General features: G+C 37.0%; 3 protein-coding genes, 1 non-coding gene and 1 pseudogene across 4 annotated transcripts; 3 read left to right on the top strand and 2 right to left on the bottom strand.

Annotated features, from left to right (window-relative positions):
• Window positions 1–8,319: 8,319 nt before the first annotated feature.
• Window positions 8,320–44,583, bottom strand: RASSF9 (Ras association domain family member 9). The gene is made up of 2 exons (XM_005904890.3): window positions 44,257–44,583; window positions 8,320–13,357 (listed from the first exon to the last, which is right to left on the bottom strand). The coding sequence occupies exons 1-2, from the start codon at window positions 44,301–44,303 to the stop codon at window positions 12,097–12,099; spliced, it is 1,308 nt and encodes a 435-aa protein (XP_005904952.1). The 5' UTR covers window positions 44,304–44,583; the 3' UTR covers window positions 8,320–12,096.
• A 30,025-nt stretch (window positions 44,584–74,608) lies between these two features.
• NTS (neurotensin) lies at window positions 74,609–86,319 on the top strand. Its single transcript, XM_005904889.2, has 4 exons — window positions 74,609–74,837; window positions 76,546–76,607; window positions 82,844–83,068; window positions 85,571–86,319. Exons 1-4 carry the CDS (start codon window positions 74,765–74,767, stop codon window positions 85,721–85,723), a joined length of 513 nt encoding a protein of 170 aa, XP_005904951.2. The 5' UTR covers window positions 74,609–74,764; the 3' UTR covers window positions 85,724–86,319.
• Window positions 86,320–102,539: 16,220 nt separating this feature from the next.
• LOC138987876 (sal-like protein 4 pseudogene) lies at window positions 102,540–109,499 on the top strand (annotated as a pseudogene).
• Window positions 109,500–200,496: 90,997 nt separating this feature from the next.
• MGAT4C (MGAT4 family member C) lies at window positions 200,497–1,071,156 on the bottom strand. Its single transcript, XM_070370006.1, has 7 exons — window positions 1,070,876–1,071,156; window positions 962,997–963,029; window positions 608,248–608,308; window positions 273,146–273,195; window positions 215,485–215,637; window positions 207,791–207,938; window positions 200,497–206,000 (listed from the first exon to the last, which is right to left on the bottom strand). The coding sequence occupies exons 5-7, from the start codon at window positions 215,629–215,631 to the stop codon at window positions 204,859–204,861; spliced, it is 1,437 nt and encodes a 478-aa protein (XP_070226107.1). The 5' UTR covers window positions 215,632–215,637; window positions 273,146–273,195; window positions 608,248–608,308; window positions 962,997–963,029; window positions 1,070,876–1,071,156; the 3' UTR covers window positions 200,497–204,858.
• TRNAG-CCC (transfer RNA glycine (anticodon CCC)) lies at window positions 448,976–449,048 on the top strand. Its single transcript has one exon. It is a non-coding gene; the product is annotated as a tRNA-Gly (tRNA).
• Window positions 1,071,157–1,153,433: the final 82,277 nt, after the last annotated feature.

Raw genomic sequence — 1,153,433 nt, 5'->3', positions numbered from 1 at the left:
AATTGTTCTAAATCACAAAGTATTGACAATTATGACTACTTCATATGTACCTATGGAGAAGGCAATGGCAACCCACTCCAGTACTCTTGCCTGGAAAATCTCATAGCAGGAGGAGCCTGGTAGGATAAAGTCCATGGGGTCACTAAGAGTCGGACACGACTGAGTGACTTCACTTTGACTTTTCACTTTCATGCATTGGAGAAGGCAATGGCAACCCACTCCAGTGTTCTTGCCTGGAGAATCCCAGGGACAGGGGAGCCTGGTGGGCTGCCGTCTATGGGGTCACACAGAGTCAGACACAATTGAAGCGACTTAGCAGCAGCAACAGCATATGTACATAAAATACTGGTTTCATAACAAATATTTATGAACTTGATCTCATTATCTTGAGAAACAGAATGTAAACACTCTGTAATAGCTTGATTCCTTAACATAATTGAATATTATTGGAAATTAATTTTTCCAAACAATCAGTCAGATGTTTTTGAAAAATTGTCATTTGGTGTCTGAGAGATATTCTGCACCATACATAATTTACTCACACCAACATTTCTTAACTTTGAAAATTTTGTGGTCTATTTTGAGATTCTAGGCAATTTTTGCTGCCTTTAATTGTCTGTTCTATGAATACACAATCCCTTCATAATTGTCTCAATGACCAAGTATAGTGCAACTTTATCTTATTAATTTCATTAAAATTTTGATTGTTGCTTCAAATTAAGTATAAAAGTAGTTGTTCTCCAAGAAAGGATATATATATATGTATTGCTAATAAAACTTGCATTTATATTTCAATTTATAGCTCTACTTCGATTCTTTTTTTTTTTCATACAAAATTTTAATTTTCATGCTGGACTGTAGTCAAGTATGTTAAGTGAAATTTTATGGTGTAGTACAAACTGTGTAAATACATAGCTGAATTGGCAAGTGGGATGAATAGACGGACACTCTGTAAATAACCCCCCAAAACTGACAGCAAAAACTAACATAACCTACTCTTCAACCCGATGGGCATTTAAAATTTTTTGACATAAATGAAATGATACATGATTATTTCATTATCCTTAACATATTAAAAAGTAATAAGATTGAGAACATATTGTTGTAGTAATACTTGCTGCAATTAAAAAAGGCCTACAGGTGCCATGCTCAGTATTTTTCATGCTACATCATTTATCCTTAAAGCGTTACAAAAATTCAGATACTGTTATCTCAATTTTTTAGTTGAGAAAATTCAAGCACAAAATGCTTGAACAATTTGACTAAAATCATGTAGAAAAACAGCCTGAAATCCAAATTGAACAGAATTGACCTGGCTTCCTGAGTGAAAACTCTTAGCTATTTTATGATGGAAGAAATCATATTTAATTTGAGCTAATAAAACACACCAGGTTGGATAGTTTATTATTCTCAATATGCAAGTCTACTTACCCGCCTCTTTGAGGAAAAGAGTATGAGACACACAAAAAAATATTTGCAGTACGTATATGTCAACAGTAGTCCCCACGATAGTCTAATTTCTTCTATCATTTTCACCTAATATTACATGCTGTTTGAAAGTGATACAATAAGGGTTCTGTCCTTGGGCACCTGCCATCTCTGAATTTGTTAAAAGCTGCCTTTTAACAAATTTAGTGTCTGTTTTCAGATTGCCTTTGGCTTCAGACCCTAGAACTGTTTACATCTTTCCCAAGCCAATGATCTTAGTCAATTTGAGAATTCTTGCTCCTCACATCCTTTATAGTAAAGCCTTCAGTTACTCACCAGCTCTGCTAGAATTAATAAACCACAATTGAATGTTGCTGCTTTAGAAACATTAGGGTAGCTGTTTAACAGCACAAAAGTTGGGGCTACAATCTAGACCTCCTTTAGTCCAGTTCTCCAGGGTGAAGTTTAGGAATTTTTAACAAGCACTCTTTGTGAGTCTGTTGTGGAGATAGGTTTGGGGAACTACTGCAGAAAGCTTCATGGCTCAGAATGCCTAAAAAGTTAACTCTCCAACCCAGGGCATGTTCCTCCCTACTCTGACATACTTTTGAATTATAAATCCCAGTTAGCATTACCATGCTTCATCCCAGGGAAACTGCTGTTCCTCTCAGGATTGACATTTGTCATGATATAATCTTTTGGAAGATGACCTCAGGAGTGGGTAGTGTGAGTAGATGCTGAAAAGGGGGCAGTTAACTTTTCTGTACATCTTTGGGCTCTTTCTCCTTAAGGTAATTTAGCTTTTTGTCAATACTTGAAAAATCAGAAAAAATATTGGCAATCACTATGTCCAACACTTGCTCTTGCTAGAGGAGTGATTCATGAAACTCACATATGTAAAAACTAAGAAGCATTTCAAAGTCTTAGTTTCAGTTCGGAAATGGTATAAAACTCTCTCCATTCTCTTGTGTGAGGTATGACAAATGCTACTTAGAATGAAAAATAAACTTTAAAAATAGGACTCAGAAGGGAAAAACCTTACCTTGAATGTGCCTCTGTATAAGTGCTAGTGTATTTGTACTGAGTGATAGACAGTTATGATATAATCTTTCCAAGATACTTAAATTATAATAAGAAAGTTATTGGATAGAAATTTCACTTTTTGCATCACTTACATAATAATAGTTAACAGTTATAGAACAGCTTTTATGGTCTAGGAACTGTGCTAGAACTCTTAGTTACACATCTGATTTTACTAAAAATTTTTTGGTTAATACTAGGTGCTAATATCTGTTAGACTGGAGCAATATAAATATAAATAATACAGGCTATTTTTCTCTCCAACTCTATTTCCAGCATAGTTTTTTCTGTTCTGGAAACATAAATGATGTTCTTTTTCCCTGGCCATGTATTGTTTAACTAACATAACCATGACTCCTTTGTCTACCAAGGGCCATGCTAACAGCCCTACAGCCCTGTCCTAACTAATCTGGAAAGAGATAAGAGTGAAAATATTAAGAAAGGCAGACTTTTTAGTTTTAACTCCTTCTTTCAATGGGTTACTTTGATTTAACCTTGCATAGCTGCTGCCACCGGAGAAGGCAATGGCACCCCACTCCAGTACTCTTGCCTGGAGAATCCCATGGACGGAGGAGCCTGGTAGGATGCAGTCCATGGGGTCGCTAGGAGTCAGACACAACTGAGCGACTTCACTTTCACTTTTCATTTTCATGCATTGGAGAAGGAAATGGCAACCCTCTCCAGTGTTCTTGCCTGGAGAATCCCAGGGACAGGGGAGCCTGGTGGGCTGCCATCTCTGGGGTCGCACAGAGTCGGACACAACTCAAGTGACTTAGCAGCAGCAGCAGCTGCTGCCAGAGATAAAAGAAAGAGAACAGAGCCAAAAACAAGAAATATATCAAGTGTTTGTTGTCATTTACCAAAGCCATTGAATGCATTATCTTACATAATTTAATCAAGCTAGAAAGAACCATTGCTCTTGTTGTTTAGTCACTAAGTCATGTTCCTCTCTTTGCAAAATGGACTCTGGCTCACCAGGCTTCTCTTTCCATAGGATTTCCCAGGCAAGAATACCAAAGTGGGTTGCAGTTTCCTTCTCCAGGGGATCTTCCTGACCCAGGGATCAAACCTGTGTCTCTTGCTTTGGCAGGTGGATTCTTTACACTCAGCCACCAGAGAAGCCAAATGTGGATTAGCTAATTTATTTTTTTAACTTTTCATTTTCTTTTAAAAAATTATTTTATAGGTAGGAATTTGGTATTCTGGGATTCAGAAGGTTTGCTTATAGCATTCAGGCTTTCTGTTCCCAGTTGGCTAATCTTATCATTATTCATCACTCTAGCTGTTTGATGTACATGAAAGTCTCTAAGGAGTCTCAGAAAAAAATATAAGAAAGTCAGAAGGATATTTTATTATGTACAGAAAACACTTTTAATATCTTTAGGTTATGATGTGTATATATGAATATATTGTGAACCAAATTTTCACCTTAATACAAAAACTCTTAGCAAAAAATATGCATCTTCATTTTTATATGAATTTGCTATTTGGTATGCATTTTTTAAAAAACAGAATTGGTCAATATACATTTTCACAACATATTAAAAAAAGAGACGTCACTTTGCCAACAGAGGTCCGTATAGTCAAAGCTATGGTTTTTCAAGTAGTCATATATGGATGTGACAGTTGGACCATAAAGAAGGCTGAGTGACAAAGAATTGATATTTTCAAATTGTGGTGCTGGAGAAGACTCTTGAGAGTCCCATGGATTTCAAGGAGCTCAAACCAGGCATTCTAAAGGAAATCAGCCCTGTACATTCATTGGAAGAACTGATATTGAAGTGGACACTCCAATACTTTGGCCATGTGATGGGAAGAGCCAACTCATTGGAAAAGACCCTGATGCTGGGAAAAATTGAAGGCAAAAGGAGAAGAGGGTGGCAGAGGATGAGATAGCTAGATAGTATCACCAACTCAATGGACATGAATTTGAGCAAACTCTGGAAGATAGTGTAGGACAGGGGAGCCTGGTGTGCTGCGGTCCATGAGATCACAAAGAGTCGGACATGTCTTAGTGACTGCAACAACAACAATGCATGTTTTTGTTTTTTTTAAACAGAATTGGTCAGTATACATTTGTAATTCCTTTCTTTCAAACTAGATTTCTCTGTTGTATGGTCTTATAAAAACATCAGTATTAATGTTTATAAATTTCTCACACAAGTAACACCTCAGAATTTACCTAATTTCTCTATTATTGGGCTTTTCATTTACTATTATTCATAAAAACTTGATAAATACTTGAATGTATATGTGTTTTCACAAATTTTGGAATATTTGCTTGCCATTTATTATGAAAAATAGGAGTACTGACTGAAAGCTGTGAATAATTGGAGTTGTTGATAGATACCAGCATTTCCAAGTTACTTTCTAATGTTAGTTATAGCAATCACCAGGTAAAGCACAAATTCTAATAAAATACACATCTAAATCAATGGAATGCTATAAATAGAGGAAAACAACAGAATGGGAAAGACTAGAGATCTCTTCAAGAAAATCAGAGATACCAAAGGAACATTTCATGCAAAGATGAGTTCGATAAAGGACAGAAATGGTATGGACCTAACAGAAGCAGAAGATATTAAGAAGAGATGGCAAGAATACACAGAAGAACTGTACAAAAAAGATCTTCACGACCCAGATAATCACGATGGTGTGATCACTGATCTAGAGCCAGACATCCTGGAATGTGAAGTCAAGTGGGCCTCAGAAAGCATCACTACGAACAAAGCTAGTGGAGGTGATGGAATTCCAGTTGAGCTATTTCAAATCCTGAAAGATGATGCTGTGAAAGTGCTGCACTCAATATGCCAGCAAATTTGGAAAACTCAGCAGTGGCCACAGGACTGGAAAAGGTCAGTTTTCATTCCAATCCCAAAGAAAGGCAATGCCAAAGAATGCTCAAACTACCACACAATTGCACTCATCTCACACACTAGTAAAGTAATGCTCAAAATTCTCCAAGCCATGCTTCAGCAATATGTGAACCGTGGATTTTCTGATGTTCAAGCTGGTTTTAGAAAAGGCAGAGGAACCAGAGATCAAATTGCCAACATCTGCTGGATCATGGAAAAAGCAAGAGAGTTCCAGAAAAACATCTTTTTCTGCTTTATTGACTATGCCAAAGCCTTTGACTGTGTGGATCACAATAAGCTGTGGAAAATTCTGAAAGAGATGGGAATACCAGACCACCTGACCTGCCTCTTGAGAAATTTGTATGCAGGTCAGGAAACAACAGTTAGAACTGGACATGGAACAACAGACTGGTTCCAAATAGGAAAAGGAGTTCGTCAAGGCTGTATATTGTCACCCTGTTTATTTAACTTATATGCAGAGTACATCATGAGAAAGGCAGGGCTGGAAGAAACACAAGCTGGAATCAAGATTGCCTGGAGAAATATCAATCACCTCAGATATGCAGATGACACCACCCTTATGGCAGAAAGTGAAGAGGAACTCAAAAGCCTCTTGATGAAAGTGAAAGTGGAGAGTGAAAAAGTTGGCTTAAAGCTCAACATTCAGAAAATGAAGATCATGGCATCTGGTCCCACCACTTCATGGGAAATAGATGGGGAAACAGTGGAAACAGAGTCAGACTTTATTTTTCTGGGCTCCAAAATCACTACAGATGGTGACTGCAGCCATGAAATTAAAAGCCGCTTACTCTTTGGAAGGAAAGTTATGACCAACCTAGATAGCATAATGAGGAGCAGAGACATTACTTTGCCAACAAAGGTTCATCTAGTCAAGGCTATGATTTTTCCTGTGGTCATGTATGGATGTGAGATTTGGACTGTGAAGAAGGCTGAGAGCCGAAGAATTGATGCTTTTGAACTGTGGTGTTGGAGAAGACTCTTGAGAGTCCCTTGGACTGCAAGGAGATCCAACCAGTGCATTCTGAAGGAAATCAGCCCTGGGATTTCTTTGGAAGGAATGATACTAAAGCTGAAACTCCAGTACTTTGGCCACTTCATGTGAAGAGCTGACTCATTGGAAAAGACTCTGATGCTGGGAGGGATTGTGGGCAGGGGGAGAAGGGGACGACAGAGGATGAGATGGCTGGATGGCATCACTGACTCGATGGACGTGAGTCTGAGTGAACTCCGGGGGTTGGTGATGGACAGGGAGGCCTGGCGTGCTGTGATTCATGGGGTCGCAAAGAGTTGGACACGACTGAGCGACTGGTCTGATCTGATCTGAAAGAAAGTCCAGAAATAGACCCAAAAAACACACCAGAGGTTGGTTCACCAAAAAAAGGTGGGACAGATTTATTTAGTAAGTGATTAGGGATAACTGGTAACTATCAAAATAATTCTTTTTCTAGTAAGTATCAAAAAAATTGTCTTTCTACTTTTGAACATTGTGGTAAACTCAATTTCAGATAGTTCAAATGTTTAAAAATAAGACATGAAACAAATATAGCATACAGAAGATATGATAGAAACAGTTTTAAAATCACTTATCATGAAATGGAAAGGCGGTTTTAAAGAATAATCCCAAAAAAAACCCTCATGTGTTATTAATGAGAAAAATCCATAAATTCAAAATAAAATTTTTTTTAAATGTTTACATTCAAATACACAAGCAGCACACACTGTGGAAAGAATGAGTATGTTTCCAATTCAGTTCTTAAAGAGTTAATTTCCTTAAAGAATAATTAGCAATGTTCATTCAATTTTTAAAAATATATTTTTCATTCTTTAACAGAGTATTTCTCTAGCAATCTAGCCTATCAGAAATGCATTGATGAGATAACAGTAAATGATTGTTAATAATAATAAATTGGAATATACCTAAATGTCCATCAGAAGAGGACTAGTGAAATAAAATTATGGTTGATATAGTGGAATCCCCTGCTACCATCAAACCTCTACATGAATAATGTAGGAATATATGTGTGTGTGTGCATATATACATATATATATGCATAGGTTATCTCTAAAACAGTAAATAACAGTGATATTTCTGAGGAGGATATCTGGATAATTAAGTAATGGGAGACTTACTTTTCCTGGTACACATTTTTTGAGTATTTGAATTATAGTAATAATAATATAAATATCATGTGTCTATTTTACTTGAAAACAAACTCAATGGTATTACATGTACATTATATATATACATATGTGATGTAGGGAGAGACTTAATAGTCTTCTATAAAAATGTGTCTGATATTTGTATTTAGGAAAAATTTAATAAATTCCTTTTTTAAAAATATGAAGGCATTTAGTTTTTCACTTCCTGATATGAAACTATTCATTATGGACCTTACAAATTGTGATTCTCCATTCCAAGGGTTATTGAAAACACAAGTTAATTTCAGGTTAAGAAAATGACTGCTGTGCATTTTCTCTCACTATTGAGATACACTAAGAAAACAGTGTTAACTTATTTCTATGTGTCACTACTAAATATTATATACAATCTTTCAAGAGCAATTTCATGGTCATTTATAAAGTGAACAAATGAGTTTCCTTATTTTCCAAATCATTGAGTTATTTCCAAAATTAATTAAAATTATTGTTGTTTGAGAAATAAGGGTAATGACAAACTGAATAATAGCAGGGTAGATACGTACTTGAGTAGTTTGGTTTTTAACTGGACTTCATTATAGAAAGTAAGATAGCCGTCTAGTATCCATCTAGTATAAATCCCACCATCTAGTATAAAAGCGAGGACATTCTTTCATGATAAGTTGAAAACAAACATGTATGAAACCCAAAACAAAAGGTTTTGTTAGATCATTTTGCTCTATATTAATACTGTCATGAAACGATGCCTGATATTAACTTGTGCGAGTCAGCATGACAATTATATAATTTCAACTGAAAAACATTTATTTTTAATAGACAGATAACGCACCCCAAAAGGCAAACAATATCATACAAAAGTATACAACTATTCCTTTTATTATTCTGGACCAGTTACACTTGAAAAAATTGTATTTTGTACTTGTCACATCAAGTTATTAAACCAATCAGGTAGTATGAAAAGAAATAGCCTAATATTTAAAAGAAATCTGTATCATATTAAAAGGTATTCCTTTTGTCTCAAGAAAAATACATTTCAATTAAAATAATAATCCTACCTTGAAAAATTATAAAATGCAGCCACAGATATATATTTTGTCATGTACAGTAGATGTTTAAATAAATATAAAAATAAAATTTTAAGGGATTAAAATAGCTTCTACACACCAATGAAAGGCCATTTATTTATATTTTTAATGAAAAAGATAAAATAAAATAGTTAAGATATTTCAAAGTTATTTTGTGTGTCTACCACTTAAAACCTAGCTCTATGAAATATTTTTCATTAAATGCAGGGATGCAGTGAAAAACACCATAATTTAACCACTGAAGCTTTTATAAAGAAAATATTCCCATTGTTTGTAATCAGTAACTCTGTGAATTAAAAATAAAATAGAAAATAGTACGGTAACATTTTTTCATAATGACACTAAGACATAGTCTCTCTTCCAAAGGATTTATAAGTAGAATTGTTAATGTTTTAAGTTTGCTAAAATGCATATTTATATATAAAATGCACCAGTATTATTTACCATGTACAGAAATAACTTTTTTAAGTTATAATCTTCTAAAATTTAGCAATTCAATTTCAGAATTGAGTAGGGGCAAAGAGATTGATTAGAAGCAGTAAGGTTAACAAGACAGACAAGTAATAAGACAATAAAAATGTGTTGAGGGAGGGAAGTTAGATAAGTACATATATAAATATATGCTAAGCCAGAATATAAATGCTCCTTTATGAAAAATACACCTGATATAATTGTGGGTTCAGAGATAAATTATTACAATGGTTGAATAGAAAAACATGTTTCATAGCAAGAGATAACACATTGAAAAGCTTGAAATGGATGGTATTTCAGTATACAGCAGATGGAAGAAAAAAAGACATTTCAAGTGGGAGAATGAACAAGACACACTCTGAAAATCTGTCTTGTTACAGATTTTAGTCAGGGAAAAATAGTCAGGTTTTATTTGCTATTTCTAGCTTCATATAACAATTTCATAGTTAATCTGTTAGGTTATTCAAGAATTTATAAACATTTTATTTTAAAGCTTCTATAAATAACTAAAATACTAAAGTTTCTATCAAGTTCTAAATTTAGACTATACATTCTCATTTAATTTTGCATAGCTCAGTATCCAGAGATGAGGGCACTGCATTTTAGTATTTTTATTTGTATTAATATATTATTCTAAATTAGAGATTCACCATGGTGATTGATGATTTAATACTGTAATGAATCAAAGGCACAAATACATTTGTATAACAACAGAACAAATTGAAATTTTAATGTGATTTTAAAACTCAAAGGTCTTGCTTTCTGACAAAAGTTTTTAACATTATTTACTGAAAAAATAGAAGAATTAGCTCTTAGAATGCATCACTATGCTTAATTGTATAAAATCAAACATTGTATAAAATCAGGCAAAGTTTCTAAAATGCCATTATCTAACTAGTTCTATTTCTTATCAGATTTGGATTCAGATAATTAATCAAATTATATAGCAGGTAACAATGTTCTTCTCATTATTTTCTCACTAGAGAGTAATCCAAAGAGATTCAACGAGATTACTTTTGAAAAACAATACTACAACTGTTTTATCTTTGATGATGATCTTCTGAGTTTAATCCCCAGAAGAGAATAATAAATATGTCAATAGCTTTCCATAGTACTGAATGATTAATGAAATATTAGGCAAATAAACTTCCCTTTCTTAAATGACTATTTAATTACTTTCTTATTTCTTTCAAATTAAACCCATGTTTGTGTTATTACTTATTATCATACTTTCCCTACAGTGGAAATTCCTACTTTTCTTACCATGCAACTTCAGATAAGGCCTTCAGCAGAATCTTAGTATGAAAAAGGGTAACATTAGATACTCCCCAAAACTGAAATATTAAGAAAATTTTAAATATCTTCCCAAAGGTTGGCAAAATGTCTGGAGGATGGAGAAATTTTAAAAATATTAGGAGACTGAGTTAAAACATATAGTACAGTAAACATAAAGATAAAAAGGAAAGAAATGAGAAATACTGAGAATCTTAACTAATATCCACATATTCAAACTAAGTAAAATAATCTATTTACTCACATGTGAAGAAGATGTTAGCTAAAGGAAAAACAATTGCAGCTGTATTCATGCAATAGTACAACAAAACACTTTTTAATACAATTATGTAATGTGTTCAATAGCAAGAAATAAGGCAGGGAAAGAAGGAGATAAGAGAGAGAAAGAGAAAGAGAAAGAAAGGAACTTCCTAACTAAAACCAAGCCAAACCAAGCCTCTTCTGGCACTATAATGATTCTTAGTCAAGACAGAATCTAAATCATCTATTCAATTTGTTGGATATTTACTTTCATGCTTGAGAGTGGGATAGAGTAGAGCTCTTTTTTTTTTTTTTTTTCAGTTTGCACCTTAAATGAAGGACCATATAGACCATCTGAATTATAGTGTAGCAGAATAAAAGGATTTTGTTCACATGAGTTCCTATCTCTATTTTCAGAGGAAAAATACTAATATTTATGGATTTTTTTGTGTGTGCCAAGTTGCTTCAGTCGTGTCTGACCCTCTGTGACCCTATGAATGGTAGCCCTCCAAGTTCCTCTGTTCATGGGATTCTCCAGGCAAAAATACTGGAGTGGGTTGCCATGCCCTCCTCCAGGGGATACTTAAGGTACATGGAGTTCTACTTTACCCACACAAAGGACTCCAAGCTGCATCCCTTCACCTTTTTTAGATAAGGTATAATCAAACAGGACTATGACCCTGTGATTTTTCTCTGTGACTCACACCGTATCTCACTCAAGAATGAACCTGCATAGATGACTTGTTTGAGCTAAAGGTTTGCATATCAGATAGAGAAAGCACATAAATATCTATTAATTTTCAGCTTTTTTAGAAAAGTTGCTATTGTCTGCAAAACTTGGCTTTTCTTATTTATACCCCTGTCTGATCCACTGACGGTATTTGTACATGTTCCAGTAATGACCCTTCCATCTCCTCTTATCTAAACCTAAACAGGTAGAGGGATTCAGGAACTAACAGAGATGATATACATTCTAAATAGCAAAGAAATGAACAAGGATTTGAATTAATATAGTTATAATATAAGAGTTATCATATACTTTACAGATTATAAAATACCAATGATACAGTGTTGAAAACTCTATAACAATACATCTTAATTTTACTTGTTCACGTGTATAGTTTCAATATATTGATGCTAATATTAAGAACTAGTCTGAAGTTTGAATACATCACTTCTCATAGAAACAGACTATAATTCACATCAAATTATTTCTCTGTTATATACCTACAAGCTATTTTTGCTGCATTCCTAATAAACAGCTCATTGTTTGAACTTGTAATAATTAGATAACACTGGAACTCTTAAATCAAAACAAACCAACAAACAAACTTCTCTAGCTCTTACTAGCTACTGAATTCCTTAACATTATTTACATTTTTATCAAGAGTGGAATATTTAAATTTTCCTATTAAATTAAACAAACACAAACAATATTAAAGTAAGTCAGAGTGAAGCCATTTAAATTATGTTGACAACAGCACCACATCTCCTGCAGTTGTTTCCGAGTCCTGACTGTGGTTAGAGCTGATACCAGTGTCTGAGTCTGTGTCATTTGTATACATGTTAAATATTCTTTGAGTAAATGGAGAAACCACCCCATTGCTGGTGGGCACCTCAGATTCCTTTCCTCTGTTTTCCTTTAGCTGGCATTCATCTGCATTGCTGATATGAAGGGAATTGAACTCCTTGGCGAGGAGCTCATATTCCTTAGCTTTCATCTGAAGCAATGAGTCACTGTATTTAATCTCTTTCTGGATGCCACTCAAGTGAGAGTGGATTTTCAAACCAGCTTTCATGCTTTTCTCCAAATCACACTTAACACTCTCTAAATTAGAGCTTTCAAGTTCACTGGCAGCTGCCCCTTCTGCATCTTCATTTATCTCCATGCAAACACTTTTTACTTCTTTTTCTATTTCGGCAGAGAGCTTATCAATGAGCTTTCTGTAGTAGGTCAGTCGTTCCTCCAGCTGTACAATTCCATTACTTTCTCTCAGGTCCTCCAGCATCTGCCTTTCATCATATTCCAAGCCTAGCTTTTGCTCAACTTCACTGAAACTGGGCATCAAATATGCATCCTGGACATAATTTTCTCCATTATTTTCTACCCGATCAAGATGAAATTTAGCTTCACACTTTTCAATTTCCAGATCCAGCTCTTTCATTCTCTTCACTTGTTGATTAATAGTGTGATCCTGGGAAATAATCAGATGAACTAATGTCTCCATACTATCTCGCTCCTGGGAAACTGTGTCCTGCTTAATTTTAGCCAGTTTCCGGAAAGTTTTCCTGACTATTCTTTTTTGTTTATCTGGTGGTAATGTCTTCATGTAATTTGCCGGGCTGAGCTCCCACAGTTTTTCTGTGTTTTGCACTAATTTGGCTTCAGCTGTCCGCCACAAGGGAACTGGAAGAAAAGCATCTGCTTTAACCAAAACAAACTGCATATTAGGCTGCTCGTCTCCCCATGCTTTCCAAAGCTTCAGGATTCTAGTTAGGGGAGGAAGAACCCGTTCAGAGCCTCTCCATTTTTCTATGATGCAGTAATCACTGGGATTTCCCAGAAGAAATCGTTTCTCCCCAAATGTAGTCTCGTGTTCCTCAAGCAAAGCCTGGATGACGTCGGCAGAGGTGGTGCGTTTGGTTAGCCCACAGACAATCTTCTCTTCTTGGCAAACCCAAACCACAATTTCCTTCTCTTCTGAATCCATTTCTTTAGTTGGAGATCTAAAAGAAAAACAAAGTACATTATACTACTGTCATCACGTGTATAAACTCAGAAAGATGGTTTAATTTTAATACCCTCTCTAAATCTTACCCTTAGTGAGAGATGCATTTTGAGGTGAGACTAAATAAGAATCACACATTTTATGGTAATAAAGAAAATTTAAGACCATGAAAAATATCTTAGTTTTCTTTTTAACTCCTATTGGGCTCTGGAATAGGCAAATTGTTGTCAAAGATAATGGAGGCTATGTTATCTTTAGAAAGCCAGACACAATATAACTGCAGTTAGAATTACCAGAGTTAAGATAATAATCAGAGTGGTGATGAATAAGAGGTAGAATAAGACTATTCTGGGGCTTCTCAGGGCAGTGCTAGTGGTAAAGAACCTGCTTGCCAATGGAGGTGACCTAAGAGTTGCCGGTTCAATCCCTGGGTCAGGAAGATCGCTTGGAGGAGCACGTGGCAACCTACTCCAGTATTCTCACCTGGAGAATCCCATGGGCAGAGGAGCTACAGTTCATAGGGTCACGAAGAGTAGGACACAACTGAAGTGACCTAGCATGCACATACAAGACTATTTTGCTGGAGATGTAGGACTAGGGAATAATCATGGAAATGTAAATAGAATGTTAGTAGAGTAAAAGAATTGAAAATAGTCCATTATTGAAATTAGTGATTATTTCATCCTGCAAATATTTACTGTATGCCAACCATCTGCCAGATATGTCTGAAGATGCTAAAGATATAGCAATAAGCAAAGGAGACAAGGACATGGACATAAATGTGTAATTAAGATAAGATAGTGGTAAATGCTAGGAAGAGAATTAAAGAGGATGAAGTGATAGAGAATGACTTGGAAGAGAAGAGGTCTACTTTATTTAGAGAGCTCAGGAGAGATTTCTCTAAGAAGGTGACATGTGAATAGGAACAAAGTCACACAGTAGTGACAAAGTGAAGATTCAACCTAAGCAAAAAAGCTGACTGGAGTGTACTTTTAATTAATGCACTGTGAAAACAAGTTTATGAGTTTAATGGCTTAGACATGTGGATTAAATTGGAAGAAAAACCATAAACTACTTCTTAAAGAGGAACTTTATCACATAAATTAGCCTTTGATAGCAGTGGAACCACAGTGCCTCATTAGAGCACCCAACTGGTCAAGGAAGGACATTTCCCAATAGCCAGCCATGGAGAAAAGCATGTGGAAATGTATTACCTTCTATGCCTTTTTCTTATTAATCTTGTTCCTGCTTTCATACAGCAATAAAGGATTTTGACTTGCCTGGATGCCTCACTTAGCTGACAAAACTCTCATAAATATAAAAGCCCTACTGCTAACTCCTTAGAGTAATCCTTACATCCTGTTACATTTTCTAGATGGGAAACATCAGTTCTGGGTCTGTAGCTAAGGATGACACATGACTTATAAGCGCTTCAGCTCTACACTGCAGCTGTGAAGAAGACTGGAAAACAGGGATCAGGGAGTCTTTATGTACGCTAGAATAATAATGACATACATGAGAATTCCCCAGTTCTTCCATGATCCCTGCACTAATTGGGATTCTCTTGTTTTGGAAGGAGCAAGTGCTTATATGTTATGGCTTCCACTAGAGACCTGATAGTTTTCAGCTCATGTGGATGATATAACCCTAACAGTCATTATGCACAATCAAGAAAGATATTATTATTTCCATATTATATACGAGAAATTGAGTGCCTTTATTAACAGTTCACAAGCTAACTGGTTTCAAACACTTAAAAAAAAATTTGCTCTAAACGTCCTTTTATTTTCTTGACTCAATTATTCTCTAAATATTTTGAGGAATTTTTATTATCATCATTCAAACCAGGTAATTTTCGAAACTTCTGCCACTTGACTGAGCGTGTTTAAAAGTAATTACTATTCTTCATTGAATGTAGGCAGTAAATCTTCCATACCTAGTATAAGCCACATTATGTTTAATTCTACTTTGTAGCAGGCTTAGGATTTTGCAAATGATGTTTATTTTATAGTATGGCTCCAATCGAGTTTCTATTCACTCATTCATTTGACAAATATTTGCTGAGCATTTCTTCAGCGGTTGATACCATCATGGAAATGTGGATCACAGAAATATTTGTATGATTTATAAAACATTTGCTGTTTAGTTACTAAGTCATGTCAGCCTTTTTTACCACCCATGGACTGTAGCCCACCAGGCACCTATGTCCATGGGATTTCCCAGGCAAGAATACTGGAGTGGGTGATCATTTCCTTCTCCAGGGGATATTCCTGATCCAGGGATAGACTTGTCTTTTGCATCTCCTGCATTGGCAGGTGGATTCTTTTACCACTGAGTCCCCTGGGAAGCCCAATATGTAGTATACTGCACCTATAATTATGTAGTATGAAAGTGTGTTAGTTGCTCAGTCATGTCCCCATGGACTCTTTGTGACCCCATGGACTGTATGTAGCCTGCCAGGCTCCTCTGTCCATGGGATTTCCCAGGCAAGAATGCTGGAGTGGATTGCCATTTCCTCCTTCAGGGGATCCTGACCCAGGATTGGAACCCAGGTTTCCTGCATTGCAGGTGGATTCTTTACCATCTAAGCCACGTAGGAAGTCCTTATTATTATATACACAATATATACTACATAATTATTTACTATATATTATGACCTTTCCCATACATACTTTAGAAATTATATATGTATTTTACACTTTATTAAATTTGATATTATTGAATATATCCAAAGATTCTAATTAAGTATTGTTTTGTTTGGGATCCAGATTGATGGGAGAAATAGCAATAACCTCAGATATGCAGATGACACCACTCTTATGGCAGAAGGTGAAGAGGAACTGAAGAGCCTCTTGATGAAGGTGAAAGAGGAGAATGAAAAAGCTGGCTTAAACTCAACATTCAAAAAATTAAGATCATGGCATCCAATCCCATCACTTCTTGGCAAACAGATGGGGAAACAATGAAAACTGACAGATTTTATTTTCTTGGGCTCCAAAATCACTGCAGATGGCAACTGCAGCCACAAAATTAAAAGATGCTTGCTCTGTGACCAACCTAGACAGCATATTAAAAAGCAGAGACATTACTTTGCCAACAAAGGTCCATACAGTCAAAGCTACAGTTTTTCCAGTAGTCACATTCTTGGCTGGAGAATGCCATGGGCAGAGGGGCCTGGAAGGCTACAGTCCATGGGGTCATAAGAGTCAGACACGACTTAGTGGCTAAACCACCATCACCATGTTTGGATGTGAGAGTTGGACCATAAAGAAGGCTGAGCGCCGAAGAATTGATGCTTTTGAACTGTGGTGTTGGAGAAGACTCTTGAGAGTCCCTTGGACTGCAAGGAGTTACAACTAGTACATTCTGAAAGAGATCAGCCCTGGGATTTCTTTGGAAGGACTGATGCTAAAGCTGAAACTCCAGTACTGTGGCCACCTGATGCAAAGAGCATTAGAAAAGACCCGGTTGCTGGGAAAGACTGAAGCCTGGAGAAGGGGATGACAGAGGATGAGATGGTTGGATGGCATTACTGACTCAATGAACATGAGTTTGAGCAAGCTCCGGGAGATGGTGAAGGACAGGGAATCCTGTCCTTCTGCAGTCCACGGGGTCGCAAAGAGTCGGACATGACTGAGAGACTGAATAACAACAACATGCTCTGTTTATGTTTTCAAATAGTTTATAATCACAAAATAAGCTTAAAAATTATTTACGTATATAAAAGAAAATAAAAAACACTCATAGCACCACAGTATCCATTTTTATCTGATGCTTTAAATTCTTTTTTGCCTTCTGAAACATTAACAAGATTTATTTGTAAAGATTTTCAAAAAAGGAATAGTAGGAACAATACTTGATAGTTTAAAATATGATTTCATCTTAATTTTCACTAACAATTCATTTTCACTAATTCATTTTGAATTCAATAAATTATTTTAATGTATAGAATTTATTTATAAATTTATTTATGAATTTATAATTAGAAAAATTATAAATTTTTCTAATCTTCTGTCCTCATCACTGTAATACTGCAATATATATTATATATCTGACTCACATTTCTCACAAGATTGCTTCAAATATCAGATAAGAGAAAGAAGAAGAGTCCTTTGAAAATTGTGGAAAATGTACTGGGTAAATATAGGTTATTAACACTAATGGTAAAATTACTGTTATTATTACTTAATGCTGAGAAGGGTGTGGTATTATTCAGTAACGTTATTGAGCTTGCTACAGTAGTTAACAGTATTATTTTCAAAATATTTTCCAATCCATCCCACAATATTTTTTCACCTGTTTTTAGCTTGTCAGTATTTTTGCATGTACACTTCCAATATAACACAACTGTTTATCTAATTAAAGATGTTTAAAAGGATCATTAGTATAATATTTGGATCACAGATGAGCTGAAAATCCTTTTAATCTTTCTCTGATTTATAACTCTTTGATTTTAACACTGTGGTAATAAAGTTTATTATACTGAAAATAATCTATACATATATTTATATTTCACCTGACTACTCTTCCATAACTATTTCATTATTCAGTTTTTTCCTTTTAGATTATCTTCTTCAGATAATTAAGAAAATGTATATGCCAAATGAAACTATTCAGCAACATGTGTTAGCCTCACAGGTACTTTTCCAGATTTATTCTGAAATAGAGTGAAAATTATATTTGAGAATTTTTGCATTCACCCTGTATTCAATCATGAACTTAAAAATGTCTCCACTGATAATTAGTTTTAATACCACAGAACACACAGAATTAAGATGAGTTGGCTTGGAATTATATATGCAAATTCATACAACTAAACATTTCTTCAACAAGTTTCCATTGAGAAACTATGGTGCATAAAGCAGTAGGGAATAAATCAACTATTTAAATCTGGAAATCTTAAGTATTAAATAAGACATTTTAATGTCAAATTGAAGATCCACAACATAAGTATTTACCGAAAAAGGATTAAGTGTGAAGGCAGAGAAAAATAAAGATAAATAGATAATATTTGGCTATCTTTAAGTTGTACAAAAAAAAAAGAACTTGGGGCCCAGGAGAATAATTCAAAAAATGACATTTCTTCCTAGTATGGTAGACATTGAAGTTTAATTGAAATTTGATATATAAAATTTATCAGGACAAATATTACATATTGTGCCCTACTTAAAAAAAAATAAGAATCATTAAAATGAGAAATTATTAAGAATAATTACATTATAAGATATGCTAAAACCCAGTATATGTAAACTAGCAATCCATGGTATTTATAAAAAATATTTAGATCTCTGAATGCATTTTTCCAAAGAATCTACATTATAACTTTTTATTTCCTAGGCCAGCCTGGAAGTATGATACTAACATAATCTAGCTGCCATATATAGGAGTGATTCTAAGTGAAATGCTCTTATTGCTCAACTCTGCAGAATCATATTCCATGCTTGGAAATCAAAAGTTATACTTTTATCAGTTTCAAGCAATTGATGGAACCTCTGTCTGCAAACAGTGATGGAAGTCTCCAACAGATTGCAGGGTACAGACCTGTGAAGCTTTACGAGCATGTTGGACATATCTCTTAGTGTTGCCTCATTGCCCAAAGACTCTTCTGTTTCTTTTTATTACCATTGCTTATTATGTAAACTGAAGGCTCTCCTTCTAAACCAGTGGTTCTCTACCAGCAGTGATTTTGCCTGAAATGTGTGGGGACATTTCAGGTTTTCACATTAGGGTCTGGGGATGCTAGGAGCATGGGAATGATCTAGCCTAAAATGTCAACAGTGGTGCTGTTGAAGAACCATGTATGCATACATGCGTGGGCTCATTGCTTAGTCATGTCCGACTCTTTGTAACCCGGGGACAGTAGTTCACTAGGCTGCTCTGTCCATGGGATTGTCCAGGCAAGAATATGGAGTGGGTTGCCATTTACTCCTCCAGGGGATCTTCCCCACCCAGGGATTGAATCTGCATCCCTTGATCCCTTGTGGCTCCTGAATTGCAGGTGGATTCTTTACTGATGACTCACAGAGGAAGCCCGTTGAGGAATCTTGATCCATATATACAACAAAATATACTTTCATCACAGCTTTGTCTATTCTGTTTTTTCTTACATCTTGTGGAGAATCTAACAGTAAAATATATTAAAACAAAAATAACAAATAAGTGAGACATTTCCTAAATAAGTGATGCAAGTTGGCATTCTACTTAATGGATTGCCAATGGAACTTTTTCTCCTTTCACCCTCATGGCCAGTATTTATGATTATTATTATTAATCCTGTCCAACTGGACTTCCCTCTGTTAGTCCCAGAACTGGTCCTAAAGAATACTGATAGCTGCATTAAGATGCTATAGAAACACAAGTATTCAGAATAGGATTAATTTTAGTTCAGGGGAAAAACAAACAAACTTGCATTCATAGATTTCATTAAGAAATAGTAAATCTTCCTTCTTCATTAAGAAATAGCATTTGAATATCTGACCATTAAATGGGGAATGGACAGTAGGAAGAAAAGATGTGGGGATGAAATGACAGGATAGAAGTGGCCAAGGAGACTAGGGCAGTGCCAGAGGCATGGAGAGGGTTGGAAGTCAACAGAAAGGGTTTCATTGTATTTCTCCCTTGCTCTTTCTTTGCAAGTTTATTCTGCCCTGTGACAGAGTGGACAATCAAAGACCAGAATTAGGAATGAAGGTTTTGAGACACCTTCAGTTTAGGAGAAGAAGTAGTTAAGATAATATCTGCATCCTTTACAGGACCAAAGGGAAATTCCCAGAGATAACCAAGGGAAGTGAGAAAAATAAATAAATAAATAAATCTATCACTTAGTTAAGGTTGTGGACAGTACAGGCATGTATGACATGCCTAGACAAGTTAGAAAGTATCTTTAAAAATACCTTAGCAATAAAACTACACTGAATATAACATTTTCTTGCTTTGGTTATTCAAAGGCACCCTGGAATATAATATTGTCTTGAAGTCACATTATTCAAATGAATTGGAATACAATACTGTATTTTTATTTTATTTTATTTTTTAGATCTAAACCAATTTTTTAAATTTTTATTTTATTTTTAAACTTTACAATATTGTATTGGTTTTGCCAAATATTAAAATGAATCTGCCACAGGTATACATGTGTTCCCCATCCTGAACCCTCCTCCCTCCTCCCTCCCCATACCATCCCTCTGGGTCGTCCCAGTGCACCAGCCCCAAGCATCCAGTATCCTGCATCAAACCTGGACTGGCGACTCGTTCCATATATGATATTATACATATTTCAATGCCATTCTCCCAAATCATCCCACCCTCTCCCTCTCCCACAGAGTCCAAAAGACTGTTCTATACATCAGTGTCTCTTTTGCTGTCTCGTATACAGGGTTATTGTTACCATCTTTCTAACTTCCATATATATGCGTTAGTATACTGTATTGGTGTTTTTCTTTCTGGCTTACTTCACTCTGTATAATAGGCTCCAGTTTCATCCACTTCATTAGAACTGATTCAAATGTATTCTTTTTAATGGCTGAGTAATATCCCATTGTGTATATGTACCACAGCTTTCTTATCCATTCATCTGTTGATGGATATCTAGGTTGCTTCCATGTCCTGGCTATTATAAACAGTGCTGCGATGAACATTGGGGTACATGTGTCTCTTTCAATTCTGGTTTCCTCAGTATGTATGCCCAGCAGTGGGATTGCTGGATCATAAGGCAGTTCTAGTTCCAGTTTTTTAAGGAATCTCCACACTGTTCTCCATAGTGGCTGTACTAGTTTGCATTCCCACCAACAGTGTAAGATGGTTCCCTTTTCTCCACACCCTCTCCAGCATTTATTGCTTGTAGACTTTTGGATCACAGCCATTCTGACTGGTGTGAAATGGTACCTCACAGTGGTTTTGATTTGCATTTCTCTGATAATGAGTGATGTTGAGCATCTTTTCATGTGTTTGTTAGCCATCTGTATGTCTTCTTTGGAGAAATGTCTATTTAGTTCTTTGGCCTATTTTTTGATTGGGTCATTTATTTTTCTGGAATTGAGCTGCAGGAGTTGCTCGTACATTTTTGAGATTAGTTGTTTGTCAGTTGCTTCATTTGCTATTATTTTCTCCCATTCTGAAGGCTGTCAATACTGTATTTTTAAAAATCTGATTATTTGTGCTTTTCTGATTGCTGAATACAAAACAAAGGTTGCTATTATTCTAAATTTTATCAGACTTTTGGCCAAACTAAGATATTGTCTTAGTATTTTTTTTACATGCAGTTCAAATTAAATGAATGCTTTCCAAACTTCTAATTCTATAGAAAAGTAGGAATAATCTCCTTAATATTTCCTAACACATAGTAAAATTAATTCCCTTTGAAATTTTGATTAAACCTCAAAATATATTTAAACTCCTCAAAAGACATTTATTTTTCCCTGATATCATCATGCAGTTCAAAGCCATAGCAAGGACCACAATCAGAATTAATATAACATATGTTATTCATTTATGTATCCTGTAATAAAAATAAGAGTACAGAGGAAAAAAAAAATACATGTTGCACTGAATTCTGATTCAGCACAGAGAACAGACTTCAATGCCTCCTAATAGTAAGATTTTTCCATGGAAAACATAGATGCCTGTAGAATTAAAAAAATCCTTCTTATGAAGTCTGTTCTCAAAATATCTTGACCAAATAAACTATCACAGGGAATTAGGTCCAGTCTATAGAACTCTTTAGTGTATAACCCACTACATGTGGCACTCATATTTAAAACAAGTCAGTAAATAACACTTGGAGACAGACTAACTCAACAATGCAAGATTCAGAACTAAAGATTAGGAATGGCAGCTATAATACAGTAACAAAAGAAATTCAATTTCAGGATATTTATCTCAGGCTCAAATCTAAAATTACCTTGTAGAAGTTTACATTGTCTTGAATAAAAGCATATAATTAATTAAAGAATAAAGATCAGATCAGATCAGTTGCTCAGTCGTGTCTGACTCTTTGCAACCCCATGAATCGCAGCATGCCAGGCCTCCCTGTCCATCACCAACTCATGGAGTTCACTCAGACTCATGCCCATTGAGTCAGTGATGCCATCTAGCCATCTCATCCTCTGTCGTCCCCTTCTCCTCCTGCCCACAATCCCTCCCAGCATCAGAGTCTTTTCCAATGAGTCAACTCTTCGCATGAGGTGGCCAAAGGACTGGAGTTTCAGCTTTAGCATCAGTCCTTCCAAAGAAATCCCAGGGTTGATCTCCTTCAGAATGCACTGGTTGGATCTCCTTGCAGTCCAAGGGACTCTCAAGAGTCTTCTCCAACACCACAGTTCAAAAGCATCAATTCTTCGGTGCTCAGCCTTCTTCACAGTCCAACTCACATCCATACATGACCACTGGAAAAACCATAGCCCTGACTAGATGAACCTTTGTTGGTTCTGCTTTTGAGTGTCTCTGCTTTTGAATATGCTATCTAGGTTGGTCATAACTTTCCTTCCAAGGAGTAAGCGTCTTTTAATTTCATGGCTGCAGTCACCATCTGTAGTGATTTTGGAGCCCAGAAAAATAAAGTCTGACTCTGTTTCCACTGTTTCCCCATCTATTTCCCATGAAGTGATGGGACCAGATGCCATGATCTTCATTTTCTGAATGTTGAGCTTTAAGCCAACTTTTTCACTCTCCACTTTCACTTTCATCAAGAGGCTTTTGAGTTCCTCTTCACTTTCTGCCATAAGGGTGGTGTCATCTGCATATCTGAGGTTATGATATTTCTCCCGGCAATCTTGATTCCAGCTTGTGTTTCTTCCAGCCCTGCCTTTCTCATGATGTACTCTGCATATAAGTTAAATAAACAGGGTGACAATATACAGCCTTGACGAACTCCTTTTCCTATTTGGAACCAGTCTGTTGTTCCATGTCCAGTTCTAACTGTTGCTTCCTGACCTGCATACAAATTTCTCAAGAGGCAGGTCAGGTGGTCTGGTATTTCCATCTCTTTCAGAATTTTCCACAGTTTATTGTGATCCACACAGTCAAAGGCTTTGGCATAGTCAATAAAGCAGAAATAGATGCTTTTCTGGAACTCTCTTGCTTTTTCCATGATCCAGCAGATGTTGGCAATTTGATCTCTGGTTCCTCTGCCTTTTCTAAAACCAGCTTGAACATCAGGAAATCCACAGTTCACATACTGCTGAAGCCTGGCTTGGAGAATTTTGAGCATTACTTTACTAGTGTGTGAGATGAGTGCAATTGTTTGGTAGTTTGAGCATTCTTTGGCATTGCCTTTCTTTGGGATTGGAATGAAAACTGACCTTTTCCAGTCCTGTGGCCACTGCTGAGTTTTCCAAATTTGCTGGCATATTGAGTGCAGCACTTTTACAGCATCATCTTTCAGGATTTGGAATAGCTCAACTGGAATTCCATCACCTCCACCAGCTTTGTTCATAGTGACGCTTTCTAAGGCCCACTTGACTTCACATTCCAGGATGTCTGTCTCTAGGTCAGTGATCACACCATCATGATTATCTGGGTCGTGAAGATATTTTTTGTACAGTTCTTCGTGTATTCTTGCCATTTCTTCTTAATATCTTCTGCTTCTGTTAGGTCCATACCATTTCTGTCCTTTATTGAGCCCATCTTTGCATGAAATGTTCCTTTGGTATCTCTGATTTTCTTGAAGAGATCTCTAGTCTTTCCCATTCTATTGTTTTCCTCTATTTTTTTGCATTGATCACTGAAGAAGGCTTTCTTGTCTCTTCTTGCTATTCTTTGGAACTCTGCATTCAGATGTTTATATCTTTCCTTTTCTCCTGTGCTTTTCGCTTCTCTTCTTTTCACAGCTATTTGTAAGGCCTCCCCAGATAGCCATTTTGCTTTTTTGCATTTCTTTTCCATGGGGACGGTCTTGATCCCTGTCTCCTGTACAATGTCACGAACCTCATCCCATAGTTCATCAGGCACTGTATCTATCAGATCTAGGCCCTTAAATCTATTTCTCACTTCCACTGTATAATCATAAGGGATTTGATTTAGGTCATACCTGAATGGTCTAGTGGTTTTCCCTACTTTCTTCAATTTAAGTCTGAATTTGGCAATAAGGAGTTCATGGTCTGAGCCACAGTCAGCTCCTGGTCTTGTTTTTGCTGACTGTATAGAGCTTCTCCATCTTTGGCTGCAAAGAATATAATCAATCTGATTTCGGTGTTGACCATCTGGTGATGTCCATGTATAGAGTCTTCTCCTGTGTTGTTGGAAGAGGGTGTTTGTTATGACCAGAATAAAGAATAATTATAGGTGAAGATAAAGGGCAAGTTTATTAAATCACATTCCATACCAAAGATTATAAACTGGTATTTTAACTTACAAACCCAGCTCTACAAATTATGAAGTTTAAAATACTGAGGAATGCCATAAGTAATTAGTTTGGGTAGTCAGGGTTTAAATTACATGACACATTTCTTTTCAAACTAAAAGGTCAAGCTTCCAAATTTAATAGCATCTTTTCCCAATAATCAAAATTATCAGAATACAAATACTGGTTTGGCCATAACATCTTACAGAAAAACTCAAATGAACATTTTATCCAATTCAATACAATGAGTTTAGCTAATTAATTAGTTAATATCACTACTATTATGTAAGAGAAAAATTCATATTTTGTGTACTATAATTGGGTGGCTTTGTAGTAAGAGAAAAAAATGACCCAAACAGAAATTTAAGACAGACTCTGGTAAAGATAAAAGTTTAAATATATGATTGAAAAAAGTTCTATGTAAATCAAATCTATCCTAGTAACTAATAAGTTAGTTATTCCCCAAATAAATTGTCCATTTTGAATTATAGCATACATATTTTTATAACTTCATTCAAGATTCATTTCTTAACACATTACTGACCAGAGGCATTAGTTTCTGCAAAACATCCCCTGGTCAATAATGTGTTAACAGAATTATGATTTTAATAAATATGAATAAACAATGCGGGTAAAATTCTATAGAAGATAAGATGATCTTTAATTTCAGAAATGCATTATATAGCTGGGGAAGGACAAAAGATATGTTTAGAGAGAAAGATTTTAAAATTTCAATATCATCTTAAATATTATTGGAAATCATGAGATATTAACATATTCTGTATAAAAATGCCACAAAAATTTTTAAAAAGCAATAATAATCAAAGTTAGGTAATATGTAATAAACCATAATAAGACACAGAAGTTGACCCCAATGTCTTCAAGACATTCTCAATTTCCATAACCCTTTAAAGTCAAATTAGGTAAAAGAACCTCATGAGATTTCATTTGGGACAGGATCTTGGATCCTGTATCTAAGATCCTTAGATCTTATCTGTGAGGAGGACTCTTTCAGTTTATTACTTAATATGATGATGTTTAGGCTTGGTGGTTAAGGAACAGATACTTAGAAAATAAGTAAGGTGACTGGGGAAAAGAACAGTGGGGTGTGTGTAGAAGGAGACGTTAGATAACAATCAGATCAGATCAGTCGCTCAGTCGTGTCCGACTTTTTGCAACCCCATGAATCACAGCACGCCAGGCCTCCCTGTCATGACCAATTCCCTGAGTTCACTGAGACTCACGTCCATTGAGTCAGTGATGCCATCCAGCCATCTCATCCTCTGTCGTCCCCTTCTCCTCCTGCCCCCAATCCCTCCCAGCACCAGAGTCTTTTCCAATGAGTCAACTCTTCGCATGAGGTGGCCAAAGTACTGGAGTTTCAGCTTTAGCATCAGTCCTTCCAAAGAAATCCCAGGGCTGATCTCCTTCAGAATGCACTGGTTGGATCTCCTTGCAGTCCAAGGGACTCTCAAGAGTCTTTTCCAACACCACAGTTCAAAAGCATCAATTCTTCGGTGCTCAGCCTTCTTCACAGTCCAACTCTCACATCCATACATGACCACTGGAAAAACCATAGCCTTGACTAGATGAACCTTTGTTGGTTCTGCTTTTGAATGTCTCTGCTTTTGAATATGCTATCTAGGTTGGTCATAACTTTCCTTCCAAGGAGTGTCTTTTAATTTCATGGCTGCAGTCACCATCTGTAGTGATTTTGGAGCCCAGAAAAATAAAGTCTGACAATAGCTCACATTTATTTCATGCTTAATATGTGCCAGGCATTGTTTTAAGTGCTTAAAATATATAAACTCATATAATTTTCATCACAACCCTATCAGCTATGTCCTGTAATCAAATTCATTACAAAGATTAAAAAACTGAAGCACAAGAAATTAAGAATTTGTTCAATACCACCCTCAGTTAGTAAGTGGGAGAAAATACAGATCATGTAGAAATAAGGAAAATAAGAATAATTTGGATTAAATGAGTTAGAATTGAACCCGTATTGATGAACTCCCTACTGCCTAATAAAATAATCAACATATTTCATTAAGTTTTCTCTCACTGGAAACAAGATACTAAATCTGAGTCAGATACAGTCATCTACTGAAGAGGGAAAAAATTGTGGTATTATGATAAAAGTATTTTATATATTTACTTACTACCTGCTTCTATACATTGTCCATACATACAGGATCATCTATCAATGTGATATTTAATGACTGACTTTCTTGGAAATCTGGAAGCTTGTCAGTACACAGACTCCTAATTCTTTCACCTGTTTAAGAAGCAACTATAAAATAATTTTATAGTTCCTCTAGTAGACATCTGTGTAAAATGCTGAATTGCCCATTCAATTCAGATTTTTTTAGAAGTATTTTATTCATCCCAGCAACTAGAGAGAATAAATATTTTTTCTATACATATACTACATTTTTAGTAAGTTCTAAAGCATGACATGGTCTCTAATCATTTAAAAGCTATACTGAGAACCTCCCTGGTGGTCCAGCGGTTAAGAATCCACCTGCCAATGCAGGGTGCACAGGTTCAATCCCTGGTCTGGGAAGAGTCCACCTGCCACAGGGAAACTGAGGCTGTGAGCCACAACTGCTGAGCCGGCGCCCTAGAGCCCACACTCCACAAGAGAAGCCACCACGATGAGAAGTCCACGCACCACAACTAGACACTCTGTGCACAGCAATGGAGACCCAGCATGATCAAAAATAAACACATTTTTAAAGCTATATTGATTTTAAAATCTATTTGGTTTGGGCTGTTTTCTGTACTTAAACATTGATCACCTTAATGCACCATGAAGGCATGTGAAGTAAGCAAATGTACTATTGATGGGATTCAATACATGATATGTCAAAATATGGTACCTGGAGTATTTGAAGCGGAAGGAGTTCTAGAAAATGGGAGAAATGGGGAGTTCACTTGGACATTCCATCCAAGCCTCTCCCCTGAAAGTGATCCTAGCATCCTCAGCTGAGAGATGCCCTTCCTATATCGGAAGGAAAGGAGCACTCTTATCTCTGAATACAAAGTGAAGAGACGAATCCAGACTCCATTAAATTTCTCCCAGTTTGCTATACTTACTTTGTATTCTTTGACCTATCTACCACACTTCTCCATGACTGTGCATTCTTCATTAAACCTAGCATAAAACAATTGGGATTTAACCATTTCTTTAGATCTTCATTTCCTTAAGAAGGCTCCTGTGTCATGTAAAACTTACAATAAATTAATTTGAATGCTTTTCTCTTGTCAGTCTGTTTTTGGTCAGTTTAATTTTCAGAACCAGGCATGGAACTTAACAGGGTCAAGGAAAACATTTTATTCCCATACACTACCCATAAAATTAAAAACAAAACAAAAAAAAAACCTGTTAAGTGACAATTTTGACTCTTTCTGTAATGTTTACACACTTCAGTTCAGTCGCTCAGTCGTGTCCAACTCTTTGCAACCCCATGAATCATAGCAAGCCAGGCCTCCCTGTCCATCACCATCTCCCAGAATTCACTCAAACTCGTCCATCAAGTTGGTGATGCCATCCAGCCATCTCATCCTCTGTTGTCCCCTTCTCCTCCTGCCCCCAATCCCTCCCAGCATCAGAGTCTTTTCCAATGAGTCAACTCTTCGCATGAGGTGGCCAAAGTACTGGAGTTTCAGCTTTAGCATCAGTCCTTCCAATGAACACCCTGGACTGATCTTATTTAGAATGGACTGGCTGGATCTCCTTGCAGTCCAAGGGACTCTCAAGAGTCTTCTCCAACACCACAGTTCAAAAGCATCAATTCTTCGGTGCTCAGCTTTCTTCACAGTCCAACTCTCACATCCATACATGACCACTGGAAAAACCATAGCCTTGACTAGACGGACCTTTGTTGGCAAAGTAATATCTCTGATTTTGAATATGCTATCTAGGTTGGTCATAACTTTCCTTCCAAGGAGTAAGCGTCTTTTAAGTTCATGGCTGTAATCACCATCTGCAGTGATTTTGGAATCCCCCAAAATAAGGGAATGGTTTACACACTTAGACACACACAAAACAAAGTCTGAACACAATTAAAATTAATGAAGCAGACAAATGGTGAGGAATCTCTCTGCATCTACATGCTAAAATAACTCTGGTTATTTTACCCAGAGAATAACGCATGCCCTCTGAAGTAAAATTTTTGAGATCATAGTACTGCAGTCTCAGGAAGAGATCATCACAGATCGTGTCAGTCACAAACAATACAAGTCTTTGCTTAGGCTGCTATGTAAATTTGGATTACTGTTTTGATAGATGAAGCATGAAAATAGTGCTATCAAATAGTTTTCATTAAGCGCAAACTGTTTATTTTATTCACATTTTATTAAAATAGTTTTAAAACTAGAGTCCTTCAGAAAATTAATCATTCTATGAAAAATAGGGGCAGCAAATATTAAAACTATCTTGAAAATTAAAATTTTATGCATATATATGCATAGAAAAAATCACTAGTTCTATGCATTACTAATACCAGTTTTAATTTTCTAGGGTGTAATAATATAAGCCAGTCATATAGGATAAGAAAAACCCTAAACATTCCATCACTGCAGGGTCCTATAATACTATACATAATTCCCATAAACAGAGAAAAGGGAAGGGGATGTGTAAAGAATGTGTATTGGAGATTACTGGAGGTTAAGTAAACTAAGCTTATAGTTCAGACTCCGGAAGTTGATTATACTCAAAATGTAAATATTAACATGTAGTGTTTACCAGATGAAATGCTGAGAAAACATCTAATCTTATTGGAAATTCTAGGGCTTACTTCCAAGTGTTACCTGTGCTTCGCAAAACTTTCCTTATTGATTTGTACTTTGTAAAGAAATAATTCAAAACAAGAGAGCACATTCATTAAAGGAAAGTTACCCAGCCTGAATATTTAGTTTAACAATAGCTGTAGTTATGTCAACTACTAACATTTGTTTTCCTTTTGGCAGCTAAGCCCATAATTGGTTTTGCCTTCTTAGTGGAAGCTGTTTTCTAATGACGGTGATTTTCAGCTTGTATTTGCCTGCAGCCACCTACTCATCCCTCTCTAAATGTGTTCTGAAATATGATGGTAGATTTGAATGGCACTAGAAATATGTAAGAATTTGAATTATCCAGTAGGATAGCTGAAAACATAAGAGGAGTTCCTTTATTCCTGATTTCTACATTCTGAACATGGTCTATAATAAACAGTAATAAACTGTGACTTCCAACTGGCAGTTTTATTTAAAATAATCATCTCTTCACATTAGTCACAAATCAATTACCTAAAGAGCAACAAGTAAATTACTTGTAGAAATAAGAATATACCAGGGCCTCATGCCATTTTTTAAAAGAGCTACTTGAAAACGTTATGGATAAAAGAAAAACATTGGTCATCTACATGAAAAGTATCTTACATCCATTTACCTTCTCAAAGTTTTTAACTCTTTAATAGCCTCTGAATGTCACTGTCTCCACCTCCTCTAGGACTTTGCTTCATAATTTATCCCTTCTTTTACAATGTTTTAAAATAACTTTATTTTTATTTATTTATTTGGCTCAGTGGGATCTCAGCTGCAGCACGTGGGATCTTCATTGCATCATGTGGGATCTTTTGTTGTGATGCACAGAATTCTCTAATTGTGGAGCTCAGGCTAAGTAGCTGCAGTACAGGGGCTCAGCTGCTCCGGGGCATGTGGGATCTTAGTTCACCAACCAGGGATCAAACCCCTGTTCCCTGCATTGCAGGGTGGATTCTTAACCACTGGACCACCAGGGAAGTCCCAGTTTATCCCTTCTTGCTTCCCTGGTAGCTTGGATGGTAAAGCGTCTGCCTACAATGCAGGAGACCTGGTTTCAATCCCTGGGTCGGGAAGATCCCCTGGAGAAGAAAATGGCAACCCACTCCAGTATTCATGCCTGGAAAATCCCATGGACCGAGGAGCCTGGTGGGCTACAGTCCGCGGGGTTGCAAAGAGTCGGACGTGACTGAGCGACTTCTCTTCACTCTTCAAACTCTTTATATCTTCTATCTTTACTTCTGGTCCTTCCTACAATCAGGTCACTCAATTTGACCACACACACACACACCTCAACTATCTTTCCTTCACAAACTCAAATAATAACCCACAGTCACTTTCTCCAATTCACCTCTTTACAATAACAACCACTTTAAAGTGACTTCCACCACCACACACCCACAGCAGACACATTTCTTCCTAGCTTTATCAAAGACGTAATCTCTAAATCCAATTGCTATTTTTGGAACTGATCTGACTTGACCTCTTTATAAGATTTATGTTGTGACCTTTTCCTCTCATTTTTGCAGTAGTCTGTTCCCTTGACTCTTTCTTTACTCTTTATTTCGTTCCCTTTCTAACTTCTTTTCAGTTCTGACGTGGCCCTTGTTTCTGCATACTCAATAAATGTAGATGTGATGCAGGGGTGGCCACTAATTCTTTGCAGCTTTTTCCATTGAAAGATGGAATCTATTTCTTTTTCCTTGAATAGACCTTGGGACTAAGTATGGCCAATAGAATGTGATGAAAACCACATGTGCACGTTCTAGAGTCCAGGCTTCAAGAAATCTTGGAACTTCGCCTTCTTCCTCCTGGAATGCTGTTCTGAGACTGCTGTTTAATGAAAAAACTTGAGATGAAAGACCACATGGAAAGACAGGGAGATCCAGCCATCTCAGTTGACCAGTTAACCCACTGAACCCTAAGCCTTGACTAACTCATTGCTCATGAGAGAGCTCAAGTAAAAACCAGAATAACGATCCCAATTTATCCAGAAAATCAAGCAAATAATGCATTGCTAGAACTTTCCTGGTAGTCCAATGGCTAAAACTCCATTCTCCCAATGCAAGACGCCCAGGTTCGATCCTTGGTTGGGAAACTAGATCCCACATGTTGCAACTAGACCCCACATGCTGCAACTAAGACCCCATGTGGCAAAAAAAAAAAATGTTTTCAGCCACTAATTTTTATGATGCTTTTATTATCAGTAAATGATAACTGATACAATAGGCATCTTCCAGGTTTTTAATGACTCATTTCTTGTCTCACTATATACACAGGACTGGAAAAAGTCAGTTTTCATTCCAACCCCAAAGAAAGGCAATGCCAAAGATGCTCAAACTACTGCACAATTGCACTCATCTCACATGTGAGTAAAGGAATCCTCAAAATTCTCCAAGCCAGGCTTCAGCAATACGTAAACTGTGAACTTCCAGATGTTCAAGCTGGTTTTAGAAAAGGCAGAGGAACCAGAGACCAAATTGCCAAAATCCGCTGGATCATGGAAAAAGCAAGAGAGTTCCAGAAAAACATCTGTTTCTGCTTTATTGACTATGCCAAAGCCTTTGACTGTGTGGATCACAATAAACTGTGGAAAATTCTGAAAGAGATGGGAATACCAGACCATCTGACCTGCCTCTTGAGAAACCTGTATGCAGGTCAGGAAGCAACAGTTAGAACTGGATATGGAACAACAGAGTGGTTCCAAATAGGAAAAGGAGTTCGTCAAGGCTGTATATTGTCACCCTGCTTATTTAACTCTTATGCAGAGTACATCATAAGAAACGCTGGGTTGGAAGAAGCACAAGGTAGAATGAAGATTGCCGGGAGAAATATCAATAACCTCAGATATGGAGATGATACCACCCTTATGGCAGAAAGTGAAGAAGAACTAAAGAGCCTCTTGATGAAAGTGAAAGTGGAGAGTGAAAAAGTTGGTTTAAAGCTCAACATTCAGAAAACTAAGTTCATGGCATCCAGTCCCATCACTTCATGGCAAACAGATGGGGAAACAGTGGAAACAGTGGCTGAATTGATTTTGGGGGGCTCCAAAATCACTGCAGATGGTGATTGCAGCCATGAAATTAAAAGACGCTTACTCCTTGGAAGGAAAGTTATGACCAATGTAGACAGCATATTAAAAGCAGAGACATCACTTTGTCAACAAAGGTCCGTCCAGTCAAAGCTATGGTTTTTCCAGTGGTCATGCATGGATGTGAGAGTTGGACTATAAAGAAAGCTAAGTGCTGAAGAATTGATGCTTTTGAACTGTGGTGTTGGAGAAGACTCTTGAGAGTCCCTTGGACTGCAAGGAGATCCAACCAGTCCATCCTAAAGGAGATCAGTCCAGGGTATTCATTGGAAGGACTGATGCTAAAGCTGAAACTCCAATATTTTGGCCACCTCATGCGAAGAGCTGACTCATTTGAAAAGACCCTGATACTAGGAAAGATTGAAGGCAGGAGGAGAAGGGGATGACAGAGGATGAGATGGTTGGATGGCATCACTGACTCAATGGAAATGGGTTTGGGTGGACTCCGGGAGTTGGTGATGGACCAGGAGGCCTGGCGTGCTGCGATTTATGGGGTCCAAAGAATTGGACATGACTGAGCAACTGAACTGAGCTGAACTGATATATATCTTATGGGTGACTGTAATGTCAGCGACAACCTTATCAACCAGCTGTATGATGATAGTTCCAACATCTATTATTTTTTCCTTTGAGCTCTAGACCAATATTCCCAACTTAGTATTTACATGTTTACTTGATCTTTATATTATAGCCACCTCAAACATGGCCCATCAAAATGAATTCACCATTTCCTCCTCACACATCTCAAACTCCTCCATCTCTTGATTTCCCATCCTAACAAAAGGGAATCACTATCACCCTGCCATTTCACTCGAGTTTGCAAATTCGGAGTCTTCCTAGATTTTTTCTCTAGCTCATCCCCCTTTAACACAGTCACCATGTCTACCTAAGTGTTCTTTTATTTATTTATTTTTTTGGAGCATGAGTGGTGGAAGGGTTTTGAGGGAGAAATAAATAAAAGGAATTTTTCAGTCAACTAGGACCTGCTGGTTATAACTATCCACTCCATGTAAATAAAAATTAGTTTATGTATAGTCACACCCACTTAATTCTGAATTGTCTATTTCACACCACATGGAAAGAGTTGAGTGGTTGAGACATTATGGTGGGAATAACCTAAACATTTATTATATGACCTTTTACACAAAAAGTTTACCGACTCCTGACCTAGATGATTTACTTGTATCAAAAATCTAGATTCTGTTTATTTAATTACTAAAATATTATTTGAACTCTGATATCTATACAGTGGTTCTATGTATTATTCTTTAGGGGATAAGAAAGTAAAAATAGTGTGAGGGAGGTTCAAGAGGGAGTTGATATATGTATATATATAGCTGATTCATGTTGTACAGCAATTATCCTCCAATTAAAAACAAAAGAAAGTAAAAAGAATCTGGTCTTTATACAGTAGAATGCATAATCTCATGGAAGTCATGACCATGTTTGGAGGTAATTTCAGCCAAAGGCAATGAGTGAAGGCTCACTAAGACGATGGCAGTGAAATGCTGGATGAAGAATGAGTAGGTTTAACATAGGATTAGTCAGCTTGAAGGTCTTGGCTGGGAAACTAGTGTGTTTTGCCTTTAAAGTCCCATTCCAGGTGCAGTATGTTCCATATTAATCAGTCCCATATGGATGTCAGGCGGGATGGGAGTAGGCTGGATGAAAGGCTGCTTTCAATGTGCAGGGTGTCCAAACACCAGGTGTTTGGAGGTGGAATATTTGGTAACATTCAAAGGACACCTTGAATTTTTTTACTCTTCACCCTCATGTTCTTCCCTCCCTCAAATTACTCTTGCCACTTTTTCTTTTCTTTATGATGATACAACTATATTCCTATTTACTCAGAGCCCAAATTATAGTTATCATTGATTGGTTTTTTCCCATCCTGATACTTTCTATCATGCCCTTCTACTCAGTTTTGAATTCTTATAGTTCTGTCTTTATAGTGATTCCTATAACTGTAATCTCTACCTGAAATTTCTTGTTCATTTATTGTTTGCTTACTGTCTGCCTGTCCACCACGGCACTACAACCTCAATAAGAATAGAGAGATTGACTGTCTTTCTCACTTTTTAATCTGCAACACATAGAAAAATGTGTGGCACACATCTTAAGGTAAATAAATATTTTTGTTGAAAGCATAGATTTTATTATGATGTTTTAAAATACCTGCCTATATTTTAATTAAAGTATGTCTGTGTGTCTACCAAGCAACAATTTCCTTAAAGTAAGGTCCATTTAATCTTATTAATGCCCCCCAAAAAAGGGATTCATTTGATATTTTTGAATTTTTAAAAATCATCAAATAACCATTATCTTGAGTCCGAACAAGGGAAATATATACAAGTAGATACTAAATCTGATAGAGTGGGAGAGTTGAGAATGTTTTATTTTCAGATGCTAAGGTAGATAATAAAGCAATACTATTATATGCTGAGAATACATAAGGCATTGCATAGCAAAAGCTGCCATTTTACGTAATTCTCTAAATTGCGATTAAGCAAGTTCTCCTAGCTAAAATAGAACCACTAAAAATGATCATTAAAAAAAAACAAACTTAGTCTAAGTTCCATGCCTATTATTAGTAATTCTAAGAAAAAGTTCTTTGACTTTCACTATCAAAGTAGAAGAACAAGCAGTCAAGAAATTAAAGCTAACACTTTGTGGTTGCCTGCTACAAAGTGCTTGACTTCCGGTGCATTAAAAATGGTAGAACTCAAAGGTCCACTGGAGTTTCATAAGTGCTTTTGCTAATTGTGTACAATTCTTTTCTTCTTATGAGATTGTAGTTATTATATGTCTACTCCATGGAGACATCCATGGTTTTTCAATAGCATCTCTCGTAGCTTCCAGACAAAGCTAATTATGTGCAGAGCTAAAAATACATATCTCCAAGTTCTACTCTCAAGGTCTGTGGGGGTGTGCATGCTAAGTCACTTCAGTCGTGTCTGACTCTTTGCTACCCTATAGACTGTAGCCCGCCAGGCTCGTCTGTCCATGGGATTCTCCAGGCAAGAATACTGGAGTGGGTTGCCATGCTCTCCTCCAATGGATGTTCCCAGGGATCAAACCCATGTCTCTTACGTTGCCTGTGTTGGCAGATGGGTCCTTTAGCACTAGCACCAGCTGGGAAGCCCAAGAAGGTCTGTGGTCTCCCCCAGGCTGATTCACTGCTAATAGTTCTTACGTACCTTCAGTTAACCGTAACTGCAGGGAATTCTAGAAGGACTGAAAAAAACCAGAGTAAATGAGGAGCATAAGAGTAACCAAAGACATCTTAGGTGGCTATAAAATAGCTCAGTCATTGGTTGAGACCAAATATATACTGTGTACATCAGTAAAACCCAGACACAAAATTCCTATCAATTATACCCCATAATTAGTGAGGATGAAAATTTGTTGAAATTGGACCACTATCTGCATTAGTAGAGCTAAAATTTAAAAGATCCACAAAATAGTAGAACAACTCAATTCTATAAACTGATAGACTGACCAGTTTAACATGATTATTAGAATAAACACCAGTCAATTAAAGTTGACTGTAAGTCTATTACTGTTATATAAACACATCCTTAACATTTTTCTCAATTGTCAAATATTGTTTTCACCAACCCAAGCAAGATTCTGGATTCTTGCCAAACCGACCCTATTTCTGCGGGCTTCCTGAATTCTCTTTTGATCATCCTGAGTCATTCCTAGCTTTGTATGATTCAGTCCCCTCCTACCTCTCTTTATATACCTTGCTGTGTTCCCTTCTCTTGTCCAAGCCTGTCACCTAACTGTGGGAGTTCAATAAACACTAATTATGACGATGCTCCTTTTATTTTTATTTTTCTTCATTTACTTCTCTATTATGTATTTCTATTTAGAAGCAGTCAAAAACATTTAGTGAGCAGCTACTCTACAGAGGAACAGCCTTCCTCAACTCTAAAAGATTATACTTTCATTTTTTAAAATTGTAGTATAAAGATTATGACTTTATTTACCCTGTCAATGGTAGTTTCCCATGGAAGAGTGATTTTTAAAAAACAATTTCATGCATGAGCTACTATAGTGCTGTTTTCTCAATTAGGAGTTTAGTCTCTTAGGAATGAGGTTGTGTCTTTGCATGTTTGGTACAATATGAAATACATTGTTTACCAGTCCTGAAGAAATAAAATAAAATGATAGCTATTCCTAACATTTTTACATTTGTGCTACTAAACTTAAAATTGTGCTTAGCAAATACTCAATAATTCTTAGATATTATAATTTATAAACTAATCATGTCTCTTTATAATTGAAAATAAACCATTTGACTTTTACCATAATGTTACCTTTCATGGTGGAGGTTATGTGGCAATGCATGAGATGTTTAAGTAAAATAAAATTACAAGAAAAAATCTTTCTTTCAATTCCATTTTTAAAAGTTTTCTTGAAAAGGCATAAAAAGCAGGACAAGAGAATTGAATTATATTCTGCAGAGGGAATTTCAAAATCACAGAAGCTTGAACCATGAAAGACACCTTAAGTATTCAATTCAGTCTCTCATATTATTAAACAAAGATAATACTAAAATATTCAAATTATGTATCATTTTGTTTTAGTTAAGTTCACAGAGGCACATAAAGAACCGTCTCTTAAACCATGCTGAGCATTGCTGCACGCTAAGTCACTTCACTCGTGTCTGACTCTTTGCAACCCTGTGAACTGTAGCCCACTGGGCTCCCCGCTCCATGGGATCCTCTCAGCAAGAATACTGGAGTGAGCTGTTATGCCTTCCTCCAGGGGATCTTCCCTACCCAGGGATGGAACTCATGTCTCTTATGTCCCCTGCATTGGCAGGAGGTCCTTTACCACTAGCGCCACCTGGGAAGCCCTATGCAATACACTGCAAAATCATTAATTGTCTCAGAATTTTGCTAAGATGAGATGTGATGACAATTAATTTTGCTAAGATTTGCTGAGATGACAATTAAAGGGAAAACTGTCAGAATTGAAATATTTCATCAAGATCCAAAGTTAGTACTGTGCAACATTTATATACTTATATCTAATTACATTCGGTCATTTTTGATGTTACCTCTTTGTATCTAGGGAGGAAAAGAGATGAGTGGTGATCAGGAAAAAAGACCAGAGTTCTAGTGAGTCAAGGTTGAAATTTTGAACCACAAAATATCATGTTTAGGTATTAAAAATTTAAGATATACTTCATAACATATTTAATCCAAGAGACTTAAACAAGGAGTGAATATTTACTGAATTTTTACTCTCTTAGCACTGTGCTAAGTTTTTATTTACATTCAGATTTAATCCAAATTCTTGATGGTTTAGGATTAGCTCTGTTTTAGAGATGAGAAAACTAAATACTAAATAAACTATGCAGAGTAATGGTTAAGAGGATGGATTCGAATTCTGTCTCCGCCACTTATTAATTGTTGCACTACTCTGGGTCTTAACTGACTAATATGTATGAAACAGGGGAAAAAGTCGTACCTTCTTCACAGGGCAATTTTAAGTATTATGTAAATTACTTAGTGCACATAGTAAGTGTTTTAAGACGTGTTATAAACGGATTTACTCTGAATCTAATGAAGTTGAGGCATAAGGGCTTCCTCACTTGCACAGTCACATTCCGAGGCCCCATAATGACTTTAGTGTATTATCAATCATAATTGTGTATTTCCTCTACTTAAAGAGCAACCCCTTCAACTGTCAAACTTAACATTTTGCCTTTGCAGGATAACTGCTTTACAGAATTTTTCTGTTTTCTGTTAAAAAAAAAAAAAATTGCCTTTGCTTGCTCTTGTTACTGTTATTGTTGCATTAGAAAGATAAAATAGGGACTGCCCAGGCAGTCCAGTAATTATGACTTTGCCTTCCAATGCAGAGGGTTTGGGTTCCATCCTTAGTCAGGAGAGAAGATCCTACATGACTTGAGGCAAAAAAAACAAAACATAAAACAGAAGCAATATTGAAACAAATTCCATAAAGACTTTAAAAAAAAAGGTGCACACAACCAGTGATGGCAAATCCGAGATAAGACCTAAACTTTAGGTGACTAAAGAACTGGAATTTTCAATTGATTACTTTCTGCCTATTTCTAGCATTTTCCCAATGTCTCATAACTGTAATTGTCATATACAAAGAGCATAAATCCTCCTTTCATGTGAGAAAACAAACTGGTCCCCAATTGTATTTCCCTCTTGTCTCCACAGAAGAAGGAAATGTTCTACATTCAACAGTGGGGTCTAGAATAGCCAGCTACCATCACCCGCCAAACCTAACTCACATACATACATGGCTACACTCAAGGAGCATGAGTGGAAGTGAGAGCATCCCTAGAGAAGAATGAATCACCCTGTGCCTTGGTTTGTTTTTTACCAGGAGTCCAGTAAAAGTCTCTTACAGCATCTATTTCTCATAGATGGCCCTTAACCATCTGAAAGCAAGGACTTGAGCCTAGAAGCTGGGATGATGAGAGGTCAGCCATGAATTTATGGATTCATTCTTTGACTACCCATGAATCTGTTCACCACAAATGTACAAGTCTGATGCAAATGCTTTATGGGGACCAGCTGTATTTGGGGAGTATGAATTCATTTATTCAATCAACAAGTTTTATTGAGCACCTACTCAATTTTATCTAGAAAGAAACAAGATAGGAGAGGTCCCTGATCTCACTGAGTGTGTATACTCTATGAGAATTTTTTATAGATATCTTAAGTCATCTTACTTATAAAAACAGTGGGCATTCTAACATGCAGATATAAACCATTGAGAGTAATTTGCCTTGTTAGTCAGCATATTTAATACCCATCACTCATTTTTGTTCTTGAAATAGTTTACTGATCACTGCCAATGCTAAACATCTCCCCAAGACTCTATTTCATTCACACAAGTAATTATTAAATACTTTGCTGTTGGGTGACCATTTGCATTAGTAATTACTTCAAATTACAATCAACAGATATGCAATTTATGCAGATATGCAATATGCAACAGATATCTCTAGAAGGTGTAGCCTTGCAATAGTCTCCCCAATAATTGAATCAGAATCCATTTTTTTTAAAAAGAGATATAAAGAAATCAATGTTGTATGCGTTATGCATGTTTTGCCAAATGGATATCTTTTAAAACTCCCAGGCAAGTATACATTAAAGAACATTATTACACAGAAGTACGCTGAATGTTTTCCGGTCATGTGTACACAATGCAGATGGCATGTTGCCTTGTTTAAGAAAGCCAATATGTTACTAAGAGATTTCTTATCAAGGACTGGCATCCACATTTACCTGGAAGAGGTAAATTCATACTACTACTTCAACTTTTTTCCATTTTTAGAAATAAAATCAAAAGAAGAGAGCCATAGTTTTGTGAATTACTTAGAGATCTACCCAAATATATACCAACCAAATAACATCAAAACTTTCTAAGTTATACAGTCTAGCTAATAAAAAGGCCATATAAATAAAACTGTTAACCAGCTACAAACTTTTAAATACTTAAAAAAAATCCTTAAGATTTTCATCTTTACATGTTTCAGGAATTGATATGGTGCATAATAAAGCATCTTAAGTACTGGGCTCTAAGTTGGCTTGTAGTTTTTTGAATAACAATTCAAGATTTAACCTAGGGCTCAATTTCACCACAGCCACTGCTCTCAGGGTATTTTTGCCAGGGTTAGAGCATTCCAATCATTGTTCCTAATGCACTGTCTGCTGCCAAGTAATAACTACTTAAGTTACCAGGTATCATCAGGGGAAATCTCTTTCAGGAACACCTGGGAACTGAAAAGATGTACGTACTCAAATATCTGGCATTTCTCAAGTCAGTTTCAGGGGCATTTCAAATATTTACTGGAGGTTAGACAAAACAGTTCACATGATAGTTTCCTGTTTTACAGAATTCATAAATTACCATACTTCTAATTACAAAGAGAAAACATCCGGCTTGCCAGTAATTTCTATCATGAGCACAAAACTTTAATTCTTCCTTCTGATGAAGTATTTGTGGCATGCGGAGCTTCCAAGAGCAATATGAGGCACCCGGTTTTAGAAAACTTGGTTAGATATGTTTTCATTCATTTAAAAGCAAATTTTAATGCAAATTATATGTCAATTATAAAACAATATAGCTGTGTTATTTACTACTAATAATTTTTTTACAAAATGTTTGGAGACTTTTGATTTCAAGTAGATATTAGGGCAAAGTTTGTTATCACCTCTGATATAGGTATAGGAAAATGCCAAAGGAAAGACAAGTTGTCTGAATAGCGCATCCATGCATGCTAAGTCATTTCAGTCATGTCAGACTCTTTGCGACCCCATGGACTGTAGCCCGTTAGCTTCCTCTGCCCATGGGATTCTCCAGGCAAGAATACTGGAGTGAGTTGGCAAGGCCTCCTCCAGGGGAACCTTCCCTACCCAGGGATCAAATACATGTCTCCAGCATTGGCATGAGGGTTCTTTACCACTGGCCCCACCTGAGAAGCCCAGCTGAATGACACCTAATGATAATTATAAGGTCTTATTCACACAATTACCCACTGCAGTGTTCTTGCCTGGAGAATCCCAGGGATGGGGGAGGCTGGTGGGCTGCCGTCTGTGGGGTCGCAAAGAGTCGGACATGACTGAGCGACTGAACCGACAGATATGGCTCTACCCTCCTCAACATTTACAGGGCATGTTTTCTAAAAGTTTTTATGCTTCATACTTTGAAGCTTCATTTGTTTTTCATCTGTCTTTAAGACTCTCAAATATCCATGTATTATGAGACTACTGGCAGAACTACCTTAAGAGGTTCAATCTTGGGTGATTAAATATCATTCTATTAATAAGAGTGAACAAAACTGAAAAGAGCGAGAACACGATGCACTGGGACGACCCAGAGGGATGGTATGGGGAGGGAGGAAGGAGGAGGGTTCAGGATGGGGAGCACATGTATACCTGTGATGGATTCATTTTGATATTTGGCAAAACTAATACAATTATGTAAAGTTTAAAAATAAAATTAAATTAAAAAAAAAAGAAAACTTCAATAAACTTTCTTCAAATTTTATGATCTCAAAATGCTAATATTCCCTCCAAAAATCCTCATTTCCGTACTGACAAAGATACAATAATCCTTTAACTGCATACATTTTATATCACAGTGTATACAAATACATTGTTCAAATTCTTCCTTTACTTTTTACAAGGAATTTTATACTATGTACTTAAAGAATGCATTGGCTGTTATCAGATAACTGTTTTATCATCAAAGAATGAATCGATCAAAGGATGAATCACCTGTCATTTAAGGAAAGTTATTTGGTTTCTATGTTTTGGAGTATAATTATTTAAATCATTATAGAACTCGGGAACTGAAATTGATAAACTTAATCCTGTAACTAAATTTCACTTGTAGTTTTACCTTTGAGAATATGGAAAAACAAAACAGACAAAACAACAACAAAAAATCTCATCTATAGCAAAACTAAACCTTGAAGAAAACAAATATACATTAATTTTCTTTCAACACACCACGTGACTTATTTACCTACTTAGTTGGAAATACCCACAGTTTTACATCCCAAGTCACCTCTGGGTTTAAGTGTTTCTTAAGGATTGGAAAAACACAAATCTTTAATAACATAGTTATTACAGTCGTTACAGACTACTACCACTTTCACCAAAACACATGTTCATAATGAAGCATCACCTTCGATTACTTCAATACCATTCCGCTTTCTCAGAGCAACTTAAAATACTATTAAGCTTCCCCATCTTTCATTGTCTGCTTCCACTTTTTCATAATTTTGCATAGAAAAGGTCATATTAAAATGTTTGTATACTCACCTCCATGAACAAAAGCCAGTTGTAGGGGTAGATGTTGAAGAGTCAATTTGAGGCAACGGAAGTAGACATGGGAGGGAAACTCCCAGGGGTGTACCCAGATTTGTTGTACGGTTATTTGGCGTACCAATGACAGAATTCTTGAGTTATTTAAAACGCACATACAAATACAAAACAACTCTGATCTACAGGGGTGCTATTCAGAAAGATCACTATACCGAAAACATAACTTGTTTTATAATACCATGAACTTTCCCAAAGTAATCTTTTATATATCTTTACAGCATTAAACAAACACACTTCAGAAATAATGGTACTGAAATACCCTTCAAAAAGCAGTAAGGATTTTCTTTTGGCAAAGGGAGTTGTTTGAAATAATTTTTAATGCATCGGCAGTGCTAAAATACAAGCTTATTTTTGATAACTATCACTACCACATTTTTAAAGACTACTCTGGTAGCTCAGACAGTAAAATTCCGCCTGCATGCTGTGCGGGAGACCTGGGTTTGATGCCTGGGTTGGGAAGATCCCCTGGAGGAGGGAATGGCTACTCACTCCAGTATTCTTATCTGGAGAATTCCATAGACAGAGGAGCCTGGCGGGTTACAGTCCATGGGGTCACAAAGAGTCGGACACTGAGTGACTAATACTTTCACTTTCTTTAAGATACATTTAACATATACATAGTCTCACTAACGATAAGAAATATTTGTGATATATATTCAAATTATTAGAAAATAAAACATATTTAGAAAATTTGATAGTACTGATTATTGCTGCTTTCATTTCTTAATTTAGTCAACTAATTCATAAAGACACTTGGAAAGAGATAATGACAGTGTTTTTCAAGTAGACATTCAGGCCCAAATTAAAGTCTAGAGATTGACTTTAAAGTTGTACCACTATAATGCATGCAGACCCTCTAAAATAATCGTATCATTTCCTGCCATGTAATTATACGCTTTCAAATTTATACTACGTAAATTATGACAAGTACAAACAAGTGTGTTTGAGAGAAAAGTTGTGGAAAAGCCCTTGTGTCAAAATATTTTAAAAAAGTAAAGCCCCTCTCTACAGTTACCCTCACATTTTTTTAGGCATAAAAATGTGGTATTTGAGTTAATAAAATATTTAATAGGACTGACACACACATAAATACATTTCGAGAAAAATTTGCATGTATGTGAAATACATTTATTTACACTATGGGCATTGCTGGCTTGAAAAATGGTAAATCAAATCAAATAGTAATAATAAGGATTAAGGAGGACAGCTGTTTGAATCCTTTTTAGTGCCTAAAATCACCTAAATTTCTCAAAGATTTTCGAAAGAATGAGTTCACAAAAAGTTTCTCTACCGAGAATTTTCACTTTGGGAACTTTCCAGGTTTCAAGAATGCCCCACTCAAAGGGGAGCCAAAGCATTGTTTCCAGACTGTATCAGCAGTTCTGGTTTCTTTCTAATTAGTAGGTAATAAATTGTAGTTCTATCTTCATCTAATACACTAAAATCCTGTCTGACACAAAAGAAAACTTGCCATTCCACTACTATCAAATAAGCAAGGCAACAAGCACAAAGAGCAGGATGCTAGTGGTGGAACCAGCAGTGGCCAAAGGAAGAAAAAAGGGAGTTAAAAACATCATTTTTATTTTCAGAGATCCTTCAACTGCGGTCACTGCAGTCACTGTGACTGAACAATATCCTTACCAGTGGAGTGCAAATACAATACCTAACTCTCCAGGACTTTATTCCCCCAAGAGCATTTTAAATCAGAATCTAACTACCACAGAACACATACTTTCACACAGAAGCTTCTGAACACACACACGCTGAACTTTTACCTGTTTTTATGCCGAGTCTTTAGCAAGTTTCTTCCAAAGGGAGCCATGATCCGCCAGGCCAGCGAACAGCAAGGATGATATCTTAAAGTTCTCGGGGAGAGAGTGGGGGTGGGATGGGGGGGTTGGATTTGTAGGGTGGAGGGAGGAGAACTGGGAGCTTCCTCTTCACCTCCTCAGATGCTCCTGGTTTCTTAGCTCATTAGTAGCCGCCTAAAGAGAGCGGCTGAAAGTTGTGCAACTGCTGCTTAACTTTGAACTGCGGGATTGTTGTGACTGCTGCACCTTTGGAGACCTGCCCAGCTTCAGCCTCCAAGAAGGCGTTTGGAGGCAGGAAAAGGGAAAAAAAAGAGAGAGAGAGAGCTAGAGAGAGGAAGGGAGGGGGACTGTATTGTGTTCTGTAGTTATTTGCAGACTTGCTAAACTTTAAAGAACTCCCAACCCCACAGGCATGATAATACCCACGAATGGGAATTTCACTAGATTTGGAAACCCCCCCTCCCCCGCTCTCCACACCCAACCACACAAGGTGTAGTGAACACATACAAAAGATTTAAAAGTAAATATCCCCCACCTCCCAGCCAGCTCCAGTCTGTGAAAAGTAATCTGACCGAGGCCAGCAGGAGTGAGGGTCAAGAATTCTTTGCCTAGCGATTCGCCACAAAAATCCCTGCCTGGGGTTTCAGGCTTAGAGGAGCGAAGCTGGAGGCTGGGTCCTGGTGGACTCGAAGACCACCTCGGAATCTGAGCCCCCCGAGTTCAGGAGGTTAAGAGGTTCCCAGCTCCTCCGCCCTTCCAGTTCATCTTTCAAAAGTTGGAGGACCTGAAGGACCAAAGGGCTTCAGGGCTGAAAGATCGCAGCACTGGCACAGGAACCAGCCAGGGTTTGGGGTCTCGACCCCGCCCCATCTTTGTCATTGACTAGCCCTTTTAGAGTTGAAGGAAGAGCCAAGTGCCTGCTCTCACCCCAGGACGAGTAAATTGAGATAGGACGCGCCGGGCGGCCTTTTGGGACCGGAAGTGTGTAGTGCTGGTCTAGGGGCTGGGGGCATCTCCCGGTCCCACGTAGGCTCGAACCCGGGACCCCGGCAACCCGCGGGTGCGGGGTGGGCGGAGCTCGCCTGCGCGGAGACACCGTGAGAAACAAAGCGCTGTCCAGGGCCGAGGCCCTGCAGAATTTTCCCAAGACATTTTTTTATCAGATTTCATTTCCACCCCTCTCCTCCGACTCCCCTCTCGTCTGCCACCTCCTCGCGCCACCTCCTGCCCTCCCCCAGCCCCGCCGCTCTTCTGATCTTTGCTTGGAGGAAGGGAGGGGAAAAGAAAATCAAAGGACTGTGGCTTCAATCTGAGTAACACTTCAGGCTAGTGGATCTCTAGCCCTCAGCGAAGGACATGAAAGGCTTTTACTTTCTTTGGGAGCACACTTCTGACCCTCAACAAAAGCACACCGAAAAAAGGGTGATCTCAAAGTTTTCTATTATTTTTATATGCACTGATTTGTACAGAATTCTACAGAGCTCAAAAAACTCATCTTTCCAAAATTTATCATAATTCTTACCTAGTCCTCTGTGCTGTATATATATATATATGTATTTTATATAGCACTATTATTTAAAATTTATTATTTGTAATTGTACATAAATATTACAAGCCACATATATATCCCTAATTGTTATGTTAGCTCATTTATTAGAATAGCCAGTGCTTTAATTCCATTCAGTTCAGTTCAGTCAGTCATGTCCAACTCTTTGTGACCCCATGGATTGAAGCACTGATAGGCTTCCCTTACCTTTTATCTACTCCTGGAAGATAGGACAATTTTTAAAAAATACAGTCATCTTTTAAATGCATCTGTGGCAATGATGCCAGAGAAAATCTTTAAAATACTAAAAGTAGTATTAATGACATATTTTGTTTTATATGTTTATATATATACATATTAATTTATACCTGTATGGGGCTTCCCAGGTGGCTCAGTGATAAAGAATCTGCCAGCCAAGCAGGAGACTCAGGTTTAATCCCTGGGAAATGGCAACTCACTCCAGTAGTCATGCTTGGGAAATCCCACGGACAGAGGAGCTTGGCAGGCTACAGTCCATGGGATCGCAAAGAGTCAGAAAGGACTTAGCAACTAAACCACCACCACCACCATACACATGTATGTGTGTATATATGTATATATACATATACACGTACACACTTTACATGCAACATAAATAAAACAATCTTGGATATAATTCAGTTTCAGTCCTTGACTTTATTTTACAAGCACATCCCCCCAAAATGATACTATCATGGAAACTTGCCCAGTTATTCTAAGTTGTTCAAAATAGAATCCCCTAAAGCTATGCTGTTCACTTATTAACAATGGCTGCAGCCAAGTTGGAAAGAATTTTGCATTTACAAATATCCCTGCGTTTCCTGTAGTTTCAGTCCTCGACCCTTATTAACATTATTTATATATGTAGTTTTCATATAAAACAATTTTTAATAGAGCAGTTTAATGGAACAAGAGGAAACAACATTATATCTTTATTAACATAATCATGTTGAGTTTCAAGTTAGCACAAATGAACCTCATTTAGGATGTAATTATTCCTCACATAAAATATTCTATTAATACTATTTATGACAAGCTCTTTGATGTATGAGAATTAAACACAAAGGATTAATATCCCTCAGATATTAAAAGCTGAAAGGAGTCAAAAACATGGTCACTTTTATCTAAATAGAAATGCAAGTGAACAATAATTTGAAAGAAAATAACAAAACTATGTTTTAAAAAAACAGCTATTAACCAGATATTATGTAGATAAATTGAAATGAGATTTTATTTTTCATCTACCAAAATGCCTGATTTTTAAAATGATAATGCTCAACTCTGTCAGTTGATGGTCAGAGTATTCTATTCTACATGAATAGTACAGATGGTTATATCCCTTATAAAAATGAATTTGGCTATGTACATCAATAACCTTTAAAATATTTGAACTCTTTTATCCAAGTTTTTTCTCATAAGAATTTTTCTTAAGGAAATATTCAATTTCATAAAAAGGCTTATGCTTATTAATGCTCTGTTGAGAACTAAATAAAAATTACACATGAAGTGTTGACACAGTATTAGACAAGGAACTGGGTACTTTTCTTTATTAGGTAGAAGGTAGTATAAAAATTATCTAATATTGAAAATAAGGCAAACTAATGACTTCATGGCCTTTCAGTGATATAGTGGAACTTTTTTCTAACAGTTCCTCTCAAAGACCATCCAGTTCCCTTGAAAAGTGAGATTTTTTGAACTTACTATTTACTACTGATTAGGCCCAAACTCTGTGAAATAAGGGCTTAAGTTGTATAAAAAAAAAGAAACAGAAGAAAATAAAGATGCAAGTAGAAAGATAACTCAAAAGATTATAGTTTTATTGCTCTGTGAGACATCAACCAATCTTACATCTAACTGAGAACTATTTCAGCCTTCTTTCTTTAATTCATTAACTGTTAATATATATGGCAGTCTTTCCTATCTGCTTTTGGACTGGCTTTACAATTCTGTTGAATTCTTCGTTAATACGTTAATCATTGACACTTGCACACTATATATTAATATTTGTATGAGATTCATACAGTTCAGGTTTTTGAATAATATACTTTAGAAAAACTCTGAACATGCATCTGTCCTTTTCTGAACCAATGGAAAATCTTCTTAGCAAAAATTTGGTTAACTTCCTATACAATCCCTATCTTTATTAAAAGATAAAACGTGTAAAATGTGTTTTGATGGTAGAAAATAGAATCTTCCTTCAATCATAGTTAAGTATACAGCTCAGCCAAAATAAATAAAAATAGTATATTTAAATTAAGATGAAAATCAACAAGAAAAATACACATCAGACTTGATAGAAGAATGAATGTTCTCCTGAATCATATGAATGCTATTGAATCTGTGGTTAAGCTGTTATCAGAAGCTAAATAGTGTCAAAACAGGTATTCTGATAGAAAGGCCTGTTTTAGAAGGAGGTATAACAAGATATATGTATGAATTTGGGGTCCAGTTTATTCAGAGCCTCTCTTCATATTAAGAAGGTTTTTGTGTTTTTTTTTTTTGGCTACACCATGCAGGATCTTAGTTCCCTAACCAGGGATCTAACCTGTGTTCCCTGAAGTGGAAGCATGCAGTCCTAACCATTGAACCACCAAGGAATTCCCTAGGGAGTCTTTTTTAAATTGAATTTTCCCAGTTTTATTGAGATACAATGGACATATATCACTGTATAAGTTTAAGGGGAATGGCATAATTGTTTGACTGGCCTGTATTGTGAAGTGATTACTACAATAGGTTTAACCAGCATCCATTTCATAGATATAATAAAAAGAGAAAACAAAAAAAAGAAAAAAAAATTTCTTGTGAGAACTCTCAGAATTTACTCTCTTCAAGTTAGTATACCTTTTGAAAATGAAAGTGTTAATCGCTCAGTCGTGTCCGACTCTTTGGGACCCCATGGAGTGTAGACCACTAGGCTCCTCTGTCCATGGGATTCTCCAGGCAAGAATACTGAAGTGGGTTGCCATTCCCTTCTCCAGGGGCTCTTCTCGATCCAGGGATCAAACCTAGAACACCTGCATGCAGGCAGATTCTTTACCATCTGAGCCACCAGCCCAATGTACTTATACACCAGTGTTAACTGTAGTTATCATGCTGTTCGTTGTATCCCCAACACTTATTTATCTTGTAACTAGAAGTTTGTACCACCTGCCTCCAATTCCCCCTCCCTCAACCCTGTCTACACTTCTGCTGACCTTTTTATTATATGAATTTGGCTGACTTTTAGCTTTAGCAGTGTTACTTCATTACAAGGATAGTAGATATGAGTATAGCCTTCCCAGGCGGCACTAGTGGTAAAGAACCTGCCTGCTAGTGCAGGAGACATAAGAGATGTGGATTCAGTCCCCAAATCAAGAAGATCCCCTGGAGGAGGGCTTTGCAACCCACTCCAATATTCTTGCCTGGAGAATCCCTTGGACAGAGGAGCCTGGTGGGCTACCGTCCATGTGGTCATGTGAATGAGCGGCTAATCACTCCACTCCATATGGTAATCTGTGAAGAAATAGCATACTATATGTTATTATATTTTACTAAATATAACAGCTTATTATAATCAATTAGTTTAGTGATTTACTGAAAACGCCATTTTCAATTAAGAGAAAAATAATAAGACAGAGAGAGCTTCTCAGGTGGTGCTAGTGATAAAGAATACACTTGCCAATTCAGGAGATGTAAGAGACTCAGATCTGATCCCTGGGTTAGGAAGATCCCTTGGGGGAGAGCGCAGAAATCCACTGTGGTTTTCTTGCCTGGAGAGTCCCATGGACAGAGGACACTGGCAGACTACAGTCCATGGGGTCGCAAAGGTGGACACAACTGAAGTGAGTTAGCACAGCACAGCAAGACAGAGAACCTGTTTTATTTGGACAATGAAGAACTCAGAGATAATTAATACTAGCCAGAAGAGTGGAATCCAAACTTGGATGAGAATCTCTGGGCAATCAAGATGCAGCAAAAGGGCACCATGTGAAACAGAGCTGTTTAAAGCAAAAGGTAGAAAATCTAAAAAAATGTGAGTGGAAGATATGGTTAAATGGAATTCCAGAGCTATTATCACTGTTATTATTATTCCAATAAGTGTCTATCTTCTGAAGTTCTTTCCTCTCTTAAGGGTGCTCATGGAAGTAGAAAGCATGTCTAAAAAGGGGAATGGATGTACTTTTTCTCACAGAATCTTTTAAATAATGGATGTGTTATGGGTTATGAAATAACCTCTCTAAAAGTTTGAGCAAGGAAGAAATAGCAATCTTGAATGGTTGAGGAAAAGCCCAGAAGCACAAGTTCATTTCAGTTCCAGGATTCTACAGTGGCAATGCTCTTTTGATTCTCCCAAAATAAAAATTTTAGAATGGCACTTTGAAGCTTTTGAAGATTTTACATAAGCACATGTCTAGTTAGTCATACAGCTTCAATAGGTGGCTTCAAGCTTTTAATTGATTAAACAGTATTTGAAAAGCTGGCTTGTTGGGTGTTGGCCAGATACCTGTGTCCTAAATAAAAGGCCAAATTTCTTCCCTTAACAGCCATGGCTATTATTAACCCTAAATGAGATAAAGTGACAAATCCACATAAGGAAGGCTGTTCCTAGAAATTGATCAACTTCAATGATTATGTTGTGAAGCACAGATACTTTAATAAAATAAAATGAGTATATATGAATATATAAGCATCCTCAAATATACATTCACCTGTTATATGAAATAATAGAATTATAACATTATGTTATAACAATAGAATTCAATAATAATAGAATTATAACCTTTGTGCTTTACACAAAGCATTTATATGCTTGATCCCAGTATGTTCAGCAGAAGAGAAAATACTGTTTTAGTTTTATAAATAAGGAAAACTGAAGTGTAGAGCCATGTGATGGTTTAACTATTATTCAAGACAAAGAACAAAATGTGGAGGCAAAGATGACTTTAGTATAGGTAAGAAGCATAGCTCTACCCTCTACTTCAAATCTCTCATTATGTAAATGAAGAAGACGAGACTCAGATATAAATGCACTTGCTCAAAAAAATGTGTTAACATGAAGTAGAACCAAGAACAGACTTTGTTGGCTATATTAACAACTCAAATACAGCTTTTTGATTAACATTAAAATAGAACAAAATAAAAATAATCAGCATAAATAGCATAATTAAAAACACAGCCCTTAGAATTCATCTGTGCAAGGGCTCATTTTACTGCTTAAGTGCAGAGGAGAGTAGATTTCCAAATTTAATGCAGTAGTAGGCTTTCAACACAGTTCTTCCAATTCAGTATTCTTGTAAAATTATATAACTGTATGTCCTTAATCTATTTTTCAAGCATTTAAATAACCAGTTCAAATCTCATAGACCTAAATAACCTCTATTTCATAGTTAATAAAGAAGGAAAACTATTTTAATTCAGTGAAAGAAATTTTTATGAACTCATGAAGCACTAAGAGTTTTTGCTGCAAAAATTATATGTCTTATAGAGACATGTGATGTGTTTATTATGAGAAACTTACTATTCAAGTTTTAATATGCCAGAAACTAACAATTTTAACATTCAAAACTCTCCTTTAGAAAATATAATATGGAATGAATAAGAGAAGGTGATACAATATGTTTCCCGTAAGGAAATTAAACACTACTTTAGGTAGTTCAAGATAAGTGAGGTTTGATGCAGCAAATTGGTTACAAAGGTGTTGGAAAGAATGGAGAACTATAAGCTGAATACCAGGAAGTTGCTACCATGATTGTACTGAAACCCATGAGCTAGCACCAGATTCTCAGCTTCTGGAGAAACTTCATCAACTTCTTCCACTTCTGTTTTAACTATTCCCGGTGAAAATCCTGAAGTGTGCATTCCAATAGCACTGGGTCAGTATTTGCAAATCTCTCAGCTTCTCCAACTTTCCAAACTCTGCCTGCATTTCTCAATGTTAGAACTTAAGAGAAAGTTGGCACTGAAGCCACTAGCTTGGCAAGTTCAGTTCAATAACTCAGTCGTGTCTGACATGACTGAGCTTGGCAAAGCATCTCATAAATATAGTTTGCAGACTTCTAACCCTGTTGATGTGGGGAAATAAGAGAATGATATGGAATTAAGAACATCATACACAATTTGACATTTGGTAAATAGTATTTCAGTGTAGAGCCGCCAGGAAGATTTCAGGGACAAAAGACATGCTTGCTGTGTATGAACTAAATGAGTGAAAAAAAAAAAAAATTCTAGAACATGGTCCAAAGAGCCTGAGTAAACAGTCAGACTGTTGGTATGGCCCATCTTATGACTGATGTAAATAGAAAATCATACAGTGAGTGCTCAAGATTTGGTTCATACTGTTAATGGAAGCTCCCAGTCAACATTCCCTTCTCTAAGAAAAGGGTCAAATGTTCTAAGAGAGAGAACTATTGTCAGGTAATATAATTTCCTAACTAATTTCAAATAGAATCCATACTTAATGTGACTATTATGAAAATTAGTATAGTAACAGAGATAACATTCAAAGTACATTATACCTGATTAACAGTCAGTTCCATAAACCTGCAGTCCCTCCCACTCTGAGTGTGTATGTTCAGCTCAGTTCAGTTGTTCAGTCGTGTCCAACTTTTTGGGAACCCATGAACTGCAGCATGCCAGGCCTCCCTATTCATTACCAACTCCAGGACTTTACTCCAACTTATGTCCATTGAGTCAGTGATGCCATCCAACCATCTCATTCTCTGTCGTTCCCTTCTCCTCCTACCCTCAATCTTTCCCAGCATTGGGGTCTTTGCAAATGGGTCAGTTCTTCTCATCACGTGGCCACAGTAATGGAGTTTCAGCTTCAACATCAGTCCTTCCAATAAATATTCAGGACTGATTTCCTTTAGGATGGTCTGGATGGATCTCCTTGCAGTCCAAGGGACTCTCAAGAGTCTTCTCCAACACCACAGTTCAAAAGCATCAATTCTTCAGCACTCAGCTTTCTTTTTAGTCCAACTCTCACATCCATACCTGACTACTGGAAAAACCATAGCTTTGATTAGACGGACTTTTGTTAGCAAAGTAATGTCTCTGCTTTTTACTATGCTGCCTAGGTTGGTCATAACTTTTCTTCCAAGGGGCAAGCATCTTTTAATTTCATGGCTGCAGTCACCATCTGTAGTGAATTTGGAGCCCAAGAAAATAAAAGTCTGTCACTGTTTCCATTATTTCCCCATCTATTTCCTATGAAGTGATGGGACCAGATGCCATGATCTTCATTTTCTGAATGTTGAGTTTTAGGCCAACTTTTTCACTCTCCTCTTTCACTTTCATCAAGAGGCTCTTTAGTTCTTCTTCGCTTTCTGCCATAAGGGTGGTGTCATCTGCACATCTGAGGTTATTGATATGTTTCCTGGCAATCTTGATTCCAGCTTGTGCTTCATCCAGCCCAGCATTTCTCATGATGTACTCTGCATATAAGTTAAACTAGCAGGGTGACAATATACAGCCTTGATGTACTCCTTTCCCTATTTGGAACCAGTCTGTTGTTCCATGTCCAGTTCTAACTGTTGCTTCCTGACCTGCATACAGGTCTCTTAAGAGGCAGGTCAGGTGGTCTGGTATTCCCATCTCTTTCAGAATTTTCCACAGTTTATTGTGATCCAAAGCCTTTGGCATAATCAATAAAGCAGAAGTAGATGTTGTTTTGGAACTCTATTGCTTTTTAAATGATCCAACAGATGTTGGCAATTTATCTCTGGTTCTTCTGCCTTTTCTAAATCCAGCTTGAACATCTGAGAGTTCATGGTTCACGTACTGTTGAAGCTTGGCTTGGAGAATTATGAGCATCACTTTGCTAGTGTGTGAGATGAGTGCAATTGTGTGGTAGTTTGAGCATTTTTTGGCATTCCTTTTCTTTGGGATTGGAATGAAAACCGACATTTTCCAGTCCTGTGGCCAATGCTGAGTTTTCCAAATTTGCTGGCATATTTAATGCAGCACTTTCACAGCATCATCTTTTAGGATTTGAGATAGCTCAACTGGAATCTGGAATTCCACCCACTAGCTTTGTTCGTAGTGATGCTTTCTAAAGCCCACTTGACTTCACATTCCAGGATGTCTGGCTCTAAGTGAGTGATCACAGCATCGTGATTATCTGGGTTGTGAAGATCTACTTTTGTACAGGTCTTCTGTGTATTCTTGCTACCTCTTCTTAATATCTTCTGCTTCTGTTAGGTCCATACCATTCTGTCCTTTATTGAGCCCATCTTTGCACGAAATGTTCCCTTGGTATCTCTAATTTTTTTGAAGAGATCGCTTGTTTTTCCCATTCTATTGTTTTCCTCTATTTCCTTTGATTGTTCACTGAGGAAGGCTTTCTTATCTCTCCTTGCTCTTCTTTGGAATTCTGCATTCAAATGTGTATATCTTTCCTTTTCTCCTTTGCCTTTTACTTTTCTTCCTTCCACAGCTGTTTGTAAGGCCTCCTCAGACAACCATTTTGCCTTCTAGCATTTCTTTTTCCTGGGGATGATGTTGATCACTGCCTCCTGTACAATGTATGACTCAGGCTCAAATTATCCTGTTGGATGGATTGTTCTTGGACAGAACTGGGGTCACTTCTTCTCTTCTCACTTCCTCAACCACTCACAAATGAAATTGATAGAATTATTACTAGTGAAAAATTAAAGTTGGTTGTCAACCTTCAGGTTTGACTAAGTTATAGTTATTATTAGTAAACATTTAAAAGGAGTTAACTTTTATATGTTGAAGATGAGGAATAATTAGACTATTCTTCAATCAGAGCATTTAAAAATGTTACAAAGGGCAATCATCTATTGATTTAAGATTCTTGGATTGCCTCAAGTATTCAGTTCAGTTCAGTCACTCAGTCATGTCCGACTCTTTGCAACCCCATGAATTGCAGCACGCTAGGCCTCCCTGTCTATCACCAACTCCCAGAGTTCACCCAGACTCACGTCCATCGAGTCAGTGATGCCATCCAGCCATCTCATCCTCTATCGTCCCCTTCTCCTCCTGCCCCCAATCCCTCCCAGCATCAGAGTCTTTTCCAATGAGTCAACTCTTTGCATGAGGTGGCCAAAGTACTGGAGTTTCAGCTTTAGCATCATTCCTTCCAAAGAAATCCCAGGGCTGATCTCCTTCAGAATGGACTGGTTGGATCTCCTTGCAGTCCAAGGGACTCTCAAGAGTCTTCTCCAACACCACAGTTTAATTTAAAGCATCAATTCTTCGGCGCTCAACCTTCTTCACAGTCCAACTCTCACATCCATACATGTCCACAGGAAAAACCATAGCGTTGGCTAGACAAACTTTTGTTGGCAAAGTAATATCTCTGCTTTTGAATATGCTACCTAGGTTGGTCATAACTTTCCTTCCAAGGAGTAAGCGTCTTTTAATTTCATGTCTGCAGTATTACTTATAGCCAAAATTAAAGCCTTGAATCTGGTTTTCTTCTTTGAAATACATTTTGTGAGTGAAAAATTCAAATTAATTTGTGGTAATTTGCAGAGAATTTTAGAGAATGGCAAATTTTGATGATTTTTTAACAAAGGTTAAAAACAGTTAAATTATTAGTGTTAAAAAGATACAAGCATAATCTTATACATTTGCTAATTAGTATTTCTTCTCATTTATGTTTGGTTCATGTTTAACAAGCACATTGGCTTAAGGCTATTAAGTTCTTTGACAGAATAAATGTTTATTAGACTACTAGAGTATGCAAAGCACTGAATTAAAAGTCTGCTCTTAAAAGGTGAGAAGGCACTGTTCTAGTTTTCAAAAAGTTTGAGTTGAATGTGAAAAGCAATGGTAATATAAAGCATTATCCCTTGAATTAAGCTGTGCATAAAACACAGTGGTGTTATGGGGGAGAAGCAATTAAATCTATTAAGGCAAGTTAGAGGAAAATCATAATAGCTCTGAGAACTAGGTATTATTATTTCTATTTTATGAATGTTTGCAACAATAATAATTTAAAATTATAATCACTTACGTGATCTTTGGAAAATTTTCCTCATATGATACTTAATAGATATGTTATTAAGTACATTTGGGATTGTTTCCTTTTTTAAACTTAGTAAAGATTTTGTGAATGTAATTTTAGTTCACCACACTAAAGAAAGATTGCTATCTTTCTTTATGATGTGTAGAATGTACTAGCCTCATATGTGTCACAGCACTAATATCCATTGTTATGGACAGAACTGTGTCCTCCCCGAATTAATAAACTGAAGCTCTAACCCCCAGTGTGACTGTATTTGAAAAGACAATATTTGGGGACTCACCTAAATGAGGTTAAATGAGATAAGTGTGGAGTGCTGCTCCCACAGGGCTGGTGTCCTTATAAGAAGAGGAAGAGGCACCAGCACTTTCTCTCACTGTAGGCAGAGAGAGGAAGGTCATTAGGACACAGAGAGAAGACAGAAGACAGTTTATGAGCCAGGATGAACATCCTCATCAGAAGCTAAATTTGCCAGCATCTTGGTTTTGAGTTTCTAGCTCCCACAACTCTGAAAAAATGAATTTCTGTCACTTAAGTAACCCAGTTTGTGATATTTTGTTATGACAGTCCAAGCAGACGAATATACCAATAATATGAAGCAGATACATTTGGACTAATCTTTCTTGGGGAAGAACAAACCAGAACCTTTTGTCCCAGAGAAAATATCCCTTTTGAACCTGTTGTCCCTCCTTTAATATTCCTTGTGTTCTTGGAGAAGAGGTGGGGCAGTTTGCACTTTGATCTGGGAGCCTCCTGAGAAGGGCAGGGGTCTCAGTCCACATCTTCAATTAATATTAAAGGACTTCTCAATGAATAAAGGTGCCATTCTGGACCAAAAATATACCAGGGCTGCCAAGGGTGATTCAAAGTCAACTTGAAAGAAGTTTTCAGGTTGTGTCTTTCTCACTAGTGTTCTATCAGAAAACTCTAAGCCTGTGAGGGAAGACTTATTCTGGAAAACTCTCAAAGTAGCCACCATAGACTTTCCAATTCTACCTATGTTTGTTAGGGTAGGTTAGGAAGAAACGTGTGACCTTCCAAGTTGCCTTTTATGCACTTGCTTTTTAGGGCAGTGGACACAGATCTGACTTTGTGTTTCCAGTTTTTGAGACTGAAACCTTGTGAGAGCGATAGGGACAAGGGCAGTTAAAAATCTAGAAAAAGTTCACATTTGCAAAATTTCCTTCCCAGTATTTTCTGTGAGCAGGATTGCTTTGTTTTTCCAAAGAAGGAAGAAAGTAAAGGAGAGAGGAAGAGGTGATACTAGATTTCCTCATAAATATAGGCATTTACTCAGGTGATTGATGGGAGAGATATGTTTTTAAAATGTGACTCTGTTGCTACTCCAATCTTGTGGCTTACAATTTGTAGATTCTCAGATGCAGCAGAGTCCTAAAACCTATGACTTAAAAAAAAAATGGTCATGTTTGTAAACAGAAAATTCATAGAAAGATTAGAGATATCCAGTGTTGAAGTGTTAAAAATATTTCCACAGGTTCTTTGATGCTCCCTCCTTCAATAAGATGAAGCTTAATTCTCCTCCCCTTGTGTGTTGACGGGTCTTAGAGACACACTTAATAGCCGTAGGTTTGACTGAATGACTTTCTTCTAACAAATAATGGCAGAAGAGACCATATGGCTGATTTATTATAAAAGGATATAACTCAGGAACAGCCAGAAGGAAGAGACATCCAAGGCAGGGTACGGGGACAGGACTCAGAGCTTCCACGCCCTTTCAGAGTGCTCCATTCTCCTCCTAGTTCCAAATCCAGGTGCACTCTGAACCCCATCCTTTTAAAATTTTATGGAGGTGTTGTTACATAGGCATGATTGATTTAATCATTTGCTATTTGTGATTGAACTCAACCTCCAGCCCCTCTCCCCTCCCTGGAGTCGATAGGGGGCAGGGGAATGACAAGTGCAACCCTCTAATCAAATGGTTGGTTCTCCTGGCAACCAGACCCCTATCCAAAATTCACATAAAAAAGACAGACATCGTTATCATTCTCACTTAGTAAATTCCAAGGGTTTTAGGACCTCTGTGCCAGAAATGGGAATGAAAATCAAATATATATTTCTTATTATCCCATCTAAAATTCACCTCATTTACATAAAAAGACAGACATCTTTACCATTCTCATTTAGTAAATTCCAAGGGTTTTACAACCTCTGTGCTAGAAATGGGCATGAAAATCGAATAACTATTTCTTATTATAAATCACAATATTACACAATATTATATGGTTAAATAACTATTATTATCATACTTACTAGATACCAGAGAAATGCTAAATAGAACAACAAAGTCAAGTAACTTTTTCAACATTACATTGGCCAAATTTTAAAAATAATATTTACCAGGGTATACACTTTTTGTAGGTATTCAATCAAAATGATCTGTTTGGGAAATAATTTTCCAGTGTACACTCTATAAAAATGTAAAGTATACATATCTTTGATTCAGTGGTTCTGCTTCTAAAAATCTAACCTAAAAAGTATTTGTAAGTGTCCAAATGGTGCACTATTGTATCATTGTGTGCAATAGTGAAAAACAAATTGTGTAATGAACATACTATATGTTAGCACTTTCCTTAATTCTTTTGAGAGTCTATGCGGTAAGCTCATTTTTCACATGATTCAGTTCAGTTCAGTTCAGTTCAGTAGCTCAGTCATGTCCGACTTTTGCAACCCCATAGACTGTGGCACGCCAGGCCTCCCTGTCCATCACCAACTCCTGGAGTTTACTAAAACTCATGTCCATTGAGTCTGTGATGCCATCCAACGATCTCATCCTCTGTCGTCCCCTTCTCCTCCTGCCCTCAGTCTTTCCCAGCATCAGGGTCTTTTCAAATGAGTCAGTTCTTCGCACCAGGTGGCCAAAGTATTAGAGTTTCACCTTCAACATTTATATAATTATGTCACAGATAAGGGAGACTAGAATGTACACAAGTGAAATAACTCCCTTGAGGTCACAAAGCTACTGAACAGCAGGACAGAGAAGCAAAGCTATGTTCTTACCAATTACGATAGGCTGCCTCTCATAAAAAGAAGCATTTTGAATACAGTTTAATAAGAAAGTATTTAAATAAATAATGTACTCCAATTTTAGACAACTCTATTAAAAATAGTGTTAGATCTATATACAGTTTGATGAAATAAGAAATGATTTCCTTCAAGCTAAGCTACATATCAAGGATTGCTAAGGAAAGTACCTGAAAGTTGTTAACAGCTGATGCTAACGAATACAGTGCCCTGCACAGCTCTAGCATATTGGAGCTATGTGGAATATGAGTCCATTGGAGCTATGCTGTATGTGACTCTGTATTGCCCTGTGGCAAAGCAGTTGAGAACTTGAGCCTTTGAGCCAGATACCATGTTGAATGCCAACTCTACCATTTGCTAGGTGCTCAATCTTTCTGTGAGATAGGGATTATAATTGTATGTACCACTTCAAAATACTGTGAGAAAATAATGGCTGAATAAATATTAGCTATTATTACTGTGCAAGCCAAGTATTAGATTACCAGAGCCTGGTGCCAGAAACCATTCTTATCATTTAGCAATCTTTGTACTGATTTCATTCTCGCAAAACAACTCTTGATTATAATAGACTTGTATCAAATGAAAGAATGTTTTGGTCTGAGGGTGTGGCAGCAGACTTTGAGGGCAACCCACTCCAGTGTTCTTGCCTGGAGAATCCCAGGGACGGGGGAGCCTGGTGGGCTGCCGTCTATGGGGTCGCACAGAGTCGGACACGACTGAAGCGACTTAGCAGCAGCAGCAGAGAACTCAGTATATATTAAGAAATTGCTCTTTCAGAGTAAATTGCTGTTTACTCTCCAGTGAGTTCAGTTATCATGAATTAAGTTGTCTAGGATTTGATTATATCTAAAACTAAGACATGGTTAGTTTTCTGGATCCTAAATCATGGCGAATTCACTAATATAGATACTAACCAAAGAGAACTCTTGGTATTTAGGCAGTTGAAATGTTCTATTTTTTTCCCACTGTGATATTTTTCTTTCAGGCTTTCTTCTCTTAAAATTGAAATAAAAAATTATGTCTCTCTTCCTCATTGTTTAATTCCTAATCTTTAACCCAGTGCTTGACAAAAAGTCACTGTTCAATAAATATAAATGGAATGAATTAATTTAAAATGAATCAACAATTAACAAACAATTTTCTTTGCATGAGGTGGTTTGTTGCCATTTACCTTGTTTCAATTGAAGCGTTACTTGAGAGAATGATTTCTCGTTCATTGACGGTCCCTTTTAGTTGAGTTCCAAGTATTGAGTATTTTGCTGTGTCTTTTACAATTGGAGCAGGAATTGGAGAGTGGAAAATGAGGAGTGGAAGAAAAGAAAAAAAATGAGCTATTTGAGAGAACATCTTTCATTCCTTTGTGGGTAAGAGTTTGCGATAATGATTTATATACACAGCCAGTCCTGGCCACAGAAGAATACTGAATGTCAGGTTTATCTTCCTGCCATAAAAAAATGAACAAAATAGAATGAAATATATGAAACCCCTTTTTAAGCTTTGGAAAAAAACATAGCATATAACCGTAATTCATGAAAGAAGGATAACTCCAGAACTGAGTCCCACATTCCCTTCGATTTTCTACCCGGGCACATTCAAACTGCTGTCTAAGAATGAAGAACTCCCAGAGAAGAGAGCAAAGCTGCTGGTCAAAGAAAACAGTGATTCTATTTTGTTGCTGCTACTTTTGTCTGCTATATTCCATGGCATAGGCTAGCAGAGATGAGGGAGAGGCACAGAGAAGGAGCCTCAGAAGTATGCGTAGTGGCCCCTCCAGATATCCAACTAAACAAATTCATGGCAATGTCCTGCAAGACTTGACTCCACAAACAGGCACTCAGTAATTGCTCAGAAAATGAGAGCAGAGATTCTGGAAGTAGCCCAGTATTGGAAGAAATTGGGTTTCCAAACTGCTAGAGAGAAGAATCTTCAGAAAGGCCATCCTTGGAGAATAAGGACCGTGCCTGAGCTCAGCCTTAGCATCATTTGGGAATTTGTTGGAAATGCTGATTCTGTGACTCCAACCTGGTCTACATAATAAGGACTTTTCAGGGTGGGATCCAGCACTCTGTGGATCAGAAAGAAAACCTGCGAGTAAATTAAAAAATGTTTTTAAATGAATGGTAGTGAAAATACACTTTAATAGGAATTAGTGAGAAACAGCTAAAACCATGATCTGATAAAACAATTTATATGTTTAAATGTTTATATTGGGGAAGAAAAAGAATAGCTTTGAAATTAATGTTCTAAACCTAACCTTAAAAAGATAAAGAAGGAAGAATAATTTAAGCCAAAAGTAAGAAAAAGGAAATAGGAGTAAAGGTAAGACTGAAAATCAGTAAAATAAAGATCAAATGATGGAAAAAATAAAGACAAAAGTAGCTTTTTTGGAAAGATGAATAAAACTAAAAAATCTGCCACAAAATTGATCAAGGAAACAGTGAGAAAAGAGAAGCACAAGCAATATCAGCAATTAAAAAGCGAATGTTGCTGTAGAAACTCTCAGACAATAAAAAGATAGTAAAGAAAATTTACTAAAAATGGTATATGAATACCTTTGATAATTTGGACAATTTAATAAAATGTATTGAAGGATACCAACTAATAAGAAAAGGATAATTCAATCAGGTCACATACATGCATTTTATTTTATTTTTTCACATACATGCATTTTAAAATAGTGAAATACTGAGATAGCATCTCAAACTGATTGTGATCATGTTGTCAGATTAGTAGACAACTTCCTAAGATGACATAATGAAAGACAATTATTGAGAAGTGTTGGTGTTAGCATTTATTAGTCTGGGATAGAGCCTAATGGAGAAAGCAATGGCACCCCACTATGGTACTCTTGCCTGGAAATCCCATGGACAGAGGAGCCTGGTAGGCTGCAGTCCATGGGGTTGCTGGGAGTCTGCCATGACTGAGTGACTTCACTTTCACTTTTCACTTTCATGCATTGGAGGAGGAAATGGCAACCCACTCCAGTGTTCTTGCCTGGAGAATCCCAGGGACGGGGGAGCCTGGTGGGCTGCTATCTCTGGGGTTGCACAGAGTCGGACACGACTGAAGCGACTTAGCAGCAAACTGTTGGTTATCCATACCTTAAATGGTTTGTGATATCAGAGAAATTTACTGGGAATGTGTGCGTGTGCGTGCTAAATCACTTCAATCGTGTCTGACACTTTGCAACCCCATGGACTATAACCTACCAGGTTCCTCTGTCCATGGGATTCTCCAGGCAAGAATACTGGAGTGGGTTGCCAGTCCCTTCTACAGGGGATCTTCCCAACACAGGAAGATCTTCTTCGAACCCAGGTCTCCCACATTGCAGGCAGATTCTTTACCATCTGCATCACCAGCTGCTAAGCTAAGTTGCTTCAGTCGTGTCTGACTCTTTGCAACCCCATAGATGGCAGCCCTCCAGGCTCCGCCGTCCCTGGGATTCTCCAGGCAAGAACACTGGAGTGGGTTGCCATTTCCTTCTCCAATGCATGAAAGTGAAAAGTGAAAGTGAAGTCGCTTCAGTCCTGTCTGACTCTTCACCACCCCATGGACTGCAGCCTACCAGGCTCCTCTGTCCATGGGATTCTCCAGGCAAGAATACTGGAGTGGGTTGTCAGTCCCTTCTACAGGGGATCTTCCCAACCCAGGGATCAAACCCAGGTCTCCCACATTGAAGGCAGATTCTTTACCATCTGCATCACCAGGGAAGACTGCAATTATTATTTTTAGTTTACAGATGATAATACAGGCTCAGAGAAGGCTTAAAGTCTAAGCCACAGGGAGAAAGTTATTGGAATAGGACTAAAACCAGGGAGTAGCAGAATGGTGGATCTTGAGGCTGAATTCAGTACACAGACATTTCAGTTTTCTTGGTACTGCAAAAGAGAAAATTGAAGAAAATATTTGCATTTAAATATTGTGACATTTCCATAAGAATCTAAAATTTTGGAAAATACTGAAAAAAATGGGTAATTTGCCATTTGGGGTCTATGTTTCCATATGGAAAAAAATCATCTGAAGCTCAGTATCAAGCAGAAAGTGAATGTTAGTTGATCAGTTGTTTCTGAGTCTTTGCCACTACACGGACTGTAACCCACCAGGCTAATCCATGGGATTCTCCAAGGCAGAACATTGGAGTGGGTTGCCATTCCCTTCTTCAAGGGATCTTCTTGACCAAGGGATTGAACCTGAGTGTCCTGCACTGCAGGTAGATTCTTTACCATCTGAGTCAGCGGGGAAGTCCCAGTATCAAGCAGATGGTCCCCTTAAATAGGACTTAAATAGGACAAGTCACCTCCTTGTCCTTAAAGGCATTTGAGGCTCAGTGGTAAAGAACCCATCTGCCAATGCAGGAGACAAAGGAGTCTCAGGTTTGATCCCTGAGTTGGGAAGATCCCCTGGAGGAGGAAATGGCAAGCCACTCCAGTATTCTTGCCTGGAAATTCCCATGGACAGAGGAGCATGGTAGGCTACAGTTCATAGTGTTGCAAAGAGTGGGACATGACTGAGAAGTTATGTGCACACTTAATTTATGACCATGTTTTTCTGAATTCAGGGCCAGAGAAGACATAGGGAAAAAGGTCATATTACACTGTGAATGGGGGGACAAAAGATAATATGAGTAAGGAATCTATTACTTAGAAGCGAAAGGATGTGTTTACTGAAAGAGAGCAACAAAACCTGATAATGACCAAAGCAAGATAAAAGAACAAGACAAAAAAACAGACCTGTCCAAAATAAAAGTCCATTCTACAGTGACTAATACCCATTGGATGCTTTCCAGCTTGTTATGGGGATGCTGTACTGTAACAGAGAGACTCATAGAAGATAAATTAATTTCTTAAAATCACTTGACTGATATTGAAGAATAGCCTTCTTCTGGAATAAGAAGTGAAGTTAGAGTCTGTGCAATCATGACCAATGTGATGAAGAGTTGGAAAATAGAGGAGATTTGTAACTCATTTAGGATGTCTAGATCTGTATTCCCTTCTCTAAAATTTAAATATAAAACCGCTTATTCGTAACAGCCTTTTTGTTGTGACATTCTTTGGCTTCATGAATTAAGATGACATTAAAACATGACCTGATTCCCCAGAGTGCTTGTGTGGTGTTTTCGTACTAGACATACAAATGCCTCCACCCAGAGTCCGAAGTGGGAAGTATCCTCCTTTTCAGATCACTCACTCCAACTCTGCACAAGCTGTAACCTCGCTTAACTTCCTGATTCTTCTTCCATACTTTCTAATTTACTACCCCAGTTGAAACAATTCAATGCATGTAGAGCCATTGAGATGCAACATAGCCCTTATAATGAACCCTGCTTCATAGTAGGCTATATTACATGAAATCAAATTAATTTGGGACCGTACTTGTCATGGAGTAGATTTTCAATAAATAAATTTCAAGTTTAATCTTTAGATTACTCTGAGGTCTATGGTATTGGTTATGGTAGTTGTTTCTAGACTCAGAAGAAGAGGATTCTGAGATTGTTATTATTTTTTTTTTGCTATTTTATTTTTTATTTATTTTTTATGATTATTTATTCATTTGTTTAATATGTGCAACACATCTAAACCTGAAAAGGGAGAAAAACAGGGCTAAGCTGATGACTTAGAATCAATTTGAAAATAAAATCCAATCTGACTTTTACTAAATGTACTTTTAGGTTAAAAGTATTAGCCAGCCCTTTATTTGGCATAGTATTTTCTATAGCATGTTAATACAAGATTTTCTTTGACTTGTACTTGGATCCAGCATTAATATTACAAAGATTAGTTGTTGCTTTAGAAATGAAAGCCTTGTTCAGTCCTATCCAAGTTCTACTGAATAAGTCTCCTTATCCTTATTTAAACTCACTATGGCCTTAGTTTTTTTAAACCAATACAATGGGAATAATATCATTCTGTGAACCACGCTTCATAGTATGTTATGATACATGAAATCAAATTAATCTCACACAATGTCTATCATAGTGCAGGTTTTCAATAAGTCCATTTCAAGTTTAATCCTTATATTACTCTGAGGACTGTGGTATTGGTTACGGTGGCTGTTTCTAGATGCAGAATGCTATATTGTTGGCTGTAGGCCTCTGCCTCTGACAACTTGTCCCTCTATATACTTTCTGTACAAACTGACTCACCAAACTGGAAACATCAACATGTGCTTTTAGGACCACCATACTTCCACTTTTCCTTAATAATAACTTGCAAAATATTAATTGCAATTAAAAATAACATTCACGACTCCCCTGAATGGAAGCATTCTCTTATATCATTTGAGAAAAATTCTCTCCAAAAGAAATTTGCTTCCTGGGTTTCATTGTACACAGACTGCAGAGTGAAAATGTCTTTGTGAGAGATGAAGGAGAAATAGCCACCCTAAAACATCAGGGACGGCTACTAAGAATTTTGTTAGTTCATTAATTCATCCAATTAACAGTATTTACTGAGTCCCTACAATGGAAAAGCATTATTTCATGTTCTGGTAATATGAAAAATTAGACCAAAAAAAAAAAAAAAAAGTCCTGCTTTTAAGCACAAAAGACAAAAATAAGTGGACAAATAGAGACTATAGAGATTGAATCAAGTAGCAGTGAGATAAGTTTTAAAATAGACAGTTGCTTCAGTCAACCATTGCCTCGAAAATGCTGCATAACAAGCTACCCTAAAACTCAGCTACTTAAATAATTTAATTCTCTTTGTATAGCTGTGAGTTAGGGTCAACAGGACCCTGCCTTAGGCTCAGGAAGCTCTGCTTCACCATTGCAGTTTTGCAAGTTGACTAGTTTTGCTTGATGTTGACTTTGCTTTACTTGATGTTTCTTCTCATTTTGGGGTAAAGCACGGAAAGTTCTTGTGGCAGTGGCAGAGAAGCAGGAGGGCAAGTCCCAAGATACAGCTGGTATTAAGCCTTTGTTTTCCTTATGTGTACTAATATCTCCTGCCTACTAATATCTCCTTGGCTAAAGCAAGCCTCATGGCTGAAGTCATAGTCAAGGGTATGGATGTATATTCTACCCACTCTGGGAGGGTATTTGCTGAATGAAGGTCACAAAGAGTCAGACAGGACTGAGTGACTACCACTTTCAGTTTCTTTCTATCTAATTCCAACATTTATTGAAGATCTCCGAAGGAAAATGTTGGCTTTCTTTAGGGAAACATCAGAAGCCCAGTGTGCTTGAAATATACAGACAGAGAGGGAATCAGAGGCCCATTCAGGATAATAAAGGTCACAGTCAGAAGTTCCTCCTAAATACAGCAGGAAACCTTTAGAGAGTAATAAGAATACATTTACCTAAGAAAGAAAGAAAACAAAAACAACAAAAAACAACAAAAAACTTCTCTGTATGGTGACTAGATTGAAATGGATTAAGACTGTTGGTATGTGTACTAGGTAAGTGACTATTACTGCGGCCCAGAGGCGCAGTGGCGGCTCAGGCCTAAATGGTGATAAGAAGATGATAGCTTGGAGCTGAATGGTGATGATGGAGTCAGGAAAAGGACTGGGACTTGGAATACTTTTGGGTGGCAGACCTGCACCCTGGGGAGATCTGATAACTTGGAAGTGATGGGGGCGTGGAAATTGTAAATGACTTCCAGTTTTTGGATCTGTGCAATTCAGGGAATGACGCTTCTAATTGCTGAAATGGGGAACACTAAGGGAGGAGGATATTTTTAGAAAGGTGTTCGAAGGACTCAAAAGTTTTATTTTGGGCATGCCATGGCCGCAGGTGGAAACCCTGACACCCTGGAAACAGAAGTGAGTCTGTCTGAAGGCCCTTGACTGGACCCCAGGTCCTGGCAGAGGGACTTATCTTCTTGGGCCAGCGGAGGGTCAAAGGGCAAGGAGTGTCTTTTGTGAAGGGGGACAAGGGCAGCCCCTGTGCCTCACCGGTGGTGCTCAGCTACCCTGAACTCAAGGTCCTCCAGGAAGCCCCCCTCATCCTGCAAGCCCAGGAGTCCTCCCAGTGTCCCCTCATTTCTCTTCATCATACTGGAATGGAACTCACCAGTTCATCTCCCCTGCATGCTAAGTCGCTTCAGTCATGTCTGACGCTTTGAAACCCCAGGGGCTGTAGCCCACCAGACTCCACTGTGCTTGGGATTCACCAGGCAAGAATACTGGAGTGGGTTGCCTTGCCCTCCTCCAGGGGATCTTCATGGCCCAGGGATTGAGCCCGAGTCTCTTAGGTCTGCAGTGGCAAGTGGGTTCTTTACCACTAGTACCATCTGAGAAGCCCTTAGCTGCCCTGCTAGAATATAAACCTTATGATGAGTGATAGGAACCATGCTGTCTTGCCCACCAGCTGTAGACTTGGCACCTAATACAATGCCTGGCACACAGAAGACACTTGAACAGACACACAATTCATGAACTTTGGAGTCAGCGGCTCAGGGAGACTTGGCTAAAGAAGAGCTTGAGGAAGCTTCAGTGTTTCCCATCCCTGCTCCCCTGCCTGCTCCCAAGGATGCCATCCCCCTGCCTCAGTGTCTCTGTCAAAGTTAAACTAGCAGAAATGAATTGATACCCTGCTGACAGTTTGGTGAGGATTAAATGAGTTCATACAGAAAGCAATTTAGCATCACGGGGCTGTGGTAAGCACTCAATGAGTAAATGGACTGCTGCTGCTCAGTCGTGTCTGACTCTTTGTGACCCCCACGGATTGTAGCCCACCAGGCCCCTTTGTCCATGGGGTTTTCCAGGCAAGAATGCTGAAGTAGGTGGCCATTTCCTCCTCCAGGGGATCTTCCTGACCCAGGGATCAAACCCGCATCTCTTGAGTCCCTGCATTGGCAGGCGGATTCTTTACTACTGAGGCACCTGGGAAGAAGCAAGTAAATGTAAACCCCTATTAATTCTGAAGGTGACTTCTTGCTTTCCAAGACACGATTCCCTTGTTCCTGTCACTCTGTCCCTTTCTCTAGCAGCGGAATTAACCCCCTTGTCATCTGTGTCTTAGGCCTCTTGTTATGTGTGTGCTATTACGGTACATCTCACACTCTATTAAAATTACTAGTTTAAGGGATACTTGCATACTTTATGACCTGTGATCAGAGCACTCTCCCTGTTACAAGAGTCCTCCATTCATTGTAATAATTATTTTCAATAAAGTCTCTCCTTACTTCAAAAAAAAAAAAAAAAAGTTGTCTTTTGGACAGTAAGTATACTTTAAGTAGAGCTGCAGAAGATGTGATTGGATATGCAATTTGAGAAGTTGGAGATGCAAATTGAGGGGATATTAGGGAATAGATAGAATTCACAGCCATGAGATTTAACAAGATCAGTAGGGAAAGAATCTAAGTTGAAAAAAATAGTAAGACGAAGGAGTAGTAATAATATAGACCATTATATTCCAAATTGAGTGTCTAATATAGTCTTCAGATAAAGAAGAAAAAAGTCACTGAATCTGCCTCTGGTAAATGGGGACTCAAGTACATTTGTTCAGTTTTGTGTGTTATAAGTGATAGAGAAATCTTCTTAGATTTTATAATAAAAAAAGAGAGAGAGAGACGCTTTTCTTTAAAATAAAACTCATTCATCTCATTTTTTACTCAAAATAATTACACTCTAATTTGTAAAAATAAAAAATAAAAAAAGAAGCTTGTTAAGAACTTTTCCTGTAATTCTTTCATTTTGATCTTGTCAGGTGAGTGTATTCTCCTTGGTTCTGTCTGGTCTCAACAACGATTTGGACTGATGGACATTAAAGCCCTTGGCGTGTCATAGCTCTCGGATCTTGGATAGACCTTGTTATAGCTCTCAGGTCTTGAAAAGACCGTGTTATAGCTCTTAGACAGATCAGTGTTATAGCTCTGTGTTACAGCTCAATTTTATTTAGAAAATAGCAGGAAAATCCATCCTCAAGGTGTGAGGGCATGGAAAACGTGAAGAGAAGAGAGTGCGGGAGTGCACCAGTGCGCAGGAGAGAGAGAGAGAGAGACCCCCAGTCCTTTGGTTCCTCTTTTTATATGTTTTTTTCCTCCCCCTAGGCCTACCCTATGTAAATTGGGCTCTCCAGGAGTGCTGTTTGTTCTACCTGAGGTCCTCACTCTGGTCCTTGGACCTTCCTTTGACCTCCCTTTTTTCTATTTCACGGGCTTTTCCCTTCCTTGTCTTTCAGCCACTGCCATTCTGGACTCCTGTTTCCTATTCTAACTACCTAACAATCTTACTCAAAAAGAGGGCTTATAAGGACAATTGCTGGAGCATCACATATAGAGGGGAGTGATTTTTGTGAACATATCAATGCTTTCTTTGATATGAGAAATGAGATTATGTGAGATCAGCAGAAACTACAATATGGAAAATCCTTAGTCAAATATGGCAACTCATTAACATGTGAATCCCAGGCAAAGCTTGTGTTATAATTGGAGTTCAAGTTGCAAAATATGCTTTGGCTGCAGAAATCCATCGTCAAGTTTTCCAAGTTAATTACCTCTACGGATGCAAGAGCACAGACAGGAAGAGCCAAGGGGAAAGAAGCTGGGAATTTACAGGGATTATGGGCAAAGCATGATTACACATAGATTGGAAAATTGGACATTTGGTTTACATTTACTTAACTCTCCAAGGACTGGATTATACCTGCTGTGTGTGTTCAATAGTATATGTGGGTGTGGGTCTGTGAATGCATTTAATTGTCTGTTTGTTTAGAAAATGGACCTCAATTGAACAGAAAAATCAATTGAGTTTACAAAGAGATTGGCATCATTGTTTGTTCAGAGGAATCACAGTTCCAGTTCCAAACCAGAGACTTAATTAGAGGAATGGAGTGAACCTGCAATTTATTCACTCAACTGGTGAATGCACATGATCCCAGGTTGTATGTCTTAAATATACTTTTAAAGTTGACTTCCCCAGTCAGGGAGGACACTAATGACTAGAGTGAAGTCTGAGAGAATTGACCTCATTATGAAAGACTCATATCAAATATTAAGATTAGTGATAACAAGAGTTCTCAGTCATTGAAATTAGAATTGTGGCTGAAAGAAATGTCACAAAAGGAAATATGGAAGAACAAGTTAGAAATTTAAAATAATCAGCATTTCAATTCAATTTAGTGATTGCGTATTGAGTACTTACAGATTGCAAACCTTGGAAGAAGGGAATATATAATCATGTGTGAGCATCCTTTTTTTCTAGAGGTTTACGGTTGAGTGTGTGTTCTTAGTTGCTCAGCTGTGTCTGATTCCTTGTGATCTTATGAACTGTAGCCTGCCAGGCTCCTCTGTCTATGGGATTCTCCAGGCAAGAATACTGGAGTGGATTGCCGGTCCCTTCTCCAGGGGATCTTCCCGATACAGGGGTCAAAGCTGGGTTTCCTGCCACCTCCTCAGAATCTCCAGATTCTTTACCATCTGAGCCACCAGTGAAGCCCTATTACAGTTGTAGGGGAGGGGAAAACAAATTTTCCCTCTACCCTTCCAGGTTTTCATCGAGATCCCCATCCCCACTCTCTGCACCATAATAACTGATTAACAGTTTACAAATAGGAGTTTAATACCAGATACACTTCCTGTATACATGGGAGATACCCAGGAAAACTGAGCTGCTCCCAAAATGGTCCAAGCCACCATAATAAATATCATCTTTGGCTAAAAGCAAGAGAGATGTCGGGGAGGGGCTTGGGGAAGGCCTGTTAATGGGAGATTATCAGGGAAAGCACAGTAAACCTTGATGTAATTGTTATGCAATTGGTGCCTTCTCCACTGGTGAGAGTTTTCAGAGATGCAGTCATCCTTCCCTTCCAGGCATAGTTTAGAAAGGAAGATAACCTTACAAGTGGAGATTCTCCTTATTAAAGTAAAGGGCCCTTAAAAGTGGGGTAGCTTCTACTGTTTTCAGAGCTTCTCTTGTCTTGGCTGTGTCTTAAAAATAACCAGCTCAAGATAATCAACACAGCAAAGAGGCATATTTTGGGAGTGCAAATTCTGCTTCCTTTCACAGTTGACCACAAACAACTAGCAGAAACTGGAAGTAGTAGAAACAGATGAGACTTTCGGGATTCAAACTTGGAAGAGTTTACTTTGATAAGGTCATAAAATACAGCCTTTTTAAAATGAAAGATAATGTCAGAAAGTGAGAGACAGAGAGGTCACAGAGAAGAAGGAAGGAAGATTCCAGATGGTAGAAACACTACAGGGTAAATTTTAGGTATTAAAGTATAAAAAGGTTGGAGAGTCCAGGAAGCTCTATGTAAATGGGTTACTGGAACCTTCAAAGGTAGAGGAAGAAATCACCTAAAAATGAAGAAACACTATTTATTAAATAGTTCCTGAGCTTTCCATCTCCAAATTAAATATGTTTACAGACCACTCTTTGCAGTTGCCAATCCTTCAGGCATTTCTGTTGATTTTTTAAAATCAATAATCGACTAATACAGGTCTGAATTAAGCCACAGTAGAAACTCAGAAATCTAGCTACAGTAGAGATGTTATCATCTGTGCTTAGTCGCTCAGTCATTTCTGACTCTTTGAGACCCCATGGACTGTAGCCCGCCAGGCTCCTCTGCCCATGGAATTTTCCAAGCAGAGTACTGGAGTGGGTTGCCATTTCTTATTCCAAGGGATCTTCACAATCTTCCCAGGGATTGAACCTGTGTCTCTTGCATTGGCAGGTGCATTCTTTTACTACTAGTGCCACCTGGGAAGCCCCTTAAACCTATTTAGATAAACCTATGGAAATGGCAGTTCACCCCAGTACTCTTGCCTGGAGAATCCCATGCACAGAGGAGCCTGATGAGCCGATGGGGTAGCAAAGAGTTGGACATGACTGAAGTGATTTAGCATTCAAGTATTCAAGCATTTAGATAAATAGATAAAACCTGTTTAGAATTAGCTGTTCCATGATGACCTCAACCTGGAAGGCCAACAAATAAAGATTGTACTCAATCACTGCAATCGTGTCTGACTCTTGCAAACCCATGGACTGTAGCCTGTGAGGCCCCTCTGTTCATGGGACTTTCCAGGAAAGAATACTGGAGTGGGTTGCCATTTCCTTCTCCAGGGAATCTTCCTGACCCAGTGATGGAACCTGTGTCTCCTGCATTGCAGGGAGATTCTTTACCACCTGAGCCACTAGGGAATCCCAGGGTAATGTTCAAACTCTTCATTAGTATTTCAAGAGCTAAATAAAAATTAGGGTTTTAGGCATAAAATCTTTAGAATAAGGATATTTCACCCACCTCCATAGAAAGTAGCCTGAAATCCTGCATAAAAGGCATCATTGTGGTACTTCTTAAAATACTTTTAAAGGCAAATATCCACACATAACTTTCCTTTTCTTAGAACAGATAATCTAATTGGCTTTCCATAGCTTAAAGACATTGGGGCTGAAGAACAAAGGTGTAACAGACTTTTTCAAAACACCATTTCAAGGTCTGATAATGTTTATCTATATCATAATTTTACCACAAAAGTCACATACCTTCTTTTCCCTACAAAGAAAAATAGTGTATACAATCTATCTGATTTTGAATCATTTGACATTTGTTTACACATTTCCCCCAATTCTTTCAGTTTGTCATATTTAAAATAATTTCTACACTGACAGCTAATATTAAAGTGGTACATTTAAAACAAGGAGAAGGCAATGGCAGCCCACTCCAGTACTCTTGCCTGGAGAATCTCATGGCAGGAGGAGCCTGGTAGGCTGCAGTCCATGGGGTCGCTAAGAGTCGGACACGACTGAGCAACTTCACTTTCACTTTTTCCTTTCATGCATTGGAGAAGGAAACGGCAACCCACTCCAGTGTTCTTGTCTGGAGAATCCCAGGGACAGGGGAGCCTAGTTAGCTGCCATCTATGAGGTCACACAGAGTCGGACACGACTGAGGCGACTCAGCAGCAGCCGCAGCACCATTTAAAACAAATTGAATTCCCATTATCCATTCTACTCCTTTTTCAGCTAACTAATTAGGAATAAATTTTGCCAACATTTCCCTGAACCTCATGTATTAAAAAATCAGTTGAGATAAATAGGAATCACACTTACTTTTTACAATCTGGCTGCTATCACACATTTGAAAAGATTAGTTTTTATATTTGCAAGTCAGAAGCTCATAAAATGACTAATTTAAATGTGATGCAAAAAAATATAAAATTTCTTGATATATTTATTAAAGTGCCCTTAAAGTATTCTGTCACAAAGATGCTCTAACAGTGAGAAAAAAGTAAGCAGAACGCTCAGAATTCTAATATGATCGGTTAAGTGAAAATACAGCTTTTTAGACCTCTATTGCGCCCCCTAGTGGCGCGGAAGCAAAAATTCAGAGTACATATTTCGCATTTCTTTGCTAGTTAATTACACTGTATACACAAAACTTTCCTCAAGTGAGTCATGTTCAATGCTGTGTGGCATGTAGACCTGTAAAACAAACTAAAAGTAGTAAAAATATCAGCCATTGTTAAATTCCTAAATATTAAATTACATGAATGACTATTTTAAATTATTAAAAGTTGGAAATTAGTCCTTCTTCTTAGGTGTAGGGTAAAATAGAGTAGCCAATCCCATAGACATATACTATAGGGAATAAATCAACTCTCTGTAGTAATCAAGGCTTCTTTTCTAGATTGTTACTATCTGATATGTTTCAGAAGTGAGCAGGTCTCAGACCCCTTAACCTCAAATATTCACATTTCTAACAGTACCATCTTTTCAGATCATGTCATATATCCTGAAATACTTAATACAAGAAGAAAACTTCACTCCAAAAAACATTTTGAGCAATTTTCTACTGAGAACCCCGAGAGGGAATGAGTGTCATTGTAACTCATGTGAAGAGACGCTGTATTAGAAACATGACTGGTGGACAGTGATTATTTAGAATTCTCTCCTTCCCAGAAGCGCAGTCTCATTTTTGTGACTGTCACGGGGCAAGAAATCTGATACAGTGGTGAGAGCCAGTGAGAAGGGGGTTACAGACTGAACAAAATGTGGCAGCAAGAATGATTGTAAAAGGAGCAGAGCAATGCAGACAGAAAAAGAGGAAAGTATCAGAAAACAGCAGTCAGTGATGCAGCAATACATATTTCTGACTGCTAGCACATAAATGATTTATAGTTGGATTTTGTAAACATCAAATTATTTTTCTAAAACATTCAACCATAAGTCAGCATATGTAATTCAATCATCCTTCCAGTTACTTATATAGGTTTTACGATTTGTTAGGAAATAATACTCTTAGAGCTACGAGTTTCCCTTAAAATTGGTTTTCTCTCCTTTCTCTAAATTATCTTGCTTAACCTAGTATTATAACTGATTCTCTGCTTATCTTCCACCTCCTTTCTTCTTTCAGCTTATTGGCAACAGTGTATAGCAGAACTATATTATTCCTGAAACCACAAAACACTTGTTCAAAAGTGTGGGTTATCAGAAAAGAATCCTAACTCTTTAACAACTTCCAAACCTAAAGAATTGCTGACTTTAGGCATTCATCCTGGAGATTTTTCTCACACTAGAAATAACAGATCTTATGCCTCACGAAATCAGAATGACAACTTCTTAAAGAATGAGAGGAAATGGGGGAAAGAATAGTACTGGGAGTTCTTTTCCAGTATGCTCTATATGGAATTGCTTTTGAATGACTCCTTTTGTGCGTCATAATCTGGAGCAGCGGTGGCAATTAGGGAAGATGTCACTGTTCCTGGATGTTCAGAAGTGGGGGTGAAGTGTGAGGGGACAAAGGAAAAGGGGAGGAGGAAGTGGGGTGGGTTGGAGATGAAGGGTACATCGTGAAGAGATAATCTCTGTATACTCATGACGTCATCTCCTGCATGTATATATAGGGAATGGTCAAAGCATCTCTCATAGTTCAGTACTTCCAAAGTCAGCTGTGCTAGAGAGCCCCCTTCAGCCTGTTCTGACGTTTATGAACTTGGCTTGCTAGAAGGCTCAAGATGATGGCAGGAATGAAAATCCAGCTGGTGTGCATGATTCTTCTGGCTTTCAGCTCCTGGAGTCTGTGCTCAGGTAAGCTCAGCTGCATTTCACAACTCCCTGAAATGATATCTTTTTCTGTTTTTGCAGTGTGTTGTTACTAATGCTAATGTATCTGGGGAGAAGAGTTTCTCCCTTATTCTGATTTGCTTTTTAGTGATAGAAACTGGATATTTTCTTTCTCTGTCTTTATGATTACAAGAACTGAAAATTTTCCCTTCCCTTTTTAAATTTGCTAGGTAGTATAAGGGATTTCAATGAGACACTTCATGTTCCAGTTTGCAATGTAATCACTAGGGGAAAAAAATGTAAAACTTAAATCAAGCTGATCTAATGAAAAGTACAGAAGTGGTGCCTGTCAAAATGCAAACTCATAATTCAAACTGATTGTATTTGAAATGTTTTATATCATTTTCATTCATTCTCTTAAGACATGGTGGCTTCTCCCTCTCAAGAATTATTTTCTTCATAGTGTGTGTATAAAGATAAAATGAATATTCATGTTTAATGAATCAACTGAATAAAGCATTATTTGTAGAAAATGATCTCTAGGAAAATAAAAAAAAATGCCAAGTTTTTTTTAAGAATATATTTTAAGTAACTTTTTTCTGTGACAATTTCACTATTTTCTTGAATGTCATTTAAGTTAATACATAATGTAACTAGAATAATATCATTCTTATATTGATAAAACTTATTTCCCTATAGTGTATTTTGCATGTAATAATTAAGAAGAAATCATACATTGCTAAATATCTATCAATAGCTTACCTTGAAAATAAATTTCAAATTTTAGAGAGTAATATGAAATATAATGATTGCAATATGCTCCAATTAATGTTTGAAAAATAATTGAATGATCACATCAAGGTGGAAAAAAAAAACAAGGGATAAGTGTAGAAAAAATCATTTAACCTGTTTTATACTGTAATGTCATAAATATAACACTGAAATGTTTAATTCAAATTCCTGCTCTGGTTTTCATTATAGTGTCCCGTAGCTTTATTTCTATTACCTTATGTATTTTCCAAGTTTTTCTTCTCTATGAAATATTCATTAGTGGAAACAAAGGATATTCTAAAAAATATCAGAAGTCCGTTTTCAACACTCTTGTACATGTATTGGTGGACATCTCTACTTTTGCTTAAATGATTTTTTAATAGCCTGTGATAAAATTGCCAAGTACACATAATTCTAAATTGTTGCTTAATATAGAGAAACAAATCTTTCAAAGTGTGTTTTGTAAAATAGCATCTCAAATAAAATAAATCTCAGTGTCTTCCTTATTCCAAAATTATCAATAAGTAACTTCCTTTGGTTTTATCTTTAAAAAATGTCTTGTACTTAACTTTTCATTATCTTGCTTTGAAAATATCAATATATATACACTCTATGTATATGTAGACTACTGCCAGTAAAAATTAACCAGCATATTTGATGACATCTTTGTAGTAATCAGGTTTTATTATCCTGAGATTCAGAGATTAAACAACTCCAAATCATCGAGAGCTCTCGGCATAAAATCATGTGCCTATTTTTGTAAAAGTGCTTCTATTGTTCTATTCTGTTAGCCTAAAATAAAACTATAATTGTTTTTTTAATATTATTATAAGGAGAATAAATACATAGCAAAGACAATAAACTTCTAAGACAAAGTTTTCTGAGATTAATCTTAAATATTCAAATTATAATTATATGATATGTGGTTATATAGTAAACATGTGGTTTTGATTTTACTCAGATTCAGAAGAGGAAATGAAAGCGTTAGAAACAGATTTATTGACCAATATGCATACATCAAAGGTAACTTTTTCTTTCTTTCTAAACCAAAGACTGAAAACATATGAACTCTTGTTACAAACATGGTGTCCTCTTCTTATAGTAAGAGCTTCCCAGTGAGACTGAAAAGCTCACTGGGAGGCATTTCCTTTTTGGGTAAACTGTTCCTTAAGTTCAAAGGACTTAAGGGTATCATTGTGACAGGGACAGAAGTTTAGTGATATCAATCACTACATTGCAAATTTAATTAAGTAGTCACATTTATGTGGAAATCCTCTCTCCATTTCAATCACATTGTATATGATGAAAGATACACTGACTTCAAGTTACATACATAAATGAAAATTAAGCGACATTTTTGCCTTTTGTTTTTGTATTGGGGAGAGTGAAATGAAGTTCCTAAAGTAAGAATGAAAGTTTGTGAAATCCATGAAAGAAATGTGACAGAAAGTAAAGAGCAAAGACCGGCAAACAGAAACTTGGAGATCTAAGCCTGCAACTGTGCTTGTGAACAGTCTGATCTTAAGCAAGGGGGCTAGTTAACAATGCTTGCCTTTGTATCCTTATTTTCAAATGTTGGGGTGGGAGTTTATGATCTCCTAGTTGTTGTTGATTGGAGAAGGAAATGGCAAGCCACTCCAGTGTTCTTGCCTGGAGAATCCCAGGGACGGGGGAGCCTGGTGGGCTGCCATCTATGGGGTCGCACAGAGTCGGACACGACTAAAGCGACTTAGCAGCAGCAGCAGCAGTTGTTGTTGATTAGTTGCTAAGTCATGTCCAATTCTTTTGTGACCCATAAGCTGTAGCCTGCCAGGCTCTTCTGTCCATGAGATTTGCCAGGCAAGAATACTGTAGTGGGACATTTACATGAAGTCCTCCTCTGGATTTAAATTCTCCCCATAACAGAAATGTTATTGGAACCTGCGTATTGTTTGTATTGAATCAGATAAAACTTTGTACTGGACCTTATTATTCCTCTCTTGGGATCTTGAAAGCAAGGTTTTTAGACTCCAGCCTATACCTAAGAATAAAACTCAATTAGAATATCCCCAGGTACCACACTACTACACAATTTTGATTTACTCAGAATGAAATAATCAGAATATATCTAAATGTAGGGTTAGAGAACAGCGTTCCCAACCAAAAGATGTTTCTCAACAAAACAAAACCAAACCAAAAATCAAAAATATATTTTGAAGTGAGGCAGTCACCCTGTGTAATTACTGTTGTAACACGGGTCCCAAAGTTGAGGACTCCAGACTCCACAGATGCTGTGATTGGAAAGTAGATGTTCAGAATCCCTCCTGCCACCTCAGGTCTTCCCTAATTAGATGATGAAAGATATACTGGGCAGATATCCAGGGCAATACCTCTAGCATGTAAGTAGAATTATGTTCAGTAGTGGATGTGAAGGGGAAATACCCATTTGTGTGTGTGTTTAGGATTGTGAGACATTATTATCTGAAAGCTAACAGACATATTTTCTACTATGGTCCTTAGAAGACATTTGGGTATTTCCACAATTGCCCAGATCTATAAAAGTTGAACACATTGAAACCAAATTCTACCATAACTTGTTAGACTTCCTATCACAAATGATCAAATTTTATTTAGTCATTAAAACTCAGTGACCAAGTATATTTAACTTTAAGAAAATGGATCCTTTGTTTAATATTCAATCAGAATAACCATGACTACAATCACTTCAACTCATAAATAGGAAGACAAGTGAAGTCAATAGTCTTATTTAAATAATGAAGCAGATTAGTATGCCTTAGTGTATTGGTAGAGATTTTACCTTTATGATTTCAAGTTTAAATTGATAAATAAAGGTCCTAAGTAATCTCCAAAATGTGTTATGGTTTGAGGAGTGCTAGCTAGTTTGCAAAAATGTGGGAGTGATTATGATTCCTTCCTTGATGAAGATACTGCAAGGGAAAAGCAATTCCAGTATATGGTGTGGTTTAGTTTTATTCTTAAGAAAAATACGTAGCAAAAGTGTAGACACAGTTATATATTTCTCTTTCATTCAGTTATGGAATATGTCTTTAAAACAGATCATGGAAGAAAATTTGAATCTCACTGCCTCTTTGAAATAACTCACTGCCTCTTTGAAATAAGTAAAATACAGACTACTATGAGGAAGCACTCAGAAGCATAATTATCCCAATTTTGGTGCTAAATGGGAACAAAAAGCTCATTTCTTGCTTTGTACAAAACTACTACCACTTATTTCTCTCTGATTCAATTCATGTTTGCTGTGGGTATTCTATGCAAATAAGAACTCTAAACTTTTGACCATTTTAAGCAAATTGCTGTATTTCAATTTTTAAAAGGATAGTATTATTAAGACTATTTATTAATTAATAATACTATTAATAATTCCATATTAAAAGCTTCTAAAACCTCCAGCTTTCCTCTTTCCACTCTAAAGGTAAAATATGTGAGCAGTTCCAATTTTAAAGTAAAACTGTTTAGACACCAAAATGTAGCAACAGAAAGTCAAGGGAAATGGCAAAGTTTGACTAGAAGTGGAAGATAAAGGAATTTTTTCTCACAATAGAATTCTCTTCATTACTGATCCTAGTGCTTTGGTATAGTTTTATGAAGAAAGAGAACTATCCACGGTATGCAGAAAGGTCAAGTTCAACTCCAAATACAACAAAGACAAGTGTGGATTTCCAGCCAAGGAGCAGGGTTGGAGTGGGGGGTGGAGGGGGTCAGTGTATGGAAAATTACTAAAAGGAAAATCTAAATCTAGGAGGATTCTTGCTAGACTACTAAGCAGAATTCTAGGATGATCAGATACTAACAGTGAGGCATTTTTACGAACTTGACTCTGAAGGATTCTTGCTAAAATTGGCCTCAGTTGGATGAAGGACAAAGACCAAGGTCGGGACCTTGTCAGGAAGAGGGTTCAGGGGATCCTGACTCAGATTTCATCAAAGAGAGAGTCTTTGTCATTTTCTTGAGTAAACTATTTAAACCTCATAAGAAATGTTCTCAAATATTAATACCTGTCTATTTAGATACCGTATGGTTCAAAGTACTCTCTCTGCTGTGCTTCCAGAGTATGACAGGGGCTAAGGTGATATTAAATAGTACTGCTAAGTGTTATAGTGACTGTTTTAACTGGCAGAAGAGAGCAAGATGCTTTACTGTTTTCTCAACCAAAAATTAATCAGACAACAAAAGTCCTGACAAATAATTTATGAATAAAGCATTCTGTGGCTAATTAGTTTGAAGAGCATTGGATATTATCTTGGCACCATTGAACAGTTGGCTTCCCTGGGGGTTCAGATGGTAAAGAATGTGCCTGCAATGCAGGAGACCTGGGTCCAATCTCTGAGTGGGGAATGTCCCCTGGAGAAGGGAATGGCTACCCACTCCAGTATTCTTGCCTGGAGAATTCCATGGACAGAGGAGCCTGGCTGGCTGCAATCCATGGGGCTGCAAGCAGTCAGACATGACTGAGTGACTAACATACACACACACTGAAAAGTTTTAATGAATATTTGCAAGCAAAAAATTCTGGGGATACTAAATTCAAGAATCTTTTAAGTTTCCTTTAAACTCAAGTTTTTCAATTTACTTGACAGCAAAACTCCTTTTTAAAAACAGTGAGTACAAAGTTAGTGTTCTAAGGAACATATTCAGATGATCTCTAAAGAGCTTTCTGGATATAAAATTGTAGCGTTGCCTTAATTGGTAACAAATCAGGTGTTGCTGCCACAGAATGGAACATTTTACCTCTTAAGTTTCCCATGGCAGAAAAATTGAAGCAACGGGTTTCCAAACTGGTTGAAAACATTTTAGTGAATATCTTTGTACTTATAGGTTTTCATGTCCCTAGGATAAAATCTTAATCAAAGGGTATGCACATTTACAATTTTAATACATATTGCTAAAAACACTTTTCAAAAAGTTATTGCAAGGTTTACTCAGACCAACAAATATTTAGAAGATAAAGTGTTGTTTCTCCATATCCTCATAAATACATCAAGTGTACTTATACTTTTAGGGTCCTTGACTTGCTAGTAGCCAAGCTGAACGTCATTCCACATATTTCTGTTACATATTTGTTCTTTGATGAGTGATTCTGTGCCTGTCTGCTCATATTGTTTGCCTGAGGTTTAATATCTTTTATGGAGTATTCCCCAGTTTCTTTTTGAAGAGCTGCTCCTGTGTTAAGTATATTAGCATTTTGTGACAGCTTTTACGCTATATCTTGCTTTTGATTTTAGTTCAGGCTGTTAGCTTTCTAGAGATAATTTACAAATTTATGCATATAATTATTTTTTTCTTTATGGATTCTGGTTTGGCTATTTGATTAACAATATATTTCCAAATTTATAAAATAAATTCTATATATTTACATATTTTTATTTTTACTCATATTTAACCCATCTGGATATTGTTAGACTATAATATATAAATAAAGGTTATAACTAGATCTAAATCCAGATTTCCCCTGAACCAACTGTCTTAAGGACTTCAAATGCACACTTTGCTATGTGCTTTTCAATCATATGGACTTGGATCAAAATTTGGACATTATATTCTCTTTTGAGTTTAATATTTATTCTTGCTCTGTTGATTTACTCTTTGATTCAGTCCAGTTCAGTTCAGTCACTCAGTTGTGTCTGACTCTTTGTGATCCCATGGACTGCAGCACGCCAGGCCTCCCTGTCCATTACCAACTCCCAGAGTTTACTCAAACTGAAGTCCATTGAGTTGATGATGACATCTAACCATCTCATCCTCTGTCGTCCCCTTCTCTTCTTGCCTTCAATCTTTCCCAGCATTAGGGTCTTTTCAAATGTGTGAGCTCTTCGCATCAGGTGGCCAAAGTATTGGAGCTTCAGCTTCAACATCAGTCCTTCCAATGAACACCGAGGACTGATCTCCTTTAGGATGGACTGGTTGGATCTCCTTGCAGTCCAAGGGACTCTCAAGAGTCTTCTCCAACACCACAGTTCAAAAGCATCAATCCTTTGGCGCTCAGCTCTCTTTGATTGCTCTTTGATCACTCTCTGATTACTCTTTGATCACTCTCTGATTACTCTCTGATCACTCTTTGATCACTCTCTGATTACTCTCTGATCACTTTTCGATCACTCTCTGATCACTCTGATTACTCTTTGACCACTCTTTGATCGCTCTCTGATCACTCTTTGATCACTGAGCTCTAAGATATCTTTCAATATCTGGCAGAGTAGGTCCTGACTCATGAGCTTTTTATTTTCCTAAATTTTCTTGGTTCTTACACATTCATACTTCGAATTCATAATTATTTCCCTACACTCCCTCTTCTTCCAGTCTCCCCATATTTTCCAGATTTGCAATTGCACTGCATTTGGAGAATAATTCAGAGAAAATTGATGCCAATAGAATCGATACTAATATTTTTGAGTCTTCTTATCACAGCTCTGTGTTCATTACAAAACATTTTTTATGTTCTTTAGAAAAAACTGATGCTTTTTTTTATCTGTGTCCTTTGAGGTTTATTAATTTTTATAAGTTATTTCACATTTAGTTTCTCCTAAAATTGACAAATGAGAAGGCTGTTTACTATGGTAATAATGGTTTCATACAGGGTCTTATTAGAAAAGAATAGTTATTTTAGAAAATATTATAATTTTAAGATAAATAAATTAGTCAGCTTTGATGCTACCTATGACAACTATTCTGGAGAAGGAAATGGCAAGCCACTCCAGTGTTCTTGCCTGGAGAATCCCAGGGATGGGGGAGCCTGGTGGGCTGCCATCTATGGGGTCGCACAGAGTCAGACACGACTGAGGCGACTTAGCAGCAGCAGCAGCAAGATGACAACTATTAATGTGTGGAATAGATTTGTGGTCTCACAATACTATAATTGCCAATATTTATTAGTACCATCATAGTTGCTGTTCCATTGGACACTAACCTGAAGTATAATAAAGAGAGAGTGGTATTTGAATATTTTCACCTGTGATGTATACATATATATTTACGCATTTCTATTTACTGTAATTTCTATTTTCTTTCTTGCTTTGCTTGTGTATGTGTGTGTTTATGTGTTAGCTTTATTGCTTTTGTTAAATAGAGGATATGAAGTATTTGGAGCTATTCAATTTTGTGATATGAAGTTACTAAGTTAATAACAGTGTTAGGCTAGAGTAACAGTAGATCCTAAAAGGTAATGGCTTAGCACAGTAGAAATTTTTCTAACTCATACGACATAAGTTTAATTACAATAGCTATTTCTTTCTACATTTCAGATCAGTAAGGCAAGTGTTCCCTCTTGGAAAATGAGCCTGCTGAATGTCTGCAGTCTTATAAATAACCTGAACAGCCAAGCTGAGGAAACAGGAGAGTTTCATGAGGAGGAGCTCATTACAAGAAGGAAATTTCCTGCTGCCTTAGATGGTTTTAGCTTGGAAGCAATGTTGACGATATACCAGCTCCGAAAAATCTGTCACAGCAGGGCCTTTCAACACTGGGAGGTAAAACAAAAGAAAAATATGAATATGATTATGGTTATACTAGTTAACTCTCATTTACACTGATTGTTTTAATCCTGATAATTATCATAACAGGAAGACTTACAAATATTAAGGAAGAATAAACCATGTGTTGAGGTTAACATTCCTTCAGATCTTTAAAGTGTTTTGCAAATATTTGAAGTTTAGCAAAATATCTTTCCTTTGGTCTCTAAAGGGGGATCTATCTTCAGGCAGATTTGATCCACAGGCTTTTATTGTGGATGGCGTGCTTAGGCAGCTTTTGGTGCTGGTGGTGGTAGTGGCATGCTGAAGAAATTTAGGAAACTCAAAATGTTTTCTTAGAAACACTAAATCCTGTGTGTTTGTTTATAAATAAACACAGAACACAAAAGGTTTCATTTGTATTTGAAAATATTAGGTAAATAAAACTGGAATGATAAGAATATATATATTTCCACTTACCACTTCTACTTCTATTTTAATTGAGTGTGTGGATGGTGGATTTCAATCATCCTTAGAAGCTGAATTAGATTCAGCTAATTTTATTTGGCTAATAAAGCCAAATATAGAACTATACAGAACTACAACAAAGGAATGGATGTATATTATACACCACATGTGTAAAATAGATATCTAGTGGGAAATTGTTATATAACACGGGGAGCCCAGCTAGTGCTCTGTGATGACCTAGAGGGGTGGGATGGGGGTGGGTGGGATGGAGGCTCTAAAGGGAGGGGGTATATGTGTATACTTATGGCTGATTTGCATTGTTGTATGGCAGAAACCAATACATCATAAAGCAATTCTCCTCCAACTAAAAATTTAAAAATGAAATTAAAATTTAAAAAAATACTACACTGGTGACTCACCACCTTTGGTTTGAAAATATTTGGAGGAGAAAAGGAAGATGAAATGTTTTAAGAAAATTTATAATTTTATAATTTTCCCAACAAGGGAAACATTTCTTTCGGATTAACCCTAAGGGAAATTTACTTCATGTTTCATATTCTGAGCTTACACCAACATCAGGGATCTGAGGGTCTGAGGGTGCCTTTCCTGCTAATATGACCATCTCTATAACCATCTCTATAACATGCCATCACAGAGATATCCTGTAGAAAAGAGGAAATGCAGTGCAGAACTTCTAGTATTTATTCTAACTTTTAGACAAAAAAAGTATTTTCCAGATTAAAATAAAATAAAAAAATGGTTTTTAATTTTTCTTGCTGGATTGTTTATCCTCTAATTCCAATTCCAGTTAAATGATTTTCTCTTTAAAATATTATGTCAATAAAACATGGAAAATTGGGAAATGTCAATTATGTGCTCTTTATTCAGAAAAAAAAAAACCCCTTAATAAACCATAATACACAAAAATCAGGTGCACATAAGATTAAAACTTTTGCTATTTGAAATGTTACAGAGTGATTTAAAATGAAATGATGATATTACTCAGAGTGTGGTACAAGTAATTACAGACTATGTGCACAGAGAAACAAAAGATTAAGGAACTAGATTTTCTGACAGTAGCTGTTTTTCCTTCTCTGAAATTGAATAGCTGTGGGTTGAAATAAAGTATTTGTGATATGATTCAATGCATACAGATTATGATTAAAAACTTAGTCTCCTATTAGTACTAGTTATAGTCACCCCAAAGTTTAGAAGATAATCACAAATATGAACATAATTCTTATCTTGAGCATTAGCATTGATTTGTTTAAAAATCTTATGTAAATCATGTGCAAAATTCTGGGAAGAGTTTCTAAATATTTTATGCTGGTTGAACATTTTGAATCAGAGCAGTACTATCTGAAAAAGTGTTTGGAACTAATTTTAGAATACAGCGTGTTCAATGAGATATTAGGCAAGATTCTACATGAAGATTAACTCCCTTGAGTTTTTGAATGTGAACTTGATTTTAATGATTAATTAAAGAAGCACAGACTAAAGATCTTTAACACTTAAACAGAGCCTTGCTTAAACAGCTGAGCAAGTAGGCAGAACAAGCATTCCTCTCTAATGACTGAGAAATGGATCTCTAGAATGGCTTTCAATTCAAATCATTAATTAACAATGGAATATAAATTTCTATTGACCTTTGAGGTCAAACTTGGTTCACTAAATTCAGATCTCTATATTTGTTGTAACTTATGATATATTTCCATCTTTTGATCTATCATACATTGAAGGAAAATACTGAAAGTAACATTAAGTGAATTTTTTTCATTTGGAGGTAGTAATATGGCCTTGACAAATAAAAAAGTTTAAAGCTAGCTGATGAACTAGGAAGAACACTGAACAGAGAATAAGAAAAACCATGTTTTCATCCTCTCAGCCACCTGATATCTACCTGTCCTCAAGCAAAACACTTAATTGCTATGAACCACATCATCCACATATGTCTTATGTCTGAATGCAAATGAGATAAAAGGTAGATGAAACAGCTTGAAATGGAAGACTTTAATGCATGTAAGTTTGATTCATATTCTGTCTATCTTGTAGTTGATTCAGGAAGACATTCTTGATGCTGGAAATGACAAAAATGAAAAGGAAGAAGTGATAAAGAGAAAAATTCCTTACATTCTGAAACGGCAGCTTTATGAGAATAAACCCAGAAGACCCTACATACTCAAAAGAGGTTCTTACTACTACTGAGAGGATAAATATTTTATTTACATGTGATTGTGATTTCTTTTAATGAAATATCAAATTATATTTGTGTGGAAATGTGACAGAGCACAATTATTTTGTCTCTTCTACAGTTGTGGTTTATTAGATGTGATTTTTTTCTGCATTACTATAAATTGGACTAAATGTTTTAAAATAAATCTAGATCTTGAGCATGAAATGTTGTGTATAATTGGAGTAGATATTAATTAAGTCACATAGAATGTTTTGTCATTTTGCAAAGCACTTAATGGGTTGTTCAAGCAGTTAAAATGTTTGCCATTCTAAACCAAATTAAAAGAGATTAGGACAGTTTTACCGCAAAGTCTAGCCTACCTGTCATTAACCCAGAACAAAGTAACACCTGTTTTATTATTTGAATGTTTCATTGAACTGAAACACATGCGCTTTTCCAAGACTTACTCATTAATCTCAGAAATGGGGAAGGCAATAGAAGTAAAATAGGACCATCTTCAAAGAATGATTAATGAATTATTGTTAATTATGCGTGTCTTAATGAATGATCTTAGACTGAATTTGTTTTTCTGTTAAATGAATTTAATAGCTAATAAAAAGACAACAGCCATCAGAACTATGTTTCTTTGCAAATTTACTTCCATTAGAATAGTTACCCTTATCCACTTTTTCCCCTCACATTCAGTAAATGATAGCTTTATTTTTAACTTCACTGAGGAATTTGTATGACTAATATGTTTCCCACTTAGGAGAACATTTTTGAGGCAAAAGGAATACTTTAAATAACTCCTCATAAATTTCCTTAAAAACTGTAGTTATGGTCTCGTAAACCCTCATAGTCCTTCCGACCCACCATTAACAGTGGTCTCCTAGACTGCTGCTTTGACAGGTGGCCTATGAGGACCTCTATTTACAGCAATGCAACCAAGTCCCACAGTCATCTCTGAAGGAAGATAACCAGGTTTTGAGTTATTCTGGAATTAAGGAGTTTTGAGAACTCTGTGTCCTTTAGTTGAGAGCACTCCCTCCCATAGGCTAAACTCCACTTAGGATTTAAGTGTAGCCCACCAATCTCTGAGTTTTTTTCTGGTAAAATCATGATTTCTCATAACCACTTCCCCACCATCTTTTACAATCCTATCAGCTTCAACATTAAAAAGTGCCCAAGGAACTGATCCTAAAAGGGAAACTATTCCATAGTGATTAGGAGTGTCCACTCTGGAGTCGGGACGCCCAGCTTCAGCCCCACTCTTCACTAGTATTCTTGGACACCTCTGTCTCCTCAACTACAAAACGTCAGAGCTGGGTGAGGGCAAAGTGGTCTGATATGGCATAAAATGCTTAGAACAGTGCCTGGAATATATTAACCACACTACATTTAACAGTTCTTCTAGCCACTTTCATACCGGTTTTCCTTTCTCCTTCAAAAAACCACAGAGCATAACACAATTTCATGATCTAACCCTTGGCGTTTTGAACAACAGCTGATCTCCTATTACTTGCTTCATTCGTTATCTATGAGTTTCACCTACGTGGGCAAAATCGCTCCACAATCACCCTCCTCAGTCTCTGACATCTTCACTTCCAATAATAAACATTTTAACCATTTCATCTCATCCCATCATTTCCACAGTCATACTATAGAACTTATTATACTCTCAATAAATTCAACTTCTCCAAAAATCTCAATTCCAAACACTCTGCTCACTCTATCCACGTCATCTTCTCTTTTCAGTTCATATAATCTATGATTCTCACTCTACCATTTATGATCTTACTTAATCTATTGCCCACCTCTGTTCACTTTTCAACTACTAATCACACTCTCACTTTGCACTTTACTTAGCTTAGATTTTATCATCCAAAACTAAAATTACTGTCTTACTACCCTCAACATCCTGTCCTTCCACCTTGTATGAGCCTGTGGAAACACCATTTGTTAAACTGAAATCTCCCCTTGATTCTGACCTCACCTGAGAAGCTGAACATAGCTGGAGAAAAATCCCCAACCTGATGAGGAGACACATTTCAAATTTGTGATCCCCAATCTCAAGTGGGTCCTTAGTAATGTCCAATACCCCTATTTCCTTTGCCTGATAAATTTTGCCTCTAATTCTCTCTACTGGTTGTTTTGTATCTTATCTTTTTCCTTGAATTGCAACTCTCATCCTTTTCCTCACATTTGTCAGATGCCTTTCTAATGATCTCACCTAAAATTCAAAGCAATAAGGAGAAAACTATATCATTGTCCTACAACTGAATGTTACAATCCCCTAGCATTTCCCTTCACTCTGTTCTATTTCAATGGAGGAAATGTCTCTTCTCTTCTGAGGTTCACTGCTTCATTTCTGCTTGTTAGTAAATGGTCCCACCACCTACTGAGGTATAAAAAAAATCTAGTCATAATTCTTAACTCTTCTCTGCAACACGCCACCACCCAAGTGGCTCAGAGGTAAAGAATCTGCCTGCCAAGCAGGAGACATAGGTCTAATCCCTGTGTGGGGAAGATCCCCTGGAGAAGGAAATGGCAACCCACTCCAGTATTCTTGCCTGGACAACCCCATGGACAGAGGAGCCTGGCAGGCTACAGTCCATGGGGTCTCAGAGAGTCAGACACGACTTTGTGACTGAGCATGCACTCACGCTCTTTAATACGAACCTGGGATTTCATCTATTAAGAACTTTTGCTGCTTTGCATTCAAAAGACATGTCATATCTCTCTGCTTCTTGCCACATCATCCACCATTATTGCCTTAATTTGCAAGTTTCCCCCTCTTGCTGGACTGTGACAATTTCTTCCTAACCATTTTCCCATTGTCTTTCTATTTATCTGCATCCATATAGCAGAATAAGGTTTTAAAAATATTAATTAGATTATGCCATATGTCTCTCCTCAACTCCCCACAATGTCTTTCCATTTCACTTTGAATAAAATCAAATGTTGTCATGAAAGGTCTGAAATGCTTTGGTATTGTCTATTCTATTGAATTCCACTCATCCTCCTCTGGTCTCAGGGCTTCCCTGGTGGCTCAGACAGTAAAGCATCTGCCTGCAATGCGGGAGACCTGGGTTCGATCCCTGGATTGGGAAGATCCCCTGGAGAAGGAAATGGCAATCCACTCCAGTGCTATTGCCTGGAAAATCCCATGGGTGGAGGAGCCTGATAAGCTACAGTCCAAAGGGTCACAAAGAGTCAGGCAGGACCAAGCGGCTTCACTTCCTCTGGTCACACTGGCCTTCTTGTCATTCCTTTAACATATCCAGTTTGTTCTGCTCCAGAGCCTTTACAGATGCTGAAACTTCTTTTCTGGAAAGCTCTTCTGGTTAAAAATCTTTTTACCTGTACACAGGACACCCACTAAAAGACAAGTCTCCCTTTTCATAGGAATGCCTAAGTTAGAGCCAACAGATAATGGGTAGAAAAAATGTAAAAATATAACTTGTGGGTCTATTATAACTTAAAGAGAAACTTCATTCCCTGAACTTTGACTTTTTCCTTATTTTGTTTTTTTTTTTTTTGGTTTTAAATATGAATTTATTTTAACCACACAAATGAATACCATTCTCTTGAAGATGACATTGATTGATAGAGCTTAAATCCTTTAACAATGCTGTGGACCAAATCTGCCTCACCACCCTGGATCAACCAGACTGTTACTTGAAAGAAAAATGTATTTCTAACTTATTTCAGGCACTGCATTTTTCAGCCTCCTTGCTATGCCTCAACCATTATTTTAATTGCTACAGTCTTCTACAGAGTTTCTCATAGTTTATTTTTCACATCATTTAGATCTCTGCACATGTGATATGCATACAGTAAAGATTTTTCTTAAATTACCTTTATCCCTGAGTCAACATCCATCCAACTTTCTTTATTTGTCCACGGCCATACTTCCCTGAATGCGTTCCATCTCATTTCATCTAACTTACTTTACTTTTCTTTATATGTGAAAAAGAAAAGAAAAGCAGCCACTGACAGCAATCAACTGGGAGTTGTCCTGGCACCAGCAGTGAGGCTATGGTGCCCTCCTGTTAAATGATTTCACAGTATAAAACTTCAGACAGGGTCATTCTAACCCTGATGGTGAAAGACAACAAACAAGACCACTCTGTAATTCTATCTGAGCAAAATCAAAAACAAGAACACCACAAACCACAGAAATGATCAAACATCTTCCTTTCCACATAATTTGATCGAGGCCACTTTAACTAAGCTCTATTTTTCTACCTCTAGCGTAAAACCACCATCATATCTAGTCAAAAAATTACCCTCATTTTTCTGAAAACACCCAAAGCAGAGTAAAACCACACTTTCAGAACACTCCTCAAATCACAAGTCTAAATCCTGTACAAAAAGAAAGTGTTAGTAGCTCAGTCGTGTCCGATTCTTTGCGACCCCATGGGCTGTAGCCCGCCGCCAGGCTCCTCTATCCATGGCATGCTCCAGGCGAGAATACTGGAATGAGTTGCCGTTCTCTTCTCCAGAGGATCTTCCCTACCCAGGGACTGAACCTGGGTCTCCTGCACTGCAGGCAGATTCTTTACCGTCTGAGCCACTAGGGCCCATACATATACCCTCTTACTGGGATCCCATGATTTTCCATTGAATGAGGTTTCCAGCACTGGCAAACTCAATTTTGTGGGAGTGTGCTTTCTGTGGTCTTTGGCTCGTAGGCATCAGCAAAGCACATGTCGTAACCTGAAGCTATATAGCCATTTATTTGTTTACTCGTATATAATTTCTCACCCCCACCCAAATGTGTAATCTTTGTGAGGACAGAGATTTTGCCTTTCTTCTTCACAGTTGAATTCCCAAGGTTGAGCACCAGTCCTGCTAAGCATTAGTAAGGATTTGTTAACAAATGAATAAATTAGCAGCAAAAGGGATTTTCTCTTATAATAATGTGACCTAACTCAAGCCAGCTGCTCACTGCTCAAAAGCCAATAAAGAGGCCAAGCTGGTGGAAAGGGAAGTTTGCTTTATTTTGGATACCAGCAACTAGGAGAGAGAGGGAGGCGGACCTTGGTCCAAAGGCCGACTCCCCCCAACTGACAATCAGTGGGCAAGAACTTTAATAGTCTGAGGGAGCGGGATACATGCAGAGATAGCACAGTCAGCTCTGACAGTCATCTTGAAATTGGTCATAGGTGGGCTGATCAGCATCGTTTTGTTTTAGGTACACTTTATCTTCAGTTCCAGGGTCAGTGTGTTTCCATTTCTTTGAGGCCAGTTCTCAGAACTGTGGCAGCTTTTGTCATGGCCAGAGTCTGCTCATGGTGTAGTTAACTTTTCCACCTTTTTTTTTTAGTGGGGGTTTCAGTATCTATAAGACAGCTCCCAAGTTACAGCTCAGAATATTATCTATAGCACCTGAGAAGGAACAAAAGATCCTTGACGATGCTTAATGACTACACTAATATTATTTGGTCATTTTTGACTGTTTTCCCTTGTTTCTGCATGTTCTCATTTCTTTGCTTAAACTCATTCTTTGGGTAAAAATTTCCACAGACAAAAGGCAGGCTGAAGACATAGGGAGCAAGGACTACGGGGTCCTGCTCCATTTCAGTAAGAGGTTTTCCACATAGCTTCTACATATTTTCAAGCCCCAACTTAGTGATTCTACTTCAGAGGGATTGGTTATGAGCTCAGGTATCTATACAATGTCCCCGATTTTATGTGAAACAACACAGAATCTAGGTAAAAACTCACCTTCATCAGTGGCAGCCTGGGAAATGATGCCTCAGTTTTCGTCTCTTAGATTCTGTTCTGAGAAGGAAATAAACAAAAATGTCAAGTGAAATTGACAGTATTGTTGGTCCTTGAGCAACATGGGGGTTAGGGGCACTGACTTCCTGTATAGTTGGAAACTCATATATAACTTTACAATCAGCTCCTTATTTACTGCATCTTTAGGTTCAACCAACAGGGATTGTGTAGTACTGCAGTATATATTCATTTTAAAAAATCCATATGTAAGTAGGTCTGTGCAGTTCAATCTCATGTCGTTCAGGGTCAACTGTAGTTAAAATGGGAAAGAATAGATTTGTGAAATACAAAGAGGAAGAACTACTTGAATGTGAAGGAAATAATACAGGAATATTCTCAATTATTTTGAGATGTAAAGTCAGGAACCTCACTCTGTATTTGCACTTTTTGAGATTTCCCAATCACTGTTCGGTTAATTTGAGCTATGTGAGACTTAAATTTAAATCCATCCCCTGCCTGAGGTCCACCCCGATGACAGCATGGAAGGCTCCTGAACTCCTTCACCAGAAGGCATGCCAAATTTACAAGCATCCATGGAGAAGACTCTTGAGAGACCCTTGGACTGCAAGGAGATCCAACCAGTCCATTCTAAAGGAGATCAGTCCTGGGATTTCTTTGGAAGGAATGATACTAAAGCTGAAACTCCAGTACTTTGGCCACCTCATGCGAAGAGTTGACTCATTGGAAAAGACTCTGATGCTGGGAGGGATTGGGGGCAGGAGGAGAAAGGGATAACAGAGGATGAGATGGCTGGATGACATCACCGACTTGATGGACATGAGTTTGGGTGAACTCTGGGAGTTGGTGATGGACAGGGAGGCCTGGCATGCTGCGATTCATGGGGTCGCAAAGAGTCGGACATGACTGGGTGACTGAACTGAACTGATGGAACCATTCCCTCTGAAAGAAATCAAGAAACTAGCTGAGCAACTCCTACACATTGGGCAAATGAGAATATACCACGTTGAAACAGGTAAGAAAAGCTGAGACATGCCTTGGCAATACAACCCAATCTTGGCACCATGGCATACAATTGGGAGGGGATACCCAACTCCTACTGTCACCTTCAGAAGCGAAGGATTTGGACTGCACATCTGGTGCCCCTACTTTTTACACTTCCACTTGAGGAACAGGTCCCCCACAACACTGAGTCCTGAAAGCCAACATGATTTATGTCCATGAGACCTAGAAGACTATGGTAAACAAAGGAGCGGTTCTTAACAGGCATGCTCACACTTGTGCAATGTTGGGTATTGGTTTGATATGATTCAAAATCCACTTGTTTTTTGTTCTAATGAAGTTGTTTACATTGAGAAAGCTGTGTCAGGATATCATCATTAGCATGAACACTCTAGTGGTGTTCTCTAGTGGTCCAGTGGTTAAGAATCCATGTTGCAATGCAGGAGACATGGCTTTGATCCCTGGTCCAGGAACAACCCACATGCCATGGAGCAACAAAGCCCATACACCACAACTACTGAGCCAGTATTCTAGAGCCAGTGAGCCTCAACTACTGAGTCCGTGTGCTGCAGCTCCTGAAGCCTACCACCTAGAACTCACACTCCACAATTAGAGACGCCACCACAATGAGAAACCTGTGCACCAGAATGAAGAGTAGCCCGCACCCACTGCAACTAGAGAAAGCCTGCGAGCAGCATCAAAGACCCACCACAGCCAAAAAATTAAGTAAATAAAAAATTTTTCTTTTAAATAAAAGAACTTTTGTGAAAGAGTGACTCTGGCTAGAGGATTTTAAGCTTTAAATATTAAGAGGTTTGACCAGCAACTGAAAATGTTTGGCCTGGGGAAGGCAACTTTTCCTTGCTAATCAAAATAGCTTTCCAAAGACCTTGGGGCACTAGCTCCTGGCTGGGCAAGGCGATTCTTTGCTGGCAATGGTCAAAATCATGCAGAGGCCCCAAGAAGAAAATCATCTTTCCCATCAAAGCTGGCATCTTTGTACCCTAGCAACGACCCTAGCAACAAAGGACTTTTGCTTTTGCACCAGCAGTTGGACATCAGCTCACGGTTAGCTAAGCCAACTCTCTCGAGAACAATGCATAGAAAGATATTCCTCCACTAAATTTGGGCTTTATTCCTTTTATCTCCCTTGCCTGAAACAATATTGTAATTAATCTGTTGATGGTTTGGAGTAGATTATTTCTTTATTGGCTTATTAAGAGACATTATCCTGTATACTATTGGCTTGTGAAATTATTATAATTCCTGCAGTGAACCTGTGCTAGATAAGTTCTTGGCAAAGCAGTTTCGGTGTCTGAACATAATTTGCTGCCAGACGAAGCATGTATTAATACTCCCTATCCCCCAGGGCTCAGTAGAGGGAGAGCAGGCAAAACCTCATCTCTGTCTTTTCCTACAAGGGGTCTACCTTCATATCCTACAAACTCTGCCTGAGGATCTGACTTCTAATTTTAGCACACATCTAGAACCTGACTGTGGTTCTCCCCAGAGAACAACAAAAATGTGGACATTTTCTTCACCTTATCCTTCTGGCTCTCTATAGTGATAAAATGAATATCTCCCTAGAAGGAGCTACTCACACATCTGGTGCCCCAGACTTTGTAGCTGCTGCCTGAAGGATGGGTTCCCCAAACTACACCCATGCCTATCTCTATTTTGAAAGTCAGAGATAATCTTCAACAAAATCGATAAGTGTTCTTTTCCCTATTTACCTTATGCCACCCAACTTGGTGGTACCTAAAGAGTTGGCAGCTCTCATAAACATTTTAACATTTTCAACATGTATAATATTTATCTTTTCACTTTGATAAAACAAGAACGTTTCTAAAGCACAAAACTCTTTGCATATATCTAACCACTCCCTAAATGATTCCAACCAAAGCTTAGCATACCCAAAGGCTAAAAATTCTAAGGAACAGATATAAGAATATAATTCAGAATGGAGACTGAATTAATGGCCTGGTACTTAGTATGTCGGGGGCTTCCCAGGCTGCACAGTGTCAGTGCAGGAGATGTAAGAGATGCCACTGGGTTCAGTCACTGGGTCAGGAAGATCACTTGGAGTAGGAAATGTCAACCCACTCCAGTATTCTTGCCTGGATAATCCCATGTACAAAGGAGCCTCGTAGGTTACAGACCATGGGGTCACAAAGAGCCAGACATGACCAAGGCAACTGAGCATGCATGCATTTTATTGATGGAGACTTATTTCCCACCTGACAATCTGTTTGACTTAATTAGACTTTCTTTGTATCAAGTTTCAGGTTAAAAGGACTTTCGTGGTGGTCCAGTGATTAAGAATCTACCTTGCAATGCAGGGAACACAGGTTTGATCCCTGGTTGGGGAACTAAGATCTCACACACTGGGAACTAGTGAGCTCACGTGCTCTGGAGCTTGCAAGCCACAACTAGAGAGTCTGTGCATCACAAGGAAAGGTCCCACATGCTGCGACAAAGACTGAATGCAGCCAGAAAAAGTTACAGGTTAAATTAAAAACTTACTATTGCCTCAAGTAAGGAGACATGATAAACTAAAGTTGTCTTAAAATTCCCTAGTCTTTCTTATAGGGTTACAAAAATATATATACTAGAAACTCTAAAATCACTAAATAAAATTTTATTATGCTACCCTCCATTACCATTCAAACATGTAAGTAAGTTGAGGAGGGAATGGAGGAACCCATTTTATTTTATCTTCCCTGGTTTTTTACTCTGCCCAACTCCACTTCACACTGAGATGGGAAATCTGATGAGGTGCCACATCTGTGGCAGAATGTCTTTCTGGTAACTGATTCAGTTTTCATCTGAATGATTATTGATGGCATAGAAGTACTCTTGAAGTCAAAAGAACTTGATGTAATGAATCCTTCATTTCACAGGATCAGAATATTGCAAGGTTTTAAAGTTATGCCACTGATACAATTTAAAACTATATTGAAAATGAGTCTGAATTTTCCTTCTGCTTTGAATTCACTTAAGTGTAAAAATACATCTAAATAAGCCATCCCGCATCCAACACGGTGTACACTTAGTATATGACCAAGCTCTCCGGCTTCATCTTCCCTCACAGTCACGCTCTGTGTGTTTACTTCAAACCACTTGTGATTTGTGATTTTTCTCTTGTGCCTTTTGCTCCACACTTTCTCTTGTTATTTATTCTACTTAACATTTACTTCTTGGCTTGTCCAACTGATCGTGTCCCATTCTTTTTGAGATTAAGATGAAATCCCACTTCTTGGAAACATTTTTAACCTATCAACTCACCACCCAAAGTTGAGTTAGGTTTCCTCTGTATTTGTCCCAATAATAAGGGATTATTGCTATAATCCCTGTGTATGTTCCTGTTAGCACATTTCCTGCATGTACAATAACAAATTGCATGCTCTTCTGAAAATAGGTCAAATTTCCTTAAGTTAGATATTATGCGTTGTTCATCTCTATATCCTGATGCAGATCCTGGTACATTTAAGAAGATCTTTGTTGATGAATAAACCACTGTTTAGCTGAGATAGGCAGTGCTTGTAATCTCTTACTCTCATCTCACTCCTTTGAGGATAACCCTCTAGAAAGATGCCCCCAAGAAAGAACCAAATCTATCCCCTTGTAGATTCAACTATAACATTCTCTATGGATACAGAGATTCTACTTGTATCAGTCATAATGTTCTTATTTCACAAGGATCATGGAGCTCTCCCCAAATTTGGAGTGTCATTAGCCTCTTAATGAGCTAGTGGCTTCAGGGATTGACTTACCCAGCTCAGTGTGTGATAGTTCAGTTCAGTTCAGTTCAGTCACTCAGTAAGTGGCATACAAAATGAAGTCCTCGAGAGAGAGCAATCCTACCTGTCTGATATTCATCCTGGAAGCATCTCTGACCCATCAGGAAGCATTGAAAGTTTGCTATCCTCTTATAGAGCCCGGCTACCCTGGACAACAAATTGGCTCCTTCCACCAGGGATTGCTACCCTGATCAAGACCAACACAAACCAGTTTTTCCTCTAATTAAGAATAGCAGCCTAAATATAGTTAGGCTTTCTGTGATAGGAAATTTCAGTGCTTTGAAGATTTTTGCAAAGCTTCATTAGATTGCATCTGATTTTACCTTGTTCCAATTTAAATTACTTCAGACATTTATAGGGCATTCAGTATATGGACTTTCACTTTAGGAGAAGAACTCAGATGAATACTGAAATACTAGCAGCTGGAAATATGTGTAAATGAATCTAAGCAAGAGTTTTTGAGTATTTTCAGCAAGGCCCTGGGGAGGAAGAAAGTGAGGGAATTTAAGCCATTTCTTGTGATATTGGTAACTTTTAAAGGAGGTGTGAAATAACAGTGTGTGACTGCATTTACCATGACACAACCTCATGAAGACAACACATCTGGCATTTACAAGAGAAGACTTTATGTTTCTTGATTTAAATTCAGTAAGTGTTAAGATACCCTCTGGGTCGTGCTTGTGAAGCTTAATTTCTATTCATTTAAGAATTTCCCACTTCCTTAGTAGATAGAAGCCTGCTGTTTAACTGTCTTGAAGGAAGCAATCTGACTCACTGTTGCTAACCAATTTTTAATCAAGAGAAAGCTGCCTACCGACAGAGCAGTTCAGAGATGTTAGATATTTATTTCTTCCTGAAATGTCTTCCTGGTATCTAAAATGTGCCAAAATGAAACAGACATAGGACTGCCAAAATATTTTCATGAAATACCTAGGAAACAGTCACAAAGATGCTAGAGTGAGTTCCAAGTCCATATCAACTTTCTGAGACCATCTTTCTTTCAGATTTAAAGTTTTAGATTTTTTTCAAAAATTTCCCCAAGACTTCTGATTCTTATTTTATCAGAGTTCAGTTGATAATTTGGTTACTCTTTTAATTAACAAGTATTTCCTCAATATGTACTCCCTGAGGTACTGTGCAAAGCATTGAGACACCAAGTTAAAGTCATGCTTCCTACTGTGTAAAAATACATGCATGTGTGCGTGTTCAGCCGTGTTTGACTTTTTGCCACCGCATGGACTGTAGCCCACCAGGCTCCTCTGTCCACAGAATATTCTAGGCAAGAATACTGGAGTGGGTTGTCATTTCCTCCTCCAGGGAATCTCCCCTCCAGATCCAGGGATCAAATCCACAGCTCCTGTATTGGCAGGCAGATTCTTTACCAGCTCTCCACCTAGGTACAAATAATATATTCCCAAATCACATGCTATGTTGATGTGACCGAGTTGGCCGTTGGGATACAAGAGGAAGAGTTAACATGACAACTTCCTAGAATCTCCTTGAACATACAACGGACACACAGTCTTTGTACCTTGTGTTTGATCTCTTCTCCATCCTGCCTCCTGGAATGTAAATACCATCTTGGACTTTAATATCTAGGGCAACACACAAAGTGTGGCATGGTGACCTAGAAGGAGTTCAAGTCCCTGAGAAGCAGAGCCAACTGACCAGCATTGAATTGTGTACTTTCAAATTTGCAGGTGAGAAATGCTATGGACACTGGGGGCACATGCATGGTTTCATCTTTTTCAGATATATATCCAGGGATAGTATTGCTGGGTCATATGGTAGATCTATTTCTAGTTTCTTGAGGAACCTCCATACTGTTTTCCTTGGTGGTTGCACCAATTTATATCCCCATCAACAATGTAGAGGCGCTCCCTTTTCTCCACATCCTCATCAACATTTGTTCTGTGTAAACTTTTTGATAATTGCCATTCTGACAGGTATGAGGCTATCGATACCTCATTGTGGCTTTGATTCCCATTTCTTTTATGGTTAGTGACGTTGAATATCTTTTCATGTGCCTGTTGGCCATCTGTATATATTCTTTGGAAGAATGTCTGTTCAGGTCTTCTGTCCATTTCTTGGTTAGGTGGGGTTTTTTGATACTGTTTTGATACTGTATGTGCTGTTTATAGGAGAAGGCAATGGCACCCCACTCCAGTACTCTTGCCTGGAAAATCCCATGGATGGAGGAGCCTGGTAGGTTGCAGTCCATGGGGTCACCAAGAGTTGGACACAACTGAGTGACTTCACTTTCACTTTTTACTTTCATGCACTGGAGAAGGAAATGGCAACCCACTCCAGTGTTCTTGCCTGGAGAATCCCAGGGACAGGGGAGCCTGGTGGGCTGCCTTCTATGGGGTTGCACAGAGTTGGACACAACTGTAGTGACTTAGCAACTTAGCAGTGCTGTTTATATAGTTTGGATATTAATCCCTTATTGGTAAAGTGATGCAAATATTGTCTCCCATTCAGAAGATTGTCTTTTATCAATGATTCTAATTAAGAACTTTAACAAACTAAAAAAGAAAACTTTTACAAACTGGAGAATATATAGGTAGTGAAGATAAGAATAATAAGAGTGCTTTTAAAATGAGTCATAAGGAATTGGGGGAGAAGGCAATGGCACCCCACTCTAGTACTCTCGCCTGGAAAAATCCCATGGATGGAGGAGCCTGGTGGGCTGCAGTCCATGGGGTTGCTGAGGGTCGGACACGACTGAGCGACTTCACTTTCACTTTTCACTTTCATGCATTGGAGAAGGAAATGGCAACCCACTCCAGTGTTCTTGCCTGGAGGATCCCAGGGACAGGGGAGCCTGGTGGGCTGCCATCTATGGGGTCGCACAGAGTCAGACACGACTGAAGAGACTTAGCAGCAGCAGCAGCATAAGGGATTGGGGCTCATATCTTTGAAAAAAGAAATTTTAAGAGGGGCATAAGTGACTTCAAATAGGTGAGAGAATTTTATGCATACGAAGGCTGGATTATCTTGATTCGCTACTGAGTGGAATGAATGACTCCTAGGATTCCAGCCTGAGGAATCAAGATGCACTAAAAGACAGTGATGTTGTCTCATTTGTTTTCTGTTCAGTGGTTACTGTTGAGTTTGGGGAGTGGGTAGGTAGATGTACTAGTTTCCCAGGGCTGCTAGAACAAAGTATCATGAATTAATGGCTTAAAGAGCAGACATTTATTGTCTCACAGTCTGGAGGCTTGAAGTCTTAGCTCAAGGTATCTGTAGGATAGGCACCTTCTGGGGGCTGTGAGGAAGAATCTGCCTCTTCTGTAGATTCTAGTTGTTTGCTACCAATTGCTGGCCCTCCTTGGCTCATGGAAACATCAGCTTAAGCTCTGCTTTCACCTTCACTGGCATTCTATGTGTGTGTATGTGTGTGTGGCCAAATGTCCCCTTTTTATAAGGACACCATCATACTGGATGAGCGGCTCACCTTACTTCAGTATGACCTCATCGCAACTTATTACAATTAAATGAAGTGTTAGTTGCTCAGTCATGTCCAACTCTTTGTGACCCATGGGCTGTAGCCCCCCAGGTTCCTCTCTTCATGGAATTCTCCAGGGAGGGATACTGGAATGGGTTATCATTCTCTTCTCCAGGGGATCTTCCCAACCCAGGGATTGAACCGACGTCTCTTGCATTGCAGGAAGACTGTTTACCCAATAAACTGGGAAAGTTTATTGGCAATTGCCTTATCTCCAAAAAAGTTCACATTCTGAGGTACTGTTGTTAAGACTTCCACATAGGATTTTTGAAGGGAAACAATTCAATCCACAACAATAGGGAAGTCACAGTTCAGGAGTTGACCTTGGCTCGTATTGGGTTTCATATATGTCTGAAACATCCTTCGATATTCCCAAATGTAAATTGTCTGGTAAGTGGCTGAATAAAGGGGATAGAATTTTAAGGAAAGGTCAAGCTGGAGGTACAGGTTGTGAAATTAAAAATCATAATTATATAGATAGTATTTGATGGCCTATGCATTACTGATATTAATTAGTGAACAATAATAGAGAAGAGAACTTAGCACTGTATATTGAACTTTGTTGAAGAAAAATGAGAAGAATCACATTCATTCATAATATTATTTAACTATCTGTAAGGGTATAGGGAAGTACTATATGGAAGACAGTCATGAAACTCATTAAAGGAAAAGCTATAACATCCTCACCTTTCAGAATAAAATATGAAAGTGACATAGGTGACCTTCACCCTGTTATGTCACTCTCTTTCTCTCATTGTCTCTCATTCCAATAGCAATCAATTTAAAAATCCATTTCCTACCTAACACAGTGTGCATATTTCTATGTCAGACTTCCTGGAGTTATAGAGGGCAAGATTTGGAATAAGGGTATTTTGGATGGGAACTTTTTAAAAAAAAATGTTTAGATTGAAGAACTGCTAGAGTTATTCCAAACTAATCTTGTTTTCCACCAGCCACCGATGACCTTTTCATTTTTAGCTGTTTTTCAATCCTAGTTTGGGAAATCATGTAATAAGTTAACGTGCTGAGACCAGAGTCAGAATCTCTCTATATTTATGGACAAAGAACCAACATATATTTTGGACATTTCTATGAACTACAAAGGAGCATGATGACTTCAAAAAATCTATGATTTGATGCAAAAGGACTACTGTGAATCTTATTTTGCCCTCTTCTCAGGAACCTAAACAGTCTTTGAAATAAGTACACAGTTCTATTTGGATCCTTCAACAAAATGCAAAGATGAAAAGTACCCAGTACATCGCTGCCTTGCTCTTTGAAAGGAATCTCTCATCTCTTTGTGGTGGGCTATACTTCGACCTGGGTCATTCCTGTGCTTTTGGCAATAGATGATTTCTGAGAATCATTCTCACTGTAGCTCTTATTGAAGCAATCAGCATGCTGCATCAATTCCGAGGGATTATGTGTAATGATGCAAAACCTTCCATTGCCGCCATTATTTGTGACTAAAAGCTAGAGAAAATAGCTCCTAGAAGCATTCTGCCTCTGCAGCAAGGTTACACTTATTAACTAAGGGGTAGAATAATAAGTTCAGCCAAATGCTCTGGCCTAGGAGTCAGAAAGATTGCCATAAATACGTAAAGGAAAATAGCCTCTGGGATTTCATAAGGGAGTAGAGAAATCAATGCCAATTTGGGAGTGATGGAATAAAGCCTTTCTCCTTTCTACAGTTCAGTGACAGGAAGTGATGAAATGGCTCAATCTTGCAATATAAGAGGAAAAGTTAATGAAATCCAAAGTTTTGTATATCTTGAAGATTTTTTCTCAAATAATAAAAAGCGAACCAATTTTTACCTCCAGGTCAGGATGGCCTGAAAAGTATCAAGTTAATTGGCACTGATTACACTTACATGATGTATCAATGAAAATTGAGACACTGTCAATGTATTTTCACCCCAAATATTCAGTTAATGTATATATATTGGATTGCCTAGCCAAGTGTTTTTAAAATATTTACATGTAACACTAGTTCCCTGGGATATGAATGTTTGTTTTTAATAAAAGGTTTTCAGATTGCACATAAACAATTGTGCATGTCCTGCGACTGCTCATTACACTCTAGGTTTAATGGAATGCCACAGTTTTGATGCCTGGTCATATTCATAAGCAGTTTCCTATGGATGGGGCTATAGGGAGCAATTTTATCCTAAGCTTGGATGTGAAATCAAGGAGCTTCAGCTTGCAAAAAGTAACTTTTGCACCAATGTAAGGTGATTATGCTGAAGTTTCATAGTGACATGTAAGAGGCTTGAAGAACACTAGAAAGATCCCTACCAGGGCAAGCAGAATAGCACCATGAGCTATTCCATTGTGTCTTCCAGGCGGAATTGGAGACTTGGGAATTCAGGTCCATGAAACATTTCCACAATCTGCTAAGGCTTGTATGTTTTGCTGAGTCTGCCATGACTTCTTTAGGATTTATTTTTCAGATTGTTCATTTTTGGCAAGACTCTGGCCTGCTACTCACAAGAAAGTATGACACAAAATTTGGAAAACGCTCCTCTAAGCGATGTTGTTTAAACAACTCATTTTACTTCTGGATTCTGAGGGCATCTCTGGTAGCTCAGATGGTAAAAATTCTGTCTGCAATGCAGGGGACCCACGTTCAATCCTGGGTCAGGAAGATCTCATGGAGAAGGGAATGGCTATCCTCTTTAGTATACTTGCCTGGAGAAATCCATGGACAGAGGAACCTGGTGGGCTACAGTCTATGGGGTCACAAAGGGTTGGACACGACTGAGCAATTAACACACTCAGCCCTTAAATGTCACCATGAGGAAATGTAAGGTATATGATTTCCTAAACTTATTGAACCAGAGAACTCCCTTTCATATAATATTTCTTGACATTGTCCATTTACACATTTCAAAAAATATCAACTGCACCAACACTAACTTATTTCATGTACTCCTATTACATGCCTGACAAGGTTGTAAGTGCTTGAAATCCAAGGAGAATAGCTATCCAAGGCCACTGCTCTTAGAAGTCTCATTTCTAGACCCAGGTACAGAGACAATAATAAAAAAGGGAAAAAAATGAACTAACAAAATAATTTAACTCAGTAAGCAGGACTAAAAAATAAAACAAAATTATATGGAAAATTACATGTGTCACTTTAGGATGGGCGATCAGATCCACAGAAAGACATGAAATGGCTACTTCCTGGGTTAAATTTTCAACTTTAGATTCCCCATAGACTCGAATAAATTATTTAAATCTTTGAAAAATCTTTGGTAGAGTTTTTGACCAATTTCTATTTTCCTTGATAAGTGGAATGATACAAGAGCAAAATGAGAATAAATGTATTAAAAAAAAAAATCCCAAATTTCTTCCCTGACAGACAGTTCAGTTCAGTTTAGTCACTCAGTCGTGTCCAACTCTTTGTGATGCCATGAATCGCAGCAGGCCAGGACTTCCTGTCCATCACCAACTCCCAGAGTTCACTCAGACTCATGTCCATCGAGTCAGTGATGCCATCCAGCCATCTCATCCTCTGTCGTCCCCTTCTCCTCCTGCCTCCACTCCCTCCCAACATCAGAGTCTTTTCCAATGAGTCAACTCTTTGCATGAGGTGCCCAAAGTACTGGAGTTTCAGCTTTAGCATCATTCCTTCCAAAGAAATCCAAGGGCTGATCTCTTTCAAAACGGACTGATTGGATCTCCTTGCAGTCCAAGGGACTCTCAAGAGTCTTCTCCAACACCACAGTTCAAAAGCATCAATTCTTCGGCGCTCAGCCTTCTTCACAGTCCAACTCTTACATCCATACATGACCACTGGAAAAACCATAGCCTTGACTAGACGAACCTTTGTTGGCAAAGTAATGTCTCTGCTTTTGAATATGCTATCTAGGTTGGTCATAACTTTCCTTCCAAGGAGGAAGCATCTTTTAACTTCATGGCTGCAGTCACCATCTGCAGTGATTTTGGAGCCCCAAAAAATAAAGTCTGACACTGTTTCCACTGTTTCCCCATCTATTTCCCATGAAGTGATGGGACCAGATGCCATGATTTTCATTTTCTGAATGTTGAGCTTTAAGCCAACTTTTTCACTCTCCACTTTCACTTTCATCAAGAGACTTTTGAGTTCCTCTTCACTTCCTGCCATAAGGGTGGTGTCATCTGCATATCTGAGGTTATTGATATTTCTCCCAGCAATCTTGATTCCAGCTTGTGTTTCTTCCAGTCCAGCATTTCTCATGATGCACTCTGTATATAAATTAAATAAGCAGGGTGATAATATACAGGCTTGACATACTCCTTTTCCTGTATGGAGCCACTCTGTTGTTCCATGTCCAGTTCTAACTGTTGCTTCCTGACCTGCATACAGGTTTCTCAAGAGGCAGGTCAGGTGGTCTGGTATTCCCCTCTTTTTCAGAATTTTCCACAGTTTATTGTGATCCACACAGTCAAATGCTTTGGCATAGTCAATAAAGCAGATAGATGTTTTTCTGGAACTCTCTTGCTTTTTCCATGATCCAGCAGATGTTGGCAATTTGATCTCTGGTTCCTCTGCCTTTTCTACAACCAACTTGAACATCAGGAAGTTCACGATTCACGTATTGCTGAAGCCTGGCTTGGAGAATTTTGAGCATTACTTTACTAGCGTGTGAGATGAGTGCAATTGTGCGGTAGTTTGAGCATTCTTTGGCATTGCCTTTCTTTGGAATTGGAATGAAAACTGAGCTTTTCCAGTCCTGTGGCCACTGCTGAGTTTTCCAAATTTGCTGGCATATTGAGTGCAGCACTTTCACAGCATCATCTTTCAGGATTTGAAATAGCTCAACTGGAATTCCATCACCTCCACTAGCTTTGTTCGTAGTGATGCTTTCTAAGGCCCACTTGACTTCACATTCCAGGATGTCTGGCTCCAGATCAGTGATCACACCATCGTGATTATCTGGGTTGTGAAAATCTTTTTTGTACAATTCTTCTGTGTATTCTTGCCATCTCTTCTGAATATCTTCTGCTTCTGTTAGGTCCGTACCATTTCTGTCCTTTATTGAGCCCATCTTTGCATGAAATGTTCCCTTGGTACCTCTAATTTTCTTGAAGAGATCTCTAGTCTTTCCCATTCTGTTTTCCTCTATTTCTTTGCATTGATTGCTGAGGAAGGCTTTCTTATCTCTTCTTGCTATTCTTTGGAACTCTGCATTCAGATGCTTATATCTTTCCTTTTCTCCTTTGCTTTTCACTTCTCTTCTTTTCACAGCTATTTGTAAAGCTTCCACAGACAGCCATTTTGCTTTTTTGCATTTCTTTTCCATGGGGATGGTCTTGATCCCTGTCCTGTACAATGTCATGAACCTCATTCCATAGTTCATCAGGCACTCTATCTATGAGCTCTAGGCCCTTAAATCTATTTCTCACTTCCATTGTATACTCATAAGGGATTTGATTTAGGTCATACCTGAATGGTCTAGTGGTTTTCCCTACTGTCTTCAATTTAAGTCTGAATTTGGCAATAAGGAGTTCATGATCTGAGCCACAGTCAGCTCCTGGTCTTGTTTTTGTGGACTGTATAGAGCTTCTCCATCTTTGGCTGCAAAGAATATAATCAATCTGATTTCGGTGTTGACCATCTGGTGATGTCCATGTGTAGAGTCTTGTCTTGTGTTGTTGGAAGAGGGTATTTGCTATGACCAGTGCATTTTCTTGGCAAAACTCTATTAGTCTTTGCCCTGCTTCATCCCATATTCCAAGGCCAAAATTTCCTGTTACTCCAGGTGTTTCTTGACTTCCTACTTTTGCATTCCAGTCCCCTATAATGAAAAAGACATCTTTTTTGTGTGTTATTTCTAAAAGGTCTTGTAGGTCTTCATAGAATCTACAACTTCAGCTTTCTCAGCATTACCGGTTGGGGAATAGACTTGGATTACTGTGATATTGAATGGTTTGCCTTGGAAACAAACAGAGATCATTCTGTCGTTTTTGAGATTGCATCCAAGTACTGTATTTCGAACTCTTTTGTTGACCATGATGGCCACTCCATTTCTTCTGAGGGATTCCGGCCCGCAGTAGTAGATATAATGGTCATCTGAATTAAATTCACCCATTCTAGTCCATTTGAGTTCGCTGATTCCTAGAGTGTCAACCTTCACTCTTGCCATCTCTTGTTTGACCACTTCCAATTTGCCTTGATTCATGGACCTGACATTCCAGGTTCCTATGCAATATTGCTCTTTACAGCATCAGACCTGGCTTCTATCACCAGTCACATCCACAACTGGGTATTGTTTTTGCTTTGGCTCCATCCCTTCATTCTTTCTGGAGTTATTTCTCCACTGATCTCCAGTAGCATATTGGGCACCTACTGACCTGGGTTGTTCCTCTTTCAGTATCCTATCATTTTGCCTTTTCATGCTGTTCATGGGGTTCTCAAGGCAAGAATACTGAAGTGGTTTGCCGTTCCCTTCTCCAGTAGACCACGTTCTGTCAGATCTCTCCACCATGACCTGCCTGTCTTGGGTTGCCCCACAGGCTTGGCTTAGTTTCATTGAGTTAGACAAGGCTGTGGTCCTAGTGTGACTAGATTGACTAGTTTTCTATGAGTATGGTTTCAGTGTGTTTGCCCTCTGATGCCCTCTTGCAACACCTTCCATCTTACTTGGGTTTCTCTTAACTTGGATGTGGGGTATCTCTTCACGGCTGCTCCAGCAAAGCGCAGCTGCTGCTCCTTACCTTGGATGAGGGGTATCTCCTCACCACTGCCCTTCCTGACCTTCACCGTGGGATAACTCCTGTAGGCCCTCCTGCGCCCGCACAGCCACCACTCCTTGGATGTGGGGTTGGTCTTCCTGGCCATCGCCCCGGGCCTCAGGCGTTGGGTAGCTCCTCTTGGCCACAGCCCCGGGCCTCTGATAGACAGCTGCTGCTAAGTCGATTCAGTCGTGTCTGACTCTGTGCGACCCCATAGACAGATGGCAGCCTGCCAGGCTCCCCCATCCCTGGGATTCTCCAGGCAAGAACACTGGAGTAGGTTGCCATTTCCTTCTCCAATGCATGAAAATGAAAAGTGGAAATGAAGTCGCTCAGTTGTGTCCAACTCCTAGCGACCCAATGGACTGCAGCCTACTAGGCTCCTCTGCCCATGGGATTTGCCAGGCAAGAGTACTGGAGTGAGTTGACATTGCCTTCTCTGCTGACAGACAGCAGCAGCAGGTAAAAACTATAGGGATTTCTCTGTAAATCATACATTCACAAGACATTATTAACTTAACAAGTGAGAAAGCTTCTGATGTATTTTCTGTAACAATAGCCACAGTGTAAACAGGGACTACTAATGTGTTCACTTAAAATTCCAGAAGGATAGGCACAACTTGGCAAAACAAAAAATTTCTTTGGATTCTAAAGTTAAGTGCCATTATTGAAAGGCAGACTTGAGAACAGTCATGATCCACTCTTAAACATAGAGGGGCAGAGACTTCTCCACCCAGAAATGTGAGTCTTTCTCCTTCCTTGTTAAATCCTCAAAAGTAATGCTTTGTTGTCTGCTTAATATCATCTATATAGAAAGGGAATTAAGAAAAAAAGGAATCACAACAATATCTTGAACTTTCAGCTGCTCCCACCAATACATCAACTCTTAGGTTTCCCACAGGGCCTAGGAGCACTTCAGTTCAGTTCAGTTCAATTGCTCAGTCGTGTCCGACTCTTTGCGACCCCATAGATGGCAGCCCAACAGGCTCCTCTGTCCCTGGGATTCTCCAGGCGAGAACACTGGAGTGGGTTGCCATTTCCTTCTCCAATCATGAAAGTGAAAAGTGAAAGTGAAGTCGCTCAGTCGTGTCCAACTCTTAGTGACCCCACGCCTGCAGCCCACCAGGCTCCTCCATCCATGGGATTTTCCAGGCGAGAGTACTGGAGTGGGGTGCCATTGCCTTCTCCACTCCAGCACCACAGCAATCATCAAATAGGAAAGCAGAGACTAATCACTTCAAAAATGACACATGAATGAGGTAGATAAATTAATGTTTTCACATCTAGTACTTGCCTGTTCTAACTTGGTAGCATTCATGCAATACCAGAAAGGAAAAAAAAAAAAAAAACATTCATTATCATTTGGCATTAGTCACAATCAAGGGGATTTTAGTACAAATCAGCGCATGTACTTACTAGTATATATAATAAGAAAAGACACTCTTCCTTGAGTTTCTTTCTTCAAGAATGGACCCCAGCTCTTCAACAGGATAGGCACTGGTGAGCTAAGCTATGTCACCTGAGATTCCCTGCTCCGGTGTTCACCTCTCCTGGTTTTAGGAAGAAGAAGGCATCTGGAAAGCATCTGGAGGATCTTGGTGCTCTTGGGGCACCACCTGAACTGTGTGTAAATAAGCAGCAACACTCACACACTGACTCTCTAATGACTAAAATTAGTCTACTTGAAAGCATCCTATTTAAGGTTTCAAGGTTGAAAAGAATTTTGGAATTCTACAACCTTGGCTTTAAAAAATAGTACTTTCAAAAAACAAAAGAAAACTGGATTTGGGGTTGGAAGAATACAAAACAGGTCCTTGAATAGACCACAGGCCTTGTCCACTTACCTGCATACACGTCACTGCAGAAATAAGTATAGAGTACCCTCAACTCAGCCCACTCCTCAGAATCTCTCTTCTGGGACTAACCCCGAGGATCTCATGGATGGCACACTGCCTAACCACCTGCACTCCAGGCCTTCTCCAGAAAGTGAGGATGGATTCATCCTATCGGATGGAACCAAACCATAATTCCCCAAGGGTTGGTGGCTTCCAAGGGAGTGGGACACTGAGCTAGGGTCAGAGACCCTGAAACTGCAGCAGAGGTGGAGAACATCCACAAGACCGCCCTCAACCCCAACAAATGTCTCACTTGCCACTCTGTCCTAAGCTGCCAAAGCTCCCTCAAGAGGCGTCACTGTACTCATACTGGGGAGAGGCCGTTCCAGTGTAAGATCTGTGATTGGGCCTTCTCCACCAAAGGCAGCCTGAAGACGCAGTTCGGGGTCCACCCAACCAACATGCGGGTAAAGACGCAGCATTAATGCCGAATCTGCCGGAAGAAGTTTACCAACATTTGAATGCACACGGGCGGTCAGATTCTCAGATGCCTCTGGCGGAGAATCCCTGTAACTTTATGGGTCCTGAGCCAAGGATGATCAGGGGAAATGGTGCCCTCTGTCATAGGGATGTTGTTGAAGTCATCGATGTAGATCAAGTCTGCGCCCAGGAGGTCCCTGGGAGCTCCTCGAAGGTCTCCGAGCGGCTTCCCAGCATCCACTTGTCATCACCTTCCTCTAGGGTTGGCCACGGTGGCGTCCCTGGATGCCCCAGTGAAGGCGGGTCTCGCTACTCTTGTCCTGACTCTGCAGAGCAGCAGAGAAATGGGTTCCGTGGAGAGCAATGGCTTAACCAACAACTCTTCCTTCGCAGTGATGGTGGACAAGGAGGATCCGGTACCTGAGGCAAAGTACAAACATCCTGGAGACCACATCCTTCCAGGAAGTCTTCCTCGCCAACAGCCAAGGGGAGAGTGTCAAGTCCAAGTCTGCTGATGCTGGCGGCAATGCGGACAGCTCCCAGAACAGCTGCACTGAGATGATGGAAGGTTGGAGCAGTGTCCCTTCGACATGTATCTGAGCCCAGCCAACCTATGTCAAAGTTGAATTTCCTGGTGTTGCTCATTGATCCTGAGACTATGTTTCCACGGATGACAACTTACTTAGGGGCCCAGCCAAGCAACAGGGCTCAGCACCCATAAAGTCACAGGGACTCTCTGGCAGAGGCATCTGGGAATCTGACCGCCACAAATATCATCCACTCTCCGCTTGATGGACATTTGGATTCTTTTTGTTGTTGTTGTTGTTTTGCACTCTAATCCTAGGTTTATTCAGTACAATTCCTTTACTCTACACAATAAAGTACAAATGCAACATTGTCTAAAATGCTACAAAGTTACAAAACTCAAAACAGAAAATTTATAGTACTGACTGTACATTAAAAACCAAAAAAAGCAATGTACACGTTGCCAAGGTAACCTGCAGGACCGCTATTAATATCAACACAACAAAGGGTTCTGTGATGACCCTACAGAGCTGTCAACTTACCAGTTTCAGGGTGGAAGGCAGACATGAGTGTGTGTGTGTGCATGCACAGGAGTACATGTGAAAGGAACCATTTGGGCAGGCTGGGACGTATCACACCACCTGGAATCCTTTGCCTATCCCTGCTGGCTTTGCCACTAACCTGGCTTTCAGGCACTAGAAATATAGAAGCTTTCTAGCAGAAAACAGGAGGGCACCTTTATAAGTAGGACTCCCAAACCAGCAACTCCTGCAGCGGGAACTCTGCCAGATTGAAAAGTGACAGAAGTGAGTTGGATGGGATACAAGTCACAGGGGCAGACCTTGGATGGCCCTGCTCGTGGAGGGGAGGCATTGGAGCTGGAGAGGCTCCTGTGCCGGTGACTGGGGGGAGGGGAGTGGGATCTCCAGCCCCCAGGGGGCCTGTGCTACATGGGAAGCCATGGCAGCTCTCTCCCAGCAGGGCTGAATTGCCTGGGGGGATGGGGAGGCAGGTAGGGCAGGTGGCTGAGCCCAGGGAGTCAGCACCTTGGTGACAGTGATCTGGCCATGACTTGTCCTCCATCCATGCGCTTCAGTACCTTCTTGGCCTCATCTAGACTCTCAAATTCCACATATGCAGAGGCTTTATAGACAGATGCGGGTTCATCCTTTCTACAGGCATGTCAATCATTTGAATTTTCCCATAGGTGGAGCTACCGGGGCTTCCCTGGTGGCTCAGTGGGTAAAGAATTTGCCTGCAATGCAGGAGACCTGGGTTCGATATTTGGGTCTGGAAGATTCCCTGGCAAAGGAGATGACAACCCACTCCAGTACACTTGCTTGGAAAATCCTGTGGACAAAGGAGCCTGGCAGGCTACATACAGTCCATGGGATTGCAAGAGTCACACATGACTTAGTGACTAAACCACTACCAATAGGTGAAGAATATCTCTATGATGTGAACCTTGGTCACACTCCTGGTGAGCCTGCCAATGTGGGGAAGGGCTTGGCCTCTAACTTATCTCTTTTGGGACCTAGGCCTGGGGTTGCTGCGACCATGGGAAGCGCTGCGCCTCTTTCAAGTTTTATCCCTGCTACTAGCCTTCTCGCTTGACTCATTCAGTTCAGTTGCTCAGTAGTGTCTGACTCTTGGTGACCACATAGACGGCAGCACGCCAGGCCTCCCTGTCCATCATCAACTCCTAGAGTTTACTCAAACTCATGTCCATTGAGTTGGTGATGCCACCCAATCATCTCATCCTCTGTCATTCCCTTCTCCTCCCTCCTTCAGTCTTTATTAGCATCAGGGTCTTTTCAAATTAGTCAGTTCTTTGCATCAGGTGGCCAGAGTATTGGAGTTTCAGTTTCAGCATTAGTACTTCCAATGAATATTCAGGACTGATTTCCTTTAGGATGGACTGGTTGGATCTCCTTGCAGTCCAAGGGACTTTCAAGAGTCTTCTCCAAAACCACAGTTCAAAAGCATCAATTCTTCAGCACTCAGCTTTCTTTTTAGTCCAACTCTCACAACCATACATGAAAAAACTATAGAGAGGTCTTTGTTGGAAAAGTAATGTCTCTGCTTTTTAATATGCTGTCTAGGTTGGTCATAGCTTTTTTTCCAAGGAGCAAGTGTCTTTTAATTTCATGGCTACAGTACCATCTGCAGTGATTTTGGAGCCCCCCAAAATAAAGTCTGTCATTGTTTCCACTGTTTCCCTATCTATTTGCCATAAAGTGCTGGGACCAGATGCCATGATCTTCGTTTTCTGAATGTTGAGTTTTAAGAAAACTTTTTCACTCTCCTCTTTCACTTTCATCAAGAGGCTCTTTAGTTCTTCACTTTCTGCCATAAGGGTGGTATCATCTGCATATCTAAGGTTATTGATATTTCTCCTGGCAATCTTAATTTCAGCTTGTGATTCATCCAGCCCAGTGTTCCTCATGATGTACTCTGCATATAAATAAAATAAGCAGGGTGACAATATACAGCCTTGACGTATTCCTTTCCCTATTTGGAACCAGTCTGTTGTTCCATGTCCAATTCTAACTGTTGCTTCCTGACCTGCATAGAGATTTCTCAAGAGGCAGGTCAGGTGGTCTGGTATTCCCCTCTTTTTCAGAATTTTCCAGTTTGTTGTGCTCCACACAGTCAAAGGCTTTGGCATAGTCAATAAAGCAGAAATAGATGTTTTTCTGGAATTCTCTTGCCTTTTCAGTGATCCAGCAGATGTTGGCAATTTAATCTTTGGTTCCTCTGCCTTTTCTAAATCCAGCTTGACCATCTGGAAATTCACGGTTCACGTACTGTTGAATCCTGGCTTGGAGAATTTCAAGCATTACTTTACTAGCATGTGAGATGAGTGCAATTGTGCGGTAGTTCGAGCATTCTTTGGCATTGCCTTTCTTTGGGACTGGAATGAAAACTGACCTTTTGCAGTCCTGTGGCCACTGCTGAGTTTTCCAAAATTTTTGGCGTATTGAATGCAGCACTTTCACAGCATCATATTTTAGGATATGAAATAACTCAACTGGAATTCCATCACCTCCACTAGCTTTGTTCACAGTGATGCTTCCTAAGGCCCACTTGACTTTGCGTTCCAGCTTGACTCATTGGTGGCCCCTTTATCTTTAGAGTGATCCTTGGACATCTCATCAGAGTACTGTTTTAATTTAATAGGAGAAGGAGCCCCAGTGCTGGACTTCTTATTATTTTCTTGGCCTTGTAGCAAGCTCTTCTTTTTCTCTCCTGATAAATCTCTTCTCCCATTCTGTGGTGTTCAAAACAGCAATGGTAGGCTCACTTATCTGAACTGTCATTTCTATCTTGAGTTTGAGAAAGGATCCCTCATGATTTGCAATTTACCTAAAGTGCAGCATCTTCCCATGGCCTTGACCTCCTACCACTCTCCTACACTTTTGGACTTTTAAAAATCTTTTATTGGGATTTTGCCAGTGGTTAAGTGGCTAAGACTCCTGGCTTCTAATGCAGGGGGCACAGGTTCCATCCCTGGTCAGGGACCTGGAGATCCCACATGCCAGAGTGGAGATTCTCAGTGGGGCAGCTAATACCTGGAACAGCAAAATTAATTAATTAAAACATTAGAAAATAAAAATAAAACCTTTGTTGCTACAAAAAAAATGCTGCTACAAATATTTTTAAATGTTTTTGATGCACACACAGCTAAATATTCATCTAGGCTAGAGGAGTTACTGATTTTAGACTAATGCGTTTCTTCAGTTTTCTATAGAAACCTGACTGCTTTCTAAAGATGTCATACCAATTTATAGTCCCAACAGCAATGTATGAAAATTCCGCATTATCATTAACATTTATTAGCCTCAGTCTTTTTGATTTTTGCCATTGTTGTGTATACATAGTAATACTAAAATTTGCTTTTAGTGTGCAGTTCCTTGATGAATAATGAAATTGAAGATCTTGCTGACTATTAAAAAAATCCTCATTTTGGCATTAATCACCTATATATATGTTTGTGTGTGTATATATATACATATACACACACACACACACACACACACACACATATATATATATATATGGCATGGTACTGTAAGTATCTTTTTAGTAGAATTTCTAGTGCCTTTCATTCTTATAATAGTGTTTTAAAAGAAATAACTATTTTTCATTAATTTTAAATTATTTTTATTAAAGTTAATTTTATTGTAGTTACAATTGTAAATATTTTCTTTACTATTAATCCTGCTTATGTTTAAGAAATATTTGACTTTCTTGCAAATTTTTTGGTAGTTTTCTCTTTTATATGGATATTCATTTTTCCTAGCATTTATTGAAGCTTTACTTCCTCTACTACTCTAAAGTGCCAAATTTATTAAGAATTTAGTATTCTCTTATGGTCTGAAATCTCTACTGTGTTCCCTCGGTCAATCTGTGACTCTTGAAGCAATATCACACTGTCATAATCACTATAACTTTGTTATAGTTCATTAAGCAAATCCCTATTTTTCTTCCTAAAGAGGGTTTAGAGTTTTCTATATATAATATCATGTTGCCTGCAATAGGATTGTGGAATCATAACAATTTATCCTAAACAATTTTCCAATACATTTCTAGTAGTGAAACTGGGCTAAAGTGAATATTCATGAACAATTTTCACCCTTTAATAATAAGTACTTAATAATTAAGTAAATAATTTAATAATAACTAAATAAATAATCAAAGGTAATTTGAGGAATGTTGGTGGATGTGTGTCAGGTTATCTAAACACATCTATCTAGTGGGTTTAGAGACCTGATGCATTTAAAAGCTTTGAGCTCCTGGACAATGAAATTCATCCGTGCTTCTCAGTTGATTGATGTTCTCAGTCGTTGTTAATCTCAAGACCTAATTCACATGTATCCTGGAAGGTCTCCAGGATCCTCTTTTATTTTTTTTTAATTAAAAATTAATTTACTCATTTATCTATTTATTTTGGCTGTGCTGGGTCTTTACTGCTGTGAGCCAGCTTTCTCTAGTTGTGGAGAGCGGGGACTGCTCCCTGGTTGCAGTGCTTGGGTTTCCTATCATGTTGCCGTCTCTTGAAGCAGAACATGAGTTCTAGGGCACATGGGCACCGTAGTTGTGACACATGGGCCAGATGGCTTTTCCTGCACATTTCATAATTTTAAGAACGTGACAGGAGGAAAAAAAGATACAAAGATGGGTGCATAGATGATAGGACCTTATTACTATTGAATTAAAGATAAACTTCAGGGAAGCTGAGGGACATATTAATAAGATTATTTGTGAAAAAAGTCAATCTAGAAATTCCTTTTTAAACTATTTTTTTTATTTTTTGCCTTATAGTGTCACCTAATGGTGACAAGTGGTATGATGAGCAAAGAATTTATAACACCTAGATGTCTGGAAGCCTTATCATAGTCAATAAATACAGAAAATGGACAAAAAGTAAATATAATATCAGTATCATTTGGTAGATTACTCTTAAATTAATTAAAGAGTGGTTTTATATATATGCATATTGGTTGCAGGACTTCCCAGGTTGCTCAGTGGTAAGGAATATCCATGCAATGCAGGAGATCTGGATTTGATCCCTAGGTTGGGGAGATCCCCTAGAGAAGGAAATGGCAGCCCACTCCAGTATTCTTGCCTGGAAAGTTCCATGACAGAGGAGCCTGGCAGGCTACAGTCCATGGGGGTTGCAAAACAGTCGAACACAGCTTAGTGACAAAACAGCAACAATGTTGGTTGAAACACTATTTGATTTTAGGCCACTCACGTATTTATGAGTATGTTATTGTGCTCCCCATTCTTAATTGACATATTGTAAAACTGGACCTTTAGAATCTTGACCAGGAAAGGGATAGAGGTATACTAGAGGAGCTGAAAACAGGATCAACTTTAAGACTTTTAAACTTTCTTAATCCTTCTGGAAAAAAATCACTTTACTGACAGATCACTAATCACTGAAAGAATTGCTGTCAACTCTTCGATATTTTGGTGAAGAATAAAATGTATTTTCAGAAGAACTCAAGCATTTGGTCGAAGAGCTTATTATTAAAATTAAAATTTGATTAATCAAAATTCTGTTAACTATTAATAATTGTATTATTTTCAAGACAAAAAAGGAGATCAGAGAATGGGACTTAACAGTTTCCCAGGCAAGAGATTCTTTCATTCTCTATTGGGCTTTCTGAGCTCCCCCAGGCTCCAGGAGGGGAGGTTCTGCCCCAGCAGTCACCCAGCTGATGGAAGTGAGCACCGAGTCTGCCTGCCTCAAGCTCACCCACACTGAACTCTGAAAGAGACAGAAAAAGTCCTTCAATGAAGGGTTAATTGGAGTACTCAAAAATCACCCAGAGTAGAACTTGCCATCTTATTGAGATAATGTATATGCTTGTGCTGAATAAATGTGTATAGGAGAGGGTAGGAGAAAGGAGAAGTGAGCCATGCTACTGATGGACTAAAGGGCTTCATGTTTATGGATTTTCCCTGTTCCCTTAATTTTCCCTCTCATCCAAAACTCATTCAGCAGCATTTCTCACAATTCTTTCTTTAATTCCATCATCATCCACCCGAAGACATTATCACACTTCACACGATAATGGAAATTGCCTCATGTCCCTTTTTGTCTCCTGCACATTTTATTTATTTTTTTAAAATTTATTTATTTTTTAATTGAAGGATAATTGTTTTACAGAATTTTGTTGTTTTCTGTCAAGCCTCAACATGAATTAGCCATAGGTATACATATATCCCCTCCCTTTTGAATCTCCCTCCTGTCTCCCTCCCCATCCCACCCTTCTAGGTTGATACAGAGCCCCCCGTTTGAGTTCCCTGAGCCGTACAGCAAATTCCCATTGGCTGTCTATTTTGCATATGGTAATGTAAGTTTCCATGTTACTCTCTCCATACATCTCACCCTTTCCTCCCCTCTCCCCATGTCCATAAGTCTATTTTCTATGTCTGTTTCTCCATTGCTGCCCTGCAAATAAATCCTTCAGTACCATTTTTCTAGATTCTGTATGTATGTGTTAGAAAAAATATTTATCTTTCTCCTTCTGATTTATTTCACTCTGTATAATAGGCTCTAGGTTCATCCACCTCATCAGAACCGACTCAAATGTGTTCCTTTTTGTGGCTGAGTAATATTTCATTGTGTATATGTATCACTTCTTTATCCATTCATCTGTTGATGGACATCTAGGTTGCTTCCATGTTCTAACTACTTAAATAGTGCTGAAATGAACAATGGGATACATGTGTTTTTCAACCCTGGTTTCCTCAGGGTATATGCCTAGGAGTGGGATTGTTGGGTCCAATCCATTCTAAAGGAGATCAGCCCTGGGTGTTCTTTGGAAGGAATGATGCTGAAGCTGAAACTCCAGTACTTTGGCCACCTCATGCAAAGAGTTGACTCATTGGAAAAGACTCTGATGCTGAGAGGGATTGGGGGCAGGAGGAGAAGGGGATGACAGAGGATGAGATGGCTGGATGACATCACCAACTCGATGGACGTGAGTTTGAGTGAACTCCGGGAGTTGGTGATGGACAGGGAGGCCTGGCGTGCTGCGATTCATGGGGTCGCAAAGGGTCGGACACGACTGAGCGACTGAACTGAACTGAACTGAGCTGATGGTGGTTTTATTCCTAGTTTTTTAAGGAATCTCCATACCATCTTCCATAGTGGCTGTATCAATTTACATTCCCACCAAACAATGCAAGAGGGTTCATTTTCTCAAAACCATCTGCAGAATTTGTTGTTTGTAGACTTTTTGATGATGGCCATTCTGACTGGTGTGAGGTGATATCTCACTGTAGATTTGATTTGCATTTCTCTAATAATGAGCAATGTTGAGCATCTTTTCATGTGTTTGTTAACCATCTGTATCTCTTCTTTGGAGAAATGTCTGTTTAGGTCTTTTCCTTATTTTTTGATTGGCTTGTTTATTTTTCTGGTATTGAGTTGTATGAGCTGCTTGTATAGTTTGGAAATTAATCCTTTGTCAGTTGCTTCATTTGATATTATTTTCTCCCATTCTGATTGTTGTCTTTTCATCTTGATTATAGTTTCCTTTGCTGTGCAAAAGCTTTTAAGTTTAACCAGGTCCCACTTTTTTACTTTTGTTTTTATTTCCATTGCTCTAGGAGGTGAGTCATAGAGGATCTTGCTTTGATTTATGTCATTGAGTGTTCTGCCTATGTTTTCCTCTGAAAGTTTTATAGTTTCTGGTCTTACACTTAGGTCTTTAATCCATTTTGAGTTTATCTTTTTGTATGATGTTAGGAAGTTTTCTAATTTCATTCTTTTACATGTAGTCATCCAGTTTTCACAGAACAATTTATTGAAAAGGCTGTCCTTGCCCCACTGTATATTTTTGCCTCCTTTGTCAAAAATAAGGTACCCGTAAGTGCATGGGTTTTTTTCCTGGGCTTTCTATCTGGTTCCATTGGTCTAGATCTCTGTTTTTGTGCCAGTACCATACTGTCTTGATGGCAGTATCTTTGTAGTATAATCTGAAGTCAGGAAGTTTGATTCCTCCAGCTCCATTCTTCTTTCTCTCAAGACTGCTTTGTCTGTTCAGGGTCTTTTGTGTTTCCATATGAATAGAGAAATATTTGGTTTTCATTCTGTGAAAAACGCCATTGGTAATTTGATAGGGATCACATTGAACCTGTATATTGCCTTTGGTAGTGTAGTCATTTTCACAATATTGATTCTTCCTACCCAGGTACATGGGATATCTCTCCATCTCTTTATGTCATCTTTTATTTCTTTCATCAGTGTTATAATTTTCTGTGTACAGTTCTTTTGTCTCCTTAGGTACGTTTATTCCTAGATATTTAATTATTTTTGTTTCAATGGTGAATGAGATTGATCCTTTAATTTCTCTTCCTGATTTTTCATTGTTAGTATATTGAAATGCAAGTGATTTCTGTATTGATTTTGTATCCTGCAACTTTGCTAAATTCACTGATTAACTCTAGTAATTTTCTGATACTGTCTTTAGAGTTTTCTATGTACAGTACCATGTTACCTGCAAACAGTGAGAGCTTTACTTCTTTTCTGATCTGGATTCCTTTTATTTCTTTTTATTCTCTGATTGCTGTATCTAGGACTTCCAAAACTATGTTGAGTAACAGTGGTGAAAGTGGACACCCTTGTTTGTTCCTGATCTTAGGGGAGATGCTTTCAGTTTTTCACCATTGAGAATAATGTTTGCTGTAGGCTTATCATATATATGGCCTTTACTATGTTGAGGTAGTTTCCTTCTATGCACATTTTTTGAAGATTTTTAATCATAAATGGGTGCTGAATTTTGTCAAAGGCTTTTTCTGCATCTATTGAGATTGTCATATGGTTTTTATCTTTCAAGTTGTTAATATGGTATATCACATTGATTGATTGGCATATGTTGAAGAATCCTTGCATCCCTGGAATATACCCAACTTGATCATGGTGTATGAGCTTTTTTGATGTGTTGCTGATTCTGTTTGCTAAAATTTTGTTGAGGATTTATGCGTCTATGTTCATCATAGATATTAGCCTGTAGTTTTCTTTTGTTGTGTTGTCTTTGTCTTGTTTTGGTATCAGGGTGATGGTGGCCTTGTAGAGTGAGTTTGGATTGAAAGAGTTTTCAAAGGATAGGCATTAGCTCTTCTCTAAATGTTTGATAGAATTCTCCTGTGAAGCCATCTGATCCTGGGCTTTTGTTTTTTGGGAGATTTTTGATCACAGCTTCAATTTCAGTGTTTGTAATTGGGTTATTCATAATTTTTATTTCCTGGTTCAGTCTTGGAAGATTGAACTTTTCTAAGAATCTGTCCATTTCTTCCACACTATACATTTTATTGCCATATAGTTGTTCATAATTGTCTCTTATAATCCTTCATATTTCTGCATTGTTTGTTGTAACCTCTCCTTTTTCATTTCTAATTTTGTTGATTTGATTCTTCTCTCTTTTTTCTTTGATGAGTCTGGCTAAAGGTTTGTCAGTTTTGTTTATCTTCTCAAAAAATGGCTTTTAGTTTTATTAATCTTTACTATTGCTTCTTTCATTTCTTTTTCACTTAGTTCTGTTCTGATATTTATGATTCCTTACCTTCTACTAATTTTGGTTTGTGTGTGTGTGTGTGTGTGTGTGTGTGTTTCCTTGTACAATTGCTTTAGGTGCAAAGTTAGTTTGTCTATTTGATGTTTTTTTGTTTCTTGAGGTAGGATTGTATTGCTCTAAACTTCCCTCTTAGGACTGCTTTTGCTGCATCCCATAGATTTTGAGTTGTCATGTTTTTATTGTCATTTGTTTCTAGAATTTTTTTGACTTACCTTTTGATTTATTCAGTAACCTGTGGTTATTTAGAAATGTATTTAATCTCCATGTGTTTGTGTTTTTTACAGTATTTTTCTTGTAATTGATCTAGTCTTATAGCATTGTGGTCAGAGAAGATGCTTGATATGATTTCAATTTTCTTAAATTTACTGAGGCTTGATTTGTGACCCAAGATGTAGTCTATCCTGGGGAATGTTTCATGTGCACTTGAGAAGATGGTGTATTCTTCTGCATTTGAATGGAATGTTCTGAAGATATCAATGAGATCCATCTCATCTAATGTCCTCGTTTAAGACTTGTGTTTCCTTATTAATTTTCTGTTTTAATGATCTATCCATTGTTGTAAGTGTGGTGCTAAAATCTCCTACTATTATTGTGTTGCTGTCAATTTCTCCTTTTATGTCTGTTAGTGTTTGTCTTATATATTGAGGTGCTTCTATGTTGGGTGGATAGATATTTACAATTTTTATGTCTTCCTCTTGGATTAATCCCTTGATCATCATGCAGCATCCTCCCTTATCTCTTTTAATATTCTTTACTTTAAGGTCTATTTTATCTTATATGAGGATTGCTACTCCAGCTTTCTTTGGCTTTGCATTTGCATGAAGTATATTTTTCTATCCTCTTACTTTCAGTCTATGTATATCTTTAGGTTTGAAGTGGATTCCTTGTAGACAACATACATATGGGTTTTGTTTTTGTATCCATTCAGCCAGTCTGTGTCTTTTGGTTGGAGCATTTAATCCATTTACATTCAATGTAATTATTGATATGTGTTCCTATTGCCATGTTCTTAATTGTTTGGGGTTGATTTTGTAGATCTTTTTCTTCTCTTGTATTTCTTTCTTTCTTTTCTCTTGTATTACTTGACTATATAAGTCCTAACATTTGTTGTAAAGCTGGTTTGGTGGTACTGAATTCTCTTAACTTTTGCTTCTCTGAAAAGTTTTTTATTTCTCCATCAATTTTGAATGAGATCCTTGCTGGGTACAATAATCTTGGTTGTAGATTTTTCCCTTTCAGTACTTGAAATATATCTTGCCATTCCCTTTTGGCCTGTAGAGTTTCTGCTGAAAGATTAGCTGTTAAAAGTATAGGATTTCCCTTGTATGTTACTTGTTGCTTTTCCCTTGCTGCTTTTAATATTCTTTCTTTCTGTTGCATCTTTGTTAGTTTGATTAGTATGTGTCTTGGCATGTTTCTCCTTGGATTTACCCTATATGGGACTCTTTTCTCCTCTTGGACTTGATTGACTATTTCCTTTTCTATATTGGGGAAATTTTCAACTATAATCTCTTTAAAATTTTTCTCATAGCCTTTCTTTTTCTCTTCTTCTTCTGGGACCCCTATAATTTGAATATTGGTGGGTTTAATATTATCCCAGAGGTCTCAGAGACTATCCTCAATTCTGTTCATTCTTTTTACTTTATTCTGCTCTTCAGAAGTTTTTTACACCATTTTATCTTGCAGCTCACTGATTCACTCTTCTGTCTCAGATATTCTGGTATTGATTCCTTTTAGAGTATTTTTAATTTCACTACTTGTGCTGTTTGTCTCTGTATGTTTAATTCTTCTAGGTCTTTGTTAATTGCTTCTTGCATTTTCTCCAATATGTTTTCAAGGTTTTTGATCATCTTTACGATCATTATTCTGAATTTTTTTTCAGGTAGTTTGCCTATTTCCTCTTCATTTATTTGGACTTCTGTGTTTCTAGTTTGTTGCTTCATTTGTGTAGTATTTCTCTGCCTTGTCATTACTTTTTTTTTTTAACTTATTGTGTTTGAGGTCTCCTTTTCCCAGGTTTCAAGGTTGAATTATTTCTTCTTTTTGGTTTCTCCTGTTCTTAGGTTGGTCCAGTGGTTTGTGTAAGCTTTGTATAGGGTGAGATTTGTGCTGAGTTCTTTTTTTCTCTCTGATGGGAAAGGCTGAGTGAGGTGGTAATCCTGTCTGCTGATGATTGGGTTTGTATTTTTGTTTTGTTTGTTGTTTAGACGAGGCATCCTGCACAGGGTGCTACTGGTGGTTGGGTGATGCCAGGTCTTGTATCTAAGTGGCTTCCTTTGTGTGAGTTCTCACTGTTTGATACTGCCTGGGGTTAGTTCTCTGGTAGTCTAGGGTGTTGGAGTCAGTACTCCCACTCCAAAGGCTCAGGGCTTGATCTCTTCATCTAGGACTGGTGAGATGAAAACGACTGCTTTGTTTTTCAGACCACCCGTTGTAGTTATTTTCAGAATCTGGCTGACTACATTTGGGAAATCCCATGGACAGAGGAGGGGGCAGGATGTAGTCTTCAGTTTCTCTGCATCCCAGGTCATCACAATATTAACAGTAGTCTAGATAAACCAGCACTGGTTTAGTGTCCTCCCAGTATGAGTATTCTAGGCCTGGTACACTTCCTTTGTCTCTCAGATATCTCTGAGGAGACTGAGGCAGAGGATAGGGATAGTAGGTATGATGCCAGCAGCGATCTGCAAGAGGGTCCCCATCCATGCTAGGGATCCTGCTCCTGGAATAACCCACACTTCCCTCTGCAACAAGCACCTGCTGCCCAGAGCCAGGATTTTGAGGGAGAATTCTGTTATTTTTTATTTTTTTTTTCCGTTCATCAGCTTATGGAGGTGAGTACTGATCCTATGGAAGGCAGTAGAGGAAAGGGTTCTACCAGCTCACTGGCAGTGAATGTGGCTCTGCTTCTACTAAATTACTTCATTAAAATCATGCATATACCATCACTGTGAATTTTGCTGTCTTTATATAGAGAATAGACAGTATTTAATAAATATATGCCTTCTATTAAATAATACAGCTTTCTTGCTAATGGAGTATTTATCTTACTCATTACAAGGAACCTTCATATTGGCTGAGAATTCTATTAGGATGCAAGAAGAAAAATAGTTTGGTTCAGTTCAGTTCAGTTCAGTTCAGTCGCTCAGTCGTGTCCGACTCTCTGCGACCCCATGAATCGCAGCACGCCAGGCCTCCCTGTCCATCACCAACTCCCGGAGTTCACTCAGACTCAAGTCCATCGAGTCAGTGATGCCATCCAGCCACCTCATCCTCTGTCATCCCCTTCTCCTCCTGCCCCGAATCCCTCCCAGCGTCAGAGTCTTTTCCAATGAGTCAACTCTTCGCATGAGGTGGCCAAAGTACTGGAGTTTCAGCTTTAGCATCATTCCTTCCAAAGAAACCCCAGGGCTAATCTCCTTCAGAATGGACTGGTTGGATCTCCTTGCAGTCCAAGGGACTCTCAAGAGTCTTCTCCAACACCACGGTTCAAAAGCATGGTACTAATATAAAATACTATACCCTGTCTTGAAGTTTCTCAATTCATATGAGAAGAGGAGGAATCTATCACACTCAGTTCAGTTCAGTCGCTCAGTCGTGTCCAACTCTTTGTGACCCCATGAACCGTAGCACCCGAGGCCCCCTGCCCATCACCAACTGCCGGAGTTCACTCAAACTCACGTCCACTGAGTCGGTGATGCATCCAACCATCTCATCCTCTATCGTCCCCTTCTCCTCCTGCCCTCAATCTTTCCCAGCATTGGGGTCTTCTCAAACGAGTCAGCTCTTCTTATCAGGTGGCCAGTGTATTGGAGTTTCAGCTTCAACATCAGTCCTTCCAATGAACACACAGGACTGATTTCTTTTAGGATGAACTGGTTGGATCTCCTTACAGTCTAAGGGACTCTCAAGAGTCTTCTCCAACACCACAGTTCAAAAGCATCAATTCTTTAGCACTCAGCTGTAATATTATGGGTATGTGTATTGACTATAAGTCACATGATATAGGTTACATTTTAAAATATGAATATTACTATTTGCTTCTTTCTTTGCATGGTTATCTCACATTTAAAAATAAAATAAATATTTTCATTTATTATAAGTTTTTGTATAAAATGCATTATAAAACCACTGTCTTGGAGTTGTTAACTTGCTACCTAATAGTATATAAATTTCATGTATTATATGTATGATTCTCTGATGCTTAGTGGAGAAAGAAACCCTGGAAATTATAATATACCTAGAACACCTGGTATGTGTCCAGAGAAGTAGATCTTGGTAACACACAAAGAGTCTTTATTACATATTTATTAAATAAGTGAAAGAATGACTAAATGAATAAATAAAAGGCTGGCTGGATGGGTGGAATGCCAAACATCTTTAAAGTCTTCCTCTCCAGGAATTTAAATAATAGTCATTTAAAAATTCTCACAACTTTCTCATGAATGGAACAATTTTTTAAAAAATTGCCCTTGCTTCTATGAAAGTCCAATCATGCCCCTCCTAAGAATTCTTCAGGAAGGGTCTCCATTTAAAACGGTAGTTGTCCCTAATAGCCCACCCTGATACTTCTCTGTTTATCAGGCCACCTTGGAGATATGGCAGATTTCTCTTACAGACCACTGTGATAAGTCAAATATCACAATAAAGCAAATCATACAAGTTTTTTGGTTTCTCAATGCATAGAAAAGTTATGTTTATACTATGCTAACAGTCTATTAAGTGTGCAATACAGTAGCATTATATCTAAAAAAAACTGTACATAACTTAATCTAAAAATGCTCTTGCTAAAAAATGCAAACCACCATCGGAGCCTTTAGTGAGTTAGAGTGGTAACGTCGCATGTCAGCAGTCACAGATTACCATAACACATATTATAATAATGGAAAAGCTTGAAATATTGTGAGAATTACCAAAGTGTTACACAGAGACACAACGTGAGCAAAATGCTTTTTGAATACTTGTGCCTGTGACGTTGAACACACTGCTGCCACAAACCCCAAAATATAAAATCTCAGTATCTGTCAAGAGCAATAAAACAAAGTGTAATAAAACTAGGTATTTCCGCAATAACCTGCTAGCAAAAGCAGCAATATATAGTTTACTATAAACATAGATTTATAATTATGGATGCTATCTATATGAACCTTGGTGCAGTGGAATCGTCCCATGACCGATTCTGCCCTGGGATGTGGGAGCCCCATGCCATCTGCCTTGAATTCTGGAGCAAAGCCTGCAGGACCGGCATTTGGCAGGGGAAGAGACTGATGTTTAGTACCCTTTGTTGTGACTTAGGAAAAACATATTGATTAAAAGCCTTAAACACTGAAGTAAGAATGTACTGGTAAACATCTACATTTTTGTAAGACAATTTAAAAAAGTAACAAAAGAACAAAAGAAAAGAAGAAGAACGAACAAAAGTTCTCTGTGGAAGGCTGGCTTTATTAAATGGTCTTTGACCAGGGATGTCATTATCGGTGCTCTACAAAAAATGAGGTATATAAATATCCAATGGCCTGCTTTGCTGAGAAGCATACAAAGAGAAAATTGTTACAAGAGCTTTAGGTTTCAAAGGTGAGAGTGGTGGTATTGATGGTCGTGGTGATGGTGTGGGTGAACTTATAAGCTTCTTGATGATCTTTAGTCACTAAGTCATGTCTGACTCGCTGGGACCCCTCCGCATTTGGCAGCCATTCCAACCCAGGAATCGAACCAGGCTCTCCTGCATTGTAGGCAGATTCTTTGCTATCAGAGCCACCTAGGAAGCCTGCCAAATGTACCTGGTCACATCACCATGGAATTTTCCAGGCAAGAATACTGGAGTGAGTAACCATTCCCTTCTGCAGGGGATCCTCCCAACTCAGAAATCAAACTCAGGTTTCCTGCATTACAGGCGGATTCCTTACCTTCTGAGCCACCAGGGAAGCCCCCATGTTAATGAGGCCCTTTAAAGTAGCATATGTGAAGATAACCCTAAGAGTTAACTGGAAACTTCTGTCAACATTTCTTCTAATAAGCCACACTAATAGAGATCTAGAATTTCAATATTAAAAAAAAGCCTTTTAGGAAAATACTTAACAAATGTCTATTTTCTTAAGGATACTAATGACAACATGTCAAAATCAATTCAGAACTAAAATCCTCACTGAAATCACAGGGCTATTCTGGCTCAAATGAAAACTGTCATTGTTCTATAAGTTGCAATTTGTAGCAAAATGTTTTCATAAGTTTTGTATTGCTGCTGTAGCAAATGCCCATGACTTCAGTATCTTCAAACAACACAATGGCTCCCCTAGTGGTTAAGAAACACTTAGGGGGACTGCAGGGGATGCAGGTTCAATCCTTGGTCAGGGAAGTTCCACCTGCCGTGAGGTGTGGCCAAAGAAAAAGAAAAAAAGAAAGGAAAAAAAAATCAAATTTGCAAACTTAAAAAAAATACAAATGTTTCTTTGTCTTTTCAGCTTCAAGTGGTGGCTTATATTCCTTGTGTGTATGGTTCTGTAGCCCTTTCTCTCGTCCTCAAAGCTCATCACCCCAGCTTCTGTATCCCACATCATGTTACCTTCTCCGCTGCCTCTTGCTTTACCTGTCACCCTCTTATGACAACTGTTGCAATGACACTGGACTCACCCAGTTAATCTAAGAGAGTCTCTTGATGGTACAATTGTTAACTTATTCCCCTCTGCAAAGTCCCACCTGCCATATAAAATAACATTTGCAAGTTCTGAGAATATGACATGGACATATCTGAGAAGTATTTTTCAGCCTATCACTGTTCCCAGGTAGCTAAAGTAGATAGCTATGAATATTTATTTTAACGGCAATGATTCACAGAGATATGTATGAAAATTTATAGCTATCAATATTAATCTCCTATTCAAATGCTCAAAAGTCAAACAATAGATGAACAGTACTTACATTTTTATGCATTTTTGTTTAATTCTTACTCTCTTTTACATTTCATTTTTTTATTCTATCAAAATTGACTAAATCACAGTGCAAATTAAAAATATTCAGTTGACGATTAAAATACATGGATTTGAGCTACGTGGATCCACTTATATACAGGTTTTTTTCAGTAGTAAATATGACTACTATTACTATATGATCTGATAGATGAATGCATGAATGCGGAAGTCTGGATACAGAGGAACTGAGCATATGGAGGCCAACTATAAATTATATCAGGATTTTTAACTGTGTGGAGTGTCCATGACCCTAACCCCCACATTGTTCAAGGTTAACTGTATAATGTTTTCACATATTCTCTTGTATTTCTGCCATCTCATTTTTTGAGCAAATAAGCCCTCATGGGTTTAAAATACTTTACCCTTACTTTTATTGAAAATTCAAAGCTCTAAATGATAAAGAAAGAATATGCTCAAGGGAATTAAAATGAAGGAAGAGGCAGATATGCAGCATCTACATTAAGGAACAATTAAGGAAGCTTTCTGTTTTTGGTGGTGTACACGACTGAGCGACTGAACCCCTGAACACTAGCACCAACATGGTTTTGTTGTGACTCAGCTGGCAAAGAATCTGCCTGCAATGCAGGAGACAAAGGAGATGCACGTTCGACCCCTGGGTCTGGAAGATCCCCTGCAGGAGAACATGGCAACCCACTTCAGTTTCCTCCCTGAAAAACCCCATGGGCCCGTGAGCCTGCTGGGCTACAGTCCAAAGGTTTGTAAAGAGTCGGACACAACTGAGCAACTAAGCCCACAGCACATATAGACAAGCATAAATATTTTTGACCACTAGGTGGTGCTCTTAATCCACAGAACTATAATGAAAACGCTCTCTAATGATCTCATTTCTTTCAGAACTTAGGTGGTGGTGATTTAGTCGCCAAGTCGTGTCCGACTCTTGCGACCCCATGGACTGTAGCCCGCCAGAACTTTCGCCATTTTATTATCTGTGGCCTAATTTCTTTTTTTAATTTTATTTTATTTTAAAACTTTACAATATTGTAATGGTTTTGCCAAATATCGAAATGAAGCCGTATCTGTGGCCTAATTTCTAATAAAAGATTTAGATCAATCAGTGGTTTCTGACTCAGTACCTTGCCACTGAATTTCAATATCACATGCACATATTTTACTTTATGCAATCACATTTTTTAAATGAAGGAATAGATGATGTGCTTGGTTGCTCAGTCGTGTCCAACTCTTTGCACCCCTACGGTCTGAAGCTCACCAGGCTCCTCTGTCCATGGTGATTCTCCTGGCAAGAATACTGGAGAATGTTGCCATGCCCTCCTCCAGGGGATCTTCCCAACTCAGGGATGGAACCCAGGTTACCCTCTGAGCCACCAAGGAAGCCCTTATAGATGATAGCTCGTCCATTTAAAAAATTAATATAATTTCTGAATTGAAGTACCATAAAGTTAGTGCAAACCAAAAGATAGTTAGCCACTCTTTCCTTTGAGGATTCAACCAAGCATCAATACCGAAAAATTAACATTTTCAAAATAATATGTATTATATATGCTCAGATTTAAATCCAGCTAAATAATTGAACCACCACCTACTTTTGGTGTTCCAGATAAATACTTTAAACCAGATAATAAAATATATAATATATTCCTCCAATATTTTCACAGCTCTAACATAATACAGGGCCATCATATGCAACTGACCTTTGTGTTACTGTCATAGCACTAAATATCACATTTATATACACACATCTTCAAAGTATAAATTTCTACAGCAATGTCAGCAGCACTACATTCTTTAGGCCATGGTGAGTGTTATCATCTTTGCGAGAAGTAAATACTTGTGAAAATACAATTACAGATGTTGTCTTCCTACTTTTTTTTTTTTTTTGGCTGTGCAGAGTGGGATGCAGAATCTTAGTTCCAGACAAGTGATTGAACTTGTGTCCCCCGAAGTGGAAGCCTGGAGTCTAAACCATTGGACCACCAGGGAAGTCCCCTTTGTTTTTTTTTTTTTTTTTTTTTTTGATGATGTAAGGACACACAATTCAAAAATCTTAAAAAATTTATGTGCTATTTTTTTCTGATTCAGTTTTGTCTTTTAAATACATTGAGATGTTTTTAGCTCAAGTAGGAGACCAACAAGGCAACTGTGACTGATCCTGTCCTGAAAATGGTTAGAAACACTGAACATGAAAACGAAAAATGTGGAAGAGCTAATGTTTCAGTGAAGGCTCACAAAGATTCAGAAGAAAGAAACCCAGAAAAGTGAGCTTGATTTTGGAATTATTTCATTCTGGGGATTTTTTTTCCCCCTTTAATTGCTACCCAATCCCTGGTAATACCCCAGACATTTGTTACTCACCCTGAAGGACTACAACTTCCCTGGTGGCTCAGACAGTAAAGCGTCTGTCTACAATGAGGGAGACCCGGGTTCGAGCCCTGGGTTGGGAAGATCCCCTGGAGAAGGAAATGGCAATCCACTCCAGTACTATTGCCTGGAAAATCCCATGGACAGAAGAGCCTGGTAGGCTATAGTCTATGGGGTCGCAAAGAGTCGGACACGACTGAGTGACTTCACTTTCTGAAGGACCACACACTGTAAGAGCAACTTACAAGTGAGCTTGAAATAGATAGGCTCTCACACGGATTGAAGCTCAGTTTAGAAACATCTTGGTGTCTTGTAGGTCTGAGAGCTAGGATTCAGAGACCTTTTGCATTATACAAACAAATACAAATCCTCTTTAGGGAAAGATAATATCATTCTAGACCTCAAAATGTGAAGTGAGGTGAAAGTCGATCAGTTGTGTCTGACTCTTTGCGACCCCATGGACTGTAGTCCTTCAGGCTCCTCTGTCTGTGGGGATTCTTCAGGCAAGAATTCTGGAGTGGGTAGCCATTCCCTTCTCCAGGGGATCTTTCCAACTCAGGGATGGAACCAGGTCTCCAGCATTGCACGCAGATTCTTTACCATCTGAGCCACCAGGGAAGCCCAGACCTCAAAATAGCTCTGGAATTTTTCATATTCATGCCTAGCATGCGAGATATATTAAGAAAGCACAGAAAGAAGAGACCTGAACAATAACTACTAGAAGCAGAGACAAGGAACACAGCAGATCCTGATAATAGAACCATCACAGAAAGTTAGAAATAAATGTGTTGTGTAAGTTCCAAAAATAATAAATGAGATTGAGAATTTCAGCTTGTTTTGTGTTTCAGTTGCTGTCATGTCCAAATCTTTGTGATCCCATGGAATGCAGCATGCCAGGCTCCTCTGCCCTCCAATATCTCCTGGAATTTGCAAAAAAATTTGATGTCCATTAGTCCGTAATGCTATCTAATCATCTCATCCTCTGTTGACCCCTTCTTCTCCTGCCTTCACTCGTTCCCAGTATCAGGGTCTTTCCCAATGAGTTGGCTCTTCGCATTGGGTGGTCAGAGGATTGGAGCTTCAGCTTCAACAACAGTTTTTCCCATGACTATTTAGGGTTGATTTCCCTTAGGATTGACTGGTTTTATCTCCTTGCTGTCCAAGGGGCTTTCAAGTCTTCTCCAGCACCACAAGAAGTCTGTAAAAAGAAGTTTTTGTAAAAAAAAAAGAACTTAACAAACTTTAAAAAATAGAACTCAAATTACATTAGGTGAAGTAAAAATACAATAGATGGTTTGTAAAGTAGATTAGAAAAAGCTTTAGAGCGTAATCACAAAATTAAAGATGAGTCAGAAAAAAATATCCTAAATGAAGTACAGAGAAATAAAATTTTGAAAATTATAGAACAGGGCTAAAGAGACAGAGGCTACAGTGGATATGTTTAAATATCTATTCACTAGGAGTCTTAGGAAGAGAGTAGAGGAAAGGGAAAAATACCAGAGTTCAATACAAGTGGTAATGCTTAATATTGTTTCAGAAAACTTGTGTTTCTGATTCATGTGTCTGCTATTAATTCACTCTACTGAGGCAATAGATGGTATTCTGAAAACCACTATGTTAGATTATGTCATTCATGATAGCAGATCCTAGATCTTTTCCAAAGATATTATTTTCATTCCTCTTGGCAGGATTCATGCAGGAAGCATTTCCAGTGGACCTAAAATTCCTTGAACATGAGGAAATGTCATACAATGTCAGGAAGACCATTTGAATATCCTGTATGTTTGAAATGGAATAAAATGTAAATGTTTCTCAGATTAATAGCTGTATGTGTACCAACTTGCATTAACTGCAGATATACCACCCTAATAACAATAACTTATAATAGAGCCTAAAGAGATATTTCAATTGTTATTTTAGCAGCAAGGTAGGCATCTTCAGACAAATTCATCACACAGACTTATCATTTGGTGTAAGCATGTGTGTGTGTGTGTGTGTGCGCGCGCTTAGTTGATCAGTCATGTCTGACTCTTTGTAAACCCTTGGATTGTAGCCCGCCAGGCTCCTCTGCCCAAGGGGATTCTCCAGGCAAGAATACAGGAGTGGGTTGCCATGCCCTGCTCCAGGGGATCTTCCCAATACAGGGATCAAGCCTAGGTCTCCCATACTGCAGGTGGATTCTTTACGGTCTGAGCCACCAGGGAAGAGTGTGAAGTTTGATGATCAGGAGGCTGAGAGAACAACAAAATCATTCTTCAATGGTAACTGCTCCATTCGTGCTCAGTCGCTCAGTCATGTCCGACTCTTTGCAACTCTGTCCCACATCTCTTATGTCTCCTGCTTTGGCAGGCAGGTGCTTTACCACTAGTACCACCTAGGAAACCCAGTGGTATCTGCTGCTGGATTTCAAATCTCTCACTCACCATCTTGAACAAATTGTTAGATTTTAGGTGCGGGTTTTGCTCAGCATTATGAGTTTCATAGTTATGGGCATCAAAGATTGTTAAAAAGATGCCAGTGGCCAAAATTGGACTGCCTTTCAACAACAGAATTCTTTGATGCATAGCCATCTTTTTTCTGTGGACCTGCTTCAAAAGTCACTTTTTATATGCCGAGCCTATTTAACTTTGAGTTCCACTGTAGTCACTCACAACTGGAAAGGGCACTAATGATGGTCCATGGTTTCTCCTTCCCGGATGGTTTCTTTAACCAGAGGCATTTCTGGACCCACTTCTACACATAAGAATCCACGTTCTACCCACTGCATTCATTCCTGCAGATCTCTCACTGTCCATGCGTAACTGATTCCTTTAGTTGGAACTTTTCCGTCATAGTCTAGTTTCCTAGAGCCATCTTTAGATTTTTAGTGTACTTTTAATTTTTCATGGTTTTATGGATTTTTCTATTTTTAACAAATGAAATTTTGGAATAAAGGTTTACTATTTTGTTCTTGGAGAGGGCAATGGCACCCCACTCCAGTACTCTTGCCTAGAAAATCCCATGGATGGAGGAGCCTGGTGGGCTGCAGTCCATGGGGTCGCTAAGAGTCAGACATGACTGAGTGACTTCACTTTCACTTTTCACTCTCATGCACTGGAGAAGGAAATGGCAACCCACTCCAGTATTCTTGCCTGGAGAATCCCAAGGATGGCGGAGCCTGGTGGGCTGCCGTGTATGGGGTTGCACAGAGTCAGACACGACTGAAGCGACTTAGTAGCAGCAGCAGCAGCAGCATTTTGTTCTAGATTTATTCTGCTTAAATATAAGCAGAATACATTTTGTAGTTTTAGGATAATTTTTTTTACAGAAAATGTGGTCACTATCCTCATTGGATGATTTGATTTGTAGATTTATGCCTGCTTAAGAATTAAAGTTAATTTTTAATGTGGCCAGGGAAACTTCTCAGTCTACTATAATACGGAGGTAACAATGTCTTTATTTACAGGGTGATTGCAAAGTGGTATTATAAGGGCTTTGCTGGCCACAATTCTATGAAATGATAAAAAAAAGTTATAGTAATTATAGAAGTACTATTACTAGGCACACTGAGACTAGAGATAATAAAAATAGTTTTTCAGTTTAGTATGTATATTTTATATTCTTTGAAAACTGTACATTCTCCTTTGCTATTACCAGATAAGATCACAGTGTGATACAACTGGAACAGATGTTATTTTCCAGATGGAAAGTGAGGCCCAAGGAGATAATATGACTCCCTCATAAGTGGCAAAGACAGAATTGGACTCATATCATTAAATCCTGGAATGGGGAGGGGAAGTAAGAGGGGATTGTTTAGAATTTCAGTAAGAATCCCAGATCACTATTTAATAGTTATGACACTCTAAACCATTTTTTCATTTATAAAATTAGAACAACAATATTTTTACTCACATTAAGAATTAAACAATAGTTCAAAAACAGAAAAATAAAAATAGAAGAAACTAAGATATTATCATCATATAATGTCTTTAAGTAAATCAATTCTTTCATCTTCTCCTCCCTTCCCCCTTCTTTCCTGTCTCCCTCACTCCACCTTCTTTTTTGCTATTTAATTTATCTTGCATATTCTTAGTATCCTGTTTAGCCTACCACTTTCAAGGTAGACTTTGTTAATTTTCTCTGCTGAAGCACTTGACAAAGTGATAAGGAATTCATTCTGAAATCTGTTGTGGGAGAATTTGGACAAATATTTCTGACTTGGGTGGGTTTCCTTTCATTGTGATGTAAATATGAATAAATCCTAAATTCTTTCAAGCTGAGATAGCAAAATAATAGTAACAAAAAGAATCTGAAGCAAAATCATGTGGCAAAGTAATTCTTTCATTGGTTGACTGGTTAGTAAACCAGATAATTTTGCATCATAGGAAGCTGTAGTGATCCTTTTTGTAGTGCTATATTTTATTTAACAGCAAAATATTTGACTATTTCCAGAGATATTTGCAAATCAGTTCTGAATATTCATTGGAAGGACTGATGTTGAAACTGAAGCTCCAGTACTTTGGCCACCTGATGTGATGAACTGACTCATTGGAAAAGACCCTGATGCTGGGGAAAATTGAAGGAAGGAGGAGAAGGGGATGACAGAGGATGAGATGATTGTATGGTATCACCAAGTTGATGGACAGGAGTTTGAGCAGGCTTCGGGAGTTGGTGATGGATAGGGCAGCCTGGTGTGCTACAGTCTAGCAAAAAATCAGGGTTGCAAAGAATCGGATATGACTGAGCAACTGAACTGAACTGATGCATTTGTGAAATACATAAAATATGTATTCTGTTTCTATTTATACCAAAGTAAATTCAGTTATTCCAATATAACTCCAAGGAGTTTCTTATGGCAAATTGGAAAGGAATATTTTTACAGTTTCCTAAAATCAAATCCCTTATGATTATAGAGTGGAAGTGAGAAATAGATTTAAGGGCCTAGATCTGATAGATATAGTGCCTGATGAACTATGGAATGAGGTTCGTGACATTGTACAAGAGACAGGGATCAAGACCATCCCCATGGAAAAAAAATGCAAAAAAGCAAAATGGCTGTCTGGGAAGGCCTTACAAAGAGCTGTGAAAACAAGAGAAGCAAAAAGCAAAGGAGAAAAGGAAAGATATAAGCATCTGAATGCAGAGTTCCAAAGAATAGCAAGAAGAGATAAGAAAGCCTTCTTCAGCGATCAATGCAAAGAAATAGAGGAAAACAACAGAATGGGGAAGACTAGAGATCTCTTCAAGAAAATCAGAGATACCAAAGGAATATTTCATGCAAAGATGGGCTCGATAAAGGACAGAAATGGTATGGACCTAACGGAAGCAGAAGATATTGAGAAGAGATGGCAAGAATACACAGAAGAACAGTACAAAAAAGATCTTCACGACCCAGATAATCACGATGGTGTAATCACTGACCTAGAGTCAGACATCCTGGAATGTGAAGTCAAGTGGGCCTTAGAAAGCATCACTATGAACAAAGCTAGTGGAGGTGATAGAATTCCAGTTGAGCTATTCCAAATCCTGAAAGTTGATGCTGTGAAAGTGCTGCACTCCATAGACCAGCAAATTTGGAAAACTCATCAGTGGCCACAGGACTGGACAAGGTCAGTTTTCATTCCAATCCCAAAGAAAGGCAATGCCAAAAAATGCTCAAACTACCGCACAATTGCACTCATCTCACACGCTAGTAAAGTAATGCTCAAAATTCTCCAAGCCAGGCTTCAGCAATATGCGAACCATGAACTTCCTGATGTTCAAGCTGGTTTTAGAAAAGGCAGAGAAACCAGAGACCAAATTGCCAACATCCACTGGATCATGGAAAAAGCAAGAGAGTTCCAGAAAAACATCTATTTTTGGCTTTATTGACTATGCCAAAGCTTTTGACTGTGTAGATCACAATAAACTGTTGAAAATTCTGAAAGAGATGGCATACCAGACCACCTGACCTGCCTCTTGAGAAACCTGTATGCAGGTCAGGAAGCAACAGTTAGAACTGGACATGGAACAACAGACTGGTTCCCAATAGGAAAAGGAGTATATCAAGGCTGTATATTGTCATCCTGTTTATTTAACTTATATGCAGAGTACATCATGAGAAATGTTGGACTGGAAGAAACACAAGCTGGAATCAAGATTGCTGGGAGAAATATCAATAACCTCAGATATGCAGATGACACCACTCTTATGGCAGAAAGTGAAGAGGAACTCAAAAGCCTCTTGATGAAAGTGAAAGTGGAGAGTGAAAAAGTTGGCTTAAAGCTCAACATTCAAAAAACGAAGATCATGGCATCCGGTCCCATCAGTTCATGGGAAATAGATGGGGAAACAGTGGAAACAGTGTCAGACTTTATTTTTGGGGCTCCAAAATCACTGCAGATGGTGACTGCAGCCATGAAATTAAAAGACGCTTACTCCTTGGAAGAAAGGTTATGACCAACCTAGATAGCATATTCAAAAGCAGAGACGTTACTTTGCCAACAAAGGTCCGTCTAGTCAAGGCTATGGTTTTTCCAGTGGTCATGTATGGATGTGAGAGTTGGACTGTGAAGAAGGCTGAGTGTCAAAGAATTGATGCTTTTGAACTGTGGTGTTGGAAAAGACTCTTGAGAGTCCTTTGGACTGCAAGGAGATCAAACCAGTCCATTCTAAAGGAAATCAGCCCTGGGATTTCTTTGGAAGGAATGATGCTAAAGCTGAAACTCCAGTACTTTGGCCACCTCATGCGAAGAGTTGACTCATTGGAAAAGACTCTGATGCTGGGAGGGACTGGAGGCAGGAGGAGAAGGGGATGACAGAGCATGAGATGGCTGAATGGCATCACTGACTCGATGGACGTGAGTCTAGGTGAACTCCGGGAGTTGGTGATAGACAGGGAGGCCTGGCGTGCTGCAATTCATGGGATCGCAGAGTCGGACACGACTGAGCGACTGAACTGAACTGAACTGAACTGAAACATCACAAGACTTAGAATGAAAAACTTTGAGCAGATACTGGTCTTCTTTATGATTTTCATTAATATTTCAGTCCTGTGAAAGCCAGATTTTTTTTAAAAAATGTGATGTGTGATATGTAACTCCATTATTTTACAATCATTTATGAAGCCAAGAACAGTATGGACCATATATAGCATCTTGGTATCCCCCATCTCACTTTTAAAATCAGTCTTATTTTAGGAAGAAATAATAGTAAAGGAGAAAATTCTCATTTTAAAATATATGATCCAAAATGAACATTCAGGCATGTTTCTTTTGTTACTTCCATTTATCAGGATTGTGGAGAATTAAAGGACTAAGGGTTCAAGACAATGGATGGTGCTGGTGGATACTGGGTGTAGTGGTCATCATTGGGAGCTAGAGCAGATATCTCATCTCCCAGATACTTGGGGCACTGGCAGACTTCCAGAGAGACCTGCTCTTGGTTAAATGAGAGTATCCTTGCCTGGGAACACCATCACATCTCAAAGCCTGCTGGCAATGACTGGTTGACAAGGGAATATAAGGGGATCCCCAGAAAAACAGAGGACAAGTAGCGGTGGGACCTCATGGTGGGACCCACCCCCAGGTGTGATTTTTGCTAGACCTCTCCCCATGGGATCAAGCTGAGGCTCACTTTCATTTGAAATCATAAGCCCATTTTCCCTGCTTTTCTCATTTTTTCATGAAAATCACTTCTCAAATAAATTGCTTGCTTAAGCACCCCCATCTCTGCTTCTAGGAAACCTGACCTAAGACAGTGAGTACCAGGAATTGTTCTAAGAAGCAGAGTCTAAAGTTGGTATTCTGGAGAGGAATCAGGGGCTGGACAGATGGTAAAAAGAACCCCCTTAAGGGTGGTAGGTAGAATATCAATAATCCCAGGCATGCTGCAGCAATGGAATTGACTGTTGCTGTTGTTTGGTCCCTAAGTCATGTCTGACTCTTTTGTGACCCATGGACTGTAGCCCTCCCAGCTCCTTCTGTCTATGGGATTTCCCAGTCAAGAATACTGGAGAGAGTTGCCATATCCCCTAGGGGATCTTCTGCACCCAGAGATCGAACCTGTGTCTCCTGAGTTGGCAGGTGGGTTCTTTACCCCTGAGCCACCAGGGAAGCCCATTTATAAACAACCAAGTTCTCTAGATTATTTACCTTATGTGAGACACACTCTGGTAGAACAGTAAAGACAAAAGAGCACTCACAGAGCAGAAGCAGGGAATCCACCACAACTGTTGACGTTTCATTCTCGACCCCTCTGCACACCTTTACATACACCCTCAGTACATCTACTAAGTTCTTCTGTCACTAAAATGGTCCCTGGCACCATGCCACTCTCTGGCATCTCTACTGTATTTAAACATCGGTGAAGAGAAGCTAACACTGCCTGAAGTACTTTCCTGCCAGTTATGGCCATTCCGTCCACATGGTTATAAAGCTAGTGGTGGCCATTCTCTGAAATTGCCCTGCTGTCAAGCTGTCTGGAACATGAAATATGCCCCATATCTGGAGGAAGATATCTCTATAGTAATCCTCTGCTGAACGAGACTGCTGGGGACTAGAGGCTAGAATCTCTGCAGTCAGGGAACATGCCTTCCATTCAGCAGCTATGCCCTCAGCATCGCTCTCACCAGGCTCCCCACACCTGCTCCTTCCAAAATGCCCCAGACTACTGCTGGAACAACACTGGGCCTTCTTAACCTTTCAGACAGGAGCCACCCACATAGATGTGGAAGCCAACCTGGGGCCTGGTACCTCATGTGAGTCTTCCCATCAGTGCAGGTGGATAAGTCATTCCTGGATGGCTAGTGGTTGATACACTTGATCCAAGATGTCTCTCAGGGCCTTCCTTGATAGTGCTCTTTCCTCCTCAATGGACACCTCTTCCTCAGGATTCTACCGTGTCTTCCTGGAACGTGTCCTCCGCAGAATCCCACCTGGTACAAACCTACAGTGATAGCCCCCAAAATACGTGTGCTTAGCCACTCAGTCACCTCTGACTCCTGCAACCCCATAGACTCCTACCAGGCTCCTCTGTCCATGGGATTCTCCAGGCAAGAATACTGGAGTGGGTTGCCATTTCCTTCTCCAAGGGATCTTCCCGACCCAGGGATTGAACCCAGGTCTCCTGCATTGGAGGCAGACTCTTTCCTGACTGAGCTATGAGGGAAGAACCAAAAGCAGGTTCCCCAGAGACATAGGCTGAGCAACATTGAGGAGGACCTTGTAGTTCCTGTCCAGCCCCAGGTTGCACTGAGCGCAGCACTGGACACATCCCACATCCTGAATGAGGGCCCCAAACTCAGTCTTGTATCTCAAAGGGACTCCAGCACCATACAGGAGATAGGGGCAGACCCCCAAGGTCACTACACACTGCATAGATTGCACAGTCTTTCGCTTTGAGACACTAAGCATATCCAGGATCAGGAGCAGCTTCTGGTCCCAGCTCGAGGGCTTAGTTGTCCCACAGAATGTGGTATCTGGGTTCCCTCACCAGGGATGGAACCCACTTTCTGTGCATGACGAGGCAGATTCTTAACCACTGAACCATTGGGCAAGTCTGGAGAATGCATTCTTCCCTGAATTTCTACCATTGTTTCAACTAGGCCTTCACACTTTTTGTCCTTTGATTTCAAGAGATTTCTTCTGAAGTTTAAGGAGGGTCTCTGCCTCCCTTGTGGCTCAGCTGGTAAAGAATCTGCCTGCAATGCAGGAGACCTGGGTTCAATCCCTGAGCTGGGAAGATCCCCTGAAGAAGGGAAAGGCTAGCCACTCCAGTATTCTGGCCTGGAGTATTCCATGGACTGTATAGTACATGGGGTCACAAAGAGTCAGATACAACTGAGTGACGTTCACTTTCACTTTTTTTTCCTGATTCTCAAAATTTGCTTAAATTGTTAATAAATGGGGATCTGTCATTTTATCTCTGATTAGCAGCATGCACCCAATCATGTAGTCTGTATAGTCACTCTTTCCTTCATGTCTATCAAATAGCAGATGTTGCAGTGGTTAGTGTATCCCTTTCTACTTTGTATTTGTCAAAATTTCACCCCAAATGAAAGTCTTATCAAGAGTGAAGGCCTGCTTGAGGCAGTGGTAGAACTTCAGTGAAGAATCCATTCTTGGAATTTCCTTGGTGATCCAGTGGTTAAGAATCTGCCTTGCAATACAGGGGACTCAGGTTTGATTCCTGGTCAGGGAACTGAGATCCCACATGCTACGTGGTGACTAAGCCCTCAACCTGCAGCCACTGAAGCCTGTACCCCTCAACTAGAGTCCCTGAAATGCAAAAGATCCTGCAAAGCACAACTAAGACCCCATGAAGCCAAATAGACTGTTGGCAAGAATTCTTCTACCCCACAATTAGAGCTCTAATAGGGAAGGATTTGAACCCTGAAACCTGGTTTGAATCTTGAAATCAAGTTTGGTAGATGCACCTGAGATCTCTCAAATTCTTCTGAATCTTCCTGTCTGTGGAAGTGTCCGGTCTTCCTCTAGAAATACACCTCTGTTAGTACACACAGAGACCTCAAAAGTGACATGTGCTTTAGAAGTCAACGCCAGCTTTCAGGATCTATCCTAACCTCTTTCCTGACCATCAGGTCCATGTGAGCAAGCTAGTTGCCTAGTTGTAGCTGACCCTTTGAAACCCTATGGACTGTAGCCCATCAGGCTCCTTTGTCCATGGGATTTTCCAGGCAAGAATAATGGACTGTGTTGCCATTTCCTCATCCAGGGGATCTTCCTGACCCAGGGATCAAACCCAAGTCTCCTACACTGGTAGGCAGATTCGTTACCACTGAGACACCTGGGAAGCCCCATCAAGTCCATAACTATGCTGAAAATTCAGCAAAGTCTAACTGGGAAAATGCCGAGCCTGCTAAAGGAGGAGAGGGATGTTACACCAAAGCGGCTGCACAGTCTGACTCACAGCGCACAGGCAGGAGCTGGAGAATATGCCTAGAAGTGGTCCCTGGGGGTGTGGCATCAGGGGGTACGTTATATAAAGCTGATGAGAGAGTTTAATTATGTAGGACTCTCCTGTGACAGAATTAACATCTTGACGAGAGCCCCATAAGTTGCTTCTAAGTTGTTGCTGGGATGGTTCTTAGAAGCATGGAAAAAGTCATGGTTCACATAAATGAATCACAGATGTCAGAACTGCCATGACATATTAAGGAGAAAGAGATGAAAAGGCTCAGAGAAGGGAGCACGAAGGAAGGAATCTACTCCCTATGATTAGAAAGCTCACCAGATGCTATATCCCTTGAGATGGTGCAGAGGAGACATATATTTATCAAGAAGGTAAGAGATATTGTGATTATGGTGGCAGAACATTCTAGCAGAATCTTAGAAGATCAGTGTCAGCTGTCCTCCATAATCTAGGGCTGATAGTAGAATGTGCTGTTACCATATCTAGGCTCATAAGTAGCAATGAGAATGAGAGGATCCAGGAATAGCAGAGGCCAGGTGGTACCACTTAAATATTAGCTAAATAACTGAGTGAAATTCTCGTAATAATCAGCAGCTTGGAGTGGTGCTCAGAGGGCCACATATCATGCCCATATATGAAATACATATGGAATGTGTACTGGTTCCTAGGGACAAGATAAACAAGCAGCCCAAAGATGTTACTTAAAATATGCAATCATGGGACTTCCCTGATGGTCCAGTGGTTAAGAATATGCCTGCCAATCTCTGCCAACACGAGACTGATCCCTGGCCCAGAAGATCCCTCGTGTCCCATAGTAACTAAGCCCAGGAGCTGCAACTACTGAGCCCGTGTGCCTAGAGCCCATGCTCCACAAGAGGAGCCACCACAGGGAGGAGCCTGAGCACCACAGATAGAGTGTGGCCCACTCACTGCAACTAGAGAAAGCCTGAGTGCAGCAATGAAGACCCAGCACAGCCAAAAAATAAATGAAATAAATACAACTTAAAAATATATGCATATGATAAAAAAGATTCAAAAATAGATGAGAGCAGAGGCCTGAGGTAAGATTTCACAATAGAAAGTCATCTTCCCATACCAAGTTTCTAGACCTGGGTTAGTGATTGGACCCAGTTATCAGAATCGACCAACTGAATAAAAACTCTGCTGCAGATGGAAAATGTATATAGTCCACCCTCTTTTTCTCCAAAGGGCTTCCAGCCATTTTCTCAGACAACTGTATTCTGGGGAAATAGAATACCTGTCTTCTGAGGGCGATGTGGCACAAGTTCTAATGTGATTACATCCTGTGAAAATCCAAGGAAATATTACACTTTCCCTTGTTAGATAAAGGATGTGCAGAGGTCAGGTGTAATTGGAGTCCTGGCCCAATACTGTGTCATAATGGATCCAGTAATTCTGTAGAGCTACCCAGTGGTCATTTATTCAATTCCTAAATAATTGTAATGGACATACTTTATTCTTGGTGTATTTCTCATATTGGTCTCTTGCTCATTAGAGTAAGAGCTACAATAGCAGTAAAGCCCAGTGCAAACTCCTGAGTATGCAACCCCAAGTCAAGATGGTAAATCAAAAACAATACTGGATCCCAACAGGAATGACAAAGAGTATAGTACCACCCTTAATATCATAAAGGATGCAAGAGTGGTGCTTCTCACGATGTGCGTGCATGCTAAGTTGCTTCAGTTGTATCCAGCTCTTTGCTACCTACGGACTAGAGCCTGCCAGGCTCTTCTGTCCATGGAATTCTCCAGGCAAGAATACTGGAGTGGGTTGCCATGCCCTTCTCCAGGGGATCTTTCTGACCCAGGGATTGAACCCTCATCTCTTATGGTTCCTGAATTGGCAGGTGGGTTCTTTACCACCAGCGCCACCCAAGAAAGCCAGTTCTCTCCATAACTTTCATTTAATTCAACAGTTATATCCATGTAAAAACTGAATGGTTCATGGCATATAACAATGAACTATCACAAACTCAACCAGTTTGTGATAGCCTCGGTTGGAACTGTAGCGCTGGATGTAACATTATTGTTGTTCAGTATTGTTGTTCAGTTGTTTGTCCAATACTTTGGCCAAAATATTGGAGTGTCAGCTTTAGCATCAGTCCTTCCAATGAATATTCAGGGTTGATTTCCTTTAGGATTGCCTGGTTTGGCCTCCTTGCTGTCCAAGGGACTCTCAAGAGTCTTCTCCAGCATCACAATTCGAAAGCATCAATTCTGCCGTGCTCACCCTTGTTATGGTCCAACTCTCACATCCATACATGACTACTAGAAAAACCATAGCTTTGACTATATGGACCTTTGTCAGCAAAGGAATGTCTCTGATTTTTATATGCTGTCTAGGTTTGTCATAGCTTTTCTTCCAAGAAGCAAGCGTCTTTTAATTTCATGGCTGCAGTCACCATGAAGTAGGTATTTGAGAAGAGTGTTTGTTTTATGTTTGTAGAACATTTGGACAGTATTTAACTTATATGCAGAGTACATCATGAGAAATGCTGGGCTGGAAGAAGCACAAGCTAGAATCAAGACTGTCGGGAGAAATATCAATAACCTCAGATATGCAGATGACACCACCCTTATGGCAGAAAGTGAAGAGCAACTCAAAAGCCTCTTGATGAAGGTGAAAGAGGAGAGTGAAAAAGTTGGCTTAAAACTCAACATTCAGAAAAGGAAGATCATGGCATCTGGTCCCATCACTTCATGGGAAATAGATGGGGAAACAGTGGAAACAGTGTCAGACTTTATTTTTGGGGGGCTCCAAAATCACTGCAGATGGTGACTGCAGCCATGAAATTAAAAGACGCTTACTCCTTGCAAGGAAAGTTATTACCAACTTAGACAGCATATTGAAAAGCAGAGAAATTACTTTGCCAACAAAGGTCGATCTAGTCAAGGCTATGGTTTTTCCAGTGGTCATATACGGATGTGAGAGTTGGAGTGTGAAGAAAGCTGAACATCGAAGAATTGATGCTTTTGAACTGTGGTGTTGGAGAAGACTCTTGAGAGTCCCTTGGACTGCAAGGAGATCCAACCAGTGCATCCTAAAGATCAGTCCTGGTTGTTCATTGGAAGGACTGATGCTGAAGCTGAAACTCCAGTACTTTGGCCACCTCATGCAAAGAGTTGACTCGTTGGCAAAGATCCTTATGCTGGGAGGGATTGGGGGCAGGATGAGAAGGGGATGACAGAGGATGAGATGGCTGGATGGCATCACTGACTCTATGGACATGAGTCTGAGTGAACTCTGGGAGTTGGTGATGGACAGGGAGGCCTGGCATGCTGTGATTCATGGGGTCACAAAGAGTCGGACATGACTGAGTGACTGAACTTATTCATGTAATCATGGATCAAAAGGAATGACATGGAATTTTTTAGCCATTGATGTAAAGTTATAATCCTATAAATTGGTATCAGGAGCAACATTTTATGTCATTTTCTATATTTCAAGATAAGTATTAAGTTAGAAAATATGTAGTAAACGATAGCACATGAGGTGCTACAAAACCATGTTCTTTCTCTTCTACTCATGAATCATGGCATTTAAATGTCTGTTTCATTTATGTGTGCATGCTCAGTAGTTTAGTCATGACTGATTCTTTGCTGTCTCTGATTCCTTTATTGTCCTTTGCATTTGTGAGTGAGTGATACAGGTGTACAGATCTTTGAGGATTTCACAAACAACACTGGATTAATAAGAAGAGTGATGCAGTTTATACATGTAGATACATTTTTACCTTCTAAAAATGTATACTTCAGAAGCTACAGATTAAAAATTCTAAAATATTAGCATTATCATTTTCAAATTCATCATATCTACCCAGTCATTATGACTAAAAATACATACTCTACAGTTTTAATTTTTCTTTGATGTATACATGCTTGCTGAGGACATTTTTAAAGGAGTAATTTTAAACATGAGTTTTGACAGTTTCAAATGATCAAAAGCAGAAATTGTTTTATAATAAAAATCTCTATCATATATACCATTAAAATAGATGACAACTTTTCATGTGTGCAGTGTCATTGTAAAGCATTTTAAATTAATTTAAAAATTTTAAATATTATGAAAGATAAAAAAAAAGAGATTTCAGTATTTATTAACATGCTAAAGATCACTAAGCTAAATAAGCTTTTTTTGCTCTATAGTGGGGAAATCAGATGCTTGGGTTTGAAATTTACACATCTCAGACAAAGAAAATACAACTTGTGTCAATTTATAACGTTTAATTTGATTTTGCTTGTCTCATAGGAAAAGCCTCAATTATCAAGGATTTCTACTTTTTGAGTTAAGAGAATCAACTTAAAAAAAAGCACACATAGAAATGCCATTAGGTATATTTGTTTTTAATTCAACTGTCAAAAATATATTTAAGTTTGATTTGAAGGAATCAAATTTATGAAGAAGCATATTCTGTATGGAAATTAAAGAGTGTTGTATTGTAAATATCTGGCTTTCTGTTTATGCATTCAGAATACAAATTTTCTTGTGGCAGTCATTTTGAGGCAATTATCTAGGATTTACTCGATGCAGTAGTGGTTATCTGGAAGTATACACAAAAACAAACATAAAATAATGGGTCATATAAAATCTGCATTATGACAAGAATTCACGTATTTAGATATCAGTTGTATGTGAAAATTTATTGACAGCACAGTAAAACAGCCTTGTGCAATTTCTTCTACATGTGTAGAACTTGATATAGCAAAAATAATTGAGGTAGGAATTTAAATAGATGCAATATTCTCACACGCTAGTAAAGTAATGCTCAAAATTCTCCAAGCCAGGCTTCAGCAATACGTGAGCCATGAACTTCCAGTTGTTCAAGCTGGTTTTAGAAAAGGCAGAGGAACCAGAGACCAAATTGCCAATATCCACTGGATCATGGAAAAAGCAAGAGAGTTCCAGAAAAACATCTATTTCTGCTTTATTGACTATGCCAAAGCCTTTGACTGTGTGGATCACATTAAACTGGAAAATTCTGAAAGAGGTGGGAATCCCAGACCACCTGACCTGCCTCTTGAGAAACCTGTATGCAGGTCAGGAAGCAACAGTTAGAACTGGACATGGAACAACAGACTGGTTCCAAATAGGAAAAGAAGTACGTCAAGGCTGTATATTGTCACCCTGCTTATTTAACTTATATGCACAGTACATCACGAGAAACGCTGGACTGGAAGAAACACAAGCTGGAATCAAGATTGCCAGGAGAAATATCAATAACCTTAGATATGCAGATGACACCACTCTTGTGGCAGAAAGTGAAGAGGAACTCAAAAGCCTCTTGATGAAAGTGAAAGTGGAGAGTGAAAAAGTTGGCTTAAAGCTTAACATTCTGAAAACGAAGATCATGGCATCCGGTCCCATCACTTCATGGGAAATAGATGGGGAAACAGTGGAAACAGTGTCAGACTTTATTTTTTGGGGCTCCAAAATCACTGCAGATGGTGATTGCAGCCATGAAATTAAAAGACACTTACTCCTTGGAAGGAAAGTTATGACCAACCTAGATAGCATATTCTAAAGCCAGAGACATTACTTTGCCAACAAAGGTCGATCTAGTCAAGGCTATGGTTTTTCCAGTGGTCATGTATGGATGTGAGAGTTGGACTATGAAAAAGCTGAGCGCCGAAGAATTGATGCTTTTGAACTGTGGTGTTGGAGAAGACTCTTGAGAGTCCCTTGGACTGCAAGGAGATCCAACCAGTCCGTTCTGAAGGAGATCAGCCCTGGGATTTCTTTGGAAGGAATGATGCTAAAGCTGAAACTCCAGTACTTTGGCCACCTCATGCGAAGAGTTGACTCATTGGAAAAGACTCTGATGCTGGGAGGGACTGGAGGCAGGAGGAGAAGGGGATGACAGAGGAGGAGATGGCTGGATGGCATCACTGACTTGATGGACGTGAGTCTGAGTGAACTCCGGAAGTTGGTGATGGACAGGGAGGCCTGGCGTGCTGGGATTCATGGCGTCACAGAGAGTCTGACACAACTGAGTGACTGAAGTGAACTGAACTGAATGTTTTTAGAGGTGTAAAGATCTGGAAGTTCAAGTATAATAAGAAATATTCTCCAAATAAAAATGAATGTTACCAATCAATTGTAACTTTGATAGCAACACATGCCAAATATTAGTATTTAGTTTCTCAAAACAATCCCCCACTGCATCTCCCTAATAACAAAACAGGTAGTTACAAGGTAAAAATAAACCCTAAGGCATCTGTGTGTTTTCTCATTAGAGACGCCCAATAAACAGTTCACTGTTTCCTGTGTGGTATTTTGAGTATTACTATTTTAATATCTGTTTTGGATTATGAAAAACCTGTGGCTATAAGAAATTATTGAGGAGAAGGAGAAGCAGACGAGACTTCTGTAACATTACTTTATGGTCTAGTCTCTGTCAATAAATATTGCATGCACATTTATTTATACAACAAAACATATGTTTAAGTTTGTGAGTAGAATTTCTATCCATCACCTTCAACCTTGCCTCCTCAATCAATGATAAGGATGGATGTGATGTAACTAGGACATCATAAAGCCATAGTCCTCAAAATTAACTTAGTAGGCTTGCTTCATATCTGACTTATGTATGTCACAGTGCATCTTTTAGAATATTCAGGATTAATATAATACTCAATACTGTGATTCATTGAAGGTTTATATTACTGCTCCCTGCAACTTTAACTTATTGCTGGAGACTAATGCAGTGACCAAAGAACAGAAATCACGCATGTCTATGGGGCCACCAAAATGCTAAGAAACGACCATGGGCCTGGGAATCATGAATATCCTTCAGGCTCAGCCCTAAAAGAAATTTCTTTTGCCTCTACACAAATGCGAACTTCCTGTTTTTTTTTTTTTTTTTTTTACTTTCTCTAGGGAACGTGGAGCACAGGCTTTGAATTAATTACCCACTTTACCTCCAATAAAACATAAAGTATCTCAAGATAATTTGAGTCATATAATCATATTAATATGAATACAAAACTAAAAATCAATGATGGTCTTAATAAACAGTGTAAACATTTTCTGAAATAATTAGGTATGTATCAACTTCCAATTTAACTTCTTATTGACATTCTTCACAAAAGCTAAATTGACCAAGTGGGGATCATTTAAATGTTTTTAAAACTACACACAGTATCCATTTTTATGCATCTACTTTATTCTGTTCTGCTTTATTGAATCACATCAAAGATTTGTGGTAACCCTGTATTGTCAGATGATGGTATCTTTAGTTATGGCATTCGAAAATAGTTGCAACATGTGGGGTCTATTTCCCTGCCCAGTAAAGGAACTCGGGCCCCCCTGCATTGGAAGAACAGAGTCTTAGCCAGTGGACCACCAAGGAGGTTCCAGTATTTACAGCAATAATTATTTTTAAACTGGATTTCCTTGGTGGCTCAGTGGTAAAGAATCTGCCTGACAATGCAGGAGATGCAAAAGGCACGGGTTCAGTCTCTGCATTGGGAAGATCTCCTGCAGAAGGAAATGGCAACCCATTCCAGTATCCTTGCCTGGGTAATCCCATGGACAGAGGAGCCTGGCCGGCTACAGTCCATGGGGTTGCAAAAGAGTCGGACACTACTGATCACAATGCACAAAGTACTCAGAAAACGTTGTTATTGTGAATACAGACTCAAATAAAGAATACTTTTTAAATTAATACAGAGTAAGTTGTCCTTCTTATAAAAATCTTATTCTTTCATATTACTTTTTAACTTAGAAATACACAAAATTGAGTTCAGTTTTTAAAGAATGGAAGTAAAATTTCTTTGTTTTTGAGTAAGTTTCTTTGTCCGGTAATTTAAGGATATATGCTCACTACAGTCAGGGATTTATCATTCAGAAGAAATTCCATCAGAATAAGAGCTGTACCATTAAAAGTTACTTTATATTAAGATGAAGGCTGATGCTTATACTTGATTGTATGGAACTTCAGAATAAAGGATAATAGAATTTACTTTTCTTATGGCTAGTTTCTACACTATTTTTATGCACTAAGCTCATGGTGACTTTGGAGGCATAAATATTTCAGAAAGAAATCAATGTAGAGATTTTCCTGTAAATAAAGGTTCTCTGTGACTTAAAAGTGTCCTATAAAGCAAAGTTTATAAGGATCGTAACTGTCTCATGAACTTTTGTTCAATTTATATATCAGATGTGATGTCATTTTTACTTCTATACTTAACCTGCAATAATAAAAAAATAATATTTAAAAAGTCCAGAATATCTCTAGGTCACATATCATGCTTTTTATCTATTAGGAAAAGACAGAGGAACATTGATTGACCACATTGATCCTAGTGGGTTTTCCATAGTACTTACCTGGGTTTGGAAAAAATGGGGAAAATTAGAAATAAAAGTCACCTTTGATCAGTTGCTCTAACGTGCTATCAGTGTCTATAAATCATGGCTAGTAAAATTCTTTCAGTGTGTACTAGTTTCAGTGCCCATGAATTAACTGACTTTTGATAATCACATGTAGGAGTCTTAAGATCAGTAGCAAGGCATGGGAATTAGAGATTATACAAGCATCACCGACTCAATGGACATGAGTTTGAGGAAGCTTGGGGAGATGGTGAAGGACAGAGAAGCCTGGCATGCTGCAGTCCATGTGGTTGCAGAGTCAGATATGACTGAGCGACTGATGAAGTGTTACTAAATAGAAAGGCCTAGATTATAAGACGGAGAAGGCAATGGCACCCCACTCCAGTACTCTTGCCTGGAAAATCCCATGGATGGAGGAGCCTGGAAGGCTGCAGTCCATGGGATGGCTGAGGGTCAGATACGACTGAGCGTCTTCACTTTCACTTTTCACTTGCATGCATTGGAGAAGGAAATGGCAACCCACTCCAGTGTTCTTGCCTGGAGAGTCCCAAGGATGGGGGAGCCTGGCGGGCTGCCATCCATGGGGTCACACAGAGTCGGACACGACTGAAGTGACTTAGCAGCAGCAGCAGACTACAAGATTCAGGAATCTTAGAACTTACACTAACAAAGTGCATAGATATTCAGCCAGCAATTCCATTAGTGGGAGTTTCACAGCAGACAGAACAAAAGGACCGATTGAGATTTATATGGTTGAGCTGTGGTTAAACCTAATCTTTATGAAGACACATAAAATTGTGAATGGCACATAATAGATGCCTAATAAGTATGTTTAATTAATATATATATAGATTCTTTACCGTCCTAGCCACCAGGGAAGCCCAAATAAAACATTAATAAAAATCACAATATGACTTGCTTACCATTGCTTCACACCACCACCACCTCCAACATCCATTGTTTTGGAACAAACTGACTTCTCCAACATCTTTGGGGAAACTAGAGCTCTGAAGAAGTCCTGCTCTTATGAGTAATCAATGAAAATAGGAAAGACGCATCCTCTTTCACAGGTTTTTCTAGTCCTTAATGCAAGAGTTCATACATGATAATCTAAAGAATGTCTCTTCTAATGTTATATTGTCTTCAAACTCTTACCTGAGGAATTATTTGGTAAGGGAGCAGAAGCAATAGTGTGATTTTTGTTGTTGTTTTGTGTATCTAAGTTTTGTTGTTTTGTATCTAAGTTTTATAGTCATATATGGCTTTCCAATCAAGAATTACCTAACTCTCATGAACTCACCAATAAGAGTCAAAAGGCAAGCTCAGAGATGGTAAATAAATATTTATCAAATAAAAAAGACAAAATGCTGATATGCAGAAGACAAACAACACAATTTGTAAGAAAAAAAAAAAAAACACCATATAAAAATGGACTGAAGACATATAGCCACATCAAAAAAGAAGATACAGGTTGGGGAGCCAAGATGGCAAAGCAGGAAGACTCTGTACTCACCTCCTTTCGCCAGCACACCGGAATTATAGGCATTCACAGAGCAACTGAGAGAACTACATGAAGACTAGCAGAAAAGATATTCCACAACTAAAGACATAAAGAAGGGATGATTCCCTGGAGGAGAGAAAGGCTACCCACTTGAGTATTCTGGCCTGGAGAATTCCATGGACTTGCATGGAGTCCATGGGGTCACAGAGAGTCCAACATGACAGAGTGACTTTCACTTTCACAATACATGGGTAGAAGGAGCAGAGATATGATATGGTCAGCATCCATATCCCGGGATGGGTGACCTACCAATGAAAAGAATACCACAGTTGGAGAGATCCTACCCAAGAAACCTATAGTGGACTCCCCAGCCCAGGTGTTCTGTATCAAGAAGATGAGCTCTGGAAGGTCTGGCTTTGAAAACCAGATGGGTTCCTGTTCGAGAAAACCAGAGGCTTATAGAAAACAGAGGCACCTCTCTTAAAGGGTGTGCAGAAAATCTCACACGCCTCAGGTCCCAATGTAGAGTTGGTAGTTTACAAGCAGCCTGGGTAGTTCAAATGGTAAAGGGTCTGCCTACAATGTGGGAGATCGGGGTTTGACCCCTGGGTTGGGAAGATCCTCTGGAGAGGGAAATGGCAATCCACTTCAGCACTTTTGCCTGGAAAATCCCATGGATGGAGGAGTGTCGTAGGCTACAATCCATGGGGTCGCAAAGAGTCGGACAAGACTGAGTGACTTCGCTTTCGCTTTTAAGCAGCCTGGGTCTCATTCACTTGCTGATCTGGGAAAGCCTCCCAGGGAGGCATAAGGCACCTGGGACTCCGAGATGTTGGGGACAGAGGAGCTGGCAACAGTCATTTTCGAGAACTCATTTTGTCATGATGTCAATGGTGCTGGCAAGGGCCAGTTTGGAATTCTCCCTCTAGCATATAAGTGATGGGGGGTTACCCACCTTCCAGTGGGCTGACACCAGCCCAGCCTGCTTGTATTGCCTGCTCTGTCCTCCAGGATAATTCTAAAAGCTTATGAATAATTCCTAGATACATTCTAGCTCTGCATCTATGTTAGATTAAGCAGAATGATACACTTAGTTGGGTACTGTCTACATCCTTAATATCAGAAATGAAGTCCCAAATTTAGAGAGAAATAGGAGTCTTTATGGTTTTACAAAGGAAATGAAAGAATTTGTGTCAATTCAGAAATGTGAAGGAAGGCTGCATTTACTTCCACTTCTGTATTTCAATGAGAGAAACTTTATGTGTCAAAATTTTTTATCAATAGGAAAATTGAATATACTACATTCGGGACTATTTGAATATTTTGTAAAAAAGAAAAAGTAACTCAAGTTTTACCTCTAGATTGGTGTGACCTGATAATTTGCTGACATTGACCATAGTTGCAAAATAATTCTATGACAAGTAAAGCATTCTATCAAATACAGTTTTACTTTTGAATTTTGACAAAATTTCATTAAATTGATAAGTTCAGTCAGAAACAGAGTCCCACATATACATTGGCTATACAGCCTAAGCCACTTGCCAATGTAGGAGACATAAGGGACCCATGTTCGATCCCTGGGTTGGGAAGATCCCCTGGAGAAGGAAATGGCAACCCTCTCCAGTATTCTTGTATGGAGAATCCCATGGACAGAGGAGCCTGGTGGGCTACAGTGCATGGGGTCCCAAAGAGTCAGACATAAGTGAAAGTGACTTAACATACATGCATGCATTAGAGTTCACATGATAAATGTATATATTTTTTGCAGCACTGCATCCTGCTTTATTCAAAGTGTTGATATATAGTTCATTGTGAATTTTTGTAATAATTTTGATTTTTAAAAAGATTGCTTAACTTCGCTGTGGGAAAGAGACGTATTCTCGCCTGGATAATCCCATGGGCAGAGGAGCCTGGGGGACTACAGTCCATGAGGTTGGAAAGAGCCGGATGCTACTGAGCACAGCACAGAACACAGCATTTACCAAACGCATTTGACACCTCTTCTTCAATGGATTTCTTCCAACACTAGTGTGTGGCTGACCACACAGGACCCATCCCTGCACTGCTGTTTCTTTTTTAATTCCCTCACTCTCCTAACTGTGACTGTTTGAACTGCCCTTTGGAAGGTCCAGGAGGCTGAAAGCCCTTTCTTACAAACAAGAAATGCGGGACCCAGGAAGGCTTTCATGCCCAGGAGGGTCCCACAGGGTCCTGCTCTCTATTAATCCCCCATTTTCTTTGATTCTCCTCAGTCTTAAGAACAGGTATCAGACACAAAAAGAAATAACATTTTGGATGGAGAAGTTAATCATAAACTTGGCAGAGGAACTCAGTTTTAGGGAGATTGCATGCATGAACCTGGGTTCCATCAAGAATGCAGATATTCTAACATAAAGTTAGAAGGATGGCACAAGTTAGATTTTTATCTTCTAGCATGTTTTTAATGCCTATATTGTTGTTTCCGTTCAGTCACTAAGTCATGTCCTACTCTGCGACCCCATGGACTGTAGCAGGCCAGGCTTCCCTGTCCTTCACTGTCTCCTGGAGTTTGCTCAAACTCATGTTCACTGAGTCGATGATGCCATCCAACCATCTCATCTACCTATGTGGCTTGGTCTATGTTTTTATGAGCTCTTAGAGAAACATACAGAATTGGTCCAGGGAATTCCCTGGTTGTCCAGTGGTTAGGATTCATAGCTCTCAAGTCTAGGTTCCGGAACTAAGATCCCACAGCTTGCATGGCACAATCAAAAAAAAAAAAAAAAAATTTTTGGTCTCGTTAACAGTTAAGTGCATGCAAAAATCTGCCAAATGAATTCCATCCATCAAGATCCTATTTCCATTAGTAGCCTATGGAATCCAATAAGGTACTTTAAGAAATGACCCTATATTTTTAAAAATATGTCTGCATTTTTTGGTTATAGAAAGACTAGTTTCATATATTATGGATAAAGAATTTAAAAGGAATTACATACAAATTAATATAAAATGATTACTTCTAGTGTTGGCAGGTTTGAATTTGCACATCTTACAGAATAGCCATAATTCTCTGAATTATTGGATCCATTATGGACTGTCCTTAGTTCATTAGAAGCTTTTGTTGATTAGAATTCATAGGGCTCATTTTGGTTTTATTGAAATGCCATCTAACTATATAATAGCTGTAGATATCAGGTGCTTCTGATGACCTGAATATATGTGTCTGATGTGTGGGAAACTTTATGAGTTTCCTCATCTGTCATGTAGATAGTTATATATGGATATGTTTCCAAACTGGCCTGGGTTCTTGGACTCTTTATGCAATGGAAATCTAGAGGAGGAATTCAGGCAAGGCTTTACTGGGACTCATGTTGCAACATGAGGTAGCAAGAACAAGTAACAGGTCCCTTGCTTGCTCTCAGAGGGGTGGTGATAAGGTCCATTAAAGGGGTAATAGTGGAGGTAGATCTGTGCATTGGGCTGGAGAGGTGGCGTAGGTGGGCAGCCCACGGCTTTTGTCGTGCTTGTGCAGGGGGCATGCACAGTTCCCTGCTTTTGCTCCAGACACCTCCCAAGTGGCAGTTGGGTTTTGACCTTTCTGTAGGTTGTTGATTACTTGCTCCAGTTGCACACACGTGCAGTTATCTTTAGTCCCTCAGTTTCTTAGTATTTTGTAGCTCAAGGACATGTTTGGGAGTAAACATTGCATTAAAGGGTTTCAGGTCCCAGCCTGTCTCAGATATAGTAACAAAAATAAAAAGAGTGAGGGGTTTTGATTCTCTTTGACTTGAATATTATCCCTGTATGCTGCATGAATAAAACATTTCCCTTATTTCCATCAGAGTAATATACTTGCTTTAATTCTTAAACATAGTGAACATGATATAAATATATATGCTGAATTATTTGAGAATAGTGCATTTAAAGCTATTTTAAATGTGCTTTTATCTGTAAGGCATTGCTTGTTAAGAAATTGGTTGTTATCCTTACGGTTCTAATTGGATGGTAAAGGTGTTCTTAAGAATTTGCAAGTACTTTAGATTTTCCAGATTGAATGAGGGAAAGTTGTATAACCATCCTGCTGTTTCTTTAGTGCAGTACAATACAACTCTGAAATGTTAACAAAAAATGAAAAGGTGAGTGTAACATGGTGTTGTGTTTTCTACACTCTAAGTGGAAACATTTTATACTACTTATAAAAATAGATATTTGCATATAAAAAGTTTCATCTGAGTGAACCGGAGAAGTGATTGGAAAACTTCCATTTATGCCTCACTTTCCCAAGGTATATACAGATAAGTTCCAACATGCATGTGTGGGTGCTAAGTTGCTTCAGTTGTGACACTGTAGCCCGCCAGGCTCCCCTATCCATGGGATTCTCCGGTTAAGAATTTTGGAGTGGGTTGCCATTCTCTCTTCTAGGGGATCTTCCTGACCCAGGGAAGGGTCTCCTGTGGCTCCTGCATTACAGAAAGATCCTTTACCCCTGAGCCACCAGGGAAGCCCCAAGTTCCAACATAAATAAAGTTATTTTCCAAACAACTTAATATGAACAGATTTTTAAGATATTTTGAGCATTTATTGTTGTTCCTTCAAGATAAATGTCAATAAAGGCTAAAAAGATAACAGAAATGTAAGCATAGAATAAAATAGATTATATTTTGTATATTAAATGAATTACCTGAGTAACACTGTAAATAAGAAATGTTATACTGTGATGTTGTTACTGAAAGTGTCCAGCTGCTCACTGCTCAAAAGCCAATAAACAGGCCAGATTGGTAGAAAAAAAAGTTCGCTTTATTTCTGATGCTGGCAACTGGGGGGCGGGGTACAGGGTGGTGGACATCTGTGCAAAGGTGGACTCCCCTCTCTCCCCAACAAGCAGAGGATGAGAGCTTTTATAGACAGAGTGGGGGTAGATGGCTACATGCAGAAATAGTACAGTCATCTCTGACAGTCATCTTCAAACTGGCCATCAGTGGTCTGCCCAGAGTCATGATTATTTTAGGTACAGTTAATCTTTAGTTCCCGGAGAAGGCAATGGCACCCCACTCCAGTACTCTTGCCTGGAAAATCCCATGGACGGAGGAGCCTGGAAGGCTGCATTCCATGGGGTCTCTGAGGGTCGGACATGACTGAGCAACTTCACTTTCACTTTTCACTTTCATGAATTGGAGAAGAAATGGCAACCCACTCCAGTATTCTTGCCTGGAGAATCCCAGGGACAGGGGAGCCTGGTGGGCTGCCGTCTATGGGGTCGCACAGAGTCGGACACAACTTAGCAGCGGCAGCAGCAGCAATCTTCAGTTCCAGGGTTGGTGTGTTCCCACTTCTTTTTGGCCAGTTCTCAGAATTACAGCAGCTCATATGCTGGGTACAGTCTGGTCGCCATACAGTTAACTTCTTCCACCTAGTATGTTAGTATCTATAAGACAGCTCACAGGATATGGCTCAGAATATTATCTATAGCCCATGAGAAAGAACTGAAGGTCTTTGACTATGCTTAGAGATTGCATTATTATTATTTAGTTTCCTGTGACTGTTTTCCTTTGTTTCAGCATTTCTTACTTCTCTGGTTAAACTTATTCTTTGACTAAACTTTTCCACAGACAAAAGGCAGGCAAAGGGCGTGGTGGGGGTGGGGTGTGGGTGCGGGGAGGACTGTAGGGTCCTGCTCTGTTTCAATGTGAATTGGAGCATATACTAACATTTTATTTTGAGCACAAATTAGAAGCAATGTTCATTGATCATACACCTTTTTTTCATCAACATATTTAATATCTGCTATATGCCATGTACAGTGGATAGAAATATAGATAAGCTAGAGCCTCTGCCCTAAAAGAGTGTATTCTGAGGAAATAGACAATGAAACATTGTTTTAAAACCTATAATGAAAATAAGTAAAAGTATGGTGAGGATTGTGGAAGAAAGACACAGGGCAATGAGAATCCAAGTTTTTAAGAACTAATCTGTGTACTAATTCACTGACTCCTCACAATTGCATAACTTAAATATTATCATTTCAATTTTTACAGATAGGCAAAATAGAATCCTTCAATCTTAAGAATGAGAAACTTGCCCAAAGTCTTATGTCCAGGTTTCCCTGGTGATTCAGATAGTAAAGAATCTACCTGCAATGCAGGAGATGCAAGTTCAATCCCTGGGTTGGGAAGATCTCCTGGAGAAGGGAATGGCAACCCACTTTGGTATTCTTGCCTGGACAATTCCATGGACAGAGGAATGTGGCAGTCTACAGTCCATGGGGGTCACAAAGAGACCAAATCTTACATGCAGAATGTTTTAATTTGAGTAACACAAAAGTACCCAGAGAGACCAACAATTCTACCAAATCAAGATATTATGTAATTTGATAAACTTCATAATACATTGGTACTTTGCAAACAAAAATAAAATTTAACTTGTGTAAATGTTGGAAAATGTTATGTGTACATTGTGGATCCTATAGACAAAACATTCTTTCCACAGTGGATAAGTTGTCAATCTAAAGTCAAAAAATGCAGCAGAATTATAAGGAGATACAGGATCCACAATAAATAACGTTATTTATTCTTCCAAATGTGAGTCTCTATTATTGCTTATGCTTTATCACCTTTCATTGTCTAAAATCAGCTATATTTATTGTTGTTGTTATCCAGTCACTAAGTCATATCCACCTCTTTATCACCTTATGGACTGCAGCACGCCAGTCCTCCCTGTGCATCACCAACTCCTGGAGTTCACTCAAACTCATGTCAGTTGAGTCATTGATGCCATCCAACCATTTCATCCTCTGTCGTCCCCTTCTCCTCCTGCCTTCAATCTTCCCCAGCATCAGGGTCTTTTCCAATGAGTCAGTTCTTCACATCAGGTGGCCAAAGTATTAGAGTTTCAGCATCAGTCCTTCCAGTGAATATTCAGGACTGATTTCCTTTAGGATGGACTGGTTGGATCTCCTCGCAGTCCAAGGAACTCTCAAGAGTCTTCTCCAGCACCACAGTTTGAAAGGATCAATTCTTCAGTGCTCAGCCTTCTGTGTAGTCCAACTCCCACATCCACACATGACTATTAGAAAGACCATAGCTTTTACTATATGGACCTTTGCCGGCAAAGTGATGTCTCTGATTTTTAATATGCTGTCTCAGTTTTTCATAGCTTTCTAAGGAGCAAGAGTGTTCATTTCATGGCTGCAGTCACTGTCTGCAGTGATTTGGGAGCCCAAGAAAATAGGATCTGTCACTGCTTCCACTGTTCCCCCTTCTATGGCATGAAATGATGAGGCTGGATGACATGACCTTAGCTTTTTGAATGTCGAGTTTCAAGCCAGCATTTTCATTCTCTTCTTTCACCCTCATCAAGAGGCTCTTCAGTTTCTCTTCACTTTTTGCCATTAGAGTGGTATTGCTTGTATCTGTTCACTCTTGTCGTCTCCTGCTTGACTATGACCAACTTGCTTGATTCATGGACCTAACATTCCAGGTTCCTATGCAATGTCATTCTTTACAGCCTAGGACTTTGCTTTCACCACCAGACGCATACACAACGACGTATGTGTATGTATTCTGCTTTGGCCCAGCTGCGTCATTCTTTCTGGAGCTATTAGTAACTGTTCTCTACTCTTCCACAGTAGCATATTGGACACCTTCTGACCTGGAAGTGGGGTGGGGAGAGTCATCTTTTGGTGTCATATCTTTTTACCTTTTCATACTGTTCATGGTGTTCTTGAGGTAAGACTATTGCAATGGGTTGCCAATCCCTCCTCCAGTGGACTACATTTTGTCAGAACTCTTCGCTATGACCCATCTGTCTTGGGTAGCCCTGCACCAGCCAGCTCATAGCTTCAATGAGTTACCCAAGCCCCTTTGCCATGACAAGGCTGTGATCCATGAAGGGGTCAGTTTGTCTGACTCTTTGCAACCCCATGGACTGTAGCCAGCCAAGTTCCTCTATCCATGGAATTCTCCAGACAAGAATACTGGTGTGGGTAGCCATTCCCTTCTTCCGTGAACCTTCTCAGCCCAGAGATTGAACCTGGCCTCCTGCATTGCAGGCAGATTCTTTACCATGTAAACCACCAGGGAAGCCCTGGTTATATTTACCAGCATGCTTTTTTGGAAAGATCACTGAAACTTGTGGAACTACTGGTAATTCGCCCTGTACAAATCTCCTTGATTTTTCTGAATACTCTTAAACCAGTGAAATAAAGTGAAAATGAACATGCAGGGAATATTTTGAAGAGAAAATAAAGAGCATAAATATATTTTTAAGACTGTGTGGATAAACCAATCAGTTTATTCAACCCTCATTGCATGGGGCAGTGTGGGAGCAGGATTTATGGGAGGAGAGCTCACTGACTACGGAAGCCTTAGTCTCAACTGGCTACAGCCTGCCTCAGTATCCTGTCTGAGACCCAAACCCACAATTCTCAAAGCATTTGTCTCATAGAAAGTGCCTCTGGAATTAGCAAAGATAAAATCATATTTAGTCTGTTTTAAGCAAAGGATATTCTCCAATCCAAGTATTAAGCAGGCCTGACCCTGCTTAGCTTCTGAGATCAGACAAGATTGGGTGCTTTCAGGGTGGTATGGCCATGGACAGAAAAGGATATTCTTATTCCCTTTTATTTATTTTGAAAAACAGACTCTATATGGTAACAAAAAATGTATTTTCTTTTTCAAGAAGAGTCATAATATAAATTTTTTTCTGTAACTCTAGTACACGTTATGACTCCTCTTTGGGTTATATATGATGTTGAGATTAATAATCACAAATATTCCTGTTGTGATCAAGTAGCTAGAAATTTTTTTTTTGTATACAAGATAATGTTTTCTTTTTGTGTGTGTGTGTTTATTTATTTATTTTAATTTTATTTTTTAACTTTACAATATTGTATTGGTTTTGCCATATATCGAAATGAATCTGCCACAGGATTACATGCGTTCCCCATCCTGAACCCTCCTCTCTCCCCTCTCCCCATACCATCCCTCTGGGTCGTCCCATTGCACCAGCCCCAAGCATCCAGTATCCTGTGTTTTCTATATTTTAGCATAATAATTTAAAGGACTTGATGGGGATGATAAAAATGAATAACAGGGTCCAATTTTTGAGTGAAACATGTACATTTAAAGAAAACATTGCGAGAAAATAAAAGCTAGAGATGTAATTCACCAAGTAAAATTAGTCCTTTCATTTTTGTCTGGCTTATATTAATAATTTACATTATATTGCCATCTAGTGGTTAATACAAGTATTAAAAATAAAGATGTTAAAATATCTTATCATCATAGGGCCAGTATATAATCAAGAATGTAGATTTAATACGAGATAAGAATATAATGTATGGTATCAGTTTAAGCCCAGGATCCTAAAATAATATTTTAAGAGTGTACAGAGCAAGAAATTCTTAGGCACAAAGGCAGTAAAGCTACAAGCAAAGTCTCTTATCAGTTAATCAAGTATTTCCTGTTTCCTGAGTCTCTAGGGTGCTCAGTTCTTGTTTATTCACAAGCAGCTTCTCTAGCTTGGAAATGTTGTCAAATCCAGGCAGAGCCTGCTTAAATTGAATAGGAGAACTTTTAACATGGGGATTCCACTTTAAAGCTTCATAGTTTGATTAACTGTGGGAAAGCCTCACTTCTGGCAAAACATTAACAAATTAAATCAAACCATACCAAACAAACAAAAAAAAACACAGTTCTTTACATTGTCTTTTTCCAAGTTATTGTGCAATTACATAATAACACAAACCTTGTTGGGTGTGTTAGTAAGAGGTATTCAAATTACAGTAAAACTTTAAAAAATCTCCTTTGTACGGGGAAATTATAAAATAAGGCATTCTAGGTATCAAATTTTGTCTTAATTACAAATTAAATTTATTTTGAGGCATTAAACTTTGTATTACAAAGTAAAATTTTGTATCAAGTATGTGAGAACTCAAAAGCATTGTGGGTGCAGTAGTTTGTCAAACTTTGGTTGAATGTGCACCAAGCAAATAAATAAATAAAGTTGAATTTATGAAGACAATCCTTTCCTATTGCAAGCACAAGTTCATGTGCATCATGTACAGTGAGGCTAAATAAACTGAACTGGTGGAGTTTGGAGTACAGAAATGTTGACTGTAGGAGGATGATATGAGGTTGGGAGGGTGGCTCCTGCTCAAAAACCCTGAAGGGTTTCAGAAAAAGCACTTTAAAAAGCCAGATAAAGCCAGTTCTCTAACTGGCTGATGGTGAGGTAATAGGAGTCCCAACGGTTAAATTGTCAGTCTTTAGGTCTGGGGCAATGTGCTCACAGTCATCAGGTAATTAACATCTCCATTTGGTGGGAGGAGTTTTCACAGGTGCAGAACAACTCAGGAAATGTGCCTCCAATACTATTATTTGAGTACTTCAGTTCAGTTCAGTCGCTCAGTCGTGTCCAACTCTTTGTGACCCCATGAACCGCATCACGCCAGGCCTCCCTGTCCATCACCAACTCCCTGAGTCCACCCAAACCCATGTCCATTGAGTTGGTGACGCCATCCAACCATCTCATACTCTGTCGTCTCCTTCTCCTCTGGCCTTCCATCTTTCCCAGCATCAGGGTCTTTTCTAATGAGCCAGCTCTTCACATCAAGTGGCCAAAGTATGAGAGTTTCAGCTTCAACATCAGTCCTCCCAATGAATATCCAGGACTGATTTCCTTTAGGATGGACTGGTTGGATCTCCTTGCAGTCCAAGGGACTCTCAAGAGTCTTCTCCAACACCACAGTTCAAAAGCATCAATTCTTCGGTGCTCAGGTTTCTTTATAGTCCAACTCTCACAACCATACATGACCACTGGAAAAACCATAGCCTTGACTGAGTACTTCAGAGAACAGCTAAAGCAGAGGATGTGGGGGAAGGGCTGTTCCAGAAGGCCCCAGGCTTCCCATTTCTTACCCTGTTAGCCACTTGTTTGTATTTTTTTTCTGAAAATTTGATTGAAATAAGAAAGTTTAAATTTGATTAATATTTATTTTGTTGCTGTCATATGATTACCTCATGCTATCATATCTCCCTCTTTGTGAAAAAAACATGCAAACTTGGAGCGAGAGGAAGAAAGGTCAATACACATCACAAATTGAAGAATTCAGTACTATTTCGGGAAAGCCTGACTGTATGGTTACCCTAGCAATGGCTCATGCTCACACTTTCCTGAACATCATTTTGACTGTTTACACAAGTTAGTTCTTTGAGACTGTGATAACTATTATTTTGTCTTTTATTGAACTAAGCAGTATTGTTTATAGTTTTCTACATAGTAGTGCAATTTCCCTTAGGCTAATGTATTTTTGCTTTTGTTGATTGTTGGTTCATTTATTGACTTGATCACCCATTCATTAGTAACCATTTTCAGCACTGTAAAACTATCAAGAGTAGATAATTTTACTTTGAAATATTTAAGGCTGTATTTTTAGCATCTACCAACATATTTGTTGTTGAGTCACTAAGTTGCATCCGACTCAAATTTTGAGACCCCCATGGACTGTAGCCAGCTAGGCTCCTTGGTCCATGGGATATCCCAGGCAAGAATACTGGAGTGGGTTGCCATTTCTTTCTCCAGAGGATTTTCCTGACCCAGGCATTGAACCCACGTCTCCTGCATCTCCTTTATTGGCAGGCAGATTCTTTACCACTAAACCACAAGCGAAGACCACCAACACATTTAGACCGCCCCTAATAAGATGTGCTTGAATATCACGTATGGCCTTTGGGATAGTCAGTCTTTCCATTTTTGTTGTTGTTGCTGTTTATGTGTTTTGTTTTGGTTTAAACTAGCGTAGCTAAACATTACTTGTGGTCTAGAATAGCAACAACACATAAAATGAGGGTAAATGACGAGAGGTTATTATGAGGGAGTGAGACTTTAAGGGTGTGTTTATATGTGTATGCATGTGTGCGCATGTCCTTTTGTCTTTCTCAGAACCAGGGGTCTTTGATCCTGTTTGCTGATTTTGGGAAGAAACTGTACCCTCTCATGGGCCTCAGAGGTGCAGGAGTCCCTGAAACTTTTCCTAATTTTTCTGACTGGTCTCATTTGTTGGACCAAGGAATCCTTGTGGGCTATATTTAATGAGTTGGACTCTGAAGATAATATGAGAAGAAATGGACTAGATATGCTGAGCATTCTAGTTAGGTAGAATCTGAATCATTGGGCCATTTCTTTGTGGAACAGGCTAAGAAAAATTGGAAGAAAATTTTAGTCATTAAGAGAGATCTTTCTGTTATTATTTCATATTAGTAAATAACTGGAACTTAATGAAAATGTCTTAGTTAAAATACATATGGACACTTACTTTTTCTTCCAGAATTCTAAAAATTCAATTTACCCTCTAATTTAAAATGCTGCTAAAAGTTTAGATTCAATCTTTTCTGCTCCTTATAGCTATGCGGGACTATTTCAACAACAACAAAAAAATCCACAGTTTTGCAAGAGGATAGTCTATGACTTGCAATAAAGCCACCATATACTTTAAGTAAAATTACCTATTATTATTATCTAGAGAATGAAACCTCTTTTTCGAGTCAGCTTACTCTTTGTGAAGCGTGGTGACGTTTATGATGTTTGATGAGACAGTACTATTCATATCAAACTCCATTAGTCTTTTCATTTATAAATTTTGAATAGCATTGACTGAGTGGTATGCTTTTACATTTTAATATGCAAGTTTTTCACGTCATATTGTTTTAGATCTTTCTGTTTTTTTTTTTCTAAAATAAATACTAAAATGGTAAAACAAGGAATGAGACAAAATAAAATTCTTGTTTTACATGATGCAATTATTGATTTATGTATTTATGTTTTTACTTTTCAAAGGAAATCTTGGTTACAGGATTTGAATACTTTTCAGATGCTTTCAGAAAAAATCATAACTTATCAAATGATAAAAAGGATATTCAAAGTAAAACACCAAGGAAAGGGATCTATGGACATTTATAGTGGGAGTTTGAAATTTTACCACTAGATGGTGAACATAATCCAAGTATCTAATTGAATAGGTCTCACAAGATATTAACTTTTGGAAACAAGAGTCATATTTTAGTTTTAAGTCAACTCTTCTTTTTAATTGCATAAAACATTTAATCCAGCATATTAGCCATTTATGATTATATTTTCCATCAATATTACTCTCAGACAGGAATTTTTTGATTTATATACCCACACAATTTAGAATGAAAGAATAGAAATAACAATATTCTCTTCCCATTTCGGTTCATAAGATTCTCTCACAGATTACCATAAAATTATGCTTAAGACAAATGACAGCTTTTTTTCCTTTTGAGTATTAGTACAAGATTCAGTTGATGAAAACAAATTATTACAGAAAGTGTGTACAGTGATTTTATGTTGTTCAGTCTTCACAGTTTTGAGCAAATCTCAATTTGCTGCTTCAAATGAATATCAAATCATAAGCACAGGTATAAAAACAGCAAGAATCTATTATGTTACAGAATTTAAAAAGTATGAGGCACATATTTACAATTAATTGCGCTACCTAATGAAGAAAGCATCTAGTTCATTAGTTTTACATATTTTATACAGGTATACATTTTGATCAGTAAATGTTGACTGTGAGATCCATGTGACACTCTTTAGGGCACAATCAATATTACTATCTATGATGAAAATAAGTCCATGAACATAGTGGTTAAAAAGTAGAGATTTTTCAGTTAGCTTAACAGAAGTGTGATTTTTACAAAACCAGTTTCATGGGGAAAAAAAACACACACACACACAAATAAAACCTCTCTTTCAAACGAAAAATGATAGATCTATGTCAGAGGTCCCCAACCTCCAGACCACAGACTGGCACCTCCTGTCGTAGCAGCAGCAGCATTAGATAGGAAGTAAAGTGCACACTAAATGTCATGTGTTTGAATCATCCTGAAACCATTCCTCTTGCACCTTCCGTGGAAAAATTGTCTTCCACAAAGTCAGTCCTTGGTGCTAAAAATGTTGGGGAACCCTGAACTTTAAGTGGCAGATAGTTTTGATGAATTGGATTTTAGAAAATTGGACATAATCTTCAACTGTGGAGAGTACAATGGGAATTGAAATAATTTTTTGAAAACTCTTTGGCTATGCAAACATACAAGCATCACATTTTTATCAAGCCACTTGGCTACCATCTGTGACACTGGCAGAGAAAGGAAATTGTGGATTGCTCTATTACTCAGTTTTGTAGAAGAAACTGTTTATGCTAACATGAGAATTCTTTCTCTGTAGCTTTGGTATTTTGTTCATGCTGAGATAACAGAAATAATATATACATTATGCTTCCATTTCAGACACATCAATGTTAAGGTTTTAAAATTGCTGAAGCACTTTGATAAACTTTCCACAATATGATTTCAAGACTTGAGAAAGTTAGTCTGTAGAAAAGATCAAACTCAAAGAGCAATACGTTGTTTAAAACAAACAAAAGTGTCATTAAAATTTTAGTTTTCAGCTTGTCATGTAAGATTAACCCAAACCCCAGGGAGCAAACCACATAGTTAGATAATGAATCATGAGACCCCGTTCTATCCTCAGCCAATGCTAATCATGCAAAAATGAAACAGAGCCAAAGACCAGGAAAAAACATAATTTATGACATGAAATTGAAAAAAAAATCTAAGTCTACAGTATTTTATTTTTGTTTTCCATCACCCAAATTATTTTGGGGATAACCTCGCCTCAGAAGCTTTATTGAGCTGACACAGAAAATAGAAATAAACCCTTAAGCAAATACCAAAGTCAATTTTGAAATAAGTTACAAACTGCTCAGTGGAGGTCTTCTTTTCGTGAAAGCGGATTTCATGATTACAGGTCTTTCAAGCAGGTGCAGAATCATTGGTCAGTCTGACAAAATGATGTCAGAATCTAGGTGAAAGCACTTTGCCAGTTTTAAAGCTTAAAGAGTATAAGCTGGTCATTTTGTTTTTATCTACATTTCCTCAAAGCAGTCCACTTAAAGACTGTCATTCAGGATTCAATTATTTATCAAAGAAATAGTGTTAACCTCCTACTTGACTCAAGCCAAGGAAATGAACTAAGCCTATGCTTAATTTATATATACATATATATTTGTTTTCTGAACAATGTTTATGATTAGTATTTATTTTCACTTTTTGTTTTCATCTGTGCATAAAGGCATATTATTTGTGAAGGACCCAAAGCAAGGATCTTTCAGACCTTTCTGTAATGAGGCCATGTCACTTCATTCATTGCAAAATTTCAAAAGTTAAGAAGAATAAGAATTAGTCATTAAGAATTTGCCTGTCCCCGAATCCACAGGGGACACAGGTTCGATCCCTCATCCGGGAAGATCCCACAAGCGGTGGAGCAACTAAGCCTGTGCACAGCAACTACTGAGCCCATGTGCCCCAGAGCTCGTGCTTGGCATCAAGAGAAGCCACCACATTGAGGAGCAGTGCATGGCAATGAAGAATAACCTTCTCTGGCCACAATTAGAGAAAGCTGGAGAACAGTGACAAAGACTCAGCACAGTCAAAAATAAAATAAATAAATAAAAATTTAAAAACTGTTCATGTTTAGGTCTTTTTGAAGGGCATGGATCAGAAGTACATGTACAGAAATTGCCATCCAGCCTTCCTGTCAACCATACACATGAATTCCAGTTATAGCTAGAAAGGAATGAAGAGTTTGGGAGGCTGGGCAATAGGCCTTAAAAGATACTATCAAGTATCCTGCAAAATAGCAGTTAGCTCTGAAGAAAGAAGAAAACTGACCTTTATCCTAGTTTCCTTCTCCTGAAGATAGCTGAAGATAGCTCAGTTTTGTCAAAGAAAACCACGGATTTTCCTTTTATTGCAGAGTTGAACAAGAAAGCAAAAACCTATCAGTCATGAAGTGAGTCTGGACAGATCATACAGCAAAAATACAAACTGAACTCCTCCAGCTAAAGATTTCATCCATTCAGCAGAGTTCAGCTGGTACAAGACATTTTAGGATATGAAAGTAGATCTTGGGTAACGGGAGCCACCATTGTGTACTGACTTCAGTTGCTTTTTTTTCATATACATTTGGAAATTGTTTACTTGGTCCAAATTATTTCACTTGGACTATGTGTGGGACTTGTCCTTAACGTATAGCGTAATACACAATTCAACATTTTTCCCAAATATGAGACCTAATTAACTGTTCATATTTTTGGAATGTTTCATATCATGCACATTTAAGAAATGAAATTTTACTCATGTCTGAAATTTATTTAACTTCTCTAGAGATCAGTCTTTTTAATTCCTTGGAGATAGAAATTATCATAATACTTCACATTAAGTGTCTACAATTGACTGTATATTGTGAAGAACAGAAATACATGTGAGGAACAGTTAATTAATATTTTAAAACTACCTGGGAAACCCCAAGTTATTTAACTGTTAAGTAAGCAAGAATAATTCTACTATTTGTCCAGTGAGTATGGGGAGGTATTAATTAATCTTCAAAAATTTATTTAGAACTATAAATTTTAAAGATGCTTATTATAAATTGAGCCTCCTTCAAGAACTGACAAGTATATCATAGGGGTAAAAACCTAAGATGGTAATGGCATGGATATTCAGTTTAGTCAAGCTCAATTAACTATTGCCCAACTAATTGACAGATGGTTAAATTGTACATAATCTTACAAAAATCTATGTTTTGGCATATACCTATCTTCTTCACATTTTGAAATAAGAAAAATACAACTGAATTGGGCAGAAGAGAAAAAGTTTGATTATTTTGCTATGTCATTAAATCTCTGTGGTTTAATCACTAAGTTGTGTCTGAGTCTTTGGGACACCATAGGATTCCCAGGTGGCTCAGTGGTAAAGAATTCTCCTGCCAATGCAGGAGACCCAGGTTTGAGCCCAGGTTGGGAAGATCCCCTGGAGAAGAAAATGGCAACTCACTCCAGTATTCTTGCCAGGAAAATCCCATGGATAGAGGATCCTGGTGGGCTTTAGTCCCTGGGGTCACAAAGAATCAGGTACTACTGAGCATGCATGCATAGCACAGAACTGGCTCCTCAGTCCATCCTGCCAGGCTCCTTTGTCCATCGGATTTCCCAGGCAAGAATACTAGTTGTTGCTTGGCCGCCAAGTCCTGTCTGACTCTTTTCAACCCCATGTACTGCAAGGTATCAGGCTTCCTAGATGGTGTTAATGGTAAAGAACCCTCCTGCCAATGCAGGAGACATAAGAGATTCAGGCCCAATCCCTGGGTTGGGAAGATCCCCTGGAGAAGGGCATGGCAACCCACTCTAGTATTCTTGCCTGGAGAATCCCATGGACAGAGAAGCCTGGTGGGCTACAGTCCATGGGGTCACAAAGAGTCAGACACGACTGAGGCGACTTAGCACATAGCACACAGTGGGACTGGAGTGTTTTGTAACTCAATGAAGCTATGAAGCCAGTGCCAGATAGGGCCACCCAAGATAGATGGGTCATAATGGAAAGTTCTGACAAAATGTGACTCACTGCAGGATGAAATGGCAAACTACTCCAGTATACTAGCCATGAAAACCCTGTGAACTGTATAAAAAGGGAAAAATAAGTGGAAAGAATATTGGAGTGCATTGTTATTTCCCTCTGCAGGGAATCTCTTGACCCAGGAATTGAACCCACATCTCCTGCACTGGCGGGCAGAGCCATCAGGAAAGCCCAATTAGACCTCTACTAACTATTTAATTCAATATAAGCAGACAGTATCTAAACTTTATTCCTCAAGCTTTACTTCATAAAATGATAGAATAAAGAGAATCTTCTTCATAATTTTGTTTAATTATAATCATATGTTCATTTCCAGGCAATGAGACAACTTAAGTAAATTGCAAGATCAATATAAAAGTCAGAAAAACTGGAAAATCTCATGAGGACTAGATGATTTATACTTCCATGAATTTCTTTCAATCTTTTGAGGTATGCTAATAAAAGATGTATGATATGTGAAGTTTGGCAAGTGTATTAAGTCTTTGTTTTTCAGGTTTCAAGTTACAGATTTTTCTTCTCTTTACCCTCTTCCTTCCTTTCTCTCTCCCTTTCCCTCCTTGCTTTTCTTTTTTTTTCTTTCCTTTTTCTTTCTTTTATTTTTTCTCTCTCTCCTTCCTTCTTATTAACGTTTGCAATTTCTTCTCCAAAGCTTCTATAATTCTAAACCTTGAATATTTAATTGGATTTAAAGTAGAAAATTCATATCCAGTTCTATTCTAAATGGATTTTGCTATTTTAGACAAATAGAGGAAACTGTTTTTAAGCCTTACACCAACATGAGTAAATATTCTTAAGTCCTGCTGCAGTTTCATGGAGCAACTTCTGTTCATCACTCACCTTAAACATTCCTCATGGCTTCTGGATTTTTCTATTTTTACTTGCTGAATTTGAGATCAATATTAAGTTTTTAAGTTAACATTCCTTAAAGTTAACTGAAACAATGAAATTACTTTTAAGTAAAATGTTGGTGTTGATTTATTAAATTTACTATAAAGTATATACTTATTCAAGTATTAAATATATCTCTAAATCAAGTATACTTCAATTAAAAAAATAAGAGGACATCTAGTCATCTTATCAAAGGAAAAAAAAATCAATGCTAAATCCCTTTTGTTCATGACCAATATTTTATTAAACTGAATATTTTACTCCTCTATGAAATTATAAAAATAAAATCATGCTTTCCTTATCTTTCAGTTTTACTGTGATAATATTAGAACAAGACTGCTTTTTCTTTTTTTTTTGGACAAGACTGCTTTTTAAAGCTGCAATTCAGTTTCAAAAGAAATTGCTGCATTGACTGCATTGATTGGGTTCTGATGTTCATGAGATATAGCTTATTTCAGTTATTTTACTGACTTTGGTGGCCATAGTACCTCACTAGCTAGTTCTAGGCAGACTTACAAAGGACTACCATAGAATATAAACATACTACAACTGGAATCTATTTTCAACAAACATCTTTGTTCTCTCTCCATATTACACAAACAAAGATAGGACCAGAAAATAAGTGACTTTCTCACTGAATAACAAAATAAGAACCAACATCAAAGCCATCTCAGTTCAGTTCAGTTCAGTTGCTCAGTCGTGTCTGACTTTTTGTGACCCCATGGACTGCAGCACGCCGGGCCTCCCTGCCCATCACCAGCTCCCAGAGTTTACTCAAATTCATGTCAGTTGAGTCAGTGATGACATCCAACCATTTCATTCTCTGTTGTCTCCTTTTCCTCCCATCTTCAATCTTTCCCAGCATCAGGGTCTTTTCCAATGAGTCAGTTCTTCACATCAGGCTGTCAAAGTGTTGGAGTTTCAGCTTCAGCATCAGTCCTTCCAATGAAGATTCAGGACTGATTTCCTTTAGGATGGACTGCTTGGATCTCCTTGCTGTCCAAGGGACTCTCAAGAGTCTTCTCCAACACCACAGTTCAAAAGCATCGATTCTTCGCTGCTGAGCTTTCTTTATAGTCCAGCTCTCACATCCATACATGACTATTGGAAAAACCATAGCTTTGACTAGATGGACCTTTGTTGGCAAAGTAATGTCTCTGCTTTTTAATATGCTGTCTAGGTTGGTCATAACTTTTCTTCCAAGGAGCAAGCGTCTTTTAATTTCATGGCTGTAGTCACCATCTGCAGTGATTTTGGAGCCCAGAAAAATAAAGTCTGTCACTGTCTCCATTGCTTCCCCACCAATAAATGGGGACATCCCAGCTTTGGGGAGAAATTGACAGATGGAGGCTGCCGGGTCTTCATGTCTGAATACCAGTTCTATTACTAAATATTGTGTCCTCATTGGCTAGAATAAGGATAAATAATTTACCACACAAATTTGTGGTTTGAATTGAGTGACAGAAATTGATGGGAAATCTAGGAAAAGGATAAGCAGAAGGCAAGCTCAGCAAATCAGTCCACTCTTGTTTTCTGTCCCTTCTTTAACCTTTAAACTGATTTGGTTGATGATTACTGTTTTGATGCAGCCCCTAATTCATGGCTCAGCTGGTAAAGAATCTGCCTGTAATGCAGGAGACCTGGGTCCGATCCCTGGGTTGGGAAGATCCCCTGAAGAAGGGAAAGGCTACCCACTCCAGTATTCTGGCCTTTAGATTTCCATGGACTAAGGGTTGCGTGGGTTGGGGGCGGGGTGGGGGGGGGAGGTTGTGTCCATGAAGTCACAAAGAGTTGGACACGACTGAGCGACTTTCAGTTTCACTTCATAATTCATAGGTAGAATAAGCAGTACTGTTGTATATTTGCAAATACTTTGCAAACTGAATAGGGAAAATTCTCTGAAGCTTGCCTTGAATGAGTTGAATGGCTGCCTTTTTTTTTCTGGCTGTGCTGCGTATGAGACCTTAGTTTCCTGACCAGGGATCAAACTTGTGCTCCCGCATTGGGAGCTCAAATCTTAACCACTAGACAACCAGGAAAGTCCTGAATGGCTGACTTTTGATAGTTAGTGTTTCTTTGCCTATGACATGAATGGGCCCATACCATATACCATAATTAATCTGAATTTCAAAAAGTAATAATTTGATGTGAAAATCATAAGTTGAGACAATTTCCTCCTATCAATAGTTTGATTTTTACTGGACCTGTAAGTATTTATTTATATAAGATATGACACTTTATTTTATGACTATACCTCACTTAAAAGGAGTCATTTTATTTACACGAATTTACAGAGCTCTACACATTTTTTAATACCTATTTAAAGAACAGGTATTAGTCACTTTGTCACTTAGTCACTCCAATGACTTTGACCATAAATTAGAGAACAATATTCTTTCTATAATATATGGCCACAAGGGCAAGAACTACAAATTGGGATCATATAAGGAAATGGCTATTGACTGTCATTAGTATTCTAGTCCTGGCGCAGTCAGATTTACAAAGTGTGACCCATAGCATCTAACTCCTTCATTTTATAATAATTCTTGAGGCTGTCAACTGTAAAGGCATTGTTTAGCAACCTCAAAACACTGAGATTTTTACTGTCTTATTTCAGAGAAAAGCCAATTAAATGATAAAAATAAACTTTTATGAGCTCAGAAAAAGTGCCTAACATGAACATTTAGACATCTCCTTTTTGTTATTTCCATTTCAGAGAGTGAGAAAAGTTAAGAAACAAAGGGAATGTGTCTGAGGATGGTACTAGTAAATAATGAAATTACATGATTTAGATTGTAATCAGAAGAATTACATATATTTATATATTACATATAACATATGTATAGTTTAGTTTCTAATTTACAGTCATCCTCCATAAAATAATTTCTTCTATATCTTTTTTCTATGTCTTACTACCTCAGGAATATTTCATGTGTTTGTCTCTATACAAACTACCCTAAAGAAATTTCCATACTAGACACAATATGAGCATTTGATGAAAACAACAAAACACAGTCTTTTATTTTCTTGAATTCATTTTTTGAACCTGGCCTTGCTTATGTGAGAGTTCACACTCACTTCATACTATACACAAGCAAATTTATATACACTCTGAAGTTCCAGGAATTCATTATTTTAAAGTTATTCTGTGATGATGGAGCTTAAACAGTATGAATTGATTAACCATTGTCAAAAATCACTCTCTATCATCAGAACAGAATAGTAATGACCTATGTCCAATTTTTTTTCTAATTTTATTTTTTTTTTTTTTATTTTTTTCTAATTTTATTTTATTTTTAAACTTTACATAATTGTATTAGTTTTGCCAAATATCAAAATGAATCCCCCACAGGTATACATGTGTTCCCCATCCTGAACCCTCCTCCCTCCTCCCTCCCCATACCATCCCTCTATGTCCAATTTTTTTTCCCACTCTTTTTGTCTATCTCAATAAGACGTGTGGAACACATAACCATAGAATATTCTTGTGGTCCCATTAGCAACTTTTAAAACTATAATTATAAATATCATCTGAAGACTTTGAAAATGTCATTTAGGAAAGAATACATTTTCAAGTCAATAAGCCTTATATGCATCGTGGTTAAACAAGAATTTTATGATAACACTGGCCATAGAATCATAGAATGCTACTCATGGAGAGAATTTAGTGACTTTTTTTTTTTTTTTTTTTATGTCTGGAGGAACTAATAGTTGGGACTTCTCAGGTGGCACTTGGAGAAGGAAATGGCACCCACTCCAGTATTGTTGCCTGGAGAATCCCATGGACAGAGGAGCCTGGTGGGCTACAGTCCGTGAGGACGCAAAGAGTCAGACACGACTGAGGGATTAACACTTCCTCAGGTGGCACTAGTGGTAAGGAATCCATCTGCCGGTGCAGGAGACATAAGAGATGTGGGTTCAATCCTGGGTCAGGAATATCCCCTGGAGGAGGGCATGGCAACCCATTCCAGTATCCTTGCCAGAAAAATCCCATTAACAGAGGAGCCTGGTATAGTACAGTCCATACGGTCGCAGAGAGTTGAAAACGACCGAAGCGACTGATCACACATGCACGCACAAACTAACAGTATTCTATTTCAGAGCCTTAGACAATATCCATTAGAGGAGAAAGGTATCTTGATTAAACTATGCTTTTAACCATAAAGGGGAATCCAAGTGATGGAAATTGACTTCATGAGGGTAATTATATTTGCTGATAAAGAGAACATTAACTATTTATGGAAGATAGCACACCCTTATCTCAAACATAGGCCAGAGAAAACTGCAGCTCCTGTGAAAACTGCAATTATTTTCTCCCAATATTGTAGCTTAGTTTTAAGGTCTCACCTATTGTTTCTTCTGACACTTCAATGGTAAAGGAGAAACTATTATCAGTAGCAATAATTTTTCTCCCCCCCTACAGAGTCAGCCATATGGAAAAGTAGAATTAGTTGCCACCTAGGTAAATGTGATTTGATAAAAGTCCTTCGTCCCAAAATAGATACCCCATCTGTGGGCTGATGCCTGAAATTCCTATTATTATACTGACTTTTTAGGTATGCTAGTGAGACTCCAGAATGTCCTTGTGAAATGCAAATGTACTATCACTGATCTCCCTAGGATTATTATGTGGAGCTTGGAGTTTTTTATTTTCTGCCAAATGTGGAGGTCAATCATGAATCCATCCTGGTACCTCGGCTGAAAGCTCATGAAATCTGCATTAACTTCTGTAGACATATCTTCTTTAAATGAAAGAGATTTGTTTGAATGTTCAAGGAAGATTCTTTATGAAATCCATTGCTTTTAACATTTCTTGTTACTTCCTAACTGCTAATGAAAATTGTGAACTTGGAAAAAGGACATTCTCAACAAGTGGATGAGAACCAAAATAAGAGCAGGAGAAGAGATAATTATGAACAAATATGACTTTCATATGTGAACATTGGAAGCAGAACTTGTCCTGTACTCTGAATGATTAGAACTTTCAGCTGTGTATTAAATTTACTTAAAATTGGCATGTTTTGTCCAAGTGTGTGACACGGCTCATGCCAAATCTAGAGATGTAAAATTATCCAATTAATCACCTTCTCAATTATCTGAACTTTTTTGACATTTAAAAATAGACAAAATTTCACACAATATATCTAATAAAGGTGCAAAAAACGGATTTCCAAGGTTATGCTAAGAAAGGGCTACACCTGGAATTCAGTGAGTTCTCACTAAATGATAACTAAGTGATATTTAGCCACACTGAGTAATTTTATCAGTGCTTTTTTTCCCTATTATCCAGAAATTTTGCATTATGGTTATATTATGTGTGATTGTATCCAAAATAATTTAAGAGGCATTCAGTTCTACATTATCAAAAATCTAAATAATAATAATACCAAGAGAGAAAAAATGATGTCCTATCACTTAATTATTAATTTGAAGGCCTTTCTTTAACTGATCATTCATATTTATCCCTATCTTATTTGACAACATTCTCTCAGTTTCTTTTATTCTAAGTTTATGGAAGAAGCTAAAAGTTACTTTTTCTAAAACTAACAAAACTATCTCTATCTACCTACCTACCTAACATTATAAAGAAAGCTTAGCACAGAAGAATTGATTCTTTTGAACTGTGGTGTTGGAGAAGACTCTTGAGAGTTCCTTGGACGGCAAGGAGATCCAACTAGTCCATCCTAAAGGAAATCAGTCCTGAATATTCATTGGAAAGACTGATGCTAAAGCTGAAGCTCCAATACTTTGACCACCTGATGCGAAGAGCTGACTCATTGGAAAAGACCCTGATGGGAAGGATTGAAGGTGGAAGGAGAAGGGGACGACAGAGGATGAGATGGTTGGATGGCATCACTGACTCAATGGACATGAATTTGAGTATGCTCTGGGAGTTGGTGATGGACAGGGAGGCCTGATGTACTATGATCCATGGGGTCACAAAGAGTTGGACATGACTGAATGACTGAACTGAACTGTGAATGCATCTATATATATATATATTTTTGAATTTTCAAACTTGATAAATCACAGACAGACCATTAGATTCTGAAGAAACATTGATTTGTGTTGTCACCTTTGGTAGTAACAAGGAGTAAAACTTTGAATAAATTTGTTAAACTTTCTAGCACTTCAGATTCATAATCAATCAAAGGTATTCAATTATAAATCATTTGATTTACTTGATGTTTGACAAATAACAAGTTTCATTTCCTCTTAGAGGAAAATGTTATTCAGGACTTCCCTGATAGTACAGTTGGTAAAGAATCAGCCTGCAATGCAGGAGACCCTGGTTTGATTCCTGGGTCAGAAGATCCACTGAAGAAGGGATAATCGAGTAATCTTGAGCTTCCCTTGTGGCTTAGCTGGTAAAGAATCTGCCCACAATGCAGGAGACTTGGGTTCAATTCCTGGTTTGGGAAGATCCCCTGGAGAAGGGAAGGCTACCCACTCCAGTATTCTGGCCTGGAGAATTCCATGGACTGCATAGTCCATGGGGCCGCAAAGAGTTGGACATGACTGAGTGACTCTCACTTTTCACTAATCAGTGGAAAGTTTAAGATAAAACTAATCTTTGTGAGACTATCAAATAACTATGAGAAATCTCTCTACATTTTAAGTATATGACATCCCTAAGTTCAAGCTTAGTATCTGACATTGCCAGTAATATTTGCAAAGGGCAAATAAGTAATATGAATGAGTGCTCCGGAAACTCTAATTTTAGGTAGATCAAGTCTGAAAATCCTGTGAGTCCAACATAAAAATTGACCTCAGATTATTATTTATGATATCTCCTTATTCATAAAAATATTTAATTTTAACTAGAAACCCTGTGGAAGAAAAATTACATTTTTGAATAAAACAAAACTTCAGCATATTAATGTATGATTAGCCTCAAAAAGATTAAGTGACTAGATTTTTTTTTTATCAGTGAATTTAATTATACTTGTTCTCTTCAGCAGATAACACTGAGAGTTTGTGAGTTGAAATTGATGTATCAGACTCGTAACTATGTGTGAATGTATGTATAAAGGTATGTATGTATGTGTGCATAATTCATTCTATTCATTGCCTTTGATTTTTCTGGCTCAATCAGCCATCATCAAGCTTTCTGATACTTTATAGATATTTGAGTAAACACTTTAATTTTTCTGTTGGAATATATATCAAGGCTTATCTCAAACTCTTTAGACATTCAGAGCATGTCAGTGTTTCTCTATTACCTGAAATTTGAAAGTTTAACAACTACATCTTTAGACTACCCAGTTCCTAGAAAAAGATAACCAAATAAGTTACAAATTTGGATAATATGGGCTATGAAAATATAAAGAAAGACATAAATGTTGACATTTGGAGAATTTATGAAAAAAATGTCCACTCTTGAAAAGATGAAACAAAGTTCAAGTAAGTGGTAGTTTTTCTCCCTTCTTGAATAAGTTTACTTTACTTATGAAAAGAAGAAGGTATGCCAGATTACATTAAATAAAACCATGTTCTTATATTTTAAAAAAACTAAAAAGATGACATTATTATATTTTTGTATTAAAATGATTCCTAGTTTTTAATTTAAAAGCTGTATATGTCAAGATCGATATAAAGTTATGCAGTTTAAAAAATCTATTAATATGATCCCAGATTAAATAAAAAGTGAAGTATGTTGACCTCTATAAACCTGACAAGGCAACAGGAAGTTGGCTGGAACTTGTATTTTTTAATCCAATTATAAGTGTTGGAATAACTGCAAAGACGGAATAATAAAGGAAAATGTACACCTTCTATCTCATTTCCTAATCTATGGCCTCCTAATGTAGATAAATGATAAGCTGGAATTTTACTGAGGTATGTGCATTCCTCCTCAGTTGCTTCAGTTGCTTCCCATTCTTTGTGACTCTATGGACTGTAGCCCTACCAGGCTTTTGTGTCTATGGGATTCTCCAGACAAGAATACTGGGGTGAGTTGCCATGCCCTCCTCCAGGGGATCTTCCAGACTCAGGGATCCAACCTGGGTCTCCTGCGTTGACGACAAATTCTTTACTGCTAAGCCACTGGGGAAGCCCTTACTGAGGTACAGTGATTTTTGAATCATTCCCCATTCTGGCTGCATGTTAAAATTGCTTAGGAATTTTTTTTTTTTTTTTTTTTTGAATACTGATTCCTGGAAACCACAGATCACCTATGATAGACTCTCTGAGAGTGGAACTTCCATGGTGATGTCAACAAGCAGTCAGTTTTAAAAGTTACTAATTTCATAAATGTAAGTGAATAATAAATGCTCAGAAGACTTGGGTTTATGATTTCACTAACAAAGTCAGAATTTTGATCCACCTGGACTGTGCGAACATCAGCAAATTGCACAATTCTAAACTGAGATACCACATCTGTAAAGTAGGAATAACAGTTATTCCTACTGGCTAGGGCTGTAAGGATTTAATGTAGTGTTTCTGAAGGGAGTTCCTCTACCACCTGCATCAGTGTTAACTGAAATACATTGAAAATAATACCAGTTCCTAGACTCATATCTACCATGCTATGCTAAGTCACTTCAGTCTTGTCCGACTCTGTGCGACCCCATAGACAGCAGCCCACCAGGCTCCCCCGACCCTGGGATTCTCCAGGCAAGAACACTGGAGTGGGTTGCCATTTCCTTCTCCAATGCAGGAAAGTGAAAAGAGAAAGTGAAGTCGCTCAGTCGTGTCCAACTCTTAGCGACCCCATGGACTGCAGCATACCAGGCTCCTCCGTCCATGGGATTTTCCAGGCAAGAGTACTGGAGTGGGGTGCCATTGCCTTCTCCGATATCTACCATAAGAATCTAATATTCTGTTAAGTATTTTCAATGAAATATTCAGGTGATTCTTTTCCATAATGACTTGTAATAATCATTATTTTAATGAAATAACAGAAGTACCTATTAGGATGAATACCTCATACATACTAGGCAACTATTACACGTAAGCCCTAAGCAGATAACTGCAACTTTAAAGTTTATTGGCATTTTCTAATCTTTCCAAAATACCTGCTGGAAAAAAAAAAAGTCAGTTAATCAAAGACATTTCACTTATATAGCCAAAATACCAGTTAGGCAGATTTGGGGTTAGAGTTATGAAAGACCATCATAGAATGCAGTAATTGAACTTTACAACTTTGGGAGTCCTTTAGTGTACCAAGTCAGAAGTTTTGTTTCTTTCTCAAATAGCTGGAATTAGAATAAAACAAAAAAAAAAGTTAAAAAAATCCAGAACCTTGGACTTCCAAGCTGTGGCTGAGTACAGTAAATAATTTGTAAAAACATCTTAGATTGCTCAAATTTTTTTTTTTAAATGAGAAAAACATTTCATATGAAAGAGGTGATATACAATAGTGGTTAAGAGCATGGACTTTTGAATCACACAAAAGAGAGATAGAATCTCTTTTCCATCATACATTATTGATAGTTACACAACTGTCAACAAGTTACTAAACTTCAATTTCCTCATATGCTGTTAGGTTTAGTAGTAGCTCTCATCTTATATGATTGTTTCACTTATTAAATAAGATAATGAAATGTATGTGAAGTCATTGCACCGTGTCTCTCAGTTGCTCAGAGCATGTTATTTATCTGTAAGCACTGTTTTAGGCTGAGGCTACAGAAATAATCTATAAATTAAAGGACATTTGTTAGCTTTGTTTTCTTTTCTTATCAGCCCAGGTATCTTTTCTTTGGAACCCAGATAAGTTAGTCTCACTCTCTGGCTTCCTCTTTTTCTCTCCATTAAATATGAATTATTAACATCATGATTTAATGACTCAGCTTGTAAGGAAATATTAATTTGTTAAATGTAAGTGTTAACATATGAAACTGAATGCCTTTCCACTGTCACTCAGAACTTATTAATTTGGGATAAAATTCAATAATTCCTATAGGGATGTGGCTTGCATAATGGCCAACAGAAGATTTTTCCTTATATATTTATTTTTTTCTAACAGACTGATAGGCAATTCTATCAAGGGATGAATCAAATGGCAAATTTTGAGTTATATGGTATATTAACATAATTAACAAATTCTATCAAAAACCAAACTTCAAAATTGAAAAAAATAGGTATTTTTATTGTATTTCTTAGAAATATAACCTTGAATGTTGGGTTAAGTCGGTGAAAGCTGTTAAAGTGATATGAATGTAGACACATTATTTAATTCATCTCAACTACTTTAGAACCCATGAATGCTTTGTCATTATGCTTCAGTTTTAACATGACCAAGTATTCCTTGTTATTTTTAAGTCTATGTAGGCATAACTGACTTCCTTGTGTGTATTCATTTTAATAAAGTGCTTGTCTTGAATACTATGAAGAAAATTACTGATTTAACAAATTGAATTTACTATTTTAAGACTATTTCAAATTCCTAGTGTCTTCATAGTCCAGATACTATTTTGCTTTGAAATCAAATGGAGAAGCTGTAATCAATTAAAATAAAAATGATTTGTTTTACATTATGTTTTATATGGTAAGACCAATAAATTGACTAATTGAGAATGCTGACATATTTTGTAGAGCTAGTTAAATAGCTTCTTTACCTGTGCAATCTTTATCTCTATCACTCCTGAAACATGAGTGGCTAAAAAAGCAAAGTTAATCACATAGATTATGAGATTAAAATAGAGTAAAGCAGTGGCATAGGAATTGTTATTTATGTTAAATAAAAGTGTGTCTTGTAAAATCTTTTTATATATTGTGAGAGTGATATATAAATTTCATTGCAGCAGTTATTAAATTTACTGATGAAAATCAGAAAATGGTAAAATTAATGTATTTATAATAAATTTATTCATAGCAATATAGTTTACATTAATAATAATATAAATATATTTGAAAGAATAAAATCAAAAGAATTTAATAAATGTCACTTTCTTCTTATAAAAAACTTAATGTTAGAGTGACACTATAAATGATATTTATGATAGCTATTTTTGGTAGTGCATCATATTAGAGTTTATTAAGTGCTTGCTTATTTGGTGATGTGTTGATTGATATTGTGTTGCTTACATACATTAAATTGATTTGTCCAGTTGAAGGATTTATCAGGAAACAAAACATTGCAAAGAATCTTTTTATTTTTCAAAGATGATCATTTTAGATTGCTTTAATTAGAAGGGCACATATTTTTTATCAATCTTGTGGGAAGCACATGACTCAAATTCATCATTGCTCAAATTAATTTGGACAGCCTGTTATAGCATGCCCTAGCAGAAAAATGTGTATCCATTTTATAAAATGGCAAATGAAATACAGCTTTAAGTCTAATCTGGAATTTTTATTTCATTGAGAATGAATTTGAACTATTTGGTCAAGTAAGTGAAAACGCCAGATTTAACACTTACATTGTCTTTTGACCTCATTCAAGAATCAAATTTTGATTTGCCTGCTCAAACCTTTGAGGAGTATTGTCAACTGAAAAGTTGAGCCATGGTAATTTTGTATCACCAGGAGGAAAGATAAAAATTTGCCTTACGCAAAATCATGAGGCAAAGCTTTTCAATCTGAATCCTTCCAGCTCTTGTATGCAGTATTTCCTGTCATGATTTTACATTCTTTGGTTGCCCAGGAAACTCTCCATACCACAATATTGAAAGGATTATCTTATCAATAATCCAAGTTAATAGCAAATCATTTATTAATATCACTCATTTGATAACAATTTAATATGCTAGAGAATGAGTTCAGTTCAGTTGTTCAGTCATGTCCAACTCTTTGTGACCCAATGGACTGCAGCACGGATCACAGGCCTCCTGGGTCCATCACCAACTCCTGGAGCTTACTGAAACCCATGTCCATCGAGTTGGTGATGCAATCCAACCATCTCAACCTCTGTCATTGCCTTCTCCTTCCACCTTCAATCTTTCTCAGCATCAGGGTCTTTTTCAATGAGTCAATTTTTCACATCAGGTGGCCAAAGTATTGGAGTTTCAGCTTCAGCATCAGTCCTTCCAATGAATATTCAGGACTGATTTCCTTTAGGATGGACTGCTTGGATCTCCTTGCAGTCCAAGGGACTCTCAAGAGTCTTCTCCAACACTACAGTTCAAAAGCATCAATTCTTCAGCACTCAGCTTTCTTTATAGTCCAACTCTCACATCCATACATGACTACTGAAAAAACCATAGCTTTGACTAGATGGACCTTTATTGGCAAAGTAATGTCTCTGTTTTTTAATGTGCTGTCCTGTGTAGGTTGGTCATAGCTTTTCTTCCATGGAGCAAGCGTCTTTTAATTTCATGGCTGCAGTCACCATCTGCAGTGATTTTGGAGTCCAAGAAAATAAAGTCTGTCACTGTTTCCATCATTTCCCCATCTATTTGCCATGAAGTGATGGGACCAGATATCATGATCTTAGTTTTCTGAGTGTTGAGTTTTAAGTCAACTTTTTCACTCTCCTCTTTCACTTTCATCAAGAGGATCTTTAATTCTTCTTTGTTTTCTGCCATAAGGGTGCTATCAGCTGCATATCTGAGGTTATTTTTATCTCTCCCAGCAATCTTGATTCCAGTGTGTGCTTCATCCAGCCCAGTGTTTCTCATGATGTACTCTGAATATAAGTTAAATAAGCAGAGTGACAATATATAGCCTTGACATACTCTTTTCCCAATTTCAAACCAGTCTGTTGCTCCATGTCCATTTCTAACTGTTGTTTCTTGGCCTGCATACAGATTTCTCAGGAGGCAGGTCAGGTGGTCTGATAGTCCCACCTCTTTAAGAATTTTCCACAGTTTGCTGTGATCCACGCAATCAATAAAGCAGAAGTAGATTTTTTTTCAGGAATTCTCTTGCTTTTTCTATGATCCAACAGATGTTGGCAATTTTATCTCTGGTTCCTCTGCCTTTTCTATGTCCAGCTTGAACATGTGGAAGTTTGTGGTTCATGTACTGTTAAGAATATGCTAGAGAATATGTTAAGAATTTTTTTTTTAATGACTCTGTGTATGAGAGTGGTTATAATTAGTCAGAAGAAAGTTACAGGGTAGAAATAGGCACTTTGGTTCATGAGTTTAATGGAAAAAATCTCCAACCATTAAATTACAGAGTGACTCAGATGGTAAAGAACCTGCCTGCAATGCAGGAAACTTAGGTTTGATCTCTGGGTTAGGAAGATCCCCTGGAGAAGGGGTGACAACCGTCTCTGGTATTTTTGCCTGGAGAATCCCCATGGACAGAGAAGCCTGGTGGACTATAGTGCTTGGGGTCACAAAGAGTCAGACATGACTGAGTGACTGAATACTTATACATATACACTTCAAGCACACACTTAACTCTTAGAAGTCTTCTTGACTGTAAGTGACAAATTTTCCAAGTATTTTTCCAAAATAATTGTTTTTTTCTGAAAGATTTATAAGGACACTAATGAGGTCATGATTGTTATCAAATTATGGTGGATAAAAATAGCACATGTAATAGGCAAAATTTTTGTGCTCAGTTACATATGATTTAGGGCTTAAGAAATGTTGATAATAAAAGTTAAAATTGTATTTACAGGAATCAATCCAAGAGGAAGACATAATAATTGTAAATATCTATGGCCCCAACATAGGAGCACCTCAATACATAAGACAAACACTAATAGACATAAAAGAAGAAATTGACAGTAACACAATAATAGTAGGAGACTTTAACACCCCACTCACACCAATGGACATCACATCAAAACAGAAAATTAATAAAGAAACACAAGTCTTAAATGACACATTAGATGAGATGGATCTCATTGATATCTTCAGGACATTCCACCCAAATGCACCTTCTTCTCAACTGCACAGGGAACATTCTCCAGGATAGACCACATCTTGGGTCACAAATCAAACTTCAGTAAACTTAAGAAGATTGAAATTGTATCAAGCATCTTCTCTGACCACAGCACCGTGAAACTAGATATCAATTACAACAATAAAACAGTAAGAAACACAAACACATGGGGATTAAACAACACGTTTCTAAATAACCAATAGGTTACTGAAGAAATCAAAAGGGTAATGAAAAAATTCTAGAAACAAATGACAATGAAAAGACAATAACTTAAAACCTATGAGATGCAGCAAAAGTTGTCCTAAGAGAGAAGTTTAGAGCAATACAATCTTACCTCAAGAAACAAGAAGAACATCAAATAGACAACTGAACTTTACACCTAAAACAACTGGAAAAAAAAGAACAAAACACCCCAAAATTAGTAGAAGGAAAGAAATCATAGAGGTCCAGGCAGAAATAAATGAAAAAGAAATGAAAGAAACAACAGTAAAGATTAATAAAACTAAAAGCTGGTTCTTTGAGAAGATAAACAAAATTGATAAACCTTTAGCCAGATTCATCAAGAAAAAAAGATAGAAGAATCAAATCAACAGAATTAGAAGTGAAAAAGGAGACGTTACAACAGATAATGCAGAAATACAGAGAATTATAAGAAACTATTGTGAACAACTATATGGCAATAAAATAGACAACCTGGAAGAAATGGACAGGTTCTTAGAAAAGTTCAGTCTTCCAAGACTGAACCAGGAAGATATAGAAATTATGAACAACCCAATTATAAGCACTGAAATTGAAGCTGTGATCAAAAATCTCTCAAAAAACAGAAGCCCAGGATCACATGGCTTCACAGCAGAATTCTATCAAACATTTAGAGAAAAGCTTATGCCTATCCTTCTAAAACTCAAAAAATTGCAGAGGAAGAAACACTTCCAAACTCAGTCTACAAGGCCACCATCACCCTAACACTAAAACCAGACAAATACAACACATAAAAAGAAAACTATAGGCCCAAAACACAGATGAATGTAGATGCAAAAACCCTCAACAAAATTTAAGCAAACAGAATTCTGGAACACATCAAAAAGCTCATACACCATGATCAGTTGGGTTTATTCCAGGGATGCAAGGATTCTTCAACATATGCCAATCGATGTGATACACCATATTAACAAATCGAGAGATTAAAAACCATATAACAATCTCAATAGATGCAGAAAAAGCATTTGACAAAATCCAGCAACCATATATGATTAAAACTCTTCAGAAATGGTCATAGAAGGAATCTACCTCAACAATAGCAAAGGCCATACATGATAAGCCTACAGCAAGCATTATTCTCAATGTTGAAAAACTGAAAGCATTCCCCTTAAGATCAGGAACAAGACAAGGGTGTCCACTTTCACTACTATTATTCAACATAGTTCTGGAAGTCCTAGCTACAGCAATCAGAGAAGAAAAAGAAATAAAAGGAATCCAGGTCAAAAAAGAAGTAAATCTCTCCATTTGCAGATGACGTGACACTGTACATAGAAAGCCCTAAAGATAATATCAGAAAATTACTAGAGCTAATCAGTGAATTTAGCAAGGTTGCAGGATACAAAATTAATACACAGAAATCACTTGCATTTCTATATACTAACAATGAAAATTCAGAAAGATAAATTAAGGGATCAATCCCGTTCACCATTGCAACAAAATAAATAAAATATCTAGGAATAAACTTATGTAAGGAGACAAAAGACCTATACACAGAAAATTATAAGACACTGATAAAACAAATCAAAGATGACATAAAGAGATGGAGAGATATTCCATGTAACTGGGTAGGAAGAATCAAGACTATACTACCAAATGCAATCTACAGATTCGATGTGATCCCTGTCAAATTACCAATAGCATTTTTCATAGAACTAGAATAAAAATTTTCATAATTCATATACAAACACAAAAGACCCCAAATAGCCAAAGTAGTATTGAGAAAGAAGAATGGAGCTGGAGGAATCAACCTTCCTGACTTCAGATTATACTACAAAACTACCATCATCAAGACAGCATGGTACTGGCACAAAACAGAAATATAGACCAATGGACTAGATAGAAGCCCAGAAATAAACCCATGCATCTACGGGTACCTTATTTTTGACAAAGGAGGCAAGAATATACAATAGGGCAAGGACAGCCTCTTTAATAAATGGGTTTGGGTAAACTGGACAGCTACATGTAAAAGAATGAAATTATAAAACTTCCTAACACCATACACAGATAACCTCAAAATGGATGAAAGACCTAAATGTAAGACCTGAAACTATAAAACTCTTAGAGGAAAACAGGCAGAACACTTGATGACATAAATCAAAGAAAGATCCTTTATGACCCACATCCTAAAGTAATGGAAATAAAAACACAAGTAAAAAAGTGGGACCTGATTAAACTTAAAAGTTTTTGCCCAGCAAAGGAATCTATAAGCAAGGTGAAAAGAAAATCCTCAGAATGGGAGAAAATAATGGCAAATGAAACAACTGACAAAGGATTAATTTCCAAAATATACAAGCAGCTCATAGAACTCAATTCTAGAAAAACGAACAACCCAATGAAAACGTGGGAAAAAGACCTAAACATACATTTCTCCAAAGAAGACATACAGATGGCTAACAAATACATGAAAAGATGCTCAACATTGCTCATTATTAGAGAAATGCAAATCAAATCTACAATGAGATATCACCTCACATCAGTCAGAATGGCCATCATAAAAAAGTCTACAAACAATAAATGCTGGAGAGGGTGTGAGAAAAGGGAATGCTCTTGCACTATTGGTGGGAATGTAGATTGACACACTATGGAAGACAGTATGGAGATTCCTTAAAAATCTAGGAATAAAGCCAGCATATGACCCAGAAATCCCACTCCTAGGCATATACCCTGAAGAAACCAGGGTTGAAAAAGACACATGTATCCCATTGTTCATTGCAGAGCTATTTACAATAGCTAGAACATGAAAGCAACCTAGATGTCCATCAACAGATGAATGGATAAAGAAGTTGTGGTACATATGCACAACAGAACATTACTCAGCCATAAAAAGGAACACATTTGAGTCAGTTTTGATGAGGTGGATGAACCTAGAAAATATTATATAGGGTGAAGTGAGTCAGAAAGAGAAAGAAAAATACCATATTTAAATTTTGAAAATTCAGCAATGGCCACAGGACTGGAAAAGGTCAGTTTTCATTCCAATCCCAAAGAAAGGCAATGCCAAAGAATGCTCAAACTACTGCACAATTGCACTCATCTCACATGCTAGCAAAGTAATGCTCAAAATTCTCCAAGCCAGGCTTCAGCAATACATGAACCATGAACTTCCAGATGTTCAAGCTGGTTTTAGAAAAGTCAGAGGAACCATAGATCAAATTGCGAACATCTGCTGGATCATGGAAAAAGCAAGAGAGTTCCAGAAAAACAGCTATTTCTGCTTTGTTGACTATGCCAAAGCCTTTGACATTGTGGATCACAATAAACTGTGTAAAATTCTGAAAGAGATGGGAATATCAGACCACCTGACCTGCCTCTTGAGAAATCTATATGTAGGTCAGGAAGCAACAGTTAGAACTGGACATGGAACTACAGACTGGTTCCAAATAGAAAAAGGAGTATGTCAAGGCTGTATATTGTCACCCTGCTTATTTAAGTCATATGCAGAACACACCATGAGAAACTCTGGGCTGGAAGAAGCACAAGCTGGAATCAAGATTGCCGGGAGAAATATCAATAACTTCAGATATGCAGATGACACCACCCTTATGGCAGAAAGTGAAGAGGAACTAAAAAGCCTCTTGATGAAAGTGAAAGAGGAGAGTGAAAAGTTGGCTTAAAGCTCAACATTGAGAAAACGAAGATCATGGCATCTGGTCCCATCACTTCATGGGAAATAGATGGGGAAACAGTGGAAACAGTGGCTGACTTTATTTTGGGGGACTCCAAAATCACTGCAGATGGTCATTGCAGCCATGAAATTAAAAGACGCCTACTCCTTGGAAGGAAAGTTATGAGCAACATAGATAGCATATTCAAAAGCAGAGACATTACTTTTCCAACAAAGGTCCATCCAGTAAAGGCTATGTCTTTTCCAGTAGTCATGTATGGATGTGAGAGTTGGACTGTGAAGAAAGCTGAGGGCCAAAGAATTGATGCTTTTGAACTGTGGTGTTGGAGAAGACTCTTGAGAGTTCTGGGACTGCAAGGAGATCCAACCAGTCCATCCTAAAGGAGATCAGTCCTGGGTGTTCACTGGAAGGACTGATGCTGAAGCTGAAACTCCAATACTTTGGCCACCTCATGCGAAGAGCCTACTCATTGGAAAAGACCCTGATGCTGGAAGGGATTGGTGGCAGGAGAAGGAGGGGATGACAGAGGATGAGATCCCTGGATGGCATCACTGATTCGATGGACATGAGTTTGAGTGAACTCCGGGAGTTGGTGATGGACAGGGAAGCCTGGTGTGCTGCTATTCATGGGGTCACAAAGAGTCGGACACGAATGAGGGAGTGAACTGAACTGAACTGAACATACATATACAGAATCTAGAAAAGTGGTACTGAAGAATTTATTTGCAGGGCAGTAATGGAGAAACAGACATAGAGAAGAGACTGATGGTCACGGGGAGAGGAGAGGAGAGGGTGAGGTGTATGGAAAGATTAACATGGAAACTTACATTACCATATGTTAAACAGATAGCCAACAGGAATTTGCTGTATGACTCAGAAAACTCAAATAAGAGCTGTGTATCATCCTAGAGGGATGGTATGGGGAGGGAGATGGGAGGGAAGTTCAAAAGGGAGGGTATATAAATATACCTATGTCTGATTCATGTTGAGGTTTGACAGAAAACAACAAAATTCTGTTAAACAATTATCTTTCAATAAAAAATAGGAAAGCTTCTTCATTGTAATTCTATAAAAAGCTAGGGTTATAGATGTTTTCATTTAGGGGAAAGCCATCATCCTCATTCTATTAGGAGAGATAAGCTTGCCCTTTTGAAAATAACTGACTTAGATAGGTTGATTTGTGAATCAAAGAAATTCAGTCTTAGGGAATTATTATTCTTAAATTTATCCTTTATTAATGGTATATTTATTTGTAGGTATTATTATAATGGTATAATTATCTAAGTGTGGCTGGTTCCTTTACCTCTCAATCCAGTTTCCATGGAAATTTTTGTTTTGGAGTTTTGCAGCTAAAACAGGCTTCTTATTCCTATGCTTGGGGGATCAATAGGGTGGTAGGAGTAAATGGTCTGATTAAAAATAAAAATTGCAGGTTTCCCATTCAAGATATTAGAAGACTTCATTTGTAACATTGTCAGTTATACATAACATATGAACATATCTTTTAGGCTGAAAGAATAAAATTTATGTATAGTGAACATCGAGTGTGATCTTAAGACACACAGTCATGTCAGCCTACACGTAACATACATAGAGACAGCAATAACTTCTGGGAATTTATAAATTAGGGAATTAGTTTCTTAAGGTTTAAAATTCATGATGATTTCTCCCTTTGCAAAATATAAAAACCAGTTCTTTCTAGTATTTGATCATTAAGATACTATGTCAGGGACTTTTTTCATTAATCATTACATACCTGATATCACCCATCCATATGTTCTGATGTATCACCGATCTTTTATATATTATAAATTTTACTGTATTGTATTTGGAAGCATAGCAGAATACATGCAAAATATATGCAGGTTATAAAGCATGATTAACAAATGAACACTTACAAACCCAAGGCAATCTTTAAGAACTAGAACATTATAAATAATTTTGAATCAATCTTTTTTGGTAGTCACATCCTTTGCATTCTCCCAAGATGTAACCATCATCCTGGGTTGTTTTCCATTTCTTCTTGAAAATAGTTTTATTACGTGTGCATATATCTTTAAACAAGAATACTTAGCTTTAAAATAATATAAAATGCATGTGTATTTTTCTGCAATTTTTTCCATTTGATTAAGACTCACCCTTATTATTGTATATGACTATAGCTCATTCAGTTTCACTTCCATGTAACTGTCCATTGTTTGACATACTAGAATTTGTTTCTCTGATCTCCTGTGGGATATTCGTTTTTTTGTTTTTTTTTTTTGAGATTTTTAAAATTATAAAATAATCTAGAATTTATACATAGATATAAAATTATGAATTTTCAAGGCAAATTTTTAACTTTTTAAGATGCCAAATTATGTTCCACAACAGTTACATCATTCCTTTAACTTTTGTCCCAGTTTTTCTCACTTCCCTCTTTGTGTTTAATTTTACTTTTATTTTAAAATTAGAGAAACCACTTTGAAATTAGTAGGGTTTCCCTTCCCACTTCTAGCATAAAATTTCCACTAAATGCCCATCTTTATTGCTTTATATTTCAAAATTTTCTTACTATACGTTTGTTCCATATTTGTGGTATACCACTGTAAAACATGGCTTCTCTGGTAGCTCAAATGGTAAATAATCTGCCTGCAATGCAGGAGACTTGGGTTTGATCCCTGGGTTGGGAAGATCCCCTGGTGAAGGAAATGGCAGGTCACTCCAGTATTCTTGCCTGGAAAATCCCACAGACAAAGGAGCCTGGCAGGCTACAGTCAATAGGGTTGAAAACAGTGGAACATGACCAAACGACTAACATGCACAAACACATTTCTAGGTATATTATTCATAGGTAAGGAATTATCATTCAAGAATATATTCAAAGCATTAAAAAAAGGAAAGGTGCAAATCCTCAATACCTTTCAATAGTATTAGTCATTGTTAAAATGTGAGCTGTAGCTTGTTAAAGAGTTTAATTTCTAATATGGGAGAATAATTTCTGCCAACTATTGATACTATCTTCTGTAGTCCCATAATGACCAATAACACACAGTTGTAAGATCATAGAAGCAGTTTGTTGTAAAAATCAGATTGCTTTAAAAGAGACAAATTTGTTAGAAGAGTTGAGATCATTATTTTAAGTGTCTAGAAAAATACTGTCACTCATTGATAAAGTAAAAAAATGTGAAATAATAGTGTGTGGAAGAATACAAATATATTTAAAAATTGAGGGAACTACATATGTTATTTTAAAATGGGAATTCAGGAAATGTCAAGCAGTTGAGCAAATGTAGTATATTTCATAGGTAGGAAAGATGCATGTAATATTTTCATAGTTTTCAAATAATTGAGGAAATAACACAGAGAAAATGATAGATTAATATTTGATAAGAAAATTGACACAGATGAAATTGTAATAAAAGTGTCTTAAAATGTATGGTTTGTAACAGAGTTTGAAACCTTGGAGACTGACAATGGGATTGCCATTTATCTCTATGTGACACTTCAGGTACTGTATTTCCTTGACACACCATGAAGTGTGGGAGGAGGTAGGTAAGAGAGAAAAATTATTGACATCTCTTTCAGACCTTTGAGTATAATATAAATTAAATATTTTAAATATTTTTGCTACAATTAGCTTTCAATTAAGAGTGCTAACAGCCTCTATTACTTTATGTCTCCTTTGCTTTAATGATTTTTATACATTGAAATTGTATTTATTTATAGGTAGGCAGGATGATTGTAGGTTATGTTAGCTATTGTAGTTTAAGTTGTATTAACAAACTTATTGTATTTTGAAATTATAAACTGAGTTTCTAAATATTTTTTAATTCATTGTCATTGTTTACCTGTTAAGGTGTTAATTTCCTGTATGTTCAATTTAATAAGCATATGCCTAATGAAATTTTTCATTTAATAGAAACAGTATTGAGAATCTTACACTGTATCTTCAATTCAGATATTTTAAAGAGCTAGCTATTTAGGGTATTGTTTGTTCCTCCTATAAGACATGAAATTTGAACATTCTCTACTTTTAATATAATTGTATTTTTCTATAAGCATATACAATTTACATGTTTTCTCACATAGTGAATTTAACTTTTGAGTAAATCTCCAAAGAGGATATCTAGGCAGAGTGAGATGGGAAGCTGAAGCAATTGTTCAAATAAAAAACTGCTTTGGCCCCCCAAAATGTATGTTTTTCAGAATAGATGTCCATAACCAATTATTCAGAACATGGCCTCAAATCTAACATTTCAATCTCAATGTTAAAAATAGATCAGTAAAGTATATCAGAAGATTTTGCAATTAATGAAGTGATTTCTACTCTGGACTTAAACTGGAGTTACCTTGATAAGCAGATTAATAAGGTATAAGGGACTAGAACTTTAGGGATGTATGACCTTGTTACTAGAATATCTTTGTAGTTTGGAAATACAACACCTTGCAACTCATGTTTTAATCTTCAAATGTTAAAGAATTTAAACAAAAGAATAAGGAATTTAAAGAATCTAAAGGGTTACACAAAATTTCCAACGAGCTATAATTTTCAGAGGATATCATGTACAAAATATGTGTGGTAAGGACGTGTAACCAAAAGCCAGTGTGTCTACTTCATAGTGGGTGGGATGGGGAGAGGGGTAGGAGGGAGGTCCAATAGGGACCTATACTTGTATATGTATAGTTGATTCTTTGTACAGCAGAAACTAACACAATATTGTAAAGCAATTATGCTCCAATTAAAAAAAAGTAAAACAAATTTAGAAGGGGAGCATAACCAGGAAGACAATGTGTCAGGAAAGGTGAAGCCAAGAATAAGAGGAAGTGTGGAAGCTAAAAATAACGCTAAGGATACATATCTCTCTTTCAGCTACATAAGTACACATCTATGCAGACAAATACATACACAGAGACATATAGATATATTCATATATAATATGTATAGGTTTGTGTGTATACCTACACATAAAATATATATAGAGACCAATCATGAGAGATAGGTAGATATACACATGTGAGATGAAGAAATGTTTTTGGAACATATAAAATATAATTAAAAAAGATGCTTTCTCTGGGGGCAGATAAATACAGTTAAAACCAATGGAAAAACAAAAATTAAGAACTAATACAAATATATTTCATTTCAGTCTTTTCCCTTCTAACAAGAATAATTCTGGGGGGAACTGTTGTAAATAGCAGAGGAATAGGATGGGGAGATCACTTTCCCCCCCACAAATTCATCTAAAGACCATTTGAATGCTGAGCAACTTCCACAAAACAACTTCTGAATGTTGGCAGAGGACACCGGGTACCTAGAAAGGCAGCCTATTCTCTTCGAAAGGAGGTAGGACAAAATATAAGACAAAAAGTGAGACAAAATAGTTAGGGATGGAGACCCATCCCGGGAATGGAGTGTGAAGGAGGAGAAGTTTCCAAATACCAGGAAACCCTCTCACTAGTGAGTCTGTGGGGAGTTTTTGAATCTCAGACGGCAACATAACTGGGAGGAAAACAAAACAAAACAAAACAGAATATGCGCCTAGCCACAACTACCAGCGAAGTAGACCGGGCACTCATATCCACCATCAGCAAGCGGGGGCTGAACAGGGGGCTGAGGGTTACATGCTTAGGGTAAGGACAGGGCCTGAATGCCCTCTGGACAATCTAAGGGAGCTAACATGAGATAGCAACCAAACTGTGGGATAGCCAGACCAGGGGGAGAAAAGGGAGAGTCAAAAAGAGAGAGATCAATCAAGCCAGTAATCACACCCCTAAGTAAAAATGGGTACTGAGGATTAGATTCTTAAAGGTACAAAATTAATAACAAATACCAAAAAGCAGATTAAAAATCTAGAGTAGAGCTTAGATGCTCAAAAATACAATATTAAAAATACAAAACAAAATCAATCACAAAAATTATAAAAATATATATATATATGAAATTTGCTTTAAGAATAGGGTAACAGTATGTTATAAAAATGAAAATTAAAGGAGTAATGAATTTAAAATGAAAAACAATTTTAATTGTAAAAATATATCTAGGAATTTCTCTGGAGTGCTGGAGGGCAGTGTGGGTCATTTCAGTTTCAGATAATTCCTTATTTCAGCGTATACTTCTTCTCAAGGTCTATAGGCCTCTTCCAATGCTTAGTCAATGCTAAGTACAGGATTTTAATCTGCTGAACCTGTCACTTCCAGAGTGGTTCCCCCTTTGTTTATTTTGGCTTCCTCTGTTTGCAAGTCTCTTCAGTGTCTAATTTCCTCCCTGACACAGGGGGGCAAAGGTGGTCACTTATTTAAGCTCACTTGTTCAGTTGTGCTGTGGGAAGGGAGGAACACTGCAAACAAATATCATGGCATGTGTGGAGAGTGCTCTCAGTGTATGGACCACACCAGGTTTGTCTCAGCTCATGGCACATGTGCTTTCCTGGTCTACACTACTCAGGCTCCAGATCCCTCTGCAGGGGAACTGTCCAAGGTGGGCTCTAGGTTTTGTGCACTTCCCAGGTCTAAGCTGCTCTGGTTCAGGTTCTCAGGTACCCACAAAGGCTCAGACTTGGATGGGCATGCATTTTGTGCCCTTCCCAGGTCCGAGCAGCTCAGGCGACCAGGTGCTTGGCGAGTGCATTGTCCCAGATGGGCTGTGCGTCTTAATCATCTCCCCTGTCCCAGCCGCTCAGTTTCCTGGGTGCACCACAAGAGCACCATCTCAGGTGTGCTGTGTGTCTCCTCTGGGGTGCTGGTTTCTGGCTGCAACCCTCCTGGCAGATGTCAACCATCTAGGATCCCAGATGGTTGGTTAAGAACTGGGAGCCAGCTCACAGTTTGGTGGAGGATGCCATCTCTGGGGCCGAGATTGCTCTGGCCTTCCGGCTCTGGCTGTCACCAGCCTGTCTTTCTTCCTCTGGTGGGGGGATAGGCCTCTATCTCCTCCCTCCCCCTTCACTTCTCTACTTAACTCTGTAAATCTCTCTGGGTGTTCTGGGCTCTGGAGAACACTTAGGGAACTGCTTACTGGCTAGATTGCTCTCTCCCCTTTTGATTCCCCCTCTTCTCCTCCTGGTCTCCTTTATCTCCTTCCTCCCTCTTCTCTTCTCCATGTAACTTTGTGACTCTTTCTGGGTGTCCCTCCCTGTGGAGAATCTTTTCACCATTAACCTAGATGTTTTATCATCTGTGCTGTATAGATGGAGAAGTCTTGAGGCCACTGTAAGAATAAGACTGAAAGCCAGTGGCAGGAGGCTTAAATCCAAAACTTGAGAAGACCAGAAAACTGACTTCAGGGAACATAAATCGACAAGAGCTCATCCAAAAGCCTCCATACCTAGCCTGAAACCAGGCTTCACCCAAGAGCCAACAAGTTCCAGAGCAAGACATACCCTACTAATTCTCCAGCAATGCGGGAACATAGCCCTGAGCATTGAAATACAGTCTGCCAAAAGTCACGGCAAACCCATAGACACCTCAAAATTCACTACTGGACACTTCATTGCACTACAGAGAGAAGAGATCCAGCCCCACCCACCAGAACACCAAGGCAAGCTTCCCTAACCAGGAAACCTTGACAAGCCACTCGTCCAACCCCACCCACAGAGAGTAACCTCCACAATAAAGAAGAAGCACAAACTTCCAGCATACAGAAAGGCTATGCCAAGCACAGCAATCTAAACAAAATGAAAAGGCAGAGAAATACTCAGCAGGTAAAGGAACATGATAAATGCCCAACAAAACAAACAAAAGAGGAGGAGATAGGAAGTCTACCTGAAAAATAATTCAGAATAATGATAGTAAAGATGATCCAAAATCTTGAAAACAAAATGGAGTTACAGATAAAAAGACTAGAGACAAGGATTGAGAAGATGCAAGAAATGTTTAACAAGGACCTAGAAGAAATAAAAGAGTCAATCAATAATGAATAATGCAATAACTGAGATCAAAAGCAATCTGGAGGGAACCAACAGTAGAATAACTATGGCAGAAGATAGGATAAGTGAGGTGGAAGATAGAAGGGTGGAAATAAATGAAGCAGAGAGGAAAAAAGAAAAAAGAATGAAAAGAAATGAGGACAACCTCAGAGATCTCTGGGACAATGTTAAATGCTCCAACATATGAATCATAGGAGTACCAGAAGAAGAAGACAAAAAGAAAGGCCATGAAAAAATACTTGAGGAGATAATACTTGAAAACTTCCCTAAAATGGGGAAGGAAATAGCCACCCAAATCCAAGAAACCCAGAGAGTCCCAAACAGGATAAACCCAAGGCAAAACACCCCAAGACACATATTAATCAATTTAATGAAGATCAAACACAAAGAGCAAATATTAAAAGCATCAAGGGAAAAGCAACAAATAACACACAAGGGGGTTCCCATAAGGATAACAGCTGATCTTTCAATAGAAACTCTTCAGGGCATTTGAATCAGTTCTAATGAGGTGGATGAAACTGGAGCCTATTATACAGAGTGAAGTAAGCCAGAAGGAAAAACACCAATACAGTATACTAACGCATATATATGGAATTTAGAAAGATGGTAACAATAACCCTGTGTACGAGACAGCAAAAGAGACACTGATGTATCGAACAGTCTTATGGATTCTGTGGGAGAGGGAGAGGGTGGGAAGATTTGAGAGAATAACACTGAAACATGTAAAATATCATGTATGAAACGAGATGCCAGTCCAGGTTCGATGCACGATACTGGACGCTTGGGGCTAGTGCACTGGGACGACCCAGAGGGATGGTATGGGGAGGGAGGAGGGAGGAGGGTTCAGGATGGGGAACACATGTATACCTGTGGTGGATTCATTTTGATATTTGGCAAAACTAATACAATTATGTAAAGTTTAAAAATAAAATAAAATGAAAAAAAATGTTTTGTAGGAAAAAAAAAAAGGGAATGGCTGCTGTTGCTACTAAGTCACTTCAGTCGTGTCCGACTCTGTGCGACCCCGTAGATGGCAGCCCACCAGGCTCCACCATCCCTGGGAATGGCAGGACATACTTAAAGTGATGAAAGAGCAAAACCTACAACCCAGATTACTATACCCAGCAAGGATCTCGTTAAAATATGAAGAAGAAACCAAAAGGTTTACAGATGAGCAAAAGCTGAGAGAATTCATCACCACCAAACCAGCTCTTCAACAAATGCTAAAGGATCTTTTTTAGACAGGAAACAGAGAAAAGGTTTGTAAAGTTGAACCTGAAACAACAAAGTAAATGCCAATGGGATCATACTTATCAATAATTACGTTAAATGTAAATGGATTGAATGCCCCACCCAAAAGACAAAGATTTGCTGAATGGATACAAAAACATGACCCCTATATATACTGTCTACAAGAGTCCCACCTCAAAACAAGGGACACATATGGACTGAAAGTGAAGGCCTGGAAAAAGATATTTCACACAAATGGAGACCAAAAAAAAAGCAGGAGTAGCAATAATCATATCAGATAAAATAGACACTGAAATAAATGCCATGAAAAGAGACAAAGGACACAACATAATCGTCAAACAATCAATCCAAGAAGAAGATACAACAATTATAAATATATATATATATATATATATATATATATATATATATATGCACTCAACATAGGAGCACCGTAATATGTAAGGCAAATGCTAACAAATATGAAAGGGGAAATTAACAGTAACACAATAATAGTGGGAGACTTTAATATGCTACTCACACCTATGGATAGATCAACTAAACAGAAAATTAGAAACTAAACACAAACTTTAAATGATACAGTGGGCCAGTTAGGCCTAATGGCTATCTGTAGGACATTTCACCCCAAAACAATGAATTTCACCTTTTCCTCAAGTGCACACAGAACATTCTCCAGGATAGATCACATCCTGGGCCATAAATCTAGTCTTGGTAAATTCAAAAAAAATTGAAATAATTTCAAACTTGTTTTTTGATCACAATGTGGTAAGATTAGATGTCAACTGTGGTAAAAAACTATTAAAAATACAAATGTGTGGAGGCTAAACAACACATTTCTGAATAACCAACAAATCACAGAAGAAATAAAAAAGGAAACCAAAATATGAATAGAAATTAATGAAAATACAACAACCCCAAACCTACAGGATTCAGCAAAAGCAGTGCTAAGGGGAAGTTCATAGCAATACAAGTTTGCCTCAAGAAACAAGAGAAAAATCAAATAAATAACCTAACTTTACATGTAAAGCAACTAGAAAAAGAAAGAAAAAATGAAGAACCCCAGGGTTAGTTGAAAGAAAGAAATCATAAAAATTAGGGCAGAAATAAATGAAAAAGAAACAAAGGGGACTAAAGCAAAAATCAACAAAACTAAAAGCTAGTTCTTTGAGAAGATAAATAAAATAGGCAAACCATTAGCCAGACTCATCAAGAAAAAAAGGAGAAGAATCAGATCAACAAAATTAGATATGGAAATGGAGAAATCACAATAGACAACACAGAAATACAAAGGATCATAAAAGACTACTATCAGCAACCATATGACAATAAAATGGACAACTTGGAAAAAATGGATGAGTTCTTAGAGAAGTATAACCTTCCAAAACTGAACCAGAAAGAAATAGAAAGTCTTAACAGACCCATCACAAGCACAGAAATTGAACTGTAATAAAAAAAATCTTCCAGCAAACAAAAGCCCAGGATCAGATGGCTTCACAGGTGAATTCTATCAAACATTTAGAGAAGAGCTAACACCTGTGCTACTCAAACTCTTCCAGAAAATTGCAGATGAAGGTAAACTGCCAAACTCATTCTATGAAGGCCACCATCACCCTTATAGTAAAACCAGACAAAGTTGCCAGAAAGAGAAAACTACAGGCCAATATCACTGATGAACATAGATGCAAAAATCCTTAACAAAATTTTAGCAAACAGAATCCAACAACATATTAAAACGATCATACATCATGATCAAGTGGGCTTTATCTCAGGGATGCAAGGATTCTTCAATATCCACAAATCAATCAATGTGATACACCACATTAACAAATTGAAAGATAAAAAACATATGATTATCTCAATAGATGCAAAGAAAGACTTTGACAAAATTCAACATCTATTTATGATAGAAACCCTCCAGAAAGCAGGCATAGAAGGAACATACCTCAATATATCATAAACCAACAGCAAACATTATCCTCAGTGGTGAAAAATTGAAAGCATTTCCCCTAAACTCAGGAACAAGACAAGGGTGCCCATTCTCACCACTATTCAACTTAGTTTTGGGAGTTTTAGCCACAGCAATTAGAGAAGAAAAAGAAATAAAAGGAATCCAGATTGGAAAAGAAGTAAAACTCTCACTGTTTGCAGATGACATGATCCTCTACATAGAAAATCCTAAACACACCACCAGAAAATTACTAGAGCTAATCAATTAATATAGTAAAGTTGCAGGATATAAAATTAACACACAGAAATCCCTTGCATTCCTATACACTAATAATGAGAAAACAGAAAGAGAAATTAAGGAAACAATTCCATTCACCATTGCAATGAAAACAATAAAACACTTAGGAATAAATCTATGTATAGAAACAAAAGACCTGTTTATAGAAAACTGCAAAACACTGATGAAAGAAACAAAGATGACACAAATGGCTGGAGAAATATACCATGTTCATGAATCAGAAGAATCAATGTAGTGAAAATGAGTATGCTACCCAAAGCAATCTATAGACTCAATGCAACCCCAATCAAGCTACCAATGGTATTTTTCACAGAACTAGAACAAATAATTTCACAATTTGTATGGAAATACAAAAAAAAAAAAAAAAACTCAAATAGCCAAAGCAATCTTGAGAAAGAAGGATGGAACAGGAGGAATCAACCTGCCTGACTTCAGAGTATACTTGCAATGCTACAATCATCAAGATTGTATTGTACTGTCACAAAGACAGAAATATACATCAGTGGAACAAAATAGAAAGCCCAGAGGCAAAACAACGAACCTATGGACACCTTATCTTTGACAAAGGAGGCAAGAATATACAACGGAGAAAAGACAATCTCTTTAACAAGTGATGCTTGGAAAACTGGTCGACCACTTGTAAAAGAATGTAACTAGAACACTTTCTAACACCATACACAAAAATAAACGCAAAATGGATTAAAGACCTTAATGTAAGACCAGAAACTATAAAACTACTAGAAGAAAACATAGGCAAAACACCCTCTGACATAAATCACAGCAGGATCCTCTCTGACCCACCTCCCAGAGTAATGGAAATAATAGCAAAAAAAAAAAAAAAAAAAAAAAAAAAAAGGGACCTAATTAAAACTAAAAGCTTTTGCACAATGAAGGAAACTATAAGCAAGGTGAAAAGACAGCCTTTAGAATGGGAGAAAATAATAGCAAATGAAGCAAATGACAATCTCAAAAATATATAAGCAGTTCCTGTAGCTCAATTCCAGAAAAATAAACGACCCAATCAAAAAATGGGCCAAAGAACTAAACAGGTATTTCTCCAAATCAGATGGCTAACAAACAGATGAAAAGATGCTCAACATCACTCATTATCAGAGAAATGCACATCAAAACCACAATGCGGCAATATCTCACACCGGTCAGAATGGCTGCTATCAAAAAGTCTACAAACAATATATGTTGGAGAGAGTGGAGAAAAGGGAACCCTCTTACACTGTTGGTGGGAATGCAAACTAGTTTAGCCACTATGGAGAACAGGGTGGAGATTCCTTTAAAAAGTGGAACTAGAACTGCCATCAGTTCAGTTCAGTTCAGTTGCTCAGTCGTGCTTGACTCTTTGTGACCTCATGAATTGCAGCACGCCAGGCTTCCCTGTCCATCACCAACTCCTGGAGTCCACCCAAACCCATGTGCATCGAGTTGGTGATACCATCCAGCCATCTCATCCTCTGTTGTTCCCTTCTTCTCCTGCACCCAATCCCTCCCAGCATCAGGGTCTTTTCCAATGAGTCAACTCTTCGCATGAGGTGGCCAAAGTATTGGAGTTTCAGCCTCAGCATCAGTCCTTCCAGTGAACACCCAGGACTGATCTCCTTTAGGATGGATTGGTTGGATCTGCGTGCAGTCCAAGGGACTCTCAAGAGTCTCCTTCAACACCACAGTTCAAAAGCATCAATTCTTTGGCGCTCAGCCTTCTTCACAGTCCAACTCTCACATCCATACATGACCACTGGAAAGACCATAGCCTTGACTAGATGGACCTTTGTTGACAAAGTAATATCCCTGCTTTTTAATATACTATCTAGGTTGGTCATAACTTTCCTTCCAAGGAGTAAGTGTCTTTTAATTTCATGGCTGCAGTCACCATCTGCAGTGATTTTGGAGCCCTCCAAAATAAAGTCTGACACTATTTCCACTGTTTCCCCATCTATTTCCCATGAAGTGATGGGACCAGATGCCATGATCTTAGTTTCCTGAATATTGAGCTTTAAGCCAACATTTTCAGTCTCCTCTTTCACTTTCATCAAGAGGCTTCTTAGTTCCTCTTCACTTTCTGCCATAAGGGTGGTGTCATCTGCGTATCTGAGGTTATTGATATTTCTCCCGGCAATCTTGATTCCAGCTTGTGCTTCTTCCAGCCCAGAGTTTCTCATGATGTACTCTGCATATAAGTTAAATACGCAGGGTGACAATATACAGCCTTGACATACTCCTTTTTCTATTTGGATCCAGTTTGTTGTTCCATGTCCAGTTCTAACTGTTGCTTCCTGATCTGCATATAGATTTCTCAAGAGGCAGGTCAGGTGGTCTGGTATTCCCATCTCTTTCAGAATTTCCACAGTTTATTGTGGTCCACACAGTCAAAGGCTTTGGCATAGTCAATAAAGCAGAAATAGCTGTTTTTCTAGAACTGTCTTGCATTTTCCATGATCCAGCAGATGTTGGCAATTTGATCTCTGGTTCCTCTGCCTTTTCTAAAACCAGCTTGAACATCAGGAAGTTCACGGTGCATGTATTGCTGAAGCCTGGCTTGGAGAATTTTGAGCATTACTTTACTAGTGTGTGAGATGAGTGCAATTGAGCAGTAGTTTGAGCATTCTTTGGCATTGCCTTTCTTTGGGACTGGAATGAAAACTGACCTTTTCCAGGCCTGTGGCCACTGCCATACGACTTAGCAATCCCACTGCTGGGCATACACACCAAGGAAACCAGAATTGAAAGAGACACGTGTACCCCAATGTTCATTGCAGCAACATTTATAATAGCTAGGATATGGAAGAAACTTAGATGTCCATCATCAGACGAATGGATAAGAAAGCGGTGGTACATATACACAACGGAATATTACTCAGCTATTAAAAAGAATGGATTTAAATCAATTCTAATAAGGTACATGAAACTGGAGCCTAGTTTACAGAGTGAAATAAGCCAGAAAGAGAAACACCAATACATTATATTAATGCATATATATGGAGTTTAGAAAGATGGCAATGATGACCCTATATGCGAAACAGAGAGAGACACAGATATAAAGAACAGACTTTTGGACTCTGTGGGAGAAGGCAAGGGTGGGCTGATTTGAGAGATAGCATTGAAACATGCATATTACCATATGTGAAATAGGTCATAGTACCAGGTTCGATGCATTAGACAAGGTGCTCAAGGCTGGTGCACTGGGATGACCCTAAAGGATGGGGTGGGGAGGGCAGTGGGAGGGGTCTTCAGGATGGGGAACACATATATACCTATGGCTGACTCATGTCAATATGGCAAAAACCACTACAATATTATAAAGTAATTAGCCTCCAATTAAAATAAACAAATTAATTAAAAAAAGAAGAATTCTGAAATAAATAGAGAAGAAATTCAAAGCAGTAGAAATACAAGCACAGAAACTCAGAGTAGTCAAGGAGATAAGCCACCTGTGTCCTAAGTTTGAACATCACTACCTGTGTAATTTATGTCAGTACACTGGTCACTTTTGCCAGCAATGGAAAATAAGCCAGAGAACAGGAAGTCAGCATTAAATGTTTTTTTTTTTTTGAAAACCATGGTTCTATGAGCTTAATAAAGATTCTGAGAATAATTTTAGAAATGTAAAAAGCCTTTTTTTATTTTTCAAAGTAAATTAATTTAGGTTTCTTAAAAAAGCAATGGTCATTAATATTTACAGTGGAAATGTTAGGAACAGATGTTACAAATTTTGAATAAGACCTCTAAAATCATAGATTAGAATGACAGAAATATATTTTGATTTTTGGAATGCATTTACATAATCCTACATGACATTCTTTTGGACATGATATAAAAAAGGTGGAACATTTCTAATGGGCAGTGAAGTTTATGATTCCTATTGATCAGCGTGAAGGCCTATGGTAGAGTGTAGAAGGACCAAATCCTTTTACACTTATATAACATGGCTAAAAGAAAAGGAAACATAAGTTTCTTGATGAGTTTACATTATCTGATCACCAGCTCTAACATCCTACAAGGTAAAATTATTCCAATTTCACAGATGAGGGAACTGAATTTCAAAGAAATTAAACAACTTTTCTCATATCTAGAAGTTAGTAATTGCAAAACTGGGTGTCCAACTCAGATCTCCACAAATCTTCCACTGTATCTCCTATGAGGACAAAAGACACATATTAAATTTGTGGTAGCATACATTTGAGAAATTATGTTAAAATACTGAATGACAGAATCAAGAGCAGAAACGTATGGGATCATGGCCAGAAGAAACAACATGAGATTCTTTTGAAATTAATATTAAATCTTAAAAGAAATCTTCAGAGAATCAGTTGAACATGTACAAAATGGCAAATTATTTTTTATCAGTAGATTATGTAACAAATATCATAAAGTTTGAGTGTGGACTCTATTAGTCAGTAGTATGGTGATAAAAAGATAACAGTGTTGAATTAGTGGATATATTGATAAGGCAAATGTAGAGAATTACATTATTATGTTCAACTGTAGGAGGAGATTGCAAGTAGTGTTTGCAATGTTAATTCTAGGTGCCATGTTCTAAAGGGCATGTTGCAAGCTGACAAATATTGAGTCAAATGTCATATGAACATCTAGAAGAACAAATGCTTTCCCTGCTATATCTTATATTTCATGTTTGTTTCATTTATATACCATTATTGTACAGTTTTGCTATGATAGCTTTATAAAAATTCCCAAAGAATATTGCTCAGTAAGAAATGGAATGTTCCAGTGTCATAAGTGCATCTGTATGACAGAAATAGTTCTAAATGACATATTGGTTTCCAAATTATATTTTATAATTGGAAAACATCTGATTTATAAATTGCACAAGGTTACCACTTTTCAATGAGAATGTAAAAGTGCTTGCATTACAAGTTTTATGTATTTTTTTATATCCACCTTTATTATTGCTGTTAAAATATGTGTTTTCTAAAAATGTTTATCTCCAATTTGTATTGTGCTTTAACAAGATGCTTTTCTTTGATTTTCATAAATACTGAAAAGACTCTCTTAAGAATTTTAAGCATAAGTAATGTTTAAGTCAGTTTAAAGTATACAAATCAAGATTTTTTTATGGTCATACCATATTTTGTGCTTGAAACCTGTCAGTATCTTATTTTATAGCAATTAAATAACTCAATAATTCATGTCACATTCCAGTCTTTTTCAATGGACATTTGCCAAAAGAATTTGATGTAAGTGTTTTTAAAATTACTCAAAAAAGAGAGAGATCACATAATGCTTAATAACAGAATATAATTAAACTTCCCTTTCTTGCTTTGTGTTTCTGAGACAAGATTACTGGAGTCTTATTCATTTTAAAACATAGGATTACACCTTGAACCATGTAAAGATAAAGAACGTTTGGTCAGATATTTTTTGAAAGAGAAACGTTATTTGTACCACTGATCCATAATGGAGAAGCTTTCTTTGTCAAAGTCTTTTCCTTAGAAAGTTGACCCACGGTCAACCTGTAATGAAAACAGAGACATTCTTAGGTGGTTGATCAGCTTAGGCAATCCCAGTTTTAGTAATGAAAAGCTCAAATTTAAGATGAAATGTGACCTCAGTAGTTCACATTTGCATTTGTAATTTTCCAGCAAAACTCCATTTCATTAATGTTTCTTGAGGTATTTTCCAGAATTTAATGTCAATGGTTGGCCTTTGTGAACACTCAGAAGAATATGTAAACGTTAACAACTCACCTCATGGAGTCTACCTAGGTCTTGGTATTTTATGTCCCTGTTGTGTACCTTTTATCCTTGAAAGTGCAGAAAAAAAAGATTATTTCTAATTTCTAAGATATGTGTAGAATACTATATAGTTAGCCAGGTAATAAAAGAGAGAAAAGTCAAGAATATGGAGTATCTTTAAGTACTGGCAAGCATCCTCCAAATCAAAATAAAAGTAATAGTTTAGTGGCAGGCGTGTGTGTTAAGTCTCTTCAGTAGTGTCCTACTCTTTGTGACTCTATGGACCATAGCCCACCCAGCTCCTCAGTCCATGGAATTCTCTAGGCAGGAATACTAGAGTGGGCTGCCATTTCCTTCTCCAGGGGATCTTCACGACCCAAGGATCCAACCTGATTCTCTTACGTCTCCTCCTTGGCAGTTTAGTGGCAGTATTTTTGTTATAACTTTGACACTTAAATGTGCCACAGAATATTATACATTCATTGTTTTCTCAAATACTGTAGCAACTGTGTGCAAAGAAAGTACACATTAGCTATTGTATCAATAAAAAAATTCTCAATAATTTTATCTGAGTTTCTAATTTAATTTATTTGAATAGAATTAATAAAATATTTTCCAGTCTTTTCTTGGACTCTATCATACAAGTGATTCCTAAGAATTTTGTTTCAGGATGGAAAGAAGAACAAGAGGAATTCTTTATGTCTTTTCATTATCCCAAGTCTGGTATTTCATCTATCTCTCCATATTGTATATGTTGCACATTGATCTATATAATAGTATATTTATTTGTCTTCATGAGTTTGAGTTAACTCTGGGAAAGATTGTGAAGGACATGGAAGCCTGGTGTGCTGCAGTCCATGGGGGTCACAAAGAGTTGGATACAACTTAACGACTGAACAACAATAAACAATAAATCACTTCATCTTTGCTGTTTGTCAAAAAAGAAAAGGATGAGACAAGCTCAGGACATTCTGAAAAAACAATGATTTTAGGATGCACTATTGTAGGTGTCCTGAATTGCTTTAATGACTCTATGGTGTAGACACTATAGTGAAGTCCCTCACAGTAAAATTTAGACAAGTTTGCTTACCATTTGGGTGCATATATCACAAGAGTATCATTTAGGACACTTTAGGATTATTTTACAGAATGACAACATGACTTATGGAAAAATTATGCAAGCTATTTTCAGATAGAATAACTTTTTAACTGAGACTCATGTACCAGAGAAACAAAATCATAAATTATGTGAAGACCAATCTTTACATAAGAGAAAGAACATAGTCTGGGTATTAAAACATTTGATCTCTCATCTTGGACTAGCTATGAGTGTAGAAAAAATGACTGATTTCTGTTTCTTATGTTCTTCCTTCATAAAATGTCCATTTGAACTCCAAAAAAGTATATGATAAATCACAAGGATTTTAAGCATATGAATTTTAATACAAACATATAAAATCAACTTCAAAAATTTTCTGCATATACTGAAAATGTTCATTAGGAATGGACTAACCATAAGCCTTCTCTATTTTTTTCCTATTAAATGCAGGTACCCAGTGGAACCTGAAAATACTGAGCATAACATTTATTTTCGCAAAAGGGAACCTGGAAAAAGACTGCTTCCCACAGAAAATTTATTGACAGTAGGTGTTCAAATTTTTATACATTGAACAATTTCCCCTCCTATATAAATAATCAGGGGAGGATATTTTTAAGTTTCTTTTTCTTCTTTTCATCACCTCAGAGACACAAAAAGTTCTGTTGTAAAGACATCACTTCTATGAGGAGGTATTCATTGTAGATGTACAGAAGTCTATGGAAACCTAAGTTTACAAGAAAAACAAGACAGATTATCATTCTAACCAACTGCATAGTCACAGAGATGCTTAATAATCTGATGATATAATGAAATAAATTCTTGAATAAGTGCATACAGTGGGAACTATCTTTCAAGATTCACCATTGAACAAACCACATTTTCTCATTTTAAATCCTTCATGTCACCATTTTGACATGCAGGTGAAAATTTGAAAGTAACACAATAACATTAAAATATAAACAAAAGTATTATTAACTATGAACTGATTCTCAGCTTCAAAAGTTAAAATAAATGTGTGTATAAGAGTAAAAGTATGCTGACAATGAGCAGATCAGAACTGCCACAATGACTGACTTTTTAAATATCCAATCCATTGCGTTCCTCTAAAGGACAAAGGGAGCAAAAGAGGAAGTAGCAAAGCAGGAAACAGGAAGACCTGCTCTAGTAACTGGACATATTGATTTAATTGGCTAAGAAGTCCAAATGCTAATACTCCTAATAATCAGCCATTCCTTTTGTGTTTTGGTAACATATATCCTCATACAATGGATATCAAATGGAATTTTTTGATTTACATCAGATACTTCAAAGTTTCCATTTCTGAATTCTCCTAGTTTAATGTAAGTAACACATTGTCTATTTTGTTTAAAATATCTAATATTCCCCCCAACATCTAGAGCTCCATGATGCAAAATATCATTTTGTCGATCTTCTGTTCCAGTATTCACTTTAATTCTTTTTATTACAATTGGTTTTTCAAATATAATCACAAAGACATCTCCTGTTGACGGTGGTTTCCCCCAGAAGTAGTCATCAACACTACTGTAGGCTTTGCTTGCATCATAATTTTCAAAAACACTCATGTTGGTATAAAGACTTGCAGGAGGGTTATCTGGGAGGTCAAATGGCTCCTCTTCAAAATCATCATCCTTCAACTTATTCTCAGTTCCTTTATATGATGAATAATAACCCATGTGTTGAAAGAGAGATGGTTTAAAACGAATCACATTTTTCTGAGCTAACAGACTCCGGAAATGAGTCAATAGCCAATCACAAGGCATTTCTTGATAAAACATTAATAAAAAATGTGCCAAACGTGGGAGATCATGAGAATGATAAAGTTTTCCAATATAGCCAAGTTTAGAGAACTCAAGGGTTACCCAGTAAGTTCCTTCTAAGGATGCAATGACTTTCTTGATGGCAGTTAAGAAATTTTTTGAACAACGAACATCATCTTCAAGCATTACATAATAGTATGAAATATTGGCACAAAAGTTGAGCAAAAAAGCATAATCTACATTTTGCTTGGAACGGAATCTGACTCTATCTTCTGGATCATTGTAATTTCTTTTAAGGCCACTCAGGATTGGGTAATATTCCTCTGGAGCATGTATAACCATTAACCTTCCAGCAATAATATGGTGGGCAAATTTCTGTGTAATATCTTGCAGCATGACCTCACGCCAGGATGAGTTAAAGTCAGCTAGATGAACCACCACTGAAAGTTCCTTCAATTCTTCGTAGCTGGATTGCTCAAAAATTGACTTGATTGTCTCAAGTAAATAGCTTCCTTTTTTTCGTCTCACTGATGAAAGTCCAATTGTAAGAAATCCTGAACAAAAGAATCCAAAATGAAGACAAATTAAAGGCGAAACTGGGTTTTGAATAACGTAGAAAAAAGAAAAAAAAGTTCTTTTCCCCTTAGGCCTTCTACTCTATTAAGTACATCTAAGTGAATGATCATATATAGAGCATTTTGTGATTAAAGGATTATGCTAAATATGCAAAAGCTTCCCAGGTGGCGCAGTGGTAAAGACTGACTGCCAATGCAGGAGACACAGGAGTAACCGGTTCAACCCCTGGGTCAGGAAGATCCCCTGGAGGAGGAAATGGCAAGTTACTGCAATATTCTTGCCTGCTCTTACTCTCTGTTTTATATTACCTCTTTAGTACAAAGCAGTTGGAAAAGGAAATGGCAAACCACTCCAGTATTCTTGCCTGGAGAGTCCCATGGACAGAGGAGTCTGGAAGGCTACAGTCCATGGGGTCTCAAAAAGTCAGACACAACTGAGTGACTAACATACACAAACTCTCTGTTTTATATCGCCTCTTTAGTATACAGCAGTTGGTATATGTGCCAGCACACATTTGTAAGGGATTAGTAATGTGTGAACAAAGGTGGTGCAATAGATGGAGATTTTAAAAAATAGTGGCAGTCTTTGAAATTAGGACAAAGTTTAAGAGAAGTAGACATTTGAAATGGAAGAAAAAAGATCTAAAGAAAGCTAAACTATTGCATTTTTTCCTCAACCTGGTGATCACAAACTCACTTGCATAAACGCTTCTTAACAGGGAACTCAATTTTTGTGGTCTCCACACCATCTACTAAGAAGTTCATGATATCACTGTGTATCACTGATTCTAAAACATATTTTTCACACAGAAATATTTTAAACTCAGGTTGTATATCACAACTGATAGCATCTTACAACTTAAACTTGATGATGCTTGTACTTTCTTAGTGGTTCATCAATTAGATCATGATATTGTCTATAATTTACAATGTCTTGAAATCCATGAAATGTAGTATGTTACTTCTTGGATCAAAGTGCCTGTACTGGATTGAATAATTGCCTCCAAAATTTCATGTCTACCTGGAACTTTAGACTGTGACCTTAAGATGCAATTAGTTAAAGATCTCCAGATGAAATCATATTGGATTTAGATTGGACAGTAAATTCAAGGACTAATGTCCTTATAAGAACGGGAGAGGACACAGAGAGACAAAGAAGGGCCATGTGGAGAGTGGCAGTGATTGCAGTTTTGCTACAACTAACCAAGGGATGCCAAGTGTGACCAACACCTGGAAGAGGCAAGGAAGGATTCTCCTCTAGATGGAGTCTGGTGCTGCCAGCATCCTGGTTTCTGAATTCTGGCTTCCAGAAATGTGAGAGAATCAATTTCCATTGTTTCAAACCACCTAGTTTGTGATTGTTCATTATGACATCTTAGGAAACAAATACAATGATTTTCACTACTTCAAATTGGTGGGCATGTCATAAAACCAATGTTTGGAAATGTATCACTGTGGGAATAATTATTTTTAAAAGCTAACTTAAAAAAGTTAAAGTGAATTGCTTTTTCCTAGTCTCCCTACATGAATTCTATAGCAAACTGTTAAAAATTTCATGTCACAATTAGGCATTTAATTTTTTTTGGTGTTGTTATTAATGAAATTGGATTGGTGAATAACTGAATTTGTGAAGAAACACAATGTTTCCCAAAATATATCTTACGTTAGTAAAGCCCATAAATTTATTGTTATACAAATGAAACATGTTATCATTCTTTTAAAACAAAGTATTTTATTGTTCTTGATTTTAAAAATATAAGTATACTTACGCTTTCTTTGTAAAGGCATGACAGCTAAGTAGCGATAGGTGACATTGAGGGCTCCTGAGAAATTAGACAAATCTTTGAAAGTATGCATGTAGTGTTCTGGACTCAGCTGATGTGTAGATGTTTCCCTTAAAATCTGTTTGTCTCCTTCCTGAATGCCAAGAAGGAGGAAGAGAGAAATAACAGATGGTCATGAATTAAATAAACTTTCTCCTTACACAATAATAATATATATATATATATAAAAATGGGTATATATATCTGATATACAATATGTTGTTATTGTTGTTCAGTCACTCAGTCATGTCCAACTCTTTGCAATGCTGTGGACTGCAGGACACCAGGCTTCCCTGTCCTTCACCATCTCCCGGAGCTTGCTCAAACTCACGTTCATTGAGTTGGTGTTGTGATACCATCTACTCATCTCATCCTCTGTCGTCCCCTTCTCCTCCTGCCTTCAATCTTTTCTAGCATCAGTGTCTGGAGAAGGAAATGGCAGCCCATTCCAGTACTCTTGCCTGGAAAATCTCATGGATGGGGAAGCCTGGTGGGCTGCCATCTACGGGGTCGCACAGAGTTGGACACAATTGAAGAGACTTAGCAGCAGCAGCAGCAGCAGGGCTTTTTCCAATGAGTTGGCTCTTTGCATCAGGTGGCCAAAGTATTAGAACTTCAGTTGTAGCAACAGTCCTTCCAGTGAATATACAAGGTTGATTCCCTTTATGTTTGATCTCCTTTCAGTCCAAGGGACTCTCAAGAGTCTTTAATATGGGTATTATATAAATATCAATGACTGGCATTAGAAGCTGTAGATAATTATTTTTCACCTGAATTCTAGATTCTGTTCACTATTTTCCACTTTTTATTTTATGTCTACAGTTGCTTTTGTAAAGCATACATTAATAATGGCATTCTCTTGATAAAAAAAAATTTGAAAACTCCTACTCCTTTCATGTTAAAATTCACATTATTTACAAGAATCTTCAAACTTGACAGCGATCTTTACAGTTTCATGTAAAGCTAATTCTCACTAGATTCCCCATATCTGAATCATATTAAACTACTTACTCTTCTTCAAGTGTTGTCAAATAAAAGACCACACATTATTTCTAAGATTTTGAAATTTTAGGAATGATTAGAAGGATGCAATAGTGAACATAATGATTGGAGTTTGAATAACTTATTATCAAGAAGTGTTAGTCAGTCATTTATGTAGCCACTATAATCGAAGCCTATTGAGAATGGACAGCAATAGTCTTTTTGAAATGATAGTATATTTTACAAATATCTTCAAGATATCTTGATTAGGAGACATTAGTACCAAATGTTCAAGGAAATGTCTTTAGACCTTGTAAAGGTCTTTCCCACGATGTTTGCTTGTTGCTTGTAAGTGTAGAGGGGAAGAGGGAGTATCCTGATGAAAGTGAAGTTTAGATCTTTTATATTTAAAAACTTTAGTATCAATTTGATAATGGAATTATGTCATACAATCTTCAGGATGGTTTATATTCAAGAAGATATTTCTATTCAGCTTAAAAATATCCTGCTAACAATTAATTGCTTCCCTTTATCTCCCTCTGATATAAATTCAGTTGTAGGTTTTGATTATCTAATCATTTGAACAAGCCTCTATTAGTTATATATTACTAGCAACATGATGACCTGCTTGGCTTTTGTATATGTTTTATTATCACTGGTAAAATATTAGGACAACCTAATTAGATTTTTTTTTCTTTTCTGGCAAAGTATCTATTGTGTTGTGTGAGTTCTGTGGCTATTTTGACTATTCAGTATAAGATTGGCAGGTCAGGTATGAGCAATGCCTTTGAGACAACAGAGAAAGTGAATGTATTAAATAAATTTGGTCTTCATACTATTGGACTTTGGTCAATAAAACTTTAATCAATTAAACATTATCCTAAAATACTAGAAAAAATTCAAATACAAATTTTACTTTAGTTGAAACATTTACTGCTTTATTTCAGATTCAAATATCAAGGGAAAAGGTGACTAACTCAAAGTTTTAAATCTATGGCCAGGCTGAAATTGTCTTAGAATAAAAGTTGAAATAGTGAATATTGACTAGCAAGAGCTTTCAATCTGGTCCTTGATAAATGAATATGCATTCTGTGTATCTTTTCTGTATATTGAATTATGTTTATGAGCCTATATTTGCTTTTTAATAGTGTATAATATTTTATATTTGCCTTGATAACTTGGACAAAGAAAAATACTTTATTCTGATTTATAATGTGTTTGCCATGTATAAGTTAAAGAATTTTAAAATACATGACATTAAACCTGGGAGGCTAGTTGTATAAATGTACTAATTAATATGCATTGAATTCTGATTATTTTAAATTAGTTGCATATAAATATTTTCATCTTTGTATTTTTGAAAACCTAAAAAAATCATGAAAGTTTTAAAATGAACAAATTTAGGATTTTCAAAAGATAACTGGAGACTCAATTTTTCATTAGCTACTTTAATAGTAAACATGATGTCCATATTTAACAGGATCTAGAAAATATATTTATAAAAATCAGGCAGTAGTCACAATACTGAATTCATTTTACCATTCTGTTCTTATGTGATGTCACATTCTAAAGGAAGTGCAGGATACTGAATATCTCTTTAAGAATTCTATCTTGAACACGTAAAAATCCAGACCTTTTCTGTGATAAGATAGAGTACATTCATCCTGATTGAAGGACATAACAGAATATAAGATGAAATGTGACATATGAAAGCACTTTATTAAATTCTCAAGAACAAGTCTTTACACTTTTCAGCGTAAAATAAATAATGCAACTTTCACCTGAGTCAGCCTTGTTGGCTGCTTTCCAGAAGCATCTACCTGAACAGCCAGGCTCTCCCTGGATACCTCCTTTCTATAGCTACTATGCTGTAGTGTATTTTTCAGTAACAAGACAAAGCTTTATGACAATCATTTTCTGGATGGGAATGAAATTCAATGGACTAGCTACAGGCTAAATATATACCCTAGTGGCTACTTTGAAGATGCTCACAGCCGAGAGGCTAAGTTGATTGGGCATGCAGTGTCTCTTCTACTTAGTTTGCCTTGTAATACAATTTGTCTATTACACTGAACTTGGCTTTCTTTCCTACTGAAAGGCACATATGCCTCTATCATGTAAGCAATACACTAAGCTGTTATACACCCAGGATTTGGGGCCACTGATGGATTGTCTAGCAAGAAGAATAGAATCCATGTGCTAAATAACCCTAGAGGCCTTATTACTGTAATTGTTTATCTGAGTTCTCTGAATTATAACTACAATTTCCTCCTGATTTAAGAAAAACAAGGAACTTCCCTGGTGGTCCAGTGGTTAAGACTGTGCTCCCAGTGTAGGGGGCTGGGGTTCAATCCTGTATCAGGGAACTAGGTTCCTCATACCACAACTAAGAGGCCAGTTTTCTATGGGTACTAACATATTGCTTAAAATTCTCCAAGCCAGGCTTCAATAATATGTGAACCATGAACTTCGAGATGTTCAAGCTGGTTTTAGAAAAAGCAGAGGAACCAGAGACCAAATTGCCAACATCTCCTGGATCATCGAAAAAGCAAGAGATTTCCAGAAAAACATCCAGTTTTGCTTTATTGACTATGCCAAAGCTTTGACTGTGTGGATTACAATAAACTGGAAAATTCTGAAAGAGATGGGAATACCAGACCACCTGACCTGCCTCTTGAGAAACCTGTATGCAGGTCAGGAAGCAACAGTTAGAACTGGACATGGAACAATAGACTGGTTCCAAATAGGAAAAGGAGTACGTCAAGGCTGTATATTGTCACCCTGCTTATTTAACTTATATGCATAGTACATCATGAGAAATGCTGGCCTGGAAGAAGCACAAGCTGGAATCAAGATTGCTGGGAGAAATATCAATAACCTCAGACATGCAAATGACATCACCCTTATGGCAGAAAGTGAAGAACTAAAGCGCCTCTTGATGACAGTGAAAGAGGAGAGTGAAAAAGTTGGCTTAAAGCTCAACATTCAGAAAACGAAGATCATGGTATCTGGTCCCATCACTTCATGGCAAATAGATGGGGAAACAGTGGAAACAGTGGCTGACTTTATTTTGGGGGGCTCTAAAATCACTGCAGATGGCGATTGCAACCATGAAATTAAAAGACACTTACTCCTTGGAAGGAAAGTTATGATCATCTTAGGCAGCATATTAAAAAGCAGAGACATTATTTTGTCAACAAAGGTCTGTCTAGTCAAGGCTATGGTTTTTCCAGTAGTCATGTATGGATGTGAGAGTTGGACTGTAAAGAAAGCTGAATGCCGAAGAACTGATGCTTTTGAACTATGGTGTTGGAGAAGACTCTTGAGAGTCCCTTGGACTGCAAGGAGATCCAACCAGTCCATCCTAAAGGAGATCAGTCCTGGGTGTTCATTGGAAGGACTGTTATTGAAGCTGAAACTCCAATACTTTGGCCACCTCAAAGAAAGAGCTGACTCATTTGAAAAGATCCTGATGCTAGGAAAGATTGAGGGCAGGAGGAGAATGGAACGACAGAGGATGAGATGGTTGGATGGCATCACTGACTCGATGGACATGGGTTTGGGTGGACTTCGAGAGTTGGTGATGTACAGGGAGGCCTGGCATGCTGTGGTTCATGGGGTCTCAAAGAGTCAGACATGACTGAGCCAGTGAACTGAATTGAACTAACACATGAGCAACTGAACTGAAGAACAATTTTAATGTAATTGTATATGAATGACAATGAATATTTAAAAGTTTGTACATATTAAGCCTTGGGATAAAATTTAGTTCAAAATGTAATTTAGGTAGAAAACATCCTCTAGTAAAGAGTGAATATTTAAATTAATAAAAATATTACCACTAAATTTTCAAAATGGGGGGATGCTTATATTTAACATCCATTTTAATTCACTTTTTCTAAATAATGCAAATTTCTACTTAATAAAGTAAATATTTAAAAAAATTCAGTTTTTTTTTAAGCTAAGAAGTAATTAATCTCTTCTCTGTACCTGGGATGATTTGTAAATCTGATTAGATATATATGGGCTTCCCTGGTGGTATATGGCTAATGTAGCCAGATTTCATTGAAAAAGTATTCTTTAGTAAAAGCTGCTTCATTAAATCACACTTTTAAATAATGCGGTAGGACTGATGTTTAGACAGAAATGTATAAATAGAGCAATAGCATTTGATCTTCATGGGTATGTACTCTATTACTTCTTATACATTTTATGGTGAATTTGAAGTGGTTCTCTTCCAAAAGACATAAAGATGTTTGCTGCATATAATAATATTTTGTCTACTTAAAGTTAAATATTGAAATTGCACTTGAAAGAGTCTATCATCACTAAATGCAACAAACATCCTACCAATACCATGTTTTTGATTTACAAGACGAGATTTACTTTTACCAGTACACAGAGATGCAAGAAATAAATGTTTATCACAAAATTAAATCATTAATCAAGAGCTCCTCTAATTAATTTACAATCTTCAATTCTCTTAATTAAAATATAGCTGGATCACCTAGGTCTTGATCTATTGTTCTTAAATTTCATAAACCTAATAGTCAGGTTAAAAAAGTCTAAAATGCATATCACTCGTAAGTCTTTCTAGTTTGCTATTTTTAACTAGATCATGCCTAGTCAAATTTTATTAACTGTGGTACCTTCAATATGGTGAATTGACTAAGGATGGTAGAATTAAACCTATACTTGAAGGTAAAAGCTCACAAGATTAAACCTATAACTGAAGGTAAAAGACATAGGCAGAGTCAAGATCTAGGAATGTGACAGAATTTCACCATCAAAGAACAATGCTAAGGGAGGCAAGATGCTTTACAGAAGACCTCTTAAGAAAATCTGTACCAACTAAGATCATTTGGTTGGCCTGTAGAATATAGAATAGTATCTGAGAAGTAACTGGTAGTTACTAAATCATTTTCAATTAATAAAATAAAACATTTTACTAGGAAATGATCTTTGAAGTTGTTGTCAATTGTCTCTCTAGTTACTAATTGAAAGTTTTCAGCATGCTTGTATGAAAGAAAATACTTTCCAGTCCTCTGTGTGTTCAAAGGCTTTGGTTTTCTGAAATATGTAAACAGGAATCATTGCACAAGTATTAGAATTTTCTCAGATATTTTAACATCAGTTATGATGGAAAAAGTAAATAAGAAATTATGTCCATAATTATTCTCATTAGACATGAATTATGTGACAATCATAACAAAAGTAAATAATAGAGACATATTGAGTTCTCACAATTAGTCAGAATGTGTCTTTTTGTACACTTTAATAGTTCACTTAAAATTCATTCAGGGAATTTCCCTGGCATCCCAGTGGTTAAATCTCTGTGCTTCCATTGTAGAGAGCATGGGTTTGATCCCTGGTCAGGAGCTAAGTATCTATGATTGTGTGGTGTGGCCAAAAAAAAAGAAAACTATTCCCCCCCCCCAAAAAAAAACAACAACAACAACCCATAAAATTAGGGACTTCCTTGGTGTCCCAATGCATATCATTAGTAAGTTTCTTCAGAGGCTAAAATTCCACACTTCCATTGTAGGGGCATGGGTTTGATCCCTGGTTGGGGGCTTCTTAGGTGGCTCTAGGGGTAAAGAACCTGCTTGCCAACACAGGAGATGCAAGAGATAAGAGTTTGATCCCTGGGTCAGGAAGATGCCTTAGAGGAGGGCATGGAAACCTATTCCAGTATTCTTGCCTGGAGAATCCCATGGCCATAGGAGCCTGGATACTCCGTAGGGTCATAGAGTCAGACAAGACTGAAGCAACCTTAGCATGCATGCATGCATAGGGGACTAAGACACCTGCATGCTGCCAGACATGGGGGACAAAGTCTACTAACGTACTAATTTTATCTTTTTTAAACTACTGAATAGTTTTCACATTCTTATGACTATAAGGGTAAAACATGGTGGTCATGTACAGCTATTCAAGATCCAAATGAGATGTCACACATTAATAAAGCATTCCTTCTTAACAAAATAGCACACTTAGTATCATTAGACAATAGGATTTGAAAATTTTTGATAATATAGAAAAGTATAGAAAGTAAGGAGTAATACCTATAAAAATTTGTTTAGTCTATTTACAGGTGACTCTGCCCAGTTCTACTTATAAGTGTATTTTTTTCAATAAATATGTAATATATTACTATGAGCTTCCCTGGTGGCTCAGTGCTAAAGAATCTGCCTGTCAATGCAGGAGATATGGGTTCCATCCCTGTGTCAGGAAGATACGCTGGAGAGGGAACTGACAACTCATTCCAGTAGTCTTGCCTGGAGAAGCCCATGGACAGAGGAGTCTATGAGGTCATAAAGAGTTGGACACAACTGAGAGACTAAGCACACACACACACACAGACATACAATTAATTCAGATAGGGATGATAGCTAACTTATTTGTAATTAGATGTGCATATTTGCATTAAATATAGCATATAGCATTAAATAAAGCGTTGCACCATGAGCCAAAACAATTATGATGTTGACAATATGTAATTGACATAAAAAGTAGCTAGATGGGAAAGATATATGTTATAATTTTGCTCAGACTAAGGCTATTTCAATATCCTGGGACTGAAGTTATGCTGCAAGTGGACTGTCTTGTTTGACTTAGGCCTTACTTTGAACAAAAAGTAATCAACCTCCAAGACTTACCATAACATAGCTATCTTCAATGTACAAGTTCATAAACAGAAGGAAAATGACAAGAACTCCCAAGAATGAGACAGTAGAACGTTTTCGCAGGCATCGCATTTTATCTAGTATATCAAAAATATGTTTCACTTGGTGAAATTTAAGCATTCTCTCCTGTGGAAAAGAGGCACAGAATTACTAACAATTAATTATGCATGTAAATATTTCCTCACCATATCAATCAACAGGCCTTTATAAAATTTTACTCTCCAAATATTTGAACCAAAATTGTTTACACTTTCACAATAAAAGTTGGCATAATTTATTAATACATTAACATAAAGATAATGCAGTGGTTTATCTTGATGTAGTGTAAGTAAAAGTGAAAAGCACAGTTATTTCTGAACAAATAAATATTGGTAACAATAATGTAAGAAAATAATAGTCCCCACTGCACATGGTGAATGCAGTCATGAAATTAAAAGACACTTCCTCCTTGGAAGAAAAGCTATGACCAACCTAGACAGCATGTTAAAAAACAGAGACATTACTTTGCCAACAAAGGTCCATCTAGTCAAAGATACGGTTTTTCTATTAGTCATGTATAGATGTGAGAGTTGGACTATAAAGAAAGCTGAGCTCAGAAGAATTGATGCTATTGAACTGTGGCATTGGAAAAGACTCTTGAGAGTCCCTTGGACTGCAAGGAGATCCAACCAGTCCATCCTAAAGAAAATCAGTCCTGGATATTCATTGGGAGGACTGATGCTGAAGCTGAAACTCCAATATTTTAGCCCCCTGATATGAAGAACTGACTCATTTGAAAAGACCCTGATGCTGGGAAAGATTGAAGGCAGGAGGAGAAGGGGATGACAAAGGATGGGATGGTTGGATGGCATCACCGACTCCATGGACATGAGTTTGAGCAAGCTCCAGGAGTTGGTGATGGACAGGCAAGCCTGGCATGCCATAGTCCATGGTGTCAGAAAGAGTCAGCCATGACTGAGGGACTGAACTGAACCGATGAGAAAGAATGAAAATAAAAGAAAAGCAAGCATTAAGGTAACATCTATCTCCTCATATTATAATGTAATAAAAATAGAAGACACCAGAAGTTTGGGGCTAATACTGATCTCAGAGTAGGTCCACTGAAAAGAAATATAGGGAGAAAATTTGAGTGAAAGGAAGAGAAGTCACAGAGGAAGTTAAAGTTTTGGGGGTGAGTCTACACAAAAATTCAGTTATAATTGCTTTGTTTATTTTTCCCAGTAGTTCTTGCTAAATCAGTGTAAATCCTGGAGTAGCATATCAACATTGCCTTGCTCAATCTATTGTTTATAATGATTTATGGACTACAGAAAGCCAAACTGGAGTTGGTAGGGTTAGTGGAAACCTAATTATTTTCCATTTCACTCTTCTACATTTTGTGATCCACTACAATTATAAATTCATTTACATTACCGATATTTTTAAAAATTATATAGAAAACCTAGAATGATCAAAAGGTTAGAGAAATCATATTTTATCCATAAACAACAATTTTTGGAAATTATGCCTTGTTGAGTTATATACTATGTCTTCTTGGGTTCAGCTTTAGGATGAAGTATTTATGGGCATAAAGAACTTCAGGAGGTGAAAAAGGGCTGTACCCCAACAGTTACAACAATGTCTAGAATACATCCAGCTAATAATGTCTCTTCCACGAATTAATGTAAGAAAGCATTTCTGAATCTTTGAAAATTATAGGAAAGAAGATGAGGAATTGGGAGAAAGAAATGTTAATGAAAGCTCATTTTCTTTGGCCATATTCTCTTGAGAGTTATTTTTTCTTGATTTTTAGCTATAAATATATGTGTAGAGATGCACATATATATATTTTTATAATGTTTTTAAAAAAATACTTCCCTATCTTGATGTCAGATGAATGAGTGAGTGAGTGAGTGAAGTCACTCAGTCATGTCCGACTCTTTGCAACCCCATGGGCCGTAGCCTAAAAGGCTCCTCTGTCCATGAAATTTTCCAGGCAAGAGTACTGGAGTGGGTTGCCATTTCCTTCTCCAGGGGATCTTCCCAACCCAGGGATCGAACCCAGGTCTCCTGCATTGCAGGCAGATGCTTTACTGTCTGAGCCACTATGAGTCAGATAGATAGTCTCATTTATTTTCTTCTGTGTTTTTTTTTTTTGCTTGCTTTAATAGACAGACTTCTGTTAGTACACCTGGAATTTATCTTTGTGTCTCTTATGAGGTGAAAGTGAAACAATTTATCTCTTCCACATGTAGAGCTGAGCAGTTCAGTAATAATAGTATTACCACTCTAATTTCAAGGGGGTGGGGAGGTAAGAAAAACTGGATACTGGAAAACAATAATGAATTAATGAAACTATGAGGCATGCCATGTAGGGTCACCCAAGACAGATGGGTTATGGTGGAGAGTTCTGACAAAACGTGGTCCACTGGAGAAGGCAATGACAAGCCACTTCAGTAATCTTGCCTTGAGAACCTCATGAGCAGTATGAAAAGGCAAAAATATATGACACTTAAGGATGAACTTCCCAGGTCAGTAGGTGGCCAATATGCTACTGGAGAAGAGTGGAGAAGTAAAACCAGAAAGAATAAAGAGAAGGAGCCAGAGTGAAAACAACGGCCAACTGTGAATGTGACTGGTGACGGAAGTAAAGTTGGATGTGGTAAAGAACAATATTGCCTAGGAACCTGGAATGTTAGGTCCATGAATCAAGGTAAATTAGAAGTGGTCAAACAGGAGATGGCAAGAGTGAACGTTGACATTTTAGGAATCAGTGAGCTAAAATGGACTGGAATGGGTGAATTTAATTCGGATGACCAAATTAAATTGTAAAACAATATTTACAATTGTGGGCAAGAATCCCTTAGAAGAAATGGAGTGGATATCATAGTCAAAGAAAGAGTTCAAAATGCAGTACTTGGGGGAAATCTCAAAAATGACAGGATGATTTCTGTTAGTTTTCAAGGCAAACCATCCAATATCACAGTAATCCAAGTCTATGCCCCGACCAGTAACACTGAAGAAGCTGAAGCTGAATGGTTCTGTGAAGACCTACAAGATCTTCTAGAACTAACATCCCCAAAAGATGTCCTTTTATCAAAGGGGACTGGAATGCAAAAGTAGGAAGTTAAGAGCTACCTGGAGTACCGGGCAAATGTGGCCTATGAGTACAAAATGAAGCAGAGTAAAGGCTAACAGTGTTTTTTGCCAAGAGAATGCACGGGTCATAGCAAACACCCTCTTCCAACAACACAAGAGAAGGCTCTACACATGGACATCACCAAATGGTCAACACCTAAATCAGACTGATTATATTCTTTGCAGCCAAAGATGGAGAAGTTCTACACAGTCAGCAAAAACAAGACTGGGAGCTGACTGTGGCTCAGATCATGAACTCCTGCCAAATTCAGACTTAAATTGAAGAAAGTAGGGAAAACCACTAGACTATACAGGTATGACCTAAATACAATCCCTTATGATTATACAGTGGAAGTGACAAATAGATTCATGGGATTACATCTGATATTAGATTCCCTGAAGCACAATAGTTGGAGGTTTGTGACATTGTACAGGAGGCAGTGATTAAGACCATCCCCAAGAAAAATAAATGCAAAAAGTCAAAATGGTTGTCTGAGGAGGCCTTACAAATAGCTGAGAAAGGAAGAGAAGCTAAAGGCAAAGGAGAAAAGGAAAGATATAAGCATCTGAATGCGGAGTTCCAAAGAATATCAAGGAGCGATAACAAAGCCTTCTTCAGTGATCAATGCAAAGAAATAGAGGAAAACAATAGCATGGGAAAGGCTAGAGATCTCTTCAAGAAAATTAGAGACACCAAGGGAATATTTCATGCAAAGATGGGCTCAATAAGGGACAGAAATGTTATGGTCCTAATAGAAGCAGAAGATTAAGAAGAGGTAGCAAGAATACACAGAAGAGCAATACAAAAAAGATCTTCATGACCCAGATAATCACGATGGTGTGATCACTCACCTACAGCCAGACATCCTGGAATGCAAAGTCAAGTGGGCCTTAGGAAGCATCACTACAAACAAAGCTAGTAGAGGCGATGGAATTCCAGTTAAGCTATTTCAAATCCTAAAAGATGATGTTGTTAAAGTGCTGCACTCAATATGCCAACAAATTTGGAAAACTCAGCAGTGGCTATAGGACTGGAAAAGGTCAGTTTTCATTTCAATCCCAAAGAAAGGCAATACCAAAGAATTCTCAAACTACTGCACAATTACACTCATCTCACATGCTATCAAAGTAATGCTCAAAACTCTCCAAACCAGGCTTCAGCAATACGTGAATCGTGAACTTCCAGATGTTCAAGCTGGATTTATAAAAGGCAGAGTAACCAGAGATCAAAATGCCAACATCTGTGCTGGATCATTGAAAAAGCAAAAGAGTTCCAGAAAAACATCCACTTAAGCTTTATTGACTATGCCAAAGCCTTTGACTGTGTGGATCACAACAAACTGTGGAAAATTCTGAAAGAGATGGGAATACCACATCACCTTGCTTGCCTCCTGAGAAATCTGTATGCAGATCAAAAAGCAACAGTTAGAACTGGACATAGAACAACAGATTGGTTTCAAATAGGAAAAGGAATACATCAAGGCTGTATATTGTCACCCTGCATATTTAACTTATATGCAGAGTGGTGGTGATTTAGTTGCTAAGTAGTGTCCAACTCTTGTGATCTCATGGTCTGTAGCTCACCAGGCTCCTCTGTCCATGGGATTTCTAGGCAAGAATACTGGAGTGGTTTGCCATTTCCTTCTCCAGGGGATCTCCCCCAGGCAGGGATTAAACCTATGTCTCTTGCTTGGCAGGCAAATGATTAACCAACTGAACTTTACATCATGTGAAATGCCAGGCTAGATGAAGCACAAGTTGGAATCAAGATTTCTGGGAGAAATATCAATAATCTCAGATATGCAGATGACACCACCCTTATGGCAGAAACTGAAGAACTAAAGAGCCTCTTGATGAAAGTGAAAGAGGAGAGTGGAAAAGCTGGCTTAAAACTCAATATTCAGAAAACTAAGATCATAGCATCTGGTCCCATCACTTCATGGCAAATAGATGGGGAAACAATGGAAACAGTGACAGACTTTATTTTTGGGGGCTCCAAAATCACTGCAGATGGTGACTGTAGCCATGAAATTAAAAGACGAATGCTCCTTGGAAGAAAAGTTATGATCAGACCAGACAGCATTTAAAAAGCAGAGACATTACTTTGCCAACAAAGTTCCATCTAGTCAAAGCTATGGTTTTTCCAGTAGTCATGTATGGATGTGAGAGTTGTACTATAAAGAAAGCTGGGCACTGAAGAACTGATGCTTTTGAAGTGTGGTGTTGGAGATGACTCTTGTGAGTTCCTTGGTTTGCAAGGAGATGAAACCATTCAATCCTAAAGGAAATCAGTACTGAATATTCATTGGAAGATCTGATGCTGAAGTTGAAACTGCAATACTTTGGCTAACTTATGTGAAGACCTAACTCACTGGAAAAGACCTTGATTCTGGGAAAATGGAAGGCAGGAGGAGAAGGGGATGACAGAGCATCAGATGGTTGGATGGCATCACCGATTTGATGGACATGAGTTTGAGCAATCTCTGGAAGTTGGTGATGGACAGGGAAGCCTGATGTGCTGCAGTCCATGGGGTCGCAAAGAATCAGACACAACTGAGAGACTGAACAGAAATGAAACATTAATAATGCATAAACAGTTAGTCACCCGGTCAAGTCCGGCTCTTGTGATTCGTGGACTGTAGCCCACCAGGCTCCTCTGTCCTTAGGATTCTCCAGGCTAGAATACTGGAGTGCATAGCCATCCATTTCTCTACCCAGGAATTGAGCCCTGGTCTCCTGCATTGCAGACAGATTCTTCGCCGTCTGGGTCATCAGAGTAGGCCTAATACCACACCATATATTAAATCATCTCATCTTTTGGTTTGTGATGTCAGTTTTAGAATAGGGTCAGTTTCTAATTTGCATTTATGTGTCAAAAGTGTGTCAATAGACTCATCATTTATCTTTTCCAATAAGAAAATACACACATACCACTTTTGAACCGAAACATTGTTAAGTTAAATTCTGTTGTCTCATTCAATAATCTGAAGTATACTGTAATGTGGTCCTCAATCTACAGATAAAATATTCTGCTTGTAAAAGGTTTTTTTTTTTTTTTTCTGGATTTGGGTAGGATAAGATGCATTTTCATGTTCACTGCAGCAGTAACTGGCCTAAGTTTGCCCAGCAACGATAAGAAGCAAGATTAATACCATAGACTCTCCATCTGTGGCTCATTTCAAGAGAATGATACTCTGGTAGGGTACTAGGCCCCAAGGACCTGGAGGGGCTGCCTACAGGGTACAGAGTCTGGATGCAGCTGGGATCTGTTAGCATAAATGCTTGTAAGTCTGGATGCCTGAGGCAGAAGTCTCAGGGTCGCCTGAGAAGGACTGTTTTGAAGTAGGGTCTGGTGAAAGATTTATCTTTTTATATTCAGTGACCAGTCTCAGAACTCTGGTGGTGTTGTTGTTCAGTTGCTAAGTTGTGTCCAACTCTTTGTGACCCCATGGACTACAGCATGCCAGGGTCCTCTGTCCTCCACTGTCTCCCGGAGTTGGCTCAAATTCATGTCCACTGAGTAAGTGACACTATCTAACCATCTCATCCTCCACTGCTCCCTTTTCTTTTGCCTTCAATCTTTCCCAGCATCAGGGTCTTTTTCAACGAGTTGGCTCATCCCATCAGGTGACCAAAGTATTGGAGCTTTAGCATCAATCCTTTCAATGAATATTGAGGTTGATTTCCTTTAGAATTGACTGGTTTTATCTCCTTGCAGTCCAAGGGATTTCTAAGAATCTTCTCCAGCACCACAATTTGAAAGCATTAATTCTTCAGTGTTCAGCCTTCTTTATGGTTCAACTCTCACATCCATACATGACTACTGGCAAAACTGTAGCTTTGACAATACAAATATTTCTTGGCAAAGTAATGTCTCTGCTTTTTAACACACTATCTAGGTTTGTCATAGTTTTCCTTCCAAGGAGCAAGTGTCTTTTAATTTCATGGCTGCAGCAAAGAACTCTGGTGCCACCCTCTATATCTTAGGATGTGCCTGATTCAGGTCCAGGAGAGGATGCTCCAAGAACACTGAGGGTGTACATCCCTAAGGGTTTGGGTTGAAGGAAGAGGTGGAATTGAGGTGTTTCAGGACCCATCCTGGGGGATACCATGGGTTAGTATAAAGTTTATGTTACACATTCTGTTTCCAGAGAGGGCTGAAATATGGACTCAGATCTGTTAACATGAATATAAAAGCATTGTAGGACTTCCCTGGTGGTCCAGTGGTTGAAACTCCATGCTCCCAATACAGAAGGTGTGGGTTCGATCCCTTGCCAGGGAACTAGATTCCACATGCCTCAATTAAGACCTGGCCTATTTAAATAAAAAATAAAAGTATTGTGGATGGAAGATCCAGGACCCTTGGTTGGTTGGGAGACTAGGTTAAAGGTGTATATTCTGAACCTGGGGATGTCTTGACAACATTGAGAGAGAAGATTCTTGCAGAAAAGGTGTTTGGGAGGGACTTTCAGCCTCAGAGTCTAGTTCTATGAAGAACAGAGGTAGTTGCTGAATGCAGCCTTGAGTACTGGCTAGGAGCAAGGCTTTCAGAGCCCATCAACTCTGTAGCAGGCCTGAATCCTCAAGCCAAGGCATTACTGGAGAAAACTCGGCCTGGGAGCCTGTGCCTGAACTTCTATCCTGGCCCACAGCTATCCACCCTGGTGCATGTCTTCCCCTCCAACCAGGTTCATCTCACCAGAGGCTCTCAACATCAGTGTCAGGGCTTTTAGAACCACAACTCCACGTTGCCCATGGATTTTTCTCATGCTTTGTCATCAGCATACACATGAAGGTGTTTTCATCACAAATTTGAATGAAAACCAACAAGTGAAAGTAGAGAAGATGTTTCAATAATTTGTAGTGTTAGTAGATTGAAGCCATTCATAATGTAGCCTTAAATGCGCATTTGATGGTATACAAAGGAACTTATGAGCAAGGTTAAGTAATAAAATGGGTTATAACAGCACAAAAACATTTTTATCTGAATTTGAAATGACAAAGAATTAGAACCTAATCACACGCAAGTGACACAATATTTCTGAATGTCAATTTGGGAAGATGACGATAGCATGAAATACCTTTATTCCCCTTAACTCAGCAATTATACTTCTAAAAATCTTTTCAAATATAAAACAATTGTATTTGTGAGCCAAAGTCTTACTATGGTATAGCAAAGCAGGGATGTCTGTAAAACAAATTGGAAACAATCTATAAGATGTTAACAGTCATTATCTCAATGTAGCAGAATGATCAGGAATTTTCAATCTTCTTTTTACTTTTCTAAGATTTCCATATTTTTAAAAGTACATGTATCATGATAATGGATGCTTGGGGCTGGTACACTGGGACAACCCAGAGGGATGGTACGGGGAGGGTAGAGGAAGAGGGGTTCAGGATGGGGAACACGTGTATACCTGTGGCAGATTCATGTTGATGTATGGCAAAACCAGTACAATATTGTAAAGTAATTAACCTCCAATTAAAATAAATACATTTATATTAAAAATATTTTTAAATGTTACTTTTAATTTTCAAAATTCTCTATTGTCTGTTAGAAAATAAAAGACATTTTATTTCCTGAACACAGAAGCATAAACAGCAAACTCTTTTTAAAGAAAATAAGATAAAAAAATACATAATACTTTATGTTTCTGAAAATTGAATGTTTTAAGTTCAATATAAATGCTAAGTCAAGAAGAATTCCATCCTAATTCTACTCTTTTGAGACAAAGAGAAAATGCAAATGATGTGACACAAATTGCATTTGCAAAGTTCAAATGTAGATAATTATATATAGAGATAATAAGCATATCTACTAATATTTATTAAATATTTCTAAGTGCTGGGTGATATACTTTGCATAGGTAGCTTATTGAATCTTCATACCAATGCTAAAACTTTAATACTATTATTAGACCAATTTTACAATTTAAGAAAACCAAAGCTTTCTTGAGGTGTCTCCATAAGCTATGATGCCAACTTTCAAATCTTAGAATTATCAGAGTCTGCTCTATTAACTACTATTGGTATACAGTTTATTAATTAGGCTTCTTATGATATTTTAAATATATTGTTGCCAATAGACAATTAATAACTTGTGACATTGATCTGTTACACAAAAAATAAAATAACATAATAAATATAAATACAATTTTCTTGGCAGAAAGCAAAATTTTGATTAAACCTATTTAACTTAAAATATACATAAATATATAATATGATACTGCTGAGGCTGCTAAGTCACTCTAGTCAGGTCTGACTCTTTGTGTCCCTATGGATTGTAAGCCTGTCAGGCTTCTCTGTCCATTGGATTTTCCAGGCAAGAGTACTGGAGTGGGTTATCATGCCCTCTTCCAGGGGATCTTCCTGACCCAGGGATCAAACCCATGTCTCTCATGCCTCCTGCACTGGCAGGTGGGTTCTTAACTACTAGAGTACCACCTGAGAAGTCCCTATAATATGATGAGGTGGGTCATACATGATATTTCAAGTAGTATTGTTTGTCTTCTTTGATGACTGCATGTATGTGTGTTCAGTCATATCTGACTGTTTGTGACCCCATGGATTGTAGCTCACCTGTCTCCATTGTTCATGGGATTTTCTAGGCAAGAATACTGGAGTTGGTGGCCATTTCCTCCTCCAGAAGATTTTTCCAACCCAGGGATCCAACCCATGTGTTCTGTGTCTCCTGCAATGCAGGTGGATTCTTTATTGCTGAACAAAAAGGGAAGTTTCAACTGGTATAGGTGGAAATATAAATCTTTGAAGATAATACACTTGTGCATTTTGCATTAATGCAAAATAAGACAAAACAACACCACCAAAACCTTGTCATATAATTCCAAGAGTTAACAAAAACAGAAGTCCTTAAAGAACAATGGTAGTCACCTAAGTTCTAATATCCAATCCTCCAACTTATAATCCTCCAAAGTTCATTCAAAACAATCAAAGCACAAATAAACTTTCTGTAGTATATACCCTCAGCACAACCAAGAGAAAAATAAAATAACACAAAGTCCAATTTATATGTAAATAAAAGCAATAACATTAAGGACAAGCAGAACTGGCTGAGGAGCCCAAATTAGAGATCAAGAGACAGACCAAAATATATGTCATTTATTAAACAACATTAAACTATACCATAATAAAAGATTAAGAAAGATAGTAATCTACCCAAAGTTCTCTCTCACCGCAAACACAGAATTAGATGGTTCCAGGAAAAAACAAGTGAATATTCAAGAAAATAAAACATACTTATGGCAAAAAAAAAAAAAAAAAAAAAAAATTCAGACCAATGTCAAACAAATTTACTGAGAAGAAAACGGAAATATCTGAAGGAACTCTGATATTTGGCTTTTGTTGTTCCATGAAGCAAGGAATCTCAGAGGTTAGTGGGGTCATGGAGAATAACCTGAGAAGGTTTATATTGAGAAAACTTGGGGAAAAAACAGTGATCAAAAAATGACTTTGATAGTAAAATACTGAATTAGTATAAATTCATGATTATATTGTGATAATAAAAAAGAAAGAAAATATGAAACCTATTTGCTACAATTGGATGTGACCACAGCACCATCATCTGATCCCCAAATCAGTAACTGAAAGAAAAGAACTAAAGTTTCCCCACTTCCCAGGAGGAACTGTATTTCATCAACAGTTGATGATTTTTTTTTTTTTTTTCAGACACTGGCAGTAGAGAGCAATGATCCTTAAGAAAAAAAGAAACAAAAGAAGTAAGACACATAATTTCTCCCATTTGCTGCCAGGAGGCAATTTTTAAAAGGCAGGGCAGAATACTGATGCAAGAAATTGAAGAAGACACAAATAGAAAGATATTCTTTATTAATGGAACAGAAGAGTTAATATTGTTAAAAAGTCCATATTACTTAAAGTGATCTATAAATCAAATGTGAACCCTGTTAAAACACCAATGGCAGTTTTCACAGATTTAGAAAAAAGGCCCTAAAATTTGTAGGACACTACAAAGCCTTTGAGACCCCAAAATAATCCTAAGAAAGCAGAACAAAGCTGGAGGCATCACACTTCCTAATTGAAACTGTAACAAAGGAGAAAAGGAAAGATATATCCATTTGAATGCAGAATTTCAAAGAATAGCAAGGAGAGATAAGAAAGCCTTCCTCAATGATCAGTGCAAAGAAATAGAGAAAAACAATAGAATGGGAAAGACTAGAGATTTCTTCAAGAAAATTAGAGATACCAAGGGAACATTTCATGCAAATATGGGCTCGATAAAGGACAGAAATGGTATGGACCTAACAGAAGCAGAAGACGTTAAGAAGAGGTGGCAAGGATACACAGAAGAACTGTACAAAAAAGATCTTCACGACCCAGATAATCACGATGGTGTGATCATTCACCTAGAGCCAGACATCATGGAATGTGAAGTCAAGTGGGCCTTAGAAAGCATCACTACGAACAAAGCTAGTGGAAGTGATGGAATTCCACTTGAGCTATTTCAAATCTTGAAAGATGATGCTGTGAAAGTGCTGCACTCAATATGTCAGCAAATTTGGAAAACTCAGCAGTGGCCACAGGACTGGTAAAGTTCAGTTTTCATTTCAATCCCAAAGAAAGGCAATGCCAAAAAATGCTCAAACTACCACACAATTGCACTCATCTCACATGCTATCAAAGTAATGCTCAAAAATCTCCAAGGCAGGCTTCAACAATACATGAACCATGAAATTCCAGACGCTCAAGCTGGTTTTAGAAAAGGCAGAGGAACCAGAGATCAGTTTGCCAACATCCGTTGGATCATAAAAAGGCAAGAGAGTTCCAGAAAAACATCTATTTCTGCTTTATTGACTATGCCAAAGCCTTTGACTGTGTGGATCACAATAAACTGTGGAAAATTCTGAAAGAAATGGGAATACCAGACCACCTGACCTGCCTCTTAAGAAATCTGTATGCAGGTCAGGAAGCAACAGTTAAAACTGTACATGGAAATAACAGATTGGTTCCAAATAGGAAAAGGAGTACATCAAGGCTCTGTATGGTCACCCTGCTTATTTAAATTATGCAGAGTACTTCATGAGAAACGCTGGGCTGGAAGAAGCACAAGCTGGAATCAAGATTGACAGGAGAAATATCAATAACCTCAGATATGTAGATGACACCACCCTTATGGCAGAAAGTGAAGAGGAACTAATGAGCCTCTTGATGAAAGTGAAAGAGGAGAGTGAAAAAGTTGGCTTAAAGCTCGACATTCAGAAAAGAAAGATTATGGCATCTGGTCCCATCACTTCATGGCAGATAGATGGGGAAACAGTGGAAACAGTGTCAGACTTTATTTTTTGGGGCTCTAAAATCACTGCAGATGGTGACTGCAGCCATGAAATTAAAAGACACTTACTCCTTAGAAGGAAAGTTATTACCAACCTAGACAGGATATTAAAAAGCAGAGACATTACTTTGTCAACAAAGGTCCGTCTAGTCAAGGCTATGGTTTTTTCAGTGGTCATGTATGGATGTGAGAGTTGGACTGTGAAGAAAGCTGAGTGCTGAAGAATTAATGCTTTTGAACTGTGGTGTTGGAGAAGACTCTTGAGAGTCCCTTGGACTGCAAGGAGATCCAACAAGTCCATACTTAAAGAAATCAGTCCTGAATGTTCATTTGAAGGACTAATGCTGAAGCTGAAACTCCAATACCTTGACCATCTGATGCAAAGAGCTGACTCATTTGAAATGTCCCTGATGTTGGGAAAGATTGAAGGCGAGAGGAGAAGGGGACGACAGAGGATGAGATGGTTGGATGGCATCACCGACTCAATGGACATGAGTTTGAGTAATCTCTGGGAGTTGGTGATGGACAGGGAGGACTGGCATGCTGCAGTCCATGGGGTCACAAAGAGTTGGACATGACTGACTGTACTGAATTGAACTGAATAAAGATATAGTAATGTCATGTCATGACTGACATGACTCCTGTACTGAATTGAACTGAATAAAGATATAGTAATTAAACTACTGTCACAAAAACTAAAAGCTTCTGAACAATAAAAGAAAATCATCCAACACAGGAGGACAGAGCCCTATTCCTTGAAAGAGATATGGTGGTCTACAATAGTAAGTTGGAAATAGGATGGCTAGGGGAGAGATTTAAAAGCAATGTAGCTAGATAGCAAGATAGAGTTACTGGGTAGCCGTTGAAACTTAGATTTAATCCACAGACACTAGAACAATATGTCTCTCAGGTCCCAGTATAAAAAGACAGCATGTTGTTAAAAGCTACTAATAATACTGATTATCTATAGAAAACCACTAAATCAAAGAAGGCATACACAAGTTCACCTTCCTTTAAACTGCAATTGTTAAAAAAAATAAAAATTTGGTTTCAAATTTTTACGTAGGTGACCATATCCTGATAATATACATACACTTACATATAGAATGTTGCTACTTGAAAATATTAGTCTCACAAATGAGCATAAGTTACTTGAAGAGTATTTGGTTCCATATTCAAACAATGTCTTATTTATTAGAAATTTACCACTTTGCCTTAAATAATTTCAGAAAAGTTTGAAAGTGTTATTCAAAGGTAATGGGTTGATTGCTACAGATTAGTTTTATTTAGAAAAACAAGAACTTTTATTATCATGGCTTGAGTGAATTATTTTCTCAAGTTGATATATCATTTTTATATACCCTAAATGTCACCAGAGATTCATCTGTTAACAACATATGCTACAATATACTTTATCTTTTGTATATACGATGGGAAATACTGAACATATTTTGTTTAGCAGATTTATAGCAAGTGTTTTCAAAAACAGTCCCTTTGTCACAAGTTTCTAATACAACACTACTGATTTTGAATACAGTTATGGCAATATGAGGGCTTCCCCAGTGGCTCATCAGTAAAAAATCTGCCAGGAATGCAGGAGACTGGAGTTTGATCCCTGGGCAGAGAGGATCCCCTGGAGAAGAACTTGGCAATCCACTCCAATATTCCTGCCTGGAGAAACCCATGGAGAGAGGAGCCTGGGGGGCTATGGTTCAGTGGGTTTCAAAGAATTGGACACAACTGTAGCAACTGTGCAGGCACATACACATGGAAATAAGAATGCATATTAACCCTATGCTCCACCCCAACTGTATGCAAAGTTGGCACATCTGGTTCAATAAGACTTCATTGGTTTTTGCTTATGGAAGAATCACATGCCCTTTGGAAGACGCAGGTGCTAAATGTTTGTATATATGAAACTACTATAACAAAACATCAAATACACAAATGTGCAAAATTATTTTGATGTGTCACCATAGCAAATAATTCATTCTTAAATAGAAAGCAATCATTTCAATAATTCCCATCATCATATATAAGTACATGGATAAATATACTTACATATAAAATGTATATCATATATTCATATATCTTACAAAGAGCTTTGAAATTATAAAGTGGCATATACTCCTCTAGATTTATATACACATAATTATACATATATAAATATAGCTGTATTCACTGACAATGAAACAGGTACATCGGTGAGAAGGTACTATTCTTTCTCAATATTTAAAACTGATACTATCCGAGTTTGGTCTTCTCAATTTACAAACAATCACCAAAGGCTTCCCTCATAGCTCAGTTGGTAAAGAATCCGCCTGCAATGCAGAAGACCCCAGTTGGATTCCTGGGTTGGGAAGATCCGCTGGAGAAGGGAAAGGCTACCCACTCAAGTATTCTGGTCTGGAGAATTCCATGGACTATACAGTCCAAGTGCAAAGAGTCAGACATGAAGCAACTTTCACTTCACTCACACCAAGATATACAAGATCTTCTTAATAATCATCTTTTCCTTCTGTAATATTCTTTCTCACTGTTCCATCTAACCTTCTTTCTTGTCTCCCTTGGCAAACTTTTGACATTACATAACCTCTCTTACAAACATTTTTTGAGCAAAATTAAAAATTTAAATTCTCAGGTAGTACTTCTTCCTGAGCCTAATTCCAATTTTTCATTAAGGACTATTACCTCTAAGTGGATTTCCCTCTGCCTACTCAAACACTCTGGTGGCTCAGATTGTAAAGAATCTGACTGCAATGCAGGAGACCTAGGTTCCATCCTGGGTTGGGAAAATCCCCTGGAGGAGGACAAGGTGACCCATTCCAGTTTTCTCACCTGCCGAATTCCATGGACAGAGAAGCATGGCAAGCTACAGTCCATGGGGTCACAAAGAGTGGGACACGACTGAGCAACTAACACACATACACTCAAACACCAGGAATCTAACACTATAGCTGATTTTTCCTTCTGGCCTGCTCCACCTATCTGTCTCATTTTTGGTAGACCTAGCTTTCTAATCTCCTAGTCAAACTATCTAAAAAAAAAAAAAAAAAACAACCCTCCTGGTCTCCCATAGTCAGAGAACCTCCTCTCCAGACCTCAATTTCTCTCTCACAACCTGCCACAATTTCTCCCATTTAGTACGTCCTGTCATCATCAAATTTCAGGCTAATACTTTAACTTTGGAAACAGCAATAGATTCAGATCAGATCAGATCAGTAGCTCAGTCATGTCCGACTCTTTGCAATCCCATGAATCACAGCACGCCAGGCCTCCCTGTCCATCACCAACTCCTGGAGTTCATTGAGACTCATGTCCATCGAGTCAGCGATGCCATCCAGCCATCTCATCCTCTGTCGTCCCCTTCTCCTCCTGCCCCCAATCCCTCCCAGCATCAGAGTCTTTTCCAATGAGTCAACTCTTCGCATGAGGTGGCCAAAGTACTGGAGTTTCAGCTTTAGCATCATTCCCTCCAAAGAAATCCCAGGGCTGATCTTCAGAATGGACTGGTTGGATCTCCTTGCAGTTCAAGGGACTCTCAAGAGTCTTCTCCAACACCACAGTTCAAAAGCATCAATTCTTCGGCACTCAGCCTTCTTCACAGTCCAACACTCACATTCATACATGACCACAGGAAAAACTATAGCCTTGACTAGACGAACCTTTGTTGGCAAAGTAATGTCTCTGCCTTTGAATATGCTATCTAGGTTGGTCATAACTTTTCTTCCAAGGAGTAAGCGTCTTTTAATTTCATGGCTGCAGTCACCATCTGTAGTGATTTTGGAGCCCAGAAAAATAAAGTCTGACACTGTTTCCACTGTTTCCCCATCTATTTCCCATGAAGTGGTGGGACGGGATGCCATGATCTTTGTTTTCTGAATATTGAGCTTTAAGCCAACTTTTCACTCTCCTCTTTCACTTTCATCAAGAGGCTTTTGAGTTCTTCTTCACTTTCTGCCATAAGGGTGGTGTCATCTGCATATCTGAGGTTATTGATATTTCTCCCGGCAATCTTGATTCCAGTTTGTGTTTCTTCCATTCCAGCGTTTCTCATGATGTACTCTGCGTATAAGTTAAATAAACAGGGTGACAATATACAGCCTTGACGAACTCCTTTTACTATTTGGAACCAGTCTGTTGTTCCATGTCCAGTTCTAACTATTGCTTCCTGACCTGCATACACATTTCTCAAGAGGCAGATCAGGTGTTCTGGTATTCCCATCTCTTTCAGAATTTTCCACAGTTCATTGTGATCCACACAGTCAAAGGCTTTGGCATAGTCAATAAAGCAGAAATAGATGTTTTTCTGGAACTCTCTTGCTTTTTCCATGATCCAGCGGATGTTGGCAATTTGATCTCTGGTTCCTCTGCCTTTTCTAAAACCAGCTTGAACATCAGGAAGTTCACGGTTCACATATTGTTGAAGCCTGGCTTGGAGAATTTTGAGCATTACTTGACTAGCGTGTGAGATGAGTGCAATTATGTGGTAGTTTGAGCATTCTTTGGTATTGCCTTTCTTTGGGATTAGAATGAAAACTGACCTTTTCCATTCCTGTGGCCACTGCTGAGTTTTCCAAATTTGCTGGCATATTGAATAGATTACTTGATGGTTTTTCCTACCTTTTCACTATTTAGCATGTTTCTAAAGTATCAGAACCTAAACTGGAAGAGGATTTGGAAGTACCAGCTCCTAAACCAGGTGAGATGGTGTGGCGGAGATGTCAGGATGAATTCCAGTCCTGAGGTGTTAAAAACATGCTTGCTTGGTGAGTTTATTAGAAAAAAAAAATATATATATATAAAAACAAGGTCCTGATGTGCCCCCAGGCAGGCAGAAGTCAAGAAAGTGCCTGCAAATCGCCTGTGTCATCACAATGATAAAACAATGCCCCATTGGGTACCTTGGTTATCAAGGAGGAACAGCCGGTCCTGCACAGAGCTCAGCCAGCCGGTGCATTCAAACATGGTGAATTCAAAAACTCCCCACGCTACTGAATCCCAGGACTTACACAGTGGAAACTGTCTGCAGAAGACAAATTCAGTTGATCCGTTTCAGTAATGCTATTTGGAAAACATCGGGAAGAACCTAATGCCTCTTTCAGAATGATTTTATGTATTCATTTTTCAAGTTGTAGAATTAGCTTCATTTTAATTTTCACACTGCATTTCATGAGAAAGTGACACTGGGAAGAGCCAAGGAGGTAGAAGGCCTGGGCAGTTCTTTTGAGTCAAAGCTACAATTTCTTATCCATCCTGTTGGACTTCTACTTCCCACTCCTGAGCTAAAATAACCAAAGTTCATCCTATTTTGTGATGAGTGGTATTTATCATTAAGTGCCTGACTTTTTGCAACCCCTGTTCTTATAAGAGTAGTTTTATATTGAATTGAAAAAAGAAATTCTTCTCTATAGGAAATAACGAAATAATTGGTGTCCAGTATGATGGTGGCTCCAGTGCTTCAGGCATTGTGTCCTTTTGCTGCAAGCTGCACATGCTGAGGTCATGAACAATCACCTAGTGTTCAACGAGGAGTCAAAGGACCAGCAGAGAATACATCGCAGGATAGCATCCCCTTTCTGGACTGTATGGAAAGCAGAAGCCTGACATCTTTTGCTTGAGGACATTGAAATTTATACACTTTGTGATTTTGTCCAAAGTCATCTAACTGGAAGAAACACACTGCAAAGTTGCCACCACAGTGTAGTTTGGATTGCTTGAAACTGGAGCTTCAGCAATTGCTACAATAACTGGAGGAAGAAATACTTTGAAACCTTACTAGCTTTATCCAGAGTTTCAGTATGTCAACCAAAGTATCAGGCTGCCAACCCCAGTGTCCTCCCTTTGACTTTTAAAGAAGTTAAACTGCTTTCTCATAATGTTTCACTTGTACACAATTCACATCTTTTAAAAATGCAAAGCAAGTGATCACGAGTCTATGGCTCAACTAATTTTGAAGTCCTACAAGGTTGACCATCTCTATAATTTGGATTCATCAGACTGTGAGTGGTTGTGGGCTATACCACTTTCTCATATATGCAACCCTTAAACTACTGTAACTCTACATTGAACACCAGTGGAATAATTCTGATTCTTTTGGACAGTTCAGAAAAAAGATCTAAGGAATTAATTTCCCTAGAGGATGGATGCGTGAAAAGGAAGGATCAAGTAAAATTTAATAGTAATAACCCTTTCTGGATTTGGCCTCAAAATCTTTGATGAACTACCATGCACATATCTGTGGGATGGAGAACAGTTATTAAAATAGGACAGTACCTTTTTTAGAAAAAAAAAGAGTTCATACATTTATTGGAACTTTCCATCCAACAAGTCCAATGCTCCTGTGTCTTCAAATTTTGTCACAGGCTTAAAATCAACTACCTCTGAAAAATTTCAGAGCCAGAAGATTTTTGAAAGTCCTGCTTGAATCACGGCAAGATGCTTTGGTTTTACTAGGACTTTGGTTGAGACAAGACCCAAGCTACTGAGAGTCATATTGTGTACCAATAGGAGAGTCCCAGGGGAGCTATACAATTTCCAGACACAGAAGTGTAACTGGCCCTGGGAAAGATGAAGATGGCTCCCGGGAAAGAGCAGACTTTCATGTAAGGTCTGTCAGATTCTCTTTTGGAACTCAACACTGAATGTCATCAGTCTTGCATTAGAGGTTAAACTAAGTCACATAGAAGTGAAAACTAATCTGTGTTAGTTTTGGAATTCTTGCTCCTAATTAGAAAAAATTAAGGGTTGAATTATTTAGAAGTACATAAGACCAAGAAGGATATTGTTTGGTGCAACACAGTTTATTTCTCAAAGACCTTACTATAAATTGCTATGTATGTGGATGTGCTTTTGTACATAATTCCTTTTCCTCCTGAAACTCAGTGTATTCTAAGCATTAGCTTAAGAAAAGTACCAATCTCCACATTTCTTTTCATTTAATCTTTATGGATTTGCTCTCTTCTCTTACCAGTGCTCACATTTTTAGAATTTAATTTTACATCACAATGATGGTACTTTCTTGATAAAGATTTCTCTGAATCTCTTTTTCGGTCAAAAATTGTTCATCAACACACAGAAATCCCTTGCGTTCCTATACACTAATAATGAGAAAACAGAGAGAGAAATTAAGGAAACAATTCCATTCACCATTGCAACGGAAAGAATAAAATACTTAGGAATATATCTACCTAAAGAAACTAAAGACCTATATATAGAAAACTATAAAACACTGGTGAAAGAAATCAAAGAGGACACTAATAGATGGAGAAATATACCATGTTCATGGATTGGAAGAATCAATATAGTGAAAATGAGTATACTACCCAAAGCAATTTATAGATTCAATGCAATCCCTATCAAGCTACCAACAGTATTCTTCACAGAGCTAGAACAAATAATCTCACAATTTGTATGGAAAAACAAAAAACCTCGAATAGCCAAAGCGATCTTGAGAAAGAAGAATGGAACTGCAGGAATCAACCTACCTGACTTCAAGCTCTACTACAAAGCCACAGTTATCAAGACAGTATGGTACTGGCACAAAGACAGAAATATAGATCAATGGAATAAAATAGAAAGCCCAGAGATAAATCCACGCACATATGGACACCTTATCTTTGACAAAGGAGGCAAGAATATACAATGGATTAAAGACAATCTCTTTAACAAGTGGTGCTGGGAAATCTGGTCAACCACTTGTAAAAGAATGAAACTAGACCACTTTCTAACACCATACACAAAAATAAATTCAAAATGGATTAAAGATCTAAACGTAAGACCAGAAACTATAAAACTCCTAGAGGAGAACATAGGCAAAACACTCTCTGACATACATCACAGCAGGATCCTCTATGACCCACCTCCCAGAATATTGGAAACAAAAGCAAAAATAAACAAATGGGACCTAATTAACCTTAAAAGCTTCTGCACATCAAAGGAAACTATTAGCAAGGTGAAAAGACAGCCTTCAGAATGGGAGAAAATAATAGCAAATGAAGCAACTGACAAACAACTAATCTCAAAAATATACAAGCAACTCCTACAGCTCAACTCCAGAAAAATAAATGACCCAATCAAAAAATGGGCCAAAGAACTAAATAGACATTTCTCCAAAGAAGACATACAGATGGCTAACAAACACATGAAAAGATGCTCAACATCACTCATTATCAGAGAAATGCAAATCAAAACCACTATGAGGTACCATTTCACACCAGTCAGAATGGCTGCGATCCAAAAGTCTACAAATAATACATGCTGGAGAGGGTGTGGAGAAAAGGAAACCCTCTTACACTGTTGGTGGGAATGCAAACTAGTACAGCCACTATGGAGAACAGTGTGGAGATTCCTTAAAAAACTGGAAATAGAACTGCCTTATGATCCAGCAATCCCACTGCTGGGCATACACACTGAGGAAACCAGAAGGGAAAGAGACACGTGTACCCCAATGTTCATCGCAGCACTGTGTATAATAGCCAGGACATGGAAGCAACCTAGATGCCCATCAGCAGATGAATGGATAAGAAAGCTGTGGTACATATACACAATGGAGTATTACTCAGCCATTAAAAAGAATACATTTGAATCAGTTCTAATGAGATGGATGAAACTGGAGCCTATTATACAGAGTGAAGTAAGCCAGAAGGAAAAACATCAATACAGTATACTAACGCATATATATGGAATTTAGAAAGATGGTAACAATAACCTGGTGTACGAGACAGCAAAAGAGACACTGATGTATAGAACAGTCTTATGGACTCTGTGGGAGAGGGAGAGGGTGGGAAGATTTGGGAGAGTGACATTGAAACATGTAGAATATCATGTAAGAAACGAGTTGCCAGTCCAGGTTCGATGCGCGATACTGGATGCTTGGGGCTGGTGCACTGGGACGACCCAGAGGGATGGTGTGGGGAGGGAGGAGGGAGGAGGGTTCAGGATGGGGAACACATGTATGCCTGTGGCAGATGCATTTTGATATTTAGCAAAACTAATACAATTATGTAAAGTTTAAAAATAAAATAAAATTTAAAAAAAATTGTTCATCACTTTTTTAAACTCTTAGCATTTTATCTATATTGCTCTTAATCAACTTAATAGTTTCTGCTTCTTCATATTGTATTGGTAAGTCTTATTTCCTGTTGGATTCTGAGCTTCTTATATGCAAAACATTGTTTTGAACTTCTATCATTGTATTTGATTACTTAGTGGATTTTTTTTTTTTTAAGATTGTAAACAATCTTCCCTGGACTTCCCTGGTGGTCCAGTAGCAGTTAAGACCTGAAGTTTGGGGCTTGTCCACTGGGATGACCCAGAGGGATGGTATGGGGGTTCAGGATGGGGAACACGTGTACACCCACGCTGGATGCATGTTGATGTGTGGAAAAACCAATACAATATTGTAAAGTAAAAAAACAACAACAATAATAATAAAATTTAAAAAAAGAAAAAAGAATTGACTTATTCATTGAAAGAAAAAAAAAAAAAAAAGACTTTGACATCCAAAGCAAGTGATGTGGGTTCAATTCCTTGTCAGGGAGCTAAAATCCCACATGCCTTACAGCCAAAAATCCAAAAGGTAAAACAGAAGCAATATTGTAACAAATTAAATAATGAAGACTTAAAAAACGGTAGGTGACTCAGGCAGTAAAGAATCTGCGTGCAGTGCAGGAGACCTGGTTTTGATCCCTGGATCAGGAAAATTCCCTGGAGAAGGGGATCTTCTCCACTCCAGTACTCTTGCCTTGAGAATTCCATGGACAGAGGAGCCTGGTGGGCTACAGTCCATGAGGTCGCAAAGAATCAGAAATGACTGAGTGACTAACACATATATACACATCAAAAAAGTCTTGAAAAGAAAAAAAGCAAACAGCTACTTTTTGTTGACTACTTGGTGCAGGCGGCTGCGACTGGCACACTCAGCATGGCCGAAAGGAGCTACCCCTCGTCCGAGGTCAGGGGCAGAAGCCAGGAGGACCCCATGCCCAAGGGGAAGTGGCCAAGAGGAGCTACCCTGCGTCCGAGGCCGGGGGTGGCTGCCAGGAGGACTTACTCCATGCCTGAGGCCAGGGATGGTGGCCAGGAGGAGCAACCCCACCTCCAAGGAGCAGTGGCTTCGCAGGCGCAGGAGGGCCTAGAGGAGCTATTCCACGTTTGAGGTCAGAAAGGATGGTGGTGAAGAGATACCCCTCGTCCAAGATAAGGAGCAGTGGCTGCACTTTGCTGGAGTGGCCTTGAGGAGAAACCCCATGTCCAAGGTACGAGAAACCCAAGTAAGATGGTAGGTGTTGCGAGAGGGCATCAGAGGGCAGACACACTGAAACCATACTCACAGAAAACTAGTCAATCTAATCACACTAGGACCGTAGCCTTGTCTAACTCAATGAAACTAAGCCATGCCCATGGGGCCACCCAAAATGTGCGGGTCATGGTGGAGAGGGCTGATAAATGTGGTCCACTGGGGAAGGAAATGGCAAACCACTTCAGTATTCTTGCCTTGAGAACCCCATGAACAGTATGAAAAGGCAAAATGATAGGATACTGAAAGAGGAACTCCCCAGGTAGGTAGGTGCCCAATATGCTACTGGAAATCAGTGGAGAAATAACTCCAGAAAGAATGAAGGGATGGAGCCAAAGCAAAAACAATACCCAGCTGTGGATGTGACTGGTGATAGAAGCAAGGTCCGATGCTGTAAAGAGCAATATTACATAGGAACCTGGAATATCAGGTCCATGAATCAAGGCAAATTGGAAGTGGTCAAACAAGAGATGGCAAGAGTAAGCATTGACATTCTAGGAATCAGTGAACTAAATTGGACTGGAATGGGTGAATTTTACTCAGATGACCATTACATCTACTACTGCGGGCAGGAATCCCTCAGAAGAAATGGAGTGGCCATCATGGTCAACAAAAGAGTTCGAAATGCAGTACTTGGATGCAATCTTATAAATGACAGAATGATCTCTATTCATTTCCAAGGCAAACCCTTCAATATCACAGTAATCCAAGTCCATGCCCCAACCAGTAACGCTGAAGAAGCTGAAGTTGAACAGTTCTATGAAGACCTACAAGACCTTTTAAAACTAACACCCAAAAAAAGATGTCCTTTTCATTATAGGGGACTGGAATGCAAAAGTAGGAAGTCAAGAAACACCTGGAGTAACAGGCAAATTTGGCCTTAGAATATGGAATGAAGCAGGGCAAAGACTAATAGAGTTTTGCCAAGAAAATGCACTGGTCATAGCAAACACCCTCTTCCAACAACACAAGACAAGACTCTACACATGGACATCACCAGATGGTCAACACCGAAATCAGATTGATTATATTCTTTGCAGCCAAAGATGGAGAAGCTCTATACAGTCAACAAAAACAAGACCAGGAGCTGACTGTGGCTCAGATCATGAACTCCTTATTACCAAATTCAGACTGAAATAGAAGAAAGTAGGGAAAACCACTAGACCATTCAGGTATGACCTAAATCAAATCCCTTATGATTATACAGTGGAAGTAAAAAATAGGTTTAGGAGACTAGATCTTATAGATAGAGTGCCTGATGAACTACGGACTGAAGTTCGTGACATTGTACAGTAGACAGGGATCAAGACCATCCCCTTGGAAAAGAAATGCAAAAAAGCAAAATGGCTGTCTAGGGAGGCCTTACAAATAGCTGTGAAAAGAAGAGAAGCAAAAAAAAAAAAAAAAAAAAGGAGAAAAGGAAAGATATAAGCATCTGAACGCAGAGTTCCAAAAAATAGATAGAAGAGATAAGAAAGCCTTCCTCAGGAATCAGTGCAAAGAAATAGAGGAAAACAACAGAATGGGAAAGACTAGAGATCTCTTCAAGAAAATTAGAGATACCAAGGGAACATTTCATGCAAAGATGGGCTCAATAAAGGACAGAAATGGTATGGACCTAACAGAAGCAGAAGATATCCAGAAGAGGTGGCAAGAATACACAGAAGAACTGTACAAAAAAGATCTTCACGACCCAGATAATCACAATGGTGTGATCACTGACCTAGAGCCAGACATCCTGGAATGTGAAGTCAAATGGGCCTTAGAAAGCATCACTACAAACAAAGCTAGTGGAGGTGATGGAATTCCAGTTGAGCTATTTCAAATCCTGAAAGATGATGCTGTGAAAGTGCTACACTCAATATGCCAGCAAATTTGGAAAACTCAGCAGTGGCCACAGGACTGCAAAAGGTCAGTTTTCATTCTAATCCCAAAGAAAGGCAATGCCAAAGAATGCTCAAACTACTGTACAATTGCACTCATCTCACACGCTAGTAAAGTAACGCTCAAAATTCTCCAAGTCAGGCTTCAGCAATACGTGAACTGTGAACTTACAGATGTTCAACCTGATTTTAGAAAAGGCAGAGGAACCAGGGACCAAATTGCCAACATCCACTGGATCATGGAAAAAGCAAGAGAGGTCCAGAAAAACATCTATTACTGCTTTATTGACTATGCCAAAGTCTTTGACTGTGTGGATCACAATAAACTGTGGAAAATTCTGAAAGAGATGGGAATACCAGACCACCTGACCTGTCTCTTGAGAAGTTTGTATGCAGGTCAGGAAGCAACAGTTAGAACTGAACATGGAACAACAGACTGTTTCAAAATAGGAAAAGGAGTACGTCAAGGCTGTATATTGTCATCCTGCTTATTTAACTTATATTCAGGGTACAGCATGAGAAACGCTGGGCTGGAAGAAGCACAAGCTGGAATCAAGATTGCCAGGAGAAAGTGAAAAAGGAGAGTGAAAAAGTTGGCTTAAAGCTCAACATTCAGAAAACGAAGATCATGGCATCTGGTCCCATCACTTCATGGCAAATAGATGGGGAAACAGTGGAAACAGTGTCAGACTTTATTTTTCTGGGCTCCAAAATCACTGCAGATGGTGACTGCAGCCATGAAATTAAAAGACGCTTACTCCTTGGAAGAAAAGTTATGACCAACCTAGATAGCATATTGAAAAGCAGAGACATTACTTTGCCAATAAAGGTCCATCTAGTCAAGGCTATGGTTTTTTCAGTGGTCATGTATGGATGTGAGAGTTGGACTGTGAAGAAAGCTGAGCGCTGAAGAATTAATGCTTTTGAACTGTGGTGTTGGAGAAGACTGTTAAGAGTCCCTTGGACTGCAAGGAGATCCATCCAGTCCATTCTGAAGGAGATCAGCCTTGGGGTTTCTTTGGAAGGAATGATGCTGAAGCTGAAACTCCAATACTTTGGCCACCTCATGCGAAGAGTTGACTCATTGGAAAAGACTCTGATGCTGGGAGGGATTGGGGGCAGGAGGAGATGGGGATGACAGAGGATGAGATGGCTGGATGGCATCACTGACTCGATGGATGTGATTCTGAGTGAACTCTGGGTATTGGTGATGGAGAGGGAGGCCTGGTGTGCTGTGATTCATGGGGTTACAAAGAGTCGGACATGACTGAGTGACTAAACTGAACTGAACGTTTTGTTGTGTGTGTGCGTTTTTGCTTATGGAAGAAACTACCAACGTGTGAATATTTACTTTTCTTTCTCACAGCTCAGCACTCAAAAAAGTTTGTCCAAGAGCTTCCCTGCCATGACCTAGACCTACAATGTAATCTCTGGGCTCTTTGGTTGCAGAAATGCAAATGAGCACACTAAACATAACTTTGTCTATTATCAAAGAGCCAGACTCTTTAATGCTTGTTTGTTTTTATAATTTATTTGAGAAATGAAGATAATGACATTTGCTAGTTTTATTATTTAATGGATTAAAATATTTTATATGCAAGATAAATAACAGTTTTGGGGGACATTTAATGTAGCAGAAAAAATTAATCTCTACACTGTGAACCAGTAGCAAAATAAATGGCTTGTGCTCGGGAGCCTCCAACAGATGTATTCTGATCTGTTGCTTATCAGAATTCAGATACGGTACAAAGTTTTAGAAGCCATGCAATTTGGGAACTGATATTCATTGGACCTATAGGACTGTCTATATATCTTTACTACTTCACATGGGGCTTCTGTGGTAGCCTAGATGGTAAAGAATCTGCCTGCAATGTAGGAGACCTGGGTTCAATACCTGTGTCAGGAAGATCCCCTGGAGAAGGGAATGGCTACCTACTCTAGTACTCTTGCCTGGAGAATCCTATGGACAGAGAAGTCTGGTGGGCTACACTCCATAGGGTCACAAAGAGTCAGACATGACTGAGTGACTAACACACACACTTCACATATCTGCATACATATGTATAGGAATAAAGATTCTTTGTGACATTATGAATATCTGTTTTAGACCTCAAATCATTGCTCATGGAGGCAGATAAAGTGTTGGTTGTACAAACTTCCTTACATTTCTTCTTGGGAAGACACTGTGGGGGAATCTTATGTTTTCATTAACTTAAAAAAATCCTTTCATTTGGTAAAGAATTTATACTGATACAAAGTGACAAGTGAATTACTACACAGTAGAACCATTTGCTTAGAGGGCATATGCTTATGCATATTATCATGTTTCTGTAATGTTACCTGGATTATATTACCCGGACAAACCACCAAATGTTAATGAGTTCAGTTCTCTCCCTCCAGTTATTTAGGGTAAAATCATGCTTCCCAATGCAAACTATTCCATGGTCCATAAATAAAAAGATGGAAGAAAGCAAAACCGTATTCCTACCTATCTGAATGAAGGTGACTACATTAATCTCCCCCAGGGCACTAAGCTTATAATTTACATTACATTTAATAGTCTATTTTAAAATCAACAGAATGTTAAAGTAAATTACGTTCTTCACATCACATGGGCTTGTATCCAATACTTAACCTCCTGTCAGCAAACATGAAAGTCTTGCAGTCAGCTGTTGCTCTGTCTGACATGTGCCAAGATGCGCATCTGACTTGCTTGGCTTGCCTTGTTTAGTGTGCACCCAGCTTGTTTTCCTTCATTGCTTTGTGGACGGCTACACATGCCCTTAGGGCAGTATCCAATACTTTCCAGTGAACAGAAAAGAAGGTTGCTGACAGAGCAAAAGCTTCAGTACCCCATGAAAATAAAAAGGGTCTTATAAAACATGATTATCATGTTTTGTACAAAAGGTTCAGATATTCTGATATTGATAGGAACAAATGTAATTGTTTCTTCCATTTAAACTTTTTTTTTTTTAACAATCCCAAGTTTTACTGTCCATGAGTAGCTATAGGTGGTAGCGGAGTGGAAAATTATAGAGGCTAGACGAGTCCATAGGGGTCACAGTGATGACCAGCAAGATTTATTTTTTGGTTCCTTTAAGCTTCAGTGCAGATATAAAATGTGTAACGCTGATAGGCTGAAGATTTTCTGCCACTAAATATAAAAATAGCAAAACTTGAGATGAGGACTGGGAAGAAAGAATAGTCATTTTCAACACTGAAGCTAAGACATGTACTTAATTTACCAATGTCTTTTACAGATTTCTAATTTCTTTCCAGTGAGCTAGAAAAGGTCTGGCTAGAGTAGAACCAATAAAAACAAACACTGAACTAACTACTTTAGAGAGAATGCAGGAGTTAGTGCTAAGGAATGGTATAGCTTTGAAAGGTGTTTTAAGACGCAGTGAGGAAGAAAGAATAATGATAATGATGGTGATAACTAATTCATTCAGAGGGTTGTGAGGTATATTGCATTTAATCTTCCACAAAATTTATGAGGTAAATAAGAATATATTTATAGTCATTCTTATATTTCAAATAAGGGAAATGAGGATTAGATAAAGTCCTATGTCCAGGTATACTATTGAGCAAGTATGCTGTATGGGTATGATAAATGATAGATTTTCTTTCTAAATCTGTAACATTTTATGCTTTCCAGTCTACTCAAAAGTTTATCTGAGAGATGAGTTCACTTCAGTTCAGTTCAGTCACTCAGTTGTGTCCGACTCTTTGAGACCCCATGAATGGCAGCATGCCAGGCCTGCCTGTCCATCACCAACTCCCAGAGTTCACCCAGACACACATCCGTTGAGTCAGTGATGCCATCCAGCCATCTCATCCTCTGTCATCCCCTTATCCTCCTGCTCCCAATCCCTCCCAGCATCAGTCTTTTCCAATGAGTCAACTCTTCTCATGAGGTGGCTAAAGTATTGAAGTTTTAGCTTTAGCATCAGTCCTTCCAATGAACACCCAGAACTGATCTCCTTTAGGATGGACTGATCCTAAAGGATCTCCTTGCAGTCCAAGGGACTCTCAAGAGTCTTCTCCAACACCACTATTCAAAAGCATCAATTCTTCGGTGCTCAGCTTTCTTCACAGTCCAACTCTCACATTCATACATGACCACTGGAAAAACCATAGCCTTGACTAGCCGGACCTTTGTTGGCAAAGTAATGTCTCTGCTTTTTAATATGGTGTCTAGGTTGGTCATAACTTTCCTTCTAAGGAGTAAGTGTCTTTTAATTACATGGCTGCAGTCACCATCTGCAGTGATTTTGGAGCCCCCCAAAACAAAGTCTAACACTGTTTCCACTGTTTCCCCATCTATTTGCCATGAAGTGATGGGACCAGATGCCATGATCTTCATTTTCTCAATGTTGAGCATTAAGCCAACTTTTTCGCTCTCCTCTTTCACTATCATCAAGAGGCTTTTGAGTTCCACTTCACTTTCTGCCATAAGGGTGGTGTCATCTGCGTATCTGAGGTTATTGATATTTCTCCCAGCAATCTTGATTCCAGCTTGTGCTTCTTCCAGCCCAGTGTTTCTCATGATGTATTCTGCGTAGAAGCTAAATAACCAGGGTGACAATATACAGCCTTGACGAACTCCTTTTCCTATTTGGAACCAGTCTGTTGTTCCATGTCCAGTTCTAACTGTTGCTTCCTGACCTGCATATAGGTTTCTCAAGAGGCAGGTCAGATGGTCTGGTATTCCCATCTCTTTCAGAATTTTCCACAGTTTACTGTGATCCACACAGTCAAAGGCTTTGGTATAGTTAATAAAGCAGAAATATATGTTTTCCTGGAAGTCTCTTGCTTTTTTGATGATCCAGCGGATGTTGAGAATTTGACCTCTGGTTCCTCTGCCGTTTCTAAAACCAGCTTGAACATCTGGAAGTTCACAGTTCATGTATTGCTGAAGCCTGGCTTGGAGAATTTTGAGCATTACTTTACTAGCGTGTGAGATGAGTGCAATTGTACAGTAGTTTGAGCATTCTTTGGCATTGCCTTTCTTTGGGATTGGAATGAAAACCTACCTTTTGCAGTCCTGTGGCCACTGCTGAGTTTTCCAAATTTGCTGGCATATTGAGTGTAGCACTTTCACAGCATCATCTTTCAAAATTTGAAATAGCTCAACTGGAATTCCATCACCTCCACTATCTTTGTTCGTAGTGATGCTTTCTAAGGCCCACTTGACTTTGCCTTCCAGGATGTCTGGCTCTAGGAGAGTGATCACATCATCGTGATTCTCTTGGTCATGAAGATCTTTTTGTACAGTTCTTCTGTGTATTCTTGCCACCTCTTCTAGATATTTTCTGCTTTTGTTAGGTCCATACCATTTCTGTCCTTTATCGAGCCCATCTTTGCATGAAATGTTCCCTTGGTATCTCTAATTTTCTTGAAGAGATCTCTAGTCTTCCCCATTCTGTTGTTTTCCTCTATTTCTTTGCATTGATCACTGAGGAAGGCTTTCTTATCTCTCCTTGCTATTTGTTGGAACTCTGCATTCAGATGCTTATATCTTTCCTTTTGTTCTTTGCTTTTCTCTTCTCTTCTTTCACAGCTATTTGTAAGGCCTCCTCAGATAGCCCTTTTGCTTTTTTGCATTTAGGTGCTTCCAAATCAAGTTAAAATTTGGATAAAGCAACACTCTTAAGGAATATTAATGATCATATTCCTGTCACTAATACATAAGATGATTATTTTTCCCCTAAATGAATTGTACAAACATTTATACACTGGTATAGTGTAAAAGTCTATAATATGTTGTCTCAGTAAAACTGCCACACATTTTTGTATGCCAGTGTACCAGGTAAACTTTAACTTGAATTTAGTAAGATCAAATACCAACTTGAGTAGATAATATATATAATATATGGTAGATTTCCAGGTGATTCAGTAGTAAAGAATTGATCTGCCAAGCAGGAGACACAAGTTCGATGTCTGGATCAGGAAGATACCTTGGACAAGGAAATGGAAACTCGTTCCAGTATTCTTGCCTGGGAAATCCCATGGACAGAGGAGCCTGGTGGGTTACAGTCCATGGGGTCACAAGAGTTGGACATGACTTAGCGACTAAACAACAACAACAATACGATATATGGAGAAATCATTTTATTTAAATAATACTCTGTATTAGAAGAGCAATTGCTTTTCTCTTTAAGTAAGAATTATTTTTATTAAGGTTATTATTAAATTCTAAAATCAGAATGATTAAGTATATTATACCTTATTCATCACCAATTTATTTATCCTTTCAAACATGGAGTTCAGTTAAGTACCAGGGATCTATACTAGGCACAATGACTGCAATTTCATATCTAGCTTAACTAGAACAGAAAACAAAACAAAATAAAACCTTACAGAGGAAAATACAATAAAAAACATATGATGTGGTTAGAAATACTTTCCTGATAGCTGGTATCAGGAATTTTTAGAAACATCACTAAGTGATTGTTCAATCTATGTTGCCCTGAAAGTGAAAGTGAAGTCGCTCAGTCATGTCTGACTCTTTGCGACCCCATGGACTGTACAGCCTACCAGGCTCCTTTGTCCATGGGATTTTCCAGGCAATAGTACTGGAGTGGATTGCCATTTCCTTCTCCAGGGTATCTTCCTGACCCACGGATTGAACCTGGGTCTCTCACACTGTAGACAGATGCTTTACCATCTGAGCCACCAGGGATGTTAAATATTGCTTTGACCTTTCAGCATTTATTTATATTTCAATATGCATATGACATTGTGCTAGAAAAAAAGTTTAATATGCCCATGTTTTTGCACTGCTCTTTAGTGTAAGGTAAATGTAAGGAAGACATGCCAAAATTCAATCCATAAAGTATTACATGTATGACTTTAGAAAAAAGTTGCTCAGTTGTGTCTGACTCTGTGGTTCCATGGAATGTAGCCCACCAGGCTCCTCTGTCCATGGAATTTCCCAGGCAAGAATAATGGAGCCAATTGCTATTTCATACTTCAAGGGATCTTCCCTCTCCAGGAATCTAACCTGCATTGCTTTTGTCTCCTGCATTGGCAGACAGGTGCTTTACCACTAGTGCCACCTGGGAAGCCCACGACTTTAGAAATGTGTGCAAATTACAGTAGAGACACAAAAGAGGGAAAGTAGGGAGGTGTGCTCTTTACTTTGGAGTGGTATCTTCAGGAAATATCCCATAGAAGAGATGACAGATAACAGGATAAGGGTGGGGAAGATTCCAGGAAAAGGCAGAGCAGAAAGCAGCTTGTAGAGTATAATATTTCTGTTTTATGAAGTTGTTTTCCTTTTATAAAAAAATAACTTATTTATTTTTGGCTGTGCTGGGTATTCTTTGCTTTGTGTGGGCTTTAGTTGTTTCACGATGTGTAGAATCTTTCCAGACCAGAGATCGAATCTGTGTCCCCTGCACTGGCAGGTGGATTCCTAGCCACCTGTGCCACCACACTGTACCACCAAGAAAGTCCCTGAAGTTGTGTTCTTTTTCCTTAAAAATTTCTAACATCTTCCCTGGTGGCTCAGTGTAAATAATCTGTCTGACAATGCAGGAGATGCCAATTTGGGAAGATACCCTGGAGAAGGAAGGTAGGAAAGATTCTCTGGAGAAGGAAATGGCAATTCATTCCAGTATTCTTGCCTGGGAAATCCCATGGACAGAGGAACCAGTGGGCTACAGTCCATAGGGTTGCAAAGAATTGGACAAAACTTAGCTTTAAACAACAATATTCACATTGACTTTAAATTTGAGCAATGAAGTTGGACTTTATATTAAGTACTACAAAACTTGTGAACCTTTAGATTTTCTAGAATCAAGAAATCTGCTTATAAAACTGTACCCAGTGTTCAAATAGGATGTTACCCGTTGTTTATGGCCACTTGAAGCCATAACTGGATTTTTTTCAGTTCATGAACTTGTTTATGATGGTTATAACTTTAACGCAGTTTGGAGTTTACAAAGGTAATTGCCAATGAATTTTGGGTCTTGTTTATACCCATCTGAAAGTAACTTAAAGGTCACTTCCTTGTCAAGAAATTTAAGGAAAGAAAATTTTGTTTCTATATCTTAAGAACTCTTCCTGAGTGAAAATGTCCTATATCATATCAATAAGTCACCTATTACCTTGTATAATATTATCTTTCATCTAAGATTTGTAAATACTCTTATTTATTTACTGTTCTTAAATACACATAAAACTTTAACTTAAAATGCATAGAGAAAAATATTAAAGAACTATAATAAAATATTAATACTAGCTGTATGCACTTCATACAAATTATGTATGATTGTTATTGTCTTCCTTATATTCTTCCATATTTTTTCATTTTGTTAGTAGGCATATAATATATTTAAAATAATATATTTGTTTAAAAAGCACCTAAAATTCTACATATATTTTAAAAATTATGCAAAATAGTGTGAAGCAAAAAATACTAGATGGAATTAGTTCTAATGGCAAAGGTTGAATGTTTTCTGAGCCTAAGAATGTTTTGATTCTTCTTTTTCTTTTCATGTTGTAACATTACTGCTCATATATGAATTTTATGGAACATACACTTTTCACTTTTATAAACACTTACTACTTCCAGAAAAACATCTATTTCTGCTTTATTGACTATGCCAAAGCCTTTGACTGTGTGGATCACAATAAACTGTGGAAAATTCTGAAAAAGATGGGAATACCAGACCACCTGATCTGCCTCTTGAGAAATTTGTATGCAGGTCAGGAAGCAACAGTTAGAACTGGACATGGAACAACAGACTGGTTCCAAATAGGAAAAGGAGTTTGTCAAGGCTGTATATTGTCACCCTGTTTGTTTAACTTATATGCAGAGTACATCATGAGAAATGCCGGCCTGAAAGAAGCACAAGCTGGAATCAAGATTGCCGGGAGAAATATCAATAACCTCAGATATGCAGATGACACCACCCTTATGGCAGAAAGTGAAGAGGAACTCAAAAGCCTCTTGATGAAAGTGAAAGTGGAGAGTGAAAAAGTTGGCTTAAAGCTCAACATTCAGAAAACGAAGACCATGGCATCTGGTCCCACCACTTCATGGGAAGTAGATGGGGAAACAGTGGAAACAGTGTCAGACTTTACTTTTCTGGGCTCCAAAATCACTACAGATGGTGATTGCAGCCATGAAATTAAAAGATGCTTGCTCCTTGGAAGGAAAGTTATGACCAACCTAGATAGCATATTCAAAAGCAGAGACATTACTTTGCCAACAAAGGTCCGGCTAGTCAAGGCTATGGTTTTTCCTGTGGTCATGTATGGACGTGAGAGTTGGACTGTGAAGAAGGCTGAGCGCCGAAGAATTGATGCTTTTGAATAGTGGTGTTGGAGAAGACTCTTGAGAGTCCCTTGGACTGCAAGGAGATCCAGCCAGTCCATTCTGAAGGAGATCAGCCCTGGGATTTCTTTGGAAGGAATGATGCTGAAGTACTTTGGCCACTCCAGTACTTTGGCCACCTCATGCGAAGAGTTGAATCATTGGAAAAGACTCTGATGCTGGGAGTGATTGGGGGCAGGAGGAGAATGGGATGACAGAGGATGAGATGGCTGGATGTCATCACTGACTCAATGGATGTGAGTCTCAGTGAACTCCGGGAGTTGATGATGGACAGGGAGGCCTGGCAAGCTGCCATTCATGGGGTCGCAAAGAGTCGGACATGACTGAGCAACTGATCTGATCTGATCTGATATAGCCCAGTACCTAAAAGGACAACTTAGGCCATAAGTTTCTCTATCATACAGGTTGATAAATAATTTCAGGTTGACTAAAGTGATAATGTAGATATAAGAAGACAAATATATTTGTCCTATATTAACTGTCCTGTAACCTGGTCATGGTGAAATTGACAGTCATTTCCATAGTTAAATTCTCAAATGGGAAACCTGTATCTGACCTAGGGATATTTCTAGCCATGGTATAACTGACATTTTAAAAAATGTATTTTTTTAATTTATTTTTTAACAGCAACAACAACAATGTTTATTCAATGTAATTATTATGCAATTAAAATATATTATACAATTAAAATATCATTTTTAAAAAATCCTACTAAAAACTTACATGTAACTTTATCAAATTGTTCATCATTTTAAAGTTTATTTGTTTGAAATTACTTTGATTTTTTGTATTTGAGTAGCAGCTTTAAAGACAACTAAACTAATTTTCTTTTTTTTTTATGATATTATACATGTTTCAATGCCATTCTCCCAAATCATCCCACCCTCTCCTTCTCCCACAGAGTCCAAAAGACTGTTCTATACATCAGTGTCTCTTTTGCTGTCTCATATACAGGGTTATTACCATCTTTCTAAATTCCATATCAAAGAGGACACTAATAGATGGAGAAATATACCATGTTCATGGGTTGGAAGAATCAATATAGTGAAAATGAGTATACTACCCAAAGCAATTTATAGATTCAATGCAATCCCTATCAAGCTACCAACAGTATTCTTCACAGAGCTAGAACAAATAATTTCACAATTTGTATGGAAATACAAAAAACCTCGAATAGCCAAAGCGATCTTGAGAAAGAAGAATGGAACTGGAGGAATCAACCTACCTGACTTCAGGCTCTACTACAATGCCACAGTCATCAAGACAGTATGGTACTGGCACAAAGACAGAAATATAGATCAATGGAACAAAATAGAAAGCCCAGAGATAAATCCACGCACCTATGGACATCTTATCTTTGACAAAGTACGCAAGAATATACAATGGATTAAAGACAATCTCTTTAACAAGTGGTGCCGGGAAAACTGGTCAACCACTTGTAAAAGAATGAAACTAGAACAGTTTCTAAAAAAATGTATTTTAAAGTCTCAATTCCCTTTATCCACCTTGTTGTCCGAAGTCTTAAAAAATTTTAATGTATCAGTTCATTTTTTTCAATTCCCAGACCCTTAAAGTAAGGATTAAGGCTAATAATATTAACAGCTGTATGACAATCTTGGTTCATTTGATTTACTCTCATGTGGAAACAGAATCAAGACTTTTTATTTTCCCCTCAGTTACTGATTTCTTAAAGTAGATTGTTAGGCAATTTTTAAAAAATAAATAAATGAATTTTAAAAAGCCATTTTAACCTAGATTTATTATCAGTTCCTTAAATATAATTTTTATACTAACTTCTCAGTCTTCCCTCTTTTTTATTCTCCCATGGTATGAATTATTTTATTGATTAGGAAACTACAGCCTGAATACATAATGAAAATTCACATGAAAAACATTTTAGAAAGAAATTAGTAGTTTGAATAGTGAAAATCCAATTTTCCTGTGTTCAATCTTGTCATCTTTTCACATTATTTCCCACATGTACTCCAAAGATCACTGATTCTTAGAACTGTGCAGGTAATCAAATAAAATGAAATAATTATATAAAATATGTTTTTTCAAGGCTAATGTCTAGCTCTCTCATATTAACATAGTTATGTTCTATATTCAGAAGCAAAATATATTATTAGAGAATTAAACAGCTTTGAATATGTACTATTACTGAAAAATTCATACAAAATTTTTTTCAGAAATTATATACTTTATTGAAAATAGGATATTAATGTAAAGCTAACAAAAAGCACTAAAAGAATTCCAACAGGCAATGTGCTACAGCATTATCTATTTTAGTCCTCCTAAGGCTCTAGTAAGTGGATACCATGATATTCATTTTTCAATCAAGAAAAAAATCAGGCTTTAGGGAATGTTTAATAAACTTGTCCTGAGTCACATGGTTGCTGAGATTCAAGCCAAAGGTCTATCTCACTTTATGTATTATGCTCAAACATTATACTATCTTGTCTCTTCATATAGAGACAGTGATTCACTATCAACTAGATTCTTGAACAAAATAAAGTATACATTCATATGAAAAAAGATACTTATGCATAAATTTCACCTGCCAAACTAACCCATGGTAGTAAATGGCAATGATTAATTAGGAGAAATAATGTGCTGCAGTTATGATGGCATGTTTATGTCACTAGTGCTGAAATTTCATGTTTTTGCTAGTATAAAAATAAAAACAGGACTTCCCTGGTGGTACAGCAGGTAAGAATCTGTCTACCAATAGACCTGGGTGCAATCCTTGGTCAAGGAAGATTCCACATGCCATGGAGCAGCTAAGTCCGTGTGCCACAACTGCTTAGCCTGCCCTCTAGAGCTGGGGAGTCAAAACTAGTGAGTCTGTGCATCTGGATCCTGTGCTCTGCAACAAAAGAAGCCACTGCAATAAGAGTAGCCCTTGCTTGCCACATCAAGAGAAAGCCCGTTAGCAGCAATGAAGACCCAATGCTACCAAAAATAAATAAATAAGTAAAAATAAATCAAAATAAATTCTAAAATATTATAATAAACAAAGGAGATGTTCAAGTCCCAGCATAAGAAATGGGGATAGAAAGAGAGCCTTTCATTTTTAAATGAGTACTTTCATTTTTAAATGATGCAGATAATGCAAGGATATACACAAATAGAAGCAGTGAATGCCCTCCTTTACCAGGCCCCTAAATTCCTGCTAGAGATAACCATTCTCCCGCCACCAACCCTAACCAGGTAAGTTAATTTTCCAGGGCCTTTTCTACACACACACACACACACACACACACACCCCTACCTTCTTCTTAAAATAACACATATATTGAGTCATTATATGTACTAACTTGTTTTTTTATCTCTTCATATATTCTGGAAGTTCTTTCATATTCAGTTCAAGTAGAGTACTTTTTTCTTTTATATAGCTTAACAGTCCAGTTGAAACACTTAATTATATGACCCTTGCCTTATAAATATATTTGTTAGCTATTTCCAAATATTCTCTATTCTAAAAAAGTGCTATAGTAAAGATTTGGGTTATATACTTCTGTGCATAATTTTTGGATATAATCTTATAAGTGATCCTGTGTCAAAGGGTAGGTGCATTTATGATAGATACTGCCAACTTCCTTTAACCTTGTAATATACTTCTGTGTATTAAATGTAACACATTTAGAACTGGTTCTGTGTTTATTGTCAGCATTTCAAATAGACCTCACCACCTCCCAATAAATTTAAGCAGATCTGTGAGATTGTTGTTGACAGCTTAGTTAAATAAGCTTTCTTAGCTCTTCCAATCTGTGTGATTTTAATTCCTCTAGAGCCAGAGACATTACTGAAAGGAGTCCTTTTAATTAAGGCAGCAACAACAATGCATTTGTGTATGGTAGCATTTATTAAGTAGACTGGTTTTTCACAGAAAATGTGCGTGTTTCATAAAACAGTTCAGAATTTTTGATGCCCTGTGGCCATAATTGCTTTTACTATAATTTTTCAGAGGTTTGACTAATTCTAAAATTCATCTCATTTTGCTAAGCTTATCTTTGAAATAATAGTTTAGACTTTAATGCACTCATTTTTCCTAGAAATATATTATACATGTGCAGTAAAACTCATCAATATAAAATATTATAGATATGAGTGACTTATCATTAATGTAATATTTGATTTTACACATTATCCAATGACTTAAAATATTTAAATTTTCCAGCCTTTGAAAGTTAGTGTATCTAGTCCAGAAACCATTAAACACATGTTGTTAAAACTGATCCATCAACTGCCATCTTTAAAGAATGTCTTGTAGTTTTCATATCACTTTCTACACTCCTTTTTCTCGTCTTTCTTTTTTTAAAAAAATATTTATTTTAATTGGAGGCTAATTACTTTACAATATTGTAGTGGTTTTGCCATAGATTGACATGAATCAGCCATGGGTGTACATGTATCCCCCATCCTGAACCCCCCTCCGACCTCCCTCCCCACCCCACCCCTCAGGGTCATCCCAGTGCACCAGCCCTGAGCACCCTGTCTCATGCATTGAACCTGGACTGGCGATCTGTTTCACATATGATAATATACATGTTTCAATGCTATTCTCTCAAATCATCCCACCCTCGCCTTCTCCCACAGAGTCCAAAAGACTGTTCTATACATCTGTGTCTCTTTTGCTCTCTCGTATATAGGGTCTTCGTCTTTCTTAAAACAGATTTGACCATATCACTCCCAAGCATGAGATACTTCATTACTTCATTTGCTGATGATTCAGAGTTCACATTTTTTTTCAGTTTATTGAAAGCTCTTGTCACTTTCTCTGGCCCTTCTCTACAGTTGACAGCATTGCATCTTATGACCATGTGCTACATCTGTTCAAACATTTTTCCTACTCCCCACCCCAGCAGATCAAGTGATGCTTCCCTATGAAACATAGTGAGATTCTTCCCTCTTTTAGGTAGAAGTAGTCAGTACTATCTATGGGCCATCTGTGAAACTAATGTAACTTATCCATTATATCACATTTAACATTTCATTGCAAGGATTTCTTTACATAGTATTTTTTTCTAACAGATTGTGGGTTTCTTCCAGTCAAAGAAACTGTCTTTATATTTACTTTATTTAGAAAAATGTATACCTTAGAAACATTCCCCAACATTTTGGATGGATTATTAATAAATGAATTTGCCATTTGAGAATGCAGACAAAAACATCTCTAATTAAAATTTGAATAATTCTTGGTGAAACTTCAAGGAGTATGATTCTAACTATAAGACACTATTTTACTATTCTATTTACTATGCTGTCTCCAAAAGTGTGGGTGGGAATTTGAACCTGCTAGGAGATTCTGGAGGTTAGAAGTTAAGATCATTGCATTAAAACAAAAGCTGCAGTAAAGGAAATAAGAAAAAACCCACATCATAGCTAAAAGAAATGACCAAAGATTTTTCACTGCACACCCTCATTTATGTACATTTTTACTTTTCATGTAATTATTATGAAAGTTTACTGTTATTATACCTTTCATCATTCACACTGGTGTATCAAACACTATGTTTTCAATTTTCTTATTATTGTCTGTAGCATTGAACATAGTGATAGTCATATGATTGGCACTTACAAAAGACCTTTAAAAGACTTAACTAATTAAAGTCATATTCAACTCTTTGTGACCCCATTGAATTCTCCAGGCCAGAATACTGAAGTCAGTAGCCGTTCCCTTCTCTAGTGGATCTTCCAAACCCAGGAATGGAATAGGGTTCTCCTACATTGCAGGCAGATTCTTTACCAGCTGAGCTACCAGGGAATCCCAATTAAAGGCAAGAAGTATCAAAATGCCTGATAATTTTTAATGGACAGTGTTACAAACACTACAGGCAGATAATATCCAAATTTATATATTAATATAACCAGCACATTGAGCTTTTAGTAAGGGCCATGCTCTGTGTTAAGAATTTTATGTGTCGTCATTCATCTGATCTTCACAGCAAACCTCTGAGATAGGCACCATTATTATTTTTGTCATTTTACTTATATGGAAACAAGTTTATTGAGGTTAAATGACTTTCAAAGATATATCCCCTGGAGGAGTGCATGGCAACCCACTCCAGTATTCGTGCCTGGAGAATCCCATGGACAGAGGAAGCCTGGTGGGCTACAGTCCATAGCGTCTCAAAGTCGGACACGACTGAAGCGATTTAGCACACATGCACACACAAAGATGTATCACCTGGAAGTGATAGAGGTAGGAAGGACTCAACTCAGAGGAAGTTGATTTCAGAGTTCACAATCATAACCACTTGCATTCTTTCTACCTTAAACTTGGAAGGAAAGGTGTTTTCTGGTTATTTCAGCAATAGAATGCTATATACTAAAACTTCTATTTTGCACATTTTTGAGATTGAATATTAATTTAGGAAATGACAAATGAATTAAAATCAGAAAATAGGTTTAATAAATTATGCGTGCTCAGTCGTGTCAGACTCTGTGACCCCATGGATTGCAATGTTCCAGGCTCCTCTGTCCATGGGATTCTCTAGGCAAGAATACTAGAATGGGTTGCCATTTCCTTCTCCAGTGGACCTTCCCAACTTAGGGATGGAACCTGCGTTTCCTATGTCTCCTGCCTTGGCAGGAGAATTCTTTACCACTGATCCACCTGTGAATCCCGTCTAAATGGAGACATTAGGGAAATCACTCTACATGGAATATTGACAGTGGATTAGTAATCGAGTGACCATTTTACATAGGAAAAACCCCATGGACCAAGGAGCCTGGTCAGCTACAATCCACAGGATTGCAAAGAGTCAGACATGATTGAGCAACTGAGCACACACATGTAAACACACACACACACACACATGCTTTTTGAAATCAAATTATGTAAATGGAAAAATATGATCTCTTAGTTCCTGAAGATTATCTTTATTTTTATTGGAATTAGGTAGCTGTCTCTATAGTAAGTTTGTAACTACACAGGGAAGCAGATAAATTGGATTTAAAAAAATCAAAGTTCCAGTATAACTTGTGTTTATTTATTTCATTTTCAGAGAAATTTAAAACATTATAAAACCAGTTTGAACAATCCAAAGCTTCAGTATATTATTTTGTTCTGTATCTATAGATTTTTTATGAAATAGTCTATTATATGGTATTTCTTTAAAATAAGTTTATTCTAATTTAATTTGAATATGTTCATTGTTATACACGTGAAAGGTCTCTGAATGTAAGACCTCTTAACATAATGTACTCACTTATTTTCAATAGTCAAATTTTAATATCAGAATTGCATCTCTAGAAAGTGATCTTTGGAATCATATAGTTGAGTATTTTTGTTCAGATAGCGTTAGGTGAAGAATTACAATGATCTGCTTTTCTGTGTATTCATTCGCTTGTGTGTCATATCACATTCTTTTTTAATTTTTCATTTGTTAATTTAAGTGTCACATGGATAAACCATGAGGATGCAAATATGAATATAATATTTTTCTGAAAAAGCTTAGTGTTCTAATAAAGAGATTTTAAATTCTAATTAAGTATCGAATTAAACTCAGTCTAAAAATGTATCTCTGTTTAGCAGGGCTAGAAAGGAAGAACACTGATCCTATTGGAGGGAACCTGTAAATACAATAAGATAACCAAACCAGTCAAAGTTTGCTACATGTATCTGAGAGGTAATATAGTCAAATACTGACAGGAAAAATGGGAAACAGAATCATTGTCATAATCTTACTGTGAGTTAGTCATGGAGATACAGATAGTATTGTCTTCAAAATATATATTATTTTCTGCATGAAAATTGTCATGCACATGTTCAGTATGTGTCAGTGTTCTGCTGGGAGTTGGAGATAGATATTAACAAAGACAAAATTGTTTTTAACTTACTACAGCATACTATCTGTAGAAGCCAGTTTCTGGAGCCCACCATCTCTACCTGGAGGTACAGATATTTGCAACTTGGTATGTTCTATTAGAAAATCGAATTCATTTGCTGCCCTTCTCCTCATCTCTGGTTATCTGTGCTCTTGGGCCTGCCGTCTTATTTTGGCTAATGACAACACAATGCCTCTTCACTGCTGCCTGAAGGAAAAAAAATCTCAGCATCATCCTTAACTCTTTCTCCATTGCCCTCGCTTATGACACACACCATCACACATGTTGTAAGTAATCAAGTTTTATCAATTCTCTCAGAAATGTCTGACATTTTTTGCTAATATTTTTACCATTTTTTCCCTGACTTTCCTACCTGCTCTAGAAGGTAAGTCCCTTGAGAGCAAGGACCTTAACTGTTTTATTCACAGAATGCACTGGTTATTTCAAACACCCTCTTCCAACAACAAAAGAGAAGACTCTACACATGGACATCACCAGATGGTCAACACTGATATCTGATTGATTATATCCTTTGCAGCCAAAGATGGAGAAGCTCTATACGGTCAGCAAAAACAATACAGGAGCTGACTGTGGTTCAGATCATGAACTCCTTATTGCCAAATTCAGACTTAAATTGAAGAAAGTGGGGAAAACCAATAGACCATTCAGGTATGACCTAAGTCAAATTCCTTATGACTGTACAGTGGAAGTGAGAAATAGATTTAAGGGACTAGATCTGATAGACAGAGTGCCTGATTAACTATAGACACAGGTTCATGACATTGACAGGAGACAGGGAGCAAGACCATCCCCAAGTAAAAGAAATGCAAAAGAGGAAAATGGCTGTCTGAGCAGGCCTTACAAATATCTGTGAAAAGAAGAGAAGTGAAAAGTAAAGGAGAAAAGGAAAGATATACTCATTTGAATGCAGAGTTCCAAGAATAGCAAGGACAGATTAGAAAACCTTCCTCAGCGATCAGTGCAAAGAAACAGAGGGAAACAATAGAATGGGAAATACTAGAGATCTCTTCAAGAAAATTAGAGATACAAAGGGAATATTTCATGCAAAGATGGGCTCAAAAAAGGACAGAAATGGCATGGACCTAACAGAAGTACAAGATATTAAGAAGAGGTAGCAAGAATACACAGAAGAACTCTACAAAAATGATCTTCACAAACAACTAATCTCAAAAATATACAAGCAACTCCTGCAGCTCAATTCCAGAAAAATAAATGACCCAATCAAAAAATGGGCCAAAGAGCTAAACAGACATTTCTCCAAAGAAGACATACAAATGGCTAACAAACACATGAAAAGATGCTCAACATCACTCAGTATCAGAGAAATGCAAACCAAAACCACAATGAGGTACCATCTCACGCCAGTCAGAATGGCTGCGATCCAAAAGTCTACAAGCATAAATGCTGGAGAGGGTGTGGAGAAAAGGGAACCCTCTTACACTGTTGGTGGGAATGCAAACTAGTACAGCCACTATGGAGAACAGTGTGGAGATTCCTTAAAAAACTGGAAATAGAACTGCCTTATGACCCAGCAATCCCACTGCTGGGCCTACACACTGAGGAAACCAGAACTGAAAGAGATGCTCAACATCACTCATTATCAGAGAAATGCAAACCAAAACCACAATGAGGTACCATTTCACGCCAATCAGAATGGCTGCGATCCAAAAGTCTATAAGCAGTAAGTGCAGAGGGTGTAGAGAAAAGGGAACCCTCTTATACTGTTGGTGGGAATGCAAACTAGTACAGCCACTATGGACAACAGTGTGGAGATTCCTTAAAAAACTGGAAATAGAACTGCCTTATGACCCAGAAATCCCACTGCTGGGCATACACAATGAGGAAACCAGAATTAAAAGAGACATGTGTACCCCAGTGTTCATCGCAGCACTGTTTATAATAGCCAGGACATGGAAGCAACCTAGATGTCCATCAGCAGATGAATGGATAAGAAAGCTGTGGTACATATACACAATGGAGTATTACCATTAAAAAGAATACATTTGAATCAGTTCTAATGAGGTGGATGAAACTGGAGCCTATTATTCAGAGTGAAGTAAGCCAGAAAGAAAAACACCAATACAGTATACTAACACATATATATGGAATTTAGAAAGATGGTAACGACAACCCTGTATGCAAGACAGCAAAAGAGACACAGATGTATAGAACAGTCTTTTGGACTCTATGGGAGAGGGAGAGGATGGGATGATTTGGGAGAATGGCATTGAAACATGTATAATATCATATAAGAAACGAATCGCCAGTCAAGGTTTGATGCAAGATACAGGATGCTTGGGGCTGGTGCACTGGGATGACCCAGAGGGATGATATGGGGAGGAGGTGGGAGAGGGGATCAGTATGGGGAACACATGTACACCTGTGGTGGATTCATGTTGATGTATGGCAAAACCAATACAATATTGTAAAGTAATTAGCCTCCAATTAAAATAAATAAATTTAAATTAAAAAAAAAAAAGATCTTCACAACCCAGATAATTATGATGGTGTGATCACTCACACTCACCTAGAGCCAGACATCCTGGAATGTGAAGTCAAGTGGGCCTTAGAAAGCATCACTGTGAACAAAGATAGTGGAGGTGATGGAATTACAGTTGACCTATTTCAAATATTGAAAGATGATGCTGTGAAAGTGCTGCACTCAATGTGCCAGCAAATTTGGAAAACTCAGCAGTGGCCACAGGACTGGAAAAGCTCAGTTTTCATTCCAATCCCAAAGAAAGGCAATGCCAAAGAATGCTCAAACTACTGCACAATTGCACTCATCTCACACACTAGTAAAGTAATACTCAAAATTCTCCAAGCCAGGCTTCAGCAATCTGTGAACCGTGAACTTCCAGATGTTCAAGCTGGTTTTAGAAAAGGCAGAGGAACCAGAGATCAAATTGCCAACATCCGCTGGATCATCAAAAAAGCAAGAGAATTCCAGAAAAATATCTAGTTCTGCTTTACTGACTATGCCAAAGCATTTGACTGTGTGGATCACAATAAACTGTGGAAAATTCTGAAAGAGATGGGAATACCAGACCACCTGACCTGCCTCTTGAGAAACCTGTATGCAGGTCAGGAAGCAACAGTTAGAACTGCACATGGAACAACAGACTGGTTCCAAATAGGAAAAGGAGTTCGTCAAGGCTGTATATTGTCACCCTGCTTATTTAACTTCTATGCAGAGTACATCATGAGAAAGGCTGGGCTGCAGGAAGCACAAGCTGAAGTCAAGATTGCCGGGAGAAATATCAATAACCTCAGATACGCAGGCGATACCACCCTTATGGCAGAAAGTGAAGAAGAACTAAAGAGCCCCCTGATGAGAGTGAAAAAGTTGGCTTAAAGCTCAACATTCAGAAAACGAAGATCATGGCATCTGGTCCCATCACTTCATGGGAAATAGATGGGGAAACAGTGGCTGACTTTATTTTGGGGGCTCCAAAATCACTGCAGATGGTGATTGCAGCCATGAAATTAAAAGATGCTTACCTCTTGAAAGGAAAGTTATGATCAAACTAGACAGCATAATAAAAAGCAGAGACATTACTTTGCCAACAAAGGTCCGTCTAGTCAAGGCTATGGTTTTTCCAGTAGTCATGTATGAATGTTAGAGTTGCACTATAAAGAAAGCTGAGCGCCAAGGAATTGATGCTTTTGAACTGTGGTGTTGAAGAAGACTCTTCAGAGTCCCTTGGACTTCAAGGAGATCCAACCAGTCCATCCTAAAGGAGATCATTTCTGGGTGTTCATTGGAAGGACTGATATTGAAGCTGAAACTCCAATACTTTGGCCACCTGATGTGAAGAGCTGACTTATTTGAAAGGACACTGATACTGGGAAAGATTTAAGGCAGGAGGATAAGGGGATAACAGAGGATAAGATGATTGGATGGCATCACTGACTCAACTGACATGAGTTTGGGTAAACTCCAGCAGCTGGTGATGGACACGGAGGCCTGGTGTGCTGCAGTCCATGGGGTCACAAAAAGTTGGGCACAACTGAGCGACTGAACTAAACTGACGCCTATTTCATTGAAGAGTTCTGGCATACAGTAAGCCCTTAACAAATATCTGTTAAATGATCAAATTAATTCCTAATTCCAGAATATCCCAGAAATTAATATTTTTCGAGGATCATTATCTGCCAGGAATAGAGATATGTGCTTTGCAAAGATTTTATATTTAATCTTCAGAATTACTCTAGAATAGATTGGCTTAACAAGGTTGTTTGGACTCAGATGCCCATGTTGATTGCTATTGGGTTTTACTTAACCAGGGCTTCCCAGGCAACATAAGTCGTCAAGAATCTTCCTGCAAGTGCCGGAGACATAAGAGACTCAGCTAAGATCCCAGGGTTGGGAAAATCCCCTGGAAGAGGAAAATGGCAACCCACTCCAGTATTCTTGCCTGGAAAATCCCATTGACAGAGGAGACTGGTGGGCTACAGTCCATGGGATTTCAGAGTCAGACATGACTGAGCACACACAGTTTGCAGTTTTTCTTAATTGCCCTTTTGAGGCAGGAGATAGATGGGCCCCAGGATGAATGACTTTTGTCCACTGTTGAGAGATACTCCAAAATAGCAGGAGGGAGGAGAAGCTGAGCTCTGCCCAGGTAAGAGACCATATATTTCTCATTCTGGAAGTCATGGAGACCTTCCTGACTACACATGTGCAGAAAGTCTCCTTGGTGATCAATAGGGAGAAGGTAACACCTCCTAGTAAGTGATGGCAACCTCCCCATAGGCCTCTTGGCTATAATCGATCATGGCTAAGAGACATGTGTGTATACATGGGAGGACCCTGAGATATACCAAATGCAGACTCAGAATCAGGCAAAGCAAGATGACTGGCCAAAGGAAATTGGAAGGAATGCCCCATAAAAGCTATTCAAACTACTGCTAGGCCTTGACCCTCTCTCTCCCTCTCTGAGCCCACCCATGTGCCTGTCCACAGGTACCCTTTTTATGTCCTATTAAATACTTACCTTGCTTCACCACTTTGTTTCTTTGTGGAAATTTCTACATTCTACACAGCTTCTTCATTTCTACACAGCTGATGGGCTAGGATGATGTCACTGGCCACTGACCCCTTGTGGCCTAGTGGCTAGGACTCAACGCTCCCCCTGCCATGGCCTGACCTCAATCTCTCTGGTGGGGAACCAAAATCCTGCTTCAGCTCCTTCAGGCTGAGGTCACTTGAGATCACTTTTACAATACTATGACCTATAAGAAATATATCTTTGGTCTTTGTTCATAGTTCCGTGCTTAAGGCTCCCCAAACCTTTGGCATTTCCTAAGTGCTAAAAGCTTTAAAATGTCTCTTGTGTTAATAAGGCAAGTTGCGGAAGGCACTAAGGATGGGAGCTGGTTGCCAGGAGAACCAGCCATGTGATTAGAGGGTTGGAAATTTCAGTCCCACCTCCAGACTGCCTGGGAGATGAGAGGGACCGGAGGTTGAATCAGTTACCAATGGTCAATGATTTAATCAACCAAGCCTTTGTAATGAAGCCTCTAAAATAACCCAGAAGAGTGGGGTTCGGAGAGCTTCCAGGCTGATGGACATGTGTAGGTGCTAGCAGAGTAGCACATCTAGAGAGGGTGTGGAAATGTTGCATCCTTTCCCTATACCTTGTTCTAGATATCTCTTCCATCTGTATTAAATCCCTCTGTATCAATCTATATTAAACTGGTGATCTAGTAAGTGAAATGTTTTTCTGAGTACTGAGCCACTTTACAAATTAATCAATCCTGGGAAGGGGTCTAGGGAACCTTTGAGCTTCAGCCAGTTGGTTAGAAGCATAGGTAAGAATTTGGGCTTGTAACTGGCATCTGAAGTGGTGGTGGTGGTGGTGGGGTATTGTGAAGCAGTGTGAGCCCTCAACCTGCAGGATCTGACACTATTTCCCAGTAGACAGTGTCAGAATCAAGTTTAATTCTTGGACAATTTGCTGGTGTCTGAGAATTGTTTGATGTTATGAGAAAAGCACCCCATACCCTCCGACACACAAACCTTGAAATTGGGTCCAGGAGTCTAAAAGACCCACCAACATCCCTTCACTTCTACAATTCATCAAACATATTGTTATAATAGCATTATTTTTCTAAAGATTCATTACAATTCTGCTTTTTGTGTTTAAAACCTTTGAATGATTTATACCTCCATAACACTTCATGTGAGGTGCGTTGTAATTGGGCTACTGCCTGCATTTCTAATCTATTTTTCTGGGATTACTTTCTAACAATATTATGGCTACTGGTATCTACTCCTTAAATTATGCCATTTACCTTATCATCTGTGCCCTATCATTGTTTCTGTTGTTTTCTGTGTCTTGATTTACTTTCTCCTTGCCTGCTTAATTGCCTCTTAATGCTTAGAAAACAGGGGATTCAGTGGTAAAGAATCTGCCTGCCAGTGCAGGAGACTCAAGAGATGAATGAGGGTTTGATCCTTGGGTCAGTAAGATCTCCTGGAGGAGGAAATGACAACTCACTTCAGTATTCTTGCCTGGAGAATCCCCTTGACAGAGGAGCCTGGTGAGTACAGTCCATGGAGTCACAGAGAGTTGGACACAACTGAATGACTGAGCACATGCATTGTTAATTAGCCCCAATTCACTCTTAAAATTCAACTCTAAATCTCATCCTCATTTGCTTGAAAGAGATACTGTGGAAGCTAGATACACCTGAATTTGCATCCTGGATTTTCTACTACTGGCTGTGTGATTTTAGGCAAGGTCTTAATCCTCAGGCTCTTCATTTTAAAACTGGCACATTAACAACTTAGTTCAAGGGTTATTTCTTTAATTATAGGAGAAAACAAAGCAACGAGGACTTGGCACATACCCCAGAAAAGTCCATTAGATTAATTCTGTACCCCAACATAATCAGTTGAATAAACCGCTCCCATTTAGTTCACAGTTCTACTTCAAAACCTGTAGAAATTATTCCTGCTTAAATTTCCAAATCTAACCATCTGGCGGCCACAAAGTAGACTACAGATGTGTAAATGTTGACTTTATTGATGACTCTGAGATATAATTATATATAATCAAAGTATACTTTCTTAAGCATACTATACTTTCTTAAGTTTCTTAAATGTAATCAGTGGGGCTGTTTTATTATTATTTACTACTAGTAATAAAGAGGTGACTGATTCTGTGTTTTCATAAGCTTTCTACACCTTTTACATCAACAGTACCACACAGTTCAGCATTGAAATCATACAATGAATTAAATAGAATGACTCATATTAGAAAAGGTCTCCAGCCCCATCAGGTCTTGTTATAGTTTAAGGCAAATGTAAATGTTAATGTCAGGTCAACAAATATAGGGTTAAAAAGTAGGGTGAGTCATGGGAAAAAAAGGCAGTGCACAGCCAGTCGGAGGCTGGGACCAGATCTGCTACCACACATGAGAACAGCTATTTAACATAATGGAAACATTTCTGGGCCAGTGCTTATTTCAGTACGCTTTGTAAATAACCTAGTATTTAAATATATACAAACTGCTTTTCAACTACTTGAGCATAGATCCTGGCTGGTAAAAACTTGTTGAGTCTTCTCACCGTGTGATAACACAAAATTTCCCTTCTGCTTCTTGTGGCAGTAATCATCTCCTGCTTTACAATGTGTCAGGAGGCTGGGTCTCAGAACTTGCTAAAATACTTCCTGATGATTAGTAATTATTGTTTTTCTTTGGATTCATTTTCTTCAGTGAGGAAGGAGTCACCTACCTAATTTAAATCTATTGCCTGTGATATTAGTGATAGTTTATTTCAGCTAATGAGGAACTTTACAAGAGTTGTCCTTTTATTCATTGACGAAGGTGTGTAACTTCTCATTAACATTAGAAAGAACTGTGAAAGTGTAATGGTTACAGAATAGAACAGAATAGATTGTGTCTAGGGGTTAATTTTAATTGCATATAACTGTATTTGGAAGGACAGCTTATAAATGACTGTTTAATGATAATAAGCAAATTTCTTAATTGCAAGTAGCAACTGACTTAGACAAACATTTGTTGTCTTATAATCCTATTAAAATGAACATTATGGAAGTCCAAGTTTATTTTTTCTAGCATTGAAAATATAATTTTTAATGAGAAATAAATGTCTGTTGTTGATAAACTATTCAAGCTGTGGTATTTTGTGAAAGTATCTTGAAAAGGCTAAGATATTGTGTTTTAGACTGATACAGGGAGAAGGAAATGGCAACCCACTCTAGTATTCTTGCCTAGACAATCCCGTGGACAGCAGAGCCTGGTGGGCTGCTGTCCATAGGATCGCACAGAATCAGACATGACTGAAATGACTTAGCATGCATGCATGCATTGGAGAAGGAAATGGCAACCCACTCCAGTATTCTTGCCTGGAGAATCCCAGGGACAGGGGAGCCTGGTGGGTTGCTGTCTATGGGGCCGCACAGAGTCGGACATGACTGAAGCGACTTAGCAGCAGCAGCAGACTAACATTGAAATTGAAATCTGTATGATTGTGGAATAAAAACGAATATAGTCTTTGCAAGAGATCCTCACTCTACTGTGAAGCTTGTAATGTGTCTAAATATTAGGGGGTATAACTACTTGTACATGAGACAGAAAAAACAAATTGAAAAGTTCACCTGTATCAATGACCAACAAACATTTGTTGAGAAATCTTTTATGCACAAAGCGTTGTTTTTTTTTTTTTTTAAAGAAGTTTGAAGAGGCAAGACAAAAAGCTGATTAGCTACAACACATATTTATGTATTGCTTTCTAATAGAATATTAGTTATATTGTAATCTGGAGGTAAATGTTTATCATTTACTCAGTGATTCAAAGCATGTGCATGAGTGCTAAGTCATTTCAGTCATGTCCAACTCTTTGCCACCCTATGGACTCTGGCCTGCCAGGCTCCTCTGTCCATAGGATTCTCCAGGCAGGAATACTGCAACCCAGGGATCGAACCTTTGTCTCTATGTCTCTTACATTGGTAGGTGGGTTCTTTACCACTAGTGCCACCTGGGAAGTCCTAAATTATTTTAAAAATGACCTAAAAGTCAAGCTGATAGTCATAGAATAGTCAAGATACATCGAAATGTGAAGATCATTAGTTCAAACACAATTTATGCATAAGGAAAAATATTAATGCTAGGGACTCCAAGGGACATATTTAACTTCTTGATAGGACAAAGGCTAGGTTGAGGTTTCCTTTTCAAGATTTGAAATGCCTTTAAGTCTAAAATCATAGTGTCTTATGTAGTCATTAAATCCAAAATCACAAAGTAAAATATAAAACATATATAATCAAATATGGGAGAAATAGAACTATCATGCTATGCTTCAGATTGATATTCTGTTTAAAACTGCATTCACCATAGTCAGTAATTCTTTCCACATTATAAATGATTGTGCTTTTTCTATTGAGAATCAAATGTAATCTATCTAGGTTTGTGGGCTTCCCCTGGGGCTCAACAGTAAGGAATCCACCTGCAATGCCGGAGATAGGTTCGATTCCTAGTTGGGAAGATCCTGTGGAGAATGAAAGGCAACCCTCTCCAGTATTCTTGCCTAGGAAATCCCATGGACAGAGGAGACTGGTGAGTTATGTCCGGGTTGCAAGAGTTGGATACGACTTAGTGACTAAACAACAACATGCGATACATGCATCTTAAGCACTAGAATCAAATTCTGTTTGGTGAGTAAGATGTTCACCTATGGGAACTAGTGATAACAGTGGGAATAACAGACTTACATCTCCCATTGCATTCTCATGTCACTGAGGTATACCAAGTGAAATGGAATGTAAAACTGCCTAACACAAATTTATGTAAGCTGTTATTTCTGTATCTCTCACATTCTCTCTGGCTTTTGCTTACCTTTTACAGTTTTATTTGAGTTAAATTTGTTTAGGATGTTCCTACATTCTAATGCATGAGAGCTAAAGATTGCATAAATTTTTAAAGAGACAGCAAGACTAGATTATGAATATGTATGATATCAATATTCATACATCAATATCAATATGAATGAACAGCAATAATGAAGCAATATATCAATTGAAACAAAGCATAAAAAATGGAAATTTCATGACAACATCTGCAATGTTCAAATGATCCAAGTTTCAAAAAAATAACCAGCTAGGGGAGATTCTAGGTTCTAACAGAATTGACTTGGTCCATGAAATATGTGAGAAAGGAAGAATTTTATATAAACGTCTAGTTTTTTTTTTTTTTTTAATTAGAGTATACAGCAATAATGGACTTGCATTCCCACATTACAACAACTGGCTGGACGTAAGCATTTTTGGAAGGACTGATGCTGAAGCTGAAACTCCAGTACTTTGGCCACCTCATGTGAAGAGTTGACTCATTGGAAAAGACTCTGATGCTGGGAGGGATTGGGGGCAGGAGGAGAAGGGGATGACAGAGGATGAGATGGCTGGATGGCATCACTGACTCGATGGACATGAGTCTGAGTGAACTCCGGGAGTTGGTGATGGACAGGGAGGCCTGGCGTGCTGTGATTCATGGGGTCGCAAAGAGTCGGACACGAATGAGCGACTTCACTTTCACTTTCATGTGTCAGGACCTGGTTATATCTGAAGCCCTGGTTATATGTAAGTATTGACAATGTAGAGCCCAAACTAATACATTTTAAATGGTAACACTATTATTTATAAGTATGTCCTTTCAGATTCCTACGGTAGATACAAGAGAGTTAAATACATTGAAAATGAGGCAAAGAGTTACCTTTACCTTCTTTAGGAGAAGGCTTAGCTAGGATGCTATGGTTAATTGACAAAATGCCCCAAATTCTTTTGTGTTATGTACCCCCTTTTCAATATGACTGTAACTTCTCTCTTCAAAAGATAGAGCCTATTTTCCACATATGGATGTGGGTTGACTTTTTGATACATTTCAGCCAAATGAATGCCATAGAATTGACAGTGTATTCAGATCTAAGCCTAGAACTCAGGCCTTTCATGCTTCAATTTTCCCTTCTAGAACACTGACTGCCATGGAAACAGGCCAGGCTAGCTTGCTGGAGCCAAGGCCTTCCTAGAGTGGCCAGCTTCCAGGCAATGGAGGAGTTGAGTGCAAACACATGAGTAAGCCAAGGAGCATAGTCAAGCCCAGTCCAGGATGGCAGAATGGTCCAGGTAACCTGGAAACTCAGAGGGAAAGTACATTGCTGTTTGAAGCCACCAATCAGCAATTTCCAGTGTCATCAACAGTTACCTGGGATCTCCATCACCTTTTTCTGTGCAACTGCAAGGTTAAAACTACTTTGATAATTATATTAAGACTTTGTCTTTTAGTCCTCATTCTGTCAAGAGCATACAGTGGAGATTTCCAAAGTCTTCATAAGGTGTGATATCAAAAGACAATGAATGCAGTACAGAAAGGAGGACCCAACAATCTCCTATTGAGCCACACATAAAAGAGATTAGCAAAAATAGAAAACAATGCTGCTCTTCTCACTAAATTTTGCTTTGCTTAAAAAAGGCAGCTGTTTTCCATAAAACATGTTATTTATAAGTAATAGTGTTCAAGTAAATGATGAATATATTAAAATTTATATTTTAGCTTCTAATACAGTAAATATCAATGTAAAATGCACATAACAAACCTCTTTGGAGTCTTCAATAATTTTTAAGACAGGATCCTGAAAGAAAATAGTCTGAGAACTGCTACACTTTTCTTATTTATTTAACATTCTGCTGCTGCTGCTGCTGCTAAGTTGCTTCAGTCGTGTCAGACTCTGTGGGACCCCATAGACGGCAGCCCACCAGGCTCCCCCATCCCTGGGATTCTCCAGGCAAGAACACTGGAGTGGGTTGCCATTTCCTTCTCCAATGCATGAAAGTGAAAAGTGAAAGGAAAGTCACTCATTCATGTCTGACTCCTAGCGACCCCCATGGACTGCAGCCCACCAGGCTCCCCTGTCCCTGGGATTCTCCAGGCAAGAAAACTGGAGTTGGTTGCCATTTCCTTCTCCAATGCAGGAAAGTGAAAAGTGAAAGGGAAGTCACTCAGTCATGTCTGACTCCTAGTGACCCCATGGACTGCAGTCTACCAGGCTCCTCTGTCCATGGGCTTTTCCAGGCAAGAGTATGGGAGTGGGGTGATTTAACATTCTACATTATGAGAATAGCAGTTTGTTCCTCAAATAAAAATCACTGTTTTGTCCTTCATGACATAATTCCCCTAGTATATCGCAATTCTAAAGCCTTGTGATCCATAGACTGTGGATATATGTATTTTCACTTATAGAATAATACTGAGTCATTTTGAGTCTGATTATTCTATATTTTAACAATGAGGCTTATTTCCTTTCTAAAACACATGCAGATCAATATCATTCTATTTTGTAAGCAAATATTTACTTGCCAATTTTATAGAAAGCAATAATTTCCATGGAATATAGAAATACAGAAGCTGAGAATTTTAACTAAGAGAACATCCATTCAAAGTCTTGCCAAATTTAGCTTGAGGTTGAAGGTTGAAGAATCCCAGTGGAGTTGTGGTAATGATGCACTTGGGGAGGTTAAGTTGCTCATAAATTTTACTCTATGAAGATCAAAATGAAAGATTTTGAACTGGATATGCTTCACTGCTCTAAAATTATGTAAAGAATTGGTTAAAATGTGAGATATGACTACTCAGTTTCTGAGAAGTCTATGTTTATAACAAAAGACAGGTAATATGGGACCACACATCTGCTCTGATGAAAGGATTATAAAGAGTTAAAATTTTCTGTGGGCTAATACTGCATACTGCAATGCATAATAGCTCACTAAAATTTCACATATGAAGCTGGATAATTCAACTGTATTTGACTACAATAGCTTCTTTTGCTTATTTCTTTAATTCTTTGAGTTAGCTGTAGATAGTTGGAAAAGTGGAAATGCATGAAGTAGAATATGTAATTAAAGAGCCCTACCCTTCAATGCAGAGATACATTACTTTGCCAACAAAGGTCCATCTACTCAAGGCTGTGGTTTTTCCAGTGGTCATGTATGGATGTGAGAGTTGGACTGTGAAGAAAGCTGAGTGCCCAAGAATTGATGCTTTTGAACTATGGTGTTAGAGAGGACTTTTGAGAGTCCCTTGGACTGCAAGGAGATCCAACCAGTCCATCCTAAAGGAGATCAGTCCTAGCTGTTCATTGGAAGGACTGATGCTGAAGCTGAAACTCCAATACTTTGGCCACCTCATGCGAAGAGTTGACTCATTGGAAAAGACCGTGATGCTGGGAGGGATTGGGGGCAGGATAAGGGGACGACAGAGGATGAGATGGCTGGATGGCATCACCAACTCGATGGACATGAGTTTGAGTGAACTCTGAGAGTTAGTGATGGACAGGGAGGCCTGGCGTGCTGTGATTCATGGGGTCGCAAAGAGTTGGACACAGCTGAGCAACTGAACTGAGCTGCATTGAAAGGAAAAATTAACTACATACATTACAAGTATTTGGGACAACACAAATTACTGTGAATTTTAATTGCTACTAGAAACTTGAAAAATAAAATTTACACAATAAACCAACTTATGGAAGTGATCTCAGTTCTGATGGATTAAAATTTATATTTGAAAATCTCACTACCCCAAGAAACAGTTTGTTATAACTGTTTGAATATTTGAATGTTTTTTTAATGGTATTTTCACATTATCTTTGGGGGAAAAAAAAAAACAGGAAAAATAGCATGTGCTATATTTTAAAGTAAAAAATAATAATGGGTTTCATAATGAAAAACATGAACATTTTAATACTATTTTCCACAAATAAATCTGACTAATTTTAACCAGTGTGAAAGTGCCAAGCTCCAAAGGGAGTAAACAAAAATGTTTGAAATGTTTATGCTGGAAAATGCCAACAACAGCTACTTTATATACACATTTTTCACATGACTAGAGAGAAGAAAAACTTGTGAACGTGTCCTCTCCAAATTTAGCTACCTTTTCCAATTACCATATTCTCTCATAAGAGAGTCTACATGGGCACTTTATTAATTGCCTGCTTAGTTAAACAGTAAGCATTAGTAGTAATTACAAGAATCCCAAAGGCTCTAAAATTAATATTGTGTGTTCAAGGAGTCTAAAAGATTAGAAAAAGAACCCAAAGTAAGTGTTTTTGTTTTCTTCAAAAGCAGAATCAAACAAAGACTATACTCCATCTCTGGTAACCCACTCCAGTATTCCTGCCTGGGAAATCCCACGGACAGAGCCTGGAGGGCTACAATCCATGGGTCACAAGAGTTGGACATGACCACACATGCACACGTGCACGCATACTCCTTTTCACTGTTGACAGGGCTTAATAGTTTAGTAATATTAATATGATAATGTCCTTGCTCCAGGGAAGAGAAAAAAGTAACAGAATCACATCAGAATTATGAAGGAAAAGGTTGGAGACCTGTGGAGGTAGAAACATAGTTTGAATTAAAGTTTTAGCAGAGGATAGCCTTTTAAGCTAAGACCAAAGAGAAAAATGTCACTATTTACTTCATCTGTAAAATATAAATAATTAACCATTAGCATTTTAAGAGACTCTAAACATGCAATGCCTCTAATTGTTCCTTGTATGTACCCCTTTTCAATCAGAAATAATCCCTGACAATGTAGATTCACAGTTCAGAGAAATTATTTTCTAAGGACAAGAGCCAAATACAAAATACTTTCAGACATAGAAAAACTGAAAAATCTTCACTAAAGCAAAGTCTAAAAAATGTACTTCAGATAAATAGATAAGGTGGAAGTTCTAATAAGGAACACTGAAAAAACAGTGATGAATATGTGAATAAACAATATTAATTTATGATACAATAATAAGATATCTAATTCTTGGAGTAATAGAGCAAAAATAGCCACAGCATTGTTTAAAAAAATGATGGTACCTGGTAATTAAAATAATCTAATATACTTGCATTTTAGGAAAAACTTAAAGATATTAACATGCTTCTCTGTGTGTGTGTATTCATTTGCTTCACGAGGTATCTTAATTGTATTACTTGTAATAGAATATTTTATTATTGTTCTAACTATGACGTGTTTTTTTCTTTTAGCATCAATAAATTTCCAAGTTTTAATAAAAACATCAAGTTATATGCTTTGATAAACTCAGAAGTTGCCAATAAACATCCAAAGGCAATGGCAACCCACTCCAGTACTCTTGCCTGGAAAATCCCATGGACGGAGGAGCCTGGTGGGCTGCAGTCCATGGGGTGGCTAGGAGTCAGACATGACTGAGTGACTTCACTTCCACTTTTCACTTTCATGCATTGGAGAAGGAAATGGCAACCCACTCCAGTGTTCTTGCCTGGAGAATCCCAGGGACGGGGGAGCCTGGTGGGCTGTCGTCTTTGGGGTCGCACAGAGTTAGACATGACTGAAGTGACTTATAGCAGCAGCAGTAGCAGAGTTTGTAGTGAAAAAAGTACTGTTGAACAAATAGAATATATGCATATAAAACTAATAAGCAGATACCCTCAGATTTAGGCTGAGAAGAAAAGAATCTGCCTGCAATGCAGGAGATCACTTTGAAATGTAGGAAACATGGGTTTGATCCCTGGGTCAGGAAGATCCTCTGGATATGGAAATGACAACCACTTCAGTATTTTTGCCTGGGAAATCCCATGGACAGAGGAGCCTGGTGGGCTATAGTCCATGATGTTGCAAGAGTTGGTCATGACTAAGTGGGTAAACCACCACAACTAACTACCCTAAGACAATTTGATTTGTGGAATATCTTTGATAATATAAAAAGATAAATATCTTCAATAAATATAAAAAGTATAGCCCCTCAAAATTCCACTGTGAATTACATTCAGTCTCACCTTAAGAAAGAAGTAGTCACAATCTGTCCTGTGTAGAAAATGTGGATATACTGGAAAAAAGAAAGTCCAATATTACTAATTCAATCCTCTTGTTATTTATAAAAGTAAAATAAAAATTATTATAGATAATTTGCTATTCCCATGCAATCATATTATATTCATATTTTCTAGTTTTCCAAATTGAGAGAAAAATATAGAAAGAACATTTACTATAATTATTTAATAAATATCTCACAGAATACTTCTTTATATTAGGTTAAATTAGTCATTAAAAGTAGCCATATTAAATGTTTGAAGCTTACATTATATACTATAAAAATACACACATATATGTCTTTTAACATTATCATTGATTTTATCTGAGCTAGCTAATAAGTTAGATATATTTTACAATATTTCACATAAGCGCAGAATTATTTGTCTTTAGAAAGTAACTGCAGTAAGCTTTAGGTTAGCTTCACGTCACCTAAAAAGTGTATGGGCTAGTTTGTTCCATGTTTATCCATGTTTTGATTTTTCCACCAGTTATAAAGGTGTAAAACATTCAAGAGATTGTTCCTGCTATAACATTATACATTCATTTACTGGAACAGAGTTTGCTATTGACTATCTGCCAGATTTTGTTAACAAAGTTATTCAGAAGAAAATTGTGTGTCTATAACACAATGAATACATGAAGAAAAGTCTCTAATAATGTCTTAAAAGTCATGCGCATATTCTTTAAGTAAAGACAATTTGAGGACAAATATATTGTTATTTTGCATTTTTCTCAACTGGGCTTAAAAGTACTACTTATATTTTAAAATAAAAAAAGCAAGAGAGTTCCAGAAAAACATCTACTTCTGCTTTATTGACTATGCCAAAGCCTTTGACTGTCTGGATCACAATAAACTGAGGAAAATTCTGAAAGAGATGGGAATACTAGAGCACCTGACATGCCTCTTGAGAAATCTACATGCAGGTCAGGAAGCAACAGTTAGAACTGGACATGGAACAACAGACTGGTTCCAAATAGGAAAAGGAGTTCGTCAAGGCTGTATATTGTCACCCTGTTTATTTAACTTATATGCAGAGTACATCATGAGGAATGCTGGGCAGGAAAAAGCACAAGCTGGAATCAAGATTGCCCGGAAAAATATCAATAACCTCAGATATGCAGATGACACCACCCTTATGGCAGAAAGTGAAGAGGAACTCAAAAGCCTCTTGATGAAAGTGAAAGTGGAGAGTGAAAAAGTTGGCTTAAAGATCAACATTCAGAAAATGAAGATCATGGCATCTGGTCTCATCACTTCATGGGAAATAGATGGGGAAACAGTGGAAACAGTGTCAGACTTTATTTTTGGGGGGCTCCAAAATCACTGCAGATGGTGACTGCAGCCATGAAATTATAAGATGCTTACTCCTTGGAAGAAAAGTTGTGACCAATCTATATAGCATGTTGAAAAGCAGAGACATTACTTTGCCAACAAAGGTCCTTCTAGTCAAAGCTATGGTTTTTCCAGTGGTCATGGATGGATGCGAGAGTTGGATTGTGAAGAAAGCTGAGTGTCAAAGAATTTATGCTTTTGAACTGTTGTGAGTCCCTTGGACTGCAAGGAGATCCAACCAGTCCATTCTAAAGGAGATCAGCCCTGGGTGTTCTTTGGAAGGAATGATGATAAAGCTGAAACTCCAGTACTTTGGCCACCTCATGCGAAGAGTTGACTCATTGGAAAAGACTCTGATGCTGAGGGAGATTGAGGGCATGAGGAAAAGGGGACAACAGAGGATGAGATGGCAGGATGGCATCACCAACTGGATGACGTGAGTTTGAGTGAACTCTGGGAGATGGTGATGGACAGGAAGGCCTGGTGTGCTGTGATTCATGGGGTCTCAAAGAGTCAGACACGACTGAGCAACTGAACTGAACTTAACTGATATTTTAAAATATTTTGTGCTTTCCTGGGCTACTTAGATACCTCCAAGGAAACAATAATGCTATTTTCTGAAGTTTGATGCTATATAAACATTCATTATTTTACACAACAGTTAATGGTGACAATTCAGATGCTCTTGAGGCACAAATTTCTCTGCCTCTCCAGCCATCTCCATCAGCTTCTTTCATCTCTACTTAGATGCAACGTGGTTAGCTTCTGTGGTCAAAAAGACCCTCTCTAGAGTCGCTGCACTTTTTTTCTACTTTGTTTTTTCTTTTGTAGCTTCCAGATATAGCAAAAACCATTGCAATTGGAGATTGATATTAATATTTTTAAATGGTATCAGTCATTTTAGAATTTTCATTTCAAATAATTCATTTCTAAATATGGAGTTATTATTGTTATAGATAATTGGTTATATCTCAGCATGGAGAGTGTAGCACCTACAATTATTAGAGTGAGGCAGAAAGGAGGTAGGATTTAAGGAGGCCTAGCTATTCAGTTCAGTTCAGTTGCTCAGTCGTGTCCGATTCTTTGCGACCCCATGAATCGCAGCATGCCAGGCCTCCCTGTCCATCAGAAACTCCAGGCGTTCACTCAGACTCACATCCATTGAGTCAGTGATGCCATCCAGCCATCTCATCCTCTGTCGTCCCCTTCTCCTCCTGCCCCCAATCCCTCCCAGCATCAGAGTTTTTTCCAGTGAGTCAACTCTTCACATGAGGTGGCCAAAGTACTGGAGTTTCAGCTTTAGCATCATTTCTTCCAAAGAAATCCCAGGGCTGATCCCCTTCAGAATGGACTGGTTGGATCTCCTTGCAGTTGAAAGGACTCTCAAGAGTCTTCTCCAACACCACAGTTCAAAAACATCAATTCTTCGGCACTCAGCCTTCTTCACAGTCCAACTCTCACATCAATACATGACCACAGGAAAAACCATAGCCTTGACTAGATGGACCTTTGTTGGCAAAGTAATGTCTCTGCTTTTGAATATTCTATCTAGGTTGGTCATAACTTTCCTTCCAAGGAGTAAGCATCTTTTAATTTCATGGCTGCAATCACCATCTGCAGTGATTTTGGAGCCCCAAAAATAAAGTCTTACACTGTTTCCCCATCTATTTCCCATGAAGTGATGGGACCAGATCCCAAAATTTGGCATACAGAAAGCTGTAGTAACAATGAGTTTAATTCTATGCAAGCTTTGGTACTTGGCTACAGCAGGCCATTTGGGCTATGGAGTTTATTTTCAAACTTATGAATGGAATATATTGATAAAGGGATTCTAGACCCTAGAGACGATGTTCAGATGACCAGGCAACTATGAATACATTATTGGTTTTGAGAATGTAATAATATGCTTCAGGACCAGGTGTCTTGTTATGGACCTGTCTTGAGTCTTTTCACTTACTAGTGATGTGACCTTAAACATATTTTAAGATATATTTTAACAAAAGATCTGGTATTTTATAGTGTGTTGATGAATTTTGTAAAAGGCTGATTTACAAAATGGAATCTGCGGATTTGTTCCTGTATGCTTATCACCAACTGGAGACTCAAACATGCTTTGTAAACACAGGATCCTAATTAGGGTCACATTACTGGTTTATAAGGATTCCATTTGGATTTTGTATAATTGTACATGTATAGTGAGGAAAAGTATAATTGGGATGTACCTGAGAAAAGATTCATGAAATAAGATATTCATTAAATAAAGGTAATTAAGCAAAAATAAATTTCTCTGCTTGGATAGTCATATGCCTTCTTTTAATAAATGTTATTTTAATATAAAAACAAATTTATTTTAAGAATTTATTCTATTTAGAGAAATAAGTGTATGAATGAAAAATATGCTTTATTTTTCTAGTTATTAATATATAGCATCTTAAATGGCATTCTTAATATGCCAAATTCTAATAGATACGTTTTAGTTGTATTTACTTTGGTAAATTTTTGGTGGTTGTCTTCCTTGTGAGGCATTACTATGAACAATAGTTACTTTTAATGTACTCTTGCTTTTTAGCATGATTAAAAACATTATGAATCATGCAAAAAATTATTGTTAGCATAAAAATCAAATAATTTTTAAAGTAATTGGTCAATAATATTATTTTATCATTTTCAACAACTGTCCAATATTTAGAATTTGAATATTTAACATTATGGATATGTAAATATATAATGTATAAATACATATTTATAAATACATGTAAGTAAGTATTCAGGTTGCCATAATAAGAGAATGATAAATTTCTATGATCCTTAAATGTTATAAATGTAAATTTTGTTTCTGAATAAAATGAAAATGTATGTTGAAAAAAATCTCACAGTAATGGTAATTGACTAAGCATTCTACAAAAAGTAGTAAACCTAAAATTAATTGTACATTTTTAATAGTGTTGGAAGGATTTTCAATATAATAAGTCTTTGCAAGTGAAAACTATCTGTAACAATTACTTTCTGAAGAATACAGAGCACTTCTTTACTAATATATATTTGAATACGCATTCAACAGATCTCTATTTGGATAAGTGAATTGCTCCAAGTATATAAATGTCAGTTATTATTGGGCTTCCCTGGTGGCTCAGATGGTAAGGAATCTGCCTGCAATGCAGGAGTTCTGGGTTTGATCCCTGGGTTGGGAAGATCCTGTGGAAAAGGGAATGCTTACTCACTCCAGTATTCTTGTCTGGAGAATTCCATGGACAGAGAAGACTGTTGGGCTACAGTCCATAGGTTCGCAAAGAGTTGGACAGGACTGAGCCACTAACACACACACAGAGCTATTATTCTATTGTATATTAAATTAAATAAGAAGAACTGTGTACTTTCTGTATTATTCTCAAGCAGTATCTGTCATGAGCACATGAGCAGCTTTAAGAATCAGATCAGCCACACTACATCACTCATTGAAATTTACAGCAGATAAGGAATGCAAAACATGAGAGAAAATGAAAGACAGAAAAATTACCTTTCTCAAAAAATCTGTGCTCATCTGAATCTTAAATCATGCATTATTTTCCCTTCATATCATTCTTGATGGGAATCTTACAGAAAAAAAAAAAAAAAGTGGGTTAAACTGACTGTGCTTCACTGTCAAGAGAAACCTATGGTCAGGGATATATCTAATTCCCAAAGCTTTCATCATTAATATTTTATGAGTCTCACTGATCTGTCCTATCTAGAAGAAAAATTTATCTTTCATTTGTGCAAGCACTACCTGCTGAGTAATAGATTTGATTTCTATAAGTTGAGGGTTGAAAAGCAAACAGCAGCTAAGGTAAGAACAGGCAAATTGTTCTTTTACTGGAGTCTGGCTGCAATTTCCTGGAGTTGCAGAGCCAGCCAAGCAAAGTGAAAGATCCCTGGGGAACTAGGAAGTGTCAATTCCATTCTAACATACCTTGGCCTACACATGTTACTGCCCAAATGTTTAAGTTGACTTGTAAATGAGATGATTAGCTACAGTGACTTTTTAAACATTTTCAAGTAAATTTAGTGCCTAAAATGTCGGAAAATCATTAGCTTAACCTTGAAAATTTCATTCACTGTAGATGAGATGTTCTGACAAAACGTGGTCCACTGGAGAAGGCAATGGCGAATCACTTCAATGTTCTTCCCTTCAGAACCCTATGAACATTATGAAAAGACAAAAAGATATGACCTGAAAGATGAACTCCCCAGGTCAGTAGGTGCCTAATATGCTACTGGAGAAGAGTGGAGAAATAACACCAGAAAGAATGAAAAGATGGAGCCAAAGTGAAAACAACATAGTCATGTGTGGATGTGAGAGGTGGACTATAAAGAAAGCTGAGCACCGAAGAATTGATGGTTTTGAACTGTGGTGTTGGAGAAGACTCTTGAGAGTCCCTTGGACTGCAAGGAGAGCCAACCAATCCATCCTAAAAGAAATCATTCCTGGATATTCATTGGAAGGACTGATGCTGAAGCTGAAACTCCAATACTTTGGCCACCCAATGCAAACAAATGACTCATTGGGAAAGACCCTGATGCCGGGAGAGACTGAAGGCAGGAGGAGAAGGGGATGACAGAGCATGAGATGGTTGCATGACACCACTAACTCAATGGACATGAGTTTGAGCAAGCTTTGGGAGTTGGTGATGGACAAGGAAGCCTGGCTTGCTGCAGTCCATGGGGTCACAAAGAGTCGGAAATGACTGAGGGACTGAACTGAGATGATGAAAAGGCAAATTAATGATCTTCAAACACTTCACACTGGAAAGATAGGATGTTTTGCCCCTTCCTTGATTATGGCTTGCCTTAGCTGAACTAAGGAGGCCATCTAAGTAGGCTATGATGCCAACTAAATAGACTCATATGTGACATTTCTAGCATTATGGATCTTTGCTAAAGACTTATTACTTGCTGTTTATTTTATATTTATTTTGAACTACAGAAATGATGTTAGATATAAAGCAAATTTGAACAATTTTCTTATTCAAGTTCAAAACAAGTTATAAAGCAGCAGAGACAACTCACAGTATCAATGCATTTGGCCTGGGAACAGTAACAAGCATACAGTGCAGTGGTGGTCCAAGAACTTTTGCAAAGCCTTGAATATGAGGAGTGTAGTGGCCAGCCATCAGGAGTTGACAACAACCAATTGAGAGGATAATCGAAGCTGATCCTCTTACAAATGAATGAGAAGTTTCTGAAAAACTCAATGTAGATCATTCTATGGTCGTTCAGCATTGAAACAAATTGGAAAGGTGAAAAAGCTCAATAAGTGGGTGACTCATGAGATGATTTAAAAAAAAAATCATCGTTCTGAAGTGTTATCTTCTCTTATTCTATGCAACAACAAACCATTTCTCAATCGGGTTGTGCCTTGTGACAGAAAATGGATTTTATATGATAACCAGTAATGACAAGCTCAGTGGTTGGATGAGAAGAAGCTCCAAAACACTTCCCAAAGCTAAACTTGCACCCAAAAAAGATCATGGTCACTGTTTGGTGGTCTGTTGCCAATCTGAATCCCAGTGAAACCATTACATCTAAGAAGTACACTCAGCAAATCAGTGAGATGCACTGAAAACTGCAACACCTGCAGCTGGCAACAGAAAGGGCTCAGTTCTTCTCCACAACAATGCTCTACCACACATCGCAAAACCAATGCTTCCAAATTTGAATGAAGTCGGCTATGAAGTTTTGCCTCATTTGCCATATTCACCTGACCTCTCACCAACTGACTACCACTTCTTCAAGCATCTTGACAACTTTTTGCAGGGAAAATATTTCCACAACCAACAGGATGCAGAAAATGCTTTCCAAGAGTTTGTCGAATCCCAAAGCATGGGTTTTTATGCTACAGGAATAGACAAACTTAGTTTTTATTGGCAAAAATGTGTTGATTACAATGGTTCCTATTTTGGTTGATAAAGATGTGCTTGAGCCTAGTTATAATGATTTAAAATTCATGATCTGAAACCACAATTACTTTTTGCACCAACCTAATATAACCCACTGTGATTCCCATGTCCTTCTCATCTTTTATTCAAAATATTAATTATCTGGATTTAGTTTTTTCCTTTATCATCTCAATAATTTGTATTAATGAATGGATTTTTTAAGGGCCACATTTTATTACATAACAATTTTTTGTTATTTCCTTATTGACTCCTTTTTCTTATTTTTTAATCACTTTGCAATACTTACATCTTCAAACACTAGGGGAACATTTTTTACAAAGTTAAACTAAAGTTTAAAAATGGGTGGTTTGGCTGGATATAACTCCCATAATTGATTCCTTTTTACATATCAGCCTTAAAGCCTTTAAAACGTGTATAAAAATGACTACACAATGTGGACTTTCACAGCTTAAAAATCAGGAATGTTAAATTCACAAATTCCAAATTGTAATCATATAGTCAAGTTCAGGAGAAGGGCAGGGAGTTCATTGGTGAATCTTGGTTGGAGGAAAGGGAAATAATGTCTTGTAGCTACTCTTTTATGAACCAAAGGCAGAGCCATTACAATGATATTGGGAAAAAGTTGTTAAGTAAGGAAGACATTTTCTCACTGAAACTTTTTTTTTTTCAGTATTACAGCTCTTTTTTATTTAGAAGATAGCAGGAGAATCCATCCTCGAAGCGTGAGGGCATGCCAACCCAAAGACTGGAAGAGAAGAGAGTGGAGGAGCGCTCGGGGGAGGTAGAGAGAGAGAGTGAGAGAGAGAGAGAGAGAAAGAGCACACGCACGCGGGAGAGAAAGAGAGGGAGAAAGTGCTTTGGCTCCTCCTTTTATATGTTTTTTCCTCCACCTGAGCCTGCCGTATGTAAACTGGACTTAGCCAGGAGTGCTGTTTGTTATACCTGAAGTCTTCACTCTGGTCCTCGGACCTTCCTTTGACCTTCCTTTGTTTTATTTTCAGGGTCACTGAAACTTTTGAGAGCTCTTTTTACCAAGCACTCAGGTTCCAAGTAGTATTACTGTTTACATAGCAGCTATCTTCCTGGCTTTTCAATATATCTCTGTTATAAATGCTGTCTGTTGTCTAATAGTGCCAATTAGATAAGCAAATCAGATAATTTTGTTGCCAAAATGATGTCTTAAAATGCAAATCTGGTCAGAACACTTTTGACTTTGATTCCTTTATTGTTTTCTCTTCTCGCTGTCTGTTTGGCTTGATACATTTCTTAGCCATGTGTTTTATTCCTATCAAGCATTTTATGCCTCAGCCACATTTAATTACCTGCCATTTTTCAAATACATTTCATATGAACTTTCAAGCTTCAGTGCTTTTGAACATATATTCCATTTTCCTAGACAAAACCCTGATCAAATTTCACTTCTGTTGAAACGTCTGTAACCTCTGCAGCAATGTTGATCATCCTCTTCTTGAGACTTCAATTAGAAGATGAACTGCATCTTACTGCAATCTTTCTGTGAATGTCTATACAAACATCTCATTCAATTCATATGTTGCAGCATTCCATGGAAATGGAATTCTAGGAAAATCTGGAAGATCTATATCTCTCCTTAAGATGTTTACACTAGCTCTTCCTTCATGGTCTGTCCATCTGTTTGTTCACATTTATATTCATCACTTTGCTGATTTCTTCTCCTTTTAGAAAGACTATAATTCTACTGACAAGCTGGGCTAAAACCAGTGTTTCTAATTTCCATTCTCTGATTGGAAACAACTGTCTCCTCTGCTCTCTTGTGGATGCAGACAGTCCCTGCCCACTTCCTCCCTCCCCCTGGGGGATACATCCACCCTGGAAGACCAGATATTGGATCCTTCAAGTCTCAATCTGACGTGTCTTGTATAGTTGATAAAGGCTCCTCCACCTAGACTGTGGTAGCCAGGTATGTGTACTTTTTGACACAAAACCATAGTGTGAATTTTCAATTACCATGGTTATCATGAATTAAAGTGACAAAGATTCTGTTCTTCTGGTTCTTGCTCCTCTCACTTGACCAGCTCTCTGTAAGAACATGTGAGCAGCAACCCCTGAACAGGAGTCACTTGTGGAGTGAGTCACCACCTCCACACATGATGATGCATATCAATGTCTGAAAATGACCAGAGAAATGGGAGATAGCAGTCTTACTCAGAATTGAAACAGAAATGAAGCAGGAAGCAAGATAATGGACACAAAGCATTTTTTTTTGAAAATTTGGTTCTCAATTCCTTAAAGGCTAGGCTATTGACTAAAAGGAGGCCTAAAGCTTCTATTTTTCCAAAGGAAGTAGAGATCTCGGGATGACAGACCTATCTGAGGCTCAAGCACTCTAATCCACTTTTTGATACACTATGGGAAACCTCTAGACAGACTGCCCTCTGAAGTTTTCATGTCACTCAAACAATAGTTTTTCCTTTATAGTATTTTCCCAGAGCCTCTATGTCTTTTGTTTGTTTGTTTTTTAATGACTAAAAATTATTTAGGCAAAGCTCAAGAAACTTTCAGTTGTCATTTTTAGGAAACATATATGGCTTATTAAAGTTTCAAGTCAATCTAATTGCTTAACTTTTCATGTAAAATGTCTATGATAGCTTTTGTCATGACTGAGTATTTAATCACAGTAGAATACAACACTTAGCAATCTAGAGAGTCCATAAAATTGGAAATAATTCCTTCAAATAATTTTAATTAAAATATCAATTTTACTATAAAATTCTGTTCTAAGAATTGCAATTTTATCAAGTCTCCAATTGAGTTACTGTCTAAAGACAATTAATTTATAGTTATTAAAGCAAAAGAAAGAAAATGCAAAATAATTCATGGGAAGAATTCAGTCCAATAGGGCCTCCTATTCAGGAAATAACTGTAGGGAGTGAAATCCTGGGTTTGAACAAGGCAGATGATGGAATGTCACTGGTAAATAACAGATATTTACCAACACTGATGGGGATGGTGTTAGCAAAAATCCATCTGTAGAAAATAATGGAGTTGGAGGACAGTCTTCATATGCTTCCTAAAGGAAGGTGGGGGAAGGAATGAGGACCTCCTCCCATCAAATTCTCCCCTTGTTCCCTTCCCAATACAGACCTCCAACTTGCTGATGATGTAGAGCAAAAAATCTTGGGCCAGGTGCATAGCTTTCAAGTAAAGAGATACACAGTGAAAATGAAAATTGCCAAAAGTATCTTTAATATTTGATCCATTGGACTTCATTTTTAAAGGTACTGGATCATCTGTTTGATGGGTAAAAGGCATATAATAGATTATGAGTCCTGCTAGTCCAGGTTGATGATTAGAAATAAAAGCAGGCGTGAACTTCCTTGCCATAGAGAATAAGATCAAGAGCAGAAGTGTAAGTGCTAGCTGGTGAACACTGCACATAGATCCTGGATCCCTAAATCCTCTCAACTGGACATGTGCCTTACTAAAAACTCAGAGGAGTCTCTGATTCCCTTGGGTGTCTGTCAAATACAACAACTGAATTACATCTCTAAAATTTCAAATTTAACATCCACTTCAGTTAATTCTGGTTTACTCTGTGTGTTAAGTCATTAAAAGGCTTCTTTTGGCTGTGTGAGGGCCTGAGTCACAGTAATCTGTAGTTGAGCTGGCTGTCTGGGATTTGTGAATTATTGAGGCTTTCTTCTTACTAGTCCAACTTTCCAGGCCTCTGAAAATCTCTCTCTATTTGTTACCCTGCCCCCAGACCAGCTCTAGCACTGCAGTGCTGGAAAGCCCTGTAGGCCATGGGGTGGGCTTTCTTAGCTCTCCTTCCTTGCCCCAATCTTTGTCAGGCCATGTCCTTGCATTTACTGATTCTCCACTTGGTCAATACTATAGAACTGATTTGTGATCCATTGCTCCAATTTATGTGTGGCCATTAAATGCTTGTTAAAAATTGTGTTGGTTCCTCCTTATTCCTTATTCCTCCTAAGGCAGAGAGTCTCCTTCTGCTGTAGTACCCTTAGGAATAGAAAAAAAAATAATAATAATGAGATTCTTTTACTCTTGGAAAGGCTCTTCTTTTGCTGGAATTTGGTCATTTAATTTTGTATCTTCAGTTCTCTGAGGAGTTAAAAATATATGGCATTTTAGCTTATCTGGCTTATCTTCAGGTATTCTTTTAATAAGCATCTCCCTGCAAAACTTCTCACATTCTTGATTTGGAGAATTCTACATACAAAAATATTGATTCAAGTCAAAGTTGAGATAATATAGATTTATTTCTCAAATACTGAAACCACCCATCAATGATGATTCTTCCACAAGTGACTAGGTCAATAACAGCATGAGAAATTAGAAAATAATTAGAGTATATGTATGAGTTTTAGATCTTACTTAGTCTATTTCTCTAAAGCTTTTGACAGTATAGATTACAAAAAGCAGTGGAAAATTCTTAAAGAGATTGGAATGCCAGACCACCTCACCTGTCTCCTGAGAAACTTGAATGCATGTCAAGAAGCCATGGTTAGAGTCTTAGAATGGAACAATTGACTGGCTCAAAATTGGGAAAGGAGTAGTAACAAGGCTGTATATTATTACTCTTATTTAGCGTCTATGAAGAGTACATCACAAGAAATGCTGGGCTGGATGAATCACAAGCTGGAATCAAGATTGCTTGAAGAAATATCAACAACCTCAGATACGTGGATGAAACCATTCTAAAGGCAGAAAGTGAAGAGGAACTAAAGAGTCTCTTAATGAGGGTAAAAGAGGAGAGGGGGAAAGCTGGCTTAAAACTCAACATTCAAAAAACTAAGATCATGGCATCTGGTCCAAATACATCATGGCAAATAGAAGGGGGAAAAGTGGAAGCAGTGACAGATTTTATTTTCTTGGGCTCCCAAAATCACTGCATACAGTGACTGGAGCCATAAAATTAAAAGACACTTGCTCCTTGGAAGAAAAGCTATGACAAACCTAGGCAGCATATTAAAAAGTGGAGATAACACTTTGCCAACAAAGTCCATATAATTAAAGCTATGGTTTTTCCAGTAGTCATGTATGGATGTGAAAGTTAGACCGTAAAGAAGGCTGAGCACCAAAGAATTGATGCTTTTCAATTGAGGTGCTGGAGAAGACTCTTGAGAATCCCTTGGACTGCAAGGAGATCAAACCAGTCAATCCTAAAGGAAATCAACCCTGACTCTTCATTGAAAGGACTGATGCTGAAGCTGAAGCTCTAATGCTTTGGCCCCCTGATACAAAGAACAGACTTATTGGAAAAGGCCTTGCTTGTCAGAAAGACTGAAGGCAAAAGGAGAAGGAGGTGGCAGAGGATGAGATGGTTGGATGGCATCACTGACTCAATGGACGTGAATCTGAACAAACTCCAAGAGATAGTGGAGGACAGAGGAGTCTGGCCTGCTGCAGTCCATGAGGTCGCAAAGAGTAGTAAATGAACAACAACATTTATCTAAAACCTAATGCCTGTAAAGTGGAAAAGCCTCCAATCTTAATTTTCCACATGTAAGATGGCACTGAGGGAAAAGTAAACGGTGTAGGCTATGAGAAGTTGAGCAAGCAGAAGAATCTATACAATATTCCCTTTCCCAGTCAATGTCTACTCTTTATTTCCAGGGCTTGAGGCCACTTGGTGTCAACTCTACCTTAAAATCAACATCTAGGAAATGCTGCTAGATTTAATATATATCCATATTATATCCATGCCTCACTAAAACTATCACCTTCATTCCAAGTTATTATGATTTCTTACCTGGATTTAGCTATGGTTTTTGCTCATCTCCATTCTTTCACTCTTGCAACCTTGCCTCCTTGCCCACCCCCAACCTATGCTAAAGTAGACTAACTAGAATGGGGTTCGATCCCTGGGTTGGGAAGATTCCCTGGAGAAGGAAATGGCAACCCACTCCAGTATTAGGAAATGGCAACCCACTCCAGTATTCTTGCCTGGAAAACCCCATGGTTGGAGGAGCCAAGCAGGCTACAGCCTATGGGATTGCAAAGAGTTGGACACGACTGAGCGACTTCACTTTCACTTTTATTAAAATGAAAATCAGATAGCCTCATTCTGCTAATTATACTGTCATTGTACAAGCATTATACTATCTCTTCAGTTCTTTTGAAATACGTGTTAAAAATGATATAAAAAAGTCCTCATTGGTTCACCTATTCTTGCCTTCTTCTTTCAGCAGCAGACACACTATCTTCCTTGTTCTTTGTACATGCTGTGAACCTCTTGATATAGGTAGACTCTGCACTGGATGTTCCCATTTTCCTTCTAAAAATCTCTCTTCCTAGTACTCTCATGGCCCTAACCCTTACCCTCTTTCAAGTCACTATTCAGGCATAACTTTCTCAATGAGATCTATCTTAACTATCAAATTCACAGTTCCTTCCCTCAAACATGCATTCCAGAATCACTCAGCTTGTCCTGGCTTTTCCTTTTCTGTGACATTCATAACCTTCTAATATATTATATAGCTTACTTATTTATTTATTTTTAATATATGTCTACTTAGATTATATCCCAAACTTTACAAGAACTGATATTTTTCTTTGATAGTTTGGAAATATTTGATAATAGATATAGTAAATACACATTGAAAGAATGAAACAATGTGAAGGAAAAAATTAATCAACCAGTCAATTTCTTGTGTATAGATTCAGTCAAAACATTTATCAATGCATTTTTTTTCTCCAAATTTCAACTTTAAGTTGATGGTTTGGAATTAAAATTTCCTTAATAATATTTATTTGTATAGATAGCAATACAATTTTTAAAGGTTATAGTGCTCTCTATGTGTTAATAAGTTGGAATTTCAAAGCTATGTCTATCCCTGAAGAGATTTTTTTAGAAAAGTGATAAAATATTATTAGGACATACAGGGGTATATTTGTCAGAACACACACATCTAGAATAGTTACCTTCTACCAGATCCATAAGCAATCATATTTGGAATCATATTCATGTATTGAGTTCTAGTAATGTGATTAATAACAAATTTTTAATAAATTGACCAACCAATAAGCAAACTCCTTATTTTGCCAAAATCCTTGGGATAATATGTACCCAATGTGCTTATTCAAGAATATGCTGGTATTTCTAAACAAAGATGAAAGCTAGATTATCATGTAGAGTATTACCTTTTACTCTAAGTTGTAGCTGAAGTCAAAGCTTACAAAATAACACAGATAGTCCCAAAGTAAATTTCCAAAGTAATATTGCTTTTAAATGCAGAGGTAGACAATGGAGAATATGACATGGCAAAGAACAAAGAGAGGAGGGAAGTGCACTCAGTCATTTTAAATGCATTGTGAAAATACCAAAGCAAGAAACTATTTGATTTTTGGAGACTAGCAAAGTACCAAAGCATCATGAGAATATGTGGATAATGAAAAATTTGGATCTGAAAGAAAGTCAGAATTCAAAAGGGCAATCTCTTTTAGAGGAAAAAAAAATAAAATAAGCTCTACAACACAAAAGAGGATCAAATTAGACAGAAAATATTAACAGAGATAGCCCAAACTGCTTTTTATCCTTTGCAATTGGCTTACAACAGTATCATTTACAGGATAAAATATTTATTAACTTTACTTCTGGTTATCAACAATAGCAAAAATAGTTTACATTTATGTAACTCTCATGAGGGCTTCTGGGTTGTGCACTCCAGAAAGTACTTCCTAGCCACAAATAATAGTATGAGAATGATTTTCCTTAGCATCAGGTGATGGGGTAGAAATGACACTCTGTGACATGGTTTTACATAAGTTAATTCATTTTATCATTTCAATAATTGTATGAGTTGGAGATTTTTATTTTTAACCCAGTATTAGTTTCTCTCCAGAGATACACAACCAACAGAAGATCTCTTTCTCTCTCTTTCTATTTATAGATGCACATGACAAATAGAACTATGAAATTTGAGGATTCCAGTGATGTGCCATCTGCAGGGGCTTCCCTGGTGGCTCAGATGGTAAAGAATCCACCTGCAATGTGGGAGCCCTGGGTTTGATCCCTGGGTCAGGAGGATTCCCTGGAGGAGAATCCCATGGACAGAGAAGCCTGGCGGGTGACGGTCCATGGGGTTGCAAAGAGTTGGACACTACTGAGCTACTAAGCACAGCAGAGCATAGCACAGCCATCTGCAAATGAGAAGATCAGGAAAGCAAGTGGTGTAGTTTCACACTGAGTGCAAAGGCCTAAGGGCAGGAGATTCAACGGTATAAGTCCTGTGAGTGCACAAAAAGACTGATGATCCATCTCAATGGTAGGCAGAGTGAGTAAATTCTCCCTTTCTCTTCCTTTTTGTTCTCTTCAGATCTCCTGAACAGATTGAGTGAAGCCGACCTATGTTGGGGAGTGCAGTCTACTTAACTCTTTCTACCAATTCAAACACTAATCTCATCTTGAGACATGTCAGACACATCCAGAAATAATGTTAGCCAAACACCTGGTCACCCTGAGATTCTGTCAAGCTGACACACGAAATTAATGATCACTTCTTCATTTTGCTGAATCAAAAACTAAAGAGTAGAATTAACTAACCTGAAAAAGTAAAACAGCTATTATTGGAGCCTGGATTTTTATTGCGGGGAGTCTATCTTCACCATCACTGTTCTTAATTAGGACACTATACTGCCTCTTCAAAATGAGACCTACTGAATACTTTCAATTCTTAGTTCTAGGAAACAGCAGTGAACATAAAAGTAAATCTCCTGCTCTCGTGAGCTTTCATTCTATAAGGGTATTCAGACAAGTAAAAGCTAGTACATAGTGTGTTTATTGCTTGCCAACTACTGTTCAGAGCTCTTTATAATTATTAAAACATTCAAACTTCAAAACAACCCTATGAAATAATTATCACCATTATTACCATTATTATCCTTCTTTTACAGACAATAGAGTGAACAAAAGGATTAAGTGACTTGCCCAAGGTTATGGAGCTAGTAAATGGCATTTCCCCCACTCATAAATACTTTGTCACACTCTCTTAGCTCTGTTGCAATAACCCAAGCACAGTCCTATCACTAAACTAATGATTCAGAAAAAAACTTTCTAAAACAAAGAAACAGAACTTTCTTGAAATTCCTGAATTTCTCTTATTATCTGTTTCTTCTCTCATACTTTTCAAAATCCCATGTTGAAAATGCTTTTGTTGTTCTTGTCCATGTGAAAAAGGAGCAGAAGTAATAAAAAATAAAATAAAAAGTAAAATATGTTTGTGAGTATAAAAATAAGTCTATACACTTCTGTGAATTTCATAATTGATGAGACAGATTCATGCAGCCACAAAGACTTATAATTAGCACTCTTTCTTTCTTCCTTCTCCCCTCATTGTCTCCTTATTTCTCTTCTCTTTTCAGCAAAGGATATTTGAATAAATGGATTTACAAATGAATTAGATGGATCAATAGGGAGGTAGGTTGGTAGGTAGGGAGAAAGAGATAATTACAATATACCAATAAACTGAATAAAAGAAATATATAACTGAAGAGAATTGAAATTGAATTTGAAACAGAACATTGTGTCAACATATTACTCCCTTTTTTACTCATGATAATAAATACAGGAAAATTAGCTAGTTTCATATGTCATTATCCAGATAGCTTTCCTCTTTGAAAAAGAAAAATGTCTAAGACTTTTTAGCCTTCTTGGATGTCACCTTCAATTTGGGTGACTTGTTACACCCAAGGTCAGGAGCAGCTGCATCAGACAGCTTGGAAGAGAATGCATTTCTGAAGGGAATGAATCTGGTATGAAAGTTTGGAAAACAGTACCAAAAAATAAATGCCATCAAGACTGAGTGAACTCTGAGTCACTGTAGTCTGAGATCCCCATTCCTGGAGCAAAGAAGTGACGGACCTGTTGTGTGCATACATGCATGCTAAGTTGCTTCAGTCATGGCCAACTCTTTGCAACCTCATGGACTGTGGCCCACCAGGCTTCTCTGTCCATGGGATTTTCCAGGCAGGAATACTGGAGTGAGCTGCCATGCCATCCTCCAGGGGACCTTCCCAACCCGGGGATCCAACCTACATCTATTATGTCTCCTGCATTGGCAGGCAGATTCTCTACCAGACTTGTCATGGATCAATGTAAACAAGACACAAAACAGGATTGGAGCCTGAACGATAAAGCAAGAGGAAGATTGGTATCAGATCAAGATGTATTCGGCATCAGCCTGCAGTTTAATCTGAGAAGTTCTGGAATTAAGTTCTGGATTACACTATGCTCATACCTACTTATGGGCTTCTCTGGTGACTCAGCGGTAAAGAATCCACTTGCCAATGCAGGAGATGTAAGTTTGATCCCTGGCTGGGGAAAACCCCCTGGAAAAAGAAATGGGAGCCCAGTCCAGTACTCTTGCTTGGATAATCCCATGGACAGAGGAGCCTGGTGGGATATATAATCCATGGGGTCACAGAGTTGCACACAACTGAGAGACTGATCAACAACGAAAGTTCACTGTTAACAGTATTATAGTGTGGGGACATCTGAGAGAACTAGGAGTTTCATTTTCATTTCCGTATGCAAAACATACTTCAAGACAAATCTATACAAAACAAACAGAAAAAGCACTTTAGTCAACAATTCAGTTTTCAAGGACTCTGAAGAATCTTAAGAGTTACATAAAATATCCATAACTCAGACTGAAATGTTGACTTTTTCTATAAGAATACAAGTTATTTCACAAGATATAAATTCCAAGCTTTTATTGATTATGACATACTATTTAGTAACAAAGATTTTTTTAAAGTATTTTTAATAGGTACTTTTGCAAGTGAAGTTTTTGAGATTTATGTGTTTCTAGTTGACTAGAAAATATTTTTCAGAAATAGCTTTTTTAGTGTTTTGAGAAGTGTGCATTCCAGCATCAGAATACAACACTTGCTCAAATGAAGGTTTAATAGCTATTTTGGAGTTCTTATTTCTGTTGCCATTTTCATCTAAAATCATGAAAGGAAGAATTACTTTGGATATTGCAGTTTCTGAAAATGAGATTACACATATATGTTCAGTTCAAACTTCCATCTCATACTCCATACTGGAGGCCAGTATAGATCAATCTATATCTTCTTTCTGGAAACAATTCTGTAATTCAATAGAAGACAAAAGGAAAAAAAAAATTCATAATGGATATTACAATTTTAGTTCTTTCAATTTTAATATTAATTTGGTAATTAAAAATATATAAAATGTTTTACCTATAAACTTAATGACAAAGAACTTTAGATTAAAAATCAGTGTCCTTTTATTTTTCTTCTGCAGGCTGAAGAACACCCATGGGAAGTCAAGTAGGGTATTACCAGTTCATCAGATTTTAACCTGATGACTTTATTTGTTCTACTTCATCAAGATTCTACCAACCTTTCTTATGGCAGAATTGCATGATCTGTTCTCCCAAAGGCTGCCTTCCTGAAAATGATTTCCCAATCAACTCAAAAACTTCATATTGAACCAAGGAGATTAGTTTTCAATTTTTTTCAACCCTAACATATGTGAAAGTTCACAATTCTCTCAGTAAGAATGGCAAGATGGCAGAGGGATAGGATGGGGAGATAACTTTTTCCCCAAAAAATTCATCAAAAGATCATTTGAATGCTGAGCAACTTCCACAAAACAACTTCTGAACACTGGCAGAGGACACCTGTCACCCAGAAAGGCAGCCCATTCTCTTCGAAAGGAGGTAGGACAAAACAAAAATACAAAAAGAGAGAGAAAAGAGTTAGGAATGAAGACCTGTCATGGGGAGGGAGTCATGAAGGAGAAGTTTCCACACAGTAGGAAACCCTCTCACAGGAGGGTCTGTGGGGAGTTTTAGAATCTCAGAAGGCAACATAACTAGGAGAAACAAAACACACACACACACAAATACATGCCTAACCGCAACTGCAGAGAAGAAAACTTTCTTGTGAAAGGCTCAAACCTAACAACTTAACTTGCAGCTCACTCACAGAACAAAGCAATGAACAAATATGAAAGGAGAGCTAGTCAGCTGCATACCAGCCCCTCCCTGCCCAGAGGCAGAGAGGCTTGATTGTGACAGCCAGAGTCGGAAGGCAAGGGGTTGCTAAAATCTCAGCCCCAGAGAAGGCATCTTCCATCAAATTATGAGCAGGCTCCCAGCTGCTAACCACATCTTCCTGAGATCCTGGAGAGTTGACATCCTCCAAGATGCATGGCCCACGTGGGAGAGTGCGCTTGCCAAGCACCTGGTTGGCTGAGCTGCTCAGACCTGGGAAGGGCACAAAATGCATGCCCAACCTACAGAGACTGAGCCAGAACTGTGACTGAGTGTCCACTGCAGAGGTTCTGGTCAACAGTGGCCTTCTACGGGGGCTCTGGGTGCAGCAGACCTGGGTATGGCATGAGCTCTCTTGGAGGAGGTCACCATTAACTCTACCATGGAACCACCAGAACTTAAACAGGACTGGGGAAACAGACTCTTGGAAGGCACAAAGAAAAACTTGTGTGCACCAGGACCCAGGAGAAAGGAGCAGAGACTGCACAAGACACTGACCCAGACATGCTCATGATTGTCCAAGAGTTTGCTGCAGAGGCGTGGGTCAGTGGTGGCCTGCTGCAGGGTCAGGGGCACTGAGTGAAACATGGGACCTTTTAAAGAGTTTGCCATTACCTTCATTACCTCCTCCATAGTTTGAGAGCCCCACCCATCAACAGAAAATTGGATTAAATATTTACTGAACATGGCCACGCCCATCAGAACAAGATCCAGTTTCCCCCTCAGTCTATCCCTTCAGGAAGCATCCATAAGCCTCTTATCCTTATCCATCAGAGGGGAGACATTATGAAAACCACAACCACAGAAAACTAACCAAACATCACATGGACCACAGCCTTGTCTAGGTCAATGAAACTATGACCCATGCCATGTAGGGGCCACCCAAGATGGATGGATCACGGTGGACAGTTCTGACAAAATGTAGTCCACTGGAGAAGGCAATGGCAAACCATTTCAGTATTCTTGCCTTGAGAACCCCATGAACAGTTTGAAAAGACAAAAAGATAGGACACTGAAAGATGAACTCCCAGGTCGGTAGGTGCCCAATATGCTACTGGAGATCAGTGGCGAAATAACTAAAGAAAGAATGAAGAGATGGAGTCAAAGCAAAAACAACACCCAGCTGCGGCTCTGACTGGTGATGGAAGTAAAGTCCAATGTTGTAAAGAGTAATACTGCATAGGAACCTGGAATGTTAGGTCCATGAATCAAGACAAACTGGAAGTGGTCAACCAGGAGATGGCAAGAGTGAACATTGACATTTCAGGAATCAGTGAACTAAAATGGACTGGAATGTGTGAATTTAACTCAGATGACCATTTAGCTACTACTGTGGGCAAGAATTCCTTAGAAGAAATGGAGTACCTATCATAGTCAACAAAAGAATCTGAAATGCAGTACTTGGATGTAATCTCAAAAATGATAGAATGATCTCTGTTCATTTCCAAGGCAAACCATCCAATATTACAGTAATCCAAGTCTATGCCCCGACCAGTAATGCTGAAGAAGCTTAAGTTGAATGGTTCTATGAAGACTTCCAAGACCTTCTAGAACTAACACCCCCCAAAGATGTCTTTTTCATTATAGGGGACTGGAATGCAGAAGTAGGAAGTCAAGAAACACCTGGAGTAACAGGCAAATGTGGCCTTGGAATACAAAACGAAGCAAGTCAAAGGCTAACAGAGTTTTGCCAAGAGAAAACACTGGTCACAGCAAACATCGTCTTCCAACAAAATAAGGAAAAACTCTACACCTGGACATCACCAGATGGTCAATACTGAAATCAGATTGATTATGTTCTTTGAAGCCAAAGATGGAGAGGGCTCTATGTAGTCAGCCAAAAACAAGACAGGGAGCTGACTGTGGCTCATGTCATGAACTTCTTATTGCCACATTCAGACTTAAATTGAAAAAAGTAGGTAAAACCTATGAGTATGCAGTGGAAATGACAAATAGATTCAAGGGGTTAGATCTGATAGACAGAGTGCCTGAAGAACTATGGATGGAGGTTCATGACATTGTACAGGAAGCAGTGATCAAGACCATCCCCAACAAAAAGAAAGGCAAAAAGGTAAAATGGTTGTTTAAGCTGGCCTTACAAATAGTTATGAAAAGAAGAGAAGTGAAAGGTAAATGAGAAAAGGAAATATATACCCACTTGAATGCAGAGTTCCAAAGAATTCGAGGAGAGATAAGAAAGACTTCCTCGGTGATTAATGGAAAGAAATAGGGGAAAAGAATAGGATGGGGAAGACTACAGATTTCTTCAAGAAAACTAGAGATACAAAGGGAACATTTCATGCAAAGGTGGGCTCGATAAAGGACAGAAATGATATGGACCTAACAGAAGCAGAAGACATTAAGAAGAGGTGGCAACAATGCACAGAAGAGCTATACAAAAAAGATATTCATGACCTAGATAATCACGATATTGTGATCACTCACCTAGAGCCAGACATCTTGGAATGTGAAGTCAAGTGGGCCTTAGGAAGCATCACTATGAACAAAACTAGTGGAGGTGATGGAATTCCAGTTGAGCTATTTCAAATCCTAAAAGATAATGTTAAAGTGTTGCACTCAGTATGCCAGCAAATCTGGAAAACTCAGCAGTGGCCACAGGACTGGAAAAGGTCAGTTTTCATTCCAACCCCAAAGAAATGCAATGCCAAAGAATGCTCAAACTGCTGCACAATTGCACTCATATCACATGCTAGCAAAGTATTGCTCAAAATTCTCCAAGCCAGGCTTCAATGGTAAATGAATCATGAACTTCCAGATGTTCTAGCTGGATTTAGAAAAGGCTGAGAAACCAGAGATCAAATTGCCAACATCCATTGGATCATTAAAAAAGCAAGAGAGTTCCAGAATAAAATCTACTTCTGCTTTATTGACTATGCCAAAGCCTTTGACTGTGTGGACCACAACACACTGTGAAAAATTCTTAAAGAGACGGGAATAACAGACCACTTGACCTGCTTCCTGTGAAATTTGTATGCAGGTCAACAAGCAACAGTTAGAACTGGACATGGAAAAACAGATTGGTTCGAAATCAGTAAAGGAGTACATCAAGGCTGTATATTGTCACCCTGCTTATTTAACTTATATGTAGCATATATCATACAAAATGCTGGGCTGGATGAAGCACAAGCTGGAATCAAGATTACTGAGAGAAATATCAATAACCTCAGATATGCAGATAACATGACCCTTTGGCAGAATGAAAAAGAAATATAGAACCTCTTGATGAAAGTGAAAGAGGAGAGTGAAAAAGTTGGCTTAAAACTCAACATTCAAAAAACTAAAATCATGGCATCTGGTCCCATCACTTCACACGAAATAGATGGGGAAATAATGGAAATAGTGATATACTTTATTTTGGGGGGCTCCAAAATCACTGCTGATGGTGACTGCAGCCATAAAATTAAAAGATGCTTGCTCCTTTGAAGAAAATTTATGACCAACCTAGACAGCATATTAAAAAGCAGAGACATTACTTTACCAACAAATATCCATCTAGTCAATGCTATGGTTTTTCCAGTAGTCATGTATGGATGTGTAAGTTGGACTATAAAGAAAGCTGAGGACCAAAAAATTGATGCTTTTGAACTGTAGTGTTGGAGAAGACTCTTGAGAGTCCCTTGGACTGCAAGGAGATCCAACCAGTCCATCCTAAAGGAAATCATCCTGAATATTCTTTGGAAAGACTGATGTTGAAGCTGAAACTCTAATACTTTGGCCACCTCATGTGAAATACAGACTCCTTGGAGAAGACCCTGATGCTGAGAAACATTGAAGGTGGGAGCAGAAGGGGATGACAGAAGATGAGATGGTTGGATGGCATCACTGTTGTAATGGACATGAGTTTGAGTAGACTCTGGGAGTTAGTGATGGACAAGGAAGCCTGGTATGCTGCTGTCCATTTGGTTGCAAAGAGTCAAACATGACTGAGTGACTCCTCTGAACTGAGCTGAAGAATGGCAAGGCAAGGATTTTCTAAAACATGAGAAGCACATACATAGAAGGGTAAAGTTTGTAAAACCCTGAGGAAAATCTGACACACATATAATTCTTAGTTTATTACCATGACATTAATTTTTTGAATGTTGAGTTTTAAGCCAGCTTTTTCACTCTCCTCTTTCACCTTCATCAAGGAGCTCTTTAGTTCCTTTTTGCTTTCTGCCATAAGAATGGTATCACCTGCATAGCTGCGGTTATTGATATTTCTCCCAGCAGTCTTGTTTTAAGCTTGTGCTTCATCCACTCCAGCATTTCATATGATGTACTCTGCATATAAGTTAAGTAAGCAGGGTGACAATATACACCCTTGAGGTACTGCTTTCCCAATTTGGAACCAGTCTGGTTCTATGTCTATGTCTGGTCTATGTCTGGTTCTAACTGTTGCTTGTTGACCTGCATACAGGTTTCTCAGGATTAAGGTAAGGTAGTCTGGTATTCCCATCTCTTTAATAATTTTCCACAGTTTGTTGTGATCCACACAATTAAAGGCTTTAGCATAGTCAGTGAAGCTGAAGTAGATGTTTTCCTGGAATTCTCTTGCTTTTTCTATGATCCAGTGGATGTCGGCAATTTGATCTCTGGTTTCTCTGCCTTTTCTATATCCAGGTTGAATATCTGCAAGTTTTTGGTTCATGTCCTGTGGAGCCTAGCTTGGAAAATGTTGAGCATGACCTTGCTAGCACGTGAAATGAGTGCAATTGTGCATATATATCCAGACACATATAACATGCATGGGAAATGGACAATGTACATATACAAAATATGTAAAGATATATATATATATATGTGTGTGTGTGTGTGTGTGTGTGCTATAATTACAGTCACAATTTTGTATCTTTAAACACGAAAAATATTTAAACATTGAAGATAAAGTGAAATGGATACTAATGGGGACAGGTTCTCCTTTTGGGCATGAGGTCATTGAATGAAATGGCTAAATCATCAGCAGGTTTGCCCTCCACCTTTTCTCCTCTCCTTTTCTTTCCATTTTCCTTTTTAAATTTCCAGTTGATCCACCCTATTGTCACTCAGAAGTTCTTCTTGCTGTGCTATCTGTTCTGTTACTCTGGGTGACCATAGCTCAGGTTCTCCATGCTTCTAGCCTTGGAGATTTCTCTAACCTTCCAGATACTTCTTTACCAGGAGTGACTTACAGAGCCAGTAGTATGCCAGTGTTTGAGTCCTGTGTTTTCTGATGCTGTTGACAAAGCATCTTTCTTATCAGAGTGTGACCTGCATTTCTCCTCTCTCCACTCTCATCTTCCTATCCACATTTTTTGGTTGTCCTTCTGCCACCTGCTATATTTAAGTATTCTGCTTTCAACTAAAGTGACTGCTTCATCTTTCACAATCCTACTCCTTTCCTTTGGCTGGGAAAGCTATGTCCCTCATGGCTCGGACTGTAAAGAATCTGCCTGCAATGCACGAGACCCAGGTTTAAACCATGCATCAGGAAGATACCCTGGAGGATGAAATAGCAACTCACTCCAGTATTCTTGCCTGGCTAAGTCCGTGGACAGAGGAGCCTGGTAGGCTATAGGCCATGGGTTGCAAAGAGTCAGATGTGACTAACACTTTCTTTCACTCTGTCTCCTATTGCTGACGATCCTTCAGCTCCACCGTCTCCCACCTCCTCTCAGTCCTCCAGTCAGTATCTCTTCTTGCCTGTTCACTCAATGCCTGCCCCTGTATGCCAGCTGTTATGCTGTACAATTGTGCTTTTTAGAAATATGTTTGGGTTTCCCTGGTGGTTCGGATGGTAAAGGATCTGCCTGCAATGCAGGAGATTGAGTTTGATCCCTGGGTTGGGAAGATCCCCTGAAGAAGGGAATGGCAACCCATTCCAGTATTCTTGCCTAGAGAAGTCCATGGACAGAAGAACATGGCTGGCTACAGTCCATGGGGTTGCAAAGAGTTGGACATGACTGGGTGACTAAAACTTTCACTTTCATAGGTAATTCATTTGAGCTAATTTACCCCCCTTCCATGGGGTCATAAAGAGTCAGACAGGACCAAGCGACTAAGCTGAACTGAACTGACTCAGGCTTTTAGCATACATTCATGTTTTGTTTGTTTTTTTAAAGTTTCCTTTATATTTTTGACTTTTCTATTTTATTTTGATTATCAGGGAAGTAGGCAACATATGTTTGCCTGATCAACAAATAGAACATTAAAAAAATTTGGAAATATATGAAGTGCTATTAAATCAGTGGCAAAAGAGCTTAAAGGATTATCCCTTTTGAGTATGCCTCAATCTGCTTATAAAAACTAGTCAGTGAATACACATATGCACACACACTTCAAATGTACCATGGATTCAATCGGAATCAAAACACTGCAACCAGAGTTTAACATTACTGCTTTAATAACAGTGGATGGTTGGAGCTGTATATTCTACTCAACATTAATATGTGGACAAAGAGAAAGAGACATTTATTAACTGAAGGGAGGACATATTAAAATAAATATGCTGCCCCATAAAGTTAGCTTCCTAGTGTGAGTATGATTTAAAATACAATTATGGTTTTCCATTAACTGGTAAAAATTTTAGGTAACAAGATTAAAGTATTTAATTCTTAGAATAGTCTTATGCTCTCTGCATGGAAATGTCTGTGTATTTTTAAAACAAATTATACATGACAATCAAGGCTGTAAATTGTGTAGATATATCTTAGACATTCAACTTAAAGAAAAAATTAAAAGTAAATAACATTTCGTTGATGGAAATAGAAATCACTATTGTTTCTCTGTTATTCAAGGGGACGACAGAGGGAGTGTGTTTTGTAATATAAGATCGTTTTAGTACTTCACACTGGAGAAAATATATGTGGTTACTGTTGATAAGGAAGCAGTAATAGTGAAATAAGAATAAAATTTTTGAAAAATTACTAGATGATGGATTATATTCCAAAACACATCCTAGTAACCTATAGATGTTAAAGAACAATATGTAGCGAAATGGTTTTCTTTGCCATTGATTTGTTGCCATGGTGACTTTTTGGGATGATGGGAAGGCAGCATAGTCAAAGTGATTTAAATATGAGAGTCTGTGATCCAAACTAGAGAATGAGCTGTCATTGGACAGAAATCAAGGACTTCATTTTAAATCTCTCAAACATCCTATTTATCATAGCATCACATTTATTTTGATAGCTCTGTTTTTTTTGTCCACATGAATTTACAAATTCATCAGGAATCCAGCGTTCTGTAATATTCAAGAGAATTGTGTTCATCTAGCACAACTGATGACACCGGGGAACAATGTCTGTTACAGCTCCTGGAGCACAGAATGGGAAATATCTGTTATTTGGGAACAGGAATTGACTCAATTCTGGGTTGGCATCTCAGTGACATTTTGCACTATTGCTGTGAATACAGCTCTTACATTGAGGCTTTGCTCAATTGCTCAGTTACAGAAAGGGCCGGAGAGATTACACTGGCTTCTAAACGGATAAAGAAAAAAAATGAGGTCTACACAGATAAGATCAACTATACTGAAGTACCTACTGCTACCCTAAAACATAACATTATTGAGTGCGAGAGGTTGTAGGCTATCTCATGGTACCTGGTACAGAAAAACAGATGATTGAGATGGTTGCTTAAAATCTTCATTTATTAAAAAAACAGCCTACAGTGTGAAGGCTCCATGTCACTAGATAATGGAGACATTACATATGTCATTACAGTGTGCAGTGTGCTGTCTAAAGGACCCTTGCCCAGTGGGAGATCTTAGTAGCAGAATCCTTGGCAGGCATTTTTCAGCAGTGAAAGTATTTCTGTTAGAGATGCTGTGAGTCATGCATAGATGCTTTATGAGAACCCTCTTTTAGAGGTGTCATGAAGTGGGCCACAGCACAGTATAATCAAAAGAGCACTGGACTGAGAACCAGGAAATGGTCTTTCTAATTCTGGCACTGCCATTAAACCAGCTGTGCAACCTTAGACTGGCCTCAATTTCCTCATCTGCAAATTGAGGACTCCTGACTGAACCCTCTCTAAGGTCTTTTCACCACTAGAATCCAGTGATTCTTTTCAGCATTATTATGTGTCTTTATTTTCCCAGTGGGATGATTCCTTGGACTAACTGGAAATAAAGTAAAAGCTTATACTGAAAAAAAAGGAGTTGGTAGGCAATACTCATTTGTTTTACTATATTTCTTTGGAGACATTCTGGAGCATATCTTTCTGTCAAATATGAGGTCTTCTTAAGAGAGATTTAGTACTGATATGCATCAACCTTAGTATAGGCATCTTCTGAAAAAACAGAAAACCACTCCAATGCAGTTGTAAATGGTAAACTGTAAGTTTTACAACAAAATTATTAAAAGGAAAGTTTAATATAAGGATCAAACTATTACAAATGATACAAAATATATTTGAAACTTCTCCTTACATAAATACCTTTTTTTGAGGGGGTTGTTCATTATAAAAATCAATGGTGTGGGGAAAAAATGAGAGGCTGTATACAAACCCAAAGTTAATTTAAATCTTTCAATAGCAAAATAATTCTAACAGGTTTGACTGACTTTACTCTCCTGATTTGTTTTTTTGGCACTTTAATCTTCCATAGACTGAATGTTTATGTCCCCTCAAAATTCATAAGTTGAAACTTAACTCCCAATAAGTGATGATAATGGAGGTGGGGACTTTGGAAGATGACTAGGTACTGAGGATTGAGCCCTCAAGGATGGGATTGGTGCCCTTTAAAAGGTACTACGAGAAAGCTCCCTGGCTGCTTCTGCCATAAGGGAACAGTGAAAAAATGGATCAGGAAGCAGGCTTTCATAGGTCACCAAATATGTTAGCACCTTGATCTTGAATCCCCAGCCTCCAGAGCTATGAGTAATAAATCTTTGTCACTTAATCCACTCAGTCTGTAGTATCTTGTTATAGGAGAAGGCAATGGCACCCCACTCCAGTACTTTTGCCTGAAAAATCCCATGGACAGAGGAGCCTGCTTGGCTGCAGTCCATGGGGTCCCTAAGAGTCAGACACGACTGAGCGACTTCACTTTCATGCATTGGAGAAAGAAATGGCAACCCACTCCAGTGTTCTTGCCTTGAGAATCCCAGGGATGAGGGAGCCTGGTGGGCTGCTGTCTATGGGGTCGCACAGAGTCAGACACGACTGAAGCGACTTAGCAGCAAGGGCTTCCCAGGTGGCTCAGATGGTAAAGAATCCTGCTGCAATGCAGGAGACAGGGGTTCGATCCCTGGGTCAGGAAGACCCCTGAAGAAGGAAATGGCAACCCAATCCAATATTCTGGCCTAGAGAACCCCATGGACAGCCCATGGAGTTGCAAAGAGTCAGATATGACTGAGCGACTGAGCACAAGCATGATAGTAGTCTAAATGGACCAAGAGAGAAATTGGTACCTGGAAGTAGGGATGCTACTGCTATAAAGACGTAAAAATACAGAAGTGATTTTGGAACTGTTTAACAGACAGAGGCTGAAAGAGTTTTGAGGTGCATGTTAGAAAACAAAACAAAACAAAATGGCATTGCTGAATAAACCTTTACAAGGGATTCTGTTGAGACCTCGGAAAGCAAAGAGGGGAGCTGAAGAGAGAGCCTCAGTCTTCTTAGAGACTAGCAAAATACTCGTGAACAGAATGTTGGAGAAGTGTGGACAGTACCGGCCACTCTGATGGAGTTCAGATGGAAATGAGAAATATATTATTGGATACTTGAGGAAAAGCAATCCTTGTTATAAAGTGGCAAAGAGTTTGGCTGAATTGCGTTTGTCTCCAAATGTTTTATGGAAGGTAGAATTCACGAGCAAAACCAGATACTTGGCTGAGGAAATTTCTAAGCAAAATGTTAGTAGCCTGGTTCCTCCTGACTACGTGTAGTTAATCATGAGAAGAAAGAAATGACTAAAAAATTGGATTATTGATCAAAAGGGAAGCTGAATTTAAAGATTTGGTGAGTTCGTAGAACTCTGTATCTTCAGTGTCAGTTCCTGGGCCTCCACTGTGTTCCCTTGGTGATGTCATGTTTCCCTGATTTCATGAGCTCTGCAGCACTGTGTCAGTGTCTGTGCATTTGAAGAAGCACTCACTGTTTCCGGACTTTCTGGACTGGTAAGAAGATGCTTCACTGTGGATGGGAGCATCTCAGAGTGTGCTTTGACCTGTATCTAATAGAAGGGGGTACCAAGTGCAGGGGTGCATGGCAACTTTCCATGGGTGGGGTATGATGTCTCCTTAGCTCGAGCAATTGGGGTCCATGATATCACAACTGCATGATCCTTGATGGTGAGAGCTGGAAGAGGGGGTCCTCAGGGGCCGTGTACCTGTATGCTGCTGACCTTGACTCGTGTCACCAGCCTGCACTACTGTACTTGAGCCTGCACTCAGTCCCTGCAGCCACACAAGTGCATGCCTGGCACCTGGACTGTTCATGTCATACATCAGCCCCAGTCAGTGTCGCCATCGTGGGCCAGCACCAACCCCTTCACCATGGAGGCAGCTGAAGCCAAACATGTGCACACCATCAACTCCAGCATCAAGGCCACCTGCCCTGGGCCCTTGCCACTGAACCCAGAGGTACCACAGAGGACCCCATGGCCATTGCAGCCACATTCAGATTTTATGTATCCTAGTATACCATCTGTAACTAACAACAAATTAGTCTCTTCTTCATCTGAATTTTTATCACTTATTTTTTTGTCCTCTCTGATTTAAAGATTTAAAATTAATACAGAATTTTAGTAGCCATTGTGGGTATCTTTGTTTTATTCCTAATTTTATTGAGAGACTATTTAGATTTTTTTCAATCATATAGTGTTTGCTGATGCTTTCTAAAGTATAATCTTTATTGTGTGAAAAAAAATGTAGTACTAACATATATAAACTACAGGTTAGGCATCTTCAGGAAAAGAGAAAACAGGTTATAAATGTTAAATTATAAGATTAAGTACACAATTCTCAGAGAGCCTAACATAAATATCAGATTATTAAAATGCTGTGAAATATGCTTAGACCCTTCCTCTTTTACCTGAAAAATTGTCTGAAGAATTAACAAGTTCCTGAAATACTTTGTGTAGTTTTATTGCATTTTCATTCAAAGAACCGTTCTCTAGAATCTCTATATTTTTAATACATTGCATTTATTTGTAGCAAACTTCTTGCATATGTTTCATAGGCATAATGCAATAACATATAGATATAGTTGTGAATTTAAACTATTGTAGGATCAATAAAACATTGTGTGTACATTTGTCTGTATTAGATTGAACTTGTTTGCTTTTAATTAAAATCTTTGATGTTCTTCCTCCTCCATCCCCCACCCAATCATTAGATCATCAGTTCTCAGGGAAATGTTTTTAAAATCCAATTTCTCAGGAAGATATCTGTTGATTTAACAAGGCAGGAGACTAACTGCAATGCATTATACTTCCTGCAATGCAGGAGATGCACATTTGATTGCTGAGTTGGGAAGATCCCCTGGAGAAGAAAAAGGCAGGACAACCCACTCCAGAATTCTTGCCTGGGAAATCCTGGCAGGCTACAGTCCATGGGGTTGCAAGGGTGGGACATGAGTTAGAAACTGAATTACTGCCACTAGTCTCTTAAAAACCGAAAGCCATCAATGTCTTTAGACTCTTTTTTCCAGGCCCATTAATTAGGTCATCTGGGCAGGAGAAAAAATTAGCATGTGTTTGGGTTGCCTTCCTAGACTCTTCCTAAACTGTATTTTCTTAAACCCATAGCCACAAATTACTGTTTAATTTACTGCTGCTGCTGCTGCTAAGTCGCTCAGTCGTATCCGACTCTGAGTGACCCCAGAGACAGCAGACCACCAGGCTCCCCAGTCCCTGGGATTCTCCAGGCGAGAACACTGGAGTGGGTTGCCATTTCCTTCTCCAATGCATGAAAGTGAAAAGTGAAAGGGAAATCGCTCAGTCGTGTCCAACTCTTAGCGACCCCATGGACTGCAGCCTACCAGGCTCCTCCGTCCATGGGATTTTCCAGGCAAGAGTACTGGAGTAGGGTGCCATTGCCTTCTCCTGGATAACAAAAATTCAGAGGAAAACATTCATCTTGTTTCCCTAGTTGCAGTGATTTATCTAAAAAGTTAGACATGTATCCCCCAGTTTCCTCTTTCCTATAAAGTGTCACATAAAGTACCAAACCAAATTAGCTCACAACAAAACTATGAAAAGCCAAAAGGAAAGTATTTAAAGTAAGTTGAAGTGTTAAGCTCAGGGGTTATTATAATTATTTATGCTGCTGCTGCTAAGTCACTTCAATAGTGTCCAACTCTGTGTGACTCCATGGACATCAGCCCACCAGGCTCTCCTGCCCCTGGGATTCTCCAGGCAAGAACACTGGAGTGGGTTGCCATTTTCTTCTCCAATGCATGAAAGTGAAAAAGTGAAAGTGAAGTCGCTCAGTCGTGTCTGACTCTTAGCGACCCCATGGACTGCCACCCACCAGACTCCTCCATCCATGGGATTTTCCAGGCAAGAGTACTGGAGTGGGGTGCCATTATGCTAAAGCAGGTATATAAGGGAAAAAAAAAGTTGCCTCATATGTTTTCAAAAAGATTTATTAGGAAGGAAAGAACAAAAGCAGTAGCCTTGAATAACAGCTATTTCTTAAGAGTTGAGTAAATGAGGTAGAAACACAAAACCTTGATGTATAATTGTCAAAATTTCTTAACATGAATATAGTGATGGGTTGTTAACCACTTTTCCCCCACTGACTCCATATATTAACATTACCCTGAGAATCCTCAGGATATTTTGTTTTATAGGATATTGAAATAATGAATTTCAATATCACTAGCCAAATGTAAAAGGAAGCAGAACATAAAATGGCTAATCAGGCAGGAAGAATTTAAGTATGAATGACAGCATCTTGAGACTAATAGACTTTGTCCTGAAATGGCTGGAAGTTATGCAACTAACAAACAGCAAACACAAAGAAATAATGAGAACTTGAAACTCATAGCTTTACACCTCCTCTCTTATTTTATGTGATTGCACTAAAAATCTACAACTTAAATGTAGAGTTTCAGGGAAAAAAATGATAAAAAGATGTTTCTTGACAAAAGGGATGTTTCTGGGTCCTGATAGCTTAATAAGGAGCCCTTGAAGTGTATCATATCTTAATGCTACCAAAGAAGTTTCACATAACCTGTAAGTGGTGCCTCTGGCATTCACCAGACACACAAAGACATTATGAGAAAGAAGCTAGCCTTTCCTTTATCACATAACAGTTCCCCAGAGACGACCCCCAAGGCCCTAAGACATACTCCCTAGTTTCACAGGAAGAACTTGAAATTGTCTTTCCTTCTCTTTTTTAACTTCAAGAAGTAAGTAGAGCTTTTTCCTTGTCACCTTACAATAACCCTTGGCTTTCTAGTCTTCTCTGATATATGACAGGATAAAAATATTTGCCAAAGTGAAAAGGGATCTTTGTGTGTTTTTTTTTTTTCTCACTGCAGATCATATTTCTCAAATAACCACACAATCACCCTGGTTCACATAAAAAATCAGTCATTACAGGCTATGAAAAAGAATTTAAAACTTGTCTTTTAGTATGCAAGAGCAACTATCATGTTACTGCACATTCCACTAACATGTTTGATTAGGCAATAATGCTCACATGCCTCGGAGCAGCTAAACCCATGTGCCACAGCTACTGAGCCTGCATGCTGCACCTACTGAAGCGCGTGCACCTGGAGCCCATGTCCCATAACAAGAGAAGCCAACACAATGAGAAGCTCCCCACCGCAAGGAACAGTTGTCCCCACTGGCTGCAACTAAAGAAAGCCTGCGACCAAAATTAAATAAATAAAATTAAAAAAAGAGATTAGATCCATTTTCCCTTTGCCATTATATTTAGTTAGCTGAATCTTTAGTGCTGCAGTGTGCAAGCATCCATAGAACTCTAACAGGAACACATCTCAGAGACATATAATTGCTCTTTTAACTCAACATATAAAGCTATCTCTCATGATCCCCTCTATACCCCATCAAACCTTTGTTTCCATGCTCTCGTCTACCATGTAATATTAGAGGCAAATGTAGATACCCTTCTTGCAAAGCTAACCCTGAGCTCTTTTGTTTTCTCCTTTATAACCCCACTTTTTCTATCATTAAATATCTTTTATTAGTATGTCCCTTTCTACTCACTCTTTAAAACTAAAGTTCTATTTTTCAAACCTTCCTTGACTTTCTTGATTTTGCATATAGAACACTTTCTCTCTTCACCCAGCATTCTATCAACTCATTTGATAGTATGTTTCCCCTTTCCCCTGCAACTGGCTCCTGAAGTTCCTGATAGACAAAACTTTCTCAATAGCCATTTGGTAGAACTGACCACACAGAAAATACCAAGATCTATTTAGAATTCACATTGCTTCTCATTAATTATTTCTTTGGAGTTTAATATGTGAAATTATTTTTCTATGTCCTATAAATTATGCACAGTGCTAATAACAAGGAAATTACATTATGAGGTTAATACCTAATAAAAGGCATTGCTCATACTATAGTGCAAATAATTATTGGTTTAGGAGACTGTGTTGAGCACAAATCTCCAGTTGTATTAGGTGCTCTTGAAAGTGAAGGAAAGTGAAAGTGTTAGTCGCACAGTCATGTCCAACTCTTAGGGACCCTATGAACTGTAGCCTGCCAGGCTCCTCTATGCAGGATTTCCCAAGCAAGAATACTGGAGTGGATTGCCATTCCTTTCTCCAGGGGATCTTCCAGACCCAGCGATTGAACTTACATCTCTTGCATTGCAAGCAGATTCTTTACCATTTGAGCCACCAGGGAAGCCCTGGGTGCTCTCGAATACTATCTAACTTCTAAATGCACTCTTTTTATAATTTCTAAAGCACTACTCTCTTCTTGATCCTATTATTATTATTTTTTAAATTTACCCCAATGTTTATTGCAGTAATATTTACAATGGCTAGGACATTGAAGCAACCTAGATGTTCATCAACAGATGAGTGAATAAAGAAGCCGTAGTACATTTATGGGCTTCTGGTGGTTCAGTCAGTAAAGAATCTGCCTGTAATGTGGGAGACCTGGGTTCTATCCTTCGGTTGGAAAGATCCCCTGGAGGAGGGCATGGCAACCCACTCCAGTATTCATGCCTGGAGAATCCCATGGACAGAAGAGCTTGGCGGACTACAGTCCAGGTGGTCACAAAGAGTAGGACATGACTGAGCAGCTAAGAACAGCACAGCACAGCACAGTAAATATATATATATATATCCCTATTACTTTACTACCTCTTTATTTTATAATTTGTTACCATCTTCTGCCCTTTCATTCTGACTGGTAAATGATTCTAGATCTTCTGCTTTTTCCTGCTCTCCTGGCACAGTATCCTATAAAGTGCATCATTGAGCAAATAGATGTGATGAGTTCTGTATATCTAGCTCTACCATCTATGGATACCTTTAGAATCATTTCACACAGGAGGTATTTCAACTCTATTATCATATCCCCTAATATATCTTAATTAAGTATTCACATTTTATACATACTCCTGAGCGCCGAAGAATTGATGCTTTTGAACTGTGGCATTGGAGAAGACTCTTGAGAGTCCCTGGGACTGCAAGGAGATCCAACCAGTCCATTCTGAAGGAGATCAGCCCTGGGATTTCTTTGGAAGAAATGATGCTAAAACTTAAACTCCAGTACTTTGGCCACCTCATGCGAAGAGTTGACTCATTGGAAAAGACTCTGATGCTGGGAGGGATTGGGGGCAGGAGGAGAAGGGGACGACAGAGGATGAGATGGCTGGATGGCATCACTGACTCGATGGACGTGAGTCTGAGTGAACTCCAGGAGTTGGTGATGGACAGGGAGGCCTGGCATGCTGTGATTCATGGGGTCGCAAAGAGTTGGACACGACTGAGTGACTGATCTGATCTGATCTGAAGGATACTTAAAATTACTTGAGATAGTTTCCTGTGCTGTGTTTCTGCTGCTGCTGCTGCTGCTAAGTCACTTCAGTCGTGTCTGACTCTGTGTGACCCCATAAACAGCAGCCCACCAGGCTCTCCCATCCCTGGGATTCTCCAGGCAAGAACACTGGAGTGGGTTGCCACTTCCTTCTCCAATGCACGAAAGTGAAAAATGAAAGGCAAGTCGCTCAATCATGTCCATATGTATTTAATTTTTGTCATCTTACTTTTGATTTTGAAAGAATGCTTTAAAATTACTTTTTATACTAATGTACAATATTTACCTGGTTTTGATGTCTTAGCTGCCTGTTCTAGTCCTTTAAATGTATTTTCTCTTATTCACAACGATTTTTAGAATTTTATACATCTATACGCAAATGGAGTACATCGTGTGGAATGCCGGACTGGATGAAGCACAAGCTGGAATCAAGACTGCAGGGAGAAATATCAATAACCTCAGATATGCAGATGGCACCACCCTTATGAAAGCAAAGAGGAACTAAAGAGTCTCTTGATGAAAGTCAAAGAGGAGAGTGAAAAACTTGGCTTAAAACAACATTCAAAAAACTAAGATCATGCATCCAGACCCATCACTTCATGTCAAATAAATGGGGAAACAATGGAAACAGTGACAGATTTTGTTTTCTTGGGCTCCAAAATCACTGCAGATGGTGATTTCTGCCATAAAATTAAAATATGCTTGCTCCTTGGAGGAAAAGCTATGACAAACCTAGACCACACATTAAAAAGCACAGCCATCTTTACTGACAAAGGTCTGTATAGTCAAAGCTATGGTTTTTCCAGTAGTCAGGTATGGACATGAGAGTTGAACCATCAACGAAACTAAATGCCAAAAAATTGATGCTTTTGAATTATGGTGTTGGAGAAGACCTTTGAGAGTCTCTTGGACAGCAAGGAGCTCAAACTGGTCAATCCTAAAGGAAATCAACGTAAGTATTCATTGGAAGGACTGATGCTGAAGCTGAAGCTCCAATATTTTGGCCTTCTGATGCAAAGAATTGACTCATTGGAAAAGACCCTAATGTTTGGAAAGATTGAAGGTGGGGGGATAAGGGGACGACAGAGGATGAGAAGGTTGGATGGCATCATCGACTTGATGGACATGAGTTGAGCAAGCTCCAGAAGTTGGTGATGGACAAGGAGGCCTGGCCTGCTACAGTCTATGGGGTTGCAAAGAGTTGGAGACAACTGAGCAACTGAACTGAATTGTATTATTTAGGAATGCTAATATTTTGTTCTAGATATTATCTATACATTAATGCTTTTATGAAAACTTCTAGCTTCTTTGGTTTTTTGGAGGGAAGGGGAAAGGAAGACTATTTCCTAATTTTTCCTGCCTATGAGCAATATTGAAATTAGGTAGTAATCACCCCCTTCTCTCCATCTCTGTACTATTAAGTTTAAAGTAATGTCTTACTTCTTGCTAATTCCTGTAAGTCAAGTATTAAGCTTATTCTAGTTTTCTTATATCACCCCCTCACACATAGTGTTGCAAGTTATTATGTGAATATGAAATGTTTTTAAAAACTAATAAGTTGGAGGAAAGTAATAAGAGAAACAGAACATACATAAATTTTATAGAAAATAATTTGGGTTGAATTTGCCCTTTTTTTGCCAGAAAATCTTTACATTGACTTTAGAATAACAATGCAACTGACATCATATTGCAATATTGGATACTAACATAATATGCAAATTTACTGCTCCCCACATCACTTCTAGCTTTTACTCTTTTCAATAGCATACTGAACAAAATTTATTATATTTTTTAGTTTGTTTAATGGAAATGGCTTTGACATGAAGACACTGCATTTGCAAATCTGGGGGGAAATACCTACAGAAATACATAGTGCAAGTTACTATAGGAATATAGAGTATATATCTTCGACATCTTACTTACTATAGATGCAGAAACTTCATTATATGTCTGTATTTAACTTATCAGAGATAGTATTTAATTAAAAAAAAAGAAACTAGATAGGTGTGTTTAAGTACCTTTAATTCACTTAAAATTAGTCTATTATTTTCATTATTAGGAGTAATTTCATGAGAAATTTTATTCAAACTAGTTTCTACCACAATGGAAAACCACAGGTACCTATTAAGTAAGAAATGTTATCTACCTTGAACTGTTTGTACTCTATGCCATTACTGCATCTTCCCCTGAAAAAAAGTTTTTGCTTTTCAACCATTGAATGTTTCACTTCCAAGCTAATTCTAATTAGAATTTTAGTAAAATGGAAGGCAGCAGCCTGTCATTTGACACTTATGCTAATGGAAGAAACATTTGCTTGAATTACATTTAGTACCAGTTGACAGACTCTTCTTCTACACTTTTCAAATACTGCTTTGTTTAGAAAACCATTTCCTAGGAGAAGCATTTTCCATACTTAAGTCATACTGTATATAATACATAATATGCAATGTGTACTAAGGGATAAAATATTCTTATAAAAGAGTTAAAATGATTTTACTTTATCACCCTCTATTCTCCTTTTACCTGGCCCTTCATTTTCCTTTTCTAAATATCAGTGCTGGAACATGGATATCATGGTATTATATTTTCCAGGTAATCTTGTTCCTTCCTTGCTATCAATTATGAAACAGCCCAAATTATTTGACCCGTGCTATGAGAAAAGTTGTGATGCCACTTTCTGAAAGTTTCCATTAAGTTGGAAATATTGAGACATGTGTGACTGAGTGCCAGTGGGCCAGAATTCTGGCACAGTCATATATTGCCTTCATTTCATGCATTCTTTTATTTAGGTTTGGCTTGCCACCACAGAGTGTGAATCGCTAGAAGGCAGAGACAATATATTAGATGCTTTATTTAATCCCAGTGTTTCTATTGCAGTTTAGGAAACATATTAAGAACTCAACCCTCGTTTTCTTCCTCTCCTTGATCAGTAATATCTGTATAGTTAATCCTTCTAATTCTTTTCCCATAGATGTCTAATATATGCAAAGACCTTCTAATTTAAAAATGGGATACACGTATATTTTTACACAAACACACTTATAAACATAAATATATTTTTATAAACTTTTTGCTTTTTTAACTTATATATTTCATTTAATCTGAAATGGCTACAAATTACTTCACATAACGTTTGTCTAAATTGCATATATATGAGCAGACCAATTTTATTTTTTCAAGTAAATAGCAATTTTCCATGAATCATTGATTTCTTTACAGAAAAAATTATGCATACCTATGCTGTGAAAATTCAAATGTCAAAATATTGTTCAGTGAAGAAAACTTTCCTTTTCACAATAGTTCAGAATTTATTGAAGTTCTACTCCTTTAAAATAAATTATATTGTACTTTATATGAGAGTTTATATCTGAATTCTCAAATTACTTATATTTTTCTGTGCTTGTGCCATAACAGATTCATTACTTTTATGGTATAAACATATTTTTACAGTTTGTGCTTAAAGAAAATTTATAAAATTTGCCATCTTCCATGAGAGTGGTGCTTCACTATTTTAAGATTGCTTCATTCTGTCAATAAAGATCAATATCTTAATTTATTTTTATATAGTACTTGCATATTTCTTTTGAAGCTTATTATTAACTATATCCAGAGAAGGCAATGGCACCCCACTCCAGTAGTCTTGCCTGGAAAATCCCATGGACAGAGAACCCTGGTGGGCTTTAGTCCATGGGGTTGCTAAGAGTCGGACATGACTGAGTGACTTCACTTTCACTTTTCACTTTCATGCACTGGAGAAGGAAATGGCAACCCACTCCAGTGTTCTTGGCTGGAGAATCCCGGGGATGGGGGAGCCTGGTGAGCTGCCGTCTATGGGGTCGCACAGAGTCGGACACGACTGAAGCGACTTAGCAGCAGCAGCAGCAGCAGCATTAACTATACCATGGTTTGGATGATCCCATTAATCTTTTTATTTGATGTTCTTTCATTTCTAAAGATTTCATTGTTTTTCCATTCTATTAAAGCTAAGATTTTATTTAGAAGAGAATTTCACTTTAAATATTTTTCATGTATATTCTTTATGCTGTTTTTCCATACCATCAACTTCTAATTTTTTATTTTTATTTTTTGCCATAAAATATGAGAGGTGTGTTTTGTGTATTTCATGTATGCTGCAATAATCTTGTGGTTGATACACAGTTAATTTTCATGAATATTTCACTATGTCTTTTAAAATGTATGTTTTAAAAGGAAACTATAAGCAAGGTGAAAAGACAGCCTTCAGAATGGGAGATAATAGCAAACAAAGCAACTGACAAAGAATTAACCTCAAAAATATATAAGCAACTCCTGCAGCTCAATTACAGAAAAATAAACAACCCAATCAAAAAATGGACCAAAGAACTAAACAGACATTTCTCCAAAGAAGACATACAGATGGCTAACAAACACGTGAAAAGATGCTCAACATCACTCATTATCAGAGAAATGCAAATCAAAACCACAAAACCACAATGGTACAATGAGGTACCATTTCATGCCAGTCAGAATGGCTGCGATCCAAAAGTCTACAAGCAATAAATGCTGGAGAGGGTGTGGAGAAAAGGGAACCCTCTTACACTGTTGGTGGGAATGCAAACTAGTACAGCCACTAAGAAGAACAGTGTGGAGAATCCTTAAAAAACTGGAAATAGAACTGCCTTATGACCCAGCAATCCCACTGCTGGGCATGCACACTGAGGAAACCAGTATTGAAAGAGACATGTGTACCCCAATATTCATCACAACACTGTTTACAATAGCCAGGACATGTAAGCAACCTAGATGTCCATCAGCAGACGAATGGATAAGAAAGCAGTGCTACATATACACAATGGAATATTACTCAGCCATTTAAAAGAATACATTTGAATCAGTTCTAATGAGGTGGATGAAACTGCAGCCGATTATACAGAGTGAAGTAAGCCAGAAAGAAAAACACCAATACAGTATACTAACACATATATATGGAATTTAGAAAGATGGTAATGATAACCCTGTATGTGAGACAGCAAAAGAGACACAGATGTATATAAAAGTTTTTTGGACTCTGTGGGAGAGGGTGAGGGCGGGATGATTTGGGAGAATGGCATTGAAACAGGTATATTATCATATGTGAACCTGATTGCCAGTCCAGGTTCGATGCATGAGACAGGGTGCTCGGGGCTGGTGCACTGGGATGACCCTGAGGGATGGGATGGGGAGGGAGGTGGGAGGGGATGTCAGGATGGGGAGCACGTGTACACCCGGGTTGGATTCATGTTGATATATGGCAAAACCAATACAATATTGTAAAGTAATTAGCCTCCAATTAAAAAAAATAAATTTTATATTTTAAAAAAATTATGTTTTCTGTTACTTAAGTTTTTCTCTTTTTGTCTTCCTTTTCCACTGATTTGTAAGATATACTGTTTTCTTATTAATATGGTCTATTATTTATCAATGTCTCCTTTCATTTCAATTAATGTTTGCTATCTACATTTTGAAATTCATTTTTAGGTGCATAAAAGCTAATTTAGATTCTTGCATTTTTTATTTTATCATATTGCTACATTTTTTTATTTCCCTCCATTTTCTATCTTTGGGCTACTTTACTTCATATATTCCTCCAGAAAAATAGTGTAAACCAAAATTTAAGAAATCATAATATAAGATTTTTTATTCAAGGAATTAATTCATATGCACATTTATTGCTATCAATTTATTGTTTTTTATTGCTATTACAATCTGATAGATTTAGGAATGTTATCTTATTTTTTATAATTTATTTGCTGTCTTTTGCCTTTTCCTTATTAATTTTGTTGAGTTGATTGAAGATTTTGAGGAATAATTTCCTCTTACTGGAATACTTATGAATTTAAACAAGTAATTTCTATCTTTTCTAGAGTTGGGATTAAACTGTTAAACATAAAATATTAAAAAAAAAGATTTCTCATGAATATTCAAAGTTAATAAGTTCAGTTCAGTTGCTCAGTTGTGTCCGACTCTGCGACCCCATGGACTACATCACGCCAGACCTCCCTGTCCATCACCCACTCCCAGAGCTTACTCAAACTCACGTCCATCGAGTCAGTGATGCCATCCAACCATCTCATCCTCTGTCATCCCCTTCTCCTCCTGCCTTCAATCTTTCCCACCATCAGGATCTTTTCAAATGATTAAGTTCTTCACATCAGGTGGCCAAAATATTGGAGTTTCAGCTTCAGCATCAGTCCTTCCAATGAATAACTGGACATGGAACAACAGACTGGTTCCAAATAGGAAAAGGAGTATATCAGGGCTGTATATTGTCACCCTGTTTATTTAACTTATATGCAGAGTACATCATGAGAAACGCTGGACTGGAAGAAACACAAGCTGGAATCAAGATTGCCGGGAGAAATATCAATAACCTCAGATATGCAGATGACACCACCCTTATGGCAGAAAGTGAAGTGGAACTCAAAAGCCTCTTGATGAAAGTGAAAGTGAAGAGTGAAAAAGTTGGCTTAAAGCTCAACATTCAGAAAAGGAAGATCATGGCATCTGGTCCCACCACTTCATGGGAAATAGATGGGGGAACAGTGGAAACAGTGTCAGACTTTATTTTTCTGGGCTCCAAAATCACTGCAGATGGTGACTGCAGCCATGAAATTAAAAGACGCTTACTCCTTAGAAGGAAAGTTATGACCAACCTAGATAGCATATTCAAAAGTAGAGACATTACTTTGCCAACAAAGGTTTGTCTAGTCAAGGCTATGGTTTTTCCTGTGGTCATGTATGGATGTGAGAGTTGGACTGTGAAGAAGGCTGAGCACCGAAGAATTGATGCTTTTGAACTGTGGTGTTGGAGAAGACCCTTGAGAGTCCCTTGGACTGCAAGGAGATCCAACCAGTCCATTCTGAAGGAGATCAGCCCTGGGATTTCTTTGGAAGGAATGATGCTAAAGCTGAAACTCCAGTACTTTGGCCACTTCATGCGAAGAGTTGACTCAATGGAAAAGACTCTGATGCTGGGAGGGATTGGGGGCAGGAAGGGAAGGGGACGACAGAGGATGAGATGGCTGGATGGCATCACTGACTCGATGGACGTGAGTCTGAGTGAACTCCCGGAGTTGGTGATGGACAGGGAGGCCTGGTGTGCTGCGATTCATGGGGTCGCAGAGTTGGACACGACTGAGTGACTGATCTGATCTGATCTTATCTCCTTTAGAATGGACTGATTGTATCTCCTTGCAGTCCAAGGGACTCTGAAGAGTCTTCTCCAACACCACAATTCAAAAGCATCAATTATTTGGCACTCAACTTTTTTTATAGTTCAACTCTCACATCCATACATGACTACTGGAAAAACCATAGGTTTGACTTGATGGACCTTTGTAGGTAAAGTAATGTCTCTGCTTTTTAATATGCTATCTAGGTTGGTCATAGATTTTCTTCCAAGGTGCAATTGTCTTTTAATTTCATGGCTGCAGTCACCACCTGCAGTGATTTTGGAGCCTCCCAAAATAGTCTCTCAATGTTTCCATTGTTTCCCCATCTATTTGCCATGAAGTGATAGGACCAGATGCCATGATCTTAGTTTTCTGAATGTTGAGGTTTAAGCCAACTTTTTCACTCTCCACTTTCACTTTCATCAAGAGGCTCTTTAGTTCCTCTTCGCTCTCTGTAAGTATCTATACACTGTTTCCAAAGAAGACAAAACTGTCCCTTGTTTCCTGTTCCCTAATGCCTGCCACCCATTGTCATGATAATATCATATAACTTTTGTTAATTTAAAATATAATGTCACGGAAATTACTTTCATGTATATCAATAATTTGCTACTTTTATTGCTCCAAATTCCTTGCATGGATTGTATATTATTTATAATTGACAAATTCAAATATGCATACATATAAAGTTAACTTTTAAATGTATTCAATTTTAATTTTAAGGCACCCATTCTAAGCAAGGCAAGAAAACATTTAGTCATTTCCATGCAAACTTGGTTCAATAAAATTTTGCAATTTTTTTCTGCTTCTTTATTTTCTGATTTAAATATTAATAACTGGGCTACCAGAACAGTTGAGGGTTAGTGGAGAAAGAGGGGTGGGCAAGGTAGACTATATTCTTTTAAATATTTTTGGCATACTGAATTGTAAATGGTTCCCAAGATTTCTGCATCAAGTTGTAAACTACTGAATAAAAATTAATTTATTAGTTTATTGTTGCTAAACTAATAATTAGAGCTTAAAGTAATGACATAGATGTATATTATTTCTCTCTTTTTCCATTGACCTGTAGAATACCAATGAAAAAATCTATGTGAACACAGATAACTTACTGTCACATGATTAGTTACAGAGGGGGTGACTATTGGTGGAGTTCAAAACAGGGAAAAATAATTTCCTCCCAGAGAATAAGAGTGTTGGAAGCAAAATCTAACTGTGCATTGAAATATACGAAGAGGATAGAAAATCTTTCTCTGTGGATGAATTGACATAGCAAAAGTAAAGGGACAGAAAATAGTTCAGAGACAGAAAGTAAGCCTTCATAATTTTCAGGGTAAAACTATCTTTTAAAGTGAAACCTTTCTAAATTCAGAGATGGCTAATTATGCTTAGCTCTCCATTCAGACACGTAACATCAACCTGCCTGCTCCAGTCAGGCTAAATCACAGTGGGTACTCCAAAACTATCTGGTAATAGGTTGCCAAAATTGCAGTACAGTAAATGTTGCATTTAGGTTAGGGTGACGCCAATGAGAGAGGTGTGTATAACAGAGCAGTGATTGAGACTAAGTATAAGGAAACTTAATCGACCCTTGATACTCTTCCAGCCGACTATGAACTTTAAAGGCTGCATGTAGATTATGAGTTTTAGTGTTCTTGAACTAAACTTAATGGAATAAACATCTTAAATCCCCAAGTTGAAAACCTCTTTTGCATTGCATATATCAAAGAATACTTTTCCAAAATGTTTCTATTAATAAAAACATCTTTGGAAAAAACAATGTTTTTTACTTAAAATCTGTACCATCAAGCAGACTAATAAATAATGGCAGAGAAAAGCAAAAATTATGGCTATTTAATGTCCCTTATATTTCATTTAAAAGACAGCCATTACACTTCATCAGAATAAAACTATTAGTGGAACATGAGACAAATACTGATGAAAACTTGAATACTAAATACAGGAAAAAAAGGACCATGCTTATTGATGTAGAAATAGAATAGAGTATATGCTTTCATTGTAACTGCAAATTAAAACTTCTTTAATGTTTAAGTGAGATGAAGGTGCCACATATGAAGCAAAGATAGCATTTGCTACTTCCTATTTGTGTTAAGCAGTTTTATTTACGTAACCAACATTATGTTAACCTGTTATAATAGATGTTGAAAAAAAGTGGAAAAGTAGTATGTTAACCTGTTGTAATAGATGTTATATAAAGCCAAATTATTAATCTAGCTACATATTTAAAACCACTGAAAACTCTATTTGCTTTTATGAATAATTTTAGGAACGATTTAAAAGTAACAACTATTAAAATTAAAAATTAATATTTGAAATATTGCAAAAAGTTAATGAGTTCATATTAGTCCATCAAAGTGATTTGGAAATGAAGTAGTAGTTTCAACTGTCTGAATCCATTTATTTGACAAACATTTGAATAGCTCAAGAGAGAGGGTTTTAAGACAATATTCAGTTCAGTCACTCAGTTGTGTCTGACTCTTTGCAACCCCATAGACTGTAGCACGCCAGGCTTCCCTGTCTATCACCAACTCCCAGAGCTTACTCAAACTCATGTCCATCGAGATGGTGATGCCATCCAACCATCTCATCCTCTGTTTTCCCCTTCTCCTCCCACCTTCAATCTCTCCCAGCATCAGGGTCTTTATCAATGAATCAGTTCTTCACATCAGGTGGCCAAAGTATTGGAGGTTCAGTTTCAGAATCAATCTTTCCAATGAATATTCAGGATTGATTTCCTTTTGGATGAACTGGTTGAATCTCCTTACTATCCAAGGGATTCTCAAGAGTCTTCTCCAACATCATAGTTTAAAAGCATCAATTTTTCAGTGCTCAGCTTTCTTTACAGTCCAACTCTCATATCCATACATGACTATTGTAAACACTATAGCTTTGACCTGACAGACCTTTGTCAGCAGAGTAATGATTCTGCTTTTTAAAATGCTGTGTAAGTTGGTCATAGCTTTTCTTTCAATGAGTAAGCATCTTTTAATTTCATGGCTGCAGTCACCATCTGCAGTGATTTTGGAGCCCCCAAAATAAAGTCTGTCACTGTTTCCACTGTTTCCCCATCTATTTGCCATGAAGTGATGAGACCAGATTGCATGATCTTAGTTTTTTGAATGTCGAGTTTTAAGCCAACTTTTTCACTCTCCTCTTTCACTTTCATCAAGAGGTTCTTTATTTCTTCTTCACTTTCTGCCAAAGGGTGGTGTCATCTGTATATCTGAGGTTATTGATATTTCTCCCAGCACTCTTGATTCCAGCTTGTGCTTCATCCAGCTTGGTACTTCTCATGATGCACTCTTCATATTAGTTAAATAAGCAAGGTGACACTATACAGCCTTGACATACTTCTTTCCTGATTTGGAAACAGTCTGTTGTTCCATGTCCAGTTCTATCTGTTGCTTCCTGACCTGCATACAGATTTCTTTGGAGGAAGGAAAGGTGGTCTGGTATTCCCATCTCTTTAATAATTTCCCACAGTTTGTTGTGACCCACACAGTCAAAGGATTTGGCATAGTCAATAAAGCAGAAGCAGATTTTTTTCTGGAACTCTCTTGCTTTTTCTAAGATCCAATGGATGTTGCCAATTTGATCTCTGGTTTCTCAGCCTTTTCTAAATCCAGCTTGAACATCTGGAAATTCATGGTTCATTTACCGTTGAAGCCTGGCTTGGAGAATTATGAGCATCACTTTGCTAGTATGTGAGATTAGTGTAATTGTTCGGTTGTTTGAGCATTCTTTGGCATTGTCTTTGTTTTGGATTGGAATGGAAACTGACCTTTTCCAGTCCTATGGCCCTGCTGAGTTTTCCAGATTTGTTGGCATACTGAGTGAAGCACTTTAACAACATCATCTTTCAGGATTTGAAATAGCTCAACTGGAATTCTAGCTTTGTTCATAGTGATGCTTCCTAAGGTCCACTTGACTTCACATTCCAGGATGTCTGGCTCTAGGTGATTGATTACATCATTATGGTTATCTGGGTCATGAAGATTTTTTTGTGTCATTCTTCTGTGCATAGTTGCCACCTCTTCTTGATATTTTCTGCTTCTGTTAGGTCCATACCGTTTCTGTCCTTTATTGAGCCCATCTTTGCATGAAATGTTCCTTTGGTTTCTCTAATTTTCTTGAAGAGATCTGTAGTCTCCCCCATCCTATTTACCTCTAATTCTTTTCATTGATCACTGAGGAAGGCTTTCTTATCTCTCCTTACTATTCTTTGGAACTGTGCATTCAAATGGGTTTATCTTCTCCTTTGCCTTTTACTTCTCTTCTTTTCATAATTTCACACTTCTTTTCATAACTACTTTAAGGCCAGCTCAGACAACCATTTTGCCTTTTTGCATTTCTTTTTCTAGTGGATGGTCTTGATCACTGCCTCCTGTACGATGTCATGAACCTCTGTCCATAGTTCTTCAGTCACTCTGTCTATCAGATGTAATCCCTTGAATCTACTTCTTACTTCCACTGTATAATCTTAAGGAACTTCATTTAGGTCATACCTGAATGCTCTAGTGGTTTTCCATACTTTCTTCAATTTAACTCTGAATCTGCCAATAAGGAGTTCATGATGTGAGCCACAGTCAGCTCCCGGTCTTGTTTTTGCTGACTGTATAGAGCTTCTCCATCTTTGGCGGCAAAGAATATAATCAATCTGATTTTGGTATTGATCATCTGGTGATGTCCATGTGTAGAGTCAGCATTACCTAACCTAAAAAATAAATGATCTTCATAATGGAGAAGGAAGTGACAGATCATATAAAGGTATTCTTATAGTCTTACTCAACACTAGCCTATTTTAAAGTAAAATGGCATTTTTTTCCACTTTGAGAACTCCATTACAAACCTTACAGATTTATTGTTTACCCTTTTTTACCTCAGGATTAACCCTTTAAATTTAACAGTAGTTAGTATTTTTTCTGCAACATGCAATGCAAAACAGGAAAGTTTTTGCAATGTATAAGATTTTTGCATTCACTTATCTTGGCTAGGAAAGGTAAATTTCATTATTGAAACTGTGCTGTGCTATGATTGGTCACTCAGTCTTGTCCGACTTTTTGTGATCCCATGGAGGGAAGCCCGCCAGGCTCCTCTGTCCATGGGGATTCTCCAGGTAAGCTGCCTGGAGTGGGTAGCCATTTCCTTCTCCAGGGGATCTTCCCGACCCAGGGATTGAACCCAGGTCTTCCACATTGCAGGTGGATTCTTTACCATCTGAGCCTCCAGGGAAGCCATATTGCAAGTAATATGTTGGTAAGAATAAGTATCAATTTTTAAGTTCTTGATATAATCTCCTTTTATATTCAGAAGAAAAGCTGCATTTAAAGTACACTTTGAATCATTGGCTTTCTGTGGTGCTTTAAGTGTCCAAGTTATGGCTAGTCTTTTGACTAGCGTGGATAATATATGTCAGCTAAAAGGATGAGTCCTGTGTGAGCTGAATGGTGGTCCAAAAGAGATGTCCACATTCTGATCACTGAAACTTGGGAACATTATCATATTTTGTAAAAGATTATGTTAAGGATCTTGATAAGGGAAGTTTACCATGATTACAAAGTGGGCCCTAAATATAAATACATGTATTTCTTTAAGAGAGAGTTTGATTGAGTTTTAAAACAAGCAAACAGAGGAGAACACAGCACACACAGGAGAGGAAAAGACACTGTAAACCCAGAGGCAGAGTCAAGGAATGCCAACAGCTACTGGAAGCTGGCAGAGGCAAATAATGGATTCTCTCCTAGACATTCTGTGACTTTGCTGGGGCCTTGATTTTGGACTTCTGACCTCCAGAACTGTGAGATAATAAATGTTTTTTCTTTCTTGTATCTTTTAAAAATTTATTTTCTTTTTTGCCACATTGTGTGGCATGTGGAACTTCCCCAGCCAGGGTTTGAACCCATACCCTATGCAGTGGAAGTGCAGTCTTAACCACTGTACCACCAGGGAAGTCCCTAAATTTCTATTATTTTAAGCCACCAAGTTTGTAGTAATCTGCTACAGCAGGCACAGTAACTAATCTAGATGTCCTATTTGTTTCTTGGTTTATCTAAACTAATATCCCTTTGCACCTTGTTTTGAATGTGAGTTGCCATTTTCTTATAGACCAAGAATGGAGCAAGGGGGCAACACTTGGCCGAGGCTCTGCCACTAATATCCTTTCCTTCATCAACCATGTAGATTTAGTTGATCAGTCAGGATACAAACCTGTCAAAAGCTGAGAAAATTAGAATATTTTCTGAGTGGCTTCTTTTTCCTGTCTTAATTTAGAACATTTCTGTGTCACCCTTTCCCAGTGGCAAATGTGGTACATATGAGTTGGCGAGCTTCTGGTGACCATATTTTTAGACCTAATTCATGGATGAGTCCAGATGGATAGAGGACAATAGTGGATAGCTATAGTGCCTGGATCAGACAGCCTCCAGTATAAGATTCTTATGTTATTCATCTTTAATTCAAATTTGCATCTTGAGAATTTAGTCATGTCAATCATATAGTAGATACTTAATAAATATTTGATGAGCAAATTGTCTGTTTAAGTTAGTCTTTCTTTGATGTGAATGATGCTGTTGTTTTCCAGTTGCCAAGTCAAGTCCGACTCTTCGTGACTCCATGGACTGCAGCACGCCAGTCTTCCCTGTCCCTCACCATATCCCAGGGTTTGCTCAGATTCATGTTCAGCTCAGATTTATGTTTGGTCAGATTCATTGAGTCAGTGATGCTATCTAACCATCTCATTCACTGCTGCCCCCTTCTCCTTTTGGTTTCAATCTTTTGAAGCCTTCTCTGATGGCTCAGATGGTAAAGCATCTGCCTGTCAATGCAGGAAACCTGGGTTTGATCCCTGAAGAAGGAAATGACAACTCACTCCAGTATTCTTGTCTGGAGAATTCCATGGACAGAGGGCCCTAGTGGGCTACAGTCATATGGTTGGACATGACTGAGAGACTAACAACTGTGTTAGGAGAATGGTAGGCAGATGATGTAAAATATGGTAGAATACTCTTTCAACATGAGAATCCTGCTCAAACAATTCACTAAAATAAATGTGTAGTTGGGAAGTATATTTTCTCACTAATTTAAAAAATATTTATTGAGTTCTTATATTGCAGTGGGTTCGCAGAGTGACACGCAAAATCAGTATGTAGTACTGAATCTAATTGGAAAATGATAGCCATAGTCTCTAACATCATTTTCAGAAAACTTTTTTAGTATTACATTCTTCCTAGTTTTAGTCCAAAATTATACAAATTCCTCTCTACAGAGTGAACTTGTATGCATACTGTCTTATCATGTACATCATACATTTCAAATTGTTTTAAATTTCATGGATTGTATTTCTTTTTCTCCTATTTATAAAACTCAGGGTGATGCTGTCATAAGTTTAGTTTTTGCCTTTTTGACATATTGGTGAATGTTTAACTTGAAGTATAGGTGTTTTGCTTTGGAAAATTAAAAAATAAATCATTTAAATATGTTTTATACTTAAAGATTTTGCTTCAGTAAAAAAGTGTAGATTGAAATTGAGAACTTTACAAGACTTGATAATATAGCTCATATATTCACATTTAGTGCAAATTTAAATTTTTAATTGTATTTCAAAATTCTAGTTTCCATCAAATTTAAAAATCACATGCATTGATGAATGAGAAGAAAGATTGAATAATAAAAGTTTAAATATTCAATCCAGAGTTATTTTCTTAAATAGAATTCCTGAACATCATTGTGAGAATCTTTTTTTTTTTTTTTTTTTTTAAACAAGATGATAATCCAGATATAATGCTGGTATACAGTCAGTACTACAGGTCAAGTGTAAATCCACTATGTTATTTTGTGCTGTTCTGTGCTAAGTCTCTTCATTCACATCTGACTCTTTGTGGCCCCATGGACTGTAGACCACCAGGCTCCTCTGTCCATGGGATTCTCCAGACAAGAATATTGGAGTGGGTTGCCACTTCCTTCTGCAGGGGATCTTCCCAACCGAAGGATCAAACCTGGGTCTCCTGTTTCCTATATTGACAGGCGGGTTCTTTACCACTGGCACCACCTGAGTAATCCAAATATGACAGAACAAAATATAAAATTTACATTCCTAGAGTTTTAGTATTTGTTTGCACAGATGACACAAAAGATGTCAATATAAATATTTTTTTTTCTTTCTTGGGCTTTGTAACTTGCCTCTCCTCTACTTAGAGAACAAAGTATTGAATGACATCTCATATATTTTTGGTTTTGTAATTATTATTGCTGATATTACTAAATTACTTGAATTTTACCTAAAATTGGTCTTAGTAAATGGACTATCATTTCTAGTTCCTGGAAAAACCAATTAAAGTTGACAGATTTTCTTAATGAAGTCATTAATGCAAATTGCATTCTCAAGGATTTCCAATAAATTTATTAAGAGGAAAAAATACTTATTTTACATGACTAAAAATGTGTGCATCATTTAAACTGCCTTATGTACCTTTGGATTTTGTAGTTCTTTCAGATGGAACTGAGGAAATGCTGTTATGATTGGATTATATTTAATAAATTTATTCTAGGGCAAGCCAAATATAAAATTGAGTAAAAATAATGAAGTAATTAACTGCTGATAGTTTTAGTCTTTGTGCAATATTTTAAAATCTTAACCCTCTGCAGCTGCTCACACATATTAGTAAAGAGTTTGGAACCATACAGGTGACTGTACAGGATTGGCTGACTCCTAAAGAGGAGCAGAGAGGCTGCAGGGATACTGCAAATCCACAATATGGGACACCGCAGCATGGGAAATCACAACAGTGAGCACTGCTGTCAACCAACTGCAGATCATCTACAGCCTTAAGCTGGTCAAATATTCTTTCCTATCAAATATCCTTAAAAAAAAAACAAAAACTAGTCACTAGACACCAACACCAACATTTTCTTAGTTATGTCTTCTATCTTATCTTCCAAGACAGTTTTTTAATAGCAAAATATGTAACCCACTTGTGGTATTACAGAGATACTGGTATATGGCATTATAAATTAATGCAATTTGTTTCACAAAGCAATTTGTGGCAAATATATCCATAAAAAGGTCACACATTTATCCTAGCTGCTATTTCTGGGAAGTTTTCGGGTTTTTCAGACTAAAGTGTTGAAAGATTTTCTATTGGAGCAGAGCTGACTCACAGTGTTGTCCTGGTTTCAGGGGTACAGCAAAGTGAGCCAGTTATACACATGCATATATCCAATCCTTTTTCAGACTCTTTTCCCGTACAGGTTATTAAAGAATACTGAGTAGAGTTCCCTGTGCTATAAAGTAGGTGCTTGTTGATTATCTTTTATATACTTTAGTGTGTATATGTTCATCTCAAACTCCTAATTTACTCTGCCTTCCTTCTTTTCCCCTTTGGTAAAGATAAATTTGTTTTCTAGGCCTGTTGAATCTGTTTCTGTTTTATAATATGGGAAGTTTTCTTAAATAATTGAACAGAGTAAAACGGCACTATACATAAAGATATTCATATTAATGTCATTTACAAGTTCACAACGTTTAATTAAACCATCTATTGTATAGTAGACTGGCTTTGTAAAATTTGATATTTTTCAGTATTATTATAATTTTCATAATCATTATCATCATTATTATTGATATTCATCCATTTTAAAGTGATTCATATATCTGAAAAAATGTTTATGGCATATTTATAAATAGAACAAAGCAGAATATAAATTATGTTCACTTATTCTTTTATTTTCACCAGTACTTATTGTTTAGTGTGATATCAGTCATTAGGAAAAAGGGAAAAAAAATCAATGGGCACAATTTAAAAATCCTTGACCTTATGGAGCTTTTAAGCTGGTGGAGGATGCATATGAAAAATAAGTGATCAGCCTAAATATTAATTACAACAGGCTGAGCAGTAATGGGGAAACTGACAAGGTGCACTGAGCAGCATGAAAGGAAGATCTGAGACTAGGAATCAGGCAGGGATTTTACAGGAGGACTGTTAAACTGGAGAATAAATAGGAGCTAGCTAGATGAACTATTGAAAGAGTGTTGCAGAGATAAGAAAACTCATGGACAAAGACAGTCAGAGTGATAACTTCAGGCATTTCGAGGTCAGGAAGAACGTCAGAGTGACTACAAGTTAGCAAGGCAAGAGAGCTGCTACTTGAGGCTGTCAAGTAAGACTTGTTAGACAAAATGACACCACAGATGATATAACCAATGTTATATTAGAAATTTATATCTACTTCTGCTTCATTGACTACACTAAACACAGGGAAAGGAGTATATCAAGGCTGTACATTGTCATTCTGTTTATTTAACTTATATGCAGAGTATGTCATGAAAAATGCCACGCTAGATGAATCATAATTAGAATCAAGGCTGCTGTGAGAAATATCAATAACATCAGATTTGCAGATAATACCACCCTAATGACAGATATCAAAGAGGAACAAAAGAGCCTCTTAATAAGGATGAAATAGGAGAGTGAAAAAGCTGGCTTAAACTCAACATTCAAAAAACAAAGATCATAGCATCTGGTCCCATCACTTCATGGCAAATAGATGGCAAAAACATGGAAGCAGGGACAGATTTTATTAAATCACTGTGGACAGTGCTTGCAGCCATGAAATTAAAAGATGCTTGCTCCTTGGAAAAAACTATTGCAAACCTACACAGCATATTGGAAAACAAAAACATCACTTTGCCAACAAAAGTCTGCATCAGTTCAGCTCAGTTCAGTTGTTCAGTCATGTCCAACTCTTTGCCATCCCCTGGACTGCAGCACACCAGGCCTCTCTGTCCATCACCAACTACTGGAGTATATTCAAACTCATGTCCACTGAGTCAGGGATGCCATCCAACCATCTCATCCTCTGTCATCCCCTTCTCCTCCCACCTTCGATCTTTCCCACCACCAAGGTGTTTTCTAATGAGTCAGTACTTTGCATTCGGTGGCCAAAGTATTGGAGTTTCAGCTTCAACATCAGTCCTTCCAATGATATTCAGGACTGCTTATCTTTAGGATGGACTGGTTGGATCTCCTTGCTGTCTAAGGGACTCTCAAGAGTCTTCTCCACACCACAGTTCCAAAGCACTCAGCTTCTTTATACTCCAATTCTCATACCCATATATTACTACTGGAAAAACCATAGCTTCCTTTAGATGGACCTGTGTTGGCAAAGTATTGTCTCTGCTTTTTAATATGCTGTCTAGGTTGGTCATAACTTTTCTTCCAAGAAGCAAGCCTCTTTTAAATTCATGGCTGCAGTCATCACCAGCAGTGATTTTAGAGCCCCCCAAAATAATCTCTCAAGGTTTCCATTGTTTCCCCATCTATTTGCTGTGAAATGATGGGACCAGATGCCATGATCTTAGTTTTCTGAATGTTAAGATTTCAGCCAACTTTTTCACTCTCCTCTTTCACTTTCATCAAGAGGATTTTTAGCTCTTCTTCACCTTCTGCCATAAGGGTGGTGTCATCTGCAAATCTGAGGTTATTGATACTTCTCCCAGCAATCTTGAGTCCAGTTGTGCTTCATCCAGTCCAGAATTTCCCATGATGTACTCTGCATATACGTTAAATAAGCAGGGTGACAATATATGGCCTTGACATACTTCTTTCCTGATTTGGAACCAGTCTGTTGTTCCATGTCCAGTTCTAACTGTTGCTTCTTGACCTACATACAGATTTCTCAGGAGGCAGGTCAGGTGGTCTGGAATTCCCATCTCTTTAAAAATTTTCCATATTTTGTTGTGATCCACAGAGTCAAAGGCTTTGGCATAGTCAATAAAGCAGAAGTAGATGTTTTTCTGGAACTCTTGTGCTTTTTCAATGATACAACAGATGTTGGCAATTTGATCTCTAGCTCCTCTGCCTTTTCTAAATCCAGTTTGAACATCTGGAAGTTCACAGTTCATGTATTGCTGAAGCCTGGCTTGGAGAATTTTGAGCATTACTTTACTAGCGTGTGAGATGAGTGCAATTGTGTGGTAGTTTGAGCATTCTTTGGCATCGCCTTTCCTTGGGACTGGAATGCAGACTGAACTTTTCCAGTCCTGTGGGCACTGCTGAGTTTTCCACATTTGCTGGCATATTGAGTGCAGCACTTTCACAGCATCATCTTTTAGGATTTGAAATAGCTCAACTGGAATTCCATCACCTCCACTAGCTTTGTTCATAGTGATGCTTCCTAAGGCCCACTTGACTTCGCATTCCAGGATGTCTGGTTCTAGGTGACTGATCACACCATCGTGATTATCTGGGTCATGAATATCTTTTTGGTATAGTTCTTCTGTGGATTCTTGCCACCTCTTCTTAATATCTTCTGCTTCTGTTAGGTCCATACCATTTCTGTGCTTTATCATGCCCATCTTTGAATGAAAATTTCCCTTGTTATCTAATTTTCTTCAAGAGATCTCTAGTCTTTCCCATTCTATTATTTTCCTCTATTTCTTTGCATTGATCACTGAAGAAAGCTTTTTTAACTCTCCTTGCTATTCTTTGGAACTCAGCATTCAAATGCATATATCTTTCCTTTTCTCCCTTGCCTTTCACTTCTCCTCTTTTCATAACTATTTGTAAGGCCAGCTCAGACAACCATTTTGCCTTTTTGCATTTCTTTTTCTTGGGGTTGGTCTTGATCACTGCCTCCTGTACAATGTTACGAACCTCTGTCCATAGTTCTTCAGGCACTCTGTCTATCAGATCTATTCCCTTGAATCTAATTGTCAATTCCACTGTATAATGGTAAGGGATTTGGTTTAGGTAATACCTGAATGGTCTAGAGATTTTACCTACTTTCTTCAATTTAAATCTGAACTTGGCAATAAGGAGTTCATGATCTGAGCCACAGTCAGCTCTTGGTCTTATTTTTGGCTGACTATATAGAGCTTCTCCATCTTCAGTGGCAAAGAATATAATCTGATTTCGGTGTTGACCATCTGGTGTTGTCTATGTGTAGAGTCTTCTCTTGTTTCATTGGAAGAGTGTGTTTGCTATGACCAGTGTGTTCTCTTGGCAAAACTTTATTAGCCTTTGACCTGCTTCATTCTGTACTCCAAGGCCAAATTTGCCTGTTCCCCCAGGTATTTCACGGCTTACTACTTTTGCATTCCAGTACCATATAATGAAATGGAGATCTTTTTGGTGTGCTAGTTCTAGAAGGTCTTGTGCTAATTCTAGAAGGTCTTCATAGAACTGTTCAATTTAAGCTTCTTCAGTATTACTGATCAGGGCATAGATTTGGATTACCATGATATTGAATGGTTTGCCTTGGAAACGAACAGAGATCATCATGTCATTTTTGAGATTGCATCCAAGTACTGCATTTCGGACTCTTTTGTTGACCATGATGGCTACTCCATTTCTTCTAAGGGCTTCTTGCCCACAGTAGTGGATATAATGGTCATCTGAGTTAAATTCACCCATTCCAGTCCATTTTAGTTCCCTGATTCCTAAAATGTCAATGTTCATTCTTGCTACCTCCTGTATGACCGCTTCCAGTTTGTCTTGATTCATGGACCTAACATTCCAGGTTCCTATGCAATATTGCTCTTTATAGCATCAGACTTTACTTCCATCACCAGTCACATCCACAACTGGGTGTTGTTTTTGCTTTGGATCCATCTCTTCATTCTTTCTTTAGTTATTTCACCACTGATCTCCAGTAGTATATTGGGAACCTACCAACCTGGGGAGTTCATCTTTCAGTGTCCTATCTTTTTGGCTTTTCATACTGTTCATGAGGTTCTCTGGCAAGAAGACTGAAGTGGCTTGCCATTCCCTTCTCCAGTGGATCAAGTTTTGTCAGAACTCTTCAACATGACCCGTCTGTCTTCGGTGGCCCCTACACAGCATGGTTCATAGTTCAGAGTTAGACAAGGCTGTGGTGCATGTGATCAGATTGGTTAGTTTTCTGTGATTGTGGTTTCAATCTGTCTGTCCTCTGATGGAGAAAGATAAGAGGCTTATATAAGCTTCCTGACTGGATAGACTGACTGAGGGGCAAACTAGGTCTTGTTCTGATGGGCAGGGATATGTTCAGTAAGTCTTAAACCAATTTTCTGTTGATGGGCTGTGTTCCCTCCCTGTTGCTTGACTTGAGGTCAAACTATGGAGGAGGTAATGAATGAATGGCAACCTCCTTCAAAAGGTCCCATGCCTCACTCAGTGCCTCCAACCCTGCAGGAGGCCACTGCCAACCCACGCCTCTGCAGGAGACACCTGGCCACTCATGAGCAAATCTGGGTCAGTCTCTTGTGGGGTCACTGCTCCTTTCTGCTGCGTCCTGGTGCACACAAGTTTCTATTTGTGTCCTCTGCTGCTGCTGCTAAGTCACTTCAGTCGTGTCCGACTCTGTGCGACCCCATAGACGGCAGCCCACCAGGCTTCCCGTCCCTGGGATTCTCCAGGCAAGAACACTGGAGTGGGTTGCCATTTCCTTCTCCAATGCATGAAAGTGAAAAGTGAAAGTGAAGTCGCTCAGTCGTGTCCGACTCTTAGCGACCCCATGGACTGCAGCCTACTAGGCTCCTCTGTCCATGGGATTTTCCAGGCAAGAGTACTGGAGTGGGGTGCCATTGCCTTAGTCTATTTCCCCAGTCCTGTGTAATTTCTGCTGGCTCTATGGTGGAATTAATGGTGACCTCCTCCAAGAGGGCCTATGCCATACCCAGGTCTACTGCACCCAGAGCCCCTGCCCTTGTGGCAGTCCACCGCTGACCTGTACCTCCTTAGGAAACACTCAAACACAGTTCTGTCTCAATCTCTGTCGGGTCTCTGGGTCCTGGTGTGCACAAGGTATGTTTGAGCCCTCTAAGGGTCTCTGGCGGGAGTGGGATTTGATTCTAAATGTGATTTTGCCCTTCTATTGTCTTTCTGGGGCTTCTTCTTTGCCCTTGGATAAGGGGTATTTCCTCAAAGTCACTCCAGCACTGTACAGCAGCCAATCCACTGCCTACCATCGTGCTTGCTGGGGCTTCTCTGCCCTTGGATGTGGGGTATCTCCTCGCAGCGGTTCCAGTGCTGCACAGCCACCATTCCAGGTCTCATAGTCAAAGATAAAGCTTTTCTAGTAGTAATGTATGGATGAGAGAGTTGGACCATAAAGAAGGCTGAGCATCAAAGAATTGATGCTTTCAAAGTGTGGTGTTGGAGAAGACTCTTGAGAGTCCTTTAAACAGCAAGGAGATCAAACCAGTCAGTCCTAAGAAAAATAAGTCCTGAATATTCATTAGAAGGACTGATGTTGAAGCTGAAGCTCCAAAACTTTGGACACCTGATGAGAAGAGCTGACTCACTGGAAAAGTCCCTTATGCTGGGAAAGATTGAAGACAGGAGGAGAACGGGATGACAGAGGATGAGATAGTTGGATGGCATCACCAACTTATGGACATGAGTTTGAGTAAACTCCAGGAGTTGGTGACAGACAGGGAAGCCTGGCATTATGCAGTCCATGGGGTTTCAAAGTGTTGGACATGACTTAGGGACTGAACAATAACAACAATGGAGTATAATCTATAAAAATATCAAATATGCCTGAAACTAATATAGTCTCCTAAGTCAACTATACTTCAATTAAAAAATAAAAAAGGAGAAAGCAAAAGTTTAGTAAATGATGCCCTGTTAACTTTTCAGTTGTATTTACATTTGATTGTGAAACCCAGTATTCTTAAAACATAGAAGTAATTTTTAAAATTTAACTTTTTTAAAAAAATTCATTTTATTTTATTTTTTTACTTTATTTTTTTTTATTTTTAAACTTTACACTATTGTATTAGTTTTGCCAAATATCGAAATGAACCCGCCACAGGTATACCTGTGTTCCCCATCCTGAACCCTCCTCCCTCCTCCCTCCCCATACCCTCCCTCTGGGTCGTCCCAGTGCACCAGCGCCAAGCATCCAGTATCGTGCATCAAACCTGGACTGGCGATTCGTTTCATACATGATATTATACATGTTTCAATGCCATTCTCCTAAATCTCCCCACCGTCTCCCTTTCCCACAGAGTCCATAAGACTGATCTATACATCAGTGTCTCTTTTGCTGTCTCGTACACCGGGTTATTGTTACCATCTTTCTAAATTCCATATATATGCGTTAGTATACTGTATTGGTGTTTTTCTTTCTGGCTTACTTCACTCTGTATAATAGGCTCCAGTTTCATCCATCTCATTAGAACTGATTCAAATGTATTCTTTTTAATGGCTGAGTAATACTCCATTAGTATATGTACCACAGCTTTTTTATCCATTCATCTGCTGATGGGCATCTAGGTTGCTTCCATATCCTGGCTATTATAAACAGTGCTGTGATGAACATTGGGGTACACGTGTCTCTTTCAATTCTGCTTTCCTCAGTGTGTATGTCCAGCAGTGGGATTGCTGGATCATAAGGCAGTTCTATTTCCAGTTTTTTAAGGAATCTCCACACTGTTCTCCATAGTGGCTGTACTAGTTTGCATTCCCACCAACAGTGTAAGAGGGTTCCCTTTTCTCCACACCTTCTCCAGCATTTACTGCTTGTAGACTTTTGGATCACAGCCATTCTGACTGGCGTGAAATGGTACCTCATAGTGGTTTTGATTTGCATTTCTCTGATAATGAGTGATGTTGAGCATCTTTTCATGTGTTTGTTAGCCATCTGTATGTCTTCTTTGGAGAAATATCTATTTAGTTCTTTGGCCCATTTTTTGATTGGGTCACTTATTTTTCTGGAGTTGAGCTGTAGGAGTTGCTTTTATATTTTTGAGAGTAGTTGTTTGTCAGTTGCTTCATTTGCTATTATTTTCTGCTATTCTGAAGGCTGTCTTTTCATCTTGCTAATAGTTTCCTTTGTTGTGCAGAAGCTTTTAATTTTAATTAGGTCCCTTTTGTTTATTTTTGCTTTTATTTCCAATATTCTGGGAGGTGGGTCATAGAGGATCCTGCTGTGGTGTATGTCAGAGAGTGTTTTGCCTATGTTCTCCTCTAGGAGTTTTATAGTTTCTGGTCTTAGGTTGAGATCTTTAATCCATTTTGAGTTTATTTTTGTGTATGGTGTTAGAAAGTGGTCTAGTTTTATTCTTTTACAAGTGGTTTACCAGTTTTCCCAGCACCACTTGTTAAAGAGATTGTCTTTAATCCATTGTATATTCTTGCCTCCTTTGTCAAAGCTAAGGTGTCCATAGGTGCGGGGATTTATCTCTGGGCTTTCTATTTTGTTCCATTGATCTATATTTCTGTCTTTGTGCCAGTACCATACTGTCTTGATAACTGTGGCTTTGTAATAGAGCCTGAAGTCAGGTAGGTTGATTCCTCCAGTTCCATTCTTCTTTCTCAAGATAGCTTTGGCTATTCGAGGTTTTTTGTATTTCCATACAAATTGTGAAATTATTTGTTCTAGCTCTGTGAAGAATACTGTTGGTAGCTTGATATGGATTGCATTGAATCTATAAATTGCTTTGGGTAGTATACTCATTTCACTATATTGATTCTTCCAATCCATGAACATGGTATATTTCTCCATCTATTAGTGTCCTCTTTGATTTCTTTCACCAGTGTTTTATAGTTTTCTATATATAGGTCTTTAGTTTCTTTAGGTAGATATATTCCTAAGTATTTTATTCTTTCCGTTGCAATGGTGAATGGAGTTGTTTCCTTAATTTCTCTTTCTGTTTTCTCATTATTAGTGTATAGGAATGCAAGGGATTTCTGTGTGTTGATTTTATATCCTGCAACTTTACTATATTCATTGATTATTCTAGTAATTTTCTGGTGGAGTTGTAGGGTTTTCTATGTAGAGGATCATGTCATCTGCAAATAGTGAGAGTTTTACTTCTTCTTTTCCAATTTGTATTCCTTTTATTTCTTTTTCTGCTCTGATTGCTGTGGCCAAAACTTCCAAAACTATGTTGAATAGTAATGGTGAAAATGGGCACCCTTGTCTTCTTCCTGACTTTAGAGGAAATGCTTTCAATTTTTCACCATTGAGGATAATGTTTGCTGTGGGTTTGTCATATATAGCTTTTATTATGTTGAAGTATGTTCCTTCTATTCCTGCTTTCTGGAGAGTTCTTATCATAAATGGATGTTGAATTTTGTCAAAGGCTTTCTCTGCATCTATTGAGATAATCATATGGTTTTAATTTTTCAATTTGTTAATGTGGTGTATTACATTGATTGATTTGCGGATATTGAAGAATCCTTGCATCCCTGGGATAAAGCCCACTTGGTCATGGTGTATGATCTTTTTAATGTGTTGTTGGATTCTGATTGCTAGAATTTTGTTAAGGATTTTTGCATCTATGTTCATCAGTGATATTGACCTGTAGTTTTCTTTTTTTGTGGGATCTTTGTCAGGTTTTGGTATTAGGGTGATGGTGGCCTCATAGAATGAGTTTGGAAGTTTACCTTCCTCTGCAATTTTCTGGAAGAGTTTGAGCAGGATAGGTGTTAGCTCTTCTCTAAATTTTTGGTAGAATTCAGCTGTGAAGTTGTCTGGACCTGGGCTTTTGTTTGCTGGAAGATTTTTGATTACAGTTTCAATTTCCGTGCTTGTGATGGGTCTGTTAAGATTTTCTTTTTCTTCCTGGTCCAGTTTTGGAAAGTTGTGCTTTTCTAAGAATTTGTCCATTTCTTCCACGTTGTCCATTTTATTGGCATATGATTGTTGATAGTAGTCTCTTATGATCCTTTGCATTTCTATGTTATCTGATGTGATCTCTCCAGTTTCATTTCTAATTTTATTGATTTGATTTTTCTCCCTTTGTTTCTTGATGAGTCTGGCTAATGGTTTGTCAATTTTATTTATCCTTTCAAAGAACCAGCTTTTGGCTTTGTTGATTTTTGCTATGTTCTCTTTTGTTTCTTTTGCATTTATTTCTGCCCTAATTTTTTCAATTTCTTTCCTTCTACTAACCCTGGGGTTCTTCATTTCTTCCTTTTCTAGTTGCTTTAGGTGTAGGGTTAGGTTATTTATTTGACTTTTTGCTTGTTTCTTGAGGTATGCCTGTATTGCTATGAACTTTCCCCTTAGGACTGCCTTTACAGTGTCCCACAGGTTTTAGGTTGTTGTGTTTTCATTTTCTTTCATTTCTATGCAAATTTTGATTTCTTTTTTGATTTCTTCTGTGATTTGTTGGTTATTCAGCAGCGTGTTGTCAGCCTTCATATGTTGGAATTTTTAATAGTTTTTCTCCTGTAATTGAGATCTAATCTTACTGCATTGTGGTCAGAAAAGATGCTTGGAATGATTTCTATTTTTTTGAATTTACCAAGGCTAGCTTTATGGCCCAGGATGTGATCTATCCTGGAGAAGGTTCCATGTGTGCTTGAGAAAAAGGTGAAATTCATTGTTTTGGGATGAAATGTCCTATAGATATCAATTAGGTCTAACTGGTCTATTGTATCGTTTAACGTTTGTGTTTCCTTGCTAATTTTCTGTTTAGTTGATCTATCCATAGGTGTGAGTGGGGTATTAAAGTCTCCCACTATTATTGTGTTATTGTTAATTTCTCCTTTCATACTTCTTAGCATTTGTCTTACATATTGTGGCGCTCCCGTGTTGGGTGCATATATATTTATAATTGTTATATCTTCTTGGATTGATCCTTTGATCATTATGTAGTGACCATGTTTGTCTCTTTTCACAGTCTTTGTTTTAAAGTCTAGTTTATCTGATATAAGTATTGCTACTCCTGCTTTCTTTTGGTCCCTATTTGCATGGAAAAACTTTTTCCAGCCCTTCACTTTCAGTCTGTATGTGTCCCCTGTTTTGAGGTGGGTCTCTTGAGACAACATATGTAGGGGTCTTGTTTTTGTATCCATTCAGCCAGTCTTTGTCTTTTGGTTGGGGCATTCAACCCATTTACGTTTAAGGTAATTACTGATAAGTATGATCCCGTTGCCATTTACTTTATTGTTTTGGGTTCAAGTTTATACACCGTTTTTGTGCTTCCTGTCTAGAGAATATCCTTTAGTATTTGTTGGAGAGCTGGTTTGGTGGTGCTGAATTCTCTCAGCTTTTGCTTGTCTGAGAAGCTTTTTATTTCTCCTTCATATTTGAATGAGATCCTTGCTGGGTACAGTAATCTGGGCTGTAGGTTATTTTCTTTCATCACTTTAAGTATGTCTTGCCATTCCCTCCTGGCTTGAAGAGTTTCTGTTGAAAGATCAGCTGTTATCCTTATGGGAATTCCCTTGTGTGTTATTTGTTGTTTTTCCCTTGCTGCTTTTAATATTTGTTCTTTGTGTTTGATCTTTGTTAATTTGATTAATATGTGTCTTGGGGTGTTTCGCCTTGGGTTTATCCTGTTTGGGACTCTCTGGTTTCTTGGACTTGGGTGATTATTTCCTTCCCCATTTTAGGGAAGTTTTCAACTATTATCTCTTCAAGTATTTTCTCATGGTCTTTCTTTTTGTCTTCTTCTTCTGGGATCCCTATGATTCGACTGTTTTAGCATTAAATATTGTCCTGGAGGTCTCTGAGATTGTCCTCATTTCTTTTAATTCGTTTTTCTTTTATCCTCTCTGATTCATTTATTTCTACCATTCTATCTTGTAATTCACTAATCCTATCTTCTGCCTCTGTTATTCTACTATTTGTTGCCTCCAAAGTGTTTTTTATTTCATTTATTGCATTATTCATTATATATTGACTCTCTTTTATTTCTTCTAGGTCCTTGTTAAACCTTTCTTGCATCGTCTCAATCTTTGTCTCCAGGCTATTTATCTGTGATTCCATTTTGATTTCAAGATTTTTGATCAATTTCACTATCATTATTTGGAATTCTTTATCAGGTAGATTCCCTATCTCTTCCTCTTTAGTTTGGCTTGGTGGGCATTTATCCTGTTCCTTTACCTGCTGGGTATTCCTCTGTCTCTTCATCTTGTTTAAATTGCTGAGTTTGGGGTGTCCTTTCTGTATTCTGGCAGTTTGTGGAGTTCTCTTTATTGTGGCGTTTCCTCGCTCTGTGTGGGTTTGTACAGGTGGCTTGTCAAGGTTCTTGGTTAGGGAAGCTTGTGTCAGTGTTCTGGTGAGTGGAGCTGGATTTCTTCCCTCTGGAGTGCAATGAAGTGTCCAGTAATGAGTTATGGGATGTCTATGGTTTTGGGGTGACTTTGGGCTGCCTGTATCTTGGAGCTCAGGGTTGTGTTCCTTGTTGCTGGAGAATTTGCTTGGTATGTCTTGCCCTGAAACTTGTTTCGCCCAGAGAGGTTTACAGCATTATATGGAGAAGAGAAGAGTGAGGAGGGAGTTAGAGGTGACCCAAATGAGATGAGGTGGAATCAATAGAGGAGAGAGTGGGCTATTCAGTAATCTCTTCCTTATGTGCACTCCACAACTGGACCACTCAGAGTTGTTCACAGAGTTATACAGAGAAGAGAAGAAGGATGAAGGTGGCAGAGGTGGCCAGGAGGATAAATGTGGGGAATGAAAAGGAGGGAAGACAGATCCAGCCAGTAATCAGTTCCCTAAGTGTCCTCCACCGTCTGGAACACACAGAAATTCACAGAGTTGGGTAGAGTAGGAGGGGTTAGAGAGGAGACACAGGCGACCTGGTGGAGAAAAAGGAGAGTCCAAAGGGAGAGAGAGCAGTTAAGCCAGTAATCTTGCTCCCTGTGAAAAATGGGTACTGAAGATTGGGTTCTTGAAGGTACAAAATTGGTAACAAATACATAAAAGCAAAAATTTAAAATCTAGAGTAGAGTTTGGAATTTCAAAAATACAATGTTAAGAAAAAGAAGAAGAAAAAGAAAGAGAGGGAGAAAAAAAAAACAAACAAGAACAAAGTCGCATAAATTATAAAAAAAAAAAAAAATACAGGTACAAAATTGATAACAAATACCAAAAAGCATAAATTAAAAATCTAGAGTAGAGTTTGGAATTTCAGATATACAATGTTATTTAAAAGAAGAAGAGAAAGAAACAGAGAAAAAGAAAAAGAAAAAAGGGTCACAGAAATTATTAAAAAAAAAAAAAAAAAAACTATAGGTACAAAATTGATAACAAATACCAAAAAGCTAAAATTAAAAATCTAGAGTAGAGTTTGGAATTTCAAAAATACAATGTTAAAGAAAAGAAGGGAAAAAAAAGGTCAAAAAAATTATAAAAAATACATATATATGAAGTTTGCTTTAAAAAAAAATAGGGTCTTCTTTTTTTTTTTTTGCAAAGTAATCGGTTATAAAAGTGGAAATTAAAGGAATAATAGAGGACTTAAAAATTTTTCTTTTAATTAAAAAAAAAAGAAAGAATGATCGTATAAATAGTAAAAATATATCTAGGACTTTCTCTGGTTTTGTTGTGAGTATTGTGGATTCAGTTCATTTTTGGCTAGTTCCTTGGTCTGACTTACATTTCTCAAGATCTATAGGCCCCTTCCTATGTGGTTGGTAGTAACCACAGGGTTTTAATCTATTGCCTGTAGCTTCTAAGGTGGTTCCCTCTGTTATAGCTTGTTCTGTTTGCTGGTCTCTTCAGTGTCTGGTTTCCACCCTGACACAAAGGGGACGGTGGAGGACACTTTTTTTTTTAGGCTCACTTGTTCAGTCGTGCTGAGGGGAGGTAGGGAGGAATGCTGCAAACAAATAACACTGGCGTGTGCTTGCAGTGCCTCAGCCACACTGGGGCTGCCCCAGCTCAGGTGATAAGGTGTTTGCGAGCGCGATTGCTGCAACTTATCGCCTCCCCGCCGCTCAGTTATCTAGGTGTGCACCAGCACACTTTCTAAGGCAGATGTTGACCGTCCAGACCCCCAAGAAGTTTTAGTTAGCAAAGAAGCCTGCTTACAGTTTTATAGATAATGTCTCTCTGGGGCTGTGATTGTTCCCTTTCGGCTCTGGCTGCCTATCACCGGAGGGGGATGGTCGGCCGCCGGCTATCTCTGTTTCGTTCTTTGTTCGGTGCACAGGCCTGGCGGTGTCATAGGTTAGGGCTGGCTTTTCACGTGGTAGATATCCCATAGTCTGGTTTGCTAGCCCAAATTATTTCTCTCAGATAGCACTCGGTGTATTCAGGCCAGATTCTTGCGATGCCGCCCGCGCCATGCCTCCCTGCCCAGCCCCCGCTTGTTAATGGTGGATGCAGGCATCTGCGCTGCTTCTCCGCTGGGGGAGTTACCATAGGGCTCGCAATGTGTGGGTTTTAATTGTTTATTTATTTTTCCTCCCTGTTATGTTGCCCTCTGTGCTTCCAAGGCTTGGCACAGATTTGGCAGTGAGAAGGTTTCCTGGTGTTTGGAAACTTCTCTCTTTTTAAGACTCCCTTCCCGGGACGGAACTCCATCCCTCCCTCTTTTATCCCTTTTTGTGTCTTTTATATTTTTTTCTACCTCCTTTCGAAGACTTGGGTTGCTTTTCTGGGTGCCTGATGTCCTCTGACGGCATTCAAAAGTTGTTTTGTGGGATTTACTCGGCGTTTAAATGTTCTTTTGATGAATTTGTGGGGGAGAAAGTGTTCTCCCCATCCTACTCCTCCGCCATCTTAGCTCCTCCTCCTAAAATTTGTTAACTATTTTTTAGGACATTAAATATTAAAGGAAATTCCAACAAATAAAATTTTCTGCACCATAACCTGGAGAATCCCCTGGACAGAGGAGCCTGGCAGGCTATAGTCCATGGGATGACAAAGAGTCAGACAGGACTGAAGCAACTGAGCATGCACAACATAATCCCTAAACCTTTTAATTTATTTTCTCAGTTTTAATAAAACTTTAATTTAAAAGTATTTTATCACTCTACTTGTGACAAAAACGATGCTCATGAAAGATTTAAAGTGTTCAAAGAGTTCTAAAAATCATTTACAGGACTTATAGGACTCAGTTAAAGTCAAAGTCATGGTTCTTCTGGCCTACTATGAATTTGAAATATGTAGCCTTTCTATAGTGAAACTATTGTTCTTTTTTTTTTTTAAATCCACATCCTCTTTAAAGATACCAAAGATAATTATTTTTCAAGTATTTGAAATGCAGTATTTTCATTTCATTTAAGTATAGAAGTATCAGTGACTTCACTGGTGGTCCAGTGGTTAAAAAATCTGCCTTCCAATGCAAGGGATGTGGCTTTGATCCCTGGTCAGGGAACTAAGATCTCACATGCCATGGGGCAACTAAGGCTGTGAATGGCACCTGCAGAGCCCACATGCTCTGGAGTCTGCACGCCACAACTAGAAAGCCCTCATACTGCAACAAAAGATCCTGAATCCTGCAACTAAAACCTGACACAACCAACCAAATAAATACTTTTAAAAAGAGCAAAAATATATCAGTATCATGATACTTTAAGAAATATAAATTTATTCTATAAATTTGGTAAAATGTCAAAGTAATTGTTATAATTTTTAAACTATATAAAGTTTCTGGCACTTTAGGGAGACTAACTTTATGTACGAAAAGCAATGCTCCCACACTGCACAAGAAACATTATTATGCAGGTGTAAAAATATAAATGTATCAGTATACTACCTAGAAATTAATGGCATTAGGACTGAAGGAAATGAAGACAGAGATTTTTAGGCAGTCTATCAAGCATTTGTCAGGATTTTGTAATCATGTAGGAAGGTTTGCTATTTGTGGCTCTGCAACTGAAATCAAACCTTGATCTTCTTGTGTATTTGCAAAATAATGTCAGTGTTAATCTGTATACGTAGCACAAGACTGTAGAATAAGCCCTTTACATTTGAAGATATATGAAGTCAGATTTAATTTCTAGATTTTCCACAGAGAAGACAAATACATTTTAACTTTGTTGTATTTAATTATTTTACAAAGAGGGATTTTAGAAAATATTTGAGCCAAAAGAATTTAAGATTACTCTTTCTTGTATAAGTGAAGTCGCTTGACTAAGTGATTAAGTGTCTGACTCTTTGTGATCTTATGGACTCTAGCTTACCAGGCTCCTCCATCCATGGGATTTTCCAGGCAAGAATATTGGAGTAGGTTGTCATTTCCTTCTCCAGGAGATCTTCACGACCCAGGGATTGAACCTGAGTCTCCCGCATTATAGGCAGATGCTTTACCCTCTGGGCCACAAGGATGTGTCTAATTCCCTTTAAGATTAGTGGGAGTTACGTCTGCACATTTAAGAAAACACTATAACCTAAGCCTCAATTTCAAACATTTCCTAAAGACATTATTTGAAAGCTTAACTAGAGTGGCTATGTATTTTTCACCCCCACTTATGCACAAACACCTCCAAGGGGACTGCACTTACTTTAAAAACCTAAAATCACAGAAGCATGTTACATTAACCAAGTTCAATAAAAGACAACCACAAATGGAATGCAAAATATCTTTTCAATCTTTCTGTAATCGCTTCTAAATGGAAAATAGAGCCACCTGGGGCTGAAAGTGTATTACCAGTCATTTTAGTAATGCAATTATATGAAATATATAACTACCAGGAAATGCTGTAGATACAAAGCACCAAATGTATATGCACATGTATATACTGTACAAGTATACATATGCATGTAAATAGAAGCCACACTTTAAAGCATTTTGTCTAAATACAAAAGAATTGATGAAAACTGTGATTCATATCATCTACATATTATTCATGCATGGAAGATATTGTGATTAGGGCTACAGGTGTAGTGAGCTTCAGGTTTATAGCAACATTTAGTTCTCTAGTTAAAATCTCTATCACCTTGAAAGGGTGTTTGACATTTCAGTATTCCCTAAGTGGTGCTATGTAATCTTTCTTCTTGGTTCCCAATTTCCAGCGTTTTATTGTTGTTGTTACATTTAATCCTATAGGTGTACTAAATGTCCTTGAAGAGTCCATTTTTCTTTATAGAAATAGTTAAAAAATATTCACAGCATCCTGAAAAAGATCAGCAGTGACAGTGCTAACTCTGTCCTTGTTCACATTTTCAGGAAAGGATGAAATTAATTAGTTAGTCAAACCTATTTTTTAAACATCTATTAATGCATTCTACTGTGCTAAAAACTGAAGAAAATACACACACACACACACACACACACACGCAAATCTTACATGATTTCTATACAGTTCAGTTCAGTTCAGTCGCTCAGTCGTGTCCCCATGAATTGCAGCACGCTAGGCCTCCCTGTCCATCACCAACTCCCAGAGTTCACCCAAACTCATGTCCATTGAGTCAGTGATGCCATCCAACCATCTCATCCTCTGTCATCCCCTTCTCCTCCTGCCCCCAATCCCTCCTAGCATCAGAGTCTTTTCCAGTGAGTCAACTCTTCACATGAGGTGGCCAAAGTATTGGAGTTTCAGCTTTAGCATCAGTCCTTCCAAAGAATACCCAGGACTGATCTCCTTTAGAATGGACTGGTTGGATCTCCTTGCAATCCAAGGGACTCTCAAGAGTCTTCTCCAACACCACAGTTCAAAACATGGTTTCTGTTACATACTATTTATTCGTAGCAAATGATCATACATGAAATAAAGATCAACCAAGGATTAAAGCTGAGTCATAAAGAAGACATAAGCTACAAAAGATTAACAATTAGGGAGATGACTGTGGGCTGTAGTAGACACTAAATAGTTCACAGACTAGACGTGTCTCCCCAAATAGGAGGAAACAGAGTAATAGTGTGTCAAAGGATTGAAAGTGACATGTGAGAATGATTATAAAGAGATGAATCTTTTTGAAACAAAGTGTCATGGAACATCATATGGTGAAATATAAAGAGAAAGGTTAAAAAAATAAATGATTATGAAAAGGTTTCAGTTACAGAGACACTGGGGAGGAAAAAAAAGGAGGCAGTGGAAACACATTACATTTTGCTTTGTAATCATTCATCCAGAAGTATACAAATAGAACTGGGAAGGATGAGTTTGGAAACAAGAGAATCAAAACCATTGCAATAATCTGGACTTGAACAGTGAGATCCTGGCCTCCAATGAAATTAATGGTAACTGCCAAAGTGTAAATATATAACTCTGGTTAGCAGCTAACCAAATTCATTACATACTTATTCAGGTATTATTCTGTAAAAAATATCACTTATGAACATAGATGCAAAAATTCTCAACAAAACTCTAGCAATCAGAATCCAACAACACATTAAAAAGATCATACACCATGACCAAGTGGGCTTTATCCCAGGGATGCAAGGATTCTTCAATATCCGCAAATCAATCAATGTAATACACCACATTAACAAATTGAAAAATAAAAACCATATGATTATCTCAATAGATGCAGAGAAAGCCTTTGACAAAATTCAACATCCATTTATGATAAAAACTCTCCAGAAAGCAGGAATAGAAGAAACATACCTCAACATAATAAAAGCTATATATGACAAACCCACAGCAAACATTATCCTCAATGGTGAAAAATTGAAAGCATTTCCCCTAAAGTCAGGAACAAGACAAGGGTGCCCACTTTCACCACTACTATTCAACATAGTTTTGAAAGTGTTGGCCACAGCAATCAGAGCATAAAAAGAAATAAAATGAATCCAAATTGAAAAGAAGAAGTAAAACTCTCACTATTTGCAGATGACATGATCCTCTACATAGAAAACCCTAAAACTCCACCAGAAAATTACTAGAATAATCAATGAATATAGTAAAGTTGCAGGATATAAAATCAACACACAGAAATCCCTTGCATTCCTATACACTAATAATGAGAAAATAGAAAGAGAATTTAAGGAAACAATTCCATTCACCATAGCAATGAAAAGAATAAAATACGAATATATCTACCTAAAGAAACTAAAGACCTATATATAGAAAACTATAAAACACTGGTGAAAGAAATCAAAGAGAACACTAATAGATGGAGAAATATACAATGTTCATGGATCGGAAGAATCAATATAGTGAAAATGAGTATACTACCCAAAGCAATTTATAGATTCAAGGCAATCCCTATCAAGCTACCAATGGTATTTTTCACAGAGATAGAACAAATAATTTCACAATTTGTATGGAAATACAAAAAACCTCCAATAGCCAAAGCAATCTTGGGAAAGAAGAATGGACCTGAAGGAATCAACCTGCCTGATTTCAGGCTCTACTACAAAGACACAGTCATCAAGACAGTATGGTACTGGCACAAAGACAGAAATATAGATCAATGGAACAAAATAGAAAGCTCAGAGATAAATCCACACACCTATGGACACCTTATCTTTGACAAAGGAGGCAAGAATATACAATGGATTAAAGACAATCTCTTTAACAAGTGGTGCTGGGAAAACTGGTCAACCACTTGTAAAAGAATAAAACTAGAATACTTTCTAACACCATACACAAAAATAAACTCAAAATAGATTAAAGATCTAAACGTAAAACCAGAAACTATAAAACTCCTAGAGGAGAACATAGGCAAAACACTCTCCGACATACACCACAGCAGGATCCTCTATGACCCACCTCCCAGAATATTGGAAATAAAAGCAAAAATATACAAATGGGACCTAATTAAAATTAAAAGCTTCTGCATAACAAAGGAAACTATAAGCAAGGTGAAAAGACAGCCTTCAGAATGGGAGAAAATAATAGCAAATGAAGCAACTGACAAACAACTAATCTCAAAAATATACAAGCAACTCCCGCAGCTCAATTCCAGAAAGATAAACCATCCAATCAAAAAATGGGCCAAAGAACTAAATAGACATTTCTCCAAAGGAGACATACAGATGGCTAACAAACACATGAAAAGATGCTCAACATCACTCATTATCAGAGAAATGCAAATCAAAACCACTATGAGGTACCATTTCACGCCAGTCAGAATGGCTGCGATCCAAAAGTCTACAAGTAGTAAATGCTGGAGAGGGTGTGGAGAAAAGGGAACCCTCTTACACTGTTAGTGGGGATGCAAATTAGTACAGCCACTATGGAGAACAGTGTGGAGATTCCTTAAAAACTGGAAATAGAACTGCCTTATGATCCAGCAATCCCACTGCTGGACATACACACTGAGGAAACCAGAAGGGAAAGAGACACATGTACCCCAATGTTTATTGCAGCACTGTTTATAATAGCCAGGACATGGAAGCAACCTAGATGTCCATCAGCAGATGAATGGATAAGAAAGCTGTGGTACATATACACAATGGAGTATTACTCAGCCATTAAAAAGAATACATTTGAATCAGTTCTAATGAGGTGGATGAAACTGGAGCCTATTATACAGAGTGAAGTAAGCCAGAAAGAAAAACACCAATATAGTATACTAATGCATATATATGGAATTTATAAAGGTGGTAATGATAACCCTGTATGCGAGACAGCAAAAGAGACACAGATGTATAGAATAGTCTTTTGGACTCTGTGGGAGAGGGAGAGGGGGGGATGATTTGGGAGAACAGCATTGAAACATGTATAATATCATATAAGAAACGAATCGCCAGTCCAGGTTTGATGCACGATACTGGATGCTCGGGGCTGGTGCACTGGGATGACCCAGAGGGATGGTACGGGGAGGGAGGTGGGAGGGGCTTCAGGATGGGGAGCACATGTACACCCGTGGTGGATTCATGTTGATGTATGGGAAAACCAATACAATATTGTAAAGTAATTAGCCTCCAATTAAAATAAATAAATTTAAATTAAAAAAATTAAATTCAGGAGCATGATAAAATAAATTGCTAAGCAGTTTCAGAAGAAATTACAAGAAAGAACTCTTAAGGATTATCATTATTCTAGATTGACTTAAGCAGTATTGAAGCAGAGGTATTATGGGCACAGACTCTAGGTATTGTGCAATATTCCCTTTGCTGTCCAACTTGATTATTAATCACAAGTACTCAAAAGAAAGTTGTTCTTTTGGCTAGAGGAGACTTACAGGCTTATAGGTGGTTGTTTTTTGTTTTTTTCCCGCACTAAAATTTACATTTGAGGATGGGAACTTTTAGATAAGATGGAAGAAATATTATGGAAAAAATATAAAGGTGAAAAAGAGAACCCAAAAACTAAAATGATGATAAGTACAGCATGAAAGCCAAGAGAGCAGTGTAGTTGTTAGGTATTGTGAAAAGATAAAAGATGCAAGAAGATGGAGCAGAAAGAACACTGAACTAGAACGAAAACCAGGTTTCAGGTTTCATATTGTCTGCATCCAGGGGTAAAAACAACTGCTCATCAATAAACTAAGAAACCTAGCCTAGTTTAATTGTCCTGTTTCTATTAAGATCTATCTGTCACACTTGGAGAAACAGAAACACATCCTCGTTAGTTCAGATGATGGATTAAAAAATGTCCAGCAAAGTAAGAGACATGTGAACTATCTCAGCAAACTCAAAGCTGAATCTCAAGAGAAAATGAAATAGCATACTTTCACCATTTAAAATACAACAGGGATTTTAGTAGTGCAAAATCGAACATGCCTGTGGGTTGCAAAACACCTGAGTTAGATTTTCTCTATCTGTGCTGAGTCTACCCATTTTTCTCCAAGACTTTTCCCAAGGTGTCTGCCTAATTATGTCTTTAACTGTCTTAATGGGTTCAGTTTCCTACACAGTTTTTTTGTTTGTTTGTTTGGTTTTTGTTTTACTAATACATCTCACTGTGCCTCCTCCTTTGCTGCATCTACAATTTTTTTCACAAACTATGTTAAATGCTTCAAATCTATTATCTACAATTTTCACAGTAAGTCCTATCCATTTTATTTTTGGCATATTTATAAATATAGAAAAAATTTTATCATGGTTCTCTTAGGTGCCCAAGGCAAAACAGCTGTTATTAGATAGAGCTAAGACTTGAACTCTTATCTTTATGACCTTCAGTTCAGTCGCTCAGTCATGTCCGACACTTTGCGACCCCGTGGACTGAAGCACACCAGGCTTCCCTATCCATCACCAACTCCCAGAGCATACTCAAACTCATGTCCATTGAGTCAGCGATGCCATCCAACCATCTCACCCTCTGTCGTCCCCTTTTCCTCCTGCCTTCTATCTTTCCCAGAATCAGGCTCTTTTCTAATGAGTCAGTTCTTCACATTAAGTGGCCAAAAATTGGAGTTTTAACTTCAGAATCAGTCCTTCCAATGAATATTCAGGACTGATTTCCTTTAGGATGGACTGGTTGGATTTCCTTGCTGTCCAAATGACTCTCAAGAGTCTTCAACACTACAGTTCAAAAGCATCAACTCTTTGGCACTCAGCTTTCTTTATAGTCCAACTCTCATATCCATACATGACTACTGGAAAAACCATAGCTTTGACTAGATGGACCTTTGTTGGCAAAGTAAAATCTTTGCTTTTTAATATGCTGTCTGCTGCTGGTACTGCTAAGTCATTTCAATTGTGTCCGACTCTGTGCGACCCCAGGCAGCCTAGGTTGGTCATAACTTTTCTTCCAAAGAGCAAGCGTCTTTTAATTTCATGGCTGCAGTCACCATCTGCAGTGATTTTGGAGTCCCCCCAAATAAAGTCTATCACTGTTTCCATTGTTTCCCCATCTATTTGCCATGAAGTGATGGGACAAGATGCCATAATATTAGTTTCCTGAATGTTAAGTTTTAAGCCAACTTTTTCACTCTCCTCTTTCACTTCCATCACGAGGCTCTTTGGTTCTTCACTTTCTGCCAAAGGGTGGTGTTATCTACATATCTGAGGTTATTGATATTTCTCCTGTCAATCTTGATTCCGGCTTGTACTTCATCCAGCCTGGCATTTTGCATGATGTACTCTGCATATAAGTTAAATAATCAGGGTAACAAAATACAGCCTTGATATATTCCCTTCCCAATTTAGAACCAGTCAGCTTTTCCATGTCTAGTTCTAAATGTTGCTTCTTAATTTTCATAGATTTCTGACTTTAAAAGTCTACTTTTCAATTTCTCTCCTTCCCATTGCACTTCTTTCTTCGCTTTCCTTTAACACAGTTTTAAAGACACTAGTAGAAGTTTTGAAGTCTATCTACCCTAAGGAAATACTGTGATGTTTCCTTTCAAGAAAGCCACTGAGATTTATGACGGTAGTTGGGGATAACCAGACATTATAAATCTCTTTGAGCCCACTCCAGGAGACTGTAGATAACCTTACAGAATTCATCCATTTTAGTGCTTGCTAACACTCCTGTTTTATGGAAAAAATGATAAAACCAGAAAAAAATCAGGAATGTCCATGGTAGCAATCTCAAAGATTTTGGGGAATAAGTGACATTACAGTAAATTTTTCTGGATACCAGTATTCAACAGAAGGGTGAGATGTGAATTTAGCATGTATCCATCAAATATCTAAGATATAGACAAGGAAGTTGATGAATTTACCCCCAAATATAAGTAAAAGAGAGAATGCTGAGAATGGCAATTTAGAGATATCTGTATTTAATGGGTAAAAAATAGGTATCATGAAATTAAGAATAATGTGATCCAGGAATGCAAAAATAAATTGTTTATTAAAACTCTGAGACCCTATCATTGTCTCACTTTATTCACTATTAAAAATTTGCACTATGGCATGTATCTGGTGCCATTAATTAAAGGAGCTCGACTGGGAGACTAAAGCTTCATTGTGGTCCAGGGTAGAATGTTAGATTAGTACTTGAAATTCAAGACAAGAAGGCTACTTTGTGCACTTACCATAAAACCATTTTGTATGACCACAGTGGAATCTCCTTTTCAAGAATAATAGAAATATAGGAAATCCTGTAGACAACATCAGGGAGTCTTTAAACAGTTAATTTCTCTCTGGGGCATAAAAATAGAAACCCAAATTGCATTTTTTTTTTTTTTACTATCTTTTGATATTTCATTATATTTGGCTCATCAGAAGGTCTTTGTGGACCTCATCTCAGTTACCTAGCGTGGCAGTCAATCTAATAAACGTGTTTTTGTGCTGGCTTTTTCTCCTCTGTTTTGGTCTCCCTAGTCAGCATGTGGTGCTACTTATGTATCAGATATAAAGTGGACTTAATTACCCCAATGGGCGGGGAGGAGGGAGTGAGGCAGGGAGGCATCCTGGACAGAATGGCAATCAAAGTGCCTTGAACTACAGGAATCTGTGGTGATGGCTAATCTATCATAATGTTCCCAGTAGGGAAAGAGGGTTGAACAGCTGTCTAGAGTGATTCTGACTTACCTATGATTTTAACATACCTAAAAATTACAAACTGAAAGCAGAAGGCCAACTACAGCCACCCAAATGGAAAGTTGCAATCCTTTACCAGAGTAAAACTACCAAGTATATGACAATCTTGTGGAAAGAGAGAAGATTTCTTTTTCCTAAATAGAATTATTGTAGTGACGGGGAGGGCATTTTAGTAAAACACTCAATTGTTTTCTTTACAAAAAAAAAAGTATAATAGAGACAATAGTTGCATGTTTGTAACAAGGAATAATTATTTGTTAAAAGTAGGTTACAATTTAACCTTCTATGTTTCTATAAACAATTGATTCCACTTAATGAAGCCACCCATATCTTTGGAACATAATTTTCCCTTGAACGTTATGAGAATTATTAATTTTAATAATATTTTAAAATTGTGATTATAAACTTCCTGTTCAAAAAATGAATAATGCATTGAGGCATGTAAGACACTAACATGAATACATTATTTTTTAATTCTTTGTTGGCAGATTTTATTGAAATTGCTCAGAAATAATTAAAATTTTGGCAAAATAGCTACAGTCTTTAAACTGTAGTTGCTATTATAATTAGAAAGTGTTGAGATACCATGCCATTGTTCATAGCTATTAGAAAAATCAATATCATGTTTCCCAAAAGGCAATATAATTGCAATAATTTGGAAACTCAAGTTTATACATTGTGAATCATGAAGAGTTAATTAAATGCATTTGTTTTTTAACTGAATGCTTTTTATTAGCCAAAATACACACTTTACTTTTTTTTCCATGTAAAAATAAAGAAAAACTTAAGGCATTTACTCAGGCACTATAGAAACACACTTTTTTCTGCCATTTTTCTTTTGATATCCCGAGATGTAAAATTTAATATTCTTCTGTCATTACTATTATTGTACTCTATTTTCTATATTTTTATGTGACAACTTCATATTTTCTAGTACTTTTTTTTTATAATTACAGCTATGCAAGAAGTTGCTATAATTGAAGTGTTTAATTTTTTTATGGCACTTTTCATCTTATCTGAGTTATAAGTAATTAAATAAGTAATTAATTCATAACATCTCTAAAGTAGTATGCAAGCATTTCATCTAAGTTAATTACATAAATTAAGAAAGTAAACATTACACTACAGAAATATAAACACTTCAAGCTGATCTACTCATATGGAAGTGGTTCCATTAAGCTTCCAATTAATCTGCCAGGAGATGCTATAAAATGTATAAAAGTGGAACAAACTGAACAATAAACAGGAATAAACAAAAATAGTTGAAAGTTCTTTCAGTGTGTGTGTGTGTGCGTGTGCATGTACATTTGTGTGTAAATTTGAAAAAAAATGGTTGTGTTCTTATTTTGAAATGTTTTCATCATAATTATAGCAGTAAAACAGTTGTATGTGTCCAATTACTGAAAAAATCACCCAATATATCAATTCTGAATACAACTTAGTAGTGAAAAGAAAATCAGTCTGCCACTTGTATCTCCCACACAATTACGTATTTTGTTGTTGTCAGTCACTATGTCATGTCCGACTCTGTGACACCATGTTGCAGTAAGCCGGGCTTCCCTGTCCTTCACAATCTCCCAGAGTTCACTCAAATTCATATCACTGGCTCAGCGATGCTATCTAACCATCTCATCCTCTGCCACCCTTTTCTTCTTTTGCCTACAATCTTTCCCAGCATCAGGGTCTTTCCCAATGAGTTGTTTCTACATATGAGGTATACATATATCCCAAAGTATATGTTGTATTTAGTATACTCTAAACATTATTCTGTTTGAATGAATTTTAGTTATAATTAATAATGAGAAAACTGTTGATTTTTCAGCACTGATATCTTAAAGAACCTGAAGTGATGGCAAAATATCCTGATATGATCTTGAAATATGCAAAGAAAAATGAGACAATGATTTAGACTAGACTATTTTATATTCTCACTTTGTCCAGAGGAAAACATAGTGACTTTATGTGAATCTTTTAGATTAAAATCAACCCAAGGTAAATCAGACACAACACAGCATTGAAAGTTGTAAAATTTGTGTCAACAAAAATACATTTTTATTTCTACATGTTTCAAGTTAATTGCAAAAAGAAAGTAAGATTCATAATGACTTGATAATTGTATTAAAATATATTTTGAAGAAAACTACCCTGAAAGATCTCACCAGGAGCTTCCCTGGTGGCTGCTGCTGCTGCTGCTAAGTCGCTTCAGTCTTGTCCAACTCTGTGCAACCCCATGGACTGCAGCCCACCAGGCTCCTCTATCCATGGGATTTTCCAAGCAAGAGTACTGGAGTGGAGTGCCATTGTGGCTAAGACAGTAAAAAAAAAAAATTTGCTTGCAATGCAGGAAACCCAGGTTCAATCCTTGGGTCAAGAAGATTCCCTGCAGAAGGAAATGGCAACTCACTCCTGTATTCTTGCCTAGAGAATTCCATGGACAGAAAGGCCTGGTGGGCTATGGCGTTGAGGTTGGAACAGTCAGACCTGACTTAGCAACTAAACCACCACAACCACTCTACACTAGGCTCAGTTATGTGGGCTGAAAAAAGGCAAATCATGTGCCCTCAAAGTAATTCTTTGTTAAATTATCATGCTATCTTGTTAAATAACCTTGTTAAATCTGTGAGGCTTAAGACATTTTTGAAATACTTCAACCAGTTTGTTTCTAAAGCTTCAGAGAAAGGGAAAATTACTAGATAGCCCATTCACAGGCAAATTTTATTATTTAATCCAAGGATAGTTGTGATAAAGTGAAATAAAAGTCCTATTAATATTATTTCCCCTAAATTCTTTTTTGAGTTACTACCCAAATTTGGAAAGTGGAAAAGCCATAAAAACAGTGTGAGTTAATGAAGGAGATATTTAACATTCTAAAAAAATTTGAGGAACTATTGATGAAATTAAAAATAATGAACGAAATGTGGAGCATGAAGGATTTTTATAAATAATTTTCTATCTCAGGAAGCAACAGCATGGCTCAGAAATCAGTCCTATCCTGACAAAGCTCACAAAACAATCCTAATTTGTAGGGGAAATGTTAATGATCCCAGGGGCGGTGGAGCCTGATGGGCTGCAGTCTATGGGGTCTCACAGAGTCAGACAAGACTGAAGTGACTTAGCAGCAGCAGCAGCAGCCGAACAGATGTGGCTCATAAAGTTTGGACTGCATAGCATTTTGTTACTTACTGAAAATAGCAGCCTCTGTGGTTCTATAGCAGATACGCTATTCAGAAAGCTGAAAGAAGTTACCAGGCACTAGGATAAATTTTCGGAAAACGCAATGGCACCCCACTCCAATACTCTTGCCTGGAAAATCCCATGGACTGAAGGAGCCTGGTGGGCTGCAGTCCATGGGGTCGCTAAGAGTTGGACACGACTGAGTGACTTCACTTTCACTTTTCACTTTCATGCATTGGAAAAGGAAATGGCAACCCACTCCAGTGTTCTTGCCTGGAGAATCCCAGGGACTGGGGAGCCTGGTGGGCTGCCATCTATGGGATCGCACAGAGTCCAACACGACTGAAGCGACTTAGCAGCAACAGCAGCAGGATAAATTTTGGAAAACTCACAGTTTCTACCTGGCACAGATACAGGGCCATACAGTAAATCTAATATATTCCCCTGAGTGTATTATCTTTACCAGACACAGAGAAGACAGAATGCTGAGACAAATTTCCCTTTGGGAATGAGGGACCATTTTTATGGTACATCTTTGAAAGGGGCCATCTTTGGGGCCACTTTTATTCTCTTTAAGTTTTTAGAAAAAAAAATTGTATTATTTCTAAGAACTGTGGAAAGATGATATATATAGGCTACACACTTGAGGAAATTTCCATGAAAGAGAATATAGATGTGACCAGAATGAGGAATGTAGTTACACAACCCACAACTCTCTGTGTGGCAAATATTCTTCCTGGGAATGTAGGCTGAATTCTAATCAAAACTCATTAACCACCTTACTTGGAAGGATGAAGCTGGGTATGACAGTGTTTTTTCTGTATGTAGCAGAAGGTTGAATGACAAATCTGAATTTCTCCAGCACCTCTGGAGCAAACATCAGATAATGAAGTTAATAATAAGCAGAATTGTCCCTATGTTCATTAGATATAGACAACTATATCTATTAAAAAAAATTTCATGTTGCATTTGGTAAATCTAGGCTGTCACATCATACTCAGGGAAGAATTTTATAGCCAAAATAAAAGCTCTCTATTCATGGTGCCTTTGGGTCTCATCCATTCTTATTCTTGAATTAATGAAGTTTAACCAGAAAGTAACCATTCCCACTTTTCCTTTCTTGACCTATATAACATTGAACTCTTTGTGACCCTATGGACTATAGCTCACCAGGCTCCTCTGTTCATGGGAATCTCCAGGCAACAATACTCCAGTGGGTTGCCATTCCCTTCTCCAGGGGCTCTTCCTGACCAGGGATTGAAACCGCATCTCTTATGTCTACTGCATTGTCACGAGGGTTCTTTACCTCTAGCGCCACCTGGGAAGCCCCATATAATGTGTTATAGAACAGCGCAGTTCATTAGATTATGTGAAAAACAAGATAAGGATATGCAACAAAGAAGGATAAACAAAGAGTTTAAAATTACCAGGTACATAACACAAGGGCTACATATGGAAAGAGGTGCAATTCTTTCCTATGAATTGAATTATTGTAGAAAACAGAAGGCCATTTTACAAAAACATTCAATCATTTTTGAAAACATGATTGAAGAGAACACTACCAAGAAATTTAGAGCAATTTAAAGCAACACAGCAAATTCTGATGTGTGTGTATATTGTAATGGGTATCAATATAGGTATAGATATATAGATATTATATATAGAGAGAGAAAGTCACTACTGGAATTACTCAGGTCAAAGAGAAGCTCAAGGCTACCATTGCAGACTAATTAGAAATAATGGCAGACAAACATACAAAACATATGAAGCTATATTCAAAGATTAAGTAAGTAAGTAAGTGTTAGTCGCTCAGTTGTGCCCGACACTTTGCGACCCCACGGACTGCAGCCCACCAGGCTCTTCTGTCCATGAGATTTTCCAGGCAAGGATACTGGAGGGGGTTGCCATTTCCTTCTCCAGTGGATCTTCCCAACCCAGGGATCGAACCCAGGTCTCCTGCACTGCAGGCAGATTCTTTACTGACTAAGCTACAAGGGAAGCTCAAAGATTAAGAAGAAGAAGAAGAAAAAAAAAAAAAACTCAATAAGCCACGGAAAATCAAATCAACACAATATTTTATTTAAAATATGAGCCAGATTTCCTGCCCGTGCTGGATTGTATGAAGAGAAAGCAAAGAACTTTGAATATAGTCGACTGTATATTAAACTCATCAAAAGCAAGTGGATCAGAAATCTACCAATTTGTGAAGATTCTTTATTGCTAAGGAAACCAATGGCCTAAAATTTCTATCCTTTCTGAATATTAAAGTGATAAACTAATTTTCTCACTTAATCAACCACTTTGCTGATTTTAATACTGAATTAAACTCCAAAACCTTCTGTAATGTTGGGCTAGTACATAGTTGGATCTATGATTGTTACAGATCCTTGGTATACCCTAAATAAAAAAAATGAGATAAAAAGAAACAAAAAATATTTTGACTGATAAAATGCATACAAAATAATACCTGAATTTAAGAATATAGAATTTTATATTCTAAATTAAATACCACTATAGAAAAAAATATATATATTATAAACATGGGAAATACAAGGCAATACATTCCTCATTCAATATAAATTGCTTACTTGAACACAGTATCCTGAGATAAGGAAATTCAGAATTGCCTTCTTCTTTATTAAGAAAGCTGATAGAAATTCATATATAAAAAAAGCAAATACAAGAATATGATTTAATCTAGACTCTAGCAGAAATAAAGCTTTTCATTATTTTTTCTTTGAAATGGATATTCAGTTTATAATAATACATGTATTATCTAATATTAAAGTTTATATTAATATCTGGATATAGTGTTCACTTTAAATTTATGAAACTACAGTAAAAATGGTCAAAATATTCCTCACCTAAATTATCCTTACCACTGAACTAAAACTACATTTTATTTAATTTGAATATATGTTGACATAATCAGTACTTCTCATTATGATTATTTTTACTATTAATGGTGATGGTTTAGTTGCTAGGATTTCCCTTGTGGCTCAGCTGGTAAAGAATCTGCCTGTGATGTGGGAGACCTGGGTATGGTCCCTGGGTTGGGAAGATCCCCTGGAGAAGGGAAAGGCTACCCACTCCAGTATTCTTGCCTGGAGAATTCCATGGATGGTCACTAAGTTGTGTCTGACACTTGCGACCTCATGGACTGTAGCCTGCCAGCCTCCTCTGTCCATGGGATTCTCCAGGCAAGAATACTGGAGTGGGCTGTCATTTCCTTACCACCACTACAACTATCACATCTTTACTATTATTACTAGTACTACTATTGTTATAATATTTACTTCTTTTGCTGCAAGTGATAGTATTGTGGTTTTCACTAAATAATTTCTACTTTTCACTAGTTTTGATTGTAGTTATTTCTCTTGAGCTTTCCTAATCTCACTAATCATCCTTTTATGTGAAATACAGGTACAGAGGAAAATGCAGTATCAGAAACACATAGATTTAGCCAGTTACTGTGTGTTTAGCTTTGTTTTACTAACAAAATTTTTCTGAGCCTCCATTTTTTCTGTACATATTTAAAATGTAATAATAATATTTATCTTTTGGTTTGGTAAAAAACAGTAGGATAATGTATATGGAATAGCTAGATCTAGAAGTTGATAATGTATATATTATGCTTGAAGATCAATAAATACTAATTTATTTATTTTTTTCTTATCCTGACAGTTGATTCTTATCTTCCTCTCCCTGGTTTAAGATGTTCTTGTTATAGTGAGTTTTCCATTTCTTTCATAACTTTGTATACCCACATTTTGATATTATCTAGATCCATTAATTTTCTTGTAGCAAAGGATCTGAAAATAGCTGACATAATATATATTCATCAATGGTAGACATTTTGCAACTATTCAGAGTTGTATTGAATTTAGTATTTATTCTTTTGTTATATATGTCTTCTTTCAATAGAAATCACTTTAAATATTCTCCAGAAAAAAATGTGCTGAAAAGTACCTTAGTGATTTTTTTTTATTTTATTTTATTTTTAAACTTTACAATATTGTATTAGTTTTGCCCAACATCGAAATGAATCTGCCACAGGTATACCCGTGCTCCCCATCCTGAACCCTTCTCCCTCCTCCCTCCCCATACTCTCCCTCTGGGCTGTCCCAGTGCACCAGTCCCAAACATCGAGCATCCTGCATCGAACCTGGACTGGTGACTCATCTTATACATGATATTACACATGTTTCAATGCCATTCTCCAAAATCTCCCCACCCTCTCCCTCTCCCACAGAGTCCACAAGACTGATCTATACATCAGTGTCTCTTTTGCTGTCTCGTACACAGGGTTATTGTTACCATCTTTCTAAATTCCATATATATGCATTAGTGAATTTTTGTTGGCTTAATGTCACTGGTTAGATTTTGATGTTTATTTTTCTAGACTCCAAATTCTTTATTGATAATTTACTGATAAAGAAGACAATAGTGGGGCTTCACTGGTGGCTCAGAAGGTAAAGAATCCTCCTGTAATTCAGGAGACCTGGTTTTGATCCTTGGGTTGGGAAGATCTCCTGGAGAAGGAAATGGTTCCTCACCCAGTATTCTTACCAGGAGAATTCCATGGACTTCCAGAGATACCGTCCATGGGGTCACAAAGAGTCGGACACAACTGAGCGACTAACACTTAATACAATAGTACTAAAGTAAAGAGGAGATGGGGGCTTCCCAGGTGGCTCAGCTGGCAAAAAATATGCCTGCAATGAAGGACACCTGGGTTTCATCCATGGGTTGGGAAGATTCCCTGGAGAAGGGAATGGCTACCCACTCCAGTATTCTGGCCTGGAGAATTCCATAGACTGTGTAGTCCATGGGATTACAAAAAGTGGGATACAACTGAGTGACTTTCACTTTCAAATAGGTCATAAGGACTTCCCCAAAGTTCAGATCTTAAAGAATCTGCCTGCAATGCAAGAGACCTGGGTTCAATTCCTGGGTTGGGAAGATCATCTGAAGAAGGGAATAGCAACCCACTAACCCATTCCAGTATTCTTGCTTGGAGAAACTCATGGAAAGAGGACCCTAGCAGGCTACAGTCCATGCAGTCACAAAGAGTTGGACACAACTGAACAACCTACACTAAAGAGGTAATATGTATAACAGATTATTTTTCAGTCTGTATAACACAACTATTAAGGAAACACTCAATTTAATTTGAAAAAATAAAGAATATTGGCTGTATACTATATATGTAAAATTTTGGATATGTTAATATAGTGCTATAATTAATAGTATTCTTCAAACATCAACTATCATGCAGCCTGTTTAATTCAGTTATAAGAACCAAACCATCTAGCACAATTTAAAGCAAGGGTAATACTAAAGGCAGTAAAACTGTATGTGGCACAAATGAATAAAAGGAATAATTTCATAATATGTTTTGTTATAAGAAGCTGATCTCTCTCTATCTATGGATAGCTTTCAACACCAATTTATTTCAGGAATTGCTAGTCTGTGTAGGTTCATGAAGTTTTACTGAAATGCTAAAGCTTAAAAAACATATATTTTTATCCTGAAACTAACGTCAGTATATTTAGTAACTACTAAATAAATACTTTCTGATTGGCTGGAACATCTGAAATAGTTGCCTTATTTGGAGGCAAATACAATGGGTAGCTTTTAATGGAATGGAACGAGAAGCTTCATGATAACTAGAATATGAACTTTGCTTTGTCGATATAAATTGATTCTAAAGTTCAATAATGTTTGGCTTTTCCCTCCTGACTTTTCTACTGAACTTTTCCCTAGAATCACTCTTCTTACTGGTTTTTCCACAGTTCAGGAAATATATAAAATGATTACACTATTTGCAGAAACTGTAACTAAAACATAAATGAAAAGTTGACAGTGTTAACTGCTATCATTTCCACTTTCAAAAGAATTCCAAATCGCTATGTCATATTAACTCAAATTATGCATTTATCTCTACTTATTGCATCATTCACTTATTATCTTGATAGATTCTGTTTCTTTACTGAGTCTACATACAGTCTTAGTTATGGAACAAAGTGACATAGTCTCTTTTTTACTTGGGAGAATTATCTCCTGACTATTTGAGATTTAAAGTATCTTTCTAAATGTGTGAAAGAAGTCCCTTTGTTAATTGTTTGCTATTAGCCAAGCTTGCACTATTTTGTGTAAAAGAGATATAGAAAGACATGAATACTAATTGATGTTTGTTCAATTATAGTGGTGGTAGATATATTAATAGTGATAAGTTAAGAAAAGCTATTTGACAAAACATGAGTTGGTAGTAGAATATACAGGGTACTTTTGCAATGTGACAGCAATGCAATAGCATGTAGAGATAGAAAATGCAACAGCAGAATGGAAGAAGAAAGTTATTATGAAATTCACTGAAGAAGAAATCTGAATGGCTAATAAGCATACAAAGGGATATTCATTTCATCGATAATGAAACAACTGAGAACTAAAACAATAATATTATATTGATAAAATAGCTAATAACTAAGAAAATCCAATACTAAAAATTTTGGTTATGTTTGAAGTCAGTAACTTCAAAAACTGTCAGCACATATGTATATTGACATAGTTATTTTTATAGAAAATTTGTAGATCTTCAGTGAAAAAGTATATGTACACCTCATGACCAAGAAACCTCCTGTGTGTTCTTCAGAAATCCTTAAGTTAGACTCCTGAAGAAGACTTTATGTAGCATTGTTTAGGGTAGAAGTCACTGGATTGGATGAGAGGTAGACAGAGTGTCCATATATATTGGGTTGGTCAAGAAAACTTTTGGCCAACTCAATAAGAGAATTGATAAACGTTATAAAATTCTTAAAGAGGTGGGAATACCAGATCACCTTACCTGCCTCCTGAGAAGTCTGTATACAGCTCAAGAAGCAGCAGTTAGAACTGGACATGGAATAATGGACTGGTCCTAAATTGGGAAAGGAGTATGTCAAGGCTGTATATTGTCATCCTGCTTACTTAACTTATATGTAGAGTACATCATGTGAAATGCTGGGCTGGATGAAACACAAGCTGGAATCATGATTGCTGGGAGAAATATCTTTAACTTCAGATAAACAGCTAATCTTTTTTGACCATTATATCTACTACATTGGGAAAGAATCCCTTAGAAGAAATGGAGTAGCCATCATAGTCAACAAACGAGTCCAAAATGCAGTACTTGGATGCAACCTCAAAAAATGACAGAATGATTTCTGTTCGTTTCCAAGGCAAATCATTCAATATCACAGTAATCCAAGTCTATGCCCTGACCAGTAATGAAGAAGAAGCTGAAGTTGAGTGGTTCTATGAAGACTTACAAGACCTTCTAGATTAACACTGCCCGCAAAAGATGTCCTTTTCATTATAGGGGACTGGAATACAAAAGTATGAAGTCAAGAAAGACCTGGAGTAACAGGCAAATTTGGCCTTGGAGTACAGAATGAAGCAGGACAAAGGCAAATAGTTTTGCCAGGAGAACAAACTGGCTATAGCAAACACCCTCTTCCAACAAAGAAGAGAAGATTCTACCACATGGACATCACCAGGTAGTCAATATGGAAATCAGATTGAAAGATGGAGAACCTCTATACTGTCAGCAAAAACAAGACCAGGAGTTGACTGTGGCTCAGATCATGAACTCCTTATTGCCAAATTCAGGCTTAAATTAAAGAATGTAGGGAAAACTACTAGACCATTCAGGTAAGATGTAAATCAAATCCCTTATACACAGTGGAAGTGAGCAATAGATTTAAGGGACTAGATCTGATAGAAAGCATGCCTGATGAACTATGGACAAAGGTTCATGACATTGTAAAAGAGACAGGGATCAAGACCATCCCCAAGGGAAAAAAAATACAAAAAAGAAAAATGGCTGTTTGAGGAGGACGTACAAGTAGCTGTGAAAATAAAAGAAGTGAAAAGCAAAAGAGAAAAGGAAAGATATACCCATATCGATGCAGAGTTCCAAAGAAAAACATGGAGAGATAAGAAAGCCTTCCTCAGTGATCAGTGCAAAGAAATAGAGGAAAACAATAGAATGGGGAAGAGTGCTGCTGCTGCTGCTGCTAAGTCGCTCAGTCGTGTCCAACTCTGTGTGACCCCATGGACTGCAGCCCTCCAGGCTCCCCCGTCCCTGGGATTCCCCAGGCAAGAACTCTGGAGTGGGTTGCCATTCCCTTCTCCAATGCATGAAAGTGAAAAGTGAAAGTGAAGTTGCTCAGTCGTGTCTGACTTAGTGACCACATGGACTGCAGCCCTCCAGGCTCCCCCGTCCCTGGGATTCCCCAGGCAAGAACTCTGGAGTGGGTTGCCATTTCCTTCTCCAATGCATGAAAGTGAAAAGTGAAAGTGAAGTTGCTCAGTCGTGTCTGACTTAGTGACCCCATGGACTGCAGCCTACCATGCTCCTCTGTCCATGGGGTTTTCCAGGCAAGAGTACTGGAGTGGGGGTGCCATTGCCTTCTCCATGGGGAAGAGTAGAGATCTCTAAAAGAAAATTAGAGATACCAGGGGAATATTTCATGTAAAGATGGTCTCAATAAAGGACAGCTATGGTGTGGTCCTAACAGAAGCAGAAGATATTAAGAAGAGGTATCAAGAATACACAGAACAGTTGCCAGTCCAGGTTCGATGCACGATGCTGGATGCTTGGGGCTGGTGCACTGGACGGCCCAGAGGGTTGGTATGGGGAGAGAGGAGGGAGGAGGGTTCGGGATGGGGAACACATGTATACCTGTGGCGGATTCATTTTGATATTTGGCAAAACTAATACAATTATGTAAAGATTAAAAATAAAATAAAATTAGGAAAAAAAAAAAAAGAATACACAGAACTGTAAAAAAAAGATCTTCACGACCCAGATAATCATGATGATATGATCACTGACCTAGAGCCAGAAATCCTGGAATGTGAAGTCAAGTGGGCCATAGGAAGCATCACTACAAACAAAGCTAGTGGAGGTGATGGAATTCCAGTTGAGCTATTTTAAATCCTGAAAGATGATGCTGTGAAAGTGTTGCACTCAACATGCCAGCAAATTTGGAAAACTCAGCAGTGACCACAGGACTGGAAAAGGTCAGTTTTCATTCCAATCCCTAAGAAAGGCAATGCCAAAGAATGCTCAAACTAACACACAATTGCACTCATCTCCCACGCTAGTAAAGTAATGCTAAAAATTCTCCAAGCCAGGCTTCAACAATAAATGAACAGTGAACTTCCAGATGTTCAAGGTGGATTTAGAAAAGGCAGAGGAACCATAGATTAAATTGCCAACATCTGCTGGATCATCAAAAAAGCAAGAGAGTTCCAGAGAAACATCTATTTTTGCTTTATGACTATGCCAAAGCCTTTGACTGTGTAGATCAACAATATACTGTTGAAAATCTGAAAGAAGTGGGAATACCAGACCACATGACCTTCCTCCTGGGAAATATGTATGTAGGTCAAGAAGCAACAGTTAGAACTGGACATGGCACAACAGAATGTTGCCAAATAGGAAAAGGAGTATGTCAAGGCTGTATATTGTCACCCTGCTTATTTAACTTATATGCAGAAAACATCATGAGAAACCCTGGACTGAATGAAGCACAAGCTGGAATCAAGATTGATGGGAGAAATACCAATAACCTAAGATATGCAGATGATACCACCCTTTGAGAGAAAGTGAAGAAAAACTAAAGAGCATATTGATGAAAGTGAAATAGGAGAGTGAAAAAGTTGGCTTAAAACTCAACATTCAGAAAACTAAGATCATGGCATCTGGCCCCATCACTTCAAGGCAAATAGATGGGGAAACAATGGAAGCAATGACAGACTTTATTTTGGGGGACTCCAAAATCACTGCAGATGATGACTGTAGCCATGAAATTAAAAGATGTTTAATGTTTAATGTTCCTTGGCAGGAAAGTTATGACCAACCTAGACAGCATATTAAAAAGCAAAGAGATTACTTTACCAACAAAGTTTTGTCAAGTCAAAGCTATGGTTTTTGCAGTAGTCATGTGTGGATATGAGAGTTGGACTATAAAGAAATATGAACACTCAAGAATTGATTCTTTTGAACTGTGGTGTTGGAGAAGACTCTTGAGAGTCCCTTGGACTGCAAGGAGATCCAACCAGTCCATCCTCAAGAAGATCAGTCCTGGGTATTCATTGGAAGGACTGATGTTGAAGCTGAATCTCCAACACTTTGGTCACCTGATATGAAGAACTGACTCATTAGAAAAGACCCTGATGCTGGGAAAGATTGAAGGCAGGAAGAGAAGAGGACCACAGATGATGAGATGGTTGGATGGCATCACTAACTCAATGGACATGAGTTTTGGTAAATTCCGGGAATTGGTGATGGACAGGGAGGCCTGGAGTGCTGCAGTCCACTTGGTTGCATAGAGTTGGACAGGACTGAGTGACTGAACTGAACTGATACAGATGACATCGTCTTTATGGCTGAAAGCAAAGAGGAATTGAAGAGCTTCTTGATGAAAGTGAAAGAAGAGAGTGGAAAAGCTGGCTTAAAATTCAACATTCAAAAAACTGAGATCATGGCATCTGGTCTCATCACTTCATGGCAAATAGACGGAGAAACAGTTGAAACAGTGACAGACAACATTTTTGGGCACCAAAGTCTCTGCAGATGGTGACTGCAGCCATGAAATTAAAAGATGATTGCTCCTTGGAAGAAAAGCTATGCCCAACCTAGACAGACTATTAAAAAGCAGAGACATTACTTTACCAACAAAGATCCATCTAGTCAAAGATATGGTTTTTCCAGTAGTCATGTATGGATGTGAGAGTTGGACTATAAACAAGGCTGAGCGCCAAAGAATTGATGCTTTTGAACTGTGATATGAAGACTCTTGAGAGTCCCTTGGACTGCAAGGAGTTCCAACCAGTCTATCATAAAGGAAACCAGTTCTGACTATTCATTGGAAGGACTGATGCTGAAGCTGAATCTCCAATATTTTGTCCACCTGATGAGAACTGACTCACTGAAAAAGAGCCTGATGCTTTGAAAGATTAAAGGTAGAAGAGAAGGGGATGACAGATGATGAGATGCTTAGATGGCATCCCTGACTCCATAGATTTGAGTTTGAGTAAACTCCAAGAGTTGATGATGGACAGGGGAGCCTGGTGTGCTGCAGTCTATGGAGTCCCAAAGAGTCAGACACAACTAAGCAAGTGAACTGAACTGATAAAAGCATGAAAGTTATGTTCCTCAAAATCATATCACAGAATTTATATTTATAAAAATTCCCCAACATGCAATCACATAGACATTAAACCAATGGTTGTTGAGGGCTGGAGATAAAAATGATGAATTATTTGTAAATGAGGACATTCCTATTTGTTCTGCCTTCTAAATTTTGGAGTCATTTAGAAATAAATGAGTTTGTGTGATGGAGCATTTGAAGATCTTTCCTTCATTGGAATAGTGCAATAGTTTAGATGGACAAATCCTTTTCCTCATATGCTTTTACATTCTCTAAACATACCCAGGGCTAGTCTAGTGTAGTCATAAATAGAAATAAGTTAGTGCTTAGCAGACTGACGTATTACACTTACTATAATGCAGGTCATTCTGTAACTACCTATGTTGCCTTCTCCCCTTTTAAATGGATTAAAATTCTTTTGTGTAAATATCTAAAAAAAAAACAAAAACTGGAATTAACAATAAAAATCAAAGTTTGGGGTAATAAATCTTCTTTAGTAAACACTCAGGTAAGTAAAGGAGATGAAGTGTACCTGAGTAGAGAAAAATATGAAATTTTATTTTGGTATTGCCCTGGCTATCTTGAAAGATGCATATTCAATTAGGAAAATCTGAAAATAAAGTAACACATATGATGGAGAACTTAAGGTATGCAATTTAGCTCTTAAATCTAGATTTTACTCCAAACTAAAAGATTTTATTCCCAATTTAACTTTAAATATCTAAAAGAAACATGAAACAAGATAGGTACTGTGTTTGAATTTTCTATTTTTCTTAAATTCAAGAAATGAGAGAAACACATAAGCAGATACTGCTACTGCTGCTGCTAAGTCACTGCAGTCGTGTCCGACTCTGTGTGACCCCACAGACGGCAGCCACCAGGCTCCCCCGTCCCTGGGATTCTCCAGGCAAGAACACTGGAGTGGGTTGCCATTTCCTTCTCAATGCATGAAAGTGAAAAGTGAAAAGTGAAAGGGAAGTCGCTCAGTCGTGTCCGACTCTTAGCGACCCCATGGACTGCAGCCTACCAGGCTCCTCCATCCATGGGATTTTCCAGGCAAAGTACTGGAGTGGGGTGCCATTGCCTTCTCTGCATAAACAGATAAAGTAGTCCTAATTATGGTATATGTGACTATAATACTCCCACAACTTTTACTATTTTTGTTTTCGATTATGATAGCCTCTCACTTAGATTCAAATATTATTTTGTTTCTTAATATTCTTGCTGAAATTATCAACAAATTACAAAAAATATATTTTATTAACTACTAATTTTATTCCATTGTCAACACTATTATGAAAACATATAACTTTATTAATATGTACACTTCAAAATTTTAGCTATGATAAACTTAAAGTTTTTAATATCTTGTAGAATCCCTACAAGATTTGGATGGAAAATATTGATAAGTCCTTTTTAAATATAGTGTTCTTTTTGTTGTAATTCATTTTTATAAATTGAATAACCTCACTTTCAAAACATTGTTTTATATTTTTTTTAATCAAGGGTTTCTTATATCTGATGACAGTATAGCTCATTTTTCTGTTTTTTGCTCTCTTAATTTTGGACCCCATGCCATTTTGTCATGTAGTTACAGCTTGCTCTTTTATAAAAGAAAATTGGAAAACCGCTGAGTGTTACAGATATTAATGGTTGTTAGACAAGTATAATAAAGGATTCCCTTTTCAGAGGATCACAAAGCTTTTATGTCATTATTCATGAATGACTAATGCATTCATAGAAGTAGAGCACTGATCTCCAAGGCTAAGATGATGGACAGTGAAGAGGAAAAGAGAGGCTAAGAGAAAGTCGTTTGTCATATGTGAAGATCTAATAACAGACTTGCCTAGAATGAGGCATTTCAGCTAAATTCAGAAAAAGAAACTTTTATTACATGTGAGTTATCATTCATGGCTTCTCAGATCACCAAGGACAAATCTGCTAGATATCTTTGGATAACTGAATGTTTTTAAGGCCCATTAACAATACAAATCCTAGAAAATAATAAATAGGACTTAGGTAATGCCATGAAACTACACTTTTATTTCCTTTCTTTTACCAGATCACATATATGTTCCTCAAGTTGTGGGCACTTAAAAGAATCATAAATAGGGCCTCTGCATTTGTGATTGTCTGACTATAAGTAAAGGAAACAAGCTTTGGGTTAATAAAACATAACATGAGTTTATTACAAGGACTTAGAATAGTTTCCAGAATCTCAGGAAATTCTGAAGATCAAGAAGGGCAAGATCCAAAAATGTTTCTGGTATCATGATAGGAGGAACTAATGGTTCTCATCAGGATAGCTCCATTACTAAGAATCAGTTCCTGATATTTTTGTTTAAATGTTTTTCAGTTCAAAATCCAAGTTCTGGAGAGAGATAGCCATGTGATCATCAAAGGAGAAGGTGTTCATGACCTTATTTGTAAGGCTGCATGAAAAGGTTGACAAGTGTAATTGCACAAGGAGGGGTATTGAGATAGTGTTATTTTATTTTTTAAAAAAAAGGAAATTAATGATGGAAAGATTAAAAAATAAAAGTTATGAACTACACCTGGACTCAATCTCCTTCAGATCTATTTGAGTATGTGTGTAATAATTACAAAAGCACACTGAGTTTTTATATATTATCTCTAAACTATGTGCCTCAAAGTGAGACTGATCAGAATTTGGCCTTTATAGAATAATATCTATACTGTCTTTGATCTAGCAGCACCTTAATATCATATAGAAATCTAATTTACCAGGAAAGAATGCATGAACTTCAGACTGAGGCGATCTAATAATACATTAATCTCAAGCATGTAATTGCTAAACTGACTTTGGAATCTGGACACAAATTAATTACCAAGTAAATGCTTGAGGAATCATTACTGTGACTATCTGGCTTAGGTATATGGTCTAACTAAAGAAAGATTACAGAAGAAAGTAATTTTATTCATTGGGACCAAAATTATAGGTCTAGATTCTTTAGAATAATTTAAGGATTTGTATTATGATTGGGGAATAAATTGTGGCTTAATTTTTATAGATTTTTAATATACAAAGAGATTTTTTTTTTTTTCTTTGGCTATATATGCTCAGGAGTAGAATTGCTGGATCATACAAATTATATTTTTTTTTTTTTTTTAATTTCAGATATACATGCTCCCCATCCTAAACCCTCCTCCTCCCCCTCCCCATACCATCCCCTGGGCCTTCCCAGCGCACCAGCCCCAAGCATCCAACATCGTGCACTGAACCTGGACTGGCATCTCGTTTCATACATGACATTTCACATGTTTCAATGCCATTCTCCCAAATCTTCCCACCCTCTCCCACAGAGTCCATAAGACTGTTCTATACATCAGTGTCTCTTTTGCTGTCTCGTATACAGGGTTATCGTTACCATCTTTCTAAATTCCATATATATGTGTTAGTATACTGTATTTATGTTTTTCCTTCTGGCTTACTTCACTCTGTATAATAGGCTCCAGTTTCATCCACCTCTTTAGAACTGATTCAAATGTATTCTTTTTAATGGCTGAGTAATACTCCATTGTGTATATGTACCACTGCTTTCTTATCCATTCCTCTGCTGATGGACATCTAGGTTGCTTCCATGTCCTGGCTATTATAAACAGTGCTGCGATGAACATTGGGGTACATGTGTCTCTTTCCCTTCTGGTTTCCTCAGTATGTATGCCCAGCAGTGGGATTGCTGGATCATAAAGTTCTATTTCCAGTTTTTAAGGAATCTCACACTGTTCTCCATAGTGGCTGTACTAGTTTGCATTCCCACCAACAGTGTAAGAGGGTTCCCTTTTCTCCACACCCTCTCCAGCATTTATTATTTGTAGACTTTTGGATCGCAGCCATTCTGACTGGTGTGAAATGGTACCTCATAGTGGTTTTGATTTGCATTTCTCTGATAATGAGTGATGTTGAGCATCTTTTCAAGTGTTTGTTAGCCATCTGTATGTCTTCTTTGGAGAAATGTCTATTTAGATCTTTGGCCCATTTTTGATTGGGTCATTTATTTTCTGGAGTTGAGCTGTAGGAGTTGCTTGTATATTTTGAGATTAGTTGTTTGTCGGTTGCTTCATTTGCTATTATTTTCTCCCATTCTGAAGGCTGTCTTTTCACCTTGCTAATAGTTTCCTTTGATGTGCAGAAGCTTTTAAGTTTAATTAGGTCCCATTTGTTTATTTTTGCTTTTATTTCCAATATTCTGGGAGGTGGGTCATAGAGGATCCTGCTGTGATGTATGTCAGAGAGTGTTTTGCCTATGTTGTTTGTTTGCCTATGTTTGTTCATAGCAATACAGGCACACCTCAAGAAACAAGAAAAAAGTCAAATAAATAACCTAACTCTACACCTAAAGCAACTAGAAAAGGAAGAAATGAAGAACCCCAGGGTTAGTAGAAGGAAAGAAATCTTAAAAATTAGAGCAGAAATAAATGCAAAAAAAAACAAAAGAGACCATAGCAAAAATCAACAAAGCCAAAGCTGGTTCTTTGAAAGGATAAATAAAATTGACAAACCATTAGCCAGACTCATCAAGAAACAAAGGAGAAAAATCAAATCAATAAAATTAGAAATGACAGTGGAGAGATCACAACAGACAACATAGAAATACAAAGGATCATAAGAGACTATTATCAACAATTATATGCCAATAAAATGGACAACGAGGAAGAAATGGACAAATTCTTAGAAAAGTACAACTTTCCAAAACTCGACCAGGAAGAAATAGAAAACCTTAACAGACCCATCACAAGCACGGAAATTGAAACTGTAATCAAAAATCTTCCAGTAAACAAAAGCCCAGGTCCAGACGGCTTCACAGCTGAATTCTACCAAAAATTTAGAGAAGAGCTAACACCTATCCTACTCAAACTCTTCCAGAAAATTGCAGAGGAAGGTAAACTTCCAAACTCATTCTATGAGGCCACCATCACCCTAATACCAAAACCTGACAAAGATGCCACAAAAAAAAAAACTATAGGCCAATATCACTGATGAACATAGATGCAAAAATCCTAAACAAAATTCTAGCAATCAGAATCCAACAACACATTAAAAGATCATACACCATGACCAAGTGGGCTTTATCCCAGGGATGCAAGGATTCTTCAATATCCAAAATCAATCAATGTAATACACTACATTAACAAATTGAAAAACAAAAACCATATGATTATCTCAATAGATGCAGAGAAAGCCTTTGACAAAATTCAACACCCATTTACGATAAAAACTCTCCAGAAAGCAGGAATAGAAGGAACATACCTCAACATAATAAAAGCTATATATGACAAACCCACAGCAAACATTATCCTCAATGGTGAAAAATTGAAAGCATTTCCTCTAAAGTCAGGAACAAGACAAGGGTGCCCACTTTCACCATTACTATTCAACATAGTTTTTGGATGTTTTGGCCACAGCAATCAGAGCAGAAAAAGAAATAAAAGGAATCCAAATTGGAAAAGAAGAAGTAAAACTCTCACTATTTGCAGATGACATGATCCTCTACATAGAAAAACCCTAAAGACTCCACCAGAAAATTACTAGAACTAATCAATGATTATAGTAAAGTTGCAGGATATAAAATCAACACACAGAAATCCCTTGCATTCCTATACACTAATAATGAGAAAACAGAAAGAGAAATTAAGGAAACAATTCCATTCACCATTGCAATGAAAAAAATAAAATACTTAGGAATATATCTACCTAAAGAAACTAAAGACCTATATATAGAAAACTATAAAACACTGGTGAAAGAAATCAAAGAGGACACTAATAGATGGAGAAATATACCATGTTCATGGATTGGAAGAATCAATATAGTGAAAATGAGTATACTACCCAAAGCAATTTATACATTCAATGCAATCCCTATCAAGCTACCAACAGTATTCTTCACAGAGCTAGAACAAATAATTTCACAATTTGTATGGAAATACAAAAAACCTCCCGAATAGCCAAAGCGATCTTGAGAAAGAAAAATGGAACTGGAGGAATCAACCTACCTGACTTTAGGCTCTACTACAAAGCCACAGTTATCAAGACAGTATGGTACTGGCACAAAGACAGAAATATAGATCAATGGAACAAAATAGAAAGCCCAGAGATGAATCCACGCACATATGGACACCTTATCTTTGACAAAGGAGGCAAGAATATACAGTGGATTAAAGACAATCTCTTTAACAAGTGGTGCTGGGAAATCTGGTCAACCACTTGTAAAAGAATGAAACTAGAACACTTTCTAACACCATATACAAAAATAAACTCAAAATGGATTAAAGATCTCAACATAAGACCAGAGATTTTGCAAAAAGTATTGCTTAACATGAAAATAGGGAATTCCCTAGCAGCCCGGTGTCAGAAGGACTTTCCACTTTCATTGCCAAGGGCATCGGTTTTACCCCTGGTGAGGGAGCAAAGATCCCGCAAGCTGCAGAGTGTTTCAAAATAAGATAATAATAAATTTTTAAAAAAGAAAAGAAAACAAAGTCAATAAAATAATTCCCTTAAATTGGCTGAATGTATCAGTCATTTCATCCAATCATTTAAGAATGAATGAGGGCTTCCCTGGTGATCAGTGGTGAAGAATCAGCCTGCCAATGCAGGAGACATGGGTTCAATCCCTAGGTCTGGAAGATCCTACATGCCACAGAGTAACTGAGCTCAGGTGCCATGACTACCGAAACCCATGTATTAGAGAGCCTGTGCTCCACAATAGGAGAAGACACTGCAATGAGAAGCCTGGCACCACAGCTAGAGAGTGGCCCCCGCTCCTGGCAACTCGAGAAAAGCCCATACAGCAACAGAGACCCAGCACAGCCTAAAAAATAAATACATAAAAAATAAATAATGAACACTCTTCTTTATATTCCAAGTAGTGCTCTAAAAGGATTCCCAGGTGGCTCAGCAGTAAAGAGTATGCCTGCAGATACAGGAGATGCAGGTTCTGTCTCTGGGTCAAGAAGATCCCCTGGAGAAGGAAATGACAACCCACTCCAGTATTCATACCTGGAAAATCCCACGGACAGAGAAGACTTGTTGGCTATCACTCATGGGGTGACAAAGATTTGTTCAGCACTTAGTGACTGAGCAGATGAGCAACAGAGCTCTAAAAAAAAGGGTGTATTTGGTGGTGGTGGTAGTGAGAGGGGTTTCTGTCGTCATGGAACTTTAATTCTACTACAGAAGATACAAAATAAATATCCCCATGAGTATACGATACAATTAATGTCAGCCACTTGTATTACTATGAAATAAAAAGAAGGTAGGGAGATAGGGAAAAATGGGCTGGAAGTAATATGGAGGACAGATATTAAATTTTAGATAGAGTGATTAGGAAAGGCATCTATAATTATCATTTAGAATGAAACTCTAGATCTCTTCAAGAAAATTAGAGATACCAAGGGACCATTTTATGCAAAGATGGGCACAATAACGGACAAAAACAGTATGGACCTAACAGAAGCAGAAGATATTAAGAAGAGGTGGCAAGAAGACACAGAAGAAATATACAGCAAACATCTTAATTACCCAGATAACCATGATGGTGTGATCACTCACTAGAGCCAGATATCTTGGAGTACAAAGTCAAGTGGGCCTTGGGAAGCATCGCAAGCTGGGGGAGATGATGGAATTCCAGCTGAACTCTTTCAAATCCTAAAAGATGATGCTGTGAGAGTGATGTACTCAATATGCCAGCAAATTTGGAGAACTCAGCAGTGGCCACAGGACTGGAAAAGGTCAGTTTTCATTCCAACCCCAAAGAAAGGCAATGTCAAAGAATGTTCAAACTACTGCACAATTGCACTCATCTCACATGCTAGCAGAGTGATACTCAAAATTCTCCAAGTTAGGCTTCAACAGTATATGAACGGAGAACTTCCAGATGTTCAGGCTGGATTTAGAAAAAGCAGAGGATCCAGAGATCAAATTTCCAACATCCGTTGGATCATAGAAAAACCAAGAGAATTCCAGAAAAACATCTACTTCTGCTTCATTGACTACACTAAAGCTTTTGACTGTGTCAATCATAACAAACTGTGGAAAATTCTTAAATAAATGGAAACACTTTACCTGTCTCCTGAGAAAGCTGTATGCAGTTCAAGAAGCAACAGTTAGAACTAGACAAGGAAAAACAGACTGGTTCAAAATTGAGAAAGGAGTTCATCAAGGGTGTATATTGTCACCCTGATTATTTAACTTACATGCAGAGTACACCATGAGAAATGCTGGACTGGATGAAATACAAACTGTAATCAAGACTGCTGCGAGAAATATCAATAATCTCAGATATGCAGATGACACCACCTTTATGACAGAAAGCAAAGAGGAACTAAAAAGCCTCTTGATGAAAGTAAAAGAGGAGAGTGAAAATGCTGGCTTAAAACTCAACATTCAAAAATGAAGATCATGGAAACCAGCCCCATCCCATCGTGGCAAATAGATGGCAAAACAATGAAAATCATGGCAGACTTTATTTTCCTGGGCTCCAAAATCACTGCAGGCAGTGACTGCAGCCATGAAATTAAAAGACACTTGCACCTTGGAAGAAAAGCTATGGCCAACTTAGACAGCATATTAAAAAGCAGAGACATGACTTTGCCAACAAATGTCCATATAGTCAAGCCTATGGTTTTTCCAGTAGTCATGTATGGATAAGAGAGTTGAACCATAAAGAAGGCTGAGAGGTGAAGAATTAATGCTTTTGAACTGTGGTATTGGAGAAGACTCTCGAGAGTCCCTTGGACTACAAGGAGATCAAACCTGTCAATCCTAAAGGAAAATCAACCCTGAATATTCACTGGAAGGAGTGATGCTGAAACTGAAGATCCAATACTTTGGCCATCTGTTGCAAAGAGCTGACTCACTAGAAAACACCCTGATGCTGGGAAAGATTGAAGGCAAGAGGAAAAGGCGATGACAGAGGATGAGCTCTTTGGATGTCATCACCGACTCAATGGACATGAGTTTGAGCAAGCTCTGGGAGATGGTGAAGGACAGGTAAGCCTGGCATGCTGCATTTCATGGGGTCACAAAGAGTCAGACAGAACTGAGCAACTGAACAACAACAACAAATAATCATTTGATAATTACAATAAAGAGACAAGACAAGGAGTTAAATCACACATATATTATCTAACCTGAAAGAGTTGGTCAATTAATACCTGATATGATTTTAGTGGGCTTCCCAGTTGGCGCTAGTGGTAAAGAACACCCTTGCAAGTGCAGGAGACGTAAGAAATGCAGGTTTGATCTCTGGCTTGGGAAGATCCCCTGGAGAAGGAAATGGCAACCCACTCCAGTATTCTTGCCTGTATAATTCCATGGACAGAGGAGCTGGTGGGCTACAGTCCATAGGGTTGCAAAGAGTCAGACATGACTGAGCAACTATCACACACACACACATACCATCCTTCCCTTTCTATTATTCTTTGCTTCTAACTTCCTTCACATGTAATTATATTTTGAGGCCACTTGCAGGTAACTGAGACTTTTTTGTTTTGCAAAACAGCACCCAGGAGTCGAAAACCTCATGGAACAGAGTTTGGCAAACACCCTATGGAAGTGTGAAAGTCCAAATTATTTGCATCGAGTAGGGAAAAATTCTGAGAGGCAATTCACTTTTAGGTCTTTCCTAAGGATTCAGGCTAAAGTGAGACTGTGAGACTGCCTGAAATTGCACACTTGCTCCTACTTCCTTACCAGTGTCTTCAGGAGCACTTTTCTGATAAATCACTAGAACATCTTAAGGATAGCTCCTGAAGACATAACCTAAGACAACATCCTCTTCTGTTTTACCTCATACCCTCTAGCTCCTCTTCATTGCTTTCAGTTGCCAGCTTTTCCTTCTCCCTCTGACATATAAATGTTGAGTTCATCAGCACTTAACCTTAGATGCTTTTCTCACTGTCTACTCCCTAGGCAATCTCATCTATTCCGACGGCTAATGCTAGTAGCAATTTTTTCACTTTCAACTTAGACTTTCCTCTAAGCTTTAGGCAATATATCTAACAGTCTATTCAATATTCCCACTTGGCTGTCTCACAGGTAACTCAAACTCAATATACCTCAGAATGAAAAGTTTGCTGTTCGGTCGCTAAGTCTTGCCAACTCTTTGGGACCCCATGGACTGCAGCACTCCAGGCTTCCCTGTCCTTCACCATCTCTCAGAGTTTGCTTAAACTCATGCCCATTGAGTCAGTGATGACATCCAACCATCTCACCCTCTGTCTCCCCGTTCTCCTCTTGCCCTCAATCTTTCCCAGCATTAGGGTTTTTTGCAGAGTCAACTCTTCACATCAGGTGGCCAAAGTATTAGAGTTTCAGCTTCAGCATCACTCCTTCCAATGAATATTCAGGATTGATTTCCTTTGGGATTGACTTCTTTGATTTCTTTGCAGTCCAAGGGGCTCTCAACAGTCTTCTCCAACACCACAGTTTGAAAGCATCAATTCTTCGGTGTTCAGCCTTCTTTATGGTCCAACTCTCTCATGACTACGTGACTGCTGGAAAAACCATAACTTTGACTATGTGGAACTTTCTCAGCAATGTGATATCTTTGCTTTCATAGTTATTCTTTCATAGTTATTCTCTTTCATAGTTATTCTTCCAAGGAGCAAGCATCTTTTAATTTTGTGGCTGCAGTCACTGCCTGCATTGATTTGGGAGCCCAAGAAAATGAAATCTGACACTGTTTCTACTTTTTCCCTGTCTATTTGCCATAAAGTGATAGGACCAGATGCCATGATATTCATTTTTTGAATGCTGAGTTTTAAGCCAGCTTTTTCACTCTCCTCTTTTACCTTCATCAAAAGGCTCTTTAGTTCCTCTTCACTTTCTGCCATTAAAGTGATATCATCTGCATATAATCTATCTCAGCACCCATTCCATATATCATGTAATCACATTGTGGAAGAAAATCAGCCAGATAATTGTTACCATAAGAATTCTATTAACAAAAATGATAGGCATGAGAAGGCTTCAAAGTTAAAACTTGAGGGAGCAGTGTGGAAAGTTTTACTGGGTTCAGTTCAGTTCAGTTCAGTTCAGTCGCTCAGTCGTGTCCGACTCTTTGTGACCCCATGAATTGCAGCACGCCAGGCCTCCCTGTCCATCACCAACTCCCGGAGTTTACTCAGACTCACGTCCATCAAGTCAGTGATGCCATCCAGCCATCTCATCCTCTGTCGTCCCCTTCTCCTGCCCCCAATCCCTCCCAGCATCAGAGTCTTTTCCAATGAGTCAACTCTTCACATGAGGTGGCCAAAGTACTGGAGTTTGAGCTTTACTGGGTTAGTTTCAGGAATAGTTTTACTTTATACAGTTTAACAGCCACTGAACAATCTGTTTTGTATCAAGAGGGATGAAGAGACAGTAGATAATTTATGTGCAAGAAAAAATGGAAGGAAGAATTGAAATTTTCAAGTATAAGCAAAGGTCACAAAGGAAAATTCTTTTTCCATCTCTCACAACATCCTTGTCCTACATCTCACTTGCCTTACCCTAAGAGCAGTTCACTATATTTTTCCTGGATTATTCCAATAATCTTCAAAATGGTCTCTATATACTATGAACCTTCTATAGTCTATTTTATATATTCTATTAAATATTTGGTAATTGTAAGATATTATAAAAGGCTGTAAAATGCATAAAGCTAAAATACTAAATTACTCATTTCTCTATCAGCTGGTTTAAGAAAACCTCTGTGTGCTTCTCCCTGATCCTATCAATTTTGTCTTCACCTAGCAATTACCATTATCCCAACTTTCAGCTTTAATATTTATTCCCATGTCCTTAAAACATCTGTCTGTAGCTCTAAAATATATTGTTTATTTTCCCTGTGCTTAACTATACAAAAAATACTGTAAGTATTATTCTATGACTCACCTTTTCCAAAAAACATTGTATTCCTGATATGCATATATGTTATACAAACCTGTTATATAATGTTCCACTGTATATAAATATAATACAACTTCTTTATACATTTTAAAGTTGTCAGAATTTTGGAGGTTGTTCCTTTTTAAAAATTAAAGAATGAATTAATATTTATAAATGCCACTTTAATGAATGTTTCTATACATGTCTTCTGACATACATATTATAGAGGTTTCTTCAAACACTTCAGTAGAAGCAGTATGTCTTTGGAGATATGTCTTCAGCTTTACTAAATAATGCCAAATAATTTTCCAAAGCATTTTATATTTATAATCCTAGCAGTCATGTGTGAGAAATTCAGCTGCTCTCATTTTTTGCAAGATTTTATAGTGTGATCTAATCCATTCCTCATCCAGCAGCTACTATGACCTTTTACAAATGCAAATCTGATTAAGTCACCCAAACTCTGCCTAAAATCCTTTAATGGTTTCTCATTGATCCTAGAATAAATTCTAAGAGTTTAACATTGTCAAAAGATTCTTTTTGCTCTGACCTCTCCATCATTTAATATTTTATAACACTCTCCATGCCTTCTATTTCCACACTGGCCTTAAGGAATTTTTCCTGCCCTAAGACCTTCATACATGATACTTTTTCCTAGAACTCTTTTTTTTTTTTAACTTTTTTTTTCCCCCTGATTAATTCACTCCTTTTGTGTTATGTTAAATGTCACTTCCTCAAGGAAGTTTTTTTTTTTTTTGATTCCTTAGAGTTTATTAGGACTTCTCATTAACTACCATTGCTTTTTTCTAAATACAGCATTTATCACAAAAATAATTAAGAAATGTTACATGTGTTCTTTAATGTGCCTGCTAGTAACATTCAGTGTCAAATGAGGTCAGTTGCAGTCTCTGGTTCTATGTTGTTCACGAAATTATTTGGAGCCACTGGCAAATACTTTCAATAGTCAGTGCTCATTATATATGTTGAATGGGAATGGCTAATCTCTATATTCGTACAAACACACATATTATACTTTATATTAATTTTTCATCCAGAAGTGGTAAGTTATTATTTAGCAAATACTCATGTCCTCTCTATATTCCCAATTCCCCCAACTTCTAAATGAGGAGGATATTCTTTTGTGCCATTAATATTTATCTTAGCCATGAACCACTTTGATCAATGGAATGTGGAAGGTATGATGAAAGCTGAAACATGGAATGCGCTTGCTCTTTTAGGTATGCCCTCTCGCCTTCTACCATCACCATGAGAAGGATATACTTTAGCCAGCTTGTTAGTCCCTTAAAAATGTGGGAGTCACATGAGGCAGAACTGAGGGAAGTGCAGATCAGGAAATACCACAGGCTAAACCAGAGACAGATATAAGTGGTTCTTTTGATAAGCTTTTTGAGATTTGGTGGTTAATTGCAGGCAGCGAAAGTTAAGGGGCACACCAAATTCTTAAAAGGATGAAACTTGAAAAGACACTGTATAGTCAGGCCACCCAAGATGGCTGTTCTCTGTACCTCCTGTTTGACCAGTGCCTGCATCACCTACGCTCTTCTCAGCTGACTGATCTTGCTACATATTTGCCCAGGAACCAGCTAATGCCTGGTCTAACTTTCAGTTCAGTTCAGTTCAGTCCAGTCGCTCAGTCATGTCCAACTCTTTGCGACCCCATGAATCACAGCACGCCAGGCCTCCCTGTCCATCACCAACTCCCGGAGTTCACTCAAACTTAAGTCCATCGAGTCGGTGATGCTATCCAGCCATCTCATCCTCTGTTGTCTCCTTTTCCTCCTGCCCCCAATCCTTCTCAGCATCAGAGTCTTTTCCAATGAGTCAACTCTTCGCATGAGGTGGCCAAAGTACTGGAGTTTCAGCTTTAGCATCATTCCTTCCAAAGAACACCCAGGACTGATCTCTTTAGAATGGAGTGGTCCAACTTTAGCCACTATGATATCTAATGGGACAGTGAGGGGTGTGTCCCTCTGCTGGTTTCCCTGGTAACCAATGAGCCAACCTGACATTAGTCCTCCCTATAACTGGTAACCTCCCTGCCCTCCCCAAGCAAAAACTGCCACCTTGTTTGCCTCACACAGTGGGGTGTTGCTCCAGGATCTTCCTTCAGACAGGGAAGCCCCCTTCATCCATTAAACACTGATGTCTTTGTTGCTGACTCTGGGATCTTTCTTCAGTCTTAAATCTTGGTAAGCATAGGCCTTATAGGCATGCAGGGTGCAGTGGAACAGACACAAAATTAATTAACAGATTTAAGCTTTCTCAAAAAAAGTTATCAATAATGTAAAAATAAATCCAATTTAGTTTGACATATAAATAGCTGCTCAGATCCTTTTTCAAAATAACTTATATGAGGATAAAATACAAATTTAAACTTTAGAAAATTTAAGTGGTAGACTTCTTTATTTTAAGGCTCTGATTATGAGCCTTTTACCTCATAAACCCTTTCATGCGTCTGAGTGTAAAACAATAAGGACTATGGCCATTATAAGCTATAACTGACAATTTCTCTTAATATTTTAAGGGCCGGCTTTAAACTGAACATTTTCCATTAGAAGTTCACAAAAGGTTTTATAATCTTTTTTGTGATGACCTGTACTTTTCAAAGCTGAAATATAAAATACTTTTAACCAATTATCAACTATTCCTAATGTCCAAGCTTAGCATTTTAGTCATAAAGAAAAAGAAAAAAAGCTTTTACATTTCAGAGGCAGTGAGTATATCATAACTGCTGCTGCTGTTAAGTCACTTCAGTCATGTCCGACTCTGCGCGACCCCATAGACAGCAGCCCACCGGGCTCCCCTGTCCCTGGGATTCTCCAGGCAAGAACACTGGAGTGGGTTGCCATTTCCTTCTCCAATGCATGCAAGTGAAAAGTGAAAGTGAAGTCGCTCAGTCGTGTCCAACTCTTAACGACCCCATGGACTGCAGCCCACCAGGCTCCTCCATCCATGGGATTTTCCAGGCAAGAGTACTGGGGTGGGGTGCCATTGCCTTCTCCATATCATGACTAAAAGCATATAATTTGAGTCATGCAGATAGCACAATACAAATGCAAGATATACCTGCTAAGTTTATTCTTGGTTAAAGTAGCCTCTGCAATCTGGAAATTATTTCTAAACTCTTAGACCAAGGAGAATTAAACTGAAGAATTTTTGTACTATCCCATAATATAAGGTTTATCAGAATTTGCCTTTATTATGAGAGTCAGCATCCGTTTTTCTCAGGGTGGTGGTTTTGTGCTAGGATCCAAACAATACTCACATGCAGAAGCAGGAATTCCAAGAAAACCTCACAAACTTTATGATCTGCACCCCTAGTTATCATCAGTCCTTCTAGGGACAAACTTCTGAGCCAGGTTAATTTTCTCTGAAAAATTAAGACTAAAGTTCAGGGTTTCATAATTAGATCCCCTGTCTACACCTAGAAGTCAAGTGATGTGAGCATGAGTACTTTAAGATAATCATGGGGATGCTGAAGGTATGAAACAAGGCCATATGCATAGAGGACAATCAAGCTAATATAGCAGACAGACAGATATTGCAGATGGAGTTTCTCATTTGATTTCCAAAGAGCTTTGATTCCTTGTACTCCTTTAACAAGAGGCCTATGTACACATACTTCTTTTCATGGATTGATAAATATAAGGAGGAAAGACCTCAATACTAGGTTCAATACCATTGACCTGTCAAACTTACCTGTGATCAAATGAGATATTTCACATCAAAATCTAACTTCTGTAATCCCAACCACAGTCTGCTAGAAAATGCCTCCACATATTCCAATTTTGCTTTCTCTTTCCTCCAAGCTGAATTCCTTTGATATTGAGATTTTTATCTTGTTTTATTATATCAGCATCAATTTGGTAGAGAGGAGAACCAAAGAATAAATCAAGATAACCCAATAAAAAGAAAATCTGAAAACCTGGGTACAAGAATATAGAAAAAATGGAAGAAGAAGAAAAGGAAGAAACAGAAAGTATTCTCAACAGAAATTTTAATCACTAAACATCCTATTATGGCATATTGTAGGTATTGCTGATCCTAGCACATAAAAGCAGCAGGAGCTGGGGGGGAGGAGGGAGGAGAAATCAAGGAAAAAATATCATAGATCAAGGATCCCTTGTGATAGTAAGTGATTTATGGTGGCTTGTTCCCATGGTAGACTTTTCCAGAATGCAAACCATGTTGACTTCTTTTTTGTGATCTCAGCCCCTAGGATAGTGCCTAGCACATAATATGTGTTCAGTAAATTCCAGTGACAAGAATAAAGAATATAATAAAGTCCAACTCTGGGGTTAGTTGAAGAGGGAGTCACTAAGGTACCCTAAGGCATCCAGGTGAGACCATCAGGGGAGTGTAAATAGGGACAATCTTGCATGTACCTTAGACTTTCTTACATATTATTGATGATCTGGTCCGTGTTATGCTTAGAATTCAAATTTTTCATTTCAGGTTTACACAGTCATTACTGTTTAAACAGGTTTACACAGTCATTGTAGGCCATGCTAATGAATATTCTTTTATTCCAGCAGGTGAAATATTTCTTTTACCAGGAAGCCTATATGCAGTGAAACTGCTGATAGCTTCCTCTAATTGAAACTACACTGCTGGTTATATACCCTCAAGTTCAACTCTTGTATCTACTTTTGCTGCAATGCTAAGAATCATGACATTAAAATAGAGACAAAATACTCTTCAGGTCAGAAAAAAAATTGGTGGATGTGACAAAAGAGATTATGTATTGCATTTCATCACTGAGTTGCCACTCTTGTGATATACTGTAGAGCACTAAAAGCTATTGTTCCAATGAATTATAACCCCAAATACCTTCACTCTGAAGATTCATTTTATCATGGATCTTGCTATTATATATCACCACTGTAATGTGTAACATATTTTCAGTGACATATCTTTATGGGATGCTATAGGCAAGAGTAGAGTAATTATCATTATAGGAAGGTTTTTACAAGAGATTTTATGTTTTAATTCCTGTGTTGTAAGTTATCTAAGTTCTCTCTGTAACAAGAAAGTTAAAAATGTTCTTAGGTTATATTGTAAAATTAGTCCTTAGGGATTTTAAATTATTTTCATTTTAAGACGTTTCTAATGAGAAAAAAATCAATAAAACTGTAAAAAGTTTCAATGCATGCTTTTCATTTTGCATTGTTTCAGCTTGTGACATGTAGCTGTTTAACAGGAAAACAAAATAAAGGAAAGAAAAATCTTAAAGGTTCTATTTTACTACATTAAAGTAAATCATAAGCAACTGCAGAAACAGAAAGCTACTTAAATGCAAAAATCTTGCTAAATTCTCTGTCAGGCCCTACAACAACATTTAAATAGTTTCTAAATATTTTAAACATTATAAAGAATATATATCTATAACATATGTGGATACTCACTTCTAGCTTCTGAATGAAATTCTGGCCTGGCTAGCCATTAGTGTTTAATTAGAAGTGATGTGAGAGATCCAACATTCAATGCAGACTTGATTTTTCTAGTTTAAGAACCTAGTTACTTTACATAAATTGGTAGGAGACCATTATCAAGCAACCCTGGCAATCAGTGTTTAATTTGTTGATAGCCTGGACAGTTGTGGCCAAAGTATAATTGGCATGGGCCCTGGCGCAAAAAAATAAATAAATAAATTGGGTTGTGCACAAAACTAAACAACATAATTACCAACACTTAGACACTAATTACGAGGAGTAGATTTTCCAGCCCTTCTAAATTTGGCCAAAGCTACACCTAATTATATTTTAATGTTGTGAAAACATCCATGTTCCCGAGATAATCATGTGTCCAGAAGGTGCTTCCTATAGATGTTTTCATTTCATAATGGATTGTTATTGTCAGGAAATTAAATATGTTTACATTTTACAATGATCTAATAATTACAGAAAATTAGTGAAGTAAGATTCAGAGTTTGGTAGTAATTTATCGACATTACCTGTTTTTACTTGATCACATAAAAACTCTGGTACACAAAGAAATAAAAATTAATAATATATTAAAAAATAGAATCTCATTAATGAATATGTTAAAGAGAAAAACAGCAAGAGACAGGAGAAAAATAAATTTCAGTAAGTACCTTTCACTATAATAAAGAAATCCCATCCAATATTAGATCCCAGGGGAGAGCTGTCACAGCACACTGCCAGCCATAGCCTCAAGAATAGGCTTGTACTATTAGGTGGGGCATGAAAAAGTGTTTACATGAAAAATGTTTTTAGCTAATAAAAAATTTCATTATAATTATTAATAAAAAAAGTCCACACCAATTCTTTGAGACATGAGAAATATGTTATAGATATTCCTTCTGATCAGAAATTGAAGAATATATTCAAATTTCAACAGGTTGGTAATATCTGAATAATAATTATCCTATTCCTATGATCTGAACACCTGAGACAGTTATCTATGCGTTCTCCTACCAGCCAATCATCAGTTCAGTTCAGTTGCTCAGTCGTGTCCGACTCTTTGAAACCCCATGAATCGCAGCATTCCAGGCCTCCCTGTCCATCACAAACTCCCGGAGTTTACTCAGACTCACGTCCATCCAGTCAGTGATGCCATCCAGCCGTCTCATCCTCTGTCGTCCCCTTCTCCTCCTGCCCCCAATCCCTCCCAGCATCAGAGTCTTTTCCAATGAGTCAGCTCTTCGCATGAGGTGGCCAAAGTACTGGAGTTTCAGCTTCAGCATCATTCCCTCCAAAGAAATCCCAGGGCTGATCTCCTCCAGAATGGACTGGTTGGATCTCCTTGCAGTCCAAGGGACTCTCAAGAGTCTTCTCCAACACCACAGTTCAAAAGCATCAATTCTTCGGTGCTCAGCCTTCTTCACAGTCCAACTCTCACATCCATACATGACCACAGGAAAAACCATAGCCTTGACTAGATGGAATTTTGTTGGCAAAGTAATGTCTCTGCTTTTGAATATGCTATCTAGGTTGGTCATAACTTTCCTTCCAAGGAGTAAGCATCTTTTAATTTCATGGCTGCGGTCACCATCTGCAGTGATTATGGAGTCCCCAAAAATAAAGTCTGACACTGTTTCCACTGTTTCCCCATCTATTTCCCATGAAGTGATGGGACCAGATGCCATGATCTTCGTTTTCTGAATGTGGAGCTTTAAGCCAACTTTTTCACTCTCCTCTTTCACTTTCATCAAGAGGCTTTTTAGTTCGTCTTCACTTTCTGCCATAAGGGTGGTGTCATCTGCATATCTGAGGTTATTGATATTTCTCCTGGCAATCTTGATTCCAGCTTGTGTTTTTTCCAGTCCAGTGTTTCTCATGATGTACCCTACATATAAGTTAAATAAGCAGGGTGAGAATATACAGCCTTGACGTACTCCGTTTCCTATTTGGAACCGGTCTGTTGTTCCATGTCCAGTTCACAATCCAATTGTTCTACTGGAAGTGAAAGTGAAAAATTTGCTCAGTTTTGTCTAACTCTTTGCGACCCCATGGACTATACAGTCCATAGAATTCTCCAGGCCAGAATACTGGAGTGGATAGTCTTTCTCTTCTCCAGGGGATCTTCCCAACTCATTGATTGAACCTCCCACATTGCAGGTGGATTCTTTACCAGCTGAGCCACAAGTGTGTGTGTGTGTGTGTATGTTAGTTGCTTAGTCGTCCCCGACTCTTTGCAACCCCATAGACTGTAGCCCACCAGGCCCCTCCGTCTATGGGATTCTACAGGCAAGAACACTGGGGTGGGTTGCCATTTCCTTCACCACTGAGCCACAAGGGAAGCCCAAGAATATTGGGAGTAGGTAGCCTATCCCTTCCCTAGCAGATCCCTCAGACCCAGGAATCCAACCAGGGTCTCCTGCATTGCAGGCAGATTTACCAACTGAGCTATCAGGGAAGCCTTGATATTGATGTGTACTCTACTTACTTGTGACTACAGGTTATTCTGTATAGAAGACCACAGGTAAAATGAATATCCACACTTGCTTCAAGGAATCCATCTGTTCTATCTTATTTTTCACTTTAATGTATATTAATTTGTTCAATTATCTAGAGAATGTGTACTCTATTCTCTGGGGAAGATACAGTTTTTTTTGTTGTTGTTTTCACATGAGTCTTCCTGATTTCTACACCTCACTTCACACTCACTCTTATGTACTTATAATTAGAAGTTATACCTATAATCTATTTTTTGAAGTTATTTTTAAAGTATTTTAAGTAGAATATTATTTTCTGACTTCTGCTCCATGTTCTTTTACTCTATTTAAATCATGGAAACAACCTAGATGTCCATCAGCAGATGAATGGATACGAAAGCTGTGATACATATACACAATGGAGTATTACTCAGCCATTAAAAAGAATACATTTGAATCAGTTCTAATGAGGTGGATGAAACTAGAGCTGATTATACAGAGTGAAGTAAGCCAGAAAGAAGAACACCAATACAGTATATTAATGCATATATATGAAATTTAGAAAGATGGTAATGATTACTCTGTATGTGAGACAGCAAAAGAGACACAGATGTATAGAACAGTTTTTGGACTCTGTGGGAGATGGGGGGGGATGATTTGGGAGAATGGCATTGAAACATGTATAATATCATATAATAAACGAATCGCCAGTCTAGGTTCGATGCAGGATACAGGAAGCTTGGGGCTGGTGCACTGGGATGACCCAGAGGGATGGTATGAGGAGGGAGGTGGGAGGGGGGTTCAGGATGGGGAACATGTAAACACCCATGGTGGATTCATGTTGATGTATGGCAAAACCAATACAATATTGTAAAGTAATTAGCTTCTAATTAAAATAAACACAGTTAAATTAAAAAAAAAGAAATGGCAAGCTGTACAATCTTCTCATTCTAGCATACATAATATTTTAAATTCTTACTTCTGGTTTTCAATGCATGTTGTAGTTTATATCAGAAAAAATAAAGACTGAATCCTTGATGTCAACTATTAATACTGTGTGAGAGACAATTTTAAGCTTTTACATTAATATAAAGCATGGATTATTTGTAAACATTTCCAGTTCCTTAAAAACTTTCTTTCCCATGAATTCCACAGTATTATTTTATTCATTGGGAGCTTCCTAGGTGGCTCAGTGGTAAAGTTTCCACCTGCCAATGCAGGAGCTGCCAGAGACATGGGTTTGATCCCTGGGACAGAGGAGCCTGGTGGGCTACAGTTCAGGGGGTTGCAAAGAGTCAGACACACTGTGTGACTGAGCTTGCACTCACATTTTATTCATTGGGTAAAAGTTGTGTGGCTTATCAATAGTTACCAGCATAACTTAAAAGTCATTATCACTGAGATTCAGGACCTTTAATTTTGACAACAATCTACCTTACTTAATACTATCTTTGTATAGTCTAATATTATTTTTTCCAGATTGTAGCATGCACTTTTATATCAATTTGCCTTTATCCCTCTTGTTGGGCATATTTTACTTATCTTAAACTCTATCTACTCTATAAAAGTCTACTACACATCTACCACACAGCTCTCAGCACACTGACTTAGCCTAGGCCCATCTGAACTGTAGGGGGTGGATTCTTTATCTTTATGGAAATTATGAACTGTGTGTGTATGCTGCTGTAATTTTTGTTTATTTGTTTTCAACTTGAAGTGCATATGTGTCATCTTGGATCCAGAGAAAGGTGGGTCTAAATACTGAGGGGTCTGAGGCTCGATGAGGTGATGGTGAAGAGAAGAGGCAAGATAGCAGCAATATACAAAAAAAAAAAAACTACAATTTTCCTATTGTTTAGAATAATGCTTTCTGCCTAAATTGCATGTACCTGGATTGAGTATAAATCTCTTTTGAGTGTGTCATCAAAGATATTTGCATAAGGAAATTTAACTTTGCCTCTCCTTCAAAGTTAGAGAAATTGCTAAACCACAGTGAGTCACAGAAAAGGGGAAAAGATGCAGATTATATTGAGTGAAGTTGTTTATACCTAAAGGTTTAAACTATTAGTACCATTCCATGTGACTACACTGAAATTAGTGATGTAGGGAGAAAGAAGCATGGATTGTAACATATAGGTGGGGTACTCTTTATTTGGACTATGTAGAAGCACAAATAGAAAACTAAAGTGGTGTCTGTATGACAAGACTTAAGAAACAAAATTAAAGGCTAAATCTCATATCTCTGGATTTCAGAGTTTTATTTCTAAACAGAATAGTTACTGGGTTCCAGTGAGAGCAAAAAAGGAAGAGAAACATTTGAAGAACCAAGGCAAAAAAAAAAAAAAACAGTAAATAATGACAATAAAATGCATTTTGAAGCATTTCATATGAACTACCAATTTGGAAGAGAATGATAGAGTGAATGCTAATTAAACAGTATGTTTTTTAAAGGCTTCTTGCAAACACACCTTTTTTGGAACTAAAAAATTTGTGCTCTTATCAAAATTTCTTAAAACAAATTGTATATTCAAATCAGCATCCCAGTAACTGCTTCAAATCAGCAGAACTTGCATTACCAGAGAAAAGGGCAAGGAGTTAATTGACTCTGCCGGAGACTAAGTGGACCTACTGTGCTTCATTTTGGGGTGCAAATTATAGCACTTCAAAAATCTGCATATTACTAATATCTCTGCAACTGAAGAGGAAAAGGATGGTATTCTCTAAACAATGCAATTAGAGCAGTACAGGCAATTAACTTTGCTATTTAGTATAAAGTTGAGAGCACTAAAGACTGAAGTAATAAATATTCACAAACACTTCATCATCATACAGAATCGCAGAACAGCCACACATTTTAACACACAATGCAGGCAGTCATATTATTAAAGTTAATGGCACCCAAGAAATGATGAAATGCTTACAGCCTTGAGCTTGTAATGAGATAAACTTGTAGCCTGATCAGCTTGCATACAAATCATCTCATCTGAATAAAATTAATGTTCAATTTTTATATCTCTCCTCAAGCACTGCTGAGCCCCCCTTCTTATTTTATGAGCAATTATAGAAAGGAAAATAGAAGTGTAGCTGTGATATGATTTATCAGTGGGAGGGTCTATAATACATGATATTTTAAGTTCTTATTTCTCATGCTTAATGTAAGTTTTCTTGTATGTTAGAAAAAATAAAAAATGAGTTCTTGATGCTAAATACAATGTGAGAGATATTTTCAAGCTTTCACATTAATATAAAAATGCTTATATTTTAAAGTGTTTTAACATACCAAAGAAATAATAGTAGCATGGTAATAGTTAATATTAAATTATTGACACTTATAGATTTAATTATCACCTGGAGAAGGGAATGGCTAACCATGCCAGTATTCTTGCCTTGAGAATACCATAGACAGAGGAACTTGGCGAGCTAAGCCCATGGGGTCACAAGGAGTTGGACATGACTGAATGATTAACACTTCACTTTAAAAGATTTAATTGGATTTTTTCTGAAAATTTGGTATTTCCTCAAATTCCAATTTTTAAATTATACTATTAAAGGAGACAAATGTATGGTGGATATATCCTTTCAAGATCAGTCAAAATAGAAATAGTTGGTTTTCATTTATTGACTAAAGTTTACATTCAAAACTTAAATTCCAGAATAAAAATAATTCCTTATGTGCTTTTTGAAGTGAATTAGCTGTTTAAGGTTTGACTTAAAACAAATTTCAAGCGTGTCAAGATAAGACAGTACCCTCTTCCCTGAACATTTCATACAAAGTCTAGTAACATTTAGTATTCCATAGCTACGGAAGAGTAAAAAGCACAAAATTGCATCTTTCATTATAAACCTGTACTGGAAAAGAAAGCTACAAAAAGCTAAAGTGGAGACTCCTTGTGAGATGATATCTTCGATCATAATTCTTAAACAGAGGTCTCAAATTATATTAACATTCCCCCCAATGAATGACTTCTGGTTATTTACAACATCAGTATCAAATTTGGGGGCTTCCTTGGTAGTTCTGCTGGTAAAGAATCCACCTGCAATGCAGGAGACCCCGGTTAGATCCCTGGGTCAGAAAGATCTGCTGGAGAAGGGATAGACTACCCACTCCAAAATTCTTGGGCTTCCCTTGTGGCTCAACCTCAATGTGGGAGACCTGGGTTCAATCCCTTGGTTGGGAAGATCCTCTGGAGAAGGGAAAGACTGCCTACTCCAGGATTCTGGCCTGGAGAATTTCATAGAGTGTGTAATCCATGCGGTCACAAAGAGTTGGACAGGACTGAGAAACTTTCACTTTATCAAATTTTATCTCAAAGTATAAATTATAAAGAAGTACCATAGTTCCCAATAAAATTTAAACTATCCATAAATTAAGGGAGTATTTAGGGAAAATATTCTATTAGTAAGCTAAGTTAAAAACTCAAACTTTCTTTCTTGTTTGTAAGTAGGTAAATAGAATTACCCTGCTTACTGATATTCATCTCATTGTATCCAAATAGACACCTCTTATATGACAAAACTGAAGATCAAGTGAGTTAAAACATAAAGTGTATACAATAAGGTTGGGCAAATAATATGTGTGTCCTCAGTCACATCCGACTATTTTATGACCCCTTGGACTGTAGCCCACCAGGCTCCTCTGTCCATGGGATTTTCTAGGCAAGAATACTGGAGTGTGTTGCCATTTCCTCCTCCAGGGGATCTTCCCTATCCAGGGATCAAACCCATGTTTCCTGCTTCTCCTGCATCAGCAGGCAGATTCTTTACCATTGAGCCACCTAGGAAGCCCTAATAATACATGTTTAGTAAATGCTAGCTGTTATTCAAGAAGTATTTCTGCCTTTCAACTCCCTCTTGCCCACCACAAGTCAATGTGTCACTCATCATACATGTTTTTCAAGATGAATTTTTCCTTTAATTAAAAAAAATCATAAATTTCATAAAAATTGGTACCCAGCTTTCAACTGCCATTAATTTCCCTTTCTTCTTCAAAAACAAACCCCAGAAACCATAGATAATGCTTATGGGTATGAAACAAGAGGGAAGGGGGCAGGGCACAACCTTCAAAAGACAACATATGGGCTTCCCTGGTGGGTCAGATGGTAAAGAATCTGTACTCAGTCCAGGAGACCTGGGTTCCATCCCTGGGTCAGGATGATCCCCTGGAGAAGGGAGTGGCTACCCACTCCAGTATTCTTGCCTGGAGAATTCAATGGACAGAAGAGCCTGGTGGGCTAGTCCATAGGGTCACAAAGAGTCAGACACGATGGAAGCGGCTTAGCATGCACAATCATAGGATGTGGCAACAACTGGTTAGAAACAACTAGGTCCAAATGGCAGAAGATTTGATTTTCAGTGGACCCTGAGCCTCATTATGTGGTCATTTGAATACATTAGCTTACTAAATGAAACACACAGGTGCGTGATAATTTCAAGGCTGCCCATTCAAACCAAAAATGTGGGCCCAATTTCTGGAAATCTCCACCTCTTCCTCAAAATAGTTGGAATAATCCTCTCACTCATTAACCTATGAAATTACCCAGCCCATAAAAAATAATCACCCTAAATGTGGGGCCCTCTAGCCTTCTGAGATGGCCCCACCCTATCTGTGGAGTGTATTTCTCTCCAGATAAATCCACTTCTTAGCTATTGCTTTGTCTCTCACTGACTTTTTTCTGTGATGAGACATCAAGAAACTGAGCTTCATGAAGTCCTAAGACTGTGGGTTCAAGTTGCAATCTGAGTTGCAGTTTCAGGTGTGGCTCATAGAAGTTGTGTCAGAGGTCCCCAGACAACCTGAAGGCTCAATAATTCTCTAGATGGACTCAAAGGACTTTGAAAAGCTGTCAGTTTCATGGTCATGATTTATTACAGAGAAAAGAAACAGTTTAAAATCAACAAAGGAAAAGTTACATGGGGCAAAGTCTAGGAGAAACTAGATGGTATCTCCAAGTGTCCCCTCCCAGTGCAGTAACATGGGAACAATCACCCATCAGTGATGCTTGAGGACACATACTAAATGTTACCAATGTGATGAGCTCAGACAGGAGTTGGTATCCAGAGTTTTATTGAGGGTCAGTAATACAGGCATATAGTGCTTAAAGGACTAAAACAGACTAGCCCAAGGCCTCAGGCATATAAAAATGCGCCAAGTACAATATTCCAAGGGTTTAGGGTTATCTCTCAAGAGCCAGCCCATGGTCAATAATGACGATAAAACTTTCTTTGGAATGTACAGATTTTGAACAATCCAGGCTTGCCAAATTAACCCTTTTCTGCTCTGAAATATAAAATGGAATTCAAATCAATGGACTAGCACACAGAGGGGGGAAATATCTTGGCACCATATGAAAAGACTGATGAAAGAATATTTCTATGTATTTTATTAAAATAAAATTGTGTTACCTAGTTATAGCTGTTAATAATATCCTGTTTCAAATTGCTTTCTGATTAATTGACCAATTCCCATAATCCAGGCACTTCATTCAATAGTAGGCATAACTGATGGCTTGTAGCTTAAGCCCTGGCTCATGCTTTCATGCTCTGGTTCCTCAAATGGAGCCTCACCTTGTTCCTGCCACTAAGGCAGTTCTATAAACTTCATCCCCTCAAATTCCTGCATGAAATTTCCAGGTCCTATGGCCAGACCTCCCAGCCCTATGCCATTTTCCCAGGCTCACATCTACCACGAGGTTCACACTTGCCAGGTTCAGCAGCCCTGCTAACACTGACCTCAGGCTTGATCTTCCTGAAAACTCTTGAACTACCTCTCTACCCTCAGCCTCTCCACCTTTTGCCAGGTGATAAAGGGTTTTTTTTTTTTTAAATTCCTTGTTGCTTTCCCTGGAAGATTTACCCTACAATGCTTATTATATTTCTCGGTTTTTACATAGTTTCCTATTCTGTCATGGTAGATCTCACAGGGCTAGTCTGTTTAGAAAAAAATCCATCTCTTACTCATATAGCATGCATTCAAGAAATATTTAGGGATTTAGTGTGTGTGTGTATACTCGGTTGCTTCAATCAGGCCAACTCTTTGTGATCCCACCACCATAGCCCACCAGGCCCCTCTGTCCATGGGGTTCTTCAGGCAAGAATATTGGAGTAGAGGGCCATACCCTCCTTCAGGGGATCTTCTCAACCCAGGGATTGAACCCATGCCTCCTGTGTTTCCTGCATTGCAGCCAGATATGTTACCCACTGAGCCTCCTGGGAAGCTCCAGGGATTTAGTGAGTGGCCATTAAATACCAGGCACTGTTGTAATGCCAGGAAATACGTGAGTATATAATTTGAGTTGAAAATCTATGCTGACATATGCATTTTCATCAACACATATACATACATATAAGGTCCCAGTGTGTTTTTTAAGAAATGAAAAGAGAGTAGTATGTAGAACTGACTTTCCCATTACTCCCATGGGTCCTTTAGGGTTTTGCTAATGTGTCCAATCCAGATTACATCACTTTTCAATTCTGCTAAAGGTGAGTTTGAGTGAACTCCAGGAGATGGTGATGGACAGGGAGGCCTGGCGTGTTGTGATTCATGGGGTTGCAAAGAGTCAGACACGACTGAGTGACTGGACTGAACTGAACTGAACTGAAAGATACTATCCCCTGATCCTGACAGTACAAACTGTTATGTTTTCTCCTCCACCAATTCTAATCTGCACCACTGGTTGTAGAACTAACACTCTTTGTCCTTGCATGCCCCTAAATGTGGAGAAAGCCATAGGGTCACAGCCTCCCTGACATTAAAACCAAAAAATATATTTAAAAAATGAAATTGTCCTTTCTCAATACAAATAGCTGTAAATCCAACAAGTACTTGACTTCTAGTTCTCCTACTTTTGGAGGGAATCTCTTGAATTCACTGATAATCAACTCAGTAGAAAAAAAAAAATCTACTGTAAAACTAATATATCAGCACACACACACTAGACAAATATATAAACGCATTTAATAAATTGTCCATGAAGTAAATCATGGAAGTATAATCCTAAAAACTGCAAAACAGACACAGTATTGAATCCTCTGAAAAGTTGGTTTACTTTCCACCTCATGTGTTCAGTTAAAAGTCAAAAAGATACAGGGAAGCAACCTAAGTGTTCATTAGGAAATGATTGGATAAAAAGGACACACACACACACACACACACACACTCATATATACACCATGGAATTTTACTCACCCATATAAAGAATGAAATAATACCATTTGTAGCAACAGGGATGGATCTAGAGATTATCATACTAAGTGAAGTAAGTCAGAGAAAAATATCATATATTACTTATATGTAAAACATAAAAAAAAGCTACAAATGAAATTATTTACAAATCAGAAGCAGACTCACACACACAAAAAAACAAACTTACAGTTACCAAAAGGAAAGTGGTGGAGAGGATAAATTAGGAGTTTGGAATTAACAGATACACAGTACTGTATATAAAATAGATAAACAACAGGGGACTACTGCATAGCACAGGGAACTACATTCAATATTCTGTAATAATTTATAATGGAAAATGATCTGGAAAAGAGTATATATACACATATGCACAACTGAATCACTTTGCTGTACACCTGAAACTAACACAACATTGTAAATCAGCTATACCTCAATAAAAATAAACATAAAAAATCACAAAGACCGTTATCTCGAAAATTGTTGCTTAAAAGTCAAAATACTCAATAAGCTCTGTTCTCACTGTGAGCATTCTCTTTTTACATGAGCATAATCATGTGTCTTTAAGAAACATAATCATGTCTTTAAGAAGACATTTGATGTTGTAGACAAAAACATTTTAGTGATGTAGAATAACGTCAATCATACCATGTTGAAAAGATAAGGCAAGTAATAGGGATACACACACACATACACACACACTATACACACAAAATTCATAACATTTACTACCATGGAGCAGTACTTATTTGATGTTGAATATTTCTTGAGTAAATTCCAAGCCCTATTATTACAAGTGGTAATTAAGAGAGTGACCTGTTAGTTCTGACAATAGATCTAATTACAATCTTAGCTGTAGCCAGAAAACCAGAAAAAACACATAAATTAATTTAATATTTAGTAGACCCAACCATTTTCTGCAAGAAACTCACTTCTATTGAGAGCTTAGCTCATCTAGCACTTCATCGGTGTCATTCATTCTTTCTGAAAATATGTGGTGTTTTTACCATGTGACTAGTCCATTTCTGGACACTAAAGACACTTCACTGAATCAGACAGATAAAACAACTGTTCTCCTGGAGCTTATACTCCAGTGAAGATGCAACAAATTAGTAAAAAAAAAAAAAAAAAAAAAATCTGTGTTCTGATAAAATGAAGTGGGATTGTGTGACAGAGAGTAATGTCCGACTAATGACTGCTCAGTCATGTCCAACTCTTTGGGACCCCATGGACTGACTATAGAGTCCATGAAGTTCTCTAGGCCAGAGTACTGGAGGGGATAGTCTTTCCCTTCTCCAGGAGATCTTCCCAACCCAGGGATCAAACCCAGGTCTCCCACATTGCAGGCAGATTCTTTACCAGCCGAGCCACAAGGGAAGCCCGAGAATACAGGAGTGGGTAGCCTATCTCTTCTCCAGAGGATCTTCCTGACCCAGGAATTGAACCAAAAGTGAAGTGAAGTCACTCAGTCATGTCCAACTCTTTGGTTTCCTGTATTACAGGCAGATTCTTTACCAATTGAGCTACCAAGGAAGCCCAATGGGAGAGTATTTATTTACTTATTTAAAACCACTGACTTGACTAATCATAAACTATACAGTTGAGTTGATTTTCTTTTTAAAACCTATCTATTTATTTCATTTGGCTGTGCTGGGTCTTAATTGCTGCATGAAGGATCTTTAGTTGCAGAATACAAACTCTTAGTTGTGGCATCTAGTTCCCTGACCAAGGATCACAGAGCCCTGTGTTGGGGACCCAGAGTCTTAGCCACTGGACCATAATGGAATTCCTGGGAGAGTGCTAATGTAGATGGAGCGGTCTAGTGGGAAGGCCTCTAGTAGGAGGTGATAGCAAAAATCCAAAGAAATAATGATCCTTGGATGAACACCATGGGAAGTGAAAGTGAAACTGACGTCGCTCAGTCGTGTCTGACTCTTTGCGACCCCTTGCACTGTAGCCTACCAGGGATTTTCCAGGCAAGAGTACTGGAGTGGGTTGTCATTTTCTTTGCCAGAGGCTCTTTCCGTCCCAGGGATTGAACTCGGGTCCTCCCCATTATAGGCAGACGCTTTACCGTCTGAGCTACCAGGGAAGTCCATCATGGGAAGAGGGATGAACTATTGTCAAGATGCGGGAGATCTTGGAGAATTCAGAAATAGAAAAATCAAAGTAATGGAAGGTAGCAGAGAGCAGTATGAGGTGAACTTGGTGAATTAGTTCAGAGCCAGGTCACGAAACCTTGTAGACAGGAGTAGGGATTTTGTATCTAAGCATAATGGATAGCAACAGGGTGGTTTAGTGGCATGTGTATGGAAAGTGGATGGTAAGGAGTTAAGGCTGAAGGCAATGGCGACCAGTTAAGCAGACCCAGAGGTGATACAGGCAAAAGATAATGGTATCATAGTTGTTGTTTAGTCACTAAGTTGTGTCCAACTCTTTGCAACTCCATGGAGTTGCCCACCCAGTTCCTCTACCCATGGGATTTTCCAGGCAAGAATACTGGAGTGGGTCACCATTCCTACCTCCAGGGGATCCTTCTTTCTGATTCAGGGGTCAAACCCCTATCTCCTGCATCTCCTGCATTGCATGAGGATTCTTTACCACTTGAACCATTAGGGAAGCCCAAATGAGGCAGGAATAAAAAAGTGCAAAATGTGATTGTTTATAATATGGCTTAAGCACTGAAAACAGAACATGATGGTGGCAGTATGTGGATACAAAGGAAAAAGAATAATCGAAGGATCTATAGTGCTTGATGACACTACTTGATCCAACTGGAAACGCCAACTTGGTTAAAAAATATATATAATGTCATATAATAGAAAATTATATATATATATATGTACATATATATGTGTGTGTGTATATATGTATGGTTTTTCCTGTGGTCATGTATGGATGTGAGAGTTGGACTGTGAAGCAGGCTGAAGGAGATCAGCCCTGGGATTTCCTAGGAGGGAATGATGCTGAAGCTGAAACTCCAGTACTTTGGCCACCTCATGCGAAGAGTTGACTCATTGGAAAAGACTCTGATGCTGGGAGGGATTGAGGGCAGGAGGAGAAGGGGACGACAGAGGATGAGATGGCTGGATGGCATCACTGACTCAATGGACGTGAGTCTGAGTGAACTCCGGGAGTTGGTGATGGACAGGGAGGCCTGGCGTGCTGCGATTCATGGGGTCGCAAAGAGTCGGAAACAACTGAGTGACTGATCTGATCTGATCTGATGTATATATATATACGTTTGGGCTTCCTTTGTGGCTCAGTTGGTAAAGAATCCACCAGCAATGCGGGAGACCTGGGTTTGATCCCTGGATTGGAAAGACTCGCTAGAGAAGGGAAAGGCTACCCATTCCAGTATTCTGGCCTGGAGAATTCCATGGACTGTATAGTCCATGGGGGTCTCAAAGAGTCAGACATGACTGAATGACTTTCACTTTCACATATATATGTGTGTGTGTGTGTGTATGTGTTCCAGGAAAATTATCCCAAACTTAGACAAAAGAGATTATTGTGTTGTTTTTTTTTTTTCAGTGTGGTGCTGGCCTTGACTTACTATTAATTAGACTATTTTCCAACTCTGTAGGTGCAGAGGTTAACTTCTAGATATGTTTTTGTTGTTGATAAGCATATATGAATATAATTTCTGTCTAATGGAATAGAAAAAAATAGGTTTTTGCCTTATGAAACAATTATCAGTTTTGACTTAGAAATATGACCCTAAAACTATTTTATTAAATTGCATATTATATATACATGCATGTACACATATTTAAACATATACATTTATTTTAACATATGTTCTTTGGATCGATTTTAGCATCCTGTCATTAATAAGTTAAACAGTCTTTGGTATCTGCTTATTTTTTGCATGAGATTACTGAATTTATCTTTTTGACAATTGTAATCATTCAATGTAATGATTGAAGTCATGTATTGGAAGCCACTGGTATGTAGACAATAGCTATGAAATGGTAGAGATTATATAAAGAGATAATGCAGAAAAAAAAAGTGAGAATGATTCTGATTCCAGAGTACAGAAAAAAAAGTATAAATTTTATTATATGCTCAAAAACCTCCATGAAGTTTTGATATTTTCATTTTTTATTAGCTAAGTTATGGATCAGAAAGCTCAAATAACTCTTCTAGAATCTCACAACTAAAAGATGGTAGAATGCAAATGTAACCCTGGTCAGCCTGACTCAAAATTTCATGTCATTTTTTTTCCCAAAAGAGCAAGATAATTCACCATATGAAAATAGTTTAAATTGTTATAGAGCTAATGGGCAATTTAGTCAATCTCCTTGCCTTTATTCCCATCCCCCTTCTGGTGTGCATGATTGTTGTAATTTATGCTCTGTATACTGAAAAACTATCTCTTAACCTATATTATCTTACCCAATGGAGTTACTTCAAAATTGGTTTAAGTACAGATAAAGCAGGAAATGTAAATACCATCATGGCATGAGGTATTTTAATATAGGCAACATATGAAAAACAAGCTTGCATATACTACAAGATTTTTAGAAGAACAACTGCAAATTTTTTAACTAAAACAGTATTCATGAACTAAGTAAGTAGACGATTACATTTCCCTCTTTTTACTTTATGATTTTTCATTATATAATTATAAAAATGTGCATAATAGCCACTGGTTAATCCTGAATCTAAAATTATAATCAATTACATCCATATAGAATTTAAAATATGATTATTTTAAATCATTATTTCCTCAGTTGAAAAGAATTAGCTCATAATGATATTAAAGGCAATGCATAAAAATATATTATGTAATGCAAATTAAATAAATGTCATTAATGCCTTCTTATTCATCACACTCTTTAATATGCATGTTCTTGTTATACAGGTACACAAAAATAGATTTAAGAAGTTATGAAAAGGATAAACCCACTTATACAATATGAATGATTTAGTGATAAAGAATGGTAAATGACTAGAAAAGCATAATTTCCTTGAAAAGGCAGGAGTAGTTAAAGGTAATTGAAATGATAATTAACTCATCCTATTTCCAAAATCAGCGCAGATGGTAATTGCAGCCATGAAATTAAAAGACGGTTACTTCTTGGAAGGAAAGTTATGACCAACCTAGGCAGCATATTAAAAAGCAGATATATTACTTTGTCAACAAAGGTCCGTCTAGTCAAGGCTATGGTTTTTCCAGTAGTCATGTATGGATGTGAGAGTTAGACTATAAAGAAAGCTGAGCGCTGAAGAATTGATGCTTTTGAACTATGGTATTGGAGAAGACTCTTGAGAATCCCTTGGACTTCAAGGAGATCCAATCAGTCCATGCTAAAGGAGATCAGTCCTGGGTGTTCATTGGAAGGACTGATGTTGAAGCTGAAACTCCAATACTTTGGCCACCTGATGTGAAGAGCTGAGTCATTTGAAAAGACCCTGATGCTGAGAAAGATTGATGGCAGGAGGAGAAGGGGACGACAGAGGATGAGATGGTCGGATGGCATCACCAACTCAATGGATGTGAGTCTGACTAAACTCCAGGAGTTGGTGATGGACAGGGAGGCCTGGTGTGCTGCGGTTCATGTGGTCGCAAAGGGTCAGACACGACTGAGCGACTCTACTGAACTGAATTGACTAGATTAGAACTTAGAAAATAGTACATATTTCATTGACAATGGTACATTTAGTGTAGATGCTGGGTCATTGACTTTACATAAATAATCTTTTGGTAAACTACAACTGTTTGAGGGCAGAGATCATGATGTTATTCAACTATGCATTTCCAGAGCACATGGTGAGCCCCTCATAAATATACATTAATGTGTTATTTATTTAGTGTCTGTGTCTTATACATTGTGATGGCCATCTTCTAAGTCTTACTACAATTCTTAAAATATAAAATTCATAACAGGGTAAAATTAGAATTCTGGTCATTTTTACCCACTGGAGATATCTACTAATTGACATTTGAGATGCTTCTTTAACAGAAAAATAGAGCAAATTAATGGTGGAATTTGGTTACTATACACTAGGAATAAAATATTAAAGTGTAATCATTAAAAATATTGAAAAAGTAAATGCTTAAAACAATATATAAATAAAATGGGGAAATATATATAACATATCTCTTGGTACAAGTATTTTGTTTTGAAAGAATCTGCAACACAGAATGAGATGCTGAGGGTCTGTAACTCTTCATGTTCATTTAAGAGAACTGTAGAGAATTATTAAAAATATAAAAAATAAAAATGAAAATTAGGAAAACAATAATTGTAATACATAAGCTATATCATTAAAGAATATTAAATATTGAACATTTATTACAATAATTCACAAAAATATAATTAAAGATTATAAGGCCTTAGTGTAAGTAGCTGGGTCAATGAATCTTACAGACAGCCAATCATGTGCTAGACTAATGTTATGAACTAGGAAATCATTATTGGTAAAAAATAAATTTAAATTGTATAAAGGCTAAATGAACTATTTGTCTAAATGACTTTTTTCACACTAAAAATAATTGCCTGTCTTACATCTTCATAACTTGTGGGATAGTCTACTCAGATTTCCTACAAATGTAGAAAACAAACTTCCTACCTTGATCTTAAATATCATGTTCTTAATCCTAAAATTAAAGGTGTTCCAGCTCTGTAAAAAGGCTTCATGTATGCCATTCATCCTCAGATTATGATTCAGTAGGGTAGTTCCTGATTGAGTGAAATAGGCCCTAGTGATCTGTATTCTAATAAGCATCTCAGGTAAATTTGATTCAGACTAATTGGAACCCTATCTGAGTAAAATGGAACCTCAATCTATAGTTCTTCAGGCATTTTATCAGATCTAATCCCTTGAATTTGTCACTTCCACTGTATAATTGTAAGGGATTTGATTTAGGTCATACTAGAATGGTTTAGTAATTTTCCCTACTTTCTTCAATTTAAGCCTGAATTTGGCAATAAAGAGTTCATGATCTGAACCACAGTTGGCTCCCCATCTTGTTTTTGCTGCCTGTAGAAGTGTCTCCACCTTTGGCTGCAAAGAATATAATCAACCTGATTTCGGTATTGACCATCTGGTGATGTCCCTGTGTAGAGCCTTCTCTTGTGTTCTTGGAAGAGGGTGTTTGCTATGACCAGTGTGTTCTCTTGGCAAAACTCTGTTAGCCTTTGACCTGCTCTGTTTTGTACTCCAAGGCCAAATTTGCCTGTTACTCCAGGTAGCTCTTGACTTCCTACTTTTGCACTCCAGTCCCCTATAATGAAAAGGATATCTTTTGGGGGTGTTAGTTTTAGAAGGTCTTTAAGGTCTTCAAAGAAGCATTCAACTTCAGCTTCTTCAGCATTACTGGTCAGGGCATAGACTTGGATTACTGTGATATTGAATGGTTTGCCTTGAAAATCAACAGAGAGAGATTGCTCTGTCATTTTTGAGATTGTATCCAAGTACTGCATTTCAGACTCTTTTGATAACTATAATGGCTACTCCATTTCTTCTAAGTGTTTCTTGCCCATAGTAGTAGATAAAATGGTTTTCTGAGGAGGCCTTACAAATAGCTGAGAAAAGAAAACACACAAAAGGCAAAGGAAAAAAGGAAAGATATACCCAATTGAATACAGAGTTCCAAACAATAGCAAGGAGAGATAAGAAAGCCTTTCTCAGGCTTTCATTGAAAGAAATGCAAAGAAATAGAGGAAAACATTAGAGTGGGAAAGACTACAGATCTCTTCAAGAAAATTAGAGATACCAAGGGAACATTTCATGCAACGATGTGCACAATAAAGGACAGAAATGGTAAAGACCTAAGAGAAAGAGAAGATATTAAGAAGAGAAGGCAACAATACACAGAAGAAATGTTCAGAAAAGATCTTCATGACCCAGATAACCACGATGAAGTGATCACCCACCTAGAGTCAAACATCCTGGAATGTGAAATCAAGTAGGTCTTAGGAAACATCACTATGAACTAAGCTAGTGGAGGTGATAGAACTCCAGTTGAGCTCTTTCAAATCCTAAAAGATGATGTGGTGAAAGTGCTGCACTCAATATGCAAGCAAATTTGGAAAACCCAGCAGTGGTCATAGGACTGGAAAAGGTCAGTTTTCATTCCAATCCCAACGAAAGGCAGTGTCAAAGAATGTTCAAACTACTGCTAAATTGCACTCATCTCAAATGCTAGTAAAGAAATGCTCAAAATTCTCCAAGCCAGGCCTCAACAGTACATGAATCATGAACTTCCAGATGTTCAAGCTGGATTTAGAAAAGGCAGAGAAACCAGAGATCAAATTGCCAACATCTGTTGGATCACCGAAAAAGCATGAAGGTTCCAGAAAAACATCTACTTCTGCTTTATTGACTATGACAAAGCCTTTGACTGTGTAGATCACAATAAACTGTGGAAAATTCTTAAAAAGAAGGGACTACCAGACCACCTGACCTGTCTCCTGAGAAATCTGTATGCAAGTCAAGAACCTACAGTTAGAACTGGACATGGAACAACAGACTGGTTCCAAATTCGGAAAGGAGTACATCAAGGCTGTATATTGTCACCCTGCTTATTTAACTTATATGCAGAGTACATCATGCGAAATGCCAGGCTGGATGAAGCACAAGCTATAATCAAGATTGCCTGGAGAAATATCACTAACCTCAGATATGCAGATGACACCATCCTTATGGCAGAAACTGAAGAACCAAAGAGCCTCTCGATGAAAGTAAAAGAGGAGAGTGAAAAACTTGGCTTAAAATTCAACATTCAGAAAACTAACATCATGGCATCCAGTCCCATCACTTCTTGGCAAATAGATGGGAAAAAATGGAAACAGTGACCGACTATTTTTGTGGGCTTCAAAATCAGTACAAATGGTGGCTGCAGCCATGAAATTAAAAGACACTGGCTCCTTTGAAGAAAAGCTATGACCAACCTAGATAGCATATTAAAAAGCAGAGACATTACTTTGCCAACAAAGGTCTGTCATGCATGGATGTGAGAGTTGGACTATAAAGAAAACTGAGTACCGAAGAATTGATGCTTTTGAACTGTGGTGTTGGAGAAGACTCTTGAGAATCCCTTGGATAGCAAAGAGACCCAATCAATCCATCCTAAAAGAAATCAATCCTGAATAAGCATTGAAAGGACTGATGCTGAAGCTGAAATTCCAATACTTTGGCCACCTGATGCGAGGAACCGGCTCATTGGAAAAGACCCTAATGCTGGGAAAAATTGAAGACGGGAGTAGAAGGGGATGACAGAGGATGAGAGGGTTGGATGGCATTACCAACTTTATGGACATGAGTTTGAGCAAGTTCCAGGAACTGGTGATGAACAAGGAAGCCTGGCATGTTGCAGTCCATGGGGTCTCAAAGAGTCAGACATGACTGACTGACTGAACTAAACTGAGGGAATCTCTACAGTTAGGACCTAAATCCTGCCAATCTCCCTTTGCAATACTTTTTTAAACTTCTAGCCAATAGCCAATTTCTTTACAATATAACTCCATTTTAATGCAATAATTATCAACTCAACAAAATTGCTGCAGTTTTTCCCCATAACATTCTAGACTGAAAGTATTATTTACTTTTAAGAATGAAATTTCTTAGAGTCCCAGACACTCCATTTCATAAACTTTCACATCCTCATTATTGATCCTTTGCCTGGAATGTAACAGATTTATTTATTGAATTATTTATCTTGTCACAGTCCTGAAGAATCATTGTTTAATCACCCTCTGTTTAAGACTGGTTATTGGCAGTCAGTCAGAAAAGTTAAATTTCCTAACTCGACAATATGAAACGATGTTGACCTAGATAGACCGACATCACCTGAAACCTTTGAGCTTGCATTTGTTGCCAAAACTATATTTCATAATTCCTTAATTTCAATCCTTACTTCTTTAATTTTAATCCATTAATTAATTAATTAATTTTGCAAATGCTTATTAGGTATAAATATGATTTTATATGAAACATGACTCTTGCTTACATGGTACTTTAAAAAAGTAATTGCAAAAGACATATGTGCACATAAAATATGGAAGTATGCATCACAGTGAACAGCAAATATAATATATATACATATATATATAAAATAGAAGACAATTAGCATTTTGTTTGCAAGTGAAAGTGTTAGACTCAGTCGTGTCTGACTCTTTGTGACCCCACGGACTGTAGCTGGCCAGGCTCTTCTGTCCATGGGATTTCTCAGCTAATAATACTGGAGTGGGTTGCTATTTCCTTCTTCAGGGGATCTTCCTGACCCAGGGATCAAACTTGGGTCTCCTGCATTGCAGGCAGATTCTTTACTGTCTAAGCCATCATGGGAAGCATTTTGTTCAGGTAACACTTAGTAAAGCTAAAGTGCCCTGACTAGGTTTTAATGTATAGTTTCAGTCCTTGGGTCAGGAAGATCTCCTGGAGAAAAACATGGCAACCCACTCCAGTATTCTTGCCTAGAAAATCCCATAGACAGAGGAAACTGGCAGGCTACAGTCCATAGCGGCACAAAGAGTTGGACATGACTGAAAGGAATTAGCATGCAGGAATTAGATAAGCAAAGAGTTAAGAAGGGTATTAGATGCATTAGAAACAAAAGAATATGAGACGCCTTTGCAAGATAAAGTGTGAATCAATTTGTCAAAAGCAGAAGGTTTAAAGAGTTGAAGTATGAAATAAATTTTAAGGGTAGCTGTGTTTTAAGAGGGCTTCCCTAGTGGCTCTGAGACTTATGTCTGGTAGGCCAAAGGATTTGTGGTTTATTCTGAAGTTTCTGTGTAAATTTGACTATTCTGCTGAAGGTAACTGTCCAGAAGAGTAAGCAGAACTAGATGATATAAAATACTTTGGAAAACTGAGATGCATGTATCTTGCTATTAACATTCAATCACACATTCAATCAATGAGTACTTGTCTTTGACAAGGCACTCTACTAGGTAATGAGAATACAGTGTTGAGCAAAAGCACAGGTATGTTGTTGCTGACATATATGTTGTACCTGACTCTTTTGTCAATCCATGGACTGTAGGCCTCTAGGCTCCTCTGTCCATGGAATTTCCCAGGCAAGGGTCATTATTGCCTAGAATGGTTTACCATGCCCTCCTCCAGGGCATCTTCCCAGCCCAGGGATCAAAGTTGCATATCTTGTACCTCCTGCATTGGTAGGCAAATTCTTTACCATATATAAGGCAGTTTAAATTCAACTGGGAGAGACAGAAACTAATCGAATGGTCACACAACTATCTTTTTCACTTAAAACTGTGACAACTTCAGTGGAAAAGTGTATGGTGTTTCGTGAACATGTATTACGATTGCAGAGATGCTTTGGCTAAATAGCTGGGAATATGGGATTGAGGAAAAAAACATTATAGACAAAAGAAAGAGCATGCATAGTAGTCCTGATGTGCCAGGGAACAGGATCCATTTGAGATTTTGAGAGAATGCTAGTGTATAAAAGAGAAAGGGAACAAAATAAATAAGTTAAGCAGCTAGAGAGGGAGGCAGGTGCTGGATGAAGCAAGGCTCTCTAGGACCTTTCAATGGCACTGCGTTGAAAAAGAGCAATGGTAGTGAGTCATTGAAGAATGTTAATAGAAGATTAACAGTGAACTTAAAACAGTACAATTAGGCTAGCATATGGAAAGGTTACATTGGATGTGTGGGACAGAGGGCTACTAAAATGAGTAATCCATCCAGGTAAAAATATTGTATTTGGAGGTTATAACCTGATAGTTAGGAGAAAAGTGGCAGGTATTAAGGGTTATTTAAAGTAAAATTTAGCCAGACTGGCTATTGGAAGTGCAAGAAAAAAAAGATTTCAATTACGACAATTAGATTTCTAGACAGAGTAATTAGATCAGAATGATAGTTTCATTCATTATGCCAGCTATACACAATATACATTAATACATAGATATCTGAATTTTATATATTATATTATTGTATATCTTAAAGTCTCCATGTATAGCAATACATTAAAGATTTAAATATAAAGAATGTATTTGTTGACAATATCACAAATTACACAGTTAAATATACTTTAAAAATTAAAAGTGACATTGATTCATAGGTTATGGATTCTGTTTTTTATTACACATAATCTTAGCATAATTTTAGAAGTTTTAAAAAATCATTCATGTATTTTTTGTTGATCTATTAGTTCTATAGTAAAATATGAAATGGACTAAAAACCAGACACTTTCAGTACCAAAAGACCAAATATTTTGTTCCTTTAAAAGTATTTCTTATTGAATGAAATTTTACTATAACTGTTTAATTGAAACTTCACAATGTTTTTATGTATGTGGTAGGACATTTCTGTTTCCATTATTCCTCCTCAAAATATTCCAGTTTCTTAAGCTGTTTAATCACGTTTAACATTTTAGAATCATATTATCAAGTCCAATAAAATTCCCAATGAGATTTGGATCCAAATCAAATTCAGACTGAGATATAAATCTGGGATACTTATACCTTTTTAATATTCCATTTTATAAACCCATTGTGATACCAAAAATACTATTAATTACAAATTTAATGATAAATATGTCATATCTATTGCTTCACCTATTTTTCTGTCTGGTATTTGTCATAGTAGATTCTGGCCTCATCAATACCAGGGTTTGAAACAACAAATCTCAGCGCTTACAAATTATTGCACATGTCTAAATTAATAATTTTTAAAATCAAGTAATATACAAATTTTACACTTAGATTTGAAGGTGTACTATTCATGCAAAGAAAAATACTATGCTTAAAGAACCTGTATGCTGCTTTGCTGTCTGTAAATTATTTTTATTGCTTTTGTGCCACAGCCAAAATTATCTAAATGTATTGGAGGTTGAGAAGCAAGGGCACATAGGCATAGAATTACAGTCAACTATAACGGATTAGGTACTCAGCTGAGGATAAGTATATCTTCTGACAGCCTGAAAACTATTTTAAAAATTATTAAGGTAATAAAATGCAACTTAAATCCAAACATGATATAGCACTTTCAAGGATGAATCTTATTTTTGAAGGAAAAAAAAAAACAACAACTCTGTATTTGGAATAAAATTTGACTATTAAGTAGCCTTAAACTACTGCTATGTCCTTAATTAACATGGTGTAAAAACATTTGGAAAACTACATAACCCTTACTTTCCCATTCTTCATAGTGTTGTAACAGTGTATTATATCTTATATAAGAAAAAGTACTCAAAATAATAATAAATAAATCATAATAACTCAAACATTAAAGAGAATAATTTAAGAAAACATACTCAATTCTCATATTAATTAAGAGGGCAAAATAAAAGTCAGGGAATTTAAAGTGTCAAACTCATTTTTGGAAAATGTATGAAATTATTCAGTTCAGTCACTCAGTCATATCTGACTTTTTGAGACCCCAGGGACTGCAGCACGCCAGGCCTGCCTGTCCATCACCAACTCCTGGGGCTTACTCAAACTCATGTCCATTGAGTCGGTGATGCCATCCAACCATCTCATCTTCTGTCGTCCCCTTCTCCTCCCACCTTCAATCTTTCCCAGCATCAGGGTCTTTTCAAATGAGTCAGCTCTTTGCATCAGGTGGCCAAAGTATTGGAGTTTCAGCTTCAACATCAGTTCTTCCAATGAATATTCAGGACTGATTTCCTTTAGGATGGACTGTTTGGATCTCCTTGCAGTCCAAGAGGCTCTCAAGAATCTTCTCCAACACCACAGTTTTAAAGCATCAGTTCTTTGGTACTCAGATTTCTTTATAGTCCAACTCTCACATCCGTATTAAATTATTTCCACATGAAATTATTAAATAATTAATTTAACTTCATTCACTGAAGCCTGTCCTCAGTAACTAGCCTATTGCAATTTTGGTGTTGAAAAGGAGATTTGCACTAAGTGATATTAAACTTGGAATTAAAGATTATGACACCAGTATACTAATACAATAGTCATGATGGTTATATTCATATTAAAATTGTGTATTTTTTGAAGTCAGGGATCATATTTTATTTTTCAATTCATTGTTTATCACAAGTATTCTGAAGAGCACTGATGTAAATAGTGGTGGGGCTTCCCTGGTGGCTCAGTGGTAAGGAATCTGCCTGCAGTGAGAAGACCTGGGTTCAATCCCTGGGTCAGGAAGATCCCCTGGAGGAGGTCGTGGCAACCCACTCTAGTACTCTTGCCTTGAGAATCCAATGGACAGAGGATCCTGGCAGACTTCAGTCCATAGGGTCACACAGAGCTGGACATGACTGAGGCAGCTAAGCAGCAGCAGATAGTGGTTAATAATTAATTACATGGAAGCAACCTAGATGTCCTTCTGCAGAGGAATGGATAAGAAAGCTGTGGTACATATACACAATGGAGTATTACTCAGCCATTAAAAAGAATACATTTGAATCAGTTCTAATGAGGTGGATGATACTGGAGCCTATTATACAGAGTGAAGTAAGCCAGAAAGAAAAACATCAATACAGTATACTAACGCGTACATATGGAATTTAGAAAGATGGTAACAATAACCCTGTATATGAGACAGCAAAAGAGACACTGATGTATAGAACAGTCTTTTGGACTCTGTGGGAGAGGGAGAGGGTGGGATGATTTGGGAGAATGGCATTGAAACATGTATAATATCATATATGAAACGAGTCGCCAGTCCAGGTTCGATGCACGATACGGGATGCTTGGGGCTGGTGCACTGGGACGACCCAGAGGGATGGTATGGGGAGGGAGGAGGGAAGAGGGTTCAGGATGGGGAACACATGTATACCTGTGGCGGATTCATTTTGATATATGGCAAAACCAATTCAATATTGTAAAGTTAAAAAATTAAATTAAATTAAAAAATAATTACAGAATTAATCAACTTGGGAAAACTTCATTAATTAAAACTTACTGGAGAAAACTTGATGTGAATCAGTGAACATTTTGAATGCAAGGCTATCTTTAAAAATATAAATAAATTTGACTAAATAATTTATTTAGAAACATCTAGGCTTTGATAAATGGGGAATAAGGTATGTTTTCTGCCCTCAATGACCTTATAATCTTTTCCAAATATATTTCATGTCTGGATGAAGTATTGCAAAACAAGCTGTCAGAACTAACTAGGATGACTGTTTATGATAAAATTGCCATTGAATTTAAATAGTCAAAACAGTAGTCACTTTATCAGATACCATTTGTGGCCGAGAATTTGGAAGTTAATCACGAAATATTCAGCATTATTCCAGTGCTACTTCATGGTTATAAATGCATTTTAAGTATGAATTCCTATGAGTTTTCTTTTCAACGCATGTATTATAACACTGCTGCCGCCGTTTAGTTGCTGTGCAGTGTCTGACTCTTTGAGACAACATGGACTGCAGCCTGCCAGGCTCCTCTGTCTATGAAATTTCCCAGGCAAGAATACTCGGGTGAGTTACCATTTCCTCCTCAAGGGGATCTTCCCAACCCAGGGACTGAACCCACATGTCCTGGTTGGCAGGCAGATTCCTTACCATTGAACCACCTTGGAAGCCTGTATTACACCACAGCATGAATTAATCCAAATTTAGTCCTAATTAACTGGAAAACTTAAATTATCAGCCATAATTTTATCATGTTAAATTATTTTGCTGATTTAGTAAACTTCCTATTGACCAATTATCATAGTAATGAAATAAATCCACGATATGTATCTGCCTACATCATGCACAACACCCTTATGAAATATTTCTATTAAAAGACTAAACTGAAACTCATTATAAGATAACATTAAACAAACCCAACTGAGTGATATTTTACAAAATAACTCTTCACTCTTCAAAAATATGTGTCAATAACAAAAAAATGAGATAAAGAAAAAAAGTAAAGTAGTATGCCAAGTTAAAGGAAATTATAACTGAACGCCATGCATAATTTGAATTTTCTTTTGCAATTGAAGACATTAATAAAATCTGTAGAATAGATAACAATATTTTAAACCTGTTAATTTCCTGATTTTCACAGTTGTACTTTGATTATATTATTTCCATCATTCCTGCTGCTTGGATCATGAGGGGGATGATCATGCGGGGCTGGTAAGTACAAATAACCTGAAATGCAGTGTTCGGTGTCATGTCTTCTTAACGTGTGTCTTTTTCTTTCTTTTTTTTGCTACTGCCTAGGCCCACAGTGGGGGCTTCTCAGGTGGCGCACTGGTGAAGAATCTGCCTGCCAATGAAGGAGACGCTTGAGACATGGGTTTGATCCCTGGGTTGGGAAGATCCCTTGGAGGAGGGCATGGCAACCCACTCCAGTATTCTTGCCTGGAAATTTCCATGGCAAGAGGAGCCTGGAGGGCTACAATCCATGGTGTTGCAAAGAGTTGGAGACTGATGACACACACTTTAGGCCCTTAGTGATAGACACTATGGCTTCATTCTCTGTGCTTTCATTGTTCATTGAGTGCAGTGTTAGAGAATCCAAGCTCCATCTAGAATACCTCAACTCATGATCCTTGGAAGCACTTTATTCTATTTTGCATTAGTTTTTTAAATTAATTTTATGATATAGGTGAGATTGTGGAAAGATTAAGTATTATGCTAGTCAAAATAAAATAACAGCTGCTAGCATTTTCACTATTTTTTTTTAGTATGTGAGTGTCATACTTATCAATTTTTAGTGACAATAGACAAAAACAACACATCATTTTCTTCTGCTGTTTCCACTCAAAATTTAAACTTGAGGATCACAAATGAATAAGCAGATAAACACAGTAAAGATGAAGACAGTGAAGAGAGTGATGTTGTCCTTATCATGAGTCTTCATAGACTTGCCTCTGCCCAATTTGTGGCTTAATTTCCAGTTGAGTCTTACTTTTCCCCTTATCTTATTCTCTGTTTTGAACCACTTGCTCTGAATAGACCATAATATTTTGTAACTTTGATTAGAGATGACAGTTTCTACTCCCTAAACTTCTTCCAATTGAATAACAGTTATTCAGTTTCCAAATCAAGCTCAAGCTTCACCTCCATGTACAGGCCTTTCCTACTCTTTTCCCTGCACAGGCAGATTCAACCATGATGATCTAGTCTACATTTTTTGTTTACATATTGATATTCCCATTGATAAAGCCCCATTAGTAGTTCATATCTCTATCTCCTATACTTAGCAGAGAGCTAAGAATATAGCTGATGCTCAGTGAATAGTTAAAGAAATGAGATAGAGACAAAACACATATTAGCAATTCAGATAAAAATTTTCTAATCTACTCTTGTCTTTGGGGAGAAAAACTGGAGTGTATTTCACATTCAAAGAACAACAAAACTGAGAAAGAAAAAGGATATGGAGAAGCCAAATGGAAAAAAAAAAAAAAAGTTCACAGAATGAAAATATATCCAAAAGAGAAATCAAAGGAGTTGCAAGTCTCATGATATCCCAATTTTGCAACATTTCGTCACATCAGAACCTAGCAAAGGTTGTGTAGACAGCAAAACCTTGTGTGATTGTTAACCAGGCCAAAAGAGTTCCCTGTGAATGTTATTCTTTCCACTCCAATACACAGTTCAGAAGTGAGGAAGAGATGGGGGACTTTTTGCTACCTGATGTGTTAGAGTACAGAAGAGACAGTTTCATTCAGTGCTGGCTAGAGGACTCCTGTGAGTTACTTCTCTGAACACTGGTGCTCAGATGCTCAATCATGTCTGACTCTTTGTGACCCCATGGACTGTATCCTGCCAGACTCCTCTGTCCATGGGATTTCCCAGGTAAGAATAATGGAATGGGTTGTGATTTCATTCTCCAGGGGATCTTGCAAACCCAGGGATCAAACCCACGTCTCTTACATTGCATTGGCAAGCAGATATTTACCACCAGAGCCACCTGGTAGACATTGGTGACCAACTGTAAATAAGCAATAAAGATAGTACTACAATTTGCATAGCTCTATGTCATACAGGAGGCTTCCCAGGCGGCATAGACAGAGATCTTTCCACAAACATTAAGTCAATCAACTATTCTAATAGCTCATTTAAGCAAGCATATTAGGAGTTTCAGTTCAGTTCAGTTCAGTCACTAAGTCGTGTCCGACTCCTTGTGACCCCACCAACCGCAGCACGCCAGGCCTCCCTGTCCATCACCAACTCCCGGAGTTTACCCAAACTCATGTCCATTGAGTCCGTGATGCCATCCAACCATCTTATCCTCTGTTATCCCTTTCTCCTCCCACCTTCAATCTTTCCCAGCATCAGGGTGTTTTCCAATGAGTCAGTTCTTCTCATCAGATGGCCAAAGTATTAGAGTTTCAGCTTCAGCATCAGTCCTTCCAATGAATATTCAGGACTGATTTCCTTAGGAGGTTGCTGCTGCTACTGCTGCTAAGTCGCTTCAGTCGTGACCGACTCTGTGCGACCCCATAGACGGCAGCCCACCAGTCTCCCCTGTCCCTGGGATTCTCCAGGCAAGAACACTGGAGTGGGTTGCCATTTCCTTCTCCAATGCATGAAAGTGAAAAGCGAAAGTGAAGTCACTTAGTCATGTCCGACTTGAGTGACCCCATGGACTGCAGCCTTCCAGGCTTCTCCATCCATGGGACTTTCCAGGCAAGAATACTGGAGTAGGGTGCCATTACCTTCTCTGCTTAGGAGGTTAGAATCCCTATTTAACAAATCAAGAATCTGAAGTTCACATTAGCTAAACATCCGTTCAATGGCTATTGATATCATTACTGGCAATTAGATCCCAGGATAGGACAATTTTTCTTACAGGTTAATTTTCACTGTAGTCTACCATGCTGCTTCAAAAATACTGCCAAATAATAATTACATTATAAAAATTTGAATGGCAGAATGTCAGAAATCTGTGGTGTGCATACCTCAATCTCATCATGTATCTTAAATTTCATAAATGTTTGCTAGATGAATTGATCTGCATTTCTAGAGTATCTATTTATTTGCTCCACATCCAGTAATTATTCAGAGTGGATTCAGAGAAGGACCAAGTTGTTTTATAAACATAAATGATCACCTGGAATAACTGTAAGGTTTAGTGTCTAAAAGAAAGACTCTCAAACCAGACTGGCTTTACAATCCCAGCTTTTCAACTTCCTACCTGAGTGACCATGTGGAGGTTACTTTTCATAACATCTCTGTATACTCCATTTTCCCCTCTGGTGAAAGAAGAGTTAGAACCCACCTATAATAGGAGGTGTTAAATGAATTGGATTAAATGAGTTGATATAAATAAGGCCTTAGGAAAGGGGCTGGCACTTAGCAATCATTGTGTGTTTTAGCTATTATTATTATCATGCTATTGCTTATTATTATTATTTTACTCAGAAAATTTTGATTGAACACAGGCTCAGCCACATATTTGACCGTCAGAATAGTGTTTTATATCACTAAGATCAATTTTTTCATCTGTACTATTGGATTATGTTTTCAAATTAACATATTGAAAACAGTATTTAATAAAATATAACTGCCCGATAAAATTTATATATTTTAAAATTTCATTTTACTTAATACTGAGCAAATATTTCATTTTATTTAATAAATATAGTGTATCAGACTATTTGTTAGTCTCTGAGGATAGAATTGTTTTTACAACAGGTAAAATTATTGTTTTCTGATATTTTAATAGGGGATAGAGACATAATATAGAGAAGGAAATGGCAACCCACTCCAGTGTTCTTGCCTGGAGAATGCCAGGGACAGGGAAGCCTCGTGGGCTGCCATCTATGGGGTTGCACAGAGTCAGACACGACTGAAGCAACTTAGTAGCAGCAGCAGCAGAGACATAATAAACTGTTTTCATGAGGTAGTTACATATAGCAAATCCATATTCAACCAGAACACTTAGTTAGAGCTTATATCTGCAACACAAAATTTACCATCCACTGAAATTTTGATTTATGGAGTCTGTCAGTTGTCTCTACATCTTTTAAGTTTGCTAAGGGCATACCTTAATTTTTCAGCTCTGAGCAAAAAATGGTCACCCTCCATCTATTCTACAGATCATATTTTTAGGATTTATTTGATTTTCTTCTTAGATTAGTAGTGATAAAGCAAATGAAAATGAGATCATCTCTAGTGAAGCTGATAGAATTTTAAACCCAGGTGTTCTGACTCAATGTATTCCACCATATCTTTTAATAATCAATTGTAATGATTCAATTACTGTAATGGCAACCCACTCCAGTACCCTTGCCTGGAAAATCCCATGGACGGAGGAACCTGGTAGGCTGCAGTCCATGGGGTCGCACAGAGTCGGACATGACTGAAGCGACTTAGCAACAGCAATGATTCAATTTGCTAAAGTTATTAGCATCATTGATGACTTTTCCAGGTATAAAATTATGGTCATTATACTTTAAACTTAATCATAAAATTATATGCATACAGAACCATGCATATACAATTTTGAATATGAAACTATCACAGAGAAAAATGTTATCTACCAAAATCTACATTAAAGCAAGCATTAATGTTCTGCGGGAGACTTCCAGTTTAGGCTGGGATAAATTGTGATCACTGTGGTCGCTTACTACCAGGGAGAGAATAACCTAAACAGGATTCCCCATATTTCTTAGAAGAGCTTCCTGCTACCCCTCACTTAATAGTGATTTTTAATACTACAACACTGAGTTTTACTCTGTATCAGCAACTTTTATATTGGGCAGCTAAATTTATTATATGTGAACATTTATATATTCTGCAGATCACTAAAACAATATGACTTTCTCTTCAATTTACTGCACTAGGAGGATATAATTTAAGAAATGCTGATGTGTGTTGTGTAATTATTATTATACCTCAAGCAGTAAGGCCCACAATAGAACAATTATTTAAGGATAGTTTAATTAGCTGTCTTATTTTTTAAATGTTATTGTTTCTTTTTAAAAATAATATACATCTGAAAGTAGAAATTGGTCACAATGAGCTCCAGCATTTTACACAATTATAAGCATATCACATTTATTTGCATCTCTCAAAATACATTTTTACTCAAAATAGTAATCCAATACTTAGTTTGATTGTCCATGGTAATATTTCTAAACAGTGTCATTTGATTGAGAAATGTTAATATACAATTCGATGATAACAGTGTAGGGGAGATGTGTGCATTAGGATACATTTTCTTCAAAAACAGTCAGCCTGAGAAAAAGTAAAAAGAAGTGAGGTTGATATTTCTTGCTTTTGTTCTTTCCCTATTCATGACTCCTTTATATTTATTTTTGAAGTTTGCACTGTGTTCTATGATCTACAATATTGAATTAATTCTTCTCCTTCTTCCAGTTTGTGTTTATGCTTGCTTGTATCATGATATAATTTTTTTGCTCCAGTAAATAGTTATTTATTCAGCTAGAGACATATTACATTTAAACATGAAAAGAAAAACATCCACTAGTACATTATTTAACAGGAATTCTAATAACATGATTTATGTTTTTCACAACAGAATTAGGAGCTGTTGCTGCTGCTGCTGCTAAGTTGCTTCAGTCGTGTCCGACTCTGTGCGACCCCATAGACGGCAGCCCACCAGGCTCCCCTGTCCCTGGGATTGTCCAGGCAAGAACACTGGAGTGGGTTGCCATTTTCTCCTCCAATGCATGAAAGTGAAAAGTGAAAGTGAAGTCGTGTCCAACTCTTAGCAACCCCATGGACTGCAACCTACCAGGCTCCTCTGTCCATGGGATTTTCCAGGCAAGAGTACTGAGTGGGTTGCCATTGCCTTCTCCGTTAGAAGTTGTTACTCTCATCAGATAACACACACACACACACACACACACACACACAACTGAGTAAATTCATCTTCATTTTGGATATTTCTATTTCTTTGTTTTCACTATTACAATGAATTTACCTTGGTCTTTATGTACTTTCCTAGTCACTTCTTTTCCATCTTCTTTTTTTGTATGATGGTAAAGTATAGTTGTTAAGGACCCAGAAGAAGACACAGCTGGATATACATTCACATTCTGTCACTTTTATTGTACCAGTCCAATGAATTGAATAAGTTATTTAAATCTTAATTTTTGTTATCTACAAAATCTAGATAATGTTATTTCCTAATTGGAAGCTCACTTGAAGGCTAAATGAGATAATGCATACAGCATTTTGTACCATACTTGGCAAGAAGATGTCACCAACGTATTATCGTTTACTCATGACTCACCTTTGGCGGTTGAAAACCAAGCTTTCCTTAAGATTCTATCCTTCATTACTCTTTTCCATTTCTAGGGTTCAAGTATGTGGCTCCACTTGTAAAAGTGTTAGTTCCTACAACCTACACATTCCTGATGAAGCGAAATAAAAATAAGGTTTAGAAAACTTCACTTAAAGATAAAATGATATTATTGATTTTAGAAGGTTGAGAAGCAAGAATGGATTTATTATTTTAGAGATAGAAAGTGAAGGAAAAGAAAGTACATTGCATCATTCTAATTCTTATTTACATTTTCTGTTATAAGCTTACAATTAATATTAGTACAGTTACTTGAAATACATATTTATAGTAGACCACCTGGTATTTGAAATTAGTTGTATATTAATAACTACTTTCACGTTTTAACAAAAATAATTCCAAGGTATATAGGCTAAGTAGAATCTACTATATATAGTATGAAAGTGAAAATGTTGCTCAGTCATGTCCAATTCTTTGCTACCCAATAGACTGTAGCCTACCAGGCTCCTCTGTCCACGGGATTGTCCAGGCAAGAACACTGGAGTGGGTTGCCATTTTCTCCTCCAATGCATGAAAGTGAAAGTGAAGTCGTGTCCAACTCTTAGCAACCCCATGGACTGCAACCTACCAGGCTCCTCTGTCCACGGGATTCTCCAGGCAAGAATACTGCAGTGGGTTGCCCATAGCCTCCTCCAGGGAATCTTCCCAACCCAGGGATCAAACCCTCATCTCTTATGTCTTCTGCGTTGGCAGGCAGGTTCTTTACCACTGGTACCACCTGGGAAGCCTGTGATTAACACAATCAACCTAATATAGCACCCATCAGCCCACATAGTTACCTTTTTCTCTGTGTGTGGTGACACTTACCATCAATTCTCTTATTAAATGTCATTTACAGTACAGTAATATTAACTATAGTCACCATGCTATGCATTAGATCCCTAGAATTTATTCATCTTATATCAGAAAGTTTGTACTCTTTGACAGACATCTCCTTATTTCCCCCACCCTAGCCCCTGGTAATCAGAATTCTACTGTTTACCATGAGTTAAACTTTTTTAGATTCTACATATAAAAGAGATCATACAGTATTTGCTTTTCTCTGTCTGGCTTATTTCACATAGATTAATAACTCTCAGAATCATCCATGTTATTGTAAATGGCAAAATTTATGTTTTCACACTGAGTAATTTTCAATAATATATGCATATCGTATTTTCTTTATCCATTCACCCACTGATGGACACTTAGGTTATCTCCAAATCTTGGCTACTGTGAGTAACGTTGCAATGAACATGGAAGTGCAGACATCACTCTGACACACTGATTTCATTCCCTTCACCATACATACCCAGAAATGAGATTGCTGGATGATATGGTGATTCTAGTTTTAATTTTTTGAGGAAACTCTATACTGTTTTCCAATTTACATTATCAAAAATAGTGTATAAGCAACCTTTGCTATAGAGATTAATAGGCTTTTATTTTAACTTTCTTTAACCAGAATTGATGCATAAAACTTTTAATAAAAGAACAAGAAAAAATCTGTCAATGTTGACAAATTTGAAACAAAAAAGTTGAAAAAGGACCCATTTTAAAACACGTAGAAAAATTATTGCAAGCACATCTGTGAACTAGAACCAAATTATCTTAACTATGAGATTTTTCCAAGTATCTAATAGAGGTGGCACAAACTATGTGTTCAAAATTCATAAAAATAATTTTTCATTATATTACCAATACCTTAATATTTAACAAATATACAAACAAAAGGGACTTATTTGGGAAAATGAAAATATTATTTATAAAATAATTAATATAATGCTAAAAGATTTAGAAAAATATCCTGTGATTACACTGTCTAATACAATATATTTTTGAATATGTCTTGTTCTACTAATCATTTACATCTGGGTCTTAGCATTCCATTGTTATGCTAAGAACAGTCTTATTATATTGTGATGAATCTGCTAGACTGAGAATTATAATTTTTATAATATTGAATAAGAATTTTAGCCTCTTTGAAGCAGTCATATTTAAAATATATTCAATTGCCACTAATAATGCAGATGGCAGTTTGCTTATACTCATCACTGAATATTTAAGATGATTTGATAATATGAAATAAAATGTAAGTATAACAAATACGTTGATGGAAAGAAAATTAACTTGACTATTTGCACAGAACATATCGGCTGTGTAGAGCATTTGCAATTCCAGTACTCCTTTGAGCGGCTGAATGAGGTTGAGGGCATGGATATTCAGTTATGCTGAGAATTTAACTAAAAGCAGAATGTTGATTTCTTTTTTCCTTCTCCTTGCTTTTACTATTCTCAGAAGATTAAAATGACATTTCTTGTCCTATTACATCTTATTTATTCATCACATTTTTATTGTTAGTGTTTTTGTTTATAGGTAAACAACAACTTTGGCAGAAATTTCCCTCCCAGACTGCTCTCTCTTAATCAGAAATTCCTGTTCATTAAGACAATTGCTTCCTTTCACTATATCTGGACTAAGAAAGAAACACGTGTAAAACTTGTTTCAAAATCATTAATGTAATAATAAGATGCTTACATTAATAATGAGACTGATGCCATTTCATTGCTAATCATGTTTTAAGTTGTTGTCTTTTTTTTTTTTTTTTTTTTCACAGCCATATTGTCTCTCAACAATACTTAGGTTATCTGACTTAGTTAAGTATTAGTCGCTCAGTCATGTCTCACTCTGTGTGACTCCATGGACTGTAGCCTGCCAGGTCCATTTAGTTCTCCAGGCAAGAACACTGGAGTGGGTAGCCATTTCCTTCTCCAGGGGATCTTCCAGACCCAGGGATTGAACTTGAGTCTCCTGCATCGCAGGCAGATTCTTTACCTTTTGAGCCACCAGAGAAGCCCCATAGATCCCTATTTATTCCTTACCAATACCACTGAATTCTGCTCTGGCCTTTGTGATTCCACCTCTGTCATGATCCTGACCTCTGACTTTTCTCCTGAATCCTTAGTCTGATCTGCTTCCTTGTTACTTGCTTGTTTCTAAACTGAAGGCTGTATTGACAATCTCTTAAAAGTTATCCTGCCTCAGCAGCAGTAGTTACTCAATTCTGGCATTGATATTCATATCAATATAAGATTTGAAGGAGACATAGAATTATGGTAATCCTTTGTGATAGGAATGGTAGCATAAGCAGTCAATTAGCACATTTCACTACAATAGTGTCCCCTTATCCATGGTTTCTATTTTTTTTTTTTTTTTGATTTCAATTATCCACACTCAACCACAGTCTACTTTGACCATAGACATTATGTCTTCCTACTTTCCAATTGCAAAGAACATGTCATTTCTTACAGTTACTATTACAGGCTTGAGGATATTGAAAGTGGGTTAGTTACCTAAGTTGCACCTCAGTAAGAATACTCTACATAATTTGAGATTAGGGGACCTCCAGAAAGCCAAAAAATATTCTTGAATTAGGAGAAAATTACCTTGACAAATGGCAATTTTATCTGATGTTTCCCAAAATAGATAAGCAATTCATTCACATCCAAAGTGCACTCCAATGGAAGCTAAGGCACGTACCTTGCTGAGATAAGGACCTGCTGGGCCTCTGCCTGTCTTAAACTACATTTCTTCCAGTAAGCAGAGATTGGATTTCTCTTTTCCACTGCAACTTTTCTGCTCAAATTTTGCTGGAGAAGTATTTTTGCAAAAAGGAGTGCCAGGAGCCAGCGTGAGGAACTCCGCCCATGGCAAAGGTCATGAGGAAGGAGGCTCAGCATATGCAAAGATGGGATCGAGCCTCAGGAGTCCCCCTGGAAATTCTCGAGCATCTACCCCCAAAACCAGAGTCTGACTACTTTACTACTTTGTGCTCTCACCTACACCTCTGACTCTACAGGGGGCTGTCCCCCACCACCTCTCTCTGAAAAAGAGTTAACTTACAGCTCCAGTTAATAATAATTCCTGGGCGTGACAGGAGTGTTCCAACTTACCAACTCCTCTGAAGGCTCTCTAGCCTACCTGACATGTTTGTCTGGCCACATGTGATTGCTCACAGCCTCCCAACTGTGAGAGGCACGAGATGCTTTAAACCTTCTAAAAACAGGTTCTTTAGAGAAGTTAGAAAACTATTAGTATAGTATAGTGGGCTGATTAGAAATTGTATTGGTGAAGGGTTTTTCATTGGTTGAGCCAATGTTTGCTGCTAAGTCTCCACATCCCCTGCCCTTATACACATTAATGAATATATAGAAGAAATAAGTATTAACCTTTGATATTAATCATGTTAGACCTTAGGCTAAGCAAATTTTGTCCTTAATTAAAACCCACTACACCCTCATCCTGTAGGAATGTAACTTTATCTGGCACCTTAGGAAGGTGGCGTCTGTTTTAAGAATAATCACCCCTGGAGAAATAAGTGTTCTGGTTGACTGACCTCGGTCACAAGGAGAGGGTCATAAATTGTCAGCAGGCCCCCTGGCCAGAAGATGATGTAACACCCCTAAGACCTTTGTATACATTTGTATGAAGCACCTGACTTTAATAAAAGTCAGGACTGCTGACCCCGCGTGACTTTTGTATAACATCTCAGTGTATAAAAACAGACCCTGGAAAAATAAAAAATGAGATCAGTTCCTCGAAAGACTGGTCTCCCCATGTCGTTCTTTCTCTCACTTTCTGGGTGAATTTCCATCTGGAATGTGGAGGCTCGTCAAGCCTACTAATTATGCCTGGGCTTCTAAGATCTGACCGGGGAGGCCTTAGTGTCTCCTCTCCTTTGGGAGAACGGAAGGACGCCTGCGGCCTATGTAAGTGACGTAAATTCCTTGCCTTGGAATTATTAGCTTTCCAAGTAAACCAAGTTATTTAGCCTCTTTTCTCCGCTGAATTTTCTCACTGAGCTATCCTCATTCTATTACTCTTTATATCTCTAATTAATATCTAATTAAAGCCAGTGTATTCGCCAACGCTGTCTCTCCTTCGAATTTCCCTGGATCCACCAGGGCTGGACCCCGGCAGAGGAGCATGCAACAACTAAACAGAATGATGATGAGAAATGATGGAAAATTCCAGAGATTTTAGGCGAATGGAGTTCACGCTGGCTACTGGACTTTCTAGTGGAAAAAAGAGGACTAGAAATTGCATGCACTGTGATTGTTTGGTTGCAAAATACAAAAGAAATTATTTGAAACAGTACTGCAAACTCTCTCAGGAGTTTAAACATTATATCTTCCTTGCTTATGGGCAACAGGGCATAACATACAGAACATACATACAAAATGAGGAAAAACTTCCAAATTGGAGAAATTTACTCATTCCCTCTCTGTGATCCCAATTTAATCTACAGATTCTGAGGCACTATTGGTACTCTAGACAAGCTGGAGATAGATTTAAAATGCACAAATATATGCCTTAGAGGAATACCCCAGATAATCTGAAAGTTCAAAAGAAATGCAATACTATGTAACCTCTAATTCTACAGAGAAGGAAAACTAATTCTCTCCACAATTTGTTTTAGAGACAGCACTTGGGAAATTTGAAATAATTGGTTTGTGCATTGGAGTTTATAGTTATGTCCTATGGGGAATTAATTAATATAATTTTAAAATCCCACTGCCAGTGTAAAAGAGCAAGGGACACCAAAGACCTTACATCCACTTGAATTTACTGAAAGAAAAATAGTCACTAAAACTTCATTATAATGAAAATTTTTAATGACTATTGAATATCATAATTATATTCTAAATTTTAAATAAATCATATAAACAAATGAATTTACAAATAAATAGTAACTTTTAAGTAACTTTTTACATGTGATTTTTAAAGAAGTTATGTTAGGATGACTGGACTGAATTTAAGTTTTATGTGGAAATAGAGGAACATACTTTAGAAACCACTGACTTATTCTTTATGATACCAGTTTTTCCTCTTTTTAATTAAAAAGAGAAAAAGAATCATAAACTTCTATGTCTAGATTAAGGTTGATTTCAGATGTCTTTTCTATTTAGAAAATAACATTCCAAAGAGAATTTCCAACTTTTCAATCCATTACGGTACCCACCCACTTGAAAATAAAAACTATAAGCTGTACAAAAAGAGAAAGAGGTTCGTATTATTGAACAAGGAATCTTAGGAAAAACAAGAAATCAAAAGATGCTGAAAAGTATTATAATGTGCTTTTTAATTTAAAGATTTTCCCCTTTTAGCACTTATCATAAACAGAAATTAAAGTCATTGTTTTCTCATAAATAAGTAAGAAGAATAATCTTTTCTGAGCTCCTGCCAAATGAAAAATTTTTTTATTGCTTGAAAACTCACCACCTTTCAAAACACCTTCATATGCAAATATATAAATCCTACATCTTTTTAAAACTGAGACATTCTTTCTGTCTTTGTTTTTTAGCAATCTTAGGTTTTATGTGTATATTTCACTTGTATATGTGAAATATTGTATATTTCAGGTGTGCCATGCCAAGTTACAGTCATGTGCAGATCTTTGTGACCCTATGGACTGTAGCCCACCAGGCTCCTCTGTCCATGGGATTCCCCAGAAAAGAATACTGGAGTGGGTTGCTGTGCCTTCCTCCAGGGGATCTTCCCAACCCAGGGACTGAACCCACATCTCTTACATCTACATTGGCAGGCAGCTTCTTTACACTAGCACCGCCTGGGAGGCCCTGAGGTACATAACTTTTCTTAACTTGAGTTTCTTTCATTCATTTGGGAAAATTCAAAGCCATTATAACTTTTGTTTCTTTTCTTCTCTTCCCTCATATTTTTTATTTCACCTTAACTACCTCACATTTCTTACCTCCTTTCTCTCCCTCTCTCCCCTTTCATCTTTTTTTTTTTTTTAAATACAATTACATTTATTTTTTTTTAATTTTAATTAATTTTAATTGGAGAATAAGTACTTTACAATATTGTGATGGTTCTTTGCCATACATCAACACGAATTGGCCACAGGTATGCATGCATCTCCCGCATGCTGAACCTCCCTCCCACCTCCCTCCCCACCATATCCCTTTGTGTTGTCCCAGGGTATCAGCTTTGGGTGCCCTGCTTCATGCATCGAACTTGCACTGGTCATTTAATTTACATATGGTAATATACATGTTTCAATGCTATTTTTCTCAAATCATCCCACCGTTGGCTTATCCCACTGAGTCCAAAAGTTTGTTCTTTACATCTGTGTCTTCTTTGCTGCCCTGCATGTAGAAGCATTGGTACCATCTTTCTAATCCATATACATGCATTAGTATATAGTATTTGTCTTTCTCTTTCTGACTTACTTCACTCTGTATAATAGGCTCCAGGTTCATCCACTTCATTTGAACTGCCTCAAATGTGTTCCTTTATATAGCTGAGTAATATTCCATTGTGTATATGTACCACAGCTTTCTTATCCATTCATCTGTGGATGGACATCTAGGTTGCTTCCATGTCCTAGCTACTGTAAACAGTGCTGCAGTGAACACTGGGGTACATGTGTCTCTCTCACTTCTGGTTTCCTTGGGATTTCTGGGTTATATGGCAGTTCTATTCCCAGTTTTTTAAGGAATCTCCACAATGTTCTCCATAGTGGCTGTACCAGTTTGCATTCCCACCAATGGTGTATGAGGGTTCCCTTTTCTCCACACTCTCTCCAGCATTTATTGTTTGTATACTCTTCGATGATGGCCATTCTGACCAGCGTTAGATAATAATCCATTGTGGTTTTGATTTGCATTTCTCTAATAATGAGAGATGTTGAGCATCTTTTCATGTGTTCATTAGCCATCTGTATCTCTTTGGAAAATGTCCGTGTAGGTCTTTTCCCCATTTGTTAATTGGGTTGTTCATTAGAATTAGAATTGTAAAGGTACAAAATTAATAACAAATATCAAAAAGCAAAAATTAAAAATCTAGAATAGATACTAGGCTTTCAAAAGTACAATAAAAAAAAAAAATGGGGTCAGTTCAGTGTCAGATAATCCCTTATTCCCACTTGTACTTATTATCAAAGTCTACAGTTGTCCCTCAAATGTACGATCTCAGCTTAGCTGCAGGATTTTATTTTTAATTTTTATTTTTTTAATTTTTTTCCATCTACAATTTTATTTTATTTTTAAACTTTACAAAATTGTATTAGTTTTGCCAAATATCAAAATGAATCTGTTTTACCTGCCACTCGAGTGGTTCTTCCTTCTTTTCTTTTCTTAGGTTGGCCTAGTCTGCTTACACATGTCTTTGGTGTCCAACCTCCACCCTGACTAGAGGGGGTGAAAGTGACCATTTATTTGGACTCACTTTCTCAGTTGTGCTGTGGAGAGGGAGGGACCCTGCAAATAAACACTACTGGCATGTGTGGGGAGTGCTCACAGTGGATGGACAACATAGGTTTTTTGTTTGTTTGTTTGTTTTTTCAATTATCCTGCCCTCTGAGAGTCCAAAGTTCCCTACTGATCCTGCTTATGAAAGGATTACCTATTGTGTGGAAACTTCTCCTCCTTCACAACTCCCTCCCCAGGATGGGTCTCCATCCCTAAATCTTTTGTCTCTCTTTTCATCTTTATCTTCTGTCCTATCTCATTTGAAAGAGATTGGTTTGCCTCTCTGGGTATCCGGGGTTCTCCACCAGCATTGTGAAGTTGTTTTGTGGAGATTGCTCCACATGCAGATGATCTTTTGATGTATTGGCGGGGGATAAAGTGGTCTCCCGATCCTACTCCGGAGAAGGCAATGGCACCCCACTCTAGTACTCTTGCCTGGAAAATCCCATGGACGGAGGAGCTTGGTGGGTTGCAGTCCATAGGGTCACTAAGAGTCAGACACTACTGAGACTTCACTTTCACATTTCACTTTCATGCATTGGAAAAGGAAATGGTAACCCACTCTAGTGTTCTTGCCTAGGGAATCCCAGGGATGGGGGAGCCTGGTGGGCTGCCGTCTGTGGGGTTGCACAGAGTCAGACATGACTGAAGCAACTTAGCAGCATCAACAGCCATCCTACTCCTCTGCCCTCTTGGGACTGCAGTCTCCCCTGTCATCTTGAGGATCTAATAAATATGCTGAAACTTTTCATCATGTATGCATCTTATATGATCTTTACTGTATTTGCAATATATCTTTCTGTGTTTCAGTCTGTTTCCTAATAATGTCTTCCTATTCACTAACCCCTACTCTAGCTAGATCATAAACTATGCTCTTAATGTTGGTTTTAGAATTACTACAAGATTCATTTTATAAATTTCAATTTGCTGTTGAAATGACCTGTCAGATATATTCCTGTGCATATTATTCATTATAAGTTTAATGTTCACATGTAATAATTCCAATGATTGTACTTTAATCAGTCTGGGATACAACTGATTCAAAGCCATTTTTCTGCCTAAAGTTCAGTTCAGTCACTCAGTCGTGTCTGACTCTTTACAATGCCGTGGAGTGCAGCATGCCAGGCTTCTCTGTCCATCACCAACTCCCAGAGGTTGTTCAAACTCATATCCATCGAGGTGGTAATGCCATCCAACTGTTGTCCCCTTTTCCTCATGCCTTCAATCTTTCCCAGCATCAGGGTCTTTTCCAATGAGTTAGTCCTTCACATAAAGTGGCCCAAGTATTGGAGTTTCAGCTTCAGCATCAGTCCTTCTAATGAATATTCAGTACTGATTTCCTTTAGGATTGACTGGTTGGTTCTACTTAGAGTCCAAGAAGAAGTCTCAAGAGTCTTCTCCAACAACACAATTCAAAAGCATCAATTCTTTGGTGTTCAGCCTTCCTTATAGTCTAAATCTCACATCCATACATGACTACTGGAAAAATAATAGCTTTGACAAGATGGACCTTTGTCAGCAAAGTAATGTATCTGCTTTTTAATATGCTGTCTATGTTGGTAATAGCATTTCTTCAAAGGAGCAAGCATTTTTTAATTTCATGGCTGCAGTCACCATCTGCAGTGATTTTTAAGCCCCCCAAAATAAAGTTTCTCACTATTTACATTGTTTCCCCACCTATTTGCCATGAAGTGATGGAACTGGAAGCCACAATCTTAGTTCTTTTAATGTTGAGTTTTAAACCAAATTTTTCACTCTCCTCCTTCACTTTCATCAAGAGGCTCTTTGGTTCTTCTTCACTTTCTGCAATAAAGGTGGTGTCATCTGCATATCTGAAGTTATTGATATTTCTCTCAGCAATCTTGATTCCAGCTTGTGCTTCATCCAGCTCAGCATTTCACATGAAGTGCTCTGCATATAAGTTAAATAAGCAGGGTGACAATATACAGCCTTGATGTACTCCTTTTCCAATTTGGAACTAGTCTGTTGTTCCATGTCTGGTTCTAACTGTTGCTTCTTGACCTGCATACAGATTTCTCAAGAGGCAGATCAGGTGGTCTGGTATTCCCTTCTCTTTAAGAATTTTACACAGTTTGCTATGATTCACACAGTCAAAGGCTTTGGTGTAGTCAATAAAACAGAAATAGATGTTTTTCTGGAACTCTCATGTTTTTTCAACGATCCAATGGATGTTGGCAATTTGATCTCTGGTTCCTCTGCCTTTTCTAAATCCAGCTTGAACATCTGGAAGTTCACAGTTCATGTACTATTGAAGCCTGCTGCTGCTACTGCTGTTGCTGCTAAGTCGCCTCAGTCGTGTCCGACTCTGTGCGACCCCACAGATGGCGGCCCACCAGGCTCCCACGTCCCTGGGATTCTCCAAGCAAGAACACTGGAGTGGGTTGCCATTTCCTTCTCCAATGCATGAAAGGGAAAAGTGAAAGTGAAGTCGCTCTGTCGTGTCTGACTCTTTGCGACCCAATGGTCTGCAGCCTACCAGGCTCCTCCGTCCATGGGATTTTCCAGGCAAGAGTACTGGAGTGGGGTGCCATTGCCTTTTGGAGAATTTTGAGCATTACTTTACTAACGTGTGAAATGAATACAGTTGTGTGGTAGTTTAAACATTCTTTGGCATTGCCTTTCTTTGGGATTGAGATGAAAACTGACCTTTTCTAGTCCTGTGGCCACTTCTGGGTTTCCCAAATTTGCTGGCATATTGAGTACAGCACTTTAACAGCATCATCTTTTACCATCTGAAATAGCTCAACTGGCATTCCATCACCTCCACTAGCTTTGTTCGTAGCGATGCTTCTTAAGGCCCACTTGACTTCGCATTCCAGGATGTCTGGCTGTAGGTGAGTGATTACACCATTATGGTTATCTGGGTCATGAAGATTTTTTTTTTTTTTTTTTTTAGTTCTTGTGTGCATAGTTGCCACCTCTTCTTATATCTTCTGCTTCTGTTAGGTCCATACCATTTCTGTTCTTTATTGTGTCCATCTTTGCATGAAATTTTCCTTTGGTATCTTTAATTTTCTTGAAGATATCTCTAGTCTTTCCCATTCTATTGTTTCCCCCTATCTCTTTGCATTGTTCACTTAGGAAGTCTTTCTTATCTCTCCTTGCTATTCTTTGGAACTTGGCATTCAAAATGGTATATATTTTTTTCTGCCTTAGGAGAGTTTATTTGGGTTTTCTCTTACCCTAATTGAAACTGAAGTATTTACCAGATCCCATCATTTTTGGCAAATCCTAAACCAAGTGCTTGTCTCACAGACTGTGAAATTGGTAAAAGCTCTTTCAACTTCCTGTTAGTCTAAAGCTTAAAAATCAGCAAATGCTTAGGTAGGTGTCACATATTAGGCTCCCTAATACTTGTGATCTCTGTGATCCTCATTCATTCTGTGACCTTGGTCCCTCAAGTTCCAGCTTCCCTGAGAGACATCAATCCTGACTTTCACTTTACTAGTCCCAAGAGACTGTCCAAAGCTCTGATCAATTTCTCAGCACCCCGATTTTTGCAGAAATTAGTAAGGAAAAAGTGACACAGGAATTTGGTCTCTGCTCAATATAGTTCCCCTCTCTGAAGGGGCTTAATTCAAGAGCTATCTGCTAATAGAATCCTACAATATTTCAAAATAGATTTAAGTGTTTCTAAAATTAGTTTTCATAGTTGTTCTTCATAATCTGGCATTCAATAAGATATATTATACTGCAATGATTGTATTAGAATATTTATAAAGCAAATTATTTTATAATGTAATACTCATCACTATAAATTAGAAAAGAAATGAGCAATTTCTTGTGAGTTAATATATTTCAGTTCTTGCACAATAACCACTTTAGAATATGATAATGTATATTTTAAAACTGAAAATACTATAATATTTAAGATTTATTAGTTCTATCTTCTGAAAAGATATATATTCTACCATATATAGATATAGTTATCTATCTTCATTGATATATAAGAAAGTTGACAATAATAACAGGAAACAAATATCTGAAACTACTGTGATTATTGTAGTTTATTGTCTAATGCTTACAGGAATCGGAAAGCTATTTTAGTATAACTAAGTGCAAATCTTTTTCTATTTCACTTATCTCCTATCTCTCACTCATCTCTATTTATATGTATACACACACACACGTGAGCATGTGTGCACAGAAGCTTCAGTTGTGTCCAACTCTTTGTGACCCTATGAACTGCAGCCCACCAGGTTCCTCTGCCCATGGGATTCTCCAGGCAAGAATACTGGATTGGGTTGCTATTTCCTCCTCCAGGGGATCTTCCCAACCCAGGGATCATGCCCATATCTCCTGTGTCTCTGGCATTGTAGGTGGATTCTTTACCGTTTGAGCCACCTGGGAAGTCCATACAGCAATAGCATATGGGTGTGTATACCAACTGTACAAACACACACAATTTCACAAACATACATACCAACAGTAACATATAAAGGGTAGAAAGCAGTTGCTTGCAACAAGGTTTCCCATCCTAATAAAGAAGATTTTTGTAATGGCTTGTCAAACCAGTAACCTCTGATCTTTTTCTACTTAAATTTGAGGAATTTTTCTTTGAGTGCCTAATGCCAGGTTTTTACATTTTGTGTTTTGATATTGTACATTGATTTTACCAGAATCATCAAGCACTCTGATTTCATATTATTTAAATGGCTTCATTGTTAACTCAGTTTCTATGACATAAGATATCATACATCATGACCAAGTGGGCTTTATCCCAGGAATGCAAGCATTCTTTAATATCCACAAATCAATTAATGTAGTACACCACATTAACAAATTGAAAGATAAAAACCATATGATTATCTCAATAGATGCAGAGAAAGCCTTTGACAAAATTCAACATCCACTTATGATAAAAATCCTTCAGAAAGCAGGCATAGAAGGAACATATCTCAACATAATAAAAGCTATACATGACAAACCCACAGCAAACATTATCCTCAATGGTGAAAAATTGAAAGGACTTTCCCTAAAGTCAGGCACAAGGCAAGGGTGCCCACTCTCACCACTACTATTCACAATAGTTTTGGAAGTTTTAGCCCCAGCAATCAGAAAAAAAGAAATAAAAGGAATCCAGATTAGAAAAGAAGAAGTAAAACTCTCACTGTTTTCAGTGATCCTCTGCATAGAAAACCCTAAAGACTCCACCAGAAAAATTACTATAGCTAATCAATGAATATAGTAAAGTTGCAGGATATAAAATTAACACACAGAAATCCCTTGCATTCCTATACACTAAGAATGAGAAAACAAGAAGAGAAATTAAGGAAAAAATTCCATTCACCATTGCAACGAAAATTAAAGAATAAAATACTTAGGAATAAACCTACCTAAATAAACAAAAGACCTATATATGCTGCTAAGTCACTTCAGTCGTGCCCAACTCTGTGCGACCCCATAGAGGGCAGCCCACCAGCTCCCCCGTTCCTGGGATTCTCCAGGCAAGAACACTGAAGTGGGTTGCCATTTCCTTCTCCAATGCATGAAAGGAAAAAGTGAAAGTGAAGTCGCTCAGTCGCGTCCGACTCCTAGCAACCCCATGGACTGCAGCCTACCAGGCTCCTCCATCCATGGGATTTTCCAGGCAAGAGTACTGGAGTGGGGTGCCATTGCCTTCTCCAAAGACCTATATATAGAAAACTATAAAACACTGATGAAAGAAATCAAAGATGACACAAATAGATGGAGAAATATACCATGTTAGTGGATTGGATGAATCGACATAGTGAAAATGAGTATGCTACCCAAAGCAATCTATAGATTCAAGGCAACCCCTATCAAGCTACCAACCGTATTTTTCACAGAACTAGAACAAATAATTTCACAGTTTGTATGGAAATACAAAAAGCCTCAAATAGCCAAAGCAATCTTGAGAAAGAAGAATGGAACTGGAGGAATCAACCTGTCTGACTTCAGGCTATACTACAAAGCAACAGTCATTAAGACAGAATGGTACTGGCACAAAGACAGAAATATAGATCAGTTGAACAAAATAGAAAGCCCAAAGATAAATCCACGCACGTATGGACAACTTATCTTTGACAAAGGAGGTAAGAATATAAAATGGAGAAAAGAGAGTCTCTTTAACAAGTGGTGTTGGGAAAACTGGTCAACCACATGTAAAAGAATGAAACTAGAACACTTTCTAACACCATACACAAAAATAAACTCAAAATGGATTAAAGATCTAAATGTAAGACCAGAAACTATAAAACTCCTAGTCAAAAACATAGGCAAAACACTCTCTGATGTAAGTCTTAGCAGGATCCTCTATGACCCACCTCCCAGAATATTGGAAATAAAAGCAAAAATAAACAAATGGGACCTAATTAAACTTAAAAGCTTTTTCACAATGAAGGAAACTACAAGCAAGGTGAAAAGACAGCCTTCAGAATGGGAGGAAATAATAGCAAATGAAGCAACTGACAAAGAATTAATCTCAAAAATATGCAAGCAACTCCTGCAGCTCAATCACAGAAAAATAAATGACCCAATCAAAAAATGGGCCAAAGAAATAAACAGACATTTCTCCAAAGAAGACATGTAGATGGCTAACAAACACATGAAAAGATGCTCAACATCACTCATTATCAGAGAAATGCAAATCAAAACCACAATGAGGTACCATCTCATGCCGGCCAGAATGGCTGTTATCAAAAAGTCTACAAACAGTAAATGCTGGAGAGGGTATGGAGAAAAAGCAACCCTCTTACACTGTTGGTGGGAATGCAAACTAGTACAGCCACTATGGAGAACAATGTGGAGATTCCTTAAAAAACTGGGAATAGAAGTGCCATATGACCCAGCAATCCCACTGCTGGGCATACATACCAAAGAAACCAGAATTGAAAAAGACACATGTACCCCAATGTTCATTGCAGCACTGTTTATAATAGCCAGGACATGGAAGCAACCTAGATGTCCATCGGCAGACAAATGGATAAGAAAGCTGTGGTATATAAACACAATGGAATACTACTCAGCCATTAAAAATAATACATTTGAATCAGTTCTAATGAGGTGGATGAAACTGGAGCCTATTACACAGAGTGAAGTAAATCAGAAAAAAAAAAAAAAAACCAATACAGTATACTAATGCGTATATATGGAATTTAGAAAGATGGTAATGATGATCCTGTATGCAAGACAGCAAAAGAGACACAGACTTTTGGACTCTGTGGGAGAAGGCGAGGGCAGGATGATTTGAAAGAATAGCATTGAAACATGTATATTATCATATGTGAAACAGATAGCCAGTCCAGGTTTGATGCATGAGACAGGGTGCTCAGGGCTGGTGCACTGGGATGACCCTGAGGGATGGGATGGGGAGGGAGGTGGGAGGTTGGTTCAGGATTAGGGACACATGTACACCCATGACTGATTCATGTCAATGTATGGCAAAAACCACTACCATATTGTAAAGTAATTAGCCTCCAATTTAAATAAGAAAAAAATGATATTTCTGTAAATTATTCTAATAAGATTCTAATAATAAAATATTCTAAAAAGGGAAGCTAAAAGATAAAAATGAAATTCTGAAAATACATTTGGAAATATATAACATTTTCAAATACATGGGCTTTGGGGAAGATACCAAAATAGTTTTAGGTGTTTAAATGAACAGTTTTGGAATGCAAATCTGATCACATATCTTTATTGACCATGATCTTGTCTAAGACAGAAACTGGAAGAAATATGCAGATAACATATTGACTAATTTATACACAGTTCAGTGAAAAATACAGTGACAAAGTCTACTAATTACTTTATCAGACAAGTTGTCTCACAGATCAAGGACAGATTCTGATAAATCAATTGTTGCATCCATGAAACTTTCTAATTATTTCAAGTCAACATTTGGTTGACTTTTAACATATTGACTCAAGATATTCAAACTTTAGCACTTGGTATACATGAATGTTTAGTAAAAATCAAAATAATAAATGATGATTTGAATAAGCTGTCTAATCAAAACACTGAATAAGGTAGCTTTAAAGAGTTTTATTAATAGAAATTGTTGTTTAAATTAAGGAAATTGTCAACTATGAATGCTGTCATGATTCAAACAACCGAGAACTGATGTAACTTTAAACAAAATCTGTTACATAAAAAATCAGTGTGTCAGTGTGTTTAATTCAGTTATTAATATGACCTAGGACTTTAAGAGTAAGACAGTTTTTTGTGGATTTTTTCTAAATTTTAAAGTTGTGATTTGTACCTTACACCAATAATGACAATAATCTTTTTTGGTAACTGAAAGTTTTATGTGCAGTCAGCCAAAATATTCTAAGATACAACATGCTATGTAGCACATGCAAATACACATGCACACACACACACTCATAAAAAGCAAGCCATAGCTTTAATTGTTTACACAAACATGGGTATACTACATAGAGATAATTAAACTTGCTATTAATTTATGACCTTTTATGTTGCAAAAGATGATAGTAGTTTTCTTTCCCAATAACATATAATGTGTATATATTCACAATTCCTATGTATAAAATATATTTTGATGGGACTTTTTTCTTCTCTTCATTAAAGTAGACATGACCGACAGATAAGTAGAAAAATAGATAGTGCTGTATTTTTAAGTAGAAATACTGTGATCTACTTTGAGTGAGAAAAGATGATGGAATCTTAGAATTACTGTTAAGTATAGTCAGGATATCTTGTTGTGTCAATTGAAATGTCTAAGTGCAACAGTGAAATATGATAAACATTAAACATAATTTATTATTTGGAAAATATACACTTTGTATTGCTTGATGGTTGACAAGAAACAAAGGTCAAAAATAGGTAAATTTAAATATTGTTAGATTAAGTAGCTCAGGAAATGGAAATTGTGAAGCTCAAAGCGTGGATCATGTTTTATTCAGGAATAGAATCAGAATTTTATGAGAAACGATATGCAGATGACACCACCCTTATGGCAGAAAGTGAAGAGGAACTCAAAAGCCTCTTGATGAAAGTGAAAGTGGAGAGTGAAAAAGTTGGCTTAAAGCTCAACATTCAGAAAACGAAGATCATGGCATCCGGTCCCATCACTTCATGGGAAATAGATGGGGAAACAGTGGAAACAGTGTCAGACTTAATTTTGGGGGGCTCCAAAATCACTGCAGATAGTGACTGCAGCCATGAAATTAAAAGATGCTTACTCCTTGGAAGGAAAGTTATGACCAACCTAGACAGCATATTCAAAAGCAAAGACATCACTTTGCCCACAAAGGTCGATCTAGTCAAGGCTATCGTTTTTCCTGTGGTCATGTGTGGATGTGAGAGTTGGACTGTAAAGAAGCCTGAGCGCTGAAGAATTAATGCTTTTGAACTGTGGTGTTGGAGAAGACTCTCGCGAGTCCCTTGGACTGCAAGGAGATCCAACCAGTCCATTCTGAAAGAGATCAGCCCTAGGATTTCTTTGGAAGGAATGATGCTAAAGCTGAAACTCCAGTACTTTGGCCACCTCATGCGAAGAGTTGACTCATTGGAAAAGACTCTGACACTGGGAGGGATTGGGGGCAGGAGGAGAAGGGGACGACAGAGGATGAGATGGCTGGATGGCATCACTGACTCGATGGATGTGAGTCTGAGTGAACTCCGGGAGTTGGTGATGGACAGGGAGGCCTGGCATGCTGTGATTCATGGGGTCGACATGACTGAGCAACTGAACTGAACTGAACTGATATTTCAAACTACATATTCAAAACACTAGCTAATGTAATTTGGTTTACTAAAATATTTTAAACATGAAGTTCCGAACATGTTGTCATTGAGATACATTCAAAACCAAACATTTAATTGAATTATATGGTCTAAGTGGATGTATAAGTACATTGTTGTTTTTCAGTCGTTTACTCGTGTCTAACTCCTTGTGACCCCATGAACTACAGCACACCAAGCTTCCTTGTCCTTCATTATCTCCCAGAGTTTGCTCAAACCCATGTCCATTGAGTCAGTGATGCTATCCAACTATCTCATCCTCTGTCATCCCCTTGTCCTCTTGCCCTCAATCTTTCCCAGCATCAGGGTCTTTTCAAATGAGTCAGCTCTTCGCATCAGGTGGCCTATGTATTGGAGCTTCAGCTTCAGCATCAGTCCTTCCAATGAATATTCTGCACTGATTTTCTTTAGGATTGACTGGTTTGATCTCCTTGCTGTCCAGAGGATTTTCAAGAGTCTTCCTCAGCACCATGCTGCTGCTGCTACTGCTAAGTCACTTCAGTTGTGTCCCACTCTGTGCAACCCCATAGACGGCAGCCCACCAGGCTCCCCTGTCTCTGGGATTCTCCAGGCAAGAACACTGGAGTGGGTCGCCATTTCCTTCGCTAATGCATGAAAGTGAAAAGTGAAAGTCAAGTCACTCAGTCATGTCTGACTCTTAGCGACCCCATGGACTGCAGCCTTCCAGGCTCCTCCGTCCATGGGATTTTCCAGGCAAGAGTACTGGAATGGGTGACCATTGCATTCTCCGCCTCAGCACCATAACCAATCACAAATTCTGAAACCAAAATTGTCTCCTTTTGTCAGTAGAGTCTAAAGGCTCTTTTTCATTTTTTCATTTTTTCAACATCTATTTTATCACAAAGGTCTTCACTGGTGGCTCTGTGATAAAGTATCCATCTGCTAATGCAGGAAATGTAGGTTTGATCCCTGGGTTGAGAAGATCCCTTGGAGTAGGAAATGGCAACCCACTCCAATATTCTTGCCTGGGAAATTCCATAGACAGAGTAGCCTGGCAGGCAACAGTTCATGGGGATCACAAAAGAGTCAGACATGACTTGGCAACTAAACAACTTTATTACAAAACCTCAAATGAATATATTCCATGATATACTTTTCTGTTTAAAATTATTATAGTGGTTGCCATTCTGATTTTTTGTTGTTTTTGTTTTTATAACTTTCTCTAAAGTTATAAACCATTGTCTTTTTAGATGAGTTTATTATGAAAATTATTTTGATGGATTTGTATAATGTTGTTTCCTCACATTTTCATTGTTCATGAGCACAGAAGGTTCTTCTAATTCCATCTATTATTCTCATTTTACTGTGATGTTTTAGTCAGTTTGAGTCATTTTAGATTTTTCTTTCTATTCATTGTGACACGTGGTAGAATTTATTCTTTGAGTATGAATGTAGTTCACAAGGGACTGATGCTTTTATGACACTCTTATACTTATTTGAGAGCATTTCTCCAAGTATTAGCTTTATCTCCACCCATTTGTCCCTCTAAAAGGCTTAAATTCCAGCACATCTCCATTCTCAGATGGAAATTTCCTGTTTCCAAGGCATCAAGGGTGTACTATAGAGTATGCCACAGAGAATACTGGACTTTTGTGGGCTTGGTTATCACAAATGTGTAATAAATTATCATTTCTCTGCCAGAATCTGCTCATTTTACTTCACTGGGACCTTCAAAGAAAAATGCAATCTGTGTGAAATAAAGCTCTGTTGAAGGATTTAATGGCATAATTTGTAATGGTTATATCTTAATGATCATTTCAAATTGATCTTTTCCAAAATTTATTCAGGCTTAAAACATCCTGATAGACTACTGCTGTTGTTGCATTTCCAGATTTTTATTCATGAGGATATTACTTTTGATATACCAATAGAAACCATATAATTACAGACGAGTCTGAACATGCATGGAAACCTCAGAGATAAAGGAGCAGTGAGGAGCAGTTGGAGCATTAAGGCTTATGGCAGCAGGGAGTGGAAGCAGAGAGAAAAAGGAAGGCTCAGTGGTACAGATGATGGTGTTAAGAAACAGACTAGGAGAAGAAGAAATAATTTTGCTTTGAATAAACTGCGTGTTCTAAATTCAGCAAAGAGGCAATTATAATTTTGTAAAAAGGTTTTTTAAAATTGTTTCCAAGTTGTACTTCATTTCATCATTCAGTATGTAATTAATGTGTATCTATTATATCACCTGGGTCTGTTGAAGACATTGGAGATAAATTGGTGAAAACAAAATGTACTTTTAAAATACCTTCCCTTTTGGAGTTTGTACTCTGGTCTGTAAATTTGGTATGTGGTTCAGTTCATTTCAGTCACTCAGTCGTGTCCGATTCTTTGCGACCCCATGAATCGAAGCACGCCAGGCCTCCCTGTCCATCACCAACTCCTGGAGTTCACTCAAGCTCATGTCCATCGAGTTGGTGATGCCATCCAGCCATCTCATCCTCTGTTGTCCCCTTCTCCTCCTGCCCCTAATCCCTCCCAGCATCAGAGTCTTTTCCTGAGTCAGCTCTTAGCATGAGATGGCCAAAGTACTGGAGTTTCAGCTTTAGCATCATTCCTTCCAATGAACACCCAGGACTGATCTCCTTTAGGATGGACTGGTTGGATCTCCTTGCAGTCCAAGGGACTCTCAAGGGTCTTCTCCAACACCATAGTTCAAAAGCATCAATTCTTCAGCACTCAGCTTTCTTCACAGTCCCACTCTCACATCCATACATGACCACTGGAAAAACCATAGCCTTTACTAGATGGACCTTTGTTGGCAAAGTAATGTCTCTGCTTTTGAATATGCTATCTAGGTTGGTCATAACTTCCCTTCCAAGGAGTAAGTAAGTGTCTTTTAATTTCATGGCTGCAATCACCATCTGCAGTGATTTTGGAGCCCCCAAAATAAGTCTGACACTGTTTTTACTTTTTTTCCATCTATTTCCCATGAAGTGATGGGACTAGATGCCATGATGTTCGTTTTCTGAACCTTGAGCTTTAAGCCAACTTTTTCACTCTCTTCTTTCACTTTCATCAAGAGGCTTTTAGTTCCTCTTCACTTTCTGCCATAAGGGTGTTGTCATCTGCATATCTGAGCTTATTGATATTTCTCCCGGCAATCTTGATTCCAGCTTGTGCTTCTTCCAGCCCAGTGTTTCTCATGATGTTCTCTGCATATAAGTTAAATAAGCATGGTGACTATATACAGCCTTGATGTACTCCTTTTCCTATTTGGAACCAGTCTGTTGTTCCATGTCGACTTCTAACTGTAGAATAATTACTAATACAGTGCATGTAAAATACTCAGTAATGTGCAAAATATAAATGTTAATTTCTAAAGAAATGTAATACTTTTACTTTTGGAAAATTGGTACCATTAGTACTATATCAGAAAGCCAAAAACTTAAACCATCTGATAAAAATTTCCATTTAATATTTTTAAAAAGTGTTTTAAAATTGAAGTTAAAGTTTGCATACAAATAGGGACCAAAAGAAAGCAGGAGTAGCAATACTCGTATCAGATAAAATAGACTTTAAAACAAAGGCTGTGAAAAGAGACAAAGACAGTCACTACATAATGATCAAAGGATCAATACAAGAAGAAGATATAACAATTATAAATATATATGCACCCAACATGGGAGCACTGCAATATGTAAGACAAATGCTAACAAGTATGAAAGGAGAAATTAACAATAACACAATAATAGTGGGAGTCTTTAATACCCCACTCACACCTATGGATAGATCAACTAAACAGAAAATTAACAAGGAAACACAAACGTTAAATGATACAATAGACCAGTTAGACCTAATTGATATCTATAGGACACTTCATCCCAAAACAATGAATTTCACCTTTTTCTCAAGCGACCATGGAACCTTCTCCAGGATAGATCACATCCTGGGCCATAAATCTAGCCTTGGTAAATTCAAAAAAATAGAAATAATTCCAAGCATCTTCTCTGACCACAATGCAGTAAGATTAGATCTCAATTACAGAAGAAAAACTATTAAAAATTCCAACATATGGAGGCTGAACAACACGCTGCTGAATAACCAACAAATCACAGAAGAAATCAAAAAAGAAATCAAAATTTGCATAGAAATGAATGAAAATGAAAACACAACAACTCAAAACCTGTGGGACACTGTAAAAGCAGTGCTAAGGGGAAAGTTCATAGCAATACAGGCACACCTCAAGAAACAAGAAAAAAGTCAAATAAATAATCTAACTCTACACCTAAAGCAACTAGAAAAGGAAGAAATGAAGAACCCCAGGGTTAGTAGAAGGAAAGAAATCTTAAAAATTAGGGCAGAAATAAATGCAAAAGAAACAAAAGAGAACATAGCAAAAATCAACAAAGCCAAAAGCTGGTTCTTTGAAAGGATAAATAAAATTGACAAACCATTAGCCAGACTCATCAAGAAACAAAGGGAGAAAAATCAAATCAATAAAATTAGAAATGAAAATGGAGAGATCACAACAGACAACACAGAAATACAAAGGATCATAAGAGACTACTATCAACAATTATATGCCAATAAAATGGACAACGTGGAAGAAATGGACAAATTCTTAAAAAAGTACAACTTTTTCCAAAACTGGACCAGGAAGAAATAGAAAATCTTAACAGACCCATCACAAGCACGGAAATTGAAACTATAATCAAAAATCTTCCAGCAAACAAAAGCCCAGGTCCAGGCGGCTTCACAGCTGAATTCTACCAAAAATTTAGAGAAGAGCTAACACCTATCCTACTCAAACTCTTCCAGAAAATTGCAGAGGAAGGTAAACTTCCAAACTCATTCTATGAGGCCACCATCACCCTAATACCAAAACTTAACAAAGATGCCACAAAAAAAGAAAACTACAGGCCAATATCACTGATGAACATAGATGCAAAAATCCTTAAAAAAAATTCTAGCAATCAGAATCCAACAACACATTAAAAAGATCATACACCATGACCAAGTGGGCTTTATCCCAGGGATGCAAGGATTCTTCAATATCCGCAAATCAATCAATGTAATACACCACATTAACAAATTGAAAAATAAAAACCATATGATTATCTCAATAGATGCAGAGAAAGCCTTTGACAAAATTCAACATCCATTTATGATAAAAACTCTCCAGAAAGCAGGAATAGAAGGAACATACCTCAACATAATAAAAGCTAAACGTAAGACCAGAAACTATAAAACTCCTAGAGGAGAACATAGGCAAAACACTGTCTGACATACATCACAGCAGGATCTTCTATGACCCACCTCCCAGAATATTGGAAATAAAAGCAAAAATAAACAAATGGGACCTAATTAAACTTACAAGCTTCTGCACATCAAAGGAAGCTATTAGCAAGGTGAAAAGACAGCCTTCAGAATGGGAGAAAATAATAGCAAATAAAGCAACTGACAAACAAATAATCTCAAAAAACAAGCAACTCCTGCAGTTCAATTTCAGAAAAATAAATAACCCAATCAAAAAATGGGCCAAAGAACTAAATAGACATTTCTCCAAAGAAGACATACAGATGGCTAACAAACACATGAAAAGATGCTCAACATCACTCATTATCAGAGAAATGCAAATCAAAACCACTATGAGGTACCATTTCATGCCAGTCAGAATGGCTGTGATCTAAAAGTCTACAAGCAATAAATGCTGGAGAGGATGTGGAGAAAAGGGAACCCTCTTACACTGTTGGTGGGAATGCAAACTAGTACAGCCACTATGGAGAACAGTGTGGAGATTCCTTAAAAAACTGAGAATAGAAGTGCCATATGACCCAGCAATCCCACTGCTGGGCATACACACTAAGGAAACCAGAATTGAAAGAGACACATGTTCCCCAATGTTCATCGCAGCACTGTTTATAATAGCCAGGACATGGAAGCAACCTAGATGTCCATTAGCAGATGAATGGATAAGAAAGCAGTGGTACATATACACAATGGAGTATTACTCAGCCATTAAAATGAGTACATTTGAATCAGTTCTAAAAACACCAGTGCAGTATACTAATGCATATATATGGAATTTAGAATGATGGTAACAATAACCCTGTATACGAGACAGCAAAAGAGACACTGATGTATAGAACAGTGTTTTGGACTCTGTGGGAGAGGGAGAGGGTGGGATGATTTGGGAGAATGGCATTGAAACATGTATAATATCATATATGAAACGAGTCACCAGTTCAGGTTCAATGCACGATACTGGATGCTTGGGGCTGGTGCACTGGGACGACCCATAGGGATGGTATGGGGAGGGAGGAGGGAGGAGGGTTCAGGATGGGGAACACGTGTATACCTGTGGCGGATTCATTTTGATATATGGCAGAACCAATACCATATTGTAAAATTAAAAAATAAAATTAAATTAAAAAAAAGAAAAAGTTTACTTTTTATTGGGGAAGTGTCAATTAACCAATACAGTTGGTCTTTATTCCCTGAGTCTCTTAAAATTCTCTAACCTTTGATTTCAGTTGAGTTGAGTTCACACTGCTCTATATGAGCTCTATTCTGAGCTCTATCCCCCATAGTAATAGCCTAGAATGAAGTGTTCTTTACCCGTTTAACTTCTATTGTTGCTGTTGTCACTATGTTGTATCCGACCTCTGCGACCTCATGGACTGCAGCATGCCAGGCTCTTCTGTCCTCCATTACCTCCCAAAGTTTGCTCAAATTCATGTCCATTGAATCCACGATTCTAACAATCTCATCCTCTGCTGCCCACTTCTCCTTTGGTGTCTTCACTCTTTCCTAGCATCGAGGTCTTTTCCAATGAATCTGCTCTTCACATTAGGTGTCCAAAGTATAGGAACTTCAGCTTCAGCATGAGTCCTTCCCCTAAATATTCAGGGTTGATTTCCCTTGAAGATTAACTGATTTGTGCTCCCTGCAGTCCAAGGGAGTCTCAGGAGTCTTGTCCAGCACCACAATTCAAAATCATGAAATCTTTGGCACTCAGCCGTCTTTATGGTCCAACTCTCACATCCATAATGACTACTGGAAAAACCATAGCTTTGACTACATAGAACTTTGTCAGCAAAGTGATATCCCTGGCATAATTATAATCCCTCAAGACCTGAAGATAGGAACATTTTAGAGAGTTAACCTCTAGATTCTTTTAAATCTAAAATCCAAATTTCAACTATGTGGTTACAACTCTTAACTAGTAGATTGATTGTCACCAAACTAGGTCTATTCAAGTGTCTAGGTGTGCTGAAGGCCATGAGGTCTCAAAGAGTTGGGCACGACTGAGTGACTGACCTGAACTGAGTAAGAGACTATGCAAACAGAAAATAAACTTGATAAGAGCCTATAAATTCATATTTGTTTCTTTAACAACTTGATTAACCTTAAAAATTCCTTTCTATTTTTCTTCTATATATACCTTTTCAATATAAATCTTGTAGTAAAATGACATTATATTATTCCAATGAGAGTATTACTACCACTATGCATAAAAACTTTTCATTAATAGATTTTTAAAGTAGATTTTACCTATAAAGAAAATATAACTAAACAAAAGTTGATGACATTTTGTGTACATAATTCTTTGATGAGTTCATATTTCATATTATTCAATATTTCACAATATTAACAGCATACATATTAATTTTTCTCTGAATATAGAAAACATTTAACAGCAGTTACAAGAATTAAATAGCTAAAATTTTATTGTGTTAAAGTCAGGTATCTTTCAGAAAAAAACATTTGCAAAGTTTAATGAAGATAAATCTACATTGTGATTTATTGTTAGTCATACTGTTAAAGCCAGAATCTTATTTCTAGCCCTTGGAATTATTTTCTTCTAAGGAAAACATTAGTTAAAGGATATTATAACTTTTGACAGTTATTTTTCCATATGACTTATATTTAGTTTTAAACTGAAACAATTTTAGAAACTTTCAACATTCTTAATATTCTTAGCATCAGCATCAGCTTTTAGAGCACATGAAATTCTTCCCAACCTACTGTTTAATTTAATTGATCTTAAGCAAATCAATTTCATTTCTCAAGTTGATTAAAATAAAAATTATCTGTATTTTCCATTTCCCTATGGGCAAACATTCAAAAGCAAGACTAGACATAAGAGGGAAAGAAGCATGAGTTAAGGAATCTAGCTCAACACAAATGAGAAGATGAATTTTCTTTTTCACTCTTCAATCACTCCCACCAGTGCTCAGTTCTCTATCCCACAGTCACTAAAGATGAAAGTGAGAAATAACTTTATTATCCTATAAACAACAACAAAAAAATCCTCTTGGGTAAAAGTTCTTGAATATCATTTCTGGGCTAAGATAGAAATTCTAATACTGTCACTCATCTGCCTTCTATCTTGCCTTCTAATAGCAACACAGATTGTAATTCTGTCATCCTTTGAAAGATGAAGCCTGAAAACTTAGGCTCAACTTTCTCACTTTCCTTTTTCTTGAAATCCTTTTCGCTTCCCATTTACCTGCCCATTAATCACCAAGTCCCATATTTACAGATATTTTATTTGAATCTAAGATTTTATACACAGATAAATACATTCAGATAACAATAGCAGTTGGTTTATCTTAGGTGTCTGTACTTTTCTTTAATGTATATTTCCTAATCAAGTTGTGATGTTCATCTCTACCTTTCAATATATATCTCTTCTAAACATCTAGATTCACCTTGGGGCAAACCCTGATTTGCAGATGCAATGTTCAGCAGCTTTCTTTCCCTGGTAACAAAGTTCAGAATTTCAGTAAACAGAATTGTCAGTAATAAACCAGTTAATGCTAAAGAACTGTGATGTGAGATGTCAGGCTCTGTCTTGTTTCCCAGGGTTGGTAGCTTTCCTGTCCCAAAAGTGGTACCATCTAACACTCACCCATAAACTCAAATTTAGTCCAGGTCCAGAACACTCTAGGCATTGGTTCTCATGGATTTCTTGAGTTCTAGATCACTAGCATCCAACTAGGAATCAATAAAGTTACCTAAAAGCATTAAAAATATTTTAAATATTTCAAAATATCTAATGCAAAATTATCATTTTCTATAAAGCATCATTTACATATAGGCTAAATAGTGTCAAATGTCTTTGTGTTTAATTAGAATTATACCAATTGTGTGTGCTTCCATATTATCTCAGATTTTACTCTAGAGTAATACTTATTTTGGTTTTGAATGTTTACTTAGTTACTTCATCTCTCTTGAGATCACATGGTACTGAACCTGGTTCCTTCATTTGACAGAGAGTTGACAAATGATATATTCTAGATCTTGTGCTAGGCACTGGGAATAAAGAAATAAGAGTCTCCCTGTTTGTTCTTATGCTTCTAATGTGATTGGAGAGGGAGGTCAGCCAATAATATGGTGTGAAGTGGTAAGTATATCAACAAAGCTTTATTAGAACATAGAGAACAGACACAGAATAAGCCAAGAGATTGGGATTAGCATACAGCAATATGCCCCTTTGCTTCCATTGTCTTTGTAAGAAAAAATTCCACAGCTATTTCTAGTCTTTAACTTGGTCTTTAACTCCTTGTCTCTTCAACATTTCCCCCATATCTTCTACTAGTTTCTTTTGCTATTCATATCCTACTTCCAGAGGAGGTAACCCAGACAAGAATTTCTTCTTACATGACTTTATTTTTGCACCTGTTAAAGTGAATCCTATAGATGTCATCTTAGTCATTTTCTTTGTCCAAGTAGAATTCTTTCAGGGATTATCCCCAGGTCCATATTTAGTCCTTGAAAGTTTGAGCTTCTGTGTGACTTAAGTGTTAATAAACCAGGTAACTTTTCAGCATTTTGTTCTTTTCAAAAGAGGGAAAAAATTTTATGCTACCTCCTAACATTTCCATCAAAGAAAGATAATAACTGCTTCTCTAAATTCAAAGACTGTAGCCCTAGAATTCCCATTTCAATATGGCTAGTATAACAATGAGGGAAATAAAGTAAGAATAGTAATCTCATTTGTATATCCAGTAAATCATCCTTTTCTAGCAAGCACAAGTTTTCCTCAAACGAAATACTGTTTCATCAAACTACCTATGAAATCACATTACAAATACTCTAATCTATTCTACCCAAGGATACAGGGTATTATATTAAATTTCTTATAATATAGTTCATTTGTTACCACAGTTTTTGAATACAGAGGATATATATCACTGAACAAAAAAGAATTACTGAAAAGCAAGTACAACCATTCTGTGACAGGAGAAAAAACATCACTATGACATTGTTATACCACAACCAAAGGTTTAAAAAAAAATGGGACAGTAGAAACTTTAATGATTGCATTTATTTATTGGATTTTACTGTCATCACCTATTTGATATTTTGGAATCAACTCATATTGCAGATCGCTATATGAAACTAGATGGTAGATGTATATGGAAATACAAAAAACCTCGAATAGCCAAAGCGATCTTGAGAAAGAAAAATGGAACTGGAGGAATCAACCTACCTGACTTCAGGCTCTACTACAAAGCCACAGTTACCAAGACAGTATGGTACTGGCACAAAGACAGAAATATAGATCAATGGAACAAAATAGAAAGCCCAGAGATAAATCCACGCACATATGGACACCTTATCTTTGACAAAGGAGGCAAGAATATACAATGGATTAAAGACAACCTCTTTAACAAGTGGTGCTGGGAAATCTGGTCAACCACTTGTAAAAGAATGAAACTAGAACACTTTCTAACACCATACACAAAAATAAACTCAAAATGGATTAAAGATCTAAACGTAAGACCAGAAACTATAAAACTCCTAGAGGAGAACATAGGCAAAACACTCTCCGACATACACCACAGCAGGATCCTCTATGACCCACCTCCCAGAATATTGGAAATAAAAGCAAAAATAAACAAATGGGACCTAATTAACCTTAAAAGCTTCTGCACATCAAAGGAAGGTGATATATTAGCAAGGTGAAAAGACAGCCTTCAGAATGGGAGAAAATAATAGCAAATGAAGCAACTGACAAACAACTAATCTCAAAAATATACAAGCAACTCCTACAGCTCAACTCCAGAAAAATAAGTGACCCAATCAAAAAATGGGCCAAAGAACTAAATAGACATTTCTCCAAAGAAGACATACAGATGGCTAACAAACACATGAAAAGATGCTCAACATCACTCATTATCAGAGAAATGCAAATCAAAACCACTATGAGGTACCATTTCACACCAGTCAGAATGGCTGCGATCCAAAAGTCTACAAGCAATAAATGCTGGAGAGGGTGTGGAGAAAAGGGAACCCTCTTACACTGTTGGTGGGAATGCAAACTAGTACAGCCACTATGGAGAACAGTGTGGAGATTCCTTAAAAACCTGGAAATAGAACTGCCTTATGATCCAGCAATCCCACTGCTGGGCATACACACTGAGGAAACCAGAAGGGAAAGAGACACGTGTACCCCAATGTTCATCGCAGCACTGTTTATAATAGCCAGGACATGGAAGCAACCTAGATGCCCATCAGCAGATGAATGGATAAGAAAACTGTGGTACATATACATAATGGAGTATTACTCAGCCATTAAAAAGAATACATTTGAATCAGTTCTAATGAGGTGGATGAAACTGGAGCCTATTATACAGAGTGAAGTAAGCCAGAAGGAAAAACATAAATACAGCATACTAACGCATATATATGGAATTTATTAAGATGGTAACAATAACCCGGTGTACGAGACAGCAAAAGAGACACTGATGTATAGAACAGTCTTATGGACTCTGTGGGAGAGGGAGAGGGTGGGAAGATTTGGGAGAATGACATTGAAACAAGTAAAATATCATGTAAGAAACGAGATGCCAGTCCAGGTTTGATACACGATACTGGATGCTTGGGGCTAGTGCACTGGGACGACCCAGAGGGATGGTATGGGGAGGGAGGAAGGAGGAGGGTCTAGGATGGGGAACACATATATACCTGTGGCGGATTCTTTTTGATATTTGGCAAAACTAATACAATTATATAAAGTTTAAAAATAAAATAAAATAAAAATAAAATAAAATAAAAAAAGAAACTAGATGGTTACAGAAAAAGAAAAAGAAAGGCATTTATGGCTTTGCAGTGAGATTGTTTTTTTATAAATTGCAAAAAAAGTTTCTCTCAGGGACTGTATCTTTAAAAGAAAGCATTTAATGGTATGTTCTGTGAATTCAACTTGACCTGGTTCCCCATGGACTTCGGGGTGTGACATCTTCTTTACTAGCTCAATAGTTAAACTCCTGGAACATTAGCTTCCTGTGCTGAAGGATAAGAGAACTTGTGGCTGAAGGATATCTTTCTAATTTACTTGAGATTTTCTAGTAACTTTGCCTTTCTGGTTTTTGGCATCAGTGATCTAAATTGACAGATCAATTGGGGGCAGACACGCACTTGTCAGGTTCTTTCCAAAAGCAAGTCCAAGACCTACTGCTCCTTCCCAAGAGCTGCTGCTGCTCTGCGTGTTTGAGGCCATCTCCACTAGAATTTGCTGCCATAGGTCGATGGGTTCACAGATATGGGGCAAAATGACTGCTTGGTGATAAAGTTATGCCAGTGTCATAAAGCAATACAAGGAAATAAACACCTCTTTTGTCACTTAGTAGTTTTAAATCTCACAGTGACTAGAAATAGTCAATAATACCACACTGTGTTATTTCACTGTTATATGTAATAGTTATGTCATTATTCTCTAAAATCCAAAGAACAACCATCATAGGAATTTATGTTTGGGATGTCCTTGATTGTCCAGAGGTTAAAAATCTGTCTTTCAATGCAGGGGATATGGGTGTGATACCTGGTTGGGGAACTAAGATCCCACATGCCTTGGGGCAACTAAGCCTGCGTGCTGCAACTACTGATCTCGTGCCACAACTGGAGAATCTATTCAATGCAATGAAAAGCCCACACGATGCAATGCATATCCTGTATGCCCTAACCAACACCCAATGCAGCTAAATAAGCAAATAAATAGTTTGTGTTTAACGGTCCTTCAGCACAGATTAATTAAAAGAAACTAGCATATCAATTTGAAAACGCATGGAACTGCTTCTCGGCCTTTTGGCTAAGATCAAGTGAAAATGAACTGAGACACTGATCACATCTTATTCAAAAGTTATATGCATCAATATTCACATATCTCATATATGGAATCGGATTGTATAATATGTGCTTAACAAGGGCTTTTGCCCATCCAAATGAAAGTTAAAAGTGAAAGAGAACCACAGATGCAGTTTGAAAATTAGAGAAGATTATGTGGTGATAAAAATGTTTAGAGCAAGTTTCAAGTTTCTTCATCTCTGTGCCTAAAATCAAATCCCCATCACCCATCTACTGGACTATTCTAAATAGTTTTCCTGTTTTCATTATGTGCCCATGTAATCCACTCCCCTCCTGCAGGTCTGAGTGATCTTTGAAAAAAATTAATCAGTTTATGTTGCATCCCTTAAGTTCTGGTTGCATTCCACAGAGTATCCCACTCTACATCCTCTTCTCTTGCGTGATGTCATTGCTGACTACTCTTCCAATTATCTCTATAGTTTAGACATACTGAATTTCTCTGTTTATGCAACTCTTCAAGCTCTTTCTCATTTCTGTCTTTGCATTTCCTGTTTTCTTAGCCATCGGCCCTTTTCCTTCTGGATTGTGTTTGTCATTCTCTGTTAAGCTCAAATCACCAGAAAGACCTTCCCCCAGAAACGTCCATTTAATCAGTTCTTATATTATCCTGTTTTATTTTCTTCAGAAAACTTGTTACCTTCTGATTTTTATTTCTTGTCCATCTCCACCCACCTTTTGAATGTTTCATGAGGGTAGAGACCTGGTCTGTCTCATTCATTGCTTTACTCCTAGTGTCTAGAGTAATATCTGAAACATAATACATGCACAATGAATATTTGCTAAATAATAAATATGTTTCTTTCCTTTGGATCCAATAGTCTGATTCTAACATTAGGTCAAATTGCATCATATTGATAGGGACTGAGTGGCATAATCAAATAGTTCAGAAATCCCACTAGGGGGTTGTAACCAGAGAAAAAAATTAAAGGGGCTATGGGAAACGAAAGTAAGTGAGTGATCATTCAAGAAAGCAATGGGAAAATTTTGAAACAATGTGGGCTTGCTTGGCTCAGAAAGCAGGGCAAGTCACTTAGCATCAAAGCCAGACAGGCTTGCCTAAAAACAAAACCAAGCTAACTTGCTTAGCAACAAAACCATACAATGGAGCCACAAGTCATGCCTCAGGACAATATAACAATAGTGGATAAATAAGGCCTACAGCTTGTCCAAAGACCTCAACAAGTTAATGACCCCAAGGACATGCTCTCTGCACACACAAAACAATACTTCAGGGAAAGGTGACGTTTCAAAGAGAAAGACGCTCATTATACCAAGGCCTCAAATAATTTTTTCAAACCTCCCCTGCCCAACATGTAGGAGGAGTTGATGGAAGACTGGAAGAACAAGGAAGGAGAAGGTCTTCTCACCCTTTCCTCTTTCCCTTTGGTTATAAAAAGGTAACTCACTAAGTACCTGGGGCAGTACAATGCTCTCCTGCCCATTTGCAAGACTTTAGAAGCATCGTATTCTAATAAATCACTTATCTATCATTTTGTCTCTCACTGAATTTCTGCACTGAGACAAAAAGAACCAGAGCTCTTTGGAGCCCCCAAAATATCACTTAGTAGTTTCAATATCAGTTTCTTGTGGATTCTAGTCTCAGATTCTATGGCCTCAAAGGGTCTTCATGATTTACCTTTATTTTTAAGCCTGGAAGAACTCCACATTAGATTTCATTATGGAGTACGGATTGTTTTCTATGAAAATGCTATAATTTACAAGATTCCCCCCAGATCATGCATTCTGGAGTAAGTTAGGGTATACATATCTTTCAGATTAAAACAGGATATGTGGCTGCTACCCCTGGCATCCTTTTCCCCATAAGCTGTGCATTTTGTGGGTGCAAGTTTGTATGACTTAATTTCTGGGATTTTTCTTTTATTTTATTTTCTTTAATCTCCAGTTTTGTGCTTCTTGTCAGTGTAACATTGCTTGATTCAATTATTAAGTGTACATACAGCATATCTCTTGTTTTGGGGATTCTTTGCCATAGAAGTTACTGCAGAAGGTTGAATAAAGCTCCCTCTGCTTAAAATCGAGTCTTTCTGGATTATCTATTAGAGATACAGCTTTTTTGTTTTTTGTTTTTTACTTATGTATTTTTAACACCAAAAACATTTTGTATTGGGGTATAGCATTCTCACAGGTTTTGTATTTCCATAACAAACTGTGGAAAATTCTTAGAGATGGGAATATCAGACTACCTGACCTGCCTCCTGAGAAATCAGTATACAGGTCAAGAAGCACCAGTTAGAACCGGATGTGGAACAACAGACTGGTTCCAAATTGGGAAAGGAGTACATCAAGGCTGTATATTGTCACCCTGTTTATTTAATTTATATGCAGAGTACGTTATATGAAATGCTGGGCTGGATGAAACACAAGCTGAATCAAGACTGCTGGGAGAAATATCAATAACCTCAGATATGCAGAAAGGGAAGAGGAACTAAAAGTCTCCTAATGAAAGTGAAAAAGGAGAGTGAAAAAATTGGCTTAAAACTCAACATTCAAAAAATGAAGATCATGGCATCTGGTCCCATCACTTCATGGCAAATAGATGGAGAAACAATGCAAACAGTGAGAGACCTTATTTATTTATTTATTTATTTTATTTTTCTGGGCTCCAAAATCACTGCAGATGATGACTGCAGCCATGAAATTAAAAGATGCCTGTTCCTTGGTAGAAAAGCTATGACTAACCTAGACAGCATATTTAAAAGCAGAGATATTACTTTACCGACAAAGATCCAAATAGTAAAAGCCATGGTTTTTCCAGTAGTCATGTATGGATGTGAGAGTTGGACCATAAAGAAAGCTATTGCTTTTAAACTGTGATGTTGGAGGAGACTCTTGAGAGTCCCTTGGACTGCAAGGAGATCCAAACCATCCATCCTAAAGGAAATCAGTACTGAATATTCATTGGAAGGACTGATGGTGAAGCTGAAACTCCAATACTTTGACCACCTAATGCAAAGAACTGACTCACTGGAAAAGACCTTGATGCTGGAAAAGATTGAAGGTGGGAGGAGAAGGGGATGACAGAGGATGAGATGGTTGGATGGCATCACCGACTCAGTGGACATGAGTTTGAGTAAGCTTCGGGAGTTGGTGATGGACAGGGAGGCCTGGCATGTTGCAGTCCATGGGGTAGCAAAGAGTCAGACACGACTGCATGAACCGAAATGAACTGAACTGATTCTTTCCCAAACCCCCTCTCCCATCCAGGCTGGCACATAACACTGAGCAGAGTCCCATGTGCTATTCAATAGGTTTTTGTTGGTAATCCATTTTAAATGTAGCTGTGTGCACATGACTTTCCCTAAGTCCTTAACTATCCCTTTTCCCTGGCAACCATGAGTTTTTTTCCTCTCTGTGTGTTGTAAGTTCATTTGTATCATTTTTAGGTTTTGTTGTGTGTGCTTTTTTTTTTTTTAATCAGTTTCTGGTACTTTCTATCATATCATAATGAAAAAAGCAAGATCTTTCAACAATAAATGGGGTAACTTTGCATCCTCCATCTTGTTCAACAATATACACACACACACACACATGTTAGAAACAGGAATTCTCAAAGAAACTGCTATCGTACACATCACACAGGTACAATCCACAGTATAAAAACCCAAAATATAAGCTGTCTGAAAAAGGAAAACAAGAAATGTGAAAAAAAAAAGAAACATTTCTCCTTTTTAAAAGAGAATCAGCTTTAAGTAAAATTATAATACAGATCAAAGAGAACGGAAAATATATTTTAAAATCAGGTGTGGTACTTCAAATGTATCCCTTTGTGCAGATAAGACAACCAAATTTACAAGCTTTTAAACTAAACAATGAGCTTTGGTTAACTGAAAATCAAATTGAAACAAAGTTCTCAAGTAGGACTAAATTTAATTACACTCTTCTCCATCAAAAGTGACAGATTTTTCTATTATACTTTCCTGACATTGAATAAAATAAGAAAATAATGGCTTTTATTGTTATACTGTTTTCTTGCAAAGTCTGTTTCTATCCATCTAAATTATACCTTTATATTTGGATGACAGTCAAAGTTTGAATAACAGGCTTGAGTTAATTATGGAACACTATTAAAAAAATCTCAGCCAGAAGATGAATTGTACTTAATTTTAATCTCTTCAGAAATAATTAAACCCAAAAATAAACTTTTAAAGTTGAGGAATTATACAATCTTTATTAATGTTTTATTACTTCCTAGTTTCTGTTGTTATTATTCTTGCTGTTGTTTTCTCAAATCTCCATACACCACAGTGGACATACGCATTTTTCAAATGAGTATTGTAACTTGTACTCTCTTCTGTTCAGTGTTACCAGTCATGAAGTTGAAGTAAAAGTGCTTCTAATAGTTTCCAATTTTAAAAACAACATACAATTTTAAATACAAATTTACCTTGCAAATTTGTAGGTGCTCACTGAATTAAATTTTGGTGAGAGGGAGAAAATGCAAGAAAATCAGCTGCATGTAATAACAGATATTTGTAATTTTATAATGTGCAATATTTTCCCCATAGTTACTGGAGATATAACGCCATCATATGAAGAATATACAAGCAGTTGGAGAAAGCAAAGAAGTTTGTACAATTGGATATGATAATTCTTATGGTAGGAACAAGTACAAAGAGTACTTCCTGGAATTTAAATTGAGGTTTAAAAAATGATTAAAAGTTATATAGTTATTGGGACTTCCCTGGTGGTCCAGTGGCCAAGACTCTGTACTCCCAATGCAGGGGGCTCAGGTTCAATTCCTGGTCAGAGAACTAAGATCCCTCATACCATACAGCACAGCCAGTAATAGTAATAATAATATGAGAACTATCTAACTTTTTAAAAATAATCTATATTTAAAAAAAAAAAAAAAATTATGTACTGTAAAAAAAATACATTATTTTTAAAAAGTTAGATAGTTCTCATATCAGGACACCAGAATTTTCAAAGACCTTAATGTTTGATATATTTGAGGAGTAAGAAAAGAATTCCATGTGACTGGAATACAGTTTATGAGGAGTCCTTTCTGAGGATCTGTATTTACTGGTGAGGAAGTCTATCAGCTCCTTTGCTCATTTCCTTTCCTTCCAATACCTGATAATCACTCAGTTCTGGTAAAAGTTTTATCACTACCTCCTTGAGCCTCCAACATTTCCTCTCTCCTTTTCATCTGATATCCTTGTTCTTTTTGTCATTGAGCAAATAGGAGAAATCAGATAAGAACCTTTTAGATTTCTGCCCTCCTACCTCAAGGCGAATTACCAAGTCAGTTAACCTACCTACATACTCAACCACTTGTATCTGTCCTTTTTCCTGTTAAAAAAAGAAAGGATCATGTGCCTAAAACCAATTCCTCTACCTAATGACCTGGATTTCAGCCCTTTATGCATACTCCTGGATATACATTTTCCAACTGGCTTCCCTCTTTCTCTCTGTTATAGATGATTTTTTTTTTCTTCTCTACTGTACTGCTCACATTAAAATATAAAGTTATATAATGGTTCCCACCTCAAAAAAGAACCTCTTCTGACTCCACAATCCAATCTACCTAGTAAGTCCTCCCCTTGTCTGCTCCCATTTACAGACATACACAGACATTTTCTCAAGAATGTGTTTCAAGACACACAAACACATAATCATTTGTTTGTTATTGCACTTTATTGTCTCACTCATTTTTTTTCCAAAATATTTATTTCAGATTTATTGGTAATTTCTGAGCCTAACCAATGAAACACCTGTCATTTAAACATTTTTAAGTACTTTTAAAATTTAATGTATTTATTTTAATTGGAGGCTTATTACTTTACAATATTGTGGTGGTTTTTGCCATATATTGACATGAATCAGCCATGGGTGTACATATTGCTCTCTCCCTTTTTGACTCTCCCACTCATTTTAAAAGTCTCCACAAATAAGCTTTGCTCTCATTATTCTGTGAAGATTCTCTTTTCAAAGCTATTAATGGATTCCATGTTGCCAAGTTCAATGGTCTTCATTTTCCAGTCCTTAATAATCTCTTCAGCTTTTGCTACATTTGATTACTACCTCCTTGTTTTCTTTATCAGCATCAAAGATATCATTTTCTTTTTTTCCCCCTTTCTCAATAAATACTGCTTTTTAGTCTCTTTTTCTGGTTCTTCCTCATTTTTCCAACCTCCAAATAATGGAGTGGCCCAGGACTGGGTCTTCAGCTAGAATCTGTATTTACCTACTCATTCAGAATTCAAGTCCTTGACATCACTTCCATTTTTATGATCTTAGTCCAAGCCACCATCACCTCTCACCTGATCTAGTACTCTTGCCCTTTTTCTTTTTACTACATCCACAATGGCCTTCTTCTATTTCAGCATGTGCTTATTTCCAGGCATTAACTCTCTGCGCCTAAAATATTCTGACCTTGGTGGTTGGATGTCACTTCTTCCACATCTCTGATCAAAACTACCATGTTAGAGAGATCATGATATAAAATATTGATTTTATAAATATTTTAAATATCATGATTTTCTAAAATCATGATTTTCTCCCCTGCCCTTATTCTCCTTTATTTCCTTTCCAGCAATTGTCATGTCTTAAAGTAATTATTTGTTTGTTATTTTCCATCTAAATTCACTAGATTGCAAAGCACCAAAAGAGCAGTCTTGGTTTTGTTTTATGCTGGTGATTAGAATTCTGCCTTGAACAGAGTTTCCACTGAAAATTTCTTATTAAATTATCATTTAAGTCTCAAAAAATGGGCTCTAGGGGAGGGAAAGATAATTTGGTACTCCAAAAGAGGTGGAGGAAAAACAGAAAATAAAACAGAATGAAATAGCCTTTTGCATGCAGTTGAGTTTAATATTTGGGGTTTCTAATAAGGTATTCAAAATTTTATAGTCTTTAGAAATTATTTTGGCTTTACCTGTTTTTCTTTTGCCAACTGAGTTTGTCCTCAAATACAGCAGGGATGGTAAATGGGACTTTCTATGTTTGAAAACACATCCCTGATGGTAAAGTGTTTTAGGCATAAGGTGTAACATCTTCAATATTTGTTTCCTTAACTCCACATCATCCCCGCACCTAAACACACATAATCTCACTCTTCTGACTGACACACATATAGTTATTTAAAGATGTTCTGAATCACCTGATGACAAGATTTATGCATTCATGTTAAGTCTCCTGAATCTTTACCTTCACCAGACAAGCACCACTTTGCTTATATTACAGGAAAGGGTCAGCTGCATAACTTCATGTGTTTTTAAAAAAGTCAAATAAGTAATATTTCAGACCTTACATTTAAAAATTTAATTTGGAGTGAGCAAACTCTGTGTAACAACTAAACTCATTTTTTAAGGCTTAAAAAGGGTTGCTGCTGCTGCTGCTGCTAAGTCGCTTCAGTCGTGTCCGACTCTGTGCGACCCCATAGACGGCAGCCCACCAGGCTCCCCCATCCCTGGGATTCTCCAGGCAAGAACACTGGAGTGGGTTGCTGTTTCCTTCTCCAATGCATGAAAGTGAAAAGTGAAAGTGAAGTCGCTCAGTCGCTTCCAACTCCTAGCAACTCCATGGACTGCAGTCTACCAGGCTCCTCCATCCATGGGATTTGCCAGGCAAGAGTGTTGGGGGCCAGAGTGAGGTACTCCGCCCATGGCAAAGGTCATGAGGAAGGACGCTCGACATACGCAAAGGCAGGATCGAGCCTCAGGAGTCCCCCTGGAAATCCTCGAGCGTCTACCCCCATAACCAGAGCCTGCCTACTTTACTACTTTGTGCTCTTACCTACATCTCTGACTTTACGGGGGGCTGTCCCCCACCACCTCTTTCGGAGAAGGAGTTAATCTAGAGCTCCAGTTAATAATAATTCCTGGGCGTGATAAGAGTGTTTTAACCTACAAACTCCTCTGAAGGTTCTCTAGCCTGCCTGACAGGCTTGTCCGGCCACATGTGATTGCTCACAGCCTCCCAACCGTGAGAGGCACGAGATGCTTCAAACCTTCTAAAAACAGGTTCCTTAGAAAAGTTAGAAAACTATTAGTATAAGTATAATGGGCTAATTAGAAATTGTGTTGGTGAAGGGTTTTTCATTTGTTGAGCCAACGTTTGTTGCTAAGTCTCCATATCCCCTGCCCTTACACACATTAATGAATATATAGAAGAAATAAGTATTAGCCTTTGATATTAATCACGTTAGACCTTAGGCTAAGTAAATTCTTTCCTTAACTAAAACCCACTACACCCTCACCCTGTAGGAATGTAACTTTATTTGGGTGGCATCTGTTTTGAGAATAATCAGCCCTGGAGAAATAAGTGTCCTGATTGACTGACCGCTGTCACAAGGAGAGGGTCGTAAATTGTCAGCAGGCCCCCCTGGCCAGAAGATGATGTAACACCCCTAAGACCTCTGTATACATTTGTATGAAGCACCTGACTTTGATAAAAGTCAGGACTGCTGACCCCGCGTGACTTTTGCATAACATCTCAGTGTATAAAAGTAGACCATGGAAAATAAAAAATTGGGATCAGTTTCTCGAAATACTGGTCTCCCCATGTCACTCTCTCTCTCACTCTGGTTGAGTCTCCATCTGGAGCGCGGAACCCACCATGCTTACTAATTTTGCCTGGGCTTCTAAGATCCTACCGGGGAGGCCTCAGTGTCTCCTCTCCTTCGGGAGAATGGAAGGATGCCTGCGGCCTACGTAAGTGGTGCAAACTTCTTGTCTTGAAGTTTTATTGGTCTTCCGCGTAAACCAAGCTACTCAGCCTCTTTTCTCCACTGAATTTTCCTACTGAGCTATCCTCATTCTATTACTCCTTACATCTTTAATTAATATCTAATTGAAGCTATTGTATCCTGACCCTCGCCTATGCCGTCTCTCCTTCGAATACCCTGGATCAGCCGGGGCAGGTCCCCGGCACAAGAGTACTGGAGTGGGGTGCCATTGCCTTCTCCAAAACAGGGTTGCTACTAACGTGCAAAGCAGGGCAGGAGAGAGTTTAAAAAAGTGATCTAAGAGAGATATCTGTGTTCTGACTGGAGTCCATAGCATATTTAGCTTTGGAATAGAAGTTTGAAAGCTAACAATGATCATCTCCTTACCATCAATCCAGAGAAGAAACCAATACTTTGTACCTTGAATCTGGTCCAAAGTTCACACTTAGGATTTCATGTGCTCAGGAAACATCCTTTAAGATGGGATAATGGGATGGAGAGACAAATGAAAATAGAAATGAGACTCTGAAGTAGTCAGAACATAAATTATTGGGACCAGGTAGTTTTGACTACCTATACTGGTTTCTTTAAAGAATATAATACAAGCAAGTACTATACAAAAAAAGTCTGGAAAACAGAAAGAAATACATTTAAATTCAGCACCATGGCATGCATATTGTTATTCTTTTAACGTAATTAATTCTAAAATTTATTTCCCATGAATTTTAAAAGCATGTGTTAATATCATTTATGTTTTTTCTTATCATGCTATTGTCAGAATAATATATCAAAATGTCTTTCTAGGGATCACCCCTGCCTAATTATTTAGGACCTCTAGTCTCTTCAAATCCCTTCTCATCTTGTTCTGTTTTATGCAGGTAGTGTTTCAAGTGTATATATGAAATAGTCTTCTTGCTTCCATTTAGATTCTATCATTTTCTTCCTTGGCAGTATTGGCTCGTAATTTTGATTCCATCTGAGAATGCCTATGCCACCACTGTTTTCATTCCCATGACTTTTGATAGCCTGCCTTAGGCACTAACAAAGCTGAGATGCTGCTGTGATGTCCTCAAAATACATGTCCCAAAGGAACAATCCCCTCTCACAGCTCAGTGTCTATTTCATATTCCAATGAGTACCAACAATAACTCTAGATAGAGATGAAATGTCCTAGTCATCGCCTGCTGCTGCTACACTCTTCTAAATATTAACACGTCCTGTGCTCCTAATGCCTCAATAAAAGATTTACTAAATATTCCTCCCTTTTAATAGCAGCTTTCCGTTTAGAGTCAGGCACAAGTTTTCTCAAGATAAAATAACTAATATTTCAAGCGACTTATCCCCTCATGTAAATGAATTCTTGATAGGTTCAATATGGCAGTTCTATTATCATGCATCAGATTTCAGTATTTTAACATATAGAATAGAATTTCAAATTTTGGTCTTTGCTAAATAAATTTATCATCATAGAATATTATACTGACTGTTTTTACTTAGCATTACATAATTAGCATCTTTTAAGAATCTCTATTTTAATGTACTGTTCATAATTTTAATACTTTAGTATCTGTGTTTGAGAGAATTCAGGGCAAAAATAGGAGTATCTGACCCAAATAATCCTTTCTTCTGATGTGCTAACATTATTTTGTGGGTATGGTAGAGGAAAAAAAATAAAATAACACATGGTTTGGCATTACTATTCCATAATGGAGTTAAATGATGTGGTAGCACAGCTAGAAACATGAGCCAGAATCTTTCCTCATCTTGGTATTAGATCAGAACCTGATGTTCTAAGTTTCTGAGTCATGACTTTAATGTTCTCCATGTACCTATTCCTTCAAGTACAATAACATGTTGTTTCAGTAGATCTTATGCATGACCTCCTTGTACAGCTTGTTCACTTCAACAAATATTTATTGAACTACATTATGCATCAAGCACTACATTAGATGCTGCAGGTACAAAGGAAGAATAAGATAGGGTCCCTTCATTTGGCTCGTTTTCTCTGGAAACTGTGTATCCACATCCATCTCTCCTATTGACTTTTTTGCAGACAAGGAAAACAATCTAATTGAAAAGGAGAATAAAACCAGAGGAAATCAATTAAATATTCCTTAAGGAAACTCATTTGACTAGAAAAAACAGGAAGATCAAAAAAGATCAATAGCCTAAAATTTTACCTGAGTGCACCATTATTTATCAACAGATGATTTTAAGGTGCCTTTTTATGTATATTTTATAAGAAATCTAAAATGCATGCAATAAATGCTTTCCTTAAAAAATGTTTATTTAAACCAATGGAATAAATATCTTTAGCTTGAAGTAAGAAGAGCCTTTTGAATCCCCAAAGAGAGTTTCTGGAGCTTTCCATTAATCAGGAGAAACATTTAAATCAATATTGATGGAGGTGGGGTCGGGAGGGAAGAGACAAGAGTAAGCTCACATTCATAGGACTTGTCTGCACTTTAATAAAGGGAATGTTGAATTTTCCTTTTGAAACAGAAGGAAGTAGGATTTGCATTTTTGACATTGATTCCTCATGCCAATAAATCCTAATGTTTTCTGTTTATGTATGTAAGACTCCTACATAAAACAAAACAAAACAAAACAAATAAATAAAGTCAGCAAGGAACTGTTAGATATATGTCATTACAACACTTATATATTCGCCACAGCTAGGAGAATTAATTCTTGTTGAGATCAGCAAAGTCAAACTACACAAACTGTCAACTGCCTGCCTGACAGGCAGAGCCTGTCAACTGCCTAACTCCTCAGGGAACCAATCCCCACCAACTAGTGAATGTTATCAGGGATTATCAATGTGAACTTGTGCTTTCTTATATCCAGGGGGATCACGAACTGTATAAAGATTTGGAAAGAGAAAAAATGCATTGATGCTTTTCCTAATTTTGTTTCAGATACTCTAACTAGTATTGTTCATAAATCAATGAACAACCTAATATTAATAACCAGAGATGTTCAAATATACTGGAAAGCAAATGAAAATAGTTATAAATTTTGAATAATTCATCATAATAGAGTTATAACTTCCCACATAATGATATAGGTACATGTGTTCACAAAATACAATCTAGATGCCTTTAGAAATGCATATTTCTTAAAACATGAATTATAAGAATAATGAGTAAAAACATATTATATTAATATAAAAATAAGATATTTTAATTAGCTATTTTTGTCTCTTGGGGAAAATGGCTCAGTTATAGAAATCAGAAATTATACTTTTGTTTCTAACATATTGGGAGAATATGGCAGAGCATTTAGGTATGTAGGTAGATGCAAACACACATAATTCAAAATCACACCAAAATTCAAATTGAGAATTAGAGACTAGTAATGGAGAATACAATGTGTGCATGTATGTGTTCTTTGTTGTAATTCTTAATTTAGGTTGGTTATACCTCAAATTAATATAGCAAATGTTTTTCAGTAGGAGCCATTTAGGTCTCAGAGATAATGGAATGACTACCACATAGTTTTGGCCTGTAAGTATGGCTTCCCCGGTGGCTCAGACACTAAAGAATCTATCTGCAATGTGGGAGACCTGGATTTGATCCCTGGGTTGGCAAGATCCCCTGGAGGAAGGCATGGCATCCCACTCCAGAATCCCCATGGACAGGGGAGCCTGGAGGCCTACAGTCCCTGGGGTTGCAGAGTTGGATATGACTGAGCAACTAAGCACAGCACAGCTTAAATCTAATAATGATACCAGAAAACACATAACCACATACAGTCATCTCTTGGCATCCGGTATCTGAGGGGGATTGGTTTCAGGTATCCCCCCACTCCCAAAGATACCAAAATCTGCCAATGCTAAAATCCTTTATATAAAATGGTATGTATTTTCATATGACCTATGCATTCCTCTTGTATACTTTAAAACATCTCTAGACTTATAATACCTAATACAATGTTAATTGTTGCTGGTGAGTGGCAAATCCAAGTTTTGCCTTTTAGAAATTACTGTAATTTTTTTCCAAATATTTTTGATCTATAGTGGGTTAAATCCATGGAGGATGTTGAAAGTGAGGATAGAAAGGGCTAATTACAAAATTAAAAACAAAATGAGCATCATAAAAGAGGTTTTTAATAAAGAATTGTTTTCCAGGGTAAAACGAAATAGACTTCTGTCAGGAACAGTCAGGAAATGCTTCATGGTAAAAGCGAAAAACATAATTTAGTTTATACAGTAGGAAATAGTATTAGACATAACTTCTATAAGCAAATTATCAGCTTATAATTTGTAAGAAAGCACAGTTTCAAAAAAGCACAGTATGACCATGTAGAAGTATTTTCAAGATGACCAATTCAAAATATTGTCCTTATTAAAGAGAAGAAGGAATACTTCCATTCTCTTACCTCCATCTCTGCCTATTCATGCCCTGACAAGTTCCCATGGGGAGAGAAGACATTAATCTTATTGATCAGAATGTAAAATGGTTTAATTGCTCCTTGTTAGGATGAAGGGCTCCCCAGGTGGTTCAGCTGTAAAGAAGCTGCCTGCCAATGCAGGTAGATGTGGGTTCAATACCTGGGTCAGGAAGATCCCCTGGGAAAGGAAATGGAAACCCACTCCAATATCCTTGCTTTGGAAATCCCATGGACAGAGGAGCCTGGTGGATTACAGTCCATGGGTTCTCAGAGTCGGACATGACTTAGTAACTACACAAGATGGAAGCTCCTTGTGAGGGCAGGGATCTTTGTAGGTTGAATTTACTGATATGTGTTTAAACCCTAGAACTGTGCCTGGTATATAACAGGTGCTTATAAATATGTATTGAACAAATAAAAAGGCACTGACAATGGCGGCTATGATGCATTTTTAACTCGTTCTTTACATCCATCAGGCTGAGCACTTTTTGAAGGTAGGAACTATTTAATTGACTTTTATAAACATATAGATGCATTGTGAAATGTTTAATATTTTGAAATGACTGGACATCAGAAAAAAATATTAATGAGTAGCCCCACAAGCTACCTGAAAAGGGCAAATGTCTTGGCATTTCAAATAGAATAAACGTAAGTAAACAAGCTATCAAACATTTAAAGGGAGTCAAATAAGTTTTGACCTTTTCGATTTCATCCATCCTTTAACACAAAGGCATTATTAGACCTAAACTACAATGCTTGTATAAATGAATTTCAGTTGAACTAGTTATCTTTGGGAGAAAATAAATATATCCAGCCAGTTGATCTAATTATATAGTAGAAAATAAGAATTTGTCACAAACGTGAAGCTGATCAGGCCAACATATTGCTATTTTGATCAGGGAAAGACTTGAAAGCACAAGTTTCACTTTCATGTGTTTGTTTGGTAACACACCAAGAGGAAAAAAAAAAAGAATCAGAACAATACAAAAGGAATTTCACCTTTGCCATCTACAGGATGAAGCAAAAGATTTCGAAGAATTTCTTTCCCAGATTTGTAGCAAAGATGTCACCGAAAATGTGACCTTTAACAGATGACTATCGACTTCAAACACTCTCCTTTTCTTACTTCCTTCCTAATTCATGTGCCAAAAATAAAAAGTAATTTCCATTACATTATGAATTGGTCATCCCTTCCCTTACTGCATTTTCTCAGGGTCAACACGATCCTGAGCAGTCATGGTTGCCTACAATAGTTGAGGTCGTAGAAGGACTTGCTCAAATGGAAATAAAACTATCTAAAAATTTATGCCTGAAGTTTGGTATCACTGATTGTTCTGATAATCAGATAAAATGTGTTAGAAATCTATACAGATTATAAATCAGATTTTAGCCACTAATAGAAATTTTCTAAAACATCCTCTTTAAGCAAATTAATTGCTTGATAAGTGACAAGGATATTTTCCACATTGTTGAAAAGAGAATGTTTCTGCCTCTAAGCAACTTTTAAGCTAAAAGAGATAATTTATCCTGAGGCAAGATCCATTAAAAGCATCTTTATTTTTGTATGTGTGAATTATCATATAAGGGGAATACTTGCAAAGCTACTGCTTTATCATATATGTGTACCTAATTGGTCAGTTGGGCTTCCCAGATGGCTTAGTGAAAGAATCTGCCTGCCATGCAGGAGACTCATGTTTGATCTCTGGGTAAGGAAGATTCCCTGGAGAAGGACATGGCAACCCACTCCAGTGTTCTTGCCTGGGAAATTACATAGACAGAGGAGCCTGGCAGGCTACAGTCCATGGTGTCGCAAAAGAATTGGACATGACTTAGCAACTAAACAACAGCAAGTGTGGTATAATCTTAGGAATTTTGCAAAAGGAATGCCTTTGATGCTCAGTGTGAATTAAACATATTTTAGAAATGAAGTGACATGTTGCAGAAAACAGTTTCTCCATAAGCTGCTTACATGCAAGTCTCTTCAAAGAGCTAAGTTTCTCTGATAAAGTTTCAGTCATTACCCCACAAGCAACTAGAAATCTGGAAGCTAGCCAGGTGGTTAGTACTCAACATGTTTAAAGCAAAACCAGTGTTGTAGGCTGGCAGACACTCTGATGTTAATGGCACATTAGATTACGACTGAGACTTTTATTACAAGGACTCCGAAGGTGCAGCCTTTGATAGGTGACATTCTTACTGTGTTTCAGGAGTGGAACCTTTAATCTCCTTCTGAGTTGTTAGGTTTCACAGTTGTATCACCGCGGTCTCAAAGGTTTGTTGGTGAATTCCTGGACAATTACTTTATGTTCTGACTAGAGTGAAGGATGAATTAAGCAGACTTAATAATAGCAAAGCAGAAGACTTATAATTTCATTTATTTTACATAGCTTTTTAAAATTATTATTAGGAATTCCCTTTCTAAGCATGTATTGTATGAGCATCTAACAATATTCATAGATTCTATTTAAATAACTCAAGAACTGATTTTTTTCCCCCTTGGGAACTGTATATAATCTTTCATCATAATTTTCCTCTGTGAAATGAAATTCTAGTAAGTATATGTATAAATTATATATCTAGCTTATTTTTACTATCAAAATCAGTTAAAGACAACTCAGCTGTGTTCTTTCTTTCCATTATAGTTTCAAGAGTTTTTGATTTATTTTTTAATATATGTAGGTTTATCAGAAGTATTTTGTAATTGATCAAGTGCTCTTATCCAAAACTGGATATACTACAGTCATTTGGTACTTGATAATCTTTTACTTGCTAATCATTAAAAATAATACATGTCATCATGGTAGGAACAGTAAAAACAATAAAAAGGCATGGAAGTCTACTAAGATGAAAATTTATTGGGTATATACAATTCACTTTGAAAAATCATCTAGTCTACTATATTATAAAAATATATAAATTTGTGAATTATGTACCTATGAAATATGTACATATATATATATATGAATTCTAAATAACATATGAAAAAGATATATTTAAATAGGGTCATTTTAAATAGAAAGTGATATAAGCTCATCCTACTCTTGGAGGAGATAATCAAGAGGACATGTCTGCTGGTTGACCCATGAGTGCACCAAATCAGAGACTCCTCATCCCTACCCATTCTTGGGATGTGTGTTCTATATTCCTTGTGTTAGAAGCCACCCAAGGACACAGCCTTGGGATCATAAAGTGGTTTGGAGATCATTTTGTTTTACTCTGATAATATGTTCCTACAAAAGTGCTTCATCTTTGAGATTTATGGAAAAGACTCTGATAAGTGTCTAAAAATTGAGATCACATGGAAGAGGCAACAATGGACATTTCAATTGCTCCCCCAAGGTTACCTACAATATGTCATGGGAAGTAATCCAAGATCTTTCCCTCTTTTCCCTCCCTGAGCAAGAAAGCAGGCCCATTTCATTGATGACATAGTGCTAACACATGAAGACCTGCCTCTGCTGCAGATCAGTTTGCAACTTTGTGGGTGAGGAACTCCCAGAAAATTCAAGGTCCAGGCACAGCCAGAAGTTTGGGGAATTATTTAGATGGCTAATACATGCTCTGTTCTGGAATCTGGAATTGAGAAGATGCAATTCTATTCAGCCCTTACAAATGTGAAAGAGATACAAGACTTTGTAATGATTTTGGGGGTTTTGAAAGATCTTTATTTCCCACTTGGCATTCCTTATACCACCTGGTAAAGAAAGGGCATATTGGGACTGGGAATCAAAACAAGCTGCCTCTAAGAAGGCAAAACTACTAGTGAAAGTGAAAGTCACTCAGTCGTGTCTGACTCTTTGCGATCCCAACGACTGTAAAATGCCAAGTTTCTCTGTCCATGGTGTTCTCCAGGAAAGAATACTGGAGTGCATAGCTTATCCCTTTCTTCAGGGAATCTTCCTGACCTAGCGATCGAACCAGGGTCTCCTGCACTGCAGGTGGATTCTTTACCAGCTGAGCTCTGAGCATCTCCTGCACAGGACTACCATCTGAATTTGATGCGTCTGTGACTCCAGATGGTATGGGTTGTACACTATGACAGAGAAAACAGGAGAGAGTACTCTTAAGACTTTGGTCTCAGCTCTGGTGGGGCACAACATCCCAATATATTCCTATAGAGCAACAGTTTCTGTCAGTGGACACTGCATTTATCCACAGATCCTCTCACAAAGGGAGAGCCTAGCCTGGTAAGAACTTCCCTACCTATCAAGGGATGGTGGGTTGAGAATATGTTCTGTGGACTGGCCTGTGTCATGGCTTAAACTCCCTCTTTGACTAAGTGGCCCACTTGCTGCACAGGAGTACTTTGTCCACCAGCCCTCAGTCTCTAAAACTGCAGGGGCCTCTAGGCTCTGAAGAGTATGCATATCCTCCAAGCACCCCACCCCTATTCCTGTGGCAGTCCCTGTGGCCTGCAGACATGGAGCAGGGGAAATTCCTGTTGATGCCTGGTATATAGATGCCTGGGAAAAAAAGAAATCGCCACAGCCAGTGGGCTGAACTCAGTGGTTTGGCTGGTAATCACTCATAAGCCCTGGCTGTTAATCCTCTGTACTGACAGTTGAGCTATTCTAAAAGGGTTAACCCTATGGTTTAGACAATGGAAAGCAGAGGGGTGGAAGATCATTAATAAGTCCTCTACTACTACTACTACTACTACTATGTCGCTTCAGTCGTGTCCGACTCTGTGCGACCCCATAGACGGCAGCCCACCAGGCTCCCCCATCCCTGGGGTTCTCCAGGCAAAAGCACTGGAGTGGGTTGCCATTTCCTTCTCCAATGTGTGAAAGTGAAAAGTGAAAGTGAAGTCGCTCAGTCGTGTCCGACTCTTAGCGACCCATGTACCGCAGCCTACCAGGCTCCTCCACCCATGGGATTTTCCGGGCAACAGTACTGGAGTGGGGTGCCATTGCCTTCTCCCAATAAGTCCTCTGGGGTCAAGAAATTTGGGTTCACCTATAAGGGCCTGAGGCAGCCCTCACTGTCTTCCACTTTTCCACTTATAAAGCATTGATGCCCCCTGGCAATCAGGAAGCTTCTGCCCCACCTGAAAATGAAGCCTAGTGACTGACACATGGGTACAGCAGATTGAGCGCACTTGAGGAGTGTCCACTGTAGTGCCTCCAGAGGGTCGTGTATTGCCAAGGATGCCAGATTACTCTTAAGACGCAGTTTCTTGGTTAATGCAGTAACAGCATGCCCTGTGTGTTCTAAACACCACCCAAGATAACTGCCAAAGGAGTCTAATGCCATTCACTGGAGTCCCCCACTGATGAGGGATTGGCAAATTGAATATATTGGCCTCTTTCCTCTGAGTGAGTGTTCTAAATAGGCCCTGGTGTGCATGGACACTGTATCTAGCTTAACCCAAAGTTTCCCCTATTGCCACACAGACCTTGCTGCACCATTAGAAGACCAGAAGAGCTGAGTACCATGTATAGAAAGCCTTATCAAATAAACAGTAATCTGGGGTCAGAGTTCCAAGGTCATAATATGCAAAACTGGGCAGAAGAATAGAATGTGAAAGTTCCATTTCCTCTATAGTTTGCAAGCAGCAGGGTTAATGGATAGCAAGGTAGAATATTAAAGCAGTAGATTAAATTACTAACAAGTAAAACCACTTTGGCTGGGTGAACTAATGTACTGCTCCAGGCTTTAACACCTTTGAATGGTCAACCAGTGGGACTTGTTGCCCCGCATACCAGACTGGAGACCCACACCAAAATATCCAAAGCTACAAATGTATAGAAATCATGCACATACACGCAAAAAACAGCCTCTGCCCTGACTCTTATCATGGATCAATGTGTTATGCTGTTGAGACCACCAAGCCCCATCATGCCTGAGAAATTTATGAGATGTCACATCAGGGCAGGTAAGTTACATCGCACCCCTGAGTGAAAAGAAACAACTCAATATTTAGTGCTGTAAGCCAGACCTCTTAAAATACATTATACTGGAAATGGAACACGTGTTATTGAAAGAGGGGAGAAAACGGGAGACCTGGTCTGGTGTATTCCACCCCCAGTATATCATCTCACACCAACAGCATGGCCTCCACCAGCTAGCACGCACAACATGCCAACCAGGTCAAGTTCCTAAAGCTGCCAACCTCCTTCTCTTCCAGGCCAGGTGGACACGTTCTGTTTTCCACTGGAACAATCATTTGGACACTGTCTTTGTCTCCTCCATTGGCCTAGCGGACATTTACAGCACACATAGAAACTTTTACTAAATTCCCTTAGTAAGCCTCAAGTGATAGCCAACAAAGCCTGTCTACACTGAACACTGAAATGTCTCTAATAGAAAAGCTTTCCTCCAAAGTGAAACAGCCTTGCACATTATTACTACCCTGCAAGGAGACACACCTACCATTATCCAAAGAGAACATTGTGTATTCATGTCTAATCAGTTGGCCCATGTGTCATCTTTATTAAATCACATAAAAGCACAAGTAAATGCCTTGAGTGATCTGACCACTACCTTAGTAAATCAGTGGTTTGGGTCATGGGGCTCTTGGTTAAAACAAAACAAACTTACTTCTTTTGAAAATCGTTATCTGAATGTGTTTTCTCTTACACGTGTCCATACACTTGCTGTGGCATCTGTCTCCAAAATAGTAAGATACACCCCAAGCTGAGCCACCTCCATGCTAGTTAAACCCTAGGCTGACAGTTCAGGGCATGCTGCATGCCAGAGGCCCATTAAATCATAAAAGTCGGTCAAGAAGGGGTAAAATGTTGGAGGAGGTTATCAAGAAGACATGCCTGCCAGTTGCCTCTCAAGCTGGAGCCAGACAATCAGACTCCTCATCCTCACCCCTGGCCTTGGAGTGTGCATTCACTTTTCTTTCCCCCACTAGAAGCTGCCCAAGATGCAGCCTTGAGAGTATTATGATGTTGATGCCATTCGAGTGAGATTTGTGACATTTGTGCACGTGCATGCAAATGCTCAGTTGCTCAGTCGTGTCCAACTCTTTGTGACCCTGTGAACTATAATCCGTCAGGCTCCTCTATCCATGGAGTTTTCCAGGCACGTATACTGGAGTGCATTGCCATTTCCTACTCCAGGGGATCTTCCCAACTCAGGGATAAAACCCTTGTCTCCTGGGACTCCTGCATTGGCAGGCAGATTTTTCACCACTGAGCCACCTGGAAAGCCCAGTAAAGTCTTCTATGTAAACTTTTAAGATATTAGCAGGTGGGTGTGGAGATTTCTTTGTCTTATGGTTGCCCAAGATAAGCCTTGTAAGTAAGTTCCCTTGCTTATTAAAACTGCCACCTACCAATATGGAGTGATCTACCTCTTTCTTCAGTCTCTCTTAGCCCTCTGTGTATGAGGGCCAATTTCAAAACCAACAGTTACATTGATATAGAAGCATCATTTGGGGGAAAAATTATAAGTAAAGAAAACTAAGGATGTGAATTGATTTTCCCAAAGTGATAGGCAACTCAAGATTAATAGACCCAGGCCTTTAGCCATGTCATGTAGATGCTTATTGAAGAATGACTGTATGCCTAACACTGTACTTTGCATGCACACTTGAGGGAAACTTTCCATCAAGTATGAATCACTCTGCTGAGTCAGCATGCTGTTGTGGTTTAAGTATCATTCTAAATGCAAAATAGGTACCAATCTGTGTCTGGTAAACAGTAGTGTAAGCATAAGTCCCAGTTTGTGCTGACAGTTCTTGGATAATAAATCAGAATTCTTGACAAATACATACATCAGTCCAGAGTTCTTGGCCGACACCAGTTGTCCCCTCTACTTAATGCCCTCTCCTTCTCTCTTCATATTAGTAGCTTGAGTTTTGTCTCCCCCAATTTACTTCTAGTTCGTTCCTAAACCCAAGCTAATTTGCATTCTTCCCTCACTTCTCCACTAAATCTGCTATTCCCAAGGTCACCAATGACCTCCTTTTTGCTAAAACTGATGGACACTTGTCAGTTTATTATTTTCCCCTCACATTAACTAGTACTATACTTGCACTATTGCCTCCTCCCACCTGCATGAAATATTTCTTTCTCTTAACTCCTTTTGTCTTACTTTTCTCTTAGATTTTTTTTTTGTCTCATTCTTTGAGCTATTTATTTCCTTCTGCCTTTCCTAAGTGTTGATATTTTTTAAGGACCATTCCTTAATTCTTTTCTGCTTAAAAAAGGCTCCTCTCACATCACTGTGATATTTCACCAATTTTCACAGGTTTACTTATATTCTTATGATTCCCAGGACAGCTCTTTCTCATGAACTTCAGTTCACTTGAACAATGCACATTCTTTTGATCCTTCTTGCCCAAATTCATCTCCTTCTCTTCCATATGCCAGAAGTCACATGCCACAGAGGTTCAGGCCATATTATCTATTTCCTCAATAACCCTTAATATACACTTGACTGACATCTCTGTTCTAAAGTTGTCTACTTTCATTTCATTAACAGAGAATCAAACAAGACTTTCCCCCCCTAAAATATAAACATACATTGTTCACTCTTTTAATAAAGCTGAGACTCTGGTGACTTCCTCCTCCATATGAATAACAACACAAAGTTCATACAAGGCGTAATATTTCCTCCGTTCCTCACCAACTTCTCCAGTTTCACCTTTTCCCTGACCCCTTGTTTCCAGCCTCTGTCACTGAACTGTATGATGTACTGGCAGAAGACGAGCAGACTCCTTAGTTGGGAAACCATCTCTAGCAATTATTTATCAGGATAATCACAGCTTCTTAGACTCATGGCTATAGACTAGATTTGCTCATATTATACTGCCCACTCCTGTTGCTTCTAGCAATCAGCTTTCAGGTTCTTTCATGCTGAAAAGTGTGAGATAGTCTTCTGCCAACATGTTGCATAGCTAAGTAATACAAAGGTCTGAACACTTAGGAGATGCTTGGAGCTATCTGAAAAGAATAATCTATGATTGAAAGAACTGTCTTGAGGGTTACATTGTTCTGTTTTATACATTTTCATAATTTCCTTATTTTGCTACAATATTTGATGTTTTCTATTAAAATCTTCACATTTACCAAAACATAAAAAAGGCATTACTGTGCAAATTATCATGTGTAGAATGCTGTGCCTTCTGTTATAGAATTTATCTGAATTCACGTTATAGGGTTTCAGGGTCAGCAGTTACAAAGGTGTTGCTGAAAGGACAGTTCTAATTGTGCCAGAAAACCTAGGCAGCATAGGCATTGCTTTGTACCATATTTAAATTTGAATCATATACCATCCTCAAATTGTTAAAACTTTTTATATTCAATAATCAATATAGTATCCAGCAGAATAATAAATCATAGAATTATTTATGATTACAATTAAAGTGTACTTTTCATTTACAAAAGGAAAGAATAGGTTACTGGAGAGGGGATGTGATTTAATGAAAATGCAATTGCACAAGCAGCAGAGGTTCCCAAGTAAGATAATAAGTGTGAAAGCATTTGGGAAAAAAAGTGTTATGCAAATGGCATTAATGTTAAAAATATAAAATGTTCATTTCTAGCAGACCTCATGCATTCTGCGGTTATCAGAATAACATTCAAAAATTATTCAAAACAGGCAGTAATATATGGTACCGTAGAAAACTCTAAGTCCCAGGCTTCAACTTCAAACTTAAAACTTATTGCTTTTGTGGTCTTAAAAGTTGACCCTTAACATCCTTTCTACACACTATCTTTTTAACTTTGTGTTTATATAGTGGTATTCTGCTGATGTTCTTGTCTTTTTCCTTTAGGAAATGTTCCACAGTAACGATGTTATTAAACTGGATGTGTTCCAAAACAGTTGTCAGAGACCGTGGCAAACTTTGATTCAATCTCAGTGGAATGACTGCAAGGTAATTGTCCCAAAATCATCACTTTCTGTATGTCTCAATAAAACCGGCCTTGAAAACATGAAAACTGCTTTCTTGGAAGCCTGTGAGGGAAGGAACATGACTACATTTCCTATAAAATGCCAAATTACACAGAAATTTCAGAGAGCAGGTAAAAGTCTAAAGAAGTTAATATAAGAAGGCTTATATCCCTTTTCTTTCCTTTTCCTCTTCCCTCTCTCCTTCTTTTCCTTCCTTCCACACTTGAGCATGTTTCATAGAAGTATTTTTTAATGGACATTAATATTATTACCTATTTGTATTTATTTCAGACCTTTCTCAAATGAAGTTCAAGAATTTCCATAAAAATAATTTTATTAATAGTTAGAACACCCTTATGTAGAAAGCAGTGGGGAAAATGTTACTTAATCTCTTACAAAGTGAAAAAAAATAAGTATAAATGCTTCAGGTGAGGTGCAGTTAAAACAGTGGGAGATCCAGATGTACAACACGGTCCTGTACTTCTTTCCCCCTTATTTTGTTTTAATAACAGGATCTCAGTTCTCCTCCCTTTCTTCATTGATTAAAAGATTTTCTCCTTGTCTCTCCAAGTAGAACATGTGTTACTGGAGGTCAAACGATTCAAAAGCAGCTCTTTCACTATATTTCTAGGGCCTAGACTCATGTCCATAGCAGTTAACGTATATTAAACTGAATTAAATTAAGCTATCACTTTCAATTTTAAAGGTACATGTATTTTTTTAATTCCAACATTACAAAAGGGTTATATGGTAAAAACTAGGTCTTTCTCCTCTCCAGATACACCTTCCCTGACCCAGAGGCAAAAACCAACAACATTTCCTTGTCATGTGTATGTTTCCAGATACTTTCATGCATATTAAAGAGTGTGTGTGTCTTAGCCTTTATATTCATTTTGAACACGTGAGAGAGCAAATAAATACAACATACTAGATATTTTTAACTTAGAAATATATATTGGATAACTCATTTGTGAACTTTACATTTGGAAATAACTTTAAATTTGTATTTTAAAAAAGTAGCAAGAGGGACTACCCTGGCAGTCCAGTGGTTAAGACTTTGTGCTCCCAATGCAGGGGGATTCAATCGCTGGTCAGGGAATTAAGATCCCACATGTCATGCAGTACAATGAAAAAAATTTTTAAAGGGTAGCCATAAAGTTAAAAGACGCTGACTCCTTGGAAGAAAAGCTATGACAAACTTAAACAGTGTATTAAAAACCAAAGACATCACTTTGCCAAGAAACGTCCATATAGTTAAAGCTCTCATTTTTCCAGTGTTCATGTATGGATGTGAGAGGTGGACTATAATGAAGGCTGAGTGCCAAAGAATTGATGCTTTTGAATTGTGGTGTTGGAAAAGACTCCTGAGTCACTTGGACTGCAAGATCAAACCAATCAATCCTACTGGAAATCAACCCCAAATATTCATTGGAAGGACTGATGCTAAAGCTGAAGCTTCAATCCTTTGGCCACCTGATGTGAAGAACCAACTCACTGAGAAAGACTGATGCTAGGAAAGGTTGAGGGCAGGAGGAGAAGGTGGTGACAGAGGATGAGATGGTTGGATGGCATCACCGACTCAGTGGACATGAATTTGAGCAAACTCTGGGGGATACTGAAGGACAGGGAAGGCGGGAGTGCTGCAGTCCAGCACTCCATGAGTCATGTTCAACTCATGTGCAAAGAGTTGAACATGACTTAATGACTGAACAACAACAACAATGCAGGAATAAAAATAATATAAAGAACATCAAAATACTCTTAGTTCAGTTCAGTTCAGTTCAGTCGCTCAGTCACGTCCAACTCTTTGCAATCCCATGAATTGCAGCATGCCAGGCCTCCCTGTCCATCACCAACTCCCGGAGTTCACTAAAACTCATGTCCATTGAGTCAGTGATGCCATCCAGCCATCTCATCCTCTGTCGTCCCCTTCTCCTCCTGCCCCCAATCCTTCCAAGCATCAGGGTCTTTTCCAATGAGTCAACTCTTCGCATGAGGTGGCCAAAGTAATGCAGTTTCAGCTTTAGCATCACTCTTTCCAAAGAACACCCAGGACGGATCTCCTTTAGAATGGACTGGTTGGATCTCCTTGTAGTCCAAGGGACTCTCAAGAGTCTTCTCCAACACCACAGTTCAAAAGCATCAATTCTTCGGTGCTCAGCTTTCTTCACAGTCCAACTCTCACATCCATACATGACCACTGGAAAAACCATAGCCTTGACTAGACGAAACTTTGTTGGCAAAGTAATGTCTCTGCTTTTGAATATGCTATCTAGGTTGGTCATAACTTTCCTTCCAAGGAGTAAGTGTCTTTTAATTTCATGGCTGCAATCACCATCTGTAGTAATTTTGGAGCCCCCAAAAATAAAGTCTGACATTGTTTCCACTGTTTCCCCATCTATTTCCCATGAAGTGATGGGACCAGATGCCATGATCTTCGTTTTCTGAATGTTGAGCTTTAAGCCAACTTTTCCACTCTCCTCTTAACCTGGATTCAAATATTACTAACATTTTACCCTGATTATTATTTGATTAATCTCTCCTTCTGTTTATCCCTCTCTTTCTTTCTCTCTCTCATCATGTGGACATTCCACATACCATGGCCTTTTACTCCTAAATATGTTGATCTTTAATTCCTAAGAAGAATGATATTCTCTTACATAACCACACTAAAATTCTCCAGTTAAGAAAATTTAATACTAATGTGGTTTCCCAAGTGGCACTAGTGGTAAAGAAACTGCCAGCCAGTGCTAGAGATGTAAGGGACAAGGGTTCAGTCCTTGGGTTGTCAAGATCCCCTGGAGGAGGGCATGGCAACCCATTCCAGTATTCTTTCTTGGAGGATTCCATGGACATAGGAGCCTGGTGGGCTGCAGTCCATGGTGTTACAAAGAGTCAGACACAACTGAAGTGACTTAGCACACAGCACAATACTGATATAATACTTTAAATAATAAGTGTCCACATTACAAAAGTATTTGGACCAAAAAATATTCATTAGTCTAGGATGGGGGACTGCATTTAAATATTGTATCTCTTCAGCCTGCCTTACTCTGAATCATGTCAGTACCTTTCTGATTGTCATGACATTGGTAGTTTTGAGAAATAAAAACCTCAATGTCTCTTAGTTATTTGAATGTTTCTCATTTTGGATTTGTCTGATGTTTCCTGATTAGCTTTAGATTGATGATCCCAGGCAAAAATAATACATAGGTAAATTCGTTCATTTCTGGGAATCAAATCTGGGGATGCCTAATAGCCACCTGTCTTTCACTGGTGATGTTAATTTTGAAAATTAAAACAACAGTCAAGGTGTTGCCTGATTTTCCACTGTAATCATTCTTTTTGTTCTTCCTTTCAACTGAGAAACAGTCTCTATGAGCCATTTTACAGCTATTCAGATATTCTGCTTCACATCAAACCCCCCACCCCAGATACAGCACCTAACTGTGATTTATTCAATCCAATTGTTACTATTTTAGAAGCAAAATGACAATTTTGCAACTTCCACTCTTTCCATTTCCTAGTTGGTCCTCCGAATATAATGTAAATAAAGGCTATACCTCTTCCCCTATTTATTTATTATCTATTTATTATTGATATGGACTCATAAATTCTTACTTCATTAAATAGCTTATAATTATTACTGTGCTTAGTTACATTGGTCCTCATAGTAACCAGACTGAGTCAAGATTTGACTCGTGAAAGTCTAGGAAGACCATCCCTTACCTCCTCTAGGCCAGAACTATCCTTCCCAAGAGGAAGAGGCAGTGAAAAGCAGCCATGAATCTTCAGTGGCAGTTGAGCCACGGCTGGTCTCAGATCCTAGACTAGCTTGACCGCTGTATGTGAGGAAGCGCTCAACGAAGTGTCACCCAAATGCCAAGTGAACCTTCCCCAGTCTTCACGGCAGGTGTCTCCCCACATGGCCACCCAGCCTGTTCTGATGTGCTGACAGACATTTCACTTCAGTCTGACTAACCGTACTAATCGGTCTGGTCCTACTGAACATGCGTGGGCCATCCGGCCCTCACATCACCTGAGACTGAGGGACAAGAAGAAATTGAAACCGTTCATGTTACTGATGTTGGCCTCCCAGTGTCTCAGAAGTTATTTTGACTTCAAAGCCCACCCTCTTCTCTTTACTAGCCCACCAAATCACCCAGGTATCTCCCTTTGACTGAGTGTTTTACAGCTTCCTAAGATCCTAGGAGGGAGAAGGCAATGGCACCCCACTCCAGTACTCCTGCCTGGAAAATCCTATGGATGGAGGAGCCTGGAAGGCTGCAGTCCATGGGGTCACTGAGGGTTGGACTGACTGAGCGACTTCACTATCACTTTTCACTTTCATGCATTGGAGAAGGAAATAGCAACCCACTCCAGTGTTCTTGCCTGGAGAATCCCAGGGACGGGGGAGCCTGGTAGTCTGCCGTCTATGGGGTCGCACAGAGTCAGACACGACTGAAGTGACTTGGCGGTGGCAGCAGCAAGACCCTAGGAAGAGCATTTAAAGATCACTGAGTGAAATTTACGTTTTCTCCAGGGCTTCAAGCTTCAGTTAGGCCTGTTCCTCTTTACGCTGTGAACTGTCCCAGGTGATCAGGGCAATGCAACCATTCAGCTGAACTTTAGAGAATATGTGGCAAAGCCCCTCTCATTACAGGAGTCTGCGAGATAAATGCAAAAAACACAGTACTCCCAAAGCTGTCTTTGCCAACCACTGATGCTGCTGCAGGTTCAACTTCTCTTTCATCTCAAACTGCATTATTTCTCTATTTTAAATGGTTGAGTGAAGCCCTGATTGTCTTCTTAGATTCTCAAAAGTTGCTATCATTTCCACTATTTTTCTTCCTGTGTGTTCCACATGTAGTGACTTCTTTTTCAATCCTGTAGTTTCTGTATATCAGGACACTTGACTTTAGGACTTGAAATTTCAAGGGCCTTTACTGATTTGGTTTTATTGTCAGGGAAAATAGAATAAAGTATTAGGACATTTCAAGGCATATAGAAAGAATAAATGATGAAGAAAAGTGGAAGGGGACTGCTGAAAGTTGAGCTGTGCCAACAAATCCCAGTTGTGTGCAACTGCTTGGTGGTTCAGATAGTAAAGAATCCGCCTGAAATGTGGGAGACCTGGGTTCGATCACTGGGTTAGGAAGATCCCCTGGAGAAGGGAATGGCAACCCACTCCAGTATTCTTGCCTGGAGAATTCCATGGACAGAGGAGCCTGGTGGGCTACAGTTCACGGGGTTGCAAAAAGTTGGACATGACAGAGAGACTAACACATACCTCAGCAATGGCTTATGAAAGGCAGTCACCCCCGCTCAACACACACACACATACACATACCCTTCCCAGCTTCTTAAGGGTTTTGCTGGCCCCTCAGAGCTTTCAGCAAAGCAGGAGGAGGAAAACTGACTCTAGCTGCGAAAGGAGCCCAGGAACTGGAAATACTCAGGTATTTTGCTTTGAAGTGAGAGTCGCTCAGTTGTGTCTGACTCTTTGTGACCCAGTGGACTATACAGTCCGTGGAATTCTCCAGGCCAGAATACTGGAGTGGGTAGCCTATCCCTTCTCCAGCGGATCTTCCCAACCCAGGAATCAAACTGGGGTCCCCTGCATCGCAGGTGGATTCTCTACCAACTGAGCTATGAGGGAAGCCCCAATTTTTAATAAGCAGAGAAACAATAGTGGTGGCCCCAAGTAAGGACATTGGCCATGTGACGCTCAACTGTCCTCTTCATAATGCGTTGAAAATATGAATCCCTAATGTAAAATGTCAGAGACATTACTTTGCCAACAAAGGTTCGTTTAGTCAAGGCTATGGTTTTTCTTGTGGTCATGTATGGATGTGAGAGTTGGACTGTGAAGAAGGCTGAGCACTGAAGAATTGATGCTTTTGAACTGTGGTGTTGGAGAAGACTCTTGAGAGTCCCTTGGACTGCAAGGAGATCCAACTAGTCCATTCTGAAGGAGATCAGCCCTGGAATTTCTTTGGAAGGAATGATGCTAAAGCTGAAACTCGAGTACTTTGGCCACCTCATGCAAAGAGTTGACTCATTGGAAAAGACTCTGATGCTGGGAGGGATTGGGGGCAGGAGGAGAAGGGGACGACAGAGGATGAGATGGCTGGATGGCATCACTGACTCGATGGACCTGAGTTTTAATGAATTCTGGGAGTTGGTGATGGACAGGGAGGCCTGGCGTGCTGCAAATCATGAGGTCGCAAGAGTCGGACAGGACTGAGCGACTGATCTGATCTGATCTGATCTGAATGTAAAATGTCTAATGACAGTCAAACACAACAGCGATTGCCCTAGCTCCCAGACCCATGGTTAAGTACATGTTGCTACACTTTTTCCTTCTTGAGCGAATCAGGAGGAGGCAATTGGCCATTTTTCTGGCTCTTATGATCACTTTCTCTTGATTACTGGTCCACCTTCTTGCTCAAAATTAGCCCTTTCCTGTGAGCCTGGCCCTTTGTAAGTTTAGAGAGTTTTGTAGAAAGTCTTTAAGGGGTTAGATAATGGTGGCTCACAGTCACATAGAGGTCTCAGAATATTCTGTGATTGCTCCCTGTGGTGGACACATCCCAAGGTGACCCTCAACGGTGACCCTCAAAGAGTCACATCCTTGTATAATTCCCTCCACTTGAGTATGGGCATAACCTGTGACTGACTCATGGCCAATAGACTATGGCAAAAGTGATAGGGTGTTATGCCTACAGTTATATTGTTACATAAGACTCCATCTTAGCAGACTTTAGCAAAGACTCCCCTGCTGTTTTGGGAAACTTAGCAGCCTTGTCGAGACAGCCTCTTAGCAAGGGACTCAGGCAGCTGTAGGAGCTGAGAGTGGCTCCCAGCTGACAGCCAGCAAGAAAATAAATAAGGACCTCAATTCTACAGCCACGAGGAACTAAATTCTGCCAGCAACCACCTGGGCCTGAAACAGAAACCAAACTCCAGAAAAGCACATGGCTACACCTTTATTGCAGCCTCTTAAGACTGAGCAAAGGATTTGTTTAAGCTGTGCCTGTATCACTGACCCACTGAACCTGTGCGATAATATCTATTGTTTTAGGCATCTATATGCGTGAGTGCAAGTGTGCTAAGTTGCTTCAGTTGTGTCTGACTCTTCCTTAAACTATGGACTCTAACGCACCAGACTCCTCTGTCCATGGGATTTTCCAGGCAAGAATACTGGAGTGGGTTGCCATGCAAATCCCTTCCATGGGATTTTTCTGACTAAGGGATCAAACCCACCTAACATCTCCAGCATTGGAAGGCAGGTTCTTTACCACTAGCGCCACCTAGGAAGCCTGTTAGCATCTAGGGTTGGGGGTAATTTGTCACAGAGCATTAAAAGATGACTACATTCCTGCAGAGCAGTGAGAACATAACCCAAGGAGAAGAAAAGAGGACCATAGCCTAGCTTAGTCCCTGTGACTTCTATTTGCAGCTCTTCAGGGCTCTGCATGCATTCTTCAAGTTCCCAAACTGATTCCAGTAGGTAGCACTGCTGGTAGAGTTTAAACATTTTTTTTTCACAGTCAAATAAGTTAATACAAATAAAATAAATGTAAGAGGAGAGCTTCTGAATACTCAGAAGAGCAGTGGGTTGCACAGGGTGTGCCCACATGCCCACAAATAGAAGCATCCATAGAGCACTTCCCAGAATGCTTTGCTCTGATTGAAGTTGGGCTGTTCTTCATTGACCGGTTCTCAGGCATGTTTACACCAACTAGAAAGAGGAAGATGGTGATTGACACAGCAGCTTTTGGGCTGTGCACAATACCTCAAGGTTTCATCTTGAGAGGGCCAAGGATTAACAAGAGTGAGTCCCACTGCAACCTTCTGAGGGACCTCAGATCTTCTAGTTCTATTCTCCAGTTACCAGCCCCTAAATTAAAGTATAATCGAAAACTCCTTTCAGATTATGGCTCTCCTAAGGGATCTAAGTCTGGGGTCTTTCATCATCTATTCATTTAATCACCATTTAATGATCTACTGTATGTCAGCACTGCTGAAACAGCAGTGGATAAAACACGCTGTAGTGTGCTTAGTCACTCAGTTGCGTCCGACTCTTTGCACTCTCAGGCTCTTCTGTCCATGGGGATTCTCCAGGCAAAAATACTGGAGTGGGTTGTCATGCCCTCTTCCAGGGGATCTTCCTGACCCAAGGATGGAACCCAGGTCTCCCACAGTGCATAAGGACTCCTTACTGTCTGAGCCACCAAGGAAGCCCAAGAAATACTGGAGTGGGTAGCCTATCCTTTCTCCAGGAGATCTACCCAACTGAGGAATTGAACTGGGGTCTCCTGCACTGCAGGTGGATTCTTTACCAGCTGAGCTACCAGGAAAAGTGAAAGTCTCTCATTTGTGTCTGACTCTTTGTGACCCAATGGACTATACAGTCCGTGGAATTCTCCAGGCCAGAATTCTGGAGTGGGTAGCCGTTCTCTTCTCCAGTGGGTCTTCCCAACCCAGAGACTGAACCCAGGTCTCCCGCATTGCAGGTGGATTCTTTATCAGCTGAGCCACAAGGGAAGTCCCAGATAAAACATATGAAATCCCCAAACATGGAGTTTTGAGTCTAATGGGAGATATGGGAGATACAGAGAAGGAAATGGCAATGAAAATACATGCTAGGGAAAGTACAGGTGCTGTCTGAGCACAAAAGAGAGATGCCTCCCCATTGCAAAAGAGACTTAAGGAATCTCTCTACTCTGCCAGTAATGACATCTGAACTGAGACATGAAGGATGAAGAGGAATTGACAACAGAGTGCTCCAAGTAGATGGAATATGTACCTAAACCAGAGGTGTGTTTGAAGAGCAATGGAACTGATGGGTAGAGTTTGCATAAAAATAAAGTACAGTAGTTATCCAGCAAGAACTGAATACCATTATTGTGCTAAATGAATGTTATATAATATTTCATATGATCCCCACAGTGTTCCTCAGATGAGACGACTGAGAAGAAGAGAGGTGACATGCTTTGGCCATGACTGTACCATTGGTAAATGGTGAAGCCAGAAATTAATGCATACCTGACTGGCTTCACAGCCCACACAGTTTTAACCCTTGGCTTTCATGCCCTAGTCAGTAGCTCAAATGAATAGACCAAATAATGGGGCTTCAAGTCAAGCCTCTATTCTTCACTGACGGAGCCACCTAGCCAAACTATAGGTTCAAATCCACCCCAGATTCTAGAATTTCTCTGACCTCAGCACCTCCACCCAGTCCTTGAGTTTTTGCTTATAAGTGGGGACAAGTCAGCCCTTTCCCAGTTCTAAGGTCCCTTGTTAGCAAGCCAGGTTTCCACCATGAGGCTGCTTCCCTAGACTTTTTGAAAATAAGAATCTTGTCTCTGAAGTCAGTCATCTTGCCTAGATTCCCACTTCTCTGACCTCAGACACCATGTTTTGCCTTTTTTTTTTTTTTGGACTTGTCCTATTTTTGATTTCACAAGAATCCTCAGATTGCTTCTAGATTTTCTGGAGTCTAGTCTAACTACAGAACAACACCGAGAGAACATCTATTTACACTGAGGTGGCCATGGTTTTGCCTAGGCATAGTACTGTGGACTTTTCCAATTTCAAAACCCTTTTTTGACCTCGCTGTTCTCTGAATCTGGGGCAGCACATCCTCCTCTCCTGTAGGTTGCTAGAGTTAGTAGTCAAATTCTATTACTTTCTTTTCGAGACTATTTTGGAAAGAGGAAAAATCTCATTTCTCTCCTAACTAGAATATTTAAAGATACCCTGACCTTTCCCCAAATCACAAGAACAAGTAAATTAAGCAAAATGGTTTTTTCCTAGGCAAATCACAAATCTCTTTTTAAGATTTCTATAATCATTGCAGAGATACCAGAATAAATAGTTCAATGTGTGGCCAACTTTGAAAATAAAATTTTCTAATGCTAAATGTGTATTTTTGCATATATCAAAATATAAAATTTTCTATGTATTTACATTTATTTTACATTCATCTTATTCTCTAATCATACAGATTTTTGAACTAATATCCACCACATATCTTTCTCTCTTTTGTGTTTCAGCTAATTTCTCCAACCTTTTATGGTATGAGAGCTCTTCTATATAGCAGGTTGTAGATATTTCTTGGTGCAGCTTGATTTTTTTTTTTTTTTGGAATATTTTTTGCCGTACTGGAGGGTTCAGGTCTTACTGTCAGGAGGTTTATTCATGCATTTACTTACAAAGCAAGAGCTACTTATTGTCTATAAAGATGCTTACAGAAAGCTTCAATTAAAACAATTTTTTATGAGAATAAATTAACTTCTGAGTAAATAATCACCACAATTTTCTACATTTTGGATATGCTGTTGTCCTTTTTTTTTTAAACCATGATGATGTCTTAAATATAATAACAAAGGTGTACAACATGTAGTTATTTTTTATGAATATGTTTGGTACAAGTTATGAAGACCAGTTTAAAAGGGTAAATGTTACTTAATATTTCACACATCTACCCATGGAATAAATTTTTTCCATTTAGGAAGAAGTCATTATTTGACAGTTCTGTCTAGCAGGTCTTCATTCCTTTTCATTTCTAAATTGCTTGAACATGACTTCAATTCGTAACAATCAATTTCTTTGCTGCCTACCATCTCAAACTACTTTCTTTAAGGCCACCAGTGACCTTCTCTTCAATTTAAAGTACAATTTCCTTTTATCCTGTATTTTGAGCCTTTCTGCTGTCTTTCCTATGGTTGGCCAGAACATTCTCAATTACACTTTTTTCTAGTTTCAGTAAAACCAGTTATACCTGGTACAAGTTGTACATATGGTTACTCAATTTCTATAACCTTTGCAGGGTCTACATTTCCTCATATCTGTATCTGTATACAAATATCTGTATTCCAAAGGACTTTTGCTATATTTATATCACAATTTACAAGTAGACATTGATAGTATTTTTGTTGTTTGACATGCAGCTCAAGTGTACCACTTATAAGTCATCCACACATCAGTGATGAAGAGGCTGCAGAGATGAGCAAGTATTGGGTTAGCCAAAAAGTTTGTTCAAGTTTTTTGTAATATGTAACAGGGTAAACAGAATGAGTTTTGGCCAATCCAGTATTTTAATACTCTCAGAAAGTCCATTCAACTTTCCTGTTTACTATTAAGATCCACTAGTATCTCGGCACCTTTGTTTTTATCTCGGAAAAAGTACTATTCTTTTTTTTTTCCATCTTCTAAGTGCCTATACTTTTTATTTAGTGGCTATCCTTACATTAGACATTATGCTAGATGAGGGAGATTCAGTGATGACTCAAAACAGGATCAGCCGTCATTTTCATGAAAATTTAGTCTAGTTGGGAAGATTGGAATTAAAAATTTTTATTAATCAAAAAATCCTGCAACTCTTGCAAATATTAAATATTCTTCTTAAAAGCCTATAATGGGAAAATTTGACCTGGTCAAGGAACTCAAGGAGGATTACTTTAACAGTGTATTTCTTTCATTGTAATTTGAATGATGAGTAGGAATTCAGTACGTGAAGAGGAACCTTAGTTGTCACATTCCCTATGATTAACTAGCACAATCCTGTGTGCTAGTGGATCCTTTTGTTATTTATTTTTCACTTTCCCTAAAATATTTTCTTTCCTGGATCGCCACTTCTCTAATGGCTTCATTGGTGCTGCTGCTGTTTAATTCACTAAGTCATGTCCAGTTCTTTTGTGACCTCATGTAGCCTGCTACGTTCCTCTGTCCATGGGATTTCTCAGGCAAGAGTACTGGAGTGGGTTGTCATTGCCTTCACCAGGGATCTTCCCAACCCAGGGATCTAACCTGCATCTTCTGCTTTGGCAGGCGGATTCCTTACAGCTGAGACACTAGGGAAGCCCTTAATATAAATTACATGCCACCAGTCCATGGGGTTGCTGGGAGTCGGACACGACTGAGCGACTTCACTTTTACTTTTCATTTTCATGCATTGGAGAAGGAAATGGCAACCCACTCCAGTGTTCTTGCCTGGAGAATCCCAGGGATGGGGGAGCCTGTTGGGCTGCCATCTCTGGGGTCGCACAGAGTCAGACACGACTGAAGCGACTTAGCAGCAGCAGCAGCAAATCATATCAAGAAGGGAATGAAATAATGTTTCATTTTTTTCCTTTAAAATAATTGAAAAACAAATAGCTTTTATTTAATGTTCAGTAATGTAAAAATAAGTACAATGAATTGAGTCATCAGATAAGAGAAAGTCCATTCCCCCTGACCTTAGAGCTAGCCAGTTATGGAAACACTGGGTCATTTAGGATCAGACATTTTCTATCTTTAGCTGATGTTTGATCAGTATCATCAAGAGTAACTCAGGGAATCTTTCCAAAACTCTGATACACTTTTCAATGTTGTTTCGTGTGACCCTCTTCACTATTTTTATGTAATTAGTCACCCTACTTGATATCATTCATACTTTAAAATAAATTAATAGAATGGAGAATCTAATAATGCAATTTAAAATTTAATGAAGTAGATTCTTTTGCCCTTTCTTCTCCTTTGATGGGTCAGACTGTTTTAAATAATCCCAAGGTAATTTTGCTTCCAGTTTCTTTTAGAAAGCATTCCAGCATAAAGCATTTAGTCACTCTATTGTGCCCAGCTCTTTACCCACCAGGTCCCTCTCTCCATGGATTTCTCCAGGCAAGAATACTGTAGTAGGTTGCCATTCCCTTCTCCAGGAATGTTTATTCAAAACCACTATCTATGATGATCTATCTCATCATAGACTTTCTACAGTATTTAAGTTTTTTAAAAAACTCAATTTAACCTTCAGGCCAAGACTTGTACTTACGCAGTTATGACCAGGTTGTCCCTATTGGTTTTTTACAACCAGCATTTGTTCTGATAATTAGTTGCTAATTAGCTTCTCCTGGTCCCTGCCTCCAGTCATTCCAAACACTGGTCCTTATCTGAATACACTGTGCTTTCTCCTCCCACAGGAGGGGATGCCATCCTTACTGGAGGCCCCTCTGTATGAAATAGCCTTTGATGATCTCCACCTGGAAAATGCTTTACTCATTTTTTAAAAGTCACCTAAAATAATAGCTTCTTTTGGAAAAGTTTTATTTTTTTTTCCAGGTATTAATAGAATAAGTCACTTCTTGTCTATTTTCTCTCAGCACTCTGTACTTATCTCTACTATCACAATATATTGTAATTATTTATATTCAATTACATGTTGATCTCTAGACCATGCGCCCTTTCAGAGCACTGGTAGTGGTTTGTTCATTGTTGGCAAGTAATAGGTGTTCAATAGTTGTGTGTCTATGCTTCAGAGAATTTATGGAATAACCCAGAGCATTTAGAAGTAAAGGAACAAAAATACCTTAGTAAAATGACTGGGTTTTTAAAAAATGTTTTACTGATATATTAACACCTTGATTCTACAAAATTGTGAACTGAAGAGAAATTAATAATTTTTATCTTTTTCTGTCTGTATCTCTCTTAATGTAAGTTTAGGCACATTCCACTAAAATAAAGCAAAACATCTACACACACACATAACACACGGAGAGACTTTACAAATCAAAACACACTTAGTTTGCCTTTCAGGGTGTTAGGGATTCAGAACGGCATGAGCTAGAAAAGGACTTTAGCCTTATTCTATCACCACTCCATCACCCAAGTGAGAGCATGAGCTGTTGTAAAGGAGAGTGCTGACCTCCACAAATATCAGAATAAATAAACGTTTTATAATTACAAGTTTCAAACTCTAACCAACTCACAACAAATAATAAAATTAAAAAGTTAAAGGCAAATAAAGCAAAATGTAAATCTATAGGATTTTTCATTTATGTTAAATACACATAGGAACGTTTATACATATATATGTGTGTGTGTATGTACACACAGGCAACATCCCATATCATGCAATTTTAAAGTTAGAGAAACCTCCTGCTGCTGCTAAGTAACTTCAGTCGTGTCTGACTCTGTGCGACCCCGTAGACGACAGCCCATCAGGCTCCCTCGTCCCTGGGATTCTCCAGGCAAGGAAAAATCTCCTAAATGTTATTTAATACATTTTTATTTAATTCATTTTTATTAAAAATGTGAAATCTAAGACATATCAAAAATCTCATGTATAATAAGTGATAAGGCTATGTGCTTGGTTGCTCCGTCATGTCCGACTTTTTGCAACTCCATGGACTGTAGCCCACCAAGCTCCTCTGTCCATGGGGATTCTCCAGGCAAGAACACTGGAGTGGGTTGCCATGCCCTCCTCCAGGAGATCCTCCCAATCCAGGGGTCCAACCCAGATCTCCCACATTGCAGGTGGATAAGGTTATCCATTTAGCACTAAAGTCCTCTGAGATCAGTATCAAGTTTTAAACAGTCATTAGAAGGAATAGTTCCCAAAGTTTTTCCATTTGTGCTATACCAGAGATTTTTGTTTGTAAAATTGGTTTTTAATGAAACTCCTAATTTAACTAAAACATGACTGCACGCACACACACACACATAAACACACACACAATACTAAACAAGTCAGTAATGATAAAAATCCTAAAAGGAGGTGACACTGATTAGAAACATACCATATGCCAGACACTGTTCCCAGTGCTCATAAGATTTGCTCACAAAATTTTCTCACCAACCCTATGAGGGTGGATAATTCTTTTTCCCTCAGTTTTTATAGGTAGAAACCGAGGCCTGAAAGAGGGGAAGCAAGACACTGTATTAATACTCAGGTAGTCTGGTCCCAGAAACCATACTTTTACCACAGTGCTTGCAAAACTAATACAGAAACAAACAAAAATTATCTTTAAGAACATCTGCTATTATCTGCTAAGCCGAACTATTTGCTCATCCATTCATAGTCTCTCACGCACTTAAAATTGAGAACAGTTGCTGGAACTGAACTTTCCATCATGCCTCTTGATCAATTACAGCAGATTTTACCATGTTTTACTTCACATTATAAATTTCACACAGTTCTGAGTTGGCAGTACTAATATGTATACTCCAGTTTAGGAAAAATACTTTTTCACACTGATTCAAATGCTACAGTACACCTCTGAGTTACAGTGTGCCATGGCATAAGGGCAGAGGGGCACTTCCGAATGAAGACTGTAACCAAACTCCTTATACTCAGTACTACAAAACAATCTTCTGCTTTTAGTAGACCCTTCTTACACTTAAAACACCCACTTGGATGTCAGTTTACATTTTATTTATCAAAAATGTTATCAAAACTAATTCTGGAATATTATTAGATAAAATTAGCTAAATTCAAGGCCCACTGTCTTGGCAAAACACGTATGGCTTAATATCTCTTGAATTTAGCTAATGCATACTATTATTACATTCTAATTTTACTCCCTCATTCTGCCCATTTCAAATGCACATTAGCAAAAGGACTAAGTTCAGTTCAGTGATATAATTTTATTATTATCCAATATTAACAAACACAAAAAAATTGTACTAAATCAAGTTCATGCAGGCAACTTGGAGTTATTTTACAATTTATGTGTATGTCACTAGATAGACTCTTCACTGGCTAATTAAATGATACCATCTAAAAGTGGTTTATCTTCAATTGGTAGGTTCTGTGTGCAGATTGATTTTCTTTGAGGAGGCTAGATTTCAGGCTTCTCTCTCCCTCTTTTTTTTTTTCTTTTAAATCACTGGGCATCTGTAAATAAATTCAATGGGTAGTAAATCTTACTTTAGTTCAACTGCCCTAGGAACTAGAATTAATATATGCCAAACTACTGAAAAATGGGTGCTAATTTTCAGATTATCTCTATTTTGCTTTATTCATCATTTGGAAGATATTGTTAACTTTTTTAATAAAAAGAAAGACAAAATTCACCAATTTCTCACTCTACTTATACTATCTAAACTCTAAAGCCAAACAACTGTAAACTCAATACATTATAACCCTCAGCAACTTTATTATAGAGGATAAATACAAAGTTAGAGTGCTTGAATATGCTCTGCAGTACAAGATAATTTTGTTTTAAAATGCTCTTTGGGTAATCTATTGTAATTTAAGCATTTTATTTTTGTAAAGTTGCATTGATCACATTCAGAATAAAATATAAGTTATAAAATGACTAACAGACATTTTCAAAATATCTAGAGTTTTGCAAATCTAGTTTAGGTTAGAACATACCTGCAAACTTAAAGATACATAGATACATAAGAAGTGCAAATAAGCCCATCCTTTAATTCATGTTTTCTGTTTCCTAGCAAGTTCTCTGTTTTTTTTTTTTTTTTTTCAGCCACACCTTGAAATACACTCTATATTTTTAGTAATTTAAAACAGTAGAGCTTGCCAGACAGAAAAACATAAACATGAACAAGAGCAATGGTCTTTTATATTGTTCAATTCTAAATAAATCCCAAGCACCTAAAGAGTACATATCATAGGGTAGACAATAAAATAAAACTAGTAGTAGACTAGTTAGATAGCCAGATACATGGTGGGAGGGAGGGAAAGAGGAAGGGAGAGAGAGAGGAAAAAGATACTGATTGATTGGGGGCATTAAAATTTGAAAATCTATTTCTGCGTCTTCTTCATATATTGATGTACTGACTAGGTGATCCTGGCAATAAGTTAAAACCTGTTAGTCTCTGTTTCCTTAGTACCATAGTATCAATAACATTATCATATATCAAATGTTAAGAACAAATGATAGTATATCTATATAAACAACTGTTACAATTTTAAAGTACTTGTAAGAATTATGTTTATGCATGCAATGTAGACACCTAAATATCCATACATTCACATACTAATATAAGCCTACACTAAGATGACATTGTGGTTACAAAATTATGCTTTTCACTAAAGAGTTGGCCATGCAAGTCCAGAATTTCACATTGTTAAGGCAAGTGTCAAGAATTCATCACATTTACAAATACTTCAACTGAGAAAGTAGAAAACTAAATGGTAACATGCATTCAGTAATTTAAAGACACTAATAAAGGTGCTTATATAAATCAAGTTGTAGGAGAAGATTAAGGTGTTTAAGAGGCAAAAATGTTATTACGGAATAAGTAATAATATGAGGAACACTTTTGAAAAGAAATCAATATATCACCCTCAGCCTGTTGGAAATGCAAAGAACTTCAGAAGGGAATATTAGGAATCTTTTTATCATTGTGCACTTTCTCCATCTCTTCTTAAAATTAGTAAAACCTGTCACTTAGTAACATTCACTTGCTACACAATTTACAAAAATTGGATAAGATAATATGGAGAAGGAAAATGCAAAATGATACAAGATGATAACAACTCAGATAAAAACATATGTATCAGAAAGGAGGCAACTAACATAGGGATACATGTAGCACATGCCTCTTTCACCTACGTTGCCCTGCACTAAGAATTCTTCCTAGGGATTTGTGGCATGGAAAATCGCTAGAATCCCCTTGATGTCCTCTATTAAAAAAAAAATTAAAATCAAAAACTTTCTGTCAATGAAATCTACCATCCAGGTATCATATCAGGTATATTCATATTGTATGTAGTTGTTCAAAGGAAAACAAAGAGATAAACAATTTAAAAACTGTAATCACTACCAAAGCAGTGCATTTGTGATTAGAGACTATACCACTGAGGAAAGCATTTATACACAGCAGAAAATACAATTTTAAATGTGTAGACTGTTAATTGGCTAAGATTTTCTCCATTGTTGACAGATGATATAAATAGATTTTTGGAGAATTAAGTGTTAGGAAACAAATGCTTTACCTTACTCAAGATTGATCACCTGTGAAAAAGACAGTCAATACCTCTGAGTTACTCAACTCCGCTTTGAAGTACTTAATGGCAAAAAAAAAAAAAAAATCATTTTGAAGCTGTGGATCAGGCTTTCAAGTTCATCCTATCAAAACTTTTGGACTCCCAGTTTTAGATTTTTGAAATTTATGGAGTAGGCCAACATAAATCTCCCTGTAAAAAAATTAACCCCAGATCATGCTTTTAAGCATTTGAGGTTTGGTTGATTATAAATTGTCCTGACTGAGACAACAATCTCAGTTCTTTAGATTCCATTAATACATGTCTGACACTTTCTATAAACTCAGTTTTGTTCAGACCTGAATTGACTGAAGGAGACAAGTCGAACAACAGTAATGTCAAGCACTGACAAACAGGACTGGGCTGGTGGAAGAGAGAGAAGTGTGACATAGCTGAGAAGTCCCTGCTGTCTCCAAGCACAAACTGAGCATCTCCAAACTCCGATGTCTAATTGTCCCAATTACTGGTTTGCACAGGCAGAAATATTCTATGTTAAAGAAGAGTAAAAATAAATCTGAAAAACATGAACGTGTCACAGCTTGATGGACAAGTCATTATTCAAAAGTTTTATTACCCTAGAAGAAGTGGAGATGCTATTAAAATAAGACAACATCTTCTAGTAAATAACAGCTATTTACACTTTTCTGTGTCTTCATCTCATAAATATCATTCCACTCTAAGATAACAATAGTCTACTGCTTTCTACTGTGATAATAGACAATATTTGAGGACTTACAAGTTTTCTGAATTCTTCATTTGGTAGCATATGAAAATTCTCAATTAAAAGCTTTTATTGTATTTGATTATTCAGGATTCCTGTCAGATTTAATAACCTATGGCCATAGTAATTCAACAGCTGTAAATATATCTGTTTTGCTACAATACCGTAAGGATCCCCAGGTGTAAATATCACTACTAATAAATAATTAAATGATTGAACGCTTTAATTTCAGGACTTAAATATTTTTCAGATAAATAAAACACATAATTTTGTTATGCATTCAAAAGCACTTAATGAAATATACGATTTTAACATCTCTCAATTCCAGAAAAAACATACCATTCTTTAAAACTATTTGCTAGTATTATTTCCTTAGGCTAAAATTAATAAATATGGTTATAAAGTACTACAACTTCATTCCAGAAGCTAAAGCCTTTGCTTCCTTGGTAAATTCTGTTTTCCCATATAGATACAACTTTCAAAAACTGTTCCAAAGAACTATCATTTAACAATTAGAAACTTTAACTCATTTTAAATTTATAGCAACACTATCTGATGGACCAGTTTTACTTCTACTCTTTGCTACTAATAGCAAATTAAAAGGCAATGGAGCAGAGTGTATACATATGCACATATATTTAAAGATATTCATAATAATAATCTCATAAGTTACTTTCCTTTTTCAAAAGAAAAGCTGAATTACCTGCTGTTCTTTTTCTACTGCAAATTCGTTTTCCAGGTGCACGTTAGTGTGCTCTTTTAAAATTCATTTCGCTAAATCCACACTTCCTTTTAATGCTGCTAAACAGTGCTCTGATTAAAAGCTGACCAAATAGTAAGCCTTTTCAACCCCGACACCAGTTTCTCATACTGTTTCCCCTGTTACATACATCTACCCTTATTTTGAAAGAAAAGGTAAAACAGAAGAGGCTCTTACCAGAGACAGAGAAAACAATTGGTTCAGCTACATCCAACAGTGCTCCGTGCAGCCTGGCAGCATGAGTGATCCCTGGGCCTCACACAAAAGCGAGATAATTGGCTCTCAATGAAGAGATGTAAACATCCATCATAATGGCACTGGGGCTGAAGCTGAACGCTACCTCAGCGCTTCTATGTACTCCGACTGGAAGATGATGTCACAAACATCAACTGGGTGTACTCTCATTGGCTTCTGTTACCTGGAATCATATCTTAACCCTAAACTGTCAGCTGCAAATTGAAATGCTCATCTCTGACTATAATTTTTGCTCAAAAGGGGAGTGAAAGTGATGCTGAGCTACTGGAGGATAGAAAACTGAAAATACTTTCCCCCAAATATGCTAAGGCAAATTTACATCATTAATTAATTAGGATCTATGGGAACTTTATTTTCCAGATATGTTTATTAAATGATAGTATTTATAAAAGGTATTCCATTGAGTGGATATTAAAGGAGATGACTGATATATTCACAACATCTAGAATTTAAAATTTTCTAATTACTTTGCATTGATTTTACAGAACTGCCCCCATGAGATTAAGAGGGTCAAATTGAGAAAAATTACAATGTAGACAATGCACTGTGGAGCTTTTGATCAATTTGGTCACAGTAGCCACGTGTACTGCAAAATCTAATAAAATTTTTGAAATGAAAATATATATTGATCTCTGAATGTTAAATATTACTCTCTAAATGCTAAAAATGCTACATGTTAAATAAAGTTTTGTTTAATAAAGCTTAAAGTATGATATACAAGAAGTACAACATCATTAGCAATAAAGCTAATTTTTTTTTTTTACAAAGACTAATTTATAAGTCACTGGAACTGTAGACAAGCCCATTTCAGTAATTGAAGGCTACTTTATAATATAGCGCAGTTCTCTTTGAGTGCAAATGGGGGATAATTATCTATCTCTTACCCTCTATTCTGACAAAAGCCCCAGACTTCTCCCTAGGCTTAAATCCAGTGGGAGAGGAGGATAATGGGCTAAGCTGGTTGCAGCAGCTTGCTGCCAGAGGGACAAAACTACAATCACCTTGAAATATATCCAAGCTTTCCCCACCAAAAGGAGCTGTCAGCTGTATAACTGTGAGATGCGAGCATTTCTAGAGCTATTCAATGACCAGCTCCTTCTAAATCCAGCCCAGTTATATCCCAGGGCAAGCCCTTTGACAGCTGTGCAGTGGAGCATGCAAATAGTAGACCCACCTGGAGACAGAATGAGAGAAATTCTCAGCATCCACCCCCATCTTTAGGGAAAGGAAGGTCACCAACAGTGCCCTGTGTACCATTATGTCAGTTCATGTCCTTCTGAATAATGGATTCAGGACAAAGAGTTCTTATAATTCCTCCACATTTCCAAAGACAGAAAACTATTTTTATTGTATGGCACAATGAGAATTCTAAAAGTTGAAAATATATGAAAAGACATTTTCATGGGTGACAAATTCAAATTTTCCTTCCAAGTCCTGATTTTCCTTCCAAGTCCTGATTTTCATGACTATTAGTTTATTTGATTATTTTTAGTAGCAAGTTAGTACTGGTATAGGGGTAAGAATTTTAGATTTGGGTTCAAGAGCCCCAGTCTCCAATCCTTATCTGTAAGAACTTCAGAAAATTAATAACTTTCATGTATAGAATGAGAATGACAATGCTACATACACCAAAAAAAGTTGATATAGGGATTAAATGAGATAATGTATGGACTATATTAAGTAAAATAAAAACTATTACATAAATATAAGATGCAATTAATATTACTATTGTTATGTAAAAGATGAAGTGTTCATTTTAAAAGCATTTGGGTAATTTAAAATGAATATTCAAGTCAGTACCTTCAAAATAGTTAAGAAATATAATTATCCTAAGATCTTATAATTTCAACTAGAAAGTAATGTTGCAAATTAACTTGATTTATAACAGTGATTCACTCAGTGGTCTCTTTTTGAACTTGTTGATTTTTCTGCTATTCTTTGGAGTTTAATCATACTAGTCAAGTGCACAAATCTAAATTTGAGAAGACTATCAAACTATACTTTGGGCAAACATGAAAGACACTGTTCATTTATTTCTGCTTAAAAACATGGGAGTTTAGATAGAAATGTGTATTAAAAAGAAATTCATTGCCATGCAAAATGACATAAAATTGAATTGCAGATCAGAAAGATGAGTTTGGACAATGGGAATGTCAACTAGTATTTCTGTTAGACAAATGATAATACTTAGACATTGTAACTGCTAAGAAGATATGTCATGATGTCATGGAGAAAATAACTATTTATGAAATTAACTATGCCCCTCCAAAAATATATATATACAGTTTTAATAGTTTAAATATTTAATGGCAGAGATAGATAACTAGCAAAATTAGATTATATCTTTTTGCATATAGAAAGCATGCTTATACGTATATATATGTGTGTGTGTGTGTGTGCGTGTGTGTGTGTGTGTGTGTGTGCGTGTGTGCTTAGTCACTCAGGTGTGTCTGACTCTTTATGATCCCATTGACTGTAGCCCACCAGATCCTCCCTCCAGGGAATTCTCTGGGCAAGAGTACTGGAGTGGATTGCCATGTCCTTCCCCAGTGGATCTTCCCAACCCAGGGATGGAACCCAGGGCTCCCGCATTGCAGGCAGATTCTTTACCATATGAGCCACCAGGGAAGGCCATATATGTGGTGGCCATTTATCTTAAAAATTAACTAGAATATCTCATCTAGTTAATTTTTAAGGTAAATGTATATCCTGGTGATCTGAATAAACTCAGATTATAATGTTTCATATTTTATTTTGCATTGGGTTGGGTGATGCCATGCCACATACACATCAGATACTGTGAAGACAGAAATAGAAATATCCTTAGTGTTTTGAAAACACTTTGATCAAATACCCACACCCTTCACATGATTCATTAATAACTTAATGCTTTGGTAAAGGGCCCTTAGTTTTATGTTATTAAAATATGTTAATAAGATTTTTATGAATATATATTTCTGTTCTTATACATTACACAAGATCAGGACTACTTAATACATCATAAATTTTAAGGGAGTTCACTTATTAAATGTGAAAGCATAAATATTTGAATTGTGCACAAAATAGAAAAATGAATGGATATAATGTATAATGTAATCCCTCAGAGAATGAGTAGGGGAGAAAGAAAATATAGCAGATACATTTTAAAATAATACTGGCTAACAATAGTGAATGAATCTTTACCCCATATACTTAATTTTAAATTTTATTGCAATTCATTAGGACAGAATTCATGTTAGTTTCAAATAATTTTAATTCGACACTCAAGGATGCTTCAGATAAATTTAGAAATGATATATCATATGTGGAAATCAGTTGTATTACTCTAGTAGGGTACTTTACATATGAGAACTGAAACAGTATATTTCCTTATGGTAGACAGTAATCATCTGAAATTAGTGATGAATGGAAGTCATGAAGTTTTAGTGATTCTTTAGGAAGAGCAAATATATCAAAGATCAGGGCCTTTCACTGATTTGTTTGCAGTATGTCCTTTTAGAAAGACTAATGATACTTGAACATCAGTCTGCATATACATCTGAGTTAAAGCCAAAAATAAGACTGCCAATATGTAATGTGAACACTTATGATAAGACATAAAAATTCTTACCACTATCATAAAGTAGTATTAGTAAAAAATACAACCTGATTGCATAATGTAAAAAAAAAAAATAAAACCTAAGCATAAAATTTTAAAACATTCAGTTCAGTTCAGTTCAGTTCAGTCGCTCAGTCATGTCTGACTCTTTGTGACCCCATGAATCACAGCACGCCAGGCCTCCCTGTTCATCATCAACACCCGGAGTTCACTGAGACTCATGTCCATCAAGTCAGTGATGCCATCCAGCCATCTCATCCTCTGTCGTCCCCTTCTCCTCCTGCCCCCAATCCCTCCCAGCATCAGAGTCTTTTCCAACGAGTCAACTCTTCGCATGAGGTGGCCAAAGTACTGGAGTTTCAGCTTTAGCAACATTCCCTCCAAAGAAATCCCAGGGCTGATCTCCTTCAGAATGGACTGGTTGGCTCTCCTTACAGTCCAAGGGACTCTCAAGAGTCTTCTCCAACACCACAGTTCAAAAGCATCAATTCTTCGGCGCTCAGCTTTCTTCACAGTCCAACTCTCACATCCATACATGACCACTGGAAAAACCATAGCCTTGACTAGATGCACCTTTGTTGGCAAAGTAATGTCTCTGTTTTTGAATATGCTATCTAGATTGGTCACAACTTTCCTTCCAAGGAGTAAGCATCTTTTAATTTCATGGCTTCAGTCAAAAAAAGGTGTCGTTTTTGAACTATATTATTTATCATATACACGTATAAAAGGAAAACATACTTCTCTTCAGAGCTAAAAAAATTCCAATTTCATAAAAAAGGAAACTTACATATACATTTTATATTGAATTTACCAACATTGTTTCATTATTTATTACATTCTTCCCACTAAATTGGCCTGCTAACTTGTGAATTCCAAAGAACAATTATTTTAACATTAGCAAACATGCAAAACTTTATTATAAAGGGGAAAAAAAACAAGAATAAATGTAGTAAATTTATATTAGTGAATTTTTTAATATGAACAATGTGGCATCTGTAAAATTATTTTTTAAAAATCAAGTAAGAGATGTTTCTTGGGCTGATGTACTTCAGCCCAAGTGTATCTCAATTTTATTACTATCCTTACATACTACTATATATTTCCCAAGAGTTGAAATCATTTCAGTATTTAATTGCCTGACAATTATTTCTGTTACATCAATTTTGTGGTTAAACTAATTATTTATATTATCAAAACAAATCAGCACTCAAGGCTAATTAAACTGGAGAAACCAACCTCCCAATGTTTCCCAGCCTACATATTAATAAGGTTTAGGTTAACACTAACTTTAGAAGAAATGAACATATCTTTCAGGTGATAATTTTATAGGCAGAACTTAGAAATTTAAACAAGATTTAAACTCTTGTGAATATTACTAGATACTCTGAGCAGCTAAAAATGTTAAGAGTATAGCATTTTACTCTATCTTAAAGCCATCAACAATAGACACACTGCTGATTTATCCATAAGATGACAGCTCCGTTTATGTGGTCATTAATACTCTTAATACACTATTTCATCTTTTGAGTTCAGTCACTCAGTCGTGTCTGACTTTTTGCGACCCCATGGACTGCAGCACACCAGGCTTCCCTGTCCATCACCAACTCCCAGAGCTTGTCAAACTCATGCCCATCAAGTCATTGATGCCATCCAACCATTTCATCCTTTATCGTTCCAACTCCTCCTGCCTTCAATCTTTCCCAGAATCAGGATCTTTTCCAATGAGTCAGTTCTTCCCATCAGGTGGCCAAAGTCCTGGAGTTTCAGCTTCAGCATCAGTCCTTCCAATGAATATTCAGGATGGATTTCTTTTAGGATGGACTGGCTGGATCTCCTTGCAGTCCAAGGGACTCTCAAGAGTCTTCTCCAACACCACAGTTCAAAAGCATCAGTTCTTCAGTGCTCAGCTTTCTTTTTAGTCCAACTCTCACATCCATACATGACCACTGGAAAAACCACAGCTTTGACTAGACGGACCTTTGGCGGCAAAGTAAGGTCTCTGCATTTTAATATGCTATCTAGGTTGGTCATAGCTTTTTTTCTAAGAGCAAGCATCTTTTAATTTCATGGCTGCAGTCACAATCTGCAGTGATTTTGGAGGCCAAGAAAGTAAAGTCTCTCACTATTTCCATTATTTCCCCATCTATTTGCCATGAAGTGGTGAGACCAGATGCCATGATCTTAGTTTTTTGAATGTTGAGTTTTAAGTCAAATTTTTCACTCTCCTCTTTCACTTTCATCAATAGCCTCTTCAGTACCTCTTCACTTTCTGCCATGAGGGTGGTGTCATCTGCGTTTCTGAGGCTATTGATATTTATCCTGGCGATCTTGATTCCAGCTTGTGCTTAGTCCATCCTGGAAATGCTTAATCTAGCATTACACATGATGTACTCTGCATATAAGTTAAATAAGCAGGGTGACAATATATAGCCTTGATATACTCCTTTCCCAATTTGGAACCAGTCTGTTTTTCCATGTCTGGTTCTATCTGTTGCTTCTTAACCTGCATACAGATTTCTCAGGAGGTAGGTCAGGTGGCCTGGTATTCCCATCTTCCCTGGAATTTTCCACAGTTTGTTGTAATCCATACAGTCAAAAGCAGAAGTATATGTTTTTCTGGAACTCTTTTGCTTTTACAATGATCCAGCAAATGTTGGCAATTTGATCTCTGGTTCCTCTGCCTTTTCTAAATCTAGCTTGAACATCTGGAAGTTCACAGTTCATGTACTTTTCAAACCTGGCTTGGAGAATTTTGAGCATTACTTTGCTAGCTTGTGAGAGGAGCGCGACTGTGCTGTAGTCTGAATATCCTTTGGCATTGCCTTTCTTTGGGATTGGTATGAAGACTGACCTTTTCCAGTCCTGTGGCCACTGCTGAGTTTTTCAAATTTGCTGGCATATTAAGTGCAGCACTTTAACAGCATCATCTTTTAGGATTTGAAATAGCTCAACTGGAATTCCATCACCTCCACTAGCTTTGTTTGTAGTGATGCTTCATAAGGCCCACTTGACTCCACATTCCAGGATGTCTGGTTCTAGGTGAATGATCACACCATCATGGTAATCTGGGTCATAAAGATCCTTTTTGTGTAGTTTCTGTGTATTCTTTCCACCTCTTATTAATTTCTTCTGCTCTGTTAGGTTCATACCATTTTTGTCCTTTATTGTGCCCATCTTTGCATGAAATGTTCCCTTGGTATCTCTAATTTTCTTGAAGAGACCTCAAATTTTCCCCATTCTACTGTTTTCCTCTATTTCTTTACATTGATCACTGGGGAAGGCTTTCTTATCTCTCCTTGCTATTCTTTAGAGCTCTGCATTCAAATGGGTTTATTTTTCCTTTTCTCCTTAGCCTTGTTGTTACTATTATTATTATTAGAGAAATACAATATATAAAAGTATATAAAACACTTACATGCATGAATGTTTATATTAGGAAACTTTTCAGTCTAGGAGGAATAAGTGATTTATTGTGCATGCATGCTCAGTCACTCCAACTCTTTACAATCCCATAGACTGTGACCCACAAGGCTTCTCTGTTCATGGAATTTCCCAGGCAAGAATACTGGAGTGGGTTGCCAGTTCCTTGGCCAGGGGATCTTCTGGACTCATTGATCAAACCCCTGTTTCCTGCATTGGCAGGTGTATTCTTTACCACTGAGCCACCTAGGAAGCCCAAGTGATTAAGGGTACTTGTTAAAACTGAGTGAAAAGCAAGAATTATTTAAATCATCTTTAAATGTGTCACTTAAACACAACTTCTTGCTAACACATGCCCAAATGCTTTATCCCAATCACATTTCAGATGTTAATCTATTCAAAATAAATGGTTTTATTTTGTTTCATAAAACATCTATATTGCTCTTTAAAATGCAAACAATGTTCAAATTAACTTTGTGAATCAATGATAACTGAACAGTACAGTAAGAAATTTCTGAGGGTTATATTTTTTCATACACTAAATTCAAGGAATAATCAAATCTGATAAGAATATCTATTTACTGACCTTGATTGTATTCCTTTTTTCATACTTAGTCGTCTTCACTGTCATTTTTTTCTTTATGTCTACCTTAAATCTATTGTGTGGCAGCTTTAGTGCATTATCTTTATTTCTGTTTCCTGGGTAGATAAAATTTTGAAAATACTTAGAATTATTAGGCCATATCACCTTCTTTTCTGAGAATAAATATTCCCAAGATGTTTAACTGTGTTTATGTGTCAGTAAATTTTACTCTGGAGAAGAAAATGACTAAATAAAAGTAAAGAAAACTCTCCCCTTCTGTATGTTAAAGAAATGTGAATTCTTAAACACAAAGGGAAGAAACCCATGCTGTCTTTGTGATTCAGAACACCTAATGCAAACTGAAAACATCAACTCATTATGAAAGATATCTCTATTGAATATGTACTCTATTTTATTTTTCTAGATTTCTATTGAACATCATGATTAATCTCTGTGATAGATCTAAAAATCAGTTGGCAAAATAATTTTTTTCCACCAGGTTCACTGAATAACTATTCTGTTTGCCTGCTACTCCTTAATGAACGAGATTTTGCTTGCTTTCTTATAAATATATTTTGTTTTGTTCCTGATGTAAATTTTTCAACTTCACTCATGACCTTTCCCTTTCACCTCAGTTTCCCCCACTTTTGTCTCATGTTACCCAAATTAGATCAAATCAAGGCCTACTACTTCTATCTTGACAAATACAGAACACCATTTAGCTCACAGAAACTTAGAATTGAATTTAGCTCTTGATGAGGAACATCTGAATGCAACCAATTTACATTTATTAAGAGAAAGGGGTTATTAATGTAGAACTGATTGTGCTCAAAACATTGCTTCCCACATATGGATGTTTACATATGAAAGATAATGGTAAATAGATGACTAGTCATTGTACAGTATTTTATCATGCCTACCTTTCTGGTAGAGACTCTTCAAATCATTCAGAATAATCCACAATACTACAAGGAGGATTAGGATTATCGTAATAGTAAAAGAATGAAAAATATCGTCATCACTGGTCTAAATGTTTAGTTGGTTCTAAGACACTCTGCTAAATATTTTACATTGAGCATCTAATTTGTTCTTTTTTTGTTTTGTTTCCTGAAACAGGTGCCGAGAGGTTAATGTAAAGGCTTTGTAAAGGGCTATTATACACTATAAACTAATATTTTTCAATCAAAACTACTTATTTGAATCTCAGTTGGGAAATGCCAATATATAGGGACCTACAAAGAAGCCACTCCAGTATTCTTGCCTGAAGAATTCCATGGACAGAGGGGCATGGTGGGTTACAGTCCATGGGGTCGCAAAGAATTGGAGGAGCAACCCCACGACCGAGGCCTGGGGCGGTGGCCGGGACGACCAACCCCACGTCCAAGGAGCCATGGCTGCACAAGCGCAGGAGGGCCTAGAGGGGCTATCCCACGTTGAAGGACAGGAAGGGTAGCGGTGAGGAGATACCCCTCATCCAAGGTAAGGAGCAATGGCTGTGCTTTGCTGCAGCAGCCATGAAGAGATACCCCACGCCCAAGGTAAGAGAAACCCAAGTAAGATGGTAGGTGTTGCAAGAGGGCATCAGAGGGCAAACACACTGAAACCATACTCACAGAAAACTAGTCAATCTAATCACACTAGGACCACAGCGTTGTCTAACTCAATGAAACTAACCCATGCCCATGGGGCAACCCAAGATGGGTGGGTCATGGTGGAGAGATTTGACAGAAAGTGGTCCACTGGAGAAGGGAATGGCAAACCACTTCAATATTCTTGCCTTGAGAACACCATGAACAGTATGAAAAGGCAAAATGATAGGATACTGCAAGAGAAACTCCCCAGGTCAGGAGGTGCCCAATATGCTACTGGAGATCAGTGGAGAAATAACTCCAGAAAGAATGAAGGGATGGCGCCAACGCAAAAACAATACCCAGCTGTGGATCTGACTGGTGATAGAAGAAAGGTCTGATGCTGTAAAAAGCAATATTGCATAGGAACCTGGAATGTCAGGTCCATGAATCAAGGCAAATTGGAAGTGGTCAAACAAGAGATGGCAAGAGTGAATGTCGACATTCTAGGAATCAGCGAACTGAAATGGACTGCAATGGGTGAATTTAACTCAGATGACCATTATGTCTACTACTGCTGGCAGGAATTCCTCAGAAGAAATGGAGTGGCCATCATGGTCAACAAAAGAGTCTGAAATGCAGTACTTGGATGCAATCTCAAAAACGACAGAATGATCTCTGTTCATTTCCAAGGCAAACCATTCAATATCAAAGTAATCCAAGTCTATGCCCCAACCAGTAATGCTGAAGAAGCTGAAGTTGAATGGTTCTATGAAGACCTACAAGACCTTTTAGAACTAACACCCAAAAAAGATGTCCTTTTCATTATAGGGGACTGGAATGCAAAAGTAGGAAGTCAAGAAACACCTGGAGTAACAGGCAAATTTGGCCTTGGAATATGGAATGAAGCAGGGCAGACTAATAGAGTTTTTCCAAGAAAATGCGCTGGTCATAACAAACACCCTCTTCCCACAACACAAGAGAAGACTCTATACATGGACATCACCAGATGGTCAACACCAAAATCAGGTTGATTATATTCTTTGCAGCCAAAGATGGAGAAGCTCTACACAGTCAGCAAAAACAAGACGAGGAGCTGACTGTGGCTCAGACCATGAACTCCTTATTGCCAAATTCAGACTTAAATTGAAGAAAGTAGGGAAAACCACTAGACCATTCAGGTATGACCTAAATCAAATCCCTTATGATTATACAGTGGAAGTGAGAAATAGATTTAAGGGCCTGGATCTGATAGATAGAGTGCCTGATGAACTATGGAATGAGGTTCATGACATTGTACAGGAGACAGGGATCAAGACCATTCCCATAGAAAAGAAATGCAAAAAAGCAAAATGGCTGTCCAAGGAGGCCTTACAAATAGCTGTGAAAAGAAGAGAAGTGAAAAGCAAAGGAGAAAAGGAAAGATATAAACATCTGAATGCAGAGTTCCAACAAATAGCAAGAAGAGATAAGCCTTCTTCAGCAATCAATGCAAAGAAATAGAGGAAAACAACAGAATGGAAAAGACTAGGGATCTCTTCAAGAAAATCAGAGATACCAAAGGAACATTTCATGCAAAGATGAGCTCAATAAAGGACAGAAATGGTATGGACCTAACAGAAGCAGAAGATATTAAGAAGAGATGGCAAGAATACACAGAAGAACTGTACAAAAAAGATCTTCACGACCCAGATAATCACGATGGTGTGATCACTGACCTAGAGTCAGATGTCCTGGAATGTGAAGTCAAGTGGGCTTTAGAAAGCATCACTATGAACAAAGCTGGTGGAGGTGATGGAATTCCAGTTGAGCTATTCCAAATCCTGAAAGATGATTCTGTGAAAGTGCTGCACTCAATATGCCAGCAAATTTGGAAAACTCAGCAGTGGCCACAGGACTGGAAAAGGTCAGTTTTCATTCCAATCCCAAAGAAAGGCAATGCCAAAGAATGCTCAAACTACCGCACAATTGCACTCATCTCATAAGCTAGTAAAGTAATGCTCAAAATTCTCCAAGCCAGGCTTCAGCAATATGCGAACCGTGAACTTCCTTATGTCAAGCTGGTTTTAGAAAAGGCAGAGGAACCAGAGATCAAGTTGCCAATATCCGCTGGATCATGAAAAAAGCAAGAGAGTTCCAGAAAAACATCTATTTCTACTTTATTGACTATGCCAAAACCTTTGACTGTGTGGATCACAATAAACTGTGGAAAATTCTGAAAGAGATGGGAATATCAGAACACCTGATCTGCCACTTGAGAAATTTGTATGCAGGTCAGGAAGCAACAGTTAGAACTGGACATGGAACAACAGACTGGTTCCAAATAGGAAAAGGAGTTCGTCAAGGCTGTATATTGTCATCCTGTTTATTTAACTTCTATGCAGAGTACATCATGAGAAACTTTGGACTGGAAGAAACACAAGCTGGAATCAAGATTGCCGGGAGAAATATCAATAATCTCAGATATGCAGATGACATCACCCTCACGGCAGAAAGTTAAGAGGAAATAAAAAGCCTCTTGATGAAAGTGAAAGTGGAGAGTGAACAAGTTGGCTTAAAGCTCAACATTCAGAAGACGAAGATCATGGCATCCGGTCCCATCACTTCATGGGAAATAGATGGGGAAACAGTGGAAACAGTGTCAGACTTTATTTTTCTGGGCTCCAAAATCACTACAGATGGTGACTGCAGCCATGAAATTAAAAGACGCTTACTCCTTGGAAGGAAAGTTATGACCAACCTAGATAGCATATTCAAAAGCAGAGACATTACTTTGCCAACAAAGTTTCGTCTAGTCAAGGCTATGGTTTTTCCTGTGGTCATGTATGGATGTGAGATTTGGACTCTGAAGAAGGCTGAGCACCGAAGAATTGATGCTTTTGAACTGTGGTGTTGGAGAAGACTCTTGAGAGTCCCTTGGACTGCAGATCCAACCAGTCCATTCTGAAGGAGATCAGCCCTGGGATTTCTTTGGAAGGAATGATGCTAAAGCTGAAACTCCAGTACTTTGGCCACCTCATGCGAAGAGTTGATTCATTGTAAAAGACTCTGATGCTCGGAGGGATTGGGGGCAGGAGGAGAAGGGGATGACAGAGGATGAGATGGCTGGATGGCATCACTGACTCGATGGACGTGAGTCTGGGTGAACTCCGGGAGTTGGTGATGGACAGGGAGGCTGGGCGTGCTGCAACTCATGGGGTTGCAAAGAGTTGGACACGACTGAGCAACTGATCTGATCTGATCTGAAGTGACTTAGCATGCACACACAATGAACTGAATATTTGTGACTCCCCCACCGGAAAAAAAAAAAAAATCATGTTGAAACCAAAAGCCCAATGTCATGGTATTAGGAAATGGGCCTTTGTGGTGATTAAATTATTAGGGTAGAGCCTCATGACTGGAATTAGTGCCTTTATAATAAGAAGACCACAGAGAGCTACCTAGTTCCTTCTGCCATGTGAGGCTATCAATGGACCAGGAAGCTTGCTCTTATAAGGTGCTAAATCTGCTGGTGTTTGTCTTGATCTTGACCTTCCTCACCTCCAGAGCTGTGAAACAGTACATTTCTGTTGTTTATAAGCTGCTTAGCTTGTGGTACTTTGTTACAGCAGCCTAAACAGACTAAGACAGGTCCCAACCAAACTATCTGCATGAGAATATCAAAGTGTGGGGGATGGGAAGCACTGGTATATGTTCACATCTAAATGTGTCTCTGTTGCCAGGTTTAAAAGTCTTTACCAAAACCTTTGCGTATGTGAGGTAAAGGTTTTGATATATAATATCAGATTTTACTGAAATAAGTAAAAAGTGTTTCAAACATCTAAAATGAAATCTGTGAAGGAAACATGGCATAGTTTATATGTTAAGAAATACTTTGGAGAATGAATAAGGAAAAATACAGATTACTCTGCAACACCAAAGTAAAGAGATGAACATCACCTATCTGGTAAGTCTGAGGAAGAAATTGTGATGAAGCATGATCAGTGGTAGGTGAGGAAGACAAAAGGATAAGAAGTAGGTGGGTGATGGGAAGAGGAGGAGATTCAGCCTTCAGAGACTGCCCAGCAACACCGGAAACTAATCTTAAAGTGCCCTGATCTGCCAGGAGAACATCTAGAGACCAGTGCTCCCCTGAGAAAAGATTTCTTCTGCATATAATCTGGCGCAAGTGATGCCATCTGTTGACATAAGACAATACTGAGCTTCATCCTAAATGTCCTATGTATTTTTTTGTGAAAGTCTAGGCTGCTTACAAGGCCATTGATTCACAGGATGGTACCAAAATGGATAGTAGTTGTGTGTGGAATGGAAAAATCCTAGTATCTGTACTTGGGAGTGAATTGATTCTGTGAAAAGCAAACAACCTATGGCAGAAAATAAGTGACTAATTTTTCCATAGCTCTCTCTGATTTCACTGAATTATATTAACAAATCAAGCTTTGTGTCTGAGATATGCATTATTTTAATTGTTCATTCTCATATGTATAGCAGAACTCATATCTTCAGAATTAATCATTAAGTATCATCTTAATAAAGTTGGATTATGGTACATTTCTAAAGATACAAGTGAGAATAGTACTTTTGTTAAATCCTCTGTAATGAGGCACATATATTTATCTCTCTGGGTATACAATTAAGTAAATGTAAAAAAAACTTTTAAATAATTGCTCGAGTTAATAGGAAGCTACTTATAGACACCCTAAGAATTTTAAGGATCAAGTGTCTAATTTAGTACTAGTATATATATATATGTATAATCAGCTTCTTTCTTCTTATATTTAAAGTTTAAAATTACTTTAAAATTAATTCTCTTATCTTTGTTTCATAATGATCTGTAAGAAGCAGTTGTTTTTCAACTATTCATATAAATCTGACATTATTTAAGGCTTTTTTCAGAGCTTTCTTATCTTCAACAGAGTAGGACTAAAATGACTTCCTTTAAATTTGTTATTTTTTTCAACTGTTGTTAAATAACCTCTTTTGTATTCCTGTACTTTTTTTTTTTTTTTACTGTTTTTCCTATTAAGAAATGTATTGTCCACTACACTTTACCTGAAGTGATCAGTAACACTGTATTCATACAACTGTGGTCAACAAATAGGCAATGCTGGGGTTTTCTTTCTGGTCAAATTTTTTTTTAAAGTTAAATTATAGCCATTGTTTCAGGACATTGTAGTGATTCAATATAATTTAAGGTCCTTTACCCAAATCTTGTTTGATCATTATCTAGAAACTCATTCAACTTAATCCATGGACTCACCAAAGGAAAACTATTGCCGTAAAGGCTAAGGAAACTTAAACTTTGTCAAGATAAATGACATGGGTGCAACTTAAGCATCTGTGATATAAGTGTCATATTTACCTATCATCTCTATCAGTCCATCTTTGAAACTGTATACCTGGAAAACATTCTCTCTTTTCACATTAAATCAGTTAGTGCTAGTTCAGTCATGTCCAGCTCTTTGGGACCACATGGACTGTAGCCCACCAGGCTCCTCTATCCATGGAATTCTCCAGGCAAGAATACCATTCCCTTCTCCAGGGGATTTTCCCAACCCAGGGATCGAATTCATGTCCAGAGTATCCTTCATTGCAGGCAGATTCCTTACCATCTGAGCCATCAGGGAAGCTCCAAGACTTTGGCCACCTGATGTGAAAAGCTGACTCACTGAAAAAGACCCTGATGCTGGGAAAGATTGAGGGCAGGAGGAGAAGGAGGCGACAGAAGATGAAATGTTTGGATGGCATCAGTGGCTCAATGGACATGAATTTGAGCAAACTCTGGGAGATAGTGAATGACGGGGAAACCTGGTGTGCTGCAGTCCATGGGGTCACAAAGAGTTGGACATGATAACAACTGAACAACGAAAACATTAAAAAGAAAATCAAATCATTGAGAGAACAGTGTGGAAACATAGGCAATAACAAGAGGCTGTTTTTTCCTGCCAGAGGCTACCTGCTTCTATTACATTTGTGTTTAGCTGTGACTATTAGGGGGAGTTTTGGCAAAAAAAAAAAAAAAAAAAAAAAACTGCCTATTAGGGAGTTTTGGCAAAAAAAAAATTCCCCTTGATATCCGAGGCCTCTCCACAAAGATTCTTTAAAAATGGAGACAGATTCATTTTTTCTGCCTAATGCAGCTGATGGAGTGAAGTCCTGGAAGAACACATATTTCTATATTGGAAGGTCCTATGGGGCCTCCAACAAAATGAATGAAAAAGAACCACATCAAAACACATTGTCATGCAATTTTAAATCACTGGGGATGAAGAGATCTTCCAAGTCTTAAGTAAGAAAAAAATCAAGTCGCATCAAAAACTTCAGGAATTAGACCAGTACCAGATTTCTCTACAGTCAAACTGAGAAAGGAACCAATGCAACAGCAGATTCTGGTAAATGATTTTCAATACAGAAATTTATACTCCTCAACATTACCAATTAAATGAGGCAATTAGTCAGGACATCTCCAGACATACACTCATGAAAATGTCACCTTCCACACCCATTCTTAGGAAGATGCTGTAGGATATGCTCCATCAAAACAATGGGTAAAGCAAGAAAGAGAAAAATATGCATTCAGGAAATAGGTGATCTAACTTTTGAGAGATGTCATAAGAATTTTCCAGTTGATGATGATGAAAAGCAATTGTAGAATGACAGCTAGGTAGCAGACCTAGACTAATCATGTACAAATTAGAAAAGAAAGACAGCAATCTCCAGGGAGGCCTGGCGTGCTGCGATTCATGGGGTCGCAAAGAGTCAGACACGACTGAGGGACTGAACTGAATTGAATAAAAAGTAACTAAAAAGAAAGGAAACCAAAAGAGTATTTGATTTGTTTTATTGTATCGAAGGGAGGTGTATTTTTCTGAGAGAGTTTAAGCCCAAATTAGAGATGAGTAATAGAAAACTAAGGATACCAGTAGAAAATGAGGCATGTAAAAGGCAAGGAAAGCTAAAAGTTATTTAAAGGAAGGGAATTTACCCCTTCTCTACTAATCAATAATACAAATCTTAAGTTTTAAATGTGACATAACTATATTGGAATGGTAGGAATCACCAAAGGCAAAATTACTGCATTCAGATTTTTAAAAATTAGTGAGGGAACTTCTGGTTTCCAGTCCAGCCCATGAGAACCTTGAAAGTAGTCACTTCATCCTAACAAATGAAAAGTCAAACAAACCAGAAAATGAACAAATCCTCTTAGATACTCAGAAAGATACGGAGACTCACTACTTACCAGGGCAGAAACCCGAAAGCTGGCACAACCACAGGAACCAGCATCAGGGTGGAAAACCTGAACTCTAACTGAGTTAGAGGCTCAGTATGGAGAGGTCTGAGAGACAAAAACCACAGTGGGGCTCAGTCAGTGACGTGGGGGGATGACACAATTTTGTGATTTTTACTTCCTGGAGTTCTGCCGAGTTCTCACAGTGATTATAAGGAAAAACAAAGATTGTATTTCTGGTAGGCGGATGGGAAAAGGAATTATGCTGAAACAAATCTACATATTCTGTTCTTTTTAACAAGGTTAACAGGGTCAGCTTTCTGGAGCAAATAGTTATACCGGAGCATAGCCTGCAGTGGTTTTCAGAGCCTAACTTACCTGGGGTAAGGGAAAAACCTTCACCAAGATTAATTTGGAAATCAAACCTGAATATTCATTGGAAGGACTGATGCTGAAGCTGAAGCTCCAATACCTTGGTCACCTGATGCGAACAGGTGACTCATTGGAAAAGACCCTGATGCTGGGAAAGATTGAAGGTGGGAGGAGAAGAGGATGACAGAGGATGAGATGGTTGGATGGCATCACCGACCTAATGGACATTAGTTTGAGTAAACTCCAGGAGATGCTGAAGGATAGGGAACCCTGGTGTGCTGCATTTCATGAGGTTGCAAAGAGTTGGACATGACTTAGCGACAAGCCCCTCCAGCCATGTCATCCCACTGATGAGGGTGGGAATGGGGCAAGACTCAGAAACACATGTGAAGGTCACAGTCATGAGGAAGAGCCTCACTAAAACACTGAGATCTGATCACAAGCTTACAGAAAGGTCCCCTTGCCCACATACCATACAGTCACATGACTAAAGGATTATAGTTGTTCTTTTTACCCAGTATATTATTAATATGTCTGGCTTTTAAAACAAATTACAAGCCATACTAAAAGGTAAATAATAAGTCAATAAAATTTAAAAAATAAAAAACACATTTTGAAGAGTGTTTGAAGAGTGAAGAGTAAGCATCAAAACCAGATTCAGATACAGCAGGGATGCTGGAATTATAAGACAAGGAATTTAAAACAATGGTGATTAATAAAATTAAGGCTCTGATGGATAAGTAGACAGTATGTAACAGTAATGAAGAATGTCTTTGATGGACTTATTAGTATACTGAATGTGGCTGAGGAAAGAATCTCTGAACTTGAGGCTATCTCAATAGAAACCTCCAAAAGGGAAAAACAAACAGAAAAAAAAAAATAGTAGAAAAAATAAAAAAGGAATAGAATATCTAAGAACTATGGGGAAACTACATAAGTGTATCCATAATATAGTATAAAGGTAATAGCAATGTCAGAAGGAGATGGAAGAGAGATAAAGAAACATATTTGATGAAATAATAACAGAATCTCCCCCAAATTAATGTCACATACTTAATCACAGGTACAGAAAGCTCAGAGAACATCAAACATGATGAAGGCCAACATCTGGGCATCATTTTGAAACTACAGAAAATCAAAACTAAAGAAAACTTTCTGTAAGAAGTTGGGGGGAACTTACCTGTAAAGGAACAAAGATAAGAATTACATCTGATCTTTCCTCAGAATTCATGTGAGCAACAAGAGAGAAGAGTGCAATATTTAAAATGCTAAAAGGAAAGCAAAAAACCCAACAAGAACATAGAATTTTATGTTCTGTGCAATTATCATTCAAAGTGAAGGAGAAATAAAGACATGCTCAGAAAAACAAAAATTAAGGGAATTTGTTGCCAGTAGACTTTCCTTGCAAGAAATATTAAAAGTAATTCTTTGGTGAGAAGGAAAACACATATAGATCAGAAACTCAGATATACATAAAGAAAGGAAAGCATTGGAGAAGGAATAAATGAAGGCAAAATAAAACTTTTACTTGTCTTATTAATTGATCTAACATAACAGTTTGTTCAAAATAACAATGTATCTGAATATGTATGCTAATGCATAATATATGTGACAGGTGCACAGTTAGAATATGTACTCAGCGTGTACTCAGTCACTCAGTCATGTTTGACTCTGCGATGCCATGGATTGTAGCCCTCCAGGCTCCTCTCTCCATGGGTTTCTCCAGGCAAGACTACTGTAATGGGTTGCCATTTCCTACTCCACGGGATCTTCTGGACCCAGGGACCAAACCCACGTCTCTTGTGTCTCCTACATTGGCAGGAGGATGCTTTACCACTTTATCTGGGTGGGAAGTCCCTAAAATATGCATGCGTATGTATAAGTGAAACGAATGACAGCAAGAATGCAAAAGATGTGAGGAAGATTTTAGGATTATTTTCCTATTATAAAGCACTTACACTATCTATGAAGTGGTATAATGCTATTTGAAAGTGAACTTGGATTAATTGTACATGTATTGTAAACTCAAGGGTAATGACTAAAAAGAATTTTAAAAAGTAACTGGTATGCTAAGGAGGAGAGAAAATTGAACTATAAAATGCTCAGTTAATCACAAAGATAGGAAAAAAGGAGACACAAACAGAAACAAAGAACACAGGCAAAATAGCAACTAATATGGTAGATTAATCTAGTTATTGTATAGTTCTTCTGTGTATTCTTGCCACCTCTTCTTAATATCTTCTGCTTCTGTTAGGTCCATAACATTTCTGTCCTTTATTGTGCCCATCTTTACATGAAATGTTCCCTTGATATCTCTAGTTTTCTTGAAGAGAACTCTAGTCTTTCCCATTCTATTCTTTTCCTCTATTTCTTTGCACTGATCACTGAGGAAGACTTTATCTTTCCTTGCTATTCTTTGGAACTCTGCATTCAAATGGGTATATCTTTCCTTTTCTCCTTTGCCTTTCACCTCTTCTATTCACAGCTATTTTTAAGGCCTCCTCAGACAACATTTGGCCTTTTTGCATTTCTTTTCCTTGGGGATGATCTTGATCCCTGCCTGCTGTTCAGTGTCACGAACCTCTGTCCATATTTCTTCAGGCACTCTGTCTATCAGATCTAATCCCTTGAATCTATTTCTCACTTCCACTGTATAATCGTAAGGGATTTGATTTAGGTCATAACCAAAGGTTCTAGTGGTTTTCCCTCCCTCCTTCAATTTAAGTCTGAATTTGGCAATAAGGAGTTCACAGTCTGAGCTATAATTAGCTCCCAGTCTTGTTTTTGCTAACTGTAGAGAGTGTCTCCATCTTTGGCTGCAAAAAATATAATCAATCTGATTTCGGTATTGACCATCTGGTGATGTCCATGTGTAGAGTCTTCTCTTTTGTTGTTGGAAGAATGTGTTTGCTATGACAAGTGTGTAAAACTTGGTAAAACTCTATTAGCCTTTGCCGTGCTTCATTCAGATAATCATGATGGTGTGATCACTTACCTAGAGCCAGACATCCGACATCCTGGAATGCAAAGTTAAGTGGTCCTTATGAAGCATCACTACAAAAAAGCTAGTGGAGGTGATGGAATTTCAGTTGAGCTATTTCAAATCCTAAAAGATGATGCTGTGAAAGTGCTTCACTCACTGCACAATTGCACTCATCTCACACGCTAGCAAAGTAATGCTCAAAATTCTCCAAGCCAGGCTTCGACAGTACATGAACTGTGAACTTCCAGATGTTCAAGCTGGATTTAGAAAAGGCAGAGGAAGCAGAGATCAAATTTCCAACATCCACTGGATCATCGGAAAAGCAAAAGAGTTCCAGAGAAATATCTACTTCTGCCTCTTTGACTATGCCAAAGCCTTTGACTGTGTGGACCACAACAAACTGTGGAAAATTCTTAAAGAGATGGGAATACCAGACCACCTGACCTGCCTCTTGAGAAATCTGTATGCAGGTCGAGAGGCAACAGTTAGAACTGGACATGGAACAACAGATTGGTTCCAAATTGGGAAGGGAGTATGTCAAGGCTGTATATTGTCACCCTGCTTATTTAACTTATATCCAGAGCACATCACGTGTGATGCTAGATTAAGCATTTCCAGGATGGACTAAGCACAAGCTGAAATCAAGATTGCAGGGAGAAATATCAATAACCTCAGATATGCAGATGACACCACCCTTATGGCAGAAAGTGAAGAGGAACTAAAAAGCCTCTTGATGAAAGTGAAAGAGGAGAGTGAAAAAGTTGACTTAAAACTCAACATTCACAAAACTAAGATCATGGCATCTGGTCCCATCACTTCTTGGCAAATAGATGGGGAACCAGTGGAAACAGTGACAGACTTTATTTTTGGGGGCTCCAAAAGAACTGCAGATGTTGATTGCAGCCATGAAATTAAAAGACACTTGCCCCTTGAAAGAAAAGTTGTGACCAACATATACAGCATATTAAAAAGCAGAGACACTACTTTGTCAACAAAGGTCCATCTCGTCAAAGCTATGGTTTTTCCAGTAGTCATGTATGGATGTGAGAGTTGAACTATAAAGAAAGCTGAGCACCAAAGAATCGATGCTTTTGAACTGTGGTATTGGAGAAGACTCTTGAGAGTCCCTTGGACTGCAAGGAGATCCAACCAGTCCATCCTAAGGGAAATCAGTCCTGAATATTCATTGGAAGGACTGATGCTGAAGCTGAAACTCCAATACTGTGGCCACCTAATGTGAAGAACTGACTTATTTTAAAAGACCCTGATGCTGGGAAAGGTCAAAGGTGAGAGAAAGGGACAGCAGAGGATGAGATGGTTGTATTGAATCACCAACTCATTGGACATGAGTCTGAGTAAATTCTGGGAGTTGGTGATGGACAGGGAGCCCTGGCGTTCTGTAGTCCATGGGATCGAAAAAAGTGGGACATGACTGAGCGACAGAACTGAACTTAATCAGTTACTGATACATGAATAATCACTTCGAATGTTAATGGTCAAAATGTACCAATTAAAAGAGATTATCAGAATGGCTTAAAACACAAGACTGAACTATACATTGTCTACAGAAAGTTCACTTTAAAAATAAAGACACATTTAAATTTAAAGGGATAGAGAAAGATATTCCATACTAACAAGAACTGAAAGAAGTGAGATTAGTTATATTACTTTAGACAGACCATATTTTAATGCAAGAAAAATTATCAGGGATAAGCCAAGCCATTATGCAATAATAAAGGGAGAATTCTTCAAAAAGATATAAAAGTCCTTGATGATATGGGCTTAATATCAGAGCATCCAAATGTGTGAGGCAATAATCAAAAGATCTTCATAGAGAAATAGTTGAATCCACTATCATAGTTGGGGACATTAACACCTTTCAGAAGTGAATCCAACAAGCAGAAAATCAGTAGGAACATAGCTGAATTCAAAAACATCATCAATCTACAGGATATAATTGGTATGTACAGACTACTTCATCCAACAACAGTACAATACATTTCTTCTCAGGCTCACATGAACACTCATCAAGATAGATCACATTCTGGGCCATAAAGCCCACCTTACAAATTCAAAACAATAGAAATCATACAATGTTTTCTCTTAGAACATGGCATAATTAAACTAGAAACCAACAGCAGAAAGATAGCTGAACAATCCCCAAATACATGGAGATTAAACAGCACAAGGGTGAAAAACACATGGGCTAAACTCAGAAAAATAAAATTATATTTTGAACCAAATAAAAATGAAAATATTACTTATCAAGATTTGTGGGATGCAATGAAAACAGTTTAGAGAGAAATTGATAGCCTTTTCCTGGTTTTGATATGTGGTATTGAGTGCAGGGCAGGAGAGATGAATAGAACACAGAGGATTTTTAAGGCAGTGAAAATACTCAGTATGATACTATAATGATGGATTCCTGTGATTATACATTTGTCCAAACACATAGAATACACTGGAGAAGGAAATGGCAATCCACTCCAGTTTTCTTACCTGGAGAATTCCATGGACAGAGGAACCTGGCAGGCTACAGTCCATTGTGCCGCAAAGAGTTGGACACGACTGAGCGACTAACACTGGAGAAGGCAATGGCACCCCATTCCAGTACTCTTGCCTGGAAAATCCCATGGACGGAAGAGCCTGGTAGGCTGAAGTTCATGGGGTCGCTAAGAGTCGGGCATGACTGAGCGACTTCACTTTCACTTTCCACTTTCATTCATTGGAGAAGGAAATGGCAGCCCACTCCAGTATTCTTGCTTGGAGAATCCCAGGGACAGAGGAGCCTAGTGGGCTGCCATCTACGGGGTCGCACAGAGTCGGACACGACTGAAGCGACTTAACAGCAGCAGTAGTAGCAGAGCAACTAACACACACGTAGAATACATATACCAAGAATGAACTGTAAGTTATAAACTTTGGATGATTATGCTGTGTCAAAGGAGGTTTATTCTTGACTTAAAAGAAAGTGCTCTTTTTAAAAACTTTTTATTTGATATTGGAGTATAGTTGATTAAGGGTCTTCCCAGGTGGCACTAGTGGTAAAGAACCCTCCTGCCAAGCAGATGTATGAGACGTGAGTTTGAGCCCTGGGTTTGGTAGATCTCCTGGAGAAGGAAACAGCAACCCTCTCCAGTATTCTTGCCTGGAAAATCTCGTGGACAGAAGAGCCTGGTGGGCTACAGTCCATGGGGTCACAAAGAGTCGGACACAACTGAAGTGACTTAGCATAGTTAATGAACAATGTTGTGACAGTTTTAGGTGTATAACAAAATGATTCATTTATACATGTATTAATACCTACATCTATTAGTTTTCAAATTCTTTTCCCATTAGGTTACATAGTATTGGGCAGAGTTTCCTGTGCTATATACAGAAGGTCTTTGTTGGTTATCCATTTTAAATAGAGCAGTGAGTACCTGTCAATCCCATCTCTCTAATGATCCCTCCACCCCACCCTTTCCCCAAGGGAGAAGTTCAGTTTCTTAAGTCTGTGAGTCTGTTTCAAAACTAAGTTTGTTTGTGTCATTTCTCTTTAGATTCTGCATATAGGTTGATAGCATATTGAACACTGGGGTGCATGTGTCCTTTCAGACCATGCTTTTCTCCAGATATATGCCCAGGAGTGGAATTGCAAAGTCATACGGTAGGTCTATTTTTCATTTTTTAAGGAATCCCCATACTTTTCTCCACAGTGGCTATACCAATTTACATTCTTACCGACAGTGTAGGAAGATTCCCTTCTCACCACACCCTTTCCAGAATTTATTGTTGGATTTTTTTCATGATAGCCATACAAATGTAACATTTTGGTAAGTGATGTTAATAATGGGAAATCATTATTTCCCAGTGATGTTATATATGGGAAATCTGTATCTTCTAGTTTTGTTGTAAGCTTAAAACTGCTCTAAAAAGTGTTTATTTGAAATGGTGGATGGATGAGTTCAACATAAAATTGAAATTTATGTTGAAAATCTCATAAATTTGAGTGGGGGAAGGGGATAATAAGATAACTAAAAACACATGAAAAGAGATACAGAGTATGCTTGTGAGAAGAGGTCCACTCTTGATCACTGGCTCCTGTTTCATCTTTTATTGGTTCACCCTCTTGCTGCCATTCCACCAGATTTAAGTCTTCCAATGAGACTGAGAATAGACCCTGTACCCATGTCTTAAAATCCTATCTTAATTCTAGCTAGTCTTTCAACTTATTCCTTCCTGATTGCTATGTGGCTAATTAGGGCCCTTTTAAATGAAATTTAAAACAGGAATGACCGTATCCTAATAGCATGACACCTACTATTGCAAATAGCTAACATTAAAAATCCACAAACTGCCAAGTTCCCGATGGAAATACCTGACTCAAAAATGATTTTTAAAGCAGTGTGTGTTTCCATAGGAAATGATAAAGTAGATTTAGGTATGATCTACTTAGTTTCCCTGGTTCTCATCCAATAGTAAAACAAAATTAGAGCACAGAGTGTAAATCAGTGATTCTCAGTTCAATTACTGGTTTTATACTTAATAATTATGTCATCTTGGAAAGCAGTAAGTTATTTACCTTCTCTGAACAGGATTTTCTAACTTACTCTAAGATGAAGTCATAATTGTAATTTATGTCAAAAGATTTTTAAAGTTATTAAACAGAGAAAAAGGTTTTGTTAAATTATTTAGGCCATTACTTAGCACTTACTAATTACTCAAAGAAGAGATGGCCATTTACTCTAAAGTGCATTCTATTCTTATATAATAAATTATCTTGGAAACAGAAAAAAAATTATAGACCAAATATGGATACACAATTGACCCTCAAACAACTCATGTGTTGGGATCCAAGCCCTAGCATAGTTGAAAATTTGTGTATAATTTATAATCAGCACTCTATACATGCGATTCCTCTGTATCTTTAGATTCAATCAACCTCAGCTCTTGTAATTTGTAGTATTCACTACTGAAAAAATTCCACATATAGGGGACCCATGAAGTTCAACATCGTGTTTGTCAAGAGAAAACTGTAGTTTTTTGTGTTTTTAAGAGGAAAGTTTATTCACTTTTATAAATACTTGTAAAAACATTTATAAATACTTGAAAATAATCAACACAATCAGGAGGGTCAATGGGATATATATTAAAACAATGATGGTTCTCAACAAAACTATTTATTGAAGAAATATCTGAAAACACTTGTGTGAGGGACCTATAAAAATTTGCCTATCACTTTCTTGTGGAGAGTATATACTCATTAAATATTTATTGAATTGAAGTGACATTTTAAGAATTAGTTAAATATTATAGGAGATTATATACAAAAGGAATTGCATGAATTTCCTTTCCATTCATTCAATCAATGAATATGGATGGCCTGACATTGTGTGAACTGCTATGATACAAATATGAATAGGATCCATACTTTGGTCTCCAGGAACTCTGTCAAGTGAGAGTTTGAAACATTAAATAAAATATAGCAGACCGGTCAGTTAAGATAAGAATGTTTACCTAGAAGGCTGAAATATTAAATGTTTGTTTTGTACTTGTATTAATAGAAAAAAATAAAGCAAATCAGCAAACTACTAGAAGCAATTTCCTGGGAAAAGCAACTTTTTAGATATGTAATAATGTTGTGATTGATTAAGAGCAATATTTTGCAACCTGTATCTACATAGTACTATATTGATTTTCAATACACACAACCAGGACCAAGAAGACATCAAGACACTCAAGCACATTCTGAATTATTTTGGATTGATTAGATGTAATAGAATTCATGATTAATTGAGAGGCATATCAAAAGTGTGTTGTACTTTAGTGTTGGATCTGTGCTGGAGGAGAGTAAGAATCATAGTGAATGAGACCTGTAAGGCCAGCATGCTGTGCTGTGCTTAGTCATTCAGTCGTGTCTGACTCTTTGTGACCCCAGGAACTGTAGCCCACCAAGCTCCTCTGTCCATGGGGATTCTCCAGGCTAGAATACTGGAGTGGGTTGCCATGCCCTCCTCCAGGAGATCTTCCCAACCCAGGGATCGAACTCAGGTCTCCCTCATTGTGGGAGGATTCTTTACCCACTGAGCCACCAGAAGAGTCCCGTAGCTCCAGTGTATCAAATCCTTAATTTCCTACTTATACCACCTCCATGCCTTGTTTCAAACCCTTCAGGTATTCTTTTTATTCTTAAAATAAAAATAAAGGGACCCTCCCTAGGATAATTTACAATGTCCTGTCTGATCTAGCTCTAATTTCTCTAATTTCATCTGCTACCAGCCTTCTTGATCTCACTCTTACTCTCTTTCTTCTGCATCTCATATAACAGATTTTAGTCCCATTTCTTGCCATAACACCTTTCCCAGAGGACCTGCTTGTAAAATCAGTTTCTACTGATTGAAATGCCCTTTACCCATTCTTAATTTCATATTAATCCTTGTTATCAAAATAAAAGTCATTTGAATGTTCCATTATTCATTCATACTCATGTTACATATTTTACCTTTAGGTCTTTACACATCTTTTGTATTCTGTCTAAATGCTTTATATCCATCCCATTTCCTTCTTTATTCAAATGTCTCTACTCATTCCAATCAGACATTCCCTGATCAAAGAAGTCTTTCCTGATCTCATTAATTAAGCCAAATCTCAATTATATGCTCTGATTCCAGACACCTTTCTTTCATTGTACTTATTATTACAATAAATAGATTTATTTCTCTTTTTTAAATGTTTGCATCTCCCCCTACAGTATAAGGCCCTTGCAAAAAGACCGTCTGTCTGATTTTGCTTGCCAGGTTAGATATTCAATATGATTTGTAGGTTAAACAAACATCTAGCCATTTCAACATACTACACAAAATATGTATGTGAAATTAAAATCTTTGGCAGGATGTAGTTATATTTAATTTCCTATGTAATTTCCATTTTATAATCTTTTGGGGAAGTAATTTCCATCTTATGTTTTCAATGTGTGCTGATGCTACTGCTGCTAAGTCACTTCAGTCGTGTCTGATTCTGTGTGATCCCATAGACGGCAGCCCATCAGGCTCCCCCATCCCTGGGATTCTCCAGGCAAGAACACTGGAGTGGGTTGCCATTTCCTTCTCCAATGCATGAAAGTGTAAAGGAAAATTGAAGTTGCTCAGTCGTGTCTGACTCCTAGTGACCCCATGGACTGCAGCCTACTAGGCTCCTCCATCCATGGGATTTTCCAGGCAAGACTACTGGAGTGGGGTGCCACTGCCTTCTCCGTTTCACTGTGTATGTATATGTATATGTGTGTATATATATATGCTCAGTCATGTCCAGTTCTTTGTGACCCCATGAACTGTAGCCCACCAGGTTCCTCTGTTCATGGGGTTTCCTAGGCAAGACTACTGGAGTGCATTGCCAAAAGGCAACTTTCATTTGTGTGTGTGATTTGTCTGTTTGTTTTGCCTACACAAAAAGTAGAGAAAACAATGTCCTCCACTTACTTGACTTTTAAATATATTCTGTCATATGTGTGTGTATATATATACACACACACAGACACATATATGTCATGGTCTGGGCATGGGTTGGAAAAGAATTTCCAGACACGAGGCAGGACAAAAGAAGAATAAAGTTTATTAGAGTGGGGTGGGGCGAGTTACCGAAGAAGGCAATGGCACCCCACTCCAGTACTCTTGCCTGAAAAATCCCATGGATGGAGGAGCCTGGTAGGCTGTAGTCCGTGGGGTTGCTAAGAGTCGGACACGACTGAGTGACTTCACGTTCACTTTTCACTATCATGCATTGGAGAAGGAAATGGCAACCCACTCCAGTGTTCTTGCCTGGAGAATCCCAGGGATGGGGGAGCCTGGTGGGCTGCCATCTATGGGGTCGCACAGAGTCAGACACAACTGAATCGACTTAGCAGCAGCAGCAGCAGGGGCAAGTTACTGCCAGCACAGTGGGCCAGCTTCCTGATAGTCAGGGAGAGATGACGTTGAACTGGGGTTCTTGATTCATTTTTATACCCTGGGTGTAAGGAGTGGTATAGGGGTCTGGCAGGTCATTTGCTGATTGGATGAGGTAGACTTATTGTGGGGGGAGGGAGAAAGGCAAATACCTTCTCCCTATATGGTTATACTGGTCAGGAAGACCTGGAATTCATTACTAGTTACAACATTGGGAATGGGAGGGAAGGTCAATAAAGGTCAGGTTTTTCCATTCTTACATTCCAAGACCCTCTTTGGTTTCATCTGCTCTTTTGTCCTTGGGTCACCACATTCCTTCCTCTCTTTATTTTTAGGGCCAATTATTTGGCCCCTTTTGATACCCTGCTCATGTCTGTCTACCTATTTCCTGTCTCAGGCATTTGGGAACCCAGTCTCAAGGGAAAAGTGGCAATGACCACTCTGGCTTCTTCAGGCTGTACAGGGGGATCGTGGGGCTCTGGGTTCCCTTTGCCTGCTCTCTGTCAAGGTATACTTAGGGAGGAAGGTGGGACTCCGTGGAATGATATGGCATGATATATCCATGAATGATATAACATACCAGCCAAGTATCCACTGGCTGGTATCCTTTTTGTAAGATCATTTGGAATTGGATCTTCTGAACCTTTCGGGAGATGAACTTAGACAATGTGTTAATAATACATGGGCCAAACAGTAATATCAGGAGGAAGGTGATGGAAGGTCAAGGAGAGGTAAAAACCATGTTACATTAGGTAGGGCCCCTTTGATAGTTTGCTAAATGGTATTTGCATCTGGGGCCCCTTTCCCAAAGGAATGTAACCATTTAGCTTTTTCATATATTTTCTTAATATCCTCTTCTACTAGGCCACTACTGTTAATATATGTGCAAAAAGTTTTGTTGATGACGGCACAAACTCACCTTTGTTTGGCTAGGAGATAATCTAAGGCCCTTCGGTTGTCCATTACCATTTCTGCTAAAGAATTAGACTAGGAATGTGGTGACCCAAGGACAAAAGAGCAGATGAAACCAAGGAGGGTCTTGGAATGCAAGAGCAGATGAAACCAAGGAAGGTCTTAGAATGCAAGAGCAGATGAAACCAAGGAAGGTCTTAGAATGCAGGAATGGAAAAATCAGACCCTTATCGACCTTCCCTTCCATCCCCAATGTTGTAACTGTTAATGAATTCCGTGTCTATTAATGAATTCCATGTCCTCCCGACCAGTATAATCTGTCTGTCCTCCTTCTCATATAGGGAGAAGGTATTTGCCTTAACTCGCTCCACTCCCCCAATTCAGTAAGCCTACCTCATCCAATCAGCAAATAACCCACAAGATCCCTATCCTGCTCCTTACACCTAGGGTATAAAACTGAATCAAGAATCCCTGTTCAATGTTGATTCTCCCTTGAGCTGGTCCACTGTTCTAACACTGTCTCCAATTCTAGTAAACTGTATTTCCCTCTCATTCTGTATTATGTCTGGAAATTCTTTTCCAACCTACACCCGGAACACGACATTTTATATGTGTATATATATGCATTTTCAATCTCACACCATGCTAAGTTTTTATTCACTCAATGCCATTTTACTTAATTGTTGTGAGACTTTAGCTGATAATCACAAGCTCTTAAAATGATTACTTAAAATACTGTAAAGAAGAGCACCAAGTTTTATACTGTTTTTGTACTGTATACTTAATCTCACACCATGCTAAGTTTTTATTCACTCAATGCCATTTTACTTAATTGTTGTGAGACTTAGCTGATAATCACAAGCTCTTAAAAAGATTAGCTAAAGTACTGTAAAGAAGAACACAGAGTTCTTATACTGTATCTTATACTGTATACTGTTAGGAGGGAGAAGGCAATGGCAACCCACTCCAGTACCCTTGCCTGGAAAATCCCATGGATGGAGGAGCCTGGTAGGCTGCAGTCCATGGGGATGCTAAGAGTTGGACATGACTGAGCGACTTCACTTTCCCTTTTCACTTTCATGCATTGGAGAAGGAAATGGCAACCCACTCCAGTGTTCTTGCCTGGAGAATCCCTGGGACGGGGGAGCCTGGTAGGCTGCCATCTATGGGGTCGCACAGAGTCAGACACAACTGAAGCGACTTAGCAGCAGCAGCAACAGCATACTGTTTTGAAAGAACATGCATACAATTTTTATAACATTGACTTAAAATATCTTTGTATAGGTCATTTCTGATCTGTAAATTTGTCTTTATTTTAATATTGAGACTTAGGATTTATTTCTGTTAGGTAGTTAGAAAAGGAAAAAGGAATCCAGAATGATGGTGGCTAAAAGAGAAAGAAGGGAAAAGCCCATAAAAATAGAAGAAAGGAAGGTCTGAGGACCAGAGACAGAATCTCAGGTGGAACAAACAGCACTCCTAGCTAGCCCAATTTACATAGGGCAGGCTCAGGGGGAGGAGAAAAAACATATAAAAAGAGGAGGCAAAATTGAGGCCAGGGGCCTCTCTTCTCTCTGCATTTTTTGGGTCAGCATGCCCTCACGCATGGAAGATTATTTTCCTTTGCTTGCCAAATAAAACTGAGCTGTAACACTGGTCCATCCACCACTTCAAATTTTTGCTGCAGCAAGACAGAACTGGGGAAGTTACAAACTCCCCCAGCATTTCACTTTATTTCCAACAAATATTTAAATAAGATTCACTCTTAATTTTCTTTCTGATTGTCACTTAAATTTAGATCTGCTCCCTAAGATCTATCGACATTTCTTTCCAGTAGTAAAAAAAAAAAATCCCACTTAACTTAAATCATGAAAGGTAATTGTTAGTGCATTTTAGTTAGTGTTACTTAGGACAAAGGCAGTTTTTCAGTATTAACTCATTTATAAACTCTCCAATTCAGTTTTTCTTTTTTTGGCCTGGTTGTCAGTTGTATTAGAGATCTCCATTACTTTTTGTTTGTCTACTCATTTCTCAGAGGAACTGCTCTGAAAAGGGCTCTACCTCCTTCAGGCTAAATGACCTCACCTTCCTGAAGATTCACTGACCACAGGTGAATACTTGAATATTTGAACTAAGAGGTGATGAAATCTAGAGTATACTGATTGAAAAAGGACTACACTGGAAGTCAATAAAGTTCTGCTATTCATGCTTTTGAAGCTCCCTTGTTTCTATCTTTCTTGAAAGTGTTATTCAGCTATTCTTTTAGTAAGAATTGTATGATGATAAAATATTCATAGCATAAAAATTTATTATTTTGACTATGTTTTTGTTAAACAGCTCAGTGATGTTAAGTACACTCCCATTGTTGTAAAACCATCACTATCATCCCTCTCCAGAATTTTGTTCATCTTCCCCAATTGAAACTGTGTACCCATTAAACAATAGTTCTCTATATCCTTCTTTCCTGAGCCCACATGAATGTCATAGATTAATCCTTGAAAACTCTTGGACTACTGAGGTTTTGCACCAAATAATGACATAAAAAGTTTATTGAATTATGTAAGAATTCCTTGGCAGAGTTTCAAATGGTATATTCCAAATGTGACTTTTCAGGGACTAAATGAGAAGCAAAACCTGTATTTACATAAGAATGCTTAGCTATCCTCCATCCATATTATATACCCAGACTTGCTGGAGTCATTTTATTATATTAAGGTGAAAAATAACATTGGGGTCAGTTGTTTGCCTCCAAACATGTCAGGGCAGAATATATAAGTGGACTTGAAAATCAATCTCTGCCTAAGAGTTAACACCATTCTCTGTAAAGAAGAATGTGAGAAAATTGAACTGCTACAAAATTTCAAAAATTCCTCTTAAGAGGAAAGTCTTGGATCATGAGATTGCAGATTGGCTGAAGTGTAGTTTAACATGTCAAGGGGCTCACAGACTTTTAGATGTATGGTCACTTGGATTCTATGGTACTAAAGTTGTTTGAAGAAGTTGATAAGGTTGTTCTGTTCAAGAAAATCAAAACTAATCTGTACTCAACAGTTCATCTATCTTAGCTTAGCTTAATTTAATATCACATGCATTATTTGGGCTTCCCTGGTGGTTCAGGCGGTAAAGAATCTGCCTTGCTATGCAAGAGACCCGGGTTCCATCCCTGGGTCAGGAAGATCCCCTGGAGAAGGGAATGGCTACACACTACAGTATTCTTGAATGGAGAATTCCATGGACAGAGGAACCTGGCAGGCTACAGTCCACTGGGTCACAATGAGTCAGAGGATGCAAGAGGTGTCACTTGAAAGTTTAAATGATAATCAATAGCTAGTATCACAAGTTATATATGCCTAAAAGCAATATGATAATATTAATGAGTGGTGGTGGTTTAGTTGCTAAGCTGTGTTTGACTCTCTGCAACTCCATAGACTATAGCCCACCAGGCTCCACTGTCCATGGGATTTTCCAGGCAAGAATATCAGAATGGGTTGCCATTTCTTTCTCCAGGGGATCTTCCCTGACCCATGGATTGAACCCAGGTTTCCTATATTGTAGGTGTATTCTTTACTGACTGATCCATTGGGGAAGATTCCTCTGTCCATGGAGTTCTCCAGGAAAGAATACAAACTACTCCAGCTGGTGTGGATAGCCATTCCCTTCTCCAAGGAATTTCCCGATCCAGGGGTTGAACCTGATCTACTGCATTGCAGGGAGATTCGTTACCATCTGAGCCACCAGGGAAGCCCAATATTAATGACAGTATAAATCATAATAGTCACGAGTAAAGGTTCTGAAGCCATTAAGATAAACTTTTCATTTCCAGTCTCTTAGCTCAACTTCTGTGCACCCCCATGAGAACTTCATCCCTCTAAAATTGTTTCCTTGATTGAATAAAGCCCAGCTGATAAAATTGTGTAAGGATTAAATAAAATAAAGAATGAAGGTAATTAGCACAATGCTTAGCTGTGGTAGTCAGATAATGACTACCAAAGAGATCTATGTCCTAATTTCTGGAACCTGTGAATATTACCTTACTTAGCAAAAGGAAATTTCCAAGTGTCATTAAATCAAGGTTCTTGAAATGGAGACATTATTCTGGATTATCTTGGTCAGTCCAACATAAGGACAAAGTTGCTGAGGAGAGGGATGAGCAAGGGTCATGGTCAGAGAAGGAAAGGTCAGGATGAAAGCGGAGGTTGAAGTAACCTAGGGCTATTACCCACACAATGAGGCCACCACTGGAAGCTAAGAAAGACATGGGTTCTCCCCTAGAATTTGAAGAAGAAAAACAGCTGTACTGACCTAGTTTAAACTTCTGACATGCATAGATATAAAAAAATAAATTTGTACAATTTTAAGCCATTAAAGTTTATGTGGAAACTTAAAAACTTGAAAGGTTAAAGAGGAGACCTTTTAACTTAGCCATAGGAACCAAATACATCAGCACTTAATTATTCTATAATATATATCAGCCGATACCATTACTGAAAAATGGAAAAAAAAAAAAAAAAAAAGGTCAGTGCTACATAAGGGATCTGTTTCTTTAAAGGAAAGAATTATTTTTATTTTTAGCTATATTTATATTATGAAAAAACCTGTAGTTATAAAGTATTGAAAATTAAAAAATTACATGTAATAAAAATCAAAACTGCTCTTTCCATTCAGGTTCTATGGCATCCATTCTAGAAAGACCAGAGATAAATCCATGCACATATGGACACCTTATCTTTGATAAAGGAGGCAAAAATATACAATGGATTAAAGACAATCTCTTTAACAAGTGGTGCTGGGAAATCTGGTCAATCACGTGTAAAAGAAGGAAACTAGAACACTTTCTAACACCATACACAAAAATAAACTCAAAATGGATTAAAGATCTCAACGTAAGACCAGAAACTATAAAACTCCTAGAGGAGAACATAGGCAAAACACTCTCTGACATAGAAAGAAACTTTTATTAACAGATAATTCCTGTATGCTCCTTCAAAAATGTTTTTATATAAAATATTTAGAGTATTTTTTTTCCAAATTTATAGCTTTTATTTATTTTTTTAATTAAAAAATTTAAATCTTTTTCTTAGAATTACAGTTGATTTACAGTGTCGTTTCACTCTGCTGTACAGCAAAGTGACCTAGTTTTACACATATATACCCTTTTTAAAATATTCTTTTCCATTATGGTTTATCCCAGGAGAATGGATACAGTGCCCTGTGAGAGTAGGACCTTGTTGTTTATCCCTTCCAAATGTAATAGTTTGCATCTACCAGCCAGACATCCTGGAATGTGAAGTCAAGTGGGCCTTAGAAAGCATCATTACTAACAAAGCTAGTGGAGGTGATGGAATTCCAGTTGAGCTATTTCAAATCCTGAAAGATGATGCTGTGAAAGTGCTGCACTCAATATGCCAGCAAATTTGGAAAACTCAGCAGTGGCCACAGGACTGGAAAAGGTCAGTTTTCATTCCAATCCCAAAGAAAGGCAATGCCAAAGAATGCTCAAACTACTGCACAATTGCACTCATCTCACACGCTAGCAAAGTAATGCTCAAAATTCTCCAAGCCAGGCTTCAGCAATATGTGAACCATGAACTTCCTGATGTTCAAGCTGGTTTTAGAAAAGGCAGAGGAACCAGAAATCAAATTGCCAACATCTGCTGGATCATGGAAAAAGTAAGAGAGTTCCAGAAAAACATCTATTTCTGCTTTATCGACTATGCCAAAGCCTCTGACTGTGTGGATCACAATAAACTGTGGAAAATTCTGAAAGAGATGGGAATACCAGACCACCTGATCTGCCTCTTGAGAAATTTGTATGCAGGTCAGGAAGCAACAGTTAGAACTGGACATGGAACAACAGACTGGTTCGAAATAGGAAAAGGAGTACGTCAAGGCTGTATATTGTCACCCTGCTTATTTAACTTCTATGCAAAGTACATCATGAGAAACGCTGGACTGGAAGAAACACAAGCTGGAATCAAGATTGCTGGGAGAAATATCAGTAACCTCAGATATGCAGATGACACCACCCTTATGGCAGAAAGTGAAGAGGAACTAAAAAAGCCTCTTGATGAAAGTGAAAGTGGAGAGTGAACAAGTTGGCTTAAAGCTCAACATTCAGAAAACGAAGATCATGGCCTCTGGTCCCATCACTTCATGGGAAATAGATGGGGAACCAGTGGAAACAGTGTCAGACTTTATTTTTTTGGGCTCCAAAATCACTGCAGATGGTGACTGCAGCCATGAAATTAAAAGACCCTTTCTCCTTGGAAGGAAAGTTATGACCAACCTAGATAGCATATTGAAAAGCAGAGACATTGCCAACAAAGTATAGTCAAGGCTATAGTTTTGTATAGTTGACTTATAGTCAAGTCAACCATAGTCAAGGCTATTGTTTTTCCTGTGGTCATGTATGGATGTGAGAGTTGGACTGTGAAGAAAGCTGAGTGCTGAAGAATTGATGCTTTTGAACTGTTGTGTTGGAGAAGACTCTTGAGAGTCCCTTGGACTGCAAGGAGATCCAACCAGTCCATTCTAAAGGAGATCAGCCCTGGGATTTCTTTGGAAGGAATGATGCTAAAGCTGAAACTCCAGTACTTTGGCCACCTCATGAGAAAAGTTGACTCATTGGAAAAGACTCTGATGCTGGGAGGGATTGTGGGCAGGAGGAGAAGGGGACGACAGAGGATGAGATGGTTGGATGGCACCACTGACTTGATGGACGTGAGTCTGGGTGAACTCTGGGAGTTGGTGATGGACAGGGAGGCTGGCATGCTGCGATTCATGGGGTCGCAAAGAGTCGGACATGTCTGAGTGACTAAACTGAACTGAACCAATCCTAAATTCCCAGTCCATCCCTCTCCTGGCACTTCTCCTCCTTGGCAACCACAAATCTGATCTCCATGTCTGTGAATCTGTTTCTGTTTTGTTGATAGGTCATTTTTGTCATATTTTAGATTCTACATATAAGTGGTATCATATGACTTTTAGATTTTGTTATATAAATTTGCCTACTTCTCTCTTGCTATCTTGTCAATTACTGTTACTTACATTTTGAGCCTCAGTTACTAGTTACACATTGGGATTTCTATTCTTTTTGATATGTTAAAGTTGAAAGTTTAGTCACTAAGTTGTGTCTGACTCTTTGCGACCCCGTGGACTGTAGCCCACCAGGCTTCTCTGTCCATGGGTTTCTCAGGCAAGAATACTGGAGAGGGTTGCCATTTCCTTCTCCAGGGGATCTTCCTGATCCAGGGATCGAACCCAGGTCTCCCACATTGCGTGCAGACACTTTAACCTCTGAGCCACCAGTACACCCTTCATATGCTGACCCTTCATTATTGTGAAATGACTTTTAACAAATTTTTGTTAATACTCTTTATGGTAGAGTTGCAATAAAATAATTGTGGTGTTAACCTTGTCTGAAATTATTAAAACCACTCAAGCTTTGTTATGGTTTGTGTTTTTACATATTATTATTTTTAATTTTTTCTGTGCCTTTATATTTAATGCATCTCTTATAAACAACATATGGTTGGGTCATGCTTTGTTCAACTACTATGGCAATCTTTGTTTTTTAATTAGATTATTTTGTTCATTTACACTTAACATAACCATTGACATAGTTTTATGTCTACTACCTTACTATTTGGGTTTCCCTTGTAGCTCAGTTGGTAACGAATCTCCCTGCAATGCAGGAGACCAGGGTTTGATTCCTGGGTCGGGAAAATCCTCTGGAGAAGGAAATGACAACCACTCCAATATGCTTGACTGGAGAATCCCATGGATAGAAGAGCCTGGCAGATGACAGTCCATGGGGTTGCAAAAGTCAGGCATGACTTAGCGACTGAAACATCCCCACCATCTTACTATTTATCTTGTGTTTGTCCCATCATTTCCTTTTTTTAGCCACTCCTTTTCTGTCTTCATTTGGGTTGAGTATGTTTTATTATTCCATTTTATCTTATCTTTTGTTTTTTTTTATTCTGTCCTTCCATGCTTTTTGTGGTTCTTATGTGAATTACAATATGCACCCTCTATTTAAAACAGTAGTCTGTCTTGAAGGTTATTTTATGAACAATTTAAGGAGCTTCAATTTTCTTTCCAGTCCTTTATGCAGTTGTCATACATTTCATTCCTCCTCCTGCCAATCCCTCTGCCTATCTATGTATCCATCTATCATCTATAAACAATGCCTTTAGGTTTCATTATTTTCACAATCAATTATCTTTTGGGGAAATTAAAAAAAAAACTGATTTTAAAAAGACTTTTACACTAGACATATAATTGTCATATTACTCTTCCCCTTTTTGGGGGGATATAGATTCTAATTTTCATCAGGTATCATCATTTAGCCTAACTAACCTACTCCACCATTCATATACTACACATCTGCTAGTGGTAAATTCTTGATATTTTGTTTATGAGAAAATAACTTTATGTTACCTTTATTTTTGAATGATATTTGAAGGAAACATTTCTGGGCTTTGAATTATACTTTAATTTTTTTATTCGTTAGCCTTGATGTTATTTCACTTTTTTTTTTTTTTAATGAGAGGTATTGAGTCCTAGTTATCATTATTCCCTAAGTAGGCAGTATGTTTTTCCCTTTCACCTAGTTTAAAAATATTCTTTATATTTGGCTTTCAGCAGTTTGACTCTATTATGCTTATGTGTGGCTTTTTCTAAACTTTATCTTATTTGTGGTTTGTTGTAATTCTTTAATTTACAGATTGGTATTATTTTTCTCAAATTAAAAAAAAAATGCTCAGCCACTGTTTATTTACCTCATATATTTTCCTTCCCTTTCTGGGATTCCAATGACACCTATATTAAATTGCTTGATATTGTCCCACAGGTCAATGACTGCCTTTTAAATTTTTAAAAATTTATTTTTTGTGTGTATTGGTTTCAGTGATTTTTATTCTCCTGTCTTCCAGATAACTGATAACATATTTTACAATATCCTGTCTTTTGTCCATCTAGTGCGTGTTTTTTTTTTTTCATTTTGGACATATTATAGTTTTCAGTTTTAGAATTTTTTTTTTAGCTCTTTTTTCATAGTTACCATTTCTCTACTAAGATTTTCCTTCTTTTCAATTATTATAATAGCAGTCTAAGACGCTGAAGCAGCTAATTCTGACCTGTCATTTCTGTGTTTGTTTTGAATTATTTTTTATTGCTTAGCTTTGAATTACATTTTTTCTGTTTCTTCAGCTATCTAATATATACTGTATGTTGAACACTGTGAATTTTGTATTGTTGAAAATCTGATTTATTTGTATTCCTTTGATGTACTGCATGTTGCTCTGGCAGGGAGCTAATTTACTGATACATCAGTGTAATTATCTCCACTCTTGTTTTTCAGCTTTTAAAAATGTGGTTATAGAATGAGTAGCCTTTATTTTGGGTTAATAGAAATGCTTCTGCAAAAGATATTCTAGATCATGTCTTTTTTCTGGATTCTCAAAAAATAATTAGAGTATTCAGATGAAATCTGATTTTTTATACCTGGTATTTTGTCCAGCTGTTCATTTTTTTTTTTTTTTTTCTGAGCAGAACTTTGCAGAACATTACCTGGGGCAGGTACAGAATAGCTCAGTCTATGGCAAAAGACATAATTAGAACCCCTAGGCAAACTGCTGAAGCTTTTTGTTTCTGTAGACTGTAATACCAGTTCCAACCACCTCATCATTGTCCAACTCTGGTCTTTGGTTCCTCAGGAAGGAGAGGTCACCAAACTCACTTGGACTTCACCTCCCTATCCTGTCCCACAATCAGGAAAGCTACACCAGGCACAGAACTGACACTATTGTGAGTTTCATCTCTGTTTCTCACAGGTTTCACATATGTATACATATAATATGATATATTCATAATATACACAAATATAAATATAGTCAATTTCCATTATCTTCTTTGGAAATTATTAGTCTTCCTTCTCTGAAACACACTAGGTAAATTTGGCAGTTTAAAAAATTGATTATATTTCCTATAAGAATAAGATAGAAAATGAGAGAACACAAAATATTTTAAAAACCTTCACAATGAAACAAGCTTAGTTTCCTTTTAGCTGTTCTAGCATTTATGAATAAAATGATTAAATATGAAATAAAAATAATGAGAACTATCAGTGTTTCGTGTGCTTATGCTAGTCCTGATGCACTAACCATTGACAATGTACTGTTGGTTGTTTTTACATTTCCGAGCTATAAATGCATTCTGTTTTCAACTATCTGCCAAAATCATAAATAGTTGAGGTTTAAAATGACACCTAGCTACATCTCTATTTGTCTGAATAAATGCCTGTATGTGATATGTTTATAACTGTTGCAATACTCCCTTTCTTCACCCTGACAGTTCTGTAGAGATACAGTATATCATTGTATAGAATTCAAAGCATGTCCAACACTTTGTGCTAAGGCATTGCTGTTTTAAAATGTTTACAATTTGATCCTCTCGGTACCTACTGAATCCACTATAACAAACATTGCTGGCTGCACTGAAGTTTATGGATGAATTAAAGGTAAACACAAAGGTTTTTTTTTTTTTTTTTTTTTAAAAGGTTTTTTTAAGTGAGCTCAAACATAAATGTATTTGCATTATCCAAGCAAAATGCTGTGATGAAGGAGCCAAAAAATGTTTATATGATTAAGTAAAATACAACATAGATGCATACCAATACATTATCCAGAATTGGGAAACAAACCAATAATTATACAATGGATTGTTCTTTACAAAAATTCTTTTCAAAACAAAGAAGAGAGAGATACTTAAATAATAATACTTAGAAATAAAAATTCCTATTGGTTTCCTGATTTGGAGATATACATGTGTGTATATGTGCACGTGCGCTAAGTGGTTTCAGTCGTGTCCAACTGTTTGCGACCCTATGGACTGTAGTCAGCCAGGCTCCACTGTCCATGAGATTCTCCAGGCCAGAATACCGGAGTGGGTTGCAATGCCCTCCTCCAGGGGATCTTCTCGACTCAGGGATCAAATCGGTCTTCTAGCTCTCCTGCATTGGCAGGCAGGTTCTTTACTACTAGTGCCACCTGGGAAGTAATGTGTAACACATGTTGCTAGAGAAGAGCGCTCCCCTCTTCGTCAGTGGAAGGCTTCCCGTGGTGGACATCCCCACTTCAAGGAAAAGACTTTCTCCAAGTCTGTGAATACCTTCGACAACAATCACATGCGATGCCTCTTCTTCATCTGATGACATCTACCAACCCTAAAATGGACTGGTGCAACACTTTGCACTTTAACTATGGACATGATGTGACTTTTAATTTTGATTCTGGACTGGTGCAACACTTTGCATTTTAACTATGGACATGATGTGACTTTTAATTTTGATTGTGAATGTTGTGTTTTTGCTGTTTGTATCTGTAATTGTATAACTGGATTTGTTTCTAGCCGCATGAAAGCTTTTAAGTTACAAATGGTTGCTCAAACTCCTGCTACTGCTGTAGCTTCCTCCAGCTACTATTTGGGCTCCCTGGATCAGATATCCTCAATATGAGGATTAGGAAAATATGTTGCCTCACCAATTTAGGGACAACGCCCCAGTCAGCTTGGAAGTAGTTATGGAATGAGAACGATGCCCCTTTTCCCTAGGCAACATAATTCTCCTAAAAAGAAAAGGGGGGAATGAGAGAGTCAGTTCCTAGGCAGGTTGATAGGGAGTCTAGGGGTCCCCAAGGAGAGAGGGATCTGGAATTCTCAAGGAGGAAGAAAGGACAAACTTTTTTTCTTTTTCCACATTCCTTAGGATTATATAACAATAATGTATCCTGCCTAAGGACAGTCTTTGGATTCAACCTTCTGTTATCTTAAAATGTAAATTATGGGAGTAGGTCTGATGAGGTCTTTACAACCTCCAGATAGTCTTTGGATTATATAACTTCATTGTTAACACTAGCAAGCAGGTACTCTTTCTGCCCCCTTCTGATGCCTATGTCAGAAGCTTTCTCTATCTCCTTTATACTTTAATAAAACTTTTTACACACACACACACACACAAAAGTAATTACTGTGGCCTTGCAAACCTTCTCTAGAGGCACTTGTTTGTAGTCAGGATTTCACCAATTTCTAAAATCTAGACCAGGATCTTCCTATTTATTAGAGGCTGGAATTTAAACTAGTGTGAGGAAATCTGCCAAAAATCAAGCCAGAAAGCAAATCATATTTCCTAGATGAAAATATTTTATAGTTCTCTCTTATCTCTCATGATTATTATTGCTTAATTACATTCAGTTCAGTTCAGTTCAGTCGCTCAGTCGTGTCCGACTCTTTGCGACCCCATGAACTGCAGCACGCCAGGCCTCCCTGTCCATCACCAACTCCTGGAGTTCACCCAGACTCACGTCCATCAAGTCAGTAGTGCCATCCAGCCATCTCATCCTGTCGTCCCCTTCTCCTCCTGCCCCCAATCCCTCCCAGCATCAGAGTCTTTTCCAATGAGTCAACTCTTTGCATGAGGTGGCCAAGTACTGGGGTTTCAGCTTTAGCATCATTCCTTTCAAAGAAATCCCAGGGCTGATCTCCTTCAGAATGGACTGGTTGGATCTCCTTGCAGTCCAAGGGACTCTCAAGAGTCTTCTCTAACACAACAGTTCAAAAGCATCAATTCTTCGGCACTCAGCCTTCTTCACAGTCCAACTCTCACATCCATACATGACCACTGGAAAAACTATAGCCTTGACTAGACGAAACTTTGTTGGCAAAGTAATGTCTCTGCTTAGAAATCTTATTATCAAACAGTTTGATTAATTACAAGTAGACAGTAGAATGGAGAAGGCAATGGCACCCCACTCCAGTACTCTTGCCTGGAAAATCCCATGGATGGAGGAGCCTGGAAGGCTGCAGTCCATGGGGTCACTGAGGGTCGGACGTGACTGAGCGACTTCACTTTCACTTTTCACTTTCATGCATTGGAGAAGGAAATGGCAACCCACTCCAGTGTTCTTGCCTGGAGAATCCCAGGGACGGCAGAGCCTGGTGGGCTGCCGTCTATGGGGTTGCACAGAGTCAGACACGACTGAAGTGACTTAGCAGCAGCAGCAGCAGACAGTAGAATAAGACAAAACCATGAACAATTATATATATATATGTATTAGGCATTTATTGTGACATAAATCATATAAATATACATTATAATTTTTATGTTTATTTATTTGCTTCAGTTTATAGCTAAAGGCTTTTTCTTTTGGCAGCACTCTGTTGAGTAGAGGTCCATACAGTCTCTACCAACTAAAAATATACTTTGTGAATATATGACAACTTCCACTTTCTTTTCATTTTAGGTGGAAGAAAAATTTAATCAGAAAATCCTAAGCGCATATGCTTTCTAAACAAGTACTATTTTTAAATCATTTTCATATAATATAAATTAATAGCCTTAGCAATTAAGTTTTTATAAATACTGAACCAAAATTTTATAAAAACAAAACTGTATTTCTTTTGTACTCATATTTTCTTTGTCTAAATATATTCATGAAAGTACAAAATTACCATAACCAGAACATCTTGGAAGAAGAAATTTGTGATCACACTCATTTGAGTCTTGGTAGGCATATAACTCAAGTGAAGGGAACAGAAATGTACATTCTTGTCAGACACTAGCTTCCTAACTATCAGCGTTCAGTCTCTCATAAGTTGCCATGTTTTGCTGAAGGAATGAAGGTGTTGATTAAGTTGGAGAGTGATTTATGTTGAGATGTGTTATGTGTTATAAAAGGTCCTTTATCCTGCTAACTATAAGCTCTATAAGGATAGGGATCTTGTCTGTCTTGTTTACCACTGCATCTTCAGTGTATAGTACTATACCTCGTAACTAGCAAAAAATCAGCATAGGTTGAATGAAGAAAAACCATGATCCTACAAGCCATTTACACAACACATCTAAACATAGAATGCAGACAACATCCAAAGTTATACAACATCATAGGAAACCAAATAACCATTTAAAAAACTATCCAACTATTAAATTGACAATATAGAAACTGATAATAATAACTGAAACAAGAATGATGGCAATAAGTACTCTTGTACATTGCTGGGAGAAGTATAGATTGATACATAGATTCACAGGACATGATTTTATAATTCTGCTTAAAAACCTCAAAAACATTAATATACCCTAAATTCTTCAGAGATTTATATGAAGATTTATGTATCAAGATATATTTTACAGATATAGTCATGTCCATAACATATTACAAATTGCCTAAATATCTAACAGAAGATTAAGTAGATAATGTGACATATATAGGGTGAAATATTATTAGCGCATTTAAATCATAAATTTTTAATGACTTAATGGAAATGGAAAACTATATATTTAGAAAAACATATTTATTATAAAACACACACACAGAGGAGCAACAATAAAATAGAAAGAACTTATCTGTTTAGAGGGTGATAAGTTCTTTGAAAATTTTTGTTTAATTTTTTATTCTTTTTTTGTTTTTTTTTGGCAATGAGCATATTGTTTACAAATCAGGACAAAAATTACCTTAAAAGCCTTTTCATTGTAATTCCTGTATCAATTTTTTTTATTCTTTCAAAATGTCATCAGAAAACAGATCTTGATTATTTAGATTATTTAATGAGCTGGACAGAGCCTGTGAAGTTCCATACACATTAAAATGCTAGCCTAGCATGACTTTTGCTTAAATTCAAGGGTGTCACATTTGATAAAATGTTAGCAGGAAAAAGAACATTAGAGATGCCCTTTTTAAACCTCCATCTTTAGCAGTAAGTGGCCATGCACTATTTCCACATTAAGCTTTCAATGAAAGCTTTTTGCAAAATTGGCATATATTTGTACTTGTTTGGGAAACAAAAACTGGGATTAGAAAATAATACAGCTAATGGGCCAAAATTCTTTATGCTAACAAGTATTTACATTTTAAAATGTGGCAGTAAACTGAATATTTATTAAGCATGAATACTTTATAATTTGACTAGTCATGAAGTTTGACAGTAGTTTCCAAGTGGAAAGTTACTTTTTCCAAAGGAAGTTAAATTACAGAAAATGAAATAAGAACATTTGCCATTGGATTACTAAAGTTTGCTTTATTATCCTTTGTAGTTGAGGTATTCACTGATGCCACTTGTTTTCCTGGGTTCCTTGTTGCTATTCAGTTAAACTGTGCCCATCTCTTTCCCATCCCATGAACTGCAGCACACCTTGCTTCCCTGTCCTTCATACTGTCTCCCAGAGTTTGCTCAAACTCATGTCCATTGAGTCAGTGATGCCATCCAACCATCTCATTCTGTCATCCCCCTTCTTCTGCCCTCAGTTGTTCCCAGCATCAGGGTCCTTTCCTGTGAGTCGGCTCTTCACATCAGGTGGCCAAAGTATTGGAGCTTCAGCCTCATCATCAGTCCTTCCAATGAATATTCAGGTTCATTTCCTTTAGGATGGACTGGTTTGATTTTGCTGTCCAAGGGACTCTCAAGAGTCTTCTCCAGCACCATAATTCAAAAGCATCAATTTTTCAGTGCCCAACTTTCTTTATGGTCCAACTCTCACATCCATACTTGACTACTGGAAAACCATAGCATAACTAGATGGCCCTTAGTTGGCAAAGTGATGTCTTTGCTTTTTAATATATGTTTAAGTTTTTCATAGTTTTTCTTCCAAGGAGCAAGTGTCTTTTAATTCCATGGCTGCCATCACCATCTGCAGTGATTTTGGAGCCCCCCAAAATAAAGTCTGTCACTATTTCCACTTTTTCCCCATCTGTTTGCCATGAACTGATGGGACCAGATGTTGTGATCATAGTCTTCTGAATGTTGAGTTTTAAGGCAGCTTTTTCACTCTCCTCTGTGATTAGCATGGTGTTATCTGCATATATAAGGTTGTTGATATTTCCCCCTGGGTTCATACCTAACCTATATTTCATAGCCTTCTCTGCATTTATATTGAAAACATATGGCTAGAAAATAACAAGTGAACTTCCAGGCCCAATTTCTTATTTTCCCCTTAAAGGAGTCATTTCAGGATATGCTTAAATATAATGAGATTTCTAGATTCAAGGATGCTGAATCTCTAAATCACTTTTTGTATAAGTACTTCTTAGGAAAGCTGTGCAATCAGGAACATTCACACTGGGCTTTGCAAGAGAGAATAGCACAAAGGGACTGAGATTACTTATTGCAGCAGATAGTACTAATTACAATGACTAATATAAAAAAAAAAGTACCTTCAAGTGAGATGCTGATAAACAAAAACTAGAATATGTGACACTGGCTTAGGAGTGGGCATCTTTATTTAATAGTAGAATAAAACAGGTTGGTTAATTGGTGATTACAGTGAAAAGGCATTTAAAAACTGTCACCTATGATAGTTTAGAAGACAGTCCAAAGCTCACTGAGCTTATAGTTCTAGATATGTTTGGAAAATAGATATTAGCGGTATATATGTATTATTGTGGATGGTTTTAGCAAAGTATTATAAGAAAGATGTAAGCTGAGAAAATAATTTGCAAGTTTAAAGTAGAATTGAAAGGGAAAAGGAAAGTTTAGAAAAAGAAGAGATGGTATGTAAAAGACTTTGAAGAACTAAGACCCAGTGAGATTTCTCAGCCACACAGAGTGACTCAGATTTGTGCCAAAGATCAAATGAAGGACATGTTCTGACAATTCAAGCTTGACAGGTTCAAGATTATCCGAATTTAAGTTAAGATGGAGAGAGCGATGATAAGCAAGATACCAAATAAAGGAAAGGTATTTGGGAACAAAGTCTGGCAGTTCTTGCTTCCTGTGTTTGAAACTGACTGAAAGTAAATAGTTTGCAAGTTTTTAAAATAATCATATGGCTAAACAACCACAAGTCCATGTTAAAAAGTCTTTGACTCTGCAATCCTTAAAATGACTTTTAGACATCTATATTTCCGTGAGTGTGAGGTGGGTTTTGTATGTTATATGCAGCCAAGAAAGACATATTCTTCAATAGCTACTTCAGATATGACCACGAAGGATAAGATGAAACAACCTTCAGGGAATTTGATCTTCTTAACACAGGCATTCTTCCAAGGGACTATAATGGTGCCTAACTGAGAATCTTTATTTTTTCTCCAGAAAGTGGGACTTCACAATATCTGCCTAGTTATATTCCATAAATGCCATAGATCAACTACTTTTGTGTATCTTCTTTTCTCTCATTTTCCAAATGAGAGTTGTTGAGAAAATGTTGTCTCTGTCTGTGGTAAGTGTACATGGAGGATCAGGGGCAGAAAGCATGATTTTTTAGCTTTCAGATTTCAGAACCACATTTTTAGTTCATACATGAATCTGATGAAGATAACTGTCATCATTCAGACATCCCAGAATATAAACCAGATGCTGTGACCAGGTGAGATTTGGGATTATTCATTTGAGAAAATTGAGAATATGGAAGATAGTGTGAAAGGAATATTTGGTGATCAGAAGTGTAGACTGTCAAGCAAGATACTGCTAGAGAATTATCAAACTGTTTCTGATGTATCTTGAATGCAGAGTTACTTTGCTCAGTCTGCATTTCAATCAGTTTGGAATTTTATGACTAAGTCTGGTCCATTAAATCTCCCACCTGATCCTCCACACTTCATTTCTTTAAGACAAAGATGGAGGCATTAAAATATGGTAGGAATCTGTTTACAGGCAAACCACCCAGAAAGGGATGAACAACAGATACACCTTAATTGCATTCAACCTTTAGGACTTCTGGATTACTGTTGTCGTTTTGCTGCTGTTGTGTAAATTAGCATTAATGACCCTGAGTATAGACACACTTTTTAACAAAAACAATTTCATCTTATAATGAAGTTAAAATGTTATTTTAAATAAAAATATATAGTATATTTTAGGTAAACAACTATAACAATATAAATATAAAATATTTTATAGGATATAAACATGCAAAAATTATTTTAATTTACTTCAAAGAGGCTAAATCTTGGTAATTTTTCTTCTTTTTTGGAAAGACAGCAACGTTCATACCTATTACGTGTCTATTATTAAAAAAAACAAAAACAAAAGAACACAAAAATAATCCTACTACTCCTGCTTTAGCAAAGATGTCAGGAGAGTGAGCTAGTCCCTTTGGCAAACACTGAATTTCTCTGGGGCCTAATTTTCCCCACAATTCAAAGAACACGCAATAACATGTGGATTTTGGACATGTGGTTGTAGGTGACTGTCTAGAGATTATTAATGACAATTTCGAAAGAAGCTGTCATCAGTACCTATGATATCTTTAAATTAATAACAGTTTATATTGTTCATATTGTTTTCCCCAAAGACTACTGTTCCATTCTATTTGACCTTAATTGGTGTAATTGATAATAGAATTTGGAGTGTGATTTTAATCATGTAGGTACAGCTTTCCTGACAGAAGAAAATAAAATAGCTGTTGTGAGTTATCTATTATTACTAGGGAGACAGAAAGGTAAAATAAATGACTGTTTGCTATTTTAACCTGAGACTTTGGGACTTTTAGATCATAACTAACAATTTATTAATGGTTATAAAGAGTTTGGGCTAATCTCCAAACAATTAATGAAAGCTAATTGGTGTGTAATTTAACACAAAGGAAAAGATGAGAAAATTAGTTGGACAGGTTAGAGATACACACAAATGATCCAAAGAGAAAAGCGTGTTTGAAAATGTTTTAAACATTAGTGCAACCCTGAATAAACAAGATTTTTATGCTAAATTGTTAAGGTCTTATTATTTGAATGTTTAGTTTGACGTAAAGACTGAAAATGATTTTATTTAGGAATGTGACTACTTCAGTGTTCATGGACTTGAATGGATTGTTAATGTGTGTGGGGAGTGAAGGGGGGAAGTTGGATGCTGAAAAGAAAATAGATATAACTAACTTAATATTTAATATCATTGATTATTAGAGGGGTAATGAGCTGGTTATTCTAAAAAGCATTGTGCCTTTCACCTTTATCACCATTCTTTGGCTTGCAATTGTTCATTGCAATTATAGAAACTCTAGAACTCAGAACCTGAACTTTAGGAGTTGAGGAATGTTTACTCTCTTTTCCCACTGAAGAATTTTGAATTCTGGATCCTGTGGCATTACCTATTCCTTATTTGTTTGTTTGTTTTAATTTGAGAAACAGTCTTACTCTCTAAACCAGGTTTTTAACAACTGAGTCACTGTCCATTATTTGTAGTTCAGTGCAAAAAAGGGTAAGCAATCCACACCGCAGGACCACATCACTTTTCTTTAATTCTTCGGCTCTAATGCTTGGTAACAGCCTTTCCCACCAGGGAGTGTTAACTCTACCTAGGTAGACTGGGACCAAGATAAATACTCCAGGACCTAGATGTGTACTTGGCATGTAGTATTAAAGAAACTACAAAACAAGAATAAAAGAAAAATGATAACTATACAGCCCAACTGTATCTGAGACTCTTCTGGAAGCTCTTTTATTTAGTTAACCAAAGTGAAAGTGAAGTCGCTCAGTCATGTCCGACTCTTTGCGGCTCCATGGACTTCAGCCCACCAGGCTTCTCCATTCATAGAATTTTCCAGGAAAGAGTACTGGAATGGGGTGCCATTTCCTTCTCCAGGGGATCTTCCCAACCCAGGAATCGAACCTGGGTCTCCTACATTGCGGGCAGACACTTAACCATCTGAGCCACCTGGGAAGCCCTAACCAATATCAAGTCAAATCCCTACTCTAACTAATATTTTCCTTGGATCTCCTATCTCAGTCCTCCCCTGGCTTTCTCTAATTCAAATCTCATGAAGCTTATTTCTATTTTCCTATCTTTCCCCCTTTATCACAAGAGGAAAAAGTGTTCTTCACACTCATTAAAACTGCCTTTTCTTCCTAAATTTTTATTTTTATCATTTCTCATTCCAGAACTTTGCTTCCAAATTTATTCTCTTCCTGTCTAGCACACCCTTCCTCTTCAACTATACTCCTTTTCCTCTGCCTGCAAATATTCACAGGGCTTAAATATTCTGAAAAACAAAACCAAAGGAGCAAAAGTTATTTTAAATTTTATCCTACTATACTGCTTTCCAATCTGTTTTTTTTCCCCCCGTTTGTACAATGGACACACCTCATACTATCATGTTAATCAATTCCCAGAATCAAAAGTGTTTTAACTCTTTGTTTTCTTTACCATATTGGGCAAGATGACAAATTCTCAAATTTTTACTTATAATATTTCTGTTGGGTTAGGGAAGCTAAGGAACAGGTCCAGTATGGGACTGAAAGCAGAACCAGAAGCCCCTCTCCAACCCCAAAAGATAGATAGAATATCTTGACTGCAAAAAGTGGCTTCAGGGGACTCTGTGATGGTCTTTATAAGGCAGTGGGAAATATTTTAGTAAAGTTTCATTATTTTTGGCTTATAGTTAACTACATGTTGGTAACAAGAGTTAATACTTTCTATTACTCACTTTTCTAAAGGTTAGGATTCTTTCACCTTTAGTATCAATCTGAACACACTGATTATCATTTTATAGATTGGTGGTTCAGTTGCTAGTGTCTGGCTCTTGTGATCCCATGGACTGTAGCCAGCCAGGTTCCTCTGTACACAGGATATCCCAGGCAAGAATACTGGAGTGGTTTGCCAATTCCTTTTCCAGGGGATCTTTCTGACCCAGGGACTGAACCTGGGTCTCCTGCACTGCCAGCAGATTTTTTACCAACTGAGCTACCAGAGGAAGCCCATTATTTTACAGATAACCAATGCTTATTTGTAAGAAATCCCTTAACTTACTGCTTCCAAGATTGCAAATTTACCTGCATCTGCTTACATTCTTTTCATTTCCTTCTTTATTACAATGGAAGATATAATTGTATTTTCTCAAGACTAAGGTCAATTTTTATACCTGGACTTAAAATCGTTATCTCCCCCTACTCAAACAGTTCATCCTGGGCAGGATTTTAATAAACTTTAGATTGCACAGTATTTAATACAAATAAAAATATATAATACAAACAAAAAAGCAAACACAGAGACACCTCTTCCCAGATACCACATTTCTATCTATCATTTCCTTTCATACAATAAACTTTTATGAGGTTAATATATATTCACATTTCAACTTAGATCTTTTCCTATTCATGGGTTTTCTCATTCATGGCTTCCTTTTTCCGATGTTTCAGAGACTTTTCTTCTTCCTATCTACCAATAGACAGTATTATTGATGGTTCTACAAGGAGCCCACTTCTTTCCTCTGACAACATTCCCTGGTTAATCTTGTCTCTTCTTACATCCAGATGTAGATTCTTTCATTCAACAAATGTATATTAAGTCCAGATACTTCTCTAATTACTAGTGATATGAGTAAACAAACTATAGTAAATATAGATGGTGAAATGCATAGGAAGAGGGGCAGAAATTGTCTTCTGTGAGGAATATCTGTACTGAAGGAGCAGCTAGGGCAAAAACCCTGAGATGTATAAACACTTGGTATGTTCTTAGGCAAACAAACGAACAAAAAACACCTGGAGTAGTCTTTGACTCTCAAGAAAGAAAGAAGGTATGAGATGACGTAAGAGATCTAGACAGAAGTTAGACCACAGAGAAGGTTTTGCAGAACTCCAGGTAAGGAAAAATGACATTACTTCCTGAATATTTCTAGCTTTATGCTTGACTTACTTTCTGGCTCATATTGCCAGCTCCTTAGTGGCTACCTCATGTGAGTAGTGTTCAGATAAAGCCACAGAGTCAGAAACTGAGTACATCATCTTAACTCCTAAATATACTGCTTTCCATCTTCCTTACTTAGTACATGAAACCCCAAAGCATTTTGCTGATTAAGCCACAGACTTGCAAGTCTTCCATCATTTGTTTGTACTCCTTCCCCACCCATCTTCCCCAACACTAAATCAACCATAAATACTATCAAAGACACTTCCTAGATATCTTGGTCCACTTATCGGTCTCATTTCTACTGAAACAACACCTGAGACAAAATCTCTTACTTCAATCATTTCAAAATTGCTCAACTGGTCTTGCTCACTTCGAACCAACTCACCACATTGTTAGAATGATCCTTTAAAAACAAAATATGATCCTATAATAACAACCTTGTACAAAATACCTTAACTATTTGCTATCCATGGTTTAATCCTGCTTATCTACTCCTTAATTTCAACCTAAATGTACTACAGTTCCATGAAAAAGATTATAAATAATTTATTAAAATATTAAAAATTATTTAATATATATTAAAATAATAGATATATATTTCACCTTTTTTCCTAGTTTGAATATTCTTTTAAAACTCAATTTCCAAATTGGACAGAAACTCAAATTAGACAGATAATTCTGATAACTTTTATTCTGTACCATTTTACAAAAGTGTAACAGTCAAGGATTAAAATATTTTCTTGTAAAGAAGCCAGATGAAGACAAACTGAAATTGTAGATTTCCATTTTCTGCAGAAAATATTTCACAAGTGAAAAAAAGAAAGGTTAAATCTACAGTGAAAAACTTGACAGAAGATATAACCTCAATGAAATGAATAGAAAAGATATCCATAGGGAGGCAAAGTAATACTCTATATTTTCACCATTGACAAGGTGACCTGGGCTTTTGAATACCTCACAAAAGCTCTGAGTTATCAATATGTAAGAGTTATGACATTACCTTGTGAATATTTAACAATTGTAATGATTGTGTCCTGGAGTTTATTCCTGTAAAAAAGGGTAAGCAGGGGTGTATATAGTTAAATTTCTGATGCACAATAATATTGTAATTTCAAATTTGATAGGAAATATGTGTATACATATATATAAATGTACATACATACATATATTGAATACATACCAACCTTTATCAAAAGAAACTATTTAAAATGAATTTTATCTAGAATTTTATTCTATCTACTTGTTGATGTTTTATTTAAACTACATTTGAATCTATGAATATTATTTAAGGGGAAAATTGTGGAATCAATTTTAGTCACAGAAGGGTTAGGACCCAAAGCCCGAGTGTAAACACTTTCTAAATCCCTGTCTGATAATACTATCTGTGTGTGGAGGACTGATGAGATTTCTATAGAATACCACTCAGAAACTAGAAGAAGGATCTGTTTTTAAAAGACAGAATTGATCCTGATGAGATTTGTGAGTATGTGGTTCCCTTGACTATGTTTTTTCAATTTAAGAGCTTAGGAGATTTAGGAAAATCTAATTCAGCTTTGAAAAAGAAGGGTAAAAATTTTGAATTCCTCATCCTATCTAGACATATTATAAAGTCATATGAATACAAATATTGTGCTACTAATGCAGATAAATGAAACAACAGACAGGGAGGCCATGTAAATATGAGAACTTGATCCATGATAAATGTAGAACCAAAGTTCAGTGGAGAATAATTAATTTTAAAGTAAAAAATATTAGAAAACAATGCTTCACTTTGTGGAGAAAAATATAAAAGAAGGATAGATAAATCATGTAAGTAAAAGATAAATAGATACATACTTGCATAAATACATAAATGCATAATACAAGTAATAGAAGAGAATGTAGGGCAGCATATTTATGGTCATGGTTTGGAGAATCTATAGATCCAAATGAGTGAAAAACATTAAAGATAAAGATCGGACAAGTATGTCAAAACACTGATTTCTATTCACTGAGGGACAAAATTACATGAAGACACATTTGCAACACAAAACTGGTCTTATCAGTTTAACACTTAAAACATTGTTATTACTGTTCAGTTGTTAAGTCATGTTCCTCTTTGCAACCCCATGGACTAAAGCATACCAGGCTTCCCTGTCCCTCACCATCTTCTGGAGTTTTCCCAGGTTCATGTTCATCACATCAGTGATGCCACCCAGACATTTCATCCTCTGAAGCCCTCTTCTACTGCCCTCAATCTTTCCCAGCATCAGAGACTTTTCCAGTGAGTTGTCTGTTCGCATCAGATGATCAAAATACTGGAGTTTCAGCCTCAGCATCAGTCCTTCCAGTGAATATTCAGGGTTGATCTCCCTTAAAATTGACTGGTTTGATCTCCTTGCTGTCCACGGGACTTTCAGGAGTCTTCTCCAGCACCACAATTGGAAGGCATCAATTCTTTGGCATTCTGCCTTCTTTAAGGTCCAGCTCTCACAACCGTAAGTCATCACTGGGAAGATCATAGCCTTGACTATACGGACCTTTTTTTTGCAGAGTAATGGTGTCTGCTTTTCAACACACTGTCTAGGTTTGTCATCAGTTTCCTGAAGTTACCAGCCTCAGTGATTTTGGAGACCAAGAAGAGGAAATCTGTCATTGCTTCCACCTTTCCCCTTCTATTTGCCATGTAGTAATGCAGCCAGTAATGCAGAGAAGGCAATGGCACCCCACTCCAGTACTCTTGCCTGGAAAATCACGTGGACAGAGGAGCCTGGTAGGCTGCAGTCCATGGGGTTGTGAAGAGTTGGACACGACTGAGCAACTTCACTTTCACTTTTCACTTGCATGCATTGGACAAGGAAATGGCAATCCGCTCCAGTGTTCTTGCCTGGAGAATCCCAGGGACAGGGGAGCCTGGTGGGCTGCCATCTCTGGGGTCGCACAGAGTCGGACACAACTGAAGCGACTTAGTAGTAATGTGGCCAGATGCCATGAGCTTAGTGGTTTTAATATTTAGTCTTTCTAAATTCCATATATATTCATTAGTATACTGTATTGGTGTTTTTCTTTCTGGCTTACTTCACTCTGTATAATAGGCTCCAGTTTCATCCACCTCATTAGAACTGATTCAAATGTATTCTTTTTAATGGCTGAGTAATACTCCATTGTGTATATGTACCACAGCTTTCTTATCCATTCATCTGTTGATGGACATCTAGGTTGCTTCCATGTCCTGGCTATTATAAACAGTGCTTCAATGAACATTGGGGTACACGTGTCTCTTTCAATTCTTGTTTCCTTGGTGTGTGTGCCCAGCAGTGGGATTGCTGGGTCATCAGGCAGTTCTATTTCCAGTTTTTTAAGGAATCTCCACGCTGTTCTCCATAGTGGCTGGACTAGTTTGCATTCCCACCAACAGTGTAAGAGGGTTCCCTTTTCTCCACACCCTCTCCAGCATTTATTGCTTGTAGACTTTTGGATCACAGCCATTCTGACTGGCATGAAATAGTACCTCATTGTGGTTTTGATTTGCATTTCTCTGATAATGAGTGATGTTGAGCATCTTTTCATGTGTTTGTTAGCCATCTGTATGTCTTCTTTGGACAAATGTCTATTTAGTTCTTTGGCCCATTTATTGATTGGGTCATTTATTTTTCTGGAATTGAGCTGTAGGAGTTGCTTGTATATTTTTGAGATTAGTTCTTTGTCAGTTGCTTCATTTTTATTATTTTCTGCCATTCTGAAGGCTGCCTTTTCACCTTGCTTATAGTTTCCTTTGTTGTGCAGACGCTTTTAATTTTAATTAGGTCCATTTGTTTATTTGTATACTAAAGCATATATATGGAATTTAGAAAGATGGTAATGATAACCCTGTATGCAAGACAGCAAAAGAGACGCAGATATATAGAACAGTGTGTTGGACTCTGTGGGAGAAGGAGAGGGTGGGATGATTTGGGAGAATGGCATTGAAACATATATAATATCATAAATGAAATGAATTTCCAGTCCAGGTTCAATGCAGGATACAGGATGCTCGGGGCTGGTGCACTGGGATGACCCAGAGGGATGGTACGAGGAGGGAGGTGGGAGGGGGCTTCAGGATGGTTAACATGTGTACACCCGTGGCAGATTCATGTTCATGTATGGCAAAACCAATACAATATTGTAAAGTAATTAACATCCAATTAAAATAAATAAATTTATATAAAAATAAAAATAAAAAAATTAAGAAAAAAAAATTTAATCTTAAGCCAGCTCTTTCACTCTCCTCCTTTACCCTCATCAAGAAGCTGCTTAGTTCCTCATCACTTTTTTCCATTAGAGTAGGATCATCAGCATATCTGAGGTTGTTAATGTGTCTCCTGCCTATCTTGATTCTAGCTTGCAACTCATCCACCCCAGTATTTCTCATGATGTGCTCAGTGTATAGGTTAAACAAACAGGGTGACAGCAAACAGCTCTGTCATACTCCTTTCTCAATCTTGAATCAGTCAGTTGCTCCATACCAGGTTCTAACTGTTGCTTCTTGACTCACATACATGTTTCTCAGGAGACAGATAAGATCGTGTGGTATTCCCATCTCTCTGAGAGCTTTCCACCGTTTGTTATGATCTACACAGTCAAAGGCTTTAGTGTAGTCAATGAAACAGAGGTAGATGTTTTTCTGAAATTCCCTTGCTTTCTCTATAATCCAGCAAATGTTGGCAATTTGAAGTCTAGTTCCTCTTCCTTTTCTAAACCCAGCTTGAACATCTGGAAGTTCTTGGTTTGTATAATGCTGAAGCCTAGCCTGCAAGATTTTAAGCTTGGCCTTACTAGCAAGAAAGATGAGTGCAATTGTCTGAGGGTTAGCACATTCTTTGGTACTACTCTTCTTGGGAATTGGGATGAGGACTGCCTTTTTCCAGTCCTGTGGCCACTGCTGGGTCTTCCAGATTTGCTGACATAATGAATGCAAAACCTAGATGGCATCAAACTTTAGGGATTTGAATAGTTCTGCTGGAATTTCTTTGCATCCACTAGCTTTATCAACAGCAGTGTTTCTTAAGGCCTACTTGACTTCGCACTCCAGAATGTCCGGCTCTGGGTGACTAACCACACTATCATAGTAATCTGGTTTATTAAGATCTCTGTTATGCAATTCTTCTGCGTATTCTTTACATCTCTTCTTGATCTCTTCAGTGTCTGCTAGGTCTCTACCGTTTTTATCCTTTATTGTGCCCATCTTTGGGAGGAATGCTCCCTTGATGTTTCCAGTTTTCCTGAAGAGATTTCTAGTCTTTCCCCTTTTGTTGTTTTCTTCTATTATTCATTGAAGAAGGCCTTCCTGTGTCTTCTAGCTGTAATTTGGAATTCTGCATTTAATTGATGTACCTTTCCTTATCTCCCTTGCTTTCACTTCTCTTCATTCTTTCATTATTAGCCTCCTCAGAGAACCACTTTGCCTTCTTGTTTTCTTTTTCTTTGGGATGGCTTTATTCATGCCTCCTGTACAATATTATGGACCTCTGTCCATAGTTCTTCAAGTACACTGTTAACTAGAGTTAGTTCCTTGAATCTATTCATTACCTCTATTAAAAATTCATATGGACTTTGATTTAAGTCACACCTGGCTGGCCTAGTGTTTTTTCCCAGTTCTTTTAGTTTAAACCTGAAATTTGCTATGAGAAGCTGATGATCTGAGCCACAGTCAACTCCAGGTCTTGTTTTTACTGACTGTATACAGCTTTTCCATCTTTAGCTACAAAGAATGTGATCAATTTCATTTCAGTATTGACCATTTGGTTATCAGTTCAGTTCAGTCGCTCAGTCAAGTCTGACTCTTTGTGACCCCATGAACCACAGCACACCAGGCCTCCCTGTCCATCACCAACTCCTGGAGTCCACCCAAACCCATGTCCATTGAGTCGATGATGCCATCCAACCATCTCATCCTCTGTCATCCCCTTCTCCTTCTACCCTTAATCTTTCCCAGCATCAGGGTCTTTTCAAATGAGTCAGCTCTTCGCATCAGGTGGCCAAAGTATTGGAGTTTCAGCTTCAACATCAGTCCTTCCAATGAACACCCAGGACTGATCTCCTTTAGGATGGACTGGTTGGATCTCCTAGCAGTCCAAGGGACTCTCAAGAGTCTTCTCCAACGCCACAGTTCAAAAGCATCAGTTCTTCAGCACTCAGCTTTCTTTATAGTCCAACTCTCACATCAATACATGACTACTTGAAAAACTATAGCCTTGACTAGACAGACCTTTGTTGACAAAGTAATGTCTCTGCTTTTCAATATGCTATCTAGCTTGGTCATAACTTTCCTTCCAAGGAGTAAGCATCTTTTAATTTCATGGCTGCAATCACTGTCTGCAGTGATTTGGATTATGTGATTTGGTTATGTCTATATGTAAATTTGTCACTTGTGTTGTTGAAAAAGGGTATTTGCTATGACTAGTGCATTCTCTTGGCAGAATTCAGTTAACCTTTGCCCTAACCTTTGTCTAAAACAATGGACTATCTCTAATAAATGAAGAGATTAAGAAGATGTGGCATGAATACACAGAAGTGTTATACAAGAAAGGTCTTAATGACCTGGATAATCACAAAATGGTGGTTCACCTAGAACTGGACATCTCAAGTGTGAAATCAAGTGGACTTTAGGAAGTATTACTAAAAACAAAGTGACTGAAAGTGATGGATTCCATCTGACCTATTTAAAATTCTAGTAAAAGATGATGCAGTTAAAGTCCTGCACTCAATATGTTAGCAAAATTGGAAAACTCAGCATTTGCCACAGGACTGGAAAAGGTAAATTTTCATTCCAATTCCAAAGAAGGGCAATGCCAAAGAATGTTCAAACTACCACACGATTGCATTCAATTCACATACTAGTAAGGTTATGCTCAAAATTCTTCAAGCAAGGCTTCAGCACTATGGAACTGAAAACTTCCAGATGTACAAGCTGGGTTTCAAAGAGGCAGAGGAACCAGAGTTCAAATTGCTAACATTCATTGGACCATGGAGAAAGCAAGGATGTTCCAGAAAGACATCTACTTTTACTTCATTGACTATGCTAAAGCCTTTGATTGTGTGGATCACAAGAAACTGTGGAAAATTTTTAAAGAGATAGGAATACAAGACCAATTACCTGCCTCCTGAGAAAGCCAGGTCAAGAAGCAACAGTTAGAACTAGACATGGAACAACTGGCTCCAAACTGGGAAAAGAGTACAACAAGGCTGTATCTTGTCACCCTTTTTATTTAACTTATATGCAGAGTACATCATGTGAAATTCCAGGCTGGGTGAATCATAAGCAGGAATCAAGATGGCTGGGAGAAATATAAAAAATCTCAGATACACAGATGATATTACTCTAATGGTAAACAGAAAAGAGGAACCAAACAGTCTCTTGATGAGGGTGAAAGGAGAGAATGAAAAAGCTGGCTTGAAACTCAAGATTAAAGACAAAAGATCATGGCATCCAGTCATATCACTTCATGACAAATAGAAGGGGAAATAGAGGAAACAGTGTCAGATTTTATTTTCTTGGGCACCAAAATCACTCTGGATGGTGACTGTAGCCATGAAATTAAAAGACTTTTGCTCCTTGGAAGGAAAGCTATGACAAACTTAGATAGCATATTAAAAAGCAGAGACATTACTTTGCCAACAAATGTCTGAATTGTCAAAGCTATGATTTTTCCAGTAGTCATGTAGAGATGTGAGAGCTGGATCATAAAGAAGGTTGAGCACCAAAAAATTAAAGCTTTTGAATTGTGGTGCTGGAGAAGACTCTTGAGAGTCCCATGGATTGCAAGGATATCAAAGCAGTCAATCCTAAAGGAAATCAACCCTGAATATTCATTGGAAGGACTGAGGTTGAAGCTGAAGCTCCAATCCTTTGGCCACCTGATGCAAAGAGCCAACTCACTGGAAAAGACCCTGATGCTGGGAAAGATTGAAGGTAAAAGGAGAAGATGAGGATGAGATGGTTGGATTGCATCACTGCCTCAACAGGCATGAATTTGAGCAAACTTCAGGAGATACTGGAGGACAGAGCAGCCTGGCATGCTGCAGTCCATGGCATCACAAAAAGTCAAATATGACTTCACAACTGAACAAAAACAATAGTAAATGAAACAGAAAAGAGGAAGAAAATAATAAAAAATGGACAAAGGGTATAAAAAAGAAATCTGAAGAAGTAATTCTGAAGGCAAACTCACTGGTATAAAAAAATTAGAAATTTCAACAGAATCAAATATTGTGAGGATGTGAAGAAATGGTAATTTTCATACATTGCTAGTCAGTATGTAGCCTGGAGAGATTTGGTTTCAAAATGCAAAGTCTAAAATCACTATGTTATAGCTGGCTTTCAGTAAGACAAGAAGTGAAAATCCAAATCATTATTAATCATACTTCCACTTAATTGGTCATGAAGAACAAAATATAATAAAGAGAGATGTAAAAAATATATAGAGTGTGTTGAGTTTTGCCAGTAAAGTTCTTCCTCAAAAAATATCTCCCCAATGTTAGTAAATGACAATGTCAATCAAATTTAGAAATGAAAAGAACTATATTTATACTTCAATTTGAGTCCCAAGGGACAAATAATATTTAATGCATTATTAATTCTACCTATCCTTTTGATAAAACTTAATCTTTCCTCCTATATAAAATCTTACTTTCAGATTACAACATACTTTCATATTCACAAGCTTGATACTCATTGCTCAAGTAATGAAATCACACAGTATTCAATGTAAATTTTTTCTAAATTATGCCAAAATTGTTTTTCATTAAACATATTATGCAATAATATAAAAGGACTTTGCTTTGGGAAAATAAGGCCAGATTATATTTGTCATATTGAGCTATAATTACACAGAAGAGTATATTTTACTTTTCTGTGTGCAAACTCAGAGGAAATTGTTCCAATATTTAGCATTATGTTTTTATTCCCATTTATCTGTGTGATAATTACTTTGTCGAAAGATTAAGTGGAAGGACAAACTGAAATTATGCAAAGAATTTGTAACAAAAATCAATATTTAATAAATTTGCATTTTAGGAAAAAATGAGTAAAGTAAAATTAAAGTAAGGTAAAAATTAGTTTAAAAAAAAATAAAGTAAACCTACCCTTTAGAGTAGGTTTAACTCAAAAGTTTTCAGTTTTAGGTGTGAATTTCAATTTGCTCAGCGAACTTTCTCTGTTCGGACATGTTTTCTTCTCTTCTGGCTCAGCTCCATTTCTACTGATGCCTAAAGGATTTGTGAGGGTTGGCTCACATTTACAAAGCACCCAGTGTGAAATGACATTTTATTCCCTGTGCTTTTTTTTTTCCTATTCTTTTTCTTTGTTGTTAGTTAAGAAGTGACAGGAGCCTCACCCTGAGATGAAAGTCATCAAAAATACCTATCACAGAAGGAAAACATACTGTATTCTATTAGAAAGTAAATTATAGCAGAAACTAGTTGTCTGCTCCTGACCATCAAGACATGGTCCTGAGATTTTAAAAATACATATATTTCAGAAACTCCACTGTCTCTTAAAATAATGAAATTGAAGATGGCAATTTATATCAGTTGACCAGAAATTGATCAAACCCTGTCTACATCTGTAGAGTGTGAATTTAGAAATGAGTTGGGAATGACTGAGAAGAGTTGTTCTTTTATTATAAGCACAGATTTGGAGTGATTGTTTTATCCAGGAAGTGACAGAGCTACTGCACATCCTCAAATTCCATATATAATCAGCTTGTCAACATGCTGTTATTGAAAAACATCAGTGTGCATTTGTGGTTTTATTTAGTATAAACTGCCATGGAGCAATTGCCCCCTCTCTCTCCCTGTCTGAATTCCTATGAAAACTCAGCTGTACTTTGATTTCATGCACCAAGTATAAAATAAATGTGCACTGCATAACACTATCAAGTTGACTAGGAGATTATACTGTCTCCATCCAAAACACTGAGATCTCAGTCAAGTCCTGGAACAAATGATATTTGAGGTCCCTCTGGGCAAAGTTGGAAATTTCAGGCAGAGGAACACAGAGGCAGGATGCAGAAGAACTCACTTCCCCTCCATGTCTAGGACTGAATAGAGCTATTACCTGCTTCTGCATGAGAAAGACACAAGTAGATCAAACTTTTGTGTTATTTTAAAACACGTATCTTGTTTTAATAACATAAAATTGAATGCATTCTTCCAAATCAAGAAAAAGACCTGATCTTTAAAAATATTTTTATTCTCTGTTAATTTTATTTCATAATTTTAATTTACCTTAAAGCCAGTAAAGATAATACCACTCTAATGGCAGAAAGTGAAGAGGAATTAAAGAGCCTCTTGCTGAAGTTGAAAGAGGAGAGTAAAAAAGCTGGCTTAAAACTCAACATTCAAAAAACAAAGATCATGGCATTCAATTCCATAACTTCATGGCAAACAGATGGGGAAAATGTGGAAACAGTGACAGATTTTATTTTCTTGGGTTCCAAAATTACTGCAGATAGTGACTGAAGCCATGCAATTAAAAGACATTTGCTCCTTGGAAGAAAAGCTGTAACAAACCTAGATAAAATGTTAAAAAGCAGAGACATCACTTTGCCAACAAAGGTCGGTGTAGTCAAAGCTATGGTTTTTCCAGTAGTCATGTATGGATGCGAGAGTTGGACCATAAAGAAAGCCGAGCATCAAAGAATTGATGCTTTTGAACTGTGGTGTTGGAGAAAACTCTTGAGAATCCCTTGTAGAACAAAGATAGCAAACCATTCAATTTTAAAGGAAATCAACCCTGAATATTCAGTGGAAAGACTGATGCTAAAGCTGAATCTCCAACACTTTTGCTACCTGAAGCAAAGAGCTGACTCATTTGTAAAGACCCTGATGCTGGGAAAGATTGAGGACAGGAGCAGAAGTGGGTGACAGAATGAGATGGTTGGATGGCATCACCAATTCAATGGACATGGGTGTGAGCAAACTCCGGAGTGAAGGACAGGGAAGGCTGGCATGCTGCATGCAATCCATGGGGCCACAAAGAGTAGGACACGACTTAGCAACTACAAAACTGACATGAACCTCAAATGAAAGTCATCTGATTTTTTTTTTTTTTGCCAAAATTCACCCGAAACTTCTCTGGAGGGATACTTTCATAATTAATTCAAAATAACACTTATTTAAGTCATGTCAAACACTTCTTAAGCACTTGCAATATTCTAGGCAATCATTAGCCTTTAGGATAGAAAAGTTATGCTAAATATAATCCTAAAATAGACAAATTTACAGTCTAAAAAGAGAGCTCTAATAACAATTAAATCAATTCAAAACAGTGGGCCAGGTGATCTAAATGAAATATTTGCTTGTGATACTGGGACTCAGGGAGTGAGAGAGAATGAAAGTTACTCAGTCGTGTCTAACTCTTTGAGACCCCCTGGACTGTAGTCCATGGAATTCTCTAGGTCAGAATACTGGAGCTGGTAGCCTTTCCCTTCTCCAGGGGATCTTCTGATCCATGGATCGAACCCAGGTATCCTGCATTGTAGGTGGATTCTTTACCAGCTGAGCCACAAGGAAGCCCCAAGGGACTCAGGGAGAGACAGCAGATCTAATCTGGCAAGGGCAACAGGGAGCCTTAAGAGACAGAAATTCTCTTTCATTCCACTTCTCAGCCCTTTATATTTTATCAAGCAGTAGCTCAATGTTAGGTCCTTATTAACTCATCCACACTGGAGGCTTCACAAGCTAAAAATTCGGATCATCTCAAAGCATTAAGGAAGGAAACAGGTCATGGTTAGCTGGGCTTTGTATCTCAGGCAGTCTGGTCAGTACTTTTTAACATAAGATTTAACATGAGCTCATTTATTTTTTAACAATACTGTTGCCAAACTTCAAAAAATTTCCCAACCTCCACTCTTAAGTAGGATAAATTATTTCCTTGTTTACATTATCAACTTGCTTAGAAAACCTTTTCTTATCTTTTAGAGTGTAGAAAGTAAGTTTCAGTCAGTATATGGTATTTATTATGAATTAAAAATTAGCATAACTTAATGGCACCCCACTCCAGTACTCCTGCCTGGAAAATCCCGTGGATGGAGGAGCCTGGTGGGCTGCAATCCATGGGGTCGCTGAGGGTCGGGCACGACTTGAGCGACTTCACTTTCCCTTTTCACTTTCATGCATTGGAGAAGGAAATGGCGACCCACTCCGGTGTTCTTGCCTGGAGAATCCCAGGGACGGGGGAGCCTGGTGGGCTGCCGTCTGTGGGGTCACACAGAGTCAGACACGACTGCAGTGACTCAGCAGCAGCAGCAGGATACATTGTATTTAATGAGTGATGTGTTTCTCAGAAGGTTTTTTTGCTTTTACATTTATGCACTCGCCCACCAAATGTTTGGCACAGCATTTGTATGGCTTTTTCTTTCATTTTTTGAAAGACGTAATCTTCTCTAATTTCATTGGTTTTTCCTGTGTTGATGGATGGAATGCTATACCACAAGATGACTGTACCTCATCCTGGTACAAAGTGTTTCCACTTTAATAAATAATAAAGAAATGGATTCTAAAAAGTCACATGATACTTCTTTTCTTCTGAAAATAGTGTTTTCTCATTTTAATATTTCTCCAATCAAGCTTCATTATAAATTGCTGTGTGCACTGGTGCAAGTTTCCACACAAAAGATACTAGTCAAGGTTTATAATATACTCTATGATTGGTAGAATCTTAGAACTGATTAAGATACAGTATTTATAAGAATATTTACCTATTTACCCCTAGCTGAATAGGCAGCAGCAACTCCTGTCACTTTCCAAAATGAAAATGATCTATGTTTTGTATTATTATAATATTTCATTAATCTATTTTATTCACTTATGAAAGTTTAAGGTTAATCCATACCTGAATAAAAAGTTTCTTATTTCAGTCTCAATGTAGCTTTAATATTCATTGTAATTATTCTTTCCTGAATTGATATTTTGCTCCAATGTGTAATTAAACATGGATTTAAACTTTCTTGTAATATAAGTAAGTCAATAAATGCAGGTTTTCTAAAATGCTTCAAATAAATATAAACTTTGACACATCTGATTAAATAGCTGAACATTTTTTTAAAAAGTCAAATTGTAAATAAACTTTAGGATAATTTGATTGTCTCTGCTGTATGAGGATCTATATTTTGTAGGGAACTGTCAGTGAAACAGAGGCAATAGCTGCAGTCTTTTTTTTGTTCATTTGTTTAGCTATTTACTTTGCTAAGCTGATCAATTCTCTGCCTTAAAATTACTAGGAAATCTGTCTCCACATCAACCAGTGATCTCAAAAGTTGACACATTTTCGCTATCTCTGTTTGGACTGAGGGATCGTGGTGCGTGGAATGAAAGCTAAGAGGTCAAGATTCTGAGAAGCAATGACAAGTTTTACTCTGAGGAAAGGATCTGAGGGCTTAATTCCTTTAATGTTGTGAAGGTGCAAGTTTTTGCCATCAGCTCATAGAGCACAGCTTCAAATTTTTGCCCTTAGTTTTCTGATAATAATTCTACCCCCCCCTTTTTTTTTTTCTCACATCTATTTCCAGTACTATCATTGTAACTCCTAACATTTTAATCCTCTTGTTTTGTGAAACTAATTTCAGTTATATTACTCTAATAGAAAATAAAGGCAGAAGAATTTACAATTTAATTTAAACATACAGACCTATTCTTTTTAAAGTAAATGTTCTAAGTTGTTTTTATTATTTATTATGTCTGTATGCTGACTTTTCATCCTCCAAACCATGCTGGCTTCTCTGAATTTATTAATTGAAATACAAGACTTAGAATCTGATGGAATGACCTACTCACATTAATAGACCATTAATTTTTTGAAGGACACCATCAGCTGAGTGTGCCCATAGGTGTAGATGAAATCAGAATCTTACGATAGAACTCATTTTATTTTCTACCTCGACTTAGTTTCTTCTACAGCTGGGACTTAAAATCAAACTTTGCAGTTAAACCCTGGAGAATGGGTTGAAGTAAGATTTTTTTCAAGTAAAGTTACTAACCTTTAGAGTTAAAAAAAAAATCAATCAAATTCATGTCTTTAGCCTCATCTAGTTGGGTCAACTTAGGTAATGCTGACCTTCCATTTCTGCGTACTGTAAGGCAGGCTATTACACTTTTCGCTTCTGTACACAGAACATACAAATGTATTCTGTCTTGGACTTAAAACGTTGTCCAAAATTCATAGCTAATTAGTATGTTTCATTTTTTTTTAAATTTTGCTAGAATATATTTATTTTCAAAGGTTTATTTACCTATGACAATTTGTAGTTTATACTTCATTGCATTGTTTGAAATCAATCTCTTTTTTCTTTTTCTCTCTTCACCTCTATGTCTGTCTTTTTATTTTTTCTATTAGAATAGATGGTGAGCATTGCAAATAAAACTTGAGTTTATAATAGGTTAATCTCTGAAAATGACATGAGGTGAGGAAGTTCTGTTTCTTTATGAAATTTAAGTACTTTTAGGAGATTTCGAATCTACTTGATTTGAAACTTCCATTAATGGAAAACAAGAGGAAAAAAAAATCAACGGCTTTGCTAGAACTATAACTAATAAGCACAATCTCTTTAAAAAGTTATTTTTCAGTTATCCCAAATATTTTTTGGTGGCAAATAGGCTTTCTTGATGCAGAGTTGTACAAGCTCACTCTTTAAGCTGGTTTTTTTTCAGTCAGTAATGTTTTGTTGATTTTGTGAAATGAACTGTTATTGTTTGGTGTTTTTATGTAATAAGGTGAAGGAAACAGTCGTTTCCATAATCTGCATTCTATATGATTGTTTCTAAAACTATTAGACTAGGAAGATAAAATTTAAAAATAAAACTGCTAGCAAAATCCAAAATACATACTTATTCCAACAGTCAAATCATTTCTGCATGATCAAACATCCTGATATATTCAAGAAGGAAATGACTAACATTTAAATGTTGCCACCATATCACAGTACACTCACAATGGGAAATAAATTAAATATATGGTCTATGGTATGAGTTGAATTGTGATCCCTAAACAGATACAGTGAATTCTTAACCACTGGTGACCATGAGGGTGACCTTATTTTGGAATAAAGTTTTTGAAAATGTAATCAAGTTAAGATGAGGTCATTAGGGTAAGCCAAAAACAATAGGACTGGTGTTCTTACAAAAGAGTAGAGACACAGGCATGTAGAGAGAGTGTACCATGTGAACTAGATGTAGAGATTGAAGTGCTTAAGCTGCAATCCAAAGGATGCTGAGGACTGCTATCAAACCACCAGAAAAAGATAGAATAGGAAGATTTTTCCTTACAAGTCAGAAAGAGCAAGTCAGAACATGCTTGATTTCAAATTTCTGAGGGTTCAGAATTGTGAGCAAATGCATTTCTGTTGTTTCAAGTTACATACTTTATAGCAGTTCGGTCTGGGCTGGAGGAAGCACAAGCTGGAACCAAGATTGCCGGGAGAAATATCAATAACCTCAGATATGCAGATGACACCACCCTTATGGCAGAAAGTGAAGAACTAAAGAGCTTCTTGATGAAAGTGAAAGAGGAGAGTGAAAAAGTTGGCTTAAAGCTCAACATTCAGAAAACTAAGATCATGGCATCTGGTCCCATCACTTCATGGCAATAAATGGGGAAACAGTTGAAACAGTGGGTGACTTTATTTTTCTGGGCTCCAAAATCACTGCAGATGGTGACTACAGCCATGAAATTAAAAGACACTTACTCCTTGGAAGGAAAGTTATGACCAACCTAGATAGTATATTCAAAAGCAGAGACATTACTTTGCCAATAAAGGTTCGTCTAGTTAAGGCTATGGTTTTTCCTGTGGTCATGTATGGATGTGAGAGTTGGACTGTAAAGAAAGCTGAATGCTGAAGAATTGATGCTTTTGAACTATGGTGTTGGAGAAGAATCTTGTGAGTCTCTTGGACTGCAAGGAGATCCAACCAGTCTATCCTAAAGATCAGCCCTCTGTGTTCATTGGAAGGACTGATGTTGAAGCTGAAACTCCAATACTTTGTCCACCTGATGCAAAGAGCTGACTCATTTGAAAAGATACTTATGCTGGGAAAGATTGAGGGCTGGAGGAAAAGGGGATGACAGAGGATGAGATTGTTGGATGGCATCACGGACTCAATGGACATGGGTTTGGGTGGACTCCAGGAGTTGGTGATGGACAGGGAGGCCTGGCATGCTGCGGTTAATGGGGTCACAAAGAGTCAGACACGACTGAGTGACTGAACTGAACTGAACTGAAGCAACTCTAGAAAACTGATATATGCCACTGAGTCTATATTAAAAAGAAATGTAATTTCAATTATGGTCTAAATTAGGTTTGGTTCAAAAGAATACATGAGGATCTCCAGCACTTAATTGAATGTATCAAAATAAATGCTGCTATGATTATAATCAAAATAATATTTTGATTATTTTATTTATAGGAATAAAGCCTAACTTTATAGAATATTCCATAGAGTGATTTGAAATTAAATAACTGTAAAAAGTAAGAGATATTCTCTTTTCATAAAGTTATATTTTTTCCATCTTTATGCATCTTTAAAAGGACTGGCTTTACTGACAGGGTCATCCTGCTGTGCAATCCCTTACACTTAATGTGCACCTCTCTTTTACTAGGGAATGCATTCAGTTCAGTTCAGTCGCTCCCTCCTATCTGGATCTTTGCAACCCCATGGACTGCAGCATGCCAGGCCTGCCAGTTTATATCACCAACTCCGGGAGTTTACTCAAACTCATGTCCATTGAGTTGGTGATGTCATCCAACCATCTCATCCTCTGTCGTCCCCTTCTCCTCCTGCCTTCAATCTTTCCCAGCATCAGGGTCTTTTCCAATGAGTCGTTCTTCACATCAGGTGGCCAAAATACAGGAGTTTCAGCTTCAACATCGGTCCTTCCAATGAACACCCAGGACTGATCTCCTTTAGGATGGACTGGTTGGAACTCCTTGCAGTCCAAGGGACTCTCAAGAGTCATCTGCAATGCCACAGTTCAAAAGCATCAATTCTTCAGCAGTCAGCTTTCTTTATAGTTCACCACTCACATCCATACATGACCACTGGAAAAACCATAGCCTTGACTAGATGGACCTTTGGTGGCAAAGTAATGTCTCTGCTTTTGAATATGCTGTCTAGGTTGGTCATAACTCTCCTTCCAAGGAGTAACCATCTTTTAATTTTATGGCTGCAGTCACCAACTGCAGTGATTTTGGAGCCCTCAAAACTAAAGTCTGTCACTGTTTACACTGTTTACCCATCTATTTGACATGAAGTTTAGGAACTGGATGCCATGATCTTCGTTTTCTGAATGTTGAGATTTAAGCCAACTTTTTCACAATCCTCTTTCACTTTCATCAAGAGGCTCTTTAGTTCTTTGTTTTCTGCCATAAGGGTTGTGTCATCAGCATATCTGAGGTTAGTGATATTTCTCCTGGCAATCTTGATTCCAGCTTGTGCTTCATTCAACCCAGCGGTTCTCATGATGTATTCTGCATATAAGTTAAATAAGCAGGGTGATAATATACGGCCTTGATGTACTCCTTTTTCTATTTGGAACCAGTCTGTATTCCATGTCTAGTTCTAACTGTTGCTTCCTGACCTGCATACAGATTTCCCAAGAGGCAGGTAGGTGGTCTGGTATTCCCATGTCATTCAGAATTTTCCACAGTTTATTGTGATCCACACAGTCAAAGGCTTTGGCATAGTCAATAAAGCAGAAATAACTGTTTTTCTGGAACTCTCTTGCTTTTTTGATGATCCAGCGGATGTTGGCAATTTGATCTCTGGTTCCTCTGTCTGTTCTAAATCCAGCCTGATCATCTGGAAATTCATGATTCACATATTGTTGAAGTCTGACTTGGAGAATTTTGAGCATTACTTTAGTAGACTCTGAGATGAGTACAATTTTGCGGTAGTTTGAGCATTCCTTGGCATTGCCCTTGTTTGGGATTGGAATGAAAACTGACCCTTTTCAGTCCTGTGGCCACTGCTAAGTTTTCCAAATTTGCTGGCATATTGAGTGCAGCACTCTCATAGCATCATCTTTCAGGATTTGAAATAGCTCAACTGGAATTCCATCACCTCAAGTAGCTTTGTTCATAGTGATACTTCCTAAGGCCCACTTGACTTCACATTCCAGGATGTCTGGCTCTAGGTGAGTGATTACATCATTGTGATTAATGGGTCATAAAGAACTTTTTTGTATAGTTTTTCTGTGTATTGTTGTCACTTCTTCTTAATATCATCTGTTTCTATTAGGTCCATACAATTTCTGTCCTGTATTGAGCCCATCTTTGCATTAAATGTTACTGTTGATATCTCTAATTTTCTGGAAGAGATCTCTAGTCTTGCCCATTCTATTATTTCCTCTATTTCTTTGCATTGATCACTGAGGAAGTCTTTCTTATCTGTCCTTGTTATTCTTTGAAACCCTGCATTGAAATGGTTATATCTTTTCTTTTCTCTTTTGTTTTCCCTTCTCTTCTTTTCACAGCTATTTGTAAGGCCTCCCCAGACAGCCATTTTGCTTTTTTGCATTTCTTTATATTGGGGATGGTCATGATCCCTGTCTCCTGTACAATGCTAGGAACCTCCATCCATAGTTCTTCAGGCACTCTATCAGATCTAGTCCCTTAAATCTATTTCTCACTTCCACTGTATAATCATAAGGGATTTGATTTAGGTCATACCTGAATGGTCTAGTGGTTTTCCCTACTTTCTTCAATTTAAGTCTGAAATTGGCCATAAGGAGTTCATGATCGGAGCCACAGTCAGCTCCTGGTCTTGTTTTTGCTGACTGTATAGAGCTTCTTCATCTTTGGCTGCAAAGAATATAATCAATCTGATTTTGTTGTTGACCATATGGTGATGTCCATGTATAGAGTCTTCTCTTGTGTTGTTGGAAGAGGGTGTTTGCTATGACCAGTGCATTTTCTTGGCAAAACTCTATCAGTCTTTGCCCTGCTTCATTCCATATTCCAAGGCCAAATTTGCCTGTTACTCTAGGTGTTTCTTGACTTCCTACTTTTGCATTCCAGTCCCCTATAATGAAAAGGACATCTCTTTTGGGTCTTAGTTCTAAAAGGTCTTGTAGGTCTTCACAGAACCGTTCAACTTCAGCTTCTTCAGCATTACTGGTTGGGGCATAGACCTGGATTACTGTGATATTGAATGGTTTGCCTTAGAAATGAACAGAGATCATTCTGTCGTTTTTGAGATTGCATCCAAGTACTGCATTTTGGACTCTTTTGTTGACTATGATGGCTACTCCATTTCTCCTAAGGGATTCTTGCCCACAGTAGAAGTATAATTGTCATCTGAGTTAAATTCAACCTTTCCAGTCCATTGTAGTTTGCTGATTCCTAAAATGTCGACGTTCTCTCTTGTCATCTCCTGTTTGACCACTTCCAATTTGCCTTGATTCATGGACCTAACATTCCAGGTTCCTGTGCAATATTGCTCTTTACAGCATCGGACCTTGCTTCCAAAACCAGTCACATCCACAACTGGGTGTTGTACTTGCTTTGGTTTCATCTCTTCATTCTTTGTGGAGTTATCTCCAGGAGAAAGGAGCAATAACCCCACAAGAGACTGACCCATATTTACCTGTGAGTGCCTAGGAGTCTCCAGCAGAGGTGTGGGTTTTTGGTGGCCTGCTGCTGGGTTGGGGGCACTGAGTGTAGCAGTACAAGCATGGGATCTTTTGAAGGAAATCGCCACTATCTTCATTACTGTGTAGGGCGTGCCAAAGCACCAGGGGCTGTGACAGGCACACCAAGAGCAGCCGAGAGGAGCCACCCAACCTCCGAGGTCAGGGGCAGAAGCCGGGAGGACCCCATGCCCAAAGGGCGGGAGCCAAGAGGAGTTACCCCACGTCCGAGGTCAGGGGCAGCGGCCGAGAGTACCAGACTGTGAGGGCGCAGGAACGGCCAAGAGGAGCTACCCTGCGTCCGTGGTCAGGGGGTGCGGCTGAGAGGAGTTACTGCGTGTCCTAGGTCAGAAGGGCGACGAGAGGAGTTACCCCGCGTCCGAGGTCAGGGGCGGCGGCGTGGAGGAGATACCCCAAGCCCCAAGCCCGAGGCCAAGGGCGGCGGCGGGGAGGACCAACCCCACGTCCAAAGAGCCGTGGCTGCACGGGCACAGGAGACGTCCAAAGAGCCGTGGCTGCACGGGCACAGGAGGGCCTAGAGGAGCTATCCCACGTTGAAGGTCAGGAAGGGTGGCGGTGAGGAGATAACCCTCATCCAAGGTAAAGAGCAATGGCTACGCTTTGCTGGAGCAGCCGTGAAGAGATATCCCACGTCCAAGGTAAGAGAAACCCAAGTAAGACAGTAGGTATTGCAAGAGGTCATCAGAGGGCAGACACACTGAAACCATACTCACAGAAAACTAGTCAATCTAATCACACTAGGACCACAGCCTTGTCTAACTCAATGAAACTAAGCCATGCTCGTGGGGCAACCCAAGATGGGCGGGTCATGGTGGAGAGATTTGACAGAATATGGTCCCCTGGAGAAGGGAATGGCAAACTGCTTCAGTATTCTTGTCTTGAGAACCCTATGAACAGTATGAAAAGGCAAAATGATAGGACACTGAAAGAGAAACTCCCCAGTTCAATAGGTACCCAGTATGCTACTGGAGATCAGTGGAGAAATAACTCCAGAAAGAATGAAGGGATGGAGCCAAAGCAAAAAGAATACCCAGCTGTGGATGTGACTGGTGATAGAATCAAGGTCCGATGCTGTAAAGAGCAATATTGCATAGGAACCTGGAATGACAGGTCCATGAATCAAGGCAAATTGGAAGTGGTCAAACAAGAGATGGCAAGAGTGAATGTCGACATTCTAGGAATCAGTGAACTGAAATGGACTGGAATGGGTGAATTTAACTCAGATGACCATTATATCTACTACTGTGTGCAGGGATCCCTCAGAAGAAATGGAGTGGCCATCATGGTCAACAAAAGAGTCCAAAATGCAGTAATTGGATGCAGTCTCAAAAACAACAGAATGATCTCTGTTCATTTCTAAGGCAAACCATTCAATATCACAGTAATCCAAGTCTATGCCCCAACCAGTAATGCTGAAGAAGCTGAAGTTGAACGGTTCTGTAAAGACCTATAAGACCTTTTAGAACTAAGACCCAAAAGAGATGTCCTTTTCATTATAGGGGACTGGAATGCAAAAGTAGGAAGTCAAGAAACACCTAGAGTAACAGGCAAATTTGGCCTTGGAATATGGAATGAAGCAGGGCAAAGACTGATAGAGTTTTGCCAAGAAAATGCACTGGTCATAGCAAACACCCTCTTCCAACAACACAAGAGAAGACTCTATACATGGACATCACCAGATGGTCAACACCGAAATCAGATTGATTATATTCTTTGCAGCCAAAGATGAAGAAGCTCTATACAGTCAGCAAAAACAAGACCAGGAGCTGACTGTGGCTCAGACCATGAACTCCTTATTGCCAAATTCATAAGAAAATTGAAGAAAGTAGGGAAAACCACTAGACCATTCAGGTATGACCTAAATCAAATCCCTTATGATTATACAGTGGAAGTGAGAAATAGATTTAAGGGCCTAGATCTGACAGATAGAGTGCCCGATGAACCATGGAATGAGGTTCGTGACATTGTACACGTGGTGACAGGGTGACAGGTGACAGGTGACAGGGATCAAGATCTTTCCCATAGAAAAGAAATGCAACAAAGCAAAATGGCTGTCTGGGGAGGCCTTACAAATAGCTGTGAAAAGAAGAGAAGTGAAAAGCAAAGGAGAAAAGGAAAGATATAAACATCTGAATGCAGAGTTCCAAAGAATAGCAAGAAAAGATAAGAAAGCCTTCTTTAGCGATCAATGCAAAGAAATAGAGGAAAACAACAGAATGGGAAAGACCAGAGATCTCTTCCAGAAAATAAGAGATACCAAAGGAAAATTTCATGCAAAGATGAGCTAGATAAAGGACAGAAATGGTATGGACCTAACAGAAGTAGAAGATATTAAGAAGAGATGGCAAGAATACACAGAAGAACTGTACAAAAAAGATCTTCACGACCCAGATAATCACGATGGTGCGATCACTGACCTAGAGCCAGACATTGTGGAATGCGAAGTCAAGTGGGCCTTAGAAAGCATCACTATGAACAAAGCTAGTGGAGGTGATGGAATTCCAGTTGAGCTATTTCGAATCCTGAAAGATGATGCTGTGAAAGTGCTGCACTCAATATGCCAGCAATTTTGGAAAACTCAGCAGTGGCCACAGGACTGGAAAAGGTCAGTTTTCATTCCAATCCCAAAGAAAGGCAATGCCATAGAATGCTCAAACTACTGCACAATTGCACTCATCTCACACGCTAGTAAAGTAATGCTCAAAATTCTCCAAGCCAGGCTTCAGCAATATGTGAACCGTGAACTTCCTGATGTTCAAGCTGGTTTTAGAAAAGGCAGAGGAACCAGAGATCAAATTGCCAACATCCGCTGGATCATGAAAAAAGCAAGAGAGTTCCAGAAAAACATCTATTTCTGCTTTATTTACTATGCCAAAGCCTTTGACTGTGTGGATCACAATAAACTGTGGAAAATTCTGAAAGAGATGGGAATACCAGAACACCTGATCTGCCTCTTGAGAAACTTGTATGCAGGTCAGGAAGCAACAGTTAGAACTGGATATGGAACAAAAGACTGGTTACAAATAGGAAAAGGAGTTCATCAAGGCTGTATATTGTCACCCTGTTTATTTAACTTATATGCAGAGTACATCATGAGAAACTTTGGACTGGAAGAAACACAAGCTGGAATCAAGATTGCTGAGAGAAATACCAATAACCTCAGATATGCAGATGACACCACCCTTATGGCAGAAAGTGAAGAGGAACTCAAAAGCCTCTTGATGAAAGTGAAAGTACCTGTGGCGGATTCATTTTGATATTTGGCAAAACTAATACAACTATGTAAAGTTTAAAAATAAAATAAAATTAAAAAAAAAAAAGAAAGTGAAAGTAGAGACTGAAAAAGTTTGGCTTAAAGCTCAACATTCAGAAAACGAAGATCATGGCATCTGGTCCCACCACTTCATGGGAAATAGATGGGAAACAGTGGAAACAGTGTCAGACTTTATTTTTCTGGGCTCCAAAATCACTGCAGATGGTGACTGCAGCCATGAAATTAAAAGACACTTACTCCTTGGAAGGAAAGTTATGACCAACCTAGATAGTATATTCAAAAGCAGAGACATTACTTTGCCAATAAAGGTTCGTCTAGTTAAGGCTATGGTTTTTCCTGTGGTCATGTATGGATATGAGAGTTGGACTGTGAAGAAGGCTGAGCACCGAAGAATTGATGCTTTTGAACTCTGGTATTGGAGAAGACTCTTGAGAGTCCCTTGGACTGCAAGGAGATCCAACCAGTCCATTCTGAAGGAGATCAGCCCTGGGATTTCTCTGGAAGAAATGATGCTAAAGCTGAAACTCCAGTACTTTGGTCACCTCATGTGAAGAGTTGACTCATTGGAAAAGACTCTGACACTGGGAGGGATTGGGGGCAGGAGGAGAAGGGGACGATAGAGGATGAGACGGCTGGATGACATCACTGACTCAATGGACATGAGTCTGAGTGAACTCCGGGAGTTGGTGATGGACAGGGAGGCCTGGCGTGCTGCGATTCATGGGGTAGCAAAGAGTTGGACACGACTGAGCGACTGATCTGATCTGATCTGATCTGATAGTTTGGCCCCATGTAAATATCAGGGAAGGAACACAACTCCACCCATCCATAGAAAATTGGATTAAAGATTTACTGAGCTGGCCCTGCCCATCTGAACAAGACCCAGTTTCCCCCTCAGTCAGTCTCTCCCATCAGGAAGCTTCCATAAGCCTCTTATCCTTCTCCATCAGAGGACAGACAGAATGAAAACCACAATCACAGAAAACTAACCAATCTGATCACATTGACCACAGCCTTGTCTAACTCAGTGAAGCTATGAGCCATGCCATGTTGGCCACCCAAGATGGATGGGTCGTGGTGGAGTGTTTGGACAAAATGTGGTCCACTGGAGAAAGGAATGGCAAACCAGGGCAGTATCCTTGCTTTGAGAACCCCATGAACAGTATGAAAAGGCAAAAAGATAGGACATTGAAAGATGAACTCTGCAGGTTTGTAGGTGTCCAATATGCTACTGGAGATCAGTGGAGAAATAACTCCAGAATGAATGAAGAGATGGAGCCAAAGCAAAAACAACACCCAGTTGTGGACATGACTGGTGATAGAAGCAAGGGAATGAGTAGCTTAGTCTAATTTCTAAATTATAACTTCACAAGGAAATAAAACTAAAGTTATGAGCATTTTGAGAAAAGATCTGGCAGTGTCTTTTGAAAGACAAGACTAAAGATACTTGGAACAACAGACTGGTTCCAAATAGGAAAAGGAGTACGTCAAGGCTGCATATTGTCACCCTGCTTATTGAACTATGCAGAGTACATCATGATAAACGCTGGGCTGGAAGAAGCACAAGCTGGAATCAAGATTGCCGGGAGAAATATCAATAACCTCAGATATGCTGATGACACCACCCTTATGGCAGAAAGTGAAGAGGAACTAAAAAGCCTCTTGATGAAAGTGAAAGAGGAAAGTGAAAAAGTTGGCTTAAAGCTCAACATTCAGAAAACGAAGATCATGGCATCTCGTTCCATCACTTCATGGGAAATAGATGGGGAAACAGTGGAAACAGTGTCAGACTTTATTTTGGGGGGCTCTAAAATCACTGCAGATGGTGATTGTAGCCATGAAATTAAAAGACCCTTACTCCTTGGAAGAAAATTTATGACCAACCTAGATAGTATATTGAAAAGCAGAGATATTACTTTGCCAACAAAGGTCCATCTAGTCAAGCCTATGGTTTTCCCAGTGGCCATGTATGGATGTGAGAGTTGGACTGTGAAGAAACCTGAGCACCGAGGAATTGATGCTTTTGAACTGTGGTGTTGGAAAAGACTCTTGAGAGTCCTTGGACTGCAAGGAGATCCAACCAGTCCATTCTGAAGATCAGCCCTGGGATTTCTTTGGAGGGAATGATGCTAAAGCTGAAACTCCAGCACTTTGGCCACCTCATGCGAAGAGTTGACTCATTGGAAAAGACTCTGATGCTGGGAGGGATTGGGGGCAGGAGGAGAAGGGGATGACAGAGGATGAGATGGCTGGATGACATCACCGACTCGATGGATGTGAGTTTGAGTGAACTCTGGGAGTTAGTGATGGACAGGGAAGCCTGGTGTGCTGTGATTCATGGGGTCACAAAGAGTCAGACACGACTGAGTGACTGAACTGAACTGAAAGCTACTTCTGTCATATGACCCCACAACTCTACTCCTAGATATTTACTCACAGTGGCTCAGACAGTAAAGAATCTGCCTGCAATGCAGCAGACCAGGTTCAATCCCTGAGTTGGGAAGATCCCCTGCAGAAGGTAATGACAACCCACTTCAGTGTTCTTGCCCAGAGAATTCCAAGGACAGAAGGGCCTGATGGGCTACAGTCCATAGAGTTGCAAAAAGCTGGACGTGACTGAGTGACTAACATGCACACATATTTACAGAAGAGCAGTAAAAGCAAATGTCCACACCAGCTTGTCAAGAAAGCTCATATAGATTTAAGAAAAACTGGTAAAAACTGATAACTTCTTAAATTGCCATCAACAGACTGGATTTTAAAAAGTAATTCATATTCATATGATGGAAAACTACTCAGCAATAAAAATGAAGGTAGTATCAATAAACACAATAGCATATATAAATCTCAAGAGATGAGAATGAAGTTTATAAAAGAAAGTACATGTAGAATGGTTTCGTTTATATGAAGTTCTAAAATAGGTGAAATTAATCAGGTTTGTGGTTACATCTGGGGTTTGAGGGGAAGGAAACTGCCTATAAAAAAGCATGAGGACTTTTACTGCGTAATGATAATGTCCTGTACCTTGATAGTCAATTGGATTGCAAAGTTGTGCACAGCTGTCATAATTTATCAAGTAATACACTTAAGATTTGTGCAGTTTATCATATAGACATTTCATTTTAAAATAAATTCACAAAAAATGACCTTTGCTCAGTCATGTCCGATTCTTTGCAACCCCATGGACTGTAGCCCAACAGGATCCTCTGTCCATTGGATTTTCCATGCAAGAGTACTGGAGCGGGGTGCCATTTCCTCCTCCAGGGCCAAGAGATTGAATCAAGTTTCCTGCATCTCCTGCATTGGCAGGTGGATTCTTCACCACTGTGCCACTAATTAACAAATAATTGACCTTTAAATGATTATATATATGTTAAGGTTTTTAGGAGTATGTATACCTGATGTCTATAAATACTTTTTTTAAATAAATAAAAGGAAGGATTGAACTATAGGTAGATGGAGGGATAAACAATACATCAAATATAGTAAAATATTAATAGTGGGTATGTTCATATTGGTATGCATGCGTGCTCAGTTGTCTCAGTTGTGTCCAACTCTGTGATCCCCATGGACCACCAAGCTCCTCTGTCCATGGGGATTCTTCAGGCAACACTGGAGTGGGTTGCCATTTCCTCCTCTAGGTGATCTTCCACACCCAGGGATTGAACCCACATCTCTTATGTCTCCTGCATTGGCAGTTGGGTTTTTACCACTAGCTCCACCTGGAAGGAGTACTATAAAGTTCATTCCTTGTTTTCAGCATGTTTGAAAATCTTACTTTTAAAAAAGTATAAAATTTTTATTATTTTACTTATTCAAAAAATGTCTAAATTCCTATTTTGTGCCAGATACATTTAGAGAGAAAATACAAAGAAAACAGCAACCTTACCCTTATTGTGTTTAGAGTTTTCATATCTAATTTCTCTCTAAATATAATTGCTGAAAACTTTGAATCTATATAAATCTATAAAGGCTTATGAGACTAATAGCAACTTTACTCTCACTTAGTGATCTGGGGAACAGGAATAAAAAAAGAAATTTTTTTTGGCAAAAAGAAAAATCACCAAAGGTCTTATGCAAGTATTTGCTATTTGCAGAAAAGCTTGATTTCTTGTTTGATCATGTAACAGCCTAATGATATAGGTTGTGATTTTAATAAATAAACAATTTAACAAAGAAGCAGGATAGCAAAACACAAAAAATCTGAGAAGTAAACACAGAGGCATTTTCTTCTGCTTAAATCAAATACAGAAGTCTTCAGGGGTTAATTCTTTTGTACTAATGTTTAGTATGAACCTAGTTTTGTTAATATACTGTGTTAAGTATTTTATAGTCATTCTGTTATTTGACATTCAAAATAAGTTTGTGATATTCAATTTTTATCCTTACTTATAATTTTTTCAAAGAGGACTTCAAGGAGAAAAGACTTATCTAAAATCACAGTGGAATTCTGAACTGACTGTAACTAGAACATTATATTCTTTGAAGAGACTGTTTAGGATTAGTATTTGACTTAATAATAAAAAGTGAAATCAATGATATATTAATACTAATTGTGCTTCCATAATATTATTAGATCCAGTTCTATCAAACAGTGCTCAGTCAGCTGCTAGAATTGTATTAGTACAACTACCATATTATCCCAACTCTTTAAATTGCCTCCTAATCCAAAATCCTCAATTCCCTTTGAGCTATTTCAAATCCTAAAAGATGATGCTGTGAATGTGCTGCACTCAATATGCCAGCAAATTTGGAAATCTCAGCAGTGGCCACAGGACTGGCAAATGTCAGTTTTCATTCCAATCCCAAAGAAAGGCAATGCCAAAGAATGCTCAAACTACCCACAATTGCACTTATCTCACACACTAGCAAAGTAATGCTCAAAATTCTCCAAGACAGGCTTCAACAGTACATGAAGCGTGAACTTCCAGGTGTTCAAGCTGGATTTAGAAAAGTCAGAGGAACCAGAGATCAAATTGCCAACATCTGTTGGATCATTGAAAAAGCAAGAGAATTCCAGAAAAACATCTACTTCTGGATTATTGACTATGCCAAAGCCTTTGACTGTTTGGACCACAACAAACTGCAGAAAATTCTTAAAGAGATGGCAATACCAGACCACCTGACTTGCCTCTTGAGAAATCTATATGCAGGTAGAGAAGCAACAGTTAGAACTGGATATGGAACAACAGACTGGTTCCAAATAGGAAAATGAGGACGTCAAGGCTGTATATTGTCACTGTATTTATTTAACTTTCATGCAGAGTACATCATGAGACATGCTGGACTGGATGAAGCACAGGCTGGAATCAAGATTACTGGGAGAAATATCAATAACCTCAGATATGCTGATGACACCACCCTTATGGCAGAAAGCGAAGAAGAACTAAAGAGCCTCTTGATGAAAGTGAAAGAGGAGAGTGAAAAAGTTGGCTTAAAGCTCAACATTCAGAAAACTAAGATCATGACATCTGGTCCCATCACTTCATGGCAAATAGATGGGAAAGCAGTGGCAGACTTTATTTTGGGGGGGTCCAAAATCACTGCAGATGGTGACTGCAGCCATGAAATTAAAAGATGCTTGCTCCTTGGAAGGAAAGTTATGACCAACCTAGACAGCATATTAAAAAGGAGAGACATTACTTTGTCAACAAAGGTCCATCTAGTCAAGGCTATGGTTTTTCCAGTGGTCATGTATGGATGTGAGAGTTGGACTTTAAAGAAAGATGAGCACCGAAGAATTGATGCTTTTGAACTGTGGTGGTGGAGAAGACTCTTGAGAGTCCCTTGGACTGCAAGGAGATCCAATCAGTTCATTCTAAAGGAGATCAGTCCTGGATGTTCATCGGAAGGACTGATGCTGAAGCTGAAACTCCAATACTTTGGACACCTGATGATAAGAACTGACTCACTGAAAAACTGATGCTGGGAAAGATTGAGGGTGGGAGGAGAAGGGGATGACAGAGGATTAGATGGTTGTAAGGGCATTACCGACTTGATAGACATGAGTTTGAGTAAGCTCTGGAAACTGGTAATGGACAGGGAAGCCTAGCATGCTGCAGTCCATGTGGTCACAAAGAGTCGCACCCCACTGAGCGACTGAACTGAACTGAATCCAAAATTGAAGCAAATAAGTATTTTGACCTTTGTTTATGGTGTGGCCCTGCTAATGTGTGCAGGACTGAACAACAACCTGGATCAGTGAAGCATACTCAGCTAGCTCACTGACACCCAGTAACTGGATCTTTAGATACAGGCCAGTAAATGACAAAAGAAAGTTTTCTAAGTCAGTGGCTACAGTGCTGAAACTTCCTTGGAAACAATAAAAACCTAAGGACAAAATTATTAAGAAATGCCTGTGTCGTTCATCTTTTTCCCGATGATTTTATTGCTCTTCAGTAAACTGCTCAGATTAGAAGAGACCCCCACTAGTAGTGTGCATGCTCAGTCACCCATTTGCATCCAACTCTTTGCGACCATTTGGACTGTAGCCTGCCAGGCTTCTCTATTCATGGAATTTTCCAGACAAGATTACTGGAGTGGGTTGCCATTTCCTTCTCCAGGGGATATTCCTGACCCAGGGATTGAACCTGTACTTTTGCACTGGAAGGGGGATCCTTTATATCACTGTGCCACCTTGGATACTAATCAATAGACTCCAGAAGATGTCAAGATTTTAAGAATAGTTTTATCTTTCTCTTACCCAGCTACACCCCCTACATATATACATATGTATATATACATGTGTGTATGTGTGTGCACATGCACGAGTGTTCAAGCTCGGTAGTGTACAACTCTTTGCTACCGTTTGGACTGTAGCCTTCCAGGCTCCTCCGGTTATGGGAGTTTTCAGGCAAGAATACTGAAGTAGGCTGTCATTTCCTCCTCCAGTGGATCTTCCTGACCCATGGATTGGGTGAGCCATGTAAATCTAGGGGCTGCATCATGGGACTGATTCCATGTACCAGTGAGCCACTTTGTTCATCCTGAGAGTGCCCGCATGCTTGAGGGTAGAAGATGGGTAGATATGGAATTAGGTAGAAGATAAAAAACTCCATGACAATTCAAGAGAAACCACAGAAGAAAAGACTTTTTCTCCCTACTTAATGAGTCCCACAAGTTCATTTTATACTAGGCCCTGAAAAGTATTCTGCTTATCAGAGTATTTTATTGCTGCTTACCTAGTCTTTCCCTTGCCCTTTACAAACTTCTCCTCCTCTTCCCAAAACATGCAGTGTCAAATGAAAAGTCCAGCAAAAACTGAACATTTAAAAGAGTTGAGTTAAGAGAAATGGGAGGCAACTCCTTTTAGAATCAGGCATGACTCTGCATCCCAAATCTGGAGAGTGTGAATAGCAAGTCCCTTGTAATGCTATCACTTTTTTCTTTTTAAACACATTTGCTTGTTCACTTCAGTTTTCTCATGCAAATACTGTGTATAAAGCAAAGCTGTGATGTACTCATACAAATCTTATTCAAATTCCAATTCTGCCACTTAGGCAAATACTTAACTCTTCTTAGCCTGTTTCACTCTTCTATGAAATGATTATAATAATGGCCTTGAGGTATTGTTCTGATTGAATGGTGTAATATGATACAAATGCATCGTATAATGCTTCGCATATGGTACAGGCACATTCTCCAGAAAAATATACATATAAAATTTAAAGAATATTTTATATTTTCATATTTCAATTCATACATGGTAAACTCATTATGGAGAAGGCAATGGCAACCCACTCCAGTACTCTTGCCTGGAAAATCCCATGGATGCAGGAGCCTGGTAGGCTGCAGTCCATGGGGTCGCTAAGAGTCAGATGCTACTGAGCGACTTCACTTTCACTTTTCACTTGCTTGCATTGGAGAAGGAAATGGCAAGCCACTCCAGTGTTCTTGCCTGGAGAATCCCAGGGACGGGGGAGCCTGATGGGCTGCCGTCTATGGGGTGGCACAGAGTTGGACACGACTGAAGCAGCTTAGCAGCAAACTCATTTTACATGAAGTACAAAGAATCTGTAATTCTAGTTGGAATGATCACAAGTTATTTATAGTATTTCTAAAGCTATGTCCACTGAACCTGGATAAGCCCATCAACTATCATTATGTGGAAGAGTTGAGATGGCAAAGAGTGTCCTTTAGGGGCAAATCTAAAGTTAATCCACGGGGGTTGGAACCCCTTGGTTCCAAGCAAAGTATTTAGAGTCTTTCACACGCCATATTTTTTCTTAGATATTGAGAATTTCCTTGATTGTTTTGATATATAAGAATGTGGTTCTATATTAATTTAATCGGCATGCTTGAATAGATTTAGAGTAATGGCTAATGTCTATGATAATCCACAATTAGTGAAACATAACACTGGATATCTTCTTCGCTTCTATTATGAGGTAAACAATATTTATGAAATAACAGCAATTTTAAGTATAATAAAATTAAGTTCCAAATAAGCTATAATTTCTTACTGATTTCCTCTAAATAGTCTCTGAGAAATTATGGAGGGTATTTACAGATGCAGCACCTAACTCATGTAGACTTATAATGAAATCTCACAGCTTAGGTCAGAACTGTGGAAAAACAAGTTGTACAGAGACAAATTGTACTGCTATTAAAATTTCATGGTCCTCTTTTCAAGATCATGAAATCTGTGACTTTAGCCATAAGTATCACAATCTGCTTACTAAAAGATATCATGTAAATCATTTTCTAATAGTTGCAGTATATGCTGTAACTCAAGTGTAGACAAGTAATGATTAACAGAAGGCAGCATAAGACCTCTAAGGCATTTAACCAAAAGCAGAACAAATCACATTTTTATAAATGAGAAAATCCAGGAGAAAAAAAAAATTAATTAGTCTTTCATGAACTTACAAAAACTATGGCAATCAATAAAGAACAGAGCTAATTTGGAAAGATGGGGCAATATGGTTTTATTAATATAATTTACTCAATATTTGCATGTGAGTAGGTTAACTAAATTACATCTTAGCAAGGAAACTAAAATGATAAAGATAACTGGGCCCTAATGACCAAGATTATTAGAAATAATATTTTGGTTGGTGATAAATGCTAGAAACAAAAAGGGAAAGCTTATGTGTTTCTAAAAACATTTTCCAAATGATCTACAATATATATGGAAGAAGAGCCAGCACCGTGAAATGGGATGCACAAGTGTGAAACAAGTTTAAATCATTGTTGAAATTATAGGGACCAAAGTAGTATTTGGAATTAATTCCAGTTGAAGTAACTAAATAAATCACTTCTGCTTCAATGAATTAAACCAAACCGTGGTTGTTCTCATGTAGGCCTATGTTTTCTTGCTCTGTGTTCACTGGAAAGGGACAAACATTTCCTATATTTATTATTTCAGGAAGCAATATAGTGCCACCCAGTCAGATTTCTCACATTATCTTTTTCTATCCTTTGACTCCATTCACTCTCTGTTTCTTGTAGAGACCATTTAAAGCTTAGCACAAAAGAATGAAGTTTGTAGGACGATTTAACAGCACAGAGTAGAGCTGATAAAAATAGAAGATAAAGAAGAGAGACATAGAAATAGAATAAGAAACCTACAGTTGAAATCAGTGAAAAATACTAAATCTAAAGCCATTTGATCTCCATTATGTGAAAACCACTGTATTTGAATTCATAAAATCTTCCAAAGTCTGCCTGATTCAAAAAATAAGAAAAAGTATAGTTATTTTGTTTTCAAGCTATTGGCTTATAAAGAATATTAATGAATATCTTAACATTTTTTTCTCTCTTTACTCTCTCTTCTTTCACCAGCAACAAGAGCTATCCAATAATGATGTGATATCCTTGGAAATTATAAAGTAAATATTCAACAGAGAGATGACAAGATTTAAAACTCTGAAAAAGTTTGAGAAAGATAATACTTGTCTTCTAGAATTCCTGATAGTCAAGAAGCCAGCTTAAATGGCATCAGACTTTGATATTTAAGAAGGCAATTTTAAAACATTCCAATAAAAATATAACCATTTCATTGATATCACTGAATAGCACTTTAAAAGAAATGATAAGTAAACATACCTGGAAAACTCTCAAGGAAGAATTTCTTAGTTGACATCAAAAGATAAATTTAGTAAGTATTATAAAGCCATCTATAAAACTCCATTTGCAATGGCAACAAAACTATACAGTCTTTATACTTAATTATAATCATGAGGGCCCGACCCTTAGGACTCCAACTAAATCGAATTATTTTCCAAAGTATCCATCTTCAAGGAGCATCACATTGATTAGGGTTTTAACATGTACATTTTCAGGGAACACAATTCAACCCATAGCAACTGCACAGCTAGTAAAATTTCTAAATTTAAAAAGAAAGTCCACCTTGCAGGACTGAAACTTACATCTTTGTTTCTATCATGAAAAATAAAAGGCTTCTAGAGAGCTCTTGCACATATTGTCCTGAGAGTTAACAGTACTGTACTGCACACTTAAAATTTTGTCAAGAGGGGAGATCTCATGTTATGTGTGTGTGCTTTTTTTTTAAACTATGAAAGAAAGGAGGGAGGAAGGAAAGGAAGGGAGGAAGGAAGGAAAGTAGAAAACAGAAAGCAAAGAAAAGATCACACCAGGCGTGGAGTGGGATATGGCAACACTGGAAGACTCTCACACATTTTGTGAAACTATTGGAAGTTTCTTAAAACTTTAAACATACACCTACCTGTCTTTTAATTCAGCCATTCTATTCCTAAGAATTTACTTAAAAGAAATGAAAGTATATGTCTGCAGAAAGATGTGCACATGAATTCACATACATTTTTATTTGAAATTGCCAATAACTAGAAGTAAGCCAAAATGTTCACTAAGTCCAGCCCTACTCAGTAAATAGCTCAGTTTATACTCAGTAAATAAAACACCATGTAATATATAAAACAATAGTTTTCAAACATTTGTTTAATGGAGTTCATTCATTTTTTGATCCCTGAGAAAATAAAATAATAAATGAATTGACTTCTCTGTGTGTTCTTTCTGCCTGGAAGTCCAACCAAGAATGTGGCATAAGAAAGGGATCAAAATAAATATGGCAGCCTTGTTAAGTTTGGAAAACAAATCAGAATTCAGGGAAGCTGAAGATAAATTATCACACATGAAATATTTATATAGTTAAAAAGCTCTAGAATTCTGCACTTGAGATGCTCAGAGATAAAGAACAACTACTTTGGAAAATAACAACTGAGGACAAGAAACTGAGCAACTCTCTTAGGTGACACAGGACTGGGAGGTGTTTAGGATCCAAACTGACTATTATTAGGACATTCAATAAAAATATAGGAAAGAGTACACCTTAAGACAGGAGTTACACTATTTCTAAAGTAAAGACTACTGCTTAGACACACTAGCAAATTTTAAAAATAAGCTTTGAAAGCATCAAGCTGATTTTAAAATAAATGAACTCCCTGATACAAACTTCAACACCTTGAAGCAAAACATAAGGAAAAAAGTAGTGGATCAAAATATATATCATGCAATCATGGAGTTACTAGAAAAAACAGGAAAATATGACTCTGGTAGGCCAGAAGAAAACTCAATAATTAGAATCAGATTTCAAGACTAAAGGAATAATTAATCAATTTAACATCCAATACATGTTTTATATATGTGTGTTGGTGTGTATGTGTGAGTGTGTGTATACACACATGGGATATACATGCAGTAAAAAATCTACCTACAATTCAGGAGACCCAGGAGACCCAGGTTTGACCCCTGCATTGGGAAGATCCCCTGGAGGAGGAAATAGCAACCAACTCCAATATTCTTGTCTGGTGAAGCCCATGGACAGAGAAGCCTAGTGAGCTAACAGACACGACTGAGCAAGTCACACTTTCATTTCTTTCATATATATGGTGGCTTTAACATCAGATTAGAAACCACAAAGAATAAAATCAGTGTGCACAAAGCCCTGGAAATGGAAACATTCCAACTGAAAAATAGAGTGAAACTGATATTCAGAGACTCATAGGACAAAGTCCAGCCATTTAACATTGATAGAATTGGGGCAAAAATTGTAGAAATAATATTTTCCCAAATTTCAATAAAAATATCAATCCACAGGTTGAAAAGCTCAGAATCCCCCAAATAACACACAAAAAAGGACACAAAAACATGCTCAGACAAATAGAGTAAACACAAAAAATATACTTAGGCAATTCATAGTGATTAATGTGTTAAAGGTTCTAGTGGTAAATCAGAACTATGTAAATAAACACAGGAAGAAACTCATCAGACAGTTAAAAACAAAGAGTCAAATGGAAGTAGGGTTTAAAGGTACAAATTCCTGAAGGATCATCCCATCAGAACCTTCAGTAAAATTGTATTTTCACTCAATTTCTCCTTTCTGTTTCCTTTTATTTTGTAGGTGTTGAGAACACTCTAAAAAACCTCTTACATTCTAATCTATATCTCAGAATTTGCCTTCCAGGGGACTGAACTTGAGTAAAGGGTACATTCAAAAAAAAAAAAAAATGTAACCTGAGGGCTTCAAAAACAGGAAATAAAGAAAGGGAATTTATACATTATCACTTGTACATCAGGCATAGAAATATCTATCCTGGATTGGAACAGGAGGATGAGGGGCCCTAAAGTAAAAGCATGTGGAATTAAAAAATAAAAAGTTTGAGCTGAAACATCAAACACATGTACAATGTGTAAAAAAGAGAGAGAAAAACAGAAAGCAAATTCAAGAAAAGCACAGCTGTACAGAAAGAAAAATGAAATGGTCATTTACTACAGTAAGCAAATTGCACAAAGCTAATTTCTGTATTAATTTTCAATGTTATAATCAATCTTTTTGCAAGGGATAGTAGATGGGAACAGTCTTAAAAGAGTATTTAAATGCTATCAATATAAGCAAAGCAAAAATGTAACTATAGATAGCAGAGATTGTGAGACTGAGGGGAAGGGAGAGCTGAAGAAAGGAAGGGAATATCATTGTAAAGAGGAGAATCAAAAGACAATAACAGTAGTTGAAGAAACAAGAAATGAGAATGAGAATCTAAATTTCTGGGATTGGTATAAATCCCTGGTGGAATAAAGGCAGGTGTTATCTGAAAAATGATAAAAATGCAACATAGATATGCATTTTATTAGAGGACTTGAATATGTCAGGGAAAAGAATAACAAACAAGTGTAGGGTAGAGTTCTTTCTTCTGGGGAATGGAGTTGAGTGTGGAAGAAAGTATGCCTGGGATGGTAGGTTTGATGTTAGGCATATATCCAGGTTGCACGAGTGGTAAGCAATCTGCCTGCCAATGCAGGAGACACAAGAGGTGTTGGTTTGACCATCCATTTGGTCAGGCAGATTCCTAGAGTAGACAATGGTAACCCACTCAGGATTCTTGCCTCAAAATTCCATGGACAGAAGAGTCTGACAGGTTACAGTCCATGGGGCTGCAAAGAGGTGGACACAACTGAGCATCTGCACGTGTGCGTGTGACACACACACACACATACACACGTGCACACTACATATATGTTACTGAAGTGAAAGTTGCTCAGTCATGTCCGACTCTTTGCAATCCCATGTAGCCTGTCAGGTTCCTCTGTCCATGGAGTTTTCCAGGCAAGAATACTGGAGTGCGTACCCTATCCCTTTTCCAGGGGATCTTCCTGACACAGGGATTGAGCCAGGGTCTCCTGCATTGCAAGTGGATTATTTACCAGCTGAGCTACCACGGAAGCCCATATATATTAAGTTGATGACAATATGAACATTTTTTTCCTGAGGAATTAGGATATGAGAAGTTGGAGTGTGGGATATAATTCAACTTTGGCTGAAAATACGTATGTCTTTTCTAATGAATAACACTGGAATAAACCACCTTGTCAAGGAGTGAATTTTCAACAAGATAATTGAGGAGTGTTTCATATATGTAAAAGACATAGCAATCTGACATTTTATAGTTTAACATGCCTTTTTACAGCTATATTTTCAAATAACTGCTACTAGATGCCACAACCAAATTATTTTTTTAAATATATTTAACTGCATTTTGTAATAATAAATTTCGTAAGTTCCATTTTCTTTCTCTGTGTACATCTTATGTTCAGCTTTTAGAAATAAAACAACAAATTTAACTTAACTCCAGGCAAAATAAAGCCCTATATTAAATTTCCATTGAAGATACTTTCACTGAAAACCTCTTAGAGAAATCAAAGGAAAAATGAACCTAGAACTATATAAACAAGTTATGAAGGAGAAATTGGTTCTGTGAGGAAAGATTTATTTGGTTTAGCTTTCCCTGGGTAACATGAAATATGTAATGTATTTTATGAGAATTTTCTTATTGTCCATACGCAGTTCAAATTCACCCCTCAGAGAAAAAGATAATGTTGAATCCTTCTGGTTAGCCTGAACTTTCTTTTCCAATACTTTTCACAGAATGAAATAGTACTAAACAGCACTGTCTTTGCTTCAGGGAGCAACCATAACACAGCCGGATGACATCATTGCCCTGATGTCTCATAGCATCTTATACGCAAGCTGGTCCCCTGGACTGGCTGGTGCTGGTACTGGCCAGCCCATTCACTCTTGGACCCCCTAATTGCTGAAACACACCCTTAGCATAGGAAATGGCAACCCACTCCAGTATTCTTGTCTGGAAAACTCCATGGGCAGAGGAGCTTGGCAGGCTATAGTCCATGGGGCCTCAGAGAGTTGAAGACACTGAGAGAGCACGGACGCAGACACACAGATACACAGACACACACACACACATACTCATATTAAGCCCAATTTCTAGACTGTATAAATTAAGTATATAGGTTTTCTTTCTATATTATATTCTTTTGTACCATGAGTTTACTATATAATTGGATTAAATGAGAGCATCTAGATCTAAGAAGCCAACAAAAAATATTGACTATATTACATTACACTATAGTAAATTATATAATATTTTTTTGTAAAATGCAATACATTTCCTCTCACATTCATCACAACATCATAATGTATATCTTCCACATTCGTACAAAATTCCTCTGTTATATTCACTGTTCAGAATCACTCCAGGTTCCTGTTATTAATGGTTTTTATGCTGCTGCTGTTTATCACTCTTAAGAGATAAGACTGCCAGTTTTATCTCTGACCTTTACCACTGTGGTCTTACACCTTAGCCAGAAAGCATTAGTTAGTGATAAAGACGTGATTTCCATGTGCTTTTTGCTATTCTTTCCATTTTGCCTGGAATTTCAACTTCTATCACCCAATCCCTGTTTTTCAAGATGTAATGCCTACTCCTCTTAGAAAACTCACGTTAAGTGTATTTTTTTAACCCACCCCCAAATATAATTCACTCCTTTGTACCTCACACGTATAACTGTCAAGGAAAAACCTGTTACTACAACCCCTACATGATTTTTCTATCATCTCCTCTATATACCAAGTTATTCTCCACGATGCTCAACTTAGCCGATTATAATGCAAATCTGATTGCATTAGTTCAATCATGTAGTAAAGTCCCTTCTTTGTGAATAAAATTCATGACATCATAAAGTGAAATTTAGATTTTTATTTAGCTCTAATTATTACCATATCATTTTCTTTACTGGATCAAAATCTATCACCTAAATAATGTGCATCATTTAATCCTATTTTTGTTCCTCAACTGATAAGATATATAAAATCAAATAGAGGATTTCCAAGGAATAAGAGAAAACTCTTCTAATTTGACATTCTAAAAGTGTAAATATTTTGTAAATAATAATAATAATAGACAGAAATCTCAAGCAAATAGAATTGAGAGGCCAGAAGGGGGAGCTCGCATGTCATGTGATGACAGCAAAACTCAACAGGAAGAAGGAAGATATTTCTTTCCTGGCAGGGACTCCCTCAATGAAACAAAGCCACTGACTTTGTTTACTATTGCCCTCTCAACTTCCTTTCCCCTTCTATAAAAATGTTCTTCCCTTGCCACTGGGGAGGTGGGTGGAGAACTTGAACAAGGTTCAACGTTTGAAAACCCCAAACTCCACTTCTCTGATGATCCTGAAAAAAACCATCTTTGCTGGAGAAATGTCTGGAAATTTGTTGTAGGTCAACATTTTGGAGGCCTGTATGAGGACCAGAGAAGACTCCCAAAGGTTCCAGGGCTGGTGAGCAAACAGATGCAGTACCAATACTTGAACCTGTTTCCCCTTGCTGCTTTTCTTGCTGAGCCCAGGGATTGAAGGCACATTTTATTTCTGAATTTGAGCTCACAACCTCCTTGTACTTGAAGCTCTCCAGACTTTATTCCAGATCTGTTTTAAGACTTTGTTCTTTCTGTTTAATGCCTTGTTCTGGAGGCAAGTACTTGTTTGGCACTTTGGTCTAATTTTGAGATAAGATTCTTTCAATTGAAGCTGGTTAGGCTTTGTCCCATTCTTTCAAGAACAGGGGCTACAAAAAAAAAAGGAAGAAGAAGAAGAACAGGGGCTGCTTTCACTGAAACTGTGCAGTTCAGCCTTTGGAAAAGAAACTAGCTGAAAAAGCCTTTGGTCTTGCTTCTATTGAATTAGCAACCACCTTCCTTATGGACAAAATCTTCAACTGATATCGGCAAAATTCAATGTACATCTCCCATCAAATTTCAAAAGACTCCTTGAAACTGCTTCCCAGAATTAAGCAGTCTCATATAAAAAGCCTTTCAAGGCATAAAGCCCATAACAGATTATAAAGGCATCATAATGCTTTGTGCTATCTCCTGTAACACTCATTTTACCAGTAAGAAAACTTAAAGGCCAAGGGCAAAAGTTTGCCCAGAATGTCCGAACAATAAAAAACACTCCTATCCCTCAAAACTTGTTATTCCTAACAGTGGTTAGGAGAAGACTCTTGAGAGTCCCTTGGACTGCAAGGAGATCCAACCAGTTCATCCTAAAGACCAGTCCTGGGTGTTCATTGGAAGGACTGATGCTGAGGCTGAAACTCCAGTACTTTGGCCATCTCATGAGAAGAGTTGATTCATTGGAAAAGACCTTGATGCTGGGAGGGATTGAGGGCAGGAGGAAAAGAGGATGGCAGAGGATGAGATGGCTGGATGGCACCACCAACTTGATGCACATGAGTTTGGTTGAACTCCGGGAGTTGGTGATGGACAGGGAGGCCTGGCATGCTGTGATTCATGGAGTTGCAAAGAGTCGGACACGACTGAGCAACTGAACTGAACTCCCATACCTTTATTAACATCCATTCCCACAGGAAACAAATTTTTTACTATGATTAATTTACACAGTGCATTCTTTAGTATTCTAGTTGATGAAGCTAAACAGAACCTTTTTGCCTTCATTTGGGAGGAAACAATTCAACTGGACAGTAATGCTTCAGGGTTTTTCTTTTTTTTTTTGAGAGCCCTTATTTCCTGCAAATCCTAAAGGCTGCTATGGATGATATAACATTCCCTAGAGGTTCTACTTTGCTGCAATATGTGGATGATTTGACAGCATCCACTTGTTTTTAGCCTTAAAGGAACAGAAGTTCACCAAAGAAAAATTGCAGCTGGCCCAAACCTAGGTTTGATGTTTAGGGCATCTAATATGAGAACAAAGCCTAAGCCTAAATCCAGATAGATAGTGGTCTAAATTTCCTGAAACCCAAAGCTAAGCACTAACCATGAGGTTTTCTCAGCCTAGTTAATTATTGTTGAAATTAGATTCCAAATTTTATCTTGTGGCCCAATCTCTGTATGTTTTACTAGGCAATAACAACCAAACGAGTTTTACGGTAAGAACCAGATAATATAATTTTCATGGCTTCACTAGAGTTTTGATGAACTCACCTGCCCTTGGCCATCCCAATGATCAGATTCCTTTTTTTCCTTCATGCATATGAAAAGAAAAGGAATTCCCTTGGGGTACTCACCCAAGAACACAGTGACCACCAGGGACCCATACAGGGTATTATAGCCAGCAACTGCACCCTGTGGCTCCAGGGCACTCCCCCTGCCTTAGAGCCAACACTAGCACTGCTTTCTTGGTTAAGATTGCTAAGAGAATCATTGTGGGATCCTCTTTAAACCTTTTTGTGCACCACAGAGTAGGAGCACCCTTGACTCATCACACAGTGTTTCTCGGTCTGCCACCTCACCTCACCTACCTCACTCTGTGAAGTCTTTCTCTTAACCGCCCATAATGTAACTCTTCTACATTGTTATTAACCTTAATCCTGCTACTTTTCTTCCTTCTATCACCAAAGAAGTCTCTCGTAACTGTTTGATGTTCACAGACCACCTCTTGACTCCTTGTGATGATCTGCAAGAAATTTCTCTAGGTAACGCTGCCTTGTATGGTTCACTGATAGTGCTTCTTTAAAAGGTGACAATGTTCTGAGTATGATTGCAACTCTTTTTGATGTTATTGAGGTTGCATCTTTATCTATGGCTACTTCAGCCCAACAAGCTGAATGATACCTTCTTACACAGGCTTGTACTTATAAAAGCATAAAACTGCCAGTATTTATACTGATGGTAGATACACTTTTGGAGTAGCTCATGATTTTGGGATGCTGCGGTCGATACATAGCTTCCTGACTATCAGTAATAAATAAAATTAAGTATTCAGTAATTATTGGATGCAACACTTTTACCCACCACTTTAGCTATTTTTAAGATTCTGGAACATGCTAAACTTGACTATCTGGAAGCTAAGGGAAGGTACCTTGCTGATATTTTTTGTAAAAAATGCGGCCCTTAAAGAAGCTTACAGCAGCCAAAACTTCTTTATGGTCCAAAGGAATATTGACCCAAATGATAATTTAAAATTGGGTAGAGAAACCCAACAACTGGCCTCACAAAAGGAAAAACAAGATTGGAAACTCAATAACTGCTGACAAAAAGAGAAATCTCTGGTTTGGACCAAATAACAGCTTAGTCTTAATGAAGACTATAAAATTTATATTCCTTTCTATTGTAGGTGCATTAAGTCACTGATCTTCTAACAAAATGATAACATTCATGAATCAACATTGGCAGGGAAACATTAACCATTAGGCAGTGAAAAGTGCATACTTCACTTGTTTCAGTTGTCAGAAGTAAAACGCATGGAAGTCTATTTTTGCACTTTTCCTGGACATTTTAAGCTGCTTAATAGACCATTGGAGGTCTGACAAATAGATTTCATATGTCTTACACCATATCATAAATAAACTATGTTTTAGTCATGGTCTCTATGTTTTCCCACTAGACTGAAGCCTTCCATTGCAGACAGGCCACTCCCTCTTCTGTGGCTAAAGCCCTTTTGGAAAATAGCACACCAATTTGGGAAATGCCTCATGAACCTCACATTGATCAATGAACCCATATTACTGGCCAGGTTACTTTTAGAAGTCATCACTGTTTGGTTTTACAATACTTTCACTGCACTTATTATATTCAATCCTCTGGTTTAGTCAAACACAGTAACGGCATTATTAAGACTCATTTGGAAAAGTTTATAGAGGTTCTTCAAATAGTTTGATCAAAAGCACTGTTGTTGATCCTTCTAAATCTCACATCCATCCCTTTGGGAACTCGTAAACTCTCACCCTTTGAGATAGTCACAGGACACTGAAAGCACTTGGATTCTGCTTCCTTTTATCCAAAACTGATAAAAGAAGAGATACTCCTGTATTGCAAAGGTCTAATTTCTTGATCAAAAATAACAATGTTTTGGTAGGGCTATCTTAACACAGTACACTTTTGGGAAGTGAAGACTTTAAACATTATACCTTACAGCCTGGAGATATTGCCTATTGGAAAAGATACCTCAAGAAGAACTCTCTTCAATCTCACTAGAAAAGCCCCTATCAAGTATTTTAAATCTTGTGCCACCAAAGGCCAGGGAACAGACTTTTGGATTCAGGTGACACATCTAAAAAAGTGCCGAATGTTGACTAGACCCATACACCATCTGGAGACCTAAAAGCAGACATTTCCCAGAATTGGAGAAGGTGACATCTGAGGAGACAGCTTTCCAAAGTTTTCCAGTCCAGCCCTGTTGGAAGTTTGCTTTCAAATCTTTAATAATGACAAAACACTTCAGACGATCTCTGATGTCTATGATCTACATAAAATGGAAGGAGTTTAGATTTAAAAGTGCTGAGAGTTCTTCCTTCTAGCCCTCCTAGTTTCTCATATGAGATTCAATAAGTTTCCATTCTGTGCGCTTTTCCTTGAACATGAAACACTACATCCAGGAAATGTCCCTCTTGGCACTGAGGTGGAAAAAGGCATTGTAACTAGAAAACTTGTGAAATATTAATAAACAGAAACTTCAATTAAATAGAGTGAAGAGACTAGAAGAGGAAGCTCTCATGCTCTGCAGTGACAGCAGAGGCCAACAGCAAGAAGAGTCCTCTTCTGTCCCAGCAAGACTCAGCCAATGAAAAACTAAGGACACCTTGTTGACCACAGTCCTCTCAGCTTTCTTTCCCTCTTTTATAAAGTGTTCTCATTCAGTGGAGCTGTCAGAGGACCTGTATGTGGTTCATCATGGTTGCAGACCCCAAATTATAATTCTCTGATGGTCCCAAATAAGCCCATCCTTGCTGGAAAAATACCTGGTAGTTTGTTTTAGGTCAACAATTTTTATAGATATTTTTAAAACCTAGATACATTTTAATATTAATTCTATATGTTTTAAATTCTCCAAGATATACTATAATTTTCCTTAATAATAAAAGAGTCTTAAGGTATCCATCTGTATGTTTTGCTTTTCAACAGTCTCTAAAAGCTTTGTGTAAAAATTGTTTTAAAAATTTGACAATTTAAAGAATAGAAAAAATAATGTGATATTTTTTATTTTAAAATACAAGGCCATTTCAGCTTCTTTGTAGACATTTTGATATAAAGTGCAATTTCTACATGCATGAGTTTTTTTCAATTTTTTAAAATATGATTTCTCTGATTGTGGTTATTAGCAAGAGTTCAAATATGCTCTTTTGGGGATGGAGCTCAGCCATTCATCATTTTGTAATAAATAATAAATAACTAACATCAAATCAATTAAATTATTTGAATACCTAATTATCTAAAGTGTGCTTTCTAAAGACTACAATATCCTGTGCCTAAAATACAACATTCATATTCTTGTTCTTTCAGGTCCTAATTTTGATTTAATTTGAGATTTTCTATGACATAAAAAAGATAATTTTCTCTTGGATGCAAATAAAAGAATTAAAAAAAATAAATTTCAGACAAAGTAAAATTTTTAATTTGACTTTTATAAAGTTTTAGCAAGTATCTTGACAGCTTGGATTTTTTTTTTTAATTATAAAAGTTAAGGAGAAAATTGGGAGACATCATTGAAACCTTAGTATATTAATATTTTAAAAAATATTTTAAATGATATAGTTACTCTCCTTTTTTTGCACTTCTATTTGTATATATGTTAATTTTGTTTTGTTTTTAATTTTTGGTTTCACACTGCCACAAGTGGGATCTTAACTCCCTAACTAGGTTCAAACCAAAGCCCCCTGCACTGGTAGCATGGAGTCTCTTAACCACAGGACCACCAGGAAGTTCCTAGATGAATATTTTAATGAAATGTTTGAAATAGCTTTTATAAATTATATTTATTCAAGTACTATTATGTTCTTTTGAAACATATTATTAATTTTTGCTTTTGAGATCAGACAGCTCTTTACATGTTTCTCTATTCTTTTTTTTTTAATTTTATTTTATTTTTAAACTTTACATAATTGTATTAGTTTTGCCAAATATCAAAATGAATTGAAACATGTAAAATATCATATATGAAACGAGATGCCAGTCCAGGTTCAATGCACGATACTGGATGCTTGGGGCTAGTGCACTGGGGAGCACATGTTTCTCTATTTTAAAACTTTAAATAAAAGCTTTAAAACTCTGAACTGACATGGTTAGTACTCCTTTTTTTTAGAGTCATCATCTTAACATCTTTTATCTTTTTCTTGTCTTTATTTTTTTAAGAGATGAAAGCAAGATTAGTATTATATTGAATTTGTTTAGAAAAAAAGAATTTAGAGGTTCTTTTAAATTTATTTTTATTAGAGCTCCTGCTATTAGAGCTTTCAGTATTGCTGCTTTGTTGAAATTCAGTGGAAGTGATCAGTAGGAAAGTCATTTCATTTGCTTTGACTTGAAAATCAGAGAGAAGATTCTCCAGACACTGCTGAAGCTAAGTCACTTCAGTCGTGTCCGACTCTGTGCAACCCCACAGATGGCAGCCCACCAGGCTCCCCTGTCCCTGGGATTCTCCAGGCAAGAACACTGGAGTGGCTTGCCATTTCCTTCTCCAATGCATGAAAGTGAAAAGTGAAGGTGAAGTCACTCAGTAGTGTCTGACTGTTAGTGACCCCATGGGCTGCAGCCTACCAGCTTCCTCCATCCATGGGATTTTCCAGGCAAGAGTACTGGAGTGGGGTGCTATCGCCTTCTCTGTCTCCAGACACTACCTCCCCTCATTTTTGGTAGCACAGGAATGTGCTCAAATAGGAGTCATAGTGCATCTGTTTTTAAGACTTTAAAATTGCAGTAGTGTGAGATAAGGTACTTTAGAATGAGTTTGTAAGTACATCGAATTTACAATATTGCTAACTTCAGTTTCTGTGTACATAGTCAGAAGGGGGAGGGGTGTTAATTCCAGATTTTATTCATTTTTCAAGTAATTATTTAAAAGATTATAAATTCTTCAGAAACATTGCTCATTTTTATTGACTTTCTCTCCTAAATGCTATTGTAAAATTCAACAACACATGAGGTACCATGCGTAGTATAATTTTAGAGTGATTTGAAAAACTTAATAAAGCCCACAGAAATATTCTCATGGAGGTTATCTTGCATGTTAACTATATAATAACACTTAGTCATATGCATATTTATTGACAGGAAGCAGAAAGAGAATAATTTGTGGAATTTTAAAAGGTCTCAATGAAACCCTACATAAAATGGATACAATATTAAAATTGTTTATATTAATAAAAATTTAAGGTAAAAATTTAGAAAATAATAAAATTGATGGAAACTTAACTTTCCCAATTTCATCATCTATCAAATCTTCAAAAATTGTATGTGTTTTTTCCCTAGAAAATTCACTTATAGATAGAGAGATAAATAGATAGTGATAGCAAGCAAGGAAAGATGGTAGTTTACAGAACATTCTTATAAAATAAAACTATGTAAGTAAAAAATGCCTGACAGAGTTCTCAATGTATACCCTACTTCTTCACATCCATTCCCTTTGTTCCTCCTATTAGGAAAAGCACACTGATTGAAACCGCCCACCCTGGCCAGGCACCATAGTAACCGTTTGCATGAGTTGTTTTAGACGGGAGGTCTTGGTAAGGAACACTGAACAAATAAGCCACCACCAACTGGAAGAGTTCAGGAAAGGTCAAAAGGAGATACCACATGTCTGACCACCTCCTAGAATCCTTCTCTCTGGCATCCATCTTGGCTGAACAAGGGGAGCACCACCAGGAAGGACTCAGAATGATTGGCTAAAGAAACCCTGAAACTAATCCCATCACCATAAAACCCAGAAAACTCTGCCCTGTGGTAGAGCTGTTCTCCTGGGTTCCCTTACCCTACTGCTCTCCACCGGGGTGCCCTTTCCCAATAAAACTTCTTGCTTTGTCAGCACATGTATCTCCTCAGATATTTCATTTCCAAGTGTTAGACAAGAGCCGTTTGGGGCCTTGGAAGGAGTTCCCCTTCCTGCAACAAAGGAAGGGGACTTCCTGTGACTCTGGCGGGGACTCTTCTTCACTGCGACTGACATCCTGACCACTTGGGGTACTCAGGGATCAGACCCAGCAGCCGCAACTGGGACCCTTTTGTCCCTGGTCTCATCCTGACGTGGACAACTGGCCAGAGTGCCCCGACTCGGTAAGGAACAAGATTCTTTATTGACCTCTCTCCGCTTCCCTCTCTCTTTCCGCTCCTTAACCCTTCCTATCCTTCCCCTTTTTTCTAGTCCCCTGGTCCTAGACGCTGGAATCTGGACAAAGGGCCTAAGCCTGAGCTAAGGATTGGAGACTGATCACCTCCTCTTGGAAAAGAACTCGAATTCTGGTTCTGTTCTGGTGTGATTTCTGGTAGGGCCGAGTTCTAGTCCCCCCTGGAGGCCTAGGGTAAAGTCCCGTAACGCTTGGGTATCTGCAGGTGGGAGGAGACGTCTGTAAGGCCACCCCTTTTGCTCCCCAACCCTGCCTTCTCCCCCTTCTTCTTTCAACCTGGCTTCCTTTCCTCCCTTTGAAATCTTTGAAGACCTGGGATATTTTCATTTGGTCTTTTAGTATTGGATCTGAAGCTCTGTGTCTCTATAGGAGGTTTTCTGAGAGACTGTATTCTTATATTTAAGGGAGTGTCTGATGAGGACTGCCAGGCTTATATGTGTGTTTTAACTCTGTGTTCTGTGTTGTGATTTTGATGGCCATTTTGCTTTGTCTGGCCACTATTTGGTTTAGACCTGCAGCCATTTTTTTAGAACTTGATTTTTTTTCCCTGTGCCTTGAGACCACAACTCTCAGGAACACTTATCTAGACCATCTCTAATTCCTGAGAGTGAGGGGAAAATGGGGAAAAGCCTTTAAAATTTTTATTTATTCCAGCTGTTTTTATAAACTAGTGAATTTTACATTGTAATATCTAATTCATGACCAAACTTAGAAAATTAAGCTGGATCTTGTGTTGTGTATGTCTAAATATGTCTCAGTATGTCTTTGTCTTTGGATAATATATTTGAGATTAATTTGTAAAGTAGCTCTATTTAATTGGCTTAAAGAAAAGTAAGCACTAACAAATCAAATAATTCTAAATTAAACAATAAATTTCGTATTCATGTGAACTGAGAAATATTCAATATTAAATATCTGATATTAATGTTTGTTAGTTGACCTAATATAGACATGTCCTAAAGCAATTAACATTAAGTAGAATATTTTCATTGTACCTAGGTGTAATATAAGTTAAATATTATCGTATCTGTTACAAGTTTGTCAACAAGGAAATTACCTTAAGTGTAGAAACTTCTAAAAAAAATGTAAGTGAGATATGAGCTTTTAGATAAACTCTATTAGGGATAATTATGCTTTAGGAATATCTGTCTAAAATAGTCTCTTCAGACTGGGGTAACTTGAATTTTGCTGGGTTGTGCTAAACTAAGTGTTGGAAGTCTATTGAATAGTTACATCATTTCCAAATAAAATAAAATTTTGAAACATTTAGTACTAAATACTTATTTCCTTTTACAGAAAAACTAAAGAGATTTGGGACTATAAATGAATGCTTGGTGCCATCCTAAAATGTTCTAAGAAAGCAAGTGTTTCAGAAATTATCACTGGTATTTATGCTCACCAATCGACAAAATGTTAATATAAAAGTTAGTTCTTGGTTGCTAAAGGAAAGTAGAAAGTGTATTTTCAGTAAAAAAAAAAAAAAAAAAGGTATGATAAAATACTAAAAAGAGCTATACATGATCAGGATTCCTAATTCCTGTAATCCTGTAAATTCTTAAAATTGGATTACAATTAGTTATATAAGTGGATTTTGTCAGGAATGACAGCCCTAGGAAAACTGGTTAGAGCCAACTAGGTCCAAGATGGTGGAGTAGACTTCCACTAGACCTTGAGCTTCTATATATAAGCCCACTGTGACATATCAACAAGCTAAATGATATATACATCAACATTGACTAAATCTGACCAAATGTTATAAACCCTTTTAATTGATATTTTTGACAAAACTTCCTAAATTGAATCATTTTGAAGTTCCTTTGATTCTCACTAACTTTGGGGTGCTCCAGAGGGCCCCTGAAACATCCCAAAGACAGACATTAAACTAATTGTGTTTATTTGGTTGGTTAAATTACATGAAAAATATTATCAAATGAGTAATAAATCCTCTTATGTTATAATGCACGGTAAATATTACTAATATAGTTATTCTAGAAATTATATAGGAGAAGGCAATGGCACCCCACTCCAGTATTCTTGCCTGGAAAATCCCATGGATGGAGGAGCCTGGAAGGCTGCAGTCCATGAGGTCGCTGAGGGTCGGACACGACTGAGCGACTTCACTTTCACTTTTCACTTTCATGCATTGGAGAAGGAAATGGCAACCCACTCCAGTGTTCTTGCCTGGAGAATCCCAGGGATGGGGGAGCCTGGTGGGCTGCCGTCTATGGGGTCGCACAGAGTTGGACACGACTGAAGTGACTTGGCAGCAGCAGCAGCAGCAGGAATTATATGGAATTCTTAACATTCTGATATGTTCTGGTGTTGTAATAGAAAACCTGATGACTTTACAGAAGTTAACAAAAGGACTGAATGAACCAGCGGATATGCTTGTAACTTTTATGGTTTCTATCTGAAAAATTACAGGTTTGAATTTTGTGTTTTCTGGGAGTAGGGAAAGTCTTCCTCTCAAACTAATTATGACAATAATTTGGTAAAATTATATGTGATAAACAAAACAATTATATTTTCTATCTGACTCCTCCAGAAATTGGAAACCCTTAGGTTTCCAGTAAGTTTATCAAATAAGTTAGGAAGATTATCTCACTAACAGATACAAAAATCTCAAGGAATTTTTGAGACCTTTAAAAGGGAAGAATTCACCTAGATTTGTCAGGTGAAATCTGTGATGAGCCTTTGGAGTAAGTTTCCCAGCTCTGTTTTATTTTAAAAGCTCAGTCTGAGACTCTATAAATGTTCACTAAAATAAAAACTCTATGATTAATTATGGTTATATAAATCATCAGGCCAAAATTACTGACAGAAGACCTATTTTGCAAACAAACTAGCCTTAATTTGGTTGTATTTGATAGAAATGAGGGTAATTTTAGGGAGAAAAAGATGTTTCAATAAATGTTAAATCCCAGTTTGTTAATGGAGGTCTGTGTCTAGTAAGACTCATTTCTTGGATAGTTCTTTGTTGTTATGCAATATTAATGTAAAATTTAATTGAATTCTTAAAGACCACCCTAAGTTTGTTTCTAAAGCTTATCTCAGTAATCTATCTTTATATGAAGATCAGATGCCTCATGACCTGCAACCAGGACTGGAAAAATACATAATGTAAGGGACTGTCTCCAACCTGGATGGAAGGACTTTTTTTTAAACAGGTACTCTTAACTAGCTCATGCACATTGAAACTGAAGGAAAATTGACACAACTTGGTGACTGAACAACACATGCATTAGATAGCTAGTAATCTGTAAAGGAGATCAGCCCTGGGTGTTCTTTGGAAGGAATGATGCTAAAACTGAAACTCCAGTACTTTGGCCACCTCATGTGAAGAGTTGACTCATTGGAAAAGACTCTGATGCTGGGAGGGATTGGGGACGACAGAGGATGAGATGGCTGGATGGAATCACTGACTTGATGGACATGAGTTTGAGTTGAACTCTGGGAGATGGTGATGGACAGGGAGGCCTGGCGTGCTGTGATTCATGGGGTCACAAAGAATCAGACACTATTGAGCAACTGAACTGAACTGACTGAATCTGTATATGGGAATAATAATTTCAGCAACTATATGAAAAATTATATTATTAATATAATATTTATGCCATTGAGATAAGATATATAAAAATTGCTTAATAAAGTATCTTGTTATCAAATCTTAATAATTATATATGCTTATGTGTTAATTTTTATACCTGATTAAATAATAAATATGCTTATCTTTATATACATATTAATCACATAGTCATGGTTTTCTAGACTGTAGATGATATAACTTATCAGCTAAAGAAATACTGATTTTCATAATAAATATTTTGTTTTAGTTAATTTATTCCTTTGGACAGAATAGGGGAAGGAGAGGGTAGGAAGAAGTGAGAGAGTTGCACAGGCACATATACATTACCATATGTAATATAGATAGCCAGTGGAAATTTGCTGTATGATGCAGGGAGCTCAAATCAGATGCTCTGTGACAGTGATAACTTAGGGGGTGGAATGGGGTGGGAGGTGGCAAAGAGATTCAAGAGGGAAGGAACAAATGTATACCCATGGCTGCTTCATGTTGATGTATGGCAGAGACCAACACAATATTCTAAAGCAAGTATCCTCAAAATAAAAAATAGAATTTGATAAAAATCAATGATAGTATTAAAGGATGGCTTAAAATATTTAACTTGCTTATGCCCGTAGTATTTTATTGAATTAAGATGAAATCTGGTTTTGATGTTATCATTAGTCAATCACAAAATTAAACTGTACAAAAGAATTATATAAAGAAAATAAAGGAATCCATTCAAAGACAATCACAGTTTCAGAGCATAAAAGATTTGAAAAGTTCACTAATTATAGATATTATTTATGAATATCATCATTGTGAATACATTTGAAGAAAGACTACACTTCTGATTTAAAGTATATGAAACATATTTTAAAATACCAAATGTTTCTTTGTGTCTAAAATTTTTGTTCCTAGGTATGGTGGCTGAAGAATTGTATAAAATAAGGAAATATATCTTTTTGTCATATTTATTTTATTTTGTATCAGGGAATGATAAAGTATAAGAATTAAATGTACATAGCCCATAAGTTAACTTGCCTCTTACTCTAAATTTTCATGTGAAAGTAGTGAAAGTTTAGTCACTCAGTTGTGTCCAACTCTTTGAGAACCCATTGACTGTAGCCTGCCAACCTTTCTCTGTCCATGGAATTCTCCATGCAAGAATACTGGAGTGGGTAACCATTTCCTTCTCCAGGGAATCTTCCCAAACCAGCGATCAAACCTGGCTTTCCTGCATTGTAGGCAGATTCTTTACCATCTGAACCACCAGGAATTGAGAGTAAATAATCATAATCTGTATTTTGAAGTTTTACTTGATTTTGTTAATCTGTTACTGGTTAATTTGTTACAGTTTTATTTCATCTATTTCCTAAAATAAGCTTAAAGAAGTAGAAACATGAAAAGAACCAGTAGCTTTTTTTAAGAGTCAAAAAACAAAGCAGTTTTAATATACAGTAGGCAGAGAAAAAAATTATGTAAAACAATGATAATTCAGTTTTTATACTTTAAGAAAAACATAATATTGTCCTATAGATGTTGTAGTTCAAGTCATCATTCACAGGAATTTTATAGGAATTAAAAAATAACTATAAGAGTAAAAAGAAACAAAAGTCACAATATGTTTTTTTCTATACTACTCATTAAAATCATTCAAAATAAATATGCATGTTTTTTTCCTTTTGACTGAAAAATATCCCAATAAAACTACTGATGATTTCCATAATCCCTTTCATACCAACATTATATTTAAAATTAAAGGCTACAGTAAACTACTAAATCTTACCCATTAGTCTAAATGAATCAATCAGGTTTTATTCATCATTCAAGGTTATAAAATGTAGAAATTAGTAGAAGACAAAATACTGTCTTTGAATGCAGACAATGTTAAAACTTCTTTATAAGCCTTTACTAATCAAAAGAAAATTAGGAATAAAAATAGACTTCAATGAATTTTATTCTTTAGGTGATTTATCACTAGAAGCAGAACTTCTTTTCAATTGAATACAGTAATGAAAAGCAGGTGTATTGTCACAAACTCATTGATCTTTTCTTAACTAGTAAATTAAATCTTCACTAGTAGCAACAAAATAAAGATTTTTCTTCTAAGGTTGCTTATATATTTCTACTTTATTTTAGCTGTCTCTCAAATTTTTGTATTCATGGGAAGCAAAATAGTTGTTGATGCTCCTGTGTATTAAACTACATATTAAGAAAACACATTATATTGTATTAGGAAACATAAGTGTGTCTGGTATCATCAAGAAATGGTTTCTGATACATATGTCTATTATATTACATTTTTTCATCCTTTTGTGCATTTTAGATACCTATTGATTAAAATTTATTTTACATACATTGTGTTTTTTGTTAGATTTTGATGTTTATTTCATTTTTTCTTTAAGTTTCATCAGTAGATTTTATTGCTACACATGTGATCTGAATCCAGGAGTAATTAGAGCATGTTTCAAATATGCCACTTAACATATTAAGTGTGAATTTTAAAGGGAAAATTGTATGAGCAACATAGTAACTGTACCACATAGAAATTCAAATGTTCTATTAGGATGTAAAGTGGTAAGAAAATAAATACTTTGGGAACATGTCCATAAACAAATGAGTTTTTTTTTTTTTTCCTGTTCGTGCAAAACAAATTAGGAAAACAATCAATGTCTCTTTTCCAGTAACATTTGCTCTCTGCACCAAATTTATGTCTAGATATTTACTTGGCTTGTATCATCCTCAGGAGATGTGGCTTATTAGAGCCACTTGGATGGAAGTCTTATGAATCTAATGACAATTGTTTATTTTCCCCAAAGAACAACTTCCTAATGATTTTTATTCAGCTCTGAAGTATTAAAATGACAAGTTCAGTTCCAGATGAGAGTTTTTAAGTTTTTTTCAGCTATTCTAATATGTTTTATAGGATAAATGTCAATTTTTCTGACCTAAGTAGATGTTTAGAAGCAGATCAATTATTTTGATATAAATGTTGTCTGCTTCACTGATGCCTCACACAAGTATGAATAACAATTTGAAGCTATTGGATCAATATCAAACACGTTTATTTGTAGTAGGAAGACAAATACAGACATGTATTTTTTGATACTATAGATCCAATTATCTTTAATTTAGTTAATAGTAACTGCTATTTACTTTTATTTTTTTAATTAAATTTAATTTAAATTTAAGTTAATACCCTGCTTATTTAACTTATATGCAGAGTACATCATGCAAAATGCTGGACCGGATGAAGCATAAGCTGGAATCAAGATTGCCGGGAGAAATATCAATAACTTCAGATATGCAGATGACACCACCCTTATGGCAGAAAGCAAAGAGGAACTAAAGAGCCTCTTGATGAAAGTGAAAGAGGAGAGTGAAAATGTTGGCTTAAAACTCAACATTCAGAAAACTAAGATCATGGCATCTGGTCCCATCACTTCATGGCAAATAGATGGGGAAACAGTGGCTGACTTTATTTTGGGAGGCTACAAAATCACTGCAGATGGTGATTGCAGCCATGAAATTAAAATAAACTTACTCCTTTGAAGGAAAGTTATGACCAACCTAGACAGCATATTAACAAGCAGAGACATTACTTTGCTAACAAAGGTCCATGTAGTTAAAGCTATGTTTTTTTTCAGTAGTCACGTATGGATGTGAGAGTTGAACTATAAAGAAAGCTAAGTGCTGAAGAATTGATGCTTTTGAACTGTGGTGTTGGAGAAGACTCTTGAGAGTCCCTTGGACTGCAAGGAGATCCAACCAGTCCATCCTAAAGGAAATCAGTCCTGAATATTCATTGGAAAGACTGATGTTGAAGCTGAAACTCTAATACTTTGGCCACCTGATGGGAAGAACTGACTCATTGGCTGCAATCACCATCTGCAGTGATTTTGGAGCCTCCCAAAATAAAGTCTGCCACTGTTTTCCCATCTATTTGCCATGAAGTGATGGGACCGGATGCCATGATCTTAGTTTCTGAATGTTGAGTTTTAAGTCAACATTTTCACTCTCCTTTCACTTTCATCAAGAGGCACTTTAGTTCTTCTTCCCTGATGCTGGGAAAGATTGAAGGCTGGAGGATAAGGGGATGACAGAGGATGAGATGGTTGGATGGCAACACCGACTTGATGGACATGAGTTTGAGTAAACTCCGGGAGTTGGTGATGGACAGGGAAGCCTGGCGTGCTGCGATCCATGGGGTCGCAAAGAGTCCTATAGGACTGAGCGACTGAATTGAACTGACCTGAAAGAATATTTAGAAAACATTTTGCGTGCATGCTCAGTAGCTTCAGTCATGTCTGGTTCTTTGCAATCCCATGGGCTGTAGCCCACCAAGCTCCCCTATCCATGCAATTCTCCAGGCAAGAATACTGGAGTGTATTACTAGACCCTCCTCCAAGGGATCTTCCCCACCCATGGATTAAACCTGAGTCTCCTGCATTGTAGGCAGATTCTTTATGGGTGAGCCAACAGGGAAGCCCAGAAAACATTTTAATCAGACTCAATTGTAAGTGTAAGTGTTTATGCATTTGGGTGTGTATTCATGTTTATGCATGACTCTGTAAAGCATACCGAAATAACGTATTAATAACCAGTCCAACAGGTGAATTTTACGGCAGTAATCAAAATATTTGTTTAAGGATTGGCATAAATTAGTTTCTACTTTTTGTTTTACTAATAGAATTACCAGTGACCCCTCCTCCTCATCAGCCCCCTGAAACCTGAAAACACTTTTAACTTTTGTAACTGCCCTGTTGATGCTACTTCTTGCTTTGTTTTCCATTTTAGGCACCTTCTATCAACAACTCACCAGGACAGTAAAGAATTTAGCACTTTCTCCTCTCCCTACCCTAATAACCATGGACAACCTTTCTACTTTTTCCTCCTAATTTTATTTTATTTTAATGTAGGTTTAAAAAACCCCAGATTTTGACCATGTAGATACTATTCACATCACAGTTACATAATGTTTCTTATTGTATGTAACCTACCTTTTTAATTTTTCCTGGCAGTAAGTTTGCTTGGACTTCTTATAGCTGCTATTTTTGTTGTTATTATTGCTTATTCATCTGAATCTCTCCCCCAGCTGTCTAAATCTTCCCTCAAAATGATCTGACATAGCAGGTATTCTATCAGTTTTCTCTTTTTGGAGAAATTTTTCACAGAGATCTCCACTGTGCTCAGATTTGGCCTGTTCTGTGTCTGACACACAGCCATTCTCCTTGTTTCCCCTACACTATTATGCTGGGAATGTCCATTTCCTCTTATTTAAACCTCTCATTTCTCTCTCTCTCTGTGTGTATTTCTTTCTTGGTATCCACTACTGTTTTTGTGGACGACATCCTTTAGTAGTTTTCTGAAAAATGATGCATGAAAATTAATGTTTTGAGACCTTGAGTGTTTAACAAATTATTTAATCTATGCTTACATTTGACCGACACTTTGCAGACAGAATTCTAGACTAAGTAGCAGGGTAGAACAACTTGAGGGAGTAGGAAGATTTGGACTTGTCTTCTCCCATGGACATATTGAGGAAGGAGGCAGATGTCGCCCCTTTCCCCATGAGGGTAAAGCAATTGGAGATTCATTCTCTATTGACTGACATTCCAAGATGAGAATAGCAGAAAATTAAGGGAGGTTGGGCCCTGCCCTGGAGAAGGCAATGGCCCCCACTCCAGTACTCTTGCCTGGAAAATCCCATGGATGGAGGAGCCTGGTAGGCTGAAGTCCATGGAGTCGCTAAGAGTCGGACACGACTGAACGACTTCACTTTCACTTTTCACTTTCATGCATTGGAGAAAGAAATGGCAACCCACTCCAGTATTCCTGCCTGGAGAATCCCAGGGATGGGGGAGCCTGTTGGTCTGCCATCTATGGGGTTGCACAGAGTCGGACACAACTGAAGCGACTTAGCAGCAGCAGCAGGGCCCTGCCCAGATCACATATCTCTCATTCCTCAAATCAGGAGACCTCCCCAATCATTCACGTGCAGAAAAGTCTCCTTGCAAGCCAATGGGGGATCAATGTCAAGTGATGCTCTACCCAGAGGCCTTTGCAGTAGAATTCATTTTGGCTAAGAGATGCATGCACAAACATGGAAGGATCCTGAGATATACCAAATGAACTGTGAACCAGGCAAATCAAAATGATTGGCCAAAGGAAAATCAGAAAAAAATTCTCTGACATAATTATTTAAACTCCCACGAGGGCTCAACTCAGGGATTTTCCCTCTGAGTCTGTCCATGTGCTTATCCCCATGTATCATACTCTTTTTCCTCTTTACAAATACTTTACTTGCTTCACTACTTTCTGTCTTTGTGGAAATTCTTTTTTGCAAAGATGAAGGGCCAGGGCAGCTAGGATTTGGTTCTTTCACCACCATGACCCAGCCTTAATCTCTGGTTGGGAGCCTAAGCCCTACTCCTACCTGAAATCAATACCAAAATGACAACTTCAATTGGAGAAACTATCTCTGAGAATGACCTGAAGACTAGCAGAAAAAATATTCCACAACTAAAGATTTTTTAAAAGCCACACTGAGATGGACAGGAGGGGCAAAGACAGTCTGGACAGGACTCACACTCCCAGTGCTGTGACCCACAGGTGGGAAAGATACCACAATTCTGGAGGCCTTCCCTGAGGAGCAAAGGCTCAGAACCCCCGCACTGGGCTTCCCAGGCTGGGGGACCTGCACCAGAAAGTTGAGTCCCCCAACTGTCTGGGTTTAACCAAATTAACCTTTGGCTTCTTTCAACATCTTGATACTTGCACAGCTGGGCCTTCCCTAGCTCTTATTCATTAACTATTCTGTTCTTTCCATCACAAACATTTATCACCTGTAGATAGATTACTGTAGATATATGTTTATATCTTTGCCTTAAAAAAATTGTGGCTTGTGGAAACATCTGAATTTGGTAGAAAATAAGTGCTATTCAAAAATTCTAATCCCTTCTGGGTTTTGGTGTTTTCAACCTGATAACTTTACTGCCCTGCCTCATCCCTAAAAGTATGCACAAACTTTCATACTCCTAAAAGTTTACCATGGCTGGACTCACTTTTATTATCACCCACTGTAATGAGTACTTAGTGGACTCTTGTAATGTGGGAAATTGTTTTTCAACTTTTGAAAACTGTACTGAGTTATTTTATTAGTACTTTTCCCCATCCTTTTTCTCTTTTTTTGAAAGTCAATAATTCAGATATTGGAACTCCTAGATGAATACACTCATTAGCTTAATGTTTCTCTTCTAGTTCTCACTTTTTTGTCTCTTTGCTTTTCTTCCTGGGAACTATTCTCATTTACCTTCTGACATTTTATTGCAATCCTGTGCTGAACCATACTAGAGCTGAAACAAAAGAAAAAAAAATCAATAATACCTATATTGCCTTTATTTTTAAAATTATTTTGTTTACTTGAGATTTAAGCATTAATTTTAAAATATTTTATTAAAATGTACTTTGTTTGGATTACTGAGTTGATTGCTGTACCCATACCTTCAACACTCAAAGCTTCATTTGATTCACCCTAGTCTCATCTCTGTTTAATGCCAGTTGCCATATATTCTCTCTCAGAGCAAAGTACACCTGGTGCTGGATAAAGCCTTTTGTGTTTCATGCACTGAGTTATTAATCCAAACCAAGGACATGATGGCTACTATAACAGAATTATGATTTAAAAAATCAAACTTTAAAAAATATGAAAACAAAAACTGGAGGAAATTGAGATGATTAATAAAATAGGATTTCAAAATAAACTAAAAATCTGACTTAATTAGAAAGACATGAAGACATTGCCACAAATAACTGGGTGCTATTTTCAAAACACAGACAGTTCAGAGAACTAACAGTTCCTCAGTGTTAATAACTTCTAATTTTTCTTCTATCCTACCCCATCATTTATCCCAACAGTCAGAGATATCTTGTGCTTCAAATAACTAAGACTTTGGGGAATTCTGCAGGATGAGGTGAATTACATTAGTTCTTGCCTTTCCCCATTGTTGGTTTCAGGTTTATTTTTCTGATGTGTTTGTTATTTACCTCTAACCCAGAGATTTCCCAGCTTGCAAAGTATTGTTGCATTGTTCTCAACTCCCAATCTCCCTGACCTAAAAGTCTGTGTCTTGAAATGAAAACAAAACTGTCATTTCATTAGAGTTCGAGGATGGGAAAAAAGCAGAGGTAAGTGTCCAGTCTACCATCTTTATCTAAAATTTCCTTTTTAAGCATTTTTTGGGTTTATAAGATACTAGTCATTACCAGCACAGAAACAAAATGAAATGAGTCAACATTCTACAGTGAAGCTTAAGATGTATAAAACATAACCATTTTCTAGCAGTGGTTTTCTGTGTATAAGGTACTATACTCTTTAGTGAGTATACAATGTTTTAAAAATTATAGACATACCACTGAGCCTTATTTTTACTCTGAAATGTGTTATAATGGGGAAAATCTCAAGGTGCTATGCATACAACCAGAAGGAAGTTTGACTCTAGCTTGGTGTTCAGGGAAAGCCCAGAAGAGATGACATCTAAGTCAAGTCATAAAAAAAAAAAAAAAAAAAAAGTAAGAACAAGGTAATGAAATATGATAAAGAATGGAGAGGGGCAGCTTCAGCTAAATACAACACTAATGCACTGCATTAAATACATCAGAGAAAAGAGGAGAAGTGAAAGGCAATAGAGAAAAGGAAAGGTATACCCATTTGAATGCAGAGTTGCAAAGAATAGCAAGGAGAGATAAGAAAGCCTTCCTCAGTGATCAATGCAAAGAAATAGAGGAAAAAAACAGAATGGGAAAGATTAGAGATCTCTTCAAGAAAATTAGAGATACCAAGGGAACATTTCATGCAAAGATTGGCTTAATACAGGACAGAAATGGTATGGACCTAACAGAAGCAGAAGACATTAAGAAGAGGTGGCAAGAATACACAGAAGAACTATACAAAAAAGATCTTCACGACCCAGATAATCATGATGGTGTGATCACTGACCTAGAGCCAGACATCCTGGAATGCAAAGTCAAGTGGGCCTTATGAAGCATCACTATAAACAAAGCTAGTGGAGGTGATGGAATTCCAGTTGAGCTATTTCAAATCCTAAAAGATGATGATGTGAAAATGCTGCACCCAATATGCTAGCAAATTTGGAAAACTCAGCAGTGGCCACAGGACTGGAAAAGGTCAGTTTTCATTCCAATCCCAAAGAAAGGCAATGCCAAAGAATGCTTAAACTACCGCACAATTGCACTCTTCCCACATGCTAGTAAAGTAATGCTCAAAATTTTCCAAGCCAGGCTTCAACAGTACCTGAACTGTGAAGTTCCAGATGTTCAAGCTGGATTTAGAAAAGGCAGAGGAACCAGAGATCAAATTGCCAACATCTATTGGGTCATTGAAAAAGCACGAGAGTTCCTGAAAAACATCTATTTCTGCTTTATTGACTATGCCAAAGCCTTTGATTGTGTGGATCACAACAAACTGTGGAAAATTCTTCAAAAGATGGGAATACCAGACCACCTGACCTGCCTCTTGAGAAATCTGTATGCAGGTCAGGAAGCAACAGTTAGAATTCGACATGGAACAACAGACTGGTTCCAAATAGGGAAAGCAGTACAACAAGACTGTTTATTGTCACCCTGCTTATTGAACTTGTATGCAGAGTACATCATGAGAAATGCTGGGCTGGATGAAGTACAAACTGGAATCAAGATTGCCAGAATAAATATCGATAACCTCAGATACGCAGATAACACCACCCTTATGGCAGAAAGTGAAGAGGTACTGAAGTGCCTCTTGATGAAACTGAAAGAGGAGAATGAAAAAATTGGCTTAAAACTCAACATTCAGAAAACGAAGATCATGGCATCTGGTCCCATCACTTCATGGCAAATAGATGGGGAAACAGTGGCAGACTTTATTTTTTTGGAGTCCAAAATCACTGCAGATGGTGACTGCAGCCATGAAATTAAAAGATGCTTGCTCGTTGGAAGAAAAGTTATGGCCAACCTAGACAGCATATTAAAAAGGAGATACATTACTTTGCCAACAAAGGTCTGTCTAGTCAAGGCTATGGTTTTTCCAGTAGTCATGTATGGATGTGAGAGTTGGACTATAAAGAAAGCTGAGCACCGAAGAATTGATGCTTTTGAACTGTGGTGTTGGAGAAGACTCTTGAGATTCCTTTGGACAGCAAGGAGATCCAACCAGTCCATCCTAAAGGAAATCAATCCTGAATATTCATTGAAAGGACTGATGTTGAACCTGAAATTCCAATACTTGGCCACCTATGCAAAGAACTGACTCGTTGAAAAGACCCTGATGCTGGGAAAGATTGGTGGCAAGAGGAGAAAGCAACGGCAGAGAATGAGGTGGTTAAATGGCATTACCGACTTGATGGACATGAGTTTGAGTAACCTCTGGGAGTTGGTGATGGACAGGGAAGGCTGGTGTGCTTCAGTCCATGGGACCACAGAGTCGGACACGACTGAGAGACTGAACAGAACTGAGCTAAATGCCACAATCCTAATGCAGTGCTTAACTTGGCATTTCAATCTAATTGTTTTCTGCCAAAATTTTTCCCTTACATGTCTTTGTGTGTGTGTGATTAAGTAACCCTTCCATATCCTATTAAAATAATTAATATAATGAAGATTTTGACATATACTTTTTAAATTAAAGGGCATGGGAGTCATGGTCTAAGGTACAAAAGGTAAGAATAATTACATTGGGAGTGAACATTGAAGAACAAGGACATAGCCTAAATAGCTCTTTTTCCTTCTATGTATATAATCACACAAGTATGTCTATTCTCCTAGAACAATATTTTTGTGTTTAACATGAATGGTATGTATTCTGGCTATTCTCTTCTCACTTTTCCATTATACAATTAAGCACTTACTCTATTACTCTTGAGAATATTTTGCTCTGAGTCAATGACACCCAAATTGAAATCAGTCTTTTTTTTCTCCCCAAGCTAGAAGGAAACATGAGGATAGAGATGTTTCCTTTAGAATTATGATCATTTTTATAACTGAAAAGATGATGGCTTTGAAGATTTAGGAACTTGGTTAAGGATAGTATTACATTGATATTTTCCATTTTCCTATTATCAGTAAATATTTTAAACCTTTATTACTTTCTTTCAGTTTTGATGTCTCCACAAGGACCTTATACGAATAGTTTGTAGAACAAAGAATATTGATACTCTAGACCTTGATGATATTTGTGTTTGAAACTAGATTTTGGCTTCTCACAGAATTATTTTTTCAATGTGTAAAGTGAAACATTGACCTATAATGTCCCTATTAGTTGCAGATTTCAAAATATGGCTTTCAATTATTTACTCATGCCTTAAAGTCTCTCATTTAAATATGATATGCATACCCTGACTTAATTTTTATCTTGTAATCTTTCAAATGCCTTTCTGCATAAAATAATGTCTGGGTGGTGTTTTTAATTCAATTACTGTGGGTGAGTATTAAAAAACTACTGAATCAAATTGGAAAAATTTTAAACAAATATTTTAATTTATAATTAATAATTATTATAATACTATAATTACTATAAGAATTTTTTCAGTTAATGCTTTGATTATTTAGTATTCATTGTGGGAAATAAAGCCCACCAGCTGAAACCCAGAGAATGGACTTGAAGTTGAAGTGAAGTGGGAAGCAAGGCTTTAATAACTGCCTTCCAGGATCTGGTGTTTGATGGGCAGGCACACTGAGTCCTTCAATAAGCAATTTCTACCCTAGCATTCAAGTCCGTCCTCAGTCCCTCACTGGCTCAGTACTATGGAATTAATGATCTTCCCGATGTCACTAGGTTTATTTGCTCCCTCTTTATGGGCTGGCTCCTCCTTGACATCTTGTTTCCTCCTTTCCTGAGTACCTACTCCCATGCTTATGTTTTGAATTCACCAATAGAATGAGCCCCTGTGAAAATCCTAGGCATCCTACCCACCCTTTGTTTGCCAGAACTTTTCAGTTTTGGAACCCTTACTGTTACTACATCAGTAAGCTGTGAGGCAAGTTTGGCTGGAAGTAATTTTTCCACTCAAAACCAGACACTCTTGAAAATGGAACACTTTAAGTTTTTGTTTTTTTTTTTAAATTTCCTACCTGTACTTAATGAGAAAAAATTATAGACAAAGTAGACATTAAGACAGAGGATTAACAGACACCAAAGAAATATTTCGTAGTGATAAAAGGGGTCAATTCATTTAGAAGACATAACAAACTCAATTATATATGTACTTAATAGCAAAATTTTGAAATACATGAGACAAAAATTGAAAGAATTGAAGAAATAATCTATACTTTTGCATGGAGATTTTAACAGTTTTGATAATTGAAAGCAACATAAAAAAATCAACCTATAAAATTATCAGCTTATATTAACTAATTGATATTAAAGCACTATTTCCCAAACTGTGAGATCTATATTCTTTTTAGTACATAGAGCAATCACCATATAGTGGACTATAAAACAACTCCCAATAAACTTCAAATAATTAAAGAGTGTACAGTATACTATTTTACTACAAAGCTATTAATTAGGAACCAAAAAAAAAAAAACCCTCCAAATAATTAGAAATTAAAGATTAAACCTTGCAAATGAATTTGGATGTCATTTCAAACTGTACACTAATGAAAGCAGACCATGCCAAAAGTCATGTAACAGTTTAAGCAGCACATGGAGAAAATATGGTGTGTTTAAATTGGTGAAGTACAGAAATAATAATCTAATCTCCTACATTTAAAAGATGGAAAACAAAACCTATTTAAAATTCAAAAAGATTAAAAGAAAGGAAAATTAATATCAATGAATTTGAAAATAAAAAGTGTTTAAAAATCAACAAAGTTAAAGATATTTGAAAAGGCTAATAAAATTATTATATCATTACCCATATTTGTGGAAAACGAAGAAGGGTAAATCCAAAATAACAATATTAAGAATGAGGCAAATAATACTACAGATTAACCAGCAATAAAATTTTATAATATTTCAAAATAGTATTTTATGAATAATTTTATATAAATAGATGCAATGATTTAGAAAAAAAAATAGGAAAATTTTCTGAAAGACATAAATTGCCATAACTGATGTAAAGTAATAAAGATAAACTGAATATCCCTTTATCTATTGAGGAAATTTGGAGTAGGAAATGGCAACCTACTCCAGTATTCTTGCCTGGAGAATCCCATTGACAGAGGAGCCTGTTGGGCTACAGTCCTTGGGGTTGCAAAGAATCAGACACAACTGAGCCACTGAACACACAAACACACTGAGGAAATTGCATTTCAAAACTTCCATAAAGAAAATTCTAAGCTATTAAAATAGCTCTTTAAGTAGCTATTCCAGTGAATTTTATCAATTACTTGAAGAAGAAATAGGACAGAAACTTAGAAAATAGAGGAAAAGAAACCCTTTCAAAGCTTATTTTATATTTTGACACCAAAAGATATAAAGACTTGAAAGGAATTAATAATCCAGTATTTCTTGTAAATATAAACACAAAATTTTTAAAGACAGTATTAGCAAATCATGTCCAGTCATATATATGAAGGAGGCTGAAGGATATGAAGCATGATAATCAATTGGAATATATTCCAGGAATGCAAGACTGGTTTAGCACTCAGAAATTAATCAGTGGAACTTGCCATATATATAATATACAGAAGACAAATAATAAGATCGTCCAAAAAAGTGCAGAAAAAAATATTTCAAATGCAGCACTCATTCATGATAAAGTCTTTTATTTATTTATTTTTAAATTTTATTTTATTTTTAAACTTTACATAATTATATTAGTTTTGCCAAATATCAAACCCTAGGAAGACAGCAAAACTCTCTCCATCTCATCAAAAATATATGTGCTGCTGGGAAAGACAGAGGGCAGCATAAGAAGGGGGTGACAGAGGAAGAGATGGTTGGATGGCATCATGGACTCAATGAACATGAGTTTGAGTAAACTCCAGGAGATAGTGAAAGACAGGAAAGCCTGGCATGCTGCAGTCCACGGGGTTGCAAAGAGTTGGACCCGACTTGATGACCAAATAACAAGAAAGAGAGTAGAACTCTCAATCCCATTAAGAATATATGTGAGAACTAAAATCATATTTTTAGTGTTTCTCTTCTACCATTTAGAATATTACTAAAAAATTTGTTTTCATAATTTCTGCTTAATGTTGTAATGGAAGTCCTAGCTAAATTGGACAAAGAAATAAAAATACAAAAGTTGGCATAAAAAACTTAATATCAGATAATATGCCTGTGTTTACAGAGAAGCATCCAGAATCTACTTAGAGTAATTATTTGGAGTAATAAGTAAATTTAGCAAGCTCACAGGATACAGATTGGTATAAAAAATGATTGCATGTATTTCTATATACTAGCAATGAGAAATAAACTTTTTAAAATGTTTCCATTAATGATAGTATCAACATATATGAAGTAGAAATAAATCTAACAAATATGTGTAGGATCTCTCTTATGAAAAGTAGGAACTGCTTCAGAGAGAAATAAAATAAGACCTAAATAAAGGGAGAGCTATGTTATCTTTATAAATGAGAACACTTAATATTTTTAAGATGTCAGCTTTTCTGATTTGTTAGCTTTAATACAATTTCAGTCAAAATATCAAGGGAATATTAACTAATTCTAAGATGAAATGGAAAAGAATCTGGAATACTCATAATAATCTTGAAAATGAAAACATTTGGTAGAGTTATACTAACATTTCAAAACTTGCTGTTAATCTGCAGTATGTCCATAGCATATTTTAAGAATTTAATAATACACAAAAAGATCAATAGAACAATAAAAATCTCAGTTATTTTCAATTAATTTTGGAACAAGGCCTGAGCTAACTCAATGGGGAAGAAAAGTATTTATGAAATGATGCTGGAATTAACTGGATATTTGTATTTAAAAATTATTGTTGATCTCTACTTTCTCAATACAAAAGTTATTTAGCTGGTTCATAGGACTAAACATAAAGCTAGCAGTAAAAAAATTTTAGGAGAAAATATGGAGAATAACTTTGTGATCTTGAAATATGCCAAGATTCTTAAATAGTTAAAAAATAACAAAAAATAAAGATTGCATTTACTTTCCTACTGCAAATGCTTTCAGAAAATGATACTGTAAATTTGTATTGAGGCAACATAGAATCATGGAAAGATCATGGCCTTGAAATAAGGATTACCTAGTTGAACTAATTTGGTAAATACTGAGTTAAACACCAACAAATTTATTAATGCAAGAATTTGTCATAGTTTTAGTAGGCTATTGTGATTTTTCATTTCTAAAACAGGTACTTGATACAATATTTGCCAAGTTTATTTGAAATTATCAATCACAAAAAAGAAAATAATCACAAAATTCCTATTTATATCTTGCATTGTATGTGCTATAAAGAATGCATTTAGGGAAGTAATCAGTTACAAGTATCTTGGTTTTTTAATCATCAAGGTCTAATTGAACACTTTGACTTTTGCACAAATGAATATATTTATAAAACAGAAAGTAGAGTCACAGATATAGAAAATATACTTACAGTTACTAAGGCATAAGGGTGGGAGGGATAAATTGGGAGATTGGGATTGACTGACATATATACACTAAAACTGATAACTAATAAGGACCTACTGTAGACCACAGGGAACTCAACTTAATACTCTTTAATGGCCTATATGGGAAAAGAATCTTAAAAAAGAATGGTTATATGTATATGTATAACTGATTCACTTGCCATATGCCTGAAACCAACACAATATTGTAAATCAACTATACTCCAATAAAAAGTAAAACAAATAAACAAACATCAGTTAGAGTGTAAAAAGACATTTGGTTTCTCTTTTCTTATTAATATTTTACAAGTTATCATTCTTATGAGTTTTCCCCCAAGTGTTTCTCTGAAAGATATGCCCTTCATTTGTTTGTTGTTTAGTCACTAAGTTTTCTTCGACTCTTCCGTGACTTCATGGCCCACAGCCTGCCAACTCCTCTGTCCACAGGATTTCCCAGGCAAGAATACTGGAGTAGGTTGCCGTTTCCTTCTCCAGGGTATCTTCCTGACCCAAGGATTGAACCTGCATCTCTGGCATTGCAGGCAGATTCTTTACTGCTGAGCAATCAGGGAAGCCTTTCATTACTGCTGTTTTATTTCATGTTTCCTTGCTTTATGAGTTTATTGAGTATTTGTTAAAGTCATTAGTAATTTCTATACACGACACTGACTTCTCCTCTAATGTATTTTGTCAAATAAAGCCAGATTAAGTGGTGCACATTTATCTATTCAGACATGCAGACAGACATGTGTGTGTTAAGGCATACATGTAAATATGTGCATGTATACAAATGTACGGCACAAACAAAAGGGAGATCTTATATTACCTAATGCCAAATTCTTCTGTGTAAACTATCATTCAAAATAATCACATTCTTATTTTTTATATGCTTCTAAGATAATAAGAGATTGAACATGATCCAAGGACATAACTATATGCCAACAAAATCCTTATCTCTTAAACTAATGTTTAATCTTCCACAATCTTGTCCTAATCTACTTTCAGATATAACTTCGATCCATAACATCTACCAAACAACTTAATATATCCCTTACATTTAGTTGATATACCTGGTGAAATGAGCAACTAATTCTTACAAAACACCTTCTATGTGCCTCTTCTTATGCTATTCCCTGTGCCAAGAATTCCTTCAGCTTTTTTCAAAGATTAGTGTCAAATCAACCTCTGCAATATGCTGGTGTTATTTCCCTCAGCTGAAAATGAACTCTAATTCTGCCGAATGTTATTAACATTTTCAACTTCTGTTCTACAATATTTTTAAAAGTATAAATGGAATTTTCTGACTATAAATATTGATTTCATGAGGTGAGAGTTAACCATTTACAATAATAAATCTCCTAGACCTCTGCACAGTTTCACACATAGATGATTCTCAATAAGTGCTTGTAAAATAAATGGGTGTTTCTAAAAATCATAGATATTTTTGCTTCTCTTTAAACTATTTTAAAAATAGCCAGAGAAAAATTTGTAATTATTCTAAGACAATACTAGCTATGGATTCCATGGCATTAATATCTAATAGGTTTTTGTAGGCTTCAGTTGTGTTGTGTGGAAGGTACTATGTCAAGCTTGCCAACTTCTCTATTTGTATAGGATATGAATTTGAAGTTATTTTGTTAAATAAACCAGTAATTATATAACTTTTTTTACTATGTATATAATATATACATTATATTTCTTATATTCTTATTTATGGAATTATTTTGTTTTATGATATGATTTTATTCACTCAACAAATTTTATTGACTGTTTATTATATCAAGGCACTATCCTAGACACTTGAAATTATACTTAGTTTTGTAGAAGAGATACAAACAAGTATATAATATTCTTTTGCTCTCAATATATATAGCATATTATCTATATAATTCATATTTATAAAATATAGGGGAAAAAGTTAAATATTGTGGCAAATGTTATGAGATCAAAGAAGTCTATAAGAGATTAAGACTAGATTAGACTATTAGAAAATATTTTTTTGAAGAGATACATTAAAGTTGTGTAAGCAGAGTCTGAAATATGGGGAATTACCACATAAAGAATAGACAAAAAGTATGGCTATTATTGAGAAGATAAGAAATAACAAATGTTGGAGAGTATGTAGGAAACAGGAATCTTCATACACTGTAGATAGGACTATCAAATAGTGAAGTCATGGAAAATAGTTATGGAGATTCCTCAAAATATTAAGAATAGAACTATAATATGATGCAGCTATTCCACTTCTGGGCAACAAGGAAATACTAATTCAAAAAGATATACATACCCCTATGCTCACTGCACCATTATTTAAAATAGTCAAGATGTGGAAACAACATAAGTGTCCATAAATAAAAGAATAGATAAAGAAGCTGTGGTATATTTATGCAATAGAATACTACTCAGCCATAAAAAGAATGAAATCCTTCCACTTGCCACAACATGGATGAACCTTAAAGGAATAATGCTAAGTGAAATAACTCAGACAAAAAAATACAAATATCTTGTGATTTCACTTATAAGTCAAATCTAAAAAAAATAAATAAACACATAGATACAGAGATAAGATTAGTAATTATCTAAGGGGAAGGAATTTGAGAGTAGGCAAAATAAGCAAATCAGGCTCAACGAGTGGAGTAGGATTATAATTAGACTTCTGGTGGTGATTTCTCTGTTGTGTATAGAGATGTTAAATTATAATTCTGTGCACCTGAAATATATCATTAAAAAATTAATAACAAAAACAGGACAGAGGAAAAACTGATGATAGATACAGAAAAATGTCTAAAATTACCATTATAATCTAAGCAGCAAAATGCTTGTTAGATCCTTTAAATGTCTCTAACAAAATGGTTCATTTTAATTACTCTCAAAGTAATGTGAATTTAGTCTGTACTTTAAAAGATTTTTCTTAAAAGAAATTAAGAAAATATCTCATAGAGAGGCATATAATAGATTTTAATAAACATATGGGAAATTAAAAGTTTACACATTGTTTTATTGTCTATAGACAAAATAGAATGGGGAGAAGGGAGCAGAAACATGCATAATCATGTGTACTTTGTTTATAGTATAATAGCATTTTTTTCCTTAATTTCATGAACTACTTTTCTTGCTTTTTCCCCCCCAAAGTGCTTAGTAGACTATTTTGAAATCTTAAAATAATATTCGTAAATATATTTATTTAACACTCCTGTTTTTTAGGAGGCCTTACAAGATTTTAAGATCACAGCTGAATTTGAGGACTGTGAAGTTTGAAGAATATTTTATTTGAATATTATGAATTATGCATAAATGACCTATTGGTTCCTACAGTAATAGCCTAATTATGCTTTAACTCATTAATAAGAAAATTCCAGTTTTATTATTAAATGTTCCACATGTTTACAACTAGGACAAAATCAAAAGACTTATACCATAAAAAGGTAGCATAAAGTCATCATGTTCATTCAGTTGTAAGAGCTTTCATTTTGCTACTTCATGAAATGATCAAGCTTTTTGTTCTTTTTTTTTGAACTGTGATACAGAAGAAACAATTTTAAATTAAAAAAATAAAACCTATCAATTTATATTGCCAATTTACACACTGTTAAGACTGTTGCCATGCATGCTAAAAACACTTTAGAAAGATTTCACAGTTTGCTCTCATTTGACTACTTCTTTGTCATTTATTGACTTAATTTTACACAAAATGGAGCACAGTTAAAAACCCAAGGGAAGATATTAGGCTTTAGTTTTATGTACCCCATCATGGAAATAATAAAACAAAGAATGGGGTTTTTTGGTTTTGTTCTTGAAACACTATCTCTCTCATTTTCCAAGTTATGCCATTTTCTTTCAAAATATATAGAGTAATAAGGTAGAATTGCCACAGTAGAAAACAATATTTTAAATGGGAAAACTCTTTGTTTCCTAAAGTCTTTCTTTCATGAGACCTGTTGCAAATCAACTGTGCATTTTTTTTTTTAACTATACAGTTATGCAGTTAAGTACACATCCCTGTGTTTCAATAAATAAAGGAACCACAGAAATACACTCATCAAGAGTAAGGCTATTATAGGGAAACATACCTGTACTCAATTATCAGAATAAATGACTGTGCTAACAGCAGAAAGGTTGATTAATTTTTTGTTACAAACACTTGCATATTAATAGATAAATTTTTGTCAATCTCTTTGATGTTGAAATTTTGCAAGAGATCATCTTACATATGTTCACACTACCAGCCTTCTAACAGATAAAAATTCAGTAGTGAGAGGTTATATGAATCAAGCATGCACCATCCCATAGCACAGGTCTGACGACCCCTGAATGTGACCTGCTCCCGGAGGAAACCAATTTAATGCTTCATCGCACACAGAGCAGTATGTATGAATCACAAAACCTCCAGATAAATTAGTGACAGGTACATCTGAATAGGATTCCTTCTAAGTCGCTTATCTGCAGCCAGGCAAGCTTGTTTCACGCTCACTTTCAAAGATAAAGCCACATGGCATGTTGCCTTGGCAGATTCTCACAAAGCAAACAGCCCCCATCATCCATTATTGGCGGAAAGATTCCCTTATTATTTCAGGTACTGTACGCTGTGACAGCAAATGGGGCAAAGTGAAAACTACCTGCCAGCTGAGAAATTCATCAGCTGATACCAGGCCTTAGGTCTTCCCTAACTTTCATAAGCTCTGTGCCTCTCCTCTTTACTTTTATTTTTGACAGTTCTGATACCCTAGAGTTGTAGCCATGGCAAAGTGCAAGAAAAAACAGCCGGTTATCAAAGACGACTTATCAGAAGCCAACAGGAGAAGAGATGCCAACAGTTAGTCAGTAACTCAAAGATCTGTGGCCGAACAAGGAAGAAAGATGCACCTATCTTTTTTATCTTGAAACAACTCCTTATTCCATTTGAAAAAGCTCAGAGAAAATCTGAGACACTAAATATATACTCTAAGTACTTAGGGATAATAATCATAGAGATGATGAAAAAATAATTTATGCATAAAATAGCATGGGAAATGTTTATTTGTAATGGAATATATTTATATATTTTATCAGCCATAAATAAATTGGACTATTAAAACTATATAAAGCTATATGCTTTAAATTAAATATCAATGAAAGCACAAATATATTATCTTATTCAAAGTTAAGTATCTACTGATTACTAGAATTCCTTAAATTGATATGAAGACATATCAGTTCTTACTTTCTATACCTTTTATAGTCCAGACTTAACACTTAAATCAAGACTCTCATTATATATCTTCATAAGTGCCATGTCTTATTACAAGGGCAGTAATATAGCATAGAATTCAATAGTATAAATCAGCAGGACTCACGTTTTAGGTTCTGTCGATGGTCCTTCTCATGCAAAATCAGGGTTGTGCTTTCTGGGTGAGTCTGTGTTAAACCAAAATAACAAAAATCTTAGTTTCCCATGCACTGCCACTTAGAATGCATGCAAATAAACCCCCAGTTAGTCAAGGAGAAAAAAATTTCATTAAAGCTACTGATTTGTAAATTTGGTCCTTTCAAATGTAGATAATGTTTACCCCTCCCTTCCCCCCATACCTTTGTAAAATTTCTGCCCAATGAACTCATTACTGTAGAAACTCAACTATGGGTATGGTCAGTTAATGAAATTCAAGTCTGAGATTAACCTCTATAAACATGCACATGGTTGGGCTTCTGGAATTGGGAGAGAAAAGGGTGATGCTGGAAAGGAAAAAAAATAAACAACAACATATGATTTAAAGAATGTACAATATGAGTTTGAGCAGGTTCTGGGAGTTGGTGATGGACAGGGAAGTCCGGCATGCTGCAGTTCATGGGGTCCCAAAGAGTCGGCCATGACTGAGCTATTGAACTAAACTGAGCAATATGATATATATAGCTAAATTAAATTAACTGCTATCCTATACTTCAAATGATTCATAAAATTCTTAATGTCCAAAAAATGAAAGCAAAACTACTTTGAAAACATAACCAATACCATATTTAATGACACTTTGGGGAATATTAATGTAGCTATTAAGTTTACCTTCTTTGAAATTACACAGGTTTAATTAGATTAGATGTATGTTCTTTACAGCCACAATAATTTAAGCAATATTAAACACCATTTAAAATTATTTGTGCTCTAACCAAGGACTATGTTTATATTGAGTTATTTACTTACAATGCACTCTAACATCATCAGTAATTTCTTAGAAACTACAGTATTTGAGAACTAAAATATTCAACCAAAACATTAATCTACTTGTGAAGTACTGTATTATAATAATGTTAGTTTATTTTTATGACTTAGAAAAATATGCAAATGTAATCAGAACAATTAGTTTGAATATTTTAAAAGCAAATGTCATGTGTGTATCTAAACTCTATAAATACAAAGTCATATAAAAGTTATCAATCAGTACATGTCACACTTTTCTTTTTTTTAACTGTAGGATGGAGTGGTCAAAATTTCTGATTTATTATCCATTTATTTAACAAATAGATCTTGACTAAGCTGGCCTTACAATTCCCCTTGGCTTCACTAAACTTTACACAAGTTTCTTCCTGACCTCCCTTTTCTCAGAGCATTTACTTTAAGCTTGCAATTGTGAATTATTGCTCTGGCTCTTTGAGATCTTTTCCCAATGTCTCACCAGTTTTAACAACCCAGGAATGTCTTTCTCAAAGACTTAGGAGCCATTCTTTTGAGATGTAATCATCAAGAAAGACAGCACCTCTATCGCCCAGTTTTTACATGTGGATCTGAGCCTAATAATAAGCAGTAGTGACAAGCACAAATGACCTCACCACATTGACTAACCTCTCAACATCTTCTAGTAGTTTTTCACCAGCTCATACCAACCTTTAAAAAGTCCTTACCCTGTATTTCAGCAGACTTAATTAAATTCAATATCTCCCCCTTTTGCAATAGTCTGAAGAAAGTCTTCCTTGTCTAACTCCATCTGTTGCATTTCCCTTTTTATCCTCAAGCATTTATTATGTGCCAATACAGTAGTAATTCAGTGGCATAGAAGGTGGACACTTACTTGTCTTAATAGAACCTACAGTCTAGTTGGGAAACTGAGATATCTAAATTGATTCTTAGAATGTGATCAAACTATAACTGTGTGAACAGAATGGGGCACCATATAAAAGTGGTAAGAAAGTGAAGTTGCTCAGTCATGTCCGACTCTTTGCAACCCCATGGACTTTAGCCTAACAGGCTCTTTCATCCATGGGATTTTCTAGGCGAGAGTTCTGGAGTGGGTTATCATTTCTTTTTCCAGGACTTCCTGACTCAGGGATGGAACACAGGTCACCTGCATTGCAGGCAGACACTTTACTGTCTGAGCCACGTGGCATAGATAATAAAAAGTGTAACAGAACAAGTGCCATTGAAGTTTTTACTTCATAGAAGATGAGGTATCATTCAGGGAAATTGCACAAGGGAAAATGCCCCGGGAAGAGAGTCCAGCATGTGTGAAAGTTGAGAGACAAAATAAACATTTCAGTGCAAAGAAAATAACATCAGAAGGTCTGCATTGTACACAGTGATGTAGGAGGGGGCAGGAAATGAGGCTGAGATGTAGCAAAAAGAAGATAAGAAAAGGTATTTAATCATATAGTTCATTTTTCTTCTAATCAACATGTTATGGAGAGGTAATACAACTTAAGTTCAATGGCAAGGGCTCTGGTATCAGACTCTCAGGCTTTGAAATCTGTCTCTATCTCTTGTAAATTATATGATTTATGCAAGTAGTCTAAATTCTCTTACCCTGTTTCCCCATTTCATAAATGAATATATTAAAAATATTCACTTCATGAGATTTTGTGAGGGTTAAAAGAAAAATTGTAGATAAAATATTCAGTACAAGCCTTGAAAGTGAAAGTTGCTCAGTCATGTCTGACTCTTTGTGATCCCATGGATATACAGTCCATGAAATTCTCCAGGCCAGAACACTGGAGTCGGTAGCCTTTCCCTTCTCCAAGGGATCTTCCCAATCCATGTATCAAACCCAGGTCTCCTGCATTGCAGGCAGCTTCTTTACCAGTTGAGCCACCACAGAAACCCAGCACAAGCTTTAGGACATGAAAATGATCAATGGTGATGATGATGAAAAAGACAATGATAGTCATCTATGATGATATCAATGATGAGGGCCAGTCAAGAGTCAGAGAATTTTCTAAAGAAAAGAGAAACTGAAGCATTTTAAAAATAGAGAACTATGATCAAGTTTACATTTTGAACTAGCATTCTGATTAGTTAGAAGAATGTTTCTAAAGTTGAAAAGTGAATGCTGTACTCTCTGTTTGGATGAACTACGTAGTAGATGTCTTTGTGATTGTCAGCTGCTATGTTTTATAAGGGGAGTTTGTTTCGTCACACAAATCATATGTCATCTCCAGTATATCTAAAATGCAATAGTAATCATAAGAGAAAGAGTTAATATGTATTTTAGCATATTTATTTATCAGATACTGCTTTTTGCTACTTACATGTATGAATTCATTTATAGATAATATTGTTATTTTTCTCTTACACATGAAAAAATTAGAGCAGATAGAAGTTCAGTAATTTGCCCAATCCACATAGCATATGGAGAGCACAGATTCAAACCAGATAGTCTGGATCCAGAACTTTTATCCTTAAGCCCTGTGTGAATAGTGCTGTAATAGAGTAGTTTTAGAGTACCTGGAGCTTAGAGAGATATAATAAATCTCTACTATAATCTAAGAGGATATTAAAGATCAAAGAATTTTGGTGCAAAAGGAGAAAAACTATTTTAGCAAGGTAGAAAGCATAAAGCAGATAAAATCAGAGTAACTTAAAAAAATAGAAAGACGTATTTCAGGTAGATTTTAAAGAATGAATTGGATATCTGTCTCCCTGAAAATCAAACATAGTCTATTTTAAAGAAAAATCTGTAATTATACTTATTTTTTTGTCTTCCCAACTAGATATGATTATTCCATTTCCTAAATTCATTTGTATTAGTATTTGCAAAACATATATAAAAATGTTTATCCATCTCAGATAAATCTACAATCAGCAACACTCTGATGGATTTCTATTATACCTAAATAAAAATCTAAAATTCACACTCCTTCTTATGGCCTCTCTGATTATAGTTTGTGTATGCACGCACACACACACACATACACACACACACACTCACATACACAGAACATGCCATGTCCAAGATACTCCAGGCATAATAGTTTTGATTTCCCTTAAACACATAGATCAGATCAGTCGCTCAGTCATGTCCTACTCTTTGTGACCCCATGAATCTCAGCACGCCAGGCCTCCCTGTCCATCACCAACTCCCGGAGTTCACTCAGACTCACGTCCATCAAGTCAGTGATGCCATCCAGCCATCTCATCCTCTGTTGTCCCCTTCTCCTCCTGCCCCCAATACCTCCCAGCATCAGAGTCTTTTCCAATGAGTCAACTCTTCTCATGAGGTGGCCAAAGTACTGGAGTTTCAGCTTTGGCATCATTCCTTCCAAAGAAATCCCAGGACTGATCTCCTTCAGAATGGACTGGTTGGATCTCCTTGCAGTCCAAGGGACTCTCAAGAATCTTCTCCAACACCACAGTTCAAAAGCATCAATTCTTTGGCGCTCAGCCTTCTTCACAGTCCTTCTTTGCTAGTAACAAATCTTACATTATCAGATCTTTCTCACATGTTTCTCTGTCCACTTTCTATCTCATTTTAGAATATCCTTTAAGAAATATGCAGTGCCTTTTTTAGGGTTGACAATTATTCTTTGCTAAAGACATTTTGTTGTTGAGAGAATTGTACCTGCTGTTTCATTCCTAGCCCTGCTACACTCCCCACTTCCTTTAATACTATCTGATGGTGATGAGTTTCTCTCTTTTCTAGCAAGTGCCACAGATTGCATTCTATATGTGCTTCTAACGTTATTGACAAAATTATTGCCAGTTTTAGGTCCCTCAAGGGGCAGAGGCCTTGTTTGTTTTTATATTATAATTTATCCTGTAGGAACTCAGAATACACCACCTTGTCATATGCCACTTTTGAATATGGATTATTCTGAGCTGAAGGTAATTGAGAATCAAAAGACCCAGAAAGAAGCCTTCTCAGAACTTTCCTTCTGTAACTAAAGACAGAAACTTCAGAGAAATGAGGACTGCCCAAAATCCTTTCTCTGTGAGATTTTTATGGCCATGAAGAAGATGGAGAATCAACATTAAGCCAAGTCATCACCAAAAATAAAATCAAAAATTAAAACCCACAAAACAAACAAAAAGCTTAATAAAATAGCCTTTACTTTCCATTAATTTCCCCTTATATTTACCCTCCCAGAAACCCAAATTTCCCTTTCTTTGTCTAGCCCACAATGTATTCCCTTTTGTTAAAAATATAAGCTTCCAAGTCTAACCATTGCTTGGGAATCCACTTCTTTTCTAGGGAGGCTTCAAACACATAAAAATAAAATAAATCTGTTTAACTTGTTTTTTGTCAATTTAATTTGAGAGTCCCAGTGTTAAACCTTATAGGGTAGAGTAAAAGTTTTTTTCTTCTGCTACTATCTCCAGCACCTAAAGCAATGCCAGACTCAATAAATATCTGATGAATAAATGATGTGGAATTGGCAGGAACCATGCATTTGGAGCAACTGATTCATAGAAATCAGCAAATGAAAACTGTCTATTGAAATTATCAAATTTTAAGAAAGGTTGGTGCAAACAGACTATCTTCATCATCATGACTGTTTCCAGAAGTTAGATGAGGGCCAAATGCAAACAACCCAGATAATAACCACAAATATAGACAGACAGCTAGACAGATAGATACAGAGATAGCTCAGGTGAGACTGAGATAAGAAGTTCTGGGCTGCTTGGCAGTTTTGTGGTCATCAAAGAACCAGAAACGCTTCTGATTATCCACGCAAAGCAAATGATTTCCACCTTTAAGTTGTTTGGAATATTGTTACTTCAATCCCAGCATTTTCAGGTTTCAGGAAGCAGAAAATAAGAAGGGAAGGATGCAAAAATGACACAGCCACTAGCTTTAGAAGGACTGTTATAAAGAGCTATACTAGAAACTGACTTATAACTTCAACTTATATCTTATGTGAAACACTTTCAGAGCTGAAACTGACTAACTATATTTAGATGATTATATTGCCACCTTAAACAATGAAATAATCCATTAGTAAGGTAAATGGAAGAAATACAGTTTTTCTTTCCTCTTATGAAAAGTATCCATTTTTAATTATGTCATACAACTGTCTTGTTTTTACTGAAATAAGTAAGTCTTGGCAAAATAATTTTTATTACATATTTTCCTTTAAATTTACTGCACCAACACTAAACAAGGGAATCTCAGGACTTAAATTGAACTCATGGTTTGAAATATCAAGAACTGTGAATTTATAATAGCAAGTATAAAGATAAACCTAAAGTACCTTCCGGATACACATATGAAGATGAAAGATTCGCTTTTATAATCTGTCTGCTTTCAAATACTTCTCATCAGCACTTGATGAAACTTCGTCTTACCTATCACCAGTCCCTGACCACCTTCTTTTCAACTCTAATGAGACTTCATTCAATCATTTCTTGGTGTTAAAGCTACTGAAGCTAAGGGGCTTCCCAGGTGGTACTGAAGCTAAGGGGCTTCCCAGGTGGTACAGGGGTGAAGAATCTGCCTGCCAATGCAGGAGATGCAAGAGGCACAGGTTCAATCCCTGGGTCAGGAAGATCCAATGGCATAGGAAATGGCAACCACTCTAGTATTCTTCCCTGGATCATTCTAAGGACAGAGGAGTCTGGTGGGCTACAGTTCTTGGGGTTGCAGAGAGACAGACAGGACTGAGAAAGCAGGCACTGAAGCTAAATCTAGCTGAAGGGATGCATTCATTCTTATTTGTCTTTTAAATCATTTTTTTAGGTGTATGTGTTCTTACACTTGAATTGAATGCTTGCTGTTTTCACTGTTCTTTTTACACCAAACAATGAATCCATACAGTGATGACCTGTATTGGGAGAAGTTTGGCAACTGTACCACTTCTTCATTCTGTTTCTTTGGTAAATTTTCCTAATATCTATTCCACACTGAAAACAGAATTATCTTCCAGAATAAAATGAGAATTGCAGATTCTCCAATTTACCCCTATACCCTCTTTTCCCCAAACATAGCCTGAATTTTAAAGACAATCTCTTCAAGAAAATTGAACAGATAGCGTAAAAAATAAATAAATAAATAAAATAAATCAAGGAAATAACCTTTTAAGAAGGATATGGGTTCTGTCACTGAGTTTGAGATGTCTGTTCAAAGAAAAAGTGAATATAATTTGAAAAGAAACTATATTTGCACTCTTACTTTTAAATCCATTTTAGTGTTTTGTGTTAAAGTTATTTTTATTCTCAAAAGAGAATTTGTTTTAAATTGATTAGGTAAGGCCCTGAGAACTAAAAGGTTACTTTTTTTTTTTTTCCACTCCTTGACAGTTTTGCTATTCCAAAGAAGAAAAGTTTACCTGTCTCCACTCCTCCAAAATAAACTGACTTTGAAAAATAGCACTTTAAATGTTTTTGCCAAACGTTGTTAAGACAGTTAAACAAAATTAAATTCTTTTTCTCTACTATTTCTTGTTAGCCTTTTAGAAGTATCAGAAAGCTTCCAATTGATTGTACCTTATATACATTGAATAGAGACTACCCAGCTGTGTTTTAAAATACCTAAAATACAAAAGGCTTAATTGAGAAAATGTCACTTCTTCTAAGTGTTAAATAGTCAGCAATAAAGCTGTCTTTTTCCTCAGTGAGTATGTCTGTATAAGGTTGACGGCGGGATAACTTCTAAAGGACCAAGCATAAGATTTCCCAAGAGAAGGCTACTGTCCATTGGATTAATTATGTGACATCTTTGGCTATCAAATAACAGCTTGCTTCTATTTAGTTTGTGATTATTGGGATAATTATTTATAGGTGCATACATCTCTTTTAGCTTAAAAATCTCTTTCAGTTCTAGAAAAATTCCTAAGGAGAATACTAATGAAATCATGAAAAATATTCCATTACTTATGCATCATAATCTCAGACTTTCATTTTTTTTTCTTTTGAAACGTTTAACACAAAATATTTTAGACATACGAATATAATTACCACATATTCATTCAAGGTAATATAATCATTTTTTTAAATGTAAGAACATCATTCATAAAATTGTGACTGGCCTTAAGTTTCCTCCTCACTCCAGCTTTACTGAGATAAATAATTGACAAAATTAGTATATACTTAAATTTACAATGTGATAGTTTGATGTGCATATGCATTGTTAAATTAGTACTTCAATCAAGCTAGTTAACATATCCACAGACTCACAGTTATTATTTGTGTGTGTGTGTGATGAAAATATTAAAGATCTAACCTCTTAGGAAATTTTAGGTAACAAAAGTAGTATTGTTAACTGTGGTTATCACTTGGTATATTAGATCTCCAGAATTTATTCATGCTACTTAATGGAAAGTTTGTAACATCTGACTAATATCTATGATCTCCATTTCCAGTTGTTAGGCAGTTAGAATAGGAAAAAGGAGTCTAGAATGGCGGTGGCTAAAAGACAAGGAAGGGAAAAATCCACAAAATAGAACAAAGGAAGGTCCAAGGACCAGAATGAGGACCTCAGGTAGAACAAACAGCACTCCTGGCTAGCTCAGTTTACTTACGGCAGGCCCAGGGGGAGGAGAAAAAACATATAAAAAGAGGAGCCAGAGGGCTCCTCTCTCTCTTCTCTTCTCGTCTTTTGGATCAGCATGTCCTCACACCTCGAGGACGTAGTTTCCTTTATTTTCTAAATAAAACTGAGCTGTAACACGAAGCTGTAACACTGATCTGTCCTAGAGCTGTGACACAGTCTATCCGAGGGCTGTAATGCTGGTCTATCATTTCAAATTTTTGTTGTAAGGAGACAGAACCAAGGAAATTACACACTCTCCCGACATCTATCGTGCCATGACTCCAATTTAACCGAGCTGAGACAACCTCTGTGCGGCCCCTGCAAAGAGGAGGCCAAGCACAGCAGGAACCCAACTCAGCAAAAGCTCCCACAGTGGAAGTGGAACACGAAGAAAACCCAGCACAGGGTGGGTGATAAGAAGCCCAGTGTGCTGGAAACCAACTGGGACAGCAAAAAACAAACTCAGCAGAAAGCTCATGCAGCTCAGTCTCAGATTCCAGAAGACCTCCGGTTAAGATAGGACGTCCTCACTCCTATGGCTGGAAGGACATATGCCTTAATTCCTTTACAATCTCTTAATTCTTTTACAGTCTTAAATTGTAATCTTAATTCCTTTACAATCTTAATTCCTTTACAATCTCTCCTTCCTTATTTCCTTGAAACCCCCATCCCCACCTCCCCCCCCCCCGGGAGTGGCAGTGGGTGCAATTGAGGGATTCTAGAGAGGCTACTCCTCAGTGTGTCCTGAAGGATCCGCTATCCTCTGCACTCTAGTAGCTGTTACCCAAGCCGGTGGGGGTTCTTCTGTCCTTAATCTTCTTTGTGCCAAGGATCAGGCCAATGAAAACTATGAGCACAGGTCAGCTATTTAGCAGATTTTCTGGCAGGTTATGAAGGGGATTCCTTGGCACGTTTTTCCCACTGCTTTTTCTTTCTGTCCTTCAGCTCCTCTCTCCTGGGACTTGAGCCCAGCCAAAATCCACGATGCCTGTCTTCAGGACCTAATGAAGCTCAGGCTCTGATGTCTCATTGCAAATATTCAGTTAGAGACACAGAGATAGGTAAGAGGTGGACTTGTTTGGATTCAGAGAGAACCACACTCCACAGGGTGTGGGCCATTGCAGGGGGCAAATGCTTTGGCCATGGAATGTAGTGTGGCTAGTTTTTGCTCTTGGGTGAATTCATATGCTAATGAGAGGGAGAATCATCCCAACCATTGGGGAACCACCCACTCCTTCATCTTTTGACAGTGCCTTGGAACTGTCCTGTCACCTGGGTGTGTCATCTAGCTTGCAGATTGGGGATCAAGGTTTAGTTGAATTTGATTTGTCATCTTGGACCCAATTGATTTTAATCAGTTTATGTTATGCCCTTGTGCTATGTCATTCTTTCAAAAGCTGTGCCCCGCCCCCTTCCCTCCTGTTTCATGCTCTTTTCCTGAGCCCTGTCCAGGCCCACAGTGTTGCCTCTACAATCTTCTGGAAGGAAAACCAGAAAATAGCTGGCCCTTGAGAGGGAAATACTGTATAATATCCAATCCCTCTAGATAATCAGGCCTTCATCTTCCATGCTTCCTACAACATGTGCAACATCAGCATCTCAGTGAACCTGCTAGGGCGGGAGACGGGCATACAATGTCTGCAAGAAGTCCATCTGCTGACATCTCTTCAAAGGCAATTGGGCTTTCAGGGATAATGTTTGCCACTTTGGAAGTTAGCCCTGCAGGCCAATTGGGCCCAAATCCTTACCACCCTTCTTCTAAAGTTACAAACATAATCCCCCACCCCCATCACCAAATCAAATCTCCACTCCACTTTTATGGAACATCTGGTCATCTGGTCTGTTGCCTCTTATCAGTTTGTTCTTAAGCCAGTTACTAACTCCTACAACCAAGACCCTTCCCCCTTGTAGGCAACATTGCTCCACCCCACTTACTATTAAAATACTATTAATTCCCCTAACAGGACCAGATAACCCACTCCTTTGTCATTACTTCTGTTATTACCTAAAGTGGGTCTATGACAATAAAATGTTTACCATTGGAAACACTCTAAGCTGCTCTTATGGAGGACTAGGGGAGGAAATCAGTGACTTACATTTCCTTAGAGCAGTAAGAGGATAAGGCTTATGACTGTTTCACCAGGTTTCCAGTCTCAGGGCACAGCCTTGGATTGCTTTACATCATGATATCTATTACCATCTGCGGTGAACAAACTGGCAATGGGTTAAAATTACAACACCTTAATCCTACCCAGCACTGGTCACACTGGAGACCTTGGGGATGCCCAACTGTAGTCCAGGGGTCCCAGGAGGTCGACCTGCCTTGACTTGCCTAGGGATCTGGTCCTCAAAAAGTTGTCATGCCTCAACCTGTTTGGGGATCCGCCAGTCCAGGGGTCCCAGGAGGTCATCACACCTCGACCTGCCCAGGGACTCAGTTCTCAGGAGGCCGACCTGCCTCAACCTGCCTGGGATTTGATCTCCAGGAGGCTGTCACGCCTCAACTTTCCTGGGGATCTGCACCCTGACCCAGGAATGCCTGGTTCTCAGGTTGCAACGGTACTGGGTAGGATAAGCCTCAAAAAGGCTCACCTCTTAAGGAAGTCCACCCATGGAAATTGAAGGAGGCCTATTAGTTTTTTCTTTTCCTTTCTTTCTCTTTTCTTTTCCTCCCTGTCATGACTGTGTTTCATGGGAAATTACCAATCCACTTCCCAGCAGACACCCTTGAGATGCATCCTTGATAACTGGAAACTGTTCGATCCTCTAACTCTAAGGAGAAGTCACTTAAAATCCTTTTGTGCCACTATGTGGCCACAGTATCCTCTGGGGGACAAGGAACACTGGCCTGAGGATAGGAGTTTAAATTTCAATATCATCCTGCAGCTAGAATTATTCTGCAAAAGAAAAGGGAAATGGACAGAGATCCCCTATGTCCAAATTTTCTTCCAACTAAGAGATATGAAGGAACTCTGTTTTAAGTACAGGATTATTGTATGCCCTAAAAGTGAGCCTACTAGGCAAATGGTGTTAGGTACAAGCAACCAAGAGAAGGAACCGTTCTCCCCTCCCCTCGTGAAGGCTCACCTTCCACAGCTCCCGAGTTGCCTGGGGCTCCTTCCTTGTATGCAAATGCGCCCCCATATCTAGAAGCATCCCCTCAAAAAGCCAACATGAGTATGTCCCTTAGTTGAAACTGCAGGAGAATTCGGACCAACTTGGGTCCATAAGCCTTTCTCCCTCTTAGAACTAAGACAGATCAAACAAGACCTGGGAAGCTATACAGATGACCCAGGCAAATATATAGATACATTCCAACACATTACCTTGGCCTTTGACTTGACATGGAAGGACATCATGGTCATATTTAGTCAAACTTTATCTGACCCTGAGCATCCTAGGGTCTTAAAGGAAGCCCGAAGGTATGCAATGGGGCTTCACATGTCAAGCGATAAATACCCAGTAGGGGAATTGCAGTCCCTCCTCAGATCCTAATTGGAATTATAATGATCCTGAGCATGATCCCTGGGAAAGGGATCATATTCTGATCTGTGTGAAGGAAGGACTGAAAGCAGCCCAGCAAAAAGTAATCAGCTATGCCCAGGTCTCAGCAATAACTCAGGAGCCCAACGAGAACCCCACTGCCTTTCTGGAAAGGCTAAAAGAAGCCCTTCAAAAGTTTACCGATCTGGACTTTGCCACCAGGTACTTCAGCCCAATTAGCTGAGCTCATAGCCCTCACTTGAGCTTTAGAGCTGGGAAAAGGAAAAAGAGTAGCCATTTACATTGACTCCAAGTATGCCTTTCTGACGCTACATGCACATGCTGCTATTTGGAAAGAAAGAGGACAAGTGACCACCCAAGGGTCCCCAATCAAATATGGTGATCAAATCCTTAGACTCTTGGAGGCAGTCCATCTACCTGCTGAGGTTTCAGTCTCCCACTGTAAAGGACACCAAAAAGGGAGCATGAGGGAAGTGGCATGAGGGAACCAAGCAGCTGATCAGGCAGCTAAGAGAGCAGCATTACAGAACAATGACCTAATAGGGGTTGCCACCTTAGTTCCACAGACTAATTTGCCAGAAATTCCTTTGTATACTGAAGATGAGACTCTTAAAGCTAAGAATGAGGGTTTTCAAGATCATATGAGGTGGTTCCAAAAGGAGGGACACCTTTTTCTGCCGAGGAACCTCCAGTGGAAGTTGGTTAACTCCTTACATGCCACCACTCATTTAGGGGAGAAGGCCCTCCAAAGATTACTGGAAAGGTCCTTCAGAGGAACAGGCCTCCAAACGACTATAAGGCAGGTGGTCTTCTCTTGTTATACTTGCCAATTAAACAACCCCCAAGGAGCTCAAAGACCACAGTTGGCCCAGCCTACCCAGCAACGTGGGACCTACCCAGGAACGGACTGGCAGATGGACTTCACCCAGATGCCAGTTTCTCAAGAGTATAAATACCTGTTAGTTATGATTGATACATCATGGGGTTATGGACTGAAGGGTTTCCAACCTGGACTAAGAAAGCTGAGCAGGTGGTAAAAAACTGCTCCATGACATCATTCTGAGATTTGGCCTGCCTAGGTCATTACAAAGTTACAAGGGGACATTACTTATTATTTCCATTGTGCCTGGAGGCCTCAGTCTTCAAGAAAAGTAGAAAGAGCCAACCAATTCTTAAAATCAGTGATTAAAAAAAAGATAACCCAGGAGACCTCCCTGAGATGGAAGGATGCTTTACCAATAGCTCTCCTCTGCACCCTTATTACCCCTAAGGAACAGTTTGGTCTTAATCCTTATGAGATGCTATATGGGAGACCTTTTGTTTATGTCAATGACCTCTTCCTAGATCCAGAGGCTCAGACCCTCCAGCCTTATACTATGGCCATTGGTCAATTCCAACAGGATATATGCTGTGTGGTGTAAACCAGGACCCAAAAGATTCTAAGGAGTCACCACTATATAGTCCAGGGACTCAAGTCCTAATTAAAGTATGGAAAGATGGGTCCCTAAAGGCTCAACTCCAGCTCACATGGAATACAGCCCCATGTAATACTTTCTACCCTCACAGCAGTCAAGTTACCAACATGACTCCTGGATTCACTACTCAAGAGTCAAGCCATAGAAAAAAACAGAAGAGGACACTCAATACCTGTGAGCCCCTGGGATATCTCAGATACCTATTCAGAACTCCAAAGAGTGACATTCTAATGAACACCCCCAAAATCTAGTTTCTGGGGATAAGATTTCTCAGGACAGCTCTAAAAAGCCAACACAGCTTGGCAGGGGTTGTACTCCAAAACAGACAGGAGATAAATCTTCTGATCCCTGAACAAGGAGGGACTTGAGCCATCTTGGTGATGGAAATTTGGAGTTGGATAATGCCCCTACTTGTCCTTGTTATACCATATTGATGCTGCTTGTGATTGCTCCATGTATTATCAATCGTCTAACCTGTTTTGTCTCTGCCCAGGTCAACAAGCTACAGCATGCAGTGCCAGTTCAACAAGGATATATAGAACTACAGCCAACCACGGAAAACATCACTCACCCTTAGATGGACCCCACTATAAGGACGCTGAGGCCTGAGACTAGCAAGAGGGGGAGGCCTAATGCCCCTCACCATCCCAGTTCAGCAGGAAGTAGCCAGAGAGAGCTTGACGCCCCTATTCCCAAGAAATTGGGCCTCCCATCTCTTGAAGGGGGAATGTTAGGTAGTTAGAATAGGAAAAAGGTGTCCAGAATGGTGGTGGCTAAAACACAAGGAAGGGAAAAATCCACAAAAATAGAACAAAGGAAGGTCTGAGGACCAGAATGAGGACTTCAGGTAGAACAAGCAGTACTCCTGGCTAGCCCAATTTACATATGGCAGGCCCAGGGGAAGGAGAAAAAACATATAAAAAGAGGAGCCAAAGGGCTGGGGATGTCTCTCTCTATCTTCTCTTCTCATCTTTTGTGTTAGCATGCCCTCACACCTCAAGGACTTTTTTTCCCTTTATTTTCTAAATAAAACTGAGCTTTAACACGGAGCTGTGACACTGATCTGTACAAGAGCTGTGACATGGGTCTGTTTGAGGGCTGTAATGCTGGTCCATTGCTTCAAATTTTTGTTGTGATGAGATAGAACCAAGAAAATTACAGATGCCCCTGACACCGGTAACCACCATTATATCTTCTACTTGTATATGAGTTTGACATTTTCAGCTTCCACATGTAAGTGAAATTATACAGTATTTATCTTTTTGTGCTGAGCCTATTTCACTTGTCAATATGTCCTCAGTTTAGTTCAGTTCAGTCATTCAGTCATGTCTGACTCTTTGCGACCCCACGGACTGTAGCACACCAGGCTTCCCTGTCCATTACCAACTCCCAGAGCTTGCTCAAACTCATGTCCATCAAGTTGGTGATGCCATCCAACCATCTCATCCTCTGTCGTACCCATCTCTTCCTGACTTCAATTTTCCCCAGCATCAGGGTCTTTTCTAAGGAATCAGTTCTTTGCATCAGGTAGCCAAAGTATTGGAGCTTTAGCTTCAGCATCAGTCCTCTCAAAGAATATTCAGGACTGATTTCCTTTAGGATTGACTGGTTGGATCTTCTTGCAGTCCAAGGGACTCTCAAGAGTCTTCTCCAACAATACAGTTCAAAAGCATGAATTCTTCGGTGTTTAGCTTTCTTTATAGTCTGACTCTCACATCTATACAAGACTACTGTCCTACAGGCTTATATATGTCATCACAAATGATAGGATTTCTTACTTTTATAAAGCTGAATAATAAATACTTTACTGTATATTATGTCCCATTTCATTGCATGATGTGGACACATGCACACACATATGACTTTTCCTCATTTGTTGATGGACATCTAGATTGTTTCCATGCAATAGCTAATATAAACACTACAATCAACATGAAAGTACAAAAATCTTTTCAAGATAATGATTTTGTGTTTGGAGATATATATTCAGAATTTCTGAATCACATGCTAGCTCTATTTTTAATTTCTTAAGGAATTTTCATATTGTTTTTCATAATGGGTATACCAATTATGGGGCTTCCTAGGTGGTGCTAGTGATAAAGAACCTTCCTGCCAGTGAAGAAGACATAAGATACTCGTGTTCAATCCCTGAGTCAGAAAGATCCCCTGGAGGAGGACATGCAATGCACTCCAGTATTTTAGCCTGGAGAATCCCAATGACAGAAGAGCCTTTCGGGCTACAGTCCAAAGGATCATGTAGAATTGGACACCACTGAAACCACTTAGCATGCACACATGCACATGCCAATTATATTTCCATCCAACAGTGCACAAAGGTTTCCTTTTTTCCCTATCTTGCCAACTCTTACTACCTTTTGACTTTTTAAGAATAGTTATCTTGTCGTCACATCCAAGTTTGTGTGTGCAACACCGTGAGGACAAATAAACCGAAACGTCAATTTACAGCTGAGAGAGCTTTACTGCAGGGCATCAAGCAAGCAAAAGGGCATCTCACACTCAAAAGACCACTCCTTGATGGTTTCTAGAGAAGGGTTTTTAAAGGCAAAATCTGGGATGAGGGCTTGAGGGCTGCAGGTTGTGTGACTTTCTTCTGATTGATTTTTATTGCTATATCGGGGTGATATCTCCAGAATCTCAACCTTCTGTCCCAATCTATCTAGGGCCTCCTTGCTTGTGGTCAGCACGTAGTCACCATCCTCCACTTTCATGTTTTATATTGTCTTTATTCACTTGGGAGTTACATATTCTCTACTACTTTACATGAATGTTCAGTCACTTCAGTTGTATCCAGCTCTTTGGCACCCCATGGATCGTAGCCCACCAGGTTTCTTTATCCATGGAATTTCCTGGGCAAGAACACTAAAGCGGGTTGCTCTGCCCTCCTCCAGTGGATCTTCCTGTCCCAGGGATCAAACCTGAGACTCCTGCATTGCAGGCAAATTTTTTACTGTTGAGCCACCAGGGAAGCCCAGTGACCCTATTACTTTAGTTACTAGTAAACTGAAATTTGCAAATTGTAGTCAACTAAATCTCAAGTTACTTCAGTATCTTTCCCTGCTTTAGCATATTCCAAGAACCAGAAAAACAAAAGAACTACATATTTCATGTAGTTTGGTATTAACATGACTTCTAACTTATAAATGTCCTGCTACTAATCAGTATGGTTGCTTTGGTTATATATATATATTTATCTTTTATTTTAGTCAAAACGTTTACTAATTTATTTGCTTGCTATTACTTTGTGTTCATTTTTTCTTTCTGTGTTATTACCAACTATAGTACAAATTTATATAGCTTTTGAATAAAGACCTTAATATATTTTTTAGAGCTTTTAAAATAATATTTTTATTTTGACCTCACCATCTTTTTTCCTCTTCTGTTCCCACTTCTCATCAATACTTATTTATGAGAATTGACTATCAATAAGGCACATGTTAGTTAGGGCTTGCAGTGAATACAAGAGCACAAAAAATACACAAATATATTCCTCTGGTCTTCACCAAGCTTAGCTTTAGCTGGGAACAACCGTTGTGTGCTCTTCACTCTTCACTAGTCAGTAAATTACCAAAAGAAAGAGAATTTCTCTCCACTATCTTCCTGATACAGAGTTTCCGATTGATTGTTACTTTCCTCAGACATTTGAAGATACTGGGTATTAAGGATTCTATTTCCTGAGAAGTCAGCTATTGTTAAAATTCTAATATCTTTAAAAATAATATATAATTTCTCTTGAATATTCTCTTATTTTGCAGACTTATTCAGTTTAGATGTGACTCTCTTGCCTTTGTTTTCTGGTGAAGATAACATTTGATTCTTTAACCTGAGAATTTATTATTTTATCTATTCTGGGGACCCTTCTGCAATTATAACTTTGAATATTGCTTTTCACACATTATCTCTCTCTGGAAATTCCTTTACTTATATGTTGGCACTTCTAATTCTATTTTGTGTATTTCCCAACCTTTTTCCACCATATGTTTTGTGCTTTAGTCCTCTATGCTGAATATTTTAAATTCTCTAAAATCTCAATTACATTTTTTAAATCTTTATTTTATTTTTATTTTTTTAACTTTACAATATTGGTTTTGTCAATTACATTTTTTTAAATCTCAATTACATTTAAACAATCTATTTAGATATGTTTGATCTGTTGTTTATCAATGAAGGTTTTATTTTATTGACTATGTATGCCATTGCTAAAAGTTCTATTTAATCATTTTTCAGATATGTTCTTTTCTCTCCAAGCCAAATTGTTGTCATGTGTGAGTTTAAATTTTCCTTTTATTCCTTTAAACATAAAATGCTTCCTGATTTCAGTTTCTTTCAAACTTGTTAATGATTTTAGAGGATATAGTCCTTCATTTATTCTTTAATCTCATTCTGTCTCTTGATTTGGACATTTTTATTGTGAATCTTTTTAAGTGTTGTACAGTTGCATGAACCTGGGGGATACAAGAATGGTTCTGTTCGGATATTTTTTGCATTTGTTTCTCTCCTGAATTTCAGGGCTTTCACTAAATGAAGGTCCATTTGTCATTATTGATTTTGTTGTTATTTTTGCTGTTGATCCCTTGGATTCAAACGTGCACATTATATAGATGTGTGTGTGTGTGTGTGTGTGTGTGTGTGTGTGCATGTGTGTCTCTAAATTATGGAGAAGGAAATGGCAACCCACTCCAGTATTCTTGCCTGGAGAACCCCATGGACATAAGAGCCTGGTGTGCTATAGTACATGGGGTTGCAAAGAGTTGGACACAACTTTAGCAACTGAACAAGTGTGTGTGTATATATATTAGAACTTGGTACCTAGTAAATGTTGTAAACTTTTGCTGCCAAATTTTCTCCATTCTATTCTGAGCTTTCAAAACATAGCACATTCAGAAAGTATGTCTGACTCGTATCATACTTGGCTATCAGCTTCAACTGTATCAGTTCAAATGTTACTGCTCTAGCCACAAGTTCCTTCTCTGTTTGTGACACCTGGGAGTTTCCCTTTTATTTCTTCTTTTTTAATTCAGCTATTTACTATTCAGTTTAAGGTAGTTTGTCCAATACTGTCAAGTGTTCACGGCAACAGTGAGAGGTACATATTGAATCAGAACATGATGTTGACAGGCCAAGAATTGCATATGGCTCTAAGACCAAACCATTCCTTTCTCCTCTCTTTCATAAAATAAATTTGATGAGTTCTGTTTTGGAGTTTTGGAATTTACCTTACTTAAAGTAAAGTTATATATTATCCTCTTTCAGCAACATTGACAATATATAAAATAGAATGTTTAATGCATTTCTGTAGTTTTATCTTAGGTAACACATTTTTTTTTTCTTGCTGATTTGAAAAATAACTACAACATGTCTGCTGTTAAATTTAAAGCACTGTCTCTTTTATAATTTTAATAGACTCTTCATCTTTTAGATTCTTTCATGGTATTTGATTCACTTTGTGGCCATAGCTTTAGTAGTATTTTCTGTGATCTGGAAAGATCTAGCCTAGGCTGCTAACTGGTAACATTCTGGATCTTAATAGCTTCCTCTTCCTTTTCTAATTTTTGTGTCTTAAGTCTTAAAAAAAAAATAGTGGCCTATTCTTTTGTATTTACTATTTCTCTGTTAGACAACAGTAGTGTCATATATGATACATAAATTACTGATTTATTAGAAATTAGTTACTAATTTAGGATGTCCTAATTTATTAGATATTAGGACATCAATAAGAAACTTAGTTTCCCCTTTATTCCACAGTGATTATTGAGTGTTGACTTTGTAACATTTACTGAGCTAAAAGTGAGGTGGGCTTTACAGCCAAAAATGAAGAGGTAATGACATAGTGTTCAGTTCAGTTCAGTCTCTCAGTCATGTCAACTCTTTGCGACCCCATGAATTGAAGCACGCCAGGCCTCCCTGTCCATCACCAACTCCTGGAGTTCACTCAAACTCACGTCCATCGAGTAGGTGATGCCATCCAGCCATCTCATCCTCTGTCATCCCCTTCTCCTCCTGCCCCCAATCCCTCCCAGCATCAGAGTCTTTTCCAATGAGTCAACTCTTCACATGAGGTGGCCAAAGTACTGGAGTTTCAGCTTTAGCATCATTCCTTCCAAAGAAATTCCAGGGCTGATCTCCTTCAGAATGGACTGGTTGGATCTCCTTGCAGTCCAAGGGACTCTCAAGAATCTTCTCCAACACCACAGTTCAAAAGCATTAATTCTTCGGCACTCAGCTTTCTTCACAGTCCAACTCTCACATCCATACATGACCACAGGAAACCCATAGCCTTGACTAGACAAATCTTTTTTGGCAAAGTAATGTCTCTGCTTTTCAATATTCTTTCTAGGTTGGTCATAAATTTCCTTCCAAGGAGTAAACGTCTTTTAATTTCATGGCTGCAGTGATTTTGGAGCCCCAAAAAATGAAGTCTGACACTGTTTCCCCATCTATTTCCCATGAAGTGATGGGACCGGACGCCATGATCTTCATTTTCTGAATGTTGAGCTTTAAGCCAACTTTTTCACTCTCCACTTTCACCTTCATCAAGAGGCTTTTTAGTTCCTCTTCACTTGCTGCCATAAGGGTGGTGTCATCTGCATATCTGAGATTATTGATATTTCTCCCGTCAATCTTGATTCCCGCTTGTGCATCTTCCAGTCCAGCGTTTCTCATGATGTACTCTGCATATAAGTTAAATAAACAGGGTGACAATATAGAGCCTTGATGTACTCCTTTTCCTATTTGGAACCAGTCTGCTTTTCCATGTCCAGTTCTAACTGTTGCTTCCTGACCTGCACACAGGTTTCTCAAAAGGCAGGTCAAGTGGTCTGGTATTCCCATCTCTTTCAGAATTTGCCACAGTTTATTGAGATCCACACAGTCAAAGGCTTTGGCATAGTCAATAAAACAGAAATAGATGTTCTTCTGGAGCTCTCTTGCTTTTTCAGTGATCCAGCAGATGTTGGCAATTTGATCTCTGGTTCCTCTACCTTTTCTAAACCAGCTTGAATATCTGGAAGTTCATGGTTCACGTCTTGCTGAAGCCTGGGATGGAGAATTTTGAGCATTACTTTACTAGCATGTGAGATGAGTGCAGTTGTGCAGTAGTTTGAGCATTCTTTGGCATTGCCTTGATATAGTGTTAGGTTCTAGAATAATGACATATTATGAGAATAAAGAGCAGGACATCCTATTTATACAGGGAGTGACGAGGAAGTCTTCCACAGGGTTTGATACTTGCACTCAGAATTGAAAGATAAATAGAAATGTTCAGCTTGAGGAAGCAACATGTACAAAACATCAAACATCAAGGAGTGAATAAACATGATGGGTAAGAAAAATATAAGCACTGAATTTAACTGAACTGTATGCTATATGTGACAACTTGGCTGGTGATGAGCTTCAGTGAGCTGCCAGATGTAAGCAATTATCAGATCTTGAATAACTTTGTTTCTATTAAAGGAGCTGAATCTCCTTTAGGAAGTAATGGAGGATAGATGGGTCCTAACAAAGGAAGCAACTTGACTAGATATACAGAGTTGAAAGGTAAGTGTTAGGGCAGTGTAGAGTACTAAGGGCAAAATGCCCAATGAATGATTCTTATCACATCATGGTGGGCTCTACTGCTTCTCAGTATTTGTTTTTCTGCTTGCCACTTGTTCTGCTTAATATCCAAATGTTCTTTGAGTCAATATGCATGCATAATTCCTCAGGTACGTTTATTTCAGTAGTACTGATTGATTATGTCTAATGACATGCATTGTGCTGCTACTGCTGCTAAGTCACTTCAGTTGTGTCCGACTCTGTGCGACCCCATAGACGGCAGCCCATCAGGCTCCCCCATCCCTGGGATTCTCCAGGCAAGAAAACTGGAGTGCATTGCCATTTCCTTCTCCAATGCATGAAAGTGAAAAGTGAAAGTAAAGTCACTCAGTTGTGTCCGACCCTCAGTGACCCCATGGACTGCAGCCCAACAGGCTCCTCCATCCATGGAATTTTCCAGGCAGGAGTACTGGAGTGGGGTGCCATTGCCTTCTCCATGCATTGTGCTAAGTCTTAGAAATAATAAGATAAATAAGACAGGTTTCCTGTTTTCAGTGATTACTGCTTTACTGGGGGAGGGTAGTCCCTTTAAATAGCATGACTTCACAAAAGTATGCAAAGTTTTGTGTGTGTGTGTGTGTATGTGTGTGAGAGAGAAAGAGAGAGAGAAAGAGAGAAAAAGAGAAAGAAAAAGTAGGATCTTAGAGCACCTGACTTAGGAACTATTTCCTGTAAGTAAAAAAAAAAAAAAAAAAAATTACACTGAGCCTTACAAGATTAATAAAGTTTCGAAAGGTGCTTACTTCCCTTGGGCTAGTATTACTTACTGCTCCAGTTAAAGAGGAGCAAATATTCTAAAAGTCTTCTTCCTTTCCTTCCTGCCCTTTACCTCCACATCCTAAATCTTTTTTTAAATTTATTTTTAATTGGAGAATAACTGCATTACAATACATCTCTGCCATGCATCAGCAAGAATCAGCCATAGGATAAGTATATCCCCTTACCTCATGAACCTCCCTCCCACCCCATCCCACCTCTTTAGGTTGTCACAGAGCAGCAGATTGTCATACAGCAAATTGCCACTAATTTTACATATGGTAATATATATGTTTCCATGCTACTCTCTCATATCCTAAATCTTTACAGTTACTAGGACTCTCTATCCAGCCTTGTCATTATGAAGGGGGAAAGCTGTAACTTGGACTTTTTTCTCAAATTCCACTCTTCATTTCCTTCCCACTCTCTCTGGTCCTCTACCATCTCTCACTTAAACTTTGGTAACTATCTCACTCCAGGACAATCAATCTTCCATACTGCTGCTAGAGGGAGCTTTCCAAAAGATAAATTTTTCTCTTAATGTTCCCTTGGTAAAAATAAATAAATAAATAAAATAAAACAACAACAGAAGCATTTGGCAGTCTCCTGCTGCATTTTGGGAGAAGTTCAAAACTCTGAGCAGGTCAAAGGACACATCTCACTGGTGATGGTGACTCACCTCATCAGCAAGGCTACTGTCTTTTCCTTTACTTTTAAATCCTTCACATTTTTTTAAAATATACTATTCATAAAGCTTTCCTTCCTACCCTGAAGGTAGAACTTAGAATTATAGTACTTTTCTCTTTGCATGAAATTACTTATGTTATTTTTCTTTACTTGACTGTGAATAATTAAAGGTGGGGAATGTATTTTATTCATCTTTGAGTCCGCGGTACTTGGCAAAGTTCCTGGCCTAGTTTTTGTCGTGTTGAAAGTACACAATACTGTTTGAAGTGAATTAAATAAAAATAAATTAACCCAGAGTTGAGAACAAGACCTAGAAGTTAAATAAGACAATAAATCATGAAAGAAACATTCTTTTGGAAAGCAGAGATGTTAAGAATGTTTCTGTGGAATACCTCTGTACTTAAGTATTCAATGTTTGCCTTTGGGCTTTTCAAAGTTAAACAAGATTTTTTCCCAAGTCCATTAAATGATTTTTAGAAAACAAATTTAACAAAATATAATGAGTAGAATAAATTTTATCTACAGTAACCATATTATTAGGCTTTTACAAAGTGTCAATTTAATTCAATTCAGAGTACTGAATGTTTGTATTGCTATCCTCTTCTTTATTTGAATTCAGAAGATATCGGTTCATGTGTTTTATTATTTTTAATATGACATCAAGACACTCCAGGGTACATTTTATTATTCCATTTATTCATGCCTAGGGTACATTTTGAGCTATAAACCTAAAGGCTAAGTGCTTTAACCACCCAAATCATGTATTAGTGGATCAATAAAATATACCCTGGAGTATCTTAATCTTATAAAATGTCTCCAAATTCTTATTGATAAGAGCAATTAATCTCTAACAAAACTAATACTTTAAAATCACATATTCTATTCTTACCTATTATATACATTATATAAATAAAGAACAATGGCAGTTTTTTATTTGGATACTTTTAGAGAAATGATGAATTATGCAATCCATCTACTGAAAGAATAGGACATACTTCTCCTCTGAAAGCTGCTATGGATACACAACCCAAGTTTATGTGAAGTATTTTATGTTTGTATATGGTCATTCCTTGGATAGTGGCAATCCAAAACAGAGGAATTAGACAATGGAGTGTTGCATTTAATCAAATATATTTGATAAACTGTGACTTGCCATGTACTTCAAACAATCTTACATTCAATTACAATGGATTGCCTCAACCTCTATTTCTTATTATGGTTTTTCCTCTGCCTGTGTTTAGTACCACGTTTTCTTCTGTTACTAGATTTAGCACACCAGGGCATTAATTTGTATATTATAGATGCTCAACAAATATGCAGTTTAAATGATAGAATAGCTATATTGCTAAACAAACTCATATTCCATTTTGGAAGTTATTGAATTATAAATGAAATTAAGTACACATAAATACACACATATGCAATATGAATAATTATTAAAATAAAATTACCATAAAAGGCAAGAGAAGACAATTATTTATATAACTTTTAGTGTCAACAGTATTTATATGTTAACTCATTTAATTTTCACTGTAAAACTAAATGCTAAGCCTTATTAGACCTTTATAAATGATGAGAAGCCTAAGGCCAAGAGATACTAAGAACATTGTTCATGTTAATAACTAATAGTACTAAGATTCAAGAGGAAGCAGATCTGAAATGTACATGATCTCAACACCATTTTTATTTTCACTGTAACATTACTAAACTAAATGTTTTCAGTTCTTCAGACTTTGTTTAACAAAACTGACTCAACTTTAAGGATTCAAATATCAGTCTGGGGCTGATCCTATTGTAAGCATTTATCATAATTGTTCAATGATGGATATTGTGAAAGTGTAATAGACAGAATAAATCTATGCCATTCTTATTATATACAGTTCATGTTGAATTTTTGTTTTGTTTTTGTCTTCCTCATATGTAGCTCAAAAGAAGAAATGTATAATATTTCTGTGTATTTCCAGACTAAATATTGATTATAGGCAAAAATGCCATCACAAAAGAAAACATTATTTTTGGAAGTGATAGAGTTCTCTATTGTGCATGGAGTTAATGAACCATATTAGAGCAGATTTGAACAGCTGAGAAAAATCACAGTGCATGAGTCAATAAGACAGGAACTAAGCGTTTTTCATGGATAACAACTACTGAACAACTTAATCTGCGTCCTTTCTGCCCCATTTTCACTGACCTGCTTGTCAACATCTTGTCATTAATTTATTCAGTGAAATCTTCACATTGACAACCACTGGTTTACATAGTTGCAAATTTTATTCATGCACTCAACAAATAATAGTTTGAGTTTTTAGTAGGTTTCAAATCTTGTATTAGGGTGTGATGATGTGATGACAAAATTAAAACAAAACAAAACAAAACTATTACTTTACCACTGAGGAACAATGTCAAGATTATTCTGCTTTTTGTAAAAAAGGTAGAAAAGATATAGGAAAGAATACATATTAAAAAAATGAGATGCATTACCACAGAGTGCAGGGTTCAGTGGGGTAAAGTAAAAATACACTGTCTGTTGAAGCCAGATTACAGAGTGTTTAAATTTCATGCAAAAGATTTGAATTTAACTCACAGATGAAGGACCTTGATTTCTGGAAGAGCATGCTGAAGATGATGATGTGGTGAGAATAATTTTGTAACCACACATAAGGTAATATATGTAGCACTCAGAAGACTTTATTGTATATCCAATAGGTTCTAGCTACAGTCCCATAAAGAGAACAGAGTCTCCACAGGCACTTAAAGGGGATTATATTCTTTGATGAGTTTAGAGAATAACAGCAAAAGAGATCAGTTGTCATTTATTAAATACTATTGGCAAAAAAAGAATAGGTTGGATTTATATTTATATCTTACTACTTATTACATTTTTATAAATGAGGACATTAACCCCAGTTAAACGAATTACCAAGCTGAGATTTGAAATGAGGCATTTCTGGCCATACATCTCAGTTTTACCATGCATATGCCCTGCAAGAAGAAAATGGAGCACGCCTTCAGATTTTGTGCAGTGGTTTTCTGTTTCATGGTGTACTGGTGAGGGCTTACTGCTCATAATGATAGAAACTATAATTATTAAAGATATTAAAAATAGAACTAAGTTAGTATTATAGGCATGAATTAATAAAGCCTCCACTGCAGACAGCATGTTAAAAATTAAGACTACTGCTTAAAGGCACATTTAGGTCATGGGGAAACTGAGGGGAAGGCATAGAGATTTCCCATATGCTTCCTGCCTCCACATATTTATAGCTTCCCCTATGATCAACATCTCTGACGGGAGTTCTGTGTTTGCTACAATTGATGAAACATATTGACGTATTTCATCACACAAGTCCATAGTTTATTAGGGTTCACTCTTGTTAGATATGTTGTAGACACATATCTATTATTTTGGTATCATACAGAGTATTTTCACTGCCCCTCTAATCCTCTGTACTTCACTTATTCATTCCTCATCATCCCAATTCCTGAAAACCACTAAATTTTTACTGTTTCCATATTTTTGCTTCTTCCACAATGTCATGTCATAGAGTTGAAATCATACAGTATATAACCCTTTCAGATCATCTTCTTTCACTTAGTAATATGCATTTAATATTCCTCTATGTCTTTTCATAGGTTGATAGCTCATTTCTTTTTAGTGCTGGACAATGTTCTATTGTCTGGATGTTCTAGAGTTTAATTATCATTCATCTCCTCAAGGACATCTTTTGATTGCGTCCTAGTTTTTGGCAATTGTGCATAAAGTTGCTATAATATCCATGTGCATGCTTCTGTGTGAACATAAATTTTCAGTTCATTTAAGTAAATACCAGTGAGTACAACTGTTAGACGGCATGGTAAGAATAGGTGTAGCTTTGTAAGAAACCACCAGAAAGTCTTCCAACGTGACTCCGCCATTTTACATACTCACTAGCAATGAATGAAGGTTCCTATTGTTCTATATCCTTGTTAGCATGTGGTGTGACTGTCAGTGTTCTGAATTTTGGCCATTCCAATAATTGTGTACAGTATACCTCAGGGATAGTGTGAGTTTGATTGCAGACCACCACAATACAGCAAACATTATAATAAAGTGAGTGATACGGATTTTTTTCTATTATTAGTGCATACAAATATTATGTTAGTACAATTCAGCCTATTAGTTTTTCAATAGAATTATGTGTAAGAAACCATGTAAATACTTAAAAAATACTTTATTGCTAAAATACACGAAAATCATTAGTAACATCAAAAATCACTGACCAGAGATTACTATAACAAATATAATAATAATGAAAAAGTGAAATAGTGTGAGAATTACCAAAACATGACATAGAGACACACAGTGAACAAAAGCTGTTGAAAAAATGTTATTGATAGACTTGCTGAACACCGAGCTGCCATGAACCTTCAATATGTATTAAAGAACACAATATCTGCAAAATGTAATAAACACAGATTTTGTTGTTCAGATGCCCAGTCATGTCCAACTCTTTGTGATTCCATGGACTGCTGCGTGCCAGACCTCCGTGTCCCTCACCATCTCCCAAAGTTTGCCCAAGTTCGTGACCATTGCATCGGTGATGCCATCAGCCATCCCATCCTCTGATGTCCACTTCTCCTTCTGCCCTAAATTTTTCCCAGCACTGGGGACTTTACCAAGGAGTTGGCTATTAGCATCTGCTGTTGCTGCTGCTGCTGCTAAGCTGCTTCAGTCATGTCCAACCCTGTGCAACTCCATAGACGGCAGCCCACCAGGATCCCCCGTCCCTGGGATTCTCCAGGCAAGAACACTAGAGTGGGTGCATCAGATGACCAAAATACTGGAGATTCAGCTTCAACATTATTTCTTCCAATGAGTATTCAGGATTGATTTCCCTTAAGATTGACTGGTCTGATCTCCTTGCTGTCCAAAGGACTTTCCAGAGCCTTCTCCAGCACCACAGATCAAATGCATCAATTCTTTGGCATTCTGCCTTCTTTATGACCCAGTTCTCACAACTGTACATGACCACTGGGAAAACCATTGTTTTGACTATACAGACCTTTGTCAGCAGAGTAATGTCTCTGGTTTCCAACACACTATGTAGGTTTGTCACAGCTTTCCTGCCAAGAAGCAATCATCCTCTGATTTTAAGGCTGGAGTCACCATCCAACAGTGATTTTTGAACCCAAAAAGAGGAAATCTGTCCCTACTACCACATTTCCCCTTCTATTTGCCATAAAGTAATGGGGCCAGATGCCATGATCTTGTTATTATTTTTTTTTAAGCTGGCTCTTTCACTCTCTTCCTTCACCCTCATCAAGAGGCTCTTCAGTTCCTCTTCACTTTCTGCCACTAGAATGGTATCATCCATATATCTGAGGTTGTTGATATTTCTCCCACCTATCTTGATTCCAGCTTGTAACTCATCCAGCCCAGCATTGCTCATGATTGCTCAGGATATTTAGGTTAAACAATCAGCATGACAGCAGACAGCCCTGTTGTACTCCTTTCTCAATCGTGTACCAATCAGTTGTTCCATACAAGGTTCTAACTGTTGTTTCTTGACCCACATACACGTTTCTCAGGTGCTAGGTAAGATGGTGTGATATTCCCATCTCTTTAAGAGCTTTCCACAGTTTGTTATGATCCACACAGTCAAAGGCTTTAGTGTAGTCAACGAAACAGAAGTAGATATTTTTCTGGAATCTACTTGCTTTCCCTTGCAAGGGAATAAACACAGTATGTCTGTGCATTACTAAACTATTTCATTGTTGTTTTAATTTATATTTTCTTAATGACATATGCTGTGGGTTATCTTTTCTTATTTATATTTGTCAACTACATATCCTCAGACTTCCCTTGTGGCTCAGTGGATAAAGAGTCCACCTGCAATGAGAGAGACCAGGGTTCGATACCTGGGTTAGAAAGATCCCCTGGAGAAGGGAAAGGCTACCCAGTCCAGGATTCTGGCCTGGAGAATTCCATGAAATGTATCGTCCATGGGATTGGAAAGAGTGGGACATAATTGAGGGACTTTCACTTTCACTTTCTTTCACATATCTTCTTTGATGAGGTGTCTGTTAAGCTCTTTGGCCCATCTTCTAATCAGATTGCTAATTTTCTTATTTGAATTTTAAGAGTTCCTTGTACTTCAGTCCTTTATCAGATGTGGCTTTTACAAATATTTTCTCCATGTCTGTGATTTTTGTTATTGTCTTATTATTGTCTTTTGTAAAGGAGAAATTGTTTTGTTTCAATAATTCCAAATATTTAATTAATAATTTTATGAATTGTGTCTTTGGTATTGTGTCTAAAAAATCATCACCATACTGATGTCTATCTAAAGTTTTCTCCTGAATGGATGTCCAGTTGTTCCAGTATTATTTGTGAAATGTCTGTCTTTGCTCCATTTTATTGTCATTTTCCTTTGTCAAAGATCAGCTTTGACAGATTCAGTTCAGTTCAGTCGCTCAGTCGTGTCCGACTCTTTGCGACCCCATGAATTGCAGCACGCCAGGCCTGCCTGTCCATCACCAACTCCTGGAGTTCACTCAAACTCACGTCCATCGAGTCGGTGATGCCATCCAGCCATCTCATCCTCTGTTGTCCCCTTCTCCTCCTGCCTCCAATCCCTCCCAGCATCAGAGTCTTTTCCAATGAGTCAACTCTTCGCATGAGGTGAGCAAAGTACTGGAGTTTCAGCTTTAGCATGATTCTTTCCAAAGAACACCCAGGGCTGATCTCCTTTAGAATGGACTGGTTGGATCTCCTTGTAGTCCAAGGGACTCTCAAGAGTCTTCTCCAACACCACAGTTCAAAAGCATCAATTCTTTGGTGCTCAGCTTTCTTCACAGTCCAACTCTCACATCCATACATGACTACTGGAAAAACCATAGCCTTGACTAGTAATCCAAGCCTATGCCCCAACCAGTAATGCTGTAGAAGCTGAAGTTGAATGGTTTTGTGAAGACCTACAAGACCTTTTAGAACTAACACCCAAAAAAAGAGGTCCTTTTTATTACAGGGGACTGGAATGCAAAAGTAGGAAGTCAAGAAATACCTGGAGTAACAGGCAAATTTGGCCTTGGAATATGAAATGAAGCAGGGCAAAGGCTAATAGAGTTTTGCCAAGAGAACACACTGGTCATACCAAACACCCTCTTCCAACAACACAAGAGAAGACCCTACACATGGACATCACTGGATGGTCAACACCGAAATCAGATTGGTTATATTCTTTGCAGCCAAAGATGGAGAAGCTCTATACAGTCAGCAAAAACAAGACCGGAAGCTGACTGTGGCTTAGATCATGAACTCCTTATTTGACAAATTAGGAAGATCTGTATTCTAGGCTCTCTATTCAGTTCCACTGATCTATTTGTTTATACTTTTGCCAGTTCCACCTTGTATTGTTTAATGCTGATTTTCAGTGAGTCTTGAAGTCAAGTGTTCTTCAACACTGTGTTGCCTTTTCTGGGTCTTTTGTTGTTGTTCAGTCTGACTTTTTGTGACCCTATGGACTGCAGCAAGTCAGGCCTCCCTGTTCTTCACCATCTTCACTATTTCCTGGAATTTGCTCAATCTCATGGACACTGAGTTGATGATGTCATCCAACCATCTCATCCCGTATTGTTGCCTTCTGCTCCTGCCCTCAATCTTTCCCAGCATTAGGGTCTTTTCCAATGAGTCAGCTCTTCACATCAGGGGGCCAGTGTACTGGAGCTTCAGCTTTAGTATCAGTCCTTCCAATGAATATTTAGGACTGATTTCTTTTAGGATTAACTGGTTGGATCTCCTTGCTGTCCAAGGGACTCTCAAGAGTCTTTTCCAGCACCACAGTTCAAAAGCATCAATTCTTTGGCACTAAGCCTTTTTTTATAGTCCAACTCTCACATCTGTGCATGACTACTGGAAAAACCATAGCTTTGACTATTTGGACCTTTGCCAGCAGGAGGTGCAGATGTGGTTTGATCTCTGTATCAGGAAGATTCCCTGAAGCAGGGCATGGTAACCCACTCCAGTATTCTTGCCTGGAGAATCCCATGGACAGAGGATGCTGGTGGGCTGCAGTCCATGGAGCTGCAAAGAGTTGGATACAACTGAAGTGACTTAGCACACACGTGGACATGTATTTACTTATTTATATTAAGTTGCTAATATATATGAGATTGTTTTTAATTTCAAATCTCATCTGTTGCTGGTATATGGGAAAGTGGTTAACCTTTTTACACTGACCTTGGATCTTGCAACTTTGGTATAATCATTTACTAATTCCAGGAGGGTTTTTTTGTTTGTTTGTTTTAATTGATTAAAAAAAATTTTTTTTTTCTACATAAACAGTCATGTCCTCTGTGAACAAATCAGTTTATTTCTACCTTCCCAATTCTTTTCTCCCCACTCTTCTTTCTCTCTCTCCCCTTCTCTTTCTTTTCCATCCCCTCCCTTCTTTCCTCTCTCTCTCTCTCTCTTTTTATCGTACTAGAATATCTTATCTTGTACCTGATAGGTACAAGTGGGAAAGGTTTGAGTTTCTCACTATTCAGTATGATGTCAGCTGTGCATTTTTTGTAATTATTCTTTACCAGTTTTGAGAAAGTTCTCTTCTATCTCTATTTTATTAAGATTTTTTTCTTATGAATTACTTTCAAATTCATCAATTTTTTTCCTTTCATCTATTGATATTACCACATGATTTTCCTTTTTTAGTCTGTTGATGTGATAGAGTAAATTAATTATGTTTCCAGTGTCGAACCAATCTTGTATATCTGGGATAAATTGCACTTAATTGTGTTGTATAATTCCTTTTATATGTTGTTAGATTTAAATTTTCAATATTTTCCTGAATATTTTTCATCTATATTTATGAGAGATACTGGTATGTAATTTATTTATTGAAAAAATTGCTACTTTTAAGCATTTTTGGGGTAACATATATAATCTATAGAAAATAATAGGCTTCTTTTTGTTTAAAATAGATAAAATTAATTAAAATTTTACGTTCAACCACCATGATTTAAAACTTGCTCATTCCTACTATAATTTTCAATGATCTCATCTCTGTCATTGTATCTTTTTTTTGTCTGACATTCTCTAATGAAGGATTTCATTTTCTCTGACTTAGCATAAGATGTTCTTATTAAATATACTCCTTTAACATCCCGAGGCAAATTCATAAACAAATCATTGAATCATTGCATGGAAAAATGTATGGGCACTCACAGATGGCATTTTGTAGGAGGAATAGTACAGTCAAGTTATTATTCTAGTCTTTTACTCAGTGTTTTCTAAATGTGCTGGTTGCCTAGATATTGCTGGATAGGCTAAAGACTATAAATGAATAGGCCTAGTACAATTATTTTTTACATGATTCATTTTTCTTTCTTTTTTGTGATAACACTGACTAATGTGCTGTAACACTAGAATATGTTTAAGTCTGTTCTGCTTAATAATTCTTGATCTACATCACAATTCACATTCTCCTGTAAAGTAGAAAATGCTAAGAAATAGAGCTATTACAGAAGGCTTTCGTGATATTGGATACACTGAAAAAAATGGAAGAAATTCATCAGTTTTCTGAAATGCTGTTTTATCTAGCCTTCCTTTCTCTAAATTAAAAAGACTTACTCTCTTAATTTTTAACAGAAAAAAAACAGAACTGTTCTGCTAATTGGAATTATTACCTAAGCAATAATTCTACATATTGGGTTGACAAAATTTTGCTTGCATTTTTCTTTAACATCTTACAGAAAAACCCTGAACAAACTTTTTGGCCAACCCAACATATTGGAATACTGTATATATAATTTCAGAGATGAAAAACATTATGAATGCTAAAACAGGACAATGAGTATGATTTTACTCAGCAGAAGTTAAGTACCATGAAGGCACAGACTTCTGTCTTAAAGCAGGGCTGTTTCTTCAGCACCTAAAATAGTAAATGGATGAAAAATCATGATAAGACTAAACCTAAGCACTATATCAAATAGAAAGTACTAAGCCACTTTTATGAATTATTTCATTGTATCCTCATGAAAACAAAATAAGGTCTGTCCCATGATTATTAGTTTATGATAGAGCTTAAAAGAGTTCAAACATTTCACTCAAATTTATAAACTAATATATGAAGAGGCAAGGAATCAAATATAAATTGTGAATATATTCTGCCTTTAAGAGAATAAGATTTACTTAATCTCTGTTATCCACGTCACACTAAAGTGTAACAAAATACTTACAGATTCTCATTTCCTTTTTATAACAGCATAATCAAGATGTCAATCAGGTTGTGCTTTGGTGCTGCTAAGTCGTGTCCGACTCTTTGCCACCCCATGGACTGTAACCTGCCAGGCTACTCTGTCCATGGGATTTTCCAGGTAAGAATACTAGAGTGGGTTGCCATTTCCTTCTCCACTGGATCTTTCCAACTCAGGGATTGAACCCATATCTCCTGTACTGCAGGCAGATTCTTTACTGACTGAGCCACCAGGAAAGCCCACCAATCACATTAATCAGATTAATATAAAACTAACTTCCTATTTAAGGATTAGTGCTCTGAGTAGGACAGAATCTCAACCCCTGTGTAAATTAATAGCTGCTACACTTCTTTCCTATGGCTTCTTCTTTGCAGCTTCTCACAATCAGCTCCCCTGTTCTCCTACCTGTATGGATATTTGTCAATGGTTCTACTCAGTAATCTGCTATCTTTTAGATTCACAGTGTCAATTTTTAACAATTTTTGACTCACTTAATTTCTCCTAACCCCCTGTCCTTTTCCTCATGTACTCCCACATGGGGAAGTCATTCCCCATGTCTAATAAGAAAAATATTTTGAAATTGTATGCTACCATTTAAAACACAACTGGAGAAAATGTTTTAACTGTTTTTTTTTTTTGCATACTTTCCTACAGTATTCCACAGCATGGTATAGCATTTCTTTTGTGTGTGTGTGTGTGTGTGTGGATTTACATTCTTTTTTTTTTATTTTTTAACTTTACAATATTGTATTGGTTTTGCCATCTATCAACATGAATCGCCACAAGTATACACATGTTCCCCATCCTGAACCCTCCTCCCTCCTCCCTCCCCATACCATTCCTCTGGGTTGTCCCAGTGCACCAGCCCAGAGCATCCAGTATCCTGCATCGAACCTGGACTGGTGACTCATTTCATATATGATATTATACATGTTTCAAAGCCATTCTCCCAAATCATCCCACCCTCTTCCTCTCCCACAGAGTCCAAAAGACTGTTCTATACATCAGTGTCTCTTTTGTTGTCTCGTATACAGGGTTATTGTTACCATCTTTCTAAATTCCATATATATGCGTTAGTATAGCATTTCTTAAAACTGTGCTGAAGCAATGGATCTGGCAGAGAGTTACATAACTTTTAACTGGTGACTGGCATGACGATCTAAAACAATTAAAACAACAATGAAATTAAATACTTTAATGTGTGTGTGAGGGGGGATGTCTCTTCAGTCATTTCAGGTATGTCCAACTCTTTGAAACCCTATGGACTATAGCCTACCCCCGGGGCTCCTCTGTCCATGGGATTTTCCAGGCAAGAATACTGCAGTGGGTTGCCATGCCCTTTTCCAGGGGATCTTCCAGACCCAGGGATTGAACCTGTGTCTCTTACATCTCCTGCATTGGCAGGCGGGTTCTTTACCACCAGCACAATCTGGGAAGCCCTAAACAAAGTAACCTATGTATTTCAGTTCATTTGGTCATTTTCCCCTGGTGGTTCAGAGGAAAAAGAATCCACCTGCAATACAGGGACCCAGATTTGATCACTGGATCAGGATGATCCCCTGGAGAAGGGAAAGGCAACCCACTCTAGTATTCCTTCCTGGAGATTTCCATGGACAGAGGAGCCTGGCTGGCTACAGTCCATGGGGTTGCAAAGTGTTGGACACAATTGAGAGACTAACACAGCATAATGAAATGGTTTCCTGGAGCATAAACCCTATGCCTTCCACCTTTAAAATTAAAACTTTCAAATCCATCTAAATATTCCTCTCTTAGTATCTGTTCTTTACTATGAGCCTTGTTCATGTCATGTCACAATTAGAGAAATAAACTCCTAATTAGTTGCTCATCTCAACTCCTCCCTTCCAGTTGGATACCAGAGTGATTTTATAAAAAAATAAAAATATTAGCCTGAATCTCACTTTTCTAAATCCTTCATGGGTTGTTCATCATTTATAAGTTAAAACTGAACGGCTCATGCACAGCATATATGACCTTTCATGATCAGAGTCACCACATATTGCCACTTTCACATCTGGCCACTCACCACTATCTACAGTCCACTCCAGCCACAGGTCATGACTTAAAATTCACCATGAACTTTGTGGGATTGAACCTGTTCATCTGCTGCTCCTCCTGCCTGTATGCCATGTTGCCTCTACTCACATCTGTCTTGCTTAGATCCTTTCACTTACTTGGCTAGTTCCTTCACATGGCTGAAAATTAAATCTGGATGGCACCTCCTCACAGTATCTTTTTTATCTTGCATGTGGCTTAGGTGTGCATCCATCGTGCTCTCTCTCAACTGTGTAGGAACAATATTGTTCCTATCCATCAATACTTATTTTGGAGAATCAGCTATGTACAAAGCTCTGTGTTAGTCCCCCAAAACTCAAGGGATACAGTGAAAAGCAGGTGGTTGCATGGCCTGTCCTCACAGAACATAGTGTAGCTGAGAAGAATCTGCATTTGCCTATTTTCTTCCACTGTGCAGTAAACTTTGAAGCTGTGGGACCTCCCTTTGATCCTCAGGCTCCTAGTCACCGGCATATACAGATAGTGCTCACTGGTGAATGAACTTCCTTGTCCTGTGTGGAGTACTCTCCATTCATTTTCAGGACTTCACCATCATAGGGAAACATATTTCATTTTGAAAGATTACCTCAGGTTCACACTCTGAAACAGAATTATATACATGGCTTCTTCCTCTTCTTTGCAATTACATTGTTTCTGCTTATTTCAAAGTTTGTCCCATGTGGTGACTAAAGGCAAAAAATTATAAGAAATTGCTTAAGTTCAAACAACCTTTGGATTACTATTCTCAAAGGAAAAAAAATCACTATAGAATAAAGTTGATAATGTTTAAAAGATCTTGGTGGACCTCAGGAAAATATTAATAAAAATTGGATTACATCATTGTATATGCCAGGGATTCCCATGTGGCACAGTGGTAAAGAATCTGCCTGCCAATGCAGGAGATGCAAGAGACACAGGATGGCCCGTGGGTCATGAAGATTCCCTGGAATGGGAAAGGCAACCCATTCCAGTATTCTTGCCTGGAAAATTATTTGGACAGAGGAGCCTGGCAAGAGCTACAGACCATGAGGTTGCAAAAGAATTGGACACGACTGAGCATGCCACGTCATGTATGCCACGGTATATGCCAAGTGTTGAGAGGAATTCTCTTTTTCTACTTGAATTTTTAAATACATAATGCAAATTTATTCATAAAATGCTCAACTTAGCTATTGTGTTTGCATAGTTATTTAAATATATCACTTTACATAAATTTCCTCCCAGAAGTCTAAACTACCAAATGATTAAAATTTGAAGAGAGTTGCATGGATAAAATTTATCATATTTGTTCCTCATTTTATATAAATTGGCTTAAATATTGTTTTAATTTTATGAATATTATCTAATGGCAATATTTCAGGCACTATAATGAGCTTCTTTCCCTTCTAACAGATTCTTTCTCAAAACAAAATACAAATAGTTGTCTGAATTAATTCTTTCATGTCTTGAAGAACTTCCAAATGATTGTAAGTCCACAGCAATAAAAATTTTACTGCCTACTTACTTGCTAGTCATAATCTCCCCAGAGGTAATGATTGTGCATCTTTTGAATTCAAGATTCATATAAGTTAATATTCAGGGCATCCTCTTTTTCTTAATATTATTACAATCTATATGTGAGTGTGCATCTACATATATATTACTAGATATATATGAGTGTGTGTGTATATATATCTATATGTATACACTCACATATGGATTGTCATAGTAGTAAGAAATGTGTATTTTTATTTCACCAATGTATAATATCTATACTATTATTATCAATTTAGAATTAAATATATATAATACTTATAACCATATTATTTTGACTTTTTAGTTCAAGAAATTTTGAGAATATTTATGCTTAGATTATATTTTATTTCTATATTTATATTCTGAATTTATGATTTTTATATCTATAAATAAATCCATGGGCTACATACAAGGAGCAACTGAGGAAGGGAGCACGGTAAAAATCTACTTAACAAATGTCCAATGGCATTATTTATAAATTCTGCCAATTGGTTATTTTATCTAAAATGTGCAATAAAATGGGAAAATATTAAGTTAATGGATTCAATAACAAGCCATTATTACCAGAGATGTAGTGTGACTTTTGCAGCCCAAAGATTATAGCTGAGCAAAAGAAGGGGAAAGAAGTAGATCATCCATTACATTGAGCAGTTAATGATATTTTATTGCATTATTTATCAAACACTGTGAATGTTATTTGTAGCTGCAAGCTTGACCTTAGCTAATCATAATTTGATGAATGTATATATTGCAAAGGCACCATGACAAAATGCCCTATTGTTTTACGAAGCAGGAACATGAACTAGTATTATGAAATTCAGTAAGAGTGCAGTTTCAAGATATTAATGCTAGGCACTTATGTGCAAGACCAAATAGATGCTTATAATTCAGACTTGGGTGCTGAAATTTCTTTCTCCTTCAGTAATATAAATATTCAAAACATTTATCTTAAATGATTTCTGCAAAGCATTTTTATAAATGCAGCAGGAAGACTGTAATAATAATATATTATTAAAATATTAGATTTTGTATTCTATCAGAAAAATGTGGAAAAGTCAGAAGCTTTTACCATGTTATTTATGAATTTGTATTTAATTAGATTTGAATATATGTTTTGGAGCAGAAAATATGAATGTGATAAAGAAACCAATACTTACTGCATAATTTTTAATTTTATCATCCTCTAGGAAAGGAAATGTACTATGATTTCCAACAGGAGAACAATTACTTCATTTTGCATATATTTTTTAAAGTTTTGGAATGAGAAGTTAGCTCATTAGGATTCTTTATTTTCATACGAAAAGTAATATTGGTGGCAATGAAGTAATATTTTAAAGAGCAAATATAATTTTTAAAGCAGTTCCTAGACTTCAAATCATGAAACTTACTTTATACATGAGCCTCCTAGATTTATCAGAGGAGATAATAGAAATTATATAAGAACTGCCTCCCAATTAAGAAATATATCCACTGAAACACACTATCACTGAAACTTGATGATTAATAAACTTCTTAGTTTCATTTCTAAATGTGAGATTTACCTTTTCCCTCTAGATATGCAAAGAACATGAAAGGTATAAGGTGAGTCTCACTGAAGCTGTTGAGTCTAAATATAAAATATTAACATTTCACAACTTGTTATGTCTAATGCTGAGGGTTTTTTCTTCCAAAATATGATTGTTAAATTCTATATTATTTCCAAATGAATGTTATATGTGATTAATGAAATTATTATTTAATAAATGGTCGCTTTTTCTCTTTTCTCTCAAGTTATAGTATACTTCCTCATAACAAAGAGGTGGGTATGTGACTTGCTTTAGCCACATGAAAGAAACACAAGAGTGTAGATATCTTCAATGCACTTATGCAGTTTGATTTGATTATGTCCTCCTGGGATCCTCTGGGAGAGAGCATTCAGTCCATTATCAGCTGGACATTCAACCTGGCTCCAGACTCATGATGCAAACTCAATGAAATAGATTTGGACACAATTGAGATTCTGGAATCACGCTCAGTTGAACCACAGACTGATGTAGAATCACTGAACTGATTCCAACAGAATTCCACAGAGTCACAGTTGACTCATAGATTTGTGACTTTATTGTAAGCCAGAATATTAAAAAAATTTTTTTTTATAATACAGCATTATCACTCTGTAGTTTAGAAATATATGACTTTCTGGAGTATTATTGTTAAGAGACTATTACATTTTCTTAACTACTGTAGTTAAGAAACATTTTTGTTAATTAAATTCATATTTTAAGGTTTAATATTTTATTGTTGGGTAATAGGTTAATAATTATTGTCTAATTTAGGCAAATATTTATGGGAAATAAATAAAATAGCAGAAATGTTTCAGATTACAATGTACAAAATTTAACTAACATTTTAAAACAAGATAACATAATCTATGTGTATTTTATCATTGCAGTCTCCAAAGAATAATGCTTTTGAGGACACATTTATGTTTAATACAGAGATAGCAAATGTTTTCAAATGCCAGCTTCGAAGCCAAACTTTGAATCATTGCCCAATAAATAGGTCCCCCCAAAATGGTGACCGATATAAACAGTTTTTTCTTTACATGTATTTCCTAACTGATAAACAGGTAAATCAATCCAATTCTGTACTTTAAAAGTTTTAGTTATAAATAACAACAAAAAATAGTTATAAAACAAGGGATTAGAACTTTATATAAGAAAATAAAGCTCAAGAAGACTGACATCAGACACTAAGATGTAGAAATTCACATGGTAAAACAAGAAGGTGATCTCATGTGTTCTGATTCAGACCAATGGACTGTAGCCCTCGAGACTCCTCTTTCCATGGGATTCCCCAGGCAAGAATACTGGAGAGGGTTGCCGTTTCCTTCTCCAGGGGATGCCTCTGATCCAGGGATTGAACCCATGTCTCCTGCATTGGCAGCTGGATTCTTTACCGCTGAGCTACCAGGGAAGCCCCCAATAATGAGCAGATGCATGTATAAATAGGTCTTCCCTGGTGGCTCAGCGGTAAAGAATCCGCCTGCACTGCGGGAGGCGCAGGAGCTGCATGTTGGATCCCTGGGTCGGGAAGATCCCCTGGAGGAGGGTATGGCAACCCACTCCAGTATTCTTGCCTGGATAAACCCATGGACAGAGGAGCCTGGCATATATAAATATGCTTATCTCTTTAGAGAGAAGAAATAGCATTGATTTCTGGATTAAAGGAAGTTGTATGTGTGTCTGATAAGGTCTAGTAGTAATAGTCAACGAGGAAGTTGGTATCTTAATATAATCAATCAAAAATTGGCATTTATAAGTAGCCGTGGAGCAAAGTTCATTTGTGCTTTACTATAAGTTCTGCTACATATTAGCAGTGTTTAATGAGTAAGTTATCAATCCTCTTTATATCCTGGTTTTATTGCCAATAAAATGGGGATAATAAAACCCTGTCTTATAGTATTGTGATTATTATTAAATAATATGTATCTAAAAGGTAAGCAAAAGGTTTGGCAATAGAGATACCAAGACAAAAGTTATGTTCTTATAGAGGAAGAGCAAGTAACTAGGGAATTTCTATAAGTGGTTAAGTGCCCTAAGGAGCACTAAGGAGCCTAAGGAGCACACAGTGCAACAAAAACCACAAAGGAGAATATTTAATCATGACAAGGTATTGAGAGGAGACTTTGAGAGCGAATGACACTCCCTGAGTTAAAGAATGTATAGGAGCTAGGCATGCAAGATAGTTGAAACTGTGAAGTCAAATTGCTCAGTTTTTGGTATATGCAATAAACATCCAATAAATACATGATTGATAAATATAAATATAAATATAATAAATATGTATTAATGATTTAAGATTTTACATATTGACAAAATTTAGAAATTATCATTGTTGAGAAAACATTCTATAACTTGTATAATATAGATAAGCTTATTGCAAAAAATCTAAATAAATTTGATACATAGGTGATTTGCATTTTTAAGGTTTCACTGCTATTTTTGAAGTGTTTCAATACACAATTAACTGAAAAAATATTTGCTTGTTTAAAGTATTCACATATATATGCAAACGTGAATTTAACAAAACCTAGATAGTCAAATTTCCCAGGTAAAGCATTATTATATTTCTAGCTTTTTGGAAAATTAAACAAAAAACATTTATGTAACTTTGTTTTACTTATCATTAAAATTAGGCAGTATATATTTTCTAAATTTGTTTGGATAAGTAAATGTTCTTATTTTACTCTCCAGAGATTGCTGTGGCAAGTGTCCTTTTTGTGGAAAGCTATAGAATCTCATAGAAAATCTCTAAATTATTGTATGCATTACCTCTAAGTTACAATATATCTAACACCTAAGGTTCTTTAGGATTGGAAGCAATGCAAGATATCATGCAGTCCAAAGCCATCGTTTCAGAGACGAGAAAATTAAAGTTTGGCGAGATGAAACAATAAAACACAATTAACCAACAAAAGTTGGAACCTAATATTTTCTTCTCTATTATCTGTTAAAGTTAATCAAATCATTAACTTATTTCCTTCTAGGATATGGCAGATACTGTTGGTCATCTACCCAAGACCAATCTTCCTTTTCCCGTGATAAACAATAAATGAATTTATTCTCTGGTTGCCAAGAGAATGAATCACGGATGTCCTGATTACTGGTTCTCAACAGATGGCAGCAGTGTTCCTCCAAGAAATATGAAGAATGATGTTGGCTGTCGTGATTAGCTACAAGCATTTAGTGCTTAGGGATCCAGGGACAGTCCTACACTATAAAGAATTGCCTCATCCAGAATGCCAGTGTTACCAGTTGGAAACAATGGCTAAACGAATCACGGTGATCTTGTCCCACTGTGCCAGGAAGGAGTACAGGGATGGGCATGTTCAGACCAAATACCCAGTTCAGACCAAATGAAACAGAAAGTGAAGTCTGTCATAGATTTCAGTGATTTTTCTCCCTGAAATAAAGAAAGAGATAGTCCTGTGAAGACAACTCATCTTTTCTCCCAGAATCTGCCTCATTTTTGTGTGCACTCTCCTCACAGGATAAGGTAGATGGAGCTGAACAGCCACGATGTGATGATGAGGTCTCTAACATGATAATGAAAGTGTGACAGAAAAGGGGAGAAAAGTCACTAAATGAATGCAAGGAATACATACCTCTGTATTTCTCAGTTAACAAAAAAACATAGCCATTTGGTTATGTGATGTTGGTTATGGTATCTGTCATTTGCTCTGACACAATAGATATCTTGGGTAAATTTGTTGTTTGGAAATAAGATATGTAAACATTGTTTAGCTGTTGTTAAGCCATTCTAATTTATTGCTTGTTTTAAAAAAAGCTGTGAACTTTACTGATATTAGGCCCCTGAATATTTTCCTGGGTCCATGTTTGATTGTGTTCTTTTCATGTGAAGAAAGAAAATATAATTTCACTATTTATTGACTACACTAAAGCCTTCGACTATGTGGATCACAACAAACTGTGGAAAATTTTTAAAGAATTAGGAATACAAGACCACCTTACCTGCGTGCTAAGAAACCTGTATACAAGTCAAGAAGCAGTAGTAAGAACTGTACATGGAAAAACAGACCTGTTCAAAACTGGGAAAGGGGTATGTATGACAAAGCTGTATATTGTCACCCTGCTTATTTAACTTCTCTGCAGAGTACATCATGAGAAACGCTGGGCTGGATGATTCACAAGCTAGAATCAAGATTGGGGGAGAAATATCAACATCCTCAGATACACAGATAATACCACCCTTATGGCAGAAAGTGAATAGGAACTAAAGAGCCTCTAAATGAGGGTGAAAGAGGAGAGTGAAAAAGCTGGCTTAAAACTCAACATTCAAAACACTAAGATCATGGCATACAGTGCCATCACTTCATGGCAAATAGAATGGGAAACAGTGGAAACAGTGGCAAACTTTATTTTCTTGGGCTCCAAAATTGCTGCAGACAGTGACTGCAGGCTTGAAATTAAAAGACGCTTGCTTCTTGAAGGGAAAGCTATGACAAACCTAGACAATATATTAAAAGACAGAGAAATCACTTTGCCAACAAAGGTCTATACAGTCAAAGCTATGGTTGGTCCAGTAGTCATGTATGTATGTGAAAGTTGGATCATAAAGAAAGTTGAGTTTCAAAGAATTGATGGTTTCAAACTGTGGTGATGAAGAAGACTCTTGAGATTCCCTTGGACAGCAAGGAGATTCAATCAGTCAATCCTAAAAGAAATCAACCCTGAAACTCTACTACATTTGCCACCTAATATGAAGAACCGACTCACTGGAAAAGATCCTGGTGCTGGGAAAGCCTAAGGACAGGAGGAGAAGGACAAGACAGAGGATGAGATGATTGGATGATGTCACTGACTCAATGGACATGAGTTTTGAGCAAACTCTGGGAAATAGTGAAAGACAGGAAGCCTGACGTGCTGCAGTTCATGGAGGTCACAGAGTCGAACATGGAGTCAGTCACAGAGTCAGTCCAGTGTCACAGAGTCACACAGTGACTGAAGAACAACAATTTAAAGGACAATGTGGGAGTACATTCTTAAGTCCCTTCCTCCTCACTTTTATCAATATTCTCTTGCCAAGAAACAATATGTCTAAGAGCTTAAAAAATAAAAATATAATCTTTAGGATGATAAATAGGGACATTAAATAATTTAGTAAAGTGATGTAAGATTAAACAAAAACTTGTACATAATAAATGACTTCCAGAAAACAGAGAATCCAACTAATTTAGATACTAAAAGTTTATAATTTGAGTTCTAAACAGTTTCTTTCTCACATATGAGAAAATCTTGCTAAATTTTAGAGCTGAAAAAAAGATCACTATTTTTAACAATATTTTATTACTTTTTATTTTATATTACTTTATTTTATTAATCATAACATTAAAATATTAATATTTTATTAATTTATCATACAGTTTATGATTTACTTATATTTCCCAATCAATTTAAGTACTCATAACAAAAAATGTCATAAATAGTTAAACTGATACACATTCAACACATTTTAAAAATCTGCTTCAACATAAACACATAAAATGGAAACTACTCTACATACCTCAGAAGTGTCTACTACCCAACATGTTAGAAAGCACTGAGCTTAATTATTAAGCTTAGGTTAAAATTCCAAAACTATATTCAAGGGAAATTTTTCAGTAAAATTTGTGCCTTGCTATGCATAGTCAACCAAAGTATCACTGAGATCTTGTATTTTTAATGCACAGTGGTCTTTTGGATGTACAAGTCAATGCACATTGACTATAATACCATAGTAAGTCCTTGATTTTCTTTTCCTTGAAATGTACAACATAGTCTTAAAGTGAGTGCCTTCACAACATGCATCTGTTTTTTGTGTGCTTGTTGGTAGTAATATGTGTTGTGTAATGTGCTAACAATATGTCTCAAAGTTTCACAAAAATAATTTGCTATCACAAATAGATCATTAGTCAAAAATGGAACAGAAAAGTATTAAGTGGAAATACAGTCTAATTGTAACTTCACATATTATATGCTGGAAATTTTTAGTTAGTATATTTTCCTGTAACTAATTCTCTTCACCCATATTTAAATGTAAATTATTGATTTGTGCTTATTTTGCTATTTTTTCCTAAGAATAATTTCTCTAGATAATAACTAGTATTAAACAATGTTTTTGATTCTATGATGACCAGATACTGTAAAATGAAGAGTAAATGTAAAATGAGTAAAAGAGTAAAAGGTACATCTTTATTTTCAACTCCTGGATCTAAAAAAATAGAAGTATTTTTGATTCATATGGGATATAGTTTTAAATATTGATGCCTAGCTCACATTCCAAAAATTCTAATTAATTGTTTCAGAATGAAGCATGTCTGCATGCTTTTTAAAAGCATTCCAGGTGATTCTTATGCATTGCCAAATTGAGAATCTTTACGAAAAACCTATTCATTTATAATCATTCATGTATATAAATAAGTGCTTTTATGCTGCAAGTCTAAAGAATTTGAAAGCATAAAAGACTTGAAGATTATCAAGTTTCACACATCTTAAAAGATTGATTTTCCTTTGTACCTTTCAGTGAAAGGATATTGTCGTATTTGACTACCAGCAGGAAATTAACTCTATTGGCAATTGTCTAGTGCCCATTATTCAGCTCACATCACATTTCTATGGAAAGCTGTTATCCATATATGAAACATCTTTTCCTCCAAATGCCATAGGTTTGTGTCTCACTGGAGGAGTAGGTAGCATGCCAGAAAGCAAGAAGTGGCAGATGAGGTAGAGAGAGATGAAGCTATGATATCATGTTACACACTTTGTTACTGTGAAATTAATTATCCCATTAGAGTAAAGAAACTAACATTAATTGGCTCCATTCATGAAAGATTAAAGCAGGTTTGTAGCAATTTGTAATAAAAAATATCTTTGTGACACTGTACTCTGTGGTTTTCCAGCAGTTATCTTTACCTACTTATTTTATGTCATTCTGGCTAGTCTTTTCTCTCTCTCTCATTTTTTTTTTTTTAAACTCACAGATGTTCCTTGGCATGTACTCATTAATTGCTCTACAGGAGCATTTTTCAAAGTACGTATACTAATTAAATAATTTTCTATTAAAGAAAAAAAAAAAAAAAAAAAAAAATTTAAAAAAAAAAAAAGAAAAAAGAAAACCACTTGTATCCAAGCTACCAAAACCTACATATTTAAAAGCTTCATTCACATATAATGAATACAAATTCTCAAGGATTGATGGCTGCTTAAAAGTTATTATTATATTGACTATTATACTTGCTAATCTTTTAATACACTATTCTCCTTAGCAGTATCAAATTGCCCACTATCATTTCTGAACTGATTCAAAATACAGAAGAGTTTCATGGGGAGCAGGAAATGGGTTCTTTCCTTTATGTCCCCAGCAACTAGTATGGTCCTTTTTCATATTAATATATATATGTACAGAATAAAGGGATGGCTCAATAAAACAATCAGCTTCATGTTCATTTAAGCTCAAAGATAACTGAGTATGTCCACATTCAAAATTCTGTTTTAAACATCTTTATATTCACCATTTTCCACAGTTTACATGTTTATGCATCATTTTCACCTCTCTCTGAGATTTTCCCCTGACTTTTTGCTACCAATTAAAGGGGTTTCCCTGGTGGCTCAGAGGGTAAAGCATCTGCTCGCATTGCAGGAGACCTGGGTTCAATCGGAGACCTGGGTTCAATCCCTGGGTCGGGAAGATCCCCTGGAGAAGGAAATGGCAACCCACTCCAGTATTCTTCCCTGGAAAATCCCATGGAAGGAGAAGCCTAGTAGGTTACACAGTCCATGGGGTCCCAAAGAGTCAGATATGACTGAACGACTTCACTTTGACTTTTTTGAAAGGTTCATAAAGGAGCCCATGGGCCCATTCAAACTAATATCTATATCTAATGTCTATTTTATTTCTATTAGCAAGAAGGAAAATGATGGGATAAACTGTACTTGCAGATGATATGATTCGGTTCAGTTCAGTTGCTCAGTCGTGTCTGACTCTTTGCAACCCCATGAATTGCAGCACGCCAGGCCTCCCTGTCCATCACCAACTCCGATTACTTATGTAGAAAATACCAAGAAATCTACAAAAAGCTCATAGAACTAAAAAGTACATTCAAGTGATGTGAGATAAACATACAGAAATAAATTATATTTCTATACACTAGCATGTGGACACTGAAGTTAAAAATACACCATTGATAATAGAGGAGGTTATACATGTGTGGGAGCAATAAATATATGGGAAATCTTTATATCTTCCACTCAGTTTTGTTGAGAACCTTAAATTTTTCTAAAAAAAATAAAAAGTCTTCAATTACAAAAGTACCACTTAATAACTGTTCAAAAATATTTAGGTATAAGGACAAGATGTGCACAGATTTTATACAATAAAATTATACAAGACTACTGAAAGAAAAAAAGATGCAAAGAAGTGGAGAGAACTATTATAATATAATATTATTCTAAAATTGATAAGGAAAGAGACACTGATGTATAGAACAGTCTTTTGGACTCTGTGGGAGAGGGAGAGGGTGGGATGATTTGGGAGAATGGCATTGAAAAATGTATAATATCATATATGAAATGAGTTGCCAGTCCTGATTCAATGCACAATACTGGATGCTTGGGGCTGGTGCACTGGGACGACCCAGAGGGATGGTATGGGGAGGGAGGGGGGAGGAGGGTTCAGGATGGGGAACACATGTATACCTGTGGCGGATTCATTTCGATATATGGCAGAACCAATACAATATTGTAGAGTTTAAAAATAAAATAAAATTAAACAAAAATAAAATTGATAAGGAAAGATAAAAGAGCCCAAATGTCTAAAAAACGATTTTGAAAAAGAACAATTAAGTGGGAAAAAACTAGTCCATTGATATCAAGATTTAATATATAAGTGCAATAATCAAAGTTACAGACTGGAATAGGGATAGACAAAGATCAATGGAACAGAATAGACAGCCCAGAAATAATCCTCATAAACATATCTCACCCAAAGTGTTAGTCACTCAGTCGTGTCCAACTCTGAGATCCCATGGACTGGAGCCTGCCAGGCTCCTCTGTCCATGTGATTCTCCAGGCAAGAATACTGGAGTGGGCTGCCATTTCCTTCTCCAGGGGATCTTCCTGATCTAGGGATGGAACCTGAGTCTCCTGCATTGCAGGAGAATTCTTCACTAAGCCATCAGGGAAGCCCATCAAGTTTTTACAAAACTGAAAAAACAATTTAACGAAGGAAAGTTTGGCTTTTCAACAAATGGTTTAACAGCTTGACATACACAGACATCTCCTGCCCCCTACCCCCCAAAAAATTAAATTCTGACCTAAGTCTTATATCTTGAAAAAAATTTAACTTTACGTGGAAATGTAAGATATGAAACAAACTGTAAAATCTTTAGAAAAAATAGAATGTAGGTAAGCATATTTGGAATCTAGGACTAGTCAAAAAGTTCTTAGGTTTGACACTAAAAGGATGATGAACAAAACAAAATATTGATAAACTGGACTTAACCTAAATTAAATACTTTTGCTCTGTAAAATTACTTACTAAGAGGAAGAGACATTTGAAAGTGAAAGAAAATATATGCCAAGCACCTGTCCAACAAAACCATAGTATCTAAAATATATATAGAACTCTCAAAACTCAGTAGTAAAAAACAAGCAATCCTATCAGAATATGAGCCAATGACACTAAGAGACATTTCACTGAACACTATATGCAAATGGCAAATAAGCATGTAAAATAAGCAAATAGGCTAATGATGCTCAATATCATTAGCAGTTAGAGAAAAGCAAGTTATATTAGTACATTCCTGTCAGAATGGCTAAAATGCAAAAAAAACAGAACCAAATGCTGGCGAGGATACAGCAAAATTAATCATTCGTACATTGTTGGTAGGAAAAAACCAGTACAGGCTATCTGGAAATTGGTTTGGCATTTACGTTAAAAACTAGACATGTAACTACCACACACCAAGCAATTAAATCTTATGCATTTAATAGAGTAATTAAGATCTAAGTTTATAAAAATAAACAAGTTCTACATGAATGTGTTATCAGATTTATTTATAATTTTTAATCCAGGATCTATAAACAAGCAAGTAAACAAATAAGATATAGCTTTAACGTGAGTGTGTGCATGTGTGCTAAGTCGCTGCAGTCATGTCTGACCCTAAGGACTGTAGCCTGCAAGGCTCCTCTGTCCATGGGATTCTCCAGGCAAAAATACTGGAGTGGTTGCCGCGCCCTCTTCCTGGGAATCTCCCTAACCCAGGGATGGAACCCATGTCTCCTATGTCTCCTGCACTGGCAAGCGGGTTCATTACCACTAGTGCCACCTGGGAAGCCCAGTGTATTAATCAGTTATTTTAAATTCCTGGCCTGATAATTCCAACATCCCTGCTATATCTGAGTCTAGTTTAGATTCTTGCTCTTCCTCTTCAAAATGTGTGTTTATAAAAATTTTATTTATTTATTTTACTTTTTAGTATACCTTGTAATTATTCTTAAAAGCCAGACATATTAATAATACACTGGGTAAAAAGAACTACTATAAATAATCCTTTAGCAGTGTGACTGTATGTTATGTGAGCAAGGGGACCATTCTTTAATCGCTACCTGGGAAGCCCTTTAATGTGAGTACTTAGCAACAACAAAAAAATAAACTATTGATGCATGGAGCAACCTTGTTGAATCTCCAGGGAGTTAATGCTGAATTTAAAAAGTCAATTCCAAATGGAAATATACTGCATTATTCAGTTTATATTAATACAACATTCTTAAAAGGACAAAATTATATAATTGAGAACCTATCAGTGTTTATCATAGGATAAATCCAGAGTGGGTATTAGAGGGAAGTGTATTTGGCTATCAATAGTAATATCCCTGCTGCTGCTGCTGCTAAGTTGCTTCAGTCGTGTCCGACTCTGTGCGACCCCATAGATGGCAGACCAACAGGCTCCCCCGTCCCTGGAATTCTCCAGGCAGGAACACTGGAGTGGGTTGCTATTTCCTTCTCCAATGCATGAAAGTGAAAAGTGAAAGTGAAGTCGTTCAGTCGTGTCTGACCCTTAGCGACCCCATGGACTGCAGCCCACCAGGCTCCTCCGTCCATGGGATTTTCCAGGCAAGAGTACTGGAGTAGGGTGCCATTGCCTTCTCCAAGTAATATCCCTACTGTGATATGTTTTTCAGGATGTCACAATTGGGCAACCAATACATGATATCTCTCTCTATTACTATGTAACTCCATGAAATCTAAATTTCTCAAAATTAATTTTTAATTAAAGAAAAGTGCATCAGAGGTTTGACACTGAAATAATAAAGGGTTTTAGAGTCTTGAAGAAATAGTCCATTATAAAGAAAATGTGTAGCCTGAGACAGTTGAAAGGACACCAACTGTGTATAAACTTTGACAATCCTTTCAGGTGAATTATTTTTTATTAATAATTTTATTGGTATATAGTTGATTATAATGTGTCGGTTTCTGCTATAGAGCAAACATAAGCAATTACAAATATATACATATATTCAGTCTCTTTTAGATTCTTTTCTCATATAGTTCATCACAGAGTATTGAGTAGAGTCCCCTGTACTATACAGTAGGTCCTTATTAGTTATCTATATGTATTATATATATATGCAATATATATATATATATTCCTCATGTTGTACAATATATTTTGGTACAATTTTTACACCTGCTAGCTTGTACCTTATGATCTCCTATCCCTATATTTCTCCTCACCACTTCCCTTTCCTCATTTTTCACCACTAGTTTGCTCTCTGTATCTGTGTCTGTGTCTTTTTGTTATATTCATTAATTTGTTTTCTTTTTTAGATTTCACTTATAAGTGATATCATACAGTATTCATCTTTCTCTGACTTATTTCATTCAGCATAATGTTCTCCAAGTCCCTCCTTGTTGCCACAAATGGCTAAATGTCATTTCTTTTTATAGCTGAGTAGTATTCCATCCCGTCTTCTTTATTCATTAGTTGAAGGGTACTTAGGTTGCATTCATATCTCAGCACTTGTAAATAATGCTGTTATAAACATTCAGGTGCATGTTGGTCTTCAAATCAGTTTTTTGGGGTTTTTTTTTGGGGGGTGGCGGGTATATAACCAGGAGTGAAATTGCTGGGTCATATGTTAGTTCTAGTTTTAGCTTTTTGAGAAACATCCATACTGTTTTCCACAGTGGCTGCACCAGTTCACAATCCACCAACAGCATACAAGGGATCCCATTTTTGCACATCTTCTCCAACTCTATTCATTTGTGTTCTTTCTAATTTTTTTTTTTTTAATTTACTTTCTTTATTTTTGGCTATTCTGGGTCTTCATTGCTGCATGGACTTTTCTCTAGTTACAGAAAACAGAACTTTTTGTTGCACTGCGTGGGCTCCTTTTGTTGCAGAGCACAGCCTCTAGGGCACGTGGCCTTCAGCAGTTGTGACACGTGGGCTCAGTAGTTGTGGTTCTAGGGGGTCCAGAGTATAGGCTCAACAGATGTGGTCCATGATTTGTGTTCTTTTTGATGACAGCCATTCTGAGAGGTGTGAAGTGATATCTCATTGTGGTTTTGATTTGCATTTCCCTGCTGATTACTGATGTTGAGCATCTGTTTACATGCTGTTGGCCATTTTCATTTCCTCTTTGGAAAAAAATGGTCTATTAAGTTCTACTGTCTTTCTCTCTTTTTTTTTTTTTTATGTTGAGGTGCATGAGCTGTTTATAAAAGTGACATATTAACCCTTTATTGGATATATCATTTGCAAATATTTCCTACTGTTCTGTAGGGTATCTTTTCATTTTGTCAGTGGTTAAGTTTAATTAGGTCCCATTTCTTTATTTTGTTTTTATTTTCTCTGGTTTAGGACATAGATCCAAAAATATATTGCTGTGATTTATGTCCCAAACTGTTCTGCCTATGTTTTTCTCTAGAAGTTTTAGAGTATCTGGTCTTGTACTTAGGTCTAATCCATTTTCAGGCTGTTTTTGTGTATGTTGTTAGAGAATGTTTTAATTTCATTCTTCTACATGTGTCTGTCCAGTTTTCCCAGCACCACTATTGCAGAGACTGTCTTTTCTCCATTGTATCTTCTTGCTTCCTTTGTCATAGATTAGTTGACAGATGTGTAGGCTTATTTCTCAACTTTCTATCCTGTACCATTGATCTATGTGTCTCGTTTTGTGCCAGTACGATACTATTTTGATGGCTACAGTGTTGTAGCATAGTTTGAAGTCAGGGATGATGATTCCTCCAGCTCTTTTCCACTTTCTCAAGATTGTTTTGTTTTTTCAGGGTCTTTTGCATTTCAATACAAATTTAAAAACTAATTGTTCTAGCTTTGTAAGAATGCTATTGGTATTTTGATGGAGGTTATAGTTTGCCTTGGGTAATATGGTCATCTTAACAATATTAACTCTGTCAACCCAAGAGCATGGTATAGATTTCCATCTTGTGTCATCTTCATTGTCTTTAGTCAGAGTCTTATAGCTTTTGGAATGCAGGTCTTTCTCCTCCTTGTGTGTGCTTAGTTGCACAGCCATGTCTGACTCTTGAGACCTCATAGACTGTAGCCTGCCAGGCTCCTCTGTCCATGGCATTCTCCAGGCAAGAATTCTGGAGAGGGTTACCATTTCCTTTTCCGGGGAATCTTCCCGACCCAGGAATCAAACCTGAGTCTCCTGCATTGCAGGCAGGCTCTTTACTGACTAAGCTATGAGGGAAGCCTTAGACAGGTTATTCCCAGATATTTTATTCTTTCTGATGTGATGGTAAATGAGATTATTTCCTTAATTTCAGTTTCTGATAGCTTGCTATTAGTGTATAGAAATGCAACATATTTCTGTAACTTTGTATCCTACAATTTTATCATATTTATTGATGAATTCTAAAAGTTTTCTGGTGGCCTTTTTAGAATTTCCTATGTATAGTATCATGTTATCTGTAAACAGTAACAGTTTTACTTATTCCTTTCCAACTTCGACTCCTTTTCTTATTCTTTTCTGACTGCTACTGTGAGGACTTCCAAAAGTCATGACGAGTGAGCGTTTTTGTCTTGTTCTTGATCTTAGAGGGAATGCTTTTGGATTTTCACCAATGAGAATGATGTTAACTGTGATTATGTCATATATGGACTTTATTATGTTGAAGTATGTTCCCTCTAAACCCTCTTTATGGAGAGTTTTTATCATAAGTGGATGCTGAATTTTGTCAAAAGCTTTTTCTGCATCTATTGAGATGATCATGATTTTTATTCATTTGTTAAAATGGTATATCATAGATTTATTTTCAAATATTTTAAAATCCTTGCATCCCTGGGAAAATGCCATTTGATTACGGTGTACAATACTCTTAATGTATTGTTTGATTCAGTTTGCTAATATTTTGTCAAGGATATTTGCATCTGTGTTCATCAGTGATATTGGTTTACAATTTTCTTTTTTTTTTTTTTTGGTCTAGTTGAGAGTGATGCTGACCTCATAAAATCATATCTTTAATTAGAAAAACTTACCTGCACTTCACTAGGCTGAAATAGTTTTGTAACAGTTAATGAGTTTATTTCAAAGCAAACTAAAGGTTTATAAACTATTATCATTTTGTCAAATTCATTTACCATAACTTACTTTTATTTTTAAAGCAGTTTTGTTGGAGTATAAATCAACTGATTTTCAGCATTGTTAGTTTCAGGTGTACAGCAAAGTCAATCAGTTATATCTCTACTCTTTTTTATGTTATTTTCCCATATACCATACCTTGACATTTAGCATTTTATAGTTTAATGATGACCAAAGACATTAGTGCTTAAGATTTGCAAGTAAATAGTACTTAGTACTATTTTATTAGATGTAAAAACCAAAGTAACTTACATTACTACACAAAATTTTAAAGGTGATTTAATTTATTTAAATAAAATTATCTTTTTCTTTGTTTATGATATATTCAACATGCAAACACTTAAAAATAGAGTTTTTATTTTATTCACATATTTTATATCAATTTTATTATGTATAAGAAAATGTTACTTATAGAGAACAAATTTAGACCTAATTTATTTAATATTGTGATTTAAAATGTGATAGAATTTAATATCTTTATTAAAGCATGTTTATAGGGCATATACAAAGCATCTTTTCTTAGTATTATAATTTTGGGTGTTATATACCAGATTGCAATTGAAGATGCTATTTAAGATAATAAATGCTCTTAGGATATAACTTAATGGTGTAAAGAAATAATTTCCTCACATTTTACTATTCTTATTTACTGTGAAATATTATGAGAATATTGAGTAGGCAGAGTTCAGTATTCTTGAGGAAGAAAAAAAAGTTTGGGTAAAGTTTTTATTTGCTTAAAAATGCACTCCATTCTGATTCAGTAAGATTAATAACATTTTACAGTGGAGGTTCCTAGACTTGAATATTGCCTTTTAAGTTTAGTCACTTTGCTATTTGGTTTAACAATCCCCTCAGGTGCAATTGGATACAGTGTCATAAAACTGTTTATTCTGTATGAATTTGTGAATAAATCACACCCCTCACTACTCTGTAAGGTCCATTTAGTACACACTTGGTAGAAAGACAATGTTTTTCCAAGAAGATGAAGACATATCGTAGCATTATATCTGCCATAAGGTTTAAACCCAACACAGAAATTTATAGCTGCTTTTTTTTCTTTTTTGGAAGCACAGTGTAGTCAAGCATTAAATGTATAGTTAACAGATATCCAATAGTCACAAGAGACTTGACAGCCTAAATTACTTAGTTATAATGAAGATAAATAGCAATCCAAACATGGGTACATATTGCACCCTGCAATGCAATTGACTTTAATGTTGTTGCCAGGCAACTTCCCAGGATAGATTAAAAATACTTCCTGTAAGTTGATGGTAACAAGAAACACACACACACACACACACACACACACTTGCAGGAATGACCAAACTCTTATGTTTTAAAAAATAGTGTGACCAGGCTTCTCTGGTGGTTCAAGTGGTAAAGAATCTGCCTGCCAATGCAGGAGCTATGGATTTGATCCCTGATCTGGTGAAGATCCTTCATGGAGAGCAAATAAGTCCATGCACCACAACTATTGAGCCTCTGCTCCAGAGTCCGGGAGTCCCAACTATTCAGCCCACCTGCTGCAACTACTGAAGCCTGCTTGCCCCAGAGCCTTGCTCCACATAAAGAGAAGCTACTGCCATGAGAAGCCTGCACACAGCAGTTAGAGAGTAGCTGCCCGCTACCACAACTAGAAAACAAAAAAGCCCACACAGCAACAATGACCCAGCGCAGCCAGAAATAAATACACAAATAAAATTAAAACAAATACTGTGACCATAAAATGTATTTGAATACATATGTGGGTGACATCAAAATGAAATTGTTTTATAAAATATATGCTCCTTGGGGTGAGCCTTTAATAGATATATGACCTATCCATAGACTTTCAGTCACTCAAAATTTAAAGGGTAAAACGATTTATTTTCTGGGAAGAAGTGAGTGTTCTTAGGGGATTTATATCACTGTTTTAGGAGATTTTGGTAGAGAAAATATTAACTTGAACAAACTGAAATAATCTTTTTTTTTCCTAATCATTCATATAAGGGGAATATATGAAATGGTATGCACAAAACTTCTTACATATTTGAGATTTATTTTTTATTTTTATTTTATTTATTTTTTGCTTTCCTAATTGGTCTATCATAGCTAGGTTCTCTTTCTGGAATAGACTACCACTGAAAGAAGAATTATAAGAAATTTTGATAGGTAGGGATATATCAAAAATAAATCCTACAATATTTGACTCTTAACAAATCAAGCTTATTAAACTATTTATTTTTCTTTTTCCTCTTTGAAGAAACACCTAAATTGAGCTCACTATTTGCACTGTTATTTGAAAGATAAAACTGTAGTCCCCATTTTCCTGGAATAAAATGCCCACTTTAGACCCTTGATTATTTCTTCTGTCATCTAAATAGTATCTGGAGAAGAAAATGGCAAATGACTCCAATATTCTTGCCTGGAAAATCCTATGGCTGGAGGAGCTTGATGGGATACAGTCCATGGTGTTGCAGAGTCGAACATGACTGAGCAACTTCACTAAACAGTATATAGCTATTTTTTTTAAAGTTTCAGAGTCTTCTTCCAGAATGGTTTATATACTTTTTAGGTTCAGTCAGTCAGTGAATTTGTATAAAGATTGGGAAAAGACTTTAGACATTTTCTTCTAATATATTTTCCTTTGATGCCCACAAGTGTGTTTGCTAGTTGGGCTGCAGAGCTGAAGTAGAGAAAGTAGGACTAAGCTTATGAATAGGAACAGTTAACATGTAAGAAAGAGTGAGAGCAAAGGATTCCACTTCATTACATGCTCTGTCATGGACTCAGTTCTACAATACTGTTTCCATTGTTATTGTTGTTTAGTTGCTAAGTGAGATCCAATTCTTGTGACTCAATGAACTGTAGCCTGCCTCGTTACTGTTTCCATTCAGTTAAGTTCAGTTGCTCAGCCATGTCTGGGTCTTTGTTGACCCCATGGACTGCAGCACACAAGGCTTCCCTGTTCATCACCAACTCCCGGGGCTTACTCAGACTCATGTCCATCAAGTCAGTGATGCCATCTACCATCTCATCCTTGGTTGTCCCCTTCTTCTCCTGCCTTCAATCTTTCCCAGCATCAGGGTCTTTTCAAATGACTCAGATCTTCACATCAGGTGGCAAAGGACTGGAGTTTCAGCTTCAGCATCAGTCCTTCCAAAGAATATTTAGAACTGATTTCCTTTAGGATAGACTGGTTGGATCTCCTTGCAATCCAAGGGATTCTAAAGAGTCTTCTCCGACACCACAGTTCAAAAGCATCAATTCTTTAGCACTCAATTTCTTCATAGTCCACCTCTCACATCCATACATGACTACTAGAAAAACCATAGCTTTGACTACACGGACTTTTGTTGGCAAAGTAATATCTCTGCTTTTAATATGCTGTCTAGGTTGGTCACAACCTGCAGTGATTTTGGAGCCCCCCAAAATAAAATCTGCCACTATTTCCACTGTTTCCCATCTATTTGCCATGAAGTGATGGGACCAGATGCCATGATCTTAGTTTTCTGAATGTTAAGTTTTAAGCCAATTTTTTCACTCTACTCTTTCACTTTCGTCAAGAGGCACTTTAGTTCTTCGCTTTCTGCCATAAGGGTGGTCTCATCTGCATATCTCAGGTTATTGATATTTCTCCTGGTAATCTCAATTCCAGCTTGTGCTTCATCCAGCCTGGCATTTCTCATGATGTACTCTGCATATAAGTTAAATATACAGAGTGAAAATATGCAGACTTGATGTACTTCTTTCCCGATTTGGAACCAGTCTGTTGTTCCACGTCCAGTTCTAACTATTGCTTCTTGACCTGCATACAGATTTCTCAGGAGGCAGGTAAGGTGGTATGGTATTCCCATCTCTTGAAGAATTTTCCACAGTTTGTTGTGATCCACATAGTCAAAGGCTTTGGCATAGTCAATAAAGCAGATGTTTTTCTGGAACTCTCTTGCTTTTTTAATGATCCAGTAGATGTTTGCAATTTGATCTCTGGTTCCTCTGCCTTTTCTAAATCCAGCTTGAACATCTGGAAGTTCATGGTTCATGTACTGTTGAAGTCTAGCTTGGAGAATTTTGAGCATTACTTTGCTAATGTGTGAGATGAGTTCAATAATGAGGTAGTTTGAGCATTCTTTGGCATTGCCTTTCTTTAGGATTGGAATGAAAACTGACCCTTTCTTGTGGCCACTGCTGAGTTTTCCAAGGTATATTTAGTGCAGCACTTTCACAGCATCATCTTTTAGGATTTGAAAATAGCTCAACTGGGTTTCCATCACCTCCACTAGCTTTGTTCATAGTGATGTCTTTTAAGGCCCACTTTGTATTCCAGGATGTCTGGCTCTAAGTGAGTGATCACACTATTGTGGTTATTGTGTTTCCGTTAGGTCACTTTATTTCTTGAAATTAGTTAATGCAAATATTAATGAAGAATTACTCGAAGTTTATTCACTGGGACAACCAAATATACTATGTTCTATCAACTGTACTAAATTCTAGAAACAATAACAACACGAATAATATGCCATGATAGAAAAAACTAAAAAATCCAAAGATAAAAGATTAATAATAATAATTCAAATTAGCATTTATAGAATGCTTGTGTATTCTGGGCACTTAAGATTTTTACATGTATCATATCATTTGATCATTAAAACAAGCCTTTAAAAGTTATTCTTTTTATTCGTAATTTGCAAGAAAACAGGAGCATGAACATTTAAAATTTTAAGAAATACCCCAGAATGGCAGAACTATTTCATAAATTTATCTTACTTCATAGTATAATGAATTAGTATAAAACATTTTAGTCATGAAATGTGACTGTTCCTATTTTGTTGTTAGATTGATAACCATTTACAGTGATGTGCAAGACGCATTTCAGATCTAGTATGGAGGCAAAGAGATGGGTTGTGGAGCCATTGTAAGATCCCAGATATAAGTTCAAGTATTAAAAAACTACTTGAAATAAGAATAGAGAGGTTGCAAAATAATTATAGGACTAAAATTAATGTGGAAGGTGCTGTTGAAGAAGAGGAAACAGTGAAGAATGACTTGACTTTTATAGAATTTGGCCAAAACTCTAAGTGAAAAGGTGATAACAAGAAGCAAAGAAGATTGTTCATAGGTGAAAGAATAAAATGAAATGTCAGACCTGAAGACAGAATGCCTAATATTTGAATACAAGCTTTTGAAACTCAGCAGAGCATTCATAGCTAGAAACACTAGTTTGCAAATGACAAATTGCTGGAATTATGTTCTAAATTAGGTGGGAAGGAATGAGATCTATAGCCTGAGAGGTATGGATGGTAGATTGAAACGGTGTGCAAGTTCTCTTCTGAGAGTTTTTGTTTCAGCATTAATGGAAAAAGAGGAGGCAGCTTAATGGTAGGAGACAGGGGTGGTGTGGGAGATTTGAACAGATCAGAGATGTTATAAAAGAACAGATTTATGAGAGTAATTTTTCTTGAAAATGCAGTAAGACCATGTCATACCAAGGGGCCCATCTAAATTATGCTCATGAATTGATTATGAAACCAGTCAGGAAAGTGCAATTTCTATCTGCTCCTTCAGTTCCCCATTTGGTCATGAAGGTTAGATTTAACCTGGTTGGAACTTGACCAAGTTAGTATAACAGAAGTCGTGAGGAACAGGAAGGAGGAATGGAGGAGGAAGAGGGCAGAGGGAGGGCAGGAGAGAAAGAAACTTAGAGACAGAGAGAGAGAAACATTTTTGTTCAGTAATGTCTATACTAACCAGATCTGCACATTAATGGTAGTTAACAGCAGTTTTAACTGTCTCAAACAAGAAAGCATTTCAAGGAGGAAACTTTTCAAGAAAATGATCAATGAAATTCAAAAGTTTTTTTGTTTTAATTTCTTTTACAAGTATTTAAGGAAAAATTTGAATGGATAAGAAGAGAGAAAAAGGTAAAACAAATAATTTGTTAATTTCCATGCAGCTAAATAAATTTTAAGAATCAAAACCTTGAGCTAAATTGACTATTGTGAGAAAATCTGGAGCTTCTAAGAATGGATTTTAATTAGCATTAGACAAATTCTCAGACCAGGAAATCATATGCATCAATCGAAAAACTGTACAGAAAAATAGATTCTTGCTTTTCATTATTCCCCTCACTAACACAGTGTTTACAATATCGTACTTGTTCAGCAAAATGTAGCAAGTTAATCCTATTCTCATAAGAATAATTTCAAACCCAAGAGTCTCCTTTATAAAATGCTAGGCACATATTAGCTACTTTTTATTGATTTAGACAATATATGAGTTGTCAAAAAAAAATCTCATTTTTTAGAGCTGTAACAAAATTTCCTTAACTGTAGATGTTTGGAAACAACCATTAGTCACTTTTTTGAGCAAAAATAAATTTAGTCCATGTTGAAGATCTATAATCCTAATCACGGTGTCTTTTCTGGTTTTTCTGACTAGGTACCTTAATGGCTGACTGCTCAATAGGTGCTACAAGTGTACTTGTTATAGGGCTGTCTCGCTTTGAACCAGATGGGGAGAACTGCTTATTAATTCAAGCTACGTTTCCCAAACTGACATTTCCCTAATTTAATCAGCAGAAGTAGTAGCTATTTGAAGCTGAATTCAGTGTAATAAATGATTGTTCATTTTATAGGCCAAATGCTCCTTCTCCCTACAAAGCAAATTTAACCCATAATGTGACTGAGTTCTAGTTGTACTGCCACACATTAGAATTTATAACAATGATCTATGGCAAGACGCATCTTGAGTTTCAGTTGGTGAAACGGAAACTAGGCAAAGATATCTGTTCTTTATGTCCCCACCCTAGCAGCAGTGATGGATGAGTAATCTAGGTGAAAATTGTGGGGAGGAAAAGAAATGGATGAAAGCCATGGTGACACTGGACCCCGATGAAATGTTTATGCTTCAAATCTATCAAGAAAAAATTACTTCACTACATCAGAAAGTCTGATTTCTAGAAGAGGGCACAGTCACCTTCAGGTGTTCTAATGGGGGCAAATTTGGAAAGGCCTCTTGAATGACATGGATATCAGACTTCTTTTCCTTAATTACCACTCATTATACATTTATTAATCTCCATGGTACACTAGATATTATGATAATAACTACACATAAAAAGATAAGTACAACATGATGCCTGTGAGGAGAGGGGGTAAATGGGGAGAGGCGATAATAAGGTTGCAGGCATATAAATACATACACATATAGCATATTTTAAGAAGTGAAGGAACATGAGTTTGGAGTGGTAGACAAGCTGCATAGTATTTAAGATCTTGATAGCAATCTAAGTTTAGAGTTTGTTACCAGTAGACAATGGTTCATAATAATATAATATAATGGTTCATAATAACCGAAGATTTTAGTAGCCAAGGAATGATATCTTAATATTTGAGTTTTAGAAAAATCATCCTGGCACAACTGTGAAAGGATTAATGAGTATACAAACCTTTGAAGCAGGCAATCTGTTACATTAGTTAATAAAGAATAAGATGAAAGACAGAGGAAGAGATGATTGGATGGCATCATTGAATCAATAGACATGAGTTTGAGCAAATTCTGGGAAATGGTGAAGGACAGGGAAGGCTGGCGTGTTGCAGTCCATGGGGCCGCAAAGAGCTGGACGTGACTGAGCAAATAAACAACAACAACAAGGAAAGAAAATGAAACAGAATAGTAAAGTGGACAATTAGGATCCTATGAAAGATGAAGGTGTTATTTGCTTTTGTCTGACTCTTTGTGACCCCATGGACCATAGCCCATCAGATATCTCTATCCATGGAATTCTCCAGGCAAGAATAGTGGAGTGGGTTGTCATTCTCTTCTCAAGGAGATCTTCTTAATCCAGGGATTGAACCTGGGTCTCTTGCATTGCTGGCAGATTCTTTACCAAGTGAGCCACTAGAGAAGCCCAGGCTCTCATAGGAAAGATTTTTTTTTTTTTTTTTTGGTATTGAGGAATATGTACACAAATATTTATGCTAAGGGAAAAAAAATCCAAAAGAGACAGAGATTGATAATGCACTAAGAAAGATAATATTAACTAAATCAAGATTGCTAATCAAAAGTGAAAGTGTTAGCTGGTCAGTCGTATCCAGTTCTTTGCTACTCCATGGACTGTAGCCTGGCAGGCTCCTCTGTCTAGAGAATTTTCCAGGCAAGAATACTAGAGTGAGTTGCCATTGCCTTCTCTAGGGGATCTTCCCAACCTAGCAATTGAACCAGGGTCTCCTACAATGTAGGTGGACTCTTTACTGTTTGAACCACCAGAGGACAGATATAAAACCAGTGGGAAGCATATCTTATTAGAAGAGAAAAATAGATATTCTTCTAGGGTTGAAATAAATGTGTTATAGCTTTTCCGGATAAGTTGTCTTAAGGTGGTGGGTGGGGGGGTGGTGGTGGATGAATTTACCTTCTGAGGTTAAAATTTTCCTTTACAAACCAGTATTTTATTTAATCATGAATTAAGCTTATCTTGAAGTGGTAGAGGACTTAGAGAAAGTTTTTAAATGACTAAGGAGAGACCAGAAGAGGGGCCAGCTATAATATCAAGAATTATTGACAAATGGCAATGATTACCCAGTTGAAGACTGACACTACACTTGGGTAGTGGTAGCTGCCTTAAAAGTTTCAAAATTGCCTCCAGAACCCTATAGTCACATATGTGCAAAAGAAAAGAAGGCCTTTTGCCAGATTTGGGGGCAGGAAGGTTTTGTTTTTTTTTTTTTGGATGGAGTATCAGTCTTTACTACAGAAAACAAAAACCATATTGGATATTTTAACAGAGGGAATTTAATAGATGGATTGGTAATGGTTTAAGGGATAAGAAGCCTAAACTGACAGTGAGCCAACCCAAAGATTAGTAATGGTAGGAAGGGGTTACTATTCCTAGAGCTGAAAGGATCCAGGGAGAAAATAGTGTTACCTGAGCCCAGAGAGTGGGGCTGCTCAGTGGGAGATAGAACTGTGATGAAGACTGCCAGTGAGAGCTGGAACTCTGGAAGGGAGGTGACTACTGCTAGAAATGCCATCTGAGGGCAACGCTAGGGATGGAGAAGCTCCCTGACTTTTCTACTGCTCCTGCCCAGTCTTTACCAAAGCCACTCACTGACAACTCGCCTGGAAGCCAATTGTCAGAGGAAGCTGGGAACTAGAAGTCCCCTGTGATGTAAAACAGAGATGGGGCTGGGCAGCAAGAATGGATCTGAAAGGCAATAAATCCTGACTTTAAATGTGGGTATTTGTGCATATTTTTTGATTAATAAATGCCTGACTCTAAAAATAACTAATTATTTGTATAATTCTATAATTTGAATAAGATATTTATAGACAGTATATGATATTGAGAATTTTATTGTCACTTTAGAGTATGTATAGTCCAAAGAGGAATACAGATGGATTTCTTGATAACACTTATAAAGGCAATTGTGATGATCATTATTAGACCTAGGCTTTAAAGAGTGGCTTACTATATCACACAATTTACAAGAACTTTCTTATTTATTTCTGTAAAACAAACAAAACTTAGAAGTTGCTGCAAATATTATGCAGCCCATTCACATCCCAGAACTTTTATTATTAATCACTATACTGTTTGAGTAAATTACATAATTATATAGTCAAAGCTCATACATTCACTGAACTAACTCCTTGCCTTTGTTAAAACAGAATAAGCCATTTTAAAGGATTTTGATAAAATATTCTATGATCTTAATTTTCTCATTTCAAATCTACTTGTAACTAGAGACAGACTGATTGATCAGAACATATGACTCGTGAGCCATAAATATAAACAAACCTAAGGCCAGGAGAATAGTTGATGGATTGCCTCAGTATTTAACACAAAACAGACAATGAATAATTATTCGTTTTTTTTTTTAGAAAAATGAGTTCGCAAATGTTTAATATTTAGAGAATATTGCAAGGAACTGAGTACATCAGACACTGATTTTAAAAAGAAGAGCTAGTAAAGAAAAACAAATTAAAAAAAAAAGTAAAGCTTCAGGTAAGATAACGAAGAAAAGGGTATTAGAAAGATTGTAAATACAACTGGGAAAAGGAAGAAAATTGATTGGATTTTGCCAAGAAACTATTTATGACTCTGTAAAATAATGCTGATAGAAGGTTGAGGTCAAATCTTCTGCTGAAATGACTTTTCAGAAAATCCCATTTTTTTTGTCCATCAGAACAATTGTCAGATCTCTCTAGTTTTGGGAGTTGTTAAGATTATTGCAAAAAGGTTTACATTAGAGAACAGTGTTTTTTTTTTTTTCCCAAAATATTGCACTTACTAGATACTGATTTCAATCAAATGTATTTAGAGAAATCATGAGGGAAACAAAAACTATTTTTTTCTTCATATTTCAAAGCTTCATGATCTATTGTATAATTACTATCTAAATATGGGGAAAATGCAGAATTTTATTAAATTGTACAATTTCTTGTACCTAAATTAAGAGGATTTAGGTACAAATCCTCTTTGTTGTTCAGTTGCTAAGTCATGTCCGACTCTTTGTGACCCCATAGACTGTAGCCCTTCAGAGATTTTTCCAGGCAAGAATACTGGAGTGGGTTGCCATTTCACTCTCTAGGGGATCTTCCTGACCTAAGGATCAAATCAGCGTCTCCTGTATTAGCAGAGATTCTTTATCACTGAGCCACCTGGAAAGGCTTTAACCTTACAGGTCTGTTAAAATTCCCTACTGAAAGTCTTCCATTTCAAACCCAAACGCTTGGATCCAGTAATATTATAAAAGAGCAAAAGAAACCTATATATTTTTTTCAGCTTCTGTCTGTGTGTGTGTATACATACATAATGTAAATGTAGTCATATATAAACTATATAAAGTCATGTGAACACTTTTGCAGCTTAGCCAGTTTTCCAGCTTCCTATACCAAGGAATGAAGTAAGAGCCTTATTCTGAATTTTTAAAGGAGAATAGAAGGCTGACATTTTAGTCTTAGGAAATGAATCACAGGGAATAGGAAAGTCAGAATCCACACAGATCAATGATCGGTAATATTTATAAATTTAAGTGGAGATGAATGGATAAAGCCATTTTAGTTCATGTAGTTGTCTTGCAGTAGTTGGTTAATTAAAAAAAAAAAAAGAAAATGAGCCCTGAATGCTCAAGGAATCAATGTGATTGTGCTAGTGTAATAGTGTGTGGTGGTATGGAAGGAATAAAGTTCATTCAGGTGGCTTCCCTGGTAGCTCAGCTGGTAAAGAATCTGCCTACAATTCAGGAGACCCCAGTTCAATTCCTGGGTCAGGAAGATCTGCTGGAGAATGGATAGGTTACCCACTCAAGTATTCTTGGACTTCCTGGTGGTTCAGATGGTAAAGAATTCACCTTCAATGTGGGAGACCTGGGTTCAGTCAATGGGTTGGGGAAGATCCCCTGGAGAAGAGAATGGCTACCCATTCCCAGTCCAGTATTCCCAGTCCAGTATTCTGGCCTGGAGAATTTCATGGACAGTGGAGCCTGGTAGGCTACAGTCCATGAGGTTGCGAAGAGTTAGACATGACTGAGACACAACCAAGAAACTTTCATTTCACTTAAGGGAATTGTTGTAGGACATGGTAAACCAGGACTGGAGATTGCTTTGTATGTATGCCTTGAGTGGAGAGGCAAATATGAAGTCAAGTGTGATAGAAAAAGTTGCCCGTACTTCACACAAATATAAATATCTTCCCTAGTGAAGGAATTGCCAATAAAGCCACATTTTTTTTTAAGTTAACTGTTTTGTTTGTTTGTGAAACTCTGGATTATTCATGTAGCCTTCATGAAAATATGCTTTGTAAGAGTTTACTGTTTAACCTAATTCATAGGTGACTTCCCTATAGCTCAGAAGGTAAAGAATCTGCCTGCAACGCAACAGACCTGGGTTCAGTTCCTGAGTCTGGAAAATCCTCTGGAGTAGGAAATGGCAACCCACTCCACTATTCTTGGCTGGAGAATCCCGCGGACAGAGGACCCTGGCAGGCTACAGCCCATGGGGTCACAAAAAGCAACATATGCTGGATATATTTGACATGATGGGATGTTATATGGGACATATTGTATGGGATTTACATTTTTTTTCTCCTTAGATCTGAAACTATGTTCTTTCTAAAAGTATCAGGCTTCTTGACAAATTGGGAAATATTATTTTGGAATAAAATTTTTTAAAAGGCTATTCAAAATAAAATTACTACTGCAGAAGATAGATTTTAGAAACCAAAATAATAAGCCTCAGTTGAATTCAAAATATAAAGCCTAATGATAGATCCAAAATCACTGCAGATGGTGACTGCAGCCATGAAATTAAAAGACGCTTACTCCTTGGAAGAAAAGTTATGACCAACCTAGATAGCATATTGAAAAGCAGAGACATTACCTTGCCAACAAAGGTCCATTTAGTCAAGGCTATGGTTTTTCCAGTGGTCATGTATGGATGTGAGAGTTGGACTGTGAAGAAAGCTGAGTGCTGAAGAATTGATGCTTTTGAACTGTGGTGTTGGAGAAGACTCTTGAGAGTCCCTTGGACTGCAAGGAGATCCAACCAGTCCATTCTGAAGATCAGCCCTGGACTTTCTTTGGAAGGAATGATGCTAAAGCTGAAACTCCAGTACTTTGGCCACCTCATGTGAAGAGTTGACTCATTGGAAAAATACTGTGATGCTGGGAGGGATCGGGGGCAGGAGGAGAAGGGGACGACAGAGGATGAGATGGCTGGATGGCATCACTGATTCGATGGACATGAGTGAACTCCAGGAGTTGGTGATGGACAGGGAGGCCTGGCGTGTTGTGATTCATGGGGTCGCAAAGAGTCGGACATGACTGAGCGACTGAAATGAACTGAACTGAACTGATGGATAGATTTGATTAATGTAAATATAACAACAGTGGTTTTTCCAGTAGTCATCAATGAATGTGAGAGTTAGATCATAAAGAAGGATGAGCACTGAAGAATCTAAGTTTTCAAATTGCAGTGCTGGAGAAGACTTTTGAGAGTCACTTGGACTGCAAGAAGATCAAATCATTCAATCCTAAAGGAAATCAACCCTGAATATTCATAAGAAGGACTGATGCTGAAGCTGAGGCTTCAACCTGATGTGAAGAGGTGTCTCATTGAAAAAGTCAATCTTTCCCTGATGCTGAGAAAGACTGAAGTAAAGGGGAAAGGGGAAGTGGAGGATGAGATAGTTAGATAGCATTACCAACTCAGTGACATGAATTTGAACAAACTCTGGGAGATAACCAAGGACAGAGGAGCCTAAGGTCTACAGGGTTGCAAAGAGTTGGAAATGACTTAGCAACTGGACAACAATTTTGGGTAGCAAATCCTATTAATAAATTTTCTGCTGCTGCTGCTGCTAAGTTGCTTCAGTCGTGTCTGACTCTGTGCGATCCCATAGATGGCAGCCCACCAGGCTACCCTGTCCCTGGGATTCTCCAGGCAAGAACACTGGAGTGGGTTGCCATTTCCTTCTCCAATGCATGAAAGTGAAAAGTGAAAGTGAAGTTGCTCAGTCGTGTCCAACTCTTCACAACCCCATAGACTGCAGCCTTCCAGGCTCCTCCATCCATTGGATTTTCCAGGCAAGAGTACTGGAGTGGGGTGCCATTGCCTTTTCCCAATAAATTCTCTAAATTTGAGCAAAATTTATGGTCCCACAAAATAGGTTGGGCTAAGATTTAGCAGCTTGTAACATGAAATCGGAAAAAGCAATGGCAATCCACTCCAGTACTGTTGCCTGGAAAATCCCATGGACGGAGCAGCCTGGTAGGCTGCAGTCCATGCGGTCACGAACAGTCAGACACGACTGAGCAACTTCACTTTCACTTTTCACTTTCATGCATTGGAGAAGGAAATGGCAACCCACTCCAGTGTTCTTGCCTGGAGAATCCCAGGGACGGGGGAGCCTGGTGGGCTGCCGTCTATGGGGTCGCACAGAGTCGGACGCGATTGAAGCGACTTAGCAGCAGCAATATGAAATCACTCTCTAGATGAATTCCAAACATTATGTCTCTCTCTTTCTGAGAAATAAACCATAAAAACATTCAAAATATCCTACAAGTCACATTGTAATTTGTGCCATATAAAAATTTGCATTCAAAATCACTGATAGTTTATAACAACTCTAGGAATATAATGCAAGGCCACATGGCCTATAGCTTGAACAATTTAGCCTTGTGGATAATTCTTTACATAATAAATGTTTCTGGTAAAATCTGAATCACAGCCAACTCAATGTTAGGTTAAAGCTCTGAGTATACCGTCAACTTGGTAGACATTTCATTTTTTTTTTTCCCCTTCGAGTGAACCAGACAAACTGTAATTTAGGTCAGAATCTGAACAGCTCTTTTGGATAAAACATACCTCAAACTTGAGTCTTCTTTGTCCTTGTTTTAACTGTGTCTCCATGGCTGACATAGGAGAAAGCTTTTTATGAAGCATTGTTAATGATCAAATACTCACTTATACTACAAAGTGTTCAGGACGTGTCAGTGATTAGAGCGCCACCTATACCCTTGCTGATGTAGTGACTATGACATTTAGATGACCTGATATTGGGCCCTTAGTTACATTTATCAAATCTATCATTAGTCTTTAAATTTTGAATTCGACTGAGTCTTATTACCTTGGTTCTCAAAATCTATCTTCTGCATGTAGTAACTTTATTCTGAATGACCTTTAGAGAGATTTTATTCCAAAAATCATATTTCAGAATTTATCAAGAAGCCTTTTCCAAACCTAAAATTAAGGAGAAAAAAATATAAACCCCATACAGCATATCCCATATAACATCCCATAATGGCAAATGTATCTGGCATAGATTTAAGGAAACATGTAAATACAGAGTATGCACAGAAATCATGTTTTAATCTGTAAATCATTCACAAGAATCACTCTTAAATAACAGTATATGGACAAGATTCGTGCAGAGAAAAACACTAAGGTTACTAAAGGTGAGGTACAAAATATGATTTTTCTTGAATGGAGGCTTAGAATTGGAATTTCTTTCAGAGATAGAAGGATACGTAATGGCAGAATGATGACAATCAAGGACTCTCAGAACTATGATAAATGGAGACAGATTTTATAATAAATATTCTACCATTTAAACACTCTTCTCAAATCTGCTTTTCAACTATCCCTATCGCTCCTTTATCCTACTCTCATGCTGGCTTAAACACAGTTAACTGAAGTACAAAATTCTATCAGCAGATATATAGCTAATGTTCAAAACCTTGGAACTGTGAGAAGCCCTGGGTAGCTGCCCTAACCATTAAAAATGGAATTTAAGGGAAACCAATTTCTTTTCCAGACTTACTCACAGATCAGTTAAAAGAACATCAATATCTCTGAAAGAGTCATGCATTTGGAAAAGTATCATTTTTCAACTCTTGACAATCTTAAAAATTGCTGTAGCATATAAAAACACAAACATGTCAATAGCTTTGGTTGTAAGAGTGCAATAGAGCCTAAATATTCTGACCAATGAGCAACTTCTGTGTCCAAGAAGTAGTATTTTTAAATCAAATGTTATGCCCATGGTAACTCCCATTTAGAAATGATACATAAAATTTGTATTTTCTCTTTATAAAATGATATAGGTCAGTAGTTGGTTAATGTTACAAAGCTCTACCAGGATATTGCAAAACAATAATTTGACGTACAGGCAATTAGGTTCAGTTTCTTTATGGTATTCTGAAGAATGTTGCCTTTTTTTGGGAAAAAAGTAAAGGATCTTGGTTACATTGACAGACCAGCTTTTCTGCAGTAGATCCCTCTAGCAAAGGCTTAATATATCTGATTTGTCAAAGTCATCACTCCTGCTAATCTCTCCCACCAGTGTGAAATGCTGAGAGCTATCACCTATACATTTTCTTGTGCAGTGCAGAGAGAAAGATGGAAAATGGGCAGAGAGTAATCAGCACAAACATCAAAATAAATGGCCTTTTAGAGCACAGTTATGAGAAAAAAATTCAAGAAAAATTAGTTACCGTATTCTATGAGATTCTTTTTGCAGCTCTCTCTTTGCCACTGCTGTTTGCTTGAATGTAAATTACTCCTAATTTTACTATTTTAGTAAGTTAATGAACATTTTAAGACTACACAAATATTTCCCAGTTAGTGTCAAATGTTATGTGTTTTATTGCATTATGTAGTCAGAGTGGGGTAAATAAAGTAATATTTAAATGTCAAATACTTTTAAAGCTTTAAAGCATTATTATTATCATTGTCATTTAACCTGAAATAACATTATTTAAGCCATAGTTTTAACATTATATCATTCTAAAATATTCTATTTAAATTAAAAAAATACCTTTGGGAAGTTTCAGAAAACATCAGGCAAACAAATTTGTTTTTAATTCTATCAGCACACATCAGTTCAGTTCAGTTCAGTCATGTCTGACTCTTTGTGACCCCACGGACGGCAACACGCCAGGCTTCCGTGTCCATCACCAACTCCCTGAGCTTGCTCAAATTCATGTCCATCGATTCGGTGATGCCATCCAACCATCTCATTCTCTGTCATCCCCTTCTCCTCCTGCCTTCAATCTTTCCCAGCATCAGGGTCTTTTCCAACGAGTCGGCTCTTCGCATCAGGTGGCCAAAGTACTGGGGCTTCACAGTCATTCCAATGAATATTCAGGGTTTATTTCCTTTAGGATTGACTGGTTTGTTTGATATTATTACATTTGAGGATCAGCTTTCAAGTTTTAGGGCTTCCCTGGTGGCTCAGAGGTTAAAGCGTCTGCCTGGGATGTGGGAGACCTGGGTTCAATCCCTGGGTTGGGAAGATACCCTGGAGAAGGAAACGGCAACCCACTCCGGTACTCTTGCCTGGAGAATCCCATGGAGGGAGGAGCTGGTAGGCTACAGTCCATGGGGTCGCAAAGTGTCGGACACGACTGAGCGACTTCACTTTCACTTTCTTTTCAAGTTTTCCTTTATTATGATTGATTTACCAAATAATTAATATTTGATAGTCATAACTAAGAAATATCTGATTGTTATAGGTTCCTAAATCATTGAAGTCAACTGATTCACGAGTGATACTGGCTAGGTATGAACATCATCATCATCATTACAAATACAGTATAATCTCTTATGCCAAACACAAGATTCTAAAGATCATGTTTATTAAATCTTTTAATTCTTTTAACTGTTGAACACATATCCATTGCACATATGATAAATCTGGGCACGTAGAGATAAAGTAACTTGTTCAAAGTGATGCAGCCATTAAGTGGTTAAAACCTGAACTCAAGCTCAGTCAACAAAGCAGTGGCTCCAAATGTCTTGGTTTGAACATTACACCAAGCATACTTTCATCATACTTTAAGAAGAATAAGAAATGCACTAGCCCAGTACTTTCAAACCTGTTGCAAATATTAAACCTGTTTTTGATGATTTAGATCCTGACTGTGGCACACTTTAGGTAGTGCTGAGTCCATTCTTTCAGATCTGTAGTGTCTTGCACCAAATACCAAAGAAAATTATGTGATGATCCTATGCCAATGAGAATATTAAAGTACTGGATGCATATAACTTCATCAATACCTTGGAGTTTTGCAAGGTCAATTGAAGGGTATTAAACTTGCATTTGTTTAACTGAGTTTACTTCTGATTGTAGAGGGATTTTACAACTTATTTTCTGTCTCTGTATAATTTAAATGTGTTAATAAAGTTAATGATTGTAATAGTAATAATCTATACCTATATCAATAACTATATACTCTATTTCTTAGTATGCTCACTAATGAGAGTAATAATCTACACATATATCAATATCTGAGGTTTCCCAGGTGGCGCTAGTAACAAGGAACCATCTGCTAATGTAGGAGACATAAGAGATGTGGGTTTGATCCTAGGGTTGGAAAATCCCCTGACGGAGGTCACAGCAACCCACTCCAGTATTCCTGCCTGGAGAATTCCATGGACAGAGGAGCCTGGAGGGCTACAGTCCAAAGGGTCTCAAAGAATCAGACATGACTGAAGCAACTTAGCACACACTCTTGTAATAATAACTATATACTCTATTTGATGGTAAAACCTTTTCTTCTTTCCATAATAGAAGCAAGCTATGTAAATGTAATACACATTTTTAAATTCTAATGAGGATCTTTCACTTTGAAACTACCATATATTCAATATTAGAGGGATACCACCTATTTAGTGCTCATCTAGATAGGTAATATAGTACCTGCCTCTTCACTACTCTGAATGTGGGCTCCATCGTTGCCAGTGATTCTCTGGATATTTTCTATTTCAGCAGTGTTCTTGGAGTATTAGTGTACATTTTCATCTGAAGAGAATGGAGAACCTTATGCTGCCACTCCTTCACCCCTTGACTCAAAGGCTGTTGCCTTATTACTAAACATTGAGAACAGTAGAAAAGGAAACATATCATCACAATAAAATTCTAATAATTATGATTTATTGATCATTTGTTAAGACACTAGGCATTATATTAAATATGCATATCATTTCAGACTATGTTCACATATAAAGTATAACGATCATATGTAGAATAAACAAGTATCAACTACTTTAACACAGATAAGGAAACAAAGGCTTAGGAATTTTAGGCAACCTGCCCAGGGTTAAACAGCTAACCTGGGCAGCAGAAACGGTTCTGGGATTAAGTCCTTGCTCCTAATAAGCACTTCTTTCAGTGCTGTATGGAAACATATCTATACCTGTAAGGCGTAAATAAAAATATCTTTTTCTGTAATTGTCCTATTTGAGTATCTGTGCCTTATTTATTTATTTATTAACAGCTTTATTGAGATGTAACCAACATGCAAAGAACTGCACGTATTTAATGGCTCTGTGCCTTGTTAATATCAGCTGACGGGGGCTGAAGGTATTGAGAAATAAAGGAAAACGGCAGCTTTGGGATCCTACTCTCAAAGCCTTGTTCTGTGTATTTCTAGGAAAGAAGAGGGTGTGTTTCCTAAGGAGGTGTCACCTTATCCCTTGGTGTGCAGATTGGATGCTCTCGTTCTAGATTTCTTTGTGGAATGGTATGCAGTATAAATGGAGAAGGCAATGGCACCCCACTCCAGCACTCTTGCCTGGAAAATCCCATGGATGGAAGAGCCTGGTGGGTTGCAGTCCATGGGGTCGCTAAGAGTTGGACATGACTGAGCGATTTCACTTTGACTTCTCACTTTCATGCATTGGAGAAGGAAATGGCAACCCAATCCAGTGTTCTTGCCTGGAGAATCCCTGGGACGGGGGAGCCTGGTCGGCTGCCGTCTATGGGGTCGCACAGAGTTGGACATGACTGATGTGACTTAGCAGCAGCATGCAGTATAAATTGACATGTACTCCACACTTATATCCAAGATTTGAATCATCCACTACTGGAAAGGTAAGGAGTACTATACACTGTATCATTATAATGCCATATCAATACACTGACAATGTTTCAACATATTAAAATAATTTTCTGCTTTTCACTTTCCATCCCTTCAAAATGAAGAGTTTCTAACACCTCAGAGCCTGTGTTTGGCCAATTGAAGTATTTTTCTAATTAAATTATAGAAAAATTTGGTTCTCTCAGACCCCTAACACACACACACACATACACACACGCACACTTACACACTTGCTCCCATATCATTAGTAGTAATATTTTTAGATATAAAATAATAGAAAATTTTGTTCCATTTATATTGGTGGAAGTGAAATACATGATCCTCACACATGTTTTAAAATGTCACAAAAGTGAAACTTTTTGCCCATATAGAATATTTAAATCTAATATATTATAAAATTACAATGTCAAATTACACCTAATTTGGTTATAGAAATGGGAAAAGTATGCATTATACATAATTCATGACTGAATTTTGATTATCTCACTAAATTCTATAAAAATCGATGCTATTATCTCCATGTTAGAGAAGAGGAAATGTAGTTGTCAAGGGTTTAGGTTACATGTTCGGTTTCTCACAACTGGTGGGTGTTGCAACTGGGATTTGAACTAAGGTTACCTGATCCTCACATACTTGTTTTTAACTGTGCATCTACAGAGAACAAGTTGGGAGCATAACAAAAAAAAAATTCTGAAGGTAGGCCTCAGTTTCATCATCGCTTGTTCAGAAAGTGTTGCAAAATCCTGTTTCTGTCATCTTGATGGTACAGTAAAGAACTAGGCATCAAGATCTTGGTACTAAAACATCCTGATTTTTTTTTTATTTAATAGTAAATGTAATTCAAGTAACGAGAGAAGTAATTCAAGTTTTTACAGTCATTTACTTTTCAGAGTATAAAATCAATAACATTTTATCAAAAGTATATCTAATATCTAACACATCTAATATAGGAGACTCCATCTACCCATCTAGCTCTCAGCAATCTGTTTATTATATATGTATTTGTACAATTAAATAACTGGGACATTTTTATTTTAAATCTTAAAAAGTAATTATCAGCTATAAAATTAAAGTTAAATATAGTATAAAGTTCTATATTTGGCATCAGACTTTTTCTGCTCCAAACAATGAACTACATAATTTAATTCACAACCAAGTTAAATTTCAGATTTTAAAAATATATTACTGAAGGATAAATAGGATATGAGATTTTAAATCCTACATCAACTACCGATCTATTTTTTTCTTTTTTAGGAATAATTTTAGACTAACTCTTTTTGGTCACCTCAAGTCATCATCCATACATTTATATGTGATTTTTCAGGTTAAACTAGGTTAAAGAAGAGATGATTTGATGTACTTGGTATTCAACAAAATTTAAGTTTTAACCATTACTTGAAAGAAAAGTTATAATTTCCTTGCAACTGCAATATCTATAATTCCAAATATCTGCACATATGATTTCTCTGACTTTCCATACAGTTCCATTCAAAATCCTACTAACATTTTTAAATAACTGTTAAAACTTTTTACTCCATCTTTGCTGTAACCTATAAGAGAGTAATTGTTTTATATCTGTCTACTGAATAAACTGAGGTTCAACCAATTAAGGTAATTTTATCAAGATTTCTAAATCAGTAAGAGTGAAAAATAGAGTCTAGTATAAAAAGTACAGTCTTCTGTCTCTGCTTCCAAGACTTGCTGACTAAAGCATGAAACCCTTCTCAGTCTTTACCTCTGTGTCCACAAATGAACATCACCAGGATCAGCAGCTCCAGCCTTCACAGAATGTTACCCTGAGCCTGACCTCCAGTTGTTATTCTGGATGCTTCTTTATGTTCTTGGTCCTTGAAATACATCCTCTGTCTTGCATACTAGAACTATAGGGATTTTCAGACAGTGTTCCATGAAGCTTTTGGGGCTATATTCAGATTGTACTACAGTTATATTTGAAAATAAAAGATGCTTTTAAAATCTCAATATCATTCCTAAATATTTACAAACTTCATCCTAATGAGTCAAATGCTTTGAAGTTTTTCTCATCCCGAAACAACAAACTAATGAATCCAAAATTATGTTATGCCAGCATAATTTAGATATTTTAAGGAGAAAATATATTTTAAAAAATAGGCATGGCTCTTTCCTAATGTTATATTTACTCTGGGGGACTTCAAACATTGTGTATTGTGAAAATGGTAAGTCCACATACAGTACTGATACCATTCCACGTCCCCTCTATAGATTTCAGAGTGTTACTCTCCGTTCAATTTCTGATGAAGGATCTGCCACCACTGATTCTTGTTCTATTTCTGGTTATCTTTAGCTTGTAGTCTTCATTTTCCATTCTCTGATACAAAACTCCCTAAGGCAAACAGTCTTTTATAAATATACAAGCTTCCCTTGCTTCTTTTCAAAAACTTCTTTGAATATATTTTCCAAAACTATTTCTAATCAAAGGGATGTTATGGAAATGGAAAAAAATGAACCAGGTGTGAGAGACCTTGAGAAAGAGAAATTGCATAACTTAACAGTTGATTATAGGGCGCTGTGTCAGTCATATGGGCCTTTCCAGGTGGCTCAGTGGTAAAGAATCTGCCTGCCAATGCAGGAGACGCATGAGAGGCTAGTTTGATCCCTGGGCGGGGAAGATCTCCTGGAGAAGGAACTGGCAATGCACTCCAGTATTCTTGCCTGGCAAATTCCATGGACAGAGGAGCCTGATGGGCTGCAGTCCAGGAGGTAGCAATGAGTTGGACATGACTGAGCAGCTGAGCACCAATGCATGTCTGTCATACAAGACAGAGGAAAAGAATATGATAATATTTAGGGACAGACTGACAGTGGGAGTGATGGCTATTAAAATCATGGTGGCAAAATGGTTAGTGCAATGGTAACCTAATAAAAATATTAGGAATGGAAGAAATTATGCTTGCCTTCTGAGAATTATCACATAAAGACAATTGTTAGTACATATCTGAAATATAAAAAAATATACTTCAAAAGAATAGTGACTAACCTGTTTGTAGGAATATGTGCATTCTTGTAGCTATTATTTATTTTTCTTATTTAATCTTAAATCATTTTATAGAGATGGAAATGATATGTTCATTACAATGATGAGGGAGTTTATCTTCCTTGCCTAAATTCACAAATAGAGGTGGAAGAACTAAAATAAAGTTTGTCAAACACAGGACCTTGCAACCATAGCAACCAGCCTTGCCTGAAGAATTGAAAGTAACAAATGAAAACAATTTCCAAGTTACTTATAGAGATCAATTTTATTTTCTTGTCATGATATAGAGTATTTTCTCACAAAAGATACATGAATTAATGAGAATAAAAATTCCAGCCTTTTATAAAACTTTTCTATTAAATGTCATAGGTTTCTTTAATATACTGTGTGTATGAGTGTGTGTGTGTGTGTGTGTGTGTGTGTGTGTGTATCAGTTAGTGTTGGACATAAAGTGTCAATGTTAACTAAATAATGTTATGAGTGTTTTTTACATGTCACAATAATTACATAATGGACCATCCCGCAAAAGAATAGCCATGGTTATCAATGTAGAATAATCGCAGTGTTTTTTCTGTTAATACCCCACACTTACTGCACTGTGTTAAACCTAGTGTCCCTTAGTCTAATAGACAATAAATAATCAAGTAAATAATAAAATATCAAGTAGGGAAAGTGTGGTGATGGTATATAGAGTGACCACAGGAGAGGGAAGCTATAGCAATCTTTCTGAGGAGGTGATATTTGAGGTATATTAGATAAATGAGGGAGTTTTCAGTAAGGATATCTGCCTTAAAAAATTTTAAGCCAAACCTAGTTATGCACACCTAAAGATCATTTGTCAGCTTATTAACTGTCCTAGAGAAAAAACACCCCATGTTCCCTGCTATCAGAAATACTCCTAAAGATGTTAGAATCCCTCTCTTGGTCTCTATGATCCAGCTTAACTCATTTGAACAGAAATCAGTTGTTATATCTTCCTGAGTTGTGCTCATCTGATTCTATAAAAACTGCTAACAAACTTTTAAGTTTATCTATCAGTGGATCACACATAATAACAAATTTATCTGTCAAGAATCTGTTGTATGGGGTTAACCACATTTGAAAGAAATACAGAAAAAAAAAATAAAACTCTTTATAATTCCTAGAATATAGTCTGAATTTTAAAGACACAAGGAAAGTTAGAATTATCATATTTGTATTAACACCAGAAATTATGCACCTAGAAAAGTCAAGTCAAAGCAATATAAAGCATGTCTATGATGGATAGAGATCAATCTAAATATCAGAGTACATGTTATACACACACACACACATACGCACTCATGCTAACCTTTTTATTTTCACTGATATATCATATAATCCTTTTATTTTCTTCTAGAGACAGATTTAGCTCTGTGCTCAGTGTCTTTCTCTTCCTTTCTTCTAACCTGCAGTTGATTAAAGTTTCCTTGACCTCTTATTTCCCATGCTGAAATTTTCACTATTTCAGAGTAGGTTGTTTTCACTCATTAGTTGCAAGTCACTATCCCCCTTCCAGTAATTTCTCATCATATCTGCATTATTGCTAGTCTTATTTCTCTGTAATGTTTTATTCTAGGTAAATGTCCAAATACTGTAATATCTGAAGGTATTTACTCTATAATTATTAATATTAAAAAGCAAGTTATATTTGCTTTTAAGTGAATTCTATTTTGAAATATATTCCTAGAATAATGGTTGAAGCAATTAATTTTTCTCCCTGTTTATTGTAACCCAAAAGAGCTTAATTGATATAACTTCCATATCTATATATTTCTTTTCAGATGTTGCTTCTCAATTTGGTTAAAAATTCTCCACCAGGAATCTTTGCTTGAATTTCACAGACCTCAAAACAAAGATAACCACATCAGCATTTGCACCATTTCTCATATGTTGACTCATTGTGTATTATTTATTTTGTCAAAAGTTAAGAATATCTTATTAATATGATAATAAAAAATCTGTTTATTCTACTTGCTTCATATGCTTTCTCTATTTTGATTAATTTGTTTATCTAAAGAAATAGTTAATATATGAAACAAGACAGTGATGTTCAGTAGTAAAATAAAAAATAGAAACATGGTACATTTTAATTAAATATTGTTTACAATAGAGGGTATTTTATTGGCTGACCCAAAATATAATATGCTTGTTGGGTATGTCTCCATTTTATCAAAGGGTGAACATAGCTCTTGGTACAATTCACTGTAAGATAGCTGATATTTCAAAATGTGTTTAAATGTGAGTGATGAAGGTCATAGAGAAAGGGAGGGAGGGAAAGAGAAAACAAGGAGAGGTGTATGAGGCCCATGACTGAGTTTTGTAGCCCTTTTAAACATATGGTCCAGTAAAAGAGAAAGAATAGAAAAAGAAACCACCAAAAAGTAGGAAAATCAAATACATTTGTAAAAATTGTGGAATCGGGGAATTAAAGGTTGACACGTTTCAAAAAGGACTGAATAGTCAACCTTTATATACTAGTGGGAAAGCAACATGAGAACTGAAAAGTGTCCAGTGGATTTATCAACAAGAAAGTCAAGTGGCTACCTGAGAAGGTTTGGAAGAGGCATGAAGGTAGAGTGAGACTGAAGAGAAGTGGAGGTAGAGCGGGTCATGAAAGTGGTATCTAAAAACAAAAACCCCTTTGAGAAGTTTGTGAATACAGGCAGAAATATGCGTGCAGCTAGAGGGGAATGTGCCATCCCAGCCGTGAATTCGTAGCAATAGAGAGTTAACACAGACTTCCAGTGGGAAGGATTTTATGGAGAAAATAAAACTGATGATTAGAAGAGATTTGACTTGCTTGAGGTGACTACCCCAGAAGTCAGCAGCAGAGGAGAGGATGAACACTGATAGAAGTTCAGGGCTTTCCAGGATTGGGAACACGTGTACACCTGTGGTGGATTCATGTTGATGTATGGCAAAACCAATACAATATTGTAAAGTAATTAGCCTTTAATTAAAATAAATAAATTTAAGTTAAAAAAAAAAAAAGAAAAGTGGAAAGAGAAGAATGGGTATAGATTGAAGTAAGCTTTTTATATTTGGAGGTAAAAGAACATGAGGAGACCCTACCAGATGACATCCACTTTCCCAGTGAAACAGAAGGAAAGTCTGTCATCTGAAGGAAATGAAAAGAAGGGAAAGATATATCTAACAAGTAAAGAGTAGACTTTGAAAACAATGTCTGGAAGGAGAGAATGAGTAACAAAGGTGTATATGAAGTAAGACATTTGCATGCTGTTCATAAACTTCAACCCTTTCCCTGCAATTTGGAAAACTCAGCAGTGGCCACAGGACTGAAAAAGGTCAGTTTTCATTCCAATCCCAAAGAAAGGCAATACCAAAGAATGCTCAAACTACCGCACAAATGCACTCATCTCACATGCTAGTATGGAGAAGGCAATGGCACCCCACACCAGGACTCTTGCTTGGAAAATCCCATGGACGGAGGAGCCTGTTAGGCTGCAATCTATGGGGTAGCTAAGAGTCAGACCCGACTGAGTGACTTTACTTTCACTTTTCACTTTCACGCATTGGAGAAGGAAATGGCAACCCACTCCAGTGTTCTTGCCTGGAGAATCCCAGGGATGGGGGAGCCTGGTGGGCTGCCATCTATGGGGTCGCACAGAGTCGGACACGACTGAAGTGACTTAGCATAGCACATGCTAGTAAAGTAATGCTCAAATTCTCCAAGCCAGGCTTCAGCAATATGTGAACTGTGAACTTCCAGATGTTCAAGATGGTTTTAGAAAAGGCAGAGGAACCAGAGATCAAATTGCCAACATCTGCTGGATCATTGAAAAAGCAAAAGAGTTCCAGAAAAAACATCTATTTTGGCTTTATTGACTATACCAAAACCTTTGACTTTGTGGATCACAATAAACTGTGGAAAATTCTAAAGAGATGGGGATACCAGGTCATCTGACCTGCCTCTTGAGAAACCTATATGCAGATCAGGAAGCAACGGTTAGAACTAGACATGGAACAACAGACTGGTTCCAAATAGGAAAAGGAGTACGTCAAGGCTGTATATTCTCACCCTGCTTATTTAACTTCTATGCAGAATACATTATGAGAAATGCTGGGCTGGAAGAAGCACAAGCTGGAATCAAGATTGCCAGGAAAAATATCAGTAACCTCAGATATGCAGATGACACCACCATTATGGCAGAAAGTGAAGAGGAACTCAAAAGCCTCTTGATGAAAGTGAAAGTGGAGAGTGAAAAAGTTGGCTTAAAGCTCAACATTCAGAAAACGAAGATCATGGCATCTGGTCCCATCACTTTATGGGAAATAGATGGGGAAACAGTGGAAATAGTGTCAGACTTTATTTTGGGGGCTCCAAAATCACTGTAGATAGTGATTGTCTCCAAGAAATTAAAAGACGCTTACTCCTTGGAAGAAAAGTTTGACCAACCTAGATAGCATATTCAAAAGCAGAGACATTACTTTGCCAAAAAAGGTCCGTCTAGTCAAGGCTATGGTTTTTTCAGTGGTCATGTGGATGTGAGAGTTGGACTATGAAGAAAGCTGAGCACCAAAGAATTGATACTTTTGAACTGTGGTGTTGGAGAAGACTCTTGAGAGTCCCTTGGACTGTAAGGAGATCCAACCAGTCCATTCTAAAGGAGACCAGTCCTGGGTGATCTTTGGAAGGAATGATGCTAAAGCTGAAACTCTAATAGTTTGGCCACCTCATGTGAAGAGTTGACTCATTGGAAAAGACTTTCATGCTGGGAGGGATTGAAGGCTGAGGAGAAGGAGACGACAGAGGATGAGGTGGCTGGATGGCATCACCGACTCGATGGTCATGAGTTAGAATAAACTCCGGGAGTTGGTGATGGACAGGGAGGCCTAGCGTGCTGCGATTCATGGGGTCACATAGAGTCGGACACAACTGAGTGACTGAACTGAATTGAACTTTCTCCACAATAATAAACTGGTAAGAGCTGGTGCACTGGGATATCCCAGAGGGATGGTATGGGGAGGGAGGAGGGAGGAGGGTTCAGGATGGGGAACACATGTATACCTGTGGCAGATTCATTTTGATATATAGCAAAACCAATACAATTATTGTAAAGTTAAAAAATAAAATAAAATAAAAAGAATATTTCAAGAGGGAAGGGATAACTTTACCTGAAGTGAGCATGAGCTGTGCTGGGAAGACATCACTATACAAAGTAGCCTCTCCTCTGAGCTATAAAGAATGCATAAAACCTGGACACCAGACAATAGAAAAGCCATGTTCTTGGCATAAATAGCAAAAGTAAAGGGATAAAGGTGAAAAATTCTGGGACGTCCTGCTGTGCTATACTCATCAGGGAGTACACGTGTCATATATTTGCTTTCTTTTCTGACTTGTGAAATTGAGTGTGTGCGTGTGATAAATATAATTTCTAAAGGTAAAGGTAATAATGAAACTCTCTGTATATATATTTACATATATATATATATATATATATATATATTTTTTTGTTGTTGTTGTTGTTGCCTGCTGCAGGTGCCTAAGGGCAACACACACTTTTTAAGAGGGCAGAAACCACAGAATGTTAACTGAATTATTGATATTGTTATTCTTTTATTAACTATAAGGACCTATGGTGATATAATTTTTCTTTGGCCTAAGCTCCCCTTTAGACCAGACTCTCTTTCAGGGGCAGGACTGCTTTATATTTCTTTTACTACAATGTACACAGCACAAGTACTTAAAATGGGTTGTATTCAATGGATGCATAGTTTAAAAGAGAATAAAAGGGGAAAATTGCATTGCAACAGTAGTTTGGGATCATATATTAAAGGCTCAAATTCTTTTTTAACCTGAAAAGTTCTCATTGCCTTTATCGTTGTCCCTGACTCTTCCTGATGCTGCATGTAAAATATTCTCACTTAGTTTTCCTATGATAAAACCTCAATACAAATTATTTTCAAGTACATCTGTTGAATCATTCTTAATCTACATGTGTTATACATTACATTTCTTTAATAAGCTGCATATTTATTCTCCTTGATCTTGAGGAAGGTGGATATTCAATAAATACTTATTAAAATGATCAAATGAACATGAATATTTATTAGTGACTTATTAGAGCTACATGTGCGATAAGGGTGGTATCATTAGCATATCTGAGGTTATTGGCTATTATGATTCCAACTTGTGATTCACCCAGTTCAGCATTTCACATGATGTACTTTGCATGTATGTTAAATAAACAGGGTGACAAGATACAGCCTTGACACACTCCTTTGTCCAGTTCTAAATGTAGCTTCTTGACCTGAATACAGATTTCTCAGGAGGCAGATAAGGTGGTATGGTATTCTCATCTCTTTAAGAATTTTCCAGTTTGCTATGATCCACACAGTTAAAGGCTCTGGTGTAGTCAATAAAACAGAAGTAGATTATTTTCCGGAACTCTCTTGTTTTTTCTATGATCTAACAGATGCTGACAATTTGATCTCTGGTTCCTCTGCCTTTTCTAAATCCAGCTTGAATATCTGGAAGTTCTTGATAGATGTACTATTGAAGCCTCACTTGGGAGTTTTGAGCATTACTTTGCTAGTGTGTGAGATGAGTGTAATTTTGCAGTAGTTTGAAAATTCTTTAACATTGTCTTTCTTTTGGATTGGAATGAAAACTGACCTTTTCCAGTCCTGTGGCCACTGCTGAGTTTTCTAAATTTGCTGGCATATTGAGTGCAACACTTTAATTGTATCTTCTTTTAGGATTTGAAATAGCTCAATTGGAATTCCATCACCTCCACTAGCTTTGTTCATAGCTATGTTTCCTAAAGCCCACTTGACTTTGCATTCCAGGATGTCTGCTCTAAGTGAGTGATCACACCATTGTGGTTACCTGCATCATGAAGATCTTTTTTGTATAGTTCTGTGCATTCTTGCCACCTCTTCTCAATGTCTTCTGCTTCTCTTAGGTCGATACTCTTTCTGTCTTTTATTGTACCTGTCCTTGCATGAAATGTTCTCTTGGTATCTCTAATTTTTTTGAAGAGATCTCTAGTCTTTCCCATTCTATTGTTTTCCTTTATTTCTTTGCATTGATCACGGAGGAATACTTTCTTATCTGTCCTCGTTATTCTTTGGAACTCTGCATTCAGATGGGTATATATTTCCTTTTCTCCTTTGTCTTTCATTTCTTTTCTCAGCTATTTTTAAGACCTCCTCAGAAAACCATTTTGTCTTTTTACATTTCTTTCTTGGGGATGGTCTTGATCACTGCCCCCTGTACAATGTCATGAGTCTCTGTTTATAGTTTTTCAGGCACCCTATCAGATCTAATCCCTTGAATCTATTGTCACTTCCACTGTATACCTGTAAGGGATTTGATTTAGGTCATACCTGAATGGTCTACTGGTTTTCCCTACTTTCTTCCATTTAAGTCTAAAGTTTTCAATAAGGAGTTCATGATCTGAGCCACAGTCAGCTCCTGGTCTTGTTTTTGCTGACTGTATAGAGCTTCTTCTTCTTCGGCTGCAAAGAAAATAATATATCTGATTTTTCAATTCTGATTTTTCATTTCTGCCTTATGGCAGAAACTGAAGAGGAACTAAAAAGCCTCTTGATGAAGGTGAAAGAAGAGAGTGAAAAAGCTGGCTTAGAACTCAACATTCAGAAAACTAAGATCATGGCATCTGTTCCCAATACTTCATGTCGAATAGATAGGGAAAGAATGGAATTTGTGACAGACAGAAAGCTGAGCACTGAAGAATTGATGCTTTTGAACTGTGGTGTTGGAGAAGACTCTTCAGAGTCCCTTGGACTGCAAGGAGATGCAACCAGTCCATCCTAAGGAAATCAGTCCTGAATATTCATTGGAAGGACTGATGCTGAAGCTGAAACTCCAATTCTTTGGCCACCTGATGTGAAGAACTGACTCATTTGAAAAGACGCTGATGCTGGGAAAGATTGAACATGGGAGGAGAAGAGGATGACAGAGGATGAGATGATTGGATGGCACCACTGACTCGATGGACATGAGTTTGAGCAATCTCCAGGAATCTGTGATAGATAGGGAAGCCTGGTGTGCTGCAGTCCATGGGGTTGAAAACAGTCCGACACGACTGAGCGCCTGTACTTTAACTGTATAGTGACATTACCAGTTGCTACATCTTTGAAGCTGGGAGCACAACTCTGGAATAAAGTCTTAAAAAATTTCATATTCATATTTCATGGGTACTTATATAGTCACAGATATATTCAAACTACTGGAAATTACAAAGTTCACCTTAAAACATAGATTTAGCATTCAATGCAGCTGACTGGTTTTAAAGTCTTTTTGATATTTAATGCATCTTTTTCTGAACAAATGCTTACCAAGAAAATGATGATTTACATGAATGCAAACTTAGAATTATTAGTTTCTGTGGGAATCATATTACTATAATGAATAAATCTGCTATTATCTTAAATTAAGAGTGCATATATCAAATATTTGTATATATTCATGTGTGTATATGCATATGCATATATTGATATACTCCACTGTTTCCTGTCATTTTAGACAGACATGAATTCAACTAGAATTAATAACAGGGAGTTTTTTTTTTTTTTCTGGAAATACCAAAGCACATTACAGATAAAAGGAATTATTATTAAAAACAAAACCTTATATTCTGTACATATATGTGCATTTATATTATTTAGAGCTAAAGTGAATAATGCGATAAGTAGACAAACTCACCCAGCATTACTATCCCCAGTTTTTCCAATTTTTAAAATGAAAAAAAAGTTAGAGTGGGCTGGAAATGCTTGCAAGTAAACCTAGACATCAATTTGGTTGGGTTCTTGAAGCTTTATGGTGATGAGCTTCAGAGCATTAATAACAACACTGGTCAGGGGAAATTTTATATATGGATTCACTCTCAGCCACAGTGTCAGAGTGCTGACTTTTTTCCTTTTGTCCTGACCAGGAGATCTAGAGTATAAAACACAAAATAACACCACATTTCATTCTGCAAACGAGTACTTTAAGACTCCCCTACCTCCAGTACAAATTTAACATGTGCAGTATGACTTAGTGTTCCAGTTTTATTTCACTATAACATACAGGCAAAAAGCATCATGAAAAAACAGTTCAAAAGAAAAGGAAACATTTTATGACTTGTTACACAGAATAGCTTCTCCACTCCCTGACCACATTATGGTTTAAAAGGATTTCTTATCAAACTCTCACCACTGCAAAGAAAAAGAAAGCTCCTTTTACCAGAGTGAAATAAAGCTTCAACCTTGCTATAACGTTTTCTGCAGCTCGTGTTTGAAAAGACAGACCCAAAGCCCCTTTGTGCATATGACTGATCTGGGTGATCTCCAGTCTCTGCACACACACACACACAACACACAACACAAAAAACCAGTGTAACTGTCTCTCAAAAAAGTGTTATAAATGTTTCTGATGATGGTACTTGCATGTTGAATCTAGTCACTGTTACCCTGGTAGACTTTTTTCTAAACAGGCCAATTGATGTTGCGTCTTTCAAATACTTGCTGTTTGATTTCCTCTATTCATTGCTGAGATTAGTGTCTTTAAAGAAACCATAAAATTATGAGTGTCAGTTATACTATTAATAATATGTCAATATCTTTGGGTTCTGAAAATGTGGTTCAAGATTTTTTTAAAAAGCATTTTTAATCAATATGGCATCGACAAATAAATTTACTTGGTATCGGTATGTCTTCATTTTAAATTGGACAATATTCGGTCTATTATTTATATGTTAAGGGAAACCAATATTATTAGGTCTCTATGGATGTGAGAGTTGGACTGTGAAGAAGGCTGAGCACCGAAGAATGGATGCTTTTGAACTGTGGTGTTGGAGAAGACTCTTGAGAGTCCCTTGGACTGCAAGGAGATCCAACCAGTCCATTCTGAAGGAGATCAGCCCTGGGTGTTCTTTGGAAGGAATGATGCTAAAGCTGAAACTCCAGTACTTTGGCCACCTCATGCGAAGAGTTGGCTCATTGGAAAAGACTCTCTGATGCTGAGAGGGACTGGGGGCAAGAGGAGAAGGGGACGACAGATGATGAAATGGCTGGATGGCATCACTGACTCGATGGACGTGAGTCTGAGTGAACTCTGGGAGTTGGTGATGGACAGGGAGGCCTGGCATGCTGCGATTCATGGGGTCGCAAAGAGTCGGACATGACTGAACAACTGATCTGATCTGATCTGATCTGAGAATTCACAATTTGATCAAAATCAAGTGACCTATCATATCTCTGCTCTGCACAGAAACCATACTGATAATGCATACAATTTACCTTAGAATCTGAGGCTAACTCTCTTGGATTTTTAAGTTTTGTTAAATGTCCCACTATTCCTCTGCTGAGACCTCCAAAGGGGTCCAAACACAATCATATCCTTCAATTTTTATGATAGCAATGAAGGGGTTAAACAGCCTGGACTTTTTTTCTTATTTTTAAAAATTTAAACATTTATAGGAGCATTAACTGATCGTAACTATGAGTGGCATATATCTGTTACCAAGAAAAAGTGAACACTAGATCAAAAAATAAGCCTCAATATAAAACAGTCTCAAACTGTATCATTTCTAACAATATGTGAGCCATACATCAATCTTACAACTACATGAGTATGTGATCTTTGCTTTTCTTCCCATGAGTATAAGGTCTGGTTAACAGTAATCAATCAGCAGTGCCACCTTTTGAAAAATATGAATTAACTGCATAGAAGGTTGCAGGGTTATTTTGCATTTTCATATTTGAAAGGTTATTTTTCATCATGCAAATTAAACAAGTACACCAAAATAATTTACAACTATACAAATTATAATTGTATAAAGGTCTAAAAATTACAAATGATAATTTATAAGATATGTCTCCTAGAATTATGTAAAAATCTAGATATTCTACATGCGTAAAATTCTATGTATTTCTGAGTCTTTAAAAGTAAAATCTTTAACTAAATTTAAGGAACCTAAACCCTTGAAAGCAGAACATTCCTTATTTTTATCTGTAGATACCAGTGCCATTTAAAAATTTAATTATAATTCAGAATACTACAGATGGATATACATATACTACCCTTCCAAGAACACAGACGGCTTATCTTCTCATTATGTTACTTAGAGAGGCAGAGTGTGGAGGAAGAAGCCCTTCATACTTATTTTAAGGTTCGTATCTGTGAACAATTATCTCATTTGCCTTTACAAAATTTTCCACTAACATATTCTCATTTAATTCTTTCATCAGAATAATGAAGAGGGCGTTAAGTTTCTCCATTTCACACATGAGAAAAATAAGGTTCATAAAAAAGAAATGATTTGACAAATTAGTAAATTCTTAAAGATAGGATCTTCTGATGTTGTTCAACTTAGTCTTAAACCACTTTTTCTAAAACAGTATTTGCAAGATTAAAAAAAAAAAAAGTTTTTGCTTTCAGTTTTTTCCCAGTGGAATTGCTGAATCATATGGTAGTTCTAATTTTAATTTTCTGAGGAGCATCCAGATTGTTTTCTATAGTGACTGTACCAATTTACATTCCCATTAATAGTATACTAGGATTCCCTTTTTACCAAATCCTTGCCAACACCTGCTGTTTCTTATCCTATTGACAATAACCATTCTGATAGGTGTGAGGTGACACTCTTCAAAAAGATATATGCATTACAATATTCATAGTATCATTATTTAAAATAACCAAGCTATGAAAGCAATCTAATAAACAGATGAAGGGATAAAGATATACATATATACACAACAGAATACTAGCCACAAAAAGAATGGAATTTTCCAGTTTACAACAAAACGGATGAACCTGGATACTGTTGCACTTATTGAAATAAATCGGAGAAAGGCAACTATTGTTATGTCTTCACTTATGTCTGGAATTAAAAAAAAGTAGAAGAACAAAAGGAACAACACATAAACAGACTCACAGAGAACAAAGTAGGTGGTTACTGAAGGGGAGAAGTGTGGGAGGAGGCGGGGATAGGTGAAGGAGATCAAGAGGTGCAAACTATGAGGTATAAAATAAATGTTACAGAGATACAATATACAACACAGGGAAACAGCCAATATTGGAGTATAGTCTACAAAAATATCAAATCACTATGTTGTACACCTGAAACTAATATAATTCTGTAAGTCAACTACATTTTGATCTTAAAAAAAAACACAAAAATTTTATGAGATAAAAAAGTTTATGTGATTTAGCCTGCTGATGTGAAATGTGAAACATTTGGAGAATTATAATGTCTCTGCAGCTGTAATACACTGAAGAAAAAAAAGGTCTCTTCTGTACATAATGACTTTGGAAATGATTAGCAAATGAACATTGAAAAGATAATTTCTTGTGATTTAATTTAAGCATTTTTTAAAAAATTTAAGAATTACCTATTAAATATCTACTAGGTAACAGATTCCTTTTTAAGTTTTTAGGATAAAATAGTGAACAAGATAAGTATGTCCCCTTTCTTTATGTCACTTTCTATCTTCTTAATTACAATGGACAGAATTGACCTAAGTTGTCCTTACTGAGAAAATAGTAATCACTATATGCAGCTACTGCTGCTAAGCTGCTTCAGTCATGTCCAACTCTGTGCGACCACATAGACGGCAGCCCACCAGGCTCCCCCATCAACGGGATTCTCCAGGCAAGAACACTGGAGTGGGTTGCCATTTCCTTCTCCAGTGCATGAAAGTGAAAAGTGAAAGTGAAGTCGCTCAGTCATGTCCGACCCTTTTTGGGACCCCATGGCCTGCAGCCCACCAGGCTCCCCCGTCCATGGGATTTTCCAGGCAAGAGTACTGGAGTGGGGAGCCATTGCCTTCTCCAATTCACCTAATCCACTCTAACCATCTACCAAACTCCTCTGAACTATAACCATGAACTCTTCTAGATGCTCAGAGAACTTTTCGCTTGCTAATCTCTCATTCACATCATTTCTCCCTTCTAAACTGAATCATTCTCATCATTTAAAGCTGTTTTAACATTTTCCTGTATTTAGAGATAAAACCCTCCCACCAACAATGTATTTCTTCAATTTAATATACTCAAACTCTCCTGTGTCAATATAGTTCTTCATTTGAAAATATCTCAAAAGATATTTTTCACTTTTCAATTCCTTCTCAATTAACTCTTATAGAGCCCATACTCATGAGTCATTAAAATAAATCTCATTTTACCTGATCAATCAATAGTTTCTGAACTTGGTTTACTAACTCCTTACGGAAGCTCTGTTTCCTATTGGCTTTAGTGAGATGCCATATGCTTGAGATGTTTATCACAATTTCCAGACCTTCCATTTTAGGTTCATTTGCTGGCTTGTCCTCCTTTACCTGAATACTACTACTTTGTTGATACTGAAATACATTTTCTTCTCAGTCTATACTTGTCCTGTAGGTGTTCTCATTCAGGTCCATGGCTTTATTATCTATATCCTTTTTGTTATCAAACTTACATCTGACATCTCCACTGTAATCCAAAGGAGATTCTCCATCTGCTTACTGATGTCAATTCTTGCCTCTCTATCATGTATTTTTAAATTCAACATGACCAAAACAAAACAATCAATTCTACCATGGCTTCACAGTTGTTGCCTCTCTCCAGTTTGTTTGGTTGTTTTTTATTTGTAAAATTTACCAATTGTTTGAGCTAAAAACAAAAGGTAGTTTTAATTTTATTTTTATTATGTTAAAAATGCATAACATAAAATTTAGCATCTTAACCATTTTTAAATTTGATAGTGTTAAGTATATTCACACTATTGTACAACCATCTCTAGAACTTTTTTCATCTTGCAAAACCAAAACTCTGTGTTCAGTAAACAACAGCTCCCCAGTAGCAATGGGCATGATACATACAATGATATAGAGCAATCTCTAAGTAATTATACTCAATGAAAGAAGTGAAATGAGTACATACTGCATGATTTAATTCATATAAATTCTAAAAATGTAAACTAATTCATAGTGACAGAAAGCAGATTAGTTGTTGTCTGGAGACTAGAAATGGGGTAATAGAGCTTATGAATAGTCAAGGGTCATAAGGAACCTTTTGTGGGTAAAAGATGAGTTCATTATCTTGACTGTCTTGATGGTTTCATGAGTCTATCAGGAGATCTTCCCGACCCAGGGACTGAACCTGGGTCTCCCACATTGTAGGCAGACGCTTTACCATCTAAGTCACCAGGGAAGTCCTATAAATACATAAAAACTAATCAACTTGCACACTTTAAATATGGATAGAGCAATTCATGGCAATTATGCTGCAATAACCTTAATAGTCGGAGAAGGCAATGGCACCCCACTCCAGTACTTTTGCCTGGAAAATCCCATGGATGGAGGAGCCTGGTAGGCTGCAGTCCATGGGGTCGTTAAGAGTTGGACATGACTGAGCGACTTCGCTTTCACTTTTCACTTTCATGCACTGGAGAAGGAAAGGGCAACCCACTCCAGTGTTCTTGCCTGGAGAATCCCGTTGACGGGGGAGCCTGGTGGCTGCCGTCTATGTGGTCGCACAGAGTCGAACACGACTGAAGTGACTTAGCATAGCATAGCATAACCTTTATAGTAAACATATTCATAAAACTCGTGAAGTTAACAAGAAAAATACATTCAATCTAATACTTTAAGGCAAAAATAATTGTACAGGCACTCCATGCAAAACAATGTCCAAACAGCAAATACCAAGTGAAAGTGTGATCAACAGTATTTCTTATCAGGGAAATGCATGATCACCTTATTGAAAAAAATATCTAAAACATTATTTCAGGATTTGGGAAGAATGTGAAACAAGTGGAACTCTTATATAAGATATTGTTTAGCAAACTGGCTCAAGTACTTTGAAAACCTGTCAGTATACACTGAAGCTGAAAATATATTTATCCTATAACCCAATAACCACAATTCTAATTGCATAATCAAAAAATATAAGAAAATGGGAACAGAAGGTATACATTATATTGTTTGCAGGAACTCTTTGCAATAGCAGAAAGTTGAAAACTATGCAAACTTTGTCCATCAGCAGTAAAGTAGATAAATGTGTTTCAGAATATTCATGTAATATAATAAAATCTGTCAATGAGAAGTAACTATTGCTATACATGACCACACAGGTGAGTCTCTTTAATATAATGTTGAGAAAAGATGTGACACACAAAGTGTGTTATCTTTTATAATTACATTTATATAGGCTTCAGAAATGGTCAAAAATAATTTATGGTAATAGAGGTCAGCTTACTTGTTATCTTGTGGCTAAACTAAAGATAACTAGGAAGATGTATGAAATGGTTTACTGAAATATTGGTAATATTTTCTTTTCTATTCAGTTCAGTTCAGTTAAGTCACTTAGTCGTGTCTGACTCTTTGCAACCCCATGAATTGCAGCATGCCAGGCCTCCCTGTCCATCACCAACTCCCAGAGTCCACTCAAACTCACGTCCATTGAGTCGGTGATGCCATCCAGCCATCTCATCCTCTGTCGTCCCCTTCTCCTGCCCCCAATTCCTCCCAGTATCAAGTCTTTTCCAATGAGTCAACTCTTCGCATGAGGTGGCCAAAGTACTGGAGTTTCAGCTTTAGCATCATTCCTTCCAAAGAACACCCAGGGCTGATCTCCTTCAGAATGGATTGGTTGGATATCCTTGCAGTCCAAGGGACTCTCAAGAGTCTTCTCCAACACCACAGTTCAAAAGCATCAATTCTTCGGTGCTCAGCTTTCTTCACAGTCCAACTCTCACATCCATACATGACCACTGGAAAAACCATAGCCTTAACTAGATGGACCTTTGTTGGCAAAGTAATGTCTCTGCTTTTTTTTTTTTTTTTTTTAATGTCTCTGCTTTTGAATATGCTATCTAGGTTGGTCATAACTTTCCTTCCAAGTAGTAAGCATCTTTTAATTTCATGGCTGCAGTCACCATCTGCAGTGATTTTGGAGCCCCCCAAAATAAAGTCTGACACTGTTTCCACTGTTTCCCCATTTATTTGCCATGAAGTGATGGGACCAGATGCCATAATCTTCGTTTTCTGAATGTTGAGCTTTAAGCCAACCTTTTCACTCTCCACTTTCACTTTCATCAAGAGGCTTTTTAGTTCCTCTTCACTTTCTGCCATAAAGGTGGTGGTGTCATCTGCATATCTGAGGTGATTGTTATTTCTCCCTGCAACCTTGATTCCAGCTTGTGCTTCTTCCAGTCCAGTGTTTCTCATGATGTACTCTGCATATAAATTAAATAAGCAGGGTGACAATATACAGCCTTGACGTACTCCTTTTCCTATTTGGAACCAGTCTGTTGTTCCATGTCCAGTTCTCACTGTTGCTTCCTGACCTGCATATAGGTTTCTCAAGAGGCAGGTCAGGTGGCCTGGTATTCCCATCTCTTTCAGAATTTTCCACAGTTTATTATGGTCCACACAGTCAAAAGCTTTGGCATAGTCAATAAAGCAGAAATAGATGTTTTTTGGAACTCTCTTGCTTTTTCGATGATCCAATTTGATCTCTGGTTTCTCTGCCTTTTCTAAAACCATCTTTAACATCTGGAAGTTCACGGTTCACGTATTGTTGAAGCCTGGCTTGGAGAATTTTGAACATTACTTTACTAGCGTGTGAGATGAGTGCAATTGTTTATATTTATAGAGATACGGTGCCTGTGAAAATTTACTGAGTCATTAACTTAAGAGTTTGTACTTTTCTAGATATGTGTGTTTCAAAATATTTATATATATATATATATATACATATATGTGTGTTTACAAATATGTATATATGTATATATATATATATACACATATACAGAAATATATAATAAAATCATATGATATATGTTCTTTAGAATTTTAGAGGTTGTGAAAACACACTGCTAAGATATAGGCCATTTTGTCCTGATAATGAAAACAATCATACAGATAAGGTTAAAATGTTCCAGTAGGAAAATAGCCATGTGAATAATCATATTTATCCCTGGAAGGATGTTACAGATGACATTGTCAAGGTAAATAATACATTTACTTTTTCAAAATAATATACTAGTATAGCACAGATATTACTCTGTATTCATTTTTCATTACCTTTTTATAAAACTTCTTGAGATTCCGACAGAGAAAAAACTTGCTTTTGTGGACAGATTTACAAAATCAATGTCTTAGAAGAAAGGAGAAACATAAAACAGTGCCTTATCGTTTGTATTATCTTGATGATTTTTCCTCAAGTTACTAATTTGAACTTTATGTACTGTTTTCTATATTATCTACTATTGACACAATAAGATGAAAACTGCTATCATGGCTTAAAGTTAATCATGTAACTCACTCTTCTGATATATATGAATGCAATTAGCTATGGTGGAAAAGTGTGTCTATCACACTGATAACAAAATATGTTTGACTATATGTAAATTTTTATGAGTTTTATATTTTTTCTATGCTAAATTTTTCCCATCTATCAAAAGGAGATAGTAGCACTCATTTTCTTGATTGATTGTAAAGAGACAATAAAATAAAAACTGTGAAATGCCTAGAACAGACCTTACATATTGGAAATGAAAGCACTGTATGCAAACCTACGAGTTCAATTCCAATCTAAACATTTACCATTATCAGATCATACACTAGTAAGAAGATGGCTTGTTTGGTTATGCATCACTAGTGTTTTACATAATAGATAAATTTGAAATAGAATGATACAAATGAATAAAGAGTTGAATAATACCAAGGAGAACATAGTGTAGAATAGTGGCCCTAAAACAACAACAGTATTCCAAAGGGCACCTTTTCTCTGAATAAGCAGAATTCTGTTTATACAATTGTGACTGAACACTTAGGTCTAAGTTAAAAAGAATAACTGGAAACACCACAGCCGTAACTTAAAATAACAAAACTGTGTCAATAGAGTCATAAAATTTGAGATTATTAATTACTAAATTAATCACAAAGTCAGTAAACTGCACAAGAATCAGTTATAGGTAAAAAGTAGACAAGTTTAATGGAATTGCTTTCAACAATAACCCCATGGATTGACCAGAGTCTGAGTTCATTGTAACTCTTCTTGCTTTAAGCAGACTTGGTCTCCTTCAAAATGTCCTTAGAAGAAAATGGGATCTCTTTAAATAGTGAGAAGACCAAGAAAAAACAAAAGAGAGAAAAAAGAAAATACATAAGAAAAATAAAAGCAGTGAGGAGTAAGAAAAAAAAATATATAAATAAAATTCCATTGAGGGTTATGTCTTTACTAATTTTGTGGGGTATGGTATATATATGCCATGACATTATATCAACTTAGTATTTCAAAATATATGTATATGACTAATCATCTCATAGTTAAGTCATTTAACATTGTATTACCTCTCCCTGAGAGTAAAATACTTTTTTGTGATATTTCATACAATTAAAAAAAAAATCCAGATTATGTCAGAGAGTAGTAGATTAACAATATGCTGCAAAGGGATTCGGAACAGAAGTGTTGACTGTAAAGGGCATATTTTAAAATGAAGAAACTTAATGAAACTTAAAATGAAGTATCAAAATGTGGAGGTTGTTATACAGTGGCATACATTTGTCAAAACTCATTAAATATGTACTTGAAATGGTTATATTTTATATTTTATTGTTTAAACCATATCTCAATAAAATTATTAATACTAAGAAAAATTATCAGGGCTAGGCCAGAAAAAGTAAAAACGTTGAATTTCAGATGGATCACAGTAGTAGTGTACAACTCCAAAAAATTGCTTTTTACAAATGGAAATGGTGCACAAGAAGTTATGAAACACACTGGTCCTTTATGCCATACTTTGTTCTTTCATATCATTTAGAACTCTATACTTTCTATGAAATGTTTGTCAGATGCACACTCTTTTCCCTTTATCTCATTTGCATAGATTCCAAAATTTAAACTAGGTATGTACAAAACTGTACTTGTATAAAAAGCTTATGATAATGATTTTCTAATCAGCTATAATAAACTCCTTCAAAATAAATAAGCTTGTCTTCATATTAGTTTTACAGATTTTAAACAAACACATAATAGTATGTAACAACATTGAGTATCACTATAAAATAAAACATTAAAAAGTGGAAAGCAAAAAAAAAAGATAAATGAATACTGAATTTGAATGGCAATTGTCACAGTTAATACTGCTTCTTTTTTCCTTTTTTTAATCCCTTTTTTTCTTCTGACTTTTCTCTCACAATCAAATCCTTCTTCTTGCTGCATTTTCTTCTTTCTTCTGTCTACTTTTCCTCATTACTGTAGCAGCTAATATTTATTGAATCCTTCTGATTAGACAGGTGCTAGCTTGACTGCTTTACACAGTATAATACGTTATTTTCTTTCTTTCGTCTGTATATCTCATTCTTTATTAGGTCCTTCAGTTTTCACTTTAAAAGTAATTTATCTCCCTTAGTTTCAGTTACACTTTGGGATATCAATAAACTTTCACATGTAACATCTAACAAATAAACTCTTCAGAAGAAAACGTCAAGACAATGAGAAGACAAGTAGCTAGAAAACAGGGAGAAAATATTTTTACAAGACACCTCTGAGAAAGGATTATTATCTAAAATATACAAATAACTCTTAAAATTCACTAGAGAGAACCAACTGGATTAAAAAGTAGGCAAAAAACTTTAATAACAAATACCTAAACAAAGAGTATAGACAGATGGCAAATAAGCATAGGAAAAGATGCTCCATATCATACGACATCCGGAAAATGCAAATTAAAAGAAATTTGACAATACCAAATACTGGCAAGGATGTAGAGCAACAGGAGTTCTCATATATTGCTGATAGAAATGCAAAATGGTACAGCAATGTTGGAAGACAGTTAGATGGCATTTTACAAAACTAAACATACCCTTGGCATATAATCCAGCAACCTTCCTTGGTATTTATCTAAAGGATTTAAAAACTTATGTCCAAACAAAAACCTGCACACAGATATTTACAGCACCTTTAACTATAATTGCTAAACCTTGGAATTAACCAAAATGTTCTTTAATAATTGAATGTATGATAAAAAAATAAAACCATGGTACATCCATGCAATAGAATGTTATTAACATATTGTGCTAAAATTAAGCCATGAAAAGACATAATTTTAAATGCATATTACCAAGTGAAATAAGTCAATTTGAAAAAACTACACTGTCCAATTTCAATTATATGACATTCTGGAAAATTCATTGAGACTGTGAAACTACAGAGTTAGGGGAAAAAAAAAAAAAAGATCAGTATTTAGGGGAAGGGCCAAAGGGTGAACAAGTGAGCACAAAGGATTTTTAGGGCAGAGAAAAATTTTTGTATGATATCATACTGATGAATATGTGCCATTGTACATTTCTCCAAACTCACAGAATATAAAACACCAAGAATGGCCACAGTGTAAACGATGGATTTGGGGGTGATAATGCTATATCAGTGTATCTTCATCAGTTGTAACAAATATACACCTCCAGTGGGGGATGTTGATAATGGAGGATGCTATGTAAATGTGGGGACAAACAGCATATATGAAAAATCTCTGTACCTTCTACTCAATTTTCTTGTGATCATAAAACTTATGAAAATAAAATCTTAATTTGAAAAAGATAATTAAGAAATAAAACCACATAAGTGTGCACAATTCTTAACTATATAGCTTGATGAATTTTTACAAACTTAATGTATTTATTGATCTGGTTTTTAACAGATCAAATTATAGAATATTTCCAGGAGCATGAAATCTTGCCTTATGGTCCCTTCCAGGCATCAATCTTCCCCACGATCCTGCAGTAACCACTTATTTTACTTCTATTATCATAGACTAACTTCATCTGCTTTTGAAATTTTTAATACTGGAATAACACCGTATATAATGCATGTTATATATGTATTATATGCATTTTAATAAAATGTGGCAGATATTTAAAACATCATTTTTTCATTTTTACTTTATTGAGGTTATATTTGTTGTACACCAGATGATTTTATAAAGAATGTGAGTCAGCTGTCAAACTCAATCTCATTTAGTTCCTTTGAAAAGAAGATGCCTTTCCCTTGGGCTCCTTATAAAGATTTTCTGTGTTCATTTTTTCAGGAGTTTTTATATGAAGTAGCTAGAGGTTCTTCTCATTTTTGATTTTTATAGTTTCTTCAATCTCATTCTTTTGTCATCCTCTGTCGTCCCCTTCTCCTCCTGCCCCTAATCCCTCCCAGCGTCAGAGTCTTCTCCAATGAGTCAACTCATCGCATGAGGTAGCCAAAGTACTGGAGTTTCAGCTTTAGCATCATTCCCTCCAAAGAAATCCCAGGGCTGATCTCCTTCAGAATGGACTGGTTGGATCTCCTTGCAGTTCAAGGGACTCTCAAGAGTCTTCTCCAACACTACAGTTCAAAAGCATCAATTCTTCAGTGCTCAGCCTTCTTTACAGTCCAACTCTCACATCCATACATGACCACAGGAAAAACCATAGCCTTGACTAGACAGACCTTTGTTGGCAAAGTAATGTCTCTGCTTTTGAATATGCTGTCTAGGTTGGTCATAACTTTCCTTCCAAGGAGTAAGCATCTTTTAATTTCATGGCTGCAGTCACCATCTGCAGTGATTTTGGAGCCCAAAAAAAGTAAGTCTGACACTGTTTCCACTGTTTCCCCATCTATTTCCCATGAAGTGATGGGACCATGGATGCCATGATCTTTGTTTTCTGAATGTTGAGCTTTAAGCCAACATTTTCACTCTCCACTTTCACTTTCATCAAGAGGCTTTTTAGTTCCTCTTCACTTTCTGCCATAAGGGTGGTGTCATCTGTATATCTGAGGTTATTGATATTTCTCCCCTCAATCTTGATTCCAGATTGTGCTTCTTTCAGCCCAGCGTTTCTCATGATGTACTCTGCATATAAGTTAAATAAACAGGGTGACAATATACAGCCTTGACGTACTCCTTTTCCTATTTGGAACCAGTCTGTTGTTCCATGTCCAGTTCTAACTGTTGCTTCCTAAACTGCATACAGATTTCTCAAGAGGCAGGTCAGGTGGTCTGGTATTCCCATCTCTTTCAGAATATATCATACTTTATACTAAAAATACATACTTATATATGTACTCATTTATGTAACTACATATAAGCAAAGAGATAGATGATGAAGATATTACTACACAAATGTCACATAGATTGTATTGGCTCAACAATTTGAACATATATATATATATATATATATATATATATATATATATATATTTTTATATCAGCAGTGAAATGAATAAAATAGTCACTGAGAACCTAAGTGTTTTCAGCACCAGGGCAGTAAGCAAAGAAATTCAATGACATGGAAAACAATTTAAAAATGGCAGTAGTGGTTTGGTTTTCTAAAATCACAAATTCATAAAAGGAACGAACTTTCTAAAGTCTGAAGGCATTCATGTGAAATATATTACAAGGAAGTTCAAGTTCTAACATTGAGGTATTTTATTCCGTCATTTTATGTTGTTTCTGTCTCAACATGTTTCTGCATCCCCTTGTCTCTCTTTTTTTTTTTTTCCCTTGTCTCTCTTAACACATCTCTTCTTATATATTTCTAGACCAATAAACAGTACAAAGGGCCTGGTACTGTTTTTGAGTTGACGACTGAGTTATTTTATTACACTGGCTTTAATGCTGTTTTCAGATTACCTGCTTGGCTGATTATGAGTCCTCTTGTCCATTATTTAACTGAAAATACCCTTTCATCATTTTTTAAATCTATAGCTTCAGAAAAAAATTAAAAATAAGGAGTAGTAAATGTGTTTGAATGAAAAGGGATTAATTTCTGATATATTTGATTATCAAATAACTCAGCCACAAAAGCAGAATGTCCTTCAAAGACATGTCCCAACTATTCAACAGAATTCTGTCTTTCCAACAACCCAGGGTATATATACTAATACAGTAATTGAATCATTCTTTGTGAGAGAAATACTTATTTGAGACAAGTTTTGCTCCTCTGGATGAGGTTGACCCTGGTTCAATTCCTTTTACCAAACTGAAAGTTTTATTGCTTTCATATTATTTTACTGGAGAAACGGGACTTTTTTTAAACCTCTTACTATTTCTGAAACTATTTCTGAAAGTAAAAAACACACACAAAAGTAAGGCTCTTCCTTCATAGGAACAATGAATTGTTCCTAAAGAGAATTCTCTGAAAATCTGATTTTAGAAAATAATCAGATGAAAAGCATCATTTAAAAGTTCATTTTACGTTTGAAAGGACTGAATATGCATCCATATAAAATCACAAAACCATATAATCTTAACATTGCAAATATGCAAGTAAAGTCCCATATCCATGCTTGCAGGCCAAAAAAAAAAAAAAGGATAACTTTATATATTAAATTAACTTAAAATGGTGTTTTTAAGTCTAAAATTAAAATTAATAGTATATAGCTTCCAGACACCCAGGTACATTCCTATCCTTATTGGCAAAGTCAGGCATTGTTCTTTTCCTCAGCACCCTGCCAGAAAGGACATGTTTCAACAATAGCTAAGATTTAGAATGAATTGAGTTCTACATATTTAGAGTTTTGATAGTGCAATATAATTCTGATAAAAAGTTCACAAAACAGAGGTAGAATTTAATTTGTTTTAAAATTTTGACTCAGAATATGTCTGCTTCAGCCAACTTCTATTTAATCTTTTTACTGAGGAAAACTTGGGGGGCAGGCAAATTCACCTGCACAGGTAGAGGATACTAGAATGACACTTGAGGGAAGTTAAGTAGATCAGGCAGAAAATGAACATCTGAAAATTACATAATGCAAAATCTTGTAAGAATCCTGTAGTATCTTAGCTCTTTATCTTATGCCCTATCAGAAATGTCTGTTGGAACTTTCACCACAGTCTGGTAAAATAGTGGTTCCACTATCAGTCTATTAATAGGCATTCAGCTACCTTCATAAGAAACAGCTGGAGAGCATTTTCAAAACTCAGATTCCTGGATTCCTAGATCCTACTGCAGATTGATTGTATTGGCATCTCAGGTATATATAGTATTAATATATTGGGAAACCCCTATTTCAGTGAACTTAAGTGACTATGACAGTCGTTAATTATAGAATATATTAAATATATATATATATATATAATAGAAAACTAAGACAGGATTATAATTTTAGAAGAGATTCAATTAAAAAAAATTCCCTTGAATTATTAAATCTAATAGACCATCATTTCATCTCAAGAAAATAAAACAATTTCGTAATTGGCATACTACTTACAGTACTATAACACTTTCTTGCCCAATTTTGGCATACCTGTTTTCATTATTTAACTTCCATTACTTACTTTCTCAAAGCACATAACTAAGTAGTGGAAGAGAAATGCAAATTAATACTCAATCCTACTGACCTATTTGAAAAATGCATAAAGCCCAGGATTAAAATGATCATTTAAAAATAATAGATTTTTCTGCTTGTCTCTATGAAGTGGTCAATTTTACTTTTGAATACATTTATTTCAGTTAAGCCATACCAAACCCTGGTAGAAAAGCAATCTGATTTATGGCTATCAATCTGCTTTCAGGTCATGATAAAAAGAATATATATATGTGGGAGATCGCTTGATTTGGAAAGTCATTTTCAGTATAGTTTAGTTGAAATGTCATCTTAGCTTTAAAGGAAAAGAAAATAGCATGTTAATTTATTCAGCCAGAGAGAATTCTGGTCACAGATCTTAGACTGTAGGGGCTATAGCTGATGATGATTCTGTTAGCAATTACTCTGATTCCCATCTGCTAAATGATATCTCTAGGAAAATCAAGGTTCTGTTTTAGCAGAACTTTGTCAAAATATGAAAAATACAATAAAAATAATAAAGAAAATAACAGATTCAGTATGCAATAACCTAGGTGAATATCTACTGCCATAATACTATAAAATATTTTTTAAATAGTAATTTTAAAGACCTAGAATTTTGAAGTCAGAAAATCTTAGATTTTTTAACACCAATATAAAACAAAGAACAAAATTAAAAGAAAAAATATTACTAACAGGAAGCACAGAAAATAACTCATAAAGCTCTGAATAGAATATTACCCTTATAGGATGGGAGAAGGCAATGGCAACCCACTCCAGTACTCTTGCCTGAAAAATCCATAGTATAGTAATATGCTATTTGCTACCTATTTTAGCAGCTACCTTAGATGCATTTTAGAATATGCTTAAAAATACTTACAATCATTAGAGACTGTGAAACTAAAACATGCCTCATTTTTGTGTTTATTTTATTCCACATCCCCATCCAGATTTTCAGTCTTTACTGCCTTGGTTGCCTGAGTGTCCCTATAGTCCTTGCCATCCCTTCCCTAAAATCTCTTAGAAATGCAACCAGCCTCTTTCTTAGCAATGTCAGATTCCCCGTTTCCCAGTTCTCAGTACAGTATCATCATGAATCTCTCAACCTTGTTGTTGTTATGTCTTATTTGCATTTAGTATTTATATACATGAGGGCAGTCATAAATTTCCACTTATGGGCATGGAACAGGAAGGAAGAAAACAGTTACTCACTGGGTGCACAATATGTGCATGTCAGTATGTGAGATTATTTCATGCACATTCAATCTCCTCTTCATGACTCAGGAAGGACACACTTAAGACTGGAAAAGCCATAAACAGGTATGATCTATATATGTGTAATGAGTAGCAGGGAGCTCTTTCAGAGTGAGAAAAATGTAAAAAATGGGAAAACAGTAATTATAATACTGATTCCTGCAGGCAAATTTTTCTTCTCTTTTTATGGAAGTTATTTAAGAAAATATTTTTTAATAATGTGTAGAATACTTTTGGAATGTACGAACAACAAAGCCAGGCTATTTAACTTTAGCTTCAGTTTTAGAGATGGTCATGAAAACAGTGAGGAATGTTTTCAGATTCCACTTCAAATGACTTTTTGGTTTTCTAAAAAAAATATTTTCACATATCACTACAACTTCATCACCACACTAAATTCTTAGAGAAGTAGAAAAATAGTAAAATATTTGAAAACATATCCCAACATATACATATATCTATAATTACATAACTATATATCATATAAACATAAATCTATATCATAAAACATATTTATATCATAAATTATTATGCTAACAGAATATGTTAATAATACATTTAAATAAATACACAACTGGAACTTTTAGAAGAATAAGATAGACTTTAAAGCCAAATATTAATAAAGATAGCTCTATGTGATCATTAAGGTGATATATTTCTAAAGTGGCCCTTAAGTATTCTGTACCTGATGTAACATTCCCTTCCCTTAAGTATGACTATGACAGGAACATCACAGCAGTGCTTAGGTTGCAAATCAGTTCACTTTGAATTAAACAAAAGGGAGATTATCCTGGGTGGGTCTTCAGATGATACCTTAAAAGAAAGTGAACCCTCACAAGACTATCTCCTGATTATCTGGAGAAAGCAAATTGCCATGTTGTAAATTTATCCAAAAGCAAATTGCCCCATCTAAAGGAAATGCAGGTGATCTCTAGGAGCTAAAAACAGACTCTGGCCAACAGTTAGAATGGAAATGAGGACCTCACTCACACAGTCACAAGGAAATGAAATCTGCAAACAACTAATTATGTTTGAAGAAAATCTCAAGCCCCTAGATGAGAACTGCACCTTGATACCTTCATGTCAGCCTGAAAACACCTGCGCAGAAGAGCCTACATCTATATATAAAGACCCACATGGTTCCTGGGTCTAAGTAAATCTAACTTGAGTTAAGGAGAAGCATCCACAACTTTATCCACATAAATAACCCCCTTTGGACTTCCCTGGTGGCTCAGACAGTAACGTGTCTGCCTACAATGATGGAGATTGATTCCAGGGTTCATTCAGTCCCTGGGTTGGGAAGATCCCCTGGAGAAGGAAATGGCAACCCACTCCAGTACTCTTGCCTGGAAAATCCCATGGATGGAGAATCCTAGTAGGCTACCATCCATGGGGTCGCAAAGAGTCAGATACAACTGAGCAACTTCGCTTTCTTTTCTTTAAACCCCATTTGCTTGTCCTCCCTTCCTCTACTCTCACCCCAGGATACTAAGGAAATGGAGGCTTAGAGAGGTTAATAACTTACTGAGTAAATACTATGTAACACCAACAATATATAAAGAACCTACTCTTCAGAAGCTTCCTATTTTAAAATGTTTATTCCTTATATTTTATGATTTTTAGACATCTTTATTTATTTAGATACTGACATTGTACTTTGAAGACTTGTAATTCTAGTTCTTCAGTCCTAGAAATATTGTGAGCGATAAAGCAGCTGAATTTGTATGAAATATACCTGTTTTCTAAACACTTCAATCTCTTGGGCTGGAGTGATAACAGGAGAAAAAGGCAAACATCCTATATTGAATCTATGCTGCCTTAATTGAATAGATCAACACTTTTGGGGGTTTCATTATGGAATATAGAAAATGAAGTACACCACCAATGTATAGGGAGTTAAATTGTCATGTTTAAAACAAAAATAGAAGACAATACTTTACAAATAACATTTTTTTTGCAAAAATTCATATATTCTTTTATTTTTTTAAACTTAACATGTTTATTTATTTTTTACTTTACAATATTGTATTGGTTTTGCCATACATCAACATGCATCCGCCACAGGTGTACACGTGTTCCCCATCCTGAACCCCCCTCCCACCTTCCTCCCCATACCATCCCTCTGGGTCATCCCAGTGCACCAGCCCCAAGCTTCCTGTATCCTACATGGAACCTGGACTGGCGATTCGTTGCGAGACAGCAAAAGAGACACAGATATATAGAACAGTCTTTTGGACTCTGTGGGAGAGGGAGGGGGGCGGATGATTTGGGAGAATGGCATTAAAACATGTACAAATAACATTTTTAAACCTGATACTTAGTAGATTTTCTGGTAGAATTTCTATGACCCCTTTTTTGAACTACTTCCTGTGGTCTTATAATATTTTTGCCACATTGCAGGATAGTGAGTGTGTGTGTCTATATGTGTTTGTATGTGTAAGGTTTATGTTTATCTTTAATAATAGAAAATAGCACATTATGGATTGTCTATATCTGAAGATAACTCAGACATACGTAGTAAAATATAATCTGTTAGGTTTTTCTTTCCTTGAGCAATGTATTTTGTGAATAAAGGTTTTGGGAGCCACCAGTATAATTCAAGGATATTAAGCTGTTAATTTTTTGTCCTTGCCATTTTTAAAAATATTATCACTAAATGACGTCAGTAAACAAGGTGATGGCTGCAATAGCACACATTACTTACTACACTTTAATGAGAATTATGTCTCATTCTTTTCAGAGGATGAGGATAAACGTTATTTTAACACAGTGCAAAAGAGTTGGAAAGTTCTGGCATATTTTTTGGTCACTTCTCATTTCCTATACCGCTTAGAATATAAAATATACATATTTGTTATGCCTCATATCCTTTATATGGATGTAGCTGTCTAGAAAACTATAGGTCCCACACCCTTTCAAGTGTTTATTATGGGGAATGGATATTGAGTAACAAGCAGCACTAGAGCACATATTTTATATTTCCTTTTGATTATTTTCACAGTAACTTCCCAATGCAGGTAGGTTAAAAAAGGCATGTTTGTTAAATTTTAAAGTGTCTTCTTGCCGAAGATTATATGGATGACTATTCTTTAATTAGGCTCAGTAAACAATTCTTTTGGTAGGACTTTATGCCTCAATGCAAAGAATCCAAAGCAAAATCAATAAAAGCTCACAAAGTGCACTCAGAATTCTATTAGGGACCCAAATATTCATTATTTTGGACTTCATAGAATTTTGTGACTTCTTTAAAGAAATTAAAGTCCATTCAAGAACAGTTCAACAAAATGAACAAAAGAGAAATTATAGTTTGTAAATGAAATTCATTACTGAAAAAAAATCAATATTTTTCTATAGTAAAGACTTGACCTTCCAGTGCCATAACAAAAAGTCACAGAGCATGAAACTCTCTGTCAGGGATAAGCAGGCTTTCTCCTTTATTATTTCTTTTTGCAACATAAGGGAGCCCCATGCCAGCTGCATGCAGCATTACTTCATGGGTATATAAATGTATTTAAATCATTTATATTTACATTTTACAAATGTAATAGGGAAATGTGTTCTTTTGTATCCACAGCTTAAGAGTTGGAACAGATGGTGAAAGGCTCAGTTTAAAATAATATGAGCATTAAAATAACTGGTATTGCATGCATTCCTTAATATAACAGAAGTTTAGTTCACTAGAAAATGGGCTTGTGACTTTCTGGAATATATTACACATAATGTGTTTTCAGCAATAGTTGTTCTACATGAGGAAATACACTGTTAGGATTTACTCCTAAGAGTTTTCAAACTTAAAAAAAAATGTAGCCATTTATCCAATAAATATTTACTGAGCATCTGTTATTTTCAGGCACTGTGCTTAGAAATGAATTGCTTATAAAGGTGAATAAGACATGGTCCCTGCCTTTATGATGAGATCATGATCTGGTAGAAAGGATGCAGACAGAAGACAGAAAACACTGACAACAAACAGAGCATCTGGAGCACCTCTATATGCAGTGAATGGAGTTGTGGCATTTTCAGGCCTTCCAGGATCTAGACTTGCAACTCTGATAGTTGCTCCAAATTGGCCATCGAGCCAACTCTATAAGGTCAGGAGCCTAGGAGATATTTTGCTCTATTTTGTAGACAGTGACAACTGAGAAGAAATTAATGGCCATGCATTCACTATGTAGTTTTCATCAAAATATGTAAAAAAATTAGTTAAAAAATAAAACACAAACATTTGAAAAATAAAAACTTTTCATGTAATGGAAATCTGTATTAGTATCTTTCTTGGGATCTTATCTTGCATTTATCTTACCTGGAGTAGATTATTTCTGTCATATCTTTTCAACAATTTTGAACTAGACTTAAGTTTTATTTGGGGTTTTTCTGGGGGCTCAGATGGTAAAGAATCTGCCTGCAATGAGGGAGACCCAACTTCAGTCCCTGGGTTGGGAAGATCCCATGGAGAAAGGCACGGGCGATCCCTCCAGGAATCTTGCCTGGAGAATTTCAAGGACAGAGGAGCCTGGTGGGCTACAGTCCATGTGGTTGCAAAGAGCTGGACACGACTGAGCTAGTAACACTTTCACTTTAAGTTTTATTCAGTTTTCTATAGTTCCCGGAATACTTCTGGAATTTCCTTTGCTTCTAGGTTTTTCTATGTGGTATTGCCCTTGCCAGGGACAGCCCATCCCTATTATCCTTTTGGGACTTAGTCTTTGCAAGCGCCCATTTATCCACCAGTACTTGACTTTTTCAGGTATATCTTCCCCGACATAAATTAGGCTAGATTCACCTGAAACACCTTCATATTGAAAGTTTTTCCTCTAAGAATGCTCATCTTACTTGGTTTTTAATTCTTTGCTTAATATTCACCATGTGTAGCAGGAATGCAAACATAATAATTATGTGCTTAATGGATATAGCAATAAAGAAAAGCATTGTATACTCTCCCTCTTAGATTAAGTTAAATGCTATCTTATTTGGCTAATTTTCTCTTGTATCTGTATGTATTGGGACAGTGATCTGCCAACATTGATAGGTAGAAATAAAGGCAAAACATAGGGTATAAAATGCATAGTAAAATAGTTTATTTAAATCAGTATATCATAATCTTTCTGGTAACTTACTAATTATATCCAGTTCTTTATGCTATTTCAGAAATGTTTTTGTTGCTTAAGAAATCAGAACCACAGAGCTAATGAGTTTTTAATTTAGCCAACCTTCTCTCTGGGCACTTTTTAAGCTTGGTTCATCATCTAGTTTATTCACAGGTGTTGCCATACTATAAGATGGTACGACTGGGAGATAGTTTTGCATTATTTTTTCCATGATACCTCATTGATGAGTTTGAGCAAAGTTTATTAGGTCATTTGGAGAATATGCAGTAGTTTAACCCCATAGAATATCATACAGGGCTGGTGCTCAGTCTTCTGCTAATCTAATGAAATTCTCTAAAGTTACAGGCAAACTGTTTACTTAAACATTACAGAATCATTTGCAGTATTTAAGTAAGAACAAACAAGCAGTGGGAATAGAGAAAACTACATCTGTACTTCTTAAAGTGATTTTATATTAAAAACAGTGAATATGGAAGTCATGATCATTCAAATATGTGCACCTGCTTATATTTGATTGTAACATCAGCCTTTCAAATAACCATCTATACTCAATATACACCTAATTCATTTGCACTAAAATTTTACTTTGATGATTATACATTCAATTTTCTGCAGATGTTCTTAGAGAAAATGTTTAGGAACATAAGTCCTCAAGATATTACCCTTCAAAATTTGTAAAAGCAAAATAAGCCTATCTCTCCAAATACATTGGTTTTTTTTTTTTTTTTTCAAAATAAGTACTTATTTGTTTACTCAATTAATTTCTCCACATAGAGAATGTATCCTGTAAAGTTCTTGATACCAAATTAACATTCATATTGGGCTTTCCCTGGTGGCTTAGTGTTAAAGAATCCACCTACCAATGCAGGAGACTTGAGTTTGATTAAAGGGTTGGGAATATCCCCTGGAGAAGGAAATGGCAACCAACTCCAGTATTTTTGCCTGGAGAATCCCATGGACAGAGGAACCTGGTGGACTACAGTCCATTATATTGCAAAGAGTCAGACACAACTGAGCTACTAAGCAACAACAACATTCATGTAAAGAACATTACTGCTCCCCTTTTATTGAAAAAATACAGATTAATTATTTATTGAATACAAACACTATTTAACTCTTGGCAAACCTACAAGATTGATTTGGGTCAGCTTAATATTCATATGTGAATAATATATTTTATTTATACATATATTGTACTATATAAAACACTTCAATGTCCACAATATTTTGTTGGGTCATTTAGCAACTCTTTGATATAAGCAGTGGAATTACTGTTTACCTTGTACTGCAGGTGAGCAAACTGAGGTTCATGACAGTAAGATGAGTAGCACAAGGTAAGTAGCTAGTAACTGAGGGAGTGAAGGATCAGCTCTGGGTTTTCTGTATCAAGGACCTGGACTCTTTCTACTGAAAACATACTTTCATTTCTATGTGATGCTAAGTATTTGAAAAGTCATATTATTTCTACTTATTTCTACAAAATTCAAAGTTGTGCAGTTTTCACTAATCTGCAGAAATTTATATGAATTTACCAAATTGTAAGACATCAATATTTTTTCATATATTTTATTCACATATATGGGCAACAAGGCTTTGTTATGGCTAATGCTTTTTGAGCTGATATAAAAACTGGTAATTCCCCCTAATTTCATTAACGCAACTACAGATTATTTCCCATTATTCCTTGAGGCCCCACTTGACCAAAGACTAGCTCTGGGTCAGTGAAAGTAAATGAAAGCAACATGCTCAACTTCCCATATATGTCCTTAAAATAAAAATAAAACCATTTTTTATTTCCCTTCCCCAAAGACTTAGTGTGTCCATGCTGTGAGAGTCAGAGTAGCTCTTCTATGCTGAGAGAAGGAAGTTCCATGTTGAGGTTGGCAGTACAACAGAGTACGATGAAGTAGGAGCACATGAGCCTTTAGAGAAATTTTACAATATATACTTTCACACTGTAAAATAAGTTCTGTATTTTATAATCAATGTTCTGTTTGGACCTTTGTAATAACATTCCAAGTCCATAATTTAAATTATTACATACACATATGTAATAATTCAAAAATAGAGTTAATTCAGAATTCTATTTTTATATGCTTTAATTTTATTTTGTAACATATGTTTACAATTAAATATATTTTTTGTAACTAAATATATATTTTAGATAGATAGCTAAATGAATAAACAATAACTGAAAACAGCTTTCTATTCAGTACAGGTATGTTTATCTTTTCTACTATCAATTTAAATAATGTTTCCAGACTTCTCTGTAATATTAGAGAGAAAGGGAAATAGTCTCTTTTAATTCAGGGAAATCTAAATGTACCCTAGCTCTTGAGCCAAAACTGAATGCATGGAAGATTGGCAAAGCTCAAATTAAGTTAAATAAAACATAGCTTAGTTTTCTATTTAATCAGAATAGCAATAATTTAAGAATTCAGAATAGCTTTAATTTAAGCTATTGTGTTTCTCCACATTATTAAATGACCAATAGTTCTGCATTCCTAGTTCTTCTATTCACTACCTATATTCATTTCTAATTTCTATCTATACAGGGGCATGTCTCAAATATATATGCACAGCCATAAAGTATTTCCTTAACTCAAAATTCATATACCCTATTGTCTACTTGACACTTTGACTAAACATATTCAAAGCTAGAATACTAAATCCTTCCACCCTAAAATAAAACATGCTACACGTACAGCCTTCCTCATGGCAGCTAATGATGATCCCATCCTTATAGTTTTACTGTTCAAGAAATGTATAGCCAAAAACATTGGGGTTGTTTTTGTCTTCTTTTCCTTCATACTGACTGTTTAGTCTATCATAAAACCTTCTTACCTCTATTTTTTAAAAAATTGATGTATAATTGATTTACAATATTATGTTAGTCTCATGTGTACAAATAATGATCCAATATTTTATAGGTTATACTCAGTTTAAAGTTATTATAAAATAACAGCATATTTCCCCATTGTATACAATATATCCTTTTGCTTATCTATTTTATATAGAGTAGTCTCTATCTCTTAATCCTATACTCCTATCTTGAAAGCGAAGGTGACAGTTGCTCAGTCCTGTATGGCTCTTTGTGACCCCATGCACTGTAGCCCACCAGGCTCCTCTGTCCATGGAATCTCCCAGGCAAGAATACTGGAATGGGTTGCCATACCCTTCTCCAGGGGATCTTTTCGACCCAAGCATTGAACCTGGGTCTCCTGCATTGCAGGCAGATTCTTTTCCATCTGAGCCACCAGGGAACTCTATTTTAAGTGCTTTTCTAGAATACAATCATTCAATTTTCTTTCGTAGCATTGTGCTCAATAAGGCATCACACCTTCCTAGATTTCTTCCATAGCCTCATAACTTATCTCTCTGCTACAACTGTCCCCATTCTCATGTAGGTATATATTTTACATATATATAAAATTATGTATAAACACACACACATAAACTCAGGAACCTGTGATGTCTTTCAAAAATGTAAGTTGTATCATGTTAATTTCCTCTGTTCAACATACTATGATTGCTTCTCCCTTTATTTAAAAGTCCAAGTCCTTGAAATACCTTATCTATAAGGCCTTATATAACCATATCCCCTTGCTATTTTTCCAATATCCTCTTCCACAAATCTTCCCTGTCCTAAGTTCTAGTTACACTGGCTTTCTTGCTGTTTCACAGATACTTTAGTCACACTCCCATCTTAGTGCTTTCTCCCATCGAGAAAAATTAGGGTTAGGGTTAGGTTAGTGCTTTACTCTAGCTTTTTCTCTGTCTGGTGTGCCTTTTCCCCATATACTTATTTCATTACCTACTTCAGCCTGTCAAGTATTTGTTAGAAAGTTATGCTTTCAATAAATAGTGTTCTTAATACAATAATTCATCCCCAACTTCCCATCTGTATTCCAGACTCTCTCCATCTTCTTTCCATAACAAATATCCTCTTCTTGTATAAAATTAATTAATTATTCATTTTAATTATTTATTGTCTATTTCCTTTCTCTTTCTTATGGTCAGGGGATTTGTTTAGTTTGTTGTCTGACATGTCTCATGTACCTCAGACACACTGGATCCGCCAAAATATATTTATTGAAATACTAAACACCTGATGCATTTGAGTAATAGTAATATTCATTTAAAGTATATAATATCAGTTAATCTTGTGAACTTCCTGATGTTCAAGCTGGTTTTAGAAAAGGCAGAGGAACATTTACTTCTGCTTTATTGACTATGCCAAAGCCTTTGACTGTGTGGATCACAATAAACTGTGGAAAATTCTAAAAGAGATGGGAATACCAGACCACCTGATCTGCCTCTTGAGAAATCTGTATGCAGGTCAGGAAGCAACAGTTAGAACTGGACATGGAAAAACAGACTGGTTCCAAATAGGAAATGGAGTATGTCAAGGCTGTATACTGTCACCCTGCTTATTTAACTTATATGCAGAGTACATCATGAGAAACACTTGGCTGGAAGAAGCACAATCTGGAATCAAGATTGCCAGGAGAAATATCAATAACCTCAGATATGCAGATGACACCACCCTTATGGCAGAAAGTGAGGAGGAACTACAAAGCCTCTTGATGAAAGTGAAAGTGGAGAGTGAAAATGTTGGCTTAAAGCTCAACATTCAGAAAATGGAGATCATGGTATCTGGTCCCATCACTTCATGGGAAATAGATGGGGAAACAGTGGAAACAGTGTCAAACTTACTTTTTTGGGGCTCCAAAATCACTGCAGATGGTGACTGCAGCCATGAAATTAAAAGACACTTACTCCTTGGAAGGAAAGTTATGACCAACCTAGATAGCATATTCAAAAGCAGAGACATTACTTTGCCAACAAAGGTCCGTCTAGTCAAGGCTATGGTTTTTCCTGTGGTCATGTATGGATATGAGAGTTGGACTGTGAAGAAGGCTGAGAGCCGAAGAATTGATGCTTTTGAACTGTGGTGTTGGAGAAGACTCTTGAGAGTCCCTTGGACTGCAAGGAGATCCAACCAGTCCATTCTGAAGGAGATCAGCCCTGGGTGTTCTTTGGAAGGACTGATGCTAAAGCTGAAACTCCAGTACTTTGGCCACCTCATGCGAAGAGTTGACTCATTGGAAAAGACTCTAATGCTGGGAGGGATTGGGGGCAGGAGGAGAAGGGGACGACAGAGGATGAGATGGCTGGATGGCATCACCGACTCGATGGACATGAGTCTGGGTAGACTCCGGGAGTTGGTGATGGACAGGGAGGCCTGGCGTGCTGCAATTCATGGGGTCGCAAAGAGTCGGACACGACTGAACGACTGAGCTGAACTGAACTGAATCTTGTGGTAGGCAGTTTCTAAGATGGTGTCCAGTGATACCTGCTTTCTGATACTTACATCCTTGTATAATCCCTCACCTTAAGTGTAGGCTGGACTTAGGGACTTGTTTTAATGGATAGAAGATGTCAATGTGGTGGACCGTCATTTCTGTCATTAAGTTACAGGTGATTGTGCCTTCTGTTTTGCTAGTGTTCTATATCTTATTGGCCTCTCTCGTCCTCTCTTCCTTACTTTCCCTGATGTATTAAGGTTCCATGTTATGTGATCCTCTGTGGAGAGGTACCCATGGGAAGAAACTGAAGGAGTCCTCGGACCAACAATTAGCAACTAGACTCTTGTAACAATCAGCATGGAACTGAAATCCTGCCATGCAAATGGGGTAAGAAATGGTCATGCAAATAAGATAAGAAATTATTTTTCCATGTTGAGCCTTGATATGACTGCATCATCATGGGAACCTAATGGCCCACTTGAACACACCTGGATTCCTGACCCATAGAAACTGTGAGACAAAAAATGCTTTTTTAAACCACTATTCTTTGAGATTAATTGTTACACAAGAGTAAATTACTAAAATAATTCTCAACATGAAAATGTATGTTTGCATAAAGACCAAATTGTCCTATAGGAACTTTGGAAACAGAGTGTTTAGTTTTTCTTCCAATGTAAAGTTTCTATCTAGTGAAGGCATACCTCAACTTTTAACCCACATCAGGGTAATGCCAACTCATATCCACCATCTTGTCTTGTGCTTTTCTGCTAATCAGACCTAAACATAAATCTTAAAAGTTAAATATAGTGTTTAAATTTTCAGTGTTCTATTGTCTCTTTTAGCTGCTCATGTATAAAAATTATATAAAACATAAATACTACTTAAAACTTATGCTAAGTTATAGTACTTCCCTCTTTTCATAGTCCTTTGCTTCCCTGATGGTTCAGATGGTAAACAATCTGCATTCAATGCCGTAGACCCAGGTTTGATCCTGAGTTGGGAAGATCCCCTGGAGAAGAGAATGGCGACCCACTCAGTATTCTGGCCTGGAGAATTCTATGGACAGAGGAGCCTGGCAGGCTTCAGTCCATGGGGTCACAATGAGTCAGACATGACTGACAGACTAACATTTTAAAGGTTCCAAAGGTGACTTTCATTAGCGATAAAATACTCAAAATATGTAGCCATATGCAAGCGTGCCTCACCTCTTCTTACTTTTAAAGCAATTCTCTATTTACAACTGGCATTCAGATCAATTAGTTGACTTTCAACGTCTCTTTATCATTTAACAAAATTTTATAAAAGAAATGCACATCAGATAATACTTCTGAACAACAGTTTAAGAACAACACTATTTAAATTATGACCTACCTCAGAAAGCACATGTACATTCTTAGAAAATGCAGTGATTTTTCAATTAAGTACGGTGTTCCGGACATAAAATCAAACTTAAATAAAGAGATGGCATTCTGTTTTCTCACTCTGACCCTGAGAGATTAGCCAATCCAAAATCTTTGTGAAATTCTATTCCCTGATCTAAACAAGGAGCATCTGGTTTCCTTACTCTTTGGAGTCCTTCCTAATACCAGATCTATGGTTTTATAGGACTTTGCAACTATGTTTAGAACTATTATCTCTCAGTCAGTTCAGTTCAGTTCAGTACCTCAGTCGTGTCCGACTCTCTGCGACCCCATGAATCGCAGCACGCCAGGCCTCCTTGTCCATCTCCCGGAGTTCACTCAGACTCACACCCTTTGAGTCAGTGATGCCATCCAGCCATCTTATCCTCTGTCGTCCCCTTCTCCTCCTGCCCCCAGGATGTGAAATTCTAGAGCGCATGGATAATCTCTCAATGCTTTTTTCTAACACTAAACATATCTCAATTATCGAAATTAAAGCAAATTAAAAATAACTACAACTTACTGGCCCTATCTCCATCAGTCATGCTTTCTTACTAATTAAACTCAAACTAAGTTCCTCCAAAAAGCTACAAGCCTACCTAAAGGACCATAATTTCCTGGTGGCTCAGATGGTGATGAATCTGCCTGCAATGCAGAGCCCAGGGTTCGATCTCTGAATTAGGAAGATCCCCTGGAGAAGGGAATGGTTACCCACTCTAGTATTCTTGCCTGGAAAATCCCATGGACAAAGAAGCCCGGTAGGCTACAGTCCATGGGGTTGCAAAGAGTCAGACAAGACTGAGCAACTTGCATTTTCACTTTCAAACTCCAAATAAGTTCCTCCAAAAAGTTACAAGACTAACTAAAGGACCATAATTTCCAGTCTTTACATCTAGAGATGACCAATAGGTGTCTCCCAGGAGAAGTACTTAAATAAAACTGACTCAATTGGGAGCTGAACTCTTTTGATTGTCTCTTTCTTTTTACTTCTCTGAAGTTCAGATATGACAGCAGGACTTCATCTTGGGTGACAGCTGAACTTGAGGAGGAAGGAATTGCATGGTGAAGATGAAGTAAGCTAGCTTATCCTTCACCCCACTAAATGTGGATCTATGAACCGTGGCCAAATTTTTATAAGTGTGAGAGAAATTTTTTTCATGTGATTTACTTGCTTTTCACTTTATGAACTGTACCTATTTTAAACTGAATCATATCTCTATCTAATTTAAATACTTTAGGGATCAATGCAGAAAATACACTGACCATTTAGACCTAATTCAATAGTCAAAGTCATAATTTACATCATGTTATGAATGTTTGCAATTTTATAGCTTTTCTCTTTTATGACATATGCATTACAGTTGTTATTGAAATAATGATATATTAAAATAATTTCCTGTCATTTAAATCCATATATTCTTATCAAAATAATAGCATACCTTTAGTTCACTTTTCTTTCTTTATCTCCCTACATATGTATATGTATAATTGTGTATGTATATTCACACACTCATAAATACAAATATAAACAAATACATGCACATATTTCATTTGTATTATTCTTAAATTCTTGGGAAGGGAAAACGTTATTAAAATGACATGGATTTCTCTTCAGACACTAAAGACAGCCAGAAAATAATGGAGGATCATCTTTAAAGCTCTGAAAGAAAAGAACCATTTTTGTTCTATATTCAATAACAACAAAAATATTTCAGAAAATAAAGAAAAAATAAGGAGAATCTCAGATAAAGAAAAACTTGAAGTATTTATTTCCAGAAAACCCAATCTAAAAGAAATGCTATAGGAAATTCCTCAGGCAAAAGGAAAATCTAAATCTCCATGAATGAAGGACGACCAATAGAAATGGTAAGCATATGGATAAAAATAATTATTTTTCTACTATGAGGTTCTTTAAAATATATATAAATAGTGAAAAGAAAAATAGGGTAGAATTTTCTATGTATGCACACATCATACATATGATCACGGAAACCTAGATTGATATATGATCATGGAAACCTAGATCGATAGGGGAGGGTAATGTGACCTATATGGTTATAAGTCTTCTAAGTTTAATTGAGGTAGTACTTCGTTAACTCTGGATAAACTGTGATAATTTACATATGCATATTGTAATTCCTAGAGGAAACTGAAAAAATACAAAGGTCTACAGCTAAAAAGCCAATAATTACTTAAAATAGTAATTAAATATATTCAAATAAGAAAGGAAAAAAAGGAAAATCAAGGGGTAAAATTAGAATATACACTGTACAAAATATAGTATTTGAAATAACAAACCATAAAGTCTGGACTTGAAGATGAGCAAGTGATGCAAGAAAATTTTGGAGGGAATTATGACAGGCACAGAATGGAAGCCTCAGTGCAGATGAGTGAGCCCTTAACGTAATGTAGGAGACAGAAGCTGAATTGGGGAGACAGCAAATTATGGTGAGCAAACAGGATACTGCCTTTTGTTAACTATTATTCACAAGCACTGTAATTTATCTACTATTTACGAAAATGCTATGAATCATAGAAGTGCTTTTTCCAGATACCTAATTTAGTTATGATATTTCTAATGACTATAATATTAGCCAATTTTTAATATAGTATTCTACATTGCAAGCATTTGGAGTATAATGTTTAAGTAACAAGATTTTTTTTTGTATTTTTCTGTATGTTGCAGAAAGTTTCATATAACAGACTTTGCTTCCTGGTAAAATTAATTCTCTAATTAAAAAAAAATTCCATTAATAAAACTAATGATACAATATGCTTATGCTATGCTTAGTCACTCAGTCGTGTGACCCCATAGACTGCAGCCCACCTGGCCCCTCTGTCCATGGGGATTGTCCAGGCAAGAAGACTGGAGCAGATTGCCATGCCCTCCTCCAAGAGATCTTCTCAACCCAGGGATCGAACCCAGGTCTCCAGCATTGCAGGCAGATTCTTTACCATCTGAGCCACCAGGGAAGCCCCAGTGATACAATGGGCTGGGATAAAGTGATCACCTCGAAAGCTTCTGCTTCTACACTCTTTTCTTTCTGTGTGTATGCCTTCAGCAGTAATAGGCATTCTTGAACTATTACTGCTAGTATTCTGGTTTTCTAGAAAACTGAATCATCAGGTTCAGGAAAAGACTTAACATTGTTTACATAGGATTTTCAGTAAATTGGCTTAAGGCGAGTGCCTAAGGAAGTGTAAGATCTTTAGCAACTATGTTCATGAGTAGTCAGAGGACTTTTTTGCCTTATATCTGGATACACCATTGCTTCTCAGGTACCAAACGTTGTGAAAGTCTCATCTTCAGCTAAGTGTGGTATTAAACTCAATTAACATTTTGTATTCATTAATGAAACCCCATATAAGAAAAATGAAGCTGTAATTTTTTTCATCCACCAATATGTAAATTATTTTCATGTTTTATTCCATAGCTAAAATCTAACTATTTTAAAAAGATTTTTCTTCCTGGTTACAAGTTCTAAGAGTCCTACACCTAGTAATTTTAATATGATATATTTTTTTGAAGCTTCAAGTTCTCTATTAGAAAGTAATTTTTATATAGTCTTGTAAAATAACCATTGCTTAAGGGATCCACAAAGGTAAGCTTTCAGTCAAAAAATAATTCAGGTCTCAGTTTAAAATGGAGAAAAAAGTAGTAACTGAAAGACTTTTCCAATGAAACAAATTGTGCTACTGGCTAGTAGATAAGTAGCTATAACCAAGAGAAAAAGAGGGAGAGGAGAAGAAGGTAGATATTAATAAGCTTTCCTATAAGTAGGAATGAAAGAAAGTCTCAAAAAAAATCTGAGATGATACCTATGTAAGAGGCAATGACAAACTATGGGTAAATCAATACTGTAATCTGAATATAGACTGTACCTTAACTTATTTTCAGAAAAGAGGCAAAAGGTCAGGACTTGAGAGCTGGAGACTTAATTTAGTGCCAATGTCATAGAAAGTGCTTATTTTCCAGATAAAGCAAAAGGCTGTGGCTGTGTAACCTTGGGTCAGAAAATCAAACTCCCTAAGATTTAAAACTCCACAGCTATTGCAATCATGATAGAAGATGCTTTAAAACTCTCCTTTGGGGGCAAACTAACTATTTTTACCAGCCACCAAGTAAAACAACTCCTAAATGAGAGAGGCCATTTATGGATGTCTGATCAAAGACTCCTCAGATATCAAGTAATGCTGATGGAAAATCCAGGCCTCACTATATCCCCTTGTGAGGTTCTTAACCCAGCCACCCTCCTACCTACCCCTGAGGGCTCTCTCCCATTTCACTCTTGTCTAGAAACCTTGGACCACTGGACAAAACCCCGAGAGGGATTGTCTGAAGATCCTTGGACCAATCCTGAGGAAATCTGGCACACTGATGGAAGCAGCTTTGTCTTGGATGGAAAAAGAAGAGCCGGGTATGCAGTAGTCTCCAATTTTGAGACCATAGAGGCTAAGCCTCTGCCACCAGGTACTTCAGCCCAATTAGCTGAGCTCATAGCCCTGACTCGAGCTTTAGAGCTGGGAAAAGGAAAAAGGATAGCCATTTACACTGACTCCAAGTATGCCTTTCTGGTGCTACATGCACATGCGGCTATTTGGAAAGAAAGGGGCCACTTGACCACCTGAGGGTCCCCAATCAAATATGGTGATCATATTCTTCGACTCTTGGAGGCAGTCCATCTGCCCACTGAGGTTTTAGTCTCCCACTATAAAGGACACCAAAAAGGGAACACAGAAGTGGCACGAGGGAACGAAGCAGCTGATCAGGCAGCTAGGAGAGCAGCATTACAGAACCATGACCTAATAGGGATTGCCACCTTAGTTCCACAGACTAATTTGCCAGAAACTCCTTCATATACTGAAGGTGAGACTCTTAAAGCTAAGAGTGAGGGCTTTCAAAAAGATCATATGGGGTGGTTCCAAAAGGAGGGACTCCTTTTTCTGCCTGGAAACCGCCAATGGAAGTTGGTTAACTCCTTACATGCCACTACTCATTTAGGAGAAAAGGCCCTCCAAAGATTACTAGAAAGGTCCTTCAGAGGAACAGGCCTCCAAACAACTATAAGACAGGTGGTCTCCTCTTGTCCCATTTGCCAAATAAACAATCCCCAAGGAGCTCGAAGACCCCAGCTAGCCCAGCCCATACAACGACGTGGGGCCTACCCAGGAGAGGACTGGCAGATGGACTTCACCCAGATGCCAGTTTCTCAAGGGTATAAATACCTATTAGTCATGATAGATATATTCACAGGAGGGACTGAAGGCTTTCCCACCCGGACTGAGAAGGCTAAGGAGGTGGTAAAAAAACTGCTCCATGAAATCATTCCAAGATTTGGTCTGCCCAGGTCATTACAAAGTGACAATGGGACATCATTTACTTCTAAGGTCACCCAAGGGGTCTCGAAAGCACTGGGCATTACTTATTATCTCCATTGTGCCTGGAGGCCTCAATCTTCAGGAAAAGTAGAAAGAGCCAATCAATTCCTAAAATCAGCGATAAAAAAGATAACCCAGGAGACCTCCCTGGGATGGAAGGAGGCTTTACCAATAGCTCTCCTCTGCACCCGCATTGCCCCTAAGGAACAGGTTGATCTTAGTCCTTATGAGATGCTATATGGGAGACCTTTTGTTTATGTCAATGACCTCTTCCTAGATCCAGAGGTTCAGACCCTCCAGTCTTATACCATGGCCACTGGGCAATTCCAACAGGATATACGCTTGTGGGGTATGAACCAGGACCCAAAAGACTCTAAAGAGTCACCACTATATGCTCCAGGAACTCAAGTCCTAATTAAAGTCTGGAAAGATGGGCCCCCAAAGGCTCAACTCCAGCCCACATGGAAGGGCCCCTACCCTGTAATACTTTCTACCCCTACAGCAGTCAAGGTACCAGGACATGACTCCTGGATTCACTGCTCATGAGTCAAGCCATGGAAGAAAACAGAAGAGGACACTTGATACACCTGTGAGCCCCTGGGAGATCTCAGATACCTATTAAGAACTACAAATGAGTGTCATTCTAATGAACACCCCCAAAGTCTGGTTTCTGGGGATAAAATTTCTCAGGATAACTCTAAGGAGCCAACACAGCTTGACAGACACTGTACTCCAAAACAGACAGGAGATAGATCTTCTGATCCCTGAACAAGGAGGGACTTGAGCTATCCTGGCAATGTGAATTTAAAATTGATCAATGTCCCTACTAGTCTTTGTTAGGCTATATTGATGATGCTTATGATTATTCCATGTACTATCAATTGTCTAACCTGTTTTGTCTCTGCCCAGGTCAACCAGCTACAACATGCAGTGCCAGTTCAACAAAGATATAAAACTACAGCTGACCACGGAAAATATCATACACCCTTGGACACCACTATAAGGACTCTGAGGCTTGAGACTATCAAGAGGCGGAGGCCCAATACCCCTCGCCACCCCAGTTCAGCAGGAAGTAGCCAGAAAGATCTCGACACCCCTATTCCCAAGGAATTGGCCCTCCCATTTCTTGAGGGGGGAATGTTAGGTAGGTAGAATAGGGAAAAGGAGTCCAAAATGGCGGTGGCTAAAAGACAAGGAAGGTCCAAGGACCAGAGTGAAGACTTCAGGCAGAACAAACAGAACAAACAGCACTCCTGGCTAAGCCCAATTTGCAAAGGGCAGGCCCAGGTGGAGGGAAAAAACATAAAAGGAGGAGCCAAAGAGCTTTCTCTCGGACTCTCTCTCCCGCGTGTGTGTGCTCTTTTCTCTCTCTCTCTCTCTCTCTCTCCTGCCATCTTCTAAATACATCTTCAGCTGTAACACTGAAGAAAAAAAAAAAACCAAACTCCACCTTCAGACTAACTTCCCCCACTAGTGGATTAGATTCATACATGGTGGGATATGCAAAAAATAAAATGCTGTGCATCTCTTATAAAAGAAGTTCTGCCTCAAATGAGTTTTTATAGAAAGATTCCTAGTGTAAAATGACAAATATAGGTTCCTGAGCAATGCTCACTTTATATATCCACTTTTTCTATGGAAGACAGGCTACCCTAGTAGCTGAGTTTGTAAAGAATCTGCCTGCAATGCAGGAGTTCAATTCAGTTCAGTCTCTCAGTCATGTCTGACTCTTTGCGATCCCATGAATCGCAGCACGCCAGGCCTCCCTGTCCATCACCAACTCCCAGAGTTCAAACTCATGTCCATCGAGTTGGTGATGCCATCCAGCCATATCATCCTCTGTCGTCCCCCTCTCCTCCTGCCCCCAATCCTTCCCAGCATCACAGTCTTTTCCAATGAGTCAACTCTTTGCAAGAGGTGGCCAAAGTACTGGAGTTTCAGCTTTAGCATCATTCCTTCCAAAGAAATCCCAGGGATAATCTCCTTTAGAATGGACTGGTTGGATCTGCTTGCAGTCCAAGGGACTCTCAAGAGTCTTCTCCAACACTACAGTTCAAAAGCATCAATTCTTTGGTGCTCAGCTTTCTTCACAGTCCAACTCTCACATCCATATATGACTACTGGAGAAACCATAGCCTTGACTAGACGGATCTTTGTTGGCAAAGTAATGTCTCTACTTTTCAATATCCTATCCAGGCTGGTCAAACTTTCCTTCCAAGGAGTAAGCGTCTTTTAATTTCATGGCTGCAGTCACCATCTGTAGTGATTTTGGAGCCCAGAAAAATAAAGTCTGACACTGTTTCCACTGTTTCCCCATCTATTTCCCATGAAGTGATGGGACCAGATGCCATGATCTTCGTTTTCTGAATGTTGAGCCTTAAGCCAACTTTTTCACTCTCTTCTTTCACTTTCATCAAGAGGCTTTTGAGTTCTTCTTCACTTTCTGCGATAAGGGTGGTGTCATCTGCGTATCTGAGGTTATTCATATTTCTCCTGGCAATCTTGATTCCGCTTGTGCTTCTTCCAGCCCAGCGTTTCTCATGATGTACTCTGTATATAAGTTAAATAAGCAGGGTGACAATATACAGCCTTGATGTGTTCCTTTTCCTATTTAGAACCAGTCTGTGGTTCCATGTCCAGTTCTAACTGCTGCTTCCTGACCTGCATATAGGTTTCTCAAGAGGCAGGTCAGGTGGTCTGGTATTCCCAACTCTTTCAGAATTTTCCACAGTTTATTGTGATCCACACAGTCAAAGGCTTGGGCATAGTCAATAAAGCAGAAATAGATGTTTTTCTGGAACTCTCTCGCTTTTTCAATGATCCAGCAGATGTTGGCAATTTGATTTCTGATTCCTCTGCCTTTTCTAAAACCAGCTTGAACATCTGGAAGTTCACGGTTCACGTATGGCTGAAGGCTGACTTGGAGAATTTTGAGCATTACTTCATTAGCGTGTGAGATGAATGCAATTGTGCGGTAGTTTGAGCATCCTTTGGCATTGCCTTTCTTTGGGATTGGAATGAAAACAGCTTTTTCCAGTCCTGTGGCCACTTCTGAGTTTTCCAAATTTGCTGGCATATTGAGTGCATCACTTTCACAGCATCATCTTTCAGGATTTGAAATAACTATCACCCCCAAAAGATGTCCTTTTTATTATAGGGGAGTGGAAATCAAAAGTAGGAAGTCAAGAAACACCTGGAGTAACAGGCAAATTTGGTCTTGGAATACAGAATGAAGCAGGGCGAAGGCTAATAGAGTTTTGCCAAGAGAACGCACTGGTCATAGCAAACACCCTGTTCCAACAACACAAGAGAAGACTCTACACATGGACATCACCAGATGGTCAACACCGAAATCAAATTGATTATGTTCTTTGCAGTCAAAGATAGAGAAGCTCTACACAGTCAGCAAAAACAAGACCGGGAGCTGACTATGGCTCAGATCATGAGCTCCTTATTGCCAAATTCAGACTTAAATGGAAGAAAGTAGGGAAAAACCACTAGCCCATTCAGGTATGACCTAAATCAAATTCCTTATGATTATACAGTGGAAGTGAGAAATAGATTTAAGGGACTAGATCTGATAGATAGAGTGCCTGATGGACTATGGACTGAGGTTCGTGACATTGTACAGGAGACAGGGATCAAGACCATCCCCATGGAAAAGAAATGCAAAAAAGCAAAATAGCTGTCTGGGGAGGCCTTATAAATAGCTGTGAAAGAAGAGAAGCAAAAAGCAAAGGAGATAAGGAAAGATATAAGCATCTGAATGCAGAGTTCCAAAGAATAGCAAGAAGAGATAAGAAAACCTTCCTCAGCAATCAATGCAAAGAGAGGAAAATAACAGAATTGGGAAGACTAGAGATCTCTTCAAGAAAATTAAAGATACCAAGGGAACATTTCATGCAAAGATGGGTTCAATAAAGGACAGAAATGGTATGGACCTAACAGAAGCAGAAGGTATTAATAAGAGGTGACAAGAAGACACAGAAGAACTGTATAAAAAAGATCTTCATGACCAAGATAATCACGATGGTATGGTCACTCACCTAGAGCAGATATCCTGGAATGTGAAGTCACGTGGGCCTTAGAAAGAAAGCATCACTATGAACAAAGCTAGTGGAGGTGATGGTATTCCAGTTGAGCTATTTCAAATCCTGAAAGATGATGCTGTTTAAGTGATGCACTCAATGTGCCTGCAAATTTGAAAAACTCAGCAGTGGCAATGCAGGAGACCCCGGTTCAATCCTTGGGTTGGGAAGATCCCCTGGAGAAGGAAATGTCAACCCACTCCAGTACTCTTGCCTGGGGAATTCCATGGAGAGATGACCTGGCAGGCTACAGTGCATAGGATCGCACAGTTAGACACGCCTGTATGACTAACTTTCCCTTTCCCCTTTTCTATGGAAGAAAATCTGCTAACACATATATATAAAGAATCTTAAAAAAAGGGAGAAAAACAAAAACTCTCAAGATTTGAGAAAGAGATTCTTTGCTCATGCATGCCATATGTTTCTGGTACTTACTTTCCAAAGATGACACTTCGAGGGAGACATGGAGACAACAATGTTATAACTAAAAAAAAATCTTGAACCTGTCATTAAAAAAGACACAATTTGGAATAAGAAGTCCAAGAATCTTCCATTTACTGGCTTCAGGAGCACTGAGAAACTTTGTAAAGCAGTGTTAGGAGGATTAATTAAAAGAACAAAATAGTCCTTAACAGTATTATTTTTAAAAGGTTAGAAATTCCGTTCACTACATCATTTATTATTGAACTTTACATTAATATATTCTTAATTTGTTTTTCTAAGATAAAGGCATACTCATTCCTTTCTGTTTTAATGAATAAAGTCTACCTTTAACACATAATTACAAGTGGGAAGAAATACTAGACATTTCAGATGTGACAATGGGCCTTTTCATACCAAATATACTGAAGCATGATAGTTCACAAAATCTGTTTCAGCCTATGGAGAATTCATATAAAATGATCTACTGTTCAACAGAAACCAGAAATTTCTATCAATGGATAAAGTGAAAAACAAGATTGTGCTATAGCTTTTTTTCCCCTGTGCTGCTATACAATATCATACCCTTCTGATCTTCTCCCAGGGTCTCTCCAGGATAGACTATAATGAGATCTCTTTCTTTAGCAAACAGAAAGTCAGGGACAGAAATGTTTAAGCCTCCCTCTTGACTGGAAGTAATTAAGTATCTAAATTATAAATACACATTCATGTCTGGGGAGGTTAAACCGCTTTTATGAACTGCTTCACTGACAAAAACTCTCCATTTTAGTGAAGAAGATTCACACTGTAGCTATTCAGATTTATTTTTCTAACATGAAGGCCCATTGTTTAATAGTAAACAGAAAGGTCTCCCATAGAGACATATGGGGATGTGGTCAGATTAATGTTGAATTCAAAATTATGCATATTTTGCACCTTATCTTTGTACTTTGCTGAGATATGAACTACTTCATTAATGTGGTTGTTTCTTTACCTGTACTGCAGAAATTAAATAAAATGTGGGTTCTTTCATTTCTAACTAGTCATTAGTTAAAATACAACATAAAAATCATGTCCTCAAACACCTATTAACTGATCAAACATCCTAAAAGAACAATAAAAATAAGAAAAGTTAGAAATTAAGCTTTTAATTGCATATATGTTACTATGCATTTTGAAAAATAATAAACCATATAACAGGAATAAAATAACTTAAAAATTCAACTCAAAGTCAGAATGCTTGTTTTTAAATTCTAGTAATCATACTTGCTATATAACTATTGTTAAACTTGTTAAAACAGCTTCTTCAACTGAAAAATGGGAATAAAATTCACTAACTCAAAGGTTTGTTAGTACTTGGCATAATCTTCAGGACATAATATGTATTCTATAAATCATTGCTAAATGGAATTTGGATACAGAATAATCACAGAAAAATAATTGCTTGGTGTACTGGAAACATAATGATAAAAAAAGAATTTATATATTCCTTCAAAATGGACCCACATTTAAGCTTCACAGAGAATAATTTTCACAGAATAATTTAATGTAACATTGATGACTTGAAATCTTGCCATTTGAAACAATAAGGATAGACCTTGAGTGTATTATGCTAAATGAAATGAGTCAGATGGAGAAAGACAGGTACCATATGATTTCATTCACATGTAGAATATAAAACAACTGATTAGCTAACAAACTAAAGCTAAGTAAGTGAAAAAACTGAAAAAAGCAAAACACACACACACACACACACACACACACACACACAAAGAGAAGAGGGTAGTGGTTACCAGAGGGTGAGGGGCCAGGATGAGGGTGCAAAGTGACTAAAGGGAAACAACCCTATGGTGATAAATGGAAAATAAACTTTTGGTGGTCAGCACAGTATAGGGTATACAAAAAAGTGGGAATGTAAAGTTGTAAAAATAAAACTTATATAATGCTATAAATCAATGTTACCTCAATTTCTAAATATATAAACAATCAATTGATAAAACTTATGTCTTATAAAAACATAACAACTATTTGGGCTGTGTAATTTCACATATATAATATATATAATGAAATATATATGTTATTTTAATCTATTCATTTTTATTAAATGGACTATATATGTATTAATATATAGTATACGGTGGTGATGGTTTAGTTGCTAAGTCATGTCCAACTCTTACGACCATGTGGACTGTAGCCTGCCAGGCTGCTCTGTCCATGGAATTTTTCAGGCAAGAATATGGCAGTGGGTTGAATTTCCTTCTCCAAGTATAGAGTATATACAACATATATATATATTACATATGATATATATAATAATAAATTGCTATTCATTAACTTGAAAATATTTATTTAAGAAGGCATATTGTCTGAGGCAGAGTCTATATATTATAAAAAGGTATGCAGTTTTTTTTTAAATTTGTCTGGTTGTATATAGACTTAAATTGAAGAAAGTAGGGAAAACCACTAGACCATTCAGGTATGACCTAAATCAAATCCTTTATGATTATACAGTGGAAGGGAGAAATAGATTTAAGGACCTAGATCTGATAGATAGAGTGCCTGATGAACTATGGAATGAGGTTTGTGACACTGTACAGGAGACAGGGATCAAGACCATTCCCATAGAAAAGAAATGCAAAAAGCAAAATGGCTGTCTGGGGAGGCCTTACAAAGAGCTGTGAAAAGAAGAGAAGTGAAAAGCAAAGGAGAAAAGGAAAGATATAAACATCTGAATGCAGAGTTCCAAAGAATAGCAAGAAGAGATAAGAAACCCTTCTTCAGCAATCAATGCAAAGAAATAGAGGAAAACAACAGAATGGGAAAGACTAGGGATCTCTTCAAGAAAATCAGAGATACCAAAGGAATATTTCATGCAAAGATGAGCTCAATAAAGGACAGAAATGGTATGGACCTAACAGAAGCAGAAGATATTAAGAAGAGATGGCAAGAATACACAGAAGAACTGTACAAAAAGATAATCACAAGGATGACCCAGATAATCACAAGGATGTGATCACTGACCTAGAGCCAGACATCCTGGAATGTGAAGTCAAATGGGCCTTAGAAAGCATCACTACAAACAAAGCTAGTGGAGGTGATGGAATTCCAGTTGAGCTATTCCAAATCCTGAAAGATGATGCTGTAAAAGTGATGCACTCAATATGCCAGCAAATTTGGAAAACTCAGCAGTGGCCACAGGACTGGAAAAGGTCAGTTTTCATTCCAATCCGAAAGAAAGGCAATGACAAAGAATGTTCAAACTACTGCACAATTGTACTCATCTCACACGCTAGTAAAGTAATGCTCAAAATTCTCCAAGCCAGGCTTTAGCAATATGTGAACCGTGAACTTGCTGATGTTCAAGCTGGTTTTAAAAAAGGCAGAAGAACCAGAGATCTAATTGCCAACATCTGCTGGATCATTGAAAAAGCAAGAGAGTTCCAGAAAAACATCTATTTCTGCTTTATTGACTACATCAAAGCCTTTGACTCTGTGGATCACAATAAACTGGAAAAATTCTGAAAGAGATGTGAATACCAGACCACCTTATCTGCCTCTTGAGAAATTTGTATGCCGGTCAGGAAGCAACAGTTAGAACTGGACATGGAACCACAGACTGGTTCCAAATACGAAAAGGAGTTCGTCAAGGCTGTATATTGTCACCCTGTTTATTTAACTTATATGCAGAGTACATCATGAGAAACGCTGGACTGAAAGAAACACAAACTGGAATCAAGACTGCTGGGAGAAATATCAATAACCTCAGATATGCAGATGACACCACCCTTATGGCAGAAAGTGAAGAGGAACTCAAAAGCCTCTTGATGAAAGTGAAAGTGGAGAGTGAAAACGTTGGCTTAAAGCTCATCATTCAGAAAACAAAGATCATGGCATCCGGTCCCACCACTTCATGGGAAATAGATGGGGAAACAGTGGAAACAGGGTCAGACTTTATTTTTCTGGGCTCCAAAATCACTACAGATGGTGACTGCAGCCATGAAATTAAAAGACGCTTACTCCTTGGATGGAAAGTTATGACCAACCTACATAGCATATTCAAAAGCAGAGACATTACTTTGCCAACAAAGGTTCGTCTAGTCAAGGCTAAGGTTTTTCCTGTGGTCATGTATGGATGTGAGAGTTAGACTGTGAAGAAGGCTGAGTGCCAAAGAATTGATGCTTTTGAACTGTGGTGTTGGAGAAGACTCTTGAGAGTCCCTTGGACTGCAAGGAGATCCAACCAGTCCATTCTGAAGGAGATCAGCCCTGGGATTTCTTTGGAAGGAATGATGCTAAAGCTGAAACTCCAGTACTTTGGCCACCTCATGAGAAGAGTTGACTCACTGGAAAAGACTCTGATGCTGGGAGGGATTGGGGGCAGGAGGAGAAGGGGATGACAGATGATGAGATGGCTGGATGGCATCACTGACTTGATGGATGTGAGTATCAGTGAACTCCAGGAGTTGTTGATGTACAGGGAGGCCTGGTATACTGCAATTCATGGGGTCAGAAATGAGTCAGAGACTGATACTGATCTGATCTGATATATTTCTTTAAATAATAAACATCTATTTTCTAAAATATATGGCTCAGTGTTGCTCTAAACATTTTATTTGAACAGAAAAGCAGCAGATAGGAAATGGGAGAACTGATATTTTGGGTACTGCTTTTATGGAAATCTCTCAAGAGGACAGGAATGGGCGAATGCAATTCAAATAACAATTATATCTATTACTGTGGGAAGAATCTCTTAGAAGAAATGGAGTAGCCCTCACAGTCAAAAAAAGAGTCTGAAATTCAGTAGTTGGGTACAGTTTCAAAAACAACAGAATGATCTTGGTTCCTTTCCAAGCAAACCATTCCATATCACAGTAATCCAAGTCTATGCCCCAACCACTAATTTGAAGCCCAAGAAGTTGAAGTTGACTGGCTCTATGAAGACATACAAGACCTTCTAGAACTAATGCCAAAAAATATGTCCTTGTTATCATAGGAGATTTGAAGGCAAAAGTAGGAAGTCAAGAGATACCTGGAGTAACAGGCAAGTTTGGTCAGCAGTACAAAATGAAGTGGGACAAAGGCAAAGTATGACAGAGTTTTACCAAGAGAATGTGCTGGTCATAGCAAACACCCTCTTTCAAAAACACAAGCCAAGTCTAGATGCAGACATCACCAGATGGTCAATAGCAAAATCAGATGGATTACATTCTTTGTAGCCAAAGATGGCAAAGCTCTACAGTGCAAAAACAAGACCAGGAGCTGACTATGGCTCAGATCATGAACTCCTTGTTGCAAAATTCAGACTTAAATTGAAGAAAGTAGTGAAAACCACTAGACCATTCAGTTATGATCTAAATCAAATAACTTATGATTATACAATGGAAGTGATAAATAGATTCAAGGGATCAGATCTGACAGAGTGCCTGAAGAACTATGGAGGAGGTTCATGACATTGTACAGGAGGCAGTGATCAAGACCATCCCCAAGAGAAAGAAATGCAAAGAGGCAAAATGGTTTTCTGAGGAGGTCTTACAATTAGTTGAGAAAGGATAAGAAGTGAAAGGCAAAGGAAAAAAGGAAAGATATACTCTTCTGAATGTAGACTTACAGAGAATAGCAAGGAGAAATAAGAAAGTTTGTTTGTTTGTTTGTTTTAAGTGAACAGTGCAAAGAAATAGAGGAAAACAATAGAATGGGAAGGGCTAGATATTTCTTCAAAAAAGTTAGAGATACCAAGGGAACATTTCTTGCAAAGATAGGCACAATCAAGGACAGAAACAGTATGGGCCTCAGAGAAGCAGAAGATATTAAGAAGAGGTGGTAAGAATACACAGAACTGTACAGAAAAAAGATCTTAATGACCTGGAGAGCCACAGTGGTTTGATTACTCACCTAGAGCTGACATTCAGGATTGTGAAGTCAAGTGGGCCTTAGGAAGCTTCACCAGGAGCAAAATTAGTGGAGGTGATGGAATTCCAGTTGAGCTTTTTCAAATCCTAAAGGATGATGCTGTGAAAGTGCTGCACTCAATATGCCAGGAAAATTTGTAAACTCAGCCGTGGCCACAGGACTGGAAAAGGTGTTTTCATCCCAGTCATAAAGAAGGGCAATGCCAAAAATATTTAAACTAACACACATTTGCACTAATTTCACATGCTAGAAAAGTAATGCTCAAAATCCTTCAAGCTAGGCTTCAACAGAATGTGAATTGAGAATTTTCAGATGTTCAAGCTGGATTTACAAAAGGCATTGGAATCAGAGATCAAATTGCCAACATCCATTGGAGCATAGAAAAAACTAGATAATTTTAGAAAATGCATCTACTTCTGCTTTATTGACTATGCCAAAGCTTTTGACTGTGTGGATCACAACAAACTGTGGAAAATTCTGAAAGAGATGGGAATACCAGACCATCTGACCTGCCTCTTGGAAAACCTGTATGCAGGTCAAGAAGCAACAGTTAGAACTGGACATGGAACAACAGACTGGTTCAAAATTAGCAAAGGAGTATGTCAAGGCTGTATACTGTTGCCCTGCTTATTTAACTTATATTCAGAGTACATTATGCAAAATGTTGGACTGGATGAAGCACAGGCTGGAATCAAGATTGCTGGAAGAAATATCAATAACCTAAGAAATGCAGAAGACATCACACTTATGGCAAAAAATGAAGAGGAACTAAAGAGCCTCTTGATGAAGTTGAAAGAGTTGAGTGAAAAAGCTGACTTAAAACTCAACATTCAAAAAATGAAGGTCATAGCATCTGGTTCCATCACCTTGTGGCAAATAGATGTGGAAATAATGGAAACAGTGACAGACTTTATTTTCTTGGGCTCCAAAATCACTGCAGATGATGACTGCAGCCATGAAATTAAAAGATGCTTGCTTTTTGGAAGAAAAGCAATGACAAACCTAGACAGTATATTAAAAAGCAGAGACATTACTTTGCTGATAAAGGTCTGTATAGTCAGAGTTATGGTTTTTCCATTAGTCATGTATGAATGTGAGAGCTGGACAATAAAAAAGGCTGAGTGCTGAAGATGATTCTTTTAAACTGTGGTTGGTGGTAAAGAAGACTCAAGAGTCCCTTGGACAACAAAGAGATCAAACGAGTCAGATTTCCTAAAGGAAATCAGTCCTGAATATTCATTGGAATGACTGAATGCTGAAGCTGAAGCTCAATACTTCTGCCACCTGATGTGAAGAGCGGACTTATTTTAAAAGACCCTGCTGCTGCAAAAGATAGAAGGCAGGAGCAGAAGGTTGGATGGTATCAGGGAGGATGAGATGGTTGGATGGCATCACCAACTCAACAGACATGAGTCTGAGCAAACTCCAGGAGATGGCGAAGGACAGGGAAGCCTGGCATGCTGCAGTCCACAGGGTCACAGAGAGTCGGACAAGACTGAGTAGCTGAACAACAACTCTTTAATAAGCATGCTAAAATACAAAAGGACAAAACCACCTGCGGTAAAGTAACTGTCATGATTTTTACACTATTAGACCACCAGCAATTGCAGAAATCTTTGGACAGTAATAGAAGTGTTATGAGTGAGTGAGTGAGTGAAGCCACTCAGTCGTGTCCGACTCTTTGTGATCCCATGTAGCCTACCAGGCTCCTCCCTCCATGGTATTCTCCAGGCAAGAGTACTGCAGTGGGTTGCCATTTCCTTCTCCAGGGGATCTTCCCAACCCAGGGATCAAACCCTGGTCTCCCGCATGCAAGCAGATGCTTTAACCTCTGAGCCACCAGGGAAGCCAGAAGTGTTATAGACAAATTCTAAAGAAATTCACATTGATTTGTTTATCTTCTCAAAGGTCACATACTATGTTAACCTTATTTTTTTCTTATATTTTAAGTATTTTGAGCAATAATAACTATTACCAAATCTGATTTAGATGGTAAAAGGAATGATTAACAGATAACTATAGTGATAGAGAATATTCATTGTCTGTCATGAGTAATCTCCAGCCAGTTAAGGGCATCCTTAGTAAGTGAAATGATTTTCATTATTTGTATTTTAAGTTTCTCACTACACACACACACACATACACACACACAAACACACATCTGCTTTTTAGGGAACAGAATTAATAAATGTAAAGTTGTATTTATACTCCAAAAGAATTGTTAAGTCATTACCAGATTTTATTAGGACATTTCTACTCTTACTTATAAGTATTAGAGCAAAGATATTCTGATTTTATATACAATTTTAATCAGCTTCATGAAAATTACAATCTGCAAATATGCTAGAGTGAGAAAATTTATAAATGTTATCACATTCCAGTGAAAATCCTTTGAAAATAGAATCCAAATGCTTCTGTCAGTTCAGTACTTTATTCTTAGCAGATAGTCAGAGTTATAACATTTTCTACAGTAATGAACTTGACCAAGTGAATGTATATTTTTAAATTTAAAATAAACTCAAGATAAGTATAATCTCATAAGAAATGATGGAAGAGTCAAAGGATTTGAGTTTACATAAGTATGATAACAATGATTTCCATTTCTATCTTCTTGATTCATATCTATGTTCAAAAGAATTCCAAACTTATTCTCAAGACAGGGTCTAGGAAGAAACGTATTGTTTGTAAATATAGGATTTTCAGAGCATTTTCTTATTTAGAAGGGATCAGATTTTCAAAACCCATTTTCTCAGGTTCTTAGAGCCTATAGCTTTTTACTGATTTAGTTGAGATGATTGCAGAGACCAATAAAGAGGTCTGGTAAAGTTACAGTAATGTATGAAATTTATATTTTTGTTATGTCACAGAATTTACAATTTTAGCTTTTATGTATGTGTGTGTGTGTGTATGTGTGTATGTTTTAGCTAGAGAATGTATATTTGTGATGCTTATCTTGATAATTATACTTGTTTAGGAATTTGAAAGGAGAAAATAGGGTCATATACTAATGTTTCATTCATGTATATCTTAGGTATTAACCCTCATAGTATATCCTCAACACCATTTCCTCAGATCCAGGGAATCATTGTCTTAAGCTATAATTTCTCCCACCTACTCTGCCAGCTTCAGGGGTTCCCTAATCAGCCTAGGACTTGAAGGGCAGGGGTTTAATAATTGTATAAACCCCTTTTCATATACAATTATGTTTATAATTGATGTGTTTATAACTGAGGGGTTACTTTTGTACATTTGCTGTTGTTGCTCAGTCACTCAGTCATGACTGACTCTTCAGGACCCCATGGACCACAGCATGTCAGGCTTCCCTGTCCATCACTAACTCCTGGAGTCTACTAAAACTCATCTCCATTGAGTCAGTGATGCCATCCAACCATCTCATCCTCTGTCATCCCCTTCTCCTCCTGCCTTCAATCTTTCCCAGCATCAGGGTGTTTTCAAATGAGTCAGCTCTTCGCATCAGGTGACCAAAGAATTGGAGTTTCAGCTTCAGCATCAATGCTTCCAATGAAGACTAAGGACTGATCTCCTTTAGAAAGGACTGGTTGGATCTTCTTGAAGTCCAAGGGACTCTCAAGAGTCTTCTCCAACACCACAGTTCAAAAGCATCAATTCTTCAGTGCTCAGCTTTCTTTATAGACCAACTCTCACATCTATACATGACTACTAGAAAAACCATAGACTTGAGGAGATGGACCTTTATAGACAAAGTGATGTCTCTGCTTTTTAATATGCTGTCTATGTTGGTCATAACCTTCTTGCCAAGGAATAAGCGTCTTTTAATTTCATGCTTGCAGTCACCATTTGCAGTGATTTTGGAGCCCCACCACAAAAAACAAAAGTCAGCCACTGTATCAAATCTTTCCCAACCTATTTGCCATGAAGTGATGGGACCAGATGTCAAACTTAGCTTTTTGAATGTTATGCTTTAAGCCAAGTTTTTCACTCTCCTCTTTCACTTTCAAGAGGCTCTTTCATTCTTCACTTTCTGCCATAAGGGTGGTGTCATCTGCCTATCTGAGGTAACTGATCATTTCTCCCAGCTATCTTGATTCCAGCTTGTGCTTCATCTAACCCAGCATTTCTCATGATGTATTCTGTCTGCATACAAATTAAATAAGCAGGGTGACAATATATAGCCTTGATGTACTCCTTTTCCTATTTGTATTCAGTCTGTTGTTCCATGTCCAGTTTTAACTGTTGCTTCCTGACCTGCATACAGATTTCTCAAGAGGCAGGTCAAGTGGTCTGGTATTCCCATCTCTTTCAGAATTTTCCAGTTTATTGTGATCCACACAGTCAAAAGCTTTGACATAGTCAATAAAGCAGAAATAGATGTTTTTCTGGAACTCTCTTGCTTTTTCCATGATTCAACAGATGTTGAAGATTTGATATCTGGTTCCTCTGCTTTCTCTAAAACCAGCTTGCACATCTGGAAGTCTACGGTTCATGTATTGCTGAAGCCTAGCTTGGAGAATTTTGAGCATTACTTTGCTAGCCTGTGAGATGAGTGCAATTGTGAAGTAGTTTGAGCATTCTTTGGCATTGCCTATCTTTGGGATTGGAATGAAAACTGACCTTTTCCAGTCTTGTGCCCACTGCTGAGATTTCCAAATTTGCTGGCATATTGAGTGCAGCACATTCACAGCATCATCTTTTAGGATTTGAAATAGCTCAACTGGAATTCCATCACCTCCACTAGCTTTGTTCATAGTGATGCTTCCTAAGTCCCACTTGACTTCACATTCCAGGATGTCTGGCTCTAGGTGAGTGATCACACCATCATGATTATCTTGGTTGTGAAGATCTTTTTTGTATAGTTCTTCTGTGTATTCTTACCACCTCTTCTTAATATCTTCTGCTTCTATTATGTCCATACCATTTCTGTCCTTTATTGAGCCCATCTTTGCATGAAACATTCCTTTGGTATCTCTAGTTTTCTGGAAGAGATCTCTGGTCTTTCCCATTCTGTTGTTTTCCTCTATTTCTTTGCACTGACCACTGAGGAAGGCTTTCTTTTCTCTCCTTGCTATTCTTTGGAACTCTGCATTCAAATGGGTATCTTTCCTTTTCTCTTTTACTTTTCATTTCTCTTCTTTTCACAACTATTTGTAAGACCTCCTCAGAAAGCCATTTTGCTTTTTTGCATTTATTTTTCTTGGGGATGGTCTTGATCCCTGTCTCCTATACAATGACACAAACCTCTGTCCATAGTTCATCAGGCACTCTATCTATCAGATCTAGTCCCTTAAATCTATTTCTCACTTCCACTGTATAATCATAAGGAATTTGATTTAGGTCATACCTGAATGGTAGTGGTTTTCCCTACTTTCTTCAATTTAAGTCTGAATTTAACAATAAGGAGTTCATGATCTGAGCCACAGTCAGCTCCTGGTCATTGTTTTTGGTGACTGTATAGAGCTTCTCCATCTTTGACTTCAAAGAATATAATCAATCTGATTTCATTGTTGACCATCTGGTGATGTCCATGTGTAGAGTCTTCTCTTGTGTTGTTGGAACAGGGTGTTTGCTATGACCAGTGCATTCTCTTGGCAAAACTCTATTAGCCTTTGCCCTGCTTCATTCTTACTCCAAGTCCCAGTTTGCCTGTTTCTCCAGGTATTTCTTGACTTCCTACTTTTGCATTCCAGTCCCCTATAATGAAAAGGACATCTTTTTGGTGTTAGTTCTAAAAGGTCTTGTAGGTCTTCATAGAACCATTCAACTTCAGCTACTTCAGCATTACTGGTTGGGGCATAAAGTTGGATTACCCTGATATTGAATGGAGGTTTGCCTTGGAAATGAACAGAGATCATTCTGTCATTTTTGAGATTGCATCCAAGTACTGCATTTTGGACTCTTTTTTTTGACTATGATGGCTACTCCATTTCTTCTAAGGGATTCTTGCCCACGGTAGTAGATATAATGTTCATCTGAATTAAATTTACCTATTCCAGGCCATTTTTCATTTGCTGATTCCTAAAATGTCGATGTTCACTATTGCCATCTCCTGTTTGATCACTTCCAATTGGCCTTGATTCATGGACCTAAGATTCCAGGTTCTTAAGCAATGTTGCTCTTTACGGCATCAGAACTTGCTTCTATCACCAGTCACATCCACAGCTGGGTGTTGTTACTGCTTTGGCTCCATCTCTTCATTCTTTCTGGAGTTATTTCTCCACTGATCTCCAGTAGCATACTGGGCACCTACTGACCTAGTGATCTGAATATATTCATGTATATATTGATACACAGAAGTTGAAGACATTTTGTCTACTTTGATTGAGATGGAACAAAAAAATAGAATATGATTCTCCATTAACAGAGGTTCAAGTTTAATTCTAAAAATATGCTTAAAAAATACTTGTTAAAAGCATCATTTGATCACTGTGTGGTATTCATATTCTAAATTAAAAATTAAGATTCTTCAGGAAAAAAAATCAATAGGAGTTTTGGAGCCCAGGGTTCTTAAAAATGTACATTTCAGCTAGTGATATGTCGAGAGGAGAAAATTAGGGGTTTCAAGTGTGAAAGTCAGGACAATGTACTTTTTTTCATCAGACAACAAGGACTCATTGGTAGTTTTGAGAGTGATTCTTTTATTTTCTGAATCAATCCACTCCTTCATTCTCATATGGTACTTTTTTTATTTTAGTGACTTCAATCTTTAGCAGACAGTGTAAGTCTCATGCTTGGTTTATTTTTTGCCTTAATCATCCATGCCTTTTTGACCTTTTTCCATGGTCTCATGAATGATCTCTTATGAAATGTAAGTCTAATAAATTCATTTCTGTGCTTAAAATTCTAAACAGTCTTTCCCTGAACACAGAATGAAATCCACTCTTTGTGGTCCTGTCTATTCTTCTCAGCTTACCTCTCATTCCCATGCACTCTATGCTTATAAACAAATTGGATACCGTAGTTTCATAAACATAACGTATCAGTGTTCCTTATGTGTCTGCAACACTTAGAAAGCCTTTCCACTTCACTTACTCATTTGCTTATGACAACCATTTCTTCTTTCAAGATTCGGGTAAAACTTTGTTTCTTCTGGAAACCATTTCTAAACTTTCTCCTCATTTAAAAACAATTAACAACTCATTTACATATATTACCACAGTACTTTCTTTACACTTCAAAAGTAAACTTTGTCATTTTAATTGGTCATTTACTTGTCTATTTCGGAGAAGGCAATGGCAACCCGCTCCAGTACTCTCGCCTGGAAAATCCCATGGACGGAGGAGCCTGGTGGGCTGCAGTCCATGGGGTCGCTAAGAGTCAGACGTGACTGAGCAACTTCACTTTCACTTTTCCTTTCCTGCACTGGAGAAGGAAATGGCAACCCACTCCAGTGTTCTTGCCTGGAGAATCCCAGGGACGGGGGAGCCTGGTGGGCTGCCGTCTATGGGGTCACACAGAGTCGGACACGACTGAAGCGACTTAGCAGCTTAGCAGCACTTGTCTATTTCTCATACAAGAATGTGGATTTTTGTCTGGAATGTCATTGTACTCCCCAGTAAATCGTACATTTCTAGATAGTAAGTGCTCTAGATAATAAATGCTCAATAATATTGAATATATGAATAAAAAAGACAAAATAAAATGTTAGAAGCTTTTTGTGATAGAACTTAACTTGAAATTGATGAGACAGAGGAATTAATTGCAAAATGGTAGCCATGCTGACTTACCTTCCACTTTTCTATCTGATTTTCTTTCAAGGGATATTTTTTCTCATACTTCTGTTGTGACTAGGTTATTGTCTTTACACTTATTGTGAATTAATTTCAGTTATTACTTCATGATAGCATCCTATGTAACACCATCCATCGAAAATGTCCCCCAGCATTACACTAACTGGTTAAAATGACATTGCTAATGTGCCCAACACAAAGCCCTGCATTTTGGAGAATCTTATTTTCTACCAGAGTCTCTTTGTCCAACTCATTATATCTGAGTAATTTCTCCTTCCCTTTTCCCCATGAAAAACAAGGAGAGGAACAAGATGGTCTAAAATATATTAAAGAATAAATGATCGATTTAAATCTGTGTCATGTCACTCAGAACTATACATAGGCTATAAATGCTTTATTCATTCATCCATTCAGAAGTGCAGAGAATATGGCAGCCACTATGCTAACCCACTGGAATTTAACAATTAATAAGATACTTTATATGTCTGTGTCAAATAGTTTGTAGCATAATATTTGAAGTAAAAAAAAAACCAAATCATTAACATAATTATCAAAGACCCTGTGCTTGGAATTTCCTTAAAACATTAGTACCAGACTAAATATTGAAAGCTCCTAGGATAGTGTCTGGAACTTAGACTCTTGCTTTCTAGTCCCACTTAAAATTCTCTGAAAAAGGTCCATAGTTTAAGAACGGTAGCTCTGGTACTCACAATCAGTCTAGAATTTTAATAAGTTTTTAATAGATTAAAAGCACTTAAGTTGTAGTTTGTAATAGAAAAAAATGTACAATCAAATACTGCTTTTCATTTTAAATGAAAAAAGGAGAACAAATTTAAAATACTGCATTTATTTGCTAATGTAGATCAATAATTCTCAAACTCATCGTATTATTTGACCTTTATTTATTTGACCTTTTACAGAGATCAAAATTAAAAGAATATAGGTCTAAAGTACTACTGGATGCAAGGCAGTCTAAGTTTGTGGGCTCCAAGTAAAAAAACAAAAAAGAAGGAAACTTTGTAAGAGAAGAATAACATACTTCGGAATCAGAATATCTGTCCCAGATCTAATTGATAGCTAGAGAATAAGTACTTATGTTTGCTACTTTATAATGGGAATAATACAAATTCACAGATACATTGTCAATAATTAAGATGTTAAAATATCCATCCTACATAAAAAAGCACTAAAGTAAATTCCTTATTTTTCATCGTATAATATTGTTTAAGTTATGAAATCTAATAAAGTTTCCTAAAGCTAAGACTATGACCTCTAATATAATTTTATAAATTTAAAAGAAAGCCAGTTAAAGTTACTATTTTCACTGAGTCCAGTGAGTAGACCCTAGGAGTCCCTGCCAAGAGCCTAGCTGTGCTGAATTAATCCATCTTCAGATGTGTGGCCTCAGCTAAACAGTTTTAACATTTAAAATAGGCACATCTCTCAGATGGAGGACCAATATCATCAAATGCTCACAAGAGTCTTGTGAATAAACTGAGATTCCAGATCATGTTTTAATTTATAACAAGAACTATGACAGAAGGACAGGAATACTTCTGTGTCACAGCCAGGGATTTCTCTCCCTGTAGGATGATTAGATGATGATTTCTTAAAAAATAATTGGTGTCAGCTGGTTGGTTCCATTGTTTAAGGGATCATTTTTCTGTGAAAGGGATCTGTTATCTCAGGGACTCTTGTCCCTAAGTAGGATATTATTAGATACTGAGACATAATTCTTCCTTTGCACCCCCAACTCTACATTCTTATACATGTATTCATCCCTTGAATAGATCCAGTTAGGTCTTACTCAGCCTTGGAAATTATTTTTCCTCAAAAGGTGACATTGCGTGTCAGATTTCATTCTCTACATTACTTGAACTCTCAGGAGATGGTCTTTATTTCTTATTCTTAAGTTTCAGAGTGGTTATTTACTTTGGCTGTCAAAAAATTATCACATTTACAAAACAGTTATTCCTGAATTGTGATGTCCAGCATTACAGTCCAGAAGTTCTAAATTTTCCAAGAACTGATTACATTAATATGTGGCACAAGAAATATCTGAAGATTTTCTAGTTTCAAACTACCTCAGAGTAAATGTCAATAAATTAACATTTTGTCATTTTTAAGGTAACTTGACTTTTATGGCAGTTGAAAGTACAAATACAGTTACAAACAAAACAACAAAGAAAATCAAGATTTCTGTATTATTTTAAATATCATCATTTCCTGAGCAGTTTCCTTTGAGATTTACTTTATTTTATATTTATTTTTCTAATTTCACTAGATAGAAGGATAGAGATCATTTTGTTTACATATGCATCAAGACTAAATTTATTTTAAATCAACAGTACATTTTTAGAAAATGAAAACAAATATATTTTGAACAATTAAATTATTTGTAAATTAGACAAATCCATTAGGAATGAACTTAGAATTGAAATAATTATAATGCCTGCTTTAATTCACAATTCATGGTGCTGCTGCTGCTGCTAAGTCGCTTCAGTCGTGTCCGACTCTGTGCAACCCCATAGACGGCAGCCCATCAGGCTCCCCTGTCCCTGGGATTCTCCAGGCAAGAACACTGGAGTGGGTTGCCATTTCCTTCTCCAATGCATCAAAGTGAAAAGTGAAAGTGAAGTCGCTCAGTCGTGTCCGACTCTAGCGATCCCATGGACGGCAGCCTACCAGGCTCCTCCGTCCATGAGATTTTCTAGGCAAAAGTACTGGAGTGGGGTGCCATTGCCTTCTCCGTCACAAATCATAGGCTACAAATTAAGAATGACAGAATTATTTGAAATCAATGGTGACTTCAGAATGATGTAAATTAGTAATCCCACAAATCGCTAGACTTTTCTTTCTCCAAATACCCAAAGTAAGAAAATTTAATTTTTCTTGACATTTTAGACATTTTATTTCCAACAGTATGGAAGTTAATACGGAAGGTATATTTCCAATAATATGGTAAGTTTCAGTTGTCTCCAGTCCTTTGATGTTTTTCTCCTAATGCAAATCATCATTCTAAAATCCTCGAGGAAACATGTTACCTCTCATTTGAATATTACTCTCAGTGACAACATTCTTTCCACACTTTTTTCAAATAACAGCCGTTTTTAACATTAAGAAATATCAAGGTCTACCACTCCATACAAATGTAGCTATACCAGCTACTGTAAAAAGTATAATAAAATGAGTAATACCTTAAAATGGATACTCTCTAAAATACTTTAATAATACTCTAAAATACCTTCATGGTATTAAAATCTTTAATATTTTAGTTAGGAATATTCTAAGATACTTTTATTGTATTTTAGCAACAAAAATATAAATATGTATTTGCAAATTAGCATCTGTATATATGGAACAAAATTTGTTTAGCTACAGAAAACTTTAATACTGCTTTTGAGTTGTGTTTGATATACCATAAAATGTATTCACTGTAAGTATAAAACTGACACATTTTGGTAAATTTATACAGCCATAGTAACCACCACTACAATCAAGATATAAAACATTTAATTCATGTTAAAAAGTACCTTTGTGCCTCTTTACAATCATGGATGCCCTCTAACCCCTTAATCTCTTTGCCAGGTATGCTTTGCAAATATTTTATTTCAAAAGGTTTGCCTATTTTTAAACTATGTCATCCAAAGATCAAAAATAGTAATTTTAATAATATGCAGTTATCCATTTTGTTCTGTAATAATTTGGGCCGCTTGGGTCATATTCAAACAAACAAACAAAAACTTTGCCTAACCTAATTCTAGAAATTTTCATATATTTATTTAGAAGCTCTGATCTACAGAATAAAATCCAAACACTTATTTAAAATAAGACTCTCAGATTTTGGTTCACTTCATTTTTGCCTTTTCAGTCATATCTCTTCCTCTCTATAGCATGTACACAATCTCTAGTTTTATTAAACTAAATTCATACACACTTATCAAATCGTTTCAAATGACTGATCATTTAAAAAATTAAAGTATTAGAGAAAAAATATTTTAGAAACTTTTGGCATCTGAGAATAGAAAATATTTTAAAATGAAAACACAAATAGCACAAATCAGAAAATATAATAGGAAGAACAAGAATTTTAAAATTAAAAATTAAAACAAAAGTGAAGATAAGGAGAAAATATTTTAACATAAAGCTTTAGTTTAGAAAATATAAATTATTTTGACATAGGAGTAACAAAAAGAGAATTGAAATTAAATAGTTAGCAATGAAAACAAGCAGTTCACAGAAGGAAAATAAAGAATTCCTTGAAAGTATAAACTATACTCAAATTTACATTAACTAGAGATAATTTAACCGGAAGTAATAATAAGATAATGACTGCATAAACATCTGAGGACAAAGTTGAAAGGCCTAATATTACCAAGAGTTGGAGAGAGTGAAGATGGAAATACAAGCTGTTTCTAATAAATTTGAATATATGCACATTTAATGTTCAATATGCACTAAAGTTACTCATGAAAAATGCTCAGGCTAAATGCTAGGGTTTCTTTAAAAACTATATAGTTACATATCAACAGATAAAGAAACAGATATTCTCTTAAGAGGTAAAACTAGAAGTTTAATTATTAAACTCAACTTAATAAAAATCTAAAGCCTCCATTATCTGCATATCAGTTTTTCCTGAGAAAAGAAAAAAAGAAATGGGACCCACGGAGGTACGGAGAGGAAATTCTCATGGGGATGACGAGAGGCACAGAGGACAGGCCCAACCACAATGGAACAAGATAAATGGAGAATTGAAAAATAGAAGTCAATAATTAAATTTACCACACTTGAAGCAAATGTGAGAAATGTCAATATTTATGCATCCTGGTTTGGGGACGGTTGGTGGGGGGCGGGAGGGTGTCCATATTACTTTTCTTTTGCTTTTCTGTGTTTTAAAACTACTTTCAAATTTTAAAATTAACTATAGTATAATTAGTTATTAAGCTACAACATCTTTCATAATTTTACACACTTTTTTTTTTAACAGATTTACTGTCTGAATCTATATTAATCTTTCAAAATAAAACTGAATTGCTTTGTGAAACATCTTCCCTTTCCCGTTGTAGGCCCTTATTAACCTTGTTATTTTTAAAGAAATTCATGTGCACATTATTCTTATTTTATCACTTACACTGCTTTGTTCCAGTACCTAATTCCGCTGTCTCCTATCACTAAGTCAAGTTCCTTGATAGTAGAAAGTAGTTCCTATATATAAATACATGCTATGCTATGCTATGCTAAGTCACTTCAGTCGTGTCCGACTCTGTGTGACCCCAGAGACGGCAGCCCACCAGGCTCCCCCGTCCCTGGGATTCTCCAGGTAAGAACACTGGAGTGGGTTGCCATTTCCTTCTCCAATGCAGGAAAGTGAAAAGTGAAAGTGAAGTCGCTCAGTCGTGTCCTACTCTTAGAGACCCCATGGACTGCAGCCTTACCAGGCTCCTCCGTCCATGGGATTTTCCAGGCAAGAGTACAGGAGTAGGGTGCCAGTGCCTTCTCCGATATAAATACATAGTTGAATATATTACCTAGCATGGTGAAGCTTACATAACTGTTCATAAATGTAGATTCTTTCTCTATTTTAGGCATTTTAGGTAAACAGGCCAAGTTTCCCAAACTTGCTTGTGTGTAAGTGTGGCTGTACAACTAAGTTTCAGAAAGTGAGTAAAAATTATGTGAAACACTTCCAAGTTGGTTCTTAAAAAATTTCCTATTGTTTCCTTCTCAGGCTAATGATGATCCACAGTGAAGGCAAGAGTGGAAGGAGCCTTGAATGCTCTTCTGCTAACTACCACATGAATAAGAAAACTTTACATTGACTCGATCTCTCAGATATTCAAGACTATTTCTTATTTTACTTATCCTACTTGCCTAGTAATTTCTCATAAAAGCCATTCAATAAATGGATGCATATAATAAAAATAATTAGATTACTGGCAATACACCTGAAAGAGAAAATGAACTCTCTGAGGAAAATATTGAGATTCACTTTCTCAATGTTTTTAAAGTAAAGTACATGATACAGAGATATGAGTGTCAATATACAAAATTATGAGGTAATAAATATCATTTTTTCAGGATTTTAAAAAATGTCTGTGAAAATAAGATAAATGTGTTTTTTTGTTATTCATTCATTAAAAATGTGTTTTCAAGAAATGAAAGCTATGTATTTGAAAAATGGTTAACAAACCTGATTGCAAGAAAGTCACACAATAAATATTTGTATATATATGAAGTTCTATTTAAAGGTAAACACTGATTATGGAAAAACACTTCTTTAGCTAATTGGCTCAGTGTAATTGGGTTCACCATTTAGCCATTTAAAAACTTTCATCATTAAATGCTTTAAAATATTTTATGAATCATGTAATTGCTCTGAGTAATTTTGTAAGCACTGTAGTTCATGCTAGAAAATGTATCTGCTACCGTATGGGTCTCTCATAAAATCATATTTATAAAGCTTTTAAAATAATCTTAGCAGACAGATTTAATTTGAGTATATATTATTAGGTTTATTTTCAAAGTGAAAAAAATTATCAAATTTTATCTCCTCCATTTACCGTCTTGAATTAAGGGTACTAAAAATTTAAACACATATTGCATAGCTTTTTAAATATCAGCTATTACCAAAATTCAAGTATTTCTGAGAAAATCCAGGTGCCTTTAATTGCTGAGGATTTAGTTAGCTGCAATTATTTTGAATTCAAAATGCACACTTTCTTATAATTGATTTTAAATTGCTTGATTCCTTCCTGCATTATTTATGTCATTAACAAAACCAACTTGCCACTAAAGAAATAATCCAAAGAATTAAGCTTTGATACATTTGCCTCTTAGGAATATGTACCTATGAACCATGTTATTTCAAAATTAGAGCAGCCAGGTTTTTGCTTTGACCAGGAGAAGAGAAAGTGAATATAAAAACTGCCTTTATCAATGTTTTGTGTAACAGCAACTGAATAAAAATATTTAATAGAATTTAATGGAAATATTTATTATTTTCATTGTTAAATATATTTCTAATATTTACTTCCAGTACACAGAAACTACTCAAATCCCTCTTTTCCAGGAATGGATTCTGATGCTCTGTCCTAAATCACACTAAACACTTTTATCTCTAGATAGTAACACTAGAAGCTGTAAGAGATATCAATAAGTTTCAGGACACCCCCAGAATATGCTGGAATCGTTTTCATAATAATCAATAACTTTATAGAGCTTCCAGGATGCACAATTATGTTTCTTCTGTAAAATTTCATATTCTTTCCACAAAATACCTTTTCATGAAGTTTAATGTGCTGTGCTGTGCTTAGTCACTCCTTACTGTCCGACTCTTTGTGACCCCATGGACTTTCCACCAGGCTCCTCTCTCCACGGGAACTCTCCGGTGAGAATACTAGGGTGGGAATCTTCCCAACCCAGGGATGGAACCCAGGTCTCCTGCATTGTAGGCAGATTCTTTACTGTCTAATCTAATAGTGACCCACTGAGCAACTGAACTGAACTGAACTGAACTGAATCCTAATCAGCATGGTGATGAAAAAACTAGCTCTTTCATCATTATCAGGTTTTTAATTTCCTTATGAAATCGTCGGGCTTCCCTGATAGCTCAGCTGGTAAAGAATCTGCATGCAATGCATGAGACCTTGGTTTGATTCCTGGGTTGGGAAGATCCTCTGGAGAAGGGATAGGGTACTCACTCCACTATTCTTAAGCTTCCCTTGTGGCTCAGCTGGTAAACAATCCACCTGCAATGTGGGAGACCTGGGTTCAGTTCCTGGGTTGGGAAGATCCCCTGGAGAAGGGAAAGGCTACCTACTCCAGTATTCTGGCCTGGAGAATTCCATGGACTGTGTAGCCCATGGGATCACAAAGAGTCGGATACGACCCAGCAACTTTCACTTCACTTTATGAAATCCTCAGCTTGTAAATATTAAATCATCTTCTGTTTTTGAATAATCAATTTCGGTCTTTTCCTGTGATTGTCTTATTCATCATTACACTAGTAGAACTTTTTTTTTTTTTTTGTATATTCATTGTAAGCATCCATTCCTTTTTTCTAGTACAAAATCACCACCATAACTTTCTGGGGCATGTTGTGTACAAACTGGTTTGAATTTTTAAAAATCCCTCATCATGGCTATTACCTTAGGGTAGACAGACAACCTAATCAGAGTTATATATATACATATATATAAAACACAGAAAACAGAGAAAATCAAACCTCCACAGCCATATTGCTTCTATGATAGGAGAACCTGTCTCAGACTGAGCAAAGTGAGAAAAACAATCTCTCTTGTTCTTAAGGCAAAAATATTTGAAGTCATTTTCAATCTTCATTTTTATTTTTAATATCCTGGAACTTACTGCCAGACTCATCTTAAAAGACATACCAAAAATAACTATCTGCCACCATTATACCCAAATAGTCAGTCAATGCTACATACAATGTTTGTCTTAACTAATATAACAGCTTCCTAATAATTCTCATTTTTCTATTCATAGAATAATTTATTTCACAGAGCAACTATAAATCAGAACTTCTGCTTTTGACTATGATGCAAGAACTTTTATTAAAATAACATGCTCCTATGAGCAAATTCACATTCATCTAGTCGGTGATGCCATCCAGCCATCTCATCCTCTGTCGTCCCCTTTTCCTCCTGCTCCCAAATCCCTCCCAGCATCAGAGTCTTTTCCAATGAGTCAACTCTTTGCATGAGGTGGCCAAAGTACTGGAGTTTCAGCTTTAGCATCATCCCTTCCAAAGAAATCCCAGGGCTGACCTCCTTCAGAATGGACTGGTTGGATCTCCTTGCAGTCCAAGGGACTCTCAAGAGTCTTCTCCAACACCACACTTCAAAAGCATCAATTCTTCAGTGCTCAGCTTTCTTCACAGTCCAACCCTCACATCTATACATGACCACAGGAAAAACCATAGCCTTGACTAGACAGACCTTTGTTGGCAAAGTAATGTCTCTGCTTTTGAATATGCTATCTAGGTTGGTCATAACTTTCCTTCCAAGGAGTAAGCGTCTTTTAATTTCATGGCTGCAGTCACCATCTGCAGTGGTTTTGGAGCCCAAAATATTAAAGTCTGACACTGTTTCCACTGTTTCCCCATCTATTTCCCATCAAGTGATGGGACCAGATGCCATCATCTTCGTTTTCTGAATGTTGAGTTTTAAGCCAGTCTTTTCACTCTCCTCTTTCACTTTCATCAAGAGGGTTTTTAGTATCACTTCACTTTCTGCCATAAGGGTGGTGTCATCTGCATATCTGAGGTTATTGATATTTCTCCTGGCAATCTTGATTCCAGCTTGTGCTTCTTCCAGTCCAGCATTTCTCATGATGTATTCTGCATATAAGTTAAATAAGCAGGGTGACCTCCGGGAGTTGATGATGGACAGGGAGGCCTGGTGTGCTGCAACTCAAGGGGTTGCAAAGAGTCGGACACGACTGAGTGACTGAACTGAATGATGAGCATGTAGAGAATATAATAAATAGACTAAAAGAAAATTTACTGCTCCAGAGAGCATCTTTTGCCAGTACAGAGAAGTAGGAATTTTATTCTTTTTTCCATTAGAGCTTTCCAATTTCTAAGGCCTAGAGATCAAGTAGAAAACAGTCTGCTTTTTATTAACATATAAAAACTTGCACAGTGCTTCTAAAGCTCAGAGGCTTAAATATGTGTGTGTGTGTATGTGGGTTTGTGTGCCAAATAGAATGAGCACAGCAAACTAAATCCAAAAATCTAGAAGGAAGGAAATACTGAAGATAAGATTTATTTATATAGTAAATAAAGTCCTAGCAAAATCAATCAAACAGAGAAGAGATTATAAACATTAGGGATAAAGAAAACACATAAATAAATGTTCTAGAGCCTAACTATAGAGAGATTATGAAAAATCAGTCCAATAATTTAAATTTTATATGAAATGGAAAAAGTCCTTTAAAAAACAAAACGTAATAAAACTGACACAAGAAAATAGAGAAGATATGGGTGGATCTTTCAGGAAAGTAATCCATTAATACAAATAATTCAACAAATAAAATGCTCTATAGTTAATTTTCTCAAACAGTTGAGGAAGAAAGAACCCATCAATATCATATAAACTCTTTAAGACATAAGAAAAGTAAGACACACTGTTTATTTCAATCAATGGTGCCAGTAGAACCTACTTATCGACATGGAATAGAGCCATTACAACAAATGAAAATTATAAGCCAGCATCTTGTATGAATATAAACACAAAAATATCAAATACTAATAAGCTGAATTGAACAAAATGTAAAAATAATATGTTACAATCAAATTAGATTTAGTCCTTCAATGCAAATTTAATTTATCATTTGAAAAAGGAGCCAAAGCAAGTCATTAAATTGAAAGAATAAAAGAGAAAAAAATGGATGAAGAAAAGTCTTTTGATTAAAAATTCAAATCCTTATTATAATTAAATAATTTAAAAATAACTAGAAAATTTAAAATAGGCAGTGCTTTCTTTTTTTTATTTTTTTTAACTTTTATTTTATTTTTAAACTTTACAATATTGTATTAGTTTTGCCAAATATCGAAATGAATCCGCCACAGGTATACCCACGTTCCTGTGTTCCCCATCCTGAACCCTCCTCCCTCCTCCCTCCCCTACCCTCCCTCTGGGTCGTCCCAGTGCACCAGCCCCAAGCATCCAGTACCGTGCATCGAACCTGGACTGGCGACTCGTTTCATACATGATATTATACCTGTTTCAATGCTATTCTCCCAAATCTCCCCACCCTCTCCCTCTCCCACAGAGTCCATAAGACTGATCTATACATCGGTGTCTCTTTTGCTGTCTCGTACACAGGGTTATTGTTACCATCTTTCTAAATTCCATATATATGTGTTAGTATACTGTATTGGTGTTTTTCTTTCTGGCTTACTTCACTCTGTATAATAGGTTCCAGTTTTATCCATCTCATTAGAACTGATTCAAATGTATTCTTTTTAATGGCTGCCAGTACTTTCTTAATATAAAAGTCTACTTAGGAAAAATGAGCTTTAAAGAAATGTCATACTTAATGATGTACTATTGAATATTTGTTTTATAACTTCAGGAATAGACAATGATGTCTAGATTGAGAGACAAATCTCCACAGGTTTTTTCAGGACTTTTTTTTTTTAATGTTTGTCTATTGTACACTGCCTTGAATAGGGTTAAGAAACCAGACTATGCAGTCACCAGATTTGTGAATAACCTTTCTTATAGTAGTGTGGTGGAAAGGATGGTCTCTTAAAAATGGAATTTATTTGTCTATTCATACAGAAAAAAATAAATAATATTAATTTCTACATCATCACATAAACAAAGATAGATTCTAATTATATGGCATAAGAAAGAACTTTTTAAAAGAGAGGGAAAAACTTCTATTAACATAGAAAAATAACTTCATTACATTGTTATAGAGGGGAAAAGTCATAAACAGAAAACAAAATAATAATATAAAACGATATGACAAATTGGAATTTGTCATATTGGAATTCCATTTGACAAATTGGAATTAAAATTAAGGTTGATAAAAATACCACTAAAATAATGAAAAATAATCCATACAGGATACCTTTCAATATGTAAATGGATAAGCAGGCTGTTTATCACTTGATGGATGTAGACATTTTTTGGAATGGAATATTATTCAGCAATAAAAGTCAATCAGCTACTAAGCCACAGAAAGACTAGGAGGGATATAAATGGTTATTGTTAAGTGAAAGAAGCCAGACTGAAAAGGCTAAATACTTTGTGATTCCAAGTATATGACATCTGGAATTCCAAGGCAAAACTATAGGGACAGTAAAGGATCAGTGGTTTCCAGAAGTTTGGGGATGGGCAGGAAGGGTCAATAGGTGGAACACAGGGGGTTTTAGGGCAGTGAATCTATTCTGTATGATACTGTAATGGCAGATACATGATGGTGTACATTTGACAAAATCCATAAACCAGTACAACACAAAAAGTGAACCTTCTTATAAACTATGAACTTTACTTAATAATACTGTATTAATGTTGTTCCCCAACTGTAAAATTTGTATCACAGTAATGAAATCATGCAACACAGATTGGGACTTGAAACCACACACCGTGACTCAAACCTGGCCAAAATCCACATTGGGATTTGACTCCACAGTCTTTAATTGAGATCACACTCATGGTCTCAGGACTTCAGTGAAGTTCAGGCTCTTGATGTCTCATTGCAGGAAGGATTCAATGAGAGACAAAGGGATAGATAAGAAGTAGATTTATTTACAGAGAAACATGCTCCACAGACTGTGGGCCATCTCAGAAGAGGTCTTAAAGTATATCATGGTCAGTTTTTACAGGTAAGTCCATGGGCTAATGAGTAGGAAGATTATTCCAGCTCTTGTATGTAGTATTATTCTTTAGAGCATCTTCCATCACCAATTCCATCCACTGCTGAGTGTTGTTTTTGCTTTGGCTCCATCTCTTCATTCTTTCTGGAGTTATTTCTCCATTTTTCTCCAGTAGCATATTGGGCACCTACAGATGTGGGGGGTTCATCTTTCAGTGTCATATCTTTTTGCCTTTTCATACAGTTCATCAGGTTCTCAAGGCAAGAATACTGAAGTGGTTTGCCATTCCCTTCTCCACTGGGCCAGAAGATAGAGGAAGGGTGTCTAAATCTACTCCTTCATAACAGTAATAAAAACACTAGAAAAAATGCTCAGTTTTTTCCCCCAAAATTCTGTAAATGAACTAGATTCTTGGAGTGTTCAATCAAGAAAAATATCAGAATAAGGTAGAAAGGTGAGTTCTATGGCATTTTAATTAGTCCTATTCCCATCTTGCTCAGCTTCACAGTAGCTTTGAAGACCAACCGTTTTACCATCATGGTAGCCGGGAAAACCAGCAGCTTCAGAATCACTGGAGGGAACACAAAGTGTTTGAAGTCTCCAAAAACTAAATCCCTAGAAAACTGTCATCATGAGACATGCAGAAAGTGCAAACAAGAATAAAGGCTGAGGCAGATTGTCAACCGCTGTCTGAGTGCTGAAAGCATACACCACACATACACACACTGCACTGGAATCAAGATTAAGAGAATTACTAGTTCAAGGCATTTAAGGAAATTTCTAATTACCAGTTGACCCCTAAGCTAACTGAGAAGAGACTTCTGTGGGCACACAGGACAAAAAAAAAAAAAAGACTGAATAGAATTAGTTCAATAAAGTCATTAAATAAATAAACAGCAAAAACAAAAACCCTGGGCAGGAGAAAGGTAACTTCCAGAGTTTCCACCTTATTATTAAACTCCAGTTTTCAATTAAAAATTCTGAGATGTACAAAGAAACAGGAAAGTATAGCATATGCACTAGAAAAAGCAGTCAAGTCAAACGATCCCTGAGAAAACCAGACTAGGAAATATTTTATATAAGCTATTTTAAATACGTTCAATAATGAAAGGAAACCATGTTTAAGATACTAAAGGAAAATATGAAGATGATATCTATCAAATGAAAGAATATCAATAAAGAGATAAAATTATTTTAAAAATAGAAATACTAGAGTTTAAAAGTATAAAAGTAGAAATGAAATATACACTGGAGAGGTCCAATAGCTAATTTGAAGTGGCAGAAAAAGGACTCAGAAAATCTGAAAGTAAACAGTTTATTAATCATAAGATAAGACATTATGAAAGAGCAGAACAGGCTTACTAATCCAGTGCAAAAATAGCTTGAGAAAGTCAGGAAAGGAGATTGACTCGGTCTTTTTATGGTAGAGAGAGCTGGGTCAGGAGTAGGGTTCCCTTACATATGGGGTTTTAACTTTTCGCTGCTGGTAAAGGAGAATCTCGACCTTCTTAGCAACTTGCTAAGATATGAAGCAAAACGGGAGCTAAAGAAGTAGGACTTAAAAATTATCACTATACATAAAATGATGGAGTCAGAATTTCATTACACTTGGAATAAAGACTTTTAGATCACACACTGTGGGTTCAATAAAAGAACAAAAATCGACAGTGTTCACTTCATCAAGCTTAAACACTTTTGCTCTTCAAAACAAACTTCTAAGAAAATGAAACTCAAGTCACAAACTAGGAATTCTAAATATATATTTAATAGACTTGTCCAAAATTAATACTTTTTATAAATCAATAAAAAGACAACATAAGTAAAGAAATAGGTCAGAGGTTTTTTTTTTTTGTTTGTTTGATTTTTTAAAGAAATAGATCAATTTTAAATGGTTCACAGAAGAAACTATACAAATAGTTAGTAGTCACATGAAATATACTCAACCTCATTTCATGAATGAAATGAAAATTAACACAACAATGAGATATCTCTATCCATCCTTCATACTAGCTAAAATCAGAAAAACTCAATAGTAAGTACTGAAGAGGATGGGGCGGCACCGGTAGTCTCAAACATTTAACGAAAGAAATGAGAAATGACACAGCCAATTTGGCAAATCATTTGGGAGCTCCTAATAAAATTAAAGATATACTTACAGTTTGACCCATCTTAGAGTTAACCCAAGAGAAATTAAATCATATTTGCTCACAGAAACTTGCATAATAATTTTTATATCAAATTTATTCAGTATGGTCCCACTTGGAAACAAATGTCCATCAAGAAGTAAATTTGCAATTCAGTGTGGTTTATTCATTCAATGTAATCCTATTCAGTAATAAAAATAAGCTATTGATAGAGACAACAAAATGGATGAATCAAGAAAATAAGCTGCTCACAATAAGCCAGATATAAAAGAGCACATACCTAATGATTCCAGTTTATCTGACATTTCAGAAAACACAAATCTAATACAGAATGAAAGTAAATAGACAGTTGGCTGATCTTAGAACAGGAAAGAAGGTAGGTACTGTCTATGAGAGAATAGCAAAAGACTTTTTGATGAAAATAAAAAGTTTTATAAATAAATTGTTGTGCTTACTCAGGTACATGAATTGGTTATAAAAGTGAAAGAGTTAGTTGCTCAATTGTGTCCGACTCTGGGATCCCATAGACTGTAACTTGCCACGCTCCTCTGTTCATGGGATTCTCCAAGCAATAATACTGGAATGGGTTGCTATTCCCTTCTCCAGGGGATCATCCCAGCCCAGGGATTGAATCCAGGTCTCCCACATTGCAGGCAGATCTTTATAATCTGAGCAAAAGACTTTTTAATTTAAAGAAGAAAATTTATAAATAAATTGTGCTTACTCAGGTGTGTGAATTGGTTCAGTTCAGTTGCTCAGTCGTGTCCAACTCTTTGCAACCCCATGAACTGCAGCACGCCAGGCCTCCCTGTCTATCACCAACTTCTGGAGTTCACCCAAACCCATGTCCATTGAGTCGGTGATGCCATCCAGCCATTGCATCCTCTGTCATCCCCTTTTCCTGCCTCCAATCCCTCCCAGCATGAGTCTTTTCCAAAGAGTCAACTCTTTGCATGAGGTGGCCAAAGTATTGGAGTTTCAGCTTTAATATCAGTCCTTCCAATAAACACCCAGGATTGATCTCCTTTAGAATGGACTGGTTGGATCTCCTTACAGTCCAAGGGACTCTCATCAAAATGTTTACTGAAAATATATTTGACCACATAAAAATTATGCCTCACTTAAGTTATTAAAGATAACATCACCCAACATACTATAATTTTATTTTCTATAAAATATTACTCTCTTACTAAGGGAATAAGACTTAAGAAATGGTTTTGAAAATACATAGAATAATCAATGTATATCTTTTTATGAGATCAAAATTAAAGCAAGATTATTATTGTGAATAAGGAAATTATAGTGACAGCCTGAAGAATGCATGACCAACAAACCAATTGCTAACTTTATTGTACTGACAATTTCATGCTTTTTTTCTGAAACAGGAAATTTTATATCTGTAAATATTTAGTAGGGCTTTCTGGGTGACTCAGTGGTAAAAAAATTCTGTCTGCCAATGCAGGAGACTTGGGTTCAGTCCCTGGGTGGGGAAGATCCCCTGGAGAAGGAAATAGTAACCTATTCCAGTATATTTGCCTGGGAAATCCCATGGACAGAGGAGCCAGTTGGGCTCTAGTCCAAGTGGTTGCAAAGAGGTGGACATGACTTTAGCAACAACAAAGTATGTAATGATCTTTAAGTCAAATATGTATTTGACTTTCTAGGAAATATAAATGCTCAAAAGACAGATTTAAACATTATCTTTTGTTTCTTTCTAGGTATTCATGCTAAATAAGAATACACAGTATTAAAATGTAAATTGTCTTTAGCTTAGAAAATTTGTTGAAAATACATTTTATTGTGCATCCTGTTGCTATTAAATTGTTATTCATTTTGCTGATGAGTGGTAGGAAGATAATTTCATTAATAACTTAAACTTACAAAAATTAAACAAAACCTATTACTATGGGAAATATATTTATCATTCTTGGAGAAATATCATCATAAATATTCCATCCCTGGTCCGAAGACTTTGTGTATCCTTCAGTCATTTTATTCACATATTTTCCTTTTCACTACTCACTTAACTCTTTATTAACTTGTGATTCTGTTTTTGACAACTATTAATGGAAGCTATTACATGAAAGCAATGTGAGCAACATTAATTCATATTACAAGGAATTTCAGTATAAAAAACAAAACTCTTCAAGTTTGATAAGACAAACAGACCAGTGTTAGAGTAGGAAACACATTATTTTTCTTCTTCTTTGGTTTGCTAGGCTTGATGATGATCCAAAGGGACAAGTGCATTAGATATACAAACTTGCACTTGGCTCCATAAAATACTGTTTTCAATTCCTGATTATGTGCTTAGGGAGAAATGCCTCCACTCATGAAGTTTGTGTGCAGTTGAATAAAATCTGCTTTAGGGATAAATGCCATTGCTCTGTTCAGATAGAAAGCAATTTGCTGTACCTGAGGAGCATACCATTATTACTGAGATGCAGGAGCAGCCCACCTTCTCCTTTTCTCTCGGGACATGAAGGGTAATACAATATATTCTTAGGTAACAGATTTCTTGCCTATTTAATGCATGTTGCCAGACATCAGCCTTGCTCCAATATCTGGCAAAAAGTCATTTGCGAGAAGAATCTTTGGAGACTTAAGGACCATAAAGGCAATGATTAATTACCTTAGCACCAAGTCAGTTGCACTATCAACCACCACTTAAATGATACCTCAGTTCTAGTGCACAGCATTTGTTTTGTTGCCTCTTATCATTTCACCACCTACCTTGACTCATCGGTCCCCTAACTGGCTTCTTTTTGTATTATTCTATGGCAGACCTTTTCAAATTAAAGAGCATAAACATTTATTTTAGTTTTCTCTTTGCACAGAAAAATACAGATTTTTGGAATACATATTGAACTATAAATATTTGGAATACATATAGAACTATATAGCTGTCTATTGAAATGCAATCTTTTTTAAAGCACTGGTCATTATTGTGCTATCTCCAATTTTTTTTTTTTTTTTTTTAAGTCTAGAGACCTGTCCTGAAACCTAAGCCCTTTTAATTCCTACTTTGTTGTTGTTTAGTCGCTAAATTGTGTCTTGACTCTTTGCAACACCATGGATTGCAGTCCTCCAGGATACTCCTTCCATGGGATTTCCCAGGCAAGAACTCTGGTTCAGTTCAGTCGCTCAGTTGTGTCCTATGCTTTGTGACCCCATGGACTGCAGCATGCCAGGCTTCCCTGTCCATCACCAACTCCCAGAGCTTGCTCAAACTTCTGTCCATCAAGTCGGTGGTGCCATCCAACCATCTCATCCTCTGTTGTCCCCGTATCCTCCTGGCTTCAATCTTTCCCAGGATCAGCGTCTTTTCCAATGAGTCAGTTCTTCCCATCAGGTGGCCAAAGTATTGGAGCTTCAGATTCAGCATCATTCCTTCCAATGAATATTCAGAGTTGATTTCCTTTAGGATGGACGGGTTTGATCTCCTTGTAGTTCGAGGGACTCAAGAGTCTTCAACACCACAGTTCAAAAGCATTAATTCTTCAGCGTTCTGTATTCTTTTTGGTCCAACTCTCACATCCATACATGTTACTGGAAAAACCATAGCTTTGACTAGATGGCCCTTTGTAGACAAAGTAATGTCTCTTCTTTTCAATATGCAGTCTATGTTGGTCATAGATTTTCTTCCAAGGAGTCAGTGTCTTTTAATTTTCTGACTGAAGTCACCATCTGCAGTGATTTTGGAACCCAAGAAAATAAAGTCTGTCACTGTTTCCATTGTTTCCCTATCCATTTTCCATGAAGTGATAGGACTGGATGCCATGATTTTAGTTGTTTGAATGTTGAGTTTTAAGCTAGCTTTTTCAGTCTCCTCCTTCACTTTCATTAGGAGGTTCTTTAGTTCTTCTTCATTTTCTAGCATAAGGGTGGTGTCATCTGTATTTCTGAGGTTATTGATGTTTCTCCTGGCAATCTTGATTCCAGCTTGTGCTTTATCCTGCCCAGCATTTCCTATGATGTAGTCTACATATCAGTTAAATAAGCAGGGTGAAAATATACAGCCTTGACATACTCCTTTCCTGATTTGGAACCAGTCTGTTGTTCCCTGTCCAGTTATAACTGTTACTTCTTGACCTGAATACACATTTCTCAAGAGTCAGGTCAGGTGGTTTTGTATTCCCATCTCTTGAAAAATTTTTCAGTTTGTTGTCATCCACACAGTCAAAGACTTTGATGTAGTCAATAAAGCAGAAGTAGATACTTTTCTGGAACTCTCTTGCTTTTCTGATAATCCAACAGATGTTGGCAATTTTATCTATGATTCCTCTGCCTTTTCTAAATCCAGCTTAAACATCTGGAAGTTCATGGTTCACGTACTGTTGAAGCTTGGCTTGGAGAATTTTGAACATTACTTTACTAGTGTGTGAGATGAGTACAATTATGCAGCAGTTTAAGCATTCTTTTTCATTGCCTTTCTTTGGGATTGGAATGAAAACTGACCATTTCCAGTCTTGTGGCCACTGCTTTGAGTGTTCCAAATTGCTGGCACATTGAGTGCAGTACTTTCACAGCATCATCTTTTAGGATTTGAAATAGCTCAACTGGAATTCCATCACCTCCATTAGCTTTGTTTGTAGTGATGCTTCCTAAGGCCCACTTGACTTCACATTACAGGGTGTCTGGCTCTAGGTGAGTGATCACATCATTGTGATTATCTGGGTCGTGGAGATCTTTTTTGTACAGTTCTTCTGTGTATTCTTGCCTCCTTGTCTTAATCTTCTTCTTCTGTAAAGTCCATACCATGTCGGTCCATTATGGTGCTCATCTTTGCATGAAATGTTCCCTTGGTATCTCTGATTTTCTTGAAGAGATCTCTAATCTTTCCCATTCTATTGTTTTCCTTAATGTCTTTGCGCTGATTGCTGAGGAAGGCTTTCTTATCTCTCCCTGCTATTCTTTGGAACTCTGCATTCAAATGGGTATATCTTTCCTTTTTTCCTTTGCCTTTTGCTTCTCTTAGTTTCAAAACTACTTGTAAGGCCTCCTCAGACAACCACTTTGCCTTTTTGCATTTCTTTCTCTTGGGGATAGTCTTGATCCCTGCCTCCTGTACAATGTCACAAACCTCTGTCCATAGTTCTCCAGGCACTCTGTTTATCAGATCTAATCCTTTGAATCTATTTGCCACTTCTACTGTATAATCATAAGGGATTTGGTTTAGGTCATACTTTAATGGTCTAGTGGTTTTCCCTTCTTTCTTCAATTTAAGTCTGAACTTGACAATAAGGAGTTCATGGTCTGAGCCACAGTCAGCTCCTGGTCTTGTTTTTGTTGGTCAAAAACAAGTTAGTATAGAGCTTCTCCATCTTTGGCTGCAAAGAATATAATCAATCTGATTTTAGTATTGACCATCTGGTGATGTCCCTGTGTAGAGTCTTCTCTTGTGTTGTTGGAAAGGGTGTTTGTTATGGCCAGTGCATTCTCTTGGCAAAACTCTGTTAGCCTTTGTCCTGCTTTGTTTTGTACTCCACGGCCAAATTTACTGGTTACTACAATATCTCTTGACTTCCTACTTTTGCATTCCAGTCCCCTATAATGAAGAGGACATCTTTTTTGGGTGTTAGTTCTAAAAGGTCTTGTAGGTCTTCATAGAACTGTTCAGCTTCTTCAGCATTACTGATCAGGGCATAGACTTGGATTACTGTGATATTGAATGGTTTGCCTTGGAAATGAACAGAGATCATTCTGTCATTTTTGAGATTGCATCCAAGTACTGTATTTTGGACTCTTTTGTTGACTATAATGGCTACTCCATTTCTTCTAAGGGACTCTTGGCCACAGTAGTAGATATAATGGACATCTGAATTAAATTCACCCATTCCAGTCAATTTTAGTTCACTGATTCCTAATATGTCAATGTTCACTCTTGCCATCTCCTGTTTGACCAGTTCCAATTTGCCTTGATCCATGGACCTAACATTCCCGGTTCCTAGGCAATATTGCTCTTTATAGCATTGGATTTTACTTCCACCACCTGTAACATCCACTACTGGGTTTTGTTTTTGCTTTAGCTCCATCTCTTCATTCTTTCTGGAGTTATTTCTCCACTCTTCTTCAGTAGCATATTGGGCACCTACTGACCTGAGGAGTTTATCTTTCAGTGTCAAACCTTTTTGCCTTATCATATTTTTCATGGGGTTCTCAAGGCAAGAATACTGAACTGGTTTGCCATTCCCTTCTCCAGTTGGACCATGTTTTGTCAGAACTGTCCTCCATGACCCATCCGTCTTGGGTGGCCCTACACAGCATGGCTCATAGTTTCACTGAACTAGGCAAAGCTGTGATCCATGTGATCAGTTTGGTTAGTTTTCTTTTATTGTGGTTTTCATTCTGTTTGCCCTCTGATGGATAAGGATAAGAGGTTTATGGAAGTTTCCTGATGGGAGAGACTGATTGAAGGGGAAACTGTCTTGTTCTGATGAGTGTTCTGATGAGTTCAGTAAATCTTTAGTCCATTTTTCTCCTGATGGGCAGGGTTGTGTTCCCTCCCTGTTGCTTGACCTGAGGCCAAACTATGGTGGAGTTAATGAAGGTAATAATGACCTCCTTCAAAAGGTCCCATGGACACACTGCTGCACTCAGTGCCTCTGACCCTGAAGCAGGCCACCACTGACCCATGCCTCCATGGGAGACTCCAGGACACTCATGTGCATGTCTGGGTCTGTATCTTGTGGGGTCACTGCTCCTTTCTCTTGGGTCCTGGTGTGCACAAGGTTTTGTTTGTGCCCTCCAAGAATCTGTTTCCCCAGTCCTGTGTAAGTTCTGGTGGTTCTTGGTGGGTTTTTAAAAGCATATATCAGTTTAAAAAAGCATTCACCTTTCAATAGGCATTTTAAAAGCCTGAACAGTTTCACATAACAAGAATTTTGCTCACTTTTCCCCTTTTGTGAATAAGTCCTTTGGAAGAGGAATCATCGCTCTGTTAATGGTTTCAATATCACTTGCTTTTCAATCTTCTTGAAGAAAATAATATGCATTCTATGAGGGCTATAACCATGCTAACTAGACACAATATGTAGCATGTGATACATATTGTTTACACAAATAGAAACATCCAAGTCCTAACATAATTAATGTATAAGAGTTTGCAAATTTTCAATCTTCTAATTTCTGAAATCTCTTTAATGCTATTAGGGATAATGATAACTTCCCCTTCATGATTTTCAAAGAGAGAGGGTCACCTTTTAAGTACTCAGGGAAGAAGTAAATTCATCTTCAGAGAAAAAAAAGAGCACTAAGAATGAATTTTTTTTTCCCTACAATATCAAATGACTCGTGCGACATTGGTTTTGTTGCAAACATGCCTTATAAACTATTTCAGACCTGAGAGTCCTTCTATTGCAATTTGACGGATGCTGCCAGTTAGCATGAGATTTGTCCACCATTTCCCCGACTTTTAACATTCTAAATTAGATTATTCAAATGTGCTCTCAAAGAGGTTACCCCTGGAAACCACTCTTAGGCTTTATGGGGTTTAGAATAGCCTGACTGCTGACTGGTTTTAGCCTCAGGGAATATCTCACCCAGGCACAGCAGTCTCCAATGACTACCAATTTGCTTCCCAGTGAGATAGGAGGTATTGCCTGCAGTTATAAATGCGGTATATGTAAAGGGCTTCACTGTTTACTGATTGCCCTTTCCTTCATTCACAGTTAAGACAAGGAAGACAATCAATTGAAGGTTTAAAATTTAACTCTCAAACTACTCAAGTTTAAGATTTTTATATTCAAGACACTTTTTTTCAAACATTCTACCCCATTACAGAATTGTGGAACTCAGAAGAGAAGATTTTTTGTTGTTTTGGTTTTTCCTCTTGCCTTTCTTTTTCAGATTTCTTCCTTCAGGTACCATAATAGGGAAAATATTTCACTCAGATCATTTTTTATTTTAATTACTTTTGAAATTAAATGTTTCAGTTAATATTTATTAAGAGTTTTGCTCTTATAGCTTTTGGTAGCAGCTCAAACTTTCAAATTAAGACAAATAATAAATTTTCTGACAAATGTGAAATTCACAGTGTCCTGGCATACCAGTTAACAGAACTTGAACAACTAGCTTCATAAATTGTTAAATGGATTATTCGGCCCTATGCTGCTGCTGCTGCTAAGTTGCCTCAGTCGTGTCCAACTCTGTGCAACCCCATAGACAGAAACCCACCAGGCTCCCCCATCCCTGCAATTCTCCAGGCAAGAACACTGGAGTGGGTTGCCATTTCCTTCTCCAATGCATGAAAGTGAAAAGGAAAGGGAAGTTGCTCAGTCGTGTCGGACTCTTAGTGACCCCATGGACTGCAGCCTACCAAGCTCTGTCTTCCATGGGATTTTCCAGGCAAGAGTACTGGAGTGGGGTGCCATCTCCTTCTCCGATACAGCCCTATACAACCATCTAATTGGTGAATGGCAAATCAACATAATTTTATTAACGCTTGAACTTCTACTTAGAAAAAAATAATGTTACTTTTATGGTTTCTTTAACTTAGAATAGGATAAATTTTTAGCCATTACAGTAAGGAACTGAAGTCTCTGTACTTTAGATGAGCCTAAGAAGAAAATGTGGAGAAGGCGATGGCATCCCACTCCAGTACTCTTGTCTGGAAAATCCCATGGATGGAGGAGTCTGGTAGGCAGCAGTCCGTGGGGTCCCAAAGAGTTGGACCTGGCTGAGTGACTTCAATTTCACTTTCACTTTTCACTTTCATGCATTGGAGAAGGAAATGGCAACCCACTCCAGTGTTCTTGCCTGGAGAATCCCAGGGATGGCAGACCCTGGTGGGCTGCCGTCTATGGGGTCGCACAGAGTAGGACACGACTGAAGCGACTTAGCAGCAGCAGCAGCAGCAGCAGCAGCAGCAGCAGCAAGAAGGAAAAGAAGCTAAAAAGTATATTTAAGGGAAGAGAACTGCAATAACCAGCAGTAATATTGATTGTACCTGTAGATTGGGTTGTACACTAAAATGCTTGTAACTTTAAAAGTTCAGCAATGTAGATATTTGTAAATTTAAACAATAATATGGATTTGATAACTACACATTGGGTACACTCCTAATAAAGCTGCATCATAAAAGCTGACTATCTTTGGATTAGCATATTTTGATTAATATGGATGATATTTTATGCATTTGTTTCTTGTAAACAACTTACTCCTTGATCTTGTTTCATTATTGAAATAGTCATTGTATTTCTAAACCTTGTTTTCTCAAGTTTCCTCACATAGTGATTTAGATAGAGTTGGCCTTGGTCTATCAGTTCCATCAAGTTGGTAGATTAATAAATGATGCAACATTGGTAATTATGGAGATCCATTACTAAGTTGTAGGCTAAGCCTTTAACATGCACTATTTAATTTTATTTTCACATCGAATAGAAATGATTAATATCATGTATAGATAAGAATGGAGAAGGCAATGGCACCCTACTCCAATACTTTTGCCTGTAAAATCCCATGGATGGAGGAGCCTGGTAGGCTGCAATCCATGGGGTTGCTAAGAGTCAGACACGACTAAGCAACTTTGCTTTCACTTTTCAGTTTCATGCATTGGAGAAGGAAATGGCAACCCACTCCAGTGTTCTTGCCTGGAGAATCCCAGGGACGGAGGAGCCTGGTGGCTGCCGTCTATGGGGGTCACACAGAGTCAGACATGACTGAAGTGACTTAGCATAGCATAGATAAGAAATCTGAACCTCAGAGGGGTCATATAATTTTCCCAAATTCATATAATCATGAGAGATTGTGTCAGAATATGAACACAGTCAGTTTAGATTCCAGAGTTTCAACTTTTAAACATCTTGTTCTATTGTTCCTAGTTCTGGTAGAATAAATGTCTGCAAAATAGTCAGATGAACATATTCATTAACCATTGAATCTTGGGGCTGGAGAAGACCTTGACATGTTCCAGTCTCAAGTCTAATAACTTTCCCTGTAATCACAACAAGGTTGTCACCCAATCCTCAAACATCTACTCACTGAAGGTCTCACTAGCTCCAAGTGTGGCTCATTCAGTGGAGAAAGAGTTAGTTGAACTGTTCAAAAGTTATTTTTCATAATTATTTTTGGTCTACTTGCACCTCTCTTCAGAGTATCCTAGGCCATCTCTTTTAACCTGAAGGAGGACTTTTCTCATTTCAGGCTCTCTTAACATTTGCTGAGGATCTGCAATATACTAGGCAAAAGCTTTATTCCATAAATATTATCTCATTTATTCTTCACCATAATTATATGAAGTAAATTTTATTATCTTCTTTAGAAAGGCTAAGAGAAATTAAATAATTGGACAATGGCTATAGAACAAATAAATGGCAGAACTCAGAAGGTACCTATATCTTCTGACTCCAAATCCATTTCACCCTAGAATGTAATTCTTACCAATTTATAACAATAAATTTTGATTTACAATAGATGTATTTATAATTCCCATTCATTTTTTATTTTTAGCTGTACTGCCTATATTTTAGCATTATTTTTATGAACTTAAATAGTTTCCTTGATCTAGCAATTTGTTTATATTCTGCTTTAGGTGTGCAAATAACTTAAGCTAGCTCTGACTCCTCAATTGAAATATGACCATTCAAATAAATTCTTCAGTCAAATTGATTTCTCTTTCTTATCTTCGAGAGTAAAACCCATATGAAGGGAATAATTAGGAAAGATTTATGTAGAATAAATTCTAAATATTATGCAGTCAACCCTGAACTAAAAGGACACTGTGAAAACAAGGCAAAAATCAAATGAGGAAATATTCTAAATACATAATTTACAGGGGACATATTTTTAGTCTAATTATTCATATCATAGTAATTATGTTGCCTTGGAAACATCTTTAATATGTTTGTTTAAACTAATATCACTTGTCAATTGCCCATTTATTTAATGCATAGGGAATGACTTATTTTAACTCAATAAAGGAAACATGAAACATTATGGAATTTTAACCAATATTTATGTTATGCATTATTGTTATTATTTTATGACTCGTAAGATGAAAGTGAAAGTGGAGAGTGAAAAAGTTGGCTTAAAGCTCAACATTCATAAAAAAAGATCATGGCATCTGGTCCCATCACTTCATGGCAAATAGATGGGGAAACAGTGGAAACAGTGTCAGACTTTATTTTTCTGGGCTCCAAAATCACTGCAGATGGTGAGTGCAGCCATGAAATTAAAAGACACTTACTCCTTGGAAGGAAAGTTATGACCAACCTAGATAGCATATTGAAAAGCAGAGATATTACTTTGCCAACAAAGGTCTGTCTAGTCAAGGCTATGGTTTTTCCTGTGGTCATGTATGGATGTGAGAGTTGGACTGTGAAGAAAGCTGAGCACCAAAGAGTTGATGCTTTTGAACTGTGGCGTTGGAGAAGACTCTTGAGAGTCCCTTGGACTGCAAGGAGATCCAACCAGTCCATTCTGAAGGAGATCAGCCCTAGGATTTCTTTGGAAGGAATGATGGTAAAGCTGAAACTCCAGTACTTTGGCCACCTCATTCGAAGAGTTGACTCATTGGAAAAGACTCTGATGCTGGGAGGGATTGGGGGCAGGAGGAGAAGGGGATGACAGAGGATGAGATGGCTGGATGGCATCACTGACTCGATGGACGTGAGTCTGAGTGAACTCCAGGAGTTGGTGATGGTCAGGGAGGCCTGGTGTGCTGCAATTCATGGGGTCGCAAAGAGTCAGACACGACTGAGCGACTGAACTGAACTGAATTATGAATTAACTTAAAGTGATTATATTAGGTCATAATTTTCTTTATCAATAGTTGTCTCATAAAAGGATAATTCAATCTGATTTTCAGCATCAGTGTCAACCCATTATGTATTAAAGTTCTTAAGATTCTTTGTTCACAACATGTAGGTATAGCTCTCATGCAAGAAGATGCAACATTTGATTCACTCAGCTTCTTCATCCCCATATCTTAAGGCCAACAAATTAGAAATAATTGTTAGATTCAAGCCATGTAATCAGAGTACATAACATTTGAGATACTTTTTTGTCAGTTTGCCAAAAAAGAATTTTAGTGAGTGATACATTACACCATAAATATCCTCCTTCAACAGGCCTTTTAATGATGATAAATAAAGAACTTCTGCAAATCCAAGCAATTAATCCTTCTGAAGCATTCCACTGAAATCACTAATAAGCTACCCAGAAAGGCAAATGCACACATTAATTATTCTTTTGTGAATTCAAGCTTGGGATTGCCACATTTCTTTCTCTATCCTTAAGAACAGTTAGTTTCATTAATAATTACATTTCCTTAAGCCTTTATTTAAAGTTGGAATTTGAAAGAGTGGTGTAAAAATAAAATCATATAATAAAATAAACATAAAGTTATTTTAGATATTTCATTGTTAATCTTCTTGGAGTTTTTCTTTGAGGAAATGCCTATGAAGTCATATTCTTAATAAAAATGGAATTTATAGAAATATAACTACAAATAAATATTTGAAAACTGAAAAAAAATAATGAGCAGTATATACATGAAAAGCGAAAATTATCTGACTACATTAAAAGGACCATCCATGTCAAGTGTACACAATCTCATGGAATTGGCAAACTGATCTTTAATTTATTTACCATGTTAAGAATGTACCATTTGGAACTTCTCTGGTGGTCCAGTGGTTGAGAATCTGCCTGCCAGTACAGGAGACACAGGTTCAGTTCCCTGGTTCAGGAAGATTCTGTGTGGGGTAACTAAGCCCATGCACCACAAGTACTGAAGTCCGGGCACCCTACAGCATGTACTCCACAATAAGAGAAGCCATCACAATGAGAAGCCTGTACCTTGCAGTGAAGAGCTGACCCAAAGCTGCAGCTGAAAAATCCAGGCAACAAAGATCCAGTGTGGCTGAAATATAAACAAATTTTTTTTAAAGCATGCACTGTTTAATACCATCAATGCTGCCTTCCAATGAGGAAATTGTGTTATGCAAAAAAAAGGAAAACATATCACTAGATACTGCAACATACATGACTATTACACTTCATTATACAGCTAATATGAATTCCCAAGTTCATAAAGGACATAGTCCTTGGGTCTAACCTTTGGAAGTACAAGTGACAGGTATGCTTGTTAAAACATAATCCTTAGTGGAAGCATAGTAACCTGATCATAGGTTATCAATATCTGTTTTGAAAAAAAGAAAATAATATTTTATAAGCTATAGTAACATAAAATTATTCAATTGGAAGTGAATAAAAATTATTCAATTGGAAGTGAGTCTTTAGTTGAGAATTTACTGTATATTAAACAAAAATATTGCAAAAGACTCATGCTGGGAGGGATTGGGGGCAGGAGGAAAAGAGGACGACAGAGGATGAGATGGCTGGATGGCATCACTGACTCAATGGACGTGAGTTTGAGTGAACTCTGGGAGTTGGTGATGGACAGGGAGGCCTGGCATGCTGCAATTCATGGGGTCACAAAGAGTTGGACACGACTGAGCAACTGAACTGAACTGAACTGAACTGAAACAAAAATAAGAATATAAAGCTACCCTATGATCCTGTAATTCCACTCTTGTGCCTATATCTGGAGAATAACATAATTTTAAAAAGATACATACATACCAATATTCATAGCAGCACTATTTACAATAGCTAAAACATGGAATCAACCTAAATATCCATTGACAGATAAATGGAAAAAGGAGATATGATACACGACACACGTATACACAATGGAATATTACTAATCCATTAAAAAGCATGAAATAATGCCATTCACAGCAATATAGATGGAGCTAAAGTTTATCATACCAAGTGTAGAAAGCCAGACAAAGACAAATATCATATGATATAGCTTACATGTGAAATCCTCCCCGCAAAATCATACAAATGAACTTATGTAAGAAACAGAAATGGATCCACAGACATAGAAAACAAAATTAGAGTTATCATAGGAGAAATGGTAAAGAAGGATAAATTAGGAGTTTGGGATTAATATATACACACTACTATATATAATAAATAACCAACAAGGACCTACAGTACAGAACAGAGAACTATATCCAATATTTTGCAACAATGTATAACAAGAACCTGAAAAAGAATAAATAGATATATAACTGAATAACTGTACTATTTTGCTTGAAACTAACACAACATCGTAAATCAACTATATTTCTATAAACACAACTTGAAAAAAAGAATGATGAACCATGTATACTGAAGATTAGAAGTAAAATAAGAAAACTTTAAATATTTGGGCAATGAGAAACGGGTTACTACTAGAGAAATAAAACCTAACTGAGGACAATAGACAATGTAACAATCTCTAGAGAGTTTCCACCTGAAAATATGGTGATTCAATAATTTCCTACCCAACAACATTGTCATTCACAGACAAATTTATAGAAAATACATCACCCATGTGCCTTTTTCTTGACAGTAAAATCAAAATGAAATATTCAAATATTATTTATATATATATAGTATATAGACACAAGATAAAAGGGAATCAACAATGAAAGTTTTCTTAATGTTATCATGGTTAAGAAAATGAATGTTCCTGTAATAGTAAATGAGACAGTATATTGCTAACTCTCATTAAGAGATCGACAGCCATAAATTTTGTCAATAAAAATAGAGATCTGTATAACTCATAATAAATGAAGTTACTTTTTCATTACTGGAAATAATGCTGTTCATCTGAGCACAGAAACTAGCCCCCTGCATACATGCACACACACACACATGCACATGTGTGTGCACACACACACCCCTATAGCCTGCTGATTTCTGGAAAATCCTAACTAATACACACAACAAAGAATTAAATAACTGTTTTGCCCCAGATGTCCTTGGTGGCTGTCTTAAAAACATTGATAAAAGTGTCTATACATCAACAAATTTTTTAATTGAAAAATAAATGGCAATGAATGAAAGTACCTATAGTCTGTACTGGAAAATCAAGTCAACTGCTTTGTTAAAAATAACATTGTTTAATACAAATCTGTATTTCAATACAATGCCTAAGATTATAGGTGAAAGTGATGAAACCACTATAAAATAACATTTATAATAATTTACAGAAATTGTACAGACCTAACAGAAGCAGAAGATATTAAGAAGTGGCAAGAATACACAGAAGAACTATACAAAAAAGATATTCATGACCCAGATAATGATGATGGTGTTGATCACTCACCTAAAGTCAGACATCCTGGAATTGAAGTCAAGTGGGCCTTAGGAAGCATCACTACAAACAAAGCTAGTGGAGGTGATAGAACTCCAGTTGAGCTATTTCAAATCCTAAAAGATGATGCTGTGAAAGTACTGCACTCAATATGCCAGCAAATCTGGAAAACTCAGAAGTGGGCACAGGACTGGAAAAGGTCAGTTTTCATTCCAATCCCAAAGAAAGGCAATGTCAAAGAATATTCAAACTACCACACAACTGTATTTATCTCACACACTAGCAAGGTAATACTCAAAATTCTCCAAACCAGGCTTCAACAGTATGTGAACTATGAACTTTCAGATGTTTAAGGTAGGTTTAGAAAAGGCAGAGGAACCAGAGATCAAATTGCCAACATCTGTTGGATCATGGAAAAAGCAAGAGAGTTCCAGAAAAACATCTATTTCTGCTTTATTGACTATGCCAAAGCCTTTAACTGTATAGATCACAAAAAACTGTGGAGAATTCTGAAAGAGATGGGAATACCAGACCACCAGAGCTATCTCCTGAGAAATCTGTATGCAGGTCAGGAAGCAACAGTTAGAACTAGATGTGGAAGAGCAGATTGGTTCCAAATCAGGAAAGGAGTATATCAAGGCTGCATATTGTCACCCTGCTTATTTAACTTATATGCAGAGTACATCATGCAAAATACCAGGCTGGATGAAGCACAGGCTGGAATCAAGATTTCCAGAAGTATCAGTAACCTTAGATATGCAGATGATACCACCCTTATGGAGAAGTAAAGAAGAACTAAAGAGGAGAGTGAAATGTTGGCTTAAAACTCAAGATTCAGAAAACTAAGATCATGGCATCTGGTCCCATCACTTCATGGTAAATAGATGGGGAAACAATGGAAACAGTGAGAGACTTTATTTTTTGGGGCTCCAAAATCACTGCAGATGGTGACTGTAGCCATGAAATTAAAAGACACTTGCTCCTTGGAAGAAAAGCTATGACCAACCTAGACAGCATATTAAAAACCAGAGACATTACTTTGCCAACAAAGGTCCATCTAGTCAAAGCTTTGGTTTTTCCAGTAGTCACATATGGATGTGAGAGTTGGACTACAAAGAAAGTTGAACACCAAAGAACTGATGCTTTTGAACTGTGGTGTTGGACAAGACTCTTGAGAGTCCCTTGGACTGCAAGAAGATCCAACCAGTCCATCCTGAAAGAAATCAATCCTGAATATTCATTGGAAGGACTGATGCTGAAGCTGAAACTCAAAACTTTGGCCACCTCATGCAAAGAACTGACTTCCTAATGTTGGGAAAGATTGAAGGCAGGAGGAGAAGGGCATGAGAGAGGATGAGACGGTTGGATGGCATCACTGACTCAATGGACTTGAGTTTGAGTAAGTTCTGAGTGTTGGTTGATGGCCAGCAAAGCCTGGCATGCTGCAGTCAATGGGGTGGCAAAGAGTCAGACACGACTGAGTGACTGAACTGAACTGACAATTACCATCGAATGCATACGTAGATTTTTATAATTACATCATTTATAAAATTTTGATTTCCTGATGTTTTGATAGTCTTAATCTTCACTTTTGTGAATTTCTAGTTTTTGTTTTGTTTTGTTTTGTTTGTTTTTAAGTTAGTTGGTTGGTTTATTCATTATTGTTTTCTATATCTTTGTTTGATGACATGAGTAAAGTGTGGGTGTGCAATCTTCAGGACGAGTTGGCAAGTCAGAGACCCAGGAGAGCTGATAGTGTGTATTTTCAGTTCGGAGGACAGCAGGAACTAATATTTTAGTGCAAATTCAAAGGCACGAAAAAGCTAGAGTCTCAGTTTGAAGGCCATTGGGTAGGAGGAGTTCTCTTTTATTGGAGGAGGATCAGGCCTTGAGGTTCGTGATAGACCTTTAACTGACAGAATTAAGGCCATACACTATAGGGACAGCTTTATTTAGTTTACCATTTTAAATGTTAATCTTATTCCTGAACTCTTCACAAATTTAATTTTGATTAAATAATTGGGCACCCTGTGGCCCAGTGACACTTACACATAATATTAACCATTACACTGCAGAAGGTTTTCTTATGTGTTGGAGGATGTTTGGCATCAACTCTACCCTCTAAATACTCCTCTTACTCAGATGTGACAACAAAACAACAACAAAAGGTTTCTAAGCATTGTAAATGTCCTCCAGGTGAAGAAAAGTTTCTGGTTGATAGCTAGTCATATATCATTGTCTTTAATCTTCATAACAGATTTGCTAGGAAAATTTCATTATCATTATATAAATGAGAATTTGAGGATCAGAAATAACTAGATAATGTGGCTAATGCTGCAAATCCAATAGAGTTATGAAACTAGTATTTAAATTCATGTCTAATTCCAGACTGCATTCTATTTTCAGTACGTCAGGCTCTCCAACTGGCAATTGAAAGTTGAATTGCAAGCTCAGGACTGATTCGCCAAGAAATATAGGTTGAGTCAACATAGTGTACAGAAGGCAGTTGAATCCATACTTTTGGAAGATAAGTTTCATTCACTTAGGAAAAGCAGTATCATTATTAAAGAAGAAAAATTACTTTCTGTCAGAAAATATGAGATCTTAGAATTCCTGATGGATTTAGTGGCCCATGTAAACCAACTCAACTGACCTGAATCAAAACATCATTGTGGTAATATTTATGTCATCGATCTCTGCTGATTGCCAGATGTCTTATTCCTACTGTGAAATATTCATGATAAAATTATTTCCTCCAGAAAGTTTGTGTGTTTATATGCCTGGTGGAATTTATTAACACATGACCACAAATTAATTTATTGGCCTAATAAAATATTACCTAATAAAAAATAGGTTTGATCTTAATATGAAATAAGTAATTTTTAGGTGTGCATAATAAATGTAAGATGAGCTGTTCTGGGGAGAGATAAAGGTAAGCATAAGAAAACCTATCTCCATTCTGAACAAAAGTAAGTAAAATGGATGAGATTCTATGATTTTTCAATATCCTGCCCTATTCCCACAAAATTAAGATAAATAAGAGAACTGCCTAGGGTTTTGCTTATAATCTGTGATAACTATCCTCCAAGATGATTTCCAATTATTTTTTCCATCTGGTATCCATTTCCTTGAGTAGTTCTCTACTGAAGAGAATTAACTTGTGGAACAAACAGGACATTATAGGAATAACAGAGTATGACTTCTGAATCTAGGTCCTTAAGGTGATCATAGCTTCCCCCAGGCCTTCTTTTGGATGACTCACTCTGAGGAAACCAGCTACACTAAACATAATGAGGAACTTGAGATTTCCTACCAACAATTAGCACTCATTTGCCAGGCAAGTAAGTGAGCCATATAGGAAGCAGATATACCAGTCCAAGTTAATTATCATATGACTGCATCCATGCCAACATCTTGACTGGCCCTCATGAGAAACTCAGAGCTAGAATTACTTAGCTAAATTATTCTTAAATTTGTGACACTGAGAAACCATGGAGTGATAAATGTTTATTGCTCTTTTAAACTACATTTTGAGGTAATTTTTTAGGCAGCAATAAATAATACATAAATAATAAGTAAAACATCCATTTAGAAGTACACTGGGGTAGGGAGGAACATCAAAAATATTTAAGTAGTCATATTTTTCTTTGGTCTATTTTCACCATAAATATGGAAACTAAGATTTCAAGGTTGAAATACAAAAGCTATCATAGAGTTGCTTTCTAAGGCATTTTTAATTAAACCTGTCTATGACTCCACTTGGAGAAGGCAATGGCACCCCACTCTAGTACTCTTGCCTGGAAAATCCCATGGATAGAGGAGCCTGGTGGGCCACAGTCCATGGGGTCACTAAGAGTCAGACAGAACTGAGCGACTTCACTTTCACTTTTCACTTTCATGCATTAGAGAAGGAAATGGCAACCCACTCCGGTGTTCTTGCCTGGAGAATCCCAGGGATGGGGGAGCCTGGTGGGCTGCCATCTATGGGGTCCCACAGAGTCGGACATGACTGAAGCGACTTAGCAGCAGCAGCAGCAGCAGCAGCAGCATGACTCCACTAAGTGTACTAGTCGAGTCAACTGTCATTGACATTCAGTTGCTAAGTCATGTCCCGCTCTTTGCAATCCTGTGAAGTGCAGCACTCCAGGCTTCCCTGTCCTTCACTGTCTCCCAGAGTTTGCTCAAACTCATGTCCACTAAGTTGGTGAGGCCATCCAACCATCTTATCCTCTGTTGCTCCATTCTCTTCCTGCCCTCAATCTTTCCCAGAATCAGGGTGTTTTCTAGTGAATTAGCTCTTGGCATGGAGGAGGCAATGGCACCCCACTCCAGTACTCTTGCCTGGAAAATCTCATGGATGGAGGAGCTTGGTAGGCTGCAGTCCATGCGGTTGCTAAAGAGTTGGACACAACTGAGCGACTTCACTTTCACTTTTCACTTTCATGCATTGGAGAAGGAAATGGCAATCCACTCCGGTGTTCTTCCCTGGAGAATCCCAGGGAAGGGGGAGCCTGGTGGGCTGCTGTCTATGGGGTCGCACAGAGTCGGACACTATTAAAGCGACTTAGCAGCAGCAGCAGCAGCAGCAGCTCTTTGCAAAAGAGCCCAAACACTGGGAACGACTGACATAGGATATTTGAAAATAAAATAAATATACTTAATCTTCCCAATCCTTTATGCTTTTCTCAATAGGGAGATAAACCATTACAGTGTAGGGGAAAATGCTTCCAAAAAAGTCTCCAACTGGAAAATTCTAAAATTATGTGAATTATCAGTTCACATAAAATTAGACTAAATTTATAAAAGACAGCCAGAATTTGAGCATCACGTAATTTGTGTACTGCAATCAATTGAGCTTATTGATGACATTAAACACTAGATGGTGGATTATGCAAGAGTTCAAAAACTGATTAAAAAGTTCAAAATTATTTCCCAAAGTGAGTGAAAGTGAAGTCGCTCAGTCGTGTCCGACTCTTAGTGACCCCATGGACTTCAGCCTACCAGGCTTCTCCGTCCATGGGATTTTCCAGGCAAGAGTACTGGAGTGGGGTGCCATTGCCTTCTCCATATTTCCCAAACAAATTCATTGATTTTATTGCTATTCATTTAACTTGAAGCAGTCCATATGTAAACACTACTGTATTTTCAACTTATAAAATAGGCAGCTTTAATGAGAAATTAAAGTACATTGATCAATTGCTCAAGAAGTCTAAATTTTATGAAAGAGTTATAACAAACCCAGTGAAACTATACATTAATGTAATTTTATGTAAGTCAAATTATATTTTAAGCTATATGTCACTCTGTCAACAGCTATTATAAATGATAGTAAGTTAATGATAACCTTTGAAAGGCATATATTTGTAATGGTTTAAAAATATGTTTCAGCAATGGATGTCAACAATGGATGCTAACTGATTCATTCCCCAACCAGATTTTCACTCTTATCTTAAGTTTTATGATCTTTAACTCTTTAAAGGCAAATCAATATGGGTCTTTCAGGCAATGAAATTACTATAGTTGCTTTTGGTTTAAGTTTTTGTAGAGATTTCATTACCGTGTAGGTAACCCAAATTTTTATTGAAATATCCCTAATGATATAGATTAAAAAAAAAAAATCAATATTTTTTTCATAAAAACATGACCTTTAAACCTTTGCAAGTGTCTGAGGGGGATTTTCACTAACTAGAACAGAGTTCTCAAAGTGTGGTCTCTGAACCACCAGCACTAGCATTACCTGGGCATCTGTTGTGAATGTAAACTGCTGGACCCCAATCTAGACATACAGAATGTGAAACCTCATAGAGAGGCCTCAGCAATCTTTGAAAAAGTCATTCATGTGGTTCAAAAAATGGTAAAGATTGAGTACAAATGAGAATATTGAAACAACAACAATACTGTACACAATCAAAGCTATTAATGCTTGTTGGCAAAAAAAAAAAAAAAAGAAAAGAAAATCTTACATTCCAGAAATAAATAGGAAGATGTTTTGGCTCAGAAATTCAGAAATACAGAAACTTTTACTCCAGCCACAATGTCCCTGTGATTTCCCAGGTAAGAATACTGGAGTGGGCTGCCATTTCCTTGTCCAGGAGATGTTCCTGAACCAGGGATCAAACCTGTGTCTTCTGTATTGGCAGGCAGATTGTTTACCACTGAGCCACCAGGGAAGCCAAGTAAGAATAAAGGCAAACCTAATGTCTTACATGCCAGAGACTCACAGAAGCTTAAGAAAACTTTATTAAAACAATGACCAAAGACCTCTGTTGCATCATGAAACAATCTAATAATTTTAATCAAATTTTAGTTTTTAAACCTTAACTTGATTTTTGCTGCAGGTATGTTCAAACAGACAGCTCATTATCTTTCTTCTCAATACCCCAAAATATCTTCAATGCTCCTTTCCTGTGTCCCTATGAAGGGGTCCTTCCCTTACCACATTTTATTCTTGGCCATTTAGTTATCTCTATTTTTTTTCAGAAAACTTAAAGGAGTGTGATATACATTTTTGTGTGTCTTATTATTTAATATATATATTTTTCCTCCCACAGTTTCTTCAGAGCAGTGTCCCTGTCCTTTTTCTTTATATCAAGTATCTGGAAACTAGATTAGTGCCTGATATGTTGCAGAAAATTCTTAAAGAGATGGGAATACCAGAATACCTTAACTGATTCCTGAAAAACCTGTGTGCAGGTCAAGAAGCAACAGCTAGACCTGGACGTGGAACAATGGACTGGTTCAAATGGGAAATGAGTATATCAAGGCTGTATATTATCACCCTACTTATTCAACTTATACACAGAGTTTATCTCATGAAATGCCAGGCTGGATGAAGTACAAGCTGGAATCAAGATTGCTGGGACAAACATCAATAACCTCAGATATGCAGACGACAGCACCCCTATGGCAGAAAGTGAAGAGGAACTAAAGAGACTCTTGATGAAAGTGAAAGAGGAGAGTGAAAAAGCTGGCTTAAAATTCAATATTCAAAAAAACGAAGATCATGGCATCCAGTCCCACCACTTCATGACAAATAGAAGGGGAAAAAATGGAAACATGACAGACTTTATTTTCTTGGGCTTCAAAAGCATGGTGGAAAGTGACTACAGCCATGAAATTAAAAGATGCTTCCTCCTTGGAAGAAAAGCTGTGATAAATCTAAACTGTGTAATAAAAAGCATAGATATCACTTCCTGGACAAAGGTCTGTATAGTCAAAGCTATGGTTTTTTCAGTAGTCACATATGGATGTGAGAGTTGGACCATAAAGCAGGCTGAGTGCTGACGAATTGATGCTTTCGAACTGTGGTTTTGGAGAAGACCTTTGAAAGTTCCTTGGACAGCAAGGTGATTGAACCAGTCCATCCTAAAGGAAATCACACCAGAATATTCATTGGAAAGACTGATGCTGTAGCTGAAGCTCCAATTCTTTGGCCACCTGATGCGAAGAGCTGACTCACTAGAAAAGACCCTGATGGTGGGAAAGACTGAGAGCAAGGAGAGAAGGCAATAACAGTGGATTAGATGGTTGGATGGCATCACCGACTCAATGGACATGAGTTTGAGCCTACTCTGAGAAGTAGTGAAGGACAGGGAAGGCTGGTGTGCTACAGTCCATGGGGTTGCAAAGGGTCAGAGACGACTGAGCAACTGAAAAACAACAGCATTGTAGACAGAATAAATATGTGTGGAATGAAGGAATAAATGAGGTGAATAAATGCTTGGCTTGTCTGTCTCACTTTTCACTGAGTTCTTCTGAACTATTATTGTATTGGACACGTGGTGGGAATTCAACAAATTTTGGGTCAATTAGAAATAAATGCAAAAGAAACAAAAGAGACCATAGCAAAAATCAACAAAACCAAAAGCTGGTTCTTTGAAAGGATAAATAAAATTGACAAACCATTAGCCAGACTCATCAAGAAACAAAAGGAGAAAAATCAAATCAACAAAATTAGAAACGAAAATGGAGAGATCACAACAGACAACACAGAAATACAAAGGATCATAAGAGACTACTATCAACAATTATATGCCAATAAAATGGACAACGTGGAAGAAATGGACAAATTCTTAGAAAAGTTCAACTTTCCAAAACTGGACCAGGAAGAAATAGAAAATCTTAACAGACCCATCACAAGCACGGAAATTGAAACTGTAATCAAAAATCTTCCAGCAAACAAAAGCCCTGGTCCAGACGGCTTCACAGCTGAATTCTACCAAAAATTTAGAGAAGAGCTAACACCTATCCTACTCAAACTCTTCCAGAAAATTGCAGAGGAAGGTAAACTTCCAAACTCATTCTATGAGGCCACCATCACCCTAATACCAAAACCTGACAAAGATCCCACAAAAAAAGAAAACTACAGGCTAATATCACTGAGGAACATAGATGCAAAAATCCTTAACAAAATTCAAGCAATCAGAATCCAACAACACATTAAAAAGATCATACACCATGATCAAGTGGGCTTTATCCCAGGGATGCAAGGATTCTTCAATATCCATAAAATCAATCAATGTAATACACCACATTAACAAATTGAAAATAAAAACCATATGATTATCTCAATAGATGCAGAGAAAGCCTTTGACAAAATTCAACATCCATTTATGATAAAAACTCTCCAGAAAGCAGGAATAGAAGGAACATACCTCAACATAATAAAAGCTATATATGACAAACCCACAGCAAACATTATCCTCAATGGTGAAAAATTGAAAGCATTTCCTCTAAAGTCAGGAACAAGACAAGGGTGCCCACTTTCACCATTACTATTCAACATAGTTTTGGAAGTTTTGGCCACAGCAATCAGAGCAGAAAAAGAAATAAAAGGAATCCAAATTGGAAAAGAAGAAGTAAAACTCTCACTATTTGCAGATGACATGATCCTCTACATAGAAAACCCTAAAGATTCCACCAGAAAATTACTAGAAATAATCAATGACTATAGTAAAGTTGCAGGATATAAAATCAACACACAGAAATCCCTTGCATTCCTATACACTAATAATGAGAAAACAGAAAGAGAAATTAAGGAAACAATTCCATTCACCATTGCAACGGAAAGAATAAAATACTTAGGAATATATCTACCTAAAGAAACTAAAGACCTATATATATAAAAACTATAAAACACTGGTGAAAGAAATCAAAGAGGACACTAATAGATGGAGAAATATACCATGTTCATGGATTGGAAGAATCAATATAGTGAAAATGTGTATACTACCCAAAGCAATTTATAGATTCAATGCAATCCCTATCAAGCTACCAACAGTATTCTTCACAGAGCTAGAACAAATAATTTCACAATTTGTATGGAAATACAAAAAACCTCGAATAGCCAAAGCGATCTTGAAAAAGAAGAATGGAACTGGAGGAATCAACCTACCTGACTTCAGGCTCTACTACAAAGCCACAGTTATCAAGACAGTATGGTACTGGCACAAAGACAGAAATATTGATCAATGGAATAAAATAGAAAGCCCAGAGATAAATCCACGCACATATGGACACCTTATCTTTGACAAAGGAGGCAAGAATATACAATGGATTAAAGACAATCTCTTTAACAAGTGGTGCTGGGAAATCTGGTCAACCACTTGTAAAAGAATGAAACTAGACCACTTTCTAACACCATACACAAAAATAAACTCAAAATGGATTAAAGATCTCAACGTAAGACCAGAAACTATAAAACTCCTAGAGGAGAACATAGGCAAAACACTCTCCGACATACATCACAGCAGGATCCTCTATGACCCACCTCCCAGAATATTGGAAATAAAAGCAAAAATAAACAAATGGGACCTAATTAACCTTAAAAGCTTCTGCACATCAAAGGAAACTATTAGCAAGGTGAAAAGACAGCCTTCAGAATGGGAGAAAATAATAGCAAATGAAGCAACCGACAAACAACTAATCTCAAAAATATACAAGCAACTCCTACAGCTCAACTCCAGAAAAATAAACGACCCAATCAAAAAATGGGCCAAAGAACTAAATAGACATTTCTCCAAAGAAGACATACAGATGGCTAACAAACACATGAAAAGATGCTCAACATCACTCATTATCAGAGAAATGCAAATCAAAACCACTATGAGGTACCATTTCACACCAGTCAGAATGGCTGCGATCCAAAAGTCTACAAATAATAAATGCTGGAGAGGGTGTGGAGAAAAGGGAACCCTCTTACACTGTTGGTGGGAATGCAAACTAGTATAGCCACTATGGAGAACAGTGTGGAGATTCCTTAAAAAACTGGAAATAGAACTGCCTTATGATCCAGCAATCCCACTGCTGGGCATACACACTGAGGAAACCAGAAGGGAAAGAGACACGTGTACCCCAATGTTCATCACAGCACTGTTTATAATAGCCAGGACATGGAAGCAACCTAGATGTCCATCAGCAGATGAATGGATAAGAAAGCTGTGGTACATATACACAATGGAGTATTACTCAGCCATTAAAAAGGATACATTTGAATCAGTTCTAATGAGGTGGAAGAAACTGGAGCCTATTATACAGAGTGAAGTAAGCCAGAAGGAAAAACATAAATACAGTATACTAACACATATATATGGAATTTAGAAAGATGGTAACAATAACCCGTGTATGCGAGACAGCAAAAGAGACACTGATGTATAGAACAGTCTTATGGACTCTGTGGGAGAGGGAGAGGGTGGGAAGATTTGGGAGAGTGGCATTGAAACATGTAAAATATCATGTAGGAAACGAGTTGCCAGTCCAGGTTCGATGCACGATGCTGGATGCTTGGGGCTGGTGCACTGGGACGGCCCAGAGGGATGGTATGGGGAGGGAGGAGGGAGGAGGTTTCGGGATGGGGAACACATGTATACCTGTGGCGGATTCATTTTGATATTTGGCAAAACTAATACAATTATGTAAAGTTTAAAAATAAAATAAAATTAGAAAAATAAAAAAAATAAATTAATTAATTAAAAAAATTTGCTAATTTATTGAGACTACTTTTCACTGTCTTAACTTTTCCTTTACATTAAAAAAATTAAAGTTATAGATATTTAGTGATTTATACGTACTGAAATAGTTTTGCCCCTTTATGTGATTTCTTTCTAAAATTCTGACCCGACCCTGACAAATTTCACGTTTCTACTTTTTTATAAGCCTTGAAGCCTCCCTGATTAACACATAGACAGAAGGCTCTGACTGCAAACAGATGTAAGAGAAATTATCATAAAATTTGAGATGTTTCCTTATTTTGTTCTTCTTTATTATTTTAAAAGATATGTTATCCAATTTATAGGATTTTAGAAATAAAGTAATGGGACTAAAAGTATGTTGTTTGGCCAGGTATAATATTAAGCACTTTATAATGTTCTGAAATAATTTTTAATCCTCCCTTTTTATAATACAGGAAAATAAGTGTCTGAAAATATCGGTAATTTGTCTAAGGTGAAGTCATCAGTATGTTTTACATCTAAGAAATTTACTTAAGTCTATTTGATTCCTCTAACAGATGAGTTATTTCTTTCTGTGTAATAACTCTAGTGCCTTAGAACAGTCAACATTCGATACTTTCTACAATTCCATCATATGTGTCACTGATGGTTCTTTCAGTCTAGGCTGGATTCTAGATTCTAGCTCATCTCTATTGTCAGTTGGTGGCTTGCCTGACTCCGCACAGCATAGTATAAACCTCACTCACAGGCCCAGCCGTTGGCCATCAACCACAGTGTGTCAGTTCTTTCTTTTTTACATGGACTTTCCATCAGGCTGGCTCAGGCTGTTCACGTGATTATATCAGAATTCCAAGTTCAAAAAGAGAGCAAGCCCCAGTACATGCTTTTCAACTTCTGCCTGCATCATGTTTGAGATCTCATTGACATAAAGAACACATTAAACTCGGAATGATTGTAATCATGTCATATGGCAGAGCCTAGAAAAGAAAGGAGATACTTTCTAGTTTTTAGAATCAGGTCTGAATTGTGTTTTTATCCAAATAATTTCAATTGCACATACTCAAGATACAATTAAATTCCTGGATGTATAACTGAGAAGACATCCAATATACTCATGGAAGGAGACTAAATTTTGATAATTATTTGTTTGGAGACATATATAATTACTCAAAAATATGTTTAATCTATTCATTTACATTTTAATAAAAATTTACAGAACTTATGCTGACATACTTTCTTAGTTAAATGATTTGGACCCTAATTTATTTTTCTATAATATTGTATACTTCATTTTCATAAGGATTGTCATATGTTTCCAAAAGTTTATAAAAAATAGTAATTGAGGAGTGAAAACCATTCTATAGTCAAAAGAGTTGTTGATTAAAATATATCCCCTATACAAACGTTTTGGTTGGTGGTCAGTCAGTATGCTTGAGAACATAGTATAACATGAAAACCTTTCAGTGCTTTATTTCTGATGTATACAATGTATTTTTGCTATACCAAGTACAGTAAGAGTAGAGTTAGAACACCATATATTAAATAGAGCATCACTTGGCCAGTCAAATCAATGTTTGAAAGCAGGACACAACTTGATGTGAAGAAGACATAAAAGTCTTAGCACAGCATTATGGAGAAGGAAGACAAATGCTTATTTACTGAAACTTGGAAACAGATTACCTTATTAGTGAATAGCATCACATTATCAGATAACTGTTATATTCACACAGGTATATTATCTGTTTCTACTTTTACTTTTTATATTGTTGATTTATTTGGCTTTGCTGGGTCTTAGTTGTCACATTTGGGCTCTTTAGTCACAGCATGCAAAATCCCCTGACAAGGGATAGAACCCAGGACCCCTAAATTGGGAGCATAGAGTCTTAGCCACTGGACCACCGGGGAAGCACCTGTTTCTACTTTTATATTCACCATGCAACTCTTTTTGTATTTAACAATGATTGCTTTATAATTACTGTTAACTTGTTTCAACTCATTTTAAGCCTGTTAATTTTTTCTAGTGAGTCTCCAAAAATTCCAGATCTAGAATGTGCTTTGAACTTAGAAAGATTAATAAACATCTTTCTATCTGGATCTAAAAGGATAAATTAGGTAATGATCATTTAATTTACATATCTCTTTGTCACAATATTCTTTCCAATAGCCATCCTCTGTCATATTAAAATATAAATTGGTTTATAAATGATGATTTATACACTTGCCTAAAGAGTAATACAACTTATTGACATGAAGACTGAATTGCAAAACCTCATTAAATATCAATCCATTTTTCTCAAATAGGTGCAGTGATAATTGGATAATATATTATGATTTTTTTCTAAAATGGTTTATATGATATGGTAACTTTGATAATCAAGGTAGATGCTATATCACAAAATATTTATTTCAACTAGAACTTGGTCTACAGTACAATATTGTTTGAATAATTTTACATAACCACAGGCTGTGTCTTTTCTAAATAAAGCACATATTTGATAGTACATCTTCTTGCCAGATCAGATGACAAGCAATATTCAAATCACAAAATCCTCTTATATAAACAGGCTGTTACTGTAGTGCCAGATTATGACTTTTCAGTTACCATATGTTTCTAAATGTTTATTTAGGATTTTAGAAACAGTGTAGCCTTTTCCTGAAAGCAATCAAATAAAATAAACCTTTATTTTGGTAATATTTGAAAGCACAAATGCTAGAAAGTAGATGAAAAATGATCTTTAAATCTCAGCTTGATAGAATAGAATTATAGTATTTTGACCAGAGAAAAATGAAATGTACTTGAAAAAACATTTAGGCACACAATTAATATAAAAAAATAAAGGTAGTAAGAACATTGTCACCAGAAGAACATTTCTGTTTCTTTTATGAAAGTGTCAGTGTACAGCAACGATACTGGAAGCTTCAAACTGCTTTCATTAAAAAAACAGTTTTCAGAGGGCTTTCTTTTTTCTCAATGCGTAATATAAAATTGTCAGAGATATCTTAAGATCTATGCCATGTTTTCTACAATGAAATTAATTAAAGGAATAGATCCCAGTGCTCATGACAGTGACCTCTTTGAATCAGGGTTATATTCCTATTTTGATCATATCCGAAGTACAGAATTCTGGAATAGTATAATCTAACTGTACTTAAGTTTGAAGCTTGTTTATGTACTTGGCTTTCTTCTTCCATATTGTATCTAGTACTCAGTAGTTTCCACCATTGTTCCTTAAAAAGAACTCTTTACATTTTTTTTCTTGCCTAAATTGTGAAACAGTTTTATCACCATTAATCACTGTATCTTAAAGTGGAAAAGAAAAAATGTTTAAATATTCATATATTATTTCATATATCTAATAGCCATAGATATGGGATAAGGAGGGGAATGCTTGGTTTTTTAATTGCATCTCTGCATGAGCACAAACATTATAAGAGCAGGTTTTTTTATTTTTCGGTGAAGGAAAAAAATGGAACCATTTTGAAAATGTTTTTCTGAACATTCTTGAATATACAAAATGCTTCTTTTATAGTTTTCAAGTCATGCTAGCCTTTGACTTAAAAGTCAGAAAATTAAGCAAAGACAAATAAAAAATATATTTTAGGAAAAAATTTATATGATTAATGACTACCTTCTGTGAAAGTCTATTTACTATAAAACTTTAAAAAAAATTCCTTTTTCTCTAATTTGTAAATACATGGACACATGTACATTTATCTGAAAAGAAATTCTGGATTCAGAAACTGAAATATCACAGAAGCCTTCCAAAATAATGGATGGGGATACTCATAGCTAAGAAGGCATCCCTAAAAAGTCAGTGTCTAGAGGCCACATGAAAATGATATGCTAAGAACAGAAATGTTATTTTATATATGGTAGTGCATATATGTCAATTCCAAGTTAACCCTTCTCATCACCCAGGCTTGGTAACAATGTTTGTTCTCACCATCTGTGACTCTGTTTTGTAAATAAGTTCATTTGTACCATTTTTTCAGATTCCACATATAAGTGATACCATATAATATTGCCTTTCTCTGTCTGACTTAATTCACTCAGTATGACAATCACAAAGTCCATCATATTGCTGCAAATACCATCATTTCATTCTTTTTTATGACTAATGTTCCACAGTATATATGTACTACATCTTCTTTATCCATTCATCTGCCAATGGACATATATGCATAACTCATTCATTTTGCTGTACAGCAGAAACTAACAGAACATTGTAAATCAATTATACTCCAATAAAAATTAATTTAAAAATCAAAAAAAATTAGAGATGCTGGAGAAAAGGCGTGAGGAAAACAGAGCAGACTGAGTATATGGCAATATTTCTGCAATTTTAACTTAAAGAAATTGTGAACACATTTCAAGCAATAAAAGGCATTTGGTCATCACTGATTTATTTGCTAAAAATTAACTTTACCCAAGGATATTAAATAAGAAAATGCAGTTTTTGATTGATTTTCCATAAACCACAATTTTCTATTTTTCATTTTATTTTCAGTTTACTATAATGATTTTCATCAGGGTCAATATCTTTCTTTGTCAATTTTAGTATAAAATTTCATATATCAGTATTTTTTCTTGCTTATGTCAAATTTTTTATAACTATAGCCTTTGCCGAAGTGTGGCTGCTTTTCCTTCTATTTCCTCTTCATTATCTTCCTATCCTCTGCTCTCTCTTCTGTCCTTTTATTCTTATCAAGTCCAATATTCCTGACTCATTTCTAACAAATAAAAATGTAACAAGAAATTATAATCTCTATTAGGGCAGGAATTTATGGACACTTTGTCCAATGACTTAGTTGCTTCTGCTTCTATAAATGTCTGTCACAGAAAGCAGTTAAAGCTATTCAGCAAATTTCAATTACATACCATATATGACAGTGTACAGTTTAAACTTGTGTCAGTTTCATGTTATTTCCCCACAAAGTTAAATAAATATTTAATAATTTTTATCTATGTTTTAGAGCAGAGTTAATCTGAAACACAATACAGGTAAAATACCACAAAGTAGTGGATTAAACTCACTAGGGTGAAAACACCCTAAGTTTTGCTAAGGCATGTCTGAATAGGCCAATCTAACCAGAAAGAGAAATGAATATATGACTTTCCCTGTTTTCTGGGGGAAGAATGTATTTATCACATATTTCAGAATACATTAAGATGCTTCATAGGACAGGACACTTTCTCTGCTGAAAGTGCTCCCTATACAATACTTTGGTTGACTTTTTCTTGTACTTCAGATCTCAGTTCAAATGCCAATTTTGAGAGAATTCTATTCTCATTTTCCCAAATAAAGAAATTTCCTACTTCCTTGTTATTTTCCATTATTTGATATCTTCAGATTACTATATTAATAAATGCGCACAGATACTTATACATGCACACATGTGTATGTTTGGTTTATAGTGATGTCTTCCACAGATCAGATCAGATCAGTTGCTCAGTTGTGTCCGACTCTTTGCGACCCCATGAATCGCAGCATGCCAGGACTCCCTGTCCATCACCAACTCCCAGAGTTCACTCAGACACATGTCCATTGAGTCAGTGATGCCATCTAGCCATCTCATCCTCTGTCATCCCCTTCTCCTCCTGCCCCCAATCCCTCCCAGCATCAGAGTCTTTTCCAATGAGTCAACTCTTCACATGAGGTGGCCAAAGTACTGGAGTTTCAGCTTTAGCATCATTCCTTCCAAAGAAATTCCAGGGCTGATCTCCTTCAGAATGGACTGGTTGGATCTCCTTGCAGTTCAAGGGACTCTCAAGAGTCTTCTCCAACACCACAGTTCAAAACCATCAATTCTTCGGCGCTCAGCCTTCACAGTCCAACTCTCCATCCATACATGACCACTGGAAAAAAACATAGCCTTGACTAGATGAACCTTTGTTGGCAAAGTAATGTCTCTGCTTTTGAATATGCTACCTAGGTTGGTCATAACTTTCCTTCCAAGGAGTAAGCGTCTTTTAATTTCATGGCTGCAGTCACCATCTGTAGTGATTTTGGAGCACAGAAAAATAAAGTCTGACACTGTTTCCACTGTTTCCCAATCTATTTCCCATGAAGTGGTGGGACCGGATGCCATGATCTTTGTTTTCTGTATGTTGAGCTTTAAGCCAATTTTTTCACTCTCCACTTTCACTTTCATCAAGAGGCTTTTGAGTTCCTCTTCACTGTACAAAAAAGATCTTCACAACCCAGATAATCTAAATGGTGTGATCACTGACCTAGAGCCAGACGTCCTGGAATGTGAAGCCAAGTGGGCCTTAGAAAGCATCACTACAAACAAAGCTAGTGGAGGTGATGGCATTCTAGTTGAGCTATTCCAAATCCTGAAACATGATGCTGTGAAAGTGTTGCACTCAATATGCCAGCAAATTTGGAAAACTCAGCAGTGGCCACAGGACTGGAAAAGGTCAGTTTTCTTTCCAATCCCAAAGAAAGGCAATGCCAAAGAATGCTCAAACTACCGCACAATTGCACTCATCTCACACTCTAGTAAAGTAATGCTCAAAATTCTCCAAGCCAGGCTTCAGCAATGTGTGAACCATGAACTTCTTGATGTTCAAGCTGGTTTTAGAAAAGGCAGAGGAACCAGAGATCAAATTGCCAACATCTGCTGGATCATAGAAAAAGCAAGAGAGTTCCAGAAAAACATCTATTTCTGCTTTATTGACTATGCCAAAGCCTTTGACTGTGTGGATCACAATAAACTGTGGAAAATTCTGAAAGAGATGGGAATACCAGACCACCTGATCTGCCTCTTGAGAAATGTGTATGCAGGTCAGGAAGCAACAGTTAGAACTGGACATGGAACAACAGACTGGTTCCAAATAGGAAAAGGAGTTTGTCAAGGCTGTATATTGTCACCCTGTTTATTTAACTTATATGCAGAGTACATCATGAGAAACGCTGGACTGGAAGAAACAAGCTGGAATCAAGATTGCCAGGAGAAATATCAATAACCTCAGATATGCAGATGACACCACCCTTATGGCAGAAAGTGAAGAGGAACTCAAAAGCCTCTTGATGAAAGTGAAAGTGGAGAAAGAAAAAGTTGGCTTAAACCTCAACATACAGTAAACGAAGATCATGGCATCTACAAGTTAAAATTATGAAGGTCGTACAGAATCATTTTCTGCTTATTTTGGTTGTATCCTCAGCATCTATATAATGGATGGTCAAATGAAATTATGGTAAGAAAGTGAAGAAAGCACACTTAAGTTGAAACAAGCTCCACACTGGTGAAGTTGTCTTTAATGAGCTATTTTTCCTTTGATGCTAACAATGTAGAAGGTACTCAACTAATATTTATTGGTTTGAATCAAGAGGCCCCCAATAGTATCATCTCTTAAGGGGGTCTATTTCTTTGGTATATTTCTCTTGGGTAAAAATATAATAACTTCCTAATTAAAAGTTTATCCTTCTTTCTCTTAATTGCCTTTCGTTGGCCTGCAATTCTCTAAAGCTACAGCAAACCCCCAAATAATTATGTCTGGATCATGGAATGAATTGCAGCCTATCTTAATGGTCTACTGTGGAGAATGTGAAATAAAGAGCATCAGCCAGTTGAAAACTTAGTCAAGATCTAAATCAAGGTATGTTGTTGTTCAGTTGCTAAGTCGTGTCTGAATCTTTGTGACACCGTGAACTACAGTACAACAGGTTTCCCTGTCCTTTGCTATCTCCTGGAGTTTGCTCAAACATGTGCATTGCATCAGAGATGCCATCCAACGATCTTATCCTCTGTTGCCCTCGTTGCCTTCTACCCTCAATCTTTCCGATAGATAACGCATAAAAAGCAAATCCTGCACCAACGTTGAAAGTGAAAGTCACTCAGTCGTGTCTGACCCTTTGTGACCCCATGGACTATTCAGCCCATGGAATTCTCCAGGCCAGAATACTGGAATGAGTAAACTTTCCCTTCTCCAGGGGATCTTCCCAACACAGGGATCAAATCAGCCACATTGAGTTTAATTCAAATCCTGGCTCTTACTATCATCGCATGGGTGCATATGTACTAAGTCACTTTAGTCATGTCAGACTCTTTGCAATCCTATGGACTATAGCCCACCAAGCTCCTCTGTCCATGGGGATTCTCCAGGAGAGAATACTGGACTGGGTTGCCATGCCCTCCTCCAGGGGTCTTCCTGACCAAGGAATCGAACTATCATCTCTTATGTCTCCTATGTCTACCGCATTGGGAGGTGGGTTCTTTACCACTAGCACCACATGGTAAGTGCCCCTCCTATCATTAGATATAAAATTTTCAGCAACTTAATTTGGTCACATGTTGTACCATAGTCTTCTCTGTAAAATGTTATAGTAGCTACTCATACATATTTAGTGAATATTAAGTAACTTTATGGGGCTTCCCTGGTGGGGAACTTTATAGATAGTTGGTAGCAGCGGCCATGAGGAGATACCCCATGTCCAAGGTAAGGAGCAGTGGCTGTGCTTTGCTGGAGCAGCCATGAAGAGATACCTCACATCCAAGGTAAGAGAAATCCCAGGAAGATGGTAAGTATGGAGAGAGGGCATCAGAGGGCAGAAAGACTGAAAGCACAATCACAGAAAACTAACCAATCTAATCACATGGACCACAGCTTTGTCTAACTCAATGAAACTAAGCTATACCATGTAGAGCCTCCAAAGAAGGACAGGTCATGGTGGAGAGTTCTGACAAAATGTGCTCCACTAGAGAAGGGAATGGCAAACCACCTCAGTATTCTTGCCTTGAGAACTCATGAACTGTATGAAAAGGTAAAAATATAGGACACTTAAAGATGTACCCCAGGTCGGTAGGTGCCCAATAAGCTACTGGAGATGAGTGGAGAAATAACTCAAGAAAGAATGAAGAGATGGAGCCAAAGTGAAAACAACACCCAGCTGCGGATGTGACTGGTGATGGAAGTAAAGTCCAATGCTGTACAGAGCAATATTGCATAGGAACCTGGAATGTTAGGTCCATGAATCAAGGCAAATTGGAAGAGGTCAAACAGGAGATGGCAAGAGTGAACATTGACATTTTAGGAATCAGTGAACTAAAATGGTAACTCAGATGACCATTATATCTACTACTGTGGGCAAGAATCCCTTAGAAGAAATGGAGTAGCCATCACAGTCAACAGGAGTCTGAAATGCAGTACTATGATGCAATCTCAAAAACGATATAATGAACTCTTCATTTCCAAGGCAAACCATTCAATATCACAGTAATCCAAATCTATGCCCAGATCAATAATGTTGAGAAGCTGAAGTTGAACGGTTCTATGAAGACCTACAAGACCTTTTAGAACTAACACCCAAAAAGATATCCTGTTCATTATAGGGGACTGGAATGCAAAAGTAGGAAGTCAAGAAACACCTGGAGTAACAGGCAAATTTGGCCTTCAAGTACAGAATGAAGCAGGGAAAAAGCTAGTAGAGTTTTGCCAAGATCTCACTGGTCACAAAAAACACCCTCTTCCAACAACACAAGACTCTACACATGTACATCACAAAATGGCCAACACCAAAATCAGATTGATTATATTCTTTGCAGCCAAAGATGGAGAAGCTCTATACAGTCAGCAAAAACAAGACTGGGAACTGACTGTGGCTCAGATCATGAACTCCTTATTGCAACATTCAGACTTAAATTGAAGAAAGTAGGGAAAACCACTAGACCATTCAGGTATGACCTAAATCAAATCCCTTACAATTATACTAGTGGAAGTGAGGGATTAGATCTGATAGACAGAGTGCCTGATGAACTATGGAAGGAGGTTTGTGATATTTTATAGGAGACAGAAATCAAGACCATCATCAAGAAAAAGAAATGCAAAAAAGCAAAATGGCTATCCGAGGAGGCCTTACAAATAGTTGTGAAAAGAAGGGAAGCGAAAGCAAAGAAGAAAAGGAAAGATATACCCATTTGAATCCAGACTTCCAAAGAATAGCAAGGAGAGATAAGAAAGCCTTCCTCAGTGATCAATGCAAAGAAATAGAGGAAAACAACAGAATGGGAAAGACTAGAGATCTCTTCAAGAAAATTAGAGATACCAAGGGAACATTTCATGCAAAGATGGGCTCAATAAAGGACAGAAATGGTATGGACCTCACAGAAGCAGAAGATATTAAGAAGAGGTGGCAAGAATACACAGAAGAACTGTACAAAAAGATCTTCATGACCCATATAATCACGATGGTGTGATCACTCACCCAGAGCCAGACATCCTGGAATGTGAAGTCAAGTGGGCCTTAGGAAGCATCACTATGAATAAAGCTAGTGGAGGTGATGGAATTCCAGTTGAACTATTTCAAATTCTAAAAGGTGATGCTGTGTAAGTGCTGTACTCAATATGCCAGAAAATTTGGAAAACTCAGCAGTGGGCACAGGACTTGAAAAGATCAGTTTTCATTGCAATCCCAAAGAAAGACAATGGCAAAGAATGCTCAAACTACTCCACAATTGAACTCATCTCACAGGCTAGCAAAGTAGTGCTTAATTTCTCCAAGCTAGGCCTCAGCAGTACATGAATCGTGAACTTCCAGATGTTCAAGCTAGTTTTACAAAAGGCAGAGGAACCAGAGATCAAATTGCCAACATCCCCTGGATCATCAAAAAAAGCAAGAGAGTTCCAGAAAAACATCTATTTCTGCTTTATTGACTATGCCAAAGCCTTTGATGGTATGGATCACAACAAACTATGTAAAATTCTGAAACAGATGGGAATACCAGACCACCTGACCTGCCTCTTGAGAAATCTATATGCAGGTCAGGAAGCAACAGTTAGAACTGGACATGGAACCACAGACTGGTTCCAAATAGGAAAAGAAGTACATCAAGGCTATATATGGTCACCCTGTTTATTTAACTTATATGCAGAGTACATCATGAGAAATGCTGGGTTGGAAGAAGCACAAGCTGGAATCAAGATTGCCAGGAGAAATATCAATAACCTCAGATATGCAGATGATACCACACTTATATCAGACAGTGAAGAGGAACTAAAAAGCCTCTTGAGGAAAGTGAAAGAGGAGAGTGAAAAAGTTGGCTTAAACCTCAACATTCAGAAAATGAAGATCATGGCATCTGGTCCCATCACTTCAGGGCAAATAGATGGGGAAACAGTGGAAACAGTGACAGACTTTATTTTGGGGGTCTCCAAAATCACTTCAGATGGTGATTGCAGCCATGAAATTAAAAGACGCTTACTCCTTGGAAGGAAATTTATGACCAACCTAGATAGCATATTCAAAAGCAGAGGTATTACTTTGCCAACAAAGGTCCATCTAGTCAAGGCTATGGTTTTTCCAGTGGGCATGTATGGATGTGAGAGTTGGACTGTGAAGAAAGCTGAGCACTGAAGAATTGATGCTTTTGAACTGTGGTGTTGGAGAAGACTCTTGAGAGTCCCTTGGACTGCAAGGAGGTCCAACCAGTCCATCCTAAAGGAGATCAGTCTTGGGTGTTCATTGGAAGGACTAATGCTGAGGCTAAAACTCCAATACTTTGGCCACCTCATGTGAAGAGTTGAGTCATTGGAAAAGACCTTGATGCTGGGAGGGATTGGGGGCAGGAGGAAAAGGGGTTGACAGAGGATGAGATATGTGGATGGCATCACCGACTCGATAGACCTGAGTTTGAGTGAACTCCAGGAGTAGTGATGGACAGGGAGGCCTGGCGTGTTGTGATTCATGGGGTCGCAAAGAGTCGTACATGACTGAGCGACTGATCTGAACTGAACCAGGAGTTGGTGATGGAAAGGTCAGCCTGGCATGCTGCAGTCCATGGGGTCACAAAGAATTGGACACGAGTGAGGGACTGAACTGATATAGATAAATGTATTAATAAAGCCTTTGACTGTGGATCACAAGAAACTATGAAATATTCTTCAAGGAATGGGAAGACCAGAACACTTTATCTGATTCCTGAGAAATCCGCATGCAGGGAAAAGAAGAGTTAGAATCAATCATGGAACAATGGACTGTTTCCAAATTTGGAAAAGCATACATCAAGGCTGTATATTTTCACCCTGTTTATTTAACATCTATGCAGAGTTTATCATGTGAAATGCCAGGCTGAACGAAATGCTCAAGCTGGAATCAAGATTGCTGGTAGAAATATCAATAAACTCAGATATGCAGATGGCATCACCCGTATTGCAGAAGGCAAAGAGGAACTAAAGAGCATCTTGATGAAGGTGAAAGAGTAGAGTGAAAAAGCTGACTTAAAACTCAACACTGAAAAAACAATCATGGCATGTGGTTCCATCACTTCATGACAAATAGGTGGGGAGAAAATGCAAACAATGACAGACTTTATTTTCTTGGGCTCCAAAATCACTGTGGATGGTGACTGCAACAATGAAATTAAAAGAAGCTTGTTCCCAAAGGAAAATCTGTGACAAACCTATATACAGTATACTAAAAAAGCAGAGACATTACTTTATCTACAAAGGCCCTTATCAAAGCTATGGCTTTTCCAGTAGTATGGATGTGAATATTGGACCATAAAGAAGGCTAGCTCTGAAGAACTGATACTTTCAAACTGTGGTGCTAAACAAGACTGTTGAGAGTGCCTTGGACTGCAAGGAGATCAACCAGTCCATCCTAAAGGAAATCAACTCTGAATTTTCATTGGAAGGAATGATGCTGAATCTGAAGCTCCAATACTTTGGCCACCTGACTTGAAGAGCCAACTCATTGAAAAATACCCTGATGCTGGGAAAGATTGAAGGCAGGAGGAGAAAGGGAAGATGGGGGATAAGATGGGTAGATGGCCTCACTGACTCAATGGACATGAGTTTGAGTGAACTCCAGGAGATGGTGAAGGACAGGGATGCTTGGCGTACTGCAGTCCATGGGATTGCAAAGAGTTGGACACGACTGAGGCACTGAACAAGAACAACAGTATCTATTACTTTTAAATTTATACTCCAAGAAGGAAACTTCTAGAAAAAGACTGGAGGAAGTTAATTCTGAGGGAGAAGTCTGACCATCTTATAACCTGGCTCTACTATATTATCTATACATTAATAACAGTTTCAAGTTTTTAAACTTCTGTTTATCTTAGTTTATCTGTGAAATTGATATTATAGTAATGCTGCCTACTTCATAGGGATTTTATTAATTACTATATGAAAGCTACTAACACAGTGCCAAGTACATAGTGACACTCTTAAAAAGTGAGCTATTTTGATAGTGCTGCTGCTCTTGATCCTAGAAAGGCATCAAAAGTACATGGCAAAGTTTGAAGGGTAGTGTGGTAAGATTACTGGTCAATTTTTATTTTTGACTTTATGAATACTTTTAAAACCTTTTATTTCTAGATAAAAAAGGAAATATTTGTACATGAAACTTTTCTGACTGCCAATGTTTCATTAGAAAGAATCATACATTTATTCATTAATGTATCTTACTAGATTCCTTTCAAATTCATTTAGTTATTAAGTTCAATTGCCATTTGCACCAGTTGGCTTATGGTTGGAAGTATGATGAGACTTTCTTGTTAATCTGAAGAGGCTACTTTAAAGTCCATTCATTACAATTTTAGATTTGATGATGCTTTATTTCCCTACTGGAAAAACTATATTCTTTTTTCCCTTATTACAAAAAATTTTAACATTACTTCTAGCTAGAAATTTAGATGATGAATGGCAACTTCAAGTTAAAATAGGGTAGGTATAAAAAATGAAAAAAGAATATGAAGGGAGATATAAATTAAAGTCTTTGTAAAATAAGTTATTGATTTCTAGAAGGTTGCTAGGCAACCATTGTGGAGAAAATTGCATAAACACTTCTCTTGATTTTAATGAGTTGCTTAAAAAATATGTACTAGTACGATGCATATTCTTGTTTAATATTAGCCATAATCTTTTTTCTTAGTGATAAAGAATACTAAAATACTAAACATTTGCTTTTTTACATATCATATTATCTAGGTTAGTACTTCTATAAAGTAATTTGAAAGCTTGCATACCAGTACATAATTATCAGGAAAAATCACTTAAGGTTATTTTTATATCTAATCCATGGCAATAAAGTTGCCGTCCAGTCAGCAAAACCTTGGCATGACCTTTATTCTGTTCAGAAAATTCCATTAATTCTAATTGTTGCAGACTTAATGAAAGTGTGATTCAATATTCTCTAACTGACCTTGGACCATTTCCTTTAAGGGGCAACCATGTGACCAATAAAGATATATGAGTCATTTTGACTTTAAATATTTAAACTCACACATACCTTAAATTCTAAACAAAAGGAAAATAAAATTATCTTGTATTTATCAAGTTTTGTAAGACTCCAGCATAAACCTCTAAAGCGTATAACTAAACCAAACATTTACACATTTGTGTGTGTTTCTGTGTTTTGTTTTTAAGATAAGAGTTTTGGCTATGCTGAAGGTAGAAAGAGGTTGAAAAACACGAAAAACACCACTTTTTTATTATTTCCATAGAATTAGTTTCACATGCTCCTAAAACCTTGTTTATTATTCTCTATATTTTTAAAATTGTATTTTACATATTACAGTTTAACAAAATTCTTTACTTAGCCTGAAAACTTGCTTCTTCCTGACAACACCAGCTCCTTTAAGCTCCCTTAATATAAGCTCACTTATATTTTCACTGACAGTGTTGTAGCCACGCATTCCGGGAAACAAACTCACTCAGAAGGACAATGCAGATAGTGGAGTGCAGTTTATTACACCGGCGGGCCCAAGGCAGAGTCTCCTCTTAGCCAAGGACCCCGACCAGCATTTGTGAAAATCTTTTATACCCCTTGTGTACGTGTCTGAACCCACCACTCCAAATTCCTTGAGACTTACATAAACCAAGGAAAATACAATCCCAATAACCCCATCATTCACGTGTTATGTGCTGAAACAGTTAAACAATTGGCCAATAATCAATAAGCCCAGGTTACTCTCCGATAGGTACGGAAAAATTTATGGCCTGTCTGGAGGGGGTCTTATCCTTCTGTTGTCATTTCCATAAGCACTAAACACAGAGTTCAGAGTCCATTGGAGAGGTGGCTGAGCATGATCAGCATGAACAGGCCTAAGATGGAGTCCAGGCCCTGTGAATTCCCTCTTCAAAAGAACTTTGATAATAGAGTTTCACAATGCCAGCTAGCTCTCTCAAACTAAAGCATTACTGCTTAACAAGCTCACTTTAAGAAATGTTAATTTGAAGCTTGTCTTCCAGTTGTATCATCCTTTATAATTTCATTCATCTAAACATAAATTTATTTGAGATCACTGGCCTCCAGGTTAACAAGAAAATAAAGACAGCCAGCCAATGAGAAATATCCAGAATTTCTTTGTGCCCTACTCATTCATAGAACACTTCCTGTTCATACCCATCCACTCCTTCTTTCCATCTCAGCATTAAATGCCTCTTCCACTTAATGTAACTCACATCTCAAGGAACTTCAATTTGTTTCTTCCCTGTTTTTTGTGTTTTTCAACCTCTTTCTCTCTACCTTCAACAGAGCCAATGCTCTCTTATCTTAAAAACTCAATGCACACAAACACACAAAAATGCCAAATGTTGAGGCAACCCAATGACCCTCTCTATCAAATATTTCTATTATGTATTTTTAAAAAGTAAAACTATCTTTGCTTCCATTGCTGATCCTTAGATCATCTCTGAGCCACTGCTGCATGTTCTCTGTCTCTGATATACCACTGAAATTGCTTTGAATGAGCTCTCAAGCAATCGCCTATCTGTTAAATTCAACAAACCTTTTCCTCTAAAGGTTAACACTTAATATTTGTTACTTCTTCCTGTTTGGGAATCTCTCCTCCTTTGTATGCCATAATGCCTTTCACCCCTAATTCTCACCATCCTATCTTTCTATCCTTTTTCATGATGTGTATCTTCCTCTGTTACCTCACATTTTGTTGCTATTGTTTAGTCATGTCTCACTCTTTTGTGACCCCATGGAATATAGCCCACCAAGTTCCTTATTAATCATGGATATTTCCAGAAATTCTACGTGATTCTATCTCCTTTTCAGCTTTCACCTGGGGAAGATCTTATTAATTTGTGTAGTTTCATCACATGTACTAAGCACTCTCAAACAATGTTGCTAGCCAAATTCTCTTCTTCACCCCAAGATACCTCTCCTCACTGTCCAAATCAAACTTGACATTTCTATATTAGTTTCCTACTGCTGTTGCAATAAATTGTCACAAACTCAGTGGTTCAAACCATATATCTCTTAAAATTCTAAACTCTGTATCTCTTTTGTAGGTATTGGCAGAGAATGTCTTTCCTAGTCTTTTCCTGCTTTTGGAGACAACCTGAATTCCTTGGTTTATGGCTCCTTCCTCTATCTTCAAAGCCAGAAGTGAAACATCTTTAAATTTCTATCTTTATCTGATCTGATGCTATTGTCATATTTTTATTTGACTTTACAGCCTTCCTTTTTCTCTTCTAAATGCCCCTGTTATTACATTATATCCCACCTTAATGTTATTGTTGTTGTTTAGTCACTAAGTCATGTGTGACTCTTTGAGATCCCATTAACTGCAGCATATTAGGCTCCCCTGTCCTCCAATGCCTCCTGGAGTTTGCCCAAATTCATGTCCATTGAATTAGTGATATTATCTAACCATCCCATTGTCTTTAAAATTCAATATAAATATGTTAATTTTGATATCATTAATCACACATGCAAAATCCCTTGTGCCATGTAAAGTAACATATTCACAAGTCCAGGGATTAGAATAAAGGATATTTTGGAACCATTACTCTGCTAGCTACAATATCCAAAACAGAAACCTAAATATTTATTTATATTATTATAACTATTGTTATTTTTTTAAAAGGATTCTACCATATACCAGTGTTTCTCAACCTCAGAGATAGCTTGACTGACAATTCTTCGTCATTGGGTTAGGGATAAGAGGGCATTGTGTGAATTACAGAATGTTCAATAGCATCCCTGTCTTCTGTTTAAGATATTAGTAGCACCCTTCCCTAGCTATGACAACCAAAAATGTTTCCAGGTGTTATCAAATCACGTGGGACCAAATTGTGCCCAGCTGAAAATCACTACCTTAAACCTTTTTCCTCCTTTCTCTTCATAAGTCAGTGACATGAACCATCATCTACCCAATTCTGAAGCAGGAACCTGGAAGTTCATCTTAACATTTTCCCTGCACAGGGGGGATCAGTGGTCACCAGGTGCTGTCATTCCTATTTCCTTACTCTTCACCACTGACTTTCCTTTCCCCTCACCCGGATTATCACAATACATTTCTAAGCATTGTTCCTGACTTCACTACAGTCTGCTTTATTTTATTTTTTCTGAATTGTCTTCTAGGTCTCATGCAGCTGTTGCTTTTCCTAAACTTTCCTTGTTTAGGAAAGTTTAGGCCCTAATGTTCAGTCTATCAATTCTTTAAAACTTACTTTTGTTGTTTGGTTCATAGCAGAGGTTATGATAGAATACTAATGACATTTTTGCTGTCTTCTACTTGGACTATAAGAGGACATGGTGTTTTACAAGCACCATCTCCATTAGGTTTACTATGCTTTAGAGGTTTTGTTATGCTTATTATTTGTGTACTTAAAAAAGTAGAAAAATCTCTTAACCAAAAAAGCTTTTGAAACCAAAGGAAAAATTCTAAGTCCAGTTACAATATTGTTTCTGTATCTCTATTGGTTCATACTATCTAGTCATTGAATTTCCATTTAATGTAAGTTACTTTTAAGTGGACAAAGTTGACAAAAATGATATTAAATTTTCAATAAAAAATAGCCCTAATGTACACTTTAATTATAACCAACATTATTTCTTTAATACCAATTAAGTATTTTTTCATCAGTTTATCATGATTTTAGAATTGTAATAAACCTACTGTTTTTATTTTAACCCACTGCACAAACTAAGAGCAATGCTTCTACTCTTAATTAAGGTGATATTTTTCTGATATACCTCACTGTTTCCCTGTGAATGAATAACAATTGAGTCCAGGTAAATAAAAAAAAGAACAAAGTTCAACTATTCAAGAATAAATATTTCAAGTTGCGCTAGTGAGATCTTCATATTTCCAGCTCTTCAATTAGCTTTATTTTAGTAAGTATTCTCCTAAAAAGAAAATCAGTTTAGAAACAGATAAATGGAAAACAAGAGGAAGACCAATGGAAATAAAATTAGAGCAAAATAAAGTTAAAGACTCAGGAGTTGAGTTCTTTGTTATAAATATTGTTTTCCTAGAAGCAAACAAGTTTTCCCAGGCAAAAAATAATAATAATAGTTTTGATACCTGAACTGAATTCTTATTGACTAACATGATAAAATATTTTTCAAGTGAGTTTTTACAGAATAAAACTTTCTACACCTATAGGCATGTCTTAGCAGGAAGACGTACACAGCTTCAAAACCCTATCTCAAAACACATCATTTCCATATAATAGAACTTGTTTAAATGCAGTATAAACTTTAGTCCATATACAATAGCTCCAATTTTAGCCATATCCATATATTACTTCAAAGTTATTTGCTTAATAATTTCCTTTAATTTGAATCACTCTTTTCTATCTTCATTTTATTAGTAATATTCATTGATCCATCAATTTGGTATGTTAGTTTTATTTTTCACTGTATTTTAAATGGAAATAATTTTTAATTTTAAAATACATTTTATATATATATACATTATATAAATGTATATAAATTTATATTTTGTACACATTTTATATACAAAATATATTTGTGATGCACTGTCCTTTTGCCAATAGTGTATTAAGTACAAGAAAGGCATACATATTAAAACATGCATTAAATAAAAACTTGAAGAGGTATCAAAATTGGAAATCAAAATAATTGAACTTGTGATGGAGTGTTGCCTACCTACTCTCTGAAAAAATCCTTGGATAGATTAGGATTATGTGGTAAATTCTTCCTAAATAGAATGTGTGTGTTTGTGCATATGAATGTGTGTGTACACACATGTATTATTTGTGTATCACATTTAATTGTACATAGGAATGAAAAAAAAAGTGAGTTAACTATTAAAAGCTTTAATTTTAGCTAAATAAGAAACTCAAAGATTATCTCCTCATTTCTGCTAAAATGTTAAATGTTCTTCTGTAAGTTTAAGGTCAAAGAGATAAAATAAAGATGAAACACTTATATTTCTACCTAGATTTTCAGAGGCCCTTTCAAGCAGACAGTTCCATTAAATGTGCAGTTATAAATCCTATTTAAAATAACTCACTTTAAGTTTTATATTATCTGTAGATTTTTTTTACTTTTATCAATAAAACCATGGCCCTTTTAAAAACTTACAGTGATAATTTTTGGTATTCCATAATGCCATTTCAATCATACCTTATTGCACAGAGCAAGAATGGATACTTTTTCCTTGTTCCCCACATTAAAGTAGATAAAGAGACTTTCTGAACTTGAAGAATACTTTTATTTTAAATATTAGTTTCTACAACTTGAACAATGTGTAGACTAAAATAAATTCAGGGTGACATTTTAAAATAATATACATATATATTCTTGGTTCAAAATAAAAAATGTAAATCAAATTAGTCAATGTTTTACTTGTAAATACTTTCACAACTTCTGGGAATAAGCTTTATCTACTTCCTCTCCTTCACATCCTATTCCTTTTGTTTGAATCAGTCATACAACTATGTGGTTTCTATAAGCAATATATTCCCCAAATTTTGCTCTACTCCTTTACTGTTTTTCTTATTACTGTATGATTCTGATTATATCGCTCCATTGTTCAAAACATTTTAAGAATGCCATTGAAGGACACACTTTTTACTTTTGTATCTGTCCACCTTTATATTTGCATCTCCCACAACTTGCTCATATGTATCCTATGTAGACATCCTGAACTACTTTCTCTCCTCCACTATGCCCTGCTCACACATGTGGCCCTATTCTTTTAGTAGACCATCTCTTTATTTATAATGTCTTCCCTCCAGCTTGTTTTATTTCCTTGCATAAACTCTAATTATTGTGCAGAATAGCTCAATGTCAGCTCCACTCTTAGGTTGACACTGGCTCTCCCACATGTAGTCAAGTAGTGTTCTGTGCTCTTCCTCATGTGTATTAACAAATCATATCTCAATCTCAATCTCTCTCTGTCCCCTCCTTGCTCTATCTCTCCCAAGAACAGTGAACACTTGAGGGAAAAGATTTGCATATTTCCTAATTTAACCATCAAAAGCATGATATATAGATATCAAATACATGTCAGCATCCAAAAAAGAATTCTAGCTTTTTTTTTTTTTTAGAATCTTAGTTTTTTATATATATCTTCCCCCAAACATAGTCTCTAACCTCATAAGAACAGAGGCTATAATAACAACTTCAGTTCAGTTCAGTTCAGTCACTCAGTTGTGTCTGACTCCTTGCGACCCCATGAATCGCAGCAAGCCAGGCCTCCCTGTCCATCACCAACTCCTGGGGTTCACCCAAACTCAGATGCATCGAGTCAGTGATGCCATCCAGCCATCTCATCCTCTGTCGTCCCCTTCTCCTCCTGCCCCCAATCCCTCCCAGCATCAGGGTCTTTTCCAATGAGTCAACTCTTCACATGAGGTGGCCAAAGTATTGGAGTTTCAGCTTCAGCATCAGTCCTTCCAATGAACACCCAGGACTGGTCTCCCTTAGAATGGACTGGTTGGATCTCCTTGGAGTCCAAGGGACTCTCAAGAGTTTTCTCCAACACCACAGCTCAAAAGAAAATCAATTCTTCGGTGCTCAGTTTTCTTCACAGTCCAACTCTCACATCCATATATGACCACTGGAAAAACCATGGCCTTCACTAGATGGACCTTTGTTGGCAAAGTAATATCTCTGCTTTTTAACATGCTATCTGAAGAACAAACAAACAAACATGCTATCTAGGTTGGTCATAACTTTCCTTCCAAGGAGTAAGTGTCTTTTAATTTCATGGCTGAAATTACCATCTTCAGTGATTTTGGAGCCCCCAAAATAAAGTCTGACACTGTTTCCACTGTTTCCCCATCTATTTGCCATGAAGTGATGGGACCAGATGTCATGATCTTCATTTTCTGAATGTTGTTGAGCTTTAAGCCAACTTTTTCACTCTCCTCTTTCACTTTCATGAAGAAGCTTTTTAGTTCCTCTTCACTTTCTGCCATAAGGGTGGTGTCATCTGCATATCTGAGGTTATTGATATTTCTCCCGGCAATCTTGATTCCAGCTTGTGCTTCTTCCAGCCCAGTGTTTCTCATGATGTACTCTGCATATGTTAAATAAGCAGGGTGAGAATATACAGGCTTGACGTACTCCTTTTGCTATTTGGAACCAGTCTGTTGTTCCATGTCCAGTTCTCAAGAGGCAGGTCAGGTGGTCTGGTATTCCGATCTCTTGAAGAATTTTCCACAGTTTATTGTGATCCACACAGTCAAAAGTTTTGGCATAGTTAATAAAGCAGAAATAGATGTTTTTCTGGAACTCTCTTGCTTTATCAATGATCCAGCAGATGTTGGCAATTTGATCTCTGGTTCCTCTGCCTTTTCTAAAACCAGCTTGAACATCTCGAAGTTCACAGTTCACGTATTGCTGAAGCCTGGCTTGGAGAATTTTGAGCATTACTTTACTAGCGTGTGGGAGGAGTGCAATTGTGTGGTAGTTTGAGCATTTTTTGATATTACCTTTCTATAGGATTGGAATGAAAACTGACCTTTTCCAGTCCTGTGGCCACTGCTGAGTTTTCCAAATTTGCTGGCATATTGAGTGCAGCACTTTCACAGCATCATCTTTCAGGATTTGAAGTAGCTTAACTGGAATTCCATCACCTCCACTAGCTTTGTTCGTAGCGATGCTTTCTAAGGCCCACTTGACTTCACATTCCAGGATGTCTGGCTCTAGGTGAGTGATCACACCATCGTGATTATCTGGGTCATGGAGATCTTTTACATACATCTGTTTCTTTATTAGTACCCTAGAGATACCTAACTTGTCAGACTGATAGAATAAATAAAATATCACACAGTTTGATACATGGTAAGTGTGAAAGAAATTCTATTTTATTATCCAGTTATACTACTACATGTAATTTTTATACACAAAATACAATTACAGAATGACAAAGAACTAAAAGCGTTATTGAAAGTTGAGCTTTTTTTTTTTTTTTCATTTTTATCTATAAGAAAACCAAGGCACAGTGGAGTTAAGTAATTTGCCTATGATTCTGCAGTTCAGGGTTATGAAAGAGAACTAGGGTCCATTTTTTTGAGTAATCTATGGATTTTATGCACTCTCATACATTTGTTAGCTCAGCTGGAAAAGAATCTGCCTGCAATGCAGGAGACCCTGGTTCGATTCCTGGGTCTGGAAGATCCACTGGAAGGGAGAGGTTACCCAATCCAATATTCTTGGGGTTCCCTGGTGGCTTAGAAGGTAAAGAATCTGCCCACAATGTGGGAGATGTGGGTTTGATCCAAGGATTGGGAAGATCCCCTGGAGAAGAAAATGGCTACACAGTCCAGTATTCTGGCCTGGAAAATTCCATGGACTGTATAGTCCATGGGGTCACAAAGAGTTGAACACCAGTGAATGACTTTCACTTCACTTCATATATGTGTGTGTTCAGTTCACTTCACTTCAGTTGCTCAGTCGTGTCTGACTCTTTGCGACCCCATGAATCGCAGCACGCCAGGCCTCGCTGTCCATCACCAACTCCTGGAGTTCACCCAGACTCATGTCCATCGAATCAGTAATGCCATCCAGCCATCCCATCCTCTGTTGTCACCTTTTCCTCCTGCCCCCAATCCCTCCCAGCATCAGAGTCTTTTCCAATGAGTCAACTCTTCGCATGAGGTGGCCAAAGTACTGGAGTTTCAGCTTTAGCATCATTCCTTCCAAAGAAATCCCAGGGCTGATCTTCAGAATGGACTGGTGGGATCTCATTGCAGTCCAAGGGACTCTCAAGAGTCTTCTCCAACACCACAGTTCAAAAGCATCAATTCTTTGGCGCTCAGCCTTCTTCACAGTCCAAATCTCATATCCATACATGACCACTGGAAAAACCATAGCCTTGACTAGATGAACCTTTGTTGGCAAAGTAATGTCTCTGCTTTTCAATATGCTATCTAGGTTGGTCATAACTTTTCTTCCAAGGAGTAATAGTCTTTTAATTTCATTGCTGCAATTACCATCTGCAGTGATTGTGTGTATGTGTGTGTGTGTATATTTGCATGTCTAATATACATATAGAGCATGTATATGTATATGTATAATATACATGCTTAGCTGTATATTATAGCTCAGCTATTCCCTGGTAGCTTAGCTGGTAAAGAAACCACCTGCAATGCAGGAGACCCAAGTTCAATTCCTAGGTCAGGAAGATCCCTTGGAGAAGGGAACAGCTATCCACTCCAGTATTCTGGCCAGGAGACTTCTATAGACTGTATAGTCCATGGGATTGCAAAGAGTCGGACATGACTGAGCAACTTTCACTTTCGTTCCATATATGTATGAGCATGTCTAATATCTTCTTTTCCTTACCCCTGATTTTTCTCATATCTTCCAGTCATAATTAGGGTAGAGAAATACAGGTATCAGAATTTCTATAGATGTGTGTGCATGTGCTCAGTGGTGTCCAACTCTTTGCAACCCCATGGACCATTAGGCTCCTCTGTCCATGGAATTTCCAGGCAAGAATACTGGAAGGGGTCCCATTTCCCACGCCAGAGGATCTTCCTGGCCCAGGAATTGAAACTGTGTCTCTTGCATCTTCTGCAGTGGCAGGCGGCTTCTTTACCACTATGCCACCTGGGAAGCCCATATCTATAGATAGATAGATATAATAGATAGAGTTGGGATCCACCTCCTCAGAAAACCTCCATGCATACAGCTTCTGTTCCAGATAAAGCTGGAAAAGATATTTCCTTTGATTCCCAAAGTACCCAATGACAACTCCAAGTTTATCACCTACCATATGAACTGCTACTAACTGGTTAATAATTAAATGATCATTATTGATGAAATATACTTATTGATTGACATATACTTACTGATTTTTGCAGTGTCAACACCTGACACAGGGCCTCAGACAGCACAGATATTCAAATAGTTATTGTTGTATCTAAACTCCAGAATACATTTTCTAACCCCAAATCACAATTCCCTAATTTCCTTTACAATGAAATTATCCTCTTAATCTTATAATAATATCTTCAGCCATTATGTGTGAAACCTGCTGGATTCCTCTTTTGGGCATGCTAAAATATTTAAGTCTAGTGATGTACATATACAGATAAATACAGATGCATGATTAAATCTCACATAGGACTTAGTAATCATATTATTTGGTTCATAAATAGTGAAGTGAATGCAGTTAGTCATATATGCTGCTTATTTGATTAAAAATTGTCTTCATTTAAGTTAATAATAACTGCCTTCATTGAGCAATTAGTGTATACTAGGCAAGTGTATTTATAATTGCACTGAATCTTTGCCACTTTTCTATTATTATCTTATTTTTATTGGTGAGGTATTTGAATATTAAATCAGTTAGACAATATGCATAATATTACTCATTTTTTTCTAAATCTCATCTTTGATTAACACTCTTAGTTACTAAGGTGACAAAGTGATTATATCTATAGGTGTTTGAAATATTCCATTGTGCTGCATCGGTAAATTGGCTTTCTAGCTCACTCCAAAGCCATAGCCTTAGGCTACCCAGGGTAGCCTTATCTTTCCTTTAGCAACACACAACATACACATGATACACACACACAATTTGTCTGACTTCATCTCCTCCTATCCATTCCCTATTCGTCTATAGTACCCTATTCATCTGTAGATTCTTTGTCCTTCTTCAAACTCTCCAGACTCACTCTTGTCTCATGGTTTACATTTTTCAGCCTTAATTACTCATATAGATATCTGCATGATAATTTGATCTATTTTAGTATCTAATGAAATTTTATCAGTGACTGCATTTAAAGAGCAGCCCCACCTTCATAATAGCCCCACTATCATGCTTATCTGCTGTATATTCATCCATAGCACTTTTTATCATGGGATACAATTTGCTAAAAAAATATATATATATGTCCTTTCTCTAGATTATAGCTTCATATGGATAAGAATTTTTGTCTATTTGGCCTACCACTATATTCTTATAGCAAGGTCGATGTTTGGCTCAGAGTAGATGCTCAAATAATACTTGAGAATTAATTAATAAGTACAAACAAAATGCATAAAGTCCATAAAATTTTACAGAAGAAATAGTTATCAGCACAGAATTGATCACAAATAGCAGCTACACAATTAACCAATAATATGACCTTAGCAGTCAGACACACTTAAATTTAAAATCTTTTTTATCTCTTATTTTCTATACAACCATGGTGGGCTGGTTAGTATGATCTTCAAGGCTTGTATCTGCTAAGTTAAAATGCTAATAATTCCTTCACAGCCTTATTTTGGGTAGTTAGTGACATTTCTCTCTTTCTTTCCTACACCCAGTTAGGGTAATACACACATATGTAAAGGTAAAGCGAAAATGGAATTTATCTTCCAAACCAGAACTCATTAAGAGTGACAGAGTGCACTATTTATAATTATAGTGGGATAACAACTACAAATCAGTATGGCTCCGAGCAAAACAGAATGTAGTCTACCTAATAGGAAGACATACATGCAGATATCAAAATGGATTCAAAGCACATCAAGTGTGCTGGGCTTAGTGGATTAGCACTTGGTGTCATTTGCATTGTGTCCAGAGGCTGGAAAACTAAACACATTTCCTAAGACTCTCTTTCACTTAGGTTTCTGAGCATGCATTAGGTTTTGCCAGTTACCTGCAGAGTGTGAGATGTAGAAGGCAGAAGTATAGGAGAGATCATTTCTCCTTCCCTTTAGTTGTTCCTGTGAGAAGCACAGAATTGTAGAGATCTCCCACAGCAGAAGACTGTGTCTACTCCTTCTGTGGTTCTTTTTTCTTTTTTATTTTTTTTTAATTAATTAATTTTTTATTGAAGGATAATTGCTTTACAGAATTTTGTTGTTTTCTGTCAAACCTCAACATGAATCAGCCATAGGTATATATAGATATATATCCCCTCTCTTCTGAACCTCCCTCTCATCTTCCTGCCCACCCAATCCCTCTAGATCAACACAGAGCCCTTGTTTTATTTTCCTGAGCCATACAGCAAATCCCTGCTAGCTATCCACTTTACATATGGTAATGTAAATTTCCATGTTACTCTCCATACATCTCACCCTCTCCCCATGTCCACAAAGGTATCCCTATGTCTATTTCTCCATTGCTGCCCTGTAAATAAATTCTTCAGTTCCATTTTCTTAGACTCCGTATATGTGCATTAGAATATGATATTTATCTTTCTCTTTCTGACTTACTTCACGCTGTATAATAGGTTCTAGGTTCATCTACCTCATCAGAACTAACTCAAAGGCAGTCCTTCTTATGGCTGAGTAATATTCCATTGTGTATATGTACCCAACTTCTTTATCTATTCATCTGCTGATGGACATCTAGGTTGCTTCCATGTTCCAGCTATTGTAAATAGTGCTGCAATGAACAATGGGATACATGTGTCTTTTTCAATTTTGGTTTCTTCAGGGTATATGCCAAGGAGTGGGATTGTTGGGTCATATGGTGGTTGTATTCCTAGCTTTTTAAGGAATCTCCATACTGTCTTCCATAGTGGGTGTATCACTTTACATCCCCACCAACAGTGCAAGAGTGTTCCCGTTTCTCCACATCCTCTCCAGAATTTGTCGTTTGCAGACTTTTTGATGATGACCATTCTGACTGGTGTGAATTGATATCTCATCGTCACTTTGATTTGCAGTTCTCTAATAATGAGTGATGTTGAGCATCTTTTCATGTGTTTGACAGCCATCTTTATGTCTTCTTTGGAGAAATGTCTACCCAGGTCTTTTTCCCATTTTCAATTGGGTTGTTTTTCTGCTATTGTTGTTTCCTGGTGGCTCAGAGGATAAAGCATCTGCCTGCAAGGCAGGAGACCCAGGTTCTATCCCTGGGTTGGGAAGATCCCCTGGAGAAGGAAATGGCAACCCACTCCAGTATTCTTGCCTGGAGAATCCCATAGTCCACTGGGTCGCAAAGAGTTGGGCACGACTGAGCAACTTCACTTTCACTTTCTGGTATTGAGTTGTATGAGCTGCTTGTATATTTTGGAAATTAACCCTTTGTCAGTTGTTTCATTTGCTATTATTTTCTCCCATTATGAGGGTTGTCTTTTCACCTTGCTTATAGTTTCCTTTGCTGTGCAAAAGCTTCTAAATTTAATCAGGTCCCACTTATTTACTTTTATTTCTATTTCCATCACTCTAGGAGTTGGGTCATAGAGGATGTTGCTTTGATTTATGCCATCAATTGTTCTGCCTATGTTTTATTCTAAGAGTTTTATACTTTCTGGTCTTACATTTAGGTCTGTAATCCAGTTTGAGTTTATCTTTGTGAATGGTGTTAGGAAGTGTTCTAATTTCATTCTTTTACATGTGGCTATCCAGTTTTCCCAGCACCATTTATTGAAGAGGAGTCTTATCCCCATTGTATATTCTCACCTCCTTTGTCAAAAATAAGGCACCCATAGGTACATGGGTTTATTTCTGGGCTTTCTATCTTGTTCCAGTGGTCTATATCTCTGTTTTTGTGCCAAAACACCATACTGTTTTGATGACTGCAGCTTTGTAGTATAATCTGAAGTCAGGAAGGTTGATTCCTCCAGATACATTTTTCTTTCTCAAGACTGCTTTCTCTATTCAGGGTCTTTTGTGTTTCCATATTAATTGTGAAATTTTTTGTTCTAGTTCTGTGAAAAATGCCATTGGTAATTTGATAGAGATCACATTGAATCTGCAGATTGTGTTTGATAGTATAGTCATGTTCACAATATTGATTTTTCCTACCAAGGAACATGTAATATCTCTCTATCTGTTTAAGTCATCTTTGATTTCTTTCCTTAGTGTCTTATAATTTTCTGTGTACAGTACTTTTATCTCCTTAAGTAAGTTTATTCCTAGATATTTAATTATTTTTGTTGCAATGGTGAATGGATTGATTCTTTAATTTCTATTTCTGATTTTTAACTGTTAGTATATAGAACTTCAAATGATTTCTGTGTATTGATTTTGTATCCTGCAACCATGCTAAATTCACTGATTAGCTCTAGTAATTAATTTTCTGATATTATCTTTAGGGTTTTCTATGTACAGTATCATGCCATCTGCAAACAGTGAGGGCTTTACTTCTTCTTTTCTGATCTGGATTCCTTTTATTTCTTTTTCTTCTCTGATTCCTGTAATTAGGACTTCCAGAACTATGTTGAATAATAGTGGTGAAAGTGGACACCCTTGTCTTGTTCCTGATCTTAGGGGGAATGCTTTCAGTTCTTCACCACTGAGAATAATGTTTGCTGTAGGCTTATCATATACGGCCTTTACTATGTTGAGTTAGGTTCCTTCTATGCCCATTTTTTGAAGAGCTTTAATCATAAATGGGTGATGAATTTTGTCAAAGGCTTTTTCTGTATCTATTGAGATTATTATATGATTTTTATCTTTTAATTTTTTAATATGGCATATCACATTGTTTGATGTGTATATTGAAGAATCCTTCTGTGGTTCTTGAGAGGAAGGCACTGCACTGGTGGCTTCCAGGTCCTGGATTCTAGCCATGGTAGTATCTTCTTAAAGTCAGACAGAGATTAAAGCTCTCTAGCAAGCTAGTTCTGCATAGAGTAGCTCTGAGTGTTAGGCCTAGAGGCCCTTTGAGTGATCAGTAAACATCTGAGTTCTCTTATCAAATTTCTTTCTGCCAGTAATTGCTTAGGCAGCTGTTCCCTGCAACTGAAAGCTAACAAATCAAGATGTACCACACGGCCTCCTAATTTACAGTGTTGCTTCTCTAATTAACGCAAGTACAATATTTTCATAAGTGGTCTTAGCTGATCTGCTTAAACATATGGTATACTAATGAATGTTGAAATATGTCTTAACTTCAGTCGTAGATCTAGAAGAATTATCACTTTCTCTAACCGGTAGCCCCTCAGGAGGTTTTACTTCAGATATGGCTGTTACAAATAAATATTTCTGGAGAAATATATGACCTGCCAAATTACATCAAAAAACTACACAGGTTCATGGGCATTCTTGTCTAAACAGTTTTTCTGATGTACAAAATACAAAACTACAAATTAAGCCAAGTTGTTAACAATTAACTGGATGCATTGTGTTGCCTAGACAAAACTATGCCCACCTTCTAGAAAGTCAGCATAATATGTCCACAGGAACAATCTTTAATTAGTAGTTACCTCAGGCCACCCCTTTATTAATGGGAAATAATAGGATCAGTATCTTAATAGGTTTTCTGGGGTAAGTATCTATGATAAATAGGAACTTTTGCTTATATCCTCAAGTTCTTAGGTCATCATAATGCAAATTAATTAAGGTCTTTTCATAAGCCAATATATGTATTTGCTTTTGTTTATATGAGAGATGCTCAGAGAGCATTATTTGTTAACTATAGTATAAGATTGAAGTAAAAATAGATCATATACAATGTTTTCAGATTTTCATGGGTGAGAAAAATGTTGCATCTGTGGATAGAAATGAGTCTTCAAGAAACAGTTTATATTTTTGTGATTCATAGTGATGTAAAATGAGCAAAACTTTAGCAATTCAATAATTCAGTAAAATATTTCAGCCTTAGGTGAAGCTGAGCCAATGAGAACGTATTACAGTTTATGCTAAGATTCCAGAGTCAGGAAAACAAAGCTGTTTTGGGCCAAATTGTTTGGCTTCAAGATTGAATGAAATCCATTTATGCCTATACTCTGATTACGAATATGCAAAATTCATGAATTCAAACAGACAGCAGTTGGAAGGGAACAGAAATGTCACTGCAGTTGATTTCATAGAATGGTAGAATTTGGAAGATTTTAATTTTGTTTTCAGGCTAGTTGTTGTTTCAATAAACATCAATAAAAAGTATAGTGAATTAAACTTCTCTCTAGTCTTTTATCCCAGAAGGTAACTCTGCTGATATTAGAATATTTACTATGTACTAAAGCAAATATCCAGAGAAGGCAATGGCACCCCACTCCAGTACTCTTGCTTGGAAAATCCCATGGATGGAGGAGCCTGATAGGCTGCAGTCCATGGGTCGCTAAAAGTCGGACATGACTGAGCGACTTCACTTTCACTTTTCACTTTCATGCACTGGAGAAGGAAATGGCAACCCACTCCATTGTTCTTGCCTGGAGAGTCCCAGGGACAGGTGAGCCTCCTGGGCTGCTGCCTATGGGGTCGCACAGAGTCGGACACGACTGAAGCGACTTAGCAGCAGCAGCAAAGCAAATATCTGAGATAGACAATCTAGTAGAGTATTCTCGATCCTCTTGATACCTAAACTGCTGATTAAATTATGCTTAATAAATGAAGTCCCAAGAACACAGAGCAAATGACTCCCTGACTATAACTGACGATGGCAGAACTAACAAATGTGACCCCAACAGCAGTCCAATTCTGAGAAGTTAATCAAACAAATCAATTAAAATGAGGCATTTGAAGTTTAGAACTTATTTTACAGTTAAAAACTACATAAATAATAACATACTACTTCTCTTGGCATATAAACACAGATAAGAAAATGGCATAAACTGGGCAAGAATATGAAAGGGAAAATAAGGACAATAAAATTGTATTAAATTGCCTCTGGGTTATACAAACTATTTCAAATATTCAATGGCTTCTTTCATACAAAATTTTAGAAAATCAAAATCAGAATATTTCCTTTCTAACAAGTTTCCAGAAAGTTTATGTTTTAAAAGCATTATGCCTCCAGGACTATATATTTCACATGAAATACTAAGAAACTAGAGAACAAAGTAAAAGACCCCTGGGGACTTCAGATCTCATAGATTTAGTTTAAAATGTTTTTTGAGGAAGTGAGTTTCCAATAAAGGGATGTTCGGGCTATCAAAATATCTACTGAAAAGAAAGCAAATGAAATATTCAATAACTTTTCTCTCAATAACAAAAGTAATAAAGAAAACCATTGGCAGCAGTACCCCATTTCAAAGGTAAAACTCCTTCCAGCCCAAGCTCTTTGTTTTTTCTCTCTTTGTATCAGTGATGCTATCTGCCATTGAATAACTGAAATATATTCATCAGGGTCAACATATGTGCTAATAAATACTAACATCAGCTTTCAAGCTTTGCATTTGGCAAGTTTAACACTGTACTTAGTACTAAAAAGCTTAACTATTCCTTCATTTAATTTTGTAAGCCATTTTAGCTTATTTAAGCATTCTTTCTGTGAAAATATACTCTGTACATGTGTTCAATTATCCTTCATGAATAGTTCAAAAAGTCAAGAATTAAAATTAACATAAAATTATGTGCATAAAGTGGTTTACTATTCTCCAATGTGGAAACTATATTTAAAAGACATTTGTTATATTCTTAGAAAACTCTTAGACTTTCTTAATGTATTCAATCTTCAATATTCAGAGGGCATTTAAAATTATTTAGCAGCTTCTGCTGCTGCTAAGTTGCATCAGTCGTGTCTGACTCTGTGCAATCCCATAAACGGCAGCCCACCAGGCTCCTCTGTCCCTGGGATTCTCCAGGCAAGAACACTGGAGTGGGTTGCCATTTCCTTCCCCAATGCATGCATGTATGCTACGTAGCCTCAGTTGTGTCTGACTCTGTGTGACCCCATGGACAGCAGCCCACCAGGTTCCCCTGTCCACAAGATTCTCCAGGCAAGAATAGTGGAGTGGGTTGCCATTTCCTTCTCCAATTTAGCAACTAGATTTCAAATAAGATTTCTTTACCTTATACTACCAACAAAAGAGCAATATGGGTTTAATATGTATCATTTTGAGATGAAAAAAAAATACAAGTCAAGCATTCTCAGTAGATAATTTGGTTCATGTAATAGATAATCAAAAGAGAAAAATATTAAACTCAAATATTTTATGAATTACTTAAAAATTCAACAGATATCCATTAATGGATTGAATAACATGTATTTATAAAACAGATGAAACAGAAACAAGACACAGAGGAATAGTGTCTTGCTTATTAGAATAGAAAAAAAAAGTAAGACACAACTGCAACGGGGAATTCAGAAATCTCAATAGGAATTACATTACAAAATGCTACAATATTTTTAATGGAATGTGGCCATGTAATTAAACATTTAATTATGTCTTATTTCACTCAGCATTCACAATCTTAGACATTTTTCAATGAAGATAAATTACCAAATTTTGTAAAGACAGGTAAAAGTAGGAAGGTCCTTGCAATTTTTCTTTCATATTCTTAAATTGGTGTATCTATACATTTAATTTCTGTAATAGTAGCACATTGTACCAATGCCAACAATACAGAAATATGAGGTATGAGAAAATTCTCTTCTATTTAAATTCCATTTCTTACTAAAAGCAGAGTAACAATTTGGAAGATATGCTATTCAATTTTTTATAGAAGCACAACACTTTTTTTAAAGAAATAAAAATAGAAAAACAGTGTTCTATACTTTGCTTTTCTTACTTAGCAATGCATTTTTCTCAAAATAAATATATAAAAATTTATATATTTTTAATATAAAAATATTATACTGATGGATATTGGGATTTTTCTGCTTTTCTACTGATGGATATTGGGATTTTTTTTCTACTTATTTCAAATAAAGTATTGTATAATACAAATCCATTTACCACATTATTTCTGTGTAATGACACCTTCAATTTCTACTGGATAAGGCCCATATAGTGGTTTGATGAGTGTGTACACTTTAATGTTTAAAAACGCTGCTAGACAAATTCCACAAAGTTTGAAGTGATGTCCAGTTCCACTGGGTAGAGCTAATAGTTGTGCCACATCCTTGGCTGCACTGATTATAATCAACCTTTCATATTTCTATCATCCTAATTTTTTTTTAAGTTTTCAGTGTTTCAATCACCTTGTCCTTGATGATTAGTGAAGTGGAACATATTTTCATTAGAAGCCCATTTGTATTTTTTCTTCTGTGAATTTCCTAACTATATTCCATGCTAGCTTTTCTTGTGGCAGTTACTTTATTTCATTAATGTGCATAACTTTGGGTGTAAAGTAGAAATATTAAATTTTTATGTATTAAATCTCACAAATATAAAGTTAAACCATATGCATTTGTCAATTTGTGACAATATTTGATCTACCAAATGTGATCAAGTACAGTTTACTCAAATATTTTATTTTAGTCTATGATTCTGTCATTTGTCTTTGCTTATAGTTTCTTTACCACACAAATATGCAATATTATGTAATCTGTACTTTAATGTTAATATTACATTCATGTTTAATACTATTATAGTTTTAAATATAATATTTATATATAAATATAAAATATAATAATTTTTAAATGGGCTTCCCTGGTGGCTCAGATGGTAAAGAATCAGCCTACAATATGGGGACCTGGATTTGATCCCTTGGTTGGGAAGATTCTCTGGAGAAGGGAAAGGCTACCCACTCTAGTATTCTGACCTGGAGAACTCCATGGATTGTACAATTCATGGAGTCGCAAAGAGTCAGACACAACTAAACAACTTTCATTTCAATGAATGGTTTTAAAATATTATTATAATATTAAAATTAAATGTATTTAATTTTGATATTATTATAGTTTAAGCTTCATATATAGTATTAAATGGGACTTTTTCTTTCTTTCAAAGAGATGGCTGTTTTTAGTTCTTCAAAGTTAATTCACTATTAATAAATTTCAACTTATCTACAGAACTGGAAAAATGATTCTAATCAATAATTCTTTCATGGTTCTAGAGTTAATTTAACATTTAGAAATTATCGAAATATAATTTGAATAAATAAGTTTTGTTTTACTTTTCTTATGATTAAAACTTCTATATATTGTGAAATGCAAAACGATCACTAAGTTGAAACTTTAAAATACCATACTGTTAGCACAAACCACATTAATTATATATGCTAAATGATGATTTGGTCTTAAGTTAAAGTACCATTTGCAGTGGTAAGATGATACTGATGACTATACCTCCTTTTCTTATGGAACTGTCTTCTTCATAATTCCATGGATCATGTAATGGCCCTATTCTCAGCTTCTTTGGCTTATGAAACCTATACTCAATCTACAGAATCCTGTGCTATCACGGTCACTTGTCTGTATGGCTTCATGAAGACCATCTCCATGACTTTTCAACAGTCTCCTGTTTTAAAATAACACTATATGGAAATAACATGTTTCCAAGTATAAACAATTGTCCAAAATGACATGGTTATTCAGTGATTCAGAACGTTTCTCTATTTTATTGTTCATATTGGAACAAAAGATACAAAATGAGAAATTTATTGTAGAGAACTTCTAAAAACATGGAAATAAGCTCAGGGAACACTGTAGAACACTTATGCACAGGCTTCTTTCTCATTGTTTTGCAGTTGCTAAGTCACATTGTGATCCACATAGTCAAAGGCTTTAGCATAGTCAATGAAGTAGATGTTTTTCTGGAATTCTTGCTTTTGCTATGATCCAACGGATGTTGGCAATTTGATTTCAATTTTTGTGTATTTGTTTGCTATTAATTATTGTGGTATTTTTCATGAAATAAAATGACTGAAGTCTGACCCCTAGGCTCACTGAAGTAGCATTTGATAAAACTGTACAAAAGATTAATACGGCCATCATAGAGGAGAACAAGAAGTGAGGTTAAAAGGAAACAGTCAATGCAGCACTTGTAATATTTCACATAAGAATGCAAAATATAAAACCAGTTTTCATAATATATATTTATATTTTCTAGAATTCTAAAAACCTACTTTTTTTTTTCTTTTTGTGTTGAGTTGCCTCCTAATTGTTGTTCAGTCATTAAGTCATGTCTGACTCTGTGAACCCATAGACTGCAGAATGCCAAATTTCCATGTCCTTCATCATCTCCTGGACTTGCTCAAACTCATATGCATTGAGTCAGCAATGCCATCCAATGATCTCATCCTCTGTCATCCTGTACTCCTCTTGCCTTCAATCTTTCCCAGCATTAGGGTCTTTTCTAATGAATCAGCTCTTTGCATCAGGTGGCCAAAGTATTGGAGCTTCAGCTTCAGCATCAGTCCTTCCAATGAATATTCAGGACTGAGTTCCTTTAGTATTGACTGGTTTGATCTCCTTGCAGTCCAAGGGACTCTCAAGAGTCTTCTCCAACTCCACAGTTCAAAAGCATCAATTCCACGCTTAGTCTTCTTCAAGGTCCAACTTTCACATCCGAACATAATTACTGGAAAAACCATAGCTTTGACTAGACAGACCTTTGTCAGCAAAGCAATGTTTCTGCTTTTAAATACACTGTCTAGGTTTGTCATAGCTTGTCTTCTAAGGAACAAGTGTCTTTTAATTTCGTAGCCACAGTCACCATCTGCAGATTTTGAAGGCCCCTAAAATGAAGTCTGTCACTATTTCTACATTTTCCCCATCTATTTGCTATGAAGTGATGGAACTGTATGCCATGATTTTAGTGTTTTGAATGTAGAGTTTTAAGCCAGGTTTTTCTCTCTCCTCCTTCGCCTTCATCAAGAGGCTCTTTAGTTCCTCTTTGCTTTCTGTTATTAAAGTGGTATTATCTGAATATCTGAAGTTGTTAATATTTCTCCTGGCAATCCTGATTCCAGGTTGTGATTCACCCAGCCCAGAATTTTGTACAATGTACTCTGCATATAAGTTAAATAAGCAGGGTGACAATATACAGCACTGACACGCTCCTTTTCCAATTTTGAACCAGTCTATTGTTCCCTGTCCATTTCTAACTGTTGCTTCTTGACCTGCATACAGGTTTCTCAGGAGGCAGGTAAGGTTGTCTGATAATTCCATCTCTTTAAGAATTCTCCAATTTGTTGTGATTCTCACAGTCAATGGCTTTCTTATAGTCAGTAAAACAGAAGTAGATTTTTTTTTTGTTTGGAATTCCCCTGCTTTTTCCATGGTCCAATGGATGTTGGCAACTTAATCTCTGGTTGCTCAGCTTTTTCTAAATCCAGGTTGTATAACTGGAAGTTCTCTGCTAACATACTGTTGAAGCCTAGCTTGAAGGATTTTTGAGCACTGCCATGCTAGCAAGTCAAATGAATGCTGTTGTATGGCAGTCAGAACATTCTTTGGCATTGCCCTTCTTTGGGACTGGAATGAAAACAGACCTTTTCCAGTCCCGTGGCCACTGCTGAGTTTTCCAAATTTGCTGGCATAATGAGTGCAGCACTTTAACAGCATCTGCATTTAGTATTTGAAATAGCTCAGCTGGAATTCCATCACATCCACTGGCTTTGTTTGTAATAATGCTTCCATAAGACATCCTGGAATGTGAAGTCAAGTGGGCCTTAGAAAGCATCAGTATGAACAAAGCTAGTGGAGATAATGGAATTCCAGTTGAGCTATTTCATATCCTGAAAGATCATGCTGTGAAAGTGCTACATTCAATACGCCAGCAAATTTTGAAAACTCAGCAGTGGCCACAGGACTGGAAAAGGTCAGTTTTCATTCCAATCCCTAAGAAAGGCAATGCCAAAGAATGCTCAAACTACTGCACAATTGCACTCATCTCACACATTAGTAAAGTAATGCTTAAAATTCCCCAAGCCAGGCTTCAGCAATATGTGAACTGTGAACTTCCAGATGTTCAAGCTGGTTTTAGAAAAGGCAGAGGAACCAGAGACCAAATTGCCAACATCCAATGGATCATGGAAAAAGCAAGAGAGTTCCAGAAAAACATCTATTTCTGCTTTATTGACTATGCCAAAGCCTTTGACTGTTTGGATCACAATAAACTGTGGAAAATTCTGAAAGAGATGGGAATACCAGACCACCTGACCTGCCTCTTGAGAAACCTGTATGCAGGTCAGGAAGCAGCAGTTAGAACTGGACATGGAACCACAGACTAGTTCCAAATAGGAAAAGGAGTACGTCAAGGCTGTATATTGTCACCCTGCTTATTTAACTTTTATGCAGAGTACATCATGAGAAACACTGGGCTAGAAGAAGCACAAGCTGGAATCAAGATTGCTGGCAGAAATATCAATAACCTCAGATATGCAGATGACATCACCCTTATGACAGAAAGTGAAGAGGAACTAAAAAGCCTCTTGATGAAGGTGAAAGAGGAGAGTGAAAAAGTTGGCTTACAACTCAACATTCAGAAAACAAAGATCATGGCATCTGGTCCCATCACTTCATGGGAAATAGATGGGGAAACAGTGGAAACAGTGACAGACTTTATTTTTCTGGGCTCCAAAATCACTGCAGATGGTGACTGCAGCCATGAAATTAAAAGATGCTTACTCCTTGGAAGGATAGTTATGACCAACCTAGATAGCATATTGAAAAGCAGAGACATTACTTTGCCAACAAAGGTCCGTCTCATCAAGGCTATGGTTTTTGCAGTGGTCATGTATGGATGTGAGAGTTGGACTGTGAAGAAGGCTGAGCACTGAAGAATTGATGTTTTTGAACTGTGGTGATGGAGAAGACTCTTGAGAGTCCCTTGGGCTGCAAGGAGATCCAACCAGTCCATTCTAACAGAGATCAGTCCTGGGTGTTCTTTGGAAGGAATGATGCTAAAGCTGAAACTCCAGTACTTTGGCCACCTCATGAGAAAAGTTGACTCATTGGAAAAGACCCCGATGCTGGGAGGGATTGGGGGTAGGAGGAGAAGGGGATGACAGAGGATGAGATGGCTGGATGGCATCACCAACTTGATGGATGTGAGTTTGAGTGAACTCCGGGAGTTGGTGATGGACAGGGAGGCCTGGCATGCTGCAATTCATGGGGTCATGAAGAGTCGGATATGACTGAGCGACTGAACTGAACTGAACTGAAGGCCCACTTGATTTTACTTATAGGATGTCTGACTCTATGTGCACGACCATGCCATCTTTTTCATTACCTTTAAGAAAGGTCTACAGTACAGCTGTACAGAAAAAAAACTGGCTGACGTGTCTATTTCACTAGCAATATGCAGACATTCTGCTAGGGGATCTGTAAACTTGATTCTCATAAATCTTACAGATGCACATTAATCATAATCATTTACCAAAGATGAAATTTAAACTCAGAGAAATATTAACAACTGCAGCATTATTAGGCAGACTTCAGTTTCATACTTAAGTGCATCTTTATCAAACCCCCATCTCTGCTCCCAGCCCTGTGGCAATGACTTTCAGGTATCTACTATTTACCTGTTCCTGCTCGCTACATATGGCTTCATTTCACTTCTTTCATATTGGCTGAAAAACTGTTAGAAGGGAGAACCACCTTAGTGAAGAAATGAGCCTATGGCATTCCATGTTAATTCCAAAGCTCTTTCAAAATCCTGCCAATAATTTAGCTGTTTTCCCCCATACATATTTGTGAAAAGAATTTTAAACATGCTTTGTTATAATTAACAGCAATATGATTATGCAGATGGCCTAAACCTACACAGGCACACAACAAAGTGACATAAATGTAGAAACAAACAAACAAAAAAACTGAGGGGAGTCAGACTGGCATGTTTAATTCCCTGAGTTTTAACCTAAATTGGATTCAGTGATACTTTCAGCAAAACTCCCTCCTGCTTTACACCTGAAAGCAGATGGAGGCAGATTGCATCATGAGTTCAGTCCTTTCAAATTACAATAGTTTATGATGCTCATCTGCATTTTAATCAGATACAAAGGATTTATTTCTGAAATGCATGAAGGAAGCTAATTTTTAGTACCTAGAAATGCATCAGAGAGTTTATAGCTAGTAGAGTAAAATAGGTTGCACATTTTTATTAATAATTTTGTATCTATCTCTCTTGAGTATATTAAATTACAGTGATAGATGTGTCAGTAGTTTTATTAAAAGATGTCCATAATCCTTTCAAAATAAGGATAGAGAAGTGTTTTCATACTCAAAAAGCATTTTTATTATAACTTAACTCCTATTTGGAAAGGAGTTAAATTTGGAATCTGGTTTAATAAAATAATTTAAGGTATGTTTTATTCTAATAAACTGTTATGTAGATAAAAATGTTAAGTATTGCATCATTTTATTCTGCCCCGCCTTTTTTTTGAGGGCATCACTATCACCACAATCTGAAGTTCCTGCAGGGTTCTCAGAATCTACTTACTATAGGTTTCTACTCCAATCTGTCAATGGCAGGCACATGGTCAAGATTTGGAAAGTAGAAGAGATGACATAAATGGCTGATATCTTTTTTCTTAACTCTCTCAAACTTCCCTGACTCCATCACAATTTCTGATTCCTTAGTTTTTCCAAAGATTATATATTGTGATTCTTTTCAATGCTTTAATACTTTTATCTAAAATATGTTGAATGACTTCTCTTCTGGCCAAACAATGTCTATATCCACTATTGGTGACTCGGGGCATGCATAGTAGTCATTTATGAAAACAAAGTAACCAGCAATATTGAGAAGATTTTAATTACATAATACAACTCTTCATTAACCTTGTATTTTCATAAACTTTCCATGGTGAAGTTAACTTCTTCCTGTGCTCTTTTAATTCTCAACATAGGTTCCTTTGTGAGTGTGTGTGTAAATCTAGTTTCCTTGATTTTCTAGAAATTTTTTCACTGCCTCTAAGTTATCTAATTTATTGGTATACAATTGCTCATAGTATTCTTAGTATTTTTTTATAACACTTTTTATTTCAGCGAAGCTATAGTAATGTTTCTTCTCTCATTCCTGGTTCTAGGAGCTTAAGTCTTCTCTGTTTCTTAGAGAATCCAGCTACAGGTTTGTCAATTTTTCAAAAATCTTTTCAAAAATGAGCTTTTATTGAAACATGTAAAATATCACGTATGAAATGAGATGCCAGTCCAGGTTCGATGAACGATACTGGATGCTTGGGGCTAGTGCACTGGGATGACCCAGAGGGATGGTATGGGGAGGGAGGAGGGAGGAGGGTTCAGGATGGGGAACACATGTACACCTGTGATGGATTCATTTTGATATTTGGAAAAACTAATACAATTATGTAAAGTTTAAAAATAAAATAAAATTAAAAAAAATTTCTAAGCATAAAGGAATAAATAGATTTGATTACATTAACACAATAATGTGTTCATAAAATGGCATTAAAATTGAAAGATAACTTAGTTGGGTAAAGATATTTGTCATAATCAGTAAAGAATGTTTATTTATCATTTGTATCTAACATTTCAATCAAAATCAAATATTTAGAAAAGACACAGTGTTATCATTTTAATAAATTTCAACACAATAAACATACAAGGTAATATTTTGAAAAATCAAAAAAAAAATGAGCTTTTGATTTTACTGATTTTTCTCTATTGTTTTTCTATTTCATTCCTTACATGTGCATGCTCAGTCACTTCAGTCATGTCTGACTCTTTGTGACCACATGGATTGTAGCCCACCAGCCTCCCCTGCCTAGGGGATTTTTCAGGCAAGAATACTGGAGTAGGTTGCCATATTTCATTAAGATAACTCTAATTTTTATCCTTTACATCCTCTGCTGGCTTTAACTTTCTCTTCTTTTTAATGTCAGGTTGAAGTTTAGGATTTGATTTGATACCTTCCTTTTCTAACATAGACATTTAGAGCTATAAATTTCCCTCTAAGCACTGCTTTAACTGCACTCTAAAAGTTTTTGTTGTTGTTTTTTTTTTTTGCACTGTGTCTTCATTTTCATCAATCTCAAAATATTTTCTAATTTCATTTGTGATTTATTCTTTGATCCATCTGTTTGGGAGTATGTTATTTGATTTCCACATATTTGTAAGATTCCCAAATTTATTTCTAATAATTTAGTTTTAGTTTCATACTACTATTATCAGGCACTGCTGCTGCTGCTAAGTCTCTTCAGTCGTGTCCGACTCTGTGCGACCCCATAGACGGCAGCCCACCAGGCTCCCCCGTCCCTGGGATTCTCCAGGCAAGAACACTGGAGTGGGTTGCCATTTCCTCCTCCAGTGCATGAAAGTGAAAAGTGAAAGTGAAGTCGCTTAGTCGTTCCCGACTCTTAGCGACCCCATGGACTGCAGCCTACCAGGCTCCTCCATCAATGGGATTTTCCAGGCAAGAGTACTGGAGTGGGGTGCCATTGCCTTTTCCATATCAGGCACTACACTTTTAAAATAATTTCTACCCGTTTAAAAATATTTAAATGTGTTTTTTGTTTGTTTGTTTGTTTTAGTACATGGTATCTCCTGGTGAATGTTCCATGTGTTGTTGATAAGAACATGCATTTGGCTCTTGTTGGATAGTATAGTCTATAAATTTTCACTAGGTCTATTTGATAGGAATTTGAAGTCTCTGTTCCATACTCTGCTTCTCTCTCTGGGGTAAAATCTGTGGAGCTGAGGTGGATGAAGGTGGGAAGAACGGCCTGCTTCTCTCTGAGGGATACTTTCACTATAAGGTAGTGAGAGCTTGGTACATGAGGAGGTGGCATCTACAGATCTTCTAGGTTTGCCTTTCTCAGCATGAATCCCCCACCACCAAAGCTGGAACAAGGGTATTTGGGGCTCCAGATTATTCAGCAGTGCCACATTCAACATAGATCTTCTGTCCCATGATTAAGGACTGAGCAATAGAAGGGTATCCCCACCTCTCAGCTCTATTCACCCAGAACTTAGCCTCAGGAATAGGTAGCTAGGGGAAGGATGAGAAATTATTATGTCCTGCTTTCCTGAGAAAACAGCTTTACTAACCAGGAGTCAGGGAGAGAGAAAGCCCTGGATTTTTGATTATGTTAACTTGGAGTGGAGTTACATATCACTAAGCTGTGATAAATAGAGATGGTATGGGTCTTAGTTCAAATACCACAGAATCACATTCTCAATCAAATTTAGATTTCCTTAAATAAGTGTCTCTTCATCTTCTGTAAGCCCACAGAGTCTGATACTTCGTAAACATTTGTATTTTGCATATTTTCATCTGTAGTTTTTAATATAGCAGTCATGACTACCAGGTCTACCACCAGAAAAAGAGACCTGACTTTTTATTTTGAAATTTTATACTGTGAGGCACAATCTAAATTATTACCAATAATAATGAAAGTATTATCAAGGATTTTTTAAAACATCCTGTCTTTAAATACTCAGATTGATGTGATAGAATTAAAAATAATGTACTTGGGACACTACTAAAGAGCCTACCATAGGCTACTGGAGACATCTACCTGTGGACTCCTTAACTGGCCCATGGGCATACTAACATCTCACATGCCTCTTCTACTCCTTAATGGCTGGCTGCCATCCTGAGCTCCTGTGGACACCAGAGTGAGCCTTTGCAGATGGCTAGTAAGCAAATGCAGAAAGGCAGACTAGCTCTCTGGGGTTAGAAGATACAAAGCCTAGGAAAGAATAAACAACAGACTCACAACACCTGGCCTGAATTTGTGAGATTGAGAGAAGGCATACAATCTTAAGAATCCCACTACCACCACCACCACCATTCCTGACTCAAGAGGGAACAAGAAGTGTGGGGCAGGCATATTCTTGGAAAAGATCTGTGGAAGTCTCAAAACCCCTAGATAGAGAAACAGGTGAAGGTAACTCTCTTCTGAAGCCAGAAAGTAATAACTGGAGGAGTTAACCTCTTCTTCAAATGTGAAGACAGCAAATGAAAGACTTCAAGAAACACAAAAAGTAAAGGAAACATGACACTACCAAATGAATATTATAAATGTACCTAATCCCTCAAAAATGGAGGCTTATGAGTTGAAGGAAGAAAGCTTAAAATGATTGTCTTAAGGAAACTCAGAAAGGTAAAAGAATACCCACATAAAAAAAATCAAGAAAATATTATATGAACAAAATGAGATTCAACAGAGACAATAATCAAAAAAACAAAAATTCCACATAAAAAATACAACTTAAGAACTGAAAAATGCAATAGACAGCATCGACAGCAGACTTGAACAAGCAGGAGAGAGATTCTATCAACTTGAAGATAGGACGTTTGAAATTTTTCAGAGAAGAAGAGTGTAAGAGAATTTTAAAAAGTAAAACAAACAAACAAATAAAAAGCAGGTTAGTTATAGGACATCATCACAAGAAATGATATTCTTATTACGGCATCCCAAAAAGAGTACATAGAGAAAATTGGCAGAACAGTTATTTAAAGAAACAATGGCCAAATACTTCTGAAAGCTGGAGAAAGATATGGTAATTCAGGTACACAAAAACATAACACCCCATACAGGTTTGACCAACGGAGGACTTCTCTGAGATGCATTATAATAAAATTGTTCAAAATCAAAGACAAAGTGAGAATTTTGAATTCAGCAAGAGAAAAAAAGAAAGAAAGAAAAACCTTATTCCATACAATGGAATTTCAAACAGCTATCAATAGATTTCTCAGGCAAAATTTTGCAAATCAAGAGACAGTGGGATGATATATTCAAAGTGCTAAATGGAAAAACAAACAAACAAACAGCTTGCCAACTAAGAATACTTTACCTGGCAAAAGTGTCCTACAAAATGAGAGAAAACTTTTCAAGACAAACAGAGGAAAGAGAGTTAATTACCACTAGACCTCTTGTCCTATAAGAAATACTAAAAAGAGTTCTTTAATCTGAAATGAAATGATAATTACTCACATGAAAACATATGGACATATAAAATACACTAGATTGGGTTATTAGGTTATATATATGGTCAAATTTAGAATATTCTAATACCATAATAGTATGGTAATATGTAGATCACTGAACTCAACTACAAATGTTAAAAGATAATGGTATTAAAATTGCTATAGCTATAATAATTTATTAATAGATACACAAAATAATATGTAAATTATAATATAAAAAATACAAAAAGGGAGGATTAACAGGGTACAGATTTTGTTGGTGATTAAATTATTATCAGGTTTCCCTGGTGGCTCAAATGGTAAAGAATCCACCTGCAATGCATGAGACACAGGTTTGACCCCTGGGTCAGGAAGAAACCCTGGAGAAAGAATGGCTACCCACGCCAGTGGTCTTGCTTGTAGAATCCCATTGACAGAGCACCCACGTAGCCTGGCAAGCTATAGTCCATGGGGTTGCAAAGAGTTGGACAGGACTGAGTGACTAAGTACACACACACACACACACACAAATTATTAGCAGCTTAAAATAGAATGTTACAACAATATTTTATGTAAGCTTCACAGTGACCACAAACCAAATACCTACAGTAAATGCACAAAAGAAAAAGATATCAATGTGTGAAACTACAGAAAATCACCAAGTCACAAAGGAAGACATTAAGAGGAATAAACGAAAACAAACAAACAAACAGGAAACGGTTCGTAAGATGGCAATAATAAGTATTTACGTATCAACACCTTATTTCCCACTGTAAAATTTTCTCCTTCCTTTGCTGCAGGAGAACTTGCACACTACTTGCCATGGTTACACACCCTGAATTGCAATTTTCTGCTTATCCCAAATAAACTCATATTTGCTTGAGAAATAACTGAAAGTCTATTTATTTCAGGTTAATAATATATAAATACAAAGTCTATTTGTCATAAATTAGCCATGAATTATACTTCCTTATATCCTGATAAAACTAGGAAGAGCTAGTCTTTAAGACTTAATAAAGAAAAAAACTACCCTTCTTTTAAATTATTATGGTAAAAATTGTTAAAAGTTTCTTTTTATCACAAAATTTAAGCAGGTTGTATAGTAATTATTTACACATATGCTATGATTATCATATAAGCTTATTAAGTAAATTTATTTTCTTTAACTCTCCCTAAACCACTCTAAATCGGAGAAGGCAATGGCACCCCACTCCAGTACTCTTGCCTGGAAAATCCCATGGACGGAGGAACCTGGTGGGCCGCAGTCCATGGGGTCGCTAAGAGTCGGACACGACTGAGAGACTTCAATTTCACTTTTCACTTTTATGTATTGGAGAAGGAAATGGCAACCCACTCCAGTATTCTTGCCTGGAGAATCCCAGGGATGGGGGAGCCTGGTGGGCTGCCATCTATGGGGTCGCACAGAGTCGGACACAACTGAAGCGACTTAGCAGCAGCAGCAGCAGCATAGTGATTTTTCCAAAATAACAAAATTTAATCCTTTTCCTAATAAGACTAAAACTCTTGTTTAGTGCCTTGTTTAGTTCAATGCCTCCATGGTATGTAGTGGATAAAACTTAAATTCCCTTTGGGGAAAGGCCTAATGGTTATCTCTTTTGGTTTTTATTGTCATGTTCAAATATATTAACACAATAAAGCACCATACATTTTGTGTACATTTTGTTTACCCAAGGAATACTAGACACATTGAAGTAAGTAAATAAATATCTGCTGACAGATGAAAGAATCTGTGAATAGTGGAAAAGCAGATATGTTTCTCTTGAAGAAAGTACAGTATATAAAAACAGTATAAATATACTTTTCCTTCTTCACTGCATACAAACTGCTAAAAGTAGCAAGAGGTGAGGGTTATCTTTCTATTTCTGTCAATATACCTAGTCTTGAAATCAAGTTATACTTAGTAGCCTTGGAAACTTGGGCAAGACCCATAGATTCTGTCAGTCTATTTTCTCACCTGTAAAATACAAATAAAAGTATGTATTTCCCAGAGAGTTGACTAAATTAATGTAGGTAAAGTATGTAAATTTATTCACATAGTGCCTGGCACATTATGTGAATTTAAAACTGCTGGCTATTATTATGATTTTCTTTTTGCTATATATGAATACTGTAATTTCAATTCTAGTTCTTCAATGGAAAAGTACCTCATTTGCTGAAATAAATACCTATCTACAAATGTATGATAACTGAACCCAAATGAGATCAAATATTTTAAACCATTATGAATATTTTGACTGAGCTTGAAAAATTAATAATGATAAGTGAGACAAGTGTGGTTGCTAATTGTTGCTATTTGTCAAATAGTGGGAACTTATATTGTTATAGTGCTTCAGAGTTTAAAGTTCAGTGTCACATTGAGCTTAAGGCAAGGGGGGTTGGAGTAGATATTGGAAGACTGGGACAAAAAGAAGTTAAATGACATTCTAAGTTCACAGATAAAGAAGTTGGTTCTTCCCATAACAGAATATTGTTAGTTTTAGAAATATAGAATTAAAAATAGCAGACAGTAACTTTGGAGAGAAATAAAGGGAAACTAATAGTTTTACATAAGGTCTTCTAAATATATTCGTTCAAAGGTAAATACCAAGGACTGGGCACTTTTCCATGGGCTCAGCCCTCTCTGTTGCTGTGGACAGCAACACAGACAGGGTTTCTTTCCTCTCTGAGCTTACAGTAGTGCAGGAGATACACAATAAAGCAAACTAAATTCATATCATTCTGTACGTGATGAGTTTAAAGAAAGCAGCAAACAAGTTGCCAAGCAAAAAGGGGCACAGATGGGGTAAATGGAACTTTACTTGCTCTAGAGGAGACAATAAGGGAATGTTACCAGCTAGAGGTGAAATTTAAGCTAAGATATGGATGAGAAGGAGACAAAGGAGGACAAGCAAGGAGAACATTTCAGACCAAGACAGATGGTTATGAGAAGAGCTTTGTGTTGGGATATATACTGGCTACTGTCAAACAACTGAATGCCTGCTAACATAATGATGAGACTGGAGAGAGGGGCCCAGACTGAGCCTGGGGGAGCAGGTTGGAAGTGTAGCAGATCAATGACAGTGAGAAATTATGATTTTATTTTCAATTTGATGGAGGCCAGTTAATGTTTTTAAACAGGACAATGGCATGACCTCATTTACCTTATAAAAAGGCCATTTTGAAGAGAAACTACATGAGCCATAAAAGAATGTTAGTGGGGAAATTTATTCAGGAGGTTTTTGTGGTTCTTTTGAGTGTTAGATTTGTTTCTGACCTGGACTAGGATCAGGGGTGAGGTTAGATGAAGTGGAGAGAGGTAAATAAAAGAGAGAGATGCTTAGGAGGAAACAATGACAGACTATCTCCATGGACTTGGAGTTATGGAATGAGGAAAGGGGAAGAATGAGTAATGACTACTATTTTTTTTTTTTTTTAATTTGAGGATAATGCCATTTACTGATTGGGACACATGGTAAAAAATAGAGCCATGACATGAAGAGGACTTAAATTGAGATGGCAAAGGCAATATATAATTTATCATCGAAACAGGCATACTTTTGAGAGAGATAGAAGGGACTCTCAGTAATTACTGCAGGGCAGTTGGCACAAAAGGACGGCCATCCTAGAGATAAGTAATGCTAATAGGGAAAAGAAAGAATAATAGCCAATAACAATGAAACGCTTCATGCCAAGATCATACTTTATTTACATGTCCATTAATATATCTCTTCCCAGACCTCACTGTATCTATAGACATTTTGCAGATGAGAATACCAGCAGAGAGAAATAACTTGTACAGGTCACAAGGCTAGAGAATTACTGGCACTGGGCTGGCATCTCCAATACCCCATCTCTGGCCCCTGAGCTCTTTGTTGTTGTTCAGCTGCTAAGTAATGTCCTACTCTTTGAACTCTTAACCAGTAAATATCATGGCTCTTCACAAGACCCCCAAATTATTCAAATTCTGTTGGAAATATTTTTCCTGTCATTTGAACCTCTAATATTATGTCTCCCTAACAATCTTCCTTCTCACATTCGTGGACAGCAAATAAGGTTTTCAGCACCAGGAAAACTTCTTCAAGTTCTTAATTAAGAGAAATAGTTCTTTGGTATTACTTTACTACTTGTAATGAGTTGACTTAATGAAGATTGCAGTAATTATAAATGACAGAAACTGATTCTATAAGGAAAAAAAATTATTGGAAAAATAGCTGAGCTCAACACAGAATCCCAAAAACAGTTAAGAAAATACACTCCAGCTGGATTGAGTCAAAATGATGAAAGCTGAAGGAACCACAATCACTGGGGATGGGAGATCTCCCTTCAGTGCTGCTTTTATCAAAACTCAACTCTATTTCCTTGCCAGGTCTCTCCATTCAAGGTTTAAAATTATCAGGAGAGATAATCTAATGTCCTGGCTTTGGTATACCCCTGGATCATTCAGCTAGGGCTGGAGATACAAGACTTTAAATGAGGCCTGAGTCTTTGAATTGGGGCCTTTTTCAGAGAATGGGGAATTTCTATATGACAGAACTTCAACCCAATTGGCATCTCCTACATTCTGCCATATAGAGGTTGTTCACATACACGCGCATACTCGTGCACACACACACACACACACCCCTCTCTAGTTATTCTCCTCTATCCAAAATGTACCTGCCTAACACAATTCGACCCTTCTACACAGGCACTCTTCTTACAAAAGAGGAGGTAAATGGAAGTCAACAGTCAGCTACTCTAGTTAGAGGGGACATAGTGTGCCTTTAAATTATCCAGTAGAGCCAACTGTCCTCAAATTCCATCTCAATATTCAAAAACTTTAAAAAGAAAAATTTAACACCTTGTCTGTATTATATAATAAAAATGAGAAGAATAAATGCATAAAATATGTACTATTTTATTCAACATGGAAAAATTTCTCAAATCGAGCAAACAAAAACCATTTTGTCATAATGTATACCAGTGTCACAAAACCATAAGAGCGTATATCTCTTCCCTTCTCAACTTCTTTGCCTTCAGCTCTTATTTCAGTTGACAGGGGTAGAAGTATTTCTCTTTGGGGGATTCCTTTCTAAGACCATTAGCTAACTGTATAGTACCAGTATAAGAATTAAACTTTATGGACTATTAATTCTGATGCTAAAACATATTACTACATGGATTCTGCCCCATTTATTTTGATTAAGGGACGTTGTTTCAAAGGATATTCTGAATCCTGAAAAATACCTGTCAATCCTCACAAGGTGTGGTTTGCTTTTAACTGACCATTTAGTTGAATTTTCAATGTTTCATTCTATTGTATAAGGTTAGATGCTTTTGGATTAAATGAGGTTGGTAAGAAGAGTTGATACTTATGAAGCTGGTTCCTAACTTTTGTACAGACACATATCTTGGTCAGTTTCAGGGATGGGAGGTTTTTTTTGCTATTAAAAACACGATTTTCTTAATCTATAAATTGTGATCAATATTTTTCACCTATTTAATAAGTACTTAATTTTTTGATATTTACACATGATCACTGCCATTTACTGAATTGGTTATACTGACCATAAAGTTATTATTATGATAACCTTCAAAAATATTTTGAACCAATCAAACATATTTCTAGTCTCTGAGTTTTTCTGAGAATCTATTTCTAGAACTGACTCAATTTTTAATTTGAACTATCTCCCAAAAAGTCATTTATATTTAACTATTGTTATCCTGAATGTAATACAGTTCTTGGATTAGGGCTATACATGTAGGAAAACTGGATAAAGATAAGTACTTCTGGAAGTTCTGACCACTTGACCACTTGAAGGAAGTCCTTTTTGAGTAAAAGCATGGCAACTATGTACTATATGTAGACACGAGAAAAATAGGAACCCTGAATATTAGTGTCTTTAATCTGCATTTCTGTACCACTGGAATTAGTACAATGTGGCACAGAGGAAACATACTTCCATTTTATAAACTTTAAGTCATTATTTTTCTTTCATATCACCTTAAATGCCTTAGGGTATGCAGATCTGTAAAAGAAAAACAAAAACATAGATTCCCATCCTTTTCTGTCACTCCTTTCTAATTATCAGTGAACTAAATAGAGTGCCAGATATTTGGGATTTCATTTGGCTTGTGAGGTTCCCCTCACAAGGTAGAGCTGAGTATAAGCAGTTTGTGCTGCCAAATGAGAGCAGCTCAGTCCCTGCTGTTGCTGTTGCTCAGTCCCTAAGGTGTGTCTGACTCTTTGTGATTCCCATAGATTGCAGCATGCCAGGCTTGCCTGTCCTTCACTATCTCCTAGAGTTTTCTTAAATTCATGTCCATTGAGTCAGTGACGCTATCTAATCATCCCATCCTCTGTTGCTCCCCTCTCCTTTTGCCTTCAATCTTTCCCAGCATTAGGGTTTTTCCAATGAGTCAGCCATTCACATTATGTGGTCAAAGTGTTGGCACTTCAGCTTCAGCAACAGCCCTTCAGGTGAATATTCAATGTTGATTTCCTTTAGGATTGACTGGTTTAATCTCTTTGCTATCCAAGGGACTCTCAAGAGTCTTCTCCAGCACGACAGTTCAAAAGCATCAATTCTTAGGTGCTTAGTCTTCTTTATGGTCCAACTCTCACATCAGTACATGACTATTGGAAAAGGCATAGCTTTCACTATACAGACTTTTGTCAGCAAAGTGATGCCTCTGCTTTTTAATATGCTGTCTAGGTTGGTCACAGCATTCCTTCCAAGCAACAAGTGGCTTTTAATTTCATGGTTATAGTTACCATCCACAATGATTTTGAAGCCCAAGAAAATAAAATCTGTCACTGCTTCCACTTTTTCCTCTTCTATTTTCCATGAGATGATGGGACCAGATGCCATGATCTTAGTTTTTATGAGTGTTGACTTTTAAACTAGCTTTTTTACTCTCCTCATTCACTTTCATCAAGAGGCTAGTTTCTGTTCACTTTTTGCACTAGAGTCCTACTAGCTCACTCAGAAAACACAGCTGTGCATGTTACCTCAGAATGTCTGCCTCAAAAAAGATGCATTTTAACAGTTATTACCTTCATTGGAATTCAGTGTTACGTGATAAAAAGCAAACAACTACCAGCATTGCCAGAAAGAAAGAAAAAAATAATACATTACTTTAGATGAAGCAAACCTTTAGGCACTGAATCTCTGTTCACTTGAAGATCAGTCTGACACATGGTTTCTAGACTGATTTCCTCACTTATGATGCATATGTGGCTTTATACATATATACATGTATAAAGTTAAGTGCTGCACTCATTATGCCAGCGAATTTGGAAAACTCAACAGTGGTCACAGGACTGGTTAAAGTCAGTTTTCATTCCATCCCAAAGAAAGGAAATGTCAAAGAACGTTCAAATTACCATTCAATTGCACTCATTTCACATGCTAGCAAGATTATGCTCAAAATTCTTCAGTAGTACATGAACAAAGAACTTCCAGATATACAGGCTGGATTTAGAAAAGGCAGAGGAACCAGTGATCAAATTGCAAACATAGAAAAAGCAAGGGAATTCCAAAGAAACATCTACTTCTGCTTCACTGACTATGCTAAAGTTTCTAACTGTGTATGTCACACAAACTATTCTTAATGAAATGGGAATACCAGACCACATTATCATACAGGACCTCTATGCAGGACAAGAAGCAACAGTTAGAACTGGACATTGAACAACAGACTGGTTCAAAATAGGGAAAAGAATACGTCAAGGCTGTATATTGTCACCCTGCTTATTTAACTTCTATGCAAAGTACATCATGAGAAACGCTGGGCTGGATGAAGCTGGAATCAAGATTGCCGGGAGAAATGTCAACAACCTCAGATATGCAGACATTACCACTTTAATGGTAGAAAGTGAAGAGGAACTAAATAGTCTCTTGATGAAAATGAAAGAGGGGAGCGAAAAAGCTGTCTTAAAACTCAACATTCAAAAAACAAAGATCATAACACCCAGTCCTATCAATTCATGTCAAATAGATGGGGAAAGTGTGGAAACAGTGTCAGGTTTCATTTCCTTGGGCTCCAAAATCAACATAGATGGTGACAGCAGCCGTGGAATTAAAAGATGCTTGGTCCTTGGAAGAATAGCTATGACAAAACTAGGCAGTGTATTAAAAAATAGAGACATCACTTTGTCGACAAAGTTCCATATAGTCAAAGTTATGTTTATTCCAGGAGTCATGTATGGATATGAGTGTTGGACCATAAGAAGGCTGCTGCTGCTGCTGCTCCTGCTAAGTCGCTTCAGTCGTGTCCGACTCTGTGCGACGCCATAGATGGCAGCCCACCAGGCTCCTCCATCCCTGGGACTCTCCAGGCAAGAACACTGGAGTGGGTTGCCATTTCCTTCTCCAATGATGAAAGTGAAAAGTGAAAGTGAAGTCACACAGTCATGTCCGACTCTTCACGACCCCATGGACTGCAGCCTACCAGGCTCCTCCGTCCATGGGATTTTTCAGGCAAGAGTACTGGAGTGGGTTCCCATTATGCTTTTGAACTGCAATGTTGGGGAAGACTCTTAAGAGTCCCCTGGACAGCAAGGAGATCAAACCAGTCAGTCCTAAAGGAAATCAACTCTGAATATTCATTGGAAGGACTGATGTTGAAGCTGAAGCTCCAAAATTTTGGCCACCTGATATGAAGAACTGACTCATTGGAAAAGATCCTGATACTGGAAAAGATGGAAGACAGGAGAAGGGGATGATAGAGGATGAGATGGTTGCATTGCAACCATGGACTCAATGGACATGAGTTTGAGCAAACTCAAGGAGATAGTGAAGGACAGGGGAGCCTGGCATTTGCAGTCCTTGGGGTCTCAAAGAATCAAACACAACTTAGGGACTGAACAACAACAAGGGCTTTAATACAAATGATAGTAGTTTTTCTATATTAATAGAAATGATTTTATTTACCTAATAGCTTTAACAGTGGAAATAGTGGCTGACTGTATTTTTTTGGGAGGGTTCCAAAATCTTTGCAGATGGTGACTGAAGCTATGAAATTATAAGACACTTACTCCTTGGAAGGAAAGTTATGACCAACCTAGACAGCATATTAAAAAGCAGAGACATTACTTCGCCAACAAAGGTCCATCTAGTCAAGGCTATGGTTTTTCCAGTGGTCATGTATGGGTGTGAGAGTTGGACTGTGAAGAAAGCTGAGTGCCAAAGAATTGATGCTTTTGAACTGTGGTGTTGGAGAAGACTCTTGAGAGTCCCTTGGACTGCAAGGAGATCCAACCAGTCCATCCTAAAGGAGATCAGTCCTGGGTGTTCACTTGAAGGACTGATGCTGAAGCTGAAACTCCAATACTTTTGGCCACCTGATGTGAAGAGCTGACTCATTTGAAAAGACTCTGATGCTGGGAAAGATTGAAGGTGGGAGGAGAAGGGGACGACAGAGGATGAAATGGTTGGATGGCATCACTGACTCAATGGACATGAGGTTGGGTGAACTCCGGGAGTTGGTGATGGATAGAGAAGCCTGGCATGCTGCAGTCCATGGGGTCACAAAAGAGTTGGACACCACTGAGCAACTGAACTGGACTGAATAGTTTTAAATAATAAAGTATGTTGGGGAAAATTCATTTGGTAACCTTGTAACAAAATTAAAGGAATTCAAGATAATAGCTATCTCTATGGGGGCAAAGTAGATAAAGTTGAGGTAGAATATACAGGAGAGAAGGCAATGGCACCCTACTCCAGTACTCTTGCCTGGAGAATCCCATGGATGGAGGAGCCTGGTAGGCTGCAGTCCATGGAGTCACAAAGAGTCAGACATGACTGAACGACTTCACTTTCACTTTTCACTTGCATGCATTGGAGAAGGAACTGGCAACCCACTCCAGTGTTCTTGCCTGGAGAATCCCAGGGATGGCGGAGCCTGGTGGGCTGCCATCTATGGGGTTGCACAGAGTCAGAGACGACAAGTGACTTAGCAGCAGCAGCGGCAGAATATACAGGAACCTTAAAAGATTTATGACCTCTATTCTATAAATTGTATTATGGATACACAGAAGCCTATTTTACTATTAATATTTATGATGACATTTTAGTTTTTAGAATATTTTATAAATTATGTAGACATTTTGTATATGCAATAATGTTTAACTTTTTTTTCATTTCAATTTTCTTTATTTTGCAAGTGTGGATTTTCTCCATTTCAAAAGTTTGAAAAATTTATATCGTCAGTTCTGTTAGTCTTTTCATTTATAGTTCCTGATGTACTTGGTTAAGAAGATCTTCTGTACCACAAGATTATAACAATGTTCTCTTATATTTTCTTCTACTAGATATACAATGTGTTCTTGTTATTTTAAATACTTTATTTCCTTTTAGAGCAGATTTTAAAAGTTCACAGTAAAATGGAGAGAAAAATACTGAGCTTTCTCATATGCCTCCTGCCTCCATACATGCACTGCATCCCTCATTATCAACATCCCTCTTCCAAATGGTACATTTTTTTTAAATCAAGGATGAACTTACATGACACCCAGTGTCTATAGTTTACATTAATGTTCACTTTTCCTGTTCTTTATTCTGAGTTTGGACAAATGTATAATGACTTGTGTTTATCATTATAACATATATGGTATATTTTCACTGCTCTGTGCTCCACCTAGTCATGCTCATTCCCACCCCGCAGTGGCTATTTTTTAAATCATTTTAACCATCACTTTTTTGAACTAATCTTGGCCCAATAGATATTAGGCAATGAATACAAAAATAAGCATTAAAATACTGCTAAATATTTAAGCTGAATTCTCTCATCATTAAAAATTCATGTTAGAGTATGTATGACATCCTGAATTAAATTCAGTCTTGCTTAAAAAATATGGTGAATATCTCCTGCCTCTCTTTGGAGTTTGTACCTCCCTTTGTCATGTTAGTAACAAAATTTACACTAGCAAGACATTATTCTTAGCCACACAAGATTTCTTCTATGCACAAATTTACTTCATGTTCAGAAAACAATGTGAATGGTGGTGCTGAAATATGCTAAATCAAATTTACGAACATCTGTATCCTCTATTATGCAAAGGATATGATTAGAAAGAAAAAAAAAAACAGAAGGGTGAAATTAGAAGAAGAGATAGTCTTTGAAAACCTACTTAAGTAGATTTTTATTTGACATGATCTGTTTTTGTTCTTGCCTGGAGAATCCCAGGGATGGGGGAGCCTGGTGGGCTGCCGTCTATGGGATCGCACAGAGTCGAACACGACTGAAGTGACTTAGCATAGCAGCATTTTTGTTTGATATGATCCATCATTCTAACTTCTCTTGGATGCTCTTTCTCAATCTATGAATTCTCCCTGATATTGAAGCTTACTAAAGTAGATTGAGTTGTAGCACCTATTCTATACTCACAAACCATCAATACTTTACTATGGATTCTATATTCAGTTCAGGAGATATTAATTTGAGGTTAATATGTCTTCTATAATTTTCTATGTTAGATGAAAACTGAAAATATGATGCAAACGTAATCCCTACCTTCAATTTATTAATAACTGATGAAAAAACAAATATGGGAACTTAATTATCACATCATATGATAAAATCAAATAATGGAAAGAGATGCAAAGGAGGTGTATGAGGTAAGGAAATTTTATAAAAAGATCTAAAATGACAGGAAAAATTAAAAGGATAAATAAAATGTAATCTTTTAAGCTATAAAAATGTGCCTGTATTTTAGCAGTATATATGTCTCTCAAAACTCTTCCTAAACTTTATAGAGGAAAAAACTTTACTCCACTAAATTAAATGCCATATTTTAATAAAACAATTTGTGGGGAAAAAACCCAACTTGAATTACATTCCCAGTACAATTGGGAGAATTTCATAATTATGTGAAGACTATTTGAAATGTGCTTTAACTGTTCTGATGTTGAAAGGAACAATAAAGGTATCAGGACGCTGCCCTTGGTATGAGACTTCACTGGGCTTTCTACTCTTTTCTCAAATACTTTTCCACAGTGTATTCTATTTTTAGCTTTTGTTTTCATCTACTGCTGTATGATGAATCAGAAAACAGTTGGAAATCTTAAATTGCACTCATGCTGAGGAACACAGTTTCAGGATGTGCACCATAATGGTAACAATAAAATAACACAACAAAATTTTGAATTAGCATTCACATGTATGAAGTGACAAGAATATAGTATTCCTCATTGGAAAAGCATGCAAAATAATTGGCAAAATTGATAGACAGATTACTCAAGAGTTCAGATTCTTTAGTATTGTTGATTCCGATGACAATAACAATGTCAGAGAAGTTCAAGATGAAGGAAATGTCAGAAGAAAATGAGCTGGCAAAACAGTTGTCTTTCAAAGCAAGCCTGAGAAGCTTCACAAAATCAAGATTCAAGCTATGCTCATGTTATGGATGGACTCTTTGTATCTGCCCAAATTTTATATTTTGGAGGCTTAAGCCCAAAGGTGACAGTTTTTGGAATTGGAGCCTTGGGAAGTAATTCAATTCAGTTCAGTTGCTCAGTCGTGTCTGACTCTTTGCAACCCCATGAACCACAGCATGCCAGGCCTCCCTGTCCATCACCAACTCCCGGAGTTTACTCAAATTCATGTCCAGTGAGTCCGTGATGTCATCCAACCATCTCATCTTCTGTCTCCCCTCCTCCTCCTGCCTTCAATGTTTCCCAACATCAGGGTCTTTTCAAATGAGTCAGCTCTTCGCATCAGGTGGCCAAAATATTGGAGTTTCAGCTTCAACATCAGTCCTTCCAATGAATACTCAGGACTGATTTCCTTTAGGATGGACTGGTTGGATCTCCTTGCAGTCCAAAGGACTCTCAAGAGAATTAGGGTTAGATGAAGATATGCGGGTGGTACCCTCATGATGGGATAAGTATCCTTGTAAAGAAGATGAGAGATCAGAACACTCTCTCCCTCACTTTGTGTATACAAAGAAAGTCATATAAGATGTAGGCTGTCCATGAGTCAGGAAGAAGGCCATCACTAAAAATCAAATCTCCTGGCATTTTGATCTTGCCTTGGACTTCTCATCCTCCAGAACTGTGAGAAACAAATGTCTTTTGATTAAGTCTTATGATCTATGATACTGTGTTATAGCAGCCTGAGACAGCTCATAAAACAAACAAACAAACAAAAACAGTGGAAGCCACATTTATCTCTCTGTGAAGAAATGCTATTTTCCTGCTCTATTAAAAAATAATCACTGATGTATAGAACAGTCTTATGGACTCTGTGGGAGAGGGAGAGGGTGGGAAGATTTGGGAGAATGGCATTGAAACATGTAAAAATCATGTATGAAACGAGTTGCCAGTCCAGGTTCGATGCATGATACTGGATGCTTGGGGCTAGTGCACTGGGACGACCCAGAGGGATGGTATGGGGAGGGAGGAGGGAGGAGGGTTCAGGATGGGGAACACATGTATACCTGTGGTGGATTCATTTTGATATTTGGCAAAACTAATACAATTATGTAAAGTTTAAAAATAAAATAAAATTTAAAAAAATAATCAAAATAAACAAAAATGTTGTTGTTGATGAGTATTCAATACTGATGAAGCAGTATTCTCTGGTAGGTTTATCTTTCAGGAGAAGATAACCATCTTTATATGGTTATGAAGTGTTCCAGTTGGCTGGCTCTACTTATATAGGTACTTGTGTTAATAATATTATGTTAAATAAGTCTATCATGTATTCTAAAAAATGCATTTACTCAAAGGAATAACCAAAAGAAAATTGTCTGTAAATTCTCAAAGCCTACTTGATAAGGGAGAGTCTTTGAGAATTATGTATAAGCTTATCTCTGCCCCTTAAGTTTAACAAATCTTACAAACAAGGTACTAAACATTTTTGACCTCTTAACATTCAGCCAGGAATGTGGAATGCAACCCTACTATCCACATAGTTTTTCTCCCCTCCAAATATAAAATTGCATCTATAACCCATGGACCATATGTTTAGTATCTATGAGATTTTCACAGTCATCAAAAGTTATTATTCTCAATAATCTATGCAAAACATGGTCCAGGGTACAGATGTCAAGCAAGAAGCTTTACTAAAATGTTTTGGAAAATTTTGACATACAAAAAGGTTTTATAACTTATCAACTGAATATGGCATTTTTTTTCTAAATCAATGCCAAGAGATATAATAAGATACTAACGCCACACTTTGTGGTTGATTTAAAAGGTTTTGTCAAAGTGGTTGAGGATAGAGTGAAAATTATTGTTTCTGAAGAGGGATGTTAACTTTGAAGAGGTTGATGAAAAAGAAGCTAGAGAGTTCTTGAAATCTCATGCAGGGAAATTAACAGCCACACTTGTTCAGTGTATGACCCTCATTTGAAGAAGATGGAGTGATGACAATTTTAAGAGGTGCAGTCAAACCACAGGTGACATATATGTACTGTGACAAAATATGTAGGTCACACAAATATAATGCTAACCAATAATCCTAAATGTGTCAGCTAGAAAATGAAAAGTCCTCTTTAAAATATTGTATGATATCTCTCAGGACGATAGTTCAGATTCTCCAGGAAGCAGATGCCAGGCAGTAATTAAAAAGGCAACACATTTATTGAAACAACTGTGAGAGTCAAGGGATGGGGATGCATGCTTGGTTAGGTAGTACCTTCAGACCACAATGCAGGTCTTATATGTGTGATGAGGAAGAGGAAGAAAAGGAAGGAAGACTGAGCAGGCACAGTTTCAGACTCTGAGAAAGCCTTGGGCAGCTGATGAGTAGAGAAGTCACAGAGCAGAGATTTCCTGTTGGAGGCACTGTACATGGTCAGAAATGGCTGAGGCTGGTAAGTACCCTTGCTGTGCACACTCATGGGTGAGAAGCAGCATGAAGCTTGCTGTTCTGTCATCTCTACAGCAGCAACATATACAGCAGGAAAAGCATAGGGAAACTGTGTCAGTTATCTGGGTCTAATATTTGCCTGAAGTTTCCCCTTCATCATCTACTTTCTCTGCATGTCACCTTCAGCGATTCATCCACTGACTCAGTCAATACTCCTTGCTTCTACTATGGCATTTTTTTCACTATTAATCTCAATTAATAATTGTTTGATATAAAAAATCACTTTCAATTTAATTTTCTGAATCCTCTCAATAAATTTATTATATTTTATTTATAGTACTTTATAATTCAAAAGTATAAATTTTGTATTACAGAATCATATGTAAAGTGAAGTATTTTGAATGCAATTTTTGATGACCATATTAATCTTCAGATATCAAAAGCTCAAAATGTTATATTCTTTATGTGTTATTATGATGATCATTTGATACATACATAGATATTTTTAAATCATTCAGAAATTAATGTGTTATTTTGGACTTATGTGGGAAACTGACAGGGAAAATGCTGTCATTATTGGTTTAAAGGTCTTTGGCAACTTGGAGGAGCTCTTAAATTTTAGGGAGTTTCACTTTAGGATACTTTCAAACTTTTAAACATCTCATCTTAAAGCCTTTATCCACTCCACCAGTTAATCTGATCTACTATTTCATATTTTATCCCATATTAATACTGAAGAGATTGCACAGTTATCTGAAAGCCTTATTATACCTCACATCTGCGTTTCATTAGTTATGTTACTCTTTAGTGTTAGTAACACTAGAATGTTCCCAATTAGCCTTCTTCTTCCTCAACCTGGTTAAGTCACACACATACACAAAGCCTTGGCTTAACTATCCCTTCTCCTAGCTGGCTGCACATTCTCTTCCATTCTTCATGCTCTGTAGATGTCTGCTATATATTTATCCTACTCCTTAGTTTTTGAGGTCAAGAACAAAGACTTACTCTTTATGTTCTAAAGAAGACTGAATCAAATGTTCTAAAAAAGACTGAATTAAAATGGTAGATGTGCCATATCAGAAAAAAAAATCAAACTTTTTTTGAGAAGAAAAGTTTAATTGTAGAAGAAATTCTCACAAAAATCACTATCTCTTATTGCGTTAAAATTCTACAAAGCTGTTATAAAACTACAAATCCTGCTGTAACTAACGTTCTCTTTTTTAATCTAAAGTGTTTATCAAATGAATTAGATTTTATGAATCAATGCATTTACATTTCCTTCATAATACCTGACCAAATATTACTACATGATTTGTAACTGAAGTTCATTTTTCTCTAAAAGGATTAATTATATAATCTTTTTAACTGTAATTGATATATAAGTTAATAATGTGAACTTCCACAGTAATATTTCTAAATTAAAAGAGTCACTCAGGGATAATTGAATGCTTTTAAAGTAATATTTGAAGATGATTCTATCAATTAATATAAAATCTCTCCTGTTGATTAAAATTGTTGAAAATTAAAATTACTTAATATATATTTCATATATATGGTATCTCTAAATGTATAATCACAAAAGAAATTACACCTGTATTTTTCAATTATTTTCATTTATTTTATATGTTTAATCTGCTTATCTTAATGTTTGGATATGGTGGCAATGATTCTGACAGGGTGGGTAGTGAGACTTAGTTAGTCGGGAAATATGAGATGCTCCAAAGTTGTTGTATACATGTCAGAATTGGCAAAATATCTACTTTCTACAAGGAATAAAAGGTTGTATTTCACAGTTATGATGCAATTACATTGTTATTTCACAGCTGTCAAAAAGCATAGTCTTGAAATATGACTTTTTAAAGTATGTACCTAAAAAACTTTTTCAACATTTTATCAAAGAATATTATAGAGATTCTACAAATATTACAACTGGAAGCACTTTAAAAAGTAAGTTAGCCAATATTTTATATGATTTTCAATAGAATAAAAAATTCTGTATTCTAGATTCAATGGGTATTACACAGCCTTATGTGTATGTATGTATATAAACAAATCATATAAAGTGAGCTTACAAAATTATAGATATGTAGTCTAACAAAGCAAAAAAAAAACTAAAGATCAATTGGAAAAAGACATTTAAAGCACAATTGTTGTTGTTTAGTTGCTAAGTTGTGTCTGACTCTTTTGCAACCACATGGACTGCAGCCCACCAGACTCCTCTGTCCAGAGATTTTCCAGGCAAGAATATTGGAGTGGGTTGCTATCTCCTTATCCAGGAGATCTTTTGGACCCAGGGATTGAACTCATATCTCATGCATTGGCAGGTGGGTTCCTTACCACTGAGCTACCAGGGAAGCCCCTTAAAACATAGTAAGGAATGTTTATTTCTTGAACTGTTTTTTACAACCCTCATCAACCAAGAGTGTAAAGTTTTAGTTGCTCAGTCATGTCTAACTCTGTGAGACCCCATGGACAGTAGCCCACCAGGCTCCTCTGTCCATGGAATTCTCCAGGCAAGAATACTGGAGTAGGTAGTTATCCCCTTCTCCAGGGGATCTTTCCAACCCAGAGATCAAACCCAGGTCTCCTGCATTGTAGGCAGATTCTTTACTATTTGAGTCTCCAGGGAAAGTAAAAGATATATAGCAATACAACATAAAAAGGCACATGAAGAGATTGGTGTGTCAAATAGTTAGCAAAACATTTGGGAAATAGCTAGAACTAAATGAATAGTAACTAGTATCATGCCAATTCAAGAGACCCAGGAAACCAGGGTTCAATCCCTGGCTGGAAAGATCTCTTGGAAAAGGGAATGACCACCCACTCCAATATTCCTGCCTAGAAAATTCCAAAGATAGAGGAACAGAGGTGCAAAGGGATTATAAATGAGTACAAAATGAATAGAAATCAAGCTGATTTAAGTGTGCAAATGTTTGCCGTAACACCCTCTACAATTGCTAAAAATCAAATGCAGAGTAAGCTCTGAACTTCCTAATACAAAGAGAAAGAAGCATAATTAGATCAAAGATACATTGCCCATGATGTAAAATCTAGACTAGATTGTTAGATCCAGGCAATATTTTTGGGTTCTAAATTCTAACACATAATTCCAGTGGGTTACTATGTTAGGCTATTTGGTAATGAGTAGATCACATCTTCTATGGCATACCTAAAATAGTGCTATTGTGGTGAGCAGACTCTAAGATGGAATTAAAGTAAAAAGGGAGTAATAAAAATATAAAAGGCCACCTAAAATTATTCCTGATTTACCACATTAAAAAGAATTCAACTTGTGAAAAAATTAGTTACATATAATAATAATAAATTAATGTGTAACATTTATAAAAGTATCAATAGATAAAGTTTTTTTAATGGACTAATATAATTTAGCTCACAAGTGCTTCCTTTTTCTACTTCTATTTCTGAACAAATATCCACTGAAAACTATTATCTTGCACCATTTCCTTGAAGTGATAAAGATAACTAATAGTGGAAAAACAGTACTAAAACTCAATAGCTCATCTTGTTTCATGTTTTCCTGAGAAATCCAGCTTTGCATTTTAAGAGGAAATTAGCTTGATATTTTTGTGTGTTGGAAGGATGTTCAATAAACTAACATGATTTGGAAGAAAAAAGTTGACTCTATTTTAAGCAGAAATGGAGGCTTATAGACCAAATCATATTTAAGGAACATTAATCCCGTGAGATATTATGCAATTTTTAGATATGAAAAACTGGGGAATCACAAGTCACATTATGAAATCCCTGACTTAGTGAAATTACTGGAGAAATTAAATTTTAGGATTCCTGCAAATATATTATCTCAGTATTTTTTCAAATCCATGTAAAACACTATAGTTGAAACTAGATCAGACTCAAAGTGGTTAGAGAGAAACACAGCTAGAGAATGAATAAACATAAAAAATAATGAACAGTAAAATTTACCATTGAGAGAAACTCTTGTACAATTCTAGGTATAAAATATGCCTGAAATATTTTATTTAAGCTTGATCTTTTAAGCCATTTTCCAGAAAGAAACTTGTAAAATCTCTACAAAATTCTGGTTAGCTGTATTATTTAAGCTCATACTCTTTATACTTTTCACAAGTAAAGATATGAACAGAATAGTTTATATGGTAATGTTTCAGACCTGAAACTAGCATTCATAGAGGACTAGAGTAATGATTTGATAGAATTTAAAGTATCTCCAGCTTGTGAGACTTACATGCTCGATTTATAGTTTCTAGGTCTAGTCTTAAGAACTCCTACTGTAACTGAAAACAAATTGCTATCTTTCATTTACATTTGGGATTGTTGAATAGATATCTGTCTTTTGCAAAAGAATGATTCTGAATTAGAGAAATCCATAATTTATTAGATCATCTTTTATAATAAAACTTTTGTTAAAAGTAAAAGCAGCATAAATATAATTAAATATCTATAAACATAATAATTGAATTAAAATCTTCATATCAATAAGAACAAAGGGAGTGGGGAAGAGCAGCTTTTGACATATGTGTGGACATTTCATAAATTTACTTCATATATGATTTACTGTTTGATGATTAGAAAATATATTATTTCAGTTTTGATCCTGTTGGAATACTAAAAACATAAAAATCCTGTTAAAATGAGATTTTTACATCAATCATCAACTCATTTATCCCTGTATGCTTTATTCCACTTGTGTGAACTGGCTTGTATAAGTTGACAGGGCTTTTTTTTTTTTTTCCCCTTCCTCAAGTTCAATGAAAACTGTTTTCTCTCAAAATGTTTGTCACAACCTTTTGACACACAAAAACCCAGAGAGAAAAAAGTAAACAAAGGTATATACACATCTATCAATCTTTTGATATTACAAACTGTTCAGACAGGGGCATAGTTGTTTTGAAGACCAGCAGATGGACACCAATTTTTCACTTCTAGGTCACCTACACTAAGTTCATGTAGCAAGAACATGTAATGTTTTACTCAATTCTTGGGAATATGTCACTGAAGAAGATATAAATCAGCAAGAAATAATAACTTTATCAAATTAACAAGATATAATTCATTGACTAAATAATTATAGTAATGTACTATCTTTTAAACTATATAATATCCAATTAACCTAAAGAACCTGCTTCCCCTCATAAACTGAACCAGATCAGCCTAGTTAGTTAACACCTGATAAAAAATCTGAGAAACACAATTTTATATTGCCCAACAATTTTCTATGTTAAATACCAAATTATTAGACAATTCACAGATATTAAAAATATTTTAAAGGAATAAAAATTTAGATAAAAATACAACTGTATGGAAAAGATGTTTGTTTCTGCCCAAAATGGTAATAAGTGATTTATCCTCTTATTTGAGATAAATAAATATCCGGTTAAAATACTTAAAGGAATGAGTTTTAGATATTGGCACCATAGGCAGTACAGGACACTGATCTCTGAACAAGGAGATATTAAAGAGCTAAACCATAGGAATGCCCATATCTTACTACATTGAGAAGTATCCATGTCCTACTATGAGCAAAGGGAAATTAAGCCAAGCCTGGGATTTTCCCTAAAGATGAGAAGATCAAGGTAGGAATCCAGGGAGAGAAGACAGTAAATCCTTCAGTTTAAGGCATTTCATAAAATCTCTGGAAAATCATTACATGATCATTAGCACAAATGAAGTTGAGATTTTGCAACCACAGGTAATAAATGAATACAAACGTAAAAAAAAAAAAAAAAAAAGGGCCAGAAAAGTCATTAAATAATCAAAAAACAGCAACACACAGAAAATAAAACAATAAAACTAATAAGTACATTAATGGGGAAGAAGAGAGGTGGGGCAAATCTAACTTTCAGAGTCACCACATTGTACTTTGTAAATTTCCAGCTTTCAACAATAAGACAGGTTATGAGATACACATAGAAAGAAGAAAATATGACCCACACACAGTGAAAAAAAGAAAAACACTCTATATAAGTGGTCCATAAAGAGGCAAATATGATGAATTTAATTTTTTAAATGATTATATATACTATATGTTCCAAGAATTAAAGGAGACCATGACTGAAGAATTAAAAGGATTCATGAAAACAAGATGGAAACAAATATAGAATACCAATAAAGACACATAAATTATAAAAATATACTAGGTAATAATTCGGAGAAGGCAATGGCACCCCACTCCAGTACTCTTGCCTGGAAAATCCCATGGACTGCAGAGCCTGGTAGGCTGCAGTCCATGGGGTCGCTAAGAGTTGGACACGACTGAAAGACTTCACTTTCACTTTTCACTTTATGCATTGGAGAAGGAAATGGCAACCAACTCCAGTGTTCTTGCCTGGAGAATCCCAGGGACGGGGGAGCCTGGTGGGCTGCCGTCTATGGAGTCGCACAGAGTCGGACACGACTGAAGCGACTTAGCAGCAGCAGGTAATAATTCTGGAATTAAAAAGGAATATTATACAAATTTTTATAAAGTTCAGTAGAGGAGTTCAAGCATAGGCATGAGCTGGTAGAAAAAGAAAATCAGCAAACTTAACGATAGGCCAACTGATAAAATTCAGACTGAGAAACAAAAATAAAAGAGAACAACAGGGGAAAAAAATGAACAGAACATGAAACCTGTAGGACATTAATAAATTTATCAATATAGACATAATGGGAGTCCATGAAGGAGAGGAGAGAAAGGAGAAATAAAAATATGTGAAGACTGTCTTACTCTGGGCTATTATTACCAAATACCATAGACTCAGTAGCTTATATACAATAGAAATTTATCTTCTCATAGTTCTGGAGGCTGAAATGTTCAAGAACAAAGTACTAGGAGATTTTTTGTCTGGTGAGAATCTTCCTTAGTTTGTAGACAGTCATCTTCTCACTGTATCCTCAAATGGTAGAAGGGACAAGTGTGCTATCTGGGATCTTTTATAAGGGCACTAACCCTACTCATGAGGGCTCTGATTTTATATTTAATCACTGGCCAAAGACTTCATTTCAAAATACCATCACATTGTGGATTAGGTTTCAACACATGAATTTTAGGGGAGACAACATTCAGTCCATGGAAGAGATATAATGGCTAAACCACCATCCAAATTCAATGGCAAACATTATCTTAACACCCAGGAAGCTTAAGAAACTCCAAGAAAGTCACATCTAGGTATATCATAGATAAATGTAGAAAGCTAAAGTCAAAAAATAGTCTAAAAATAGAAACAGAAAAACAATCACATACAATGAATCCTCAGTAAGATTAACTATTTGTCCCTTATTAGAGGGCTTCCCTTGTAGCTCAGTTGGTAAAGAATCTACCTGCAATGCAGGAGACCAGAGTTCGATTCTTCTGTTGGGAAGATCCCCTGGAGAAGGAAATGGCAACTCACTCCAGTATTCTTGCCTGCAGAATCCCATGGACACAGGAGCCTGGCAGACAGCAGTCCATGGGGTTGCAAGAGTCAGACACAACTTAGCAACTAAACCACCCCCTCTTATTAGAAACCATAGAGGCAGAAGGATGAGATATTCAAAGTATTGAAGGAGAAAGATTTTCAACTGAGATTTTAACCCAGCCAAACTATCATACTAATATGAAGGGGAAATTAGGCATTCATGGGTAAACAAAAACAGAGAGGATCTATATGTTCACAGAAAAACTTGTGCATGAATTATTCATGAAAAATAAAAAGTGAAAGTGTTAGTTGCTCGGTCGTGCCCAACTCTTTGCAGCCCAATGGGCAATATTTCTGAGGCTCCTCTGTCCATAGAATCTTCCAGGCAAGAATACTGGAATGGGTAGCCATTCCCTTCTCCAGGAGATCATCCTGACCCAGGGATAAAACTTGGGTCTCCTGCATTGCAGGCAGATGCTTTACAATCTGAGCCATGAGTATTATTCATAGTAGCCCCAAATAGGATATAACCTAAATATTCATCAGTAGTTAAATGGATAGACAAAATGGAATATATCCATACAATAGATTATTTGCAACTAAATGGAGCAGCATATTGATAAATACTGTAGCATAAATGACCCTTGAAAATGCTACAACTACCAAAAAAGACAATAATTGAAAAAAATCACATATGATACAATTTACGTATTGTGTCCTTAATAAGTAAGTCTACAGAAACACAAAGTAGATTAATGGTTGTCATCAACTTGGGTAAGAAGAGTATCAGGTCTGATGGCTTGAGTATGGAGTTTCTTTTCATAGTAATGAAAATTCTCCAAAATTAGCTATGATGCTTTCACAATTCAGTATCCTAAAAACTAATGAACTGTACACTTTAAAAAGGTAAATTTTATGTGAATTATACCTTAATAAAACTATCATAAAAATCCTCTCTGTCCCCTCCAAAAATATTAAATAAAGCATTTTCCAGCTTTTCAAAAACTGAAAGAATTTACCAGAAGCAGACCTATATATATATATATACACACACATATATATTGCATATATATATACTGTATATATTGTATATAATATTGTATATTGTATATGCAATATATACTATATATATATTTTTATATATTATATACTATATATGTTGTATATATATTGTGTATATATATGTATAAATGAATATTAGATTATGTCATTCAGGAAGAAAAATGACACTACATGGAAATCTGAATTAATACAAAGAAACGAAGAGTTTAAATCGGAGCCACCCAATTTTAGTCCCTTAAAAATTCTAGGAGTGCTTTTTCTACAGCATTTTATATATAAATGTGTCACTTCTACATTTCTGCAAACTTAATAGACCTTTCAAAACACACCTGAGTCAGCAGAGAAAATCTATTTTTTAAAATATTCTAACATTATCTCTTTTTTGGTGGGAGGGTGGTGTGTAGCATATGAGAATCTTAGATCCTTGACCAGAGCTTGAATCTGCACCCCTGAAGTGGAGGTAGAGAGTCTTAACCACTGGACCACCAGGGAAGTCCCCCTAAAATTATCTTTTAAAGTTTCAAAGCAAACAAAAAATAATATATATGTTGTAGAGTTCACAATATAGTGAGAAATAAATTACACAACAATAGTACAAAGAGTGGCAAGGTGGATATTGAAAGATACTATTTAAGTACTACATCTGAAGTGGTAAATTGTACTCTACATGTCCTGGGCTAAGATAAGCATTTTATCAATGCTAAAGTAATGACCAAAAACAATACAACAAAAATTATATCTATTAAGTCAACATTGAAAGCAAAGACAATTATTAAAACATCCTTGATTAATCAAGAAAAGCATTAAAAGTAGGAAAAGGAGAAGCAGAAACAGATGACAGAAAAGTAAAACTAACAGAAATGTGGTACATATAAATATTTCCTTCTGTATTTGCTCAGTCATGTCCAACTCTTTGCAACCCCATGGACTATAGCTCACCAGGCTCCTCTATCCATGGGATTATCTTATTCAGGTAAGAATACTGGAGGGGGTTGCCATTTCCTCCTCTAGGGGAATTTTCCTGACCCAGGGATTGAACCTGCATCTTCTATGTCCCCTGCATTGGCAGGTAGATTCTTTAGCATTGAAACATCTGATACCTATATAAATAATAATGTTAAGTTAAATGGACAAAATGTCTCAGTTAAATGGAAGAGTGTCAGGTTGAATAACAAAGTAAGACCCTACTACTTAACCATGGATAAAGAGTAAATGTTGACATTTGCATGATAGGTATGAATCTTCAGGGCACTGTGCTAAGTGAAATAAATCAGTCTATTTTAAATAAAAAGATACAGATAACTAAAAGCAAAAGATGAAAGAACACGACCATGAATTAAAATTGCTTTATATGACTTTACTTTTCATTCAGTTCAGTTCAGTTCAGTTGCTCAGTTGTGTCCGACTCTTTGCGACCCCATGAATCTCAGCACTCCAGGCCTCCCTGTCCATCACCAACCCCAGGAGTTCACTCAGACTCATGTCCATCGAGTCAGTGATGCCATCCAGCCATCTCATCCTCTGTCATCCCCTTCTCCTTCTGCCCCCCCAATCCCTCCCAGCATCAGGGTCTTTTCCAATGAGTCAACTCTTCTCATGAGCTGGCCAAAGTATTGAAGTTTCAGCCTCAGCATCAGTCCTTCCAATGAACACCCAGGACTGGTCTCCTTTAGGATGGACTGGTTGAATCTCCTTGCAGTCCCAGGGACTCTCAAGAGTCTTCTCCAACACCACAGTTCAAAAGCATCAATTCTTCGGCGCTCAGCTTTCTTCACAGTCCAACTCTCACACCCATACATGACCACAGGAAAAACCATAACCTTGAATAGATGGACCTTTGTTGGCAAAGTAATGTCTCTGCTTTTTCAATATGCTATCTAGGTTGGTCATAACTTTCCTTCCAAGGAATAAGCGTCTTTTAATTTCATGGCTGCAATCCCCATCTGCAGTGATTTTGGAGCCCCCAAAAATAAAGTCTGACACTGTTTCCACTGTTTCCCCATCTATTTCCCATGAAGTGATGGGACCAGATGCCATGATCTTTGTTTTCTGAATGTTGAGCTTGAAGCCAACTTTTTCACTCTCCTCTTTTACTTTCATCAAGAGGCTTTTGAGTTCCTCTTCACTTTCTGCCATAAGGGTGGTGTCATCTGCACATCTGAGGTTATTGATATTTCTCCTGGCAATCTTGATTCCAGCTTGTGCTTCTTCCAGTCCAGCGTTTCTCATGATGTACTCTGCATGTAAGTTAAATAAGCAGAGTGACAATATATAGCCTTGACGTACTCCTTTTCCTATCTGGAACCAGTCTGTGGTTCCATGTCCAGTTCTAACTGTTGCTTCCTGACCTGCATATAGGTTTCTCAAGAGGCAGGTCAGGTGGTCTGGTATTCCCATCTCTTTCAGAATTTTCCACCATTTATTGTGATCCAAACAGTCAAAGGCTTTGGCATAGTCAATAAAGCAGAAATAGATGTTTTTTGGAACTCTCTTGATTTTTTGATGATCCAGTGGATGTTGGCAATTTGATCTCTGGTTCCTCTGCCTTTTCTAAGGACAATGCAGAAGCATGCTGGCTGCAAGGGACCGCACAGAAGCGAGGCCGAGAGGAGCTACCCTATGCCTGAGGTCAGGGACGGCGGCTGAGAGGAGCAACCCCATGTCCAAGGAGCAGCGGCTGCGCGGGTGCAGGAGGGCCGAGAGGAGCTACTCCAAATTCAAGGTTGGGAGGAGCGACCTAGTCCATTGTAAGGAGCAGCGGCTGCACTTTGCTGGAGCAGTCGTGAAGAGATACCCGACGTCCAAGGTAAGAGAAATCCAAGTGAGATGGTAGGTGTTGCAAGAGGATATCAGAGGTCAGACACACTGAAACCATAATCACAGAAAACTAGCCAATCTGATCACACAGACCGCAGCCCTGTCTAACTCAGTGAAACCAAGCCATGACATGTGGGGCCACCCAAGACGGACAGGTCATGGTGGAGAGGTCTGAGAGAATGTGGTCCACTGGAGAAGGGAATGGCAAACCACTTCAGTATTCTTGCCTTGAGAACCCCATGAACAGTATGAAAAGGCAAAATGATAGGATATTGAAAGAGGAACTCCCCTTTCATGAGAAACGCTGGACTGGAAGAAGCACAAGCTGGAATCAAGATTACCAGGAGAAATATCAATAACCTCAGATATGCAGATGACAGCACCCTTATGGCAGAAAGTGAAGAGGAACTAAAAAGCCTCTTGATGAAAGTGAAAGAAGAGAGTGAAAAGGTTGGCTTAAAGCTCAACATTCAGAGGTAGGTAGGTGCCCAATATGCTACAGGAGATCAGTGGAGAAGTAACTCCAGAAAGAATGAAGGGATGGAGCCAAAGCAAAAACAATACCCAGTTGTGGATGTGACTGATGATAGAAGCAAGATCCAATGCTCTAAAGAGCAATATTGCTTAGGAACCTGGAATATTAGGTCCATGAATCAAGGCAAATTGGAAGTGTTCAAACAGGAGATGGCAAGAGTGAACGTGCACATTCTAGGAATCAGTGAGCTAAAATGGACTGGAATGGGTGAATTTAACTCAGATGACCATTATATCTACTACTGTGGGCAGGAATCCCTTAGAAGAAATGGAGGAGCCATCATGGTCAACAAAAGAGTCTGAAATGCAGTACTTGGATGCAATCTCAAAAACAACAGAATGATCTCTGTTCATTTCCAAGGCAAACCATTCAATATTACAGTGATCCAAGCCTATGCTCCAACCAGTAACGCTGAAGAAGCTGAAGTTGAATGGTTCTATGAAGACCTACAAGACCTTTTAGAACTAACACCCAAAAAAGATGTCCTTTTCATTATAGGGCACTGGAAAGCTAAATTAGGAAGTCAAGAAACACCTGGAGTAACAGGCAAATTTGGCCTTGGAATACGGAATGAAGCAGGGCAAAGGGTAATAGAGTTTTGCCAAGAGAACTCACTGGTCATAGCAAACACCCTCTTCCAAAAACACAAGAGAAGACTCTACAGATGGACATCACCAGATTACTTTTCATTACTTTACACCAAATAAAGTAATGAATTAAAATTATTACACACACAAAAATATGTTTTGAAGGAGACTTTGTTCTATCTAGGCCTCTAAGAATCAAATATATATAAAAATGCATAAACAGAAAATAAAATTAAATGCATTGTGTGCATGAAAAGTAACTAGTTCGCTTCCTGAAGTATTTCTTAAATTTCAAATAAACAGCAAAATCTTAAAGCACTTTCTTAAAAAAGAATTATCCCCAAATAGATGAAATGAAGTTGAGTAAAGTAATTTTGACTCTCTCCAAAGCAGACAATCTTAATATGCTCTAATTTTATTACACAACTTGTGTTGTTGTGATTATAGCTATTTTTACTCTACTGTGGCTCAGATGGTAAAAATTTCGCCTGGTATGTGGGAGACCCAGGTTCTATCCTTGGATCGGGAAAATCCCCTGGAGAAGGGGATGACAACCCACTCCAGTACTCCTGCCTGAAGAATTCCATGGACACAGGAGTCTGGAGGGCTACAGTCCATGGGGTCCTAAAGAGTCAGACAGGACTGAGTGACTAACACTTTCACGTTCATGCATTCAGAGCAAAGGCCTTAATCTGAAGTAACCCAGGCTAGAGTTTTAATTCCAGCTGTACAGTGTACTCGTTCAGGCAAATTACTAGATCTTTCTGATATTTCCTGGTATTAGTGTTAGGATTATAAACACCAAATAATTAGTAAAACATTTGGGAAGTAGTTAGAACTAAATGAATAGCAACTAGTATTGTGCCAATGCAGGAAATGCAGGAGACCAGGGTTCAATCCCTGGGTTGGAAGGATCCCCCGGAAAGGGAATGGCTACCCACTCCAGTATTCTTCCATAGAAAATTCCATAGACAGAGGAGTCTGGTGGGCTAAAGTTCATCAAGTCACAAAGAGTTGGATACAACTGAGTGTGTGTGTGCATGTGCACGCACGTGCACACACACACACAAACACACAGTCTTAAAGCATTGGAAAATTGGGATTTAATTTCTAAGGTATAGTACTGACACAAGAGAGAGTTTTATTACTGTACTGCATACTGTAAGTGTACCTTCCAGTTTATATAGACATATCAAATATTTATTAATAAGCTTTAAATGGATAATACATCACATTTTATGAGGTGAATTATTTTGTATTCTATCAGAGATGATTATAACGGAAGGTAATAAATTATATTTAAAAATTTATTATTCCAGATTTTTAGCTAAGAGGGCAGAAGACATAATGGAATGTTGGCAATGAGTGATATGATTATTTCCCTTCCCATCTATGCTATTATTATAATATTTTAAATTCTATGAACATGCTGCTGCTGCTAAGTCACTTCAGTCGTGTCTGACTTTGTGCGACCCCATAGACGGCAGCCCACCAGGCTCCCCCGTCCCTGGGATTCTCCAGGCAAGAACACTGGAGTGGGTTGCCGTTTCCTTCTCCAATGCATGAAAGTGAAAAGTGAAAGTGAAGTCTCTCAGTCGTGTCTGACTCTTCGCGTTCCCATGGACTGCAGCCTACCAGGCTCCTCTGTCCATGGGATTTTCCAGGCAAGAGTACTGGAGTGGGGTTTGTTGTTATTCAGTCATGTCCAAGTCTTTGCAACCCCATGACCTGCATGCATGTCAGGCTTCCCAGTCTCTCACAATCTCCTGGAGTTTGCTCAATGTTATGTGCCGAGGTCCAGCCCCGGCTGATCCAGGGTATTCGAAAGGGAGACGGCGTCAGTGACTATTTATTTATTTATTCATCAAAGATATAAAGAATAATAGAATGAGGATAGCTCAGTAGGAAAATTCAGTGGAGAAAAGAAACTGAGTAGCTTGGTTTATGCAGAAAATCAATATAACCCGTGACACCAGGTTAGCTCTGACCACGGAGGCCGCAGGCGCCCTCTCGAATAGCGGAAGGTGCCCCACCTTAGACACCTTCTTGAGTGAGTCTTAGAAGCCCAGGCAAATAAATGGTCACAGAGGATATCCGTGCTCCAGATGGAGACTCAGCTGGAAATTGAGGGGAAGAATGACATGGGGAGACCAAGCTTTGGTGAGCATGGCCCGTAGCTTTATTTTCAACAGGGGCTTTTATACCCTAAGTTACACATAGAGGATAATAGGGGATGCAAAGTCAGCAGTCTTTGATCCTTATCAAAAACCAGGGTTTCTTTCCTGCAAATTTATCGTATACAAATGGTTTAGGTGATTTATATCATCTTCTGGCCAGAAGGCCTATTAACATTTTATGGCTCTTGACAAAGACTAATCAACCATAAGACTTATTTTCTCTAAGAGTAATTATTTTAAGGTTTGGCGCCATCTTCCGAAGATAAAATTGCATTCCTATAGGGTGGATGTGTAATGGGTTTACAACAAAGGAAAGAATTTATTACCTTAAGGGTCTAAAGTTACTAACACCAAGGCCACTACTTATTTTTTCTACATACCAACTACATTAATTAATACACATTCAAGGATACAATTCAGGGGATGTGAAAACTTGGCAACAAGCATTGGCTCATCAATGAAATCTTTTACCAGTTTTATTCTGACAGTTTCTAACTCTCTGAGAGGCTCTAAGCTATTTGAACATCTTAAGCTTCCCGTGCCTCTCAAGGCTGGGAGACTGTAAACAATAGTATGCATAGCTGTAGGAGTCCGGGTAAATTTGTCAGGCGAGGTGAGAGCCATCTGAGGGGTTTGGATTTAAACACTCCTTTAATTGGAGCTGTAAGTTAACTCTTTGACAGAGAGAGCGAGATGGTGGTAGGGGACAGCCCCCAGTAAAGTCAGAGGTGAGAGCACAAAGCAATAAAGTAGGCAGACTCTGGTTTTTTGGGGGTAGATGCTTGAGAATATCCGGGGGGACTACTGAGGCTCGATCCCACCTTTGCGTATGCCGAGCCTCCTTCCTCATGACCTTTGTTACGAGTGGAATGTCTCTCGCCGGCTCCCGGCAGTTATGTCCATTGATTTGGCGATGCAATCCAACCATCTCTTCCTCTGTCGTCCCCTTCTCCTCCTGCCTTCAATCTTTCCTAGTATGAGGGTCTTTTTCAAAGAGTTGGCTCTTCGCATCATTAGCTAATTCTAAAACATATACTTAGGTTGTATGCACTAGCTCTTTGTTTCCAGTCATTTTAAGAACTATAGATGATTTCCACAGGAACTGCCTTTTCTCTTTAGACTTGTGGTGGTGGTTTAGTCAACAAGTCATGTCTGACTCTTGAGAACCCATGAACTGTAGCCCTCCAGGCTCCTCTGTCCATAGGATTTTCCAGGCAAGAATACTGGAGTTGGTTGTAATTTCCTTATCCAGGGAATCTCCCCAACCCAGGGATCAAACCCATATCTCTTGCACTGCAGGCAGATTATTTTTTTTTAATTTTATTTTATTTTTAAACTTTACATAATTGTATTAGTTTTGCCAAATATCAAAATGAATCCGCCGCAGGTATACCTGTGTTCCCCATCCTGAACCCTCCTCCCTCCTCCCTCCCCATACCATCCCTCTGGGTCATCCCAGTGCACCAGCCCCAAGCATCCAGTATCGTGCATCAAACCTGGACCGGCAACTCTTTACATATATGATATTATACATGCTTCAATCTTCTCAGCATCTTCTAAATCTCAAAGTTGGGGGCACATTTTGAAGTGAGTAGCCAAATACTATGATAAAAATCCTCTCAAATGTTTATTATTAATAAAATAAAACAATTTAATCTGAATTTTCCCCTTTAAGATTCAATAAAACTGCCAGTGATCCCAATTATAATTAAATATTATAGTGAAAATTTGCAAAACTTCTGTCAAAATTTTAGCTTTGTGACTATTTAACATTGTGTCAGTTTAGTTGAAAAATGTGTTAAGTGGGTATTTAAACCTGTAGTAATTTGGCTCTTACTATGCTCGTATTAAAATGTTAGCTTCACCTAAAACCCAATGCACAAAGTGTTGGACACAACTAAGCAACTGAGCACACACACAAACTAGGTCTTAAAATTAAATCATATTGTGCTATTTAGCCATCATAGTAGGAGTGGATCTGAGAAGCTGAGGGGCGAAATGAAATCCCTAGATGATTAAGATGCCCTGTAATTCCATATACAATGTGTGAATTCCTTCACTTTATCCAAGGTGTTTCTTACAGTTGTAATGAGCAATGGGCAAAATATAAATATACCTTTCCATAGATGTTCCTAACTCATTGAGGTGGAAAAAAAAAAAGGAAAATGGGAAAAAATGTCTGGTGAACCTAATTAAAAGGAACTTATTGTGACTATATATGGAGATATAAAAAATAAGAAAATATTCTTAACAGTCTTGTTGAGAATTAGGAAATAATTCACCTTTAGAGGACATAATATATTTGTAGCCTAATAGCAGTTCTGATTATTTAATAGTAAATGTTCTAGCTTTCTCTGTGTTAATTCAAGATCATAGACACTTATTTTCATCTTTTCTTTGTCCAGATGTCACTTGGGTTCAGGTCCTATGATAGTTCTACCACTTACTAGCTATGTAAACTTAATGAAGTTATTTAAGCTATACTTCAGTAATATCTGAAATAATAAAAAATAATAATACTGAATTCATAAGATTCTTTTCAAATGTATTAATTATTGTTTTGCAACAAATTATTATAAATTTAGCAGACTGAAACAAATGTATTTATTATCTGGTAGTTTCTGTACGTCAGGAGTTAGGACAAAATTCTTATGTTCAGGATCGCATAGGCTACAATCAAGATTTTGGTCTAGTTGCGTTCCTTTCTGGAGTTTGATGCCCTCTTCAAACCTCATGTGATGGTTAGCTAATTTACTGCCTTAGGTTTGTAAGAGTAAAGTCCTTGTTTCCTTGCTGACTCTCTGAAACTGTTCTCAGTTATTGGAAGCTCTCTCACAGGCCGTCTGATAATATAGTAACGTACTTATTAAAGGCTAGCTGGAGAATCTTTTATTCCTGTCTCCTAAGATGGAATCTTGCCAAAAAGGCAAGGAGATTATGTAAACCTGTGACTTAGTAAGATTAAGAGACTCAGGGAGAGTATGTCTAATATATAAGGATTAATTTACCTAATACAGGTAAACATGAATAATCCTGCTTGGCAAAAGCATGGTCTCAATAATTTTAGCTCATAGCTACTATGGCTGTTGTAACCTAATAAAATTTTCTACTCTCTATAATATGCCTTTGATTGCCTTATGAATTCAGTTGCTTCAACTGTTAGGCTGCCTTAAAAGTTTCCTTGTGGTCTTCTCTAAGTTTTTCCTTTTCTGGGCCAGCAGTCACACTTTTTCTTTATGCATCTAAATTGTTATCACAAAGGTGATGATGACTGATGAGAATACATTGAGAGATAAATTAAACAAGAGTCTTTAATAAGTACAAAATGTACAATAATTCACCTTATTCATCTTATGAACAGCCAGACTGTGGATCATGATGTTATGCATCCCCTGGGAAGTCAAATGTCAAATTTAGGAGTTCATAAAAGTGACCTACTCAAGGTCTTTGATCAGTGGAATAAAAAGAGAGGGTTAAATCTTTGTGGCCACTCCCAAGCAATTGATGGCACAGAGCCATTCCAGCTAATATGTGCCTGCTCAGTCAGTCATATGTCATATGTCAATTACAAGCATTTAATGTGAATATATCTTTCTGTATAAACATTCACATTCATTACTCTTATAAGCATGGTAACCTGTCTGTGGGCTTCCCTGGTGGCTCAGCAGTAAAGAATCTGCCTGCAAAGCAGGAGACCCAGGTACCATCCCTATCATGAACATCCCCTGGAAAAGGGATTGGCTACCCACTCCAGTATTCTCACCTGGGAAATCTCATGGACAGAGGAGCCTAGTGGTCTACAGTCCACGGGGTCACAAAGAGTCAGACACAACTGAGTGACTGCTGCTGCTAAACACCATATAAATCTGTCTGTAAAGTACTAAACAGGTACCATTACCGTTAGTCGCTCAGTCATGTCCAACTCTTTGCAACCCCATAGACTGTGGCTCACTAGGCTTCTCTGTCCATGGGATTCTCCAGGCAAGAATACTGGAGTGGATTGCCATTCCCTTCTCCAAAAGAGCCTATGGGTAGGAAGAAAAATGCTCTTTACGAGTAATTTGGGGTTGTCGGACTTCCCCCCTGACTCCCTCCACCTCTCGTGCTGGCACAGAAAAACTCAATGTTGAACTAACTAAATTAGAAGGAGTTAAGGGAATTTCCTGGGGGTCCAAAGGTTAAGATTTTGCACTTCCACTGAAGGGGTGCAAGCTCCATCCCTCGTCTGGGAACCAAGATCTCACATGCTGCTTGGTGTACCACCCACTCCCCACAAAAAGGAGGGAGTTAAAAGTTTTCTGATCTTTTTCCTGACTACAGTTTCTACTTCTGGATACAATATACTCTTACATATTTCAAAAATATATTTTAATGGAGATTACCAGAGTCAGGATTTCAATGGTGTATCATTTAACTTTTTCTTGGAAAAAAACTTTTGCCCCCAAATCTCCAACCCTCTGATCACCCCCAACTTGTGACAGCCACGGCACTTAAACAAGTAGTTTAGGCTAAATTGGGTTGTAGGTGACTGGCCCAGTGGTTTTCCCTGAAGCTCTTTCATAACTAGGATTTCTTGCCCCTTGAAATTCAACTCTCAAACACATCCCTTGGCTTACAATTTTCTATAGTTACCACTTTAATTCATCAGCCTTTTATTTATAAGCTTTCTACAATAAGGACAATATCCCGTTTAACATTCCAAATATATTTTATTACTATGTCAATACATACATGAATTATCCAATGGGGTAATTAGTTTGGGGGAAATAGTAGTAGGTCAATAAACTAGAGTTTACTATTCTCCTTGACAGAGTTTCATTTTGTCTAATCAACTGAATAATTTGTTCTTCACCTTTTTGTAAGAACATGTATTGCTTTTAAAACTAGATTGATTTGCTGATTTGTGACTTTATCTTCAACCACGTGTAACTTGGACAATTGCTTTCTACATTTTGTAAAGCTAGAGTGTATCATTTCAAGTTACCAATGTTAATCAGTTACACAGCCAATATTACCAAAATACTTATTTCATGTGCACTCGCTCTATCCTACAATACACCCATAATTATAACACTGTCATAAGTAATTTGTTCACATCAAGGGTTGGTCATTATGAAAGATATTTCCTTTCCAGAAATATCCTCTTTTTTGACCCTTGTGCCAGGTAGAAAGAGGATTATACACAAGAGATCAAGTTTCAGTGATTACAAGCCAAAATAGTTCTGGGGTAAAAACCACTTGACTCATTATAGAAGGACACTTCTGTAAAGAAATGAGAGGCAAAATAGTTTTCATTAATTACAGATCACTGACTGCCCATAAGCATTTGCCTCTGATCTTCTACACTCTGGATTATTCTTACTAATTGAATACTGAACAGAAATATGTATTCACACTACTGAAATTGCTAGAAAGCTGTACTGTGTTACACTTTTTATATTTTCAAGTACTCTGAACTCTATACCATTTTCTTTTTTTCTTTTTCTGGTCTGGTATTCTAGGATTTCATAATATACAATTCTGATTTAATTTATGTTAACATAATAAAAATCTCTCCCTGAGTGAATAACCACAAATTATTTCAGTGTTTGAGTTCTAGTCAAGTAGCACCAAATTTTGAGGATATAATTAGATCAGATTTATAAAGCTTCCTTCCTCTCCAGAACTCAGTTTCTGAAACAAAATCTTCTCAAGACTTTCTCTGCTTTATGACACTTTTTTCCTTTCCATTACTTAATTTTCAAATATATTATATATATCTTGTTGAGATTCCCTGAGGTCAGTTAAAATGACACCCAAATTTTATTCCCTATAATCACCTGACCAATGAGTTTTAAGCCTCAATAAATGTTTTCCCCATAAATCATATAAACTCATAACCTACCAAAACTATTTGAATCACTATCATTTCTTCTCATAGGAGCAGACAGATCTCATCCTCATTATCTACATAAACCTTGGTCTGATAAGACTACAGAAACTTTCATAATTCCTATCTCTATAGTATAGAACTTTAGATAATCTCTTCTTTCTGTGTTCAATTTTTTATTTTTTTCTGGTCAAATGATGAAGAAGTTGTACCATTTGTAAATAATTAATTTCAGTGAACACACAAACATAGCTAAATAGACAACGTCTAGTTTGATCTTTTAAGACTTACTTTTTCTTTGTTCAACTTCTTTGGTCCTTTATTCCATTAATTGTCTTAGCTTCTGATGCTAGGAAACATTAAGGACAAGGGGAGAAGAGGGTAACAGAGGATGAAATGGTTGTATGGCATCACCAACTCAATGGACATGAGTTTGAACAAACTCCAGGAGATAGTGAAGGACAGGGAAGCCTGGCCTGTTGCCGTCCATGGGGTTGCTGAAAATAACTCCCATCTATAAACCCCTTACATTTTGCTTTGAATCTGACAAAGAATCAATGCACAAAATGACTGTATATACTGGAGAAAATGGAAATGGGCTCTTAAGGCATGTGTTAGCCTCTTGTTTCATGGACCCAGTATCTTCCTTAAAATGTCAGTTCAATTTAATTAGAGAGCTTTATTTATCAGCAATTTCCTTATAAGAAAGCCTTTCTAATATCACCCAACACATTTATTCATCTCTCAAAGTGATGTTAGCACACATAGAGTCCCTGTTATGGAGACTGAATGTTGTTTTCCTTCAAAATTCATATATCAAAGCACCAACCCTCAGTGTGGTGGCATTTAGAGATGGAAACTTTAGGACATAAGTAGGGGTAGATGAGGTCATGAAGGTGGGATCCTCATGATGCTATTAGTGTCCTTAAACAAAAAGAACTAGGTAGCTTTCTCCTTTTCTTTTGCAGTGAGGGAAGACCATTAGAGCACACACAGTGAAGACAGTCATTCACAAGCTAAGAAGATAACACTCAACAGGAACCAAAATGACCAGAATCTTTAATCTTAGACTTTCTAACCTCCAAAACTGTAAGAAATGACTTTCTATCATTTAAGCTATTATACCTGTGGAATTTTTGTTACTGATATCTGAGATGACCTACAGGGTTTTCAAAAATATTTATAAATATACTTTGAGATTTTGCAAAATTCAAATATAACCCAGTAAATATTGGAGTCCAGACTTCTTCCCTTATGGCTCAGTGGTAAAGAATCTGCCTGCCATAGCAGGAGTCACAGGTTCAATCTCTGGGTTGGGAAAATCCCCTGGAGTAGAAAATGGCAACCCACTCCAGTGTTCTTGCCTGGGAAATCCCATGGACACAGGAGCCTGGAGGGCTACAGTCCAAGGGGTCACAAAGAGTCCAACACAACTTGGAGACTAAACAACAGCAACAATAAAAGTATTGGAGTAGTCCAAAAATAAAAATAAATTACTAGAGACAATTACACCTCAATAAAATGGGACAAAATAAAATAACCAAAAACAAATTTTAAGAAATGAATTAATAAATTACTAGATGTTTCTAGCAACTCCAACCTATTATTTTTCCCTTTGTTAAGTTATTGGATCTTTATAAGCCAATTCTACTCAGTCTTTTAAGCTTCCATCAGTTTTTAAACTATTTTTTCTTTGAATTTAAGAATTCTCATATAGTTAATATAGTTGAGTACCTTTCATGATACTATTATCAATTCCAAGCCATCTGACACCAGTTGATTACAGTAGGTATCCTTGAAGAAACATCATGAAAAATTATTGCATATCTAACCAAAGACAAAATGGGGTTTAAATTTCCTCTGCAATACAGTTGTAAAGAGAAAAAAATAAAGTTTCTGTGTTTTCATCTTCTTTGTGCCTTTGCTCAGGTTTTACTTATATTTGTTTGTCAGGTCCTAGAATATTAACTGTTCATGGCAAAGTCTACAAATACACAAATGAAATCTTGAATGAATCTGTCAAAGTTCCATGCCTTTCATAGTTGAATTATAATTAGTAGATATATATTTTTATTCTGTTTGCCCAGAAGCCTTTTGTTCTTCCAAACTTTCAGTATGATTACTTTCACTCCCTTGATATCAGAAAACGATTTTCCCACCTACTATAGTCATGAATCTAGTAGGTGGTCACCAGTTATAGTATCTCACTACCCTCCTCACAATTGATTCTTCAAGCACCTAACCATTGTATAAGTTACCGTGTGTTTGTGTGTAAGATACTCTTGATTGACATATCCAACATTTCAATTCGTTTCTGCTACCTGTCTTCACTTTAGGGGTAGAAAAAGTTACATAACTCTTTTTTAAATGGAAAAAGTCCTTTAAAGGTGAAAATTTATATTTTACTTCTTAGAGAAAATTTTGGTAGATTATTACATTAGAGCCAGTTAGGATGTATATAATACATAGCCAAAATGTTTGATTTTAGTGGTTATAGGAGTCCCTGAGTAGATATGGCAAGTGACTGAAAAGTGTCGTATTTTTTTAATGATACTGAAAAAGGTCGATTTGATTTAATAAGAGGCAAATATATCTTAAATTTTCTCTAATTTAAGATTTTATTTTGGGCCATCCATTCATTCACTGTATTGGTTCTGGCAACAGATATTAATTGAACATCTACTTTGTGCAAAGCTCTATTTTAGGATACATGCTAAGTAAAACAGATAACAAACTTTTACCAAGTGTTTGTTAGGTATCAGGCTATTCTAAATGCTTTCCATATTGTTAGGTGGTTAGAATAGGAAAAGAAGTCCAAACTGGCGATGGCTAAAAGACAAAGAAAGGGAAAAGCCTGTGAAAATGGAACAAAAAGAAAATCCAAGGACTGGAATGAGAACCTCAGGTGAAACAAACAGCCCTCCTGGCTAGCCCAATTTACATAGGTTAGGTTCAGGGGAAGGAGACAAAGTATATAAAAAGAGAAGCCAAGACTGAGCCTCTCCCTTTTGGGTCAGCCTGCCCTCATGCCTGGAGGGTGTACTATCCTGTGCTTGCCAAATAAAACTGAGCTGTAACAGAGCTGTAACACTGGTCCACAGTTTCAAATCTTTGTTGCAGTGAGACAGAATGAAGGAAATTACCTACTCCCCCAACATATCTGGTGCTGTGACTTGAGTTTAGCCTGGCTGAAACAACCTCAGGTTGGCCCCAGTGAGGCAGAGACCAAGCAAAGAAAAAGAACAACTTGGCAAAAGCTCATGTGTTGGAAGCTGAACGCAAAGGAAACCCAGTACAGTGGAAGTGACAAGAAGCCTAGCATTTTAGAAAATGGGACAACAAAAACAAACTCAGCAAAAAGCTCACACAGCTCAGTATCAGATTCCAGAAGACCTCCGGCTCAGCTGGGAGGTCCTTGCCCCATGGCTGGAAGGACACATGCCTAACAAACTTTTCATTCCTTTACAATCTCTTGTTTCTTGTTTCCTTGAAGCCCCTGTGCACCAGGCAAGCAGCAGTGGGTGAAATTGAGGGACTCTGGCAGGGGCTACTCCCCAGTGTGTCCTGAAGGCTCCAATATCTGCTGCACCCTAGTAGCTCTTGCCCAAGTGGATGAGGGTTCTTCTGCTTTTAACCTCCTTTGTGCCAAGAATCAGGCCAATGAAAATTGTGGGCACAGGTCAGGCATTTAGCAGTTTTTCCAGCAAGCTATGAGAGGGGTTCCTTGGCATGTTTTCCCCACTGCTTTTTCTTCCCATCCTTCACCTCCTCTCCCCATCAATGACACTGTTTACAAAGTATTGGGCAGTTCATCATCTTTCCATTTCTTAAAGTTGTGTTTGAAACAGTTTATCAAATATTGGAACTCAAACCTATGTGGCAGGGACTCTGCTGTGCTTAGTCACTCAGTCATGTACAACTGGGACTTGAGCCCAGCCAAAATCTACAATGCCTGGTATCAGGACCTAAAGAAGCTCAGATTCTTGATGTCTCTTTGCTAAAAGAAGTCAGTGAGAGAGACAGCAGTCGGCAAGAGGTAGATTTGTTCAGATTCAGAGAAGCACAGTCCACAGAGGGTGCGCCATCACAGAGGGTGTATGTGGTGGCCATGAAATGTGGTTTGGTTAGTTTTTGTGAGCTGGGTGATTTCATATGCTAATGAGTGGGAGATTCATTCCAGCCATTGGGGAACCACCCACTCCTTGGTCTTTTGATAGTGCTTTGGAACTGTCATGGCACCTCTGGGTGTGTCATTTAGCTTGCAGATTGAGGATTAAGGTTTAGTTGAATTTGACTTGTCCATCATCATCATCTTGGACCCATTTGATTTTGATCAGTTAATGTTATGCCCTTAGGCTATGTCATCTGTCAAAAGTTGTGTCCTGTCCTCTTTCCTCCTGTTTCATGTTCTTTTCCTGAGCCCTGTCCAGGCCCACAAAGTTGCCTCTACAATATTCTGGAGGGACAACAAGAAAATAGCTGGTCATTGGGAGGGAAATACTGTATGATATCCAATCCCTGTAGATATTCAGCCTTCATCTTCCATGTTTCCTACAACATGTGCAACAACAGCATCTCTTAGTGAACCTGCTAGGGTGGGAGACAGGCACACAATGTCTGCGAGAAGTCCATATGTTGGTGGCATCCCTTGAAGGGCAATTGGACTTCCAGGGATAATGTTTGCCACTTTGGGTGTTAGTTCTGCAGGCCGTTTGGGCCCAAACCCTTACCACACTTCTCCTAAAGTTACAAACATATCCCCAGATCAAATTTCCACTCCACTTTTATGGAACATCTGGTCTGTTGCCTCTTATCAATTTGTTCTTAGGCCACTTACTAACTCCTACAACCAGGACCCTGCCCCTTCGGAGGCAACATAACCCACTACACTTATTATTATAATACTCTTAATGCCCCTAACAGGACCAGATAACCCACTCCTTTGTCATTACTTCTGTTATTACCTTGTGTGTCATTACTTTGCCAACAAAGGTCCATCTAGTCAAGGCTATGGTTTTTCCAGTGGTCATATATGGATGTGAGAGTTGGACTGTGAAGAAAGCTGAGCACAGAAGAATTGATGCTTTTGAACTATGGTGTTGGAGAAGACTCCTGAGAGTCCCTTGGACTGCAAGGATATCCAACCAGTCCATCCTAAAGGAGATCAATCCTGGGTGTTCATTTGAAGGACTGATGCTGAAGCTGAAACTCCAATATTTTGGCAACCTCATGTGAAGAGTTGATTCATTGGAAAAGATGCTGATGCTGGGAGAGATTGGGGGCAGGAGGAGAGGGGATGACAGAGGATAAGATGGCTGGATGGCATCACCGACTCAATGGAAATGAGTTTGGGTAAACTATGGGAGTTGGTGATGGACAGGGAGGCCTGGCGTGCTGCAGTTCATGGGGTCACAAAGAGTCAGACACGACTGAGCGACTGAACTGAACTGAACTGAAAGTGGGTCTATGACAATGAAATGTTTACCACTGGAAACACCCTAAACTGCTCTTATGGATGACTAGGGGAAGAAATCAGTGACTTACATTCCTTCAGAGCAATAAAAGGATAAGGCTTATGACTGTTTAACCAGGTTCCCAGTCTCAGGGCACAGGCTTGGATTGCTTTACATTCTGGTATCTATCCCTGTCTGTGGTGGACAAAACAACAATGAGTTAAGATTACAACCTCTTAATCCTACCCAGCACTGGTCATGCTAGAGACTTTGGGGATGCCCAACTCCAGCCAGTGGAGAAGGCAATGGCAACCCACTCCAGTACTCTTGCCTGGAAAATCCCATAGACAGAGGGGCCTGGTAGGCTGCAGTCCACGGGGTCGCTAGGAGTTGGACATGACTGAGTGACTTCACTTTCACTTTTCACTTTCATGCATTGGAGAAGGAAATGGCAACCCATTCCAGTGTTCTTGCCTGGAGAATCCCAGGGATGGAGAGCCTGGTGGGCTGCCGTCTATGGGGTCGCACAGAGTCAGATACAACTGAAGCAACTTAGCAGCAACTCCAGCCAGGGGTGCCAGGAGGTTGGCCTGCCTCAACCTGCCTAGGGATCTGGTCATCGGGAGGTTGTCATGCCTCAACCTGCTTAGGGATCTGTCAGTCCAGGGGTCCCAGGAGGTTGACATGCCTCGACCTGCCCAAGGACCCAATTCTCGGGAGGCCGACCTTCCTTGACCTGCCTAGGGATTCAATCTTCAGGAGGCTGTCATGCCTCAACTTGCCTGGGGAGGCCCAGCTCTCAGGTAGCAACAGTAGGTTGGATAGGATAAGCTTCAGAAAGACTCACCCATGAAGATGTCCACCCATGGAAATAGAAGGAAGCCTATTGTGGGATTCAGCAATAACTCAGGAGTCCAACAAGAGCCCCATTGTCTTTCTGAAAAGTCTAAGAGAGGCCCTCCAAAAGTTTATAAATCTGGACTTGGACACTAATGAGGGACAGGTGATTTTAAAGGACAAATTCCTGTCCCAATGTGCATCAGACATCAAGATAAAGTTACAACAGCTTTAGGACCCTGATGCCTCTTTAGATGAGATGGTCCAGACAGCCATCAATACCTTTTATAACAGAGAACAGGAGAAGGAGGCCAAAGCCCAGGAAAGAGAAAGAAGGAAAGAGATAAGGGCACACCTAGCTGCTGGTTGCCTTCCAGGGAAGCCCTATGGTAAACCTCGAGTCCTTGAAGGACAAGGCAGGAGGAAAATGCCTAATCTATAGACAGGTGGGACATTGGAGCAAAGTGTGTCCAAACCATGGCAAGTCTCCTAAAATGGCTTGCTACAAATACCATCAATTGGAACATTGAGTGGCACTCTGCCCTCGGGACTCAAGAGCCTAAAGGTCAAGCATCAAGCCTTCCCTCACGATGATTCAAGAGGACTGAATTGGCCCCTTTCAGTCACCCCATCTGTCACAGATAACCACCACAGGGCTAGATCCAAGGGTGCAACTGGATGTGGCAGGTAAGTCCGAGAATTTCTTGGTTGACACAGGGGCAACTCTGTGCTGACCTCCTGACCTCCTGCTCCAAAACTTCTCCTCCAAAATCAGTACCATTTTGGGTGATACAAGAAAAACAATTACAAAAAGATTCACCCAAGTTCTTCTTTGTTAGTGGGATGGACAAATATTTTTCCTCCAGTTTCTGGTGGTCGCTGAATATCCTACTTCCTTCTTGGGAAGAGATCTTTCCCTGCCTTTGAAATCTTGCAGCTATTGATGTTCTGATAGAGGATTCTTTAAAACTCTCTCATGGGGGCAAACTAACTATTTTTACCAGCCACCAAGTGAAACAATGCCTGAATTGGAGAGGCCATTTATGGATGTCTGATCAAAGCATCCTCAGATATCAAGAGTGATGATGGAAAATCCAGACCTGACTATATCCCCTTGTGAGGTTCTTAACTCAGCCACCTTCCTGCCTACCCCCGAGGACTCTCCCCTTTCACTCCTGTCTAGAAACCTTGGACCACTGGACAAAACTCCAAGAGGGAATGTCAGAAGATCCTCTGACCAACCCTGAGGAAATCTGGTACACTGATGGAAGCAGTCTTGAATGGAAAAGGAAGAGCCAGAAATGCAATAGTCTCCAATTATGAGACCATAGCAGCTAAACCTTTACCACCAGGTACTTTAGCCCAATTGGCTGAGCTCATAGCCCTGACTCAAGCTTTAGAGCTGGAGAAAAGGAAAAAGAGTAGCCATTTACATTGACTCCAAGTATGTCTTTCTGGTGCTACATGCACCTGCTGCTATTTGGAAAGAAAGAGGCCAATTGACCACCCAAGGGTCCCCAATCAAATATAGTGACCAAATCCTTAGGCTCTTGGAGGCAGTCCATCTGCCCACTGAGGTTTCAGTCTCCCATTGTAAATGAAACCCAAAAGGGAGCACGGAAGTGGTATGAGGGAACCAAGCAGCTGCTCAGGCAGCTAAGAGAGCAGCATAACAGAACAATGACCTAATAGGGGTTGCCACCCTAGTCCCACAGACCAATTTGCCAGAAACTCCTTCATATACTGAAGGTGAGACTCTTAAATCTGAGAGTGAGGGCTTTCTAGAAGGTCATATGGGGTGGTTCCAAAAGAAGGGATGCCTTTTTCTGCCTGGGAACCTCCAGTGGAACTTGGTTAACTCCTTACATGCCACCACTCATTTAGGGGAGAAGGCCCTCCAAAGATTACTAGAAAGGTTCTTCAGAGGAACAGGCCTCCAAATAACTGTAAGACAAGTGGTCTCCCCTTGTCCCATTTGCCAATTAAACAAACATCAAGGAGCTCAAAGACCCCAGCTGGCCTAACCCATACAATGGTGTGGGAACTACCCAGGAGAGGCCTGGCAGATGGAGTTCACCCAGATGCCAATTTCTCAAGGGTAAAAATACCTACTAGTCATGATAGATACATTCACAGGATGGATTGAAGGCTTTCCCACTCAGACTGAGAAGGTTGAGGATTTGGTTTAAAAAAAAAAAAAAAAAAAAAACTTCTCTATGAAATCATTCCAAGATTTGGTCTGCTCAGGTCATTGCAAAGTGACAATGGGACATCATTTACTTCTCAGGCTACCCAAGGAGCCTCTAAAGCATTGGACATTACTTACTATCTCCATAGTGCCTAGAGGCCTCCGTCTTCAGGAAAAGTAGAAAGAGCCAACCAATTCTTAAAATCAGCAATCAAAAAAAAAAAAAAAGACCCAGGAGACCTCCCTGGGATGGAAGGAGGCTTTACGAATAGCTCTCCTCCACATCCATATTGCCCCTAAGGAACAGCTTGGTCTTAGTCCTCATGAGATGCTATACGGGAGACCTTTTGTTTATGTCAATGACCTCTTCCTAGATCCAGAGGCTCAGACTCTCCAGTTTTATACCATGGCCATTGGGCAGTTTCAACAAGTTAAAAGCTTGTGGGTATCAACCAGGACCCAATCAATTCTAAAGGGCCACCACTATATGCTCCAGGGACTAAAGTCCTAACTAAAGTCTGGAAAGATAGGTCCCCAAAGGTTCACATCCAGCCCATATGGAAGGGCCCCTACTCTGTAATACTTTCTACCCCCACAGTAATCAAGGTACCAGCACACAACTCTTGGATTCACTACACACAAGTCAAGTGTGGAAGAAAAAGAAGAGGACACTCAATACACCTGTGAGACCCTGGAGACCTCAGATACCTATTCAGGATTACAAATGAGTACCATTCTAGTGAATACCCCCAGAATTAAGATTCTGGGGATAAGATTTCTCATGATAGCTTTAAAAAGCCAACATAGCTTGGCAGACGTTGTACTCCAAAATATATGGGAAATAGATCTCCTGATCCCTGAACAAGGAGGGACTTTATCCATCTTGAATGAGATGTGGTTCCTCAGTAAATACCTCCAGTTAGGTTAAAGAAATTGTCACAGTCCTTAAGAAAAATATTCAGATCCTATGGGATCTCAAAAAATGAGCTGGACAGTTCTCCATGTGGCTACAATCTCTTTGGGGATCCTTCTCCTGGCGAAGGGGAATTTGGAGTTGGCTAATGCCCCTACTAATCCCTGTTAGCACCATATTGATGCTGCTTATGATTGCTCCTTGTATTGTCAATTGTCGAACCCATTTTCTTTCTGCCCAGGTCAACAAGCTACAACATACAGTGCCAGTTCAACAAGGATATATAAGATTACACCTGACCATGGAAAATATCACTCACACTTAGACAAACAACACTATAAGGATTCTGAGGTTTGAGACTAGCAAGAGGAGGAGGTCCAATGGCTCTCACCGTCCCAGCTCAGCAGGAAGTACCCAGAGAGACCTCAATGTCCCTGTTCCCAAAGAACTGGCCTCCCATCTTTTGAGGGAGGAATGTTAAGTAGTTAGAACAGAAAAAGGAGTCCAAAATGGTAGTGACTAAAAGACAAAGAAAGGGAAAAGCCCGTGAAAATGGAACAAAAAAAATCCGAGGACTGGTGTGAGAACCTCAGGTGAAAGAAACAGCCCTCCTGGCTAGCCCAGTTTATATAGGCCAGGCTCAGGGGGAGGAGATAAAACATACAAAAAGAGGAGCCAAGATTGAGCCTATCCTTTTTGGGTCAGCCAGCCCTCATGCCTGGAGGGTGTACTATCCTGTGCTTTCCAAATAAAACTGAACTGCAATCAAGCTGTAACATTGGCCCAGTTTCGTTGTTGTGGCAAAACATAACCAAGGAAATTGCACACTCCCCCAATAATATGTTAGTAAAGTCAATTGTCACACAATTCTGAGTTATGTAAAAAATGCTGTTCCCATTTCAAACACTAGGAAATTGACAAAGAGTTTAGATTTATTGCATCAATTAACAATTAAAGGAACCATGATTAGTACCTAAGAAATCTTATTACAGAAACTATATGTAACCATTAGCAATGTCTTATAATGAATAAATATTAAGACTATATTAAAGTACGTTCTCCTTGAGCATATTGTATATTATGAAAATGTGTTTTTCTCTAAGGCCTAAAGCCATATTCTACTTTATTTCTGTGCTATAGTCATACCTCTATTATAACATTCATTATGTGGGATTCAGGACTTCTCCGTGGCTCAGATGGTAAAGAAACTGCGTGCAGTGCAGGAGACCTGGGTTTGATCCCTGAACTGGGAAGATCCCCTGGAGAAGGAAATGGCAATTCACTCCAGTATTCTTGCCTGGAGAATTCCAAGGATGGAGGAGCCTGGCGGGCCACAGTCCATGGGGTTGTAAAGAATTGGACACAATTGAGCCACTAACACTTTCACTTTTATGTGGGATTCAGTTATTGATTTTCTTTTCCCAGTTATTCATGGTAAATTCCTTGAGAGCCCTAAAATTCTTCCCATCACAGTGCAAGATGACGTAAAACCATGGAGAAGATTATTTCGCATACATTAGTATTATAAAGAAAAAACAGTTTGAATATCCTAAGAATCACTTTGGCCCTGTTTATCTATATACAATTCCAGTCTCTTCACCTTTTGATCTACTCTGCTTTCTATTGCACAGTGTCATTCACCAAAATTATTTTGACTTATTTAGCATAAAATGATATTTTGGTTTCTTGTAAAAATTCATCTGATAATGAAAGAGAAATGTCAAAACAATTAGACTGTTTCGATGTATCAATTTACATTTTACATCAATCAATTCATTCCTCAGTTTAATACTAATTTTATTTCATCACAAGACTCTCAAAGGATCATCTAAAGTGGATAATTTTGCAAATAGCTGTCAATAAGAGCAGTTTGTAGAAGCATTTTATATTGCTGCTTTGGGGCCATTGTTGGTGGACAAAAAAGCAAAACTTTTATATGGATTATGAAGACAATTCAGGTGAAACAATAAAGAGGAAATAAAAAGTTCACCTATCAAAGATAGAAAAATGCAAATGGAGGCAGCCAGAATCATAGCAATGATATATTTATTTGATTTGAAGAAATAAAAATTTAACAAAAAGATTTAAGTTTTTGAACCTTAAAAATTACCTCTTTCTAGATCAGTTAGTGCAATGAACTAAATGTGTCCCCCCCAAAATTCATATGTTGAAATGCTAACTCCCAATGTGATAGTATTAGGAGGTAGGATCTTTCAAAGGTAATTCAGTCATGAAGGTGGGGACCGCATGAATGAGATTAGTGCCATTATAAAAGAGACTCCAGAGACCTCTTTTGCTTTTCCCTTACCATGTGAGAATACTAAAGAATGCTACCTGATAACCAGGAAGCCGTATCTCAACAAGCTCAACAAACACTAGATCTGCCAGTATCTTGATCCTGAACTTTGCAGTGTTCAGAAGTGTGAGAAATAAAAGTTTTGTAAGCCACCAGGTGAATGGTGGGTGGTTTTTTTGTTGTTTTGTTTTGTTTTTAAATAGCAGATTAAACTGACTAAGATATACAGAATGATTTTTTTTAAAACATTCAGTGTAATAGTTCTCATAATATATGTCTGTACATTGTATGTTCATTTAAAATTTCTCACCACATCTGGGGAAAACCAACTAAAAATATTGCATAATAGGGATCCCATAGTTGTTAATGTTTTCTAATTCTTTAATTTTAGTTTTGATTGGAATCAGTAACTCAAAATTTTCCAACACTAAAATAGAAAATTTAGCAATATCAAGGCTTTAAAATTATGTGGTCACTTTTCTCCACTAACTGGCTTCCTGTGCTAACAAGTAGATTAACTAGTGACAGACTGCCAGATATATGTCCTGACATTTTATTCAACACATTATAGTTATATATAGTTATAATTATTTTTTCAAATAAATGTAGTTTGTGGTCACCCTTCTTTTTTTGTTGTTTTTTTAGCTCTGCTCCATTTTGTCTCTTTTTAATTATTCAAAAATATAGTTTTACTCACTTTTCAGGAAAGTATTTCATATTCCATTAGGACAGGTTTGAATAATCACTACTTACCATTTATTCTCAAGTTAAAACCACTAATAGTATAACTACCTATAAACACTAGAGTAGTTTTGATTGAATAAAGCTTATATAGAAACATGTCAAACTTAATAGTAGTCCTAAAATAAATGGGCAGCTATTTCAAGCTGCTTATAACACTAAATTTCAAGAATTCTAAGGTGAAGCACTGATCTTTGCTAGATTCATATGAGAAGAAAGAATGATAGCACTGATTTTGATTGCTTTCCTCTGGCTGACTTAAGAAACAGAACAGAAAAGTATTACAAAATTCTACAGGCAACCATGCTTAGTTGGGGACAGAATTGCTGTGATAAAGTCAGAAAGGCAGGTAGTCAGTAAATCAGCAGAAAATGTCTATGAAAAGCAAAAGGAAACACATATCCCTCACAAAAAGTAAATAATAAAATTTTTAAAAAATTAATAGAGAAATCATCAGTTTAAGTAATTTATATATAAGAAAAATTGCCAGTGGTTCTAGGTATGGCTTTTGAGATATTTTGCTTGTTTTAAAGACAACTGTAATAAAATAATAGGTATCAGTCAATAAAAGATTCTGTCAACAAGAAGTTGTTTGGATCAGGAAGAACATATCTTGATTACAAGCTGTTAACACTTAAGAATACAAGACTATACATATAACTGATTCACTTTGATATACAGCAGAAACTAACACAATACTGCAAAGCAAGTATACACCAATAAAAACAAAATTAAAATAAATATTTTTAAAAATACAAAAATATAATGAGAATGATGAAAAAATATATAGTTTCATTATTATTTTGACTCAAAAAGAAGAATAATTATATAGAAATGAGAAATAAGTGCTGTGAAAAAAGTGATGGGAAATTACATAGACAAGAATCTGAGGTATGTATAAGAAGAAAGCTGTTTAACCTATAATTTAAAAATTCTTGGATGTGAATTTCTCATGACATGTCTCTTGCTGGTATACTTATGACCAAATGTACGTGAATGTACTTTGCCTCATCAGCCTTGCCCACTGATAAACCTGCATAGAAAAAAATTCTAAAGGTAGAGAGCTAGACAGCTATGAAGCAGTTAGGAGAATAGCTACCTCAGTAATAGGGAAAATGGTTATGGTTAGAAAATAACATGATAAAATAGTAATTCTGAGTATTGGTAAACTAAAGGTTACAACCTCTAACATCCCACTAAAAAAATAGGATTTTAATAATTAAATGGAAATTGATATTGTTGCTATAGGACACCTAAAAAGGTGTCAGGATACCTAGTTATACAAGTTACTGCAAATCTGACATTAGAGACATTATTCAAACCCTTTTGACAGTCAACCTCATGTTTTTGGTTTTGTGTTGTTTTGTTTCTTTCCCTTTCCATCTTAGATGACATAACTTATCACATCATTATTGGTCTGGTAACGCTACACATTTTAAATGTTTTTAAATGTATGTGTAGCTCAGTTTCCATTCCATTCCCAAAGAAGGGCAACGACAAAGAATGTTCAAACTACTACAATTGCATTCATTTTGCACACAAGTAAGGTTATGCTCAAAATCCTTCAAGTTTAGGCTTCAGCAGTATATGAGCTGAGAACGTCCAGATGTACAAGCTGAGTTTCAAAGAAGCAGAAGAACCAGAAATCAAATTTGCAACACTCGCTGGATTGTGTAGAAAGCAAGGGAGTTCCAGAAAAACATATACTTCTGCTTCATTGACTACAATGAAGCCTCTGACTGTGTGGATCACAACAAATTGTGGGAAATTCTTAAAGAGATGGGAATACCAGACCACCTTACCTGTCTCCTGAGAAACCTTTATGCAGGTCAAGAAGCAACATTTAGACCTGGACACAGGACAACAGACTGGTTCAAAACTGGCAAAGAAGTATGACAAGGCTGTATACTATAATCTTGCTAATTTAACTTACATGCAAGTACATCATGTGCAATGGTGAGCTGGATGAATCACAAGCTGGAATCAAGATTGCAGGGAGAAATATCAACAATCTTAGATATGCAGATGATACTACTCTAATGGCAGAAAAAGAAGACGGACTAAAGAGCCTCTTGATGAAAGAGGAGAGTGAAAAAACTTGCTTGAAACTCAACATTCATATAAGCAAATCATGGCATTTGGTTCTATCACTTAATGGCAAATAAAAGGGGGAAAAGTGAAAGCAATGACAGATTTTCATTTCATGGGCTCAAAAATCACTGCGGATGGTGACTGCAGCCATGAAGTTAAAAGATGCTTGCTCCCTGGAAGGAAAACTATAGCAAACCTAGACAGCATATTAAAAGCAAATACATCGCTTTGCTGACAAAAGTCAATATAATCAAAGCTATGTTTTCTTTCCAGTAGTCATGTATGGATGTGAGAGTTGGTCCATAAAGATGGTTGAGTTTCAAAGAATTGATGCTTTTGAACTGTGGTGCTGAATAAGACTCTCCTAGAGAGTCCCTTTGACTGTAAGGAGATCAAATCAGTTAATCCTAAAGGAAGTCAACTCAATATTCACTGGAAGGGCTGTAGCTAAAGCTGAACTGCTAGTACTTTGGCCACCTGCTATGAAGAGCCAACTCATTGGAAAAGACCCTGATGCTGGGAAAGATTGAAGGCAAAGGCAGGAAGAGCGGCAGAGGATGAGATGGTTAGATAGCATCAGCAACTCAGTGGACATGAATTTGAGTCAACTCTGGGAGATAGTGGAGGAAACAGGAGCCTGGCATGCTTCAATCCATGGAGTCATAGAGTTGGACATGACTTAGTAACTAAACAACAACAGTAACAATAACAGTATGTGCATATCTATTCCTCTATTTCTATGTCTATGAGATGCCACATCCTTACTAGAATGACTATAATAAAAAATAAAGAATATAACATGTTGATGAGGACATAAAAAAATTTGAACCTTCATACACTGCTGCTTAGGAATGTAAAATAGTGCAGGAACTTTGAAAACTGTTTTGGGAGTCTTAAAAATTTCAATGTAATCTTACACTATGACTCAGGAATTCTACTTCTAAATATTAACCTTCAAAATGTAAGCCTGTGTGTATTGAGAAAAAATACACAAAAATATTCATTGCATTGCTCTCACAATCCAAAGTTCATCAATTTAAAATGAATAGATTATGTAATATATTTAGTATGAATGAAAATGAATGAATTACATATATAAAAATGAAGGAATCTCATTTCAAAATTTCTATGAATGTAAGTAAGCTAGACAGTTTTTTTCAGTTTAATTAAAAATACATGCAAATCTAACCTATGGTTTTAGAAGTCTTGATCTCTAAGTAAGTGTACAAAGAAGGGAACACAGATAAGAAATTCTCATGGGCTAATGAGTAGCAACAAAAATTATGTTCTATATCTTGAGTTTGGTGGTGCTTACACAGTCACTGAGCTGACCAGTTATGATTTCTGCATTATCTGTGTCTTGTACCTCTCTCTATATATATTTTTTTAATACATCAACAAATAAATATACACACATGAACCTATATTTGTGAATAATTACCAAACTTGTATCCATAAATTATATAATACAGATACTAATATACACATATTAACTTATGAATGCATCATATAGATATGATATAGAAAATATAGATATTATTTAAAACTACAAATAAAAATCCAAAAAATTGGATCAAACACAATCTTTAGCAGTGCTAATCTCTGTGTATTGGCCCAAGATGGGGAATAGAGATTTACTGCTTAGTCTCAAAACATTACATTTTTATTTTACTAAGTTCATTCATGTATTATTTATATAATGCTTAAATGCAAAATTATGTGTTAAATATATTTTTTTCTCATTTATGCTTTTGTAATTATAAAGTTTAAATCATTTCAATGTAACCTGTGGCCATTATTGAAGGAATGATTTGTGGTAAAAATCAATCACCTGTGTCAAGGCATTTTTGGACAATGAACAATATTCAGCAAGCAATAAAGTGAAATCTTGGTATTAATTTTTATTCCTATCTGCTGTACATGCTAAAATCTGCAAACTTTAAGATCTCAGCACATTTTTAAGGTATTTGGGGCTATAAAATTACATGGAAGACTTTCTCTCATAAATCTGTTTTTAAATTTTACAACTCAATATTTTATGATCCTACACCAGTCTGTATGGCAGATACTTTCTACATTTCATTCATCTTGACAGCAGTGCCCTTTTACTTATTTTCAAAAGTGAAATCTAATCTCATCAGAATGTTCAAAACAATATTGTTCAGTGTGATTCTAGTTATTTTTTTCCTTCTCAAAATAGGTAATGATATGTATAGCATGCTCGTTGGTCCTATTCCACAATTATCAGAATTTCCCAAAAGTATTCTCTTTTCCTATCTGTATATTTGGTCAAGTCCCAATTAGTTTTACTTAGAACTATGGACAATATTTTTTTTGGAGTCTTATGAGTTTAGTTTAAAAGCAACATTGAAGATGAAAAATACCATTTCTTTTGATTGAATGTAGCATTATTTCTAAGGTTTCCCTGTGAGATAATTGAGATAATAGGAGAAATTTCATCAAGGCCTTTAAGATTTCTACTAATAAGAAAAATGTGAGAGTGGACAATATTTAACCAAAATCTATTTGCCAAGCAGGACTGGCGAGAAAAGTGGTAAATATCTATAGTTAGAAATTAGAGTAAAGTAGGTTTTCATCTGAATATTACTATTTTGGTTTTCATGTATATTGCCTGGTATAAACAAAAATCACCTAATTTATTCAATAACTATTCATTGGCATGAACTATATTTCAGATATTTCATGAGTTATGGGAAGATAGTAGGATATATTGAATGTCTACCTAGAAATACTATGAAAACATGGCTGTAAAACATACTTTCTATGAGATCTCAAAATTCCAGAAATAGCTATTATAATTCAATCTAACTACAGGTCAGTCGAAGAATTGATGCTTTTGAACTGTGGTGTTGGAGAAGACTCTTGAGAGTCCCTTGGACTGCAAAGATATCCAACCAGTCTATTCTGAAGGAGACCAGCCCTGGGATTTCTTTGGAAGGAATGATGCTAAAGCTGAAATTCCAGTACTTTGGCCACCTCATGTGAAGAGTTGACTCATTGGAAAAGACTCTGATGCTGGGAGGGATTGGGGGCAGGAGGAGAAGGGACGACAGAGGATGAGATGGCTGGATGGCATCACTGACTCGATGGACATGACTCAATGAACCCTGGGAGTTGGTGATGGACAGGGAAGCCTGGCGTGCTGTGATTCATGGGGTCGCAAAGAGTCGGACATGACTGAGCAACTGAACTGAACTGAACTGAACAGGTCAGTCACAAATACTCCTGAAAAAAGGACATTGAAGATGCCAATAAGGGCATCTCATTTCTATTTAATCTTGTGGTTTAGTTTATGACACATTTATATGGCCCTGACCATATTATATTCCATTTTACCTTATTTTCTATAAATATGTTCTATATTTTACTTGTTATTTACCTTAAAATTCACTGTGCTAGATGGCAAAAATGATAACACCTTTCTTCCATCCCTGGATTTACACTCTACAATATGACCTTGAAATTCCTCGAATTAAAAGGTGAAGGGTAGGTATATCTCTACTCCTCAGATTTTTTGACTTGGCTGTGTGAATTTGTTTGACCAGTGGGAATTTAGCCAAAGTGACACTAGCAAAGCCTTTCGAAACACTTGATCATTAAGGCTTGCTCTCTTACTCTTGACAACCTTAGGACAATGGTGTTATTAAGCATGAATTAGCTGCATGCAAGATGAGAGAGCTATGGAAAAGCATGTCTCCCTAACCCAAGTATCCCAGCTATTACACTGAGACCAGTCCCCAGGTGACCCACCAGTCTACTGCAGTCCATGAATAAGCCCAGGAGAGAAGAGAGACAAACCTTCCAGTCACTCAAAGAATCACGAAGAACAAAAATTTGGTTTCATTTTAAATCACTAATTTTTGATGTGGTTTTGTACAACAAAACCCAACTAATACAAATACTTTGCTTCTTGCATATATCATCATTCAGCATTTTTAAAAAAGTAAAATCAAGTCAAACTTAAATGTTACTTTCTCAAGGAATCAAGGAATTTTGGCTTCACAAAATCGATAAATCCAGAGACAACTAGGTTTATATGTAAATTAATCAAGGTTTCAAATGAAACCCATCAACAGGACATGATTTTTCTCTTTTCTCAACTTTGTACCTTTGTCATATTTTTTTTCCCCTAAAATCTATTTTGCCCATTTTAGTCTTCTACTCCAAAAGAAAAAGAAGAAAATGTATTTTTCAAGAAGAGAAAAATGTATGGGTGGAAGAAGAGGAGGCTGTTTGGCAACATCCCCAGGACCTTTGAGAGCACTGCAACGTGAAAGACATTGTTCGCTTCAAACATACTGAGAACTCGTAGTTAGACACTTTTGTGTGAACTATGGATATTGAACCCAAAACACATATACTTGTAGTCACATTTACCCGGGGCATTTTAATTCAGTCATAAGCCATATCATGGATCCAGGGTAAATAATTTGTATAATCTTTTAAATTAGTTTTGACTTTGATTAATTCTTAAAAATTAAATAAAAGTATAAATACTACCGATTTTTGTGTTTAAAATTGTTCTCTATAGCTATTTGTTTCTATATATACTCTGAAATGTGTAGTTCTTGATTTCACTGCATGCTTTTTAAAGACATCCATTACAACAAATTTTATTTAGGTCCTTTCTATGGTAAATCCTGCTATATATTATACAGAAAAATAACAACTAGAACTTTTTTTTTTCAATTTTCAGTTGTATAAAAACAAAAACAATATCTATCAGGTGGCCTTTCCTAAACAACTGCTTGCTCTTCATGTATCTAATATTTAGATTTAAGCATCTTGTGAGAGACAACAAAAATGTTATTTCCTCTAGAAAACATCCTTGACGAAGAACCAAAATGAAGGAAATAGTAATATTAAACTAAAAACCTGATTTTATTTAAACCTAAGAGCCATTATTTAATAGATTCTTTTAAAACATTGAATGAAAAGTCCTACAATTAGCAAAATATTTATAATACATCTGTGGGCTACTGATAATTTACACACATCAAAATTTCTGCCCAGTATATTTTAGGTCAATTGTTTTAAAGCACTATACTATTTTAAACAATTAAAATATTTTAAAATATTAATAATGCTGTAAGAATTTTAAAGTCTGTAGGACAACTCTTGCCAGACTTTTCCTCCTGCAATGCACCATCAGTCTGGAAAATTGAAAATAGTCAAGGTTTGCTAAATAACTGCTGCAGACTATAATTCTTCATTAAGTCATGCTTTTGGAGTTATAAACTTTAATATACTTTTTCATGGCATTCTACATTTTACAATAGTTTCTCCCTTCATCATATACTTCTTTAACAACACTGGGTATATTTGTCACTAATAAGTGGCTTTATGTTTAGAAAAAAAAATCTAAATAAATCCTCCACTTACTCTGCAATGAAGAATTACATCAGAAAGCACATTAATACTCACACTAAGCTCATAGCTCTGCCAAGTTTATTTTTTCTGGATGTCCAGATGTAACTGCACTTTTGCTTCCATAGGATTCTATACTACACACTCTACATATGGACTTAAAAATCAACCTCTTTATTACAAAAGTAGCTTCATTGATAAGGCAAAAATATTTCAATGTACCCCTTTCCATAATACAATAACAAATGTGTCTTGAAAGGTCTATTAAGTTTGCAGAAATGTAGAAATGACACATTTATATATAAAATACTGTAGAAAAAGCACTCCTAGCATTTTTAAGGGGCTAAAATTGGGTGGCTCCGATTTAAACTCTTGCTTCACTGTGAATTATGATCCCCTTGTCTTCTAGTGGCTCTAGACCTTGAAAGTGGATGTCTGTATTATTATACATTATCCAAGATTCTTCCAAAGAGTGAACTGGAGAAGAAAAATAGTCCATCTTCAGTCCCCAGCAAAGCCCTCATTGACTTAAGAGAAATATATCAAAGTAAAAGGGATTGGTCTATTACTGCTTTAAGCCCCTCATGCTTCACAAAGGGATTTGCTAAATACTTTCATGAGGACTGCAAGTGTACTGCCAAAGGGGCTTCAGAAAGCCACTGAACCTTTCGGTGATTGAAATGTACTGTTCTGCTGCAATGAATTAACATAATTGGAGTCAGGACTACATGTTTTTATAGGAGCTGATTATGTGCAGTTCCAATAGTATCATTACTTTAGCCTGTCTTATCCTTAAGGGCATAAGAAGACTTGGAAATGGGCTTTAAATATGATAGTTTCTCTGCAGGTGAGCAAGTCTTTGGTGAGAGGTACAACAGCTACAATTTGTAAAGTGCAGTTGGTGGCATTTAACATTCTAACTATATGTAATATTAAGATGTGTTAAGAAGTAATATATTTTGTGCGCTATCTACCTTAGGAAAAAGTTCCAACCCATCTATTTTATAATAATCTACTAGAGAAGCATAAGGCTTTTCTTCATGGTATATTAACCAAATGGAATATTAGGATAATTGAGGCCAGAATCCATATTGCTGTAGATACATTTACCTTAAAAAAAAATCACTGGTAGACACAATATCAATAAAGAGCTGAATGTCACATGTAGACACATATTAAGTAGCTAAATAAATTAAAAAAAAAACAATCATTTAAGTTTCATATATAGTAGCTTAGTCATTAATGTCTTCATGGAACTGTTTAGTTCAAAGACCCATATGACACCTAACTCCATTACAAAATGGAATTTTTTAATTGATAATTTTAAATTGATATACTTAAGTATGGGCTTGCTTATTACTCTCAAGCAGATAAATAACTATGAAAACAAAATAAAAAATACCCAATTTATTTCCCTCCCCACAAATGCCTAATTCACTGTGTAAAAAACATGGTTTCTCAAATACATCCTTTTAGTCCAGGAAATAGAAACTTCAATTAATGATCCCACATTTTCCTAGATGGTAAGTGGGCATTAAATAAAAAATCACTGGATTTCATTTAGAGTTAACACTACAATCAATGAGTCGATGAATGCCAAATTATGGAACAGTATAATAGCTGAGTAATTTAGATTCATAGAAAAAGAATATGAATTACAGAAAATATATTAAGGCTATATTTAAAGTAAATGCAGTTAATCAAGTAAAACTCTTAAAAAAGTATCTATTTGAGACTGTGACTCAATGATTGAGCGAAAGTGGATAAAGAGGAGTTTAACTGAGAGGCAAGCCAGGCCAGTTGTTTGAAGACACATATGATTGCTTTTGAAATATTTTCAGATAGTCATAACTCCTTAACAAATACTATTCTTGCAAATAATTTGTAGTGCTCACTTTTATGGTAATCATCATCTCTTCTTCCAGACATTCTCTTTCAAACTTCAGTTGATCATAATCAGCACAATGACAATGAATATAGGAGAAATGCACACAAAATTCTTATTTTAAATAATGATCATGGATACTAATAATTACCTATGTATGTATTCCTTTACCCCATAGACATATTTTATGCTTTGGAATACTTAAAAGTTAACTATAACATAATTGCCCGGTCCCATATGATTTTTTTTGCTTCAAGTTTCTTGGTAAAGATCCCAGTTGCCCTCTCCCTAGATAACATACCCATCCTAATCTCAATCAAGGGAGAGGATAGAGACATCTGGGAAAAAACACTTCATCTAGTCTGAGAGAATCATTTTGGTTTTCTTCTTGGAGTTTCGAATGCTGATAGAGAATGAGTAGTAAAATGTAAATATCAGTGTTGAGTGTCCATATGATTGATACCATTGTCAGTATCTATGATGGCTAAAATAATGAATGTTTAATTAAAAATTCTGGAAAACAAAAATGAAACACTCTGCCTAAGAAACCAGTTTCCAGAGGGAAAAATCAAACAAATGTATGCAGAGATGAGATGAAAAGACTCGATGCCCCTTAAGAGATGAAAAGACTGCAAACTTATTCTTTTATTGTGAACACAATGTATTTCTTGTAATTCATTCCTTTCTGTCTCCCATATTATAATATATTCATAATCTTAAACTCACTTGAGTAGTATCTATTACTTTATAATAAAAATATCCATGATTATAATTCTGCCTTAACAAAGATAATAATATATAAATTTATGTTATTTTTGAGTCCTAATAACTTTTCACTACAAACAAAGCGAGTGGAGGTGATGGAATTCCAGTTGAGCCATTTCAAATCCTGAAAGATGATGCTGTGAAAGTGCTACACTCAATATGCCAGCAAATTTGGAAAACTCAGCAGTGGCCACAGGACTGGAAAAAGTCAGTTTTCATTCCAATCCCAAAGAAAGGCAATGCCAAAGAATGCTCAAACTACCGCACAATTGCACTCATCTCACGTGCTAGTAAAGTAATGCTCAAAATTCTCCAAGCCAGGCTTCAGCAATGTGTGAACCGTGAACTTCCAGATGTTCAAGCTGGTTTTAGAAAAGGCAGAGGAACCAGAGATCAAGTTGCCAACATCCACTGGATCATGGAAAAAGCAAGAGAGTTCCAGAAAAACATCTATTTCTGCTTTATTGACTATGCCAAAGCCTTTGTGTGGATCACAATAAACTGGAAAATTCTGAAAAAGATGGGCATACAAGACGATCTGACCTGCCTCTTGAGAAACCTATACGCAGGTCAGGAAGCAACAGTTAGAACTGGACATGGAACAACAGACTGGTTCTAAATAGGAAAAGGAGTTCGTCAAGGCTGTATATTGTCACCCTGTTTATTTAACTTCTATGCAGAGTACATCATGAGAAATGCTGGGCTGGAAGAAGCACAAGCTGGAATCAAGATTACCAGGAAAAATATCACTAACCTCAGATATGCAGAAAGTGAAAGAGGAGAGTGAAAAAGTTGGCTTAAAGCTCAACATTCAGAAAACTGAGATCATGGCATCCGGTCCCATCACTTCATGGGAAATAGATGGGGAAACAGTGGAAACAGTGTCAGACTTTATTTTTGGGGGCTCCAAAATCACTGCAGATGGTGATTGCAGCCATGAAATTAAAAAATGCTTACTCCTTGGAAGGAAAGTTATGACCAACCTAGATAGCATATTAAAAAGCAGAGATATTACTTTGCCAACAAAGGTCCATCTAGTCAAGGCTATGGTTTTTCCAGTAGTCATGTATGGATGTGCGAGTTGGACTGTGAAGAAAGCTGAGCACCGAAGAATTGATGCTTTTGAACGGTGGTATTGGAGAAGACTCTTGAGAGTCCCTTGGACTGCAAGGAGATCCAACCAGTCCATTCTGAAGGAGATCAGTGCTGGGTGTTCATTGGAAGGACTGATGCTAAAGCCGAAACTCCAATACTTTGGCCACCTCACATGAAGAGTTGACTCACTGGAAAAGACCCTGATTCTAGGAGGGATTGGGGGCAGGAGGAGAAGGGGATGACAGAAGATGAGATGGCTGGATGGCATCACTGACTCGATGCACGTGAGTTTGAGTGAACTCCGGGAGTTGGTGATGGACAGGGAGGCTTGGTGTGCTGAGATTCATTGGATTGCACAGAGTTGGACACGACTGAGCGACTGAACTGAACTGAACTGAACTCTTTTCTAGAAAGATAAAAGTTATATTAACTACTTTTGACTGTTGACATTTAAATTGGAAATTCTTCGATATTTTGCTTTTTCAGTGTACAGTAGAATTATCTTTGAAACAAAAGAATATTATAATGCTAACTTTTTTCATTTGAAATGCAACCATTTACATTTGTAATACTTAAATTTTAGTGTATGCAGTTTAAGTATAGTAATATAAAAATTTATCTTTCATGTAATTTTCTAGGTACCCAGGGAATCAAGAGTAGTCCAACTGAATGGCTTCATTCAGAGATCCAAGTTGGCAGTTACTTCTCTCCTCAAAAGTGTTTTTCCACTCTGTGTCTAAGGTAGCATTTATAGGAGTCTCCACCCCAGAGCCAGTGGAATGGAATGAGGAGTAAAATGAATGACAAGCAATTTCATTTTATGGAAATAACATGAAAGGTGCACATAGCACATGTGCTCACATTCCTATAGCAGGGACTTCATCAGTTGGTTGTACCAAACTGTCTGGGTGGTCTTTCAGCTTTAGCCATGCGCTGACAGACTATGAGTGTGTGCTCAGTTCTGTTCAACTCTTTGCAACTCCATGGACTGTAGCCATGAGACTTCTCCATCCACGGAATTTTTCAGGCAAGAATATGGGAGTTGCCATTTCCTACTCCAGGAGGTCTTCCCTACCCAGGGACTGAACCCACATCTCTTGAGTCTCCTGCATTGGCAGGCAGATTCTTTATCACTGCATCATCTGGGAAGCCTCCTGCTTTAGCCACAGGACCTGCTAAATCCAGGGGAAAATCTTCTGTTGTAATCTGTTTGTACATATGTTTTCTTGATAACAAAAAGGGTTAGAAACCCTATGTTGGCAGAAGCCATCATACCAGGATTTTATCAAGATTTAATTAAGTATTTTTCACTCATTTAAATGTATTCTATTAATGAATAAGCATAAATTTAGAAATGTATTTTAGTGTAGTAAAATATTAAATAAAATGTTTCATTATCTTAAAGGCCAATCTTTCTCGGTGCACATTTTCTTTGGAATTATGACACTACTGTAATTTTGTATTTTAATAATAAATGTGCTTTAAAATAAATAATAAAACCACACTAATACAAAATAGGGTGAGCTGCCATTTTTGGCATAATGTTCTAAGAAAATTTTGATATTAGAGTATATTAAGGAGGAAAATGTCTATACTTTCAAAATCACTACAGTTCCAAATTTTTAATCACTGATGAACAAAGACTGAGATGGTGTTTCCTGGATTAGAAAGGTTTCGATTCTCCATTTCATTTACACTGATTACATCAGACACAGAGACTAAAGTCTGAAAATTGTGGCTGATGTGAGAAAGATAGGAAAAACTCTAAAGTAGAAATTAGAACCTAATGGGAAGTAAATTTGAGTTGTTTTTTAAAGCAGTGGAAATCAGTTTTCTTTTTAAATCTTAGAAAAGCAGAATGATATAAAAACCATTAAAACAGAAAAACACGCATGACCTATGTACCAGCAGCAATATGTCTCACTTCAGTTCAAGAGAAGGTTTTAGTTTTAAGCTTCAGATGTTTCAAAGGAAAACAAAAATCTCCATTTGGATTTTGGAGTCAGTATAAAGATTAGCTTTTCAAATAAGTATAGTTTTATATTCTATACCTGGCCTCTTTATGGAAATTTTCTTCCTTTTAGCTATAAGAATATAGGTTTAGAATCCTGAATTCTTTTCCAGAAATGTCATTATAGCTACATATTTGGGCAAGGCCTTATTTCCCTGTGTGTATATGTATGTATATGAATATATATGTGTGTGTATATATATATACATGAATACATACATATGAATATATATGTATATACCCTTAAATGATACATTGATAAGTTCTGTTTTTCTCTTTGGCATATTTATTAAAAATGCCACATCATATTGTGGATGAGTTTTGCGATGGAGATAGAAAAACCCTTAGCTAAGGAGGAAACATTTTTTTTCAGATCACCAATTACTTGCAGTTTTTGTGGAAGGCAGGATAAATTATATAACATAAGTAAAATTTTGCATGAAGTATAAGAAAATGTAATAAGTCTGTGACTGCACCCATCTTTGTCAGCTTTTGCTCTTGACCTGCACAGATCTTGTAATGCTATTGAGTTCTCAATTGTTATTCTTCCTTTTCCCACTCCAGCTCCTTGCAACTTCAAAAGCTCTGGTTTTACCAGAGACCACACATTTTTTTGTGGTTGTTTTTACCACACATTTCACCAAAGACACTGCACACTGAAAATCCTTTGATACCTTTTTGTGCCTTCTAAATCTTTCTCTCTTCAGTGTACACCCCCCACCAGAACTCAGTACCGAGGCTTTCTTCTCACACCTCCCCTCTCACAGCCATTATGACCCCAATGTAACTTCATCTCACAATGTGAATGTCACATTCTATGACATAAAATTTTGTTCAGCCAAATGTATTTTGCCTAGTATTTCTCAAACCAGCTTCTGTGGTAGAAGTAGGAGAGTGTGTGACTTGGTTCATTGTACCATAGGTAGAATTTTCTTTTTTTTTGATAGGTAGAATATTAAACAACCTACTTTCACTGGACTATGCATGCTCATATTTACCCTCTGATTATAAGGAGTAATGGTTAAGAGAACAAATTCTAAAGCCATATTGCTTGGTTTAAAATCCTAACTCTTCCATTCACTAGTGAGGTAACCTAAGTGTTCTCTGTTAGTACTAGTACTGAATTGTTGAAGCAGAGGGCAATGGAAAAACTCAGTGAAGTAGAGCTGAGTTTTAACCCTGGCCCTGATTCTTACTGGTGTGAGCTGGGAAAAATCACTTGCTATCATTGAAAATTTCTTCATAAGAGAATATGGGAAAATATAAGCTTAGCAAGGAAACTGGGGTACATATAAACCTTGCTTTATATTTGGATTGGTGATTACACACATACACACACATGCCACTTAATAAATGGTAGTTACTACTGTCTTCAGTAGGAACTAAGAACAAAAAACTAAGAGAAGTGGGAGATACAACAAAAATTAAGTAACAGTAAAAAAAAAAAATGCAAGGAGGTTAAGGGTTAACATTCATTTAACAAATATTTTCTGTCTGTCTATAAGTTCCTGCCACAAAGCTGAGCATTAGACCATGAACAGCATTAGACTTTGTCCTTTACTCTTATTCAGCTCATTCTCCGTGTTCTCTAGGAATAGTCTAAAAACTGTAAAATAAAAAGGTGTGGCCTTTCATTGCTTATAGAAGCAATCTGGAAAAGAGATAAAGGAGAAAAGTATAGTCTTATTAATACAGTTTTTAGATAATCTTAGACAAATCATTAGAACTACTTAGAGGTATAATAAAAAGTAACAAACAACTTTTTATGGTCAATCATAATATATTACTGATAAGTTTATTGACATATATACTTTTGAAAATCAGTGAGAAGATTATTTCAACATGAAGAAAGTGAGTTGTGTGCATCTGCGTACTTGCATACTTAGTCATGCCCAACTTTTTGTGACTCCATGTCCATGGGATTTTTCCAGGCAAAAATACAAGAGTGGGTTGCCATTTCCTCCTCCAAGGAATCTTCCTGACCCAGGGATGGAACCCGTGTCTCATTTGTCTCCTGCTATGGCAGGCAGATTCTTTACCTCTTGAGCCTCAGGGAAGCCTGAGAGTGAGTATGTTTAACTCTAAAAGCATTTTAACAAAAGCAGTATCTTATGAATAATTTGCATACTTGGAAGCTTTAAGATCAATACTGAAAAAAGGAAAATCAGATGTCAACAAAGGAGAGATACTAGAGACCTGAGATGCTAGCAAATCCTTGACTGTGAGTCTTCAAACCCCTGATGATTTATTTCTGAATCAACATTCTTGGCTGATTCAGAAAAAGCATTAAAAAAAGAGCCACATGAAGATTATGTTCCGAAACTGGAATATTTCAGACATGTATACTGGAACTGTTCACAATATTTCACCATTTCTTTGATTTAATATTCAAAATTGATATAATGATTTCAGAAAACACTTCCAGAATAGAGCCAAGTGTGAAAGATATTTCACAAGTGGAAAATAAACTGAACTTTGTGATTTTTTTGTGAAGTAATGGAGCAAGTATATATTTTGATATTCAGGTCAGTGTGCTATTAGCCTAGAGTGCCTTTGCTTTTCAAACTCAACACCCAAGAGCTTTGTTAACTTCTTTCTAACTGTTAACTTCTTTTCTAACAAACAGAGCTTTGTTAAAGATTTCCAAACATATTTAAAATCATGTTTGGTTTCTCCTTTTAATTTTAGTATTTGAAAATATTTTTAAAGTACTTCTATTTTAGCCAGTTTAGAACCACTTAACACAGGAAATCCCGATTAATTGTAGTATTCTAAAAATATATGTGTATAGGTGTGTGTGTGTGTGTGTGTGTGTGTGTGTGGAGAGAGACAGAAAGAGATTTCAAAGGGAAAAAAATCATAATCACACTGACCAATTTTTCCTAGATATTGAGATATAGAGAGCTAATTTCTTTATCTTCTGCTGAATTCTCTTTTTGAGAATTCATGAACAAAAGGGGGCAAAAATTATGTAAAGAGGAAATATGGTCATACAAGTCAATACATTGAACATGACTGAAGGAATATGCATGAAACAGATAAATTTTTGAGTTAAGGGAATAAAGTCTATCTTCTCAGTGTAATACATAGACATAACACAATGGAAGAAAGAGAGGGATAATGAGGAGTCCCTGAGGGTCTCAGGTAGCACTTCTAAACAGCTAATTTGAGGATACAGAAAAGAAATAAATGGGAACCAACCAGAAAATTGGGAGGAAGTTAAAGTAGGAATTAAATGCTGAGAAATCTGGAAAACTATGAAATTGGCAAATAAAACAAAAAGTTTTGTTATTTAAGATCTATTAAATTGATAAGTTGCTGACAACTCTAATCAAGAGAGAAAACACATTTATGAAATTTGGAATGAAAACAATTATAACTAGAATGGGACCAATTAGAAAATATAAGAATATTATGAATAATTCTATGCTAGTAAATTTACTGGATGATTTTATTAAAAATGCAGCTGAAAAATATAGTCACTAGAATTCTAATACAACAAAGAAAATTAAAATATAGTGAAATATAATACTGAAAGAGCACCATGCTCAAGATTTTCATAAAAATAAGAACACTTAATAACCTGCAAACAGTGTTCCCCAGACTTGCTGACTGCTACGATATCAGGTAACCTTGTATAAGCTATTCATTACCTTTACAATATTCTATAAAATATATAGCCTACTTTTTAGAATCTGGAGTAAAACATTAAAAATTATTTTTTGGAAATTTGAAAAGTAGACTTTTTAGATTAAGGAAAGATCACATTTACTCAAAGCAGAATGTCAATACATCCAATATGAGATTATGCACCTACACAATTTTCATTAAAGTATTTATATGAAGTTTAATTTTTATATAATATTGAATTCAATTTATATTGATTCATAAATACTGTCTCCACATAATCAGAAGAAATTTTACAAAAGGATCAATTAAGTAGCAAGGGCTTGAATAAGACTTTCTTGAGTGGCAAAATCAGATCTGAAAAAAATGTTTCATCAAAACCCAACCTTGAAGATATTTTGTTTAAAACACAAAGCTTAGACTAAGTTTCAAGAGAGAGAAGTACTTAAAGGAAGCGCCTGTCCTCTTGTCTGTTCAAATCATCATTCACTAGGATAATTATTATTTGGAAATGTGCCTGATTCATTTTCCTCACATGCTAACTGTGCATGGGATGGCATATCACAGCAATTACTGTCAAGAGAATTACTATTAAAAGAATCATTTCATTTCCCCTGTACTTATAGTGTTTTCACTTAAAACAGAAAGAATAAAAGTAGTCATTCTGTGCCTGCTATGGAGTGATCTGCCCCTAAAATCCTTACAGCTCCCTCTTGTATTTCTTTCAGGTCTTGCTAATCAAATATCACGTTCTCATTAAAGATTTTCTTTTATACTTGTGTTAGGCTGCATTTTTGTTTACAACTACCTACTATCCCAGGATATTCTTGCCCAGTTGACTTCAGGTTTGGTCATGTGACTTGTTTTGTTAATATGTGAGAAGATAAGTGACACACATATTTTCACAAGCAGAAACTTTAAGCATCTTCACATTGTTACTATCATCTCACTTCCCTCTGTCTAAATGCCTGTAATGATCTTTGTAGAAGCTGCTCTGTCAACCTGGGCTCCAGAGGAAGACATGAAAAAGAGCCATGCTTGACCTGTGATTCATGTGAAGTGTTATCAATAATTAAACTGATATTATAACAAACCTTGAAAATTTGCAGTTTTATTGATATCACATTATAATATACCCTATTTTCAGGGACACACCACCTCATACGATTTTTTTTCATACCATTTTTTTATTTTCAACATATACATCTATATTTGTTTCTTGTCTGTTATTTTCATCCCTAAGAATATAAGCTTTATGAGGGTAGGGACTTTATTCTTCTCCTTGTTGAATCCCAGCACCTAGTTTAGTGACTATAGTAACTATTAGCCAGATGGAAGACACATGGAAGGAGGAAGGGCATTGCAAGCTAAAGTGCAAATCTCCCCAAAATGTCCGAGGAGAAATACAGGGTGCTGAATTGTATCAACTTTATTTAGCTTTTCCAGTCAGAGGAAGAAAATGAATCAAAGTGGGAAGGAAAGGAAATTGGAGAACTAGGTTATCTATTATAATTATCTATGAAGTTTGGAAATACTTAGGAGAGTAACATCACAAAGTAATTTGTTTGAACAGGGGGAGTTAATAATAACATAGAGATGTATTAACTGTAATACAGGAGTGGAGTGATGGGAAATATGATAGTAAAAGTTAAAGAGAACTATGAAGAATATAGGAATAACAAATGTAAAGAAAAACTAAAAATACAAAACAGCACTAGCACTAACATAACAGACCCAAGGAAGAGATGCAGCTCCTTCCCCCAATTCTCCCACCTTCTATCCAAGATGGAGACATAGACCTCATTTGAAGGCATGGTTCTGGTTCATTGCGTGGCAGAGAAGTTACTATGGTACTGCACCTGTAGAACTTGCTGGAAATATGTCCTCTAAGATGTGAGAAAGCTGTTGACTTAGCAGTGTCTTACTGAGGCACTCTGCTATAAAAATACCTATGAAAGTATCAAGTGAAATTCTGGTTGCTATGAACCACAAGACTGGGTGATGAAGAAACCAGCTATGCCACCACATCAGAACAATGAAGAAAATTATTTTCTCTTACAGCATCTGTCCAACATCCTCTACTGCCAAAGCTTAAGATCATTCCAACTTGAGAAGATAATTAAAGGCCCTGGATAATTTTCACAGATCAGGCAATACAGAATGAATCTGGAGTCAAGAGGCAATATTTGGTAACTATCAGGTCAGGTGAAAGATTCTGATGATCATTCTAAGAAAAGGGGCATAATACCTTTGACAGATATAGAGCCATTAACAAGGCAGATTTAACAGATTTGATAACAATTGGATATGGAATTGAAGAGGAAAGAAGAGTAAAGACTCTTGCACTTCCATCAGGGATTATTGGTTCCCTGAGGTGCGAAATTCAAGAAGAAATGATCCCTTGGAGCCTCATCAAGAAGAGTGATGGGGAAGGAAGGAAGTAAAGTTGTAGACACACTGGATTAAAGATATGTGTTCAATATCTAGATGGAAGTAGACTATGGGTAATTGAATACAAAGATCTGGAGCTCAGGAGAGAGATTCAAACACATGCAGATTTTACATTTCCTATTTAAAATAATTGTTAAAGACCTGATACAGATATCAGCAGAGAGTTGCTAGGTAATATAGTATGAGTTGGATTATAAAAACCAAGAGGGAAAAGAATGAAAATAGAAAGCTGCCAAAGACAGGTACCCTAGAAAACATTAGTATTTAATGCCCTCTAGTTCTCTTAGTTTCTGCCAGTTAGGATGCTTAGTACCAAGTATTCTCTTTATAATGTCAGGAATTATACAGCACATGGAGAGTTTATCCTAATTGGGACATTCCATACATTTTTATATCTTCTTTTTCTGAACTATGGCAAACTATAGCATATGTGCTCCAGTACCTAAACCCAATAGTTACCCACAGTGTAGACAATGGACTTTTATAATTTCTCATATAATGACTGAATGATGTGAACCAGCAGGGAGCAACATCATCTTAATAAATCAAGAGAGATATCTGCATAGGGATTTATAGCTCTAGACAGAATTAACTGGCTCTCCCAGTGTGGGATTTCTTGAGGAAACATTTATAAATTGGTTAGAAGATCCCTTGGGGAAGTCAATGGTGTTAGAAAGCCTGTGGACAAGAAGGCCCACTGTCTCCCCTTCTGAGTACACCTGCTTTGGGCTCTTTCCTTATTACCATCAGAGTAGTCACAGCTCTGTCAATAATAATGAAAGCAAAAATTGTAAAGGAAAACAAGAAGAGAGGAACAGAAGAAAGGCCAAATGAAAATTAATAAGAAAAAAAGATAAAAAAAAGAAAAAAAAGATAAAAGTAAAACTGATTTTTCAGAGCAAAATATAATAAAATATTAAGAAATAATTTTAAACAAGTAAACATAAATAAAAAATAAAATACATAACCAAAGTTAAAAGTTAAGGCAATGAGATTTAATAACCATTATAACAAAAGCAATATACATTTTACAGTGTGAAAGAAGTGAAAAAAATTTAAATCCTCAGCAAAATATTAATATGAACATATAAATTAATAACAGTTATAAAATATAAAACTATAAGTCTATAAGCTAGGAAAATTTTAAAAACATATTTTCTAAAATGACAAAAATACTAGTTGATGAAATAAATACTAAAGACATAGAGGGAAGTCCAAGGTGACTTCATGAAATACATTCAAATAGGAGGCTGACAGGATAAAAATGACTAAATCAAACATAAGTAGGGCAGGGATTTGAATTCTCACTAATGTCTTTTATGTATCTGATTTCTGGTGTATCGTCCACCACCTTGAACTAACTTGGCCTAATCAATCTGAATAATGGCCTGCAGGCATATGGTCTTGCTACTTCAGCCTTCATTTCAAATCAGAGAAACATGAAGACCCCAGCCACCTATCCAGACATTCAGTGCTCTCAGAAACCCCAACAGTCTCAGAAATGGAGAAAGGGGAGATTTACTCATACATATTATAAGTCATTAGTGTATACTAAGCATAATCACAGAATAATACTGTTGGGAAAAAAAGTGAAAACATAAAGGACGAAGAAAAAAAAAAAAGAATCCCTGGCAGTTAGTTCTGATATAGCTTATGGTGGAAAATTCCTATCTGTGTATTATATACTTATCTCAAAATGACTTAATTAATTTCTAGGTAATTTCCCTATGAACATTGTAAGCAAAGCAGTTTAGGCAGTGACCTATGTGCAATTTCAGTTATTGACTCATGTTTTTTCCATGATTTAATAAATCACAGGAGTATTTGTGATGTTAGAGTGAAATAATATGTTTCAACATTATAAAGTTGTGGGTATGTACCTTAATTTTGCTCTAAGCTGCTTAGGAGTTTTACCCTCTACTATATCATGTCCCATAGGATACAATGTGTAAGCAAGGGTAGAATGTGTCTTGCAGGGCTATTTGGAAGATTAAAAATAATACAAATGAACATCTAGCACAGAGAGTGAATTACACTCCTCATTTTGTTGTTACACTTAAAGCTACTGAGTTTGGACTGTAGCCTACCACACTTCTCCATCCATGGGATTTTCCAGACAAGAGTACTGGAGTGTGTTGCCATATCCTTCTCCAGGGAATCTTCCTGACCCAGGGATTGAACCCAGGTCTCCTGCATTGTAGGCAGACGCTTTACCATCTGAGCCACCAGGGAAGTCTTAAATAAGTTAAAATAAGTTCTGTGCTAATTCATTTATTCAAGTGTCTTTTGCATTAGTACATTCTTATTCAGTAGCTAGTGTTGTCAAATCAATTGGTCAGATGACCGTTCTTAAAAAGATAAGGGGACATGGCAAGTCAGACAGAACAGGGGCATAGCACATGTGGAAGCTAGTTATTTAGCACAATAGGATTTGCCTTTAAGGTAAGAAAAGTTGTTTTAAGTATCATTGATTTTTACTTGGAAAATGTGTCCTATTGATTTTTCCATCTAGACCCTTAACTATGGCTTTTAATACACCATTCTCGTCTATAATGATGACCAATGGAAACGATGGTTCAGGTAGGAAAAGGGTAAAACGAGGCTTTAAGAAATACTACCTAAAAGGGCTCCCTACCACACACGCATGATTGTACTTCAAAGTGCTACTTATTTCTATAGTGGGAAATAAGGGTCTTAGCTTTTTGAAACCATGTGGCAAGTATAAAAAGTAAGCAACTGAATTTGCTGTTTCCAAATATCTATGCTTTGGGGCAAATAATTCCTGGGTTTCTGCCAGAAATAAAGTTCAATTATTTGGAGGAGCTGGTTGTTTGAATTTCTGTATTTCTTTTAATCAGGCTTTGTTTCTCCCAGCTGTCATTAGTTGGTTCTACTTTATTACATTTTGAGACGTGGCATTCACGCATTTGGAAATGCATTTATTCAGTCAGTGTAAGAAACAAACAACAACAAAACTGCTGGAATTCTGAAGAACATTGCTTATCATCTGGCATTGTACAGTCAATATTCGTTGTGCTTCAAAGAACCTACTTCTACAGTGTTACCCAGTGTAGCCTCTGTAGACAATGCCTACCATTCCTTTCTCTGTGCATCTTTCCTACTTTTCTTTCTTATCTGTCTTTCTTTTACTCTCTCCTTTCTTTACTTTCTTTCTTTTCCCTTACTCTGTCCTCCCTTTTCTCCCATATTTCCTTCCTCTTTTCTGGCTTTCTTCTATCTTGTTTTCATTCAAATTTAAAAGCTCCAAAGAAATAATTTGCATAAAACTTCAATATTTGTGGAAAAGGATTTTCAAAAAATAAAGTTTATTATTTGAACAGAATAGAATGAAATTGCAAGGACAATTATGTTAACATGATAATAAATATGATTCTTTATTTCAATAGCTTATGATTTTAGCTTTACACCATGAAACAATCACCTCTTAAGCAAATCTTAAGTTCTCTGAGAATTTTCAGATTCACTTATCAATAGAATATTTTAGTTAAGAGTACTAAATTTATCTTTTCCCAGACATTGATTATTGCCTGAAAGGAAGAAAGGTTACAAGAACAAAAAAAAGCATGTAATATCTGGATAAGTTATTAAACCATAGAATATTGAATTTATTATCATTCACAATATTAAAATTTTAACTATGAGGTTTAAGATATTCCTTAAAATATATTCTATAGAAGAAAAATCCCAAGTTTATGCATTAACATATTAGTTAACTAAGTAGTATCATTTATATAAGATGTTTTGGATAAAGTCAGACACCTATTATTCAAATATTGTTGGCCATTTAGTCTTCCCTGATGGTTCAGCTGGTAAAGAATCCACCTGCAATGCAGGAGGCCTGGGTTCAATCCCTGGGTTTGGAAGATCCCCTGTAGAAGGGAACAGCTATCCACTCCAGTATTCTGGCCTGGAGAATTCTATGCATTGTATAGTCCATGGGGTCAACAAAGAGTTGGACATGCTTGAGTGACTTTCACTTTCACTTTTCAGCCCTCATTGTATGCTTGATGAGCACTGAGATAATGTAAATTACTTGTGGTCAAACAGCAATAATTTACTCCTTTTCCTCTATCAGTCTGGTGGCCCTTTATTTATTTATTTTTTTTAATTGGATATACTGTCTTTAAGCAGATGGCATACCAGAATTGAAAGATACACGTGTACCCCAATGTTCATTGCAGCACTGTTTATAATAGCCAGGACATGGAAGCAACCTAGATGTCCATCAGCAGATGAATGGATAAGAAAGCTGTGGTCCATATACACAATGGAGTATTACACAGCCATTAAAAAGAACACATTTGAATCAGTTCTAATGAGGTGGATCAAACTGGAGCCTATTATACAGAGTGAAGTAAGTCAGAAAGAAAAACATCAATATAGTATACTAATGCATACATATGGAATTTAGAAACATGGTAACAATAACCCTGTATACGAGACAGCAAAAGAGACACTGATGTATAGAACAGTCTTTTGGACTCTGTGGGAGAGGGAGAGGGTGGGATGATTTGGGAGAATGGCATTGAAATATGTATAATATCATATGTGAAACGAGTTGCCAGTCCAGGTTCGATGCAAGATACTGGATGCTTGGGGCTGGTGCACTGGGACGACCCAGAGGGATGGTATGGGGAGGGAGGAGGGTTCAGGATGGGGAACACATGTATACCTGTGGCAGATTCATTTTGATATATGGCAAAACCAATACAATATTGTAAAGTTAAATAAAATAAAATAAAATAAAAAAAAGATGGCATACAAAATTGGCTTATTTAAATTAAGAGGTAAGTAGAAGAGTCAGGCAATGAGATCACCTTCCAATACAAGTAGGAGTTGTATGTGGAATACGGTAGTAAGTGGGAGGCTAGCTTCTGGTGAGGTGACAAAATTTTAATGGATTTGAAAAGCAATTCTCTGTCCCTCTACAATTTCATTCTGCATAACTCTAGGGGAAAGGTAAAACAACTTGAACCTATTACAGAGAAGTGATTATGGCATAAATTTTAAACAGGCTTGATTTACCTGTTTGGAACTATGGTGAGGGAAGGGTATGAGTGTCAAAAAGAGTGATACTCCAGGAACTAATTTTCCCAAAATTAAAGCAAAATTAAAGATTATTAATTATACAGTCTAAGGTTGAATTTATTTATTCTTGCATATTTATTTAAAAACAAATTGTTAGGAGTGAATTTCAAAGGAAGTAGTTCAAAAAGAATAATAATTATTTATGTATCTGGTTATTTCCTCTAATCTTCAGCAGTCTTCCCATTCAAAGAAACAGAACATTTAAAAAGGCATACTATACAAAGTTACTTTTTTTTTTTTTTTATTTTGACCAATGAAACTGTAAAAGTGATGATCAAAACTGTGGATCTTCAGAAAAGCTTGAGGCGATTTTGGATTCAAACATTTTATTAAAAAACAAAAAAACAGACTTCCTTTCTCACATAGTGCACCAACTGTGAGGAGATACCCCACATCCAAGAACAAAGGAGAAGCTCCAGCAAATGGTAGGAGGGGCAAAATCACGTTTAGAATCAAACCCCATACCCTCTAGAAACGCTCAGAGGGCTCAAACAAACCTTGTTTGCACCAGGACCCAGAGACCCCCACAAAGCCTGAGACAGGCTGTGTTTGAGTGTTTCCTGTAGAGGTACAGCTCAGCAGGGGACTGCTGCGGGGGCAGAGGCTCTGGGTACAGCAGACCTGGGTATGGCATAAGCCCTCTTGGAGAAGGTCACCATTAATAACACCATAGAGCCATCAGAACTTAAACAGGACTGGGAAACAAACTCTTGGTGGGCAAAAACAGAACCTTGTGTGCACCAGGACCCAGGAAAAAGGAGCAGTGAGCCCACAAGAGACTGAGCCAGACTTGCCTGAAAGTGTCCAGGAGTCTCCGGTGGAGGCGTGGGTCAGTGGTGGCCTGCTGCAGGGCTAGGAACAGTGTAGCAGTGCATGCATGGGACCTTTTGAAGGAAGTCACCATTATCTTCATTACTCCCACCATAGTTTGGCCCCAGGTAAATAACAGGCAGTGAACATAGCCATACCCATTAACAGAAAATTGGATTAAAGATTTACTGAACATGGCCCTGCCCATCAGAACAAGACCCAATTTCCCCCTCAGTCAGTCTCTCCCACCAGGAAGCTTCCATAAGCCTCATACTTTTCTCCATCAGAGGGCAGACAGACTAAAAACCACAATCGCAGGAAACTAACCAATCTGATTACATGGACCGCAGCCTTGTCTAACTCAGTGAAACTATGAACCATGCCGTGTAGAGCCACCCAAATGGACAGGTCATGGTGGAGAGTTCTGACTTCTCCATGTGGTCCACTGGGGAAGGGAAAGGCAAACCACTTCAGTATTCTTGCCTTGAGAACCCCATGAACTGTATGAAAAGGAAAAATGATAGGACACTGAAAGATGAACTCCCCAGGTCGGTAGGTGCCCAATATGATACAGGAGATCAGTAAAGAAATAACTCCAGAAAGAATGAAGAGACAGAGTCAAAGCAAAAATAACACCCAGTTGTGGATATGATGGGTGATGGAAGTAAAGTTTGAGGATGTAAAGAGCAACACTGCATAGGAACTAAGGAATGTCAGGTCCATGAATCAAGGCAAATTGGAACTGATCAAACAGGAGATGGCAAGAGTGAACATTGACATTTTAGGAATCAGCGAACTAAAATGGACTGGAATGGGTGAATTTAACTCATATGACCATTATATCTACTACTGTGGGCAAGAATCCCTTAGAAGAAATGGAGTAGCCATCATAGTCAACAAGAGTCCAAAATGCAGTACTTGGAGGCAATCTCAAAATGACAGAATGAACTCAGTTTGTTTCCAACATAAACCATTCAATATCACAGTAATCCAAGTCAATGCCCCAACTGGTAACACTGAAGAAGCTGAAGTTGAACGATTCTATAAAGACCTACAAGATTTTCTAGAACTAACACCCAAAAAAGATGTCCTCTTCATTATAGGGGACTGGAATGCAAAAGTAGGAAGTCAAGAAACACCTGGAGTAACAGGCAAATTTGGCCTTGGAGTACAAAATGAAGCAGAGCAAAGGCAAATAGTGTTTTGCCAAGAGAACACACTAGTCATAGCGAACACCCTCTTCTAACAACACAAGAGAAGACTCTACACATGGACATCACCAGATGGTCAACACCAAAATCAGATTGATTATATTCTTTGCAGCCAAAGATGGAGAAGTTCTATACAGTCAGCAAAAATAAGACCAGGAACTGACTCTGGCACAGACCATGAGCTCCTTATTGACAAATTCAGACTTAAATTGAAGAAAGTAGGGAAAACCATTAGACCATTCAGGTATGACCTAAATCAAATCCCTTATGATTATACAGTGGAAGTAAGAAATAGATTTAAGGGACTAATATGATAGAATGACTGAAGAAATATGGGTGGAGTTTCGTGTCATTGTACAGGAGACAGTGATCAAGACCATCCCCAAGAAAAAGAAATGCAAAAAAAGCAAAATGGATGTCTAAGGAGGCCCTACAGGCAGCTGAGAAAAGAAGAGGAGCTAAAGGCAAAGGAGAAAAAGAAAGATATACCCATTTGAATGCAGAGTTCCAAAGAATAGCACGGAAAGATAAGAAAGCTCTAATAGAATAGGAAAGACTAGAGATCTCTTCAAGAAAATTAGAGATACCAAGGGAATATTTCATGCAAAGATAGTCATAATAAAGGACAGAAATGGTATGGACCTAACAGAAGCAGAAGATATTAAGAAGTGGTGTCAAGAATATACAGAAGAATGATACAGAAAAGATCTTCATGACCCAAATAATCACGATGGTGCGATCAACAACCTAGACCCAGACATCCTGAAATGAGAAGTCAAGTGGGCCTTAGGAAGCATCACTACGAACAAAGCTAGTGGACGTGATGGAATTCCAGTTGGGCTATTATTTCAAGTCTTCAAAGATCATGCTGTGAACATGCTACACTCAATATGCCAGTCCATCTGGAAAACTCAGCAGTGGCCACAGGACTGGAAAAGGTCAGTTTTCATTCCAATCCCTAAGAAAGGCAATGTCAAAGAATGCTCGAACTACCACACAATTGCACTCATCTCACACGCTAGCAAAATAATGCTCAAAATTCTCCAAGGCAGGCTTCAACGGTATGTGAACTGTGAACTTCCAGATGTTTAAGCTGGATTTAGAAAAGGCAGAGGAACCAGATATCAAATTCCCAACATCCACTGGATCACTGAAAAAGCAAGACAGTTCTAGGAAAACATCTACTTTTGCTTTATTGACTATGCCAAAGCCTTTGCCTGTATGGATCACAACATACTATGGAAAATTCTTACAGAGATGGGAATACCAGACCACCTGACCTGCCTCTTGAGAAATCTGTATGCAGGTCGAGAAGCAGCAGTTAGAAGTGGACATGGAACAGCAGACTGGTTCCAAATAGGGAAAGGAGTACGTCAAGGCTGTATATTGTCACCCTACTTATTTAACTTACATGCAGAGTACATCATGAGAAACGCTGGGCTGGAGGAAGCACAAGCTGGAATCAAGATTGCCAGGAGAAATATCAATAACCTCAGATATGCAGATGAAACCACCCTTATAGAAGAAAGTGAAGAAAAACTAAAGAGCCTCTTGAAAGTGAAAGAGGAGAGGAAAAAAATTGGCTTATAACTCTACATTTAGAAAACTAAGACCATGGCATCTGGACCCATCACTTCTTGGAAAATAGATGGGGAAACAATGGAAACAGTGACTGACTTTATTTTTTTGGTTTCCCAAATCACTGCAGATGGTGACTGCAGCCATGAAACTAAAAGACACTTGCTCCTTGGAAGAAAAGTTATGACCAAACTGGATAGCATAATAAAAAGCAGAGACATTACTTTGCCAACAAAGGTCCATCTAGTCAAAGCTATAGTTTTTCCAGTGGTCATGTTTGGATGTGAGAGTTTGACTATAAAGAATGCTGAGCATCAAAGTATTGATGCTTTTGAATTGTGGTGTTGGATAAGACTCTTGATGGTCCCTTGGACTTCAAGGAGATCCAACGGGTCCATCCTAAAAGAAATCAATCCTGAGTATTCATTAGAAGGACTGATGCTGAAGCTGAAACTCCAATCCTTTGGCCACCTGATATGAAGAACTGACTCACTGGAAAAGACCCTGATGCTGGAAAAGACTGAGGGCAGGAGGAAAAGGGGATGACAGAGGATGATATGGCTGAATTACATCCCCAACTCAATGGACATGAGTTTGAGTAAACTCCAGGAGTTGGTGATGGACAAGGAGGCCTGGCATGCTGCAGTCCATGGGGTTGCAAAGAGTCGGACATGACTAAGTGACTGAACTGAACTGAACTGCAACTGTTTTTGCTTACAATGTCACAAAGTTAATATGCATGCAATAAGATCTCTAAAGCAGACAAGTAGATCATAACCAGTCACAAACCTTCAATTTTGCCCTTCTACTGAAGACCTGCACTCTGGTACCAGTAGTCTAATTCCTCTTACAGCTCTAATATCAGCAATGTCATTTAAATTCACACACTTAAATATGATATTAACAGTATTTATCCTCAGAAAACCTGGTAACTATAAATGAACCTTTGTTAAATCCTTGGATCTTCAACCACATAAATCCTTTTCTAAAGCAATCAGTAATCCATTCAACCTTAAAATATTATTGATGTGGCATGCCATATTTACAAAGCATTCTATTTTTTCACAATACCTTTTCCTTAACATCTTCTGGCATTTTATTCCTTGCTCTTTTTTGAAAGAAAATTGGAGAAAAATAGGATCTAACATTACTGAGTATTATTACTTTATTAATCTTCATTTTCTATAGACTCTCTCATCTTCTCTGACACGATTCACCCACAAAATTATTATTTTATGAAAAGCAACAAGAATTATAACAAGGGATACCTTTGTTTCTCCAGAAGTGTTTTGGTAATTAGAAACATGAAGACAGCTTTGTTCTCTAAGAACACTTCTGAGGAAAATGTTTCAAGCATATTTTTCTGAGCTGTCATGACTTAGTACACCAACCAGTCTTCATGACATGCTCTGAATCAGATATCCCTAAGTAATAAAGCAGCAGTTTTTCCTCCAAACTAATGTTTGCCAAACCTTTATCAGTACAATAAACATTAAACAGATCATATGAGTTGAAAAAAGACACTAGTTCTTAAAATGATATTATCTCCATTCAAATTAATTTTAACAGAGCTGAAGTCAATTTCTCCTAGCAGATACAGCTGTCATCAGAATCAACAGTAGCTGGTACTGAATGATCTGTTACCTAGTGGTTAAGAGATGCACTATACGCATTTGGGAAGCTTTTGATCATGTTATATGTGGAATTTGATCTATGCTACCACTTGATGTCTATTTCTTATATTTTATATAAGAATGTTATATTAAATGTCCGTAGTACAAAGAGATCAAGTATAGCTATTTAGTATAGCCTATAAAATGTGCACAGTGGAGATTTTTTAATTTTTTGGCCACATACAAAGTAAAATCTTAAGAGGGAAAGTATATGACCTAAGAGCAAAGTTTGGTTTAGTAGGTAAGAACAGAATCACTGGGAAATCACAAGAAAGACTTGTAGTAGTAAAGGGAGATGATGAAGCTCACATGTCATGCAGCAGACATGCTCGATCTGTAGAAACAACACAACAGCCAAGGGAAAACCCAGGTCACTGTGTAAATGACTGGGATTTCATTTTGATCCAGTAGGACAACTGGTTAGAACACAACGACCTGGACTGAAAAATCATGCAAATCACTAGAATCCATACTCTTTTTGGTTTGTTTGTTTTATTTTTCCTTTTGAATAATCAAGTGAACTGATAGTATAAGGAAAAGAGATTTCAATGTCTAAACCAGGTGTCAGTAGATGTTTTCCATAAAGATTCAGATATAAATATCTTAGGCTTTATAGGCCTTTCAATGTCTGTTACAACTACTCAAATTTATCCTTGCAGTGTGAATGCAACCATAAGCAATACATAAACAAATGAACATGGCCATGTGTTAAGGTGCTTCAGTTGTGTCCAAACTTCACGAACCATGGACGGAAGCCCACCCATGGGGCTCCTTTGTTCATGGGACATTCCACACAAGAATACTGTAACATTGTAATGCCAGCCCTTCTCCAGAGGATCTTTCTGACCTAGGGCTCAAATCTGCATCTCTTACATCTTCTGCATTGGCAGGCAAGCTCTTTACCACTAGTGTCACCTGGGATACCCTAATAAAGCTTTATGGACACAAATTTGAATATTCATATAGTACAAAATGGACAGAGGAGCTTCGTGGGCTACAGTTGACGGGGTTGCAAAGAGTCGGACACGACTGAGCAACTAAGCACAGCACAACACATGGTAGAAACTATTCTTTTTCTTCAACCATTTAAAACCATGTAAAAACTTTTTAAGTTCTCAGAATTCACAAAGACACTGGCCAGCTGTGACCTATGGGCTGTAGCTGCTGGCTCACAATCTAGAGAAATATTATAAAACCTATGTTATAAGTGAGCATGTTGGATGCTGGGAATATACAAAACAATAGCATCAACAACTTGAAATAGTCTCAGTTTTTCTGACACAAGAGCCTGTGACTTAATTTAGTGACAAAAAAGAACTTAAATTTGGCAGCTTGTCCTAGGACACTTTCTATTTGCTTGTACTTGCTCCAACTACTATAACCACTGTTATAAAACTATCTGAGGGACTAGATGGATATTTTTAAATACTTAGCTATGTCTTATTCTGCGAAATACACATAGATAATGTAAGTCTGAAAAATGGAAAAATGTGTCTTATTATATGATAGTTATTTGAATTTCAGGCTGTAGTGCCAAGACAAAAGTAGCATATTTAATTTTAAAGAACACTTAACATTTTAAGGTAGTATGTGCCATGGTTAAGGGAATGTTTTATAGAAACAGATTGTGTAGACATAAGTCAAAATTCTCACATTTATTACCATGTGACTTTGAACAGGTTACTTTCATAAACTTTTGCCTTAGTTTATTTATCTACAAAATGGAGATATTCCATAGGGTTTTTTTTTTTTTTTTAGTTCACTTATATAAAATGCTTAGGAAATGGACTGACACAAAGTAAGCCTTATAAAGTTTGGTTTGCTATCATTGCCAGAAGCACCCTCTCATGTCTAATTTCTTCTTTCTCAGAAAGTCCTTTTGTGTAAGCAAATAATAAATCCCCCCGAAGCACACACACAAACACATGATTTTGGTTGGCATGATAAATTAAGTGATCCAGATAAACTTCCTTTAGATGAAATTTAACACTTATCTTGATCAGCCATCACTATAACACCAATGTCCTAGCTATATTCTTTATTTCAATATGAATAATAGAACTTATTTTAAAATAGAATATTTAATCTCTTAGAGGGTATAATAGAGATGAAGTTGTATCTTACACTGAATAGACATTTAAATGGTTAGTTTAAGTATATGGGTTTAAGCAAAATCAATTACCTTTAATTACTCTGAAAATTTTGCCTGAAAGGACTTGGATAATTTTATTTTATTGACAGGTTATTCTTCCTCTTATTTAAATGACTCAGTATTCTGATAAAAATATGTGCATTTCTAATTTTAGTATAATATTTATATTTATTCTACATCAAAATTCATTAAGAGAGGTTATGAATACAAGCAATGGCCCCCTAACTTTCATAGACATGAGTTAGTCTTATGGTAAGGTATTTCAATGAATAGTGAATAAAACCAGAAGAAAACAACAGAAGGGGAAAGACTAGAGATCTCTTCAGGAAAACTGGTGATTCAAGGGAACATTTCAACCAGGACAGAAACAATAGAGACCTAGTAAATGCTAAAGGAATCAAGAAGAGATGGAAAGAATACATGGAAGAACTGCACAAAAAAGATCTTAATGACTCATATTACTGTGGTCAGTCACCCAGAGCCAGACATTCTGGACTATGAAGTCAAGTGGGCCTTAGGAAGCACTCCTATTAATAAAGCTAGTGGATGTGGTGGAATTCCAGTAGAGCTATTCAAAACCCCATAGGATGATGCTATCAAGGTGTTGCATTCAATATGTCATCAAATCTGGAAGACCCTGCAGTGGCCACAGGACTGGAAGATTCAATCCTCATTCCAATTCCCAAGAAGGGTAGTACTAAAGAATGTTCAACCCATCAGACAATTGCACTCATCTCCCATGCCAGTAAGGTCATACTTTATCATAAATGGATGTTGAATTTTGTCAAAGGCTTTCTCTGCATCTATTGAGATAATCATATGGTTTTTATTTTTCAATTTGTTAATGTGGTGTATTACATTGATTGATTTGCGGATATTGAAGAATTCTTGCATCCCTGGGATAAAGCTCACTTGGTCATGGCGTATGATCTTTTTAATGTGTTGTTGGATTCTGATTGCTAGAATTTTGTTAAGGATTTTTGCATCTATGTTCATCAGTGATATTGGCCTGTAGTTTTCTTTTTTTGTGGCATCTTTGTCAGGTTTTGGTATTAGGGTGATGGTGACCATGTCATAGAATGAGTTTGGAAGTTTACCTTCCTCTGCAATTTTCTGGAAGAGTTTGAGTAGGATAGGTGTTAGCTCTTCTCTAAATTTTTGGTAGAATTCAGCTGTGAAGCCATCTGGACCTGGGCTTTTGTTTGCTGGAAGATTTTTGATTACAGTTTCAATTTCCGTGCTTGTGATGGGTCTGTTAAGATTTTCTATTTTTCTGGTTCAGTTTTGGAAAGTTGTACTTTTCTAAGAATTTGTCCACTTCTTCCACGTTGTCCATTTTATTGGCATACAATTGCTGATAGTAGTCTCTTATGATCCTTTGTATTTTCTGTGTTGTCTGTTGTGATTTCTTCATTTTCATTTCTAATTTTATTGATTTGATTTTTCTCCCTTTGTTTCTTGATGAGTCTGGCTAATGGTTTGTCAATTTTATTTATCTTCTCAAAGAACCAGCTTTTGGCTTTGTTGATTTTTGCTATGGTCTCTTTTGTTTCTTTTGCATTTATTTCTGCCCTAATTTTTAAGAATTTTTTTTTAAGATTCTCCTCTCCTCCTCCCACACCATCCCTCTGGGTCTACTAAACAAGAAAAAAAGTCAAATAAATAACCTAACTCTACACCTAAAGCAACTAGAAAAGGAAGAAATGAAGAACCCCAAGGTCATACTTTAAATCTTACATGTTAGGCTTCAGCATTATGTGAACTAAGAACTTCTAGATGTCCAAGCTGGGCTTAGAAAAGGCAAAGGAATCAGAGATCAAATCATCAACGTTCGCTGGATCACAGAGAAAGCAAGGGAATTCCAGCAAAACATCTACCTCTGTTTCATTGACTACACTAAAGCCTTTGACTGTGTGGATCACAACAAACTATGGAAAACTCTTGAAGAGATGGGAATACCAGACCATCCTACCTGTCTTCTGAGAAACCTGTATGCGAGTCAAAAAGCAACAATTAGAACCCTGTATGGAGCAACTGACTGGCTCAAGACTGAAAAAGGAGTATGGCAGGGCTGTCTGCTGTCACCCTGTCTGTTTAACATATATGCAGAGCACATCATGAGAAATGCCAGGCTGGATGAGTTAAAGCTGGAATCAAGAGGGGTGGGAGAAACATCAACAACCTCAGATATGTAGATGATACCACTCTTAATGGCAGAAACCAAAGAAGAACTGAAGAGTCTCTGAATGAGGGTGAAGGAGAGTGAAATAGCAGGCTTAAAACTAAACATTAGAAAAACTAAGATCATAGCATCCAGCTCCATTGCTGCTGAAGCTGCTAAGTCGCTTCAGTTGTGTCCGACTCTGTGCGACCCCATAGATGGCAGCTCAACAGGCTCCCCCATCCCTGGGATTCTCCAGGCAAGAACACTGGAGTGGGTTGCCATTTCTTTCTCCAATGCATGAAAGTGAAAAGTGAAAGTGAAGTTGCTCAGTTGTGTCTGACTCTTAGCCACCCCATGGACTGCAGCCCACCAGGCTCCTCCATCCATGGGATTTTCCAGGCAAGAGTACTGGAGTGGGGTGCCATTGCCTTCTCTGGCTCCATTACTTCATGGTAATTAGAAGGGGAAATTGTGGAAGTAGTGACATATTTCCTCTTCTTGTGCTCTTTTTTCACTGTGGATGGTGCCTGCAGCCATGAAATCAGAAAGTGATTGCTTCTGGGCAGGAAAGCTGTGACAAACCTAGACAGTTTGTTGAAAAGCAAAGACATTACTCTGACAACAAAGGTCCACGTAATCAAGGCTATGGTTTCCCCAGTGGTCACATACGGTCCTGATAGCTGGGCTGTAAAGAAGACTGAGCACCAAACAATTGATGCCTTCAAACTGTGGTACTGAAGCAGACTCCTGAAAGTCCCTTGGACAGTGAGGAGATCAAACCAGTCAATCTTAAGGGAAATAAACTGAATACTTATTGGAAGGGGTGATGCTGAAACTCCAATATTTTGGTCATCTGATGAGAAAAGCGGACTCACTGGAAAAGTCTCTGATGCTGGGAAAGATTGAGTGCAGACATTGAACAGGGCATGAGAGGATGAGATGACTGGATGACATAACCGATGCAATGGGTGTGAACTTGGGCAAACTTCAGGAGATGGTGAGAGACAAGAAGGCCTGGCATGCTGCAATCTATGGGGTCGCAAAGAGTTGGACACAGCTTGGTTACTGAACATTTATTTCAATAATTGGGTTGTAGTTTTCAGATTAAAATATTTATATATGGTACTTGACAGCACTGCCACTAAAGTATAAAACATTTTATCATCTTGTACCATTTTAAAAATAAATTCTAAAATGAATGCTTACATTTTAACATTATACAAAATCCAATTTTTGAGATACAACTAATAAAGCAACCACAAAAACAAAACATAGTAAAAATCCAGATAAACCACAAAATGCAGATATATACATATATATATACATGGGGCTTGCCAGGTGGTGCGAGTGGTAAAGAATCCACCTGCCAATTCAGGAGAAACAGGTTTGATTTCTGGGTCAGGGAGATCCCCTGGAGGAAGACATGGAAACCTACTCCAGTATTTTGCCTGAAAAATCCCATAGACAGAGGAGTCTGGCAGGCTACAATCAATGGGGTCATCAATGGGGTCACAAAGAGTCAGACACAACTGAGCAACTGAGCATACAAACACACACACACACACACACACATACATATGATACACACATTCTTTTGTCCAGTTTCCTATATCCTTTTCAGAACAGAAATGGATATAAATATTTACACAAAACACACTTAACCTAAATTTATCTTTTTTTAACCTATTAGGTATCTGTTACTCTTACTGTCCTTAGGTGATAGAACTTAAAAGATTTAAAAAGAATTTAAAGCTTACGCTGTGTCTTTAAGACTGTGCTGCAAATACAGGTCATAGAATTTGCATGCAAAGTTTGCATTGTTAGTCCAAGTCTCTTGCCCACTATACAAGAGATGACCTGTATTAAATTACACTACAGCATAATCTGATGATGACATTTTTGTCTGACATGATTGGGGAATACATATACTGAATTTTTCAAAAGTAGAAATTGACTTTTGGGTCCCTGAGAAACATTTACTTTAATCATTTTCTTGATAGAAATCTTCTGGAAGACTATTAACACTTCCTTACATTCTTAAAAAGAGGCGACTGAAGGGAATTTGCTCTTATCTTGATCATTTACAGCCTCCATCTTGAATATCCATCATAGCCTGTGGTAATGCCTCACCTGTCAAGCTGTCAGCTGTCAAGGTCTGCCATCATCCTACTTGCCTCTAACAGCCTTCTGTTCCAATTCCTCTCAATGACTCTGGGTCAGAGAACCAGACGACCAAGGCTTTAAAGATTATATGTAAAGATCCTAAGTTTCCTAACTATAAAGTTGCTATACCAGACCTGTAGTTTCTCAATACTGACTGCATATTTGAATTACTTGGGGACCATTAAAAATAAATAAATAAACACTGTTCAGATTCCACAGCAGATTCTGTTTAATAGATGTGAAATGGAGCTTCACCATTGGTATTTTCAAAATGCCCCTAAAATGTTATGCTTGCTCTATTTTGTTTTTCAGCCAGGTTTGTGATAGCAGTAGATAATGTATAAAATATCTTTAAATCTGAAATATATTGTTTTCACAGTTACAAGAACCAGTAAATCTCTAAATGAAGGTCTAAACCCTATACTCTATTTAGTTTCTGGCTAAGTAGAATATAAATATGTGTGTGTGTTTGTGTGTCTGTGTCTGTGTGTGCGTGCTCAGTTGCTCAGTAGGGTCTGACTCTTTGCAACCGCAGGGACTGTAGCACACCATGCTCCTCTATCCATGGGATTCTCCGGGCAATAGTACTGGAGTGGGTTGCCATTTCCTCCTCCAGGGGATACTCCAGACCCAGGGATTGAACCTGCAGCTCCTGCATTGGCAGACACGTACTTTATCACTGAACCACCTGGAAAGCCCATACATATGTATACACACAGATATAGGTATGTGTGTATATACATATATATACACACACACACACACACATATATATATATATATACATATACACATATACATATATATATATATATACTCACATGTGTGTGTGTGTGTGTGTATACATATATTTCTTCAAGTCATCATTTGAAACTAGTATACAGTTCTGCATAGTTAGGTAAAGTCTTCCTATTTTCATGAAAACTACTCAGTATTTCCTCTCTAATTTTTAAAATTACCCTCCACATATCTCCAACTAAATTCTTAGATTTAGCTTGCAAAAACTTAAGCAATGAATGTAGCAATCTAACACTTTGAAAGTGTCCCCATATATATAATTTTATATCTTTAATATTACAACAAATTATTTTGACAATAATCTTCCCTTCTTTCCTTGACAACTTTTTATTTCTATTGCTATGTGTTCCCTATTCACAGATAGAGGAAAACAAAACAAAAAACCTTCTATTTCAATGGAGTTCATAGGTGAATATGAAAAAAAGCAACAAGCAAGCAGACAGCTGTGATTTATGTGCTAGAGATATTGTAGATTACTGTAACAGTACAGATTGGGTGCAACTAAACCAACCTGGCAAAGATAATGACTCCTAGAGGAAGTTAAGGTTGAATTTAATCTTGAAAAACCCATCCAGGTAAAGAAGGAAAGGGTCAGAGGAAAGACACTATCAGAAGAAAAATATGTGCCACTTTAAACAGATTTATCAGTATAGAATACTCTGGGGGATTTCAAGCATGGATTAGATATGAGTGTTGGGTAGAAAAAAAAAAAAAGAATAAAATATAAAAAGTTGAGTCTTAAAGAAGCAGTTAGTTTGGAGCTAGTGTATGGAGGAACCTAAATGTCCTATCAAATATGTAACATTTTTAGTATAATCACAATAGGAGGGCACTGAAGAATCTTAATGTACAATCTAAACACATAAGTAATTCACATTTCATGGCAAAACATTCAAACAGGATTGTTATTTAACTATATTACCATTTATGCATTTTTACAAAATAATGACACACCCTGGGTGAGTAACCATTTGGAAGTAACCATTTGGAAGTCATTGTAATAATCATGAATAATCAATAATCATTTATCTTTTTGGAGAATCTATGTAGATGGATTTGCTATTTATAAACACTGAGGCATGCAACAGAGGAGTAAAACTGAAGAGAATGGAAAAGATAATTTTTACTTCATCTTGTTGATGCTGATAATGATATAGTCAATTAAATATATTCCATATGTATATGTTGCTTCCCTGGTGGCTCAGATGGTAAAGAGTCCGCCTGTAATGCAGGAGACCTGGGTTTGATCCTGGGTCAGGAAGACCCCCTGGAGGAGGGCATGGCAACCCACTCCAGTATTCTTGCCTGGAGAATCCCATGGACAGAGGAGGCTGGTGGGCTGCAGTCCATGGGGTCGCAAAGAGTCGGGCACGACTGAGTGAATAAGCGCAGCACATAGGTATATACTGAAACCACGTACAAGCCTCTGTGTCCTTGTATTCTGAAGTGAAACGCTGACTCAAGAGTTAATGATTGGAAAATGTGAAGATGCATAAACCAAGAAGAGCTCTTGGGCTGGGAAACCGGTGACAGTTTAGACTATAATCCTGCCACATAGCAGAATCACCAAACTCCCAGTTCCCTGAAAGATACAAATACAGGCCTGACATACATTCTTAAGTCATTTTTTACAGGAAACAGATGACCCCACCAGATGAAAACTGATGACCACAAGAACACAGACCCTGGACTGTTTGAAACAAGAAGACTGGTGATGCTAGAAGCTTCACCTTGATGCCAAAGCATCCAAGAACTGTCTATGAGCTGATAACGCCCTGCTCCTTGAATACTATGAAACACCTCACTATCTCTCCAGGCTGGGTCACACAGTCTTGAGCACATTAGCCTGCTGTGGTCCCTTTTGCCTGGCAAAGAAATAAAAGCTATTCTTTTCTACTTCACTCAAAACTCTATCTTCATGTTTCTATTTGGCACTGCAAACACAGGCTGAGTTTCAGCAACAATACTAAGGACCTGAACCCAAGAGAGAAAGACAGCATATGAACATGAAGAAACAAGTCCACAGGGTATTTGACACTATAGTTTTATAAAGTGAATATAGAGATTGAGATTAAAGGACAGAATTCTCAAAAGCATAAATATTTAATACGCAGGTGAAGGGACACAGCTCCGTAAAAGGTGAAGAAGAAATAACTAGAAAGGTAAGAGAAAAATCAAGGGAGACCAATATTAGGGAATCTCCAATAGGGTACTGTTTCCAGATTGTGAGTTGTGAGGAATATCAAATGTTGTACAACTGTGGAGAGACTGTTTATAGTGACAGAGCAGAGGAGAACAGCCAGAATGCTGAGAGTTGAGAAATAAACAGCATGTGAAGTAGTGTATTTTTTTTTCTTAAAAGATATGTTCTACATGTACTTAGTTATAGGTTTTTCAAACAATATTTAATTGCATAATTTCTTATTTGAGAAACTATATAGTCACTATAATGGCCTTCTTGAATTCAATAAAAACAGTTACTTTCTTCTTCCATCAATCTTTGAGATCACCTAACTTCACTTATCTCAAGGAATTTCAATAAACCTCCTGTTCAGTCACCAATATCCTGCTGGTTATTAGACTGCAAATTCCCACTTTGGGAGTTAACACTAACTACATCTCTCATTTTCTTTGTAAAATTCTGATCAATGTCTATAGAGCTTTTGCACAATGGCTACTCAAGAAAAAAAAAAAAAAAAAAAAAAAAAAAAAAAAATTCTTATTAGATTTACTCTTCTGTTTAGTTAAAGAGTCAGGAGTGATGTTGAATTTTCCTGATTCCATTTCATTTGGAACAATAGTTATAACACTATACATGAAGATAAACTCAAAATGGATTAAAGACCTAAATGTAAGAGCAGAAACTATAAAACTCTTAGAGGAAAACACAGGTCAGGAATATCCCCTGGAGAAGGAAATGGCAACACACTCCACTATCCTTGTGTAGAGAATTCCATGGACAGAGGAGCCTGGCAGACTACTGGGAACAACAAGTTAATAGGTTTCACATTAACTTAATTTTCTGGTGATTAAATAGCTAATGAGATAGTGGTCAAAAGTAAAAATACTAAGATAGGTGCAATACCAATGAAATTATTAATTGATTCATGTTAATTTCCAATAAACCACTTTTTATGCTTTAGAAAGTAAAAGATTGGAACTATTAAACATAAGAAAACATTAGTCTTCTCCCTAAAGTCTAAATACTGAAGTTTTCCATTGTTAAACTCTTGGATCTCATTCTTCTTTCATTGCATTCCTTTTCTCAGAAAAAGAATCCTGTCCCATGCCTTTAAATATTAAATGTATGCTGATGACTTTCTAATTTATATCACCAGTTCTGAACTCAACCTGAGTTCCAGATTTCCTTGTACTTCAGCCAACTTGATTATTCTGTCTACATAATGAGAATCTCAAATATCTAAAACAGAACTCCTGATTTCTACCCCACATAGAATAAATGAAACAAAACAATCCATTCCTTCCTTTAGCTTACTCATTTCCAGAAATAGTAACAGTATCCTCACAGATGCTTGGCCAAAAGCATCAGAGTCAAGCTTTATTCTTCAGTTTCCCCTACCCTATGCCCATGTGCAATGGCTCACTGAGCCTATTGGCTGTCATTTCTATCACCATCTGGAGAAGGAAACGGCAACCCACTCCAGAAATCCTGCCTAGGAAATCCCATAGACAGAGGAGCCTGTAGGGCTATGGTCCACAGGATCACAAGAGAGTCAGACACAACTTAGCAAACCTGGTTCTGGTAGTGTCATTTACCATCTATCTACCTCAAAAAACCCAAAGCCACCCTGTTTCTTGTTCTGCTTTCCTTAACAGCTTTTCTAAGCACTATAGCCATTATGATCTTTTCTAACACAAAACATATTCATGTCTTCTTACTAAAAATTTCTCCAAAAGCTTCCAAAGATAATTAGCATAAAACCTAAATACTCAACCTTGACCCACAACCCTTTACTCTATGGCCTTTTCATGGTTTTTAAATATGCCAAGATTATTCCTTCTTTGGGCCTTTGAAAGTAAGGTTTCTTTTGTATAGAATACCCTCACCTTATTCAGGAATTTGAAAAACTGTCACTTATTCAGAGTGTTCTTCCTTCTTCCTAGATCTTGCTATCTCTTGCTATATATTGATTCTGAACTTTTATATAGATAGATAGATAGATATAGTTTTTATTTCTTACCATCTCCTCTACTAAACATATACTTCATTAAGACAGAGAATCTGACCATATACTATATCTGACCATATAGTATGTTGAAAAGTATTTAACATGCTCTAGGGGATCCTTGGAAGGAAAGTTATGACCAACCTAGATAACATATTCAAAAGCAGAGACATTACTTTGCCAACAAATGTCCGTCTAGTCAAGGCTATGGTTTTTCCAGTGGTCATGTATGGATGGAAGAGTCGGACTGTGAAGACAGCTGAGCGCTGAAGAATTGATGCTTTTGAACTGTGGTGTTGGAGAAGACTCTTGAGAGTCCCTTGGACTGCAAGGAGATCCAACCAGTCCATTCTAAAGGAGATCAGCCCTGGATGTTGTTTGGAAGGAATGATGCTAAAGCTGAAACTCCAGTACTTTGGCCACCTCACGCGAAGAGTTGACTCATGGAAAAGACTCTGATGCTGGGAGGGATTGGGGGCAGGAGGAGAAGAGGACGACAGAGGATGAGATGGCTGGATGGCATCACTGACTCGATGGACATGAGTTTGAGTGAGCTCTGGGAGTTGGTGATGGACAGGGAGGCCTGGTGTGCTGCGATTCATGGGGTCACAAAGAGTCGGACATGACTGAGTGACTGAACTGAACTGATCTGAACTGAGGGGATCTATGGAGAAGGAAATGGCAACCCACTCCAATATTCTTGCCTGGAGAATCCCATGGACAAAGGAGCCTGATGGGCTCCCATCCACAGAGTAGCACAGAGTTGGACACAACTGAAGTGACTTAGCAGGCACACAGGCAGGGCATTTATAAATATTTTTAGAAGAGTGATTTCACGACGGCACGCTGCATTTGAAGACTGCTAACCTACTCTTAATAACATGTCAGTGGTTAGATTACAGTTTTTAAAATTTACAACTGGGAATTGTATAATGCATTGCATTTTATGAAGTAATCTCACAGGTTATCTGATATGATCATCCATAAACAGAGTTAAGTATCCTCAATTTACAAATGAGGAGAAAGGGGCTAAAAAAGGTAGAGGAACTTTCCGCAGGATCCACATCTCATTAGTTGTTGGGGCCAGGGAGGAGGAATCCCATACCTGATGGATTTCTTGATGTTATACAACCTCCTAGGCTGAGTTTCAGGAATAATGTGTAATTGTTTTGTGCTCTTTCCAATATAAAAGATACATTGAGAATAATTCTTAACCATATGGTTAAATAGTTTTCCAGAGAAAACTGCATTTTTAAAAAGCAAGTTCTTCAAATAACTTATCCTGTAAGTAAACAAGGACTTAGAGACAAAATAGCAATTAGCTTACCTAATTTTCCTAGTGTAGTGTAGAAGATAAGTTATATTCATTGCTAGGGTGTGTTGAAGGCAAATTAATAACTAGGCATTCAAGTTAGAATGAGATTGATATTATTAAATGGGGTAGGAAAACCATTAGGCATAACATGAATTTTAAGAATCTACATTATATTTCAATTCATTTCTTCTTTCAATGGCTATGAATTAAAAACTGTTTGAGTGCAAGGCTTCAGGAGGAAACAGGAAAAGAAAGAAACCTTATTTGTTATATATTAGCAAGCCCTGTTTTTCTGGTGTATGATACATCATGCTCATGGGATTGCTTGTGCATTCTGTTTCCAAGATGATGGTAATTTATTTCAAGACCTCTTTAGCATACTTATTTAAATAAAATTTATGAGAAATGACCTATTTCTTATCAAGAAGAAAATAAACACTACTTAGAAGTCCTGTGATATATGTGGTTTATGTACAGATACTCTATTATCCGTGCAATATTTTAGCATCATATCTCTTAAAATTTAGATTTCATTAGGAATTTATCAGTAATAGCCTCTATAATATCCATGCCAGGACTAAAAAGATTGCCAGATTTAAAATTATATACTATATATCAGAAAAGGTGTAAATTATAGTTTGATTTAAAGAAGGCAGATCTCTTATGACAATTACTTTACAGGCTATGACATTTTCAATCTTGTTACATGAGCTTTTCCTTTCTGCACAGTATATTTACATTGAAAGCTTACATATATTGTGCCCTGAGAGTTCAAGTAGTTAGATTTTATTTTAATTGTAAATGATAATATCATGTAAACTCAGTCATCAACACCTGCAAGCTCATTGAGTACTATATTAGTTGCTAGGAATAAAAAGATGAATAATAAATGATCAATTCTGTAGTGAAAACTATACCTGAGTAAGGCAAGCAACAATTTTCATGTGGTATGGTTTTCCATACCTGCTGAGAAAGCAGGTATATTCTGGCTCATTTAATAATTATAGTTTTTGTCATTAATTAACACCTTAGAAATCTGATCTACAAACTTTATGAAGTTTGCATGATTCAAGCATGAAAGACTGATTCATTCTCAGTTTCAAGAAAGAAAATCAACTTTCTGACCTTTCACAGCTGAGTTCTAGAACCTGGAGAGTGGAAATTTACTGGAGAAAGAAGACTTAAAATCCAAGCAATTTTCCCTGCTAGTACTGTTATTCCACCTCACCGTCTTCAGAGCATAATCAACATGTATATAGTTCAAAATGGGAGAGTGAAAAATGGTAGAATGATCCAAAATACCCCTACCTAGATTGTAAACACCAATTTCAGATTTTTAAATTTGAGTCTGAATATACATAAAACAGAATGAAAAATATAAGTTGTTGAAAATGCGGTTCTAGTGGTTAAATTTTATTAGGGGTAAACCCTGACAATAGATAGGAACAATTTTAAATGGCATAGAATTTTATTTTTATTTTAAATACGCTATTTCATTTAATCTTATAAAAATTATTAGTTGAGTCAGAGTAAAGAGGAAAATTGTTTAAGAAAAAAAGTTAAGAGACTCACCTCCTGTTTATTGACATGATACATTCAATGAGAGAAAAACCTTATTCTTACTTTTCTTTGTGTTTCCAGTGCCTTGTAGTCCAATTTAAATATAATATTTGAATGACAAAATAAATTTCTGAGGTTATAGACATAAATTACAACAATGAAGGCTTTCTAATGTCAAAGTTCTTAGATAGATAATAGATATCTATCTATCTTAGCCTTCCCCGGTGGTTCAGTGGTCAAGAATTTGCCTGCCAATGCAGGAAATGCATGAGAGAACGGTTCAATTCCTGGTTGAGGAAGATTCCCTGGAGGAGGAAATGGCAACCCACTCCAGTATTTTTTCTGAGAAAACCCACGGACAGAGGAACCTCGCAGGCTTCAGTCTGTCCATAGGGTCACAAAGAGTGGGACACAAATGAGCACACAGACTCTTTTACAGGGTCATCAATCCCATTCATGAAGGTTCCATCCTTATGATCTACTTATATCTTATGTGGAAGCAGGCAGCAGCCTTAACACTTACTTAGAAAAATCATCATAAAAGGATGAAATGTTTTTTAGGGAGATTTTGGAATGTTTCAGGGTAGTTCAAGAAACCTTGTTTTAGCCTTGAAATAAACCTCAGACAATTAATGTGCATCTTGGTCAGTTCAAGCTTCTGTAAGAAATTGTCATGGACTGGGTGGCTTATAAACAACATAAACTTATATCTCACAGTTCTTGAATCTGGGAAGTCCAAGAGGAAGACTCAGGAAGATTCGGTACCTAGTGAAAACCCACTTCCTGGTTCACAGCTAGTCATCTTCTCCCTACATTCTCACATGGTGAAAGGGGCAAGAGAGCTCTTGAGATCTCTTTTACAGGGTCATTAACCTCATTCATGAAAGTTTGATCCTTCTGATCTACTCACCAACCCAAAGGTTCCACTGCCTAATACTATTACATTGGGGGTTAGTATTTCAAAATGTGGATTTCGGGTAAAATCTATAAAGTGAAAATGCTAGTCGCTAGCTGTGTCCTACTCTTTGCAACCCTATGAACTATATCCCTCCAGGCTCCTCTGTCCATGGATTCTCCAGGCAAGAATGATGGAGTGGGTTGCCATTCCCTCCTCCAGGGGATCTTTCCAACCTAGGGATCCAACCCAGGTCTCCCTCATTGCAGGCAGATTCTTTACCTAAACAAACATTTAATCTGTCAGTTCAGTTAAGTTCAGTTGCTCAGTCGTGTCCAACTCTTCGCCACCCTATGAATTGCAGCACGCCAGGCCTCCAGGTCCATCACCAACTCCCAGAGTTCACACAAACCCATGTCCATCAAGTTGGTAATGCCATCCAACTATCTCATCCTCTGTCGTTCCCTTCTCCTCCTGCCCTCAATCTTTCCCAGCATCAGGGTCTTTTCAAATGAGTCAGCTCTTCACATCAGGTGGCCAAAGTACTAGAGTTTCAGCTTCAACATCAGTCCTTCCAATGAACACCCAGACTGATCTTCTTTAGGATTGACAGGTTGGATCTCCTTGCAGTCCAAAGGACTCTCATGAGTCTTATCCAACACCACAGTTCAAAAGCATCCATTCTTCAGCACTCAGCTTTCCTTATAGTCCAACTCTCACATCCATACATGACCACAGGAAAAACCATAGCCTTGACTAGATGAACCTTTGTTGGCAAAGTAATGTCTCTGCTTTTCAATATGCTGTCTAGGTTGGTCATAACTTTCCTTCCAAGGAGTAAGCATCTTTTAATTTCATGGCTGCAGTCACCATCTACAGTGATTTTAGAGCCCAGAAAAATAAAGTCTAACACTGTTTCCACTGTTTCCCCATCTATTTCCCATGAAGTGATGGGACCGGATGCCATGATCTTAATCTTCTGAATGTTGACCTTTAAGCCAACTTTTTCACTCTCCTCTTTCACTTTCATCAAGAGGCTCTTTAGTTCTTCTTCACTTTCTGCCATAAGGGTGGTGTCATCTACATATCTGAGGTTATTGATATTCCTCCCAGCAATCTTGATTCCAGCTTGTGCTTCTTCCAGCCCAATGTTTCTCATGATGTACTCTGCATATAAGTTAAATAAGCAGGGTGACAATATACAGCCTTGACGTACTCCTTTCCCTATTTGGAACCAGTCTGTTGTTCCATGTCCAGTTCTAACTGTTGCTTCCTGACCTGCATACAGGTTTCTCAAGAGGCAGGTCAGGTGGTATGGTATTCCCATCTCTTTCAGAAGTTTCCACAGTTTATTGTGATCCACACAGTCAAAGTTAATCTGTAACAATGAGTAAGATACAAAACCATTTTTCTTTTTTCTGAACCATTAAATAAGATCTGTATTTAAAAGCAACCTTGAACTTTTTCACAGACAAGTGGTATATTTAGCTCCAGCTATGTGTGAAACTCCATGGACTATAGCCATGCTCCTCCATCCATGGAATTCTCCAAGCAAGAATACTGGCAGTAGTCGTTCCCTTCTCCAATGGGTCTTCCTGACCAAGGGATCAAAACTGGGTCTCCTGTGTTCAAATTCTTTACCATCTGAGCCACTAGGGAAGCCCTTTTCATATTATACAGTAGTAATTCAAGATCTCTTCATAACAACTAGAAGTGGGAGGCTGTACTAAACAAAAGATAAGTTGCTGGCCATATTACAAAGTGATGTGTTATGCTTCCATTTTAATACATTCAAAATATCTGATTTCAATATGAAAGAAATTATTAATAGTATAAAATGCATTTGCACACATCACAGAGAATGAGTCCACAGCCAGTAAGGAGAAAGATTATCAAACATATTTTACAACAGAGCTGTTTCCAGTTTAAAAAGTTGGACTTGGATCAAGTTTTGTCTCTGGTTATAATTTTAGGAGATATGAGGAAGAATGATTTTGTCTGAACTCCCCCAGGAGCATCTCCCATATTTAAAACATTGACATTTAATCAATTTTCTTTATTATGGAGGTCTAGCAACTAAAATGATTGTTCCAATGTTCCCCATTTTGCTGGGTCAGAAGAACAGAGTGGATTTTAAGAAAGTAGGCTCCAGGATCATGACAGGCTAGATATGAGACTTGGCTCTGTAACTGCTGGCTATGCAATTTAGGGTAAATTTGATAATATCTTGTGTCTTAGTTTACATATGAAATGGACATAAGGATCCTTCATAGAGTTATAAGGATTAATCAAACTATGATAAAAAGAATACTTAGAGCTCTATTTAGCACAGAGGAAAGATCTAATAAAAATAGTTAATTATTTGCTCATCTCTCTATGTGAACTTAAATTTTCCAAATCATAAAGCAAATCTCAGGAAATTTTCCAGAGATTCTGACTTCTATATTGTCTATAAGCATCCTAACATCTTCAACTTTATACTTGCTTAGTTTAAATCTTACTATCTATCCTATTAGGTACTCCACCAACCCGCACCCCCTACTAACTATACTTGTTGTACCTACTCTTCTACCAGAAACTCAACATTTGTTAAATCTAAGCTGAATTATGTGCTCCTGTGAAGATAAACGAGGCTGGAGAAATATTCAACACCATGCTAATTTGTCTCATGCTAAATCTATAGTCACAGAAGTGAAGTGTGCCCCTAGCCCTGCTATGATAATCCTATCACATTTTCCTAGTGGCTTTTCTCTCCTATTCATTTGAGCACTTGTTCATACATTTTCTTTTCTTCAAACTTAGAATCCTTCCCTTTCTTATGCTCTGATAAACTTGCTTTTTTAGTGATTAGGGGGAAAATCAAAAGTAATAAATTTTTCTGTCCTTCAGTTCAGTTCACTTCAGTTGCTCAGTTGTGTCTGATTCTTTGCAACCCCATTAATCACAGCACACCAGGCCTCCCTCTCCATCACCAACTCCCAGAATTCACCCAGACTCACGTCCATCAAGTCAGTGATGCCATCCAGCCATCTCATCCTCTGTTGTCCCCTTCTCCTCCTGCCCCTAATCCCTCCCAGCATCAGAGTCTTTTCCAATGAGTCAACTCTTCTCATGAGGTGACCAAAGTACTGGAGTTTCAGCTTTAGCATCGTTCCTTCCAAAGAAATCCCAGGGCTGATCTCCTTCGGAATGGACTGGTTGGATCTCTTTGCAGTCCAAGGGACTCTCAAGAGTCTTCTCCAACACCACAGTTCAAAAGCATCAATTCTTCAGCACTCAGCTTTCTTCACAGTCCAACTCTCACATCCATACATGACCACAGGAAAAACTATAGCCTTGACTAGATGGACATTTGTTGGCAAAGTAATGTCTCTGCTTTTGAATATGCTATCTGGGTTGGTCATAACTTTCCTTCCAAGGAGTAAGCGTCTTTAAAACCTCACAAAACCACAGCCCCAGCAACTCCTACATCTGTACCCATATGCTTCTTTTCTAGTTATTGCAGCTGGTGAACTGACTTCTGTCTTATCTGATGCTAACCACCACTTATGCCCTGCATTTCATATTCTTAGTCATGAAATGTCCTTTTGTAAAATTTCCCCTTTCTGACATTATCAGGTTTTCCCTATCAGCAGAATTTTTTTTTCTAATTTCCCAACTTAATTAAAAATGAAAACATCCTATATCATTCCAGCAACTCCCCAACTGCCTGCTGCATTATAGGAAACTGCTCAACTAGATTGTCTGTATTTGTTGCCTGTGTTTCTTTTCCCTTTCTTGAAAATTTTTATGTTTATAATTTATAATTTCCTTCCTGTCCCGTCTGTAACTAATTTTTTAAGATCCCCTATGATTAACACATCACCAAGTCCCATAGACATTTCTCAATTTATATACTTTATGATTTAAAACAGATCATTACTTGATATTTCCATATTAATTTCTTACTGACACTCTAAGTGGTTTCTGAGACATTCCACACTTCTACTCATCCACTTACGTCTCCGGAAACAGCTTTTCATTCTCTTTTCTTGTTTATGATTTTGATCTCAACCTCTAAACACTGGAGTTCCCAGACCTCAATCTTGTAATCACTTTCCTTTTCTACCTATCATAGTCTTTGGTCTCATTAAGGTGAGCAGTTTTTTTTTTTTGTTTTGTTTTTTTTTTTTATCATTTATACTAAAAATCGCTGGACTGGAAGAAACACAAACTGGAATCAAGATTGCCAGGAGAAATATCAATAACCTCAGATATGCAGATGACACCACCCTTATGGCAGAAAGTGAAGAGGAACTCAAAACCCTCTTGATGAAAGTGAAAGTGGAGAGTGAAAAAGTTGGCTAGAAGCTCAACATTCAGAAAACTAAGATCATGGCATCCGGTCCCATCACGTCATGGGAAATAGATGGGGAAACAGTGGAAACAGTGTCAGACTTTATTTTTCTGGGCTCCAAAATCACTGCAGATGGTGACTGCAGCCATGAAACTAAAAGACACTTACTCCTTGGAAGGAAAGTTATGACCAACCTAGACAGCATTTTAAAGAGCAGAGACACTACTTTGCCAACAAAGCTCCATCTAGTCAAGGCTATTGTTTTTCCAGTTGTCATGTATGGATGTGAGAGTTGGACTGTGAAGAAAGCTGAGAGCTGAATAATTGATGCTTTGAACTGTGGTTTGTAGAAGATTTTTGAGAGTCCCTTGGACTACAAGGAGATCCAACCAGTCTATCCTAAAGGAGATCAGTCCTGGGTGTTCATTGGAAGGACTGATGTTGAAGCTGAAACTCTAATACTTTGGCCATCTGATGTGGAAAGCTGACTCATTTGAACAGAACCTGATGCTGGGAAAGATTGAGGGCAGGAGGAGAAGGGGACGACCGAGGATTAGATGGTTGGATGGCATCACTGACACAATGGACATGGGTTTTGGTGGACTCTGGGAGTTGGTGATGGACAGGGAGGCCTGGCGTGCTGCGGCTCATGGGGTCGCAAAGAGTCGGACATGACTGAGAGACAGAACTGAAACTAAAAATTCTGTAACGTATGTATTTCAACCCATGTAATTCTCATTAATTCTAGACTTCTATACTCAATTATCTATATGGTATTTCAAATTGAATATATTTGACCATATACGTTGATCTTCAACAACTCCTAAACCCATTCTTCATTTTTACCGTAATAAATGACAAGATTCTTCCTCAGTCATTCAAGCCCCAAACCTTAGAGGCAACTTGATCACTTTATCTTCTATTCCGCTCCTTACTCAGTCCATCTATAGCTATTAGTACTTCCAATTACTGATGGAAGGGAACAGAAAATCCAAACAAATATACATTATTTTGTCACATTGATTATTCTGAGTTAAAGTCACTCAAGAAAGAGCTGGTGCAAGTGGGAAAGTTTGGCTTTCCTTCATCTCCCAGAAAACAGGAAATAAATGTACCAGGTGGAAGGTATCTTCCCTGTACCAGGGGGATAGAGAGCATCTTTATTACCAGAAATAGGGAATTTAAAGAGGAGAAAGTTGTATATACAAACATTAATACTTCTTCACTAACTTACTATCCCAAGCTCCTTTGTCTTGTCAGTTCTTTATAAATGCATTGTTTCCTTGTCTAAAAAGTATAAAAGCTGCCTCCATTCTCTGAGTTTCACTTTTTATGGGGCTCCCATACATACAAAATTTGTTTTTCTCCTGTTAATTTGTTTTATGTCAATATTTTAGACCAGCCAAATGACCTAGAAAGGAAGAATGAAAGTTTTTTTTTTTTTTTTTCCCCACCCATACACTGGCAATGAAAAATTAGCATGTTTCATAACAACACTTTTGAAAGCAAGGCCTTCCCTGGTGTCATATGGTAAAGAATCTGCCTGCAATGCAAAAAACCTGGGTTCAATCCCTGGGTTGGGAAAATCCCCTGGAGAAGGGAAAGGCTACCCACTTCAGAATTCTGGCCTGGAGAATTTAATGGACTGTATAGTTCATGAGGTTGCAAAGAGTCAGACACCACTAAGTGACTTTCACTTTCTTGAAAGTAAGGCATCGTGGAGCTACTGTTGCATGAGAAGTAGCAGGGTAAGGATCAGGGAGAGGAGACAAGCCAAAGGAAGGAAGCCCTTCCCTCCACACTGTGGATTCTGAAAGGAGCAGATGAGATGCTGAGACAGATGAGCAGAGCTTCCGTGGTGTAAATGTACTAAGTTGTCAATGAGGTACCAAGCCCTGTACAGTTGAAAATCTTTGTATAACTTATGCACTCCCCCGGTGGCTTCAGTGGTTTAAAAAAATAAAAATAAAAAACTGTTTGCCAATGCAGGAGACAGAAGAGACATGGGTTGGATCTCTGGGTGGGGAAGACCCTCTGAAGGAGGGGATTCCAACCCACTCCAGTATTCTTGCCTGGAGAATTTCATGGACAGAGGGGCCTGGAAGGCTAAGGTCCATGGGGTTGCAAAGAGTCGGACACAACTGAAGCAACTTAGCACACACACATGCACACATGTGTAACTTACAGTTGGCATTCAAATATATGTGGTTCCTCCATATCCATGGTTCTGCATCTGTGGATCAGTCAACCTCACATATCATGTTGTACTATAGTATTTATTGAAAAAAATTGGCATGTATGTGGACCTGCACAGTTTGAAACCTTGTTGTTCAAGAGTCAAATGCATTATATTGGAAAATAGAAAGATTCTGATAGAAGTATGAAGAGAAATATAAAAGGAAAGAAAATTGCAAAAGATATGTGTGTCACAGGAGAATGATCAAATGTATTTGCAACTCTGGTCCTCGTAAAAGGAGGAGAAAGATAATGGAGCAAAAACAATAAAGAAGGAATATTTGAGAATTTTTGAAGATAAAACACACATTAAGTCCATGAGGCAAATGGCATAACTACAAAGAAAACTATACCAGTTATATTATAAAACTATGTCTTTATATGTATACAAAAGAATTAATGGGAATTCCCTGGTTGTTCACGGGTTAGGACTCTGCTCTCACTGCTGAGGGCGTGAGTTCAATCCCTGTTCAGGGAGCTAAATTCCACAAGTTGTGCAGTATGCACCCCGCCCCCCCGCAAAAAAAAAAAGAATCATCAAAAATATATCAACTGCTTAGAAACAAATTGATGAAAACCGTGCAAGACCTATACACAAAAATTAAATTATTGAGAATTATCAGAAACATAAATACATGGAAAGACATATCATGATACAGATGGAAAGACCCAATTTGTAAAGAGTTCTTTTCTTACCTGTTTCTTTTAAATTCAATGCAATCATAATAAAACCCCTGCATCAGTGGGAGGAAAATTGAATACTTATGGAAATGAAAAGTGCCACAAATACCTAAGACCACTGTGAAGAAGAAAAATAAAATCAGAAGATAACCACTATAGATACCAGGATTTACTGGGGTAATGTCAGCAAGATGGCAGAATAAGAAGTTCCTTCTCTCCATGGACACACAGATTCAACAATGCACAGAGAAATCCAGAAAACAGTTGACAGACTCTATACTCTGGATAAACACAAAACAATCACACTGATGCTGGTAATAAAATGCAAGATACAATCTTTCCATAATTCCTTTCTTCTAGTAAGCTGTCATGAGAATGGAAGGAAACTCCCAGCTTCTCCTGAGGAGAGATGGAAAGACTGGACTGCCTCCAAGGGTTTGGAGTTTAGAACTTACTTTGTTAGTGTGTGGTTTTTGGTTTTTTTTTTTGCTTGTGGGGAGATCCCCAGGAGCAGAGTTCAGTCTTGCCAGCCTCTGAGTACTGAAAGGATCCAAGATATTCTAGACACCTGAGGGTCAATAAAACAAATGGTGGCTTGGAGATGAAATCTCCCACCAGAACTTCTTCCCCCATGTCAGCAAAACCCCCTACCCTTGGCTAATTCCTAGAAAGAAGAGAGAGTCTAATATACACACAGCATTCAGATTTTTCTGGGGCCAGTCTCAGAGTATGGAGGGGACCAGGCATACTTTTGAAACTGAAGTCTCCTGAGAACAGAAAAATTAGGTCAAGGTATGCTGTTGCCCAAGAAGACCTGTGGGATATCAGATATCAGAGACAGCAAGATGACAAGTTCCCTCCAAAAACAAAAGAAACTGAAAAATCTCTACAGTTGAGATTTTATTCATACAAGTCCAGAGAAGACACAAATATAGAGGTTTGAGAGACCCCAAATTTCTGGCTGGGTAGATTGTTGAAGACTGGGAAAGGGGGTACAGCCTCCAGAGAAAACAATATGAAGTTTCCTCATAAAATTAAAAATAAAACTATCACTGATCTAGAAACCCCATTTCTGTGTATTCATCTGAAAGAATTGAAATTGGGATAATGAAAAAGATACAGTGTTGCAGTACTGTGTTCATCACTGCATTATTCACAATAGTCAAGATGTGAAGGCAATCTAAATGTTCATTGATCAGTAAGTTGATAAATAAAATGGGGTATATACACATAATGGGATTCATTAAATTGTACACACTAGCAATGTGGCCTTAAAAAAGAAGGAAATCCTGCCATATGCAACAACGCAGATGAACCTTGAGGACAGAATACTAAGTAAGACAATTCCCAGTCCCAGAGTACAAATACTGCATGATTCCACTTATATTAGGTTATCTAATATATCAAATACATAGAAGCAATGAGTAGAATGATGGCAGTCAGGAGCTTGGGGGAGGGGTATATGGGGAGTAGCTGTTCAGTGTATATAAGTTTTGGTTATTGCAGAATCAATAAGTAATAGGTCTGCTTTACACTATCATGGCTATAGTTAACAATACTGTCCTGTATACTTAAAAACTTAAGAGGGTAAATCTCATGTTAAGTGATGTTACTACATTAAAAAAAAAAATTTATTATTAATTTGCAGTAACTAAGAAAGAATGGAAATGGCACAAGCATTTTTAAAATTAGAATAGAGACGCCAGAATCAGATCCACCCAAGTACAGTCCTTTGCTTTGGAAAGAAGTGAAACTGCTGAGCTGTGGGAGAAAGGATGATCTTCTCAAAAAGAGCTCTGCCTTACCTTCCTACCTGAGAAGGGGTTTAGAATGCAGGGAATTTGTTAAGGAGTTTGCTTGAGACCAACATGTGAGTCAGGGAAGGACATGAAACATGATTGGGTAAGGGGAAGAAACAGAACCAGAGTGTAAGTCCAATAATAACCTCAAATGAGCCCCTTCCATGGCATTCCATAGAACTTTCAGAGTGGACCTCCAGTACACCAAGGTGGCCACGTCTTTACACTCTTGTTTCAACCTGTAATCCAGGCAGATGTATAATATAAGATGCAGTAGAACTCTGCAATTGAACTAATCCCTGAAGGAACTGACATCTGAAGCCTTCTGTGATAACATTCCCAGCAGATGAAACATCTCAAGAAAAGACATCTGGTGGGCTCATCATGGGACCCACCTAATCTGCTTTTTTTTTTTTCATATGATTTGTTAGTTTGTTATTTTTTAGCTTGTCATTTGTTAGTGAGTTAGATTTGTCACTTATACAATGACTGAGTCACTGATTGATTTATAAACATAAGGAGGAAAAGGACTTCATCTCTTGGTCACTCTTTCTGTAATAAGAACAACTGTGTTAAAACCAGTGCTCAAGAAATATATATATATATATATTTTTTTTTTTTTTTTAGATGATGAATGAAACTGAAAAATTAGAGAAAGTTATGATATTTATGTATTTTTACAAATATGTTTTATCTAAATCCAACCTCCTTTGATTCCAGATGGAGTTAGATTTAATCTCCAGTTATGAAATGTACAATTAAATGTAATCTAATCTAAATAATTTAATCTCCAGGTCTGACATGATCGTTAAACAACCCAGGGGTTGGGGCACCAACCTCCTGCAGAGTCAAGATTGTGACTTAACAGCAAAGTCAGATCATGTAGTGTTATAGTATTGACTACTAGAAAAAATTCATGTGTAAGTGGACCTGCTCAGTTCAAATCTGTGTAATTCAAAGGTCAGCTGTATTAGCTAACTGACCTTGGGCATATAGACTAATTTCTTTGGTGAAAAAACTTGATTTGGTGTTCACTTCAGTTCAGTCACTCAGTCATGTTGGACTCTTTCCAACCCCATGAATCACAGCACACCAGGCCTCCCAGCCCATCACCACCTCCAGAGTTCACCCAAACTCATGTCCATCAAGTCGGTGATGCCATCAAGCCATCTCATCTTCTGTTGTCCCTTTCTCCTTCTGCCCCTAATCCTTCCCAGCATCAAGGTCTTTTCTAATGAGTCAACTCTTTGCATGAGGTGGCCAAAGTATTGGAATTTCAGCTTCAGCATCAGTCCTTCCAATGAACACCCAGGACTGATCTCCTTTAGGATGGACTGGTTGGACCTCCTTGCAGTCCAGGGACTCTCAAGAGTCTTCTCCAACACCACAGTTCAAAGGCATCAATTCTTCGGTGCTCAGCTTTCTTTATAGTCCAACTCTCACATCCATACATGACCATTGGAAAAACCAGAGCCTTGACAAGATGGACTTTTGTTGGCTAAGTAATATCTCTGCTTTTCAATATGCTATCTAGGTTGGTCATAACTTTCCTTCCAAAGAGTAAGTGTCTTTTAAACTCAAGGCTGCAGCCACCATCCACCATGATTTTGGAGCCCCCAAAAATAAAGTCTGACAGTTTTTCCACTGTTTCCCCATCTATTTTCCATGAAGTGATGGGACCAGATGCCATGATCTTCGTTTTCTGAATGCTGAGCTTTAAGCCAACTTTTTCACTCTCCTCTTTCACTTTCATCAAGAGGCTTTTTAGTTCCTTTTCACTTTCTGCCATAAGGATGGTGTCATCTGCATATCTGAAGTTATTGATATTTCTCCCAACAATCTTGATTCAGCTTGTGCTTCTTGCAGCCCAGAGTTTCTCATGATTTACTCTGCATATAATTTAAATAAGCAGGGTTACAATATACAGCCTTGACATACTCCTTTTCCTATTTGGAACCAGTCTGTGGTTCCATGTCTAGTTCTAACTATTGCTTCCTGACCTGCATATAGGTTTCTCAAGAGGCAGGTCAGGTGGTCTGGTATTCCCATCTCTTTCAGAATTTTCCACAGTTTATTGTGATCCACGCAGTCAAAGGCTTTGGCATAGTCAATAAAGCAGAAATAGATGTTTTTCTGGAACTCTCTTGCTTTTTCCATGATCCAGCAGATGTTGGCAATTTGATCTCTGGTTCCTCTGCTTTTTCTAAAACCAGCTTGAACATCTAGAAGTTCACAGTTCATGTATTGCTGAAGTCTGGCTTGGAGAATTTTGAGCATTACTTTACTAGCGTGTGAGATGAGTGCAATTGTGTGGTAGTTTGAGCATTCTTTGGCATTGCCTTTCTTTGGGATTGGAATGAAAACTGACCTTTTCAAGTCCTGTGGCCACTGCTGAGTTTTCCAAATTTGCTGGCATATTGAGTGCATCACTTTCACAGCATCATCTTTCAGGATTTGAAATAGCTCAACTAGAATTTCATTACCTCCACTAGCTTTGTTCGTAGTGATGCTTCCTAAGGCCCACTTGACTTCACATTCCAGGATGTCTGGCTCTAGGTGAATGATCACACCATCCTGATTATCTGGGTCATGATGATCTTTTTTGTACATTCTTCTGTGTATTCTTGCCACCTCTTCTTAATATCTTCTGCTTCTGTTAGGTCCATACCATTTCTGTCCTTTATCGAGCCCATCTTTGCATGAAATGTTCCCTTGGTATCTCTAATTTTCTTGAAGAGATCTCTAGTCTTTCCCATTTTGTTGTTTTCCTCTATTTCTTTGCATTGATCGCTGAGGAAGGTTTTCTTAACTCTCCTTGCTATTCTTTGGAACTCTGCATTCAGATGCTTATATCTTTCCTTTTCTCTTTTGCTTTTCCCTTCTCTTCTTTTGACAGCTATTTGTAAGGCCTCCTCAGAACAGACATTTTGCTTTTTTGCATTTCTTTTCCATGGGGATGGTCTTGATCCCTGTCTCCTGTACAATGTCATGAACCTCCGTCTATAGTTCATCAGGCACTCTATCAGATCTAGTCCCTTAAATCTATTTCTCACTTCCACTGTATAATCATAAGGGATTTGATTTAGGTCATACCTGAGTGGTCTCGTGGTTTTCCCCACTTTTTTCAATTTAAGTCTGAATTTGGCAATAAGGAGTTCATGATCTAAGCCACAGTCAGCTCCAGTCTTGTTTTTGCTGACGTAGAGATAAAAAAATAAAATATCCTTGTAAAACATTTATGTAATACTTATAATCATTAGCAGCAAAGAAAATGTTATAATTAATATTAAAGAAAGGCAAATAATTTTACTCTGCCATCAACCCCTAACTGATCATATTTAATCTCAACATTGTAAATATGGGGAGAAATGTTTGATTTTGGCTTATTTCAAATGTAAGACACTTTTATTTGTCCCATCCAGGAATCGTGTCTGACATGAAGTCCTGTGAAGTTCTGTTCATTTTGTTTTGAAAACTCTTTGGTTAGTTTCTCTCTTTTACCAATAAATGCTAATGTCTGACAGCCTTAGCTGTCAGAAATGGCATCCATTACCTTCAGCTCCTTTTCTGAAACTTATAATTAAAAAAAAAATATGCTTCTTTTCTGGGTCTTGTTTGTAGGAGAGAGGAGAATACTTAATAACATATAGCTTCTAGATGCTTCTGCCACAGGCAGTGTTTCCTAATTTCCATATTAAATTGATTGAAGAATTGTTGTTCTACCTTTCCATCTCTTTCTTACTGAATATTAAATCAGATATTTCAATTTCCTTTTCTCTGATTTTAGGTACTCCCTCTACCTCAATTACTCTTTGCAAGCTAGTCATTTTCTCTACTTTCATCATATTTTTTATAAATGGGTTTTCCTAAGCATTTAAAATAGATTTTGAATATGACAACATAGAAAAATATCATTAAAACTAGATTCCTTAACATGACTTTTCTTTAGAATTTTCAAATGAGTACACTTTAACCAAAGCTGCAAAAATATTTAGAATGAGGTATCAGAAAATGGGAATCACATTTATTTTTATAACACCTGCAAAGACAGAACATTGTGAATGGCTTAATGATTTTTTTTTTCCTGTAGATTGATGATAAATCAAATGAGATACCTCTTTCAATATTTACTTTTATATCATGTATAAACAATCAAAGCATTCAAAATCAGGGTCACTTTCAAAAATGACTGTGGTGTTCCCATTCCAGTAAGATTTGAATTCTTAAGAGTTACATATCAAAAAGAAATTGTTGGTCAAAATATGAGATTTGGTTGAACAAAATTATGTAAAATAGAATGATTAAGTAAAATGCAGAATGGCCTTCTCAAGTACTGCTGCTGCTAAGTCGCTTCAGTCGTGTCCGACTCTGTGCGACCCCATAGACAGCAGCCCACCAGGCTCCCCCTTCCCTGGGATTCTCCAGGCAAGAACACTGGAGTGGGTTGCCATTCCCTTCTCCAATGCAGGAAAAGTGAAAAGTGAAAGTGAAGTCGTTCAGTCGTGTCAGACTGGTAGCGACCCCATGGACTGCAGCTCACCAGGCTCCTCCATCCATGGGATTTTCCAGGCAAGAGTACTGGAGTGGGGTGCCATTGCCTTCTCCATCTCAAGTACTACTCTACCATATATCAGTTTATTTGAGAAAATGTTTTTGAGAGAAGGTTTTAAGAAACAGTATTCTGGTAACAAACCCATGCCTGTCGGAAGGTGGATGCAAAAGATTCAGTGAAAGGACTTTGCTAGTTCCAGTGCCATTTGTACAACCGTCCCATTTGTAAGAAAGAAATGCAACCAGCTATTTCAGTTAATGCATTAAACTCAAATTCACTTTCTATATTCTAAAGTATAGTCTCCACACAACCTTCCAATTTTTATTTAGCTTCCTCTATGGGTCTGCTGACATTAACAATAACACTGGTGATGTGGTATTCTGATTAAATAACATCATTTATGTGAGCCAACAGACTGGTTCCAAATAGGGAAAGGAGTTCGTCAAGGCTGTATATTGTCACCCTGCTTATTTAACTTATATGCAGAGTACATCATGAGAAACGCTGGACTGGAAGAAACACAAGCTGAAATCAAGATTGCTGGGAGAAATATCAATAACCTCAGATATGCAGATGACACCACCCTTTAGGCAGAAAGTGAAGAGAAACTAAAAAGCCTCTTGATGAAGATGAAAGTGGAGAGTGAAAGAGTTGGCTTAAAGCTCAACATTCAGGAAATGAAGATCATGGCATCCAGTCACATCACTTCATGGGAAATAGATGGGGAAACAGTGGAAACAGTGTCAGACTTTATTTTTCTGGGCTCCAAAATCACTGCAGATGGCGACTGCAGCCATGAAATTAAAAGACACTTACTCCTTGGAAGGAAAGTTATGACCAACCTAGACAGCATATTCAAAAACAGAGACATTACTTTGCCAACAAAGGTTCGTCTAGTCAACGCTATGGTTTTTCCAGTGGTCATGTATGGATGTGAGAGTTGGACTGTGAAGAAGGCTGAGCACTGACGAATTGATGCTTTTGAACTGTGGTGTTGGAGAAGACTCTTGAGAGTCCCTTGGACTGCAAGGAGATCCAACCAGTCCATTCTGAAGGAGAACAGCCCTGGGATTTCTTTGGAAGGAATGATGCTAAAGCTGAAACTCCAGTACTTTGGCCACCTCATGTGAAGAGTTGACTCATTGGAAAAGACTCTGATGCTGGGAGGGATTGGGGGCAAGAGGAGAAGGGGACGACAGAGGATGAGATGGCTGGATAGCATCACTGACTCGATGGACGTGAGTCTGAGTGAACTCCAGGAGTTGGTGATGGACAGGGAGGCCTGGTGTGCTGTGATTCATGGGGTCGCAAAGAGTCGGACACTACTGAGCCACTGATCTGATCTGATCTGATCTGATACAGAGAGAAATCTTCTTTCATGGTGCAGAACAAATCATATTTTGAGACTAAGGAAGAAGACTAAATTCTGGACTGTCGTATATTCACCAAATAAATGTTAGGAGACAATTTGTGACTAAACAACTTTCTCTGTCTTTTTCTCTGACCCATTATTTAATTTCCTTATATTTTACATAAGGTAGTTGATAAACTCTTATTGTTCTGAATTAAAATAGGACAAGGGTTAATGTAGTAATTCCCATGTACAAGAAATAATATCTTTTGTTGGCAATTCAGCCAGTCCTCTGGGAAGTTCCATGCACTAACATAAGTGACTGGTAACGTAAAAATCAAGACCTGGTGAGCAGTATGGGTTACTATTTCCCACAAGTAGTAGCCAGAGACTGTTGACAACTTTCTCCTGTTTATAGTCTCATGATCTATTAATGCAATTTACATTTGTGATCTTGTCACTTCACCATTTGTATATGCTGGGTGTTTCCACAACCTTGATTATATGATGATATTAAAGTAGAAGAGCAAGGAGTCATATATAGTTGGAAAAATGGCAACCTCAAGTTTACCAAGTCCAAACTTCTCATTTTATAGGACCCTAGGGAATAGAAATAATATTTCCAGATTCCTATGGCATGAGACAAAGTTGCACCTAGAAAACTCAGAGTAAGAATATATCCTTCAAGGAGCTACACAAATAAGGTGTCATCCACAGAGTTTCCCACAGATTCTTCCCTTTCAAAACTTGTTGCCAGTGCAGATAGTTTCCTCTACAAAAACAAACAACCTGTCCACTCTCATCAAAATACTAAAAAAAGTCCATTATAAATTTTATGTAAATATAAATGTGTTATTAAAATCTAAATAAGAATGATTCTATACTTGAATGACTATGATAATGACAAACTACAATGATGAAGGTGATGATAAAGATAATGCAAATTCATTATAATTAATTAAATACTAAAGGTTATATATGATATAAAACTCTCTACCCTGCCCTTAAATTCTATTTGTCAATTAACATCATTTTTCAGAATTGCCTTTCTCCCATGATATATCTTAGATACCACAAATAAGTCTGTCTTTATTCTTTATTTTTTTTTTTATTTATTTATTTTTGTCTTCATTCTTTAAACGAACTTAATATTCTATTGAAGAGATGTATCAAAATTTATCCAAACCTGTTCTTTATTCACCATATTTATGTGAATTTTAGCCTTAGTTCTTTACCAATAGTGCAATAATGAATATAGCTTTACAAGTCTGCCCAACATGTTAATTGGATAAATTCCTATCAGTGATGTCTGTGCAACATTTAAAGCTGGAGGAAAAAATATGCAGCACGTGTGACAAAAGATTCAATTTTTTTTAATGGAGTTGAGTTTTCACAAACAAAAAAAGAGAAGAATCCATGTGAATAATGTAAAACCAGTGTGAATAGATTTATAAAAGCACCACAAACAAATGGCTAATAAAACTATGAAAATTATTTAAACTCATTCATCCTGAAATAAGTATACATTTTTTACAAACGTGTTCTGTTTTGCTTTTACACCTAACAGCTTGACACAGACAAAAACATTTGTCATCACTGAGCAATGGTAAAGTCAGGTGGTCATAGTGGTTCTCTTACACTGTAAAGTGCACATAATGTAATACAACCTTTTTGCAGAGTGATATGGAAATATCTATACATAATTACAATTATTACATTTAATTGAGCTTTACTGGAACTTTAAAAAAATGTTCTTTGGAAGAGTGAAAAAACCATTTTAAAGTTGCTGAAATATGAAACGCATGCCCTAGGTATGTACAGTTGGGTTATGTGACAGGGTTTTCTGTTGATTTATATATGAGTCCCACCTAAGTTCATTTCAATCACATTTAGTTTATTCACTTGGTTTCATTCTGAAGGAATGAATTCATTCTGATCATTTTGTCTGTGGTTGAGAAAATTGAACTCTTAACAGATTGCAGTCCCAGAAGAAATTGCCTAGTATTAGAGCTGCAAGTAATTGCTAAACTCCCACGTGCCTCAGGGGAGAAAGTATGTCCTTGATTAGAAAAACACGCAAGGAAAAAAGAAGCAGTAAGCGCATAGTTAATGGGCAAGATAGCATTCTCTGTTAAGTGCTTTAGAGCAACAAAGCTTATTCTTCTCCATTTTTGATAATTAGAGGATTAATTTATATTCCAAAAGAAATGTTAAAATTCTAATCATTCTTCATCATTAAGTAAGGATCCTATATCTTCTCATTAGCATACAGAAGGCAAATTTAATTCAAATAAGGTAGATAAATAAATAAAACCAAGGGACTTATTTAAATTCATTTGATATATAATTCTAAATTATATACTTGTGAAAACACTGCCAGAAATGAAATAAGATAGTTTACTGTTCAATTATGATGGATTCTACAGTCAGAAAATCAATATGCTGCAGCAATATAAGCACTTAGATTGTTTCTTGTGTACCAGAGAGTATTATTTCCATGTATTTCAAAAGGGAAAAGAAAATGTATTTTTCCATCTATTCCCTGTATTTCTGATTATATTTACCATAAATAGGTATATAATTTATATACTAACTTGGGTCATCAGAGTATGTGTGTGTGTGTGTGTGTGTGTGTATGTGTGTGTGTATATATATATATATATTACATTGGATATTACATTACTATGGCAGAGTTAATTTTATATGTTTTCTAATATTTATATATGCTTTAAGCTTTGCTATTTATTCATGATCAAAACAACTATTTTTCTCTGTTTACTAATAGCTGTGAAGAAACACTGAAGAGAGCCAAAAAAGCAGATAACAAAGACAAAATGCAAAGTTAAAGTACATCTATATAAATATGCCCATATTGGACCAGGTGAGTAGTATCTGACAGGTATATAGTTAAAGAAAGTCAAGTTAATATTTAGAAAACTGTGCATCATAAAAGTTTTTATTAAATATCTAGTGCAGGCATATAAAGTGTTCAGTTCAGTACAGTCGCTCAGTTGTGTCTGACTCTTTGCAGCCCCATGAATTGCAGCACACCAGGCCTCTCTGTCCATCACCAACTTCCGCAGTCTACTCAAACTCATGTCCATCGAGTCAGTGATGACATCAAGCCATCTCATCCTCTGTCATCCCCTCCTCCTCCTGCCCCCAATCCCTCCCAGCATCAGGGTCTTTTCCAATGAGTCAGCTCTTCACATGAGGTGGCCAAAGAATTGGAGTTTCAGCTTCTACATCAGTCCTTCCAATGAACACCCAGGACTGATCTCCATTAGGATGGACTGGTTGGACCTCCTTGAAGTCCAAGGGACTCTTAAGACTCTTCTCCAACACCACAGTTCAAAGGCATCAATTCTTCGGTGCTCAGCTTTCTTCACAGTCCCACTCTCACATCCATACATGACCACTGGAAAAACCATAGCTTTGACTTGATGGACTTCTGTAGTCAAAGTAACGTCTCTGCTTTTTAATATGCTATCTAGAAGGGTCATAACTTTCCTTCCAAGGAGTAAGTGTCTTTTAACTTATTGGGTGCAATCATATATGCAGTGATTTTGGAGCACCCCAAAATAAAATCTGACACTGTTTCACTGTTTCCCCATCTATTTCCCATAAAGTAATGGGACTGGATGCCATGAACTTAGTTTTCTGAATGCTGAGCTTTAAGCCAACCTTTTCACTCTCCTATTTCACTTTCATCAAGAGGCTTTTTAGTTCCTCTTCACTTTCTGCCATAAGGGTGGTATCATCTGCATATCTGAGGTTATTGATATTTCTTCTGGCAATCTTGATTCCAGTTGTGCTTCTCCCAGCCCAGCGTTTCTCATGATATACTCTGTATATAAGTTAAATAAGCAGGATGACAATATATAGACTTAACGTACTCCTTTTCCTATTTGGAAGCAGTCTGTGGTTCCATGTCCAGTTCTAACTATTGCTTCTTGACCTGCATATAGGTTTCTGAAGAGACAGGTCAGGTGGTCTGGTATTTTCATCTCTTTCAGAATTTCCCACAGTTTATTGTGATCCACGCAGTCAAAGGCTTGGGCATAGTCAATAAAGCAGAAATAGATGTTTTTCTGGAACTCTCTTGCTTTTTCCATGATCCAGTGGATGTTGGCAATTTGATCTCTGGTTCCTCTGCCTTTTCTAAAACCAGCTTGAACATCTGGAAGTTCATGGTTCACATATTGCTGAAGCCTGGCTTGGAGAATTTTGAGCATTAATTTACTAGCATGTGAGATGAGTGCAATTGTGTGGTAGTTTGAGCATTCTTTGGCATTGCCTTTCTTTGGGATTGGAATGAAAACTGACCTTTTCCAGTCCTGTGGCCACTGCTGAGTTTTCCAAATTTTCTGGCATATTTAGTGCAGCATTTTCACAGCATCATCTTTCAGAATCTGAAATATCTCAACTGGAATTCCATCACCTCCACTAGCTTTGTTCACAGTGATGTTTTCTAAGGCCCGCTTGACTTCACATTCCAGGATGTCTGGCTCTAGGTGAGTGATCACACCATCATGATTTTCTGGGTCATGAAGATCTTTTTTGTACAGTTCTTCTGTGTATTCTTGCCACCTCTTCTTAATATCTTCTGCTTCTGTTAGGTCCATACCATCTCTGTCCTTTATCGAGCCCATCTTTGCATGAAATGTTCCCTTGGTATCTCTAATTTTCTTGAAGAGATCTCTAGTATTTCCCATTTTGTTGTTTTCCTCTATTTCTTTGCATTGATCCCTGAGGAAGGTTTTCTTATCTCTCCTTGCTATTCTTTGGAACTCTGCATTCAGATGCTTATATCTTTCCTTTTCTCCTTTGCTTTTTGCTTCTCTTCTTTTCACAGCTATTTCTAAGGCCTCCTCAGCAGCCATTTTGCTTTTTTGCATTTCTTTTCCATGGGGATGGTCTTGATCCCCGTCGTCTGTACAATGTCACGAACCTCCATCCATAGTTCATCAGGCACTCTGTCTATCAGATCTAGTCCCTTAAATCCATTTCTCACTTCCACTGTATAATCGTAAGGGATTTGATTTAGGTCATACCTGAATGGTGTAATGGTTTTCCCTGCTGCTGCTGCAGTTAATTCGCTTCAGTCATGTCCAACTCTGTGTGACCCCACAGACGGCAGCCCACCAGGCTCTCCCGTCCCTGGGATTCTCCAGGCAAGAACACTGGAGTGGGTTGCCATTTCCTTTTCCAATGCATGAAAGTGAAAAGTGAAAGTGAAGTCGCTCAGTCGTGTCTGACTCTTAGCGACCCCATGGACTGCAGCCCACCAGGCTCCTCCATCCATGGGATTTTCCAGGCAAGAGTACTGGAATGGGGTACCATTGCCTTCTCCAATGGTTTTCCCTACTTTCTTCAATTTAAGTCCGAATTTGGCAACAAGGAGCTCATGATCTGAGCCACAGTCAGCTCCAGGTCTTGTTTTTGTTGACTGTATAGAGCTTCTCCATCTGTGGTTGCAAAGAATATAATCAACCTGATTTCAGTGTTAACAATCCTGTCATGTCCATGTGTAGAGTTTTCTCTTGTGTTGTTGAAGAGGGTGTATGTTATGACCAGTGCATTATCTTTGCAAAACTCTATTAGCCTTTTCCCTGCTTCATTCCGTACTCCAAGGCCAAATCTGCCTGTTACTCCAGGTGTTTCTTGACTTCCTACTTTTGCATTCCAGTCCTGTATAATGAAAAGGACATCTTTTTTGGGTGTTAGTTCTAAAAGGTTTTGTAGGTCTTCATAGAACCGTTCAACTTCAGCTTCTTCAATGTTACTGGTTGGAGCATAGGCTTGTATAAAGTGTTTAAGCATATCAAAAAATTCTCTCAAGGAAAAAGTTAACCATTCCTAGAAGAGTCAAAATCTTTTATGATAAATAGCTAAACCACTCTTACAATTTTTCTAAATTAAAAAAATATAATAACAATAATCAAAGCAACAATTGCCAAAGCAATAGCCAAAAGAGTTACACATATAAAAGTTAAATTACTGACAAATACTATTTTTTGTCAATGGGGCCACTAAACTGTAAGATATACACAGAAACTTCAGGTAAAGAAAAATAAAGCTTTTCACAGATATGTTTTTGTGCCTTAACTTAATACCTCTCAAGATGGCATCCTAATCTTACTTTTTCTAGGTAAGATAAAGAAAAAAATGACAAAAGCATACAGATATGTTAATGTAACAGAGCAGGACCCTATGTAAAGAAAATCAACCCTGAATATTCATTGGAAGGCTGTTGATGAAGCTGAAGCTCCAGTACTTTGGCCACCTAATGAGAAGAGCTGACTCATTAGAATAGACCTTGATGCTGAGAAAGATTAAGAGCAAGAGAAGGTGGCAACAGAGGATGAGATGATTGGATGGCATCACTGACTAAATAGACATGAGTTTGAAAAAACTCTGGGAGACGGTGAAGGACAGGGAAGCCTGGTCCTGCAGTCCATGGAGTCGCAGAGAGTTGGACATGACTTAGTGACTAGTGACTGAACAACAAAGGACACTAGGGGTCTTCCCAGCACAGACCCCTCCCTCCACATCTTCCACTTGCCCCTTGTTTGCAGAAGAGCTATAATCTTCCAGGTCTCCCCTGAGTCACAGAAGTCTGGCTCATGAATTGATCATTCTAAGGATGTAAACATATATTGAGAAAAACAGTAGCTGGGCTTGAAGAACCTGTAAAAATTTAAATGGTGAATGAGCCATATGTCAGTCACAGAATCTTTAGCTTCTCTTTGAAGTACCTAGGTAACAGTATCTGATGCACATTTCCTGAATTGTTTCACTGATCCTAAAACCTCCACCAAACGGAAGAAGTTAACTATTTGATGATGATGAACACGTTGCCTTCAGACCTACTGAAGCCTGGGGATTGATGTTAACCCCTGTGATACTATCCTGTTACCTTCATCAACTAATCAGGGAACTGTGCACAAGCTGATCACACACCCCGCGACATGCCTCCCTCACACTGCTTTTCACACTGCTTCCCTGAGACCCAGCAAGTAGTTAGGGCTTTATGAGCCTTAGCTGCCCCAGACTCTTTGTCTGCTTCCTTACATCAACGCTGCACTTTCCTTCACCACAACTCAGTGTCAGTGGGTTGGCTTTACTGAATGTGGGCAAGTGGACCCAAGTTTGCTTTGGTAACATTAATATGAAGAGAGTTACACCTATATTCACAGTGATAGAAGTAAAAGGGGTGTTTCAATTAAACTAGAAAGTATATGTTGTGCTCAGTCATGTCCGAGTCTTTGCAACCCCATGGATTGTAGCCTGCCAGGCTCCTCTGTCCATGGACTTTTCCAGGAAACAATACTGGATTGGGTGCCATTTCCTCTTCTAGAGGATCTTCTGGGCCCAGGGATCAGACCTGAGTCTCCTGCATTGGTAATTAAATTCTATACCACTGAACCACCTAGGAAGCCCAGAAACTATATGACTACAACTTTAATTTGGCCTGATTGAATAAATTTAAAAAGATAAGACTTTCCTTGTTACTGCAAATATTATTCATTCAAAAAATTTTGGTTAAAAAACTAACATTATATAGTACATCGTATATAATATCTAATGTAATCCTTCCAAAAATCATCTTATAAAATGATTTGAGAAGTGACAAAACTGAGCTTTATTGATATTAGGAAACTTCTTCAACAGTATACAAGTTGTTGTTCAGTTATCATGTCTGACTTTTTGTAACCCCATGGACTGCAACAAACCAGATAGAAAGTAACAAAAGTAAATTTAATAGAAAATCTATTAAGAAATTTAATAAAAATTAAATAAAGTAAGAAACTATCAAATATACAAGCAACTCCTCCAGCTCAATTCCAGAAAAATAAATGACCCAATCAAAAAATGGGCCAAAGATCTAAATAGACATTTCTCCAAAAAAGACATACAGATGGCTAACAAACACATGAAAAGATGCTCAACATCACTCATTATCAGAGAAATGCAAATCAAAACCACTATGAGATACCATTTCACACCAGTCAGAATGGCTGCGATCCAAAAGTCTACAAATAATAAATGCTGGAGAGGGTGTGGAGAAAAGGGAACCCTCTTACACTGTTGGTGGGAATGCAAACTAGTACAGCCACTATGGAGAACAGTGTGGAGATTCCTTAAAAAGCTGGAAATAGAACTGCCTTATGATCCAGCAATCCCACTGCTGGGCATACACACTGAGGAAACCAGAAGGGAAAGAGACACGTGTACCCCAATGTTCATCGCAGCACTGTTTATAATAGCCAGGACATGGAAGCAACCTAGATGTCCATCAGCAGATGAATGGATAAGAAAGCTGTGGTACATATACACAATGGAGTATTACTCAGCCATTAAAAAGAATACATTTGAATCAGTTCTAATCAGGTGGATGAAACTGGAGCCTATTATACAGAGTGAAGTAAGCCAGAAGGACAAATACCAATACAGTATACTAACGCATATATATGGAATTTAGAAAGATGGTAACGATAACCCTGTATACGAGACAGCAAAAGAGACACTGATGTATAGAACAGGCTTATGGACTCTGTGGGAGAGGGAGAGGGTGGCAAGATTTGGGAGAATGGCATTGAAACATGTGAAATGTCATGTATGAAACGAGATGCCAGTCCAGGTTCAATGCACGATGCTGGATGCTTGGGACTGGTGCACTGGGACGACCCAGAGGGATGGTATGGGGAGGGAGGAGGGAGGAGGGTTCAGGATGGATTTTCTTTAAAAAAAAAAAAAAAGTCTTGCATGTTTCTGTTCATTTATATTATTGGAAACCCAAGAAATATGTATGGGAGTGAAGTTCAGGGAGGATGGTGTATAACTCTTAATAAGGCAAACTTAGCTGAGATTCTTATTTAATGCATTAGCTTTAGTAGTTAGAAATGCCTCTAAAAATTTGCAGTGTTGACTGAAATATGGACTCTACAAAAAAAAAAAAAAAAAGAAACTATCAATCCTCTAGATCATTCCTGTTGTCTCAGTATTTTAAATAAAGACCAGTCTTTGCTATTGTATTCTTCAGGGTCTTCTATGCATTTTGGCCATGGACAAGATGATTTTAAAAGAAAAAAATCCATATACTTCAAATAGTTAATTAAGAAAGTCAAGCCTCTTCATTACTAAATTCTCAAAGGCTTTCTTTTTGTTATATTTATTAGTCATAGTTATTGGTTTGTAAGCAACAGACTCTAACTCTAATTTAAGATGAAGGATATAAGTATTGCAAAGATATCAAGTGCTCTCAAAATTTATGACACACTTAGAAAAAGCAAGTAGCAAGGAAGCTCTAGAAGGAAATGTTTGAGACATTGGTTTGGTCAAACCACTTCAAGGTCAATACAGAAAAAACAACCTTCCATAAGCAACAATCACAATAGTTAAGTTACATTGATTTTTAAGTGGATTCAAGGCTCTGCCATAAGTGCTCCACTTAAGTTACTTCATTTCATTATTTAGAAAACTATTAAAAAGTTATTATTGTTATCCTCCCATTGAATGTCTTCTCTGTGTTTTTGGAGAACAAGTATTACCTTGTCGGGAGAAAACACCTTTCCCGACTTATGTTATGAGTCAGCCCTCTAGTTGTATTGCACTAAAAAGATTGGAATGACCCTCCAGTTCCTAGTATGTGAAGAAGTACTCACCACAACACAAAATGGGATGCCTGAATACCATTAGAAATGAGTTTCTGTATGATGGATAATAAAATATGTTTATTACACCTAACTTCCAAATTATTCTATAATTTTTGTTAACATATATAGCAAAAACTAGAGCAAATGTTTCAGTAATTTTATGTGTTCATTACTGTACTAGTAAACGCTTATTGTTTGATTAGTCACTAAGTCATGTTTGACTTTTTTGTGAACCCATGGACTGTAGTACAGCAGGCTCCTCTGTCCATGGAATTTTCTAGGCAAGAATACCAGAGTGGATAGCCATTTTCTTCTCCAGGGGATCTTCCAGACCCAGAGATTGAACCTGTGTCTCCTGCATTGGAAGGTGGATTCTTTACCACTTTAAAACACAGGTTATAACACTATATAAGAATGGTTAAAACAAAGGTTGTAAAGTATCTAGGTTTTGTGCTAGGCATTTAAGCTATTTCCTTCAGTTCTAACAATCACCCTATGAGACAGATTCTGTTATCCAACATTTGTTGACAAGAACTTGATTGTTGACAGTGAAATCAATTTTCTTTCTTTCAATTTCACACTAATAGAACAGAGCTTTGAATCCAGGTAAATAGGATGCTGGGTCTGTATGAAGAACCATGATACATGATTTAATACTTCTGAGACTTAAATGCTTTCAGGAATAACAAAATAAACATACCTGCTGTAACAATCCTATTAGAGAAGATAATATGTTTCATCCTTTGTGTTGTCTCATTCACACTGAGCAGCCTCTTGTTTTAGGTGACTTCCTGTGTTATTGCCTGAGGTTCTCACATTGTAAGCAGAATTAGAATTTAAAACCTTTATGGTAGAGTAGTGCAGGCCTATCCTTCAGACCCATCCAATCATATTCAATCAGAGAGATCTTTACTTTGGTTCTGGGACATGTTGGAGGCTTATGAAGAAAATCATTGGCTTTTCCGGAAGTGTCTCTGTTTTTGAAACACTGATCCTGCCAGCATAAACTTCAAACACTGATGCTTCAGTGTTCTAAGAATCTGTGAACTATATAGTCTCTTTTTCTTGTTAGTTTCTGCTTAAACTAACTAGAGTGGATAGCTTTATTTGCCTCTAAGAAGCTGTATTAACCAAGTGATGGCACATTATTAAATGCTACAATTTATGATACACACTATTAAGGAATGTTTCTTGTGGGGTCACTGCTCCTTTCTCCTGGGTCCTGGTGCACACAAGTTTTCCTCCACCATAGTTTGGCCTCAGGTCAAGCAACAGGGAGGGAAAATTGCCCTGCCCTCAGGTCAAGCAACAGGGAGGGAAAATTGCCCCGCCCATCACAGAAAATTGGATTAAAGATTTACTGAACAGGGATCAGAACAAGACCCAGTTTCCCCCTCAGTCAGTCTCTCCAATCAGCAAGCTTCCATAAGCCTCTTATCTTTATCCATCAAAGGGCAGACAGAATGAAAACCACAATCACAGAAAACTAACCAAACTTCTTGTCTTGGGAACCCCATGAACAGAATGAAAAGGCAAAAAGGTATGACACTGGAAGATGAACTCCCCAGGTTGGTAGGTGCCCCATATGCTACTGGAGATCAGTGCAGAAATAACTTCAGGAAGAATGAAGAAACAGAGCCAAAACAAAAACAACACCCAGTTGTGGATGTGATAGGTGATGGAAGTAAAATCTGATGCTGTAAAAAGCAATACTGCATAGGAACCTGGAATGTTAGGTCCATGAAACAAGGCAAATTGGAAGTGGTCAAACAAGAGATGGCAAGAGTGAATATCGACATTTTAGAAATCAGCAAACTAAAATGAACTGGAATGGGTGAATGTAACTCAGATGTCCATTATATCTACTACTGTGGCCAAGAGTCCCTTAGAAGAAATGGAGTAGCCATCATAGTCAACAAAAGAGTCTTCAATGCAGTCTCAAAAACGACAGAATGATCTCTCTTCGTTTCCAAGGCAAACCATTCAGTATCACAGTTAAGTCTATGCCCTGATCAGTAATGCTAAAGAATCTGAAGTTGAATGGCTTTATGAAGACCTACAAGACTTCTAGAACTAACACCCAAAAAAGATGCCCTCTTCATTATAGGGGACGGGAATGCAAAAGTAGAAAGTTAAGAAATACCTGGAGTACAGGCAAATTTGGCCTTGGAGTATAAAATGAAACAGGTCAAAAGCTAACAGAGTTTTGCCAAGAGAATGCACTGGTCATAGCAAATATCCTCTTAAAACAACACAAGAGACTACAGACTACACATGGACATCATAAGGTGGTCAACACCAAAATCAGATTGATTATATTCTTTGAAGCCAAAGATGGAGAAGTTCTCTATAGTCAGCCAAAACAAGACCAGGAGCTGACTGTGGCTCAGATCATGAACTCCTTATTGTCAAATTCAGACTTAATTGAAGAAAGTAGGGAAAACCAGTAGACTATTCAGGTATGACCTAAATCAAATTCTTTATGATTATACAGTGGAGGTGAGAAATAGATTAAAGGGATTAGATCTGACAGACAGTGCCTGAAGAACTATGGACAGAGGTTCATGACATTGTATAGGAGGCAGTGATCAAGACCATCCACAAGAAAAAGAAATGCAAAAAGGCAAATAGTTTTATGAGGAGGCCTTACAAACAGCTGAGAAAATAAGAGGAGCTAAAGGCAAAGGAGAAAAGGAAAGATATACCCATTTGAATGCAGAGTTCCAAAGAAGAGCAAGGAGAGATAAGAAAGCTGTCCTCAGCGATCAATAAAAAGAAATAGAGGAAAACAATAGAATAGGAAAGACTAGAGAGCTCTTTAGGAAAATCAGAGATACCAAGGGAACATTTCATGCAAAGATGGGCACAATAAAAGACAGAATGGTATGGACCTAACAGAAGCAGAAAATATTAAGAAGTCATGCCGAGAATACACAGAAGAACAATACAAAAAAGATTTTCACAACTCAGATAATCATGATGGTGTGATCACCAACCTAGAGCCAGACATCCTGGAAGAGAAATCAAGCGGGCCTTAGGAAGCATCACTATGGACAAAGCTACTGGAGGTGATGGAATTCCAGTTGAGCTATTTCAAATCCTCAAAGATGATGCTATGAAAGTGCTGGGCTCAACATTCCAGCAAATCTGGAAAACTCAGCAATGGCCACACATCTGAAAAAGGTCAGTTTTCATTCCAATCCCAAAGAAAGGCAATGCCAAAAAATGATCAAACTACTGCACAATTGTACTCATCTCACACTCTAACAAAGCAATGCTTAAAATTCTCCAAGCCAGGCTTCAACAATATGTGAACCATGAACTTCCTGATGTTCAAACTGGTTTTAGAAAAGGCAGAGGAATCAGAGATCAAATTGCCAACATCCGTTGGAGCATCAAAAAAGCAAAAGTTCCAGAATAACACCTGCTTTTGCTTTATTGACTATGCCAAACCCTTTGCCTGTGTGAATCACAACAAACTGTGGAAAACACTTAAAGAGATGGGAATATCAAACCATCTGACATGCCTCTTGGAAAATCTGTATGCAGGTCAGGAAGCAACAGTTAAAACTGGACATGGAACAACAGACTGGTTCCAAATAGGAAAAGGAGTACGGCAAGGCTGTATATTGTCACCCTGCTTATTTAACTTATATGCAGAGTACATCATGAGAAATGCTGGGCTGGATGAAGCACAAGCTGGAATCAAGATTGCCAGGAGAAATATCAATAACCTCAGACATGCAGATGACACCACCCTTACGTCAGAAAGTGAAGAAGAACTAAAGAGCCTCATGAGGAAAGTGAAAGAGGAGAGTGAAACAGTTGGCTTAAAGCTCAACACTCAGAAAACTAAGATCATGGCATCTAGACCCATCACTTCTTGGAAAATAGATGGGGAAACAATGGAAACAGTGGCTGACTTTATTTTTTTTTTGATGTCCAAAATCACTGCAGATGGTGACTGCAGCCATGAAAGTAAAAGACACTTGCTCCTTGGAAGGAAAAATATTACCAAATTAGATAGCATATTAAAAAGCAGGGACATTACTTTGCCAACAAAGGTCTATCTAGTCAAAGCTATTGCTTTTCCAGTAGACATGTATGGATGTGAGAGTTAGACTCTAAAGAAAGCTGAGTGCCCAATAATTGATGCTTTTGAACGGTGGTGTTGGAGAAGACTCTGGAGATTCCTTTGGACTTCAGGGAGATTCAACCTGTCCATTCTAAAGGAAATCAGTCCTGAGTATTCATTGGAAGGACTGATGCTGAAGCGAAAATCCAATACTTTGGCCACTGGATGCAAAGAACCGAGTCATTGGAATAGTCCCCGATGCTGGGAACGATTGATGTTGGGAGGAGAAGGGGACAACAGAGGATGAGATGGTTGGATGGCATCACTGATGCGATGAACATAAATTTGAGTAGTCTCTGGGGTTTGGTGATAGACAGGGAAGAATGGTGTGCTGCAGTCCATGGGGTTGCAAAGAGTTGGACACCACTGAGCAACTGAACTTAACTGATTAAGTAATATCATACCTCAAGGGAAAATGAGAAGTGAGGGAGTTTTCACAAGGGAATTGGAAATCTATTTGACTACTGGGAGATGGATTGGGTTTTACAGATTGAGTTTTGGAGAGTTTTCTATATGGAACTATTCAGCACATAAGAAAATAACACTATTTTATGCCATTTCTAATAAAATATATATTTTCCATTTATAATATATTCTATAAGTAGCCTGGGAAATAAAGCAAGCACCTCAATATGTCTCCTGTTTCAGGGACTGGCATATTTACTTCCCAAAGTTGAAACACACTGGATCTCCATATGATAAGTAAGAAGAGCAAAAGCACCAGACTATATTGTTCTTTTGAAGTCTCTATTTGACAGAAATGTCCTTTGCTCATTATATTTTATATTTCCAGAATATGTGCATATTGGTAGTAATAAATATGTGTTGCACTTTTATATCTACAAGCAGATATGCTAAGAAAAATTTTGATCTTTATGAACCATAAGAGAAGATTATTTTATCACAGCTATAGTAGATTTATGGTTATTTACATTATGAACATTTTTTAAAGTTATTCATAATTACAGATCCTGGATCTTAAAGGGACTTTGAGTGTTTTATAGATCCACTTATAAACACTTTCAAAGAGACAGGTATGTATGTATATGCATACATCATCAGAGAAGTAAATTTTAGAATAGCACTTTACCTATTCTGTATTAATATTCCATTTGGTATAAAGTTCTCACACATATGCACACAAAATCCTAATTCTGTAAGTTGAGCCCACTTTCTTTTTTCTGATATTAGTGATAACTGAGAGTTATTAATCACTGACCTATATAAAACTTTCCTTCAAATAAAAATTATGGTTATGACATTACTGCTTTTTAAAGAATGTTAGTCACTGAGTTGTATCCAACTCTTTGGGATCCCATGGACTGTAGCCTGCCAGGCTCCTCTGTCCATGAAATTCTCTAGGCAAGAACACTGGGGTGGGTTGCCATTCCCTTCTCCAGGGGATCTTCCTGACCCAGGGATTGAACCCAGGTCTTCTGCATTGCAGGCAAATACTCCAACTTACATTACAATTGAAAAAGCAAAAAAGGCATAAGAGTAGCCAAAATATGTATTAAAAACATTCAACTTCATTAATTGTCTATATAGCAAATTAAAATAAAAATAAGTTGCTCCTTTTTACAATCAAATTGGATACCTGTGATTGGATTCCCTTTTCCTCTGCTGATAAAGTTGTGGTAAATAATCATGAACATCTAATGTGGATAATAAGACATTACATAATCTTTCTAGAAAGAAATTTCTCAAAACGTATTTGTAATCACTGTCTCCTTGGCTCCACTTCTATCTACAACATTCTGTGTTAAATCAACTTCCTTAAACTGTTTTAATTTTCTTCTGCCTTAAATCAAAAGTTAAACCTGAGAATAATTTAGGAATTTTCTCACTTCTAAAGGAAAAAATCTAGCAGAAAGGGAAAAGATGAAAGAGTCAAAAAAGGGTTAAAATGTGTCCAAGGTAACATCTGTTCCTAGATCTTGCCACAGTATTGCCTCCTACCAGTTGGCACAAGTGTTGGGCTGGATTAACCTTGAACATTAGCCTCAACACTTTTAATAACTGGGAGATGAGAATATTAGCCTAAAGAATAGAATATGGGAAGGGTCCCAAAGCAGGTCTTTCACAGAATTTGGAAATACAGTTGATGCTTGAACAACAAGAGGTTGGGACAGCAACCCTCCATGTTCAAATGTAACTTATAGTTTACATATTTATCCAAGGATCCTCTGCACCTGCAGTTTCACAGATCCTTAGTTTCAGACAATTTTAGTAAGTACTATAGTATTTACCACAGGGGAGGAAAAACAAAAAACTGGTGTATAAGTGGACCCAAGCAGTTTAACCTCATGTTGTTCAAAGGATCAACTATAAGAACTAAGGTGAATTCAAAATTTTGTGTATAGATGGTCACAGAACTGTTATATTATACTCCTGAAAACATGGATATTGCTTATTGTCATTTCAGGGATTCAAATGTTTGTCCAGTTCTAGATGATACCTATTAATTTGGAACAAAACATAGGAGGAGGAAAAAATAGAAACTGGATAGGATTTCACCTCACAAACTTAGTTATTGAAATTAGCATTTTCATATTTAAAATTGCTAATATCTCAAATTATGCAAACATGAACAGTTTTGAAAATTTGGTATATTTATAACTCTGTGTCAGGGCCCAGTGAACAATCTGAGTGGCCCAGTGCAAAATGAAAATGTGGGGCTCCTAGCTAAAATATTATTAAGAATTTCAAGACAGCAACAGCAGAACCACAGATTAAGGATGGTGTCCTTCTAAGTGTGTGACCCTGTTTCAACTTCATAAGTCACATGCCCATCCATGAAGCCTGCCCAGCCCTGAGAATGGATACTACATTTTTAAATGGAGAAGTTTTCTATCCTGATATATTATCATAAACTGGATATAGCTTCTCATATTGTATAAGTACCTACTTATAAAGTTCTTTACTCCAAATTTGTAGTTTTTATCCATTTATAAAATTAAATGGATAAAATTCAGTACTTTACCCATTTATAAAATTAAAATAAGATAATTAAAAAAAAACAGATTTAAGATTTTAGTTAAAAAAAAATGTTTGGAGAACTAAAGAACTTAAAAATGCATTATATATTGAAAAGATATCCAATGTTTTTTAAAGTTTAAGCATTTTAAAATGCATAAATAGAAAATTTATTCTTTTTCATCTTATAACAATAAAATATATCTCAATTCAAGAAAAAATAAAATGATGATATAGGAAAAACATTTTCCAAAATTAAGATGTTTACTAGTTCCTGATCCACGAAAAAAACAATCAATATTTGACCACAATAAATTTAAAAACATCTTCATAGTGTATATGCCCAAAGCAAAAACTCACTAGAGTTTAGCGTATTCAGTGTTTTAGGCTGCATATTATCATCACAGAATAAATGAGTCATTTGAAGGATGCAGTTATATCCAACATTTCATGAGTTAATATTTCAGTTGATGAAGCTATTTGAGTTATCTGATGTCACTGTGACTCACAGCAAAATCATTATTTTTGACAACTGGAATTTCTTTGAGCATTAATCACTGAAATTGGGTATAGAACATAGTAGTTCTTTTTTTTTTTTTTCCAGATTTTCTTCTTTTAGCCACAACATAAGCAAAATTAACTTTGAAAGAAATGAGAATGGAGTATACTGGTTCTTCTATTCAGGTATCCAGAAGGAAAAGCTCCCTTGAGTTTTCACATGAAAGGTGGCTGTCAGTTGTAGACAGTACTTGCCTACCTTGATTCCCTTCCCTAATAGAGTCTATATGTTTCCACAACCCAATATATACTGATCTATAGCCATTATATCAAAAAAATGAAAAGGCATCCTCCCACCACGAGAGTAATAAAGAGTGCTGATAAAATTGTTTGGCAGAAAGAGATTTTGTTAAAAGGTTAGCAGTACAACATTTTAGTCTGTAAGTAACTGCCAACTATTTACTCTGAAAAATCTCTGTAGAACAAGTTTTCATTCGATTTAATTACTGTGAAATGTTCCACTCAAATACATAAGGCTACAAAACACACACACATGACATGTACGGTATGATATTTGGCAGTTCTGCTTCTGGTGAAAAAAAGAATACTGCCATTAACCAATGGCTTCTTTTGTACAATAGATGGTTTAAATGCTGTTTTTTTTTTTTCCTTTTTTTTAAGGCTATGGTTAATATAAAGGTACCTCTGACACTGTACAAATCCCTTTGTGAACATCATTGATTTTGATGAATTGGTTCATTTTTCCCCTTTCAAATGACAATATGTTCCCAGCATCTGTCAAACATTTTAACCAACAAGTATTATGTTGACCCTATCCTCTGAGGATACAATATCTTATTCTGAAAATTTTAATTAATATTCTTGGGTTATCATATGATAAAAATGCATTTGTTATAGCCAAAGGCTTATAAGGGGGTAACATCTCTTAAATATATTAGTATTTATGGTGTACCTCCACTATAAAGGGATGCCTATATACAAAACAAACACACAAGCTTCTTTTGTGTGTATATATATATAAAGAGAGAAAAAATATATATATATATAATTTATATATATATATATGTCAACTTGGAAGATTCTAGCTTTAGAAAAAGATAGTTTTATCAAAATGATGAAAGCATGCAATGAATAATTCTCTACATGTTAGCTATTGAGAAAGCATATATATATAATACAAGAAAAGTTATCATAAGATATGCCAAAAAGGCATCACCACCTCAATGGCCATGAGACTGAGCAAACTCCAGGAGACAGTAAAGAACAAAGAAGCCTGGCATGCTGCAGTCCATGGGGTTGCAAAGAGTCAGACATGACTTAGTGATGAAATAACAATATCAAAAAAGATTTAATAGAAAAAAATGCTTAATATAAGCAATAACATCAGAATGTTGGTATCAACTGATTTGATCAAAGGAGAATGAAATAGCAGGAAATTGAAGCCTGGGAAATATACACATATAGAGGAAGAAGAGAAAAGATAATTTAGTTAGAGAGAACACCTAGGAAAATATGCCATATAGTTCTCATTCAATCATCCAGTTTATCAATCATGTGTTTGTTCATTTATTTCATCATTTATTGACTGATTTATCAAGATATTGAGCCCTACTTTGTCAAAAGCACTGTGATCTACTAAGATCTATGACAAGAGTTGAGAACAAAATATAAGCCAAACAGAAATAAATAAAAATAAGGATTTTAAAAAATATTTTGCATACAAAATAGTCTTAGTTACTGTAGAAGTAGGCTATGGAAGATACATGTACACACAGTGAGTAGGTTGCACTGTATCTGTGAGTCATTATAACATTATAGAAATTACATATTCAGAACAACAGAACTAAATTTCTATTAAAAAATAAACCTGATAGACATCCACCAGACAAAGAAATATACATATTCCAGAGAGAGACAAGTTGGGGAATGAAGTGTCTTGCTCCTTCATGATTTTTTGTTTGTTTTCCATAGCACAGGTTAGTATTTCACTATTCTTATTTGTCATGGCTTTTCTGTTTCTATTAGAGGGGTTGTACCTTGGGAACAAATGCTCCAATGTTCTCAGTGTTGTTTGCAGCATCTACCTCTGATATGATACATTAAATCCTCACTGTGCTTGCGTGCTAAGTCACTTCAGTTGTGTCCAACTCTTTGCGACCCTATCAACTACAGCCTACCAGGCTCCTCTAACCACGGAATTCTCCAGACAGGAATACTGAAGTGGGTCACCATGCCCTCCTCCAGGGGATCTTCCAGACCCAGGAATCAAACTCTTTATCTCCTGCATTTCCTGTATTGGCAGGTGGGTTCTTTACCACTAATGCCACCTGGGAAACCCACATCCTCCCTAAATATATAGAAAAGAGGATGAATGCAAAGAGTTAGAGAGGGAGGCAGAAAGGAAAGAAGAATGGAGAGAGAGAAGAAAGGAAGGAAAAATCTAAAGGCACTATTTCAGAATCTATTAAAATACTCTAGATATGTTATGAATTGAATAAGATAGCTACAGTCAAAAGTGAATAAAAAAGTACCAGTATTTTTTCCTATCATCTGACATATTTGACAAATAATCCATGAAGTTTTAAGTTTTCATAAGTCACATGAAAATTTACCTCACTATATTAGAGTCAAACCTTAAATAATTACATATAATAATTTATAAATTGTTCCTTTACTTGAAAAACTATAATAATGTTAATAATAATAATGTTTAAATTGATTTGAAGATGTTCATTCACACACAAAACCTTTTAAAGAGTTCACCTTGTTTCTCTTTGGGGTATGTGAGAACACAAAAGCACTGGAAAAATAAATGAATATCACAGAATCATAAAATTGCAGATCCAGGTTTCATTCTCAAATCTGCCACATTTCAAAACATAGGCTTTTACATATTACTCCTCTGTTCATTTATTTTGAACAAATGATAAGAAACCATTTTGATAAACAGCATGCCATCTAATTCTGCTGTTAAATAGTAACTGTGCTTCATGAATTCACTCTAATATTATCTTTTTGATTCCTCTTATTGGTGTACATTAATCTTTGAAAGCAAATGTGACAAAACCTAAATTATCTCATCTCATTTAGCATCTTGCCCTTGCAAGAAAGAGAGCAACAATAAAATGAAAATCAGTTACAGAAGGGCTAATGTACTGGCATGCCAGATCTCTCCAGCTTTACCATTCCTTACTTCCGGAAAAATGAAAGAGGTAAACCCATCTACAAGTTATAAATAGTTTACAAATCAATTTATATGTCATTATACCATGTAAAGTTTGTAAAAAGGAGAAAATTGATTTAATCTATTTGAATGCTCTATGCAAAGAATGTCCTATTCCTCTGATAAGTGGTAACTGTCACCTGATAATAGACACATGCCTTATAATAGTGACATGCCAATTACCAAGAAAAAGATAACACCTTGTATATTTGAAAGTTCAGTCCATTATATGATCAGGCACTAGCTTACTTAGACTTCTAGTAGAAATAATACTATGGTGTACTGGGAGCATAGGGGAATTCCTTGCCAATTAAACAGTAGTTAATACTTCTCACCACCTATCATTGTATACTACACACCCTGATGTTTTCATTGTTCTGCTGATAGATTTTCACTGTCCCATTGTAAAAAAGAATTTTGCTAATTTCCTCACATTTAGGACAATCAGCATTTGAAACAGAACTGTTAGGAGACAATGGCACCATTAAGGGCTTCCCAGGTGGCACAGTAGTAAAGAAGCCCCCTGCCAATGCAGGAGACACAAGAGACACGGGTTTGATCCCTGGGTTGGGAAGATCCCCTGGAAAAGGAAATGGCAACCCGCTCCAGTATCCTTGTCTGGAAAACTCCATGACAGAGGAGCCTGCTGGGCTACAGTCCTTTGGGCAACAAAGAGTCAGACATGACTGAGCAGAGCACAATGGCATCATTATTAGGTGTAAGATGGAAACAAAATCAATTCATTCACTCTCTTTTTGGCCAACCTTCTCTGGACAAGCTTAGAAAAAAAGGTAAACAATTAGAGAAAAAGGTAAACTAGTAATTATAATTATCCTAACAACTGTAATTCAGAAAGAAATGTTTGAAATAAATCTAATAATTTACAACAAAGGGACGGCGGGGCCTGGTGGGCTGCCGTCTATGGGGTGGCACAGAGTCAGACACGACTGAAGCAACTTAGCAGCAGCAGCAGCATACAGAGCCCCTGAAGTGGCTTATGTAAGTATATGGATTCAATTAAAGTGAAAAATCAGAACTATGTTAGTAGTTTAAAATACTCATACTATAGGAGAAAACAATTCTTACTAAAACCTAATGTCTCCTCACTTCAAATCCTGTTTGTTTTTTTTTTCCATGAATAATTATTCTGATAGTGTTTACTTTGAATTGTAAGTTGCCATGCAATTAGTAGCACCAGAATTTGAAGAGGTACATTGTCCTGTCAGAAACGCACAACATAGCTCATTAGTATCAATTAGCAATTGTTTCTTGGTAAGTATTTTTAAAAGCTCAAATGTTAAATTGTGGGGTTATCTGGGGGACAAAACTCATCTCTTGACTAGCCATCAGTTTCTAAAATTATTTGTTTTTACTGAAACGATAGAAAATAACATGAAAAATCAGCTGAAGCATGAAAGAAGAGATTAAAAAATTGCCAGAAGCAAGTAAAACAATTAGTCAAGGTAACCATCAATAATCACATACCTTAATTGAACTCTAATTCTATGTATTTACAAAAGTATGTATAGCATGCAAATTTGATAATTTTGCAAACAGAACATTTATTTCTAGAATATACTTGTTTCAAAACTGTCTCTATGGTTATTATTAGAGGGCTTGGTGTAAATTCTTTGCCATTTAAGCTAAAATGTTTCATATTCTTTTCTTGTCTAGGATTTCTTTTTCTCCTACCATTCTCCATTCTTTCCTGAAATTTATGTAATCAGTGATTCTTAACTAAGAAAGATTTTGTCTCTCCTGGATATGTCTGGAGACACTTACAGTAGTCACAACTTGGGAGGTTCTATACCTTTGGCATCTAGTGAAAACAGAGCAGGGATGCTGCGAAACATTTGATACAACACAGAGAAACTCCTCATAACAAAAATTATTGAACCCCAAATGTCCATAGTGCTGCTATCAGGGATCTTGATCTAAACCACAGTCATAAAATAAAGTCTGTAACTAGTTTATTTTTCATGTATTTTTCTAAAGAAAAAAAAATCTCTAGATTGTTGTTGTTGTTCTGATTATCTATTACTGTGTTAATAGCCCAAAATAGTGGCTGGAACCAACAGCATCATTTATTTTGTTCATGAATCCAGCACTCCACTGGGTTCAGCTAGTCAGTTCTCCCCCTGGCTTGGGTCTCCCATGCAGTAGTGGCACAGTGTCTCATTTCAGGCATGGGGTTATCTTGATAACTTCAACACTTGAGTAGCTGGTACAGAGCTGGAAAGATGCAAACAATGGGTGCCAGAACAGTTGGGGTTGCTGGCTAGTCATCACTTCTTCCTGTATATGGTTTGTCCACCTGATATCTCCTTGTAGTGACATCAGGATAGCTGGGTTTGTTTGTTTGTTTGTTTTAATATGATGGCTGATGATCTTACAGAGCAAACGTCTCAAGAAAGACTGGCAGAAGCTGCGTGCATTTTTATCCAAAGTCACATTGCATTCCTACTACTGCATTCTGTTTTACAAGGCAGTCGCAATGTCCTGTCCAGGTTCTAGGAGAGCTGATATAAGCCCCCTCAGTTCTTGAACTGGTGAGTGTCAAAGAACTTGCAGGCACAGTCCACCTTCTTTCCATAAAGTATTTACCTTTTTTACTCGCAAAGTACATCTACTGTCTCTCAGGACCCCCAGATATCTCATATATTATAGCCTCAGACTCAGGCCCAAGTGCAGCATCTTGTATATATCAGATTTGGGCAGAGACGAGGCTCTATGGGTGGTGTTCTTTCACTACTGTTTGGCTCAGTCTGAAGACCTGTGAACTGAAGAAACAAGCTATCTCCCCACCATACAGCCAACATATACCAGTGGTTCAGCTATGGGATGACTGCTCTATACTCTCTCATTCAAAATATTGGGTATACCATAAAGTTCATTCAGGTTTTTCACAATACAGAAGAACCCAAACAAACTTTTTGGCCAACCAATAAAACAAATGGAAGCCAGAGTCACTGATTTATAGCATTTCTGAAATACAGCTCGGTTCTTATTGCCAGTTTATTGATAACAGCTTAGTCTTATTGCCTAGAAATGTTTTTCCACAATACCTGGATTTACTTTCTGGGTCCTGATTTTGGTTTCTGATTTGGCCTCTTTTTTTTTTGTAAAGAAATTGTGTTTGCATCTGAACATTTTCTCAGCCTGATTCCAGTCCATAGAAATTCTGGAGTCTAAATCTTATAATTTTATAGTGTCTCTGTCCTTTCAGTCTCATCTGGTTAAATTTTCTTTAAAATTATGTGGGGTCTTTTGTGTGAATTGATTTATGATTCTTCCAATTAGAGAAAATATACTATCACAGATTTATCTTGGGAAAGGTCATTTCTAACTTAGAATATATTGGCAGACATTACTGAGAAGATTTTAGGTCACAAACAATGACATAATGACGCTGTTTCTATTCATATCTCAGCTTTGCATTACTCTGTTTCTTTAGAGTAGCAATCAGGGACAAAGGCAGTGACCTAACTTGGATTATTCACACACCCTAAACCAATCTGTCTGACCAACAGCACAGTGAACTTTAATTATATATGAGACCCGCATAATATGTCTCTGATTCCAGTCTTGGAATTATGAAGGGATACAATCTGGGTCCTCACCTATTAACAAACATGGAATAAACACAGTTATTTTAGTGGAAGAGATATGGTGTTCGTATGAAAAATATGGGTTCACCATATTTCTGTATATGCTTACAATAAGCACATTCTGATTCTTGAGAAGAATATGGAGACATATATACTGCACTGAGGTTTACTTCATGTTCCAGGCCTTTACAAAAATTTATACATTGATAGCCTTATCACATAGTGTTTACCCATTAATTTATATAACACTTGACTTAGAAAGTTGGCTTCTGCCATTCTTTGAATTTTGAGGATATCATAAAAAGAATGTTGCAATGTTTATTACTACTTTTTAGCAATCCATAATTCAACACTTAAAATATTATTATAATCTCTTAAATTCTCTAGAGAATAAAAAAGTGAAATATAACAACTGCAATTAAGTTCCCTGGTAAATATGCAAAAAGTATATAATTCAATTTCTCATCTCTGAAAATATTTCTGAAATTGAATGTCTGCTAATTGTGTATGTGTATGTCTTAACCAATTTAGGTAAAGATTAAAAGAGAATACAAAAGGAAGTCAAGATCCTATGGCGTTTTAGGGAATTGAGGCCTCTATGTAAGTATATGTAAGCTTTTCCTTTACCTGGAGATGTACTTGTTCTACAAGGTGCATTGTAGATTTGTAAATTTGACTTTTATAAGATGCTGAAAAAAATCCAAATCTCAATAAAAATAAATATTCACAGGTTTCATCATATATATGATTTTTGAAAATGTGAAATCTATTATGATTCAAAATACACACTTTGGTATTAATTACAATTTAAAATAGTTAGTGGAAAATTAGCACCCCAACTATTCATTATTGTCTTAAAGTCATGAATTGATTATATGTGAAGTGTGAAATGCAACAATTTTTATGACCTCTTGACACCACTGACCCTTCTCAAATTCTGAAGCCCTATGAAGTTGAATTTTGAAAGAATTACAGACATCCTAATAATATTCTGAAATTAATCTTTATTTATTAATGTGTTACAAAACTAGGTGAATCTAAAGCTTTAAATTTGTTTCTATCACTTCCAGAGCTACCTTTTGGGGCCTCTACTTTCTCTGGTCTAATATCTTATGGGGAGTATTTAAGTAGTCATTTTACACATAAATTTTATATATACATTTATATATGTATATAAAAATTTTAATAATTATTATAATAATGACCCAAACTTTTCTACCTTACATGCAGTAACAATAGTCACAAAATATTTATGTGACTTCAGAAAGAAAATATCAGCATGTGCTCATTTGTAAAAACAGAAATGCTCTTGGTGAAATGTCATTTTAATAACATGAATATAAACAAATTACTTTTAAATTACTGAAAATTTTAAAATAAACATTGACTTTAAAAGAATCTCTGATAGTCATTAATAAAGACTAATGACATAAAAGTCAAATTTCATGAATCTTGTGACGTTATCTAGAACTTTACATTTTGTATACTGTGCAAAGAGATTGAGGAATCTAGAGTATATAATAATTTTTCTTTTTTTTCCCATTTTTTAATGAATAAGAGAGTATGTGAAAAGTAATCATTACTTAATTGTTTCTCCATTGGTACTTATTAGTTTTCTGAATCTCTGGAAATTACACAATATGGCTATAAATCGCAATGATTTTGAGTTAAATTATATCAGACAAAAGATTCCACAAGAAATCAGATAGACACAGAGATTTAAATCACCAACTCCCTTCTTATCCAGTATACCCCTGTGCAAGAGCCACACCTGTGCCCAAAATATTTTGAACAAATATTATGACTTTCTAAGAAGATGGTGAAAAATGCCATCTCAACAACTTCCTTTACAAAATTAAAACAGATTCTAGTTGCGTCAAATGCATAAAATATCTGTTTTTTTTCCCTGCATGTTTAGGAATTAACCCTTTATTTTACTTCTATGAAGAAATATGATAGAAATCATTTGAATAGTTAAGGGAACATATAATCATACTCCAAAACTTTCATAGAAGAACGTCAGTATCTAAAGATTACAGATTCCTTCTAACAATACAAGTGAATATACAGTTTTGGTTCATCTCAAGTTTTTAAATAATCATAACAGAAACATCATTTATCACTTGACAAAAGACAGTTTGAAATATCTAAAATCTGAGTGATATCATGTCATAACTATACTTTAAAAATTATAAACTCAATATATTAAATTAGATCCTGAGGAAGTAATATGAAACCACATCAACTTTATTTTCTATAGCAACATTTTCATTAATTAAGATACTAACTTAAGAGAAAACTAAGATAGTATGTCAATTTTCAAGCAGCAAATCAGACAAAGACCCAAAAATATAAAGTACCCATCTGAATAAAATTTCTGTGTAAATTTATGTTTGACCACATGAGTCTGACTAGTATATTTTATGTGCCTGAGTTGCTTCTGGATTCACTGGCAATAAGAAATGTGTCTGCCCACATTAAACAAAACACTTGGTTTCTTTTACTAGACAAAGGGAACGACAGAATTTAAATATTTTCTCTCATTTTTCCTGTAGATTCTAGCAACACAACCTTGTCAAGAGCTTGACTATAATAAATCATTAATCCGGTGTTTGTGTATATAAATATAAGTGTATGTATGTATATATATATATATATATATATATATATATATATACAGTAAGAAAATTAAGATTGCCTATAATTCAATCCTCTGGAATTGGTCATTGTTAGTATGTGGATCTACACATACACATTATTCTGTTTTCACTGTTTAATGTGTATAATATATATTGTCAAATCTTACTTAATAGCAATTGAATAAAATTTAATAGATATATAATAAAGAAACAAATACCACTTTGCATTGGTGGCTTTATCTAATTATTGATGATTTGAAATTAATTTGAAAATGTAAAAGTAGAATTAAGAAGGTGTAAAATTCAAAATATTATAGCAAAAATATTCCTAAATCAAACTATTTGAATATTCATGATAGAATATAGCTGTCTTAAAAATATGTTTCCCTTTGGAATAAAATCCTAAATCCTGCATGTGGAAATTATAATGTGAGTTATAGCTTAACACACTTAGAGTCAAAAATATTGAAAGGCTCCACTGCAATCACATCTCCAAATTCACTTTTCTTCATTTCACTTTTCTTGAACCTTTGAGCCCTATTTTTATTTTTGATAGGGTTAAATCCAAGTTGTTAACACTTCAGTAGACTAAGTGCCTAAAATAAAGTCTCAACATACAAAACATGATGAACAGTTTCAGAATAGTACATAGTACTTACCCATCCAAGAAGGATATAACAGAAGCTGAGAAGCTGTCAAAGAGAAAAATGTCAGAAGGATTAATAAATCATATTGCTATAACAAGATGATGCGAATTGAAAACAGCTATGTAAAAATAGGTAGCTAGTAGTCAGATGGCTTGGCTTCTTTTAGCCTTGGTAGTAGTACATTTATCTTCTGTTATGCACTGGTAAGAAGCTGGCAAGCTTGGTATATATAAACATTACTGAAAGATGTTATGATTGGCTTGGATCCAGAAAATGTGCTCTAACATTACCATTAGCTATCACAGATCTTAAATATCACTGGAAATGATTGAACAGGCAAAAAAAGACAATAACGGGAAGAAAAATTAAGAGTATAATTAGGAATAAAATGTCTTTTCAACATTTTATGACATATGACATAAATTTTATGTCACTTATAACATAAGAATTTTAAAATAATTTAATAAAATCTAAATGTTCATGTGGTTCATAAGAAAAAAGTGAGCACATTGCTATGCAGGGGAAAGAAATATCTAAAACAAGTAATTATTGAATATGATTTTTTTTTACTCTTTTATGGTCTTAATGTTTCTTAGAAATAGAAACTAATTTTCCTAATGTCCTTTCCCTGTTGTATATGAAAGCTGCTATACTGCTATTTTACTGTCAATTATCTGTGACCCTATATAAAAAATGACACAAAACTAAATAAAGAACCAAAAATATAATTTAAAAAATTAATTAATTGTCAATCTGCAGGCAATGAAACAGAAGCTTTTGAGAAAGTCAGACATTAACTTAGCTGTGATGAATTTCATTTGGTTTGGTGATTTAACAATGATCACAGACTTAGGGCAGTTTATTAATCAATAAACTCAACTGAAATAAAATTAGCCATATATGTAAAATAAAACAAATAAAATGTGTATAAAGAATGAAATGTTTTTATAAGTACCATAATGAGGGATTTTAAAAAATTTTAGTCTATTAATATAATTCTACCTTGTATTGCCTAAATTGATAGCTCTTGTTTATTAAACACATATTTTAAACATAGTCAAGAAGAAAATTAAGATTGGTGATAATCCTATTTCTTGGAGATATGTGGAGATAGCCACATATTAACAATATGTTAATATGTGGATTTACATGCATCTGTTCTTTTTCCCATGTTTTATTAGAAGAAATCAAAATAAAACTGCACTTACCAAAAATAACAACTATAGAAGGAAAAACACCAATACAGTATAATAACGCATATATATGGAATTTAGAAAGATAGTAACAATAACCCTGTGTACGAGACAGCAAAAGAGACACTGATATATAGAACAGTCTTATGGACTCTATGGGAGAGGGAGAGGGTGGGAAGATTTGGGAGAATGACATTGAAACATGTAAAATATCATGTATGAAATGAGATGCCAGTCCAGGTTCGATGCATGATACTGGATGCTTGGGGCTAGTGCACTGGGACAACCCAGAGGGATGGTATGGGGAGGGAGGAGGGAGGAGGGTTCAGGATGGGGAACACATGTATACCTGTGTGGATTCATTTTGATATTTGGAAAAACTAATACAATTATGTAAAGTTTAAAAATAAAATAAAATTTAAAAAAAAATGAATGTTCACTATGAACCCACTTAAGAAATGAATATTGTTTTCTGTATTTTGTCAGATTTTTTCATGTATATACCAACATATTTTAACATTATTCTCTCATGTTCAAATATATTCATACATATGGCTATAAGTATAAAACACATTATTTTATAACTCACCTTTTGCCATAACACTGTTATCTTAAATATCTTTCAATATCAGTTAAAACACATACAATTATTCAATGATTATATACTTGTAATGATTTAATTATACTTGTAATATACTTGTAATGATTGTAATTTAATGATTATATACTCTGATGCTGGGAGGGATTGGGGGCAGGAGAAGGGGATGACAGAGGATGAGATGGCTGGATGGCATCACTGACTCGAAGGACATGAGTCTGAGTGAACTCCGGGAGTTGGTGATGGACAGGGAGGCCTGACGTGCTGCGGTTCATGGGGTCGCAAAGAGTCGGACACGACTGAGTGACTGATCTGATCTGATACTTGTAATGAAAGAGTAAAAATGATTAATTCATATATGGACTTTTTTTTTCATATATGGACTTTTGAAAATAGAATATTTCTGCAATTAACAAGAATTGATTATTAAGTTAGCTCATATAGCTAAAACAAGACTAAACTGGTTTTTCAGGAAAACAAGGGAAAAGGCCTTAAGAAGAATTTGTCAGGTGTGATTTGTAATCACAGATGTTATCATTAAGAAAATAATATTGTGTAAGTAAGGAAGTATAGGACTTATTCAGCAGAAGGAAGGTCTAACAGGTTTGATTCTGAATAGAATACAGCTGAAAAATGAATATTAGGAGATTAATTCTAAAGTAGTAGATTTTCTTAAACTAATGCTGAATGACATTCATTTGAAAAAGAGATTTTTAATTTCATAATAGGGGCTTCCCTGGTGGCTCAGATCATAAAGAATCTGCCTGATATGGGGGGAACCTAGGTTCAATTCCTGGGTTGGGAAGATCCCCTGGAGAAGGAAATGACATTCCACTCTAGTATTCTTGCCTAGAAAATTCCATGGACCAAGGAGCCTGGTGGGCTACAGTCAAAGGGGTCGCAAAGAGTCGGACATGACTGATCAACTAACACTTTCACTTTCAATCTCATAATAAAGCCTTGAAAACATGTGATACATCACTTCCATCTATTTAACATTCATGAAATCATTACCTAAAATATCAACAGAGATCTGCATTAGTTTTTCCCCCTGTGTTGCTTTTTTTTCCTTTGTAATTTAAAATATTCACTGTATACATACTTCAATAGCTGGTTGTTTTACTGTTGTTCCTAATAGCACCTTTAGAAATGATATGCTTTTGCTGTTCAACTAAAATTCATAAAAATAAATTACCTCTTGATTTTTTTAGAATAATCATGGAATAGTCTTTGTTAAATCTCAGATGATTGAAAAATAAATCACATGTGCCTCAAATATTCTTTGAAGCACAAGCATTGCAAACATCTCGGGGTATTCCTTCTTAGACACTAACATTTCTGCTTCCACGCTTAGTGTTTTGTTTTTCTCCCAAATCCAAAAGTTTCCTGGGACCGGCTCCCGCAGCTTGGAACCGTCTGTTGAATTTTTATTCTTTGCTCGGTTTTGAACACGGACTTTTTACGGCGTTCCGGCTTTGCCGCTGCCTGTTTCATTTGGGGGTTATCTCCTCAGGGAATATTCCTTTTGTATTAGTCAAAGAGGCATGTTTGTATTGACGCCTTAGCTGGTACAGGGGGATTCTGAATATATTTTGAGTCACCCATGAGCAGATGGGGAGATGAATCTGGCCTCAGGGGTGGAGGGCCTGGTTCTCAAATGCCGGTGTCAAATCACTCTTTCGGTTCCTCCATAGGCAAAGAGCGGCTTGAAGGGTATGCAGAGTCTTCTCATGTACAAGGTAAAGTCAGTGGCCAATGCCAGGGGACAGTGGGGGGAAGCAGTTCCTGGCTTACCCACCCTCTTCCTAGGAAGGGGACTCTGGCCTGCAGAGGGGGGCTCCTTGAGGGCCCCTTCCCTCACCAGCCGCTCAGATCGCCTGCAGCAGCGCCTGCCTATCACCCAGCACTTTGGACAGGTAAGCCCCGTCCCACCTAGTGCCAATTGACATTACAGTGTGGATTTTTCATCTTGACAGCTTATCATAGAAGCCAAGTTGCCCCAGATTTTCTTTCTTTAAAGAAGAACAGGTTAAAACTTGTCAAACATAAAGAATGAAACATAAGACTCGTTTATTGCTGCAAAGCAATCAACCCATGGATCAGATTCTATATGAGATTTATTTCCATTGCAACTGGATAGCTTGAAAATTTGAGCCATTAAAATTAGTGGTAATTTTGCTCTTTTCAAGGACTCAAGATAAAGGAATTTTATTCAAAGAAACAATTGCACTTTGGCATGTTCTAAATGTGGAAAAACAACTACAACACACACAAGAAGAACCTCATATATAGTCTTTTCAGAGCACAGACACAAAACATATTTTCCAGTGTTATTTGATTAACCATGAATGTTTTTGCAAATAAAAATCTCAGTGTTATACTTGTTTTTTAAATACAGTAGTAAAATAAAATGAATCAACCCAAATATATGCTAAAATGCTTAGTCTAAGGAATAGTATCACCTTGCAAATATATGCTGTGTTGCCATAACAAAAGTAGGATGAGCATTTATATTTTCCTGAGTATGCATGTGTGCTAAGTTGTTTCAGTCATGTCCAACTCTTTGTGACCCTATGGCTGTAGTATGCAAGGCTCCTCTGTCCATGGGATTCTCCAGGCAAGAATATTGGAGTGGGTTGCCATGCCCTCCTCCAAGGTTCTTCCAAACCCAGGAAATGATCCCAGGTCTCCCACATTGCAGGCAGATTCTTTACTGTCTAATCTAATAGTGACCCACTAAAGAGTCCCTTGGACTGTAAGGAGATCCAACCAGTCCATTCTAAAGGAGATCAGCCCTGGGATTTCTTTGGAAGGAATGATGCTAAAGCTGAAACTCTAGTACTTTGGCCACCTCATGCGAAGAGTTGATTCATTGGAAAGGACTCTGATGCTGGGAAGGATTGGGGGCAGGAGGAGAAGGGGATGACAGAGGATGAGATGGTTGGATGGCATCACTGACTTGATGGATGTGTGTCTGAGTGAACTCCGGGAGTTGGTGATGGACAGGGAGGTCTGGCGTGCTGCGATTCATGGGGTCGCAAAGAGTCGGACAGACCGAGTGACTGAACTGAATCTTAATCAGCATGGTAATGCTAATTTTTCAACTTTACCTCCTGCAGTTCTCCTATATAAATTCTCTAGCTTAGAAAACTAGCCCTTTCATCATCACTGGGTTTCAAATTTTCTTTTGAAATCCTCAACACATAAACATTGACTCTTCTTCTGTTTTTGAATAGCCCATTCTATCTTTTCCTGTGATTGTTTTATTCATCATTATACAAGTAGAACTTTTCTTTTTCTTTTTTTCATTTTCATTGTAAGCATCCATTCCTTTTCTCTAGCACAAAACCACCATAACTTTCTGGGGACATGTTGCCGTAACAAAAGTAGGATGAGAATTTATATTCTCCTGTGCATGCATGCCAAGTCATTTCAGTTCAGTTCAGTTGCTCAGTCATGTCCAACTCTTTGTGACCCCATAAACCGCAGCAGGCCAGGCATCCCTGTCCATCACCAACTTCCGGAGTTCACTCAGACTCACGTCCATCGAGTCAGTGATGCCATCCAGCCATCTCATCTTCTGTTGTCCCCTTCTCCTCTTGCCCCCTATCCCTCCCAGCATCAGAGTCTTTTCCAATGTGTCAACACTTCGCATGAGGTGGCCAAGTATTGGAGTTTCACCTTTAGCATCATTCCTTCCAAAGAACACCCAGGGCTGATCTCCTCTAGAATGGACTGATTGGATCTCCTTGCAGTCCAAGGGACTCGCAAGAGTTTTCTCCAATACAACAGTTCAAAAGCATTAATTCTTTGGTTCTCAGCTTTCTTCACAGTCCAATTCTCACATCCATACATGACCACAGGAAAAACCATAGCCTTGACTAGACGAACCTTTATTGGCAAAGTAATGTCTCTGCTTTTCAACATTCTATCTAGGTTGGTCATAACTTTTCTTCCAAGGAGTAAGCATCTTAATTTCATGGCTGCAATCACCATCTGCAGTGATTTTGGAGCCCCAAAAAATAAAGTCTGACACTGTTTCCACTGTTTCCCCATCTACTTCCCATGAAGTGATGGGACCGGATGCCATGATCTTCGTTTTCTGAAAGGTGAGTTTTAAGCCAACTTTGTCATTCTCCTCTTTCACTTTCATCAAGAGGCTTTTTAGTTCCTCTTCACTTTCTGCCATAAGGGTGGTGTCATCTGCATATCTGAGGTTATTGATATTTCTCCCGGCAATCTTGATTCCAGCTTGTGCTTCTTGCAGCCCAACATTTCTCATGATATACTCTGCATAGAAGTTAAATAAGCAGGGTGACAATATACAGCCTTGACGTACTCCTTTTCCTATTTGGAACCAGTCTGTTGTTCCGTGTCTAGTTCTAACTGTTGCTTCCTGACCTGCAAATAGGTTTCTCAAGAGGCAGATCAGGCGGTCCGGTATTCCCATCTCTTTCAGATTTTTCCACAGTTTATTGTGATCCACGCAGTCAAAGGCTTTGGCATAGTCAATAAAGCAGAAATAGATGTTTTCTGGAACTCTCTTGCTTTTTCCATGATCCAGTGGATGTTGGCAATTTGATCTCTGGTTCCTCTGCCTTTTCTAAAAATCCAGCTAGAACATCTGAAAGTTCACGGTTCACATATTGCTGAAGCCTGGCTTGGAGAATTTTAAGCATTACTTTACTAGCGTATGAGATTAATGCAATTGTGCAATAGTTTGAGCATTCTTTGACATTGCCTTTCTTTAGGATTGGAATGAAAACTGACCTTTTCCAGTCCTGTGGCCACTGCTGAGTTTTCCAAATTTGCTGGCATATTGAGTGCAGCACTTTCACAGCATCATCTTTCAGGATTTGGAATAGCTCAACTGGAATTCCATCACCTCTACTAGCTTTGTTCGTAGTGGTGCTTTCTAAGGCCCACTTGACTTCACATTCCAGGATGTCTGGCTCTAGGTGAGTGTTCACACCATTGTGATTATCTTGGTTGTGAAGATCTTTTTTGTACAGTTCTTCTGTGTATTCTTGCCACCTCTTCTTAATATCTTCTGCTTCTGTTAGGTCCATACCATTTCTGTCCTTTATTGAGCCCATCTTTGCATGAAATGCTCCCTTGGAATCTCTAATTTTCTTGAAGAGATCTCTAGTCTTTCCCACTCTATTGTTTTCTTCCATTTCTTTGCATTGATCGCTGAGGAAGGTTTTCTTATCTCTCCTTGTTATTTTTTGGAACCCTGCATTCAGATGCTTATATCTTTCCTTTTCTCCTTTTCTCCAAGTCATTTCAGTGATGTCCAACTCTTTGTGACATATGGACGGTAGTCTGCCAGGCTCCTCTGTCCGTGGGATTTTCCAGACAAGAATACTCGACTGGGTTGCCATGCCCTCCTCCAGGGAATCTTTCTTACCCAGGAATGAAATCCATGTTTTCTACATCTCTTGCATTGAAAAGTGGATTCTTTACCCCTGCCTGGGAAGTCCATATTCTCCTGTAAAATGTATATGGAGTCAGAGAAAAAGACAAGGACTTCATGCTGTTGCAGAATGTGTATATTCCAGTAAAGGCAAGCTTCATTAAAATATTATTTTGCTTTTAGCGTGGGAGTTAGGCTCTGCATGTGCCATGATCAGAAAATATCTTGGGGACAGAGGATTAAATAGCATATCATAAATATAGTAAAAGTGAGACAGATGCTAAGTTAGGGATTATGATCCTCCTCTTTTTTTTTAAGTACTTTTGTTATACCAGATAATATTTAATAAACTATTGCTATCTAATAAGTTTATCTGGAGAATAAATGGTATTCTTAATCTCCAGATAAGTTCACCTTATTTAGTCCTCCACAGCAATGCTACAAAGTAATTTTTATTCCTTTCTACTCTAGATGAGAGAAGACTGAGGCCTACAGAGAAAGTGGTTTACCTTTGGTCCACTATCTAGTGAGTGTAAGTCAGAAATAAATTGGGATCGTCTGTCTCCAGTGACTGTTCTTTTGATTTTTAGATAGATGGCCATGATAACCTGTTTGGTAGAAGTTTTAGAATTACTATAGAATTTTCATGTTTATGATCTCATTTCCCAATTATAACCATTATATTCAATCTAGAGAGTGGTTATTGTTTTATATAACAGAAACACTAAAGTATGTTTTTTTTTAATAGTAATTTTAGGATTAGGTCCAGAGTTTATAAGATCAGTTAAGGCTTCTGTTGAAAACCCTATCACTCAGTCAGGCTTTTTTTGTACTGCCCTGCAAATGTTCACCCTCCTCGAAGAAGACACCCAAATAAATCTCTTGCATGCAAGTGTTTATGTGAGTCTGTTTCTAGGGACCCTGACCTAAAAGAATAGTTTCAATATCAAACCATTTTCTCGAGACCTTTGTTAAGTCTTCTCAGTTAAGTTAACTTAACTGAAGTTAAGACTTTAGTCCTTTGTTAAGTCTTCCCTGGTGGCTCAGATGGTAAAGAATCTGCCTGCCATTCAGCAGACCTGGGTTGAATCCCTGGGTTGAGAAGATTCCCTGGAGGAGGGCATGGCAACCCACTCCAGTATTCTTGCCTGGAGAATCCCATGGACAGAGGAGCCTGGGGGTTGCAAAGAGTCGGACATGACTGAGCAGCTAATACACACACGATTTCTGGAGACTCTAGCTTGTGATGCCTTGTTTCTTTGGGTATTTTGTTTTTATTATAAATTTATACTTCTTAAAATTTTATTTGTGGTAATTATTTGTGGCTTAGACTGAAAACAGGTTATTCCAAAGAAAATTTACAATTGTTTCTGTCAGGTGACTGGCGGCTATATCAACCTATGATCACTGCAGTACTGCAATGAAGTTTTTCACGTCACATAATTCAGGATTCAGTCCAATATTAGGATTGTTTTCAACTAGAATGATCATTTTCCCCTGTCATTCAGCACTATTACTAGAATTCAAGATAGAAATAACATCTTGTAACACTATCCAGAAATGTACATTTATATATTTTTTACACTTAAATCAAGGGACTGGCCAATTTGGTGGATGCTAGTTTTATATTCTTTTAGCCTTCCTAATTTAAGCAACTCTTGGCTTTATCTCTCTGTTCTCTGTGTTCTGTAAATCTATGAAAATTAAGCTCAAATTCACTAAAGTTTGCAATTGCTCTCAAAATGGAAGTTAGCATTCTACTTACCACTTTTCTCTTTTCATTTAGTTTTGCCTTAGAGTATTCCTTACTTTCCACTTAGCTCATCAATGCATCAAAATGTGTTAATATACTCAGCATTTATAATATTAATATTTTCCCCAAGCCAAAGAGATAGGTATATTACCCATTCTGCCATACTATAGAATTGTAAGTCTCTTCCTCTAATCTTCATAAAATATCTTGACTTTTAACATGTAGTCCTTTTTCCCCCCAAAAAGTAAGCTGAGATAAAGTGAAAACAGAAACCTACATGTACATTTACCTACATGGTAAATTCCTGGGTTCTGTTTTAATGAAAGCTATCTTACTGATAAAACAAACAAAGAGTTGGAGGAATAAAAAGAGTAAATCCCTCTTTCTCTTTATTAGAATAAAAAGAATACTTGTTTGCTTTGCTACAGAGAAATGTTGAACAATGTATTGAACAGAAGCATTTACACCCTGGTTTAGGCCTAAAGGGAAGTTTTATGACTCTCTTTTCTGCTCTTAAATCAATACGAAGTAAAAGGGATATTTACAGAAGGTACTAAATGGTTTGAAGTTCCAGGAATAAAGAATGCATTCACTCTTAAGCTTTTCTGAAATAATGTGAGAAAAAATACAATTTTAGGATTCCCCAGTAACCCATTGAAAATAGGAGTCAGAGGGTTGAGAGGTTTCTTTGCTTCTAGAGAAGGAGAAGGCACAAGGCAGCCATAGCAAGTCTCCTGTGGCCCCTGAGTAACAAGAGAAAACAACAGGATTTCCTTTGTCACTGATAACAAGACACTTGGCTGAGAAAGAGAAAACAGACAGATGTTGAAGGGATCTGTGGTCATGATGAGAGTAAATTATAACAAAGAGCTGTGCAGGATGTATGTCAAGAAACCAAGTGGGAATAGAGAAACCTCAACAGATGCCAATGTGGTGAGGAGAGGGGACTTGATTGTACATTGCAACAGATGTCAGTGTAGGACAAAGGAAGGCTGAAGCCCAGATGTCTCACCATCTGATATTGTATTATGAAAACTTTTCAGAAATTAAATCTATCCAGGAAGAAAGGATACGACTTTTGGACATGACTGAGCGACTTCATTTTCACTTTTCACTTTCATGCATTGGCAAAGGAAATGGCAACCCATTCCAGTGTTCTTGCCTGGAGAATCCCAGGGACGGGGGAGCCTGGTGGGCTGCTGTCTATGGGGTCGCACAGAGTCGGATACGACTGAAGCAACTTAGCAGTAGCAGGAAGAAAGGAAGGAGGGGGAAGAGCAACTCTGATTTGACTGAATTAAAACCTGGCCTTGGGAATACCCTGAAGCAATTAAATTCACTTAGACTTGATTCAGTTAACATTTTTCACTATCAAACAGAATGGTAACTCACAAGCTAAATCTGGTTATGATAAAATTAATCTAATGGCATATTATATTATCACTTGAATTTTAGAGCCTGAGGATATGTATCCACTACACATCCTCTTGATCTCCACAAAGATCTATCAGGAAGAAAGTAGTGATCAACTGTGTAAAATACGGCTGCCAACTAACTTAGGATGGAAACATGGTGAATTCAGCAATAAGTTCTTAATCAGTGACCCTGGAAGCAGAATCCTAGAAAGACAAGGGTAGAAAAATCAGCTAGAAGGTAAAAAAAATTGAATTAATATATGTAAAACACACACATACACACAACTCTTGAAAAACTGATTATGAAGGGAAATAGGAAACAAAAAACAGATTAAAATAGTATCTAAAGGGGCATATGAGGTCAAGGAAAGTCTTGTTTTGTTTTATTTAAGATTATAGATATTAGATCATGTTTGACTGATCAGAGAAAATATATAGGACAAATCTAGAAATTGAATATAACAGGAGACAGCCAGAAGTGCGGCAGGAACAAAGAAATACATGTGGAGGGACTGGATTTAAATTGGAGCAATGCTTTCTTCATTGTAATGGGAACAGGAGGCATTAGGACAGTGTTTAGAAATAGTAGCAAAAATACTAAGTAGTTGCTATCTGGAGTTTTCACTCTGGGAAGATGTGAAGCCATAAGCTTGTGATTAGTGGAGGAAAAAAAGAAGCCAAGATTTAAGTAGAGTGGATAGATGAGATTTCATAGTGGAAATAGACAGAGTCAAACTTTCTGGAGATATACTGTTTCTTGAATGAATTGTGCAAAGTTCATTTGAGTTGGGTGAATATGTAACTTTAGTACTTCTGGTATATAGCTTGATGTTTAGCTGTTGGGATACAGGCACAAAGATGGATCTGCCCAAAGCTGCATCTTGACAAGTGTGTATGAAATTAGAGTAAGGGAGACAAGAATATTTTTAAAAGAGTGATAGCAAATATGGTACAACCAGAAAGAGAAGTCAGGCATGGAGGAAGACTGTAAAAGTCGAAGGCAACTGATGAGTAGTGAAACAACTGGAGATCAATAACTTGGGCACCTTCTCATTAAAGCTGCTTTGAAATGGTAGTAACTGTTAGGGTGCTTAGCTGTTTAAATTATCAACGTGTTGAAACAAGTAACCAGAAGGTCCGTAAATGTCCTGTCTCAGAAAGGGAGGACACGTGGAAGAGAACACCACCCAGAGTTAAAATCTGATGAGCAAAAGAGGGACCAATAGTCTGAGAGTAGCATGGGTGAGTCCTAATTTTAAGGAACCTATTCTGTATAAATTTTATTTAATTTTCAAACAAATGGAAATATCTTTGAACATTAAAAAAAAAAATGCATTTTCGGAACGGGTTGCCTGTAAGGAGTCAGTCACTGGAAATGTTCAAATAGAGACTGGTTTATTAATAGTTATATTGTGAAGAGACTTCAACACATAAAAAATTTAGATTATATGATCTCTGAAGTATCTTCCTACTTCAAGATTATTTCTGAATCTGAATGTTTATCCATCCACCATTCATTATTTTCTTTTTCTCTAAAGTTCAATCATAAGCAAACTTGACTATATCCTAAAAATCTTCCTAAAATTCTTCTCCCTAGGTGTTAACTTAAACCTAGTTATTTCCCGATGACATTTATCCTTCTACAAAAGAAGTCTGAGACTTAAAGTAGGGTAAGTGCCCTTTATGTATTCATCATCCTATTCCAGACAATCGTATATCCTTCCTCTATAAAACACCTCCTTTTGTTGCTATCATCTAAAAATCACCTAGGTCACCTCTTTTATTTTCCTTACTGGTTAGCTCCTGGCTTACTTAACTATCTCCAAAACCACTTCTGTAGTGGTGAATTCAAACTCCAAGACCTAGCCTCTTCATTCTTCTCAGTCATCTTGGTCCCCACTCTAATTCCCAAAATCACTCTACAGTAGCACATATGACTTTGTCTTTACCAACCACAATCACTCTCCTCAAACCTCGATTTCAAACATTAGTTGTTGTTCACTGTCATTATTCAGTCACTAAGTCATACCTGACTCTCTGCCACCCCATAAACTGCAGCACACGTCTTCCTTGTCCTTCACTATTTCCCAGAGCTTGCTCCAACTCATATCCACTGAGTCGGTGATGCTATCCAACCATCTCATCCTCTGTCACCCTTTCTCCTTCTGCCCTCAATCTTTCCCAGCATCAGGGTCTTTTCCAGTGAGTTAGCTGTTTGCATCAATGTGCCCAAAGTATTGTAGCTTCAGCATCAGTCCTTCCAAGCATCTTTTAATTTTGTGGCTGTAGTCACCATTAAACAAAGCTTACTACAATTATCTATCTTTCCAGTTCACTCCCTTAAAAAGTAAATATACAACAATAGTATGAAGCCAGAGAGACTTTACCATTTTTATTTATCTCTCACCCCTCAATCTGCACTTCTCTTATCAAACTTATATTTCACTGTTAATCATTATAAAATCACTCACTTAACTGCAGCATGAACTCCTTTTTTTAACTATATTTGTTTACTCTTCACTCTTTAGGCTAAACCAGAACCACGCTGCTGCTGCTGCTGCTGCTGTAAGTTGCTTCAGTCATGTCCGACTCTGCGACCCCATAGATGGCAGCCCACCAGGCTCCCCTGTCCCTGGGATTCTCCAGGCAAGAACACTGGAGTGGGTTGCCATTTCCTTCTCGAATGCATGAAAGTGAAAAGTGAAAATCCAATTCTCCATCTTCCGCACACCTGTACCTACCCCACTGGAGGAGCCTGGAGGAAATTCAAAACCATCTAGATGGACATCAATAAGCTCATGAGCACTGACTCAAAACTATATTTCCCTAGTCCATTCACTCTTTTCTGTGCTATAGGACTATGTTATACCACACCCTTTGCCTCAAACTTGTCCTCTTTTTCCATTTTTAGCTTGTGATCATTCTTTCTATGTTACTAAAAAATAACCAGAAAAAATATAGAGAAATGTCATTCACCACCTGCCCCTTCACATCTATTTCTTGCATCGCTGCTTGAATATTCCAACTTCTCTTCTGTTATTAGGATGGACTGCACTCCAAGTAAACACACTTTTCTCACTATGTGCTCAATTCCATCCTTCTTTCTTTCTTAAGGACTTTGCTCTAGCAATTTTCCCTTTTCTCTTCCCTTGATCTTTCAGTCTATTTAAAATAAGAAGCCAGCATGATCCCAGAAAAACTTAGGTTAGATTTGTACTCCACTCTGCCTAAAAGGCTTTAATTGATAATTGTTTTACCTCTCGATTTAATGATGAAATCTTTGATTTTACCCGTAAAACCACATATAATGTAATTCCTGGCTCCCTCACAGACCTCATCTACCACAGTTCTTCTCCTTATTCTTCCTCATTCCTCCTCCATAATTTTCAAACGTGCCAACTGCTCACCCACCATCAGGTATCTGCCCTTACTACTGTCTTTGCCTGGGATGCTCTTCCCACACATATTTGCATTTCCTTCAGATCCTTATTTTAAAAATTCCCATTTTCAGTGAGACATTCTGGCTTACTAATTTAGAAATTTCACCCCATCTTTAATACTTAATATCACTCTACCCTGCCCTTTTCTTTTTTTACCACTTATCTCATTTTAGTATAAGGCATAGTGTACACCTTCTCTCCTAATCTCTTAGTTTGTGTACATAAGTACATCTGCACAGTGCATCTCCTAGAGAATTCTGTCTTTATAATGAAATGCCAATGAATGTTTTATGAACATTTATATATTTAGTTTCTTAGTTTTTAGAAGATATCAGAAAAACCACAATGTCTTGATGGTCTTCCATAAAGAAATTTTCTCTTGAAAAGAAATGTCAATCCTATTTTATTCTTAATTACATGAAGTCAAAACAAGTAACTTTAACACATACACTTCATATCTGTTCTTTGGATCCACATAGTTTTTAAGCCAATATTATTGCCTCTGAAAATATTAATATAAATGATTTTAAAAACTGTTCCATAATATAACATTTGATTTTATTTTAGGTTGTTCTAAGTTATCATACATAAAAATATTATGGGTTGCATGATCTTCTTTTGTCTTTTAAAGGTATGAAACATATTCCTTTTTACAATAAAACACATTGAATGAAATAATTTTCTCCCCTTTTAACGTAACAGTCACTAAATAAAACAAATATTGAATAAGTTAAAAAGAACAACAACAATAAACTTTCCCTCAATGAGTTTCTCAAGGATTTAACTGTAAAATTTCTCTTCTTGTTCTAAATGATGTCTTAGAAATACCAAGTTAAAAATTGGGAAACCAATGTGCTTTATTTGATGCAATTTAAAATATCTAAAGAGTAAATAATGTTTGAAGACTGTGTTATATAATTGGCAAAATAAAACTTACTTTTAACTTAGAATACAAAAGGACAACCTAGGAACAGTGACTGAATCAAGGCAGAGAAATTATCCTTGAAGATGTCAGATATTTTACACTCACAAAAGTGGCTTTGCTATACACAATGATTGGAGTAGGAAATGGTAACCTACTCCAGTATCCCTGCCTGGAGAATCCCCATGGACAGAGGAGACTGTCAGGCTGCAGTCCAGGGGGTTGCAAAGTCGGACACGACTGAGCGACTAAGCAGCAGCAGCATACACAATGATTCATTTGATTTTATTCCTACACAACTGCATGAGGTTCTCACTTCATCTAAGGACTCTTGCAATTCTGCTGCTGCTGCTGCTAAGTCGCTTCAGTCGTGTCCGACTGTGTGCGACCCCATAGACAGCAGCCCACCAGGCTCCTCCGTCCATGGGATTCTCCAGGCAAGAGTACTGGAGTGGGTTGCCATTGCCTTCTTGCTTGCAATTCTGAGATTCTTCTTTTCAGTAAAAAGCCCCATAAGATTACTAATTAGGGAACCATATATAAACATCAGCATTGATTTATTCTTTTATAGTTTTTCAAGTATATATTTAAAAGTAACTCAACATAATACCTTTCAAATTTTTTTCCTATGTTTAATTGAACAAAATGTTCTCCTCATCTTTGAATATTTATCTTTACTAAGGTTTATCCTTTTATTTATTTTGGCAATTAATGAGTGCAGTTACTATATTCTTCTTTTTATTCATTTGATGTACTTATCCTGAATTTATTCTTAATTGTGCTGTGTTCTTGGGTCTTCTTGTAGGCTTAAGTTTATTTATTAAGCATTCACACATGATTTATCTCAAACTGTACACTCCCTTCTAAAATTTTCAGAAGCCTAAAAAAGCATAATACTGATTAGCTAAAACTGAGAACACAAATCTTATTGGAAGATTATATTATTTGTCAATAAATTCTTCCTTTCTTTCAAGTGACTGGCAAGATTTATTTATAGTGTACTTTATAAGAAACAAACAACAAAACAAAATGAAATGAAACAAACAAACAAAAACAGAAACTTCAATTAAATAAAGTCAGGAGACCAGAAGGGTGAGTTCTCACAATCTGCCATGATAGCAGAGCCCAACAGGGAGAAGACTCTTCTTTCCTAGCAAGGGGTCAGCCAAAGAGAAGCCCTGGACTGTGTTTGCCTTAGCCCTCCCAACTTCCTTTTTCACTTTCTCAAACTGTTCTTCCCTGGTCATGATACAGACTAACATATGACTTTCCATAGTTACAGACTGTGAAATGCAACTCTCGGCTAATGCCAAGGAAACTCACCTTTTCTGGAGAAATATCTGCTGTCTATTTATTTTAGGTTAAAAACTTCCATAAATAGTATCAGACATAGCCACGTGACTTGATTTAACCAATGGAAAAGTGACAGACTGTCATTACTGAGTTGGCACCTTAACAGAGTAACACTATGTATTTCTGCTTCCACTTCTTCCCCTGAAAATGCTTCCCCTGAAAAACCCTTTGTTGCTTCAGCCAGAATATCAGAATGAAAACACATGGACCAAAAGCTTGTGGTCCAGTTTAGCATAGCATATCCCAGTTGAGACAGCTGACCTGTAGGCAACTGAGGTTTAAAGAAATAATTGTTTTAAGTCATTGAGGTTTGGGTGCAGATGTTTGTTATGCAGGATTATCACAGCAGAAAAAGGACTAATATTCCTTAGCAGAGAAAGTGAACACTTATTCAGAGACTTTTATACAATTGCTAAAAAAATACAGAAAGATAGTAACCACTCTAGAACATTATTAATAAAAATAGCATTGAATCTTTCAACTTCATAAATAGTGTGCATAGATGATGAGTTATTTTCAAAGTCAAGGTATAACATTTTACCTATAAATATTTAATCACCTAAGGGAAAAGCTCAATTGTACAGAAAAAAATATATAAATATACACATAAATACATACATATATACGTACAAGGCGATGGCACCCCACTCCAGTACTCTTGCCTGGAAAATCCCATGGATGGAGGAGGCTGCTAGGCTACCCTCCATGGGGCTGCTAACAGTTGGTCATGACTGAGCGACTTCACTTTCACTTTTCACTTTCATGCATTGGAGAAGGAAATGGCAACCCACTCCAGTGTTCTTGCCTGGAGAATCCCAGGGACAGAGGAGCCTGGTGGGCTTCCGTCTATGGGGTCGCACAGAGTTGGACACGACTGACGAGACGTAGCAGCATACATACATATGTGTGTGTTTCATTCAGGTGTCTTTCAGATCACTCTTTGGTTCCCATTCACATACCATTGGTACTATAGATTCAATGCACAGAGTAATAGAGAAATAGTCATATGTTTTTTTAAATTTTAGTATTAGGAGAATGTTACAAACAAAGAAAATGTATTACTCGGTTATATACTGCCTAAAATGTATCACATATTTCAGTGATTTAATAATGTATGGTGTGTATACATTCTATGTTTTGAAGGGTTAATATGTCTCAGGGGAAGATGAGGTTTCCCTTGAAGAGATTATATTGCACATTTGATGTAAATGACAGGTTTAGCACAAAATAAGATGTTTCACATAAGGTTTCTGGCTTTGAAATTTCTGGGTCTCAAGTTCCTGCTTTTCTAATTAGCTCTATAGAATGAAAATAAAGGGTCACAAAGATGAAGCACAAAGAAAATAACCAAGACGTCACCTTAATTTTATGCATTGTTAAATGAAGCTAAGATTCTTCCTAGTTCATAAAGTTCATTAGATCTCCAAATCAAATATTCATCCCGATGGAAAGTTTACATGGCTCAAAATAGCCTGGAGTTAAAACTCCCCTGTGGGTCCTCCCCATCATTCTATGCAAAACAAAGAACTCTCTCATGGGAAGAAAAAAATGGACATTAAGGTTAATTACACCCAGCTCCCATCCGGTCCCAGCCTCTGGCCGATCTCCAGAATTCTTTGCCCCAGCCATTTAAGAGATAACTACTCCAAACAACCTTGGAGAACAGGCCTCCTTATGACAGATTTCCACAAATATGCCTATATATACTTTTCTTGGGTTAGTGCTGCTGCTGCTGCTAAGTCACTTCAGTCGTGTCCGACTCTGTGCAGCAGCTCACTAATCTAACTGCTGCCCCTTCTCGCCTCATTAAAGGTGATCTGTTCCTGTAAAGTGCCAGTCTCGTTCTTTTTCCAAACCTCGCCTTCTCTAACTACCTTACCCTACACATCCCAAATACTTCTTTTCACTTCCATTTCTATAGAAATACTAGTCAGACATCTGACTTCTGCGATACTTGTCAGACATGTACAGTTAACAAGTCTAAACAGCTCTACCATCTCCAGGTAAGTGTGGTCCTTTTATTTTTTACTCTATTAAGTAGCTGTTAAATATTAAGTAGGATGAACATTGGTATCAGCAAGGATTACAACAGGAAACAATGTCAGTTTCAAATGTAGTACTTTAGGAGACTTCAATACAAGATCAGTTAATAAACATGACAGATTCAAAAAGTAAGCACCATATTGAAGCACCCAGAGCTAAGCAGAAGCAGGGAGTCCTCAACATTAGTTGACACAGAGAGGCAGGAGGAGAGACAACTTATGAAACAGAATGGCCTGAAGTGGGTCTGTAGCAGCTACAAAGGAGTATTGATCAACAGAAACTGTGGACTTCTGTAGAGGAACTCAGAAAAGGGCAATCCGTGACCAGGTAGAGAGACAACCACGTACCAAGTATCTCTACTTCACTCTCCTGACACACCCTTTCCCATTACGGCTTCTATTAACCAGATTCCACAGGAGGCTAGGGTTAAAGAAAAGGTCATTGACGAAGTTAGTAAAAGTTGGTCTTCTGGTGCCAGAGTTGGGTGGTGAGTTTGAAAATTAGATATGGAGAGGTAAAGTATCCCTAACATATCCATCCAGGGTTTCAAGACAGAAGCAACAGAATCCTTTTAGATCTCTCACTCTCCTTCACCCAGTCTAGACTCAAAAGACATTTTGTTATATTTAAAACTCAAAAGGAACTCTGCCTCTCCATGGGGTGGTACAATGGATTGAAGTAACCTCTGGTTGTGAATTACCCGCCAGCTGCCTAATTTCTTAAAATTAGGTAAAAAATCAGAAGCGATTTAGACATCTCATCTTGTATTTTTAACTATTTTGATGTAGCTTTATTATGAAACAGGATTTTCTGAGCATAACAAAGCCAGTTGTTAATCTGTAAATGTGGATGACTGTGTATCTTTGTAGGAACTCTCTGAGATTCTATATGGGAAAACTTGTGTCTTTAAAAACAAAGTAATTAAGTCAAGGCCGCACATCTGAGGCTCCTCCATCAAAAAATGAACAATTTCATGAGAGTGAGATGAATCCTTCAATTAAAATAAAAAAGACAGGAAACAATCAGCTATAAATACATATAAGATTTGGGCTGAAATGACTCACAGAAGAACCATGAAGCAAGTGCGTTTTGATTGCACTAGCCTTCATTTCCCTTAAGAATTTCTGGGCAATGAAGAGAATGTACCTGTAGGTAATTACTGAGCTGGAGAAATAGTAAGGCCGTTCACCCAACCTTCTCTTCCCTAGAGGGTAGTTAGAGCTACACCCTATGGGGCAGAGAGGAAAGGGTGTACCACCTGTGTTACACCTGTATAAAATAAAAATATTTTTAACAGGCTCTTCACCACCTACTGAAGCCATTCCATCTTTTAAAATGGTCCAGACTTACTAAATTGTACAAAGAAAACCATATATATATATATATTCATATTCAAATGGTCATGCAAATGAAGCAGTTTACATCTGGAGAACGAAGAAATTTCCTATTTCTGTGGAACCAAAGTATTTCCAAGAACTAAAGAGATATTTGACAGAAATGAAGTTCCAACGTCAGAAAATATTCACATACTTCTACGCATGCAATTTATGTTTTACATTTGGGATTCTGGTATTGGAGTCCAAGCTTCACAATATAATAGATACAAGTTCTTACAGTATAAATAAGTAAATATGTAAAGGAAATATGAACAACAAATTTATACATTATCCTTGAAAATAGATGAATTCCTGAGATATCTGCCCTTAAGACCAAATTGTGAAAAGCAAATGTTTCTCTAGTGCTTAACCAGTGCCTACAACACATATTTTTGGAATGATACTGAATGGATGGATGGATGCTTGGATTCATGGATGAATTACTAAATGGATTAATACATTTGGCTCCATAAAGTGTCTTCTTTTTCATAAAAATGCCAAAATATAAATGGAGAGCCACTGTCTCTGGTAATGTTTCAGAATCAAGAAATACTCTGATAGGTTATCCCTATGTGAATCAATGAAGATTTTTCAGTGGCAGAAACAGAAATCTAATGTCAGAAAGTTAAACTAGACAAAGATTTGAGATATCTTTATTTATTTATTTGCTTTAATGAGGCAGAATTGCAGAGCTGTCTGCTCCTGGAGAAGAGAAAGCAACTGTTCTCTGGAGTGGATTTTGCTCTATGACTCTCTCTCTCTCTCTGAGTCACTTCAGTCGTATCCAACTCTTTGTGACCCTATGGACTGTAGCCCACCAGGCTTCTCTGTCCATGGGAATTCTCCAAGCAAGAATACTGGAGTGGGTTGCCGTGCCCTCCTCCAGGGGATCTTCCAGAGCCAGGGATCAAACCCAGGTCTCTTATACCTACCTGCATTGGCAGGCGGGTTCTTTACCACTAGCGCCACCTGGGAAGTCTTAAGACTCTCTAGGGACTGTTATTAGGGTTACTTCTAGTTCACTTCTCCCTTTTCATGTACTCTGCTCAAGGGAAGCTAATGTCTCCACTTTCCAGTGGAAAGAGTCAAGGCAGTAAAATTCTGTCTGTGCTGACCACATTTTTCTTGCTCTCTTAGACTTGCCCATTCCAAGGTACAGCTTGTACTTCACAGCGTTAGTGTTTAACTGTGGGCCCTCTAAATCACTTTCCACAAGGCAAACAGAGGGAATTTTGAAGCAGAAATCTTACCGTGTTCACTTTTCCTAAAAACCCTTCAGTGGGCCAGAATAGTGTCTCTAAAGAGAACCCAAATACCTTACTAGACCCTCCAAGACTGTTGATCTGTTCTCTGTGTTTCTCAGGAGCCCATAATTATCATGTTGAGGTGAGAAAAATTACCTACTGTAAGGGACTGTCCCTGTAACGAAATCTTCCCCCACACCTCAGTCATTCAGACATGCGGAAATATTTCCAGAGATTTCTAAATGTCGGTGACTGGAGAATCTCTTCACTTTATACGACTTCTCACTAAAGTACTGAATTTCCACCAATAGTGAATTATCCAGAGTTCATTTAATAGGCAACATTTTCTTTTACTTTACATGCATTTACATGCTCCTTACTCTTCTGGATCTTTAATTTCCACAGATCTAATTAGAGCAAGACCAAAAGATATCATTTTAGATATCATCTTCTCAGTGCCCCCTCTAAATGCAGATTTCATATCCTCTCTAGGTTCTATCAAAACACCTTATACTTGCCCTGCATATGATACTTTAAAAATATCACATGACCTAATTACTTATCTCATCTGCTACATTCAGAGCTATTTGAAAGTGAAAAAAGAAAAATGACCTATTTAGAATTGTGCCCTCCATTCCCAACCTATGATAGACTTACCAGGTACTGGTGTATACTAGGTACTTAAACATAAATGAATAGCTGAGGGTGACACTACACTTGAAACTAGATGACCTGATTTTGAATCTGTACTCCAGTACAAGCTGCTTAAATTTCATAGCATCCTCTGATATCCCCTACCCTGCAGGATTTCAATGAGGATTAGATGAGGAAATGTATGTAAAGTCTCTTTAAATACTGATTTCCAGCTATGATTATTTTAAATTTAAACTGTAATTTTCTAAATGTTAGTAAAAACGCTGTTAAGCCATAAGGTTCATTTTCCTAAAAGGCTTAAAAACTTTCTGAACTCTGGAGCTTGTTAGAGAATTTAAATGGCTGTCCAACTAGGCATATATTTTAAAACAATTAGTCAATTCAACTATTTAATCAGCCTGTACTTGTGTGAAGGTTGTTTCAATTCACACCAAAGTAGTTACTCATAATGTTCACAGGTACCAATTTCACAATTATTTCTCCTTACGACTACATCTTTTTCCAAGTCTTCTGACATTTTTTGCTTTAAAATTGGGCAAAATATAGCTATACTATGAGAAATAAAATAGCCTGTGGACAGTTGTGCATTAAGAAAGGTTTTAGCACAATATATTTTGTCCTCCTCAGAGCAAATTTCTCTACAATTTTCTCTTAATTAGTATAATTGATAACAGTTATACAGAAATCTGGCATTTTAATCATGCAGATATGTCTTTTGCTGTCTAACATGAAATTAAAATCCGCCAGCAGTCTTTTACTTTCAGTGGAAGCTGGAAAGGAAATTAGAGCTGGTAATAAATGGCTGATATGTTCAATTTGAAAGATCAAAGACCTAGGTCACATACATAGGGAAGGTATGGCACAAAACTGACAAACAGGGAGAAAAACTCCTATCCACACAATGAACTGGGAATCCTGAAATCTTTAATAATATGCTCTATAACACATGTTACCCAAGATTTTTAATTTGATTAGCATCAATTCTTATGTAGATTTAAAAACAAACAGAACCCACACCCTATATTACTCACTGCCATTTCATTTATCAATTTAGCAATTGATATAGGGCTAAGGAGATATAAATATACAAACATTACTTTGACCATGCATTTTATAGATTACAAAACTGTTATTTTGATTTATTAATATGCTAAACAGTAATACCAAATGTATGACTATCAAGCACACTCATTAGATGCTGTCATCAGCTCATTTTCAGAGAATATGGGCAGTTAGAAATGTTACAAACAGTTCTGATCATAGAATTGCCTTAGACAGGCATGATGATCTCTGCATAATATCAAGAATCTATCATTATAGAAACTGGAAGAAGGACAAAGAATCAAGTATTCAACGTTTTATTTTCGGATCTCTATTCTTTAGTGAAAGCAGAATCACTAGAGATTTTGGTTCATGTTTCTAGCATGCCAATCTCTTCAAGGGTATAGGATTTTAAGATTTGGGAATCACATGAGTGAAAATATTAGATGAAGTTGTGACTGAATGAGAGTACTGAGGAGTATAGAAATGTATAGAAAGAAGAGAGAGGAGTTCTGAGGACAGAATGGAAGTCAGAGTAGGGGGAGGAATAGTCAGGGTCAGAAATATATTGTATAATTTTATGTAAGCCAAAGAAGAATAGAAAAGGAAATGGTAATCACTGAGAACCTACAGAGATCTCAAGAAGTGGAAAATGTGTATCGCAAAATGTAGCTAGGGTCAAAATATTTTTCTCAATGTTTACAAAGCTATACCATACAAAATCTCCATCAAGAAATGGAGAAAATTAAGAATTTTAATTATATCACTAGAAAAGTCAGGCAAAGCAAGCTGACAGTTGTTCACATTTATTTATTAATAATTTAAAGTGTCAGGGCTTCCTTGGTGGTCCAATAGTTAAGAATCTGCCTTGCAATGCAGGGGACACCAGTTTGATCCCTGGTCTGGGAAGATTCTCTGGGAACCAAAGATCAAATTGCCAACATCTGTTGGATCATAGAAAAAGCAAAGGAATTCCAGAAAAACATCTGCTTTACTGACTATGCTAAAGCCTTTGACTGTGTGGATCACAACAAACTGTAGAAAATTCTTAAAGATATGGAAATGTCAGATCATCTTACCTGTCTCCTGAGAAATATGTATGTAGGTCAAGAAGCAACAGTTAGAACTAGACATGGAACAAAGGACTGGTTCCAAACTGGGAGAGGAGTACGTTAAGGTTATATATTGTCACCCTGCTTATTTAACTTATATGCAGAGTACATTATGCAAAATGCCATGATGTATGAAGCACAGGCTGGAATCAAGATTGCCAGGAGAAATATCAATAACCTCAGATATACAGATGATACCACCCTTATGGCAGAAAGTGAAGAGGAACAAAGAGCCTCTTGATGAAAGTGAAAGAGGAGAGGGAAAAAGCTGGCTTAAAATTCAACATTCAAAAAACTAAGGTCATGGCATCTGGTCCCATCACTTCATGGGAAATAGATGGGGAAACAATGGAAACAGTGATAGACTTTCTTTTCTTGGGTTCCGAAGTCACTGTAGCCATGAAATTAAAAGACACTTGATTCTTGGAAGAAAAGCTATGACCAACCTAGACAGCATATTAAAAAGCAGAGACATTACTTTGCCAACAAAAGTTCATCTAGTCAAAGCTATGGTTTTTCCAATAGTCCTGTATGGATATGAGAGTTGGACCATAAAGAAGGCTGAATATCAGAGAATTGATGCTTTTGAACTGTGGTGTTGGAGACGACTTTTGAGCATCCCTTGGACTACAAGGAGATCAAACCAGTCAATCATAAAGGAATTCAGTCCTAATATGCATTGGAAGGAGTGATGCTGAAACTGAGGTTCCAATACTTTGGCCACCTGATGTGAAGAGCCGACTCATTGGAAAATATCCTGAGCTGGGAAGGATTGAAAGGCAAGAGGAGAAGTGGTCAACAGAGAATGAGATGGTTGGATGGCATCACTGCCTCAATGGACATGAATTTGAGCAGGCTCTGGGAGATGGCGAAGGACAGGGAATCTTGACCAGCTACAGTCCATGGGCTCTCAAAGAGTTGGACACGACTGAGTGACTGAACAACTGGAAAGATTCCACATGCCCCTGGGCACGTAAGCCTGTGCACCTCATCTACTGAGCCTGTGCTCTAGAACCCATGAGCTGCAATTACTGAGTCCACTTGCTGGAACTACTAAAGCCCAAGCACCTAGAGCCAGCATTCCACAACAGGAGAAGCCATATCAATGAAAAGCCAGCACACCGCAACTAGAGAGTAACCCCTGCTCTCCACAATTAAAGAAAGCCCACATACAACAAAGACCCAACACAGCTAAAAATTAAAAAATAAAAAATAAAAAATTAAAGCTTTGAGCATTTACTTATAAATTTTAAGTTGGCAGAATATGCATTTTCTTTCAGCCTTTTCTTCTTTAATTATACCCTAATTTCTTGAAAAAGTAAAAGTGCTACTTAGTTGTTTCTGACTCTGTGACCCCAGGGACTGTAGCCCACCAGGCTCCTCTGGCCATGGAATTCTCCAGGCAAGAATACTGGAGTGGGTAGCCATTCCCTTCTCCAGGGCATCTTCCAGATCCAGGGATTGAACTCAGGTCTCCCGTTTTGTAGGTAGACTCTACCATGTGAGCCCCCAAGGAAGCCTTCTGAAAAGGTAATTGACACTTAACTGCTTTGTCTTCCTTCTAGTCTCTCATTATGGAACTCACTCAATCTGGTTTACACATAATAAACCTCGTCAACTCTCTTTCAGTTTAGATGAGCTTGCCATCAAATGTAGCTGCAAACAAACATGTTTAGAGCAATCTTAAGAGCAACTAGGTATCTTGAATGGCAGCTTTTCTCAATACTTAGATAATTCTCTCTTTATCTTCCATTCTAAGTAACAGGCTTGCTCTTTTTATATTTAATTCAATGCTTAATGTTATATAGAAACAACCTATGTCAACACACAAACTCTTAAGCACTTTAACAATGTGTCTTTTATTTTATTTTTTATCATATTAATTGGCATAAAATACATAGTAATGCAAAACCTATAACTTCATTCAATTATTTTATAAAGAAACAATAACTCTCATTGAATGCAAAGTACTAGCTTTCCTCTGATGTGATTTTTCCATTTTAAAGACAATCTTAATGGTTTAATCCTCCAAGGATCATAAAATTGGTAAGAAAAAGAATGAAGTAAAGAATTACTAAAGTTTAGTGTATCAGATTTCAAAAATATTCTCTGATTTTAAAAAGTAGCATCCTTAAGTCTTTTTAAATCAAATAAATAATGTTAGACAAACATGACTTCCGTATCAAAAATCTTGGTTAAGTAGGCTGGGGCAACACTATATTACATGGCAAAGACCATTGAGTGAAACTAAAAACTCATGACTCTCAGGGCATAAAATCCTAAGGATATCTATCCATTTGAAGAAAGATTTCCAAGCTCCTGAGCAGAGATTCAAAATGAAGTCAGTACCATTGTATCACATGTATGTGAAGAGCTACTGAGAATATACATATATTTGGATTTAATATTGATAATCAATGCTTATTCAGTTCGATTATAGGAACAATTTTGGTCATCTTGAAGCCCACAGCGTACATAGCATACAGTTTGAGCATAGTAGTAGTAGGAGTCACCATATTTGTTGGACTGTTGATTTTCTCCTCTTGGTTCCCATGTGAGTAAATTGAGATGAAGTATATATTGTCAAAACTTCGTAAATGGGAAGTATCCCACAGACAGAGGAGCCTCTCAGGCTACAGTCCATGGGGTTACAAAGAGTCAGACATGACTGAGCAGACGAATGGCAGCAGCCTCTTTGAAAAGGGTCTATTGAAAGATAGGAGAAATAATTTGGTATAAGTAGGGTTCTAGTAACTCTAACCAAATGCAGTCAATCCTTATATAAATGCTTATGTAGAGCCTCATAGAAAAGTAACATGTCTCCCAAGAAGTAAAATAGCTCAGTTGAAAAAGCTGTAACTGCTCATCACTTTTATAACAGAGGTCCCAGTCTCAAGGATGCTGATTCAGTCAATAAGACTGGGCCTCTTATTATTAAAATTATTCCCTTATTTTTTTAAATTGAGGTAACACTGGTTTATAACATTGTATATGTTTCACACATACAACACTGTAGCTTGACTTCTGAATATGCTATAGCATGCTCACCATCAAAAATCTAGGTTATGAAAATTATACTTTGTTAAAATTATTTCTCATAGTTCTGGAAAATAGGAAGTTCAAGATCAAGATTAGGTTCCTATTGAGAGCCCTCTTCCTGTTATACAGAAGGCTGCCTTCTTGTTGCAGTGTACATGGGCTTCTTTGGCATATCTAGAGAGAGAACACAAGCAAGATCTCTGATTTCTTCTTGTGAGGGCACTAGTGGTAATTCCATCTTGAGGGCCTCAACCTCATCTAAACCTAATTATCTCCTAAATGCCCCACCTCTAAAAGACATAACATTAGGGATTGGAGCTTAAACATATGAATTTGAGGGAAGACACAATTCATTTCACAGCAATAAATAAAACCCCCTCCTCCAAACCACACTAATTACCCATTTTCCTTGGAATTCTATACCTCTTTAAATATTATCATATATTTTGTTTTATTTGATTTTAACAGCCATTATATCGAGCATATAGACCAAGTATCATATTACTGTTTTTAATAGAAAGAAAAAAAAAAAAAACACCTAAAACTAAAAAGCTAAATGCTGCTCACCAAATACTGTCAGTAGGAACTATTTTCTGTAATTTATCACATCATTATAATCTTGCTATACCACATCACTACAACATATCTTCATATCCATGAAAGAAAGGGCTATTTACTGGTACGGAATACAGAGTATAGGGACAGCTGAAATAAACACTTTTTAGTTTTGGCATTTCTATTGGTTTACCCTCAAAGCACTGAAAGATAATTGTTCTAAAAACTAAGTAGTAATTAGGTTTCTGGTGAACCAAAATGCTAGCTTCACTTCAATATGAAAATAAAGTAATGGTAATAAGCCTTGGCCAAACTAAATTGTTATATTAATATTGACATTGATTTATCTAAAAGTTATGATCAGAATAGTTCTCAGTAAATCTGTTTGAAATACATGCAAAAATACCCTAAAATGTATTTTGTGCACTGTACTAATGTATATTTGCCCCAAGCAAGGGGGAAAACTGCTGTAATGGAGATAATTTGAAATTTAAACAAGAAAATTATGTTTTAATTAAATGCCTGCAATGAAATCCAGCAGGCTAAACATACTGAAGAGGCGCTTTTAAATAGTATGCATGTCTGTAAGTACAGGGACCTGGATTTGCATGTACTCCATCCACTTTTTCTCAAGGTTCATCATTGGAACCCTTTGTTCTCTCGTGCTATTAGAATAATTTACAGTGCTGCCTACAAATTTGATACCTGCATACAGCTTAATATTTTAAATATCAGGATTATTCTTTTTAGTGTATGTATTTTGCTTTAAAAATATAAAAGATAGTAAAAAATGGAACTGTTCACTTGCTACAATCGAGACAGCTCACTGTGATATGACATAACCCTGTGATTCTTGTCTTCCCAATGACTTTAACCCCAATGCATTAAAAATAACTGTTCTGCCTGACAGTAAGCAGTAATTCAGTTTCCAATTCAGCTAAAACCATGCTTCACCTCAGTTTTAACAGCTGAAATTCTTATGTCTTGTATGGGTCATATCTGGTCACTTTAAAAACCACTTAAATTCAGTTACTATGGAACCAATGGATATCATATATTGTATCCCTAGGGTGAACTGAAAAATATGTAGGAAAAACACCTTTCTCAAAGACTTCTTTTCAAAATTTCCAAAGAACATTTTATATTGAGACTCTTTACATTTATCTTGCAATAGGTGGGAGAGTTTCTACTGACACTCAACAAACCATTTCAGTTACACACGTTTCCTTTGGTTTTTACATCAGGATCACAAAAATAGGCTTCTTTAAAACTTTATGATCATATACAACTAAAGGGGGGCTTCCCAGGAGGTGCTAGTGGTAAAGAACCTACCTGCCAATGCAGGAGACCTATGAGACACCACGTTCAATCCCTGGATTAGGGAAGATCCCCTGGAGGAGGGCATGTCAACTCACTCCAGTATTCTTGCCTGGAGAATCTCATGGACAGGGGAGCCTGGCAGGATACAGTCCACAGAGTTGCATAGAGTGGGACACAACTGAAGCGACTTAGCATGCACACATGCATGCATCGCTAACGGATTTGCCAGACCAAGTTGGCAGCTTATCACAGAAACACATATTTGGATACAGAAATTTTGTTTTGCCACAAACTGTTAGAAAAAACGCTAGTGCACTATTTTCATTTCTAAGTGCTTTTTAAAGAAATAACTTTAACATTTACTTAGGTAAATTCTTAGGTACAATTGTTATTACTTTACTTTTTTGTAAACTTACCAAATTCTTACACAACTTTTTGTGCTAAATTCATTTATTAATCATCTCTCCCCATGATAGATAAGGAAACTGAGGCGCAGATAGACTCAGGAAATTTTAAAAATTCATTCAGATGGTAAGTGACAAAATCAAAATTCAAAGACAGGCTCTTTGGTTCTGGAGATTTCTCTGTGTACTCATATTTACACACTGCTATAACTCTCAAATTCAAACAAATCATAAACGGTAGATATTTCACAGGGAAAATCGGTAATTCTAAGAATCACATCATGCGTCTCCACAAGAGCTCACTTTCCTTGCATAGCCTTTATGTCTCTAATATAACATACTTTGAGTTTTCCTGAATACAAACCTAAGCAAAGCACTGTACTGGTGACAGATTTAGAATAAAATATAAGGACTTACTCATATTTCTTAGCTTACGGATGAAAAGGTAAGCATCTTTTCAAAATAGCAAATGGTAAATGTAAAATGAATGATCACAATAATAAATTCTATGAGAATTCATAATGGTTGGAGCCGCCACTTTCATCCAAGAAGGAGTATTAAGGACTTTCTTGCTTGAAACAATCAAAGGGGAAAAAAATCCAACACAAATATTAATATATTCTACAGTGTTCAAGACATCAGGTGAGGAAGGGGAGTGATCCCTGAGAAATGAGAACCAAAATAGTGATTTTCACACTGGAAATAAGAAACAAAGTGGTACATCCCACACTGCTTCAGCTTACTGAGAGTATCGCCTAGGCCACAGCAAAAGGAGGAGGATCCAGTTGGACTCGTAAAGATTCCCTGAACTAGGGACATTTTGCTGAAAGTACTCAGTTTAGGGGAGAAAACTAATACAGCAACATGTAATGAATCTTGAAATAATTATAAGGAGTGAAGAAAGGTAGACAAAGGAGTATAGTATATAACTCCACTTACATAAAATTTTGGATCAAGCATACTTATTTTGACAGCAGATCACTGATTACCTGGGGAAGGTCAGTGCAAAGAAGATGTATAGGGAAGGATTACACAAGGGCATGAGGCAACTTTTGGGAGTGATGGATATATTCACTACCTTAATTTTAGTCATATTTTCACAGGTGTATAAATATGTCACTAATTACCAAATTGTACACTCAAAATATGTGTAATGTATTCAATTATACCTCAAGAAAAATAAAACATTTCTGGCGTGGGCATAATGTTTTAGGAAAGTTGGATCTGAGAAATGGTCCTTGTTAAGAGCATGTTTGTATCTCCTCAAAATTCATGTGTTCAAACCCCAACCCCTAAGAGGACAATGGGACCTCTGGGAAGTAATGAGTTATGAGGATGAAGCTCTATGATGGGGTTATAGTGTCCTTATAATAAGAGAAAAAAAAAATTTGTCTTTCTCTCGCATTTCCATGTAAGGACACAGCCAGAAGACCGTCACCTATAAATCAGAAAGAGAGCATTCACCAGAATCCAGCCATGCAGGCATGCTGATCTTGAAATCCCAGCCTCCAGAACAGTGAAAAATAAATGTCTGTGGTTTAATTCATCCAGTCTATGGTAATTTGTTATAGCAGTCTAAGTTGATTAAGATAGTTTTCATTGAATGATGGCATTTAATAAAAGAAAATAAAAAGAAAATTGTATACTCTGCTTGGTGAATGTTACATGCAAGCAACAGTATATTGTTTTTAAAGGTCTGTAATTTGATTAATTTGGCTTGAATATTAGTTAATTTGGGTCATATGAGAGACAGAACAGAAGGCGTTTGAGATTAAATATCATTATGGAATAACTACAATTATCTACAGACGCTGTGTTTTCTGTTGCTGCATAACAATGACCACAAATCTGGTGCTTAGAACAATGCAAATTTATTATTTCACGGTTTCCATGGGTCAGGAATCAGCATGAGTGTATTAGTTTCCTATTATGGTTACAATAAATCACCAGAAACTTAGTTGCTTAATACAACAAAAATTTATATTCGTTATGTTTATGGAGATAGAAACCTGAAGTCAATTTCACTAAACTGAAGCTGAGGTGTCAGCTGAGCTTGGCAAGGCTGTTTCCTGCTGCATGCTTTCAGGGGAGATGCCATTACCTCTTTTTTGTTTCTGTTGCTTCCTGTATTCCTTGGTTTGTGGCCCTTTCCTCTGTTCTCAAACTGTATCACTCCACTCTCTGTTTCCACTTTTGTACTATCTTCTGTTCTCTTGATTTTCTTGCCTCTCTCTCCTAAGAACCTTTGCATCTAGTGCCCACTGGGGTAATCTTTTAAAAAACATTTCCTCTTGTTTATAAATTTATTTATAGAATATCACTCTCCAAAATGCAAAATAAATGTGAAGTCAGCACAGAATTGTGAAAAGAATGCACACAGGACACATGGTCTGCCCCGGGGCTGCTGACTGTTTCTTGCTGAAAGATGAAGTCATCCCTTTAATGCTAAGATTGCTGCCTATTTCTTCTTGCTAAGAGCTTCTGCGCACATGCTTCTGTTCTGTCCCTTAATAGTGAACTTAGCTTATGGTGTTCTTTTTTCCCACTTTCTTCAACAAATGAGGCATTTGGGACTTTTGACTCACTCTTCTGAAAATGTTTTTGTGTGTGTGTGATCTGAGACCATTTCATCATTGATTTATTTGACCATGCATTTGACAATAGATAGCTCCCATTGGATAATGTGGGCCAATCTCCCATTTTAAGAAACGTAACTGAATTACTCCTGCAAAGTCATTTTGCATTTAGGGTAATATCATAGGAGAAGAAATGGCAAACCCCTCCAGTATTCTTGCCTGGAAAATCCATGGACAGAGAATCCTGGCGGGCTGCAGTCTATGGGGTCACAAACAGGTGAACATGACCGAGTGGACAAAACACATAGGTTCCAGGGATTAATGCATGTTATCTTTGAGGCGCTGTCATTTAGCCTACCACAGTGGATTTGCTAGGTGGCACCCCACTCCAGTACTCTTGCCTGGAAAATCCCATGGACGGGGAGCCTGGTAGGCTGCAGCCCATGGGGTCGCTAAGAATCGGACACGACTGAGCTACTTCACTTTCACTTTTCATTTTAATGCATTGGAGAAGGAAATGGCAACCCACTCCAGTGTTCTTGCCTGGAGAGTCCCAGGGGTGGTGGAGCCTGGTGGGCTGCCATCTATGGGGTCGCACAGAGTCGGACACAACTGAAGCGACTTAGCAGCAGCAGCAGCAGTGTTCAGGTCTGAACAGGCAGAATTCGTGGTGATGGCTAGGGTGTCAACTCTTCCAAGAGGCCACAGGTCTTGTTGCAACCTCATTCGGGTTGTTGACAAAATTAAGACTCAGATTTCTCACTTGCTTCCAGCTGCGGGAGTCAGTATCAGCAGCTAGAGGCCATCCTTGTGACCTGGCAGCATGACTCTGTCACATGAGGCAGCTCAGTTTTTGAAACCAGCAAGAGAAAACATTTTCTGTTATTATGACGATTGGTAACTTACATCACCTTAGTTCTGTGGTACTCAGCATTTTCCCTCAGTTAAGTAAGTTATGAAAAAGCCTTTGAATATTTCATTATATATTTTAGGAAAAATCAGAAACCTTTTGTAAGGTACTTTCAACATTTAAATATCTTGTTTAAAATCTCTTGTTTAAAGTCTCCACACATGCTGACAAATAAACAATGAAAATGTTTCCAAAGTGGAAAAACACATCAGCGTAAAGCAGTAGCAGGTTCAAAGTAGACAAATAAGTTACTTTGATGATGCTCACTGCTCTTTTCTCCCATTTCCAAATGAAAAGCAAGTGGAAAAAATCCTAGTCTGCAGGTGTTCGGTATAAATAAAATACTGATATGTTTCTGCTCTCTATAGAATTTATGCTTCTTCAGGGCATTTTGTTACAAAATGTACATTATTGAATTTCCTGATACTTTGAGAAGAATGGATAAAATATGACAAAATAAGCTTATCTTAAGTCATTGTCATTGGTTCAAAAAAAGCATAATGAAATACATCCTCATGTTCATGTTTAATTTTATGTAAACCACAAAGAGAAATTATCAAGAGAAAAACATCAAGCATGATTCAAAACACAAATTTGTATATAAATAATAAGGGGAAACAGCAAAAGTGAGCTCTATCTCTCTGGCTCCCAAACAAAATAATGAATCTATTCTCTCATTTTTAATTAACTTTTGCCTTTAAAGGGTTTATCAGAAAGTAGATAGGATAATCACTCTACAATTTATTCCTTTCAGAATGGTATTCCTATATAGCATTTTTTAAAATTATAACCATATCTAAATCTATACTGATTGTATGTAGGCCTTATTTGATATCTCATTTATATTCTCTACTGGATTTTAATTACTATTTTGCATATATATTACACGTCAAAATAAATTATGGACTAAAGGGAGAAATTATATTTGTTTTTTCACTAGTGTCCATATACATGCTTTGAATACTACCAAAAATAATTTATAATGATTCTGTAGACAGTTTTAATACATTTGACTATTTCACACAGTTTTAAGCATTTTGTAATATAGGCATGCATTTTCATTGATAGAGGATCAGACATTCCAACTTGCACTCAATAATATACATAATTATGTATATGTGTGTTATATATGGTGTATCTTCTGGAGAAGGAAATGGCAACCCACTCCAGTGTCCTTGCCTTCTTGCTGGGATATCCTATGGACAGAGGAGACTAGCAGGCCACAGTCCACAAGGTCACAAAAGAGTAGGACATGACTTAGCAACTAAACAACAACAACAACAAATGGTATATCTGCAAAACGCCTGCACAAAGTAATTGATCTATAATTGGCAGCTATAACTACACTTATAGATCAACTCACCTAGGATTTAAGGTTTTTATATCTAAAACACAGTAAGAATAATGATGTTATTTGCTACATCCTGTTGGATTCTGTGTTCAGCAGTTGGTGGTATTTTTTTTATGATCTGAAGAGTATAAATTAGCCTATATTCCCAAACAAAGCAAAAATTTTTGTAGCCCATTGGTCTTCTATAAGCAAACAGAAGGGGAAACAAAGCAGAGTTTCATTATAAATTTCAATTTATGGTGATAACAATAGTATGTGCATCAAAAGTATCTGCATTAATGTACCTTAATGAGAAATTTGGGAGAAGGCAATGGCAACCCACTCCAGTACTCTTGCCTGGAAAATCCTATCAGCGGAGTAGCCTAGTAGGCTGCAGTCGATGGGGGCGCTGAGTCGGACACGACTGGGCGACTTCACTTTCACTTTTCACTTTCATGCATTGGAGAAGGAAATGGCAATCCACTCCACTGTTCTTGCCTGGAGAATCCCAGGGACAGGGGAGCCTGGTGGGCTGCCGTCTATGGGGTCGCACAGAGTTGGACACGACTGAAGCGACAGCAGCAGCAGCAGCAGCAATGAGAAATTTATATTGATACAAATTTTTAACTCTCTGAGAACATATTTTTGGTTTATAGTAATTACATATTTTGTTTTTCACTCAAGGCCATGGGGGTGAGGGGGTGCACCCCCCTGGTGGGATAGCAGACATGACTGCCACCCTACTGGGCTGAGAGGACAGAGCACTGATCCAGAGTTATTCCAGAACCTTAAAATCGAATGGAAATTCCCTTGATAGTTCTGGGTCTTCCCTGATGGGTCAGAAGGTAAAGAATCTTCCTGCAAGGCAGGGGACTTTAGTTCCAACCCTGGGTTGGGAAGATCCCCTGGAAAAGGAAATGGTAACCCACTCCAGTCTTCTTGCCTGGAAAATTCAATGGATAGAGGAACCTGATGGGCTACAGTTCATAGGGTTGCAGAGTCAGACGTGACTGGGCCACTTTCAGTTTTCTGCTCTTCCTTGGGATCATTAACCCTTTTTTCTTTTCTGATTTCTTCAATTTGAAGTGAAAATGTGTATCATATGCCTATCTCAGCATTGTATTTTAATAATAAAGGCCCTATCTGGTTCACAGTGTCATAGGTGAGGAGACATTTTCCTTCAGGATGAATCAGACCTCAAGTCTCAGTCATAGCTGATGTGCATGATATTTAGAGGAGACTTTGGACTTAGATTTATTTCTGGAATAGGTCAAGATTTTGGGGTCTTTTGGGATGAGGTAAACGTGCTTAGCATTTGCGAAGGTGTAATATTTAAGGTGTCAAAGGGTGGAGTACAGTGGAGTTAATTGTATCCCTCTAAAATTCCTTTGCTGAAGTTCTAACTCCTAATGCCTCAGAATGTGACCATATTTGGAGATAACAGAGATATTGAAATTAAAATGAGGTCATTTTTGTAAACCCTAATCTAGTAGGGTTAGGAAAAGGAAATTTGAACAGACGTGTACAGAGGAAAGATGATGTGGAGATACAGGGAGAAGACAGCCATCTATAAGCCAAGGATGGAGGCCTGGAATACGAGCCTTCCCTTTTGCCTATCAACAAGAAGCAACCCAGCTGACACTTTGATTTTGGGTTTAGAATCTCTGGGAATATAACAAAATAAATTTCTCTTGTTTAATCCATTCAGTCTGTTATACTCTGTTATGGTGGCACCAGAAAACAGACAAATCAACTGACTCAAACACTTCCTAAAATGTCCCCTATTATTGAGTAGGAAAAAGAAACAGTAAATTTGGTCATTTACAAGCACAGTGGGCCTTGTAATTCTATTGTATCAGTTCAGTTCAGTTTAGTCGCTCAGTCGTGTCCGACTCTTTGTGAACCCATGAACTGCAGCCGCCAGGCCTCCCTGTCCATCACCATCTCCCGGAGTTCACTCAAATTCACGTCCATCGAGTCAGTGATGCCATCCAGCCATCCCATCCTCTGTTGTCCCCTTCTTCTCCTGCCCCCAATTCCTCTCAGCATCAGAGTCTTTTCCAGTGAGTCAACTCTTCCATTGAGGTGGCCAAAGCACTGGAGTTTCAGCTTTACCATTATTCCTTCCAAAGAAATCCCAGGGCTGATCTCCTTCAGAATGGACTGGTTGGATCTCCTTGCAGTCCAAGGGACTCTCAAGAGTCTTCTCCAACACCACAGTTCAAAAGCATCAATTCTTCAGCGCTCAGCTTTCTTCACAGTCCAACTCTCGCATCCATACATGACCACTGGAAAAACCATAGCCTTGACTAAACAGACCTTTGTTGGCCAAGTAATGTCTCTGCTTTTGAATATGCTATCTAGGTTGGTCATAACTTTCCTTCCATGGAGTAAGGGTCTTTTAATTTCATAGCTGCAGTCACCATCTGCAGTGATTTTGGAGCTCCAAAAGATAAAATCTGACACTGTTTCCACTGTTTCCCCATATAATAAATCTAATAATACTTATTCATATATTTTAACTACTTGTTCATAATAGAAATTGTATAGGCACATATCTTTATGAATAGATTTTGAGCTTCTTCAGGGAAGAACATTTTAAACTCTTATTTATATTTATACATAATATAGCATATTATAATAATATGCATCTATGGTATTTCATGTTTGAAAAAATAAATAATTAAATATATATTAATTTATTTATATTAGACTATTAACTCTATTTGTCCAAAACATAATATTTTAACACATCCAAGTTAAATAAAAACAACTTCTAAAGTGCTTTTTTTGTTGTTGTTTTTGTTAAACTCTTAACTCTTATCCAAGCAACTAAACATAAGAGAAGGGAAACAAGCAAATAGTTAAATACAGAGGCATCTGATATACTTCCTTGAAAAGTTATACACCCCACAGTTGGGCTTGATTCTACTTTCAAATGTTTATAATTATGCTATTCTCATGTTTTTCTCCTTTTGAAAAGAGAAATCATGTTTGCGTCCATTCTGTTTGTATCTGAAATAATTCACTACATTTATCAATTTATTTCCAATTAGCTTTCCTTAACCTAAAATATCATTCTTTATTACTACAAAAGTTTCATTTTTATTTTAATGAGTTTTAAATATTTCAAGACATTTTGCAGAAAGTAACTATTCAGGCACTATCATGCTTTATCTTAATAAGAACATTAATTTGATGACTGAAAATAAAGTTGGATATATAATGAGGTCTCATGAGTACATAACTTTGTAATAAAGTAACACCCAGAAGACAAACAATTCTGGGAAATAAGAGAAATACTGATGAGAAAAGAATCAACATAATTGCTTATCTGTATGTCAAGTAAACTTAAATAGAAAAAATTTTTGGTGTTTAATTTTTTAATATACTTTAAAATTTGATATAAATATACCAGAACCTTAACTTATAAAAACCATACATTTAATTATGAAAGACAGTAGACCTTTAACATAAACTCTTTGGAACTTCATGGACTGTAGCCCACCAGGCTCCTTTGTCCATGAACTTCTCCAGGTTATGACTACTGGGGTGGGTAGCCATTTCCTTTTCTAGGAGATCTTTCTGACCCAGGGATGGAACCTGGGTCTCCTGCATTGCAGGCAGATTCTTTACCACTGAACCATCTGGGAAGCCCTTAACATAAACATAAACATAAAATGTCTGTTTAGTAGAGCTGCAAATAACTCTCTAAAATAGTTTGCTCAGACAAACATTCCTCATGTGGATTAGCAAACTGGTTAGTCGCCTCTCTGTCTCCCTAACTGGGGAATGTTTAGAATGAACTTAACTATTCTACCAAACATAGCAAGAACTATGCAATTTAACACAAAACCATGTGGATAAACCATGTGAAAGTGAAAAGTGAAAGTGAAGCCACTCAATCGTGTCTGACTCTCTGCGACCCCATAGACTGTAGCCTACCAGGCTCCTCTGTCCATGGGATTTTCCAGGCAAGAATACTGGAGTGGGCCACCATTTCCTCCTTCAGGAGATCTTCCTGACCCAGGGATTGAACCCAGGTCTCCCGCATTGTAGGCAGATATTTTACTGTCTGAGCCATAAACCATGTAATTTAACACAAAAACATGTGGATAAACCATGACACCACCCTTATGGCAGAAAGCAAAGAAGAACTAAAGAGCCTCTTGATGAAAGTGAAAGAGGAGAGTGAAAAAGTAGGCTTAAAACTCAACATTCGGAAAACTAAGTTCATGGCATCCAGTCCCATCACTTCTCAGCAAATAGATGAGTAACAATCGAAACAGTGACAGACTTTATTTTTGGGGGCCTCCAAAATCACTGCAGATGGTAGCTGCAGACATGAAATTAAAAGGCACTTGCTCCTTGGAAGAAAAGTTATGACCAAACTAGGCAGCGTACTCAAAAGCAGAGACGTTACTTTGCCAACAAATGTCCATCTAGTCAAAGCTATGGTTTTTTCAGTAGTCATATATAGATGTGAAAGTTGGACTATAAAGGAAGCTGAGCACCAAAGAATTGATGCTTTTGAACTGTGGTGCTGGAAAAGACTCCTGTGAGTACCTTGGACTGCAAGAGGATCAAACCAGTCTATCCTAAAAGAAATCAGTCCTGAATATTTATTGGAAGGACTGGTGCTGAAGCTGAAACTCCAGTACTTTGGCTACCTGATGGGAAGAACTGACTCACTGGAAAAGACCCTGATGCTGGGAAAGATTGAAGGTGGGAGCAGAAGGGGACAACAGAGGATGAGATGGTTGGATGGCATCACTGACCTGATGGACATGAGTTTCAGTAAGCTCTAGGAGTTGGTGATGGACGGAGAAGCCTGGGATGCTGCATTCCATGGGGTGATGAAGAGTCAGACAGGACTGAGCAACTGAACTGAACTGATGTGGATAATGTAAGAGCATCCATTCATTTTTTCATTCATACATATAATTAGCATATACAACAATTATCCATACTATATAAAGTGAAAGAAAGTGAAGTCGTTCAGTCGTGGTAAATAATAATAATTATTTTCCAGAACTAAGTAGCTGAATATATAAATGCAAATTCCTAATACAGTGTTTTACACATGTTAGATTACTTCCCTCCCATTCTTCTTTTGTGTCTGAATCAAGTGAGACACATGAATATCTTTTTAGAAAGATGATTATTAAGACACAGCCAAAAATATCAATTATGAAAAGATACAGTTTCTTTCTGACTGGTCATTATCCACATAAAACAAATTATATTTTAAAACTTGCCTACTCGACTAACTAAAACACAGAGCCAACTAAAATTTTACCTAGAAGCTATCTTGGTTTTCACATAAATATATAACTTTAGAGGATTAACTTAACTAGTTCTGTAAGATTAACATATGAAATTCAATGGTAAATTGCCAAATCACAATGTTACTTTGTGTTTAGTGATGTGACCCAATCCCTCTTATTAAATTCAAATATAAGCTTAGTTTAATGCTTCAAAAATAGTTTGGTACATTTACCATGGTTACAAAAACATTCTTGCTGATGTATTCCAATGAGGAGCCTGTGAATTGTCATCTCTGCTTGGTTACAGTGTTGACACTTGCTAGAAGAATATCTAATTTGCTCACAGATAATTTATCAGACTTGGACTGATTTACCTCTTTCATGGGTTGTTTTGGCAGATCAAAAAGTATGCTGGCTTGCTTGGTGTCTGGCTTGAGTCATTGATGGATATGTAAGAGATAATGAATAAAAAGCAGCCAGAGCCTGTGAATTTTGTGATTGGAAAAGTTCCAAGCAGTCTTTGGCACAGATATCCTCTTAATCAAGGGTGTTAGCTTTGGAAAGCCAGGGAGCTGGGATCGGGGGCCATCAGAAGAGGAATATGTAGTGAAGAAAGCTTGTGCCTTTCATTTTAAGAGTAAATGCAAAAATTTTAGTTTCTCCTATTACTGGTCCACTCCAGAGGTTCTTTGAAATATACTTTCAACTGCTTTCTGTGTCTTTGAAATAGGAGAACAACCTTAAGTCATAAAGGAAGCACTGATAAAATTAGGGAAAAAATGGTTTTACTGGGATGTCTCCAATATATTTTAAAATAAATTCTCCATGTGTAACTCAAAATTTTGAATTTTGAATAATACTCAGCAACCAGCCTCTCTAGTAATGATTTCTTTAAAATTAATCCCATTATATTTTTTCTTATCCCTTTACCTCTGTAGGGAGGAAAATAGGATGAGTATGGCCTGCGGATCCAGATGAACTAAGATTCAAATCCTGGTTCCAAAACTTATTCATCAAGAAAAATGAATCAAACCCACTTCTCTCACAAAATATCTTTTTGCCATAGTACAATGAAGATAATACTATCCTCACAGAAGAGATGAAGGATAAAGAAAATGTATGTACATCCTCAAGATCAATTTCAAAAGTCCTAATGTTGAAGAGTATTTGCAATTTTCTATCATAACACAAGTGTGGGTTTGTGTGTACATGCACATGTGTGAGGAAAAAAAAAATGAGAGTGAGGCAGTAAAAGAGATAATCTGCATAAAGATAGAAAAGATGGCTATTTTAGAAAACACATAACATGCATTTCACAAAAGACAGCAAAGACTATAGTATATTCTTCGTTAAATGTCTCTATACTAAAATTTAATTGAATGAAAGCTGGTGGAAGAGAGACAAATAAATTTAAGAAACACTAAATTCGTTGGCATCTAAATAAAGCCAAACAAGCATATATCAAAATTTAACAATGTAAACTTGACACCTGAAAAATATTCCCACGGTTAATTTGACAACCATATAAGAAAAGAGGCACCTACTATATTCAAAATGAACAAAGATGACCTATTTTCTTACATTTGTCACTAACATCCTCACTGCTGTTAAGCTTGTTAGTGACAAATAACAAGGGAAAGGTCACAGCCTTATGTGATTTGAGTCAGCCCAGTTTTGAAATTACACACTTACCAATGCTGAGTACAGGATCTCTAGGAGGCTTCTTTCCTACCAAACACAAGTCTTTTACTTTTATATTTTCAAAACTTTAAAATACTATGCAACAGAATGTATTAATTTACAGAGACATACACTGATACTATTAGTTTTCTAGTCAATAAAATCTAAATGATTTTAATAAAATACAAAGATCAACTAAATGTCTAAATAACTAGTTCAATATAAAACAGTTACTACTGCAAAACAAAAACTAAATGAAATAAAAATAACCTCTCTTAAAAGAACAGAATGGGAGCCTTTTTTATTTCTCCTGGTCTTAAGTATATAATATAGCCTGGCGGGAAAAACAAAGTATAGTATATATACATTTCCAGAGAACACACAGCTAGGAAGTAGTTTAGCTGTCAGGGATTACAATGTAGTCATGCTTATTTCTAAAATCAAGGCTCTTTTCTCTACATCATTCCGCATTCTGATTACCTCATACAGAAGACAAATTATAAAATGATTAAAAAAGTGAAGGAAAACAATCACAGTTGAAGCAATTTCCTTGTGAATTTTGTGGAAATAATACCACCTTTCAATATAGATCATCAAAATAGTATAATGGTTTTAATAAAAGGTAATGTCTATTTTTTATTGTGTGCTCAAATTAATGCAATAGAGCTTTCTTACAAAACATTTAAAAAAGAATGTCAATTCTCCATTAATTTATTTATTACCTGATTATATATGGCCTCAAAACTTTAAAATAAATGTTTATTAAACAATAATATATTCATTTTTGTGTTGCCTAAGACTTCAATGTTAACATTAAATCCCTTCTCCAAAGGATCTTCCTGATCCAGGGATCAAATCCAGGTCTCCTGCATTGCAGGCAAATTCTTTACCCCTGCGCCACCAGGGAAGCCCTAAAGTTAGGATACATTAACAGTTCTCTAAGTACGAAGTCATGAATGTTGAATCTTAGGTCATCATCAGAAATTTTAAAAAGTGGACAGAGTATTAAGATGTTAACACAGCACCCTTAACTTAGAAAAATGACAATAACAAAGAAAATCCATGACAGTATGAAAGTGTATAGGTTTTCAAAATCATATTTCTCTTTACTTCATGATATTATGGTAATGATTCAGTTGAATTGTAAAGTCCTTATAGGAAATTAAGTTGGTGTGACTAAATGATGTGCTATTTTTTTTCATTTGACAAACACTTTAGAGGACCTTATTTTGAACAAGGCATTGTTTCAGGCTGTGAGGATACAGTGGTCAAAAAATAAATAAATAAATAAATACAACTCTGTCCTCTAGGAAATTCCATTCTCATGATATAATCTTTGACAGTATACTTCTCAATATTCAGTAATTTACATCCCACATTCTTCTCTTCCTATGAGATAAATCTAGAGTTGTGCCCTTTAAAGTGGTTATTAAGGCTAAATGAAATCATAAGGGTGGGTCCCTAATTTGATAAGACTGGTATCCTATTTAGAAAATGAAGAGACACCAGATATTCCCCGTCCTTCTGCATGCACACAAAGGAAAAGTCAATTGAGGACACAGAGATAAGATGGTTATCCAAAAGCCAGGAAGAGGGGTCTCACCAGAAACCAGCATCTTGACAGTAGACTTCCAGTTTCCAGAATAGTGAAAAAACTTAATTTCTTGTTTAACTCACAAGGTCTCTAGGCCAAGAAGTCTAATTTACAACAGACTAGCTAAGGACTGTGCTTTTATATTCTTCTGAATGATCTGTTATCTTAATACGATCTATTTTAGATGTGAAATGGAAATAAGTTTCACGAATCCTGTTAACGTATCAATTGTAATCTTAAGAATACTGGTAATATATCAATAATTTAGAGTACACTGTATTAACCAGAGAAACCTTTGACTTCATGATCATCTTGGCTTTTACCATAAGTGAAGATACCAATCTTTTGTGATGCTGTAGTTACATATACAGTTTTTTAACATGTAAAGAGAGGCCACAAGATTAGAAGACAATATAAATCCAGAAGCAGGCACATAAAAAAAGTCTAATGATAAAAAGCAAATAATTATTACGAATGTCATATATTCATATAGTTTAACATAAATGAAAAAGAGTAAGGTCACATACATAGCTCAATTATATCCCCAAACCTAGAGAAAGTCATAAAAATATTAACATAAATATCCTACTTTGTACTCCAAGTTTCTTATATCTTCCCTTCAAGAAAATTACAATTGCCATTTTATTATTATTCACATGATTCTTTCATTATTGCCTGTCTCACCATTGGACAATAATATCCAGACTTAATTTCTTTGTTTTCTTTCCATTGTATCCAATTTAAAAAAAAAAATTTTAATGTAAATTAAATGCAAAATATTCTAAATACCTAACTTCTCTATCTTCCATTGGTCCTGTCAGTTTTGTGTTATGGAGAATGAACTGAGAAGCTTCATTCATTTTCTTTCATAATGAAAGTAGTATCAAATTGTATTCACCTTAATCACTTATGAGTAAAAATAGATACGCTTATGAAATTCAAATACTATGTTAAAGACAATCAATCTAGTCTTCAAACTGGCTAGGAATAAATTAGTAGTACTAATTGTCGAATACTTTGGAGTATAAAGCTGTTCTTTAATACTGTAAGGGTAAAAAGCTTTATTAAAATTCCTTTTAATGCAGGAGAAACGACTCCAATGTTATGAACTATTCCTTGAGGTGATTCCGTACCTTATCAAATTTGATGACAACTTGGTGATAGGGCGACAGACAACTATAATGAAGGTCTTGATCTTCGTCCCCACTTTTACCTCCTTTCCAACATTTAACTGAAAGATTCCTAATAGTGATTAATTGCCTAATCAGGACATTCATCACAATTAAATGATGCTATAGTCCATGTACTACGACATTAGGAACAGACTTTTTCTGTAGCAACTTTTCCTACCAGCTAACAACCACAAGAACTGTCTCTAGAGAAGTTTGGGAAGAGATGACAAGAGAGAATTTCTGTGACTAGATCATTCTCTCAAAATCAGTATGCAGAGCACATGGAACCCAAAGGATTTATTAATCAATTCACTATTCTTGAAAACAGAAAGTTCTGTCTGTGTATTGACAGTTGGGCTCAATACAGAGAAAATAAATTAGTAAGCAAAAGAAATGCCATGCACAATTTCAGGAAATTCATATTCTAACCAAGAAGGGGAAAAATAACCACATACTTCTAAAGGGAAGTGTAATTGCAACCATATCAACATTTATGATGACAGAGACAATAGCATGTGCAAAAACTTTCATTAAATGAGTGAATAAATGAATCAATGAATGTAACAGTGGGTAAAAGAGACTCAAAGTAGCCTAGTTGAGCTGGAGTAGACTGGCCCTGTAGGAGGCTATAAGAGGAAGTGGAGACTTGAGTTTATCACAGGTTCTTTCTAATTGAACCTTGGAAAAAAGGAAAGACATTGGAGGTCAGTGTCTGTTCACACACTTTAAAGTGTAAGGGGTATATCACGAAGTGTAAGAGAGAAACAAAACAAAGTGTAAGAGAGAAGGGAAAGTGTAAGTGAAAGTCACTCAGTCATGTCCGACTCTTTGTGACCCCATGGACTATACAGTCCATGGAATTCTCCAGGACAGAATACTGGAGTGGGTAGCCTTTCCCTTCTCCAGAGGGTCTTCCCAACTCGGGAATTGAGCCCAAGTTGCCTGCATTGCAGGCGGATTCTTTACCAGCTGAATCACAGGGGAGCCCAAGAGAGAAGGGGGAATACAAAATTTGTGTTTTGAAAAAATAATTCATGCAGCACTGTAGAGAAAGGGAAACTTAGATGAAGGGAGTGTAGGGAGACTTAGGCGGATATGGGAAAACAGTTATTAAGCACTTGAAGTTACTCAGATCTGGGTTGTCTACTCAATGCATCATATGGATTTGGAATAATAATTGTTTGTTAAATGCTAAAATAATTTGTATGCCCTTCTTTACAGGTAAAGTAGTATTAGCTGCTACTAATAACTTTATAAATACAGTGGCTAAATTAACAGCTATTTCATGTATTGTTTATCATTTAAATATGAGAAAACTAAGCTATCATAATCATCTGTCTCTATTTGCTGGAGAAATGAATGCAGTATATTGATTCCAAGATAATGAACAGCAATATCCCCTCCCTCCAAAACCAAAATAGCTATTCTTTATTTTGTGCATTTTCTCTGTTACTTAATAATTACCAAATTGATAGTTTAATAAGAAACATTGAAGTATTTCAAACAGTAAAATCTATAGAAAATGCTAATTAAATTACTATGAACTGAATCCCTGTGAAATCCATGCTAATACCCTTATCCCCATTGTAGTAGTGTATTTGGAGATGGGGGATATGGGAAGTAATTAGATTGTAAGTTTAGAGCCTTCAGGATGGGATTAGTGTCCTTGTAAGAAGAGGCAGAAAAGAGCTTGCTTCCTTTCTTTCCCTTAGCCAAATAAAGATATGACGAGAAAATCGTTTTCTTCACACTAGGAAGAGGGCCCTTACCAGACTGTACATTTGCTAGTGCCTTGATCTTGAACTTCTCAGACTCTAGAACTATGATAAATACATGTTTGTTGTTTATACCACCCAGTCTATGGTATATTTCCTATAGCCTCCTAAGTTGCTTATGTTTATAGTGTAAGACAACACGGAGTATACATAACATATGTTCAGTTAAGTTCATGCATTAAAAATTAGATAAATGTGTTTAAGAATTAATTTTAAATCTTCAGAGAAAATCAAATTCTATGCAGGAAAGTACAGATGTTATGAAAATTATACATAGGATAGGTAAGTCACACAGTTTTTGAAATATCAAATGTAAAATCTATCAAGACAATTTATTTTTGTGTTTTAGTGAAAATAATATCTGTTATTCAATAAAAAGTAACTGAGGTGATATAAAATAAAATGTTATTTTATTATCACAATATTAAGTAAGGGTGTTATTATTTCAATAACTAATACTAAAATTGTCTGCTAATTCACAAAAATTATGATCTAATTTTATATTACCATGATACAAGATAGCATTGAAGAAAAGCTTGGACTATTTGAAGTACTCCAGTTTTCTCTCTTTTCCTCTGGTGATTGAAAGTACATTACAAAATGACCAAGGAGTATTAACACTTAAAGTATGCAACTTAAATTCTTATTTTTCAGGCTTTTCAGACCACTTAGCAAAGACCTCCAACATCTGACAAACTGCTTCTCTGCTTTCTCAATCTGTAGCACTATAATTCTCCCCTTACAGCCCTTTAAGATTTATAACCAACATTCACACCTGCTAAAGGCAGTCAAATGTTGCATGTTATGATGAAAAAGGATGAATAGAACATTATTCTTGCATTCTGAAAATTTAGAAAAGCAGTAGGTGGAGACTGGTAGGAAAATAGTAGACTAAATTCAACATGGTACTATTTAAAATAATGTATTATGTGACGAGAAGAACAGATAAGGAAGTGACTGATTTTGTAGGGAATGCAGTGCATGCTCAAGAATAGCTTTTAATAAAAGAAGTACCTAAGAATTAGGTTTCAATATTCATTTTTATTTTTTGTTTCAGGAAAAAGAACAAGGTGAAGATGCCAAGTACCTACGTATGTTGGTGTGATCGGAACACCTATTACAATTGGTCAAAGGTTTCATTTCTCACAAAATACACTAAGTTTTCTTTTACCTCCAACCCTCTGCACAAACTTTTTTTTTTTTCCTGAAATACCATTTATAATTTCTCCCCCAAAGTCTGTATCAAATCTAAATCAAAACAGCTGGAAATACCCATTAGCCTGGTGCCCTTTTAAAGACATCTTATGTTTGAGCTCCACTGCCCCCTCAATCTCTGAATTTCTAAGCAACAGTCTTCTGAATTATATTAACCCTGTCCATGTATTCCTAAGCTTGTACTCTGTCATATATATCTAATTAGTCAGTAAAAACACTGATAATTTTAAAATACTATGTAAAATGCTATGCACAGAGAAGTTCTAAACAAATATTTTTTTCATTTAAGTCTTTTTTCTTTTTTTTAAATTTTATTTTATTTTTAAACTTTACATAATTGTATTAGTTTTGCCAAATATCAAAATGAATCTGCCAAAGGTATACATGTGTTCCCCATCCTGAACCCTCCTCCCTCCTCCCTCCCCATACCATCCCTCTGGGTCCTCCCAGTGCACTGGCCCCAAGCATCCAGTATCGTGCATCGAACCTGGACTGGCAACTCATTTCTTACATGATATTTTACATGTTTCAATGTCATTCTCCCAAATCTCCCCACCCTCTCCCTCTCCCACAAAGTCCATAAGACTGATCTATACATCAGTGTCTCTTTTGCTGTCTCGTACACCGGGTTATTGTTACCATCTTTCTAAATTCCATATATATGTGTTAGTATACTGTATTGATGTTTTTCATTCTGGCTTACTTCACTCTGTATAATAGGCTCCAGTTTCATCCACCTCATTAGAACTGATTCAAATGTATTCTTTTTAATGGCTGAATAATACTCCATTGTGTATATGTACCACTGCTTTCTTATCCATTCATCTGCTGATGGACATCTAGGTTGCTTCCATGTCCTGGCTATTATAAACAGTGCTGCGATGAACATTGGGGTACACGTGTCTCTTTCCCTTCTGGTTTCCTTAGTGTGTATGCCCAGCAGTGGGATTGCTGGATCATAAGGCAGTTCTATTTCCAGTTTTTTAAGGAATCTCCACACTGTTCTCCATAGTGGCTGTACTAGTTTGCATTCCCACCAACAGTGTAAGAGGGTTCCCTTTTCTCCACACCCTCTCCAGCATTTATTATTTGTAGACTTTTGGATCGCAGCCATTCTGACTGGTGTGAAATGGTACCTCATAGTGGTTTTGATTTGCATTTCTCTGATAATGAGTGATGTTGAGCATCTTTTCATGTATTTGAACAGTAAATTCACCTTAGAATTATACTTCTCAGCTCTAAACCTTAGACCTACTAACATGCATGCTTGTCAAAAACTGTCTGTCTATGTGTTTCTCTCTTCCCATCTACCCCCAGCATCCTGGCACACGTTCCTGTCCTAGCCTGCGATACCCTTACTTCCAACCGTCTGACATATTCCTAGGAGTTTATCAAACATTAATATAGACATTTTCTTTCTTCCCATAAGTCTCCTTATCCCCCAACATCCATCAGATATCACACTTCAATGTTTATATATAACTTAATAATACACCTCTATCAGAGCACTTAAGACTCCACATTACAATTCTCTTCTTACTTTCTTGTCTCATTTTGGGGAAAGAGACTGGAGACTGTTTATTTTGTATCCCTAAATATTTGTTTGCAGTGATGCTTAAGTTTTAACTTAAAAAAAAAAAAGAAGCCTTGAAACACATGGCTATAATTTGAATGTACTGATGCAAAAGCTATTCTAGATACAGGAAACAACAAAATGCAGTTGAAAATGTAGGAAAATATGGTTTATAATAGGGGATAGAAAGGAGTTCTGCTATGCTGGAATGTAGGCTTAATAAAAGAAAATAGTTAAGAGATGAGTGAAACAATTTATAAATGAATACTGCATTCATTATGGAATGTTATGGAAATGGTTCATGTGTAAACAGAACTAGAAATCCAGGCTATGATTAAAGCAGGAGACTCTAGAAATTTGTGTCATTAAAATCAATTTATCAATCAATAAGCAGAGGAAGATAAAATTATGAGTGAGGCACTGATGTATTTAATAAAGGCTACAGTGGGAAGAATCTATGTGCAGAGAGACTAGTAGCAGAAATAATAACAGAATGTGGACTGACAAAGTAAGACTGGGATACCAGGGAAGACAGAGACAGGAGGGCTTGTGAAGGCTGAACTGTAAAGATTCGGCAACCGCGGATCTACTATTTGGGCTTTTCAGGTAGTACTAGTGGTAAAGAACCCTCCTGCCAAGCAGGAGATATAAGAGATGTGGATTTGATCCCTGGGTCAGGAAGATCCCCTGAAGGAGGGCAATATTGGAGCAACTCACTCCAATATTCTTGTTGGAGAATCCCATGGACAAAGGAGCCTGGTGGGCTACAGCCCATAGGGTCGCAAAGAGTCAGACACGACTGTAGTGACTTAATATGCACGTGCCCGTGATCAACTGTTCATTCAATAATGTGTTTGCTCTAGGCACAATATTACTTGCTATGAAAAATTTTAGGTAAATATAGATCATGCTCTCAATAAGTTTAAGTAAGAATAGGAAAAGAGCTGTGAAGAAAAAGGAATTTAAGCTCAAACTTGAAAGGAAGAATTTAAATAGATCATATGAAATTATGATCTATCATGCTGCTACTGCTGCTAAGTTGCTTCAGTCGTGTCCGACTCTGTGAGACTCCATGGACGGCAGCCCACCAAACTCCCCCGTCCCTGGGATTCTCCAGGCAAGAACACTGGAGTGGGTTGCCATTTCCTTCTCCAATGCATGAAAGTGAAAAAATAAAGTGAAGCCGCTCAGTCATATCCGACTCCTAGCGACCCTATGGACTGCAGCCTACCAGAGATCCATGGGATTTTCCAGGCAAGAGTACTGGAGTGGGGTGCCATTGCCTTCTCCAATGATCTATCATAGATCGTATCTATCATAGATCCTATCATTCAAGGGATAGGAAAATCCCATAAAAGCTACCAAAGTTACCAAGGTGGGATTGATTGTGTTTAGAATGAAGAATGATATCTGCAGTTTGGACTGAGTATGTGTGATGGGTAGATAAATTAAATGAGATGAGGATTAAAGAAAAGATTAGGCTTATGAAGGAATGAGACCTTAATATGTCAGACTGATGATTTGTTAGGTATTTTATCTCTTGTTTGGGGATCTCTTGCCTGTTTTTATATTATTTGATTCTTTTTTTATTTTTGTGTAAGATCATGCTAGATTATCTTCTGAAAATATCTCTTTTCATGAAGGGCCATTGTGACCCTCTGTCCCAGGAATCTAAATGTTACTCAGTGACACAGGCCAGTAAATGGGAGGAGCTGAAGCTCACCAATCACAGTGTCATGGACAGAGTATCCTCTCATTTCTTCACACTTCCCTGTGTTCTGTTCTTTCCACTAGCGGGTGGTTTTGCTTTTCCTTTTGGCCTATGAATTACTAAGAATCCTTTCAATAAATTGCTCGTTTCCCCAAAGTAAGCTAGAGTTGACTTCTGTTACTTAAAAGCAAAGTGCCTTTATTCAGAAACCAACAGAATTATATTATACAAGCCTCTCACATAAGTGTCTGACGAAAACATTTTATTTCACATACGTAGTTTTCAAAGAAAGAATGAAAAATCAAAAGATCTGTCCAGTGAAAGAGTAACTGTAGTACTGATGTTATTTCAAGGCATCATTATGTGGAAAACTGTGCTACATTTGAAAGACATCATAAATCCATGTACAAAGTAATTGTTACTTAGAAAGTGTTCCTGAAAAGAATAAATTCCCCATGACTTTGTATCCAGTCCATACAATCAACAATTTATATTAAGCAAGCCAGAATTAGATTATCCTTGAAGAGCTTGAAGAAGATATTTTCAATTACTTGAAAATGTGTAGCTGGCACACACACAAAAAATAGCATTCACATTCAAGTAGTTTTGTATGAAAGAATAAAAGGTTAAGAGTAAAAACTAAAAGCAGGACAGACTCAAGACAAAAGCAATAAAAATTTCAGGATAAAAATTTTTCATAAGTTAAAATGTTTTATATGTCAGGTATCCATCAAATCTCTCACATTAAACGACAACAACTTTTACTACTAACAGATGAAAAATATTTAGAAACTGTGTGGCAAAATCTATTCTAAACACTATGTGAACTCTCCTATTTATGTTTGGCAAGATTGCTACGGATTCTGATCACATATGAACAGATAACCTGACCCACAATCGTTTAACCAAAAATAGGACATTCTGCTCACATATGCAGAATTTTCTGGAAGTTTGGGCTAAAAGGAAAATTCATGGGCTTAAAAGCTATTAAAAAATTTAGTTTCAGCTTCTCACTTTGAACCTCCTCACTTTCACTAGTTGTCACTGTAACCCTTCATGATCAAGGATGGCTATATAAATCCAGCTGGACACTATGAACTCAAAGTCTAACAGAAAGAGTAATTTCTTGCCCTTCAACATATTAATGTCTTGACTTGATTCTCATTGTCTAAATTGAACGGCATTCATTCCTGACACAATCAGGAAGACATGTTGAAATCAGAAAGACAAAATAGATACAGACTCACACACAAAGAAAACACAAAGTAAAATATTTGTAGTTATCAAAGAAGACAGGGAGGTGGTGAAGGGATAAATCAGGAGTATGGGATTAACAGATACATACCACCATATATAAAATATAGAAACAACAAAGGATTTACTCTATGGCACAGGGAATAATATTTAATGTATTGTAATAATCTATAGGGCTTCATAGGTACCACCAGTGATAAACAGTCCACCTGCCAATGCAGAGACACAGGAGACACAGGTTCAGTTCCTGGGTCAGGAAGATCATCTGGAGGAGGAAGTGGCAACCCACTCCAGTATTCTTGCCTGGAAAATCCCATGGGCAGAGGAGCCTGGTGGGCTACTGTCTATGGGATCACAAAGAGTCGGTCACGACTGAACATAAGCATACACACAATAATCTACAATGAAAAACAATCTAAAAAATGATATATATGTAACTGAATCACTTTGCTGTACATTTGAAACTAACACAATATTGTAGACTGTACTTCAGTGAAAAAGCAGTTGTCAGGCTCCAAAGCATACGAAGTAGCCATTATCCAATTTGACCCTTGAACAATGTGGGTTAAGGGTGCTGACGCTATTGCATAGTTGAAAATCCACATGTAACTGATAATCCTCCTTATATGTTGCTTCTCCATATCCTCAATTCCTTACCCAGGGTTTCAAATAATGTGTATCATAAAGCACTGTAGTATTTAGTACTGAAAAAAAAAAATCTACTTTTAAGTGGACCTGTGAGGTTCAAACTCTCAAGGGTCTGCTACTCAAGGATCAATGGTACTGTACACTCATATCCTCCAAGGAGAGGATAATAAGGACACTCTTTTGCTAACCACATATGATGAAAGTAGTCATAATAGAAAACCTGAGGTGAGATTTTCCAGGAGGTAAGAAAACTGAGGCACAAAAAAGTTAAACAACTATTCTGAAGTGACTAACCAGTCAATGGTTGAGCTAAAATTCAGACTAGATCTATCTGATGGTAGAGTTGGAATCCTAATTACTGGACTATGTAAATCATGTTATGACCGCTATTAAATATAATTGTACACAGCTAAGTTGACCGGAAATTTGGAGTGCTTTACCTTGATGAATTTTTATTTCTTCCATTAATCATGTTCTCTAACAGTCTATGACTTTGCATAAGTTTCCCAACCCAGGGATAAGACAGCAGGTCAGGGCTGACTGAAATAAAAAACACAGTGATTGACTAGATTTAAGTTTCAATGGGTACTTTTATGTTGGTCTTGTTTCTTTTTAAATGGATACTAAGACAATGATCTTAAAATGTGGACTGTACTAAAAAAAAAAAAAAAAGTGATGAAGTTATGTTCCATGAGCTTCTATTCACATATCAAGAACCAATCTTTACAGACTAAATCATCAATTTTGTTCCATAACTTTGAAGGGACATTATGAATACTGACACAATTTGCAACACTATTAATACTGACTGAGAAGAAGTTACTTATGATGTAGAAAAATCATGCCACAGGGAAAGATGTAATGGCAAGTCCAAGAATATCAATACAAGACTCTGCTACACGCTAATTAGATTCAATCTTTAGTAATGAGTTCTAAGTATCCATATTTTTTGAATAATTGCTATTTTTTTAATGTTAAGTCAGTGTTGATAAAGATTGCTCTAGGAAAAAAAAAAGATATTACATAACAAATTACCATAGCATGTAGGCAACAGCATTACTAGGAAGTTTCCAGGGAGATGAGTCTGAGGAAACTCTTCTAACTTTATAGCTTAAACAGAGCCTAGAAGGATCCAGAAGTCCCTGTGTGCTCCAGTTAGGTGCTCCGAGGGCTAAAGAATAAGTCAAGAGTAGGAGTAGGACCAAACGATCCCTGAATTTGGGGGTTTAATAAATAAGACAAATGACCAGGACCATAGATAGACACCATTAAGAGGTGTGGAAAAATCACTCTGAAAAGCCAGAGAGGATAAATATTTTGCCAAGGTCAATCCAGGTTCAAGAACAGAGGAGTCACTCAACATATATTCAGAACATCATATGTAGCTTGAGATCCAACATGATCTTAAAAGGAACAGAACATCATGAAAGTTGAGCACTTGAGCATTTACAAACAATGAGAATTTAATGTTTTTTTTATTTATTTAAACAATCAGGTGAATGTATTTTTCTTTAATGTTTTTTTGTTATTTATTTATTTTTTTTTACATATCAGGTGAATGTATTTTTCTTTTTTCCCTATCAGGGTTAAAGAAGCATCCAGAAACATCACTTTTTAGAGATAATTAAACATTCTTTATTTTTTTACCTATCAGGGTTAAAGACTTTAAATGGACAGATATGTTCATATTTTGTTCAGTTTATATAATTTTAATATTTTGTTCAGTTTATATAATTTTAAAGGTTCTTTTTTACCTCTTTGGATTTTTTTACTTTTTCTTCTCCATTTTAGAAGTTATGCTATAGCTAGGTTTACAACTAGAACGAAAGCAAATTTTCAGATAAGACATCCTTTTTTCAGCTATTATTTCCAGAAGCTTAAACCCACTGAGGGGATTTTACAAAGTGCCTCTGAGGAAACTATAAAGAGAGAGAAGCAGCAGAATTTGCCTGATGGAGAGGTGGTTGATCTGCAGGCTGGAAAAAGAGCACATATGAACTGCAAGTACAGAAGGAAGGGAGAAGTAGGTTTTGGAGATACTTAAAATCAGCATAAGAAGAGGGGTCAAAACACCCAAATGGAGTCAGTTGAACAGTGCTTACAGAGAAAGCGAGACATAGCAACTTATGCTTGCAAGTGTTGACAAAGATTCTTATATACACAGTTGACAGGGAAATAGCTCAAAATTTCCAGACCTAGTGAAGGTCTCATAGGCGACCAAGGCAGTAATTCTGTCTGGTCTGGTAAGATCAAAAGCCCAATTAAAATGAGATCAATTTAAAGGAAATAAAATTCAGTTCATTATATATCTAGGTACTATTCATACCTACTACACAAAATGTAAGTTTATATTGATGGACTAAGTTCATAAATATTCACTAAGATCTTCGATAACCATTGATTGTTTAAGACATTAAGTATATAATAAAAATGGGCTTCCCAGGTGACTCAGAGGTAAAGAATTCATATGCCAAGCAGGAGACACAGGTTCAATCCCTGGGTCAAGAAGATCCCATGGAGAAGGAAATAACAATCTACTCCAGTATTCTTGCCTGGGAAATCCAATGGCAAGGAGGAGCTTGATGGGCTACAGAGGAGCCAGATGGGCTACAGTCCATGAGGTTGCAAAGAGACAGACATGACTTAGTGACTAAACAATAACAATATAATAAAACATATTCTTGAACAAAATATTGAGAGATGAATGAGACACTTGCACAGAAAGATGAGCCAACACACATTCAGATTTACTAGGAAATGGGCTGCTATCATGGATTTCATCAGAAATGAGTTAACAAACACCCCTGGTATTTCCACATAAACATATTATTCTCCTAATATACCCACATATAGAAGTCAGATCATTAACAAAATATTGTCACAATTAAAAACATTTTTGAACAAATATACAAACTCACACAAGTACAAATTTGTGCATTTTAGAAAAATGGCTGAAATACTTTTTCCTGGCTAAAATTTAATTGCCTGGGAAAACTAATTAATAATGAAAGTCTAAGGATATTTCATCTCTCCAACTTTGCAGCTACTTCAGGTTTCACAACACATTCTATCATTTATCTGTTAGAAAATAACTCATATTTGTCTTCAAACTTTAAAATCTGACATATTTAATTGCCTGGTCAAATCTGGATTTGATTAACAATTGTTTTAAAGGTAATCATTCAGAAGTTCATTTTTTTTAGTTTAATTTTGCGCAGTGCTATCTAAAGATGTTACTGCTGTTCAGAGGAGTGTATCATTACTCAGAAAGGAAGTGATTTATTGAGTAATTAAAGCTAACTAAATCTATACCAACTCGATGCAAATTATAAGTGAATAGTAACTTGGTCTGAGCTCTGCAATCTTTGTTAAATGTAAAGGACAATTTATTTTGCTACTATTAGTACTTCTAATCCTGTTGGGTTTTACTAAACAGTTTCTTTAGTTTTAGATTTATGTTTGCTTTCTAAGAAAAAGTAAGACACTAAAAATATGAGTATTTTCACTGAAATTAGGCAGTGACAGAAAAAATATTGGATGATTTTAAAACTCTGAATAAAATAGTAATTCAAAATTATACACACATTCATTTACTTTCAGTTAACACACACTTCTGAGTACACATTTATCTACCTGTCAATGTTTTCTATAAATATATAATAGTAAATGTGTATTGATACAACATGGAGAAGGAAATGGCAACCCACTCCAGTACTCTTGCCTGGAAAAATCCCATGGACGGAGGAGCCTGGTAGGCTATAGTCTATGGGGTCGCAAAGAGTCGGACACGACTGAGCGACTTCACTCACTCATTGATACAACATACAAATGGTCATAATTTTATTAATTCCATTTTCTACTCATTAAGTGGTTAACAATGCAAATATTTGAACTTCCTTCTCCCTGTTTTAATTTTCAGCTTGCTGCTGCTGCTGCAAAGTCGCTTCAGTCGTGTCCGACTCTGTGCGACCCCATGGACGGCAGCCCACCAGCCTTCCCCATCCCTGGGATTCTCCAGGCAAGAACACTGGAGTGGGTTGCCATTTCCTTCTCGAATGCATGAAAGTGAAAAGTGAAAGTGAAGTTGCTCAGTCGTGTCCGACTCCTAGTGACCCCATGGACTGCAGCCTACCAGGCTTCTCTGTCCATGGAGTTTTCCAGGCAAAAGTACTGGAGTGGGGTGCCATTGCCAGTGTCTACTATTTTTTATAAATTAAGCTGAATTAAAAACTAAAACATAAACAACATCTGCATAAATGCACAAAAACATAAATAAACATCTGCAAATGTTACAGAGTTGGAAAACTTCCACATATTGTTAGCAATAAAAAATGTGAAAAAATTATATGAATAGGCAAGTGAGAGATGCATGAATGTTTGGGTTTATATTTCCATTTATGTATAACACCATAAACTCAAACAAATATTAAAGAATGCATATACATTTATACAGATAAATAACTATAGAAATTATGCTATTACTTTGGCATAATAAAAATCATAAAGTAAAAAATTTGCAACAATAGAAAGTGACTATTTATTTGCATGTTTAGAGTTATAATAGAATTTTGTGCAAAAATATAACTACTACTGTTTTTATATAACTCATTCAAATTTTTTAAAACTGTGTTTCTTTTATAATTAAGAGAATTATTTTCTAATAGAAACTCACATGATTATTTTCTAATTGTGATTTGTTTATCATGGTTTTCATTTAATGTAAGAACAATAATGAGTTTGGGCTTCCGTGGTGGCTCAGATGGTAAAGCGTCTGCCTGCAATGCAGAAGACCCAGGTTCAGTCCCTGGGTTGGGAAGATTCCCTGGAGAAGGAAATGGCAACCCACTCCAAGTACTCTTGACTGGAAAATCCCATGGATGGAGCAGCCTGGTAGGCTGTAGTCCATGGGGTTGCAAAAAGTCCGACACAACTGAGTGACTTCACGTTCACTTTCATAACAAGAAAAGATGAAGAAATAAACTGTGTGCCATTGAACAGTTACCCTTCCACTAGACTTAAATTTGTGAAATTCTGATACAATATTTCTCAACAACATTCTAGTGCCTTCTCCACAAAAATAACACAAGTTATATCTACAATATCGGGTATACTATAATAAAACTTCTTTCATCTAATCTTTAGCATTATATTAATAGTAGCCCCCTAAATTGATATTCAATTTTTAAAATTCAGCTTAATTTTCCTTTCAATTTGTGGACCCAAGCTTAAATATAGTACTGAGTCAAAAGACTTAGGAATTAAGTATGTTTGAGATAGGGATGGAGGGATTAGGAGAGGAGGGAGAAAGAGACTGGATGTAGCTGAATCATCTCTGATTATTATAAATCATTGCTCGATATAAGCCAACTTTTAACCCTCCACTGCCCTACAAGACTTCTCTAGGGATTCCTACATTCATCTTAAAAAAATTCGGTGCCTGCTTTTCTAAATATGTGGGCTATATAGAATTTCATAGGTATTTCTGGTTTAGATTTAAACCACAGTCTATTGGAGATCTTCATATGAAGCCTCCAAAACTCCTCAAAACCAAGTTTGAAAGCAGAATCATATATTGCCATATGGAAAATTATAAACAGAATCATTGAGATCTTGCTATTTTTAAGGATATCAAAAAACAGATCTTCATGTGAACTTTTAAACAAATACAATATGCTGGTTCAAATAGTTTTTGCTGACCCTGAGCATGAGGGAAAAAGTAAATGTGCAAGTTTGCCTGTTGAATTACTTGGTTATGAGTACAATCACTTTTACATAGGAAAATGTGTCTGCTAACTAACCTGACCTTTAAGCTGCTCTGTATTTTGCATTTTTTTCTCATCTCTGCAGTATCATACTTTTGTACTATCAGCTGCACTAAATTACAGTCATACATGCTAGTAACTCTATTACCCTGTGATTTCATTATCTTCTTTCTTCCTTTCTTTTTTTTTTCTGCATTAAGGCTTAGAGCACATACTAAATGCCATTTCTAGTACTCATGGTATAGTGAGAAATAAATACAAAACACACCCTCACATTATTTGCAGAAGCAGGATTCATGGCGTAACCATGAGGAATGTGGAAAGGAAACAAAGAGGTGTTTGGCTTCTGGGCAGCAAAAAAAAAAAAAAAAAAAGACCTCTTTTGGTCTAATAAAGTGAGTGAAAACCCCAATCCTGATTTGGTATCATTACCTGAGATCACTCTTCTTGTGCAAAGGGAAGAAAGTGCAGGTTGAGAAAAATTACAGCTGTTGAAACTGGTTCTTCTCCTTCTCCATCATACATCTCATCTGTTTTACCTCCTTTCTTCTATATGTTTTGTCCCTTCTTATCTATTGACTTCTCCCCCACAGGCTCTGAGCATTCTCAAGCGCCTCCATAATGAAAAAAATAAAAAGCTGGCCTATAATACTACAGCCTAAGACAACAACAATTATATTTTCTTATAGCTATCTCACAAATTTTCTTACAATTTATGCTTCCTTACATCCCATTCAATTCTCATTTCACTACCTCTGGCTTCTAAATTCATCATATAACTATTTTTTCACTGGTGGCTCAGCTGGTTGAGAATCTGTATGCAGTTCAGGAGACCTGGGTTCCATCCCTGGGTTGGGCAGATACACTGGAGAAGGGAACGGCTACCCACTCCAGTATTCTGGCCTGTGTAGTCCATGGGGTTGTAAAGAGTCAGACACGACTGAGCGACTATCACTTTCACACATATGAAAGTCAACAATAGCCAAATGCAACAGATACTTCTTTCAGTTGAATTTACTAAATATCCCAGAATCATTGGCTATGCTTTTTAAATGTATTTTTCATACATCCATTGCTGCCATGGAGACTGCAGGGTCTCATCACTTCCTAGTTTATCTGCTTTCCTTTGGAAATTTCTTATCTTTAAATACACAGCATATATATATGCCCTCTAACCCTCTTTTAATTTTTTAGAAAATTTAAACTGTTCTCTTGAATTTGATTAATGAAAATAAGCTTATAATATATTGTCCATTGAAATAAAGCACTTTATTAACAAAATTTTCAAGTTTGAAAACCTTGACCCTTGTATAACCTCTCATCTTCTGATGTTCTTTATTGTAGTTACTGATAACCAAGTCACTCAAGGTAGATCTTGGGTAATCAAAATGCTTCAATCTGTTGAAGTCTTTATTCAATCCTACAACCTATTGATTGCTAAACTCACATATATTTATCTCTTACACAGTTTTGAATAGATTTATTCATCTTTATCACCATGCCATTTATTTATATTCTCTTTATCATTTGAATGTGTACATAACTTACTCATAACTATAACTCTAATAGCTGCCAAGGTGTAAATCGCATTATATCTATCTTAGTCTCTTTGGGCACTATAAAAAATATATCAGGAAATGGGTGACTTACAAACAACAGAAATTTATTTTTTCAATTTTCTTGAGACTAGAACAAGGTGCCAGCATGGTCAGGTGAGAACTTTAGAATCTCAGACTTTTTCTTATATATTTGTATATGATGGAAGGATTAAGGGATCTCTGTGGGGTCTCTTTTATAAGAGCACTAATTCCATGCATGAGGGATCCACTCTCATGACCTAAGCATCTCCCAGAGGCCCAATCAACCCATTGGGCTCTAGAGTTTCAGAATGTAAATTGTGAGGGGATATAAACATGCAGACCATAATATCTTTTCTCTATATCATAACAACTTAGTGGCTTCCTCTGTCAGGATAACTGACCAGATCCTTTCCATGACATATGAAACCATCACACACTACATGTCCATGAAGCCCATGCCGCTAACACGTTATGATGAAACACAAAACTGCCTTTATTAACCATAATGCACACATTATTTAATCTTGTTAATTTTTATTCACAATTATGACTGTACTCCATTCTTTTTTTAATTTCCACTGTTTCATCTGCCAGGAATGTTCTTTCCACCTCCCTTGATGAGTATACTTCCTAATTAATGTTCTACATTAAAATATGACTAGGTATCATCCTCCACTCCAGTACTCTTGCCTGGAAAATCCCATGGGCGGAGGAGCCTGGTAGGCTGCAGTCCATGGGGTTGCGAAGAGTCGGACACGACTGAGCAACTTCACTTTCACTTTTCACTTTCATGCATTGGAGAAGGAAACAGCAACCCACTCCAGTGTTCTTGCCTGGAGAATCCCAGGGACGGGGGAGCCTGGTGGGCTGCCGTCTATAGGGTCACACAGAGTCGGACACGACTGAAATGACTTAGCAGCAGGTATCATTGCCTGAGAACCCATTTCATGCTCTCCCTCTCCCCCTACACAGACTGAATAAACCTAGATATTGCCCAGGCTTAGTCAAGAGCATTTCTTTTTTTCATTCACTTCTAAAGTTTGTAATTTTATATGAGAGTATTTCCTAGTATACTCTGAATTCCTCTGGGTGCAGTGATTTAACATTATTTATCTTTATTTTTCTTCCTGCATAGCAGTTGTTATAAATAAATATATATATAGGGCTCCTAAATATAAGCAACATGTATAGAAAAGCCAGCACAATTTGTTTTGCTTTCTTTCAGAGAAAGTGGAAAAATGCATAAAGTATATCATTGTAATAAAGGTTGAGTGGTGGGAACTTAAAATACTGGTTATTCCTTGGCATTTTAAAAATATATATCCTATTTTACATTAATTGGTCATCATGTTACCAATTGGTTATAGATACCAAGTCTTGAGGAATTAAAAAGTGAATGTTTTGTAAAAGTCAAGTTATTTTATTAAATTTAGCAATGTTTTCTTTTTTAATGTATAAGAACCAAGTGATCTAGGTGTTGCTAAAGTTTAAAAAACTTCAGCAAGAGTAGGACAAGCTGTTAAATCAGAATCACTTTATAGGAAAGATCTGTGTTTAAATAATTCAATTTGCCTAGAAGAATTTGTGTAACAATTCAAAGAACCAGTGACTAATTAATTAACAAAGTTTGAAGTATATTAAGAAGAAGTTTAGAATATGAAAATCAATAGGGATAAAATGATTAGATTTGATTTTCATAAATGTAGCCTAGATATTTAGAATACTTATCTTTTATCATTCCTGACAACTCCTTATCTTCTTTTGCCCTCACTAGCATGATCAATATGAATTGTTCTTTTACTTTTTTTTAAAATGATTTCTGCTTGCTATAATCTGCATATAATCACTGCATCATGTAAATCACCTGAATTCAAATTTGAGTATAACCACAGCAAAATTTGAAGAAATGTTTGTTACAGTGTTTGATATAAACATTTTTTTAAATTGAAGTATAGGTGATTTACACTGTGGTTAGTTTCTGGTGTACAGTAAAGTGATTCAGTTATTCACATACATGCATACTCTTTTCCATTATGGCTTCTTATAGTATATTGGATATAGTTCCCTGTACTATACTAGGACCTTGATTTATATATATTCATATGTAGTAGCTTGTACTTGCTAATCCCAAACTCCTAATTTACTCCTCCACAACTTTCCTTTCCCCTATCATACCCGTAAACTATTTACTATGTCTGTGAGTCTATTTGTTTCATAAATAAGTTCATTTGTGTCATAGTTCAGATTTAACATATAAGTGATATTATATGGTGTTTGTCCTCCTTTGATTTACTTCATTTAGCATGATAATCTCTAGGTCCATCCATCTTGCTGCAAATGGCATTTATTTTTTTTATAGCTGAGTATTATCCTGTTGTGTGTGTGTGTGTGTGTGTGTGTATCTTCTTCATCCATTCATCTGTCGATGAACATTTAGATTGTTCTATGTCTTGGCTATTGTAAATAATGCTGCTATGAATATTGGTATGCATGTATCTTTCTAATTATTCTCTGAATATATGCCCAGGAGTAGGATTGCTAGATCACATGTTGGCTCTATTTTTAGTTTCTCAAGGAACCTCCATAATGTTTTCCATAATGGCTGCAACAATTTACTTTCCCACCAATACTGCAGGAGGGTTCGTTTTTCTTCACACCATCTCCATCATTTGTTATTTGTAGATGTTTTAATGATGGCCATTCTGGCTGGTGGGAGGTGGTACCTCATGTAGTTTTGAATTTGTATTTCTCTAATAATTAGCATATTTGTATGTCTTTTCATGTTCCCACTGGCTATATTTTCTTTGGAGAAATGTCTATTCAGATTTTCTGTCTCTTTTTTGACTGGGTTGTTGGACTTTTTTATATTGAGTTGTAGAAGCTTTTAGATATTTCGGAGATTGATCCCTAGACAATTGCATCATTTGTGAATATTTTCTCCCAGTCTGTAGACTGTCTTTTCAGTCTGTTTCTGGTTTCCTTTGTTGTGGAAAAGCTTATAAGCTTGATTAGTTTCCATTTGTTTATTTTTGCTTTTATTTCTATTGCTTTGGGTCACTGATCTAAGGAAACATTGCTGTTATTTACATCAAAGACTTTTGTCTTATTCTAGGAGTTTTATGGTGCTGTGTCTTATATTTAAGTATTCAAGTCATCTATAGTTTACTTTTGTGTATGGTGTGAAGGTGTGGTCTAACTTCTTTGATTCAAATGAAGCTGTCCAGCTTTTCCAACACCACTTGTTGAACAGACAAGAGACCTTGTATATTCTTGCCACTTTTGTCAAAGATTAATTCACCATAGGTGTGTGGACTTATTTCTGGGCTCGCTATTGTATTCCGCCAATCCATATGTTTGTTTTGGGATGATACCATGCTGTTTTGATTATTGTAGATTTGTAGTATTGTTTGAAGTCCTGGTGTATTATGCCTTTAGCTTTGTTCTTCCTCTTCAGGACTGCTTTGGTAATTTGGGGGTTTTATGGTCTCATATAAATTTTATGATTATATGTTCTAATTCTGTGAAAAATGTCCTGGGAATTTTAAAGGGATTACATTAAACATTAGATTGCTTCAGTTAGTATGGTCATTTTAATGGTATTTATTCTTCCAATCCAAGGGCATGAGAGATCTTTCCATTCTATTGAATCATCTGAAGATGACTGAAAGGATTGAAAGGCTTCCCTGGTGGTTCACCAGTAAAGAATCTGCCTTCAATGCAGGAGACCACCTATTATGCAGGAGATATGGGTTAAATCCCTGGGTTGGGAAGATCCCCTGGAGAAGGAAATGGCAACCCATTCCAACATTCTTGCTCTGAAAATCCCATGGACAGAGGAGCTGGGCAGGCTACAGTCCATGGAGTCACAAGAGTTGGACATGACTTAGAGACTACACCACCACAGTTTCCTTTATCAACATCTTATTGCTCATAACATATTAATCTTCCACCTCCTTGGCCAGGTTATTCATAAGTGTTTTATTTCTCTCTCTTTTTTTTTTTTTTTTTGACATGATTTTAAGAGGATTTTTTTTTTTACATTCCTTTTCTGATATTCCATTGTTGGTGTAAAGAAATGCAACAGATTTCTGTATGTTAATCTTTTGTCATGCTACCTTACTGAATTTGTTTATCAGTTTTAGGAGTTTGTGTTGGAATCTTCAGGGTTTTCTGTATATAATTTATGTCATCTTTATATGATAACACTTTTACCTGTTCTCTTCCAATTTAGAAACTTTTATTTATTTTCTTATCTGCTTGCTGTGTCCAGGACTTCACTTCATGGCAAACAGATAGGGAAACAATGGAAACAGTGACAGACTTTATTTTTTCAGGCTCCAGGATCACTGCAGATGGTGACCAGAACCATGAAATTAAAAGACACTTGCTCTTTAGAAGAAAAGCTATGACAAACCTAGACAGCATATTAAAAAAAAGAGACCTTACTTTGCCACCAAAGTCCATCTAATCAAAACTATGGTTTCTCCAGTAGTCATGTATAGATGTGAGTTGGACCATAAAGAAAGCTGAGCACTAAAGAACTGATGCTTTTGAACTGTGGTGTTGGAGAAGACTCTTGAGAGTCCCTTGGACTCCAAGGAGATCAAACCAGTGAATTGAAAAAGAAATCAGCCCTGAATAGTCATTGGAAGGACTGATGCTAAAGCTGAAGCTCAAATACTGTGTCTACCTGATGTGAAGAACTGACTCCTTAGAAAGACCTTGATGCTGGGAAAGATTGAAGGCAGGAGGAGGAGGGATGGCAGAGGATGAAATGGTTGGATAGTATCACCAACTCAATGAAGATGAGTTTGAGCAAGCTCTGGGAGGTAGTGATGGATTGGGAAGCCTGACATGCTGCAGTCCATCGGGTTGCAAAAAATCAGACATGACTGAGCAACTTGAACTGAATCTTCCAATATGGATACTTTACTTCTTTTTTTGTCTGCTTGCTGTGTCTAGGACATAATACTATATTGAAAAAAGTCCTGAGACTGGGCATATTGTCTTATTTCAGATTTTGCAGGAAAGCTTTCAACTTTTCACTGTTGAGTTATATACTGGCTATAGGTTTGTCATAAGTAGTTTTTATTATGTTGATGTGTTTCCTCTAAACCCACTTTGGTAAGTTTTTATCATGAAAGGATGTTGAATTTTATCAAATGCTTTTTCTACTTCCATTGAGATGATCATGTAGTTTTTGTCTTTTGTTGATGTGTTTTATGACATTGTTTGATTTGTGTATGTTGAAACATTCTTGTTACCCTGGATAATTCCAACTTGATCATGCCACGTGATTTTTTCATGTGTTGCTGGATTCAGTTTGCTAATATTTTTTGAGAATATCTGTACTTACATTAATCAAAGATATTACATATAATTTTTTGGTACTATCTGATATAAAATTTTAAAAAGATCATTTAGTTGAGTTCCCACAATATAAGATAATTTAAAACAAAATGCAATCATGCTGGTCATTTAAGTTACATGCAGCAATATTTGTAACATTCTTAACACATGTATCCACACTATGGGCAAAGCTAAGTTATAGGAAAGATCACATATAATATATTCTTCACTCTTAAAGTAGATTCTAGTATTGTTCTGTCATCTGAGACACTCTTTAAATTATAAAACCTATGTCTGTAACATAAATAATGTTTTAAAAGAAAGCTGATAAAATGATAACTTAAAGAACATTTATGAGGTGGCAATTATTTTTAACTGAAACCTCTGCAATATCCATGTACTAAATGCTTTTCAAAGAGTATTCTTTCTAGGTCTGAGGCCTTGAAGCACTATTGAAATCAGAAGAATATTTTTGTTACTATTATTCAAAGCAGTGTTCAGTATGAGAACCAGGAGACATATTTACTCACTTACTGAATTTCATTATGCATAATTTATATTTGGTGCATATTTTAATATTATATTAAAAGTAAATATGTCCCATAAGGATTCAATTTCACAAAGTCTCATTTTATTTTCTTAGATTAGTATATTTAAATTACCAGCATGATCTCTTTGGCTTTTATCTCATACTATGGAGACTCAACAAAGTGATCTTTTTAAAAGACTGTATCAAACATACCAGACATTTCTCAAATTGTTGATGTCATATTAAAATTTTAATTCAGATAACTTACAATACACACTTGGATGCAGATCATTACTATTTTTTTTTGTGTGGCATACAAGAATGCAAAATTCAGACCATAACTATAAGAAACAAGAAGAGAAAAGGAAAGTGAGTCATTTACTTCCTCAGTGAATATTTACTGAACAACTAGTTTTGGGTACTTCCTGAGTCTACACTAGTAGCAAAACAAAGAAGGAAAGAAACAAAAAAATCTAACAAAAACTGAAAATGTAAGCTCCCTAGTAGGGAGAGTAAAGAACAGAGAGACAATTTTAAGAATTAACAGGTAATATATATAATATGTTGTTGCTATTGTTAGCTGTTAAGTCGTGTCAGACTCTTCATGACCCCATAGGTTGTAGCCTGTCAGTCTTCTTTGTCTATAGGATTTTCTTAGGCAAGAATATTGGGGGATCTTTAAAACCCAGGGATCAAACCTCCATCTCCTGTATTGCAGGGTGATTCTTTACCAGTGAGCCATTTAGGAAGCAACCCAAGATTAATAACAGAACCATAATCAAGATCATAGAGAATATTTTGTAAGCAAAGCTGCATAATAACAAGTCAAAGATGACAATTTTTAAGCATTACAAGGAAATTTAAGAAAGCATATTTAAATAGTGTATAGATAAAAGTATGTTTAGCACAGCTTACAAAGATAATTTAGTAAACTAAACAGCTATGAAAAATCATGGATAAAAAATAAAAATGAATAATGAAAATGCATGGAAACTAGAATGAGAAGGCCTGATAAAATAGGAATTAGAAAAAATGGGTAAGGTAATTTTGACAAAGGTAACAATCACAGATATGCAAGAACTGATCAAATTCTTGCCTAGTCAAGTTAAGAAACACAACAGCTCCTGAGTAGAATGTATCTACAGCTAGTCACGAAATAGGAAATGGTAAACCTCAAACAAATAAAAAGTCTTAAAGCTGAAGAGAAAAACAAATACCATATTCAAAAAAGCAGAAACAACTGGATTTTCAGAAATTCAAAATAAATGGAACAATTATCCTCAGGAGTTGAAAGGCCCATTCTAGAATTTAAAATCTATTGAAGAAAATGAGTAAAATATGACTAACAGAAAATAGTAGCAAAACACAGATCTGATAAAGGACCTGAATCTAGAAAACATAATGAATTATTGCAATGCAATAATGAAACATCAATCCAAACAACACTCTTAAAAATGAACAAAATATTTGAATAGACACCACACCAAAATAATTATATGAATGGCAAATAAGCATATGAGTAAATGCTCACTGAAGAAATGCAAATTAACACCACAATTGGATCCAACAACACACCCACTGGAACTGCTGAAACTGAAGCGTGTGAAAATAGTGTTGACAAGCATATATTGGAACTGAAAATTCACACACTGCAGGTGCGAATGTAAAATGATACAATTCCTTTGGAAAACAGAAAACTTAGATTTACATGGTTACTGTCTTTTTCTAAATAGATGAGGAAATGCATATTTCATATTTCAGACTTACTACAAGTCATCGAAAGGCCTCAAACATGTATTAACTCAATATGTTTTATTACCCACAGCAACTTCCATTTTAAAAAGGAAGCCAAAATTAGAGTCAAAATAATTCCCAAGTCCTCATGGTAGGAAAGTGGTACAGACATGATATGAACTTTATTTTTAACTGTGACATGATATACAGTTTTATATTTAATCAAATTTTCAACAGCTGCAAATTTTTCTCAGGTGTCAAAGAACCCAAAATACATAAAACTCACTACACTAAAGATTATGTGAATTTATTATTTCTGTATAAATTTATAATACTAAAATTTCTCAAATTATCCAGTGCAAAATACTAGTTTCTTAGGCTGTCAACAGGTGGTATGTGAATAAAAGGGTACTGTGACCAATCTACTTAGGAAAAACCAAGATAAACAATATAAAAGATCCTTCTTTTTTGTTAGACTTTTAAAATTTTCCTCATGCTAATTAATGAACAAATTAACAAAACATATAGTAGGCAGCAAATCCTATTTGGATTTTACTACAAAGAATATATTTTCTTTTCTGGATGAACCAACTTACAAGGAGTAACTTAGCACTAATTCAGAATATTTGCATAGAACATTAAATAGAGTTCCAACCATGTTTGGTTCAGTGAACAAAAATATGGAAATATCCAATGGTGATATATCCACAGTTACATTAGAGCTTTAAAGGAGACAAGAAACAAGCAGCAATTCTCAGTTCATATGGGGAATCTTTCTTTAAGCCATGTATTCTCTGTGGTAATTCTTAAATGGGGTTAAACATGAAGAAATAAGGCATTCAAGAAAAATTTAATTATCTAACTTATGCATTAAAAATGAATAAATATGCAATACATTAAAAGAAAATTTTAATAGTGGGAAAGATCCCAAAAGTCCTCAAAGAGTTTGGAATTTGTTCTTCCAATGATGAAGTTCCAGCCAGTTTAAAAGTGCTTGACCAGGTACCTTGCAAATGTGCGTGGGCTATGCTGATGAATGAATAAGGAATGGGTCAATCACTGAGGACAAAATAAAGTAACAATTTTAAATGCAGTAGGGAAAATTTTATTATAGGTTTAGGCTATTTTCCTGTTTATAGTAGTAGAAAACTGCAATGTGAGTGAGTGTTTAGAGCTACTGGGCATTTAGCCCAGTGGCTGATTTAGCCTAGTGCCTAATAAATATTTGAAGAGAGTTGAAAAGAAGTACCGAAAAAAAGTTTTAAATTGCTGGCTTTGATTTTAAGATATAATGAAGAAGGCAACTGGTACATTCTTACAATTACATAATCTACTCATTTCAACTATCATGTATAAACATAAAGAGCAAAATGGTATATATTATACATAGATAAGAAAGCAAATAGAATTAAATGCTAGCAATAAAATTTTCATTTTGTTTGATAGTGGGAGTGGAGGAAAGCAATCAAAATATGAAAATGGCTTTGAAGTTTACAAACTTGATTGAATTATGTATGTTCATTTTCACCAGGGAACCCCTGGCTCAGTTAATTCTCTTTTTAAGTCTCACCAAATTTTAGTGATGATGCTCAAGGTCCTGGGAAGATAAGACATTTGAGGTAGAATCAAATTAAGCTGCAGAGAGGGCAAGATGTTACCCTGGATATTTGGTGCTATAAGAGACAGACCTCTGCCTAGGCATAAATTGTTCTTCTAACAGAATTATCTACAAGATTAAAAAAGCTCTAGATGACCAAAATCTATCTCCGTCCACAGTTTGCATACCTTGTCTTTCCCCTCCTACTCACACAGCTCACAGCCCTTCTTATAGTAGGCACAAAAATATATATATTTGTTGAATAAGTATTTATTAAAATGATATGTGGAGTAGTATGTATGTAAACTCACAATTTGCCAAGCAGATAGAGTTTGTACTTCCTGGAATTTTCCATACATATTCCTTAAGAATGATAAACCCTGTGGTATCTTTTCTGTGAAGTCTTTCTCATATGATCTTCTTTGACATTTCTTAAACTAAGAACACTACAGTGTGATATTAGTGACTTTATAGGAAAAATAAACTTCTATTATAATTTATGAATTACTTCAGGAGATGAAGAGAAAAGGAAAGGTTTGAAAAAGAGCTGAAAAATCAGGCATTGAACAGGAATATAAACTGATACAACTTGGGGGAAACAGTGGTTTGAAAAACCATATTCATTATGTTCAAAATTATAATTCTAAGTATCCCTCTCAGCAAAACATTTCTGGAAACTAAGATATGTCAAAATATTAAAAGGAACTTTACTAAAATATTGTTTATAATAGTGAAAAACAGGACACACTCTGCATGTATATAAGTAAGAGCAAGGAATAATGAATTATGGAATATCTATTGACTGAAATATGCTATCGAAATTAAGAGGAAATAAATCAATGTGTAATAATTCAGAAGAATTGTTGGGAAAATACTAAATCAACAATATAGTTCCTATCTCATAATATTATTTAAATAAAGCTAATATTTTTTAAACACACAAAGTAATATTAAATAAAATCTATTGCCACTCCTATATGAATATGAATGTTTAAAAATGGACAGAAACTTCATATCTGGAAAATGGGGAGAGAAGCTGACTGCTTTATGCAGCTGGGATAATTTAAGAATATTATACATTTTAAAGAGAAATACAGCCATGTTCTATCGATGCAATATTAATGCATACACAGGAAAAGACAAGGAATAAATATGTCAAAATATTAACTGTGGATAAGCCCAGGAAATTGGTCTATGAGCACTTGTTTTTATTTTTACTGTTTTCATATTTTTCAAAATCCTAAAAGAGGAAAAAAGGGATAGTTATTAATTACTTTGATAATCTCCCTCATCTGCCATTCAGTGATTCAATGAGGATATAATTTCTGAAAGACTGACTTTCATCTTAAGTTAGATAAAAGGGGTTTGAAAAGGAAGAAGGGTAAGTTACAGAAGTAAAAGGCAGCAGAAAGAAAGGTGGATGCCCTAAGAATCTGTAAGAATAGGCAACCCTCTTGAGGAAATAATGAGATGTCGAGTGGAAAGTTAGAGTAAAATAAGTCAACAAGTTACACATAAAATCTAGAAAGATTACTGTTATAGAAGATGGGGGCCCGTGACATTTGATGAACATGGAGGAATTCCCTAACTCAGTTTTGTATATGGAGCATGGCAGGAACATCAAAAACATTTTAAACAAAAGGTGGTGCTGGAGTTGAGACTAAAAGAGAATTAGAAATTAGCCAGGCTATCCTGAGGTGCAGAAGGTACAAAGGGACAAGAGAACAAAAGAAAATTTTTAAACTGACTGAGTTTCTTAAGAAGAGGCGATAAGTGTTGATTTCTCTGCCACAGCTCCAAATAGAGCAGAAAAAGAAATTTAATATTTTTTATTAATGAATCAAAGAACTAGATGACCATCTATTACATATTGTTTTCTATTTGCAAATTGAGGATAATACTGGTCATGTGAGCCAAACAAAAATACTTTTAAGAATCACAAAATTATATTTCTTGGTGTACAAGGAATAGCCTATTTCAAATTTAACTTACTGCATGTGAAGTTTTAACTATGTAACTTAACTCAGAGAAATGCCAATGTTTTGAACACAGCAGCCTTTCAAATTTATATGTGCTTTAAATATGCTCTTTGATTAAAAAAAAAATCCATTCAAGTTGTTTTGTAATAGCCAAAAGTGAATTTCAAGGCATTTTAATATCAGTTGTAAAACAGGTGTGAAGTGGAAAAGGGAAAGTCGCTCAGTCATGTCCAACTCTTTGTGACCCCATGGACTATAGTCCACAGAATTCTCCAGGCCAAAATACTGGAGTGGGTAGCCTTTCCCTTCTCCAGGGGCTCTTTCCAACCCAGGAATCAAATCCAGGTCTCCCGCATTGAAGGACTCTTTACCAGCTGACCCACAAGGGAAGCCCAAGAATACTAGAGTGAGCAGCCTATTCCTTCTTCAGCAGCTCTTCCTGATCCAGGAATCAAACTGGGGTCTCCTGCACTGCAGGCAGATTTTTTACCAACTGAGCTATCAGGGAAGCCACCAGAAAATAGATACACTATTCTTATTTTTGAATACATGAAAATAAAAGTAAAATAAAAAATAGAATTGGAGTTTTTAATTCTTTAAATATTGAATGCTTTAGATCATTTTGGCAAAATTAATTCTTATTCTGGTAGTATTGGCAATAAAATTCTATTTTTATACAATCATAATAATTATTTGTATATAGAAATTATTAATAGTATTGATTAAAATAAAACTTTCCTTCATGAATTTATCTGCAATAATCAGAAAGGATTTTAAAAGTCTTTCAAATACTGCTTTTAGTTACTAGAATGAATGTTAGATAATATTATGTATTTTCTTAAAAATATCTATTATTTGTATACATTTGAAGTAACTGTTTTAGATTTGCAAAATAACTAAACCCTGAACAATGCAAATATAACAAAAGAAAAATAAAAAATAATCAGAAACTATACCACACAGAGGGGCTACACTTTATTATTATTCCATTTCACACAAAAGGCAGCTCACATTTATTCAGTATTTTTCCTCCAATTGTATTCTGAAAATTATGGTTTTTCAATTAGTATAGGTTTATAGTATTATCTTCAATGATTGTGTATTATCTGAGCTATGTTGAACACATAATTTACTTACCCTCCTTTATGCTAATGAACATTTAGGTTGATTCCAAAGTTTCTGTTAATATAAAATGAAGCTACTTGGACACACATTTTCCATATTTGTGTGACACTTCCTTAGTATAAAATCTTAGAAGTGAGTTGCTATTTCAAAAGAAACTGTGCTAAGCTCAGCCATCATTTACAAAAGGAAGTTTTTTCCCCTGACTTTCTCATAGGTTGAACCACGTGTCCCTACTACATACTCTATCGTTGGCCCTGCCGATTTATATTTCTGCACTACTGTCTAATATGTTATGTGTCACTCCTTATAGGCACCAGAAGGGCAGGGGCTAGACACTATTTTGTATTCTCAATAATTAGCTTTTAATAAGTATTTGTTGCTTTGCATGATTGCTGCTGACAGAATATAAAGATATAGATTTACAAGTATTAGCATCATTACAAAACACTTTGGCTATAAAATGGTTGTGGGATGTTGTAAAGGCTCTAAAGATTTTCTGAGCTATATCTGGTATGAAGCTACCCCATACTGGGAAGAATTTGAACTGCTTTATCTAACAGACATAAACACATAATTAAAGAAATAAATAATATCAGTAATAATTAGTATGAACAATATAAATATTCATGGCTCACTATAGTCAGAATTACTCTCTATATAATTTCTAGTATAGAATTTTATCACACTCACAAAAACAGATACAAATGAATCTCTTATAACACATATTCACAAAATTTTTTGATCTTTTGCCTTTCTTAAAATTATTATGTCTAGGTGTACCAAAACTAGGTGCTATGTACTGAATTATGTCTTGGCAGAATTTATATGTTGAAGCCCTAACCCCTATTGATGACATTTGAAGGTGGAGTTTGGGAAGTAATTAGGTTTAGGTGAGGCCATAGGTGTGAGGCACTCATCATGGGATTAGGTCCTTTATAAGAAGAGACATCAGAGAGGAGCCTGGGTAAGACGGTTCAGTCAGTCATTATGAGAAATACTATGGAGATTCTTTAAAAAATTAAAAACAGACCTACCACATGATTCAGCTATCTTATTTCTGGGTATATATCCATAGCAAATGAAAATAGGATATCAAAAAGATACATGCACTCCCATGTTAATTGCTGTATTATTCACAAGAGCTGAGATATGGAAATAGCCTAATGCATTAGCTAATAGATGAACGGAGAAAGGATAGATCCCCGAACTTATTCATCTTCAACTACAAGTATGTACCCTTTGCCAAGCCTCTCCCCAAATTCCCCACCCTCTGGTAACCATAATTCTACTCTCTATTTCAATGAACTCAACCTTTTTAAGATTCCACACATAAATATCAGGCACTAGTTGTCTTTCTTTGTAAAATCAGTATTTTCTTTGTCATGGATGAATAATACTTCACTGCACTGTGTGTGTGTGTGTGTGTGTGTGTGTGTGTGTGAACACGTATAGCGATATTGAGCTTGTGTATTTCAATAAAGCGGAATGCAACTGCAGTAAGATGGATAGAAGGACATCTACAAGAATGGAATCTGCACACACAAACAATTCAATTGAAAAGTGTGGGATAAACTTAAAAGACAACATTCAGTTGATGGGTCATTAATGTAGAAGAATAATGGATGCTGTGTGGATCACCACAAACTGTGGGAAATTCTTTTTTAATTTTTTTAATAATTTATTCATTTTTTTATTGAAGGATAATTGCTTTACAGAATTTTTCTGTTTTCTGTCAAACCTCAACATGAATCAGCCATAGATATACATATATCCCCTCCCTTTTGAAGCTCCCTCCCAGCTCCCTCCCCATCCCATCCTCTAGATTGATACAGAGCCACTGTTTTGAGTTTCCTGAGTCATAGAGCAAATTTCATTGGCAATCTATTTTACATATGGTAATGTAAGTTTCCATGTTACTCTTTCCATACATCTCACCCTCTCCTCCCCTCTTCCCATGTCCATAAGTCTATTCTCTATGTCTCTTTCTCCAGTGCTGCCCTATAAGTAAATTCTTCAGTACCATTTTTCTAGATTCCATGTATATGTGTTAGAATACGGTATTTATCTTTCTCTTTCTGACTCACTTCACCATATAATAGGTTCTGGGTTCATCCACCTCATTAGAAGTGACTCAAATGTGTTCCTTTTTATGGCTGAGTAGTATTCCATTGTTTATCTGTACCATGACTTCTTTACTCATTCATCTGTCAATGAACATCTAGGTTGCTTCCATGTTCTAGCATTTGTAAATAGTGCTGCAATGAACAATGGGGTACATGTGTCTTTTTCAATTTTGGTTTGTTCAGGGTATATTCCTAGGAGTGGGATTGCTGGGCCATATGCTGGCTTTATTCCTAGTTTTTTAAGGAATCTCCGTACTGTCTTCCATAGTGCCTGTATCACTTTACATTCCCACCAACAGTGCAAGAGCATTTCGGTTTCTCCACACCCTCTCCAGCATTTATTATTTGTAGACTTTTGATGATGTCCATATATGTAGGTCAGGAAGCAACAGTTAGAACTGGACATGGAATCACAGACCGGTTCCAAATAGAAAAAGGAGTACGTCAAGGCTGTACATTGTCACTCTGCTTATTTAACTTATATGCAGAGTACATGATGAGAAACGCTGGGCTATAAAAAGCACAAGCTGGAATCAAGATTGCCAGGAGAAATATAAATAATCTCATATATGCAGATAACACCACCCTTATGGCAGAAAGTGAAGTGGAACTCGAAAGCCTCTTGATGAAAGTGAAAGAGGAGACTGAAAACGTTGGCTTAAAGCTCAACATTCAGAAAACTAAGATCATGGCATCTGGTCCCATCACTTCATGGGAAGTAGATGGGGAAACAGTGGAAGCAGTGTCAGACTTTATTTTGGGGGGCTCCAAAATCACTGCAGATGGTGATTGCAGCCATGAAATTAAAAGATGCTTACTCCTTGGAAGGAAAGTTATGACCAACCTAGATAGCATATTAAAAGGCAGAGATAAAAAAAAAAAAAAAGGCAGAGACATTACTTTCCCAACAAAGGTCCATCTAGTCAAGGCTATGGTTTTTCCAGTGGTCATGTATGGATGTGAGAGTTGGACCATGAAGAAAGCTGAGCACCAAAGAATTGATGCTTTTGAACTGTGGTGGTGGAGAAGACTCTTTAGAGTCCCTGGACTGCAAGGAGATCCAACCAGTCCATTCTAAAGGCGATCAGTCCTGGGTGTTCATTGGAAGGACTGATGCTAAAGCTGAAACTCCAAAACTTTGGTCACCTCATGTGAAGAGTTGACTCATTGGAAAAGACTCTGTTGCTGGGAGGGATTGGGGGCAGGAGGAGAAGGGGATGACAGAGGATGAGATGGCTGGATGGCATCACTGACTCGATGGACATGAGTTCTGGCGAACTCTGGGAGTTGGTGATGGACAGGGATGCCTGGCCTGCTGCGGTTCATGGGGTCGCAGAAAGTTGGACACGACTGAGCGACTGAACTGAACTGAACTGATTCTGACCAGGGTGAGGTGATATCTCATTGTAAATTTGATTTGCATTTCTCTAATAATGAGTGATGTTGAGCACATATTTTCGTGTGTTTGTTAGCCATCTGTATGTCTTCTTTGGAGAAATGTCTGTTTAGGTCTTTTTCCCACTTTTTGATTGGGTTGTTTGTTTTTCTGGTATTGAGTTGTATGAGCCACTTGTATATTTTGGAAGTTAATCATCTGTCAGATGTTTCATTTGCTCTTATTTTCTCCCACTCTGAGGGATGCCTTTCCACCTTGCTTATAGTTTCCTTTGCTGTGCAAAAGCTTTTAAGTTTAATCATGCCCCATTTGTTTACTTTTGTTTTTATTTCCATTTTTCTAGCAGGTTGGTCATAGAGGATCTTGCTTTGATTTATGTCATCGAGTGTTCTGCCTATGTCTTCCTCTAATAGTTTTACAGTTTCTGGTCTTACACTTAGGTCTTTAATCCATTTTGAGTTACCTTTGTGTATGGTGTTAGGAGGTGTTCTAATTTCATTCTTTCACGTGTAGCTGTCCAGTTTTCCCAGGACCATTTATTGAATGGCTGTGTTTGCCCCATTGTTTATTCTTGCCTCCTTTGTCAAAAATAAGGTATCCATAGGTGCATGGATTTATTTCAAGGCTTTCTATATTGTTGCATTGGTCTATATTTCTGTTATTGTGCCAGTACCATACTGTCTTAATGACTATAGCTTTGTAGTATAATCTGAAGCCAGGAAGGTTGATTCCTCCATCTCCATTCTTCTTTCTCAAGACTGCTTTTGCTATTTGGGGTCTTTTGTATTTCCATATGAATCATGAAATTTTTTGTTCTAGTTCTGTGAAAAATGCCATTGGTAATTTGACAGGGAATGCATTAAATCTGCAGATTGCATTTGGTAATATAGTCATTTTTATATATTGATTCTTCCTACCCAGGAACATGGACTATCTCTCCATCTGTTTATGTCATCTTTGATTTCTTTCAATAGAGTCTTACAATTTTCTGTGTACAGTTCTTTTGTCTCCTTAGGTAAGTTTATTCCTAGATATTTAATTCTTATTGGTGCAATGGTGAATGGGATTGATTCCTTAATTTCTCTTTCTGATTTTTCATTGTTAGAATATAGAAATACAAGTGATTTCTGTGTATTAATTTTGTGCCCTGAATCCTTGCTATATTCTTTGATTATCTCTAGTAACTTTCTGATAACTTTAGTAACTGTTAGCTCTAGTAACTATCTCTAGGGTTTTCTATGTACAGTATCATGTCATCTGCAAACAGTGTGAGCTTTTCTTCTTTTCTGGATTCATTTTATTTCATTTTCTTCTCTGATTGCTGTAGCTAGGACTTCCAGAACTATGTTGAATAACAGTGGTGAAAGTGGACACCTTTGTCTTGTTCCTGATCTTAGGGGGAATGTTTTCAGTTTTTCCCCAAGGAGAATAATGTTTGCTCTGGACTTATCATATATGGCCTTTACTATGTTGAGGTAGGTTCCTTCTATGCCCATTTTTTGAAGAGTTTTAATCATAAATGGGTGCTGAATTTTGTCAAAGGCTTTTTCTGCATCTATTGAGATTATCATATGTGTTTTATCTATCAATTTGTTAATATGGTATATCACATTGATTGATTTGCATATATTGAAGAATCCTTGCATCCCTGGAATAAATCTAACTTGATCGTGGTGTATGAGCTTTTTGATATGTTCCTGAATTTTGTTAGCTAAAATTTTGTTAAGCAGTTTTGCATCTATGTTCATCAGTGATATTGGCCTGTAGTTTTCTTTTTTGTGTGTTGTTTTTGTCTGATTTTGTTATCAGGATGATGGTGACCTCATAGAATGAATTTGGAAGTGTTCCTTCCTTTGCAATTTTTTGAAAGAGTTTTAGAAGGATAGGCATTAGCTCTTCTCTAAATGTTTGACAGAATTCTCCTGTGAAGCCATCTGGTCCTGGGCTTTTGTTTTTTGGGAGATTTTTGATCACAGCTTCAATTTCCATGTTTGTAACTGGGTGGTTCATAATTTCTTTCTCTTCCTGGTTCAGTCTTGGAAGATTGAACTTTTCTAAGAATCTGTCCATTTCTTTCAGGTTATTTATTTTATTGCCATATAGTTGTTCATAATAGTCTTTTATACTCCTTTGTATCTCTGCATTGTCTGTTGTAACCTCTCCTTTTTCATTTCTAATTCTCTCTTTTTTCTTTGATGAGTCTGGCTAAAGATTTGTCAATTTTGTTTATCTTCTCAAAGAACCAGATTTTAGTTTTATTAATCTTTACTATTGGTTCTTTCATTTCTTTTTCATGTATTTCTGCTCAGATCTTATTATTTCTTTCCTTCTACTAATTTTGGGATTTTTTGTTGTTTTTTTCTTCTTTTTCCAGTTGTTTTAGGTGTAAATTTAGGTTGTCTATTTGATGTTTTTCTTGTTTCTTGAGGTAGGATTGTATTGCTATAAACTTCCCTTTAGAACTGTTTTTGCTGTATCCCATAGATCTTGAGTTGTTGTGTTTGCACTGTCATTTGTTTCTAGATTATATTTAATTTCCTTTTTGATTTCTTCAGTAATCTGTTGGTTATTTAGAAACATGTTGCTTAATCGCCACGTGTTCGTGTTTCTTACTTTTTTTTTCTTGTAATTGATGTCTACTCTCATAGCATTGTGCTCACAGAAGATGTTTGATATGATTTCAATTTTTCTAAATTTATTGAGGTTTGATTTGTGATCCAAGATGTTTTCTATCCTGGAAGAATGTTTCATGTGCACTTGAGAAGAAGGTGTACTCTTCTGCATTTGATTGGAATGTCCTGAAGATATCAATTAGATCCATCTCATCTAATGTATCATTTGAGACTTGTGTTTCCCTTTTAATTTTCTGTTTTGATGACCTTCCACTGTTGTGAGTGGGGTATTAAAGTCTCCTACTATTATTGTGTTAATGTCAATTTCTCCTTGTACATCTGTAAGCATTTGTCTTATGTATTGAAGTGCTCCTATGGTGTGGGCATAGATATTTAAACTGAAGAAAGTAGGGAAAACCACTAGACCATTCAGGTATGACCTAAATCAAATCCCTTATGATTATACAGTAGAAGTGATAAATAGATTTAAGGGCCTAGATCTGATAGATAGAGTGCCTGATGAACTATGGAATGACGTTCATGACATTGTAGAGGAGACACGGATCAAGACCATCCCCATGGAAAAGAAATGCAAAAAAGCAAAATGGCTGTCTGGGGAGGCCTTACAAATAGCTGTGAAAAGAAGAGAAGTGAAAAGCAAAGGAGAAAATGAAAGATATAAACATCTGAATGCAGAGTTCCAAAGAATAGCAAGGAGAGATAAGAAAGCCTTCTTCAGCGATCAATGCAAAGAAATAGAGGAAAACAACAGAATGGGAAAGATTAGGGATCTCTTCAAGAAAATCAGACATACCAAAGGAACATTTCATGCAAAGATGGGCTCGATAAAGGACAGAAATGGTATGGACTTAACAGAAGCAGAAGATATTAAGAAGAATTGGCAAAAATACACAGAAGAACTGTACAAAAAAGATCTTCATGACCCAGATAATCACGATGGTGTGATCACTGACCTAGAGCCAGACATCCTGGAATGTGAAGTCAAGCGGGCCTTAGGAAGCATCACTACGAACAAAGCTAGTGGAGGTGATGGAATTCCAGTTGAGCTATTCCAAATCCTGAAAGATGATGCTGTGAAAGTGCTGCACTCAATATGCCAGCACATTTGGAAAACTCAGCAGTGGCCACAGGACTAGAAAAGGTCAGTTTTCATTCCAACCCCAAAGAAAGGCAATGTCAAAGAATGCTCAAACTACCACACAATTGCACTCATCTCACACGCTAGTAAAATAATGCTCAAAATTCTCCAAGCCAGGCTTCAGCAATATGTGAGCCATGAACTTCCTGATGTTCAAGCTGGTTTTAGAAAAGGCAGAGGAACCAGAGATCAAATTGCCAACATCTGCTGGATCATGGAAAAAGCAAGAGAGTTCCAGAAAAACATCTATTTCTGCTTTATTGACTATGCCAAAGCCTTTGACTGTGTGGATCACAATAAACTGTGGAAAATACTGAAAGTGATGGGAATACCAGACCACCTGATCTGCCTCTTGAGAAATTTGTATGCAGGTCAGGAAGCAACAGTTAGAACTGGACATGGAACAACAGACTGGTTCCAAATAGGAAAAGGAGTTCATCAAGCCTGTATATTGTCACCCTGTTTATTTAACTTATATGCAGAGTACATCATGAGAAACACTGGACTGGAAGAAACACAAGCTGGAATCAAGATTGCCGGGAGAAATATCAATAACCTCAAATATGCAGATGACAGCATCCTTATGGCAGAAAGTGAAGAGGAACTACAAAGCCTCTTGACGAAAGTCTAAGTGGAGAGTGAAAAAGTTGGCTTAAAGCTCAACATTCAGAAAATGAAGATCATGGCATCCGGTCCCATCACTTCATGGGAAATAGATGGGGAAACAGTGGAAAAGTGTCAGACTTTATTTTTCTGGTTTCCAAAATCACGACAGGTGGTGACTTCAGCCATGAAATTAAAAGACACTTACTCCTTGGAAGGAAAGTTATGACCAACCTAGATATGCAACCTAGATAGCATATTCAAAAGCAGAGACATTACTTTGCCAACAAAAGTTTGTCTAGTCAAGGCTATGGTTTTTCCTGTGGTCATGTATGGATGTGAGAGTTGGACTGTGAAGAAGGCTGAGGGCTGAAGAATTGATGCTTTTGAACTGTGGTGTTGGAGAAGACTTGAGAGTCCCTTGGACTGCAAGGAGATCCAACCAGTCCATTCTGAAGGAGATCAGCCCTGGGATTTCTTTGGAAGTAATTATTCTAAAGCTGAAACTCCAGTACTTTGGCCACCTCATGTGAAGAGTTGACTCATTGGAAAAGACCCTGATGCTGGGAGGGATTGGGGGCAAGAGGAGAAGGGGACAACAGAGGATGAGATGGCTGGATGGCATCACTGACTCGATGGACGTGAGTCTCAGTGAACTCCAGGAGTTGGTGATGGACAGGGAGGCCTGGCATGCTGCGATTCATGGGGTCAGGAAGAGTCGACACGACTGAGCGACTGACCTGATCTGATCTGATGTCTTCCTCTTGGATTGATCTCGTGATCATTATGTAGTGTCCTTCCTTGTGTCTTGTAATCTTCTTTATTTTAAGGTCTATTTTGTCTGATTTGAGGATTGCTACTCCAGCATTTTTTTGCTTCCAATTTGCATGGAATATATTTTTCCATCCTCTCACTTTCAGTCTATATGTGTTTTAGGTCTGGAGTGGGTTTCTTATAGACAGAATATATATGGGTCTTGTTTTTGTATCCATTCAGCCAGTCTGTGTCTTTTGGTTGGAGCATTTACTCTATTTACATTCAAAGTAATTATTGATACATATGTTACTATTGCCATTTTCTTAATTGATTGGGGTGATTTTGTAGATCTTTTTCTTCTCTTGTATTTCTTGACTATATAAGTCCTTTTAACATTTGTTGTAAAGCTAGTTTGGTGGTACTGAATTCTCTTAACTTTTGCTTGTCTGTAAAGCTTTTTATTTCTCCATCAATTTTGAATGAGATCCTTGCCAGGTACAGTAATCTTGGTGGCAGATTTTTTTCCTTTTAGTACTTTAAATATATACTGCCATTCCATTCTGGCCCACAGAGTTTCTGCTGAAAGATAAGCTATTAAGTGTATGGGGTTTCCCTTGTATGTTACTTGTTGCTTCTCCCTTGCTGCTTTTAATATTATTTATTTTAGTCTGTGATTAGTATGTGTCTTGGCATGTTTCTCCTTGAGTTTATCCTGTATGGGACTCTTTGTGCCTCTTGGACTTGATTGACTATTTCCTTTACCATGTTGGGGAAATTTTCAACTATAATGGCTTCAAAAATTTTCTCATACCCTTTCTTTTTCTCTTCTTCTGGGACTCCTATAATTCAAATGTTAGTGCATTTGATATGGTCCCAGAGGTCTCTGAGATTGTCCTCAGTTCTTTTCATTCTTTTTACTTTATTCTGCTCTTCAGAAGTTATTTCCACCATTTTATCTTGCAGCTCACTGATTTGTTGTTCTGCTTCAGATATTCTGCTATTGATTCCTTCTAGAGTATTTTTAATTTCAGTAATTGTGTTGTCTCTGTATGTTTATTCCTTAATTCTTTGTTAATTGATTCTTGGATTTTTTCCATTATGTTTTCAAAGTTTTTGATCCTTTACTATCATTATTCTGAATTATTTTTCAGGTAGTTTGCCTATTTCTTCTTCATTTATTTGGACTTCTGTGTTCCTAGTTTGTTCCTTCATTTATGCATTATTTCTCTGCCTTTTCAATATTTTTTTTAAGTTATTATGTTTGAAGTCTCCTTATCCCAGGCTTTGAGGAAAGTTGAATTCTTTCCTTGAGGAAGGTTGAATTCTTTCTTCCTTTTGGTTTCTTCCCTCCTAAGGTTGGTACAATGGTTTGTGTGAGCTTTGCATAGGGTGAGATTTGGGCTGAGTTTTTGTTTGCTTGTTTATTTGTTTGTTTTTCCTCTGATAGGTAAGGCTGAGTGAGGTGGTAATCCTGTCTCCTGATTATTGGGTTTGTATTTTTGTTGGCTCAGATGGTAAAGCATCTATCTACAATGTGAGAGACCTGGGTTCGATCCCTGGGTTGGAAAGATTCCCTGGAGAAGGAAATGGCTTCCCACTCCAGTACTCTTGCCTTGAAAATCCTATGGACAGAGGAGCTTGGTGCAGGCTACTACCCATGGGGTCACAAAGAGTCGGGCATGACTGAGTGACTTCACTTTCTTTTTCTTTGTTGTTCAGATGAGTCAACCTGCAGAGGTTGCTACTGGTGGCTGGGTGATGCCAGGTCTTAGAGTCAAGTGGTTTCCCTTGCGTGAGTTCTCACTATTTGATGCTCCCTAGGATTAGTTCTCTGGTAGTCTAGGGTTTTGGAGTCAGTGATCCCACTCCAATGCCCAGGGCTTTGTTTCTGCTATGTATGTGATCTTCAGCAAACTGCTTAATGTTGCTAAACCTCAGCTTCATCAGCAGCAAAGCACAGATTGAAAATATCTCCTAGTTCTTCACAGAGTGTTCAGTTGTCAAGGCATTAATGAAGTCTGTGTGAAGAATTCTAATTCAGAATTATTTTTCCCTGAGGTACTTAAGGCCCCGCACAGCATATCATGATTATGTTGGCAATTGCTTTCCATAACTGTTGGTTTCCTTGGATGGAATCACATCTCTGGAGACTGGGCAGGCTTGGGTCCCAAGGCTGGATTGTTGTGGGGCTCAGCATCCTAGGAGGATGTGGCAGGCAGAGTGATCCCACAATGTTCCTGGAGTGCCTCTTGCCCTCTACAAGAGCCCTCAATCTATATCACACTGAACCCTGGATCCAGGAGACAGACTTGAGTGCTTCACCGCCTATCTTCTTCCTGGTTGATCTCTCAATCCAAACTGTGGGAAATTCTTAAAGAGATGAGAATACCAGACCACCTTACCTGTCTCCTGAGAAACCAGGATGCAGGTCAAGAAGCCACAGTTAGAATTTTACATAGAACAACTTACTGGCTCAAAGTTGGTAAAGGAATATGACAAAGTTGTATACTGACACCTTATTTAACTGATATGCAGACTACATCATGTGTAATATCAGGCTGGATGAATTACAAGTTGGAATCAAGACTTCTGAGAGAAATATCAACAACCAGATATGCAGATGATACCATTATAATGTCAGAAAGTGAAGAACTAAAATGTTTCTTGATGAATGAGAAAGAGGAGAGTGAAAAAGCTAGCTTAAAACTCAACATTCAGAAAATGAAGGTCATGGCATCCTATTACTTCATGACAAATAGAAGGAAAATGTGAGAGCAGTGACAGATTTTCTTTTTAGGGGCTCAAAAATCACTGCAGACAGTGACTGTAGCCATGAAATTAAGATGCTTGTCCTCAGAAGGAAAACTAGGACACACCTAGACAGTATATTAAAAAGCAAAGATATCACTTTGCTGACAAAGGTCTGTATAGTCAAAGCTATGGTATTTATGCTTTTTCTCATAGTTGTGTACAGATATAAGAGTTGGATCATAAAAAACGCTGAGTGCCAAAGAACTGATACTTTCAAATTGTGGTGCTGGAGAAGATTCTTAAGAGTCCCTTGGACTACAAGGAGACCAACTCTGAATATTCATTGGAAGGACTGAAGGACTGATGCTGAAGCTCCAATGCTTTGGCTACCTAATGCAAAGAGCTGACTCACTGGAAAATACCTTGATGAAGGCAAAAGGAGAAGAGGGCAGCAGAGGATGAGATGTTTCGATAGTATGATGCACTCAATGGACATAAGTTTGAGCAAACTCTGGGAGACAGTGAAGTATATATGGGAGCCTGGCATGCTGCAGTCCATGGGGTTGCAAAGAGTCAGTCACAACTTAGCGACTGAAAAACAACAACAAAAAATGGAATCTTAGACAGGTCTAGGCAAAGTTAAAAAAACCTACTAATCATGATACAGCTTTTGAAATTCAGTTTAAAAGATTATTTGAAATAAATGAATAAAAGAAGCAACACAAGTATCAGAGTAACAGAAGATAATTTTGTGACAGAGAAGACTCTAACATGATTATTAAAGAGGTATTATTGACTTGCACTTAGAAAGATCTTTGCAGAAATGTGATTTTTAAAAAATCTGAGATTCTAGGTGGACCCAGCTATGTGAGCAAAAATATAAAAGTTGAAAAGTGCAGGCTATGCTTGAATCAGTATGTCTGATCATATAGAGAGATATACAGATATATATTAAACTGGCTAAGACTCACAGTTCAGTTCAGTTCAGTCACTCAGTCGTGTCCGACTCTTTGCGACCCCATGAATAGCAGCACGCCAGGCCTCCCTGTCCATCACCAACTCCCGGAGTTCACCCAAACTCACGTCCATCAAGTCAGTGATGCCATCCAGCCATCTCATCCTCTGTCGTCCCCTTCTCCTCCTGCCCCAATCCCTCCCAGCATCAGAGTCTTCTCCAATGAGTCAACTCTTCGCAGTTCTACATTAAATTATTCTCCATCACTTATAAACAATACTTAATTTCTCTTTCCCCAATTCCTTTATCTGTAAAATAAACATAATTATACTAACAGTTGAGTTTTAAAGGTAAATAAATACTTTTAACATTCTTAGAAGAAAACCTGGTAAATAACATAAATTATTAACTGATTATTAGTATGTCAGAAAGAATGCTATATTAATAAACAGAAAACAGTAAAGAAAAAAAAAAGTCCAATAACATATCTTATTTCCAACATGATATAATACATCTATAAAGGTCAGACATTATTCTAGATATGAACATTAAAGAAGAAGAAAAAACAATCACTGTCCTCAAAGAACTTATACTGAAATAAAGGAGAGAGGACAAAATATAAAAGCAAGCATTTCAGGCTCACAGTACAAGATGGAAGATCTTTAACTCACCTCCTCTATGAACACAGAGAATTCATACCTATGTGTAGAATGATTCCTCCTGAAGAAGCACTGAGATCTGACAGAACAGCTTTTATATAGCAAACAATAGAAATGGGCAGAAGAGAGGAAGACGTGGCATCCATAGGACCCCAGTACTGACATGGAGACCTGCAGTGGGGAAACAGCACTGAGGGGCCTGTGTGTAAACTCACTCACACTGGGGCAAAAAACAGCCAACAAAAAAGAAAAGAAAAGATACAGGTTTTAGGTTTGCTGCTACTACTAAGTCGCTTCAGTCGTGTCCGACTCTGTGCGACCCCATAGATGGCAGCCCACCAAGCTCCCCCATCCCTGGGATTCTCCTGGCAAGAACACTGGAGTGGGTTGCCATTTCCTTCTCCAATGCATGAAAGTGAAAAGTGAAAGTGAAGTTGCTCAGTCGTGTCCGACTCCTAGCAACCCCATGGACTGCAGCCCACCAGGTTCCTCCGTCCATGGGATTTGCCAGGCGAGAGTTATTGGAGTGGGGTGCCATTGCCTTCTCCAGTTTAAAGGGCACCTAAACAGTACATGAAGGAAATCATTACACTAACCCTAGAGCATCTGCCACACAAGAAGGGGAGTGGTGAAACTCCACCATTTAGGTGTACCCCTCTCTCTTGATGGCACAGGTAAGAATATGGCCCCAAAATTCTAGCTGGCCTGCCAGAGATATTTCAACTTCAGCCATTCCCCAAAAGGCAGCCCTGGCAGCACACCCATAAATCACCCCAGGCGATGCCCACTCCAGCTCCAGCCATCCAACCAAAGTAGCCCTGACACAGTGAGTGCCCTGAAACTTCCTGACCTGTACCCACTTTAGTTCTGGTCTTTCTGCCCAAGCTGCCAGAACACACAGTGTACACAAGGGATGCTCTTACATAAGAAAGCCAATAGTGGTATAATTTGAACCCCATTAAAAAAATAGAAATAATGGAACAAACCTAATATATTATGCAAAAGAGAGCTTTAAACTGCTCTATTTAATATATTAAAAAGAAGGTATCATACCTTAGAGAAAAAAAAGTCATCCCAAATTGTCAACACTGGAGTGTACCCTAGTAAAACTGTATGAATTGTGTGAAGCACTGACTACACTCAGGTGCTCAATCATGTCCAACTCTTTTGTGACCCCATGGTTTCACCAGGTTCCTCTGTCCATGAGATTATCCTGGCAAAAATACTGTAGTGGGTCACTGCTGCCTTCTCCAGGGGATCTTCCTGATCCAGGGATCAAACTCATGTCTCCTGCAACCCCTGCATTGGCAAGTGGATTTTTTAACACTGAGAAAACTGAGAAATCCTAATAAAATTGCATGCATGCATGCTAAGTCACAGCAGTTGTGTTTAGCTTTTTGAGACCCTATGGATTGCGGCCCACCAGGCTTTTCTGTCCATGGGATTTTCCAGGCAAGAATACTAGCGTGGGTTGGCATGCCTTCCTCCAGGGGATCTTCCCAACCCAGGGATCCAAGCCGGGACTGAAGCAGCATCTCGTTATGCCTCCTGCATTGGCAGGCACTAGTAAAATTACTTGACATCAAACATAAAAATTCCATAAAAAGATGCTATAGGCAGTTAGGCAAGAAAAAAAAAATCTTATTGAAAAAAAAGGTTAATCTCAGAATTCTTTTAACGAGTCTTCATTATGAGAATAATATGTAAAAATACTCAAGGAAAGAAACTATGAAACAAGGCATTTATTTGAGTCAAATAATATTTCAGAACAAAAGCAATAAATATTTTCTATGAATTGTTTCCTATACAGGTACTAATCAGCCAATCAAAAGATTATTAGGAAAACCCCAGGTAGTCAGCAACTGTGAAGGTATTTTACATATTTATCTACTGATGTAAGATTAAAACAAATGTGGGGAGTTTGGAGTGAAGAATTAAAAAAGTATGTTCAATGAAGAAATGATATAAACAGCATAGTGGAGAAAAGAGAATAAAGAAAGCAGGAGGTGTACTCATTCTTCACTTTTCTGATAATAGTTTTTCTGATAATATCAAAAAGATGGAACTCATAAACATTTCTCAAATTATTACATTTAAATTGGATAACACAACACTGTAATTATGCTCTAATAAAAGTTAATTAAAATAAATATATTGGCTAAAGTAAAATTTTAAAAGAGGAAATTTTCACATTGGAATTTAAATGTGAAAGTGTACTTTCTGCTATATATAAGAGATAAACCTGCAGCAAAATGATTCATAAAGATTTCTTAAACATGCATAAGTGTAGGCAATTCAAACATAAAGAAGCAGAGTCCATTATATGAATAATAAACAAGTGTAAATTCTGGCCACAAAGAATCTACAGTGACAAATCAGGGGTCCTTATATCATTAAAGGGTATAAGTAACACTGGATCAAATAGTTATGAATATGTACATATAAAACAAGCAGTTTGAAATGCATACACAAATCTATAGGGAATACAAGGAGAAAAAATACACTATTAGAGAATATTTAATTTCACCTCTCTGGACCTTTAATATATCAAGGGGGCACAGAATACTTAAAGCATAAATTATATATTGTTTTAATAAATGATGGCGCTAAGTCTCAAACGCATCATCACTGCTTCCAGAGAATAAGCTTTTTATCAGCATCCTATAGTGTGCTAATAACATGACTCTTGAACAGGAGATGAAAATCTCTCTTCTGATTAAAACAAGAAATGAGAGTTGCTGGAGGTTTAACAGGAAAAAAAAAAAAAACTATTAAAACATTTTTCTGAGAGAGCAATGGACTGCATTAATGAGAAGGTTAGTGTGATTGGCAATAGCACTGAGAGACTACTTCAGGTCACTTAGAATGATACGGAGTTTCTTGATGGTTCCAAGAATCCAGGCACAGAAAGTGAGCCAGAGAAGTTATCCAGATTATCACTATGTCTTTCTCTTACTGTGACTCCTGGGTGTTTCATCTCCACCCCTGGGCTTCATTCTCTCATATTGCTCTCTGCAAAGTGCTTTGTTCTGTCCCATTTGCATATAGCCAATTTGTGGCTGGCAAATTCTGCTGTACTTGACTACACAGTTTTCACACCAAATTAAGATTAATTAGAATTTGTATAACTCTACCCTAGATTCTAGGGAAAGAGAATCTTATTTCTGTAATTCAGGTCCTGAGGTCATATTTAGCCCATACTAATCTGGTGGGATGCAAGGCAGCATCAGCTTTAAAAAATAAATAAATAAATGAATGAATAAAAAGTATGGCTGCAATTGAGGAACCTCAAAATTCTACTGTAAGTATCTCACATCTTGGCCATTTGGTAATTTAAGCTACTTATTCAAGTGAAATTTAAAAAGTATCCCCAAAGTATTCTTGATCTATCCATGCCTTCAATAATGTCATTGCAATAGTTTTTTTTTTTTTAAATCATGCCTGAGGAGTAAAACCTAACAATGTCTTTCTACCTAAACACTTCATTCCATTTTCCACCCCTCCATGGATACCTAAGGATCATAATGAAAAGAATCCCTTAGAAATAGCATTTTGCGGTAGTGAGCATGGGTCAGAATGGGACAGTTCCTGCAGGGCTCTCCTTAGGCCAATGTACTACAACATTTACAGTTTGTTTCTGGAGACCAGCAACTGAGTTAAACTGAAACATACAGGGAATGGGGTACAGTCTGCCAAATCTCAAGTGAAATGTTATTTTGTAGTTTTACAATTTTAGCCAATGTTTATTTTTTCTAAAATATAAGGCACAATAAAATTTCCATTTCAGTTCAAAAAGAAAAATTCCAAAGCCAAGCAAAGAAACTCTAGTCATTTCTGTTATGAATTCTTTGCATTTATATGATAACCAAGAGAATATAGTACTTAATTTTTTTTAGAAAAGCAGTTCAAATTATAGTAGATGACAAAATTGAACAATATAATTCATAGAACTAAAAAAGATTTAATGGTAATAAAATATACAAGACATTTATTTACTTATTGGAAAACTAGTTGGTATGACAGCACTTTCAATTGATCCAACTAAAGTCTGGGCCATTTTGAAAGCAGAAAGAGCCTAGGTTGCATTTACAATATCCAGGAGAATAACGATGAAAATCAGAGCATTAGATCCAAAATTTGCATTTCTGGTGCAATTATATGCTCAGTCACTCAGTCGTTACCATCTCTTTGCAACCACATGGACTGCACCTGGACTTCCATGATAGATCAGTTGGTAAAGAATCCACCTGCAATGCAGGAGACCCTGGTTTGATTCCTGGGTCAGGAAGATCTGCTGGAGAAGGAATAGGCTACCCACTCCAGTATTCTCAGACTGTACTCTGCCAGACTCCACTGTCTATGGGATCTTCCAGGCAAGAATACTGGAGACGGTTGCCATTTCTACTCCAGCAGATCTCCCTGACCCAGCAATTGAATCTGCAAATTCAGAGTCTCCTGCACTGGCAGGAGGAATCTTCACCACTACATAACCTGGAAGGCCCATGGTACAATCAGAGATGTGGTCCAAAATCTTACAAAACAGAAAAACATTTGCATTCTCTTAAATAACATATGCATAGTTTCTTCTTTATATTTTATTGAATAAATATTTTACAGAGTTTTATGTAAATAGAAATTTCTAGTGTATTAAAGTGTCAACTACCTACCATGTCAGAATCAAAGGTAAGAAGCCATGACTACAGTTCTAGTAGTCAGAGTTGAAGGTGTAGCAAAGTGTAAAACTACCCAGTCTGAATAACTACAGAAAAAAAAAAAAAAAAAAGGTGAAGGAAAATAATAAAACTTAAAAGATGAAAAAAGAAAAGTATTTTGGGAGAATGTGAATTTCACACATTAAACTACTAAAAAGTATTGCAGTAAACCATATCTTTGGTTTTCTGACTCATTGTGAGTAGCAGAAAAAAAATAAATCCACTTAAAAGCAAATAAATTTGGCTTCATACATAACTATTTCAAAATAAAGACAGGGTCCCATGTCAATGGGTCACAAACAAATGATTTAGAAATCTCATCATGAAGTATAAGCCTCCAAGAAAGATTCACAAGCTCTTTGGAACATGGGTAAAAACAGATAATGACAGGAACCATAGAGATAATCCGGCTAACATATAGGTGGCCTCAGTCAGCCATATGACTTGAAAATAGATATCTAAACTGTTTTCATTAAGTTCAGTTCAGTTCAGTTGCTCAGTCATGTCCAACTCTTTGCGATCACATGAATTGCAGCACGCCAGGCCTACCTGTCCATCACCAACTCACGGAGTTCACTCAAACTCATGTCCATTGAGTCGGTGATGCAATCCAGCCATCTCATCCTCTGTGTTCCCCTTCTCCTCCTGCCCTCAATCACTCCCAGTAACAGTCTTTTCCAATGAATAAACTTTTCCCGTGAGGTGGCCAAAGTATTGGACTTTCAGCTTCAGCATCAGTTCTTCAAATGAACACCCAGGACTGATCTCCTTCAGAATGGACTGGTGGGATTTCCTTGCAGTCCAAGGGACTCTCAAGAGTATTCTCCAACACCACAGTTCAAAAGCATCAATTCTTCAGCGCTCAGCTGTCTTCACAGTCCAACTCTCACATCCATACATGACCACAGAAAAAACCATAGCCTTGACTAGATGGACCTTTGTTAGCAAAGTAATGTCTCTGCTTTTTAATATGCTATTTAGGTTGGCCATAACTTTCCTTCCAAGGAGTAAGCGTCTTTTAATTTCATGGCTGCAATCACCATCTGCAGTGATTTTGGAGGACCAAAAAATGAAGTCTGACACTGCTTCCACTGTTTCCCCATCTACTTCCCATGAAGTGATGGGACCAGATGCCATGAACTTAGTTTTCTGAATGTTGAGCTTAAAGGCAACTTTTTCACTCTCCTCTTTCACTTTCATCAAGAGGCTCTTTAGCTCCTCTTCACTTTCTGCCATAAGGGTGGTGTCATCTGCATATCTGAGGTTATTGATATTTCTCCCAGCAATCTTGATTCCAGCTTGTGCTTCTTCCAGTCCAGCGTTTCTCATGATGTACTCTGTAAGCAGGGTGACAAAATACAGCCTCGACATACTCCTTTTTCTATTTGAAACCAGTCTGATTCCGTGTCCAGTTCTAACTGTTGCTTCCTGACCTGCAAACAGGTTTCTCAAGAGGCAGGTCAGGTGGTCTGGTATTCCCATCTCTTTCAGAATTTCCCACAGTTCATTTTGATCCACACTGTCAAAGGCTTTGGCATAGTCAATAAAGCAGAAATAGATGTTTTTCTGGAACTCTCTTGCTTTTTCCATGATCCAGCAGATGTTGGCAATTTGGTCTCTGGTTCCTTTGCCTTTTCTAAAACCAGCTTGAACATCTGGAAGTTCACAGTTCACGTACTGCTGAAGTCTGGCTTGGAGAATTTTGAGCATTACTTTAGTAGCGTGTGAGATGAGTGCAATTGTGCGGTAGTTTGAGCATTCTTTGCCATTGTCTTTCTTTGGGATTGGAATGAAACCGACATTTTCCAGCACTGTGGTCACTGCTGAGTTTTCTAAATTTGCTGGCATATTGAGTGCAGCACTTTCATAGCATCATCTTTCAGGATTTCAAATAGCTCAACTGGAATTCCTTCACCTCCACTAGCTTTGTTTGTAGTGATGCTTTCTAAGGCCCACTTGACCTCACATTCCAGAATGTCTGGCTCTGGGTGAGTGATCACACCATCATGATTATCTGGGTCATGAAGATCTTTTATGTACAGTTCTTCTGTTTATTATTTCCACCTCTTCTTAATATCTTCTGCTTCTGTTAGGTCCATACTGTTTCTGTCCTTTATCAAGCCCATCTTTGCATGAACAGTTCCCTTGGTATCTCTAATTTTCTTGAAGAGATCTCTAGTCTTTCCTGTTTTGTTGTTTTCCTCTATTTCTTTGCATTGATTGCTGAGGAAGGCTTTCTTATCTCTCCTTGCTATTCTTTGGAACTCTGCATTCAGATGCTTATATCTTTCCTTTTTTCCTTTGCTTTTTGCTTCTTTTCTTTTCACAGCTATTAGTAAGTCCTCTCCCAACATTCATTTTGCTTTTTTGCATTTCTTTTCAATGGGGATGGTCTTGATCCCTGTCTCCTGTACAATGTCATGAACCTCAGTCCATAGTTCATCAGGCACTCTATCTATCAGATCTAGTCCCTTAAATCTATTTCTCACTTCCACTGTATATTTATAAGGGATTTGATTTAGGTCATACCTGAATGGTCTAGTGGTTTTCCCCACTTTCTTCAATTTAAGTCTGATTTTGGCAATAAGGAGTTTATGATCTGAGCCACAGTCAGCTCTTGGTCTTGTTTTTGCTGACTGTATAGAGCTTCTCCATCTTTGGCTGCAAAGAGTATAAGCAAACAGATTTTGGTGTTGAACATCTGGTGATGTCCATGTGTAGAGTCTTCTCTTGTTTTGTTGGAAGAGGGTGTTTGCTATGACCAGTTAGTTCTCTTAGCAAAACTCTATTAGCCTTTGCCCTGCTCCATTCCATACTCCAAGGCCAAATTTGCCTGTTACTCCAGGTGTTTCTTGACTTCCTCCTTTTGCATTCCTTTCCCCAATAATGAAAAGGATATGTTTTTTGGGTGTTCTAAAAGGTCTTGTAAGTCTTCATAGAACCGTTAAACTTCACCTTCTTCAGCATTACTGGTTGGGGCATAGGCTTGGATCACTGTGATATTGAATGGTTTGCCTTGGAAACGAACAGAGATCATTCTGTCGTTTTTTAGATTGCATCCAAGTACTGCAATTTGGACCTTTTGTTGACCATGATGGCTACTCCATTTCTTCTAAGGGATTCCTGCCCACAGTAGTAGATATAATGGTCATCTGAGTTAAATTCACCTGTTCAGTCCATTTTAGTTTGCTGATTCCTAGAATGTCCACATTCACTCTTGCCATCTCCTGTTTGACCACTTCCAATTTGCCTTGATTCATGGACCTACCATTCCAGGTTCCTATGCAATATTGCTCTTTACAGCATCGGACCTTGCTTCTATCACCAGTCACATCCACAACTGGGTATTGTTTTTGCTTTGGCTCCATCCCTTCATTCTTTCTCGAGTTATTTCTCCACTGATCTCCAGTAGCATATTGGACACCTACCAAACTGGGGAGTTTCCCTTTCAGTATCCTATCATTTTGCCTTTTCATACTGTTCATGGGGTTCTCAAGGCAAGAATACTGAAGTGGTTTGCCATTCCTTTCTCCAGTGCACCACATTCTGTCAGACCATGACCCATCCATCTTGGGTGGCCCCACACGGCATGGCTTAGACATGAGTTAGACAAGGCTGTGGTCCGTGTGATCAGATTGACTACCTAACTAATTTCATTAAGTTAGGAAACTCTAAATACCAAAACTTATACAGCTCTCACATAGTGATTCATGGTAGTCAAGATTAAGCATTAAAAACTTATTGCAATAGAAAAAAATGCATTTAAAATGGAAAATATGTTACCAACAGAAGGTTCATTAAAATTATCTACACACTATACACTTTATATATATACACTATATTTCTCTAATAGCTTATTCATTCAGAAAACATTTAAACTGTTACAAGAACTCTTTTTCTACCTTCAGTAGGAATATAACAAGCAATAAGCTGGATTAAGAAGAGGCAGAGGAACCAGAGATCAAATTGCCAATATCCGCTGAATCATGGAAAAGGCAAGATAGTTCCATAAAAATATCCATTTCTGCTTTATTGACTATGCCAAAGCCTTTGACTGTGTATATCACAACAAACTGTGGAAAGTTCTTAAAGAGATGGGGATACCAGACCACCAGCATCATGAGAAATCCATATGCAGGTCAGGAAGCAACAGTACTGGATATGGAACAACAGACTGGTTCCAAATCGGGAAAGAAGTACGTCAAGGCTCAATACGGTCACTCTGCTTATTTAATTTATATGCAGAGTACATCATGCAAAATACTGGGCTGAATGAAGGAAAAGCTGGAATCAAGATTGCTGGAAGAAATATCAATAACTTCAGATATGTAAATGATACCACTCTTATGGCAGAAAGTGAAGAATAACTAAAGAGTCTCTTGATGAAAGTGAAAAAGGAGAGTAAACAAGTTGGCTTAAAATGTAACATTCAGAAAAGTAAGATCATGGCACCTAGTCCATCACTTCATGGCAAATAAATGGGGAAACAATGGAAACAATGATAGACTTTATTTGGGGGGTTCCAAAATCACTGTAGATGGTGACTGCAGCCATGAAATTAAAAGACACTTGCTCCTTGGAAGAAAAGCTATTACCAATCTAGACAGCATATTAAAAAGCAGAGACATTACTTTCCCAACAAGGGTCTATCTAGTCAAAGCTATAGTTTTTCCATTAGTCATGTATGGATATTAGAGTTGGACTATAAAGAAAGCTGAGAACTGAAGAATTGATGCTTTTGAACTCTGGTGTTGGAGAAGACTCTTGAGAGTGTCTTAGACTTCAAGGAAATCCAAGCAGTCAATCCTACAGTAAATCAGCCCTGAATATTCATTGGAAGGAGTGATGCTGGTAGCTGAAACTGGAATATTTTGGCCACCTGATGCAAAGAACTGACTCCTTGGAGAAGACTCCGATGCTGGGAAAGATTGAAGGTAGGAGGAGAAGGGCACAACACAGGATGAGATGGTTGGATAGCATCGCTGACTTGATGGACATGAGTTTGAGCAAGCTCCAAGTGTTGGTGATGATCAGGGAAGCCTGGTGTGCTGCAGTCCATGGGTCGCAAAGAGTCAGACATGACTGAGTGACTGAACTAACTACCTAATAATATTTAAAAAGTAGTCTGTGTATTTATAATTTATATTGCTGTTTTGAGATATACTATATATCAGTAACCTCAGATATGCAGATGACACCACCCTTATGGCAGAAAGTGAAGAGGAACTACAAAGCCTCTGGATGAAAGTGAAAGTGGAGAGTGAAAAAGTTGGCTTAGAGCTCAATATTCAGAAAACAAAGATCATGGCATCCGGTCCCATCACTTCATGGGAAATAGATGGGGAAACAGTGGAAACAGTGTCAGACTTTATTTTTTTGGGCTCCAAAATCACTGCAGATGGTGAATGCAGCCATGAAATTAAAAGATGCTTACTCCTTGGAAGGAAAGTTATGATCAACCTAGATAGCATATTCAAAAGCAGAGACATTACTTTGCCAACAAAGGTCTGTCTCGTCAAGGCTATGGTTTTTCCTGTGGTCATGTATGGATGTGAGAGTTGGATTGTGAAGAAGGCTGAGTGCCGAAGAATTGATGCTTTTGAACTGTGGTGTTGGAGAAGACTCTTGAGAGTCCCTTGGACTGCAAGGAGATCCAACCAGTCCATTCTAAAGGAGATCAGCCCTGGGATTTCCTTGGAAGGAATGATGCTAAAGCTGGAACTCCAGTGCTTTGGCCACCTCATGCGAAGAGTTGACTCATTTAAAAGACTCTGATGCTGGGAGGGATTAGGGGAAGGAGGAGAAGGGGATGACAGAGGATGAGATGGCTGGATGGCATCACTGACTCGATGGACGTGAGTCTGAGTGAATTCTGGGAGTTGGTGATGGACAGGAAAGCCTGGCATGCTGCTATTCATGGGGTCACAAAGAGTCGGACACGACTGAGTGACTGAACTGATATACATAAAGCAAGTAAATAAGATTATGTATATTGAAACAAGTACCCTAGGTTTTGGGGGAGAGAATATATCATTTTGCATTGCCTAAATGTAGACATTTTTAGGAATTAGCAAACTAAAATGAACTGGAATGGGTCCATTTAACTCAGATTACCATTATATCTATTACTCTGGGCAAGAATCCCTTAGAACAAATCGAGCAGCCATCATAGTCAACAAAAGAGTCTGAAATGCAGTATTTTTATGCAGTCTCCAAAATGACAGAATAATCTCTGTTTGTTTTCAAGGCAAACCATACAATATCACAGTAATCCAAGTCTATGCCCCAACTAGTAATGCTGAAGAAGCTGAAGTTGAACAGTTTTATGAAGACCGACAAGACCTTTTACATCTAACAACCCCAAAAGATGTCCTTTTCATTATAGGGGACTGGAATGCAAAGTAGTAAATCAAGAAACACCTGGAGTAACAGGCAAATTTGGCCTTGGAGTACGGAATGAAGCAGGGCAAAGGCTAATAGAGTTTTGCCAAATAACGCACTGGTCATAGCAAACACCTTCTTCCAACACAAGAGAAGACTCTACACATGGACATCACCAGAAGGTCAACACCAAAATCTGTTTGCTTATACTCTTTGCAGCCAAAGATGGAGAAGCTCTATACAGTCAGCAAAAACAAGACCAAGAGCTGACTGTGGCTTAGATCATGAACTCCTTATTGCCAAATTCAGACTTAAATTGAAGAAAGTAGGGAAAACCAGTAGACCATTCAGGTATGACTGAAATCAAATCCCTTACAATTATACAGTGGAAGTGAGAAATAAATTTACAGGACTAGATCTGATAGACTGCCTGTTGAACTATGGATGGAGGTTCATGACATTCTATAGGAGACAGGGATCAAGACCATCCCCAAGAAAAGGAAATACAAAAAAGCAAAATGGCTGTCTGAGGAGGCATTACAACTGCACTGAAATACACTTCTAAATACAAAATTTTTATGAAATTTGTTAGCTTTGCTTCATTCATGGTTTTTAGAAAAGGAGCCCTGTAAACTTCAACACAGAATAAATTAAGCTGAACATTAATTTCCATGCACACATTCATGGTATGAATAGAGACTCTAGAAAATTAAGCACAATCTTCACTCTTTGACAGTGAACAACTCCAAAAACTAAACTAGGAGACAATCCATATATACATTATCTGATTAAAAAAGAAATGTAATTATTGTATGCCCAAGTAGCAAGCTATTATTTGGCAATGAAAAGGAGCTGCAACATGGATGAACCTCAAAAACAGTAGGCTAAGTGAAAGAAGCTATATACATAAGACTGTGTCTAATTCCATTTATTTGAAATGTCCACAATAAGCAAATTAGAGACAGAAAATAGATTTGAAGTAGTCTTGCATTGGGGTAAGAAAGGAGAGTGACTCTAAGTACACGACAAGATTTCTCTTTATGGAGATGGAAATGTTCTAAAACTGGATTGTGGTGATAGCTGCACATAACAGTAAATGTGCAAAAAGCAACTGAACACTTAAAATGGATCAATTTTATGGTATATAAATTCAGTTCAGTTCAGTCACTCAATCTTCTCCGACTCTCTGAGACCCCATGGACTGAAGCATTCCAGGCCTTCCTGTCCATCACCAACTCCTGGTGTTTACCCAAACTCATGTTTTGAGTTGGTGATGCCATCCAACCATCTCATACTCTGTCATCCCCTTCTTCTCCCATCTTCTATCTTTCCCAGCATCAGGGTCTTTTCAAAGGAGTTAGCTCTTCACATCAGGTGGCCAAAGTATTGGAATTTCAGCTTCAACATCAGTTCTTCCAATGAACACTCAGGACTGATCTCCTTGAGGATGGACAGGTTGGATTGCCTTGCAGTCCAAGGGACTCTCAAGAGTCTTCACCAACACCACAGTTCAAAAGCATCAATTCTTCAGTGCTCAACTTTCTTTACAGTCCAATTCTCACACCCATACATGACTACTGGAAAAACCATAGCCTTGACTAGATGGACCTTTGTTGGCAAAGTAATGTCTCTGCTTTTTAATATGCTGTCTAGGTTGGTCATAACTTTCCTGCCAAGGAGTAAGTGTCTTTTAATTTCATGACTGCAATCACCATCTGCAGTGATTTTGGAGTCCAAAAAAATAATGTCTGCACTGTTTCCATCTCTATTTGCCATGAAGTGATGGGACTGGATGCATGATCTTAGTTTTCTGAATGTTGAGTTTTTAGCCAACTCTTTCCACTCTCCTCTTTCACTTTTATCAAGGGGCTCTTCAGTTCTTCGCATCAGGTGGCCAAAGGATTGGATGTTTCAGCTTCAGCATCAGTCCTTCCACTGGATATTAAAGACTGATTAGGATGGATTGGTTGGATCTCCTTGCAGTCCAGGGGAATCTCAAGAGTCTTCTTCAATACCACACAGAAACTATCAGTTTCTCAGTGCTCAGCATTCTTTATAGTCCAACTCTCACATCCATACATGACTACTGGAAAAACCTTAGATTTGACTAGATGGAGTACTGCCAGCAAAATAATGTCTCTGCTTTTTAATATGCTGTCTAGGTTGGTCATGGCTTTTCTTCCAAGGAGCAAGCATCTTTTAATTTCATGGTTGCAGTCACCATCTTCAGTGATTTTGGAGCCCAAGAAAAGCTTCTGAGTTTCCATTATTTCCCCATCTATTTGCCATGAAGAGATGGGACTGGATGCATGATCTTAGTTTTCTGAATGTTGAGTTTTAAGCCAACTTTTTCCATTCTCCTCTTTTACTTTCATCAAGAGGCTCTTTAGCTCCTCTTCACTTTCTTCCATAAGGGTGGTGTCATCTGCATATGAAGTTATTGATATTTCTCCCTGAAATCTTGATTCCAGCTCGTGCTTCATCCGGCCCAGCATTTCTCATGATGTAGTCTGCATATAAGTTAAATAAGCAGGGTGACAATATACAGCCTTGACGTACTCCTTTCCTGATTTGGAACCAGTCTGATGTTCCATGTCCAGTTCTAACTGTTGCTTCCTGACATGCAAACAGATTTCTCAAGAGGCAGGTCAGGTAGTCTCTTTCCCATCTCTTTCAGAATTTTCCATAGTTTGTTGTGATCTGCACAGCCAAAGGCTTTGGAATAGTCAATAAAGCAGAAATAGATGTTTTTCTGGAACTCTCTTGCTTTTTTGATGATCCAGTGAATACTGGCAATTTGATCTCTTGTTCCTCTGCCTTTTCTAAAATCAGCTTGAACATCTGGAAGTTCACGGTTTATGTACTGTTGAAGCCTGGCTTGGAGGTATATAAATTATACCTCAATAAAGATGTTTAAAATGGGTTTATCATATAACCATGTGTGCTTTTCAGAGATTAAAGTAAAAAGGAATATACCTCCTCACCAAAAGCAACCTCATAGGAAAACACAAATCTCAACTTTGTTTGTATTAACTTGTAAAGTACCAGATGTGGTGCACAATGGTAGTTTTAAAAAAATATAAATGATTATTTAACCTTTCAATAATTTATTATGCCCACCTACCACTGAAACTAAAGAATAGTTACAAATATGAGCAAGATATTGCATACAAGGTATTTATTTAACAATAATATTCTAACACATGCATTTAAATATATAGTCCATATATATATGTATATATATACTTCCAAGACTCTAAAAGATACTGCTAAATAATTAGTAGACTATGCCATTCTTTAAACATTCTTACAATTTTAAAATATTTTGAACAATTGAGTAGCTATTAATATTTCAAATAAATCTACAGTTAATTATAAAGTGATAATCAAAAATTTCTACAAAACTTTAAAAGGTCGACACATGTTCATTCAAGCTATTATCATTCCATTCAATCATGGAAGCATTATATTTCCCTTGCTTTTCTCAATTTATTGCTGCAAAAATTATCAAGTGCATTTATAATTTAGAAGTAATTTCAGTGACCCAAAGCAAAAGACTGAGGCTAAAATAATTGCTTGACATTAATAATGTTTTTCAGGCACAAGTGTTTTATTCTTTTGTTTGTTATAATTGTTGTCACTTCCTCTAGAGAAAGAAAATTGATCATTTCCTAATCTGAATTCTGACTTGTCTATTATATTACAGAGCTTGAAAAGAGCTTAAGGTAACCTTTCAACAGGAATCTCAAAATAACTTGACTATTTTTATTTGTTTCTCTTACCCAAAGAAAGAAATATCAGATAAAGGGAATGACAAACAGTTCACCTATGTATCTATGATTCATCTCTGTAGTGGGAAAAATGCATAGATGAATATGCTTCAAAAATGTCCTTTAATAAGCAATAAAAATGGCTTATTCTTGAATTTTGCCTCATGAATGTAAAGGCAGCATTCTAGTATACAGTGTCTCTATACACCAACAACTACATTTACATCTATGCCTTTCAGTGGCCAGACCTACCTGTCCATGTTAGACGTGGGTCTGAGCCTCAGACTTTTGTCTGTTTGATATCTCTGTGTCTGTATCTGCCAGTCTGTGCTTACCTTCCCATCTATTCAGCCAATTCCCACTGTGGTATGTTTCTGGCTGGCTGGCTGTTTGCCTGTTCCTTATATTGGTCTACTATCCCTGTCTCATTGTCAGCTCTTACTGTCAATCTGTCTTTGTCTGTCAGCCTGTTCCTATTTGCCAATCTGTTGGACTGTGCATATTGCTTTGTAGGTATGTGTCTATCTATCCTTGTTGCTGTTGTTCAGTTGCCCAGTAGTGTTGGACTCTTTGTGACCTCACGGACTGCAGCACGCCAGGCTTCTCTGTCTCTCACCATCTCCTGAAGTTGACCAAGTTCACGTCCATTGTATCGGTGATGCTATCCAGCCATCTCATCCCTCTGCTTCTTCTGCTCTCAGTCTTTGCCAGGAACAGGGACTTTTCCAGTGAGTCAGCTGTTCACCTTGGGTGACTAAAACACTGGAGAATCAGCTTTGGCATCAGTTCTGCCAGTGTGTATCCAGGGTTGATTTCCTTTAAGACTGACTGGTTTGATCTCCTTGTTGTCTGTATGTAGCTATGGGCAAATTAAGGTTTTTCTCTTAGTGTAGATTTAGTCTATACCCTGTGGTCTATGTGGGCATTTACCAAAGGTTTAGAGATAGCTATTAGGGGTCACAAAAGGAAAACAAGACTTGCAGCTAAAGATAAATACAACTGTTCTCATTTGCAAATGAGATTACATAATAAGATAAACTCTTCAGAGAATTTCTGTTATGTGTATCCCAGTTCCCAACATTATTCTCAAGATCTAGCCCATCCCTATCCCCACTGACAACCTAGAAATAATTATTTTCTTTTCAGTGTTAATCTTCATTTCTTCAGATAAATTCCACCAATTCTCCTAAAGACTTCATTTTCCTAGAATATTCCCCACTTTGACCTCAAGGGCATAATCCAAGGGAGAAAACAAATCCCTGGCATGATATTTTATAACACATGGATTTTTTGTAAGGAGTAACTTTAAGTAAAAGCAGGGTGGTAGAGAGTTGTAAAGTAATCCAGGGTGGGATTTATTGCTCTAATTCCTATATATTTCAGGGTCCACTTACTAGTGAGAAGATGCTTTTCAATATATTGCTTTGAACTAAAGATCTGTATTTCAAGTCTTCTATGGAGAGCTCCATTTAAAAAAATGCAGATAAACATGACAATCACAGACATGCACACAAATACCTTCATACATATATTCACGTGTCTACTCGCATACTTCTTAAAGATAAATAAAACAATTTTTAGAGAGACTAAATATAAATGCATACTTAAAAATAATTTAAAAAAAAGAGAGGGGCCACAGTTATCCACCAGTCCCATTGAAAATATGTGAAGGCATTTTATTTTAGGTTTGCTCTACAATAACTAGGAATCTACCAGAGCCTAAAATAACAGGGCCTATTATAATAAACTCTTAAACAATAAGTGTTTTATTAATGTTCTTCATGTAAAGAAACCTATACTTTAATTACTAGAAATTACAGCTAAAAGCTGGAAATAGCTTTTTTTTTTTTTTTTAAACATTGATTCACTTTGGCATGTGACTGACAGCCTTCCACTTAATTATGATTACATTTCTTTAGTAGGAATAGGAACATAAACAACAAGGATTCAATTGTGCAAACAGGGTGATGGAAGAATAATTTATGAAGTAGGTCAGCTGTCCTTACATCACAAGGGAGTGCTGGCCTACTTTTCTTTTCAAAGATGTTCTACCAATTCAAATTTGGCTAGAAAATACATTTCAGTTCTATACAAACACTGAAAATATATCACATGTATTGATGAAATTAAAAAGGACAACCTAGGTACACAACATATGTTTCTTAAAATTAAAGCAGAATTGCCACCTGGCAAAGTTTTCACTCAAACAGGTTCTTATACAAACACATTCAAATCTACTACCTGTTGATACTGTTAAAATAACCAGAAATAATGGAGCATGTATAACCGTTTGTCAGTTTAGTTTTTCATGGATTTCTGCATCTAACAGGGATTACTAAAATAAGCATATTAACATATTCACATGCAAAATTAAATATAAATTTCCTGTGTTTCAAAATTGTACCATTTTGTTCTTTAGATTTGTCTAACAATAAAACTAGTTTTTTTAAATCCATACTCTCTCACTATATATTTTAAGGAGAAAAAAGAGTCCTAAATCATATTGTCTATAAGAAAAGACACACAGAAATAACATAACTAGAGAACCACCATACCTACTTCATTCACATAAAATGTAGGATTAAAATAAGCACTGTATCATTCCCCCTGTCTTTCACCTGAATTGCTACTTGATAAGTACTTTCCCAACATTTTCATAGCTATTTCTAGAGTAAACATGAAACTCTGCCATAATCTGAGAGCCATCATGGTAGAGTGGTTACATGACAGACTCTGGGCCACAGATCCTATATCCAAACATTTACAAGTCATCTAAGTTATTTATGCTAAATACCCATGGCAGTTGTTTCTTCTGTATGTGTTCCAATTTCCTTATCTGTAAAATGATTATAACAGCAGTTACTTTGCAAGATTGTTGGTAGGATAATCATGAAAAAATGTATGTTAAGTGTTTAGAATAGCTTACAGATGTACTCAACAAGTGCAAACTGCTATTATTATTATATATATATTTTTCAGATGCTGTTCTACCACTAGGACTTGAAAGGGCCATTTCAGAGTGAAGGTAAAATACTATAATCAAAATACTTTTTCATTAACTTGAGGTATTTGGAAGAATTTTAGCAGAAGGAAAGGGCCAAGGTACATTTTTAGGCTAAAAATCAGTGATGCCCTGTAAACTATCACATGCAAGAACATGGAAGTTAGGACTATCTTTTGCCCAAACTTTGGAAGGCTTTGAAAGATCTCTTGTTTTCTAGAAAAAGGGTTGGGAAACTGTGCTTATGGACAAATATGGCCCCTAAGAACATTTGTTTTTATTGGTTCTCTGTTTTGCATTACATTTTTAAAGCATGAATAGGGAGAAGGAAAGGAGGAAAAGGAAGGATATATGACAGAAACTTCATGGGGTCCACAAAGTCTAACATGTTTGCTACTGCTACTGCTAGGTCACTTCAGTCGTGTCCGATTCTGTGTGACCCCATAGACGGCAGCCCACCAGGCTCCCCACTCCCTGGGATTCTCCAGGCAAGAACACTGGAGTGGGTTGCCATTTCCTTCTCCAATGCATGAAAGTGAAAAGTGAAAGTAAAGTCGCTCAGTTGTGTCCGACTCCTAGCGACCCCATGGACTGCAGCCTGCCAGGCTCCTCTGTCCATGGGATTTGCCAGGCAAGAGTACTGGAGTGGGGTGCCATTGCCTTCTCCCCTAACATGTTTACCTGTATTAATTTACTAGGGTTGCCATAACAAAGTACCATACACCATAGACTGGGTGGCTAAAGGAACAGAGTAGTTTTTTCTCTCACAATTATAAGATAGAAGTTGAGATCAAGTTTCAGGGGGGTTGATTTCTTCCAGGGCTTCTCTCCTTGGCTTATAGATAGCCATCTTTTCCCAGTGTCTTGTGTGAATCTATGCCCAAATTTCCTCTTCTTATTGAGACACCTGTCATATTTGATTAGGAATCACCCTAGTGACCTGACATTAACTTAATTATATCTCTAAAAAATTCTATCTCCATATGTAGCCACATTACAAGGTACTGGGATAACTCCCAGTAAGCATATGAATTTTGAAAGTCTCTCAGTCGTGTTTGACCTTTTTGAACCCATGGACTTCAGCCTGCCAGGCTCCCCTGCCCATGAAATTCTCCATGCAAGAATACTGGAATGGGTTGCCATTATGAATTTTAGGGAGAGACAATTCAGCTGATAATTCTTATTAGTACACCTTTCATAGAAGAAAGCCTCCACTCGAGAAGCCTGTGGAAGTTGTATCTGCCACAAGACAACCATGTTTTCTTTCTGCTTCCTTTATACAAAATAGACATCAGGAGAGAATTACTAAGCTTAAGAATTTACTAGGAAAAAAACATCTCAAGGGACTGTGGCTAAGCTTTTTAAGGTTAGGTCAAAGGAGTAGGGATTAGTAAACAAGAATATTTACTCGGAGGAAGCTAGATGTAGGAGAAATATGTAGGTGAACATGAATTTGGGACCTTCCCCCTGGGACCCCTCCCCCACCAAAGGTAGCCTGATAACCTAACTGAATAACTGGAAACCCAATATCAGGAGTGGCTGTGCAGATGGTGATGTCATAAGAGAAACAGTAATACTTATTACCATTTATTAGCACAGTTGACCCTTGAAAAACTTGGGGCCTAGGAATACCAGCCCTCAAAGCAATCAAAAATATGCATATAACTTACAGTTAAGCCTCCCATATACATGGAGGAAGTTTCCTTCATATCTTCAGTTCTACTTTCTTGGATTTAACAAACCATGGATCATGTAGTACGGTAGTATTTACTAATAAAAATAGATCTACATATAAGTGGACCTGTGTAGTTCAAATCCGTGTTGTTTGAGGATCAACTCTGTACTTATGAACAAGCCCCTGTAATACTATTTTACAACATTGTCATGTATTCTACACCACCATGTGACCATTATTATTATTCTTACACACATGCATTAGAAATTAGAAAACTGAGTTGAAATTAGAATATAGATTCTAATCTCCTTTAAGTACTGGGCCAAAATATCTGAAATTGACAATGAAAAAACAATAGAACTTCAAGGGTCATCTGGAAAACGAAGTCAGATACCCAAACCTTCACCTTCTCCTTACTGACAAGTAAATTCACAGATATAAAACAGGATTGGTACAACAGACCCTGACCAAAAACAAAAAAAGAAGAATAGTTTCTCAGCAGGTACTTGCTTTTGCATCCACATTTTGATCTAGTTAGAATGTTGTCATGCACTTTGAAAATAATTACTTGGTGGTTCCTTTTTATAAGAAGACTTTTATACATCTATTTCCAAATTCCAATACAAATCCAGATATATACAGATATATAAGACCAATTTATATTATGCTTAATTTTCCTCTCTATATAATTTAGGATATTAAAGTAGGCTTTCTGTACATGCTTAATTCAATATGAAATGTATCTGAGAAATTCAGACTCAGGATTTTTCAGCAGTCTTGTCACCTAAAGAAAACAGCTTCTAGCTTGGATTTGCATCCTATTTTTGTAAAGATTCAGACTCACAGTTAAGGTCAACATCTGGCTGGATTTAATATTTGCATTTTAACATTTTCACTCTCATTAAAAATTGTTTAGCATTTTTTCAAAGCAAAAGCTATCTTTTATTTTAATAAAAGTTTTCATATATTTGTTCCATGAGGGGTGGATTTGCATGCTTGAACTACCATATGCAATTGGAATTTGAGGCCATCTCACTAGACAAGTCATTATAGCAAAGTAAATGCAAATGAAAGGGGCAAAGGGCACATTAAAATGAGCAAGAGGATTTAGTGTTTTGTCTTCTATTTCCATATCTTTTGGGACAAGGGAAAAGTGGGAAAATGAGATATAGGTCTATCTTTTTTCTCCAGTAAATCATGATTTATTTAGCAATTTGAAAGCCATGGGGAATATGCCAACTAATTTCTCAAACTAATCTTGAATTTAGTAATTTTGCTTTAGTAACTTTATAGAGAACTTTAGTGCCAAGTAATAACCACATAACCAATGCATTATTTTGATTACTAAAACTGTATAACAAATGAACATATGCATATACACACATCATTGAAGAAAGAGTCACACTGATTTCAAATGGAACATTCTGTATGTGAAATTATAATAAAAACAGGTACTGTTTATCAAGCATATGTTGTGCACAAACTCTGTGTTTGTTACTTAATGTGCCTAATCTTTACTACCCACAAGAATCTAAAAAGTAGACACCATTATACCACCGATGAGACAGAGGTATGGAGGAGATGATTAACCTACACAGATTTGCTTAACAGATTTAAACCTAGTTTGTCTTACCTACAATTCAGTGTTCTGTCTTCAGTGACACTTTAACATATAAAACAGAGTTAAGGGAGAATTTGAAAACATCTGGATGACTAGTCTGGAATCTTCAGTAAAGGTGGATGAAAATTATTGACTGAATATAGGACTGTCCATGCCTTACACACATATAAGTAGCTACTAAAGAGTCAGGTGTAATTGCTTTCCTCTGTGGGCACCAATTAGAAATCTTGAATATTAATAAACTGGCTGATTTGTGAGAAATATCAGTATGTATTTTCTTTCTACATATGCTTTTAAGCACCAAACATTTCATGGGCACTCAATAAATATTAAATATTTAACAGCAGCTAATAAAATGAAATTATGGCAATATATTTTACAATTAACTCATCATAAGATGAAATAAAAAACAAATTTTAGCACTAGACCTGGAAGATGAGCAGATTTAGATAGCCGAATAAGTGAATGAACCCTCTAGGGAGGTAAAAGACCTTAACATGTTGCAGTAGAAAAAGTTAACAGGAGGTTAAAACAAAACAAAAAAATTCCAATCTGAAAAATGAAACTCCTCCTCCTTATTTTCAGATTTGTTATATTCATCTAACATCTAAAATGTAAATTAAGGGATATATTTCTAAGCTGTTGTCATTTCTGCCCCATACTCAAACATGAAGTGAATATATTTCATTATTTATTGGTATTATCTTACTCTAAAAGAACATAAAGTATGTTCCCTTATATTTTTCCCTTACTTATGCCCTCTTTTGCACACAGTCTGAGATTTTCAGAAATGCTAATTGTGATAATAATTTTAAAAGAATGTTAAAAAATGTTAAATTACATTATCCTTTGGCATACAAAACTCAGTGAACGATGAAAATGAGACTCCGAAGTGTATGCAGTTTCAGAGAGCACATTTCTGGAAATTTAAATTAGAGATACAAGCTATTGGGCAGAAATCAGGCTGGAAGCAAGCTCACTTTTTTTTCTTAAGTGAGTGGAGAAAAAATGTTCCATAAAAGAGAGAGAAAACTTGTAAAATGGAGCAATCCATAGGGAAACCTTAATTTAAGCCCCTATTTCTCAATTCTTGGAAGATTAATGAAAAAAGAAGCACTTAAACACACTCTTTGAGGACTCTATCTCCTTTTTCGTTTCCACTTTTGGCTTTTTACAATCCCTCTGAGGATAAGAGAGAATGAACTTAAAGTTGCTATTTGGGTGACTCATTCCTTCTCTGTTTCCTTTAAGCTTCTAATAGTCTCTCAAATGCTCCAAAGAAATTAGAACACATTTAACAAGTGCTTTCCTGAAGTTCAGCCACCATTTCCTCTCAAGTCTGTGATTAACCCATTGATGGGTCCACGAAGTCTGTGCAACAGTCCACAAATCCTATGCTGCAGGTCACATGCACTGCTCCTCTACCTACCCTAATAGTCATTCCTGACATGGAAAAATATCAAAGCCACAGTAGGTCTCACTGAGTGAATTCACACAATAATAAATCACTTAGATGTGTCAAAAGCCCTCATACAATATTTTAAAATATTTCTTCAGTTTTCATAAACTCACTGTCATTACTACGTGCTTACTTTCTGTCTTACATTCCCACCCACTCTGACATAGAACAACCCCCTACAAATACATTCTTAACTTTCAGGAACCATGCACGGAAGTCACCCCTTTCTGTTTTAATATTTCACAGTTAGATTCTAGTTTAGGATAAGGTTTTCTCTATTTTTATTAGTTTAATAAACATTCAGAAGTTTGTCAGCTTTTAAAATTTTACTCTGCTAGTTTCATGTTTTCTATAAATGTATTGAGGCTTTCACTTCACAGAACAAAGTTGGATAATAAATCTTTATAGTATGTGTATTTAACTAAAATTAAAGCAATTTATCTTAGTATGATGATTCCAAACTCAAAAATATAGAGCTGAAAGTCAACAAAGTACACTGATATAATATTCTCAGGAATACTTCTGCTAGAGTTTCTTTAAATACTCTTGTCATTCATATATTCAAATGTCATAAGCATCCACAACATCAAAACCAATAGCAGCATTTGAGACAAAGTTTTGTATTTTGGAATACATGGATAAAATATCATGATTATGTAAAAAGAATAAAACATGTATAAGGTTAAGTAAGTTTCCAAAGTCTTATTCCCCTTTATTATATAGTGCAGCTATAAAAGAAAATCCTCAAGAGAATTCATATGAACTTATGATAATGAAGCCTGCAGCACGGTTTGTTTTTGTTTTGCCTGTTTTTGCTGATAATGCAATTCAAACTATACCCTACTAATCTTTAGTACAGGAATCAGATAATTCACCTATAAACATGCAGCCATAAAGTGTCATTCTTTAGTCAATACAGACTAAGATCTTTCTCTTTTTCACAGGTTTGGCTCCCCAGCTCATTAGATCATTACCTGATAAACAGGAAAAGGGTAATGAATTGAGAAAATAACTACGTACCTTCAGAGAAAACCCGCCCGATAACAACAATCCATTAGAAAACTGGCAATATCCTCTGATCTATTGCCCGCAAAGCTATGACTTGATGGAGAGTTTCATTCCCTGGGCTCAGTTCTCCAGAAGAAAATCAGCACAATTTAAATATTTCTTGGAATGTGACAGCTCTCTAGATCTCCGGTTGCATTCTGTTCCCTAGGGACGACAATCTGGTGTTCCTGTGTGCATAGAGCAGTGAAGATGAATTGAATACGCTTGAGATAAATTAGGAATGGCTAAGTTAAAACTGTCTCTGCTCCAGACTCTCTCATCTGCAGTCTGTAAGCCTGTTTTTCTGTGAAAAAGCTAGATGGCAGGCTGCCTCAGTAAGTTCTTCCTAAGCGACACAGAGCATTTTCAATGAAGAAAAATTCTCCCATTATCTAAGCTAATGTGACTGCTGCTAAATCTAGTTTTTAAAGTGTCTACTGGCATGGAATTCATTTTCACTATTGCTTTCTTTCAAACTACAGTCTGGAATCCATACTATCCTCATATATACATTTCTATCTGAGAGAAACATGTAAAGTTTTTAGCTAACATATTAAATCATATCCCTTTTTGCAGTTTTAAGAATCATTCATGTATAGGGAATGTCCTCTTTATGTCCTAAAACCACTGTATTGAATTTTATAATATTTAGATGGTTTTGTTTTAAATTACAGTACTGAAGACAGATAAATGTATTTTTATTAACACTTATTACTTGTTGCAATATAGAAGTATATCATTTTTAAACATTACTTAAAATGCAGAAGTTAGATAAAAATAAACAAAGGGAATGTAGATCCTTAATATGTGACCACAGGCATAAATATTGACTTTGAATATCCTCCTAAAGGAAATAATATGTTCCCAATAAAACCAAGTTGCATAAATTATTCCCTTCTAAATAAAAGCAAGTGATTTTTGAATTCTGTTTCAGTTGAATGATATGTTGTGATATGACAATTCCTTGTAAATTAGAAAATTATTTTAGAATTTTAATAATATTCTGGAATGAGAGATAGAACACTTTATTTGGAATATTAGCAACACACAAAACATAAGAGGAAGGATCATTGGAATTTTCAGTTCCATTTCTTTATTTGGAATCTCTGTATGAAACAATATTCATATTTTAAAAAAGCATTTAAAAAGCATCATAATCCATTGATATATGGATGTCTCATAAATGTTGGCTAAAATATAGAACTTCATTTTTCTGTAACTTTCTACATGGCATTCTCTAATGCTCTATGACTAATTATATGATAGATAAGCAAGTTGTTGCTTCCACAGCAAGAATGGGGTGTACATATATATATAGAAAGGGAGGCAATGACAATATAGTCATCTGCAAACCAACAGAAGAAGTAAATGAACATTTTTATTTTCTCTCCACCCATCCTGTAGCTACAGCTGATCACTTTATTCAGGAAGGTAGAAGGGAGAAGAAACAGGAGGACAAAATAAAACATCACATAGAAAATGCCTCCAAGCCCTTCTCTCTCTCTTCAGAAGTGGAAATTCTGTAGATATTTCTGAGGAGAAAGCATAGGGGAGTTGGAAAGAAGCAGCCTCAGCATCCCAGGTGTTTAGTGCTCAATATGCATAAAACAAATGAAAAAAAGATAAAAGTTTTGTTTGGAGATAAAACTATCTCCAATATTGAAGATATTTTTATATCTCCAAGATTTTTGTATCTCCAAAGATATCTCCAATAACCAATAGTTGATTGAAAATCCAACTACACTGCACAAATGTGCATTGCACATCCCAACTAATGTAATAGATAATTATAGTAATAAAGTAGGCCACGCTTTTAGGAAATTCAGATGTCCCTCTCCACTTAGAAACTGCCCATTTTACTAGCACTATACTGCAGTGATAAATTCAGGGTTATAAACAGTAAAATATGAGCGATGCCTAAATTATTCTTGGAATATTACAAATTGGCTCTTGTAGGAAGTAACATTTAGAAAAGGCCAAGAGAGCCTTGGTTAAAAAGTTACGGAATATTTCCAGGCACTGAGAACAAAGCCCAAAGGGAAATATGCATATCACATTTGGATAAGTGAAACAATTCAGTTTGGCTGGAGTGTAGAGTGAGGTATGAAGGACATGGCAGGAGATGAGTCCTTTATATTATATAAAGGAGTTTGGACTTCTCTTTGATAGTTCCTAAATGGGAAGGATAAATAATCAATATATTACAAAAAGATTACTCTCATATCACAGTAGTCAGGTAAAAAGTATTCAGTTCAGTGCAGTTGCTCAGTCATGTCCGACTCTGCAATCACATGGACTGCAGCATTTCAGGCCTCCCTGTCCATCACCAACTCCCAGAGTTTACCCAAACTCATGTCCATTGAGATGGTGATGCCAACTCAATCCAACCATCTCATCCTTCTCCTCCAACCTTCAATCTTTCCCAGCATCAGGGTCTTTTCAAATGAGTCAGTTCTTTGCATCACGTGGCCAAAATATTGGAGTTTCAGCTGCAGCATCAGTCCTTCCCATGAATATTCAGGACTGATTTCCTTTAGGATGGACTGGTTGGATCTCCTTGCAGTCCAAGGGACTCTCAAGAGTCTTCTGCAACACCACAGTTTAAAAGCATCAATTCTTCAGCGCTCAGCTTTTTTCATAGTCCAACTCTCACATCCATACATGACTACTGGAAAAACCATAGCTTTGACTAGAGAGACCTTTGTTGAGAAAGTAACATCTCTGCTTTTTAATAGGCTGTCTAGGTTGGTCATGGAGAAGGCAATGGCACCCCACTCCAGTACTCTTACCTGGAAAATCCCATGGATGGAGGAGCCTGGTAGGCTGCAGTCCATGGGTCGCTGAGGGTCGGACACGACTTCACTTTCATTTTTCACTTTCATGCATTGGAGAAGGAAATGGCAAACCACTCCAGTGTTCTTGCCTGGAGAATCCCAGGGATGGGGGAGCCTGGTGGGCTGCCATCTATGGGGTCACACAGAGTCGGACACGACTGAAATGACTTAGCAGCAGCAGGTTCGTCATAGGAGTAAGCGTCTGCCAAGGAGTAAGCGTCTTTTAATTTCATGGCTGCAGTCAACATCTGCAGTGATTTTGGAGTCCAAATAAAATAAAGTCTGCCACTGTTTCTCCATCTACTTGCCATGAAGTGATGGGGCCAGACGCCATGATCTTAGTTTCCAAATGTTGAGTTTTAAGCCAACTTTTTCACTCTCTTTCACTTTCATCTGGAGGCTCTTTAGTTCTATTTTTGCCACAGGGGTGCTGTCATCTTTATATCCGAGGTTATTGATATTTCTCCCGGCAATCTTGATTCCAGCTTGTGCTTCTTCCAGTCCAATGTTTCTCATGATGTACTCTGCATGTAAGTTAAATAAGCAAGGTGACAATATGCAGGCTTGATGTACTCTTTTCCCAGTTTGGAACCAGTCTGTTGTTTCAATTTCAGTTCTAACTGTTGCTTCTTGACCTGCATACAGATTTCTCAAGAGGCAGGTCAGGTGGTCTGCTTTTCCCATCTCTTTCAGAATTTTCCACAGGTGGTTGTGATCCACACAGTCAAAGGTTTTGGCATAGTCAGTAAAGTAGATGTTTTTTCTGGAACTCTCTTGCTTTTTTGATGATCCAACGGATATTGGCAGTTTGATTTCTGGTTCCTTTGCCTTTTCTAAATCCAGCTTGAACATCTGGAAGTTCACGGTTCACATACTGTTCAAGTCTGGCTTGGAGAATTTTGAGCATTACTTTGAGCGTCTGAGATGAGTACAAATGTGTGTTAGTTTGAGCATTCTTTGGCATTGCCTTTCTTTGGGATTGGAATGAAACCACACACCTAGTTAGCCAAGCTAGACCCTTAGTGTGTGCGTGCCAAGCTGCTTCAGCTGTGTTCAACTCTTTGTGACCCAATGGACTGTAGTCTGCCAGGCTCCTCTGTCTATGGGATTCTCCAGGCAAGAATACTGGAGTAGCCTGCCATGTCCTCCTGCAGGGTATCTTACATCTTGTGCATTGCGTGGCCTGCACTCGCAGGGGCTTCTTTACCAGTAGCACTACCTGGGAACCCCTTTCTTAGTAGTCAAAGGATTCACCTCCTCTTTCTTTACTTCTAATATCCTGTTTGTATCCAGGAACAAGGATCCCAATAAAAACTGGTTCAAATTGGGAAAGGAATATATTATGGCTGTATATTGTCATTCTGCACAATTAATCTATATGCAGAGTACATCATGCAAAATACTGGGGTGGATGAAGCTCAAGCTGAAATTAAGTTGCTGGGAGAAATATACATAATCTCAGATATGCAGATGATATCACCATAATGGCAGAAAACAATGAGGAACTAAAAAGCCTCTTGAAGGTGAAATAGGAGAGTGAAAAAGCTTCTTAAACAACAACATTCAAAAAACTAAGATCATGGCATCTGGTCCTATAACTTCATGGCAAATAGATGTGGAAAAAATGGAAACAGTGAGATTATTTTCATGGGCTTCAAAATCACTGCACACAGTGACTGCAGCCATGAAATTAAACGATGTTTGCTTCTTGAAAGAAAAACTATGACAAATCTAGACAGCATATTAAAAGCAGAGACATTACTTTGCCAGCAAAGGTTGGTATTGTGAACGCTATAGTTTTTCCAGTAGTCATGTACAAATAATGAGAGTTTGACCATAAAGAAGGCTGAATGCTGAAAAATTGATGCTTTTAAACTGTGGTGTTGGAGAGGACTCTTGAGAGTCCCTTGGACTGCAAGGAGATCCAACCAGTCAATCCTAAAGGAAATCAGCCCAGAATATTCATTGGAAGGACTGATGCTGAGGCTCCATCTGATACAAAGAACTGACTCATTTGAAAAGACCCTGATGCTGGGAAAGATTGAAGGCAGGAGGAGAAGGGACAACAGAGGATGAGATGGTTGGATAGCATCATCAACTCAATGGACATGAGTTTGGTTGACTCTGGGAGATGGTAGGAGACAGGGAAACCTGGCATGCTGCAGTCCATGGGGTCATATATTGTCAGACACAACTGAGATACTGAACAACTACAAGAAAGGATCCTGCATGCTCTGTGGCATGGCAAAAAAAAGTTAAAAAAGATGACACACAAAAAAATGTCTGAGAATAAAAAATAATATATAAAAATAAGCCAGTCACAAAAGGACAAATTCTGAGATTCTTCCTATATGAGGTACTTAAATTAGTCAAATTCATAGAGATACAAAGAAGGATGGTGGTTGTCAGAACTGGATGAGGTAGGAATATTACTATAATGAGTATGGAGCTTCATTGTGAAGATTAAGAAGTTCTGGAGATGAATATATTACTCTTTATCTTAAAATAATGGAATAAAGACATTAATTTTCTTGGGTTAATAATGCAGATATCTAAACACAAACATAAGTTGTATTGCTTCTTAGAAAAGAATTGTAGAAAAATCTGAATACAAATATTAAGAAGAATAAAATACATAAATCCACCATTGTTAACATTTTAAGATCTATCTTTCCTTCCAATCTCTCTCTATTGAGAAAAACATATGTATGAAATATGTATACACATATAAGGATTTATATATACATACATTTATAAATTCCTTTGTATGGTGGCTCAGAGGTTAAAGCATCTGCCTGCAATACGGGAGACCTGGGCTTGATCCCTGGTTCTGGAAGATCCCCTGGAGAAGGAAATGGCAGTCCACTCCAGTATTCTTGACTGGAGAATCCCATGAACAGAGGAGCTTGGTGGCTACAGTCCATGGGGTCGCAAAGAGTCAGACACGACTGAGCGACTTCACTCACTTACTTTGTATACATATATAAGTTCTTTGTATGTACAAGGAGCATATGCATACACACAGAATCTCAGCTGTTCAAGATGAAATGAGTTCTAGAGATTGATCACTCAACTATCTGAATGTATGTAACACTACTGAAGTATACACTAAAAATGACTAAGGTGGTAATTTTATGTTGTTGCAATTTAAAAATAATAATAAATACATTTTAAAGAATGTTTTCTGTGGAAAAATGAATTTTAAAAATTATTACAAAAATATGTGATATTTAAAAAACAAGAGTCAATTCATATTAACACTATAAATTATAATCTATATGAAAGAAATTTAATTCAGCTATTTCCTACAAGTAAGCATCTTTTTCTTTTGTAAATTCAAATTTTACCAAGTAAAAATTAGTTAACTTTTATTAAATTTTTTTTTATTCAAAGTAAAATGTTCTTGACAATTATATTAAATTTGGCAGTATGTTATGTTATACATTATAACCTGGACTGAAGAGCATAAATTCAAGTATGTGGAGTATTCAAGAAAGCTGAAATATGAATATTTCAAAGACCCCATCAAGAGATCCAATGATAGAAACCTCACAAGTAGCTTAAGGCAAAAGACATGGGAGATGTCTTAAGTTTCTTTAAACATGTGAACCCTGACTTTGAAAAAAAAATTTCAATAGGATTAGCAAACCATATTTTGTTTCTTCAAAAATAAATGAGTTTCTCATTTATTCTTTATAATCAAACACTAAAGAGCTTCAGCCCAGTTTCCTAGTCAAAAGTTATTACTGATTTCCATGAAAATAGAGTACTTATAAATGACTTGAGAAAAATGTAATACTAATCCTATTAGGACTGACATCTCTGATTCAAGGAAATTCAATTTTATTATAAACAATAAACTGTTCTGTCAGAAAATATTATTTTAAAATTGTTAAACTACTTGAAAGCATTTTTAAATCAGTGTTAAATATTTTATAAGGTAAGTAAAACACAACTTAAGAGTTCATTTAGACTGCATTGAGAAATAATACTCCTTTGCAGGTACCCAAGCTTTAATAAAGCACCAAATAAAAAATAAACAACATAATTCTTCAGTTAAAATAAATGTATATAGGAAATTGTGGCAATCAATTTCCAATCCAAATGATCTGAGTTGGTTCTAGCCTTCAGAATTGCTGTCTGCTATATATGTCATATAGGAACACTTTGATATATTTCTGGGTACAAATAAATTACTTGACATAGTTTATATATCAATAAGGCTTTTGTTAGATGAAAGCTTTAAAATCAATTATGAAAGATATTCAGCTACATTTTTAACTCTAAAGTGACAATTACAACATATGTCATCAGATTTGTTGTCAAAACAGTGAACACTCTACTGTAAACCTTTAAAAATGTAATATTTTTATGATCTATGTTCTTTTATGATTCAAAAAGTATTTGAATCAATTTTCAAAGTTAAAATAATATAATGTATAACAGAGAACTATGAACTTCAGGCAGACAAAATAATACAATTTCAAATAAAAGTATGTCAAGGCCATACTCAAGGCCAAAAGACTTGGAATGATGTCTTGTTATTATAAGCAGAAAATTTGGGAAATATGCAAAAGTTTATTTTTCTATGGAGAGTGGAGAAAATATTAAAAATTATACACCAATAGCCAACTTTATTGGATCTTCTCCCAGATTGGTGAGAAAGCTAAGTGTGATAATAGAAAGCAATATATTCTGCCCTCTTGAGAAATAACTGTATGAAGGATTTCTAGACAACTATTTCATAGTATTTTCTAACATTTTGGCATATTTGTAAGGCTCCAGTGAAATATAGGACATGTGATATCTTTTGTGGGGTGTAACTTAAAACAGCATACATTTAAATTTACGAAAGAACTGTAGAGGTCATGTACTTCAAACCCTTTTTCTTTATTTCCTAGTTTGTTTTCTTCTCTGAATTCAGTGATTATTTTTAGTTCAATACTCATCCCACCATATCATACTATGCCTTCATCTATGAAAAACCTGGAAATATTAATATATTTACTTAGTATTTTCCAGCCAAGCAAAAATTTTAGTAATTATACTGAATCATTGTGTAAGGCAATCCAGGTGATAAAGTAAGAAAAATACTATGCCTATAAAAAGGTGAAAGTGTTAGTCATTCAGCCATGTCCAACTCTTCAAGACCCCATTGACTGCAGCCTGCCAGGCTCCGATATCCATGGAATTCTCCAGGCAAGAATACTGGAGTAGGAAGCCATTTCCTTCTCCAGGGGATCATCTCTACCCTGGGGCCGAACCTGGCTCTTTTGCATTGAAGGTAGATTCTTTACCATCTGAGCCACCAGAGAAGGCCCATTCCTCTAAGACCGTAGAACAATCAGTAGGAATGCTTAAAACTGATCAAAATAGACCAAAAAAAAAAAAAAAAAAACACAAGGCAAAACATGATATGACATAAGAGAGTTATAAACAAAGAACACCTGTGACTCTACTTTTGTTTGGTAAATCAGCCCATTTGTATCCTTTTTTAGATTTCATGTATAAGCAATATCATATTTGTCTTTCTGTGTCCAACTTATTTCACTCAGTATGACAACTCTAGGTCCATCCGTAATGCTGCAAATGGCATTATTTTATTCTTTTTCATTGCTCAGTTATAGTCCATTGTATATATGTACCACATCTTTATCCATTCCTCTGTTGGACATTCAGGTTGCTTACACATATTGGCTATTGTAAATAGTACTGCAGTGAACACTGAGTTGCATATATCTTTTTGAATTACGGTTTTCTCTGGATGTATGCCTAGGAATGGGATTGCTGGGTCATATGGTAGTTCTGTTTTTAGTTTTTTAAGGAGGCTGCATATTGTTTCTATAGTGGCTATACCAATTTACATTCCCACAAATGACTTTATTTACAAAAAAATCTGGGAGACTGGGGTTGACATATACACACTCTACTATATATAAAATGCATAACTAATTATCTGTAATGACCTATATGGGAAAGAACCTAAACAACAAAAAAAGAGTGAATATATATATGAATATGCATAACTGATTCACTTTGCTGTACATCTAAAAATAACACATTTTGAATTGACTATAATATTAAAAAAAAGAAGAAGAAAAAATAATGAGGACCTCAGACCAAAAAACAACCAAAAAAGTCCCATTTTTTATCCAAGTCTTCTGAAAATAAAATCCCTAATTTGCTACTTGTCTGAAAATGAAAAATAAAATACACAAAGAACAATTAAGAATTGATAGCAAGGATTTGGTAGTCACCAAATATATTGTGAAGAACCAAATCTGATAAGAAATTAGAATTCCTTCATAACAATAGATAGTTATATTCTACTTAAAAGAGCAAGGTCAAATCTATTCTTCAGCACCAGTAGAGTGAAGAAACACTGTATATTAGGAAAAATCTTATTCAGTCTCTTGAAAATAGCCAATGTAAAACACACAATGGCATGGCAACTATTAAAATGCTTCTAGCTCTCCAGCATATTTTCAAAATCCAACAGCTGGTGAACAATATAAAAAGGCCTTTAGAAAGCTATACGAAAGTTCTCAAATGTGGGAGCTATCTCTAGAAATTAGACAACTGGATATACCAGTGACTGCATGCAACACTTTGCAACTTCACAACAGTATCAACTTTGAATTACATAGTTGGTTTAACGAAATATGCCAAACCTAGAATCATCATGCCAATTTTAAAAGCTATCTATGGAGAACAGTGTGGAGATTCCTTAAAAAACTGGAAATAGAACTGCCTTATGATCCAGCAATCCCACTGCTGGGCATACACACTGAGGAAACCAGAAGGGAAAGAGACACATGTACCCCAATGTTCATCGCAGCACTGTTTATAATAGCCGGGACATGGAAGCAACCTAGATGCCCATCAGCAGATGAATGGGTAAGAAAGCTGTGGTACATATACACAATGGAGTATTACTCAGCCATTAAAAACAATACATTTGAATCAGTTCTAATGAGGTGGATGAAACTGGAGCCTATTATACAGAGTGAAGTAAGCAAGAAAGAAAAACACCAATACAGTATAATAGCGCATATATATGGAATTTAGAATGATGGTAACAATAACCCTATGTATGAGACAGCAAAAGAGACACTGATGTATAGAACAGTCTTATGGACTCTGTTGGAGAGGGAGAGGGTGGGAAGATTTGGGAGAATGGCATTGAAACATGTATAATATCATGTATGAAACGAGTTGCCAATCCAGGTTCGATGCACGATACTGGATGCTTGGGCCTGGTGCACTGGGACAACCCAGAGGGAGGGTATGGGGAGGGAGGAGGGAGGAGGATTCAGGATGGGGAACACATGTATACCTGTGGCAGATTCATTTCGATATTTGGCAAAACCAATACAATATTGTAAAGTTTAAAAATAAAGTAAAATTTTTTAAAAAAAAGCTATCTAATGAAAAAGAGTACATGGCATACAAGGAGTTTATGCTCTCTAGATTCTTCATTTTAACTATGAGTACACTACCAAGTTATCATTCTAAATGTTTTAATATGTTTACAGGTAGTTTCAATTATTATCCCAATAATTCCAAATTCAATTTTATTGGCAATATACACTAAACCTATTATTAGTTGAAATTTTCCAAAATACCCTTATTAACATTGTTCTCTCAAGAAATAAATACTTGTTATCTTTAAAAATTAAATAAATATGATGTAGCCATAATAAAAAAATTGGGAAGGTAAGCCACATTCAAAGCCACCTTACAGATATCTAGAACCTAGGGATATTGCTAAATTTGTTACTAATATATGCAAAATATTCAAAATATTAAAACTATAAGGCTACTTCCTAATTTTATTAAAAAGATAGATGATTCTGAATATACATAATATAACATTATATACTTTATATTTTAGAAGAGTTCTAAATTTTCAGAAAAAATTGTAAAGATTTTAGTTTCCATATACCTTCTCAACTAATTTCACTATAATTAAAATCTTAAATTAATATGGTATGATCTTCAAAATTAAGGAACCAATATTGATACATTAACTAAATTGTATAATCTATTCAGATTTCTTTCATTTTTAAACTAATTTTTTTTTTCCTGAAACACCACACTTCACGTTTTTGTGTCTCTTTAGGCTTCTTTTGTTTGTGACAGTTTCTCCTATTTTCTTTGATTTTGATGATCTTAAGGGTTTTGAGGAATACCAGTCAGATATTTTGAACAATGTCCTTCAATTGGGATTTGTCTAATGTTTTTTCTCATGATATGTTTTGGCTTACGGGTTTTTCATACCAAGAGTGCACAGGATAGACATGACTTGTCACTGTTGATGTTGAATTTGATTAGTTGGCAGAAATAGTGTTAGTCAAGTTTCTCCACTATAGAGTTAATTTTTTAATAATGCTTCTTTTCATATTGACCTCTTTGGAATGAAGTTACTATGGTCAGCTCATTTTTAGGGAATGAGGCGTTACTCTTCCCTAGCTTGAAATTAGAGTACACAAGTTATCTGGAAATTTTCTGTTTATTTAGCTGTCTCTATTTAGCTAATCATTTTTATCAGTATAGACTCATAAATACTTGTTTTAAGGTTTGGGCTATAATCCAATACTACTTTATTTTGTTGATCAAACTGTCCAGCTTTGAACATCGGGAACATTTTAGTAGGCCTTCTGTGTCCTGTCATACTCCCATTGTTGAGGGTTTTTTTGAGAACTTATTTTTGGAAATATAAAATGCCCTAGACTAATTTACATATTTCCTATTCCATCCTACAGTCAGCCATTTACCCAAGGATTGCTGGTTCTGTTTATTGAGATTGTTATTAAGAAACCAATATCTAGATTCTAAGGGTGCTCACTATTACTGGGGTTTTCTTGTTTCTTAGCTCCCTGAGCTGGTAAAGCAAGGAAATATATGCATGTCTACTAATCCATGTATAAGCAAATACTGATAAATATTTCTATATGTAACAATCTATACTTGCTATAGATGACTTTACACTGATTCCTTCCTCTCTCTATGACCTTAGTCTATCACACTTCCACCTGCTCCAAGTAATGAAATCTTTGCTTATCTGTCAACTCCAAATACAGTCATGATAATTTTGGTATCTATCATGAGTCAGCTATATACTAAATTGTTTAGATTCATTACACATGAGTAGTGGTATCAGAATTATTAACATGCACTCCCTACAGAAACAAATTTATTATCTAAAGTACAGTTGCTGCTGCTAAGTCACTTCAGTCATGTCCAACTCTGTGTGACCCCATAGACGTCAGTCAGCCCACGAGGCTCCCCCGTCCCTGGGATTCTCCAAGCAAGAACACTGGAGTGGGTTGCCATTTCCTTCTCCAATGCATGAAAGTGAAAAGTGAGAGTGAAGTCGCTCAGTCATGTCCGACTCTTAGCGACCCCCATGGACTGTAGCCCACCAGGCTCCTCCGTCCATGGGATTTTCCAGGCAAGAGTACTGGAGTGGGTTGCCATGGCCTTCTCCAAAAGTACAGTGCTTATACACAAATTCTAATCACCTCTGAAGTTACTTAGGTCAGCATCTTTTTCCTCCCCCTCTCTTTCTGTGAGACTGTTACATGCATTTGTAATGAGTTAGAGTGTTTATCCGGAGAAGGCAATGGCACCCCACTCCAGTACTCTTGCCTGGAAAATCCCATGGATGGAGGAGCCTGGTAGGCTGCAGTCCATGGGGTCGCTAAGAGTCGGACACGACCGAGTGACTTCACTTTCACTTTTCACTTTCATGCATTGGAGAAGGAAATGGCAACCCACTCCAGTGTTCTTGCCTGGAGAATCCCAGGGACGGGGAGCCTGGTGGGCTGCCGTCTATGGGGTCACACAGAGTCGGACATGACTGAAGTGACTTAGCAGCAGCAGAGTGTTTATCACTTTCTCAATCCATCCTGAGATGCTTGACCTTCCTCACAAATTTTATATTTGCATATATTAGGCTTCACTCTGTGTAGTAAATTTCTATGTTCTTTGTAAATGTATAGTAACATGTATCCACCATTAACTACTTATAAAAAATAGTTTAACAGTCCAGAAATAACACTGCTGCATCTCTTCAACTCTACAATTCCCCTTGAGAACCAAGAAACTATGCTGTTTCTATAGTCTATAATTTTGCCTTTCCCAAAATATCAAATTAGAAACCTATAGCATACATCCTTCTGTTACTAGCACATTTCATTTTGCAGTATGCTTCTAAAATTCAGTAATTTCTTTTCATGGTTTAACAGTTTATTCCTTTCTATTGAGAATAATATTTCAATATATTGAGGCACTCACAATATGTCTATCCATTCAATACCTATTAGAGGACATATTGGTTGCTTCCAGTTTGTGTTGATTATGAATAAAACTTCTATAAATATTTATGTAATAGTTTTCTTGGGACATAATTTTTCAAATCAGTTAGCTAAATACCAAGAAGTATGATTGATGGATTATATAATAAAATTATGCTTAGCTTTGTAAGAAACTGTAGTACAGTCTTCCAAAGTAGCCACTAGCAATGAAAGAACGAATTTTTGCTGTTTACACCCTCATTAGCATTTTTAAATTTTTTGAAATTTAGCCATTCTAGTATTTGTGTGTTAGTACCTCATTGTTGCTTTAATTGGCAATGCCCTAATGACAAACGATAGTAAGCATTTTTCTAATGTGCTTGTTCACCATCTGTATATCTTCTTTACTAAAGATGTCCGTTCAGATCTTCTGCCCATTTTTAAATTGGGCTGTTTATTTTCTTACTGTGGATTTTTAGGACTTCTTTACATATTTTGGCTAAAAATTATCAGATATGTGTTTTGAAAATATTTTCTCCCAATGTTTGCTTTGTTGCTTTATTATTATAACAGTGTATTCCTCAGAGCATATATGTATTTAATGTTAATAAATAACAACATCATTTATTCATAACCACAGATTATGTTTTGGTGTTATAAGCTAAAATCTCATTGATTGATCTGTATATATTTTATCTTGTAGGTTATCTTTTTCTTGCCTTTTAGCATGCCTTGTAATATTTGGTAAAATACCATTATGATATAAGGGGGTAATAGGAAGTGGGGCGATTAGGTTAATATCAAGTTCTGTATTTCTCTAGTCCTGTAAAGTCTCAAGAGAATTTTTATTGGCTCTTCACCGTAAGATCCTGGTGGAGCACCTGAGAGAAAAAGCTATAAGCACTGCTTCCAAAGCTGTGGTCCCATGCGTTTCTCACAACTCAAGCTTGTTTACCTTCAGCCTCCAATAGCTCACCAAAATTGCCATCTACATGTTCCTACCACGTATAGCTCCAAAGGGAAGTTCACCGTGGCTGTGATCTCAACATTTACTCTCTTTCCACATTTCAGGGTGGTGGTGTGTCCTACAATTTCATTTATCAGAAGATTCAATGAAAGTTCTTCTTTCGCATTTTGTTCAGTTTTTGTTGTTGTTTTAAGGACAGGGGTGACAACTTTTAAGATCTTTTTTTGCATGTTTGAGCTGAAACTGTAAGTCCTTCTGTTTTATTTTTTTTTTAATCACTAAATAAATGCTTTAAATCATTAAATACATGCTTTAGATTTCAGATTATAGAATTGTTGCTAGAATGCAATATCAGAATAAAATCTCTCTGTATTGAGATTTTAAAAATTTATGACAGAATAAAAAGCAAATGAGTAATAAAAGGTGAAATAATAAGAAAAGGAATGGTTACAAATTCTAAGAATGTGATTTGAATTTAAAGAAATTATATATGGTAATAATTTTTCTATGCAAGATAACTCACCCTATTTCGTCAATCATTATTTTCATTTTGTGTTCTCATGTTAACATGAGTAATAGCCTATACAGTAAAATAGATATTAGTCTGTTAAAGAAAATGGTTTCAAAAAGATCCGTCATGTTTTGTTTTGATCTATATGAAAAACTGTATTAATATGTAATTCTACATATATACTATAATTATCTGCTAAACAGAAACTGTATTAATATGTAATTCTACATATATACTATAATTATCTGCTAAACAGATTATATAAGATGCAAAAAGCATGGCCATTTTAAAGAAATTGAATTTTAATGGAACTCTAAGACATGCACATTTTACACACTTCCCTTTAAGTCACAGCCTATGCAGAGGTATAGTTATCAGTAAGCAACAGCAGGCACTAGCATACTGTACTGTACAAGTTGGTGCACAATACTTGTTAAAATACTCAAAAATACTAGTGTTACTTGCTACTGTCATCACTAACAATGAGAATATCATGTCAAAAAGGTCTCCAGAAATGTTTTTGTCTCTTAAATAAGGCTTCTACCTAATATCACCTTTTATTATTTATAAGTATTTGTGACTGGGTGATCAGCCGCTTCAATCATGCCTGACTCTCGGCAACCCTATGGACTAGAGCCCGCCAGGGTCCTCTGTCCATGGGATTCTCTGGGCAAGAAAACTGGAGTGGATTGTCATGTTCTCCTCCAAGGGATCTTCCCAACTCAGGGATGGAACTTGAGTCTCCTGTGTCTCCTATATAGCAGGTGGGTTCTTTACCACTAAGCCACCAGGGAAGCCCATGTATATGCACACTGAGTGATAACTATGTTCCATGTAAAGGTTATACACAATTTCTCAGCATTAAATAATACAAAAATAAGCTTTTCTCATATAGTTTATACTCCAGTGTAGACAAATTCTCTTCTCATCTAATATTAGCCTTCTTTACATTGCAAAAATTGTTTACAGCTAATTTCTAGCATCCAGTCATTCTCAGGAAGAAACATGAGGTGGAATTCAATCTTGTCTCCAGTCCACCTTTTCATAAATGTGTGTAATAAAGGTTTTGGAACTAAGATATTCAATGCTGAAGTGGCTACAGCAGGATCTACCCACTATTTTTATGACTTCAAATAGCAAAGAAATTTTACTTTAAATGCAAATAAAACAATTTGCTTAAATTTTATATTTAAAATATAATGCTTTCACTAATAAGGACTCCAAATAAAAATGAAAGTTCAGTTAAACATCCAACGTGAGTGAAGAGAGATGATTGCAGTCAAATGGTATCCCATTCATTTGTTTTTGCACTCTATACATGTAAAGGAATTTTGTGCTGTGGGCTTCTGGTGACCTTCTAGGTCTTAAATGGGATGAGGAGCCAAGAAACTTGGAATAGGCATATTTTTGGAGTTTGAAACTAAAGGAGTAATTTAATGTACACCACAATATTTAGTGAAATAATAGATTTGTACTAAGAAAAGCAAATTCAAATAGACCAAACAAGACTGGATTATGATGGAAGAGGAGTTTTCAAGTGCAAAGATGGGTTAGGCTACAGTCCCTTCTTCTTACACTCCTGCTTACCACTGCCAGCTTGAAAGTATGTAAGTTTTAAAGGAGTTAAAAGGAGTAAAGAGTAACTAATCCTCACTCATTTTCCACACTCATTCTGAAGCAGCTGCATAATAATCTTTAAATCCTTGACATTACTTGATTATGCAGTTTAATTAGCACAACACTCATTGCTAAATATTAGAAGTATTTCGTCTCATGTCTCATATCTCTTCTCAAATTATGTCTCTGAATGCCCTAGTTTTTTTTTATAACAATCAATTAAGCACAGTGCTAATCATATACAGAAAAAAATCTTTATTTTTTAAAGTATATTATTTTTCAGTTTCATCAGATTCATCATTCAAAATTTAATACTGTGTTGTTCAAAAATAATTTTAAAGCCAGTATATGGCATGTGATGTTTTTGATAAATTATATGTGAGTATATCTAGGTGGCATCACATGATTATAACTGTATATATATAAAGGACTCTTATAAGCCACAAGATTATGAAACTTACTGAAATATTTTAAGATCGCATGTCAGAAATAATTATATTTCTAGTAAGTACTAGATTTTACATAGACAAAAATTGTATTATATAGAAGTATATGTTAACTGTATGACAGTAGCTGTCAGTAACATATATGCACATGTAAGAGTGCATTTATATATATTTATCCATACACACATATAAAAAATTCAACAATATATACAGTTAATATATGATACATTGAATTTCACCTATGACTTCAGGATTCACCTCTAGTTGACTAAAAATGTAATTCTAAAAATATTTCATTTTATTAAAGTGGGTAAAAATATATTAAATTGGGCTTTCCCTGGTGGCTCAGTGGTAAGGAACCCACCTGCCAATGTAGGAGACATGGGTTCAATCCCTGGGTCAAGAAGATACCCTGGAGAAGGAAATGGCAACCCATTCCAGTGTTCTTACCTGGGAAATCCCATGTACAGAAGGGCCTAGTGGGCTACAGTCCCTGGGGTCACAAAAGAGTTGGACACAACTTAGAGACCAAAACAACAACATACATTAAATTAACACTCAAATTATTTTTATCACTTAAACTCCAAGTTGTTCCTGAAAGGAACTTTCCATCAGATATAACGTTACATTTTGTGGTAAGTTTAACTTATATTTTAAATCATTACTCTTTCTTTCAAACCAAATATTATTATTTTGTGTATTTTTATTGTTTATTTTGCTAAGTATACCACTGCTGCTAAAAAATAAATATTATTTCTTTCATAATATGGTTCATTAATTCTTAAGGATATATTAGCATTAGTTGCTCAGTTATGTCCAACTCTTTGCAACCATGTGGACTGTAGCCTGGCAGGCTCTTTTGTCCATGGAATTCTCCAGGCAAGAATCCTGGAAAGGGTTGTCATTCCCTCTCCAGGGGATCTTCCCGACCCAGGGTTCGAACCCAGGCCTCCTGCATTACAGGCAGATTCTTTACTGTCTGAGCCACCAGGGAAGCCCTTAAAGATAGGTTTAGATGTTTTAGACCTTTATGGACCATAAAGAATGCTGAGCACTAAAGATTTGATGCTTTCAAATTGTGGTGCTGGAGAAGACTCTTGAGAGTCCCTTGGACAGCAAGGAGGTCAAACCAGTCAATCCTAAAGGAAATCAAGCCTGAGTTGGAAAGACTCAGGCTGAAGCTGAAGTTCCAATATTTTGGTCACCTGATGCAAAGACTCAATTCATTGGAAAAGACCCTAATGCTGGAAAAGATTGAGGGCAAGAGGAGAAGCGGGACAGAGGATGAGATGGTTAGACAGCCTCACCAACTCAATGGACATGAATTTGAGCAAATTCCAGGATAAAATGGAGAACAGAGGGGCCTGGTGTGCTGCAGCCCATGGGGTCTCAAAGAGTCAGAAATGACTTAGCCACTGAACAACAACAGCCAAACACTCACATCCCATATTGTTATTCTTTATAAGTTCTAAAGCTTTTTCCCTTAGAGTTAATTTAACTAAAAGCATTTAAAAAGCATGTGATGGTGGGGGAGGACACTAATAAAAACTGTTTTTGTGCTAATTCTGCCTTTTACAGATTGTTTTTATACTTATTACTTATGAGAGAAGTCTGGATTGCCCTTTCTCATCTAGCTCTGTATATCTGGAGTGTAAATAGTTGTTTTTGTTTAGCAGGGCTTCTCACAGGTTAGAGAAACATTGAAGAGTACAAGGCGAGAAGTGTGGTATGACAAAATGAGATTCACAGAGTAACAGAGATAGATAACGTTCAAAAGCTCCTTTAAACAAGTTACACCCCATAAAAGCACTCCCTTATTAAACATAATTCATAGCAATTTTCTAAGTTTTCATAACCAAAATGTATTGGCAATGATATAAAAATTCAAAATTCAATCACTCCAATCCTATGACTGGGTTTCCCAGGTTTCTCAGTTGTAAAGAATCTGCCTGCCAGTGCAGGAGATGTGGGATCAATCCCTGGGTCAGGAAGACCTCCTAGAGAAGGAAATGCAACCCACTCCAGTATTCTTGCCTAGGAAATACCATGGATGGCACAGCCTGGTGAGCTACAATCCATGGGGTTGCAAAAGTGTTGGACACCACTTAGTAATTAAAAAACAAACAAACAAAAATCCTATTACTATAGTATCCATGCTTGTAGTAAACACAATTCTACAATCCTGCTACTATTGTGCTAAGGAACAGCCATATATATAGGAGCCAACATAGAGTAAGAGCCTTATTTTTCCACTAGTGAAATAACACATAGGTTTACCTTTGAAAGTACTCTCATTTGGCACTGCAGACACAGAGCATGTATGATTTCTAACAAATGTTGTCTACCTATCAGTCTAAAGAAATAAACTGTGTGTGTGCATTCCTTCCCATACTCGGTGATTTGTTCCAGTCAAATCGTATTACCATATCCAGAAGGATTCTTTAGCACATGTAGAACAATTTTATTGCTAGAACAAGTAATATTTTGAAAATTGTTTCCTCTATCCACCCCCACATCTGTCACCCACAAAGCCCAGATAACTTCTTTCACGAAAGTCAGCATGACATATTTTTTTGTGGGAGTTCACATAGCAGTTTTCTCAAACAATGTGTTAGTCCATCTGATTTATCCTGCTTCATTTCTAGTAATTTCTTTACAACCCAAATCAGATTTCTAGCCCCAAATTTACTCATTTAAACAGACCAATTTTATCTAAACCTATGACTATTTCACTAAAGAAAAATACATGAATAGGTAAGAGGATTTTTTGTTAGATACCCATACATGAATAATAATAATCATACATTTCCAAAGTTACAATGAAAACTTGTTTATAATCAAAATTGATTATTTCTTAAACTATAATGACATCTTTCCATGTCTCAAGGAAAAAAATGGATACACGGTTCTTTTTATTGAAGTGAGGGGCTTCCCTGATAGCTCAGTTAGTAAAGAATCCACCTGCAATGGAGGAGACCCCAATTTAATTCCCAGGTCTGGAAGATCCGCTGGAGAAGGGATAGGCTAACCACTCCAGTGGATAATGCTGGATCCCACCAAAAAAGATACCCCACATCCAAGGGCAAAGGGGAAGCCCCAGCAAGATGGTAGGAGGGGTGAAATCACGTTTAGACTCAAACCCCATACTGACCAGAGATGCTAGGAGGGCTCAAACCAAACCTCATGTGCACCAGGAGACCCCACAGTTCTGAGTGAGACCTGCCTTTCAGTGTTTTTCTGTCTCCTGTGAAGGTATGGTTCAGCAGAGCCCTGCCGCAGGGGCAGGGGCTCTGGATGAATCAGATGTGGGTGTGGCATAAGACCTCTCGGAGGGGGTAGCCATTAACTCCACCATAGAGCCGACAGAAATTACAGTCAACAAAAACAAGACCCAGAGCTGACTGTGGCTCAGATCATGAATTCCTTATTGCCAAATTCAGACTTAAATTGAAGAAAGTAGGGAAAACCACTAGACCATTCAGGTATGACTGAAATCAAATCCCTTATGATTATACAGTGAAAGTGACAAATAGTTTCAAGTGACTAGATCTCATAGAGTGCATGAAGAACTATGGACAGAGGTTTGTGACATTGTACAGGAGGCAGTGATCAAGACAATCCCCAAGAAAAAGAAATGCAAACAACAAAAATGGTTGTCTGAGGAGGCCTTACAAATAGCTGAGAAAAGAAGAGAAGAAAAAGACAAAGGAGAAAAGGAAAAATATATCCATATGAATGCAGAGTTCCCAAGAATAGCAAGGAGAGATAAGAAAGCCTTCCTCAGTGATCAATGCAAAGAAATAGAGGAAAATAATAGAATGGGAAAGACTAGAGATCTCTTCCGGAAAATTAGAGATAACAAGAGAACATTTCATGCAAAGATAGGTACAATAAAGGACAGAAATGGTATGGAACTAACAGAAGCAAAAAGAAGAGATGGAAAGAATACACAGAAGAACTGTACAAAAAAGATCTTCATGACCCAGATAACCATGATGGTGTGACCACTCATCTAGAGCCAGATATCCTGGAATGTGAAGTCATGTGGGCCTTAGGAAGCATCACTACATCAAAGCTAGTGGAGGTGATAGAACTCCAATTGAGCTTTTCAAATCCCAAAAGATGATGCTGTGAAAGTGCTGCACTCAATATGCCAGCACATTTGGAAAACTCAGCAGTGCCCACAGGACTGGAAAAGGTCTGTTTTCATTCCAATCACAAAGAAAGGCAATGCCAAGGAATGTTCAAACTACTGCACAATTGCATTCCTGCCTGGAAAATCCCATGGACGGAAGAGCCTGGTAGGTTGCAGTCCATGAGGTCACACAGAGTCGGACACGACTGAGCGACTTCACTTTCATTTTTCACTTTCATGCATTGGAGAAGGAAATCCCAGGGATGGAGGAGCCTGTTGGGCTGCCGTCTATGGGGTCGCACAGAGTCGGACACAACTGAAGTGACTTAGCAGCAGTAGCACATGCTAGTAAAGTAATGCTCAAAATTCTCCAAGCCAGGCTTCAGTAGAACGTGAATTGGGAAATTCCAGGTGCTCAAGATGAATTTAGAAAAGCCAGAGGTATCAGATGTCAAATTGTCAACATCTGTTGGATCATCAAAAAAGCAAGGGTGTGTTCTAGAAAAAACATCTACTTCTGCTTTATTGACTACATTAAAGCCTTTGACTGTGTGGATCACAACAAACTGTAGAAAATTCTGAAAGATATGGGAATACGAGACCACCTGATCTGTCTCCTGAGAGGTCTATATGCAGATCAAGAAGCAACAGTTAGAACTGGACATGGAACAGAGTGGTTCAAAACTGGGAAAGGAGTACATCAAGGCTGTATTGTCACCCTGCTTATTTAATTTATATGCAGAGTACATCATGAGAAAAATGTGCTGTATGAAGCACAAGCTGGAATAAAGATTGCTGGGAGAAATATCAATAACCTCAAATGTGCAGTTGACACCACCCTTATAGCAGAAAGCAAAGAATTAAAGATCCTCTTGATGAAAGTGAAAGAGGAGAGTGAAAAAGTTGGCTTAAAACTCAACATTTAGAAAACCAAGATCATGGCATCCAGTCCCATAACTTCATGGCAAATAAATGGGGAAACAATGGAAACAGTGACAGACTTTATTTTGGGGGATTCCAAATCACTGCAGGTGCTTACTGCAGCCATGAAATTAAAAGCACTTGCTCCTTGGAGGAAAAGCTATGACAAAACTGGACAACATATAAAAAGCAGAGACATTACTTTGCCAGCAAAGGTCCGTCTAGTCAAAGCTATGGTTTTTCTAGTAGTCATGTATGGATGTGAGAGTTGGACTATAAAGAAACTAAGCACCGAAGAATTGATATTTTTGAACTGTGGTGTTGGAGGAGACACTTGAGAGTCCCTTGAAATGCACGGAGATCCAACCAGTTAATCCTAAAGGAAATCAGTCCTGAATATTCATTGGAAGGACTGATGCTGAAGCTGAAACTCCAATACTTTGGCCACCTGATGCGAAGAACTTACTCATTTGAAAAGACCCAGATGCTGGGAAAGATTGAAGGTAGGAGAAGGGGATGACCAAGGAGATGGTTGGATGGCATCACCGACTCAATGGACGAGTTTGAGTTCGCTCCCGAAGTTAGTGATAGACAGGGAAGCCTGGTGTGCTGCAGTCCATGGGGTCGCAAAGAGTCATACATGACTGAGTGACTGAACTGAATTGGTCATTTTATCATTATGATTACATGATAACTAGTGTTAAAAATGATTTTTCTTCAAATGCTCTTATAAATTAAATATATTAATTTTAAAGTTTTGAGGCAAGCATTTTTTATTTGTAACTCTATCTTACTTACTCCTTGACACTTATTTACTCCAAGGATGCTTACTCCTTGGCAGGAAAGTTATGACCAACCTAAAGTGAAAAGTGAAGTCGTTCAGTCGTATCTGACTCTTTGTGACCCCATGGACTGTAGCCTACCAGGCTCCTCTGTCCATGGGATTTTCCAGGCAATAGTACTGGAGTGGATTGCCATTTCCTTATCCAGGGGATCTTCCCGACCCAGGGATTGAACCCAGGTCTCCCGCATTGTAGACAGACGCTTTACCGTCTGAGCCACCAGGGAAGTCCATGACCAACCTAAACAGCATATTAAAAAGCAGAGACATTACTTTGTCTATAAAGGTCCTTCTAGTCAAGGCTATGGTTTTTCCAGTAGTCATGTATGTATGTTAGAGTTGGACTATAAAGAAAGCTGAGCACCGAAGAATTGATGCTTTTGAACTGTGGTGTTGGAGAAGACTCTTGAGAGTCCCTTGGACTGCAAGGAGATCCAACCAGTTCATCCTAAAGGAGATCAGTCCTGGGTGTTCACTGGAAGGACTGATGTTAAAGCTGAAACTCCAATACTTTGGCCACCTGATGTGAAGAGCTGACTCATTTGAAAAGACCGTGATGCTGGAAAAGATTCTGGGCAGGAGGAGAAGGGAAAAGGATGAGATGGTTGGGTGGCATCACTGACTCGATGGACATGGGTTTGTGTGGACTCTGGGTGTTGGTGATGGACAGGGAGACCTGACGTGCTGCAATACATGTGGTCGCAGAGTTGGACACAACTGAGCAACTGAACTGAACTGATACTTCAATGAAAATACTAAGAAAAAAATAAATTAAAAAATCCTGTCAAAATTATTATATTGCCTGTTTCCCTACTAGACTTAGAATTCAATCAGAAAAAAAAACAAGTTGTTAAAAAACAAAACTAAACTAAACTAGGGTTCGATTCATCATTTCCTTCCAGCATTTAATATAAACAGTAAGTGATCAAATGTATCGTGAAGGTCACAGACAATCCCACAACAACCAAGCACCGGACCCGAGGCCCAAAATACAACCCAGATAAATACCCATAGAAATTGGTGAATCACTGGAATACAGTCCATCTGCTTTGTGGAAACTGATTTTGTTCTAGCTCAGCAGCTGATATGTAATTCAACAACTGGAAAGGAAAATGTGAGTCTGTCAATATGCCAAGAGCCTTCTGACCCAAAAAGAAAATTCCAGGATAAGTGTGAGAGGAGATCAAATAAGTTACATATAGTAGAATAAAATTTTACTCACTGTAACACAAATGTTTCACTGGGGAAGGAGTTGTGGCAGGTGAAAAAAGACAGCTTTATAGTGATCCCCTATTGCCCTCAAGCCCTTAGTTCTGCTGATTCAACAGAACAAATCTGTCAAAATATGCTTTAAGGGGAAAAAAAAAAAGAAAAAGATGTGTTATATTACACAATGGAATATTACTCAGTCATAAAAAGTACAAAATAATGCCGTTTGCAGCAACATGGATAGACCTAGAGATTGTCATACTGAGTGAAGTAAGTCAGTAACAGAAAGACAAATACCATATGGTATCACCAATTTGTGGAATTTAAAGAAAGGGTACAAATGAAGTTATTTACAAAACAGAAGTAGAGTCACAGATGTAGAAAACAAATTTATGTTCACCAAGACACAATGAGAGGGAGGATAAACTGGAAGATTGGAATTGACATATACACAGTACTATATATAACATAGATAACTAATAAGAACCTACTGTATAGCACAGGGAACTCTACTCTGCTCTGGAAAGGCCTATATGGGAAAAGAATCTAAAAAAAAAACAAAAAATAGTGGATATATGTGTATTATAACTGATTCATTTTGCAGTGTATCTGAAACTAACGCAACATTATAAATCTATTATACTCCAATATTAAAAAAAGAAATCTAAATTTCAACTTATATATGTAAACTTGAAAGAAAGTGAAAGTGAAAGTCATTCCATTGTGTCCAGCTCTTTGTGACCCCATACACTATACACTCCTTGAAATTCTCTAGGTCAGAATACTGGAGTGGGTAGCCTATCCCTTCTCCAGCAGATCTTCCTGACCCAGGAATCTAACCGGAGTCTCCTGCACTGCAGGCAGATTCTTCACCAACTGAGCTGTCAGGGAAGGCCATATATAAACTTAACACTTTTAATTCCCCTTATCTATCATCATCTTTGCTAGCACAGGAAACAGAAGTATAGGACTTTCTACAAAGACGAAATGGAATCCAAACATACTCCTTTGGGTAGAAAGCTATGTATTTTCATTTCAAAAAGCAGTCTCAAACACAATAAACATGAACTAAGAAAAACAACATTTAAATTTAAAAAAACTCTGTGCCTAATTTATTTATAAATGGCTATTCTACACATAATAAAATATGATTTGAACACTTGGGAATTAGAATCAAATACTCATATTCTGTATTCATATAAGCTTTTAAAGGGTAATTATCTGCACTATTCTCTAATTAGAAATTTAAAGATACTCTACTTCATAACAGTTGAATGTAGTACAGCCAAATGAGCCTTCATTAAATCCAAGAATGATCAAAGTATTTTAAGTTCTGGACATAGTTAAGTGAATACTGAATTAATTATTCCTTCAAATAAAATCCCAAAGGATCTATAAAGCACTCTAAATATCTTCTCTTTTATCCTTTCTCCATTATCCACTTGAAACTTGGAAAATGTTTCACATTTAGTCATGCAGTAGCAAGTAATAAGCTAATCTTTAGAATTCAATGAGATAAGCAGTTGTTAATTTAAAGGATTTAATTCATTTTAATGTGATTTATTAATTGATAAGCTGTACAACAAAGATGTATGGCTTCCTAAAGTTCCAAAGAAGGTCATTTTCAAGTCTACATTGTTTTGTCTTTTTAAAAATATAATAACACCAACAACAAAACCAACATTAATTGCTATAGCTAAAATTTGACTCCTTCTCTATGACAGACACTATTTCAATTTTAAAATATATCACATATTATCAAACGTGCCATATCCTGCTTTTTACTAATTATGATCAAATTACACGTAGTAATATGCCCAAAGATACAATTTGTTAAGATAAAGCAGCATTCAAACTTCAGCAGCCTGATTTGGAGTCTTGGATGTTACTCATTTTATTCTATGTTATCTGAACCCAGATCAGCTTTTGAAATACGAACTCATATATGCTGTATCCTTAGTGATCAAAAATAAAGATTTCTATGGAAGTTAGAACAACTTGTAATAAATAAAGTGAAGTCACTCAGTCGTGTCTGATTCTTTGCAACCCCATGGACTGTAACCTACCAGGCTCCTCTGTCCATGGGATTTTCCAGGCAACAATACGGGAGTGAGTTGCCATTTCCTTCTCCAGGGGATCTTCCTGACCCAGGGATCATCCAGGTCTCCCACATTGCAGGCAAATGCTTTACCGTCTGAGTCACTAGAGAATAAATAAGGGCCATCACTATAGCAATGTAAGTGATTCTCACCAATCATAACCACCCACTGCCCTAATCCCAGATAAGAAAATGCTTATTTAGGTCTTTGGCCCATTTTTTGATTGGGGCATTTATTTTTCTGGAATTGAGCTGCAGGAGTTGCTTGTATATTTTTGAGATTAGTTGTTTGTCAGTTGCTTGATTTGCTATTATTTTCTCCCATTCTTAAGGCTGTCTTTTCACCTTGCTTATAGTTTCTTTTGTTGTGCAGAAGCTTTTAATTTTAATTAGATCCCACTTGTTTATTTTTGCTTTTATTTCCAATACTCTGGGAGGTGGGTCATAGAGGATCCTGCTGTGATGTATGTCTAAGAGTGTTTTGCCTATGTTCTCCTCTAAGAGTTTTATAGCTTCTGGTCTTATGTTTAGATCTTTAATCCATTTTTAGTTTATTTTTGTGTATGGTGTTGGAAAGTGTTCTAGTTTCATTCTTTTACAAGTGGTTGACCAGACATTTCTCCAGAGAAGACATACAGATGGCTAACAAACACATGAAAAGATGCTCAACATCACTCATTATCAGAGAAACGCAAATCAAAACCACAATGAGGTACCATTTCACGCCAGTCAGAATGGCTGCGATCCAAAAGTCTACAAGCAATAAATGCTGGAGATGGTGTGGAGAAAAGGGAACCCTCTTACACTGTTGGTGGGAATGCAAACTAGTACAGCCACTATGGAGAACAGTGTGGAGATTCCTTAAAAAACTGGAAATAGAACTGCCTTATGACCCAGCAATCCCACTGCTGAGCATACACACCAAGGAAACCAGAATTGAAAGAGACACGTGTACCCCAATGTTCATCGCAGCACTGTTTATAATAGCCATGACATGGAAGCAACCTAGATGCCCATCAGTAGATGAATGGATGAGAAAGCTGTGGTACATATACACAATGGAGTATTACTCAGCCATTAAAAACAATACATTTAAATCAGTTCTAATGAGGTGGATGAAACTGGAGCCTATTATACAGAGTGAAGTAAGCCAGAAAGAAAAACACCAATACAGTATACTAACACATATATATGGAATTTAGAAAGATGGTAATGACAACCCTGTATGTGAGACAGCAAAAGAGACACAGATGTATAGAACAGTCTTTTGGACTCTGTGGGAAAGGGAGGGGGGGGCATGATTTTGGAGAATGGCATTAAAACATGTATAATATCATATAAGAAACAAATCGCCAGTCCAGGTTTGATGCAGGATACAGGAAGCTTGGGGCTGGTGCACTGGGATGACCCAGAGGGATGGTATGGGGAAGGAGGTTGGGGGGGGTTCAGGATGGGGAACACGTGTACACCCGTGGCGGATGCATGTTGATGTATGGCAAAACCAATACAATATTGTAAAGTAAAAAAAAAAAAAAAAAAAAATAATAATAATAAAAAAAAAAAAAAGAAAATGCTTATTGAGGAACTCTATTATGAGTATTTAATATAAAATCACTTTTTTCATTTTTACAGACTTGTATTGTAAAACTCTTTATGCTTCACCAGAATCTTATCACATTCTCTTCACCATAATATTGTGGGAATCAATGTATACTGTGATTTGTCCAAGGTCATAAAGCTCTTAATAAGTAAGAAATCAGAAACAAAAAACGAGACATTATCACAAACCCAATGTTCTCTTTACTCTACCACACTGCTTCTTTCATTTGTGAAAATCTGCAACAATATTTTATTTCATAATCTCCATCAAAATTAGTCACATTCTTGGTTCATTTCAGTCAAGAAATTTTTAAGTCACCCATTAAAGAGAAAAGGTATAGAAATGTCACAAAAATAATATGAAATTAACAGTGTAATATAGATAACTCAAGAAATATTTTTTTTAAAGATTGAGGTAGAAAGCACAATGTAAAATGACTTCAAGGCATTGGCTTGAAGGATTGTGACACAGATGATGATGACTAATAAAAAAAATCAAATTGGTGATTCCAACTGCATCTTCATGAATAAGCCAACATAATGGCCAAAATAATCTCATCTGAGGCGTGCAGGTACATAGATGTATGCATGTGTGTGTGAGAGAGAGGGAGACAGAGGGAGATTATAATACAAGTATCAGTTCAGTTTAGTTCAGTCGCTCAGTCATGTCTGACTCTTTGCAACCCCATGAATCGCAGCACGCCAGGCCTCCCTGTCCATCACCAACTCCCGGAGTTCACCCAGACTCACGTCCACCGAGTCAGTGATGCCATCCAGCCATCTCATCTTCTGTCATCCCCTTTTCCTCCTGCCCCCAATTCCTCCCAGCATCAGAGTTTTTCCAATGAGTCAACTCTTCGCATGAGGTGGCCAAAGTACTGGAGCTTCAGCTTTAGCATCATTCCCTCCAAAGAACACCCAGGGCTGATCTCGTTCAGAATGGACTGGTTGGATCTCCTTGCAGTCCAAGGGACTCTCAGAATACAATTATATATTATATTAAATAAAAATGTTCAATTATCAAACTAAGACATAATATAGAATTTCTTTTCAAAAGACACACAAAAACTATAAACTATTGGATGTTCTTAATGCATCTAGCAACTTAAAACAATTTAGTTTGTCAAATTTAAAAAGGCCTTCTGAGGCTGTTTTGGTCAAGATCCAACACATGCTATTAATACAAAATGAATAATCTTTTTGGAACATAACAAACTCTGACAAAAACTCAGATTTTTAGCAAAAATGACATATCTGTCTTTAGTGTGAGAAGAGAATATTATCATAGTACATAGTACAATGCTGCTGCTGCTAAGTCTCTTCAGTCGTGTCCAACTCTGTGCAACCCCATAGACGACTCTGTGCGACCCCATAGCTCCTCTGTCCATGGGATTTTCCAGGCAAGAGTACTGGAGTGGGGTGCCATCGCCTTCTCTGACATAGCACAATAAAGATCCCATAAAATAAGAGGAGGTCAGTGTTCAAATAATTTAAAACCCAAAGCCATATTTATTTGGGCACCCCTTGCTAGCAAATGTTTTTAAAATGTTCTAAATATGCAGAATTAAATATAGATTTTCCCATTTCTCTATCAGGCAAGTAAAACATTTTCCTTTTTTTTTTCTCTCTCTTCTATTTCACTTCAAACTTTGATGTGTCTACATAATTAACAACAGTCATAGGTTCTTTCTTCCCTTTTCACCTTGCTCTTTTCAAATCCGTTTCCCTCTTACATCCTTTATGGGGTAGCTTTTACTAAAATTTTGAATTGCTCCATGTAATTATTTATTTGATATGTTTCCTCACATAGAAAAAAGCAAAGTAGTTCTCCTTAATACTTCAATATGCCTGGTATAAAGTATATATTCACACATATTTGAAGAAATATGTTTGAAGTAATAAATGTGGTTTTGTATTTCCATTCATCTCTAAAAGATTATGTAGGAGGGTAGTAAAGTGTTCTAGATGATTAGGTCTTGACAGAAGCTCATGGCACTTCCGAAAAACATTAGTGGCAAAAAGAACTAAACAAAGTCAGAACATTTACATTGCCTTCATTATAGACAGGACACCATGGAGATATGAGCATTTTTTCCACACTAATTTAGGTAACTCTTTCTTCCTTCATTAGTGGAGATATATTATATCTATATCTATATTATATCTATATTAGTTAACATACACAGGGCACATATTACCTTGTCAAACTGAAAACTCGAATCCCCTGGAGTTCTAGCAAGAAGCAATTCAGGGTTTAGTAACAAACTCAATTCATGCTGTTAGTTCGTTCCAATGGTTAAATTTTAAAAACAGATGACACGATACTGGATGCTTGGGGCTCGTGCACTGGGACGACCCAGAGGCATGGTATGGGGAGGGAGGAGGGAGGAGGGTTCAGGATGGGGAACACATGTATACCTGTGGCGGATTCATTTTGATATTTGGCAAAACTAATACTATTATGTAAAGTTTAAAAATAAAAAAAAATAAAAAATAAATAAATAAAATGAAAAATAAAAAAATAAAAACATGACTGGTTGACTATTGGGAAATCAAAAAGAATATTTCAATGCAGTTAATTTGCTTTCACTATAAAAACAAGATGTTAGCATTAAAATAAAGGTTTTCCTTAAAAAATCTGATTGGATGATTCAATAAAAATCCAATCACCATTAAAATTATAATAAAATATTATAGTGATTTGAAAAACATACAGTGTTTAATTAGAATTCAATCAATTCTGTGGTTGTTACTAGCCTGAGTCCACTCTATTCTTTCAAACAAGACTAGAAATGGGTACATATGTACTGAAGAAAAATATTTTCCTACAAATTCTGTGGAAATTAGGTTACTGATTTTGTTAAAATAATTTCAGAAAAAGGATGACATGAACTTAATATTAGGTCCTGTAAGTAACATCTGTTTTCTCCCTAAACACCTTTAATAATTTTTATGTGTTTTTTCTTAATAAAAGGAAAAAAGGGACTGTGATTAGGTATTATTCCAATTTTCATTTATATTTTTGTCTCTAAGACAGGTGTACAATAATAAATGAATGCAGGTATGTAATCAAATGACTTATAAGAAAATTTAATTAGTATGAAAAAGTAACACATTGGGATTTATTTTTGATATTCTAATGATGTAAAATAGCATATTCCACCTACAGAATATATTTCAATTACAGGGTAATGAAGAAAAAACATTATTTGTTTCTCTCTTATACAGTGGTTCTTTCAGAAATGAATCATTTCTAACTAGCTTAGTAGTTAATTATCTTTTAAGAAGTGTATTTATGAGTTTTTTACATATTTCCTTTGAAAGGAAGAACTCAGGAGAGGGAAAAAATCTTTCTGGCCTCTTTCTCTTGGTCTATGTTATTTTTACTTCCTCTTCATGAGAGAAGTTGGAAATTTAAAGAGATACTTATTAGCTGGCATAAGTGTGACCAAAAGGTGTTGAAAGAGATCTTTCCTTTCTTTCTCTATGTGGAAGGATGTTGTGCTATTTCTCTGTTTCTCACATCCATCATTGTTCCCTCTACCATTAACAGTGAGCTATTCTATTTTTAGCTCACAAATTTTCTGGAAGAATAATCAGAGAGTAAGATCAAATTGGGTCTTTAAAATCTAGATACTTTTTTCCTAGGCAGGCTATCTAACTTTGCTATATTTCAATTTTAATATCTCACTAAGGAATACCTTTATGTTTACATATGAACTTTTCATTGAAATCCAAGATCACTTACAAAATCCATTAAGGCTTAATTTAAATGGAAAAAAAAAACACTTTGGCCTTAACACAAATAAAAATATTAATTTATTTATAGAAATATATATATCTCCTCAGCTGTAAAAAGTCCAGCTGTTGTGATTCATTATTCATTGGTAGTAGAATTCTTGCTCTGCATAGATACAAATTAGAATCAATGAGTTATAGCTCTGGATCAAGTTTTATGCATCTGAATTACTAAATTTAGTAAAAATGAACATAGATATTAACCCCAAAGCTGACTTTAAAGAGAAGGTTTATTAAATAATTATTTCCTTTTGCTTTCAGCTTCCATAATGTATAATCAGAATATCAAGATTAATTAAGGCAGTCTACTGTGGTAGAATCAGAATTGGACTAAAAACTGAGAAAACCCAGTTTCTTATTATGGCTTTATTCTTGGCTAGTATTAGTTGAATGAGCACTTCTTTTTTCTGTAAACTGGACTCCAGGATACTGCCCTTGTCATCCCACTCAAAATGTTTGCTCCCTTATTATTCATTCACTTAAATACTTGTTCAACAAATACTGACACCTTATTATCAGATGTTGTTCTTGGTGGTGGGGAAGCATGGAGCAGAAAGGAGGCAAGACCAGAGATGCTGCTTGTAAGTTCTCAGAAGTGACAATTTTTAAAATGTTGGAACAACTAGATAAAAAGGCAGGGTAAAACAGAAGCACAAAATAGGGAGAAATTTATACTCTAAGAGCTCTGGAAGACTTTCAAGAGAACTATTTCTAATGAACTTTCAATGCAAGAGTGTGGAGCAAAACTCTACAGAACTTAAGAGATCCAAAATGCTGAGGGTTGAAAGTCAGAAAACGCATGGTTCATGCATGGACAATAAGAGTATAAAGTCTACAAGTGTAGAAAACTTTAACTATGAGCTTAACTAAAATTTTAATTTTCCTCCCGATAAACCCAGGCTATTAGAGATATTGTTTTAAAACCTCTTCTGAGTTCTTAGAATTCAGAAGAAGGCTGTCTTATACTATAGTGGAATAAAGTTTACTGTGAACAATTTCATATGTTTTCATTTTCTTAAGATTCAGAAGTAAATCCTAAAAGAATGGAAGAATAAAAAGTAATTCAAACATTGTAAATGAAGGGATTCCTTGGCTTAGTAATACAACAATCCTGCCAATAATTGTGAAATAATAGACATTTATATATCCTCTGAATATTTTTTGCTGAATGTAGTCTATTGAAAGGCTATAATCTTGTACAGGTTATTAAAATAAACCATTTTTACAGCATTCCTTCCCAGCAACAGCTTTTTGAAGGCTTCCTCTGTTTCTCATAAGTAAGGATGGCAAACTTCCAAATTTGTAGCTTAACTTTCATTTTCTATGTCAGCAACATGTAGATTGTAAGAAGGCTTTGAAAGAATACACTAGTTAAGAACAAAGTCAACAATCCTCAGAAAAGGCAACCCAGTTTCAAGGAGAGCTGTTTAAACTCAGTGAACAGAGTCAGAACGCACTAGCTACGATTAGGCATATATCAAGCATGCATCTCACTGCACTGCAATGAAGACTGGGATATGAAGAAGGGGAAATAAAAAAGATTTGATCAGATATCTGTGTTCAACTCATCAACACACTTGAAAATGAGAACCACAGCTAAAATAACAAATGGTTAAGTGAAAGTGAAAATGTTAGTTGCTCAGTCATGTCTGAATCTTTGCAACCTCATGGACTGTAGCCCACTAGGCTACACTGTCCATGGAATGCTCCAGGCAAGAATACTGGAGTGGGTAGCCATTCACTTCTCCAGGAGATCTTCCTGACAGAAGGATCAAACTGAGGTCTTTACATTGCAGGCAGATTCCTTACCATCTCAGCCAACAAGGAAGACCCTGGAAGTACCAGAAAGTTGTTAGTAAACATATATTATGACCTATTTGATCCTGGAGCTTAAACTGATTAAATCTTCTGAATGACTTGATACAATGTAGAATCTGTTGAAAGTCAATATCAGTAATAATAATCATGGGCCTTATGTCTACCATTTAAGAACACCTAGCAGGTTACAGCAGAAGGCAATGGCAACGCACTCTGGTACTCTTGCCTGGAAAATCCCACGGATGGAGGAGCCTGGTAGGCTGCAGTCCATGGGGTCACTAAGAGTCGGACACAACTGAGCATCTTCACTTTCCCTTTTAACTTTCATGCATTGGAGAAGGAAATGGCAACCCACTCCAGTGTTCTTGCCTGGAGAATCCCAGGGACAGGGGAGCCTGGTGGGCTGCTGTCTGTGGGATCACAGAGTCGGACGTGACTGAAATGACTTAGCAGCAGCAGCAGCAGGTTACGGGCATTCCACTTGGTAATTGTCATTTGAAGTATTTTTGATACAAGAGAAAAAATAAAGTTGCCTGCTCAAATTTGGTAAAATGGGGCCTGCCATCATTAGCTCTTCCTGTAGAATTGCTTTAGGCCTAGGAAGACAGTTTTCTGCTTCCTGTTTCCTACACTAAGAATTCATCATATCTGAAGCTGTGCTTAAAACCAGTATCTCTGACGTATAATCCTAAAGCATTGGTTTCCATAGATTTTGAAATTTCTAGGAATAAAATAGCATGTATTTGTTCATTATCTTTTTACTGTAATCAAAAAACATCCACCGATTATTTTATTTCTTTCTTTGCCTCTTTTTCTATGAGAAGCGATTAGTTCATTACCTTAAATATGCTTCTTAAATTAGCAGTCTACTTAAATTGCTCATTAAATTGATGTTGCTGCTACTAAGTCGCTTCAGTCGTGTCTGAATATTATCTTTCCATTCTCTTTCCCATTTTCTGACCCAGATTTTTACTTTTCCTAACTTGCTCTAAAGTCAGCCTAAAATTGAGATGTGAAGTTAATCAGTAGTAAGATTGCTAAAGCAATGATTATTAAAGAAAACCCTATTCATGTCACTTTCCATTTCATCATATGATAGAGGGCACAGATCCAGCATTCTGCTGTGGTGCAGACAGTGAAGGGGTGCATGACTATTCATTATTTATAAAAATAATTAAATTAAAATCCTTAATAATAAAAAATAATTAAAATAATTTAATTTAAATAATAAAATAATAAATTAAAATATATTTTTATTGTCACCAACAATTTTAAACAATGTCAGTAACAAAATGCTTTTCCTTGTAGAAACCTGGTTTTAGTTAAGTACAAAAAATTTTCGTGGTTCCAATCAAGTTTAAAAAAGTATATGTGCTACCAATTCATATATTTTATCATTTGTCTTCTATTAAATAATGTATACTCTCTGAAGTTAATTCAGAGAACTTCCAGTTATACAGGTATTCAGATATAGTCATTTCCTAAAATGAGTTTGTAAGGGTTTGTGATCATTTGAATTCCCTTGGGTATATTGTGTTGCCAATAAATACGGTACTACATATTACTGTTTTTCAAACATAGATTCAAAATAAAGTGATAGCATAGTGATTGCATTGATAACGAAACAAATTATTTCAAGGCTCTCATTATACATGACTGCTGGAAGTTTTGTTTTTTATCTTAAAATATAATTAGAGGAAAATAATCTGTAAATTCTGAAGTATACAATTTTTGTTTTTGTGTGTGCTCGGTTGTATCCGGGTGTTTGTGACCCCATGGACTGTAGCCCACCAGGCTCCTCTGTCCATGGGGATTTTCCAGGCAAGAATGCTGGAGTGGGCTGCCATGTCCTCCTCCAGGGATCTTCCCGACTCTGGGATCAAACCCAGGTCTCCCATATTGCAAGCAGATTATTTACTATCTGACTTACCAGGGAAGCCCTGTTTAGTAAATTTAAATTAGTTCACATATATCATGCTTTGTCAATTTCAGTAATGTTTAAAATTGAAAGGCATTCTTCTATTTTGTTATTATTTTGTTTAAAACCTAAAACAAACCATGAAAAGAAAATTTCAGACCATTGGAATAATTCAGAGTTACCCAAATTAAATATTTTATATTTGGACAATAAAATATATTGAGTAATTTATTAAAAATAAGTGATCTTTATATAAGTTGTAGCCAAAGGGTCAAATTTCACAATGTTTACTTAATATAAAACTGACTACATCATTTTTTTTTTCATTTCCTACAGGAAGTTGGAGAAGACCGAAATCATTTGTAGTATTATTCTGAAACCAATAACTAGTTTATAATTATTCTAAGTTTTGTAAAGAATTTTTAAATCAGGTACCTACACTCATCAATATGAAAGGACATCATTTTACTGGAGTACAACAAAGAAAAAAAAAAAAACAGAGGTAACTGAATCATTTCTGAATCTATCTTGCAAAATGTAATACATGAAATACTGCATAGTTAATGAAAATTTGTAGGAAATTCAGGCTTGCAAATCCCAACTATCCATACAGGAAACACTATTTAAATGATACAGGTGAAAGATGAAAATGAATCACTTTCTCTAATCCTTGATAATGTTTAAGAGAAAAGAAATATTACTGAGTCAATACAAATGCTATAGTGATAATAAAAATAAAGAGATGTTTTCAAAGATCAAGACTGATGAAAAGATATGGTAAGTGAAATTTTAGTGTAGGATGATGCCATTAGTTGATTAATAATGGTTTGAGATGATTGAGAGTTAACCTGGTTAAAAGCAGTAAATGACCTCATAATAAAGACAGTTGAATACTAATGAAAAGAATAAAAGAAAGAAGTCAAATTAATGGTTTCCATAGTGTTTATTTACATATACTTTTCGTATGGTAGAAAATGTTAACAGTTTGAATGTATGAACTGCTTGAAACTAAATAATTGGTTTTTTAAATCCATTTGTAGGTAATGAGACAAAAGGTTGAACATAGACGTTAAAAAATCACAGCAACACCTGATTAAAAGTGTACCCTAAAATCTCTGATCTTGAGATATTTGAATATCTATCTTCTTACAAAATAGATTCTAGCAACAGAACTGAAAACTATATATAAATGGGTAAAAAAAAATGACTTTGTACATCTTATTTAGACTTAATTATGCTTTCAGGCAAAAAAAAATTTCTTTCCCTATTCACAAAAAATATACATCATCAGCAAATAAAGGACATTTTGTTGATGTTGAAGGACTTAACTCTTAAATTATAACCCAAAGTTGAAAGAACATTTTGTAAGAATTAGTATGTTATTTTTTTCTGAATAGAGATTGATCCAAATAATTATATTCATCTTCTGGGAAATTACCTCAAAGAACAGATAGTTAAAGATATTAAAAATGCATAGTAGTTTGAAATTCTTAATAGTATTCCCAAAGCTTTATACTTTGACCATTTATACAAGCTGATCAGACACATCAATCTTAAAGATGGTCAAGGGATGAAAATGAAGGGTCAAGATGAAATAAAGGGATTAATTTTGAGCTTTCATTCTATTTCCCAGAAATTGCCTGAAACAAGTACACAATCATCAAGGATATGACAATGCTCTGTGGCCAATATGCATGATGATAATGAAGCAAAATGTCAAAAAAAATTATTTCAAATTCTCATTTGTCCTTTGAACACATTGTTCTCTAAAGAACAGAATTCACTCCTTTACAGGGATTTCCTCTGGTGATATTCCTGGAAGTGCGAAAAGTAAATCCATATTTTCCAGTTCCATCTTATCAATAGAAAATGCTACAGAATGTAGATATAATTACCAAAGACTTTCTTAAAAAGCAGAGTGCTCATTATGGAGCTGTGTGTACAAGAAAGATAAATTTTGAAAGTTAATTAAACCTATGATGTACCAAGTTAGCAAAAGGAAAATGAGGCACACTTCTGTTGTGCCCACACATCAGTTCAGATGTTACTTTCTGCTGTATTTGTCTTTTCCGAGTTATCTTTCAACTGAAGGTGAAATTTGAGATATAAATATTAAAAAGACATATATATAGCAAATAGCCAGAATAAGACTTGAATCACTTATAGGGAAATATCAAACTTTGAAAATTAATCCTTGAAGACTGGCTCACAGAAAAACACAGAGAAAGCTGTTAACTTTGCAACAAGAAAATATAAGGAAATGAGTGTTTTTTGTGGGAAAAAAAAATCAAATTTAGAAGAAAATTATCAAAAGAAATGGTAAAGGATAGTAGACTTATGTCATCAGAAAAATCAGATAGACAGGGCTTGAATGCCTCAATTATTTTTACTAACTACTACACAACTGTTTTCAGAGAAGGCAATGACACCCCACTCCAGTATTCTTGCCTGGAAAATCCCATGGATGGAGGAGCCTGGTGGGCTGCAGTCCATGAGGTCGCTAAGAGTCAGATACAACTGAGCGACTTCACTTTGACTTTTCACTTTCATGCATTGGAGAAGGAAATGGCAACCCACTCCAGTGTTCTTGCCTGGAGAATCCCAGGGATGGGGTAGCCTGGTGGGCTGCCGTCTGTGAGATTGCACAGAGTTGGACACGACTGAAGCGACTTAGCAGCAGCAGCAACACACAACTGTTTTAAGTCAGTGGATCAAATGAAGCTGATGTACATTAACATTTAGTGATTTGTCTCTGAAGAAAATTTCAAACCTATTTTTATCAAATATAAGAGAACTGCATGATAAATTATGTGGCAAAGATATTTTTCGACTATAGAAATACTGAATATATGCTAGAGTCAGTTCTGAAGAAATGAAGATAGATATTGTGGAGATGTCTGTATTTTATTGAGAAATTTATCTTTTTATGAATCTCTGCTAAACTAATTATTGCATTTAAGAATTTTTCTTTTGGATAATCGTCACATACAAGTGAAACTCATTGAAAATAAAAATTCACAAAAATACTTCTGTCATGAATTAAATTGATCTGGCTATACTAATTACTAAACATTATTATATAAAGAATATATATTTTAACTGCTAAGTTTGCAGACTGTAAGACTCAAAACTAAACTATGTTATCATTAATTACTGTGATAGATCACTATGTAGACATAAAACTGAGTTTTTATTATCTTTTATAAAAACTGATTCTTAAAGTGTTTTATTCACTTTAAAATAAAAGGTCATTTTGTTTTCCTTTGTGTTGTGATGTTTATTTTATATTATTAATATTTGTGTTTTTTTACTGGCATTATTATAATTATAAAATTCAATTAAGGTAAAAATTCACTGTGTGCCCTTTTTGGGATCATTATTACTTATTTAATTTCATAATTATTTCAGAAAATAATTTCATCATGAAGGGAAGAGTATTAAAATGAGATTGGTTCTGAGAATCAGATACACTAGTATGCTGCGGCCTTTTGGATCATTAAAATCATTAAATCTTCTCCCCAAATTGTCTTGTATTAAACAACATCTAACCCCAGTCTGGACTCGAGATAGCATTATTGTTCTAATTAGCTACTCTTGGACATGACTTGTACACTATTTTAAAGTCCTCTGGTTGCAAAAACCAGATCCATGCAACCATCGTACAGCTTTTGCATTGAGAGCCTTGCTTTGAACTGAGGATCTTACAACGTGAGTCCTCCCTAGAGCTTTTCTGATACTCTGTGTGGACTTCCATCTAGTCAGATTGCCTAAGTAGCCTGGAAGTAAAAGGAATCAATGTTAGCAGAGCCATCCTGGCCCAATGGGGAATAAAGAATATTGGACAAACACTTTTGTCTTTTGCCTTTAGGTGGACAGTTCTGTGGTCCATTTTATAAGGTTCCTCAGAAGGTCCCAGTGGAAAGGGATAATAGTTGCCTGCAAAGCAACCAAATCAATACCACACCCTCCGATCAGCTCCTCCTCCTCTGTCTCAGTCTCCGTGCCCTCTACTCTACCTCCGACCTTGGATCACATTCTGAAATATACTAGCCTCACTAGTTTATTTGACTAAACTAGCTTTGACTCAGGTTCTGGTTCCAGGGTGGACCTCAAGCTGTGGAACATTTAATGTATCATTTTGGCTGCATCACTCCTTAGAGGATGACTTGCATTAATTTACCAGACATAATCCATAAGGAAATATAACTGAGCAGAAACCTGTGGAGTCTTCCTGTGACAGACCTCTCCTCTGTATCCTCTGCTGTAGTCCCCCTATGAAGTATCCAGATAATAGTATCTCATGGACATTTCTTGAGTTTTTCAGATGCTAAAAACCACTACCAAGTGGATAAAAAACTTGACTACTTGATGATCATGAATAAACAACCCCAGAACTTCTGGAACCTAAGGACTGATAACGTTAATCACCCTGTTACCTCAACACCAACCGATCAGAGAACCATGCCTAAGTTGATCACATATCCTGGACACCCTTCCTCACCTTGCCTTTAAAAATGCTTTGCAGGAACCCATCAGGGGGTTCAGGGTCCTTTTGAGCATGAACCACTCATTCTCCTTTCATGGCCCTGAAATAAAGCTATCTCTGCTCCAAACTCCAAAGTTTCAGTTTGTGTGGCCTCACTGTGCATCAGACATATGAACTTGTGTTCAGTAACAATCACAAGGACATTCTTGCTTCTCTACCCAGAATAAAAGTTTATCTTGAGACTCACATGATCCTTTTTAAAGTTTTTGCATTGATATGTTTAGTCATCCACCCTAAAGTCTGTCTAGACATTCTGTGACACAGCTGTGATAGCATTTAAATAGTTGCTGCTCAACTGCTGTTGTTACTGGATCTCAATCTGCTACACTGAGGTTTCATCTCCATTTTCTACTGGATCTCAGCTCCCTCTGAAGGAATTATCCCAGTTTGCTCTTTCAGCTTCTGTGTCCTTTGTTAGATCTGCATTTCTGCATTTCTAACATATCCAAATTCAGAAAAAATGTCTGATGAGAGAATGATAGAGATAAAAACTTTTATTACAGATATTAGTGAATTTGAAGAATGCAGCTTTTGGGTGTTTTAATAATGAGTTTCCTAGTAATACACTAGACCACTATTTCAATAGAGAAACTGAGATACAAATCAGAATGTAAGTTGAGCTGTCCACCAAACTGTCTGTTTGGGAGAAACTAAATATATTAAATCTATACCTATTTTTGCTGCCTTGTTTTCTCATTTTAATAATTATCTCAGGAAAATGGAAGCCCATCGGGTCATAGAGTTCTAATTTTGTCACAAGCAACAAGAATTATTTTTCAAATCTGAAAGTTTATTTTTTAAGAAAATATTTTATTTTCTAGACAGCCTGCTTTGAAAATGATAGGTTGGGGAATTCTCATTGGAACATAAAATGACTTATGTTTTCTCAAGTGGTTTCTTTCTTATTGCTTCTCTTGAACTCTATCCTAATCTTGATGTCCCTTTTTGCTTATAAATCACCTTTGTCTATGGGGATTTTGCAACTTTTGACTTTGGAAAAATCAGATCTATACTAAAAGAAAAATAGGAAAAGAAATAAATGTAAGAATACCTGTAGAGACATGAGTTAACCCTCAGCTGTCTAAAACTATGAATCAATGTAATAGATTCTTAAATTACATTTACTTCTTAAAATATTATTCAATCAGGTATTTTCTATAATAATATTAAATATGTATAAATACTAAGATAAAGTATTAGGACTAGAATTGATTTTCTTCATTGTCCTAAATTTGAGAAAGGTTCTTTTTTATATTAAGATGACTCCATCCTTATATTCATCTTTATAGCAGATTCCAATATTTTGCTAACTTTTTTTCTGTGTTTAATATTTCTTGCCATTTCCCCCTATATTTTAAATCTTAAATCAGCTAGTTCTTGACACTATGGTCAATTATTTTATTTCTCTACTTGGTACATTCTGTTTAACCACTTTCCCACCATTTTTTTCTAGATGCAAATCTAATCTACTAAAAATGAGGAGACCCCTCTCTGTCACCAGACCAATCTCATATACAAATAATGACAGGTTCTGGCTACAAGTCACTTGGCTTTGAAGAACCAAAATCATTTACGCTCATAGCTTAACTCCACTTTATCATGACTTCACTAATCTTATACTTACTCTTGTATTCCAGAAAACTTGCCCAGAAAGATGAAAAGAAAGTGAAAGTGTAGTCTCTCAGTCATGTCCAACTCTTTGAGACCCCGTGGACTGTAACCGGCCAGGCTCTTCTGTCCCCAGGATTCTCCAGGCAAGAATACCGGAGTGGGTTGCCATTCTTTTCTCCAGGCGATCTTCCCAACCCAGGGACTGAACCCAGATCTCCCGAATTGCAGGGAGATTCTTTACCATCTGAGCCACCAGGGAAGCCATTGCAAATAACATTATTATTCCTTTCAGAATGAAAGGAATGAAAAACTTTAAGATGAACATCAGACAGCTAACTTTTAATAAATACACTTACATTGGAACATTTTTCTCAAAACCTTATATTTGCCCTATCCACTAATCTGTAACTATTATGTCATGAGCTAACACTAAACAACCCCTCCTATTAAAATACATGTCTTGAGCCATACCACCCCCAAACCTCATAAATATCTCAATTTTGCCTGTCCCCACTCTGAAACACTATTATGACATCTACAAGTAATTGATCTCATTTATCTTATCTTTCAACACATTGTTTTGGTAGAATTTAAAACTCTGAATGCTTTAAAACAACTGTGTTAAAATTATGTTTCTGAATCGTTTGTCCTTTTTTTTTTTTTTTTTAAATACTAGAAGTGCAAAGTTTCCATTCTGCTGTAAGGAGACAAATCCCTATAAACTTCTTGTCTCTATCTCTCTTCTGTGCAGAAGTATTACCAGTTTAATTTCATATTTCAAAATTGTTTATAAAGCAAATAGCCTTGGAACTTAGAATCTTCCAGAACTGAGAGCATATTAGTTTGCTGCTCACACTAATAATGACAGTGCCTAGGGCAACATTTGGATAAGTTTTCTAGAAGCCTCCTTGTAAATGATTGGCATTTTCCTACACTCAGTGTTTTCCTCTAACACGAACCACTGTGTACACAGGCATCACCTGGACCTTGTAATGTAAGTACGTGGGAATTAAAGTTTGGGGAACTACTGGTAAATGATATGACACTGACTACTGCTGGTGTTGTGAATCATAAAGTTCCCTTTGTCTCATGCAGTACATCAGTATACGTGAACTTGCATTTTTGCTGGTATACATGAACTTTTGGCAGACTAACTCATTAGCTTACACATAGGGTAAAATCTCAGACCCTTCACAGATGCTGATGTTGGTATGAAAGATGGCAGATTTAAAAGTAAATTCTTTGCTCTAGTGAGCTTAAATGTAAAATCTATTTTAGAAACTACATTTAATATCGTTAATGAACCACTCCACCCTAGCATGTAGAAGATTACTTTGATAGATTAACTAATTGCAACTATAATTTAATAATAATTATCTACAGGTCAAGCACTTTAAAATGTACTTTAGAGATGAAAGGTGACTTTATTTTCACAACAAATGGTGTGGTACATTTAGTTACCCAGATGTAAAGATATGGAAACTGATATTAAAAAGTACCTAGCATATTCAAAGTCATACAGGTGGTGATTGATTAGCACTCAGATCTTACATTAAAAGCCAAGTTGTCTACCCCAGTCTACACTGTAACTTCAGGGTCTCAGTTTAAACTGAACACTGGTATTGTTTAAGTGTCAAAGGCTAGCTGACATTACCTTTTCCCTATATGAATAACATATTGAACTTGCTATTATCCAATAAGGAGTTGAAAACCAACTTGATAAAACAATTGAAAAGAAAAAGTCTGTATTAGAGGGGAAAAGAAATATCTTCTTTTCTACTAATCATAATCTTCTTTTCTTTTTTGTTTCTGAAATGTCATTAGCCTGACATCAGAATTATAGCTACAGCAGATAAAGCTATATGAAGAATTTTGAAATCCAATGAATTACATTAAAATATATTTTAAATTGTGGCAGTGCTAAAGAATGTCCTTAAAATCATAATCAGATAAGATCACAGGAAGAAAGCTGAATTCAATTAGGCAATAAATAAAAGTGGGACATTCCATCTACCAAAGCAGGCAGCTTTAAAAATGGTCCCACCTGTCTAATCAATGTCCTGGGAGGAATCCAGGCATATACCCAGTTCTTGTAAAGTGATTTCAAATTTATGAATGATAAATGGTATATTAATAATTACAACAAACTCACTATAGCAAACAGTATAATGGTTTTTAATTTTCCACCAAGTAACCTCAGTACGCTATGCTATGCTAAGTACTTCAGTCGTGTCCGACTCTGTGCGACCCCATAGACGGCAGCCCACCAGGCTCCCCCGTCCCTGGGATTCTCCAGGCAAGAACACTGGAGTGGGTTGCCATTTCCTTCTCCAAGGCATGAAAGTGAAAAGTGAAAGTGAAGTCGCTCAGTCGTGTCGGACTCTTAGCGACCCCAGTATGCCCACTAATAAATTAAGATAATTAAGATATAAAGACAGAGAAGTAAAAAAAAGAGAAGCAAAAATCACTAATACTCCATTATTAAGTTTAGAAAAATCAGTGTATTTTTAATGAAAATGCTTGTGATATTTATGGGGAATGTAGTATATTTTAATTTTATTTTTAGTTTAAATGTCTATGATAATTTGGGTTTCTGTTAACATTATTAGAATGCTAAGAGGATTTGATTTGCTAAATTACAGTTTGTATTTTTAAAAAAAATTTAAGAGGTTTGGGAGAGATACTTCTGTTGACTTCTGAGTTTTCTCTGTCATGATTGTTAGATACCTACAAAGAAGACTAAATATACCTAATACATAAATGCAAGTAAAATAGTTGAAAAAAAAACCTGTTACTTAAATTTATAAGTGACTTTTACAACAGGAAAACATTTAAAAATTATAAGTAGAATTTTTTAAAGTATTCTATTCTGTTCAGTTGAAACTATAATATTTAAAGGTCTTGCTGGAAGCATTTTTTATTTGGTATGTAAGAAAACTATAAAATGAATTTTGTAAGTTGAACTTAAAGATTCTTACGACATTAAATTTATAAGTTAATAACTTGAATATAAATTTAATATACAAAATCATTATAGTTTCCAAATAATACCATTAAGTAAATTTAATATATATAGGATTAATTTTATGCATTTATTTTGCATTGAAATATTTGAATATGCAAAAGATGTTCATCCTAGTGCATATAATTTTGGTGTTAGAATATCTTCCTAGAGACTTTTTCCTATTAAGTAGCAGTTCTCTTTATCGCTGATATCGCTGTGCCTCGAAACTTTTTAAGCAGTAGACGATTCTAGACAGTATCTTTTAATTGCCTTTATTATTTTATTTTTATTAATTGAAAGAGACATATTTCAAGAGTTCACAATTTAACTTACAGAAAAAATTTGATTTTTATATTTGCTCTTGCATCTTGTGACCTTTTTCTTATTAATCAGTTAAATATGGAATCTATTGTGTAGAAGCCTTGTTCACATTGCTTATGAGCTTTGTACTGCTAATATGACTAATCAGGTATTCTGATATCAATGATAGTTTTACTTTTGTTTAATCATTATTTTTTCTTGCCCTATTTTATTCATTTTGGATTTCATTATAATTGCTAATAGAAATAGTTTTAGCTAGCACACCCATATTTTCTCAATATCAGGGGCAAAGCTTTCAATATTTTACCATTAACCATATATTGCTGTTTAAGACTAGAGGTATTTTCTAGTACTCTACCCACTTTGAAAATTCTGAACTCTTTTATTTTATTTTTTTTAGTTCCATGAAACTGCATTCTTAAAAAGGCCTGGCTTTCAGAGGCCCTTTTTGTGCTTTCTGGGCTACTGCACTGGAGAATTTAATCAGCAAATGTCTAAATAAGTATATAATTACTGAGGGTCATGATCATTTCTCTGAGCTGCCTTTTTTCCCCTATATATTGAGCTTTCAAGTCCTATTTCCTTTAAAGATTAGACTTCTAAATTCTGTATCCTGAGTTCTGTGAAATTTACAGAATCTATACTGATTCTCCTGCAACTAAAATGATGCTGTTTCCATTAGCATTAAGTCGGCCTCCCCAGCCCAGAAAGGTAGATTTGGATCTCAATAAGTCTCTCTCTGTGCAGATTTTGACCTTTAAGTCCTGATTGCCATAGCAGCTCTCCAAAGTCTCAAAAAAATACATTTTTTAATCTAGGTAAACTTATAAATAATAATCTCTGCATTATTTACAACATTATTGTAAACTATTATGCTTTTATAACCAAAATAAAAATGTTTTATGTTTACCTATAACTTCGTGTTATTATCTAATTTTATTATAATTATAGTTTCTATCTGATAATTTCATTAGTTGAAGTACAGGAAGTTCAGATACCCCTTTCTATATTTTTTTCTGCTATATCTCCTTAATGACTGAATCATCAATCATATGGGTTTAAATACTGTACTATAAGCATAATTCTATTGATACTTCAGTTTATGTTTCATGTCTGGAAATGCTGTGTAATGTTGGATTAGGATTCATACATCCAACTATAATTTTGCTTCTGCTGGGCACCCAGTAGATCACTGGCTAGGGAATACTCTTTCTAATAATTTCAGCTCACACTGTCAAACTCTCCATATATTATGTAATTCAAATAGTTAAACCCACTTGACAATGGATCAATGTTATGAGGGGACTCATTTATTTTTTGATTTTTTTGTCAAAGGCCAGGCCAATTGATGAAAGGTTTCCTGATATCTACTTGCTTTGGTGATTGAATTTTATTTCTAATCCACACTTTCTGTTAGGTAGGAAGTTAGGCCTGGAAAAGGAGGGGTGGCCTAGCCAAAAAAGATTCAAGCTGATCTCTAAACTCCACCCCAGACACTCCCCAATGTAGCCTAGGAGAGCTCACAGATATGCTGCAAAATAACCACAAAAACTTTTCCAACATTGCAGTATATGCCCTAGGCACACAATGGATACAAACTAACCACAAGGGCTTCTCCAACTCTGGCACATGTGCCTTTGACGTGCAGCTGTGCCCTCAAGTGACCTCAGGCAGCCCAGAGTCCATTATAGGTTCAAACATTCTGTACATGCATATATCTGATTATAACAGACTGAAGGAAGCTTTGCTGAATAGAGCCTGTTGGGTCATTTGCGACTGTCAATTAAAACTATCATTCTATGTCCACCTAGGTGAATAAGTAAAAGCCCTGTCTTGAAAACCCCGTACCGCATCATTCCTGTGTCAGTGCCTCTCTGGACTTGGTCCATCTCTCCCTTGAGGTGTTCTGTTCTTTCCTTAAAAAATTTATTTATGCCACAGGTAAGACCTCAGATTCTTCTTTGTGTTCTTACCAAGAACTGAGGCCCACGAGGAAGGGTCCTCTTTGACCTGCCTACCCATACACAGTAACACTTTGTTTGAGGTTATAGCCTTCAGAAGGACTTGGCTATGTTGAAGATCTCTTTTCTAATTCTCTCCTAATGTGCAGACACTTTGTCAAGGCCTTTTTTCTCTCTATATATGGTCAGTAAAGCACAAATCTTAACTTTCATCCATCCTGTAAAATGCACATTCCTGGGACTTCTAGGACTTCTGCAGAATTGTTTCCTTTGATTATGTTATTTTTATTAATTTAACACTGCTCATACTGAGATGATGCTGTTTATTTCTGTTACCTATACTTTGATACTTCCTAAATTTTAATGTACATCTTAACTCAGATGTTCATTAAAATTTATTTTTAGGTGTTCAAATCATAGCAGTTCCTACCAAAATACCAGAAATGGATGCTTGAAGGTGATACCTATACACACACTAAATAAATGGCATAGCACTATGCCATCTTAGAGACTGAAATAATCATTGTAGATCTTGTAGAAATTGAAATGAATGGACCAACATATCACAAATCAGATAACCTCCACAGTAGCCTGGAAACTATAAATTCCCACATTATTAAGTGATATGTGCAGTATTAAATCGGAGAAGGCAATGGCAACCCACTCCAGTATTCTTGTCTGGCAAATCCCATGGACGAGGAGCCTGGTGGGCTGCGGTCCATGGGGTCGCTACAAGTCCAGCACGACTGAGCGACTTCACTTTCACTTTTCACTTTCCTGCATTGGAAAAGGAAATGGCAACCCACTCCAGTGTTCTTGCCTGGAGAATCCCAGGGACGGGGAGCCTGGTAGGTTTCCGTCTATGGGGTTGCACAGAGTCAGACACGACTGAAGCAGCTTAGCAGCAGCAGCAGCAGCAGTGTTAAACCAAGTATATAAATTGTGATTTATTCCTCATAAAATTTACTTGCAGCCTTAAAAACTCCCTTGCTGTTCAATTTAGAATTAAATATCCAGCTCATATTAAATGGGTAAAATTAGTTAAAATATTAAAGAAAGAACCATTATGACTGCAGGTCCAGTTTCAGAAGAAAGTCAAGCATCAGAAGAGAGTTTTCAAATGGAATACTGCAGGCAGGAGAGTTCTTTCTGCAGCAGAGTCGAGTCTGCAAGGCTGCCCATAACTGTACTTTATCACAAAACACAGACTTGCATGGCTGAAAAAGATAGTGCTTCGATGCCAGACAGAAACTGTGTCGTGAGCTTGGCAGCACAGGCAAGCACTCTCAGCAAGAAAACGGACAAGACTGTGGCAGCCTATTCACTTCCATAGGGAATGGATAAATAGCTAGGTGACTAAAAATAGACAATGCTGTGTTTTCTATTAATTGAAAATTAAGTAATGCCTATATTCCCACTTCTTTTTGATGAATATTAATCGCTTCAGGCTAGTTTAAAACTAGGAGCTGCACTAAAATATCTATGGTGTACTGGAAAGTTGAAATTTTCTACATTTGCATTATTTAAACATAAGTTCCAAACCATTTTCATGTTTTTATACACTTTGTGTCATTCTAGGTAAATTTGTCTAAGTACATACACACATATGTACCTATGAATAAATATGCTGTATCTAGTTCAATTGTAAAAATAATTTTACTAGGATAAATTATTCAGACATATAAGCCACATGAATAATTTGTAAATCATGTCCTTTCCCAAGGAGAAATGGATTTTCAAGAAGAAATTCTATTTCAAACACTGTTAATTGTTTACTTTTCATTGTTAATGTACTCACATCTTCTAATGAAACAGCAAAGGAAAAATTATAATTACTATTAGTGACAGTATTAAGCAGATACTTCATTATTAAAGTTATTATATAAATATTTATTCATGATCTCTAATACATTCTAATGAAAATATTTTTAAAAGAATCATTTCAGCATCTTATCATGTTTGTGATTATTTCAATAGTATTTTTATATCTTTAAAGCACAGAATGAATGAGTAGTATCTAAAATCACATTATAACGCTAGAAATTTTAAGTACATCATTAAAAGATGATATGAACTGAAATGATTATCTTTCCAGTGAAAATCCTGCCAATGTATTTTTAAAACACTCTAATTTATAAGGGCTGTAAAACAAAATCTCAAGACATGGAATATGAGATTTTTGTCTTATTATTATTGAAAAATGCACTGTAACATTTACCTGTCTATTTGTCAGTATTAAGTTTTCTATTCAAGGACACATGATTATTGGCTAAAGAATGAAAATATGAGCTTGGGTTATATACTGTATGTAATGTACTGACTGTAGAAAAAAATCCAATTCATATTTTTTAAAATTACCATAATTAGGTTCTCTATCCCAACAGTCATAAGCTACTTCATTCAATCACATTTTTTTGTTTGAAAAAACTTAGTCTCTGACCAGAGACAGCTAATATTATAATGGTTTGCTCAGTCTCGTCATATAAAATCACTTGGATTTATTGTGGCATTACTGAAGAGAAGCATTGTTTTAATATTCAATAGTCTGAATGCTGCTGCTGCTGCTAAGTCGCTTCAGTCGTGTCCAACTCTGTGCGACCCCACCACAGAGTTGCAGCCCACCAGACTCCTCCATCCCTGGGATTCTCCAGGCAAGAGTACTGGAGTGGGGTGCCATTGCCTTCTCCGAGTCTGAATGCTAAATCTATATAATTTTCATCCAGGCTCTGAACTTGTGTTCTTATAACCATAACTGACCATTTGCCTGAGCTACAGCTGCATGGAATCAAATGGTCACGACTTCAGAGGAAAAACAGAGAAAAAGTGAAAAAGTAAATACATCTTCATAATTGGTAATTATCTAACTTGCCTTTTGGGCCAAAAAGACATTTTCTTCCCCTTCCTTAAACACATTTATTTAAAATAGACTTTGAGATGTGACATCAGTCATTGTTCTGTGTATCTGCTTACAGAACAGACAGGTTGACAATGATGATGATAAGAAATATCTGGAATTGGCTGAGAAGCTAACTGCAGAAGACCAAAGCCTGTTATACAAATATTAGTTAATATGAGTTAGAGCATTAGCTAGTTTCATGATCTCATTGAACCTTTAAATATTATCATTACCCTTATTTACATTTGAAGGAAGTGAGGATTAGAAATGCTAAGTATATTGCCCAAAGTCATAAAGCTGATAAATGGGAGATTTACCATTCAAACTCAGACATCCTGAACTAGGGTGCAATTTTCATACTTATTCTCTACTAGTAGTTGGAATGGATCACTGTTTACTAAAGTTTTGGAAAAATACATGACTTAAGGAGTAGGTCATGCTATTTGCTGCTGCTGCTAAGTCGCTTCAGTCGTGTCCAACTCTTAGCGACCTCATGGACTGCCGCCTACCAGGCTCCTTCATCCATGGGATTTTTCAGGCAAGAGTACTGGAGTGGGGTGCCATTGCCTACTCCGAAGTCATGCTGTTTAGAGGTGATGAAATGCTAGTGAAACATGTAACAGTGGAGCTGATAATTTGTAAAGAACATGTTGTGCATTAGAGAAGCAGCAGTTTTATAAAAGAATTGACAGTAGCCAATGAACTTGATGGAATTTAGGATTGTGGTTTGAAATTTCATAAAGTAAGGTAAAGAGTTTTCAAACAAATCAATGAATTGGAGAACATACAAAAGCTAAATAAAAACAGATATAAGTGAAATGTTATCTTCAGATCAGATCAGATCAGTCGCTCAGTCATGTCCGACTTTTTGCGACCCCATGAATCGCAGCACGCCAGGCCTCCCTGTCCATCACCAACTCCCGGAGTTCACTGAGACTCACATCCATCGAGTCAGTGATGACAACCAGACATCTCATCCTCTGTCGTCCCCTTCTCCTCTTGCCCACAAACCCTCCCAGCATCAGAGTCTTTTCCAATGAGTCAACTCTTCACATGAGGTGGCCAAAGTACTGGAGTTTCAGCTTTACCATCATTCCTTCCAAAGACATCCCAGGGCTGATCTCCTTTAGAATGGACTGGATGGATCTCCTTGCAGTCCAAGGGACTCTCAAGAGTCTTCTCCAACACCACAGTTCAAAAGCATCAATTCTTCGGCACCCAGCCCTCTTCACAGACCAACTCTCACATCCATACATGACCACAGAAAAAACCATAGCCTTGACTAGACGAACCTTTGTTGGCAAAGTAATGTCTCTGCTTTTGAATATGCTATCTAGGTTTGTCATAACTTTCCTTCCAAGGAGTAAGAGTCTTTTAATTTCATGGCTGCAATCACCATCTGCAGTGATTCTGGAGCTCAGAAAAATAAAGTCTGACACTATTTTCATTGTTTCCCCATCTATTTCCCATGAAGTGATAGGACAGGATGCCATGATCTTCGTTTTCTGAATGTTGAGCTTTAAGCCAACTTTTTCACTCTCCACTTTCACTTTCATCAAGAGGCTTTTTAGTTCCTCTTCACTTTTTGCCATAAGGGTGGTGTCATCTGCATATCTGTGTTTACTGGTATTTTTTCCGGCAATCTTGATTCCAGCTTGTGTTGTTTCCAGCCCAGTGTTTCTCAACATGTATTCTGAATATAAGTTAAATAAACAGGGTGACAATATACAGCCTTGATATACTCCTTTTCCTATTTGGAACCAGTCTGTTGTTCCATGTCCATTTTGAACTGTTGCTTCCTGACCTGCATACAAATTTCTCAAGAGGCAGATCAGGTGGTCTGGTATTCCCATCTCTTTCAGAATTTTCCACAGTTTACTGTGATCCACACAGTCAAAGGCTTTGGCATAGTCAATAAAGCAGAAATACATGCTTTTCTGGAACTCTCTTGCTTTTTCCATGATCCAGCAGATGTTGGCAATTTGATCTCTGGTTCCTCTGCGTTTTCTAAAACCAGCTTGAACATCAGGAAGTTCACTGTTCACAAATTGCTGAAGCCTGGCTTGGAGAATTTTGAGCATTACTTTACTAGCGTGTGAGATGAGTGCAATTGTGTGGTAGTTTGAGCATTCTTTGACATTGCCTTTCTTTGGGATTGGAATGAAAACTGACCTTTTCCAGTCCTTGGCCACTGCTGAGTTTTCCAAACGTGCTGGCATATTGAGTGCAGCACTTTCACAGTATCATCTTTCAGGATATGGTATAGCTCAACTGGAATTCTATCATCTCCACTAGCTTTGTTCATAGTGATGCTTTCTAAGGCCCACTTGACTTCACATTCCAGAATATCTGGCTCTAGGTCAGTGATCACACCATCGTGATTATCTGGGCTGTGAAGATCTTTTTCAGACAGTTCTTCTGTGTATTCTTGCAATCTCTTCTTAATATCTTCTGCTTCTGTTAGGTCCATACCATTTCTGTCCTTTATCGAGCCCATCTTTGCATGAAATGTTCCTTTGGTATCTCTGATTTTCTTGAAGAGATCCCTAGTCTTTCCCATTCTGTTGTTTTCCTCTATTTCTTTGCATTGATCGCTGAAGAAGGCTTTCTTATCTCTTCTTGCTGTTCTTTGGAACTCTGCATTCAGATGCTTATATCTTTCCTTTTCTCCTTTGCTTTTTGCTTCTCTTCTTTCCACAGCTATTTGTAAGGCCTCCCCAGACAGCCATTTTGCTTTTATGCATTTCTTTTCCATGGGGATGGTCTTGATCCCTGTCTCCTGTACAATGTCACGAACCTTATTCCATAGTTCATCAGGCACTCTGTCTATCAGATCTAGGCCCTTAAATCTATTTCTCACTTCCACTGTATAATCATAAAGGATTTTATTTAGGTCATACCTGAATGGTCTAGTGGTTTTCCCTACTTTCTTCAATTTAAGTCTGAATTTGGCAATAAGGAGTTCATGGTCTGAGCCACAGTCAGCTCCTGGTCTTGATTTTGCTGACTGTATAGAGCTTCTCCATCTTTGGCTGCAAAGAATGTAATCAATCTGATTTTGGTGTTGACCATCTGGTGATGTCCATGTACAGAGTCTTCTCTTGTGTTGTTGGAAGAGGGCGTTTGTTATGACCAGTGCATTTTCTTGGCAAAACTCTATTAGTCTTTGCCCTGCTTCATTCCATATTCCAAGGCCAAATTTGCCTGTTACTCCAGGTATTTCTTGACTTCCTACTTTTGCATTCCAGTACCTTATAATGAAAAGGACATCTTTTTTGGGTGTTAGTTCTAAAAGGTCTTGTAGGTCTTCATAGAACCATTCAACTTCAGCTTCTTCAGCATAACTCGTTGGGGCATAGACTTGGATTACTGTGATATTGAATGGTTTGCCTTGGAAACGAACAGAGATCATTCTGTCATTTTTGAGATTGCATCCAAGTACTGCATTTCAGACTTTTTTGTTGACCATGATGGCTACTCCTTTTCTTCTAAGGGATTCCTGCCCACAGTAGTAGATATAATGGTCATCTGAGTTAAATTCACCCATTCCGGTCCATTTCAGTTCGCTGATTCCTAGAATGTCGGCATTCACTCTTGCCATCTCTTGTTTGACCACTTCCAATTTGCCTTGATTCATGGACCTGACATTCCAGGTTCCTATGCAATACTGCTCTTTACAGCATCGGACCTTGCTTCTATCACCAGTCACATCCACAGCTGGGTATTCTTTTTGCTTTGGCTCCAACCCTTCATTCTTTCTGGAGTTATTTCTCCACTGATCTCCAGTAGCATATTGGGTCCCTACTGACCTGGGGAGTTTCTCTTTCAGTATCCTATCATTTTGCCTTTTCATACTGTTCATGGGGTTCTCAAGGCAAGAATACTGAAGTGGTTTGCCATTCCCTTCTCCAGTGGACCACATTCTGTCAGATCTCTCCACCATGACCCGCCCATCTTAGGTTGCCCCATGGGCATGGCTTAGTTTCATTGAGTTAGACAAGACTGTGGTCCTAGTGTGATTAGATTGACTAGTTTTCTGTGAGTATGGTTTCATTGTGTCTGCCCTCTGATGCCCTCTTGCAACACCTACCGTCTTACTTGGGTTTCTCTTACCTTGGGCGTGGGGTATCTCTTCACGGCTGCTCCAGCAAAGCGCAGCCATTGCTCCTTACCTTGGACGAGGGGTATCTCCTCACTGCTGCCTTTCCTGACCTTCAACGTGGGATAGCTTCTCTAGGCCCTCCTGTGCCCACGCAGCCACGGCTCCTTGGACGTGGGGTTGCTAATAGAATAGTCGCAAAAGAAGGCTCCATAGCCATAAAAGACCACCCTCCTGACCTTTAAAAATTATCCCTCTGAATCAAAGGAAAGAGCAATATAGCAATCATTAGTTAAAATAAACATCTATATTCATTGTCTTGTCATTACATTCAATGCATGATGTTAAATAATAAGCCCACAAATTTATTTACAGAGTGACAAAATTATCCATCTGTATTTATATGAAAAATAGTTGATGGAGAAGCAATTTTATTATCTTATATATTCTGCAATTAAACTTTAAATCATAGTGATGTTTTTAAACAAAGAAAATAAGCAAAAATTGCCAATAGTTCAATTTAATTGACCCTAGTTAAACTACAGCATGTCAGTAAATGTAATTACACTATATTTTTCATGGCTTTACATTTCAAAATGCATTAAATGTTATTATTTGTTGTGGACATTTTATTTTCAGTAAGCTGATACTTATTTATGGCTTTTTATGAGTTAAATTAAACAACTACTAAATCTTTTCTAACATAATTTACTTGGATGGATTTGAAAAAGAAATTTTATAGTGATATAATATCTCCAGTGCCAGAAACATCATATAAAGAAATCTCTGTGTTATTAGATACAATCAAGTTTGTTTCTGGAATAACTGTATCATCTGAACACTTGAGAATTGTGTAGCTTTTCCCAATCTAATTTAACCTTATAGATATCAGACTTTTTATAGTTTTTCACCACTAATCCTCCCCAAGGAGTAGTATGAGTGTATCATAGGTCAGCAGAGATTGAAGAGTTCTTTAAAAATTTAAAGCTCCCTGAATTAAATTACTCTTGTATTTTTAGACTAAGCAATATTTCATTTTTACAATTTTATTGTAGAGTAATCAATTCCCCATGAAATTGACAATAAGCTTAGCTGTCACTTGTTTACTATCAAGGTGACAGTAAGGGTTGTCTCAAAACTAGGAAAATCAAGATCATTTAAATTTTAAGACTGTGGAGGGGAGATGTTCTGACCAAAAATATGGTTGTGGGTGCTTAATTGCATAATGCATTTGAGCTAAGCCATTGAAAATCCTAGTTAAAAATGCAAATATCTTTTGGATAAAAGAACACAAGACACATAGTAACAACAATACTCTTTTTAGTCACTCCTATAGTAACACCATGAAAATGAAAATATAACTATCTGCATTTAATAGACAAAGTACAAAGGCTGAAGTTTATACAACACAAGAAATAAAGCGTCTGTAAAGCTTTCAAGAAATAAAGCTTCTTTCCTGTTTCAAATCACAGCAGTAGACCCTATGCCCCTTGGTATCTGTAGGGGATTGGTTCCAGATCCACAGTGAACACCAAAACCCACAGATGCTCAAGTCCTTTATATAAAATGGTGTAGTATTTGCATGTAACCTATGCATATCTTCCCACAGGCTTTAAATCATCTCTGAAATCTCAAAGTGTTAGTTGCTCAGTTGTGTTCAACTCTTTGTGACCTCTTGGACTGTAGCCTGACAGATTCCTCTGTCCACGAAATTCTCCAGGAAAAGAATATTGGAGTGGGATTTTCTTCTCCAGGGGATCTTCGTGACCCATGCATTGCAGGTGGATTCTTTACTGTCTGAGCCATCAGGGAAGCCCTTAAATCATCTCTCGATTACTTATAATATGAGTGCTCTGTTAAAGCTATACAGAGTTACCAATATGAAACAATTTCAAGTTTTGGCTTTGGGAAATTTATGGATTTTTAAAAATATTTTTGATCTGAGGATGGCTGAATCTGCAGATGTGGAAGCTGCAGATGAGGAAGGCCGACTATACATATGTTATGCTGCCTCTCACAATTTAATGACATCATTAGCTCTATATATCAGCATTAGTCATAAACAGAATTTCCCCTTGAACAACACAAGTTTTAACTGCACAGGTATACTTATAGGCAATTATTTTTTCGATAGTAAATTCTATAGTACTACATGATCCTATAAGTTAGGAGTTTTCATCTGTGTAGAGGGTTAGCACCCCTAACCCTTGTATTGTTCAAGGGTCAGTGGAAAGAGATTCAATTTATTTGATATTTACAAAACTTACCATAGACATGTTTAAATAAAAGGAATATGCCAAAAGCACACTGGAAGCATAGAGAAGGGCATGATTAACTTGGTTTGAGGGTGGGGTCAATAAAGTCTTTAAAGGTCACTATTAGAGAGTAAATAAAATTTAAGGTAATGGAGGGGAAAACATGCTCAGAAGGAAAAAGTACTCAGAACTGATTACTGGAAATGAGTAAAAATATAGGCAAAAGTCTACAGACTATAACGTGACACCCAAGAGGGCAGCATCCACTAATGTGATGCTTTATAGCAGGAATTGGAAAATTATGACCCTAATGATCTGAAACAAATAGTTATTTCTCCAGCAAAGATGGATTCATTCAAGATCAGCAAAGAATTGCATTCTGGGGTCTGCAACCATGGCAAGCCTCATGCAAATTTCCACACACAGCAAGGGAAGGAGAACACTTATATAGAGAGAAAAAGGAGTTTGGGAGAGCTATAGCATAAAAGTGCATAACTTTTCATTGGCTAGGCCCTTGGAGGTGGGGTTAGGAGTCTTCTTCCTGTTGAGTTGTCCTGTTGGAGCAGATTGTGAGAGCTCCTCCCTTCTGGTATATCAACTCTATGTAACCGAGGTTTCAGTTTATTGATTTTTTACAGCCCATAGGTCAAGTCCAGTCTGTGAACTGTTTTTATATTATTCCATGGACTGATTAACTTTTACATTTTTAAAGACTATCAAAAAATCAAAGAATAGAGATATTCTATGGCACAAAATACCTAAACTATTTAGTCTCTGGTCTTTTAAAAACAAGAAGCTTGCCAAATCTATGTTTTCTATACAAGAGTTAAGGTTCTAAGAGAATCAGTGAGGAAATGGGACAGTTGGATCAAGGAAAAGGAAAAAGGAAAAAAATAATTCAAGGAAAAGGGTACAAGAACAAAATTAACCTATTTTGTAAGTGTGTCTTATAAAGTAGGAATAAAAATAATAAAGAAGTCTTAAACATGAGCTCAGTTAAGGCAAAAAGAGATTCAAAAGAGGAAAATATTTTTTCTTTATCAAAGCTTTACTGTGTTGTACCAATAATGCTCAACATGCTATACTCACTTATTTCTCACCTGAGTTCCATACATATATATAGCCAATTGTTCATTTCATATTTTTATTAAGATACCCAATCCATATATCCAAAATTATAATTATTCTATCTATCACTCCTCAAAGAGTCATACTCCAGTATTTAGCTTAGACAAGTGCTACCACCCAAATTTTTACATTAAATGTGTCCCCAACAATTACTTCTCCTTTGTCCACATTTCCAAACAATCTCTAAATCCTGTTGATTTTGCCTATTAATACCTTTCATACCAATTCATATCTCTTCAATTCAAAACCAATTTCTTAGACTAACAGAAGACATCTTACCTTGATCACTGCATTTATCACTGAAGCTGTATAACTGTTTTCACTCATATACTCTCCAATCCATTTGCAAAAAAAGAAAAGTTTTGAAATATACATTCTAGATAAAGGATTTATTATAGAATATATAAAGAAATCTCAGAACTCATTAATAAGAAAACAATTTTAAAAGGACAAACAACTTAGACACTTCACAATAAAAGATATAATCAGGCAAATCAGTATATGAAATGATGGTCAATATCACTACTCAGAGAAATTCAAATCAAAATGATAATCACAAAACACCCACTAGAATAACGATAAAGTGACTGACCTATCAAGTGTTTACAAGAATGGGGGAAAACAGTAATTGTTATGTTTTGCTGTAGAAACACAAAATGACACAGATAACCGTAAAATGACAAAGTTACCGTAAAAAGTTCCCTTATCCTTTTGAAATTGATTCCCCCAGTAATAGGCTGAATGTTGAAGTCTTAACCCCCTCCAGTACCTCTTAATGTGACTGTATTGGAGATAAGACTTTTAAATAGGCAATTAGGTTAAAATGAGGTCATATATATGAGCCCCAATCAAATATAACTGGCATGTTTAAAAGAAGAGGTGATTAGGATAGAGAAACACTCAGAAGGAAAACCATGTGCAGACAACTTTTTACAGTTTGGAGGTATCTTAGAGGATTAAGTGTATGTTATAGAATCTAGCAACCCCACTTCTAGGCATTTTTCTAAGTGAAATACATCCACATGTCAACAAAAAGCTATATCCAACCAATGGAGAATAGACGACAACACTGTGATACACTATAAAATCTCTTCACCAATAAAAAGGAAATATGAAGACAACAACAACATGAATGAATCTAAACCCATCAGAAGTAAAAACAGCTACATGCTTAATGCTATATATTGTTATCATTTCATTTACATAAAATTCAAGAAAGGTCAAAATTATGACACCATATAGATCCCATTGATTGCTTGGGCTTGAAAGTGAAAATGGATATATTATTAATAGTCTACTAGGGTTGCCATAACAAAGTACCACAGATTGGGAGGCTTAAAGAACAGAAATTATTTTCTCACAGTTCTGGAAGCTAGATGTTGGAGATTAAGGCATCATTGGCAGAGCTCATTTCCTCTGAGGCCTCTCACCTTGGTTTATAGACGTTCATCTTCTTCCTTTATCTGCACATGGTTTCCCTCTGAGTGTTTCTCTATCCTAATTACCTCTTCTTTTAAACATGCCAGTCGTATTTGATTAGGGCTCATATATATGACCTCATTTTAACCTAATTGCCTATTTAAAAGTCTTATCTCCAATACAGTCACTTTCAGAGGTACTGGAGGGGGTTAAGACTTCAACATTCAGCCTATTACTGGGGGAATCAATTTCAAAAGGATAAGGGAAATTTTTACGGTAATGAAAACTTTATAACACATTTGTGGTAGAGGTTACATGATTGGAAGCGATGATTAGAAGAGTATGCTATAGTTAAAAAGGGTGAGTTTTACTTTATGCATAATGTACTTCTGAAAGCTAAAAATACTTCAGGAGTCAAACTTTAAGGTTTCACCACTTTGAGTTAAGCTTTACTATAAAAAAGAAATGCTAGTTTGCATGTGAATGATGTCTTCTTAAGTATTTCATATATTTTTTTAATTGTCTAGATCAAAGACAATCTACATTTACCAGAAAGCATTAGACTTCTCTTTATTTTGGTTTACCATGAAGTCCTCTTTGTACTTGGTTCTCATTATAATATGTCAAAGTAAAGCACTTAGAAAATGCTCAATTTAAATAGGCTGAATTGCAGCAGATGTTCCTAAGACTCCTAGTTTGGGGTAACAAAGCAAATCAAAATTTTATTTCTCTCAATTTCTATAGCTTATCATCCACTTTCAAAACTTAGGGATTACAAATCCAATGAAATTGTCATTTCAGAAAAGGATGAAAATTGCCTGGATGTTTTGTCCTGTTCTCTCCTACATGTTCCCTGGTACCTTCTGGCTTTAGTGCCCTGGAGGTGGTCCTCTGATCATGCCAGTGCTGGCACTATCTACAGTAAGAAGAACCCTCAGGTCACTCTTCTCTCAGCCCATGGCTACTTATGAGAATTACAAGTCTAAGTTCCATAATCAGTCTATCCTTACTCCCTCCAAGAAACTCTTGCTAGAACTCCTGCATTGTTCAAATTGGTTGAGGCAGATTTTTAAATCAAGATTTTATAAATGTTGATTTTAAATTGTGGTAGGGCTCTAACTTTTATCCATACTCTGGGTTCAACTATGGTGATAACCACTTACTCAACACCTCTCTTACCTGTTAACCTACCTCACTTTCCTGGAAGCATGAATTAGTTCCCCCTTTTTAACATCTGAATTGTTTTTCCACTTTCTTTTTTCTGTCTCCCAGCTACACCTTTTCCATATTCCCACAATCTAGCCATGTTTCCTCACATGATATGACTTGGGTAAGAGTTTACTTACCAGTTTCTTGCAACATCCAAGGAGTACAACTAAGAAAAGAGGGGGCTTAGAGTTCAATAAGTAATAGGATGGGTAAACTAGAAATCAGATATGTTGATGAGCATGAGGTAGATACTTATCAAGATTTTATCATCACATTACTGGATAAAGTTTATACATATATAGAACCCAGAATTGAGATGATGTGCTTGCAGGTCATTAAGAGATATCAATGCAGATTTTGCCATCCAGAAGAAATAAGCCTTTATAATGGGTAGGCTTCAAATAAGTAGAATAAGAGATGGAGGCTCTTTAAAGGAATCTAGGAGCAAACACCAGTCAGAGATTCAGACTGATAGCATCAAATTCCTGTCTTCAGAAAAGAAGGCCAAGTCACTGGGTAAGATTTAGGAAACAAACCCTCATTTGTATGGGTTAGTAAAAGGAGAGCAAAATTTCTGATCTCATGGGGTGGTGGTTTAACCACTCAGTCGTGTCCAATTCTTGTGACCCCATGGACTGTACTCAGCCAGGCTCCTCTGTCCATGGGATTCTCCAGGCAAGAATACTGGAGTGGATTGCCATTCCCTTCTCTGATCTCATAGGAACTAGAAAACTAGTAGACTTAACTACATTTCCTCACTTACCCTCACCCACACATTTTGAGAAAGAGCACTTTAACTATTGTAATATAATAGAAGCCTACTATAATAGCTTCTTTAAAATAGCTGGATCTTTTCTTATTAATCTCATTTTAAAAATATTTCAAGAATGTCCTTCCACATATACTAATAAAACCCTACTGTTGGAGTCACATTTATGTTAGGCAAGAAAGAATCCCAGGAGTTTCTATTTAGGCAGTATTATGACATTATACTTAAACCTCTGCTTACTGCAGCTAAATAACTCAACTTCTTTTAAAGTCTTCTCTCATTACATAACCTACATCTTGCCCAGAAAAAGGTTAAAAAATGAAAAATGATAACTTTAAAATGTCATGTACATAAGTTTGTATCCATTTTTTGTGTTTGTCTATAATTCATGCTGCAATATATTTTTCTATGAATGGATATGTTAAGATGTAACAAGTCAATCTTCTGTGATCTCTTTTTTTCCTTCATCTAAAAAGATTCCTAGGATAAAAGCTAGTAAATACTTATAGGAGAAATACATAAGGTTTGTTAATACAGGCATACTTCATTTCATTGTCCTTCTCTTTATTGCATTTTGTTGACATTTTATTTTTTACAAATTCAAAGTTTGTCACAACCCTATATCAGCACCATTTTTCCAATAGTATTTTCTTGCTTCATGTCTCCATGTCACATACAGTACTTCAAGTTCTTTCTTTAGTATTATATTTGTTATGGTGACCTGTGATCAGTAATATTTTATGTTACTATTGTAATTGGTTTTGTATTTATTTAGCCTTAAAGTATTTTTAATTATGGTATAAACATCCTATAGACATAATGCTATTGCATACTTAATACTGTAGTATCATATAAATATAACTTTTATATGCATTGGGAAACCAAAAAAGTTTGTGACTCATTTTATTGCAATATTCATTGTATTTCAGTGGTCTGGAGCCAAACTCATAAGATATCCAAGGTATGCTTATACTTAAAATACCCACTTGCAAGCACTATGCCTGCCTTATTAGTCACTGAAGAATAAAGAAAATATTTATATTTATGTGAGTATTATGTTTTTTTCTGTTCGTGTGACTATCACTTGCACAGTTGTGTGTATATATGACATTTCTTCGACTCACCACACTTTTTAAGGATACTCTTTCAAAAGTTTCTAATTTTTAGTTCCTCTACCTAAAAAGTAAATGAATTTGCATTCAAATTATCTAAGAGTATAAAATCTTAACTCTGTATACTTATATTTTTGTCAAACATGCATTAAAGATGAGCTAATCATTCTGGTGGGCTTCCATCTATGGGGTCACACAGAGTCAGACACGACTGAAGCGATTTAGCAGCAGCAGCAATCATTTATATATATATTTAAATGTTACTGTAAAATATGAAAGTTACCTAAAATTTTAAACAAATATAGTTCATTTTCTCAAAACAGTGACTGAGTTGGAATTTTTAGGCCAAAACTGTCATCACATTGATTATAGAATATAATTTATGTAATTTTTATACTGAGTCAGTTTTATCCAGTTCACACCCAAGAAAAAAAGGGCTTTAGAGAAAAAGAATATACCAGAGTGTGTGTAAATTGATCCAATTATCCATGGGAATGTTTTTTTTTTGAGTAATACAATATATAGATATATGTAAAAATACATCATAAAAAAGTGACAGGTACAAATATTTATGTATAAGTATCCATGAACAATTGTTGATAATGACAAAGGAGCTGGAAATAATTTAAATGTTCATCAAAATGTAAATTGTTAATTAAATGGTCATATCGAAATGCTGATATTGTGCAGTTATCATCATTGCTAGATGTGTTGAGTGCACATAGAGAGAGTAGAAAAACATTAATGACCAACATAAATATGTTGGTTATATGTTGTTTATCATAAGTAGTTAATTATGTACATAAAACTTTAGAAACCTGAGCCATCTCTGGAGATTATGTCTTTGGAAGAGAGCTGATAATTAAGAAAACACAGAATGGTAAAGAAATACAAAGATATTTTCCTTGATAATAAACCTTGGGTCTCCTGACAGTGATTATTGTTGTTATCCAGAACACAAAGACAATTGTTTCCCAAAAAGAAATGTGGTATTCAAAACTTTAAAGAAATCGGTTGCTACTTATTCTAACACACACAAAGGCAGTGGAGAGTTTTTATGTATTCAAATGCAATTACCAACTTTCATCTCTCTCTCTCTCTATGTACAGATTCTGCTTGCTAATAACTGTAACTATTTTTTTTTATTTTTCCATTGTCTTATCTATGTCTCTCTAATCACCACACTACTGAGTCTCATTTTTTGCATCTCACATTTAAATTTCTCCAGAGCAAGTGTCTGTTGGGGTTGAAAATTACCCACTAGTCTATTATTGTCAGAAGACATTCTCATCATGATGTCATGATCAGACAACGAATGCCTGATTATTCAAGTTTTGCTGCTAAGAGTTGTGTATAAACAATTAAAACCCATGAAACAAGATCATAGCAGAATATTTTTGTTCTACCATATTCTTTAAAAATTATTCTGTAGGTACCTCCTCTGCCCCTGGATAAAAACTTGGGCAAATGACATGATTTCCCAGAATCCTTCTAGGTGCTAGAAAATTCTAAATTACCTATGTCAGAAAACACAGCCTTGATTTAGAAATAATCTTATATGCATCCAAATATATCATTTTGCTGCAACCTGAAACTAATACAACATCATAAGTCAATTATATTTCACTACAAATAAAATTAAGTAACATGAGTGAATAAGTGCCATTTACTGATTCAAGAAAGATAGGGCAGGGAAGGCATAGAAATCAGTAATTTGCTTGGAATATGTTAAATTTATGCTATTATTTCAGGATCCAAGTAACTTCCGTAGCAACTAGGTAACTGGATATAGATTCTACAGTTTAGGAGAGAGGTCATTGATGGAGCTGTTAATTTAAAAGACATCAGTTTATAGATAACATTTCAAGCCAGAAATAGCCCAGAGAACAAGTAAAGGAAAAAAAGAGGGGGGAAGGGGTCTGAGAAACAAGTTTTGAGATACTCCAATACTTAGGAGTGTTGAAGGATGAAGATACAGAGATGGAGAAGGAGAGAGAGCAGCCATGAGACAGAAAAATGGAGACAATTTACTGTTCTTTGGGCCAAGAGAATAAAAGCATTTAAAGAAGAATAGAAAAGAAAGCAGCTATTTAAAAAGTCAGAGTCTCTATGATTTACATTCTTTAAAAAACAAAAAGCTACACGTATTTGCACATGTTCCATAGCTGTTCTCTTTCGTTTATTTGTGTTTCTTTTGTGTTTGCTTCATGTTGTCAGTTTCATCTGTGCTTTGGTTATCATTTAATAAGATGATTATGATAGCAATTTAGTTCGACATAGTGCTAAAGAAGAACCAGAGACTGATTTTTTTTTTTTTCTGTGATTCAGGGATCTGAAAAATTGTTGTTCATATGCATGGCTGGATTCTACAAATGCCTTTCAATACGGGGACCACAGAGGAAGAAACATTATGTAAAGATAACATTTGAAATAATGTCATCCATGCAAAGGCATACATAGGAGTTCACAAAGGAATAAATATACAAATTAGAAGGGGGACTTATAACATTTGAAAAGGGCAATACATTCATCTTTATTTAGTCTTTCTGTGAAGTAAAAGCAATCTATATTTTGATACATTTTCAGGTATGATGATGGAATATAAACAAGGAGAAAAACCAGCCTATTCCCGAAATGGCTATAAATCTTATATTTGATACATTTGAAAATATTGGAGACATGGCTTGAACTACTTGGAGAAGAACTCATTATCTTTATAATTATAGGCTTTTCTCTATTAATATGAATTTATTAGATGCTTAATGCCTTGTGTTGAATGAGTCATTAATGAAGCATACTTAATACAATTTGGCTGCTTCTAGACATAAATGCAGAGAAGGCAATGGCACCCCACTCCAGTACTCTTGCCTGGCAAATCCCATGGATGGAGGAGCCTGGTAGGCTGCAGTCCATGGGGTTGCTAAGAGTCAGACACGACTGAGCGACTTCACTTTCCCTTTTCACTTTCATGCATTGGAGAAGGAAATGGCAAACCACTCCAGTGTTCTTGCCTGGAGAATTCCAGGGACGGGGGAGCCTGGTAGGCTGCCATCTCTGGGGTCGCACAGAGTTGGACACGACTGATGCGACTTAGCAGCAGCAGCAGCAGACATAAATGATAGATACTCTTATGCCCAGACGTAGCTGAATTACTGCAGAAGTTACAGATTAAAATTGTCAAATATCTTTAAAATATTTTCTATGATTATCTGGCCCAAATCAGGAAATCTGGGTACAATTTAGACTGATAACTAAGTGGATGAAAGACACAGTAGATAACAACTTTTAGCTACAATAATCACACCAGTGGAGACACTCAGATACGGACCCACAGACCAGTTCTGCTGTCTAGAATGTAAGCATTTAGGACTCTTGTTATCACATTATTGTCCAACACATTGGAGTTTTCATTTCTTCTTAGAAAACAGATTCATAATTTTGATGCCTCCCACTTTAATATGTATTTAATTTTTTAAACCAAACTTTTCACTAACAGCATAGAAAAATCAGAGTTGAGGTTGTTGCCCTGACAATAGAGTCCAGCATAAAATGTCATATGCTCTCTGGTTTCTATTATATAATTAACCTGTTTTTGTCCTATTAAAAATTTTAATAATAAAAATTTGATTTTTATTCTTAACCAATTTGTAAGTGATATCATTGGATGTCTTAAGGTACCAAACTAATTTGGTATGAAAAACAGTCCCCAGTAAGCTACAGTGATTTGACATTTGCCTTTCATAAAACAGGGTAAGTGGTATGAATGGACCCTGTTGCAAAATGTCTGCAGTTTTCCCACATGGTTTTGCCAATATTACACCCCTAATGGCACCCCACTCCAGTACTCTTGCCTGGAAAATCCCATGGAGGGAGGGCCTGGTGGGCTGTAGTCCATGGGGTCGCTAAGAGTCTGACACGACTGAACAACTTCAGTTTTACTTTTCACTTTCATGCATTGGAGAAGGAAATGGCAACCCACTCCAGTGTTCTTGCCTGGAGAATCCCAGGGACAGGGGAGCCTCGTGGGCTGCCGTCAGTGGGATCGCACAGAGTCAGACACGACTGAAGCGACTTAGCAGCAGCAGCAGCAAGAGCAATTTATGAAGTTGTAGTTGGTTCGATTGTTCTTTTTCTTGTTTTCTCACAGAAAATGGGGTGTTAACAGCAATCATCATATTAACATTTTAGAGAATTAGAATAGAAAACAGATGAAATGGAGAATAAACAAATCATTTACACAAAATAAGAGAGAAGTAGTCTACCTCACTCTATTCATATTCCATTGATTCCACCTAATCATATGGCCATGCCTCGTTAGGAGGAAAGGCAGGGAATACCTTTTTTAGCTTGGAAGTCAAGTGCATTTAAAAATATTTTGGTACAGGAGAAGGAGAGAATGGATTTTGTGGGGAAAAAACAGAAACATGCCACAAGGCTATCCGAGAGCCAATGATTTGATTACGTTTCTACTCCTAACCTCTTAAACCCAGGAGAGCTTATAGATAATAAATGTTAGTTATTTTAAGCTACTAAGGCCACAGTAATTTGTTAAGCAGCAGGAGATAACAAATACAAGCTCCTTCATATCTTGCCTCAGAGCCCCTTTCAATTACGTGTGGATATGCAAAGCTCTTTCAGCTTCAACTACTCTTCTCCATTAACTGGCCTTCTGCACTCTTTAGGGAGTACCTTTGACTTTCTGTTCTCTGCTCTGGCAGATGCGCTTATCTTCTCCCTGGTAATATAATGTATACCTTAAAGCTGTAGGTGATTTTTCTCTATTGTATTTTAGGGTTTATGGGTATACATTTTCAGTTAGCTTTTATTTTTGATGTTGTCCAAAAATTTTGAGATGAGGAGTCATATTTTCCTTTTTATAGTCTCCATTCAACAAAGGAAATCAAAGACGTTAAAAAAACTATGTCACACTGCCATCTTCCAAGAATTGCTTTATGCATGTTGTTAAAATTCACCAGATCTTGCCAAATTGCTCTTCAGACTGGTATACTCACTAGATCTGCGGAAACCACGTTCAATTACTCAACACTCTTGGCAGCAGCAGGAAATGTCAGATTTTAATTTATTTTTTTCAGTTTGCTAGATGTAGGATAGTATCTAACTGTGGTTGGATTTTCATTTCCTTTCCTACTATATCTGTAGTCTTTAAAAAAGAAATGAACTTATTCATTGCTTCTCTCTCTTTTGAGCCATTTGTCTTTATTGATCTCAGTGATTATTCTATTTTGGAAATTAATGTTCGGTTATTAGATTCATTGTAAATATCTTTGCTAAGACTTCAGCTTTTCTTTTGATCTTTAATAATAAAAATATGTAGAAAAATTATCATAATGTTAAATTTATTCATATTTTATTTTAGATGTGTTCTGTTTGCTCCTTTTCAATATGTCTTCCCTTGTCTGTACTTATATTCTTCCAAATACTTTTTAAGTTTTGCTTTAAAATTCAGATTCTTAAAATGAAGTGGAATTGATACAAGTTCTGCATTTTTTAAATAATCATTTTATTTTTTAATTTATAATTTAATAAATCATTCTGATAGTTTATAAAAATGAAGCTTAATTAGTCAAAATTGAATTAATCTTCATCCAAGGTTCAATATGTATTATCATACATCTTGGTATAGGATGACACATTTTTTTAAATAGACTATTTTTTAAAGCGGTTTTAGGTTCACAGGAAAATTGAGAGGAAGTCTCAGAGAGCTCCCATTATATTCCCTACCCCACACATTTATATCTTGTTTCACTATCAACATTCTTTGGAAATTAACAGTGAAATCCTTTTCTTGACATTTTTCACCATCCCAAAGAGTTGTATATTTCTCAAAAGGGGTTTGTTTTCACTGGTCAGAAGAACTATTCATTTGTTTTTTATCATTTGCCAAAATGGTACTTTGGACTTTCAGGATTGTAGGACTACTGGGGTCAAATACAGCAGGTACTCAAGTGTTCAGTAATGGCCAATCTTAAGAATTTACTCATTTAGTAGAAATTTGTATTATCTTACACAATGTAAAGTTAGGAAGACATTTGGAAAATGTTTTATTAAAACTATAAAGCAACTTATAAAAGCATTAAACATTTTGAACAAGTCCACACAGGAGGGAAAAGTACTGAAAAATATTTTATGAATATCCTTTTTATGTTTTTTTCCTTCCCAAAGTGATTAGGTCTAGCCTGAAGGAAATTTGATTTCGGTTCCACATAAATCTGCATTAGTATATTAGTTTCAGAGTTTGAGGGTTTTTTCCTCTCTGCTTTTCCAGGAATAGATCAATGGTTTCTTAGAGGAATTCTGAAACGTATTATCTTACAAAAAACACATCAATTTGCTGCCCCGTTTAATTTTTTCTTATAGCCTTAGGCTAACTTACTGTGAATGGAGTAAACTTGATTATTTAGTATTGAGGATTGGTAATAACAGTTATAATTATAGGGCATAAAGTCTTATTCATCTATCATTTATTTCAGAAATCACATTTTTCTAGAAATGCAATAATTTCACAGAACATTAAAATGGAAACAAATTATAAAATTGATTTAACACAGATAATTTTCTAAATAACATGTTGCTTTCATTGAAATTGGAACTGCTTCAAGGTTTTAAAACATTGGTCAATGCTTATTTTTGTGTTTGTTTCTTAGAACTCTTTATCTTTTATGTTGAAAATACAAGAACCAATATGCTAAGTTGAGATGTTTCATATTTAAATTTTGGTTTAATATGATCAAGTCATTTTGTTCAAGAAAAAATCAGTAGGATTTTTATGTTTGCCATATATTGATGGATATATTAATTTTGTAAGAAATCTGTAGATTTTATTAAAAAAATCAGATCCACATGATCAAATATTTCTAGGAAGTACTGGAAAAATAAAGTCATAGTTTTTCAATGTAGTTCTTAATTGTCAAATTTATCAGAAATGGTATTAAACCAATGTATATACCAACCTTTCAAAAGTAGGTTATAGAATGGTAACAATTTTTATTTCCCTAAAGTACTCAACTGTGTAATGTTACATAAGACTTGCTTCTTCTAGAAAAAGCTTTTGGAAAGTTATATGCTGTATTTGACAGGTAATCTAAATAATAGAGTAATTTGAAAATGTTGTATTGTTATTTAATATGCCAATGATCTGAAACTTGTTTTGTTCTTTAATACCATCTGCTTTGTATTATTCTCCTCTGGATATATATTTCTAATTTCATTTAAAGTAGATTTCACCATCTCCCATACTTAAGTTTTCTGTAAATTTTGTGTTATATTAAAGTGATAGGCTATGTATATTGTTGACCATGCATAATGTTAGTCACATGTTTATTGAGACCAAAGATACTTAAGTGAAGTGAAGTGGCTCAGTCATGTCCGACTCTTTGTGACCCCATGGACTGTAGCCTACCAGGCTCCTCAGTCCATGGAATTTTTCAGGCAAGAGTACTGGAGTGGGTTGCCATTTCCTTCTATAGGGGATCTTCCCAACCCAGGGATTGAACCCCGGTCTCCCACATTGCAGGCAGATGCTTTATCATCTGGGCCACTAGGGAAGCCCTTTGTATACTTAAGCAAAGGAGTATTAAAAATGTCATATATGGAGTAGTCCTACATACTTGACTACATACCTGTCAGCTTAGAAACTGTGTTTTTTAAATAAAATTTTAATTTTAGAGCAGTTTTAAATAGAAAAAATCATAGGACAGTACAGAAAATTATTAACATCTTACATGTGTATGGTACATTTGTTAGAATTAAAGAGCCAGTACTAATATATTATTACTAATGAAATACTTAGACTTTTTTTTTTTTTTTTTAAGTTTTGAGCCAATATCCTTTTTCTGTTTCAGGATCTTATCCAGTATATCCACATTTATTAATCATGTCTCCTTAAGCATCTTTTGCCTTTGACAATTTCTGAATTTCCTTGCTCTTGATGGTCTCTCAATTTTCAAGGAGTATTAGCCAGGTAAATAATAGACTATCCTCCATCTGGAATTGTCGCCTATTTTTCATTTTGATTAGTTGAGAGTGCATGTTCAGTCATGGACTGCAGCCGCCAAGCTCCTCTGTCCATGGATTTTCTAGGCAAGAACTCTGGAGTGGATTGCCATGCCCTCCTCCAGGAGATCTTCCTGACCCAGGGATGAACCCACATCTCTTGTGTCTCCTGAACTGATAGGTGAATTCTTTACCACTGAGCCACCTGGGACTGGAGCCAAAGTGCCATTTCATCACATGGTATGTTAGGGGTCAAAACAAACAAACGAAAAGAAAAAAAACCAACTCTCCTGAGTGATTTAAAAGAATACCTCAAGCGTAAAGCACAGGACTTGGCATGCTGCTGCTAAGTCACTTCAGTCGTGTCTGACTCTGTGCGACCCCATAGACGGCAGCCCACCAGGCTCCCCCATCCCTGGGATTCTCCAGGCAAGAACACTGGAGAGGTTGCCATTTCCTTCTCTAATGCATGGAAGTGAAAAGTGAAAGTCAAGTCGCTCAGTCATGTCCGACTCTTTGCGACCCCATGGACTGCAGCCTACCAGGTTCCTCCGCCCACGCGATTTTCCAGGCAAGAGTACTGGAGTGGGATGCCATTGCCTTCTCCGACTTAGCATAGTGGGTGTTAAATAACCGTACTGAACTGAAAGTGAATCAATGGACAGAAATGCTAATATCCCGGATGAAGCATCACACACTGCAAGATGTCAATCCTTGCCAAACTGATTTTTTTTTTAAGGAAGCAAATAGTATAAAATATGAGGTTAGTTAGGTGACAGAGCCCTGAAGATGTAGATGACCTCAACTTTGGAATTTTAATAATTTCAATAGGATTTTTGGTTTATTTCTTTAAATTAGAAAATATAGTTAAGAACATTTTTTAAAACAAAGGAAACAAAGTGGGTGAAAAACCACTGCCACTGCTATATATTACAGCATTTTATGAAGTTAAAATAATTAAACCATGGGTACTAGAGTATGATTAAAAGAAAGAGTGGGAAAAAAAGGGGGTGCATGCATGCTAAGCCACTTCAGTTGTGTCCAACCCTTTGTGACTCTGTGGACTATAAGCCCAACAGGCTCCTCTGTCATGGGATTCTCCAGGCAAGAATACGGGAGTGGGTTGCCATGCCCTCCTCCAGGGGATCTTTCCAACCCAAGGATTGAACCTGTCCTTGTCTTTTAAGTCTCCTGCAATGACAGGATAGTTCTTTACCACTAGTGCCACCTGGGAAGTACACTATTAAAATGACTTATTAGTACTGATGTGGACCTTGATCACCCAGCTGAAAGCATGTTTGTCAGATTTGCAGCTGCAGAGTTAACTCTTTTTTAGACCCATTTATGCTGCAGTCTGTATGGAAGTCACTGTGCATAGCTGGTACTTACTGGGAGGGAGTTATACTCCTCCTCCTTGAGGGTAGTATATCTGCATAAATTACTTGGAATTCTGAACAGATTTGTTTCTTTTCCTCCATTTATTATTTTTATTTCTTTAGGTAGACCAGTAGGAGCTTGTAGATATTTATTTTAGAGTGTGAGTACAATGCGATATCATAGTATTCATTGTGTTTCTCATGCTGTTGGCCGTTTGGAGCTCTGTTACTGGCTCCGATGTCCCTTTGTTATTCCCATCATTGTTCAAACTGTTCCTTTGTTTAGCATCTTCTTATGTTTTGACACTATAGGATACTCCAGGCTTATCTCCTAAATAGACTTTGCATAGAGTTGGCCATTTCTCTAAGAAGCCTTGTTCCTTTTATTTAAGAATGGAATTAGAAACATTAGTGTGGTGAGTACTCTTGTGCCACTGAGGCTTCTTTGTTTTAGGTCTTCTCAGCTGAAAGAAAGGAAATATATCTGCTTGTGTACACTAACTAGGTTATATACAGATATCTAGAAATACTTCTACATGTAACAATCTGTATAATTTAACACTGAGGCCTCCAACTTGAATCCATTACTACATGAATCATTCTACCCACTTCCCCATGCTTATCTGAAAATTCCACTGTGTGAGACACTTTATTTCTGCCATATACCATCCATTTGCTTAATTATTCAAATCTAAAGTAAGTAAATAGCAGTATCAGAACTGTTAACCCCATACACCATGAAAAATAATTACAGAAACTGTAATGGTTATATGCAGTTTTTGTTGTTGATGGTAATTTTTTGTCTTTAGCTTTATAGATTCCACTTGTTTCATAAATACATAGACCAGTGCATGTCCCTTAACTACTTCAGTGACGCTATTTCATACATTTATAATACAGATTGATGAGTCACATTTTTCACTCTATCCTGGAATCCTCCAATCTCCAAAATGATATTTTAAATTTGCATACATTAAGGTTCACTCTTTATGCTGTAAGATTCTATTAGTTCAGTTCAGTCGCTCAGTCATGTCCAACTCTTTGTGACCCCATGGACCTCAGCACACCAAGCTTCCCTGTCCATCACCAATTCCTGGAGACTACTCAAACTCATGTCTATCACATTGGTGATGCCATCCAATCATCTCATCCTCTGTCATCCCCTTCTCCTCCTGCCCTCAATCTTTCCCAACATCAGGGTCTTTTCCAATGAGTTGGTTATTCGCATCAGGTGGCCAAAGTACTGAAGTTTCAGCTTCTGCATCAGTCCTTCCAATGAATATTCAGGAGTGATTTCCTTTAGAATGGACTGATTGAATCTCCTTGCAGTCCAAGGAACTCTCAAGAGTCTTTTCCAACACCACAGTTCAAAAGCATGAATTCTTAGCCACTCAGCTTTCTTTACAGTCCAACTCTCACAGCTATACATGACCACTGGAAAAACCATAGCTTTCAAAGTGTAAAATTCTATGGATACAGGCTAATGCCTATTATCATATAAGCACTATTACAACATCATAAAGTATCATAAGAGGTAGTACTATACCCTAAAAAATCCCCTGAACGTTACCTATTCAAACTTTCCTTCTTTTATCTCAAATCCTTTGCAACCACTGACCTTTTTATCATCTATACTTTTTCCAGCATTTTGTACTCTAGTTGGAATCATATAGAACGGGGCACTTTGAGTCTTACTTCTTTCACTTAGAAATATGCATATAAGGTCCATCCATGTCTTTTTCTCTCCTGATAGCTCTTCTGTTATCCATCAGTTATAGTTTATTATCCATCAATCATGATTTTTTCAATCACAGTTCCTTAAAGAAAACAGAAGCCACTTTATATTCTCTACATATTAAATAATTTAATGTAAGGAAACTGGTGCTTTCACAGTACTAGGAAGAGCAAAGGAAGCAATCAGCTAGTTTAGAAGCTGTTTACAGCACCAAGATTTGTGTTTGACCAGATGCTATGAAAGGGCATTGCTAGTCTAAAGAATCTCTAGGAAACTGATAACAATTCTCTCAAACTGCAGGTTCTCAAATCCTCACTAGGTTGCTCTTGTGAATCTCATCTCTGCTCAGAAGTACGTTTACTAATACCACAGGGGAAAAAAAGAAGAAGAAGAAAAACAAACACGACTCTTTCTTTTGTAATGCCTTCTAAATCTCTGGGAATTTCCTTTCTTAGGAAACTAATCCAGATTCTAGGAAAAGAGATTCCAGAAAATTTTGTTTCTCACTTTCTTCCATAGTTTTATAGATAATATAGAAGTGGGGTAGTTGGTTAGTGATAATCCAGCATAAGAAGCTTAAAAAGTAGAGTAACTAAAAGAAAATTAGGGTGAAGTACTTAATCTCATATCTGCTATTCTGGCTTCTCTTGCATTATTATTTCCTCTGTATTTTCCATATTATTTCAGTCTCTGTTATTGGATGGGTCTTTTCGGTAGGTTATATACTTCCCATTGATACCTGGTTTTAATTTATTTTAGAGAATGTTATACTTTCCTTTGAAATTAGGGTATAAATGTGTATGTCTTTCACCTACTATATATCACCTGTATATAATTTTTAATTTCTTCTATTAATATATAGGACATATGTATGTAGGCTATTGAAGATGATACTGTGTTTTTGAGACATCTTTGGATTTAATATGCTAAAACACCCATAACCAGATGGAAAATCTTTCATTGTTAATCAGTCTATACTAGAGATCACAAAATACAAAGAATATACATGGAAAGAAAAATCACTAGATAAGGTAAATGAGATTTTTGTCTCTTAAACAGTGTGAAAAACAGCTTCTAATTTATGATTATGAAACATGGATTGTTTTTCTTAAATATATATCCTTAATAATAAGGTACTGAGAAATTATTGCCACATGAAGAAAAGCCTAGAATAGGTAAATATAGAGAACACATTTTAATTTCTGACTTAGAAGATCATATTACCTACTCCTATAATTTTCACTGGCTCTGTATTTCCCATAAAAGTCTCCAGCACCTTTCTCTGGCCTTACTACATTATCCTAGCAGTTGGAAGGGGTGGAAGTATATCATGGTAACAGTAGCACATATATAATTTAAAATTATATATTTTTGATGTCTACAATCTGGTTGAGAAAATATGAAATAAACATGAAATTATTACATTTAACAATCAGATAATGCAAATAAATGCAAATGTAGTATATTTCAATAACATCTTAATCCTAGACTAGACTTAAAGGGATAAGGATTATGTTTTATTCATCTTTGTATTCTCAAGTCAAATACATTTATCTGACACATTTAGGTACTCATTAAATGACTGACTAATAAATCAATGTAGTGAATAAGCCTTGTTTATTGGTACCATAAATTTAAAACAATCTAGCTTCTCCTTTAGAGGTTTTTTTTAAATTGCAAGATTTGGGGTAAGGATTGAAATGCTCTATTAGATCTCCTGTGGACTAAAGAGGATAAACTAAGTAGTCTGAACACAGGTCTAAATAATCAATAGGCTGCCATCTACTCTCTAATATAACCTGATTTTGTAAGTATTAAGTAGGATAGGTGAAATTTTTCCTTTTGACTTGGTCTGTTATTTTAACAGGCATTTATGATTTTCCTATTCATCTTAAGATCTCTTTTATTATATACTCTTTCCTTGTTCATGAATTTTGAGGGCGCTTTAAGTACATGAATGAGGAAGTGAAATAGTGGTATAGCTCACTTGTAATGTAAGATATTTGAAAAGAGAGTGAGCATAAACTGATGAGAACAAAGTGTTGAAATGGTGTGAAATGGACTGCTACCAAATGAAATTGGTGTAGGGAGGAGTGAGAGCCACCCTGAGTCCAGGAAAGGAAGTGAAGCATGATGGAAGTTGATGGAAGGTAATGGAGAAAAGAAGGGCATTAGCCTAACATTACCAAGGTGATTACCACACTCTGGTGCAAAATCATTCAGTTGAAACACCTTTCCCCATCTATTTCAATTTTCCATGCAATTGGTCATCTGACAGCTACAGTATAGCTTCCCAAGTTCCTTACTAAAGAGAGTTTTCTGAATAATTTCAGATGTATATTAGTAAGGGTCAAAGAACAAGAAATTAAAATTGCTCTGCTATTAATTTGTAAGAATGATGATCAAGCATGCATAATCTCTACTCAAAACAAATTTAGGGCTATTTCTTTATTCATTTTAGAGTCTATGTCAGAGTTGGTATTATGTCTGGAATTTGCTGCCTAGTTTTGGATTATGTCCACAATTGACAGTAAAAACGAAAATGCTTGCAAAGTGTTCTCAATTTTGTAAAAATCAATGAAAAAATTGGGAAAGTTCTTCTAAGCAAGGACAACTGAGAGACTGCTTTTGCAGAAGAAGGCCTGGATTTATCTTTCACATGATATCCTTGATGACGTGTGATGTTATATAGAGAGCTTTGTACACTAAGGCCATAGACAATAACTACCTCATTACCTGAAGAATAGATCGTATACAATGAATAATTACTTAGGCTATGAATATTTTCATCCACTACTTGGTACATGGCTGGATCAAATGATACTCTAAAAGGATGTTGTCAGACTAATGTTGATAAATTCCAGTTCGTATATTCCACAAGATTTTTGGAAAAAACACATATATGTAAGCTTTGACTTTTCTATCTAATTTGAAAATATCTCTTTATGTGGAAATAACCCCCAACAGGGGAATACGGGAAGAGTCTAAATATAATTTAACTTTTAAAAAGTCTCAAAAGTGAGGGATTAATTTGTCAGGCAGTTTTTGAATAACTGAAGTTTTTCCCCTTTCCCGAGTTTTCTGAAAACTGCATGGGTTGTATCATACAATGTCAGCTTTTAATAGTAGAACTCTTGTTTGGTGGGAAGCAACTCTGCTAATATGAGCCTGAATGAAGGATCAGTCATTTACTACCCAACCTGAACATATTGGGATGAACAGATATACATGAAAATATTAAAGTGAGTATAACAATGCTCACAGCTATTGAAGAAAATGCTGAAAGTTTTCGTATCTGTGCATAGAAAATTGATGAATTATTACAGAACATAGAAGTTTCATAAAAATATTTAGCAGTTAAATATGCAAACTGTTTTTCTTAGATTCTAGGAAAAAAAGTTGGCAGAAAAAAATATTATGCAATACCCAGAAAATAAGTATTTCAAAGTTATTTGAAATAACTATACTTAGTTATTTCAAAATTAACAATAACAGCCACTGAATAAAATTTAAAAGATACAGATAAAAGGAAAAATGAAAAGAATTTACCAATGTTACCAGTTACAGCTAAAACTTATAATATTTCCTTGTTATTGCAAAGCAAGAAGAGATAAGAAAGCCTTCTTCAGTTATCAATGCAAAGAAATAGAGGAAAACAACAGAATGGGAAAGACTAGAGATCTCTTCAAGAAAATCAGAGATAACAAGGGAACATTTCATGCAAAGATGGGCTCAATAAAGGACAGAAATGGTATGGACCTAACAGAAGCAGAAGATATTAAGAAGAGATGGCAAGAATACACAGAAGAACTGTATAAAAAAGATCTTCACGACCTAGATAATCACGACGGTGTGCTCACGGACCTAGAGCCAGATATCCTGGAATGTGAAGTCAAGTGGGCCTTAGAAAGCATCACTACGAACAAAGCTAGTGGAGGTGATGGAATTCCAGTTGAGCTATTTCAAATCCTGAAAGACGATGCTGTGAAAGTGCTGCACTCAATATGCCAGCAAATTTGGAAAACTCAGCAGTGGCCAAGGACTGGAAAAGGTCAGTTTTCATTCCAATCCCAAAGAAAGGCAATGCCAAAGAATGCTCAAACTACCACACAATTGCACTCATCTCACACGCTAGTAAAGTAATGCTCAAAATTCTTCAAGCCATGCTTCAGCAATATGTGAACCATGAACTTCCAGATGTTCAAGCTGGTTTTAGAAAAGGCAGAGGAACCAGAGATCAAATTGCCAACATCTGCTGGATCATGGAAAAAGCAAGAGAGTTCCAGAAAAGCATGTATTTCTGCTTTATTGACTATGCCAAAGCCTTTGACTGTGTGGATCACAGTAAACTGTGGAAAATTCTGAAAGAGATGGGAATACCAGACCACCTGATCTGCCTCTTGAGAAATCTGTATGCAGGTCAGGAAGCAACAATTAGAACTGGACATGGTACAACAGACTGGTTCCAAATAGGAAAAGGAGTATGTCAAAGCTGTATATTGTCACCCTGCTTATTTAACTTATATGCAGAATACATCATGAGAAACACTGGACTGGAAGAAACACAAGCTGGAATCAAGATTGCCGGGAGAAATATCAATAACCTCAGATATGCAGATGACACCACCCTTATGGCAGAAAGTGAAGAGGAACTAAAAAGCCTCTTGATGAAAGTGAAAGTAGAGAATGAAAAAGTTGGCTTAAAGCTCAACATTCAGAAAACAAAGATCATGGCATCTGGTTCCATCACTTCATGGGAAATAGATGGGGAAACAGTGGAAACAGTGTCAGACTTTATTTTTTTGGGCTCCAAAATCACTGCAGATGGTGACTGCAGCCATGAAATTAAAAGACGCTTACTCCTTAGAAGGAAAGTTATGACCAACCTAGACAGCATATTCAAAACAGAGAAATTACTTTGCCAACAAAGGTCCATCTAGTCAAGGCTATGGTTTTTCCTGTGGTCATGTATGGATGTGAGAGTTCAACTGTGAAGAAGGCTGAGTGCCGAAGAATTGATGCTTTTGAACTCTGGTGTTGGAGAAGACTCTTGAGAGTCCCTTGGACTGCAAGGAGATCCAACCAGTCCATTCAGAAGGAGATCAGCCCTGGGATTTCTTTGGAAGGAATGATGCTAAAGCTGAAACTTCAGTACTTTGGCCACCTCATGCGAAGAGTTGACTCATTGGAAAAGACTCTGATGCTGGGAGGGATTGGGGGCAGGAGGAGAAGGGGACGACAGAGGATGAGCTAGCTGGATGGCATCACCAACTCGATGGATGTGAGTCTGGGTGAACTCCAGGAGTTGGTGATGGACAGGGAGGCCTGGCGTGCTGCGATTCATGGGGTCGCAAAGAGTCAGACACGACTGAGCGACTGAACTGAGAATATCTAGGCTATTTCTTTGTGTATTTAATAGAAAACCCATGGCAAATTAACATATTATGGTACTGTACTAGAAATATTTGTATGCTTCTGTTCAGGGCTTTTCTTCTGAACGAATTTTACTAAACCTTGGGACCTGGGCTGAGAGAAAAGCCTTACAACTTATACTATGATGGAATACCTATTTCATAGACATTTACCACTCCAGAGACATACATCTTTATTCAAGTAGGGATAAGATTTGAAACTATGTGGACATCCCCTAAGTTGTAAAGCTAGTGAAATTAGTCTTATCTTCCCAAGCTACATTGTTTATACTAGGGAGAAAAGGTTTCTCTCTCTTTTTCAAGAAAAAAAGAAGAAACAGCTGTTTCTCTTCTATTCAACTACTTAGATTAATCTTTTAAGAATTACTTGCCTGTAATACAAAATCCCATGCCTGCATAGTGATTTATAATCTCACCTCACATCATTTCACCAAAAGAGGAAATTGGGGTCTGAGGAGCTAGAATGATTACTTACTATAAACAAATAATAATCTTTTCTGCTCTAGAAATCTGTGTTTGTGATATATGTATATATTTCAACAGATGTTTTTGGTAAGAGCTGGACTTAATGATAGTCTTTTTTTTTGACAAAATCATTTCATTCACTTTTTAATGAATTTGTCAAATTCATTCTTTGTCAAGTAAACTATTTATTCTTCTTACTGAACTAATTACAGGGATAGTGTGAATGTGTGAATAATAATAGTCACTATTGTTAAGCCCTCAGTCAGAGCCAAGTACTGGATTTAATACTTGGAATTTATTACATCATTTAAATTTTGTTACAACATTGCATCTTAGGCACTATTACTATCGCCTTTTTATAAAAGTGGGAATTCAACTTTAGGAAAGTTAAGTTAAGTCATCCAAAGTCACACAGTTATTTAATGATGAAAATGAGATCCTAAACTGATTTTGCACTATTCTATCTTTAATTTATCCATGCAACATCTGATAAGACATTGGTGCAACTATTGTTTTTACAGATATAAAAATGATATATTTGTGAGGAATAAACTAAAGAAACATCCTGATATCCATTTTTTCCTATATAGTCACATTTCTCTTCATATTCCATAAAATGGTAAATACTGAATATAATGGCCTTTGAAGTGATTTCAAATTATGTTAATTTTAAAGTAATGTCCCCTATCCACCCTAAAACTTATGTCTTTCCAAATTTTCTTTCTTAATTAGAGGAATTAATACCCACTCAGTTAACCAACATGGAAGCACAGTACCCATTATTGTTTCTGGAAAAATTTTAATACTTTTAAATACTTGTGGGTTTGGAAGACATATACTAATGATATTTTTTCATTGAATCTGTGAGTCTGGGGCATGCTCTGTATCTTCTTTGACAGTGAGATAGAGCAGAAATAAAGATATGCCAATATCTACCTTGGACCAGCAGCTTCCTCTTCCTGTTTCTTGAAACTGTTTTTGAAGCTCTCTCTCTCCATTTAAGGATCCTAACTACATTTCTGCAGTGATGCCATGAAACTTAGAGACCACATGAAGAGGGAAAGAGCTTCATGTAACCCCAGTCTTCCTGTCATCACAAATAACAGACTTGGTATATGAAAATAATCATGTTGGACTCTCCACACCATACAATGAACTAACTGAAATCATTGACAGATATCATTCAATGCTACATGAAGCAGAAAAATCATTCAAAAAAGAACTTCTGTAATTCTTAAGCTACAAAACTATGAGCTATAATTAAATAATTAGTGTTTCTGGGTCACTAAGTAAGTATAATTAATCATGTATCACTGAAGCCAGGCTATCTGTGTTCAAAGCTGATTATGCATATAACTGGCTTTGTGAATTTGAAAGTTATTTTGGTATGTTATGCTTCTCATCATCCCACATTCACACCTCATACTCAGCACATGAGTGAATCCCAATGTTATTAACTCAAAATATACCCTTAATTCAAGTTTCCCAATTATTTCTATCATTACTTTCGTGTTATAAACCACCATACTTTTGATTTAGATTACCCCGGAAGCCATCTAATTCTTATCCCTGATTTCTTTTTACTTCTACTGCCACCATGTAAAGCAAATATGCATTAAAATATGTATTGGATAATGTTACTGTTTTGCTCAAAAACTTCCACTGCTTCTTTTTCTCATTCAGAATAACGTTCAAATTCCTTAACACGGCCTATAGCATCCTAGAAAATCTGGCCTCTTGTTATTCCTGTATCTAATTCCTTTTTCTTCTTCTTTCATTTACTTTTCAGACACACTAACTTGTTTGCTCTTCTTTATTCATTCTAAGTGTTTTGCTATCTTGGAGAAACTGCACTTGTCACTTCCTCTGCCTGGACTAGTCTAAGTGTTGTATGATTTTTCATTTTCTTTTTTAGTTAAATATTAACAGATATCTTCTGTGTCTATCATCCAAGAGATATCTATTATACCTTTGAATTTCTCAATCCACTTACTTTCTTTTCAAATACTGTTTCATGTCCTGTCTTATTTGTTTATTGTTTCTTATTTCCATCCAAGTATAATTTCCACAAGATAAGGAATTGTACCTGACTTCTTCACTGAGAGTGAAGTAAATATTATTTCTATGAAGGAATGGATTTTTTATATAAGAATAAAAACAGTAAAGGTTCATAAAATAAAGATCAAATGTATCTGTCTTGACAAAATCACATGGCATTTGTCTTACCAAAAGAGCAAGAGTGATTTTATATATGTTATACTGGAAGTAATCTTGATACAACTGGCAAAGTTCAGTTCAGTTCAGTCGCTCCATCGTGTCTGACTCTTTGCGACCCCATGAATCGCAGCACACCAGGCCTCCCTGTCCATCACCATCTCCCAGAGTTCACTCAAACTCATGTCCATCGAGTTGGTGATGCCATCCAGCCGTCTTATCCTCTGTCGTCCCCTTCTCCTCCTGTCCCCAGTCCCTCCCAGCATCAGAGTCTTTTCCAATGGATCATCTCTTCACATGAGGTGGCCAAAGTACAAGAGTTTCAACTTTAGCATCATTCCTTACAAACACCACCCCAGGCTGATCTCCTTTAGAATGGATTGATTGGATCTCCTTGCAGTCCAAGGGACTCTTGAGTATTCTCCAACACCACAGTTCAAAAGCATCAATTCTTTGGCGCTCAGCTTTCTTCACAGTCCAACTCTCACATCCATACATGACCACAGGAAAAACCATAGTCTTGACTAGACGGACCTTTGTTGGCAAAATAATGTCTCTGCTTTTTAATATGCTATCTAGGTTGGTCATAACTTTCCTTCCAAGCCAATCATATATTAGTTGCACTGCCTTTATGTTATTCTTATTAGCCACTGTCATTGACCATAGAAGATACTGGACTCATAATATTCAGATTTGCACACATTCAGAATGTAAACTTTCATAAACTATGCTAATAAAACAGCTAATACTTTATTTAGAGAAGCCAAGTGCTCACAAAATAATATTTTAGAGCATTTGCAGAAATGCTGATGGTTCTCATATGAAGATATTTATTTCACATATAAGATGACTTTTTGCAAGCACATGACACCACCCTTGTGGCAGTAAGTGAAGAACTAAACAGCCTCTTGATGAAAGTAAAAGAGGAGAGTGAAAAAGTTGGCTTAAAGCTCAACATTCAGAAAACAAAGATCATGGCATCTGGTCACATAACTTCATGGCAGATAGATGGGGAAACAGTGGAAACAGTGTCAGACTTTATTTTGGGGGCTCCAAAATCACTGCAGATGGTGACTGCAGCCATGAAATTAAAAGACGCTTACTCCTTGGAAGGAAAGTTATGACCAAACTAGATAGCATATTGAAAAGCAGAGACATTACTTTGCCAACAAAGGTCCGTCTAGTCAAGGCTATGGTTTTTCCAGTGGTCGTGTATGGATGTGAGAGTTGGATTGTGAAGAAAGCTGAGCGCCAAAGAATTGATGCTTTTGAACTGTGGTGTTGGAGAATACTCGAGAGTCCCTTGGACTGCAAGGAGATCCAACCAATCCATATAAAGGAGATCAGTCCTGAGTGTTCTTTGGAAGGAATGATGCTAAAGCTGAAACTCCAGTACTTTGGCCACCTCATGCGAAGACTTGACTCATTAGAAAAGACTCTGATGCTGGGAGAGATTGGGGGCAGGAGGAGAAGGGGACGACAGAGGATGAGATGGCTGGATGGCATTGCTGACTCCATGGACGTGAGTCTGAGTGAACTCCGGGAGTTGGTGATGGACAGGGAGTCCTGGTGTGCTGCAATTCATGGGGTCGATAAGAGTCGGACACGACTGAGCGACTGAACTGAACTGAAAGCACACATATTAAAAAATGGCATTTAGGGATGGGATGGGGAGGGTGATGGGAGGGAGGTTCAAAAGGGAGGGGATATATGTGTATCTATGACTGATTCATGTTGAGGTTTGACAGAAAACAAAATTCTGTAAAGTAATTATCCTTCAATAAAAAATAATAAATGGCATTTAAATGGTGCACAGTCTAAATGGGTGGTTTATTCCTGCTGCTGTTCTTTTTATGGTATTAATATTTATTAGTTCATCTAGCCTACATTTTATATTTCTCAACTGCTATGAAAAGGCTTTAATTTTCCTTTGAAGTTTGGAAAGAGACAATTAAG

This window comes from Bos mutus, chromosome 5 (assembly GCF_027580195.1).
Source record: "Bos mutus isolate GX-2022 chromosome 5, NWIPB_WYAK_1.1, whole genome shotgun sequence".
NCBI lineage: Eukaryota > Metazoa > Chordata > Mammalia > Artiodactyla > Bovidae > Bos > Bos mutus.
Note: the sequence above shows the minus strand (reverse complement) of the source record. Positions and strands in the feature narration are given on the sequence as shown.

What these genes read in the sequence shown, in the direction of transcription:
- RASSF9 (XM_005904890.3), bottom strand. Translation starts at nt 44,303, where the DNA reads ATGGCTCCCTTTGGAAGAAACTTGCTAAAGACTCGGCATAAAAACAG. An exon ending in AAGACTCGGCATAAAAACAG is followed by an intron (nt 13,358 to 44,256) that starts GTAAAAGTTCAG and finishes TTTTTCTTTTAG; the next exon opens with ATCTCCAACTAAAGAAATGG.
- NTS (XM_005904889.2), top strand. Translation starts at nt 74,765, where the DNA reads ATGATGGCAGGAATGAAAATCCAGCTGGTGTGCATGATTCTTCTGGCT. An exon ending in CTCCTGGAGTCTGTGCTCAG is followed by an intron (nt 74,838 to 76,545) that starts GTAAGCTCAGCT and finishes GATTTTACTCAG; the next exon opens with ATTCAGAAGAGGAAATGAAA. An exon ending in GGGCCTTTCAACACTGGGAG is followed by an intron (nt 83,069 to 85,570) that starts GTAAAACAAAAG and finishes TCTATCTTGTAG; the next exon opens with TTGATTCAGGAAGACATTCT.
- MGAT4C (XM_070370006.1), bottom strand. Translation starts at nt 215,631, where the DNA reads ATGCTTAAATTTCACCAAGTGAAACATATTTTTGATATACTAGATAAA. An exon ending in TTGAAGATAGCTATGTTATG is followed by an intron (nt 207,939 to 215,484) that starts GTAAGTCTTGGA and finishes CTTGGCATTCAG; the next exon opens with GAAGGAGACAAACAGATTTT. An exon ending in CATGCCTTTACAAAGAAAGC is followed by an intron (nt 206,001 to 207,790) that starts GTAAGTATACTT and finishes TCTTTTGTTCAG; the next exon opens with GATTTCTTACAATTGGACTT.